The 1152950-nt window shown below is 30.4% G+C and overlaps 12 protein-coding genes and 1 long non-coding RNA gene across 24 annotated transcripts; 7 read left to right on the top strand and 6 right to left on the bottom strand.

The window, feature by feature from the left end:
• Positions 1-13706: 13706 nt before the first annotated feature.
• dgt1 (KAT8 regulatory NSL complex subunit dim gamma-tubulin 1) lies at positions 13707-60601 on the bottom strand. 3 transcript variants are annotated; one of them, XM_075356747.1, is made up of 10 exons: positions 60390-60601; positions 52060-52339; positions 48546-48736; positions 44603-44771; positions 39255-39433; positions 35710-35846; positions 25711-25755; positions 22671-22796; positions 18089-18229; positions 13707-14205 (listed from the first exon to the last, which is right to left on the bottom strand). In XM_075356747.1, exons 2-10 carry the CDS (start codon positions 52290-52292, stop codon positions 13789-13791), a joined length of 1638 nt encoding a protein of 545 aa, XP_075212862.1. In that variant the 5' UTR covers positions 52293-52339; positions 60390-60601; the 3' UTR covers positions 13707-13788. The 3 variants fall into 3 exon arrangements, with proteins under 3 accessions (XP_075212862.1, XP_075212864.1, XP_075212863.1); XM_075356749.1 differs by lacking the exon at positions 60390-60601 and adding an exon at positions 60237-60257; XM_075356748.1 differs by lacking the exon at positions 60390-60601 and adding an exon at positions 59855-59976.
• A 9899-nt stretch (positions 60602-70500) lies between these two features.
• LOC142319447 (esterase FE4-like) lies at positions 70501-109121 on the top strand. The gene is made up of 11 exons (XM_075356740.1): positions 70501-70758; positions 83706-83852; positions 85134-85277; positions 87217-87373; positions 89133-89318; positions 89914-90113; positions 93820-93988; positions 100082-100254; positions 102237-102396; positions 106131-106260; positions 108378-109121. The coding sequence occupies exons 1-11, from the start codon at positions 70663-70665 to the stop codon at positions 108547-108549; spliced, it is 1734 nt and encodes a 577-aa protein (XP_075212855.1). The 5' UTR covers positions 70501-70662; the 3' UTR covers positions 108550-109121.
• A 2544-nt stretch (positions 109122-111665) lies between these two features.
• LOC142319448 (protein IMPACT-like) lies at positions 111666-142269 on the top strand. Of its 4 annotated transcripts, none has more exons than XM_075356742.1 (5): positions 111666-111695; positions 115689-115912; positions 122324-122596; positions 138414-138573; positions 141941-142269. In XM_075356742.1, exons 1-5 carry the CDS (start codon positions 111681-111683, stop codon positions 142076-142078), a joined length of 810 nt encoding a protein of 269 aa, XP_075212857.1. In that variant the 5' UTR covers positions 111666-111680; the 3' UTR covers positions 142079-142269. The 4 variants fall into 4 exon arrangements, with proteins under 4 accessions (XP_075212857.1, XP_075212858.1, XP_075212856.1 ...); XM_075356743.1 differs by lacking the exon at positions 111666-111695 and adding an exon at positions 112451-113201 and having other exon boundaries at positions 141972-142269; XM_075356741.1 differs by lacking the exon at positions 111666-111695 and adding an exon at positions 112460-113201.
• LOC142319449 (NAD-dependent protein deacylase sirtuin-5B, mitochondrial-like) lies at positions 137726-158804 on the bottom strand. Its single transcript, XM_075356746.1, has 5 exons — positions 158474-158804; positions 154920-155065; positions 151133-151287; positions 144791-144911; positions 137726-138334 (listed from the first exon to the last, which is right to left on the bottom strand). The coding sequence occupies exons 1-4, from the start codon at positions 158653-158655 to the stop codon at positions 144900-144902; spliced, it is 495 nt and encodes a 164-aa protein (XP_075212861.1). The 5' UTR covers positions 158656-158804; the 3' UTR covers positions 137726-138334; positions 144791-144899.
• Positions 158805-199530: 40726 nt separating this feature from the next.
• Positions 199531-224024, bottom strand: LOC142320325 (NAD-dependent protein deacylase-like). The gene is made up of 7 exons (XM_075358031.1): positions 223956-224024; positions 220919-221170; positions 217607-217821; positions 213810-213949; positions 210482-210632; positions 207116-207181; positions 199531-199809 (listed from the first exon to the last, which is right to left on the bottom strand). Exons 1-7 carry the CDS (start codon positions 224007-224009, stop codon positions 199608-199610), a joined length of 1080 nt encoding a protein of 359 aa, XP_075214146.1. The 5' UTR covers positions 224010-224024; the 3' UTR covers positions 199531-199607.
• A 2743-nt stretch (positions 224025-226767) lies between these two features.
• On the top strand, positions 226768-261110 carry LOC142319445 (NAD-dependent protein deacylase-like). The gene is made up of 6 exons (XM_075356739.1): positions 226768-226950; positions 230010-230276; positions 238894-239108; positions 256286-256431; positions 258247-258397; positions 260259-261110. The coding sequence occupies exons 1-6, from the start codon at positions 226864-226866 to the stop codon at positions 260368-260370; spliced, it is 978 nt and encodes a 325-aa protein (XP_075212854.1). The 5' UTR covers positions 226768-226863; the 3' UTR covers positions 260371-261110.
• On the bottom strand, positions 260265-276811 carry LOC142319446 (uncharacterized). Its single transcript, XR_012755200.1, has 3 exons — positions 276713-276811; positions 273630-273872; positions 260265-260397 (listed from the first exon to the last, which is right to left on the bottom strand). It is a non-coding gene; the product is annotated as an uncharacterized LOC142319446 (long non-coding RNA).
• Positions 276786-339077, top strand: LOC142319444 (UNC93-like protein MFSD11). 3 transcript variants are annotated; one of them, XR_012755199.1, is made up of 10 exons: positions 276786-276931; positions 309237-309368; positions 313422-313591; positions 314329-314505; positions 315448-315719; positions 319071-319196; positions 320921-321095; positions 327992-328127; positions 335475-335750; positions 338708-339077. XR_012755199.1 is itself a non-coding variant. In XM_075356737.1 (9 exons), exons 2-9 carry the CDS (start codon positions 309264-309266, stop codon positions 335667-335669), a joined length of 1356 nt encoding a protein of 451 aa, XP_075212852.1. In that variant the 5' UTR covers positions 276786-276931; positions 309237-309263; the 3' UTR covers positions 335670-339077. The 3 variants fall into 3 exon arrangements, 2 of the variants coding, with proteins under 2 accessions (XP_075212852.1, XP_075212853.1); XM_075356737.1 differs by having other exon boundaries at positions 335475-339077; XM_075356738.1 differs by lacking the exon at positions 276786-276931 and adding an exon at positions 285132-285618 and having other exon boundaries at positions 335475-339077.
• Positions 339078-372493: 33416 nt separating this feature from the next.
• Positions 372494-873682, bottom strand: loaf (low-density lipoprotein receptor domain containing lost and found). The gene is made up of 8 exons (XM_075358030.1): positions 873491-873682; positions 458181-458404; positions 429440-429584; positions 407041-407163; positions 398119-398304; positions 389770-389922; positions 375831-375870; positions 372494-373377 (listed from the first exon to the last, which is right to left on the bottom strand). The coding sequence occupies exons 2-6, from the start codon at positions 458397-458399 to the stop codon at positions 389789-389791; spliced, it is 807 nt and encodes a 268-aa protein (XP_075214145.1). The 5' UTR covers positions 458400-458404; positions 873491-873682; the 3' UTR covers positions 372494-373377; positions 375831-375870; positions 389770-389788.
• Positions 845557-846060, top strand: LOC142320005 (uncharacterized). Its single transcript, XM_075357686.1, has one exon. It carries the CDS (start codon positions 845557-845559, stop codon positions 846058-846060), a length of 504 nt encoding a protein of 167 aa, XP_075213801.1.
• Positions 873683-1056055: 182373 nt separating the features above from the next.
• Positions 1056056-1078553, top strand: LOC142320323 (uncharacterized). Of its 2 annotated transcripts, XM_075358029.1 has the most exons (4): positions 1056056-1056217; positions 1065491-1065645; positions 1072586-1072859; positions 1077889-1078553. In XM_075358029.1, exons 2-4 carry the CDS (start codon positions 1065506-1065508, stop codon positions 1078075-1078077), a joined length of 603 nt encoding a protein of 200 aa, XP_075214144.1. In that variant the 5' UTR covers positions 1056056-1056217; positions 1065491-1065505; the 3' UTR covers positions 1078078-1078553. The 2 variants fall into 2 exon arrangements, with proteins under 2 accessions (XP_075214144.1, XP_075214143.1); XM_075358028.1 differs by lacking the exon at positions 1056056-1056217 and having other exon boundaries at positions 1065372-1065645.
• Positions 1078554-1091261: 12708 nt separating this feature from the next.
• Positions 1091262-1116209, bottom strand: WDR79 (Telomerase Cajal body protein 1 homolog). Of its 3 annotated transcripts, XR_012755198.1 has the most exons (9): positions 1115319-1116208; positions 1109261-1109470; positions 1107102-1107188; positions 1104648-1104784; positions 1103758-1103850; positions 1100554-1100796; positions 1094176-1094299; positions 1093187-1093269; positions 1092226-1092364 (listed from the first exon to the last, which is right to left on the bottom strand). XR_012755198.1 is itself a non-coding variant. In XM_075356732.1 (8 exons), the coding sequence occupies exons 1-8, from the start codon at positions 1115840-1115842 to the stop codon at positions 1092142-1092144; spliced, it is 1641 nt and encodes a 546-aa protein (XP_075212847.1). In that variant the 5' UTR covers positions 1115843-1116207; the 3' UTR covers positions 1091264-1092141. The 3 variants fall into 3 exon arrangements, 2 of the variants coding, with proteins under 2 accessions (XP_075212848.1, XP_075212847.1); XM_075356732.1 differs by lacking the exon at positions 1093187-1093269 and having other exon boundaries at positions 1091264-1092364; positions 1115319-1116207; XM_075356733.1 differs by lacking the exons at positions 1093187-1093269; positions 1109261-1109470 and having other exon boundaries at positions 1091262-1092364; positions 1115319-1116209.
• A 6-nt stretch (positions 1116210-1116215) lies between these two features.
• O-fut1 (O-fucosyltransferase 1) lies at positions 1116216-1139271 on the top strand. Of its 2 annotated transcripts, none has more exons than XM_075356734.1 (7): positions 1116216-1116481; positions 1117801-1117916; positions 1120230-1120353; positions 1128416-1128607; positions 1129069-1129241; positions 1131523-1131759; positions 1134893-1139271. In XM_075356734.1, exons 1-7 carry the CDS (start codon positions 1116343-1116345, stop codon positions 1135094-1135096), a joined length of 1185 nt encoding a protein of 394 aa, XP_075212849.1. In that variant the 5' UTR covers positions 1116216-1116342; the 3' UTR covers positions 1135097-1139271. The 2 variants fall into 2 exon arrangements, with proteins under 2 accessions (XP_075212849.1, XP_075212850.1); XM_075356735.1 differs by having other exon boundaries at positions 1134898-1135065.
• The last annotated feature ends 13679 nt before the right edge of the window (positions 1139272-1152950 follow it).

Genomic DNA, 1152950 nt, shown 5'->3' with positions numbered 1-1152950 from the left:
AACATACAAAATACAAACAGCAGAGTTGAAATAGGACCTTACTAATAGTCACTATCAGTGAGACTTCATATAAACAATATATGCTATACAATATATATAAATATACCATTCCAATAAAATGAAATGCGGTTACTACACAAGTTTTAGGTAGTCAATAGACTACCTAAAACAATTAAGTTGACTAACTTATTTAAGTTGGTCAACAAAGTAGTAAAAGTACATTTTTCTTTTTTTTTTTTAATTTACTTCCTATATCAAGAGATAAGTGGTACTATTTGGAATGTTTAAAATGATTTTGTGGATCAGAAGGAAAATATTATTATGAAATGCTGCATCATGAAGAAAAACTTGTGAATGTTTTTTTTAAATAAATTTTCTCATTAGTAGCAATTTTTTAAATATGCTAATTTAATTTTTTTCTAAAGACTTTCTTATTAATAATAAATATTGTTATTGATTTGCAATATATTAGTGTTCACTATTTTTAATTAAGTGGGAATAAAGTGGCTAAGCCCTTTATTTCACGGGATAAAATGTACATTCATTTTTTGTTGTTTTTCAGTGTTATTAATACCGTTTAAGGCTATTTTACTTTTATTACAATGAAGTGTTACTAAAATCTTCAAACGCTTTTGCCTGTAAAATGTCACTCAGAAGTTTTTGTTATTCTTTGGACAATATACAATAATTTTTAGCAACTATGAAGTGAATAGCGCTACAATTATAGGATAGGTAGCGAGTGATATTTTCTGTATAATGTTCATACTAATGAAAGTAGAAACATAGTTATGCAATGGTTAAGTGGAAAGATATTAAGCTTCTTTTCTTAAAGTTAGAGATATTATATCTACATTATTTTCTTTTGTCTCGTTTTGCAGGAAGAAAGATGGTAAAAACAAAAGTAAAATAATGAAAGATGAAAAATTTGGTCTTTCTTCAGTTTTTACAAATTTAAAATAAAGAGTTCTATCAATTAAAAACAAAACTTTCTAATTTAAAAAGAATCAAACTTTGTTTTAAAAACACCATCTAAGTAAGAAATGTAAGTCATTATAAACAGAAAATATGTGTACGATGAATTTTTAATTTCAGTATAGAGATAAAATGAGCAGATTATGGACCTACAATGTCAAGGAGAAAGACTATGTCAAGGAATGACTTTTGAATCACAATAAAAAGTGACAAGTATAGAAAAAGATGTTACCGTTACAGTTATCAACGATTACAATTGAGAAAGTTTGTTGCCACAGCAAAAAAAAACTTATTTAATGTCAATGGTCTTCAAGATTATAAAATTACAAAGCATAAATAATTCTTACAAATAAGTCATACAGATGAAAAACTTAATCTTCTTTACTCAACATGTTACTCTAAAGACATAAATTCTTATCATTGAGGTGTTGTTGTGAACAACACCTCAATTAATGTCTTAAATACAATTATAAAATATAACATCTATCTTTTTCTAGGGAAGTAGATCTCTGGGCCTGGTGGTTTTCAACAAGCTTAGTGCATAAGGTTCCAGCGGGGCTTTTAACAACCTGAGCTACATCATTTCATTTCAGAAGAGGATAATAGTGACTGTTCAGTAGTAGGGTTTGGTCTTTCATCTAAGTAGTAGGTTGCTGATCCATGTATGTTGTTATGAAGTTCTCCTCTGTGAATACTGACCTATTAAATGGCCAAATACCACTCCCTTTTAACCTGGAAATTATGTTCTTTCTAGTAAAGGTTAAATGAAAAGCTGTTGCTGCTATACCAGGTAAACCATGAATCACTATATTTTTTCCCTGGATTACACAATAACCAGTCATTTTGAGTTATTGTAAGGTGCATTTTAAAGGGACCAAGAATGCATGCTGTCCAGTGGCCGGAGGTGTGGTTGCAATGGGGAGGTATTGTTACAATAATGATACCTTTTTCCCTAGCAGATAAGATTGCAAATAACATGTATTTCATGGTTATGCATGATTAAAAGAACGGGCAGTTCCTTTTAACAATTTGTTTAACTAAATGTTCAAGAACTTTGATGAACAATTCACTGGTGATCTAGCCACTAGGTGGAAAATTCGCTAAATCTATGCTGCCTGGAACAGCATTACTTATAAGAGCATCATGCATTCTATTGCGAGGAAATACAAAAACTGGAGTACTGTATTTCCAGTTGCAATGATGATAGCACACATAGTAATTAAGCTTCCTTTTGCTCCAGACATAATTTGGCCTACTTGCTTCTTACCTTTATGAGCCACAACCTTCGGAACTTGTATTACAGTCATTACTCCAGTTTCATCTAGGTTAATTATTTTGTTCCAGATAAATTCCTACTTTTCATACATAAGTGAAAGGTTATACTGAAACTCTTAACATTTTCTTTGCTAAAATTTACAGTTCTTGCCAAACCTTTATTTCTGGCATTTCTTAGAAAAAGGCAAATGTGTCTCTTCATGTACCCCCTTCATCCATTCAATTCCCACTAACTCCTTTTCCCTCTACTTATTTGGACAAAGCCATAAGTACTCAAAAGCTAATTTGTGAATATGGAATTACATAAGTCCATATTTCATGACAAACACTTTACTAAGTATTCTTCAAGCATTCTTTCTTCCTTCTCTGTAAAAACTTGATTGGAGGCATACTTAGAAGCATAATGCTTGCTAGGTTCTAAAAATTCAGGTTGCAGATTTTGAAGATTTCCTTCTGGAGAAGACACAATTTTAGTTTTAATTTTTTTTAGATGATAAAAATGTGTTTTATGTGCTATGCGTAAATGGCAGGTGCTTGTCAAATTGGCACATTTTCTTTCAGCACCCATTTAATAGATTTTAACACATCTTACTCTTTTATTTCTGGATACGTTTTTTTTTCTTCATGAAAAGGCAGCAGAACCTGAAAACAAACACATAAGCCTAGTTATGCATAAAAGTAAAAGGCCACTTTTAACAAAATAAAAATGGTTAAGTTTATATTGTTTTAAAAACTGATTATGCATTCTCTTTCTTTTTCCTGTTTAGCCTCCGGTAACTACCGTTCAGATAATACTTCAGAGGATGAATGAGGATGATATGTATGAGTGTAAATGAAGTGTAGTCTTGTACATTCTCAGTTTGACCATTTCTGAGATGTATGGTTAATTGAAACCCAACCACCAAAGAACACTGGATATCCACGATCTAGTATTCAAGTCCACGTAAAAATAACTGGCTTTACTAGGACTTGAACGCTGGAACTTTCGACTTCCAAATCAGCTGATTTGGGAAGACGCGTTCACCACTAGACCAACCCGGTGGGTTCGATTATGCATTCTACTGTAGGTCTAACCTACCCTAAATAGCTTAATGTAAGGATACATACAGTACTGTTAGGTCATACAGAAATTTAGGCCTACAGCACATTCCCAATCCATTTAAAATTTAATATATATACTTTTATATTGTACTATTATTAAAATATTTTATGCAATAGGCCTAGGTTGGAGCACTCGGCTGGATGATGGCTTATGTCATGTTCTATTCAAATGCCTACATTAGGCTGTTTAAAAAATGTCCAGTTGGTTTTGAAACTACCCTTACAATTTCTCTTACGCTACTTGAAGGAGGAAAAATAATCCTGAATATGGAACCATATTTTCAGTTTTAGGGTGTTTACTTCAGCTTAACCAAGAGTTTGATTTATCTCAGACTTGATTTGTACTGTAATTTAGATTTGTTAACTACTTTTATCTGAGTAACTTATAATTACTTTTCAAATACATTTTTCAACAAAAATCCTAAATGCTTAGTTAAAACCTTACAAAAAAAAAATAATAAAGCTATGTTCAAAAGAGCTGCATAGTTTTTGTTCAATGTATTCCCAGTAATATATTTTCAATTAAGAGGTAATTACTAAGAAAATATAATGAATTTAAAAAAAACTCATCAGCAAAATAAAGCCAAAAGATTGTACTTACATGTAGTAATAGTTAATATTCAATGCTGCAAACAATTTTCTTATAAAAACCTTACAATTTCTGATGAAAAATCTTTCAAACATAGGTTAGAATCCAACACTTTAGAGCTGTGGAAATGGAGGAAAATAATTGCAGGTTATAGTCGATTAGTACCAACATTATAAAACTAAATTTCCCCCTCTGAGTAATGAAGCAGAAATTTTAAAACTGTCCAAATCCACCTCACTTCAAATAATGAAGCCCCCTCCACTATTGAAATCTGTAAATTGGTTACTTTTCAGTATATATTTTATTTACTTATTAAATTTTTTTTGTTGATAATTTTCAATTTAATTCTGCCTGTGGATCACTTGTCCCATCATTGCAGACCACAGGTTGAGAAATACTGGTATAAAGAAATAAACCATGCATTTTACTTCTTACTTTGTTATTTTTCCTATAAATTTATTTATCAGTAGCCAAAAATTTATTTTAGTTATAAATCATTTTTCAACTCAACTTCAGAATCTATACAAAAAAAAACAAATTTAATGATAACATTTTTTAAATTAAACCATAAATACATAATACAGTTATGCTGAAAGGCCTTATTATTATTATTATTATTATTACTATTAATACTATCCTTACATTTTTAATTTGTATTATTTGCTTTCATATGTTCATGGGATGTGGTTTTCAGACACAAGATACAATTCCATCTTCTTTTGGTTCTTCCTCTAAACTATACTGTTGATCTAGTGTCCAAAGATGAAAAAGACATATGCACTTGTGTTAAAATAAAGAAACAAATTTTTTAACAAACAAAATTTGTTTCTTTCAGCAGTCGTAACAAACGACTGCTGAAAGATTTTTCTTAAATTTATTATAAAAGATTTTTAAGTAAAAAAAAAAATATTTTTATGCCTAAAATAAAAAGAAGAATTATTCAATTATAATTGAACATGAACATCACTGTGTTTAACAATTTATAAAAAAAAACACATTTTTCATGTAATGTCTGTAAAGAATTTAATTTTCAACAAAGTAATGTTATACAAATAAGTTAATTATAAAAAATAAAAACTAACTTTACTTAATATGAAATAGGACATAAAAGCAACAGAATTAGTTATTTTATCAACATGGTCTCATATAAATACTTTAAAATGATGTACAGGTTATTCTTTGAAAAAAAAATTCTAAAGGTACAAAATATGAATTAATTTTAATAATATTCATCGTAAAACACTTCTTACTTTCATGGAAATAAGAAATCTGTATTCAGCCCATATTACTGTGATGAATAATATGAACAATAGCTTCAAAAAGATCTTTTAGAAATTATTTAATTTTTAAAAATTGCTTTCAAATAATAAAGATTTTCTTTCAAAGGCTTTTAAGAGCAAATGTTAATTCCTTCTTCAGTAGAGTATCTAAGAGCACTCTGTTTGTATTTAATATCAATAATATGCAGTTTTAATACTTTTTTCAACAGCAACTACAAATCATTTTGCCCTAAATCCCTCCTTTTAATATAAAAAAAACCCCAGTTATAAAGGTTAATGTCTCTACAAAGATTTATTATCTTTAAAGACATTAATTCGACTGTTAAAATGTTACACAGGAAAAATTAGATTATAGGTCAGATATAACTATGTCGGTCAATGTAATTATTCTATATTTAATAGTCGAAGGAAATTTATCATTATTAGTATCTGTAAAACATGGCTAACTTTAAAACATGTATGGACTTTACTTCCATATATTATTGCATTTACATTATTTATTTTATTTACATCGCGGAAAATTAAAATATCCAAATAATATTCACAACTACTCCACAAAATTAACAATTATTATTTTGTTTTTTAAGAATGAAATAAGTCATTACATGTTTAATCTACTTCTTATTATGTCAAGCTGTATACTGTAAATTAAAATTTAGTATATCAAACGTGTAATAGTAGAGCAAAGTAATTCTTTAATTTCTCCCAGTACTGTAACTAATAAATGATATATCTTTGCCTTTCCATTTAATAAAATGGATAAATATGTATTGTTTTGTTTACTACTGTATTTAAATATTTAGATGATTTTAGTTAAATTACATCAGTGAACAATACCTAAATATAACAACTAAAATAATAATTAATAATTTAAAAATCCACTTACCAACAATTTTTTTATGCATTTCAAGTGCTTTCGGAACAGAATTCTATCATCAGGAACTTAAAAATGTAAATAATATTCTTAATAAAACTAAAACTTTGTTGACATATGTAAAGTATATAAAATAAAAAGTGGTCGTCATGTGTTTAAAATTGTGTTGACTTAATGTCCTGTTATTACGAATGTCTCTATCGTTATGTTTAATAAAATTACAACTTCTATCAAATAATAACTAATGTATGAGGCTGTTATCTGATGAAAATTCATCATAACAAAGGAAAAAAAAAAGTTATTTGGTTTTACAAAACATTTACTTCAAGAAAATCACAACAGCTGTTTCAACCTTTATAACTGTTAATGTTTAAAAGGTGGGATATGGGGCAAAATGGTATGAAGGCTATCTTCCCTTTGCTATTGAAAAAATATTAAAATTACATATTGTAAGTTTTAAATATAAAAAAGATTGCTCGCTCTTACTCTGCTGATGAAAGAATTAATATTATCTCTAAAGTTTTATTTCATAACACCTGGTGAAGGTACTGTGTACTGAAACAGCTGTTGTGATTTTTTTAAATAAATGTTTTCTGAAAATTAAATAACATATTTTGTTTTTCTTTTGGTATTTTTATCTTAAATAGTTACACTTTTGGCAATGTATTTATTTTATATTACTGACCCTCGAAAATATTTTACAAATGTTAAACAAAATAATTATTTTCAAAAAGTACTAGTCCATGATAACACCGATTATAAGATCTATTATGTATAATATTTAAGTTCATTTCTAGTAACTATTTCCAAATTTATTAAAGTTTTAATTTATTTATCCAGCTATTCTCTCTGTGCTTCTTTTTATTTGTTTCAGATTCTGATAGTGAGGAAGCTAATAGTTTACCATTAGTTAGTCATCACATATCAATTTATTGATTTAGTTAAAATTAAAAACACAAGTTCTTCCTAGTATATATTTAAAATAAACAAAACAGACAACAAATTTTTTTTTAGTTAATTTTCAATAATATAAATTACAGTAAAACATATCACCTAATGCCTTCCCTCCTATAACTTCCATTATTTAAATTACTCCAGTAATTACACTTTTTTCTTATCACTAAGATAATAATTTTTTCTTATTTGTCTAACAAACAATTGTTTTTCTATGTTTTTTAATAAGTGTTTATCATGCAAGTAAACATAATAATATTTATAACCTAAAATACCAAATATACTGATGTGCCAAAAATTCCAAGGTAACTGCGAATAAATTCATTTTTTCATCAATGTAATCTAATACAAACTGCCACCTGTGATAATATTTTCTAAACCAAACAGGTTTAGTAAAGTGAACTAAAACAGAATTAATTTTATAGAATAATCAGGTTATTTTATTAAAAATAAACAGACCACCATTTTTTTAAAATTATTATAAAGCTACAATAAAAATAATTGTAAAATATACTTACTGTTCTAAATTTAGTCTGGCAAATGAAAGAATGCACCTGAACTTAAAACTGTAATAATTTCCTGATACTCCATCATAAAAATGTAATATACCTCAAACCAAAGCTCAATCCTTCTATACTAGATCAAAAAGAACTTAATGAAACATTTTTACATTCTCAAAGAAAATGTACGAAACACAATTTGTGGCCTTTTTTGTAAATGCTACCTTCCAGCCTCTAGAACTTTACAAACAATTTCTGAAGAAGTGTGGTTTACATATGTTAAAATATGGACCACTATCTTGATCTTCACGTAGTTTGTCCAATATTTTGACAATGGCAGGCCTTAAAAAAATTTGCTGTCCTATTCTATCATCTTTTCACAGTAATAGTTTTAGAACAGAAGTTAAAAATATACCCACAGATAAATTTGAGCTGGATGTTAAAAAGAAGAAAAGTTAATTAAAAACCAAATTCACTTCGAAACTATTAATCAATGACCTATTTCACTGTAAGAACACAACTTCCATTAGTTGAAGAAACAGTTGCTGCTCAATGATAAATACTGCTTGCAATATTACTACTGATACATAGTCTTTTGGAAAGGTACATTAACTCTTTTAATGTATACTAATCAGTATTACATCAAATAATTTTAATCTGTTTTTAATAAATAATTCACATTTTATAAATTATTTAATTTTTAGGTAAAGTGAAAATCTATTCATTTCCAACCAAAAGGTTTCTTTTATTTAGATCAACATTTCAAATAGTATTAATTGTTGCAAATTGATGTTTTATATAAATATTAAATTGTATAAATTGCATTTAATTAAGAAAAAGGATAATTATAATAACAAAAGCATATTATATATCATATAAGGAGCTGCTGTAATGTAAAGTGACAGCTGTTGCCATTGTCAGTGATCGACCAGTTTCTGTAACTCATGAGATGGATGAATTGATTCAAAATGATCATTGCATCACAACACACATACTGTCTTCCAGATAGGCATGTTGAAAGAATTACAAGGTTACATTATTGCACAACTGGGAACCTGTAAAATCTGTTTGCAGTGAGGTTCATGCAAAATCATAGAAAACAAACAAACAAACAATGAAAAAATGTTGTGAACAGTTTCTGAAACGTTACCAATACAAGGGAGATGACTTCCTTTTAAATATTGTGAAGGAAGATGAAACTTGGGTGCATCATTATGAATAGAAGAAAAATGGCACAGGATCAACTGACACTAAGGTTCACTATAACCAGAAAAAATTCAAACCACAACTCTGCAAAAAAATTCTCTTCAGTGTTCTAGGATTCTAACCATGTGAAAATGACTGAACTACTGAAAGTTGGGTTGACTGTAAATTCTGTGTGATACATGGAAACGTGTGTGTGTGTATTGTGTTCAACAATCTATGAAGGCAATAATTCTGCAATACAATAATATTCAGCCACACACATTGCATACAATTGCCAAGGCTCTTGTCAAGTTACTACAACCTACATACTCACCAGATTTGGCATCTTGTGATTTTTACTTATTTCTGTATTTAAAGTGGGATATTAAAGTTATTTATTTCCCCATTGATTATGATGAACTGTAGGATGCTGTAACCTTATGTAATGAAGAAATAACCAGCATTTTTTATTAACGAACAGAAAAATCTGGTTCACTGTAAATGGTGACTATGATGTGAAAAATAAAAACAAGTTTTTCTAGCAAATAAAATGTACTTTTATGCCATATTTGTTTCAATTATTTCTTTTCATCTGAGAGTTAAGGGCAATTTGAATTAAATTTCAGTTGCCCCTTGTATACAGTAAATTGCTTATATATAGAATCAAGGTATCAAGGTAATGGCTTCATATTTCAAAACTGAGAGATACTAGGCGGTAGAAACAAGTGTGGATCAACATAGTTACTCAAAATTACTACTTTATAGTGCATTTGAAACTTTTGCCCACCATCTTGGATCTGCCCTACTGAATCAAACATTTTATTTTAAGAAAAATAATGGTGAAAACCTTTTCTCAAGTTACAAGCAATCAAAGTTTTAAAAACAGAAAAATCACAGTAAAAATAAAATGGCCACTAGTAACTTTTTTATTTTGTATTACTTTTAGAATTACATCAAACAACAAACTTTACAATTAAGGTGGAATTAATGGCTCAAACATTAATAACAGCCTTCACAAAAAAAATAACACTAATAATAATCCCCCCCCCCCACCAAAATCTGACGCTTTGCTGTAGAAAGGGAGCCAGTGCATTTTAATGATTCTGATGAAAGCTTAATCTCCTGGCAGGGTGGCAATACTGGTAAGGTTGAGGTTGAAAAACCAGACTAAAGTCAGACAGCAATGCTAGTTTGTGTGTTTTAGACTCTTAACACACTGGAATTGATCGTGCTAATAGGTAGGTGAATGGCTCTACATTAGTGAGTTGCGAACAATGCCTCAGGGTACTAGGGCACACCCTGGTGTAATTGTATTTGGAACCCAGCTGCAGTTGAAAAGAAATCTTAAGAATTATAAAAGAAAATAAAGTTTTTGTTCAAGAAATCCAAGAATGATAAAGCGGACATCATCAGGCACTTCAAACTTCATTGTTACCAGTTCTGTTAACATTCTTGTTGAGTTTCATCCAGGTTTCTCTAAATCTTTTGACAAGTGTCATGTTTCGACTAGAAACAGTGATGGGACTAGACCCATCAGTGATTCGAAACAGTTTCTCAAATAACTAAATATGTGATTACAGCAAATGTTGATGTATAACAGGTCATGATTGAACAATTTTTCTAGATTTGTACACGCATCATTTACTCAACCTGCGTTGCATGTTATCATATCACAGCACAGCCTGAATTTTGTTGGTTATACTCCACTTCTCCACTGCTTGGTAAACAGCCATGGCTTGTTCTTCTCCTGAAGATGTTTGGATTTCAGGGCCTCTTAACAATTGCTTCTTGCCTTGAAAAGTTCTAAATTTTTTCCCTAAGGCATTGAAAACAAGAAGTGCGATTTATTATCAGGTGTTTAGTACCACACCCACTAATTTCCATTACTAAAAATATTTCAAAAATTTATGGTCGATGATGGTCAGTTGTCTGATTGAGCAAATATTTTCCACAGATTGGTTTTTTGTTGGTTGGAACATAACAGGGGACGGGAGCTAAACTTTACAAAGTTGAAAAATAAGGGCCACCCTAATATAATATATATTACACACATAAAAAGTTTGATAAAATAATATCCAAATTTTTAAATTTTCAGAGCTGTATAAGTCAAATTTTTTGTTGTGTTGGTACACTTATTCCTAATATATGTTCACATTGATACTTAGTTTGTTGTTGGCTGATGAAAAGGTTACATGTATTTTGGTATGGTCAGTGATTTTTAACTTGTGGAAAAATGGAATAAAGAAGTTGTATTAAATTTTGCTTTAAGAATGGAATAAAGTACAGCACCGCAATGTAAATGTTGAATGTGCTTTTAGTGATTCTTCTATAAATAAAACAAGCGTTACAAACATTTACAAGATGTTGAAGATGATAAGCAACCTGGACATAATGATGTTTAGTTCTTTATTTCGATACCTTGTTTTCTTCTTTCTTTTTTTTAGTTTGATTTATTGTCATTTTTTTATTTTTTGGCAGATGTGATTTTTAATTTTATAATTTTTTTATTAATTTTTAATTAATACTCTTTAGTGATTATCAAGAAAAATTCACGATTTGAAAAGTTATGGATACAATGTATTTAACATACTGAGCCAAATGAGGAAAATGTAAACATTTCAATTTATTTATTTAACTAGCATAGTACACCACTCTAAACTAACAGATTTCTCAAGTGATAAGTTCCTCAAGAGACTGTGTGGATCATACAGCAATTTTCTGGGATCCAAACAACTAATGGGTAAACTCTTCAATTATCTCACACGACTCAGTGCTACGTAGGCCTGGCTCTTGGCAAAGATGTGAGTGCACAGATCTATGACAGCTCTACCTAGGGTAGTCTCTTGTAGTATATGCTTGATCCTCAATTTGATACAGACAGCAATATCTATAAAACTTACAAAAGATATTTACAGGTGTGCCAGGCTCAAGCTGGTGTTGGTGCAGTGAAGGCCACTCGATTTTTCTAAGTATATAAGTTCTGGTTTGGTTCCATCATGATTTTGTATTGTATTAACAAATATGCAGTTTGATTTTAAAAATCAAAAGATTGGTTGTGAAGATATAACATTTCCGAATATCCATGATCTATTAGATAGAGTGTATCTGATGCATGAAAAAGTTAGACTTCAAACTACTAACAAATACTCCATTTGAATTTTGAAAATCGGATGATTGTTTGCAGAGATATTATAAGAGCACCCCATTGCACTTTCTAAAACAGCGCCCCAAGGGCACCCTGTTTGTTATAAGTTGATGTGATAATTGGTCTAGCCTTGCATAACGTGCTCGCATTACCTCACCACTCTAGCCTCACACACAATCCCCACAGGAAGCAAATTATTATTAAATAGATTTTTTAAATTTATCTAATATTATTTTAGATAAGGTAAATTTAATTCTATTATTCTTGTAATATTATTCATTTGACTGATTTGAATTATTCAGCTGAAACCCAGTGAAGAGGCTGACAGTTCATTAATTAAATTCATTAAAGTTTTTGCTTCAACAGGCAAATCTCCACTATTTCATATATATATATATATATATATATATTAATTTATATTTAATAGATCAACCCTAAGTACAGAATAACTGAAATGAAAAACAGAAGCACTTTCGTGAACTTGATTTGCATCATCAGCTGCATACATTTATTACAATAGACATCATAAACTTGCAATTTATGATAACATACCACTATTATAATTTTATGTTAAAAATACTTTAAACCAATTAAATTTTATTAAAAAACTTTAAATTAAATTTAAACTTTAAAATCTTATATAAATAATTTTTACAACTTTTATTTAAATATTGGAGAAGGAGGATAGAGTGCATTAGGTTTGCTGATGACATGGCAGTGTTGGCAGAGAGCGAGTACATGATTAATGAAATGTTGAGAAGAATAAAACAAATCTGCGACGAGTATGGGATGAAGATAAACACAAAGAAGACAAAAAGCATGATAATTAGCAAATCAACCAAAAGGGCAACAATTAGGATTGGGGGAAAAAAGTTGACATCCTTCAAGTACTTGGGGTGCATCATTAAGGAAGATATGAAGTGTGATCAGGAAGTTAAAGTACAAATTACTAGGGCAAAGGAAGCATTCAGCAAAATGAGGAGTGTGCTATGTAGCAAACTAGATCTGCGACTAAGGAAAAAACTTGTGAAATGTTTTGTGTGGAGTGTGTGGCCCTTTATGGGGCAGAGACATGGACTGTTAGGAAGGGAGAGGAGAGCTTATTGGAGGCCTTTGAAATATGGGTTTGGAGGAGGATGGAAAAGATCAGCTGGACGGAGAGAGTTCAGAATGAGGAGGTGCTTCGCAGAGTGGAAGAAGAGAGGGCAATTACTGAAATAATAAAAAGAAGAAAATGCAGTTGGATGGGACACTGTCTGAGATGTGATTGCCTGTTGGTGACAGCATTGGAAGGATTTACAATGGGGATGAAAGCAAGAGGTTGGAGACAAATAAAAACGGTAGACAACACAAAAAAGGAAAGAAGTTACTATAAAATGAAACGGATGGCACAGAATCAAGCAGAATGGAAGGCGGCCATGTGAAAACCTGCCTTTGGGCAGAACATTTATTATTATTATTATTATTCATTTAAATTAATTTTTTTTTTTTTAAATTATAAAGATTTATCAATTAAGTTAAAATTAAAATGTAAAAATATAATTAAAACAAAGATAAAAATTAAAACTTAGCAAAGCAAAATCATGTGCCAGCCATTCACTGAATTTACTCTACACACACATCTTTATATAGTCTATGACACTCCCGGTAACATATGGATTCCAAATTCCAATGCGGAGTCATAACATCTAAATCAGTTTTGCCACTGAGCTGCTACAGTGGAACAAATGTACATACATCCACCCTAAATACATTACACTCCTTTTTGGGCAGTCGTTTTATAAACACATTACAGGAAAATTAGCTTTTGATTCAGTGAGACAAAACAAACAACATGTTTAATTCTGTATTTTAAACAACTCTGTAAAAACACAAAGTGACTTATGAATAACATATTTTTTACTTATAAAAATTTATGTAACATCACTTTTTACTTCTTTATTTGATTGTGAATCTGTCCTGTTATAGTTATTACCACTATTATTGTCATTATTTATTTCAGTCATAAAAGACCGTTTACCTACTTGATGTAAAGACTGTTCATTTTCACTTTGTGACAATATTACTTCTTCAACCACATCAACATTAGCCATAATGTCATCCATCACAGAATCATTTGGAACTGTTTTTTCTGCATTACCAACTCCACAGGATGCTGCAGGGTTTGCCTCATTAGAACTGTCAGCTACACTTTGAACTTGACTGACATCCCCACCAGGCCCTACAGTTGAGGATGTTTCTACTACTGAAGTTGCTGGAGATCTGCTTTCTGTTTCTATTGTGTTTTCAGGCTTTGTGTCTCCTCCTCCTTCTTTTATTTTTTTTCCATTCTACAAAATAAAAAAATCAATTACAGTCTGTATGTAAAAATGGGTTGTGTATTATGGGTAACAGAAGAAATACATACACATATACAATCCTAATTGCCAGAAACACAGAAAAGTTAATTAACACTCAATAAATAAAAATGAAAGAAAAAGAAAATAGACAGTTTTGCATCTTAAAAGCACCATGATGATTTATTAATTAGTAAAAATCTTTAATGATATTAATTAAAACACAGTTGTGTTTTATACCAAACTAAAGGCACATTCTATTAATAATCTTCAAAAATGTAGTTTAACAATTTTAAAATTTTTTTGACATTTTCTTGGTGTATAATGAAAAAATAATTTTCTAGAAACGATATCTATTTAGTATAAAATATGACTGCAATACATAGATAGAAAATAATAAATGTTAATCACTTAGCATTTGAATGTATTTAATCCGCAGTCATTTTTTTATTAACAAATCATGCCAATTCATAGAGAAAAAGCTGATCAACAGTGTTAGTAAAAGTTAACTGTAAAATTAACTCAATAGGAAATTTATTTACATTATTTTTGATATTCATATTGTAGGAAGTTTTCATAATTTTTTGACTACTACGAACTGATCAATCAAACCCAATTTTTTTATGTTTGAAAACTCCTATGGGCTGACAGGTCAGCCCTCTATTTAACAGCTATCAAGGATAGCTGTCTCCCAGGACACAATTTGGCCTTTCCAAACAGAAGTTTAGCTTATCAAATTTAGTTATATATAAAAGGAAATATGCAACTTTATGTCAGCAGAGATGTAAGTAAAACCAAAACTTTCAGTACCTGTAAAACCAAAGACTGCAATAATTTCTAAGGTAAACCTATACATGCTAATCAGTTTTTTTTAAATTTTATTATCAATTATGTAAAAGTGTGCACAATTACAAAAAATACACAAAAATTTGAAATGTGAGAAACTGGGCAGTAACATTACATGATTACATTTAATGTTCTCCTAACAGAAACTTAATTAATAAAAATTACTTTACCATTCATACAAATAAGACTGATAGATAAAAAAAATAAATAAATTTAATGTTTCTTTAAGTGTGATACCATTTCTTGAATTGCTTTTTTGCGTACAATACAGATCTGTAAATATAATTTTTTTATCACCCTTAGTTCTAAATAAATTATGCTTAAAAAAAAAATTAAGGGAAAATATAGTTAAAACCTGTAAAATTTATAATTTTGCATGGCCATACCTGTGTTAGAATAATTTCGCTGATGCTTTTCTTTTATAAATAGCCTCGGACACATCCCAAATTACTGTCCAACAGTAATCGGCTAACATGTTAGTATTCCATTTCCTTTTATAGCATCTTTCCATCACCGAAATATCTTGGTGGAAACGTTCACAGTGTTCGTCACTTACATCTCCGAGGTAGTCTAGGAAAAAATCCAGATGCGAGTGGAGGAAATGTATTTTCAGACATATTACATTCCATAGCTCTGTATAAAGTAAGAAGTTGATTAACAATATCGTGGTAATTGTCGGATTTTTGTTTGCCAAGAAAAACGTCTTTAAATGAAACCCAAGCTGTACTTTCTCTATTATTTAACACTGAGTTAAATACATAATCTTTGACCAACTATCTTATTTGAGGACCAACAAATATTCCTTCTTTAATTTTTCCTTTACTTACATTCGGAAATTTCTGTCTGATGTACAAAAATCCGAGACTATCCTTCTTTATTGCTTCAACAAATTTTTTCATAAGTCCTAGCTTGATATGAATAGGGGATGGTAAAAATAATTTTTTGGGTTCAACTAAGGGCTCATGAATATTTTTCCCATTTGGAGTTAAGATGTTTTGTTTCTTCTACTCTTTGGTAACATAATGTTTATCCCTAGCTTGGCTGTCCCATTCACAAAGAAAACACATGTTCTTAGTATAGCCTAACTGCATGCCTAACAAAACTTTCAAATCACCACATATGTTACAGCTATGTTTTTTATAATTTATTTTTTCAACGTCTTTCATCACATCAAATGTCTGTTTCAAATTAATACCATAACTGATTGGTATTGAAGGATATTTTTTTACCATTGTGTAGTAGAACCACTTTTAAACTATACTTGGACAAATCTATGAAAAGGAACCAGTCCTCAGGTTTATAAACTTGTTCTAAGAAGTGCAACATAAGCTCATCAATATTTGTGTAATAAACAAAATTATTTTCATCAATAAAGTACTGTGAAAGTTCTTTTTGTCAGTTTCAAAAGCCTGAAAATTTTTGTATTTTTTTGAAGTAAATTCCAACCTTGCAGTCTTGATCCTAACAGTTCAGCTTGATTTTTTGTTAAATTTAAATCCCTAACCAGTCATTTAATTCACCTTGTGATATAAGATGTGGCTTATTGGAAGATAATTCAAAATCAAAATCATTGTTGTCTTCTTCAGTACTGCCTGATTCTTCATCGCTGCTTTTGAAACATGCATTTACAGGTCCCTCAGGAACTGGAATAATTTCACAATGAGGTACAGGCCTGATTCCAGATTGCAATGAAGGATACTTTACAGTATATTTATATTTTTTTGAAATTTTAGACACACTTGTTAAACAAAAGTAACATCAGTTACATGATCCTCTGGTTCTTGCTAAACCATAGGTACACCAAATGGCAAAGCCTTCTGCGTACCTTTTAGCCATCCTCTTAAATATACAAAACAATTAGTGAATACTATATGAGGAACCCACGTCTTATCCTGATCACTAATTTTACAGTGAAAGAACAAATGATATGCTTTTTTAATTAAAGGTGTAATGTTTTTCTATTATTCTATTCCCTATTCCCTATTCCCATCTACCATGAGCACTGCAATTTGCAAAGTAACTGGAATCATTGATATTAGTTAAATTTCATTTTTGTTTGCAACATTATTAAAAATAGTAATAAAAATGAAAAATGCAAATGGTACAATATATGTTTTATCTTTAAGCCACAAATAAAATATTATTATGGAAATAATTTTAGTATATTATTATTTTTAGTCCTGCATATTATTATTTTTAGTCCTAACAAAACAATTTCCTGTTTGATTCATCAGCAAACTTCACTGTTCTACACAGATCTATATATGTAGATCATTTGAGCATTTTGTATGTACATTCATAATTACCCTCTCACTCTTTTTCTTTTTAGCCTCCAGAACCATCATAAGGTATTACTTCAGAAGATAAATGAGAATGATATGTATGAATGTAAGTGAAATGTAGTCTTGTGCAGTCTCAGGTTGACCATTCCTGAGATGTGTGGTTAATTGAAACCCAACCACCAAAGAACAACAGTATCCACGACCTAGTATTCAAATCTGTTATACCGTGTTATTCATATATAAACTCATATTAACCAATAATTATCCTGCTTTCATACAACTTTCCATATAAGACTAAAGCAAAACAGAACCCATAAATTGAGACAAAATTATACACATTTAGAATTAATGAATGATTTTCTGTGAGAATGTGGTTTTATGATCCCAGTACATGTTGGAAAGTGTCAAAGTGGATTGTACATGTCTATTCCGTATGAGCGCCTATTGTTATGCCACAGTGTTAATTATTTTTCACTTGCAGCAAGCATGGACTTAACATAATTCACATAAAATTTTAAAACCTGATAAAATAATGTAAAGAGGAAAGTTATGAATAAATTATGTTGTATTAAAACATAGTTTTCTAATGAACTACTTATCAACTACTATGTTCATAAGATAATTTTTTTTTGCCACAGAAACACTTCCTTAAGTTCTTATACTCTCTACCTGCTGAATTGAGACTTAACTTTCACCACCAAAGAAGCTTCTACACAATTTTTTTTTGTTGAAAAGCAAAAATTAATTACCTCCATGTTTAAGTGAGGCAGAGTAGGCAGACAGACATGTAGTGGACAACTTGCATTTTCAAAAATATTTAAAACAGGTTCTTGGCAGAGGACATCAGCCTTTGCACAACCACATGATCTGAATAACTTCTGGTTACTATCCTAGTTAAACATAAATGTCCCAACAAATGTAATTCATAAACCAAAAAAATTATCTCTAATGCACTTATGGTTATTAGTTATATAGAAAAAATGAAATATTACTAAAATAGGAATATTTACATTATTACAATAATAATTACAGATAATAAATACACAAAATAAAATCCTTTAAATTACATTAAACACATTTCTACAGTTATGCATCAACTTAAAATTATCAATTTTGTTTTGGTAGCATTTGTTTTAATGTAATTTACATACCTATTTTCTTTTTAAAAATAATATCTCGAAATTTCTATATATATTTTCTATTATAATATATTTAAGTCAAAGTAACTACTTTGTATTGTAGTTACTTTGACTTAAAATTTTAACTTTTACAAAATAACGATCAATTGTTGTTATGTATTTTAATCATTAATTTCTAATCCCTCCTGAAGATGGCAGAATAGCCAAAAACACTAGATGGAAATGAATAATTGGTATGCAGTTTATATTATACATAATACACATATAGTGCAATCGGAAAGCTGCTGTGCATTGCAATTATGGAAGTGTAATGTTGAAACTTTCTTAATTATTGCTTTGTATTTTTATTTCATTATGTTATAGAAATGGATACTTCAATAACAGGAATAGTTTATAAAAGGTGTTGTAAATGACCTCCTCCAACAACAATACAACACTGCACACATTTCAATTTGCTTTCAAACACTTTAACTAGATGATGTACTGGAATGTCTTGTACACATGCTGTTATTAAAGTTTTTAGTTCATTAATTGTGCATGGTCTGTTGCAATAAACAGCCTGTTTTGCTGCCCCTCATAGAGAGTAATCTGGTTAATCAGATCAGGCAATCGTGCAGGCCTCAAACCCCTTGAAATGCTTCTTTCACCAGACATTTTGTAAAAAAAATTATTGACCTGTATAACTTATGTGCACTGTGGCACCATCTTGTTGGAAAAAACTATGATTAATTCTCACTTCTGTTAACTGACTACTGGAAGTTTTTTAACCTTTTCAGATCATTTAGTCTTGGAACTGGTTATGTATAGCGTCAGTTTTAAAATGCTGTTACAAAATCATTTTATATGGCATCTAAGTCAGTTATTTTGTTTTATATTCACAAAGGAATCAGTTTTATTACACAATTTGAACGACGTTTATACATCGTAATGTAAAATCTTTTATTTAGACTAGAAAGAATATGACCATTTTTTTCTCAGAAATGTGCTTGTGTGTGTGTGTGTGACTTGTGTATTATAATTGCTATGACGATTATGGATTTATTTATTATTTACAAAAATAGCTTATCTTAGTAGCAACATATCGATGTATTGAGACACATAATAAATTATGATATACGGCACACACAAAAAAAAGGAATTTGTGGTCATAAATGTCACTTTTACTTGAGGTCTATAAATTTTCTGACAAATGATATCGGTAAACATGCAACACATGATTCGTAATGAATAACAGTATGCAGTAAAAATTGTTTTTTGTCAATCTGAATAGCCTTTTGAGTGGTGGGGATTTTTATAAAACTTAGTTTTCTGAATCTACTTTCACTTATACTAAGAATACCTAAGGAATTTTGGTAATAGAATGTTTACACCATTGACAATAATTTAGCCTTTTGGCATGTACTGATGGTTTCAGTTCTTGAACACACATTATTTTATAGGGAAAAAGTTTCAGTTTTTTCTTACAGCTTTATGTGCAAATCCAATATTTTACTGCTGTGCTAACTTATGTGTTGACTTTAATGGATTTTCGGTCATAGCACCCGTAATATCAAGCAGCTTCTGTTTGTTTAGTTTAGGTGGTCTTCTACTTTGGTCAGTGTCATCTTCACGAAAGACGTGTTCAAACAGGAAAAATGCATTCCTGTACTGAAAGTACTATTATGTTTCTCACATCTATTGATTCTGATAAACATTAACTACTTGAAATGAAATGCATTCAATCACAACTCAACAACTGACGCCTTGGTTTATTACTGAGCATCACCCAATGAACTCACAGGGCAACCAACCGAATGCCAAAAGAACAGAATGCACCACATAATTCTAAAGCATATTGCATAATGGCTTTCTGAATGCACTGTATAAGCTGATATTTTCCATAAATTTAACACATAGCTGCAATATTCATTCTGTGATTTTTTTTCTACTGCTGTGTCATTAAATTACTCAACATTCTAATTTTGTACTTTATTTGAAGAAAATTTAAGTAAGACTTTTCAGCTCCTTTCTGAAACTGTTTTACTACTTACAGGCTTAACACAAAGTTTTAATGAAAGTATTAAAGAAGTTAGTTTTTTCCTAATTTTTAGAGATGGATCATTCCAGATAAACTCAATGATTATTGTTTTTATAAATTAAACAATATTATGTAGTACAAGTTGAGAGAATATATATATATATATATAATAGTTTTGCCTTAACGTTTAAGTGGATTAGTCTGTTTACACACAGAGGGGTGAAAAACTTTTGGCATGGTGTTACTCTGTGAATGGAACTGATTACAGCATCTCAATAATCATCTGGTAATGTTTAGAATATCTACGAACTGAACTGTTCTTTTAAACAGCTGCAAAACAATAACACAAAGCAGTTTTTATTGTTTATGTTGTATTCCCAAAAATTTTTTCTCTCCAAAAATCTCCCAAAAAACAGACAGTTTATAAATCAGATTAAACATATGGTCTAGGTATAATATTTATGTTTGCAAGTATTTGTTTACACTTTCTTTTACACATGTTGTGTTTATACAAACATTTTCATTTGCTCTTTTCATTTTATTTCTCAATTTTAAGTCATTTAGGAAAATGTATTATACTGTTAAAAATTATGTACTGTACACATCTGAATGTAGGTTAGTTAGACCACTGCATCTGGCATTATAACACAGAAAATCTAACAACATACACACTGTATTCAAATTTAAAAGATAAATGATAATAATGTACACTGATAGTTAGATGATCCTAAAAATAAATTATCAAAAATAAATTATCATGTCTAATTATTTATTTTAAATAATCTACTAAAAAACAAAAATCTATAATATAAACAAATGATAAAATTCAGACCTGGATTCATAAAAAATATAATTTTTTGTACAAACTAAACAACTACACAAAAAAAATCACACTAAAAGTTTATATTTTAGTTTTTCCTTAAATTATAGTTACCTAAAAAAAAAGTGTAAAAAACTAATTCCGTAGTATTATTTATTTTTTACATTTTAGAACAATTTTAAGAATTTGTATAAAAAAAAGAAATTATTTTGGCATTACCTCTGGTCAAGAAAAATGATGTTTGACAGTACAGAGGACTGGAGGTAGGAAAACTCCAGTACAATAATTATACTTACTTTCATTTGGTGAGTGTTTTTCTGTTTTCAAAGATTACACTACTACTGTGATTTTAGAAGTAATTATTTTACAATTCACAACAGATAGTCAGTGATCATGAACCACAAAAACTGCCACCTAACATTGTAGTTAAAAAAAACCCCTACACATACTAATGTTTTACAGTACAGAGGACTGGAGGTAGGAAAACTCCAGTACAATAATTATACTTACTTTCATTTGGTGAGTGTTTTTCTGTTTTCAAAGATTACACTACTACTGTGATTTTAGAAGTAATTATTTTACAATTCACAACAGATAGTCAGTGATCATGAACCACAAAAACTGCCACCTAACATTGTAGTTAAAAAAAACCCCTACACATACTAATGTTTTATAATAATTACATGGAGTAAGTATAATCATTAATTAAACAATAGTTAAAACAGTTCTGTTCAGTTTTTAGCAAATTTCTTGAGTCCTAAAATAAATACCACAAATTAATTATCATTAAAGATTAATCTCGCTGCTGCTCACAGTGAACTACTCCTCTCAAATTTATAGTTTCTGTGTAAGTAGTTGACTGCAGATATCCAGCGTGAGACTTGTATCTGTTATCACTTTACATCTTCTCTACTTTTCATCATCATTATTAATCACATGTTTTCACATTACATAGATTAAGTTTTAAAAATATACGTGATAAAAAAGTCTAATCAGCCTAATAAAAAACAACCACACAAAAATAAGAAAAACAGATAAAGATGAGACTAGATAAACAAACAAATTCACCCAATTTGTAATAATTGTATAAAAATGTGTGAACAGGTTTACATCTCTTTATCCTTCATAACTCCTGTTTTATCATCCTACAATAAATAAAAAATATTTAACTTGTAAAAATTATAATCCCCTAAATAAGTACAATGCAAAATACAGAAAATAAGTTTAATAAATTACAACATGAAATATGTTAAAAAAGGAAAAATAATTTGAAAAATCACAGTTCATTGATTTTATTTCATAGGTAAGCTAATATGAAGAATGAAAAGTAGTTTTTATTATACTAGTTAATATACCTCAAGAATATGTTTTCGGCAATATTTAGAAGATGGTAATGTTTTGAGACCACATTTTACACCACCTTCTGTGTATATGCACTTACACGTAGGAGCTGGTGTCATAGAAAAGCCTTCATTTTTCCCCTATAAAACAAAATTAAAGAGAATTAAGTGCTGAATTAACATACACAATAAACAAGAACAAAATACAATCAAACCACATATAATCTCTCAGTCAATACAATTTATCCATGTAACAACACAGTGAATGGCAGCAAAACTCCACTTTCTCACTAATTCTAGCATACTGGTATTATTATATTTATCAAGAACACAATTTCTTTAATTTTTGAACATAATTGAGGACCCATTTAATTAATAAAATATAAGTTAATTATGTATATTATGAGACTATTTAAGTGATTAAAATTAACATGAGTTATTTTTTTGTTAAAGTGCCTAGAGAAAAAAATTTTTAATTTTGTAGCCTTCTTGTTTCATCAACTGAATAAATAATTTTATTGTAAAAAATTATGGATATGTGATTTGTTAGGTTTAATGGTTGTTTTTATTTTTCTTATGAAAATATTAAATACCAATTTCAAGAGAACTGATACAGTTTTTTAATAAATCATTTTTGACCTCATTTATAAACAGAAAAATAAATTAACAAAATTGTTGTTTGTTAAAAAAATTGTGAATTACCAGCAGATACATAGAAAATAATACATTGTTGTGACTATATCATTAAAATGAGTAATGAAATGTACTTAAATACATCTCACAAGTTTTCTTGCAAACAATGATGAACTAAAAATCCAGATAGTCAAATAATAAACTGTATAAAAATGAAGAAAGCAGAAACATGGTGCAGAAGAGTGGACACTAGTTATATTGAATATAAAAATACCATTAAATTCATTCATACGAAGGTAAGTCAATTATTATCCATACTTTAGTTATATTTTTGTTTATGTTGGTAGTACTGTCATGTTGCATAGATGCTGTTAGGTTAGTTCCACTATTGCTGCTGCTTCTGCTAAAACTGATGCTTAAGTTTTTTGGGACTCACAAGGCTCAGTACTGAACATTATGAGGAGAGGGGCACGACAATAAACAGTGAGCATTACAGTGAGATGCTTACTGCCAAGCTGAAGCCTGCAATTTGAAGCAAACGCCAAGGACTGCTGTCGAAAGACGTTGTGTTGTTGCACAACAGTGCCCGTCCACATATTGCTGCCCACACTGCTGAAACGCTCCAGAAACTCAACTTTCAAGTACTGGCTCATTCTCCATATAGCCGTGATCTTGCCGCCCCTTCTGATTACCACTTGTTTGGTCCACTCAAATAGGCATTAAGGGGCTGTTGATTTACCTCGGATGAAACAGTGAAAAAAGCAGTACATTCCTGGCTTGCAGCTCAACCAAAAACCTTCTTTTATGAGGGCATCAGGAAATTTGTGCAACAATGGACAAAGTGTGTTGACATGCAAGGGGACTATCTTGAAAAATGATGTACATGTAAGTTTCCTATTTGTATTGCAATAAAATTTATAACTACATTGCGGATAATAACTGACTTACCCTCGTGTACAATTAAACACAATATTTGAAATAATCATCTGATGATGTGGATCATAAAATGATGTTATTTCATTTCAGCACAAAACACTTTCTAATAAATGATGGAAAGGAAGAGAACAAATAATCTCAATAGATGCCAAATACATCCAAACAGAAAAAAATAAGAAGATAAAAGAAACAATGCTCATTGGTTTTTTACATGTTTAAATCCTCTTTAAAGCAAATTATAATAGTAAAGCCAACTACAGAACATCAAGATGTTTGGAATAACACCAATCATCCATTTTTGACAACTAAAGAAAAACACTATCATAAATAGAATTATTTTTTGAATAATTGTAAAACTGAAACAAAATGGTTTCTGTATTGCTGGATCTCGTAAAAATTTAACTAAGTAAATTTTGAGACAAAAAAACCTGGTTAATAGAATATTTTACGTCATGTTCTGGAATAAAACATTCTAAAACCAGTATCTAGTAAATTACTCTAAGAAATATTTTGTGGCGGAATTGTAGAATAGAAGAGAATTTCATGTTATGAGATAATATCTATTGATTCTTTTGATTTTTTATGTTTATAAAATTATTCTGAACACCTTTACTTTTGTTTTAAATTCCTTTACTCAAGGAATTCATATAATTATACTGGTATTTAGAATTCAATATTGAAGTAGATATTACATTACAATAAATATTTAATATTATAACAGTAATCAAGGAAATGACTTCTGAATGGACAATAAATAATTATAAGTTTAATAATATAGTGAAACTAGTTTTTATTACAGGTTTGTATGCTGTCGCGAAGGTAGTTGTAGAGTTAGGACTGATGAAAACCATAAACATAAACTTCATAATCTGGTTAATAAAACCATGCATCCTGGATTGAACTGAACTCTGTAGCTATAGTGGTATACTGCCACATTGCTTCCAAGAACACAGAACTCAATCTCATACAATATATAATGTTGTATTAACAGATTTTTTAAAACATTTTAATGAAATGTATCAAATAAAGTAATTATGAAAGAAAAAAGTAACAATTAATAAATAATTTGAAAAAGGAAAAGAAAATAGGGAAAAAGGAAGCATAGTACAGGGCAAAAAACTAGATTTTACTGTTGCCACAAATAAGTTCTACATTAACAAAGTGCTACAAAAAAAAGGTTGTATAATGTTTTTGGTAAGTCCAGATTTATCCCCCAGCAATTTCTTACCACAGGAGGCAATGGGAGATCGATTCCATAGAAAGAATGAAGTAGAGGAGTTTGTGCTTAATTAGCTTGTGACACATCCTTAAAATGTTTTTATGAAGGGATCTACAAACTCCCCGCATGTTGGGGAAAAAATGAGTGTAGTTTCAGGAAGACTACATAGAAAAGTAATATATGTATTTTATTTTTATTCTGGGCTAATAAATTTTAATAACAAAAGTCCGATTTATATTTGTCAGACCTAGTAAAATAAGTACTTACATCCAGATTTCTTGACTTATTTCTGAATTTTTTCATCTTCTTAGCCTGTAATAATACAGTTCAAAAATTACATATTAATAAAATTAAAACCAAAAAATTAGTAAATTAATAAAATGGTTAATAAAAATTTTGTTAATCAAGACAACAAAAAAATTTTATAAATGAAAGTTAACCTGAGGTCATTGAACAAAGTAAATAACACTTTTATTCTTTTTTTTTTTTGCAGCTTATAAACTTATGTTCTTTCTCATGAAAACAAAGTATATGTATTGCTTATCAGACCACCATTGTGTATTTGTATGTGTGTGTGTGTGTGTGTGTATTTTACTTTTAGTAAATTAAAAATTAACAAAAGTATAAATATGTAAATGAAAAGCAAAAATATTAGTGAATTTTATTGTTAATTTTTTTGAACATAATTTTATTGGTGTAAAAATTGTTTGTTTTTTTATTAGTTTGTTATCAAGATGTATGTTTTGTTAATTTCTACCTAATAGTATCTGTTTTCAAGACAATTCAGATATTTTGTATAAAGAGTAACACCAGAAAAAATAAAATCTATAATACTTTGTTGCTGTAACAATTCAACTGGAAACAACACCAGTACTCTTTTTTTCATATTCCAATTTTTCCGTTCTGAGCAACCTTTAAATCCTCTGTTTTAAATCTTCTTTACTTTGACTATCCTTTGTAATTTATCAAAACATTTTCATGTATTATCTGCTGTTCATTTCTAATTAACAATTTTGGGGGGGGGGAAGCAAAAAACACGTTGGCGTTATCTTCACCCGGAATAAAATTTTAATGAAAAAAATATAAATAAATAACTAAAAAAACTAAAACCTTAAAACTAAAAAAATTAAACAAAAAATTACAACTAATATCACAGCTAAAATTTCTTTTTTTAAAAAAAAGACTTAAAACTAGTATTACAGCCATAAAACTAAAAACATAAAATCTAACAAAAACTAAAAAGAATTTAACAAAGTCCAAGACGGGTGTAAAGGGTTCCAAACTCGGATAACAAGAAGACTAAAATTTAAAATAAAAAACTAATCTAGGTTAAAAACTAAAATATTAAAAAGCTAAAACTTAACTAATAACAGATAAAATATCACTAAAAAAAAACTTAACTAATGTCACTAAAAAATAAATATAAATCACAACAAAAAACTTATAAATAAATAAAACAAAATAAATTTAATGAACTCCATGGGGAGTATAAAAGGATCCTTTTTGGATAACAGAAGAAAATATAAATTAAAAATCAAAAATCATATATAAACAGATATAAAAACAATTTAAATTTATGATGCAAAGCCGCATATCACATGCAATCCACAAGGATGTGGTGCACACATGTTGGTAGATTGTACGCATGTTGGTGCATTTACTTTTGACATTAGATATCCGTATGTAACTCTGGTATGGCCTAACTGCAATCAACAAAGGACTACCTCCTCTTGACAGAGTTTTTTGAAAGATGAGTCCCATGGCAACACAGTGTTTTTAATATATCAGAGTTTATTATTCACTGTGGCATCTAGTCACCTTGTCACTTAGTTCAAAGAGCATGTTTTACACAATTGCTAAAATTGCATGTAGTAACATGATTGGTGAAAGAAGGTTGATTACATGTCTTCAGCAGTGGAATCTATGCATTCATTGCCCACAATTCCTACATAGCTAGGGATCCAGTAGAAACTCACTTGCGTGTTACGATGGTTCAACTCAGATTGCGTTATAGATTTCAGTGACCAATGGATATCTAGAGTAAAAATCTTCCAAAGCTTGGAATGCGCTAAACTAGTCGCAACAAATAAGAATATGACAGTATTTTGTGTTAACAATATTCAAAGCTTTATTGATGGTGTACAGTTCTGCAGTAAATATACTTGTAGTATTAAACAGGCCAAACATATAGATTCTGTTATTAAGAATAAATGCACATCCAACAGTATCATTCTGCTTCAATCCATCTGTGTATACTATTGCATCTGAATTTATTTTGAAGAGAATGTGGTGAAAATTTTTCTGAAAGACATTAGGTGGTGTTGATTGTTTCTTATAAATGGTAAGATCAAAAATAAGATTTATAAGGTTAATTCTTCATGGAGGATAAGAACATGGATAACCTGGAAAAATAGGAGGTATGTCTATGTTTAAAAGCTGTAGTAACTGCCAAATATGTACACCCACAGGTGCAGTGAAATGTGAATGGTCTTCATATCTTTGTAAATTAGGATTTGCAAGAACTGTGGTAAATCCTGGGTGATTCGGTTTCCCTTTAAGACTAGCAAAGTAAGATGCTGAAAGTTAGTCACGTCTATCCCAAAGTGATAGTTCACTGCACTCAACAAGTATGCTAGTCCATGTCTTGTTACAGGGCTCTAAAAGCCCCTGTAATAAGACATAGAGAAGCGTGATATACAGCATCTAACATAATCAGCATGGTATTATGTGCTGAAGAGTAGGCGATACAACCGTAATCTAAATGGGAACAAACTAAGGAAGAATAAAATCACAACATACATGACCTATCGGCTCCCCAATTGGTGTTGCTAAGAGCTCGTAGCATATAGCAGTTTGGAATATTTTGTTTATAGTTCTTTGATGTGTTTGACCCAACTAAGGCTGAGGTTGATAGACATCAACCTAACGTCGGGAGAGATAGGAATTAGCTCACTTTTGAGAAAGATTAACAGAATGGAAGGGAACCAAACCCCGAGAAAAGACTACACATTTTGATTTCTCAGGTGAAAAGGTAAATCTGGTAACCTTGGACCAAGCTTCAAGGCGAGATATTTAGTCCTGTAGTACTCTGCTGTGGCTGTTGAATGGGACGTAATATATATGGCAAAATCATCAACATATAACGAACATGAAACAGGTGGTTGCACACATTCAGTAATACTGTTGATGACAATAGCAAACAAGGTGACACTTAATACACTTCCTTGAGATACTCCATTATCCAAGGTGACACTTCCTGATAAGGAATCTCCAACATGAACAAAGAAAATTTTGTCAATTAAGAAACTCCTGATAAATGCAAGCATACAGCCCTTGACTCCCCATTTTTTAAGGGTATTAAGAATACAATGTTGCCAGGTAGTGTCGTAAGCCTCTTGATATCAATGAAGATAGCAACAAGGCGCTGGCGGAATAAGAAAGCGTTTTGAATAGCTGCTTCCAGTGACATTAAGTAGTCAATGGAAGAACGTCCTTGGCAGAAACCGTATTGTTCTAGACATAGATGACCATGTCTCTCTTAAGTACCATGCGAGTCTGCGGTTCACCATTCTTTCCGTGACTTTACATAAAATGCTTGTCAAAGAGATAGGGTGGTAGCTTGATGGGTTTGCTTTGTCTTTACCAGGTTTAAGTACTAAAAACCCACCGGGTTGGTCTAGTGGTTAACGCGTCTTCCCAAATCAGCTGATCTGGAAGTCGAGTTCCAGCATTCAAGTCCAAGTAAAGCCAGTTATTTTTACACGGATTTGAATACTAGATTGTGATACCGGTGTTCTTTGGTGGTTGGGTTTCAATTAATCACACATCTCAGGAATGGTCAAACTTAGACTGTGCAAGACTTACACTTCATTTACACTCATAGATATCATCCTCATTCATCGTCTGAAGTATTATCTGAAAGGTAATTATCGAAGCCAAAATAGGAAAAAGAAAAGGTTTAAGTACTGGTACAACAATGGCTTCTGACCAGACTGAAGGGAAAAACTTGTGATAAATACACAATAGGTGTTGTAGAACTGAATTAGGAAGGTGTGAGATCATACAGAGACAAATTTTGTGAGGTCCAGGGAAGGTGCCATGTGAGTTTTTAAGTGTGTGTGACAACTTGTTGAATGGAAATGGAGTGTTTAATTCACCAACCGAATCACCAATGTTTAACAGTAGTACTTCCATCTGTAATTTGTACCTCTGAAATTCATTACTGTATGATTAGGTGAGAGACACCAAATGGAAAGAATCTGCCTAGTTACTTGCCATTGCAGAAGGTGATGTAAGGAGTTCTCCTTCATGAATAAGTCTGAGAATGGATTGTTTTGGTGATCCGCAAATTGTACGGTTCTTCCACACAGCAGACATGGGAGTAGTATGCGAGATAGTGTCCACCTATTTCCTCCATGACTTCCTGCTAGTATCCAAGAATACTCAACGACATACCGCTCTAGCCTTACGGTATAAATAATCTAAATGTTCATTTGTAGGCTTGCGGTTAAATTTGCGCAGTGCCTGTCATTGATTGCTAATAGCGTTTTGGCAATCATCATTTCACCAAGGAACAGAAAGACTTCTTAGGTTTCCCGATGTTTGTGGGATTTATCTATTAGCATTGTTAAGTATCAGAGATGTAAGAGAAGTACGTTCGTCAAGGGTGTCTGCACCACCATCATCATACTGTGATGGGAAGGCTTTATGATAACTGTTCCAATCTGTCTTTTCAACAATCCATCTCCATGGTCTTTTATTCACCTTGCAGTTGACACCAATGGTTATAATAATGGGCTTGTGGTCACACTGCCATGAAGGTCGTAACAAGCAGACAGGGAGATGAGGGAGTAAATTCTGTAAACATAAGGAGAGGTCAATGTTTGACAGTATACCAAACGATAAGGATATGAATGTGTATGACCCATCATTCAGCGGACAAAAGTCCAGTCTTGTCTCGCTCTGTCTACCGTATTTCCTCAAGAGAAGCAGAAAGATGAGCTCCAGCAAATATAATGGGCACTGAAATCTCCTACTATTAACGACAGCGATGGGATTTGTTTGGTGAGAGATACAAATTGCAGATATGCAATTTAAGGTTACATGCCTATTAGAGTGCAACCATTCATTCCCAACCCTAGGCAATGTATCCAATGTTAAAGGTATGGCCACACTACAACCTCTCGCTCAAACACTGCAATATGTGCTCGATGTGGCAAAGAAGGCCATGATGACTCTGAATGCCAGTTGGAAGAAAAATGTGTTAACTGTGGGGGATCACATTCAGCTTGCTCATGAGATTACCCAACATTTAAAGAAGTGAGGGCAATTCTAAAAATTTGTACTGATCAGATGCCGGTGGCTTTCTTTTCTGGCCATTCAAAAAGAGTATAAGATGTTACGCTTCTGGAACCCGGTAAAAATGTTGTTGAACATAAAGATAGATCAATGTGTGAAAATGTACCTGATGAAGATGACATAAATGTGTGTGATCCATCGTTCAGCAAGCGGATGTCTAAGTTCTGCCTCAGTTGATCAACTATATTACCTCAGGGAGAACATAATGATGAGACCCAAGAATGGTGATGCGTGTTGAAATTACCAGTTATTAGGCAGAATGTAGGAATTTGGGAAAACAGCTATGTGATCAGGTAGCCTCGCTTAAAACCATTTTAGAACTAACTAACAAATCATACAAGAAAGATAGCTCTAGTGGAAAGACTAACAGTTGTGTACTGAACCCCATGTCAGTCAGTAAAGCACTAAAACTCCTGCTGTACTAACAGTGCAGTAATTTACGAAGATCTTAATGAAGGGATCTATAAAAAAATCATCACCTGGTACAGCATTTCTGGCCTCCCAGGCCTCAAAATCCCCCACCATCACCAAGGTTTCATCATTGGTTGAGGCCAATGAAGTGCCTAATGAAGCAAAGCACTTTTTAAAAATCATTAATACAAAAAAGAAAAACTGCATCGTATTTGACAAATAATCTGTAAACAGTTAACATATGAAAAATATTTCCTATGGCTACGAATATTATTCAGTGGAATGTTTGTGGTCTACGTTCTCACCCTGAGGATATTGGAACACTAATAAAGAAAAAATTCCTTTAGTAATGTGTCTGAAGGAGACTCATCTTCGTCCCCAGGACAATGTATCTTTTAGCTGATATATTTGCAAAAGATATTACTATCAGTTTGACGGCAGGGAAAGAGATATTGTGGCCGTTTTCCTAAAAAAAATCATCACAGCCACCCGTGTCCTGCTAATGACAAACATCCCTGCAGTCTCAGTGAAAATATTAGCGCCATTCCATCTTCCCCACATTCTGATATCAGTAGGGATGATCTATCTAGTCTGTTTCCCAAATTCCTACACCCTGCCCAATGCCCAATGGCATAAGCGTTGAAACTGGCGTTTCAACGCTTATCACCATTCTTGGAGCTCAAGTATCTTCTCCCCAATGTAATATAGTTGATCGACTGAGGTAGAACTTAGACCTCTACTTGCTGAACGTTGGATCACACATGTTTATATCATCTTCATCAGGTACATTTCCATACACTGATCTATTCTTACATTCACCAATGTTGCTACCATGTCTTATCTGGTGCGTTTCCAAAAACTTCTTTAGAAGGATTCATAGACCAGCTGCATAATCTCAGTTAGTAATTGTGATCTGCCTCAGAGTCAGCCAGGTTGATGGGTAGTTCAGAAAGCAGACTGGATCGAGTATAAAGACTCCTTTGGTCGGTATGAGCAGCAGCGTGATCCACCAACTTACCAAGTTTATACACCAGATTCTCGATAGCGTGAATGACTTCATCTCCCTTTAACATCTGGAAAGCCAAGGCAGCCTGCTGTTCCTTGGTGGGATGAAGAGTGCAGGTGTGCACTAAGAGATCAGTGCAGGGCTTTATGAAATTTCAATCAAAGACCAGTGACTGAATTGCTCTGCGCCTTCTGCAACGCAAGAGCTGTTTGCTGTCGAGTTGTTTGGTGTGATAAAACGGAATTCTTGGTTGAATGATGTCAAATCCATTTCTTGAACACCATCAAGAGTTGTATGGAGAAAGGTTCCAATCATGTAAGGATTGGTACAGTCACCACAGCCAATTGGACTGCAAAGTGGTGATAACCTTGTTTCTGCACCAGTTGATATAACGACCACATTCAGAAGGTCGTTTAAGGCTTGCATCATCATACTGCCCTGAGTTTGGGAGATATAAATTGCAGGTAGAAAATAGCCCATTGATGATTGGAGACTCACAAAATGAATGAAACATACCCTTTTCTTATAATGAAATAAGGTATACCCTGAATAATTCTTATGACACTTTCCTTGGAAATGATAACATCAAGCTTAGTATGTTATCACATCTCCCAGACATACATATGTTTTGTGTATCTAAAACAAAATTTTCTCTGCCCAGGTGTTTCCAGATTCTTGGCCAGAGGCACTGGTTATCCCCATACTAAAACCTGGTAATGATAAATCATGCCAGACAAGTTATCATCGTATCTCCTTGACCAATACCCTGCGCAAGGTGATGGAACAAATGGTGAACCGTTGTCTAGTGTGATACTCCTTGAGAGAAACTCCCTGATTGCCCCAAAACAATGTGGTTTCTGCCAGAGTAGATTATCTAGTGATCAAGTAGTTGCCCTGGAAGCTGCTACTAAAAATGCCTTCCGCCTTGTTGCTGTATTTTTCAATTTACAAAGGCGTCCGACATGGCATGGAGGAGAGGAATCCTAAATACAGTTCATTGATAGGGTGTAGGGAGTTTTCTCAGTAGTCGGTACTTTCAAGTTCAAGTTGGAGCGACGGTATCTGAAACTTTCACACTGGAAAACAGAGTACCTCAAGGAAGTGTCCTAAGTGTTACTTTGTTTGATGTAGCCATAAATAATATAACAAACTGCATGCAAAAACCAATTATATATTCTTTATTTGTAAGTGATTCTCTATTTACATAGCATGTGAAATGTTAGCTACTGGTGACAGGCTGCTTCAAAACACAATAGCCCACTAAGAATCATGGTATAAATCTATTGGATTTACATTTTCTCCAGAAAAAAATGAAGTGCATTTGCTTTTACCAGTTGAGGGAACATGTTGACCCTCAACTGTATTTACATGGTGAACCAGTAGAGGCATACATGCGGTTAGGTTTCTAGGAATGTGGTTAGACCAATGACTAATGTAGGTACCACATTTGAAGAAGCTGAAGGTAAAATGTCTAAACATGTTAGACATGCTGAGGGTTCTATTTAATACCCATTGGAGAGCTGATCATATATGCAAATTGCGTTTCTACCAAGCTCTAGTTGGTTCCTGGTTAGACTATGGGTGTTTGGCTTATTCATTGATGCCAGCTACCGCACTAAAAAGGCTCAGTGCAGTCCATCAATCATTCATCCATCTTGCCACGGGTCCTTTTCGTTCTAGCCCCATGGTAAGTCTGCTGGTGGACAGTAGTGAGCCACCTCTTTGTAATAGACAGAAGCAAATGATATGCTCCTACATGGCTCGCATTAAAGTGCAACCAACTCATCCAACCTTTGATGTGGTATTCCTGAACCAGCATGCTAACCAATACCAGGAACAGCTTCTGTGTTTTACAGTTTTTCTTTCACTGCTCCACTAGGCATCAGAGCTCAACTCCTTTTCTCAGCTCTAAATATACAAATACCTCCAGTTCTTGCTGTTGCTCCATGTTATTTGCCCCCTAGGCAGTCTTCTCCCATTAATTACTACATTGATCTCTATCAATATAAGAGGGTTATTTTTTCCAGGTCTGATCGGTCACGAAATTAAAACCACAGTGAAAATAGAAAATTTTTTATTTGTAACAAGTACTTACAAAGTTATGCTATTTCTCTACATAGTCGCCACTCCGATTTAGACGTCTGTCGTAGCGTGGTACCAAATTTCCAATATCCTCGAAAACACAGGCGGCTCCGTTCTATGACTTCAGCCATATTTCTACGCTGGTCTGCAGCTCGATGTCTGTGCCAAAATGTTCAGTGTATCATTTCACAAATGACTAGACGTAATACAACTATGAGCTTCTGCTGGATCCCCAGCTGTACAGGAATTTCAGGCAATGAGCACGTAGATAGTGCAGCAAAAGAGGCTTGTTTTCGGCCTCCTTTACTAGTTGTGTGGCTTCTAATGATCTTGTCTGTTTCCTGAAGAAGTTCATGATGAGTGGCAAAGTGAGTGAGATGCTACCATGAACAATATACTTCACCCAATTAAGAACATTGTTTCTTCACCATGCACAATTAATTGTTGAGAGGAGGTTATTATCTGCCATTTGCAAATAGGGCACACTAGGCTCACTCATGGATATCTGATGACTCAAACAGATGCACCAGTTTGTGTTCACTGTGACTGTTAACTAACAATGCACCACATCCTTGTGGATTGTACCTGTTATGCGACATTACTTCACAAATTTAAACATGCAAACTATTCTTGGGAATGGAATGAAATTATCTTTTGTTTTATGATTCCTTACAGCCATCAGTTTGTATTCAAATATTTGAATTACTATGTTTCAACTACGCCATTTGCCATGGGGCACATGATAGGTAATTTTATTGTATTAATCAAATATATAGAGTGATAGCGCTTTGTTTTTATTCTGATCTTGGCATATGCTCCAGGTGTTTCCATTTTAAGATATATTTTTTTTTCAAAATGTTTTTGTTTTTAATTAATTTTAGATTGTGGATTTTTAACATTAACTTTTAAAACACATACATATCGTGTTCGGATGATGATAATGCTGAACTGTTTTTCGTCCAGAAAAAAAAAATTATAAATGGTAAATCACAATTTATCTTAATTTTTTAATTCATCTTTATTGTTTCACTGCAATAATTCATTATTTTAATCTTATTCTTGTTAATTTTCGAATAGTTTCCCTCTTTACAGGAGGAGGCAAGGATAATATGAATTAAAAACCAAAAAAATGTTAATTTTCCTTCTAAGGACTTACAAATCTTTCTTCCCATTCCTTTAATGTTTATTCTATAATCTATAGTTGACTCACTCTCAATAAATTTTGGCTTGCTTCTCATTATCTTCTACCTACTATTGAAGCAGTTAGAATATAATAAATTATAATAAAGCATTGATTTTAACATATTTTTATAATCAATTGTAAATATTATTAAAGCCATGATAAGAAAAACATAGAATAACACTAATATACAATAATCAAATTTTATCATAAAAAAATGTCAACATACCTGGTTGCGTTTTTCCTTCACTCTCATGTGAAGGACACCTTCCTCACCAGTTCGTTTATGAAACTGATTAAGTGCTTTTAGTTTTTCATATAACTTTAGTTCCTTTGGAGAAGTTTTGCTTTGTTCATAAATAGTTGCTGTGAAAACAAAGTGAATTTAATACTGCAGAATTGTGATATATTAATTTAAAATAAAATGACAAAGTAACATACAAAGGCTAAACACTTTTTTTCCAAATGGTTGATAAAAAATTAACAAATATAAGAAAGGATTTATTTAAGTTGGATAGTGTATGCTTGAATGTTGCCTAAGTCAACAAATATGCAACCATCCCCTGTTTGGATGATTTGGAGGTCTCTAAATTCATGAACTTGACTCATGATGACTCATCCTCAATTACAATCAGTCCAGGATATTCATTTCCTTTTTTATTATAGTGCTCAAGAAATGCCAATGGTGTGGTTTTTCTTTGAGTTTTGGCCAATTCAGTCAGTTATTTATACACCTTGAATAAATTATTTTGAAGCCCAGTCCTGTTTGTCACAAATCTATACAGAGTTACACTAAAAATTTATGGAAATTTTTTAAAAGTTCAGAAATTGATTATCCCCTACAGTTTCTTCAATTTTTTGGATATATTCAAAACTACCTGTCCTTCCAACAATGTTTTAAAGTGTTTTAACTTATCAAATTATTAGCATAAACATAACCGAATTTTGTGGATGAAATATGTAGGACTGTCTCCTTCCACTTAAATAAATTAAATCATGCCACTCATCATGTAATTTTCAGAAGTAAAAAAGACAGGTTGCTTTGTTCACATCAACCAATGCTTTAGCAGCACTGTACAAAATGGAAAGCACATGGCCATGATTATAGATTGCTGTAGTTTGTGGACAAGCGATGTGTTCTTATATTTGTACAGTTCTTTCGCTTTATTTTTAATAAGTAATTGGCAATTCATTTTGGAATAGTCCTAGTAACTTTAAAAACCAAAAATTATGAAATAAATAAATAAGACTTAATTGACAATTGTAAAGTAAAATGTTTTAATGCATGAAATATATTTTATACTTTATATTTAACTAAATTTAACAGAGTAAATAATAATAAACAGCATTTATTTTCAATTTAATATGATGTAATTAAAGTTTTGCCAAGTTCAGGCTTCTTACAATACTGTTCCTTATTATTTATACTCTCATAAATCTAGAAAAAATCATTGTTTTTAAGTCTGAATCAATACTTATCAACAAATTACATGCGAATTTTTATGTACAGCATATGCTTCAATTACATGATTTAGATTTTAGAATAAATATCAATGTGCACAAGGGCTTAGTTCTTAAAACTTAGTTTCTTTTTCGAGCTGTTATTTAATAGCAAATACGAGGGTAATCAATTATTATCTGCAATGTAGTTATAAATTTTATTGCAATACAAATAGGATTTTTCAACATAGTCCCCTTGCATTTCAACGCACTTGGTCCATCGTTGCACAAGCTTCTTGATGCCCTCATAAAAGAAGGTTTTCGGTTGAGCTGCGAACCAGGAATGCACTGCTTCTTTCACTGTTTCGTCCAAGGTAAATCGATGACCCCCAAAATGCCTCTTTGAGTGGACCAAATAAGTGGTAATCAGAAGGGGCAAGATCAGGACTATATGGAGGATGAGCCAGTACTTCAAAGTTGAGTTTCTGGAGCGTTTCAGCAGTATGTGGACAGGCATTGTTGTGCATCAACACAACACCTTTCAACAGCAGTCCTCGGCATTTGCTTCGAATTGCAGGCTTCAGCTTGGCAGTAAGCATCTTACTGTGTTTATTGTCATGCCCCTTTCCTCATAATGTTCCAGTACTGGGCCTTGTGAGTCACAAAAAACCATAAGCATCAGTTTTCCTGCGGACGGTTGGGTCTTGAACTTTTTTTGCAGGGCGAATTTGGATGTTTCCATTCCATACTCTGCCGTTTACTCTCCGGCTCGTAATGATGGATCCATGTGTTGTCACCAGTGATGATTCTGTCTAAGATGCCCCATTCATTTCAAATGTTTTTGGCAGATATCCAAGCGCGTTTGTTTATGCAACTGTGTGAGTTGTTTTGGGACCCACCTTATACAGACTTTATGAAACCCAAGTCTGTAGTGGATGATTTTGTAGGCAGAACTGTGACCAACTTGCAGACGATGTGCCACTTTATCAATAGTTAATCGTCTGTCTAAGAAAACCATGTCACATGTATGCTCAATGTTTCCCTCATTTGTGGTGGTAAACGGTGTCTGGCTCCTTCATCGTGTGTAACACTTGTGGGACCATTTTTGAATTTTTCAATCCATTTCTAGACACTCTGTTGCAGCAACACACTATTCCTGTACTGTACTATAAGTCTTCGATGAATTTCATCCCCTAACACATCTTCCAACCACAAAAAATGGATCACTGAACATTGCTCTTCTTTGGTGCAAACATAAAGCAGAGCAGCCATGGTTAACAGCAGGGCAGCAATAATGGAACTAACCTAGCAGCATCAAACCTGCACAAACATAAGAACGATTAAACCACGCATGCGTCATCTATGCAACACGACAGTACTACCAACATAAACGAAAATATAACTAAATTGCAGATAATAATTGACTTACCCTTGTAATTCATTTTTTGCTATTTCCTATTTCCAAAGAGTGGTTAAAAAAATTTTATTTAAAATTATTTTCTAGCAAATATCAGATCAATGAAATTTTTTTAATAATTAATTAATATCATCAACAAATCTGCTTTTAAATATAACTTTTTTTTGACAATGTTACAAGCAATCCTTACAAAAAAACAATTTTGCCACAGAATGAAAAATTATAATGTTATATAAAATAATCACTAGATCACAGGGTGTATCATATTGAAGAACCAATGTCAAACCAAACTGAACTGAACTGAACTGCTTCGTCTAGTTACCCTCACCAGTTGACCATCTCAAAGAGAATACTGTTAATAACAAAATGCAGCTCCAACCGTTCACTTAATATCTCTCCAATGTAATTAAACGTTTGATAAATTCACAATGGCTGACAACACACAAATGACATTATTGCAGGATGATGAGTGGGAGAAAGCAACAGAGAACTGAAAGAGACTATAAATGCATGAATTTAATGGCAGGCAGAGAGCTTAGCAGAATTACAAGAATTCCCTTTTCACGGAGAAATTTCCATAATTTGATTTTGTTCTCTTACATAATATGTTTGTTTTTAAAATTCAATTATTGTAGGATAACTGTTCAACTACAATAGTATGTCATCTAGGTTGTTGTATGACAATTTATAGTTAGAATAAGAGACCATTGGTGAAGCACTAATTTTTTTTTATAATAATGAAATACTATAAGTCCATTAATAATTACTGTCATAAAATAAATGTGCACAAGTATCACAGATTAGAAAAAAAAATAGCTTATCAATAAATAACAATTTATTACATATTTTTCATTAAAAAATTTTTAAAAACTCAAGATTTTTAAAGATTCCGTAATTACATTTTAGTTAATACTTACTCATATTATTTTTGCTGATTGCTTCTTTTTCTTTCAACAGGCTATGGTAATATTTTCGTTTTCTTTCCTTTAATACATGTTGCAGTCTTTTGAACTGATCAATGTATAAAGATTGAAGTCTGCACATTTTTTCTTTTACAATTAATGCAACTTCTTCAGCTGTATAGATACCAGCATGTCTGCAACAGCAAGAAATATTCTGTTCTAAAAAAAAATTACTCATGATACTACACTAATATATTTTCCCATGATAATATATTCATAAATTGCAAGTTAATCTGTAATATATATATAGTTTTTAACAACAATTTTATGTTGATGAACGGACTTTCCAAACGAATTATGTACTGCTAAGTGTTCTCTTATATTATACTAGCTCCCCATCACAGTTTCACCCGTGCTACATGGTTACTTGCATTTCCTGTAGCAGTAAAATCTTTTTATTTTAAGATTTTAGTCAAGTAACTGGAAGTCATACCAGCCAGTCATACATATAGCAACGGTGGCAGTGGCTGTGTAGGTTGAGTCAGCGCCATACATCTTTGCACCCCTTAAAAAAATTAGAATTAAAAAAAATCTGAAAATAATTTTTAAATATTAATTTGAAGAGAACTTTGCAAGCCCAAACTTAAATCACTTCTCGGCCTCTGACCCCATGCTGTAAAACTTTGTATATACTGCTACCAGCAATTTTGCTCCGACCTTGCTAGTAGTCTATATTAGGAGCTTTTAAGCTTTGACTTTTTCGAGTGGGGTTGCATGAGAACGGGCGGCCTTGCTCGGAATAACTAAGTTGAACGCTCACCTGTCTTGTGGCAGATGTTAGGTTTTATTCAAACTGCAGCTGTAGTGCCTAGCAATGCAGTTATTATATTGTTTTTAATAAGCTGTGATACAGCAATCCGGGGGAGTTTGTCTCAAAGACCTGGTTGGTTTAGCCATGGACTTGGTTACCAGTGACCCCTTCCTGCCAAGAAGGTCACCAGGCAGGTCTCTGCCAAGGCCACGGTCTTCTGTTAAAGAGTCATGGAGGTCTCCATGAGAGGGGAGGCCCTACCCTCTTGTGCACCAGCGGATTGCACGAAAAATCTGGCCAAAACCTCTGTGTCAAGCTGTACGGGAAAGACTACGGTTGGAACCATGCAGGGAGAGCAAGGCAGTGGAGGGTGAGACAAGGCTGAAAGACAGCTCCTTGCGTCAAGAATGGTAGAGTACAGTGGTGTGGTTGTCGGCTCTGTCCTGGACAACTCCATGGTGAAGCCTCATGAAGGGGTCTAGCTCGGGATCTGAGGATCTAGCTGGGATAGGGAGGATCAAGGGTATACAGTCCACATGGGCCAAAGTATCCTCAAAACAGGAGTCAAGGATTTCAGTTGATTTAGACAGCTGGTAGACTCGTACCTTTCTGAATGTTTCTTGATGGTTGCTGAACTGGCGTTGAAAAACCAAAATTGAGCCCTTGTTCAGTTGTTTCTTGACTGTCAGGCAACGTGGATCAGGTGGTGGAAGGAGTTAAGGACTTCAAACCAGAAACGGAGAGGGTCCTTGGTGAGATCCACACTTCTCTGAAACAAGTGAAGAAGGTAAAAAGCCTGTCTCCTTCACTGCGTTAACAGCCGCGCTGGGGCCTAGCCGGGTTAGTCCCCTGCCACCAGTCCAGGCACCAGCTATAAAGATTAAGTGAGCCACCGTCAAAGTGATCCCTCTGATGCTTGGTCCGGGGGCTTCGTCTGCGATGAACCCATTAGCTCCATCAGATGATGGAGCTAACCCTGAAGAAGGTTCTGGGCCTGCAGAAGGAAAGGTTCCAGATTTCCTGAGTCACAAAAACAAGGGACCATGGAATCGTTTTGGAGATTGTTAATGAGCAGCAGGCGAAGCAGCTGCTGGAGTCCTACATTCTTAGGAAGAACGGCCTGCAGGCACAGTTGCTAGCTGAGCGGAGGCCTCAAATATTGGTCTACGATTTGCCAAGGGTAACGAGGGTAGAGGAGCTCGAAATCCTCAGGGCTATGCACAGCAAAAATCCCAATATCCTGTGTTGAATATGACTGTCAAGGACTTCCTCAACAGGACCAGAGTGGCCTGGCAGTTGGGGTGAAAAGAGGCCCCAAAGAGTCACTGGATAATTGAGACCTTACCAAAGATCTAACAGGTCTTGGAGGCCGGTGGTCAGCTGTTCCTTGGATGGAACTCTTGTAGGGTTGTCGACTATACATAAGTACCCCGGTGCTTCAAATGTCATGGCTTTGGGCACACCTCTCTCTACTGTAGAGCACAGTCAGAGATGTATGGTCATTGCGCCCTTGCTGGGCACAAGGCAGTTAACTGGCCTAAGACCGTACCTGCAAAGTGCGCTCCCTGTGCCTTGGTGAAAGGCTTTGATGCTGGACACTGGGTCGGCGGCAAACAATGCAGATCATATGACATAGATCAGGCAAAGATCGTGAACAATATGATGTATGGCGATGCCTGAATTGGGGGAAGCTTTTGAGGATGATCGTCACCTTAGTGAATGAGACGATCCTCTGGTATGTAAACCATTGTAACAGCGCTTAGTCTACATCATTATGATGACTAGGCTGAAATAAAATTTGTTTCAAAATGTTTCTTAATTTTTTCATGGTTCTTCCATATCACTGATATGGTCAAGTGATCTATGCCACTTAGGCAATGTCCTTATTAGTTTCACCATTCTCTAACCACCAGATAATGTGCGCCTTTTCCTCTAGCATGAATTTTTTTTGTGAAGTCATAATTAAATCACTATTAAATGAACAACACAGGATACATCAAATAAAATACTTCACCCACACAATATGATACGTTCACAGCAAAAGATTAATAACAACTGAATGTGGCTCTGATTCAGTTTGCAATAATCTGGTAGTTCAGAAGAATAATCTGGTACAGGTTAAAGAAAAACAAAAACTATAGTACATATGTAGTAAAAAGGAAAAGGTGATTCATTTTAACCATCAAAATATTTCTGTAGCTACAATGTAGACATACCATGTTACTGATGAGTCACTTCCGACCATCATTATAGTGACAAAGTGTTGCACTCCAGTAGAAAAAATAAGTCACAATAACTGATATGTCACATTACAACCGATGTAATTATAAACAATATACATACTGTATTTATGTATTAACAGCATATAAAACCAACCAAGAGATAAGTTTTTTGTCACTACATCCGATATGTCATTACAAACAATACTAACTGGTATTAACAGCATACAAACCAACAAAGAGACAAGTTTTTTGTCACTATATCCAATGTCACAGTAAACGATACTTATTGTATATCTAAAAACCTTCTCAGTTATGCGAAGAAACATAGATGAAAATTTGTTTGCAAATGATTGAGTAGTTTCTATGTTTATCCCGAACTAACAAAAATCCTCTTCTTCTGACTATATATAACTATTCCTCTTATATAGGTGCATAAAAACCACAAAAAAGGGGAAATATATATCCCTTTATTGTCCAGCATTTCTGGATTAGCTGGCTTTGTGTCTAACCCTGCATTTTAATAATTTTCACAAAAGTTTACTTTACTAGATATCAGTATTTATTGTTTAACATCTTATTGTTAAAAAATATTTTCTTTTTGAAGTATTTTATTTTTGATATAAGTTCTTATAAACGGTATGTAATCATTTTTGCAAAATGGCAAATTTATTTTTAGGTGAACTTTCACAATTGCTATTATTTTTTTATTGTTGTTACAATGAATTAATTCATTTAACAAAAAAATCAATAATAATTTTTTCAACATTAACAATCTATTCAGATAGCTTAATTACGAGAAAAATTTACTACATAAAAGGTTACTTACTGGAACTGTGGAATTGATATTAAAGATACAGAAGTCAATTAGCACAAGGCCACTTTACCATTAAAATTAATCCATTCGCCAGAGAAATGACAGTAATATAACAAAGAATGCATTTTAAGATGTGTAAATATGTAACTGGAATCTGCCCATAGATAACCCTAGCTGTCAATGTAGTTACTGCCAAACAATATTATTGGCGCCATTTTCTTTCTTTGACAGCAGACAAAGATTTTCAACTCGCAACAATACACGCGTCATACAACAGCCTAGTTTTAATTAGTGTTGAACATGTCAAGTTTTGTACCTACAAACTACAATTTGCAGACAGCATTGATTTTATGTTACCATTTAAAGAAAACTACTGCAGAATCGCATCGAATGCTTGTTGAAGCTTACAGTAAGCATGTTCTTGGTAAATCACAGTGCTTTATGAGTGGTTTAAAAAATTCAAACGTGGCGAATTTGATATAAGAATTGAAGAACTTGGAAACCGCCAAAAAAGTTTGACGACAGCGAATTGCATTGCAAGCATTGTTAGATGAGGATGATGCTCAATTGCAACAGCAACTTGAAGAACAATTAAATGAAACATGTGAAGTCGTCTCCATATGTTTGAAGGCTATGGGAAAGATCCAGAAGATGGGAAAATAGGTTCCACATGAACAGAATGAAAGACAGCAAGAAAATCAAAAGTTGCAAAATGCTGCTCGCCAGGTACAAAAGAAAATAATTTCTACATCAAATTATGACAGATGATGAGAAGTGGATATATTTTGAGAATCCTAAACATAAAAGATCATGGGTAACTCCAGGCGAACCATGAACATCAATTTCAAGGCCAAATTGCTATGGAAAGAAGACAATGCTGTGTATTATGAGCTGCTAAAACCTGGAAAAACCATAAATACTAAACGCTAACGACAACAAATGATCAATTTGAATCAAGCATTGCGTGAAAAATGATCAGAATATCAAAAAAGACAACACAAAGTGATTTTGCTTCATGATAATGCACTATCACACACAGCAAAACCGGTCAAGGAAACGATTGAGGCGTTCAGTTGGAAAACACTTTTGCATGCGGCTTACTCACCAGACTTGGCTCAAACCAACTACTATTTATTCGCATCATTGGGACATGCCCTTGCTGAGCAGCACTTCACTTCTTATGAAAACGTAGTACAAAAATGGCTTGATGACTGGCTTGCCTAAAAAAAGCAACAGTTTTTTTGACATGGCATTCATAAATTGTCAGAGAAATAGGAAAAATGTACAGCTGGCGATGAAAAATATTTCAAATAAAATATTTTTTTATCATTTTCATACAATAAACATGTATTTTCTGTACAAAAATTCCGGTTTCATATTTACACACCTGGTAAATAAGTAATATGATAGAAATAATAATACAGTAATATATATTAAATAAATGGTTAGCACTAACAAATATTTAGAAATATTTATTACATAAATAAATAATAATTAATAAAATAGCAACACAAACTTTAAAGGATCTTCTTGCTGGCTATCCACACTCTCAGCATCAGATGAATCTCTGTCATTGTCTCTCCATACTGTTTCTAATGTAGCTGGTTCAACATCTGAATCTGATTCACTAACATAATCCAACACACGACTTCCACACAGATTAACTTTACTTGCATCCATTTCAACTAAGTAAATAAATAAGATTCAGATTAAAATACACAAAAGCATATCAACATTAACAATAACCGCATTTAGCAATTAAATATCGAATATTTTGTGACAATCATCAGAATCTCAAAAATGTCCCTTCATTAAACATAGACCAGTCAATTCAACTCACTACTCTTTAAACTATAATTAATATCTTCTTAAAAACCAATGATCTTTTTCTACTAAAAGCTTATGAAACTACTCATTATCATAAAATTGAGTAATAAAAATCAGAAGTAACTTTTGTTAATAATCCCTAAGTTTATACATAAAATCATTCTCAGATAATAAATAATAAACATGGAAATAAGCAATAGGATAGTTCAATCTAGGCCAAGACATTTTGTACCAGTTTTATAACACAAATTTAAGCTGATATATATAATATTATATATATATATATAATTATACATACATTTATAATCAAAAACCAACTTAAACAACCAAAGTACAAAATTACAAAGTAAATGAAATGACACTTACCTATTAGTTTTTTTATTCCAAAAGCACTTTTGTGGGATCCCACATCATCAGTTGTACGTAAGATATATTTACATTAAATAAAATTTTATTTTTTTTAAATTAAAATTATATATATATATATATATATATATATATATATGTATATATATATGAAGTCATAATTAAAAAATGTTTAATTAAAATTAAATTTAAAAATAAAATAAAATAAATAGAAAATTTATACTATGTAACCTGGCCAGCCAATGTTACATTACTGAGTCCTGAAGTCAATTTTCTATTTATTTTTAAATTTAATTTTAATTATGATGTTATATTTATATATACGTAGTTATTTTATTTAACTGACTTCATAAGTTTTTGTATAAATGATTGTAATTTTAATCTTTTAATTTTAATTTTTAAAAAAAATGTTTATGTCCGATATGTAATTTTATATAGAAGATAGAATTTTATGTAATTTTTATACAGATAAGATACATCTAATATCTTATCTGTATCTTATCAGTTGTACATATACAACTGATGATGCGGGATCCTGCAAAAGTGCTTTTGGAATAAAAAAAATAATAAGATAAGTGTCATTTTATTTACTTTGTAATTCTGTACTTGGGTTGTTAATGTTGGTTTTTGATTATAAAAATACAATATATATTGGTACAGAGGAATATGGGTCTTAAAGTATTGACTTGAGAAAAAACGAATAGTTGGTAAAGCAGTAAAAATAGAGAAAAAGTATATTTTCACTAAAAAAAATGATATCGTTCATTTTATTTCTTTGTGGATATTTATTCCATTTAAATAAAAAAAAACTCAGATAAAAAATACATTGGATCAAATATGTTTAATATACAGAATTAAAAAAAATGTTAATGGCTTCCTAATACAAAACTGAATGCCAGATGACAAAATCAGACACAGACATGTATATGGAATAATATTAATTCATTGAAAGTTTGAAAAATTCTTGAATTTAACTTCAAGTGATACTCATGATAACCACTCTTTTGAATTTGATTTGATAGTTTTCAATATTTAGATGTCTATACAGTAAATGATTTTCATGTAAATCAGTTTTTCACAGACAACTGCTGAGTAATTAACAACGAAAATTTCAAAATTCAAGAGATAAAATAAGGGCAAAATGCTTATAATATAGGGTAATTCATCATTTTGAATTATCCAATTACTCAATTTTGTAACTCTGTATTCCAAATTAAAAACATATGACAAATGTGAAGTGAATTACATCTGATAATACTCGCAGTAAAGTTTACAGATACAATTCATAAATGTTCAATGTGGTACCTACGCAGGTTATATATCTACTCAGTAGCTGAACTCACCCCAAATTCAAGGAAGCATATCTTTTTACAGAGTTCACTGCAGCTGTTATATGATTCTGCAGGTTGGCCAGATTTGTTGGTAGAGGTGGTATGTAAATTGCATCCTTCAAAAACCTAACAAGAAAAAGTCACATGGCATGAGATCAAATAATCTTGGAGGCCAAAACTGAAGAGCCAGATCTTCAATGCTGATGTGTCCTATCCATTGTTGAGGTACAGAATCATTGAGATAATTTCGAACATTATCTAGGTGCCAATGGGGCGGAACTCCGTCATTGAAAATTTAAGCCTTGTGAATCTTCATTTAGTTGAAAGAAATGTCAGTTTTCCAGCATGAACTGGTTATCCCAGTAACTGTGTTCCAGAAAAAAGAATGGTTCATAAACCTTTGTTTGCAATAGGTGCAAAATACATTAACCTCAGAGGAGTCTCTCATGTTGTAGACCCCCATATGCGAACATTAAGTCTATTCACTTTTCCACTAAGATGGAACATCACCTCATCACTAAAAATTAAACACAGAAGAAAAGTGTCATCTTCCATGCTTTTAAGGATTTGATCACAATAACATGCTATGGTTTGTGACTTCTGAGATAAGCCTGTAAAAATTGTAAGTGGTATGGCTTGAAAAGTAAACAACAGTTCAAAACATGCCAGACAGTTTGGTTGAGATATTCAAAGTTCTCTGTTCTCTCTATGGGTTAACATTCATGGGCTTTATATAAAACTTTCTTCAATTCACCTCATGTTCTTCTCTGCCACATTCAGTCAGCCTGTGCTCTCGATTTTACAGACACCCTGTTTGTTCAAACTGGTGAAACCAATGACTTATGCTCTTCCTTGTTAGAGGGTTAATGTTAAATTGGAGTTGAAACACACGCTTTACTTCAGCTACCGACTGAGATTTGCTGTATTCAAGAAAATAGATTACCTTGTGCACTGTAGCCATCTTACTCACAACTAACACATAATGGCGGCACAAGCACTCTAGCAGTCATTTATGTAATTACATGAGCTCTAGAAATATTATTTAAAACTTTCAGACCTACTCTCTCAAGTACTATACATACGATATAGATACAATGTATAGTTCAGGAAATCTAAATTGAATCTTATCACTCAGAACTGCCCTGTAATGTTTTACCTTTTTCTTTTTTCTGTTTAGCCCTTTGTAACCACCATAAGATATTACTTCAGAGATGAATGAGGATGATTTGTATAAATGTAAATGATGTCTAGTCTTGTGTAGTCTGATGTCAACCATTTCTGTATGGTTAATTGAAACCCAACTACCAAAGAGCAGTAGTATCCATGATCTAGTCTTCAAATCTGTATAAAAGTAACTTCCTTTACCAGAATTTGAACCTTAGAACTCTCGATTTCAACATCAGCTGATTTGTGATGACGAGTTCACCACTAGACCAACTTAATGTAATGTTTTACCTAACGTTTATATAATGCACTTGAAGCAGTTATTGCTGTAAAACATTTGAGATATTATGAAAACCAACCAACATTTTATTCAGTTATTCAGGAGCAGTGTACACAATTATGGATACTTTGGAACATTACTACTATTTTATGCAGTATTTGGTTAAATATTCTTGCCTTACATCTAAAAATACAATTTGGTTGATATAATTGTTTTTACTTATAAAATTATATTATTACGTAATAAGTATTTGCTATAAACACATTTGAAAAATTAATATAAATCTAAACAGAATTACTCCAGATAACAGTGTATGTTTACTAAGATTAATTACTGAAAGTTCAAAAAATTACTAGTACTCAGTTATTTATTAATGATTAGTCTAAATTATAAAAGAAAAAATGAGAATATATATGTGCTATTACATAATTGGTAAATAAATAATAGTATAATATTTATTATTGTTGTAAAAGTAAAATAATTAATTTTACCAAATGGGTTGATTCTATTCAGACGATTATCATGATCAGTTTCTACATCATTACAAACACCAGTCAGTAGATTGTTATGTGCATAATGAGACAATGATGAAAGTAAACTCTCAACAGTCTGTGGAGGACAGTGACGACCACCAGCCCTTTGTCGCATAACTTGTGCTTTTCTAGCATGTTCAGCACAAAATCTGAAACAAAAATAGCAATCTTAAATAGTCAGCTTCTATTTAAACGCTTCACAAAACAGAAAATACTTTCTTCTTTTATAAATTTTACTGTGCCTTCAAGACTAATTTTTTTTTTAAACGTTGAATTGTTTAAAGATTAATAATCTTTCTCAAAATAAGGGTTCTAATGGATTTTTAATTGAAAAAGTTGATTGTACCATGAAGAAACTGCATTCTATTATTGAAAACCAGAAAGCCATAAACTGAAGCCTGTCTGCATAGAAGTCATAGTCCAAGGTGTAAGCATATTAACATGGCTTTTCATAGTAGACTATGAAAAATGCATGGATGACTAATGAAATTTTCACAAAGAGCTGGTTCCAAGAGGAATTTGTTCAATCGATGAGAGAAAATCTGCGATCACTTAAATGTGGAGAGCTGTCCTTACTCTTGACCACTATCCAGCGCATCCACTTGCTGGTATGCTACAGCCACAAGATGGAAATATCAGAAAAATGTTCTTTCCAAAAACAATACAGCATTGATTCAGCCATTGGACAAGGGTATTATAAAGGCATAAATGCTTTTAAAAGCACATTACCCCCATGATCTGCTCAATTTTTAATGAATTGTGGTAAGAAGATGGAAACACACAAAATGTACATTAAATCCATCCATCTGAAAAAAGTTGCATATTTAGTAAGTCTTTTAAAGAGAAACATTAGTCCGGCTATGGATTTAGAACTGCAGGAAGAAGTGATAGTGAAGAAAGTGCCACCAGTGGAAATTGTGGAATTCACAACCAGTGACATCCAGTCCACATGTAGTGTTCTGCATTGTTAAATCAAAATTGATGATTTGAATGACAGAGTAGATATTGATAACACTGAGTCTTCAAAGTGCACATCTGATAAAGATATAATCGATATGTTCACAATAAAAACAAGGAAAAAAGAGATGATGGTGAAGATGATACTGGTGAAAATGACATGGAGACAGATGAAGATATTCCAGATGATTGTTAAGCGATAACTCACATTAACAAGGTGACTTCGTAGATGGAGGAGCAAAATGAATTGAACAGCATTCATCTCTTCCATCTTGCTACTATCAAACAATATATGGAGAAAAAATTTAGTGCACTGGTATGTCAAAAAAACATAATTTTTTTAATACAATGCAAAATTATATTAGTGTATATTGTGTAGAGTGTAATGGAAATTGAGATCTGTTGCAGGACTGAAGTAAATAGCATAACTGGTAAGTAATTTTTATAAGTACTATATTTTATATTACTGTTAATATTGTAATTTATTAGTGCATAAATTTTTCCCTTCTCCACCTCTGTGGGATTGAGTTTTGTCAGTTCTACACTCACATTTTGATATACCACAATAAGGATATAGAACAGAAGTAAAGCATGCCCCCCAAAACCAGATTACATCGAGCACATCTACTGTACTTCACATGTTGGAATTTACAAGCAAATTATACACTTTAATTTACAATCATCAAATTATAACAATATTTTTAAGTTTTTAATATTAATTTTAACTATTGTAAAATTAGATATTCATCAATGTAATTGAACATAATCAACTTAAAATAAATAATACATCTTTAATGAAAATAAAATAAATAGGCCAAAAAAATAAAAAGTCCATCCCAGCAGTGGATCTCCAATCCAATTAAAATATATTGGGAGATTGGGACACTTAATCCAAAATGAGAATATCATTTTAATGGTCAATAATTTTTTATTAATATGTCTAAATATACACAGGGAAATTATAAACATGGGAAATTTTGAAAGTTGTGTTGGTAGCCGTGGGCGATTGGTACCATTTGATAAGTGGCACCAGCCTCTCTAACCTAACCTGCCATTTAGTTGTCATTGAACCTTGGAGTGGTCCGCAACGTGCATTTGCTATCAAAGCGTTTTACAAAAACAATGACAGTGTGGAGGGAGCGCGTAGAGAATTTCGCCGTCATTTTAATATGGGACGGCATGACCGTGTTCCAGCAGCACATGCAATTAAAACATGGACATCTAATTTTGAGGAAACTAGTTCGGCAATGAAAAAGAAACCTCCAGGCCGTGAGCGAACCGTCCGTACACCACAGAATGTTCAAGCTTTACAAGATGCTGTCACACGAAGTCCACATCAGTCAATCCGTCGTCTCTCAGCATCTTTACAATTGCATAGTTTTGAAGAATGTTAGTGAAGGACTTGCAATACCATTCATACAAGTTAATGGTTAGTCCAGATACTGAAACCAAACGATGCAGCTGTGCGAGCACAATTCTGTAATGTAATGCTTCAGAAGATAAATGATAACGAAGAGTTTGTTCACGAACTGTGGATGTCAGACGAAGCGCATTTCCACCTCGGTGGATTTGTTAACAAGCAAAATTTCAGATACTGGGCACAAGAAAATCCTACGCAGCTACACCAGCGTCCGTTGCACAGCCAGAAAGTGACCGTGTGGTGTGCTATGTCATCTTACGGTGTTATAGGCCCTATTTTTTTGAGGATGACAACGGTCTTGCGATTACAGTGACGTCGGCTCATTACTTAGACATGCTTGAAACCTTTGTTGTGGAACAATCAGAGATTTCCACCAATTCTGAAAACAGCCTGGTTTCAACAAGACTAAGCAACGTCACATACTGCACGAATATCGATGGCAGCTGTACGCCGATTGTTTGGACAACGTATTATTTCACGAAATGGTGACATTAGATGGCCTCCAAGATCGCCTGATCTCTCAGCTTGCAATTACTTTTTGTGGGGTCACCTTAAAAGCAAAGTGTTCCACAGTAGACCTGCTACAATGGAAGAACTGAAGGCAAAGATCCGAGAAGCAATTGCGGAAATTCCAGTTGAGATGTTACGTCAAACCATGAACAATTTAACGAAGAGACTTCGTGAATGTTTACGTAGAAGAGGAGGTCACCTGGAAGATGTCATCTATAAAAAATAAACTAAAATGTATGTATCCTAAAATGGCAACATTTGTACAATTAGATGAAATAAAATTCATTTTCTAAAAAATATTTTCATTAACGTTATTTAATTTTTTTAATTTCCCGTTTCTTTGAATCACCCTTATATATATATATAATTTTATTTGTTATTTGCTACAACAAAAATGTTAATTCCTTTGAATGTAGAGACATGTAGTTGTAGAACATGTTTAGGCTTGCCAAAGGAACAATCTTACCTATCTCCTGTAATTGAATTCAGCTGAACTATAAACTATTTACACAAATCTCAATCACATCCAAGAATAAAGTAAATCTTATCCTAGGATCTATAATATACTTTGAAGTACAGACTTACCCTCCTTCTTTCCTATCACCTTTTGGAGCTGGCTGATTACATTTCTTTCCATTAATTGGATACACATAACCACAAGTTTTATAAGGAGCAGTTTTGTCTTCCAATATGTGTTTAATACAATATTCATAGTTCTCTAACGCAGGTAACGAACATGTTCGATGTAAAAATTTACAAGGATCTTGTTTACCCGTTTTCTTTTTTTGAGAAAATGTCAATTTTGTGCAACGATACATTTTCTTTCCAAAAATATCAACACACTTAGGTATTATGTTTTATACACCTAAAACAAAATAAACCATCAATATTTGTATGTGTCAGAATCTTAATGCCATACAAACAAAATCTTATACCAAGGTACAATTTTGACACTTCTTAACTAGTTCAACATATAAAAATACTCATATTTGGATATGAAACAAAAGACTGTTTCTGAAAAAAACTTGCATCAAAAAATTTTCAGATGGTCTTCCAACCTTCACCAAGCTTAAGGATAAAATAGTCAAAAATAAAAAAAAAATATTTTTGCAATAAGCTGGTGCTTCCTCAGGTGTGACAATACTACAGAGCAATTCTATCAACATAAATAAATCTGAATGCATTACTTTAATATTCTTAAGTACCATCATCTGAAAAAGAAGTATTAAAAATCAATGGAGGCAGGCATGAAGAACTGTAAGCTGAAGTGTACTCTCTTTTTCATTAATAATATCAAGTTTTATTGTTAATATAGTAAATTTTTCTTTAATATGGTAAATTAAAAAAAAAAAAAAACAAAAAAAACAGTTTTGTATTTAAAAATAAAATAAATAACGTTTATTGAGTTTAAGGTATCACTAGTACATATAATTCAAATTTACAAGCTCCAGTAAGCTCTGGCTTAAATTAAATTCATTATTAAAGACAGATTATAACAATATCTATAATCATACACATTTGAGGTTATTTAAACTGAAAATTATTATTTCCATTTAATCATTTTTCACTATATAAAGAATAAATTACAGCTATGATAGAGAAAAAATTTAAGTAATTTTAAATCTGTAATATTAAGTAACATTAAATTACCCTGCTGTCCAGATTAAAACTAAATATCTACATAAAATTGAGGTCATACTTCACAATGTTAAAGTAACATGGAAGTGGTAGAGTCAAATTTTATGAAATTTTACTATTTCTTCTAATTTTAATTTATTTGTACATTTGGATCACATCTGTCATATAAGTGTGAAAATCCTAATAGTTATTACTTTTTATTCTGCCCTCTAAGCAAACATTTTGAGTACATCCCCCAGTAGTAAATAGTGGGAGAAAACTTCATCAAATGGATAAAAGGGGAATAAAATGCATCCCACAGTTTAACAGATAATAATACATATTCTCCAAGACAAGGAGTAGCAAATTACTCATGTGCAGTTTCTCAAGGAGTAGCAAATTTCTCATGTGCAGTTTCTCAAGGAGTAGCAGGTTTTATTATCATGTGCAGAATGGCAATGGATCATATAGATTCCCCTTTCCTATGGGTTAAAAAAAAAACTGATGAAAGGTAGTTAACAAAGGGTGGAGAATTTAAAAGGAAAACTAATTTTAGATTACGATCATTGGAAGATTAACATTATTATAAAACCATAAGTGTAAATAAGACAATGCCATTTAATATAATCACAAAAGCAGGACTGAAAAGGAGACCTGTCCTACTTCACAGCACTTAAAAGTATGGTAGAAGGATGTACAGAGGGCTCACCATGAATTTTACAAAGATTTGAAAACTTACAAAAAGAATAACAATTACAACCATGCGTTACACGTAGTTATATACATACAACTACATTAACAGTCTCCATAGGTAGCTCCTTCTGAGGAGCTTCTGAACAAATAATATCATAAGTTTCCCATGGCATAAAGCCAAGAAATATGCAAACAAAAAAAAAACAAGGTACTGAGTAGTATATGAAATGCCCAAAAAATGAAGGAAAACTGGAAAAAATAAAGAAGTACATGAAAAGAGACAAAATAATTTTAAAAGGATTTGGTGAACTACGACAGGGGCGGGTAAAGTTTTAAATAATTCCTAAGAGGTTAAAATTCTTATTGTAATGAGTAATTCTATATTTCTAACTTTGGAAGAATACTCAATTTATTAACAGACAAGAATTCTTGGACAGAGACTAACGTCTTTTTACAATAGCAAGAAATCAGTAGCTCAGATTGAAATTTCAGTAGTGTGAAATTTTTTTTGCTTAAATGGTTAAATCTAAGTTATAGGATTCTCTTATTACTAAGCAAACACAAGATAGAGTCTTTACTAAAGACTTAAAAATGAATTTTGAATTAAAAGTCAATTCAGAAAGTTAAAGCATAAATGACTGAATTCTATATGATTATCTTTCCAAAACTGAAATGGAAAGTTAAAAGATTATGTAGAACATACATATAATGAAAGTAGACATTACAGTTAAATATAGAGAATATCAAAAACGAAACTGAACAAGTGTATTATAAAACTGTAATAAAATTAGCATACAATGTGCATTAAGGCACAAATGAAGACCACATGACATGCAAGAAAGAAAAGGTCAGCATAGAGCCATTTGTGTTCAGAACAAGCAGAAAAAATAATAAGTACTGGCTCCCTAATTCTGTGGATGCATTCACTACATTGAACAGAAAATAAAAATCAAGGGCAGATCCACCACAGAATTCTACAAAATACATTTCGACTTTCCTTCAATCCTCTTGGAGGATACAATCACAGAAAATAAACTTGAGTTTATTTTCTTGAAGTACTGGGGACATTAACACTTTCGTTCCCATGTGTATAATATTTACACATACAAACATTTCTGTCCAGCCCGTGTGTATATATTTTATGCACAGTATTTTTCTACTCCCTAAATGTCATTAACTTTATGCCTGGCCCTAAAGTGCCCAAGTGTCTCATTGCATTGGTGGTGGATGTAGTAGTATGTAAATACTTGAAAAACGATCTAATTTGCATACAGCATTTTTTATAGGGTGTGTGAAAATATGATACACACAGGCCTGGATAAAAATGACAGGTTGGGTGGTTAGTAACAATTCTAAAAAAATTATAAATTTACATTTAATTTTCACCTGTGCCCTAACAATAGTAATAATTTTATAACAAACAATTTACAAGAAATGACCTTTTAAGAAATTTCAGATTTCTTTTCTTCCAGTACAAGCAGCAATAGAGACATAGCAAAGGGGGCACTTACCCCTAGTTTGTGACTCGCAACTTGACGTTCTTCTGTAGAAATGTCATGACATTCAACAAGTAGATAATGAACAATTTTTTCTCGAAATGAAACAATGTCAAATGGCTTCAAACAATTCCTCTTGTAAAGAGAATGAGCATTCACTAGCATGGTATTTGTCAGTAGTTCAAATATTAGCTATTGGTACCATTTAATACCTTGTCTAACTGAAGTACAATATGACACCAACTGGTCTGACACATCAATGTAAGATTTACATGCATTATATTCTACTACAGGTGAGGGTTTCTTGACAGGGCCTCTTTTAGTAGATGCATCTATCATTTTTGGTACAGTTCTTGTTGTTAGGAACAACACATCTCGCTTGTCCTTCCACTTTGAAACAATGGCGTCGGCATAGCTTTCTTTTGACAAAATTTTCCCCCTTCCTAATTTAACATTAACACTTTTTGGATTCATTGATCTTTTTTTGCAAAGAGCGCCAGTAAGATGGGTTTGTTTTTAATTAAGTATATGAGCTATCTGTACACTTGAATAAAAGTTATATGTATAAAGTACATTCTCTGATCTAAAAGTGGTTCAATTAGGTCCATGACAGTGTTAGTTGATACGGTTTCAGTTTTAGGGATAGATTCCTTTCCTGCATACAATTTCATGTGCCATGTCGCTTACTGCAGACATATTGATGGAAAAAAATTCGGCCTTGGAAAGGATCATGGTTTCGTCAATACAGATCTCATCATCTCGATTAACAGAATTTTTGAATTTCCTGTTCAATATATCAATTAGTGACTTTATAAATGCGGTAACTCTCATACTGTGATTTATTTTTACAAACATGTAACATGCTAAGTATTGTTTCAAACCTGCTGCGAGACATAGTCTTAGACAATTAGTTTTTATACAAAGGATTTGAAGACCAATAGTTCTTAAGTTTCGGTTTTCTGTCAAGCCCCATCCACATAATAATTCCTATAAATGTCAACAACTCATCCTTAGTCACATCAACCCATGACTCTGCGCTGTATATGTTCTTTTTGTAATATTGCACGAATACTACACTGTTGAGAGCATATCTGTTTGTTTCCTCTACCAGCAAAGTAAGGATTTCATCATCCAAAAATATTGAAAATATAATAAAAGAATCATTAGTTTCAACCATTTCGATGACTGAATCATTTATACCCAGAGGTTGAATAGGAATAAAATCAAAAGAGTTTAAATTACCAACTTCATGCCACAATATTACATCATTATTTACTAGCTGTACCTCATCTCTTTTGATGCCTCATCTTGTTCAGTGTTTGTAGGAAAGTTATTGCATGATGAATTGGCCATTGATTGATCTTTATTTTGGTCACTAAACTTGTCTCCATTTAGGTTATGTTCATCTTCAATATCACTTCCAACATCTAACTCAGATAAATGAAATGATGGGTCATCACTGTCACATAGATTTCTGAAAACACTCAACTCACTTTCACTGCTACTAAAAATATAATTCAGTTCTTCATGTATTTGATCTGAATACATTATTATCAATACTAACAACACACTAAACAATAAGGTTAAGCTGAACATGATTCAACAGTCACCTAACCTGCTTCCGTAACAAGCAACAACAAAACAGAGTGATAGGTGCTCCCCTGTTGGACAATCTTTGAATCACGAATAACTTTTACAGCCAGGGACCAAGCCAACACATAGAGCCATTAGTTATAATGATATCTGTGAAGACAAAATATACACAGAAGAGGGAACATAACCAAATTGTGTGCATAAAATATATACACACGGGCTGAGTAAAAACTTTTGTGTGTGTATAAAATATATACACATGGTAGGGAACGTCAAAAACTGTTAAAAGCCCTTGGACCAATTGTAAAGTCATTTTGAAGCCTGGGAGAGAAAGTGTTAAACAAAAGCATAATATTGGACAAAACCTTAACTTGAGATAGGAAGCTACGATTCCATGGATAATTCTGTTCACAATCAAATTTCAAATTGAATATATACAAATTGCATAATGGTTTAGTGCACAAACTTTTTTGACCTTTAAAAGGCAAAGAACTATAAAAGATGGAAATTAAAAATGCAGTATTTCTCATGAGAAGAGTTCTTACTTCAATTAGTAAACAATAAAAATAGCATTTACTTATTACTATTTAATAGCAATTTTAATCATTATGTTACAATTTTGACAGATCATTATTGAATGAATTTCAATATATATATATATAATATAAACTTATTTGGCCACTACACAAAGTAAAGAATTGAAGCACATTCTTACCTTACTTTTTTCCACATTAAAGTGCTTTCGGGCATAAGCCCATCTTCAGTAGTTTTTCAAAATTTTCTTTTTACATTTACTCTACAGATTAACATATAGATGCATGGTGGAGGAAATTTTAATGTTATAACGATTTAAATTAAAAAAAAAAATTGTTTTTTTATTGACTGAACATATATTTGTTATAAAAAATTTGAATGTATCATATCTTATCTATAGTGTAAATGTAAAATTTAGAAAAAACATTACTGAAGATGGGCTATGCCAAAAGTGCTTTAGTGTGGAAAAAAGGTAAGGTAAGAATGTGCTTTAATTCTGTAGTTTGTGGAGTGGCTGAATAAGTTTGTATAATTAGCTAGATTTTACACACAGAGGAAATATGGATGACAAAATATTTAATTTAAATAAATTAATGCGCACGCGCATACACACACACAGGTATTATTACTCATTATCATACATAAAAGGTAGAAATCATATTTAAATGGTTATACAGTAAGCTCCAATTTATATTAACTAACATATTCCTCCTTAACTTTTTATCAAAATAATAAAATTTACGTATTAAAATGTTAATTAGGATGTACAGATACAAACCTAGTTTTATTATGATTTGCAAACCTGTGTAAAATATAATTATATTTTCTCTAAAATATGGTTTGGCTAACTCAAAACTCACATTTTTTTGGTTGGATATCCCTTGCCTAATTTCAATGATTATACAATTTTTTTTAATAATAATACACAAAAGAAAGTGACTATCTGTACATTCAGCTTTAAATAAATGTGTAGTGAAACCAATTTTATTATTAAATACACACAGAACACATTTCACTGAAATATAAATTTGATAGTTTTTTCAAAATCAAACTGCACTGTTGTCTAAGTATCTTAATAGTGTTAAGCTTTTCAACATTATTAAATATTTATTATGCCTACAAATATTCCAACACAAAGTATGATTTTTTGGGCTCAATCAAAATGTCAGGATGTGTTTTCAAAATATAAAAATGGACCAACATTTCTTTTTTATGGTTTCTCACCCACAAATATGAATCACAGAGACTGATTAGTAAATTAGAATCTTTAAAATGGGCTATTATTATGAATATACAATTTTTGCTAAAAATAATACACCAATTCATCAAAAATAATAATGTTCACCTCTATCAAACAACACAGCAAAACTGTTTTCATATAACTCATGTTTCAGCTTACAAACAAGCTATTGTTATATTTCCATTCCCTTTTTAATAGAATACCACAGTCTACTTAAAACGATCTTTACAACAATTATTTGTTTAAATTACAATAAAAATACATTTTTGATTTACTATAATTTCATGTACTTTATATTGAACATTATTGTATTATTGTATTGTAACATTAATCACTTTATTTCTTTATCTTATACTAGCTGTGTAATTTATGATGCTGATTAAGATTTTACTGCTATTTTTCTTAATACAATCAGGAAAATGTAAGGAAATACATACAAACTATTTTACCCATGGCATAGCAAATCTACCATCCATTTCCCAATGTGATTTATATAATGTATATAATTTCTCTGATCAGAATAAAATACTTATTTAGTTTAAATCTGCCTGCTCTAGAAAAAAAATACTACAAAACTTAAACTAATAATCTATTTTCAAACTGTTATACAGATATGAATAAAAGCATAAATTAGTCAATTTCTTCCAAACAAAAAAAAGTTTGAAAGCACCTTGAAAAATTAGTACCTATTTTTACACATTCCACATACATACTTGAATAATTTATTCTTGTTTGGTATGACTGTTTGAAATCAATAAAAATAATAATACCTAAACAATTTTTTTCAGTTTTAAATTAACCAAAAGTTTTTTTTTTCGTAAACTAAATATTGAATGATTAGAAGAGTATGTACAAAAGAGAACTCACTACTCCCAAAATATTAACAAATTAATATTGCAGAAACACGAGTGACCAACTGTTACCGATAACATATTTACATAGAACTACAACAAAAGCATTCGCTTATTAAACCAGTAAATTCAATAAGTTCAGATGCAATGTAATATGTAACTGATTAAAGTGATACCAATACAGTCATTTTTTCAACTTACAAGATTAAATTATTTAAATGATACTTTATTCAAAATAAATCATTAAGTAATAAATCTATACAACATCTACAGTACCTATTTAGTAATCTATTCACAATAATAAACACTGGGGAAAATATTACATTAAACAATACTATAACCTAAAAAATAATTACCTTCAATTCACAGTTTACAGTTAATTCACCTACAAAAATTATAATTACAGAACCTTCAATTCAGCATTCATAACTAAAAAAAATAACGCTTTAAAATGTGAAATATAATAAAAACTCTACTTTTCTGTGTGGCAAAATCACACGCAAAAATTTAACCAGTTTAAATATTTGAAAATGCTTTAAGAAAAATCCTACAAGTATTTAAGTTTTGGAGTTTCGACTATTAATTCTTATTAACTCACTACTGAAAACTAAAAGTTCTTTTATTTCGAAAAGATGTTTGGTTGTCATACGAAAACTGATGTTCGTTTACGTTTCAACTACAATCTAACTAAAGAACCTATGCAACTTCCATCCACACACAAAATAAATTATTAACTACCTAAATATGAGCATTGCTGATACTCGATTTGTTCCATTATCAGTGAATACCTTAATATCTATATCATGCAAATAAAAGGGTGAATACTACAATACAAAATATTTCAATAAAACTACATTACTATCATCTAATACAAATAGATATGAATATTACCTTCAAAATATTACGCAGTGCCTTCAAGATTCAACATTAACTACTACTGTATTAACAGTCCTAACAAAGCAGCAGTTAAGAACTGCACAATAGAGAACAGTAACTATTAATATTAGCAGAAATTATTGAAATTAATTAAACTATACTGCAAGCAACGGACTTACTCAACGCAATTGCAAGAAGGATAAGCATCCTAGGTATCAGCGACCTCTAGTGAGTAAAATCTTGATTAAAATAAATTTTTGAAATAATCGATTTTTCGCATTAATTTTTTTTTTGCACAATTAATATCTACTATCCCCAGAGTAATGAAGAGTTTTGTTACATGTCTATAATTCACATTAAGGAGAGAAGCGTTACTGCAGATTTATGATAAAATGACATTCTTGCTGTGTGTGGAAAAGTGATGTGCTGGTACTTTGATCTTGATTCATTTCGTACCATGGTGAATATAAGAAGTTTCACATATGACGCTTTAATTACATACGTTAAGTTTTAAAAATATTTTATCAGAATTTTAACTACAACTTTTAATTTATAATTATCTATAATTTATAGAAAATGGGCTGTTGAAGATGGAGTAAAAACTGAAGCATTACAGATAGGTGTAATTTACCTTGCTATTACTTTTTATTTGAACCGCATCTGGAGAAGTTAAATAATTATTTTAAAAATATTTAATTATTTGTTTTTATAAACAGATTGTACCACGAAGAAATAGAGAAACTTTGAGTATATGTTCTACTGATGAAAATAATGAAAAACATTCATATAAATATAGGGTCTGGAAACGATTTGTTTTCGAGTTGCAGCTAGCGAAAGATTTCGCCCGGATTTCAGCTCTTCTAATAAAAAGAAGCCCTACTGTAATTTTTGGGACCCAAATTAAGGAGTAACGTTGGTGGTTTCTTATGTAATTTGAACTGGGAAATAGGATAAAACAGGCTTCAGAACTGTAACTCCAGTAGGTTTTAAGATATTGAAGGTAAAACATAAATTCGTTGTTGAAAAACAAGTTTTTTTTTAGGTTTGTAATACAGTAGATTTGTTAAAAGATAATAAATGCAGAAGATTTAGTAACAAAATTTGTAGAAAATTTAATTCTTCAATTAGATATTAGTTTATCCGCGTGACGGGAGAGTCCTACAACTGGGTGTTAGCTTTTTTTACCTTTCAAGGTCGAATTTCAGAAAAATTTAGAAATTTGTTTTTAAATATTTTCATGGTAATTACACATACCAAAAGTCAAGTTGATATCTTCATTTATCACCGAGAAATTATAAAAAATAATAAATTTAATTTTTACGTCATTTTAACCTTTTAAATTTGGAATTTCAAAAAATCCTTTCTTGGTATACAGTTACATCGCAAGAAGAATATGTATATAAATTTTCATCAATTTATCTTCTGCAGTTTTTGCTGGGCGTTGATGAATCAATCAGTCAGGATAAGTTGCTTTATATTTACACATATATATGCCCAGTATTATATTGTATATGTATTTACACATATATAATATATGCCCAGTATGAGGTACTAGAACCCACTGGGTTGGTCTATTGGTGAACGCGTCTTAGTAAATCAACTGATTTTAAAGTCGAGAGTTCCAACGTTCAAATCCTAGTAAAGGCAGTTTATACGGATTTCAATACTAGATCGTGAATACCGGTGTTCTTAGTGTTTGGGTTTCAATTAACCACACTTCTCAGAATAGGTCGACCTGAGACTCTACAAGACTGCACTTGACTTACACTCATACATATCATTCTCATTCATCCTCAGAAGTAATACGTGACGGTGATTCCCGAAGGCTAAACAGGAAAAAAAACTATAAAGTACTAGAAATGAGAGCAACTTTTAAGTGATAATATTTAATCACTTGTCATTGAAGTAGTCAGTGAATGACATTACCTGAAATGAGACTTTGATATGCAGGATGCTTGAGGTGAGGGGGTCATCAAAACAAGATAACGTTTAGCCCGAGAGAGACCACGATGATACTCATCAAAGGTCGTTTGACAGTGAGTCGGCGTGTCCGTGTTTCAATGGCAGGCCAGCATATAAAGTATGTTCAGGTTCAAAAGTACCTCGGGTTGTTTCTTGATGAGAAACTGCTATTAAAATTACAAGAAGCACCTTCAATACGTCGCGGAGAGGGCCTGCATTACCTTCTTCGGTATTCGACGTGTGGTCAATCCTGATTGGAGTCTTAACTTTAAGACCATGAGCATTCTGTATAAAGGCTTGTGCGAGGCTATTATGCTATATGCGTGGATTGTTTGGGCCGATAGGCTAAAATATAAAAGTTATCGTGACATATTATTAAAGGTTCAGCGCCTAATATTGTTAACGGTAACGAGTGGTTACCGTACTATTTCATGGGAGGCAGTCTTGGTGAGTGAAGGCGTGAAACCGATAGGCTTGATTGTGTCTGAGAAGCAGCGTGGTATGTTGCTAAGAAGTCCGGTGAATTGACTTCTGATAAAGTTCGAGAAATTGAACATGGCAATGCCTTATGGCAGGCCAGATGGGATGAGATAGATGTTAGGTGTTATACACATGATCTCTCTCCATATGTTGTTGGTTTGTGGGTTGTCTTTTGCGTGTACCCTAATAATTATGTGATGCAGTTTCTTTCTGGCCGTGGTGCTTTTAGGGACAGTCTGCAGAAATTCTGGAGCTTTTAGGAACAGACTGCTAGTAGATTAGCCCTCAGTATGGACAGTTGGACAACAACTACCATGTTCTTTATGAGTGCTCGAAATACTAGTTAATATGTATGGAGACCATCTGTTGGCTTGATCTTATCGGGTCAGCATTGGATCTCCGTGTAAACTGGATGAGCCAGGCGAAATGGGCAATAGTGGAGAGTTCTGTAGTGTATTTAGCAAAGGAAAGGATTGCTGAGGGGATCTAGAGCTCTGCTTGGATTTCTCTTTTATTCTATTTTTGTTGATGTTTTGTTTATAAATTATGTTTTTGTTTTGTTTTGTTTCAATGTTACTGTGTTGTTATTGTTCTGTGTAATATTTTTATTTTGTGTTGTGTGTTGAATTCACTTTTACTTTTAAGTTCATTAAATAGTAGTACACCAATGGGAATGTCACTCGTAGCATTCACATCGGTAGAATCCTGGCCAAGGCGGACTGGAATATGTCAAAAGCCGAGGTTTCAAAGATGACCTTTGGTAAAGCCCATAAGGGCTCGGAATGTAGGAGCTGGCGGAGGGTGTCTTCCCCGATGGGATCAGGCTCTAGGATCTAAGATCTTATGGCCTCCCAGTGGCACATATTTTTCTTACTGTATTAATTCTATACAATAGGAATACAATAATATAATTATAAAGTAGGATATCAATTTCAGAGTTAGTATCTTTTAGATTAATTAAACTTAATCACACAGTTTCTTACTTAAAATTGGTTACAATTTACCCATTGCTATGAGATTCTTGCAAGATTCTTGTTGCTATGGGTTTGATTTTTAACAATGTAGCAATAGCAATTCTTGCTAGATGAAATATGTAACTACTTAGGTTTTACAAATAAATAAGTACTTGCATAACAACACAGTAAACTTTATTGGTTAATAAATATTTACAGAAAAGAATGTTATCAAAATAATTTTTTTTTAATAAAATTAAAAACAAATGCAAATAAAAAATGTAAAAGAAAATTAAAATGTGAGAAAAATGTTATTAACAAATATTAAAAACTAAATATAAGCATTGAAACCTGATATTTAGTTCCTAAAAATTATTAACTCCATTAAAAATTAACGTAACATCATGCTAAATCCATCAATTTCTAAGTTAGAATCAGATGAATATAAGTATATAGAAAAAACTTTTAAAGTGAGATGCTGAACAGAGTCTCCCTGTCCAACTGTACATAGACTCCAAATGATATCTCATGGCCTGATGTTGATATTATTTGAGGCCACAATTGAGATCTTATGTCCAATTATAAAGGGCTCAAAAAACTCTAGCCAACAAAAAAAAGAAGATTTTTTTCATGTATCTGGAATTGTAGAAGTGATTTTAACTAATTTTGGGATGCTGAATTCAGAACTGTTATCAGAATTTGCATATGTCACGTTTTTTAGATACATATGATATAGGCATAAGATTTATTTATAAATAAATTTGTAATTACTGTGAAATCAATATTTAAAAAAATTTTTTTTATATGTATTTATTTAAACTTTGGTTAAATCAGTTAAATTTTTATTTATTCAAACACAGATAAATTAAAATACATGAACACAATTTTAAAAACAGTTTCTAAAAGTCTAAATCATGGAAAGAACATTAAAATAACAGCTTTTAAAAGTTTAATTGGAATTGTCTTATCTTTAATGTTTAAAATATGTTGACAAACTTTTTTGTTTATACAATGTTGGATCAGTTCTAAAAAAAATCCAACAATAGTCACCCATCATTCTAGAGTCCCATCTGCCGTGGTACTGATGCTTCATGGTCAGAATATTCTGATGAAAACACTCTCCTTGCTCAAGTCCAAATTTTCAGGAAAGAAGTCTAGGTGGGAGTGCAGGAAATGAATTTTTAATGACATTTTACATCTAAACGTTTGTAGTTTTCTAGCAGCTTATTAACCAAAAAATGTAATTTTCATTTTTTCTGTGGACTAAAAAACCACCAACAACATCTTTAAAGGACTTCCATGCAGCTAGTTCACATTCGCTAAGTTTATTGTCAAAAGTTGAATCCTTAAGCAGTTTCTTGATTTGTGGACTAGTAAATATACCCTCCTTCAGCTTACCCTCACTCAGTTTAGGAAACCATATTTAAATGATTAAATCCTGGTCCATCTTTGTCTAGTACCTTTTCAAAGTTTTTCATGAATCCCGAGTTTTATGTGAAATTGCAGCAACATGATTTTATCATTCTCAATTAATGATATATGCCTTAAATTTTTTTCACTAGCCACAAAGTTCTGCCCCAATGGCCAGTTCTTTACTTGGTAATGATTTTTTTTTGTTACGACTACCCCAAAAACGAAGAACACAACATTTTATAAACCCACCTTGTAAACCAAGAAGTAAAGCAACAACTTTCAAATCACTGCAAACTTACAACATATGGTCTTTGTATCTTATTGCTTCTAATATTGATGCCAGAGTTTCATATGTTTCTTTTATGTTGATTGCATGAGCTAATAGATTGGATGGCTGTTTGTTACCATTATGCTTTAATGCTAACTTTAAAAGGGTCAATAAAAAGATGCCATTCTTCAGGAATGTGCTGAATTCCAAGCTCTTTCATCAGGCCATCGACATCAGTACAAACGCCCAATGAATTTTTCATAGTAAAATAAGTTGAAAAAGTTTTATTTTATGTTCTAAATGTAATAACTTATGTTTTTTTCTGCTTAAAGATTCCACTGTTGCAGTCTAAACCCCAGAAGTACAGTTTGCTACTTTGATAACTTTAAATTACTAACTAAATCATTAAATTCATGTTGTTGAATTAAATGAGGAGATTTCTCATCAGGTATAGGAAGAAATTCAACATCCTTTACATCATCTGCTTCATTTTCAGATTGTTCTTCTAACAATGTCAGATTAGATTATGGTACAGATACAGATAACTCCTCTCATGTGGTACCGGCTTAAGAGCTGAGGATACATCTGCATATTTTATGAACTTTCTATTTTTGGATGAAAATCTAAATATATTTATCATATAAAATGAGCAATCGGTGAAGTGGTTCTTAGGTTCATGCCAAACGATCAGTACAGCAAATGGCATGGCTAGTCGGTTTCCCTTCAACCATTCAATTAGAGTTATTGAGCATGATATAAACATAACATGATATGCCCAGATTTTATCTTGATCCCTGAGTGCACACTCAAAATAAAATTTATAAGCCGTTATTATCAATTCAGAAATAGTCTTTCTTTGAGATTTAGACGTAACTTTACCACAGACAAAACAAAAATTGGATGATTTGAACATTCATGAACTTTGCAGAAGCCATGTTGTAGGAAATAAAAACAAGAAAAATGACTTTTGTATTATTAAGAATTGATGAAAATATAGCAAAGCACTAATAACTCTGTGAAATACGACACACAGTATAGAAAAGTGAAGCTAGATTGTATAAGATTTTAATCTCTGCAGAAGGCAGCAACAAATGTCTGTATAATGTCATCATACAGACATGTATGTGCATGTTTATTTCTCATGATACAGTGTATATATTTATTTATTTTTTCTTTATTAAGCATGTATGCATATTGTTTAAAAGTAAAAATATAGAAACTATTCTTAATTATAACCAGTAGTTGATCAAAATGAGTTTATTATAAAAAAAATTTATAAATTTATAATTTATGTCTCCTTCTATGAATCATGAGACCTCTGCCGATGGTGAGGTGGTTGAGTGCTCAGTGATACAGAGTAGCTGGACCGAAGGTGCAACAATATCAGAGAGGTATCTGTTGAGAGCCAGACTAAAAAATGATTCCTGAAAGAGGGCAGCAGCACTTTCAGTAGTTATTAAGGGTATAGGTCAGGAGGACTTAAACAAACAACCATATCAGCATCACTCAATCTTCTGAGTACTGTGCAGTTGAAAGCAATGGAAAACTACAGGCGTTTTTCCCAAGAAAATGTAACTCTCTGCATTTTCATGTAACAAAGATGGAGGCATCTTCCTTGGTAAAATATTCTGGAGGTAAACTAGTCCCCTGTTCGGAACTCCGGGTGAGGACTACTAAGGAAGGGGTCCCCAGAAAATTAAAAAATAACATTCTACGAAGAGTGTGGAATGTTAGAAGTCTAAAATAGATTTGTAAGTTAGAAAATTTAAAGAGGGAAATGGATAGGTTAAATGTACATGTAGAAGGAATTAGCAAGGTTTAGTAGGAAGAGGAAAATAATTTCAGGTCAGGTGATTTTAGAATAATTAACTCTGCGTCAAATAAAGGGCAGGCAGGAGTAGGTTTTGAAATGAACAACAAGAAGATAGAGAAGAGAGTAGAGTATTTCAAAAAGCTTAGGGATAGAATCATTATAATAAGGATAAAATCAAAACCTTAGTCGATGATGATTGTTAACGTCTATAAGCCTACAAGTACCATGATGATGATGATGAGATACGGTGTGTATATAAAGAAATTGACAAAGTAATTAAACACATGAAAGGGAATGAAAATTTAATAATAGTGGAGACTGGAATGCAAGCACTGGAAAAGGCAAGAAAATAAGACACTGGAAATATTGTTGGTGAATATGGGCTAGGCAAAAGGAATGAAAGAAGGGAACAACTTATAGAGTTTTGAACAAAGTTTAATTTAGTAATTGCCAACACCCATTTTAAAAATCATAATAGAAGATTATAAACATGGAAAATCCCAGCTGATACTGTAAAGTATCAGATAGATTATATCATGGTTAAGCAAAGATTTAGAAATCAACTTGTCGACTGCAAAGCATATCCATGAGCAGATATTGATAGCAACCATAATAAAATATAGATTGGGGTTTAAAAACCTGAAGAAAAGGTGTTAGATGAATTGGTGGAATTTAGAGAAGCTTGAGGAAGAGGAGGTAAAGAAGATTTTTGAGGAGGATATCACAAGAGGTCTGAGTAAAAATGATAAGGTAGAAAATATAGAAGAAGAATGAGAGAATGTTAAAAAGGAAACGATTAAATCATCAGAAGTGAACTTAGGTGGAACAAAGAGAACTGGTCGAAGACCTTGGATATCAGAGGATATATTACAGCTGATGGATGAACGTAGAAAGAATAAGAATGCTAGTGATGAAGAAAGTAAAAGGAAGTACTGACAATTAAGAAATACTATAAACAAGAAGAGTAAACTAGCGAAAGAAAAGTGGATTAAAGAAAACTGTTCAGTAGTGGAAAGAGAAATTATCATTGGGAAAATAGACAGAGCATATAGGAAAGTTTATAGACAGAGCATAAGGAAAATTTTGTGGTAAATAAATTTAAATCTAATGTGTTAAACAAAGATGGTACACCAATTTATAATAAAAAAGGAAAGGTCAATAGGTGGTTGGAATATATTGAAGTGTTATATGGAGGAAATGAATTAGAAAATTGTTTGTAGAGGAAGAAGAGGATGAAAGGCGAAAAACAATACTGAAATCTGAATTTAAGAGAGCATTAAAAGATTTGAATGGCAGAAAGGCTCCTGGGATAGACAGTATACTAGCAGAATTACTGTGCAGTGCAGGTGAGGAAGCAATAGATGGATTATACAAACTGGTATGTAACATCTATGAAAAAGGGGAAGTTTCATCAGACTTCAAAAAGAGTATTATAGTCATGATACCAAAGAAAGCAAGAGCAGATAAATGTGAAGAATACATAACAATTAGCTTAACTACTCATGCATCAAAAATCTTAACTAGAATTCTGTACAGAAGAATTGAGATGAGAATGGAAGAAGTGCTAGGAGAAGGCCAATTTGGTTTCAGGAAAAGTATAGGGACAAGGGAAGCAATTTTAGCAGTCAGATTAATAGTAGAAGGAAGATTAAAGAAAAACAAACCAACATACTTGGCATTTATAGACTAGAAAAGGCATTCTATAATGTAGTCTGGAATAAAATGTTCAACATTTAAAAAAAAATTAGGGTCAAGTACAGAGATAGAAGAAGAATTGCTAAAATTTACAGGAACCAAACAGCAACATTAATAATTGAAGTACATAAGAAAGAGGCCGTAATAAAAAGCGAGTCTGACAAGGATGTTCCCTATCCCTGTTGCTTTTTAATCTTTACATAGAACTAGCAGTTAATGATGTTAAAGAACAATTTAGTTCTAGAGTAACAGTACAAGGTGAAAAGATAAAGATGCTATGATTTGTTAATGATATAGTAATTCTAGCTGAGAGTAAAAAAGATTTAGAAGAAACAATGAATGGCATGGATGAAGTCCTATGCAAGAACTACCACATGAAAATAAACAAGAACAAAACGAAAGTAACGAAATGTACTAGAAATAATGTAGATGGACCACTGAATATAAAAATAGGAAGAGAAAAGATTGCGAAGGTAGAAGAATTTTATTATTTGGGAAATCGAATTACTAAAGATGGACAAAGCATCAAAAATTAATTTAAATGTCAGAAAAACATTTTTGAAAGTATATGTTTGAATGATTGGAGTACCTGAGAAGAAAAGATTAAAGCTTTTAAAATGTGGTGCTATAGGAGAATATTAAAAAGAGATGGGTGGATAAAGTGACTAATGAAGAGGTATTGCAGCAGATTGATGAAGAAAGAAGCATTTGAAAAAATATAATTAAAAGAAGGTACAGACTTATAGGCCACATATTAAGGCAAACTGGAATAGTTGCTTTAATATTGGAGGGACAGGTAAAAGGGAAAAATTGTGCAGGCAGGCAACTCTGGGAATATATAAAACAAATTGTTAGGGATGTAGGATGTAGGGGGTTTACAAAAGTGAAACGACTGGCACGAGATAGAGAATCTTGGAGAGTTGCATCAAACCAGTCAAATGACTGAAGACAGAAAAAAAATGATTTACATATAACCTTTACAGAGTAACACAATTTCAATACCATATTTAAAATCAGAATCCAAATTACAGCGCGAAAAGTGGTATAACATTAGATACAAATTTTGTATTGACTAGTGAAATCAGTGTGGTAGTGAACTTATTATAAAGGTATGGGAAGCAATTGTAATAATTTGTAACTCTATTAATAATGTTAAATCCATAATATTAACTATTAAATAAGTTGTATTTTACTTATTTACTATTAAATAGTTTGTCTAACAATGTTTAATTTAGAAACATGAATTCTACTAGAAACAACTGTTAATATATTGTGTCTTAGAAATTGTAAGTTACTAGATTTTTCACTTTAATTTAAATGATTTTTTTGCTATATACTTACTTAGAGTAAATATATGCATATGACATATGCTTAGTTAAATATATTCTGTTTAATTTCAGCTATGTATGTATACTGCATACTGAAAATAAACACGTCAGGGACATTAGAAAAATTTCATGAGGAGTGGGGCATAAGTCTACATTGGAACTATTCTTTTCCAGCCATATTTCTCTTGCTTGTCTAGATAATATTGTTTAATAGTAGCAATAGTCAGTTATAACTGTTATTATCTCAGTTTACTGCTTCAGTTTTCATTTAGGTTTCCTGCGCTACATTATTTATTCACCATTTTTATATTATCATAGTTTTAATTTTGTGACAGTGGTGATATACTTTTGACTGATATTTAATTTTTTTTTTGCAATGGGTAAAAATACAACTAAATGTATAATTGGTTTACTCACAGTTATAGCTGTAGTCTCAATTGCCATTGTTTATTTAGTAATTCATCATCATAAGGTATTAAACAAATTTTTCCTATATTTATTTAGATATTTTATGCATTGCACTCCTGGAAGTTTCTCTGCTCAATAACAAAATTAAAATTTTTTTTTTTTTTTTCCCCAATTACTGTAACAACACTTTTTATAATTGGCTATTCTTTTTAAGTGATTGCCATATTAAAAAACAAGTTTTTTAGAAAAGATTTCTGAAAAAATACTTACTGCAGACAAAAAACAGAAGAAAGGGAATAATTTTAATTAATTTTTATTTATTTATTTTGCTGCTGGGATGCAATTTATTAAATTATTATTATTTTTGTAACTTTAGTTTTAATTAATAAATATGTAAAATGAAATCCTTCACTATTCTTGATATTAGAGCAAAGCAAAAGAACTCAGAGAATATGTCTTGTTGATGAGGTTTTATTTTAAGTTATTAATAACTGATTTATATCATTGAATGCTATTTTCGATAAAATAAAAAAGATAAGTTTATTCAGATTATGAAAATCTGAAAAAATAATATAAATGTTAGCACGGATTGGAATGCATTCCCTATATATTAAGTAAATCTTAAAGCAAATATCTTGTAAAAAAATATTTGAAACTGAATTTTATTAAGATAAAATATATGCCAAGTTTAATAGAAAATATTCTAAGCATATTTTGTAAGTTATTCTCAGTGTAGAATAAAATATTAATTTAAAAATTTGTGTAAACAAATATAATAAGTTTTAAGTTACTTTCCACAAATATAATACTGGAATTTCTCAAGAAAAATTACTTGTAAGGAATCACAAAATAAACAAGAACAACTTGTGGTTTTCTTTGTTAACTTAGGAGAAATTTAATGAAACAGAATTCGGTTTATAACTCATAAAAATTGGTTAAATAATAGTCAAGAAACAGGTATAAACAGATTTTCTGAAAAAAAAAAGAAAACCATTTTGTTCGTAAATTTGCATTACAAAATGATGTTTAGAACGATAAAAATTTGTAGTTGAATGCATGTTTAAACTTAACACAATATTAAATGGCTTTCTCTGAAAATACTGGAACTTTTTCTTTCATTGTAACTGCACTAAAGAATTCAATAAAATAATTTTTTTCTGCATTATATCACCATATAAGCTTTTGTGTGTGGAATATAGAAATGGAATTTTATAGCATGTGAAAAATATCATGCCTGACTGAGATAAAAAAAATAAAAAAGGAAAAAATAAATAAATAAAAATGTGCACAGTTTAATTGCTATCCAGACAAAATAATGGACACAATATGTTACATAAAATACACAATGAAATATAAAAAACACCTAATGATAGAAAATACATAACAATACTTAAAATGAATCACCAGTCATACAAAATCGCCAACATTTTCAGGAAACAAGGTTATTGTTTCACCTTCAAAACAAACAAAATGTACAAGATCATTATGTATTTTATTTAGCACCTCTTTTTTTCTGACATCATCTGAATAATGTACAGTTAAAGATTATCTTTTTATTAAAGTTATTTTTGCTAAATCCTGATCCTGTAGTTTCTGGTTAATGGTTTGAGAATTAGTTGAATAGTTTTTAAGGTATAGTAACAAACATACTTTATAAATAGAATGAAACTTTTCATTGATCATTTTTCTTGATTAATAACTGTAGTGGTCATAATCTCCCCCCCCCCCCAAAAAAAAGTAATGACATGTTAATAATATTATATATACTTTTTGGTGGATTTTTCCTCTGTACAATATAAGGCCTTTACAATATTTATTACATTAATATATAACATCTCATTTTCTTCTTTTTTAGTTTTAATTATCATATTTTTTTAATATTTTCATTGTAAATTTCTTTTCAAAGAAAAATTATAAAAATAATTTTTTACTAACATTCAAGTTCACATGTCTCATCCATGTTAAAAATAATTGTCTATCTTTTTATGAGCTTTATTTAAAATTTTATATTTCTTGTTGGACACTAAGAAATTGTTATTGAAAAATGATATCTATCTTATACTCATAAAATAATCTAAAATGTTTTCTTATTGTGTGTATAAATACAAAGACAATTAAGAGTTATTATACAGTGATATTGTGCTATTAAATATCTTATAATCAATTTTATGAATACTACTACTTTGTAATTATGAACAAAACACCTCGTTAAATGATGGCGAAAGCCTTAGAAAACTGATAAAATTGTTAATTCATTATAATATTCTTGATCATTTAATTATGTCACATGTATAATTTTATAGATAATGTTTTATTAGTATATGAATAACAGCTTTATCTTTGTTCTAAATTTAAAACAAAGATAACAGTAGTGATATGTATACTGTTTGCAGGTGTGATTGCATTATGTTATTTAATTTATTAAAATAATCTTTATGTCGGCATGAGATTTCATGATTTATTTCATTTGATGCAGTCAATTTGCATAACAATTTTTTTGCAACTGTTTATATATATATGAATCATTATCATATCACATAATCATACTTTGAAAGATTTATTTATTTATGTAAGTAAGCATGTTAACACTAGAGCCTTCTGAATGAATAAATGCTTTGTTGTTTTTAAAATGTAAATATTAAATATAATGAATTTAAAATAAAATTTACAGTAAGACATCTGCCATACTCTGATGTTAGTGCTAAGCATATTCCACATATAATTTAGCAATTTTTATTAATAATATAGATAAAATTTTATTCAAGTCATTTAATAAACTCTTTTTATTCAATATAAACTGATGAAAAATTGTACACAAACAAATTAGTTTTAAAATAAGGTTGATATACATTACTGAAAATAACAATTTGGTAAAATCTGTTAGAACAATGCAGCATATGAAATAACTCCAAAATCAACGGTAGAAACATAAGTACATGTATTAGTGGATAAGAAAGGTACATGTCAGTAGGCAGAATATTTTTTCCTGATCTATGTTTCAACCATACCATTAATCTACTGGATAGAATCATTAATAATTTCCGAAACACAATGGTCTTGAAATGTTTGGTTGTTCAAGCTACTTATAAGCTAAAAAAACTACCCAAGGATAATTTTTTCTCTTGTTCTTGGATTGTAGGTTTTCTGTGCGTGGAGATTCATCTTTTACTCTGGTGCAACTTTTGGACTAACCATTTCCAATCTTTTTTTTGTATGAATATCATAACAATTTTAAATGTTTCTCCAAATTTATTGCCATGAATTCAATTCAACATGTTTTTCTCCGCTATCATTCACTGAAACTATAAATTCAACAATACACTTAGTTTCTAAATGTTGAATATAATATTTTTAGTACAGTATTGTTTATTATTGAAATTGTGAATCCCTAAAAAATTGTTATATATTTTTTGGGAGATAATATGCTAATTATTATGTAAAGCTGTTATTTTATGTCTTTTTTTTGAGGTGGGAAACCCCATTTATGGGTGCCAAGGCGGTGTTGGATTGCTAACAGATTCTGCAAGCTGTTACAGAAAATGCATATGTATTCCTGTGCATTACCGACTAAACCTCCACCCCTGGTGACTCTACCTCTATGGAAACCGCTAATAAAGCATTACTTCAGGAGGGTGTAAGTACCCACACACACATTCGGTCTCCACAAGCAAACATCATCCATACCAGACCACAACATGCACACACTGCAAACCACAAATACCTAAAGGAGGAGAAAACATCTAGAAAAATAATACACCTGATAGGTACTAAGACGTACCACACACATTTATACATTCATACAATCAAGCCAACACAAGACAAGCGCACAGCAATCATGAAGACATGGCCACAACGCATAACTTATCCACCAAAGCATACTCAACAGTTAATTAAATTCCACAATCTCACCCAGAGTACACAAACAACACACACCCACCATCTAACACACACACAACTCAACTACTTACCCACATGACCGTCAGCCATAATCAGTAAAAACATGAGCCATGCTCTCAGGCACTGGAAGCAGAGTGTCCATGGCCTCACCGCACAAAAGTGACCCCCCTCATCCTTGAGAGGACCCCCAAGGCACTCAGCTGCAGACCTGTCCAATCTGTCATCCTATGATGCCTCATTCCCTTGCAGGCTGCACCAATGCTCGCCATCTCTTAAAAGTTTTTTCTGTATTTCTAGGTTCTTCTAAAACATTTCTATTATAATTTGCAATAATAGTCCACTGCTTCACACCCTGAAGCATTATCTGCTGAAAATTCTCAGGTCTGAACATGTCCATCTGACCTGGGGCATCCAGCATGCACCTCCGCGCATCCTGGAACCTCGTACAACAGAAGAAGACATGGTATGGAGTTTCCTTCACATTATTACAGGCCATACGACGGTCTGAATGGTAAAGAGTGAACCTAAAAAGACACGACCTGTAATCACCATGCCCGGCCAGGAATTGCGTAAGACTATAATTAATTCATTTGTGAGTTCTACCATACCAACTCCTTACATACCCGATCAGACGGTAAGACCACTGACCTTTCTCTCCTGCATCCCACCGTTCTTGCCACATATTCAACTCTTGTAAATTGGCCACAATCAATCTCTTCTTATCCGAGGAAGGAAGCATCATTAATTCTCTATGCTTCCTTCTGTGAGCAATTGGCATAATATCCGCCAACACCTGTGCAGCCTCTCTTAAGATTGTACAATAAGCTGCCGGAATTCAGATGCAGCATCTCCTATGGAACGCAGCAAGTACTCCCATATACCTTTTATACATCAGAACATCTGGCCAGATCTCTGCGTCATATAAGAGAAAAGAATACACCACACTTGATAATAACCTTCTCCTGAGTTCTCCAGGCTACCTGGTGTTTGGAAGTAAGATAGCAACTGCACACATTGTTCTCTCCGCTCACTCTCAACATTCCATAAAATGGTCTCCGTATCTCAATCGGGCATCAATCATGATGCCAAGGTATTTATGGCCATTCTGGAAAACCCTCCTTTCCACCAGTTCCAACGACAGTGTTTGACATCTTTTCTTAGAGGTGATAACTACTACCTTCGGCGAACAAATGCTGAGAGGCAGCTCCTTGCGAAGTCGAGGGTGGTGGAGTACAGCAATGCGGTGGTTGGCTCTGCCCTGGAGGACTCCGGAGCGAAGCCTTATTTAAAGGGGTCTAGCTCGGGATCCGAAGGGAAAAAGCGGATCGAGGGTATGCAGTCCAAAATATCCTCAAAAAAGGAATCAAGAATTTCAGTTGAGTTTAGACTGCTGGTCAACTTGTTGCTTTCTGAATGTTCCTTGATGGTTGCTGAACTGGCGTTGAAAAACGAAAACCTCCTTGGCGCAAACCGAGCCCTTGATTTAGTAATTTCTCGACTGTCGGACAAGGTGAATCAGGTAGTGGTAGTCAAGGACTTCAAACTGGAAACGGGGAGGGTCCTTGGCGAGATCAATACTTCTCTGAAACGGGTGGAGGAGAAGGTAAAACAGCCTCTCTCCTTCGTTGCAGTAACAGCCGCGCCAGAGCCTAAGCGGGTTAGTCCCCCGCCGCCAGTCCAGGTGTCGGCTATCAAAATTAAGTGAGCCACCGTCAAGGTGGTCCCTGTAATGCTTGGTCCGGGGCTTCATCTGCGATGACCCTGAAGAAGGTCCTGGACCCGCAGAAGGAGAGGTTCCAGATATCCCGGGTCACAAAAACAAGGGACCATGGAGTCGTCATGGAGGAAGAGCGGGCTAAAGGCTCAGTTGCTGGCCGAGCGGAGGCGTCAAATATTGGTCTACGATTTGCCAAGGGCAATTAGGGTAGAGGAGCCTGAAATCCTCAGGGCTATAGCAGCCAAAATCTTGTGTTGGATATGGCTGTCGGGGACTTCCTCAAGGGAACCAGGGTGGTCCGGCAGTTGGGGCGGAAAGAGGCCCCAGAGAGCCACTGGATAATTGAGACCTTGCCAAAGATCCGGCAGGTCTTGGTGGCCGGTGGTCGGCTGTTCCTTGGGTGGACCTCTTGCACGGTTGTTGATCATAGAGAAGTACTCCGGTGCTTCGAATGTCAAGGCTTTGGGCACACCTCTCACCGCTGTAGAGCACAGTCGGAGATGTGTCATTGTGCCCTTGATGGGCACAGGGCATTAACTGCCCTAATAAGACCGCGCCTGCAAAATGCGCTCCCTATGCCTTGGCATAGGGAGCGGCATCAAACTCGGTGTCCGGCTTTGATGCCGGACACCGGGTCGGGAGCAAACAGAGCAGGTCGCATAACATAGCCCGGGCGAAAATCATAAACAATACGGCGTATGGCGACGCTTGAATTACGGGAAGCTTTCGAGGACGGTCATCACCTATTTTAACGCTTGCGCCTGGGGCAGTTATACCTGCATCATTCCCGGACGGCCACCAATGAAGCCATGAGGATCCTTGAGGAGTACGACTTCGAGGTCCTCTTGGTCCAGGAGCCGTACACGATTGGTGATAGGGTGATAGGCTTTCACCCCGTGAAAGCCGATTTCGTGGGGGACGGTCGTTCTCTGCGATCGTGGTCGGCTCGATCTTGTTGGGTGTCTTCTGGATGTCCCCGTATTCTGACCAAACCGAGTCTGTTTTCACCGTTGTGCGAGTCTGAGGAGTACGCTCGATGTCGTACTGGAGTTGGTATACTTCCAGCTTGGATGTAGTATCGATCACTTGTTGGCGAAGTTGGGGCAAATTCTGGACGGTCCCCGGGCATCAAGTGCTGGTTGCTCTGAACGCTAAAGCCAAGTCTTCCGCCTTGGGTTCACCACTCGCTGATATCAGAGGCACTGGTCTCGCCCAGTTCGTTGAAGCCAGGAACCAATACTTGCTTAATGAGGCATAACAACCGCCTACTTTCGCTTCCGTACTGAGGGAAAGTTACATCGACGTTACCTTGGTGACGGGCGACTTGCTATGAAGTACAAGTAGTTGGACTGTCTGGCCCGAGGCCAGTGTGAGTGATCATAGACTTATAACCTATGAGCTCACTTACGGTGGCGGTCCAAGAGCTTCAGATTCGGGTCGCTATAACCTAAGGGGCCTGGATCAGCACAGGCTGCAGCACGAGTGTGCGGCTGCCTTACAGGGGTTGGAATGGCGAATGGAGCACAGGGAGGAGGTGGAATTGATGACTGAACAATTCGGTTGGTCAGAGATTTTCACAAGCAGAGATTGCGATGTGTAAAGTCTTTTTCAGTGCTATTTTTGAGCTGATGGTCGAGTGTGTAACTTCCCCAGTTTCACAATTTTGCTGTCTGAGAACTGTTACAACGGTTTTGTGCTCTTATTGTTTGACGATTCATGTACCTTTTCACGGGAATTCAGAGATATTGGCACAAGATTTGTTCGAGCACCCGCTTCATTGCAGCGAAAAGTGTGGCAACGTCTCCTGGTCGCAAGTTCCTGTTACGAGCAAAAGGGCCTTTACCCTTAGTCCTGCTCGTGCTCATTTAGAGTAGGGGCCGTAATTTGTAACTGTATGTTGATCTTTGATTTCACACATTAGATCCAGTAGCGGCGAATAGGTGCAGAGTGACAGGAGAATACAGAAGGTCTCCAGTTGCCCGTGGCTCGCTGCGGGTAGTTGTCACGCTTGTGCCCAATATCTTAATAGAAGGAATACAGCGAGCATTCTGTTCTATACTGTTAGGTCAGGACATCTCCGACCATGACAGATGTAGTGAGGTAGGTAAGAAGCCTAGCCGAAGGAGGGGGCCGGAGCTTTTTCCTTCGAACTCCTCGAACACTGGTTCTACAACGATAGTTCATTAGTAGATGTAGGTATGACCACCCGGGAGGGCATGAACCCACTTATTAAAGAGTGTTTGCAAGCCGGGGGCAAGTCTGGCAATTCTGCTCCATTGGACCGTGATATTTTGGCGGAACTGGGTGGCTTGTCTTCCTTCTTAGCTAACCCCAAATGTACTAGGACAGCTACCAAGAAGAGATTATTGTCTCGGCTATAATTCTTCCGAGCGGCTTTCACAGCTCTCGTCGAGGGTTTCGAGATTCTTGCCTCGAAGCCTAAAGAAATAACTGCAGCTCAGAAACAGGCCACGGCCCCGATGCAACCGCGTAGGTTTGCTGAGGTGCTTAGGTACAGACATGAAACCAGCCAGTCCTTTAAGAAACCTGAAGTTGTGTTTGTTAATAGGGCGGAGGGTTCGACTGTATCCAGCAGTCAGCTGAAAAAAGACCTCCAGGTTGCCCTTCGGGATGACCGGAAAAGCCTTAAAATCAGGAACATTAAAGAGACCGGCAAGGGATTAGTTGTGGTAGCGGATGACACAGAGACCATTCGGGCAATTAGAGATTCCACGGCGGTTAAGAGATTTAATGTGAAAATAAAACCGAAGAGAACGCGTAGACCCAGTATTATAGTCTATGATATTCACCGTAACCTGGCCGACGAAGATGTCTTGTCCCTCATTAGGGAGCAGAATACTGATTTGGATGAAGTCGCCTTCCGGCGGGTCTGCAGGTTGGTCCTTAACCGGGTAGGCGTGATACCCAGAAATATCACGGAGTCTTTGAGGTAAGTTCTGGTCTCTTTCAAAAATGTACGTCCGCAGGCAGATTATTTATTGATTTAGCAGACTATTTCTGTTTATTTATTATTTTATTGATTCCTGCCGACTAAAAGAGTACGTGGATGACCAAAGATGTTTTAAGTTCTGCAGATATGGTCACAGGACTAAATTTTGTAAGTTTGCCTTTGTGTGTGCCTATTGTGGCGAGGAGGGCCACAAACGTGACGATTGTTCGCATTGGTCCGAGGCTCCAACCTGTGCTAACTGTAAGGGGTTGCACAAGAATCATAAGCATCCAGTTGTTAGTAAGGAGTGTAGCTGTTACGTAAGGGCCGTTGCGCTGTACTTCAATTCCTTAGATGGTTAGGTTCGGTCAACTAAATGCCCAGGATGCTTATGTAGTCCAGGTTGAGTTAGGTGAGACTGTAGAGAGACGGAGCCTCGATGTCGTCCTTCTGCAGCGCCCATAGCCCCCCACACACGCTTCGCTCCTCAATTAGGGGTGATCTGCCAGGCTTTCACAGCTGGAAAAAGTTTTGTGTAGGGCATACCTATATGTCTGCTATTCTGTGCAGGAAGTCGCTTGATAGTGTCTTTATACGGCAGGTTTCTGACGCGCATCATGTTCTGGTCAGACTTGCATTCGCGGACAGAACCTTACAATTGTTAGTTCATATTTGTAATACAGGGATTCCACTGAGGAACACCTAGCGAGATGGGATAGGATCTTTCGTATTGTAGGCAATGGTTTAATCCTTATTGGTGCCGATGTTAATGCGAAATCGCTTTTCTGGCACAGTGGGATCACTGATCATGGCGGTGGCCTAATTGACAGTTTCAGTGTGCAGCACAATTTTGAGGTCTTTAACGTTGCAGACCAGTTGGCTACTTATGTCGGTACGATTAACGGACGACTTTTACAAGCCTTTTCAGGTATAAATATTGACATCACCATTGGTAGGGGCATCCCTGGCAGGGTCTTTGATTAGTCTGTGGTCGACAACTGTTCTAGCGATCATCGGTTGATACTATTCCAAATAGTGGATGAACTGCGCAATGGCCATGAGGGACACTTTCCTGTTCACCGGAGGCGCTTCCTGCACAGGAAGGTGAACTGGCCAAAATCCTTCTCTTTGTTGGAGTCCAAACTGGAGATTTCTTCTCTAGACCTTGACGGCCTGCCATTAGATGTCCTGGCAGAAAATTTCACTTCTACGATGGTGGCGGCGGCTGAAGCCGTCATTTCTAGAGGCACTGGCCGGGAACATATATCTGGTTGGTGATCTCGGAATCTGACAGCAATGAAGCAGTCTGTGAACCGACTCAGAAGGGCTGGGCAACGAGAGGGTGATCTCGATCGGCGTGCGGCCCTAACTGCAGATTACCGCAATGCGAGGGCTAGGTACTTTCATAGCATTAGGTCCTCCAAGCATAATTCTTGGTGCTCCTTCGTTTAGGAGCAAGGGTATAGACACCCTTGGGGCGTTGTGTTTAGAGCTCTTGGACATAAGCGTAGGAAAGATGTCCTCTTGTCAGCTTTGTCAACCCGCGAGGGTGTGGTAATTGATAAGGGTCGTATACTTAATATTTTTCTGAATGATTTGCTCCCAGATGACACTATGGTGGATGAGCTTTCATACCACCGGCGTGACAGGCGGGAAGTTGCTATTTTCGAGCCCGTCATACAATCTTCTGAGATCACTGAGAGGGAAGTCCGCCAGGTGATCTGTAGCATGGCACGGCACAAGGCCCCCGGATATGATAGTATCACAGTGAAGCTTCTCGTCCGAGCGCTTTCAGTGGTCCTTAGTCTTCTAACTAGAGTATATAATAGGTTGCTCTTCGCCGGCCACTTTCTGGCGTGTTGGAAGCGTGGAGACTTGGTGTTGTTCAAGGTGGCGACAAAGATCCTACTGTTAATTCTTCTTACTGTCCAATAACGCTCTTGCCCGTGATTGGTAAGGTTTTTGGGAAGGTCCTATATTTGCGTATTAATGTTAGATTGGCCACTGATCATCTGCTAATGGACAACCAGTATGGTTTCCGACCGGGCAAGAGCACAAAGGATGCCCGGAAGGTGATTAATATAGCTTCCTCTAGTCCATGTAAATCACTCACCAGAAAGCAGTTGGCTGCGCCGCTGAAGTATATTAATCCGTGCGACCGGGGGCGTTGATTCCCTCCGCCAGTGGCAGTCCTGACGTGACTTTGTAATATCACGCGAACGATATGATGATATGATTGGAACGGGTGGGTCCACCCGTTTCCATCATGGTGCGGGGTTTGTCCCCGGCTCCTTACCGGAATGAGGTTGCGTTCCCCTTGTTAGGTGACCTAAATTTGTCGACTTATTTGGGTGTAGGTCTGAATTTCTATGTTAGCATAATTTTGACTGGTATGAGTGTAGCACTGATTTAACTTTTAAACTCGTTCGTTTTCTGAGGCATTTACAGTCATGAATGATGTTGTTAAATCTGTACTAGGCGTGGGGTTCGCGCTTCTGCGGTTTCGGTCAGTTAGTTTGAGGGAATCATGTTAGCTTGGATGTGAAGATGTCCGTTTGAGGCCTACGTGAAGGCGAAATTTGATATGTATTTTACTGATGAAAATTTCTGCCGAGGCATTTACATCGGTGGCATCCCGACTGAGGCTTGGCTGATGACTGTGAGATGTAATCAGTTAGAGTGTCTAAAGATGACGTTTGGTAAAGCCCCTCAGGGCTTGGAATGGATGGGGTTGTGTGGCGACCGGTAACATCACAAGGTGATTTCAGTAGGGCTTTATTTCATCAGAGGAGAAAAAATCAGGATGAAGTGTTTCACTAATTGTAACTCATTAACAAAGCATCTTCGAATCTACAAATTTATATGAATTTTTTCATGAGAGAAATATGATTATGAAATTTAGCACAATCCTCCATAGACATTATATATATATTACTTTCCTGGCATCATAACTCTGGAGCTATGAGAAGGAAAATATGATTACTTAAAGAATGGGGATGGGTTCTTTGCATTTCTCAACATTTCATGACCTAGGAACCAAAAAAACCAAAAAAAAGTGGGGGTAATGTTCATATGTGCTGGTATGTTTGAAATTTTTGACTGGATAAACTGATTTTAATGAATTTTGGCACAGAGACTCGTGTATATGAGGAAGTTTGTTGGTAAAAGTTTACATATCTATGTAAGTGTATTTGTAGCTTAATAACTTTTTACTGAAAAAAACCGATTTTGAAGAAATTTAGCAGACTCGTGTATATGGGGGAAATTGTTAGTAAATGTTGAGGGTCAATATCTCCATGGGGGTTGGGTAGATAGTTTCTATGGGCTCAATTTTCTCAAAATTTTGCAAACATAATCCAACTTTAAACCATATATATATATATATATATATATATATATATACAAAACGAGAGAATGAAAAACAAATCTGTAGAAAATCATTTGATGAAATGGCATTAAACATAAAAATCACTCATGGGAACAGAAAACAAATAAAAATGTATAGTATATGACAATGACAAAGGTAATATAAATAAACAAAAAGTAGGAAGTAAATCTTATTGAAAACACATTGGTTTTATGACAGATTATAAATTAATTATTAATTAAATGTTTAAAGGAAAAAAATTAAAAACTATCAAAAATGATTAACTAAAGAAATACTGAATGTATATTTACTCATATAAAGAAGGGTAATCAGGAAAACCACCATGATCTATGGAAAAAAACAAATATACAAAGCATAATTTATTATATAATATTTTCTACAAAACTTATTCTAAAAAAAACAATAGAAATTTGAAAAACAGACATATTACTGGAAAATACAAAATGAATAGAAATCAAATGGAAAAAAAATCTGATGTACCTTTAAATATAATGGTAATAATAATGTTTACATTAAAAAAAAGCATTAAAAAAATATTTATTTAATTAAAACTAGAATTAGCAAATTCTCAAATAATGCAGAACATGATTAAAAAAAGACACCTTGACATATGTAATTAATGATTTATAAAATATATTACTTGGAAATATTGGAAAATTATTTAATTTATAAACTGTATAGAGCGGATTAACTTAAAAACTGATTAACTGAGTAGATCTTTGTTAATGAATTCTATAAGTTGGCAAAATTGATTTAATTAAACAATTGGGTAATAGCAGCAAAAATTTATTTTACTCATCACATAAGGAGAATTAATAATATTTGATGATGTGCCAGTTGTATTTATAATTATATATAATATACAGAATATGTATTTGTAATTGATTGTTGATTATCTTTTGTGAAATATGAAAGAACTTCCATAAGGAGTTCTTCCATAGGTTTTAGACATACAAAATTGAACTGCATTATGGTTTTTTCAAAGTATATTTGAAATAGTGCATACATATATTATACAAGATAAGTTTTTTTTTTTATTTATTATTGTTTTTATTTCAGCCTTGCAAAAATGGTGAGTGTGTTGTTAAAATTGATTTAGGATATCTGAAAGGTCGTGAAAGAGTCTCAGTTCTGAACAATAAAACCTATTATTCTTTTCAAGGTATACCATATGCAAAGCCACCACTTGGACCATTACGTTTTAAAGTAAGTATGTTATTTATTTTTTAATCAACTCATTTAAAGCACTTTTGTAAACTTGTAATGCCTTCTGAATTAAATATATTTCAGTTTTCTTATTTTTATTTATTGTCATGACCTTCATGATCATGATAGTTGCTGTCCAGTCATCATTTAACTAAACAACTATTAATCATATAAGTTTGATGAGAAAGTTACTATGAAAAAAAAATAGAGTTAAAAAATAAATATTTAAGCAATGAGACACAGGTTTTACTTATTTTTAATAGAAAAGGGATGGAAAAAAAGAATGAAGAATAATTTTAAATAAATTATTAATAAAATGAATTTTAACTAAATATTTAATCATATAACATAGATTTTTATTAAATTTATTTTTAAAAAATGCAAAAAAGAAAAAGAAAACTGATTACATAGTTTAGTACATGGTGGTTCCTGATTTTAATAACTTGCCTGCCACCTGTCAAAATAAAATAAATTTATGTGGAGAGGGAGGTGACCCACAAAATATTATATTCTTACATGTTTCACAATAATTCTTAAATCTAAATTGATATTCTTTTTTCTGATTTCTTACCAAGGTTGCAGTTAGGTTCTATTGTAATGAAATATGAATACATAAGAATACTGTAGAGCACATAATTAACTGTAAGTGGGATGATGTTTATACATCACCAGCATCACTGTATTTGGAGTAATGAACTCAGATTAAATCTGAAGTGTGGTTCAACAGAATGTCTACATATTTACTTTTCAGACATACTAATTTAGAAAATGCTCACACAGGTAAGTTGTGATAAATGTCATTAAATAATTACTGGCTGCATTAGACTTTTTGATATTCATAGAACTGGTATTGTTTACAAAATATATAAAAACATTTAATGTGACATTTATTCAGATATTTGTAGCCTACAAATTTTTTTCCATCATCCACCGAGGGGTTGCAACCATATCTTTGGAATTGCTATGTAATAGTATACAGCATACAAATTTTCTTTAAAAAAATAATTTTTATCTTATGATATTTTCTACATCTAAAAAAATCATGTTTTTATTGGATGATTCATGATTTTATTTTTGTTTGTGTATTTGCTTTTGCATGAGTTCAGTGGTGACTGATGAAAATATACCATTCCCAACCTGGAGTCAAACACTGAGTCTTCAATATTCTACTATTTGGTTGTTTTATCTAATAAGTTAGTGAAGTGAAAATTTAAATTTACTTTGAATATAAGAAATAAAAATTTTAAAAAAATAAGAAAGTTATTTATTCTTAAATTGCAGAATCCAGAGCCTGTTGAACATTGGCACAATCTAATTGATGCAACCAAAGAAAGTGAATTATGTTTGCAAATGTTTCCCAGTTTGCTTGGTAAATCTATAAAAGGATCTGAAGATTGTCTTTATCTCAATATTTACACAACTCAGGTATTAACAATGCAGAATTTGTTAACGTCTGATTAAATTTCATTTGCTTTTCGAGTTTTAATCATTTTTATACTAGTTAAGTCAAAATTAATATAATTCATAAGATTTAACTTATGGATCAGAATGACAAAATATATTTTAAGCTTTGATTAAACAGAGTTTAGAAAATTAATTGTTCTTGAATACATGGAAATAAACTCCTGTAAGATCTTTTCAATAATTTAGTTCCTATTGCATATTTAGAAAGAAGCTAATAGTGCTGTTTCTTTATTAGGAAAAGAGTTCTAGTTTTCAAGTTTCTAGTTTCATCCTAGTTCATTAATTTGATTCTTTCTTCCTGCATTCATATTGCTGTTAACAGCTATCTCAGTAGTTTAACTTTTTATTATAATACTATTTTGTTCTTTTCAATTTGTGCTTTATAATTTCATAAAATTTATTTGTGCTTTACTACTAGATAAATTTGAATATAATCCATCTGAAAAGTGTACATTTATTTTACCTGTACAGAAGATTTTCTCATGTGTAACTTGTAGAAATATTAAATAATATACACAAGGGGATTTTCAATCTTTTAGATTGACTGATTGATTTATAATTATAAATAAAATAGAAAAACTTGTTACAAGCTGTTTTCATTATAAATTTGAAGGGCTGTCATGGACACTTTAATTGAATTGAAAATACTAACAAGCTAGTATTTAACTAATTAATTAACTCTTTTACATATTTTGAGGTAAACTACCCAACCACGCATAAATAAATTATATAAAAATAATTTGTACTTTTTAATTATATTCAAAATTCCTTAAGCCAGAGAAAATATAAAAATTATTTAATTACTTCTTTTTACTCTACAAGCATTATCAAATTACAGATCATTACTTTTATTTTATGATGAAGGATGAAATAGTGAAAAAATACCTGGTTCTTGCTGAGAGTTAAACCCAGAACCAACTGAATTAGAAGCCAGTATACTGACCATTATACCAGCTAGCTGAGTTATTAAAAATACTAATTATTAGATCAAATTAAAATGAGTTTTTATCCTAAAAAGTGTAAGTGATTTTAAATTTGTAATATCAATCATCAAAAAAAAAAAAAAAATGTTACATATAAAAACATTGTAAGGAGCAAATTAAATTGTATCTTATCTTTTATTTATGCAATTCTAGAGATTTTCACCAGTCTATTTAAATCATTATGTAAAGCCCATGGAATTACTTTATTACCTTAAATAGTCACTTTTTATGTGAGCATTTCATATGAGATACGTATTAAACTTATCAACAGTCAAAATATATATTACATTCAAATGAAATCAAATTATTTACTTTTCAAGAAAATATTTTAAACAAAGTGGGATAAAAAAAACGATTTTATAGATTTTTCAGTGAATCAACTAACAAAAAATTCAAGCTCCAAATTAAAGTGAACTTATTTAAAATTTTAATGTGGATATGCTTTCTCTTAATGACAGATCTCTCTCTCTCTCTATTTCTCATCTGTCTTCCCTACAGCCAAGAGCACTGCAGTATCATGAGGGAGGGGCATTAGATTCAAGAAAAAATATAAATTTGGACTTCATAAAAAATTTCTGACAACTCAGCTACTTCATCCTCAGCTATTTAGTTAACCTAAAAATCAATTAGGTTAAATTAAAATAAAGTATAGTTTATATGCATTTATTTAATTACAAATGAATAACAAACAGTGCTCATAGCACCAGGAGACTGTTCGGCCACTTGAAAAATGATTAATCTTAAAATGCTATATACTATAGCAAATAGTAAACTTAAGATTTTTTTTCACATGCTGCACTATATAAATAAAATGACTTTTCCGAGAAAAATGAAGTATTTCTTTTAAAGATAAAAACTAAGTCTTTTAAAACAAAAATTTGTGTTATTTCTATTAATAATTTACTCTACCATTTTAGTTTCCAGATCATGATATAACACTACATCCTGTTATGGTTTACATCCATGGTGGTGGTTTTACTACTGGTGGCAGCAATGAAGATAAGTATGGTGCTGATTATTTAGTTGAGAAAGGAGTCGTCTTAATTACATTTAATTATAGAATTGGTGCTTTAGGTTAGTATAACTTCTGTATTAGGTTTAGCATTCAAATTGTAAACAGATAAATGAAATTTTTATTTTATTCCAGAAAACAATAATATTGTCTTTATTTCCAAACTGTATCTAAAAAGAGAGCTCTGTAAAACTCTAACTTAGTTAATAAGTGCTCTGCTTATGTGCATATAAAAGTCAAAGATGGTAAAAAAGAAGGACCCTTAGAGACCACCAGCAGTAGTTCCTATACACACTATTGCTCTTATTTTAAGTATTATCTAGTTAATAGGGTATTTTATTAACAAAGGACAAAATTATTCATTAGAGGAACCAAATATTAATTTTTTGAATAAACAATGTACCTGAGTTTTCTTTACCAGACATAATTAATTCTACTGCCTATTCTCAGAAACCAATTTACACTAATAGTGTAAACCAAACTGTTTCAGTGAATTAATGAATGCAATAATTTAAAGAGTGTAGACTTAAATTATACTAACAGTGTCTCCTGGTGCTATGAGCTGTTTGTTATAACCAGTTTACCAGTTAAAGTAATTTTAGCATTTATTTAAATTATTCAGTAATATAGTTATTTTTAAGTTCCAAAATTTTCTAGGAAGAAATCAAGAAGAAAATGTAGATGAATTTTCATTAAAATTTTGTAAACTTGATTATCATTTTCCATTCAGGTCAATTCAGATAAAAGTAGCAAGATCAATTTTGAAAAAGCATAACTGCCAAATATTCAAGATGCCAAACAAGAAGAGATCAAATGAAGCTTCTTGACTTGATAACTGACAAAAAGGTTACATGTTAACAATTTAGTGAACAAACTTAACATTGCACTATATGTTATAAAGGCACATAAATAATATCTATGAAGTAACTACAATAAGAACTAGTTATTTTGTGCTGTTTGAAAACTATGTCAAATACTGTCTTATGATCAGAAAAAGTAAATAAGCAGAACATTTTCAAAACTTCCAGATCTCTAAATTTCCTGTGGCTTCAAAAAATGGTTGAGAATAACTTTAGTGCATGGAAAGTTGCAGAGAACCATTCAAGAATTTGTGAGTTGTGTTTGTTATTGCTTTTTCACATTTATGAAAGAGTTTGATATGTAACAAGAAAGGAACTTCAAGAAGGCAGGACTTTCAAAGAGTGCTTCACTTCTGGCTCATCACTTTATTCCCTTTTCCAAAAAACCTTCTTATTCAGAAAGAAGACATTTTAGCTGATTATATAAACAGCCGTGAGAGAAAAGAAGGCATAGTTCAAAGTGGCATCACAGTAATGGTTGGCTGAAAGAGATATTACAAAACAGATGACTGAAAGGATTTATAATAAATTTTTATATAGTTGCCTTGTATTTGTGTAAGTGAATTAACGAATGTAATCATTTAAAGAGTGTAGACTTAATCTCTACAGTGAAGTATTGTCTTTCCTTTCATCCAGAAGGTCATAAATTTAAGTCCCATTCAGTTTGGCAATTTCCATACATTAAAGAATTTGCATACTGAATGTCCATTTGAGCTTAAGCAGTGAATTAATCAACTTAAAAATCCTTTAATTCTTATATGAAAACAAAAACTGCTTAAATATTTAAATGAGCTTCAAAATCTTAATTCAACAGCATTTCACATCAGATAAAAAAAATCGGTTTTTTAATAGCTTAGCTTCCTTACTAGAAATTTCTTTTAAGTCATACGATTTAACAAACTTTTTGCTTAGGGAAGATTGCTAATTTATACATCAGTAACACTTTTTTATTTTTTTACAGGTTTTTTATCTTTAGATAATGATGACATACCTGGAAATGCAGGGTTAAAAGACCAACTTGCAGCTCTGAAATGGATTAAACAGCATATAAGTCATTTTGGAGGTGATCCAAATAATGTGCTGGTTTTTGGTAACAGTGCTGGATCAGCATCTATTGTTTATCATATGATATCTCCACTATCAGATGGTAAGGCACTTTTTTAATATGTTATTAAGAAGGCATTTATTAGAAGAGATATCCCTTTTATTTAGAACAATATTTAATTTTATGTATTTACTGTGCTTCAAACATGATTTCAAACATTTGATAGATAATATGATATTAGTAATTTGTAATTATTTATTAAGTTTGCATTCATAATATATGATTTTTTTAAATTTATATGACAATGTGTAAACCCATAAGATTTTTTTAGATATATCTTTCTCCGTTTGTTTATTATCTCTTAATGAATAACAATTTATTTGATACTTCACATTCCATATCTAAAATATACATTTCACAATTTAAATTTACTACCTGCTGCTGGTAGCACATTAATTGTCACATTTAAATATACTGAAAAACAGTATTTTAATAATCAGATCTTGAAGAATGCTAACTTTTTTTGATACAAGTTTGTGCAATAATTATAAAATAATAAAATTAATTTTTCTAAATTTATTTTTCAATACATTTAAAGTTGATAAACTTTGTTTAAATATTATATTTTATTTATTTATTAAATGATAGACAACAGCAAATTACTTTTGTTTTGTTTTAATACCCAATTTATTTTTAGGTTTTTTTCACAAAGCAATTTTGCAAAGTGGTACTGCTCTTAATCCATGGGCCTTTCAACAAGATCCAGTACAACGGGCATTTAGGTTTGGTAAAATTCTTGGCATTAATACTACCGATCATAAGGAGTTAACTAATTACCTTATGAATACCCCGGCATCAGATATTGTTTCCTTACAAGAAAATATCATTACACCAGAGGTAAATCAATGTTTTTGGTTATGGATGCTTCAATTTTCTTATAATATTTCTTCATTTTCATAAACTAGAATGAAGTATCATAGTCATACTAGATTATCTATTTTCTTTATAGTTATTCAAGGATAATTTTTACAGTCCAATCCTTCTGTACCATTTATAAAATAAATTTATTTTATAATCTTTCTTATTACTATTTAAATAATATAAAAAATACAAAATTTCAAACAGGTAAAAAACATTTGAATAATAGAAATATATAATCTAGAAAATATAATTGATTTCAAATAATATAAGCAACTGGCGCGTGTGCGCACACATACACACACACTACCTATGTCTGTCTTGAATATTTTACCACCAGCTTACATGTAAAAAACAGAGCAGCTGAGAGGTATGTGAAGCAGAGAGCTCTGTAAAAATATTAAACATAGAGGAAAAGAAAAAATAAAACAAAATATGGAAAAACTAATTTTTCTAAACAGCAATGGATATGATTAAATTAAATAAAGTAAGATGTGCAATGAGATTGAGGTTATTGATGATAATGTTATAAAGTACTGATCAAAAAATAAAAAAAGGAAGAAACTGTGTAGGAATCACTCTAAACAAAGAAATATCAATAAAAGTAGAAAGGATGATTTTTTTTTTTTTTTGCAAATGGCAGGACTATTGCTGTTAAGATAGGAATGAATTCAAAGGGTTTGTTTTTCATTTAAATGTGCATGTCAACTAGTTAGTATAAAGATGGTGGTAACTGAAATAATGTATTAATAGATGGTGAAGATTATGAAAGAAGAAGGAGTAAATGTTGTTGTAAGGTACTAATCTGAGATTGGATGTTGCAGTGAAGGAAAGAAGGGATTACTAAACAATGGGAAAATATGAACTTGGCTCTCAGTTGAAAGGAAATACAAAAATTATTGAATTCATAAGGAAAATAAATTGCTCGTAAAAAATAAAGGTTTTAAAAGAAGACTTTAGCAATGAAGTTGCTAGGAATAGAAAACAGATTAAAATTGACTATATATTATGGAAGAAAGATTCAGAAATTTGATTAAAAAAAGACATACAATTGCCAGAAGTCAACATTTATAAAATCAACAACATTAAATCATATACTACTGTTAGTTAATCAGAAGCTAATAAAAGTATAATTGAAAAATGGAAGACAAAAGAAAATTAAAGTTCAGGAAGGATTAAAAAAGTAAGACCCTCTGAGAAAATTGAATAATGAAGTAGGAAGAACTGCAAAAAATCAATGAAAAATGATTTGATGAATGCTCAGACATAGAAGATTTAGAAAGAAAATTATGGTATAAGGTAATAAACAAAAGTAAAAAAAAATTATTGTGGTTAACCTGCAGAAAATGTAGACAATAAAGAAACTTCCAGCAGAAATGGCAAAATGCTATACAGAGAGCAAGAGATTTTGAAAGATGGAAGAAGTACGAGGAGGAAATATACCATTCTAATATAAAGCCAAGATTGGTCTTCCTGAAGGAGAACAGAATGAATGGAAGAGGATGATAAAATTGTACCATTCTAAAAAATCAGAAGTTATCAAGCAAAAAAGGATATAAGAATGGAAAACCTGTAGAAATAGATGAGCTGACAATAGAATAAAAATAAAATTGTCTTAAAGAAAAAAGTATACAAAAGATAGTAAAATTGTGAAATGAAGATGCAATGAGAAGAGTGAATAAGAATAGAAGCTTAAACAGAGCTATTCAGAATGGAAGAGCTAACTGGCTGGGACAAATCATGAGAAGAAAAAAGTTGATTAAAAGAGAATTAAAAGATTCAGAAGATGAAAAAGAGTAAACATTATAGACAATAACCATTATCAAACATTGTAGGTATTCTGTTATAGAATTTTCAATAGACTTCTTCCTTGAAATATACATGTGCGTGAGTGAAAACAGTATATTTATGCTGTGCTTATCAGCTGTATTATGGATGGGTGAGTCAACTGAGCTGTTTTCTTTAAATTTTGAGTGTGTTTATCTGTTTTGAGTGTTATCTTTAAGAAGTTGAGTGCTTCATTATTTTTATATTCTTCTGTGAATAAGAATGTAGAATAAATATGTTGTATTATGTAGATTATTCTATGAATAAGAATGTAGAATAAATATGTTGTATTATGTAGATTATTACACAATATTATAATATTATTGGATTACAATAGCATGCAAATTAATCTGAACACGGAATTTTTTTGTTTATTTCTAAGATGTGGCTATATTACTTGATCCCATTCATTCTTTAAGTTGTCTGTGTAATTTGTGATTATTGTTCTTTGGATATTTAGCAATTTTCATGTTATAAATAGTGTTCTGTGAAAGTTTATTTCATTGCTTATTACAAAATCATATTTTGTATTTTTTGTTCTGTATGTCTTGAATGTACAGTAATGGATATAACATTAGAAAGTGTTTGGAAATTGTTTCTCTTTCTGAGCATACCAGTATGACATAGCAACAAATAGCTTCTGAGTATGGTGTTGGACTGGGGATAGTAAATGCTATTTTAAAACAATTAAAGGAAACTGATTCATTTTCACCTTAAAGGGAAAAATTACTCCAATACAGGATTATTATTGGTGAGATTTACTTAAATCAAGAATTAGCAGCCTGTGGAACAGCTTTATACATGACTACTGTTAGATGCCAACTTCTTGCAGCTAGACGGAAAGCTCATTGTCAGCCAGCTAAAAACGTTAGGCATCGTCAGGCAGCTTTTAACACCAGCAATGTGTAAAAAAAGTTTTTTGAGGGCCAAAGCTCATGCTAAGTGGACTAAAGAAGACTGGAAAAGCGTTATAATTTCTGATGAGTCATATTTTTATTTTCAAGGGCAAATGGTTCCGCGCGTTGGAAAAGCATCAGATGAAAATGCATTACCAGCTCATATCCAATAACCACATCTCAGAAAAAATCTTTTTGGGGTTGTTTCATATTTGAAGGCTCATTATTTCCAGTATGAAGGTAGTATGTTGAAAAGCGATGGATATATAAGATTCTGAAGGAAAGGATTGTGACACAACTTCAAAACAAATTCCCACAAGGCAACAGAGTGTTCCAACAATATTTGGCACCATGCCATAAAACCAAAAAAGTGGAACAATTTTTTGAAGAATAAAACATTAATATATTCCTGTGGCCAGGCAATGGCCCATACCTAAACCTAATTGAAAGTCTTTGGGCAATAGTCAAAAAAGAAAGCTCTCAAAAATGTACCACAAAAACTGACTCCATTAAAATAATATCATTATGGTTTCATGATTAAGAAATCAAAAAAAATATTTAAACTTACTGAATCAATACCAAATCACATATATGAAATGATTAAGAGTAAAGGAAAACATGTTAATTACTGGATATTTACAAATTATACAGGTATAATCTTTTTTCTTAATAAAGTTACTTTTTATTAAATAAGACCTGTGTTCGGATTCATTTGCATGCTACAGTTATTTGTAATTTTCAAAAGATACTTACAGGAGTTCTTAGAAAGAAGTGGTGAATTTGTTATTTATTTGTTATTTTTATAAAATAAATAAAAATTATTATAAATTACATTTTTTATTTATTATTTTATAAAATAGAATTTTTATTTAGGTTTTTTCAAATATTACATGAAAAAAAAATTGTATCTAACATATTTGGTACCATTATATTTTCTGATTAATATTTCTATTTTTAATTAGGAAATGAAAAATTGCTTCAGTTTTCCATTTGTTCCAACAATAGAAACTCAACTATCAGAAAGTACTTTTCTTACGGATCATCCAAAAAAGTTGCTGGAAGAAAACAGATTCTTTCACATCCCAATCATCATTGGTGTAGTTAGCAATGAAGGATTGTTAGCAATTGCACGTAAGTTCATACTAATGATTCACTTACTATTAGTACCATAGAATAAACAAACAACAAACAGCTTGCTGTTAGCAGCAGAGTATCCAGGATGTATATAGAGAAAAGACTACTTCTATGGTGGCTAGCTGTGAATAAGGAGTGATCCAGATAAGACCTGTGCACAGAGCAGCATATTAGAGGTGTAATGGAATACTATCTAAGGGGGAGTACTTTGGTACACCAAAAAAATGTTACTAAACTGACAATGGTACTTGTGCTGTAGATGGAGTACTGGACACATGTAAATAACCTGACTTATTTTTCTTGCAGAAGAATACATGTCTTTGAGGTAGTCATACTACAGGTACTGAGAGTAGGTATTTGTGAAGAGGCTAGACAAAGGAATAGTTTCTGAAAGGAGGCAGCAGTCCTTTCAGCAATTATTAAGGTCCTGAACTACGAGTAATTGATGGCTAGTCCAGCAAACTTGAAGCTAATTTTTAAGTTTTATGTAGTGGTATTTTTAGAGTAATGCTTTTTCTTACTTCTTTCCTTGTTTCTAAGATGGTGTCCTCTTATGTAAAATATCCCATCAGTATCATAGTCCCTCATTTGGATCCCCAAGTGGGGATTGTTCAAGAAGTCATTAGAAAGTATCCCATGCCATTCTTTGAGTTAGATATTGTAATATTAGAAACCTAATTATGAACAGTAAGCTAGACAGTTTAAAATAAAAATGAATATATTAGAATTAGATATACTAGTAATTAAGGTAGAAAGGAAAACAAGCCTTTTGGTCCAGGAAGTTTATTAAACACAAAATCAAATTATGGAAATGCAGGAGTGCGGATAATCCTGAACAAGAAAATGAGACAAAAAGTTTTGTTATAAGAGGTACCACTATGAGAGAACTATTTAGTCAAGGTAGATTTCAAAACTTACGCTAACAACAATTGTGCAGATCTATATATACTAATCTCTTCAGCAGAAGATGAAGATGTATGAAGAAATAAGTGATCAACTCAATTATGTGAAAGAAGCTAAAAATAGGCTAGTTAACTGTTTTTGAGAAACAGGTTTATATTATGCCTCACGCCCTATTTTATTAAAATATAAACATTATAACGCATAAATGGTAGTTTACACGATGTATCTTGCATTTTTATAAACCAATTAAAATTTTCCCGCCAAAACGCTTCAAACTCTCATGACCCCTCGTACGACTTCATGCCGTACAAAACAATCACATGTTTAGCGGAGTCAAATTGTTTATTTAACTGTATACATGCTTATTTAACAAACTATAAAATTTCGCAAGAAAATGTATGTTCCGGGCACATTTTACATTTGACTGTACATATTTTGCTATCACGCTTTATTGCACTAGCTTACAGAATCATCTCCATATTAAATAGAGAACCTAAAATCAAATTTAGCCATTATTATATTTATTTAATTATGAGATACGTTTTTCTTCTGACAACTAACCTAAAAAACAATATGGTCAAAATCCGTTAGATGGTTACTTAATAGCCCGACGACCAAGAAGTAGTTGGTTAGTTAGTTCTTAGATAGCGCCACTGAAACACTATATTTAAATAAGAACAGAAATACATAAAATTATAAATATATCTAACCAAACTTAAACTACGCTTGCTAACCTTGACTAGCGAGCGTAGATTAAGTTTGGTTAGATTATATTTGTAATTTTATCTATTTATTTTTTTATTTCAATATAGCATTTCAGTGGCGCCATCTAAGAACTAACTAACCATTTATTAGTCCACGGGCTATTAAGTGTACATTAACGGATTTTGACCAACAATACTTATGTAGAATACCGCAATATGAGGTGATAATTCCGTTATATTACGAAAAACTAATATAATGTTTATAGTTGTGTACATACATAGAAGTTTTGATATTTTGGAATTCCGCTGAGCAAAAATCAGAATTTGAAGCGAAAAACACTCCCAGCATAACTACATCAGTTACTGCTGTTGGCTTTTGCAAACCCTGATAACATTCCAAAGACTTGTTGTAGACGTCCTACTATTACAGAAAATCGTATAACAAGTGAAAAAATGTGTTTTATAGGACAAATCAACAAGTCACATAGATCGCCGTAAACAAGAATCTGATGTTTTGCAAGACATGACGTCATGTGCTGTGATTGGTGTTTTATATCACGTGACCAACGGACTTAATTTTTACTTACCTGTTTCTTATTTATTCCTGAAAGAGGACAGCAGCTCTTTCAGTATTGTTAAGAGCATAGGTCAGGAGAACTTACATATCAACAACATCAACTTAAATATCACCTTTAATATCAACATCACTCAATCTTTAGAGTACTGCGCAGCAGGGTGCAATGGAAAAGTAAGCTTTTTTTTCCCAAGAAACTGTATCTCTGCATTTTCATGCAACAAAGATGGAGGCACCTTCCTTGGCAAAATATTACGGAGGTAAACTAATCCCCTGTTCGAATCTCCAGGTGGGGACTACCAAGGAAGGAGTCACTAGAAAATAAAAAAATAACATTCTATGAATTGGAGCATGGAATGTTAGAAATCTAAAAATGGTTTGTAGATTAGAAAAATGGAATTATTATTAGAAAGAGAGTCCATTTAATCTATCCATTTCCCACTTTAAAGAGGGAAATGGATAGGTTAAATGTAGATATAGTAAGAATTAGTGAGGTTTGGTGGGAAGAGGAAAATGACTTTCGGTCAGGTGATTTTAGAATAATTAACTCAAATAAAGGGCAGGCAGGAGTAGGTTTTGAAATGAACAACAAGAAGATAGAGAAGAGAGTAGAGTATTTCAAAAAGCTTAGGGATAGAATCATTATAATAAGGATAAAATCAAAACCTTAGTCGATGATGATTGTTAACGTCTATAAGCCTACAAGTACCATGATGATGATGATGAGATACGGTGTGTATATAAAGAAATTGACAAAGTAATTAAACACATGAAAGGGGATGAAAAATTGTGGGTGAGTATCAGCTGGGCAAAAGGAATGAAAGAGGGGAATGACTTATAAAGTTTTGTACAAAGTATAATTTAGTAATTGCCAACACCCAGTTTAAAAATCATAATAGAAGATTATACACATGGAAATAGCCAGGTGATCATGTACTGCAAGGTACATGTAATCAGATAGATTATATCATGGTTAAGCAAAGATTTAGAAATCAACTTGTCGACTGCAAAGCATATCCATGAGCAGATATTGACAGCAACCATAATTTAGTGATAATAAAATATAGATTGGGGTTTAAAAACCTGAAGAAAAGGTGTCAGATGAATTGGTGGAATTTAGAGAAGCTTGAGGAAGAGGAAGTAAAGAAAATTTTTGAGGAGGACATCACAAGAGGTCTGAGTAAAAATGATAAGGTAGAAAATATAGAAGAAGAATGGGAGAATGTTAAAAAGGAAACAATTAAATCATCAGAAGTGAACTTAGGTGGAACAAAGAGAACTGGTCGAAAACCTTGTATATCAGAAGATATATTGCAGCTGATGGATGAACGTAGAAAGTATAAGAATGCTAGTGATGAGGAAGGTAAAAGGAAATATGAACAATTAAGAAATACTATAAACAGGAAGTGCAGATTAGCGAGAAAAGAGTGGATTAAAGAAAAATGTTCAGAAGTGAAAAAGAAATGATCATTGGTAAAATAGATGGAGCATACAGGAAAGTTAAGGAGTATTTTGTGGTACCTAAATTAAAATTGAATAATGTGCTAAATAAAGATGTTAAACCAGTTTATAATACAAAAGAAAAGGTCGACAGGTGGGTAGAATATATTGAAGAGTTATATGGAGGAAATGAATTAGAAACTGGTGTTGTAGAGGAAGAAGTGGAAGTCGAAGATGATGAAAAGGGAGGTGCAATACTGAGATCTGAATTTAATAAGCATCAAAAGATTTGAATGGCAGAAAGGTTCCTGGGATAGACAGGACACTTGCAGATTTACTGTACAGTGCAGGTAAGGAAGCAATAGATAGATTATACAAACTGGTGTGTAATATTTACGAAAAAGAGGAATTAACGATTTTTCGTTCTGTACATCAATAGCTATAACTGCTTGCTTAAATGTATTTTGTAAGTAATACTTCTTAAATGTTTGAATTATGCCTTGATACCCTGGTTGAACAATAGAGGTTGTATTCAGAGGAAGAAATATTATTTTTAAACTTTCATTATCACAAGGCGGATGTCCTGATGCATTTTCAACTAACAGCAAAATCTTAAATGGTACATTATTTTCAAAGCAGTATTTTTTTACCTCTTGAAAAAAATGATGAAAAAACCAGTCCTCAAAAATTTCTTGAGTCATCCATGCTCTTCGGTTAGATTTCCAAATGACAAGTAATGATGTTTTAGGAACATTCTTTAGGGCTCTTGGAGTTTTACTGAGTTATATTAGAAGTTGTTTGATTTTGCAATCTCCAGAAGCATTTCCACAAAGTAAAAGTGTTAACCTATCTTTAGAGACCTTAAACCCCAGCAAAGATTTTTCTTGTTGGGATATGTGTGATTGATCTGGCATTTTTCCCAATATAGGCCTGTTTCATCCACATTAAACACTTTTTTATGGTAGATAATCCTCACTCTTTATTATTTCTGTTAGACTCTTGATCATTTTTTTAGCTCCCTCCATGTCTGCACTGGTAGCTTCACGCATTATTTTGATGTGTAGTTTAGAATGACCATTAAACTTTTCAAACCATCTGTGGCTTACAGTAAATGTATAGTTATCAGTACTACCACCACTTTTACACTTAAGATCCTGAAAAAGACATAAGGCTTTCTCCTGTATGTGCATAAGGCTTATTGAAATTTGTTGTTGCTGCATATCTTCTATACTGAAGACTGCATTGGAACTGAGTTTTTTACATGATTCATTATTCTAACTCTACCGATTATAATTGTTCTAGCTGTAGAATTACTCATTTTAAAATATCAAGCAATGCTTGCCATCTTATCACCTTTTTCAAATTGTTTTATAATTTCAACTTTGGTATCCATACTAATGCAAGCCTTTTTTTATCATTAATTCATGAATCACATCTACGCTTATTTGACATGAGTTGGGGTTTTATTTTTGTAATAAACACAATAGTAAAATACAGAACGCGATTACCAAGAAAGAAATTTATTTTCTAAAGAAGAAAGTGGAGTTTAGGCATGCACAAGTGCACAACCCCCACCACATGTGCCCCAATGTGGGCACGCATGGTAGTGTACCATGCCTCGCCTTGTGTAAACTAAACAACTAAAATTTAATTTTTTTTTTTCTTTTTAATCGTGTAAGTCCGAAACCATGTAAGTTGAGGACTGGCTGTATTGATTTATTGTGAGAAAAAGCTGTATGTTTGCCTTTCATTACCAGCATATAGATTCATGATTCATCAACATAGTAGTGCCAACATATTATTTTATCCATATATTTCCCATTGCATAATAAAAATATTTTCATTGTTGTAAAAATATTCTGATCTAGGAATCTAGAAACAAATAAATTAATTACCCGTAAGTGTGATTAAGTGTAGTATTAACTGTATGAGAAACTGTTTTGCTCTGTCATGTTAAATTTATGATTTCAAATAGTGTTCTTACGGGTACTGTTGGGTATAAGTATTATTTTTTATGGATGTGTTAGCCACTTGTTCAAAAATATCAAAGGATACCCATGAAGCACCCATGTCAAAGAGTGGTTTGGTTCTGTCTAAGTTATTTATTTTATAACAATTTAATCTGCATTTTGTCATGATGATCTATGAGTCAATTAATTTTCTATGCATGGGAAGGAAGGCTGAAAGTCTCTACATATATAAAAATTTCTGCAATTATTAAATAATAGCAGCCCCTTTTACTTGTAATATCTTTCTAATGACTGCAATTACAATGGCAATATTTAATAAGAATTTGAATATGGAATTATTAAAAATTTTAGCCATTTTGTGGTCAAAATAATGCAAAAGTATTTACTTTTTCAGTTGTTTATAATACTTGCAATTTATTTACCATTTGGTATTATTAATTTTAATTATTAAAAGTGGAAACAAATTAATGATTCTTGCTGTATTTATGGTTATTTTTAGGATCAGATTTTACTAATAATTTAAATGAACATTTTGAACGATTTGTACCTGATGATCTACAACTGTATCAAAACTCTTACCTCTTCCAAAATGTGACACAAAGTATTGAAGAATTTTACTTTCACAGCAAGAAAGACAAACTCACTTTACAGGACCTTGATAATTATATGGAGGTAGGTGAGAAAATGAACTGCAAATTTGTAATTTCAATTGCAATATTTGAAATATTGTCACCTGATCTAATAAAAATAAATTACTATTGTTAACAATAATTGTTGTCATTGCAACAGAGGTGCCAAGTAGGAAAAAAAATATTTTTAACACTACCCTAAACACTACCTATTTTATACACACTACCATCACTGATATTTTATCAAAAATATACTGTGTATATCAACAGAAGTATCTAGAAAAGAAAAAAAGTAATATCTTCATGCAAAATAGGAAAATTGTACAAATATACATCTGTAAATGCTTTGTATTCATTTTTCAACTTCTGAAACATTTTACCCAATTCTAAAATTTAAACTCTATGCACAAATATTTCAGCGCTGATTCTTTTTTTCTTAATATGGCTTTGAAAATATGTTTATACACATTCTAATGAAAATGAAATGAATGAAATTATACACTAAAAAAGAGACAAATTCCAGTTATAATTTAACAAAGATTTACCATGTATGAACTGACATCCTAGAGTGTATCAATATGAAAATATTTGTGTTATATTGTGAAAATTTTAGAAATCACAAAAATGTAATAAAAATGTTGGCCATGTATTTACATTTATGTTACATTTTAACATTGTTAAAATAAAATTTATGCATAATACTATGTGATTACTTACTATGTGATGTTATTGAAGTGTTTGAACTGATATGATCTACTTATAGATAGATAGAATGTAAACTTTCATATAACAAATTCTAAGATATGACAAATTCCATGAATAATTTTGGTCATCATAATTAAAGGGGTCATGCAGAAATTTGCTAAATTTAGTTCTTAAGTAAATGTGTTATTAAGCAAAATGTGTTGAAATGCATTTTGCTTTTGGATAAGCTTATCTTGCAGGTGAACTTGAATAAAGACCATGATAAGGTGTTTTTTTTTGTATAAGGTTATTTAAGCTTCTCAATTTTGAGAAATTTGAGAACTGCCATTCAATGTTTACTTTTTCACTTATCCTCATAAATAATATAGAGAAGAGAAGAAAGACAATAAAATATTATATATTCCTGAATATTAACCTATCATGAATAATAGAGAATTAAACTGTTTATTTATTCTCCAAGGAAAATCAGTTGCAGTTATCACCCTTGTATTTTTTTTTAATCCTAATGACTTTTTCAGCACATGAAAAATGTCAGGGCTGACTGAAATTGAAACCTAGAACCCATCAGATGAAAGGCAGAGATTGCAACTCTGCCCCATATGTTTGTAAACTGTGAAGAAAACTGTGCTGTGAAACTTTCATATAAAATTTAATCACTAAAATAAAATTTCAGAAATAAAATCTCATTTTCTACTGACAATCCAGTGAATGTGTACAGAATGTAGCTTTGGTGAAATAAAATTTACCTATTTTTTTGTGGCATCTTCAGCATCTTCTACTTTAAAGGTATTTTTTTAATTAAAACCTTTATTAATGTAACTAAGGAAAAAAATAGATTTTTGACAATAATATCATCAGCAGTTAAAATTTATAAAAAAAAATCAGATAATGTTATACTGATTTTTTTTACGATTGAAACAAAATTAAAAGAATTGAATAAATTTTAACTAATGGTGCTAGTGTTGAAAACATTGAATATTCTTTAAAATGTTTTAATTAAAAGTGCATTTTTGAAGCATAAGATTTCTATAAAATAAATCCAGTTAAAATTTAATTATATAAAAAATTTTTAATAATTTTAATCATAGCTATTTTAAGTAACGAAATACTTAATCTGGTAGTAAATCAAATGTAAAATTTAATTCAGATTATAGCATGAACAATCATTTCCCAAATTATTACACGATTCTTAATCATAAATACTCTACATATACGCTAATGCACATAATGCTACTTCATAAAAATTAAAACAATGATTTATTAAAAAAATCTGTCAGTGTTTCTTATAATTATTTTATGTTAATTTTTAATTATTTGCAGATATGTGGCGATTTAGAATTTGTTATTGGTATAGAAAAAACAATAGAGTATCTTGCAAACAGTTCTTCAGTATATGTTTATAAATTTACTCATGAAGGGGACTATGGTGAATTTAAACTCCTTTTGCAAAAGGAGTGGCCTGTTTTTCAGCTTCCTGCAGGTATATTTATAGAACCAAAATTATAGATGTAAAAATAAACTTTTTCTAGCTGATGAAGCAGTTATTACAAAATTATTTTGTAACTGACTCATGACAAATATGGCATTATATGAATGCTACCTGTTAGGTGTAAATTTGGATCAATTTATCAAAAAGAAACTCAAATTATTAGTTTCATATTATCTTCCCTATCAGTCATCATATCAAAATTATACATTCCATATTCATAGTTTTTTGTAGTGTGATTAATTATATTTATACTATATTATATTATATTTATGTAATATTTATACTATAATAAAGAATAAACAATGGTGTTATATCATTTAAACTTTGGAAAAATAATTCAACTGTAATCTAAACAATCTAGAATAAAATTCTAGTGATTGTGTTTCTCATTATACATATTATAGAAATTTATAATAAAATATAAAAGATTTTATAGAGAAGAGTAATTACTTTTTTGTTGATCTATTTTTAAATCTAAGATTAATATTAAAGATTATACAGTCTTTGAGTCATGAGAGTATGATATGTAAAATATATGAATGTGTTTCTGACAGTGAATCAAAAGACAAAGAATGATGACATTTAATTCAGGGTAAAAGTCAAAAAGAAATTTATTAATGTAAATTATATTTCTAAAGTGTCTTTTTTTAATCATTGTGTTACTGAAAGTAACAGAAGAAGAATATTCATGTAGAATGTTTTTTGATGGAACACATTTTAGACTTACTCATACAGATATAGACATTCTTGGATTTATGTCTAAACTTTAACTGGGCTGGGATTACTTCATGACAGGATCGAAATGAATTAATTTGAATATTGAATTAATTTGAGTGAGTGATTAATTTTTTTGTAGAAATTTCTTATAACAAAATTCAAAAAACAATTTTTGTAATCAGCAAAAGAATTTTTTTAATATGTATGCTAAAAAATAATTTTTGTTTGTTAATGGTAATATAATTATCAATAACGAACAAAATTAATTCATTCCTGACTGCTAAAAATTGAATAATTTCAAAAGGAGATTACTGTTTAAATGTAAGTAGAGCTGAAAGCTTTGGGGTTTAAATTTTTACGTAGATATTACTTTTTACAATTTTACTTGTGTGTATAGAGGTATAGTTTGTTTTTATACTTTCTCATAACTTTATTAATTTCAGATGTCTTGTTAAGTCATTATTTTTAAATCTGATTATTTTATAATATACAATTAAGATTCTGCATTTGTTATATTTATTTTAATAATAATAATAATAATAATAATAATATATTATTAATATTATTCTCCTCTTCAGTAATAAACACTTGTTTAACTGCATAATTAACTGAATATGATACTGTTTCCCACACTGTGACAACTGCGTACATCGTAACGAAGGAGAGGGTTGCTCAAGAACCCAATAGATAGTAGCACAATCCAGAACTCAAAATAGCTCAAGGTACACCATAGTCTTGGTACAGGTATAACATCATATACAGAATGTGTCTCAAAGTTCTCCCGGGATTTCCTTTACCCATTCTACCCGTGAATTTGATGGAAAAAGTTCATATAAACATATGTCAGAAACTGATTCAGTTACAAGTTCGCTCGGATTTCAACTTCTCCGGTAAAATGGAGATCGAACTAAAATTTTTAGGACATTAATTAAGGAACAGAATTAAGAATTTCTTACGGTTTTTGACCGGAACGAAAAAAATTGGTCCCAGAACCGTATCGCAGTAGTTCTGAGAAATTGGAGTAAAAACTGTTTTTTTTTATGTTCAATAAATTTGTTAAATGGGTAATAAACAGATAAAATTATAAATAAGATAAGTTGAATAAAACAAAGAAAGTTAGAAAGTTTTGAATTTTGTTTAAACCAAAGTTCATTATGCGTACGAGTTTATAATAAATGTTCAAAAATGAATCCGCCATTTTCAACACATTTCTTATCCCGTTTCTGTACGACTTTGTTGCCCTTTTTAGTTTTTCAGGGCTGCCCTTGTTGTTCAGCCGCATCCATTTAATTTTTCACGATACAGTATATTTGTTTTGTATAAAATATTTTTCAACCATTCCCAGGGGCAAAAATTTAGATGTGTTAGATCGATCGTGGTGGCCAGGAATGTGTACCAACACGACCAATTCATTTCTCAGGGAAATGACGATTTAAGTGAGTGAAAACGGCAAAAGAGAAATGGGGAAGCGCACCATCGTGCTGAAGAATACTTTGCGCTTCGGCTGTAGAGTAACATCTTTAAGCAGCTGCGGCAATTCTTAAAGTAAGTCAAGTAGACCTCAGCATTTAACCAGCCAGGTAATATAAACGTTCCAAATAACTGATTGTGAAGATAGCCACACCACACATTGACGCTAAATCGGTGTTAAAATTGCCTTCCATCGTTTCATTTACTTCTGTCCATGTGTGCTCATTGCGTAAGTTGTTGACGCCATCTCGAGAGAAATTTTCCTCATCAGAAAACAAAATACACTTGTAGATTTGTATTCCACCAGTTGCAGAACTTCAAGCGAAGTAGACCGTCTCCAAGGTGAAGATGTTGAACTGACTGTTTATGATTAAAATAAAACTTGTTTTGTTTAAGTGTCCTCTATACCATCGAATGCGAAACTCCGATCCTCTTGGAAAGACGTCGTGTACTGACACCCGGACTGCGCTGAGCTGTATTGATAATAATTTCATCAATAACAGCGTCGTGTTGAACAGATCGTTCGTGGATGGTACGAATACTACGTAGAGAACCTGTTTCCCAAAGGTTGCCAAAAGTCGCGCTAATTGCTTTAGAATCTGGAAAACTGCAATTTGGAAAACATATTTCACATTCTACTACAGCAGCTGTAGCATTACCATTACACTCACCAAAAATTATACCACATCAGTGTATTCCTCTGCTGTAAATAAATACAATATTACTTCAATAGCAAACCGAGGATTCAGTATTGAGCATTGTTGATCAGCTGTTATTACTTTATTGCCATCTTGGAAATAATAATTTATTGTGTTTCTGTCATTACTGAAAAATTATTACAGTTTTAAGTTTTATTTTACAATTGGTATTTAATTTCCAGTTTTTTTTTTTTGTTTTTTTTAACTGTAAATTTTGTTTTTACAAATTCTCACATCACCAAAAAAGAATGTGGTTTTTATGTACATAAATTATTAATTTATTTTTAGTTTATTTTTTTTTTGACAAATGTGGTAATGTACTGTTGCTAAATAAAATTTGTATCTTTGTAATCTTTTATTTGATTTGCCCTAAAAAGTTCAGTACAACCTCATTTCACTAAAGTACCTGAAATCCAAGTGAAATCTTTCATTAGCTATAACTCCCAAATGAAACATTTTAGGATATTATATATTTATTTTTATAGTTTAAAAGTAAAATGCTGAAGAATTTAAGACTCATACTTCTATGAAGTTCATTCGTTTGTCTAATTTCCCGCCGTTTATTCAAGAAATAACAAATCATGGTTGCCATCATTCTGAAAGTCAATGTTAATCCAGTGACAATAATACCAGTTCCCTTGGGCGAATATTAATGTTTCTTATTTTCATCTAAAAGGTTTCAGGTTTGAATCTTGGTAAGGGTTAGAATATTTCTCATACTACAAAATTCATCATTCATCTAAAAGAAAGATATGGTGGCAATTGTACAACAGACTATAGTTATTTCATGGATATGCTAAGTAAGAAAAAACTTTCATTGCTTACTTTATCAACTTTCAGGACCTGGTCATTCAGATGAGTTAGGATATTTGTTCAGCAGAACCAAATCTGCTAACTTCACTGAAGATACAGAAGAAAATAAAATGGTGGAGGAGATGACTGATATTTGGACTAGCTTTGCTACATTTGAGTAAGTGAAGATAGTAGGTCTTCTGCAATACATTATTACATTTCCTCAATAATGTTCAATAGAGAGTATCTACCTTTTATATAATAGTGTATTTTTTTTTTACATATAATTAAGCCAGTAATTTTATCACTTTTCTTTTATAACTGTATTTTCTGGGGTGGACAAAAACAAACAATATTTCTAAAAATTTGTTCAGACAAATCTTCAGCCTAGTACCAAGCCTGTTCCCAAACCTGTATAAGTAAGGGACCAGGAGATTCTTATTTATTATGTATTTCATTTTGTTTACCATTTTTGTGACAGCCAACAGATATTCAGTATTTTGTATACATGCTGCCATAATGAAATCTACAAAGGTTTTGCTACGATTTAGTTAGACACAAACTACTTATTTACAATATGACTATATGCTTTCCAAAGGTCAGATATTATGATTGTTCTAGGGTATGGCATATGCATTGCTGCAATAATGTAGTGCCGCAAATGACAATACAATATAAAAATGATTTTAAAGTGTACTTGCAGGTGCCTTCAAACCGCTGCAGAGGAAAGATCTGTCCTACATTAAATGTTTTTTTTGTCAGAAGAAAAAGATTTAACATTTTCAATGGTTAGCTCTTCCTCACCAATTTTAGCTTGTTCTTTATCAAAATATTGGTGCACAAAGAACACCAAAAATAATTTAAAATAATAATAAAATAAAATAAAATTTAAAATAATAATTTTTCTAATAGTTAATAAGAAAACAACTTTTAACTAATTTCTACAAAATTCTTCTGGTATATACTAATTAACCCATATATAAATGAATAGTTACTTTATTTAAAGGCAATTGATTACATTCAAGCCACATTTCTTTAATTGCAATTCATTTTAACATGATGCTTTATTGCACTGCCAATAAATCATCATGCTATAATCATTAGCAACATTAATACACTACTCCCATCTCTGAATCAGTTTATTTATTCCTGCTGCAAAGAAATTATTGTCTTGATATCGGAGGAATTTAGCACATTTTCTTTGATGTCATCATTGCCATTAAACTTATTACCATGTAGTACCTCCTTAACTGGACCAAACAAGTGGAAATCTGATGGGGACAAGTTAGGATTGTATGGGGGTTGAGGTAATACTTCTAATGTAATTTGGCAATGATTTCTCAAGTTATCTGAATTGTGTGAGGCCAAGCATTACTGTAAAATAGAATGAGGTTCAGGATGTGTTTTCAAGACTGCTGGTTTCACTTTGTTGATATGTATGTCACTGTTTATTGTTCACTGATCTTCTAGAAAATTAGGCCTTTTGCATCCCAAAAAATTGTCATCATTTTTCCTGTTGATGGTTGTGTACTACTAACTACTAGCTACAACCTAATAACAAAGCTAGCCAATTATAATAAGTATAACATTTTTCAAAACACATGTTGCAACTCTTTCAATCACTTTGCAACTATCTAAATGACTGGTACTGTTGTTTTTACCCTTGTGGCAGCTGATGGTATTGTTTTTAGTTTTTTTAGTTAGGGACGTATATTTAGAAAGTATACATACATAAAAAAGAACACATCTCGACACACTCAAATGTTTTAAAATATATTAACACAAAAATGATGTATACTAAATGAACAGAAACAATTCAAATGCACTTTTTAATCACGTAAAGGAACTTTTAGATCAATAATGTCCAATAAATACATGAAATCTTGCAAGTTTTAATTTTATTTTCATATTATTTCAAACATATTATTTTCATACATAGGCCTATTAATAATTGATGTCTAACTAAATAAAAAAATTGCCCTTCATCTATAACAGTTGCACCTATAATCTATAAGACCTAATGTTACCTATTACAGTAGTTGCAGTTATAGTACACGAGAGACCAATAATTGTGATAGAATGATAAAATCTCTAAAATTCATCATTAAGATTCAAAATTCAAATCCCGGTTTGGCTTGGCTTGATGCAAAATGCATTTCTTATCATCCCTATTCACTCATTTTAGTGGACAAATATTATTCATTTTATGCACTTGATTTATAATCCTGTGAAAGATATTTTGATTTATTTTTACATAACTGTAATCATTAATTTATTAATTATATTTATTTTCAGGACCCCTAACAAAAACAATGAAAAGCTATCATGGGATACTACAAAGTCGGATAGGACAAGTTTTCTAGAGATAGGTTCAACAGTAAAGCAAATAGAAGGCAATTTATTATCAAAACAAAAGCATGAGTTTTGGAATAATATCTACAATACTGTTTCAAATTCAGTGAATTAAAAGTAGAAATAATTGTAATTATATTTTTATACAAAACTGAAAATGTAAACTAATTATGAATATCTTATTCCATGGCAGACTGACTTTCCTCATGTTCAAATATTAAGTGGTAAATTATTTTATTTGTATCCTTCATTAAAAGAAAAAAAGTGATGCATCAAAGAACAAATTTTGAACTCAACAAACCCCTTCACCTCTAAACACTTTGATGGATGATACAAAAATATTATAAATAATAATATTGGAATAAGGAATTATTATCATATATCTATTACTTTTAAATATTATTGACTAAAAAGAAATATTGAATTCCATGTTTTTCAATAAAAAGTAAGTATGAATGGTGATTGGACATGCCAGCTAAAAAACTTGACAAACATCAGGAAAAGTTTTATTGCAAGTCTGTTATTGGTGTTAAGTGCAGGATATCATACTTGTTTTTATTATGTGATATAGGATAATACTGAGTGTGTGGTTATACTTTTATTTATTTTATAATACTTGATGGCAAACCAATTATATTTTTAATAATATATTAATATTTTACATATATATATATATACAAATTATTATATACTCTTGTCTCTGTTTTTCTCTCCTAAATTCACTTTGAATAATCAAATAAATATGTTTCGACAGGAGAAATTAAATGAACTGCATTATGTATGAATAATATATGAAAAACTCCAAATCATGCCTAGAATAAACCATGACATCATTGTGATTGACAGTGTATCACTCTCAATCATTTCATACCAAATATTCTAGTTGTCTTAAATTATAAAAATACAAATTTTGAATGATTTTTAGAATATATTTTTCATCTTACACTGTCACACAGTGCGATATTTCACATGAATATTTTCAACAATTTCTTTCTAATTCTTAAATCTGTATTTGAAACTACAGAGTGGCGCATGAAATGATTCAACATTTGTTTTGGCAATAATTGTTTAGGTTAATGTGTTTTATATTGGCAGAAGTGACAGCAGTTCATGAATATTAATTCCTTCTCTTTCTGAGTGCACTGTTTATGTTTCATTCCCAAGGTGGCTGACAAAGGAAGACTGACTATTGAGCAGCCCCTAGACTGTGTTGTTTTTACAAAGACTCTTTCATTTCTCTTTTCCAGCTTGGTGGTCAACCTCATTTAAAACAATTTTATGAAAAATTTAATAATGATGGTTCAGTATTTGTGAGTAAGCATGAACGACCTGTGGATGTTCGTTCTCCACAGAATGTTGAGGTTGTCAGAGCAGCATTGCTGAGGAACCTAGGAAAATTAACAAGAAAAGCAGCAGCCTGACTTGGGATTTGTAGGTAATCTGTGCAGCAAATTATAAAAACTGATTTGCATTTGTATCTGTAAAAAATAATTTTTGCCTAAATTAACAGTTGACAACAAACATCAAAGAATGGCATTTGCTGAACTAAGATGGGCTGTGTACTAAGATGTATTTGAACAATGTTTGGTCTTTAGAAAAGGCACATTTTCACCTAGACGAGGTTGTTAATAAACAGAATGTGTGTTTTTGGGCTTCTGAAAATTCACTTATGCTTTATGAAAAGGTGCAGCACACTTCAAGAATTACAGTACGAGCTGCTCTCTCAAGTCATGGGTAATAAAGGGTCATTCTTTTTTGGACAGTGAACATGCTGTGTATCTAAACATTTTCTGTAATAATTTTGTTCCTCAGCTTCTTGTAAAACGGTTTCGATTAGAAAACAAGTGGTTCATGCAGGATGGAGCCAGACCGCACACAGCTAGTGTTGTTTTAGACTCTCTGCATGAAACTTTTAACGCAAATGACATTTCAAACAGATTTCCTAATCATTTTGTACGTGGACAGAACTGCCCCTGAACATTCCTGATTTGAATCCGTGTGATTGTTTTCTTTGGGGATTTTTAAAGGTAAGATTTTTCCTGAACGCCCTTGTACAGTGATGGAATTGGGAGAGCTGTTCATTGAGGCGTGCAACAAGATAATCGAGGATATGTGTCGCCGAGTTATTAACAACATATGAGTTCATATTGAAGAAGCTAGACATTATGGTGGTCATATACAACATAGGATACAGAACATAATTTCCAAGTTTATAGTAAACATTGTATTTTAATTTTCTGTATTGCAATTCAAGTAAATATTTTTTTAACAAAACCAAATGTTAGATCATTTCATGCGCCACTCTGTAGTAGTTCTTTTTTTCATAAAAATTCTTCTAGCTTCTTATATTTGCATTACTTTAGCCCTTTCTGGCTTTTTCTGAGTAAAATTTCTAGACATTGTAATTTTATTCAGACAAATATTATTAATAAACAATTACAAAAAAATTAATTTAATTTAGTATAGTAGTAATTTAGCTACCTGAATAGAATTGTTACCAAAATATATAATAATATATTTTAATATAATAACATTTAAAAAAATAATTTTTTCTTACTTTCCCCAGTGATCGATACTATTGTGTGTATGTGTTAACAATTTGATTTATTTATTTTTTGTTTCTCCAGATGTAAAACAAATTTTTAGGGATGTAGGATGTAGGAGGTATATCGAAATGAAACGACTAGCACTAGATAGGGAATCTTGGAGAGCTACATCAAACCAGTCATATGACTGAAGACAAAAAAAAAGAAGTTTCTCCAGATAAATTTTTAAATTTATAAGCCATTTTCTCTTAGTCCTCGTTTAAGCATGTGAGATTGATGTATGTTTTGTTAAATGATTCTCATATTTATTTTGTGTTAGTGACTGAGCTGCTACATTTTTTTTTATGTGGTAAGTAAATTATAGTGATATATTCTTCAATGTCATCTACAGAGAATTGGATGTACTGGATAGTCTGTATATAATGTACGAGTATATAAATGCTGGTGAAGTAAATTTACTTGATTATTCTCTTAGTAGGTAGTTGAAAATTTAATTTGTGGTTTATTTTGTTTATGAATATTAATAATTGCTCACAATTCTTGTTATATTGGTGCAAAAAGATGGTGTAAAGTTATATATACCAGTTTACTACTAACCCAAGAAAGGAGTAACATCATATAGCACCAAAATGAAAAACAACTGTACAGTCACTGAAGGTGATCACAAACAGGACTGAGAAAATTATGATTTGACTTTAAAATGTTGTTAAAAAAGGTTAGTTTATTTGTTCATTAAAACATTGTTTATGTAATTTTCAAAAATTATTATGGATAAATAAATAAATATTAATGGAAAATATGCTTCTTTACAGAAAAAGAAACATATGTTGAACAATAAGATTTGTAAATTCATAAAAATACCATGCTAATCCTTTAAATAGAAAACATAAGTTTTTGTGATGCAGTTGGCAAACGAGCGCATCGATTTTTATAAAAATTCGTAGTAAGATATCTTGCTGTTAGACGGAACGTTGTTCCACTCGTATAACTGTTATTCATTTCAAAATGAGTTTTTTTTAGACAGATAATTAGACATCTTACCGCTGCGTTGAAATACTAACTCCTCATCTAAGTTAACATTTCTACGCAGGATTCGTATGAGGCACCTTTTCTATATTAATAAATTCTTACGCAATAAATAAATATAATTTCATATACAAGCTCTCCAAATAGTATTTTGTGAGATGCTTGTTTCATCCCAAGGCCGTTGATTAGGAGGATTGCATATAATCCGTAACTTTATTAATTATAAAAAAATGAGTAAAAAACTCATTTTAATTGTTATTTCAATGACCCAGAAAAAAACTCGTTTATGCATTTTACTACCCTCACATGGACAATTTGAATACAAGTTTAAATCAATCTGAATTGATTTAAACTTTTGTTTAAGAAAATAATGTAGTATTAAAAAAAATGAAAAGGCTAGTTACGTTTAACATTTGGTGACATCAACTTGTTTACCTAGTTACATTAAATGGCCCTATAAGTTTATTTATTCACTAAGTGACAGTAGTCGTACTCTAATAACGGTCACTGTGAGGGATGACAAATATATAGCTTTGAAGAATGTCATGCTTGATCGCACTCTAACCCCTAACCCCGTTGGCTATATAAAATTTACTTTGTATTAACTATTTCTATTTATTTGATGTAAAAGTGTAGCAACGGAGTTAGTGTGAAATTCCTGTAGGTTCATTGCACTGAATAATTTTGGGCTTTACTGATTTACGGTACTAGGAATCAGGCTAGTGTTAGGCTAATAAGTTACTTAACTGCATTCTTTTTTAGTATGATACGAGTTCTGTTCAAGTGGTTCCACACCGTTATTTTTTGAGGTTATGGATTTAATGTCGAGGTGAAATTCAGATCAAGTGACATTACATTGTGTGAAAAGTAGCATGTTCACTGTTTTCTTTTATATTTAAAGTAGTGCTTTATAACTAGTTACAAGTTATGATATTAATTTATACTTTTTTAGAAATACAAAATCTAATTTCGGTATTTTATTAAAAATCTTGACCAATTGTTGGTCCCAGTTTATTGTATTTTTTTTTTTGAAGCTGTAAATTCTGTCTTAACTAAGGCTTGGATTGATACTGTCAAGAAAATACTGATAATTTGTTACAGTCAATAGTGATTACAGCCAAGGTCACCAAAATTGTAGTTATATCAACGAATTGATGCCATTAAGTGTACAATGGAAGATGATATAACAAGGCAGGTGTGTTGTATACATAAGTTATTTATTTTTGTTTACTGTATTGTGCTCTAACGCTCTATTTCTTGAAACTGGATGACATAACATAACCTATAAAAACATAACCTAATACTTTGTTGTAATATTGGATCAAGTATTATTAAATGACGCATATCAACACAATTCTAATTTTAACAAACATACATAAAATTGAGCGGTAAAGATTTGTATATAAAAGTTGGACAAGCTCTGCTAGTCAGAATATTTTTTTGCCTATTATACTTTGTGAAAGAAGGCAGTAAATGCAAAATCACAACTATGTAAATTTTTATTTTGATTAAAAAAAAAAACAAAATTTTATTAATTTCACTGTTTTTACTCGACTTTAATGGTAGGATCATTATATCCTTTTAGTAGGCTATTACACTTCTTTTTTTTGTATTTAGTAAAAAGGATTTTTTACCTTATATGCTAGTTATAGCCAACATTTTTGGTTGATATTATGCCATGTTGTAATTATAAAGCCCATTTTTTTTTAATGAGAACAAGCCCCCCAAGTCATAATCTTATGTTTCACTCTCAAAACTAGCTTAACATCCTAGCTTAACTAACTACAAAATCTGATGAATCAGATTTTGTATATCAAAATACCTAGAAAGGCAGGCTATTGATACAGAAATCCTCTCTTGATAATGTGTTTTGTAGTCAGGAAATTGATGAAAAAGCGGGAAAAATGTATTATTAAAAGAAGATTTTTATTAATAATTAAAATTATTAATTTTAATTATTAAAATTTTTAATTTTTAAGTTGCTCTGTTGTAAACTCATAATTTTGCTTCCAGATTGATGTATAGCTAGAGATGTGAAATTGGATGCTGTTCAAACAGACCAAAAAGTCTGATTGGGTCCTGCTGATTGTATTCTTCTTAAACTTTTGCAGATTCTAGTATACCAATTATAGAGCTGCTTAAAAGTTGTGATTATAGTTCTAGTGAGATTAATGCCACAGGCAAACTTAGTTTACTTAACATTTATAATTTAGTTAATGAATTATATATCTTATTGCCTTCTACACTGCAGCTTGGTATCATGCATTTAGTGCATCTATATTTATTAAAGACTGATAAGTAACACATCTTATCACTCAAATAACCAGCCCAATGGACAAAGCTAACATTCCTCATTCTCAACCTGACTTTAATCCACAAGTTAACAGTAAAGATCAGTTAAAAAATAAACATTTCCAGATTGGTATTCCAGATAAGATTTCCATTCAGGATTAAGTCTGTACATTTAACGCAACCTAAAGTCTTTAAAATATAAATGCCATTCCAAGTCGACTAATTTTCATGGGTAAAATTGTTTCCCATTAAATCAAAATTTTTGGGTTAAAATAGATTCTTTATATTTATATTTTCTTTCTTATTCCAATTGTAAGTCTCTTTTAACTATCCTTCTTTCTTCATCAATTTTTTTAAGATTTTTAACATTCTCCTGTAGCACCACATTTCAAAAGCTTCTAATCTTTTCTTCTCAGATACTTCAATCGTCCAAGTTTCAATTCCATATAAAGCTACGCTCTAAACATATACTTTCAAAAATCTTTTTCTGACGTTTAAAATAATTTTTGATGCAAGTAAATTATATTTTTGACTGAAAGCTTGTTTCACCTGTGCTATTCAGTATTTTATATCGCTCCTGCTTTGTCCATCTTTAGTAATTCTATTTCCCAACTGCAGTGTTAATGTAGATTACAAAGAATGTAGTATAGTTATTTCCCCACATATATTTAATATTTTGTATTTTCTGTATTCTATAAATCCTCCTTACATTTTTATTTATATTGTGGCAATTCTTGAATAGGCTTACATTAACAATTCATTAATTGAATGGAATAATCATGATTCATGTAAGTTTCAAATTTGATTCATTTACTGATCCACCTACCCAGACTCAGAAATCATGGATGTTAGATGATCACATTGTTTTATGGGACTTCTAATTGTTGATTCTTCGCTTAAGCAATTTAAAATATATTTTTCAATGTTGACATGGTTACATTATCGCTCAGTTTATACCAGATTATAAAAAAACCCATTAAAATTAAGGCTATTTAAATGGATATTATAATTCATTCATTCAAACTGTGGTATTCATTAACTGAATCTATAAATGAGTGATTGAATAAAGATAATTTGTTCATTATACATGTAACATAATGCTGATGTTCTCTTGGGTATTCCCTTCAGCCTTGTATTCAGCTGACAGTGATTAAATCAGACATGATTGAGGCATATTAAATTTGTATTATACATTTCATTTGGCTAGTGAACCGCTTATAAGTTGTAATGCAGAATACCTTTGCAACGCTGCCTAAGCTTTGTATAGCAGGTGATTCAGCATTAGATAGAATAAACCAGGTTTCGTGCTGTATGTATATGATATAATTTATATAATTAATTGCTTTAGTGTGTGAATTGCTTATTTTAATAGCTGTGATATTACTTTTAGGTTGATGAAATTGAATCTCTCAGTTCCATATATGACAAAGATTGGAGGACAGAAGATGAAGCTTGTCGTTCATATGCCATGAACGTAACAAATTCAGTCACTCTTTATGTAACTCTCCCACCTAACTATCCATCACAAGCACCACCAACTTATCAGATATCAGCTCCTGAATTATCTCATGATGAAAAGAATCAGATATCAAGAGTGTTAGAAGAAACCTATTTGTATGTATTGTTAGTTGTCATATTACACTCGGCACATTATTTGTGGGAGATATGAAGGGGATTAAGATAATAAATAAATATTCCTAAAATATGAAATTTTCACTTAAATACTATGTGGCAGGTTTTATAAAGTGATGTAGATATGTGTATTTATGTTTGTACCTAAGTACATGTATTATTTAATGTTTGGTGCTGTTGCCATTTAGTATATATGTTCACAATACTATATATCTTAATACATATGATATAATATGAGTAATATATATCCTTAAAGTTTTGTAATTATTTGTTCATACACGCTTCATTTCAGTCCTGGTGCTAGCACACTTTTTTATAACTAAATTACTCAGGCTCTGTTAAGTTTTTATTTTAATGAACGGCAGACAGAAAAAGTTCAGTAGGAAAATTTTGTTATATGGTTACAGGTTGTTAATACTGTTTTTATTATAAAATAATAAACGTGTAATATTTTGTATAATTTTTGTTATTTATAACAAGTTTTCATTTACATAAATTATTAATTCACAAGTAACAAAAAGAACAATCAGCAGGCATTTCGGTTGGTTTGGGATCACAGACAGACATGCTGATTCTGTAAAGTTTCTTGTGGTTTTAAATTTACAACCTAGCCAATACTTTTTTTACCAAGAAATTTACCTAGAATAAATGCTTTTTTTTGTCTTCAGTCATGTGACTGGTTTGATGCAGCTCTCCAAATTCCTTATCTAGTGCTAGTCGTTTCATTTCAGTATACCCCCTACATCCTACATCCCTAAGAGTTTGTTTTACATATTCCAAACATTGCCTGCCTGCACAATTTTTTCTTTCTACCCGTGCCTCCAATATTTAAGCGATATTTAAGCTAGTTGTATGTCCAACATCCTTGTTGGACTCCCTTTCTTATTATGGCTTCTTTCTTATGTTCTTCAATTATTACTGTTGCTGTGTGGTTCCTTTAAATGTTAGCAATTGTTCTATCTCTGTATTTGAACCCTAATTTTTTTAAAATGCTGAACATTTTATTGCAGTCTACATTATCGAATGCCTTTTCTAGGTCTATAAATGCAAGTATGTTGGTTTGTTTTTCTTTAATCTTCCTTCACTATTAATATGAGCGCTAAAATTGCTTCCCTTGACCCTATACTTTTCCTGAAACCAAATTGATCTACTCCTAACACTCTCCTCTTAATTCTTCTGTACAGAATTCTAGTTAATATTTTTGATGCATAGCTAGTTAAGGCAATTGTTCTGTATTCTTCACATTTATCTGCTTCTGGTTTCTTTGGTATCATGACTATAACACTCTTTTTGAAGTTTGACGGAACTTACCCTTTTTCATAAATATTACACACCAGTTTATATAATCTATCAATCGTTTTCTCACCTGCACTGAAAAGGCACTTCCTTGCCTTTTCCAATGCTTGCATTTCAATCTCCAACTATTATTAAATTTTCATCTCCTTTTATGTGTTTAATTGCTTCGTTAATTTCTTTGTATACACACTCTACCTCGTCATCATCTTGGGCGCTTGTAGGCATAGACATTAACAATTGTTGTCGGTTTAGGTTTCGATTTTATTCTTATTACAATGATTCTATTGTTATGTATTTTGAAATACTCTATTCTCTTCCCTATCTTCTTGTTCATTATGAAACCTACTCCTACCTGCCCATTATTTGAAACTGAGTTAATTATTCTAAAATCACCTGACCAAAAGTCGTTTTCCTCTTCCTACTGAACCTCACTAATTTCTACTATATCAACATTTATCCTATCCATTTTCCTGTTTAAATTTTCTATCATATCAACCTTTTTTAGACTTCTAACATTACACGCTCCGACTCGTAGAATGTTATTTTTTAATTTTCTGGTGATCCCTTCCTTAGTAGTCCCCACCCAGAGATCCGAACGGTGGACTAGTTTACCTCCGGAAAATTTTACCAAGGAAGGCGCCTCCATCTTTGTTATATGAAAATGCAGAGAGCTACATATTCTTGGAAAAAAAGCATCTGTAGTTTTCCATTGTTTTCAGCTGCGCAGTACTTAGAGGATTGAGTGATGTTGATTGGCCATTTAAGTCATCCTGACCTACGCCCTTAACAACTACTGAAAGAGGTGTTGTCCTGTTTCAGGAATTATTCCTTAGTCTGGTTCTTAACAGATACCTCTTCGATATGGTTGCACCTTCGGTCCAGCTATTCTGTGTCACTGAGCACTCAAGCCCCCTCACCATTGGCAAGATCTCATGATTCATAGAGGGAGAATAAACCTTAAAAATAACCAAAAAAACTTAGGCTGGTGTTTGATCACATGTAGTGTAGATATTCTAACCTTGTGAAATTTTTTTGTTAAGTTACAGGGAGGGGGTCATTTATTTGCCAATAGATTGTTAATGTTTTATATGATTATTTTAATATGATTGTGTATGAGGCAGACAGAACTCTTGAATAGCACAATGGCAGATGAAAATAAATTAATTTTTTTTAAAGTGCACAGTGCAAAACCTCTTTATTCTTTTATTTATTATTTTTATTAATAAATTATTATTAGTTTTGGTAAATGTGTTTTGTTATTTTTAAATCTATATAAAAAATAAGTTAGCAATTTTGATGTTGAAATGAAAATATTGCCATTACATTGTGAACCTCCTCACTGAATTACTGCAGTTAAATGATTGTGAAAAACACTGTCAATGAAAGCGATAATGTAAATAAATGTTTGACTGTTTTATGTTCAAACATTTTTATCCTATTAACCTGTACTTATTATTATTTATTGCTCATATTTTGACTATATGAGAGCTAGTAACTGTGTTTTGATGCACTAGTACTAATTATTTAATGATTAAAGTATTAGTTCTCTTTCTTCTGATTGCTGAAAACATTTTACAGGATCAGGATGGCTGTCTAAATCTAGAACCAGCAAAATTGTCTGCTGATATTTTTTAGATGTGTTGGTTTGTTTAAAAAATCATTAGCATGCCATAAGTAAATCTTAAAAATAAAAAAGAAATTACAGGATTAGGATACTGCCTTGTAATCCTAAACCACCCAAAATGTCTGCTGATTGTCTTTGGGTGTTTACTTTGGGTCAATATTTATAAGTTAAAAAATAAACTAATATTTAAACTAACTATTTATTTAATAAATAAGTTTGCTATAAATAAGTGTAAAATCAAATAAAGTTTTACAAGATGAGGACGTCAATTTGTTAAAATATTATTAGCTTGGTGTAAGTCTAAGATCACAAAACATGTTGTAGGATGAGAATGTCTGTTTGTGTTCCCAAACCAAACAGAATGTTTGCCAATTAGTTCTTTGTTTTACTTGTATATCAATAATTTATGTGAAAAAAAGATTGTTGGTTGTAAATAAATGAGAAAATCGTAGAAACTTTTCAGTTTATAATCTTATAATAAACAAAAGCAACCTGTACAACAACATTTTTGTACTTACCTTTTTCCATTTGTCATTTACTAAAATAAAATAATAACATGCCCTCAGCCTAATGTAATTTAGTCAAGAAAAAATGCACTAACTCCAGGAGTATTAGGTTAATGTGATGTATGTTTATGAACAAGGAATTTTTATTTAGAAAGGATTAGCCTACTTATTTTGTTGCATGATATTTGAGCTATTAAAATTTCAAAATTATTTTTATATGTACAAGTATTTATTACCACAGCTTTGAACTACACTTATGTAACTCAGTAACTATCGCTATTATTATCATCTTGTGATTCCAGCCAATTTTAATGGTGATTGGGATGACCATACTTAGAATGTGGATGTTAGTTTTTATATTTCAACTCTGCTTATATGTTTAATATACCATTGTGTTGTTATATGTTTTTTTATCTACTTTATATTTCATTTTATTGAGTTATGAAGATGATATCATTTATTTTTTTAATTTATATTTTATTAAGACATCTAATTTTAGTTAAGTTGGTATAAGGTGTTTAGAGTTTAAGGTGTTTAAGTTGTATAAAGGTGTTTAGAGGAAGACAAAGATTGGAATTTATTTAACAAAAACTAAGGATAAATTCCTCAGTAATAGTTGTGAATTGTGTTTTTTAAGTTAAGCTTACCGTAGAATAGAAAAAAGTGGAAAGTTATAATCAGTCAAATGACTGCTAATTTAAGGAAAAAACCTATAAGTTTTTAATCTTCTGTATTTGAAATTTTTTAATTTGAATTGGTTAATGAACACAAAGTCGTATTCATAACTAGTTAATTATATAATGAATGCTCATAAAATAAATTTTCCTATTTTATTAATGCTGACCATTTTTGCTGTGGATAACTCTGTAATGGAATGTGGTTGAATGTTACAATCCTAGTTGTAAAATTCAGTTTTTGCAGATCTTGAATACAGTTAAAGAACTCTTTTTTGACTAAGTATTTTTTACATTAAAAATATTTTTTGTTTATTTATTTTCTATAGAATCTTTTTTTAAATTGGTACTTCTCAATTCATCCTTATGTTTGTTACTAATGGATAACCACTCTTTTATTCTGCCCAGGGACTATAGTTTGATTTTGCTCAGATCTAAGTTCCATTTAATTACAGTATGTGAACTGGATGGCTGAGTACATAAGCGAGTGATCTAATGCCAGTTCTAGTTATACTCATAATATAAAAATGAGTCAACTTTTTCAATTCATTCCTATAATCCCCTTTGGAATAAAGAATTTATTTAAAATAATCACGAGGCATGTTTTTTTAAAAGTAGAATCTATTTTGATATAAAAACAAAAGTGTGTCACAAAAAAAAACTTTATTATATCAAAATAAACTTAGATATATACAGTGCTTTTCCATACATCCATTGCAGCACCATTTCAAATTGTTCTACTAGCTTTATTATTCCTGCTTCAAAACATTTTCCCACCGCGGATTTAAACCAACTAATTACAATTTGTACATCATTTCCACATCACTTCAAATCTCTGCAATGCAAGCCATTATTGTAAATGAATAAAAAGATAATCAGTAGGTGTGAAATTATGATTATTTGGTGAGTGTTGGTGTATGTTATATAGTGTGAAGTCTGTTTAAACCTTGTACTCTTTTTGTTACAGTATATGGTTGAATATTATTGTTGATAAATGAAATCCTATTGGACAGCTTTCCATGTCTTAAGTCTTTTGTTCCTATAGTATGTGAAAGCGTTTTTAAGGGTTTCACAATATGTAAAGGCATTTTCAGTTCTTTCACAATCAAGGAATTCAGTAGGCAATATCTCTTAGTTGTTCCAAAGAAACAGTGGTCGTAAGCTTCATGTCTGGACATTCTTGCTTAAACTTTCTGGTTCTCTGAAATGATGAATGCCACTACTTCATCAATTGCTGCTTGTTTTAATATTAATGTAGAATATTCATGTCTCCTCTTCAGTCAGTGTAGTTCAGTTCAATTTCATAGCATTGTAAAAATGTAGCTGTAAGAAGGCATTTTTCCTTGTGTCTATCTGTAAACATGTTGGCACTCACCTGGCTATAAAGATTTCTGAAAATAAAATGTTTAGAAATTTACTTGCTTATTATGAAACTAAATTGTATGTTTTTCTAAATTTTATTGTTCACTTTTCCAACAAAACTTTATGATCATAGAACACAACTGCTACATTCTTCATAGTGAACGTTTGCCTTTCAAAACAAACCTAACTTTACTTTCACATGTAACATTTGGTTCATAAACATCATAATTTCTTTGTGCAGCAAATCTTTTTTTTTCACTGTTAAGAAACAAATTACTCCTCGAACATTACACTTAATGGGATTATTTATTTCAGGATTCATTTTATTTATGGTATACATTGCAACGTATGTGAATATGACTGGGCTATATTATTCTAACAGTTGATTACCAATACCGATAAATATATGCTACACAAGCACTACCTTATTTCAAAGTATAAATTAACAGCAAAGTTGGAACAGCTCTTACTAAAACACGACTGGCAAAAAAAAAAAAAAAACATTGTTCTTTAATATAGGAGAATTATTAATGCAGGATAATTAAAGAGCATGTGGGTGAAAATTTTTTTATACAGTATTCATGTGTAGTATAATGTGTTTTTAAATTTATTTAAACATATATAGCCTGTGACACTCCTGGTAATGTAAGGATTCCAACACAGGGTCATAAACCAGTTCAGCCGTTGAGCTGCTATGATGGAACAAACATATATACATACATACATATACCCTAAATACATTACACTCCTTTTTGGGCGGTTGTGTAAAAACACATATGAGGCATGTGTACTAAATTTATGTATATGTACTAAAATTTCTGAAATTGAAAGAAAAATTTATTTTCTTTAGTAAGTTCGTATCTGTAAATGTATACCTACTATGACCTGCTGACAACATGATTTTTTTTTTTTTTTTTTTTTAATTTTACAGAGAAAATATTGGGGAAACCGTAATATTTCAATGGATAGAAGCTGTGAAGACATATTTAAATAATAAATCAGATTTGTTAGAAAATCTAGTGTCGTTAACTAGTATGCAAGAAATTAATAATGATACATTGGAATATACATACAACATAGACAAAGGTAAAGATAAAAAAGAAAAAAAGAATCTACCAAAAATAACCCATGGTGAAATTGTAGTAGATAGGAAAAGCACATTTCAGGGTCACACTGCTTGTGTTTCTTCAGTTGAAGATGTAAAGTAAGTAATTAGGAGTTTTTTATTTATATTTTTGAGTAACAGTGTGTCATAAATATATTACAATTTAAATTTTGAAATTGAAGAGAATAATAAAAAATACTAACTTTTAGTCAAATTAGTTGGGATGATGGTAATTCAGGTAATAGAAAAAATTAGAAAACATGAATTTTGTTAAAGTAATGTATATATTTACATTCATTGCACCATATTTTGTACTTCTGTTTCTTATATTGACATTTATTAAAGTAATTGCTAAAATTAATTGCTGATATTTGAATGACTGAAAATCGCTTGTTTAGGTGTGTTAGGAGTAACTTTGTATTTCAAAGGAATTCACTGATATACAGTACTCTTTTTAATTATTGTAATTAAAAACTCTATTTAATTAAAAATATATTAATTACACTTCCCTGCTTAGGAGGCTAGTGTCCCTATTTTTAACATTTTAAAATAACATGCCTCAAGGATCATAATTGCTCTGACAACATTGATGATTAAAAAGGAGCATAAAATTTCATTTAGAATTAGTAATTAGTAACCTACAGGGCAGGTTGAATATAATTACCTTACTGGCTATTCTTACCTTACTGATTTATTCTTTAAAGAATAAATAATTAGGTAAGAATATCTTTCATTTATTTTACTTCCTAGATTGATTCATTGATTTGAATAATATCAATGAACCTCTTTTTGTAGATTCTTCCCTTGTATGGACAGTTCACTTATGCAGATGGTTCTGTGCAAATAAAAATTTGTTTTTATTTTTTTAATTTCTCCTAATTGACTATATAATTTTTTATATTGACATTCTCTTGGCCAGAAATGGACACCAAAGTTTAAAGGTCATCATAATAGACTACTTTTATAGAAAATTATAATCAAAAGGCAATAAAATGTAGACTATTTTACTGTAAATGATGCTTTTAAGATAAATATATTTACTTTTTTGTTATGAAAACATAAATATCAAATAATACCTTGCCTTGGCATTTCAAGATAATTTATTGTATTAATTTAAATAGAAAAATATTTAGAAAAGTACTTTTATATTTTGAGATTTAAGCCTGTTTTGAGATTAATCATGATTAAAAGTCATATCCTTTTATTACCTTTCTTAGCCTATCAGTCCTGATTATTCTTTGCTTCTTCCTATAAATATTTCTGTATTATGATTTGCAATTGCTTATTCTTGCAGCTGAAAAGTTTGGTCATTTGTAACAAGTAAGTTACTTTTAATTCTGTTCAGAAATATTTTATGAAGTCTTAAATCTCTTATTTAATCAAATTCTCGTGTTTAGCTCATTGACTGCTGTACTGGTTATGTATGTCCCTATGAGTATTTACAGTGAGGCTTCCTGTTCTCCCCTCAATTTCCCTTTTGTATCTTTTTAACTGTCCTCCTAATTTATTTCTTTTATTTCATATTGTGTAATTCTAAAGATTAAATTTTGATGTTATAAGGATAAAATTTGTACCGAACCTGGGTGACCAGTACCTCACCATTTGAATGTGTAATTTACAAATAATTGTATTAATCGACTTACAAATAGTGTTAGAAGAGTCAGAAGCTTACAACATGTGGGTGTCCTGTAATGCACCAAAATTACAGGGATTAAAAAAAATTCTGAGCCAGCATGTTAAGCCATGTACTTAAAGAGCTATGAAAAATTCTGAAATGAAAATTATGTTTTTCAGTCTGATAAACATCTGCAATGCAACTTTATTACTATTTATTTTAAGAAGATTAAAATGTCATTTTTGTTCAAGCTATTTTTGTTACACATTTGATATATAAGATATTACAACATATAGTATGAAGTGATTTTTGTAGATTATAAAATAGCCTGTTTGTCGTTTGGTAAAACTAATAATTATTTATTTATTATTATAGCACTGTGACATCAGTGAAAGTAAATATCCACCTTTAAAAATTACATTCAATATTGTTTTGTTGTAAATTGATGCGTGTTCTATGTTTTTGCTTTACAGTAATATCAGAAATGTCTGTTAATAGTTCACATGTTCAGCTTCATTAAAAAAAAAGTTTACTTTCTGTATATCTGTTTAAAGTAATTTACACAAAATAAAACTATTTGTATGCTTAAAGAAGTGTTTACTGCAACATAAAAAATGCTTGCAGTTGCATATTCATTGTCATGGCAAGATGGTTCAGCAGATTAACATCGAAACTGATGAAAGTTCTGTTCTAAAATTGAAGTATCAGGGATTTTGAATCACTGTGAAAGAAAATATCCTATATAAAATGGGTGACTAAAAATTTTATAATAGCAATTTGGGGAACCAAAATTTTCACCACAGGGAATTAGAATTTGCAGTGCACACTGATTAACTTATGAAAAATTATAGTGATGAAAATTGTCGATTGTTTCTAGTGAAGGTGAGCTATGATTTATTGCATACTGGTATATTTTTTTAATAACCTAGTTTTTCTTAACATTTGAAAGAATAGCATTGTAGTGTAATATCAGCAATCAGTAATGTGTGTATTATAGATCAAAGTAGTGAAGTAATTAAAGTAGATTAAAGGGTGTTTCATCATGAAAAAAGAAAAAATAATTCTGCAACAGCATCAGTGAAATATAACTTCAAAAAAAGAAAAATGAGGTTACCTTCTATAAAACGGTAATAACCACATTTTTCTCATTGTAATTTATCTTAAGGGAAGCAACATTTTGTTTATATTTAGATCTTAATAAACATGCTTTTAAAGTATTCTAATTTATTGGTGTTTAAGCCCCTTTTAAAGCAAACAGATGTATATTTTCTTTTATATATAACAAATTTTTTTTAAAGTTAATACTTACAAGACCCATATTCCTCTGTACGAATATATTGTATTTTTGTAATCAAAAACCAACTTGAACAATCCAGGTACAGAATTATAAAGTAAATGGGAAGACATTTATCTCATTTTTTATTCCAAAAGCACTTTTATGGGATCCCACATCATCAGTTGTATATAATATATTTGTATAAAATTACATAAGATATATTAAAATTAAAAGATAAAAGATTAAAATTACAATTATATATATAAAATAAAATATGAAGTCATTTAACTACATATATATATATATATAGTAGTTATATATGATATATATAAATTGACATCATAATTCAAATTTAAAGTTAAAATTAAATTTAAAACTTAAAAAAATAAAATAAATAGAACAAATTTATACTATGTAACCTGGCCAGCCAATGTCACATTACTGAGTGGATTTGAATGAAATTGTTTATATACGAGGTGCAACAATAAAGTAATGAGACTGATGTGAAAAAAAAATGTTGCGTACCGTTTTAGTCATGTTTAGTGTTTCTCCTTCAAAGTAGTTCCGCTCTGATTGCACACACTTATTCCAGCGCTTCTGCCATTGATGGTAATATTTCTGGAACTCATCTTCTGTAATATCCTCCAAGACCCTCATCACAGGTTTTTGGACATCTTGTGTTGTTTGAAAGTGGTGTCCCTTGACCGCCATTTTGACTCTTGGAAATAGAAAAAAGTCGCACGGTGCTATATCTGGTGAATAAGGTGGCTGTGGTAGTACTGAAATTTGTTTTGAAGTTAAAAATTGCTGTACTGATAGAGCAGTATGGGATGGCGCATTAATGTGATGCAGAATCCAATTATCAGCAATGTTGGTACGGACACGAAGAACTCGTTTATGAAGTCTTTCTAAAATTTCTTTGCAGAAGTATTGGTTAACTGTTTGTCCAGGAGGCACCCACTCTTTATGAACAATTCCCTTGGAATCGAAGAAGCACACAAGCATGCATTTCACTTTTGACTTTGAATTATAAGAGAGCTTTTTATACGAGAGCTTTTTTTGGTCTGGGTGATCCCTTTGAGCACCATTGTTAACTTTGGCGTTTTGTCTCTGGATCGTATTGAAAAAACCAACCTTCATCACCAGTGATAACACGGCTCAACAAATCTGGATTGATTTCCGTTTGCTCTAACAGATCAGCTGCCACAGTTTTCAGAGTTTCTTGCTGTTGTGTGAGATTTTTGGGGACCATTTTTGTACAAATCTTTCTCATACCAAGATCTTCAGTTAATATTAGACGGACCGTTTCTCGATTGATGTTGAGTTCTTCTGCAATCATTTTCACGGATAATCTTCGATCAGATCGTACAATTTCACGCACCCTGGTCAGGTTGACATCTGTCTGTGAGGTTGATGGTGTTCCACTGCGGTCTTCATCTTCAACATTCGTTCTGTCTTCACTAAAAATTTTATGCCACCGAAAAACTTGAGCTCTTGACATAACCTTCTCTCCAAAAGCCTTTTGAAGCTTACCATAAGTTGTTGCATTTTCACCCAATTTAACGCAAAAAGAAATGGCATACTGTTGCGCAATATTTTGCGGTTTCATTTCTGTGATGAGAGACACAAACACGTGTTCACTTATTACAGCACAACTCACGACTAAGCAGTTGCATCAATGTGCCGCTTGAACTAGAAGTAGCTTGTAGCTTATATACCAAGGTCAATGATGGTGTGCCTATGCAAGCTGCAGGGTTGCCACATCTTGCAAAGAAAAATCAGTCTCATTACTTTATTGTCGCACCTCGTATATGAACACAGTTGAAAGTTTGATAAAACATTAAGGAACTGAACATTACAGAATTCACAAAATTTAGCCTTTCACTTTATTCCTTTCTCCTTTTCCCATTTTCTCCACTCTCCTATTTCTCCATTTCACTATTTCTCCCTTTTTCTTTTTTCCATTTTTCTCTATTTCCCTATTTACCTTTTTTGTTTTTCTCCTTTTTTTATTATTTCCCTTTTTCCTATTTCCTTTTTTGATTTTTTCCATTTTTCTTATTTCCTCTTCTCGCTTTTTCCTGTGTGATAATAGGTCCAGTAGTTTTTTAGTCTATACCAGACACACATTCGAACATTGCCTTTTATACATATAGAAGAAGAAAATCTGTTTGTATGTTTATTTGTTTCATAAATATCTCGACACTAGTGCCACCTCATAAGTATAGTTTTTGTAAAAAATCTAAATGTAACCCTAAAAAATTGCTACTCAGCAGGAAGACACAAGGGATCCAATGTCCCCACACTTCTTCGCCACTGCCCACCCAAGCAAGTATGGACGGATGGCACTCCATGATAGGCCAATCTTCACCCCCCACATCCACACACATCATGCAGTCACAGCTACTCACAATCCCAAGCAAAGTCCCAAGCATCACAGGTTTTTGTCATCAGTATTCTTGAAGCAAGCTTGTAAACATCATCCCAGGCCCACCTACTGGACAACATCTAGTCCATTGTCCTCTCCGGAATATGCCAGACTAATCCAAGCTCCAGTCTCACACCATTCCATCTATAATGTTTATAGATGGTATGCTCGGGTGTATCTGGTAATTTGCAATACCTGTAGGCAGAGGTAGCACGCTTTCCAAATTGACACAGGTATCCTTCAAACTTCCCATGCTCTGTTAGTAGCTGGGAGAGGTAGAACCCCACCTCCCCGAAGTTATGCTTCACCCATGAATCAGTATTGTAATATGCAGAGTTCATTCCCCACTAGGTGAGGCATTCCAGGTATCTTGCCAGTTTCTCAACAGTATGTGCCTGGCTTCAGCTTTAGGCATGTCAGTATACCCGAAAAAGCATTTGGGTCCTCAACAAAACTGGAGGAACAGCCACAATGACTTCAACCACACTATGAGAGATCATGCGGTATTACACAACAGTACTAATAACTGCTCGCCATTGGATTGACGACAGCCTATTAACATTCTTTTTGTAATCAAATGCCTTAATCCAGGCAGGGACAGTGTAAAAAATAAGGGACAATACCACTTGCAAAATAAGACGCCTCTTAGACACCCTCGGTCCTTGGTGATTTCCCATAAGCTGACCCAACTTAACCACAAAGTCTCAGCACGTTCATCAATCTTTGCCATATGAGTATTGAAGCATCAGTTCTTATCAATTCACATGCCGAGATATTTAGCACACCCCGATGTGCAAACAGTGATCTCTCCAATTGCAACTCATATTTCATGAATTCTCCTTTCCACAAGGGCACCGTGGTCTTGTGAGGAGCCAACCTCAAGCCCCTTAAATGTAGCTATTCACTCACCTGATGGACCGCAGAATTTTCCAGGTCCTCAACTTTAGCCTCAGTGTAGCCAGTGACCAGGAGAGCCAGGTCGTCAGCATAGGCGACTGGCTCAACATCCCCCATCAAAATTGAGGCTTAATAACCCATCAAAGGCAAGGTTCCACAAGAGTGGGCCCAAGACCCGACCCCTGCAGAACCCCACCAAATATGTCAAAGGAGAATACTCTGTCTTCAGTCTGTGTTGACACCTTCCTCTCATGTAAGTAGGAATTAATGAGGCTCAGAAAATACCCACTTATACCATGAGCATGCAGCGAGTCGATAATCACCGGCCATGGAATGCTACCAAAGGCATTCCTGACATCTAGGAGAACCAATATTGGTGTTTTCTGTTGTTGCTGGGTGCCCCCAGTCTGATCTTCTGCTTATTCAAGTACATGCTGGGTAGCACCCACGGTCGATCTCCCCTTAACAAAGCCATAGTGATTAGGGAATAGGCCACCTGAATCCACAACTTCCTTCCAGAGTCTATCTACAATTAGCTGCTCTAAGAGCTTACCAACAGTATTCAATAATGATGTAGGACGATAGGCAGTCCGACTCCTTTCACCATACAAGAAAACTACAATTTTGTAACACATTGTTAAACACATCAAGGAGAACCCAAGGGTGCCTTGACACAAGTATCTTAATAGTAGACCCTGGAACTATATCTGGGCCTGGGCTTTTATCAGGATTAAGCTGTAAGGCCACTTTGCGTGACTCCTCAACAGTGAATCAATTCATATGAGCCGCTTGTATTTGATTCCAAGCCGACTCGGCCACTGGAAAGAGCTCCAAAATAACACAAGTAGCATCATCTCTGCTTAGGGGGACAGCAGTTTTTCCTAACCTGTTCATAACAATTTTATACACTTCCCCCCATGGGTTGACATTAAATCTGCAAGCAAATCAAGTCAGGCCTTAGCTTTGGCCTTTTTAATGGTAGCATTCAATATACCTCTTGCACGACGGTAGGCTAGAATCAGTTCATCAACAACCCGACCAGCTCTTCTATGCTGTATGCTGTAGTTGCTCCTGGCCACAAGAGCTGCAGCCCATTTGTTCGCAATGTCATTGGACCACCAATATACATGCCGCTTACCAGGGCCAACTGGCATTCCATCATGCAAGCCCTCTTCATTTGTGGCGTCTGACAAGCTCTCAGGAGTAATGGGATTATTTACTCCAAACCTGGCAACAACCCTGTCAACAATACCAACAGCCTGAACAGCAGACTGTTTCCATTGTTGGGGTCGTACAATATGTTCAGTCTGGAACCCAAAAGTGATTGCTCTATGATCACTCATGATTTCCTTACATAGAAGCTTTCAGTCTTGAATCCTAGAACCAATTCATTCAGATGTTGCTGTAAGATCAACAGATGACCTACGCCCCCTTCCAATGAAAGTAGGAAAGAGCCACTCATTGTGAACAACAAGGCTAACTGTAGAGAACATAGTCACCAGAATATATCCTCTAGAAGTAGAGATCATTCCCTCAAGCACAAGGGAATGTGAATTAAAATCTCCAGTTAAGATAACCAGGTTCCTGGCTCTTTGATTACAATCTTCTAAATCACGAACAAAGTCGTGATACCTATCAGCACTTAAGTTTGGAGAAATATAGCCTGAAATGAGCATACAATCAGCAAGGTCTACTGATGCATAGCCATCACCTCTAGAGACTTGGGAAGTGGTATACCAGTCCGAAACATTTAGAATGGCAGCTTTCCCAGATCGGTCAACAATCCATGAATGCATGGTTGCCCTTCTCTTATTGGGCTCAGCAACAGTGAGGACATTCACGCCATACTCAATCGTAACACGCCAGATAAGGTCATGAGCAATAGAACCCCTATTAACATCTACATGCGTAATTCTCATTGCGTAGTCTGTTTACAGTCCTTAGACCCAGCCTGATGTCCAACAATAGCTCAGGAAGCAAACTTTGCAGGCTCCTTACAATTTGCCCTTAGGTGACCTGGTCCACCACACCGGAAACAACACGTTGACTGATCTGGTCCCTGCAATATGTAGCCACGTAGCCGGTCTCCCAGCATCGGTAACAGTGATCATCAGGCTTCCGGATACTCACATGGCAATGGACCCAACCAATACGAAGTTGCTGATCAGTTAACTGTTTAGCCACTTGATAGCTAGTCATAGCTGCTATCCTTGTCATCAAAAGCTGACCTAACCGAGGACAACTTAAAATCTTCAGTTGCACCAACAACCTCTAGCAAAGAATCAATATTCTCTTTATCAATAGTATCTCCATATATGTCCTTAATATGGACTATCGATGACTCTCTCTAAATTTGATATCAGCCTGAAGTCCAACAGCACTAGAACACATAACATTACAGAAGTCTTCAGCTGCAGCTGCTCCCTTTACCCTATCATGAAGGTCTTCATTAGTCCCCTTCTGCATGGACGGGGTTTCACCAACATCACCAAAAGACACAAACTCCTTCACAGTCCTCAGAAGATTGGCATACGATCTTCTCTGCACCTTAACAATAACTTATCTGCTGTCAGATACAGCAGGAGTAGTTCGACCAACCCTCCTGCCCTCAGCAGGCACCGTGTTACCAGAAATCAGATACACTCTGGCAGTATCAACACATCCATGAAACAAATAGATCAACAGCTTCTGAATGTGTTCTCCAAGCATCACCTGGTAAAACAAACACTGGCGAAGACACCAGAAGCACTTTTTTAATAGAATCCAGTAAAATAGCCAAATTGATTCATCTCCGGAAAACAAGTCATAATGCACCCAACCTCGTAGGGGGAAGACACCCACCGTGTGACATTACCGGTTGCCACACCCCCCCATTCCAAGCCCTGAGGGGATTTAATTGAGGTCATCTATAGATCTTCTAACTGATTACATCTCACAGTCATCAGTCAGGCTTCGGTCGGGATGCCACCAATGTTAACCACCGCGAGACACCATGAGGGGATAACATCATGGTGTCTCGCGTGGCATTACAAGGTCACTACCAAGACCGCCATCGGCGGAGGAAAGCCACGCCCACGGTCGCACGGGTTAACATACCCTGGCGGTGCAGTCATCCCCAACAGCAGGAGCCCCAAATCGAATCGCAAACAATACCAATATAACCGTGGCATGATGCCAATGCACCTACCTCCAACCAATCCAATACCTAAGCTGGAACCCTAGCCACCCGGGGACCTACCACGATCGACTACCTCGATTAAACTCCCTCTGCAGACCTACACACGGCAAGGGCGTGAAGAAAACCAGCCACTATAGACCACTCCTCGTGGATCAGCCAGTTAATACAGACATCCAGAAAGGAATGTATTCTCTCAAGTTCCCTAACAGCTCGTGAACATTCGACCTCTTATCAGGGATAGACGTAGAGGACGTCCATTGTATCATCACTCCTGCAATTCGGGCATTGATTTGAATTCACCAAATGAAACCTAGCCAAACTCACCTGAAAGGCACCATGCCTGGAGAAAAACTGTGTAATATCGACTGGGGGCGACCCATCCAATCGCACCTAAATCAGACACGTAGGAAATATACCATGCTTCTAGTAACCTGTGAGGGTTTCATCCCATCTGACCTGCCAAGATGCAAGGCCCCGGTCTTCAATCTCCTGCTTTCGTTCTGATGTCAGTAGGTTATTTACCTTGGAAATGTAGCATTCTTTACGCTCATAAGCCAAGATATCTATTGGTTTGAGTCCAGCTATAACACAGACTGCCTCCTGCGAGACTGTTCTATAACCGCCTACAACAGCCAGCAAGAGGAGTCGCTGGGCCCCCAGCAAAATGTCCGTGCAATACCAAAAAGCCATCCGGTGACCCCAGATAGGCGCAGCAAATGGCTAATAGCTTTGCTGACACTCTTAAAAGGACACGCATGATACGGTAATCCAATCGTGATAAATGACTACAGATTCCATAAAAAACATCAGCCGCCTTTTTTGCTACATACTGTAGATGTTCCTTGAACTGAAAATTCTCATCAAGGATAACACACAGCTATTTTTCAACTGTAACATACTGAATAGGGAGACCAGCCATCTGAACCTGGATTCATCGGGAAGCAACCAATCGGTCCTTAAGAGCAACATCATTGTGGTTTTCTCTGGGCTGAAAATCATCTTATCTTCACAATCAGAGTGTCTCACAAGCATGAGCAGCTTGGAACTCTACCTCGTTACGCGAATCCCTTCAATCAGTAGCAGTGCATCGTCAGCATAAGCGACGACACGACAACCACATGGTGACCTTAAATGCAACACGGAATCAAATTCTATGATCCAGAGAAGGGGACTCAGAATTCTGCCTTGAGGGCATCCTTTAGTTAAGGTCTTATGAATCTACGAGCTGCCACCACACAGGGAAACAGTCTGATGACGAAATTACTTGAGAGCTCTTATTTTCACACTAAATTCATTTCATGTACACTTACACTTCTGCATCTGAAACAGGGCAGAGGGCCACCAAAGTTGTTAAATGCCCCGGATATGTTCAGAAAAATCCTGAATACATATTTACATGGACTAGAGGAAGCTATATCCATCACCTTTAGTATGGCATCCTCAGTGCTCTTGCCTGGTCGGAAACCATACTGGTTGTCCATTAACAAATGTCATAATGCACCGTAAAGCGTGCAGATTGGACAAAAGAATCATCCTCCCCTAACACCATCGAAACCTCCTTCCTTACTTCACCCGCTTTAGCTCCTGGCCACTGTGCCATAAAATCTGATTTGCTCTGAACACCAGCAATATCCTTAAAATGACTTAAGTCGCCTTCAGTCGGAAGAAAGATCAGTTGTTCAACCTTCTGCATAATATCAGCAGGCCATCTCATTTTTACAAGCTTACACAATTCTGCATCCGAAATCATTCAGCAAGAACATCGACAACGTTCTGTTTACCGTGCTCTCATGGTCATTCAGTCTGCATGGAAACCTTAGTAGAGGTATTTAGTTGCAAAAAAGACATTTCATAAAGAGAGGTCACCACAACCTCTAAATTCAGAGCTTTTCCAGTGCCCTAGTCACACTGATATTTCTTCTTGATATTGGTATTCTGTAGAATGAGCTGCTCCAAAATACACAATTCCTCCAATAAATGGTCCATATTGGATCCATCAGTACCACTCCCTTCACTACTATCGTAAATAAGGTCAGACTTTCTCTTAGGGGTTCCTGTGGTTTGAGATTCCTCAGTCTCAACAATCATCAATTCTCTGTATCAGAATTGTGTAACTCCGGTAAGTTGATAGGCATACGCTGTTGTCCAACTGTAGTACGGTGAGGCTTCCCTTGAGAAGGTTCTTTTTGGGCCATTCCAAACCAAAAAATACGATTTCAGTCTATCACAATATTTAATATATTTTATATTGTAATTAAAGCTATTAATCAACAAAGAAATTGGAATTTATAAAATTGCAATACTCAATACCATAGCTTAAGATATAAAGCTATTAATCTTATCGTAAAGATAACAGTGAAAATAAAATAAAATTTATTTTTAACACTAATAATAAGTAGTAGTCAATGCCACCTGCACAGAAACCCCAATATTTACTTCGGTGTTATTAATTAATGATAACAAGCAATGTCTATTGTTAATAAAAGAACAATAGCAAGATAAGTAATAAATAATTTCATACTCACAACAAGAGGCCTCCCAAAGGGAGCACAACAAGCGATTACAGACCTTATTATTTATGCAAATAAAAAAAAAATAGGAATAATCCATTCACCAAAACTCATAAAAAATATTGCAAATCAATTCTGATATCCAATCCACAGTATGCGTTTAACAATCCATATATTAAAAAAACCACTAAATTCAGTACAAAAACTAATAAAGCAAGAGCTCATAATAGCGACAACCAACCTCCAACTTGGCTCCCCAGTGCCACCTAGTGGGTTCAAATTAATTCAGAAACCTTCACAAGCGTGCGCACAGCAACTCACCAAAGTTTCATCGCAATCGGTTGAATAATATAGGAACACATATGGGACAAACAAACAAACATTCATTTTTATATATATTTAAGATTATATGTAACTGATGATGCAGGATTCTGCAAAAATGCTTTTGAGATAAGTGTCATCTTATTTACATTGTAATCCTGTACTTGGGTTGTTCAAGTTGGTTTTTGATTATAAAAATATAAAACATAACAAAATTTATCTTATTTTTATAAATAAGTACACTACAGTTAAATTCTAAATTTATTATTAATTTAAGTATTTTTATAACTGTTGGATTATAATAAATATTTATAACTCTTCTATAAAATAGACGTACTTAGTATTTTTATTTTTATTCAGTTTGTCTCTTATAGTGTAGAAAACACTATTTTTCTAATGTAATAACTAAATGTATCAGTAAATAAAGTAATTACTAAAGAGAAAAAATAATTAAAATTTTTCTTTTTCTTCCCTTTCGTACAGGCATTTTTCAGCATACAGTAAGTTAGTCAGTAATGTTAGATTTAATATTACTTTTACATTTTAATTACCATTAAAGTCACCATCTCATGTAGCCTAACCTGACACCTGACTACAACATAAAATGTAGAAGTAATATTAAATCACAAATTCCTGACTAACTTAATTATCTTGAAAAAATGCCTGTAAGAAAAGAAAGAAAAGCTTGTTTAACTATTCTTTGTTCATTTTCATAATTATTCTAGATCATTGGTTCTCAAACGTTTTTGCCCAACACACACATTGAGAATCAAAAATTTTCTAGCACCTCAAAATTTTTAAACTTCCATCTGTTAAAAATAATAATTTCAATTGCTGTTTTTAAGATGCATTCTTAAAAACAGCAATTGCATTTATTATTTTTAAAAACAAAAGTGGCCTTTTCTCTTTAAAATAGAATATTTTGGTTTAGAAAGATTGTAGACATACAAAAAAAAAGATATATTTTTAGCTATAAAGTCTTAAGCTTTAAACCATTTTAATGCAGTTTACTGAAAAACTTTTGTTTCCCCAATGTGCTCGATCAAACATGAAGAAAAACTTTCAAATTTTAAAAATTTTCTTACAATTGATTTTTTCTTTTTAATTTGACGATTTTTGAAATCTGAAATATACTGTCAAAAAGTAGAGTATTAAAGCTTTAATGCTTTTTTTATTTGTTTTTCTAAGTCTCTTGGTTGCAAAGTTAAAGTAGTTTGAATACAATCATTTTTTATCATAAAATATAGGTGTCTCTTTAATTTTTTTTACTAGTGTAGAGTAGATATTTAATTTTAGTTTGAAATATAAGAAAACATAATTTTTGCCATTTTTTTTATCAGCCATCACCTTATTAGACTGCCTGAATACCCCCAATTTTCTGTGGGCCTTCTACTGTCCCCAGAAGGCTTCCAGAGCTCATAAGGGGGTGTTATCGTCCATTTTGAGAACAGATGTTCTAGGTAGATGTGTGCAATTAGTTGAGTCGGGTTTTTCTTTTAATATAATTTCATTACTTTTTTAATTATTTCATTTAATGCTATTTTGTTTTTTTTATAACTTTCATTCGATATACTTACTAATCATCTAGATATGATACTGATATAGGTTTATTGTTTAGAAATTTTGTGCTACTTAAATAGAAATTTGAATGTTAGCAAATGATAATGTTCATGCGTTACACACATGTATGTGCTAGCCGGATGCATTCCTGCTTTTTTTTGCTAAGCACTTATATCTTGAGAACAATGAATTCTGAAAAATTACAGGAGCTTTCTTTTTTATCATTTTATTGAATACCATCATTAAAATTTGAAAATAACATAATTTTTAAATGTTGTCCCTCAATGTAGCACCAGAAATATCACACAGGTTCTAACCTGTCGTATAATTTTAATAGGTACAGATATCTCACATAAGTTTTGACCTTTCATGATTAACAGTGATGCAGTGTACCGCATACCAGCAACATACAGTGCGTAGGTGGGCACTAGCCGCAATGAATTCCTGCTTCTTTTTGTTATGCAGATTTTTTGCTTTTATCTAAAGAATGATGAATTTTTTTGAAAAAATGGGCAGGTGGGTGCCAGCCATGATGAATTCCTGCTTCTTTTTGCTGAGCATATTTTTTGCTTATATTTAGAGAACACTTGAATTTTTTGAAAAAATCACAAGGCAAAAAGTGCCTTTTTTATTATTTTATAGAATACCGTCATTATAATTTTAAAACTGTGGAATTTTTTAATTCTTTTTTCCAGTGTAGCGTCCCCTCCTTTTTGGTTTAGTCAATTTAAGATAGCCTATGATATTTCCAGACCGAAGACCTGTTAATTTCCAAAAGTTCATTGTAATTGGTTGGATCTGTGAAGTTAACAGAAGGAAACATACAAACAAACATACATAACAAATACATTACTACTCCTCCTGCATACATAATCCAGTAAAAAAAGTTTTTTTATTTAGAAATGATCTTTGTTTAAAAGTAAGATTTATTTTTATGTTGGGTGTTTCATTTTAATTGCCCCCAGGCGATTTTCTCATAAACTACACTCAATACAAAAAATGACCTAAACAAAAGTTACTCAGATTGAGGGAGGACACCTCATTTCAAATCTACATCTCAAAAGCATCAAGCCAGCAGCCCTTTTCCTGCTTCCTCATTCTTCATGCTTCACTTCCATACAAGTCACTTCTATGTAGCATTTGGCTAACCACTTCCTTAACTCTAGACCTTTACCACATAGTAATTTCTTCTTCTTCTTAATGAAGGATTCCTTTGCCATGACTTTCCTTCTTTTTATTTCCATTATGGTGCTCCAGTCCTCTGTCATTGTAGTCCCCAAATATCTGAGGACTATAATGATTCCTGTTTAATGATTAATGATGTAAAATTTTGTTATAGTTAATTTTTTAAATTATGATTAATACATTTTTTTAATTAAACATTCATTTTTATTTTTTAAATTTACTAGGGTAATATACATTATTAAAAATTAATCAGTCGGATTTTTACGGTTATTTCTTATTTCATATTACTAACATGCTCAAAATATTTGTTTACTTCTATTTTAAAATTTTTCATTAAGAATATAATTAGATTATCCGTGAGATTTGTTATTTTTTCTCATCAACCTGTACATGGTATACAAGTTTACTAAATCACCATATATTTTATGCAGTTGTAGCTTTATTTGTAATATAATTCATACGTTAGGTGCAAGTATGAAAAATTAAAAACAAATACGAAAAACATCTTTAAAGCAAGTTAAATAAAATCAAAATGTAAAAACAAAGAAAAATGTCAATCTAAATATTAACATCAAACTTTAACTTTCTGCAATTATTAAATGGATATAATTAAAAATTGCTTTTTTCATTCTTCTGGAAAAGTGATTGACATTATTTAACTGAAGCATGTTAGAAAATTTGTAGAATAAAAAATTCAGTATCCAGAAGTGCAGTACTATATTCACATGGTACATGTGGATAATTAATATTTCTGTTTTTCTCACTGCTGATTATGAGAGATAACTGTTATTTACCTGTGAATCATTTTCTTCATTACCAATAAATAATTTATAACTAATAATTTAGGGGACAAATTGTAGTGTTTACCTGAAAACAAATTTTGTACATTATTCATTGCTATAATTCTTAGTTATACTTAATACACTAATATAATGTTTATTTTTAGATGTGTTCTTTCTGAATTGTATGAAAACAAGAAGATAGCAAATGCAACTCATAACATGTATGCTTATAGAATACTGAAAGAAGGTGGAAAGTGCATGTTGCAAGATTTTGAGGATGATGGTGAATCTCAAGCTGGAAAAAGGCTGTTACAGCTTCTACAGGTAGACATGACCTGCAATTCTGCTTTTAATTAAATTTTATAATAAATTACTATCATAGATTTTTTGTGGGATCTGAGAGCATTTTTGTAATATCATTTGTACAATAAAAAAATGTACAATAATTCATTAAATATGAAAATATGAACAGTGCATGCTGAAGTTTAATATATTATTTATTTGAATCAAATTTAATTAATGATTTTTTTAATTTGGCTTCATTCAAGTTTAAATTTACCAAAAGTTTCTGTTATCCATTTTTAACTTTTTCTAAGATGGCTATTACATAAGATTGAGCTCGTAGTTGAATGACTGTTAAGTGTCTAAAGCTATCAGTTTTTAATGAAAAATTAAAAAAGAAATTTAATAATTATTGTGTTGACAAAACTCACATCATAATGCTTTCAGTTGCATTTGAAACCAGTCTACCTTCAGTGATTCACCTGCTTGTTTCTTAGTCATGAGTCAGCTAGTGTTATTAACGACTTTTTTTTTGAATTAGAAGGTTGTGTATTTAGAATGTAGTTAAAAAATTCATTATAACATTATAGTTAACACAATTCATTGAATTGTGTTTATTTATTTAATGTACTGTTGTGTTTTTTGTTTTGTTCAAATGACAAATGTTTGGTTTGGTTTTTTGTATGCAGTTTGTAAATGTTGACTAGGTAAATAATATTTAATTGTTTATTGTATCACTATTTCAAGCTGTGTCCCATTTGTTTAAAGTAGGACGTATAAGTTTTTTATTCCAGATCTTATGTGATGTTGTGTATGTAGTAATTTATTTTATTTTTTGTTTTGAAATAAGCATTTGTGTTTTCATTAAGTAAAGTAAGTGTTTACGCCGTTGCGTAAAGTTGCGTTTATTCTAATAAAGTCAAGGTTATGGTCGAGTCTTGTCGTTTACAGGCTTGGTAAATTTATTTTGCATTTTTCTAAGGCTTATCATACGTGTATTTTTAAAATAGGTTGTTTGGGTTTGTTTTCGATATCAATTTCTCTAGGCTCCAGTTTGACTTACTGTTGCATCATCATATTGGTGTCAGCTTATTTCTATCACGCATTATTTATTGCTGTTTAGTCTTAATTTATATATTATTCTTAAGTGTTTTTTATTCTCAACCAATTTCAATATTGTTATAGTTCCTAGAAGTCTATTTCTCTTTGTCTGCCCTGATGTCATTTCTTCAAGTTGTGCGTATTCAGAAATTTATTTTATCAGCCTTACGTAATTCTTTAGTGGTCTGCTTGCTTGTAAATTATTTTTATTATGTCTTCGTTCCCAAATTCCACACGTTTTCTCTAATCATTCTCATACTAACACTTAGACACTACTCTTGTTGTCAACACACACACACTCTTCTGTCCATTGCTTTGTTCGCTTCCCTTACTTCTCACCACGCCAGCTTTGTTCATTCCAGTTCAGTTTTTCATGTTGTTTGGATGTACAGGCTGGTCCCCGGGCGGGAACCAGCTTGCGGTTCTCTCTCGTATAATGTTTAAGTACTTTCATCACATTCATACTCTCATAAACGTTGTGGTATTTCTCCGTCTAAATATTGTCTAGTTCTACTCGTCAGTGTTTCGTGATTTCACCGATCTCTATGTTTTTGGTTTGCCTTGTTTCTTTGTTAAGTTAATCTTCAAATTCTGTATATTACATCTCTCCTAAAAGTGTTTCAATCGCTACAAACTGCCAATTCTATCGATGCCGAATCTTCTCCAGCTGTTGATTATATTTTTCATAGATGCAAATTCTCTCCAAACTCGTTACTACATATCTGAGGTGCTACGTAATTATTCAACTTCTAATCACAAATTGTTACCTCTGTTACAGACTACACCAAGGATAAACTGTATGTATATGTGCACTTTAATTTCACGAGTTCATTTTTTACCAATATTCGTGTATTATTAAGGGATGTTCAAATCCTTCATTATTATTTATCGTAAACAGTTACGTCATTAGTAAAATTTGTGAAACATTCAGTTAATCGTACATTATGCTTTTCAATTTCAAATTTGGTTTAAAAACCCTTTATTCACTTAAGTGCAGTCATGGCAGGTGGCTTAGATAAGGTTATATTATTATGTTATGTGCAACATATTTTATGTGCTTTCTTATTACCATTTGTTTTTATTGTACTCGACTTTATCATTCAATTTAAAGTAATTTGTTAATTGCAGAGATTAATTATTATCTATTCATGAACTGAATTCATATTACTTTTCTTAAATTAATCTAAAGAAAATAACTCCTGATGTGAAGTTATGTTTTTGGACTTTGTAATTTCATATTTTCAAGAAATCTTACTTACTAAAATGAGCTCTATTTATATGACTACTCATTTCATTTTGATTACATTGTAATTATCTTTTTGTACTGGAATATTATTGTGCTCTTTTTCTACAACTAACTAGAATTACATGTTTTAATTTTTTAATGCTAAGTATGATGATGTTCATAATTCAGAAAAGGCCAGTGCCAATGATAAGAATTACTGTAGTTTATTTTTCTAGGTTCATGACATTTGTTCATTACTAATTTTCATTATTACAGAATATGTCAGTAAAACAACTGTTTTCCACTTACACTGTTTTTATTGATGTTATGTTTATAAGTATCTAATTGTAAAAAAGGTGTCTTATATTCCTTTGTTTTTTCAGATTTTTTCAGTAAGTTACTAACAGTAAGTTAGCAGTTACAAGTAAAATACACTTTGAAATAGAGAATACTGAAAAAAACATTGTAGAGGTGTTTTATGAGTTTTAATAGAACCAAATTAAAGCACATAATGTTTTCAATTACTAAAGTTAGTTTTTTTAAATTTCAAATGTGAACTCAGCCCTCCTTTTCACTAATAGTTCTTTGCATTTTATTCTCTCAGGATACAGGTTTTAGGTGAAAATGATAAACCTCTTAAAGTCAATCCATAATAAATGTTATTGAAGATAATATATTAACATTATTTTATTTGGTAAAATTTTTTCATAGGAACTTTAACCTACCCTATTGGTATTTTACTAGAAATAATGATATCACATCTATCCAGATGAGTTTGCATATAACTGATAATGTGTAATATAAAATGTTGTCCTTAAATATGGGCCTGAGCCATTAAAAATTTATTTTAACAATAGTTACCAAATCAGTGATGGATAATTTATGGAAATTTTTGTTCATATTAAAACTGACCTTGGTAACATTAATAAATTAAAACTAAAAATAATTTTACAAACAGTAGATTTAGCAACATTATTGTTACACTGTAATATATCATGTCATGTAATAATTTATTTTAATATATAAAAATATGATTGTAAATAACGTTTTGTATAAAGTATTAGTGTTATTTTTTGATTTTAGATAATGGATGTGACTAATGCAGTTGTGGTAGTTTCTAGATGGTATGGTGGAATTCACCTTGGGCCAGATAGATTTAGGCATATAAACAATGCAGCAAGACAAGTACTTCTTTCCTCAGGAATTGCCAGACAGAAATGATTATGTCTTAAAGATTACTAAAGAAAATACCAGAATTTGTTACTGTAATATATGACCAAATATGTCTTCAATCTAGGAATTTTCTTGTGAAAACCTAAGAAACTAGTTTTTGTTGTTGTGAAGTTTTTTTTAATTAATCATACACATTTAACTGTAAATAAAGTACTTGTAAATAAATAATTTTCTGAGAATTGTTATTTATTTCTCTTTATTTAAGGGTATATTACAGGCATAATTTCATATGTACAAATCGTACTCTTATATTAAGAAACAAAATATATATTTAGATATTTTACAAAATATAATTTACATAAAAGGCTAAACTGTAAAAAAAATTATTGATTAGTCATAACTAATTATTATTTTAATTCTTTAATATTAAGATTAAAAGAGCAGATAATTTACCTAATTTACTAAGAATTTGACACCGTTGGTATTAATACAATGTTTAATAAAGTTCCACATACCAGCAATTTTAAAAGTATATATAGAGCCGTTACTCCATCATCAGAGATTTCCCAAAAGATGTTAATTCAAATTCAAATATATAATTGTATTTAAATTAAAATTGTTACATCATAATAGTCGGTCATCAAGAAATAAAATTAAATTGTACATCAATAATTGTACTGTAACATCATGTTTGTAAGATGTTTGCGACTATTATCTATGTTTGTGACCATTATAATTTGAATTTGAATTAACGTCTTTTAGGAAATACCTGATGATGGAGTAATGGTCCCGAAAGTACTCGTATATATACTTTTAAAATTGCTGGTAAGTAGAACTTTATTTTATACATATTATCTTTATCTTATTTTAATTTATCTCTTGCTGATATTATTAACATGTGTCACTGCTAACAGACACAAATTACCTTACTTTTTGTTAATTTGAAAACCTTACAAAATGAACAGTTTTGTTTTGGAGATAATTCAAACCCAAAGGAAATGTTGATTAGCATTAGAATTAATATACAAGTCTTTTGAGAACACTAGGCAGGTAGGTTTTGAAGAAATGTAATGTGACTGCAATGGTCATTGTAAAGTCACAATATAAAAATAACAATCTTCACTGACAATATAAGCAGGTATATCTGGGCAGAGTAGCACCACTCAAAAAATTAAAAGGATTAATAAGATACAATATTATCACAGATCATACATCATAAAAACAAGTGTGTACCATTAAAATTTATCAAAAAGAAATTAAAAAAAAATATATTTGCTTGGAGATAATATTGTATGAAATTAGTATTTTCTTGCCTACATACTTATTTTGCAACCTCTTTGAAGCAAGACAATAACAATCAGCATCATTGTGTGGAAAGCATGATAACTAGAAGAAAATTGAATTTGTACAAAAGTTTTGATGATTTTTTGAAGACATATGTTTGATAAATAGCTTTAATGATCCTGAATATTAACAAAATCATCCTTTCAGCCATCTGAACCATTTTCTGACAGACAGTGAAAATCAGCTGTGTATTGCTGGTTTTCGTGCTGACCCCTAAAAAACTTTTGTCTATATTAAGTTATAACTGATTTAATATTACTGAACAAAAGTTAGTTGTCAGAAGACACCCAACATCAGGGAACTGATAACTGTACATTTCTAAATGAAAATTGTTTTATGATGGTCTTAAGACATTTTTTCCAGACCAAACAATTTTTTGAACTGAGCTCTATTGGTTAACATCAGGATACAAGTCATTGAACTCAGATTTACCAAAGTTGAAAAGTACCAAAAGGTACATCCAAATGCGTGTACATTTCATTGAAAAGAACTCATACTTTTGTGTTGTAGAAAGTTAAAATTATATGCAGTCCTGAAGGAATGAGAAAATTTTTATAATCTTTCAAATTTCTTAGAGAATCTTATAAATTCATTTAAGAAAATGTGTTAGTGGAACAGAATTGAAGTTTTTTTATTTCATGTTTTAAGACTAAATATGCTTGGAGTACTTTTTTGAAAACCAAAATGAATTCAGATTTTGATAAATATTTAATAAAAATAAGGTAATTTCAAACAAAAATTTGAGGTTGTTAAAATAATGATGAAAACGTTAAAATTTGATGAGTGATGAAAGTTTTGGATTACATACATCCTATTTACCATGACTTTTTACAAGATTACTAAGATTAATGACACACACAATAAAAAACCCACAAGTGTAAACTAGAAGATCTATTAAAACAAATGATACCAGAAAATGAAAAGTTTGTCATCTTAAATAAACTTTATAAAAATGTAATGTTAAAGTTTGGTAGGTATATTTTTGTTAGTATTTCAGACTATTAAAATTAAAGATTGTGTTTGGCTGTGTTACAGTCAAATCTCTTTTTGTTTCAACTTTGACTTATAAAAACAACAAAAAAACACATGTTTGTAAGCAAAATTTTGGTTTAGTAAAATGCCAAGCAGTGTTTCTTGTAGCAGCTATAAGAACTATTGTTAAATGGCTAGAGCATAATGTATCTACATTTAATATCATTTGTAAGCTGTTTTTATTAACTTGCAGTTTGCTCTTTATGTTTATATAAAACTGTGATTTTCAGTTATGCATCATCTTTTCCATTACATATTTTCCAAAAATTGTTTTAAGGAGCTGGAGTGTATATTAAATTTTATGACAGCTTAAATTCAATCTATATATATATTTTTCATCATGTATTTAAGCTTTCTTTCTCAAATTTATTTAAACTGGCTTACCTTTTCTTTACAAATTAATCTTCTAACTTTTTATCAGTTGTGATAGTTTAGATAAGTTTTATTTACTTTTCTTGATATTGCTAGCGGTAGAGTCTGATTACATGGTCCTTTAAATACAAATCTGCACAAAACAAGTTTTTTTATTTATGCTACATGTTAATAACCACACATTGTTGCAATATTTAGCTTGTAATTATATATTTATATCTTGCAATTTTTAGGTAGTATTATTCTGTTGAAATCCAATAAGATATAGTTACTAGATTCAGATCTCTATTAGAATAATAAATCTAATTCTTGGAACATTATTAATTTTGCTATAACAAGAATAATATATTTTTATAGTGAAATAAAATTAAATTTGATAAAGAATGCTTTATAATTTTTTAATAAAAACTACAGAAGCATTAACAAAGTTAGATTACTAATAAAAAATATAATAGGAAATCAAGACTCCCTGCTTCGAAGTCTAGTGAATCTCCACCAAAAATTCAAACACAAGAAAATGACAAACGGGAGTTATTTACAGTAATGGTTAAGTTTTTTATGAAAGGTTGCAACTTTTCGTTCACTAAAAAAAAATATACAAGAACATGACAACCAGTATTACCACTTTGTTATGTATTTCTCTTTATGTAAAAGCTATCTTTACTCTTAAATATTCATTAATTGACACTACATATTTTTATTCTTGTCTCATCACACAAATGAAACTGCCATTTTTATTTTTCTCCAACAGCAAGCAAACATATGTTTCGTCTATATTTGTCAGATGGCGCAAGATATTGGGGTTCAGAAGATTCTAGGATATGTATTAAAGGTTATTATGAAAAAATTGTTTAATAATTTTTTTTAAATAAATATAATAGAAAATGAATATGATGTAATAATTATAATAAATAATATAATTAATTATTAACAAAAATAATAATTATAATAAAAGTAATTATATTTTTTAATATTATTATTATGAAGGGTAAACAGTAAAATTACAGTTGAATTATGATCAACTGGTCTATAACAAGGTAATTTCCAGTTAAATGGAAATAATACACATATGATATTTATTATTAGTAAATAATAAATATTAATAGTAATACTCATCATATATGAATTAATGTTTTTGCCAGGAAAATGGTGTTTTCAGCTTGAAGACCATGGTTTCGTTGTTGAAATCAGTAGACAATGACAATAATTACAGAGTGTAAGGTAATTTTTATGTATTGAATTAATTGCTTTATTAAATATTTAAAGAATATTAGCAAATGGAGCTACTGGAGAAGTCATATCTGTGTCTCGAAACATTCATGATAACAGGAGCATTACAATTAAGATATCAACAAATGATGAACATCCCATCAAAAGAACAAATTAAAAATTTTAAATTATATCCCAAAAGGCATTCACTATTAGAATAAAAAGTTTCCAGTTTGTTTTAGTTATGGTATTACAATTTATAAACCTCAAGGTCTGAGTTTCAAAAAGTTATTATTGATGTTGGTACTACTATACAGCATATTTGAAAAAAAAAATAGTGAATAACACAAACCCCAAGAAACACTCAAAATGTGAAGGTATCCCTTAAAATCAATTATCTGCCCCGAATCCCAAAAAATATTTATATACAAAGGAACTGAATACTCTTTCTGCTACTCTCAGACTTCTCTAAAACACAATTCTTTGCTTCAAGCACAGAGAAAAAGTATTTAATAAATTAAATTGTATAAAAAAATTACAAAGTTTATTCGCCACTGGGCTGTCTCAATACAAAATAATAAGTAGCAAAATAATGTTGTTCTTAACAATTCAGTAGCTTGGTTGTTTTTTTTTTTTTTTTACTAATTTTTCTAAACCAGTGTCTGTTTCTTTGTCTTGGAAGGTTTAATATGTTTGCATGAATCATGGTAATTATGGTCTTAAAATACATGGTTCTAAAATCTCCCACTCGCTTGACTCAAACTGACATGCCTACTCTTGTAATTTTTTCTTAAACATTATTGTTTCTTAGACATTATTATTTACACCCATGTGTGAGTCTTCTGTCTTTATGTGACAGTGAATCTAAAAAAAGATCAGAAAAGTTTCTATTATTATTATAAATTTCTTTAACCTCTTTTTTTCACCATTACTTACCTCCTTTATTTAAAAATTCTTTACTTGCAATTTTGTGTGATCTCTTACTATCATTTACAAAAAAAATAAATTTCTTATTTCAGAATTTTAATAAATTAATAATCTTCATTTATATGCAGTAAAAATATTTTACTTTCACAAAGAAAGAAATACAAATACAATGAAGCAATTGCTTAAAAAATTCATGGCAACCGTGATATTTTACGGATGTAAAAATTACACATGAATAGAATAGTCTGTATTTGGGTTCTTACACCCAAATAAGAAAAAATAATGTTTACTAACATTTAAGACAACAATAAAATACAGTCTTTGATAGATGAACACTGAAGAAACAGCCCCATGGTGAGTAAATTTTTTTCAAGTTTTTGCATGACTTAATTTATGAAATATTTTTTCTCTGTGTTTAAAGTAAAAAATTCTGTTTTAAAGAAGTTTGAAAGTAGGAAATATTATTATTCACTTTCTTTCTGTATTAAATTTTTTTGGATTAGGGGCAAACAATTTTTTTTTTTAGGGATACTTTCACTCTGTAGTGATCATTTTTTAATATTATTCTGTTTTTGTTGATATTCAGGACAAAAAAATTGTTTTTTAGGCCTCTTTTCAACTAACATTTTTTTCTGGTTTTTTTTTTATAATAATTGTTTTTTGGTGGTTGTGTTTATGCTTCACTATTAAACAAACAATAATAAATCTACCATAATAAAGCCAGTTGTAAAGCAAGACTTTCACAAAAGTCTAAGATTAATTAATGATTCAAAATTGTGAATTTGTTTTGGTCTCTTTAAGATCTCACTTACTATTGAATTATATTCAGAAGCAACCAGTTATATATCTTCCTTAAACTCTGGCTTGTATCAGAAACATATGAAAGAAAAATGCTTCATTGCTAAATCATAATTTTTAGTAGGTCCCAAACATGTTAAGGCAAATACAAGGTTGTAAAACTTATTAAGAAATAAATTTTCTTAATTCTATCCTGTTCTTATCAAGATTAATAGAACAAATTCTTTATAATACTTACAAACAGAAAATTATTGGTCCATTACGAGAATTGAAGATTATTTTTAAGAATGTTTAATTTTCAGGGAACATTAAGTAATTCTGTATTTATGTGTTTCTATATCTTTATTTTGTTTCATTCAGTAGCTGTAAGGAATTATGTAACAATTTATAATAATAATTATAAAAATATGTATTACAAATTTTTCTTTTGATTAGTTTCATCAACAAAGTAATTTTTAAATTATCTCTTTAAAAATTTGTGTTAAAAAATAGTGTATTCACTTAGTAGCATTAATTAAATGTACATTAAATAAATGTTTGAATTTAAATAATTACAACCTAGTTTGTAAATTTTAATTAAAAAAAAAACAAATTACTAAATTGTAACAGTTTTAAAAAACTCTAGTTGTGTTAAATTAATACTCAGAAGTAAATGTAAGTGTAAGATGGCTTTACCTTTGTAAGTAGGTGGTTGAAACATGTTTTTATTGACATCAATTTTGTAGTAGCTTGAAGTACATTGTCTCCAGTTACATATTATTATTTTTTTTATAACTTTTGTACATGCTTTTCTATGATATAAATGAACCTTCTTTCCAAGTATATAATGATGAAAAAAAATTAATTGGTGTTTTACAGAAATAAATTGAAAATGGAATCCAAATTACTCTTTTTTATATATGCAACAATTTTTCTTTATATGTTATTTTTCTAAATGTTGTGTGAACAAAGTATGTTTACTTTTCAGCATTATATGAAGCCGGCTTTAGAATTGTTATATTATCATGAATCTTACAATGTAAAGTAAGAAAGTTTATAATGGTAATCTTTAGTTATAAAAATTTGTTTATACTTAAGACTTAATTAAAAATGAGTAACATATCACATTTTATTCAGTTATGATTCTATAATATGATGTACTGAAAATAAGTCACTGACCTGAATTAAGTTTTTATCTTACTACCAGATTAGTCCTAATTATTCATTCAACTCAATATTTTTAAATATAAAATTTATAGCAAAATTCTTTTAGATACTTTTAATGCCTTTAGAATGTATCAGAATAAACTAATTAAGAAAAAAGAACCTTTCTGGCCCATTTCCTCATATTTAACTCAGGAGAAAGTGTGTGTGTCTAATTTCATTTAGTACCACTCTTTAGATCAGTACTGTAGTTTTTTTGCTAAATATTTGCCCTCTTACACTAAATGGTTTTTATCTTGTTTGCTGTTTTTCTAATGTATACTAATTTAAAAGTTCTTAAATATTTTTAGTTATTTATTTTTAGCTGTGATATTTTAAATTTACTATATTCACTTCTATCTTATGTAACTTATCCTTTGTTGCTGATGGAGTTGTTTTGAGTTGAATATGTCTTCTTTCTTCCTTTTAGACTACTTCTAATAATTTTTGAATTCCTTGTTTATTTGGAATCAACCTTTTCAGTTATACATTTTAGAATAAATTATTTCTATGAAATAATGAAACAAACTTTTTACTAAATAGAAAAAATTGTAGTTTTAAAAAATTTAACAATTTTTTTCAGTTAGAACTGATTTGTTATAAAACGTATCTTATTTACAAATATTTTCCAAAAATTTCACTAGGTTGTGCACATACAAAACTGACCAGGTACACCAGAAATATCAAAGTGTGCTTGAGGTATTATAAAAGGTCATTAAACAAAATAATCAAAGTAGCCGCTAGACACACTAAATTGCAACCATAATTGCTAAAATGTCTTAAATATATTTATAAAGTTATATAGAGTGATTCAAAAAGGACTTCACAACTTTAAAAGCATATGAGAATTTATTGAGATAACTTACAGATTTGGTTGAGGTCTCATTTCATAGAAAAGCACATCAAGTTTTTCACCCAACATTCACTTTGGTTCGATATGGCTTCTATTTGTAATGCGACATACATCCCACCTGAAGTTGATTTCATTCTAGACTGTAGCCAGCAAGTTGGGCGTTACCTCTGCAGCTATGGTGTTAATTTGAAGTCTTAGCCCATTAAGATCAGGCATGTTTCAACAAGATAAGCCTAATCTTGTTGATATGAAAGCCTTGAGATTAATTAGTAGCCTTTGTCACCAAGAAAAGCGATACATAAACTCGATCTTTAATGAAACTCCACAAGAAAAAATCTAGCGAAAGCTAATCTGGGGAACGAGAGAGGGGCCATGTAATTGGACCTTCACAACTAATCCACCAACCTGGGAATCGAGTATCAAGAAAATCTCGAACTTCTAGTTGGTAGTGAGGTGGTGTCTGTTGCAACATCTCACTGATAGTAATGACATCCATCTTGGTCATCATCATTATCTAACTGAGGAATTTGAAAATCTTGAAGCATATCCAGATAAACGATACCATTTATGGTTGCCTCCTAGAAGAAGTAGAAACCATAATTGGCCGTACAGTCTTTGTTTGCTTAGGGTACAAAAACCATTGACTTAGAGCTACCATGAATGTGTTGCAAAGTTTTATGAAGGTTTTTGCTATCCCATCTTCGGCAATTATGGGTGTTCACCTTGCTGCTAATGTGAAACACTGACTAATCACTAAAAATTAAATTGTATAAAAATGTTTTGTTGTCTGCAGTTCTAACCATCATTTCCACACAGAACTGCAGATGAGTAACTTTTTTATCATCTGTAATGTGTTGAACCATAATTAGTTTGTATGGTTTCAAGTGCAATTGTTTATGTAATATGCGTCAAACAGTCGTTTGTGGAATGCCAGTCTCATGTGATGCATGTCAAGTTGATTTCTTCGGACTATGTGCAAAGCTTTCTCTGAATTGTTCCACAGTAGCTTCAGGGATGTGTGCGCATCCTGGTGATTTTTTATGTTTAACAAAACAACCTGTCTCAATGAAGGTTTGGTGCTAAGAGTAAATTGTATGCCTAGTAGGAGACTCTCTACTGTACTCTCTATGAAAATTACATTGAACTGCAGTTGCTGACTGCAAGTTGTAAAACCAAAACACACAGTTAGCATGTTCCACACTAGTAAATGTATCTATTTTTTAGTAACACTGGTGACAATGCACAGTTTTAAGATTATACTTATTCTTAAAATTAGTAGCCTTTATATCTTAAACGGAAATGAATGAACAATGTACTCTTAATTAAAACTTATACTAATTAATTAAATTAATACAATACAGTGTAGTAAACAGTTTTAATATTACTTGCTTGAAATCTGCAGTGAATTTACTGAACTCAGTATTGAATTCAGCAACAGGTATTCCTCTCAGTGCAAGATGATATGGCCACAGTCCAACAGGCATAATACTGTATGATGTACCTATGACCATTACAAAATCAGTATCAGCCATTATTTTTCCTGAAAACAAGAAACATAGTATTATAAATTTATAATATTTTAAATAAATTTGTTTATAACAGATTATGATAATGTAAGTTCTCTAGCTTAGTTAACCCTTTTCTGACTGAGAGTGCTATGTGTCACTCTCACTTCAGCTGTTTACATACCAGTGCCATATGTGATTTTGTGTGTATTTCAAACTGTGGTTATTTGTTCTGCTAAATAAGTATAATTTTAAAATTATATTAATTCTATTTAGAGAAAAAACTTTTAATGTGTATAGATTTTACTACTATGCTATATGTACAGAATTTGTTGCTTACAAATTCACACAGGTCAATATGAACATGCACCAGTTGGCAGAAAAGGCACTTCTATATTTACTAAATACTGTCATATTTGAGTTTACTAAAGATACTTAATATTGAGACCTAATTTACTCTTTTTGTTTAACTTTTTCTTAATTTCAACTTCTAAACTTGTTAGACATTCCTTAAATTTTATGGCTATCATTGTTTTTAGCATATTTTCAAGAACAAATCATAACCATAATTTTCTTCTACCTGTGAGCAGTGTTAGTTCAACTAGTACCAGTAATATTTTCCTTAACTACTTGCTTTATCAATTTTGGTAATAATCTTTCAGATAAGCATTAAGATTTTGTGATACACTTAATGTTTATTTTTTAATCTAGTAGCATCTTCAATTTAATAGAATTTACTTCAGTAACATCTACCCTCAACGATAATGTAAACATAAAACTTATAATTATTTATTTAACCTTAAGGCCAAATATTCTCTTTAAGAAAAAATGTTAATCTTTAAATTTGAGTCACTTTACCTACATAATCTCAAATGTAGCACAAAAACTGATTTATCCAAACTAACTTCAGACAGTCTTAGAATTGACTGAAGAAAAAGGTTCATGGAATAATAAAAAATTTTGCAAAACCTTTGATGTGATGTATGACAAAGAACTAGTAATGTAAGAAAAATGGGAAGGCATTGTAACTGCTTATCAAATATATCTGTTCATCAGAAATGATAAAATACCACTGACTATCAGACCTGTTGCATTCGATTGGGGTAAAATCCAGATTTAATCATATAAAATGAATTCAAAATTCATGTCATAATGTTTTCAATTGGTTTTCCAACTAATTTCAGTGACTATAAACTTAAGGACAAGTTTTATTTATTGCATTAGGCTTAGTATGTTATTTAAATAATTATAATGTTATTTAAATAATGTGTAATTTTAAATAATTTTCATTGCTCACTGTCATGTACAAAAATATAGCAATAAAGAAAAAAAATTAAAATAGACTCTTAACTATCCAGCTCACCACTATCTGGCCTAGTTAAAAAAAATAATTCTTTGAAATAAAATGAGGAATAATTTATTTTGCCACGACATTACAAGCACGCATATGCTACAATCCTTCTACATGCATAACAGTAGAAGGATTGTTATGCAAAATTGTGTTTGCAAAACATAAGTTGAGATTTGCAAAGTGGTGGGGATTCTCCCCATCCTGCTGCTAGCTGTTCATTACATCAGTTGGGTATCAGATATCAACAAATGCGCTGTACTTTTACCACTGTGTTGGTAATGTTAGTAAATTGTTGTTTGGTCTGCCCAATATAGTGGAAGTGGAATGAAAGTAAGAAAAATAATGTTGAAAGATAAGAACATTAAGAAGTTGAGGAAGCTTTATTTCTGTGGCATGAACGCTTAAGAGGAGAAGGCTTGCCTATTACTGGACCAATATAGCAGAAACAACCGTTGCAATTTAAGCGACAAATGGATGGTTAGATCAGTGGTAAAAGCGATTCGATATTTGCTAGATTATCATAAGCGGGAGACTGTATCTGCTGATATAGAAGTTGTACCTCTGTTTAAAGACTATCTTTTTAAGCTTATTTAAAAGGAGGGAATTTCTGGGGAGCATTTGTACAACTGTAATGAGACCAGTTTTAAATTATAATATGCTACCTACAAAACATTTTTATCAAAAAAAGAATACATTGAACCAGGATATAAGAAAAGCTAGGAATGAATCACCATTTTGTCTTGCAGTAATACAACTGGCAACCACAAGCTTAGGTTAACATTAATAGAAAAATCAAAGAAAACTACAGCTTTAAAAAAACTGAAAAATCAGTAATCACTATCACTATATTACAAAAATCAAGAGAAAGCAGATGAATTCAGAAATGTTTAAAAGTTGGTTCCAAAATTAATTCTTACCAAATGTAGAAAAACATGTGAAAGATGAACAGTTTGCCAGGGAAAGTTGTGCTACTTCTTGACAATGCACCTTCACATCTAGCCACTGACAAACTCACAGATGAAGACATCAAAGCACTATTTTTATCACCCATTATGACGGTTGTTTGTCAGCTGATGGACCAGGGCATCCTTCAAATGCTCAGTTCATTGATATCACTGTTTGATAATAGTGAAAGCTATGTAACCAATCTCAAAAAATAAAAGACTGGCTAGATGTCATAAGGTGGTTGGCAGAACCATGGAAGAGATTCCAAACAAGGTCTTGGAAAATTATTTTGGACCATGAAGTTGGACATTTCAACTTTAAACCCCTATGTGAAACCAAACTGGAAGACGAAAATAATAGACTTGCTTTATTGTGAAAAATTACCAGGCTGTGATGTCAACGCAGAGAACATTAGAAAATGGATGGCAAATGTTGAAATAACTGAAACGATATTGTGAAAATGGTAACCTGGAGGGGAAGTAATAGAAAAAAAGGAGGAGGGGGAATCCTTAGATGAAGGAAAAATCGCATCCCACATTCCAAAGGGTTCAAGATGATTGAGGCAGTGTTAAGTACATTAATAAACTTGGGGAAGTGATGCCAATTGATATTATCATCTGCTTGGGTCAGTGGAGGGAAAGTTGCGTCGCAGAAGAGGGTTAAAATGTAGAAGCAATCATCAATCAAGGACTTTTTCAAAAATTAAAAACTGTCAGTTTTGACTCTTTCATTTTAAACTTATCTTTTCCCAATTGCGTAATCATTTATCAGTGAACAGTAAGTTTAAATATTTTTTTAAGAATTGGAATGGAATGGAATGCAAAGTTGGCGGGAGTTTATAGATTCTCCTTACGGATCGCAGAACCTGGACAGAGTCCCTTGCTGCTGGATGATTCTATCGGGCGTGTTTTTAAAGGTTTATTTTAAATGACGGGTCTAATTTTTCAAGTTTTGTCTTATTTAGTATTTTGTGTTTTATTTAAGAATTAAGTCTACATTTTACTTTAATGTTTTATTTATTTAAAAAATGAGTGCATTCATACTGTACGGTGTATATGATTTTATCTTGTTTTTGCAATTAAATTAGACATAAAATTTGCAGTAACAGTACATAACAAACCTTTATAAAGGACTGGCCTGTACAAAGAGACCAGAAAATATAATAAAATCAGGTTTTGGAATAAAAAGGGTGTTTTTAAATAAAAATTGTATGCAAGGTGAATAAAAATTGTATGGGTGGGGCAAGAAGTGTGTATTTGCAGAACTTCGGCCTGTCTGGATTTTTGTTTATCCAGCCTGTCCTGTCATATTAGGACGGATAGTTGGGAGTCTACTGTATATCAAATTTTGTTGATAAAATATGATACATACTAGCAATTTCATTTTCCTTTTTTCCAATATGTTCTCCATAAAATACTATATTGGGTCGTAGCAAACCATCACAACCTTTCACTTCACAATGAGGTAAATCATGTTCAGGAATTTGTGGATAATTTTGATATTTTTTCACACACAACCTTTAAACAAAAAAGAAAAGTAATCAAAACCATTCAAAACTGTCAAAACACTACAATTACTTTGGATAAAGATATACAAGGACAATTTGTTTATGTAGTAAAAGTTTTTCTGATAAGCATTGTGATCAAAACATTTGCAATTTCAATCACTATTTCATTAACAAATTACGTCTATTTTAACAGTCACCTTTTTTAAAAATGTTATATATTAAATGTATAATTTTTAAAAATGAAACAGTAACATGTTAAAAATCTGTATTTTTGATTCTGATGATGTTCTGTGTTTTAAAATTTTAAATATTTAAAAAAAAGTTTAGATTACTTTTTGTAAAACTTCTTGTTGAATAGAATATCAATATTCATTACTTTAATTTTTTTTCTTTTAGTTATTATTTAATTCTAAATATTTATTACTCATCACATAGAATTATGTTATTGACAATACTTTAAGAAATAAATAAATAGTTTACTGAATACTGTGGTTCTATGTTTTCAATCTGAAAAAAATTTGATTTCGTTGATTATTCTTTATTATAATAACTTTGTAATCATACAGAGTATCAAGGTCAATTTTTAACCAGTTACGATTGTTATTTAAATAACAAATTCCAACCTTTATAAATACCCAGTTTTCATGGTCAGTAGTATATGATGTTACATCAACTTTCTTGGCATTGACTGAACTGTTCCTCAGTCAATTTTAGAACTACTTTTGGTTTTAATTGTCATAAACAAAATTGTTTATGAACAAGATTGTTTTAAGGACAGGTGTACTTGATCATAAAGACACTAAAACTGTAGCCAGTTCACCACATAAATGAAGTAGCCTATTTGTTGATGTTGTTAGTTTTCTAGTTTCATATGAGAATGTCATGTTCTTATATTTCAGTGTAAAGTGAACCAGAATGATTTAGAAAAGTAGTTATTAGCAAAGTAGTTAATAAAGTAGTTATTAACATTTCAAAAATGTTAAACTAATTTCTGGACATCTTATAGAGCTTTGCTGATTTGGTGTCTGCAAGTGGGTGCATTTCTTGTTTCTGTAATGAATGTATCTAGCCTTTTATATCCCTGGATTGTTAGGCTAGGATGTATTATTAATTAAAATCCAACAACTCAATGGAGACAGAAAGGCAGTATGGAGAAGCCAATAGCATTAAAATATAACTGGTCTAGCCTGGCCTCTTTCTCTCTTCTATAATGGAAGGTTAATGTATTATTGCTGTCAAATAAATACTTTTTTGATATATAGTTATCCAAAGTTAATTCTGCCCCAATTTTAAAGCATTGTGAAACAGAGTAAATATATAATCCTATTGCATTACTACAACACTACTCACTGTTGAACTACAACAATCATTTACACACTGTTATTATTAAGTGATTTAATAAACACTAATGGAAATCATCTTTGACATGTGGACATTTTTTCATACCTAGTCCGTAGTCCAGATTTATCTCCTTATGATTTTTGTCATCTTTGGATTTAGCAAAGAAACTGCAGTGAAAAAATTAAAAAAAAAAACTAGTGAACAAATAAAAGTTCAGGTGTTGGACTGATTCCAATATCACTACAAAAAGTGCTTTATGACTTGGGTTTGGTGAAAAAATTGAATAATCCATTACTTCAGAAAGGGCTATGGTAAGAAATTATTTAAGTTTAATCCTTGATTTGTAAATAACTGTAATATCACTAGTGATGTCTTCAATCAAAGGATCTCATGAAATGAGTGTACATAAACTATTAAAAGAGTTAATTGGCTTTTTTTTTCATCGGCCATTTCCTTTTTATGATGACTTACTATTTTTAATTTCTCCTTTTTTTGTAGTTCTGGAAAGTTAGGTTTATGCAGCCAAAAGTTAAGTTGATTTTTAAAGTAGCTAAATTAGATTTGTATGACTAAGGCTAAAAAATGTTTTTATCTGACTTGTATAAGCAGAATAAATTTTAAACAAACATCTTAACTAACTTATTTCTCTCCACTAAGTATAATGGATTGTTTTGTATATTAAGGGATACATTAATTCGTTGAGTTTCACTATCTCTTTCTTATCACTGTAATATATGCAAACAATTTGAAGTTCAAGCAGCACTAATTAGAGTTGTTTTCTCTGAAAGTAACAGTGTTCATTGTACAATCCTGCAATGAACACAGCGAAGACGTTAGGGCAGAATATCATTTACATTTCAGTAAACTTTACATGTTCTTAAATGCAGCAATATATTTAGTTCATTGAAGAAGGCAATGGAAACCACTTTATTCCTCACTATCGTAGTAAGCCTGATGTGGGATGATCATTGTTCTTGAGAGTGGTTATGTCATTTTTGGGGTGACTTTGGTGTTAGGTTATCTACAGCTATTTCACATTATATATTCCACCACCATTAATAATCTAAATTATTGTTTTGTAATTAGTTGATAATATTTTTTTATGATCCCTCCTTTAAAGATTACCTTATCTTTGTCTTGAAGTAGTGCAACTTTAAATAATCTCTTTGATTAATGTATATTCTATTTTATATTTTTTGCATCACAATTTGATGCTTTATTTTTATCTTGCTATTAAGAAAAACTATATTATATACATATAGTAATATATATTATTACTATTATTAAAAATATATTTTACTTATTATAGGAAATTATTTATAAGTATTGTATTTTAGATTCTGAAAAAAATATTATTTATTTACTAAACTGATGATACCGTCAATTATTAGATGAAGATGTCACTCGGATATTTGTGGATTATATTTTTAATTTTGACAAGAATCACGAAGTTTAGTAACTAATCCTTTGTAGAATCAGTAAAAGTTTATTTTAATGCCACATTATTCTGTAAATTAATAGACTGTCAAGATAGAGCATTAAAATCAAAGCAATAAATCTTTGACAGAATGCTGATGAAACAATTAACTCTTAAAACACTGTTCACTATAATAAAATACAGGACCCTAGGTAAGACAGTAAATTATATTCCTTACAACCTGATAGTTCTGCAAAATCTGGAATCTTTCAGGTAGTAATATCTTGAAAACTGAAGAATATAAAGTCCTTACTTTACATAATGTCAGTGGCCGAAGCCATATTTAATAAACTAGTTCCTGTGGATCTCTGAAGTTAAACAAATTTTCTCTGTATGTTGTTAAAAATTATTTATGTAATCATTTATAAAAAAAATGAAGTAAGATTAAAAAATACAGGAAATTAAAGGAATTGTAAAAGTTATATTATACACTACAAAACAGAAAATCCTGTACAAAGTATTCTGTATAATAAAAATTCAGTTGTAAATCATAAATGGTTATCTTAATAGCATTAAATAGAAATTTAAGGATGAAACTATCTCTTAAAAAATTTACAACATAAATATTTTACTAAGATAAATGACATAAGATTTACTTACTCTCTTCCTTTAAGTGCTGAACAAATAGGACTATTTCTGTTCACTCTAATATTACCACATTTTATACACTCAGTACGTATCACTGAACCATGCATCTCTATTACTCTTTTAGATCCTGCAAGGTGATGTAGACCGTCAATGTTTGTGGTTATTATGGTTAAATTCCTTCCTACTTTTTTCATCCTTTCTTCCAGCTCTGCCAGTAAAATATGGCACTGTTTTTAACAAAAAATTTTCCTAACCGGTAAACCACCAGATATTTATTTATTTAATTTTATCAGTGAGATTCTGATTGCCCAATTTTCTGTGCATAAAAGATGAGAAATAAATTTTTGCTTAATCTAAAAAAAAGCCAAACCTGATTGGAATTTAAATCCAGAGATCTTCTGGAAGCAAGAAAAATTCCTTACCAAGAAAAAAGGAATTTCTTTAAGTGAAAAAATGTATTATTTTTCTGAAAAAAATATTGCAAAATTATGTAAACTCAGTGCAAAACTAATTTTATATTTATAAGGTCTTTTTGAAAAATTTGTAATAGATGCACACATAGATAAAATACATATAGTGTGTCAGGGTGTGAGTACTAAGTACAACTTACTTATTTATTAGCAATAAATTAAAAAAGATATGGTATGATTTCTTATTAATGGCAAATAAATTGATAAAAGGAAAATATAAGAAAATAATTAGCGTTTTATTATTGTGTTCATTAAATTAATTAATTTTATTAAGTTGGATTTGAAACATTTTAAAAATAGATTTTATAAATCACAAAGGATTTCTAGGCCTACAGATAGATGAAACTCAAAATCAGTCAGTCTATTTTTCTCATCTGGATAGAAAAAATTTAAGGTCAGTTTATTTTATTCTCTACAATCTAGCAAGTACATTTGACGTCTGTAATTGATGTATAGTATACTATGAATATTTTTACTTTATAACAAGCTATATGATCAAACTTTGGGATAATGCAGCAGGCATGGATAATATATTTAAATTATGAAAGAAAGTACTCAGAAAAGTATTTATTTATAAACTGTATGTATTTTTCAAGAAAGATATATAAATAGAAGAGGATGCTTTTAATTGTACTTATACTTTGCTTATACTTATAATTTGGATGCTCAAACTTATACTTTGAAAATCTGTATTTTTATATGGAAAAAAATTAAAATTGCCAATGGTAATCATGCATACTGTCTTAGCTTGCGACAATGTACACAATCTCCTGCTGCCTAATATTAGCTTTAAGAAATGTAAAAGAAAACTCACAAAATATGTAGGGTTTTAGAGGAAGGTGCTTTTTATAGTAGTAAGAAGACCCTGCAGAATGTGTTCTCAGCTGATATGAAATTAAAATTAATATCTATTTGCTTTATTCATCTACTTAGATTATCTGTATCTGCAGTGTGTACAGTTGTACTATGTATTGTATACAAATTGTGACTGCATAATTTTAAATGTATAGTTACATTTATTTTAATGAATTTGCAACTCAGTATCTTATCAGTATAATAATAAATTATTATCATTAATAAAAATCATATTTATTGCTTTTTGTTTTTTGTAATATATGAGTGCTTTTGTAATGATCCCTTCTTCATCAGATATTATTATAAAAACTTTTTAATCTTTTAAAAAAGTTATTTTGTCAATAATATCTGATGAAATAGTGATCACTAAGAAGTGATCATATATTACAAGAAACAAAAAGCAGTAGTGTGATTTTTATTACTGATGATAATCAAGTTTACATAACTTTTATATCCATATAAATAATTCTGTTAAATTAATGTATATATTTGGAAATAAAGAAATAATAAATTAATCATTCAATTTAGCAGTAAAAATAATTATTTTTGTCGTGATTACTTATTTGGGATTATCATTGTTATAAAATATAAAGTTACTTCATTTTTTTTTTGTTTTATATTTATTATAGCTGACGGAGGTAATACGAATCTATTTAATTTGAAAATAATTCTTAAAAATATTTATAAAATACTTAAAATATCTCACTGAATGTTTGTAGTTAATCTAGGCCTTGTCCTACAAGATTACATTGCTGTTATCAAATTAAAGATCTTTTGACTACAAAATTTTTTTCTGTGAAAATATTACAATTAAATATTTTAATTTTATTATAATAATATACGTTCTCAACATAAATTATATGCCCACTTCTCAAAGAAACACTACTGATACCGAGGCATTTGTCATAGCATTCTAATATTTTAAAATTAGCTCTATCATGCTCCTTTAACAACGTTTCATTAAACCACTTCTTGACAGCTACTTCCAAATTATTATTGTTTAAAAATTCTTTAACTTTTAGAAAAAATGTGGAAGTCACTTACTGCTAAGTCTGGGCTACGGTGAGTGACTATCACCTGCCAAATGTGATATTCAAATTTTCTTTGCAAATGATCTGTCAAAGCTGCTGAATGTTGATGCATGATACTGAGCAATAGTACAATGCCCTTTGTCAGTCATCCTGCTGGTGGTTTAGGATATCACCACTTAACTTCTGGAGCATTATTTTCAATCTAAGATTGTACAAGAGGTTATCTCTAAAATAAAGGCCGTTTCATTGTAAAGAAATTATTCTGAAAACTTTATAAATATTTTTTAATTCTCTTAAACTGCATACCTTATATTACTTCTGTATATAATCGCCACATGAATTAAGACATTTATCGTAGCTACCCCAGCTTCAATATACCCTCGTCGTATTTTGCCGCCAGTCTATTTAGCCACTGATTAACAGCATTTTTAAGTTCATAGTCAGCCGCGAATTGCTTACCACTCAAAAATTCTTTCAATTTCCCAAACAAAGAGTAATCAGAAGGAGCTAAGTACGGACTACGTGGTAGGTAATTGTAGATTTCCCATCAAAATGTTCCCAGTAAATCACGTGTTGGACCCGCAACATGTGATCATGCATTATCATGCAGCAGGACGACACCGTCGGTTAGCCGCCCACGTCGACGATTTTGATTGGTGCTCCGTAACTTACGTAAAGTTTCGCGTAGGCTTTTGCATTTATATTCGTTTCACGTGGCATGAAATCAATCAGCAGTATGCCAAACCGATCCCAAATGACTGTGGCCATCAGTTTGCGTCCAATTGAGTAGTATGAAAACCTCAGGTTCTGGATCACTAATTCATTAAAGAACGAATAGTGCTATATATGAGGTCTCTTTTCACGAAATCGACTCCCACTTTTCACTTAAATTCTCACCATGGAAGCGTCTATCTACTACAAAAATTACACCAAAACACGACTCTGTTTTTCTTCGATAAATCGATTTCAATAAATCGGTCCAGTATGTATGTAACTTATTAAAATACATAAAAGAAGAATGATCCAGTATATCAGTAAATTATTCATTGCATTAAAGAAGATTGTGGAAAATTTGAAAAAAAGGGCGTAACTCGAAAACGGTGCGTCCAAGCCCATTTTTAACGCGATTTTGAAAGGCTTAATGCACAGGGTAGGTTTCAACTTTTGAATCGACAGTCACTAGTTTCATCCGCCCAAGTCCAGCCGTTCTCGAGATACGCCCTTTTCACAACATTTTTTGAAATTAGCGCTGAAATAAAATGAAAATGTGTTTTTTACCACTCGGTTAACAGTTTTAATCACTTTTAAATTAATTTTAAAATCGGACATCATTACCTTCAGCGAAAGGGGGACGTTTTCTTCAGTAATAGATTTCAATAAACTGACGCAGAACCTGAGTAACTTATTCAAATACATTAAAGAGGATTGATCCAGTATACTAGGAAATTATTCCATACATTAAAGAAGATTCAGTTAAATTTTAAAAATAGGGCGTAGCTCGAAAACGGTGCGTCCTAGCCCAATTCTAACGCGATTTTGAAAGGCCTAACCGAAAGGGTACTTTCAACATCTGAGAACGATTACGACTGGTAGTTTCATCCACCCAAGTCCAGCCGTTCTCGAGATACGCCCTTTTCAGGACATTTTTTGAAATTGATGCTGAAATAAAATGAAAATGTGCACAGTTTTAATCACTTTTAAATTAATTTTAAAATTTGGACATCATTACTTTCAGCGAAAGCAAAAATACAAATAATTAAAATTTCTACTTATGAAGGTTGTTTTATTACTTTGCCGGTTAACGGAGAGTAAGCCACTACATTTTCATATATTAATAAACAATACGCAATTGTATTTGGTTTAAAACTCTCTTAAACTTCAATATTAACTTTCAAATCAATAACGCCCATTTTTATTGATTCATCCTGTCTTGAACAATCAATCACGTACAAGGGATATTTGTTTTTATAATCCGAAATCGTAAATGGCGAATCGTTCAATTTATAATACAATAGTTTAAAATCGACAAACATTTTGTACATCAACAACCGATCACTCTCTAAATCCTCGTATGGATGACAGTTTGAATTTATAAATACTTTAATATTTTTAACGTTGCACGAATCAAATTCCGACGCATTTTTAGTAGCTTTATTTAATCTATCGGTTTGAAAGCCTACAATAACGTATCTAGGTTTGTCCAATTGTGATGATATTTTTACATTCCAAACCATAGATTTAGTCTGTGGTACTGTTGGATTCTGATGAATTTCCCAACTTCTAAACGGTATGCGCAATTCGTCATTTTTTTCTCTCAATTTCACCAATTCCAACTGATACTGACTCGATACCTTTAATATGGTACAAGCCATGCAACATCTGTTATTTCTAGTCTAGATTTATGATCTGAAACTGGCCAGTATAGCGTTTACATCATCACTAGTACGTTTCAATAACAATTCTTGCCTGTGTTTATAATTATTTTCTTATAATCTTCGGTAAAACCCAACTACATTGAAAGCGGAATGTATAAAGTAAACGCCCCATCGTCGTCTATATTAATTTTATTTGTACCTGCAACCCACCCGGCTTGTTCCAACAATAGAATCGAATTGTTTATTATTGAAATTACATTTTTCATGATAGAGGTCATGCCTACGTTTTTCGTACTGGCCACCTCTTGACCATTTATTTTGTAAACAATCTCATGGAATAGAAAGACGCCCGCAAAATTAACCAATTCTGAAGTTGATTTTTTATTGTTTTCACCAACAAGTTTCCCACGAATACGTAGACAACTGTCGCCCGGAACAGTATACTCGTCCGGTTTATTTATTATTATAATCATGTCACTCGTTTTAGAGTTGTTTTCAAATGGGGTGTGTTTATGTATTTGTTTATATGTTAACGATTCGTCAGTAGACGCGACTTTATTAACATTTAAATTATATCATCTCTATATAAGAAAAAATTATTTTTCATTTCAACAACTTATTGGTGCTTTTTAATTTTCCACCGACAATTTCAAATCCTAGAGATTTCAATTTCTTAATGCTTTCGTCTGTTAGTTTATATGTTTTTTTAACATCGTCACAGTCACTTTTATATGGCATTTCTAATAAAAAGAAAAAAAATCAAATTGCAACAACTTATTTACATTCTCTCAATACCAACGACATGTTTACTCGTTCGCCGCGTAAATTTAATTAAACTGATCGTAAACTAAATTTAATTGAACTGATTAAACTGATCGTTTACATTGGTCAATTGTATTATCAAGTTGGTAATTTCCTTTTTATCTACTGGTACGAATGTAATATAAAATGGACATTCTTCAATCATTTCACCAGGATCGACACTCAGTGGGAAATAATACAAAATGCAATCTTGTTTCTCGTTTTTATATCCGCCTGAAATAATATTCAATTTTACACGTATTACATTTACAGGAGCGATATTTATTATTCGATCTGAATGATGTGTTTGATTTGGTTTGAGAATTCTCACCCCATAACTCAACAGACTGCCAATACTTGAATCTGCATCTGAAAAATCTATCCACACGGTGCTTTTACTTTCACATTGTAACGTATTGCTATTCGCCTTTAATGTGATTAATTTTTTATTTTCTTCATTTCATTTTGTATATATTCACCAACATCTTCAATTTCATAACTACCCGTCGGCATTGTTATGTAATTTTTCTTTGTAAATTCATAATTGTTATTTTCATCTTTTTTAACGTCCTTGTCGAACGCAAAACACAATTTATTATTTTTGTTTTCTTCAACATTTGGAATCGTGTTGGCAGTCATCAACCATTTTAAGCCAAATTCATACTGGCCTTTTGGAAGGTCTGTTGGAGGAAAAATGTTTTTTTAATCAACGAATCGTTTCGATCAATCAACAACAAACACGACATGTCTAAAATGAGAAAAATAAAAATTAAAATGTATAATTTATTCGGGTAAAAACTCTAAACACAATCGACCGCAAATTACATGATATCTGTTTAATTTTTTCAGTTGTAGTTATGTCGGAAGACTGACTGTCTTCTAATATAATAGGCGTATATTTTGTATATATTGTAGGTTGTTCTTCTTGAGATTGTTCAGAATATAGTGGTAATGTTGTCACTGTTGAAGAGGCCTCATCTACATCATCTTCTTCTTCTTCTGAATCTTGTTCCAATAAACTCTGTTCACATCTATCTTGGTGTCTTTCTAAATGAATCGACAATCTATCACCCAATTCACGCCCTACTCTGTCTACATCAATTTCTCCATCAGTTTTAGGTGTAGGTTGTCGGGGTCTATTTACTTTTTCTTTAATTTCATATATAGAATCTATTATTATTGGTTTGAAACGTTTAGCAACTAAAGCTTCTTCTTCGGCCAAACCCATCATAAAGGCTGCATGTTTACATTTAAAATTTTTATTAAGATTGTCAATTTCAATCATTTGTTTCTCCTTTTTCATTGCCCTATAAAAATAAAAAGAAACTTAAAAACAATATTTTATTAACGTTATACGTTCATGTTAAACGTTACGTTCAATAATGATGAAGTTATCGATATTGTTTCTATATCGACCTTTGTTTTTACCCTTTTCTTTGTCGATGGTTAGAAAATTACATTGGTTTAAATTCAAAACTTGATCGCACATTGATTTAAAATCATCAAAAGACATGTCGACGTTTACATGATCATCGTAAATGTGTTTTAAATTGAAATTGTCTTGTTTGAATAAAATTAAAAAATTGCATTTGTCACGTACGAGTTGTTTTAGTATTTTGGTATATGTTTGTGTTAGGTAAAAACTATCAATTTTATTATGACGACCCCGTGCAAAATAAGCACCGATATTATTTTGTTTCTCTTTTATTACACGATCAAAAAATCATTATTGAATGTGGTTCAATCGCCTCTGGTTGAGGGACTTGATCGTTTTTGGTATATTCATAATAACCCATTTAATTCATAATATTTTATTATTATTGAAATTTTCAATAATAGAATAAATTGAATCAATTAACCTTGTTAAATTATTTTCACCATTTATAATTACATATTCAGTTGTAAATGACGGACATGGTAAAATAATTTTATTATTACGAAGCTTCATTTTGGTAGTTAAATTAAGTTTTTTGAATCTGTATAAAATTAACAATTTAAAATATTTAAAATTAATATTATTACAATAATTTAAAATATTCAATATTTCTTTCTCTATATGTAAAATGAAGTTTTTTTAATTGTTGCTTATTATTCACAGAAATTAGTCGGCTGGAATTCCAGCCAACAAAATATCCTATATAAAGTAAATCCAAAGGGTACAAAATCCATTAAATATAGTAATTTCTGGTTAAATTTAAACTTTTTCAATTTATTGAAAATATTAAACATTTTTGTAATTTTATATAATATTTTAAAATCCATTAAATTTAGAATAATTGGTCTCGCAGATTTGTGGGACTAAAATAATTCATATCAAGTCGTTTCAAAGGGTACAAATCCATTATAAAATCCATTATATTTAGTAATTTCTGATTAAGTTTAAACTTTTAAATTTATTGAAAATATTAAACATTTTTGCAATTTTGTAAAAAGTTGTAAATATTTGAAAATAATATTTTATTAGTGATGAAAAAATTTTATCTTTATATATATATATACATATTTCTTGTGTGCGTGTGTATGAAAGTGAACTCCTCCTAAACGGCTGGACTGATTTTGATGAAATTTTGTGTGTGCGTTCACTGTTCAAGGGGATTCGAGAATGATTTAGATTCACAATTTGGTCCACTGGAAAATGCTTTTTTAATTAATTTTTTATTTATAAGTAGTTGTTGATTTTGGATTGCTTTACATTGGATCCGGCAGACTGCACTACCATCGCAGTATCGAATATTCAATAATATTCTATTTTAATTTTAGTTTGTCCCGACAGTTGGTGCTGCGATCAAATTGAGAAAAATATTTCGTAATTTTGTGTTATTATTGTGTTACAAAAAATCGCGAGAAAACAGTTTTTTAATAAATAAGAGGCTAATAAATCAGATGGAAATGTAAACAAGGAAAACCAATCAGATCAATGCAAGATGGCCGCTGTAACAAGTAGGCAGCACTGCGATCGCGTTTAGAATTGTGCGCCTATTGAGAAATATTATATTATTATTTATTGAAATAACGTTTTAAAGTTTAATTAAAAAATGTACATTGTGCAAATTTGTAAGGTGCAGTATTGAAGTGAGTATTTTACATGATTTTTCATGAATTTTAATGATGTATACACGTGCATTCAATAACAATCAACTTAACCTACAAATTTAATTTGTCAAGTTCTCATTTGATTCTATGCAACTTATGAAGTATTGAACGGCTCTTACAAACTTATTGAAGTTTGAAGTTTGTAAAATAAATGATAACATTTATAAAATAAAAATATAAGTTACTTATAATATAGTTAAAAGTATATTTAAAAAATTGAATTTATAATGTTTTAGCTGATTAATTTTATAAAAAGTTTTCTAAAATTATTTTTAATTTACAATTATATAAAATTTGGTAAAATAGATGTTAAAATAAAGAATGAGAAAAATTTCTACTAAAATTTTAACTACGTTGCTTTTTTACAGTGCTTTAATTTTTTTATTAATTGATTAATTAAGCTGTTAAATGGTTATGAAACATCAAAATTATTAAATAAAAAAAAAAATATGTAGGAGGTACTTTTTTAGAATGATGTAAGTGAAAATTAGTAGTAATGTGGATGAAAATTTAGTAATTACACTAATTATTAATTTTACGACGTTTCGATTTTTTTATTCAATTTTCATCGGACATCTGAATATTTAGTGAAAATAAATATTAACCATACTACACATAATTAATCAATAAACCCATTACAATAATACAACGATCACAAACTGATAATATCATACTAATAGTTATTTTAATGAAATTTAGAACACATTCCTGCTAATTTTAACTTAATTAAGTTACTTATATTTATGTGTGTGCATTTATTACAGAATAATGCCGCGTCAGGACAACGTCGGGTCCACTAGTTTTTATATAGAATCAAATGACGAGTTTAATAGATGTTTGTTACGAACAAATAAAAGACAATTTTTCATATGGTATATTTGGCGATTTTAAGCTAATTATCGACACAAATACGGGGTTTTTTTTAATGCGACAAAATTATGTAATGATTGAGGGGAAACGATTTGAAGATTGGTTTTGTAATGAAGAATCATTTGGTCCCGCAAATTCGCTCCCCCAAAATAATTTATATAAAGTCGTTTCAAAGGGTACAAATCCACTAGATTTACAAATTTCTGGTACTTATTTAAGGGAGGAATTAATTTTAAATTTAGCTTGTTGAATTTCTATAGATTTCTATGAAAAATGCTATAAAGTCATAAAAGAGTATTTTATTAAAGATTTCAAGCCGTATAAAGATGATATTGCTCAGTTGCATTTAAAATTGTAATATATAGAAAATGAAAATAAGAGACTTGAAGATGTAAATTTAAAACGCAAGTTGCAAATTGACGAATTGAATGGTAATGTAAAGAAAATTAAAACAATGGCCACTCCATATTTATCATCACTTTATCCACACGACGAAAGCGACAATTGTCTTGTAATTTTAGATAAAAATAAGGATGACGAAGCGTTTAAATATTATGTTGTTCGTGTTCAATAAAGAATTCTAGAAGAAACGTTGAATAAACTTGAAAAGATGTATTCCAGTTTTAAAATTGTCTATAAAAAAATTAAAGATCCAAATAGTATACGATTCTTTAACCTTGCTTTTAAAGAATTGAAATTTAAAAGAAAACGTAATCATTTTAATATAAATATGGAAATTGATGAATTTATAGAAAAAAAGGAATTGTTGTATGAAAAATCTTTCAATAGGTTGAATATTACAACACCAAAAGTACAAGATGAGTAAATTATTGTTTCATTTTTATTTTTTTAGAATATCTATTAAAAGTGATTTAGCAATTGAATTGCACAAGGCAGCTAGGCGTAATTATCCTACTAGAAAGACTGAATTAAAGGGTCTAGACGATCTAGTACAAGCAGATATAGTTGAAATGATTCCTTATTCTCGATCGAATAAAGGTTATAAATATTTATTGACCATCACCGATTGTTTTACTAAATTTGCATACGGTGTACCATTAAAGAACAAGACTGGTAAAGAGGTCGCGTTTGCTTTGGAACCGATATTCAAAAGACATAAAATGAAACATTTTCAAACAGATCAGGGAAAGGAATTTTACAATCCACATGTGAAGGCCTTGAAAAAATTCAACATAAATTCCATCCATTCAGATAAAAAGGCCGCCATTATTGAACGTTTCAATATAACGTTGAAAAGCAAAAATGTGGACTAAATTTACAGAATATGGCAACTATAAATGGTTAGATATACTACAAACCCTTGTAGATGAATATAATAATTCTATACATTCGGCTACATTATTTAAACCCAAAAATGTAAACAAGACGAACGAAGCGCAAGTTTTGGCAAATTTAAATAAAAAATATGATAGAAAAAAAGTTGTAAAAATTAAATTTAATGTAGGCGACAGTGTTCGTATAAGTAAACTTAAAAAATATTTGGAAAGGGCTATCTACCAGATTGGACGAATGAAATATTTTAAATTCACACTGTTCATACTGAATCCAATCCTGTTACCTATGAACTAATTGATTCCCGAAACGAAGTCATAAAAGGGCGTTTTTACTAACACGAACTACAAAAAACCAACATAAAGATGAATACCAAATTGAGAAAATTTTACGACGAAAAGGCGACAAAGCCTATGTAAAATGGTGGGTTTTGAAAAAACGTACAATTCTTGGATCGATTAGAGCGATGTAGTTTTGTAATGTTTTATTCAATTTATTTTTTAATTTGCATATATAGAATGGCGATTTTTTCACTCTTGGTGTTGCTCTTTTTATTGACATTATTACTGAATTACAAAGGCTGTGAATAGAAAAAAAAATAGAATAATTTCCTCGTATACTGGATCAATCCTCTTTAATGTATTTGAATAAGTTACTCAGGTTCTGCGTCAGTTTATTGAAATCGATTACTGAAGAAAACATCCCACCTTTGCTGAAAGTAATGATGTCCGATTTTAAATTAATTTAAAAGTGATTAAAACTGTTAACCGAGTGGTAAAATCACATTTTCATTTTATTTCAGCGCCAATTTCAAAAAATGTTGTGAAAAGGGCGTATCTCGAGAACGGCTGGACTTGGGCGGACTAGTGGCTGTGATTCAAAAGTTGGAACGTACCCTTTGCGTTAAGCCTTTCAAAATCGCGTTAAAAATGGGGTAGGACGCACCGTTTTCGAGTTACGCCCTTTTTTTTAAATTTTCCACAATCTTCTTTAATGCAATGAATAATTTACTGGTGTACTGGATCAATCTTCTTTAATGTATTTTAATAAGTTACATACATACTGGACCGATTTATTGAAATCGATTTATCGAAGAAAAACAGAGTCGTGTTTTGGTGTGATTTTTGTAGTAGATAGAGACGCTTGCATGGTGAGAATTTAACTGAAAAGTGGTAGTCGATTTTGTGAAAAGAGATCTCATATACACTATTCGTTCTTTAATGAATTAGTGATCCAGAACCTGAGGTTTTCATACTACTCAAATGGCTGTGGCTTGACCTTTTTTGGATCTGTTGATGATTGAGGATGACGCCATTCACTTGACTCCCGTTTTCTCTCGGGCGTGTAATACAAAATCCATATTTCATCGCTGGTAACAATTGAATCACCCTTTTCTGTGAAGCGCATCAAAAATTCTAAAGCAGATCAAATTCGTATTTTTTATGACGTTCGGTTAAGACGTGTGGCACCCAACGTGCACAAACCTTTCTGAAGCCTAAGTGGTCATGAACAATGCGACCAATAACAGCTCTTGAAACATCAGGAAAAGAAGGACCAGGTTGGAAATCGTTGAGCGGCGGTCTTTTCTAATTTCAATAAGTCCTCTGTGATTATTGAGGGCCTCGCTGAACGTTCTTCATCATGTATATTAATTCTGTTATTTCTAAACCTTTCACACCATTTTCGGACATTTCTTTCATTCATTACATTAGCACCGTACACAGCAACCAACTGCCTATGAATTTCAGTCGGCTTAACGTTTTGATGGTTTAAAAAACGTATGATTCTACGTATTTCACAGTCGGCGGCAACATCGATTTTCTTATTCATTTTATAACGTAATAACTGACAGGTAATCAAAGATACTACAACGCGACAACTTAAGAGACAACTATGCAATGTGTACATTACTAGCGTGGCAATGAACAACACAGGTTCACCAATCTTAAGAAGAGAAATTTCTGAGCGGTCTTTACTTTAGAGATTTCCCTCGTAGATCAACAGTTCTTTTTCATCTCACCACCAACACACTTATTCAAGTCATAAATAATGATTGATAGTTGTCTGGGATGTTCTTTACTGAGCATTTTACTTAGATGTGCAAATGTTAACTGGTATCATATTTTTTTAAAATTGTCGTTCCCCGACTTTCATTGTTGACTATAGTGTTAATTATCTCTTATCCTTTTTAAAATTGTCATATAAATGACAAAAGAGAGCTATCTATAGTAATAGCAAAAAATATAAAGAAACTGGTTTGACTTGGTCCCTCGGCTTTGTTAATCTTGACTAGAGAAATTACTGAAAAGTCATTATATTCAAAATAGTCTTTATATTTGTAACTTTGATATTCTGAAAGGTGGTTTAAAATCATTTATGAAGCACTATCATGGTACTCTACTTTTTGTGCTATGTTTAATTGTTTCAAAATAAGTTTGTAAAAAATTGAGTAAAACATTTTTTCCACTGCTTAATTCAATTCTTCTTTATTTGGAACCCTTAATTTATTGATTAAGTGTTAAATAAGATTATACTCATATCTAGGAAAAAAAATTATAAATAAGATATTTATTCTAATATTAATATTAGTTAAAATTTAAATGATCAATGTAATTTATCTTGCGACATGGTTATTATGACTTTTTGATAAAAAAAAAAAAGAATGGGCTTTTTTCATATTATTAAAAGATGATAACGAGTAATCTATAAAAGAATTCCACATTTGAAGTAATTTTTTGCCTGATTTCTCTGTTTTGATTATTTTACAATAAAATGAATTAATGTAAAACGAAAGACAATTCATTTGTTTACAAAAATAGTTCTTAGGAACACTATATTCGTATTATTAATATTTTGCAGTAAATAGTATTGTAACTGTAAATATAAATATAACAATAATGAGCAGTATCATTACTTTCACTAGGAAACGGTATAAATCAGTATTTAGGAATACGTATGTAATCTAGTAATCATACAACATCTAGTTAGCAGTTATCAGTCAGGAAAAAAAATCAACTCACAACTGATGGCTTAGCTTTCAATGCTTTTTCTCTTATATCTTGATAAAATTCCCAAACAATTGAAGGGAAGCGGAGAAATGTTTTTATGTTAGTTACATGCAGCATATTATATTCTCGCCAGTAATTAATATGTTTTGTGTAAATAGGCACTCCAACTTCTTCAGATATACCTCCTCCAGTAATAACTAGCACTTGTTTTGCCTTAGCCAGCTTTCTACGAAACAATCTGTAGTCACTACTTGGCAAAAGAGAGGGATCAAACCATTTAAAAATAGATGGCTGAAATGGTAATAATTAATAGAGTGGTATTAATTCATAAATAAATATATTTATACATTTTATATAATACTAAATGTATGTACAATTAATTATTAAATGACAAATTCAAAACTGAAAGAATGTTTTCTTCCATAGGAATGCGTTTTTTTTTTAACCTCAGAGACTATCGTTAGGTATTCCTTCAGAGGATGAGATGAATGATTTGTAGCATGTGTGAAAATGCCATGCCTGACCGGGATTCGAACCTGGAACCTCCAGATGATCATAGGATTGTTTGAATCTAACTATTATCACCTGCTTCATTGGTGTCACCAGTAGTGCAGATGTTAATATCATTTGAAAAAGTTGAATAAACCCCTTTTAAATATGAACTTTAATAATAAATTTCATTTATTTTGTCAAACTTTGTATGTTTGTTTTCATACTTTTTAAGTGCTGGGATCTTGGTTTTTTGTGCCATTTATAACATGTGCATGTAGAGATTATTTTTATGTGTGCTATTTTTTTTTGAGGTTGTCTGTAAAATTCTTTTTTTTATATGTTTCTTTTATCTGTTGGTAATGGGCATCTAATGTTCAATGATGACATTTATTCATCACTGGAATTTAATTTCTGTACTCCAGCATTGTTGCCAGTATAATCTTCTTTGAAAATTTTTGTGATTTTGTAGGAGTGTCAGTTGAGTGTGTTACTGTTAAATTTTGTTCTGCAGCTTGTTGTTAAGTGTAGTTGTGGAGCCATTAACCTATGCAAAATATTAGTTAATTTTTTAGTGTTGCTGGAAGATAAAACTATGTATGAAGTGATGTAATATGTGAGAAAGTTCCATGTTTGTGCTCTGTCGGATTGTTAATGTAGTAATAAGTGTAATAATTATTATTAATAACTATAATAAATGTTTTTGTTGCAGAGGTTTTTCAAAAATTTTAAGGGTTTGTTTATAACAGATATGGTGAAGTCAAGAAAACTGAAGGATATTGTTAGTGGATGTGAGGAATGATTTATGTGGATTTGACATTGATTTATGTTTCTTTTGTAGAAGTGTATGAAGTCATCAATATAGTGATGCCAAATCAGAATTTTATTTACCTGTTTATTTTGTAATATTTGAATATTTTTAAAGTACAAAAATATTTCAGCCAGAAGAATGGGTAGACCAGGCTGAATGCAATGTTTCTTTTATATGAAGTTATTTTTTTTGTTTAGTTAATTTATTTTAGGTTGGAACAGAATGGAAGGATAGCGGGAGTTTGTTTTCTCCCTACTAATTGCAGAACCTGGACAAATGCCCTTGCTGTCTTATCTATTTTATCTGACGGGCTATCATCTGTTTTGTGGCAGTTATAGGTTTTATTTTATTTATGGACGAATTTCATATTTGCGTTCCGGTCCCTTAGACTAATGACAAACAATTGACTGGGGCTGATATGGGGATACTAAGCGTGTATGTGCTTTGTACTTCTGGCAATATTCTCCTTCAGTCTGTCCTCTAAAGTCCTTTTGGTGCTAGAGCCTTTTCGCTAAACAGGAATTTTCCTTCTGTGGAGGCCCTAGTGTTTCTAGGAAGCTTTCAGATACACGTGTGTCTGGGAAGGGTTTGGTGGGATCGCGTGGACACCGTCATTATGCTGGTTCACCTGAAACAGACATAAAAAGGAGGCATGTTCGGTATTGCAAGAAAGATATAACAGACCTTATTCAGAACATATAACAAACCTCTCATGTTTCAACCTACCTACTTATTAAATTTTTATAAAATTTTAATTTTTGTTTTTTATTTTTATGAAGCACGGCAAAATCGCTTTTAATTCCCGCTCGCATGCACAAAAAACCCCTAATAATGTTGAAAAATATTAATTAGCATATTATGGACTTAGATTCAGATGTTTTCAATAAAATTTGAAAGTTAAAAATTTATTTCATTTATCATTTTGAATAATTAAGTGGTCTACTAGTAGTAAACACTGGTCAGGTAAGATATATTTCCGTTAGTAATAGTGACTATTAAATTAGGTTGGGATCAAAAAAATACCAAGTTAATGGATTTTATATTTGATTTGATTTGCATGGCATTTCCCCGCCACCACGCCATTCAGTCGCCCTAAAGCATAAGACCGAATGTCTGTGCAAACGGCTACTGAGCCTCGAATCAGTTTAGTGACCAGTGTCCTAACTAGCTCCTAGACCTAACCTAATTGCGTGAGCGAACTAAGCATGGTGCCACATATCACTTGCTTAGTGTCCCACCGCTCACTTGTCATATATTCTAAAGTGGGTAGGCGCACCCCGTCAACTACCAAAATATGTATGGCATTCAATAAATTAAAGCTTTCCCTAGCAGTGAGGTAGGAGTCTTTCCCTTAAATAAACTATTGATGTAAGTTAAACAAAGCAACGGCATTAAGGAACACATACACGGTCCGACAATGTGGCTCACGCCACATTGACTCGCCGCTTATGAGTGTCCAATTTTCCCCTTGATCTCTAAGTTTCAGGTTGGCCTGAGTTCAGGCCGCCCCAACAGCGGGGCAGTAGAACATCATATATTCGTTCGACTGGACCTCCCCGTAGACACACAGCTCATCAGCTGCCAGACGGAACCGAAACAAATATTGGTTCAAGTTCGCGTTGTTGGAGAGCACCTGGGCACCCGTTGCCTTAAAAACGAACTAGAGGCATACCATCCCCCCAAGTCCTGTATAAATCAATGCAAGGACTTTCCCTTAGACGTGGTGTGCCATTCTTGCTGCCATGCATCCATCGCGAGACTCTGAAGTCTCTTCCCCAGGCCGGAGATGGGCAACTGAAGGAAATTTAGTACCGATGCATTGTGATCACCTTTCCGCTCTGGTACAGGCCCGGCTCGAAACCGCATTCCAAATACCTCGGCCTTTCTGCCTCTTCGCAACTTCCACATGGCTGCCCGAACTTTTACCACTAAATCGAGTTACCACTAAATAAGAGTGGGAGAGCCTCTCCCAATACGGTGGTAGCCTCGTAGGAGGTTGTTTTAAAAACACCATTTCATACTATTAATGCTCTGCGCCGGGCATTCCTTAAATTCTGAATAAGTGCTCTATTTCTGTCCAACCTATACGCTCAAACGGACGCAGCATACTTTCAAAGACACTTCGTTACACCATGTACAAATAACGACCCGACAGCCCGTAATCCTTCCGAGCAATCCTCCTAAGCTTGTGCATCACAGAGATGACGTTATCACTACTTGCCTAATGTGACTGCTAAACAGCAACTTCTCATCAAACAAAACACCTAGGTACTTATGAACTCCAACTCGGCTAATCATACAGCCTTTATACTTAATGTGGGGGTTATGACTGTACGATAATTTGTCTGCACCCTTGAGAAGCATAAACTTTGTCTTGGGAACAGAAATCTTTCAATTTTGAATGTCCATCCAGCACTCTGCGGTCGACAAAGTCGCCTGTGCCCGATCTTCTAACTGCGGTTGTGAATTACCACGAATTAACAGGAGACAGTCATCGGTGAAAGCCTGGGCCGTGAGCTCTTCTGGGAATGTCAGTCTCCGAAATCCGTCATCGAATACCAGGTTCCACAGCAGGGGACCGAGAACGGAATCCTGCGGTCTTCCCCTGGACGGACGTTTCCACAGCAAGGTGTGCATCATTAAACAGAGCCGTACGGTTATACAAATAGTCACGTACTACGGCCTGCAGGGCTACGGGAACATTACGGCGTTCCAACTCATAGAGGACAGAACTCCCACACAAGGAAGGAAATGCTGACACTATGTCAATAAAAATTGCCAAAACATTGCCAAACATGGATTTGGTATTAAAAGTTTAAAGATATTTTATTTTATTTTGTTTATTTAACTGAAGAATTTCACTAACTTAATGTAGACATTGGAAAGGGTCTGGCCAGGTAGCAGCGTCTTATCTATTTCCTGTTGAGGACACCTCTGGAGCATAATACAACAAAACCATGTGTTCAATTATTATTAAGCACTGGTTAGAACATTAGATTTTATCAATATCTATGCTACTGTAGGATATTATAATGGGGTAGATTAAATTAATATTGGTTCATTTATTTATTTTAAATTTGATTTGAATAAAATACAACCCAACTAAATTTTAATTGTTTGCTAAGCACTAGTAAGGGTGTTATACTGGAGTAAATAAAATTGATTTAATTTTGGTAAACAAAAAAAAAAAACAAAAACAACCGTATGTCTATATATTTATGAACTGTAACAACTTTACGCTCAATATGAGACTTTACGCGCAGATCACTTTTTTATGACCTCGCAATAAAGGTCCGCAATGATTTGTGGGAGTTCCCTGTTGGTTCATCCGATGTAGAGGCTCTTGGCCTGGTTTATCAGACACAAACCCTCGTTCCGCCTTTTCACGGTGGTTCATCTAACACGGCCTTTTCCTTTTCCTCATACCTTGTGGTGTTGCATCCTCTCTGCAAATGTCCCTGAGGTGGCTGAGCTCGGATACGGCCGCTCTCCCGAACAGTCCGCGCGCCTGTGCTACGCTCACTTACGACACGGTTTTTACGTCGTAGCGAAGTGTGGCGTTTCTGACAAATCACGGCGCTTCGAAAATCGTCCGCAGCCCTACGTTTTGGACGGCCTCTAGCTTTTTCTGGAACGTAGAGCATAACAGAGCCCCCCCATGCCGGGTAGGCGTATGTCATAATTAGCAAGACATAGAGTCTGTATATGAGTATCTTGGTCGTCAGTGGATTGGGGCTGGCTCGATTAAGCACTGGGTATAGGGAATCCCTGGCGGCCTTTTCCCTCTGGGTAACATATTTTATATGTTCTCCTAAGGTAAGCCGTTTATCCAGGACTACTCACAGATATTTAACTTTTGTCTTAAAGGCTATTTTTCCCCCTGAGATTTCCAGTTGTCTGGCCGGAGCGCGACGCTTGTATGTGAATAACTCGGCCATGGAATTTTCCCCGTTGACCCTGATTCTCCACTTATCAAGCCACGGCTCCGCTAAATCCAGTTGCCGTTGGAGTCTCTCGACCACATAATCCATATTTCGGGATGTGTAGTAATATGCCGTATCATCGGCGTATAAAGCGGTGTTGACGCCTTTCGACAACTGCGTATCATTTATATATGCAGTGTACAGAATCGGCGAAAGGACTGCTCCCTGGGGAACCCCAGCGGTTATCGCCCTGGTAGTCGATAAGGATCCTCCAACGCGTACTGCGAACTGTCTTCCTAGTAGGTAAGACCTTATTAACTTGACATGGTGGCCAGGGACCGTCGTGTGAGCGAGTTTATATAGTAGGCCGTCATGCCAAACTTTATCGAAGGCTTTAGCCACATCCAAGAAAACGACCGCGGTCACCGCTTTCCTATTCAAGCTTCCGACAAGGCTACCCACCAGTCGAACTAGTTGGAGGGTTGTCAAGTGGCCTTCTCTGAACCCGAACTGCTCAGACTGAACCTCCGGCCCCAGACATCGCCGAAGTCGCTGGAGGAAAATTCTTTCGAACAACTTTGACAATATCGGTAGTAAGGAGATTGGCATGTATTTCGGGGGAGAATATAGACTTTTCCCCGGTTTGGCAGGCATACCACCTTCGCTATTTTCCAGCATTCTGGAAAATACCCTAAGTACAAAATGGACGTGAAAATGGTGGCCATGGTCGCTATGAGAGCGGGGGGAACGTTCCGGTATGTTCGGGCCTTGATCCCGTCCACCCTTAGGGGCGTATCGGGGCATGTGGCTTTGATAGCCGCGGTCACTTCTGCTTCAGTGACGCGGTCTATTTCGCGGGGAGCATCCTCTACCTGAGCGAAGTAGTTCGCGACGTATGAGTCCACCTCGGTTGCACGGTTGTTGTTCGGGCCGGCGGGGTTTGGCGTAAACTGTTCCTCCAGTGTATCCGCGAAGACCTCCGCCCAATCCGACGTGGAATAAGCCAAGAAACCTCGTCGTCCCAGCACCGGGTAGCGAGGCTTCTTTTTTTCACGTAGCCGTTTATTCAACTTGAACACCGAAGAGATGTCGTTCGATATCGAGACGAGATAATCTGCCCATGATTTTGTCAGCAACACTTTCGCCTTGTCCGTTTGTCTGCAAAATGCCCGCTTGTCTTCGGGGGTCAGAGTGAGGCGATATCTCCTCCTCAGCTGGCGCTTTTCCAAGATTGCCTCGGAGATGTCAGGTGGGAGATCGTTACGGAGGGGCCGTGCGACCTTATCGGCAGTGCTATAAGACAGAGCCTCGTTTATGGATGACGTGTCAATCGACCGTGTCGTCGATGTCCTCCAGTGTGGTCAGGAGTTCTGGATCTACCGGCCTAAAATCCTGTTGGAGAGCTTCATGGAACTTTGACCAGTTCACTGACCTTCGGGGAGTTGGTCTCGCCCGGCCCCTGCTATGCCCAACTTCAGCAGGTCCAGAGAATGGTCCGAGCTGAGTCCTCGATAGTTTCTATTGCGAACGGCATTTGTACCGCCTCAAAATCGCGATGTCGAGCACGTCAGGTCTTCACCGACCATTTGCACTCAACGTAGGTGGGCACTTCAGGACCTGTGACGACTAGCCGGCGGGCCCTCGCTACTTCGCATAACAACCTGCCATTAGCATTTATTACGTGGCTATTCCAAGACGTGTGCTTAGAATTGAGATTGCTCATGAGTATGAAGGGACCATCCCAATTTTCCAGCATGGTATCTAGGTCAGCGCCGGGTACAGCTGAGTTCTGCTTGTTATATGCCGATACCAGTATGTATACTGCGCTTAGATGTTGCACATATATGTAGGTCTGTTCCATGACATCGGTGTGGACTTCGACCGGCATATGCGTGATTCGTCGTAAAATAGCGGTTCCGCCACTGGCGGGGCTTCGGCGTGGCACTACCCTGTCGGTTCTGTAGGGGAAATAGTTCCGAAGGGTCAGTGATTTGTCCAGCTTGAGGTGCGTTTCTGCTAACAGTATCACATAAATTTGTAGGTCATCGGCCAGACGGCGTAGCTACGGAACGCGCATTCCATTGCAGCAGTCGCAAAGTTTGCCTAGCCATACCGGGTGAGTAAGGTCATGAGGCATTCAATTAAGGACTGGAGTAGGTCACTAATAGATTTCGCCTGTAACAGGTGGGGCAATACAGCCAAAATTTCGGGTAGGACGTCCTTTATTGATATCCTCGCCAGTCGTTCTCGGCGCTCTCCTTCGATTTTAGGTTATGATTCCGGTTGTGTATGATATTAATAACTGCAATAATGATAACACTACTGAAAAAGCACTGTTAATTAGACTGGAAGGTACTATGAAACTTTATTAAAAATATATGTTTGTTAGAATGTAATATTTTAATGTAAATTAATTTCTTAATTTATAATGAAATATGTTAAGAATGTTACTAATTTATTTATCTTGTCAGGTTTCTTTTTCTCATTACCTTTAAATTGTATCTTCAATATTACCTTAGCATCCTCATTTCTTCTTTTACTTAGACAACTCCTGCAAAACTCTTGGGATGCCTAGAATCAATTTTTCTATAGACATGTCTAAACCAAGTTAATTCTTTATTTCTTATCATTCTTCATTGATAAGATTACATTTTTTATATAATCATTTCTTTTCTATTTGGCTTGGCTTTTCTCATGCTTAGTCTGAGGATATCCATCTCTATAGATAAAAATTTAGGAATCATTTTTTGTATATGAAATCATTCATATACAAAATAATAAGTGTTTAGAATAACTGGTGAAATTTATCCTTTAAACTTCATTCTGGTATCAAGGACAGTAATAATCCCTCAGATACAATTCTCCGGTGCTATTCCTTGTCTTTAATAATTTGTTAGACTGATAATTTCTTAGGAATACATTTTGTCCATTTAAAAATCCTACTTCAGATTTACTCAGTATATTAAAGTCAGCGTTCTCCTCTCAATAAGAAATTTATAGTTAGAATATTGATATCTGTGATGTTCTAGGTTTTAAAAAGCGAACAGTTTTAAAAAAAATAACTACAATAGACTTTATTTTAAGGTAATGTTATAAAAGCTTCTATAAATAAACTGAGGTAGCATTTGCTCTACGTTAAACTGCTACTAAGAGTGCTGAGTATTGTGATGTTATTAAATGTGAGACTATGTTTAAATTAACTTAAATAAGTTCATAAACAACTTAATCAAACATTTTTACTACCATTCCTAGCTGGGTGTCTTCTGGGTACCTCAGTCTTCTAACGAGCAGTTCACCGTCGTGCGAGTCACGAGGGGTACGCTCTATGATGTACTGGTGTCAGGGGAATACTTACAGCTTGGATGGAGTATCGATGACTTTTTGGTGAAGTTTGGGTGGATTCTGGACGGTCTCCCGGGCATCAGAGTGCTGGTTGTTCTGGACGCTAACGCTAAGTCTTCCGCCTGGGGTTCACCACTCACTGACCCCAGAGGCGCGTGCGGAGATATATAAGCGAGTAAAGAGCGGTGAGGATAAGCGCTCGGTTCGTAAGGAACAGCAAGAGCTGACGCTACAAACGTGGCAGGCTCGCTGGGATGATGCGAACACCGGTCGAGTGACGTATGGTTTTTTCCCTAACGTTGCGGAAAGAATGAAGTTGAAGTGGCAGGATTGGGATCATTATACTTCCCAATTTCTGACCGGCCATGGAGACTTTAATAAGAAATTATTTGACCTCGGTCTCAAAGAGAGCCCACTCTGCATCGAATGCGGAGTCGATGAGTCTAGCGCCCATGTGCTATTTGACTGTGTGAAATATGGGGTGGTGAGAGAACACGCTCGTAGAAAATATTGCGGTATAGGAGTCAATTTTGGGCAGACCCGTGATATAGTGGGCAGTAAGGCAGCGTGTAGGATTTTCACCGAGTTAGTACGCGAAATAGGTATCCTACGCAGTTGAGGGGCGAACTTGGCCTGTCTTCTCTTCTCCCTAGTTTGTAAGTTAGGTTAAGGAATTAATGTTTTAAGCTTTTAGTTTTAGCACTACCGCTAAGGCTTGCAGGACGCAGGATGATCCGGAGTGGACAACAGGTCGGGTGTCCGTATTATAGAAAACTTCTGGCCCTGGACGCTGAGGTGGTAAAACATACCCACGCGGTACACACACCTACACTTACACGAACACGCATAAACAACACTAGTCGGGCTAGTTCGCTAGCCCGACGATACTCCGCGTGGCTAACACTACACTCTTCCCCAGGCCGGAATAACACACGAAAAAAAAAGAAGAAAAATTAGTTATATTGCATGTACAACTAAATATACTTCACCGGCCTGGTCACATTACACATATTCTGTAACCTATCTTTTCTATTTTCTTCCTTCTATCTGGGACCCCGAAGCTATACGAGCTCGCTCTTGAACGGGCTCGGCTAGTTAGGAGCCCCTGGGGAAGTTTTTCCAAATTTCTGGTCATGCTGAGAGGTACCTCAACGTGGTCTCCGCTGGGCAACGGCGTCTCTCTTCCTGGAGTAAAGTTAGGGCTCTGTCTTTAGTTTGTTGAGTATAGGCTGGCTACCTCTTTCCAAGCCAGCCACGTAAATGTAAATTCACTTAGTTTTTGGTGGCGAGTATATCTTGCATTTTGTTTCGAGGCGACGGCTAAACTTTGATGAAACATGACCGGCGAATTGGTAGTGGCGTTCGCTGGATGGGATGGCATACTTTCGGCCCAACGAGGGAGATGAATCTCGTACTCAGGTACCCGGGGGTCGGGAGTGCGTACCGGGTCGTACGACGTGACCCCAGAGGCGCTGGTTTCGCGTAGTTCGTTGAAGCCAGGAACCTCTACTTGCTTAATGAGGCAGAACAACCGCCGACTTTCTCTTCCAAACTGGGGGAAAGTTAGATCTACGTCACCTTGGTGACGGGCGATCTGCTTAGGTGGTGCAAGTAGTTGGACTGTCGGGCCCGAGCCCAGTGTGAGGAATCATAGGCTTATAACCTATGAGATCACTTACGGTGGCGGTCCAAGAGCTCCAGATTCGAGATGCTATAACCTAAGGGACCTGGATCAGAACAGGCTGCGGCGCGAGTGTGCGGCTGCCTTACAGGGGTTGGAATGGCGCATGGAGCGCAGGAAGAAGGTGGAATTGATGGTTGAACAATTCGGCCGGGCCATCAAGACTGGCTGCGATAGGGTCCTACGGCGGCCTCAGCCAATGGATGGGACCCTTAGCTAGTGGCCAGTCTGCTGATCGGAAAGTGCCTGGAACAGTCATGACCACTGCTTCTGGAAAGCCGTCTGTTAAATGCAGGCGGAAACCCGGGAAAAAGTGATGGTCCTCTGACCTTAGCGTGCTGCGCGCAAGAGTTAGATCCACTAGGAGGATACCAGCTTCGCCTCCTAACGGGGATTATCATTGATGACGTGCGCGCTGAGGGTCTGGGGATCTACTGGTGCGTCCGTAATGAGTATGTTCACGCGACCAAGGAAGCCAAATTCAAGTTTTGGCAAGACTCCATGCGCGAGTTGCAACGCAACCCCTGGCACCTCGCGAAGACATGTTACCGACCAAAGCTATTGCACGTGCTGTCCAATGTTCGATGCGGGTTTGGTGGTCGTGACCACACTTTAACATCTGTGGCAACTTACCAGGCGTTCCTGGATACTCTGTTTCCAGATGATCCGGAGGGTGAAGCAGAAGTCGGCGTTAGGACGAGTGAGACACCATTTCCTGGCGTACGGAGTGTGGAACCCGTAGATGCAGACCGAGTGGTTTCTCGAATGGTACTGAGAAAGGCACCGGGGATTGACCAACTTGACCCGGATATTTTATATCAGCTGCTGTCTGTCATAAGAGAGCCGCTTGGCAGACTGTCTCGGGGTGCCTAAGCTGGGGTTGCTTTCCAACTTGTTGGAAGGTGACTTTGGTGAGGGTGCTCTTAAAATCAGAAAAGGATGCGAGTGAGGTCAGCAGTTACCGACCCATCAGCCTCTTGCCGGTAATCGAAAAGTTGCCTGAGAGGCTGGTTGTGGAACGGCTCTGGGAAAGCTTGATATCAATTCTAAGACGAGGCCTCATGAAAGTTGTATGGTAGTATGGCTTCATGAAAGCCATACAGGTTAGCACCGAGGATTGTATTTTAAATGCTCTTGCCGAGGGGGAGGGCCCCGACTGTAAATAAGTTTTGGCAATCTTAATTGACATAGAGGCAGAATTTCCTTTCTTGTGTTGGAGTTCTGTTCTCTATGAGTTGGAACACCGTAATGTTCGCGTAGCCCTGCAGGTCGTAGTACGTGACATCCTTAAACAGAGCTGTGATCGCACAGCTCTGTTTAAGGATGCGCACCTAGTTGTGGAAAAGTCCGTTACCAGGGGAAGCTCGCAGGCTCCGTTCTCGGTCCCTTGCTGTGGAATCTGGTATTCGACGGATTTTTGGGACTGACATTCCCAGAAGGGCTCACGGCCCAGGTTTTCGCCGATGACTGTCTCCTGTTAGTTCGTGGTAATTCACGGGGTCAGAAATCGGGACACCCTAGAACTTAGGGGTCAAGGGGAAAATTTCCCACTCACAAATGGGGAGTCAATGTGTCGGACCATGTGGGAGTTCCTAGATATGGTTACTTTGTTCAACCGACATCAGCAGTTTACCTAAGGGAAAAGACTCCTACCGCATTGCTATGTGAAGCTAACCTAGAGATATATTTGGATGACCACCAGCCAATTAAGGCTCTAAGCGTTTTAATATGGTAGACAGGCATTGCTGGCATTCAGCAACTTAGGTGTGGCAGTGAATTGCTCTCTAGACGAAGTAAATTTTAATTTATGGATGTCATATATATTTTTAGTAGTTGACAGGGTGTGGGTGTGCCTACCCATTTTAGTAAATATATGAAAAGTGATTGGTTGGAACACATAAGCCGGTGGTGTATGTCACTGTGCTTGGTCCGCTTACGATGTTAGGTAAGTTCTAGGAGCTATTTAGGACGCTGGTTGCTAAACTGTTTCGAGGCTCAGTAGCTGTTTGTGGCACAGACATTCGGTCTTATGCTTTAGGGTGACCGAATGGGGTGGTGGCTGGAGAAATGCCAAGCAAAACATTCCTAGTAAACTCTATTTATTCTAGGTTAAAATGTTCAGTTAGGCTTTGAATGGACTTTTTTATTATGTGTTCAAAGATTATGATTTAAATATTATTTTAGTTTAGAATGTTATTGTTTATTTATTTTAATGTTTATTGTTTTATTGTTTATTTAGAATATTTCTATATTCTGAATTGTTCAAGTGTGTGAAATTTGCTTCCCTCATTTTTATATATAAGAACTACAAAGTTTAAAATTTGTTGATATTTGTGCCGGTGTGAAATAGTTTTGCAAAGGTTTATAAAAGTGGGTTCAGTTTTGTGCTTTTATGTGTTTTTTGCCTAGTTTTAGAAAAACTGCAACCCATCTATCCCATGTAGAACTATACTCTGAGCAGTCTAGTTTGTTTATACCAGGTAAATTTAATTGAATATTTGTGTGACAATTTTTATGATTATTTTTATTTTATTTATGGTTCTGAACACAATGTTGTAGTCTGCTTTTTATAAATTTTTGGTTAGTTTTTCAGTATGGTTATTATTGTAACTAAGTGTAATGAATGTCTTTAATGGTGTTTTTTTTTTTTTAAATGTTTGCAGGTGTCTTACTAAGAATGTTTTGCTTTATTTATTTGTTTCATCTACATAGTTTATTGAATGTAGTTCATATTAGTAGTCTTTCTGTGAAGGTGAAAAGTTTATGACATACGGGTTGGATGTGGGAGTTGCTTATGTAGTATGTGTCAATTGAGATAGATTTTCTGTAAAGCTTATGTTCATGTTTTGCTACATTGAGTTTCAAGAAGTTTATGTTCTTATATGTTTAACTTCAACAGTAAAGGATATGTTTTGGTAAATTTTCTTTATGAGTAAGAAGTTAACATAACTTGGTGTTTCCATCGTAGATAAGGATTTATGTCATCGTATAAGAATTCTTATTTTATTCATTGTTTGTAAAAATATTTCTGTTAATATAGCTGAATTAAACCCACTGATAGTCCATTAAATTGCATTTAAACTTTGTTGTTGAAAATGAAATAGTTTTGCTTTGCAATTATGTTAAACTCTCAGTTATTTCAGTGGTTAGTAACTAATCACTGAAATAACTGAGGGTAGTTGTGCTCTGTTTTATTTGATTATTCAAGACTATGTTTCAGAAATGGAAATGTTTACAGAGAGATTTTTCTTAAATAAAAACAAAAAAGGATGGAAATTTGACACTTCTGAGCAATTCAAAACAAACAACATGTACAAGCACACAAAAACAAAATTCTTAATGGACAAACACGATTTAAATTATGTACAATCTTCGAATACAACATCAGTAACAAAGATCTTTCAATGCTCAATAAAATGAGCAAAGCTCCTAGCAACAGTGTCTGAAGAAGTTTAACATAGAATGAAGACTAGTTTATCCAAAGTAAAGTTTTTCACAACTTTCTTCTTTGAGTCAGTTCAATTTAAAAATGTTTTTTAAACAAAATTAACACATTGTAAAATACAGTATTGGCCAAAATGATCTTTTGAATTTCTGGAAGTTCAAATTAATCTACTGTATTTTTATTAGTCCACTGTATTTTTAGAACCTATGTGATGCAAATTCAATAAAATCACATTAACAAACATACATTAGGCTAATAACTAAGTTGTAAACAGACACTGACAATAATTTTACTTACTGTAGATATTGTTTTTGATTTTTCATTGGCATTTAACTGAAAGGAATTATTAATAAACAATAGATAAAAAACAGTCATAATATAGAACATTACTTCCCACCAATATCAGTGATACTTATCAGTAGTCTATAATAATAAACATATACATTCATATAAACATACAAAATAATTAAAATAAAAAAGAAAAAACTTTTAAAATGAATGATGATAAAGATTATACAACATTCATAATTAACATTAATTGATAGTTTCAATATATTATCAGTTTACTACACCAAATTTTTTAAAATGGTTATTACATAGATGTCATAGTTGTTAACTTTATTTAATTTACTTTTTCAAAGATCAAAGAAACACTGGACTTTTTTCTATATCACCTTTGAAAGTAAAATAGTTTTATATTTTATATACATCACACATATACACAAATTTTATTGTATATTATTTATTTTTATTTATATACAGAACTTTATATACATCTTAATCATCATCTGGACAAGTAGAAGGTTAACTTTTTGTATGTGCTACAAAAGCATTTTTTAAATTCATTTTGCAACGAATTTAAACATCTTTGTCTTCATTTACAAAGATGTTTGAGGTTATTAATATGTTACTTCTCTATTGGGTGGAGGAAAATGATAAAAAAATCATTAGTAACACTAATAAACATAATTTTTGTTTCATAACATGTGATACATGATTTTAATCTGTTTTTTTGATGCTGAAAACGAATATGAACTCAGAATGTTGCTCACCCCCATTTATGAAAAAATTTTTAATTTTCATTAAAGGATTTTTTTCATTCTTCGATGTATAGTTAGCATTTTAAGCTCCTATATTGTATTTTGTTAATTCATATTTTATTGTTTAACTTTTTTAATATAATTTGTAAGCTATAAATAAACAATACTAGACAAAGAATTAAATCATATAATCACATATTATGACATATCTAATACTGAAGAGTGAATCTTCATGGACAAGATTAATCATGTCTGTGCAGGTCAAAAAATATAGCTGAAAACACAGCTGTGTTATTTGTATTAAGCACTGGATTTAGGAATGAATTAATTTTGTTCAGTCTTATTGCTATCTTAAGTTTGTTAACAGTGCAGTGTCATAATGCTTCGAAATTCTGTAAATGATGTGGATGCCTTTTCGTATGTTTGTGGTGAGTTTACTGTAAACTCAAATAGAAAAAACATTACACCTTTAATTAAAAAAGCATAACATTTGTACTTTCAGTGTAAAATGGGTGATCAGGATAAGGGCTCTTCATATAGTTTGCACTAATTGTTCTGTATATTTAAGAGGGTGGCTGAAAGGTACACGAAAGACTTTGCCATTTGGTGTACCTATGGTTTGGCGTGAACCAAAGGATCATGTAACTGATTGTTACTTTTGTTTAACAAGTGTGTCTGGACTGTCTAAAAAAATCTAAACATACTGTAAAATATCCTTCATTGCAATCTGCAATCAGGCATGTTACCTCACAGTGAAATTAATCCAGTTCCTGAGCCACCTGTAAATGAATGTTTTGAAAGCAGTGATGAAGAATCAGGCAGCACTGAAGAAGACAAAAATGATGTTGATTTTGAATTATCTTCAAATAAGCCACATCTTATATCAGAAGGTGAATTAAATGACTTGGTTAGGGATTTAAATTTATCAAAAAATCAAGCTGAACTGTTAGGATCTAGATTGCAAGGTTGGAATTTACTTCAAAAAAATACAAAAATGTTGGGCTTTTGAAGTCGAAAAAAAGAATTTTCTCAGTATTTTATTGGTGAAAATAATTTGGTTTATTACACAAATACTGATGAGCTTTTGTTGCACATAGGACAAATTCATAAACCTGAGGGCTAGTGCCTTTTCATCGATTCATCAAAGTATAGTTTAAAAGTGGTTCTACTACACAACAGTAACAAATATCTTTTGATACCAATCATTTATGGTATTAATTTGAAAGAGACATATGATGTGATGAAAGACATTCTTGAAAAAATAAATGATAAAAAACATAGCTGGAACATATGTGGTAATTTGAAAGTTATAACTATTTTGTTAGGCATGCAGTTAGGTTATACTAAGTACATGTGTTTTCTTTGCGTATGAGACAGCCAAGCTAGGGATAAACTTTATGTTGCCAGAGTGAAAGAAATGAAACAACTTAACTCCAAATGGGAAAAATATTATTCATGAGCCCTTAGTTGAAACCAAAAAAATATTTTTATCCCCTCTCCACATCAACCTAGGACTAATGAAATATTTTGTAAAAGCCATGAAGAAGGATAGACCCGGATTTTTGTACATCAGGCAGAAATTTCCAAATATAAGAGAAGGAGAAATTAAAGAAGGAATATTTGCTGGTTCTAAGATAAGAGAGTTGGTCAAAGATGATGTATTTAACTCGATGTTAAATAATGTAGAAAGTGCAGCTTGGGCTTCATTTAGAGACGTTTGCAAAAACTTTGTCGGCAAACAAAAATCCAACAATTACCACAATATTGTTAATCAACTTCTTATGTCAGACAGAGCTATGGGATGTAATATGTCTTTGAAAATACATTTCTTACTCTCACATCTGGATTTTTTCCCAGACAACCTTGGAACATAAGTAACGAACATGGTGAATGTTTCCACAAAGACATTTTGGTGATGGAAAGCCACTATAAAGGGAAATGTAATACTAACATGCTAGCTGATTACTGTTGGACATTAATTCGGGATGTGCCTGAGGTTATTTATAAAAGAAAATCATCAGTCAAATCATTTTAACACTGGTATGGCCATGTAAAATTTATAACTTTACATATTTTAACTAAATTTCCCTTAATTTTTTTTTGAAGCGTAATTTATTTAAAACTAAGGGTAATAGAAAAATTATATTTACAGATCTGTAGTATATGCAAGAAAGCAATTCAAGAAATGGTATCACACTTAGAGAAACATTAAACTTTTTTTTTTGTCTAACAGTGTAATCATTATAATCATCATTAGGTTGAATTGGAATAGCATCTCATGGAACCTTTTTATCATGCATCTCATAGAATTTCATTTGATGAAGAACAGAATCTTTTGAATCATGTCACAAATGATATCAAAGCAGTGTGAACACAAATTACAGAAGTAATATAAAAGAAAACAGGTCTTTAATAGTTAAACAAATTATATTTTTATTATGCTTAAATTGAATAGTATTTATTTTTTTATTAAATATTGTGGTGATAAAATATACGTAATTTATTGAAATGCATAATAGAAACAGGAATTTGTTAAATAATTAATCCTAACTAATATTGCAATTTCAAACTGATTTTCCATTAGTACTTCTACATTGCACACTGCCTCTACAGGTGATTATGTTAATACATAAATTGATTTGAAATAATTATAAAGAAAGGACTTTTAAATTCTTTCCTACATCAGTCGGACATTAATAATATTTTTAGTATATATAACAGTGATATTTTAATTTTTAATTTCATTATTTTTATTTATTAATATATTTTCAGTAATCAGCATGACAAAATGTGGTTAAACTTGAATACACAAATGAAAAAAAAAACTTTTATAAACCCTTATTAAACCCAGTGAGCTTCATGATGGTTTTTCTGAAATATATAGCTTATTCATGAGTAAAACAAAACAAAGGACATTGAAAAGATTTTAAGCAAATGACCATGTCTTTAGAAAGCAGTTCATTTTTAGATTTGTTTGAAAGAAAATATATAAATATATATTAATTTACTGAAATTAATTTTTTAAAGATTCATAGTATTCTTCTGTACTGTTTTATACTTTAATTCTATTAAAATAAACTACCTGATACAGAATAATCAGATAAAACATAACTTACCTTAATTTTTACTGGATCCCGTAAAAGTACTGTCATGGTATGAAGTGGTTTATTTTAATAGAATTTATAAATATTTATTTTTAATAAATACATATATATATATATATTTTTTTTTTCTAAAATCAATCCTTTCAAGAATCATAATATTATTCCTCTACACTGTACAAATTATATTAATCCAATCAACCTAAGTACAGAATTAATAAAATAGGATGAAAATAAAATTACATAATTTTTTATTTTTATTATTGATTTTAATTTAGACTTTTAATTTACAATTTGAAATTTTTGAATTTAAAAAAATATTGTTTTATTTCTGTTTTGATTTAACTGAAGATCTTTTAACAATTTTAAATCTCATATATAGTATAGTTTTTAATTTAAATATGTAATTTGCAACAAACGATTTGAAAAATTATATAGAGCAAAGCAACTGATGATGCAAGGTACTCGCGAACTCTTGCTTGGATTATGGAATAAGGTAGGTCTCATCCTATTTTATTTTATTAATTCTGTACTTGGGTTGATCGGATTAATATATATATATATATTTTTTGTAACATTATTTCTACTTTGTCTTTATAGATTTAAGAATTTCTATTTTCGTGGAAGAATTCCAATTTATTACATTAAAATTATTCTACTCTATTTGTCATGTGTTAATATTATATATTATGGATGATTGGATATAAAGAAAATAATTAAAATAGGAAAATTTATTTTCTCCATGATTTAGTTAATCAAATTAAAAGTGCCATAATAGTTTTTTCTTTAAAATGTTTCTGAATTTGTGAAAGTGTTCATTATTGATTGTAATGGTCAAAGATTGTGCACCTAAATTAAAAAAAAAACTGCTGACTTTTTTCATGTAGGGAAAATAAATATTTAGGATGTGCCCCCAAAAGTACATTAAGTTTGAACTAAGTCTATTCATTTAGCGTATGATATAATTTGTCTTGTATGTAAGTGTAATAAATATAAAATAAAAATATATTATTTGTTAGTGTTAATTTTTTGGGTATATATAGAATAATTGGGTTGTTGTTAATGTTAAAATTATTTGTCATTAGTCTCTTTGAAGTAGATGGGGGATTATAGATTGCATGTTTCTGTAGAGTTCTTTTATGAGTTCTATTTTTTGTTTAAAATTGTGACATTAACAGCAGTGTATTTTCTACTCCTGAGGTACTGTCTGCATTTTGGTGAACTGATATATGTGTGAGATGGTTTGTTATTTTTGTTGTTTGTTATGCCTACTTTTTGTTCTACTTGGCTTGCACTATGTAAATAAATAATTATATACTGCTAGGATGGCACCTCTGAAAAGGGTTCTTTCGTGTGTTTTGAGGAGATACTGGATTCTTCAGAATTCTTTAGTTGTGGTTTTAAAAGTAGTTTATGTGAAGTCAGTCAATGAAAATTATGAATAAGTGTAGCTCTCATCTTCGTGGTCTAAATAAGAGAGAAATAAAAGTGATGGTAAAAACAAAACTACATGTATATATTAAAGGTATATAGTATCATAAATCTTTCCTGCATACAATTTCATAAATATATGTGTATATACTCATATATCCTATCAAGTTACCAAACAACAAGAAATGCTTGATTGTATTATTCAAGAGGTTTGTAAATTGAAAAACTGACATACTTAATGTAGCCATGAGATAATGTTTCTAAATGTTCATTTATAATGGATAAAACAAGGCAAATATTAAATAAAATTAATAATAAATAAAAAGATATTTATTTTTTCTGATTGGTAGATAGTAATACATTAATATATAATACTACACGTTGATCACATGGTGTAGATATACTTCTAAAATCAAAAAAGGAACTGCCTGAACAATTATCTGGATGGATCAAGGGAAACTATAGTAAAACCTTGATCAGCATCAGAAAATACACAATTAATTATAGAATATAAAAAAGAAGTGGTTAAATTCTGTATTAATTAGTTATTTAAAATATAAACATGAAATAATTTTAAAGTAAATATATGAAGATATGCAGAATAAATTACTATTCAGAGGACATTGACAGGAATTGTTGGAACACATAGTTATGTAAATGTTGAATGGGATGGAAAAAAGTGTAGAGTAATTTTTTTTTTTAATTATTATTAATCATTTAAAAATCAATTCATGAATGGAGTAATATTATTTCTGTAAAAGCAAATCTTTTAATAACTTTATTATAAATAAACTGGCGGGAAGATCTTTTAAAAATGATTTGGTAATTTATTAAAAATGCATAAAAAGCATAATAAGTCCCTTCCTAATTTTCAGTTGAGCTTATGTTCAGTTACATGGAAGTTTGTTTGATAGAGGTGAGTATTGTTATTTCTCAAGAATAAGTAATTATTCTTTTTACCAAAGTTTGCACATTTATAAATATAAATGCAAATACAAATAAGTCATCGTTTTAATTTACTAAATATTAGTCTAATTCATTCATAATTATGGGCACAAACAATGATCTGACATCCCATTTTTATGTCCTGAAAACTATGACTCTTTGATGATGATTAATTTTAATTTAATGATTTACTTTTGCTTTAGCTATTGATGATTAAAGTTCCTAGAGTTACACTGATTAAAATTTGAGAATGGTAATGGATGAAATTCTTTCTTAAAAGGATCAAGTTCAGAAATATCCGAATGATCAATATGTACAGTATTTTTTAAGACAGTCATTACATTATTTTGAGTGGAGAAGAATTATTTAGTATGGATTAACAAGATTCTAACATAATTAACTTTCACTACGCAAAGATAAAGCAAAAGAAAGTATATACATATTTTGCATAAACTAGATTTTACTTTTTTGTAAAAGTAGAGAAAAGAGAATATTAGTAATAACACATTAATAAAATATAATAGTTCACACGAACAATTGTAAAAAGGCTGGAACAGTGGTAGGAAGTGTAGCTTATTTGTTCAGTGATGGTGGATAGAAATTGGATGTGCAGCATCCAGTCATTAGCATCACAGCAGTAGTTTGTCATGGGAGTAAACAACTTAACAGTTGAGATCATAACTCAGAGCGTAAAACATTGTGTTTACATACTTTTCTGAAAACATTGTATATGTTTTTTATAACCAATAACTGGATTTAGTACATAATCCACAGTTGTTATTTGTTAATAAATTTATTAAAAGTGTTAGTGTCATTAAAGAAAAATGATTTTTTCTAGCTAACTTCATTTGAATTGTTCGTAAATTTAATTTATTGTAGTGCAAACATAAGCCTGTAATATAGGCAAAAATCGATAAATTTGGGGTTACGAGGATTATCAAAAGTTAGATTTGAGCAGTTATTCTCAATATTTATAATTATATGAAGAAAGAAGCTGAAGAACAAGTATAAAACTTAAAACAAATTCAGACCTGTGTTTCTAAAGCAACCGATGTATCCGTTAAGCCCATTCAGCACATTTTAAAGCAACACGAAATTAGTGGAAGTGAATTCAGTAGTGTAAGGAAATGTTGTGGGAGGCTTTGGGTTAGGTATAAGAAATGCAAGAGGGACAAGATTGATGGATTTCTGTAAGGAGAACTCTTTAATAATTGGTAATCTATTCCAAGCCCACAACAGAAGCCAGTACACATGGACATCAAGAATAAATGGAAAGAGATACCCGATAGATTACTTTATGATAGAAAACAGGTATAGAATTGTTTAAAAAATTCAAAAGCATATCCAGGTACAGATATAGATTCAGACCATAATCTTGTGCTGGGAGAGTTACAGATGAGGATGAAGAGAGTGAACAAAGAAAAAAGAGTAGAGAGATTAAATAGGGAGGTATTGAAAGATGGAGACAAGAGGGAAAGGCTAAAGGAGAATTATTTGATAAATAGAGAGAGAAGGGAAGAGGACACAGATCCAAACACGAGATGGATTTATATGAAGGAGGATCTAATAAATGCCATCAAAGATGCTGGGGTAAAAAGCAGACTAGGAGGATAAAGAAAGAATGGGTTACAGAGGTGATGCTGGGAGAGAAGAAAGTAGAAGAATGTCAAAACAGTGGAGGATAAGACGATGTACAGGAAACTAAATAATGAATTAAGAAGAGAGAAGGAAAGGGCACGGCAAACATGGTTTATGGGGAGGTGTGAAGATATTCAGAAATTGGAGAGGGTAGGGAAGTTTGAAGAGATGTATAGAGTATTTATGGAACTAGTATTTAAAAAGGGAAAAAGTAAAACTAGAATGGAAATAGCAACAGAAGATGGGGGTTCTAGGTAGATGGAAATGATATGTGGAGGACTTTAGAAAGTAGATAAAAGACCAGAAATTCTAGGAATTGAAGATGAATCAGAAGTGTGAGAGAACAAAGGTTGTTACATTATGGAAGGAGAGGTAGAAAAAGCCTTACGGAAATGAAAAACAGGAAAGCATGTGGAGTTGATGAAGTACCGGCTGAGCTATGAAAAGGTTTAGGGGAAAGGAGAATTAGAGATATCACAAGCTTGTGTAATTTTATATATGAGATTGGTGATTGACCAGAAGATTTCGTGACTACTATTATGGTCCCAATCGAAAAGAAGAAGAATACATTGAAATGTGAGGATCCTGTATTACTATATTCCTTAGCCTGCAGCTAAGATACTACTAAGAGTGTTGAATGGGAGACTTTATGAAAGACTAGAGAGATCAATTGAGAAAGAGCAGTTTGAATTTAGAAGGGGAAGGGAACAAGGGATGCAATAGGAATAGGGATTCAATAATCTGTACTTGTCACAGAAGGTAAAAATAAAGATTGGGAATAAGTTATCGAAGGAAAGCAGCCTTTGGAGAGGGGTGCGGCAGGGATATTGCATGTCACCAACTCTGTTCAACTGTTACTTGGAAGTGATAATTGGAAAGGTCTAACTGGTAATAAGGGTGTAAATATTGGAAGAAGGAGGGTAGAGTACACTAGGTTCACTGATGACATGGCAGTGTTGGCAGAAAGTGAGTACATGATGAATGAAATGTTGAGAAGAATAAATCAAACCTGCGAGGAGTATGGGATGAAGATAAATACAAAGAAGACAAAAAGCAATATAATTAGCAAATCAACCAAAAGGGCTACTATTGGAACTGGGGGAAATAAAGTTGGGCAAGTGGCATCCTTCAAGTATCTGGGGTGCATCATTAACGAAGATATGAAGTGTGATCAGGAAGTTAAAGTACAGAAAGCATTCAGCAAAATGAGGAGAGTGTTATGTAGCAAACTAGATCTGCAACTAAGGAAAAAACTTGCGAAATGTTTTGTATGGCGGGTGGCCCTTTATGGGGCAGAGACATGGACTATTAGGAAGGGAGAGGAGAGATGATGGAAATGTGGGTTTGGAGGATGATGGAAAAGATCAGCTAGATAGAGAGAGTTCGGAATGAGGAGGTACTTCATAGAGGGGGAGAAGAGAGGGCGATTATCGAAATAATAAAAAGAAGAAATTACAGGTTGAGATATTGGCTAAGACGTGACTGTCTGTTGGTGACGGTATTGGAGGGATTTGCAACAGGGAGGACACCAAAAGGTCGGAGACGAACGAAACTGGTAGATAATATAAAAAGGGAAAGAAGTTACTATAAACTGAAACGGATGGCACAAAATCGAGCAGAATGGAGGGCGGCCATGTGAAAGCCTGCCTTTGGGCAGAACACTGATTATTTTTTGTTATTATTTCGCTGACAGAATGATTCTATTGACATCAAATGAGTTAAAATTTGTAGCGTAATACGTTTTGTTTAATTTATTTGATTTGGGTGTAGTGTGGTTAATTGATTCTTAGGAATTAAAAAAAAAAAAAAAATCATGAATTAATGTAACCAACCACGATCATATAGCTAAATGTAGAACTAAAACTAAGCACAGTTAAGACAAGATTAAAGACAAGCTTTGTTTTGCAGAAATAGATTTATGACTAACTATTGAAGTATAATATATTAGGGACATAAGGAACTTTGGCAAAGGCGAAATTATGATGGAGTCGAGTGTTCTTAATTACGATTGCAGATAAAGGGTTTGCTCTCTGTATTCCTGTCTGCAGACCGAAACTCTCCCTGTTACTGGACGGAGACAACTAAGTGTTCGCGCAGCTCATATGCCACCACTCGCCAAGCAAAACTGTATTGTGTACAATGTTTAGCCATGTAACACACTTGAATTTATTTCTAAACTTATTTTAGGACTGAGATTTATATAATACAAATTTTATGGTAAATAAACAATTTTATTACAAGAGTTTCATACATTTATTCAGTTTTTCTTTAAATAGAACTTTATAATACACTTTTCATTTTTTTTTTCAAGGTTTAACATTTTTTTTTTACACCAAAAAAATTAAAATGTTTATCATATTTTAAAATTAATTATATATAACTTAAATTTTAGTAGATAATAATGAAGTTTTTCATATGTAATTTAAAAAAAATGAAAGCATAAGAATTTTTATCAATGTAGAAACGTGGAATGATGGTTGGATACGGACTTAGAATAAAAGGATGTACAGATTAAACTGCATACATTTTATGGTATATGGTACATCAATTCTTTAAGTACATTAACAGCAAATAATCAACGACAAAATTTAATTACTAGTATTAGCCTGGTAACTGCAAGACACAGGTAGTGTCTTGCATAGGATTTTTATATAGTCCTATAGTACTTTTCTTATAGGATAGGTGAAAATTATCATAATTTAAATGCCAAACCATTGCCAGTTATTTAATTCTGACCATATGAATGGGGAAACTCTATCATGCAGCCCACATTCCACAATATCAACTGGCTGGTCAACTGTACCTGAATAAGGAACAAACCAAAGCTGGTTAACCAAACAAGTTCTAAAGTATAGCTGGTAAAACTAGATGAAACAGTGAGTAAAACATCTCTAAACTGAAGCTAACAAAGCATAAACAGTGAAGCAAGCAAGATGAATTCAGAAATAAAACTATAAAATACATTAGATGAAGTTACTAATAAAAAAAGACACAGTTAGAAAAAAAAGAAGTTCAAATAATTAGTCCAAGACTTGAAAGAAACTTAAAGAAGGTGGCAATCATAGTATGGCATACTGAAAAGAAAGATGAAAGTCCTGATTAAACAATCTGATGACTCTTAGCAGATTAATGTTACGATAATTTATCCACTTTTTATTAATAATTCCTCTGGTAACAACTTGTCATTGCCTAGTTATAGTTACCCTAACTTTTTTGTATTTTTTAAATAAATTAATTTATAGTTTGTGAAAAAATGCCAAGCCTGACTGAGATTTGAACTAGGCAATAACATCGTTTGTCAAAGACTACTCTTCGACTAATATTAGTCGTTATAGTGAATGTAAAATCTAAAGGCGAGTCCTCTCTGCAAGCTGCCTCTACTTACCTCTTCTACACCACTTATATAATCCTGCATGTGAAACACTTGCTACTGGTTGCTACAAAAGTAATGCGTACGTGCTATTTAAAAATAATTTTCGTAAATAAATACGCCACGTCAAATAAAGTCATAACATTATAGCCTATAATAAATAAAAAACTCATTTCGTATACTTTGGTATTACGTCATTGTTTCTGTTTACTTTCAGCAAAACCTTAGTTTAACATTCTTGAAGAAAAAAAACATACTTTCAAGAAATAAATTACTTCACATACATCTTGAACAAAATATTAGGCATAAATAATTTTATTTATAATATAAAATTACTAGAAGTTATTTCGTTAGTGTAATAGTACCGTCATAATTGGATACGGTGCAAACCAGTGCAAATTAATGGATGTACTTTTGGAATACACTACTTCGGCTGCTGGTGTGAGAAGTCGCTGAGTGATGTTAAGAACAGTGGAGGGGATGCTACAGCACTCTACTGACCCGCCTTCAGATATTGCATACACTATAATCGGGAACAGTAAATAATAATAAATAAGCCACATCCATACGCAACTCAATTACACCGGCGTTGCTTATCATTGTGCAATTGGTTAGAAATAAATCATTCCCTTCCACATTATTAATATTCTAGATCACAGTTTCTTTTTATCCGAATTAATAAAAAGTCGTATCTTCTTATTTAGTGCAACGTATCTTATACTGTAGGACGTGTTTAATTATAATCTCTGTTCTTTATATTTGCTGGACAGTGAATAATCTTCTGTAATTATTTAAAAAAACTGAATTCATTCTTATTTTATAATTATCTTTCAGTATGGTTTATTAGATTCGGTACATAATTAAAATAATTTTTGTTTGTAATTATAAGTTAGTTGGTCTGCCCGATTATCGTTGTTTCGAGTTGCTGTCGATCCTATTTTTTTTTTGTTTTTTTTAAGAGAAACGATCCCGTATTTGTAATTTTTTGAGAACAATTCTCCAACGGCAATATGTAAAGTATGTAAAAAAAGATTTGCAACACTTCAACTCTAAGAGAACACGTAGTAGTTACGAAACTGGGAGATTGTACCATCATATATCCAAGCTGATTTTGAAATCACTGAATATTTCGATGTTATAAATCACTGAGTATTAAGTTTTTCTGAAGAGCCAAGCTCTTCAGAAAAACGTTCAAAGATTGTAAATAGTGAGGATAATCAGTCCATGGCATCCACGTCAACTTCCGTATCTCTTCCGTTATGTATGTCATTTCCCATAAATTCTAAAATATTTAACCCAGTCGTTTCTGCAATATAAATATTTAAGATATTTAAGATCTGTAAAGAAAGTTAATAAAATTGATAATTTAGTGCAGAAATAATTTTCTAAACTTTACAGCCCTGCTGTTGTAGAAGATTACAGCCCTGCGTTTAAAAGACAGTTACAAGAACTAGAGCGGTGCTACACCTTGCCGAGCAGGAAAAAATTAATGATTTCTATTAAGCCGAACATTTATAAAAATGCAAAATCGATCAACAACAACAACGAACGTTTGGACATCAAGAAATATAATTTCTTTTCTGACAGTAACTAGTAATTTTTTTTAAACTAGAATGGGGTGAGTTAATGTCCTTTGGGGTGAGTTTTATGTTCTAAACAACTCCTTGAAAATCTTACAGACTATTATTTGGTCGAAAAATTAAAAGAGGTTTTCCATGAATGGAAGATTAATAATAAAATTACGGCAGCGATTTCGGAAAAATAAAATGTGTAAAATAAAAATTTGAGATCTCTCTAACATTCCATGTGTAGCTCGTATGCTTAATCATGTGATTTCATGATGTGATGTGTTACCAGATTTAATTAAAACGTGAAAAAATATTGTATCTCAACAAATTTTCTAAAATAATTGATTAACACTATTTATTTAGAAGTAATGTTTAAAATAATATAATCCATCTGTTTACTCATTTATTTTCTTTAACTTTTTAAATCAATCGCTGCAGAGGGCAAATAAATTCATTAAACTTTATGAAAAAAAAAAAATGGTTCTAACTTATCCTGCTATTTTGCATCTCTTAAAAAAGTAATTTTATAGGAAGAGCAATTTTAGAATTTTCTTTTTCTGTTTCCATTAATAAGGACCTGAAGGTACACTAGAAAGGACATTCTTAAAATCTGAATTAGAAGATGAAGATGATTTTTCCGAGGAATATGAATAAGAATCACTCTCTTTGCTTTTGATACTGGCACTGCTATTGCTGTAAGATACACTAAAGCTGCTAATTTCTTCAGTTTTAAAACTATCATATTCCCATGACTCTCTTTCATTAGAACTGAAAATAAAATTATTTAATTTAAAAAAAAATTACATAAATTTTCATTAACTTAAGTACAAGTGGAAGCAAAAAGTATTTAAATAAAAACTTTTTTCTATAACAACAAATCGCATTTATTATTAGTAATTTGTAAAATTATAATTTTATAATTACAAATTATAATAATTTGTAAAATTATTAATAAACTATAAAAGAGTTAAACTAAGTATTAAATTAACAAAAATATAATAAAAAAAAAACATATAAAAAATAATAATAAAATATAATATAAACTAATAAAAATAATGAAGAACGTAAACAGAGCAAAAAATGAAGATTCATTGGCATGATTTTTAAAAATTATAGAGATCATATCAGGAATGGGGGATGCTTCTGCATGGATAATGTAAGGAACTGTTGCATGGAAAAATCAAGGAAAGTCATTAGATGCTTTTAACTGGGATCTCAAAGTAAAAAATTAATGAATAAAAAGAGACGTGGTTACCATCTGTATTAATACATAAATAATTATGAGTTATAATAATAATAAAAAAACTGTGATGATGATAAATAAAATGGCTATGTAACAAAATAATCTGAAGGCATCTGAAAATTATTTCGGTTATATATTTTAACTTTGCATTAAAATGAGAATGGAGAAATTCAAATTTATTTACTTAAACTAAGAATGATAGTATTTGTAATGAGTGGTGTGCCCCACCCCATGCGTAAAGAGTGAGTGGTGTGCCGCGGCACCACACCCTTTAGGCCATTCATCACGCATTTGAAAAAATTGGCAAAAACATCAAATTTTTAATTTGAAGCTATGATTTTCACATAATCTTACATATCACCATCAAAGCTCTATTCTGAGATACCGTCCTAATTTTTTTTTTGCATTTTAGTGCGTTTAATTTAATAGCGGTGTTTTACAATTTTTTTACGTATTTTTTATTTTCTACTTTTTAGTCTTTATAAGTTTATACTTTACAGCTGCGCCAGCGCACAGGTTTGAGCGTATTTAGCGAAAGATCGGATCGGTACGTTTTACGGTGGGCGAGTGGAATCAAAACAGGGCTAAATGATTTAATTTCCGAATAACCAAGATCCGGTCGATCAAGAGTGTAATCGATGCGTTAAACAGTTAGCGTTCGACCTTCTGATACATACACGATGGAATCGTGAAATTCGGACGAGCGGTTGCCGAGATATTACTTTCTTTCATTTTCCTGTTTAGCCTCCGATAATTACCGTTCAGATATTACTTCAAAGGATGAATGAGAATGATATGTATGAGTATAAATGAAGTGTAGTCTTGTACAGTCACGGTTCGACCATTCCTGAGATGTGTGGCTAATTGAAACCCAACCACCAAAGAACACCTGTATCCAGGATCTAGTATTCAAATCCGTATAAAATTAACGTTGGAACTCTCGACTTCCAAATCAGCTGATTTGGGAAGACGCGTTCACCACTAGACCAACCCGGTGGGTTTGCCGAGATGTTACTACGGTGACACAGCATCGCACCCCTTCCCAATTTCCGAACGGCGCCCCTGGAAAACTTGAAAATATCATCCGTCGGGTACCAGTGGGAGCGCTTGAGGTTATCATTAAGGGGGGGAGGGTCGAAAAAAATTTTCAGAGCGTTAGGACTGACTGTTTTCGAAATATTTGCGATTTTCGTTCAAAAATTCGGATCCGGTTAAAAAGTAATAAATTTTCCCACAACTTCGCATATATATCGATATATAATTATATACAAGTATACACCTGATCGCCACGAGACGTGTACTAATGAATTTTGATTTTCCGCTAGTGACCAGTATATTTCGGTGCTAAGCTAAGAGGGATGCACACAGAGACACACATATAAAATGCCTTGAGAAAATATGATTGGGAATGTGATAATTTATAATTTACAAAATATTGATCTTCTGTATGAATTCCTATTTACTAGTAAAGAGAGCCAATTTTTACATTTAAAAAATATTCTGACTTTTAGAAGTTTTAAATACTTTAAATTGTAGGTGGAAATATGCGTAAGGTTAATAAATATTTAGTGATGATGAAAACTTGTGTATTCTATTAAGATGCTTCAATCTTTAGTTCCCAATCAAGGTTTGCTATGCTAAGGCCACTGACAGGATAAGGGTTCTGAAAATCTGATTATCCTGCAACCAGAAAGTCAATGGCAAATCTGCTTCACAGGAGAACTCTGAACAGCAGTAGAACCAATGAAAGAATAAGAATTCTTTTAATATTTTAGTATGTACAGTTATAGGTTATTGAATTTAAATAGATGGCTTATTTAAATAAAAATATACATACAGCTTCTAAGGAAAATGCTGAAGTAATTCTTTATTCATATTATACTAAAAGAACTTATATTTAGTATCCGAGTTCAGCCCTTAACCTTTTTGGTTTTTTTTTGCCTCTCTTAGGCCCAAATTAAAAAACTTTCAAAAAAAAATTTGATTCATAATATTCTTAACACACTATTTAAAGTTAAACATCACATAATGATTTTCTATTGTTTTGGGTGTTAACTCTTTTGACCTTTTTTTTTACTTCTAACTCCCTAAAAATTATTAAAAAAAGAATCACATTCACGTTTGAGTAAAAATTCTTTTCAATTTGCAACTACAAATGTGTAGTTCAATAATAATAATAATTCAGTGATATGACGTTATCACCATCAGATCACAGGAACAGGGCATTCTGATTCTGCAAACTGAAATCAATGAGCTATTTAGTATTACCAGCTATTGCATTTAATTGGTGATATATTAAAAATGTTTAATTTTAATTATGGTTTCCGAGTATATAATTTTATTCACTCCATGATACATGAAATTATGGATCAAGATCATCTTTAACCTTTGACCCCAATCATCCATGTGACCGTCTTTAGTATGTCCATGGCCATTTGGACTGTGCAGTGAACTGTTGACCCGATAATTTTTTTTTTTACAGATCATGTTTAGATTGAATATCTGAATGCAGACATATATATATATAGATCCTTTATTAATATCTATTTATAATTTTTGAAATTTGGAGTTCACATGAACAGCAGTCACGTATAATGAGAATTTTCACCAAACTATAGTTTCAATTTATAATCAGATTGCATGTTATTGATACAATGGAAACAATCATTACCATCTCTATATTGTTATATTGCAATCAATGGGTACCAAATTGCCTAATGAGTCTTTTTCATTTTTCCGCTGTCTGTTGGGCTATGTGTGTGTCCCCTTAAAACAGATTGTTAACATCTCTTCAATCTGGAATCGAAACTCATAATCACACTGCCTTTGAATTTCAATCTAGTATTCATATTGGTATAAGCTTTGATCATAAAACCTGAATCCAGTGCGCCAAGTTCTCATGCCTGTAATTCCAAAGACTTACTTGCTGGGATTCTGATTTTATTGTCTGAATATTGTGAATACGCAATATTGTGCAGCTTAAAAGCTTCGTCTAATCTATTTATCCTCTTAATGAGGTGATTCAATCACTTACTCAACCTGATACTGGATCCACAATGTTGATATATGGTATAGGATAATGAAATCTACTGATTTATTGACTAAAGAACTGTCAATTCTATGAACTTGATTCTTCTCTCCATGGTTCTATTAAGATATTTGTTTTGTTATTTTTATTATTGCTCTTATTCAATATTTATATCCTTCAAAAATTTTATTTCTGTATTTTCTTTCTCTTGAACATTTTTTTAAGCATTTCTCAAATGAATTTCTTAATATTTATATCATAATAATCATGAACCATATTTTCTAAACTATCTAAATTCATGAAATGATTGTCTAAATAGAATTAATGTTTGCCAAACATACATTTTGAAAACTAACAACATTTCCGTATATATTACACAATTTAATACTATTCAATATATTTTCTAAATGTTCCATTACATGTTTATAGTTTGTAATAATCAAATAGATTTTTTGCAAATGAAGTAATGTTTAATTATATTCCATCTATCAGTTTAATGAGATTTACACTTGCATTATCAGATGTAGTTATTATATGTCATTCTTTCAGATCTTACAATAAGATAGAAAGATAATATGAATAGATAATACTGATAATCTATATATAATATACATAAGATTTGGTGGGCGTAGAAGGCACATGACTATGGGGTTTTATATATATTTGGCAGGAGTGAGAAATGCTAATGTGGAAAAAACAGTTTTGTAATTGATTATCCTTTCCATTGAATAAAACCACCATCTCTTGTAATGATATTAATGAAACATATATTTCTATGCTTTCATAATGGCTTTCAAACATTCTTGATATTTTTATAAATCTATGCCCTGATGCTGACTGACAGTTTCTATATCTGAATCCATATGTATATTAATTTGGTGATGGGGATTTGGATTTCATACACCTATTATTTTTTTGTAATTTCTTCAAACAGTTGGATATGTATCAACATTTTTTTTGTAATCTCTTATCAGTCTCAGCTAATTACATTCCACTTATATATCCCAAATGAATTCGATTAAATGATTTTCTCAATCTGTCCGTTTAATATTAACTTTTCATCCTTCATCATTACATCTAATATTCTAACAGAAGACCTCTGAATTTAAGCTATAATCTTGTAAGTAACAATTATAAAAAAATCATCAAGATCAAAGTTCCAGAATTAAAATATATTTTACTTGTTTGTTATAGAGAATATAAACTACAATGCAAGATTGGATTGGTGAAACCATTCAGATTAGAGATAAAAAAAACAATGCTATATATTATGTAAATATTTTATAAAATATTAATATGAGTTATATAATTTAATAATACTGGTGTGTATCAATGTTTCATACTAATATTTTCTACTGCCCAAGAACAGTGGCTGACTACAACCTAGTACAGTATTTGTTTATATCTATTCCAAATAAAATGGAATAGACAGCAGTTCAAAAATATTTTATAGATCACAAACAGGGTATGAAAGTGTAGCAGCCTTTAAAATCCCTTATGACAGATGATTTAATTACGCTTACATCAGGATTTTTGTTCATGTGCTTTTTTAACCATCTGCAATTTCATGGGCTTTGAGGTAGAGCAGAAAAATGACTTCAAATTCTGTGTTAAACTTGCAAAATCTGCAATGGAAACCTTTAAAATGATCCAGCAGACCTGTGACAATGGTGCAACATGGTTAGTGGCTCTTGTGGTTTAAGAACAACATCATTGGAAGCTAAAGAGAGGTCAGGTGACCCTTCAAGAACAACTGCTGTAAACATGAACAAAATTAAGAAACTTGAGCGTGAAAATTATCAGATCATCGTAAAGAAAATCTCTTAGAAGTACAATGCATCATTTAGAACAATATGGACTCTTCACTTATTTTAAACCTGCAACCCATCATTTCTAACTTAATGGCAAGGATCTGTACCCAAGGAGAAGGAGCAATGTGTCAAAATCTGGTAGGATCTTTATCAGCAAGCTTGAGATTATCCAGTCATTATGTCAAGTATCACCAGCCTTGATAAAAAGTTAAAAATTTGGGTTATTGCCCACACTCTCTAAGACTGTATAAAGCGAGACAGCTGAGCAATGCAATTAAGAGAATAATTATTGTTTTCTTTTACATCTGCTGAATTGTGCATTGTGAATGTATCCTGGAGGGTCAGACTGTTAATTTTGAATGCTACTGTAATATTCTGAGTTGTCTGGGGAAGGTCATTTGTCACAAACGACATGAAATCTAACATAGAAGCAATTTGCTTTTTCATCATGACAATACTTCTATCAGAAGGCTTGAGCATATTGACTCCTTCTAGTTTAGTTGTTCTACATCCTTCTGATTCTTTGGATTTCATTTGCACCTTCTTTTAGATGAAGACCTACTTTGACACTGCACAGTGAGTTGTGGAAGTTACTTGACATGGTTAAGGAATATGACTTCCTTAAAAGCATAATATTTTCTGTAACTATTTTTCCATTAATAAACATTGAGACAAAGATACCTCCACATCCAATTACTATAAAGAAATGTATTTTTTAAGAGAAATTTTTAACAAACAAAAGATTAATCAGAACTAAAGCAGATAATTAAGTAAAGTATACATTTATAATTAACAACAGTTACATTTACTGAAGAGGCTGCTGTGTTTTAGTAAAGGCTGTTTAATACAATAAGGTATTAGAATAATGATTTGTTTAAAATGGTAACATAAATTAATTATTTTTTTTATTACAGCTCTTCTTATTATAATTTTAAGCTATTTTTGTTCTGACTAAAATACTACAATGAGTCATATGATCATATTAATGCTAAATCGGTATTATACTTAATGATGTATCTATAATACTACCTCTCATTCATGAAATTACCATTTATGCATGTCTAGAGCAACTAATAACATAAAATTCATTTGTTAGCCATTATGAACTAATAATCTACCTCAATCTACCAATACATACAAGATGTGTGTGTGTGTGTGAGATAAATCATTATTTTATCTATTTTTTATTAACCAAATATTCTATAAACTAAATTAAAGCCTATTATGTTTATTAAAATCTATTTTAAATAGTAAAACATGTTGCTTTCATTTTCAATAAAACATGAAAAATATAATTTTTCATCTTTTAGGTGGTTCTAAATTTTGAGCTCTCTAACTTCGTCAAAACAATTCTATTAAGTAACTAGTTAATATACAGATTACTATTTTAATACTTATAACATCAAGGTCACTCTTTAGGAATTATTTCAACAACAGTGGGTGAATAAAAAAACATACATATTCATCTCAGACATATACCTTTACTCTAGTAATCATATCAAAATCATTTTTTAACAGTAATATACATTTTTATAAAGTAAATTAAAAATTGTCACAGTTTATAGATTTGAATGGACAGATGAAAGGAAGAAAATGAATGAAATTATTGAAACAAGAAATTCTTTTAAAAATTTCACTAACTATCCACTTACTACTATTAAAGAGGCACAGGCTTACTATGAAAAAATAAAAAAAATAAAAAACTGGTTTCCCACTAGGTATCTGTTTAATTTATGTAGTTTTCAAGATATTAAATATATTTTAATATGCACATATTTATCTGCTTTAATTTTTAATATTTTTTAAAATTTTTGTTGAAAAACTTCTATTAAAAAATATATTTCTAAAATTCCAAAAATAATATTTCAGAATAATTAAAAATAATTGAATTCACTAAAAATGGAATTCTAGAATAAGATTATATACTTTGTAAATGCTCAAATGATAAAAGCAACTTTTTTAAAAATAGAAAAAATAGAAAAATGTTTTTACTTTTTTTGCCAGTTCCTATTTAAAGCATCAGGTACAGTCACACTTGCGTTTCCACCAAAGAAGTATCTAAAATAGAATAAAATATAAAATTAAAAAAAAAAATTAATTTTATCAATTGTAGATCACTTATTCATTGCTGCATGAACTTTACCACTATGAATAACATAAATTTCATATTTACAAGTACTTTTTACATGTGGTGAACATGGTTAACAAATAAGTCATAGCTGCTCACAGACACAAGTAGTATTTAAATTTAAGATAATTTTCTTCTTCAAAATGTTATAACTACTTTAAAATAATTATGCAGGTTTACCATTTAAAATGTTAAAAATTAAGGGAATAATTTGGTCATCTAGTAAGTTAGCTTGTTGTTTAATACTTACGTTTTTAATGGTAAAAATAAGTATTAAAGAAAAATTAGCTTCTCTGCTAAATCACAGAAGGCCTCCAGGTGCAGTAGGCTTTTGTGTGACAGGGAAATATATGTAGTATTAGATATTGTGTCAGTTCCACACAGCTTAATTTTCTTTTAGGTTTTGCATGTTTCTTAATAAGCTTAAACTTTGTAAATAGAAAGTATTTAAATCTTAGTATCTGTTTACAGATATTCTTATTTACTTAGTTTTAATTTACATAACAACATTATACTTTTTATTACATTAATATATCATTTGAATGATAAAGCAAGATCAATCTTCACAGCGTTTAAATGCTCTCATATGTGCAGAAATATTAACTTGTTCAGAATTGCCAATGTGCGCAGTTGTTGCTTGTTCATTTAGTGGTATCTGAAGGATTGCAAATGTATTCTGGAAAGCTTCTCTATTGAAAGTAGCAATTCTGAATAAAGAATTAATGATATCTTTATTTTTAGTTCTGCTACGGTATGTGAGGAATTAAATAAATACTTTATTGAGTAGATGTTTCCTGAGGAATTCTAATGAAAAACAGCTGAAGCCTGTTTTGACACTTAGTCATACAGAGTGATTCAAAGAAACGGGAAATTTTGAAAGTTGTGTTGGTAGCCGTGGGCGATTGGTACCACTTGATAAGTGGCGCCAGCCTCTCTAACCTAACCTGCCATTTAGTTGTCATGGATCCTTGGAGTGGTGTGCAACGTGCATTTGCAATCAAAGCGTTTTACAAAAACAATGACAGTGTGGAGGGAGCACGTAGAGAATGTCGCCGTCATTTTAATCTGGGACGGCACGACCGTGTTCCATCAGCACATGCAATTAAAACATGGAAATGTAATTTTGAGGAAACTGGTTTGGCAATGAAAAAGAAACCTCCAGGCCGTGAGCGAACCGTCCGTACACCACAGAATGTTCAAGCTTTACAAGATGCTGTCACACGAAGTCTACATCGGTCAATCGGTCGTCTCTCAGCATCTTTACAATTGCATAGTTCAAGTGTTCGAAGAATCTTAGTGAAGGACTTGCAATACCATCCATACAAATTGCAGATCGTGCAGGAACTGAAACCGAACGATGCAGTTGTGCGAGCACAATTCTATAATGTAATGCTTCAGGTGATAAATGATAACGACGAGTTTGTTCACGAACTGTGGATGTCAGACGAAGCGCATTTCCACCTCAGTGGATTTGTTAACAAGCAAAATTTCAGATACTGGGCACAAGAAAATCCTACGCAGCTACACCAGCGTCCTTTGCACAGCAAGAAAGTGACCGTGTGGTGTGCTATGTCATCTTACGGTGTTATAGGCCCTTATTTTTTTTAGGAGACAACGGTCAACGGACTTGCGATTACAGTGACGTCGGCTCGTTACGTAGCCATGCTTGAAACCTTTGTTGTGGAACAACAAAAGAGATTTCCACCAATTCTAAACACAGCCTGGTTTCAACAAGACGGAGCAACATCACATACTGCACGAATATCGATGGCAGCTGAACGCCGATTGTTTGGACAACGTGTCATTTCACAAAATGGTGACATTAGATGGCCTCCCAGATCGCCTGATCTCTCAGCTTGCGATTACTTTTTGTGGGGTCACCTTAAAAGGAAAGTGTTCCACAGTAGACCTGCTACAACGGAAGAACTGGACAAAGATCCGAGAAGCAATTGGGGAAATTCCAGTTGAGATGTTACATCAAACCATGAACAATTTAACGAAGAGACTTCGTGACTGTTTACGTAGAAGAGGAGGTCACCTGCAAGATGTCATCTTTAAAAAATAAACTAAAATGTATGTATCCTAAAATGGCAACATTTGTACAATTACATGAAATAAAATTCATTTTCTAAAAAAATATTTTCATTAACGTTATTTAATTTTTTTAATTTCCCGTTTCTTTGAGTCACTCTGTATAATGAAGGGTTAAGAGATGAAATTATGGGTACAAGTGATATTTTTACTAACAATTAAAATCTCCTGGTTAAGTTGATTTATCTTCAATCATGATCAAATACTAAAAATATTCTTTGTAACTACTAATTTATTTTAAATTATTTAATTAGTTATTTTATTTGATAAGATAAAAATTAATATTACTGCGCTGATTCATATGAAGGGGTCTTTCATCAATGTCAATAATGTAAGCCCGACTCTAATTTCTACTGTATGCAGTAGACAAGATGTTTTTCAAACAAAGATGTTTGAAAAAGTAATTTTAAGTGTATTGTTAAATACACGTAAAATTAATTTTTAATATTGATATTTCAATGCTTTTAATATTATTTTTGTTACTTCAGTAAGAGTTTAAAATCTCATTCAAACATTTCTGATTAGAGTAACTGATCAATCAAAATGATGGCTTCATCCTTTAGCATTTTAAATCTCTCATGTGCTTTTCATCATTTCAAACGTAACAATTTTATTGTAAAACTGAAAAATATTACTATTACAATTTCTGCTCTCAGCTGTTCAAAAAATGTATTTACAAGAAAAGCAATACTTTTTAAGTTCTTTTAACTTGTTGTTGTCATTTGTTTGATTCCATTCCTAGAAGTATAAATCTCTGTTGCAGCACTGTTCTCATTTAAAATGGTGCAATCTGCAATTAATTCTGAAATCCAATTGAACAATTTTAACTTTCTCACATACATTTAAATCTCTTACAACACAGGGACATTTTTTTACTTAGACACTTTGCTGATCACAAGAAAAACCTTTCCAGTCCTCCTGCTATCTTTTTCAGAAATATATACATCAATTATTATGTGATAAATTCATGTTAATATCCGTTTTAAATTCCATTCTTTCATTTTCATTATACTTTCAATATATTTTTCCTTAAATAAACTGTCAGAGAAAATATATTAGATTACTAATATATACATATATATATATATATATATATATATATATATATATATATATATATATAGAATATATAAGATTACCTGTATGATTTGGCATAAAATCCTTTTTTAATATTAAACTCTGCCACTGGAACACCTTTTTTTACTAGACGTGCTCCATACAATGAAACTGGAAACACTAATGTTGATGTTCCAATAATCATAGCTGAGTCACAACGATCAAGAATGGATACTGAAATTAATCAATCATTAAATCTATTTATTACATTATGGAAGTTATTCATTATATAATTATTATTCATTTACTTACTGGATAACATATACTCACAGTAACACTTAAATAATAAAGAAGTTGTAAGTAACAAACTACAAGTTGCAAGATACATCCAAAGTAAGGATAAAAAAATTAAGTTTGTATAAATAAATTAAAAAATTTAATGAATACTAAGATATTTGTTTCAAAATACTGGTTATGGTCCTGGTATTTTTCACATGCTACAAAATTAATCTGTATCATAGATTATATTATATGTACTTTATCTTTGTAGCTTCAACTATTTTTGAAAAATAATTTTTACATTTTTTATCAATATAAAGTATTTTATAGGTTAATTACAAAAGTTAACAAATTTCAGTATTGTGTTTAAATTATTATATAATAAAAGGAATAAAGGAAGAAAAAAATGAAGGATTAGCTTACTTTCAGACATTATAGAGAAAAGAAGGTGTAAAGAAGGAAGATGCTCAGGACCAGCAAAATTGGAGAAATACATTTGAAACTTATTAAAAAACAGATTTACCAGTGAAGAAAGATTTCAAAATTTTAAGATAAATCTAAATTAATATTTTACATCCAAATACATCATTATTCATTCTGTCTTCCATGGCAGAGTAATAACATCTCTGGCAGGTTCTGGGCTCAAAAACCCATTAGGCTCGGCTTTTTTTCAAATGGTGTAAAAGGTTAATTTCTTATTGCCAAAAAAATAATGAATAGAATAACTGGGCATAGGCTGTAGTTACAGGAGACAGGGTAGATAAATTATTCATCATAATTTATCAAATTGACTACATTTCTTAATGTTATTGGCTAAAGCTAATTTCCTTCCCGAGAAGTCAGATCAAAATAACCCAAAATGATATATCCTAATGCTAATTTCATAAACTGGTTCAGCCTAATTTGTTTTAAATCAGACTACGTGAAATTAATATATCCTGCTTCTTGTTGGAAGAATTATTCACCAAGGTAAATTTTCATAAAGTATCTAGGTATAAACTGATGTAAACAGTTTAAACTGTTTTTTTGCACTCAGATGTTGCTAACATCTAGTGCCTAGTGGGCATGTAACCTAATGCCTTAGTCTAAGGCATATTGGTGTGTTGTTTGTTTCAAATTATCTCTAATGTTTGTTGACATGAGTCTTGCTGTTGCATTAAAATCAAGAGCTAATAAATTACAGCTCAGACAAACTACTTGAATAATAGTTTGTCATTTGAATGATAATTTTTAACTAGTGAAGCCCTTTGCATCATGTAATCTGATAATTGATAGGAGTTTGTAAACATATAATGTCAGAACTTGCTACTTCATGGCCTGTTCTGAAACAGTCTATGACAAACCAGGCATACATAGCCAGCACTCTGTAGGAAGAGGTAACAAAGATTTTGAAAACATGTTCAGCTCCTGAATAATGAATGTTCAGAAAAGGTCTTCACTATATTCATTTTATGAACTACAGAGCTTTTCATGAAGACAACAAAATAAAATCTCAAGACATTATTTGAGATCAAATCAAGTAAAAGATGAAGAAGACCTTTGTAGAATCATTCTGATCATCAATGAGGATAAGAACAAAGAATCAGAAAATATTTTATTTACTAACAATGTCCTCTCTTCAATAAACGAAGACAAAGAAAACATAAGTTTATTCAATAAACACTAGGATATATCACTTTGGCCTAGTCCAGTCTGGTTTGACTAGCAACATATGAGTATGTAATGGGAGAGATTACAGAAAATGCTTTAAGTGTATTTATTCACTTGAGTGTATTCTAAAATAAGAAATTTATAAGATAATTCTGTGAATTTCCAAACAAATTTTGTTTTTTGTAATCAAATGAGTGAATGGTTAATAGAAATTTCAGAATTTTGGAGAATTGAAAAGTGTTCAAATTCTTCAGTCATGCAATTTTTTATTTATTTATATCAATTTTAGATTTAAAGCTGAAATAGAAAACAAATTAAATTTTTAAAAGATAGAAGTAAATTAAATGATTTATCAAATATAAATCATTTTATTTTAAAAGACTGCAAATTCATAAAGAAACATCAGCATACTGCTTATTTCAGACAAGACATAAAATTTGGATTTTAGGAAATAATTAATTTGTGAACGTACAGAGTGGTCACAAAATCCCTTTCCATATAAAAAAAAAAATAAATATGAATTGTTTGTCATTTGTTTATTTATATTTTTATAAATAAAATATACTTAAAATTACATCTGTATATGTGCTTCTTTATTTGTTTGCACATAGTTTTATCAGTTGCCAAGTGCATTTAGTCATTATCTACATGTTAAAGGATAAAATTAAAAAAACAGTAACTGATAGCAATTTTCTAAACTAAAGTTGACAAGTCTAGACTAAAGTTGATTCAGATAATTAATGGAATCAGATGGTAAAATTAAGAGGATGAATATTATTTACATTAATTATTGATGATATAAGTAAAACAGTTGATCAGGAAACAAAAACAAAAAATAAAAAACCGATGTTGAGAAACAAAAAGACAACATTGATCTCAAAAAAGATCATGGTCCCCTTACTCAATTAACTAAAACTCTTAAAATAACAAAGTTTTACATCTAGACTGTATCGGGTAACACCTAGAAAATGTAAAACGTGTGAAGTAATTTTAAGATAAAAATGATCAAAGGCACATTAAATAAATCAGATCCCACTCACCAGAATTAAATAAATCTGGATGTAGTCAAGAATGGATTACTGCATATTTATAGCATTTCGTAGTTAATGACAATAGCAGTCAATACACAACAAAAAACTTCTGAAAAGGTTTCTTTAAGCACAGTTCACTTTTGATTAATGCTGTATTATGTAGGATACATTATTTAAAATTGTTTATTCAAACAAATAACCATTCCTTTTTTAAATATTTGCTATTATGAATATATGTATAATTTTTTAATCAGTTTTCAGAATCGGAATATTTAAATAAGTTATTCTGTTATAAATAATATACCTGAAAGTTTAGACAAAATAAACATGTAATCATTACAAAATTAGAGTTATAAAGAAGTACTCCAGAACACTAAAGGATTAATAACTCTAAAATACCTATCACTTATCTTACTAAATAATTATTGTCTAATATTGACAGAAAACTTACATGCTTCATCTGACAGTTTCTCATCTAAATTTTCAAAAAAGAAAATAACATCGGGCCGCAATAACCCACCACATTTTTTACAGTGCGGTAATTTCTTTACAGGTATATCGGACTTCGTGAATTTCTTACTGATTAATTTCCTGGAATTTTAAAATAAATTTTTGTAGTTAATGTTGAGAGAATACTAAGAAATTAACTGCTGTGGATGAATTGTGTAACTTCATTAATTACAAGAATGAATTGCTTCCACAAAAAAAAAAAACAACTTAAAACAATACAAATCCAAAACTGATTACATTTTATTATTCACTGTTTATTATACAGCCAAATAAATATATCTACTGCAGTTAAAATTTTATCCTTGTCTTACAGCATTTTAATTTTAAGGATTCTACACTTTAAATTGTAGGGGAAAACAAATTATAAGGGATGCAACTCACTCTCACCTCCACAACTCTACTCCAATGAGTACGTATTAGTGGATTATTCAAATTAATCAAAATATATTCATGAATGTAGTAAAGAAGTATTCCAAAATTTTTACTTTTTTATTTTCTCTTATAATTATAATTATAATTAATAGATGATAATAATAAATTAATAAACCATGCTCATGGTTTTATAGAATATAGTAAACTATATAAATAATTTTTTTATTCAGCAAGTGTTTATTGTTTCTGTTAATTTACTGTATGGTAATAATTGTTAGCTACTCCTCTTTCTACCCAAAGCTGGACAGACCTACTTTAACACTAGGCAACCCTACCACATATTTTCTCTAATTTCTTCCAGCAGCACACTTTCTTAGAAAGTCAAGTCCTATCTCTAATCCTTTCTTATACCTTTTTATACTTACACTTACTCTCATGAAAAAGAGAGGGAAATTACTAACTTACTAATTCTTTAATAGGCATGGCACAGCACTCATTTTTGAAAATTCAAGCTGAAAGTAAAATGTCTCCTTGTCTGAATTGGTGAGAGAGGAATGCTTTGAGAAAAGGTGCAAAAATGTTGAAACGTACAGTAACAAGAGTAAAGAAAAAGGTTAATAGGAAAAGAAAGAGAAAGAGTACAGAAAAGTTGAAAATAGGTGTCTGGAGTTTATAACTTAATCTGGTAAACTAGAAATGCAAAAAGGAGGAAAATTAAAAAAAAAAAAAAAACATTCTGAGAATATATGAAGATATATAGGGATGAAAAAGCAATTTGAACAATAGAATTTTTTATTTTTATCAATTCTGGGGCAGCAAGGAATGGAAATGAATTATGAAGGATTAACTTTAGGAGAACAACTGAAGAACGTACTGAATATGCTACACGCAGATGCTAGATCAATTGTGGTAATACTAACAGGAAAATAGGAAGATTGTTAAAAACGCAAGTATGTAGAGTGTGTTTGAAAAATAACTTCACACTTTTAAAAAATTAATTATTGGTTGAAGGATTGTATTTTGGTGCTGCAACTAATGTTTTCTGATGCAGGTAATTCTGCCAATGGTTCATTGGGTCCTGCATTAGTTGCTTTTGAATGATTGAGACTGGTGTCTTTCTATGTGTGCTTAGAATGGTGTTAACTTTAGAACAGTGAATATTTTTCACTGAGCATACTATTAGATACAGCACAGATATTTGTTTGTGGAGTAACCTGAAGGGCAAGGTTTAGCAGAACAATCCGCAAACTCTAGACACACTGCAACAGAATATACACATTGCCATCACTAACATCCAACAGGATGATTTACAGAAAGTTACACTGAACGTGATTCATCAGGCCAAACTGTGGCTGGATCATGGTGGTCAAAATTTCCTGTAGTACCTGTGTGTGTGTGTGTCTGTAGGAACCCACACAAGAGATTTTTTCTTTCATTTATTTATATACTATTGCCTTACAGTTCATGAGTTCTTTGCTTCCTTTGGGTTTGGTTTATCTTTTCCTATTAGATATCAAAATATCCAAAAGAATTAAAGAGAGGATAACAACAGAAATGTAGAGAAATTTAAATACGAAGAAAAAAATAAACAATGTAGGAACAGAAGAGAAAAAAATGTACAGAAACTTGATAATGAATTAACAAGGTATATATATATATATATATATATATATATATATACCAAGAGACAAATGGATAAGAAAGAGAAAAATGTAAGGAAATCAAAAACATGACAAAGAGAGAAGATTTAATGTGATGTAAAGAAAACAATAAAGTTAACTTTTAAATATCATAGTATTGGAAGTATATGATGATAAAAAAGAAACGTGACACTGTAACAAATAAATCTCAAGAGTTTCTGTAAAGATGGGTGACGTATACAGTGGCTGTATGAATCAGTTCAAAGGCTAGAAAATACATAGCTGTACAATCTTCTAGCTGCAATTGTCAAAACAAGAAATAAAGGATGATAAGGCATGTGGAATAATTGGCTTATCTTCTAAGTTATTCAAATTTTTAGGCAAATCATAAAAATGAATGCAAAACTGGAAAAACATTATGGAAAATTAGATAAATTCTGCCAATACTAATCTAAATAATGTTAACTAAACAAACTCAAATAAAATATTAATAATAATTAAACTTTTCAGCAGTATTTCAAACTGAATGATTTTTGATTGTAAGACTTGTAATGAAATCACTAAATATAATGTTAGTATCATTACTATAGTACTCCTTGTTCTAAATTTACTCCTTGAGTTCTAAATTTCAAAGTTACTAACGTGATTAGAGAATGTACCATTTCACATTGTTTACTACTCATTACACAATATATTTATGTGGCCTTTATAGTTTTATTGTCTAACATATATCGTTTTACAAATAAAAATTCAGAGTTAACATTAGCTGACATCCAGGGATCAGTAATTAACTAAATAAACTAAGAAACTATACAGCTTTCTTCATTTATTTGTCAAATGATGGAAAATAAGTAATAATAGACTACTTTCCACGTTGCGTGGATTTTGACATTAAACTATAGTAGAGATTTAGAAAAGTCAAGATGTTTTGGAAAGGATTCACCAGGTCATTTCAAAATCATTGATCAAAACTTTTAGATATCATTCTGTGTTGCATTTTCCCTATCTCCTGAAAAGTTTTCAGATTGAGTCGTCTTGAACCTAACCTCCGGATGAAGTTGTTTGACTTATGTCACAGTTTATTCTTAACATAGTTCATATCTCTTAAATCCAGCTCTTTATTTCAACCTTCATCAGGATTTTCCTACTTTAGATTCCACAGGTTTGATAAATCCTTGCTGGACACAGATAACTAGCAGACCTGTCTGAGGACTGGGTTCTTGTCTAGTGACAATGAAATGTCTAATTAACTGTGATGGTTGTAGGATAAAGTCAGGATTCTAATTCTTCAAAAGACTATGTGTAGTAATGCATTATAATTGTGCTTAATAAATCTTGAGTACATTCAAACTACAAATACAGCATAAAATTTTGAATCACTATCAATATTTTGACAGATTCAGAAAATATTTCATGTCAGAAATTCTGCCAATAAAGCATTCTTGTTAATAAATCTGTCAATATACAATGTAGGATTGGAGTTAATAAAAAATTACATTCACAAAAAAAAAGGTTGCTGTATCTGCATCTGCATCTGAACTAATACTTAAATGGAAAGAACAAACCTGCATAGAAAAAATAAAATATTAATTAAAATTATTTTATGTAGTTTCATAAAGTATTTAGAATATTAAACTTAACCTAAATAAATTAGAATTGGTGCTTTATAAAAAAAATAAAAAAATATAGTTTAATAAAAAAAAAATATATATATATATATACAGACTCTCTATCTTTCAAGGCTTCACATATTGGGCTATCATAATTTTTTTCAATTTTTCCACAACGAGTACATCTAGTTCTGTACAATGATCCATGCATTTCCATAACATTTTTTGAACCTGCTTTTTGATGTAAACCATCTAAATTTTGAGTTATCACAGTAACATTACGGCCTTCTTCATGGAACCATTTTTCACATTCGGCAATAGCAATGTGTGCCTATAACAATTTAAAATAAATTATAAAAATATAATGTCAAAAAGCAACAAAAAAAAATATATTTTAAACATTAAAATCAAATATTAACGCTACTGCTCAGATTACAACTCAGATCTACCAACATCACTATCTTTTCAAACAAACCTGATAACTGCTTTATATACTACTACCTCTTCACCAGAAGTTGAAGAGATAAAGAAGTACATGAATGAATAGATGATCAGAACAAGTACTCAACAGGATATAAAAACTTAATGGGAAATTGGAATGCTACAGAGTAGGATGGAAAGGGAAGGAAGTGGAGTTGAATTTGGTCAGTGGGAAAGAGGATTAAGAATAATTATCTGATTATTACTGACTAACTGTTGAGAGTAGATCCTAAATATTTGGGACAACTAAATAAAAGTAACTATTCAATTTATAGACCAGAAATTCAGGAAAATAGTTAATTTAATAATGAATGCAAAAGTTAAAACTATCTTCTTTCATTTAACTGTGATGACAGATTGGATTTATATTAACATAAGAATCTTGAATTCTTAGAATACCAGTATGAGGCAGGAGCATATCAGTAGATTTAAAATGAATTACCTAGCAATAGCTTGTAGCCATGAAAAGCACAGACAACCAAATGAAAAATTAATATAGAAGTTTTCTTAATGTCAACATATTTTAACTTGGAAAATAGAAGGAGGAAATAGCCCTAAATGAAAATATTTAAGTTTAAAAATATTTTAAACATTAAACTAATCACTGTTTTGTAAAGAACCAAGATAATAACCTACAGTTTTGCATTTTCATTTTCATCAAACAAAAAAATGAAGTACTGTTTAAATCTAAAATATTTGAGCTCCTTCCCAAAGGGACAGTAAAGATGAACTTACTCTTACTCAAAAGTTAATGGTTTTTTTATACCAAAAATCATTCATAAATTACCATTTTCCTACATTTACCATTTTAAAATTGTTAACCATTCTGAGAATTTTCAGACTTATTGTACAAACAAAGGGAAAGATTATTAAATATTATTAAAAAGTACAAATCCATCTTACCAGCAATTAAATGAAAAAATGATTGTTTAAAGTTTTATATTTTATAGCAAATGTTCTTGTTTTTTTTTGTGATTACTACAATGCTTTTCTTATAAATGATTACTCAATTAAAAAATTATCGCATTTGCTTAATCATTTGTAAGACATACTTTTAAAAAACATGAAGGATCATAGAAAATTCATGGTGAACAGAGCCAAACAGCAAGTAATCTCAATATGAACATACATATTAGTAAGTACACATACAGGTGTCATAAGTTTTCATACATAGGAAAAATAAACACTTTTTTATAAAACCATTTTTATTTATTTTTCTTATTACAAGCATAGCTCCAACTGTGTTTGTAATCAGGAACTGTGTAGGTTCTTCAGGAGTGGATGACATGGATTTAAATTTCTTTTCAGAACAGTGGTAGTTATGTATAGCATATTATACCAGGAGATAAAGTTACCAACATGCATTATTTTAACACATTTATTATTCAAGAGCTATCAGTCCCATTGTATTTCTGTTTGCAGTCATGTACACCATTCTCGAGGGAACCTTTTTAAAATTATTCTCAAAGGGTTGGGCCCACCCTCTCCACTACACTTAACCCCAACTCAAAAATCTTAAATGGCAATGGTAACATTTAATTACATTAATTGACAACCTGAAAAAATAATGAATGTCGGTGAAAAAAATAAAAATCCACTCACCCCTTCGCTCTGTAGGTGCGAAAAATCATTTGGGACAAAACTTTTTCTAAATTTCAGTACAAGAAAAATAACTATAAAATTATGTGATATTACTTCTTAAACCATTTGAAATAATCATAATCTGTGGATTAAAACTGTGAAAATTATTTTTTAAATTACCAACACAGAATTTTACCCTTAATGTTTTCTAAATTTTCAAGAGTTGAAAAATTATTTTTTTTAAACGAGATGATGTAGTTTGTTACCTCATTGGAAGGCCCTTTGAATGACAAGTAATTTGGTACAAATAAAATAAAAATTGATTCACTGGTATTGAAGTTATTTTTAAAAATGTGGTTTCAATAGGTTATGTTGGGATACAGTGTTACTGACCCAAAGCATTAGGTCTGAAATCAACCGTCTTTGTTAAAAATATGGGTTTTAGGTTCTCCAGCACTGAAAAAAACATTATATATATACATACATATATGTATATACACACATGTGTATGTGTATATACATGTGTACATGCACACATGTGTATGTGTGTATGTTAATTACATATTTTATACTTTAAAGAAAGTTCTTTGTCCACAAATTTGTAATAGTTTTTATTACTATTGCATATGAATACATTTAAAATATAAAATGTTTCAATTTAATTAGCATTATTTTTTTATAGCTATCAACAGATTGTAAATAATTAAGTATGTAAGAAATCACCAGTAAAAAACACCACCATACAAATTAAATTATAAGTATACTAGAAAGGAATTAAATAAATTGAGAATTTATTTTAACATAGCAGCTGGAAAATATGTTCTACTAAAAAGTTTACAAAATTCATCATAGAATTATGTATAAGTATATTCTTATTTAGTGTCTACAATAAATTTAATATATTAAATTACTTTAAAATACCTTTAAATGTCTTGTAACTGTAACAGTGTGGTGATGCAACCATACTAATTAATCTTATCTCAATATCAATTTCTATGCCTATTTAATTATAACTTTCTGCAATTAAAACTTTCTACCACCTATACTAAGACTATCAAAATAATTTTTTCACTTATAGTGTGGAATTTAATCACATTTATCTTTTATTTAATAATTTTTAGATTTTGGTGGTTAAATTACGAATACTTTTCCAATTATCATTAAATTTTCTAAGTTTTATAAATTTTATTTAATAATATAATAGATTTATATTTTCCAAAAAAAAAAGAAATTGACATCAGGTCTGAAGTTACATTATTTTAATTAAAAATGAAAGTCAGAAGATAATAAGGAAGCTCTAAAGAGCTTAATAATATAATTAAAAACAGTCAAAATAATCTCTATAAAAAGCAAAATAATATTTTTACCGAAGATGGCGTTTTATTTAACGTAAGCTCTCTTTGATAATGATAATACTCCCAAACAGTAGCTGGATCCTCTTTAAAATTATTGGCAGTGAGTAAGGTTCGCATACTTTTTCGTCTCCAAACATTATTTTCATCTCGAACTGTCGGTATACCAGCACTAGCTGATATGCCAGCTCCCGTTATTATAACCAAATGCTGTGTTCTCATTAATATTTTTCGGAAATCATTTAAGGTGTATGATGTTAATAGACCCTGAAATATTAAAGCATTTATTTTTATATAAAAATGTTAAATTTTACTCGTAGTGTAAATTTTTATTTTAAAATACTTCTATTATTTAATAATTTAGCAAGTCCCAACAAAATTTCTTCTATTTGTATTAGTCTAATCTATAAAAAATAATATTAATATTAGAAATTTTATAATATTGAATGATGTAACATTAATAATTAATTAATGCACAATTTTTTATAATGTAATGTTCATACATTAAATAACAGATAAGAATGTAATGAAATTTTCTGTAAAGTAAAAAAAAACTCTCTGCCAGCAGAACACTTTTTAAACTAATATGTATATAGTAAATCTAGTTATTAGTTAAAAATAAACCAGAGGTCATTTTTGTTAAAGAAGTGGCTGGAAAAAAGGGAAGAGATTTACATAATGCATAAATCAATATCCTTAAAATGATGTTCTTAGAAAAACAATATCAGTAATGCATTGAAGGTCTCTAGGAAGTATAGCTATTAGAGTGAGGGAAAGGAATAAATATACTTTGAGTTTGACTCAAAATGTTCAAAGTCCATAAGGACAGATTAAAAAATATTTTACAATATCCTTAAAATCCTTCAAAGAATATACAGAATTGTATTAAAATAGTAAACATATTTCTAATAAATATCATTTAATAGATGTGGTTTAATTTTTTTAACTTTATGGTTTTCATTAACTGGGTGGAAAGAAAAAGAAATAAATTAATCCAGTATTAGAAATTATTTATTGGCATATTATTATTCCAGGAAGTTGGTTACAAGTGGCAGTATAAAATAAACCTCTATGTTTAATAAAATGGTATGGTATTTTTGTATGCAAAAAAAATTTCCATTTCATATAACCATTACACAAGCTTTAAGCTAATATGGTGAACTATTCATTCAAAAAAAAGAGAACAATATTAATTTTGTGAATAAATTTATATTTGTAATGGTCATTGAATTACCTGAAAATCAGTTAAAAAAGGGAGAAGAATAATATGGTACTATAAGCAATAACCCTTATATAACTGTAATTCTCCAAGTAGAAAGTGAGATAGATTTGCTAAACCCTTTATACATTTTTTAAGATAGGCTGATAGATAGGTTAAAAGTGAAAAATATAATAGACGTTAAGGGATGAAAAAGTATTGTCACTAAAATACTGTAGTAGGCAAGTAATTTAATTTTAGTATCATAAATATAGATTTGTACAATTTTTTTATTGTTGCAAGGTGTAATTGCATAGGCTTAAAATGAGAAAAATCAGTGAAATACTCTAGTCTGCCTCTCATGTACAAAATTTCAATAGATTTCTCAGTGTGAGAATCTGCAAGTATTCATATGTGTTGAAGAAGAAAGTGAGTCATGCAGAAACCTACTGAATTGTGTAAATTAAAAAGAGCAACACATGTTGCTCTAAAATTTGCCCAGTTTTCAAAATGAAGGCTGCAATCAAGGAAGTTAAGATGTTGTAAAAGGTTAGCTACTTTCAAGCTGAAAATGCTCATATATCTTGTCCCAACATTATGTGTGCATAGGTAACCATATCTCCTTTTCCTCCAAGCACTGATACAGGTCATGATTTCCCTGTAAGAAATGTACGGTGAAGTGTGTTTTTGCGATATCTTTCGAAAGTCATGGGTAGAGAGGAGCAAGCAACCATTAATGACATATATAGGGGTCATAAGCTTTCAAAAAAAAAAACTGGTGAAATTGGGGGGGAGGGGTGAAACTGGGGGAATTTTGCTAGTTATTTTAAATGTATAGATTATTTATTTTTATTTTTTCCTCTACTGAAGCCACTGCTACTGAATTACAAGCCCTAGACATTTGTTTTATTTTTCTATTGGTTAATCCGGCCCTGATTGTGAGTGATTGTTTCATGTGCATGGAAGTATACGTGTATATACACACACACTCCTTTTTTTCTTTAATTTCAAAGGATACATGGTAGCCTCATATGCTTTTGTAATAGTCTCAGGACTAAATTACTAATTACTCACTAAATTACTAATTCAATGTAGATTTAGCAATTGATGTAAAATCATTTTTCAAATCCACGAATCATCATCAGTTATTAGAAAATGTCAGGCAGTTCATTATCTTCTTTATTAGTTGGAAGAAATTTACTGTATAAATATAGATATAGGAGTATATTTTTTTATTATTTATATCTATAGTAAAAAAACACCAACGCAGAAGAGTAAAAAAACATTTGTTACTCACACTCCAATGTGAAATTATTCATTGTTGAAATCAAGTCAATATAATTATTATGTTGTTTTGCAAAATTAATCCATACTTTATTTGTAGAACTCAATATTATGTATACTAAACTGGTAACAACTAATAAATGAATGTGTACTAATAGAAACAAGGAAATCATATATTTTTTATGCTTTCCATGTTAATCAAATAAACACAGAAAATTTTTTATTTGGTTTGGGAGGAAAACCAAATAAAAAATTTTCTGAATCATTCCAGAGGCTTGACATTTGCAGTAACATAATAAAAAAAAAACTGCTTATTACTCTAATGTAATGAGTGTTATGAATATTGAGGGCGGAATTTCAAGACGAGAAAACATCCATTTATCTAAAGATTCATTCAATCACTTTATGTTTTAGGGTACAGGCACACAAGCCTTTTGTATTTATTGACAAATTCTAAAAATATTTTTTTCCAGAAAATATTTCTTATTTTATACATTATACAGTACACATAATATATACAAATTGTGCTGCAAAATATATTTAAATAAATAATATAAAAAACATAATTACCAATGATGCAGAAATAAAAAAATAGCACCAATAAATAATGAATATAACATTCATTTTACATGGCAACCGTCTTATTTATATTATCAAGAAATATTAGCTTATCTCACAGGTGAATTTTATTATCAGATAATTATTGTTGTCAACACAAATCAAACAAAATCAAAAGATAACATCTTAAATGGTTTCAATTTAAATAACTTAAAAAATATCCGAAGTAGTGAATTTTGTTAGAAATCCTTTTTTATGAAATAAAATAAAAAATTTAATTTATAATAATTTCACACTAATTGTTTTGCAGATGTACAAAGATATGTTGAAATGATCTTGTTCAAAACTGCTGCCAAATTTTTTTTTGAACATACCTTCTATATGCTTTGTTATTTGGATGCTTGCAAACAATAGAAAGTTAATTTATTTTACAAAAATAAATTGATAAAATCTTTGATTCCATAATAAATAATATAATCTCATTCCATTTAAACAAAAACCAACGCAGAAGAATAAAAAAACATCCGTCACTCACACTCCAAAGTGAAATTAAATATTTATGATGAAAGTGAGAAATAAAAATTTAATAAATACTGAAATTTAATGCAGTTGCAAGTATTAAAGCAAGGCTTACAGTACAACAATTAAAAAAAATTAATTAATTAAATACCCATAGAAAGTAATCCAAGCAGATCTATAGGCTGTCACTAAGAAATGATAAAATCAATCTTACAAAAAAGTTGGAATTCAGACATAATCTAGTTTAAATTATTTAATGGAAGAAAGATTTCTGAAACAGTAACTAAAATAAATTTGTAAATAGAAAACATTTAGTCTTTGCAAAAAATTTATAATTTTTTTTGTTGAGTTTTTAACTTCCACATACAAAATTTAGGTAAACAATAACCAAAGTATTTAAATAACATTTTGTACAGAATGTAGTTTTACATTCTATTTAAAATCATTACATATAGTTTCTCATTTTATAATATAGTTTTTTATTTTTTTATTGATTTCTGTAATTGTGGTTTGCTGTTGATCATTTATAATTAATAATAAATTTATTTATACAATAATAATATATAATCCTTAGAGAAATTAGAAAACTATATTATAAGTGTCTGTACATTAATGATGAATACTGTGGTCTTATCTGATTTAAGAAATGTAATTTTTATTGTTTTTAGCGATAAAAATGTTGTTTAGATTTGTTCTATTTAGCTATGTGTTTCTTGCACATCTTGGTAATTTTTTAAAGATCTCTGAGATGTTATTAATTTAAAAAATTGAAAAAATATCCATCATATTTAATAGTTTGTATTTAAATAAAAAATACTTAATACCTGCACAGTTATAAAACGGAGTACACATAATTCTCAGAATAATTTTACCTCTATAAAATATATAAAAATCTTAACTTTAAATGTAAATTCAGAAAAATGTCAGTAAATGTTAATATATGTAAATGTTAGTAGAATAAAATTCTTATAAAATATTTACTGAAATGTACTTCTATAAAATATTTTTTATATAACTAAATTTTGTAAAATTGTACTGTTAAAATAAAATAGGTAGCCAAGTCAGAACAGTTACAAAATTGTCACAACTTTTGTCACAGGAAAGCAAAATAATAAACATCAAACTTGAGTTCACTCATTGATTTAGTGAATTTTTTTTATATATCTCATTATGTGATGTTTTTAACGTGAAAAAGCAGGTAATTAAAAACTCCAAAGATCAATTTTTACATGTTACATCATTATACCTACAGTTATTCAAGAATAATTTTTTTTAGTTTAGCTCCATTTAGTAGATGTAATTTCAGGTACAAAAATTATTTTGTATAAATATGTTAATCCAATTTGAAGTCCACTGACTTGATCAGTTAAGTTCATTTACTCACTAAATAGAGCAAATTAAAATTAGAACAGGGTATGCATTTTTAAGTTATACTGGCTATGAGATACACAATTAAAAACAATTTAAACAAATATAACAATCAAATGCAGTTTGAAAGCAGCCATTAAACTGGTCTAAGTTTCAATTTGTATAATTTTTTTTGAAATTTTATAAAATATTGTTCTTATGTATGAGTTTCTCAACCATTTATTGCTAATAAAATGGAATAACTTGCTTTTATTGTTTTAAATCTTTTTATTAAGGTCCTCAACATATCTAACAAAATATTTCTGATTTCATAAGATTCCAATGATACTTATTTTCTACTTTTGAATTTTTTTCACAATGAAAAATTACAATCATTTTAAAACATTAATACAGTAAGATATAATAATTATTTTTAAATACTGTGTTTTATGATAAGTACAACCAACAGGGAAATTACATTAGACTGTAAAAAGCCATGCATGAATTAAACTATTTTAAATTATATCTTCCATGTACATAAACCTTTGAACTAAAATACTGGAAGATTATTATATTTTCTATTTATTTGCTATTGTAAAACTTTTATAATACATGGCAGCCTTTACCAACCCATTCATTTTACAAAAAAAAAAAAAAAAAACAATGTAAGTGTAGAATGTAAATTACATACTAGTTATAAAAATTCAGCTGCAATTTGCATCACATGAGACTGTTGATAAAAGTATGCACAATCCAGTTTATTAATTCTTTTTTTAAAGTAATGAATTCAAATGTTTAAGTAAAAGGAACTGATTATGAAATTAAACATCAATAAAAAGATATATACTAACAGATAACTCATTTATTATTATCAATATAAAATTTATAAGTATAAAAATAATTAATATATGATCATATAATAGTAATACTCTTTCTATATTATGTGATAACAGTCATCTGATAACTGATAACAATCTACTATTATAGTGTAATAAGTGAAGAGAAATAAACCAAAAAAACTATATTATGAAAGAAGAAACTTTTCCTTAAAAAAATGTATTTCCGTTTTAATAATTGGCCATTTTGGTTTTTAATGGTGTGCAAGAATATAAACAAGCCAACAAATGGGAAACTTAGTGATGTATGTATTATTAATATAAAAACTATAATTAATTTAGTAAAAATTACTAAAGGAGTCCTTAGATAGATGTATATTTTGTTTACTTGAATACAATTTATATAGTTTCCAAAAAAGTGTCCCTAGGTTAACCTGAACTTGTTTGAGTAAATGAAACTCATATGACTACAAATTTCACCAGTAAGAGCATAACTTACTCTGTCATAGGACAGAGTAAGAAATTTATAGTTTATAGATGTATGACTGAATTGAATATTACAAAAAAGCACATTCTTCTTCATATCATATTAATTACTAACATTTGCACTAAAGAAAAGTGTTAGTAGTAAAAAGAGTGATTAAAAAAGAATAAAGATATGTCAAAAATAAAACTTTTTACCTTTTAAAAATAATAACTGATTTTTAAAATCAATCATAACCAGCTAAGATTTTAATAAGTATAGCTGATTCAGTACAAACAAAAATAATGAAATAATTGTTCTATGTTTATTCCAAATAGTTATCTGCAACATAAAACAGTAAAACCCCTTGGGAAAAAAGTAACGGGAGGGGGATGTCCATAAAGGAATTGTATACTAAATTGGTAAAATATAGAAACAGATTTACTTAAATGCGGCTTTAGCTACTGGAATTCTCACCATCATTCACATTCATTTATTTTTAAAGTTCTACTTCTAGATGTTCAAGGTTTTGTAATATATGTTTTCGGGAAATGCAGTCTGCTGATTTCACCAAGACCCAAAAATATCATTATAGTAAATCTGAAATTTTAATTTCACCTGTTTTGAGGTACATTAATGTTTGAAGATAATAAACACAATGAATATTTAATATGTTCCATAATTTTTTGAGATTTTATACATAACAGTCAGCAGTGAAAATTGTTCAAAATCATAAACATTTTAAAAACAATACAAAACAAATTTACAGTTTTATATGAACATATTAAACAAATTTTCCAAATTTCATCATCATAAAGATCAACCAAGTTAAAGTTGTAGCACCCTAAAAATACACAGAAAACAAAAAATAATGGACACACTCATTCACAACACCGTAAATCACTCAACCTTAGACTATCTTCTTTTAGAAATATAGAGATCTCATAGAAGAATTCATCTTAATACTTTTAGCATGCAAGTGAATGCAGCAACGCACTCATTGACTCACTCTTACATAGAATAATTAACTAATGGTAGTAAAATCCTTTTCAGGACTCTTTGTAAATAAGTTTTCATTACCAGTTTTCTTATTGTTTAATTTTATTTTTATAATAAAAATTAACAATGAAAGGATGCAACAAATGAGCCTTAATTTCCCTGAAAACTTCTAAAACTGATAAATTACAAATAATTACCGGCCTCTATGGTGTGAGTGGTAGCAGTCTTTCATTTGAAGGTCCTGGGTCACATGCTACAAAAATTGTCACTTCATCACATCCTCTGAAGCAATACCTGGATGCCAAAAAGAAAAAAGAAAAAATAATCTAAATAAATCACATCAGTATGAAGTCAGTGTTAACAACACTGTACATAGTTATTAATAAATTTACAAGATTTTTTATAAATTTATAAATACTTAATTATTATTAGAATACAGTTTGTTGGACAAAGACAAACATTACAATATCCTAATACAAAAGAATATTATACAAATCTTCTTTGATGTAGAAAACAATACAAAATCCATTTTTGATAACCATAACTACAACTGAAAGAACAAAACTTTCTCTCACCAAACACCAGCACACTCAAACAGATGAAACTAGCATTTTATATAATGACAATCATAGAATATATAAATTAAAATGACATGTTTGAATATAAAACACTCACTTTTATTAAATACAATTAATTGTATTAACTCAAAATTCATAATTAATTAATATCTCAAACAAATATCACCTCAAACAAATCTGGTTCAACATCTTATGTGACATCACTTATTTGCATCCTTAGATTAAAGTCTACTTAATAACATACTAATATAAGGAATTAAAAACCTACTAGATGAATCACTAAAAAACATGAAAAAAAACCATAAAAAACCACCAAAACATGAAATCAAAATCATAACCTCTACACAAACCATAACAAAAAAAAAAATACTTACAATAAATAGTACAACCAATTTGGCCTTACAAGTTCCCCATTTCTAATTTCTTTTCTTATTATTTCAAGTGTGTATACAAAAGAATGGTAAACATTCTGAACACTTAAATATCTTCTAATATTCAAAACAGCTTTTAATTTAATTTTTGTAATCTACTTACATAGAACATTTTGTATTTTTATAACTACTTATATCACTCACTTTAAGAAATAAAGAATAAACTCTTAGCTTCAAGAATTGGAGTTGGCTTACATAATTCAATAATTAAAATATCATTGGACTCTTCTAAGAAAAATTATGACCTATTATTACTCTGATTGTCAGTTTCAAAAATGATTGGTCAGGTGTGAGACAATAGATTGTATTCTAGAGATTGATGAATTTACAAGTAGCATCAAAGAAAGAATTAGGATCTAAAATGCTACAACCAAACCTACAGACAATAAATACAGATTATCATTTAATGAACCCATAGATTACCAAAGTAAAACATGCTGGATTTGTATCCATACAATAAAACTATCTTTATTGAATTTATTTATGTAACTTACATGAAACCGTATTAACACAGTCTGTTGGCATTTATTTATGTCTATCACCAATTTAGTCACTACTATGTAATTTAAAAATCAAAATGATTATTTATTTAGTAACAATAGGCTGATACTCAATAAGTTACTACTACTACTACTACTGATAATAATAATAGAAAATAAATTTTGTAGCATGTGAAAAAAGCGATGTCTGATAGAGACTCTTAAGCCAAAACCTCCAGATGAAAGGCAGAGACACTATTACTCTGCTGTTGGAGATAGGCAATGGTGATGATTATAATTTAAAATTAAATTCTAAGAAAATCAACAGAAAATTTGCAAGAAATCATTATTTAAATTAAAGTAATATTTATGAGAAAGAAGTTATTAATAGGTGGTGAATTTTTTTATTTTTAGCACATCAATTACCTCATTGAAGGTGACAAAGGTGATATGCATTATTTTCGCTCATTACTTAAAGATGCAAAGCATGTGTTAATAATAACAGGAGCAGGACTGTCTCAACCATCAGGAATACCAACTTTACATGATTCAGGTACGATGTGGAGAAAACAAAAAGTAGAAGACATCTGCAGAATGGAGGCATTTCAGAATAATACCTCTAATGTATGGGAATATTTTCATTACTTCAGGGAACTTTGTCGTGATAAAAAACCAAACAAGGTAGAGAGCATTATTATTTATTGACATAAATATTGTGTGTGTGTGTGTGATTGTTTCTGTATACCTTTACAAAGAAAGTTTTAAGTTGTAACTTTAAAATTTTTTTGTGTGGTAAAATGTGTTTTATGGAGAAGGATTTTAATAAAGTTTGACAAAAATATCTTTAGTGTTGGAAGATGTAGATTTACTTCAAAAGAAGAGTGGGATTTCTTAAACTCAAAAGTGATTGAATTTTAAGAAAACTTTACATTGTACTTTTTTAAAGCTTATCATAAAACAATGTCATCAGAAAATCAATTTGTAATAATACCAAACATTTTTGTATAAAAATGTTCATAAATGTACTGTGTATCTTAAAGTCTAAATGCATACAGTTTTTTTTTACAGAATATTAAATGCTTAGCTAAATCCAACTAAATCATTCTTTCATTAAACAAAGAACTGAATAAAACTATACAATGTTCCTTTAAAATAATTAAAATGACCAATGTAAAAAATAATTTTTTATATATTTTTTGGTTAATTTTTCTGAAATTAGTCATGATAGATTTTTTACAGCAGAATGTCCTTCCTCATAAGAATCTTCTAAGTCAGAATGTGGTGTAATGCTTTGCAACATGCAAAAATGCAACAGCTGATCAGGATTTGAACCCGAACTCTTCCAAGTGAAAGAGGAAGCTCTGCTACAGAGATTGGAAACTAATTAAAATACATTTTTTTTTTTTGTCTTCAGTCATTTGACTGGTTTGAAGCAGCTCTCCAAGATTCCCTATCTAGTGCTAGTCGTTTCATTTCAGTATACCCTCTACATCCTACATCCCTAACAATTTGTTTTACATATTCCAAACGTGGCCTGCCTACACAATTTTTTCCTTCTACCTGTCCTTCCAATATTAAAGCGACTATTCCAGGATGCCTTAGTATGTGGCCTATAAGTCTGTCTTTTCTTTTAACTATATTTTTCCAAATGCTTCTTTCTTCATCTATTTGCCACAATACCTCTTCATTTGTCACTTTATCCACCCATCTGATTTTTAACATTCTCCTATAGCACCACATTTCAAAAGCTTCTAATCTTTTCTTTTCAGATACTCTGATTGTCCAAGTTTCACTTCCATATAAGCGACACTCCAAACATACACTTTCAAAAATCTTTTCCTGACATTTAAATTAATTTTTGATGTAAACAAATTATATTTCTTACTGAAAGCTCATTTAGCTTGTGCTATTCGGCATTTTATATCGCTCCTGATTCGTCCATCTTCAGTAATTCTACTTCCCAAATAACAAAATTCTTCTACTTCCATAATCTTTTCTCCTCCTATTTTCACATTCAGTGGTCCATCTTTGTTATTTCTACTACATTTCATTACTTTTGTTTTGTTCTTGTTTATTTTCATGCGATGGTTCTTGCGTAGGACTTCATCTATGCCGTTCATTGTTTCTTCTAAAACCTTTTTACTCTTGGCTAGAATTACTATATCATCAGCTTGTACTGTTACTCCGAATCTAAATTGTTCTTTAACATCATTAACTGCTAGTTCCATGTAAAGATTAAAAAGTAACGGAGGTAGGGAACATCCTTGTCGGACTCCCTTTCTTATTACGGCTTCTTTCTTATGTTCTTCAATTGTTACTGTTGCTGTTTGGATCCTGTACATGTTAGCAATTGTTCTTCTATCTCTGTATTTGAACCCTAATTTTTTTAAAATGCTGAACATTTTATTCCAGTCTACATTATCGAATGCCTTTTCTAGGTCTATAAACGCCAAGTATGTTGGTTTGCTTTTCTTAATCTTCCTTCTACTATTAATCTGAGGCCTAAAATTGCTTCTCTTGTCCCTATACTTTTCCTGAAACCAAATTGGTTTTCTCCTAACACTTCTTCCACTCTCCTCTAAATTCTTCTGTATAGAATTCTAGTTAAGATTTTTGATGCATGACTAGTTAAACTAACTGTTCTGTATTCTTCACATTTATCTGCCCCTGCTTTCTTTGGTATCATGACTATAACACTTTTTCTGAAGTCTGACGGAAATTCCCCTTTTTCATAAATATTACACACCAGTTTGTATAATCTATCAATCGCTTCCTCACCTGCACTGCGCAGTAATTCTACAGGTATTCCGTCTATTCCAGGAGCCTTTCTGCCATTTAAATCTTTTAATCCTCTCTTAAATTCAGATCTCAGTATTGTTTCTCCCATTTCATCCTCCTCAACTTCCTCTTCTTCTTCTATAACACCATTTTCTAATTCATTTCCTCCGTATAACTCTTCAATATATTCCACCCATCTATCGACTTTACCTTTCGTATTATGTATTGGTGTACCATCTTTGTTTAACACATTATTAGATTTTAATTTATGTACGCCAAAATTTACCTTAACTTTCCTGTATGCTCCATCTATTTTACCAATGTTCATTTCTCTTTCCACTTCTGAACACTTTTCTTTAATCCACTCTTCTTTCGCCAGTTTGCACTTCCTATTTATAGCATTTCTTAATTGCCGATAGTTCCTTTTACTTTCTTCATCACTAGCATTCTTATATTTTCTACGTTCATCCATCAGCTGCAATATATCGTCTGAAACCCAAGGTTTTCTACCAGTTCTCTTTATTCCGCCTAAGTTTGCTTCTGCTGATTTAAGAATTTCCTTTTTAACATCCTCCCATTCTTCTTCTACATTTTCTACCTTATCTTTTTTACTCAGACCTCTTGCGATGTCCTCCTCAAAAATCTTCCTTTACCTCCTCTTCCTCAAGCTTCTTTAAATTCCACCGATTCATCTGACACCTTTTCTTCAGGTTTTTAAACCCCAATCTACATTTCATTATCACCAAATTATGATCGCTATCAATGTCTGCTCCAGGGTAAGTTTTGCAGTCAACGAGTTGATTTCTAAATCTTTGCTTAACCATGATATAATCTACCTGATACCTTGCAGTATCGCCTGGCTTTTTCCAAGTGTATATTTTTCTATTATGATTTTTAAATTGGGTGTTGGCAATTACTAAATTATATTTAGTGTAAAACTCTATAAGTCGGTCCCCTCTTTCATTCCTTTTGCCCAGCCCGTATTCACCCACTATATTTCCTTCCTTGTCTTTTCCAATGCTTGCATTCCAATCTCCAACTATTATTAAATTTTCATCTTCTTTTACGTGTTTAATTGCTTCATCAATCTCTTCGTATACACACTCTACCTCATCATCATCATGGGCGCTTGTAGGCATATAGACGTTAACAATCGTTGTCGGTTTAGGTTATGATTTTATCCTTATTACAATGATTCTATCGCTATGCGTTTTGAAATACTCTACTCTCTTCCCTATCTGCTTGTTCAGTATGAAACCTAAAATACATTACAAAATTAAATATAATAAGTCGATAACTAAGCCTTTTCATAATTGAATTCTATCACTGGTTTAATTACATCTACATTACAGTCCACAGATTCAAAAGTTATTCAGAACAATTACCACTAATAGACAATTCAATTTTTAAATAAAAACATGAGTACAAGCTAAGAGTGCAAGGGAATGAATACAGCTGCTACATCTAAAATTTTCTTCAACATCTGCAGAAGCTTAAAATGTTACGCAATTTGATGGCATCAGATAAGGAAACTCTGATATTTTGTTATCTAACTTCAATAAAAATAAAAATAAATAAGATTCTAGGTATCGGTCAACTACTTTCCTTTTGATGAGAAATAGAATTTCAACCCCTTCTTGGGGGGTGCCCAGGGTTGTAACTCATATATCTTAAATGGTAACACCCTTTGTGTGATACACCATTTTAAAGGTCTCTTTAAAATTAAAAATGGTATAAACAAAATGTTGGTGCAAAATGTGTACACAAAATGGCAGCGGGATTAATTTGAATTTTGAAAAAATTACATTTATTATTTAAGGAACTGTTTTTTTTTTTTTTTTTTTGTCTTCAGTCATTTGACTGGTTTGATGCAGCTCTCCAAGATTCCCTATCTAGTGCTAGTCGTTTCATTTCAGTATACCCTCTACATCCTACATCCCCAACAATTTGTTTTACATACTCCAAACGTGGCCTGCCTACACAATTTTTCCCTTCTACCTGTCCTTCCAATATTAAAGCGACTATTCCAGGATGCCTTAGTATGTGGCCTATAAGTCTGTTTCTTCTTTTAACTATATTTTTCCAAATGCTACTTTCTTCATCTATTTGCCGCAATACCTCTTCATTTGTCACTTTATCCACCCATCTGATTTTTAACATTCTCCTATAGCACCACATTTCAAAAGCTTCTAATCTTTTCTTCTCAGATACTCCGATTGTCCAAGTTTCACTTCCATATAAAGCGACACTCCAAACATACACTTTCAAAAATCTTTTCCTGACATTTAAATTCATTTTTGATGTAAACAAATTATATTTCTTACTGAAGGCTCGTTTAGCTTGTGCTATTCGGCATTTTATATCGCTCCTGCTTCGTCCATCTTTAGTAATTTTACTTCCCAAATAACAAAATTCTTCTACCTCCATAATCTTTTCTCCTCCTATTTTCACATTCAGTGGTCCATCTTTGTTATTTCTATTACATTTCATTACTTTTGTTTTGTTCTTGTTTATTTTCATGCAATAGTTTTTGCGTAGGACTTCATCTATGCCGTTCATTGTTTCTTCTAAATCCTTTTTACTCTCGGCTAGAATTACTATATCATCAGCAAATCGTAGCATCTTTATCTTTTCACCTTGTACTGTTACTCCGAATCTAAATTGTTCTTTAACATCATTAACTGCTAGTTCCATGTAAAGATTAAAAAGTAACGGCGATAGGGAACATCCTTGTCGGACTCCCTTTCTTATTAGGGCTTCTTTCTTATGTTCTTCAATTGTTATTGTTGCTGTTTGGTTCCTGTACATGTTAGCGATTGTTCTTCTATCTCTGAATTTGAACCCTAATTTTTTTAAAATGCTGAACATTTTATTCCAGTCTACGTTATCGAAAGCCTTTTCTAGGTCTATAAACGCCAAGTATGTTGGTTTGTTTTTCTTTAATCTTCCTTCTACTATTAATCTGAGGCCTAAAATTGCTTCCCTTGTCCCTATACTTTTCCTGAAACCAAATTGGTCTTCTCCTAACACTTCTTCCACTCTCCTCTCAATTCTTCTGTATAAAATTCTAGTTAAGATTTTTGATGCATGACTAGTTAAACTAATTGTTCTGTATTCTTCACATTTATCTGCCCCTGCTTTCTTTGGTATCATAACTATAACACTTTTTTTGAAGTCTGATGGAAATTCCCCATTTTCATAAATATTACACACCAGTTTGTATAATCTATCAATCGCTTCCTCACCTGCACTGCGCAGTAATTCTACAGGTATTCCGTCTATTCCAGGAGCCTTTCTGCCATTTAAATCTTTTAATGCTCTCTTAAATTCAGATCTCAGTATTGTTTCTCCCATTTCATCCTCCTCAACTTCCTCTTCTTCCTCTATAACACCATTTTCTAATTCATTTCCTCCGTATAACTCTTCAATATATTCCACCCATCTATCGACTTTACCTTTCGTATTATATATTGGTGTACCATCTTTGTTTAACACATTATTACATTTTAATTTATGTACCCCAAAATTTTCCTTAACTTTCCTGTATGCTCCGTCTATTTTACCAATGTTCATTTCTCTTTCCACTTCTGAACACTTTTCTTTAATCCACTCTTCTTTCGCCAGTTTGCACTTCCTATTTATAGCATTTCTTAATTGCCGATAGTTCCTTTTACTTTCTTCATCATTAGCATTCTTATATTTTCTACGTTCATCCATCAGCTGCAATATATCGTCTGAAACCCAAGGTTTTCTACCAGTTCTCTTTATTCCGCCTAAGTTTGCTTCTGCTGATTTAAGAATTTCCTTTTTAACATTCTCCCATTCTTCTTCTACATTTTCTACCTTATCTTTTTTACTCAGACCTCTTGCGATGTCCTCCTCAAAAATCTTCTTTACCTCCTCTTCCTCAAGCTTCTCTAAATTCCACCGATTCATCTGACACCTTTTCTTCAGGTTTTTAAACCCCAATCTACATTTCATTATCACCAAATTATGGTCGCTATCAATGTCTGCTCCAGGGTAAGTTTTGCAGTCAACGAGTTGATAAGAAGGAAGGAAGGAACTGTTATTGTAAATAAATAAATTTTTAATAATTTGATTAAATGTATATTATTGAATAAATTTATTTAAAAAAAGAACTACTTCTTAAGCACAATATTTGTTTATTTACTTACATTTAATTTTAATAGACGTTCAAAATGCCTTCTTTCTGTTATTTGACAATGTGCCAGTTGGTTGTAAAAGGATTCAGTGATTCCATAGTGATATTTTATGCTAATTCTCAAATTCTATTTTGTAAATGATCAATATCTTAGGGTTTATTATGACAGACAATACTTTTTAAGTAGCCATATAGAAAGTAATCCAAGGTAACAAGTCGAGTGATCTTGCTGGCCATTTTATTTGACCCGCTTCAGCCAATTCATCTTTTAGGAAAAAATGCATTTTAAATTTTATGTACCTGAGATTGAAATGAGGAGAGGCAACATCTTGCTGAAAACAAATGTTTTGGAAAATGGGACCAACAAGGTTTTTAATGTTTTGAATGATTTGGTTGAGAAGCAAAGCCTCATATTTTTAAACTTCCATCAGTAAATATAGGCTCTATTATTCCTCTACCAACAATAGCTGCCCACACATGTACTTTGATTGGATACTGTGTATGTGCCTCACAACACCAGTGTGGATTAATATCATTCCAGCATCAATAATTATGACGATTTACATTGTCATTATAAAAAATGTAGCCTCATCATTAAATCTGTTACATAACAAATTATGATCTGCACCAATATTGTTCATCATAATTTTACAAAACTCAAGTCTTTGATCATAGTCATCTTCTTTAAGTTCTTGCTCAGGATGAATTTTGAATGATTTGAAATTTTCACTTTTTAATATTCGAATCACTGAACTTTTTAGCTAATGTTATGTTCTTGTGCTGTTGTTCAGGCTGAGGAATGAGGATTCTCAATAAATTCTTGCATAATCTCTAAAAATTCGTTATTATTTGTTGTAGATTTAGGCTTCTCTGGTTTTCCCCTAATGCTCCCTGTTTCTTCAAATCGTTTGATGATTTTTGTCTGTACCTTTTGAAATAGGGTTACAATTATTAAATGTTGCATTGAAAAATTCACAAACTTCAATTGACAACCTAACTCTTATCACTAAACAAAATTGATTTACAAATGTGGTAAAGGTAGACAAAATCAATTAGCCAACCGATCACAATAAATTCTCATAAAAGTAGTAATGAAACACTCTAAATTGAATATTACACAACAATGAAGCAAGCTTCATTTTTGCAACACTGATAAGAGACCATCAATGATCAGCTGATCAGCATGATTAGATGACAATATTTTTATTTATTTACTCATTAAATTTGAAAAAATGATGCTAAAAGAACATTGTACCAGAGCTTTATTGTTATGAATAAAAAAAATCAATTCATATTCCAGCAGGGGGCTATCAAACAGTTTATACTTTTATAGTTTAGTTGGGTATTTTTGTACATTAAACAACTCTGAGAGTGGAAAATGGATTTCCCAAAACTGCAAAATCATTGGTCAGTAATGATTGTTGTAATCCTGGAAGAAGTTAGTCTAATCTCTCAAAAAATTGTGGATGAAATGAGTGAACACTAACTGGAGAGATTCTAGAGATACTTTATTGAGTTTATCTTCTTTTTTTTTTTGTCTTCAGTCATTTGACTGGTTTGATGCAGCTCTCCAAGATTCCCTATCTAGTGCTAGTCGTTTCATTTCAGTATACCCTCTACATCCTACATCCCCAACAATTTGTTTTACATACTCCAAACCTGGCCTGCCTACACAATTTTTCCCTTCTACCTGTCTGTCCAATAGTTTATCTTTAAGGATTAAAAATTATCAGCTTTTTAAATAACAAACTGAACCAAATTTATTAACTAAAGTGTTTATAAAACTCACTTCATATTGATTTCAGTTGATTTAGTGGCTATCTTCAATGACAGGATGTGGATTAGCTTGGTAACATTTTTGAGTCACACTGAGACACTTGGAATATGGTTAAAATTCCGTTAGATTTGAACTGTGTTTGATCATTTAGTGTATCATTGTAAGTTTTAAAGAATGTTTTTACAATCCATAATGTTTGAATAAATTTAGACGCAACTTTTTTTTGCATAATATAAACTATCAAATGAATAGTCACAAATTAAACATCTTGTGAACAAAAAACAAAAAAAAATCCCAGTAAATCATCTAGATTTAATTTTTTAATTAATTTTTTCATGTATATTAACTGTATTTCTATTGTAATTTTTTTGATAGTCAGTTGCATTCAACAGAAGAAACTAATATATTATTACTTAAATGAGGTGTGTTTGTAACCAAGTAAACATTACTTTAAAAAAAATCTGCTCAGCAACTACCTTACAAGAACAACTCATGACACTACTCATGAGGACAACTGATGTTACTTACATAAGAAGAAAAAATAGGTAAAAAATTACATATTATTTATTTGTTTGTTACAGGCACATTTTGCAATAGCTAAATTTCAGAAAAGAATGATACAATTAAAACGAAATGTTACATTGGTTACAATAAATATTGATGGACTGCATCAAAAAGCAGGAAGCCCATCTGTAGTTGAATTTCATGGGAATACATTTGAAACTCTGTGTATGACATGCAACAATTTAGAACTGAATATGGATAAACCAATCTGCCCAGCTCTAGAAGGAAGAGAGTAAGTATAAATTGAAATTAATGTTTAATATAAATAATTAAAAGAACAGTTTTCTTTGTTAATTTTGATGTTCCTGTTTCAAGTTTCTGTGTTGTTTAGCATAACAGAACAAAAAAATTATTATTGAAAGACTTGCCAGATTTATACTTATTACTCAAGAAAAGAATGTAAATACACAAATATCTATATAGTATTAAGTACCAGGCTAAAAAAAAAATAACATACTCATAAAGCAAGTTGATATTAGCACCTGGTAATCAATCTGATGAGTGTTAAAAATACCAAATATTAAATGCATAATATAGGATATATTTATCAGAATTGTCAATGTTACTTGCTTTAAAAAACAGTGACCTCTACCTTGTAAGTGCTGTCCCCCTACAGGGAGTCTTAAAGACCTTGGGGGTTGGTATCCCCATAGCCCTAGCCTATGCAGTTTTTCTTCCCACTACACACTGAGCAGCTGAACCTTTTAAACCATACACATACACCACACCACAAACACTACAAAAATTACAACAGATATACCCTTACACAACAACATCTTAAACATTTTGTTCTTATGCTTAGACTTGGTGGTGTTGGACCTTACAAAATTCAACTGTAACCCAAGGTGGAAACTATTGTGCCGATGGGTGAATAGCTCTACATAGTTAATCTCAACGATGTCCTTCGGGCTAATCTAGTTGTATTTAGCTCTAGTCTCTATATGGTGAGCTCTGCAGAGGTAGTCTTGTACTTCCCTGGTACTCATAGGACCAAAATTACAAGTCCTCAGAAAACCCTTATGATAGTGGGTGGTGCATTTGAAAAAACCATCAATACCAGTCTTATGAAAAGACCTCGCTCAGCTTTGTCTGACAAGGATAACAGTACCAAAGAAAATAATAATTTAAATGGTAATAAGTCCCGCCTACAATATACAAGCATTATATTTGTACTGCTTGCACTTCTTCGGAGAAATCAGTAAGGTTTCATCTTTCCTCAGGTCTCTCCTTCATAAGGTGTCACCTTTCCTGATAAATAAGGTAGCAACAGGTTCAAGTGATTTCCCTAAGAACATCAGAAAATTGAGTGACTGATTAATACTGATAGAGTCTGTTAGTAACGTCATAGTCGATCGCTCTTACGTCTGATCCATATGAGTGGTTTAACTATAAGTGTGGTATGCCACAAAAACCTTGTTGCACCCATCTGTATTCGCTGCGACTGTCAACTAAAGGTGCGCCACATCCTTGTGGACCGTGTCTTACGTGGCATTGCGTCGGAAGCTTAAACGAATGGCTGACATACGAAATATCTTAGTCAACAATGTCTAATGTCTTACGATTACGTAAGGGCGTGTATCTCGATTCAAATATTTGATTAAAATTGTAATATGATTTTGCTTTTTGACGTTCTTCAATTTTATTGTTTTATGTTAGATTTTTAATTACGCTTTAATTTTGGTTTTATTTAGCACTTAGCACAGGCGTTACATCGTTTCAATTTTTAAGGTCAATTTTAATCGTTAATTTTTCTTTGTGTCCGGACTCTGATAACACCTCGTCATGCACGCAGGAAAAAATGGAAGTACTGTCAATGCCACTCTAATAGAAAACCTACAATACTGGCAGGTTACAATTTTTAAGAAGATTCTTTTGATAAATATTATAATTGAGATTCCATTGTAGTCTGACGTCCCTGGCACTGTACATGTGCTTTGCAATAATTCTTGTACTTTGTGTAAGGTATAATGGGAAAAAGACCCCAACCACCTCTCATCATTCTGGAGGACGGTGGAAACAACACACAATATTTACAGAAAGCACCTTTTCAGTCGCCTTGAATAAGCTAGCTATGGAGAATATGCATCCAGCCATTGGTGATTGAATTTTCACTGGAGGTGTTTGACATCTGCCGCAAAATTGTAGTTCTTCGAAGGTACCCAGACATTTTCAAAGAAACATTTTTTCTTATCAACCGGCGTAATGCTCTCCAGACCGATGAATTTTCCAATATCATCTTCATGACAACCGTCGTTTTAAATTTTACTTTCATGTGTTGCATATCGGTTTGAATCGTAGAAGGCCCCCACAGTCGCAGTGTTTGAAACAGAGAGTAGTACTTTCTTGTCCTCATCCTCATCGCTGCTGCAGGTATTTTTTTTGTTTTAAATTCACTGCAAAAATAAAAAAAAATAATTTGACCAAACGTTGATGTGGACGTGGCATCTCGCTGCATTGGTTTGACAAGGAAGGTTCTAACTGACATGTTTGTCAAAATTGAGTTTTATACGGTATTTTGACTATACCATTCTGTATTCAATTAGCTTATAGTGAAGCTAATGCAAACAAATGTTGCGCTTGTGTGAGTGAGTTCGTCATGATTCTGCTGAGTCACGTCCCGTGTATCAGACCGATTCACAATGCGGCAGTGATATCAGATTTGTCAATGGTGGTCTCTGGATTTTTTAATCTAAATATGCAGGAGACTATTATAACAAGATGAAATCTTGAGAATTTTTTTGAGAAACGGTTTAGCGATGTGTTGTTACCTCTTCTGAATATAATTCAATTATTTTCTTAGACAACGCCCCTTTATCATTCATGTAAAAAGGAAAAAAATTCCAGTCGTGCCTTGGAAAAAGAATATCAAAATGTGGTAGTTCAAAAGTGATTTTTGAAAAGGATGAACATAAAGCCCAATTATTGAACGGGTTTCGCGCATTAAAGGTAATTTTGATGTGTATAAAATTGATGAGTTAGCAAGATCCAGAGATAAAACGAGCTTCGATTACCTCCCTATCTTTGTAAATTCAACCCAATTGAGTTAATTTGGGAACAAATTAAAAGATTCGTAGCGTCAGAAAATAGTACTTTTCAAACATCTAATGTTAAAGATTTATACTTAAATGCCATCGATAAAACAGGCTAGCAGGTATGGAAAAACTGCTTAAAACATGTAACGGATACTGTTGAGCCAAATTATCGGTTCAGCAAATTATTGGTTTATAGAAAATAAAATTGAGCTTCTTGTTAAATCTCTTAAAACTGACAACACTACGGATTTCTCCCAATCAGATGACGAAAACTGAATTGAATTTATTATTTTTTTATTATCACAGAAATTTAATCTAAAATGTTAGTGGACAATTAACAAATGCATAACTTAAAAAAAAAAGTAGGAAACTACGTAACAATCAACAATTTTAAATAATAAAATACTCATGGGTAATCAAATATTTCGAACAAAGTAAGAAATATTATTGATCATTTAACATGTCTGAATTTATTTAAATTTAAAATATATGTACAACTTTTATAAAATATAATAGCGTGTAGTTTATTTTATATGCATCAGGATTTACAGGAGATGCTTGTGAATCGGCTGCCTATACATTCTTACGCAGTCTGTTTAACTGAACTCTATAAAACTAACTGAATTAGGTATAGTTGAGCTTAATTCAAAAATATGCCTCTTATCATTATAACATTAAAAATTTACCGAAGAATCATCAATCCAAAAATTTATCAGACATACAGACTTTTTTGAGCTCGGGACCTTAAACCCGATATTTTTATATCATAATCATAAATTTGTCACAACGCAGTTAAATCTTCTCCTTTCTTTACTGATGAATTCAAGATGAACTGGAAACGAGCCGATTTTACTGATTAAAAATCGAGCAATCGGCAAAAGCAATATTGGTAATTAGGCCACGTTATGAATTATTTTTAATTGCTCATCAAAAATATTGATTATTTAAAAGAACCTGAAACAAAAATTATAAACCTAAATACGAGGCTCTTTTATGTAAGATCCAAAAGAATCCCTACTTATTCTTATTCTGTTTCCTGTTTAGCCTCCGGTAATTACCTTTCAGATAATACTTCAGAGGATGAATGAGGATGATGTGTATGAGTGTAAATGAAGTGTAGTCTTGTGCAGTCTCAGTTCGACCATTCCTGAGATGTGTGATTAATTGAAACCCAACCACCAAAGAACACCGGTATCCACGATCTAGTATTCAAATACGTGTAAAAATAACTGATTTCTCTAGGACTTGAACGCTGGAACTCTCGACTTCCAAAAAAAAAAAGAATCCCTACTCGCATAACACTTGCAAGCATAGAAAGATAATGAAGAATAACAAATCTTAAGTTACATGCTTTTAAAGCAAGAGTTGCGCTTATGTAAATTTATGGTACACATATTGCAAGTTAAATAAAAGCATGTAATAAACGTCACAGTAGGCTACTTATTAAAAAATTTTCTAATGCCCATTCATTATAATAAAGAGGATGGCAGTTGGCCAGTACGAAATAACAAACTTTACAGATGTAAAATATTGCAACTGCACTTCACACTACACACTCGTGTAAAAATACTGACTCTCACTAAAAATGCATACGATCTTATATTCTTGGTAAATACCTTCTGAAATATTCCCATCGTGTCGTGAAATGATGCATTTTCTAGACTATTCTAGAAAACTCTTATTGCCGCAAGTAATATGGTGCCTATGTGTAAAAATAGTTGTTAAACGTTCTAAAAGATGGTACGAGTGTTTCTATTTTGTAATTCGTTTCTTTAAAAATGTTGTTTAATTTAAAATTTTTTTAAATCTATTTAAATTTTTAAAAAAATCTCATTTTGAAGGGGCCAGCTATCCCCTTCTGGATACGTCCTTGTTAGAGATAATGTAGGTGAATGTCCTTGATTTTTATGAAGAAGTGTATGTGAATGGTTTTTTTAGAAGTATGCTGTTTGTTATTTATTTAATCCAAACATTAGTTCACAATTATTCTAAGTCAAACACGATTACTTTTAAGTTTATGTTTTACTGTATTTATAAAGTAAGTTAACAATAACATTTTCTCATAAACAAATTTTTGGGATTTTTTTCTTCTTTGGTTTTACCAAATAGTGTATCATTTTCAATTAACAATAGTTAAGTTTTGTGTACACCAAGGTACACTATTGGAATCACAATCTTGTTGAATATAACTGTATTTAATTTAAACTGTAATTTATAACAAAGTCAAGTACACATGTGTCTACATAATCTATAAATCTATACAGTAGTCCACTAAATCATTGTAAAATGAATCCACATTATTCTTATCAGACTACAGTATTTATCCTAAAATAATTAATCAAATTTTTATAATTAATAAGTTTAGTACTGAGTCTTTTTCTGTATACTATCAATTTTGTAAGAAATTATAACATTGTTGCTTCACTAACTGTACTAAGATTGCAGTTTTGTACAGAAACAGTCAAAGGCTATGTTCACTCATATAATACAATAATATGTGAAGCAAATTTTAAGAAAGTATCACTTACAATTATGTGAATTAATTTTTGTAGGATCAGTTTGATTATGTATGACAAAATTACAAGACTAACCACAATTTTTTGGAGTAACAATCATAAGGTTTTAATTTAACAACATTAAACCATCTTTTTTAGTTACAGGTGCCACTTACAATGAGGGTTTTTTTATTATTTGAGATCAAAAAAGGTTTAGTATAAATACAAATTAAAAATTCATAAAAAAAGTGTAACATATATATATATATATATATATATAAAACAGTGTCAATGATAAATAAAATAAAATTTAAAGTATAAGTAATTGATATTAATAAAACTTGTATTAAATACACTAGATGCCACTGTATTACATATGTGTATGTAATATCTGAAGGCGGGTCAGTAGTGCGCTGTGGCATCCCCTCCACTGCTTTTAACATCACTCAGCGACTTCTTACACCAGCAAAATAGTGTATTCAAAAAGTCACATCCATTAATTTACAATGATTTGTACCGTAGGCTATAATGTTTGATTTTATTTAACGTGGCGCAATTATTTACGAAAATTACTTCTAAATAGTACATACGAATCAATAACTAATATTCTATTGAGCTGTGTAGGCCTGCAAAACTACAAAATAAAAAACATTAAATTGTATAAAAAATACATAAATAATTAAAGTATCAAAGAAACGTGACTAAAAGTATTATAATTATAATCATTATTAAATTTATAAGTAAAAAAACTATGAATACTACAGTAATATTAAGTTCGTACTATATAATAAACGTAAAATTAATTTTATTAATTAAAACGTTAATTCGTACTATAATTTATAAACGTAAAACATAAAATGATTTCATGCAAAATAATTTGTATAGTAGCTGAAATAAATAAATAAATTAATACAGTAGAATAAATAAATAATAGCAAAAATAAATGAATACGGTAGAATAAATAATAATAAATACAAGCAATATCATTTGGAGGTCTTAAGTTTGTAGCAACCGTTCCGTATCCCGGGTAATAGGAGTTAGAGGAGTATGGGTTATAGTGTAGAGGGGGTAAGTGGAGGCAGCTTGCAGGAGGACCCGCCTTTAGATTTTACATACACTAGAGAATCGCTTTTGTGATTAACAAGAACGAGTCAATAAAGCGTCTGATTCATTTGAGCGTCGAAGTTCATTTTCCTGTACGTTAACAAACATAACCTAATTTACGTAAACAGGTCGTAAAACATAATGTACGAAGTTTAATGATTATTATGTATGAGGTACGTATCTAGTTAGGTAACATGATGCATTAAAACAAATTAGTCTAATATTGAAAAAAAGAATTTGTTTTTGTTTTAGTCAATTCTATTAAATACAATACTGTATTATAAAAATATTCAGTAGAAATACAAAAAAAAAATGGAAGAAGTGTTAGGAGAAGACCAATTTGGTTTCAGGAAAAGTATAGGGACAAGGGAAGCAATTTTAGGCCTCAGATTAATAGTAGAAGAAAGATTAAAGAAAAACAAACCAACATACTTGGCGTTTATAGACCTAGAAAAGGCACTCGATAACGTAGACTGGAATAAAATGTTCACCATTTTAAAAAAAATTAGGGTTCAAATACAGAGATAGAAGAACAATTGCTAGCATGTACCGGAACCAAATAGCAACAGTAAGAATTGAAGAACATAAGAAAGAAGCCGTAATAAGAAAGGGAATCCGACAAGGATGTTCCCTATCTCCGTTACTTTTTAATCTTTACATGGAACTAGCAGTTAATGATGTTAAAGAACAATTTAGATTCGGAGTAACAGTACAAGGTGAAAAGATAAAGATGCTACGATTTGCTGATGATATAGTAATTCTAGCCGAGAGTAAAAAGGATTTAGAAGAAACAATGAATGGCATAGATGAAGTCCTACGCAAGAACTATCGCATGAAAATAAATAAGAACAAAACAAAAGTAATGAAATGTAGTAGAAATAACAAAGATGGACCACTGAATATGAAAATAGGAGGAGAAAAGATTATGGAAGTAGAAGAATTTTGTTATTTGGGAAGTAGAATTACTGAAGATGGACGAATCAGGAGCGATATAAAATGCCGAATAGCACAAGCTAAATGAGCCTTCAGTAAGAAATATAATTTGTTTACATCAAAAATTAATTTAAATGTCAGGAAAAGATTTTTGAAAATGTATGTTTGGAGTGTCGCTTATATGGAAGTGAAACTTGGACAATCGGAGTATCTGAGAAGAAAAGATTAGAAGCTTTTGAAATGTGGTGCTATAGGAGAATGTTAAAAATCAGATGGGTGGATAAAGTGACAAATGAAGAGGTATTGCGGCAAATAGATGAAGAAAGAAGCATTTGGAAAAATATAGTTAAAAGGAGAGACAGACTTATAGGCCACATACTAAGGCATCCTGGAATAGTCGCTTTAATATTGGAAGGACAGGTAGAAGGAAAAAATTGTGTAGGCAGGCCACGTTTGGAATATGTAAAACAAATTGTTAGGGATGTAGGATGTAGAGGGTATACTGAAATGAAACGACTAGCACTAGATAGGGAATCTTGGAGAGCTGCATCAAACCAGTCAAATGAGTAAAGACAAAAAAAAAAAAAATGGAGAATATTGTAAAATATAAATTTATAACAACGTTTTATGCAGGGAGTTAAGAAAAAACACATTTGTAGCTTCCGTACAGACTACACAAATTTCAGTTCTATAATTCCATGTAACTGCTTATTTTTTTTTTTTGTAGTGATCCAAGGCATCATTTTCCACTTGATAAAAATCAAGGAACTGTTCTGGTCGTCTGGGTAATTAAAGTACTTGCGGCCGAACATCCTCTGCTTCTTCAGTCTCATTCTATTCCAGTTCTTCATTGATAATTTCTGATACAATTTCATCATCAGTAACAGGAGTATAAACAGGAATCTCCTCGTCAATACAGATTCACTGATTAATTTCGTCATTCACATCTTCGATTGAACTTATCGGCACAACATCATTGGATCCAATAAAACCAACTGTTTTGAATGGTTTCAATCTTTAATTTGTTCCAAGCTTTGCATGACCTATGAGTAGTATATAGATGTGTAATCTTTTTCGCTATCATTCGCAGCCATCTCAAGTCCGGCTGTATCTATCACTTGAGTTAATATCCTCCTCAAACTTTTTTCTACTAAAACTTTCAGAGTTTTTTCAATTTTCTGATCTAAGGGCTCTATTAAAGCCATTGTATTCGGTGGTATAAAAAATAATTGTATGCTTTTAAAATTATACCTCGCTCATGTATAAGCTGTACCAAAATCAAAGTTATTATTTTTTTTGCTGATTGATCAATTTTGAATTTTATTTAATCAAAAACGGAGAAAACAAATCGGACGTCATCCACGCACTTTTGTTTGAATTTTAGTTTACAGACAAGGAAACATCAAAATTTTTAGATTTTTCTAACTAGGAGTTCTTTTTTATCACTTCCACACATTTTGCAAACGAGAAGAACTGTTATGGCGTCTTTTTGATTTTTATCACCTGAGTTGCTAATTTTTTAAACGTAATGGAAAATCAGGAAGTGCTCTGAATACAACCCTAGTTCATCGCAATTGCAGATATCATCAGGTTTGAAATTTTTTAAGTCTCGGGAATGCAGTTCTTACTTTAGTCATCTGCAGCAGGTTGATCAGCATCCAATTTTTCACCGAATGATTTCTTGTAAACAATCATCTGTTTGTAAGCATCTGTATCATTGGTTTGTAAGCATGTCCATCAAATTTTTCTGCAAATTGTTTTTTTTTTACCATTAAGATTCCACGACTGTTGGCATATTTAATGTTCTTGCTACAGTAAACTACTTCAATAAAGCGTGTTCAATATTTTCATTCTTACCATCACATTTCCTCTTTCTGTAAACACTCTCCTTTAGGGCGACTGCAACTTCCAATTATTTGCAGCTTTTAATACGAGAAAGTGAGGTCTGAGTAAGTTCTAGTCGTTCAGCTTCTCACTGACTACATTTAGATAGTTTATTATATTTTTTTTAAAACTTCTAGTTTTTCACATAAATTTAAATCCTTACGTTTATGTGACATGGCTTCAAAATTCACAAAAATTTCAGTACAGTACACAAAAATTAGCAGACAAAATTACAAATGGAAAAAATGATAACATAACAGTAAACATTAACAACAGTTGAAACACACAAAGAAAGAAAACTAAAATGTATAAACAAACATACTAATCGACTTATGTATACAATATACAGTGTAGAAAGATGAAACGCACTGACAGACGAATGGCCTAAAGTGTATTGCGCTGCACTTGCGCATTTTTAGTCTGCCGCTTACAGACGGAAGTCTGTACGGTACAGACGAGGACCGTGCTACGACACAACCTATTTCCTTGTAGTAATGGGAAGAATCGTGAACGAATCGTTCCTTCAATTAGATTCTTTATACTGAACGAAAGAATCGAGAATCGGTTTGCAGGAGAAACCGATTCTTTTTACGATTCTTAACAATGAAATTGATAGGCGACGGGAAACCAAATCTTTCTCAATTACGATTCGATTCGATTCATAGCAATCTTTCTAATGCATAGCTTGCAGTGGGGGATCCTCCTAGCTTGCGTTTGTTTTATTTATTTATTGTTTTCTACACGTGACGCATAACTTATTACATAACCATCACTAATGTTTATTGAACATTCGGCAAATTTATTACTTCCGATTAGAAAATATTTTTTTTTAATGAGTCAACCTTTAACAATTAAATTTTATCTGTATGCCCCATAAAACATTTTTTGTTTATCAACTACAGCGAACCAAATATTTTTTTTTTCAACTCATTAAAAGTATTTATATCTTTTTTTCTTGTTAACCTTTGGTAGCACCGTCAGGAATTAGTTCAGAAGGTGAATAAGGGTGATATGTATGAGTGTAAATGAAGTGTAGTCATGTACAGTCTCAGGTCGACCAGTTCTGAAATGTGTGGTTAATTGAAACCCAACCACCAAAGATCACCTGTATCCACAATCTAGTATTCAAATCCGTATAAAAGTATCTGCCTTTACTAGGACTTGAATCTAGAATCCTCGACTTCGAAATCAGCTGGTTTGCATAAACGCGTTCACCACTAGACCAACTCGGGGTTAAAGTATTTATTTAAACTATAAAATTTATCTTAAACTAATTTCTCTAAAGCTATAAATGACAAAAAGAATAATTAAAAATAATATAGCTTGTACCGTGTACTTTATTTTTAAGCGAGCCATTGATTCCGTCTTTGTTTTTTTTTATCACATAGATGTTATTTTATATTTACTTTGATGTTTTTACTAATACGTGCACAGTTACTTACACGGACACACACAAAGATTTCGTTTTTAAAAATTTTTGGTTCTATTATCACAAAAAGATAATGAAAAATAATAAAAATTAAGCAAAATAAATAATTAGTTAATACCTTTCAAATCAACTTGATAGTATTTTATACATTTACATATAGAAATATAATTTTTTCGAAATTCTTTGATTTAAGTCTATTTCTCCTTTCTGTTATTAACTGTCCCGCTTTTGAACAAATTCGTTCACAGGGAACAGAGGTTGCAGGAATGCAAAGTCTAGTTTATATTATTTCTAAAATTTCTGCTACTGTTGGGTTTGAATTAGTTAAAATTGGCGTTACTTTTTTATCAAAATCTTCCCATGCAGTTGAAATGGAGAGTTCAATAATTTCTTGTTCGGTTTTAAACCTATCGGCTTGTTCGATCTGAATACTTCGAACTTTCTGTGAAAGTTTTGTGCAAGCATTTTGGTAAGATGCTTCATCTTTAGAGCCTTGTTTTTTAAAGCGAGGATCTAATAGCACGCTTTCAAGCAAAATATTATTATTTTCAACATCCTCTTAATTCTATGTTGCAGTTGGTCTAACATCTTGTTACATACTTTAACGATTTCAGAAGTTTGAGTAGAAGATTTAATCTTAAGTACATGTCTTGTTATCGCTCGTACCAATAAACAGATTTTTGAAATAGCGACAGTTTTTTGAGAATTTATTTCAACAGTTACCTCTTCAAACATTTTCAATAATTTGCACATTTCAGCTATAACTGTCCACTCATCAAATGAAATATTATTTAGAATAGGATTCACCAAAGCGATAGTCAAAGCGATAGAAATTAGTGGTTCTTTTGTTTCTAATAATCTATTAAACATGTGCAGGAGTGAGTTCCATCCGGTAGGCACTTCCTGTTTTAATTTTAATTCCTTAAAATTCATTTGTTGCTGCATGTTTTGCAGTTTGGAGGCAGCATGAAAACTTCGTTTAAAAAATTCGACAATTGCCTTCGATTTTACCACAATTGTTTTTACTTCAGACACTGCTGCTTGGACAATTAAATTGATTGTATGTGCTAAGCAAGGAATATGGCGTAGCTGACAATTGCGAATAGCAGCTTTTAAATTTGCTGCATTGTCACTAACAATCGCTCCTATTTTGTCAGTAATAGCCCATTCATTGAATTTACCTTGTAATTCAATGGCAATCTTTTCAGCCGTATGTTGGCTACAGATTTCTATACAAGTAACTGGATTTTTAAATTACAATCATAGTCAATGAAATGGATAGTTATGGCCATATAATTATTATTTAAAACGATGTCCAACTGTCAGTGATTATTCCGCATGCTTCTATATTTTATAATGACTTACGAATCTCACAAGAAATTCTATCATATAATTGTGGAATTAAACTAGTTGTAATTGTTTTCCGACAAGGAAGCAAATACCAGGGTTTAACATGTGAACAAACTTCTTGAATTCTTCATCCTCAACGAGTGAAATAGGTTGATATTCTTTAGTTATTAACCTAATTAATTGAATATCTAACGCTCGGCTTTTACTTTGAGGGACAGGTTTTGTAACAAAGGAAATAAGGGACAACTGTTGTGTTTATTTTTTAAGACAAAGATGTTATTGGATGCACAGCAGAAGGATTAGGGGATTCAACAAAGTTTGTTATTTTAAGAGCTAATTGCTGCGATTAATTTGGTTCAGTCGCAGTAGGATTTAAGTTATAATGTATTTCTGAAACATAATCAGAAGAACAAGGATTTTTTTGTCTTGAAATATCAACTGCTGGGTGTTTAACTTTAATATGTCGAAACAGATCGTCCCACAGCATAGGATACTGAACTACGGCAAAGATTACACAAAGCTTTTCCAGAGCTTGCTTCGGAAAAGTAAGTCCAGATACGACTTCTTTTTCTGCAGCTCATGTTTATAAATTTAAAAACAGAATATTCTTTTTTAAAAGTGCTTATAAAATACCTACATACATAAAAACTAATGATTTAAAAAATAATACCAATAAACATTTAGAAAAAAAATCGTCTTCTGATTATGTAAAGTAAAAAAAAATCTTACGAAATTGTGTAGGCCCAAATAAAAAATATATAAACAAACTACAAAACAATAGAACACGCATAGATTATGTACCATGAAAACAGAATCGCTGTTGTCTTTTATCCGTCTACTAAGAATAATTGTAAAATATATCTTGAGCATGACACTATGCGTAAAAGAACGACAGTAATTAATATTGTGCAACATAGCTTCCCGTCCGAATGAAATAAAAATAAAAAAGAATACTAATGTCATGTAGAATGTGTGGGTAATAGTTTAAATTTTCCCTTCTCAGTTTAGCGATGAGGTTTGTCGACATATGCTTGTTTTCGTAAAGGAATCGAATAAGATGAAATAAGGAGAATCGTTGGTTAGGTGAAGGGAATACAGCATGCGTATTAGATTGACCCACCGGGTTGGTCTAGTGGTGAACGCGTCTTCCCAAATCAGCTGATTTGGAAGTCGAGAGTTCCAGCGTTCAAGTCCTAGTAAAGCCTGCTATTTTTACACGGAGTTGAATACTAGATCGTGGATACCGGTGTTCTTTGGTGGTTGGGTTTCAATTAACCACACATCTCAGGTATGGTCGAACTGAAAATGTACAAGACTACTTCATTCACACTCATACATATCATCCTCATTCATCCTCTGAAATATTATCTAAACGGTAGTTACCGGAGGCTAAACAGGAAAAAGAAAGAAGCATGCGTATTAGAAGTGATAGGCTACTAAAAATCGTATTCAACCGAAAAAAAATCAGATGTTTACTAAAGGAGTCGAATAAGAGAAGAATCGAAGACATTTGTAGGTATGCTAGTTGAACAGGAGTATGAAGAGAGACGAACCGCTAAACATGGGTGAAGAAGAGAAAAAGACCATGCGGATTAGAGTTTACAGCTCAGGTAGTGGTGGGAAGGAAAAGAATCACTGAATCGGACGAACGATTCTTTTTTACGATGCTTTTCTGATAATCGAATTGAAAGAATCGATTCTTGTAAAATAATCGTTTATTCCACCACTATTTCCTTGGAGTAATCAACGTAAACATTAAATACGGGTACTGAAGTAAAATGAAAGCATAAACAACATTAATGCAGTGCAATAAACATAAATAATCCATATTGTATTATAACAAATAAACTTATTTAAACATTTTAAATAATAAAATATTAATTCAACAAAACGATTCCTGATTCTGCTATACGAAGAAATTAAAAAAATTTCTAAATTCTGGTTTGGGTTTTAAAAAATTAATTAAAAATTCAGATGATTCAATTACCAGTGATTATAATAAGCAGCATCTACTACGTACATATAATTATGAATTAGCAATTTAGTATCCTAGCAGTATATAATAATTACCGTCAATCTCATATATCTATAAAAAATATTTTTTTTTTGGTTTATTCCATATACGTTCTTATACAATTCATCCGATTGCGATGAAAATTTGGTGAGTTGTGTGCACGCCTGTGAAGGTTGCTGAATTAGTTTGGACCCGCTAGGTCACGCGAAGGTCAATATATTTCAAAAAATTGTATTTATGGTCCGATTAAGCTCATATTCAAAATAAATATTAGTTATATGAAAAAAAATAAAAATTTTTTACAAAAAATGGACAGCTAGATGGCGCTGGGATCGAGATAGTTCGGAAAATTGTATTTATGGTCCTATTTGGGTAATATTCAGATTACATATTAGTTACATGAAAAGAAAATTTTTGCAAAAAATGGACCCGCTAGGTGGCGCGGGGGTCGAGATATTTCAAAAAAATTGTATTTATGATCCGATTTGGATCATATTCAGAATATGTATTAGTAGGTGAAAAGAAATATTTTTGTGAAATAGGGAAGAATGGAAAAAGGAAAGATGAGAACGGGTGAAGATTGGAAGCCGTAAAGAGGAAAAAAAGGAAAGGTTAAATTTTGTGTTGTTCTGTAATGTTCAGTTTTTTAATATTTTATCAAACGTTCATTTGTGTTCGTTTAATCTATCTATCTATCTATCTATATATATATATATATATATATATATATATATATATATAAATGATTGTTTGTTTGTCCTCCGTATGCATTCCTATACCATTCATTGATTCTGATGAAACTTTGGTGAGTTGTGCGCTCGCCCACGAAGGTTTCTGAATTAGTTTGTATCCGCTAGTTGGCGCTGGGGTCGAGATATTTCGAAAAATGTTTCTTATGGTCTGATTGGGCTCATATTCAGAATATGTGTTACTTACATTGAGAGAAATACCTCTGAAAAATGGACCCACTAAATGGTGCTGGGGTTGAGATATTTGGAAAATTGCATTTACGGTCTGATTTGACTTTATTCAGATTATATATTAGTTACGTGAAAGAAATATTTTTATGAAAAATGGGAAAAGGAAAGAAGAGAAAATTGAAAATAAGGAAGAAGGAAAAATGGAATAAAGGGAAGAAGGGTAAAAGGTAAGATGCGAAAAAAGGAAGATGGGAAAAAGGAAAGAATTAATTTTGTTCAGTTTTTTATGTTTTATCAAACATTCATTTGTGTTGATTTAATCTATATATATACTCAAATCTAGCAATGGCAAAGCATTGCCGGGTTAGCTAGTAATAAATAAAATAACAAAAATATCACTTACTGTTACTGCTTTTTCTTTTTTTAACCACTCACAACAGTGCTTTTGTAGTGCACATCACTTCATTAGATATAATAAAAATTTAAAAAAGAAGTTTAAGAAGGGGTAACATCTTTCTTTTTTGAATATTTAATGCATTAGATGAAATGAAAACACTTATGTGAATTTTTAAAAAGAATAAGCAGCAAATGATATTTTTAATTTATTTATTATTGATAATAATTGTTATATATTGCTAGAATGCTAAACAACTAATTCATAAATATATGCATATATTTAATCAAAGTTTTGTTAATATCAATAGCCAATCCTTTAAATTTTGTTTTAGATATAACAATTGACACAATGCTGCGAACCTTTTCTGGTTTAATATATAAACTAATTCCCAAGAAACATAAATAAATATAGTAACCACATATCCTATGCCTTACGTGAGCTATATTAAAGTATAAAATGTTGAAGAAAACTACTTCATTATTTTTTAACCATACATAAGTAGTAACTGAAATACTGAACCTAGCAGTACTTCTCTATAATAATCTCTTAAAATTAGTAATAACCTATTAAGAATAGAAGCCAAAAATATGTTTTTTTTTTTTTTATCTTCAACTATCAATTCCATTATTATTCATTAAGTTGTAAAAGCATAGAAATTATAAAAAAAAACTATTCTAAACCTAATAATACTTACTTTATTCATTAAGATCATTTTTTTTTTTTTTAATTTTTCATTTCATTACAAGTTACTTGCACTGTACAAGTTTCTTCTGACAAAGGTGCTTACACCTTACAGTCTTTGTTCTAAACATTTCAAAGCTCAAGCCATATGAAATTGACATAAAACCCTCACACTTAAGAAGTTTCTGTTTTTAACTGTTGGCTAAAAAAAAAGGAAAAACCGACTAGATGAAGAATAATATTTTCTCTTTCAGTTGCCTTACTAAAGTGATGATTTCGTAATAAATAAAAATGTCTAACAAATTTATACCTAGTAATAGTTTTTATGAAATATTTAAATATCATATTCATCAATTTAAAATATAGTAGTAATTAAGGTAACACATCTTATCTCATGTTTTTTTTTATTGTATAAATCCATAGGTAATATAGTTTTATAAATTGAATAACTCAACTCAGAAACAGAAAATGACATTGATCTAAAATTTCATTGATAATAAGTTTATAGAATAAGCTAGATTATGTAAAAATTTGAAAGCAATTGGCCAAGTGAGTTTTTAATAAGTGATCAGAGTTAATGTAGGCAATCTAAAGCTAAGAAAAAACAGTACCTTTTTTCATTCTCACCAAAATAAAATATCTTAAAGAATAAAAGATTTAACATCATCAAAATTGACATAAAATAACCTAAAATATGATTTAATTTGTTTTGAAATCTAATGGGTGGTTTTATTTTTATAAAGTCTCAAACTCATGTGCCCATACTTTTTATGCTGATAATAATTTTCAATTGTTTTCATCTGGATTACAATCAAAGCCTAAATATGCTAAATATTAAATTTCTGTTGACCAGCCCTTTAACAAAAATAATAAATAACAACTAGTCAAAATCTTCAGTTACTCTTGAAGGCCTGCTGCTTCTTTTAAGGAATTGTGCCTTCCCATAGATACCCAACAGTAATGGTAGCACAATACCTGCTTCTCACATCGATGATATTCAGAGAATTTGTTGCAAGTTCAATAACTATTCTTAAGGAGACAACATATTACAGTATGTAAATAATTTACTAATAAGGTATAATAACTTAATATGAACATGGTCCTAAAATTAACATTTCTGTTGCAAAAAACTGTCATGTATTTATAAATTTGTATTGTGTTATCTTACAGAAAATTTTTTGGAAAGAAAAATATACCACCACCAATACCTGGAAATGATCTGCCACGCTGTAAATTTAGAAATTGTAGAGGATTATTGCGGCCTAATGTTATTTGGTTTGGAGAAGACATTCATAAAGACGCTTTGGATAAAGCAAGTCGGTCCCCATTTCTTGGTATTTTAAATTTATATGATTTATTTAAGGGTAGACACCAATAATTTTGACTGAAATTTCCAGATAATTACAATTTTTAATCTTTATATAACGTGTTCAAAAATAAATTAGTATTATGACAAACTTTTACCAGCAAAATAAGACTCATTAAGTTACAAACTATTTATCTAAAAAATAAACCTGAATAAATGTTTGAAATCTTCAACATATTTTTTTCTTCTAAGGGAAATATATATTTACTGCAAAACCTATTTCCTAATCCTAATGAAATTTAAACCATTATGTTCTTTTTTGCACTGGAGAGTAAATAAATTCATATCCTAAATTCAACACTAAAATTTTGCAATAATATGATGATTAGTTCGGCTTTTGTTCAAATTTCCAATTTTTCTTGAACTTTGCTATGAGTAGGGTGACACATTTAGGTAGTTTGTGTTTCTGTAACTCCAGAACAACTAATGATATTAATGAAATCTATACCAAGCCATTCACTTAATACGACTTGATCATTCTTTACTATGAGTTTACATCAATTAAAAAAATTGAAATCAGGAACTGATCACCATCTCAAATCCTAAAAACCAAAATTGTTTGAAACTAACAAAGCAGGATTTTGAACAGAAATGCTAGAAACATGGATTTTAAAATTATGTAAATTGTGTATATGAAAAGTTATTAAAAAGTACAGGATTTCAGAAAACAATGAGGAAATAAATTTTGGCATAATTTTTTTCTTTTCAGAATTTTAAATAGTTCCAATTATTAAGTTTACTAACTAGTAAAGCAAACAGGATGTAGTAAAACTATAACCAGAATTCTTTAACTTTGGTTACGTGTGAAAATTAGTTTATTAAAAACATGGTTTCAGTCATCAAACTGTTAAATTTCCCGCAAGCAACACCAGAGAGATCCAAGGGATTGCAAACCATTCAACTTTAAGGAAAAGTAGTTTGCTTCCCTTTTCAGAAACCAGAAAATCATTTAATAAAGCAATATGCACAGTATGAAAATTAATTTAACAAACAAAACATTAATACTGTTGGTAAAAAAGCACAAAATGATGCTCAGATAAATTTTCAGTTAAATAAATCAGCACTAAGATTAAAACAAATAATTAATGAGCATCAGTGAATGTGTTAAAAGTAAAAAAAAAAAAAAAATGAAATTATATACAAAAATAATAATCATTAAATAAATAAACCAAATTTATTTGACTAATGATTTTTAAACTTACATGAAAATGTTTGCAGTTGTTTTTTTGCTGACTTCAATGACTGGACCAGTCACTGAATGTTTAATTTAAAATAACAATATTGCTAAAAATTTGATTTTATTTCATATTAAAAACAAATAGTTTTGCACTGCCAACCAACATGGGAAAAAACATTTCAAATAAAAAATACTATTAAGCCCACAGAATGCAGTTACTCTGTTTAAGTATTAAAGTACATACACATATTAATTATTTTTTTTTTAAGACAGCTACGACAGTTTAAGTACATTTGTAAGAAATTATGAGAAATGTAGGTAAGTGTAATCTGATCTCATAAAATCAAGATCCTATACATCATAAACAGTTTAAATAAAAGATAAAAAAAAGAAATTAACAAATAAATAAAAATTTTTATAAAATAAGAAACTTCCAAAGAAAAAACTGCTTCCTTCTTAATAAATTAAGATCGGACTAATGAATGTATCTGTTGATGCCCACTCTTTTGTAAATAAAAAAAATAAGTTAAGAGATTGTTTTTCAACTGATCATTATTTATTAAAAAATAAACACTTATGGGATTTCAGATGATGTAGTGGAGAAGTGTGATTTATGTTTAGTCATTGGGACATCATCAAAAATTTATCCAACTGCGGCATATGGGCCAAAACTTCAATCAAACGGGATTCCAGTCGCTGAATTTAACAGGAAAAAAACACAGTTTACTTTTAACTTCAGGTAAGAAATTTATTTTAACTATCAATTCACTTTCCATGCAGAACACAAAAGTAAAATATGGATTTTTTTTCTCTAGATTTATTTTTAAATCTAATATAATTCCACTTTTGTGTAGTTCAGATAAAAAAAAATCAGAAAGTATTATTTTTTCCTTCCGGTGGCTTACACTAAAATATGTTTTTTATGTATAATGCAAATTTTTCAAAAATTCATTTTATACTTACATTTCTTCAACTAACTGGTGACAGTGTCTATAATCCATAGTTTCCTGCAGAAAATGGTAAATGCGGCTTTTGCTTTACACTACCTATTCCAGTAAGTAAGAAATACTGGAACATAGTTATAAACATGAGGCAAATAAACTATCTGTCCCACAGATACTAGTTTGAGATTCTTTTCTAAGTAAGGTTGATTTTGCAGTCAGCCCCTGTGGTGAATAGTGAAGCTATACCTTCAGAATATTACAAAGTGCAGAATATTACTCGCATTTCAGAAAGGAAATGCTAGGCATGCTGTTGTATAACAATATGTTAGGCTCAGTGAAGAATAAAGTAGGAAATCATTTCACTCTTCATTTTATTTATCAGGCCTGACAAGATTGCTCATTATTTTTGAAAATGAAATGCACCATCTTTGAGAGTGAATGGTAATTGATGTCGTGGTTACAGTTCATTCTTCACAATCATTACAGTTACTGAAAATAATATACATACACAATGAAAAAAAATTACTACCTACAACTTTATAATTCTTTTTTTTAGGAAGACATCAGGATGTCGAGCTTTACCCAAAAGATAGTCAAGCTATTAAGCTCGTTGAGCAGCCACTGAACTGGAAACATAGATTGAAACTGGAAAGCAAACTTCAAGCTGACATCAAAACTTTTCTTTCAAATTCTAAAAATTTCGGTTTTTGAATAAGATGAAAGAGGTTTTTCATTCGTGAAAGTAAAATAAAGACTATGATTCTTCCAATGACAAAAAAAGAATTTGAAAGATTTTATTTATTTATTTTATCAGAGTTAATTTATGTTAATCAGAATTTACTGAACATGAACAGAATTTAAAATCAACATCAATAAATGTTTGATGTGATAAATAAAGTACAAGTAATTTATTATATAAACTGCACTACACTTTTTCCATTTTTTTTTACTTGAAATAAATACAAAAGTATGCCAGAATATCTACCAAATGATTTATTGCTAGATTTAATGAATTCTTCTTCAGCTTCTAGTTAACAGAATAAATTAAAAATAAAAGCTACAACAAACTTTTAGCATAAGATGTTGTGACCACCCCATGTACCTAATGTTAAAGCTGAGCACAATTTAAAGGTATCTGAAAGAAATTTATAATGAGATTATCAGAGGAACTTAATTGAAAAAATAAAAATAGTTTATCAAACTGGTGAATTTAATAAAAAGATGAGCCTCAGCATACATGTGATAAAAAAATACATATGATACAAGCCAAAAATCAATGGAACTTTTCAATTTTACAATTTTTTTCTATCTTGTGTTATGCAGTAAAGGTTTTATTATAATACAGTATTAAAGAAGAAAAAAAGATTCTTTACTGTTGAAAAAATGGCAAGATTTTTTATTGCTTTTGCATTATCTTTAAAACAGTGGCCAATTAAAATATTTACTACAGATAAAACATTAAAGAACTTATATACTTCTACAACAGTGACTGTTTCAATTGGTTATTATTATTTTTCACTTAGCACTACCATTAAAAAAAGATACCACAGTTTTTTATGGATGATAAAAACACTATGACAAAGAATAATTAACTTTAAATTATACTATAGTTAAATTTTATTTTAATAAAATCAATTTATTATTTTTATTTTTTAGGTTTCATTTTAATGGTTCTTGTGTTGACACTGTAACAGAAGCTCTGGCGCCATTTGAAGATGAAGAAGATTATTCGTCATCATCATCAGAATCCTCAATACATTATCCATGACCTCCACCAACTCGCATTACTCTACAACTGGCAAAAATTATAAATTTAAAACTATGCTTAAAAATTGGGTGAATATCAACATTCATAATATATATTACCTTAGAAATTCTATTTCTAAGGTAATATGTAGATAGGCTTTCAGTAACGAAGTACATTAAATTGAATAGGTGTTTCACTAATGGTTTTAATATATCAGTAAATACCATGTTGAAGATTACCAGTTACAAGTGTAAACCAATTTAATGAGATTAGACCAGATTACATATTTCACAACATATGTAAGTCTCATCACTAAATGTAAAGGATCCATTTAAGTTTTACCACTCCCAATATGGATCACTTCTAAACAATCCAACACTGATTCATTCAGGAAAATCAGAATAACTTCCAACTGATCAGAATACAGCATCTTCTTAACTATCAGAAAAATGAATATTTTGTTCAATAGGAAAATAGAATGATCACAGGAATCAAATTAACTAACAAATTTGAATGCAACAAATTTTGATCAATCAAAATCTGTAACTCCTCTGACCAATTGCATATCTCTTCTGACCAATTCCAAATGTGAACACAGTTAATACCATATACTATTCAATCACAAACCCTTCTATTTTATCAGTCAGAAGTACTGAAACTACTTTGAGAATTGTACAATACGATAATATCAACTACAATATGAAACTATTATGATTTATTGTATTAGTTTCCAAAAATAAATCTTTACTTACACTCATCATTTTCAGGCTAATTTTGGTTACCTTTTTCAAAGTCAAGATGTTAGTGTTATTTTTCATAATTTAGAATTATCAAATAATTAAAAAGACATTTTTGAAAATATTTGTGAGAAGGTAGCGATTTAATATAATGAAACATGGACAATAAGAAAAACAGAAACCAAAAAAACAATAGCTTGAAATGTGTTTTCACATTAGGATTTTGAAAATTAGATAGTTTGATCAAATTCAGAATCAGGAGGTCTTAAGATAAACAGCAGAGTAGAGAAGTTTGTGGCAAAATCTTGTAAAGAAATGAACTAAGTTGGTGGGTTGCATACCCACCAACTTAGTTCATTGGTAACAACTAGGTCTAGCTACTTTGGTAATGGAGGGATGTGTAAAAGGTAAAAACTGTAAAGGAAGGTAATTGGAATATATAAAACAAGTAGATGTGAAAATAAATACATTTAGTTAAACAAAAATTAATGCAGAAGAGAAAGGATGAAGGTCCTTGTGTAACTGATGACAAAAAAATTTAATAAATAGGAAAAATAGTTAATTATTTATTAACTCAGTAACTAGTAAAGGTAAAAAAATGCTTTTCACCACAGTATGACAACACTAATGAAACGTTTTTCCTTAATTAAGTAATATTTAAGTAACTTTGGGGAAAATAAATGATATCCTTACTTTTCACGTTGTTTTGTAGCACCTGGCTTCTGTTAAAGAATTCCATTTTTACATTTGCAGTTCAAAGAATTTAATCACTGTTTAAATTGAAACTATTCATTTTTTAACCTACAAACAACCCATTTTTAGTTTCCACAGCTATGGGGCTCTAAAACCACTGCAGCAATAAAACTGAAGAGGGTAAAATATACAATGATAAGTCAAAATTTTAGGTACCAAGGTTTTCTTATAATAATTGTAAAATGGATAAAGTTGTTAAAATGTCCTTTTCAAATAGATCCATCAAAAAATTTTTTAAATATGTAAATTTATCAATAAGAGAATCAATCTGTAAGCATTTGTTATCTTTGCTATCATGATTTTTTCATCTTAGAGTTCACTTTAGCAGCTACTGCTTTTCTGTCCATGACACAGCTCAACTATCCCATACATGGAATAATTACTAATCCCATACATGGGAGATCATTAGCTGCGAATTTTGAACTAAAGAAGTCCCCTTCTTAATTTGGAAGAATGGCGGAGTATAATCTCCGTTTTGAAAAATACAATGGGTATCCAAGTACTTCTTTGCATAATATGTTTCAAAACAGCAATATATAATTATTATGCAACCAGTAAACAAACATTATTTCATATTTGTTGGATACTTATTGAAAGTGAGAATGTTACTACAGAATATAAACCTTTAAGTGTTCCTAGGAAAACGCTTGTACTGAGTTATTGGAACTATTGATTGTCCACATTTTTAATGTAAATACGACATCGTAATTCTGATCTGAACATTTAAGGTTTTTTTTTGTCTTCAGTCATTTGACTGGTTTGATGCAGTTCTCCAAGATTCCCTATCTAGTGCTAGTCGTTTCATTTCAGTATACCTTCTACATCCTACATCCCTAACAATTTGTTTTACATATTCCAAACGTGGCCTGCCTACACAATTTTTTCCTTCTACCTGTCCTTCCAATATTAAACAGACTATTCCAGGATGCCTTAGTATGTGGCCTATAAGTCTGTCTCTTCTTTTAACTATATTTTTCCAAATGCTTCTTTCTTCATCTATTTGCCGCAATACCTCTTCATTTGTCACTTTATCCACCCATCTGATTTTTAACATTCTCCTATAGCACCACATTTCAAAAGCTTCTAATCTTTTCTTCTCAGATACTCCAATTGTCCAAGTTTCACTTCCATATAAGCGACACTCCAAATATATACTTTCAAAAATTTTTTCCTGACATTTAAATTAATTTTTGATGTAAACAAATTATATTTCTTACTGAAGGCTCGTTTCGCTTGTGCTATTCGGCATTTTATATCGCTCCTGCTTCGTCCATCTTCAGTAATTCTACTTCCCAAATAACAAAATTCTTCTACCTCCATAATCTTTTCTCCTCCTATTTTCACATTCAGTGGTCCATCTTTGTTATTTCTACTACATTTCATTACTTTTGTTTTGTTCTTGTTTATTTTCATGCGATAGTTCTTGCGTAGGACTTCATCTATGCCATTCATTGTTTCTTCTAAATCCTTTTTACTCTCGGCTAGAATTACTATATCATCTGCAAATCGTAGCATCTTTATCTTTTCACCTTGTACTGTTACTCCGAATCTAAATTGTTCTTTAACATCATTACCTGCTAGTTCCATGTAAAGATTAAAAAGTAACAGAGATAGGGAACATCCTTGTCGGACTCCCGTTCTTATGTTCTTCAATTATTACTGTTGCTGTTTGGTTCCTGTACATGTTAGCAATTGTTCTTCTATCTCTGTATTTGAACCCTAATTTTTTTAAAATGCTGAACATTTTATTCCAGTCTACGTTATCGAATGCCTTTTCTAGGTCTATAAATCCCAAGTATGTTGGTTTGTTTTTCTTTAATCTTCCTTCTACTATTAATCTGAGGCCTAAAATTGCTTTCCTTGTCCCTATACTTTTCCTGAAACCAAATTGGTCTTCTCCTAACACTTCTTCCACTCTCCTCTCAATTCTTCTGTATAGAATTCTAGTTAAGATTTTTGATGCATGACTAGTTAAACTAATTGTTCTGTATTCTTCACATATATTTGCCCTTGCTTTCTTTGGTATCATGACTATAACACTCTTTTTGAAGTCTGACGGAACGTCCCCTTTTTCATAAATATTACACACCAGTTTGTATATTCTATTAATTGCTTCCTCACATTTAAGGTAAAAATAATTATTTCACCATATAGTAATTATGTAATATCACTGCTGCTGAATTTGAAGCTTAAAAAAATTGCTTCATAGTTATTTTAAAAATTTGAGAGCTACACCTTGTGTTTTCATGAAGAAAATTAGACTACTCCAAAACAGGAAAATATCATATTTGTAATCTGTAAGTAATTTAATCTGTAAGAGTTTCAAGGTTAATAACTTACTTCTTAACAGAAAAATATTGAGAGGATATTTCTTTATTTTGAAGTCAGTTTGTTACTAACATATATAATTCTATTTCATTATTGAAGTTTACCTTAAAAAACTTTAGGAAATTCAAAGAAGTGTACCAGTTTTGACTAGTTTCTAAAGTTATATAACTTTACAACCTTATAAAATGCAGAAAAAGATCTAAAGATAAGCCTTTTTAAGCACCTGACAACTCATCCTTTTTCATTAAAAAGATGAAATGATATGCAAAATTTAGGTTTTTTGGTCAAGCAGTTTTACAGTTATCAGCCACTATAACAAGAACTATTTCAATCAGGCTATTTTGAAAAAAAAAATTATTTTCAAAATTAATTTTTCCACTAATAACTGAATAAGGCAAAAATATCAATTAAAGGTAACCATTACTAAGATGGAGTTAAACTTGTGTTTAAAAAAAAAAGCTTAAATAATTTAAAAATAATTTTTTTTAGTATGCTAAAAAAACACATAAAATACCCATGCAGAGAGAAGAAAATAATGTAATAATCATAAGAGAATAAACTGTGGTTACTATTCTCATTAAGCAATCCAATAGACGATCAATCATTTTCTTGCAAAAGTTGCTGTACATTGCTCATGCTGGAGTGAAAAATTTTCTCAATTTTTTATTTCCAAACATCACTTAATCAGTAGGTTTTACATTTGTTTAAACATCTTATTACAATGAAAGTTTAAGTTCTCATTTTAATTTAAAAAAGTTATCTTTCCTAATTGAAATCGATATTTCCTAAAAAAAGACTGATGGAAAAGTATAAATTCAGTGAGTAAAATAAGAAAAGATTATTAGGAAATTAATCTGTCAGTAATGCATGTTTTACAATTTTTTAGGGCTTTTCACAGGGTTACAGGGTTACAGGGCTTTTGGTCATGTTAGTTAAAAGTAATCAAACTGCAGTATTTTTCTTTACTTTTTTTTTCAGTTTATAAAAAAAAATAAAATGGCATAAGTTAATACATCTTTTAGTCCACATCCCACTACTGTGAAATGAAGTCGTACTGAAATTTTTAAGATGTTAATTAAGGGTCAGAAATAGTAATTTCTTATGGTTTTTGATCAGAAAAATTAAAAGATATATATCCTTGAGCCATATTTGCAGTAGTCAGAAAACCCTGTTTTTTTATGGTTGATGTACAATAACTATGTTACCCGTAAATGAATAATAAATACATAAAAATTTTACACCAAACTTGTAGAGAATTTAATTCTGAACAAAATGGTGTAAGGTATGTTGAATAAAACAAAGTCATTAATAAAAAAAAAATATTATCTAAGTAATCTTTATTTTACAATTGTGTAATTTCCAGGGTTTTCTTTTACATTTTTTAACATTAATTTTTAAGAGTAAATTTTGTTTTAGAAATTTTTCACATCATCAAAAAAAATTTGTTTTTTCTTTACATCAAATAAGTACTTTTCTGACAAATTTAGTAATATATTGTACTGTTTCTTGATAAACTTCAAATTTTTCTAACTTATTGCTTTACTCAATTTACCATTTTGTTCAGAATTAAATTCTCTGCAAGTTAGGTTTAAAAGTTTTATGTGTTTTTTATCCATTTAACAAAGTTTATTGTATATCAAACATAAAAAAAACGGGTTTTTATCCCAATTTATTGGTTTTAACACCAGATTTTTGAAAGACTACAGCAAATGGTTGTGAGACCTATATTATTAATTTTTTCTAGTCAAAAACCATAAGAAATCACTAATCCTGCCCTTTAATTAACATCCTAAATATTTCAGTACTTCATTTCACTGGGTTTGCTGAAATCCGAGCAAAATCTTTCACTAGCTGTTACTCACAAACGAAGCATTGTAGGACATATGTTTATATGAACTTTTTTCATTATTTTCAGAAGTAGAAGGAGAACTTTATGATACACTCTGTATGTAAGATAATTATATTTATTAAAAAAAATAACATTATAAGAATATGTTATAGAACTTATAAGTAATCATCAAATTTTAGAAAGCTCTTATGAGATGCAGGATAGGGATGATTGCTCGATCAGAGAGGAATGTAAACTCATACATAGACTACATCCACGCATGTGAATAGTGTCTGCTACCATTTAGTAATGATATTTTTATATCCAATTTTCTTTCACATTTTTATTTGTTTTATTCTATTTGATTATTTTTCTTTTGCATTTTATTCATTATTTTTAGGTTTTAACTCTTTCATTTCTTTATTTCAACAAGAAGTTAAAGTTGAAGCCAATTAATGAAATTGACTTCAGTACATAACACAATGCTTCATTCTTCTATGATTCTGGAACTTTTTATCTAAAGATTTTGATTACATTTTATATATAAATATTTCTTTCATGATCTCTAAGGTTTGACATTTTACAATATATGCTTTAACTAATAATTTATTTTATGCATATTTTTATATCAATTAGATATTTTTATTCCGACAATACAAGAAGATGATTAATAGGTTTCTATCAATTGCATTGTATTCATGGTTATTTTACTTCTATTAACAAAGTAACTTGTGAATGCAATATCAAAAATAGAAGTAGCAACAACTGTCACTATTCTGTCACTTATTCTAAAGTATTTTTTCATTTTTTTTTAATGTGTTTGTGTGCTGCGACTTTTCAATAAGTATAATTTGAAAATTAAAACTGCAACTTGACACCCTTATAGTTTAAAATAAAAGCTGGTGTTTGGTTCATTTAGGGGCAAGAGTCTTAACATTTTTCATTGAAAATTTCATTCTTTCATTATCCTTTTAAATAAATGTGCATGTTCTCAACTAATAACTAAAAACGGGAAAACAAATAGGACATTAAAATATTATACATCTAATTTTTATGAGATGAATTAATTGGATTATAAAAATGAAAATTAAGAAGAATTAACAAAAACAAATTTTGATATTATACAAATCTGCACAGCCCACTATACAAATTCATACTAGAGAACTAAAATAAAAACACCACTAGCAATTCAAAGAAAGTTATTGTGAATAAAATTCAACAGCTGTTAATCTGACGCAGGATTAAACAACTAACTAGTCAAGTTAATACTACAGATTAATCTAAGCATTCATGTTCTACCTGCTTCTTCACTCTGATCACTGGAATAATTTACAAGAAAATCTTAACTGTAAAAAAAAGTTTAATATGATATTATTTCATTAGAACAAGCTAAAAGGAAACCTGTTTATCACTTTATAAAACATGGTTAACATTTCATTTTCTTTTATGTGCATAATTTTTATGCTAATTCAGTAGGTATGTTCAGTAGGAATAGAAAATGAGTGAAATATTGATGGCCAAACTAAATGTTAGCACATCAGTGCTATAGCCAATTAATTTTTTTTTTTTTTTAATTCTAATCTTGTGTTTCATTTTTTAATAACATTTAGTTTTCAACAAAAAATTATACAAAGTTTAATTATTTTCATATAAATGACTACAATTTGGGTTATAAGTTTTTTTGTATAAGATATACTTAACACTTGGGGCTAAACTCTAATAGATATAGATACATACTTCTAACAGCTTAATTTTGCTTGGAAGGTAAATGAACAGAGTTCATTTACCTTCCAACCAACCAACCTACCTTGAATAACCACGGTGAATGAACCAGAGTTCATTCACCGTGGTTATTCACAATGGACAGATTGAAACAATACGTATGATACAATACCACTAATAAACAGATATTATTAATTTAATTTCTTTTGACATCCAACACAAACATATCCATAATCCTCTGTAAATATCAAGTACCTTATAATATTCTTCGAAGATTGATGAAATTGTTCATGCATTATTGAGCAGGTTTCTACATCCATCATTACAGAAAGCATTTTAATATCAATTCATACAATTTATTTTATTAATGATCATAAAATCTGTAAATCACAATAAGAACAGGGGTTCTAAAGGCAGAGGCTTAAGTAAATTTAAAACTGTTTTCACAAATTATACTGAACCTACTTTGGATATTTAGGTATTTCCATATCCTAATTGCTGCCAAACATCTTTTAATCTGAAATGTTGTCAGTTGGCAAAAGTATTCCAAGTAAGACAGCAAACTGTAACTCTGTATGAACGAATGGGTCCACAAAACATGGAACATTTCAGGAAAATATATTTGGAAATTAAATGATGAAAAGTAATAAACAAAATGCTGCTGTCCAAAATCACATTTAATAAAACAATTTACATGGGTCACATCTTAGTTAAACAATGTAGGATGCAGTATAATAGCAAGTTATCGGCATTTATTAACAATGGCCCATATTTATAGTGATAAATCTATTAATGAAAAAAAAGTGGCAACTATGTATTAAAATTTTCCTTAAAAAATTTTGCATTCATTTTATACAGTAGCATGAATTCATTTATTAAGATTATGATACTAATACATTAACAGAATCAGGACAGTAATATAATCATTCCATTTTACATAAATAAATGCTTTAAAAACAATTATTAAAAAACTGTTACTGTTTCAAAACATAATTATTTATTCATGTAAATAAAATAATAATATAACTAGCAATTGTAGTCATTTAATGCTACAGTTAACGCGATCACAGTATGGTTTGAAAACTTAAAATAAAAGACAACAGATATATTGAAAAACTTCTCATCACCTCCTCACTCCAACTATTAACAGAATAAATCATCTAAAATAATAATTATTAGAAAAAATAAAATAATAAGTATATATACTGATGCACAATTTGAAAATAACATAAAAATAATTTTCTTTTTTTCATATTGGCATGCTGTTTTCATAAATAAATAAACAATGATAGTATTGAATAAAGTAATAATATTTTATTGAACCAAATGCTTATATCTGGAGGTCCCTTTCATGCAGAGGTCCTGGGTTTGAATCCTGGTCAGGCATGGCAATTTCACACATGTTACAAATCATTCATCTCATCCTCTTAAGCAATCTGGAGGTTAAAAAAAGCTTATATTTAGAATTGTCAGCTTGGGTATTGTAAAAAGAAATACAAATAATATTTTAGATAATACAAAAGACTAATAGAAAAATGGAATTAAATTTTAAATTGTATTGTTTATCTAAAGCATCATATGTAAATAAATATATGCCTTACCCCTCTAATAATAATGTTTTCTTGCTAATTTCAATCCAAATGAAGGATTTCTTCAGCTATTGCAAATACCAAAACAATATTATTTGGCATTCTAAATTGCAATTTGTAATAGAGAAAAATTCATACTGGAACAGCAATAAAAGCTTAATATTCATTGAAAACTAATCTAAACAATGCTTTCTTCACTAAGGCAAATAGATTGTTATATATAAACATGCCAGACTCACCAACCACTAAGTGATATTAAGCCTTACAAATGACATCTATATTCATTCTATTTACTTCAAGGACAACCTGTAATGTAAACATCATTACTATCAGAGAGAGCAATTCTGATTGGTATCTCTTGTGATACATAAATATCACAGCCATAAGAATGAGTGGGATAAATAATGTACTCAAAAACTGTGATAACACTGAATTTTAAAGCATGAAACTGAAATATTTATTTATATTCAGCTTGCAATTATACTGCATCCCACATTGCTTAACTAGCATGTGACCCATAAAAATTGATTTACTAACTGTGACTTTGGACGGCAGCATTTTGTTTATTAATTTTCATCTTTTAATTTCCAGGTATTTTTCCTTGAGATGTTCCACACTTTGTAGACCCATTAGTTCGTACAGAGTTACAGTTTGCTGTCTTACTTGGGATACTTTTGCCAGCTTACAATATTTTGGATTAAAAAATGGTTAGGCAGCAATCAGGGTATGGAAATGGGAAATTCCTAAGTAGGTTCAGTGAAAACAGTTTTAAATTTACTTACGGCCACTGCCTTCAGAACCTCTGTTCTTATTGTGATTTACAGCTTTTATGATTATTAAGAAAATATGTTGTATGAATTGATATTAAAATCCTTTCTTTAGCGATGGATGTAGAAACCTGATAAACGTGATATCTAATGTTTTCAATGACAGATGTATATTTTACCTTCAGATAAAGTGTACCTCACTATTATCAAATAACAAACCTACTTCACAGTTTGAACATGAATTAAACTAGTTTTCTTTTATAATTGTAACAAATTAAACAACAAACCATTTATCTAGATCATTATTTGAATAAGGATTATTAATTTACCCTTTAATATCCCAAAACTACAGTTCCTTTATCAGCATATCTTAGCTCAACTTTTAAACATTATGTAGTAAGTACATAGACGATAAATATCTTAATAATTAATAAATTATTAAAAATTAATGACAGTTCAATGAAGTAAGCCTGTGCTAGATTATCCAGTTTTGATTCTACTTTTATTAACAGTTTTAAAAGAACTACGTACTAAAATATTGCAGTATTCTTATATTCCAGATTAATTTTTTTGAGATTGTTTTGGCATTTTTATCAAACTGCTTCTGATAATTAGTTATGCATTATTTGTAAAATATATTATCTAAGAAACAATACAGCCTAAAACAACATAGAAAAATACCAAAAACATTACTGTATACAGAAGAAATATAATAACCTTACTACCTACTACTGCAAAACAGAAGCACAGAGACTTAAGGATTTTTAATCTTGATATATTGTGCACTTCTAAAAACCAGTTAATCCTACATTTCTGATGAATGTTAAACTTAAGTTATCAAATTAATGTTAGCTCCTTGAAAAGTATATGCTCCAAGGACATGTATACAGAAATACATTCATTCCAGGGTTTCACATTGTTAACTTGTGTCACGAAACCATGAAGCAGACACAAATATTAATTCAATATGTATGAGTAATATCTCAGTATTTTAGGCTGAATCAATGTCACTCCCACGTGCAATCATTATTTTATGCATGTAATGATATACAAGCTATCATTTCTCTGGCACCATGACCTGCCGATGAGAAGCAATTAAACATTTTGTTGAGTTTCTTATTGATGTTTATTAACTGTAACATCATCTGAAATTCTTCACATCATTATTAAGTTCAGTGAAAGAAATATTTCAGACTATATTATCATGTTACTCTGTATTGTATGATACTTAGTATGGTATTATAGTTCATTTTTATAACATTTTTATTTAACGTTATTTTCATTAATTTTAATTTACCCTATGTTTTTTGCCAATTGGGTTTTAACAATGAGTGATTCCGTTGTGAAACATATACCAGATAAACCCTAAGAAGCTCCTAACAAAGAAAATCAGCAACATATATAACCTTGAAACAAGATAATCCTGAAACTGCAATCAAGGGTCATTATTCAGAAAGCAAGTAGTACAACAGGAGTTAGCAAAAGAAAAATCTTTAATGTAATAAACACAAAATTTATGGTCAACATGTTAGCCCTAAAAAGACTCAAAAGTGGGTGAAAATGATTGAAAAGTTGGACGATTTTACTAAAACTGCTATCAGAAAAAGTTCTTTCATTTTATTTCAGAAATTAGCTTCCTAACTTGAACAAAATATTAAATGCTGTGAAAACTGATTCTGAACTGTCAAATTTTCCTAGAAGTATATAACATCGTGTTTTAAAAATCAATGAATTTTTATCTCATGTTCAGAAAAAATAATTCATTATTGATTGAACCTGAAAATATTATTTCATGGCATAGGGAATATTTAAGAGAAATTAAGTGATTTTATGAAGAAGGTAAGACAATCTATTATATAGATGAAACCTGGATTAATGCGGGTCATGTAAGGGAAAAGGTATGAGTGGATATAGAAATAAACAGCGGAAAAGATGCTTTTATGAAAGGTTTGTAACTGGAGTGAAAATCGTGGCTGGAAAACATAAACAATTAATAGAAATGCACGTAGGAAGTGGAAATGGGATTTGAACAGTGGTATATAAGAATTTGAAATCCAGATTTTCACAAGAGTATCATGATAAAATGAATGACGACAATTTAAGCAGTGGTTTAAAAAACATTATTAAAATGATTGCTGAGGGATCTGTCATAGTGATGGATAATGTTCCGTACCATTGCCTGAAATCAAAAAAAATTGTGTATACCAAAGACATGTTAATAGTAGAACTTTTAAAAATTATAAAATCAGTTAAAACAAAATATATCCATTATTAATAAAATGAAATACATTCATTATCAATAAGATTCTACATTAGCAAAATCAAAAAATTGTGTCATGTTCACCTTCCTCCAAACATTGCAATTTTAACCCCATAGAATTGATGTGGGCACAAGTCAAAGGCTACATTGGGAATAATAACACAACATTTAAGTTTAGAGTAGAAGCAAATGCTCCGAAAAATTTTATTCAACATGTACTTAAAGAAGAAAAAAGGATGGGAAGTTAGTGTGAAAATCTTACTGAAGATATTGTGGTAAATTTGGGAATCAATGACAATAGTTTAAACATCCTATTGGATATTGAAAAAGTACACTGAGGTAAGAAACATTTTTTCTGTTTTACTTAATGAAATTTTAATATGCTTTAGATTTTAATGTATACTTTCTTAAAATTCTTATTTTTAAGGTAAATAAATAATTTTATCTCAATTTTCTAATTTTTGTGTTGTATTATTTTAATTCCACTTTTATATTACAAGTAAGAAGGGTGTTTTTCTCAGATAGAGTGTACTAAATTAAATTAAAATCATCGTACTGTTATGTTTTGGATTGCTGCATGGTTTCGTGATACAAGGTATAGAATGAATGCTTTATGTTATTTTCATGAAATGGATAAAAAAACCAAATACAGCAAACAGCATCTCTCTGGAGTAAACTCATTATAGAAAGATGTGTTGACAAAATGAAACAAACTAAAAACTATTAAAAAAACAACTTAATGTGATGAGGCAGGAAAATAATAAAAAATGTAGATAACTGAAAAAGGAAGCATTCACAAAATTTTTAGAAAAGAGAATTAATACTGCTACTGTATTTATTACAGTAGAAAATATAAGACAGATCAACAGAAGTATAAGGTTGAAACAAATTACGTAAAAAAAAGATTTACTTAAGATAACTTTCATTTTTAATTACATTTGATATGATTTTTAACAGTTCTACTGCATAACTTTTGTTTTAAGAAAACTGGATCCACTTAAATTTGTAAGCAATAATGGAATAAATTATAATTGCAAGTATGAACTATCCATCATTTTTTAAATAGTAACAAAAAGGTTACATGAATCTTAAAGATTTATTTACAATGGTACTACAAGTAAGATTCAGTAATTGACTCAGCTTATAATTTTACTCATAACACTAAATAAAAAGATTTGTATCTCTTAAAAATAAAACAATATTTAAATTAACATGAAAATATAAATATTATAATTATACCTAAGATATCAACTTAAGAAATAAAATTAAATATGCAAATTTATTATCAACAACTACCTCTACACAATAATCTTGCTCAAGGAACTTAGTGCAATTATGTCATTATAGAGACAATTTTCACAATTTACTAGAATCATTTGGAATGTTCTTGTCCTGACATAGAGATAGCACAAATATCACCAAATGACTATGACATTTGTCAAGTATGATTCTTTACACGGAATGCTGTGAAGTTTCCGATGCATGCATTTAGTTCCTTGTTTGTGGTGATTGAGTAAATCAAACAAGTTTTGACATTTTCTGAAAAATGGATGAAATTGAAATTCAAGCTCTTATAAAATACTTTGTTTTAAAAGGTTTTAATCCCAACCAACATATAATAAGAGTTAGATTCTACTTTAAGGTTCTTCCCCTTTGTTTTCAATGGTAAACAAGTGGACTTCTGCATTCAAATGTGGCTGTTTATCCTCTCAAGATGATCAACAATCAGGACCCCAAAAAATCACCACAGTCCCAATGCAACCACCAAAAAATCCAGAATGCCATATTAAATGATCACCGACTAAAGTATGTGAGCTTGCTGACATCGCAAACAACTCAATAGATTGTATCCACATTTTACATGATGTTTGAGTACAAAAATGTTTTCTGCTCAACAGGTTCAGCGTTTGTTAACAGTCTTCCAAAGATGCATTTAACTGAACAATTCTTGAGGGTATTTAATTTTAATTAAACAAGACTCCACTGTTTCTTTGATGTTTTATTACAAACGATCAAACATAGATTGCTATTACATGCCAGAAACTAAACAGTACATGGGAGCAGGTAATTGTGTACCACAGAAAGCAGAAACATTTCCATCAGCAGGGAAAATTATTGCTAGTTCTTTAGGATTTTCATGGTGTTGTGCTCATAGACTACCCAGAAAAAGGCAGTACCATTTCAGGGGCTATTGTGCTTCACTATTGTTCCAATTAAAGGGTGTTATTCAGGCTAACTATACAGAACTGGCCAAAAAGAAGTGCTTTTTCATTAAAATAATGGGCCTGCACACATATTTCAGGTTGCAAAACTTCATGATCTTTGACGTGCCTCCACATGTCCCATATTCAACGAATTTGACTCTTAGTGATTACTTTCTCTTCCCAAACCTGAAGAAATGGCTTGCTGGACAAACAATAATTTCAAATGATGAGGTCAAAGCTGAGATAACTGCTTATTTTGAACAGCTGGACAAATCGAATTTTACTGACAGTATTAAAAATTGAAAGTTTTTGCCTAAATGTATCAAATATCAAAGTGACCATTTTAAAAAATAACCAAAAGATTTCTGAGAAATCTTCTGTTTTTTTTTTTTGTCAGAGCAAGAACTTTATGAATGGCCCTTTTATGATACAAATTACAATTTTTGACCTGTACATACTGAATTTCTTTGAACCTGCACTTAATCCTTACATTTAACACTGAATTTAAATTTATATTCACTATTAAGTAAAGTAACTTTAAGTAAGTAACTTTTAAGTAAAGTAAGTTCACTTTAAGTTCATAAGAAACAAGATTTAAAACAAACCAAATTCTTTTCATGAATTTGTTTACAGTCTACTTTCTATGAACTGCTGCCAACTTTGTATAAATTCAATTAACCTCATGGATGGTTCATTTCATCTAACTTTATGGATGGGTAACCTTCCAAATTCTTTAAATATATTAATAAATACTAAAATTCATAATAATAGACAGCTAAACTTATGAATTACAAGTGAAAAATCAATATTCATACTTTTTATTTAATTTCAAAGCAATTGTGAAATTTTAATAAAACCAATTAGAAAATACATCTTTCTGATTAGTAACAAGGAATACAATTAACTCTTTGCATTAAATACATCTTACACAGAAAAAAATTTACAATCTTGAAGAATGAGAAATTAAAGAAAGATATGGATTATCATTGGGTTACAAGGAAAACCTGATAACTAGATAAGATGATAAAATTAAAAATCTCAATTACATCTTTACTTCTTTATGACTCAAACATAAACTTGCATTCACTTTCTTCCAGTACACTCGATTTCAGATCTGAAAGAAGCTACCCTTAATTGAAAAGAACAAAATCCCTTTCCATGATAAAACATATAGGCTGGTAGCACTATATGTCATCAGGTGTTTGTAAAGGTTAATCAGCTACTTTCATTTACTAAACAAAGTGCAAGGTTTGTTACAAAGTCGATGTTACATATGTGTTCAGGGAAATTATGATTTGTGAGGTGTTAAGCTGCAAGGGCATTTACAAGTGATTAAACAATTGAAGAAAGACTTTTGCTAGTATATGGTGCAAGAGAATACGTACACAAACAAAAAAACACGATAACATAACAGACAGATTCATTCAGCATTTTGGTAAGAAAGCTCAATAAATTACATTCTTAAAGTAGGTAAACAAATACCTTTTCTACATCTTATATGATTTTATAAATCTGTGAATTATGCAATTATGATATTAACTTTAATTTTAACTATAAAATTTCATAGAAAAGTAACTATTCATATCTATTTAAAGAGATATGTCTGTAATCAATACAGAACATATATTTATTAAAAAAGGGGTGTTTATTGAGTTTTTCAAGAATGAATATTTTCAAACGGTCAAAAAATTCTACTTCTAATAAATGAACTACGCATATCAAATTACGCCTTTTAAAAAAGCTCAAAATGAGCTGCAGCACAGCTTTGTAGCATTAATGGCTGCAGAGCTATGTATATTTCTGTCATCAATAGTTATATGAAATTTTCAAAAATTGATAAAAAATGCTAACTCAAAAAATCGAAATGTGGCATATTTAGCACACATAATGAAACTTTAAACTATAACAACAGAACAAAAAAATACAGTCATACTGCTACATCTAATTTATGTTGCAGAAGTCCTATTAGAATTAATTGAAAGAATGGTAGTTAAATTACATATATATATCTGAATAATTGATAAATAAAATAAATTATAAAATCAGAGTAATCTGAGTATTAGAAGTTATTTCTAACTTCTTACTAATTTTTTTTAGAGTAGAAGTTATTTCTAACTTTCGTGGTTAATAAGTTATTTCTAACTTCTACTATGAGAAGATTCAGTTTAAAATTACACAGAAAACACGATGTTGTGACGTCGTTTTTTAAATTATGCGTACACATGACAAAAATAACGCATAATGACAGTACAAATTGATACACCTCTACCTTCCATTAACTACCACACTTCAATGCCATCTACAATCCTTATATGTGTCAAGCTCCATTCGTTAATAAACTAACCTACAAATTCAGTGACAGGTGTTAATAGGACGTGCACGTTGCTGTTTTACGTAAGTATTAACAAGATGCAATGTTTTCATTTAAAATTTAATTCGTTTACTCATTTCACAACGTTTAAACATAATGTAAATTAAATACATTGATAAACTAACGTACTGCCCATGACGAGTTTTATTAAATTATTTTCTTATTTGATGATAATACATATAACACATGATTAAGTGTCAGTGAATGCTTCTAAAAGTTCTAGTGCTCAAAAGCGCGGATTTTGAATAGATTTAGTCGAAAAATCTTTAAAAACAAATAACAAGTACCTTCAATAATCAAATTAAAGATACCTTGTATTATTTTGTTGTCTTAAATCAGTATTTTCTTATAAGTCCGTATCTTTTTTTAAGTTCATTTAATTAATTTAAAATCTGAGTTAATTTTATAATGAACATCCTCTGCAATCTTTTGGTTGATGAACAACTTTGATGTGCAATGTTGGCTATACTGATGTCAATTTAATTAATTTGAGTTTATACGGCCAGTATAGATATTTAATGTTTTTCATATTATTTTTTTATGTTGTTTCTTCAGTTTTTTATGATTAATTCATTACATATTTATAGATTAATAAATTATTAAGTAATAAGATATAGATCTAGAAATACAAACTCCACCAGTTACAAAATCGAAAAATACATTTTTAAAAAAATAATGGTTATTTAAAAAGTATCCTCATAAATTAAATAAAACAAAACACTAATCCTTAAAATACAACTACCTAACAATAGAGGAAAAACATTTATTTAATTAAAAACTACTTTAATTTTTTTATAATTGTTTCTACCAATACAGAAAATAATGTTGTATAGTAATTTCTACATAAACTTCTCTACATATCATGACTTTTCTTCAAATAATTTTGTTCTTTGGACTTTGACAAATGAACTTGTTCAGTTACTTGAGTTGTAACTAGAAATATTTAATTTTCTTTTAAACCTGTCTGTTGGGAATTAACATTGCTTTTTAAATAACTAATGATGGAACCATTGAATTAAGATGTATAAAAGATGCCTACATCCCATATATTTTTATTGTTACCATATATCTAATGACTTTTCTTATAGCCTTTAAAACTCGTTCTAAATTTTTTTTAGATAGTAATCAGTAAAACAGTTTGAGTAATGTATCAGAAAGGTTATCAATCTCTGATAATATGCCCTTAACAGTTTAAATAAAATTAAAAAAATAAATAAAATTTTAAAAATAACTGTAGACTAATATGTATATGTAATATGTATAAGTCTTGGAACAAAAATATATATGCTTTCTTTTTTTTTTTAATATAATCTAAATGGTCATTCCAGTTCAGTTTATGATCACTCATTACACCTTTGAATTTTTCTAGTGATGAGTGATACAGATTTTTCCTGAATTCATTGCATTACCTTTGTTATGTAACTAACTGATGTAATTTTTGTACATTTTTCTTTTTTATCTCTTTGTGATTCTGTTTCTAGTAGATTATTTTTATTCAGACAATATTCCATCTGTTGAACAATATTTAAATATTTTTGATTGAGATAGAAACAAAGTTATTGGTCTTATTTTTCTGGTCTCATTTTATCATTATGTTTATGTAAAAGTTTAACTTTGGCTATCTTTAATTGTTCAGGGATTAGTTATCCTTAAAATGAGGCATTAATTAAATGTACTAATGAACCAACTGTTCCTTATTATACTTTAAGGCTACATATGATATTTTAACATAAGATTTATTATCTTTTGAGAACTTATAATTGAATCTATTTCTTATTCATGATTGGTTCTAATGCCATATTAGAATAATCTGGGAAACTGTGTGTATAGAATTTGAATCTTTGTTAAATATCATTCTGTTATTCTACATAACATCCAAGGCTGCTGTTTGAAAATATTTTTTTTGTATGGGTTACTAATTTTCCTTCTACCTATTGATAAATTCTCATTATAAATCCACAACTTTTGAAGTTGTTTTTCTGAAATTAATAGCCCAAATAGAAATTTATAATCTGAAATGGAAATTTACAATAAATGAGAAATTATCATTATTACTTTCTACTGACAAGTTAAAATTCTTGTAACTTTTAAATACTTTGAGAGTTTTACCTTTTTAGGTCTTTATGCTACCTTTACACTTTTTTATATCTTTGCTTATTGTGAGTTGTTCTGTTTCTTTCTACCAAATATATGTTTCCCTAAATTGATTTTTAAAAAGGTTTCTATTTTTGTGTTACTTTTTCCAAAGGACAAGTTACATTTATTATACATCTTAATGAGTTAATAAATTTATTATATTTCCAGTTAGGTTCATTTTCTTTGATCAATCAGACCAGTCTTTCTTTTCTAACATTATTTTTAATTCTGTTCGATTGCAACTTTCATAATTCTGTTTATTACCAATTGTCTGTTCACTGTGATTTATTGTGACATTTATAACTTCATACCTGTGATTTGATTACTTATATTTTTGATTATGAAAATTTTCTTGTTGAATCTTAAATTACAAAAAGTTTATGAGTAGTAAAATGAATATGAATTTTAAATTATTAAGTTGACTACAATTTTTAAATATTAGAATTCTACTTGAATTTTATTTCACAGTAAAACATATTGATAAGGGAGAATGCTCTGTGAGAGTATTAAATGTGCAAGAAAAAAGCAGTAAGAAAAAAAATTAATTTTGTTAACGACTATAATTGTATTTCCCAGTTGTAATTGTTATCAACATATGACTGAAATAATATGCGGTATCATAAAATCATAAAACAATGTTGTCAACCTTATTTCCAATGTACTCATAATGATAAGATATTTCATAATTCAGATAATATGATGAATTACAGTTATATTGTTGCTTAATTGGTGTATGTACTTATAATGCACAATTTTACAGCATTTATGAAAAGATACGTAAAGCAAAGTATGAAATTACATATACACATACTTGTTTTTTTTTTAAGTAATGATTATAAAAATAGTGGTAATATAGGATTAACATTTATATAAAAGGCAGTTATGCTGAGAACCTTGTATGCCTTACAGTAAGTAAATTGGTATTATTGTGCTGCTGTATATTGTATGAATAAACTCTACTGAATTTTTTAAATAGACTACATCATCCGGTTTGTTTTGTGCTTTATTTGTTAATAATAACTAAATGTAAATATTGCTTTCTTAATAAATACTAAACAAATTGATTTTGTTGGTATTCTACAAGTAATATTCCATAGAGTATTGTATGTTATGATTAACAGTTGACTGAAAATGGTAATAACATTTTTAAATATAGCTGATCATTATGTAAGCACCATACTACAGTTTTTATTTAAATCTATTTTAAAAATTCATTTAGAAAATTGAATTAACTGTTACAAAGATGTAAAATTAGTGTCAAGAGATGCTATGTGTATATAAATGAGGTACGATTAATGGTGTAGTTGTGGTGAAAGTAATATTAATCCTGCTTCTGTGTAATTTTATCTACAATCCCCTCTAAATTTTTTTATCTAAAGTTCCCCTATACGAGGCTTGGCTCATAAATTTTGCACACTAGCGTCCTACACGGAGACAAAAGGTACTATCGGGTTGGGAGTGGCAGCACATGATACCTAAAATTCCCCTCTACAAACCTGCGGTAATGCGTTGAAATCCGTTTACCGGTTTGTTTTCAGTAGCAAGTAAATTGGAGTCGAGTACTGCCAATTTCTCAACATGGTTAAAACAGCGCGCAGTGATCGAACAGCATAAAACGAACGTGAATACGAATATTTTTCACGGCGATTTACGGCAGTGAAAGTGTTGATAGGAGTACTGTGAATAGGTGAACATTGAAATTTCGCGAATGTAAAGCTGATAAAGCGACAATTGAGGACGCACCTTGCAGCGGACGACCATTTTCTGTGACTGATGAGAAACATCAAAAGAAGGTGTACGATTTGCTTCGAAGTGATCGGCGAATCATCAAGCAACGCATCGCTATTCAGTTAGGCATATCTAAAGAACGAATAGGCCATATTATCAAGTAATTGGGTTACCGTAATATCTGTGCGCTATGGGTACCGCGTAAACTCTCTGATGGCTTTCCACAAACTGAAGTTTGGCCAATCCGCCATATTTGCCGCATTTGGCTTCGTGTGACTTCCACTTCTCTCGTATGAAGAGGGATCGCAAACGTAATCATTTCATCACCGACGATTAGGTGAAGGAACCTGTGCCCACTTGGATCCGGGAAACACCACCAGAATGTTTCAGTTACGGAATGAAAAAACTTGTCAGAAGTTGGGAAAAGTGTATTAGTGTAAACGGGGATTATATTAAAAATAAATACTGCATTTTGTACCTAAGGACTACACTTTTATTCATTTTTTATTTCATCTTATATCTCTTTTCATTCCCATGCTATGCATATATGTGCAGAATTTTTCAGCAGAGTCTCGTAGATACATTTGTAAATCTAGTATAACTATGAACCATAATTTGAATGTTGTACATGCGTACAATATCATAGAATTCTTTTTATAATTAAATTAGAATGCTTTTTAACAACTATATTTTAGTGAGCCTAAATAAAAATTTTACAAAATGTTCAGTAAAACCATCCGATTCTGTACTTGGATAATAGATGTACCCTTAGTAATAGAATATTATCTTTCCTTTTACCCAATTGAATACCAGTAAACACAAGCTTTCTGATGTAAATTTACTTAAATAATTGACACACTTTACTTTGGTATTATATTTAACATCATTGGGTTTGTTTATTTATAAGATGCATTTTATGATACCACTGAAATAGATAGATGAAGCGAACTCATTTTTTGAAATTTATCTGTACATTTCTTAGTTTTTAGCCACCTCATTAAAACAGTCAATTTAGATGTTGAATTTTCAGGTTATTTCTGCTTTTACTTATTCGTAAAATAAAATTAGAAAACTCAATTTTTATAGAATAACAAAACAAACGTTTTAACTAGTGAACATAATTACAAAATGTATTTTTTAAAACAGTTAAAATTTTATTTGAATTTATAATATTTGAAACATCAACTGGAAGTAAAATCTGTGGCCTTTGTAATCTTATCAATACAGATTAAAAAACAATTAGTGCGTGGTTGATATTTAATCAAAGTCCACCTTCCTCAAATAGTAACAAAGTTCTCTGAACTGCAAATTATATGGAAATTTAGCAGGAAGGTTAAGTTATCATTTTACGTAAAACAAAAGTCAAGTATTTATTTGAAGACAAATCTTTACTTAATAAATGTGATTCTAAAGTAATACGTATTAGATGTTCACTCATCAAAATCTAACTTGCTATTAAAAATAATTTGAAGGCTCTTAAACTAAATACTTACTCAACGTTATTACCATAAATTGTATTATTTTTAAATAATAGAATAAAGTTTGAAATAATCTACATAAAGTAGGATATTAACAAACTTTATAGTACTAATGTGTTGTGGGATATTATATTATGCATATTTATTTAAATTCAAAGCCACAAACTTCAACAATTTGTATCCTATGATATAAATATGAATAAATCCACTTAATGATATTAGTGTAATATAAAAAAAAACAGAAAAGATAATTAATAAATGGTTTATAGACTCAAATTATTTTCAGAAATTCATATAAATAGTATCATACCTAATAAAGTGATAAAAATCATTACTTTCTTTCTACATCATGGCTAAAAAGTCCTTTCCGTATAAAGAAATAAACATGAATTGTTTGTCATTACGAGCTTATCCATTGTCTGCTCAGTCGACCTTCTTTCACCAATCGTTTTACTACATGTGATTTTATCAATTGTATAAAACACACTCTTCGAGCAAAGTGGCACGGTGATTAATAAACTCTGATAAATTAAAAACACTGTGTTGCCATGGGACTCGTCTTGTGGAAAACTCCATCTAGAAGAAATACTTTGTAGATTGCGGTTAGGCCATACCAGAGTCACATATGAGTATATATATTTTTCATATTCCAAATTTAAATTGATATTTTTAGGATTGCAAGAGTAAAATGTAAAATTTTTATTTAATTCCATTTTTTATTTAAATTTTTATAGTAATTTTCAGGCCTAAATAATGATTTGAGACATATTAATGAAAAATGTTGTTTGAATAATCTGTATTTGACATAGAAGTGGTGGTTAACCTGATCCGAGATTGGCTTCTGTTAATTCCTAATTATCAAACCCTATGAATTCTACACATGTGGAATAATTATATAAAGGTTAATGATAGGATCCTGAAGTGTGCAGCCTGGTTAGCATTTTCAGGGTGTCAATTCCCAAGAGGACTTTTGAAAATGGACAGAAACAGTTTACATTATGGAGACTGACACTATTAAGCTACTATCCTCCCCATAAGGTGTTGATTCTGTGCTATACCAAATACCAAAAACCTCTTATCTAAAACACAAATGTGCATTAATTACCTTCACATTATATAGCTGAAATTATTAACAAATAACAGCCAACTAAGAAAGCATAGTAGCAAGACTACTTGTCCAGGCACTGTGATGCTTAAGGGTGTACTACCTGGCATACTTGCGATCCATCCATTTCACATGATTGTTTCTTTATTTTATATTTATGATGTATCTTGTTTTCTTGTTTACAATTAATGCTGTAAAGTTGACTTTTGAATGCAATTATTATTTGAAATAAACGCTATTATTTAGTGTGCACGTGGTTGGTTTTTTTTTAATTACATGCACTAAATAATGGTTATGTTTAATGATAATTGTACTACTTCTTTATAATGGTTATATGTAAAATGTACATAGATCTGAATTATATGTCAATTAAATATTGATAATAACTGAGAATTCAACTTTTATATCAGTTATTAAAAAGTAATATAATTTGAAGTCTTCATTAGATTAAAATTTATTACGATCATTTAGAAACAATTTTGTTTTTCCTTTACCTATTGATAGCTCCTAGTGAAACCCTGTTTGGGATCTTACAGCTCTTAAGATTTTATGGTATCAGAGAAAGAAAGTAAGTAAAATTCACTAAAAAGTCACCTTTTTTAATGGCATGAAACTTAGATTTGTATCTATAATAAACAGTACTATGTTATACTTATTGTGAAAAAAAATTAACTTTTGTAGCCGTGGAGGTGATTAATTCTAAAATTATGTATAACCAGAGTTATAACCAGAGTTAAGAAATATGAATAAGTATTATTGTCACTGGTATTTGTTTATAATTGGTATTTTAAGTGCATACTTTGTACTATTAAGAAATAAATTTCACCATAACTTATGTTTCAATAAATTAATAAATGATGGCATAATTGGTCTTAATAGCCTGCAATACCCAACAATATTTTCCATCTCCAAGATAATAATGAAATGTTTACATTTATCTTCAGTAATATAATAATGAAATGTTTACATTTATCTTCAGTAATTTATTAAATGTAGTATTCAGTAAAATATGTTTTGGACAGAATAAAACAATTTTATGCAGACTGGAAGAAACAAGTGTCATTTTGCACTTGAAAAGTTGTTCTTTGTGGCATTGTAAATTAAAATTGTGCAAAAGGTTATGTTTGTATAGAAATAACTGTGGAAGGAGCGCATAATAAAAGTTAAGGAGTATGGCCAAAATGATTGGAATTTTTGAAAATGTATTATATGGGAAATTAAAAGAGTTCTACAGATAAAATTTACGTTAAAAAAATGAAATACATGTTAACCAGCCAAACTTTATGATTAAAAAAATTGCTGATTGCACACATGGGATTTCAGTGGGGAGGTACATTACACCTACTTGCAGAGTAAGTTCAGAGTTTACTGAGTGAAGAGATACATTACATACTCTTTACTATGCTGTATACTTTTTATGATGTATTTTTAAGTTTCTAATGTTTGTTTAAAAGTATATGATAATTTTAAGAAATTGAAACTATTATTGGTTTTGTTGTGCATATTTTATTTATCTCTTTAAAGCCATCTGAAACATTATTCTTTATATATGATTAGGTGAGAATCAAACTTAACAATAAATATAATTTTTAGAAACAGATAAGGTAATGTCCATTTTTTAGCAAAGAAGGTGGAAAGACCAGATTTTTTTGTTAAACACTGGTGTTTGTAAGATATTGTTACTTATAATTTTTTATCACATTAATAAATAAATAATTTTTTTATTTCAGCAGTACTTCATTACAACTTTACATTTGCTCAAAATCAGCTGGAATGGAAATTGATGCACTCTTAAATAAATAAATTTAATAGTTATATAAATAAACTGCTACCACTCAAATAACAAATACTTTTTCTAGCATCTCATGAATCTACTGTTACACTTACGGTGCAGAAATCAGTTCTTGAGCAAGCTTCGCTAAAAAAATTTTGCATCCACAAAAACTGGGCATCAGAAAATGAGTTGATTAGACAGATAATTCGTTCGTTTATGTAACAAATCTAGAATTATTTAAAGATTCCTGACACATTAATTTTTTACGTTCAACAGACATTTATTATCACTTCCAGATGATATCATTGTAGAATGTCTGTATTCAAGTCTTCTTCAAAGGACAATTTTGCTTTTTGCATTCGGTTTATTCTGAAATATGTCCTATTTAAAAAAAATTAAATCAAGAATAGAACAAAAATAATGAAATGTAGTAGAAATAAAGTAGATAGATCACTGGATATAATAATAGGATGAGAAAAGACTATAGAGGTAAAACACTTTGGTGGATTTTTTGCTTAATTAATTAATTTTATTATTTGGGAAGTACAATTACTAAAGATGGATGAAACAGGGGTGATATAAAATGGTGAATAATACAAGCTTTCAGTCAGAAATATAATTTGCTTACATCAAAAATTAATTTAAACAACAGGAAAACATTTTTGAAAGTATATGTTTGGAGCATAGCTTTGTATGGAAGTGAAACTTCCAGATCAGAGTACCTGAGAAGAAAAGATTAGAAACTTTTGAAATGTGGTGCTACAGGAGAATGTTAAAAATCAAGTGGGTAGATAAAGTGAAAAATGAAGAGGTATTGTGGTAAATTGATGAAAGAAGCATTATGTGGCATTTGATAGAAAGAAGTATTTGGAAAAATATAGCTAAAAGAAGAGACAGAGTTAAAGGCCATATCTTAATGCATCCTGGAATAGTCACTTTGATATTGGAGGGACAGGTATATGGGAAAAATTATGCAGGTAAGTAATGTTTGGAATATGTAAAACAAATTGTTAGGGATGTACAGAAATGAAACGACTGGCACTAGGTAGGGAATCTTGGAGAGCTGGATCAAACCAGTCAAATGACTGAAGACAAAAAAAAAATTGAAAGATCATATCTTTCAGATTCATCAGTTTTTAAGAAAAACAGTTTATATAACACATCAAATACTCATAGAGGAAAAATTACTTGACTACTTTAATATTCAGAAGACACAAATCTGTTATAAAAAAACATGTATGAAATGCATAACAATTAACAGATACATTGTAGGTCAGAAATATTCCAAGAGCAAAAATCTCAATCTTTCTGTATTACTGAGAAACAAGTATTTCTACCATATATTTGGTAGATATAATGTGCATGGCAGCAGGTTAATAGGTTTTCCTTTTTGAGGAAAACTAACTATTCTACTTGGTGTAAACTCTAAAGTAATGTTTATTGGTTGTTTGAAATTATATATCTCAATATATTAAAAAGTAATAAAATACATAGGTTGTTCATGTGGGGAAAAATTATAATTTTTTAGTGTTTTGTTTCAATACATTTATAATTCCAGTTTAATATTATATGATACATACTTTTATTTTAAAACTAGCATTATTTATCTTTTTGTCAAAAACACTCTGTGTTTTAAGAGAAGAACTGGCTTGCTCTTTTTTTTAAATGCTTACGTTGTATACCTGTACAACTAATTTATTATTAAGTTGGTAATATTTTTAGTTGAAGTTCAAGTCAGCATTCAGGGTTACAACTACAACTTTTATCTTTTTCTTAAATATAGTAAGGTTTTTCACATGCACCGAAAATTCTTAGAGCAGTACTTCCAAACTAACATGTTTGAAAACACAATACTCTGGAGAATTATAGCACAAGAAAAACTACAGAAATTTTTTTTTGAATTGTCATTTTTATTTAACTGATCTTATTTAAAAATGAAATAATAACATTAAGCTTGTTAAAAATCAAATTGTAAGTATTTCTATTTTTGTGGTCTAACTGCCAGGCCAATTTTATTTCATAGCAAACTAATTCCCTATCAGTCTTCAAGGAACAGTTTTCAGATTTTAATAAAATCTCTTTACTATTCTGTGCCAATCATACACTCACACACACTTGTACCTGCTTTCTCATATGCGTGATAAATGCAAAATTTTGAAATATTTAAGGTGCCATAAGGACTTGGTTTATCTCTTCACTTGTCTTATTGCTTTCTCTGTACATTATTTTTATTTTTAATTAAAGTAAACTCTGAGCTGTTTTTGACACGAACTAACACCCAAAGCTAAAAACTTGAAATTTTGCAGAAAATCTCCTTTTTAGTAGATGTAATATAAATTTTAGCAGCTACAAAATAATTATTTTTGTAATTGTATTTGCACACTTTGCAAATCTTTCTGCTCATGCTGTTGGTACATTTTTGATGTTTGTTGGATATTGTAGCATATTTCTCTGTCATACTCAGTGGTAACTTATGACACAAGTGCACTTAACTTATCTGTAGAATTCTGATAAACTAGTACTTGATGAACAACATTCCTGTTAACAACTTAGTGATAAAAGATGACATCTGTGGTAATGGTCAACACATCATCATTAACATAGAAAATGGAGTTTTCTGCTGGCCTCCATGGCGTGAGAGACACTAGCTTCGCTTTTCATCCAGAGGTCTCGGGTTTTGATTCCCAGTCAGGCATGATATTTTCATATGCTACAAAAAATTGTCATTTTATTTTGTCCTGTGAAGCAATGTCTAACAATGGTTTCAGAAGCTAAAAAAAATGTTTTCTGTTAGAAGCTAAAAAAAAAGCACCCTGGTGCTTCAATAACGTCTCAGAGGATGTCATTGAAAATTGATTTCAAAGCAGATGAAGTTACTTTAGTAAAGATTCTTGGTTTCATATGGCACCATAGAATTGACACATTTAAATTTTCAGTCATTAAATAGAACTTGACTCTCAAAACAATTAAACATATAATTTTGTTTGCCGTAAGAGGACATTTTTTATCCTCTTAGACTTTGAATTAAATTAAAATCCCAAATCAACTTGAAGAGCTTCCAAAACTATTCAGCGTGGAATAATTTTCAAGAATCTTCAGATATATTATAAATTCATATTCCACAAGAAATTTTATCTAAACACTAAAGTATTTCAAAATACTCTTGAATTTTCCATTGATTCAGAATCTATTTATGTTTCATGCATGTACTTTAGGTCCATTGACACTAATAATACCAGAAGAGCTTAACAAATTCAAATCACATGTTTACACCCTCATCAATATCTTGGATGTTATAATATCTGGTTATTATCCAATAACCTATTATATTAATTTATATGTAACTCAAGCATGAATTAGAGCTCCCTCATCACAGTGGTTATGTTTGTTACAAAATGAAACTGTAAGATTCAAAATATTACAAATTCTAATCCATGAAAGTATAATTACAGTAAAAAGAATCCCACAAATTATCTGTCCAGCGATTACAATTTTCAGAAAATGTAGAAGTTGATTTTTAGTGGAAGGGACAATCATTCTTGCGTCAGATGTAATTTCAAAAGCAACTATTAACTATGCAGGTGGTGAAGAAGTAACATAATAATATTAAAGTGTTTTGCAACATCACACAACTGGCTGACAAGTAAAGTGTCTTTCCCAGTTTAAGAACACACTGTCTTACTGGATTGTTGTTTAAGTCATACATAATTCTCGGGCAAGAAAGTCTCATTTTTCTCATTATCTGAAATTCAGTTATAGAATGGCAATCATGATAAAGCAAAAGGAATCATGTCCTGTTGAATTCATTGTTATGAAGTAGAATTAATTGATTTTTTCAATAGTCAGATTTGAATTCAGATCAAATACATCCTACAGTGCTACCACTACTATATCACATTATAAACATAAATACAAAAAAAAGAAGATTATAGCTGTCATGGTTAACAGATTTATCGATAAACACATGCATAATAAAAAATTACACATAAAATTTCAATTGTCAGTTTCAAGAAAATTTACCAGTCGACAATCTTTATCTTTTGTTTTTGTCTTTTATTTTAAAAGGTGATAGATAACCTTCAACAAATAGAGAGAACTGCCTAAACCACTCTAATCATCAACACTGCTAATTGGACTACTATCTTTGTTAGAATAACAAAGAGAAGAAAAACTGTACTTATGAAATAATATATCACATTATGTATCTGTTTTATTAGGAAGATATCACATTTGGGGTTACTTGAAATGTGTTAAAATTATATGAAGATCTAATGATAAGTTTTCTTATATCTTGCTCAAATTTTGTTGGAGTTCACCAGCAGCTTTAGGATTTTGTTGACCTCCAAGGAGTGAAGAATTTAAGATGAAGCACTTACTGCTTTGTCTTAAAAAGAAGTATACATCCCATTTTCAGCTTTCAAGAGCTCTACGATGTGGGAATCTTCTGTTAAGGATTGTGAAAATAACACTTTATTATAGATATTAAGGAAAATATAAGTTTTCAAAGTTAAGAAAGCGTTAACACATAAGTCAATGAGCAGGGTGGGTATGGATCGGTATACACCGTTACGAAGGATCGTCCACACTTGACACATGCAAGTATGTATGTGTGCATGCGTGCGTATGCTCAACAGCGCGCTGAGTGCTCACAGATACATAACGTCTGACCGTTTCTCTTTTGTTATATTTATTGTTTGTTTATATTGCTAAAATATTTAATTTTTTTTAGTTTTACAATTTTTTTTATTTATTTTAATTAACAGAAAGAGATAGTAAATTACGGTAGGTAAGGGCTTTTTAATCAAGCGGCTCAATTTCATCCATATCATCGGATCTCGTATCATCTGTATTATTCTTGTTCGATGACTCTGATTCTTTGGCGCTCTCATCACTGCTTTCAGTGCCACTGTCACTGTTACCATCGTTAACGCAACTTCCTTTCAGTTTGCATGTTGGAAACTTGATCTGTTTCATAAGAATTTTTTTCTATTGTTAGTGCGTGTTCGCAACATAGTTTCCAATATTCCGTTGGCAGTTCAGAAAATTTTTTCTCAGCAATTTCTATATTATTTGTTTTTCCGACTAGAGATATTTTCGCCCACTAGCTGACTTTTTATTTTCGCCCACTACCTGACTTTTTATTTTCGCCCAAATCGACTCAATCGGGTTAATTTCAGGATTACCATCCTGAAATTACGTTCAGCACTCATATTACGTTCTGACTGTGATCCTGCAATATTTTATCGAAGTAGTACTCTTCATATTGGGCATTATTAATTTGCACTAATTCGTACTGTTCTGTTTTTAACACATCAGCTGAACACGGAATATTTCGGTCTCGAAGCCACTCTTAACAGTTCATATGTTTTGTTGTTTGAATTTGGCACCTTGTGTAACTTTACATTGTTGTAACGAGCATTGTCAATAACCAAAATCGATCGACGTGGAAGATTTCGTAATTATCGGCATTTATGTTCCGGTATTCTCTTTCTTTTTTGACCCGATGTAAAAATTAAAAGAACATTCTGAATCTCTTCAGCTACATTGCCAGAGTGAACCAATATCAGCTTAGATCATTTGGATAAAGATGTTTTATAGCCTTTATTTGAGCCATCGATCCAATCATACCTTTTCCAGTGTATCGAGTAAAGTCATCAGAAAAAATTATTAGTTTTCTTTTCTGTCTGTAAATGCTCATTTTCTTTGGATAATTTACTCGTTTAATACGTATATCTTGTGTTTCTACTAAAACTTTCCTGTTATTTTCAGTTTTCTTCCATCTAAAACCCATACTCTTCAGAATTTTCCTTAGAGCTTCGTGACTGTAATTCATCTGCAGGTCTGGGTGTTCGGCTTTTAAAACGAATAATAACTTTTTCAATGTCAGCAGGGCTTTATGTTTTATATGATATTTCGCAACGCGCATTTTTGGAAGTTGTCGATGTTAACTTTCATTTTCATTCTATTACGAGTTTTTTCTGGCGTACTAAAGTTCTGACTTTCTCCCAGTTTATTTGATTCCGTTATCACTTTACGCACAGTATGAACAGACACTCCACAAAGGTCTGCTACGGGAGCTTGAATTTTACATGTACCATCGCAGGATTTTTTGGACTAGTTTGCTATAGACATTCATTATTATACATTTGCTTTGGCTTTTTAGAGGTATTCCTCTTCCTAATCTACGATTGCGTCTTGAATGAGGCATTGGGAAGATTAAATATTTAAAAATTCCGTTAATGAAACAAAATTAGTTTTGAAAAACTAGTAGTGAAAAATACTGATTAAAAACGCCAGTAACAATGTACGGGTCAACTACACAAATGCAAGAAGTCAATTAAATTCCTGCTTCCACTCAGTCCTTGAACACATCGCACTAGCCCCTCTACCGTACTAGCATTGTCCACACCACTTCACATGCCACTACCAATCGAGTTTCTGAGCCTCCATGTGTTTACGCATTATACAAGGTGTGGATGATTATCTTGACTTTGAAGATACATGTGAAGAAGACGAAAATTCATCAAAAGTGTTAAAAGGATTTAGTAATTACTGTGGTCCTTTACCATTATCAGTTGTACCATTCCATTATCAGATGCACTGATTGATCTTGTTACGTAACTCCTTCTCATTGAAACATTCCAACAATAAATCCAGAACCAGTTTTTATTCAACTCCCAGTAAATGTGTTAAAACTATTGACAAAAATTTAAATTCTTCTACTGTATTTCTGGTTATAGTGATGCAGAAGTTACTTGAAGAGTCGACAAGAGTGAATAAAATGAATGACAGTTGCCTAACACTGGTGATGTACATATTGTTAAGAAGGGTAATTTTCTTCCACTTCAATGAAAAGTAGCTCTTTTTTTAAAATGCATTATTGGTGTTATAAGAGGATTCATGTAATAATCAATGAAACTACAAGTTCTGTAATCGAATGATTATCGTAAAATTGTGCTTACTACCAATTGTTGCTAATTATCATTTTTTATTGATTATATAAGAAATTATGCTAGGTTTAAAATTTGTGTTACATGAATATCAGAGTAATCGTAGTCAGTATTAAATTTATTTTCTCCTAGTGCGACGGCCACGACGACCAGGTTCATCCTCGAGGCATTCTATAGTAAAGAAGAACATTACGGTCGAAGAGTACGCTCACGCTCAAAATGTGTGGAAAACGTTTGATTGTAAGACGTTAGGTGATTACCACGATATTTATCTTCTATAGCGATGTATTATTGTTAGCAGACTTCTTTGAGAATTTTCGTAGAACGTCTATGCAATACTACAGTTTGAATCCCTATCACTTTTACTCTATCCCCACTTCACTTGGAATGCCATGTTAAAATTTACCCGTCAAAAACATGAACTGTTGACCGACATAGATGTGAATCTGTTTGTTGAAAAATACACGCAGGTGGTGTGGCGATGATTTCAAGCAGTTACGTCAAGTCGAACAACCTGATCATACTGGTATTGCGATCAATATTATGATCACAATACTTTATACGGAACAGCCATGGTGGAGCCCTTACCCTATGCCAATTTAGGTGGATGAGTGTAGAAGAGAGTGACAATCTCCATATTAACACTATAGACGATCGTGGTGAAAAGAGCTATATCATGAAAGTGGATCTTGAGTATCCAAAAGAATTACACGGTCGTTATAAGGACTATTCGCTTGCACCTGAACGCTCAACACCAACTGATGACATGTTATCTCCTTATTTGAAAAAAATAAGTGAAGAGATGTCTTTTCAAAAACTTAATCGCCTTGGCTGAAACCGTGCATCAAATTCAATATTTAAAAATGTACACAAGCGCGAAACAGTTTTGAAAAGGACTTTTATAAGTTTTGATGAATAACGCGGTGTACAGTAAGTCCTTAGAAAACGTACGAAACAGAATAGACTTCCAACTGGTTACTGAAGAACTTAAACTAAATATGGTGATTGCAAAACCGAAAGTTAAGGCTTGTTATGTTTATAATACGGAGATTGTCGGGCTAAGTTTGAAGAAAACGGAGATATTCATTAATCGCCCGATTTAAATTGGTTTCACCGTATTGGATAGTAAAATGATTATGTACGAATTCCATTATGATTACTGGTGGAAAAGTACGGGCATACCATAAAGATTCTAATGACCGATACGGTTAATCTGATGTATCTTATCGGGACTGATAATGTTTCCGACGATATTCTTCATGATATTGATCGATTTGATAATTTAGATTACCCTCGCGAACGTAGATGTTTTAGCAATACCAATAAAAAACGACTTAGAAAATTTAAAGACGAAATGAATGAAAAAGTTATTCGTGAATTTGTTGGTCTTCGGGCCAAGATGTATAGCATTCTTGATTTTAACAAAAATGAGAAGAATGTAGCAAATTGTATTTTTGGAGTATCCATTGCTAAAGATAGGCACAGTTTTTACAAAAAAAGACTTAATGATATCGTTATATTCACAAATGCGTATGGTATCAGCAGCAGTTTGCACAATATCTTTCATTAATCAGTTTAAAAAGTCGCTTTCACCATACGACGATAAACGTTACATTATAGAAAAAAAGTTACACTATTTGATATGGTCATTATAGCCTAAACAGAAAATGTAAACTACCACCCAATAAAAACACTCCCCAAAAGAGACTGAGAACAGTAGACGAAGTCTTCATGGTCCACAGTCATAGTTATTGTTTATAGATATTTAAACATTTTTTATCATGCAGTTACATATATTGGCTTTGTTTCAGTGTTGTGGAAAAAATCACATATGTAATAATATAAAATTAAACATGCTTTTAAAGTATTCGTTGTGAAAAAATCATATATGTAATATATAGAATTAAATAAAGAATTTTAAAAATTAAAAAATTTTTTTTCTTAATTTCTCTCACCTCCCAATGACTCTTTCCACCTCTACACCTCTCCTCCATCCCTTCTAATCACACCAATCCCTCCCCCCAACTGTCCTTACTCCTTCCGCACCCATAACCCTCTTCCTACTTGCCACCAACTTGCCTTTATCACCTTACTACCCCACCTTAAGACAACAGATAACCACAGCAAATTTATATAACTGTAATTTAAAAATTTCTAAAATAATATTTCTTTTTTAAAAGTAGTAGCCTAATTTAAAAAAAATTACATTTAAAAATAGTAAACTTAATTTATAGAACATTCTATATGACGATTTAAAAAAAAATAGAAGTATTATTAAAAAAAAATTAATTTTTTACTTACATCTGTGATTAGTCGTACTCCTCCTCATCACTACCATTATTCCACCAGAATTTGATTCATCGCTGATAAAAGCCCCTTTGAGTTTATCATTCATGATACAGCTCGTTCCTCTCTGGTAATTTAAGCTAAGACGCGGTGCTGGTATTGTATGGTGGATGAGAAACACCCATCATACTCATTAATCGAATACTCCTCCGAGTGTGAACAAATCGGACCGTACGAAATAGTTTGTGGAGTGCCCGACTTAATGACATCTACATAGTGTTCAGACCCCGTAACCTTCGTGTGGTCAGATCCAGTACTCTTTCTGTCGTTACAAAGAGTATGGGTTCATCTGTAACCGCGTACGTCCTATCAAATATATGTTGGAGTAACCCAATCACCTCACGAGATTGGTACTCTCGCACCGCGTTTTTAAAAATTGCAACCCACGTTAGGGCTACCAAACTAAAAGGTGTAACCCTAAGAGCATGAGAAGGAATAGATTCACTGTCAGTATCTGACATTATAAGACTAACCGGTTAACTGGTCAATATTTGAGTGACAAGTGAATAAAGTTATTTGCATAGCAGTATAAAAAGGAGGGAGATGCAATCGACATCCTGTCGCCTATCAGTTTTATCGCTTTTTTTAACAATGTATTTGCTGCATTATAATTTTAAAAAATATACATATTGCAACTTAATTAATATTTCTACATATTGAAAGGTTAAATAAATTCTTTACACAGAGATCTGTTTACTGCATTAACATACATATTACAAAATAAATAATATTTGTTAATAAAAAATACCCTTCAACAAGCATTTATTTTTTATAACTTTTATAATTTAACTCTTACTAAGATGTAAATTACATATAATATTATGCTTGTAGTAATAATTACAATTTTATTTTCATTCTTAGTATTTATTTAACATTAATAATATTTGTTATAATCTTTTTTCTGTAATCTAATTAAATTCTTAACAAAAAGTTTTATTTACTGCATAATAATGTAAAAAACGTTAAATAATATTCGTTAATATAATTTTATTGATTTTACAAATATAAAAAAAACCTTCAACACATGTTTTATCACTTTTACAATTAAACTGTTTATTAACACAAAGACGTAAATTTCATAATTATACTTGTAGATAAAATTTTAATTCCATTCTTAGTGTTTATGTTTTATTTCTTTTTGTAAAAATATGCAATTATTTTTTATTTCTTTTAGAAATATGAAAATAACTTTTAATTTCTTTTTGAGATGCATTTATGTATAACCATATTTTTATTTCTATTAGAAATATGAAAATCACTATTATATTTTTTTGACATGCATTTTTATGCTTTATAAAATCTATTTTTTCCGCTATTTTATAAAAGTGGGTTATAAATACGAAGAAAAATTTTTAAAAACTCAAATATACTTACAACGTAGTTTATAAAATTAAATGCCTTACTTACATATTTTACAAAGGGACATTATTTTTTCCATATTCCATACGAAAAAATTTTTTTTTTTGTAATTATTTGTCACAGGTTCAAAACTTATCGAATCACTTACAAAAAAATATAAGTATTCGCTGGTTTTTTAACTATTGTACCCCATTTATTATGAAGGAATACAGTTAGTTTAACAGTGAATGTAAAGACGTCAGTAAGTAAAGAGCTTCATTGTCAGGCCCGTCGAAACTACCCTACTAGACGGGTAACTAAAAAACTGAAATATTTATTTCAAGGTGATTTAGTCGAGATGATTTTCATACGATAGATCGAACAAAGGTTACCGGTATATGTTAACCATGATAAATTGTTTTTCTAAGATGTCATTCGGTGTAGCGGTAAAAAACAAAACTGGTACAGATATCGCCAAAGCCTTCGAACTTATATCGGATAAAAAACAAAATGCGACTTTTTCAAACCGATTCGGATAAAAAATTAAAAATCTATCAATTAAAAAGTTATAAAATTCTATTGTAGAACGCTTTAACCGAACACTGAAAACAATGGTGCAGAGAAAGTTTACCGAACAGGGTACTTACAAGTGGTTAGATTTGCTACCAAAATTATCGCTAAATACATTAATAGTTGTCACCGCACTATAAAAATGAAACGAAAGACGTAAATAAGAAAAACGAAGCTATTGTTTTAAGACGACTGAATACGGTACTTTATCGAAAGCCTACTTTACCGATATTCAAAGTTGGTGACCGAGTACGTATAAGCAAATTTAAAAACACCTTCGCCAAAGGATATTTACCGAATTGATTCATTTACTGTACATAAAGTGCACGACAATACTCGTCCCCTGTACTTATACTGAGGGATATTAACGGTCGTGTTGAGTGGTATATTTTACAATGAAAAGTTAGCTAAATTATTCTTCGTTAACAATAACGTGTATTTAGTGGAGAAAATCTTACGTAAAAATGGTGATTAAAGTGGTAACGGGTTTTAAAGTGCTAAATGTTCAATGAAAAGCACAACAGTTGGATAAATAAGTCGGATTTGGTATGTTGAACTCTTCAGTTATAAACATGAATTTGGGACATCAACAAGTCGGCAATATTACGCTTCAAAGCTTCGATGAATATACTGGTGGCGCCAGTGGTGGAAAAAACGACACGGACCTCTGTTACCAAACACAGTTTTATTATTTGTGGACCGTCTAATTGTGGGAATACAAATGTTCATTGAAAAAAACTTGTTATTTTTTGCCTGACGGCTTGCGATTTAAAAATTTTTATGTTTTTTTTCAAATAGCTATACCATCCGAAATATAAATTTTTAGAACGAGTCATGATTGGTATACCAGATCGGTTATTTTTCCTAGTCTGAAGACGACCATGTAATTGTTTCCAACCAGACTGAACCGAATTCAATAATGATTTTCGATGATGAAGCGTGTGAAGAGCAACATAATATTCGCAAGTATTTTTCTATGGGATGTCACAATAACATAGATAGTTTCTATCTCACACAAACTTATTCTAATGTTGATAAGCACCTTTACGAGACAACGACAACCTTCTTATTTAATTCAAGCAAGACGATCTCAATTTTCGTCGTATATATCACGATCATGTAACACTAATATGAAATTCGAACAGTTTAAAAGATTTTGTGGAGAGGCGTGGGAAAGAAAACATGGATTTATAAGTGTGGATAAGGAAGGTGATATAAACAACGGTCGATATTGAATAGGCTTTGATATTTCTGTAAAAGAGATCAGTTGAGTTACAGCAGTTATGACAAGGATACAAACCTACGAGGACGGTATCCCGTACGCGAACGCGATACACTTGCTGCTCATGATTACCAGTGAAGGGAAGATTTTCAACAAGCATATATGGTTAAAGTTTTTAGAGGAATGCGATAAATACGAATTGCTGATCGAGTTGTTGGTTTACGATAAAAACATGTTGAACACTAGTCAGACACGGATGGAATTTTATCTCAAGATTTCGACCGTCCCCGCAGATATATAAAAACCCATTATTGGAGCTAAGAGACTGTCACGCGTCTATGAATTATTGTAATGTTTACATGCACATGTTAGACTATGGTATTCGACTTCAAGAAGCAAGATAGAGAATTACCCTTCGATATTGTAAACAATAAGGCTCAGGCTTTATTTTCAAGTGATTTTCTAAAGACATCGCTACCAACGATACAGTTACACCCCAATATATTCGGATTGAGATATAAAAATAAACGCTGTGGTGGTGATGGTCTCATTGAAATCCAAAACGTACTACTGTACAAAGATGGTGTGAATATGCAGATGCAAAGCCTGATGAATTTTGGCTATTCAACAGCTATTTAATACATTTATATTCACAAGGTGATCGATATCCGATTAGAAGATTCTCCCAAAAATACATTGCGAAGACTCCTAAACGTGATTACTCGGTAGTTGCGGATATTCCTATGCGGGTTGGTAATGTAAAAAGATCTGCTGTTTAAAATTGCCAGTACAGAACTTTCGATTCCGTCTATTGATAAAGCAAATATTACCGCGAGTTGTGTAACACAAAACGCCGAGGTTGACCTGCACGGATGAATATTTCTCAAATCGATGTTGTTCATTTTTTACAAAGAAATAAGAAACTTGCAGTTTTTTAGATCGGTCGAAATAAGGTGATGACATGAGCCGTTTGTAATCAGTCTTTATTATGATGTCACACCAACCCCCTCGAGCGAGTGGTTATGGAAATCGATAAAATACGAGATTCGATTAAAAGAAAACATCGTGGTATTACCCAAGAAATAATAGAGACTAATGAAGTGCTACAAAAACACTTTAAACCAATTGTCGAACCTTTACGTGAGCTTAAGGAAACATTTAACAAAAAAAATGAAAGAAAAGAAGTAAAGAAAGAGGAGGAGGAGGGCGAGAGCGGAGTATCTACATCGACAGTTATGAGGAGACATTTTAAAACATCGATTCGTTAAACCTATAGAATCATCACCTGGTGATTTTGCACCATCTTTGTGATCTTATTTGGATCTAACTGTAACGGATTGAAATAGACTAATTGATAACGTATGTATGGTAAAGAACGTAAATGATCAATGGATGATTGGAAATAGGATTGTGGTGTTCGAAGGAGATAACATTAAAATCGGTATTAAAACGTATAGAGGAACAAACGGTTTATACCAATTGCTTTTTTGAAGGCACCCAAAGACTATACATCCAGAGACAAGTGTAATTATAAGAAAATATTACATTAAACTGAAGCGCATAAAAGGCAAACGACCGGTTGTTTTCTAAGCGGTCTAACAAATACAATAATTTTATCAAAGAAATGTTTCCACAACCAAGACAATTAGGTAATCAGGAGGCGGAGGAAGAAGAACAAGAAAGCCCTATAACAGGTTAGACCAGATTACGTGAACTAGAACAATCCGAACGAACTTTGTGATAGACTGCGTCTATTGGTAGCTTCAAGGCGTGCAGGTCATACTGGTTATAATAGCTAAATAGTTTCCATTATAGAAGAATTGCAAAAGACGGGTACATAAAAAAGGGTAGAGCTAACATTTTATCTTAATCAGCCTAAAGATGAGTATCGATAAGTGTGGACGGTTTCGCGGTGGAGCGTACGCTGGTAATAGACCATTGTCTACACAGGTTGTTAAAACGTTTGATCAAAACCAGTGTTAAAAATTTCGATATCAAAAAACGTAGATTGTGTAATGTGGGAAGTCCAATAGAGTATGATGATGCTACCACTTTCGGCTTTATGAATAAGATTTACGAAAAGCAAAGTGATTTGACTAATGGATACATAGCGACGGGTTTACCATCAGACAAACACAGACTGTTGTTTTCAAATAAGCGTTTATGTGATGTCGGTGCACCTGTTGACAGGACCGATGCTGTTAACCTCAATTGTTTACACAAAACATTGTTTGGTAAAAATAATATTATTAAACTGAAAGGAAGCGTTTTTATGAATTCTGAGAGGCAACAAGAGCAGAGGATCTCGTCACATAGTTGTATGTTGATCTTAGGAAGCGTCTTATTAAAAAAAATATCGATCAAAAGTTACCTATATCAAATCAGACTACAAAGGACTACGTTGTGGAATATCCATAATTCAAAAACTTATAATACAATATTTTGACAATTCCAATCTTCAATGACTTGATCGACTCGCCTTTATGCAAGTTTTAGACAATAAACATTTTGATGATATTGGGGATAGGTGACAGGAATTTCTACAAGATTAGTATTAGTACAATGCTAAGGTGCCGAGAAAAAAATTGTCTAATATAGGTGAGAAAATTAATTACAAAAGGACCAACCAAACGCAGATGTAAATACCATTGAAAATTAAGAAAGTCACAATAAACAGGCACACTCATAAAATAATAACGATAAGGAGGATCTGATTAAGAATCAGGTACACCAACCAATCATAGACTCAAATAAACATTCAGTACGTAATCCGATCACGGATCGAAAAAAAAGTAGTTCTTCACATTCATCATTCGCCAAATACGGATCCAAGGTAGGTTGGTGAACGATCGTGAAAGAAAACTTTCGTCTCTCCAACATGGGAACGGTGGGGAGGTCAAAACGTATGGTCAGTAATCAGATCCGTAAGGGTCGGGTGAGGAAGTCTAAACGAATCGTCAGTCTTACGCGAGGTAGCGGACTGTTAACATCTCTAACTGCAAGAGCTGCAAAGGTAGTTGGAAGGGTGATAAACAAAGGCGTCGATGTATTAATGCTAGAATTATATATACCAGGGTATCAGTACTGCGGACCGGAACGCAATTTAAAAAATGCTTAAAGAGAGGCGATCCGGGTATAAAGAAGTTGAACGCCGCTTGTAAAGAACACGACATCGCGTACGGCAAAATACAACGATAAAGAGAACAGAGCAGCAGCAGATCGTAAATTAGCCGATCGCGTTTGGGAAACAGTGAAAGCTAAAGATTTTAGTATTACAGAAAAGGCTGCTGTATTAGCCGTTACAAACGCGATGAAACTGAAAGCGAAAGTAGTGTAGAAATGCCGGTTCTGGGACAGGGTCACAAAAGTCACTGAGGTCACAAAGGTCACTGACGTCACCATTTTTTTTTGATCACGTGATAACCGCGTGATAGTCACGTGATATTTTTTGGATCACGTGATAACTGCGTGATAGTCACGTGATTTTTTTTGAAAACGTGATAACCGCGTGATAGTCACGTGATCCAAAAAAATATCACGTGACTATCACGTGATCAGAAAAATATCACGTGACTATCACGCGGTTATCACGTGATCCAAAAAAATTGGTGACGTCAGTGACCTTTGTGACCTTGTCCCAGAACCGACATTTCTACACTACTAGCGAAGTTCGGTGGTGGATGTGGTGGAAGAATACGAAGAACAAGAAGATGTATAAAAAAGATTAATATATAACATCTTGCAGAGATTATGAAAAGAAGAGCAAGCATTGCAGGGAGGGCATTATACCCTACCTTTTTACAGGATCGGGGATAGGTGACAGGAATAAAAAATACCGTCGTCTTCGTTAACGTAATCTCCGATAAATACTAGTGCGATCGCTATCGAATGTCGAATTAATGTTGTACGCGAAAAAACTAAAAATAATAGATTTTTGAGGAGTCTTCATGTTGGATGCATTTCTCGAAAAACCAAAAACTAAAGAGTCAGCGATAGTTAATCTTAATCGTAGTACCGGACATGGAACACATTGGGTATGTTATCGAAAACGAGGGCGATTGGTAGACTATTTCAACAGTTCCGATAACTTGCGTCCACCTAATGAATTGATGCGTTATTTTCCATCCGACTCGATTATAAATTAAAATTATGAAAACAGACAGAGTATAAACATGATTATCTGTGGTCGTTTAGGTCTTCAATTTCTCAGTCGTGGATGTCCGCATACCAATAACGATTATAACGCTCTGCATAAGTGGAAATACATCGTTATTACGCACTACATTCTTCCCAGTTTTAGAGCTAACTGATGGTGAGTGGGAATTGGCGTTGATAAACCTAACCACATACAACTCGTTAGGAATGTGTGAGGGGATCAACAACTCGTTCACCGTTTTACAGGTTAAACAAAAAAAGATCAAGCAAACACTATCGACGGGTCGTATGAGGTGGACGATATTGCCAAAACATTAAGCGATGAATTAAAAGGCAAACACGACATAACCTTATTTATGCAACCTAATAATAACACGCTGAAATGTAAAATTAAATGCACCGCCATCATTGACCTAACGTCGGAGGATAGCTTGGCACCGCTGTTGGGATTTGAAAACGCGAGTCTAGCAGCGAATATATGGCATGTGTCATCTAAACCGGTAGCCATTAACAACGTGATCGCCGTATGTGTGGAATACAATTTTATACGAGGCTCCTGTACGAAGATATCAGAAGGTTAGGCGTTACATGAATTTTCGCTAAACGTACTGCCAGGTTTCAAAATAATAGAATCGACAAAGAATATAATATACTTACCGGTTAATACACGGAATATAAATGAGATCATTGTAAGGTTTACCGATCAGAACGGAAAACTGATCAAATTCTGCGGAGACAATAACCGTGAGATTACATTTAAGATGAAGATTAGGAAATGGGACTAATATACAATAGCAGTAGCGGGTCGGTACACTAACCGATCAGACGACGTTTGAAAATCAGAGGGTTAACATCGCAAAAAGTGTTGTTCCTTTGCAAACTCTGTTTTAAGGTGTCGAATCGTAATGGCAACAGCAAATACGTTAGACATTGCTGAAAGTGTTTCATATGATAACACAGTCACTCAGTTTGAGTATCACACCTATTTACAGTATGCATCGTCGACTTATAACAAAGCGATGAAATCCGGATGTTGATTCACCAACAGGACGTGAACACGTTACCGCATAAACGTTTTTTGATGGTCGAAGGTACATTGACTACTATGAATGGAGATAAAAAGACGGTGGAATCATTATTTACCAACAACACGGTTCCGTTTCTGTTTGAAGAGATACGATATGAAATAAACGGAACGGAATTTTATCGTGTACAAAAGTTGGAAATTACAACTACAATAAAGAATATTCCGTCGTTGCGTAAAAGCGAGGAGAATATTTTGAAAAACTTCGGTTGGAAGTTTAACGTGTCGGATAAATTTACTTTAGATGAAAAAACGGAATGATTTTTCTTCCATATGCCTCTGCGTATGCTTATGGGATTCGCCGAAGACTATCAACACATAATATTTAACGTGAAACAAGAATTGGTCTTGCTTAGATCTTCCAGCGACGTAAACGCGCATGTATATTCGAAAGAGATGCCGGATTCCAAGTTGAAAGTGATTAAAGTGGCGTGGAAAATTCCATATGTTCACGTCACTGATACAATGCAATTGCAATTCTTAAGGTAGTAGAACGAGGTAGACCGTTGGCGATCACTTATCGTGCATGGCAGATTCACGAGTATCGGGCTCTACCGCAAACAAACATACACTCGCAGAAGGTAGAAACGTGTCCTCAAACGGAGAAACCAAGTTATGTGATATTCGATTTACAGACCGATAGAATAGATAAAGCCACAAAGACTTCGACTAATTTCGAATTGTGTGAGTTGGTAAATAAATGTACGACTGTATTTGAATTCACAATACTATCCGTACGATAAGCTCCAGGGTGATATAAATAAGAGATATGAATTGTTTGACAGCTTTCGTTCCGGAAATTACAATAAGTCAGAGGATGAATGTCCTGCTTACAGTTTAACAGATTTACAAAATCATATGCCGTTGATCGTTATCGATTGTTCTGAGCAGAACGAATCGCTTAAATCGGGAACCGTCGATGTACGTATCGGTTTTGAAACTAAAAACAATGTACCGGCCAATACGGCTGTCTACTGTCTCATTATTCACGTACACACCGCTTACGGAAATAGTGAGAAAGATTATGTAATGTGGGAAAAGTTTACAATTATTGATTAAAAAGAAGAAGAAAAATTAAATAAAAGTACACGTACACCATCATGGTAGTGGTGGTGTAGGTGGTCGTGTAAGTGGTGGTTGGTAATTTTGGGCGTGTTTAAAACAGGCTTTTTGATCGGATTACTTGTGTCTGTTTTATTTGGCATTTATTCAGAACCCTCACAATGTCGGACGATAAAAACAGTAAGGTGTAGAATTGTTTTTTCATCAGAAAATGTTCCGCTAATATGGTGCAATTCATCGGCGGCTGAAGCAATTTTTTCATCAAATACCACCGTTAATATAACACCTATGGTAAAAAACTTGTCGTTATCAAACACATTAACAACAACAATAACAACCACTATTAACGGGAGGTCAACTTTAAAAGACAGCGTATTCAGTAGCACAATATCATTACCAATCAGTAACAATATTACAACCACCAATGTAAATAGCACTTTGTCATCATTACCTTCAACAGTAGCTACGTCCTTGAAAACATCTACCGTAAGAAGTACACCATATACGATTATAAATGTTTCTTTACCAAAAGAAACTGTGGATGATTATCTTGACTTTGAAAATCCAGGTGAAGAAGAAGAAAATTCTCAAAAGGATTTAGTAATTACTTTTCTTTTAATTCCATTATCAGGTGTACTCATTGATCTTGTTATGTAAATTCTTCTCATTGATACATTCTAACAATAAATCCAGAACCAGTTTTTGCTCAACTCTAAGTAAATGTGTTAAAACTATTGACAAAAGGTTAAATTCTTCTACTACATTTCTGGTTATAATGGTCCAGAGATTACCTGAACAGTCTGCAACAGTGAAAAAAAGTGAATGACAGTCGCCTAACTGTGGTAATGTACATATTAAGAAGGTGATGTATATATTGTTCTACTTCAATGAGAAGAAGCTCTTTTGTTAAAATGCTTTAATGGTGTGATGAGAGGATTCATGAAATAAACAAAGAGAATTATTTTTCCGATCTATAAAATTTAAAGAAATAATTTATTTTGTGCTACCATTTATTTATTGCAAATAAATTTGTAAGATAATTCTATTGTATATAAATGTGCATTTCTTACAATCATTTAAATAAATTCAAGGTTTTTATTTCTTATTAAATTAAATAAAATTAAAAAAAACAGTATTAACTATAAATTTTTCTTCTGTTACAATGATACATGTTATATATCACGTTTATATTAGATGTTGCGGAGGGGCGGGTGTGTTACAAGACTTATAGCTGGGTGTAGGTGTATGTAGGTAGGTAGGTGTGTGTGTTAGTGTACAGACTGATGTGACGTTAAGATTCACAGCTTATGTAGAACATTTTTCACTCATTACATCAGGGAGCCACTGCAGCCGACCATCACTTAATATCAGGTCTGAATCTGAATCTTGCACCGAAAAGCCGCTATGATCATCTTCACATGAATTTAAATCGTTTTCGTAGCCCTTTTCGAAATGGGTACAAGTTGCTATATTCAGAGCCTTTAGAAGTGCTCGCTTGAGCTTCTGCTTCTAAAACTTCAAGTCCTTCAATACCTTTTCCAGCCGGAACATTTAATTTTCTTTTTTTTCTGTTTTTCATGGGTTCTGCTTCATTCTTTCTTTCAGGTAGGTTTCAAACGATTGCAAATAGTTGTTAGAATCAAGATTTTCAGAATCTTTGTTTTTATGATCATCAGGAATCCTGTTCAGTACTTGCTGCCGATCCAAAGGCACAATCCCTGCTTCTCTGAAGCCATTCTTCATGTTGCTTTCTTCTGCTAAGTTATCAATATACTTTTTTAAGAATTGGGGGAATCTGTCTTTAGGCACAGTGCCACGATCTTTCGTCGCTTTTCAGTCGTTAAGTGTCTCAAGGCACTTAAAGGGTATAAAAAAAGCCACATCTAAAGGTTGAGTACTGTTCAGGTGGAGCAGCACAAACTTGATGTTGTTACACATAAATATGTCAATAATATGTGGCTTGAAAGGTTGTCTCCTATCAAAAAAAAAAAAAAACTATCAGACTCAACACCTTATTAGCATCTTTGCCAGACTTATTGAAGTATGGCAATGCTATCTTCTCAAACCAGTCCTCGAAAATTTCAAGGTGAACCACCCACTCTTTACCTATTATAGGCAGCATCCTTAGATCACTTTCAGTCCAAGAATCGTAAAGATTTCCTACCTTGTATGTAATGAAAGAAGGAAATAGAGTTCCATTGGCACTTGCTGAAAACATAACAGACGTCTTGACTTTGAAAAATCGATTATACGTTCAGGATTATGTGTGCCTCTTTTTACTGTAACTTTTTTCGGCCGGGATCATCAGTAATATTGGTCTCATTATAGTTTACTATCATAGATAGGTCTACGTCCTTAACCGTCAATGTGATTTCATCAAAGTAGCTGTCTATAGTTTCCTCATTGAGAGCCGCTCTACTCCTTCTGGCACAATCTATTAGAAAGAATCCTACTATGCTTCTTTATAAATGATTCAATAAAATCTACACAAGGAATATTTAAATCTTTGTTTAGTTTATCCACATCGATCAAAATACACCTTGACGATTAACCTAATATCCAAAACCGTTAGTGGAAATTCCCAATCTCCAGCCAAACTCATGCATTCCACTAATCTTTTTTGCTTTTCAATATCTAAAACAAAAGGCCTTCCTACCTTTTTTCCCTTTTACTGCTGCAGTAAGAGCACACCTTGAAATCCCAATTTTTCGGCAGGCTTCCGTAACGATAAGCCTGTTTTCTTTCACTTGATCTGTATAATCTTTATACGTTTGTGCTCTAATACACCTTTCGTACTACGACACATTTTCCAGATGAAAAAGAGAAAAAAACTTGTTATATGTTTTAAATTACATTTAATATGATGTCCGTGTGGAGTAACTCAAGTCACTAATGTTTGGTGGCCTAAACAATGAATTGAACAATGTAGAGAAAAAATAAAATGGAAGTATAATCTATGAAGTAAAACAACCGTAAAAGCACTGTTTAAGGTTATGTTTGAGAATGTTTATATTGAATTCAAATTAATAATACAATTTTTGTGATTAAAGTTATTAAATACATAAATATATGATGATATCCCAATTATAAATACAGGTTTATTAACTTACCTTTAAAGCACACACGGTATTAAAATATGTAGTCCTAAACTTCACCAAAATATGGGTCTGATGGCATGAAAAGTAACATTGAAACGCAAACAATTTTGCCAAACTCATTGTTCAAAATTTACCCAGCAAAATGGCTTGAATACTTACCCCAACGATTTAAGTAACCCCGGCTGATGGTATACTGTACCTTGAGTTACGATAAGAATTATAAAAATATTGATTTTTTGTAGCTATGCGTTATAATTTAAAAAAATTGAAATTACTGAATTTTTCGTAAAATTTTACTTTTTATAAATAGTATTCAAAAAGTATTATTCCCAAAGACTACCTTTTATAACCTTTTTTTTTTAACCTACGGGACCACCGTTAGATATTGCTTCAGAGGATGAGATGAAGGATTTGCAGCGTGTGTGAAAATGTCATGCCTGACCGGGATTCGAACCCGGGATCTTCGGATGAAAGGCCGAGACGCTGCCACTCACGCCATGGAGGCCAGAGCCTTTTATAATATTTGTTTTAAAATTGCATACAAATTAGCTATGGACTTGCATTGATGTAAAGGAAAATTCGCCTAAGAATCTGTTAACTAATAAACCGTTACAATACGCTAACTCAAGCGTGGCCAACAGTTTTTGCCTCCGGACCGAATTGGATTGAAAACTTTTTTCACAGGCCGAACGAAATATTAAAATTGAAAAATTTTAAATACAAAAACGATTCATTTAATTAAATAAAATTTTATTATGGAATTTGTTATACTTTTATTTAGATTCATTAAAGAAAAAGTTTGTTCATAAATATAAGTTGAGCTGAAGATTACTAAATATTTCTTGTCAAGTTTTTTTTTTATTTTCCGTATTTTCCATAATGCAATTCCTTATAAAAAAGCTAATATTGAAAAAATTTTTGCGGCCGGTTTCGGCCCACGGACCGTGTGTTGGCCATGCCTGTCCTAACCCCAACCTGTAATTTCGTTGGTTTGAATGACGTTAAGTATATTTTTCATGTACGTGAAAATACTAGCCAAAAATTCAAAGTTATAGCATATTATTTTTCTCTAAATAGTATAATTATATTACCCTAAAAAATCAGAGTTGTTTAGAGACTTCGGATAAATTATTATAATATAAAAATATTCTTCGGAGAGTTGGACGTGAAGAATTTCTTCGCAGCTTCAAAACTTTTTTGTGTTTCACGTGACTTTTCTCCAAAAAAAAAATACCTCGATACAGTTCTGAGAACCATTTTTAAATAATTTTCAGGCTAAATAACATATAACTACACTAATTTTTTTACCATAATTAGTACTCAAAAATATTTTAATACTGCATTATATTATCCACGGTGCAAAACGGGGGGAAAATTTTTCGGCGGTAACTTGAAAGTAGGCATTTCCGCTTTGTATTTATATGGTCTTTTCTTTTATTTTTAGCTTTTGAAGTAATGTCCATTCCTGTGAAGAGAGAGTTCACTTTGTAGTGGTTGTAAAACAATTGAAAACACAAATATCTATGTTGTTATGCATTAAGTATAATAAAAATTTAATGTTAAAATTTTCATTTGAGATTATTGTTACAGAAATTGTGATTTTTAATGTAAGAACTAATTTCAGTGGTTAATCTTGTGACGCTAATTTTTGTTCTGAAAATATTTTAATGTGTTCAGTTTAATCAAAGATTTTACAAAAATTATTTAGGAACCAGTTAATTTTCTTCCCGAGTTTTGTGTTGGTTACTTATTTATGTGCATTCTATATTAACTATGAAAAGATAAGGCAAAATTGATCCAAATTAATAAAATGTTTTACATTATTCATGATAAATGAGCTAATAAACTTGATAATAAACTTCATGTGAACTGTGTTATAAACTTTAAGTCTGATTACAGATTATTCAAAAATATGAATTTTACCTTACATTCTAAAAATATACATATTATGAATCTAATTTACTTTTAAAGTGTGTTTTAATGTAGTTTTTAGTTTCAGTTCCAAATCCAAAATCCAAAATGATAAGTTAAGAAATATATACAAAACTAATTGATTAGTAACTGATTTGATACGCTAATGGTTACTGTTTAATATACACCTTTAAACATATAATTTTTGTACTTGTATTCTCTCAAGTGAGACTGCATGTATGATAACATTCTATTGTATGTGTATAATACATGAGATAATGTATGTGTAATAAACATGTATATATAATAAAAATATACGGTAATTTATGTTAAAAAAATAACTATGAAAGTGTGTATTTTTTATTTTACAGTGCTATTTTGAATCAAATGAAGTAAAAATGATGTGTTTGCGATACTTTAATTATCAATTACAGAATGTTGTATTTCTTGGAATATGTTTCATGGTATTATTTTCTGCAGATTTTACAGTCACTAATATGCAGGTAATTTTTTCTTATTTCAATAAGATCTACTGAAATACCTAATATAAATATTTTTTAATTATTAAAATTTTTTTTTCAAAAATATCACAGTGATTGATCAACCATATCAAATTACTTACTGTAATATATTATCCTGATTTTTTATTTGTAGTGTGTGTAATATCTGAAAGCGAGTTCTTCAAGTAAGCTACGGCTGTTCAGTCTCATGTATTCATCTCCTCTTTATTTATTGTAATCAAATATACTAACTGTATCATCTTCTTCTTTATATAAAATTATATGAACTTATTTACTATTTAACTGGCCTAGTTGTCAGCTGACAATTATTTATAATATTTAAAATGTATTATTATAAGATATTCTAAGATATATATCCAACACGATCATTACATGAACAGTAATATTGTAATAATCATTTCAAACAAAAACATATATTCAGCATTCATACATATTAAAGGATATAATTTAAATATGACTAAATATTGTTTTATGTATTCAAAATGAACCATCAACATTAGTTAGAATTAATTTTCCCAGATGGTTATTGATTCAGCATTTTTTTCTGGTCCTCCAACTGCAGATTTGAAGGTTTATTTGTGTTATTCTTCAAATTACAAATAATATAAACTGCAAGTTATATTCTTCAAACCTTCAATATTTAAAACATGATTAATACAAAAATAAAATTATTTAAATCACAAATATTATACAATTGGACATGGGTTGCAACAACCCATGTGAATTTACTTTAATACTTTAATACTTTCATGATGTGAATCTTCACATCATGAAAGTAATATATTTCATTTCAAAGTAATATATACATTTTTTATTTAATTATTATTGTTTTGATTTATTGAATTTATATTGTTATTGATGTATATTATTAAGGTTTTTGTGTATTATGGATAAGCAATAACTGTCATGACACGAGTGTTTTGTGTCGCTATAACAATGTTTATAAAGATAATAATGCTAGTGGCTGTAATTATAATGATATAAAGGATTTTTAAATATATCCATAAAAAAAAAAGAATTATTAGTATTAGGTTATATGACAAGTTTGATAGTCAACAGGAAGTTAATAAGGGTAGAGAATTCAGTGTGGTAAATTTAACATCGTCTACACCTTCATTTAATGTATTGGAAGAAAATCTTGATGACCTGATGAATAATTTTTGTAAAACTGCTGTTCTATTTACTGAAGAAAAAATTACTTCTAGTGTTGTACTTCAAAAATCTGTTAAATTTGAAACTCAACCTCTAGTTTAAATAATAATTACTGTATGTAAAAATTATACTTCTAGTAAAAGTGACGTTAATAAACATAGAAAAACATCAATTGTTAAAGAATCCTGTTACTTCTAATCTGTCATCTCAACCACATGTTGTTTCTAAAAATTTACAGTCATTAGGTAAACAAAAATAAATATCTTTAGAATGATCTAAAATACAATAAAAACAAACTTAATTGAATCAGAAAAAATACAAAAAATTATAATAGTAATATGCTTAATAATTACATTAAATGTGGTATAGCAAGAGTAATCTTAATATGCTTATTAACTACATCTCTGATTAATTCTAATTATAATCTGTGTAATTGCAATAATACCAATTATTGCATGCGAATACCCATTAATGAAAGTTTATATAATTTTTATTGTTAATTATGAAGACTGAGACCTTTTAAATTTAAGCTTAGATACTGCAAGTGTCTCCAAATTTGACATCATCAACAGATTATTCATAATAAGTAGAATATATGGTGAAGGTATATATTTCAGTTGTAACCGGAAACTGTTAAATTGGTCAGCTTCTTGTACAGATGAAACATTTCATAAAGGCAATAGTCCAGTGTTCTTTCTAGATAAAAATATTATTAATACATTATTTAACATACATGATAAATTAAAAATATTGAAATTCATATAAAATAAAAAATTACACAAATAATAAAGATTTGAACATTGGTTAAACTCTAAAAATAAAATAACTGATGAATATAATTTAAATAATTTAGAATTTAATGAAAAGAATAGTTTCCATAATTTTCAGGTGCTTGTACAGGTATCAGAAGTTAATTTAATTTTGGATTCATTCAATCGAGAATGATTGATGAATAAAAATGTAAAAAACAAATCGTTGAACATTTTATAGTAATCACAGTAACAATGCCAACTGAATCATTTAATAACAATTAAAAATAACTGTGAAACTTTGGTTAATGTTAATCATCATTCATGATGATGATGACAACCTGATGTACGAGGATAGAAATGCTGAACAAATCAATGAAACAATTGATCAATCAATTAGTAAATCATTCGATAAGGGTCACATCAATTAATTTGCAATGATTTGCACCATATTTAATTATGACGTCACTATTATAGTAACAAAGTATGTTCTGATAATTTTTTATTACAATTAAAACTATTTATGCCTAATATTTTGTTCAAGATGTATATGGAACAATCTATTTATTTATTTCTTAAAAGTATATATTTTTTCAAGTATGTTTCACTAAGATTTTGCTGTAAATAAACAGTAACAGTGGTGTAATACAAAGTATATGAAATGAGTTGTTAATTTATTATAGGCTATAATGTTATGACTTTCTTTGACCTGGAGTAGTTATTTACGAAAATTATTTTTTAATAGCACATAAGCATTATTTTGTTGCAACCAGTAGCAAGTGTTCTGTGCGCCAGGTTATAGGAACTGGGTAGAAGAGGCAAGTAGACGTAGCTTGGAGGGAGGACCCACCTTAGATTTTACATATATTATAGATTTATATTTTATGTATTAAGATAAAATAAACGTTAATATATATTTTTTAAATTTAAAAATTATAATTACTGATTAAATGTAATATCATCATATCTAATACATTATAAAAAATTATTACATATTTTGCACTGATTATTTACCTTTTTTTTCTTCTGTAAATATGTGTGTAACCTTGTTTATGGTGTCACATAGTTTATGGTTTGTTAGATTTAAATCCTGTACTTACAATACTGTTTTGTTAGTTTAGTACAAAAATTTCTTTGGTGTGCAGTACAGACATTGCTGCCATCCAACTAAGAAAATGTATATCCTACCCATCACAAAAGGGTTCAGTGGGGTACTGAAGCAAACTTATGGAGTTCCTATCCAGAGAAATAAATGATCTAGGATAAAGTAACGGAAGAGAGAGTAGGGAGGAGATTAATAGCTTATGTAGGTAATGTTCAATAGATCACATCATACTGTTGTATCCACCCCACTTGTTTAAAATAATTTTTTAATTAAATAATTATAAATATTTAAAAAAATTTAAATAATAAACTGTGAATTTAGAAGAGTTATAATAAAACTAAATGTAACAAATATGAATATAGTGATGGTTTTATGAATATTCATTTTGTTTATGTATATTCATTTTAATTACGATCTGTAAATCTATATTTCTGAATAATTTTGAAAGATTATAAATAAGGCTGTGCCAGATTGAAGAAACATACATCATATTTGTGAAGAGATTGTCAGAAGGCATGTACTTATAATATGAAATGTTTTAAAGTTTTTGTCTTTTAAACTTTAAAGGAGATTATCAGAAATAAAAGCCTTACTAATTAGTATCGTGTAAAACTACACTTATTCAAACTTGACTAACTGGAACAAAATGAATGTGTGATTTATTTAAATTAAGTTGAATTGAAAATTTTACTTTTTTTTGTAATGTATGAAAAAAGTAAGTAATGATAAGGAAATGTGTGTCCATTAGTCATTTCAACTTATCACATTCTATTTGTATTTGTAGATGTCTTGCTTCCTTGTAATTCCTATGTTACCTTTCTAAACAAAATGTTTTCAGATTATTTGAAATCTTGTGTTGAATAAATCTGATTTTTATTGTTTCAAATAACAGAAGTTATTATTAAAAAAAAAAGTGTAAGTACATTATATATTTGTATTAATTAGTGGTTAATGAATAATCAGTTAGCAATAATAACATGTAAGCAAATTAGTTGTAATATTATTTTTCTATCAATTCTTTCTTTTCAGAAAACATTGTTGTCGAGCATTTCTGATGAAAAACCAGAATTTACAGTTGAAGGATACACAAGTCTTGGTTTAACTTATACAACATTTGCATTAAGTCTATGGTTTGGGCCATCATTGGTTGCGATTCTCGGACCTCGTTTTGGCATGTCTTTAGCAGCATTTTGTTATACGTATGTTTTGTGTGATTTTGAATTTATGAAAATTTAGATATAAGTAAAGTGGTTTGAAGCTAATATATTTTAGTGGAAATAGTCTTGAGATATGGTACATTTATAAAGTTCAGAATTTTTAAATAATAAATATTTAATAAGTTTAACATTACTAAAGTTTTGACTCATAATATTTCTAATATTTCTTTTTGTGAGATTTGTAGGAAGTATGTTACTGATCACTTTCTTCCGACATAGCTGGTACCATTTATTTCCAGTTACTTCAGCTATGTTGTTAAATAACTGAGAGAATAATATGTAATTTATAGTAGTAGCTTAAACATTAAAATACTCATTTTTTTCAGTAATTAAAATTTTGCGTCAAGATTTCTTTGCAAACTTAATGCAATTTTTTTGTTACTGGTATTGAAATTAGTAATGTTGTTAGTAGCACTCATCTTGAAATGTCTAAGAAACCATTTACTTTATTGTCAAATTTCATCTCTTTTCGGGTTGTTCATTATTAAATATTGCTTATATCAAATTTAGTCAAAAATTAGTGAATTTGTAAATTTCACATTATTCAGATATTGTGTTCATGGCTTTTACATGTTGAGTTTAAAATTTTTGTTTTGTGATAAAAAACTGGAAATGGCAGCATGAATGTTATTTTTCATAACTGAATTATATAGGAAAATACTGAATGGCTGTAGCTAATACAAATTCTTCTAATAGCAAATTTTGTCAATTTATTTCAGACTGTATATTTTGGCATTCACTCTTGAAGAAGCATGGGCAATATATACTGTTGTTTTTATTGGTGGTTTTGCTGGTGGAATACTTTGGACTGCTGAAGGAAATTATATTGTTTGCAATTCTAGTTCTGAAACAATATCTCAAAATGTCAGCATCTTTTGGGCTTTCCTTCAGTCATCGTAAGTATATGCATAAACATTTTGATGTTTGATCTATGTTGACAGTCATATTAACATCGCTAACTGCTGAACTGAAAACGTAGTATATCCATTTTTAAGTTTTAGTGTTTTAATTGGTGTGATTAGCTCCCTTTGAAGGGTCACAGTTAACCCTTTACTAATACTAATTTGCCTACAACTAAATTCCTAAAAAGAAGAGGAGGGCTTTATCAAAATTTTCAGAAAGCATTTGTCCAAAGTTTAAACGAAAACCATAGTAGTTTTCAGCAAGTTTTCATAAAAATTTTTTATGAGGTCCATATAAAGAAGGGACAAAGAAGAAGGATCATGACTTCATTGATGTAATAGACCAACGTTCATCATTTATTCTTACAACAAGCCTATAGATGGTTTGTAGCTGGATTGTAGCAGTATCCCTCATGCAGTCTTTTAAAGATGTAATTTTAACTCTTAAAAGGAGTAAGGTAATGTGGGCATCTATGTAGCGTACTTGCATATATATTTATGTATTTTTAGTGCTGTATTTCCAGAACTGCTGCTTTGGTTTTTGGCTGCTTTGGTGAAATAGAACCATACTTTATTTTAATAAGTCTTGTTAAAAATGTGGTTCTTTAATTTTGCTAATTTGGATTATTGATTCAAATTCACTAATAAATTTAAATATCTGGCAAGTTTTCATCAATTTGTTCAGACATAATCTTGAAAATAATAATAAACATTAAATTAAACAATTATAGATTCAGTAGAAATATCTGTCTATTGGTACCATTTGCTGTATGAGATATGTTGCACCTGGAAATTACATAACTTATTCTGACCCAGACATACTAGAAAAGGTGAGATATAAAATCTTTCTCTATTTATAAAGTAACATTTACTCATATTCTAGTGTATTGTGTTATCTAGTGTATTGTATTATTTATTCTGATCTTGATGTTTCAGGTCATTAATTGGAAACTTATATACATATTATAAATTTGAAGGTAAAACGCGAATTGATGGACCAACAAGAAGAAATGTTTTATATGTATTGGGTGGATTAGCTGGAGTTTCTGTTATTATGTTCTTGTTCTTACGACCAATCAGAAAATTACAGCTTAATTCTGAGTCAGCCATTCAGGCAAAAGATGGCCCTATACAAGCATTCAAAAAAACTTGGTCAATGTTTCTATCAAAGAACATGTTAATACTCAGTATAACGTTTATTTATACAGGTATTCACATATAGAATTATTTATTAGTAGTAATTCATTTTTTAATTTACTCTTACAACAAACAAATTCATGAATTAAAATTATAGTATCCCATGAAGAATCTTATGTCTCTGATTGGCCAAAGGAATTTTATTTACTAACACATTTTCTTCAGGTTTCATACAAAAAGAAAAATATAAATCACAAAAAAAATATTATCTTTTTTAGTTACTTGCAAATGAAACATCCCAGCCCTATAGGGGAAGATATCCGCCTTGTATTGCTTCTGGTCGCCACCCCCCCCCCCTCGCATTCCTTTCCCTGATGGGCTTTAATGGAAATACAAATGAAACAGCAGTCTTTTAAAGTAAAACTCCATTTTTCAATAGATGAGAAATTTTATTTTTTAGTGAAACAATATCAGTTATAAAAAAAATTAGCTGAAATTTTCCAACAATTAAAGAAGTATAGGATAAGGATGACTACTAAACTGAAAACTGAAGTCCATTTGTACCTACACATTATTAGTAGTAATGCCTTCATAAATGACATGTATACATGCCTAAAAAAGCTATTTGGTTTCCCTGGTGTTCACATAAGCACCAACTCTTTCTTCTCTCTCCACGTTTTCACTGGAGGACTTTGAATACCTAAATAATAATTACTGGAAGATCAATAACCCCAAAACAGTTTATTGTCTCTAAAAGATTCTTTAATACTATAACCCAAGCAAAAATTCAGCACTTTATGTTTTTTTTCAATTGAATAGGTCATGTTTTGTGAAGATGATTTTATGCACATTAACATAATTATGTTAATGTGAAAATTTTAATTTGCACATATGTTAATAACATGTTATATATTAATTTATAAGAAAAATAATTATTTTTTTGCATTTCTTATAAATGTGGAAAGCTATTCAACTAATCCTGGTGGCTATGTTCTGAATCATTTGTCATCTTCATAAAAAAAGAACATTTTATGCTACTTAATATATTTGAAAACAAGAATTTTATTTTGAAGAGTATCCATGTTGTTTATGACAAAAAAATGCATACTTTTTTGTGTACATCCAAAATTTCAGCCAAAGTGGTAAAAATGTTACTTAAGCCAGTTAAAGGTACATTTTTTCATGTGAAATCCTACATAATAAATCATAAATATTTTGATTCTGAAATATCAAAATCAATTTATTTTATCTGAAATATCTGTGGGAGCAACATTGTGAATTACAAGATGATGCAAATGGGGAAGGTCGTGGCAAAACCCATTGTTAAAAAAAAAGAAATACAATTTTGAATTATTTTTGTTTTACTAATGCGCGTGCGGGTGTGTGTGTATTCATTAAAAAAAAATTTTTTTGACACCAGTCACTGTAGGACCACATAGAATAGTTAACTTCTGGATGGTTTTTTAGCTGTCCAGTACTCCATTCTTTCACTGTGTTGCTTCCTCCTTTCTTCTGACCACTTTAGTTAGCATATGCTTTCGTCACCTTCAGGTCCCTTTGTATTCTAAGATTTTTTCCTAATTACCCTTCTGTCTTTTAAATCCATCATGTTTATATTTGCTATAGGGTCTCTTTAACTTGCTTGAACCATTTAACGTTCGTCTTATTACCATGACACTTGTCAAAAATTCTCTTCGTAAGCCAGTTTGAATCCATTCTTGTCAGATGTCTATAGACTTCCAATCTTTTCTTACATATTTCAGTAAAGTTTCAGTCTCATTTCCAGTAAAATTCCTCATTCTTCCTTAATTTCCAACCATTGTTAGTTTTTCTGGGCCCTAGGATTTTCCTTATATCTGTCTTTTAGCAAGATCCAGTTATCTACTTACCCTTGCTTTAGAGCTATGCATTCTGCCATATATAAAACTCCTGGTTAGATTATCCTTGTGTAGGCCTGAATTTGCCCATCCTTGAAATCCATTTCTTATTGAAACATCCTTTATTAGGCCATATTTAAGAATCTTATTGATCCTGTCGATGTTTGCTTCCTTGACCATTCCATTTGGTTGGACAACTTCACCCAAGTAATTTGCTTGTCTTTTTAATTCTTTTAAACTCTGTGTGTAACAATTTTGGTACATCTTTAATATTTGTCATTTAGTCTGTTTTTTCTATGAAAATCTGCCATTTTGACCATTCCATGCAGAATATTTATTTGTTGTTCTGCCATTTCTAGATCTTCTGCCAAGAGACAAGAGATCATCTGCAAAGGCTAGACAATCAATGTTTAGATTCTCCCTTGCATATACCAGTTTGACCTGTTTTCAGGCCTTTATCTTTGCAAGCTTTCCTCCATTCTCATATGACCTTTTCCAAGACTAGAAGATAGTCTGTCCTCCTGCCTGACTCCTGTCTTGACTCCAAAAACATGAGATATTTCCCCTTTAAATTTAATCTTGGACTTTGTGTCTGTGAGAGTCTGCTTGATGAGGTTTTATTAGTTTTGGGTCTGTCCCAAATTCTTTAAGAATGTTAAGCAATGTTTTTCAGTCAACTGAATCATAAGCCTTTTTAAAATCTACAATGGAGATCACTATTCTATTGTTCACCAAATTGATGAACGAAGTTGATCAGGATGTTTCCTGATGACTGTTTTCAGGCTAATCTGTTCTACACTAGATCTCCCTTTCCTGAATCCACCTTGATACTCTCCAATTTGTGGATCAATTTTTTCTTCTAATTTGTCAAGATAACCTAGAAAAAGTTTTGTATGCAACTGGCAGAAGAGATATTCCTCGATATAATTGTTGACCTGAAGTGGATGAATTGGAGCTGTTTTTCACTCCTTTGTGAGTTCTTCTTCCCAAATCTAAGTACTGTATGCATTGAGAAGATTTGTATTCTCACTGGCATATTCTCACATTTTCACTATTATAAAGTCTTCATTGCATTCTTTGTTATTTTTGAGGCACTGTATTATGTTTTTAATCTCTTCCAGAGTTGTTGGTACTAACTGGGAAGTGATAACTGGTTCTACTGCTGGGAATCTTTTCTCTGATTTTTCATGATTGAGTAGTTCCCCAAAATATACCATCAGAATTTCACAATTCTCCTTGTTAGTTGCCAACTCTTTCTTTTAAAGCGGAGACTTGGAGAAGTGTTATTTGGTTAACATCTGCTTAAATATTCTATAGTTGTTTCTACTATAGGTACAAAATAAGAATTATTTTGCTTGTATTAAATTCTTTTATTACATTAGAAAATCTAATGTTTGTGAGATACTCAAGAAATATAGATAATTTATTTGAGCTTAGTCTAGTTTCACTGACATAGATTTCCATTATACTCTGACATATCCAAAACTAATTTTAAAAAATATAAATATTGGTAGAAAAAAAATTAAATAAATTTTTTTCTTTCAGGATTACAACATGCATTTATATATGCAGTTTATAGTCCAACTTTAGGATTTACAGGACATTTTGGAAGCAAATCTAAACAATTAGTTGCATTGTCTGGTATGTTTATTTCTGTGGGTGAAATAACTGGTAAGCAAATGAATTGATTTTTTTAATTATAGTTTAGATCTGTGTAGTGGTTTAGCATTGTTATTTAATTTAACGAAAAACCAAAGATAAAAATAAGGAAGTGTTTTTTTAATGTATTCAATGAGATTATTTTGTGCCATAAAATATAAAGCAGTATCAATGCTGAAACTGTTGCTGTTGAATATCATCTTGGAGCATAGTATGGACTATATATATCTATATATATATATATATATATATATATATATACAGCAACATAGTGTGTATATATATACTAGTGCAGAAGCACTTAACATGAGATAGAAAACAAAAATGTTGTTCCAATTAATTATAGTGATTTGTTTTAAGGGTAATATTGATAAATTGGATTCTCTACTACACTATGGTCCCACTATTTAGTGACATCAGAAGGATAAAATTCTGAAATATATAATGGTGATAATTAAGAATCAAATAACAATTATCACAGTCTCCTAAAAAATGTTTCGTACAATGTTAATTAATGCTGGGAATAATTTCTGGAGTTACATATTATTGGGGAGATAATGTTATTGGGTGTTGAAGATTCGACATCCTTCATTAAATATCACTTATTTACAAAATAGTGGATTGTATACTTAATTTTTTAAATAAATACTCCATCTCTTCTTCCTTGGGTAACAAGAATTGAGTCAGCTACCAGTTTGTTAAATTTGCTATGCCATTCCTTTTAGAAGTCAGCAGTACAGATCTTCTTTATTGCAATCAGGGGGGTAGGTGATTCAGCCAGCGGGACTTTTTATTTCTTATCAAGGGATATATTAAAACTGCAACTTGTGTGCTAAGGCATCTCAGGTAACCTATTATTCCAGTTAAAAAAGTGATTTATTTAATTTTCTACTGATATAATTAATCTTAATTATTAGTATTTAAAAATATATTTACATGAATATATGAAAACAATTTTTTTAAAAACAGTTCATTGTGACTGCTTTTCCTTTAACCATTTGTTATGATAATATGGAAGTCTTCCATTTATTATTGGAAATGGAATGTATTGCTTGACATGTTATCTCCCTAATAATCACCTCAATTTTTTGAAGAAGTAGAAGACTGAAACAATCATGATGAAGCAATCTTTATGTCAATATAGCCATTTTTCAATTTGGGATGTTTTTGAGTCTTAATCCTATTTTCATTCATGAGTCACAGATATTAAATTCATGGCCTGATGTAAGAACCAATATTCCTCTCAGAAATTTCATCTCTGAGGGTGATTGTCTTGATTATATAATTATTATTATTCTCTGTGGTATCTTCATATTCAGCTTCTGAAACATTTAAATTACAAATCTAGAAGAATTTACAATCTTCCAATAGCATAATAATTTTTTTTGTGATTCTTCATGGTTCTATTACAATTTCCTTTTTTTTTAATTCAAGATATTTTTTTATCTTTCAAACCACTCATCACTATTGGCAAAAAGGATAATGCTTTCCTTAAAAGCATTAAAATGCCTATTCAAATTATTTTATTTTAAAAAATCTGATTTATGATACCTGGCATTTCCATTGCCAGTAGGAATGTCAGACTTGTCGTTACTTGAAATATTAAATAAATTTATTCTTTTTATGCTGTAACAATGATACAATGGAGATAGTAATTCATACTTATTAACTAAAGAAACTGAAAATTTTTATACTCTAGTGAAATCTTTAATCTTATTAGTTTACTTTTTTTTCAGGAGGTGGATTACAAATAATATTTAATGGATTTCTGAGTAAAATTAAGCATAAGAGGAGTGGAGTAATCGTTTTTGGATTATTGATTGAAGTTATTTCTTATTCATTAATATATATTAATTTGCCAAACAATGCAGTATTTAAAGAAACTACAGATATTTCATTTATAGAACCTAGGTAAATGTAAACCTTTTGACTTATGTACTGTTTGACTATTGTAATGTAGAATAATACTATAAAGCAAAGTAAGTGTAGGTTTACCTTATTTTTTAGGTCCAACCCAGGACATATTTTTCAAATTACTTAAAAGTCTTAAAAGTCTCAATTTACTGAAACATTAATCTTTACTTATTCAGTTGTATTTTTCACTAGACATGACTTTTTCAGAAATGGTTTGTTTGTTTTAATTAAATCATAAAATTCACAAAAAGAAAGTTCTGAATTAATTTTAACATTAAGCAGATTTTTAACAGCAGATATTGAAAGTCTACCCCTTTCTGAAGACCAAATTTTCCCTGTAATTGAAAAAACTCTCTCAACTGGAGCAGATGTTTCAGGCAAAGATATCGCACACTCAACCACTTTAGAAATATTGCAACATGAAATATTAGTCTTTTGAAACATGTTAAAAATTGCATTCCACTTCTCTTCAACAGCATCTGGTACTTTTCAGAACTTGAACCACAACCTACCCTTTGGTTTTAAATTACCTGGTTCAACAATGTACATTCATCAAGTAGGTCATCAATATTTATGGAATCTTATATAATTTCAATAACAATTTGTGCACGCTCTTCTAAATCAGACCAGGCAATCTGTTCATAAATTTATCTACTGACACTTACTATCTTTATCAAAACTGGTTCTCCACAATTCTAAGTATTAGAAACTAGAATTATAAAAATTGTTTATGCTTGAGAAGAATTTTTGTTCTTGAACATCATTATTTTATTTTAGAGTGCATAGCAATTCTTTGGCAGAAGATGGTATAAATTTGTGAGTTTTTCTTTTCTGAAGTTGACAAATTGATTCAAAATATGTCTGAAAAGCTTCTGCTGCTATAATAGAATTAGCGTACAATTTCAGATCTACATTATTAAATAACTGTGTCATACCATATAAAAACTTCAAAAATAGTTCACTTTCTGGATTTTTCAAAAAATCAAATAATAATTTTGGGCACTTGTCACAAGATAAGAAGTATGATTTTAGGCCATCAAAATGGAAAAAATTCTTTCTATTGTTGGTAACAAACTAAGGAACAACCTTGTGCTTCTATGAGATAATATTTTTTGAAATCTGTTTTCACAAATTCACATAACTTTAAGTTTTGTTACTCTTACTGTATATATGTTAAAATATTTATAAATTTTTATAATAGTAACTTCTATGGCTAGGGATAGAAAATCACATGCTATTTGTACTGAATTTTGTACAATGTGAGCTGAACAACCAATTCCTATCATAGGTACATCTAAAACACTCTGAAGTTTTTTGAACACATTTTCATTCCCTTTTCTCTTCACATCATCAAAATTACTGTTAACAGCAGTATAACAAACCAACTTTTCTTCAAATATGTATTTTTCACACACTGCAAAAGATACTGAGTCAAAATTTGAGCAGTTTCACTTGACACTTCATCGAAATTTAAAAGTTTAACTTAAATTCCCTCCTCCAGACAGAAATATCTTACAACAATCGGAACAAGTTTTACTTCACTTCTGTTGGAGCATCGTTACTGATACATAATTAATGCTTTTCGAAGAACGCAACACATTATTATCAAATATAAATGGCAAAAAAACGTTTACAATAATTGCCTCGGTTTCGGTTCTAGCAGATGAAAATTTTGGGTCATTTAACATTTTAACCAGTTTAGATGTGCAGTCTGATGTTTTGAAACTGAGTTTGTGTCTAGCAGTGTGATATGAAAATGTAGCCCCTTTAACAGTACACTCTAGATCACTGTTTTGTTATTCCCATCTTTGGCTTTAAAAATATATCTAATGTTTGTTGAAGCAGTAGCATTAATAGCACTTCTATATTTACCTGCCTTCATGTGGTTAATGTCACCTTTCCTTTCATTTATGTGCAACAGAAAATTCTCCAGTATGTACTGTGCAATAAACATGTCCATTGTTACTGTCATTACACAATTTCAAAAATTTGTATTCCTCTGACTGGTTAACATTAAACACACATTTTTTTCCCATTGTTAAACGATGAGACAAAAAACGAATGGAAATAAAATTATCAAAAATGTGTATATGAGTTACTTCTTCACACACGAAAACAACATAAACATATCATCACTGTTGTGTTGCCAATTGACTAAGGTAAAAGTTGTGCCAAGAACAGTAGCCACGCCTTCGTCAAAATTGACGTCAGCGCTTGCTCCAAGGTCGGTCGAGAAATGCACGGCCGTGAGAGAATGTTTAAAAATGCGATGTGAAATATATAGATCTAAAATTAATAAAAATCCTCTCCAGTCATAAAAATCTCTAACCCTGGAAATTTTTGCATCCCTGGACATTACTCCAAACAGCACTAAAAAACCAGGACTATCCGGGCTAATCCCAGACGTATAGTAAGCCTATGTAAGTGGTCATTGTATTGGTAATCCAATTGAAAATATTTTTCATTTTTTCAATGTTTTGATGTCTCTTTAATCTAGTAAACAAGGGGAATACTAGAAAATGAATCTGTGTGTGAGTATTTATAGCTGTTTAGTGGCGTCTATTTTACATATTGTCTCTAGAACTTCTAAATGTATGATCATGGAATTTGAATTGTGGCCTGCGTATCAGTGTGTGATACTATTAATTTTTTTTTTTAAATGTGACAAGACATTAACATTGTAAGAGGACCTTTAGTCCTCTTACAATGTGGCTTCTTCCAATTAAGAAGAATGAGAGAAAATAATAATGAAAAGAAGAATCTAGAAGGAACTAAAAGGGATTTTTTTCTCTGAGTAACAGGTCTCTTTATCCAATTTGTTATTTGTGTTCAGACAATGGCACCTTGAAAGAACTGTTCAACCAGAAGTATTGCCAGACCTGAATAAGAACTTATAGAAAAACCTAAAGAAGTCTCTTGTTGTTAATACAACATTAGTTTCTGGTGGTCATTATAATGTTTTTAATGAATTTGACTGTGTTTTGGTATTTATTAATCTAACTGTCATTAAATAAAAATTGTCTTTTTATTTGAATTAAAATTTCTTGTGTTATACGTTTATTGTTATTATTATTTATTCTATTTTATACAGTTGTATTTTTAAGAAATTTTTACATCTGTTTGTCTCTCAATATTCTTGTCAAACTGTGAACATGAGACAATATTAAATAAGACTATCAGAATTAGGCTGACTAGTTTCTGTTCTTGTCATATATGTTATATAAATAAATATATGTGCAATCTCTGCACAAATGTATGAATATAACATTTAAAAATTATATATTTTTATGTGTAAAATATAAAAAATTCTTAAATTTTATTTTTTATTTTTATTACATTCACATAAATATACATATTAAAATTACTTACCTATTAACTATTAATAGTAATCGTGTGCCAACTATCTCAAATAGAAAGCGATTATTCAAAATATTTTTATAATACTAACACAGTTGTACTCTCAATCCTGTAAATGCTCACAGTACGCTGCCACCTACATGTATCGTACCCATAAGTACAATTATTTGCTTGCAGACAATTGTATTTAATATTTATAGATTTTATAATAATAAGAAAAAAGGAGAATTTTAGAAGACTATATTCACTTAATAATGTTGAAAATAACTTAACATTTACTAAAATTGAAATAATGTGTAAGATGTTAATGCATAACAATGTGATCTGTAAAAGTAAATTTTTAACTTATTTAAGAACAAAGGTGACAACTTTTCTTAAAGCTAGTTCTTGAAAAAAAACAGTTACTAATTATCAACACATGATTATTGGTTTACACAAAATCCATACTTAAAAGAATCAAACTATTGGAGTAAATTAAATTCATTCATTATTTATTCAAATATTTTGATTTATCTTCATATTTATATGTATATGTAAAAAAAAAAAATAATAATGAACAAAAAGACAATTAATGGATTTCCAAGTAAAATTAAAGGTGTCTGGTATCTTGTAAAAAATTGGCAGAGAAATCTAATTATGAACATTAAATTACTTTCAGGAACGAAATATTTTAACAAAGTGTGTACATGTCCTCTACTATTATTCTAAAATGTTAGAATTATTCTAACATTACAAACATTATTGTAACATTACATTAATGTTACAATTATTCTAAATATGTTAAATTTATCATAACTTTACTAAATTACTTAATTCTAATCTCATAAATAATTTTCTCTTCAAGAATAAACCTCGAAGTGATTAGATACCTTTGATAGATAGTGCATTTTAAAATCCTATGTAGGCTGAGTTTAATAGTTTTTAAAACTTATAAATCATTCAGGAATATTGCCTAAACTAGAGAGACATTTTAATTTTTGCACTTATAAATTAATAATTATTTCTACTTACCTGGTATCTTAGCTCTAGAGCTATGCTGCAAGAAGGAAAGTATGGTAATAAATCAAAAAATGGGATATGATTTTTTTCATTTCTCTACATTTCATGACTCAGGGATCCCCAAAAAAAAAAATTGTACATACGTACAAGTACGTGTTTGGTGTGATTGAATTTTAATAATTTTTGAATTGCTAAACCAATTTTGATGTAATTTTGTACACAAACTCGTGTATGTCGGGTAATTTAATTTTTTAGTAAAATTTTGGGGTCAATATCTCCAGGGAATGGAGTAGATAGTTTTTGGGGTTAGTTTTCTTAAACTTTTGACAACATAACCCCACTTTAAACTAAGCTCAGTTCATGTGTGCATGCTTACTTTACAGTTTAAAAAAATGCTCTAAAATTACCTCCTTTCCCAAAAACTAAAAAACTATCTTTTATTTATTTCATATTTTTTAACTGAATATCTTATATATCTTCCTAGCCATATAGTAATGTAAGTGACCCCAAAAAAAAACTACTTTGGGGAAAATGTTGAAGGTAAGGGAGCCGATCAAAGTTTAAAACATCAATTTTTGTGAATTTTTTAAGACTCTTTTTGGTGTATTATATATTGTAATTTATTGTTTGTTTATTTATTATAATCGTGAAAAATCTCGGTTTTCAGATTTCAACGTAAATATCCATTTTGATTAATTCAGGCGTGACGTATGTATCTCGCATAACTCAAAAATGACTTGCTGTAGAATGCTGAAATTTTGGATTTTACACTGTTGTAACATATTATTGTGCACCTTCCCTTTTGATTGCAATTGATTAGACCAAAAGTGTCCAAAAAAGCCCAAATTCCAAAAATTTGGATTTGGACTTTTTCTTAATTGCAGCAATAAGCCCTCATAGAGAGCTTTTTAAGTAGTACTTATTTTCAGTGCTTCTGGAGTAATAGCCCAATAAAAATTTAATTGATAAAGTATTTGAATTTTACGAAGGGGAAGGCACATCGATGAGAATTCGACTTCATTTCCTTTTTTTTAACATTTTTTTATTTAAATATATTGATTTATTAATAATTGTTAACCTCTGATTGTAAAAAAGATCTTACAATAAATAATAATTCAATAATAACAACAACAAAAAATGTAATAAAAAATACATGTAATTTAATAGGTGTACAAAGAAGTTATGTAGTGTCCACATCAGCTTTTTACATATCATTTTTCCACTGTATAAGAGTAAATATTCAATGCCAAGAATATTACAACTTCGTTATCAGCTTTTTTTCTTTCAGATTAATAGTTGTAACATTTTAATACTTCCATATTTGTATTAACAAATGCTATCAGAATGAATGAACCTGTCTTAATAATTTTTTTGCTGCTTCTATTACATTAAAACATATTTTTAGGTATTATGAAAGTTATTTAGTCTTAATTAATTAATTTTTTTATAGAAAATTAAATTTTATCTAGTTGATCAGTGAGTGATTATAATACATTTGGTTTACATCTCAAACAGTAAAAATAAATAACTAAATGAAAAAGTATTAAGTTTTAAAAATATTTAAGTTCTGACAATTCTTTAACATTTAATTAATGTATGTTGAAAACTGAAAATTCTTCCTACAAAGAATATGCCTGTATTAAAGTAGTTGTATTAAAGTAATATGCCCTAAGAGTAAGAGTTATCCTTCTACTTACTTTTAAGGCATATTACATTTACTAGCATTCATTTAGATGTCTGATGTTTATACGCATACATAACTAATATGAGGATCTGTTTCTGAGTAGATATAGTGAATTGTTTTGACCATTTGAACATTTGTTTTTGACTATATTTGATAGCAAAAAATAGATAAAATGGTTATGATAAAGCAAAACAGTTTAAAAAATATATCTGAAAAAGTTAAAACATTTAATTTTCAATGTATACTGTGCAATGTTAAAAACATTGTAGTGTTAAAAAACAAGTATAATACTTTAAATTTTGTTTCTCATTGTTAAAGTAATTATTTTATGTAAAATACAATTAATTAGTGGCTCACAATTAGTCCAAGAACAATTGAATACATAAATATTTTTCATAACTAATTAAATTGATAAAGTATAAAGTCTGTGATTAAGATTTAGTCTGTGATTATATAAAATCAACAGAAGATTTCTTTCTGTTTCATCTGCCAGAATGAACAGCGGTCTACTTAAAATAGTAATCAAATAATAAATAAAAATTTTCACTTACTGGTTCATATTTGGAAGTTATTAAATATTTTCCTAGTTGTCTTGGAATACACATTTAAAAGAAATAAACAAATGCAAACTACAGAACTAAAGCAGATAATTTAGTTCAGCATTATAAACCTTAGAGATTACATAGTTTAATGGAGCCATTTCTATTATTCTATAAAAAGATATATGTTACATTTGTAAGATTATAAAATGTGGTAAAAATATGTTTTTTTTGTATTTATTTCAAATTACTTATATCTAAAGTGTGAATAGAATTAAATTTTTTTAAATTATCTTTGATAAATTTTTTTTCAGTGAATTTATTGCAATATCATGCAGTTTCTTATTAGGGGTGGGAGACAGTTGTTTGAATACCCAGAACTACTCTATTATTGCTGTAATTTATCCTGATGAGAGCGCACAGTCATCAGCCTTGTATAAGTTTATGAAGGTAAGAATGAATTTTGTTATACATAAAAAAATCAATTAATTATTAGGAAAAATAACATTTCCTGGCTTTGGAGTCAAAACTGAGTTGGGTTCAGATGCATTGATTTAAAATCAGTCTATTGTTTACAATGCTTGCACAAATTAACTTTGAATTTATAATTTTTATTTACCACTGACACCATTGTATACCAAAATGAAACTTTTTGAAACATTAAACATGAAAAAACATTTCCTTCTGATTGTTACACTGAGAAGGCTAACTAACTTTTTCAATGTTCTACCAATTCCAATAGTGTATTGTGTTAGTATTTTACAGTACATCCGAGAAGCCTTTCTCTGCAATTAACATGTTGCTACTGTTTTTAAATTCATGAAGTATCTGATTCCATGCAGTATTCAGGTCACATGTGACATTTTCACAAGCTACAAAACTGCCATTTCATCTCCTTTGAATTAATAATAATGATGGTCCTAGAGGCTAAAAACATAAAATAAAAAACATTCCTAGGAAATAATTTCTTTACGGTTGTATTCCTGCTCCCAAGGACACACAGGACACTCACTTGATTTCTTGTTTCATTTGTTAAGCCAATGGGTGATGTGAGCAGATACATTTGTATTGTTGAGGAGTAGTTGGTGTTATGTGTTTGCGTACATGATGGATAGAGCAAACAATGCCAAAAAAATGAATAAATTTTGCTTAAGCTTTATCAAGGACCACCTCATAAAGCAACAAGCTTCAATCAGGAGAAAAGGCATTTAATACAGTTCGCTTACTGGACAAAAGAAATTGTGAATGCAAATACATATCACTTACCAATTCAGCTGAGCATTTTCTAATTAAACTACTGCTAGGCATATTCGTAAATAAAGGGCAAACTTAATATACTATGGTTAACAATGCATGATTAGGCTTACCATATGTCTGGGGTTAGCCTGGACAATCCTGGTTTTTTAGTGCTGTACAGGATTGCAAAAATGTCTGCGCTTTGAGAATTTTATGACTGGTGAGGATTTTTATTAATTTTAGATTTATGTATTTGACGTCGACTTTTTAAACATTCTCTCATGGCCGTACATCTATCGGCCAACCTTGGAGCAAGTGCTGACGTCAGTTTTGATGAAGTTGTGGCTTCCAGTCTTACCACAATGTTTTACTTAGTCACTTAACAACACAACAGGGGCAATGTTTTATGTTGTTTTCGTGTGTGAAGTAACTCATCTACACATTTTTGATCATTTTAGCTCTATTTTTTTGTCTCATCGTATAGCATTGGGCAAAAAAAATGTGTTGTTTAATGTTAACCAGTCACAGGAATACAAATTTTTGAAATTGTGTAATGACAGTATCAAAGCACATGTTTATTGCACTGTATGTACTGGAGAATATTCTGTTGCACATAAAGGAAAGGGTGATATTGAAGACCATGTGAAAACAGCTAAACATAGGAGTGCTATTAATGCTATTGCTACAGCAAACAGAAGACATTTATTTAAAGCCAAAGATGGGAATAACAATAACAGTGATCTGGAGTGTGCTGTTAAAGATGCTACATTTTCATACCACACTGCCAGACACGAACTCAGTTTCAAAACATCAGACTGCACATCTAAACTAAAAAGTTAAAACGTTATACGACCCAAAATTTTCAGCGGCTAGAACCAAAACGAGGCAATTATTGTTAAAGTTATTTCGCCATTTTTATTTGATAATAATGTGTTGCGTTCTTTGAAAAGCATTAATTATGCTCAAATTTTGACTCAGTAGCTTTTGCAGTGTGTGAAAAATACATACTTGAAGAAAAGTTGGTTTGTTATATTGCTGATAACAGTAATTTTGGTGGTGTGAAGAGAAAGGGGAATGAAAATATGTTCAGAAACGTTCAGAGTAATTTAGATATACCTGTTTTAGGAATTGGTTCTTCAGCTCACATTGTACACAATTCAGTACAAACAGCATGTGATTCTGGACATAGAAGTTACTGTTATAAAAATTTATAAATATTTTTACATATATACAGTAAGAGTAACAAAACTTAAAGTTATGTGAATTTGTGGAAACAGATTTCAAAAAATATTATCTCATAGTAGCTCAAGGTTGTTCCTTAGTTTGTTACCTACAATAGAAAGAATTTTTTCCATTTTGATGGCCATTTCTGAAAACAATGTCATGTCTACTGAAAAATACATCTAAATAAATAAAGTCTAATGTTTCAGTAAACTATTGAGACTTTTAAGTAATTTCAAAAATAAGGTCTGGATTGGACCCAAAATAATATGGTAAGCATATTAACGAATATTTGAAAATGAAATCATTTTGATTAACATATGTAATGATTTATAGATGAAGACACAGAGCAGTGTGATGCAGCCTGCTTTGCTTTATTAGGATAATTTCAAATGCAGTGCCCATATAATAGTGTTTACTGATGAATGTGCAATTTATCACAGTTCTCAAGTCAGGAGTGTGATTTTCTGGGCTAGGAAACCCTCATTTTGAATGCAAGTTGGAAAGCACCCATCACACGTCATGATATAGGTGGAAGGACATCGCAATGCTTGTTTGTGAATGGTGGGTTCTTTTTTATAAATATTGGAAAGATGGTTAATATTTCAACTTTAAGAGAAGCCATTCAGTAAGAAGGCTTTCAGTAAGATAAGGACCAGCTCATTTTGGTGTTTGAGTACACAATTTCTTAAATAAACTATTTCTAGATCACTGGATCCACCATGGTTCACAAACACATCAGTCTCATCTCAATGACTGCCATGAAATTCCAACCTTACCTGACAACTGACCCAACCTTACAACTCTTTGTTGGGAATAATTAATGCTTATTTATTACAATTTCTGTATGAAACAAATGAAGAATTGTACAACAGTGTGGAGGAAATCATTTGAACCATAATTCCTGAGATGCTTCACAGCTTGGCAAGAAGGACCGACAGAGCTACATAGCTTTGTGCATTCACCATTATGGTTCTCTATAGATCCACTGGATAAATAATTTATTAATAAAAATGTGTAAAATGTTTACAAATATGTGCTAAGTACACAATTTATATTTGTCTAGGGGTACAGGAAGTTGTTGTACATATTGTAGAAGGAATTATTAGATCTGGCTTTATCAGATTGGCAGTTTAGCCATTAGACTTATAGTATAGTTACTAAACACGAAAAAAGAGTCCCGGATCTGTCTTCAAGTAACCTGTTTCACCAGATCTCCTCAAGGATAGACTGGTTCTATAAGCCAATATTTTAATTATGAACCAACACCCACTGAATCCAAAATAGTGAAGAAAGTGATCAGGATCAGTGAAGAAAGGTAAGGTGAAAAGGTGGATGGTGAGAAAAAATACAATGCTTACAAACAAGTTCCCAAAAGGACAAGGACCCCCAAAAGATAGTTCATGATCCTTTTTAGGCAATAAACCCACATTCGCCTTCTATACTTCAGGAGATTGTAACTTTGTTACCCACGGTGAGATCAGCACATTACTAATGAGCAGTTAGCTATTTAATTATAAAACTATTTTTCTTAAAGTAGGATATTTAGAGAATTTTCAGATATATCTAATAAATTTTTAATTTTATAGTACAATTATGTTAAATGTTTTAGAAGAAATAGTCAATTTCACAGTTGAGTTAACACAAGTTGAGTTAACAGTACTGTGCAGTCTTCCCTCCCAACCCCTGTATTATGTAATGCTGATCCTTTAGGGGAATACACCCTCCTACCTTCCACTCTGTATCTAGTCCTAAAGGGTTTTATCAGAGGTCATCTTTTAAACTTAGGCATATGACATCTCTGTCACCCCAGCCCAGGATGCCACTAATGCGAATGCCACAAGCAACATTCCCATTGGTGTAACTATTATTAAAAATAACAAGCATATCTCTAAACATCTCTAATCTCAAGTATCTCCTTTGATGAAAACTACAGCCGTCAAAGGAACTGAATTAATTACTTACCTACCTGAAAGGTAAAGTGAGTTCACATCCGACACAAATGCAGAAAAACACAAAAAAAGAAAATAATAACAAAACAACCAAAAACAATATAACACAAAACAAAAACAACACTAACAAGAAATCTAACAAAACAAAGTACGCAGGAACAAAACCAAGCAGTACCCTAGATTCCTTCCACAATCCGTTCCCTAGCCAAATAGTGCAGAAATTCTGCAGCGGTCCTTCCAGTTTTGACTGATATCAAGCGCTGCTTCGATGGTGTTCAGTCAACAAATTACTGCATTGTGCTCCAGATCATATTTAGAACACTTATACAACACATGGAATGCATTGTCCTTCACCCCACACTGTGGGCACAGACCCGAATCCACCAGGCCGAACCCAGCCAGTCTACCCCTGAAGACCCCATGACTGGTAAGAAACTAAGTTGCATACTTGTTAGGGGAAACCCATGAGGCGCCCCGCAAGTTTCTAGTGTCTGAAAAGAGATTGTGCATGTATCACAGGAGAAATTTCATCATTACATTTTGATAAGGATAAGATTCTTCTACCACATAGTGACTTAACATTTATTATTTACCATTCTTAAAAATACCAACAATCTTTAAATTTTCAACATGAATCTTCTAAAATAATGAAAATGTATGAGTAAAACAAGCATTTGAGTGCAGCCTGAAATAGTCATCTTATAAATGAGCCATAGTATTTTCTTAGTTAAATAAATTCAGTATTTAAATTAACTCAGATTTTACCCATATAAAATTTAAGTGACTATGTAGAAATATAACTTACAAATATAGCATAAATATAAAGAAATATAGCATAAGTCCTACCAATAACTATAAATAGTTACCGAACCTGCAGTACTGGTGGTCGCCGGCGGTCATACCCATTGCTATTTTGACAAGGAAGCGCCAGGTGATCTACAGGAGGCGACGGGCAGGCGAAGACCGGTAGACCATTGCCAACGAGGAACGCACTCGCACGTTCCTCGCATGGCAAGAGACCTGGGACCACGAGACCAGAGGACGATGGACCGCAAGGCTTATCTCTCTGGTCACACCGTGGACAGAGTGGCGGCATGGAGAGGTGGAGTACTACAAGACCCAATTTTCAACTGGTTACGGGTACTTCTGCGCTTACTTCCATGTCATAGGGAAAGCGCCGTCTCCCGACTGCCTCTATTGCTCTGGTGTACGGGACGACGCTGACCACACCTTTTTCAAATGTGTTCGGTGGGTGGCAGATCGAGGGACACTGGAGGCGGATCTCGGAGCACTGAGTCCTCACAATATGGTTGCGATGATGTTTCGTAATCTGAGCAGCTGGGAAAGTCTAGCCCGATTCGTCGGCAACATTTCCAGGACGAAAAAGGTTGACCTGGATAGTCCTGAAAATTAGGTAACACCTAATCAGGGTAGTATAGGAGGACTCAACTGGAAATAATGTGTTAAACGGTTCCGGATCGAATCCTGGTAGAAAGGGGGGTTGGTTTTAGTTGGTAGTCTGCTGATAGTGATTGGATAATTGGATAATACCATCAACAGGAGCCCGACACTCCGTGTGTAAATGCATTTCCACCTCCGTCCACAAAAAAAAAAAATTATTTTTATTATTATTAATGATGCAGTGTTGCAGTTCACTTACTTTCAAACAAAGATGACAGATGACAAACAAAAATCAGGGAGTTGACAGCCTACTATTCCTATAATGAATAAAGGAAATGACATAAGAGATGGGTGGGCGTTTTTTTTTTTATTAAAACGCGTACGATTGGCGTAAAAAGAAATGAAATCAATAAATAAAATAAGTTTAACTTTTAGTACTTCTTAATTTTTAACCTGCTATCTAGTGTTAAAAAAATATCAGTTATTCTTATTAGACACTAAATATTTAATTTAATAATAATGTTTTCTTAATTTTTTGTTCTTAATCATCTAACTATTGGACATAGTACGAGAGGTGGATCAAAATGTAAGTTGCACCCTTGCCGTGTTCTTGAACTGAAAGGGATATATTAATGTCTTGTGGTGGCAGCACTGTTTGCGTTATTGTCTTCACGTTCCGCCAGCAGGAATATGTACGACATTCAGTACGTCTGTAATATTGTTGTCAATACAGCGTATTCTCTTGGGGTTTCATCCAGCATCTAAGTGCGTACAGTAGTCTGATTTTTGTGGGCAAAAAATTACAATTGTTGTGAAATTCATTGCCAAATTGATGAAGTATATGGTGAGAATGCAATGTCACGCCTGATGATCACAAAATGGTGTCAAACAGAAGAACAAATGTGAGTGATGAACTGCTTTCAACTGCAAACACGACGGGCAACGCAGAACGCATGAATGAAATGATCTTGAGTAACCGTCTCATTAAAAATAGAGATATTGCAAGTGAACTTAACATCAGTTATGGTAGTCTGTTTGCTATTATTCACAATCAGCTTGATTACCGTAAGATGTGTGCACGATGGGTTTCACATCTGTTGACCGATAACCACAAACATCAACGTTTTACATCTGCTCTTTCTTTTTTTAACGTTATTCCAGGACTGGTCCACAGTTTTTGAAACAAATCATCACAGGAGATGAGAGCTGGGTGCTTCATTACACTCCTGAGACTAAACGGGGATCACATGAATGGAGTCACAAAGATCTTCCGCAGCCAAAATAGTGAACACATCCCCACATGTTCAAAAGATTATGCTGACAGTCTTTTTCGAACCTGAAGGAGTTGTTTACAGTGGATTTATGTCCCGAGGAGCAACAGTCAATGCTGAATCTTACTGTGAGACTTTAAAAAAATTACATTAAGTCATTGATGATCGAAAACCCAGAAGATTGAGCGATGGGGTAGTTTTTCTTCATGACAATGCTACTCCTCATTCAGCCTCATATGACAAAGTAGTTACTGCAAAAATTCAAGTGGTAAGTGTGGTCTCATCCGCCTTACAGCACTGACCTAGCACCCTGCAACTACCACCTGTTTGGTCCTCACAAGCGAGACCTCGAAGGGGAGCGTTTCGCTAATGATGATGAATTTAAGGAAGCGGTACTTAAATGGTTGAAGGAAATTGGAAAAAATCGTTATGAGAGTGGAATTTAAAAACTTGTCACAAAGTATGAAAAGTGTTTAGAAAAACTTGGTGATTATTTTGAAAAGTAGATAAAAATATGTAGTTTCTGTTCAATAAAAAAAAAAAAATTGTCTTATAAATATGTGTTTGTTTCATAGAGGGGTTGTAACTTACTTTCTGATCGTCCCTCGTAATATATCCATTAATAGAATGAATTAATTTGTGAGGAATTATAAATTAAATTTTTTAAGTATTATTTCTGTTGTTAACAATACTTCAATTTATTCCTATGATTTTAGAGTTTTTTTGTTGCTGTTGGATTATATTCTTCAAGTCATATAGGTTTACGTACACAGATGTCAATACTTACACCTTTGGCTTTTGTCGCAATTGCAGCTTTTATTATAGTTGATAGGAAAGTTGTTTCAAGGCCAATTTCTGAAACAAATATGACAGCGCTTGAAGGAAGAGATTTTGTGAAAATATATGATTAATTATTATTAATAAGTATTGTGAAAAATAAGTGCTTGAAGATTTATTTGATGATCCTGTTGAAAAGTAATTTATCTCTTTAAGTGAGTATCAAAAAAGGTGCTGGTCTGTATTAGTATTACAATTCATTAGAGAACAATGTTTATTACTTGTAGAAGGATCAAAATCAGGGAATTAGTTTTTAGGAGTATAATAGTTTAGTTTTTAAAATATCACTTAATTTATTTTTTTTGGGTTGCTTAATTTGAATTCTTATGTACTGACTTATGTAATCAACAACAGAATAAAGTTGAGAGAGATATAACTTTTAAGGTGGAACATTAACTTAACATAACACGAGTTAATGAAGAACATTAACTTAAATCATTTTTAAACTCATTTAGAATAGCAATGTATGATTAATTTAGGAGCTCAACAAGTTATTAATTAGGAAAATAAATGGAGGGAGGATAAGAAGTAGTGTTAACAAAAGGAAGAACATTAACTTAAATCATTTTTAAACTCATTTAGAATAACAATGTATGATTAATTTAGGAGCTCAACAAGTTATTAATTAGGAAAGTAAATGGTAGGAGGATAAGAAGTAGTGTTAACAAATGAAAGTTAATTAACAGAGAACCATCACTGTACCACGTAATAAGTCTTATTTATTATTCATAATTGAAACCAGTAGTAATGTATGAGAACTTCTAAGAATATAGGTAAACATAAAAAAATGAGCACAAGCAAAATGTTTGGTGTCTTTTATATTACTAAACATTTACAATTAACATGATAATATAAATCAAACTACCTATCTTACTATTTATCTTATTTATATAAATCAAAGTTCTGTTAAGGTCATTGTAATCATTACTGCTTTTTGAAAAAAGTCTTGATGTTTTCAACTTCTAAACACATCTATTAAACTATAAAAGATTAAAAAGTGTTGTACTTTGCTTAACAAGAAAACGTCATTATCATTTTTTTTAGTGAAATATGTTGTTTAGTTATGAAGGTCAAATTTTGTAATACTAAAGTTTCTATTTTACTACAAGAATCTTCCACCACTTGTAATGGTAATGAAGGGAATTAAAATTTGTTCAATGTCTGATAAAATATTATATTAATATCTGATGAATGTATAAAAAAAATTATTTATTCTTTTCCAACATTGTGTTGTCTGAATATTGACTAAAATTCTTTATATCAGAATCCTTTGAAATTTTTCAAAATGGTTTGAAGACTTCCAGTTGCTTGTTGGCACATGTAGCCTCATTGGGTACATAATGTCTAATATTTTTAATTCCTTAAAATGGTTGTGGTTTGAAATTTTTTGCAGAAAGAAGTTTGAAAATGATTAAAAATTGGATAACTCATTTTCAAATTTATGGAACTTTTCTTTCAAGGGTTTTCAGAGTTAATTTCCAGATCCTCTTCAGTGGAGTATAAACTATTATTATTGTTAATTACATCTGTCTGGAAAGGTTTAGGAAATTGTTGAGTATGCAATTGAATAATATATTGAACCTGTTTTGTAATTGTTTAATTAGTTGTTTTTGTGAAGTTTTCTGTGTTAGTAAATATCATGTTGATAAGATGTGTTAAGATCTTAATTTTAATGTGATATAAATAAAATTTCCAAGTTTTATTCATGTTAGCTGCAATATTTTTTTTTAATCCATGTAATTTTAATTCGTTAAAAGTTTCCATTTTTCAGTGTTTGGTTTTTTTTGGTGTGTTGTAGGACAACCATATCTTGTAAGTTTTCACCTCTTCTGATGCTATCTGTCAGTCATTGACAGAACTATTTATGTTACTTAGCATTACTTAGAGTGTTATGAGCTACTCTTAGCAGTGTTATGCCTACTTAGGCTCAATCTGCACCAATCTTCATGTCTTTGGTTTTGGACCATAGTGATAGTAAATTTTACCTTTTCATTAAATTATCTAGGAGAATAGATGCCTCACTGTAAATAGTTGAATAGGATATACATAACTGGCACCGCAGTCAATTTGCAAATGTCTTGTGTGTGTCTGCACATGCATATGTGAATTCTATGAGGTAATTTACAAGTTTTGATTCTGCTGTGGTCTATAATACTTATATATGTTCCTTGTATTTGTGTGATGTATGTAGGCATGATGCACAACAAAATCATATTATGATTAGAAATAAATTACATATACAAAGATATTAAAAGCAAAATTCAAATTTTAATAATTACTCATAAAAACCAACCTCTTCCCACATAGTAGGTTGGTATGAAATTTTTGAACTCAGACTTTGATTAAAACAACATATTAAACAGACACAGTGTACATCCAATATATTTTACAATTTCTTACTCAAAGAGTGGTTTCCGGATCTTTTTAAGATGGGCACCCTTAACAGCTATACTATAGTATATATACTGCACTGAAGAAGTAGCAAATAATTAGTTCTGAAAGACACACAGAAAAGAAATTGCATTAAGATGTTATATTTTATATTAATCAGTAATTCTAAATTATCATAATATTTTTGTTATTTTCTTTTGTGTTGTTCAATGAACAGGAAGTATTAAGCTTTCATTCCTGACTTATTGACTGCTACTAAAATGATAATCTTGTCATGAGTTAGTTTTTCTGACAGACATTTTTCTATATGTATTTTCATAATTTTATTGTAGCTAAGTTGGAAAAATATTCTTTCATTTTAAAAGAACCTTATCTTTAATACTTTCACAAAATTTGGTATTGAATAGCTAAAATTAATTAAACTTAACATCCTTCATAAGAGATTGTTTGTTTGTTATAATACTTTTGCTTAATAGTTTGTTTTCAAGTAGTTCTGGAATACTTGGAACCATTAATATTTTTTTTAATTTCTGACCAAGTAGAATGAAGTATTGCTAAATCTTTGACAAACGTTTCAATTGATTTACTATTTTTTCACATAAAAAGTTATGCAAGTTTGCTTCAGCTGATAAAAAATAGGTTCGTACATACAGTAGGTTAAAAAATTAATAAAACATGTGCTGAATAAAATACTAAACCAACAAATTTTATTTCCAAACAGAATTAAGATTCCAAAATAAACCATAAATGAAAATATAGTCTGTACAAATGTCTGGGAGTTCATTATCACTGAACAGCAAATTCACCCTAGAGAACAGATGTAGATTGAGAACAGAATAAGGATGTTGTTTGATACAGTTATTTAACTCTGTTTTAGATCTTTGTTATTCACTCTGAACCAAATAAAAACTTGGAAAATCATATGTAAGCTTGTAATCGCAGTTGTAGTAATTAATAAAATACTCCTTATATATTTATTGAGGGTATCATTATAACTCGTATGATTTTATGATATAATTTTTATATGTAACATTATGAAGATTAAACAACATGATTGCTGCAGTAGTCAGTGTTCACTGATTATTCCACTATATTATTACTTAACCTTTTATTGTAACCTTTTCCTTAATAATAATTATCCTTTATTCAGCAATATATTTTTTACTTTTCAAAGTACGTATTTATATTGTTTGTCTTTGATTTTGTCACTTGATCACAATAGTAATCAATTAATAATTAAAAATTGATGATGTTTAATAATTGGTGATAAGATATTTTCTGCAAAACAAGGCCACGTGTAATTTTCTATTATTCATTTGGTTGGTTACAAGAACTATTGAAGCAGATCGTCTGACCTTTTGTTTTTTAATTTTTTCTAATCATATGATCTTTATTTCAGCATTGGAAATACTCACATATGCATACATTAACTAAAAATAAATAAACCTAGGATGAGAAGCACTTATTAAAGTAACAGGGAATAGCAGTGCATGATTCTATGAATAAACACACATACACACACATACATACATACACACACACACACACACACACACAAATGAACATATGTCATTGAATGGGTGATAAAAAGATTGAAAACAATGCATCCTTTGCTAAAAGTAGTCTTTGTATATGTTATTAGATAAAGTATATGTATCAAGTAACTTACTATGTTGCTTGATAAAAGTTTCAAACTCTATTTTCAGTTTCTTCAGATATTCTTATGTAAATTTGCTAAGACTTGGAGAATGGATCATAAAAAAATTGTTAAATCATTATAACATAGTATTGCTATAAAAAATTTTCACTGCATTTGAAAATTTTCATTTCAAGCCCCAAAATACTTCATTGTAATATTTTACAGTATCAGTAATATGAACTGGAATTAATGTGAAACATTTCTGTGGAAGGAGAGTGAACAATATTAGTTCACCTATTAAGAGAATTAAATAAGGATTAAATGAGGGAAGGATAGAATAAATTTTATTCATGAAAGCCAAATATTTTCTTTGTGAATGTGATTCACAAATGTAATTTGAGAATGAACTCAGTTCATTCTAGGAGAAAAATTCATTATAAAAAACTACGTCTTAAAATTTTCTTAAAAAATTGTCTTTGATTTTCCTAAAATTTCATTTAATCTCAGTTTTGTAGGTATGGGAATATACATTTTTCTCATACTCTTCTCATTTACACATAATCCATGGTATCATGGTGTAAGGTTTGTTTTCCCCACCTAACAAATACTGGTGTTGATTTTTGCACAAGTTCACAGTTGTGGGATGCATGAAATGAAAAGATGTAATAAAAAAAGGTAGTTAATGAAAATTCAGTAGATCATGTATAACTACTGAATTTTGGTTAGGTTTTAGGTATGCCAAAGAAAAAAAAATTAGGATCTAGTCATTGATTCCTTTCTTGTGATTTTTCCTTTAAATGTTTCAGTTTTTATCAGAAATGTAAAATGAATTGTCATATTTATATAACCTGTTATGTATTATACATAAAGTATTTGTTACCTGTGTTATTATTAAAGGAAAATAAACCAAAAAAAATTATAGCTAGATGGATCTGAATCTCATTCAGGACACCGTTCATAATAACTAAAAAAGAGTAACATCTTTTGATAGGTATAAATCAGATCAGAATTTTAAAATTATATATTTTATTGTGACAAAAAATTATATTTTTTAAAATGTTATGAACGAAATACATTCTGTAAGTAGTTGTACTGCAATTAAAAGTTTTATATATATGAGATATATACCACCAAAACACAGTAAATAAGGTAAGTTAGACTTAACATATTAATTTCTAATCAATTAACATATTAATTTCTGATCAGATTTCGCTGGATCCTTCATCTTCAATTGGTATTGAATTCTATAACTACAGTAAAATATATCATTTTATAATTTGTCAATTTGTTGAAATCGTTTTGTGTTTCAAAAAGTTTGAAATATATAAGAATGTATATGCAAATTCTGCTGTCCAGTTCTGGGATTAATATTCCATGGTGTAATATTTATATCAAATATTGCATATATTCAGATATTAGATTATTTCAGTATTGGGCAGCAGAATTTGCAATATGTTCAGTAACAGATTTAAAAATTTTTAAAACAGAGAATGATTTTGACAAATAAACAAATTATAAAATGAATATATTTTAATGTAGTTATAAAATTCAATACCAACTGAAGATGCGGATTTTGCAAAAATCGATTATTGATGATTTATTTGAATTTTCAAAAAAAAAAATAAATAAATAAAAAAAAAATATATATATATATATAATTTAAATTTATTCTTATAAATAAATTAAAAATATATTTTACAACAAAATAATATGAGAATTTTTAAATTATCTACACAAAATTACTTCTTTTGTGAGGCTGTGATTTATTGGTATGTTTAGTTAAGTGATATGTGTTTTCCTAGTCAAAATTTTGGAAACTGTATGATTATAACAGGTATTTTGAATTTGAATAATATCATTATAAGTGATGTAATCGTTGTCAAAAGATGAGTTATTTTAGAAATAATAAAACGAAAAAATGTGGTAATGAAATAATAAAACTTAACAAAAGTTTCAAACTACTGATACAAATTACATCAGTTTTCTAATGTGACTATTCTTTTCTAATGTTTGTCAGCCAAATAAATAAAAATAAGATCATTTGTTTTTAAATAACAAAAATAAATAAGAATGCTTAACTTTTTTGAGATTAATCTACTCATAACAGGCTGCAAAACCTGAGTTGCTCTAGAAACTAACTTATATATTATTAGTTGGTTTTATCTAGTCTCAGACTAACCATTACTGAATAAAATATTTTTCATTATATTACGTGCACCATTAAATGTTCAAAATATAAGAGCCAGATTTGGTTGCTTAATAAATTTTTTTTTGTTACACTTTTTCCATTGTGAATGAGAAAAAAGGACACAAAAAAGTAAAAATAGACTATTAATACCTAATTAAAATAAAGTATTTTGCATCAGAATGTTTGATTCTATCCTGCTGAGAATAATGCCATATTGTAAAAATATCTTAGGGTATGGTATTTTAGGAATTGTTTAGTTATTTATTATTATTCTTTTTCTATTTGTGCATAAGAATTACTGTTATTTATTACTATTACTTATATTTAAAAAAAAAAAAACAACATAATTAATTATTTGCTTTTTATAATTATGTTCTCATTAAGTATTAGGTGGTTGATATTCTTATTAATTGAAATCAATATGTTTCTTGTCATTAAAAAGATTATCCTAGCAATACCATATTTAAGACCTCCCACATTCTATTACATTTTTTAATAATTTTAATTGTAATATTACTTAAATTACATTAAATAATCCATATTTTGTAACTTGTTACTATTTGAAGAATTTATAAATAAAAGAATATTTAATTTTTGCTTTATAACTAGTACTTTATTATACAAATTTAATTGTAAGTTTTTTAAAGTAATGCCATATCTGTTCTTATTTACTATTTTTCAGAATTATCATAAAACTTTTAAAAAATGTTAAATAATTCTCACGCATATCATACTTACATATACTGTACTTATAATGTGATCTCATGCCATAACTCATTAAAAAGCATTATTAAAATATTTATCACTGCTTTCATAAAGGATTTATTGGAGAGTTAAATTACTAATGTTTTTGTAATATACTGTATCTTTGAAAAAAGAATTTAAATTCTGTCTTTGGAGTTATATGTAATTGAATTCATGACATGTTTTATTGTGTTCCTTAATGAGATAAAAGTATAAAAAGGTATATTAATTAGTTATAAACTTTAAATGTATTATACAAAATATCTGTGTGATAATTTTTTTAATGTTTTTGTTAAATTTTGCTGCTGGAAATAAACATCTATTTTTGATAATGTGCATGTTATTTTTACGTTTGGATTTTGATTTTTTCCTTTTTTTAAATTCTCTATTATAAGATCTTAGACTACCTCTTTTTCATCCAGATTATAAATACTTTTTTTATTAAAATGGTACCTGTCATTAAAGCAGTAGGCCTTTGTTGGTAGGTCCTACCATCAAATGTACAAGGTGTGTGTGAAAAGTAATGAGACTGACTTTTTACTTACCAAAGTTTTTATTTTTTTCAAACAATATTATCCCCTTCAAAGTAGTTCCCTTGGGCAGCTATACATTGCCGGAGTTGTTGTTCCCACTCCTGGTAGCAGCGCTGGAAGGCTTCAACTGGTAGGGCTTTTAACTGGTCGGTCACAGTCTTCTGAATGTTCTCCAGAGTTCCAAAATGACATCCTTTTAAGATATGTTTCAATTTCAGGAAAAGGAAAAAGTCACAAGGACTCAAATCAGGTGAATAGGGGGGGGGGGAACTGTAGAAATAGGTTTTGAGGTCAAAAATTCCCTGATGGAAATGGCCATGTGACACGGGGCATTGCCATGATGAAGCATTATCTGCAAAGTCTGGTCTCACGCGAATCACTGTTTTCCTGATCCTTTCAAGGACACCTTTGTAAAACACTTGGTGGACAGTATGTCCTGGAGGAACAAATTCTTTATGCACGATACCCCTACTATCAAAAAAGCAAACCAGCATGGTTTTGAACTTTGATTTGCTCATTCAACATTTTTTCAGTTGAGGAGATGACAGAGTGTGCCACTCTGCTTTGTCGCTTTGATTCAGGATTGTACTCAAATATCCAAGATTCATCACCTGTGATCACATGATTGAAGAATTCTTGGTCATTGTCAATCCTCTCAAGAAGATCAACGAACACATTTCTTCTATTGTCCTTCTGTTCCGTTGTGATTTTTCGGCACCAATTTCACACAAACCTTTCGCATGTCCAAATTGTCTGTCAAAATTTGATGTACGGTGAAAGTGTTTAAATTTAACTGTTCACTCATCATCCTTACTGTTAAACGACGGTCTGATCTCACAAGAACCCATACACGCTCAACGTTTTCATCAGATTTTGAAGTTGAAGGTCTCCCTGAGCGAGGTTGATTTTCAACGTGTTCTTGACCTTCCAAAAATGATTTGTGCCAGCGGAAAACTTGTGCTCTTGATAAGCAATGTTCCCCATAGGCCTGTTTCAACTTTTCAAAGGTCACCCTCGCGGATTCCCCAAGTTTAACACAAGACTTGATTGCACAACGTTGCTCTAAATTCCGATGCTCCATTTTCGTAACACACAACAAAAACACAACTTCACTGATGGCGCTGTCAGAAATAATGTGTTAGCTGAATTGAGTTGAAACTCATACTGAGCATGTGGAAGGGATGAACAAACTGGTCTAGCACAGATCGGTAGACACAATGTTGCCAGATCGCTCGCAGTGTTACCAATATCATTTCTTTTCTCATATCTTGTATGTCCAAGAGAAACTCACTGTGTATGTGGCAAGTGTATGAAAGCTATTCATGCCAATGATGAACCACTTTGTGTTGAATATAATTTTTTACTATTATTTTACATAAGTTGATTATACATTTTACTTTAAGTTGGTTATTTGATCTCGCTTATTCACAGATTCATCAATTACACATTGTTAATTTTTTTTTCTTTGTGAATTAAGTTTTCACTCAGAAAATAATATTTTTTACATAGATTCTATTTTATTTACACAGTAAAAGGAATAAGTCCATTACATTTGATCCCACTAAAGAAACAATATTGTCTACCTAACAATTTTGTAAAAAATTATTTCTCCAAAAAACATTTATTTCATTAAAGATAGCATTGCTAAAATAATGGAAGCTTCAGTCTCCATTTCAGTAATTTGTTTTTCAAAGAAGGGTATTCAAGCCAAGTGCTTTGTAAATTCAGTGTTATTTGATTTTAAGTTTCAGATCTTACTGAGAAAATCTGTTTATCACAAAACCATAATGGTTTTGTGATAAACAGATAATGTAATTGTATTGTAGATTAATTTTGACAATATTTCATGTTAAATGTTAACATAATGTAGTTAAATATTTATTGTAAATAGCTGGTTTCAGTTTTATAAAACTATGCTGTTGCTGTAGTTAGGCGAGTACTCCAAGCCAAAAATCAATGTGCATATCTTGTTATTGGCTTTTCTTTAGTTCACTTACATTATAACTTTTAAAGAAACTAAATTGTTTTTTTATACAAGCATTATTTTATCTTTAATTAACTAAGCATTTGGCACCGTTGGTATTAAGTACAATTGTGTAAATTAAATTTCCACTTACCAACAATTTAAGGAGTGTAAATCCTAGTACAGTTGGAGCTGTTACTCCATCTTCATCTTCATAACAGTTGCAAAAATCTTACAAACTTGATATTACTGTCTTATTGAGTACGAATTAATTTTATTCTTGATGACCGACTATTATGAACATAACATTTTAATTTAAAAACGATTATTGATTTGAACTTAAATTAACATCTTAGAAAATCCCTGAAGATGGAATAACAGCTAAAAAGTACTAGGATTTAGACTTTTTAAATTGTTGGTAAGTGGAAATTTAATTTATACAATTATTTTATCTATTTATATACCAATTCTGACTCTGTAAAAATGGTATCAATGTGTTCACCAATGAAATAAAAATTTATTCATTTCCATTATTAGAAATTTATTATAATAATAATGATAATAAAATTTAATAATCATTAATCAAAACTTTTTATGCTAGTATTATTGTAATAATTGTCTCATAATATATTTTTTCAAGTAGTAAGATGGATTCAGAACCCAAGTCATCTCAGACGTCTGAAAATGATCTCTGTGAACTTGTTCACAGAGGATGAAATAATGAATGAGTAGTTAATTTTAACAAATTTGGATTTTCAATAAACAAAGGAAAAAGAAAAAGAGTTCATTACTAACTAAGGAAAGAGAGAGTAATGGGACAGTCCTTCAGTTCACAATGTGTGTCAAATCAAATCAAAAGAAAGGTTCTGCAACATTATTTCTGAAGAACAAAGAAGAAATATCTTTAAAAGTTTATTTTAAAGCTTGAACTGAGATCAGGGAAAAGTCTTTGTATCACCCACCACTTTTGAAAAATTTTTAAATTTTAATTAAAGAATTTTTTTCATTTTTCAATGTATAGTAGCATTTTAAGCTCCTGTATTGTATTTTGTTAGCTCATTTTTTATTGTTTAACTTTGTTAACATAATTTGTAAGCTGTAAATAAACAATACTAGACATATAATTAAATCATATCATAGTCACATATCATGAAAACACAGCGTGTTGTTTGTATTAAGTACTGGATTTAGGAATGAATTAATTTTGTTCAGTCTTATTGCTGTCTTAAGTTTGTTAACAGTGAAATGTCATAATGCCTCAAAATTGTGCAAATAATGTGGATGCCTTTTGTTATGTGGTGAGTTTACCGTAAAATCAAATAGTAAAACATTACACCTTTAATTAAAAAAGCATATCATTTGTACTTCAGTGTAAAATTGGTGATCAGGATAAGACATGGGCTGCTCATATAGTATGCACTAATTGTTCTGTATATATAAGATGATGGCTGAAAGGTACACGGAAGGCTTTGCCATTTGGTGTACCTATGGTTTGGCGTGAACCAAAGGATCATGTAACCAATTATTACTTTTGTTTAACAAGTGTGTCTGGATTTTCTAAATAATCCAAACATAGTGTAAAATATCCTTCATTGCAATCAGGCCTGTAACTCATAGTGAAATTATTCCATTTCCTGAGCCACCAGTGAATGTATGTTTCAAAACATACATTGGAAAGCCTTATTCTTCATCACTGTATTTTTAAAAAAATACAAAATTTTGGGCTTTTGAAGCCAACAGAAAGAACTTTTTCAGTACTTTATTAATGTAAATAATTTGGTGTACTGCACAAATATTGATGATCTTATGTTGCACAGGACAAGTTTATAAATCTGAGGACTGGCGCCTTATCATAGATTCGTCCAAGTATAGTTTAAAAGTGGTTCTACTACACAACGATAACAAATATTCTTCGACACCAATCACTCACTTATGGTATTAATTTGAAAGAGACATACGATGTGATGAAAGACGTTCTTAAAAAATAAATTATAATAAATATAGCTGGAAGATATGCCGTGATTTGAAAGTTGTAGCAGCTATTTTGATAGGCATGCAGTTAGGTTATATTAAGTACATGTGTTTTCTTTGTGAATGGGACAGCCGAGGGATAAACGTTATGTTACTAAACAGTGGAAGAAATGAGACAACAACTCCAAATGGGAAAAATCACCCATATCAAGCTAGGACTATTGAAAAATCTCGTAAAAGCAATGAAGAAGGATAGTCCCAGATTTTTGTACATCAGGTAGACATTTCTGAATGTAAGTGAAGGAAAAATTAAAGAAGGAATATTTATTTGTTGGACCACAAATAAGAGAGTTGGTCAAAGATTATGTATTTAACTTAATGTTAAATAATGTGGAAAGTGCAGGTTGGGCTTCGTTTAAAAACGTTTGCAAAGATTTTCTCGGCAAACAAAAACCCGACAATACCACGATATTGTTAATTTTCTTCTTACAGAGCTATGTGATGTAATATGTCTTTGAAAATACATTTCTTCCACTCACATCTGGAGTTTTTCCTGGACAATCTCAGAGACAAACATGTTGAACGTTTCCACCAAGACATTACGGTGATTGAAAGCCGCTATAAGGGAAATTGAATACTAACATGCTAGCCGATTACTGATGGACATTAATTCGGGATTTGCCTGAGGTTATTTATGAAAGAAAAGCGTCAGCGAAATCATTCTAACTCAGGTATGGCCATGCAAAATTATTAATTTTACAGATTTTAACTGTATTTTTCATTAATTTTTTTTTGAAGCGTAATTTATTTAAAATTAAGGGTGATGGAAAACTTTTATTTACAGTTCTGTAATGTGCGACAAAAAGCAATTCAAAAAATGATATCACACTTAGAGAAATATTAATTTTTTTTTGTCTATCAGTGTTATTGAAATATTTCGTGATATCTCGAATTACTAACTGCAACATTCGAATGATGTTCTCGCTTGGAATACACTACTAATACAGGCGAATATTACTATAGTTAATAATGATTAGTCAATTTTACTACTGCTTTTAATTCGTCACTCGCTCGGATTTGGAAAATGAAAAGGCCGAATACTAACTACTAATAGGAATATAAATGATGAGAGAATCTCAACTACTACTTTTCATTTTCGCTTGAGTGAATATTTTAACACAGAATTATAATTTCAGCCACGAGACATACTTATTTTCTGATGTCATTTCTCGCTACTTCGTTTACTATCTATCACCACTACTACTATTAATTTAAAAAAAAATTAAATTCGTACTCACCGTAAACTCTGTTACCAATTCCAGGTCTTAGTAATTAACAGATCGCCACACTATTTTCAATCCAATTTCACTTTTATTAATTACACAAAAGATATCACTTAAATAAAATGCCAGTTATATATTCATTTTTTGTTTTTTATAATTAAAAAGAGAAAAATCTGATGGAGCACTGCTAAATTCTTAACCACAAAAATAATTATTAATTAAGGTTCTTTCAGAAAATATGATAATATCACGATGATCAAATAAAATAAAAATTAAACAAAATAATGTTATTCATCACTTTCAAATGTCATTTATAATTTTCTTTTCTTTTAAATTAGTTTACGATTTATTTAATTTTAATTAATTTTATACACAAAAACATACATTAAATTACGGTTTTAAATTTTGTTCATAAATTAAAAAGTTATTAAACCTAATATCTGGAAAAATCAAGTAATAAAATGTAAATCAGTTTAAAATAGCAATTAAAAAAAAATATGTTTCCCAGGTTTTTTGGAGTTAGTCTATTCCTACGCAAATTGATTAGCTATTCAGCCTTAGAAAACACTCTTTCTGAGGGAACTGATGTTGCAGGTATGCAGAAGTATTTTTAATTTATCTCATATAATTCAGGTAATGAATTTTTATGCAATTCCTAAAATTCCAAAGGATTTTTCAGTTTGTTTAGATGTGGCATTTTCGAATATTGTCGTATTTGCAATATTCCAGTTTTTCCAAGGATCATCGTTGATTGCACTTTACATAATTTTTCTTAAAATAAACTCCAAAGACCGTTGTTAGGATTTATTGCGTCTGAGTTTCTAAGATTTTCATTTAACGGCAGAGTATCAACGTCCATTCGTCTTGAACTAATTAAATTTGTAACCTCATCAGTTATCCATTTTTGGGCATTTTTTTGTATTTTCTTCTATGCCAAATGCGGTTTTTTAAATCTTGGATCAACAAGAGTAGCTTTGGCTACTAATTTATTACCTTTCAAATGGCGAAGCCTTCTGCCAGTAACTTCAAGTAAATTTTCTTTAAAATTAATTCCAACATTTGTTTTTGAAATTAAAAAAAATAATGTATATTGCGATCTTCTTACTAAGGGAACAAACAATTAATGCCATTGTCGGATATTTTCTTCTGACAACTCGACAGTCATTTGCTGAATAGGCTTTAAAACACTAATACAGTCGGTGACGATTATTTATTCTAAGGCATTCAAATATTGAGGAGCATTTGGAATTTCAGATATAGTAACGGACAATGGATCTTTTACTTCCAATAACCTTTCCAGCATTACTAAAAAAGAATCCCACCTGGTAGAGACATCTTGTTTAGGTTTTAATACAGGTTTTCCTATGGTCATTTGCTTATCCCTTAATTTGCTAGTTGTCGTAACACTATGTTTAAAATGTGAAACAAGACACCTGATTTTTCAATAAATCTGATAACTCTGTTCTTTTTAATAGCATATTGTGCAGATAAATTAAGGGTGTGAGTCACACATTGATGGCAATGCAAATTTAAATGTTCATTAATCGCACTTTTTATATTATTACAACCATTTCTTTTTTTTCTGTTTAGCTTCCGGAACCACCGTAAGGTATTACTTCAAAAGGATGATATATATGAACGCAAAAGAAGTGTAGTCTTGTACATTCTTAGGTGGACCATTCCTGAGATGTGTGATTAATTGAAACCCAACCACCAAAGAACACCGGTGTCCACGATCTAATATTCAAATCCGTATAACAGTAACTGCCTTTACTAGGGTTTGAACCTTATATTGCATCCATTGTCTACAACTATTGTCACAATTTTGTCGGTGATATTCCGTTCTTCGAAAATTGTTTTTAAAATGGAGCCGATTGCCATTCCTACATGGGGAACTAATATTACGCAATTTGCGAGTACAATTGAATGCAGTTTGTTACAGTGCATAAAATGCTAGTCACTGTAATAAACAATTTATTGCCATCGGTCGACCAAATATTGGTATTACTGAAATATGTTTTATTATATTTAACATTTTTTAAATTTTTTACGATATTTCAGAGTAAATTTGTGGTAGCATTGTAAATGACAAATTTTCCTTACTAGGTAATGTATACAGTGGTTGCAATTTTATTGTATATTCTAAAAAAAACAGGATTTTCAACCAGTGGTAAAGGTTGGAAATCAATAGCTGTCTTTTAGGCGGAGCTATATTTACTTTATTAAATGAAATTTAATTAAAGATAGGGACCATCCTTGTCGGACTTCCCTTTTTTATTACGGCTTTTTCTTATGTTCTTCGATTATTACTGTTGCAGTTTGGTCCCTGTAAATGTTAGCAATTGTTCTTATCTCTACACTTGAACCTTAATTTTTTTCAAAAGCTGAACATTTTATTCCAGTCTACATTATCAAATGCCTTTTCTAAGTCTATAAATGCCAAGTATGTTGGTTTTTTCTTTAATCTTCTTTCTATTATTAATGTGAGTGCTAAAATTGTTTCTCTTGTCCCTATATTTTTCCTGAAACCAAATTGACTTCTAACACTTCTTCCACTCTCCTCTCAATTCTTCTGTACAGAATTCTAGTTAAGATTTTTGATGCATGAGTAGATAAGCTAACTTTTTAAATTCTTCACATTTATCTCCTCCTGCTTTCTTTGTTATCATGACAATAACACTCTTTTTGAAGTCTGACGGAACTTCCCCTTTTTCATAAATATTACACACTAGTTTGTTTAATCTATCTACCGCTTTCTCACCTGCATTGCGCAGTAATTCTGCAGGTATCCCGTCTACCCCAGGAGCCTTACTGCCATTCAAATCTTTTAATGCTCTATTAAATTCAGATCTCAGTATTCTATCTCCCTTTTCATCCTCTTCTTCCTCTACAACACCTGTTTTTAATTCATTTCCTCCGTATAACTCTTCAATATATTCCACCCGCCTATTTTTTTTTTTTTTTTGTAAAAAAAAGTCCTTTTCTTTTATTTTATTATATTTTCTTTTATTTATTATAAATCGGTGTACCATATTTATTTAACACATTATTAGATTTTAGCTTATGTATCACAAAATTCTCCTTAACGTTCCTCTATGCTCCGTCTACCAATGATCATTTCTCTTTCCACTTCTGGACACTTTACATTATGTAGTGTTTACATTACAATTACATTATGTTGTGACATTAAAAAATAAAAATATTATCGCACATTAAAAAAATAATAATTTAATATTGATGAATATACACTGCGGTAATGTACTGCACAGTACAGTATTTTTTATTAAAGATAAAGAAGAGAAAGTTCTCCATTGTATTTGCTTTTCAATGACGGTCAGGATATGATTCACCGACATAAATAAACAAATTGTCAACATTGTACTTGTAGTTTCAGATTACGGCAATTCAGTATGTATTGTAAAGTAATTCAGCTGAGCAGAAGTATCCGATCGTGTAACGGTTATTACTGTGTGCATGTTGTAATTAAGTAGGAAGTGTTTTTATTCAATACAGTACTGTTGATTTTTCCGAATGTGATCGTTAATCTGTTTTACTGTACGAACAGAATGGTAGGCCTAATTTGTATTTTTGCGTGGATTTTGTTTTTAAACTTTAATAAAATTTATTTGTTAATTTAAATTATCTTTTATAGTGTAAGGGGATTGAGTTTCTGTAAAAATGTCTTCAACCGGTAGCAATGAAAGAAGAAGGGTAAAAAACGTTATGCCGTTGTATAAAAAAGTTTAAATCCTGGATAGGCTTAAAGAAGGTGAATCGGTAGGTTCTGTTACTCGAAGGTATACAGTAAATGAATCGATCATTCGGTACATTAAGAAATCTGAACAATAAATTAGGATCTCAGCGGCTAATTCATCATCTCAAAGTGTTAAAATAGTTAGGGATTCTGCTAATGAGAAGATGGAAACTGCACAGGTATTTGGATCGAAGTCAGAATCAAAAACGGGTTCCAATAAGTGGAGCTATATTTGAAAAAGCTAAGAGCCTGTACGAGCATTTTCATCAAGGGCCGAGAAAAATGATGATGTTACCCCATTCCAAGCTTCAGAAGGCAGATTTAATAAAGTCAGGCAATCTTTAAATAACGTAAAAATTGTAGGGGAAGCTGCATCAGTAGACAAACTAGTGCAGAAACTTACCCAGGATAATAAATACCAGACAGAGCACATTTTTAACGCGGATGAGACAAACTTGTTTTGGAAACGAAAGCCCGATAGGATCTTAAAAACTGAACGATCAGCACCGGGTTTCAAGCTAGCAAAAGACAGAGTAACAATTTTGCTTTGTGCATATGCAGCTGATGATAGTTTAATTAAACCGCTAATGATTTATAGGTCCCAAAACCCGAACGCCTTGAAAAATAAAAATAAGACGCTGTAGCCAGTTTTTTGGCGGTCCAATAAAAAAGCGTGGATTATAGCTTCACTTTTCACGGTCTAGTTCAATATCTGTTTTGTACCCGAAGTTGAAAGATATCTAAAATAACAAAACAACCTTGATTTTAAGTTTCTTTTAATCTTAGCCAATGCTCCCGGTCATCCATATGAAATCCAAACAGCTCATCCCAAAAAACGTAATTTTTCTGCTGCCAAACACTACCGCTTTATTGCAACCGATGGATCAGGTAATTATTCAATTGTTTAAATTATATTGCATCAGAATAAAATTTAAAATTATTTTAGACGCGATGGATTCCGATTCTGAGTTGAATGTTACAGCATGTTGGAAGATATTTAATATTACTGACGGTATTACGTTCATCAAGTCTTCATTAGATGAACTGAAACAGTCAACTCTGGTGTTGTCCTGTAGTGAGTGAGTTTTTAAATTAAACAATTCTGTAAGCGCTTACGAGTAAATTAAGAAATGTACTGTATTTTATTTAAAAAATTTGTGAAGTGTACCTATGTACTGTACTAAACTGGAGAGTTTATACTTAATGTTGCCGTCTGTATTTCATCAATAACATCGCCCTAAGTAAGTACGCATGATTTTTTTTTCATTTTACATAGAACCTAACAATTCTTACTTAAATGAGAATTAGTTCCGTTCTATATTCGCAGTTTTCTATATTTGCGGCATTTTTACGGTCTCTAACCTCCGCGAATAAAGAGATTTTACTGTACCTGTTCTGCTGAAATATAATTTACACACAATACAGCAATGATACAAATTTTTCAGAGTCTCCAACCAGAGCAGTCCATATTGCAGTTAGCATGAAGAGCCTCAATCTGTTAAATTGGTTTTTATATATTAGCTTTCCATAATGTCTTTATATCAATTCTAAAAATAATAGCAACTGCTATGTATTCATGATTTCATTTAATATCACTAAGTATTTAATAAATTGATCTAAGTAATTACATTTATAAAGATTTTATTCTTTTATGTTAATTCCTCAAGGACAGCTTGATGGTCATTAAAATTAATTAATTATAGATATAATTTATATATCAGATTGTATAATTTATAACATAGATTAATATAATAGAAATAAGTAATTGAAACAGAATTCAACGAGCAATGACAATGACAAAGTTAAATTAATTAATTGAAAAATTAATTTTGATTCAAACTATTAAAAAACTTCAAACATTTAAATCAGCATACCAGGCATCATAACATCGCATAATCGCAAATAATGAAAATAAAAATACGTGCACGACCACACAATGTTGCTACTCTTCTAGCATCTTTATTATCATTACTTTAACTCAACTGCATTCCTATTATGAGAAACCCATCTTTCCGATCTTAAAGCCAAGAGAACTGCCCTTAGGAATTATTCAAAATTTTCCAATTTCTCACTTTATTAAGTGATTTACAAAAATAAAAAACCATGAAAGATGATTAGAGACTTTAGTACATTCTTAAACTACGAGATATTCTGTTTGAAACCTGATTCTAAAACTCATAAGTTAAGCCATCTTCATTTTTATTTCAATCCCTCTACTTTCTTAAAATAATGATATCCTGTACAGTAATCACATCTAACAATAGCCATTCATTTCCATAATCTTGTCTACGATAGTGACTGAAAGAAATCTTATTATTGGCCTGCGCCAAAACATTTTCCTTAACTGACTCAAAAACATGAGAGAATTTTTTTAAATGTTTAGATATCATCTGAAAGTTTTTCAAAAGATACTGTCTTGCAGAAAGAATACAGAAAAAATTAAGCTGTTTAAAGTAAAATAATAAATTATTTTTTAAACAATGTATGTCCTGTTTTGTACATATTTAGATATTAAACTGATGATATTAATGATGATAGTGGTATTAAACTGATGATTTATTAAATGAAAAACATTCATGGTAATATTAATGCATTTACATTGCATTTTTGTCTTATCTTTTGTAAGGCTTATCAATGAACAAGCCCTTTTAACAAAGTTTGTTATCGTACTGGTTGTTACAACTGCATTTTTACTTCCTTGTACGAAGTTAAGAACGTATTGTAATCGCGAAAAATTTCGGGTTTCAGATTTCAACGGAAATATCCATTTTTACCATCTCTGAATTCATTTTGACTACGGCGTGACAACTGTACGTACGTATGTATCTCGCATAACTCAAAAATGATTATCCGTAGAATGTTGAAATTTTTGTTTTAGGACTGTTGTAACATCTAGTTGTGCACCTCTCCTTTTGATTGCAATCGACTTTACCAAAAATGTCCAAAAAAGCCCAAAATTCAAGATTTTAGATTTTGGATTTTTTCTTAACTACAGTAATAAGCCCTCATTGAGAGCATTTCAACGATATATCATGTGGTACTTATTTTCATTAGTTTCAGAGTTCTAGCCAAATAAAACTTTAAGTAATGAAATATTTGGATCTTACAAGGGGAAGACACATCGATTCGAATCTGACTTCATATACCTATTTTTAACTTTTTTTTTAAATTTAAATTTATTAATAATTATTAACCTCTTATTGAAAAATAATATGAAAAAAGTCAGAAGTAATTAGTGAAATAAAATTTTATATACTTTAAATTTTAATTCTAAAATTTTTACAGATGTTAATAATTATTAATAAATAAATACATTTAAATTAAAAATAAGTTTAAAAAAATGTATTTATATGAAGTCTGATTTCGACCAATGTGTGCACGGTTACAGATAGATCCCTGACACAATCTCACTTACACCACATAACTACTTGAGTAACGTGAAAGAAAGTTAATATATATACTAAAATAAAATGCTGATATTGACATCACAAAATAATATGATGTCCACTTCAATGCAATTGTGTAACTGTCAACTTTATTAAAGAATTGGAGGGTCGTATCTCACTTTCAAATGAAATAAGTTTAAATGAAGTATAGCAAAAACTGTGTATATGTAATTTAATAGGCATACAAGGAAGTCATGTGGTGTCTACATCGGATTTTTTTTATAGACACTCTCACAGCAAATAAATCTACAAATATCATACTGGTTTTCCTACATTCAAATATATACATATACAGTCTTAATCACTATTCTCACCAGAAAATTTATTTTACACTCTGAGCCTTCTGATAAGTTAGACATAGTTTTAAGCATGTACATATTTTTATACTTTAAATAATGTTATTCTAAATAGTATTTTTTTATAAACGATGAAATAACTGCATTTGCTATATTTTAATCTTCAATGGTTAGAGATGAAAATTAATTAAAACTGTAAAATTTTCAAAAACATAAACCTATCCAAATTTTATAAATCAATGTTTTTAATAACTTCAAAACATTTTAAATTGCCCTGAATCCGTTTTGACTAGTTTCGGCGTGACGTCTACACGTATGTATCTCGCATAACTCAAAAACGATTAGCCGTATCATGTTAAAATTCTAGATTTAGGACTGTTGTAACATCTAGTTGTGCAACTCCCTTCCAAAAAAATTTGGATTTTGGACTTTTGTTAACCACAGTAATCCCTTATTAAGAACTTTTCAACGATACATCAAAAGTAGTATCTATTTTTACTGGTTCCAGAGTTATAGCTAAATAAAAGTTTAGCTAATGAAATATTTTCATCTTGCAAGGGATGGCACATCGGTTCAAATCCGACTTCATCTTCTTTTTTTAATTTTAATATATTGATTTATTAACCTCTGATTGTAAAAAAGATTTACAATAAATAATAATTCAATAATAACAATTTTAAAAAAAATATGAAAAAAATTAGAAGTTGTTAATGAAATAAATTTTTATGTAATTCTCATTTAAAAAAAAAAAAGTGTATATGTAGTTCAACAGGCGTACAATGAAGTCATGTAATGTCCATATCAGATTTTTTTTTTTTTGTTAACTAATTTCAAAAAATCAAGATGTCTGCATAGAAATACAATATTTTTAGCGTATAAAAACTATCAAACCGAATCGGGATTCAAATCCAAATCCTTTCGGTAGATATTCAGCGTAATTTTACATTATTGTTTATATTCAAAATACTACTTTGTTTACTCTTGTGGTCTGTTTACTACTAGTCGACAAGGCGAAGTTCATATTCATGAAGGACCGCAGCACTGTTTTGTTTAGCTATAGACACAGATGGAGGTATAACACAACCAACAGCAGCCTGGGCTTAGTCCTACTGAACAAAGTGACATGCTTGTCATTCCGTTCTAAACAAGAAATATTGTCCGTTTAAAATAGATTACTGTATTTTTGGAACCTGTAGTTTCTTTCTGACTAGGATAATAACAAATTAAAGATATGTAATTCAGCATTAAATTTAAAGCTGAAAGTAATAATTTGAATATATAGGCCTACGGAATCACAACAAGTTGGATGTAACTGCGGATTTTAAATAAAATAATATTTTTATATTAATTTACTAAATAATTAAACGATCAATATTACCTTAATACAATCCTTAACCACTTTCGTCTGCAGTTTCCGTAGAAATATCTTCTGTGATAGGCCAAACCCTCGATTTCTGAGCTTGACTCAGTTCCACTTCCACTGGAATTAATTTCCATTGCGTCTTCACTACCTGATTCCTAATCACCATCCATCCCTATATTTATAATAATGCATTCAGTACCATCTTCCATAAACGCATTTGTTTTCCAGTAAGAATCCATTATCTCCTGAACTTTCGACACTGATAATTTCCAGTTTCCTACAGTAATTGATAAATTCGCATTTAATATAACGGCTCTCAATTCTGTTAATGACATGTGAGACATATTGCGGTTCCAAATTCTTTTTACTAGATTTAAAATAAATTCAATTGGGTTAAAATTTGGGTGGTCAGGTGGCAACAATCTATGCACTGTAATTCCTTTGTTATTTAACATTTCGTCTAATTCATATTATGGTTCCGAGCGGTGTAGTTTGATGATTTCCAAAAGTTCTTCTTATGTTACATCTGGATTGTAGTTAATTTTATTCTTTTAGGGCCATTCTTGAATATCTTATTTTCAATGAATTGGATGACGGGGGTTTATTTTTTTGTTTATTGTGGTAAGGTGCGTTATCTATGACTAAAATACAATTTGTCGGTAGTGCTAGTATAACTTAATTTTCAATAAACTTCCAAAAGTTTCACTGTTTATCTCTTTATGATAATCTTCTGATTAGCTCTTGGAATCGTACATTAAAAAAGCACCATCTATGAATCCCGCGTCCCCACCCGCACGAGCCACAATTTAACAAAAATTATGGGTCGCTGCTATTAACAAAAATTATGTAACGCTTAATTTAATTACGTCTATAAATTATGTAAGCTTATAACTACACGCCTATTTTAAACTTTTAACCCATAACTATATCGCTCACGCGTCTCTGTTCATCATAATATCATTACTTACGTTAAAACAATCGATGTAAGAAATTTATACTTTATTTACTTGTATATACTTTTTTTAGTACGCTATATTTCCATCATATTTGTGTTTTAAAGGACAGTGAATAAGAAAACAATTGCTCTTATTACAAAATAAGTGGGCAAAAGATAAAATTCACTATTTATACAAAAATAACTGTAATTAAGCAGAAAAAATACTGATGTTTTATTTTTAAACATTGAAATTAAAATGACATCAAATTATTTATTAATATGAGATTAATATAAATAAATAAAGCCTAATAAATAATATAATGTTATGTAACACTATCATGATAGCGTCTGCGTCCATAAACACAGATAATAGTTTAAAACAGCAATCTAATCTCACAGCTGAAGTCGCAATTATTTTACCAGTACCAGTGGATCGTGATTGTACACAACAGTAGTTTGTAATCTTTCCGAATACGCACCTAGCCTTGTCGACTAACAATGTGCTTTTTTCTGGATATGTTCAGAATTAAATACTTCACAAAACGTTTTAGGAAGACTTGTTTGTTCGTAACGATATTTCAGGCACATTTCTTTATTACCACAAATGCAGGCAAATTAAATCAATGTCTGGAAAAAATCACTTGATTTGTATTTTATTGTTACTAATTCATTTATCAGACAGAAATATTTAACTCTTAGTGTCAGTGTCTGAGGTGGTGGAATTTGCTTTTTGATGATTTAGTCTTTGTTCAGCCTGCTAGTTCAATAACGCCAGACCCACCGGGTTGGTCTAGTGGTGAACGCGTCTTCCCAAATCAGCTGATTTGGAAGCCGAGAGTTCCAGCGTTCAAGTAAAGCCAGTTATTTTTACATGGATTTGAATGCTAGATGGTGGATACCGGTGTTCTTTGGTGGTTGGGTTTCAATTAACCACACATCTCAGGATTGCTCGAACTGAGAATGTACAAGACTACACTCATACATATCATCCTCATTCATCCTCTCTAAACGGTAGTTACCGGAGGCTAAACAGGAAAAAGAAAAGTTCAGTAACGCCTAGTGTTTTCTGTTGAGTGAAAACTATCAGTCTGCATAATGACATTCCCCCCTATCCCTAATATTTTTTTTCTCTTGTGGGTTGAACATGCTGAAGACGGCAGAAAAATTCATGAGATTAATGCATTTTTAAATTATACTATAAACATTTTGTGGTGTAAGTAATTATGGTATGAATTGTTTTAAAATTTAATGTGGTTAGGTTAAGTATTATTTTTTTCTACTATGATTTGTAATATTTATTACCTGATAATAATCATTTATTATTTAATAATGGTAATAAGTATTATGCTATTAAGTGTTATTACCTATTCTGAAGTAAAATCTTATTTAATTATTAACAGATATAAGCTTACTGGTTTTTTTATTATTACTTGTTTAATTTAATTATTTCTTTACTTGAAAATAAAAAAAACATATTTTCTATTTATGTGTATTTAAATTAATATTTCATGGAATAGGTGTTTAAGAGACCTAGCAAACAATATATATGTAATGCACAATTTGGGTTATTAGTAATGTTACTATTAAACATATTGTGACTGTAGATATAAACAGATAGCTAAATAAGAGACCAGTACTTAATAAAATATTATGTATAAAACATTGTACAGAACTGTCCATTTTTATGATATAAACTATATTTAAAATTAAAATTTTATTGTTAATTTTATCTTTCAAGTTTTCAGTTACTGTTGCATCAGTTTTCGGTAGTATTAAGACAGCTGTTTTTTTCACACTGGTGTCAGTTGATGTTATTGCTGATGTTTTGAATTAGAAACATTTCAGACTATATTTGAAAAGGGTATTAGATTTGAATTTTGTCTTACAAACATAATTAGGTTTATTATTGTGTATATGAATATTAAATAACAGTCAAGATTGAGTTATTTTTCCATGTATGTGTAGAATTTACAGGTTGTCTTAACATTGATCTTAATATTTATTACATCTGTGCTTAAAGCTGTTTTCTGTTTGTCCAGTCTTATTTTCTTTCTTTTCCCTGTTTAACCTCCGGGAATTACGATTCATGTATACTTATATGTATGAGTGTAAATGAAGTGTAGTCTTGCACAGTCTCAGTTCGACCATTCCTGAGATGTGTGGTTAATTGAAACCCAACCACCAAGGAACACCGGTATCCACAATCTAGTACTCAAATCCATATAAAAGTAAAGGTCTTTACTAGGACTTGAATGTTGTAACCCTCGACTTCCAAATTGGCTGATTTGGAAAGACGTGTTCACTAGACCAACCTGGTGGGTTTATTTCTCCAGTCCAGGACGTGCAATTCTTACAGTTTGGTTTATATATTTAACATTTTATGTTTTTTTTCTGACTTTTCAGCACCAAATGGTTTTTTGTTTTTGGAGGCATTATTGTAACCAGCCTTTTGTTAACTTGTAACAAAGTCAGCAAGATATTTATTGCCTTTAATAATAAGTTTTATTGTATTGTATTATTTATAGTGAACTTTGTTTTTATTCACTTTATTAAGAGAAATAGAGAGAGAGAGAGAGAGAGAGAGAGAGAGTGAAAAGCAGGAGTCATTTGTTACACATCTATTTGTATTTGCTGGTATTTTATATTGTCTTTGCAATCTTTAAGGAAGGACATGTTGAATAGCTTATGGAGTACGGTTCTAAAACCTGAAAGTTAATACAAAAATGGTGGGTGATTTAATGAAAATATCTTGATGTATATGTCATTGTTTGTTTTCTGTGGTTTTTTTTGATATTGAGGTTCTTATAAATGAAATGCAAAAAGATAATAAAGCCTGAACCAGGATGTCTATATATAAAAATCCATTTTATATCATACAGACCTGACTTATAGCACTGGATTGTTTTCATGATATCAAATTGTAAAGATTGAGTTATGTACTCCTAAGGAATACTCATTCTGAAGGATAATATGATAGTAACTGGTCTAATATTCTCTTGCATGGTTGTATTAAATCAATAATATAAGGCATTACAGTAGTTCTTATTCTTACAACATGCTGTTTCTATAACATCTGCAACATCTTGGGGAATATCAACCTGAAATTAAAATAGACATATTTAAAGTACAAAAAACCAGTGGACCAAGCCACTCTTTGTAATTTATTGCTATTAGCCACTGAAGATAATCAGAACTGGTTGTATGTTAAAATTGTACGGACACTGCATGTACTTACATAAGATCGAAAACAGAATGCTGTTAGCATATGTATATGATGTAATGGGGAATGACTCTATTGTGGCAATACCATAATAAAGTTCTAATGAAATAAGGTAAAAGCATTTTTGAAGTAATCACATTTAGAAATATTTTATTTTATTTTTGTGCTATCATTTTATTTAATACTGCCTTCAGTTAAACAAATTGCGTTATTTACATTAATTTCATTTTTTTAAATTAAATTATGTTTTGATATGTGGCATTTTCATGCGCTTCAATTATAATAGGAGAAAATTTATTTGAAGCAGTAACATAGATTCATTTAACATAATATAATTTATTTAATTTTTTTATTATAATTTATAACATACAGTATAATTTATAAAGGTCTACACACATATTTCAACAATGAAGATGGGATGGAGGATATGATAAATGAAACAATGCTAGACTCTTTTCGGGAATCAAACCACCTAAGTCCACCTAATTAAGAAGCCAGTATGCTACTTGCTGTACTACATAACATAAAAAGAATATTAATAAAAGAGTCACAGTATTTCAAATGCAATTTTACTTATAAAAAATGCAAAATCTCAAATAAATGTCATGGAAAGTGATAACTTAAATTTATTTTTTTGAATTCAGTATACTCCACTGTGTATGCTACTTGCGGTCCAGCAGACATAAAAATGATATCCTATTTCTGTATGTGTCCATGCCAACATGTTAAGTGAAATATTTGTTATCAATTTGATTTCCTTCCCCAGAAATTTCCACTTTGAATATTCTCAATGTAATGGATATTCTTCACACACCATAAAAAATTAAGCAAATATAATACCTGGATTTTATGTAATTTATTAGAGGATGTGATTACTGTGATAGCACAGTGCTTTTATCAAAAATAAATTGCAGCAACTGAATAAACCATTGTAGAACTATGAATATTAATAGATTTTCCACAAAAATAAGCTTTGTAACAAAATTGTACATAGATTACAGCAAAAAATTAACTTTTACAGAATTATACTATTGTTTTGAAAAAATTCATATTGTTCTTCAGTCTTCCAAATTTGGCAAGTACAGTGATTAACTGTATCTTTAGAATCTAAGTTCAGTTAATTTCTAAAATTTAAATGGTTCGAAACCACTTCATTACCTGAAGCATCTATAAATTCTGAGAATTTGTTTCTCATTATAACTTCTCTCATCAGCTTTGATTTTGTGAAACATCTGAATTTTGAATATGAGCTATTGAAACCTTTTATAAATTACAATGAAAACACAAATTTTTAGAAACTATATCATAATAATGACTTTTTGGACCACAACAATGTGCTTTAGTTCTTTCCATGATTTCTTCTGATAGCTGGTAATTTTACATTAAAACACTTCCTTTTCTTTAAATAGTTTTATCCTCAGGAAAGTTGTTTTAAAGTCACTGAAAGAAAATTGCCAATGAATAAAAAATCTCAATGGTCAATGTTAACCAATTTATTCTAAATAAACCAACTTGGACACATTTTTTTCTGTAATATTGTCAGGACCCAGCCCATGCTTGATTTCTGCTTAAGGTAAGGTAGGATTTTTATGTATGATTCAGCTTCAAAATTTTTTTTTTAATTTACTGGATGTGCCTGAATAAACAGGATGCTTGTATCACACTTACTAATCAGTTAAATATGCATTTCTGAAACATGTATTATATATAATTTATCAGATAAATTCATGACATCTTCCAAAATACTTTCCAGTACAAAAACACTAGATTAATTAATATTTTCTTATTTATAAAATGTATTAATAATTTTATACTATTTTTGAGGATGATTGAATTATAAGTATGAAAACCAATTTCTTCAGCCTAAGTAGTCTTGGTTGTGATATTAGCTAGTAGCTGATCAGCCCAATCAGAACAAGTACTTTTTTTTTATTCTAGAAAATTTAAGATCTATAAAATGGAAAAGCTCTTTTCAATTACATCTGACCACCTTGTTCTAGATTTACAGTGCAGTACTAAATTAAAATTCTTGACTGTGTATTATAAATAAATAAAAAAATATAATTTTTTATTAATATTTTGTTATCAAAGGGTACGGTGTTGAATATATTTGCCTCATAATTTAAATGCTTTTACTTTTCAATCAGTTACTTTAAAGACTAAATTATTAGGTCAATTATTTGTATTGAACTTTGGGCTGAGAACCCTGACGTTAGATGGGTAGGTATAGTGAATTTCATTTTCTGATAATTAATAAGTATAAAGTAAACAGTATTACTCCAGTTATTATTTATCCAGTAAACTGTCATTTTAATAGATCACTGTTTCCTTTTATACAAGTAGTTTTTCTTTTGCTATTTAAACTAAAATTTATTTTTAACTGTGTTAAATTCAATATTTTACTACACATATCTGGAGACACAGTTCTTAACACTATAATAACAAACATTATTACTTAAACAGAATCTTCAAAATCAATATACTACTACTACTGCTAATGTGATGCTAGAGTATATCAGCTTTTCAAAATTAAAATTTTTGAACTGAATGTCTAAGAATTTCTTTGTGATATACAAAAAGAAAAATCATACTGGATATTTTTAAAGACTATTTTAAAATGAATCTATTTAGTTATTATTATTTTTTTTAACTAATTGATAACTGTATTAAAATGCCAGGCCTAACTGAAATTCAGATTCATAGTTCTCTAGATTAAAGACAAACATTACCACTTTTACATAGAAGACCTAAGAAAAAAGTTGATATAGAAAAGTTGAAAATTATAATTTAAAAGTAGTAATTTTTTATTTACAAAAACTCAATTATTTAAAATAAAGGAATTTTCATTATTATTGCAAAGAACTAATTCAATATGAAAAATATTTCTCAAAATTCAGGATAATTTTGAAATATTTAAGAAAAATTAGATGAGAACTCAGCTATATTCATGACCCAGTAGAATGATAAGATAAAGCTATTGCAATTATTATGAGCTACAAAGCTATTATTAGTTTAACTTTCTTTTCTTTTAATCCTAGAAGTATAGGCAACATTTTATATCACCAACTAAATGAAACATTTAGTTGACTAGCCTAGTATGAAGCTTAAGATGAAGTCTGCTGCATCTCATTTTATAGCATTAAACGATAGTGAATTTAAACTGCATTGAATCCAGCAATTTGTACTCAATTTTTACAGTTCTTTATTTCATACAAAACCAATTGAAGTTATTAAAAACAGCAATGTATCCTTAGAAAATTAACAGAAACAAGTTTGTTAGGAGAGAGTCTGTCTGCTTTTCTTTTTGTTTGAATTTTGAAGAATCAATAGAGGAACTAAAAGAAAAATTTGAAAGCACTGTAATAATCCTAGGAAAAGATTAAAATATTAAGAATCACTAATGATAATTTTATTTTGACTAAAACTAAAATGAATGGTACAAATTTATTGCCAGGGGTTAAATTCAATTTGAAACTGAACATGGATAAAACAGACAAGTTGAAATGTGAAAGAAATGAGGATGAGGAATTAAATATTACATTGAAAAAATGTACCCAAATTAAAAATTCTTTTTTATTTAGGTAGTAATATTACAAATGATAGATGAAGTAATCCATTCACAAGGCAGAAAAGCTTTTATATAGAAAAGAAGTTTGTTGGTAGTAAATATAGATTTAGAAGTTAGCAGTTGCTAAAAATATTTGTTTAGAATGAATTAACAGTGAAAGCATGGCCATAAGGGAAACCAGAAATCAAAGAATAGAGGTTTTCGGAATCACATTAAAGAATAATTTTCTGAAAATTTGATGGGGTAATGTAATCAAAATGAAGAGGTTTTAAGATAAAGTGGGGGAAATAATTTTTGGAAGAATCTTGAAAAAAGGACAAAATAGGTAGACCTACAGTAAGAAATCCAGGTTTAGTGAAGTTTTTTTTAGAAAGAAGTGTAGAAGATACAGATTGTAAAGAAGACAAAAAGTAGAATATATGGAATAAAATGACATTAACATAAAATTTTACATGGCATAGAATCTTAAATTTACAAATGCATAAAATTTGACAAAAATAACTTATTAAATGAAGAAAACAAAATACTAATTGAATACATTATTCAGTTACATCGTTCATTTTTTTTTTGACAATTCTTATCTACAACAAAGTTGTAGTCATCTACAGTTACAATCTACTAGTAACTTCATGAAAGAAAGAGCTGCTAATTAGTTTCAAAAGGTGGTTTGGAAGAAAAAGTTTCAGAATTTTGAGAGCGAATAGTTTATGTTTAATTTTTATTTTTAAATCAGGGTAATTTAGGATTTATAGTAAGGAGTTTACATAAATTATGTCACTATGCTCTATTTTATTTTAATTTTTCAATTTTATATGAATTACCTGATAATAATGATAAAAAAAATTAACAATTATACTACAGTATACAGTAGTAGAAGTTTTTTTTTTTAATTATATAATACACACTGTAATTAAGTTAGTATAAATTGAATAAACAAGTATATTAATTTATATTATACTGTAATTATTATGCATAATATAGTGTATTACTTATTATGTGTAAGTACAATTAATATCACATTAAGCTGGTAAGAAGAATTTTAATAATATGTATTAATCATTCTATATTTAACAAAAAGTACTGCAATATTTTCATTTATAAAGAAATTGAACAGTATACTTGACTGTTTAAACTTTAAATTACAAAATTCAATAATTTAATGCAGTATTTACATAAAAAAAATTGTTACATTTTTGATTTTAAGTTTTATATGTGCAAATCACCATTGGGTATCATGCAGCTTTCTATTATTTAAAATAACATTACAATAAAAATCAAAAAACAAATGATTTTCATTGCAACTAAAATCTATTATCAAATTATATGTAAATAGTATTAACAAACAAAAGGACTGATAAAATGTAGAAGCTATGGTTGGAGCTCAGGAACCTCAACCAGGGAGTTAAAATTTAGTTATAGAGTTGTCTCTGCACTGGAGAATTACTGGTTATTATCTCATAACTTATGTCAAAAATAATGAGGATTAATATCTTCTTTGTTGATTTTGTGCCTGGAATGGCATATAAAGTATAAAATAGTCATATAATTTGTATTTCAGTAATATTTTATTCCTGAGGTTATCTATTAAAACAAAAATTGGAGACTTGCTTCTAATATGACAATATCACTTCCAACTCTCTTGTCATGTCATTAAAGTGAGACAGAACACCGCAGTCCTATTAAAAGCACAATTGTATTATATTTACTATTTATATTCTCCTTACAAATAATAGTTTTTTTTCTTACAAATCATTCACAGACTTAGCAACTGTGAAATGCATAAAAAATAATTTTTAAAAATACTTCCAAAAAATAGTAAGCCTGATTTTTGGAAGCAAGTTTCCTCTTCTCTTGAAATACACAAGAAATTTAAAATAAAATCAAAATAAAACAAACAAATCTCATTTTAATGAACTTCATTAATTATTAAATGATAAGACATTAAATAATGTCACAGTTCAGAGGGAGCAGTTATTAAAAGTGGGCAGCTGCAGGCTCATATGGAACAGTCATAAAATCACATTAAAATAACATTTCCTCAGAACAAAGTTTGCATTAAGCTGAGAGGAGTAATTTGATGCTAATACTTTATTTAATAAGTTAATTATAAACACAAAATTTAATAAGTTTAATATATATCATGCACAAAAAAAATTTATTATGTGCACACAATAAATAATTAAAATTAATGGCCACAAAAACAAATCAATTTAAACATATATTAAAAAAAACTTAAGTAAACTTAATGTTTACTTTAATTCTTATATCAAACATACATTTAAATAAAACATTTTGAGAAAAATTTAGAGATTTTAAAATATTGTACAAAATTGTTGCTTGTATAAACATTTTTTTATCAAAGTTAAAAAAGGTCATAATTACTATATATACTTTGAGTACTGTTTTCATATTAACTTATTTAAAAAGGCAAATATAAAAATAATTAAAAAAGAAAAATGAGTTACTGTTACAAAACTAACCCTGAATCAGATAAAAAACTCAGTGAAATATTAATGGTAATATATTAAAAAAATTTTAATAGCTTTAATTAACTTTTTTATTATTTTTTTAAAATAAAAAAATTACTAATAAATAGAACATTCACTTTGATTAGTTAAAGCTCTACAGTCAATTGCCAAGTGAATTGAACTTTACTTAAAACTTTACTTTGTCTATTTCTATATCTACATTTCTTTTGAATTCTATACAAGTTTGTTATTTTATTTCAAACACTTTTCATAAAGGAATCTGTAAGTGATTGAAGTTGAATTATAATAAAAAAAACTTTTCAAATACTGACAAGCAAATATCAATTTAGACAAAATTTGCTGAACTTTGAGTAACATTTCTTTGGTTAGGAAGAATCAATTTCTTTTTTCCTTTTTTGTATACTCATAGAACGAGTACTTTATAAAGTTTTTATCATTTTATTCAACTGAATAAACTCTTGAATAACTCTGAATAACTCTTGAAGGTTACTCTAACCATCTGAAGTTATTTCAACAGCATTATGTCACTAACAGCTTGAATAACTTTGAAGATGATACAAATATTGCTCAGACCTATTTGGTTTAACACAAAAATTTTAAATATGAAAATGTCTCTTTCTCTCTCTCTCTCTCTCTGTGTGTGTAGTTAATGCAGACATTTATTTCATTCTACTATTAAGTCAAATGCTTGGTTAACATACCTGGGTTGGCAATAACCTTAAGCTCTTAACCTTAACCTTAAAAACCTTAGCTCCTTTTTTTTATTTACTTACAAGTTTATTAATTTAATAATTGATTATATTTTTCCTTTACTACAATATTAATCTTTTGGTTCATTACAGCAGCATGCTCAATTTTTTTTAAATGAATTCATCATATAAGGTTTGAAGCTTGAATGTAAAGATATGTGAGATTTGGTGAAAAAAGAGGCTCAACCTGAACAGGATTCAAATCTGGGTGAGACCTGAATGAAGGGCTGATATGGTTTATCTTTTGAAATACATGTATATAACTGTTTGAGTTAGTCTAAAGTATTTGCATTTATTTAAGAAAAAGACTTTCAGCATAATAAACTCACCTTTAAAAATGTGTTAAGATTTCTGAATTTGAATCAGAACTAGAGTTGATATATCCATGAAATATGGATAAAAAGCCATAAATGGTGTGAGAAAGAGATACACATGCATACAATCTCCAGAACTAGTTTTTTTATAAGGCCCAAGAATTTGTTGAAGATGCTACTGTGACCTTGAAAAGAGCCAATTTTTTTAAAATAAATGAAACCTTAAGTTTGTTATTTACAAAAGAGACCACTTAAACAGAAGGTAAGAGTACAAATTATCTTAATGAGCCACTTCACTGGAGTATCAAATTTTTATTGATCAAGACTTTCTTTTTCAATATAAAAATATCAAAACTAAAATTGTCCTAATGTAGCTTACAATACATGCTTCAGGCAAATAAATTGTCTTTTCAATTTTTAAACTATGTACATGACAGCTGTATTTTTATGTTGAGTTTACATTCTATCCAAAATCACTTAAATCCAGTTATTGAATGGTAGGTTGTCTTGTCTGCCCTTAAGTTAATCGTTCCCAAGAGAGAGGCATTATTAAGAACCCCAAAAACCAAAATACACCAGCAAAAGTTTTGATCTGATTTAAATTCAATTAAAACTACAACTACAGTTTTAATTAGATTTGAATCGTTATTTTTCAGAATCAAAAAATAACTGACGAGCAATGTTGCTGGACACTGCTCTACCAGTTCTTTTAGTTTTAAATGCAATTTTATTCCAAGTAATTTTTATGAAAATAAGAACAGATTTAATCAACATAGTTAGTTGCTTTTAGGAACATAAAAGCAACTATGCATTACAAGGGACTAAAAATCAGTTAATTATGTTTGATCATACATACCTGTAAATGTTTTTCAAGAATAAAAGCTATATTACAAATCTTACACCTGGTTTGAACTCAAAATTTTACATGAGTGTATTTCTGATATGAACTGAAGGACAGAGTCCTCCCAGCAAATACAGAGCATCATACCTTGAATTTTAGCTAAAAGTCCCTTCTAAATTTTCACACACTATAGATATATAATCTTAATATTGATATATACCAGCAGTTCCCAAACTAAGTATCATGACAACCTGGGGTTTTGTTATTTAATACCAAGATGTTCATGGATTTAATAAATTTATTATGAGTTTTATGACCATATTTTACCTTCAAAAAGCACGCACATTGTAATTTAGAATACTTTTTAAAATGTCAACAAAAATTAACACTCAACCTTAATAATGTTTAATTCAGCTTAAGTATAATTATTTACATTATCAAACTTGTGCAATAAGGAAAATGCAGTTGATAAAAAATTTGTTATATGTAATTAATAAAAACAACTAAATTTTAATTTTATTTATTATTTTTATATCCTCAGATTGTATGTATTTATTCTTGTGTAATATAGCAGAATGAAAAGAAACTTTTAAAATTATTAAATAAATTTAGAATGATATATACATTTGTACAGAAATGGCAGTGGTTTATAAAAAAAATGATCAAATTGGCACTTTTGATGGAGTCAAATCAATGTAAAAATAAAAATGTGGTGTAGTAGTAGTGTAGAAATCAACTGAACTATAAAAATGATTATTACAAAAAATATTTACACTCATTCTAAAGAGCTTTGCTTTGGTTCAAAATATTTTTTACACACCCACGTAAATCATACTATATTAATATTTGAGGGATATTTCTAAAGTAAAGACCACTGGGAAATTTCTCTCCTTAAGGTTAGCGAACCGTGTTGTTCATGGCCATGCTAGCAATGTACACACTGGTATTGTTGTCTGTAAGCTGTTGTGTTGTAGTATCTTTGATTACATATGAGTTATTATATTATAAAATGAATAGGAAAAACGATGTTGCCGCCGGCTGTGAAATATATGGAGTTATACATTTTTTAAACCATCAGAACCTTAAGCCGGCTGAATTTCATAGGCAGTTGGTTGCTGTATACGGTGATAAAGATTTAGAAATAAAGAATTAATGTTCATGATGAAGTAACTTTGAGGAGGCCCTTTATAATCACCGAGAACTTGTTGAAATGCGTCTTTGATGAAATCAGAAAAGGTTATCGCTCAACAATTTCTGACCTGGCCCTTCTTTTTCCTGATGTTTCAAGATCTGTTATGGGTCGCATTGTTCATGACCATTCAGGCTTCAGAAAGATGTGTGTACGTTGGGTGCTGTACGTTTTAATGGAACATCACAAAAAAATCTAAATGTGATCTGCTTTGGAATTTTTGACGTGCTACATAGAAAAAGGTGATGGGTTCCTTAACACAATTGTTACTGGTGATGAAACATGAATATTTGTATTATAAAGTTCAAGCCACAGTCTTTTGGGATCAGTTTGGTACACTGCTAGCACGTGGAATGACTGTAAATGCAGATGCCTACTGCGAAACTCTACGTAAGTTACGGCATGCCATTCAAAATCAACGATGTGGGCAGTTGACTGATTGCATGCACGGTAATGCACATCCACATGTTGCAGGTCTGACACATGATTTACTGGGAACATTTGGATGGGAACTTTACGATCACTCATCATATAGTCCGGACTTAGCTTTTTCCGATTACCATTTGTTTGGGAAATTGAAAGAATTTTTTAGTGATAAGCAATTCGCGGGTGACGATGAATTTAAAAACGCTATTAATCAGTGGCTAAATGGACTGGCGACAGAAGAATACAACGAGGGTATGTTGAAGCTGGTGTAGCCTTACGATATATGTCTTAATTCATGTGGCAATGATATAGATTAGTAGTATAACGCATGTAGTTCAAGAGAAAAAAAATATTTATAAAGTTTTCAGAATAAATTTTTTTACAATGAAACAGTTTTTACTTAAGGTAACCACCCATAATTAGTATAACTTACTTTCATCATTACTTATATCAGTAGCCTTTACAAAGTTGATGCCATGAAATCTTGAGTGAGTTATGAAAAAAAAAAATTGTTTGGGAAATACTTGTATACATCATTATTGACAAAAATGTAAAATCTGTAAAATATACATACTTAAAAATAATATTAAAAACAATAAAGAGATTTCTATTACTATAGTTTTAAATCTCATTTCATTATGAAATGAACTGAAGAAGCCTTATTCCATATGGCTCTTTATAAGATAAGATGTAAAGTTTTCCCAATCCTTGGGTTCTGGCATTAAAGCTGATTAGAAGTTTTTCATGATAGTTTGTAGAAATATGTTTACAATCACATTATTATTTAATAAAGTTACAAAATTACTAGAACATATGTTAACTCCTACTACAGTATAACATTTTATGACACCAATTCTTAGAATACAGTATTATATTTGATATAATATTGTATCACATTTAATTACTACATCCGATATAATTTTATAGTAATACATTCTGATAAATTTATTGATATGTTTTTTTAAATAATTCAATTATGTATTCATTGATTTATATCAACTATTATGCTAATTTGCATCACTGTTCTGATATATAATGTATTTCTTTTAATTACTCATTATTACATAAAAAATGTTTGAATGTAACATTTTTCTTTAAAATATGTGAATTGTATACAAAAATTTAAATTAAATTAAAAAATTATGAATTAAATCTTTATCCATAGAAATGTTATAAAATTTTTAAAAAAATATTTCTTAATAAAATGCTATCGACTAATATTTCTTACGATTATATTTTCAATGCATACGTAAAATATTACAGTTACAATGCTAAAATTGTGCATAAACTTCTGATCTTATTTTACAGAATTAATGTTACCATAAAATTATTTCTGAATTTCTACTCATATAGACAAGATCTGCAACATTTAAAAAAATGTTTCAAGGGTTAAACAATCATTACAGAAGTTGGTTGAAGATTAATAATACAGTTTTAATAGATCTTTTATGCTATAACTACAACACTACCTAAAAGTAAATATTTTTACAAAATTATATATATATATATATATATTTATAGATTCTTTCATGAAGCAATGTACAATGGTATTTTTATGTAAATACATTTTTTAACCATTATAAAACACTGACTCAAAAAATGTTGACAAATATTTATTTTTTCTTTCAGATTAAAATATTTGCCACTATTAAAGATATGTTGGGGATTTAACTGATACAGGAAGCTATCAAATGGAATGATATGTAAATGGTAAGATAAAGGACCATACAGCAAATAGGGTGAGACAAAATAATGATAGGGAACGGAGGTATATGGCAGTTCATAGCTTTAAACCATTTGTTGAACAGCTGATGACAACTGACCTGAAAGGATCACATATTATAAGAAGTGTTACTACTAGCTAAGGTACAGTCAGACATCATTCACTTCATAACATGATAAAACTTTCATTTATACTATACAGAAAAATGCAATGAAAAATCAAAAACATTTTCCAGCAGAGTTCAATAGAAAACTCTTGCAGAACTATTGTCACGTGTAGAGACTCAGTAATTGACTGTGGCCAGCTAAAAGTACGGTATGATATCTATAACAGATCTCTAACACTGTGAAGCAAAGTCAAGGTGCAGCGTGCTAACTAAACTGCAGCTAAAAAATAACACCTCAGTTTCTCACAATGATACCTAACCCTAAATACAATATGTATTATTTTTTTGCATTATGAACAAGAACAATCACACGTATACAATATTTTTTCCTTAAATCTCAATCAACAATATTTATTATTAAATATTTAATAATGCAATAGAACATAAAAGTAGAAATTTGAGTCTTTTTTAATATTTTACAACTATTTTTACATATATTTGCCTATGAGTCACCGAACAGGCACTTGCCACTGTTGGTGGTTGGGGGAAATTGGAGGAGGGGGCAACCATCCGAGCGTTGCCATGCCGCCGGGCAGGGTACTGCGACCGAGCGGACTTCACCCTGCAAGGCACTGGTCCAGGCCGACCTCTGTAAAAATAAAAAGATATAATATGTTATAAAGTAACTGTAAAACCTATAGCTGATTAATTATAAAAAAATAATATAAAACCTATAGCTGATTAATTACAAAGAAATTAATATAACTGTTTAATGCAACACTGAAATATAAAAGATTTACACAAGCAGACAGGTAAAATGATTACCCTAAGAAATTAACAAACTTAGTATTTGAACTTAAGCTACCTTATAAAAAACAGAAAGATTTAAGAGACTAATAATCCTTATTTAAAAATATGGCGTGTCCTTAAAAAGTAACAATAATTAAAAACATCACTGATTCACTAAATTAAACATTTTTCCTGCAGAATAGTAATGATTAATAAGGTGCACAATATTCTCCCAGTAATAGATTGTTAAGTGAGATGGAAATAGAATCATCTTAAATAACCTTTCTGGTGACAGAAAATTCACTGACTGTAATCTATTTGGTATTGACTTTGTTTTTCAAGTCAGTCATCTTAATTAATTTTTTAATTTTTGTGATATTTCTACAAAGGTTTATGGACAGTCTGCCTCTGACATTATTATAAGCTTATTTAAAATTAATATAAAATATAGTTTAAAAAGCATACAAAAAATTTTGTTTGCATGTGAGAAAGTATAAAAGATTTTTTTGACTGCCTTTCAATTTTGAAAACTATTTTCTGTTATTTGTTTGTGTAGTTTTTTATAAATAAAAGTATGATTTTATAGCAAAAAATAAATTTACACAATAATGAGCATAAGCAGAATAGCAACTCATGAGATAATAAGGTAGGATAGATAGTTTTCTTTGTTTAGGCATGTACACCAGTTATGTCTATAAAATGAATGAGTCCCTTATACTGGCAGAGCTCACTTACTAAATGAAATCTTTGGTCACAGGACCTTTAAAAGAATAAGCAGCAAGTGATTAGAAATAGCTGAAATTACTATTATTTTATACCCATGTAGAAGACAATGTTATATGACAATTACATGTATAAGCATCAATAATCATAGTTACAACTGCACAAAATTATTTTCAATTTTTTATAAATCTGAATGTTTGTGTATATACATGTATTTCTGTATTGATGTTCACTTAAAAACAAGAACTGCTGGACAGGTATGAATGATTCTTTATCTATGTTTTTATTGAAATTTGAGGATAAGGTATGAATTTATCCAAATAGCTGCATTATTTTGTGAGTAATAAAAAAAGAGTATGTCATTTTTGATGAAGTCACTGATTAGAACAGGGTTTTAAAGAAATAATTATGTGGTTTACAAAAGTCAAATTTAGAAAGAAGAATGAATTTTATTTTAGTATTTCAGTTATCAAGATTAGGTGAACTGATCTTGAGTTATCAATTATTTAATAAAAAACATATTGCATGCCACAATTTTTGAAAGTAGACAACTGATCCAAATTTTCATAAGAAGTGCTATTTACATAATTAAAAGTTGTCAATGTTGTTAACTACAAAGATGTATTTACTTTTTATGTTCTATTTATGACTATTCAATTACTTAATTTATGAAATTATATAAATTTGTGTCCGATTTATTGTTTGTGTGGAATTATGTTGACAACATAAGCTGAAGAATGAAATAAGTACAATAATTCATTTGATAAAATTGCAGCAGTATCTGCTTTTCCTACACTTGAAAACTTTACTCATGGGTTGCCAAAAAAAGTAGGACAAAAAATTAAACCCACACTAGTTTAGATAAACTTTTTTTAATTTACTTTTTTTAATTTGTGTGCTTAAGAAGTAATTTACTGAAAATTTCAACTCATGAAAATTAAAGATAACAAAATTTTATACTACTTTACTTTAACAGATACAATTTTTTAAATTTCAAATGGAATTACTTCCCCTAACTTGCACAGGATAGGTTTTTAAGATATACATGCTATACACAATTTTTTTCTAAAAAAAAGATTCAAGGAGCAAGAACTGAAGCAAATAAAACTTAAAATAATTTTCTTAAAAAATATTGGAATTTTGACTGCAAGATCATTATTTCTGAGTAATGAAGTAGAGATTTGATACCCAAAGGAACACAGTTACTTCAGTTATTCATCATTCATGATTATGTGTGCTTAAGAATTTTGATGTAGTGGCTACAGGGTAAAAGTTGTCCCCATTAATAAAAAGCAAACTAGAGAAACATTTACTCTTATTATTTAAGCACATAGAGCAAAGCGCAGTAAACAATGTTAATGTATAATGTTAAAGCAATATTGTAGATAAATTAACAGTATTTTAATATGAAAATTTCATTTCTGGATAACTGAGCAAACAATACTGTCTTATTAAAGAAGGTAACAAGGAATGACAGTCATTCCAGAGAGGTAGCAAAGGAAATATCTGACCTATATCCAATATAAAATATAAACTATCACATTTTATATGGAATATTAATTTCAGTTCAGTTGAATAAATAATACTTACCTACACAAACCATTCATCCTTTTGGCTGGAGGAGATATCACTGAAATCAAATGAAAATCGTGTTTCATAAATTACAACAAAAAAAGACACAACTTAAAAATTTACTGAACGTAAAAAATTGTATTATTTAATTATTTAATTTGGGATTATGAACTTGGCATCAGATTAAAAGTTATTACACTATAGGTAGCTGAGACTGCTTTTAATTTGCTGTAATTTTAAATATTTTGAAACTTAAAGGATAATTGGGTAGTACTATTTTTTAAATGTTTTGAAATTAGCTGTAATATTTTATGTTTACTTATTTTCTTAAAATATGGATACTTATAAATTTTAACAAAAAAGTTAATTCCTAAAGTGAAATTAAGAAATCAGCTTTTTTATAAAATTAAGAAAAGAAATGCAAAGAATCAATGTGAAGTAACTACTAGTGAACTTTATCAAATGCTGTATAGAATGGGAGAATATATGTTATTCATGTATCTCAAGTTTTTCAACTAATATAATTTTAAAATTTGAATGAAAATATTTTTACCATCAAAATAATTGTAGCTATAAATCACTGCACTACAGGAATCCAACACTAAATAACAGACGACAAGCAAATAAAACATATCTCCAAATCATCTAAGCATCTGTGTAATTTTTGTTTAAAATTCTTTCACTGGTATTACTTGTATGAACCAGTAAAAATTACTTTAAAAATATATAAAATAAAAAATATGCAGGTTAAACTAAGAACATTTATGTTTTTGAAGTTAGTTTAGGAAAATAACAATAATTTAATTTGTATAAATAACAAAACATATTGACCTTTGTTTTTCTTTTCCTTTATTACATTGTTTTTTCTATTCAGAAGTACTGAAAGGAAGTTTAATCTTACTGTTAAATTCAGACTTGTTAGGAACTGAACCAAGGATGATATTGGGTTTTAGAGTCCACAAGATTAGTGATCTGAGCAATCAAGAGACAACTTATATACTTGTAAACCTAAGACTGAAATTATGTCATAAGTATTATAGATAAAAATAAATTAAAAAACGTAAGATAATTAATACAAGATAAAATATCTGAAATGAAATCCTCATTATTGTTTACTCAAATAGTGAGAATTCAATAGGGTTAATATTTATTATCTTGATAATTTATGTTTACACTATAATTCCTGAATGATTCGAATGTTATAAAGTAGATTAAATTAAGTACAAAATACAATTTTTTAAATAAAAAAATTACATAACTGCAAAGAAGAAACATGAAACAATGTAAGAGAAAGGTTAACATTACTGAAATTACTGAAACAAAACACTATTAACTGTAAGTAATGCATTGTTTAGCCGATAAAATAAGAGAAAAGAAGATAAATTAGTAAACTGATAATTCTAGAAATAAGAATGTAAATTATATTATAAAATTATATAGTTAGTTCAAGAAGGTAGTTCTAAAACTAAACTGCAGAAGCAGCAAGTTTCATCTATAAATAAACTTAGTAGCTAAAACTAAAATTCAGTAGTGCTTCATTTGAATGAAAGTCAGTGAATTTACGTGTTTCAAAAAATATGAGTATATTGCTTTTTCTAAATTTTAAACAGTATTGACTGCAGTGATCATGAACACCTATGCAAACATTTAAAATTAATGAAATTTGTAAACAACCCTACTGTTAAATTAATGGAATTTATTTTTCTAAAGACCTTTCGTAATGAAAAAACAAAACAAAAACAATTCCACACAGCAATATATATATATATATATATATCTACCTGTCTTAAAAATTTAAGTCTAATTTTTTCCATCATCAAAACGCTTTTGGGCCTAAGCCCATCCTCAGTGATATCTTTTATAAATTCTTAAACTGTTTACAATTTACTCAATAACTGTTATATGCCTACAAGCGCCCATGATGATGATGAGGATGATGATGAGGTAGAGTGTGTATACGAAGAGATTGATGAAGCAATTAAACACGTAAAAGGAGATGAAAATTTAATAATAGTTGGAGATTGGAATGCAAGCATTGGAAAAGGCAAGGAAGGAAATATAGTGGGTGAATACGGGCTGGGCAGAAGGAATGAAAGAGGGGACCGACTTATAGAGTTTTGCACGAAGTATAATTTAGTAATTGCCAACACCCAATTTAAAAATCATAATAGAAGAATATACACTTGGAAAAAGCCAGGCGATACTGCAAGGTATCAGATAGATTATATCATGGTTAAGCAAAGATTTAGAAATCAACTCGTTGACTGCAAAACTTACCCTGGAGCAGACATTGATAGCGACCATAATTTGGTGATAATGAAATGTAGATTGGGGTTTAAAAACCTGAAGAAAAGTTGTCAGATGAATCGGTGGAATTTAGAGAAGCTTGAGGAAGAGGAGGTAAAGAAGATTTTTGAGGAGGACATCTCAAGAGGTCTGAGTAAAAAAGATAAGGTAGAAAATGTAGAAGAAGAATGGGAGAATGTTAAAAAGGAAATTCTTAAATCAGCAGAAGCAAACTTAGGCGGAATAAAGAGAACTGGTAGAAAACCTTGGGTTTCAGACGATATATTGCAGCTGATGGATGAACGTAGAAAATATAAGAATGCTAATGATGAAGAAAGTAAAAGGAACTATCGGCAATTAAGAAATGCTATAAATAGGAAGTGCAAACTGGCGAAAGAAGAGTGGATTAAAGAAAAGTGTTCAGAAGTGGAAAGAGAAATGAACATTGGTAAAATAGACGGAGCATACAGGAAAGTTAAGGAAAATTTTGGGGTACATAAATTAAAATCTAATAATGTGTTAAACAAAGATGGTACACCAATATATAATACGAAAGGTAAAGTCGATAGATGGGTGGAATATATTGAAGAGTTATACGGAGGAAATGAATTAGAAAATGGTTTTATAGAGGAAGAAGAGGAAGTTGAGGAGGATGAAATGGGAGAAACAATACTGAGATCTGAATTTAAGAGAGCATTAAAAGATTTAAATGGCAGAAAGGCTCCTGGAATAGACGGAATACCTGTAGAATTACTGCGCAGTGCAGGTGAGGAAGCGATTGATAGATTATACAAACTGGTGTGTAATATTTATGAAAAAGGGGAATTAACGTCAGACTTCAAAAAAAGTGTTATAGTTATGATACCAAAGAAAGCAGGGGCAGATAAATGTGAAGAATATAGAACAATTAGCTTAACTAGTCATGCATCAAAAATCTTAACTAGAATTTTATACAGAAGAATTGAGAGGAGAGTGGAAGAAGTGTTAGGAGAAGACCAATTTGGTTTCAGGAAAAGTATAGGGACAAGGGAAGCAATTTTAGGCCTCAGATTAATAGTAGAAGGAAGATTAAAGAAAAACAAACCAACATACTTGGCGTTTATAGACCTAGAAAAGGCTTTCGATAACGTAGATTGGAATAAAATGTTCACCATTTTAAAAAAATTAGGGTTCAAATACAGAGATAGAAGAACAATTGCTAACATGTATAGGAACCAAACAGCAACAATAACAATTGAAGAACATAAGAAAGAAGCCCTAATAAGAAAGGGAGTCCGACAAGGATGTTCCCTATCTCCGTTACTTTTTAATCTTTACATGGAACTAGCAGTTAATGATGTTAAAGAACAATTTAGATTCGGAGTAACAGTACAAGGTGAAAAGATAGAGATGCTACGATTTGCTGATGATATAGTAATTCTAGCCGAGAGTAAAAAGGATTTAGAAGAAACAATGAACGGCATAGATGAAGTCCTATGCAAGAACTATCGCATGAAAATAAACAAGAACAAAACAAAAGTAATGAAATGTAGTAGAAATAACAAAGATGGACCACTGAATGTGAAAATAGGAGGAGAAAAGATTATGGAGGTAGAAGAATTTTGTTATTTGGGAAGTAGAATTACTAAAGATGGACGAAGCAGGAGCGATATAAAATGCCGAATAGCACAAGCTAAACGAGCCTTCAGTAAGAAATATAATTTGTTTACATCAAAAATTAATTTAAATCTCAGGAAAAGATTTTTTGAAAGTGTATGTTTGGAGTGTCGCTTTATATGGAAGTGAAACTTGGACAATCGGAGTATCTGAGAAGAAAAGATTAGAAGCTTTTGAAATGTGGTGCTATAGGAGAATGTTAAAAATCAGATGGGTGGATAAAGTGACAAATGAAGAGGTATTGCGGCAAATAGATGAAGAAAGAAGCATTTGGAAAAATATAGGTAAAAGAAGAGACTTTTAGGCCACATACTAAGGCATCCTGGAATAGTCGCTTTAATATTGGAAGGACAGGTAGAAGGGAAAAATTGTGTAGGCAGGCCACGTTTGGAGTATGTAAAACAAATTGTTGGGGATGTAGGATGTAGAGGGTATACTGAAATGAAACGACTAGCACTAGATAGGGAATCTTGGAGAGCTGCATCAAACCAGTCAAATGACTGAAGACAAAAAAAAAAAAAAAAAAAAACAATAACTGTATTAGCTTTTTACATTTTGTAAAAATTCTTTGTTTAAAATAAAATATATTTAAAAATTGTAAATACATTTAGAACAAATATTTGTTCCGTTAAGAATCAAAAAGAATGAAAATTCTTTACAACTATTAATTTATCATATCTTATCTTTGTATATCAATTTAAATAATTTTAATAAGAATATCCCCATCAAATTTTGTTTGCAGATTTACAATGCTGAATTCATGTTTATATGTTCTGAATTCATGTTTACAATTTTTCTAAAATTTTTAATTTTTTATTAATATTTTCATCTTCAATATTTAGTCTTTCAACTATTTCCAAATTATCTTCTAAACTAGTTATATTATGATTATAATTTATCAAACGGTCAGCAACATTTGAGAAATCATCTTTCTTCTTTTAAATGATCTAAAATGTTCATTAAATCTATCTTTAAATGATCTATTCGTTTTACCAATATATATCTTTTCGCAATTGTTACATTTAATTTTATAAATACTGGAAGAATCATATTTATTTTATACTTTTTCATTATTATAAAATTTTAAATGGTTTATTATATGATTATCAGGTTTATAAGCAGGTTTATATTTTTTTATCATTATACGCTTCAATTAAGTTTTCTACAATTTTATTTGTGTAAGAGTATTTTACATAAACATTTTCACCATTTTTATTGTCATTTAAGGTTAATAATAATGTATTATTGAAAAATTCTGAATTATATTTTTTATATATCAATCAATGAGGTGATATCCATTTTTTACAGTTATATTTTTTATACTATTTATTTCATTATACAATTCCTGTTTATAGTTTACGTATTTTATTTCTCTGTTTATCATGTTCTTAAAAATATTAACCTTTTGCGACCAAGGATAATTGAATTCCTATTTATAATAATTTCATTTGAGATAGGTTTTATATATATTCCAGTTATTATTTGATAATAATCTATTTTTCTGTTTTATTTCCATTTCACATGTAAATTTTAAAGTTTTACAATACGAATTTAATTTATTTAAAATTACTTCATGTTCATTATTTATAACTGGTTCATATGTAACTAAAATATCATCAACATATCTGACCCACAATAAAATTTTATGTACGTGACTTATGCCATATACTATTCTACTTTCAAATTCCTGCAGATAAATTTCTGAGATTATAGTAGTAAGCATAAGGTATATATGGATATAACCTGCTATGATATTTTAATTTATTAATATAATTAAATATTTCCTTATATTTAACTACAGGATCTTTTGTAATTCTTAAAAATTTATTGGTTGGGTCATTAATCTTTTTAAAACCATTTTAATTTATATATTTATTTACTAATTCATTGTACTATCAACTGAAATAATAAGTTTTTGTTTTATCGCTATACAATTATTTTCTTTTAATTTGTATTTTTAGTTTGCAAATTTTATTTTTATAATTTTATTTTATCTTTTTCCACATTAGTAAAATTAATTTTATCTATATCATATTCTGAATCTATTATCACGATTTTTATAATTTTATTTTTGTTATTATTTAGTAAGTTTAATTTAAATGAGTTTGCAATTATTAATTTTTCTTCATCTTGAAAAACTTTTGTTAGATTCATTAAATTATCATTTATATTACATTTATTTGACTTTTTCTGTATATTATCAATATTTGTACAAACTACACTATCTTTATTTATTCATTGATTGTTATTGATATATGATTTATTTTATAAATTTTATCTGTTCTATACATTGTTTTACACCTACCATTTTTCACTTAGATATTAATAGATAGATAGATATTAATAGATAGATATTAATGTTATGATTTTTATAAAATCATATATATATATATATATATATATATATATGTAATTGAACATAATATTACCTAAAATTTTTGATAAATTTAAATATATATTGTATAATTCAATGTTTATGCAAATTCTCTTGTAATATGCATATTTTATTTTGTGCTTACTTCTAAAACCTTCTGCATATGCCTTAGTTTTTATATATGATTTTATTGTATTGAAAACCCTTAATGTTTATTTTTGCTTTTTATTGTTATTTGTTATTTTATTGTTATTTTTATATGTTTATTGTTTGTTTTTGTTTTTCTTCTACTTAGGTAGAAGATTTAATTCCAGAGATTTTTTATTGAATTAATAACTCAAATATTTATTGTGTAATAACTCAATTTTTTGTGTAAGTTGTAAAGCCTAAAGGACAACTTTGCCTGGTTGGCATTTATTATTAATTTATTTAGGTTAAACTTTTTATAGTCCATTTTTTCTTTTTTCTTTCTTCCTCTGTATGTAAATATCTATATATACAATATATAATATAATATTCTTTCAGCCTCCGCAAAACACAGAATTAGAGACACTCTTATCTTTAATCTTTTACTTCATCAAAGCACTTTCAGGCCGAAGGCCATCCTCAGTGATATCCTTTATAAATTCCTAAACTGTTTACAATTTACACAATAACTCTATTAACTTTTCACATAAGATAACACACATGATAAATTAATAGTTATTGTAATACTTTTTCATTCTTGACTAAACAAATATTTGTTCTAAATTTATTTTAAATGTTTTTTTAGATTTTTAAATTTATTTTATTTTAAACCAATAATTTTTACTAATAGAGTTATTGTGTAAATTGTAAATAGTTTAAGAATTTATAAAAGATATCAATTCTGTTCTTTGCATAGGCCGAAAAAATTTAATATTGTATGTATGTATGTATATATATACACACACACATGAGATCTATAAGTAAAGTAATGAGACTGGTTCAGAAAAATTTTTTATTTACAATCCAATTATACATGGACTCTACACCTTCAAAATAGTTCCCTTGGGAAGCCACACAATGCTTCAAATGGTTTTCCCACTTTTCATAGCAGTATTGGAACTCAGAAACTGGAATATTCTTCAGATAGTTGATTACATTTTTTAAAATGTTTTCTGTTGTTTCAAAATGATGTCCTGATGTCCTTTGAGGTGTTTATTTAAAGTCAGGAACACGAAAACGTTGCAGGGACTCAAGTCAGGTGAATAAGGTGGTTGAGGAACTACAGGAATGTTTTTCTTTGCCAAAAATTCATTAATTGAGAGGCAGTGTGACAAGGTGCATTGTCATGAATAGAGACCAGATTATATGCAACATAAAAGGCTTGAAATAATATGCATGCAAATGCATAAAGAATGTTTAAAATATGCCTGAAAAGTGTCAAAATATGCAACTTAAAATATTAAAAATATAGTAATTTTTAATTTTTTTATTTCAAAATCAGCATACAATTAGTAAGTAGTTAAATAACATATCAATAAATTTGGTAATTAACAGTTATTTAACATTTTGTTGCTTTTGTAAACGTAAACAATCAGGTACTGTTCTCCAAATGTTCGGTAGTAAGATTGTGCCTTCGATCACTCAAAATATTTTTATAAGTGGAAAAGGTCGTTCCACATCTACTTAGGTAACTGAGCAGTATTTGAATTTGGGTGCTACGTTAGAACTTATTGTTTCTGGCAAAAGTTCACCCGTTCCATTAATAAAACTATCAATTTGACAGAAAGGTTCAAAGCCTGGGTTATTGTTCAAAATGTTTTCAAATTTAAGTTTACATGGGAATACCTCTCCTCTGGCAATGCGAATTCATTTGGCAGATTTTACTCATTAACTGAATTGATTCAGTCAATGCCAGACCTTGAGTTTCAAGTTTTTTAATACTCACAGGTATGTGGAAAAAATGAGCGCTAATCACAGCTATGTTTTTTTTATATTTGAATCGTTAAATGCTTCCTTGAACTGACAAACTGCCATATCCTTTGCGTTATCAAAGTCGATGACTATACCTTTGATGGCCTCAAAATGTTCATTGTAAAACAGTACAGCTTAAATCCACATTTACCTTCGAGTTTCCACTGGTTCGGGAGGTAAAGGCACATTTGGCAGTTTTTCTTTATAGGCCTTATTGCGAGCAGGTGCCTTAAGAAACACTTTCTATGTTGATGAAATCAGTTTACTTACATTCCCAAACGTGGATCGTATTTCTTCAGCGAATCGACATACTCTGTGAGCAAAGCACGTCACATGAATCATATTGGGATAAAATACCTCGAGGGCTTAGGCTGCCTTGTTCATATAGGGAGAAGCATCTGAGAGAAATATAAACACTCTTTCATCTGCAGAAGATTTAGAAAATATTTTTTTAATATGCTCATTCACAAATCTGGCGATCGTAGAATGATTTGTTCTTTTCAAGGTCTTTGTAGACTACCAGATAGGAAGAAGAAGGCTTTAGTTTTAATGCACCGACAATTAAATTCGCAATGTAATGGCCACAACTGTCGGTAGTTTCATCAGTTGAAATCCAAATAATACTATCCTTGAGTTCAATGTGTATTTCTTCCAGAATATGTAGGTAAATTGTCGGTATGCAATTTTTACCCACTTTTGATTCATAAGGTATATTTTGATTCGAGCAATATTTTCGCAGAAAATCTTTGAAGGTAGGCCGGTACTATTGACCAAAATGTCAAGTCCACAAACAACTTCTATGATAGTTGGTGGTTTATCTGCAAAAACCACAAATATATATCTCATGAAAAGACCTCGATTGGCTTTGTCCAATGATTATAACTGTCCCGAGGTAAATAATTTGAATGGTAACAAAACATCTTTAAAATACCTTAATGTCAGATTTGTACTTTTACGCAATAAGCAGGAAAGTAGCATCCTTCATACGGTTTCACCTTAAGGTAGTGACAGGTTCAAGCGATTCCCTCAAGAACATCAGAAAACAGAGACGGATCAATTCTTATATAGACTTTTAGTGATGAGCAATTTTGATCGCTCTTACATCTCACCAATATGGACAATATAAGTGCGGTATGTCATGGAACCTTGAATATTAGCCAGGGAGTAATTTTTGTCAGGATCTTCTTGAGATGGATGTTAAAGAAATTGCTGAAAAGAGCTTCGTCCCCAAGGTGTTACAGGGGTGAGGAGAATAATGAAACGTCAGGGTGGAATGGAAGAACCTACTCCATCTCTTATTTTAATCTTCAACCTTCCCACACCACTGGAGAAAATTAAAGTAGGATACCTATTGGTTCTGAGTATGACCATTCATCCCTCCTAACCCACGATGGTATACCCATTGTCAAAGGTATGGCCATATCAAAACTGCTTGTCTAAACACCGCAATCTGTGTTAGATGTGCAAAAGAAGGCCACAAGGTTACTATCAGGAGGAAGAAAAATGTACAAACTGTGGGGGAACACATTCAGCTAGCTCTTGAGACTGCCCAACTTTCAAAGAAGAAAACGCAATCCTAAAAATCTGTAGTGAGCAAAAACTTTCTTTCCCAGCTGCCCGAAGAGAATATAAAAAGATGCTTAGCTCTGAAAAACTGGTTAAACCGGTTGTCACTTTTGCTGCCACGACGTCAAGTAAAGCTCTTATAAATGCAGACAACAAACAGTGCGGATCCTGCAGTAAGCTGAAGAAGCTTGTTCAAGTGTTATTTGATCAGATCGCTTCACTTATGGCCACTATTTCAGAACTGACAAAAATGAACAAGAAGTCATTAGTCGCAGTTAGTGAATCCAATCGTGGGATCTCTCTAAAGGTTCCTGTCCGCAAAGTTTTACCCGTGCAGGCATGAATAATCACAGCTGACGGTCTGACGGTAAGCCATCTGCTAAGCTCCCTGTTAAGGAGCCATCACAACCACCCCCTCTGGAAAGTTGTCTATGACATCCACCTGACTCAGGGCATTGGAGTTCCTTACCTTCAAAACTACGAAGAAGAAAAACTGGATCACATACAACTAATTTTTATATATGCTCCTCTTGAGGAAATATGGTAAACAGAGTGAGACAAGACCTTTGTCTACTAAATGATGGGTCATACTAATACATGTCCCTATCTGGTACATTGTCCAACACTGACCTGTCCGTATATTTGCTGACTTTATTTCTTTGTCTAAATTGGTTTGTTTGCGAAGACTAAGGCAGTGATCACAGGCCAATTATTACTGCTTTTAATGTCAAGCACGAGGTGAAGAAAAGGCCACGGAGATGGATTGTTGAAAAGTCTGATTGGAATGGTTACCATAAAGCCTTCCTGTCACAGTACAACAGTAGCACAGGCGTCCTTGATCAGCTTTCCTCTTTTGTGTCCATGATGCTTGAGACTGCTAATAGATATATCCCATAAACATCAGGAAACATGATGTACTGCCCTATCTCCTTGACAAGCAGCCTATGCAAGGTAATGGAGGATGGTGAACCGGAGAGGTGGCCTTTTATCTCCAGAACAGTATGGTTTTCAACAAGGACGATCCTCCATTGATGATTTAGTGTCATTGGAAACAGCTATTCAAAATACTTTCTTAATACACCAGCACCTCGTCATTATCTTCTTTGATATCAGGAAGGCGAGACTGGCAACATGGTATTCTAAACACCCTCAAAGAATGGAGAGTAAAGGGCAATATGCTTTCTTTTACTACAGGTTTCCTGAATGGCCAAACTTTCCGTGTTCGTATTGGAGATTCTCCCTTGGGTAGCGTCAACTTGGAGAATGGGTACCTCAAGGAAGTGTATTAAGTGTTACTTTATTTTCTATAATCATTAACGGTATAACTAGATGTGTGCAGACACCTGTTTCATGTCCTTTATTTGCTGATGATTTTGCTGTAAACACTGCATCCCATTTAACAACCACGGCGAAGAGACTACTACAGAGAATGCTGTATCTCACCTTGAAGCTTGGTTCAAAGTTACTGGCTTCACATTTTCACCTGAGAATACAAAATATGTAGTCTTTTCTTGCCTGCAGGACCCCTTTATTTCACAAGTTTTTCTCAGTGGAGAGTTAACTGCTATCTCTCCTGTTGTCAGGTTTTTAGGCTTATTTTTTGATAGCCACCCTACATGGGTCAAACACACCAAAGAATTAAAAACGAGGTGTTTCAAACTTTTGGATATGCTACAAGTCCTTAGCATTGCCAACTGGGGTGCCAATAGGTTGCAAATGTTGCGTTTTTACCATTCCTTAGTTCACATTTGGATTACTGAAGAGTAGGTGACACAACACCTACTCTTCAGCGCGTAATACCATGCTTAAAATTCTAGATGTTGAACATCATGCTTTCCTTCAGCTTGCTACAGGTGCCTTTATATCAAGTTCTGTCATAAGCATCTTTGTTGACTGCGGTGAGCCGTCACTTTGGGGTAGATGGAACCATGTATTATCATCTTAATTTACCTATCTTAAGGGACAGCCAAATCACTCAGCTTTTGATTCAGTTCTTGGAAATACTTATTTTCAAAGATATGAAGACTGTCCACATTAAACTGCATCTGCAGGTATTCATACCAGACCTTTACTGCACCTTATGAATGTTGACAAACCTTCTATTTTTCATATTTATCCATGTTCATATCCTCTGTGAACAATCAACCTTATAAATTTTATGTTTGACCTCTCAAAATACAATAAAGAATCAACACCACCTATTTTCTTTTAGCAAATGTTACACCATATTTTCTCCAAGACAAACCTGGACACAGCAGTATACACAGATGGATCGAAACAGAACAATACCATTGGATGTAAATTTATTGTTACTAACCACACCTATATGTTTGGTCTACCTGGTATTACGAATGTCTTTACTACTGTACGATAAGGCTTTGAATATCATTAACCCTAAGTACCAACATTTGTAGCGACTCGTGAAGTGCTCTCCAAGCCTTAGAAAATTTTTATTCCAGGCTTCCTATCATCACCAAAATCTACAATGCAATTGCCAAGTTGGACCATTGCAACACGCAAGTGAGTTTCTGCTGGATCCCTAGTCACGTGGGGATTCTGTGTAATGAACATGCAGATTCTGCTGCTAAAGACTCATGTAGTCAACCATCCTTCTGCCGACTGTGGATAGGACATATGAGAGCTACTCACAAGTATCTGATATACCAGTAAACACACCAGTATGTATGCGATGCAACTACTGCTTGACTGTGCATCACATTCTTGTGTTATGCATAAGTTATGTGACCTTGTGTCATAAATTTAAATTGCCCAAGAATTTTCATCAAGTCAAATTTTGGACCAGATGGTTTTTTGTTTTTTCGTAGTGTTAATATTTTAAATGCTTTTTAATAGTCTTTTAGTTTTTTTTTATAGTAGTATGTTTTGTATCTCAACATTTCAGTTTAAATTTTTTTGTTTTGTCTCAGTTTTTAATATTTTAGTTTGTTTTTAAATTTCTAATTTAAGTTTTTATTTTGTTTTAATTTTTGTTATTCTACTAGGTTTTGTATTTTTATTTCATGTTTTATTTTCCGGGTGTTTAATTTTATTTGTGATTGAAAATTTTATTTTATTTAATTTCTAATTGTCAATTTTAAAAATTTATTTTTTTAAAACACATACATTGTGTTTGGATGATGATAATGCCAAAGCATTTCTCACCCAGAAAAAAGACAAATAGTCTTTCAAGAATTTTTCGGTAAACATATTGATTTCCAGTCTGTCCTGTAGACAAAAACTCCTTATGGACATTGCCAATACTGTAGAAGAAATAAATTGCATGGATTTGATTTGCTCATTTTTGTTTTTTTTGGACGTGGTGTGCTACTCCTTGCTCTAGCATTTTGTTTGTGGTTCATACTCAAATATCCAAGATTCATCACCAGTAATAAAACTTTTTTTTAGAAAGTCAGGATCAGTTTCAAATTGTCTTAGAAGATTGCGGCACACTTCTGCCCTGTTGTTTTTCTATTCAACAGTGAGGTTTTTTGGGACCAATTTTGCACAAACTTTTTTCATGTCCAATTCGTTTGTCAAAATTTGATGGACGTGGTATGATTCAAATTCAATTGTTCTGCAATCATTCTGACAGTTAATTGCCAGTCATACCATATCAACTCTCTGATTCGCTCAACATTGTCAGCACTTTTTGACGTTAACAATCTTCCAGATCATCTGGATCGTCTGCATCTGATTCCCGGCCATCTGAAAATGCTTTAAACCAACTAAAAACTTGGGCTCACGACAGAGCGTCATCTCCATAGGCCCATTTAAATTTTGAAAAAGTTTCAATAGCGTTCTTACAGAGTTTAACACAAAACTTGATTGTACATTTGCTCATAATTAGAAGCACTCAATTTTGTAACGCACAACAAAAACTCATTTCATGAAAAGTTTGTTTACATCTCACATGGCAACAATAGACTAAAAATATTAATACCTAATATAAATCAGCTGTTTATATAACCATATATTTACTAATAACTTTAAAGTGTTACCACTTTGGCTGCCAAAAAACTAGGCTCATTACTGTAGTTACAGACCTGTATATATAAATGGTCACACTTTAATTTATAGACAAAAAAGTATTAATTTTCATACAACTGAGAAAAAAATGAGTTAAGTAAAATCTTTTACCTGTCTGATCCCGAGCTCCTCACTTTGCCTGGCAGTAGAGGCGGGCCCGGGCCGCGCTGTACCCGAGCATTAGGCCCGCAGGGTGACGCCAGTTTCCCGGGAGCTTGCTTACTATCGTAGTTGCCCCAGTCCCGTTACCCTGCATCTGTTGCACTGAAACAATTTAAAACAGCATTAATTATCTTAATCATTATAGTAATTTTTGAATTTATAAAACTTCCTCAGAAGGATGAACTCTAAAGTTTCTAAAGATATAACATCAAGTATCTCTCAACAGGAAACTGGGTTTAAATTTTAATGATATATAAATAATGATTTTAATGATATCATACTTTAATGATATTTTTTTTATTGAATAAAATTAAGTGGGAGACTAAGCAGAAAGTTCTAAGATCATGAATCAAATCTTAGAATAGATTTAGATGTAGCTAGAAACATTCATGATGTTTAGAGGCTTGTTAATGGATTAATCAAGTTGGATTTCAGCTAATTGGAAGATCTTGTAATTGATTAGTGTTGTAGAAAAAAAATTTTTATTCTATATGACAGGTATATTGTCATATACTGAATCAAAAATAAATATATAAATTACTGGGGAAAAATAACTGGGAAAAGTGCTAACATATTTTCTGCATACACGTATACCTTTATTTTTATTTTTAAGTAATCCCTTTAATTTTGTTAAAAAATAATCCATGTCATAAAAAATATCTCTGGAAGGTAGAAGAGTTGATGATTCCTCAAGTAATCTTCAATTGATTGTCTATGAGATTGTTGTCTTGAGAGTGTGCTGTCATTGTAAAGTTCCAGTTCAGCAAGGTCGTTTCTTGCACAGGCATGTGGAGTGCAGAAAATTTGTTAACTTTCTTTCAGCCAGGCTTCGAGTATTGGATCTGGAGAACCTGGCAGGTGGTTCGTCGGCAGCTTTTACTGACACTGCTGAGTGTTCAATTCCTTGTAGTTTGGGTCGACAGAGATTTGCACTATGCCAGAATAGGGCATTGTCAGTCTTAAAGAGAGCTGTCTGTCGTTTACGGAGGACATCTATGTGTGAGGGTGATCTGGAATGGTGGGTGGTCCTTACAACTGAATACAAAGAATGGCGATCTCATTATTATCATAAAGTTTGGACTATGAAGAGAGACTCCTGGCATTCCTTTGTTCATGAGCAGGAGAACAAGGATCCATGGGGTCTGGTATGTAGGATCTTGGGCCACAAATGATGAAAGGACATTTTTCTGTTCATTCCTTCAACCAGGTTTGGTGTAGTTTCAGATAAGTCTGAAATTCTACACAAAATAATTTGACGATTTACTGCCCGATGACAGTGAAGCTGGAGAGATGCCACATACCATCTGTGGGTGTGGCACCATCTGTGAAGGCACTCAGTTTCACAGGAGTGCAGTGTCCTTGAAGATTATTAAGGATGAGATGCATCAAGATATCTGCAGTTTAGATAGGGGCAAAGCCCCAGGCTTTAATGGAATAACGGTGAAGCTTCTTGGTTGCTCAATTGGGGTAACTGTGAGAATTGTCACATAAATTTTTAATAAATTTTTGTTTGGTGGATACTTCCCTGTGTGTTGAAACAAGAGGATTGTTAAATTGCTGTTTAAGGTGGTGACAAGGATCCCTTTGTTACTTCATCGTATACGCCCTTGATGCTGCTTCTAGTTATTGGTAAGGTCTTTGAAAATGTCCTGCATCTGCCTATACATGACAGGCTAATCTCACAAGACTTAGTGGTGGAGAACCAACACAGGTTTTGTCCTGGAAAGGGTACTGAGGATGCCATACTCTGTGTGATGAGTGTGGTAACTACCAGTGAGGCGATATATATCCAGGGAATTTTCCTGGACATTGGTGGGGTATTTAATAATTTATGATGGCAATCTGCCATTTAACAACTCCAGAAGAGAGAATGTATTGAAAGTGAATTACAGGTTGTGCAAAGTTAGGATGTGCTGCTCCATGAGGTTGGCAAGTCGCTGTACAAGGTATGTCCCCAGGGCAACATGTTAGGTCCTTTGTTGTGGGTGGTGGAGTTTCATTCGCTGCTGTGGCTGAGGTTGCCCAATGGGTGTTGAATCGTGGCTTATGCTGAAGTTGGACTCCTGCTGGTTGAGGAATGTCTGCGGAGGGAGGTAGAACTCTGAGCCACTCAAGCTTGCAGGATGCTTGAGCTATGGCATCATCAACATAAGATGACATTCAACCCAGAGAAGACCGCAATGATGCTTCTTAAAGGCCATTTGGCAGTAAGCTGGCAAGTTCGAGTTTCGATGTCAGGCCAACGTATCAATTACGTTCAAGTTCAAAAGTACCTTGGGGTGTTTCTTGATGAGAAAATGCAATTGCCTTCTTTGGCATTTGATGTGTGGTCAATCAGCCTGCTTGAATCTGGAATGTGTCCTCTGTGTAGACAACTGGTTGGTGCTTACCATGTCTTTTATAAATGCTCAAAGTATGAATTGATGCACACAGAGACCATCATTCGGCTTGATTTTCTTGGGTTGGCATTGGATCGCCGTGTAAACTGGAGTAGCCAGGCCGAATGGGCAGTTATGGAGAACTTCATTAACTATTTAGCAAAAGAAAGGATTGCTGATGGGATATAGAGCCCTGCTTGGATTTTACTTTTACTTTTATTATTGTTCTGTTTTCAGTTATGTTGTGTTTTGATTTTGTTTTGTTTTGTTTTAGTATTGTTGCGGTGTTCATGTTTTTGTTTTGCGTTGTTTGTTGAACTCATTTATACCTATACGGGTGGGTAGTTCACTTCCTTCATTGTCATTATGGTTTAATCCATTCAGTCTTGTTTAAGACTTGGTTGATTTGTTTTGTTCAAGTTCTCCGTAGGTAGTAGTACACCGATGGGAATGTCGCTTATGGCATTTGCATCGATAGCATCCTGGCTGAGACAGACTGAAATATGTCATATGCCGAAGTTTTGAAGATGACCTCTGGTAAAGCCCATAAGGGCTAGGTACAGCAGGGGTGGTGGAAAGTGTCTTTCCCTATGGGATCAGAATAACAAATATCTAATTATTATGTTTATTTTTATTTGCCTTCACCAGTAAATTGTTGCAAAGAGAGTTTGTTATTTCTAACCCTTCATGTAGTCTGGGTTGGCCATTCATTTTTCTGGTTCAGGATAACCACAGTATAAGGGTTACTGTAGTTAAATCTCAATAATGTATTTTTATTACAGTTTACATTAGTTCTTTTATCTATGCTGCTGATCCTTAGCATTAACAAAAGACACCATTAAAATTTCATGATTCTACTTTATAGAATACAGATCTGTTACTTTTTCAAATAGTTTGTTTTTCAATTTCACTAATAAGAGTTCATTTCCTTGGTTATTCTGCCTTCTATAAAAAGTAACTTGGATAAACTCTAGGCTGTAAAAAGAAGAGAAGACAAGGACGCAGTGAATAATTTTTTAAACTACTAACATAAAATTTTCAAGTCCTTAATAATTATTATACTACATAATTATGTACTTAATACTTTATTTTTAGTAATTAACTAAAAACAGGCATTAAAGTAATTCAAATATATATTATTAATATGTGTGTTTCATCTCTCCATCAATATACTGAGCAAGCACAGCTTAAAATCATTTGAACAGCATGATTGAAATTGCAGACAACTCACTTTCAAAACTTATGGAAATTTTTCTTTCTGAAAAATTTGTGTAGTTAATTATGTAATTTTCTATTTAATAGTTACTATTCACAGTAGTAATAGCTAATGGTAATAGGACTACTAATAGGTACTAGTAACAGATTAATGACACTTTTTTGTTTTGCAAATATTAATACATCATTTTAATGTATAGTCATAAAATAATATAATAATAAATTATAATAATTTAATATAATAATATTGTGGTCAATGACTTTTGTACTTTTGTAAAATTATGTGGGCCCTGTTTTTTATTAAGTGATTTGTCAAAGTTGACTCATAGTACTTATGTGTGTTCTTTGTATTATTGGATTAGTGTGCATCTGCTTCATCCATCTAATGTTTAGAATATACTTACTAATCATGTCATTCAGTAAAATGACATCGGCGAGAGTTTGTTCGACGGCAGAAACACTGAAGACTTATTTACTCTGGCCAACTCACAAATCAACATTTCAAAATTTTTAAAATTGTTTAAAATCTAAAAAAAATAATTTAGATGAAATACAGCAACATATCACAGAAATAGATGTTCTTAATGAATATAGATTTTCTTTTTTTTGATAAGTATGTGATAATCTTTTTATTTTCACGTATTCTAATTTGAAAATGTGAAATTTTTGTTCTAACCCTGAGTTTTTTTCCTAACTCATTTAATCACATTGCTAGACAGCAGTACTTGATAGTACTAGGTAGCATATACTTGAAATAAAAAAAAACTTAAAAGAGATTATACTAGTTTTATTAAAAAGGAATAAATAAAACAGAAATAAATTGGTAACATTTTTATTCTACAATTAGAACTATTTGGTGGCACTGGGGTTGTGATATTATGAAAAATTGTATTTATTATTGAAAAAAAATTATATTTATTTTTCATAAAAATAAAATAATCTTATTATTAACAGATGAATAGTTATTGACTAGACTTGATATATTGTCCAATCAACCAATCGCATGATTTCAGATTTAGCATATTCTTGCTGTTCTACTTCAGTGGAATCTTTTTCTTTTACTTAGATTAAATTTTTTTCAGTGCATTTGGTAAAATCTGTTCAACATGATATTGTCATATTTGAGAAAATTTGATGAATTTTTTATTATATGATTTGTGTTATTAAGTATATATACAAGTGTATAAAAATATTGTTATGTCCAGTTATTTCTTGATGATTTCATATTTGTTTTGTATTAAAAAAGTTCTATAATTTAGTTACAATATTAGTAGAGAAATAAGATATTTAATATTTATGAATATCTAATATTCAGTACATAGGAATAAAATATTAAATAAATTTAACGTGTATATTGTGTCAGAGAAAATGAAGTAGGAAAAATACATAAGAATTATTATCTCGCCTTTCATACATATCTGTACTTTTCTGATTCAGACAACGTCTTTTTGAAGAACTATAAATAAATAAATTGTGAATTTTGATTTTCGATTTTTGATGTTTTTAACTGACGGAAAACTCTCACTGAAATCTTAACAATTAACATGGGAGTTAACCTAAACCTTAACATGTGAGTTTGGATAAATTCTGCATTTGAAAACTTGGAATGCACCTTTAACCTCAGATACTAAGAACATTCACAGGCTATACACACAAAAAATAACCCAACTTTTACAAATAACCTCTTAGAATCAAGAAGTATAAACAAAAAATAATTAAATTAGTTACAATATGCAACATTTTACAAATAGGACAAAAAGCCAATATTTTGACAGCCTAAACAATATGAGATTATTCAAAAATATGACTACATGCTAAAGATTCATAACTTCTTTCGGGTGGGTGTCTATTAACAACATTTCTACTGTATAATTAATGACTTTTTGTATAAATTCAAATTAACTTCAAAAGGTTTTGTTGAAAAATATTTTCCATATTATTTTAGGAGTTAAAATTATTTATACTTATTAAAGTAATTAATAATATAAAAACTATTATTAAAATAATTATAATTAAAATAAAAACTTTGATCTTTTATAAAATAAATTATGTTATTTTATTAATTACATTCCTCAGAAAAAAACCATTATTATTGATACCAGTTACATAAAATAATGCTTAGATTTGCAAAAATAAAATTCTTGATGAAAAAAATTATTTGATTATATTTATTCCTGACAAATTAAATCCATTAAAAAGAGAACACAGAAACAAACTACAAATCAAAATTAATGTCAGCTAAACTTAATTATTATTTATTATTATTCATAAGATGTATTTCAAAACAATTTTTTTTACTAAAAAAACTATTCAGTACAATTTACTATAAATTTCTTACATCATCTATAAAGTGCACTTTGAGTTTAGTAATTGTTTATATCACAACTTTACATATTAATAAAAAGACAGTATTGATTAATGAAAGTTCTTTGTTATAGATGTTACAATGGCTTTTGTGGTAAATACAAGTAGGTCTTTTGTTCTCATGAGAGTTTATAGCTTTTGTGAGAATTAGTTTCACAAGTAAAGATTGTGTTTAAGTTTCCATTAGAATAATATGGAAGCAGATAATGAATGAATATAAATCTAATAAAAAAAGAACACCATGAGTAATATCATGAATTCAACTTTTTTATTTCTACAACCCAAAATAAAACAATATTTTAAATTATAAAATAATACATACACTTAAATGAATCCATTAAAACTTTCTTATACATGTGAATGAATAAGTTTATGGTTGGTAATATTGATGATAAATTACCTGCATGGAACTAATTGAGCACTGTATAATGACATAATTAGATAACAGTGAAAATGAATGATGATGAGAGATAAATAAAAATAAAGCAGAAATGAAGATAAAATATTCATTTTTTTCTTACATGAGCACTTTTCTCTTATGGTCATTACTACTTTATCAGATGATATAAAATACATGTAATCTATTAAAATATCAATCATTTATACAGAGGCCAATGAAGCAGCCATTTCAACTCAAAGCATGTCACAGCGAAACAACCCATGTTGAAGTCAGTATGAATAGTCATAAGTTATATTGAATAAAATAGCTTTATTATAATTTTAAAATTGTTCATGCTTCAATTATTTACTTACTTGCAATATTTTATCAAATCTTATTGTTTTGAATTAAGAATTCAAGTGATTATATAGTGTGTGTGTGTGTGTGTGTGTGTGTGTGTGTGTGTGTGTGTGTGTGTGTGTGTGTGTGTGTGTGTGTGTGTGTGTGTGTGTGTGTGTGTGTGTGTGTGCATGTGTGTGTATGCACACACACACATGTGTGTGTATGAATGTACTGATTGCAATGATTATAATATATATATATATATATATATATATATATATATATAATCAATACATATATTTTAAAAAGCAATATGAAATGATATTCAAAAGGTTCCTGACCCATACCAGCAACTGAATCCATGATGACATGTGATTGTAAAAAAGGAAACTGGTCTTAAAATGGTTTGAACTATCCAGTGACGTAATTAAGGTATTGTAAAAAACCTAAGGTATTGTAATAACTCCTATACCAACATTTATTTAGGAAAGGCAGCTTTTTCTTAGAATCAAACATTACTTAGTGTTGTTTGGTAAATTAGCTGAAAAAGCGTATATTACAAATTGTATTTTCATCATATTTTAATTGAAATTTATTAGACAACTAAGTTCATGATTGCTGTGTGTAATTATGATAGAGATATACTACTAATCTGAGAAACTTATTCTTTTTAATTGCAGAAATAAAAAAATATATAGCATGTTAAAATATTTAATATATAGATGTAACATAAATTTAGAATTGTGTTGAAAAAAATTCAGGAAATCATAATAACTGCTGAAGAAAGATTAGAAAAGTTTGTTTTCTTGGTTCATTGTAGTGCTTCTAAAATGGATTATTCATACAAGTTCTAAAAAATGGACACAGTACCTTTCACTAATGAAATATAATATTTACTCTTATGTGGACAACACAGCCACAAGTGCAGATTATTAACTCATTGTCAATGTTCAAAATGATATGAACATTTAAAAAAAAATAATAGGACATATATTAAAAATATAGTATATTAAAATAATAATAAAATACAATTAATAATTATATAATATTATAATTATAATTGTATTAATAATTATAATATTATTGTGTTATATAATAAATAAAATTATAATATATTAAAATATAATATATGACATATTTAAAAAATAAAAATCCTCATTATTTAAAAAAAAGTTTTAGAATGATTTAACATATCCTTTAGAAAAAAGTACTAATTGAAATTTCTGTTATAAAAATATCATAATATTTTTGACCTTAGAATAAGACATACAGAGGGGTTAAGACAAACAGAGTTAATTAATTATTAATTTTGTAACAGAAAAAAAGAGTAGAAATAAAAACTATAATGGATGATGTAGGATAAAATAATTAAGAAGGTAACAGAGCATCTGTATCAGCAAGTATATAGATGTTAGTTTTAGAAAAAGAGTGGTAGAGGCATACAAGCAAATCAGATAACTGTTGACCACCAAATCCAATCAACAGTTACATATGTAGACAAAATAAACATAAATTAAAATAAAAAATATGAAAAAACAAAAAAAAAAAACAAAATAGATTAGGTATACTTTTAATGAAACCAAAAATAAATATACATCTTTTATACAGAAAAAATCTTACTTGAAAGGTTGGTGTTGTAGTTGGAAGGGGGCTGATGGTGTGGTGTTGGTGGAACTGGTGCTGCCTGCCGCCGGCACACACAGATTGACATCCCCAACACACAAGAACAAAGTAAAAGAAGTCCACTGACTACCACAACAACAAACAGCGTCATACTCATTCCTAGCACTGTAGTCATCTCAGTGTCTGAAATAAAGAAAAAAAAAGATTCCAAAATTATTTTATAAGATTCCCTTACATTTTCATAGCAATGGTTAGCATTTATCAGTATAATTTGTTTTTTTGTAAATATTTGCCCACATCATTTTGGTAGAATAAGATAAAAGTAAAACTAATGCATGGAATGGAAGGAAAAACAAGTTTTCTGATTCAAAACATAGTAATTTGGTTTCTTCCACTTCTAAAGAATACTTCTATTAAAAAAATCATGAAAATTAATTACAGCCAGTCCATAGAATGATTATTATTTTGAATCAAAAATGTTTTAAATTCTCTTACAGTATATTCTATCTTAAAAGACTATAAAATTAAACTCCAAGAACTGCATTGTAAATTTATTTTTCTCTGCAGACTTATGTTATCATTATATTGTTTTTTTATTAAGTAAAAAGTTATAAAATGGCAGGTAATCATATACCTGCTAGATTCAATATTTAATATTATTCACTAATTTAGAAACTAATACAAACTGTAATAGTTTATCAAACAAACTGTAATTAGTTTTTGATTTAATATCATGTAATCTTTCATTGCTACTGTTACTTATTTGTGATATTTAAATGTATAGGCAACAGCAGCATGTATACAATTTATGAGAAAGATGGATGATATTTGTAAATGATTGATTGATTTTACTATTGATAAAGTAAGAAATAAAAATTATATAAATATATCAGTTTTTTAACAACAAACAGAACAAACTTTATTAATATAAGATTTTCAAAATTCATGTCATACTGTAACTTCATGTCCCTTTTGCAGCATTTCTAGTGACTGGTGATACTGTTCTCAGCCTGGCATCAGTAATCTTTTAAGTAAAGAAAGCATTATTTAGAACAATGGTAATTAACCTTTTTATACCTAACACCCACTTTTGTGTTTATGTTGTAATAAAATTTTCTAACTGCCCACCGGTTCCACAGTAATGGTAATTTATAAAGTAGGGAAGTAACTTTATAAAGCAGAGTTACAGCAAGTTAAAGCATGTAATAATAATTACCAAATACTTTATGTTGGACATTTGCTAAGTTTGGCAGAATAAATCTTTATAAAATAACTTACTGCAGTTAAATCTATCTTTTTATTTATACTTTGCAAACATAGAAGCATGAAGTCTAATGAAATTACATTTAATTAATTAAATTATTAATGAAATCCCTGAGGCTGATGCTGCGAAACTAAGTGCTGGATATATGGCTCAATTTTTGTAAGGAACAAACGAAGGTCTCCTCTTTTGGAAATATTCAGGCGGTTTCTTTCTTTGGTCATAATATAATTAACAGCACTAAAGCCTGATTCCACAAGATATGAGGTAGAAAAGGTATCGATAAACTGAATATCATTTTCCACATATTTGGATGTAAGACAGGAATTATTTTTATATTGCCATATGTTTTCATATCCACCACTATCGACTTTATGTTTACTTTTTCATCATATCTAATTTCTAACAATTCTTCTTGGCAGGTTGTATCAGCCTCTTCAATATTTTCGGTAAAAGGAGTTTTCATACAGTCATACACCTTCAATTTCAAAATATCTTCAAATCATTTTTTCATGTCCAATTTAAGTTCATTGAGGTGGCTACTGAATCTGTAAATATCCTCTAAAGTTACATCATCTTTTATAGATGATAATTTAGGAAACTGATGAAATTCTGTCTTCAATAGATTACAACAAAGTAGTTCCAAGTTTGTCAATAAATAATGAAACAATATCTTAGCAACTTATAAGAGTTTTATTAGTTCCTTGAAGCTGCAAATTGGCATCATTAAATCTCTTGAAAATATCTGCCAAATAAAAGGCATCATTCTTTACTGTTGACACAAATTGGTCTCATTATTAGTTTCAAAAAATTGTGTGACACTAATGCTACAAAACGAGCCAAAGATGTACCATTTGGTCAAAATGTACCATTTGACAGCCATCAGACTTCTGTGTGCAAAAGTAACCTAATAAAATCTTCATTATTGTCCTGGCAAAGCTGCAGAAACATTCTATATCATTTTTTGCATTGGATTTGATCTTGTTTACGGTCTGAATTATGGAAACTTGTATTTAGATGTTTTCCTTCAAAATGTTGTCTGTGCACCACATAATGAATACATAAAACATTTGGTACTTCTTCCTTCAAATAAGCAACAAATCCACAATAGTGACCTACCATTGATTGTGCTCCATCAGCAGCAGCACATGCAACAATATTATTCAAAGGAATATTATTTTTTGTAAAGTATAATTTTGCAGTATTAAATATAGATAATCCTCTTGTATCTACAACGAGATTTACTGTGAATAGCATTTCTTCTCATAATGTATTTTCTTCATCAAAATAACATACATATGCGATGGCATATGTATGCCATCACATATGTTTATTGATAAATAAAGCATTATTATCTGCAATGGTAGACTCATCCAATTGCATGGAAAATGAAGAGTTTTGGAGAATACATAAGTTTTTTCAACATTAACTACCATTTCTTCAATTCGTCACTTTCCTGTGTTATTGCTTAGGGGCAACGTTTTAAAAATTTCAGGAACATCCTGATGCATTACTTTTGAGATAAATTCTTTTATAGAAGGTATTATTACAGTTTTTCCAATATTATAGCTTTTACCACTTTTTACAATTAATTGTGAAATGTGATAAGTGGCAATTAACCCATCTTCATTCACTGCATGTTGTTTCTTAAATGATGCAACAATTGTTGAACCATTTTGAAATTTTGTATATATTTCCTGAAAATATTCAATGGGCTTGACCTTATCATTGGATGCTTTGTAGGAAGATATTCTCGCAATCGACTTGGCTTCATTGCCTCATTGGATAATGTTTTATGACACAATAAACACATTGGATGTTGTTTATTTATAACAAATTTTATGAAATCCACCTTCAGATACTCTGGCAAATAGCCACGAACATATTTATTTTTTTGAGATATGGGCTCACAATATTTTGTTTGAAGCTGTAGGTACGTGCTCACTCTCACAAATCTAACTGTGTACTGACAAGATGCACAAGCTATTCTGGGATGAGAATTTTCTTTGCGGTTGCATTATAGCGCCATTTAGTTCATCTAGGTAACATGAACTAAACTTATGCGCAGGCGATACAAATAGTATATTTTGGGAAATTTTAATTGTCACAGGGAATTTTATGAAAACATAATGAAAATATTTTTAAATAATGCTAAGAAAGTTTTTTAAAAAGTTAATTAAATTTAAAAAAAGGAAAGTGCTACAATGTCGGACAAAACCCTTGCCGCCCACCATGAAACCTGGAATGCCCACCAGTGGATGTACAGATCAGATTGACTACCACTGATTTTTCAATATAATTTTAAAGGGTGTGAATTTGGATTGGCTGTTTATTTTTGTGTTCCACTGTTGCGCTTTTTTTTTGTATTTGTGTATCTTATAATGTTCAAGTAAGGTAAGATATAGTCCATTTTTATATAAGTGCTGGATATCAAGAGAGTTAATTTTGATGCCTTTGTGACTTGCATCTACATGCTGATTTGCAAACATTGATTATATCATTATGGAGAACTTTTAAGAGTCATTTTAACTGCTTGAAGTTGTGTCTCGTTTTCTGATGTCAGTGCAGTTGATAAAATCTATTTTTTACATTCCAAACCCACCGGGTTGGTCTAGTGGTGAACGCATCTTCCCAAATCAGCTGATTTGGAGCTGATTTGGAAGTCAAAAGTTCAAGCATTCAAGTCCTAGTAAAGTCAGTTATTTTTACTCGGATTTGAATACTAGATCGTGGATATCAGTGTTCTTTGGTGGTTGGGTTTCAATTAACCACACATCTTAGGAATGATCGAACTGAGGCAGTACACGATTACACTTCATTTATACTCATACATACCATTCTCATTCATCTTCTGAAATATTATCTGTACGGTAATTATCAGAGGCTACACAGGAAACAGAAAGAAAAGTTTTTACATTCCAGGTGTAAAGTATTTGTTTGGTGATTGTATTTTTGTATAATTGTTTTAGTTTTTAATTTGAAAGAAACACTGTATCAGCTATTTTTAAATATTTATTTAATATCTTTTTTATTATAATATATACCAGAAATACACTATTGGAAGTGTAAGATTATCAATATTTTTTAATGTAAAAAAAAAAAGCTGATGAATAAGATTCAGTTATAGATCTGCAGTAGACTATATATAAAGTATTTGAAATATTTTCTGTGAGCATATATATTTAACCTAAATATTATACTTTATTTTTTGAGAAATGCACTGTTTATTTAAATATGAAAATTAGAAATGATAATAAAAGTGAGGTATGTAAATTATAATCATATGACAATGGCAACATGAAAAAGTTGTACTATTTATGTATTTTACTAAATCATCAAAAGCAAGTAAAATAAAATTGTTTACGTATTTAGTAACATCTTAATGATAAAAAGCCTATAAGAAAGAAACAGAATTAGGAAACATAATGCAATAAAATCTAAAAGTAACCTTTAATCCATCTCATGCATAAAATTCCAGATCAAATTTTGCAAAGACTAAAAATATTATTAAGATCCAAGTCTCAAAATTTTAAGAGAATAGTCCAAGTTACATAAACGTCCTTTCTGAGGAGTTGGAATGAAGAATGAGTAAGTAAGAAGTGAAGGGAATTTATTTCCCATATCGATGACTAAATGTATACATATAAAGAAATTTGAAAAGTATATATAATAGAAATAGGTAATTATCTATTTGTAGATAATAATAATTATAATTATTTATAGATAAATATGATTATTAACCTATATATATATATATATATATATATATAAAAATGAATGTTTGTCCTGTATGTGTTCCTATATCATTCATCCGATTTTGTTGAACTGTTGGTGAGTTATGCGCACGCCCATAAAGGTGTCTGAATTAGTTTGGACCCACTAATGGTGCTGAGGTCGAGATATTTTGAAAAATTGCATTAATGTACCGATTTGGCTCATATTCAGAATATAAATTAATTACACGAAAAGAAAAATCTAACCTCGCTAGGTGGTGCCAGTGTCAAGATATTTACGAAACAAACAGACTCTTCTTCTATAAATATAAAAGGCAATATACATATGTGTGTTCACTATAGACTAAAAAACTACTGGATCGATTTATGCGCGGGTTTTTGGAAAATGGTCCGCCCTGTCTGGAGAAGGTTTAAAGCTATTGAAATCCTAGATCTGAGAAGTAGAAAGAAAGTTAGGGGTATTTTGAACCAACTGCTATGTTTGGAATTAGATACTGTGTTTGAATTAAATCCGATAGGTAGTGCTGTTGTTTTACCAATTGGATTTATTTACATTCTGACTTTTATAAAGTGAAGGGTTAAATTTTGTGAAGTTCCGTAATGCTCAATCTTGTAATATTTGATCAAACTTTCAATTGTGAATTGTGTTCATTTAATCTATATATGTACACTCAAATATTAATAAAGCACTAATAATAATGAAGCACTGCCAGGTCTGCTAGTTAATTATATAATTATAGTTATAAATATTTATAATTATTGGTATTGTAATTGACATGAAAAATACATTAGTAATTATTAACATAAAAAAACTAAACAGAAAGTAAATAAGAGACTTCTCAGGAAATACATGTGTTTGCTGGAAATACATATGTAAACTTTCTGCTGATACCATCACCTTTAACAAGAATTAGACTATTCAAAACATAAATAAAAAACCTAAAATATTTTTTGTAGAAAAACTGTTAAATTAAAATATGTCCTTCAGATTGGTCAGTTGACAATAACAGTGAGAAGTAATAATTTAAATATTGTATAACCGATAGTTTTTTATTAGCATTTTAATATCATAACAAAACTAAGTGTAAAAATACTTAATTTCTAATACTTAAAGATAATAACTAAATAAAAAATTTCAGAGGTTAATTTTAAAAGCAAATTTAACTAATGTGGTATTTAAACAAGTATCTGCAACAAATATGTGCAATCTGACAAAGCAAAGTGTTTATCCAGAAAATTGGATAGTATTAGTTCAGTTTATATTCTATTGAAAATTGATAGTCTATAATGAATAGAATGGTCACTTTTACTTCATGTATTCAATAAATGATTTAAAATATCCGATTTTATATCTGATTTAAAATATAATTATATCTTAATTTAATTTTTATTATTTATAACTACAATAAAATTATTGCAATAAATAAAATCTTTATTTATCATATAAAATTTGATTTAATGTTACTTTTTTTTCTGAAATGATAATTATAATAAGTTGTAATATTCTATTTTTCAAAATAATAACACTACATGTTATATGTAACAGAACAAGTTTTAAATAATAATTAGTAGTCTATATTAAATTAATATGCATTTTTTCTGAAAATAACAACATGATTATAAAGTGGTCTATTTATAATGAATAAAATGCTATACTGCCAAATTTATAAAAAAAAACTTATTTCAACTACCAGTTTACTACTTCATTTTGCTGACTACTTTGTAATATAGAGACAAAAAATCTTTCAGAAACAGATTAAATGAGATTTATTTGCTTTCAAAAACTTAATACTCAGACTTTTACAAACTTAATACTTAGAGTAAACATCTAATCACAATAATATTATTAAAACATAAAGAATTGTTGACAAGTTTCTTAAGCGAACAATAAAAATAATGAATCAGATTAAACTTACACAGAAAATTTTATAAATACGAGTATACACTTTTTTTGTTAAATTTATCAACCACCAAATAAATCATTAACAATTTGCTTAGTTGGCAATAATTTATTAAAATGATTTCAATAATTGTGGGTGGCTTTCTACTCATCTGACTGTGTTGAGAAAAATTTTTAATTTTTATAATTTATAGCTACAAAAAATATATTAAACTTTAATAAATATTTTTTAATCATTTGATTGTTTCTGAAATATTCAATAAAGTCAAATGAATAATTATCACTTCAGAAAAAATTATACAGATCATTTCTGTTAGCTTGTAATTAAATGATTAATATTCTGTTTTCAATTAATCTTTCAGTAACATTATAGTTCAACTATACATTTCTATAAAACTATTTATTTAGCTATAAATTCTTACACAAAAGCAAAAGTAAATCAAACAATATTCTGTACACCAAATGCATTTTTACTATTTTTATTATCGTGAACAAAGTGAAGGTGTCTCTTATAGCCCAGAATATGAACTAAAGTTTGGTGGATTTGGCATGGTGGTATGTAACATTTCATTCAAATTAATACTTGAAGAAGCCTGAGACAAGTAAACTTATTTAGAAAGAAATGGAGATAACAATAGTATAACAAAAAACAATTCAACATTGTAATTATAGCTGATTTAAATTAAATTTTTCAGTATCATTAAAGTTTCAGCTATACATTTCTATAAAACTATTAATTCAGCTATGATTTCTTTTGTACAGAAAAAATTAAATCAAACAATGTTCTGTACATCAAATACACTTTTACTAAGATTTGATTGTTTTATAAAATCTTAGTAGGAAATGAACTTATGCAAAAGTAAATTTACTCATTTAATCAGTGTAACTGATAATGGAGTGTATTTAATTTCTAATACTTAAATTCCTGCAGAAAGCAAACAAACCACTGGACTTTGTAAAATAAACGTGACTAGTTTATCAAAGTTGGGATGAGTTTTACTAGAGAAATGCAAATTTCAAACGTTTTTGTTTGCAATTGAAGAACACATGTCATTATTATTTGTACTATGTTGTAATTTAATGTAATATATTGCTGCTATTTTAAGATCTAAAAGTTTTGTGATTTTAATATGCCGAATTAGTGATGTTTTTTATGTATCACAGGTTAGGTTACTTCTTTGGTGCATTTACTATTTATTTATTCAATGACTTACAAACGTAGATTAAATTTCTAAGTTCTTTATATTAATGGCTGGTTGCACATTCTGCAAAATTAAATAATTAATAGCATTACAGTTCTGAATAATTCACAGCATTAGGCGTGGCTAGGAGGTACAGAGCAGCAAGGACTAGCTTTCCATTACTAACGGCAATTGTTGCTCTAAAACTTTTTTTCTATACATACAATATATATAAAAAAAATCATCTGTCACTTGTAGTGATATGAATTTGTTAAACGATTAAAATAAAATGAAAATGTTAGGTTAATGTCAAGTTTTTTTTTGACTAGTTTACAAAGTAACTGAGTAGAAGAATATTATTATTATGGTAACTGATCAAGATAAAACTTCAGATACAATGTAATACACCAAATATATATGAAGAAAATATACATATAACAATAATATATTATACTGAAGTTTATCTAAATTGAATAATAACATATAATAATAATTAAAGGATCACAGATATAAAATAAAAATTAGAAAATATTGAACTACGAATTATAGAATTATAATAATTCATGATAATTGTTAGTGGCGAAAACTATTGTTTTATACAAAAAAAAATTAGTAATAATAAAACTTAAAAGACAGAAAGGAGTATAAAATAGGATAATTGAAACTTGATACTTTTATTTACTGTGTACTGTGAGGAAATGATTGAACAACTAGCACAATGTTTTTGCAAAAACTCCAGATAATTTAAACTCTAATAATTTAAAAGAAACTGACATACATAATTATTATGTATGTTATTTATATCATACCAAATTTTCTATTTTAATGATAGTATATACTCACTGGAACATTTTGGACTAATGGCTTCATCGGAGCCATCTGCACAGTGATTAATACCATCACATACTAAATCAGTTGAAATGCAGAACTCCCGAAGAGTGCAGGTGAAGTCCATGCAAGTGTGCTCTGTGAATCATATACCAGACAAATATAATGAAAATTTCAATAAAATGAATACCAAAAGAGTCTAAAATATTTATTATAAGATTATAGAAAATCAGTTAGGTCTATTCATTTTATTACAGAAACTTAAATTTTTAATATGAGTAACAATCTATTTTATGTTAAGTTAAATATACTTTGTAAAGAATATAAATCAGAGTCTCGTCGAACATAAATGAAAATTTATGAATTATTCTAAAAAATCTTTGTAAATTTTCAACCAATAGTTATTTTTTTTAACACATGAGAGGTTTGTGTTTAGTTTGAGGAGATAAAATAGTACTCTAAGATTTAGAACTGAGATCATAACAAGAAACTAATTTTTTTCAGCAGCTTAGATAAAGCCAACTCAGCTGTCAGAAGTGTTTTAGTTAATGAAGTAGTGTAACATTTAATTTTTGACAGCTTCAATTATACTAATACCACATGTAATAATAGTGAAGAAGATTATTTACAGTTCCTCTAATTATCTATTTTATTATTTAAAGAAAACATTACTGTTTAATCTTAGTCCATGACATTATTTCTAAAGTAACCAACCACAGTTCAATAATTTAAAAATATTTATTAAACTTGAGGAATGTTATGACTTAAAATTTAACATAAAAATACATAAATGATTAATATTTAGCAAGTCTAAGGTAAAAGGAATCTTTTTTTTGTGAAGTTTCTCATTTTAACTACAATGAATGTTTAAGCTATGAAGTAATAAATTATTCGAACATTTTAAATTAATAAACAAAAGGTAAATTGTATGAATGCATTATTTATTATTCACTAATCCATGTGATTTAGCTGCTAGCGATAATAAAGTAAAAATTAAATTAAATATTTAATAAAGTTGACCAGAAAGAATATATAATATTTTTATAAATAAATGTAAATGATTCTGTTAAAAGCATATGTTATCACATCAAAGTGTTCAGTTGAAATTTAGAAGTAGAAACCTTGTAGACTTCATCATTATATCTCTTTTAACAGTAATTTTAAAAGACAATTTATGTAGTATAGTAAACAGTATTAGAGGTTCATGGTTCATAGAGAGTCACTAATTATATGTACACAGTCTGTTTCTGACAGGGCCTCTTGAGCGAGTAGAAGCTGAAGCAGTGAGATACTTCTTCACTCTCAAAAGCACACAACCACAATCTTCGTTCATCATAAACCAAACAAGGAAAACACTTGTATTAAATCATTTACTGAATAAAATCTTTATAAAAACACACATATACTGCATATATATTTATAAATTAATTATACAGAATTATATAAACAAAATTAATATGAACAGACTTGACAGTTTTATAAGTTTTTATTTCATAAAAAGAAATAACTGTGATTAAGAAAAATTAACATGAAAAGTCTTTGTAAAGGAGTCTTTGAAAATGAAAGAACTTATACTTGCTTTTATGTTGATCTGTTAAGACTTTGCATGAAAAGCATAGTGAAATTTATTTAAGAATTATTGTATCAATACATTTGTTTGTTATAAACTTACAAAATAATTAATAAATTAAGCAACATAATTTGAATGTTTCATTCACTTGCTGTAATTAGATATATGAAAAGGTTTCTACATTTGGTGAAGTTTAGGTTTAAAAGAAAGAATGAAGTTTAATTACATACTAAAAAAAGAACTTTTTAATCATCTTTACAGAAACATAAGGCTTGTTTCTTATTTCAAGTGCAATAATAAAATATGTATAAAATGCAGCATGACTCAGCATATCTGAACTAGACAGGACCAGAAGGGAGCTGATGAATGAAAATCTGAATAAGTCTATAAAGTCTATTGAGATAAGTGAGAAGTATAAAATAAAGAATCCATTTTAAAATGTTTTTAATTTAAGCATTAATCATAAACTAAAACTTTACTTATAGCAGGATCAATTTAAAAAAAAAAGAATTTGAAAATAGGCATCACTAGATCACTCAAATTTCATTAAATGGGCAAGTTCAATACCCACCTAGTGGATATAACTGCTTATACTTGTTTTTAATTTCATTTATATAACTGATGGGTCTAAAATTCACAGTTTTTAATATACTGATGAAAAAAATGAAAACAAATTTTTCAATTTGAAAATTAATAAATTAAATTCAGATATCTATACTATTATACAAAGAGGAAGAGGTTTTTTTCTTTGATTAGGATAAATAAAAAACTACTCAATCAATCGTAACCAAATTTTTACCCATACTTCTTGCCATAACAGAGGTTTTTAGATATTTCATCTTGAAAAATCTCTAAAAAAGTGCACACATATATATGTATAGTGGAGATTTGCCGGTTGAAGCACAAATTTTATTAAATCGAATTAATGAATGGTGAACTGTCAGTCTCTATCACTGTGTAAGCTGGGTTTGAGCTGAATGATTCGAATCAATTGAATGAATAATTTTACAAAAATAATAGAATTAAACTTATGTTAAATAAAATATTAATAAATTTAAAAAGTTTCTGTTTAACAATAATGAGCTTCCTGTGGAGACATGTGAGGCTAGATTGGTGAGGTATGTGAGCAACTCGTGGGAGGCTAGACCAATCATTACCATCAGTTGATAACAAACAGGGAGCCCCTGGGGTGCTGTTTTGGGAGGTGTGATGGAGTGCTATTATAATACCTCTGCAAACAATCATCCAATTATAAAAATTCAAACAGAGTCTTTCTTACTAGATTGTAGATTAATCCTTTTACTTCATTATTATATTTCTGCCACCATGGAAAAGAAATCAGTTATGAATTTTTCATCATCAAAGGTGAGTGTACTTCAATTACCATAGTTACTATTATTCTATCTTTTGTAATTTAGTTCCTTTTTCAGATTTCTATAGACCTGAATACTATAATTATTATTTATCAGTATTATTCTCACAACCATGAGGATAATGTACAGAGGTATCCAGGGGGTGGAGCCCTCTGGGTATATGGGAGTGGCGACCGAAGCAAGCTCTGCAGTTCTTACTTGAAAATGTCAAACAAAACAAACCTATGACAAAAAACTTCAACATAAGCATCCTAAAGACAAATGCTTACGATTCTTGTAATAATAGACATTTCACAAAAATATGTTTCAGAAAAAAATAACTGTGAAGTATTACTACAAGATTTGACATCCCAAAACAAAATAATGCACAGTCAATTACATTTTTCCATTTATAGAGTTCTAGAGAAAATCATTCTTCAATGTACAATATACTACACATTATGTATGTATATTAAAACTAGACATTATGAATAAAATATAAAGAATCTTTTTTGTTGAGAAATGGAGCAATATTTTTAGGGAATAATTTTTAAAAATATAAAGAAAATACATAATAAAATAAACTTCACTGTTAAATATGAATAGATGTATTAATGGTTTTTACTCTCATATCACAGACTGTAAGAAAAACAATAATACAAATACATAACTTTCAGAAAAACAACTAAAACAAACATAAATCCACCCAGTCTATATAATCTGATTTACAGGTTACTAAACACACCTGTATTAACTGAAGGTATATGGAAGAACTCAACAGTAAAAATTACTTCATAAGAATAGATTTTCACATAATCACAGACTCATTCCCTTACAAAGTAAAGAAAAACAAAACAAAAAATACTTTACCCTAACATAATACGAGTAAATAAAACAAAAAAAAAATCTAAAACAAAACCATCAGTTTCATGACATAGCACAATTATTAAAAGATCATGAGCTTGAGTGGTACACAAACTAAAATGGCTGTAACTGTTCAAAGGTCTATGTTGGACAAAAACAGGTTATGACTAGGAAACAACTAGATCACAATCCAGTCTCAAACAAGCTACTGAAATTAATCATTTGAATAGCTATTTCATGAAAATTGGCATTGCCAATTTGGAATTACAGGTAGAAACCAAATAAATATACCATCCAAAACCATTTCCTTCTTCTGGATATATAATTTTAGCTGGAACAAAAAAATTTTTATGAACATGGTCTGAAGTTAGTTGTTATTGTAATAAAGAGTTTGGTTTATTTTATCTCTGGTCATATGCTAAAATAATTATAAAATAATGTAAAATATATCAGTTATTTTCACTGATGATTAATAATATATATATATATATATATATATAAAATAATAATTTATTAATAACTATCGTAGCAGTAGAATTATTATAAACTATTAATTAAGTAAAGAAAAATGTTCTCTAAAGTTTTAATACTTGATTAATTTTATCTTGTGTTCAACTGATTAAGCAGTGCACACTGCGAAAACATTTGTGAAGTTTAAAAAGAAAAAAAAACAGTAAGTTTTTCTTTAATACATATATATATACATACAGATATTTTTCTGAATATTTTATAACTGATGAAGAACCTTAGGTTTCAAAAGTGTTTTTAGTAATGCTGTAAGAATATTTTAATTATTTTACTTTTTTGTTAGAAATTTGGTACCATACTTAAGGCCATATATTTAAAATTTGTTGTGTAACCAATACTTTTGTTGGCTCTCACCTGAATGAAAATTGATTTTCTCTACTAACTTTATCACCACCAACTTTACTCCTTAATTTGGGTTCCAAAAAAATTACAGTAGGGCTTTTTTTTATTAGAAGAGCTGAAATCCAAGCGAAATCTTTCACTAGCCTTAATTTAAAAACAAAACGTTTCCAAACCTATCTTTTTACGTACTTTTTTTCATTATTTTCACCAGTCGAACATGTCCTGAAAGTTTCTCCATGGGACACCCTTATATATTTCAAATCAGTTGTTTTCAAAATAGCTGATTTTTGAATTCGAAGGTTCTGAGGTTCAAATCCTAATAAATGTTAGTTGCTTTTATATGGATATGAATACCAAGGCGATGGATACTGGTGTACTTTGGTGGTTGGGGTTCAATTAACCACACATCTCAGGAATAGTTGGCCTGAGTCTGTAAAAGACTACACCTCATTTACATGTCATATATATCATCGTTACCTCATTGGGCTAGGGGAAGGGGTTACTTACTGTTCATGAACAGATTGCAACTTACACAGGAAAATAAAAAAATATATTTCTGAAATTTGCTTTTCAGGCACTTTTATTTACAACATACTTCATTTGATGAGATTCAAAAATTTTTGATTTTTTGGCTTAAAGCAATTCCTTCTGCAATTTTTTCTTTCCAAAATCTCATAAAACCCAGATTTATTACAGTATTAGTATGAATCATTTTTTTGATACCTTAGTTATGAAAAGTGTTGCTGCATTTCTAGAATTACAGCAGCACAAACATAATAATGAAACATATTACCTTCCTACTGGAGCAGTAAAAAAAGTGACATACTCTAGCTATTAAGCATTCAGATCATTGTTACAAGAACTGGGTTCAGAACTGATCAATTTCAAGTAGGACAAGACCAACTTTTAACTGTTACTATGATTGCAGTTTCTTATAGGGAGGTTTAACCCTTAAAAAACAAAAATTGAAATAAAATTAAAGGAAAATTTGAATTATAAATTAACAAAATTTCATAATTATTAGAAAATGTCTATCCTGAATAAATATTCAACTCCAACACTTTTTTTTATTAGTGAAATCGTTAAACGTGATGTACTCCAATAGTTGGTATAAAGATTAGCATATCAGCTTACAGAATGCAAGGAAGGCCCAGCTAAATTATTACTTGCCTGGTATTTTTTTCACCTACCATTTCATTCAGCTCATCCTTCTTTAAGTTTGTAATAGTATGTTTTATGATGTAATAACAACACGCGCACATGCACATAAACTTTAAGACTTTCAATAGACAATGCTTCAATGTGCTGCATTTTAATATTTAATTTTAAAAAAAATGTAATTATATATATTATGTTCTGTTGATGACTAGACACTGATATCACTAAGTAAACTGTTTTAAATGACTATATGTTTTTCATTCCAAAATTTTCCTGATAAGTAAGACGGATTTCAACTTCATTTGTTTCACTGATTAGCAGAAGTATTTGTTAACAATCCCTTTTCTTGGAAGTCATTTGCAATCTATGTCTCCATCTTTCTTTTAACTTTCTACAATCTTGATAAAACTTTGGTTTCCTCCGCTCTATCTACATGTTCATATCTTTTCCCATTTTCATATTTTATTTCCTGTACCTTTAAGATAACAGTCAGCAACAGTAAATATTTTTCTTATCATTGAAAATCTTGATTTTTTTTAAATTTTTGACATAGACATCATCATCGATCTCAAAATCTACCAACATTTGGTTTTATCTGTTACATCTTTTTTTTCCAATTACTCTACCTGATGCAAGTATTTAAAAAACATCTTTTCAACAGAATTATTATTATTTATTTCTTTAGTGGAATCATTTTTATTTCAACATCCTTATAATGCAAATTTTTCCTCTATTAATTTACAGTCTATTTTCTATTATCTTTTGCTAACTCTTCAATCTTTGCATTTCATAATTTACCTTATGCCAAATCTTTTCCATTAAAATCTTGTTTTTAAAAACAATCTTATTTTTTCTGTTTTGACCACCACTAAATTTTATCTTAGATAAATGTAAAAGAGTTTTGAATTCATATTATTGAATGTTGTAAGCACTTTAATTCAGTTTGGTTTAATATAAACTGTAATAAATCATAATTGTAAAGTAATTTTATTATAAATTTGACAATTGAACACACACTTCTGTGAAAAAATTACAAGTACTGATATACAGTTTTCAAATATTCTGATGATAACTTTTAAATATAATACTGATACAATGTGATTAAATACTATATACAACAAAATATGATATTTTATTCATTAAACCAATATTAAATTCTAATTCTGATTACAAATAAATAGTGCGTACGATGAAAATAAAAGCTTGCTTGCAAGGAGGCGAACAGTTGCGCACAGTGACTGTGCTTTTCTTGTAACATTAGAATCACTCGGAAACTGAGTCATCTGCAATACAGTGTGTTTAACTATTTTCAATAATAGAAAAAATTCTTTCCTCAATTAAAATTTATTTTCATTTAATTTCAGACAATAATTTCTTTAAAAATATTTACTGTACTTATAAATATTTCTTATTTCATATAATACAAAAAAGAATAGTTTATAATTGTATTAATGTATTATTATTACACTTCCTCCAACAAGTGAGTGAGTCATAAAATGAATGACCACTTTATAAGAACAAAGGTTATCAAAATATTTTTTTTCTTTATTTGCTTCTGGGACTACTGTCAGATACTGCTTCAGAGGATGAGATGAAATGGTGATTTTGTAGCATGTGAAAATGCGATGTTGTACTGGGGTTCAAACCTGGGACCTCTGGATGAAAGGCCGAGATGTTACCACTTGCACCACAGAGGCTGGCTGAGTTATATTTACATGCACTTGTTGTAATGGGTATTAGTATTTTGATGATGTTTATAATAATGAACATCATCATTAAATTATTTATCATATGGCACATGGACATGATTTCACAATGTACATTAAGATAGACAGGAAAGCTACCCTCAAAATAAAGTTGTAGTTGTCTGTTTGCTGCCCTGTTGCAAAGATGGAAACAAACTGTTTCCGTCTTTGTAGTATTTCATCATCATTAAATAATGGCCTACACCCTACAAATTATAACAATTTATTAATAGCTCAGTCATTTTATATGTATCTGTAGAGGAGCTAAGTAATTTTTGTATTGAATTCTTGACTAATATTCAGTACTAATGTTTACTTTTAATTTTCAATAAACTGATTTAGTTCAGTTCTTGGCGTGTCCTGGAACGAATGGCATAGTTGTTTTCTTCTGTAATGTATGCCATGTTAGTTAATGGTTTGTGTACATTAATCAGTTTGTATGTTTTTTGCGTTTTTTGTAAGTGAATTATTTTTTGCAATGGGAGAATTTGAATCCATAGTTAAGAATAAAAAGCTCCTTAGCCAAGCTTGTAAAATGGTTACGATTTATGAAGAAAGAAACTATAAAGTTAAGAAAATTAAAAGATATTAAAAATTTAATATGCATTCAAAAATGTGAAGAAAGAACTGCTACAGCTTGTAACCCACTGAGGAGTTGGTATAGTGGTGAACTCGTCATCGCAAATCGGCTGATTTCAAAGTCAAGAGTTGTAAGGTTCAAATCCCAGTGAATGTGATTACTTTTATATAGATTTGAATATTAGGTCGTGAATACCGATGTTCTTTGGTGGTTGGTTTTTTGTTCACAACAGTTCCTGGTATTAATACAACAGTATGTTCGTAGTAATAACAGGAACTGGACATATAATTCCAATTTCAAGAAAGTTTTAATAATAATAATAGTACAATTAACAATGAAAACAATCGTACAAAAAAATAATTTGAAAATTCTAAATAGAAAAAAATGAAATATTATATAAAAAAAAATTGTACAATAATAATTATGCATCTACTTTAGCATAATTACAATATACTTTCAAGTACTAATTAAGATATATTTATTTTACAAATACATCTAAATTAAAATTCTTGTTTTTGCAATCTTTACTTTTATTGAATTATTAATACAAATTAGGTAATAATGAATTATAATTAATAAAACATGAAAATGATAGTAAATTAAACATGTATAAGTAAAGTACAATGATTATTATTGTTGTCCTTTAGATGTTAAGATTTACCTGTTAATGTTTTCAGGTTCAGTAGTAATGCAGTATCGACTTTCTCCAATACAAGCTTTTGTTTTCATTGTATGTTCTATACATACTTATATAAATGTTTTTTTCTAAATATAAACAATAATTTAATTTTTTTAATTAATCATGACAGTCTTTTTTTCAGACAAAATTTTAATGATAACTGGTAAATAATTAAATGATTTAAAAAATAATAATGTAAATGATTAAATGTAAAAACAATTAAATGATTGCATGTACTATATCTGGATTTATTAATTTTTCTCTTTTATGGAATATCAGTCATACACTCACCAAACCATAATAAAAAAAAATCCTTTTGAACAGATCGCGTTCAAATGAAAATAATGAGACCACTAACAAAACACTGAAAATGAATCAGTCAGTATTATGAACCACAACCAGGCACTATTTAATTTTATCTGGGTGATTATACATGAATTAATTACACTGAGGCAAGTAATATTGCTTAGCTTTCAGTTTTTAGAGTATAAGTATAATAAATTGTAATTAAAAAAATTATATAATTATTTTGTTAATTAAATAATTATAATTACTTTTACAATAATTTTAATTAACAATGTTCATTATAATGAGAGATGAAGACCAACTTTAGTACCATTTAGTTTATAAGTTATTTCATAAAAATATGATTCATGATTATTTTAAAGCATATTTTTTTAATTTATTTTCGTGCAAATATGTTTTTTAAAGGTTATTTGGAAACTTTAAACTGCTCATAAAAAAAATTGTTCAGTTTAAGAAGGTTACTTCTGAAACTATTTATCACACAATATTTTTCAAATAAATATTGATCTTTAGAACTGAACACTGATATTTTGAATATCAGCAGTTTCAGCCTTCTAAGGCATAAATTTTAAGTTTCAGCAATTAAAAAAAATTATTATTTTTGTGCTAGAGACTAGCAAATTTTTTTTTATTGCACATTTTTCGAATGTAGTAAGGAAGCAAAGAAAATTAAGTTAAGCATATAATTTTTAACTTTCTTCAACAATGAAGTTGTGATTTGGTAAAAAGTGAAAAATATTACTTTTTTTTTGTAAAATGTTTTCCTGGTTTTGCTAGCCTTATTTTATACTTCAATTGTCTGTTTATTTATTTTTTTTAAATTAAAATGCTAAAATCTTATCTTCATGCATTTATTCCAATTATACTTCATTATTTTCATTAATAAGTTCAGAGTTTTTATAACTATTTTTTTAGAGTTATTAAAATGCAATAATTACCGAAAATCTTGATATTACTTATTAAAATTAGAATATATAAATTCCTGTCATGCTACCATTTCATAAAAATAAAGCTAAAAATAATTAATTCTGAAAAAAATACATTTTTCTTAACGAGTTTTGAACCATTGAAACAAAATATAAATAATAACACTTCTATAATTATTCCTTAAATCCAAGAAGAAGTAGACATTTGTAAAGGACAATTTACAACTATTTTCAAACATATCAAGCTATTAAATAATCTTAATGGGAAGTTCAGATAAGTGATTTTTACTTCATTCTGATACTTCTAAATGAAACACTGTATTGATACAGGGCAGAAGGGCAGAGATTTTCCTAAAGGAATCCTATGTTTTATGCGTTTTTTTAGTGTTTGTAGGAAAATGTGTTTCTTTATGTTTGGAAAAATTGATGCAGCATAATTTTGAGCTTACTGATAAAAAATTACTGATTACTTATGTGCTGCTCCATTACTGGTAAAAGACTCTCCTCCAGACTACCAATGCAGCAGCCTTGGTTCTTGTGCCATGGCACAAGAACCCTTGGGCCATGGGCCATGTGCTCTAAAAGTTCTTTTAATGTGCTTCTAAAAGTGACTCCCACAATTCAAATATATATAAAACTTAAAAACTACTAACAATGTCAATTAAAAGAGCCACATAATATGTGAATTCTGAAGATGAATTCTTAACCAATCTCACCCAAATTTATTAATTTAATCAGAAAGGAAGATGTGATCTGCCTCTTAGATATAATTTCTTATAATACCCTTTATATTAGATTCTCCATTTCTTTAAATACCCTGATCAAATTACAATCAAAGGAGATTTCACTCCGTACATGAGCACTCATGTAATTAGTAATCAGATGGCTACTCATATGCAAAGTTTAGCAATGTTTAATGATGGGTGTGAGTAGAATAATGTCAATTAACTGGAGTGATTCTTAATTTCCTCATTTAAGTGGGGTTTTTGCCTTAATTTGTGACCCTTCTATGGGTAGATTATCCCTTTCTTATTACTTAACCTTTTCTCTCTTATACTTATTTCCTTTGTTCGTGGTGTGTTTTGTTTTTCATTGGACACCCTCTGGTTATGTGTGAAGGACAAGGAGACCGTAAATGATTTAAACTTGGTACTGTATGGTTTGGTAGGAATGGCTCTGCCTAGGGACCAGTCGAGGAATTCTATTTCCCACCTGATGATTGCACAAAAAATCCAAAATGGGGTTGAGTTGCTCATTGAATAAAGCCTGGCCTTCCCTCACACTAAATACATTTATATTTATTGTTAAATATAAAAAAAAAAAACTTTTAAAATATGTATATATTTATAATTTTAAAAATGGGTTTATCTTTATCAATAGAGCAGTTAAAAAGTTGTGTAAATTATTTCTGATAAAGAATGGTACTTACTATTTTGCTTGTAAATGCTTGTAAAATATTTAAATGTAAGCATACATAAGCCCTAGATGAAAAATTTCTGAAATTTTTGTTAAAAATAAAACAAAATTTATGTATTACATTAAATATTTATTAAATTAATTTTGGAAGAAGTGAGAATGATCTTATTCATAATTGTGTTTTAAATACCACCAATGCTGAACTGAATAAAACTAAAAGGAATAATTAATCATTTTAAGTTGAAAAGGTAATTTGCCAGTATGAAGAATATATTATTATAATATACTAGTTAAATATGAAATTTTAAATTTAACCTTTAAGTCAGATTTTTTATTTTTATTTGTATCAGTTCAAATGTTTTTTAATTGAATTACATTGTAGTTTTAGTTTTAATTTTCTCATAATTATGTCAGCTTATGTAGAGTGTGTTTTAATATAAATAGCTCCTTGATCTTTCTCGAGTTATTTTTCTGTCGTTGGGTTTTAATTAATAAAATTTTGATTTGATTATTCAGAAATGCAACTAGATTAATATTAACAAGTAGGAGCTTACAATGCCCTGCTAAAATGTACCCATGGCCCTAAATAATTAAAGTTGTACAAAATTTTCAAGTTTTTGCAATATTGTATGAATCAATTAGTCAATTAATTGTATTATGAATCAGTTAAAAGTAATCAGAAATAGAGTACATCTCATCTAAAATATTTCATTACTTAATGAAGTACTTGGAATGATTTGAACTAGTTCAGAATCAGTCAGTCTATTTACTACATTATAAATTGATACTGTAGTGAATGAAAAATTACGCATCCATTTATTAATCATTATTGAAGAAAGAAAAACAGATTATTTGGGATGAAATTTAAAGTAGGCTATTGAACAACATCATGCATAGCTTCCTACATAAATGTGTTGCTTTTGCTTTACTCTGCCCTGGTCTTTATGGCTGACACATGTAAGCACATGAAATGCAAAAGACACAGAATTTCTTTCCCTCAGTATAATGATGATCACTGTACTGATAGACCACATGGAAAACAAAATGAAGGTAGCACTTGCAGTCATGAATATCTTCTTCAGTTTGGTGAGTTTGGTATGCCAGTGTGAAATTATATGTTCGCTAAGAGAATAAGAGTATGAGAAAGTACTTCACGCTTCACTATCTGTAGTAAGCAGGCACAAGATATTTTTTATGCTTGGGAGTGACTTCTCCAGTGGCTGATCAACCACAACCACTAGATGTCCAACGTATATGTATAAATACATGTTATGTAATTCTTATATAAAGTGAAATTAACAAAATAAACATGGAGGAGCATGTTGTAGGCACTCTGCATTACAAAACGCTCTAATGAAGCAATATAAAATATTTTTGGTTAATAAATTTTTTACATTTTTGTACAAATTTCATCTGTAATGCTATGTAATGAATAAAAAAGTCTTGTTGAACAAGGATTTTAAACTTTACTACATCTACTTTCTCTCTTCTTCCTCAGTAAGAAAGATTATTAAGGGTCACACGTATTTATGTTTGCACAAAGATACAGACCCAATACATTTTTTCAGAAAATGTAATAACATAACTAATTTGCTTATTTTTTATAGTTATTTTTATGTAAAAACGTTTTTTTTATTACAACACAATATTGTTGAGTATGTCAAAATAATTCACTGGATTAACTAATCTGAAATTGGGTTAACAACAGGAGGTAGGAATAAATTTTTATTGAAAAGTTTTAAAGATTTTTATTTTTTAATGTGAAACCACTTCATTCCTCACTTCCCTTATTTTGCCTGACATGAGATGGTTCTCTAAAAGTCTGCCAGTCTCAGGAATGTCTTTTGTCTCTATCAGATTAACCAAAACATTTTGTTATTTAACTTAAATACAGCTACTACTACTGGAAAGAAAAAAGTAAAATTTTAATGTAAATTGTTAACCATAAAAGTAATTTGATGAGAAGTTATATAACCTCATTCCATATTCCGATTTCATGTCAAACTTGCATACTCCATGACTATGAATCTCCAATTACCTTTTATGTCACAAATTTTTGCTTGTAAAGTATGAGTAAAGGAAGTTTACTAAGGTTCATGATCATGTCTAAGGTTCATTAATTCTCTGTTTTGTTGTTGTAATAAACTGATCATGTCTTTAATAAATAGTTAATTAATACAAAATGTACAATGAAAATTATTTTGTTTTAAATTTATTTGTTAATAACACATACTTACATCCATTTTAAATGAATTTAATTCTTAATTTCTGAATATTATTTGTGATTTATCTCATGAAAAAATAATATTACGTATATTTAATACACTCAATATTTTTTGGTTTTATTATTTGAATTATTATATTATCACATTCATATCTTATAAGCATTAAAAAATTAAAATATAATTAACTAAAATTATGTTTACTGAATTTTTCTATTCTAAATCACTGCAGCAACAAACAATTAATGATTAGTTAGCAACATCAGTCCATTTTATTTTATTTACAATTAAGATTTTTTTAAATATCACAAGACTGATTATATTCAACTGTGTATCTTATTGCTACTGTATTGGATATCAAATAACTTTGTAGATAAACTAACGAATAAAAGAGAAAATATTCAGAAAAAATAATTATTTTAGATTTTTCTAAATATTAAACAACAGATAAACTAGAATATCATCTTTTTTTTAAATAAAAGCAAATAAATTTAATAAGTAACACTGATGTAACCAGTAGAGCATTAGTAACAGTGCCCAATAAATAAAAGAACACTTTTAGATTCCTAGATCATATTTAGTCTTCAATTTTAATTATGGATTCTATATTTATTCAGATACAATCTCTGAAGAATTTTCTACTCCTGTTTCATATCAGATGGAAAAGTTATAAATAAATTTCAAATTCAAGATGACCTAAGGATCATGTCTTAAAATTAGAGAGTTCTAATCAATTATTCTATTTGATGGTTCATTTGTTAATACTGATATTAGAAATTATTAAAATTGTGGATACTTTGCTATTTAATTGTTACCTTAGTAGATGCCAAGGAACAGTTACTTCTTAACTGGAAATTTAATAGGCTGAAAACTCTGCTTATGGCATTGTGTAAAAGCTCTATTTTCCAACTAGGAGTATCACAAAAAGCCAAATTGTGGCTGAAGTGTCAGTCAGTTGAAGCCAGGTCTCCTACTCTTAAAATCTTAAACACTATTTTATGGAGTGCTTTTAAATTGTTTTTATTGTATGTAAATATACTTTACTGCAGCATACAATATGAAACTGTCCCCAATTCTTTTAACTTTTTTTAATCTACAGGAACTGATTCATTAAATGTGGCTTTCACCATTGGGATTACTTAAAGCTTTTCCATTTCCAGGAATACCAGGTGTATGGACTCTGAAATATACGTATGTTATTTCAACACCTTTCTTTTTCTGTTTAGCCTCCAGAACCAACATAAGGTATTACTTCAGAGAATGAATGAGGATGATATGTATGAATGTAAATAAAGTGTAGTCTTGTAAAGTCTCAGGTTGCTATTTATTTCAACATCTGAACATCACATGACCACTAAGGTAAGAAATGACCGAGGGTCTTAATAAAACCCCATTTGGGGGGTTATCCTGAAACTTCCTCCTCTGTACCCTACCCTAAAATAAGCATCATTAAGATTTAACAGAAAGAGTTAAATAAACCATTAATGTGAAGTAGAATGATGTGAATCATACAAATTCACATTAAGTGGAATGATGTTAGAAGGTATGTTTAATTTTTTTTAGATATTTAAATTTTAAACTACTATATCAGTTGCTATAGTTTTGGCACCTACAAGAAGACCTGTCTTTTTCCATCTTATTTTAGTTTCTAAAATAATGTCTTGAAGTTGGCTGAATAGCATAATCTGGTAAAAAGCAGGATTAAGCAAACTAAAATGAAATTCTCTGGGATATAACCCTAGTTGTACAATGCTGGACTCTACTGACCATCAAAATATTTATATCATAGAATATAGCTTCTTATGAACATGATTACTCTGAAGATAAACTCGGGTGATTGGATTCCAGGATATCTGACCATTTGAAGCTAGATGGTGTGTCCGAATACCATCAGAACTTTCCAAAATTTAAAAACAAAAATAGTACTTTTTTGGAATTTAAAATATTAACTCTTTAATCCAGTTGGGAAACTGAGGAAACTAACAATTATACTGAACAAACTTAGAACTGCAATATTAGCTTTGCAAGAAACGAGATTTACAGATGAAGACATAAAATATCGTTTCTTCAGTTATGAAGACAGATGAGTATAAAAGCTTCAATCGTAAAATAGGAAAGCAAGTTATGAAGAATATTTCACACTTAGGAATGACTTTTATGTAGCATAAATAATTTTTGAATGCTGAGACAGATTTCAAAAGCCAAGGTTATCTTTCCTAATTATAAAATCTCTTAGTAAAATGTTCACTCTAATTGTCATGCCCAATCAATGAAGATAACAGGTTAAATCCAGTAAAAGTAGAAGAATTTAGGGATATGTTAGAAGATGAGATTCTCAAAATCCCCAAGAGTAATTTCAGAATTCTGATAGGGATTTCAATGCACAACTGGGGTATGAAAAGAAATTATTGGCCATTGTAGAGAGATATCCAGCATACAGAAAAACAAACAAGATTGGAGAAAGGCTGGTGAAGCTATAGTAACAATTTGAATTGAAGATAATGTCCACAAATTTGAAAGACATGGGTATCTCCAAATCCAATGTTGAGTGAATTTCAACTAGACTTGTGGCAATATCTAGAAGACATCATAAAGAAATCAAAAATATCTAAGTTAAAAAAGATATAAATGTGAGATCAAATCATTCTCAGATCAAAATGAACTTCATACCAAGCAAGAGAGAATAGAGGACTAAAACCAAAATCCTGAAAATAATATAGAACTTCTAAAAAAGAAACAACAAGAGCTTGAGTTAAAATTAAAGTCATGGAATTGGGAAGAAACAACAAAAAAAATTTGATAGAAATGACACAAAAACTGGCCTCTCCTCAACAAAACAGAGAAATAAGCTAATATGCTTACACATTTGTAAAACTAGAGTTCCAAGAGAATGTACCATAAAAACTAGATATTAGCTCCTTTTCTAAGCAAAAAAATATTAGAAACCATCAGATCACTCAAAAATAATAAAGCTTCAGAAGGAGTGGTTGCAGAATTACGAAGTTAGTGGATGAGGACTTTATTCAGAAGACCAGATGGTTGCTTCAGAAAATTTTGGAAGAGGAGGATATTTTGGAAGAATGGAAGGTAGCCCTAATACACCCACTACACAAGGAAAGCTTAAAGACAGATGTCAACAACTATAGAGGTATTTCATTGTTGCCAGTGACATAAAAAACTGTCGAAAATGGTGTTTGTTAGTTAGAATCCCATGAAATCATAAAGCAGGAGAGTATCAATGAGGCTTTTGAAAGGGATTATCAAAACCAGAACAAACACAAAGTTTGAAATTGATTCTAAAATATTACATATCTAACAACAAATCTACCTTATATCTTATTTCTCTAGCTTACGATTCCATGTACAAAGAGATTCTTTTCCAAAATTTGAGAGAATAAGGGGTTGACCAGAAAACTTCCATCCTCATTAAATTCATTCTCATACACAATCTCTAAAGTTAAATTTATGGGAGAAATAAGTGAAACTTTCCTAGTCACAACTGGGTTAAGGCAAGATGATGGACTATCACCAATCCTATTCAACTTGGTTTTGGAGAAAATAATGAAAACCTTTTGGCAAATACAGGTCAAATATCAGATCCAAAACCATAAATGTCAAAATAAGATGTCTAGCTTTTTCTGACAACCTGGACATTCACACAAAAAACAATAGTGCCTAAATATGTAAAGATAAATGTCACCAACCACCTTAAGTACCTAGAAGAGATTATAAGCAGGACTATTAGTAGAGTATTATTGAGTAGATAAACATCAATTGAAAATAGAATAATAAAGCTGGAGAACTTAGATTTATCACAAAAAACATCTACAGTAAGAAGAATCTCTCCAAGTAATTAAGACATACAACTATAGTAAGACCAGTAATCTTATATAGCACTAAAACATTATAGCTAAACAACCTTGAAAAACTGCTCAAGACTGAAAGAAGCTTTCTAAGGAAAATCGATGGTAACAGAGGAAGGATACAGATTGAAATCTAACATGCAGAACTACTAAAATCAAGAAGATCTAGATACAATGATAAGGAAAAGAAGGTTAAATTTCTTGGGGTGTGTGATCAGGATGGACCCAAACAGATTAAATAAACAAAATTTTGACAAACTGTAAAACTTGAAAAACAAATTGAATCAACTGAAAAATGGAAAAGGACCTCCCAAGGATAAGCTTGAAAGAAGAGTATGGTTAATTAATAAATAATTTTTTTTTTTCATAAATAATTTATTTTTGAGTAATTTAGAATAAGTAATGAAGTAAATAACAGTGTTTCACTGTTATTTAAGTTGGAATATGTGCAAATAAATAACACAGATACTCTTACATTATATCTTATTTTAGCTAAACATATTTGAATTGTTTTTATTCGAATAAAAGTACTTCTTTTCTTAATATTAATGTGAATTTCCTCTAACTCAACAGCAATTAATATTACGTAATATTTGTTGTCTTTGTCAATCTTTAAAAAATTATTTTATATATCCTTAGTTCACTGAATTAATTATTCATTATAATTATTTACCTTTACTAATTTTTTAGAAAGCTTTTAGCATCAGTTAAAAGTGAAATGGTAGAAATTTCTCATTATAATATTACCCTTAATAGCCAACATACTTTAACTACAGAATAAACAAGGAACAGTTACAAAACACTGAAACATTAATGTACTTAAGTGCAGCAACATACAATGAAGTGATTTTGTATGAACATTGAATACTCATCACAGAGGTTAAATAATAAATGAGAATCAATATGCTGTTCAGAAATAATATGTACTAAGTAAGAGCCAAAAAATAAACAAATCTTTATAACATTTTGTTCTTTTTGAGAATTATCTCTGAATTATGTATGAGGGACAGTGCTTTAAAATTTGTTTCAATAATTTTTCATTTTGTTGAACGTAATCTAAATTATTATCAAAGGCAGTGTATAAAAATGATTTATAAACTTGGTGGGATGTTTTAAATTCCAGAAGTAAAATATTGGTAGGTTGTATAATAAGATTATAATAATTAATTACAATCTATAATGCATAATATGTATATAATGTAGTAATGTATAAATTTTGATTTAAAAAGGGTTCTTAGAATTCTCAAATTACTGTTTCCACCTGGATTTACTAGTTTAACTAAATTGACAAAAGAGAATCCAAAATAACTGAATTTATTTACATGGGTTTGTTTTTTATCACCAACTTTCTTCATATAATATATAGAGCTAATCTTGCAGATAATACATGTCCCTGTATATTGTGATCATTAAGAATATTGTTTATTCATTATTAGAAAATTAACAAATATTTGATCAAAAAAATATTACAATCATTACTTCAGTAATCTGATACAGTATGGTTAAAAGCGACCAAAAACAATTAAGTTAGACAATTTTATTAACAAAACATTTCTTGCAAGACAAACCAAAAGGATTTATATTTTACAAAATCTTTTTACTTGCACCGTTGTACATTATTGCCATTTTTTGTTATGGCACTAGCACTGGCTCTTTTACATATTTCTGATTTAAGTTATTGATAGGGATTTTATATATGCAGGATGTGCTTAAAAAGTATATTAAATTTAAAGGCTGGGTCCATTCATTTAGTATATTGATGTTAAGTATTTTTGTGCATTTAATAGTGTTCAAATGGATTAAGATGCGATCGTTTTATCTACATATATAAAATGCATATACAGATTGTTGTTTATAAAAATTTATATTAAAAGGTCATATCTTAATGCACCTGGACATTATTAAATATGCAAATCTAACTTCATACTTATCTAAAAAAACTGAAATCTGATGTTAAAGTAGGAACACAAGAAGCCCTATGTTAATAACATGTTATTATTATTATTTCATATTATTATTTTATAATATTAAAATTATTTTTTGTGGAATATTAGTGCATTGTATGTATAATTATTTTATATGTATAACAATTTATTCACATCTAATAAATTTAGAAAAAATTAACAACACTTACAAAAAAAAATTCTGGAGACCTAATGTTAATTTTAATTGCTCATGATGGATTTCCAACAATCATTTTTATAACTCTGTCCTAGAATTTTTATACCTTTACCGTTATTTATTTTGTGGTAATATACTTTTCTTTGTTTTAAACTATTATAATTTTTTTTCATATTTTCATACATTATTAAGAATAAAGAAAAGTTCTGTACAATACTTATATTCTTTATAATTTTTTTTATGCTATAAAGAAAAATTCTGTACAAAAAATTAATTAATTCAAAGTTTGTATTCTTAATGACAGTGCTATCAGAAAAACTTTACATCATATCTTTTTTTCACTTTATTCAGAGCCTCTGCCTAAAATCCGTATTCATTTCTGTATTACTTCTGATATGTTAATTCTAGGAATAAGCTTATTATTCTATCAGTCTCTTTGGGTAATTTTGAAATATTCTTTATAAGTGGGTATAACACAAAACAAAGCTTTCTGCAGTTTCAATGTTCTGGTCTCAAGAGGTTACAGATATATGGCCATGAATATATGACTCAGTTAATTGTTGTGTACATATGCAAATAATAATTAAACTTAATTTTTATGAATTCACCTCTCTTCAAATACGTTTTTTAGCCACAACTAACAATTTAAACAACATAAAAAATCTAAAATGTTTTCCCCTTTAAACTGGTTAGTTTCAACCTATATTACTCTCATATATTATGGATTATTTTTTAGTTGGAACTTTTCAGTGTTAAATGCAACCTTAAATATACTGTAATATTGATTGCATAATTTATTCTTCAAGGTGTCAGTCACTACTGAGGGAAAAAGATATTACTTGAAATACGTTACTTTTCTGATGGTTTATAACTACAACTCTTTCAGTACGTTAGATGCTACGTGCAATACATTACATTATACCCGGTTTTCAGACTCCTTCAGATACTACTTGCATTTCATTACTTTATTGGTAGTTTATATTGGCTGCCTTCTAGGTGTAAAATGGAACTTACTGTATATTAGTTAATTACTGATTTTATTCTGACTCCTTTAAGAGATCAGATGCAACTAGTAATATTTTAAAATGTTAACTTTTTTCCATCGATTTCCACAGTGATTTACATTACTGCACTACAAACATTGAGGAGATATGTGTCTTGTTGATTTTTACATGTTTACTTAAAAAGTTGACCAAAATGAGACATCATTTCTTTAAATGGTGTTTTCAGTGTTTATCAGAACAGAATTGCTCACTGAATGACTACTAAAATAATTCAATGAATCATGGAAAAAATTAACCTATAAAGGACAAGACCAATTTCTTGAAACAAAATTACATGTAGTTTAGTTTTCATTTAGAACACTGTGACATAATGCTTGTTTTCATATATACAGTCTGTTTGTTCTGTAATTATATAAGGAAATGGTAGAATCAAATGGCTACACATTAGAACCCGGCCTTTGATGTTGAAAATATTTTAAATGTATGTAATATTTTATTTTTATTAATATATAGTTCATATACTTTATTTAATTATTTTAATGAAGTATTGAAAACACTTAAATAAATGTTGTAAAATAATAAAAATTCTAGGAATTTTAAAGGTAATAAATAGCCTACTACTTAAGTACTATTATACAAAAAAAAGGATATGGAAATAAATTAACAAAGTGCCTAATTAGTTAACACAATAAAAAATTCTGTCATAATTATGAAAATTCCCATATTCATGAAACAAAACTTATTGTAAGAAAAAAGATAACTACATCTCTCCAACTTTTCATGGCAAGTACTTTGTATTTGTCTGGAGTGTTCAAATCTTTGTCATCATGGGCAAATTATACTTGCTACAAAATAATCTCACCATTAATATATATATATATATATATATATATATATATATATATATATATATATATATTTTTACAGGAAGATGTATTTTATTTAACTTAAAAATATACAATGATAATGCAACATGCATTTTTTAAAACAAATGAATTGTAACTGTTAATGTTAATTGTAAACAACAATTACCTTGAATAATGTGAATTCATCGTTTTGTTTTTTTTCTTATAATAAACAGTTATAAGAATCCCATCTTGTTAGTTTTAGTTTACTCGTCATGAGTAAATTATTGCTAACTATTAAATAACATTAACTGCATTAAAAAACAGTCTAAATTATTAAAAACATTAATAATAAATTTTTGAGAATTAACTTTATAATAATGATCATAAACTAAAATAATGGTTTTGAAAGAAACTTTTTAAAACAAAGCTTTTCTTCATCAAGAGTTATGAAAAGGATCCTTTTCATGTAAACTATAGAAATAAAAATCATCTGCATCATTACTTTGTAACAAGTGGTAATCTGATGAAGGCATTAGCCTCTACAGAATACAAGTATGTTATTACCCATCCAAAGGAAAATTGCACCCTAAATTAATTTATTTAATTTTGCTATTTATGGGAACTATTTATAAATATGGCTTTGGGAATAGACATGTAACTTTTTACTCTATATCCTTGTATTCTTTTTTTTTAATAATTATTAGACCTCTTCATACTAACCACAAACCTCTAGTTTGCAACTGCTCAGGGTTGCTAATTTTTAACATACAATTAAAAGATTTCTTGTAAATTTTGTATTTAGATATAATTTACGCATCTAATTTCTATGTATTATTACCAAATATATTAACAAAATAAGTAAGTTAAGTTAGCATGTTTTTCATACTTACTAGGATCTCTGACGGCGGTAATGACAAGGTTAAAACCATTGGATTCAGTACCCCAACCATCTGTAACATATTTGAGAGTGACGAAGTTGGTCCTAGTAAAAATGGCTCCAACAGCCTGTTTTGTATTACGACAACTCAAGTCTGCCTGAAAAGCAAATAAAATTATTTTACTTTTTTTTCAAGTCAGATTTATATCTGAAGTTAAATGTATTACTTATTAGCTAATTATATTAATTATGTATATGAAGTACCACAGATTTATAGGGCAATATTATGTAAAGAATTTTTTGTATTACTAATAAATATTTACTGAATTTTACAATCCATTGTCTGTTTTAACTGAAAAGTTTGCTTTTTTATACTTCAACTAGCAAGTTCGTAATAATGAGATTTGTCAAGTCAATAATCTGCAATGACAATTTCAGTTTAGTTTGTATCTGCGTTTAGTTGAATATAGTTATAATTTGGTGAAGTTTTACATATTTATTTGAAATAATTTAACATATATTTATGTAAAGAGAAAAAAATTTCTGACTGATGATAACAAAAGCACAATCAGTTTGGTGACAGATCATTTAGATAAATGGTGGTTGACAAACAAAAGAAAATATATTATTCTAAGTACTATTAAAATAAACTGCTGAACAATATTATAATCAAAAACTTTTGTGTATATGTACATCAAGCAGTCAAAAACAAGTTAAAGCCATCAAGCAGTTAAACAAGTTAAAGATATAACAAGAAGAGTGTTTGTAAAAGAAATCAGCAAGGATCTTATCATCCCAAACATTCAAGAGAGACAAAAGATGCCAAACTTGACAATGACTCTCAAGTGAAACATCCATGATGTTGTTAATAACTTCTCAAGCTGATAATGATCATCAAGAAATTGGAACAAGAAAAATATGTGGATTTTGATCTGCTAAGAAGCAAAGAATGACACGTTTCCATTGGAAAAACTGTAAAAAACATATTTGCAAGGAGCACCGAGAATATGTACAGAGTGCACAAAAAAGTTGTAAATGGACAAAAATATAAACATGTTTAAAATAATGTACTTAAATCAGTTAAAATGTATATTACAGTTTTTTCAGTTTTTGGATATCTTTTCTATTTTTTTGCATGAGTAGTCTGAGATAGAAATACATAGTACAATGCATAGTAATACATAGTAATAATGGTAATACATAGTCTCTCAGACTATGTATTACCATTTACGTGTGTAAAACCAGTATTACCATTCTAGGGTTAAGCTGATCACTTTAAGCAATATAAACACACTTTTTTTGGGTACACAGAACATGTTAATTTTACAAATTTAAATCCCTTTACTTGAAAACTATACATAATAAAAAAAAACTGCATTGAAAATAAAATTAATTGTAAAAAAAAAAATTATCATAATTGGCTTAGGGAAATAATAAATTTAATCAAAATTATAAAAAAATTGTATTTATATCCAAAATTTAATAAAATTTTTGCTACCAAAAAAAGAATAGTTTCATTATCTACCATCAGGTTTATTAGCAGCAGAATAGTTAATTTTCTTTTTCACTGACTGAGGTGGTAAATATACATCTCATAGTTTTAATATTTTAAATATAATATTTTATATAATATAATATAATATTTTACTATAATATTTTATAAAACAATTTTGTGAAGAAGTACTGTAGATATTTCTGCATTATGGGTATTTATATTTCTGCATTTCTGCAAATGTGGGTAATCAACAAAACCAGTAAACAAGAAAAAGTTACTAACACACACTGTTTCTTTATAACCATTTATTGAATGTTATGTAAGAAAATCTGATTGATTATAATTAAACATCATAGTGATAAACAGAATTTTGGAGATAAAAATATGAGAAGAATAGCTGATGGAAACTGTAAGAATAATGCATTACATAATATTGATAGTTTAAAAAAAATGAATATAACTGTGCAATACAAATAAAAGCATCATTAAAAATTAATGAGAAAAAGATTATTTGTAGAAAATTTCTTTTGTGAAAGAAAAGAATTAAAAAGAATATGAATGAAAAGAAGTAATCTTATTTTTCTTGAAGTTAAAAGTGGATTAAAATATTGAAAACATTCAAAAGGGAAATGTTTGTTAAGCACTACATCTCATTAAAAAACCTTTAGAATCCTTTTTCCAACCTACTATTATTTCTTTTACAAAGGGAAATGTTTAAACTGTGATTATTTCAACTTAAATAAATTATTCAATTACACTTCTTTTGTTGATTTTATAATATTATATTTAAATTTATTTATATTGTTAAACTTAACTAATTTATGACTGAAAATAATGCAATGTGTTGGTACAAATTTTATATTTAATCCATAAAACATGACTGTTCAGTATTACAGTTAGGACTTTTATAAACAATTGTAAACAATTCACTGAGCTTTCTGGGCTAATTATGACTTCACAGAATCTCATTTGTATGCGTTTGTTCTCATGACGAGAACTTTTGATTGGCTGAGTGGTACAGTAACAGAACTCTTAATAGGATAAAGAACTTTGACAAAAAGTAAGTTTGTAGTAAAGAAAGTTATTGTTGACAATTTTCTTTATCAGTTTCAATTTTTTTATATGTGTCGTATCCTGTTCATTTTAAAGTTAAAATGACTAGAGAAGATGAAATACAGAATATTCTAAACAATTATGGATAAAAGAGTTTTTATCATGAAACTGATTATTCATAAATTATAATGATTTCTGCCAATTCAATTTACATTTTTACTTTCTCAAGTATCTCAGTTGATTCTTGTACTCTCAGGTCTTGCCCATTTTCTCTTTATCCATTGTTAATTCATTCTCTTCTAACTGTTAAGGTTTCTTCTCTTGATCCCCTTACCAAGTTTCCACTTGGTCTTTTATCAAGTTGCCTTCAGTACTTCTTTAAGGCTGATAAAATACTCCTAATTATATGGCTTGTCAAACTCAATATTCTTGGTTTCACAGTGCTACAAGTTATGGGTGTTTTACCCCAATTTTCTTAGTTCTCTATTCCTGCTTCTTATTTCTGAATTTTCTCCTTTGATTTGAACAATTACATGTCTTCCTTAAAAGTTGTTTCTTAATAAACTTACATCATTTCAAATATCTGTTCTGTAAACAGAATTTTTATTTTTATAATAGAACTCAATTTTCATTATGTATATTAGGGAAGGAAGCAACAAATAATCATTTTAAAAATCTGTTTTTTAGTTTATGTGGGAATAATTTTAATGATGTTACCTTTCCATTTATTGTCTACATTAATGTACCTATTCTTGGATTTTCTGATTGTTAGCATACATGTTATTCGTCAGCACAATATTTTAATTTGTCTTTCACTTTCATAATTAGAATAATTATCAATATCATAATGTTCTCTCTTATTACAAGCAATCAGTCCTATTTTAGTCAAATCTAAATCATGATCAACATTGGAGGTTTTTCTAGTAAATAAAATCATACAAGGTATAATCTTTATTTTTAGTTAGTTTGACTAGTATTTCAATTCATTTTCTATCTTCTAAGAAAGTTTCTGGCTTGAGATCATTGAAAATACTTACTAGTACCATACCATCATCTCAAAAATGAGAAAATATTTAAATCTTTACTCATTATAATGTCTTTCCTTTAACTTCTTTATTAACTCTTTGAGTGTAACATTAAAAAGAGCAGATAGAGTACATACATAATTTAGTCACATACTCTTAACAAACTCAATTTTTCTTCAGTCACTTATACATAGTGTTTCCTTTTCTATTGATTATTATTACTTTATTTATCTAATTCTTATTAATGAAAATGGAATTGAATTAAGGGGTTAGGGTACTTCCTACCTTTCCCATGTTATTTTAGATAAAATGCATGTTCCTTTTTCTCAAAAACTACTGGAGATTTCAACCTGGAATTTTTTTGTGTTGTATAATATTACTTAATCTCTATTTTAATGAAGGGGTTTTAAAAATTTTTTTTTTCATAAATGTTATAAATTTCTTTTGACAGTGACTATTTTTTCCCACATTTTTAGCCGCATAATTATTTTTCATTTTTGTAATTATGCATAAACCTTTAAATCCCTGTGTTAAATTGAAAATAATATTTGCAGGAAACTCTCCAAAAAATTTCAAACCTGTAGCTTTTACAGTTTTTGATAAAAAGGGACATACGTAGTAAACAAATTAATTTTTGGAAAACAGATTGTAAAGTACAGACAGAATAATAGTAAACTCTTTTTTCAGTACAATTACCACAAAAAAAAAGTTTAGAAGCTAAGTCAATGTGTTTGTTCACAGAAACTGAAATGTTACTTGCACAAGTTTGACATACAGCACATTTTAGAAGCATATTATTAAATAATTATATATCTACAGTAAATACTTAGAATATGAACTGAATTCCCCATATACATTTAAGTTACATGTTATTTTTCTATTAGAAGTACTACCAGTAATGACTGTTCGTATTTGTAGGTTAGGTAATTTTACAACATCTATGTCACGGTTTGGTCCATAATTTTATTCTTACAGATATTATTACATTTCTTAAATATTTTCTGCAACCTAGGCATTATTAATGCTTAAAACTGCCCAGTAGCAGTTACTGTGTTGGATTATAAATAATATTTTTAAGAGTATGAAAAATGACATCCACAGGAACTCAAGCCCAGAACTTCAGAATGAAAGGCAGAGATGCTACTACTCTGCCATTGAGATAAGCACATATCTTTATTTTATTAATAACTATTTAATTACATGTAAAGAACTTTCCATCAGTCTATTTAAAATAAAATATTTTCTTTTATAAAGCTCATATAACTCTGTTGAAAATCTTGATTTAATATCTCTATTATCTTTACATATTTGATACTATTAATTTATATACTAGTACAGATCTATGCATAATATATAGAGTTTAGCAACCTATATGTATATAAATTAAATAATATAACTTTTATAGTTTTGGGCAACCTGACATAAGTCACAAACTACTCCCAAGAACAACCTATACCAGTCTTGCTAATGAAAATGAGAAATAAAGTGATTTCCTGTTTGTTGTCTTCTTCACCAAACTAAATATACAGTTGCATATCAGTAGGCCAACCCAACAGAAATGCTAGTGATAATCTGTCCCTGTAATTGACACTTTCACTCTGTTTATCACAGGGACTGGCTGTATAGTGATCATCATTACTCTCAAGAGATAAATTCTTGACTAGTACCTTTATACTTCAGATGGGTGTTTTACATGTGTAGAAGCCATAAGGAAGACAGGTAGTATAAAATAACAAATTAGAGTACCATTTTCTGTAGTGAAGCAATAGGTTTTATATGCAATGTTCCAACTACACGAAAAAAATATATATCTATTTCTTGCTGCGATTAATAGTGTATTTTGTAATGCTAGTCTGATGTAGGTTCTTTCACAATTTTCCTTATTCCATCATATGCTTATTCTGTTCATATTTTCACCTGCGGAAAAATTTACCTAGCAAGGTGTTATTTTCTAAATACAACCTTAGTTTATATCATAATTTAAAACTTCATTTAAGAGAATAGTAAGGATTCCTTCACATTCTTCCTCCATCAGATTTTTTTATCAGATGCTATGAGTCAAGTCCTAAACAGTGTGTAACTAAATGTGAATGAAATCGGTTAGAATGGTAAGAATGTTAATATTCATAAGTAGACATTACAATCTGCATTAAAAGTGTTTAAAATGAGTTAATGTTTAAAATAGATGTAAATGGGCAACATAAAGTTATTAACATGACGCTATTTTTATATGTTATAGTGATAGGATTATAAGCCACAGTTCACAGCTACAAGGTTCTATGTTGTATTTATGAAATAGATATGAGCCTAGAGAGAGTAGATCTTTTGTTGGCATAACTGCTGCCCTGGAAATCAGTGCTTCCTTGTTATATTTCAGAAAGAAGAAAACAAGGTTAAGGAAAGAATGAGAGGAAATAGGGAGAGGGTAGACTCTTCCAGAAGCAAGAGATACAAAACAGAAGCATGACCCTAAGAAAAATATAATGAATGATAAGAGTTCCTCTTGGGACTCATGATCTTCCCCCACCAATTTTATAACAACATAATTAGGAACTAATCTACTATAGGCCTGTTGGGTCTCCTAAATGAAAAAGGGGTAGCATAGGATTATTATTCACAAATTAACCAGTTGCAAAAGCTGCAAGAATATGCTTTCTTTCTAGCAACAGTATTTTATTACTTTTTATTTTATACTTTTTTAATTTTATTTATAAAATTAAATAATACAAATGGTAAGTGATTTTAAGAAGTTAAAAATATATCATTATATCAATACATCTTTGTTTAAAATACATTTTTTATGCATGCATTGTATGTCACCAAACATTTCATTACTGATAAGAAAGAAATTATCTGTGGTAGAATCTGGAAATCTGATAAAGATGAGTTTGAGTACAAAGACATCCAAGTATAGTTAATATGGTAATTGAGGAATTTTAACTATCAATCAAATAAACAAGAACATTTACTGTTTTTTTTTGTATAATAATTCTGCTGCTATGATACTTATTCATATATAAAAGATTCCTTGTCGGGAATTTTGGGTGAGGGTTATCTTTGGGCTAATGAATGAGATACTTGACTTGTACCCAAATTAAGTCATACTTGATGACTTAACTCGGAGATAATAGGGTACATCTTGTATCCGATCTTGTACCAGTTAAGCTTGCTGATTATTAAGTTATATTATTAAACAAATGCATTTAAGAGGAGGAATGAGTTTACATCACTGATAAAGGTCATTACAATTTACTTATAAGAGATTACAATGTAAAACCTATGGCAGTATAATTACTGTACCTCAGAGCCCAATAAAATTGAAGACTATGTAGGCAAAGAATGACAGACTCACTCAGTATCTATAATTCCTTCAAAAGAAAAGACCTTTTTGAATTTTATTAATTTTTTTATGATATCGTCTTTTAATTATTCCATTCTTCTTCCTAACTAGTTTTAAATTTTAAATCGATGTATAAAAATTTTCTTTAGAGAAAATAATAAATGGCAAAGTATTTAGAAAATAATTTGATATTTTATCTACATTTTACATATTTTTTATTTTATTTTAAAATTAGAAATGATTTATGTAGCATTATTTTTGTACGGTTTTTATCTAAAAAAAGGTGGACTATCAGTAATTTCAATTAGTAAATTTCTTATTACACATTTTAAACACTTTTCTGTGCATATAAGAGAGTAAAATTTTGTTAAATTCTCTTTCTCCTTCATGATTACATAATTAATAGACAGGTCCTAATTATTTTGATTTGATATGGATTTTATTGTAGTTAATGTTTACCATTAATTTGTAAAACTGCACAATATTGTAGAAATAGAAATAGCTTTTTTTATTTTATTTATATTTTTAAAATCAGTTATGAGCAAAGTAACATGTCACATGAATTGTAAATTATAGATCAACAAAACAAGACAAAAGCAATGAACTACAAATAAATAAATAATATTAAAAAAAAGATTATAAATATACTATTATGGTTTATTTTTAGATAAATGATTAAAACTATTTTTCAATCTTATTTCTTAATTTTATGTACATTTAAAAGTTACAAATCTTTAATTGTATGTCATACTCTTTTTCATTAAATACATTTTTTTACTACTTAATAAAACGATGTTACAGATAACATTTATCCATTCTAAAGGTTCATCATCTTTACCTGTAAAATATTGGTCTAAATTACTATTTTCAATATATCAAAAAACTCTTCCATCTTAATTTAAGGATTAATTTTAATTATTAAAATAAGATAAAACTGAAATTTTAATTACATTTTTAGCATTAAAGCAGTTTGCTTAATGTATAGTTAAAAAAGAAAAAGAAATGTAGCCAACAGAGACTTCATGGTCAGTATTTTTACTGGAAGTATGGAAGTGAAGACAAAATAAAATAAAATCAAGTATGCTTGTGGTGAGCTGTGCAATATGAAAAGTTCACCACAATAACATGGGATGCTAGCCAATATCCTGTTCGTATGGAACGGAAATAAGAGATAAAAATAAAGCCATATGAAAATTTTAGAAATTGATTGTTTGAGGAAAGCTTGTATTTATGTAGATAAGTTATATTTTCCTTTGAATTTCACCTCCATATGGCATAATAAAAATAAATAAATCAATATAATAACTGTAAGAATATAATGAATGATAAATTAAGTGCATGAGAGGGCAAGAATCAAATTAAAAAAATATATAACATACTGTTTAATATTAATACATTAATAATAATATTTTTTAATAAAAATAAAAAAAAGATAAAAAGGACATCAAGGTTGATTTTTTGAAAAATTAAAAAAAAATTCATGTCTAGTTAAACTAACAATCTTAAATTTATTAAAATTTATATAAGACAATGACATATATAATATTATTTGTTGGATTAAATTTCAGTTAAGTATTCTTGTACATATAAGATTCACAACATGTTCCTATACAAGTTGACAAGTTCAAATAGATAGTTTCAAACTTGTGGTTTAAAGTTCATGAACTGTATTTTAAGCAGAAGCAAACCTAATGGGCTTTTAGACGACTAGAATTCTACCTATGTCATCTGAAAATCCAGCCTGAAGTGTAACAGTACAAGTAAGTTCACAGATGAATGTACACATACACTCCCCCTCCTCCCCCAAGAGACACATACACACACTTATGTGTACATGTTTATATGTGATTATTGTAAATACAACAAGCACACAGGAAAATAATCAAAACAGAATAATTGAACTGTACTCATTACAGATCAAAATTTCAAAGAATTAAACAAATTTTAAATTAAAAATCTTATATACCTCACTTTCAAATTAATGGAAAGACATTTATTTTTCTTTCAAAGGAAATTTCAGAGTTAATTAGCAGCATGTCTTTAGTGATGATAACAATAATGCTGTTAATTACACCCATCTCAAACCAATTAGAAAGCACCCTTTAATAAATCAGAACTACTGAAAAAGATGATACTAATTAGCTCCAAAAGTTTTTTGGAAGAAAAGTTATAAATCTGCTAATATTAAGAATCTATAAATGATTTCTTTATGTTCCTCATTTTAAGATCAGTAGGAGAAATGTACGACCTCCAGGAAAATAAATTTAAACAGATTATAGAAAATGAAAGAAAATGATTTCTTAAAATTTCAATACCAATAAATTTTTTTACTACACATCTCTTTCAGGTATGAATCTACTTTGATGATAAAATATGTAGTTGAATAATTCAGAACATAAAATTAATTTTAATTTAAAAATTCAAAATTTTAGAAACAATATTTTTTAATTTTAGAAGAAAACAGACTTTTCTCAATTTATATTCAGACAATTAAAATAATCAATTTTTAAAATAAAAAAAAAATTGGATTTAGTTTCATAAACAGTTTTTAAAATCACATCATTATGCCATTTAATGCTCTTATTTTCATCTTTAGTGACGATATCAACTGATGTTATAGTTGGCATGTTTTTTGTTTGAGTTAGCTTTGACATGTATTTAGAATTTTGGTTGGATTTGAACTGTGTAATAATAATAATAAACACCACCTACCATGTATATCTACAGGGCCTTCCTCTATCCACCACCTTGAGGATGCGCCCAGTAGGGGGACAGTTTCCTCAGCTACGATATAAGTCTGTCCAAAACATCCTGGATCAGCGCAGATCCCTTTTTAAGTCTAATAGGGTTCCTGCGGATGTGGTGGCGTTAATCCGAGTTGATGTTTCTAGGGAGTTAGGGTTGTTGTCCAGCCCATCTTGAGATGAAGGTGCTGTAGAAGAAGCGATAAGAGCCGACAATTCCCTCTCCGATCAATTTACAGAGAACGAGATGCTGTATGGTGGTATGGATCCGTCAGCCAGACAGCGTATACCAAGGCTGAGAGTTAATTGCAGAACGAGAAACATAGTGGGCCTTATTAATGAGATTCTTGAAGAAAAAGTAAGATTAGTACCCTCCATAACTGAGCTCCATGAGTTAGTGTACATCGGTGCAATCACGGCAGTCAAAGCGAATGGCCAGTGAATCGTCGCTCCTGCAATGCGTAAGAGTCCCCAGCGTCCACCTTGGGAGGAGAGACTGTGTAGGAAAGTCGATAAGCTGAGGAAAGAGATTGGTCGTTTGTCCAGTTTCTTAACATCTGCTAACCCGAGTGGAAGGTGGAAGGATCCGATCAGCGGCGGAGTCGATAATCCGAACGTATGAGAAGCCAGAAAACACCACCGGCCATGAAATCCTGGATTTGTTAAAGCAACGATTGATGGTACTGTCATGTCGGCTACGGCGGTATCGGCAGAGTAACATGCGCCATCTTGCGAGATACAAGTCTAATGCTGACCTTTTTCAGCCAGGGAATGACCTATCTGATCCCGAAATCTTCTACTGTGACGGCAGACCCGTCCGAGTACAGACCTATTACCTGTCTCCCTACAATATATAAGCTTTTTACTTCTGTTCTCACTGCCAAAATCAATAAGCATCTTGAGAGGCATCAGATCTTATCTGAGGAGCAGAAAGGATGTCGTCAGGTTAGTAGGGGCTGCAAAGAGCAGCTAGTGATTGATAGCGTTATCTCTGTAATGGCAAAGAAGAGTCGAGGCAGCCTATATACTGGTTATATAGACTACAGGAAGGCCTTTGACTCGGTTCCGCACTCCTCGTTGATAGAGGTCTTACGTCTCTACAAAGTCGATCCCGTTGTCGTTGAGTGCCTAAGAGTCATTATGGGTAAGTGGTGCACAAATCTTTTGTTGACTATTCCAGATAAGAACCCCGTTTAGGTCGGAGTAACACAGATCAACAGAGGCATTTTTCAGGGCAATTCCTTGAGCGCTCCATGGTTTTGCTTAGCATTGAACCCTCTGTCTTCCATCTTACAGAAGTCCAAGAAGGGTTTTTCTCTTGGGCAGTACAGTTTTAGCCACCTCATGTATATGGATGATATTAAGCTGATTTCTGACACTGAAAAAGGGGTCCGGCAACTTGTAAAATTAGTCAAGAGGTTCAGTGTCGACATATGCATGAGTCATAGTCTTGACAAGTATAGGGTCAGTGCCATGAAGAGAGGAAAATGGTCGCAGATGGATGCTCCTGCACTCATGAATGCAATGCAGCGTGGTGAGACATATAAGTACCTTAGTTTCCTGCAGGATATTGGAATTAGCCATAGTCAAGCAAAAGAGGCCCTAACATCTGGCTTCAAGAGTAGAGTAAGAGCCGTCATGAGTTCCCAGTTGAGTGGTTCTAATAAGGTAAAGGCCATTAACATATTTGCCGTTCCGTTGATTTCCTATAGCTTTGGCGTGATAAATTGGACGTGGACAAACCTTGAAGAGCTTAATAGAATGATGCGTGTATCGTTCACACGACACCGCTCCCATCACCCGCTCAGCTCTGTCGAGCGGTTTCACCTGTCCAGGAATAGAGGAAGAAGAGGCGTTGTGGATTTGCGGGAGGTTCATGCAAAACAGCTGCTGAATCTCCAGAAATACTTCCTAGAGAAGAGCCAATCCAGCTTGCTCCACGGGATTATAGTAAAAAGTACCAGTAGTCTAACCCCACTACGCCTCAGAGAAGGAGACCTTCTCTGAGATCAGTGTAATGGGTAGGTGGCGTTCGAGGGAGTTGCATGGGAGGTACTATGCGGCGCTTATGGATGAAGCGGTTGATCGAGATGCGTCTGTGGCCTGGCTGGAGTATGCCGAGTTGTTTGCTGAGATGGAGGGCCTAGTATTTGCTATACAGGATGGGGTCGTCAGCACACTAAGCTATAGAAAGCATGTCGTTAAGGATCCTGCTGTAACCATTGACCTGTGTCGTCTTTGTGGATCGACCAACGAGTCCATTGAACATGTTGTTAGCGGGTGTCAGTTTTTAGCTCCAAGGGAATATACAGTCCGACATAACAACGTGGCGAAGATACTTCATCAGAGACTCGCTTTGGACCTAGGTCTCCTTGCCGTTTCAGTCTCGTATTTTAAGTATGCTCCTCAGCCTGTATTAGAGGACGATCAGTATAAACTGTACTACGATCGTACTGTTCTGACAGACAGGACAGTGGAGCATAATAGGCCAGACATCGTTCTGACCAAGAAGCAGGAGACGATCACCTTCCTGATTGATGTCACAATTCCATTGTCCACCAACATAGTTGAAGAAGTTCACAGAAAAACTAGTGAAGTATAGGGATCTTGCAGATCAAGTCAGGGAGATTTGGGACCAGGAGAGCATAATGGTAGTCCCGGTGATTTTGGGCGCGATAGGAGAGATTCCACATTCTTTGCATGATTCATTAAGATCCGTTGGAGCACCAGCAAATCTGTTCTGACCAATGCAGAAGGCTATGTTGCTGGATACATGCCGCTTGGTCCGTCGGTACATCACAAGCTTGAGCGGTAAGATAACGCCTGTTATTGAAGGGGACGATCAGGTGGAGCTGCACGCGGGGGACAATGGCCGTTAACATCTGGCAGTTCATAAATTTTCATGTCTGGTATTTTGTCTTTCATTCATTTATCTCGCCCATAGTATTCAATAGTTCATGTTACCATATACAATGCATGGCAGAACAATAGTTATAGCTCCTGCGCCTTGCCTTTGGGCCAGCCAGGATGCTTTTTACTGGGCTTGTCCAAGAGGATAATAATAATAATAATATAAAAAGTAAAAGTACTCGTATACAAAGTACAAAAATAATAATATTAATATTTCAAGTAATGTTCTAATGTTCACATACAACACTTTTGTTAAGTGTCTGCATATTTCATAATGCTCAAGTGTTGTTAGATGTAATCCTGTTTTTATATATATAAAATATAAAGGTAGCTGTTGTTAATGCTGATAAATTTTTGATTTGAAACTATGCAATAATTTTCAAATGATGACTATATGTTGTTACGCAGAACTTTTCATTGTCTTTATTTGAACCTGCATCTCATTCATTTATCCAGTATACAATACTGTGAACTAACAGCAGATCAGGCTGTATATTCAACAGGCATTGTGTTTATTTTTTGATTTTTTAATAAAAATAAAACAAATTATGATATACAAACATAACTACCAAATGAACAATATTCCTGTAATATATAAATTGAACTGCTCTGTCAGTGGACAGTATTTTAAATTGCATGATGGGGCATAGCTTTAAGAAAGAAGAAGTGAACATTTAAAAGTTTTACATAAAGAATTAGTCAACAATTTCCTTCTATATAGTCTACAATAAAAATAAAAGGGAATATGTCATCATAACCTTATGAAATACATAAACACAAAAGAGCTTAAAGATGAAATACTAAACAATCAAACAATTCGAATTGCAATTCTTTTCACCACAATAAAAATATAAGTTGTCTAATTTAAAAAAACTTCATCAATAACATGAGATGATCACAAGCATGAGAAAGTCATTAAAAATGGACTCAGAGCGACTGAAAACATTACAACATAAATTATGAAAATGTTATATTCATTAAATTATGTTCAGTTTGTTGTTGAAAGGTTTATAGTTTTAAATAATTTACATTGCCAACTGTTATTGGTGAAAAAAATAAAAATAAAAATAAAAATAAAAATAAAAATGTTATTTTACATTAAACTACATACAATGGGACATGAATCTTTTTAAAAGTTATGAATTTTAAATATTAATTTAAAGAACTCTTTTTAATATTTTTTATTTTTTTATTTCTTAAATGATTCAGTTTATATTAAATTTAAGTGAACAATTTTAGCTTGTTTAAAAAATGAATTGCATTAGAGCACATTAAATCTATTAGAAAGCAAAGATTCCTACTTCAAAAAAATATTATTCTTGAATTAACTATATGAAGAATTGTATTAGCGTTTTTGATTCTATTTATGAGAATTTACAACTAAAAAGTTTAAATTAAAAATTTTTAATTTATATTAATATTTTTATTTATATTATAATAGTTTGAATTTTACATTTTATTAGAACCATGTAAATAAATCATTATTAATTATATATATATATATATATATATATATAACAAAACATCACATTTTTACTTTACTACAACATTCTCTGTTAATGTAGGATATTTATATTTAGCCAAATGGATTCATAATGCAAAACATCCCATTACATTATACACACTATTCTTCTGAAGTTGGTTGATGTTCCTCTAAATAGGGAAACAGTTTTTGGAAGCATTTAAACTTGATAAAGAAAATCTTTTTTGATGGTGCATCTATTCAAGCTGGTCAATGAAAAATCATTGATTTGGAAATTTTAGTACCTATTACAGTAAAAGTTGTTCAATCTTGAAAGATATTAGAAGTAGAAGGACTGTATGAATGAGAGTTTCAAGCAGTTCACTTGGGTGGGTTGTTTTACTTATGCTACAATTTGCCAATTTTTCTTTCATCTTTTCCCTTTCCCTTATTTTTCATCAATTTAATTTCTGTACAAGTAGATGAGATCTTGAGTTTCTGTAGATCCTGCTAAGAAAACGGGAACTTGTAGAGCAGTATTTCTTGATGTTATATAAGGAAAGGCTATCCAAGGAGTACTGTTTTCTTTCCATTATAGCACAATAAGTCCAATAGTTTAATGTTTTCTTATTGGGAAAACCAGGACCTATTCCTATATTTATTAAATTTACAAGTGTTTCATATTAAACTAAATTTAAACAGGATATTAAAAGATGTTTTAAATTATTATCTCTAAGATTATTTTAGATTTCATTATTTTCATTGAGATCACTTCTAATTAGAAAACACTAATTTTATGTTTGCTAAATAAAAAACTTAAGTAAAAAGAAAAAATTACTCTATTTGAATGCAGTTCATATGGCTGCCCGACTCCATTTGTAATAATTGTTTTAAATTTCAAGTAATTCATTTCAATTTAAATTGATTAATACTATTTTATTCTGAAAAAGAAATTTATTGTTACAGAGTTTGAGTAAACTTAACTTTACTCTAAATCTATCAATATTTTATATGTATAATTTGTTTTTGCAGTTTTCTAATAATATTTTAAGAAAAACTTTCTTATTTTTAAATTGTTTCTTTTTTCTACTACACATATAAACAACCTTCTGATATATATAATCCTTATCAAAATAAAGTGATTAAATGCATATATATATATATATATAATTTTCTACAGAGCAGCCTTGGGTTTTGTATAATAACTTATACATGCTTACCAAACATTGGGTCGATAATTATTGTAGAATGGCTTTCTAAAGATACGACAAAAATTTTAAAAGTAGTTCTTTACTTTCATTAATCACATGATGCATGATTTCAGTTAAATTATTAAAATTGGGTTGATAAAATTGACTTTATTTCAAAGTATCTTAAACACACTTTGAATACTATGGTTTAAATTTTTATTACCAGTAGAGGAGATCAAATATTCTTTCAATAGCCATTTCATATCACACAATTTTGGAAGCAGAATATCTTGTTTTATTCATGTTTTATTCTTGTTTTATGTATATTGTTTTTCAGTTTTATGATATATTTATAATTTTGATGAAAATACATCTTTTTTGACTCATGGTAAAGACTTTATAGAAATAGTATATACTGAAAAACTATTGAACATGAAGTGATGTAGGACACTTGAAAAAAAAATTGTTTAAAAAATATTGTAAAAGATGTTCAAAATTACGTACGGTTTTTTTAATTACTTATATCAAATCATTATTCTTACAGGCCGAAAGAAAATAAATTGATAAGATTTTGTACCATTCTAGACTAATAACAATCTTAACAGTTATTAACTTCAAAAAATATTTTGAGCTTATTTTTTAAAATAAGGTGGAATTTCTATTCTTTAAATAATTAGGATTTACAAAAGATAAGACTTGGTATTTATAGAAAAGCATTAGTATTGCCTATAAAAACAGCCATGAATCTTTCAAGCTTGGAGTGATGTTATTTACTTCATGCTTAATAACATCTATTACCAAATAAACATATAACTGTAGTAAATTAATATTATAATTCTGAAATTAAATAAATTGTATTATTGTAACATTTAATAACAAATGAAGACAAAATGATTAATTATTAAAGATTTTGAATTCTTAAAAAAAGTGTTAAAAAAATTAATTGAACAATTTATTCTAAATTTAAATTATGATGAATATTAGTACATTTTAATATGTTATTGTTGATTACACTTCCTAACATTTTATTTAAATATTAATTAATTTACTTTATATCGATAAAGCAAGATATATCTTTTACACAAATTAAAAGATATGTATTTTATATCAATATTTGATACATGATTTATATTACAAATAAGATAAATAGGTATAATGCTACAGACCTTCATTAAACGGTACCTAACCAGAAAAAAAATAAATAAATGACTATAAAAACTAAAACTAAAATTAACAAGATTTTTGTTTTTTAATAATCATTTTATTTTTAAATAATACAAATAAATGTAACCATATTAATTGACAAAGTAATAAAATCGGATTGTATACACAAATGATTGTCTTCTGGGTTTGCACAATTGTGCAAACATAAAAAAAATAAATGATAAATGAAACTAAATTTAAAATTAAATAAATTATATATAAATTGAATGAATAATTTTGTAAATCAACACATTTTTAACAAAGCAGAAGCCGATTTAATAACATTAAAAATTATGATTTCATAAAATTGTTTATAAATATTAACAATTTTAAATAAATATTTAAAATTGCATAAATTACTTAACATAGTTAAAGGTAACTAATGAGTAATAAATCAATAGAATAGTATTTTGTAGATAATTAACAATTAATAATATAAACACACATCTCGTTGTATCGTATTTTTCCTAGAAGTTAACCATAATGTTGATAAAAAATCTTATCTTAAGCTTACGAATTGCTGGCGCGCACTAGAACAAAAAATTACGTTTTAGCGCAGTACCGGGTTGATTAAGTCTCTACCGAGTCTTTAACGAAATTTAAATTTGGGTCTCCATTTATTTAACAATGACAACTTCAAAAAAAAATTGACTGGTAGTCGGCAAATTCCCTTTTCGGCATTAGAAAAAACAAAATGATGGCCTTCTCATATTTTTATTTGATAAAAAAAAAAATTGTTTTTACAATTTTTAAAATTTTACTATATTAACCTCCAAGAGGATCGTGGCCCCTCCTTGGATCCGCCAGTGGCACTTATCCAATTTTATTACTTTGTCATTTATTACGATTACATTTATTCGTATTATTTAAAAATAAAATAATTATTAAAAATCAACAAATAATACTGCTAATTGTATACATCTACGCAGAATAATTATGAAAAACGAACAAAAGCCGTTAAATAAATTTTTCTTTATTTTCTTTCAGGCATTTTTTCAGGATACATCTTGACCACCGTAGGAGAAGAACCCGACTTATGAAGATAACGATCTCCACTCCTCCCCCTCAGTTCATACTTTACTGGGTTTTACCGGAGGTCCTCTTCAATGATTACATATTACAGTCATTAGCTAGGCCAAAGTCAGGATGTAACTGATGTAAATGCCCTGTAGACATTTCCATTAGTGATTATTAACTTAGCCTTGCCTTCGCTGTGGCTTCTTAGGACATCTACACTCTTTTGTCCTACATCGTTGCCTTCACAAGTATTTAACCGAGTTAACGAAAGCGCGAAGCTCGTGCCTATTTTCAAAATACTCTAAGAAACTCTAAATTCATAGACTGTAATGATATAACAAAATTAACGAGTCTAAATAAATGCGCTAATCTCATACAACACAAATATGTTGTTCGCAACTACGGCAATTTAGACCTACTATTGCTATTTAACTCAGAATTTAAAAATAAATGTCATCTAAATCAAATAAATTTACAGGATGGAGCACGAAATGATCCAACATTTATTTTGTCAATAATTGTTTAGATTAATAATTATTAATGTGTTTTAATTGGCAGTAGTGACAGCAGTTCAAGAATATTATTTTTTTATTTTTCCGAGTGCGCTGTTTATGTATCGTTCCAAGATAGCTGACAAAGGAAAAATGACTGCTGTACAACGCATAAAGACTGTGTTGTTTTTAAATGAAACGAAAAGTGTGGTGCTTACACAAAGACGGTTTCGTTCCCCTTTTCCAACTCGGTGGTAGCACTCATTTAAAACAATACGTAGACTTTACGAAAAATTTAATAGTGATGTTCGTTCTCCACAGAATGTTGAAGCCATCAAAGCAACGTTTCTGAGGTGCACGGGCGTAGTTTTGAGGCGGTCTGTGCAGCGAATTTTAAAACCTGATTTGCATTTGTATCCGTAAAAAATAACAGCTTAGCCTAGATTAACGGTTGACAACAAACATCAAAGAGTGACATTGCCTGAACCAGCTGGATACCAGGACGTACTGTTGAACAAAGTTTGGTTTTCAGATGAAGCACATTTAATAAAATGTGAATTTTTGTGCTTCCAAAAATCCATACGTGCTTCATGAAAAGGTGCATCACGCTCCAAGAATGACGATACGGGCCGCTATCTCAAGTCATGGAATAATAGGGCCATTCTTTTTTTTACAGTGAGTAATAAACGTTATCTAAATATGCTGTGTAATAATTTTGTTCCTCAGCTTCTTGCAAAAGGGTTTCGATTAGAAAACGAGTGGGTCATGCAGGGTGGAGCCAGACCGCACACAGCTAATGTTATTTTAGACTTACTGCATGAAAATTTTAACGCAAATGTCATTTCAAACCGATATCCTAATCGTTTTGAGCGTGAACAGAACTGGATCCCGGACAGTCCTCATTTGAATCCGTGTGATTATTCTCTTTGGGAATTTTTAAAGGAAAAGATTTTCATTAAACATCCTCGTACAGTGATGGAACTACGAGAGCTGATCTTTGAGGCTTGCAATGAGATATGTGTATACGAGGATATGTGTCGTCGAGTTATTAACAGTACATGAGTTCGCATTGAAGAAGGTGCTAGACGTGATTGTGGTCATATTGAACACGTGATGAATTGATATTGAACTGAACATAATTTCCAACTATATAGTAAACACGTTGTATTTTACTTTTCTGTATTTAGATTCAAATAAATATTTTTTCAAACAAAACCAAATGTTGGATGATTTCGTGCGCCACTCTTTAATTCAATTCGAATTTAACTTAAACTTTATAATTCAACTTTAAGTTTAATTTTAATCAGGAACTCCGTTTCACAATGCTCATCCATTCAGAGGAGATTCCCACAGAATTATTAAGTTTCTAAATCTCTGGTCTGGTAAGCTTTCGGGGTTGTGGTCAAAACTTGCACCCTCACACATCGCAGCTCCAGTTCAGAGTTCCCTACAATGTCAATATATCTCTGATCTGTCCGCTTTCGGGATCGTGCTCAATGCCTGCGCCGTCTCACATCACAGCTCCATCATACAGTTTTTCAAAATAACAAAATCAAATCTATCTAACTCGGGCTTGATGCTAAATCCACCTACCTTCGGCCAATAAACTCCAAGAGGGTTTTCCAGTTAACCCACAAATCCAGAAAGGAAATAACTCTCTCAAGCTCTCTAACAACTCTGGTACGTTCAGCTGCGTACTTCAGGCAATATACAGAATATTATCCACAGTATCATCGACCCTACAGTCCGGACTATGGTCCGAGTCTGCCAAACCAAACCTACCCAATTTCTCCCTGAAAAAATTATGTCCAAGAAGAAATTGAGTACTAGTACTCCTAACTGCCAAGTTTGTAATCTCATCTATGCGCCCTGAGGTAAGGTGACCTGATTTTTAGAAACGTAGTGCAAGTTCCGTTCTGTGGAAAGAATATTAATAGGTTATAAAAGATATTCTTGACCTCGCCACTATAAAGTGGCGAGGTCAAAGGGAAAATTGGACACTCAAGCGGCGAGTCAATATGGCGTGAGCCGCATTGTCGGACCGTGTGGGTGTTCTTGATGCCATTGCTTTGTTCAACCGGCATCAATAGTTTATTTAAGGGAAAGAGTCCTACCTTGCTGCTGTGGAAAGCTACCCGAGAGTTATGGCTGGCCACCAGCCAATTAAAGCTCCAAGCGCTATAATGTTGGTGGACAGGTACTTGCTAGCATTCAGCGACCTAGGCGTGGCAGCGAATTGCTGTCTTGACGAGATAAATTTAATTTATTGAATGACATATATATTTTAGTAGTTGGCGGGGTGGGCCTATCCATTTTAGAATATATGACAAGTGAGCGGTAGGACATGAAGCAAATGGTGCGTGACATCATGCTTAGTTCGCTCACGCAGTTAAGTTAGCTCTACCAGCTAGTTAGGACATTGGTCACTAAACTGATTCAAGGCTCAGTAGCCGTTTGTGGCACAGACATTCGGTATTATGCTTTAGAGGGGACCGAATGGGATGGTGGCGGTAAAAATGTCATGCAGATCAATCTCATACAGCCTAAACAGGCACCCGACTACAAATAAAATGTAGAAATAGCATTAAATTTTACATGCAGACTAATTCACTGTAAGAGTTTTTAACGATTTTTTGATTCTATCCTAGATAGATATTTACAAATAGTAGTCAGATTTTTGTTTTTAATAATTATTTTATTTACCGCTTCTTTGTTGTTTCCATAACTTTACCATTCAATTTACTAGCCATCTAGATATGATATTGGTATAAATTTTTGTTTTTTTTTTAGAAAAGTTGCGTTATTTAAATAGAAGTAGATCTAATTTAAATGCACAAGAAATAAAGAGAATAAGAACAGAAATAAAATACAAATCATTAATCGTATAATGATAACAGGTGGAAATATCGTGCACAGTTTCTGACCTACCATAGTCCATCATTAACATCGAAACAATGCAACGCATACCACCAACATACATCGCGTAGGCGGGCGCTATCCGCGATGCATTCTTTCTTTGTTTCGCTGAACATATTTTTTGGTTACATTTCGAGAACGATGAATTTTTCAAAAAATCACAAGAGGCAAAACGTTTTGATTTTTTATCCTTTTATGGAGCACATGATTAAAATTTGGAATAACTTAATTTTTTAACTTTGTCCTTCAGTGTAGCACCATCCCCTCCAAGATAAGACAATTTAAGATAACCTATGTTACTTCCAGATCAATGATCTGTTAATACCCAAAAGTTGGTTGTAATTGTTTGGATCTGTGAAACTACAGAAAGGAACGAACAAACAAACTTACCGCTACGTACGTAGCCGGGGGTAATAATACATAATATTATGTACGAGGAATATTTTTAAAGTAAGTACCGTTTTGAAATAAAAAAAAAAGCACACTATTTTTAACAATTTTATTTTTGTGTGAAAGCCTGTACTTTAATCTACTTTTCTACATAATTGCCACTAATATTAAGGCACATGACGTATCGTGCAACCAGCTTTTGAACACGTCGTCATAGAAGTCTGCCGCCTGACTTAATAACCACTGCAACACAATCGCTTTGACACCATCATCGTCGATAATTTAAGCGTTTGTCACAATTTCACAGACAGCACTTCTTGAAACTTGAGGAAACTTCAGATAACGAAGAAATCGTAAAGCGTTTGTTCTCTCTCACGTTTTCGTCAACTTTCTGTACCAAATCTTCAATAATGACAGAAGCTCGTCCATTCCCGTTCATGAACACTCTGGCGGCCAACTTTAAAAGCTCTAACCCATTTTCGAATTATTCCATCATTCATAATGTTTTCTCCACACACTTCACTGATCTGACGATGAATTTCAGCCGCTTTCACGCCTTTAGCACAGAAAACGAATCACACCACGTAGTCGCCGGATTCTCGATCAGCTGAGGCATTTTAAATACTAACAAACAAATGTAAACTCAGCCGAATATTTCTGTTATGGAGTCTGTGGCTTGCCAACAGATGCGAGTTCACAGTGCGCATGTGTGGAATGCCGACCGTAGTGTAGCAGCGGCGGACTTTCAAAACGGTACTTATTTTAAAAACATACCTCGTATTTCTACAGGTAAAATTAAAAAAAAAAAAATAATTTATTATTATTTATTTTAATTTTTTCTATACTGAAGCTGGGCCTCTCCGAATTATGGTTCCTAGACGTTTGTCTTATTTGTCATTGGTTAATTTAACTTCTTATTAGTGAAAAATAAAGAAACTCAACATTTTAAGAAGAAAACTTTATTTTATAATAAAGTTAACGTTTTTAATTAAAACGTTTGCCTGAAATTGTTGTGAATATTTAATACCTGGAGAAGAAAAATATTTCTTCTGAATTTTTATATTTTAAAATAATGTGAATGACATCTGTAAAAGAATTTCATATAATAAAATTATTGAAGACATATGAGGAGATAAATCTATATTTGTTTTTTTAAAGATTATATATCATAAGCACAATCAATTTTTTATAAGCGAAGGGAAAAAATTAGAAATGGTGATAGAACATTATTTAAAGTTAAAAGCTGTACAAAAGTAACCTTTTTACTTATAAATTCCATTTGGATGATGGTGTCATTCATCAAGGACATACAAAAAACTTTTCAATACTTGAAAAAATAAAATGGTAATACTTTTATTCAAAGAGTAATTCTTTGAAGGTAGGTTGCATGAAGGCGAAAAGTTTTTTTAAATATCTTTCTTTTTCTCGTTCCTTAGAATTCGATGATTTTATTACATTAATGGAATTTATTCTAAGAACGTAGCGAATGTTTTGTCAAAAAAAGAAAAAACCTCTTGCCGTTTCATAAAGCAATCTACAAAACAAACATTTATTATTTTTTGAGATGTTTACGAAGTTTTTTTACTTATTTGATTTTCATTCATTAAAAATATACGATTCATATAAATTTGTTTATTATATTCTTATAAAGCGTCTTCTGAGGTAAGATTAATTTTACTTCATTATAAAAGGTCTTCCGACGAAAACATAAATAAAACCTTTCTAAATAAATTTAATTCACAAAAAAGTTATGAGAACCCACTTAACCATCGTTATTATTCTGTAAATTATTTGTTGTATATTTATCTCCTTTTTTAACATTTGTTTCGTTGATTTAATTATAAAATATCCATATTTATAAATTTCCAATAACGGGAAAACAAAAAATTGAAATCGCTTGACAGTGCTCCTGATTCACGGACTATTGAAAGAGGTGTGAATAAAAAAAAAATAATAATAAAAAATACAGAAGAAAAAGAGAAATGTAAACTTAGAGGGTTAATAAAACTTCACTACCTTTAACCGTTACAAATAATTATTTAAAGTTTCCTTAATGTTTATTAGTAACCGAAATCTTTTAACTAGCTCTAGTTTATAATATTAGGCTCGCTTGTAATAAATATACCAAGTTTTAGCGTTCAAATATTCTTTCACTTTACACGCACTTAATACGCTTTTTATAAAGTATTTTCCTGTTAATACCATCAGAATGGAACTTGTCGGCAATAAAATGCAAAATGTTTATTTAAATTAATTAATTCCAGGTTGCTTTTCATGAACCAGTTGTGCAATCGCATTTTCTTTATTATAAATTTTGAAAATCTTTAATTCCTTAAACAATTGTTTGTTTAATTATAGAAGACAATTTATTCTGTATTTTATTAAAATCTTATCCGATTTCATATCATCTGCAGAATATCGTATAAAGATATATAAAATTTCACACTCAAGAAACTCCAAATTTCATCGATTCATTTAGCATTCATTACTACTAGTGACGCACAGTGAAATTGTAATTTTTTCCTGTAAAAAAATAAAAATAAACTTACCTTTTTTTGTGGAAATAAAGAAAGGAGAATTTTTAAAAAGATTCCATTCCTTATTTCAAATCACGGGTGCATTGGTGCCGGATTTGCCGCAACGCCGTTCAGTTACTGCTTTTCAGAAATAAAAAATTGTCTTTTCCCATAATATTTGTTTTAACAGAAAGCCAATAAAAAAGATAACCTAAATTATAAAAATTAGACCGCAGGAAAATGGTCCTTGCTTTTGAATATCCGTAGGTAAACGGCGAAAAATAAGTCGCTAATAATCTGGTTCACGAAAGAATGTTAAAAATTTCATATGAAAAAGATAAATTTTGCTTCTTATCAATGTAAACTTCAAATCGAATGTGAATTTTCATAACATTGTCATGTAGTTAAATGATAAATTAGCTGCCTTTAGCTGGGGACCGTATTCTTCAGGTCTACTATAATGCAAAATTAACGTTCCGGCATTGAAACATTTAGAAGTGTACCATTACCAAGACTACAACTAAATAAACGAAAAGCTAACACGTTGAAAATCACCAAATTACACCAAAAAACTTTTTTTGTTGTGTTTTAATAACCTATAAGGACTTCTTTTATTTACGGAGGTTTAATACTCTAACTTAGGTCGTTCTACCAGATTTCGATTATAAAGATGAATCTAAATATTATATTCTTAAATTTATTTCTATTAAGTACATAATATTGTTATAAAACTAAATAATTTACAAACGAAAATTATTCCAACATATAAAACATTAGCTCTTCACAGCAGCTAACATGCATTTTTTTCAGGTTCATCACAGTATACTGTTGTAAAACGCAATTACGACCCTTCTCTCTTTTTTTTCATTTGATAGTAAAAATTTGAAAATCCCAACAAAAAAATATTAAATTGCTAGTACTCATAAGAAAGAATTGAGAGACAAAATAGGAGAATTGCTTATTAATGACCAATTTGAGTTCTATTTTAGGATTACAGAGTTAGTTGAAAGATAAAGACACATATACAGCTTTTCTAGATCTATAAAAAGCTTTTGACAAGTGAATTGGACTGGGCTGTTTGTGATTCTGAAAGTGTTGAGGGTGAAATACATTGACAGAAAGGGTAATATAGGGGTTTGATAGTTTCTATGCTGGTGAAACGGCAGTGATAAGGTGTGAAGAACAACAAGAAGAGGTCAGCACTGGACATCGGCAGGGCTGCAAATTATCACCCCGTTTGTTTTTGTTTTAAACATAAAGAAAGGACTGATTGAGATAAGAGAGAAGTTGGGGGAACCGGTAGGAGTATGGATGCATGGAGAATGAGTAGATATGATGAGATTTGCTGATGATTTAGAAATGTTAGCAGAGAATGAGCAGGATCTAATGTTAACGATGAAAGTGATGGAATTCGTGCTGAGTACAGAGTATAATATGTGCAATGATAAAATTAATACTAAGATACTTGTGGGAAGTCGGAATCAAACGAAAGCACAATTCGTTCCGGGAGAAAAGTGTTTAGAAACTGTGGACTGCTCTACAAATTTGAGCCGTAGGATAAAGTAAGACGTTCGAAAAAAATAAATAGTGAGCCTTATCGATCAGGTAAGAATGGATTTAATAAAAATGGTAATTTATTTATATCAAACATAATGATGACCTCAAGAAGAGGCTATTAAAAATCTTTTGTATGGAGTGTTTTTATACGGAAGCGATACAAGGACTCTTGGAGTGGAAGAGGAAAGGAGAATTAAAGCTTTTGAGATTAGTGATACTGCAAAATGAAGAAAACCTGATGGATGGACAAAGTGACTAAGAGATAATAAGGATGGTTGACATTGATTGAAAAATTCAGACATGACGTCCCAGATATCGATTAAAACGATATTAGAAGGTGTAATGGAAAGAAAGAATGGTAGAGGAAGATCGAGGTTCACGTTTATCGACCAGGTTATGGAAGAGATGGGATGTGGCACCTACAGAAAGTAAAAGGTTTACTAAATATTGGCAAGTCTCAAATCAATTGCAAAGTTATTCTAGGATTGTCAACAAAATAAAATTCTTAGGTTGTTTATTTTTTTATTTGTCTTTCTGGATAAGAAAAAAAGTTTTTTCACTAACCTGAAACCACAAAATATAACAAAATTTAGCAAAAAGTTAATCTTTTTGCAAAGGTACTTTGTCGTAACGTATCGTAAAACGTGATTAAAAATACTTCAAATGACAATAATTTGGGGAATTTGAACAAAAGATTGATTTTTACATTAAAAAATTTGCAGTGTTGATTAATATTAAAAATGATTAATATAAATCATCTGCGATTAATATGATTAATATTAAACAATATTTCCACTCAGCATCTAATTAAATATATATACTTAAAGAAAGATTTGTTTGATACGGCCGGTAAAAACAAGAAAAAACTGACAACAGACGTAGGACTTTCTCGGAATGCGGCTTTGCCGCATGACTACTGCGCAACTGTGGGCTGCTACTGATGTACGGCTTATACAAACATACACTCACAACTTTAAAATATTTATCATATTATTTACATATAAAATTTTTTCGTTTACTTAATCCATTGATTCTAACTAAAGTGTGCGGGCATACTGTAATTAATTCGCGCGGGTGTGGCGGTACTAGCGGCGATAGTTGGCTCTAACTAAACTAACGTAATTTCACAACTTACATAGAACAAATTTCGCTTGTCCAATCGGAAAACTGGTGTAGCCGTGAGGCATAACGCACTAGGTACCGAGCGATCGAGTTCGAGATTCAGACAAACCTATTTACTTTTTTGCATTTTAAATATTATACATTTATTTAATTCTATCGCTCAGCTGTGACGCCAAGACATAGCAGACGACTACAACAGCATTTTTAGGGTAGGGGTGGGATTAAGTAAACAATTTTTTTTTTGCAAATGTTGTTATTTTTTAATTGTTAACAAACGTACCTAAGAAAAATATGTTCTTAATTAGGCGAAATCTCGAGATACTGAGAGTGACCTTACTCTACATTCTCACTCGTTTGACCTCTTAAGTTGATAATTTAATGGCATCAATGCCCCATATATAGAAGTAATCTGACCAAATTTTGTCAAAATCGGTCCAGTAATTGTGGAGATATAAGATGATTTGGAGGCCAACACCGAACACACACACGTACATATGAGCATTAACATCCGGAAAATTTCAATCCGGTTTTTGTGTTCATTAGGTCAAAATGTCAAGTTCCGGTGAAAACTGCATATCTCAAATTGGTCAAAAATTTAATTGATTACAATACTTTCCCTTCTAGAGCTATTTCTCTTTTATAGCGCTTTCTAGACGGTAAAAATAAAAGTAAGGAAAGATTAATCTATTTTTAATGGTTGCGTATTTACTGCCCTCTAATCCTTTAAAAAGATTTTAAAAGTGTTCATAACCTTCCAACCACCCATTTTTAGAAAAAAAATTGAAGTCGAAAGGCAGAAAAGTTAAATATACTTTTAAAAATCAAAATTTTAGTCTATTTCAATGGAATGGAAATTTTCAATTCAATTCGTATATATTTTTTTATTTAAAAAAAAATTATGAAATGTGTTCAAACTTAGAAAAATTGATTGATTGATTTTCATGAACTGAACTGTTTTTATTTTGTAGAATAAATTTCTCAGGTAGTCCAGATCAAAGAGTTTTCCAGATAATTTAAAAGAAAATGTGTTATTAAATAAAAAACTAAATTGTTTACATAGTTAATTAGGAAATATTATTATTATATTTCTGTAAGCAAAAATTTATTATTTTTTTATTTTAACTATTTATTTATTTTTTATATATTATATTTTTGTAATTTTTTTATTATTATTTATTATACGGGTATTTTTGTTATTATTATCTTTTGTTGTATAATTATGTATACTTTTAATTAAAGTATATTCGCGCGAAAATTTAAGAACGTTACTTCACAAACTTAGGGTAAAAATAATATCTATTCCCTAACTGAAGAGACCCTAATTTTTTATTAAAAAATCTCTTTGAACTGATTGTCTACATTCCTTTCCTTATTTTTATCAAAATGTAGATATTTGCAAGAAATGGCAAGAAGGCCGTTTCTTGCAGATTGATTTCATACGAGAATCGTTTCTTTGTAGATCTATCCTGTTTTGTATAAGAAACACTATAAAATTTATAAAATAAAATAACTTTTTAAAAGAAATATAACTGGCTAAATAAAAAAACCTCCTAAAAAGTAAAAATAATAAAAAATTATTAAAATTCTTTAAATTTCGGCTTTTCAACGCCAAATTAAGGATAATATGTTATCACTAGTTGTTTTTAAGTCGGGTCTGACTTCAAAAAATCAAAATTTAAAGGATAATTGAAAAACTATTATATTTTTTAGTTTTTTAAGTGTTTTATTATTTATTTATTTTTTAAGGATTTAGAGATATTTATGAATTCATTTTTTTCAGTTGTTTTTTTTTTTATTTCCAACAGCATTTCTGATGACATTATTTTCTGATTGCTTAAATAGAGATATTTTTTTAATTTATGAAATTGTAACTCTTTAATGAAATTGCAGTTTTCCGATAATCGGAAAATCGAATTGACAAAATATACACAAACAGTGAGAGAACAACGAGAAAAAATTATTTATTTATGCAAAAAAATATGAATATTTTTGAATTTCATTGCGCGTACCAAGTAGACGTAATAGTGAATTAGATTTAAACGGAGTAAAAAAAAAAGGAATTGCTTTTAGCTTCCTTCAAATTTTTAGGAAAGATTTATATGGTAGATAAAACATTGCAGTGGCTAAGAAAGTTGATCGGTAAGTAATATTAGATGACATCCATCGTTTTTATCGTTATTGTATAACGAATTATTGCCCAAACTCATCGGAAAAGATAGCAACGATTTGTATGTTGTAAATAAACGATTTTGAGTTATCAACTACATAGTTAAAACTCTTGAATTACTTTAAAATTACAATCCAAAAAGTTGTTTATATTTACCTTGTGACCGCCGACAGCATGAGCACCATCGAAAATGTAAAGATGATCATTACAGTCTAGTTGTAATGCATCAAATCTTAACATAAATCGTTGAAGGATTGAATGCGTCTGGAAGGTAATAACGCAGTTTAAATTGCGCTCGTTTTGTGACTTTAGCACTGCCCCATCTACTTTACGATAAAGGTGCTGAAGGAAATCATTTCTGCATACATTTTGCATATCATCTGAAACATAACAAATGTAATACATAAAATAAAATATAAATCAGTGAAAATCTGATTATTCATAATTATTTTTTAGTTGTAAACTAAAAATAAAAATGTAATAAATACTCAATTTTTTCTTGCTTGTTTTTAATTATTATACAAGGAAAGTTTTGCAAAACGACGGAACAGATTACTACTAGTTTCAAGTTAGTTCGTGTTTAGTTAGGTCCCAACCTCCACTTTAGGCGCTTTAGTTGAGTATTGATCGGTGTTTAGAGGAAATGATTCCTTGCTTGGAGAGGATTGTCCTCATCGTACAACAATATTTATGTGGTACTGAGAATTTGAAAGAGGAAATTTTGTCCTTGAGGACGCTCCAAGGTCAGGTCGACCGTATTCGTCTGTTACTGAGGGGAAACATTGTTGCAGTACAAAAAAATGCTTGAGATTGGCAGGTTTGTGATCTACTATCAAATAGAGGTGTCCTTGGAAATTAATGGAAACATGACAGTTTTTCTTTGAAGACTGATTTCGAAGGATGGAGAAGTGTATAATGTGCGGTGGAAATTATTTATAAAAAATGAAGTTGTAATGCAAAACTTTCCTATTGCTCTTTGTATACGTTTAAAAATGTAAGAAATAAAGAAAAAGTTGTAAATGGTGCTAATACTTTTTTTGAACTACATAAAAATTTTAATTTCATATTAGTAAATTATGTCGTAATATAATCTCCAAATATTTAATTTTATCCAAAAATGCGGAAATAGAAAGTGCATATAAATTTATTCCAGTCACGATTAAACAGGAAGTTCAAGGAAAGTAAATCATAGGTAAAAAAAATAAAAATATAAAAAAATAAGGGTTCACTTTTAAATATCAGTATCAGTAAAAACTTAGGTTTAACTGTGTATTGAACCTTCTAAAATAAATTCATTCTATATATTCTTTCATTCCATATTTTTGCACTAATATTCAAAGTAATTTAAAAAATAATAATAAAAAAAAAAATATATATATTTTTTTTCTTTCTTTATGGTACTCATTTGTCGCCTTATATTATTTATTCCAATTTTAATTATGGCAGCAATGTAAAATATCAGAAGTTGGAGTTTTGCTTGTATCGGAGTTAGTTTCTGAGAGTAATAATTTTTGTTACATATTTCTCTCTTGTGATTGGAAGAGGAAACATTTATTATCAAATTTTTTTTATCGAACTGATTATAAATTTATTATCAAAAATTTATAAACAAAATTTTGCTGTTGATTATAAACTCAATCTCGGGTGGCTTGGCGTACTGATATGAAAAAAATATGTTCAGTTGATCGAAGAAAGAGAGGGAAAGAAAGTATTTAAGTTGTTAATTTCCGTGTAAGCCTGTTTATGGGATCGTGTATTCTTGAAATACGTTATACAGTTTTCGGGCATGATCTAAGCTCTTGTCAAGTCACCTTTAACTTTACTACTACTGGAGTTTATACTACTGGAGTTTTCTTATACATAAAATCATTTCTGTTTTTTAACAAGATTAATATAACAAAATTAATGATTTGCATTAGATATCCAACTATTCCTTCGTTGTTTTTAAACCACGGTTCTTTGATTATCTATTCAGCTCTCTTAAATATTTATAACTTAATTTAAGATTTATCGTACAAAGAAATTTATGATGAAATCGTTTTTAAAAAAAATTTAAGTAGTTATTGTGTAACGTCCGCCAATGAAATTTGAAAGAAACCTGAAATTTAATCCTCATTATTTCTTTTTTTCATCTAACTCGAATTTCCTGATTCCAAGGTGAGAAATTCATATTTGTGTGTAGTAGGAAATTACAATTTTTAATTCGGTATTCTTTCAATAATTATTTTACTCTTAAAAAATATTTATAAAAATTATCGAGGGCGATTGCTTTAAAGAAACCTTATGAAAAGTAAAACAATTTTAAAATTATTCTATAATTAACACTTTTAAAACTACCAGTGATATATAGAAAATGCTAAAACGGGTAAGTGGAAAATAAATAAATCTAATTTTTACTTTCTTGAACGAAGTAAGGAAGTACTGTGATCGCGAAAAAAGTTTCGGTTTTCAGATTTCAACAAAAATGCCTATTTTGACCATCCCTGAATTCATTTTGATTAGTTTCGGCGTGACGTCTGTACGCACATATGTATTTCGCATAACTCAAAAGCAATTAGCCATAGGATGTTTAAATTTTGGATTGTTGTTACATCTGGTTGCGCACATCCCTTTTATATTGCAATCGACTGAACTAAAAGTGTCCAAAAAATCCCAAAATCCCAAAAACAAGCCCTCATTGAGAGCTTTACAACGATATATCATAAGTGGTAATTAGTTTCATTGGTTCATTTAAAATTTTAATTAATGAAATATTTGTATCTTACTAGGGGAAGGCACATCGGTTCGAATCAGACTTCATCTCCTTTTTTTTAAGATTTTTTTTTTAAATTTAAATATACTGATTTATTAATAAATATTAATCTCTGATTGTAAAAAAAGTTTTACTATAAATTCAATAATAACAAAAAAAAATATCAGAAGTTATTAATGGAATAAAATTTTATGTACTTTTCATTTTTGTTTAATATGTGTATATGTCATTTAATAGACGTACAAGAAAGTCATGTGGTGTTCACATCATATTTTTAATTTTTATTAATTTTCTATGGTAAATGTGCAATTTAAGTTTAGTAATTTGAAAAAAGTTTAAAAGGTAAAAAAATGTCATATAAAAGTGGGATATAGTAGCATTGAAAAGAAACTTGTATTTGTCCTAATTCCCGTCGTTACATATTGAATATATTTATTTATTCAGTTGTTTTTCAGAAAGTTATATGATTAAAATAAAATTACCGTTGTTTCTGCTTTAATGAGATTTTTTGCACTTAGTAATGATATTTAAAGATTAAACTTCTTAACTTTAAAAAAAATAGATTAACACGACAGGTTTTCTTTTATTCCTTACAATAGATCTTAAAACACTTTAGAACCACAAGTACTTAAATTAAAAAACAGTTATTTTTATAAAAAATAAAAAATGATCGAAGAAAAAAATTACGATGCAATAACGTATTATTATAAAAAATATAATTCTGAAACATATTTTATATTAAGAAAGCTTAGTTATTTTAAGGTAATACTTTTATAAAATATCTGAATTTTAATAGGAAAGTCTCTCAATTTATGTCATTTATATACCGAATCTTTCAGTCAAATCAAAGATTAATTATTAAAAAATCTCCATTTATATATATTATTTTCTGAAAAAAATAAAAAACTCGTAAAATTTGAATGCGATCATAATTCATGCAAAGTAAGTTTAAATTCAAGCATTTAAAGTAAATAACACAGACGAACGCATTCTTTAATGTTATTTTTTAGTCAGTACGGATTTAAGAAAAAAGAATTACATTACATTATTTATGCGACTTTTTATCACCACATAATTTTAAATTATCTTGTGTCAAATTTCCTTACATATTCCGTTATAAGTTTATTAGTTTTAAATTTATAAACTTAAAGGATAAGCCTTTTGCTGGTGTATAAAATCTGGACGAACATTACACAAATATTTGGATGCTCAGAGAAAATTAATCTTCAAAATATTCAAGTATTTAGTCAAAAGCTGCCTGTTTAATAACTGGCGTTCCACAATATGCCAGTAATGAGGCTCTCACTTCACTATTTCCCTCTTTAAAATACGTGGAACATAAAACAAATACATACAAGTTCAATAACAAACGAGCGCGCGCTAACGGGCACTGAGACGAAATGTAGTTATTATACACGATTACATAGTTTTCTACTTGTTTCATGCAAAATATTTCTGATTATAGGTACTGTGTAATATAAGGTATTATGTATATTATTAATAGTAATATTATAGTGTTATTGTACGATGGGTCTTCATAATCTTGTATGAAGAACGAAATTCATTTTTATATTACTGCAGCAATTATCAAGAAAATTATGTATAAAAAATGAAAACACAGTCAAATCAGACTGAAAACTTAAAAAAATAAGGATAAAAATTAATACGTACAAATAGAATGGAGATTATGTTTTATTTAAATTTTTAATTTGATGAAACATGAGAAAAACTGTGCTAGTAACTACGATTTAAGCCATTTACTTTTTTTTGCAACAGTAAGATAGTAAGTAAGTCTATGGTTTGTTTACGGAATTATGGCAAGAAAGGTTTTTCAACGTATGAAAAGATCTCAAGCTTAAAAAATTGGGTGGGGCTGTGTCGGGGCGCTCGGCCGTTGGTTTAACGTTATAGACCTTGGATGAAGTTCCTCCAAGCTACAGACCGACCAACTTATATGTAGAGTTAAATGGGAGAGCCGCCATCTTATTTTTTTTTGAACAAAACTGAAAGTTTCCAATGGAAAATTTTAGTTCCTTCATTTGGTCAACTCTACAAATAAATTGGTCGGTCTGTATGTCAGCGAGTCACTTTTAGTGTATTAGATTGAAATAAAAACCAGGCATTGCCTGCGTACTAAATTTATTTTTAACATAAGACACTAAATGTACATGATATATATATTTCAACTAATATTTGACTACAATTCTGTTCAACAGTGGTATGTGATTTGAGAAGTAAGAGACATAAGGCATAATAAGTAGCGGTAGGGTACTCGCGCCGTCTCTATCGTTCACTGAGCGCACCGTGCCAGCTTTGCGACGCTCCGGAAACAAGTCTCACTCGCACCGGACATTGGGGTACCTGTGCGTGGCCCATAACCTCCCCTTTCCAACTATATGCGTAATTTATATTTCCGGCTAGCTTTTGCAAGGGCTGACATATTGAATTTTTATACTTTTTTACATGTTTACTTTAACTTTTTACATATAAATATTGTCTAAAATACTCTTTATTAATTAAACCGATCTATCTCGGCAAACTCTAAACACAAACAACCAAATCACCGCGCTATTACGTCTAAGAGTCGTGAGCTACACTAAATGGAAATGAGAGAGAGCGCCAGTTTTTGCCGATCTGCATTTAGTCCCTTCCCCGCCAACGTGCTCATCAATAACGCAAACTCAAAGTCGCATCGGTGAGCTGACCATGTAAACTATAAAATGACAGCTTATTTACGTCTTTGAGACTAATAGTTAGGATTATTAAGGCAGGACGGTATAAACCTTTTCGTTACGCTACAAATTTCTGTTCTGGTATCCTTACGTTTCGGTGTGATTATAAAGACATTTCACGTCAAAAAATTCGAAACAGGAACCTTTGTACTAAAAATTTAAACACAACCAATCCATTATCAGGTCAAAAATAAAGTTAGAATAATAATTTTCTGTACTTTTTGTTGAGGCAAACATTAATTTTGATATTCCTCCCATTAAAAATGTTATTCTAGTGTAAAATTTCAATTATACGATAAATTACTCTTATAATAATTAATAAAGATGATTACTCAAATATATAAGATTTGGCAAAGTTACATATCTTCTTGGAACTTATTTATTCTGTTAAGGGAAAATTAATATTTTAAATATTTATTCAGTATACGTGCTGAGTTGATTGTCTATCACCAACAACCATCATGCACGTTACTATTCACTTGTTCTCTTCATGAACAAAATATTTTTTTTTTCAATCTTTCTAAAATCTATATTTCTAGTCCGTTTTTGATCCTTTTAACTCATCTATACTCACATCTTTGACTGATTGATAATGTAAAACACTGCGCACGTAAAATTAAAGCTGATGTTGATTCTATTCTACTACACAAGCTATGTTTTTTCAATTAAGTTCTTTGTATGCTTTATGATCTACTGCTCACCTGCCCATTCCTTATTTATAATTGGTTATTACAAAACAATAATTGACATTTGTGACCGAAAAAAGTTGAAGCAGAAAGACGGCTAATCGATATCTGTAAATAAGGAGATTGTCATCATAATTATTCTAATTTAAAATAAAAGTTCACTTTTCCTTTCAAAACACACAGCTCCGTTACCATTACGCTTACACTTGAATATATAGTGTACAAGTTTTTCTTCTTTTAATAAAAGAATGTGTAAGCTTTGTTTGATATGCATTAGTGGCGAGGAGTAAAGAAATGTTATAGCCCTTACGAACGACGCTTGACGCTACGTTGTATCTGCACATGACGTAATGAGTATTGACTAGATAGCCAATTCTTGCGTCAGAATTAAAGTTCACGTGCGATTAAGCTGTTGCTAACTTGGTAACATCTTCCTTTGTGATAAGTCTTCTCCTTCTCTGTTAAGGAAGCCATGAGAGAGGCTTCCTCATCAATTATTTTAATTTTTCTTCTTTTGTTTTATTACTTTCATATCTGTTCCATAAATTTTCATAGCTTTTTCTAAATATTTTAACATTTTTTTATATAACAGAAATATGGTCTGCAAAAATCATTTCGGGCAGAAATATTGGACAATTCAATATTCTTGGGATACTTATTTGTACGCACTTTGTTGAAGTATTATTGTTAACCATATTCCAAATGTACATTTTAAAAATATTATGTGATTGGCATCATTCTTCTTTTCCGTTACACCAGTCAACGCAAAATTTGTATCTAACAAACATGTTACACACAGTTTCTCACTGTAACTTGGTGGATTTCAAATATGCTATTGAAATTGTGTTACTACATAAAGGTTTTACGTAAATGTAAATTTGTAAACGTTTTTATAAAAACTCATTTTGATAAACTGTTGGTTCAAAAAGAATAATTTCGTATTTTTACTTTTAAAAAATATGCATACGTGCTTAATAAAGAAAAACTAAATATATATTCATAAAATGAATCATGAGAAGTAGACATGTCTGATGAAATCATAGAGACATCTATTGTTACCTATTACAGAACTTAAAATCTTATTCAATCTAGTTTCACTTGTCTTACTATGTGTTGTGTTTCAGAGAGTTATTAGTGTTTTCTTATATTTTCATCAATTCTTTATAACAAAAAAGTGATTTTTCTAGTTTTTATTTGCTACAATTTGGCTTCTGCAAAAGTTGTTGGATGCTCAAATCATCCAGACAATTTTTGTTATGTCTGTGATAAATTTACGACTAAATCTTACAGAAAGACTATTTCTAATTAGTAAAAACAAATAATAAATTTTATTTCGATTGTGCACTCGGAGATCAAGATAAAATCAGGGCGCCTCATGTTATCTGCATATCGTGCTCAGTAACTCTAACGGAATGGTTGAAGGGGAAACGATGAACCACGCCGCTTGCTGTACCGATGGTTTGGCGTAAACCTAAGGACTTCTTCACAGACTGCTACTTTTGTATGACAAATAAATTTGGAATATATTTATCATAATAAATATATTTGTTATACTACATATATTTGGAATATTTTTCTATTTCATTCAAAAATAGAAAGTTCATAAAATATGCAGATGCATCCTCAGATCAAAAGCCGGTACGACACAGAGACCTGTACCTATACTACCATCTAATCCCACATTGCTAAAAGAACAACCTGAAAATGAAGCAGATAATGTAGAGGATTTTGAAGAATTTTTTCTGTGTTTGATTAGAAATCTCCTCAATTAATTCAACAACATGAAGTTAATGATCTAGTTTGCGATTTAAAGTTGTCAAAGCAGCAAGCTGAACTTCTGTGGTCTAGACTTCAGCTGCGAAACTTTTAGCGGAAAAAATAAAAGTTACTACATTTAGAACACGAAATAAAACTCCCTCAACTTATTTTGCTATGAAAAATTCACTGTGTGTTTCTACTGATGTCGATGGCCTTATGAAATAGCTTGGAATTCAGCATATTTCTGAAGAATAGAGTCTTTTATTGATTCTTTTGAAGTTAGCATGAAAGCAGTTTTATTGAATCATGGTAACAAACGGCAATGAATTCCATTAGCTTATGCAGTCGACATGAAACATGTGACACCATGGCTTCAATATTAGAAGCAATAAAATGTGAAGAGCATACGTGGCAATTTTGCAGTGATCTGAAAGTTGTCGCGTTACTTCTTGTTTTACAAGGTTGGTTTACAAAATATTGTTGTTTTCTTTGTCTGTGGTATAGTCGTGATACAAAAAGGCATTACCAAGTAAAGAACTGGCCATTGCGACAGATTTCACCGACGATTCACCACAAAGTTTTTGTGGCTGGTGAAAAATGTAAAGCAATATGATTAACAGAGAGGGGTAATATAATACTGTCGCCGCTTCATATAAAACTCGAACTCATGAAAAAGTTTGTAAAACACTAGACAAAGATGGACCAGGATTTAATCATTTAAAAATAAATTTCCTAAATTGAGTGATGCCCTAAACATACCCGATCAAGTCGGGTATGTTCATCGGTCTGCATATCAAGAAACTGCTCAAGGACTCAACGTTTGGCGGTAAACATAGTGAATGTGAATTAGCTACATGGAAGTCCTTCAAAGACGTTGTTCGTGATTTTTTAGGCAACAGAAAAGATGAAAACTATGTTTTTTTTTTTTGTTAAGTTGTTAGAAAACTACAATCATTTAGAATGTAGGATGTCATTAAAATTCATTTCCTATATTCCCACCTTGACTTTTTTACCGAAAATTTGGGCTCTATCAGCGATGAACAAGGAGAACATTTCCATCAGGATACTCTGACCATGGAGCATCGGTGCCAAGGAAGATAGGAATGATGGGCGACTATTTTTTGTTTTTGTCAACATTAATTTGAAAAAATTAAAGGTAAGGCAATTCCAATGTTTTAAACTTTGAAAATCTGTTATTTTACCGACATTTACAACGATTTAAACTTTTAGAAACTGTTATTTTAAAATTATATTATTGTATTTCAATCTATCAGTGTTTGAATGAATAAAAATTTAGTTGATTTAAACATCTTTTAAATAAAACACGTAAATAATATTTTTTTTTTAATATTACTTTCACAGTGATTATGCATTTATTGGTAAATAAATCGTATGTATATAAAAACCGTGACTTATTACAAACATTTTGATAAAACGTTTTAAATTCAGCACCCGAAAATTAGTTAAAATCGGCCATGTATTCCAGGTAAGCGAAAAAAGTTTTTTTTTTTTTTTGTTGACTAGTGTTATTAAACCACTCTTGTCAAATTCTTCATCATTTTGTTACACCCATTCATTTTTATACAGTTTCTTTTACAATTACCTGTCCTTCTAGTGTATTTTTTTTTTTTGCTTTTAATATGTTGATTAACTCATTAAATTGCACCGTCCTTTCAAATTCTTTTTCAAAACCTATATGATTTGAGCTTAATAATGACTTTCTATTCTTTTTGAACAATGTTGCTCATTCAATTAACAGATTGATCAAATAGCATTTCCAGTATTCAGTCTATTTTAAAGCCGAACCTGTCTTCTTTTAAATTCGTTTGCATTTTAATAGTTATTTATAAGTTCATTATCCATGAATTTATTCTTAAATGCATCGTGTTTTATCAAACCCACAATTAAATGTTCTATGAACACTATTTTGCTTGTATTTCTCTACATAGTGTTAATATGTTTAAAATTGTCTAGACTAATTCTGTTGTTTTTTAATGTATAATATGGAGTTATTAGTTCTACATTTTTAACCACTCATCAGAAGTAAGTCCTCAAAAAAAAAAATGCTTTATCCGTTGAAAACAATCAAGAGTAATCTAATTTTACTTTAATCAACACCGTAAAAAGATAAATATATTTAACACTGTGTAGAGTTAAAATAATTTTCTATTTACATTTAAATTGCTTAAGAAATTAAGATTAAGAACTTCACTATAAAAGTAACAAAATAAATCTTAACAGTAGTCTATTATTTTAAGATAATGCAGAAAAACAAAGAATTAAATTTCCGTCCCGGACAATCAGTAAAAGAGTGACCGATAAGAAAGGAGATAATAAAGACGATATAAATAACTCAGGAAAACCATAAACCAATTCACTTAGGCATGTCTGCAGTAAGAAGAGGATGTAGGGGGTTGGCTGAAAGCCACTCGGGTAATTATTCCGGCGGGGCTTTTGGTAAGTACAAAGGCCCCGGTAAACTACTGACAATACAATAGGACCACTCTTAGTCTTCATTTCCTTTCATCAGACATTGCCACCGCCTCACTTTGGTTTCCTGCTCCAATTTTCTTAGGAAATTATAGCCTTATTCTCTGACTCAACTTTACCCACAGTTAAATCATTCAGTAAATTATTTTAATGTCCTATTTTAAATTATGACTTGAAACTTTTGAATATTTATATATATATGTATAAATATTTGAACTTTATTAACAATAAATCTTAAAAAAGAGGCAAAAACATCGTTCAGACATAATATATAATGACTTTTAGCTCCAAAATGCATAACACTACTACACTGAGTACTAGATGAAACTTTTTAACTAGTTAAAATTCGTCTTAATATAATCTTTATAATAGAATTTTTTTTAATATTCCTTTCTACATTCTAATAAAAACTTTATTAAATAATTATAACTTATTTTGGTGATAAAACAGTATATTTTAAAACTACAAGAATTAAAAGCGCTAGTCCTTTAATTTAATAATACAAAAATAAATAGTATATGTTAATAATATTTACATTGAAGGATATTAATGAAAAAACAAAACGGTTTCGGTTAAATTGATTAAGAAAGGATTACCCGAATAAACCTGGGTAATGTTGCAAAGAATAAAAAAATATTAACTGTGTAATAACAAAAAAAACTTTCAGGATGTAGGTTACAATTTTTTTTTGCCTTCAGTCATTTGACTGGTTTGATGTAGCTCTCCAAGATTCCCTACCTAGTGCCATTCGTTTCATTTCGGTATACCGCCTAAATCCTATATCCATAACAATTTGTTTTACATATTCCAAACGTTGCCTGCCTGCACAATTTTTCTTTTCTCTCGGTCACTCCAATATTAAAGCGACTATTCCAGGATGATTTAATATGTGATCTATAAGTCTGTCTCTTCTTTTAACTATATTTTTCCAAATGCTTCTTTCTTCATCAATTTGCCACAATACCTCTTCATTTGTCACTTTATCCACCAATCTTATTTTTAACATTCTCCTATAGCACCACATTTCAAAAGCTTCTAATCTTTTCTTCTCAGTTACTCCGATCGTCCAAGTTTTACTTCCGTATAAAGCTACGCTCCAAACACATACTGTCAAAAATGTTTTGCTGACGTTTAAATTAATTTTTGATGTAAACATATTATATTTCTGATTGAAGGCTCGTTTTTCCTGTGCAATTTGGAATTTTATATCGCTCCTGCTTCGTCTATCTTTAGTAATTCTATAAAAATTAAAAAGTACCGGGGATAGGGAACATCCATCGGACTCCCTTTTTTATTTCGGATTCTTTCTTATGTTCTTCGATTATTATTGTTGCAGTTTGGTTCCTGTACATGTTAGCAATTGTTCTTCTATCTCTGTATTTGAACCCTAATTTTTTTAAAATGCTGAACATTTTATTCCAGTCTACGTTATCAAATACCTTTTCTAAGTCTATAAATGCTTGTATTTGGTTTGTTTTTCTTTAATCTTCCTTCTACTATCAATCTGAGCGCTAAAATGCTTCCCATACCCCTATACTTCCTGAAACCAAATTGGTCTTTTAACACTTCTTGCACTTTCCTCTCAATTCTTCTGTATAGAATTTTAGTTAAGATTTTTTATGCATGACTAGGTAAGCTAATCATTCTGTATTCTACACATTTATTTGCTCCTGCTTTCTTTGTTATCACGACTGTAATACTCTTTTTAAAGGCTGACGGAACTTCCCCTTTTTCGTAAATATTACACACCAGTTTGTATCATTTATCTATCGCATCCTCACCTGCATTGCGCAGTAATTCTGCAGGTATTCCGTCTATTTCAGGAGCCTTTCTGCCATTCAAATCTTTTAATGCTCTCTTAAATTATGATCTCAGTATGCTTCTTCCTCTTTCATCCTCTTCGACTTCCTCTTCTTCTTCTTCTATAACACTATTTTCTAATTCATTTCCTCCATATATAACTCTTCAATATATTCCATCCACCTACCGAAATTTCCTTTCGTATTATAAATCGGTGTACCATCTTTGTTTAACACATTATTAGATTTTAATTTAGGTACCACAAAATTTTCCTTAACTTTCCTGTATGCTCTGTCTTTTTTACCAATGATCATTTCTCTTTCCACTTCTGAATACTTTTCTTTAATCTGCTCTTCTTTCCCTAGTTTGCACTTCCTGTTTATGGTATTTCTTAATTGTCGATAGTTACTTTTACTTTTATCATCACTAGCATTCTTATATCTTCTACGTTCATCCATCAGCTGCAATATATCTTCTGATATACAAGGTTTTCTACCAATTCTCTTTGTTCCGCCTAAGTTCGCTTCTGCTGATTTAAGAATTTCCTTTGTAACATTTTCCCATTCTTCTTCTACATTTTCTACCTTACCTTTATTAGTCAGACCTCTCGTGATGTCCTCAAAAATCTTCTTTACCTCCTTTTCCTCAAGCTTCTCTGAATTCCACCGATTCATCTGACACCTTTTTTTCAGGTTTTTAAACCCCAATGTACATTTCATTATCACTAAATTATGGTCGCTATCAATGTCTGCTCCAGGGTAAGCTTTGCAGTCGACGAGTTGGTTTTTAAATCTTTACTTAACCGTGATGTAATCTATCTGATACCTTGCAGTATCACCTGGCTCTTTCCATGTGTATATTCTTCTATAATGATTTTTAAACAGGGTATTGGCAATTACTAAATTATACTTTGTGCAAAACTCTATAAGTCGGTCCCTTCTTTCATTCTTTTGCCCACGATATTTCTTCCGCTGCCTTTTTCAATGCTTGCATTCCAATCTCCAACTATTATTAAATTTTCACCCCTTTTATGTGTTTAATTGCTTCGTCAATTTCTTTGTATACACACTCTACCTCATCATCATAACGGGCACTTGTAAGCATATAGACGTTAACAATCGTTGTCGGCTTAGGTTTTGATTTTATCTGTATTACAATGATTCTGTCGCTAAGCATTTTGAAATACTCTACTCTCTTCCCTATCTTATTGTTCATTCCCAAACCTACTCTTACCTGCCCTTTATTTAAAGCTATTTTAATTATCCTAAAATCAGCTGAACAAACGTCGTTTTCGTCTTCTCACCGAACCCTGCTAATTCCTACTACATCTACGTTAAATTAGTCTATTCATTTCCCTCTTTAAATTTTCTTACTTGCCAACCTTTTTAGACTTCTAACATTCCACGCTCCGACTCTATTATGTTATTTTTTAATTTTCTGATGACCTCTTCCTTAGTAGTCCTCACCCGGTGATCCGAACGGGGGATTACTAAATATTTCCTCCGGAATATTTTACCAAGGAAGGCACCTCCATCTTTGTTACATGAAAATGCAGAGATTTACATTTTCTTGGAAAAAAAGCAGCTGTAGTTTTCCATTGCTTTCAGCTGTGCAGTACTCCGAAGACTGAGTGATGTTGATATGGCCGTTTAAGACCTCCTGACCTTTGCCCTTAACTACTGAAAGAGCTGCTGCCCTCTTTCATGAATCATTACTTAGTCTGGCTCTCAACAGATACCTCTCCGATATGGTTACAACTTCAGTCCAGCTACTCTGTATCACTGAACACAGAAGCTCCCTCACCATCGGCAAGGTCTCATTATTCATAGAGGGTTACATTAAATCATTAAAACTCTAAAATCATTGAATGCCGCAGAGGAAAGGATAATATTTAACAGAGATCACTCTCTTTTTGCGGTTAAACTATGCATACTCTCAAAAGATACAGAAAAAATGAAAAGAAAAAGAAAACAAGAAATTTAATAAAAAAAAAGATAGGTATTTTCCATAATAATATTGGAAAACGATATTTTCACATCTGAAGAACATGAAATTGCCATCGTTGCCCTCCTTATCTTGCGTCGGGTAATAATGATTAAGTAAAAGTAGAAATATGTAAAAACTAAGAATATAAGGATAGAATATAAAGTAACTTTTTTGTAAGAAATATTTAGGCAACATTTTATAAGTGTTCTCTTGTTGAAGTTCCTGACAAATGTGTACGCATCAGGTTTGCACCCCAAGAGCTGTATGATTTTACTAACATAACATGTTTGGTTAAGAGATCAATCAAATACCTTTTTGGTTGGTTGGTTAATGATTAATTGCTGACATTGAAACATTCAATTAATTTCAATTAACATTCAACCTTTAAGTTAATTATTTACATGATTAGTTACTTAGGATAAAAATATTACGTAACGGCAACATAAGTTCAGGAAGCAATCAAAGTTTGTCTGTGTGTACCTCCATTGCACGCGGTAATACGTACAATTTGATTAATAACAAATTGATTGAAGAGTGAAAGTAAAAATAAATTTACAATTGAGCAGATTGTGGGAGTTATCTCATTCTAGTGACGCATGGTTGAACAACTGTGTTTACCCTACTTATGCAGAAATAGAAATAGTATAATATAAAACAAAATCATCAAAAATACAACTTAAACTAGAAAAAAGACTGAATTTAAAAAAACATTTTTAGATGTTACTTTGACATTACTTAATATTATTTCCTAAATAAAGTGTTACCAAGGGAGGAATAATTTTCTATCTTTACCCGAGGGTTACGTTGTAATGTTTATTCACCACGTAAAATTGAATTTATATAATTTTTTTTAACCTTTTACTGTTTCAGCTTAACGAATTGAAAAATTTGTCGTGTTTTGTAAAATAGAGTTATCTGGGTAAAAATACTTTTAATTTTTTATCGTAGAGGTGTAAGGTAAACCTTTATTGGTGTTAACCCTCCATCACATGCATCCTTCTTTGGATCATCATATAGGCATAGCAAGGTATACTACCTCACCGTATAGAATTATGTTTTTATGAGGTAATGGAGACAATAAGCACAGTCCATTACAATAATATTCTTTTTTTGTTCGATAACAATTATAATTACAATCGGTATTCCTGCGGAACTATAAGTAAGTCTCCTGGCATGTGATAAGGAGGTCCTTAAGGAACCCCCAAAATAAGTAATACACAATAAATGGTTGCAAGTAAACTTAAAGTCTTATATGAAATTCCAAGCTCGGTCATAAATCACAAAATACAGGGTTATCATTAAAGAATGGTGCGGTTTCAGTAATTCATAGGAAGATTGTAGGGAAATTTCTAGATGTTATATTGGTATCCCTGAAAGCCTCCGACACAAAAGTTTGTTTATCAGCAGTTGTAACCACGACGTCAGTTCTTGTATTGTTGTTGCGGTGAGTTTAGTGAGTTACTATGTTCTCGGATAAAGACAAAGCAAAGTGTGTTTTACTGATGGCTGAATTAAAATCCGTAATTTTAGTTCAATGTGCGTTTTGACGTGAATTCGAAGAGATCCACCACACAAAAATAACATAACACGTTGGTTCAAACAATTCAAAGAAACTGGATCAGTTAAGAAACAGAAATCAACCGGCAGACCAAGTGTACCAGACGAAACGGTTGAACTAATTAGACAATCGGCAATTAGAAGTCCTGGAAAGTCCATCCCCCGTCGAAGCGTCGAATTAGGTATTCCAAAATCAACAGTTCACAAAGTTTTACATAAAAAACTGAAATTACACGCTTATAAAATCCAGATACTGCAGGAATTGAAACCCGATGATGGTGTAAAACGTTCAATTTTTCTGTTGAAATGTTGGACAGAATAAGTGAAAACGAATCATTTTTAGATGATATAATTTTTACAGACGAAGCTACATTCCATGTGAATGGATGTGTTAACAGACACAATTCACGAATATGGGGCTCTGAAATCCTACACGCAATTATTGAGAAATAACGCGATTCGCCTAAAGTTAATGTTTGGTGTGGTGTGATGAAAACTCGTGTAATAGGGCCTTTCTTCTTTCCTGAAAAAACAATTAATGGAGTTGTGTATCTTGACATGTTAACCAATTATTGCTTTCCTCAGCTGGATGAACTCGAAAACATTCATCAACTTCATTTCCAACAAGATGGTGCTCCCCCGCACTTCAATGCATTGGTCACGGACCCTTTGAACGAAAAATTTGGTTATCCATGGATAGGCCGGCAAGGACCCATATTTTGGCCTCCAGACCTGACACCTTGCGATTTTTTCTTGCGGGGTACATCAAAAGCATTGTTAATACACAGAATAAAAAGAAAAAGATTAAAACTAGAATAAAAGGAAAGAGCAAAAACAAAAATTAGAAATTAAATACGATACTACTAAACTTGTCAGACTCCAAACTGTTACGCAGACCCTAAGTCGAGTACAAGGTATTTCAGGTATAAGTTGGGTACAAGGTCGTGTGCAGGTATTTAACACTGCGCTGTCGAGCAATCTCACGAACTGAACCTCATCACTCGCGTAAACCATGGTGCTTCGGCAATCACCCTCGCATTACAATAATATGTGTGCAAAAATTATGATAATTTTTATGATTTTTGGTATGTCATAATTACATTAATAATAAAAAATCTATCCTTTTTCTAAAAAAAAATAACGCTTAGTGAATTCCAAAACTCCCCATTAGATTCCAAAAAATAAAGTAAAATTACATAACTTCATTCGTTTTTTCAATACCTGAATGATTTTTTTTTTTAAATTGCTCTTCTTGAAAATAAAAAGTAAATTATAGAAAAATATTTGAAACTATAAATCTGCCTCATAATCTTCCATTATTTAAAATTAAAATAGTATAAATTTACTTTGCCTTCGCTTACAACTTTCTTACTAAACTATACTGTCAGTCAAGGAAAAAAAGTGGTAGAACAAAACAATTATACTAATTAAAAATTAATAAATATTATATGAATTAAATATCTATTCACAGACTTCATCATTTTTATCATCTGAACATTTTTTACCCTTCACTCGATATCTTCAATGGATTCTTTTAACCAATCAAATAAACTTTCCATATTTCACAGTCGTAGTTGTGTTTATTGTTCTCTTTCACATATAAAGCCAACGACCACAAAATATTTATATAATCACGTGCAATTGGGTACTCAGCAAGTCAGAAGCAGTCTCTCTTAATTAATACAATATAGCAAAGCAAATCATAAAGTAAACAGATTAAAACTGAATTTAACTGTAAACTACTGTATTTATATAAAAAATACAAGAAGTTTTAGATCGGCACATCTTTAAAAAAATATAGAAAGATACTAGTACATGCTTTCAAAAACTGTTGAAAGATAGATGTAACTTGATAAGAAAATAAGGGTTAAAAATTTATTTATTTTTTGTGCAAATATCCAAAAATATTGACATTTGAGATTTGTACTACTATAAATTGTGTACTGGAAAAAATTATCTAATCATTCAATCGAATATTTTGTAATTTTTCTAAGTTTTTAGTCGTTTTACAAACCATCAATTTTTTTAAATGATTATTTTATTCATGAAAAGAAAATTAGTAATAAAATTATATTACGAGTTTTATCTTCATTATTATCATAAAGTTAAATTTTAAGTTCTATATAAATGTGAAGAAAGTTTGACAACATCGTTTAGATAATATACTGAGTATAAATAATGTTTCTTCTTAAGAAAGCTTTCTTGCATAAATAAATGAAATAAAACGTTATTTTAATTACACGTAATTTATTTAAATGTTAAACAACATATTAAATACTTTTCAAAACGAAATATATTATTTCTTTATTTAACTCATAATATGCAAGTATACTGACGCACCTGTGCTGATGTAATTCAGCGAAAGATTCTTATTTAATTTTACATTTTAAGCAGATATTATTCTAATATCCTGTATAACAATATTATTATTATTCTCTTTCTTGAATAAGAAGTAACACTCGAGAGGTCTGATGTAAAAGTTTTTAAAAATATTACAAGTTATTTACGATCCAATCTCAAATTATATGGATATTATTCCTCAAAAAGATTTTCAGAATAATTTTCATGTAATTTGAGAGTAAGTCGTTTATAACTTCCTTTTTTAAATTAAAAAAACAACATTGTTTCGTCATTCTAATAAATTTGCTACGGTAAATACGAATGTTATAGTATTTAATGATTGTTATATACATGTTATGAGTCAAATACTTTCCTGTATTCAAAATAATTAAGGGAAAGCACATTGAGAAATTAATTACTTTTATCACATGAAGAAAAACATTAATAGCGCTGGGGTTTACTGGATGTATAATTTTTAGGTCTAGCTGGAAATCGAACCCGGCACTTCGGTGCAACATTAAAGCGTTCTACCACTTGATCCACATCGAAGCAGTTGAGTTTTTTATAGAACTGTATTATTACTCTATTAACAGTGTTAACCGTATTAAATTAGAAGATAATTTACATTATCCAATATTTTTTAGATCCTAAATAAAGGGATGAAATTTAGAAAGATAATGTACAGTAAGGAAAAATGGTATATTTTTTTGATAGGTTAAGTAATTAAAATAATAATTATAGGATACTTGATTAAGATCGCAAGATTTTTAATTGACATTAAAAAATTCATATTTACATATTTATATAAAAAGAAAGTCATATTTACATGCTTATATTGTTATTGACATTTTCTATTTTTATTCATTAATCGTATTATTATTATTGTAAATTTAATAATTTCCTCATTTGCGTTACCGTTAGTGGTAGTATTACTATATACAATTATGTCATCTATTGCAACCGCCTTTTAATAACAATCAATAGTAATAATAATTATAATTAGATAATGATTCAAAACTTGATAGAAGTGATAAGTGATTTTCGGTAAGTGAAATTATCAAAAATCATGCGACATAAAAATTCAGTTGTGCAAAAAGAAAAAAAAAAGAATTGGTAGATCTCTAGGGTAAGATATAGTCATAAATCATAAACGAGAAACTGTTACACACTAAATTCTCAAAAAACACTAGTACGTTACTTTAGTTCTTACAAGAATCACAGAATAAAGATTGATTGCCTCACACTATAACAATTCTCTCCTTCTATCATAACAAAACGCGCAAACGCGCAAGAGCTATAACATTTTCTATTGTTATGTTCTTTTTCCTTTTTTATAGCCACAATTTTTCCTCTCAAATATTTTTAGTTTTTTTTATTTTATTTTCTGAAAGATATTTAATTTTTTTTTTATCTTTTATAGCTTTACAATGAAATTACTATATCATATAAAATGGTTATATGTACATATATTACCTGCTTAAATAAAATAATTTTATTAATTTCGGTTAAATAATTTTTAGGGTCAATATATACGAAAAAGTGTTTTCTATCCATTTTCAAACACTTTTCTTAAAACATTACTTAACATATATTTTGGTTCTTAGCATCATGAATCGGTAAAAATTATTCGGTTTGCGTACAATGACCAAAGCGCTTTCTAAAAAAAATATTTGATTGATTTTCTTGATGTAGAAAAAATTGGAGAGATTAAGTTTTATCTAGCAATAAAATTAGGTTGTTTCGTGTCATTTGGGATATATAAGTATGAATTAGTTGTTCAGATTTTTCAGTCATGTCTATGTCAATAATTTTATATAGTGTAGATTATAATAACTGAAATATTATTTTTAAAAAACACAATTAAAAAAATATATTGGTTTATATAAGAAAATTAATAACGTTAAAATTAAAAAGAAATAATACAATGTATTTAAAAAAGGATCAATCTTTATAATTTTCATTAAAAACATTTTGTTTTTCTTATCTTATCACTTCTATTATTGTTGTGTATGTCCGTCCTGAAATATTTTATTTACGTATGTCACACAGCATGAGTTACTGATTTATTCATGCGTGTTGTATAATCATATTAGGATTATATTTTTAAAAGGTTAGAAATATCATCAATTATTCAGACCTATCATTTGCCATTTGGTTTACCTACCATTTGAATTTTGTGGCATGAGGAAAAATCCAGTTGAATCATATATCGATCAGCTTGACCCCCGCTGGAAGTTCAATATTTTGAAAAGATCCACAAACATCACCAGAAAAATGTTTTGGACTTTACCCTGGTATTTAATAAATATTTAAAAATTGGTATCATATGTTTCTTTATCACATTAATTTTTCTTTAATTAAATTTTATCTCCTGATTCGTTATAAATTGTAATCTTAACGATTGATTTTTATCTATTGTAATATTAGAGATATAATTTCTGTTTAAAAATTTCCATATAACCGTATAAAAGCCAAAAATTAACGAATAATCCATCTTTGGGGAACTAATCCGTTAAAAAGCATTTCGGGATTCGAAATTCTAATAAAAGAATTAATTTCTAAGATGTACTTAATTATTATGTAGTTTTTAATATTTGTTACAGATACTAAATCCTTATCTTTTGTCATATAACATTCGATAAAAAAAAAAAACAACGAAACATGTCAGACTTAATTTAACATAACTACTTAATTATATAATTACAAAGAAATTAGTGTGACTGAAAATGTTTCGGATTAAATAAGAAAGATAGTTCAGTAAAGTATGCTCACCGTTAAATTCTTAAAAAATTCATAGTCTACATAACAATTTATCATGTATTGATTAATCTGAGAAAATACTTCTAAAAGTTAAAAAAAGATAAATCAATGTTTAGAGATACCTAATCTTTTGAAAAATACTTACCGCACCCAAGAGGTTGTTATCATTGGTTATGCCATAAAAACTTCAGCAAAAATCTGAAGAAATATATTACGTAACTCACACTGTTTTTATGTTTTAAAGAATATGAAATAAATAACTATAACTTTAAAAGAAAGGGATTTTTAAGTATCTTGCCTATAATAATCTGAATCACTCAATTAATCAGTCAAATCAAGATCATTAATTTTAAATAAGAAGAGAAATATTAGTGTTTTAAATATATAACACTTTTAGGGCATTTCATCAGTTATAACAAAAATATAAGGAAATAAAGAAAACTCTCAATGAACTTTTGTAGCAATAAGTAATAAGTAAAACATTAATGTGTTAAAGAAAGAATATAAACACCTGGTATATATATACACGAGGCTCGGCTGACAAATTTTGCACATATATGCGTAGCATCGGAATGAAATAAAAAACGAATAAAAGTACAATACCTTAGCTAAAAAATGCTGTATTTATTTTTCAATATTTCACATTCGCGAAATTTCAACGCCCACCTATTCACAGTATTCCTGTCAACAGTTTCACTTCCGTAAACCGCTTTTAAACGATGAAAAATATTCGTACGATTCACATTTTCTGCTGTTAAAAATTCAATCATTGCGCGCTGTTTTAACCGTGTTGACATATTGGCCGTACTCGACTCCATTTTAACGGCTACTGAAAACAAACCGGTAAACGGATTTCAACGCATTATCGCAGGTTTGTAGAGGGGGATTTTAACTATTATGTGCTGCCACGCCCAACTCAATAGTACCTTTTATCCCCGTGTAGCACGCTAATGTATAAAATTTATCAGCCGAGTCTGGTGTATATATATATATATATATATATAAAACCCACCTCGACCACCGAAGTTCTGCTGTTTGTTATCTAATTAATCCCATGATACGCAAAACCTTTTTACAAACTTAGCGCATTGTGTTCTATATTTTATTATGCCTTGCATTCTTGTGGAAATTTTTATGAATAATGATTAATAATTAGATAAATGCATTTTTGATATTTACATACCGTTATACTACATTAAAATACTCGTGTACACGGTTTTTTGTTTGAAACAAATGCATTTCAATATAGATTTAAATGTCAGAAATACTTTAGGAAATAAGATATTGTTTTCTGTTTATTAATTTCAGTATACAAATGAAGGTTTCGTTTGTTACTTTTTTCATGAAACAAAAGAGAAAAAATCATAAATGGAGATATACCTCGCAAGACAAAATAATAAAAGTCTGAGCAAAGCATAACACAACTGGAAGTATAGTGTATAAAATACAACTAACAATGCACACAAAGTACGTAAAAAAGTACACGTAAATCAATAAGAAATGAAACAGAGGAAAAAAAGGATAAATGGTCAACGCAATAATTAAATTGTCAATAAAACAAACAAAAGTACAACAGTCTCAAGATCATGCAACATTTTCAGAAGTCTCACGTCCTCACTGTTATCCAATTGATTAACAACCAGATGGTTTCATGCGTGTTAAACTTAAGTATATATTTTGAACTTAACCGATGAACTTTCTCACGAATAGATGGCATCCATAGGTATTCGTGAATCTCCTTGTTTCTTCGCAAACCATTGCGTTTTTATGATCCCCAGCAGATTTGTCCTTAAACCTTTGGATGGTGTCGATATTGCTACTACTTACCGTATCCCTAACTTGTTTCTCGTTGGCTCATATTGGCTTTAATCTTTCAAAATGCCTTTATACAAAAACATTTGTTATTTAACGACAACACGGAACTCCTTCCTAGTAACCAGTTCAACCGTCTAAACTTGATTCTCTTTCACATGATTTTTCAATATTAGATAGCAGTCCAAATGAAGTCCTAGATACCGTAACATTGTTCGAATGAGACATGTGATCTCCATCCAGGCAGACTTACCATTCATTGCAAAGTCCCATGATTCGATTTTGCGTATTAATATGTACCTTATATTAAGCTAGCCATTCACTGAGAAGGTTAGTAAAACTACGATTAAAATTTTTCCAATGCAATCGTTGGGTCAATGAATGACAACCACCATAATCGCCGTGTCTTCACTGAAGGGCACAAGAGTAATGATATAATCACTACTAAGAAGATCAGAAGTATATACTGAATACAAAATCGGGCCAAAGACTAAATCCTACGAAACCCCCGATTTTATATCAAAAAAGCCTGATAATTCTAGGCCATATTTAACCTTTGAGAACTATCTATCAAAGTAGTTTGCTAATACCAAATAATATGGTTGGTTTGTCTGAAATTTCTCTCAGCGCCACCCCATTCGGTCACCCTAAAGCATAAGACCGAATGTCCGTGCCACAAACGACTACTATTCCTCAAAACGGTTTAGCGACCAATATCGTAATTAGCTCCTAGAGCTTACCTAACTGCGTGAGCGGAATAAGCGTGGTGCCCTACACCACTCGCGTGCGTGTCCCTCCGCTCACTTGTCATATATACTAAAATGGGTAGGTGGACCCCGTCTACATACTAAAATACATAACTTGTCAATAAATTAAAATTTATTTCGTCAAGGACAGCAATTTGCTGCCAAGCCTAGACTGCTGAATACCAGAAACTACCTGTCCACCATATTACAGTGCTTGGAGCACTATTTGATCGATGGCCAGCTATTTCTCGAGAGTAGCTTCTAAAACAAGCGGTAGGAGTCTTATATCCATTAAACTACTGATGCCGGTTGAACAAAGCAATAGCATCAAGGAACTCCCACACGATCCGACAATGTGGCTCAAGCCACATTGACTCGCCGCTTATGAGTGACCAAATTTTCCCTTGAACTCTAAGTTCCAGGATGGCCTGAGTTCTGCCCCCCCCCCCCCCCACCATCCACCAAGAACTGTGCTGGCGAACATCATGTGTTCGTTAGACTGGACGTCACCGCAAACGCACAGCTCATCAGCTGCCAGGTAAAACCGAAATAAATATTGGTTCAAATTTGCATGATTGGAGAGCACGGGTTCGTTTTTTTTATTAAAACCGAACTAAAGGCGTACCATCCTCCCAAGTCCTATATAAATCCATATAAGGACCTGCCCTTAGTTGTGACGTGCCATTCTTGCTGCTGTGCTTCCATCGCAAGGCTGTAAAACCTCCTCCGCAGGCGGGAGATGGGCAACTGTTCGAAATTTAGAACCGGTGCATTGTGATCACCGTTCCGCTCCGGTACAGGCTCGGCTTGAAACCGCACCCAAACACCTTGGCCTCCCGGCCTCGTCGCAATTTCCACATGGTCACCCGAACTTTCACCACTAAATAGATTGGGAGAGCCTTTCCCAATACGGTGGTAGCCTCGTAGGAGGTTGTTTTAAACTTTAAACACACAAATGCATAAGATTAAGGGTCTGCGCCGGGCAATCCTTAATTTTGAATAAGTGCTCGATTTCGTTCCAACCTATGCACCCAAACGGACGCAATATAAGAGGCCATACTTTTGAAGACACCTCGGTACACCATGTACAAATGACGGCCCGACAGCCCGTAATCTTTCAGAGTAATCCTCCTAACCTTGTGCATCACAGAGACGGCGTCCGCCACTACTTGCCTAATGTGGTTGCTAAACAGCAACTTCTCATTAAACAAAACACCTAGGTACATATGAACTCTTATTACACATCATTTACACTTAATACGGGGTTACGACTATACGATAATTTGTCTGCACCCTTGAGAAGCATACACTTCGTCTTGGGCATAAAAATCTTTAAATTTTGCATGTTCATCCAGTCCTCTGTGGTTAACAAAGCCGCTTGCGCTGATCTTCTAACTGTGGTCGTGAATTAGCACAAACTAACAGGAGACAATCATCGGCGAAATCCTGGGCCGTTACCCCTAATGGGAATGTTAATCCCAGAAATCCATCGAATACCAGGTTCCACAGCAGAGGACCGAAAACAGAACCCGGCGGGCTTCCCCTGGTGACGGATTTTTCCACAGCTAGGTGCACATCTTTAAACAGAGCCGTATGGTTAGACAAATAGTCACGTACTACGGCCTGCAGGGCTACAAGAACATTGCGGCAATCCAACTCAGAGAGAACAGAACTCCAACACAAGGAAGGAAATGCTGCTTCTACGTCTTCAAAAATTGCCAAAACATATTTATAGTCGACGCTTTACACCTCGGCAAGAGTAGTTAAGATGCAATCCTCAGTGCCAACCTCTTTCATGAAGCCGATTTGGCCTCGATTTAGAAATTCGTTCATATGATGTTTTCCCAGAGCCGTTCCACAACCAGCCTTTCAAGCAACTTGCCGATTACCGACAAGAGGCTGTTGGGTCGATAACTGCCAACCTCACTCGGATCCTTTCCTGATTTTAAGAGCACCCTTACTAAAGCCACCTTCCGAGTCGGAATGCAACCCCAGCTAAGGCACCCCGAGAACTGTCATAAGAACATCTTATGACAGGCAGCAGATGATAGAATATATCTGGGTCAAGCTGATCAATCCCCTGTGCCTTTCTCAGTGCCATTCAAGAAACCACTCGGTTTATATCTACGGAATACTCAGACCGTACGCCAGGGAATGGTGTCTCACCCGCCTTGACGTCGATTTCTGCCTTCACCCTCCGGAGCATCCGGAAACAGAGTATCCAGGAACGCCTGATAAGTTGCAATGTTAACATGTGGTCCCGACCATCAAACCCGCATCAAACATTGGACAGCATGATCAATGGCCTTGGCCGGTAACGTGACTTAGCGAGCTGCCAGTGGCAGCGTTGCCACTCGCGCATAGAGTCTTGCCAAAATTTGAATTTGGCTTCCTTGACAGCATGACCGTACTCATTACGTGCGCGCCGATAGATCCGCAGACCCTCAGCGCGCTTGTCATCAACGATGGTCTCCGTTAGGGGGCGACGCTGGTATCTTCTCCTAGCGGACCTAACTCTTGCGCAGCACGCTCAGGGCAGAGGACCACTGCATTTTTCCCGGTTTCCGCCTGCGTCTAACAGACGGCTCCCCGGACGCCGAGGTCATGACGACTCCAGGCACTTTCAGGTCAGCGGACTGGCTACTACCCAAAAGTTCGTTCATTGGCCTAGGCCGCCGTAGGACCCTATCGCTGCCAGTCTTGATGGCTTTCCCGAATTGTTCAACCATCAAGTAATATGGTTGAGGCAAGCTTGAACATCATCTTAAGCTTGAACAACAAATCAGGCAATCACATCTTATGGAAAGTCTGTTCGATATAAAAAAAAACCGCCGAGTAATATTCCTTCCTTTTCACACAACCGCTAATGTCATCAGCAATTCTAGGAGTTTTTTAAAGGCTAGATGGCCCACTCTGAAAACCAAACTGGTGGTCAGGAATAACAACCCCTTCTACTAAAATAGGCCTAATTCGTCCGAGGAAGAATCTCCCAAATATCTTAGAGATTCGGCAAAAGGATGATAGGTAACCAATAACCAATATATATCTGCAGATTTTTTTGGAAACAACATTATTTGTGACATCTTTCATTCCGATGGGCAGTGCATCGTCCAAAGACGCCACTGAGGAGGCATTTTATGGGTTCGATGGCCCTAAGTGGCAATAAAAGCAGCATCTTATGAATTATTAAGTCAAATCCAGGAGTCTTGTTTATGTCTGCTAATTTCCCGATCGCTTGCGACACGTCTACATATGTAAAAGGATAGATACAGAGGAATCAGGCTATTCATGAAGTCACAAATCTCTCCCTCATCTACTCCCTCCCATCTCATTCGAATGAAAGATCTTGATTAGTATTCAGTAAACCGTTCTGCCTTCTGACCATCACTACGAACCCATCCAGTCTGTGTCGTAATAGATGGAAATGAGAGTGGAGACAGAAAAGTCTACTCACGACTTTCCACAACGAATAGTCATCTCTACTCGAAGATTTTCCGTGTAGTGTTTGTACGTGTCGTACTCGATAGTCTTTATCAGCTTTTTTAACTGACGAGCACACCTGTTAATTTCTGTTTTATCCTCAGGCCTCATTGTAATTGCAATCTTCTTCGAAATCTTCTTTTATTAACAATCAGATTCATTCTCTTGGATAGTCAGTTCTTTCCTAATCCCCATGCTTCTCCTCAGGAGTCAACAGCCAAGCCGCCTCCTTCATACTCAAGGTCAGTTACCTGGTTGCATCACAGATGTCATTTGGGCGTTTCAAAGGAACTACTCCAGGCAGTCCGCCTTCCACCAATCTTCGGTAGGATTCACAGTTTGTGTAGTTATTACACCAACTGGGATTTGCAACCATCGTTCTAACGGTCAGTACAATTGGCGAATAATCGGATGAGGAATAATAGTTATTCTCAGCAATAGGGTAAAAAAGAGAAACCTCAAGACATAAAAATCTAATAAAACAGGCACTTTCGTTCCATCCGTAAGCCGGTATGTAGGCTGCAGACAAGAATTACATTGAACCACAGGTTGTCAATATTATCCTTCAAGTCCCTCCCTTGAATCGATAGGAGCCGAGATCCCCAAAGTACATGCTTTGAGTTTCAGACAATAAAACGGGGTCCTACACAATAAAACGGGGTCCCAGAGAGGCGAAGAATTCCAAAAACAAGTCATTTGTGATCGCATGACGGAGAGGACAATAAAATGCGATATTACGATAGGTCCAAGCCAGTCCGATAAGTTAAGCCAGTCATTTTCTCAGTTACAAATGAAGAAATCAATTTGATATTTGGTGAGTGCAATCTTCATGTAAATATCTAAAAATAAATTTTTAGACTTTTTGAAATTCCGATTTTTAAGGGTTAAAATGGATTTTTAATTTTTTTCAAACCCGAATATTTTATGAATTTCTCCGTATCAAATGAATATATTAACTTGATCTTTGGATGTATAATCTTCATGTCAATATCTAAAAAGTAATTTCTCGATTTCTCGAAATTCAACCTTGAAAGAAGTGAAGAAAGGCAAAAACATTTTGAACGATTGTAAATTTTCCCCATTTCCGACTATAATAAACGAGATATTCAGTAGATTTGGGCTTAAAAACTCTCGTCAGATAAATATGAAGTAACCATTTACGGACGTTTTTTTTATTTCGAATTTTTAAGGAATGGGACAATGCCCGATGTATGGCGCGGTGGCTCAATGATCACTGCCATTGTATGTGCGATGCGACTGGCTGCAGCTGCCTCTTGTTACTTAACAAAAAACATAAAGTACAAAAAAAAATTGACCGCCACGAGAAGCGCAAGCAACCATATAGCGGGGGAGAAACCGAGACGAGCACGCTAGTTTTCTGTAAAAAAAAAAGTAACTGCATCGTTTGATTAGTATCATTAAAATAATTTGTCTTATCAGTTACTATGATTGCCAATTGGCTAAAATCTGTTATTTCGTTCTACAATGATAAGTCCAATACTATTTCCATAACTTTTTAATGGTTGATTGGGTTTTATTACTCTCCGTATTTTCAGATAGATAATACCGACAGCAATACCATTTTAACACATAAAATTGTGTTCCGTAGATTTAAAAAAATAGGCTGGTTCAATATTGTGGTGATGATTTCTGGTAGGTGAAATATTTGCTTTAATTAAAACTTAAAGAAGAAAAATCCTATGAATTACCTTATTTTTATTGTATTTAAACGGTTTTTACAATGAAGAGGTGTTTTCATTTAAATTTTTTTAACATTTTAAATAACTGAACAAAAAATACCGGATTTATATCTTTATTCGATTGTTGGTTGACTTTAATCTGTTACGTCACGTTAAGATAATAGAATAGATACTAAGTTACTTAAAAAGTAAATCTTTAATTAAGTTTTATATTTATATTAGCCGATTAATTTTTATTTTATTTATGTTCTCTTTTTAATTTACTTTTATGTTATTTCTTTTTGTTTTTATTCATTAACAGGTAAAATGAGATACGAACATCTTTTCAGACAACTGATAAGCTGCAATATTCTATATCGCAAGATGTATATTTTAAGTAAAATAAAAAGAAATAGTTTTAATGATTCTTTATTTCTTATGGTATTTCATATGTTTCAGCATAAAGAAAGTGTTTTAATCTTATCCCGTAATATTTTATTAAATAATACAAGTAAAGCCGTACGTACAACCTTAGCTCAATTTCCGACTGGTTGAAATTTATTTTTCTAGTTAACTCATCCATTATTCATTCTCAATAGTTTAAAACTAAATAAGTTCATACTTTTGACTGGTTTTATGAAATTTTATTTCCGTATTACTTTTATATTTTGTGTATTTTAGTAAGAAACCATATTATTTTTTACAGTAGATCAACAGTTTTTGAATTACGTTTCACTTAAAAATAATTACTACAATCTTAAGTTTACCTGGGACTGATTGGCTAAAACTTCCGATTTTATTAATCTCTCATTTCGTTATTTAATTTGTATACAAGTACTGTGGTTAGGGAGACGTTTAGTTTTTTAATTCTGACAAATTTTGACGTTCATTGGATGAACGATATTTATTTTTATTTTCCTGGTATCATAACTCTAGGAGCTATGCTGCTAGAAGGGAAGTACGTTAATCAGTAAAAAAAATGGGTATGGTTTTCTTCTGCATTTCTCGACGTTTCATTGTATTGGGATCCCAAAAGACAAATAAAACGGGGAGGTAATGTTCATACCTACATAGGTATATACGTATGTATGTGCGTTGGCGTGTTTGAAGCTTAGTAAATCTTGAGTGGAAAAACGATTTTGATGAAAATCAAAATCATGCAAAGACTCATGTTTATAGGGCAATTTATTAGTAAAACGTTTGGGTTAATATCTCCAGGAGGTAGGGAGGTTCTTGGGGTAATTATTTCCAAAATTTGGCAAATAAAACCCTACTTTATATTAAGCTCAGTACATGGTACATGCTTATCTTACCATTTAAAATAAAAAAACTTATCTTAAAATTCCCCCTGAAAATCGAAAAAAGCAATTTTGTTTTTTATTTATTGCATATTTTTCAACCTAGTTTTTTTAATGACTTCCGAGGCATAGTTGTAGGGCAAGCAAAAAAATTAAATAAATAAATAAAAATATATTTTGAGGACAATATTGGGGGATGGGGCAGCCGATCACAGTTTAAAGTTATCGATTTAAAAATTTTTCAAAACTTCTTTGGTTTATTTAAACTTTTAATACTATTAAAATTTAAATAATAAACTTTTAATAATAATATTACAATACAATTTCATTATAATTCACCGCCATCCCAACAACATTTTATTTAAAATGTATATATTTAAGGTTTTCTGGCCTCCGTAGCGCGATTGGAAGCGTCTCGGCCTTTCATTCGGAGGACCCGGGTTCGAATCCCGATAGGCATGGAATTTTTCATAGGCTACAAAATTCCAATTCCATATCCCACGCACAAGCTTCAAGCTTATGTGGCGATATCAAGCAAAAATAAAAAAATGTACATTTTGTTGTATATTTTATAGTGGATTTTTTTTAGTTTATTGCATTTAAGACAATAAACATAGAAAAATTAAAATATTTTCTTGGAAAGTGATTTTGGAGGTAGGGAGCGGAGAAAATAAATAATACCGTTTTTCTGCATTTTTAAAACTTTTATTGGTTTATTTAAACATACAATGATGGTGATTTTACAATAAAAACGTCATCATAAATTACCCCCACCCCAAAAAAGGAATCTTAGGCAACTCTTTTCCTGTATAACTATTTTTTCATTATATAAGATTAACCAATCCCAGAGTAGTATTCCAACTCTCTTGTTACATTTTTTTTAATACCAGCAAAATTGCCATTATTTCCTTACGTTATCATTTAAAAATTGTTAATATTCTCCTTACAAATTTAAGAAAAAATGAAGTAGGTCTTAAACATTTAAAATTAAAGAGCCTAGTGTGGTTTTCATTTCTTTATCTCTCTTTCTCTTTATTTGTGTGATCATATGCGAAAATAAAATAAGTTTTTAAAAGAATAATTTATTCATAAAATTCAAAACAATTCGAATTGTAAATTTACATATATTTAATTATAAATTTAAGATATTAAAACGGAAATATTTAATAAGCTGAATTTTCAGAAATAGATATCACAATAATTGCCATGAATAATAATAAATAATTAAATTTACAGTTTGCTGAAGTATAATATTTGTAACTACCGATAGTAAGTACAGTTTGAAGCATATAGTCTAACTGCAAAACGACAGAACAGCTATCAAGAAGTAAAAGAAGTGATTGTGATAATGTTTTTAATTAAAAGCGTTGTGCTTATTTTAATGAAACCAATTTAATTTTGACAACTTTTAACTTCGTTATTACTTGGTCTTCAGTATCGCTTAATATTCTCATTACTCTTTCTAAATTATAAAATCCGAGAAGAGAAGATTCGAGATATCCTTTGAATTTGAATATCGTTGATGCTTGTGTATGTATGCGAGAGCTATACACCAGCATCCTGTGTGTATTTGTGCATGTGCGCGCATATATAACTGAAATAATTAATGTCGTTAACTGTTAGAAATGACCGCCCCACAAATTTGCGGCGTTTTCACGACAGCAACGTTTTACTTTAATTGAAAAATGTTACGGAGGTATTATAGAACTTTTAAATTATAAGAGTAAAAGGGTTTTTAAAAATTCGTTGTACGAGTAAGTTTAAACATTTTTACAGATTAATAAAAGATAAATTCTGACAGAAAGTACAATTTATAAAACACGATTTTGATATGTATATACGAGATCATAAAAAGCTTTTGATCGTTGCCGTTTGTTTGTCCTTTATAAATTATTTTAATAGTTGCGAAAGGCTGCACTTATCAATTAATAACATTGCGTAACTATATTTTCCTTTCATTCCTTATTTAAAGTAAATAAGTTCCTGGTTATTTCACTAAATTAACTAATAAATCAAAGTCGTTTCATTTTAAAAAGAGTACGTTTCATTTTAAAAGAGAGTCGTTTTTTTAAAAAGAGTACGTATCCGAAAAATGAAGGTGATTCTGCATTACCGGCGTTAAACAAATTAATAAAAATTATATAACTATTACAATTTAAAACTTAATGTTTACTTTAAAGATTAATATATCTTGTTTCATTTCATAGATAGTTTGTTGAGCCATTTTAACTAGGGTAAAATATATATTTTTAACGAAAAATAAATCAATAGAAGCGAGTAGAAAATGCTTCATTTAACGGAACAGAGAATGTGAAAGACGAAGATAGAAAATGAGAAGGTCGATAGCTATGGCAAGGACTGTGTTGACATGAGGTATCCAGGGAGATAGTAATATTATATAAGTCTACATCAAATACCGTACCTAGCAGCTTCGCAACACTCATCCGACTGATGTAGCGTGGCATAACACTTTAAAAACTCGTAAATCCAGTAGCGGAGGAGATCAGAGTAAGAAATAGATAACAAATATCAAAAAATATTTTGTCAAAAATGACAGAAATGTAATAAAAAAGCTGTAGAAAAAAGTAACTTTGTTAAAATAATATTGAAAATATCGATATTTCAAATAAAAAAGAAATATACATGTAAATCTACTTTAGTAATATTGTTATTGTCTTTCAACGCGAAGAGTGAAGCTTAAATATGAAAATTCAAGAATCTTAAATTTAAAAATCAAGAAAAAATAATGAACATTTACTATTAATGGTCAAGAGTAGCATCATTCCACTTTAGCATCTTCCTAAATAAAATAAGTTTGATATATGAAAATCCAACTCTAAAATTGTGATGAAATCTATTTTAATCTTCTTTATTTCGATTTATTTTAAACTGATATCAAAGAAATAAATTACCAACAACTAACTAATTCGTTTGGGATGAATTTCAAAGGTCGAAAGTTCAAGAATTGCAAAAGTGAGTACAAAATATTCAATTAAATGTAACAAATATTATAAATATTTAACAATTTATAAAAAACACAGATTTGTTTTACAAAACATTTAAAAGTTTTTTTATTAAGTATTTCAAAATCTGGTTTTTTAATTATCTTAAAAAATTTATTCCGTTAATTTTTTCGATTTATTTGAAATATGGATAGTAGACATGCTTACAAAACTACGCCACCCATATGATGTAAGTAGAGAAGTAAATGACGAAAACCTGTGACTTGAAAAAATAATAAAAAGGAACGAAGATAAACTACGTAAAAAGAATATTACCGAACAAGAGATAAGGTTTCTTTCTGAAATGTAAGAATATGTTATTATCTGCAACAATATTTTTACCTTTATGTTTCCTTCCGATACTTAGAAATTTCACGTGGAAATACTTTTGAATCTCAATATATCAGTTTTATATGATTATATATTAAGTTAAAAATAATCTAACTCGAAGCAATGATGATGATAAAAGTAAAAAAAAATGTTCTCAAATTGTCTACGCAGTTAATATAATTTTTAGTTTATAAAATCTCCTTAAGTTACTTAAAAGAGATTTACTACGGAATCACCAGGGAAACCGCTACAAAGAAAAAACGAACTGTTCAAATCTCTTCATTCGGCAAAGAGTAAGCTTTGAATATTTGTAAAGATACATACAAATTGAACTGAGAGCCTAGAGTTTTAAATTCGTAAATGTTAATATTGAAAAAAGGTTTTATTTTATAGCATTAAAGAATTTCCATTTGAAGTAGAGGTAATTTTAAAAGTTTCAATTTCTAAAATTACATGATTTAAACTTAACGGATATTTTTAAAACTATCATTATAGTTTTCAGTTATACTAACGCTGCTGTTTTGCAAGGTAGTTCAGCTGAAGTTATTGGTGGCGACTGAAGTTATTTCCAACAAGCTTGTATGCCACACAACTTGTGTTATCTGCAGTCGTGGTTTCCGTGGTACCGAGTCGGTACTTTCACACTGCATATTCTCTTTACCTCTGCTTTTACTCGACTGTCTAACCGAGTTAGTCTAAGAGATATTCGTAGTAGCCCATTTTATATTCTATTAAACCGTATAAGATTTACATAACGGTTCTAAGGATTTTTTCTGCTATCTCTACTGTTCTCAAATCCCTCCTTTTAAGTTTAAGGGTTATTCAGTAAATACTGTCATTACTTTGTATTATTTCAGCTCTGTATCTATTATATACATATGCCACACGTATTCGATTAAAAGTTAAATTTAAAAAAAATAAAAAAAACATTGTATTTAAGCTCTGCATAAGTTATATCACAGCCTAAATACTACAAATAATAAATTCATTTTACTATACATCTTCAACATATTTATCATTATAAAATAACTCCCACAGAATTCATTGTAGTTTTACTAGGGAATGTATAGGATTAAAATTATTATAAATTTAATTTTCGATGATTTTTATTTATGTAAGACTTGCCTGTCACTTAAAGGAAAAACATTGTTTAAAAATATCTTTCTCTCATTTTACTTTCGTAAAGTGTAATAAATAATTAGCTGATGAATAGTGAATCATTCTAATAAAAGGAAAAAAACTGTCGAAATAACGGAAAAGGGATTACTCAGTCAGATTTTTGAAAATTAATTTAAACAATTTTCACAAATTATTTTATCATATATTTTTTCCTTTTTCTGAAATTTTCTTTGAAATTTATCTTGAGAGAAAATGTTTTAAATAACTATCATTAAACTTGAAAGTTATCCCTTAAAAGTGAAAAATACTTTGTTTTAATTTTTTTTAATAATTATAACAAGTATGAAAATTTATCGATTTAATTTTTATATGTAAAGTTTTCCTATTTTTGTAACATCATTATCTCGAATTTTAAAAGTTTTAATAAGAATTTAAAAAAATCTGATGTGGATACCAAATTACTTCCTTGTACGCCTATTAAATTACATATAAACATTTATTTAAAATGAAAAGTACATAAAATTTTATTCATTAATAACATCTGATATTTTTTCATATTTTCTTTTTTTTATTGTTGTTATTGAATTATTATTTATCGTAAAACTTTTTTACAATCAGAAGTTAATAATTATTAATAAATCAATATTTATCAATTTAAAAAAAGCTAAAAAAAAAGGAGATGAAGTCTGATTTGAACCGATGTGTCTTCCCCCTTTTAAGATCCAAATATTTCATTAATTAAAATTTTATTTGTCTATAACTCTGGAACCAGTTACAATAAGTACCACTTATAATATATCGTTGAAAATCTTTCAGTGAGGGCTTATTACTGCAGTTAAAAGTCCAAAATCCAAATTTTTTTTATTTTGGGCTTTTTTGGACACTTTTGGTCCAGTCGATTGCAATCAAGAGTGAAGGTACACAACTAGACGTTACAACAGTTCTAAAGCCAAAATTTTAACATTCTACAGTTTATCCTTTTTGAGTTATTTACGTACTTAAAGACGTCACGCCAAAACTGGTAAAAAAAAAAAATGAATATTTCCGTTGAAGTTTGAAAACCGAAATTTTTCGCGATCACAATACTTCCTTTACTTCGAATAAGAAAGTAATATATTTATAATTACTAACGCGTTTACTGACACATCTATCATAATCAGTAGACTAATAAAAAAACAAAAACAAATATTAGTTGGCAAGAATATTTAAATTAGAAAAAAAAAACAGTAATTGCTTTAGAAGTCCTTCTATATTGCATAGCAGAATTGCTTTATATTATTATTAGCATTTTTTATTTGCGTTTAAGTAAACAATAAATATGCATCAATTTATTCATCTGTTCCTTTTCTCAGCTAGGAAAAAATAGAATATATATGTATATATATATATATATATATATATATATATATATATATATATATAGTCGTATATATAAAAATAAATACCAGTAGACGTAGTACTGCTTTAAAATTAATTTTTTTTTCGCAAGATAACCAATGAAATATATACTGTGTGTATACATAATACCAAAAAATGTAAGTACAACGTTTTGTTTACAAATTTAAACCTTTTCAAGCGCTTCATATTAAACTTCGTAAGTTAAAGAACTTTCAAAAACCACCATTTATTTGAACCGCTCAAAAATGATTATAAACAGGTTCCCATAAGTATAAAACAACTACGTCATGTGTCTTTATTCTATTTTCACTTTTAGACTGAATTTTTAACCATATTGACCTTTATTCTACACGTCTTGTTTTGTTTATCTCCACCTAACATTGTCAATTTAACCCATAAACTATATAAAATTTTATATATATACACGAGCGCAAATTATATAAAAATATAAAACGCACGCGCACGTATTATATTTTTATTCGACGTAAATGAGGTAATGTCGAGAACTTAGATCCTGAAAATATATAGTAAAACGTAAGTTTTTAAGATGAATTTTTTCAAGTTTCTTAAAAAATTGTGTGAAGCAGACCAAATAGTTAGACATTTTTAGTCTGGATTATGATGATCGTATGTTACAGAAATGAAGTTGACTACATTTTTAATATATATTTAGAATATAAAAATATAGATTTCAAAGCGACCGACACTTTACTTCAAATTGAAATAAAATATCTAAAAATTGAGTGTTATTATAAGTAAAAGTATACTTAGAACTAACTCTCCTTAGAAATACAGAAACTATGAAATTAATTTGGCGTATAATATTAATTACACCATCGTTAGCTTTTGTTTAGGCAGTGCATTTTTGATTATCGAAGAATTGTTTTGGCTGATAACTTTTATTGAATACATTAAATGAACGTAAATTTTACATAATATGCGAACGTCTCTGTACCGAGAGATAAACTATATTAAAAGGACGTAAAATGTTATCAGAAGAGTCATTCTTGTAACATTAAAATATACTTATGAGAGCTATTAAATATGTATCAAAAACATATTAATATATATCACATTTATAAATTAGCCCGTATACACATATGTGTTGACATTTAGCAAATTTGATTAGGAAAAAATATTTTTCTTAAGTATTCTTTCAAATATGAAATATACTGAAAATTAAAAAAATATTTATTTTTTTTATTTAAGAGTAATATGAGAAAATAACCTGAATAAAGTAGAAATAATTCAATTAAATCGGAACTAATTATAAACTTACGTTTTTGATTAGGTAATCAGAAAATAAGACTATTTAAAAGTTTATTTATATATTTTGAGAATTTAAAATTTGCATCAAATATTATCCCTAAGTCTTCTATCACGACAACATTCCTAAATAAAAACACATGTAAATTATAATTAAATTCAATCGTAATGCTTGAAGGTTTAAAACGTAGATGTCATACATTTTGTAAGCATTTAAATTCAAAAAATTGGCTAGACAAACTATGAGGCCTCTTTATATCATCCGGTGCGAATCAAAATTGGCAAATCACAATTTTTCTTACCATCGATTTTCTCATAATGAAATAATCATTAAATAAATAAAATAGTTGTAAGGGATGATTACGATCAAGTTTTTGAGCTGGCAGTAATAAATAATAACATTATATTTATTGACAATAAACAAAAATTGCACAATATAGATATATTTTGAATTTAAAATATACATTTTAAGACTTTTATCACTTCTACAAATTGCTCTTAGGTCTGTTGAAAAAATTTCTTTAATGTTACTTCTTCAGGTAGACCTTGCCAGTTTTAACAAAACAAATCTTATTTAAACATAAACCTTAACTTAATTTTTTTTAAACACTAACAGAATGGTAGAGACCTTTTTTTTCATTTTGTATTTTTTATCTCTTTTTTGTATCTTGTGTAGGGCCTGGACTTTAATATATATTTTTAATTTAATATGTTTTTGAGTTTATACTGGTAAAAAAACAACAAATAAGAACAAAGATTTTTTATCTGAAAGTGTTAATTATGTCTGAGAATATTTCTATTCTACATTATATTTATTAACTGTATTTTTACAAAAATATTCATTTTCCAACATAATTTGTTGGAATTTTGACTTTAAAATCATTGAAAATATTATTTAACTGTTTTTCATAAAAACAATTTGGGTTACTGTGGATTACTTTAATTTTTTAATATTAAATTCAAATTATCTCTTAATATTAATTTTCATGTTATTAATACGTACATAAATTAAAAATGATTTTTTCAAGAACTTTTATTTGATATCCCCATTTTATGAATAAAAGTAAACTTGCATATTAGAATTCGGATTTAGTAATGTCGAATCGTTAAAATCTAGGATTACTTACGTGATGATGTGTACCGTTTGATATGTAACTTAAAATGAACTGAGTATACGTTTTGAAATAAAAAAATAAAAAAAGTGCATTACACATTAGCCTTTTGATATCTTTAGTAAATCCTAAACAGTACAAGATCCAAATACAAACTTAATAGAGATCCAAATAAACTTAATAGTTATTTTTTAGGGAATTATAATTAGGAATTAAATAAAAAACGATGATTATGTATGAACCATTTTTTACTTCATTAGTTGTTAACAATTTTGTCTTTTTTCTTAGAATTAAGGTATATAATACGTTAAAGAAAAATATAATGTAAGATAATATTTTCCTCTTCCATTCACTTCTAATGCGTGACAACTTTTCCAGCACTAGTGTTATGAATAAAGCTAAAATACTAAGGGGATGGGGCGTATATGTATTATAGTGAGAATTTAATGGGAAAACAGCCGCAAAGTTACTAACTTGGGACAACCTCAAACGCTCCTAACAATTTGTGGAATGTTCTGTTGTTATATATATATATATATATGTGTGTGTGTGTGTGTGTGTGTGTGTGTGTTACACAGGTTATACAGAGTTTGTTATCTGACATATAACACGTAGAATTTAATATTTATAAGTGTCAGATGTGGTTTCATGATTTATTAAAAATGTAAGAAATATTGTTAAATTTCCAGTAAGCGGGGATTGTGTTCTCGCGCATACGTACTCAATCATTATGAAATTAAATCGATAAGAAAGAATTAGGCCGACTTATTTTATTTTTACTTCGGTGTTATTTTTATATATTTATAAGGACATGTCTTTTTATACTGTTTTAGATTTTCTATTTTTTAATGGTAATTGATGTATATTAAACACTATTATTGAAAAATTTCCGGTAAATAATAACAGCAATGATGAAGAATGATTTTAGAAGAATTTTATTAGTGTCTGAAAAAGAAAGACCACAATATCAAATTCATTTTATTTTACTTAACAAAATAACGCAATAAATCTGAAAAAGTAAAATCAATTGCAGCAAATTACAATATATTTCTTTTGTAATAGTTGATATTGAGAGAAAATCAATTTAATATATGCGTTAAAAATATCAGGATAATTAATAGACGAATAAAATTTAAAAAGAAACATTATAACTCTTAGATTAATCTTAAACTGACGGATTAATACAAGACTGTTACCAAAATGGAATTTATAAAACAAATATTTTTATAAAATAAATATATTTTTAAGGAAAACTGGACTGAAATTTTGAGAAAGTAAAGCTTTCTTTATAATTTCTTCATCAATCAGGTGGCTGGGATTAAAGGAGACCAAGAAAGACAAAGTCGTTTGCGGTAGGGAGTGCAGTCTATACATTCTACTTTTCACCTTTACGTAAAGTACAGAAAAATTAATGAAAGAATTTGAGACGTCGTAGTAAAATCCAAGGAGAAAAAATTAAGTTGTTAATCTAATTAATTGAAATGGGATATTGTTGTTGAGATGTAGCCAAAAGTGAATTATTATTATTTCTGTCCTATACTGTGACAGAAACTGAACAATAAATAAAAGTAAAACAAAGGTGAAGAAGATGGGTTTGTTGATCTGCGGCCCAACAGGCTAATATTATGTGAATTGCGGTTCAGGTTAACTTCTGGTTGAGAGTACATTATATCCTGCGTGAACTACGGCTGAAGAGGATAAATTGAAATTACCAATCTAAAATCAAACGGCGGAATGATGTTTTGTATCGCTGTGCCATTCATCAACCGTAAACAATTGAACAAATACCTTGGGAAACTCTTAAAAATACCGTGAACGTAGATCAATATTCAATTACGTAATATATATATATAGATCTTAGTACTAAAACCATTAAGACTGTTTTCCAGTATCGTTAACAACCAAAAACGTTTCTCAGATTTGTTCTATTTCTAAAGCTCAAAATCTTAAGAATTGTGCTCAATTCTTTGATCACTTTGATAAAGCAGTAGAGCTGGTCTTATGAATATTTAATTTTATAAATGCACCGCTTGCGTTTATCGATGTCGATATACTATCTTCATATACTTCAGTGTAAAGCACATTCGATAACTTAGAAGTTACATCTTTTGCTGCTTTTTCCTTCACGTTATCACCTATCTTCTGCCTAATTTTTCTCTTAGCTAGTGATTGTGAATCAATATTTCTCTGTAAATTACATCATGTTCAATTTTAAGGATTACCGTTTCAGATCTTGATCAACAGCACCCCATCACTACCACAATCGCCTTACCCCATTTACCCCAATCACCTAAAATTTCGCTCATTATAAAATTACTGAGCTATCAGTCCACTTACGAGTACATAACTGTGAATTGTGGGTAACAAAATAATTTGTCATGCTTATAGAATTCCGATAACATAACTGCAAAATGATAAAAACAGTAACAGTTCACTAGTCCGTCTAATTAAGAGCTTCAAAATTCGCGTTCTTTACATCACATTATTAAAACAAACAAGCCGGTGATTTAAGTAGTAAGACACATGAAAACGATACACCCGTTGTCAAAAATTTCGCTTTTTAAATAATAAAATTATAAAAAAGTATTGATTAAACAGGAATATTTTTGATGGTAAATATAGACAGCAGAAAAGAAAGAAATGGGTTTCTTTTGTTGATAAGGAGCTTCTCAAATACGGTAACATAAAATTTTCCATTTTTTAATGAAAACTGACGAAAATTAGGTGGATCGGTTATGTTAAAAATGAAGAGGTTTACGGAAAAGTTAAAAAAAAGGAAACCTTAAAAATTAATTGCTAAAAGAAAGAATTTATGACATTTTACAGCATCCTACACAAAAATACAGAACATAAAACTGTAGATAAAATTAAATATATGCTACCGTGGCTTATGATAAAGAGTTTTATGATAAAGTTTTCAAATTAATATTATATTTAATTGTACTGAAATGCTTATTTAGAGTTTTAGGATGTTAAATTATTTGCTTATTTATTTAGTATTTTACAGCTTTAAATTTTTAAATAGAAATTTTATTTAAATAGAATAAATCAGAACTAAATATTCCTAAACATTATATTCAATCATATCATATATTATCAATCATATATTACATTTTACAAAGAATCATATAAATCTATTTCTTACTTGCTGATTGTGTAAATTTTTTTTACTTACAAAAAACATTACGAAAGTGATGTGACTAGTTTTACACAATTGGGGCAAATGAGCAGTTTACATGCAGAGTATGTTACAGCCACGCAGATGATGCTTTGTCGTTTTAGAATAGAAGCTACAGCCCTACAAACGTATAGTTTATAAGAGGGTGGCTTTACAGAGTGGTAGAATAGATAGCAGTCGGGTGGTAGGATGGAGTAAATACATTTCTGTAGCATCGGGTGTCATTATAATGACACTGACTGCAGATAAATCATCCATGCTACTTTATGCTTCTACCACATTTCTTCTTACAATTGCAAAACTGATTATCATAGAGTATAATTTTGTTATTAATAATTTTTTTAAATTATATATCATTATTTTAATTTTAACACAAATTATAATTTATCATTCTATTTAATTATTAAATTAATCGGTAACAAAAAACTGAAAAGGATAAAACCTAATTCAACATTTTCTTTCAAAAATGAAAACAAAGGACTTACGTAAAAAAGGAGAAATAAGTATGAAGGACATTCTTGAAAACGAGATAAATAATTATAGGAATAAATAAAATGTAAAACAGTTCTAATAAAATTTTGAATTTATTAATAATTTGTTTAAATTTTCTGGGGTTTATTTTCACTAACAACTCGAAAAAGTTTCGTTCAAACAATTTGAGAGGTTTTTGCAATCAAATGCGTAAAAATTCCTCGCGACTTCTAATTTTCTTTATATTTGAATGAAAATTCAAAAAGAGACGAGAGATTTCTATTATTGTCACAGTTATTTTTTTTTTTGTATTAAAGTTTCAAGAAAAAATGTAATTTTTTAAACTGTGGTAAACTATATTAAATTTTATAACACTTAAAAATATAGCATTTGTTTTAGTAAAGAGAAAAATAAGTTTATTTTTAATTAGACGACGAAATACCAGTTACCCGTTTCTGGACAATCTGTTTCCCCAAGATCCAAGCATAAAATTTGTACTTACTTTCATCACCAAAGAAGTCTATGAGATATTTAAAACTATTTAGCAGCTTTTATTTTAAATTTTTCTTGATTTCTCTGTATTCTTTGTTGTTTAAAAAAGAGGAGACTAGTTTACAACTTCACGGTTCGTAAATTCTAATCTGTTAAAAAAAAAGGTTACAAGACATGATATGGCTCCATAAGGAACTTCTCCGCATCACGCACTTCCGCAAGCGCGCACACACATACAAATTTAGAGTTGTCTACAGAAAGCACAGCTATTAAAATTTACCCAACCTTTACTAATACTAAAGGATTCCTACTTCACAAAAGCTTTTCTAAAAAATTTCTCCCAGATCACTGATTACTAAATCCCTGATAATAAATTTAAAATCTTGATTTATATCCAATTTCAATGAGCGAGTGCTTAAAATAAAATTCGTAAATATAAAAAAAAAAAAAAAATAAATGGATATTAATGAAATAAAAACGGGTTCAATTAAAAATAAAAGTGAATAGATAACCTGAGCTGACAATTGCTCTGTTGAATTTTCTGTTATAACTGAGAATTCCAACTAAAAAATGCAAGTGGTGGTTTCAGTGATAGAAAATTCCGCTTGCAAACGGAAATAATTTAAAAATATTTTATATTGCAAAAAAAAAAATCACAAAAGAATTGATGAAAACGCAAGTGAATCAACTGAAGTTACATCAATTAAATTTCTTATTTTGGCAAGTTTTTAAACTTTCTATATTTCATCAATTTGTTTTTTTAGTTAAACGATAAAAAAAGATCATTCAACTTTATATATGCAAGAACAGTAGCACTTAAATTTTATTATTAAATATTATTTTTATCGAAGCTTGACATTACATCAAATAACAAAAAGAACTGATGGAGCCGGGTAACGAACTCCATGAGAGCAAATAGTTGTAGAGGAGTGATTGTGAAAACTGTTTCAAGAAAAAGTAGACGAAATGTACTCATGACACTCTATGATCGCTCAGGTAATCTTTTGTTAAATACAAGACATTTACAGTATCCTCAATAAAATTAAGATTAAATTTATAATGTGCCCAAATTTAGTCTCATTCGAGAATATTAAAGCAAGTATTATCTTTTTCCTTTATCGTTTTGAAACATGAAAAATACCGTATATAAAAATTGCAATGAACTTTTTCCCCGTAGGGTTTGGTAATCGATGACTTTAGTAATCGAATTAAAATTAAAATAAAAGAATATTATAGCAAACCCTCTGTTTGGTTAATGGAGAGTAATATTCTTGGGATTTCCACAAATGAATAGGGTAGTACATTTCAGTATTAAATTGTACATGTATTATAAACATGTTTATGTTATTAATATTACATATAACAAAGTCAATACTGATTTTCTTAAATGGATGATTTTGGATGATTCTTAATTATTTTTAATATAAATATTTTTACCTTTATAATAATTTTAAAACAATTTGTTTTCACATCGTAATTTTTTAACGTCTGAATAATCAAATGAAATATATTGATTGATTTCTAATTATTATTTGTTTACATCCCAGCTCAAAATAAATTTTTAAAAAGATTCCTACATTTGGCTAACTCAATATTATGCCATAGAATGATACCATATTAGGTTACGATAACAAGCACTAAATATATAATTAATTTATTTGGAAATATATTTACTAGTTATTTTTAATTTAATTATTAATGATATCTAAGAATAGAAACACACTTTCATAACAAACGAACCTAGTTCTCGTTAAGTGAGGCATTTAATATGAACAACATGAATTTTCGTACACTATTGTTATTCTGTTGTGTAGGCAAGAAACATTAAAGTAATTTTGTAAGCGTACTTCTTTGCGTATAATTGTGTTTTAGTTGCACAAATATCATAGAAACTAACATTCAACTGTGTAGATCATTCGAAAAATTATTCTCAAACATGTAACTAATTAATTTGAAAATCGTGAAGAAGAAACTGTATGAAGTTACTTTGACGTAAAATTAAAAACGAGAAGTGTTGAGCCTCTCATGTCTGTTGAGCTTTCTGAGTGTAACTTTACTCACCATTTGCATAAACTGTCATATGATATTTGAGCTCTCATGATATTAAACGAGTTGAAATACCACTATAAAGAATGTTAACCTCGTATCACAAATATTTTAAAAAAAGTAAGAAATTAATAAAATATTTTATTATTTCTTCAGCCATTTTGGGTATTACTCACAATTCAGAGCTAAAAGTTCTAATAAAACATGAAATTAAGGTAATAAAGAAATCAAAGACTTCACGTAATGAAGAAAAGGAGAACTTGACTTCTAAAGGATGTTTATTTCCTTTTTTCTTCTTTATTCTTTCTGTTAAGCATAAAGACATTTAGGGGAATTGAATGAAACTTAGGGAGTAGTATCGAGATCTCATTCTGAAAAAAACGAAAAATTATAAAAAGAATAGGAAATTATTTAAAAACTTAAGTCTTGTGGCTTTTTATTTTAAAAATTTGTTGTTTATATTGACTTACGGATTTTTTCCCTCAGTCTTGCAGACCTCTTTAACGAACAACGAAACAGTTCCACCAAGATACAACGATGTAAACTCATTACCAGCAAAAACGGAACCTAGATATTCTTACTTATTACTATTAGACACGTAAAAGAAACATCATTAGATTAAGTGTAGTAGAAAATCAAAGAAAAATAAATTTAAATTAAGGTACTCGTAACAACTATGCCAATTTTTAGAAAATTAAAGCTTGAATACTTTTTGAATGCATGTTTCTAAAATATCTTACTGAATAAAAATTTGGTGAGCAAATTTGGAATCGATATAACACATCAATTTAATATTAAAAAGAAATTATATTTTGTTAACTGGCATAATATGGCTTTCTTTTTATGAGTTGGTTATCTTTATTTTTCTTATAAGTGATGACATTTGGCTTTATCAGGAGACACAATACACACAAAGACTATCGGCCTACTTTAAAATGGTTCTACAATTTCAAAATTGAACTGGAGCAGTTTACATCAAAATTAAAATAAAGAGAAATAAATTATAATACGTTATATCTTAAAGTATTTATTACTGTAGGTGAAGAGTGCGCGTGCGCGCGCGTTTGTGCATTATAAATAAAAGAGCGACAGTAAGCATTAATGTGTGATAGAGTAATTAATGATAATGTGAATAAATAGCTGATATTACTCTTGATCGGTCAGATACATAAAATAAAAATAAAATTAAATATTCCTCTCCTTAACCTATTTCTGAGAATGTTTACAATACATATACCACTAGCAAACATATCCAAGATAATATTAAAACAACCATAACACGTACATAGAAAAGAGGTTTGGGACAAGATGGAAGTTTAAAAAGGAAAAGAAATAGAAGTGAAAAAAGGAAAAAAGTGAAAGGAAAAGGAAAGTCCAATACTGCAGTAGCAGAGTACGTTTCAAATACACAATACTCACACGCACGCGCGTGCGCGCGAATATTACACACAGAGACATGTACCAAATGTTATGAGTTTTTAAAATGAGCATGTGTATACGTAGAAGTCTGTGCGTGAGATTCTATATTGTCATGAATGATATTAGTCAATCTTCTTTCTTTTAATTAGTAAATTTTTCGCTTTTTATTTTACATTATTTTCAATTTTATACGGTGATTACCCCTGTCATATATTGCAATAGATCGATTTCCCGTATTGAGTGGAAATAATTTCATATATAATGCATTATTCGCTAAAAGAGGTGCATTAAATTTTTACTTTACACAATCTGTACCAGTTTTTCCATAGCTTGGCAAACGTATTAAAGCGTTTGAGGTACATATATTACTAGCTAAATTTGCATCTAAAAGATTAATGATACTTTTTGTTATACAGCCAATAACTTTGGTGAACAAAGGGAATTTCGATAGTAGGGCTTTTAGCAAGACTTGCTGGTTTACATAGAAATATACTTAGTGGATAAGGCGACGGGAAACCACTTCACTTTTTACTAACCTAGTATCCCTTGAACAGGATGTCTGTGATTTTTTAGAATCGGTAAGCTAATTCCGAAAATGACAGGAATTGAGTGTACTACCTTTTTGGTTACGCTACTAATACTTTTTGGTTACAATGAAAAAAAAATTAATGAAAATTACCAAGGATTGGTGGCCGTTGACCCCTTCCAGCTGAGTAGGTCAATCGGCAGGTCTCCGCAAAGGAGGTCTGGAGGTTTCCACAGGGAAGGTGCTGTGCTCTCGTGGAGCGGATTGCAGAAAAATCCGGCCGAAACCTCTGTCACGAGTTGTGCGGGGAAGGCTGCTACCGGAAATGCACAAGGATGGACGACCCCAACCCGAGGGGTGCCTCCCCACGCAGTCAAGGGAAGTGGAGGATGGCGGTGTAGTTATCGGCCTTAGCCGGGAGGTCTTGGGAGGTAAGCCTGCTGAGAAGCAGGTGAACTCTGGGTCCGAAGGTTTAGGCAGATCGAGGAGATACGGTCGGAGTGGACCAAAATTTCTTCAAAAAAGGAGTTGAGAGTGTCCTTGGAGATTCAGCAGCTTATAGACTCCTATTTGAATAAATGTGCGTTGTTGGTGTCGGATCTGGCATTAAAATGTGAGGGACTCCAAGGTTGCAACCTTGCCTTCGTCTCAGTCGTTTCACGACTGTCCGGCAAGGTGAACCAGACTATGGAGTGAGTCAGGAGCTTCAAGCTAGTGACGGGTGAGGCTCTGGGTTAACTCCTCAGGTCTATTAAACGGGTGGAGCAGAACATTAAAAAACCTGTCTCCTTCGCCGCTGTAACTGCTGCGCCTGTGCCTAAGCGGATTAGTCCACCGTTGCCAGTTCAGCCGCCGGCGGCTAAAATTAAGCGAGCTTCCGTTAAGATGGTTCCGCTAAAACCTGATGCAGTGGCTTTGTCTTAGCGACGGAGCTAACCCTGAAGAAGGTCCTGGACCCGTGGAGGGAAAACATCCAAGTCTCCCGGAAAAGATCCAAGCCGGGAGACTAAAACAAGGGACCACGGTGACATCTTGGAAGTCATAAGTGAGCGGCAGGCGAAGCAGCTACTGGAGGCCGACGTTCTGACAAGGAACGGGCTGAAGACTCAGTTGCTGGCTAAGCGGAGGCCGCAGATATTTGTATATGATATGCCAAGGGTGATAAGTGTGGAGGAACTCGAAATCCTCAGGGCCGTGCACGGGCAAAATCCTGTATTGGATATATCCGTCGAAGATTTCCTTCGGGAAACCAAGGTGGTCAGGCAGCTTGGGAAGGAAGGACCCCCAAACACTGGGTGTTGGAAACCTAGGCAGATCCGGCAAGTCTGGTGGCCGGTGGAAGTCTGTTTTTCGGGTGGATCTGATGTAGGGTCGTCGACCATAAAGAGGTCGTCCGATGCTGCAAGTGTCAGGGCTTTGGTCACACCTTTCTCTGCTGCTGAGCGCAGTCGGAGATGTGTAGTTACTGTGCTCTTCCGAGGTATAGAGCAGCCAATTGCCCTCCCAAGTGCACCGCCTGTACCTTGGTGAAAGGCAGCGTTGCTGGATACCGGGTCGGGGGTAGGCAGTCCAGGGCTTATGATATTGCACGGGCGAAAGCTGTAAAAACACAGCTTATGGCGATGCCTGAATTGCGGGAAGCCTTTGAGGACAGACTCCACCATGTTGAACGCTTGCGTCTGGAGCAGTTGAATCTGCATCATGTCCGGGCAGCCACCAGTAAAGCCAAGAGGCTCCTTGAGGAGTACAACCTCGAGGTCCTCATGGTTCAGGAGCCGTACGTGGTAGGGGGCAGGGTGGTCGACTTCCACGGAATGGATGTTATTCATTCTCGTCGAGGACGGCCACTCTCCGCGGTTGTTATTTGTTCAGATTCATTGGGTGTCTTTTGGATGCCTCAATGGTCGGATGAGCAATTCACCGTTGCGCGAGTCAGAAGAGGCACGCTCGATGTCGTACTATTGTCAGGATACTTCCAGCTTGCATAGAGTATCAATGACTTGCTGGCGAAGTTGGGCAGGATTCTGAACGATTTCCCGGGCATCAGAGTGCAGGTTGCTCTGGATGCTAATGCCAAGTCTCCCGCATAGGGTTCACTACTCACTGACTCCAGAGGCGCTGGTCTCGAATGGCTTGTGGAAGTCAGGAACCTCTACTTGATTAATGATGCAGAACAACCACCAAATTTCTCTTCCTAACTGGGAGAAAGTTATATTGACGTCACTTTGGTGTCGGGTGACTTGCTGCAAAGTATAAGTAGTTGGACTGTCTAGCCCGAAGCCAATGTGAGGGATCATAGGCTTATAACCTATGAGATCGTTTACGGAGGCGGTCTAAGAGCTCCAAATTCGGGTCTGTATTACCTAAGGAGCCTGGATCAGCACAGGCTGCGGCGCAAGTGCGCAGCTGCCTTGCAGGGGTTGGAATAGCGCATTGAGCACAGAAAGTAGATGGAATTGATGGCGAACAATTTGACCGGACCATCAATACTGGCTGCGATTGGATCCTACGGCAGCCTCGGTCAATGGATGGACCCTTAGGTAGTGGCCAGTCCGCTGATCGGAGAGTGCCTAGATGTGTCAGGACCGCTGCTGGACCCGGGAAGAAGTGGTGTTCCTCTGACCTAAGCATGCTGCCCGCAACAGTTAGGTCCGCTAGGAGAAGATACCAGCGTCGTCCCTTAATGGGGATTATCGTTGATGACGTGCGCTCTGAGGGTCTGCGGATATACCGGCGCGCTAGTAATGAGTATGTTCATGCCATCAAGGAAGCCAGACTCAAGTTATGGTAAGATTCCATACGTGAGTTGCAGCGTAGCCCCTGGCAGCTCGCACCATCATGTTACCGGCCAAATCCATTGCACGTGCTGTCCAGTGTTCGATGCAGGTTTGGTAGTCGTAACCACACTTTAACATCTGTGGTGACTTACAAGGAGTTTCTGGATACTCTTTTTCCAAATGCTCCGGAGGGTGAAGCAGAGGTCAACGTTAGAGCGGGGACTACGCCTTTCCCTGGCGTACGAGCTGTGGATCCTAAAGATATAGACCGAGTGGTTTCTCGAATGGCATTGAAAAAGGAACCTGGGATTGACCAACTTGATCCGGATATATTCTACTTTCTGCTACCTCTCATAAGAAAGCCGCTTGGCAGACTGTTCACGGGATGCCTTAGCTGGGGCTGCTTTCCGACTTGTTGGAAATTAGCTTTAGTGAGGGTGCTCTTATAACCAGTAAGGATCATAGTGAGGTCGGCAGTTATCGACCGATCAGCTTTTTGCCGGTAATCGGCAAGTTGCTTGAAAGGCTGGTTCTAGAACGGCTCTGGGAAAACATCGATATGAACGAATATCTAATTCGAGGCCAATACGGCTTCATGAAAGGTGTTGGCACCAAAGATTGCATCTTAACTGCTCTTGCCGAGGTGGAAAGCGCCGACTGTAAATATGTTTTGGCAATTTTTATAGACATAGACATCCTTCCTTGTTTTGGAGTTCTGTCCTTTATTAGTTGGAACGCCACAATTTTCCCGTAGCCCTGCAGGTCGTAGTACGTGACTATTTGTCTAACCGTACGGCTCTGTTTAAAGATGCCTAGCTGTGTAAAAATCAGTCACCACGGAAAGCTCGCAGAGTTCCGTTCTCGGTCCCTTGCTGTGGAACTTGGTATTCGACGGATTTTTGGGATTTACATTCCCAGAAGTGGTCACGGCCCAGGCTTTCGCCGATGACTGACTCCTGTTAGTTTGTGGTAATTCACGACCACAGCTAGAAGACCGAGTGCAAACGGCTTTGTAAACCGCAGTGGCCTGGATGGACATGCAAAATTTAAAGATTTCTGTGCCCAAGACGTAGTGTATACTTCTCAAGGATGCAGATAAATTATCGTACAATCGTAACAGCCCCCATATTAAGTGTAAAGGCTGTCTAATCAAGCCGAATTACAGTTCATAAGTACTTAGGTGTTTTGTTTGATGAGAAGTTGCTGTTTAGCAATCATATTAAGCAAGTAGCGGCGGACGCCGTCTCTGTAATGCACAACCTTAGGAGGTTAACTCGGAAGGATTACGGGCTGTCGGGCCGTCATTTGTACATGGTGTACCGAGGTGTCTTCAAAAGTATGACCTCTTATACTGCATCCGTTTGGGCGCATAGGTTGGAAAGCATTATTCAAAATGTAAGGAGTGCCCTGTGCAGAGCCTTAATCGTATGCACTTGTATATTTAAAACAATCTCCTACGAGGCTACCACCATATTGGGAAAGGCTTTCCCAATCGATTTAGTGGTGAAAGTTCGGGCAGCCATGTTGAGACTGTGAAGAAGCCGGGAAGCCGAGGTATTTGGGATGCGGTTTAGGGCTGGGCCAGTACCGGAGCGTAACGGTGATCACTATGCACCGGATCTAAATTTCGTTCTGTGTCCCATCTTCCGCTTGCGGAAGAAGCTGCAAAGCCTCACGATGGAGACATGGCAGCTAGAATGGGACACCACGATAAAGGAAGGATCCCTGTACAAGTTTGTACGGGATCTGGAGGGATAGTATGCCTCGAGTTCGTTTTTAAGGGCAACGGGTACCCAGATGCTCACCAACCATGTTAATTTGAGCCAATATCTGCATCGCTTCTGCCTGGCAGCTGATGAGCTGTGCGTCTGCGGGGAGGTCCCGTATGAACACTGATATTTCACTGCCTTGCTGGGAGGCTAGAGACCGGGCCACTCTGGAACTTAGAGGTCAAGGGGAAACGGCGAATCAATGTGACGAAAGCCGCATTGTCGTACCATGTGGGAGTTTCTTAATGCGGTTGGTTTGTTCAAGCGACATCAGTAGTTTACTTAAGGAAAAGATTCCTACCACACTGCTGCGGGAAGCTAACCTAGAGATGTGGCTGACCACTAGCCAATGAAGGCTCCAAGCTCTTTAATATGATGGCCAGGTACTTGCTGGCATTCAGCGACGTAGGCGTGGCAGCAAATTGCTGTCTAGATGAAGTAAATTTTAATTTATGGATATCATACATAATTTTAGTAGTTGATGGGTAGGTGCGCCTACCCATTTTAGTAAATATATGACGTGTGAGCGTTTGGGACACGAAAATTGGTGGTGTATGGCACCGCGCTTAGTCCACACACGCTGTTAGGTAAGCTATAGGAGCTATTTAGGATACTGATTGCTAAACTGTTTCGAGGCTCAGTAGCCGTTTGTGGCACAAACATTGGTCTTACCGAATGGCTACCGAGCGACCAAGTGGCTTCTGGGTGATTGAGTGGTTGGTTGATTGGGGAGGGGCGGATGGGGAGAAATGCCCAGCAAACAATATATCAATGAAAGTTGATTTCAATTAATAAATTTTTATTGTTTCATCGTTATTATGATTGCAGATCTACGTATTTCAAATTTACTTGTATCTTTTTTTTTAATTTTATCAGTGTATAACAATATATTCCAATAAACCAAAGTTATTCAGTTAATATTTGTTTTCGGTTTTTTTACTTTTTAAATTACGTTTTTTTAAGAGCTAATCTTTTACTTTCAAGATACCTCTTACATTCAATATCCTTAATTATCGGTTTCATATATCCAAATATTCACATTACTTTATTGTTATCCAGCCATTAATACGTTATATTTGGCCCATCAGGTTTATCCTTATACAAAATTCCTGCTAATTCCTTCTTTCTTCTCCAGTTTGTCATGAAACCTTTTCATTTTGAATTCTCCTAACAATCAGCTCAACCTATTTTTATCCTCTCTTGTGAAACCACATTTTTAGTCTTTCCTTATTTTCCACAGCCATTAGCTGCAATACTCATAAAAATATTTTTAAGTTTCTCTTTTTATCTCTAAATATATGTGTGATAATGTAGTTTTTTCTGCAAGAAGCTTCTCTATCTTCTGCAAGTCTGTCTTTGACAGAATCACTTTAAGTATACTTTGTAATTTTACTGTTAGCATAAAAAAGTCCTGTAAGGCTAGTCACAGCGTTTTTTTTCTGTTTTAATGTTTAATTTTATTATCCATCATTTTGTATTTTTTTACTGTGTTTTATTCTGGTTTAGCTTCAAACTGAGCTTCTTCCGTAGTAATTATAATTAATCCATATTTTTCATTACTTCTCATTCCTAGTTTCAATCAAAATAGAAATATAATCAGCGATTCTTAATAACTTATCTTTATCCTTAAAGACTATTTCATCGATCTCAAATTTTCCTTTTAGTTCTTTTATAGCTTCTTCAATATACATACAAAAAACAGGTTGTAAAATCCTTATAGCGTCTAAGAACTAAACCGTGAATCTAAACAAAAAAATAAACAAATAGTTTTATACTTTCCTGTCATTTTAAATTAATATTAATCAGTAGTTAAAACTAAATTATTTTTCACCAAGCTACATTATCTTGAATTTTCATAATTTTTAGTATAATTCATTGTATGAACTACTAAATGGTTAGTACCATTTGAGATGTATTCCGGATATAACTGACATATTTTCCGAAACATCAAATAAATCACTCATTCAAATTAAGAATTGATAAAAAAATTGATAAATGTTAAAAATTATAAAACACGACTGCCAAAAAAACCATCGCTGACAAACATTGCTTTTTTTTTAGAAAAATTGAATTTGCTTTTTTTAGGATAATTGAAGAGGGCGGGAGTGACAATTTTGTTTACAGTATAAGTATTTTTCAGACTTTTTAAATTTATTTAAACAAATAAATATATATATATATATATATATATATATATATATATATATTATTATTATTATTATTATTATTATTATTATTATATATAATAATATTTTATATATTTATATATTTTGGTTTTATATATATAAATAACAGACACTGCCACGGACGGAAATAAATTAATAAAATTTACTACCGTAATTCATTTATTTAATATCATAGCAGATCTTAAAACACAATTATTTTATAAAAATAAATCGATACTGAAAATAACTATCGCTTATCGATTTATAATGGTGTGCATGATTTTTTGAGCCCTTTTAGTTACAAATAAACAAACATATAACACATTTATATAGCCTATGACATTCCAGGTAACGTAAGGATTCCAACGCGGGGTCATAGTTCTAAATTGGTTCAGCCGTTGAACTGCTACGGTGGAACAAACATACATACATACATTCATCCTAACTACATTTCACCCCTTTTCGGGCAGTCGTGCAAAAACAATGTGTTAGTAGAGAAAAAAACTAAAATATCAAACGTTAAAGAATTTCTCATAATTGAATGACATCAATGCGAGAAAGGAAAAGCTAAAATGAATTCCTATAGCTGATTTGCGATTCACAGGAATGCACTTATTAAAAAATTATTGAAAAATTTCATAGGTTAAAAATATTAGGTTAAAAAGAAAAGATTTCTAGGTGAAGTGCCTTAGCCTTTTATGATCCAAATATTTCATTACTTAAAATTTTATTTGGGTATAAATCTAGAACCAATGAAAATAAGTAATACTTATGATATATCGTTGAAAAGCTTACAATAAGGGTTTATTACTGCAGTTAAGAAAAAATCCAAAATCAATTTTTTTTTGTAATTGGATTTTTTTAGGCACTTTAGATCGTTGATTGCAATCAAAAGGGAAGGTGCACAACTAGATGTTACAGCAGTCCTACATCCAAAAGTTCAACATTCTACGGCTAATCATTTTTTATTTATGCCGATACTAGTGACTGACGTCACGCCGAAACTAGTAAAAATGGATTCAGGGATGGTCAAAATGGATATTTCTGTTGAAATCTGAGAACAGAAATTTTTCGCGATTACAATACTTCCTTTACTTCGTAGAAGGAAGTAAAAAAGGATAAATAAAGCTTTCTGAGCAGGCTGGAAAACGTTTATAAAATGAATTAGTTAAATATAGTTTTTAATAAGAGAATTTTTGGAAAATATAATTAGTAAATAGATCTTTAAGGTTTCTTTCAGTTTATTTTCTCACTTTTTAAGGTAAAACTCTCTTTTGATAGTTATTAGATAATAATTTATTACGTGAAATAAGCATTTTTTGTTCTTAGTAGTTTATTTATAAAAAACAAAACAAACTTCTTTCTTTTTATAGCTGTTTGAAGATAATAAAAGGGTTACATTGGATAGTGACCTCTAGGCTCCCTTTTTGTTTCTTTCTACTGTTTGCCCTCCTATAATAACTACATCAGCACTCGAAATATTTTAATCCTATTCACACCACAGCAATATTTTGATATGTAAACATACTTTTCCTTTTTTATAGAAATTTTTGCATCACGAGTAACATTGATTTTTAAAACTTACTATTGAAACGAGATAACATTTTTAAAATTATTATTTATTTATAAAATATTAAATACAAGAATTAGGTTTAATTTGACAAATGGAAATATAAATCTAACTGCAGATCTAAAATCTAACTGCAGAACAAAATGTTCTGCAGTTAAATTTTAGAGTATTTCTAACATATAAATCTCTAATTTTATATTAGGTTTTCTTAAAATGTTACTAATCCCGCTTATTTTACAAATTTTTTTTAGAGCTATTATCGGAAACGTCTGAATAACTCCGAATAATTTAGAAAAAAAAAAATATCCAAATAATTTAAAAAATTTAATTGTTATATCTTTTAGTAATTTTGTAATGAAAAACTTTTTATAATAATTATTTTATACACACATATTCATAATGGATATGTGTGATAGTCTCATTTATTTCCAATATTTGGAATTCCAACAAATGAATTCTATTGAAATTTCACAGATAATTTTACCATGCAGAGAAGCCTTGCTATGAAAAAAATTAAATATGACTTTTCTAGTAATATGATATTTTGATTAAATTTTTGAATGAAATCGGTTGAAAATATATATACACACATATATATATATATATATATATATATATATATATAGTTTTTTGAACATTAAACTGGTATATAAGCTAATAATTTTAGAATGAGATAATGAAAATTTATAATATGTATAATGCATATACATAATAATTCAATATCACAATAATGATTTACCCTAATGCAATAATGTATTTTATGTCAGCAAACACAAAAAAATTAATGTTACCATTTCTTACAATAAAACATTAAAGTAATTTTCGAAATAGTAAGTGGATGTAATTTTTCATTGCCATTATGCGTAAATACTATCCTCTTTTTAGGTAGTCGTCAGGACGTGCATCTTAACAACAAAAAAAAATTGTGTTAAATCCATGTCATCTAGCCCAGTTTAACTTGTAAAAAATTGGCATTACAAAAGTTAAGAAGAATTTATCTCATTTTTTTTTTAAAACTTGTATTTACACATATCTTTGTAAAGTACTATTTTTTTATTAATATTCACTTTCAAGACGGGAATGTACGATCTAAGAATTTATTTTTTGATCTATGACTTTTTTAGTTTGTAATATTTTTAAAATAAAAAAGGGAGAATTTTTTTTATTGTTTTAATCCTGCAAAGCCTGTTGGATTGCGCTGAGAATGAGAGGTATGAGACTTTTAATGTGTAAAAATTTCCAAATCACAATAGCATTCGAATAAGGAACCTTTCGGGTGATCAGATGAAAGGCAGAGTTTCCTGAATAAACACATAGATGAGAAATCAGTAAAAGTAATAGAAGATTAAGAAAAAGAAAAAGTAACAAGATAAATTTTTTAAAAAACCCCTTTAAGAATTTAAAGCAGTTTTAATAAGGTAATGTTTTATAAAATAATGGTAAATATACCTATAGTTTTACGGAGTGAGTATTTAATAATCTCTTCATAGCCGTGACCCACAAAAAACATCTGGGAGTATAAATTTTCCAAGTTATATTAATTTTTCATCAAAAAGGAATGAAAGGTACTTAACAACCATACCCTAAGATAACTCGTAGAGATAAATGTCATCGTACATTTCTCGGCCGACTTGGTAAGCTGTTATACCGATATAAAAAAACCAGCTAGTTCCCTCCAAAATCAGCATTCTACGGGAACAAAAATAAACTGTCTGATTACTTGTTCGGATCTTTTACCCAAAAGATCCAGCCTCTAGCCGGCAACCAAAGAGACGGCCGAACAGAGAAACGGTCTCAAAGCTGAATCGGAAGTTGCGGAACAGATTGCCCGCAAAGGGCACGGAGCTAACGATTTGCAGGTTCGCGCGCGAGTAGAAGGCTGTCGAAGCCTCTAACGGCAGTCGATAAAATTCCGCGAATATATGGTCGCAAAATGCTTTTAGTCGTTTTAAATTACCACTGAAAATTAAGAATTTTTTATGAAATCATTAGCTCTGTAACTGTAGATGGAGTCAAACGGTCAACGTCCAGGTGAGCTGGTCTAAAAATATCCGTCCTGTCTGAACATTTTGATGAAAACTTGTCACAGAATTATCGTTCTATCAGTGCAGAATCCTAACAAAAAATTTCATAACAATCAGAATAAGCGATTGACTGAAATTATGTCATAAACTGCCAAAAGAATGAACTAAAATAGGATCTCATTATGCTTAGTAAAATATAATAAGTATTTTGTAAATTAATTTCTTTAATGCAAAATTTATCTTACCTTTATGTAATCGAATAACTACAAAGGTAAGGTTGAATACTCGGTTAAATTTAAAAACGTCAATATGAATTGTAGCAAAGATAATTAAAGTTACCGAAGCACAGGGGAAAACTATAAGGAAATTAATGGGGTAATATGCGTTTACAGAAAGAAATTAAAACTCTTACGGACATTGTTATCAACGTTTCAATAAACTTATCAGGGTTAAACTCGTATAACACTAATTAAAAATTAATCATTATTCTTTAAAACACACTTCACACTATCCACCTATTACCTATGTAGGATATATGTATTTCAGAGAAACGATTATCAAGGGATCATGTCACATGATACACAGAGAGCTGTGGCTTAATTCAAATGCATGTCATCCCCTAGGAAGACTTGCCAGGCCTGATCTGATATGTCAACTAACGCCTAATGAATCCCACATCGCCTTACCTCATCTTCCTACGTCATGCAACAACGCATACGCGAGCATAGACATGTTCTCTTGTTCTCACAATCTCCGTTGTGTTTTGTTAATAACGGTTCCCTTCGTTACGTTCATTGTATTATTGTGTCTTTTATGCAAGCAGAACTCATATATACGTGTATATATTGTTCTAGTAGTTGTTTTGTGCAATACACAAAAGCAATTTTTAAAAATTACACAACCTTAAAATATACGTATAAAAAGCTTCTAAGCTATTTTCAAGATAAGAAATATACTTTCTACTTGCATTCTTCGAAAACTATACTTTTAAATTTCATCGTGTTTTAATTAGAAAATAAAAGGAGGACAAAAAGATGTGCCATTGTTGGTAATTTGCATTGTAAAAGCCAAGCAGAAGTTAATTCTTTAATATATAAAACTCGGGTATGTGTATATCGTACAAGATTTCTGTTTTAAAACGCTAGAATTTTATTTAATTTTTTACCCAAATTAATAATATTCTAAATCTTCAATCATGAATATCAACTGACTATGACAGATTTCGTTAAAAAATGGCATAGAAAATTCATTTTTCAATATTTTTTTCTAACTAATTTTACGTAAAATATGTTTTCTAACATTTACCCAGTTAAATATTGTATAGCTTAAGTTTTAGATATCTTTTGCCAGATTAATATCTTGAGGATTAAACTGAAGTGAGTCTTAAGTTTCAATTTCACATATTTATGGTTATTTTCGGGTAATTACCTGCAACAAGAACTCTGGGTATTTTTACACCTTTAAAAACACTCTCTAGTTTTAAAAATAAATGACCAAAATAATTTAAATTTCATAAAATTCCATCTTCAGAAAAAATTCTACATTTTAATAGTAGTTTAAAAAGATTTTTACGAAAAATTTGGTCATAAAAGATTTTCATATTTTCCTGTCGTCAGAAATCTTTCCGACTGTATCTAAAATAATAATAAAGTTAAAAGACAGTAAGTTGTTGCTTATTGGATTTTGTGTGCAGACCGATTGGGTATGAAATACCTTTCTACATGAAATTCGTTAGGGGTTTAAATTCTAGTCAGAGGTGGGTTGATCAATTACATTGGCCAATAAGCTTATTATTAAAGGCCCGTTTAGAACAGGCTAATTGTTGCTTGTTATCATTTGATTACCCCTATACAATCTATTGATTTAAACAAAATTATTAAATTATGTAGTACGTAATTTTATTTCAGCAATCGGTTATTTAATAATACGTATTATTATATTAAATAAACAGAAGGAAATATTTAAAAACATTTTAAAATTAATTACGTTGGGTTGGTACTGCTGGGGGTGATGGGGTGGTAGATAATAATTAATAGCTATTATCAGGGTGGTCTATAGGGGTTGCATAGCTTGTGTACGTTAGAGGTTTACTGGTGATTGTATTGCAGACGTATTACCTAGTTGATCCAATCGTTTCCCTGCCGCAACAGCACCACGTTCAACATAGTCTACTAATAAATTCGCCAGCTTATGAAAATTAGTAATTTAATTACAAGGGTTTGTAAATAAATCACGTGGAATTTTTTACAATATTAATTTAACCCCTATCCGCAATGAAACAAAATGGTCTTTCTTTTTCATGATTAGATATCTAATAGGCTATGTGTTACAATATTATTTTTCAAATTAATTTAAAAAAAAGGAAAAAAAATATTACGGTAGAAAAGAAATAAAATACATCTGTTAAATTCTAAATGACGCGGAGGTCAAAATGAAATAGAAATGTAACTGACTGATATTAACTGTCGTAAAAAAAAACTTTTTTATTTTTATATAGATATATTATTATTATTTATTATTTTAATAAATAAAGTTAAAAAATAATATCAATAATTCAAGTTAAATTATATTTTATCCTGAAACTAAAATTTAACTTTAAATAAAAGAATAAAATAAAATTGAAACGTCAATTTACGTCACTACCTGAACGAATTGGTTTTTAAATGAATGAATGTTGAATTCATTTGAATTTTGTTTAAATATATTGAATGTTTTGTTACTAAACTTTAAGAAATAAACATTGAAATAAAACCTTTTCATTACAACCAAATTACATTTATTTCTACTCTATTCCTTACTTTCTGTTATATTATCGATTTGTAAACAAAATGAGAAAAAAAGAAACTTATTGACATTTTAACTCGCTTACTGACTATATATAAAATATTCTTCGTTTTAGCCAATACCCTTAATAAAAGCTCATGAAACAGTACCGTTCCGTCCAAAACACAAAATAACAAAAGCATCAGTACATAAACACTTATAAATAAACGGGTAAAGTTTATATATTATAAACTTAACCTTAAACTATTTATAAATCGTTTATATCGCTAAAACGATTTATATATTTTAAGTTTAAAAAATTATGAAGGTTAATACTTAACCTCATATTTGGATTTTTTTAAAATAACACTTCTTATTTATTTAAAGTGTAGAGGAAAATCTGTATTTAAAATATCTAATGTATGAAATTAACTGATCTAATTAAATTAATTAACTGAAATATTTTGATGTTTCAATAAAATAGCCTTTTCTTTCTTTTTCTTGTTTAGCCTCAGGTATCACCTTTCTGAAAAGAAAATTGGTGGAAACCACAGAACTTGATGCACACTTCTTTCCAACAATTCGTCAAATTGGTATCGTTTTCTTTTACTTTTATTCACTTTAATTAGTTCAAAAAATTGCGGTTTAGGCATTTGAGACGAAAATGGAATATGATGTTTCGGTAGCAAATACGTCTTGATTCTCACTTGATGACACTGGAAGTTTTTCAGAAAGGATATTATAATAAGGAGTATTGTCAATAACTACTACAGATTCAGGAGGAAGGTTAGGAACTAATTTTTCTTCAGCTCGTTTCAAATAATTTTGCAGTTCTCTCTTTACATTTCAGCATAGCAATTAAATGATTTTCATCTTTTAATTTTCCTACACCTAAAATTCTTTCTTCATGATATCATACACGTTGTTGACAATTTTTTGCGCCTGTCTTCGAAGTTTTTTCTTTTCACAATAGACTTAAATTCAGCCATAACTATTCACACGTGAATGAACTACTTTAAAACGTTTGAACCGTAAACCACGATAAAAGCTTTTTAGAAAATGTAGTATCGTACATTAATTAATTATGCAACAAAATACAAAACACACGCCAAAAGAACCATACTAAGAGACGGAACCACAGAACTGAACGTTATATACATGGAAAAGCAAAAGAGAAACAAAAATAAAATAAAAATATTTGTTTTGTATTTGAAATAAGATGACACTTTCTTAATAATATAAACACATAATGATCAGCGCCAAGGCGGCTTCGGTTATAGCTGCAGTACCGCCCATAGACTTACAAGCGCAAATGAGAGCTGGAATAGTGAATGAGGGGACAGAAAGGAGGCAATTGACGGTCTCTACATGGCTTGGCGTGACAGATGGCGAGATTCGGACAAAGGAAGGTGGACCTATGGGCTCATACGAGACGTCAGGAACTGGGTGGAGCGAAAGCATGGTAATACAGGCTACGAATTCACCCAGTTCCTGTCTGGACATGGATGTTTTCGAGACTACCTGTACAGGATGGGCAGATGCCATACAAGTCGCTGTCACGATTGCAGCGGACTGGATACAGCAGAGCATGTAGTATTTTTTTGCCCTAGACGGCGCAACTTCCGCGTAGTGCTTTGGGTCAGGGTGTGGAGGGGGCCAACAATATAATCGAGGTAATGCTCAGCAATGGCAACAAGTGGGAGTGTGTCTCGACTCCCATGATCACATCAATCGCATCTCCAGTGTGATCGCATCAATGATACGAGAGAAGGCCAATGAAGAGAGGCGACGGCAGGCTGAGTTGATGCGAATCTATGGAGGCTTGGAGTTCGATGACGGGTGATCAAGGGAGGCCAGCTTCTGGGGGTGGGCGGCGGGGGCTCCTCGGAGTCGTCGCTCGTCGCTCGTCGATCGTCCCTGGGGACGCCTTCCGGTCACACGGATTCGGATAGTGGAGTGCCTGGGTGATTATGCAGGGGCTGTACATATCATATGGCTTAGATATGGCCCCTGCATGGTAGAATGGGAGGTTTTTTAGCGGGTGAGACCCTCGCACTGCCGTCAGTGCAAGCCTGACGGCGGCTGGCAGAGCTTTTTCCTCCGCTACGGAAAGAAAAAAAAAAAATAATGTAAACACACAAAAATACATTGCTTCGTAAAAAACAGTTGCATCATGTTTATGCTTCTAAGAGAAGACTAAGCATAGTGTTTTAAAAACCAATAGTGTAGCAGTGACGTGTGGTCACTGCTACACTGCTATCATCCAAGCTCGCCGTTACTTGCCAGCTACTGTAATTAGCTAAATGTTTCTTGCTACTTATTTATAATTTAATAAAATAAACTATTTTTAAAATTTGGTGATGCTGTCAAATATCTCAAATTTAAATTTAAGATCTCGTAAGCTATTAGGTTTTCTCAAGTTCATTAAATCTACCCCAAAAATCTTCTTTCCTCAAATAAATAAACGATGTATAAAGTGATATGAAAGGTAGTCATTAGGAGAATACTTGCACGGATAAAAGATTTTAGAATAGGAGAAGGATTGCTTTTATATCTTAATGGAATCAGAGAAAAGCCTACTAATTGTGTCATGAGAAGTGTAGTATTGTATTGATTTAAAATCTGTAAAATTCAAAAGAGTGTATGAAGAAAAGTTAGGATGAAGGATGAAGGACCTGATGAAATTGACAAAGAAGAGAATAGAAAGCTGGTCGGTTCAAATATCAGTAAATTTTGTCTATAATGGAGTACGTAGAAGGAAAATCAGAAAGAAAAGACGAGGAAGAAGAAGTTTAGAGTATTAATAGAGTCTAAGTAAGAATATATTGAATAAAATAATGAATGAAGATATAATCGTTAGAAAAAATGAAAGATGTTCAGTTTCTATCACATGACAGATTTATCGCGGTTAGACCATCTAGTTAATTATAAAGTAAATAGAAAGAAATATTTTTCTGAAATTTTTACTCGGAAACATTTTTAATGATTCATTTCGAAATAATTCGAAGTAATACTTTGTAAATTAATAAAACAAATAACTTTCATAATTATTATGAAAAAAATAATGAAAAGATTCTGTTAGTAGAGCTCCGATTTTATAAGAAAAGTTTTACGTGTGAATTCCCATCGAGAAGTTAAAGTAATCTATTCTATTCTAAAGTAATCTATTCTACACTTACTGTTCCTACATTTCTGCACAGCAGAAGTAAAAGATCATGTTTATTTTCTTGGATATATCCCAGCTGCTCGATGTGAATTGAAACTGCTTACATTTTAACAGTAAGAGTAATTAAGATATCACTATTAAGAAAGATTTATAAGATGTAACAATTATTTTGATGGACTTGAAAAATTATTTTAATTTAAATAAAATAAAATAAAAAATTATATACATATTTCTTTATTACTTTTTTTAAGTAATAACTTATTAACTTTGACTATATTAGGATTTAGAACTTCTTGCAGTGAAATGTACTGCGTTATTACTTCTTAATAAACACCTATTAATTAGTAAGTAATTAATTTTGTTATAACGTATATTTTTATCTAATAAGTTATTATTTGATATTAAATTTTAAAACTGTTTCAATCAGTCGTCTTGAACGATTTCTCAGAAGAAAGTTAAGTAACATCTGCAGAAATGGAGATTAAGTTTAATGGAGACACACCAAACCTATCAAACTTTGTTTCGTCAAAATGACAGTCAAGAAAGTAACAAACGTGTCGTCTCTCGTAGCCTTCCGCCTTTCATGCTAACAATACCAAACAGATTACAATATTCGGTTGCTGTTCACAAGAAACAGTGGCTTATACATAAACAAAATATAATTATTCAAACAGGGACTTATTTGTACTTCGCTAAGCATTACGGGCTTAAAATAAATAACTTATTTTTTAAAACAATAAAAACTGATATATCAAAAACAATAAAAAACTGATAACATCAGTTTCATCAAGAAAATTTATAAAAAATTGCAACATTTTTTAGCTTTTGTTTTTATTCATTCATAAAGAGTGTCTTACAAATATTTCTATAATAAAAAGATGATGTGAAGAAATCGTTCTCCATACAACTATTATTACAATGCTTTTCTTGTTAAGATCGTTGATTCATATGATGCAATATCACCTCCGATGTTTCTAAATAGTTCTTTAAAATGAGGTGATAATTATTTACCTAAAATTATTAACCGATTTCTGTAAAAATTATAATTTTCATTCTATCTTAATTGATATATTAATGTGACATTACAGAAATGTCCAGATATTTTATCCAGCTTTCTTGATTTTCGGCAAGCGGGAACTGGGTCCCTTGTTAGTGTAATGAATGTAGACTAAATCTGCGACTCTCGAGGCCAGGATGTGTTATTAATTAAAACCCTGCGAAAGAATACTTATCAAGGATTCTGACGAGAAGTCGATAGTTTTAAAATATAATCGATACGGCCTGGGCTTTAGAACTGTCAGTCAACTTTGGCACAAAAAGGATAACGCTAACCATCTGTGCCACTTCTCGATTTTGTCGCTGGCCACCGTCCTGTTTTGCGTAGTGGTCAGTGGATATATCTGTATATATGCATCACACGGATAATTTATCCAGCTACCAAACAGCCCCAAATCAAGAAAGCTTCACTGTATGTCTGAAACGTCTAAATTATACCAGTGCAATTGTACAACCAATCAATTGTAAAGGTATAATTAAATTTCAATTTATAATCGGTAAATAGATTAAAGTAAACATTATTTCATTTTAAAAGATTACTTCAGTTTTATCGAGGTTGTAACTTTTCATTAAATCGTACGATTAGGAACAAACTAAAATAATCTAGAAAATAAACGAATTGCTTTGTATTAAATTTATTTGAATTAATATTTATATTTGATAAATATGATATTTATTAAACGCAACCATGAATTTTATACACTATATTTAGATTCTAATTTTTAGTGTTTTAAAAAGTAACAAATACATTTTATTTGTACTTTCATCTTATCATACAAAAAAAAAAATACCTAAAGTTATTTTTAATTTGTTAATAATAATATTTAATAAAGAATACAGTTTTTATTCTGTAATACATGCATCATTAATCAGCAAAACAGTGTTACCATGGAAATGACTTAAAAAGCAAGGTGAACAAACATTCATTTTCCGACACCAAAATACAAAAAAAAAAAGAGAGAAGAATGGAAACTAACATAAAGATATTCACACAAATACATTACGCTAACGATTTTTTTTATCGACAGTATTTGAAAAATAGTTCAACAAAGTACATCGCTATAGCAACATCACCGCTGTTCAATATTCTTAAAATTCTATTTACCTTTTTATTTAGGAGACGATTTTGTAAATTTGAATACGCAAATGTATATTTTTCTCTCAGAAAAAAAAAGTAAACCAATAAAAAGTTAACGATGAGAGAATGAAAGTTATTTCCTACCTATTCTTTGTTTTATATTTTACAAAACTCTTATCCTGTCAAATATTTATCTAAAATATATCTCTTGGTATGGTATTTTATTTAATTAACTTGTTAAAGGCCACTGTAAAATTATATTTTATTGATAGCCGAAAGAAGTCATTTTTCCTGTCTTCATCTGTTTTCAATTATCTACTTTCGGCTTTTGTTTATTTAATTTATATAGAGATAATTCTCGTTTGTGGCAGCCATTTGCAATTTATAAAATATTCTATTTTATTAACACTAATAATATAAACGTAATAATCCATGCTTATTTTTTCTACAGTATTCATGTGTTTTATGAGAATATTTTCAAATTTTTTTTTCTCTTTTCAGTTTACGTCAGGTTTAACATTTTAACGAAGAAATCAATTTCCATTTTAAAAATGTTAACTTGGGAAAAAATTTATATTCAGTCGTTAAGTAAGGCAGTTTTTTGTAGAGTAGTAACTCCGAAACTTGGTTGTTTTATTTTTTTATTTAGATTTAACAAATATATATATATATATATATATATATATATATATATATAATATAATGATCCATGACTTATGTAACAAACTTTCAGTATATGTTCTAGTTGTGAAAATAAAGAAGAAAGTTCATATATCCCTTTGGTAAAGTTAAGCAATACTGTAAATTCTTGGGACTCAAATTAAGCAGTAAATTTAGTAGTTTCATATGAAATCTGATGTACGAAATTTAAAAATATAGGTCCTAGAACTGTATTTTTAGTAGTTTTCGAGAAATCTGGGGTAAAAGACAAAAGATTGGGATTGAAAAACATACTTTTTTATGTCTGGCGTAACATAAATTTGTTAAATGAATAGGTTTTTAATAAATAAGTTATAAGCATAAAGGTTTTCAATTAACTTGCAGAGAATTAGATTCTGAGTAAAATGGTATGAATAAAGTCTACAGAAACTAAATACGAAATAAAGAACTTCAAAGTCTATTAAAATCAAACATATCAAAATGTAACAATTTTAACTAGGTATTAAATGTAACAAAATTTCAATTACAAAACAAGAGAATTAAATATTTTAGAAGAATAACCAATACAAACACAAAATATAAAACCAACTTACAAACCATTAGATTAACGGGTGAAAATATCCTCCACCAGAGTGTATCTCATTCTGCATGACGAACAATGTTTTTGGTGGCTTTTCATATTTCAGCAGGATTGTTTTCTGATAGTTGTAGCGCACTGAGAATTCTAATAACAAACTCCTCTCTTGTATTACACTTCTTCATATATTAATGATTTCAAATGGCTTCACAGGTAGTAGTCCACATCCATATATTTAAAAAAGTCAAATTGTGTCTTTGTCTAACTGCTAGAGAAAAGTGTGGAGGTTCCCCTCCATTTTTATATATATATTTTTTTTTTCTTTTATTGTTATTATTTATCGTAATTTTTTTTACAATCAGAGGTTAATAATTTTTAATAAATAAATATATTTAAATTTTAAAAAAGCTAAAAAAAGGAGATGAAGTCTGATTAGAAACGATGTGCCTTCCCCTAGTAAGATCCAAATATTTTTGATTAATTAAAATTTTATTTGGTTACAACTCTGGAACCAATAAAAATAATCGTTGAATATCGATTATAATCGTTAATAATAGTCGATGATATATCGTTGAAAAGCTTTCAATGAAGATTTATTACTGCAGTTAAGAAAAAGTCCAAAATCAAATTTTTTTTGGATTTTGGGCTTCTTTGGACACTTTAGGTTCAGTCAATTGCAATCAAAAGGGGAGTTGCACATCTAGATGTTACAGCAGTACTAAATCCAAAATTTCAACATCCTACGGCTAATCGATTTTGAGTTACGCGAAATACATACATACATACTTACAAACATACGTAAGTACAGACGTCACGCCGAAAGTATTCAAAATGGATTCAGGGATGCTCAAATGGATATTTCCGTTGAAATCTGACCAAAATTTTTCGCGATCACTATACTTCGTACAAGGAAGTACAGCTGGACCGGGAGCTATGGGTGACAGGGCCATGTAATAATTACGCATAGAGAAAATTATATACATTTCGATAACCATGACAATTCCGTAGAAATCAAATCAGAGCAAATATAGACACGAGAGACCTATTGGATTGAGATTTACTCTATCGTTTATACAGCTAAAATTGTCCTAATTTAAAAAATATAATATTATGTGCTCTAAATGTAGTCAATAGACAAATCGTGAAATTAAAAAAAAAAATTCATGCGGTTTAAAAAATTTGCAAACAAATTCTATAAGTAAATCTTCTCTGCAAGCTGCTAAGTTTAGGCCTTACACTGTACGGAATTATCATTGCACATTTTCATGATAATTAGCTCTAACAGTGGCCTTAGCTACAAATATGCTAGCAGGAAACAAGATAAATTTTCCCGTTAATTTATGTTTTTAACACATGATAAAATCTGATTAAACCATAACTAAAACCCGGGAAATGTTATACTATATACTCCTATATCTACATCAAGATTTTTAAATAATGTTTCTTTAACATTATGAATTGTTGAAAAACATTTTCTATGAGAAATAAAATAGTACTTTTAAATAACGGCTTAAAAAAATTTTAAGTGTAAAAAGTTTAAAAAATCAGTAAAATTATAAAATACTATTTTTGTAATACTTCGACAAATTATTTAAAGTCGGCACCAAACTGCCAACAAATTTTACGTTACTGATTGAGTGTTATCTTATCAATCTGACGATTAACTTAAAAATATATATATTTCAAGAAAAATTAAGCAAATATAATTTTTTACATTTTATAATGTAATTTTATTTTTTTAATATTTCTGCATTTATACCTTTTTGAATTATTAACATTTATTACTACTTAATTAAAATTAAATTATTTGTTTTATCTATTTTAATTTGTTTTAAGACCTAGCGTATCCGAACCTCTTGTATACGATTTCTCTAATAACTGAAAAGACCAAAAATCAAGAACATAACTCATGTTTCTATATATCTTCTTTTCCATTTCTGCTCTATTAGAACGGAATACTCAATTATATATGTAGATTTTTTCCACATCATATTTATATAGATATGGTGGAGTTTTTAATGATATACGCTTGGTAACGCATGTGATATAAATCAAGTGAGCACTTTATTGCATAGGGTATTGAATTGTGTCGATATACGAGTTTACAGTATAAACCGGAAAACCGAGCGGAAGTTTTAATGATTGGTACGTATCCGTAATGAACTGTACTGTATTGTTGCTGAAGGTTTATTCGGTTTAAAAGTATTGTAATTAATATAAATTGCTTTTCAGTTTTACGTATTACTGCTGCCTTCATTACTAGGTAAGCTGATGCTTTTCATTTTCATATGTTTAATCGGCTCTGATTTAAAAACAAAGAAAAAGGTTCGTAATTATTACCGAAAAAAGCTGAAAATCATTACCAGTGTTGAAAAAGATGAATTACTGTTTACTGCTGCAACCGATTTTGATATTGAGGTATCGTCTGTTAATGACTGGATCAAGGAAAAATAAAAAGTTTTAATATTGTTTGCAAAATTCCCGTGAGTGGTTATTTGTATATAAAATTATGAAAAATTGCAATCTTAAAACTTTAATAAGCCGTATAATTCTTGTTTTCTCATCAACGAGAATGGAATATCTTTTGGCAGGACTTACTGTACAGGGTAAGATAAAATATTTTAGTTTGTAAATAGCGTAACAAATATGAAGTATCCTGTGTAGTTAGTGGTTAGACAAAGCGGTTGAAAATCTCAGTTGTTATCATAGTCCGACGTAAAATAGTTTAGTTTTAACTAAAAAACTATAAAAGTAAGAGTTGATTTTAAAAACAAGTTTATAAAAATGTTATATAAAAGGGTATGCGAGGAATCAAATATTAAATGCCAAAGATAAAAGACTTTATTTCAAAATATTAGCTGCGTTGGACTTCATTATCAAATTAGAGAAATAAGGGCTTGATTATAAAAGAATAAATTGTCTGATGCATCTGGTTTTCCGTTTCTGTTTACAAGATAATCGAAAAATACCAAATAATTAAAAATATCAATCCGAAATACATCTTTAGAGAATTTATAAATCATTTTTAAATAGCATCTGAATGGTTCGATAAAATTTCATGAGCAGTTTATTCGAAGCTAATATTTTAATATTTAGTTCATTTTAAAATTAAAAAGTGCCTTATTCTCATACCCTGAATTTTGCTGTCCATCCATATTCTTCCTGCTATGAGAAGTTTTTTTATGCGAAAGACCAACTTAGGGCTACGCAATTTGACGCGTCTTTTCAGCTTCTTTTCTCTTCTTCCATGCATTTCTCATTTTTATTTCCTTGTATGAAGTAAAGAAAATATTGTGATCCTGAAAAATTTCGGTTTTCAGATTTCAACGGAAATATCCATTTTGAACATCCCTGAATGCATTTTTACTAGTTTCGGCGTGACGTCCGTATGTATCTCGCAAAAATAAAAAACGATTAGCCGTAGGATGTTGAAATTTTGGATTTAGTATTGTTGTAACATCTAGTTGTGCACCTCGCCTTTTGATTGCAATTGACTAAACCTAAAGTATCCAAAGAAGCCCAAATAAAAAAAAAATTTGGATTTTGAACTTTTTCTTAACTGCAGTAATAAGCCCTCATTGAAAGCTTTTCAATGTGCAACTTATTTTCATTGGTTCCAGAGTTATAACCAAATAAAATTTTAATTAATCAAAAATATTTGGATCTTACTAGGGGAAGGCATATCGGTTCAAATCAGACTTCATCTCCATTTTTTTAGCTTTTATTTAATTAATATATATTGATTTATTAATAATTATTAGCCTCTGATTGTAAAAGAAAACCTTTTACAATAAATAGTAATTAAAAAAAAAATATCAGAAATTATTAATGAAATAAAGTTTTATGTACTTTTTATTTAAAAAAAAAAAAAATTGTATATGTAATTTAATGGCGTACAAGAAATTCATGTGATGTCCAGATTAGAATTTTTTATATATCTTTCTACGTTAGTAACCTTGTACTGGAGTACTTACCAGTCACCAGGTTACAAGCTTAAACTGACGATAAAATTTATCGACGGTTCCTAAAATTGTGTAGTAGTATTATCCTAATCTGTAGAAAGAATTTAAGACAAAAAATTGAAGTAGAAGAATACATTTTGAATTTGATTGTACGGCATTGTCATGCATCATGCTCTATATCTGTAATAGATTAACAAAAACAATCATCCAGGAAAATATCTTGTTTTTAAATCTTAGAATTTTAGAATTAATGTACGTGGCTCATTTTATAATTTTTTTCTTCTAGGAACAGAAATTAATTCACACTATTTTTAAACAACTACTCTTTATTTTCAATACAAATATGTTGAAAATAAAGATTAGCACTATTTAAAAAAAATTAACAAAACTCATATTAATCTCCTAGAATGAGAAAAAAGCTATCGTTTATTTTTAGGAAATTTAAATAAAAATGTCAAATTCTTTTAAAATCTCAAGTTTTAGGTGAAGATAGCCTACTTCTTTACTGTAATAATTAAAAGAAGCCTATTTTACGATAAGAAACCTTAAAAAAGACTAAAGACCGATAAAGATAAACAAGACAAAGTCAAATAAAGACAGATAAATAGTTAATTGTGTAAGTTAATGAGGGTCTTGAGTTTGTGAGTTTTCGTATATTTGTGTGTTTGTTACGAAGTTACGGCCAAATTCGTTTTACACTCTTTTGAAAATTTTGTGGTAAGGTTCCTGATATTAAGCAGATTGATATATTATGTGAAACGATTATTAATAGCATTTTTTGTCAAAATGGTTTCTTCTATTTTTCTTGGATGGGGTAAAGATGAGATTTGATGGAGGAGAATTTTCTATTTCCAAGCTATCAACAAACAATCTCCCCGTCATTCCTAATTTGACTTACCCTTGACGACACCCGTAATTTCTAGTTTGTCTCTTAGCGGCTATTCGTTAGTAAATTCCATCATTACGTTTTACTCCACCCATAAGCCTTACGGACGGTCTGTGAGATTGTTCTCCTACTTATGTACAGCATCGTGTCTCCTACTCTGTATATAGGTTTATAATACAGAATGAGCCAAAAAATACATTTTTTAAATGTAACTGGCTGTTTACATAGCCACTTAGATGAAACCATACGTCATTTGTGTAGAAAACATAATCCAATACCTGAACACTGCTGGAATAAAACGCAAAAATCATTGACAGTAATGTAGTCTTTTTCCCCTATCAGGTTCTCGAAGCTCATGGAATAATGTGAATGGGAACGGACGGAGTTTCACCTTTTTTGTGGCTCTGCGAACATTCCTATAAGACATTCCGGCTTGTTGACACAGTTTTTGTATCGACTTTCTTGGTGAACGTCGCAATTTCCAAGGACGCTTCACTTAAAACCGTAGGTCAGCCGGACTGTTTAATTTCATTCACACTAACGATTTCTCTAAAATGACCGACTATGAATAAAATCGTTGATTATTTAGGCACTTGCGATACAGGAAAAGCTACCTTAAAGTTTTCCTGATTTTTAAGAATGACTGCGATTTAAATTAACTTTCAACAACGAACGCATTTTGAGCCTGGGAGAAATGCATGTTTATCTGCTCACAGCTTACTTGCACTAACATCAAAAAGGAAGAAAACTGTTTGGCTATCGTGCACCACTCTTCTACTACAAGGTCACCTGTTACCAGCACAGAAATTCTCACCAGCGACAAACTAAATTTCCCTTTGCAATCAATATGCTTTGGAATTTAGGGTTGCGTATCTTTTGGTTCACTCTGAAAATATTTCTCATATGTAGATTTATAATAAATTAATTTCATTTAGTTTATTTCAAAAACTTTATTTACAAAACGAAATAATAATAATAATAATAATAAATGAAAAACATAAAAAAACCTAGGGATAGATTGGAAGTATTTCCTAGACAATCATTTAGTGACATCTGGTGTCGCTAGAGCGCTTGCGATATTGTAAAAAATAAGATTTTTGTTGCCTGGCTAAATCATCCGAAATAAATTAAGACTGACATCTCCTTTTTGTACTTTATTTAATTTTCATTTTATTTATTAAATTTTCTTATAGAGCAATTAGTTAATTTCTGTAAAAAATGACCGAAGTTTGTTGTTCACAGAATTAATATTTAATTCGATTTGTTTTCGGTCTCAAATTATAATTAATTAACATAATAATGGTAGAAGAAGGACAAAATTAATTCCCTTTCATCACTGAGAAATGATCTATTATTGATTTTACATTTCTATAATTAGGATATTCATTTTTCTTTTCAAGACTGGTCTTGTGTGTATATTGTAAGTAGCATGTCTTCGGTGCAGTTAAAAAGAATTTTCTGGATTTAGTCAGGACAAAAGCAAGAGAACATAATACGAAAGAAGTATATATAATATAGGATAATAATAAACCATTAAAAACGTTTTAGAGCTTTTTCTTTATAGTAGATATATAAGTTACTTCTATTATTTTTGTACTACCGTATTAAAGTAACATAACATGTTTAGTTCCTAGTTTAAAAACTAAAGAAGATTTGAACGATCTCTTTGAAAGTGGTTTAAAGTATTATTATATGTAAGTATTCTTCATTTTAAATTTAGATCTAAGCAGCAACTTTCATTCACTATAATTTCTTTTTGTTAACTATAGTAATCAGTATTTTCATTATTTTATAAATCTATATATATAAAAATGTTAAGTTCGTTTGTGTACGGCTTCAAAAACTCAAAATGTTCTGCACCATCGAGTTCAAATTTTAGCACGATATATAACCCGCATCAAAGATTGTTTTCATCTATTTTTAATAAATCTATTTATCTATTTTTAATTTGGAAATGTAAACAAAGGAAAACCAATCAGATCAATGCAAGATGGCCGCTGTCAAACACAACGACCAAATTTCTTTGAATTATATATTTAACAGCTAAAACATCTGTATTTTATTTAAAAAAAACACGATAAAAAAATTTTAGCACGATGTATAACCCGCATCAAAGATTGTTTTCATCTATTTTTAATAAATCTATCTATCTATTTTTAATTTGTACAGTTTTTTAATAAATAAGAGGCTAATAAATCAGATGGAAATGTAAAAAAAGGAAAACCAATGAGATCAATGCAAGATGGCCGCTGTCAAACACAACGACCAATCACAAAGAGCCCGTATGGCCGTTGCCAATGTAAACAAAATCACAACTGATTAAGTAACAAATTTCTTTGAATTATATTTAACAGCTAAAACATCTGTAAATTATTAAAAAAAAAAAAAAACACCAAAACAAAAAGAAAACCACCAAGGATGACTTACAGTAAATATATTAAAACGCCAAACTTTCTTATAGCCCCGATAGACTTAAGACTATGCAAACAAAAATAGTCGAAATAACCCAATACACAGAAAATAATATCCCTACATAATGACCAAAAAATCCTTTGTTAGGTTATTTTTTTACACATATATGACCAAACAATCGTTTTTTGGTCATTTAGCGTTCTTTGCTATGTAAAAGCAAAGAACAAAATTCACAAATAGTAACACTGAAACTAAGTATTCGTTTTTTTTGTTTTTTCTAACCTCCGAAACCACCGTTATGCATTGCTTCAGATGACGATATGAATGATTTATAGCATATGAAAATGCCATGCCTGACCGGGATTCCAACTCGGAACCACCGGATTAAAGTCCGAGACGTTACCACTCGCGCCACGGAGGCCGGCAAACATATTCGTTAGGAGCCGAATAAAAACACGACTTACCAATATGGCGTTGTGTGTCAAACCAATTTTATACGGACTATAATTACTTTTAATACGCGAAACCCTTTGCAATGATTGAACATTAACTTAAACCTCTTCAAAAATTATTCCTTTTGAACTAAGCCACATTTTGATATCATTGTTTTTCTATAACACGGCTGGAATTCTTTTCGTTTAATGATAAGAAGCGTTGTCGAAGACAATAACCGAATTCTCTTCCAAAGGACATAATACACCGCTAAACTATTTCTAAATAATTCAAATTCGTGTAATTTTTTTATGAATCGCGTTTTTATCAAAATCTCACCTTTTTCTCAATTGACCTGCGGGGTTTTGTTTTCTTTGGAGACCGTAATTCATTAGTAGATTCATACTCGAGAATCACGTTGTACACTGAAGCAGCACAACTTCTACTTACGTTAGCAGTTTATTAACATCTGAAATCAACGCCGTTTGATTATTCTGTAATTTGTAAGCATTACTCTGCTTTTGTAAGCATTTAAAATGATGTGTTTTTTCGCACGACTTAAGGGCTTTTTTTGCAGCCCACAAATCTTTATATATAAAAAAGTTCGTTTGTGTACGCTTCAAAAACTCAAAATGTTCTGCACCGATTGAGCTCAGATTTTAGCACGATATATAACCCGCATCAAAGATTGTTTGTATCTATTTTTCGCATCAGTCACATACCCGCAACCGCGAGAAAACAGTTTTTTTAACGGTCAGCTGTGTACCAGTGACCGCGCCATATGCCGGAAGCAAGGGGAACACTCGCCATACTAGCTAACGACAACCGCAGTCACATGTGAAACAATACCTGTTCCCAATTACATTGTTTATTAACAAAAAAAAAAAAAACGTATCCACTTGCATCTTATTCAGATTATTATACAATCTGCATTAAATATTCACTTTAATCGAGGTACTTTTGTGTGATCGTGTCGTGATTGAGCTGCGCCTTTCACCAAGCTCTGTATTTATTAGAAAACGACCAACAGTGGGATATATGTATTAATGACGCGTGCAACACTGCACATCCAAACCAAATTCGCGCATTATTCGCAATTATATTGACCGCTTGCTTCCCTTCATCTCCCACAGAGTTATGGGAAAGATATCGATGGCATATGGCTGAGGATATTTTGCATGGAGTACGCCTAGAAAATACCAATATGACCATGGAATTTACAGAAGGCATTTACAACGAAGCATTGATAAATATTGAAGACAAGTGCTTAGCTATTGCAAATAAAGTTCTTAGTCAATTGGGAATGCCAGCACCCACCCGAGCTGCGATTGCTTCATTTAATGTGGATTTACGCCGTGAACAGAGTTACAACATTGGTGATCTTCAGTCATATGTCCAATCAAACATTCCCAAATTAACGCGTGAACAGAAAGGCATTTATGATCACATAATGCAAATGATAAATGCCGGAGTTGGGGGACCTTCTTCTTGGATGCACCAGGAGGAACTGGGAAAATATTCCTCATTAGATTGATTCTAGCAACGGTTCGATCAAAAAATGACAATTATCCTGTTGTGGAATATTAATCGGCCAAAACTCTGCAACGGCACGCAACTTGCAGTTAAGAAATTGATGAATAACGTAGTGGAAGCAACGATTTTAACGGGGCCTTTCAAAGGTAAACATGTCCTCATTCCTCGAATACCCATAATCCAAACCAATACACCATTTTAATTTAAAAGATTGCAATTCCCAATTTGATTGGCGTTTGCAATCACAATCAATAAAGCTCAAGGTCAATCTTTAGAATTGTGCGGTTTAGATTTAGATGCGGATTGCTTCTCACATGGGCAACTGTATGTTGCGTGTTCCCGAGTCGGCAAACCAGATTGCCTTTATATCTACGCAGACAGTGGGAAAAAAAAAAAAATTGTATATCCACATGTATTGCAAAATTAAACTTCTATGAAACGTATGGTTTGTTTTGTTTCTCATTTCTCATCCATGCAACCATAATGTACCACAGCGAAGCGTGGCGGGTAGAGCTAGTTATATTTATGATTTCTGGTATCTTTATTTGAAATTAAAATTTAATTTTAATTTCATTTATATATTTTTACTTATTTTTAAAAACACTTACTTATTAAATTTGTTTAATTTCTGAATTTAATTATATCTTGATTAACTAATGCAATAATTATTAAAGAATAAATTTAAAGAATGAGGAAATAATTGAAAACTAAACTTCAAAAATCAATTAAAACTAAAGATATTAAAAAAAAAGAACAAAAATGCCGAAAAAAAAGACTTAAAATTCTTAAATATAATATTTTTCTTCAGTTCTTTATTTTTCAACTTTCTGAAATCGGGTACGAAAAACGAAACAAAAATAACTACAATTCTTTAACGGTTAATTTTTCTTTAACCGATAAATAATTAATGAATTTTAAAAGACATCGAAAAACTACTACAAAGTATGATTTAAGACTTTCTGAAGTGGAAGAAATGTATATTAATCTTTTAACTTTAAGTACATATAATCAAAAAATAAAGAAAAACGTTTTCCAATCTTAAAATATCCATAAGATAGCTCAAAGCGGACATTTTTTTAATCGAAAACTAGGAGAGTCATCAAATACTTTTTTTGTACATTATTTATATTTTCAATAATTGCATGATAGGCGATTATATATAAAATTCTTACTGAACATTTCAGACAACAAGTTTTATTTGGTAGAAAATCGTGTAGAAATAGATCCGATAAATTTTGAGTACCTACTATTATTGTCATAATATATAAATATTAATATCGATTTATATTATTCTTGTTTTTTCTGCTAAACTCAAGGTCTTGAATTTGATTCATAACAAAGGTGGATTTTTAGGGCGTACAAAACTACTTTTCAGGACTCTATTATCAGTAAAAGTCATAGGCTACAAGTTAAAAAGAATTCTAAATTCATTGAGAAAAAAGTCTCATAACAAAGTTGTACTACTTTCCTAGTAGTGGTTATTTATTCTTATATAGTGGGAAAAAATAGATATATTCGTACTTACAAAAAGTTACCTAAGATTTTTTTTGGGTGGTGAGGAATAATTTACGATAAAGTTTTATTGTAAAATCATCATCATCCTGTTTAAATAAATAAAAAAAAATGTAAAAATTAAAAAAAGTGGCATTTTTTTATTTATTATTTTTGCACCCCAAACTCCAGAATCACCTTCCAAGAAGATTTTTTGATTTTTCTACTTTCATAATGTTAGATGGAAGTAACTAAAAAAAACAAAAAAATTCCACTAAAATATTTACAACCAATCAAAAATTAACTAACATTTATTTTTGAAAGTGAGGGGAATTATGATTAAATTTTAGTGTAATATTGATAAATGTTTATTATTTAAACTTTTAATATAATTAAAAGTTAATCAAAAAGTATTTAAAATTAAAAAAATCGATATTTTTAAACTTCGATTGACCCCCTAACACCAATATTTCCCCCAAAATATTTTTATTGAGCCGCTTGCACTACTATTATGCCTTGGAAGATATTTAAAAAAAAAGGTTAAAAATATTCAATAACTAAGGATAATTTTCGATTTTGATGAAGGGGAGAATTTTGGGATAAATATGTAAAAAAATGGTTAGATAAGCATGAATGTATGTACTGAGCTTAATATAAAGTGGGGTTATGTTTACAAAATTTTGAGAATATTGACCCTCAATAAACCTACCTACCCTCTTGAAATATTGACCCCGAAATTTCCATATAAAAAAATGCCCAAGTCAGTACAAAATTTCATCAAAATTGGTTTATCCAGTAAAAAATTATTATGTTTCAAGCTCGCCACCACACGTACATACATACGTACGAACATTACACCTCTTTTTTGTTTTTGTGGGTTCCTGGGTCATGAAAAATCAAGAAATAGAAAAATACCCATACCCATTTTGACTGATTGCCATCTTTTCTTTACAGAATAGCTCTAGAGCTATGATGCTAGGAAAGTAAAATTGTATAAATGATTTAATCTTCTTTTTTAAAAGTAAATTTTTAACCACAATAATATTCTCAAAAGTTGTTAGTGCAACAAAATTTAATAACTTTTTCGAATTTTACGTTAAAAAGTTTCACAGAATATTAATTTAAATGTAAAATTTACATATACAGGAAGAATTCAATTAGTATTTTGCACTTTACGGAAAGATATATTCCAGCAGAAATATTTTTAAATGAACGTTTTATAGCTATTTTTTCTTCTTTTCAGCTAAAGAAAATTTTTACTATACATGAAATAGTTTTCCAGTATGTAATCCAGCATAATGAATACATAAAATAGAGCAACAATGTTACTACGATTCATTATAGTCATTTAAGTAACAGAAAAGAATTTACTAGCACAAAATTTAAAAAGTAATGTATTACTTGGGGAAAGGAATTTTTTTTAAACCGGCTTATAAGTCATTCATTAAAAAGTGAATTACAAAGGATTCTAAAATAAATAAATAATTTTTTTATATTTTGTAGCTAAGTAAGTAAATTTATTTATTAAGGTAGTAAAATATGAGATAAGTTTCATAATCTGCATTTCAGAAGGATTACCGTATTTTGTTTAATATAAACGTCATTTAAAAATTAAAATATCACAAAATAACAACAACAAAAAAATTATAATTTATTACTAAACGAATGACTTCGTCCTTCGGCCAAAGTATAAAATCTGTTATCTGCAACATACAGACTTTTCCAATTCAATTTTCTGTGCACAACCAGAGCCAACCCTCACCAGAAAGGGTTGCGTATCTAGAGTTGCGTGTCGGCGTGAACATATGTGTGAGAGTTTGTTTGTATGAGAATAGATGTGTAAGTCAGTATTTCAAATACGGCATTAAGTTGCGCTTCTTTTCCTACTCCATCAGTGTCTCTATTGACTTTTTTCTTTCCTTGTTTTCTTCATTCATTCTTTTTAAACGACTCCTCATCTCCATGTTTGGTTCATAGTCACGTCTGATTGAACTCCATTGGATTAAAGTAGTAACTAGTATAAAGTTTTTTTGTCCTTACATGTTTTCCTTTTTTTAGTTATTAATATATTTGTTTCTATTTTCTTTTCATTTATAGATGAAGTAACTGAGTACTTTGCAAATAGTGATTATTTATTTCTCTAATGTAAAAATTATATTAAAAAAATTTTGATGATTTTTAAGTATATTAAAAAAATTTTGAAACAAAAATTCTATTTTATTAGTGTGGGAAGAGGATTTGTAAAATAAAAAATCTGATGTGGACACCACATAACGTCCTTGTACGCCTATTAAATTACATTTACACATTTTTTTTTTTTTAAATGAAAAGTATATAATATTTTATTTCATACAAAACTTCTGATATTTTTTCTATTTCTTTTTTTTTGCTATTATTATTGAATTATTATTAACCGTAATTTTTTTTACAATGAGACGTTAATAATTATTAATGAATCAATATATTTAAATTTAAAAATAAAAAGTTAAAAAAAGGAGATAAAGTCTGATTTCAATCGATTGCCTTCCCCTAAGATCCAAATATTTCATTAATTAAAATTTTATTTGGCAATAACTATGGAACCAATGAAAATAAGTTCCACTTATGATATATCGTTGAAAAACACTCAATGAGAGTTTATTACTGCAGTTAAGAAAAAATTCCGAAATCCAAATAACTCTATTAGATCAGTGTTATTCGTATCTTCGTGAGTTGCTGATTAACAAAAATAAATATATCGACGTCACACTTCTGGTGTGTTGTATAAATAAAATTTAATAATGATTAAACTATTCCGTTTAGTGAAATACTGTACACTGGTTACAGATATTAATTTCGACCGTACGGTGTAAAATATTCAGCTTTTATTATTATATTATTTAGTGAATAATCAAAAATGAAGAAGAAACAAACAGGAAAAAGAAAGATAAAATGAAGAAATATAGTTCAAAAACACCACAAGTAGATGAATATGAAGTGGAAGGAAATGTTAAGAACAAGGAAAGAATAAAAAAATTAAGAAAGGATGATGAAAATAAAGAAAGAGAAAATTTGAAAACTAGTGAACGTGTACACAAATTAAGATCAGAAGAATTATATGAAACCAAAGAGCGATTAAATGATTTGAAAAAAAAAAACAAATAAACGAAATGATGATCAACTCCAACAGGGAAATTAATATCCGACAATATAAGTGGAGTAATGAACTAAAAGATAAGAATTTTTGTCATTTATTAAAGGTCGGGCATGTATACCTCAGTGTATATGTTGTTTTTGTGAGGGTCTATTTTTCAGTCAAATTTAATGTAGATAACATTAAACAGAAATTCCAGAATAATTAGATACAATTAAACTAGAAAATCTAAAAATACGATTCTAAATTATAATATTCAATGAATATTAAGTAATTAGTTGTTTCACCAAATCTATACTACATATGTACATTGGTAATGATGCCTATTAAATTACTTATACACATTTATAAAAGTACATAAAATTTTATTTCACTAATAACTTCTGATTTTTTCTTTTTTTTATTATTATTGAATAATTATTAATTATAATTTTTTTTTTACAATCGCGAGTTAATAATTATTAATAAATCAATATATTTAAATATAAAAAAAACATTAAAAAAAAGGAGATGAAAACTGATTCGAACCGATATGCCTTCCCTTGTAAGATCCAAATATTTCATTGATTAAACTTTTATTTTGGCTATAAATCTGGAATCAATGAAAATAAGTACCACTTATGATATATCGTTGAAACGGCCTCAATGATGGCTTATTACCGTAGTTATAAAAAGTCCAAAATCCAAATTTTTGGGGATTTTGGGCTTTTTTGAAAACTTCTGGCTCAGTCGATTGCAATCAAAATTAGAGGTGCACATTTAGATGTTATAACAGTCCTAAATACAAAATTTCAATATCTTACGTCTAATCCTTTTTTGAGTTGTGCGAGATACATACATATACTTACGTACAGACACACGTCGAAACTACTCAAAATGGATTCAGGAATTGTCAAAATGGATATTTCCGTTGAAATCTGAAAACCGAAATTTTTCGCAATCACAATACTTCCTTTACTTCAATTTAAAAAATAAAATGTCATTTTGTTCAAAATAAAAGGTTTAATATTTTAGAAAATAAATTTTTATAAACGAATATTTACAGAAATATAGGGAATTGAAAAAAAAGCATGGCTGCAATTTTGTAATTTGCGAAGATATTTAATTCCTGATTTTTTCTGATTTTAAAACTTTATTAGCAAGACGCTTACCAAATATTAATGTGTTTTGTCTATCTGAACTTGAAATATAAATTTTTATATAAAAATACCAAAACGGTGGCCAGGGGGAGAACAAAAGAGAAATCGCCATTTTTCCTAAGAATATTTTTTGTTTAGTTTTACAAGTAAATCCGAAAAAGTATAGCCAGTCCACCATTTTTGAAATACTCTGTACAAAATACCACGACAGGATTATTGCCACGAATTGTTACTTCTGATTACAGAAAATATTCAAAGATAACCCGAAGATAAATTTATAATATAAGCTAGTAGATCATTCTTTAATGTTTAAAAGGATTGGAAGTCGGAAAAATTATTTTTGAGAACTGTATTACGTAGGATATCGTACAATCTCTAAATTAAAGCTATTCACTGAGTTTTTCTATAATTTCTTTTAACTTTATAGTATATTTTTCATTAGTTGTTTTTATTCTTATGAGTATTCAGTTATGAAAATCAAGTCAAAAAAATATATTTTAATGAAAAGACATGACTTATTTAAAAAAAAAATCAATTCAACATTCATATCAATATTTCTGCAAATATGTAGTTATTAACTTTTTTTTTGTATTTAATTTTAAATGTATAATTCAGTATGATTATTGTGCATTACATACCAAGATAACAGGCTGATGTCTAATTACAGTTATCGTAGATTTTTGTAATCGTAGAATGTAATGTATAATTCTGAATGTGATCTGTTTTTTAAGGTGCCCAGAAACATAGGATCATTTTATAACAAAATAATTCTTTTAATGTATTCATTGAAGCGTGCTTAAAAATCTAATCATATATCTCTACTGGACAAATGTAGAGTACTAAAGATATTTCCGTGAAAAAAGCCAGATTATCATTTTATTTCTCACAAAACCATTGTATTTTTCTCATGAACAGGTGCGTTAAAAATTTACCTATTAATCTCTAATGGTAGAGAACGAAAGATTTTTTTAGAAATTTTAGAGGAAAAGGCAAATTACTTTTTAATTTCTAATAACAAGGCTGTTTCTTCTCATGAAAAATTAAATCATTGCTTAACTAATTCTACCCTTATAAGTCATTAGTTTTCATAAATTTCTCTGATTATAATTTCTGATTTTTATTATGTTCAGCGTTAATGTAGAAAATATGAATTTATATTATTGATTGACAAAAGGCTTTATTAATATTATATAGAAGTGAAGATACTCCTATCAATAAACTGTCTAAAGGTAAAAGTTACAATAATGAATAAGTATAAAATCATTTTTAATTAATACATATTATATATTTGAAAAAAAACGTAAAATTTAAATATGTTTTTAAAGGAAATTAAAATTTTTAATTATCTAAATGATTCCTTAAAATCTAAAAATTGCTAAAATAATTTAAGATAAATAAAATTTTGTTATTACGCATCGAAAACTTTTTTTTTACGGCCAAAATTTAAGGAACAGATGGAATTATGCATGAATTTTTTCAATACTGGTTCTGGAGGTGTGCTCAACGATACAATCAGGATACCAGTAAGTGAGTGTTGAGTGAGAGAGTGAGAGAGAGAGTGAGAGAGAGTGTGTGTGTTTGTGTATGTGTTGATACGAGTATTTTCATGATTATAAAACTATATAGAACGTGATAGTGTACCTAAACTTTTAATTTGTCTGTTTGCATACAGGTATGAACATGTGGGATATCAGTGTAAAGGAATAGAGGCGTGTGGTAAGGAACGAGGTATAGGTTCATGACTGGGCATAATCACCTTATCATATTTATACGAATAACATAATATTTGCTCTTTTATGTGCTGAATTAATGAAATATAGGGAATCGGTAAACTTTACGATAACAAAAATATGTGCATGCTACTCTTGAACATTTCTGTAGAATAATGTAATACAACCTTTAATAGTAAGTAAATAATAATGCAATTTATACTTAGAATGACTATTAAGTTTTTAATTAAATGAAAACAAATGATTATTATTACCGACATCCGTAGAGAAGTGGTAACGTGTCCGCCTTTTATCTGAAAGGTTCTGGGTTTGAATCCTATCAGATTTTCATAAGCTTCAAAATTTATTCTAATTTTTATTTAAAAATAAAAAGGTATGACTGTAATTGAAGAAATCAGCTAATAGTTGTTATGAATAAACATAAATAATAATTATTATTTAAAGTAGATATTTTCCATTTTTATAGCAGCCATTTTTGCGTTTTATTACGGTCCCTGGAGTCTAATAGTGACTCAGTAAATATTTTCAATATGAAATATATACAAGTAATTTGTTTTTAAATTCTATTTTTAATTGATTTGAAAAAATGGACTTTTCAACTGGATTCGTTTAATTGTTTTTTTGACCTATAATTGTTTATAATATAATTGTTTTGACCTACTCTTCATCAAATGAATCTGTTTCGGTGATTTTTGTTTTTTATTTTGTAATATCAGTGGAACTGTGGCGTTTCCAATGCAGAATTTTCCTGATAAGTTAATGGAAGAAAAGTATACACATTTTATGTAAGCAATTTGAGATATTATTTTTTTATCCTCATTGTTACTTAGTATTAGAAAGTTTTTTCTAATATTTAGCCTGACGTCATTGAAAATACTTCAATATTTTGATAAAACTTATTTATAAAATACAATATATATTCTGTAAGAGAGCGGAAATACAGAGAAAATACATTCCGAGAGACATAACTTTTTAATATAAACAATTTGAATTTAATTCATTTTAGTAAATCGCAGGTTTCTTACCGTTATGGAATTCATTCCATACGATCAACGTTTATAAGCGCAAATTATTATTTTGAGTTAATGTTGTTCATTATACCAGCTTTATTAATCATCATCATTATTTTCAGAGCAAAGCAAAAGTGTTGCTCCTGAAACTGAATTTCACCTCCATGTTAACGGAATTCACATGCTGGTTAACATTTAATTTTGGCTCATTGAAGGGGGCAACTAATTTAATCCACACTTCTTCCATTAGACTTGTCGGAAAATCTTGTTAATCTTGAATATGGTAAGAATGGCTGTCAATTTTGGGAGAATTTATGACTTTAGTAAAATTATTTACAAACGTTCCAATTATGGCACTTATGCTCTACGAGCAAACTTCTGGAAAAATATATTATTTTTACTTTTTGTGATTATTTTTTAGGGTTTCTTCTATTCATTAATTTTTTTAAAAGTTTTTTTGTATTAGGCTATAACTTTAGTTTTTTCGTTAGTTGATCTACTTGAATCACGTAAACATTTTTATCTGATTATTCTTTACGTATAAATATGTTGTTTAGAAAAAAAAAATTATTTTTTACAACAATTTGTTATTTAAACAACAGTTTAGTATTATGGTTTGCATGCTTCTTCACTACCTTAAAGCTAACAACGTAAGAATAGAAACTGAAAGCTGGTATTATTAATAAATAACGTTAAATAGTTTTACTTAATAAAAATCTAATTAGAAATATTTAAAATAAGTGTAATAAATGTGAAGTAAAAATTAATTGAGTTGAGCTTTACTTCTTTTAATTAATTAGAAAAAAAAAAATTTTTTCTCAGATACGAAAATATAATTCCGTGTTGCTAATACATTAAAATTATAAAACGAATATAAACTGAAATTTTAGAATAAAACTTTACGATAAAAAATTTGATTTTAATAAGAAAAAATTTGCAAATAAAATTTTTATTTTCATAAATTAAATTTAGTAATTATTTACTAGATCAAATATAAGTAAAAATATAATGACGACGCAAAAAAAACAAAGTTTCAATTAAAAACCAAAAAAAAACTTTTTAATATTAAATAAATTTATGAGATTACCGAAAATAGAGAACATAAGATGTGATTTTTTTTTTTAAGATGAGGTTAGAAGAATTCTAGGTTAAACGGGTGGATCTTATTCCCAAGCTATTTTCATTATTTCAGTTTACAAAACTTTTCTATTGAACATCGTGTATATCATGGAGCTTGTTTTACAACGGATAAAAGTGTAAGCTCGAGTTCTACGATTCATATCTGCAATTGTTATTTTTATTTTTAAATTAATGAAGACAGCAAAATAAATAATAAGAATTCTGCCAGTATGAGAATAAATTATTTTATATTTCTCTTTAATTCACGTATCTGTAAGAAAAAAACTATTAAATTATTTTACTCAATAAATTTGGAATGAAACTAAAACATGTAACATAATCGGTACACTGATCATTAGTGAGTAACCGTGTGTACATAGCATCATCATTAATCTGTACACCGTTTCATATTCTATACAATTCCTTCAACATATATACACTTAAAAAATCTTGAAAGAGTTGGTGAAATATTGAAATTTGTATGATGTTTTCATGACTAACAGGTGAGAGGTTTAGAATAAAATAAGTACAAGACCTAGTCTTTGGTAGTAGATATAGAAGCAATAGATTTTCTGACAACAGCTGAAAAATTTAAGTTGTATAAACATTCTTGGGAATGATATTTATTTCTGATGGAAGACGAGATACTGAAGTTGTTAAACGAAGCTGAATATAATAATGAAACTTACAATAAATTTTATTCGTCAAATTCTATCGAATAATGATTAGTGTAAACTAATTATTGGATTTTTAAATCACTGATAAAGCTGTCTGATTATTATGATACAGATTTTCGGTTGTAAATAAATAAATATTGTAAAATTTAATTATGATGAAAATAATTTACTGAATATGGTGTTTTATGGGTAAAAAGTAAAGTAAAACGGGTAAAAAAGTATGGAAAGCAGGCTGCTTTTGTGGTACGAATATCTGAAGATAATGAAGAACGACTTCTAAAAAACGTTTGAATGGGTACTAAAAAAAAAAAAAAAAAAAATAGGGAGCAGAAGTAAAAGCTATTAGATGAAGAGTTTTGATCCTGGCATACAGAAATGACAGATTGCCTCAAATTTTTCTGATTTTAATTTTGAAAAACTATCGCTCGGGTCGTAGGGATTATGAAGTATCCATTGAAGTATTGTTCTTAATTAATCATGTAAATAAACTAGAAAATCTTATTCTTTTTAAGTTTTTGGCATCGGTTAGTAAGGTCTATCAATCCATTATCATAGTGAATGAAGGAAGTCAATTTTTTCTTTTACTTATAATTATAAACACACTCACTCACCCAATACACACACACACACACAAACACACGCACACACACTTTCCAAAAGGAAAAGGACCTTATTCGTATTTAATAAAAAGTAACAAAATGAATCCATTACAAATATATAAATAATTAAACCTTTTTATAAAATTACAAACTCGTTACTGAGAAATAATTTGTAAACTTCATCAATTGAAGCAAAAGCAACAAAAGAAATATTACAAATTAGAAAATAAATTTTTTTCATCTTAACTAGTTCTCCCACACTATAAAAGATAGTTAAAGATTGTCACTTGTAGCCTAATTATTCATAATTGATAACTGATACATGTTTCTTCAATAAAATTAAAAAATAATAATAATCTTATTATTATTATTATTATTATTATATTAATAATTATAATATTATAATATAATAAATATAATATTATTATTAATAATTATTAATTAAATAAAACACTTTTTTTTTCTCGGAGATTCACATCCGGAATTTCAGTATGAGGGGCCATTGAGGCATACCTCATTCAATGCTGTGGTGCATTTAACACAATACGTACAATCCTAGTCTCTAGAATTATCAATTTTTGGGCTTTGCGAATTATGATTTTAGTATCCAGGCCAACCTTTTCTATGTATTTCTTTAAATGTTTGTTAATTAATCCGTTTGCTCAATGGAAATAACGTTCATTGAGTTTAGTCTGTAAATTTCTTTGAAATATAATGCTAGAGCCTTGTATTTGGTTATTTTATCTGTTTCAGCCTTATTAATATTGAGATCTGATGGGTGAGTGACATCAATGAAAAGAGCAGTTCTTTCTCTAATGTTGTGTAGCACTATGTCTAGCCTATTTGCAGCAACAAATTTGTCAGTACTTATGGAGAGATCATAATAAAGTCTATAATGCTCATTTTCTAATGTAGGTTTGGTCTTATATTCATAATAATGACAATACTCCCTGTTATCTACAAGTCCTAATTTTAATCCCAATGCCTGATGAACAATGTTTACTGTAAGATTGTGGTGATGCAGATAGCCAAGTTGGAACATCCAGTTATCAAATGATCAATTGTTTCTGATGATTGATTGCATACTCTGCATTCATCACTGATGTCCTGATTTTCTGTGAAATTTTGTAATTATTATCGCAATGGCCTGGTTCTCGATGGTATGGATAAACCCTTCAGTTTCTCCAAATAGAGACCCATCCTTTAGCCAACGCGTAGATGCTTCCTTATCTGCATTTTCGAGAGAATGCCGATAAGGCATTCTCAAAAATCTACCGTGGAGTGCCTTAGATTTCCATGCTTGGATCCTATCACTGGTTGTAATAATATTGGGGTAGAAATTGTCATCATTCAGTTTTAGAGGGGAGTAGCCCTTGTCAGGTGTAACTATTGCTTTGTGCAATTACGATGTTTCAAAGCTGGAGAGAAAATATCTCTTCATTGATGCAATCTGTTTCAAAGCGACTTCAGGTCGAGGAGACCTCTACCACCTTCTTTACAAGAAATATACAAACGTTCTTCTGCGGATTTAGGGTGATGTATCCTGTATTTTTTTAATGTTGTGCATACTAAGATGTTCAGGTTTTTAAGATGTGTCTGAGACCAATGAACGAACAACTTCAAATGAGTATGTGAGAACTGGCACACACCAAGAGTTAATCGCTTTGATTTTGTTTTTTGCGTTGAGTTCTGCCTCCAGGATTTTGCGGAGTCTTTATTGGTTCCTTAGATTTTGGTTTCAGGTATGTAACTGTTTAGGAAATAAAATTGGGTGCTTCAGAAGAATTGCGGAGCAAATAATTCAAAATCGTCACTAAAGGGGAATGGAGAGCTACCAAGTACTTCCACCAAAAATTCGGAATACCAAGTCCTGCTGTTTTCCAGTTTGTACTTTTTTACAGCTTGTTTGATATCATCGGAGGAAATTACGGGTGTGTCCATGACCGATGTACATCTCCTTGTCTCATTCTGTATCCATTCTGTCTGAGAATTATGGCTTAGAGTACCGGTCCACAGTCGGCTCCAATATTTAGCGGTAGTATCCATGATTAGTACACCACCATGTAATGTGCTTCATTGAGACTGTTATAAAACTGTCTCTGGTTGAGGCCGAATTTCCTGTTTTCAGATTTTCTCTTGTTCGATGTGTTATATCGTCGTAGTCTTTTCCCCAGAGCTGCAATCTTTTGCTTGAGAGTGTTAATATGCAGATCCATTTTTATTTTAAATTCTGGGTCATCTTGACTGATTTTTTGTAATTTGAGAATGTATTTGACTCTATCCCTTAAATGCTGTTTACATTGGTCGCATTTTTCCTTCCACACTGACTACTTTGCAATATCACTTCTGAATCTCTTTATTTTATTCTCAATTATTCTCTTCTACTCTGGTACCTGTAATACGCTTATCGGACCTGAAGCCAACCTTGGTTCAGGATTGATATTCTGGACACTCAGTACAGTTTTTGCAGCACAATACGCGTAAGGATTCCCAAGTGCATATGGTTCTTGTGCTGAGAATTTCGTTAACTGAATCCAAGAGTTGAAACGTTCTCTTATTTGGGTATAATTTTGGAAGAGGATTTCTGTGATTTGGATTCGTTTCGGCATACAAAAAGACATTCCTCTCCAATTCTTTCTTGATTTTCGAGGTCTCCTCATCTGTGTTAGGCTCTTTTTATACACTGCACTCTGCTCCTTAAACTAAATAATGCTGGTTGGTGCTACATTTAGAAATGCAGGGTCAGTAGCGGTAATTGAGCTACTGAAATACTTAATAAATATTTCATTTTTAATTATGTTTTGTTCATTAACTGTGATAACAGGCTTCCTAAGAATATAACTTACATCGGTCACATATGTTTTGTTCAGTAAATTTGCCCAAATCTGGTGGAAGATTTTTGAGTTCATGGTACATCTTCACACGATAGTTAATTTGGTCTTTCCCACACTGTGTTACTACGTGATATGCCCTGAATGCATCACAGTTATCCTTATGATTCCATTTTAAACGGGCTCGTGCAGAAGTTTTATTAGGGTCTCTGACATTCAATGATCGAGGCAGACTAACAGGAGATAATGCTTCTTCTGCGCTTTGTTGTTCCAAGCTTTGCGATCTAGTAGCACATTCGGGTTCTCCCGTAGGAGTTGCTTGTCGTTCCCAAACCCCAACAATGGTGGTTTGCATGTTGTCCCACTCAGTATCAGCTCCAGTTTCGCCCCGACGATCCTCAGGAAGGATCGTCAGAATAATTTGAGGCCGTTTCCTCAAATTACACTTCTTCTATTATTATTTTTTTTTTAAGTTTAACGGCATCGACTACTGTGGCCATTAGACTCTCCACATTAAAAGAAAAAAAAGGCAAAAAAAAGTAAACTTAAATCGTGGCATTTCGCATGAAACTAATCACTGACACTTAAGGCCTTATTTACACGACCAAATAAAGAAAAAAGATTACGAAAAAGCTTGATTCTTGAACATACTGATTGATGTTAGTTAGTTTATCTCCTAGGCTTTCCTTTCGGCTATCCTTTTTTGAGTTTTTTCTCCATCCTCCTTACAGCTTCTACTTCAGATGACAATTTGTCTGAAGCCTCGGACATGGCATCTTCCTTCCTTTCAGATGCCAACGATGTTCTGCGGCTGACATCTGGTGATGATAATTTAGACGGAGCGGTCAGCATGGATGTTACTGATTCCAAACTCGACTTAATCTCTAGTGATATACTTGGTCCGGCTGAAGCACTCGTACTGTCCTTTGATGTCCTCTGGGCTTTTGGAGGTTCCGTAGTTGCTTGCTCAATAACTTCTAGGTCTGGTAATTTCTCCATTGTTACTTGCACCTCGATCGGACTATTTTCACGCTTTTTCTGCGCCCTTGCCGTGGTCCCATGATCGCGGGTTTTGTTGTTTCTTTCCGTGGTGGCGCTCCATCCCAACGTCCATTTGCGTATGAATTTTCACAGGAGTAATTATTTCCTTTCGCCGACTAGATTCAATCTTTGTTTCGATGATTCTTACTATCACAGTCGCAAGGCTTAGTGAAAGCGTGGAAAGCAGCTGCTCCTCGTTAACTTTGGTTGGCGGAGGAGCAGCACCTGCTTTAGCATACATCGTTGCTGGTCGAGGAGTTCTAATACTAACGATTTTCCTCGCTTCAGAGTAACGCATTTTCTGCAGCGTCTTGACTTCCTGAATTGCCGTCTCCAATTTTTATAAAGGGTAGTTTCTTGAACGACTAATATGATTTCCTTTGCAGTTAATGCAAGCAGGAGGATATTTGGTTTTCAGATTTCAACGGAAATATTAATTTTGACCATCCCTGAATCCATTTTGACTAGTTTCCGCGTGACGTCTGTACGTACATATGTATCCCGCGTAACTCAAAAACGACTAGCCGTAAGATGTTGAAATTTTGGATTTAGGACTGTTGTAACACCTATTTGTGCACCTCCCCTTTTGATTGAAATCGACTATACTAAAAGTGCCCTAAAAAGCCCAAAATAAAAAAAAACAAGACTTTAGACTTTTCTTAACTGCAGTAATGAGCCCTCATTGAGAGTTTTCCAACAATATGTCATAAGTGGTACTTATTTTCATTGGTTCCAGAGTTACAGTCAAATAAAATTTTAACTAATGAAATATTTGGATCTTACAAGAGGAAGGCATATCTGTTCGAATCCGACTTCATCTCCTTTTTTTAACTTTTTTTTTTAATTTAAATATATTGATTTATTAATATTAATTATTAACCTCTGATTGTAAAAAATAATTACAATAATAATAATTCAATAAAAAAATAAAGATATGAAAAAATATCAGAAGTTACTAATAAAATAAAATTTTATGTACTTCTGATTTAAAAAAAAAATAAATAGTTTATGTAATTTAATAGGCGTACAAAGAAGCTATGTGGTGTCTACATCAGATTTTTTTATCTAATGAAAAATATTCTTGATTGATTTCTAGATTGAAATATTCTAGATTAAATTCAACACTATTCTGTGGTACTTTGTCGAAAAGTATCGTAAAATGTATTTAAAAATTCCGTAAGTGCTAAAATAAATTGTGAAAACATTATAAATCGATTTTAATTTAAATAAATCATTTTTAAATTAATTGTGGACGTAAGTAAGTATTTATGCTTAAATGAGGAAACCTTTATTTTATATTAATTATTCCGTTATTTTTATTTCTTAAAAAATAGATAAAAATTGTTACAGATTTATCTTTATAAGAAAATATGAAAAAAGTGTAAGGATAAACCCCGCAGTTATAACGGTAAACTAATACATCCAGAGTAATAGATTTTAACAATAGCTTTGATACTTGGAATAGGTTATTTTAACTTCAATTTCTTTTTTTCAAAATAATGGTAACGTTATGTAATCACCATCGATTAATAATTTTTATTATCTATAATTTACAGAAATAGAATAGATAATTATAAAGAAGAAAATAAAATAAGTAATGGCTTGTGTGTAAAGAACGGATTAGGAAAACCAAGTGTCAAAACCACTTGAAATCAATGGCCAAACACTTCCTACCACGCCTCACCACTTAATTGAGGAATGAATCGTCGGAACAGAACAGCCTTTAAACTAATGGATCAGCCGGCCACTGCAATGGGATTACAGACTATTTTTATAGCCCACTTACATTTACACTTCATAAATAAAATGGTCGTTTAGTGCTAATGGTGTCCACGAACGACCAGAGATTCCTTTAATCTGTTGTTACCAAATAATTTACTACAAAATTAAACTCATTTATTCAAATATAAAAACAAGGAAAAATAGTTTAACGTACATGTTACATAAAATACAATTCTACGAATATAAATCTATATGTGATCAAATTTTATTATAGCCTTAAACGGATAAATTAAATTAATAGCAGCTGAGAAAAAGTATTTACATTTAATTTAACCTTATGTGAGTTACGGTAGTGTAGAAAAATTATTTATAATTCGTTCTAGTATTCTAAAAAGCAAAAAATACCCTCAGAAACCCTCAAATATTTTTTACAATTAAAATAAATATGAAGAAAATAAATAAAATGTAATATTATTCGTTTCTTTTCTTTTTTTTAAATATGTATATAGCTTTGAAATTACACACACACACACACACCCATATATATACTTTTTTCTTTTCTTGACTACTTAATATAGTATTCAACATACTTCCTATAAATTACAAGATTAAATAAATCAATATAATGATATTTTATTTTATATAACAAACTTGAAATTAATAATATTGCTAATATTCAAAGAAAATATTGCTGGTTTATAAATTTACAGCAGGATATTTATTTAGTAATACTTATGGTGTCATAAATAAGTCGAAATATTACAATTAACTTTTCTTTCAAACAAAACTAATAGGTTAAAAGACAGTTTAATTTATTAAATTTTATATGATTTAATTTCCATTCGTATCAATGTGCTGTAAGAATAGACTGATAATCAAATTTATGTGGTGCACCTCTTATAATTTCAAAAACTGATTGAATTAGTTTCGTGAATCTCACTTGTTAATATTATAATTTAAGTAGGGATACTTTGAAGAAAGCAAATAGAGGATATCCTGGATTTCTTTGATCTAACCTTTTGCTGTTTTAATGTTCACACACGCGCGCGCGAACGCATACATTAATAAACACAAAATTATTGTTTAATGACACATTTTTATTGTTAATGAAAAAATGTTTATTTTAACTGACCCAGTAGCAATATACTAGTAGTAGCGTTATTGCATGCAATACTCAAGACGAGGTACTAAAAAAAAAACATTCTGTATTTCAGTTTAAAAGTATCAATTTATATGAATTGAAAATATGTTACTTTATCTGGATATCACAAAAAATTTATCATTAAATTTCTCCCATTATAACAATTGGTGAAACCAAGCAAAAATGCACAATTTCTGCTTTCTAGCTATTTGAGAATTAATAATTGGAGTAAAGAAAAATTAGTAATATTTGATCTGTTGGCTTATTCACAATTTTAGGTGTTAAATGTAACAATTAGTTACAACGGCAACAATAAAAATCATTTATTAAGTAATATCTAGGAGTTGAACACCTTTAAATAATAGAATAAAACCATAGTGAATAAATGCATGCATGCATTATAATCATTTTTAATGTTTATAGGATGTGTAATTATTTTTTATTTTGCTCTGAATGAATTTTAACTCTTGACGTTCACCATTAATAATTTAGTAGAATAAAACTTTAAAACATTCGTTGCTAATTAGAAAATTTTACATTAACTTTATTCGACCGTTCTGTTTATTTATATGTTTTGAGGGGAGAGGGTTAATATTTTTTAAAACGATTTTTTAGTAGATACCTAGTAAATAAAATTTTGCAAAATATTTCAATCCTTACAACCAAGGGTTCGAAAATTATTTTTATGTACGAGTAAATAAAGAAATTAAACGAATCACTGCGGTAGTTTAATTTTATTAGAAATTCGTAAACTATTTGACACTGAAAAATTAAAATGTATTTTCTAACATAAAGAATATTTTTTTTAAATAAAATTTAGTAAACTTCAAGTGGCTTTTTATTGTCAACCGACTGCAAAAAAAAATTAATTCAATCTGTGTTTTTTTTTTACATTCAGCATATGAATTTGTTTACTTTTTCACCAGTTTTTTTACTTTTCACCAAGTGAAAGGATTTCGACCATTTCTTTAATTTTTATATGTAGATTGCCTTAGGAATAAATTTTTTCCATATAACTTTAATGAAAAATTAAAAAAAAAAAAATTATATTACGCATCTAGATAATAATTTTAAAAAATCATTCTAGACGATACTTCATACAGAATTTTAGTAGCATAATGATATAGTACAGACTGAGATCATTCATTCTGACAAAGTAATTTTCAGCAAAATTTATAAATTTTTTTAAAGTTTCGTTTTGTACGTACTTTAGTGTATTGTTTGTGTCTTCTTTAAGTACTTTAAGTAACTTTAATCAATACTTTTAAGTATTGTTTGTATCATCATTATTATGGTATACACAAAATAGCACTTTAAAATACCGCTCTACTTATTTGTATTTGTATTGTGTTAAGATACCATAGCGAAGGGATTTTAGGTGACCTTACGTGACATACCAGCCAACCTTGAAACTGGTACAGTTATTCTCAAGGAAACAAGTATCCCATAAGAGGCTTACTAAGAATAGCGAGGGATGAAGTGGTTTCCAGTTGTTTTCTTTATTAAGCCAGTATTTTGCTCAATAAAGAAAATAAGTACTTGGCGTCGCATATTGCACAACAAGCTTAAAAAAGTGCAAGGGATGTCAATGATACCTTTACTTTCTTCATCAAAGAAGCCGGCTGTGTAGTGAAAAACGTTACTCTCAAAGAAAACAACTATGCCTGGTGCATCTTGTATATATTTGATTTATAAGCACCTATTTGTAACAAGTCTTCATGCCTTAACATCGTAAAAGATAAAAGATTTTGAAAAAGAAAATAAGACTACCGTTATAATCAGCAGGCTAGAAACAATAAGAGCGATTGGCTTACATTTCCCGAAGAGGGAGAGCTAAATAATGTTATAGTTAAAAAAACTAGTTGTGTGTAAAATTTGGATATAAATTTTTCTTAATTTAATGTACAAAAATAACGTTTATTATTATTTTTTTCAATATGAATTTTCTCATAATTACATATTTTTTATCATAGCTACAGCTATTTTTTTTTTTTAATTTGATATAATTTGTATTTATAAATCAAAAGATGATGACAACTTGTTAGAGGAAATATGACAAACTTAACATTATTAATATTCCTTTAAAAGTGGCTTGATTTCAATAATTAAAATGTTAATAAGATATTAATAAACGGCATTTTAATGAACTAAATTAATCTACAGTAACATTTATCAAATATTTAGAAACAAAGAGTAACATTCTTATGTTTTTAATTAATAATAAATATTTATTTTTATGCTTTATACTATTCTAAAACAATACACCTCTAAAACGAAACAACAAATCAACGAATGTTAATAAATTTATTCAAAAAACATCTTCTGTAATTACGAGTTTAGTTATCTTAGTTGACAGATTTTTTGAAAGAAATTGAAATGTAAAAACAATTTTTAAAAAATGTATCAATAAAAAAATTATAAAGGTTTATATTTCTTACTTTATAGATTTTTAATTTAATCTTTTTTTACAAATAAAAATTGGAGTATTTATTTCTGTTTCCGAAACACTTAACTAAATAGTACAAATATTTCTTTCATCTATTTAATAAGGCTTTCTAATAAAATTAAGTAAATCTGAAGGAGTTACATAATCGTGTGCGGAATATTTAAAAAAGTGATTCAGATGCGGTATTAAATTTTTAAAAGGAGGGTGAATAAAGAATTTACTACTACTACTATACTTCTACACTTAGCAAACAGTCTCTATTCTTTTAAATGTTGTAATAAAATGTTATAAGCTATTTAATTTTAATGTATTATATGCTTTCAGTTATATTTAATTAAAGGTCACTTACATGATGTTCTCATGTTATTGTATAGTTAATAAATTCAATACAAAGACAATAATGTAGTTACTACGAACTTCAAATATGAATAAATAAGGAAAACAATTTAATAAAACATAATGCATAACATTATCGTAACTGAGTACTCTGTATGATAATTCTAACTTTACACTCCAACTGGGTTTCGAATTATTGATTCAAAATTTATTCATTACTTAACCTGTTTGTTGTATTTATTTTACAGAAAACTCTTCAAGTTTTCTTCCAGATTTTATACTTTCTTATATTTAAATATCTTTGATTTAGTTGAAAAATCCTTTGCATTGAAATACACGAGAAAATATACAAAAATACGAGAATAATACAGAAAAATACACGAGAATATTTTCTCAAAAGAAGTTTCTTATTTTGTAAATTACATTTTTTATACGGATTATAGACAAAAAACCGCATTCTTCCTTGATTAAATCAAAAAAAAATATTGAAATAATTTTTATATATTTTACTTGAAATTTTGTATAAAAAACAATAAGCTTAAAATAAACCATACAGCTAGTAGCAAGCTAAACAGCTGCATCGACTGACCCTAGATTAAAATGAGAATTTAAAATGAGTCACCACAACGAAGGTCCTAATTACTTTACCAGTTAGTTGATGTGATTAAATACTTATATAAGCGATTTATAGATTGCTATGAATTTACTAATGAATAATGTGGTTTTAAAGTCATGTATCATTTTTTTTGTTGCAGAGATTATAGCTAGCGTGATGATTTATCTTACTTGTGTGAATTGGAACCGAATATATGAATAATATCTCATAAAAGATTTGAAAAAATATATATATATATATTATGAAACGCATAACAAAAAAAAATTGTTGATGTTTTCGTGTTATTTATTGACATTTAATGAAGTAAAAATCTAATTAAAATCTTCATAGATAGAAGTTATGCTATTAAAAGAAAAAGTGCATTTATCCAAGATAATTTCAAACTGGTTATTTTCATGAAAATTGGTTATATAATTATCGAAAAACAACTGAAAAAATTTTAATTATTTCGATTCAAATAAAACTTTCAAAATTTAATTCTGTGAGCATAGTTGTATTTCTACAATTAATCTTCCCCAATTTTAATCCAAATACTGCTGATAAATTGTCTTAATTTTAATTAAATTATCTTATTTTTTATCCAGGGTACTCAAACTCTCTATTGTCATTTTGAGAAGACATTACGAATTATTGTAGTAAAAATGACCTTAAAATTAAAAGTTATGTTCATAAAAATTAAGTACAAAGAAATCGCATAAATGATTATTGAAACTATACAACAAACGCTCAAGAAACCATTTCCAAACACGTTTATTAAATAATTTTGCAGATATATTGAATTTACATTATTTCTTCACAATAAAAATAACTATAATGTGGTAATTTTACATTAGATTAATAACTGTAAGAAACATATAGTAAATACTCCATTTTTAACAGTGTTTAGCAAGTAAATTTTTAATTTAATACTATCAGAATGTTATTGAAATACAAAAATTCAGTAAAGGAATCACAAGAAACTCTACGGTGGATTAAGTTGCCTTTATCACGCCAGATGGTGTTGAGACTGCTGCTATAAGCTTTGATTTCCTGTTTCTGATTTGTGATTCCATTTCATCCTTTAGGATGAATTTTCTTAGCCAAATTCTTACCCAAATATCCTAAGGGAAGAAGAGAGCTAATGATGTTGCTATCCATGAAATTCGTACCGTGTGGACGGACATTTATCCTTGCTTAGCTTTCCAAAAGCATCCTTCCTGACACCCTAACGGCAGTACGCACTTCCGATTAATTTCCGCTATAAAATGTGATATATGTACCACTTTCACGGACATAGTTTATCAGAAATGTATCCAACCCTCTCTTTCATCTCCCAGTTATTCTGTCAACATGATAAATTTCTATAAGGAAATGTTAAAAGTAAGATAAACAGAACTAAGTTAGAATAAAGTTAACATTTTTGTGTTAAAAAAATAAATAATCTTAAACTAATTTAAGTACTCAACTGTAATATCAAGTGGATGGTGGAAATTACTTTATTTAAAAATGAATCACATCCATTTAGCGGTAGACATATCCACAAATAAGGATTTTCATTAAAAATGTTATTATTATTATTATTATTATTATTATTATTATTATTATTATTATTATTATTATTACTACTACTTTATTATAAATTTAACTTCAAGCTATTTAACTGTATACATTTTAAAAAAGAAAGTATCTTCCTGCAGTATTTTTTTTTAATAAAGTCTCAATAAAATATAAAAAAATAAATATTTTCATGATAGCTTATGCAAATCTGCTTAAGGTATTACTTACTCTATTTTAGATTTATTAAATATATCATTCATATGTATTGCCATTTTATTATAATTAATATTAACAAAGACAATGAGGAATCTTTAATTTGGGTTTCAAAAATAAATGTAAATTTCTAGTCGTTGTTTGTGGATGATCCTGAACGTCACTTGGCTACACACTCAATAAGATATTCCTTACATATTACTGCTGCATAGCACATTTACAATTATTAAAATTATTTTAGGTATAATGTTTTAGGTAAAATATAATTATTTCTTAATTTTTTTTTTTACAATCCGATTATAAAAAGAGTTAAAACAGATTACATAATGAAAACACATCCGATCATAAAACCTTCAAGAAGGGTGTTAAATAAATGTGATTTATTTGAAGATTCCGAAAATAAATGTAATATAAAACTTCAAAAACAATACCACATGTAATAAAACTAAATTTTAAATAATTTGATTAGTCATAAACGGGAAAATTCAAGTAACTTTAACATTCATCTTTGAAAATATTTTATTGATACATTTCAAAATTAGTACTGGAACAAAATAAAAAATACGAAAAGTTACAAATGAAATTAATAAATAATTTGAGTATTTATTCTATTATATATACACTATATATTTATGTTTTTTACTACAAATAACGTGTAACATTTTCCGTTTGCATCACTTGAACGACACACTCAGGAATACTAATTTAAAAAGCATTTTAAAATATTTTCTTTTATTTCAAAAATTATTGTTGCCATTTCTTGATTAGAGAATTCCGTTATCAAAATCGTTTATTTTTTCCTTATTTCCTGTATTTTACATTAACTTTTTTTTAATTGACTTCAAAAAAGGAAGAGGTTTCAACTCGATCTGTACGTACTTTTATATATACATATATTGATGCCAGACTTTTCACCAAATGGAACGATTTTTATTAATCATTTTATATAGGAAGCTCCTTTAGTGGTCTCATTTTAAGTTTTTTCCAGATAACATCTGTGGAAATTTTATAGACAAAAACCTGTGTTGTGAATACAAAGAATTCGAAATATTTTTATTCTCTTCAACTTTGTCATTGTTTAGTGTCGGATTATCGTTGTGTGTTGATGTATTGTTTAAGCAAAAATTCCCAGAAAATCAGTTTGAAAAGTTTAGATAAATACTATTCCTTCATTATTCCGTAGAACATTAGGTTCGAGTGAAATTTCTTTACATCGTCTCTTTGTTTATTATTTTATTTTTACCAAAATTCGGATTGCTAGTGTATGAAGAATCTCTTATAAATTATTTTTCAAACGGGCTGCGTTTAAGCCTACTTACAATTTGAATAAAATTAAAATAAAAAAATCATAATAAAATAAACCTTAAAACGTTCTAAAAACCACAAAATATCGGAAAAATAATAATACTTTTCAATCCTTAAAATTTTTTTTTGAAGTTGGTGCCATATTAAGGGTTAGTACATTAAGGAAAATGTGATTTTTATTTTATCGTTAGAGAAGGTTTTAAGTCACTTTTATTATTTTCCATTTTCCCAAAAAGTTAACATAAATTCGATGTCAATAAAGAATTTTTCTGTAATCGGTGTTTTGATCATTTTTATAAACGCAAATTTTTGATTGTTAATATAAACTGTAAGCTTCTTTTATTTTAATTAACTATAAACGCATAAGTTTAAAGTACTTGACTTATTTTACTAAAATATTAATAATTTAAACATTTATTACGTAAAATAATTATATATATATATCCTGTAAACTCTCTTAGTTTCAAGCGGAAAATCATGTGACATGTAAAACATCCAGCATAGTTTGCGTTGTCATTGTAAGCCGGTTGGTTTGTCGGATTGTTAAGACGAAATGAGCATGCAGATGACAGATGCATTCAGTCAAATCTAAACCGCAAATGGGGAAATTAACCAATCACCCGGCAGTTTCCCGTAACAATTACTAGCTCCACTACCTGACTTTACCGTCACTTCACTTCTACATCAGCAAAAATTTCTATACGTCATCGTGTTGCAATTACGGCCACATTTATAGTAAAAATTTATCAAAAAATATATTAATATTTGGATAGCTTTAGTAGTTTAAATACGTTAATTTAAAATTCTCTAGTTGATATGATTTTGTTCATTTAAATGAATCATTAATTGTATTGTGTGTGTGTGTGTGTGTGTGTGTGTGTGTGTGTGTGTGTGTGTGTTTATACCTATAAAAACACATTCTGACTGATTCATAATCAACGCCTAGCAGAAAATACTGAAGATAAATTGATGAAAATTTGTTTACAAGTTCATTTTACGGTGTAGGTGCACACAAAAAAAGAATTTTTGGATGTTTTGAAATTCCGAGTTAAAAGGGTTAAATGGTGTAACATTAAATTTTACTATTTTTTTCAAAATTCTCTTAAACAAATGAAGATATAAACTTGATGTTTAGTTGTGTAATCTTCAAGTGAATATGTAAAAACAAGGTTTTTCGAAACCTAGATTTTTTACCTCCGTTACCTCTGTTAATTAATTATGAACAGGCTCAATGTTTATATCCACTCTTTAAGTTTACTGAGATTTTGATAAGGTTTTTTGCAGCAGTTTTTTTTTTTTAATAAAAAATCAACAATTTATCAATATAAAGTCCTTTAATTAGTTCAAATTGGTAGGTAATATTTTAAAGCATTTTAGTCTACAAATAACGATCTTATAATTTTGTGAAAATTACCTGTATCTAATAAAACTATCTGGAAGATATAGCAACGTTGATAACATTACCTCTGATTTTAAAATTAATGATGCTCATTTTTTTATTTTCAGCAATAGCGCTAAATGCTGCTATAATTATAACAGTTTAAGTATGTATACATATCGAACAAAAAAAATCTAAAAAAATGGCCTAAGTTTTTTTGCCTTAAGGAGGTATTAAAAAGAAGGTTTATTTAAATAAATTGTATATAATCTGCAAAAAATCTTTATATTCTAATATTCCCAAGTCCAAAAAAATATTTTTTCTCAAACGGACGTTTGTTTGTATGGGCGTATGATAGGCCTTTACTACCGATTTTCTTCAAACTTGGTAGGCAGGTACTAGACCTGTATACTGACCTTCAAATGGAAAGAATGTGTTAAATTTTTGCAAAAATTGAAAAAAGGAGTGGGGTGTTTTGAGCGAAATAAAATTTCAAATCTTTACTTGGGCACTTTAACAAAAAAAGTTCTCTTACAATAATTGAAATTCCTTTTAAGAACACAAATTACCAAAAATCTTTATTTAATATTCACCCGCTCCCTAAAAAATGACATTATATATATATATATATATATATATATATTCATTTTTTTGCTACATCTTGCTTCAGAAAAGGAGTTAATGGGATTTTTTTTCACCTATATTTTTTATATACAATAGGCATTCAAACCACTAAAAACATTTTTGCCTATCCCGCTTCAATGGTATCTGGTAACAACAAATATTTTTTTTTTTAAATAAAAAATAAATAAATATTTATTTTAAACTCATCCCACAAATTATATTTATCCATTGCATTTAAATAAAAAATGTTTAATCTTTTGACACCCCTTTTTCTTTGATATTTCTGAAAAAAAAAAATTCAAAAAATGTTCACCTCCTTCCTAGAAAATTACAAAATTCTTTATTTAGAATTATGGTTGTATCTTTGTATCTTTAAACAATTCTTTAAAGATTCTTAAAAAATATCTAATTTCTAAAACATTCTTAAAAGTTCTTTTTTTAAATTTATTATCACCACTTGGGATTATTTTGTTAAAAATTAATTTCACCAGAATGTTTTTGGAGTATGGAAGCCTGCAAAATAAAAAAAAAAAACAAATATTTTTGAGTAATTTCAAATTTAAAAAAAAATTTTTAAAATCGAAAAACCGTGTTTAAAATTTCGATTTTAATCTATTTAAAATTTTATTATTCATGTTTTTTTAATATGTTGATGAAGGAATAACTGAAGCTGGCTAACTGAACACTTTGAACTATTTTATCATAAAGATACAAATACAGCTTAAAGTGATTGACTTTAAAAAATGAATTGCATAACTTTTCCCGCTACGCCAGTCAAGTTATGCAGTTTATTGCTAGAATTTTTAACAGTAATATCACAAAGTCTTCTTCGTATCACACTCCCAACAGAATGTGTTTGAACTGGAACTCCTCATCCATCTCTCTCATTAAATTTTTATCGAAATTATTGCTGAACATACAGTACAGGTAAAAACAAAAAACAACTCACAATAAACGCATGATGTTGAGTAATTCACTCCGCCGTTTCATTTGTTCAATTCAAAACGTATACAAACAAAATGGTTAGAAAGCCTAACATGATTTCTCTATATTTTTTTTAAGCTCACTCTGTAGGGTTTGATTTTACATATATAAATATTTTACAAAGACTTTTTAAAACGATGTCGTGTCAATCGTAGAACATGAGTAAATTTTACTGTTGAATTATTTTTTATTTATTTATTTGAATTTTAGAGTTGTTAAACTTTGGTAATTAATACGTAATAATTAATCAGATTGTAATAAAAATTTTAATAATTTTTGGTTAAATATTTATACAATTTTTTGAGTGGCTTATTCAAATAAAATACAATTATGCCAAATTTTGTAAATTTCATATTATTATTTTTTTAAATAAATCGGTCACAAATAATTTAATTGGTAATTTTAAAATGACGGGAGATGAATACATAAATATATTTTTACATGTCTAATCATAAAGTTCGTAATTTTTTTAAAGAGTTTATATATAATAAATAAAAGGAAAGCCCTCAATCTATAAATAATATTTATCTTCTGCTCATTCTTTTAGAGAATAAATATTTGCAATAACATTGTTCAAACCTAATGGATATTTACCCAGTAACTGATGTTCATTTTACAATTTAAGTGATACTGACCGCAGATTCAGAGTCAGAGTATCGTTTAGAAGATTGCTGTTAAAGTGAAGAGAAGGAATTACGGAGGGTTGCTTGAGAGAATCCGATACAAGTTTATTGTTTTAGACGTTTTAGACGCTCTGAATGTTGCGGTAACCGTTCTCGAATTTCTACTACTATACTTGTAAATGCTTCTCTGTATTTTCCTTGAGAATACTTGAAAGTACTCTTACAGTTTAAATTGGTAATATCCATTATGATTTCTAGGGATGTTATTCAGTTTTAGTATAGGACAGGCAGTCGTCGGATTAATTAATTTAAAATAATATTTGGTGTAAATAAGCTTTTTGGTGGGGATTAAAAATGAAAATGGTTATGCTATGTGAATATTAGTAAATAACACTACTTTCCTATTGCGTCGTTAAAAAAAAAATGTTTTGTGTATTTTTCCAAGAGAGAGAGAGAGATAATTTTTATTCCCTTTTTCTTTTAAAACGTTTATAAGTTCTTTTTCCAGTTATTAGCTTGATCTAATTTTGAATAAAATTATAGGTACATTATTTGTTAACCGGATATGTTTGATTTTTTGTATCATTATAACTACGAGTATTATGAGGTTTTACTAACTTTTTATGAAATATGTTTCGAACGATTTCCTTTTATTTTGCAAATAGTAATTTGGAAAAAAAATAGGTAAAAGTAATAAAAGTAAGCCATGATATGACTGAATATTCTATAAATTAGCATTTAGATAATTCCAAATTTTCCCAGTGATTAATTCCTTTATCACTAATAAAATTAAAGTTTATTATTATTGTTCTTACCTATTTATCAATTTATTCAGTTTTTATTACAACGAATTACTGTATTATAATATGAAATGTTGTAAGATGATATCTTTTATTTAAGCACTTACAACTGAGTAGCAGGTACACCTTTCCAAACCTCTTAAGTCGTTAATTGAAAGAGTGAAAACTTAGAGTAATTATAAAATTCAAACGTGTAGGGATGTCTTTTTTATTATTATTACTATTATTTTATATCAAAATATTTAATCCCTTGTAAGATATAGTACCTTTCAGTATCTTTCCATCCTTAATCAGTTTTTTCCCAAATATTTGGTTGAATCAATCACCCTAATCTTTCAACAATCTATCAAACTTCATGGTTGCAGGTTACACTGTACTAAGACATTATAGAAAGTTAAACAGATACCCTCAAACATATATATAGAATTCTGTGATGATTTCAGTATTTTTTTTTAATAGAGATAAAAAAACTTTGAGAACCACAAATCTCTATACAGGTAAATTTTTTGATCGGTAGAAATACTCTTTTATATGCGATAATATAACACTCTGAAAAATATTAAGCATTAAGATTTTGGTCATAATCGGCAGAAATTAAGGTGTTAATTAATTAACAGTAAATATAAATACGTAAAAACATGAGAAAAACAATAATTGATAATCTGAAAAACCGACCCTTAAGAACCTCAGCAAATAAACCTTCATGTATTTCTAAAATGTGATAAAAATTAAGCCAACAAAATAATAAAACTCAACTCTGACAAATTGAAAGAAAAAGTTAACTTACAGTTCAACCTTTCACCTGAACTGAAATATTTTACGTTAGTTTATTACTCAAATTGACTGTAAAACATTGTAATAATAATTAAAAATTGAAATAACAAAATACATTGGTTTTCGTATATTCTCAGATCGTTATTTAGGCTGTTTCAGTTTGGTCTGTGCACTCCAATATTTAAATATTTTGATTTGTACACTGACTTAATCTTTTCTAAATCAGCCTTTAATTGTTGCAGAAGTATTGAATAAGAATTAAACAAGTATTTAAAGCGTTAAAGAAAAATAATTAATTATGCATTATTAACAGGTAATATTTAATTATTGTAATTATTAATATTACATTATTAATAATTACATTTTATACTCGTACGTGGTAGATAAATACCTTAAATAATCTAGTTTTAAGTATAACATATATAGTATAATACTAGCCCACGAGGACCAGTAAGGAAAGTTCTAAAGCATTTATGTAAGAAGGCCGGCATCGTTCTATTTTACGCAAAAACATGTGCGGAACGTAAGGGAACGAAATACCTGGTGAAACCAAGAAATCTTAAGTTAAACGAGAGAATCCCCTGTATGACAACATATTTTGTACTACACAGGTTTTAAAAACATTTCAGTAATCCAAAATAAACAGAATACGAAGATGACAAGTTTGGCATGTAAACAACACAGTTTAAGAATACTATTTTATGACTAAAACTAATATAGTTTTTAATATGTTTTAAGATTCTGTTGTTACAGAAATTTAATAAATAGAATAATTTACCAGATAGGTTGGAATTATTTTTCGGAATCTTTTTACTCAGATTTTTACATTTTAATCTTAAATATTTATTACACGCTAAATTATTAATTAGAATGCAGTGTAATATTCATTTCTTTTAATATAGTTTTTTTCTCAATTAATGTAAATGGTTCTGTGAATATTAATTAACTAACTGTCGATGTTTTAAAGAACGTTCTACCGTCATTAATTTGTGTTTCAGTTTTTTTTTTTTTTAAATTGTCACCAATTTGTGTTTTTTATTTATTGTAAATCTATTCTCTTATATATAATTCTTTCGAAATTCTTCAATTATATTACTTTCTGTCTTTTTATTAATTTATTGATTTTATATGTAGGTTTTTATTCGCATTTCTATACCATGAAACGCTAGCCTCAAAAAATCGATTCATTTTTTTTTTAATTCTTAAATACATAATCCTATATAATCCCAGCCGGCCTCCGTGGAGCGAGTGGTAGCGACTCCGCCTTTCATCCGGAGGGCCTGGGTTCAATCCCAGTCAAGCATGGCATTTTAACACGCTACCAATCATTCATCTCATCCTCTGAAGCAATACCTAACGGTGATCCCGGAGGCAAAAAAAATTATATATACATATATATATATAGTCCTGTTCTTTGAGAAAAGAATCTTTACAGATTGAATCTGTTATTCTACATTTAATATCTTCAAATTTAATTCCTAGATTGTAAATTTAATAGTAAAATTTTAAACTACTAAGGTATTTAAAATTAAGAGAAAATAAATAAAAATATTCTGCATACATCCACCAAATTTTTTACAAAATATAATTTATTTAAATCTTCCTAAATGAAAATTATCACTTTATAATCACTTATAAACAAAAGTTTTCCTTCAAACTGTTTTATTAAGTTACTTTGACTTGTATGAAAATACTAGTATGAAAAAATTTAGAAACTGTAAATAAAAATTATAATTATAAATGTGGGAAATAAGTATGGTTGGAGAAGAAAGATATTGTTGGATAAATTTATCTCTCAAGCACCGTCCGTAAATATGACTAAAAAATTAAAAAATTAAAAATATTTTAAAATTTTCGTACATAATCTTTGTTAAAAATTGAAAATTTTATTAAAAGTTCTATTTGAAGCCCTTATATGCTCTTATTTTGCTCTTATATCCTTTTTTTTGAGTCATCTATAATTTCACTGATAAGATGCTATTCTCTATTCCTTTCTTTACTGGGCTAATCTTTTAGTTGTAACATTTAAAGTACATTCTATACATTCACTTATCTATTTTAAAAATTTAATATTTATCTTTCTATATTGCTTTTATCCTATAAACATCACACTTTTTCTAAACTTTTCAGATCTAGAAATTCCACGTACGATTTATTCTTAATTCTAACTTAATATGAGGGCCATCCCTTCTTTAGTAAGGGAGTAATCCCTTCAATCCATGATATTTCTTAAATCCAACTACATTTTACTTTCTGTTCATTTTGTCATTCCAATGTTCTCATTTTTCATTTTCCTTTTAGAACCAAATTAACTAATCCCCTGATACCTTTATATAAATATGTCAAACCGAACTTATCCTCTCCTTTACAAAATATTCCCTGGTTCAATTTTTTGCTGATAAAAAGACCAAATCCATTTGCAACTAGTGGTTTAAATTGCAAACATATAAGCGGTTTAGGAGAAATACCCAAATAAGTGGACAAACATGCACTTCTTTAATTTTGCTTATGTTCTGTTTTTTATTCATCTGCACCGTTATAGAATACATTAACGCTTTGAAACTTATTATTTTTAATACAGAAATATAAGAATTAAAAATATAATAATAATACTAATAACAGGTGACGTATTTGTCAATAATAGGATTAACAAATGTATTTACACGTACGTTATAGATACTATGTAGTAATATGTAATAGCAGATGGTAGAGGGTTACATTAGTAATATGAAATGATAATGAGCTAACGTGATTATTATCAAATAATGTGCTATGTTTGTAAATCGGGTGGTGGTCCCACAGCGATGCCTCTATTTCCACTCTCCTCTCACCAATCGTAGCTAACGATGCTTTAGGCTACTGTAATGTAACCTTCTACGCATGTCAAAGGTCACAGGTTAAATATAATACACAATACTTTACGCCTACACTTTTCGCATTAATATTACACAATTGGCAACAAAATTTGCAACAAATACGAAGCCTGCAGGGAAGTAATTAAACGGAAAAACAAAAGTATATGTTTTTTTGGAATTTATAATAAACGATTTATTTTAAAAATTGAACTTAATTTGTTCACATTCATTAAATTAAACGTTGCATAGAATGAACAGATTTTTATTAAAAAGTTTAGTTTTAAATTTTATCGTTTTCAAGTTGATTAGTCTGAAATTAAATTTTTTTATGTACCATAAAAAATACTGGCCTATAAAAAAAAATTGTTTCTAACTTCCAAAATTATTTAAACCCGTAAATAAAATGATATTAAACATTTTTAATATATAAAAATAAAAAATTATATTTTTATCATAAGTAAAATAATAAGATTACAGAAAGAGTGTTCCAATAAATAAGTATCGACTTATATTAAAATGTTTTTATTTCATAACTCATTAATTAGTTAATGCCGCAACTTCTGGATTATTCGAAATGAATATAATAAAAACCAATAAAACTTAAAACTACTAAGTCTTAAATCATTTGTGAAACAATTTTTTAAAATGGTTTCAATGCTTATCAAGTAATATTATAACAGTATTAACAAATAAATTATTTTTTCTATCGAGTAGCGTAGGTAAAACTAAGCTACCCGCACTAACGTACATTTTTATTTAGCAATAAATTAATGTGATAACAAAATAAACTGTACTAAATAAATTTTATTTTCACGTAGATTGCAACGCTATATGTGTGTGTGTGTGTGTGTTTGTGTTCGCGCGCGCGCGTGTTTGTATTTATTTACTCTATATAACCTCTTTTAGACAAAAAAAAATTTCGAACTTTGTAATTCTGTAACCCATATCTTTTCCCCAACATAACCACTTTCAATTCTAGTTCAACTATCGAAAAACCTGATATATAAAGAAACGTAACAGTCTTTATCTGAAACGGATAGAATGAAAAAGTATGATTATGAAATATATCTTAAAATTTCTTTAAATTTTTTTAGGTATTTCTTTAAATTCCTTATTAACTATTTGAAAGCACTTGCTTGAAAAAAATACTATAATTATTTAGATTTTTAGTACATGAAAATCTAATACGAATTTTTTATTTCCATGATTTTTATCTTAATAAATTTATTTTGAAAACCAAGCCCTGTTTTACTAAACAGAATTAAGTAAAATACTTAGAAATTAGCTTTAGATATAAAAAAACCGAGTTACACAATAAACATAGTAAAAAAAAAGCAGAACAATAATATAGATAATATAGCTGTTCAAATTTGTTTTTAAAAATAAAATTAAAGGCTGAAGAAAACAATTATGACATTTTTTTACAAATTAAGTTATGAAGTTTATTTTCTAACAATAATATAAATCGGAAAGTTAGTACATTAGAAAAAAGTGTGTTTTATTTAGATTCAGCTGTTTGAACATTTTATTTATTTATAATATTTTTTTTTTTTGTATATTACCGGTAACTAATACATTTTTTAAGACTGATTTACCTCTTAAAAAAAGGTTTTAGGACTTTTTTTTTAGACTGATTTATTTTTTTGTCTTTTTATGATTTTTAATTTTTTTTTTTTTTTAATTTTATGAGTTTTTCTTTTATACTTTCTTGTATGAAAAAATAAAGTAAGTATTGTGATCGCGAACAATTTCGGTTTTCAGATTTCAACGCAAAATATCAGTTTTAAGCATCCCTGAATTCATTTTGACTAGTTTCGGCGTGACGTCTGTACGTACGTATGTATCTCGCATACTCAAAATCGATTAGCCGTAGGATGTTGAAATTTTGGATTTAGTACTATTGTAACATCTAATTATGCACCTCCTCTTTTTATTGCAATCGACCATACTAAAAGTTTATTGCAATCGACTTTGGGTTCTAAAAAGCCCAAAATCCAAAAAAAAATTGAATTTTGGACTTTTTCTTAACTGCAGCAATAAGCCTTCATTGAGAGCTTTTCAACGTTATATCATAAGTGATACTTCTTTTCACTGGTTCCAAAATTATAGCCAAATGATATTTTAATTAATTAAATATTTGGATCTTATAAGAGGAAGGCATATCTGTTCGAATCCGACTTCATCTCGTTTTTTTAACTTTTTAAAAAAAATATAAATGTATTGATTTATTAATAATCACCGATCGTAGCTCACGATGCTTTAGGCTACTGTAATGTAGCCTAAAGCATTAACCTCTGATTGTAAAAAACAAATTACAGTAAATAATATTCAATAATAACAATAAATGAATAGAGATATGAAAAAATAACAGAAGTTATTAATGAAATAAAAATTTATCTATTTTTAATTTAAAAAAAAAAATTGTTTATGTAATTTAATAGGCGTACAAAGAAGCCATGTGGTGTCTACATCAGATTTTTTTAGACTGATTTAAATTAACAATACAAAATTTGTCTATTACTCTATGCTTTCCTAATAATGTAATAGAAGGTTACATTCATTAGGAACATATTTAAGATCGTTTATTTTTCTTAAAGTGTAAAAACTTTTAACGTAGTACTTACAACACTAATCACGTAAATTTATTCCTAGATTTCATTTTTCTTGTAAAAATTATTAATATCATTTTAATCTTTAAACATGTTCATCAGTTTACGGCAAATTCATTTTAAATAACATGTACAAAAGTATAAATGCAAAACATAATTTCAATTATAGCCATAGTAAACGCTGTATAAGATTGCGACATCAAATATGACGAAAATTTTTTAGACAAAAATTACAGAATTAAATAAAAAGAAATATCGCGGAAAATTAAAATCGAACAAACATTGAACGTCCGTAACGTAACAGTATTAAAAACTATAAAAACCAACTTTGAAATGAAATGTAACACATAGCTGAAAGATTAAATATGTATATATTTACAGTACATTTTTTACAGTTTGCTTAAAAATATATATTAAAAAATTAATAAATATTCATTTTGCATTTTTAACAATTAATTCTATTTTTATAACATTTTTATCATCATTGAATTTTAAACACATAATTTAATTCTTTAAATTTAAAAAAAAAATCTAGATTGGATATGGAATAAATTAACGAAGCATATAATCCTCGTAAAAAAATAATTTAAAACTGAATCAGTTAATACTGATTACGTAAATCAGGTAATTAAATAAAAATTTCATCTGCTTTTGACATAAAAAACCCTTTAAAACTACTGACAATTTGATAAATATAATGTTAATAGATAATTCATTTCAAAAAAATCGTATAGTTAATTTTAATTTAACTTGTTGGTTTTGTTAACAGACTCGAAAGTTCAAAGATACTAGTGGCGATTTAATGATATATTTACTTTTCTTAGACTGAAAATGTTCAGAAAAAATTTGTGTTTTATCACAATTATTATTATTAATAATGCGCATCAGAGCCATAAATAATGCGCATAAATTCCAATGCAGCCATGTATTTTAAGGATTATGCAACCCAAACCAGAATGCAGACTTCAATGCGGTGAATGTAATACGCGTATTGTAATGTATTCCAACTATCTCTTCTTATAAATTAATTGTTAAATATTTACCTATTTGTAAGATTATATTTTAAAAAATTATGAATTCTAGAATATTTTAACAATCTAAATAAAATAGTTAGCTGAAGGAGTCTTTAATTAAGAATTTCTAAAAACAATTAACATTATTGGACATACTTTTCTCTTATCAGTTACTCTTATTTTATCAATGCCGGTCATAATAAAAAATTTAAATGTGTCAAGATATTTTCGCCATTTTTTATAGACACTCTTTTAACATAGTTGAACATTATTCGTTACACTTCTGGTGAGCGTACTGTCGGTTGTTTATTATTTTTTTATATTTGGTATAACCGCAGTAATTTTTTTTTTCACTAAATAAAGAATTTAATTTTACAGGAACAATTTAAACAGGGTATTTTTGTTCAAATCATTCACTAAAAAGTATAAAAATGATGTGCGAGTTTATTGGTCCAATATAAAAATATTCCATTCTATTGAATACGCCGTGTCTCGCGGTAAACATAAGGTAGAATATGAAGTTATGTTGATTTATAGTTGTATAATGTCAGATGCTATTACGATGAATAAAAGAAACTAGTTGAATAACGATTTTTACTCTTCTCTTTGTACGTTTACTTTTACACCACGAATAACCATTTAGGGAGCACACACGTTAGTATGTATAATGATATAAGAAGGCTAAAATTTATCACAAAACCTAATACCGAAGCTATGTTTTCTTTTTTCTTTTAGAAATTTATATATCTTTAATTAAAAATAAAATCTGACTGTGGAATATGTCAAAATAATCCATTGGCTTTAAAAAATTTGAAAATTAAAAGTGTTATAGAGTAAAAAAAAAAAATATCCATAATTTTTTTTATGTATCTTTTGATTATAATGTTTTTAATATAAATCTATCCAGTGCTTTAAGGTCTTTAACATTTCAACATTTAACATTTCATCCAAATATCACGAGCTTAATTTTACACAGCACTATGAACGGCAATACTGAAGCAAATATTTGACGCATAGATGTACATTTGTATTTAATATTTGCAATATCAAGTTACTTTTCTTTCTTCATTTTTGAATTACAGAACTTCCTCACTTTCTTTCACATGAGTTCTAAAAAGAGCTTTGTAACAATTTATTGCGGGCAAGTAAAAAGAAGAAAACGAAAGAACAAAGTCAAAAGTACGGGATGGGGACTAGTACGGTGGCCACTGCTTTTCCAACATTTTGATTAAAATCGGTAGCGAGTGGAAAGGCTTCTTTATGGTCCGGAACAATAGGTTTTACAGGAGGATGAAAAACTACCCACCGCCAACCGTTAGCTTTAGCTGCATCCATCTTTATCTTTTACCTCAGTCTCCATGATCACGAACATGTTATGCTAGATTCTACTGTGCCACGCACAAAATACATTTTGTGATTGTTTACACGCTCTAGTAGGCAGCCTAGAGAATATCAATGCACTCAGCCATCATGGATTTATGTTTCTCTAAAATTTAAGTAGCTCATTATCGTGATATCTTCAACGGCAATTAAAATTAAAAAAAAAAAAAAATTCAATAACTGTACAGTAATTATATGTTTTCCTCTATCTCTCTGTCTACGTATATATACTTGATTTTTACCATTGGTTTTATTTCTTCTTCATTAAGTGAGTTATTTTTTCTACCCAATAATTATTTTTCATTTTATTTGTTAAAAAGAAATGAGAAAAAAAATAAAGGGCTACTATGATTAAGGAAATGGCTTCCTTAAATTGGTTACATCTTTATAAAAGCTGAAAATAAATATCAGTTAACTTTTTCTGCAATTTCATGGAGAAAAATTTAATCCCTCTTCCATTTGTAAATTTTAAAAACATTATTAACCTTTAGACATTACTTAATTTCTTATTCATTTATTAATTTCTTAACTAATGAAAAATTCATGTGAAATAATCATGTTGAAGAAATAAATAACTATGAAAAAATGCAATTACCTCCGCTCCCCAGATCTATCAATTTGATATTATGCTTATTCCGTTTACATTTCTTTTTATTCCGCTATATGTATTTTTATATTTAAGTTTTGAAAAGATTTACAACATTTCGTACATTTAGATACGTAGATGACATGATTGATAAAATATGATTTCAAAACTAAAAGACACTATGACGGAATATGAAATGAAAATAAATGTTGAGAAAAATTAGTTATGAGGATTTGAAACAATAAGCCAGTAACTATCTACGCCTAAAAAAGAAAGAATTGAACAAATAGCACAGAACAGATATATAGGTATCATTTTAATAGAAGATTACAAACTGAGAATGGAATAAACCTAAGCATAAAAATGGCTAAGAAAGCATTTAACAAAAAGAAAGTTATACTCGAGTAGTAAAATAGAGTTGAATTTAAAGAAGCGTTTTTTAAGTCTTATGTTTGGTATGTACTTTGGTTTGAACGTGAAACATGGATACTAAGAAAAATAGAAAAAAAAGGCTGAAGGCTTTTGAGACATTTGTACGATGGAGGTTAGAGAAGATTAAATGAGCACAAAGTGAAAGATGAAGTAAAAAGAAGTATAAAAGCTTAGTCAGTACAATTTAAAATAGAAACGCTAACTAGTCGGAATCTATCGTGAGAGAAGACGGATTAAGACAGTGCTAGAAGGTGCAAAAAGAGTAAAGAAAACAAAAAAAATTACAGACAATTTAAAAGAAAAGGTACTATAAAAATCTTAAACCTTTAGTTGGTTATAGAAAAAGAAGAAGAAAAGAGACGGATAAGGTGCGATCCGACTTGGGGCAGACAATCGTATGATGTGACGTATAAATTTTTATTTTTATTCTATTAATAATGGAATTTAAAATTATCCAAGAAATCTTCTCAACTATTTCCCAAGTAGATTTTTTCTCCATCATTTTGCCCGATTTTTTTTTTAGTTGAATTATTTTTGGGGTAGAAAAATCTAAAAAATAATCTTAACTATTACTATTATAACATTTAAAAGTTTTTCGGTGAAGTTTTAAACAAAATCAAAGAATTTCAAAATAGTAATCACAGTTAAGTGAGAAACATTTCTACCTCCTTTTCCGATATTCAAAAAGATTTAATAACACCAACTCTAACTTCATCAAAAACCAAATTTCAGAATTATACGTTTAACTGTTCCAAAGATAAGCTCGTAAATATATCCATCCATCCATATGCATAGCAATGCATTTTTATTCTTAGTGCACCTCTTAACGTCGAGAAATGCAAATGACGGGGTACCCAAAAGTACTTTCATAAAAGTACTTTCTCTAAAACTAATATTTTATATTAGACAAAAAAGCTGAAAACAATGTTATAATACTTTCCTGACATTGGTTATTTATTCTTATATAGTGGAAAACTAATGATACATGAAAAAAATTACGTAAGATTTCTTTTTGGGGTCGGGGTAATTTATGATAAAATTTTATTGTAAAATTATCATTATGTGTTTAAATAAACAAAAAAAAAGTTTAAAATTTTTCAAAAAAATCGGAATTTTTTTCTGTCCCCCCCACTTCCAAAATCACCTTCCAAATTTTTTTTAAACATTTTTATACGTTTAATTTGTTAAATGGAAGAAATTAAAAACATCCCACTACAAAATGTACAACCAAAAAAAAGTTATGTAGATATTATTTTTCGTCAGTGGGAGGTGAATTAATAATGAAATTTTATTGCAATATTATAATTAAAAAATCATTTTTTTTTTGTCTTCAGTCATTTGACTGGTTTGATGTAGCTCTCTAATATTCCCTATCTAGTGCTAGTCGTTTCATTTCGGTATACCCCCTACATCCTACATCCCTAACAATTTGTTTTACATATATTCCAAACGTTGCCTGCCTACACAATTTTTTCCTTCTACCTGTCCCTCCAATATTAAAGCGACTATTCTAGGATATGTCTATAAGTCTGTCTCTTCTTTTAGCTATATTTTTCCAAATGCTTCTTTCTTCATCTATTTGCTGCAATACCTCTTCATTTGTCACTTTACCCACCCATCTGATTTTTAACATTCTCCTATAGCACCACATTTCAAAAGCTTCTAATCTTTTCTTCTCAGATTCTCCGATCGTCCAAGTTTCACTTCCATAAAAAATCATTTAATAATATTACAATTTTAAATAGATCAAAAACGTTTTACAAAATCAATATTTTTTAAACTTTGATCAATTCTCACACCCGTAAGTAAAAAAAAAAAATAAAATGTTAAATTAGGTTAAATTACATGGAATACGTAAAATTAATTTTTTCCCGATTTTTCGGGAATAGGAGAATTTTGGAGCAAATATTTTTTTTAAGAATAGTAAGCTAAACATGCAGACACGTACTGAGCTTAATAAAAAGTGGGGTTATATTTGCAAAATTTTAAGAGAATTGACCTCTAAGAAACTATCAACCACCACCCGCTGGAAATATTGGCCCCAAAATTTTACCAAAACCCTCAAATACACGATATTCTGTACAAAATTTCATATATCCAGTTTCTTTTAACCAGTCAAAAGTTATAAGCTTAAAAAACGCCAACACACGTACATACATACTTACGAGTACGTAAAAATATTACTCCTCACTGTTTTTTGGAATCTCTCGATCACGAAACGTTAAGAAATGAAAAAATCTCATACACCATTTTTTGACTGATTATCGTACTTTTCTTCTTGGGGCGTAGCTCTAGAGCTTTGATGTCAGGAATGTAAAAGTACTGGAAAACAGTAGCAGTAATTCTTTACTAATACTTATTTTAATATTTAAAGATATTATGGCCAAATTTAAATTGCATTTTTTATATTATGGATGTTCCATATATGTGATGTTTATAAAAATATGATTAGTTAATTGTTTATTGTCTAAAAAATCATAAATCATGTTTTCATGATAAATGATTTTGGAAGTTAAATAGGAATCTTAGAATTACAACTCTCAGTTAGAGTACTCAGCAATCTACAAAACTGAGAGGAAATATAAATATTTGAAGGACATAAGCCCTTAATTATTATCAAACTTAGAATAGAATTTGTATTTATTTTCACAAACTAATATTTATTAATTTGGCATTTATTCGAGAAGAGGAAGCAGCTTTTTGTGATTAATTTTTGTTTAAAATACATAACCACTTTAGTGAAATTTACGAGAGGTGGTAATATTATCTGTTAGAATTTAAACAATATGACTACATAATTTAAAAATACATTTTTTAATTTTCATTCGGAGCTTAGTGTAATCAGAAAATAATACTGTTATTTGAAACTCCTATGATGCAGGAAATTAATTCAATGAACCTAACAAACATAAATTTTAGTTATTTTTTTAAAATAATTTTCTTTAAATTTATTCAGTCTCAGTTCATGCATATGATAAAATTTCAAATCTTCTGTACTGTGCGATTTCCCAGAAAATTGAAATATAGAGATAGAAAATATTGAAAGTAAAGGAATTGTATTTAAGCCATGAAATAAACCCCTTTGATGAGTTTAATATTACCAACTGTTAACTTAAGTGTTTTAAATGTGCCAAAATAGATTAAAGATACATATTAAAATATGTATCTATGATAAAATATGTATACAAATATGCAGTATAATGTGTATAATGTATACAATATGATACAAAATATGTATCTATGTATAAATTTATCTTCTTGCTATAATCTTTTTTTAATATAATTTTAATGCACTGAAAAATTATTATCTGTATTAAATAAGTTTAAGATACTTAATACGATACGTCATGATTTTATCACTAATTGCCATAAAAAGAGGATTTTGTTATAGATCAAATATTATTCAATCTAGAAATCCAGAATAAATCTTCAATAACGGAACTTAAAAGATCAGCTGGACGGGTGGTTTGAGTATTATCTAGGACAACAGTTGTGATGCCAGCTGAAACAAGAAGTTTAAAATGAAGAAAGTTTTCTTGTATGCCTATCTTCAAGAATAAGGCGATACACGAACCTACCATACGAGTAGGTCAATAAATTAGTAATTTAATTGCTTATAAACAAAGTATTATAAGATAAAACAACAATGGTTTTGTTTTATCTTATAATACGTTGTATTATAATGTAATTATTATAATTTCTATGGAGAGATTTTCATCTATGTAAAAATGTACATGTGCATTAAGATTTTTTGTTTTCCGAAGCTTAAAAAAAACCTTATATTTTTAAGTCATTAAGACAAATTATTATTGTAATAAATATAATTATTGATTATTACTTTTATTTTGGGGGAGGGGTTATAGACATCAACTATCTGGCCATTAGCCCATTTACTAAACAAAAATGAAAAAAATAGACTTAAATCCTTTCATACTTTACATTAACCGAAGACTATTAAATCATTCTTGCTTACAAAAAAAACTTCAAACTGAAAATCTTAATTCTTGAACATACCTCATTAGTTTACCCTTTCCTTTTGGCCAACCTTTTTACATCTTTTTCCTTCTCCTTACCTCTTATAACAATGTAACTGAAACCGCAGACATGGTATCTTCTTCCTTTTCAGATACCAGTGATGTTCAACGGCTGCAATCAGGTGATACCGACTTGGAGTGGTTAGCATGGTTGTTATTGAATCCAAACTTGATGCACTCTTCAATGGTATATTTGGGGCGGCAGAAGTACTCGCCCTTTCCGCAGGTGTCCTCTAAGTTTTTGGGGGTTACATGGCTGCGTGTTGTACAGTCTCTGTATCCGGTGCTTTCTCGATTGTTACTTGAACCTGCATCGCACTAATCTCAGACTTTTTCTACCCCCTTGCCACATGCTCTTTTGCCTGATGACAGGTCGAAGGAGGGATATTTTTGACTTTGTCAGATGTCTCCACCTGAGAACCATGTTTCGCATGGTTCTAAGAATTTACAAAAAGAATTCTTGCGTACTGCCGCGCAAAAGACCAACTTTTCATTATTCTACTTGGTACAATATATTTCTTTTATAATATTTTGCGCAAGAAATATACAAAACATAGATAATTAAAAGAAAATTAAAAGAGGTATCCTTTTTTTAATATTAAAATTATTTTCTGTTTATAAAAAAAATTAAATTATTATAACCGTAATCTGATGAAATAATTTTAAATAACGGGTAGATACTACACACAAGCATCAAGATTAAAGTTGCTTCCCACTGTGACTTACTGCAAAAGCGCCTTTGAAAAATACAACACAAAGTCAACAAAACCCCAAATTTAAGTTATATTTTCTGTTTTCGATCTTACATTAAGCGTAACTCAGGAACGACTCAATCAATCTTTACCAAATTTTCTGATGCGAAACTTCATATCTAAATTTCAATGAAATTGATGTATTAGTTTCGAAGATTTTCGAGCCACCAAATTTTATACATAGCCTATATATATATATATAAAAGGAAATTAAATTTTAAGTGAATGTATTTTCGTACTCCTCATTATCACAAAACGTAAAGAAAATTAATTTCACCACCCCCTGCACCAATTCCAGCGTGCGATATAAAGTAATACCATACTTTTCTTCGAAAAAGTCAGTAAAAAACAAGAAGGCTAATGGCCATAGTTGCCAATGCCTTATAAAAAATAAAATAGTAATAAATAAAATAACATTATTTTTATTATTATTACTAAAGAGATCTGAAAATCAAGGAAAATAATTTACTCAACGTCAGTCAATCGTTTCATACGTTTAGAAGCTTCAAAAGATTGACAATGAAATGTGACACGATCTGATTTCCCCCTTCTTTCTTCAATATTTTTGATGTATTTTTTCGATTCGCACGACTTGAGTTCTGATTTCTTTCAGTAAACAGCGGATTACGATGACGCAACAATAGGATAAAAATGATACGATAAATTTTCATAGCAGTATTACGTGACCTATTCAATGTTCCACAAAACATTTACAACATAGATCTACTAATTATTTTGTTTTTAAATATAGTTTTTATTTGGTTTTCATTATGAATCTCATATTAAAACAATTATTGTTTTGTTTATCTCACAATAATAGAACAAATTATGTACCATGTGAAATTATCGTTGTAATTAATGTTAATTAAATAACTTTTAATACTAAAGCAATATAAATAAAAATTGCGATAGACGGATACATCTTATTGTTCACAATATTAGAACATATACATCTACAATGAAGTTGTAAATTATTTTCTCAAATGGAAATTTTCTTACATTAATAAATGAAAGTACAAACCGGTCCTCCCGTACTTTTCATCTGGCCAGTTGGACTCGCTGTGTTTGCATTTATATAAATAAACGAGAGGCTATGTACAAAAAAACAACGACGAAGTATACAGACTTTACAAATGAAAAAACTAAATTACAAAAGACAGAGTAGTAATAACTGTAGTAATTAAAATATACAGATTTTGAGGAGGAAACTTTACAACTTCATCTCCAAGGGGGCTAGGTCCTCAATCTATAGCTTAAAACCTTCCTTGGGGTACACTTCTGTATCCTGAAAATTTGAAAGCAAACGGTTGATTGGTTTTCGCGTGATACTGTTGCAAACGGACAGATTGTTGCAAACTTCCGCATTTATATATATATTGTATATATTAATTTCATTAAATCGTTCCTAAGAACCTTGAATACTCAAATACCTCTGTTTTCCATTAGATCTAACAAAAAAAAAATTTATAAAGAAAGAAAAATTGATATACACTAAAAAAAAAAAAAAAGATTTTTTTTAGTTTAATAATTTTTAATATAGTTACGACACAAATAAAAACCACAAATACACAGATATGTAAGAACGTTTCTGTTTTATGATTATGTATACTCGTATTTCGTAAATGTAAGTAGCAGATGCAAAAATCTCTTTCCATACATTTCAGGTTACACTATGAACCTTATTGGATGTAGTTTGCAGTTAAGCTAGAATGAGAACATTTTCCTTAAAGACATAATACATCTCTACTTTTCGACTTATTAAGTTCTTTTATAAAGAACTTAATAATCTATAATCTTTAAAGGTGTATTTTATTGTTAGCATAGGAAAATTTCACTTGCAAATCTACTTCAAAAAAAAAGGAAAATCTTCATTTAATTAAAAATTATTTTGTTATTTGGTAACCATTTGAATTAACGAACTGGATATTTGGATCATTAAGCATACCAGTAAATAAAATTTCAATAAAAAAACAATTGTTTGTACAGAGTGAAAATTAATAAATTAAATTGGAATCACAGTTTTTAAAAAAATAAATATAATCGTAAATGAAAAGAGCTAATATCTAATTTTGGGTATGTTTAAAATTGTAGGAATTTCCATTTAATTTTTTTAAGCACCAGAGCAGACCAAAGTTTACATTGAAATTTCAAACTCATGATATTTTCAAATAAGACATTAAATTTTGCCAGTATTACAACTTACAAGCTAATCATACACATTAAAAATAAATTCATGTTAAATTACACTATTTTTAGTCTATTGCATATACGTCACAAAAGGCGTACTACATACATTTAAAATACGTAGCGTAGATAAATATTATTAAATTCAACAATAATAAAATTAAACAAGGATAAAAAATAAGATTTTATGGTATTTTCTTTTTCTATTTAGCCTCCAGAACCACCCTAAGGTATTACTTCAGAGGATGAATGAGGATGATATGTATGAATGTAAACAAAGTGTAGTCTTGTACAGTTTCAGGTTGACACACATCCCTGAGATGTGTGGTTAACTGAAACCCAATCACCAAAGAACACCCATATCCATGATCTAGTATTCAGATCGGTATAAAAATAACTGCCTAAAATTTTATGGTCTATGAAAGCTCAAAATCAGGAAGAAAATAATGGCAGGAGCATTTAATAAACTCATTTATATCATAGAAGGCTTTGGATAATAAATACTCACGTATAATTTTTTTTTTAAAGAGAGCAATTTTAAATTTTTAGATCTCCAGGTAATTTATTAAAACGTTTGAATCGTATTAAATTCATAAACCGGTTAGTTATGTTTAATTCCTATAAAAAAAAAAACAGTTCTCCTTTTGTTAACGTTTATAATACTATTTAAAAGAAAAATTTTGAACATGACAGGATTTCCTCATACCAAAAATAAGTTTTTACATTATCTGAAAACTTCAAACAATTTTATCATATAATATTTCAAATGTAACTAAATTAAAATATAATTTGATGATCGTAATTTAACCATTAATAACGGGAAAGTTTCTAAAGTAACAAATTTTTCTAGTTTGAAAGCTATTCTAATTATACCTACCAAAGATTTTCGTACATTTTGAAACGATTCCTTTCATTTCTTGTAATATTTATTTATTTTACGTTAGATTTCCTTACCCTATAAATTTTACGTATTTTTTTTATGTAGGATATTTTTCGTGTTTTCACTATTAAACCCGTATCTGTCTGCACTAAAATGAATTTAAATGAAAAATATTGATTTTTAATTAAATTATACCCAACTAATAAAGAATAGTAAAGTGTTTGACAATATTGAAACTAGGTAACTAATAAAAAAAAATGGTAGGCATCATTTTTACTGAACTACAATATTTGAATAGTTTGAAACTCATCAATTGGTTGTCAAATAGAAGTGCATGTGAAAGAATTAAATAAATAAATATGTATATTTTATAAACCGATAACAATTTAAATTAATAATTAGAAATAGAATTAAAGAAATTAAAAAGAAAATAACAATAAATCGTAGTTAAAAACAAAGTTTCATAAAAAATTAAAACAAATATTTTTATATTCTTTAGTAGTAATATATTGCAATATTTAGAAGTCAGTACTAAAACAAAAACTAGCAACAACTTACCCACTTTTAATGTAAATGTGAATTAAAAAAAAAGGAAATTTAAAAGAACATAAAGAGCCGTAATTTTTAATCTTTATTCGCTTGTTTTTTATGCAGTTTTATAATTAATTTCTAAATTTTATTTAATTTCCCCATTTCTTAATTTTATTTATTAAAAAAAAATACAATATATCTACAAAAAATGAACCCAGTTAGAAAAAAAAATAGTTGACGTGAAACGAACCGGTAAGAAGAAACCTGCATCTTGAAAAAAGCAAGAATAGGAATGTAAAGATATAACGATTGCTAGCGAGCTTAAGTTAAGGAACAATCTCTCTCTTGAATGCGGGTACACGTATTGCTTTTATCTAAAATTTTCCAACTAATTTTCTTAGTATTTTGAAAATCATAATTACTTAATTCTTATATTATTAGCTATAACAGTACATTAATAAGTTATTTCGATATATAAATTATGCTAAAATTAATTACGTAGAACATGTAATATTTCGTTAAAAATTTCTACTGATGTTATCAGAAAGAAAATCACAAGTCGTGCATCAGAGGAATTTTCTGATTACAAATTGAAAAATACCAAGTCACTCAAAAACTGAAACGGAAAACATGATGTAGGATTATTTTTTTAAGTTTCACATTCAGATTACATCCGATAACAATTACTTTTGTGATACAATAAAACCAATTCCAAACTGTTGTAAAATAACATCATTAAAATCATGAATTCTAATAGCAAAATTCTTATTAAATTAATTGCATACTGTTCTAGAACAACTGATCGTTATTATTTAATATAAAGAAATACAGGAAAATCTTAATACAAAGATTTAAAACATTTTATGTAGCTACTTTCATTTCTAAATTAAACAAATTTTTGAATATCATTTGTCCTCAATAATTATTCAGAGTGAATTCTAATAGAATACTTAATTACACATTGAGTGATATATGGACATACGAGCTTCAATTTTGTTAAAACCATATTATTTAATTATCTTAATTTTATTTTCATAGGTAGCTTGTAAAATCCTACTGATTACCATCTCGTGACAAGCAATGCCTACTAAACTGCCATAAAAAATAAATAGTTCTAAAAAATATATTAATATAACATTCCTTTTCTGTTTTTTTGTTTAGCCTTCGGAACCACCGTTTAGCCTTCGGACGGTTAATTGAAACCCAACGATTAAAGAACACCGGTATCCGCAATCTAGAATTTAAATCTGTATTAAAGTTAATGCCTTTACAAGGAATTGAACCGTAGAACTCTCAACTTCTAAATCACCTGATTTGCGATGACAAGTTCATCACTAGACCAACCCGGTGGGATAATATAAAATTCCTGCCCAAACGTTAAAATTTTAATAGAATTGTTAAACTATCAAGCATTTACATTTAATATTAATAATAAGTTATAACATAAGTTATAACATAAAAGTAATTATATCTAAAACTTACGATTGAATTTAATATTATAATTGTTTTTGCGTTATAATACTGCAGTTGACTTAAACTCCCGTCAAAATAAGTTAGTTCTTTCACAAGTTGTCGGTTAAAAGGGTGTAATTTATTACTTTTATTAATATTTCTTTTTAAATGAAAAATTACTGTCATATTTGAAAGCACTTTTATCGAACAGAACCTTTATCCATTAGTTTAGACTTCGATACGTCTAAATCTTTGATCCTTCCTCATTGATGGGTAGATTTTGTTCGGATACGTTCAACTACATTTCAGGTTTTTTAAATGTTTGGAATTTGTACGTAGTTAAATTAGTTATTTATACTAATAGCGAAATATATCATTAAATATTTCATAATTCTTGTGAAAACCATACTCGATTGTCAAACCCATACGTCATTAACAAAGTTATTCGTTCAATTTCGCTTAATCTGATTTTATTATATGAAAAACAATGATTAATTACAATTTTAGCAATAAATAAAATGATTTGACTGCTCTAAATAACAAAGAACTGATTAATTTTTATGAAATTCTTCAATACGTAAATTAATTTACTAAATTTTCCGTTTTTTCTCATCTCACGTAGGCTTTGTTCACGACAAAAAGTTGCATTAAGCAGAGTATTTAATAAAAAGTAACAGCATAATAATAAAAATACGTAAAAAAATATAACATAATTGAAACTTAATAAATGGATACACGTTTAAAAACCGATTAATTATTTAAATTTGTAATGATGCTTAAAATAAATATAATGACATGTAAAGGAACACGATAATAACGTTTTATGATAATGCTGCAAAATAATTTGTAATTGTGTTTATTATTACTTAAACACTGAATAACCTTTTTATTAATTGAATAATGTTTTTATTAATTTCTGATTTGTTTTATAACAGTAGCTTTTAGAGTTATATTATTGAATACAATGTAAAAGTGAAAAACACAACATATCCCTACAACGGTTTTTCCTTTGTTCTATTTCGTGTGTATTTTTGCATTTTTGATTGCTGATATAGTAAAAAAAAAAAAACATGAGACGTAACCTAAAACAAGTTTAATTACGTTTTTTCTTGCCAAAATGATTTCAAAGATTGTCAAATTTTATAACTTCCGAGGCGGAATGCTTGCCTTTCAATCACTTTGTTCAAAGAAATTGTTACTGTCTGCTATTTCGGGAGGCAGAAGGATAAATTACAAATGTTATAATTTAAAATCTACAAATCTATATTATTTTGAAATGTCAGATTATTATTTTGTCAACTATGATGTTTCCGTATTACTTCCGTATTATGTTTGCAATAAATTATTGAGACTATATTTTTAAAATATTTATTAATTTAATTTCTATGCTTTGCTTATGATTTTTTTTAATAATTTTAAGCAACTCCTTTTGTATGGGTGAAATCTTGAAAGCAAAATATTAAAAAAAATAAATTAAGTGAATTTTAGTAAAAAAAATTAAATCATAAAACAGCACCTTGCTATAAGTTAAAAAAAAAAGTAAAAACAAAAACAAAAAGTACGTAAGTAGCGAGAATATTATTAATTTTACAAATCAAAGTGTACGTTTATATATTTGTATGGCAATTTGGTTTCAAATTTTTCATTCAATTCTGTAAAAATATTATAAAAATAATAATAAAAGAGGTTACAAAATCTCTTTAATCATTTCCGGTTTAAAGAATCCTGCAATAACAAAAAAAAAATTTCTTCTCTTTCTTTCTTTCTAAATAATATTTCATTTTTTCGTTCAATAAATGTGCTGATATAATTTAATAAATATCAAATCCAATTTGGGCTTTATTTTTACCCAGTAGCTCAGTTTTTACATTTTTTTTTTAGTATTCTATATATTTTAGATAGTTCATATTTAATTTAAAGAAATATTACGGTATTCTCACGTAAATATTAAAGTAATCGGTCGATCGGCTCTCCCGTGATACTGCTACAAACAAACAGACAAACTTATGCTTTGTATACTTTCTTACTTTCAAACTTACGTGTACGTTCATTTACGTATATATAAGATATTTATATATGAGATCATACATGAGATCATTGTTGACCTGTATGTCAAAATAGATATTTTATTATATTACTTCGTCTGTTTAAATAGTAAACCTTTCATAAGAAGTAAAGAAACATGTAAGAAGAGAAGTTGTGGAATGAGAACATAGGCTCAAATAAACAACTTATAGCCATTAGCTAAAGTTCTCAGTAGTGTGAGACTACGGATATATTTTTTCTTCAAGTTTTGGACTAATTTCTTTAAAGTTTTTCATGAAAATACTTTGGATATCAATAAAGGTGGGCGGTACCACTTATCTTTAAATATTATCAGATCAGTTCAGTATAACCAAGTCGTTTTGAGTAATACTAACCAATGGCAATGACTTATGACCAATTACAGATGAATTTGATCAGCGGACTTGGTCCTCAGCCTTACATTATAGAATCTAGATATAGTATTAATAACTTTGTTTTAATCCTAAATTACATTTAGAGTAAATTTTTCTATAACGAACAATTAGCAAATTTATCTGAAGTTAGAAATTAGATAATACTCATATCAGGAGTTCAGTTTATTTATTGTATTTAAGTACATTATTTGCTAGCTATTATTATCTGTATCTGTGAAAGCACATAGGAATTCAATGCACGTGAAATGTTTGAACTATATACTAGACACCAGTCTATACAGAACACGCAGTGCTGCACGCTGTACATACGGTGTTCTGCGTATACAGATATTTGTAGACACAGATAACGATGCATTACATCAATTATCTCATTGTTAACATTGTTCAAAACTATCTGACATCCCGACAAAGCAAATATTTCACTTAGCACACCCTTTTGGTCTCCATTTTACCTATGAGCTTTTAGTGGTTTTCTTCTAAGAACAATTCTGCAGAGTAAAGTGTATGTTTAATTAATAGCTGTTAATGATTTCTTTGGTGTTCTTTTATGTATTCGTAAGACGCTAGGTTTGCCATTTTACGAGTATCAAGCAGTGTAATCTGATATAGCTGAAGAGCTTGAAATTGAAATGGAAGATGTTTGTAAATTACATCATTAGTTTTTATTGAGCTAATACATGACAATTATTTATATCTTTTTCATCATGACAATTGATCTTAATAGATTCATAGACAACAATTGTTAAGTAAAAAAAAAAAAAACTATTGTTGAATAATAAAAAATACTTAATTTTGATAAAATTTTCACATAAAATTATTAGAATTGTAGAGTTTACTCAACAATTCTAAGTATTTTTTATAACTGATACCTTGTTTTTCCAACTCTGGAAAGTTTATTATAAGCCTTCTCTCAATCTCTTTTTGTTGTTCTTCATTGTCTTTAACGATAAATTAAAAAGTATGTTTTTATTGATAAACTTTGCAAAGAAAGTCATTCTTATAATACTTTAGCTAATTATAAGAATTGCTAAGCATCATATCATATAAAAATTATTGACAGTTTTCAATAATAAGATATGTGGTTTTACGAAATCTTTGATACCATTATTCTACAAAGATTATTTGTTGTTTCTTTCTAATTAAAGGTTTTTAGATTCTGTTGTTAAGCTCGTTCAATGAGTTCCTTAATATTTTTTTAAATCTGTTAAAATCAATTGATTCTATTCAACAAAATAAAAGAAAAAGATTCCCTCAAAAACTACCATAAAAATGTAAAACATGAAAGAAAAGGTATTTTTATGGCATTAGTCGAACAATCTAATTCAGGCATGCCAAATTCTAGGTAGAACGTCACGACTTTAATATGACTAAATTAGCAAATAAATTTCTTTTATTAGATGTCAAAAAAATAACTTATTTCTTGATAAATTCATATGATATACGAGAAGTCTTCAGATATCTTGGGTAGCTTTGTTTAATGAGTGTACCTTTAACTTTCGATATTATCGTACAGGAATTTGTTTTAATTCGGACCCAACAACAAAATTTGGTCAAAGTTGCTGAAATACAATTTTTCCATCTTTCCTTCGAACATTTTCAAGAAAGATTGCGTTCGTAATGTTGTTTAAGGAAACATTTATCCTTCGCAAATTAATTTTAAAAAATATATAAATTTTTTAAGCATTTAGAAAATAATCTTCATCTGAGAAACACCAACCAAAGAACGCGATAAAAATTTGTTCTGCGTCATTTTTCATCTGATTAATATTGAATATTTAAAAAAAATGACTTTCTAGAATAGTTACGTGAAATATAAAATCCCTATAACATCCCCAAATTTCCTCAGTAACTATTATTTTTTTATATTTCCACACAATTTCCTAGCATATTCTTATTGTAGATTTTCAGAGTAAGAATTCCTAAAATATTCATTCATTCCTTCATTAAAGTAAGATACATTTATAATCTTATTATTTTTTAAATTATACTGCACATACCTACGTACATTATGCCAATTCCTATACAATTATTATACAAAACACGTATTAAAATAAATGCAGAATAAACCGATATTTTAGCTTTAAAATTCAGCAAGTGAAAACCATCTTATCTATGAAATAAAAGTATATCGACTTTATTTTTTTATTATAAATGGAGTGGATAAACAAAAGTGTGTATTATAAATTTACCAAAACTGTGTTTGTAGATGGCAGAGAAAGGAGTTAGCGCCACTCTTTAAAACTACATAACAGTTCTCAAGAATAAATCCATGCTAACTTATTAAAAGAAAAAGAAAGTAAAATGATTTTCAGTTAACTTTCCTCATTGAGATTAATATAGTATTACATATCATTACGCCATGCTCAATGAAGTGAAGGTGATATTCAGTCATATTTTTGGACCTAATTTCTCTTCACTTTACGTACTGACCGTACGGTGAACACGATTACTTTCAGAGAAAGTAAAGCTGGTTCCGTTGTTTCATAGATGTATCCATTACAACCATTAGAAAAAAAAAACAGGAATAAATAATGTAAGTTAATATTCATTTAAGTGTGAAACTACCATTTTAACACAGTCTCCATTTAGTAGGAGGATAATTTATATTTTAAAAACTAAAAATAAAAATATTGTTAATAAAATAAAAACAGCATTATTTATATTAATTTATGGATGTATGAAAATAATTACGTAGACTATGTAAATTAATCTTAATTCCCATAAATAACAGAACAGGATAGGATTTTTTTTAAATAAAGAGAAAGAAATATATTATGAGGATAAAAAGGATGAATAAAGGTAACAGGGAAGAAAGTTAAAACGGGAAACTATAATCCCATAGCGTGTGATTGTCATTTCGTTTTGTAATAGAATGTTGCTCTCATAAAAAAATAAAAAGAATATAAATACCTTGCCAATTAGACTTCACTGGGAGCTTATCTAATCTTCCTTAACCCTCATGGTTTGTGTTTTTCTGCTTTTACCCTTATAGAACCAGTAGAATTTTTTAAATGTATTTATTTTGTTTTATACCCGTAAATTCGCATTTATACTATTACATAAGCTGTAATCAACAGGGTTCGTTAATGTACACTTTACTCAACATCGGAAATGAATCTAATAAGATTTAAAGATACGTTTCTGAGATTTTATGAGTATTGATTCGTATTGCTTGAAATGCGTACACATTACGCGAAACAGCCGTTCAGATTTAAAATTCCACTACCGGCAGTTTTTTTATAACAATAAAGTAGAACAAACACAGTTACTAAATAATTCAAGCGTTATTGATTTTTGACCCTCTTAAAAAGAAGGAAGTTCTTATTTTGACTATTACTCTTTACCGCATAAAGTAATATGGATTATTCCTTTTTTATTTTGAAGGACAAGTTCCTTAGGCGGTATGGTTGTAAATTTTTTCAATGTAACTTAATATTTTTAAATTTAAAATTGTATCTACTTAAGTGGTTTGAAAATACTTAAAATCTTTAATAATTATCACATACTATTACGTTTAGTGTAATAAAAGTTAATCCTTTATTTTTGGACCCGTGACGTTATAAAGGTCAAGTGTCTAAGTCACCTTACGAACCAATAGGATTGCAGTATTTTCGCCATGTGACACCAGCTCCGCCTCTCTGCCATCTTGTTCCAGCCATTGCCATCTTGTCCTCAACCCTCCGCCCAACAAACTTCTATCAATCTTCACTTTACAATCACTAAAAACAACCCGAAATTTCAAAAGGTTATATCTCGGTAACGGTTGACTGGAGCGCGACCGGGCAAAGTTGTGATCAGGATGATTTAATCTATCTTTTAGGGAGAGAGGTACGAGGTTATCGGATTGAGGTACGCTTGCAATTGTGCATGCATGCATGAGTCTAAAATTATATGTTTAACATAATGTTTTCTTTACGGAATAAACATAGGAGTTCGAAAATATTTAAAGTCGGTGACAAAGTGAGAATAAATAATTATAAAACGGTGTTTTCCAAACTGGACTAATGAAGTTAACTTTTTTTTTAATGAAGTTTACTTAATACGCCTTGAAGCCAACAATACCCGTTAGATATGTATTAAAATACATTTGTATTAAAAGGTGAGGTTAAAAATAAACTTTTATGACGAAGCATTAAATAAAACAAAGTACGGTAACGTAATTTTGATAGAAAAAGTTTTTAAACGAAAGGAACAAAATGCTTGTGTGATAAGAATTACGATTTGTGTGTTGTTAAAAAAGACTTATTATAAGCAGAAGCGAATCTAAGAACGTGTCAATTTTGAAAATGAAGTTCAAGGAACAGCAAGAAATGGTTTCAGTATGCAATCCTGATAACTTAATCGCAAACGATATTGAGGATAAATGAAACAAGAGACGTATCAAATTGCTTCCCATTATTATTAGATGTTTAGTTGTAGGTCCTTTAAACTGGGGTAAGATAAAGCCGGTTTTTATTTTTTATTTGCCCTTAACGGTTTTCATTTTAGCAATATATATTTTCTAAATCGCTTTATCAACCGAAATATAAATTTTTACAATAAGTGTTATCCGACATTGAAGGTATAAATTATTACCCTTTGGGAAACAATCAAGAGGCTGTTCCTCCCGATGAAACGGAACCAAATTCAGTAATAATTTTTGATCATGATCTTTATGAAAAACAAAACGATATTGCGAATTATTTCGCTGTGGGATGTCATAATAATATCGATATTTTCTACTTAGTCAGACGTGAAGCAAAATCTCAAAACAGCTAGCAAGAGATAAAGCAACTGTTTTTATGGTATTCAGACAGGATGAGCGTAATTACAGGCATGTTTACCACGATCACATAGCCCCAAACATAACGTTTGACGAATTTAAACATTTATGCGATTGCGTGTAAAACTACAACAAAAATGACTTCTAAGTTATTGATATAGAAAGGCAAAGGGCCGCTACCACTTTAATTTCGACGTCTACGTTATAGACTACAATACTGTACGCTGGCCTGCAATCTTCACGCTACCCTACACTCTTTCTAAAAAGCCTGCGCGCTAGCGAATTTGCTAGCCTGTACACTTCCATTAACGTGTCCGCAAACGGGTCCGCTTGCGTTTCCACACGCTTGCGGGTCCGCTTACATTTTCATACGCTAGCGAGTCCGATAGCAGGTCCGCTACCGCCCGACCGATGAAATAATTGAACGGGGTAAGCCTAAAGGTTAAGTGGAATCTATAATTCCGATAGACGCAAATTCTCAATAATTTTACGATTTTCATAATAATAAACTGATAAGTATTGGCGACGTCACGGTAAACAAAGAGCAAGTATTTAATTATCTTTCTCGTTTAAATTGTCAGTTGGTGGTTTACATTGTCATTTGACGGGGGGAAAAGCGTTTCACGATTACAGTGAACGAGAAATAATTTTGCGAGTGTATTAAGTAATGGGCTGAAAATAAATGTCGCACCAATAAAAGAAACAAATTAATCATATTATTGCCATGGCCGGTTCTGAACTCGATGAACATAGGTGTATAAAATGGCATGAGTGTAACGAGAAGGTAACAATTCAAAGAGAGGAAGAGGTCTGTTAAGTGTTCTCACAAACAACGTTACGAGTAATTTAGCTAAAAAAAGCAGCAGAAGCAGTAATGAATGAAGATGCTGATTTCGATTTATTGGAGATAAAACTTCTCATAAACTTCTCATCAGCAGTGTGGACCAGGAACCAAACCTCAGGAGAGGATAAAAAGAGGTGTTCATTGAGAAATAATTCTACCGCGTGAAAGGAGCGTAAAATTGCATAGTCTTAGTATTCACGTTTCGAATAACAGGGCTGAAGTGGACAGAATATTAACCGAAAGAGCTTGGGAAAGAGTAAAGTCGTCCGAAACTAGTATCGGTGAAAAAACTGCGGCTTGGACGGTAATTAATACCATGTAAGCAAAGAACAAATTCAGTGGAAGAATCCGTAAACGCAGTACACATAAACGTACTTTACACCCTACTCTACATGTACCGGCTGTAGAATCAAGAACGTCAATGACGCCGACAGAGGTCGGCGAAGAAGATGTCACTGTTAAAAATCTTTCTTGCAGACCTCTATCGGTTGTCGATTTGCGGGAATTTGTGCTAAAGTCGGATATCGGTGATTTCAGAGGTGGGTTTATGAGAGACACGTTATCGGAAAAAATAAAACTCGGTAGAGTCGGTTATTGTTAACTTGGGCAGGGAAATGAACTCTGGAACGCACTGGGTGTGTTATCGTAAAATTTGGAATAAAATGGATTTCTTGAGGTATAGGAAACTTGAGACCGCGTTGGAGCTAATCGAATATTTAAAAAAATCCAACGATACACTTTTAATATTTTTATTTACTTATTTTTTAACCTCCGGGAACACCGTTAGGTACTACTTCAGAGGATGAGATGAATGATTTGTAGCGTATATGAAAATGCCATGCCTGACCGGGATTCGAACCCGGGACCTCCAGATGAAAGGCCGAGATGCTACCACTCGCGCCAAGGAGGGCGGCACCTTTAAATATCTTGTACTATTTCAAACGCAAACAGAAATTAGATTCATTTAACTGTGGACATTTGTGCTTACAGCTTCTCTCGGAAAAATAACGTTTATTTGGGAAAGACAGTCCTTTAGTATCCACTTTTTTCCTGCCATCAAACACAAAAAAGGCGAATGGAAAATTGGTCTGATGGATTTTAATACCTATAATAATATACTTAATATCAACAAAAAAAATCGACATCATAATAAAACAATATATTGATGACGACCAGAACATCGAATTACTCGAACGTATATACGAAATCGAAAACACATATGACGTTGAAAGATGAAATGACAAATCGAATGTGCGTTGAAAATTATGTGGAAAATACTGGGACGAAGATAAAAAGTAAAAATAAAAAGCAGAAATCGGCGCAAATGAGATAACAAAAATGTGGCTAGAACCGTTTTTATTAAATACCTTACACGATAAGAAACTATGAGATGTATCCTGTACTGTTATTTAAAGGTCGATTTTGCTCGACCGAACACAATCACATTGATATTACGCTTCTTCGATTTACTCATTCAGATCCCGTATAAATGGTATACTTCTGCCAAACCGGTTTCCATTACCATTGTAAACTCCATACGCGAAACCTGTAACGTAATTAGAGGTTGGTATACGAACGGACAAGAACACGTGTTGCAGGAGTCTTTACAATCGTTGAACAAGGATATGAAATTATAGAAATACCACATAACTTAATCTATCTTTCTGTCAATACAAGAGGGCTCACATCACGATAAAAGTTTCGGATCAGAACTGAAATATAGTCAATTAAAGGGGAAGTAATTACTGTTCGTCATCATCTGAAAAAAACGAAGATAAAGTTTAAGAATGGGATTAGTTTTTTATAACAAGAAAGTGGAGGTGAAGGACGACATATAAAACGGGAGTAGCAGCGACCTCGAGAAGCAGTCTACTAGTAACTGTAAGGCGAATAAAATCTGAAAACCGACCTTTTAAATAGACCTTCAATTGGGATTTACAGTTTAAAAATGAGTTATGTATTTAAAGTGGATACAAATACGTAGAAACACCATATTGGATAATTCAATCACCAGTTACGAATACCACACTCATACGCTTAATAATTTTTCGCTTATATCGGTAGCTCGGTAAGGAGGCTTAACTGCTAATCAAAAATTTACGGTTCAAGTCTGAAAACTTTATAATGTATCGTGTTGTAAATATTCGTTTGGTTCCCCAAATTTGTTGAGCTTAGTATTGAAGATGAAATAGAAAGTCTATTTTAAATTAATAAATAAAATATCTTAAACGTGAACACAAATATGGAAAAGAAGGAAAAGAGAATAATTAAAAAAATATTATGTCCGGTAAAGAATACAATAATATTTAAACTTTAAAGCAACAATAAATATAAAAATATAGAAAAATATTTATTTTTGAATGAAAAAACGAAGATTAATGTTCTTTGTTCACGTTGTCAGAATGAGTAAAAAGAGGTTAACTAAGCAAATTTTTAATTTCTTCTTAATAGTTACTTCTATCAAAAAAAAAGGATAAACTGGATCAAAGAAATGAAAAAAAAAATAGGATAAGAATATAACAGAAAATGATTAAAAACAGAAATCTTTAAAACAAAAATTATGGTGTCAAAGGGTTTGGAAGAACAAAAGACCGAGAAAGAAAATCCGAAAACAAAGTGGTTGGAAGAACGCAAAGAAAAACATGCGATAAAGTGAAAAGGTACTGGTAAGAGAGAAAATAGTAAACAAGAAAGAAGTGAAGGAGGTTGAAGTGTGATCCTAAAGTGGCTAAAATCGACAAGAATACAACAAAGATTATCTTAAAGCGCTAAGGCTTTAACTTCAAACAAATATTTTGCGTAAATTTTAATTTCACACTCATTAAACAGAACCTAGTTTCTACCATTTTAAAAATCAACTATTATATTGTTTTACAAATAGCACTTAATGTGATATTCTTTCAAGCATTAAAGGTTTTTTTTTTAATATTCTAATAACTTTTTATACAATATCGTTTTAAATTCATTATGAATATTTAAGAATAATTACAAAAGTATAATCTAATTAAATACAACTTAAGTCAGTTTTACTCATATTTAACTGACTAAAGTTGTATTTAATTAGATTATACTTTTATAATTATTCTTAAATATTCATAATAAATTTAAAACGAAATTTTATAAAAAGTTATTAGAATATTAAAAAAAAACCTTTAACACTTGAAAGAATATCACATTAAGTGCAATTTGTAAAAAAAAATACAACAGTTGATTTTTAAAATGGTAGAAACTAAATTACTGATTGCACTTAGTAAATACGATTCGTTCAAGGAGGTTTAGTAAACCTGTCAAGATATATTACGTTTCTCTTTTCTTTTTTTTGGAGGTCGTAAACTCAAAAGGAAGTAACTATAATCCTTGGGTCCAAACAGCAGCTGACAATCCAGCCTTTTTTCCCAACAGCAGTATAATCCTACAGATGAAGAAGGGAAAAGGGTTTGGCACTTATAACTACACAACGATACTCGTACTTTACTCCTTGCTTGTAATCTGAACAAGAGACGATCCTGTATGAATAATCTCATCGTAAAATAAACACTTTAATTTCTCACTCTAAAACTTCTTAATTACATTAAATATATGCCACAAATAATATATATATATATATATATATATATATATATATATATATATATATATAAAATTAAAATCTTTACGTTAAAAAATTAAAATAGCAATTTTTCATAGAGAAAAGAGCTCAGTTAAAAATTTAATCAAAATACTGAAGGTATTTGATAATTAAAGTTCTTTTTCTTGGAATATTTTAATCACTAAATAAATTGATTAACGATGATACCGAACTGAAAAAATTTACAGCAAGATAATTAAACAAAAGTTACAATTAACAGTATAATATTATTTGATCTCAAATTTAATTACTTACGTAGAGCTAAATATTAATATTTATAATAACTTAAGAAAGTTAGAGTGTGCGTACTTTTACCACAAATTTCAAGAGCTACTGTTCTCGCTAGCTGATAGGGCTTACTTTAGAATTAATGTAGGTTACGCGTAACATTACTTTAAGGTTAGCTGCTTGGGGGATAAATATTGGGAAAAAGTTTCAAATAAATTTTCTTAAACCAGGTCAGTTTCTTTACTTAAAACGGATTATCTTAGGATTATAACTTTTTGTAATATATATTTAACCCCCACCTATTTATCATTGGAATGGATTACGTATGTTTTAGACTATACTTCTTAATGCTTATTCCTTGCACACTTAATGTTCTTTTTTTTATAAATCTGTAACTAACTCCTTCCTTTTTTTTATAAAAGCAAACTTAATCATAGATTTATTTGATTTTCTATTTGCTGTTTTTATACTTATTCCTAAAGACATAGATCTAGCTGTTATTTTGTCCAAGAGTGAAAAAAAAATTAAGATATTATATTAACATTCCAAACACATTTTAGGATTCGGGTATTATCAAAATCACAGTGGATAAAATTTCGGATATCGGGTGAAAACGTTTATTGATCTTTCTAATCCTTTCCTCACTTTTCAATAATTTCACATCTTGGATTTCCCATTCTGAGATTTACAAGCAGTCTGGTATTTTACTCAAATCTAGATGACTTGAACCGCCTCAAGTTGTTTTCAACTGAAAAACTCGGTCATAAATAAAAAGAAACTTTCTAAGAAAAAAATGTGTAATTCTGAGACTAAACGCTTCCATAAATATATGACAAAAAGATGATAATTTATTGAATACTTCCTCTGACAGAAACCATATGATTAAACATGATTTGTATTAAACGTGAATTATATAAAAAAATTATTTTCTATAGTTTTACTAAATCGGATAACTGACTTTTAGCCCGTAAAAGAACAGGGTCATAATTTTTATTCATCATTTACACTTTATCAGGTTGCGAGGCTGGATAGCCGTGAAAATTCTTATGGGTGAGAAAATTGTCGAATATAATTCATCAGGCGAACTGCTTATAGATTAGGCACAAGTTAGTTCACAATAATAGTGTAATATATAAAGTTATTCAGAAGTTAAGGGAAATAATTTGGTAACTGATTCCAGAGCTTGAAATAAGGAATTATTTTTAAAAAATATGTTCGAAAACGCTTCTTATCTTGTTATGGCTAGTAAAATATTTTGCCCAGATTTCAATTTTACCGGTGAAATGAAGTCATACTGAAATTTTTAAAGCGTTACTATAACTTAGTAGTCACTAGAATTTAATTCCAAGAGAATTTACTTCTGAGAAAGTTGATTTAATAAAGTATATGAAAAAAAGAACAACTTTAATTATTAAAAACAAAACTTAACAAAAAAATTTAGTGAATTTGAAAAAAAATTAAAAACAGCTTTTTTTAGTAAAATAAATTTAGATCTTTTAAAATTGAAATTTTTAATTTACTTAAAAAAGTACTCACTATGGTTTATATTGTGCTCATTTACAATAAATGTTGGAAAATTCCACCATTGACATCGATGCACATTTCAACACATTTTCTTACACTTTCTGTCGCCAACCTAATGATATCTTTGCGTTCCTTGATGATGGGGGGGGGGGCAGCAGTGTTGAGAATGCGAGAAATCAGTTCATCACATGTGATTACTTTTCGCTTGTATACCTCGCATTTCATCCATCCACATAAACAGTATAATGAACTTTTATGCTTGTATAAACGTTTTCCCTTATTTGAAGCTCCAAAATCAGTTCCCACATTATTTTCCTTGCCTCTACAACATTCTGTATTTATTATGTTTTTTTTAAAGATACTAATTGCGAAAAGAAAAATTTTATATATATACGAGTATATATATATATATATATATATATATATATATATATATATTCTTGAAATACAATGCTCTGTTTAAAATTGTATCACTTTTCCGATTCAGTTTTTCTGTTTTTATTAAAGTTGAATTTCTCAAATTTGTGTCTAATATATAAATAAACGTTATTTACATCAATTTTCTCAAAATTAAATTCTTTACATAGTTAACAACAAATTTTCATTTGTTTAATGGTAAATTAACAAAGCTATTTCATTCCAAACCTAAAAGAGTATATTTTCTGACAAAACCTGGTAAGGTTTTCAGAAAAACTATATTTTCTGAAAATATAGTTTTTCTTTAAACCTAAGTAAGGTAGACGTCTGGGATCACTTGTATTCAATTTCTTAGATCAAACACCATAAGAAAACAGCAAATTTACCTCTCAATTTGTAACATAGAATTTTAGTACGGTTCAATTACACAGAGGAAGCAGAAATCAGTGTTACATGTTTCGTGAGCCGAAACTCGCGAACGAACCGTTTTCTAACCTATATTTATACGAACGTTTCTCTTATTTCTGGCTACAGAATCATCTCCCGAGAGATTTCCGTGAAATTTGGAATCACTCTTGGTATATATATATGTATATACCAAGGAAAATGTATATACATTGGAATCACTCTTGGTATATATATGTATATAAGCAGTATATAGGTTCGCAGAGAGCATCCACTTAATTTTCCTCAAAACTGAAATTCTACTTTATCTCCTGATAATTTGCAATGGCTACTTTAATTTCTCTTAAAATAATTTTAATCAGCCGCGGCCCATTAAAATCTTATATTGCAAATTTAATTTTCATATTGATACTTAAACCGTCTATAATATTCTGTGTTAATGGTATCAGATTGTGTAATAAAACCTCCACCGTCTATATACGCTAGAGGTTTAAGCTACCGATAAGTCGATTAATTTCTGTTATAACAGATTTCCAGATGAACCCTCTTAAACCAGATTTCGCATAAATCCTCTTAAATTGTAAAAGTTTTTTTTTTTTAGAACAACAAAATCTCTACCTACTTTGTTTAAAGTTGTCCATTTTTAGTGTTGGAAAACAATTTAAGCGGTAAAAAGATTAGATGGTAAAACTTTTATCGTTTAGTTAAATAAAAGGTTTTGGCTATTATAAATAATGGTGCTTATAAAAATAAAAACTTTAAAAGAAAAAAATATTACAATCTCGTTACCCCTTTATCTAAAAAATATAGAGGAAAAATTTATAGAGATAAATATTCCTTCCAAAGAGATTAGAAAAGCGATTCTTGCAGAGATTAATTTTTGTAGAGAAAATTTTATATACAAGAATTAATGGAAAAATGGGAAGAATTGGAAAATATGAGAAATTTAAAAGTCGTTATAAAACATTTAAAACTACTAGAGGAGAAGAAAGACATGGAAAAATAAAACAATAAGCCAAGGAAAGACGAAGAGAGAAAATTGTTATAAAAACATGTGTAAAAGAACTGCTGGCTATGCAGAAAAAGAAAATTAATAAAAATGCATTATGCAAAAAAATTTTTATTGGGGAATGTTGATGAATTAATTACGGATATAGGTCGCTTAGATTTTACAGAAAATTTTGAGAAAACAATAAAACTTTATTTAAACCTTTAACGGAAAAATGTTGCGATAATATTATGGTTATTAAGATTTTGGGCAATTCTTTTAAAGTGATGTAAAAGGGGAAAGATGAATTTTTAGCAGACGCAGAGGAATGTGACTCTTGTAATATCCATCTTAGAGCTATTTTTAAAATGTTTCCTATTGATCGATCTGGAGTAAAGGCCAAACTTCCTTGGGAAGTAAAAACAGCAAAATCCATTTTAAAAATAGAATCTCTTGTGCCTAAAAAGGACTTAGTAAAATTTTCTAAAGATTTTTTAAATGGGTTTTTTGCTCTACCTTTTAACATAGAATTAGCAGAGCGAAAACAGAAGATATTTTAGAAAAATTGCCTAGAATTTTAGAGAAATATAAGTAGATAGATATTACTTAAATGATTTCGAAATAACCCAGGATTTTCGTGGAACTTTTAATAAATGGGAAATGAAAAAAATATTTAATAGCTAATTTTATTTTTACAAAAGACAAGTGTGTTTATGGTAAAACTTATATGGTCGATAATGACAAATCTGTTGATATAAATTGTTTAACTTGGCTTCCTGGGAATAATACTGAGTTAAAATCTGCAACAAAATTATTTGCCAGTTACCATTTCTTGGTGTTAACAAAATATTGGCCACCATATTTTTAATTTTGTCAAATGTCCAGACGAGGGATATGGGAAACTTTTAAAAACAAAGAGGCGAAAGAGAATGGCATAAGAAAACTGAAAGTTACAATCTATAATTACTCTAGAATAGAAGAAGAGGGAATTTTATTAGAGAAAAAGATAGACAAATGAGTTATTTAATAGTTATAAAAGAGGACGTGGTATTTTTAAAAAATGCTCCATTAATCCTGTTAAAATTGCGACTGTATTACTAGTACTTGGTGCGTTATATTTGAAGATTTACCAATTTACAGAATTTGGCTAAACGAAGATACTAACAAAAATTACAGGATATAAAATGACATTACCAAAAACAGGGGAAAGAAGTAAAAATTAATTAGATTTGTCTTAAATACATTTAGTTTTAACGAAGTTCCTGTAAATTATATAGAATTTTTGAAAATAATAATTTATTGGAAATTTTACACAATACTTATATAAAAACAGGAAAAACATTTTCTCTGTGGCCACTTGATTAACACTTAGAGTAAAAAATACGATAAACACGGAAAATTTTGGCTTAAAGGATACAAAAAATTGTAAAAACCGTATTTTAACACAAAATATTTAAATAAAAATTCAGTTTTAGGTTTTATCGATTACGAGGAAATTACTCCGTTAGTTACTTCAAATGTCTTTTGTTTTAAATTTAAAGGACTTTTAGAAGAAAATTTACAAGTTAAAATTAAAAAAGAAGAATTTAAAAGGTTAAATCCAACTACTGTAGAAAAAGCTAAAAAAGCCTAGGAGTATAGAAACATAATAGTTGCCCAAATAGAAGAAGTAAGAGATCATTTCCAAGGAAAATGGCTAGAACTTCCATTAAATTCTACATTTGGAATTTATGGTTTTAGTATAAACGATGTGGGAAAATTTCCTACTGTGACCTTCTTCTAAAAGAAGGAGAAATAGAAAAGAAAATTTTCTATGTAAAATGACCTTTAAAAAATCTTTTAATAGAATTTAGTAAAGAAAAGGTCAAACTAGAAAAAGAGGGATATTTTCGTCCCATATAAAACAATATTAAATAAAAATACATTTGTGGTTTATTATTGGCCAAACTCCGCGCCGTTTTTAGAAATATAAACTTCTGGTAACACCTGTTTTAACGGAGTTTATTTTTTCAATAATGAAATTTAAAATAATTTTAAAATATTTAAAGAATCTTGTAGAAGCAATAGATATAAAAGAGTTGTTAAAATTGTCTCGGAAAAGGTAATAGAACCTGGACAACTTTTAATCACTGTAAAGGAGAGAATTTATGTTGAAATAGATACACTGAAAGAAGGCAAAGAACTAGAAGTTATTCGTATTTGTAAGAAAATTATTAGAAATAGTGAGAAATATATATATTTAGAGAAAAAACAGCCAAAATATTTACGTTTCTCATTGTTGGTTCAAAAGAGAAATACAATAGGCTGAAATAGAAATAAAACTTTAATTTAAAATGGCCAACTTTAAAACTACACCGATAAACAAGAAAGAGAAATTAGTTTTTATCGTGCAGTAGTTTTACCAGAGTCTTTAACAGTAATTTTAACAGCAATTTTGTTATTAAAATGAGATTTATAAAAAAGAAAAGTCTAATAATCTGTGCAATTGCAATTTTCCAGTAAGTTCTCTGATGGTTTTGGTTTATGTCACTCTAACTATTCACAAGTTCTGTTGAAGATCGTAGAATTCATTACCTGAATTAGTAGCCAATTTACATTTCTTGGTTTCTACCCAATTAAAACTGTATCTGGAAATTAAAATATATTTTTTCTGTTTCAATTCCACTTTTGTTGTAACTACTGCTTTGATTTTAATTAAATCCTTAATATAATTATTTCCTTTTTTGGAGTGCAAAGAAGATTTTGGATTATATTTAAATTTCGGCAATTCAGGTTCTTTTCTATTTAAAAAGTAATCTATATCGTTTTGTGTAATTTTCCATTTCGGAATTTTTTTTTCTCCTATATTTTATTTTTATCTTATATTATTTTTCTTTAACTAAACATAGGTTTTTAATGAACTTAATTTTTGTGATTAATCGAATTTATTAGTCGGGTAACCAAGAAAAGTAAAAATAAAATGGACTAAAATTTATAAAATTATGAAGAGAAAATAGTTTAGTATTATTAGGCTTACTTAGTAATCTTGTGCTATAATGTATTATTTGGATTTTTTTAGTGGTTATCTATTCGTATTTTCGTATTTATTTATGATATATTTTTCTAAGAATTATGAACAGAAAGACATTTCCTGTCTGTTTACATCATACGGAAGATTATAAATAAGCGGTGGATCAGAATTCTTTCATTCTCTCGATCCAAATCGACACTGGCAGATGTATTGCACAAAGTTTTTGTTTCTATTTGAACTTCCAAAACAGTTTTGGAAAATAAGTGGTGTCGAAAAATACGGGTCAATAAAAGGTCTTGTATATGAATTTTGAAATTCCGATTTATGAATTGCAAGCCGATTCTTTCGAAATTTATGTACGGGTGACTAATTAAATTTTAAAAGAACAGTCGTTTCCTACAAAGTGACGTTTGTTTTGATGTACCATATATTTCTTTAAATATGTACGCAAAAGAAACTTTATCTTTTCCCAAGAGTTCTATTTTTTAGAACGTAATTTTTGTCAGGAATTTCATTTTTACATAATTATTTTCTTGTTTTGTTGCGCAAAAGATAAAAAGAAATATTATTGTCTTTTTAATTATCTAATGATTGCTTATTATCTCGATAAAAAATACTGGGATTAGTGTTTTATTATAATGGCTTATTACTTTTTATTAAGAGGAAATTTATCAAATGGAATGCATATAATTATTACAGATAACATGAAACGAGCTATTTTTATTGTCTTGCTTTTTTTCTATGTAAAACAGCAATCAACTTCTCTTTTTATTGATAAGTGATAGTTTCTACTTATACGATTAAAGTTGGTTTCGTTATTTGAGATAATTTTTTTTACATAATGTTAAATTCGTTTGAGAATTTTAAATATATGTTTATTGAATATAAATGATTTGTTTTAATGTAATTTGCTATAACAAAATAATTTGAATTCAATAAAAATAATACATATATATATATATATATATATATATATATATATATATATATATATATATATATAAAATTTAATCATTTATTTTTATTAAATAATTAATAAGGTATTCAGCGTTATATTTATTTCTTTAAGTTACATAATATTGTGTTTTAAATCTTTTCATGTTTACTATGTTTCTATCACGTTGGCTTATAATGTTAGTTTTGTTTGTTTACCCAATAGATGGTTAGTTGGTGATATGACTTATAGTAGTATCTCTTTTAAAATTGTTACATTATACACTTTTGTAAAAAAAATAACGATTTTTAAACTCTAAATTGAAAAATATAAATGGCTATTTTTGCTTATATGGCTGATTCCTTTCTTCAGAATTGCCTGGATCTTTAATTTGCATCAAAGCGACCCTAAAGTGAACATTTTCATATAAATGTTATTGAAATTTACAAGGGTTTATGTTTTTTTTTTTTTTTTTTTTTCAGTAAAGAATATCTTTAACTTTCCTAAGTTGAAAATCTATATTCTTGAACTATACCTCCAAATTACAATAAATCAAATTTAATGAACATTTAGTGGGATTTATTTTTCTATTTCTTAATACGATTTTGAATACATAGCGTATATGTTGCAAATATTTTACTTCTAAAAGTAATACTTCTGATAGTAATATATTTTAGTCTCAAGGTATTTTAACCAGATAACGAATATTTAAGTAAAAGCAAGGATGAACCGTAGAAACCACTGCAGCAATTAGAATTTTATAGGTACGTAACACGTGCTGATATTAGGAGTATGTGGCATGAGCCCGACTCTGAGGTGATTCTGTTGTAGTATATCAGGGGAGCTTAAGTGTTCAAACACTGAAGTGAGTCTACGAGGGTTGCGAGAGGAAGTATCGTGTTGAGGTTGAATAGTGAAGGAGGCAGGGGTAGAGCTCCTAAGCTCCTAATTACTAAATAAAGCAAGTTATGAAACGGAGTAATACTTGAATATAACAGCTACACTACAATTTGATCGCCTTTTGAAATTTAAAATTTAAATATATTGTTAAATATATAATTATAAAATAAATTCTTTTATCAAGACTCAGTTTGTTTATTACTTAATAAAGTATGATTACAGTACGAATATGAAAGAGCAGTACAAATAATTTAATGAAGTTCTTTAACGCGCTACACCTGCAACACTTGCAATAAAAATGTAAGATAATAATAGTTAATTTATACATAACACGTAGCAGTCTGTTAAAAAGCTTATAAGTACGCGTTCAAGTGTTTCATTATAAAACCGTTGAAATATCGTTAAAATTTACTGAACGGTTTGCCTTATGAAATAAATAAACATTCACGTTTAAAGAACACTTAACCCAATTTATCATGAGAGTTTAAATGTTTTGAAATTTTATTTTTAAGTTACACGTTCGTAACTTTATATCTTAATTAATTTTTTTTTACAACTGTTGTATCGTAATATATAACGTAATACAATAATCTGAAAAAATCGATTAAAATTTTCCCATTAGGATTTTGTTGAAGCTATTATAAAAGACCATCGTATCTATCAAGTCTATCCTACAGAAATCGAACTAAATCACAAAACGTCACAACTTACAAACTAAATTTCAAGTATTATTAATAATTTCAAGTATCATTTAATGTATTATTAGTAACTTACTCATAAAAACAGAAATGTTTAATTGCGATTAAATATTATTACGATTTTATTCAATAAAATAGTTATTTACAATTTTCAAGCCGAAAATTGCATAAATTTGTTAAAAATAAAGGATTTTTTTTTTTTCATAAAAGAAAAGACATCAAAAAAATTCAAATCCTAAAAAATAAAAAGGTGACAATGCTTTAAGACTTTCCCGATACGCGGCTTCTTTCTGATGCACGGCGTACACACACAACTTAATTTAAAATATTTATCATTTTACATCATTATATTTTTTGTTTATTTAATTCAATGATTCTAATTAAAGCGTGCGCGCATACCTATTTCATTCGCTCTGGTGTGGCTGTACTAGCGGGCACTTTAAATACGTTTTTACACTTTAAATATTATTCGTTTATTTAATTCTACCACTCACCTGTGACGTTACAACATATCAGACGACCACAGCAAACCTACCGAGTTGGTCCAGTGATAAACTCGTCATCGCAAATGCGCTGATTTCGAAGTCGAGAGTTCTAAGGTTCAAATCCTAATGAAGGAGTTACTCTTGTATGGATTTGAATATTAAATCGTGGATACCGGTGTTCTTTGATTGTTGGGCTTCAATTAACCAAACATCTCAGGAATGTGTCGACCTGAGACTATACAACACTGGACTTCATTTGCAATCATACATATCACCGTCTGAAGTAATATCTTAAGGTGGTTCCGAAGGCTAAACAGAAAAAAGAGGGAGAGAGTGAGAGAGAAACGACTGCAGCAGCTGTACGTCAGTGCTACACTAGCGCTCCTTATGGTGAGAGGAAGTACTAATGACACACTATACCCACTTAGCCACTATTTTATTTAGAGCATATTTTGGGGGTGGTGATGCAATTTTGATAAAAAAAACAACTTTTTTTGGAAATATTATTTTTTAATTGTAAACAAATGTGCCTAAAAAATACAAGACCTTAATTAGGCAAAATATCGAGATACTGAGGGTGACCTTGTTCTACAGCCTCACCCCCTTGACCTTTAAGTTGAAAATTTATGACATCAATGCCCCATATATAGAAGTAATCTGAACAAGTTTGGTCAAATTCGGTTCTGGAGATATAAGGTGATTTAGTGTGCGACAAAAAAAAATAATATTAACGCTAAACATAAGCATGAAATTACATCATTTTAACTGGTTTTACTTTAAAACACACAAAGAAAGTTGTTGTGGCAGTTCATTACAGTCATTACAGAGGAATCAATATGATCTTAGTCATAATTCCTAAAAATAACATACCTATTCTTTAAATTACAAGCACTCCATGACAAGCTAATAAAAGAAAGTGACTAATAATGTGGTTTTACGTTAGATTTTTTACTGAGCTGAATATAATTTTTGCATTATTTATCGTCCTTGCGTGCCGATATTTAGTAAGCCAAAACGACAGAAAAGAAAGTGATATTCAGCTATACAAACAAATTCTATGTATTATTCACAACAGGGATTATTAGTATACTAATTGTCAGTTTTCTTCTTTCAAAAGCAAGAAATTCTTCTTTGTATCGTGAAACAATTATATATAAACAGTACCTGTATTCAGTACAGAAACGTTATATTTGTTATTCTTATAAATACTGCATAAATGCTATGCTCAAAATAACTGTAATTTTATACAAATGCCAACATTATTAATTTGTCATTGATTTACGTAAACGTGTTGTTAATATCCGATCAGATTTCAATAGCTTAGGTCTACAATACTAATAAAAAAGGTAATCATTTATTAATGTTATAATATTATTTATTAGAATTCACAATTTTAGATATTATTAAGTTACTAACTTTCATAGTCATAAAAACTGGAAAAACAAAACTATAAACTGATGAAAGCTACGATAGTAAAAATAAGAACACATTTTACACATGCGGGGTGAAAATATGTTTCTATTAAATTCCACCTATTTATGTGTGTGTGTGTGTGTGTGTGTGTGTGTGTGTGTGTGTGTGTGCGTGTGTGTGTGTGTGTGTGTGTGTGTGTGTATGCGTGTGTGCGCGCGCGCATGTGTTTTCATGAGAATGCGCGCAACATATTCAATTGAAATAAAAGAGAAGTTATTATTTACGAACTGATGAAAGTCAATAACCTCGAACGTAAAATAAAGACATTTTTATTATTAGTGACTACCAATAAAAAAGATTTTCTAACTCGAATTAGGTAGATGTATTCAATAATTTTACAAATATATTTACTTGTACCTTCAAACTCCCATAACAATATTAATGAATAAAGAAATTAAAAAATAAAAAATAAAGTTTTATGAATTTATTACTTATTCATTAATAATATAATTAATAAAATAAGTTAAATTTAAATATTTGTTATTTAAAAAATTAGGTAGTCAGTTGTTTTTAAATCATACATTTAAAATAAATTAGTAAAACATTAACAAATATTTGCAGTAATTGCTAATTGCAACATTTGAAATATTTTTCAATAATTAATTGAATTAATATATAAAAAATTTAATATTTCATTTTATATATATGTATATATACTTGCGTATACTTATGTAACCTATGTGATATTAATAGACAACTTAAAAAAAAAGTTATTTTCGTTCTAGACGGAAAGTAATGCTGTGGGGGGAAGTTTGCTAGCTTTTGTTGGATTTAAACTTATCCCAATATCTATAATTCCTTTTCGACGAATTTATCATTTACGGTGTGTGTGTGTGTGTGTGTGTGTGTGTGTGTGTTATTATAACTTACTTATTTTTATAAATTTTGGTACAACATAATTTGTAGTAACAATTATTAAACAATTAAACTGTACCTAACGAATATGATGGAATATAATCAACTTCCAACACAGCAAAAATTAAAAATATTACGTCTTCATATGTCAGCATTAAGTAATATTCCCCTTAAAAGCGAATGTAATTACATATTGCTGATACTAAAAAAATTTGGTTTAACTTTTTTCTTCCAATATATTTTTTTAGGAAATATACTAAAGTAATTTATTCTGTAAAAGATATTTACAGGGATAAAACGATATTTAGGAAATGATAAATGATAGTCTCAACCGAATGTTCTTTTAGTCCGCTCTCCCTTTTTCATATAATGGAAAAATATTATTGTTTCTTGTGTCAAAAAGAAATATTTATAATAAGGAAGGCGTAAGGTGGATTTACTTTTAATTTAATAAACAAAGGTTTAAAAACAGCTTAAAATACTGTAATTTATGAATTTATAATAAAAAATTCATATATGACTTTTTTTAGAAAATAAGTGTTTTAGTATTGAACTGATTAGTTTAATATACCCAAATGGTGAATCTAACGTTACATTGTACAGAAGAGTAAATCTTTATGAAGGAATCCTTCAATCTTTATGAATTCTGGGTTCGACTCTCTAACGCAAAAGATGTTATTTATACCGCCGTTTTCGGCTATATTATACAAAAGAAACTTGTTGAAAGGGATTCTTCGAACGACACACTTCCCTTTGGAATGGAAAGCCTCTCAGATGACGATGATCCTAAGCCAAGTAAACCCTCACAGGAAGTTTCTTCTTATACGTCGATTAGACTCCTGCCGATTTTATCTAAGATTTTTATCTAAGAAGAGAGGCATTTTTTCGAAGGCTAAGACCTATTTTAGAGTGCGAGCATGTAATACCCAACCATCAGTTAGATTTTAGAAGAGGACTCTCAACTATAGAGCAAACCCATAAAATATATAATGTTATTATAAGGTGTCTCAAGAGAAAGAGGTAGGTGCTTGCTACTGAGGCTTTTTTAGAGGTACAACAGGCTTTCGACAAGGTCTGATTACAAGGCCTGCTCTTCAAATTGAAATCTTGCCTTTCTCAACTTTATTATTTGATTCACCGTAATTACTAACATGGTTGCTTTTGGCAGATTAGATATAACCAAGATCTATCTAACGTCTTTGAAAATGCTTCGGGAGTGCCGCAGAGTTCGATACTGGAACCGGTTTTATTTCCAGTGTATACTGCTGATCTTCCTTAACCAGGATCTGCTGCAGTTCCATCGTATGAAGATGATACGGCGATCTTAGCAGTTGACGATGACCGGATGGTAGCTCGGAGAAGCTTCAATCGGCGTTGGATGCAGTCCATACGTGGCAGCACAAATGGAAGATTAATGCCAATTCGACGAACTCTACCCACGTTACCTTTACGACTAGCATTGAAGACTGTCTTCCAATCTACTTGAATAACGTTGAAATTCCTCTTAATGCTAGTATGAGATACCTTGGCTTATGACTAGATCAATGTGTGATGTGGACAGGTCATATAAAGAAGAAACAGCTTAACCAGAGATTCAAGCGTATGTGTTGGCTAATGGGTAGGGGTTCTGAGTTTTCTCTGTTTAACACGGTTCTTATATATAAAACCTTCTTAAAACCGATGTAGAAGTATGAGCTCTGGAGGATGACTAGTAATAGCAATACTAAAGGAAACCCACCGAGTTGGTGTAGTGGTGAACGCGTCTTCCCAAATCAGCTAATTTGGAAGTCGAGAGTTCCAGTTTTCAAGTCCTAGCAAAGCCAGTTATTTTTACATGGATTTGAATACTAGATCGTGGATACCGGTGTATTTTGGTGGTTGGGTTTCAATTAACCACACATCTCAGGAATGGTCGAACTGAGAATGTACAAGACTACACTTCATATACTCTCATACATATCATCATCATCATTCATCCTCTGAAGTATTACCTGAACGGTAGTTACCGGAGGCTAAACAGGAAAAAGAAAGAAAGCAATACTAAAGGAAGCCAAAGATAACAAAACAAGATACTGAGGAAAGTAACCCAACCGTCTTGGTTCATCTAGAATTCTGAAATACATGAGAACTTGAGACATAACATATTCCGTGTGTTCAGGATGAAGTTGACGGTTTTAGTCGTAAATAAATGGTTAGGCTAAATAGTCATGTAAATCCCCTTGTTTTGAACCTGCTACACAACGCAACGGTGATGACATTAGACGATGGAAAAGGGTTGACGTGCTGCGCCTTAGTGATAGTCATTAAGATACTCTGTTTTAATTTTATTTTTCCGATATTATTTCTTGTTATTTTTTTATTGTCTAATGCTGTTTTCATACGTTCATTTATGTACCTCAATTTCTCTTCTATTTGATAAAAAATATCGCATGTGAATTGATTATGTTGGAGCACATGTGATCACATATAGAACCTAGTGATGATTGTACTTTTGACATACTGAGTGTTTATTGGATCTTAGTTTTTACCATAAGTATGTTTATTAACACGGACGTTTGTGCTATTTTAATTTTTTCCTTTTTGTTTTCGTGGGGCGTGGATCATTATTGGAAGGCCCTCTCTCATGTATTATTTTAACTTATTATTTACTTATGGTTTCATCAGGAGGAACTGATTTAAAATTGTTGTTCTATAGCAAAAAAAAAAAATACTGGATACATTTGTCTTATGCAGTTCAGTTTATCAAATCCAATAAATAAATAAATGGCAATAGTACATGTATGAAAAGTACACCCAGTATTGCATACATTTTGGAAACTGCAGGAAGTAATTTATGAAACATGGCTTCTATTGAAATTTATCACTACTTCTCTCATTTACATTCCACGATGCTAATCCTTGAGGCATTCCAGGAATTAAAGCTATTTGGTTTATGGGATACAACATTTATATTTTAATTTTATCAATTTAAAATTTAAATTAATAAAATTAAAATTAACCACTTTTAAATCACAACTATTTCTTCAAAAATGTCGATGTTTGGAAAAACGTCTTTCGAATAACGCCCAAATATTAAATGTGAATAGACTATAGATACATATTAGAATACATTTTTGGAATTTTCCTTGGCGTATTTCACAACAGTATAAAATCGTGTTATCTTAAAAAATTTGTCAACAGACAGGTATATCTTCAATTTTTCTTAAAGTTTTTGAAAAAAATTTCAGTAATACCATAACATTTTTACAGAAAATTTATTTGGAAACAAAATAAGATCACCTGTGAAGATTTAGCGTTATTAGCGATAGTTTTAGCGGTATATCCCGACTAGGTTATTAAATGAAGAATACTTTTATGTTCAGTGATTTTATTTTTAGTTACAGATAATACTAGTCATTCTTATTTCTAATCAAATCAAACCAGAAAAACCTTACATATGGTAATGAACATAACTAATAAAATAAAGTAAATAATGATTAATAATAATGTTACTTCGAATTGATGGAAAATCAGATTCCTCCATAGGATAATATTGGAGATTAAAATCATTTTTTTTAATTTTATTATTGAAAAAAAAACACTTAGAAGATCTTATGGCAGACATATAACATTTTATTAAATAGAAAATATATTACACAATCTCTTTTCAAAACCAATTTGTAATCATTATTTCTCCTTCACATTACTAAACAAATTATGTTCTTTCTATTTAAAAAAATTCTGAATAAAAAAAAAATTACTATAAATAAACTCATGTTAAGAAATGTTAATAATAAAGATAAAACTGCATAATATAGATTTTATTATACGTATTACCCTGTAGTATAATATAAACTAAACCCTATATTATAAATAGAAATAAATTTAAAAAATTAAATTGGTAATCAGAGAAAATTCCAAAAAGCTGATTAAAAAAAAATCATAAAATTACTGAAAAATTTATAATTTCATCCAATTCGAATAACCTATTAGCTTTTTTTCGTAAAGTAAAAATTTTTTTGTGACCAATTCATAGAGGATATTGAATAGCTTAGGATACGCATATCCTTATATAGTACTTCTTACCTGATGTGTAAATGATATCATATTTACAGTCAATTACAGGAAATAAACAATGTTATCGTTAAAACTGTAATAGAAATACGAACACAGTAAATTATATTACGCTGTAATGATAAGTGAACTTTAACGTATAAAATATAATGAAATAAATTCATGAAGTAATATTAAAAATATTGATTATCAATAACATTCATACTTGGTGTTTTTTTAACTTATATAAATATTCCATCTACGTTATTGCACATTTATAACTCATAATTTATTCTTAATATATTATACACAGTATGTTAAACGATTAGGTTTTTGTTGTGTCTGTATTTAGAAAGAGATAATACACAGCACTAAATATTTAAAAACCCTTTTTATTCAGTATACTGGGTAGGTACCCAAGAAAAGTTTTCTTTTTATAAATGTGTGATATTAGGTCAGATATTTGAAAAATATTTAATCTAAAAACGAAGATATGGATTGAAGAGAGAAGAAAGTGACGCGTGCACAAAGAAAAGTAGCAGTAGATATAATCTGTTTGTAATACGAAGAAGGGAATCTACGATTTCGTTTAGGGTGGTTTTTCAATATTGGGAGGCGATCAGCGCCATCTTGTGAGCATCAACAGAATGTCGCGTCTCTTGATACCAAAAGCCTAAAGAATAAATGCGCTGTGCACATTATCAGACACATTAAACTTTTTCTAAAAGGAACAAGCTTACTACTTCTACTGCTAACCGTTTAGGGTGGTTTTTCAATATTGGGAGGCGATCAGCGCCATCTTGTGAGCATCAACAGAATGTCGCGTCTCTTGATACCAAAAGCCTAAAGAATAAATGCGCTGTGCACATTATCAGACACATTAAACTTTTTCTAAAAGGAACAAGCTTACTACTTCTACTGCTAACCAATAAACGCCTGAATACTTCGGATTTATCTTCGATCATTCTTTACTTTAGCGTTAGCCTTTAATTTTTCTTTCCCTTTTAAAGAATATCATTCAGAAAGCCGGGCAAATCTATCTCTTGATAAATAAATAATCATGTACGCAGAATTAAAAAAAAAAATTAAATCTGCTATGATCTGTAATTAAGCTATAATTAATTAATTATAATTTAAATTTACATCAAAATATTTTGTTGATATTACTTTATTTATTTAGCTATAATTATTTTTCACTGAAGAATTTTGAAAATCTATCCATAGTAAAAGTAAAGAGAAAAAAAATCCTCACAGAAGTAATCAAATTCATATCTCTCTACAGTTACTATTTAACTACAAAATCCGTTATATTATAGAATGACTGAAATTACATGTTAAAATAATGTATTATGAAGTCGTTATTGTATGTTTTGACTAGTTATTTCAAGGAATAATTGAGAAAGTTTTGCTAAATATATAATCTTCAGTTCTTAAAACTTAATAACTAAACTTGATCGAAGTAAGTTAACGTGTAAAGTCAACTTTAATTCTGCTGTTGATATTTCATCTGTTTGTACATGACAACTTGAACAAATATAAACTAATTCTAATGGAATTTACCATAAGCACAATTTGATAACAAGATACTATAGATCTGAATTTTGATAAGAAGCAAGGATTATTGTATAAAACACGCTCGTAGGTTTTTCAATTAAAATTTTTGTTTGAAGTACAAAGACTGCAATTTTTTATTCAAGGGCACATAATTCATCGAAAACACTTTTAAAAGTTGAAAAATTGTTTACGAATTTGTAGTGTTTTGATACATATTTTTTCGAAGCAAAAAAAAGATTAGCTTTAAGAGAATAAAAGGAATTATTTATGTTATGTTGTAAGTACTTAACGATTTCCCTTAACTGTACCGTGAAACCGATTAAAAACAATTCTTTTCTTCAATTATTATTTAGCACACTTATTTACCCCAAACAGCTGACCCCAAGAAATATTTTATATTTTTCAAGTAGAAAGTGGGTAATTTGTTCATCTGTAATATCTGAATGAAACAAAAAAATTTCCATCCGGTTTTCTCGAAATTGTTTTGTTATTTCCTACGTAATAATTTCAATTATTTAAATAACCGAAAATTACGTACTGCTTTTAAATTAGTTTTTATACGTTACAAGATGTGAGCCTTTCAGGTGAACATGGTAGCCAGTTACAACTCTAACTTTAATAATCGCTAGTAAACATTCTTTCGTGTACGATCACCAAATCACGTGACCAAACTTTTAATCTCAGGAATTTTAAAACATTCCATTTTTTCTTGATTTTAATATTCTATTTTATTTTTGGCCTTTAATTTTCCTGTTTTTTCTGGCTTTTAAGTCTATTATTCTAGAGCATGTGAGTTGTTAGATCACGAGTTATAAGGGTATTATTCTATATATTTAATTTTTATTATTTTTAGACCCTTTCCCATTGTAAAATCGATTGTTTGGGTTAAATTAATACCTCCGTTAAGGGTCTCAAGTATGAATCAGCCTCCGGCTGTGCCCATCGACGAGAATAGGTCGGCAACCAGTAGTTCCGGTGCAACGTCGTCTAGAAAACGTAGATCCTTGCCATTTTCTAGTAGAGATCCAAGAAAACAGTCTCGACGCGGACTTATCAGGGACGAAATTGTATTTGATGTATCTGATGACACCGAAACCGGAACTTATAACATAGACCTGCATGGAAAAGTTATCATGGCAAACTATGCCGAGTTTATGTGGACGTAAAATATCTCAGTCCCATGTATCAACTGGTGATTTACCCCTATCGAATCGTTTTCAAGATTTCCTGATGGAGCAAACCAACGTGGAAACCGATCGGAAGGGCGCAATTAAGCCACAACCTATAATCCTGTATGAAATCAATGATATTATGAGATTATTCGATTTAATAAAAAAAGTAGTCGATAGATGCCACAACAATATTAGAATATTCGGTATTAATGTTGCAGGTGATCTATCGCTGTAATTAGTTAGTTAGTACTTAGATAGTGCCACTGAAACGCTATATTGAAATAGGAAAATAAATAAACAAGATTATAAATATAATCTAATCAAATTTCACCTACGCTCGCCTCGCTCGCTAACCTTGATTAACGAGCGAAGTGAACGTACGTTAAGTTTTCTTAGATTATATTTATTTTTTTTATTTCAATCTAGCGTTTCAGTGGCGCCATCTAAGAAGTAACTAACTAATTACAGCGATAGATCACCTACTGCATTAATATCGAACATTCAGCTCTAAACAACTACTCGTAGTTTCAAAAAATGTGACAGCCTGCAAAAAGATAATTGACTTGGTGAGGGAACACCAAATGATCGGCCACACCTTCACCAGGAAGGGTGAAAGAGTCTTTTGTATATTACTGAAGAACCAACATTTCTCTATTTCAATTGAGCTCATCAGAGAAGAATTTGAAAGTCACGGTCATGGAGTGCGTAGCATTGTCACCGCAAGGCACCAAATTACAAAAGAACTATTATCAACTTTGTGAATCTTGAGCCGAGAAATAAACACAAGGAGGTATGTGGGTTACAATATATCGCCAATTGTGAGGTGCCCAGTATGGGCGCCTCAATGACAACCTGGAGACAGTATATGCGCTATCGCATAAGTACCGTAACAGTATGACCATATCAAAAATTATTATGTGGTCTTATTGATGTGGGAAACGCGGTGAAGGAAATAGGACTGCTAATTGCACAAAGATAGGAGGGACATTCCAGCTATTTGCGCAGTACTCCAATCTAACCATCCGGCACAAAACCGGGAATGTACGGTTTAAAAAGAGATCATGGAGAGAAAAAGAGGCAAAGGATTACAGCGACTAGAAGGGTAACTACTTCTACTGGAAATCAACATAGGCTAGATACCTACTTCAATTTGCATAATGAAACTTTCCCATCATTAGAGAGTACAAGTGCAGATCCAGGATTGTCTTGGGCCGCTTACAGTGTCTGCAGTATACTGTCTATCTCAGCACTTGAGATGGTTGTCTCTTTCTCTGATTTCTTTTCAATTCATAGTTCACGTTTTATTGTGGGCGGCGAATAGAATGCTAAGCATCCTTTCTGGGGATATCGACTAATTTCACCTAGAAGCAGGGCACTAAAGGAATACGTTATTAGCATGCATCTGAATGTGATCTCCGGAATGCAGTCTACTTACTGGCCTTCAGAACCTATTAAGATCCCTGAAAAATTCTGTTGGGAAATTCAGTTGGAAGTTTTCACATTCTCAGGAATTACATGAATATTAACTGGATTTGATAACAAATTAGAATAGACATCTGACCACTCAGCTATTCTGCTCCTGTCAGCATGTTAATAAATAAAAAGGTTGTGTCACCAGTACTCTACAAGAAGAGGACAAACTGGAATTCGTACCGTAGCTGATTGAGGATGAGTTGGTAGTATCTGTTCGGTCCTCCTACGATATCCTCATCTAATCTTGGTTAAACTCCTCCTATGACATCGATAATGTGACTCAGTACTTGACCTCAATTCTACAGGAGGCTGCTTGACGATCGACACCGGAGGGTTTAAACGTTGAGGTAGAACCAATACAGGCCACCCGAGGGAAGTGTTAGATCCTATTACTACGAAATGTAAACTCAGAAGACGGCGGCAACGATACAGGAGAGCTGAGGGTAAAACGTCTCTAAATAGGACCCGCTCTTAAGTTGTAACGACTACTGCAAAGCTATAAGAATGGAACATTTCAGTGTTATTTTGATAGCCTATCGCCTTTACGTAGACAATTACTCCTTATGGAGGGCTATGAGGAGCTTCTGTCAACCTCCATCCACACTTCCTTCTTTGAAAACGTCTAATGGGTCTTGCGATAAAAGTGATAAGGAAATTTTCCCCTTACTTGAGTGATGTCTTTCAACCGCTTGAAATACAAAGTCCTCGGGAGGAAGAAATCGTTTCTTTCTTAGATATACCGATCCGTATTGGTTTTTCTATTAAACCTTTCTCTACATCTGAAATTATTCACGTGATCAAGAAATGAAAAAAGCTAACAGGACAGCGCTGGATTTGATTTAATCACACACATAATGCTCTTTATGATACCTTCCGAAACCATCATGTATAAAACACATCTACTTAATAGAATTATTCGGATAACATACTTCCCAACGGAGTGGAAAGCTCCGCAAATATTCACAGTCCGGTAACCAGGTAAATCAGTACACGACATGGCTTCATACAGGCCAGTAAGCCTGTTACCTATTCTACCGAAGGTGTTCGAAAGGTTGTTCCTTCGGAGGATGTGGCCTGTTTTGAAGTATGGCCATATAATTCCCGAAAATCAGTTTGGTTTCCATTGTAGCTATTCTACTATCGAGAAAACACACATGCTCATAATCGTAATCAGCAGAAACCTTGAATAGAAAAGACATTGTTCGGCAGCCTTCTTAGACATTCAACAGACCTTTGACATGGTCTGGTACCCTGACCTTTTGTACATATTGAAGATAATTCCTCAACCTTATTATCTTATTGTACGCGGCTACCTAAAAGGACATTTTCTCAGGTTAAATATAGCCAGGAGTTGCTCTCGTTCTTCAAAATCAAGTCGGAGGTTTCTCAGGACTCTGCCTTGGGACCCCTATTATACTTCATTTTTACTGTAGACCTTCAGATTACAGACGAGGTTACTGTCGCTTTCTTTGCGGATGACAAAGCTGTTTTTGCCGTTGATGCCAGCCCAATCATGGCATCGAATAGCTTACAATTTGAGCTGAATTCAATTAACAGGTCGTTGAGTACATAAAGAATACGCGTTAGCCAAGCAAGATCGAACCATGTGACATTCACGATAAGAGAGGGACTGCCCACGGGTCCACCTTGATGGCTTTGTAATTCCGCAAACTGAGAGTATGAGGTACCTTCGTCTATATTTCGATTGTCGACTGAAAATGGTCGACGACATGGAAATTTCGTATAACAAAGATGTGAAGGTAACCTGAGATAATGTTCAAGGAAATGGTTGTTGGGCAGGCGTTCTCAATCTTTATGTATTAAGCTGCTGGTGTATTCACCAATTCTTAAAGCGATCTTGACCTGTAGAATCCCACATTGGGATACTGCGAGCTATTCCAGTGCCAAAATATTACAGTGGTTTAAAAATAAGCTAGAGAGGTGTGTAACAGAGGCACCTTGGTTTGCAAAAAAAAAACAAAACTGTGAAATACCCAAATATTTAGGTTTATTATGTGTCCGGGAGGAAATACAACGTTTCAGTTCAAAGTAAGAACTGCAACTTAACAACCACGTAGATCACTTAGCTTTGAACTTCCTAGATATCGGTGATGACGTTAGAAAACTAAAACGCCTACAGGTTCTGGACCTTAGTGACTCCATAATGTCATAAGTGTAACTTCAGCTATAAGTGCATTGCATTATTTCTTTGATTCTTATTTTTAAATTTACTGTATATTCTTTTCTTCTTCTTCTCACTGTTCTTATCGATTTGCTTGCTATTTATTTATTTTATGTTTCTTCCTCTTGTTCTACTTTAGGTGCTAAATCTTCATAATTACTTAGTATATGCTCTGCTTTACAAAAGTTCTTTGTAATACTAGTGTTTAATTTTTGAGGAATTTTGCTGGGAACTTCTTATAATGTGATTGCGAGTGTCATTTAATTCACTCAAGGTGTATATAAATGTAACCGACAGTAAATAAGTTTGAAAATGTAAAAAGTAATTGCCTTTTAGCTATCCTGTGATCCACATTTATCTGCCAAAATATGTATCAAGGCCGGTCAGAAATATTCAATTAATTATAAAACAATACTTAACAATAACTGAATTATTAACGAATAAGGGGCAAGAAAATATTATTTTTAATTATAATTTACCTACTATTTAGTCAGTACGTTTAAATATAATTTTTACTCTCCCAAACATTTAGAAGAAAAACATGGGTATATTGACATGCCTATCGATCAAAAGTTAACCATTCTGCAATTTGCATTTCTCTACACATCTAAGTCCCTAAGAATGTAAATAGAAATCCTTATAAATTTCAATTTATATAATGAGTATATGTAGGTTGATCACTTTGAAACTTATATCTCCGGAACTATTTAAGGTAGATCTCAGAAAATTTGTAGGATTTTTCTTTTACAGAGAACAATTTAAATATTAACTTTTGGGCTCGGTTGTTCAAGGGTCTTCAAAGATGATTGATTGTTGAATCGATTGACATTCTGCAAAGATGTTAAAACAAATAACTTCTATCTAAAAATGAAGCTTTTTTTAACATAGATTTAATGTATTACAATTTAAAAATTATCAAAAATATTGACGAAAGGATGTAAAAATAATTTTTCTTATTTATTTATTATTAAATCTTTTAAAATAATTGAACGTGAAGAATTAATAAAGCTGAAGAAGCAGTTTTTCTACTAGGGTAATAATATAAGAGATTTCTATTTATTTGATTTTAAGGAGAAATTGAAAATACTTTAAGAAGAAAAAAAAAATAATAAATTTCTATCCCTTATCCTAATATCGGTTTAAAATTTCAAAATGTTTGTTGCTAACTGTTTAAATTATTTTTTTTTTTTGTATGAGCTCAATACTTAGACTACTGCTGAATTTGATAAATATATCTGAGAAAATTTATTGAATATTTTACGCGACTTTTATTAAATAATTTACAAAAATCAAAAACAATATTTAATAAAAATTAAACTAATCAAGTGTACAATAGATATTAATTAATTGTTGTACAACTAAATAATCATCATAATTTACGAAATAGTATATATATATATATATATATATATATATATATATATATATGAATTAAGTACAAATAATGAATATAATATTGCATATATACCACCAACACTACCTTCAGTTAATCGATACTTAGTCATTTAAATGAACTAAGCTAATTCCTTTATTTGAGAAGGCGTTGAACATAGTCAGAAAGGAAAGAGAGAGAGAGTGTAAGGGAGAACGAGTTGCGTGTTACAATGGAGTAACATGTATGAGGAGGAGCGATTGAAAGAGAGAATTTCATTCAAATAGGGGGAAGGAGAGAATTAGTGAGGGATCTTGTTTGTAAATCCACAGAGGATGATCACAAACGGACGACAACAAATGAAGAACTTTATCGTAATCCCTTATCAAATTAACCAACTATCTCTTCTGCTTTTGTAACTTAAACATACTATTTAAGTCTCAGTAGACATTACCAACCAAGAGAATTCAATTTTCTGTATATTTAAAATATCTTACATTAATTTATTTTATGTATTAAATTCTAAAAAGAAACACATTAATAGGGTACAAGTAGAATTTAATCACAAATAGGAATTAATTTATTTTTATAAGAACACGACTGAGTAAAAATGTAATGTAGACAGGATGTTTAAAAGATTATTAAGTGACAAAGTAAAACTTATCATTGAGTCAGTGTCATTTTTGTATTTATTGTAAACAGAATATTGTACAGAGATAAGTAATATATGAAAGAATTCATTTTTACGTCCTTGTACGAAGTAAATGAAGTATTGTGATCGCGAACAATTTCGGTTTCCAGATTTCAACGAAACTATCCATTTTGACCATCCCTGAATCCATTTTCACCAGTTTCGCGTGATGTCTGTACGTAAGTATGTATAACTCAAAAACGATTAGCTGTAGGATGTTGAAATTTTGGATTTAGGACTGCTGTAACATCTAGTTGTCCACCTTCCCTTTTGATTGCAATCGACTAAACCAAATGTGTCCAACAAAGTCAAAAAAAAAAAAAAATGGATTTCATTGAGAGCTTTTCAACGATATATCACAAGCGGGGCTTATTATCGTTGGTTCAAGAAGTCAAATAAAATTTTAATTAATGAAATATCTGGATGTCAGGGGAAGGCACATCGGTTTGAATCAGACTTCATCTCTTTTTTCTTAAGAACTATTTTTTTTTAAATTTAAATATATTGATTTACTAATAATTAACCTCTCATTGCAAAAAAAAAGTTTTATGATAAATAATAATTTATAACAAAAAAAAAATAATAAAAAAAATATCAAAAACTTAAAATTTTATGTACTTATCATTTTAAAAATGTGTAAATAAAATTTAATAGGCGTACAAGGAAGTCGTGTTCTCTTCATCAGATTTTTATCTTCACTAATACAATAAGTTATTATATTATCATTTTTAACGTGATATATTAGGAAATTAATGCATCTCATAAATTGAATATTATAGATATATTTTTACTGAATTAAGTAATTCAAAAAATAATTATTTTTTGTATATGTCTCGTGCGCGTGCGCATGTGTGTGAATGTGGGATAGTGATGATTATGAACTTTGTTGGTTGTAAAACAAAATATTATACTTTTAAGTTATCTGCCAGTCCATCATTTACATATTCAGCGAGTTTTATTAAAATTATTTCAGATGTTGAAACGTGAACTCTGGACAAACAGATTTAAATTAAGATAATGGGTTGGCTTATTTGCTTTTGTTTTAATACGAAACGTAAATATAAATCATGAGAAAAATTCTCTGAGCTATGCTAAGACAAACATTTTGTTTTATTTATAATATACAGAGTGCAATATAAATTCACTTAACTAATTAATGTAAAATACATGTACACACCAGTACATATGAGATATTTAAAGCTACGTAACGAAGACAAAAGTTTTCATTAAATTTCCACTTAATTTATTAAAAAAGACGTAAATTAAATAAAAGTAAGGAAGCCATTTTAATTAGATTCCTATAACAATTACATAGACAATGTGTAACCCCCGATAACAAACCAGTAATTGGAGTAATATTATATCATTAATGATCATTAGTTTAAAAAACAAAAGCACAGGAGCTATAATTCATTTAACGATAATAACAATTTGCTGTAAATCATAATTATTATTTAGCGATATAATAGAAATAAGGTCATTTTTATTCTAATCCTCTTATAATATATTTTTTTTAAATTTATTAATAACTAATAACGATATCATAAATGAATAAATTAACAATAACATCGTCAATATTTATTTTATCTTTATTTTGTTGAATAAAATTTCTCAATCAGACTCGACCTTACATTACTACAATAAGAATAGACACTTGCGCACGCGCGCGCACAAGCATATTTGTGAACTTATTGCAATAATTACAATGGTCAACATAAAATTTGGAACTGAGAAGGAACTAGATGTTCTATTTGGTATTTTATTTGCTGAATTTGAATATGTATTCTGAAACAACCAATCAAGTAACGTTAAGTTACAACCCCTTAAATTAATTTGTTTCATTATTCGTGGAACAAACAATACAAATAAGTTAGTACATCTATATGGTTGCTTATCCACATCTGATTTATACTGTGATGAATGCTGTAGACCTATATTTGATATATAACAGCCGAATGATGTCATTTCATGTCAAACCAGACATGTCAGTGAGTCAAGTAATGAGTAATTCAACATGATGAAATTTTGTTCAGTATGGGCTCAGCTCTTTATATACCGGGCGTCGTATAGCTGTGCACATTGCGTGCGAGAGAGATTGATAGGACGGGTGGAACAGTTAGACAGTCATTCCTTTACGAAAACATTTTGTATTCCTCCGTATACTTACATAATATGCAGTACATTGTCAGGATAGTTAATAGCGCGGGGCCAGCCGTCAGCCTACGTGCACAGCAATACGCCGCTCACAATATGACTTGCTCTATATTTTAGTTGTAGTGGCTTTATCATACACATATTATAAAGATTTTTCATAAGTGATGCCATAAATTTAGTGAAAGATTTTTATGACAGAACAACTTTTGATATTTTTTTATTGAACATCAAGATTTAAGTTGATGTGTTTCATGCTGTGTTTTATTTCACTCCATAGTGGAAAAATTTTATGAAGTATTTTAAGTAATTAAGTATTTATAAATTAAAACTTGATAATTTTTATAATTAAGTTAGTATGTCTGTAATATATCAGTATACTTTCATTCACTAAAATATTTTGAATTTTACAATGAATAAAAATCAGGCTCGTAAAGATTTTCCAAATATTTTTTGTTAGGATTGCTGAGAATTCACCACGAAAAGTAAACGAAATCCAGTATCGAATCTGCTAACCCACCGGGTTGGTCTAGTGGTTAACGCGTCTTCCCAAATCAGCTGATTTGGAAGTCGAAAGTTACAGCGTTCAAGTCCTAGTAAAGCCAGATATTTTTACATGGATTTGAATACTAGATCGTGGATACCGGTGTTCTTTGGTGGTTGGGTTTCAATTAACCACACATCTCAGGAATGGTCGAACTGAGAATGTATAAGACTAACACTTCATTTACACTCATACATATCATCCTCATTCATCCTCTGAAGAATTATCTAAACGGTAGTTACCGGAGGCTAAACAGGAAAAAGAAGAAGAAGTATCGAATCTGCTGAAAACTGCTTATAAACATTATTTTGACTGTCTCTTGAGAGACCAAGATAAATTCTGAGCTCCACATGTAGCATGCATCAAATGCTACATTAAACTAACCCAGTGGTTAAAAGGAAAAAAACAGCATTTGCCTTTTGGCATACCTATGATTTGACGAGAGCCCTACTAACCATTATGATGACTGCTATTTCTGCTTAAAAAATGTTATTGGTTTCAATTCAAACAATAAAAGGAGTACTGCATACCCAAATGTTCGTTCAGCGATGAGACCAGTACTTCATGGTTTTGATTTACCGGTTCCGGTGGCTCCAACTTCATGGAAAGAAATTTCTGATCCCCCTACAAAGCTCAACCGATGAATCTTCAACTTCAATAGATATTAATTACATTTCACAAGAATCAAATACTGAACCTCACCTCATCACACAAGCAGAAGAGCGACCTAATTTGTGACTAGTATTTGTCGAAACAACATGCAGACTCCTAGGTTCACGTCTTAAAGAATGGAATTTATTAAAGGATACTAGAATTTCAGTATATTGCATTTGAAACAAAAATTTACTGAAATACCTTAGAATAGTTGGTTTAATTTGTTCCTGCCATGATGTTAGGAAACTGACGTCTGAACTGAACATAGAATATGTTATTATTCATGATTGGCGTTTATGTCTAGACTCATCAAAATGAAACTTAAAGGCACTATTGTTGCGTAACTCGAATAAGTTTTCTTCTATACCGGTAGCACATGCTGTAGGAGTGAAAGAAACATATGAAAGTATGTCAAAAATTTTAAAAGCTATTAAGTATGATGAACACTCATGGCGAATCATTGCTGACCTGAAAGTGATAGGGCTTCTTCTCGTTCTCTGGAGTGGCTTTACAAAATATATGTGTTTCCTGTGTTTGTGGGATAGTCGGGCTGCAGATAAACTCTTTGCAGTTAAAACTTCCAAAAATAATTCGGTTTACCCCAGGAAAGGAAAATGTTGTCAATATTCCCTTTGTCGAAACAGATCGTATTATTTTACCATCTCTACACATAAAACTAGGTCTAAAGAAGAATTTTGTAAAACAATTAGATAAAGATGGAGATGACTTCAAATGTTTAGCTGAGGTTTTTTCACAATTAAGTGAAGCCAAATTAAAATAGGGAATATTCATTGGGCCAAAAATAAGAACATTAATTCGTGAAAATATATTTGACAGCAAACTGAATCCTAAACAACTAGCAGCATGGAAGTCACTCAATGATGTCGTTACTAGTTTTCGTGGAAACAGAAAAGCTGAAAAATATGACCAGCTCATAAATGAACTCTTAGTGAACTACAAAAATTTAGGCAACATAATGTCATTGAAAATTCATTTTTTCAGTCTCAATTGGACCTTCTACCTTTAAACTTGGGTGACATCAGCGACGAACAAGGAAAAAGGTTCCAGCAAGATATATTGCAGATGGAACAACATTATCAAGGCAGATGGGATGAATTATGATGAGTGACTATTACTGGATGATAAAAAGAAAAGATTTCACTGGGTACAAAAGGAGAATAAGAAAAAAGAAATTAAGATAAACGTAAATGTTTGCAAAATAAAGGTACGAATTTTTATTGTAATTATTATCTTTTTTTATATTCTATTATTTAAGAAGCTTTTCAATATTTTAAAGGGTCATAACTAAAAATCTGAGGGTGATGAATAGAAAGTGATTCCGCTTTAAGATTCAGCATAAAAAATACATTCTAATTCACTTACTTTTACCTTAGTTTCAAATTATTATTTCTTATCTGACCTGTGTTATCAACTTTTTAATCACAGAAAATGAGTCAGATATTCATCAATTTTTATTTCTATTCACTTTTCTATCAAGTAATTCATTTATTCTCAAATATTATTTCAACTGGACAAAACAGCATTCTTTTTGAATTAAACAAAAATTGCAATCGTATTAACAATAATACAGCTGTAATCAATATCTAAGAAAGAAATTTGCCGATCTCCAAGGAGTGGTAGCGTCCAGGCCTTTCATCTGGAGGTCTCGGATTCGAATCCCAATCTAGCATGGCATTTTTCATAGCTTCAAAATTCCATTTCCATATTCCTACTTACAAGTTTCAGAGCTTCTGCGGTGAATTAATGAATTAATTCATCCAGCAAAAAATAAAGTTATAACTTATGAATGGGTAGATTTTATGTTTCAAAAATTGACAAATCGCAGCTTAGTGTCTAAGAAGGTTTACGGATATTTGAAGTTGACATTATTCTTTATCCATTATGTTATTCAAGTATTGTAGTTATCCAGTACTGTACTGACAATGTCATTTTCCAAGCATGAACGTGTCCTTGCTGTAGATACTTATTTAAAATATAGATCGTTCAAAGGAGTGAAAGACAAATTTTACATAGTAATTCAGTTCCCCTGTAATCAACAGTATAATTTGATATATCAATTTCGTGAGACTGGTCATGCATAGAATCAAAAAGCTTAGGCCAACTATCATTGCGAATAGAAAACCCTTTAATCTCGATTTAAAGGTTATGTGAAATTTCAAACATTAGTGAATTTACAATATTTGAAAACTGCTGCAAACATCATGAAATTAGGAATCTCCACCAATATTAGGGAAAACCACTTTCAAAATCTACTGTAAAACAAATCGAAATTATTTATAGTTTGAATTTTGTTTGTTACTTTAGTTATATGTTTTGAAAACGTAGATCGAATACAGATTACCTAAACTTTAATTATGTTTTTATTGAAACATTGCTTGAAGATTAAATTAGTAAAATTATAATTGTTTGGAATTTTCGAACGAAAGTTTTGCTGTTCTGCTAACCTACATAAAATTATGAGGATTGAAAGATCTGATACTAAACAACAGAAAATTTATCAATTGTAAAAAATTATTTTTATAATTCAAAATGCACATTTGTTTTATCATGAATTATACGCATATTTGATTAGTACGATTTTATACGTAAAAGGAAAACAAGAGATCTCTAATAATATCTTTCGACGTATTTGAATTAAACACTACCGCTGAACTGATACGTCTAAAACATCGTATTTAATCGTTGGTGTATTTACACGAGAGTTTGTAAAATGAAACATTGCTATAAAATTACATACTAGACAGGATATAATTTGAAATAATTTTGAATTAGTCAAATTATATTTGAAATAATTTATTAGTTTTTTAAACAAAATTTTTCAGTATATCTCTTTGGTGTATAAATAAAAGTGAAGCGCCGTTAAGTATAAGCATTTCTATACAAATTGAAAAATTGATATAAATAGTATCACCAATGTTGTTATCCTTCTCTACAATTTTAATGCATAAAAATTTCATCAAGTATTTTAATTTATTCTGTTAGACTTGCTTACATTATACCAACGAGAAAAAGCTATCTCAGCTATGCTGCTGAAGCTTTACAATATTTGTAGAGAGCTTAAAAATTAACTCTCCTTCCTTAAGTTTAAATTCATTTTGATTTAGTAAAAGCTTGCAAAAAATTAAAATAATAAATAAATCTTTTATTTATTTATTTATTTACCCCTTTTTTATTTATTTACTCTTATTTATTTATTTAGTTATTCATTTATGATTTGATTTTTAAATCAAGTAAAATTTTATAAGAAAGAAATTATCATATTTCAACTATCGGCCAAGGTAAATTTTGTTCCACCACTTCAAAATGAGGGATCAAAATCATTTATAATTATAATATTTGGTCTTTTTCAATAAATAAAGATTATTACTACTTATTAAAGAATAACATTTTCCAACTATCCATACCGTTGGGTTGAACTTCAATTACGATAACGACGTATTTAAGGAAAAATGTCATAAAATTCTTTAATTCTAATTTTTAGTGGTTGAATATGTTCATTTTTTTATTATTCCGATGCTATTGTGCTTGATTACTTAAAATTTTTAAGAGAACACCTTTCTCAGAATACAGAAATATTAAATCAATGTCCGTTTATTTTTTCACTACACAAACTTTCATGAATATCAATCAAATTTTTTTTCGAGATATATAATTAGTTCCTACACACACACACATATATATATATATATATATATATATATATATATATATGAACGTTAGAATATAAAACTGTTTAATCGGGAATTTCGTATCTCTTGGCTTCAACATCATGTGGAATCTGCCCTGGGTCACGCCCATTGCACCATATCGGTCTCAATTTTTAATGTTTTCCCAGCTAAACTAATCGCAGTTTCACTGCAAGTTAATTTAAATGATTAAATGTTTAACTAAACTGGGTTAAACAAAATTGTGACTAAAAGGAAAGTAACGATGAGATAAATATCACTGCATAGTACATCTGTTTCATTGCAATATACCGCATGTGAAGAGGTTTTACTATAAAATATATAAATTACAAAAATTAAATAAAGAAAACGAGTTTAAATTACCAAATCTTTCATATAGAAAATAGAATTATTTATTGATCTTAGAACACTATGGACACAAAAAACATTCTTAATATTAGATTCCAATTGTAGCGCTCAGAAGTAGCAGAACGTTGAGAAAATAAAAGAAAAAACTAAATAAAGTTTATATGCAGAATTATTAACAATATATTGGTGAATGAAGTTTAAAACAATGGTTTTAGGCGAATCGAATATAAAAAGAAGAAAGTCTTAAGATTTTAAGTTGTTAGTGGATCCTACGGCAACATTTGTTTAATCTTTTAATGGAAATATAAAATTATAAAATGTTTTAGAAAACTAAGATTAAAATAAAGGAGAAAGATTATCGGCTATAACATTTAGATTACAAATTTTCCATGAAAAAAGCTTTAAATTTTTTATAATTTAAGTTTTTTCACACTTTCATGTTATATTTACATTTCATAAAAAAAGTGTATCAATTATTAACAGAAAATGAATTAGCTATATTTTTGTTTATTTGTACGGACATTACGTCAGAATGATGACCGAACTGAATTTAACTATTGTTTTAATATGAATTATCTTAAATCTGACAAATATATATGATACTCCTGAAACTTTTCTCAAAAATTTTCACCCTACTCCCCTGGCCCGGACAATTAAGTAAAACTCAGAACAGGGAAGTGTCCTTTACTCAAGGAAGCCTCCCCACCCCGCTGCCAATAAATCCGGCACGGCAGGTCGGCTCCCACGGTCAAACCTTTTGATCTTTATTTTGCCTGCCTCTAATCCCCGGAAGGGGATAACCAGGCCCGACTATGTCGTTCTCAGCCTCCCCCCCCCCCCCCCGAGACCGGATCTCGGTATTAACAACTGCCTGCCTCTAACCGCCGCACGAGTGACCGGGTCTCGAACTACGGCCGAGTCTCTGTCTTAGTTTTACCCCTGACCTACGCTAGCCCCGAAATATATATTATAAGAATATATATTCTTATAATGTTATAAGAATATATATTAGTTACGCGAAAAGAAAGATTTTGCAAAAATTATACCCAGCGCCGGTGTCGCCGATGTCGGGATATTTACGAAATAAGCAAACAATTACACAAGTAGACTTTCTTCTTCTGTATATATAAAAGTCAATGTTCGTATGTGTATCCGTTATTGACTAAAATAATACTGGACCGATTTACGCGCAAATTTTGCAAAATGATTCGCATTATCCGATGACGGTTTAAAGCTATTGACGCTCATAAATCCTCGATCTAGCCAGTAGAAAGAGGGGTATTTTGAACCGACTATTGTGTTTAGTGAGTAGTTTGAATTAAATCCGATAGGTTGTGCAGTTTTGACAATTGGATTTATTTACATTCTGACTTTTATAAAGTGAAAGGTAAAATTTTGTGAAGTTCCGTAATGTTTTTATCAAATTTCCAATTGTGCTCATTTAATCTATATATATATACTCAAATCTAGCAATAGCGAAGCACTGCCAGTTCTACTAGTCAAGCAAATAAATATATTAAATTTTAAATAACTATCAAATATTTACAGTGCTTTTTTAACAATTTCCATTTGAAAGAAGTTTTTGCAAATTATTCACATGAAGTATGGTTAAAATCTTATAAGAAAAGTTATGGTTAAAAGTTAAAAAATTTATAATAAACAAGATTTACAAAAAAAATATTAAAAACTGAATTTTTATTGAGATATTATGTAAGTGGTAGCCAAAGGAAATTTCTTACTGAATGGAGACAGTACACTGTTTCTCATAGAAAGATATATACATTTACAATGTTGACAGATTATGCTTTTCTACATTATCTGTCACAGTTTTTTTTTTATGGCTGTGATCGGAACTTAGGTACCAGGATTATTAGTCGAATATGCTTTGTCTAAGAGTAAGAATGTTTATTACACAATAAAATTAGAGTTACTTATAGGCGTTACTTATAGGGTTAGATGTCATCAGTGTATGGTGACTTTGGCATATTAATATGCAGCAGAATATTCGACTCAATGAATTATGTAAGAACATTCTTCACTGTATATTTCTCCTAGTAAGCCTGTATAAACTACTTTTATTCGGAACGGTAATAATACTATTTTAGTTAATGAAGTTGTGACCTTTGTCAACTCATTTATATCTCATAAATTTTTTATCCTAACATACAACGTAAACCCGAAATAATGATGAAAATCGTTATTTCGCAAGTAAATAATAAGTTTTGATAAATATTTTCATTCTACTATATTAAGTTACCGAATTTACCATAGTAGAATATTTAACAATGTGTCGTGATTTTTATTAAGACTTCACTTTATAAATTTGGCGTAAATAAATTATTAAAATTATAGGGTAGAATACACTCCTTTACAAATATACTAATAATAGGAAGTAAATTAGGGATGTAATTTAACAAAAATGTAAAAGTTAATATACTTCTATACTAACTATAATAAATATAATTCCACTGTATTATAACTATTATTAATGAAATATAATGCCACTGCAAATTATAAATTGAGCAAGCGACGAAACCATTAGAAATTCTAACAGCGTAGTTCATGCCTTGAAAATTCAGTATTAAAGGAATCTTGTAGACATATATAAAACAAAAGAATAAAAACTTTATACTCTTCCTCTAAGAAAGAAAGGACTTTCTCTGTAATTGGATTACATCGAATTATTATTACCATTATTACTTCAATCAAAACGACTGCACTTCCGCGATAAAAAAATCGATTCCTTATGAATCTTACTTTCCATTATTTTTTCACATAAAAATATAACTATTACAAACTTTACTAAATTTATAAAATTAAATTTATTTATATTTTTGTTCGTTTAATTTAACTTAAATAAATTTTAGGTCACTTTTGCTAATTTTTAAACACGTATAAGGCATAAACCATAGTTCAAATAAGTTTAAATACTGCAGGCTTTCTATGTTTAGGGAACAGAGAAATAATTTTCCACTGTCTTTTTCACACAGCCGAATATAATATTCCATTTCAGTAATTCAGTCCCACTAGATTTCTGGTGATATTCGTTTTACGAGTGATACTTCCATAATGTTCACCATACGGGTCATTATTCAATAAATAAATATATTTTTATTTTCAGAGATACTTTCAACGATAGAAATTTTGATTGTTTTTTTAAATGCATCAGGTATTTACAGTTGTCACAGTTATAATCAAGGTGGAATAGATAGTGTAAAACGATAAATTAATAGAAATTTTCCAGCTATAAAACAATACGGTTCAACTCACTAGGGGACTATACTATAAAAGTATAGTATTTCTCTAATGTGCCACAGCCAAACGATTGTGACATGACAGAAAACAAAACCACCCCTAAAAATGACATAGTCATTCACAGTAATACTAAGCATCTCATATCACGGTTATTAAGAAAACTGATCTGCAAAGTATTTTCTGAAACCTTGTTTACCGAGCTGAATATACTATTCTTATCAACAAGCTAACCCGCTAACCCCACCGATATGAATGCAATAGTCCCTAAAAGCGCCATGTTCATTCTATTCAATTCAGGAACCGATTGTAAATGAATGTCATCACTCTCGGAAAAAGAACACTCTTGTAGATAGTGCCACTTGTACTTTAGGTATGTTTCATGGATCATTTCATAGTCATAAGAAAATGACAGCGTAAAGTAACAAATAATTAACTGATATATCCTTCTGAGAAACAAAACTTTTTTAAGATATATTTTTTATACAAATAAACTGAAGCATAATCCGGGCCTAGTCATGGATTTATAAGGAATCATTTAAAATGTAAAAGAAAACTGTGATGAATGAATACTCAGATTTAAAATCTGTTTTGGATTATTTGACCAGTTGGGAGAATAACTTTTGTGGGTGGAGTCTATTTTACGAGTGCTTAAAATCTGTTCGTAACACTTCAAAAAATTAGAAACATGATTTTATTTTGAAGAATTTAATACGATTTATTTCCGAAGGAGTCTTTTTTAAAAATGTTGTCTGCTAATAAAAACTAGAATAAATGAGATTGCACAAGTTTTGCTTTCTATATAATAAAAAAGTGAAGAAATTGTAAAGCTATTATTATTATTATTATTGTTATTATTATTATTTTTATTGTTATTACTCATTTTTATCTCCTATTTTTGTCCCATGGAAGTTGAATTTTTTAAAACGTTATGATAGTGAGTATCCATACCTAAGTAAAAATATTGTTTCTAGACAACGTGTTCAGAATATACTGTGATGTATAATAATGTAAGTTATATTTTGCCTTTATATTAATATATTTGTAGATTTAAAATATAATTTTTTTTAAAGTATTTTCAAGCCTTAGGAAATTTTAATCAAAACTTTTGAAAGTAATGAAAAAAATTCTTACTAAGCAAAAGTTGAAAAAGAAAATTTCAATATTATGTTTCATTTTTGATTATTTTCCAGTCAATACTATTTCACTAATAGGATTTAAAAAACTTAAGGTATTTTTTTTAAATAACAAAATATTTTCTTTGTTAAAAGTACATTACAGTTTTTTTAAAAATAAAACCCAGACTTTCTTTAAATTTCTACTTAGTTTTATAAAGAATTAAACTATTCCAAAATAAGTTGAACTTATTGCTGTGTATATTTTAACAAAAGATGTTATAAAAATGATATAATTTAAAGAAATCTTACCTCAAAATAAATCTTATATTCGTAAAACTTCAGAAAAAATGTTACAATAAACATATAAATCAGACATGAAAAAAAAGGTGGAAAAAATTCAGTGAACAATGTAATAAGAAAGTAAAATTAGGAAATTGCTTTAATGCAGTATATTACACAATTACCACTAAAACTACAATGTCAGAAGACATTCTCTTATTTTAGAGCGTGTTCAAAGTTCATAAAATTCCTTAATTAGGATAAATATTCCTTTATTTAGTATTTCGTTAATATTTATTTCGCTTTATTTTATTATTATTATTTTTTAATACATAAGTATTGTTTTAATGTTGATTGTCAGTTGAACTACCTAATTTTCTTTTGCTTAATCTATAATAAATTTGAATTAGTTACGATAAAATTAAAATTTTTAGTTCGCATCTCATTTATCTTTTCTTTTCAAAAACTGGATTACCGCAAAATATATTAAGCAGATACGAATATTATTTAAACTAATAATGCTCGTTTATAGTGTTTCATGTTTATTATTTATATCACACGTCCGCGTGCGTGTCAGTGTGCGCGCGAATACACACACACACACACACACACACACACATATATATATATATATATTTATTTATTTATGTATATATATATTTCATGTATTTATAGAACCTTTTTTTATTCTGATGTTCCTTGACATTGAAAAAAGGTTATTTTATTACGCGGTGTAAAAATTAATTGATTCAGTACTGATCAATTTTTCCCGATTCTTTATTGAATTCTCTGATCACGTTTGGAGTATTATTAATAGAATTGGATAACCACAATCAACAAATATTTTTTCAGTTTAGTTATTTCTGTTTACATTAAAACCTCTTGAAGTAATAAATAAGATTACAAAAAAAGAAAAAAAAGTGTAAACAAATGAACTTTTTTGTGTTTTAGAAAAGAAAACTTTTGTACCTGTAAAGGTGATAAATAAAATTTAAACCCTTAATAATAATAATAATAAAATTAAAAATGATATAAAGGAATAAGAAGAGGCAAAGAAGACGAAGAAAAAATATGAAAAGTGTTCTGTGGCGAGGTCTACTAGAAATGTGTTTGGAATGTTTTTGGAACAAATTCAATTTAATTACTGATTAAATAACAAGGAAAATTGAAAAAATCAGGAATTTTTCATTACAAATTAAATATTTGCTTTGTGTTTAACTCTGAAACTCTTTTAAAATTTAAAGGGTATAATAATTCATTTTCTACAAAAAAAAGATAATGTGGTTAAAATATTTATAAATTCACTTTTAAAATAACATTTTTGTAACTTGTCATAGCTTATAACTTAAGCTTGAATATTTAAAATATTAAAAATTTACCCAAATAATGTAAAACAAATTTTTTTGTATTAAAAGTTCTCCAGCCCAAATCAAGATTATCCAAGAACAGTGATGGCTTACATTAGCCTACATCTATCTAACTGATTCTATTTATCAATATATTTGAGTTTTATAATTAATAGTATGTCTGGATCTAAACAGTTACAAACCGGTTTATATTATAAAGTGTCTCAGAAAGAAACAGAACTAATTTTCTGTTTATTAGAACAGGACAGGTACTAATAAAATGAAAGTAAAGAAAGAAGTGATATAAATATGGGTCTGGAAATGCTTCGATTTCGGTCAAAGTTTGCGAAAATTGTTTTGTGTTTTGCAATAATTTTCTAAAAAGATTACTAGATATATTTCTGTAACCTGTTTTGTTCAATTTTATAAGTCGGAACCACATGAATCCATCAAATTTACTCCTTAATTTAAATTTCAATATGGGTTCATTTTACACTTGGAGGAGAAATCAGGGTAAAATCTTTCTCATGCTATATACGAAAACAAACAGTTTTCTTGAAACTTTATATTGTTTATGATTTTTTTTTTCCATTTATAGAATACGTTAAAAAAATTGTTCCCATTTCTTCGTGAGACAACAGTATAAAAAGTGTTGCGAATATTTTTTTTGTTTATGTGTGCTAAAAAAATTATGTTTTTAAAATGCCAATGTTGAAATAATGCTACTCTTATGAAAATGCCAAGCTTCGTATGCATTCTCATAAGATAAGAATTCCTTTCAATAGAACTTATATATGGATCCCTTACAACTAATAGGGATCTCTCAATCCAATCATTTTTTTTAGGTCTTAGTGGAAGTTTTAATTAATTTGTTTTAAATATGTTACTTACATATGTCATGTTATTCAAATGTTATATGAATGAATTTTTGAAAGTGTTGGAATTGAAGTAGCTTCATTGTGAGCAAAATATTTCGCGTAGAAGAACATATGAAGAAAAAAATCATATAAGTAAAAGATTGCTTATATAAGTTAAAAGGTAAGTACTCAGTTTCACTTCGCTTCTCCAAGAGAAGGTTAATCTATATCTAGTATTAGGTAATAAATTAATTTATTCAAATTATATTCCGGAAAAATCCAAATATAAAGTGTGCTTTCTCGAATCGGGACCGGTAAGTAGTTGCGTCTCTGTAGCTTGTTACATGTGCAAATCACCAGGCTACGATCTACTATTAATCAGAACCCAGTCGCTTAGCGGACAATACTGAGAAGCTGTTAGGAATCAGATGTAGTGGTTTGACGGGACCCCTATCAATCTCGCTTACAAAATGGCAAGTGTTAACAATAATTCATTTCAATGCTTCGGCGACATTGCATATACGGGGTTTTGAAGGAAACAAATAGTTGATAGTTAACGATAAGGCTATCAGAGTTACACACACACACACACACACACACACACACAGAGAGAGAGAGAATCACGAAGTTCTCACGGGACTTTCATAACCTATTCTACTCGTGAAAATAATGGAAAAAGGTCATACAAATATATCTCCTTAAATGATTCGTTTGCGAGTTACGGCTAGTGAAAACTTTCGCTCGGATTTCAGCTATCCCAGTGAAAGCAGATCGTACTGAAATTTTTGGGACGTTAATTAAGAGAAAAAATTAATGATTTATTAAGATTTTTCGAATAAAAATATGAATCGAATAAAATATGTCCCAGAACCGCATCTGCTGCAGTTTTGAGAAATCTGCGGTGAAACCAATAAATTGGGGTAAAAACCCCTGTTTTTTTTTATGCTGACGTACAATAACTTAGTTAAATGAGTAATAACAAATAAAACTTAAAAAAAAAAACTAATATAAAATTTAAATGAGAACAAAATTGTGTAAGGTAAGTTGAATGAAACAGAAGACGTTAGAAAAATTCGAATTCTATTTAGAAATAGTATATTACTACATTTGCTAGAAATATACTTATTTAATGTAAATTCTTTTTTGATTATGTGAAAAGATTTACTGTTAAAAATTTTAAAATACTGAAAATTACACAACTGTAAAATAAAAATTACCTACATATATTTTTTTTTTATTAATCTTTAAATCATCCTGTTTGGTATATTAAGTATATCGGGTACTACGGACCGTGCTGTCGTTAGCAAAGACTTTCTGTGAATTTTAGTTTGAACGTGATCGGTTGCTATCGAAGTACTACAGTACTTATTTACAACATAAGAATACACTTATATTGTATTCAATTTGGTGTGTGCAATGGTAATGCTACAGCATTCATTGATGAAATTAATATCGATGCAGTACAGCGCAGTCCAGGCGTCAGTATATCATGTCTTTCTAAGTGGATCGGAATTTTACATTCGTTGCTTTGGAGGACCCTTAAACAAAACAAGTTTTGTCCTTATCATAAACAGCCAGTTCATTATCTAATCCCAGGAGGTGATCGGCTTCGCTCAGAGTTCTGCAATTAGTAAATATAAATCGACAACTCTGCAGTGGGTTTTGTTTGCCGACGAGGTAAATTTCACTCGAGATGGCCTCAAAAACTTACGCAAAGAACATTCATGGGCAGAAATAAATCATCATTAAACGGTAGAAGGCAATTTTCAACACCAATTTAGCGTCAATCTACCATTCGGAATTCTTCACAATTAGCTGTTTGGACCGTTCATATTACTTGGCTACTTAATGCTGAGGTCTACTATCTACAAGATTAATTGCCGCAGCTGCTTGAAGATGTTCCTCTAGCGCTGAGACGCAAAATATATTTCCAGCATGATGGTATACCTCCCCACTTCTCTTGTTTCGTCTTCAATCACTCAAATCATCATTTCCCTAAGAAATAAACAAATCATGGTTGTCCAAATTCCTGGCCACCAAGATCGCCTGATCTAAGACCTTTAGAGTTTCGCGTCTGGCGATGGATGAAATAATAATATATACAAAACAAAAGTACATTCGCGTGGGGAATTAATTGTCCGCATTATGGATGCGACTGAGCAACTTAAGGACAGCCCTGAAGAACTAAAAGCAGTACAGCGTAATGAATGAATAAAAGCAAAGCGTGCAATGATAATTATTGTAGTTTAGTAATATACATATATATATAAGCTTATAGTTGCTTATAGAATTAAACTGTAATTGTGCTGTTTATCTTTATATTAGGAAAAACAAACCGATAAATACCGATTCAAAAGCTTTAAATAATTAATTCTGTATTTATCTCATTACAAGTATTACTGATGGATAAGTGACAAAATACCAGTGTAATATAATGGTCAATGACATCATTATAAAATGACAATTTAATTAAAGAGTCAAACGACTCTACATTAAATATGAAATTAGGAGTAAATTGTCCTATCCTCCGATGGCGGTAATTTTCATGACTTTAACACTAAGTGCTTAATAATCAGCTAATTTATAGCTTAACGCGAGAAGAACTTTAGAAAGTGCTACATAATATAAAAGAAAGTTTTATGATAATAGTTCCGATCAAAATAAAGCGATATTGCCTGACTGGTTAGGTAATACTCTGATGTAACTGATGTCTTGTGTAATTTAACAAGAACGCTAAAATTTAAACAGCTTAAATGACTTTTTCACTGAAACAAAACTTTTTATTCCCTAGAGCTTCTTTTAATAATCCAAACACATGGAGTCAGAGGAAGCGAGTTCCGGATTATAGGGGGAAAGTTGCAGAATTGTCTAATTGACGGAATGCCATAGTACGAGCGGCCATGTGAGTACAAGAATTATCCTGTAAAAATTTCAGGGAATGTTAACTTTTTCCGCTTGCTTCGGACGGCTGTTTTTACTAAACTCTCAGTAAATTTGAATGATATTCGGCATTTATAGGGCGTTGCTGTGTTAGCAAATCGATGTATAGATCACCCCACATATCCCAAAAGAAGCCATAATTTTTCCTGCTGAAAGGAATTTTGCTTTTTTCGGTTGGGGGATGGAGGTTGTCGCTATTACATTGATGCTGTTTTGGTTTATGGTATAAAATAGTGTACATCCAAGTTCCAAAAATAGAAACAATAGACTAAAAATTCATCACCCTTTTTTTAATATTGTGCTACCAAGTGTAAGCCCCTACAGGCGAGACTGCTTTTGTTTGTCCAGTAGATTTTTGGGATCCAATATGCGCATATAATCCGTAATTAAGTTGATTTCTGATACAACTATCCACACCCCTGATAATAATGATGAGTGTAGAAGCATCATTCCGCACTGTAATTTGACGATCATTTTGAATAAGTGTGCTATAATCCTGTCAGCCATTTCTTCTGTTGCCGATGTTTACGTATGGCGAGAGTGCGGTCATTTTCTACAAGTTTTCGATTAAATAATAATTTAATCCATTTATAGATGCTTACATTCGTCAATGAATCCTCACCAAAATTTATTTTAAACTTTTCACAAATTTCTGACGGTTTCATATTTTCTTTTGTAAGGAATTTTATAATGATAGACTGTTCCAAGCTTGGATGCATTTCTTTTTTACTTATACTTGTCAACCAATCGCATACTTCAGGTGAGTGTTGGATGATAACTGGAATAGGTTAGTGCTTGTTTCCACCCGTCAGACAGTGCATCAACTTCGAATTTTATTTTACTTTATTTGGCACCAGATTCAATTATAATTTAAATCTGAACACCCCTCATACAAAAAAAGGAACAGTTATTTGTAATTCATTAGTATTAGTAAAATTAAATTTAAATAAAATCAAATAACCTAAATGAAATAACCTAAAAGAATAATGTTTATTTTTACTTCACGTAAATTTTGTAAAAATGGTAGGAAAGCTGATCAAGGAGTAAAAAACGTTTATTAAATTTTGATGATGTTCGTTGCAAAATCTTATTTCTCCTTGTAATCAAATTTATTAATAAATATTTATATTATTTCATAATCCGATTAACATAAAAAAATAATCTGGAATAAATTACACGTTAATTGTGGGAAATTCTTTAAAGAAATTTATAGTTCAAAGTAGTTAGTTAAAAAGTTTTCATAAATAAGATACGAAAAAACTATTTAGGTATATTTTGCGAGCGACTGTGAATAGAATTTTCATACCAATTATAAAAATATTCTATTATATTTTTTTGTTAGTTTGATTAAAAAATGGCAATATTTCTTTGATAGTTAAGCCTAGTAGCCAAGATAGCAAAGAAAACCTTTAGAAATCATGTGGTTTTACTGTTCATATATTTCTTAAAATAAATATAAACATAACATTCTTTTTCCATAAATTTATAATATAATTTCGCAATGGAATCTGGAGTTTTTCTTTTGTATTTTTCGAAATTTTTATTTGCTTAAAAACCGCTCAATGACCAAATCACAAGATTTTATGCTATAAATATTCAAAAATTAGTTTTCATGATAATAATAACAATAATAGTTATACTGTTATGAAAGCTTTTCTTAAACTTTTTCTTTTTCTAAGAAATTTATCTAATCATAATTTAAAAAAATATAAAAATAATTAAAAAAAGGTTAAAAATGGGATAAATACAATGTTCTTCGTCTAATGTTACATTTATAATAACTGTATCATAACAATAATAATTTTTTTTTATTTAAAGTAAAATGTAAAGCAAACTTTTACTGTAAAATATCTTTCTCATTATTAACATTGTCACTAAAGTTTATTTTACATGATATACAAATATTAATTTAGAAGTAAGAATTAGGAACTATCCCTACAGGAGAAACTGTTTACTTTTCCTCAAACAAGAGCACTCTGAAGTGTTAACTATCAAACAACAATCTATTATTTTCTAGTATATTACAATGGCTACAGATTAAGCCTACACAATTACTTTTATTTTAACCAGAACTTTTTAATTTAAAAATAAAAAAACAAAGACATACTTACCTGATAAATCTGTGTATGATAATAAAGAGGCGAAATTTATTTATATTCACTTACCTGAAAAAGAAAGACAAATATGTGATATAAAATATTTACGTACAATAAAATAATATTTATTTTACATGGATAACTATAACTATTGAATAAAGCTTTTATTTTTTAATTTTGCAATCTTCGTTTCGTAATATATTAACATTAAGTAATAGTGCATTATATAAAAATCAGCTCTACTCATAACTATTTGCATTATTGTAATAAATTAATATTTGCTTAAAAATGAAAAAAAAAACAAAAAAAGTTTTTTAAAGATAAATACAAGCTTAAGTATGATCTAAAAAAATATCCACTATAACGAATATATTTCTAGATAAAATTAGTTTTTTTTTTCAGATAACAAATTCACTATCCGATACAGAGATGACACTAAATCCAATATAGGTTCCAGGTTGAATATCTTAAAATACAATTTATATACGATGACATTTGAAACGAATTTTACATTCTTTTCATATATTTATATCTTATAAAAATATGAATGCAACACATGTTATATATTGAAAGGGCATGCCTATTTTTATGTAATATACCATCTTGTATTATTAAAATTCAACTGTATTATTAACTGCGACTTAGTTTTAATGTAAATATTAATTTATTACTATTATTATTATTATTGCACATGTTTAAATTAATTTAAATATTTATTTTTCAAGGTGAAATTTAGTTTATTCAACCACATTCTGTAAATTATAAAAAAAAATAACTTCATCTAACTTTAATGATCTACTTGACACAGAAAATATAAGAACAAATACTACTTATATCAAAAAATAATTCAAATTAATTTTGTATATGACAAAATAAGATTTGTTTATGCAAAAATTTTAATCTTCAATATTAGACTTATTTACATGATATAGCATACTTATTTTATTTAATACTAATTTTTGTAATCGATTTTAAATTTAAATTGATATGAGACATACTCTCTTGAGAAAATAGTGCGAGATAATTATGACAAAATAAATAAATTATATATCCTTCAGTATTTTTTGGATTAAAAACGTAGTAGAAAGGGAAAGATCTATTAGGGATGTTATTCCCTTTTTTCACCCTCAATATAAAATCATTTATCATCCTAAGTAACTCAATTTAATTTGAAAAAAAAAATGTATTATAAAACCTTAAGTTGTTTTAAAAATTATGTACAGACAAGATAACAGTATTGAAATGGATATAAAAACAAAAATCTAAATTTATGATTTTCATCATAAATATAAATGGTGAATTATTTATTTTGCAGTAATATTTAGGAAAGTAGCTAATTTCAAACTTATTCTACATTACACAATTATTGGCCTCTTCTTGGAGGCCGCTAATAGTTAAAGCCAGACAGGGTTTTAACACCCTTGTGTCAAAATATAAACCTATATTCTTTGCAGAGCGGCTTTCGACTTACAGTTTGGGGATCAACACTATTGGCTTTTATAATTCCCGAGATCTGGGTCCTTTTATTGCATTCGCGTGGTGTTTTGTGAACAATTAGTACTACCATAATAGTGATAGTTATATTATTTATAGAAATAAATAATTAACTAATAATTGTTGTATTATTTGTCATACTGTGTATGAGGACGATGCAAGTATGTAAAATAGAAAATTCATTTGGTCAACCAAAGACGAGGGAGCAAAATTTATCTTACGCTTTCATACTAGTCAAAAGCGTATCAGTATAAAGTTTAGTTACAAATTATCTAGTTAAAATTGACAACTTAACATTTAAAATTTAATTAGAGCACCCTCTTATTTTCCTGTCTAAACAGTGGTTATCACCTAATTTTCTAAAAACAAATTAAGGATAAAAATCTGTAATAGAATTCTGACGAAAACAATAAATAAAAAGTACGGCATATTTTATTTGGTCTTTAAGTGTCTGGATGGAGATGATTTGGGAGACTTTCTAAGATTTATAATGATGCACAGTAAAATTAACATCGCTTTGTTCAATAATTATAGATAAAGATCATCTAAATATGAAAAATATATCGTGGTAATTTATTTAATAAATTAGGTAGTTTATAAAGGTTTTTTCAAAATTCGAGTTTATAAATTATAATTTTGGGGATATTATTTTATAGAATAAAATTATTCTATAAAATCTATAAGATCTAAAAGATGACGTCTTTTGGATTTATAAAATCGTAATGTTTATACAAAAATCGTATATACTTTATTCAGATACTCCCATAAGCCAATAAAATTCTATGGATGGACAATGATTTTCTTTAAGAAAACTTAAGTTATTCTATAGTGATTAAATATTGTAATGTTTCTACAACCAGTTTTCCAGCTACTGCCGGGTCTGGATGGGTGTGTGTTAGTGTGTTAGGTAAATGCAATACAAAGAACGCCGGCATATACAAAGTAAACACACTTAAATTCAAATAAAATCAACTGCCTTTACAAAGTATATAGTATAAAATTATGGGAAATAATATTTAAACTTTGTACTTAGAAGTGATGGAGTAAAATAAGTGGTAATGTAGCCGGTTTTTTTTAATTAAAAAGTTTTTCATTTTACCTTAGTAATTTTTTTATTAATTAATTAATATGTTAAGTACAGTATGAATATTTTAACTTCTTTTTTGTATGTGAATACCGAGTAAAAGATTTTTAGAATTTGAATGAAAGTGCGTACGATAGATGTGAATAACAAGTTAGTAGAGAAGAGTGAAATAGTGTAAAATAAATAAAACAAACTAAAAAAAAAGAATATAATTAAATGTAATTAAAATTCATTCAATTTTGTAAAATAACTTTTTAAAGTTTTGAAATGTTAAAGGTTAACGTTTTTATTAAATATGTTACAAATGTCTCATTACATATTTTACTTTTGTCGATAAATTAGAATATTTTCATTTAAAATAATTTTTTGTGTTTCTTTATTGTCATAGGGATTTTAAATTTAAATTACTAAAAAATTAAATCGTTATTAATAACTAATGTTATTTTATTTATAGAATATATTCAAAGATCTAAAAGAATAATAATAACACTGTTTACATTAATAAAATATTACTGGTATATTGTAGAATATTAACAACAATTCGCAAAATCTATTTATTAGTATTAACTTCTGTGATTAAGAATAACATTAAACTACCTTATCTATACATTATTATTTTTTATTTAAATATTGTTCTCTTCTATGTTTTAAATAAAAATTTAATTTGTTCAGTATTTTTTTGTTTTGTTATTCAATCGAAAGACTCCATAGAATATTTTAGTAAGATTTATTTTCTTCTTCTTATTTTATAAAACGTATCTCTAAACTTAATTATTCCTTACTTGATGGAAGTAATTTCAGAGTACTTTTTTTGAGCTCGTGTTTTATATTCTTATTTTTTTTTCTCAAGATTATGTATCGAACTGAAACATATTTTTTGAATTATATGAAAGCTATTACATAATAATTATACTCATTAATGAATCTGTTTATTTACTTTATTATACGTACATTACTAGGCTTTATGTTGCAATCATCGATCAAGAAAATGTTTAACTATTTTAAATCTGTTTGCATCAAATCTTTTATTTGTAGTAGGAAAATATTTACAATTTCTCCTGATGAAACTATAAGTAAATAATATGTTGAAATATCATATGAGACAGGGACATCCAACGAATACCCCTAATGAAAAATATCGTTAAATGATTTCTAAAACAGTAAACTTAATACTCATTATGTCATAAGCACCTATCATCACTAGTTTATATAACTTTTCCAATCTATGTACCACATGTGTAGAACACATTTAATTTGCACGCGATGTTTTTATCACGTAGAAGATCTACGAGAACATAAGAACAGGCGGATAACAGAATGAATGAAAAATTAAACAAACTCATAAATAAAAGGCTGACAAAATAAGGAGATATAGGTAAATGTAAAGAAAGAATACGACAAACAGAAATAGCATTAAAACAACAGTAAATATGTAGCAACAATGTGAACAAAAAAATATTAACAAGAACAGGTAAATAAACAAGGTAAAAAAATAACGGAAAAACCCTCTATTGTGGTTGAAAATATATGTAGTATCTTTAACGACAATCACTAAGCTTCAGCACTTGAAGCCTTTTCAATCTCCTGTCATCACCGTTATCTAGCAGGTTCAAAGCAAGGGGTGCATGTAACATGTCTATTTAGCTTAACCATGTATTTAGAACTGAAACGGTCAATCTCATCCGGAATATACGGGATCCCCTAGTATTCATGTATTTCAGAATTCCTGATGAACCAAGGCGGTCACTTTCCTTAGTATCTTGTGCTGTGACGTTTGGCTCACTTTAATATTGCTATTACTAGTTGTCCTCCAGAACTGAATCCCTTACATCCAAATCGGCTTTAAGAAGGTCTTATGCAGAAGGATCTTGTTAAAGAAAAAAGCTGAGAACCTCTAATCATTAGCCAATATATACGCTTGAATTTCTGGTCAATCTGTTTCTTCTCCTCCACTGCATGACTTCTCCACATCATTAATCGATGTAGATGTAAGTCGAGGTATCTCACACTATATATAAGAGAAATTTCAACGTTATCCAAGTAGACTGGAGGGTAGTCTGCTTTCCTAGTCGTAAAGTTAACGTGGACGTACTGAATCCAATCAACGCCGACTGAAGATCCCCGAGGCTAAAAATAAGGTTGAGGAAGGAAAAATTTCAATTTGAAGAGCACGCCTGTAACTGAATCTTGCCGAAAGCCTGTACGTCTAAAAACGCCGCAGATAGTAAGTATTTCTTTCTCTGGAGACATCCGATAATAACATTAAATATTTTTTGAGTTTGCTCTACATTTGAGAGGCCAAGTCTAAAACCAAATTGTTGGTCGGGTATTATTACATTCTCGCACTCTAACATAGGCCGTATCCTTTGAAGAAAATGCCTCTCGAAGATCTTAGATAAAATCTGCAGGAGGCTAATCGGCCTATAAAAAAAACTTCCTCTGAGGGTTTACCTGTCTTTAGAATCAGTTACCCGAGGCATTTTACATTCCAGAGGGATGTATGTCGTTCGAAAATTTTCATTAATTAAGTTTCTTGTATATAATATAGCCGAAAACGGTAGCGTAAATAGCATCTTATGCCTTATAGAGTCGAACCCAGGATTCTTTCTCAATTTCTCTATCTCCTCGAGTTCACTAGATACCTCTTCTAAAGAGAATGGTCTTATGGACAGATTAAGATAGATAGGCTATTCAAAAATTTAAAGGATTTTCCCTCATCTGCTCCTTATTCGTAATGTGGTCGGAACACCATGCCAAGGTGTCTAGAAAACAGTTCGGCCTTCTCGACATCGCCACAAGCCTATCCTTCGGGAGTTCTTAAAGGAGGAAAAGAAAGGGGTGGCAGTCCGACTAGATATGGGGCACCAAGCAGCCTTCTACATTGCTGAGGTTAAGTATCTCGTCGATATAATCTGCATACTTCAGTAGAGAATCAAATGGCAACTTCGTCTTCATCCAGTCTCAGTAAGACCTTCAATCGTTAATCGTTTTTTTTGTTGTACAAGGTAAATTTTAATCCGTAAAATGGAATTCTGAGATAAAGACAACGTCCAGTTTCTCCGAGTAAAGTAATGTCTCCTGCTTATCTCGTCTACGCAAAATACCATTCATATTCTATGCAGCGATTTTTAAGTAGTTCCTCTTTGACACATCTCAGAAATGTCTGTCCCACCGGATTCCCGATTTTTTTCACCAAGAATTCGATGTAGCCTGCCAGGTTTTCAAGTTTGTCAAGAAGTCGAATTATCACGGATGTTACCCCTTACTGCTTCAGAAAACGATCTGGGATGAATGTTAGAGTGAGCATTGAATTGATTATGATCGAACTGTTATTCAGATTCTTAGATGTAATTTTAATTGTATCAAAATGAGGTATTATTAATATTCGCGGGTACATATATCCGTATCTTTATATCTTATTACAAATTAATAATGGTATTAGAACGAAATTTAACATGAAGTCAATTTTTAAGTATACTGTATATCTATTTTTCAATATATCTGAAGAATTCGAAGAAAACATCAGTACATGCATGCCACATGTTTTCTCTACTTATGTTCTATAACAAAATATTTATTTTCAGCACGTTTGTTGTTGCTGCACAAAACGTTTATCATTAAAGTTTTAATTTTTGTAAAAATTAGTTAGAAAATGTTCTTATGTTACATGTATTAATCACATGTATTACCTCAATCGCTTCATTATTTGTCCAGTGGTCTCTAAAGAACCACAAAACTAATTCTACTGAAAGTTGTAGGATACAATTTTCTCTCCTGATTAAAATTTAAGCTATGAATTAACAGAAAAAATATTAATAGTGGGAACCCGCTTTTAAGACATACATATCCGGTTTTTTTTCATTTTATTATTAAGGATGTATTATATCAAAAAATATTTTATAAAAAATATTACATGTAATGAATAAAATTTAAACATTTTGAGTAATTTTAGTGAAAAAATTTATTAAATTTTGAAGGAGTGGTCTTATGCCTTTTCGGCGGAAACTTTTATTTGATTCATTGCCTAAAAATTCATTCAGTACATTTCAAAGTTCAAGAATTAAAGTAAATTAAGTAAATGAAATTTTTGACAATAGTTTACAAGTTCACTGATAATTTTCTTTCGAAAATGTGTGTCCCATTCAAAATTAATTTTGACTGAGATTTCCCGAAGAATTGATATTTAAAGGAAACTGGCTAATTCTGATAGTTTATAAGTTCTTAATTAATGGAATAACATTAGATTTTTTCTTAAAAGATTTTTTTTTTTTAAATAAAATAACATTTGAGCGTAGTGTAGTCGTTATTAAGTTTACTAAATATTTAAAAATACTTTCTCTAAGGTTCTTTTTCTAATAAAAAAAAACAAAAAAAAAAAACACTAACCTGCTAACTAAAGTAAGTTCATATCTATAAATTTACTTTTTATATCTTTATAAAGTAACTGTGTATGTTTATGCAGTTTAGTAACCCAAATTAGGGTAAACCAAGAAAAGTAAAAAATAATGATTTTCAGAAAACTGGGAATGGATGAGACGTGGGTTTTCAAGGGTAGAAAAATAGCGTCAACAAATATAAATATTTGGTTATAATTTTAACATCAAAAATGAGTGTAGAGTTACGTTTAAGAGAAAAACTGGAAATGCTAAATTAGGACTAAAGTTAAGATGGTATAGTGCGTTACAAAATAAAAATATAAATTTAGCGTTTAAGGCTTACTGCAGGATTGTTGTCTGTTATGCTGCCTAGGTCTGGGTTGTTTAGCGACACGTTAGTGTAGAGAAATTGCAGCGCTTTTGTAAAGGTTATTTGGCCTCCTTGTTCAAATAACACGGGTCAACCAACAAGATTTTTGTCTCATAAGTACCAATAGGTGTACTTAATGCAGTTTTTTATCCTGTATTCAAATATGTATTCGGAATTTCTCCATCTCACAAGGTTTTTTTTGTTATTTTAATTTTTTAAGTATTTTAAAAAGTTTTTTCGTCCATTTGTCCATTTTCAAGTAAAAGCACCTAGAGCACTGTAAATATGATGGAACCAAATGAGCTAACTCAAAGGGTAGCGTTGCTACTACTGTGCAGGTTCAGACGTATATAGACATGTACAAACGTGATCTAGTGTAGCACATCCAGCATCAGAACGATGTCAGTTGTGAACCGGTAAATACGTTACTGTGAGTGCTTTGTGTATTACATAATTACAACTTTATTTCTTTTAATTAGTCTTTAGTTACAAAATTCCTATAGTTTGTTTAAATAATCCTCACAATTTTTGTTATATGTGTGGTGAAGTGACGCTCAAGTCACAAAGGCGAAACCTTACTCCATCAGTAAAAAAGTGTTATGGACTTTATTCTGGGTGTAATGTCGGGGACCAAACAAGGGCTTGGGCCCCACATATCTGTTGTTTATCGTGTTCTAGGCTTCTCACCGCATGGGAAAATGGCACATGCCACCTGCCATTTACTATCCCTATGATTTGGAGAAAACCCTCTTTGACTGTTATTTCTGTTTAACAAACATTAAAGGAATTACATCAAAACCAAAACATACAGTGGTGTACCTTAACTTGCAATTTGTAATGAGACCAGTTCCACACTGCGAAGAATTGTCCATACCAAAGCCTCCAGAACATGTAACATTAGATGAAAGGAGCTCAGAGTCTGATGGAAGTAAGGAAGAAACAGAAACAGACTCTGGTGATACAACTTTTGAACAAAGCTGTTCATCTGAGCCTCATTTACTGACTCAAGAAAATCTTAAAGATTTCACACGAGATTTAAAGTTATCAAAAAAAAAGTCCGAAATGCTTGCTTCCCAGCTAAAAGGATGGAATCTTCTTCAAAAGAATACAAAGACATGTACTCATCGTAGTCGTCATTATTTCACCTTTTTAGTTTCAATATTGATGTCGGATGTTTCACATTACTTTCTACCTGAGTTCCGATTGTTTTATGTTATGATGGATGAACTTGAATCTGTTCAAGATATTATCTTTGAATAATTAAAAGCAGGCCTATATGTAATTGGTAAATTGTAAATGAAAAGTACAACTAAATGTAATTTCTAAATTTCAGTACAGAGCTAAATTATGTTATAGTAATGTATTATGTTAAATGTGAATTATTTGTTTAAAAATTTGCCTTTATAATACATACATCATGCTACTCTTTAAAATTTATTCTAATTTGTTTGTCTAATTTTGTTTTTTCTTTTTTTTTAAATTTTCTTCTGTTACAGTAATTTACTTGCTCTTTTTTGTATTAAAGGGAATTGTTTCTTCCTACGTAGATAATTATGGCATGATTGTATTAGCAGTAGCAATGTTATCTTGTATTATGATTATTAGTTATTATTATTTCTATTTAATAATATTTTACTTCTGCTTATTATTCCACAAAGGTTACTAGTAAGTAATATTCTTGCTTTCAGTGATAGTATTTCCTTAATACTCCAACTTTTCAACGGCGATTTTTAAATTAAGCTGTAGAATGTATGCTAATATATGTGTTTGTGTGTGTGTGTGCGCGCGTGTAAAAAGATGTATTAAATGTGAAATTTGGCATACATTTAATTATTTAACTAGATATTGAAAAAAAACTTTATTATTATTATTCCAAATTAAGTTTTAAAAATTAAACTTATATCCTTATAAAAATATCCCAAATAGTACAAACAATTTAAACAAAGATAGCTTACATATTTTTATTAATCTAAAACTTACGTGTCAAAACTCATAAAGTATCAACAGGAAATTTTTCATATGATCCAACACAAAGCCGACAAAAATATTTAAATTTATTGCCTTACCTTTATTCAACAGTGAATATATATGGAAAAATTTCTGATGGCATTTCACGAGCATTGCGAATTCAATCCATTTGTATTACATGCAAAAACATTCATTATTAGTTAATAAATATATTTTGCTACATTTTATAACGGGTGATAAAAAAAGAGAAAAAAAGATAAAACAAAATAAAATTACTAAAAATGCTAAAATTATTACTGATTTAATTATTAATCATTAAAATCTGATAATTCATGTTCTGCGACCGTTCCCGAAATTAATATTAATAGTTTTATATTACGAAATATCAATATTAATAGTCTTTTATAACTTCCGAAATTAAAAATTAATCTTTAATTATATATTTACAGTGATGTTGCGTGTAATTTTCAATGTTTGTATTGGATGTTATCAATATTATTTGTAGTTAGTAGTATACAATAATTACAATGTTACTAAATGAATAAATTCAGATAAGAAAATAATGACAAAAAGTATAAATCACTTCAGAAATTCTAGTTGTATCATTCCGCAGAAAATAAAAAGAAATTGATCTGGCACTTGCTTAGAAGGACCAGGGGAAACGACAGAAGAGTTTCGATAAGTACAGCATTATACGATATAAAACGAAAAAAAATTATTAAAATACAAACTTCTTATTTTATATTTCAAATGAAACTATCTCTTTTTACAGATTGTTCGATTTGCTTCATCGAAAAAGAACAGTTTCTTTTTTTTATTCGATTCGAAACGTTTTTTTGCTATTTCATCTTAACAGGATATTGTTCTCACTCTTTGAAGAGAAAAAATGAATAACGTTTCTAATATTTTTTCACCGGTCAGAATTGCAGTGATGTAATTTAACTTTATGTATCAACTCGTTTTATTTCAGTAAGGGGCTGAACGAAAGCTATTCCTGATTTTAAAAAGAAAAATCTAATTATAATAATAATAATAATAATACTGATTATTTTTTCAGATTTTTCAACTATTACTAAAAAAAAAGCTGACAAAAAAGTTGTAGGGCTTTCTCGTCACGCGGCTATTTATAAATAAAATTAAATTAATATATAAATTACATAATGAATTTTCATTATGTAATTTATATAAATACAAAACAATAATACTGGCATGAGGTTAAAACCACAAACTTCAAATCTGGTATTATTAAAAAAAAAGGCTTGTATTTCAACAACTTTAAAAATTAAAATCGTTTTCACCGCCCTCAAAAATATATAAATTGATACCTCACACGACCATGTTTGTTACTTTTTTGGGTGAACCCCAAAGTGGGAATCGAATTTCAATTTTATAAATTTTTTTTTTATAGCGGTCTGATTACAATAAAAAAAGGAAAATAAGAAAAAAATTAAAAAATGCATGAATTTTGGTTGGGTCGGACCGCTTGGTTGGGATTTGGAGCTCCAAATTTAGTAATGATTAATTTAAATGTGTAGTTAGACGACAACAGAAGAAACCACAACGAAAAACGACCATAATAGCGATCACACAAAACTTAAAAGTTTAGAGCATCTTTTGGGATGGAGGTGCGTATTTGAAATTTTTTTTTTCAAATATTGTAATTTTTTAATCGTTAAAACCTGAGAAAAAAATGATCTTAATTAGGCGAAATTTTGAGATACTGAGGGTGAGCTTGCTCTACAGCCTCACCTCTTGATCTTTTAAGTTGACAATTTTTATGGCATCAATGTCTCATACATAGAACTAATCTGACCAAATTTGGTCAAAATCGATCAGTAGTTCTGGACATATAAGGTGAGTTATAGGCGAACACACACACGAACATAAACATCCGGTTTTTTGGGCTATTTAGCTGTGAAAACGCGAAGATTCGGTGAAAGCCGCATACACCAAAATTGGATGGATAACAATGCCTTCCCTTCTAAAGCTATAGCGCGCTATCTAGATGGGAAAATAAAAGATAAGTATAATCAATTAAATGGAAGCAAAAAGTTTTTATTGACATTTTAGCTGTACGTCATATCCAACTAAGTAACGCAAGGTGCAGAAACTTTAAAAAATATATATTTATGTAAGAGCCTACTACAGCTCTTCGGTATTTTTATTTCTGAGTGGTAAAAAGATGTTTTTTTTGTAGTTTAATAATGTTTAAGTGATATATAATAATGTGTTCTCAATGAGTTCTCATTGTCATACGCTTAGTGTAATGTAGTAGTTACGGAACGGAACGCAAAAGTGGCGGGAGTTTCACAGATTTCTCCCTTCGAATCGCAGAGCCTGGACAGTGTCCCTTGCTGCTGTATGATTCTGTTAAAAGGGCGTGTTTAAAGTGTTTATTTTAATGTCGAGTCATAAAAAAGTTTAAAATTTTGTTTTAATTTTATGAACGGTTTTGTGAATAGCGTTCCATATCCGTTTGGACCAGCGTTCTCAAACCCACTTCTGGGTCCGACCGCGGGAGACTAGGCTTTTAAAACCTGTGCTCCCGACGTAATTCCCCTTGTAGTAGTTAAGGCTTTTGTGGATATTACCAAAAACACGTGGTGAGACGCATTTATAAGTACTCATACTTCAATATTAGGCTAGTAAATATATATTAAACCGTGTGACATATTTATAGGACGTGTTATTTTAGTCTTATATATTTTATGGTAAGTTAAACTCTAGTATTTTTAAGAAGAATAATTTGTGTGTGACACTAGGGGCACTAGTTGTTACTAGAATAGTACATAAAGTGCTTTTTGAAGTATACGTGAACGGTGTAGGACTTACGAAATTTTTTTTCTTTAGTCCTGCTGAATATTATATGGCGAAACCTTTGTTACCTTATCTTCGAACTTAAGCAAGGCATAGAGCAACATTCCGAAGTCGGTTAATCTATTTATGTTCATGGACCCCGGAAAAATGGCGGAGGAGGGTGTTCCGCAGAAGTAAAAACACCATGCGGTCTCCTAGACCCTCCCCTACTGCCAGAATGTTGGATGTCTTCCAAGATGATGAAGGCGGTGGAGCAATGGCGGATAGGCTGAGGAAGAAGAGGAAGGAGACAGTAACAAGACTAAAAATGTTGGATGCCCGGAACTGGTTACGTTAATGAACGAGGTGGCTGGGCTGGTGGAGTTCTGCAAGGCCACCCCACCACGAAAAAGATCATCACAGAGGCGGCAAAGCGCATAGCCCTACAGGTGAAGGATGTTTCAGAGGTCACTGAGGCCCTCAACACACATGTAAAGAAATCGGATAATTATACTCAGACGATCAGGATCGGTCTGGTGGCTATACAGAAGGTGCTAAACACAGAAGAGGTGGCAGCACTAAAGGAGGTGGTAGATAAATGCTGCCCGATCCAGGTCTATGGGTGGGTTACGGAGAAGGCTGGTTTGCCCAAGGAGGACGATGCCCAGGCAGTAGTGTATGTCCATGACGTGCTGGGCGGTAAGGGGAGCCCATTCGCGAGGCATTGTGTCAAACTGAGCCGGACGTCAAGAAAAGGCTGAATGAGGGTGCACTCCTCGCGGGTACGGTCTTTAGAGAAATGTTGGTGGTAACGGTCTTGGGTGATGAAAAGACCTTGGAGGATGTAGGTGAAAAGCATGTGATAACCGTAGAGGGAGATAGGGTAGACTCAGTGGATCACATCCTGAAGGCCCTGGATAGGATTACAAAGAATGGAATACAAGACTTGGCGGTAGCCACTACGAGGGGGAAGCTGGGAGACCTCGTCAAGAAATCATTAGAGTTTTGGACAAGGCGCCAGGGTCTAAAGGTAATGCTGTTTCTCTCTAAAGGGAACGGTGGACCCAAAGCAAGGGACAACCAAAGACGGCGACAGTGATAGTAAGACGCCAGGGAGCCACTTATGCAGACCTCCTCCGACAGGTCAAGGTGTCGGTGGGAGAGGAGATGGCACAGGACATCCTCTCCATCAGGAAGGGCCAAGGAGACGATGTACAGATCCGTCTCAGAAAAGGGGCGAGAACAGCTGACAGTTTGAAAGAAAAGGTCATAACCTAAACGCCGGGAGTGTCGGTGATGGAAAAGGGGCCATCATCAAAGATGGTTGTGGTACATGTACGAGACCTGGATTCGGAGGCCACCAAGGAAGACGTCCAGGTGGCCGTAGTGAAAGTATTGGCAGGGGTGTCGACTGCCCTGGTGATGTTGATTCGGTCGGTGTACGGCAATGCCCAAAATGCAACTGTGGTGTTGCCGGCCAGGGAGACAGCTAACCTGACCTAGTCAATGAGACTTCTATTCAGCTGGCAGTCTTGCTGAATAGACCACTGGCGGCCGGATACGTTATGCTTCCGCTGCTGGGATCGTGGGCATTCTGCATTGCAGTGTAATGGGCCGGATCGCAGTAGGAACTGCTTTAACTGCTGTGGCTAGGCACAAGCGGGCAGAGTGCAAGGAGTAGGCCAAATGCGTGGCATGTGGAGAGACAGGACACTGAATTGGTGGTCAAGACCGTAAGCCAGGAAATGAACTGCTTGTAAATAACGGAGTTACTTACGGAATGGGTGGAGTCCGACCTCTCACGAATTGGTGTGGGCAGCGTCGTTGGTCGGCGGTATTGATCTGCTCCTGATTTCCGAGCCAAACATGAGATTGGTGGCTGCAGATCCATGGATCGTTGATAGAAATAGAGACGCAGCCATCAGAGATGTATCGGGCAAGTACGCGATATACGACATTGAAAGGGGTGACGGCTTCATGGCTGTGGAGGTATGAGAGAGAGTACTTCGTGATCTGCGGATATGTCTCTCCAAACTGTGCACACGAAAGTTTTGAAGAGTTCCTCGGAGGTCTGAAGCAGATAATTCGACGGAGTAGGAAACCAGTCTTTCTCGCCGGAGACTTTTACACAGAATGCGATGAATTTCGGGGGGGCTTGAGATCTTCAAGAAGAGGTTATGAACTGGCAGAGCTGCTGGGATCGGTCGGGTAAACGGTTTTGAATATCCCCGAGGCCGCCACCTTTATAGGAAGAGGGAAGGGGTCTGTGGTGGACATAATTACAATATCTGATCGAACTGTTTCACGTGCATCAGAATGGACTCTGAAGATGAGCTGGATAGAGACCACAAGGCAGTGGTTTTCACTGTTTGGGTGATCAACTGGTGACACAGCGTCCAAAAAAAACGATGGTACCCGACCGAGGCACAGGTGCGCAGCTGGACCACGGATTTCATTGCTGACGAGTTGGGATATAGGCAAGTTAGAAGCCCAGCTGAGTTGATGGAGGTGGTAACTGTGGCCTGCCGAAGGCAAATGCCCCACGGCGGACCTGATACGCTGATACGGAGGAGGGACAGGTAGGATTTAGACTGTACGGGGGTGTGCCACAGGTTCCGTGCTTGGCTCACAATTGTGGAACATTGTATATGACGGCCGCCTGGGATTGGAGTTCCCAGGGGACACCCAGGCGGTTGCCCAGGCTGACGATCTGGCGCTCCTCGTAGCCGGACAGACAGATGAAGAGATTGAAGGTACAGCAAATGAGGCGGTCGACATGGTAAGCGGCTGGATGGAGGAGCGAGGACTGAGTCTGGCCTCCCAGAAAACAACTATTATGGTGATGGTTGGCCGCAGACGAATCAGATAGTTGGAAATATCGATCAAGGATACAAGAGTTCGCACTTCGAGGAATGTTATGTACCTCGGAGTGTGGTTGGGTAAGTCAGGCCTCTTTACTCATCATCTTACGGAGGCGGCTGGCTAAGCAGGAAGGACCCTTGATGCTCTTACAAGACTAATGAGTAACAAGCAGGAACCCCGGGCCGGAGAAGGCTCATCCCCTCGGTGGCCACCTCGGTTCTGCTATATGTGGTGCTGGTGTGGGCGGGAGCACTGGGGAGAACAAGAAATAAGAGGCTCCTCTCCTCACTGCAGAGGAGGGAAGTGATCAAGGTGGCCTCTGCGTATCGTACGATTTCGGGCGATGCGGTAGAGGTCATCACCAGGGTCCCCCGATTCGTCTGAGGGCAACACAGCTAGCGAGAAGGTACTAGGGGATGACGAAGGCTGAGACGTGGGGAATTCTACTGGAGGAGTGGCAGACCAGGTGGGATGCCACAACTAAGGGCCTGTAGACGAAGAGACTAATCCCAGGGATTGGGCCGTGAATTCGGAGAGAGCATGGGGAGGTCAGTTACTACCCCACCTATCTCACCCAGTTCCTCTCTGGCCACGGGAACTTCATGGCTTACCTACATCGGTTCGGAAGAAGAGTCTCTCTCTCCGGCGTGTGCATATTGTACGCAAGTAGACACACCATAGCACACGATTTTAACTGTGCTCGGTGGAACGGGGGTAGTTTAATGGCGCCCGGAACGTCACTAGGCGGGTGTCTTCCCCTATGGTGTTGGGATGTGCTCGGTGAGATCACGTCAGGGTACAGATAAGACTGGCGTGGCTCACCCCAGATAACATCATGGGGTACATGCTCCTAGGCTGGAGGGAATGAAACGCCGTGGAGAAAATGGTCGGCAGAATTCTGGGTACGAAGGAAGAGGAGGGCAGACCCGGAGAGGCGGCTCTACGAGGCTAGGAACAGGACTTGATGAGGAATGCTTGCTTAAGGAAGTAACGGCCATGCGATGCTTGACGACGTCGCGATCAAGGGGATTTTTATTATTTATTTATTTTATTATTACAGGATTTTATTTGTTTTACAGGAGAAGTAGGGTGAGGTGCACTCATGTATGTGACGGAATGTTATAATTAAAAAAAGGGGTTGAAGCGTGGTGACGTGCAGGTTCAGGGAGGTAGACTTTTTGCCTAGGGTGTTCGGGTCTACCCACATTCAAGAGTGGAGGGGTTGGGACTTCCCGATGATGGCATAAAGAACCCTCAAGGTATGAGTGGGTCGCGAAGTGAAGAATGTGAGAATGATCGGATGAGTCACGATTACCTTCCGGTACGACAGTGAGGAATGAAGTAGTTTTTTGTTTCCTTCTTAATATTGTTGCGCATCAATATGTGAACTGCGTTGGATAATGATGGTGTATATCCGTTGCGTTGGATAATAATGGAACACATTACATTGATCTTTATTTATCACAAAGATTGACTGGTGAATTCATTATTGTTTATGACAATGCCTCTTATACTAATGCCAGACTAATGCCTTTTATATTTCAGATGATTTAGAAGCATTATTACCATATGAAAGATTGAAACGAATAGTTTAAAATAATAAATTAATGTACCCGCTCATGTAATCTGTATAACTGCATCAAATTTAGTGGTGGTGGGGGAATTATTAACTAGTAATTTGAAAAAAAATACGTAATTTACTCCTATTACAATTACAATAACTGTCCAATAATATTCTGAGTATGGAGCGAGATTTTTTTAACCTCCGGACATTGCTTCAGAGGATAAGATGAAATGGCAATTTTGTAGCGTGTGAAAAATGTCATACCTGACCGGGATTAAAACCCGAGACCTCTGGATGAAGGCCGACACGCTACCTCTCGCGCCACGGAGACCAGCATAGATCGAGATTTACCACCTTCAATATTTTTCTGTTGAAAATGGCTTCCAATAATACAGTATAGATAACTTATTTGCAATTGGTAATTAATAATTGAAATTATTTTATTATTACTGAAATCCCGTTTTATTTATCTACTTAATTTAACGCACCATTGCCTTTCAACCAATTTTTGTTGCAAATAAGTTTTTCTCTTAATTTATTTATAAAAAAATAAGTATTATATTATGCATCTCCATGATTCTCTTAAATTTTTTAATGGAGAAAATTACATTTTTATTTCATTATCAAAGAAAAGTGACATCAGTATTTCATAGGTATAATAGAGAATATAACTAATAAAAACAGATTAAGGGATTCTGCGCCTAGATCGCCTGTAGTTAATAACTGTTTAAGAAAAAGGACAACTGAAATAATAATAAAAATAAATTAATTAATGTGTAGATTGTTATTAATGCAATTAAATTTTCAATGTGTAAAAACATAGAGTGCGTTTAAAAATACGGACTTTATTTCTTGGACAATATTTATCAGAACAAATTCTCTTACCTCTATTATACGTATTAAAGAAATAGACCTATCTGTTAAAAAAACTAGTAATAATAATAAACAGAAATATATTAATACATTCAGGCAATTTAAGTTTTAGAAATTCATGTTGCCTAACCGCGCTTATATCTATTCCTAAATTGAGACTGGAGTGTTTTGGATTTTTTCCCCAGCACATCTCTAGTTGAACGTGTTTTAGATTTATGAGAGTGCTTTGCTTTGAAAAAGGGACCACAACAAACAGTAAATTGGACTGTTATAAATTATATTGTACATTACCTCAGCTTTTCCCAAATTTTACATTATCCTGACAGTTTAGCATAGCTGGGAGGACACAGATGTCCATGTACAGAATTCTTTATTTGAACATTATTTAGTATTAAAAAAAAATTGTAAAAGTATATTGTTTTAATGAGTTATACAAAACTCTACTTTGATACCCTGCTTGTTTTTGGTTATAATTCATAGCAAGATAAAAAGGAATAAATACGTACAATAATTAAACTTATTTAAAAAAATAAATAAAAAGAATTAAAATAATTTTATCTTGTAAAATTGTGACTTTTTTTTTTACAAGGATTTTTAATCTTTGTAGTCAAAAGTGTGTCTACCTGCTAAGACTACTGACGAATTCCATAAATCTCTCCGTAAATATATAAACATACACAAAGAAATGTACTATGTACAAACCAAATTTTTCCATCTCAAAAGTAATAAAATAAACCTTTTTAAAAAGAAAAACACCTCAATAAATGGACTAAAATTAACTTTTTTAAGTCTTTTTTTATTAACAATACGCCTTTTTGAAGTTGACAGAAAATTGAAAACAAACTACTAGAATCATTAGTTGTTAATATAAAGAACATAATGGTTAATATTTGTAAATATACATTAACCGATAATTAAAACTTGGATAAGAATTGAAAAATTCATTACATTTTGGAGCACCTTTTCCCATTAATTTTTAAAATTGAACTTTGCAGTTTTTTTATACGGATATTGATTTACGTTTTGCTACAGATTTTGATAAATTTTTGAAAATAGAATGAGAAAGGAAATTAAAAATATTTTCAAATCATCTATTTAGACCTAGAAAACTTTTACTTAAAAATATTAAATTAAATTTATGTGGAAAAAATTATCAAGGACCATTACACGAACGGGAATTCATAAGGATTCCATGAATTATCTCCTCTTTTTTTTAGAAGTCACTTCAAAATAATATAATAATAATTTATATAATACATTTTTTTATTTAACAAAGATTTTTCAACGATAAAAAGAATGAATAGAAAGAATAAACAATAATGTACTAAATGGTTTTGAACTGGAATAGAAAATAGAAACGCTCAAATGTGTTTCCAAAAAGTATTTTCTTAAAGATTTTTGTATATATTATACAATACAATATTACAATACAATACAATTCAATACAATACAATACAATACAAAACAATACAATACAATACAATACAATACAATATTATATTAGAATAGTTTCATATAACAATCGAGTTTTTTGAGCCTAAAAAAAAATCTAAATATATTTAATCAATGGAGGGAAATGTGCTAATTAATTTATATGTAGGATATATAACCTGGATATTAATATACATCCAGGCTATAGCGATCGATATACGCTGCTATGGCAGCTATAGCTATATCGAGAAAGTACACAGATCGATAAAAAAAATTGCTTTTTTTAAGTTTTGCGCCTTAAGGATATATTAAAGAAAAATAACGAACAAAAATGGATTTACAGTGATTGTAAATAATCTAAGAAATAAGTTTTTTATTCCAATACTCCCAAGTCTAAAAAATCATTTTTGTCAGACGGACGTTTGTGAGTATGTACGCATGTATGTTGGCCTGTATTTGGTTTTATAACTCTGGATCTCGTTAACCGATTATCATCAAACTTGGTGGACAGGTACTACTGTCAGGTGAAAATAATGTATTAAATGTTTGCAAAAATTGGAAAAACGGGTGGTGGTGTTTTGGTCAAAATAAGATTTAAAATTTTTAATGGGGTACTTTAGCAAAAAATATTATATATAAACGTTCTTATCATGATTATAAATTTATACTATAAATTGTTATTAAGATTTATATTATAAATTTATCAGGTTCAAAAATTACCAAAAGGTTTTATTTAATATTCACCCCCTTCCCAAAAAATGAATATTTTTTTTTAAAACTCTTTCTTACTTTAGAAGAGGAGTTAATGGACGATTTTTGTATCAATATTTTGTACATCAATAATCCTTCAAACCGCAAAATTGTTTGGCCCATCTCATACCAATGGTCAGTGCTAAAAAAATATATTTTTTTTTAATCTTTAAAAAATTATTTTAAATCTAAATCCAACTCACAATTTGCCCATTGGATTTAAAAACGTAAAAATCTTAACTTTTTGATGGCCCTTACTCTTTAGTATTTTTTGAAAAATGAATTAGCCCAAAACTTTCAATCCTTCCTGAAAAATTATAAATTTGTTTATTTGGAGTTACGGCTGTATCTTGGTATTTTTAAATAATTTTAAAAATTTGTTTTTTTATTTATTATTACCACTTCAATTTTACCTGAATGTTTCTTGAGTACGGAAGCCATCACAATGAAAAAAAAAACAACAACAATTCGCAATTTCAGATCTTTAACGCTGAAAATATTTTTTGTTAATAAAGTTATTAAACAGCTTAATATTCTCTCTTAATGGGGAAGCTCCATAATTTAAAAAAAAATATAAAAATAAAAAAACCTTTTTTTAATTTTTTTTTATTTTAATTTATTTAGAATCAATTTTATTGAATAATCGAATCATTAAAAAAATCCCTGATGTATGGGTCAAATGTATGTACGTTTTAATAAACTAATAATAAAATTTTGCTTATTGCTTTATTTTTTTAATAAATAATGATTTTGAAAATTAAAGATTTAAATGTAATCAAAAAAGTAATTTTATATTTAATTGCTTTTTTTTAATCAATAACATTTGATTTTAAAATCAGAAATAATTTTTTTTTTTTTTTTTTAACTAACTGCTTCGTGTGTGTCGAATGCACATGACAGGAAATGAATATTATTAATATTGTATTCGAGGTGGGCTAACTTTTGATGGTTTCCTGACACGTTACTCTAAGCCAAAAACTCTTATTTGATCGGAAACCTTATGGTGACCGATTTTAAAAATAAATTGCTCAAAAAAAAATCAATGACATTAGAATTCATTACAGTGCATCTTTTTTAATATGTCGATGAAAAAAGAAATTATATTATAGATCTTAAAATGATTTATCTGGTGTAGCCAGAGAGTTTTTTCAAAGATGAATTGCATAACTTAAGCAATTCATTGCCGGCTTCTTTTTATATAGATGCAAGAGGAAAGTATTATCGGCCAGTTTATAAAGATAAACGTATTTAGAAGAAATATGAAGACGATTTTAAATACCAAATAAAATTAGTTAAAGTTGGGGATAAAATAAAAATTCTTGAATAATTTTTTCTTAACGAATTATTTTATTTTTTAGATTTAATTTTCTAAGCATTTGGTACTACTGGTATTAATACAACTGTATAGATAAAGTTCCACTTACCAACAATTTTCAAATATATATCCGAATACTTTCGGAGTTGCTACTCCATCATCAGGGATTTCTTATAAGATGATAATTCAAAATTCATATGTCATATGTATAATTATATTTAAATTAAAAATTTACATTCATAATAGTAGGTCGTCAAGAAATAAAAAAATAATTTATACGTCAAATAAGACTGTAATGTCATAACCGTAAGAGGTTTACGACTACATTTTTTATTTCTTGACGACCGACTATTACGAACGTAAAAATTTTAATTTAAATATAATTGTACATATGACATATGAATATTGAATTAACATTTTATAGATATGTCTAATAATGGAGTAGCAACTACGAAAGTACTTGGATATATATTTGAAAACTGTTGGTAACTGGAACTTTATTTATTCCATTTTATTTTATTTACTTTTGTTTATAAAATTGTTGATATAACTTTTTCTTGACTATAATAAGTTTTCATGACGTCATTGTGACAAGTAAATTACTTGATTTTTCGTCTGATTTTTTGTGAACATACGAAATATAATTGAACACTGGTTTTATTCACTTTTAAAAAGTCTTTCAGAACGATTTATCTTAATACTAAGAGAAAGCAACTTTTTCTGCCGAGAAAGTTTATAGATTCAAATTGAAAAGTTTAAGCAAAGCAAAAGGAATAATTAGCCCTTTGAACATGAGTTATTCCAAAAAATTCATTTTAAATTTTATTCAACGAACTACAATAGTGATCAATGAACTACAATAGAAAAAAATAAATACGTTGATGGAATAATATGAAATGATAAAAATAATAAATAGAAAGATGCTAAATGTTTATAAATTTAATATTTTTGCGTCCAAATGAAAAGGAAAGGATTAAATGAAGCAGATAACAATATTTTACTAAACCGAGATTTCTTCTTCCTTAGATTCGTAGGTTACGAGTCTTAACTTGACTGGGAATATTTTAGAAAATTAAATTAAAATCTTATAAGAAACAGAATTTTAATTTTCGGAAATTTCTCATTAAATTTTGTGAAAAAAAATTAATTCTTTTATACTATGGATATTAGAGTACTGTGATACCAGAAATAAGTTATTTAATGTGTTTAAAGAATGTTGTGAATAGTTTTTTCTTTAAAAAAAATAAATTATGTTAAATAAATGTATGCACTCAAGGGAATTCTTATTATTTAAAATTTCTAAATTAAAAAATAAAAGCTTAGAGAAAAAATGTGAAGGTATTATTTTAATATAAAGATGTAACTCTTTTGCTGTTGGGTATATAAAAACATCAAAACCTTTCTTTGTAACGCGGTTAATTTTTAATTTTCATTAAAATTAAAAGAAGATAAACCGTTTCATAGTAAAAAAATATAATTTTATTTCTATGTTATGAACTTTGTTTGAAAATCATTGTATGGTTTATCTAATTATTCCCTACTTTTATGTTTTTCTTTTAAAAATCAAAAAGTTATATCTGTCATAGAAGTAAGTTTATTCATTCATCTTGTTTCTTAATTTTAATCCTAATTTTTCAATTCAATTCCAATTTTCTTCGAATAGGTTGGTTAACATACATAATTTAAAAAAATAAATTTTTCGTAACTTTTAGAATAATATTGTTATTTTTATTTTTTCAGTTTAAAACTGAAAACCTTTACAAACTAGCTCATTAATCTATATTTATAACGCTTTATAATGGTAATTTCAAAAATTATATTGAGGTAAATAAAGAAAAATACAATTAATATTTAAATTTTATAATTATTACATTTCAAATAAAATCGCAGTTTTTAAAGTTACAACATTAATCTTTTTTTATTAATGTTGTAGAAGAAAATAAATAAAGAATATTTACGGGTATGAACGTAAGAAAAGATTACTGGATATTATTTTTATTTTTACTTTTAATCCGTTTTCACTATATTACTTCATTAAACCATTGTTTTGTGATTTCAGTTCACTTTATTTTTAGTTTTGTGATTCCCAATAACTTGAAAATTATAGGTATAGTCCAAATCTTTCATATAAAAGTCCTAAACATCCCATTGATACGAATAATATACATAAAAAATATGCATAATATACATAAATGATTTTCTATTTCAACTCGAGATATTTTTGTTAGTAAAGTCTTCTAAACGTTCATAAACCATATTCTTAATATATGATTTCTTAACCTTATGAAATGTTAGAATATGACGTTGTGTAACTTTCAGTAAGGATGTAACTCTTTGATAATGTGATCTAATGAGGATCTGTGCATCAGATTTTGGCAAAAAGTATCTTATTGTAGATAAAATTTGCATTAAACTTTATGTTAACACTAATTAAAATTAATCAGATTTCTTTTTATAAATTAACAAGGAAATATTTTTATTAGAAGCTGGAAAACCTTTTATAGTACCATGTGACTTGAACACTATGTTAGTGGGCTCACTCTTGCGGGCCTACTCACAAAAAACCCCTCCCGTATTATCACAGCACCTTATGCCGAATTCTCTCTGGCATGCTTACTTATGCTGCAGGAACTGATCCCAAATGAACAACGGGTGTTATCTTCCTCCTCGCAATAATCATACTGCGCGACGGTCTCAGGTACGGCTTGAATCACCCGTCACTGGATGGCATCTTGACAAAACAGACAGCTGCCTTTCGTCGACTGACCCAATTTTTCCTGCCACCTTCGGACAAACAATGCCTCCACATCCGCCTGTACATCTTCTTTAGAACGAGGAGATGCAGGGCGCAAAATCTGAGCACTACACCAGCGGCATCGCACGAGATGGTCCTGCACCCGCAGCATACCCAAACGGAGACAACCGTGTGCACCTGGCTAAGAATTGCATGACCTCTCTCTCTCTTCAGCGCGACGGACCAAACAGGTGCTCCACACAAAACCTACGAGAGCAATGGGAAAGACCATCCGCTTTGATTTGCGGGGACCCCCGAAGTTCGTCATTATTCGGCCGATGGCGGAAGCAGTTTCCTCGGCTTTGACAGACACTTCTACTATGTGTCTCTAGAACGTGGCGTTCTTATTTATTCACACCCAAAGGAACTTTATCGGAGGATTAGGACTGCCGTAGTAACGACCTTATACAAAATCGGGGTCAGCTTACGCCTACCCGAGAATACGACCACTTGGTTCTACTCTAGCCGAAGCCGAAGTCCGATCTCCTTCAGGCTCTAGACAATAACACCTATTGTTCGTTTCCAGTGTCCTTCAACACCCGCTTCGAAATGGCCGTCAAAACGAGTTCCAATTCGTGGGCAAACCCGGTCAGAGCTGCCCCAATGTGAAGCGCGATGGACGGGATTTCGTTATACGTGATATACTACGGTGTTGGATCCAACAGTGCGCCTTGTTGAACACCTCAACTCATCCTGATTCGCATCCGCAACTCTCCAAGGAGAAACTACCCAAAGCCGACCGTTAAGAGAGGTAACACTGGATTATCCTCCTTGCACGTATGAACTAACCCTTCAACTCTTCATTGCTCGGAATATCGTACTCCACGGTACACTTTTGTATGCATTTTCAGATCAAACAATATCACAGCTAATATCAAACGGGTGTGCCCAATTTAGCCTCCCGGATGTTATTAGTCATAAGTCTAGATATGGCATTTACAGTTGACCTGCCCTTAAGGAAACCAAACTGGAGGTCGCTAAGACTGTCTGTTGCCTCCAACTATTGGTTAAGCCTGTTAACCAACATCCTTTCAAAAAAACTCAAATAACTGTCCAAACAAGTTTTTGGAATGCTGCCCTCCTCCTCTCCTTTCTGAGAAGTACAAGCTGGTTAAACTTTCATGACTCTGAAATCCATTTCCCGGTGATGACTTGATACATGGTTGAAACCATCAACCATGTATCACAGAGCGAGTTTTACAACAAGCTCGACCACTTCCCAGGGCGCGCCGTCCAAGCTGGGGGCTCTTACCACATTTGATATTGCAAATGGTCACAAAGAGCATTTCTTTTATGACGAATGGGATATCAACGGTAGCCGTTTCCATTATTTGACCCGAAAGGAGGTAAAAAATAATGGGTTTGACCTTCTTAACACAAAAACGGATGGACTGACAAGATACAGAATTATACTGTGACTTGACAACAGGTTGTCTTTCAGGACTTCCCACTAATGTTCAAAATATGGTCAGCTGGGACTTAAGAATGTTAAATTAATATAGGGGGCAAACTCCCATTTTAAAAAGTAGAGATATCGACTTGATTCAGGAAGGTAATTCCAGCCACGGCCGTTGCCTCATTGAGAGCGCGGCTGAGTTAGTCACTCACTGTTCCGCCCCACAACAGGCTTAAGCATTGAAATTGCCACCTACAAGACGAGCTTAATTAGATTTAGAAGCTACATTCATTGCATTTAATAAGTTTCAATACAGCTTTAGTCATACTGCCGAAAATTAACTTATACAATATGTTAAAACAACAGGCAGGTGCGATAAAATTGATCAGATTATTTAAAAAAATAATATTTCTAAAATATGTAATTTAAACGGAACTTTTTAAAGATTAAATTAATCAAAAATTACATTTCATTTTAAAACATTTATTATTTTTTTTTTTTTGCTTTAAAGAAACCATGAATAATTTACTTAACAAATTTACATTAAAAATATCTGATGTGAGCACCACATAACTTCCTTGTACACCTACTAAATTACGTATACATATTTAAAAAAAATGAAAACTACGTAAAATTTTATTTCATTAATAACTTCTGATAATTTTTTAATATATTTTTTATTATTATTGAATGATTATTTGCCGTAAATTTATTTTTTACAATCAGAGGTTAATAACAAGCTAACCGATCTCCCATTCTAAGATCCAAATATTTCATTAATTAAAATATCATTTGGCTGTAACTTTGGAACCAATGAAAATAAGTAGCACTTATGATTTATCGTTGAAAAGCTCTCAATGAGGACTTATTACTGCAGTTAAGATAAAGTCAAAAATTAAAATTTTTTTTTGGATTTTGTGGTTTTTTGGACACTTTTGGTTCAGTCGATTGCAGTCAAAAATGGAGTTGTAACTAGATGTTACAACAATCCTAAATTCAAAATTTTAACATCGTACGGATAATCGTTTTTGAGTTATGCGAGGTACATACATACGTATAGACATCACGCCGAAACTAGTCAAAATGGATTCAGGGATGTTCAAAAAGGATGTTTCCGATGAAATCGGAAAACCTAAATTTTTCGGGACCGCAATACTTCCTTTACTTCGTACAAGGAAGTAAAAGGATTTTATAAAAATGGGCCACAAATTAAAGCATGAAATTATTTTCATTATTTTTCTTTCAAACATAGTCAAATAATTTACAATCTAATATTTAAATCGTTTTATTCTTGAGAAATCGTAACAAAAAAATGTTATTTATCATTATTTTCTATACATAGTCACCATATCAATTAGAACAGGTAAAAATTAATTTTTAAAGAATTATTTAAATAAATCGTCATAGCAGCTTTAATTAAATGCTCAAAAATATATTTAACCTACAGGTTCACGTTGTTTCGAATAAAATAACTACTAGGGAATTTTTTGGTTGCAGTAAAGATCATATTGGTTGCATAATAAACACTATAAGCCGGGGGACTGCTGGACGTGCTGGAAGTGAGGAGGGGGTTGTGGCCAAGGGCAACTCCGCAAAAGAACTGGTGACAAAATAGCTTGTAAGAAATGAAGTTCAACTAACGGCCGAAAAAAATCAAACAATTCTCTTCTCCCGTAGAAGACGATTGTCGCCAATCTGGGTACGTGCGGGTAACCTGCGTGTCCGCACGTCTCAGGAGGTCAAATAGCTGGGTGTTTGGCTGAACAGTCGGCGTAGTTTCCAGTGCCATATCAGGAAAGCGACGGAACGCAACGCGACGGTAGGACGGTCGTAGACTTAAGCTGTGTAATGATGTACATAGGTGGTCCATGTGCAGTCGAGAGGAGGGTGCTAGCTAGTGTGGCGTAGACCACATTGTGATACGGAGTAACAGCTTGGAAGAGGCCATTAAAGTTCAAGAAAGCCCTCCAGATAATGGGGAAAGCTGCAGCAGTAGATGGCACTGAGGATCGCCTATAAGACAGTTTCCGCGGAGGCTGCATGAGTGGTGGCCGGCATCTCCCCAATTGAACTGATGGCAATTAGATTGTGTGAGCGCTGGAGAGACCATCTTAGCGGCGATCTAGATGAACGGCTGATACTTAGACGGCAAGAATTTGGGACAGCGCAACAACAAGGAGGTGATACAACATGTTGACTCCTGGTTTAATAGAATGTGGGAGGTGCCGAATTATAACATCCTCTGGTAGCTCAGTTGGTAGAACGGTGGACTATAGGTGCCGAATTTTGAAATTGCCCATTTTTCATAGTCATGGATTGTTCAGTTCCTAACTATACGTGAGAGGATGGCGCTCGTCCGACGCGTTCATTTATTGCGGGCAGTATAATACAATGGAGTACACAATTTTCAGCTGTAGCTGATGAGTCTCGCAAAAAGAGAGGTGTACAAAAGCATTGGGAAAGATACAGAGATAACCGCCAATAACATTGTCACCACGTTGATCCATATTTTGTAAAATTTGTCGTCTGTAACGAAAATGGTGACCTCGATCATTAAAATGAAGTTAGAATAGGAGGTACCGGCGTAGGACAGCCTAAGATGTAAGCACCAGCTTGCGGGGGCAGCTGTCTTATGATGATGGCCGGTAGAACTCCTGCGGCAGGTACCTCGATAACACACAGCAACGGGATTCTTTAATACAATCATGATGCTGAGTAATATCAAATGTGGTGGGTTCGGTATCGTGATGGTGAGGGCAAGGGTTTTATTCGGTGAGAGCCCGACCCTACTGACTGTCCTGACAGGCGGTGGCTGGTAGAGCTTTCCCTCCACCGGTGAAAAAGAAAAATAATACTATAAATAGATATTAAACACGATAAATTATTATACGCAGTATAGGGTTAGTAAACTTATCATTAAGCTATTGAAAAAAAAATGTTATGTCATGTATTAAAACATGTTCTGTCAACAGAAGGGGTACAATAATGTATAATTTTACACACATATTTAAGTTCTTGTGTTACAGCTCTGAAACATAATGTTAAACCTTTAAAGCATGTCGATGCACTACTCAAGAATGGTTTCTCTTAAGTCTAATGATGTTCTTTATTCAGTCAGTTTCTTCGTGAACGCGGTAAAGATGTCATTATAGGGCTGAAGATTACTTGCATTTTGTAGAGTGCATGGGATACAGTTTGTTTGGTACGGCGAAAAATACAACGAGAAATCTCTTTCACTTCTCACTTTTGATAGAAGTCTAGCGGAAGATGTCATATGTTTGTGAAAATGACCGAGTTGGTTTTGGAAGAGACATTTCATTTCACTGGGATATATTTCAGATATGACAGGCAATATCAGTAAAAAGTAAATTTAATAATATATTTTTATCATTACCGTCATGAATAATATGAGGAAGCTATAATTTTACAGATTTAAAATCGATTACGTAGAAAATAGAAGGAACAAAACATTTTTTGACATAAAAATATTTTTTGATATGTAAGTTTGGAAATTAAAATCCAACGCCTAACATATTGTACTTATTTTTTTTAAATTTATACACTAGGTTATATTTTATTCCACGTGTTACATGTTACACTTTCAAACATAATTTTCTATGTTAAATGAACTGGCTAAAATTTTTAACTGAAAAACGGATTTATAGTTGTAACGAAACCGAAAATAGTACAGCAAGTGATTAGTTATTAAAGAGAAACAGTTATAAGAAAACGTTTTTAACCCTCCATGATTTATTACTCCAAACGCCAAACCATGATGATAAAAGTTTGCCATTATATAAACATCTTGTACGAAAAAATAATATTGAGACAAGTGATACTGGTAGCTAGAAGACATAAAACAAAGGAAATTTTCTTAACAAAGGATAGAATGAAATGATAAATTTTTGATGGCTTATAATTAAGGCAGTAAACTATACCTGTATATAATGCGCAAAAAAAACTTTTTTTTTAAACAAAAATACTAGTTCTGGGATTTTTGTGCATAGAATATCGATAAAAATAGAATTTGAAAGTAAACTTTTCTTTAAATTTTCCTTTTGTTTCAATATAAAATTATGTGGAAAATCAAATTAACTGTTCCTGAACGCAAAATGTCATTATTCATTTATTCCTATTAGAGTTAGTACACCGTTCGAACAAACTTCTCTGTTCTTTTGTCTCATTAATATAATTAATTAATGGCATCGAAGGAAATTATTGCCGTAGATGGTTAGAAAGGTGAGCGAGAGAGAAAGTGAATGCTTGTTTATCCTGGGATAAAGTCGTTAGAAGCAACCAGATATCTGTTTTAGTTATAATTAGGCGAGTCGAAGGAAATTTCTCCGTCTTATCTCATGTACCAAACACCACCCTTTTACAGCAACATTCTCACACCGTCGATGTTAATGTTGTAGCTCCGGTTACTAGCATATAACCTCTTCCCACAAAGCTAAACCGGGCCAGATGTTCCGGTAAACTTTGTACCTTCTTAACTTTTTAACTTTTAATTAAAGGAATCTGTACGTTATCAGACAATTGGCTGTTTAAACTGGGAATTAAAAAGTTATCTGTCGATACATCTACTAGAGTAAAGGGAATTTTATTTGAGAACACTTTTCTCGTCATCATCGTAGTTGTAGGAATTCAAATAAAAGAAACTTTATAATTGCTTTTAAAGTATACCTCCGTTAAGATTCACAATAACTCTATTCACTTCAGTGCGAATTATTGAAATGTTTTTTTTTTTTTTTTACTTTTTCTTTTTTGTTTGTATCTTTCAAATAGTTCTTTTAAACTTTTTATTACTATAAGATAAAACTCAAAATTAGAAGTATTCCAATTTACGTAAAGTGTAAGAAACTCACAAAAATATTTACATTTCGTTTGTTACGCTCAATTTATTTTTCTTTCAGTGAAATGAAAAAAGCAAAAAATATATCGTTTTTATGTTCTGCAACTTTAAAAAAATTTTTCAGTAAAAGATTTTAATATTTTATAATATTAAACACGATTTAGAAAATTTAAATCTAAAATATTTTTCGTAATTATGATTGTATCATTTTATTCCTCATTCGAAATTTTATTCATATTAGTTATGAATATACCTAGAATATTTAAAAAAATATATTAGTAACGATTATATTTTAATAGAAGAATGCTTATCATATATATTTATATATGATACACAGACAAATATATATATATATTTGTGTGTGTGTGTGTGTGTGTGTGTGTGTGTGTGTGTGTTCTCCTCCGCTGAAATAAAGCCCTACTGAAAATTTGGGAAGATAAATTAAGCGAAAATTTATTGGTTCGTTATGGATTTTGACCTAAAAAAATTTTAAAAATATTTCCCAAAACTGTATCGACCATTATTTTTTTACGAAACAGGGTGTAATAAAAAAAAAAACAAAAAAATTGAATTGAAATACACAGTTGTTTAGATTTAGCGTAAAGTAATTTTATTTTCTATTAAATTATTTTATTCTTTTTATTTATTCTTTGTTAAATTACCAATAAATAAATAAAACTTACTGGTTAAATTGATAGAAAATTTATTTCTAAGAAAATTGATGTAAATAAAGTCAATAAAAAATAAGTAATACTGCAAGAAAATAATGTATTCTTTAATGCAAAATAATACGTACCAATATGGAAAATACTGGATTTCAATTATTGACTAAAATAAGAAGACTTCTATTATTGGATAAAATTGTAAAAACCAATCAAACTTCTCAAGTCCGCCAGGCTGGTCTAGTGCGATTTCCTCGTCATCGCAAATCAATTGATTTCGAAGTCGAGGGTTGTAAAGGTTCTAATCGTAGTAAAGGCAGTTACTTTTATACGGATTTGAATACTAGATCGTGAATACCGGTGTCTTTTGGTGGTTGGGTTTCAATTAACCACACATCACAGGAACGGTTGATCTGAGACTTTACATTTTTTTTTTTTGGTTTGTTTTACCTCCGGGTTCGCACTCAAGCAATTCATTCCGCAGAGGATGAGATGAATGTTTTGTAGCGTGTGTGAAAAATGCCATGCCTGACCATTCAAACCCAGGACCTCCGGGTGAAAGGTCGAGACGCTACCACTCGCGCCACGGAGACTTTACATATAATCCTCATTTGTCCTCGGAAGTAATACCTTACGGTGGTTCTGGAGGCAAAACAGAAAAAGAAGGATAAAAAACCAAACTTTTAAAACCAAATAAAATACCATAATTTATTCTTACATTATATAACTATAACATTCTATAACTACATAATTATATAGTTAATTATATATATAATTATAACTATATAATTACTATAACATTCGAAGAAAACATGTTCCGCTGCTTCCCGTTTGTCGCAATATAGGCAAATTAGACTACACGCCCTATTCCTTCAAAACAAATATGGCCGGAATAAACCGCGGCCGGTCAGGAACTGCATGAACTAGAAATAGAGTTCACAAAATCCTCAACCAATCCACGGTCTGATCTCGCCTATAAGCCGACGAGTCTACTCCCTTTCCTGGAAGTCCTCCACCTGTTTTATCATTCTATAAGCTCTCGAATAGCGTCTTCACTACTTATCACCTTGGAAACATTTATTCTTGCTCCCGCCATTTGTTGTACTGGGGGGACCCCAGAAGTGCCTCGGTGGACACCGAGGAGTATGATGACGCTATCTTCAAGGCAATTTTCCGTTAGCCCTTTTAAATGCCGCCGATTTTATCAATGCTGATAAAAGCATTGCCGCCGATTTTTGCCATACTGTTATACCAAATAGTAATACCGAGTTTATTACATTTGAGTATAGTCGTCTGATTGATTTTATTCTACCTGCTTTGTCTTTGGCTAAATATACCAGCATCTTACGAACTAACACTCGCAGCCTACCACCAGGCACAACAGACGTCGAAGACCGAATTTCCCCTGTTATTTTTCTAATAGCCTTCAGTCTAGTCAAAGTCGCGTTCTCTTCACCCTTGGATGTCTCGTAATATATCGTGTACACACTTGTCTGACTTTGGGAATCTTCCCTCCCTATGACAGTCGCTTCGTTCTTAACTATATCACCTGGTATTACGCCCACGACACTTCGCGCCAGATGGTCATGCGGGTCCATCTGACGAGAGGTCTCAAAAATAGACCGTATCTCCCTCCTTAGGAGTTTTGTTAACTTCAGTGATTTTCGATATTATTTCTTCAGGCCATCACCTTCCTAATAACACATTTAATTCCTCATCTGACCACTCATTCGTCAACTGATCTTGTAGCAGTTAGAAAATGTTTTATTCAGATAGTGAATAACAGGACCCAAAAAATGGGCTGATGCGCCATCGTGTTAAAAATACATATCAGTTCTTGCACTAAGTAGAACATCCTCTGAACGTATTGACAGCTCATTTATTGCTAAGTTCAGATAGTAATTACCTTTACGTCTACCGTTGAAAATGTGAGGTCCGATAAGAACTTTACCTATTATTCCGCAGCAGATATTTAATGAAAAACAGTGCTGGAATTTAGATTCAGTGGTTTCACGAGGATTGTCATGGTTCTAAAAATATTTGTTTCGTGTACTGCTTATTCCATCTCCCGTAAACGTTGCTTCATCTGTGAATAATCTCAGCGATGGAAGCCGTTGTTTTGTTATAACCTTGATAATAATTCAACCGCAGATTGTAATCGCCTGTTTCAAGATATTGAACTGGTTGAGAATGATATGGATAGAGACCTTCATCGTGTAATGTCCGCCATACACTCTTGCGTGGAAACCCCAAAAGTGCAGATAATCTACGAGTACTAGTAGCTGGACTTCGCCCTCCCAAACGTAAAATCTGCTCATTCACATTTATTCAGATGTTACATTAAATTTTCCGCTTTTCCTTTGCTGCCGGTGAGTATCTGAAAATAATTGCCGGTTAGGAATTTTCGAATGGGAAATATCCGACGATATCTTCAACGGCTCACGTAGCATTGCCGTTACAACAACTATAGATGAAATGAATGTCAGCATATTCCTGATTTGTAACCTGATATAGCATTTCTCTTTTGCTATAAAATAAATCACTTGCTAATTATCAATAGCTTTTAAAATCAGTGAAAATGAATTACTTAAATACTCAAATCACAAATTAAATGAAATTTAATACACTTCACAAATTACACTTCACAAATTAAATGAAATGTAATACTGAAAATTAACTTCTCGATAACAAATACAATAAACTGAAAGAAGATTTTGAAGCTAAACCCCAAATTTTTTTTATATTTTGTTGTAGAGCTTTGCACTCCATTAGATTAAACATAAGACTACTAATATTGTACAGCATAATACTACAAGCAGACAAATATGTATTTGCGTAATTTTTCTATTATTGTTTCACATGAAAGCCAACTTAATTGCAGTTGTGGGATGTTGTTAGTTTGTAGGTAATTTACATTAATTTTTTGTCAGAATTTAATTCTCTATCAATTTCATTAATAAGTCTTATTTGTTTTTCAACCAATTAACATAGTTATTTTACGCCAAAGCTAAAAAACTGTTTTTCAACTAAATGTTTTTGTTTATTACGTATTATTTCGTAGAAAATAATGGTGGCACAGTTCTGGAATCCATCTAAAAAAACTTCAGGTTAAAAACGATAAGAAACCACTAATTTTCCCCCTTAATTAATCTTCCTAGAATTTCAGTTGAGCTTCATTTCAGCAGAGAGGCAGAATTCAGGGCGAAATCTTTCACTAGTTGTTACTCGCTAATGAAGCATTTTCGGACCCATGTTTATATGTCTTCATTATTTTAATGGTAGAAATGCACCTATAAAGTTTAGCAAAATCCTCCCGGGACACTGTATATGTAGAACAATAATGTGATATCTTTATGAAGAGTTTTGAAAGAGATCATTAAAAAATATAAGAAGGTAATGGTAGTTCTTGGCATTACTTTATATAAGAAAATCTTGGGAACGTAAATAAAAGAATTTAAAATTTGTCAGATTAAAGTAAAAGAACTGCGTTTTCTTGAAATAATTTAGTATTATGGATTTATTATTGTAGATTATAGATATAAATAATGCCCAAAAATAAAAATAAATTATGTTTTTTGGGAAAATTGATCGATAAAGAGAAAATTGGGAAGACGTTACTTGTAGATAGATCATGAACGATTCCATAATTAGAATTGAGTGATCAAAAGGAGATATGTATAGGTTAGCCATGTAAGAGATGGGTTATGGATTAAAGCTAACACTTTCACAGAAAGAGGAGATAGCAAAAAATAATTTCATAAACCGCTTACTTAATAATTATCCCTTCGTTCAGTAGTATTTCGACCTAGGGTTAGGACACCCTCGTTCAGAAGGGGGTGGGACGCTCAGGTGTCCCACTCTCGATGATTGGACGGGAGACTCCCTTTGGAACTTCAGGTCACGGGGGGGGGGGAGGGGCTGAAGTAAAACCGTATAATAATAATTATTTACTTATATTAAGGTTATATTACTAAAAATATTTTTTTTTTTTAATGTTAAAAAATTATTTATCTACAAAAAAATACAATTTTGGACGATTAAAAACATGAGAAATGGTAAACATAAGAAAATAATGAAGGGAAACAATAGGAAGACACTTCTACCAATATGTATTATTGTTTTGCTTGAAGTTTTTTATCAACTTTCCTTTAAAGTTTAAAGGTAAATACTTTAAAGGATTGTGAGCGTCAAAGAAGATCATGTTTACCAAGTATACGAAGTAAGATAACCTTACTTAGAGGAAATCCTTTTTTACGAATGGAAATTTTACTCGTATTATTAAAAAGGCTGACCACATCAGAATATCTTTTATAAATCTAGAAAGCACTTTTATAAAAAGATTATATTTCAGGTTACTGTATCATTATAAAAAAATTGATACCAAAATTTTCTTTTTTTTTTTTTTTTTAATTATCATAGAATAATCTTAATTTAATGTAATATATATACCATTCCAATATTAGTGTATATCTTGTTGTGTAATGTGGAAGATGATTTATTTTATGACATTATGGAAACTATCAACTATTTTTATCTACAGTAGAAACATCGCCTAATTTTTTTGCATATTACAACATAATATACCAAAAGGCTTTAAATATATGCCACTTTTAGTAAATGATGTAGTACTCTGAAACAGGGTTAGGAACGGAATTTTAGTTAAGTAACTTACTTTTACAGATTTATACAACACTGAGTTTAAATATTTATAAATTTGGTAAAAATTTAATTCTGTGAACGTAAATTCTTTAAATCTTTGATTTGATATTAAAAAAAATTTTAGTTATTAAAAAAATATAGTCAATAATAACCATTCTATTAAATATTAGACTTATGCAGTAGAGACATTTTAAAAAGCCTCATTTTTTTGCAAGAAAATAGATTATTTACCCAGAAATACTGCGTATTTGTAAAACGGGTTTTAGATTGCCGTATTAGACCATTATAATATACCTTTAACTAATAATAATAGGAATAAAGGTTAAACACGCCCTGAAAGGATTATAGTACCTTTACATCAAGTGATTTTACTTATACAGGTGTTTAGTTCTTTCTGAGACTGTACAAGACTACACTTCATTTACATTCATACATATCGTTCTCATTCATCCTCTGAAGTAATACCTTACGATGGTTTCGGAGGCTAAACAGAAAAGAAAGAAAGAAGAATGTTTTAGTTCGTGGATAAATCGTGTGATAGGTCTAGTGGTGAACTCGTCATCGTAAATCAACTTATTTCGAAGTCGACAGTTCTAAGGTATACTTGAACAATGCCAGGAGATGGTAGGAGATACCAGATGGACTATATTCTGGTTAAGGATAAGTGTTAAAGGCAAATAAAGTCTAGTCATTCGTACCCAGGATATGACATAGATAATGATCATTTCCTTGTAATAGCAAGGTGTGATATTAGATTTCGCATAAATGGTGCGTAGGAAAACTCAAGGAAGAGGAAATAGTTAAGAAGCTGAAAATAATGACAGATGAGTTTATCAGCAGGGAAGAAAGATGGGAAGGAACGAAAGAAACCATAACAGTAACGGCTAAGGAAACAAGTTAGAACCAAGGGGTAAGCAAATAAGGAAACAGTTTGCTAAAATTTATGTCTGGAGTGTTCTAATTAATGGGCGTGAAACGCGGACGGCTGGGAAAGCAGAAAGAAGAAGACTGGCTGCAATGGAAATGTAGATTTGGAGGAGAATAACAAGAACAAGGTGGGTGGATAGGAAAATAAATGATCAATGTTAGCAGAAGTGAGTGAGAGGAGGTCCTTGCTAAATGTTATACGAAGAAGAAGAAGAGCGAAATTGATAGAACATGTAATACGGCATGACCAGTTTTTGATGAATATACTTAAGGGCAAGGTTTTGAGTAGAAAACCTAGAGGTAGATCGAGAGATCAACCATCATCAATAATATTAAAGAAGAGATGGTTCTTGGTTCATATAATGACTTAAAGTGAGAAGCTGTGATCAGAGTGACGTGGCTAAATCGACAAGGCGCAGCCTTTAGTGAATGATGATGATGAATTCTAAGGTTCAAATCCTTGTAAAGACAGTTACTGTTATACGGATTTGAATACTAGATTGTGATACCAACGTTTTTTGGTGGTTGGGTTTCAATTAACCAGACATCTAAGGAATGTTGGCTTGAGACTCTACTTCTGAAGTAATGCCTCTGAAGTAATACACTGCGGGAGTTCTGGAGGCTAAATAGGAAAATAAAAAAGATGTTTAGTTAATTAAGCCTCATTAGATGACCATAATCCTTTGTAATCAGCATAAAATCAGGTTATAATACTCGTACATAATTCGGTTGTAAAAGTCCAACACTAACCAATGATGATGACAAATAAGTGAAAAATATTAAATAGTTTGTATTTTATTAACTGTATAATTATTTATTTTTATTATTATCGACTTTAATTAAATCTACATATCTACAAGAAAAGTGTAAACAATTTAAGTTTATTACGAAAAAAGAGGATCGATAATATTATAAAAAGTAAACCAAACCAGTTTTCATCTGATTTTTCATATGATTTCCGGAAGCGGAAATAACTTTTTAAACCAGACATACATTCATGAGAGCTTTAAAAGTATTAAATAGTATGTGTTTAAAATAAAAAAAAAAAACAAATCTTATTGAAATTTACCCGCTAACAGTCAAACGGCAAACATTGTAATTCCTTCTTCCTGACGATTCAATTATTTTTTTATCTTGTAACTCTTTAATTTGTATTTTATTTTTATTTTTTTGATTAAATTACATCAGTGACAGCTTAGATTTTTTTTAAAAATAATTTATCATAATAATACAATTTAACATTTTAAATTACGACTCGTCAGAGTTAACCATAAATAAAACAACTAAAATTTATCAATTCTTTAAAATTATTTAAAGAATGTTACAAACAACTATATGTAACATTTTCATAAATATTTCTAATAAAAGATATACCGGTATATATTTTTTTACTTCTCTGAATTCACTGCATAATACGGTTGTAGAAATACATAGATATCAACAAAAAATCTGACGTGGACAACACACGACTTCCTTGTACGCTTATTAAATTATATTTATTCGAATCGATTTGCCTTCCACTAAGATCCAAATATTTCATTAATTAAATTTCATTTGGCTGTAACTCTGGAACAATGATAATAAGTAACACTTATGATACATTGTTAAAAAGCTCTTAATGAGGGCTTATTACTACAGTTGAAAAGTCCAAAATTCAAATTTTTTCGGATTTTGGGTTTTTTTGGAAACTTTTGATCCAGTTGATTGCAATCATAAGGGGAGGTGCAATTTTAGATGTTACAACAGTCTTAAATCCAAAATTTCAACATTCTACAGCTAAACGTTTTTGAGTTACGCAAGATAGTACGTGCATATATTCATGCATACGTACGTACAGACGTCACGCCGACATAGTCATAATGGATTCAGGGATGGTAAAAATGGATATTTCCGTTGACATCTGGAAACTAACATTTTTCGCGATCACAATAACTCCTTTACTTCGTACAAGAAAATAAAAACACTGTTTTTAGCCTCACAGCATATTCGGAAAAAAAGTAATAAACATTGTAAGCCTGTAATTTAAAAAATTATTTTTTAATATCTATATGTGTTTCTTTAACTTTTTGTAACAGAAAACAGAATTTCTTTATTTAAATTTCATATGAAATTTCTCGTACTTACATTTCAGCTGATGTACAGTAGTTAAAACTACTGTTATAATTTTAAAAAATGTTAATGTGTCAAAATTATATCAATATACATACCTTATTAAACCGATTTTATCACTTTTTTATCTTTCGTAATAAAATAACTAAGTTTTTAATTACAAAAATCTTGGTAATTTAAAATATAAACTGAATTTTTCTTAGATTATGAAAATATGAATAAGCCGCCGTTGTATGAATAATTAAAATTCACACAATAAAATCTGAGTGATATATTATTTCAAACTAATGTATTCCTTAGGGTTTTATTATCTAAATTCTCTTCTTTATTATACTAAAGGAAGAATTTTGACGGACCAGTAACTTAATAACAGTTAAGTATAAAATTGATATTCAACTATTTATTACATTTTGAAACATTAACGTGCATTAAAAGATTTCTTTTATTCACTGAATATGAAAATATGACAATAACGCTTCATAGAACGACACGAATTAATAAATTATTAAATTTCATCTAAAGCATTAAATCACAGATTAGTGTACTAATAATATATCGAATTAATTACAATTATATATACGTGTATATTTTAAATATTTTAAAGCTTTTTCTATTATCTAATCATGTAATTTTTGCTAGCTTGTATAGTGGTAGATAATCTTCAGAACTATTTACTAACTAAAAGTCTAGTATTGTAGTGAATTTAGGGACTTCATTAGTAAGGACGGATTCTGTTCACAGGTTTCTTTATTACCTCTGTCTTCTGTGACCGAACGCGCTGAACTCTTTTTGCGTGATAGCTATAGAATACGACGATAATGATCAATATAGGAGATTTTCTAATTAAAAAATTATGTTAACATCTTAATTGCTTTATTGTACCAAAATCGACCTTTTATTAACTTATTTTTTAATCATAAAAAATAGATTATTATTAAAATAACCAAATAATTATATATTAAAAAATATTATTCGATTTCCACTAACAATAAGTATCAACACTTTCCCAAATCTGAGAAAAATCAATATACATACTAATTAGGAATAGTCTGCTTTATTTGAATCCTGAATCTATTTGGACTTCCCATCTCTTTTTTAAAAGCCCCCTTTGTCAGGCACGGATTTAGGTGAAAAGTAAAGAATATGAAAACTTTTTGTTGTTATTAAATTACTTTTTTTTTTATAGAAATCAACTTTATAATAATTATTTTATTATAGACAAAAGTTCACTAACTGAACAAATCGCTGTAAGAAGTACCATTTACTTTTAACTACCACAACTCTATGAAAAAATACAGGAAAGGAACTGGAAAACTAAAGAAGGAATTGAATATGGTACGTCTTTCTTTGATATTGCATAAATGCACGCTTTAAATTCTATGTAATTAGCAAAGCTGCACAACATACGGTCATAGGAGTACTTCAAGCCTAGAAGTCATTTGTTGTATCTTAGTTATCATACAACCTTTTCATAAAAAAGTGTCATCTTAGAGAGTCATATGATACAATAAGGACAGTTGAATGAATAATTTTAAGGTTAGGAAAGAGAAAAGAGAGAAGCTTCTTTACAGTTTTCTGAAGCGTAAATAAGAGAACAGAAAATATAGTATCTCAGGTAATATAGTTACATTATTTTGATTGTACTTTAAATCTAATTCTAATGCTTCATGGGTTACCCTCTGTTGTAAATATAATTATATTAATGAAAAAAAGGTATAAGTATATGAAAAATGTTGGACTTAAATTACTAAAGTTTTAAAAAAATTAAATGTAAATGATCCTCTTTATTTTGTTTACTGAATTAACATCGAATAGAAACAATAGAAGAAACTAATTTCTAATTTTAGAGGTGGTGGTCACCTACGTCATATTTTTGACATGCTAAAAACCTAAACTTCAGCGTGGGCTATAAACAATCATACTACAAATTCATAAAAAACGGATTAACCATTCACGAATAATACCTTAACAGACAAAGACAGAAATTTATCCTAATTATTTTTTATTTTAAATAAAATATAAACATATAACAAACTAAACGGGAATATTCAATCAGTTTTGTTTTGTAGGTGTTATAATTAGTCAAGCATGACATTTTTTCATGTAGATTTTTTATGTTGATTGATTTATTTAAATAACTGAAAAACTATTTTAAAAAATGGCATTTTATATCTCAGTTTATTCGATAATTGAAATATTGTACGTCTATGCGTGATATTAATGAAGTAATTAAGAAATTTTAAGTAATTAAAGTTTAATATTAAAATTATATTAAACAAAATAATCAAAAAATTTTGGAATTCGTTTATTGAAGGGTTCACATTTGTTGTATGTGTACAAAAATATTATGAAAATATGCTTCCCTGTAGAGAAGCATATTTGAAAAAATTGAAAACACGAATACTTAATATTTCTCCACTAAACTAATTCCAAGAATTTCAACAATGAATTTCTGGAATTTCCAACAGTATGTAACCAATAAAGCTATTTATAGTTGAAAAAATAAATGAAAATAACGTCATGCAGGCAACGCTGAACCATCCTTCCCATTGAAATTATTGTCTGGTAACTGGATAACTGCTCTTTAAAAAAAAAATTAATTTAAGAGTATTTAATAAAACACTGTCACTTTCAAAATATGACTTTTTATGTGACATCAGATAAGTGACAACAATAATTTCAAACACATCTGACCACAATACGTGCGCGCGCACACACTAATATGAGTTCTGAACTTACTCTAACGCCTAAATATAATAATAATAATTGTATAATATTATTACTTTTTACTTTAAAGAATAAAGTATTAGTATTAAAATATGATATTACTATGTAAATGTAAAAAAATGTAAAGATAATTCAAATAAAAAAACCCTTGTAATTACTTATACAGCTACATTTAACTGTGACTAGAAGTTCAAGATAATTACGCTGTGCAAAATTGCCACGAATGGTCTATTCTAAGAAATAGCCTCCTTTGGCTAGTAAAAAGGATAGATCATGAAAACTGTCCTCCGAAGAGTAAGAAATAAGCTCTTCAGTGGCATTATATATATTTTGTCTTTGTTGAATACTCCAAAAAATAAGAAGAAAAAACATTTTCTTAAATAGTTTAGTTCCTTAATAACTTACTTAAAAGAACTTTTCTTTCTTTTTCCTGTTTAGCCTCCGGGAATTATCGTTCAGGTACTACTTCAGAGGATGAAGAGTGTGTAAATGAAGTGTAGTCTTTACAGTCTCAGTTCGACCATTCCTGATATATGTGGTTAATTGAAACCCAACCACCAAAGAACATCGATATCCACGATCTAGTATTCAAATCCGTGTAAAAATAACTGGCTTTACTAGGACTTGAACGCTGGAACTCTCGACTTCCAAATCAGCTGATTTGGGAAGACGCGTTCACCACTAGACAACTTAAAAGAACTAAAATAACTTAAAAGAACGTGGGTGTTGATCAGCTGTATTTAATGTATATATATATTTAATATGAATGTATTTAATAATGAATGTATATATTAAAGTTACGTTAATTTGATATGATTATTACAGATAGTGATATATTATCTTTTAATATGATTGGTTGTGGGTGTGACTGTATATGAACGTGGGATGTGTATTTTCACTATATCAACGTATTTATAATAAATTATTATCATCTATTTTGTTGTCGTTAAACATATAACTTTTATACCATGATGTGCTAACAGCGTTATTCTAATATACATGTTAAAAAGAAATATGTCATATGTCATCATAATCAACGCCCAGCAAAAACTACTGAAGATTAATGAAAATTTGTATACATGTTTTTCTTATGAAGTAAGTGCATACTAAGAAAGAATTTTTTGAAATTCCGAATTTATTGGGTTAGAATGAATTAATTTTTTTTTTTTGAAACCGGGCTATTTTTTAATTTATCGGTATAAAATAAGATATAAACTTGATTTTTGGTCGGTCTAATTTTCAAGTGCATATGTAAAAACCAACCTTTCGAATTTCGACCTTGAAAGGGTAAAGAAAGATAAAAAGATTTTGAACTACGATTGCAAATTTCCCCCATTTCCGACTACACTAAACAAGATATTTCATAGATCTGCGCTTGCAGATACTCTTCAGATAAATATCTAAAAACCACTTTCGTGTTATTTTGAATTTCGATTTTTTAAGGGTTGCGACGGTGTTCGGCGCAAAGACTCTGTCAACACAGCCACTGCCAATGTAAACTTTATGTGCGACGCGACTGGCTGGGCCTGTCTCGTTATGTGACTAAAAAACAAAGTAAAAAATGGCAGCAACGGGAAATTCAAGTAGCCATATAGAGCGAGCAAAGCTGCAACGAGATTATACTGTATCTCTCTCTCTCTCTCTCTCAATATATATATATATATATATATATATATATGTATGTATATGTATAAGTTAGCAAAAACAATTCTTTTGTTATTGTATTTGTTGATATTTCCCTCTGTACAAATATCTCAAAGACAAAAGTATAAAAATCATTTATCACTAACAATACAGAATTTAATAATCCTTCTTACCACCTAATGGTTATAATTTTTTTATAGCGCTTTCGAGGTTTTCCCTCATCATTAGTTAGGCTTTTCTTTTTTTTCTCAAATTACACATTAAATTCAAACATTAAAATTACAACATAAAAAAAATATGTAGTCAAAATATTAAAAATATTATGTTAAAAAACTAACAGATTTTTATTATGTAGCTAGCCACACAATATAGTACTGTACTTAATATATTATATTTTTAGTATTTTGAGTATATATTTTTATATTTTGTAATTTTATTGTTCGAATTTAATGTGTGCCATTTGAGAAGAAAAAATAAAAGTTTAACTGATGATGAGGAAAACCTCGAAAGCGCTGTTAAAAAATAATAAGCATTAGGTTGGCAAGAAACATTATTAAATTCTGTACACTTGGTGGTAAACGGTCTTTATACTTTTGTCTTTGATATATATATATATATATATATATATATATATATATATAGTAATTTTCATCATTAAATTATACCGTAATAAATCAGCACAAAGGTCTTATATGATAAATTTTCCGTAAAATTGATCACTTCGAATGAGAGAAAAAACTGACATTATCGGATATGTAGGGAAAAATATTAAAACTGTGCACTGTTAAAAATTTTTTTGTCGGCTAATTGTATTGACTGACAAAAACGTAGATACATATAAACATAAAATAATAAAATAATAACTGTTTTATTTATTCATTTGTTTTATGAAAATATTCCTTCTTATTGTAGAATTAATTTTATAAGATGTAATCTAGCCTTTGGCAGTTTACAGTAAAATAAAGCACTATACAATGAGTTCTACAATAAAATGAGTTTTTCTAAAGGATATTTTCTTTACAATTGCTCTACACTTTTCATTGTAAAATTTTTTCATCTTTATTTTACTTATTTTCGTTTGTAAAAAGTTGATATTTAACCGTACCATCAATAACTTTAGCCGATTATTTCAATTTCATTATGTGTATTTGATTTTGAGTTCATGTATTTCATACATATTTATCATCCAAGTATAAATGAATAAATTTATTTAGGAAAGTTTTAATCCAGTTCGGATGTTTAAAGGAATAATTCCTCCACTGTTATATGAACTACTTGACAAACTGATGTAATTTATGCGTAGTAATTCTTTTTTTATATTAAAAATAATTTTATTTTATCAATTAATTATTCATATTTTATATTATGTGTTATTTGGGCATCATACTAACAGTTTAAGTAATGTATATAATGAATTGTATCAGATAAGAAAGGAGGACATTCATTTACACGATAAATATCTTTAAACTGCATATTTCAGTATTTTCTATTGATTTTTTTGAGGATGCACCATACAAAAGCACCAGGCAGAATTGTTTTATTTACTTTAGTCAGTGCCTGTTGGGAAAAATAAAAAAATGTCTCTTGTACGGCTGAATATCATCTTCATTTTGGTAAGGTATCTATGTAAATCTATAAGATAAAATGCAGCTCGGTGAATACATTTAATTCTGCACGTTTCCTATTAAGCGTGGTCAGGGATGCTTGTTGTTCTTGAGAATGGTTTTTTAAAAAAATATATGTTTCTAATATAAAATCCCCTTTACTAGTTTTAAAGAATATTAATTTTGACGTACAGAAATAATGAATTAATTACTGAAATTCTAAGCGTAATATTAAAATAGTTATATTTTGGTTTTCTAAACTACCAGAGATATTATTAGAAAATGTACTTGTCACTAATTTCTTGTTATATTGTATTAACGGAACGCAGTCGAATCAGCTTAATAAAGATTTATTGTATTTAAGGATGTGAATATTGAAGAGTTCACGATCTATACCACAGTGTTTTGTAAGCAAGAGTGGGTTTGGTGTTTGTGTGTGGGTGTGTTTTGTGCGTATGTGCGTGTAGATGAAGGTGAAGAGGCGGTCGATAGAATCATTAGGAGAGCTCTTCTTTGCTATCCTACCCTTCTTTTCATTCTGTAGCCATTTACCACTTCCTCATACCTTTTGGGACCCACAGAAGTACTATAGTTTAATGTCTCCTCGGTAGTTCATCTATTTAGAATTTTCGTTATTAATCAATATAAAACAGTATTACATTATTTTTAAGTGTATTAGTAAATAGAAATGACGTTTCGGTAAACCATCTTATTGTTGTAGATCAAAGAACAAATAATAAATTTTCATATTAATATTATTAATTAATCAATATGAAAACGTTCTAAAAATAAATAATATACTTAATTTATTAAAAATGTAATATATTATAAATAAATAGAATTAAGTATTAGCATTTTTGTAAGAATTTTTCAAATATTTTTTTGAACCTTTTTAGCGTAAAAAATGTACGAATACCGTTTGGTAAAGCATGCTTAAAATCTTCAAGTCAGTGTTACACTAGCGATCCTTGTGGTGAGAGCGGGTACTAATGACACGCTATACCCACTAGTTTATTTACAGCATTTGTGGGGTGGGGTTGCGATTTTGCAAAAGATTATTTTAGATATACTCGTATTATTATTTTTTAATTATTAACAAATGTGCCTAAAAAAAATAATTAGGCGAAATCTGGAGATACTGAGGGTGACCTTGCTCTACAGCCTCACCTGCTTGACCATTTAAGTTGAAAATTTCAATGCCCCATATATAGAAGTAATCTGACCAAGTTTGGTCAAAATCGAGTTGTTGTGGAGATATAAGGTGATTTAGAGGCCAACAATGAAAAGTAAAACATACACACACACACACACACACACACACACACACACACACACACACACACACACACACACACACACACACACACACACACACACACACACACACACACACACACACACACACACACACACACACACACACATACATACATACATACATACATACATACATACATACATACATACATACATACATACATACATACAAAGATCCGGAAAATTTGAATCCAGTTTTTTCGTTCCTTATGTGTCAAAACGTAAAGATCTGGTGAAAACCGCATGTGCCCAAATTTGACCGATTACCACACTTTCCCTTCTATTGCTACAGCTCTACTATAGCGCTAGGCGGGAAAGTAAATAAGCATTCTTAATTGTATATACCTTCATTTTGATCTAAGTTAAAGTTTGAAGAAATGCAACGTAAAAGATTATAAGTAAAATTTAATAAATCTCAATAAAAGAGAGAAAAGTTGAAAAACCATTTTTCAGACGGTGATTGAATACTAAAATAATAAGAAATTATTCTATCACAATCTTCAATAAAAGAATGATACATTTTTCTAACCAGTTTCTTCTTTAAAATAAGGTCCAAGAGGTCAACAAATTATTATTTTTTTCTTTAATATTTATTTTTCTAATACAATAATCATAATTACGTATCATTTAGAATTTCTTTTTCCCATTTATATTTTAAAATTTATGCAAAGAATAGAGTAATTTCTATACTAACGTTAAGTTAAAGCTTTCTAATTTTTAAAGATTTTCTGAAGAATCTGTTTGAGATTATGTTAGCTCTTTGTCTTTTCGCCTGTTAATTTTTTCTCCAAATCCTGCAGTCGACCGAGAGTTCAAAGTGCAGTTGACTACATGAACTGACTATGAAAGAAGCAGACATCCTTCAGACCAGTCTAGTATTCTAAAGAGAATTTCCATATCCACTATTATTCACTATTGGAAAATAAACCCTGATTGGGAATTAGAGACATTTAAACTTAACGTGATCAAAAATTGAAAGAATAAGAGGAACGAAAATATTTAATATTGTATTCCTTTGCTTTCAGTCTGTAAGTATTGTTAGTTCTTTGATAATTTTATTTATGGACATAAATTACACAAAAATATCATCGTTTAGAATATCGAGAACTGAGTACAATGCCGTTTTAACTGTTAATGGATTCAAGCTACTCTGTAATATGATGGGTAATATCTCAACAGGAACTCAAGTGGGTAACGTAGTGTTTTCTGACACCCGTCATCTTGTTGCTAGAGTCAAATTTCATCACATCGGCCCACTACTTTTTCTGAGTTGTCTGTTTCTCCTGCTGTTCACGGTTTTACGTTAAAAATATTCTTCCTTAGTTACAACGTATATCTCCTCACGTTTTCTACGTTTGGATAAAATCATTCATTAAAATATTGAAATCTTTCACCATTCTACACAGACCGTCAGGAATGCTGATTTTAACCTCGTCTACTAAAGGTTGACATCTGAAGGATTTTGCATTTTTTTTTAAAGCAGTTCAAGTAATTTTTTGGTTTTCTCATTATTGCACTGATACACCATGGAAATTTTTACAACTCCTAAACCTTACCTTTCTATATCGCGGTTGTTGAATGCATGGAGCAAACTTAGAAGGATTTTGAGAGAAGTTTTGATGTATGAATAAATGAGCGAGTAATATTTTTTTTTTTACTTTTAAAAATATTTATATGAAGATTTTGTGACTTTACAATTACTGTTGTACACAGTTCATATAATGAAATTAACACTACACTAAATTAAATTTATAAATTGAAACTGAATAGTGATGTAAAAGAAAAAAATGTTTTCAAGAATTCAACCTCTTTGTGGTTTTTTCAACCTTTCAAATAGCAGTGTAAAATAATTAAAGTTATCCAGTATTTGCGAAACACTTCTAGACATTTCCAGTATAGAAAATTTCACCATTAAAAATTAAAGATTTCCCTTTTCTTATTTCTTTTATTGTAACTAAATTATCCTGAAGAATAATTTTTTAAGCATTAACTCCAACGTGGGGTTTTTTGAAGTCCCTTTTATAATTTTTGAAATCCTGAATTATTTTTTTAATTTCACTGTATTTATTTTACGTAAACTTTTCAAAATATTGAATTTTGATAATTAAGTTTGTGATTTAATCATGTGTTTTAAATGTTAATTTTTATTCAAAAGACTTATTTGCTATTGTTTGCGTGTATTCATTTTACGTTTTTTATTTTTATGTACTGTGGTTCCTTTGATATATAAAAATATTTTATTTATGCTTATGGCATATGAAGGGATGTTAAGGATAGTTGAGAGTGCGTTTAAAAAAGTGCTGCCTCTTTGTGGATACCGTAATAGAATTAAAAATTTACTCGCTACAGAAATGTTTTTGCCTTCACTAGACATTGAGGGCTACACTACGCTACATTGAAACTTTTGCCATCAAATTTTACTCCTATAAAAAAAAATGCTGCAGCAATATTTTGCGATGCAAGTGACATGCTGATGTCACTACAAGTATTTATGAGTGGACTTAATATTAATTAAACTTAAGTTTTCGTTACTTATCCACAACCTTTGTGTAATACATTAGATAGACGTGTTATTTAGATTATAAGTAATACACTATTCCTTTTCTACACTAAAAAACTATTCTATTACAAACAAACAAATGTCTGCCGTATTTCATTGGTGTAAATATAAAAATGTAATTTAATAATAATTTACAAACAATTATACCATATTTGTCTTAATGCAAAATTGTCCATCTAATTTGTTTTTTTTTTTTTAATATTTCCTCAAGATGGCATTTATTGGATTAGGTAGTTTTTTCCATTATTTAATGCGCATTCAATAATTTATTTGAAAAGAAGCTTACGGATTTTTATATCTCAGTTTTCAACGTTTTACGGCACGTAGGAATCCAATCAAGGGAAATTACTTCGGAAACATTTTCAATGCAACGCCTGCTCTAGAACACACGCACTAAAAGACAAGAATCAGTTTCCCCAAAGCACTTTATTTAATGTTATTAAAAGAAAATTAATATACAATTTTCGAACTTAAACGTTGTAATATAAATATAAAATTAATGTAGAAATAATTTGTAAATAATCAATTTTAGAATTTTATATAACACTTCAGACAGTAATATTAGTTTAACTTAAGTGGTTTTTAATTTTAAAATGTGACCGAATAGTTTAGGAAAGTGATTTTAGTTGACCAATTAAAATTCCATGAAATTTTTACCTAGTAAACCATAATAACAGAATTGTTAAAATTAAAAAAAAAAATATTGTATTTCTGTAAGAAGTGCACAATATAGTAAACATTATGAAGATACTGGTAAAGAATTTTGTAAATTTAAAACTTATTTATTTATTATTCTTATTCCGTTTTAGTATGTTTATACGTCATTATTTTTTCCTTAATAGGTTTCATTACTAAATATAATTTTTGTAATATTTGATATTTTGTACAATTTAATTTTTACTGTTTTGCTGTATAATGATATTGTGTAATTATTATGAATTATTTATTGCTTATTAAAAATAACTGTTTTTTAATTACTATTAAAGAGATAAATTAACAATTAATATAATCCACCTTACCTGTACGTTGATACTTTCTCTAGATCTTTCGGCTTACTTGGAAGCCATCATCAGGAGTTAAAATTAATTTTAATGTCAAAATTAAAATTTTTAATTTTAAAAAGTTAAAATTAAAAATTGTTAATTTTAAAGTCAAGGTTTAAAAATCATAGTTAAAATTTAAAAACAGTCATGACTGTCCCGGTACTACTACTAGTATACTGAAGAAATATACAAAACTCTGATGAATTATGTACATCGGGTGGACTATGTATATTCCTCCAGTATACTAGTAGTACCAGGAAAGTCATGGCTGTTTTTAAATTTTAACTATGACTTTAATGCATTAATTTTAACTCCTGATGGCTTCCAAGTAAGCCGAAAAATCTAGAGAACGTATCAACGTGCTGGTAATGTGGATTATATTAAATGATAATTTATTTATTTATCATATCAGCGGTAGCATGTTTGAGAAATTAATTATTAAAGAGATATTAATAAAATCAATCGTTAATCGTAAACCAATTTATAAATGAACCACAACGCAGAAACCACTTATTTAAATTAACAACACACTAGTTTTTGTAGATTACACTTATTTTTATTCAATTTCGATTTTTTCTTATTGTTTTGGGTCTTTGTTTTACTATTTATCAAGATAGTAAAATTAACTACAATTCTTAGCGTTTGTTGGAATTTTTTAACCTACATGATACATTGATATGAAATATTTAGTTTATTACCGTTTTCTTTGTTTATTAGGGCCATAAACTGAATTATATATTGTTATTGATTTAACTTACAGTAGATGTTTAATAAATTATTTTGAATAGGCAAATTATTTAGTTGATAATGAAAATTAATTTTTTAATTAAATGATTTACTATTCTATTTTACTCAGATGTCACTTAACAGTATTCATGTTATCAGAAAAGTTTAGATTCACAACACTAACCTACTTAATATTGTAAAAGAAGTTTTCAGTATGATTATCAACGTAATATTTTATTTTACTTGAAAAGTTATTTCATTTAAAAAGGTATTCCATTTAATCGCAGGAAATCGTGAAAAAAAATGTAAATAATATTCTAAAAAAAAAAAATTATTAATTTAGATTTTCTACTTATATTCTCTTTTTGTTTGAGAATAGATAATTTGTTTTAATTACTCGTAAATACCTTTTTTGCTTTCTTTGAATTTCTGTACGAGAACTTTTAATTTTAGTGATTTTTGATGACTGATCAACCAGCTGACCAACTCTATTTCTTCTTCGGTTTTAAACCGATTTAAAAGAATAAAAAATATTGGCGATTAATGGATTTCATTGAAAGCCAAGATATAAATTATCAAAAACTGTGACTTTTTTAATAAAGCTTTTTATGTTTTAATCTCTCATAAACATTTTGCATATTTCCTACGTGCCAGAACATTAAAGGAAATACTTATTTATTTCAACAAAAGGGAGACTGGTCGAACATGAACAATAATAAACCTCCAGTTTGTTGACAACGTCAGCAAAAGGTTTTTGACCACTCTAGTATAAGTGCATGCTTTAGATATTTTAAACAAAAACTGTTTTACAATAAGGATTCATAAAAAGGCTGTTTTATAATTTAAAATTAGTATCTTTCTATTGAGAATATGTGTAATGGCGTTGAAGGAGAACTTCCTGTAGATATTATTTTTATTGATTACGGTAAGGAATTTCATAAAGTTATTCATGAATTACTGCTTAAGAAATATAATTGGCTAGTCATATCTTATCTAATTTTCCAAATCAATTTCGTAGGATGGACATCAGCACGTCTCGCGGTTAATTAATTTATTTGTAACAGTTTCTTATATACTATAAGTCAATATTTTGGCCTACATTTTCTGATTTCTGTAGTTGATAAGTTATATTAAGACTTCAAATACATATCATGAAATTGCATTAATTTCAGTAATAGAATTTACTCAAAAAAAATTTCTTTCATATTTTTTCTTATTTTATGAACTTATACAAATACCCCAGCATATTTATATGGAATCTTTACAATTTAAAAAATAATAATTTCTTGGAAGATATTCAGAAAACTCTTTTGAAATTTTTACATTCTCTCTGAGGTACACTTTTTTATTTTACTTCTAGTTATTGTATACATATTTTCACGATCATAGCAAATTGTTCTTTTATATTGTTTAATGCATCAAACGAGTTGAATCGTTTTAAACTCATTTTATGAAAATTCGTACCAGTCCAACTATAATTCCAGAGACACGAAATAACTAATATATCGCACCGAAAACTCAATACCTTTTCTAAGTTATCAGGTAAACAGATCAATATCAGCATATTTTGGTAAAAGTTAATTTTAAGTTAAATATGAACAAAATTTATTTTGATCAGTGATAGGTGAGTAAAATAACTTTTAGTGTTTTTTTGGCGTCTTATTGCTGAATAAATAACTTTTTCTACCAAAAAAAATTATTAATTTTTATTAATCATAATGTACCTGATAGAATTATTTATTCCTTAAATCTACATGTTTATGGGAGAAGATACGTCAACAAAAACAGATATATTTCTTAAAACTGTTCGTATAATACAAAAAAATAAACCAACTGTACATGAAATACAAATAAAAAGACTAATGAAATAAGCGAAACGTTTTATTCTGCGAACATAAGTGAATTAATTTCTTTGAATGTAAGCTAGCAAATTCCTGACTAGGTAAATCCTCAATGTAAATTTACTCAGCAATAAATCTGGAAACAGTTGAAGCCACATTCACACAAGCCGTATTTTAAAGTAAACTGCTTTCCGAAGAAATTTATTACATATTCTCAGAGTATTTGTTGTAGCAAATGGCCTTTAACCGTTGTTGGAAGTAATCGACTCAATTGATTGTGTAGCTATGTTGATAGTGTAATTTGTAATTTAAAAATAATCAACCTACCACTATATCGAAAACTCTTCAATAACAATCTAATGAAAGAGGTATTTCATACAAACTAACATCGATAACCTAACTAATAAAAAGTATAATAATAAAAAAGGCAGACAAAACAAAGAATCGAGAAATCAAGGAAGGAAAAAATTTTTCGTTATACAATATGCAATAGTATGATTACATCAATAACCATTCATAAGAAATATATATAAGGATATCTTTTTATGACTTGTTCTTTGTATGTTCTTTGAATTTAAACCAGAACAAGTGCTGCTTTGAATATAGAGTGTATTTTTTAAGAATTCCCCCATATTATTTTCATTACTGCATTTTTCAACAGTAAATCTATTAAAACCATCCATTTCGGCACGTTGGAAGGCGGAGTTAGATTTCACCGGTGTTAAGTAGGGGATAAAAAAGATTTCCACCTTAGTTAAGAAAAACTCAAGTTTACTAATACGACAATGGTTGTATGTGAAAAAAGGTTCACATATTTAGCATACTACAAATTCCACCTTCTTACAATTTCAGCAACATTTTGGTCATCCCTTGCCGTAAGGGTTGGTCCTATAAAAAATTATTTCACACAAAAGTTTTAGATAAAGTTTAGAGAACTAACGACCACTTTAAACCGATTCGATACTGTGCTTATTAAGGGAAGTAAATTTTTTTTGTCTTCGAAACCTCATTTTTTCCACCCCCTGGACCAATGGTTGGTGACATCAAAAAACTTTGTTTAGATAAGTTTTAGGCTTTTATGCAAATAATAGCAGGAAATTTAAACCAATTCGATATTTTACTTAATAAAAAGTTATAGCGATATTCTGGTTTTTCGAAAAAGCTCCCTATTTCCACCCAAATGGTCCGATTTTGCCCATTAAAGAACTCAATTGAGATTTTGGGTCTATTGAGATATTTTATCTATCAATTTGAAAGTATCTGGGGCAAAATTACGGCGGTTATCGTGTCCACAAATGAAATATATATATATATGTAAATGTATATATAAACTTTTGAACTGACGGTGGTTTTGGGGTCTTGGGGATGTGAAACGCGAAATATAAAATATCTGGAGAGATATTTTGAAATTTTTCGGAAGCTGATACATGGTACCCATTACAGTATGTAGCTTTCTTATGAAATCTAACTAAAAACTAAAAGACTAATCGTAATTTTTTTATTACCTGTAAAAACTATTATCGTAAGCCACAAAAAGAAAAGAGTATTATTTTTTAACGCGTATTATAGTTGTAAATAATAATATCTATCTTATAAGCAATAAGCAATGTTATAAGCAAAAAAGAGTTACTTTGAAAGAATATAAAACAGTCCTGCTTTTTACATTAAATTTATTTATTTAAAGTCACGAAAACAGTTATCAGATTTCTCTGAACAATTTCCACACTATTTCTTCTTTATAAAAATAAAATTAATTATTTAATTTAATCTTAACCATGACATCATATAACAGCTGCCGATGCATGTAAAAATCCATATCTATCGATTATCCATATCTATTCATATCTAAATCCATATCTATTGAGTCTATTCAACTCAAGAGATTTTATGCAGTATACGATCATCCTTAATATTCTTAAGTAATGTTATATTAAATTTACGATCATACTGAAGAAAATTAAAAAAAAAAATTGTTTAATGCAATTTAAAGAAAACAATTTTTTTCTGATAATCCCTATCCAGCAACAAAATAATCAAGAAAATTAAATGGTTCTTAACCCAAATATGAGCTAAAAGATATGAAACAAGATACTAGAATTTTAATGATGTAAAAAACTAGTAAACGCGATTTTTTTCGAAAAAAGAATAAATCGTACTTCAGACATTTAACCGAACATTCTAATCTTAAACAAGACGTAGATAGGAAAAATAAAACACTTTCTCTAGTCGAAATAAGTGTAGGTTTCTCTCAGGCCACGGTGACATATCTTTTGTACTTAAAAACTCAAATCCAGGCGTTCAACTCTTTTAGAACGAATACCTATAAATTCCACTGCGTAGATATTTCTGAATAAAAAACGTTTCACGAAAAGTTTGTTTACGTCTCACGTGGCAACAATAGATTAAAAATATTAATACCTAATATAAATCAGCTGTTCATATCCCCATATGTTTACTAGTAACTTTACTGTGTTGCCACTTTGGCTGCTAAAAAAAAAAACTAGTCTCATTACTTTATTTACAGACCTCCTGTGTATATATATATATATATATATACGCCTACGTAAACAATTTTGTTGCTCGAAAATCTGCAAAACTTCTAAATCAGTTTCATTGAAATTTAGATATGCTGTAGTGGTGTACTTGAAGTTGTGTGTGTGAAAATTTGATGCAGATTGGTTGAGTAGTTCTTGAGTTACACCTAACTCAATTAAGATCGATTTTCAAATAAGATCGAAAAAAACTTGAAGTTATGCTGACTGTGCTGTATTTTTCATACCCTTCTATTTAAATCAAATGGCTATTTCCATACATAATGTTTAGTTTTCTGAAACTTTTAAATAGATTTTTTATTAGTCACTTTTAATAAATATTTTCAAAAGTAATTTTTTTATTGATTTTAGGTCCATGATGATTATTTTAATTATTATAAAGATGATTATTAATTATTATGAACTGGTTTTTAATAACTAAACCAACATTATGTTGCCAGATGTTGATAGGTTTTGTTTTTTTTAGCGAATTTTTTTTTTTTAAAAACACTAATAAATTTTTTTTTAAAGTAAAAATTGTTCCGTAATTTAAAAAAAAAAATTAAACTATATTATACTTCTTTAATGAAAATGAAAGTTAATAACTTGGAAAAAGAAATAGCATTTCGATAACAACAAAGACGATTCAAGTTTTACGTTACTGTTCATTTCCAAGGAAACTCAAATCACCGCACCGGTAAACCAGTCACGCACGATAAAGAAAAAAAAATGAGACTTTCCAAAAGTTCTGTATAACCATTGAAAATATTACACAACTACATAAAAAATAACTCTTCTTTAACACTTTATTATATTGTTCTTTCAATGACATACTTTGTAGTAAAGGTTCATTTTGTTTTATACAAATCCTACATTTAAATAAAAATCACTAGTAATTATATATATATATATATATATTTTTTTTTTTTTTAAATAAGTAGATATTTTATAATAAAGAAGAAAGCTAATTCTTACTTCAATATTTTTTTCTTTTTAATTATTTAATATTTTTTTATTAGCTATGATAAATTTTAAATGAGAATTTATTTACATATTCTTTATTAATAAACGTTTTCTCTGCATATTTATTGTCGTTGTAACCTCTTATTATTTCAATAAGTGTGTAAGATCACAATGAATTAATAAAGTCAGCCAGCAGATTTATTTAGTTTTTCTATTTTATATATATATGTTTTTCAATGTATTGTCTGCCCTTCTATGTAAATATAATTAAATGCCAAATTTTATGGTAAGTTGTTAAAACGTGTTTGTACGTACACTGTTTAAACCTACACTTTTGTTTGTGTAATTTTGTTAGTTACTTAACAAAATTATCGACCACTATGATTCTGATATTTTTATTTTTCGTTTTAAAAAAGGACTTTCTTTCTTTTTCCTGTTTAGCCTCCGGTAACTACCGTTTAGATAATTCTTCAGAGGATGAATGAGGATGATATGTGTGAGTGTAAATGAAGTGTTAGTCTTGTACATTCTCAGTTCGACCATTCCTGAGATGAATGAGGTTAATTGAAACCCAACCACCAAAGAACACCGGTATCCACGACCTAGTATTCAAATCCATGTAAAAATATCTGGCTTTACTAGGACTTGAACGCTGTAACTCTAGACTTCCAAATCAGCTGAAAAAAAGGACTAAAATGCTGTTGGTCAACCTTCGCATAACCTGTAATACAACACCTTTCACGTTTACATCCATTGAACATCAGATTATTATTCATCCGAATTGCGCCTAATTATATTTTCAAATAAAAAAATCTTTTTTTACATTAAAAAAATGCTAGTTTCATAAAAAGAAATATTAAAAGAATTTAACCCATTTAATGAACATACACAATTTACAAAGGAAGTTGAAAATAACAATAGTAAAAGTGTTTTGGATTTAACAATAACTCATTTCTAAAAGAAAATATCAACAAAATGGTATCCGATGGTAACCAATATCTTCAAACAGATATCTAAATTTCCTGTCAACACAACCAATATCACACAAAAAAACAGTAGTCAATCTCACAGACTAATATAATTTACAAACTCCAAAGATAGACCAGAATATATATTAAAAAAAAAATCAAAAGATCTATTAATAAATAATAATTATCTGGAAAATATCATAAAAAAAATATTTAATAATACAATTCTTAAACACTATAATAATATATCAACCATCCATCCTAATAAAAATAATAAGAGTGAGAAATATGTTGCATTATCACATTTCACAGATCTGTCAGAAAAAATTAAAAAAATTGCTAAAAAAGGATTTGAAAAATTAACTAAAATAAAAAAAAAAAATTTAGAATTTATAAATATTTTCATAGATAATATGTATTTTAAATTTAAAAATAAATTATATGAGCAATGCCATGGTTCAGCGATAGGGTCACCAATCTCAGCCTAATTTACAAACCTAAGTATCGAATATTTAGAAAATAAGAATTACAGAAATTAAATGAAAATAAAACCGATGAATTATTCCAAGATGATATCGTCTAAATCATCTCTGCCGTAATTTTATAAATTTTTTCCAATAATGATAACAATGTCTGCCTTGATATTATAACCCACTGACTGAAAAAAAACCTAAATCTGTGTGGACTAAAAGAAAGTGAACAAAAACTATTAGTGGACCAAAATACCAGTGGACGTTAAATAAAATGGACAAACAAATCCGTGGACATTGGCTTTTTGTGGACCTCAGCGTAAGTGGACCCTACACGCTTACCGAAAGGACCAAAGTCCCCTAATTTAAAAAATATTTCTTTTTCTTTATCACTCGTTTGACTCATATGACTACTTTGTTACTACAATTTTATTCTTGAGATTTTTTAAATTTACTTTTCTTTATTCAGATTACATAGTGAAGTAGAGTAACTGATTAATGTGAACACAAAAATAACATGAGAAAAAATATTAAGAAACATTAAGCCTAATGGGCAATCCTTTTAATTGAATTAAGTTACTTTACTAACTATTTTTATTAATTAATTAATTTTAATTATTTAAGTAAACTAATGTTGGATTGCACGCATATGCGCAAGTATCTATAAGTGGATTGTAATTATTTGTAATTAAGTCAGCGGACAATGATTTTTAACATTTTAATGAGAGTGTTAAAAATCATTCTAACAGATTACATAGCCGTCTTCTGTTTAGTTGTCTAACCGGAAATCGTGCTATGATTGTAAGATCATAATTGTTTGAATATTGATGGGTTGTGAAATTCAGAAAAAAATTTGAATGGAGTTTTCTCCATTCAAAATTCTTCTACTTTAGGAATGATCTGCACAGATATTTTTGAATTCATTTTGACATAGTCATTACATCGTATGGTACACGATCCTTATCAATTGAGACTGGAATATTTGAATTTTATTGAAATGACAGAACCATAAATGCGCATGTAATAGTCATTTGATAGATAGATTATTTAATAGATTTGTATAGTTATATCAACGATCTAACAATACTCCCAGTTACACGGATCGTATTTCAGGTAAATACATGGTATTAAAAAAATACATTGGATGTATTTTATCTTAACATGATGAATCTCTTCGTTATTTAAAAAAATATTAATTTTTGTTGATAAAAAGGTTATGTACAGGTTTCCTTGAGTTTACTGACCTTGTACTTTACTGTCCTTATACTTTAAAACCATATCCTGAGAAGGTATGGTTAATAAAATAATGTGTTTATTAAAATTTACATTTTCTGATGACAAAATGATACTAGAGATATACCACATCAGATATATCACGGTATTAGATACTAATAACATATTAATACGATACTATTATACTATTATTATAATTAGGATACTAATGACATATTGGGAGTCTAAGGAATATCTGATGCATATAAGTATGTGTGTAGAGGTATGATTGCCGATAGAATAAAGCCTTTTGGCACTAGAATTCTGCGTAGATTCTTTAAACTTTAAAGAGACTACGTTGTACTCTAAAGAACCTACCTTCCAAAATCGATGGAATACTATTATAAAATTATCATAAAAACAGGATTCTAACTTAACCCCATATTGGACATCACCACAGACCTTAACGATGGAAGAACACAAAATATTTATTCAGAAAAATATTTAGCACACACACGCGCGCGCGTTCGCGCGCGTGTGTGTGTTATATTAATATTATTTGAACATTTCGATTTTTCTGGAAAATAAATTAATTAAAAAATTGAACAAATACTTTTAAAGAAAAAAATTAATTTTCTCTAAAAAAATACATAATAAATTCTATGTAGCTTTTTATTCATATCAGAGAATACTGTTAGTTTTCTTTTTTATTTTATCTGTTCAATTTCTGTCAAACTGAACGAAACATACGAGCAGCAGCTTAGTACAATACAAGTACCTTACTGCCAGTAATAGTCCGTATTTCATACATAGAGTGTTGTAAAAGACCACTTCAAATGTTAATATTTTTCTCCTCTTATCTTTTATTTACATTGAGCAAAATGTTCTTCAAAGAAATGAATTATAGAATACATAAATACAAAAAACAGAATTTTTATTAATTTCTTTACATTGTATTAATTTATTATTCAAAATTATAATGGTAACTTATACTAGAGAAACTAAGAAAAATCGTACAAATTAAATGACATGAAGTCTTTTCCTTTTTTTATTGTTACAGTGTTTTTAATTTAGCTCCTAATCTATTTTTATATTTTTCTTTCAATTTTCAATTTATTAAGAAATCAAAAGTGAATTTAATTGCAAATGTATAGATCGGTTTAGAATTAATTACCTCTTGTAACATAGGTTAACTAACTAAATAACTTTCCCTATTTTACATTTAAAATCACATTAGAAGAAAAAAGGGCTTAACTTTTCTGCAGTTTTATTCTCTATTCAGTGATAAGCCAGGAAATAACCATTTCATAGTAAAATAATTACCTTCTTGGTCGACTAGCGATTTGTTTCTGCTGTTCGATATTTTATAACCAGTAGAAAAATTCCAAAGAACGATTTTAGAATATGCCGATGGAAAGAATGATTTTTGACAGATAAAATTCATTAAATTATTGTAAAAAACTTTTTTAATTTAAAATAGAAACTTTTTAGAAGAATACACATGAGGAAAAGAAATTTTGGTATCAAGAACATCTAGAAGGAACGTAACTGATTTGAAAATAAGGTATGCCAAAGCTTTCTGACAAATGTACGTATCTGAATCGAGAACGACCAGAAAGAAGGAATAGTGTTCTTGTTTAATATTTAAATTTGGTTATAGAGAAGAACTATAAAAGTGAAACGAACAAATAATGAGGAAATATGTAGAAGAGGAGAAAAAGAACAGAATTTTTCTACTTTTGTTTTTTATAAGAAGATATCTTGGTTAGGAGCTTATTCTACGTATAAGAAAACGGATTGGATTGCTCACAGAAATTAAGAAGAGAATATAAGAAAATTAAGCAAGATATCGTTAAAGAAAACATAAAAGTAGTTCAGTTGCAATCTGTCGTAAGGGAGAAAAAGAAAAAAAGGAAATCTCCACTACTCAAAATTTCAAATAAGGAACCTACGTTCATAGTTTCCCCACAGTTTTATTAAAGGAACTTCTAAGCACTTTTAACTATAAGAGAAATGTCATGGATATCTCCGATTTACTTCTAATATGCTCGTAACATTACTGATTGCATCAAAGAAATAAAGATGCACAAAGTATATCCCTTGACGGTTTCTTAGGATCAAAATCTTACTTCAGTAAAACAGGGTAGGTGGAACCACATCAGAGTAAAGGTTCAATTGCCCCTATTTCTTGACTTACCGTTAAATACTTCTATTAACGTAACTGTGTGTATGTTGAAATCAAAAAGCGGTTTTGTCTATTTGACTTTTTGACTATTTGTCTTATTCCTACGTCATGTTGACACTGGGATTAGTAAAATATAACAGTTATTCTAAAATTTTTTCAAGTATAGTCTTTAACACATTTTAAAACTATAATCCGAATGAAAACGTGCATGGTCCATCCAGAAATTTCGTAGTATATTTTTAGAAACACAATTCAAGCTATTAACTGAAATACAATGAACTAGTAAGTCAGTATTTAGGTGTTCTTAGAATGTATCTTTCCAATTATTTTCTCTGTTAATTAATTGAGAAATTTGTACAGCGATTTTTTTGTTGAAGTCGCCTTTATTATTATTATTATTATTATTTTATTTTTACTTCAGATATAACATATCGCTACTAAAGAAACGGCCACTCCTGTGAAAACCCCGTTTGAAACAACCCTGCAGCTTAGTAAAAGTACGAATAGGAAAACGGAGAAACGATCAAGATATTACTGCTACTAGTGAGGTTACGGTAATAAGGAATGCGAATATATGAACGAGTATTATCGTTTTATTGCGAATTTTTCTAATAATTATTTTCCATTTTTTGTGAGAAAATATTCTGAACATCAGAATGACGTAAGACTACATCATTATACTGTAACAATCAAATACTAAGCAATGATGGCAAAAAAAAACTTCTGGATGTCTATATTATGTAATTTTTATTTATGTTTTTATTTAAAAGATCCAATACTTAAATTTTCTGGAAAAAACTTGCGCACGCACGTGGTGCTTATATATACGGTTGATCGGAAAACCTCTTCCTTTTTAAATTTGGTTGTAAGATCTAATTAAGTCTATATGAAAATTAGTTCTACAGTTAAGAGGATGAGACATTTCTGAGCGAGAGAAGTATACTATGAGGATTGCTTAGAAAATAAACACATCGATTGAATTAGCCATGTATTCGTACACGTGATTTGAATAGTTTCTGGAATAGCAAGTCATAAGAAGAAGATAAGATTATTTTCCATAGCAAATAACTACGAGAATGGAAAGTTTGTAATTCACCTCGTCGAGGAATCAACATAACGTAGATGCACTAAAAACTATTTATTATACATGAAATTTTGTTTGTTAAACAAATTAAAAGTGATAAAACTCCCAATATCTAATATTGCTTAAATGTTGATCTTAAGCGTTCGTGAAATTTTTTTGTACTTAAACTGAATATAGAACAGATGTTCGTTGATCAGTTTTACAGAATATGATAAAAAATTATTATAAATCTCCTAAAATTTATTATCAAGATTTTTTATGGAGTTGCATAACTGGGCACAGTAATCATATGAAAACAGTAGTAGAATCATATTTGGAAAGTGAACCTTTTTACAATAATTTTTTTTATTTAAAATTATTGTTTAGATAATGTTAAAATGTAAAAATTAAGTGAAACTATGATTTGACATAGACTATTTGCCACTTTGATTCTACAAGATCTCTTCTCTTTAAAAAAAAAAAATGTAAACGAATGGAGCAATTAATTTTTAACTTGTTCACAACCACTGTGTCAGGTCAACTTGAAACCACACTTACTATTTCTATTTAAATTTTTGAAAAAAATTAAGGATAGCTCGAAAAACAGGAATAGAAAATTAAAAAATAAAATTTTTATTTTCAAAATTATTAATTCTTTTTAAATTTATCTCAATCATATATTTTAAAGATGTTGGTCAGTTTAAAAATAGATTAAATAGTAGGAGTTGGTAATATTCTCTGGTGTATGTTGTCAGTTGCATAGCTATAAACATTAAATAATTTTATTACTAACTGTAACCTTTTTTCATATTAAATAACGTTAACAGTTATTTTTTATACAGCATAGCATATAATTCAGGATATTTATGGTTAGTAGAAAACTGAAAGCTGAGAGATTATAAAATAGTATGGTATTCGTTTAAAAGTCGAATATGAATATCGGAAATGACTGAAAAGAAGATTCTGATTACCGGAAAGAAATCTTCATGTCTGTAGTTGAGAAATATCTTTATTATAAGATAAACCAGGAGATTAGAAGATTGAGTTTCTAAGAATGGCCCAATTATTTTTTTCTAATGAAAAATAACTTTTCTTTAATCAGGTTTAATAAAAAATTCTAACCTATCAGATTCAATAATTACCTAGTTATACAATGTTTGTTTTTCTTTTTTTTTGTAAAAAATAAGAAAGATAAAAAAAAAATATGAAAAAAGATAAAAGTAAAGATAAAATTTAAAAGTGGATGTAAGTTTTTTATTATTAATAACAATTTAAAAATACTAAACTACGATCTAATTAATAATACTACGATTGAATTAATAAACTACGATTGAATTAATAATAGTATTTAGAATTTCCAAAAATTAAATAACATACATTTAACGATTAATTTGAGTACATATAGGCCATGCAATATGGGAAAATTACCCGCATTCTAAAAGCATGGTAAAAGTCGACAAACACTTGAACAGCAAACGTGTAGCTATATTTATAAATCGTTTACAGGATATCGGTATTGTTCAGTGCAAAGTACACAAGTAAAATAAATAAAAAAATCAATTTTCAATTTTCAATAGATGAAGTGTAATCTGGGTTTTAAACACAAACTCAAACATACAACACATACAGATATGTAATGTTTAAATGGAAATGAAAAATGTGTATATATATTTACGAAGGGACCACATCTCATACTTGCAGGAGGATTTGCTGGTAAAGTTGTTGAAAAATTTCTTTCACGAAAGAATTTAAAAGAAATTTAATTTTCTAAAGAAATAAAACGGGTTATTGATTTAAAAACTTGATAAGTTCAAAGTTGAAAATTCTATTGCTGGAATTAATCGGAAAATTTAAACTCAGCTATTACCATAACATATTTGTATATTTAAGGTAGCATATAGCATACTTATCTGAATATTAAATGCAATCTTCAGAAACCTCACTACTAAAAATGAAGAAGAAATAAAATTCTAATGTATAAAATTGAGATGGAAATTAAATTAATTATTTTGTAACGTTCTGAATATTATTAATTATTATTGAAGGTTAGGAGACATTGTATTGTTTATATGATAAAGTGGATGTTTGGTTTATCTTTTTAAGTATTTTAATAAACTGGAAAATAAAATTATATTCAAAAAACCGTATACAAATAATATTACATAAAATTTAGATTTCATTTTAATTTTTCAATTATCAACTTCAGTAACACTACGGAAGAAATTATATTTTAAAAAAAGTAAAAACATAAGGAAAAAAATTAATTGATAACTAAACAGTACTTATGTTTAGCCAATTACTTTTAGCCGGGATATTAGAATACGAATAAAAAATAAAAGTAAAGCATTATAAATATTGTTTTAGTTCTAGGAGATCACAATAAAAATAATTATAAATCTACTTTAAAAACATCTGCATCTCCAATTCAGACTAACATTACAACTTAGTGCAAGTCTATTTTATAGTTGTAAAGATAAAAACCTACCTACCCAAGATAGTAACAAGCCTGAATCGTATAATGACAAAGAAATATCCCCGCTCATGAACAAAATTTTAATAGAGGGGACAACATTTGTTTACAACTGAAAACATTCACTGATGATTTTTAACAAATTTAAAATATAATATGGTATCTGATATAACTTCCTTGTTGTAAATGTCCTTGTTGAAATGTTTCAGCATTGTAGTTTCTGCTTCATTACTGATAAAATTAGTTTACCAGCAATCTAATTCCTGATTATTACGCATATTTTATAAAACTATAGTTTTTAATAAACTAATAAATATGACCAGTTTCCAGGCAATACAGACCCTTTTTCTGATCTATATTTATGATAGATCGAAAGCACTATTAACCAAGTAAAAGTGTCTCTTTTAGTTTCCTCCATATATTCTAAATTGAAATTATTGTCTTTATAAATAAATTTATAGATGCTTTCTCTTTCGATAGGTTTTTTTTCATTTTAGTGTTTCCGAGGACAAAGACTGATTCCCTATATGTACTAACAATAATATTATAGAAGTGCTCTACAAAAAAAATAGTTTTACTTTTTTCTAAACGGAGAGAAATATGTAATTTCTTCTTGTTTTTTAACACAATTAATTATTTGCAATCTGTTCTCTCGGAACAATGAATAGATAGATGTATTGAATTCCTATAATTAACTTGAAGAAGAGAAAGCTCTACAGCAATTAACCCCATTACATTCGGTTTTATTGTGGTTAGCATCATGTAACAGATGATACCCGGTAACAGAACATACCGCATACTGTAACAGACCCGATGGATGATAATGAAATTAATTTTTTATATCGTGAGAAAAAATTACACGCCTGACTGGAACTCGAACCAGAATCTCCAGATGAAAAGTAGGGAGCTATTCCTTCGCAAAAGATATTGTCATGAATTTTTAATACTTTTTTCCCCGTACTTCAACTCTACCACTTTGGAATAATACAACGAGCGTTTTAAAGAAATATTTCTCAATCGCCTGAAACTAACAAAGAATATTGTAAAATTCTATTTCCTAGTTAAAATTTGAACATTTGGTTATATATAACTAATCGTCCCTACACCAAGCTTTTTAGATAATGAGTTTCGTGATTTATTTTAAATATTTAAAAAAATCTCTTATTTAATTTAAAATTTACAAGAAAAAAATAAAAATATCCTTTTTTAAATACTTATGGTGTAATAATTATTCATACTATATCTACTTAGTTTAACCCTACTGAGATTATTTATTTTAAAGGAAAGGTTGACATCTAATTCAATTTATCTTTTATTTTCGTGATAATATGTCGGATCATTTTCCAATTTAAAACCAGTTGATTTATGAAATAGCATGTAGACCATTTTACCAACTGAACAGCCATTTAGCCTACTCAATAAGCATTTCCCATTTTCTCATTCCGATGTAATAATATATTCCTTAAGCTCAAATCTTTTATTCTTTCGTGCAACATAAAACGAGAAGTCGTCTTCATCTAGCGATCTATATTTATCCAAGAAATATATATTTGTCCTCGTTACCTTAAAGAAGTATTCTCTTTTCTCATTTTCCCTTTTTCAGAACAAATTTATCCCTCACTTAGTTTATCCATTTCAATTTTTGTTTTTCTACACTAAAATCTGTTTATCTTCATTAACACCTTTCTTTTCATCCACATCAAGAGGCTACTGTAATATTTCCTTTTCTAGTAGATTAGAATACATAACACAAGAGTGACATTTTATGAACATTTATGTTATATTTGCTCGACGCGCGGAGTGCAGACCGGCAGATAAGAAAAGGATCATAAGAAACATCTTAATTAACAGAGGTAAATTTATTTTCAGCTGAAAATCACCTTAGTCACAATTCCCCTTATAAAAATTTAAAACAGATAAAATAAACGATTTCTTTTGCTGCTATTATAAATCATATGATTTTTTTTTACAAGATATAAATTATCTATTGTTCATATTACAATTTTAATTTAAAGTAAAACTAATTTTCACATAAAATTAAAAAAAAACGTATTTAATCTTAGTAACCATTCAAACAGAAGTTTTATCAACGAAAATTTAATTCTAAAGTAAGATTCTCGTACAAACTGTTAGATAAAAAAATTATCCTGTTAAAGAATTTTTTGTACATTTTTAGTAATTTTATATCAATACTAATTCAGATCATTAAAAATTATTAAAATATTTTACAAACTGACAACGTAAAAACACCTAACATTTAATAACTAAAAACTTAACCCATCGGTTGGGTTCCTGATAAGTATATTCTTTTAATCAATATAATGTGTATATATATTTTTCTCTAATACTGTAATAATTCTAATACATGTATCTAATATATTAGTTGATTATAGTTTTAATCAACCAAGGGCGAATTATCACCAGTTTCAAAAATGAGGTAATCATTCTCTTGATACAAAAGCGTCACATGCCAGGATGCACTTAGATGAAAATGAAGTGAGGTGGTTTTAATGAACCGAATTTCCCATTAAATGTCAATATTTCAAGTCCATAATGAAGGTTGATATTTAGCCGTACAAGTGACATCTTTATTTATTTACCGAGAGATTGACTAAAACTTTCATCGTCAGAGAAAAGTTTTATTGTTGCCGCCTCAGTTTCTTTGCACAAGGCCGATTAAAATAGAAGCTGGGACAAACAGTGTAATGCAACAAATAAATGTAGCCCTTTATCCAAGAAAAATATTTAGTTAATTTGGGCATAACAAAACTCTAGAGCCCATGATGACCACTCAATCCATTCCCCCACCATCACTATTAGAGATCTCCTATGATATTTGATTTTGGCTCTTTCCTTTACAACACATACGAGTATTTTACACTTGCTTATGTTTCTCTCTTTTCCTTATCTCAGTACATCACCTGCCCGTCTCGTATTCTATGTTTTTCAACATATATTATTTTATGGTTCAATATGAATCACCCAATTCCTTGCTCTTCCTTATCCTCTATTCATGTTGTAGATTGCTTCTTGGCCTCTGGCTCCGTGCTTAAAAAAACTTGTGTTTACTGCTATCGGTAGCGATATATTGCTTCAACAAGTACAGCGTACCTACATTCCCGTCGTCGGGGCTGACAACGATCAGTGGATGTCAGTCAACCTGTGTTGCTGTAGGGTTTAGGAAACTGCTGCGTAGTGTGTTGCAGAAGTGCCACTGTAGGCTAAATAAGGACGTTTCCTTTGTTTGAATCGTGTCCCCATTTTTATAGGTTCGTGAGGCCAGTAAATAATTCTGATTCTCTGGCAGGTACGGGAAGCGATTTCGCTCCGACCACGCCGGTGGTCTATATTAGGAGCTTTTAAGCTTTGACTTAAGGGTTGCATGAGAACAGGTGGCCTTGCTCGGAATAACTAAGAAGAACGCTCACCTGTCTTGTGGTAGGTGTTAGGTTTCATTCAAACTGCAGCTGCAGTGCCTGGCAGTGTAGTTGTATTGTTTTTAATAAGCTGCAATGGAGCAATCCACGGGAGACTGCCTCGAGGACTTGGTTGGTTTACCGAAGGGTTTGGTTATCGGTGACCACTTCCTGCCGAGAAGGTCACTAGGCAGGTCTCCGCCGAGGCCACAGTCCTCTGTTAAGGAGGTCATGGAGGTCTCCACGAGGGGGGAGACCTACCCTCTTGTGCACCGTCGGATTGCATGAAATATCCGACCAAAGCTTCTGCGTCGAGCTGTGCGGGAAGGACTTCGGTCGGAACCGTGCAGGCAGAGCAAGGTAGTAGAGGACGAGACAAGGCTGAGAGGCAGTTCTTTGCGAAGTCGAGGATGGTGGTGTACAGCGGTGCGGTGGTCGGCTCTGTCCCGGAGGACTCCAGAGCGAAGCATCAATTGAAGGGGTCTAGCTCGGGATCCGAAGGGATAAGGCGGATCGAGAATATGCGGTCCGCATAGGCATCTGGTCTCTTTTCATGAGGAGCAGAGGTTTGCGTGAAAAGACTTTTTCAGTGCTTTTTTTGAAATTGTGATCGAGTGTGTACCTTCCCCAGTTTCACAATCTTACTGTCTGAGAACTGCTACAACGGTTTTTCGCACTTATTCTTAATACGATACACGCCCTTTTCACGGGGATTCAGAGGATTTGGCGCACGATTTGTTCGAGCACCCGCCTCATCGCGGCGAAAAGAGTGGCAACGACTCCTGGTCGCAAGTCCGTATTACGACCTTTAAGGGGCCTTTACCCTTAGCCCTGCTTGCGTTCTTTTAGAGCAGGAGCCGCAATCTGTAACTGTGTGTTGATCTTTGATTTCACACATATGATCCAGTAACGGCGAAGAGGTGCAAAGAGTGACAGGAGAATGCAGAAGGTCTCCTGCTGCCCGTGGCTCGCTGCAGGTAGTCGTCACGCTTGTGGGCTTGTGCCCAATATCTGTAATAAAAGGAATACAGCGAGCATTTTGTTCGTATACTGTTAGGTCAGGATATTTCCGATTATAACAGATGTTAGTGAGGTATGTAAGAAGCCTAGCTGGAGGAAGAGGCTGGAGCTTTTTTCTTCGACCTCCTTGAACAGTGGTTCTGACAACGATAGTTTAGAAGTAGATATAAGGATGACCACACGGAAGGGTATGAACCCACTTATTGAAGAGTTTTTGCAAGCCGGGGGCAGATCTGGCTACTCTGCTTCGTTGGCCCATGATGTTTTGGCGGAACTGGGTGGCTTGTGTTTCTATTTAGCAAACCCCAAATGTACTAGTGCAGCTACCAAGAGGAGATTATTGCCTCAGCCTGAATTCTTCCGAGCGGCTTTCATAGCTCTCGTCGAGGATTTCGAAAATCATACCTCAACGCCTGAAGAAATAACCGTAGCACAGAAACCGGTCCCGGCCCCAACGCAACCTCATAGGTATGCTGAGGTGGTCAGGGGTAAACATGAAACCATCCAGTCCTCTAAGAAACCTGAACTTACGTTTTTTAATAGGACGGAGGGCTCGACTGTCTCCAGCAGTCAGCTGAAGAAAGACCTCCAGCCCGAAGGGCTGGACCTCTTGCCCTTCGGGGTAACTGGAAAAGTCTTAAAATCTTAAAATATCGGGCGGGAAGTTGCGGTTTCCGATATCGACTTACAGTCTTCTGAGATCACTGAAGCGGAGGTGCGTCAGGTGATCTGTAGTATGACACTGCACAAGGCCCCCGAATATGATCCGATCATGGGCTCTTGCCCGTGATTGGCAAGGTTTATGTAAAGGTTTTATATTTTCGTATTAATTGGCCACTGATTTGGTAATGGACAACCAGTTTGGTTTCTGACCAAGCAAGAGCACTGAGGATGCCATACTAAAGGTGATGGAAGTAGCTTCCTCTAGTCTATGTAAATATATATTAGGGATTTTTTCTGGACATATCCGGGTCATTTAACAATTTATGGTGTCCCTCTTCCCTGTTTCAGATGCAGAAGCGTAAGTGTACATGAGATAAACTAGAAGTACTCTAAAGTTATTTCAGCCGTCGGGCCGTTTCCTTGCGTGATGGTGGCTCGGAGGACCTTAACTAAAGGATAAAAAGGATACTTAGTTAAGACCTTAACTAAAGGATGCCCTCAGAGTGGTGTTCTGAGTCTCCTTCTTTGGATCGTATAATTCGATTCGATGTTGCGTTTAAGGTTACTACGTGGTTGTCGTGTCGTCGCTTATGCTGACGACGCGCTGCTACTGATTGAAGGGGATTCGCATAACGAGGTAGAGTTCTGAGCTGCTCGTGCTTGTGAGACACTCAGACTGTGGAGTCTCCAACATAAAATGATTATCAGCCCAGAGAAAACCACAATGATATTATTTAAGGGCCGATTGGGTGCATCCGGATGAATCCGGGTTCGGATGGCTGGTCTCCCCATTCGGTACAGTACGACTCAAAATACCTGGGTGTTATCCTTGGTGAAAATATGAAATTCAAAGAACATCTAAAATGTAGCAAAAAAGACCACTGAAGGTTTTTATGGAATCCGTAGAATCATTCATCCCTAATGGGGGTTGAATTACCGTAACATGCGTAACATTTACAAAGGTGTCAGCGAAGCTATTATAATGTATGGTACGCCTGTCTGGGCTAACCTCATGAATTTTAGGTATTGCACGGACATTTTGCTGCGGGTCCAGCGACTCCTCTTACTGGCTGTTATAGGCGGTTATAGAACAGTCTCACGGGAGTCAGTCTGTTTTACAGCCGGAGTCAAACCAACAGATATCTTGACTAATGAGCGTAAGGAACGCTACATTTCCAAGGTAAATAACCTATTGATGTCAGAACGAAAGCAGGAGATTGAAGACCGAGGCACTGAGTCTTGGAAGGTCAGGTGGGACAAATCCCCCACAGGTCGCTATTACCACGCATGGTCCGCCTGGGCCAAAATATCCTAAAAAAGGAGTCAAGGCTTTCGGTCGAGTTTAGACAGCTGGTCGACTCGTACCTTTCTGAATGTTCCTTGATGGTTCCTGAACTGTCATTGAAAAACAAAAACCGCCACGGCGCAAACAGAGCCCTTGATTCAGTTGCTTCTCGAGTGTCATGTTACCGGCCAAAGCTATTGAACGTGCGATCCAGTGTTCGATGCAGGTTTTTGGTCGTGACCACATTTTAACATCTGTGGCGACTTACCAGGCGTTTCTATTTACTCTTTTTTCTGAGGCTCCGGAGGGTGTAGCAGAAGTCGGCGTCAGAGCGGGTGAGACACCATTCCCTGGCCTTCGGGCTGGGGATCCCGTATATATAGACAGACTGGTTTTTCGAATGGTACTGAGAAAGGGACCGGGGATTGACTAAATTGACCCGGATATTTTGTATCATCTGCTGCCTGTCATAAGAGAGCCGCTTGGCAGGCTGTTCTCGGGTGCCTTAGCTGTGGCTGCTTTCCGGCTCGCTGAAATGTGGCTTTGGTTAGGGTGCTCTGAAAATCAGAATAGGATCATCTTGAGGACAGTAGTTATCGACCCATCAACCTCTTGCCGGTTATCGGTAAGTTGCTGGAAAGCCTGGTTATGAAATGGCTCTGGGAAAGCATCGATATGAACTGTTTTCTAAATCAAGGCCAGTATGGTTTCATGAAAGGGGTTGGTATCGAGGATGGCATCTTAAATGCTCTTGCCGAGTTGGAAAGCGCCGAATGGAAATATGTTTTGAAATTTTTGTTGACAGAGACAGTATTTCCTTCCTTATGTTGGAGTTCTGACCTCTATGAACTGGAACGCCGCAATGGTCCCGTAGCCCTACAGGCCGTAGTACGTGAGTACTTGTCTAACCGCACGGCTGTGTTTAAAGAATCGTACCTAGTTGTGGAAAAATCTCTCACCAGGGAAAGCTGCACGGTTCCTTCTCGGTCCCTTGCTGTGGAACTTGGTCTTTGACGAATTTCTGGGACTGACATTCCTAGAAGGGGTCACGGCCCAGGATTTCGCCGGTGGCTGTCTCCTATTAGTTCGTGGTAACTCGTGACGGCAGCTAGAAGATCGAGCGCTGCGCGGCTTTGTCAACCGTAGAGGGCTGGATGGACATGGAAAATTTAAAGAGTTCTGTGCCCAAGACGAAGTACATGCTTCTCAAGGGTGCAGACAAATTATCGTACTGACGGAACCCCCGAATTAATTACAAAGGCTGTGTAATCAGCCGAGTGAGAGTTCATAAGTAACTAGGTGTTTTGTTTGATGAGAAGTTGCTGTTTAGCAATCACATTAAGCAAGTAGCGGCGGACGCCGTCTCAGTGCACATTCTTAGGATGGTTGTTGGAAAAGACTGTGGGTTGTCAGGCCGTCAAATGTAAATGGTGTGCTGAGATGTCTTTGAAAGCATGACCATTTACGCGGCGCCCGTTTGGGCGCATAGGTTGGATATGAATAGAGCACTTGTTAAAGATTTAAAGAGTGCCCAGCGCAGAGCCTTAATTTTGTGCACTGGTGTTTTTAAAACAACCTCGTACGAGGCTACCATCGTACTGAAGTAGGCTCTCCCAATCTATTTAGTGTAGAAAGTACGGGCAGCCACGTAGAAGTTGGTAAGAGGCAGATAGGCCGAGGTAGTTGGGATGCGGTTTCGGGCCGGGCCTGTACCGAAGCGGAACGGTGATCTCAATGCACCTTTAGGGCGACCGAATGGGGTGATGGCTGGAGAAATACCAAACAAACCAAAATTAGTGTATTTTTCCCTTAGCTGTCCGCAAAATCTACGCATTAGTATGTATTCAAAAATTAATCTTCGAAAAAAATTGGTTAGTAGTCTACCCAATTTCAATCAGATGTACAACATGCTCAGGAGTGTGGCGTGCAGACTGGCAAATAATAAATTAATAAATAATAAAGGATCATAATAAATTTCTATTTGGTCTTCACTCTAATTGGTCAGTACCCAACAAGTTTATTCTTACGTCTCGTAATATTTCTATTCTACACATTTTCGTTTTATAGAGAATTCTTCTGTTTCAGAAGATTATTAAGAACGTGACCGCATATATTCCTTCTATTTGCTTCTGTAAATATAAATTTTCCTTTTTTCCATAACGTTTCTTATTCCCTTCCATTTAGCCTGTTTGTATCTTCTATATTTTATTATATCTTCATCGAGAAACAGTGCATTAGATACTGAATGTAGAAGAGGGTGTGATGTAACGGATCAAACATAAATGGGCGAATAAAAAATATGTTGAGGTTGGAAAACTGGAAAAGTAGATGATAACTAATACATAGAGGGAAGGATGCATTTATGAAAAAATATTTCATTACTTTACATAATAACAAATACTCAGAATAATAGTTATTGTTTGACTGGTTGAAGGGAAAAAATATGCATAAAGAAGAAGCATAAGAAGACAACATGCATGGCAATTATAACAATAAATATGGCAGAGATGGAATGCGTTAAAGAGAATAACTAATGATGACAGGGGTAGGAATGATTTCGTCAAGAAACAAACTGCAGATGTCAAGACATGAAAACATTTCACGGTGAAAAGAATTGTAATGGTTCAGATATGTGATAAAAAGGAACGCTGAACTGGAAATGAAGAGAAAAGATGAAGGGTAAACCAAAACGGAAATAAGGAATTTTATAAAATATAACTTTAAAGAATTGGAGAAGTCTGTTTAGGAAAACCAACCCGTAAGCATCTTAGGAAATATACAGAAGCCGCAATGAAATTTAATTAGGATTTACAAACTTATTGCAGTGATAACTAATAACTCCACAGTGGTGGAGTTTTAAGTAACGTCACTAACTAAAAACTTGAAATTTATTTGACAATGATGAACTATCAAACTATAACTAACGTAAAATTCAATTATACTCGTACGTAACATTTTGTCAGTTAAGAAAATTTTAACTTTGTTTAAAGAGAACATAAAGAAATAATTTTAAAAAAGGAATTCTTACAGAGCCGAAGAACATATAAACATCGCGAAAAATAATTTACAAATGTTGATAGCATTAAAAATTTATTAAAATATTCATGTAGGAAAGTGATTTTTTTTACAAAAAAAAAAGGCTTCAAGAAAATATTATTCATCACGATTATTTGTTTTACCCATCTTCTTTTTGTTATATTTTACGTAATAAAAAAAGGAGTCATGTAATTCCTATTAAAAAATAAAAATATTATTAAAAAATAAACATAAAACAATTCACGATGATCAGTTAACAGAGAAATATCATAAAAAAAGAAATACAAGAAAGTAATAACGAGTTTTCATCGAAAATTTACTTTAACAGATTGTATGCACGAATATAAAATCATCGAATAAGGTGGTCCGACTGCCACGAACAGATTGCTTAATCTGGAAAATAGAACATCAAATGACCAAATGACACGAACACTAGAGATAAAACTTGGTCTGTTTATTACTTCTTTTCAAGTAAATAGCATTCTTAAATAGGATCCTTCCTTCCTCTGTTATCAGAGAATCAATCTTTCCTTCCGTTAATTAAATTTATTTTTTTAAATTTTAGATTCAAATATTAAAGAAGTAAAACAATAAGAATAGTTGTGAAATAATGATGATGTAATTATTGAGTTTTACTTCCTTGAAAAATAATGCAACCCTGATAACAAATGATATATTTTTAAGTCATTATTATGTGATCTTTTAAGTTATATTTATATTCAATGTAGACAAATCCATTATAACTTAATTTTTTTTATCCATGATGAGGAGAACTATTAACCTTTACTTAACTAACTTCAAAGAAAGGAAGGTTCTAAATTGATTTAATTCGAACACATCTTACGTTTTTACGTATATTCATACTTCACGCACCTACTAAATGCACTTTTTTGATGATTTTTTTCTTACTCGATTCAGAATTACTAAGGGACTCCCAGTTCAGATATAAAAACGCTATATGATCACATGGCGATTTAAAAACATTTTTATTTGTATTTCATTGTCATCATTATTCAGTACTTGATTGTTACTTCAACATGTTCCAGGAGAATCCTGCTAATCTTTACAGTTGTATTCTTCTGATTAATGAAAAATGTTCATATTTAAAGAGGAGTTAAATAAATATTTCACGTTGATTTTTGTTCCTACGATTAAATGAGGCTATACTGAAAACCTGGAAAGACAAATTATGACGTAAAATTGGTGGTTATCTTGCAAATTTTAATAACGTGAAATATTTAATTACATGTATTTTAGATATATATATTTTTTTTGGCTAAATGTGTTTTTTTAACTGCCAATAAACAAATAAATCCTGAAAAAAATTCGTAGGAAGTTTAAGAGAAAATTTATGTTAAGTTTAGTGAATGCAGATAAACGTTTAAGAAATTCGATTATTTTTTAAAAAGAAACACCAAATTATGCTAGAAAATTTTGTAATATTATACCAAACAAAAAATATTTTTGATATTGTAAAATAATAATTGTCAACTCCATATGAATTCTTAAAAATAATGAAAAGTTACTGGAGGAATATTTTGTGTAACCTGAAGTTATTCTACTATTCAAATTATTTTTATGCTGAACATAAAGAAAATTAGTTACAAAAAATGAAGTAAAATAAATTGTTCGTGTTTCCGTATTCCAGATATTCTAAGCTCACTTTCTCGCTAAAATCTTTTCTCATTTCTTTCTTATTTTTATAAAAACGTAGGTTTCTTTCCTACTGTGACTTTAATTTTTTATGTGGGCATATCCATAATTGTAATACAAACTAAATAATTTTAAATAGAATGTCCTTAAAAAATATAACTTTATAATTCCAGTATAATGTAAAGAGTGAAATATATTTTTTTATTTAGTACAGCATGTAAAGAATCTTTTAATGTATCATGAAGAAATGATAGTTTCTTTAAAACCTATCTTTAAAAAAAAATAAAATTCTCTTTCTGATAACTTTTATTTAATAATTAAATAGTATCTATGCAACGACCATATAATAATAGCCACCAATGCACGAGCGCAAAAATAAGTTACGACACTCGCCAAGGCTCGTTCGTAAACTTTGCAAGAGTGCATTAATGGTCATTATAGAGAGTTGTATACCGTATTACTTCTTAATATTGGGATTATTCATTTAAATCACTGATGTAATACATTGTTCTTAAATAATTTTAAACAATTTTTCTAAAAATACATTTCTGTGGCAAAAGGTTATTAGTCGTAACATTTGCTTTTTCTTTAATATCAATCGGTGTTAAAGTCATTTCTTTCTCAGAATCCGACATAATTAACAAACGGATAAACAGTGTAACTTAGTTACCTGTAGGTGTACTTTCAAATTAACTTCTGCTTGCTAACTACTAAATCGGATTAAAATCAAAGTAAAAAAAAAAATAAAACAGCTGATACATTAACAATACCCGCTTCTGACTGGTCAGTGGTCGAAAAGAGTATGCTTTTGATTTGTTGAATACCTGTATCGCAATGAAAATCTATTCTATAATGACCTTGATTATGATACAGGTTTCAGCCGTCTAATTCAAACATTATAATACATCCTTAGAAAAAAAAATTCATTGTAACGGTAACATTATTTACGTTACCAAGTAAGGTATGGAATTTATTTCTTAGGTTATATTAAGCTTTTCCCTATCTGCACACAAATTTTAATAGTACAAATTTATAAATTTTAGCTAATCTAGAAATCTAAAAATACCTTTTTTTGTTGCTTTATTTACAATCAGTTTCTGAACAATGAAACTACAAGTAAACTGTTCAGAAAAACAATGACGTGAAAGGGATACCTTCGAAGACAATAAAGGTTATACCTTTGTACCTTCGAATGTAAAGGTTTAAACAAAGTACAGTACAATAAAAAGTATAACGAATAAAAATATAACCAAGCGTAACAAAATATAAACAATTCGACAACTAACTGTTAAAAACAGAAAAAAAGTTAATCGGTAACATGACTTGAAATAGGTATAGAGAACAATAGAATTAAATGGATAACAAAATAGAACAGTATAAAAAAGTATACACTATAAAAATAAATTAAAAAAAAGATTGTAAGGAATCGAGTGTAAAAAAAATTGTCACAAGTCATATTTGAGAAAAAAAGAAAACGTGTAACAACACTGATTACATGTAAGAAAAAATGTCGAAACCAGGAAACGTAAACTATTTATAAACAACCTATATTACTAAATTAGAATAATTCATAAATAGTATCAGCAAAATTCAACCCGCAACAGCCTCCAGATCCAATAAATGGAGCCACCTGTGTTGTCTCACATTTTCCACTATTTTCCAAAAGGTTAAGAGCCAGTTGATTTTCGTACATGTTAAGCTTAAGTATATACTTTGAAGTTAGCCGGTTAATTTCTTCACGGATAGATAGAATCCCTATACTACTGTGGGTTAACGTTAATCACCATAATCGTCGTGTTATTATCAAAGGACGAAAGACTGATATTTTCCGGGTTAGAAAGATCAGCAGGATACACTGAATACAAAATTTTTCCCAAGATTGAACTCTTCGGACCCCGGATTTCATATGAAATAAGTCTGATAACAGTTGGCCTTGTTTAACTGTGAGAATGGTTCATCATCGCGTAATACCAAATAACATGGTTGTGGCAGCTCATTTTATGCTTGTAAAGCAGACTAGGCAACCATCTCTTATCGAAATCTTGTTAGATATCAAAAATGCCACCGAGCAGTATTCTTTCCTTACCAAACAACCGTTGATGACATCAACAACTCCATGAATTTGTTCAATGTTGGAGTATCCACTCCCGAAACCAAATTGGTGGTCAGGAAGAACAACCCCTTCTACTAAAATAGGTATAATTCGTCCAAGAGCCTCCTCAAAGATCATATAAAGGTTAGGTAAAGGGCTGATAGATCTCTATAAGAAGATGCATCTTCTACAGGATTGCCGGGTTTTGGGATCATCGTTATTTGTAATACCTTCCATTCCGATTGGAAATGTGTCGTCCGAAGGATGCCTCTGAAGAGTTCTGTTATGTATTCGATAGCAATATATGGTAACAAAAAAAAGCATCGTTTTAGTTATTAGGTCAAACTCAGAAGCCTTGTTTAAGGCTCCGACTTTCCCGAACGCTTGCGACACTTCTGCACATCTGAAACGACTTATAGGTAGAAATAGAGGGAATCGAGCTATCTAAGAAGTAATAAATCTCTGCATCGTCTGTTTCCTCCATCTCATTCTGAATGATCTTGATTAGGTGTTCAGCAAACAGTTTTGCCTTCTGATCGTCACCACAAACCCATCCAGTCTGCGTCCTTAAAGGTGAAAATGAGAGCAGAAGCTGAAGAAGTCTCCTAGTGACCATCCACAACGAATGGCGTCTCTACTCGAAGGGAAAAGACTTTCCACGTAGTCTTTAAATGTCTCGTTTTCATAGTCTTTATCAGTTTTTTGACTTACGAGCACACCTATTCAAAGCTGATCTATCTTTAGGCCTACTGTATAACTGCAATTTTCTCTGGTATCTTCTTTTACTGGCAATAAGATTCGTTACCTCTATTTGGATTGATATGAATGGCATTTCTCCTGCCACCACCCCATTCGGTAAAACCACCCTAAAGCATAATACCGAAGGTTTGTGTCACAAACGGCTACTGAGAGCACCTGGTTTGGAGAGCACCGTTGCCTTTAAAAACGAAGGAGAGGCATACCATCACCCCAAGTCCTGTATAAATCTATACAAGGTTTTTCCTTTAGTCGTGTAGTGCATTCTTGCTGCATGCATCCATCACGAGGCTGTAAAGACTCCTCCTCAGATGAAAGATGGGCAACTTAACAAAATTTAGAACCGGTGCACTGTGATCTCCGTTCCGCGCAGGTACAGGCCCAGCTCGAAACCGAATCCCAAATACCTCGGCCTCCACACCTGTTTGCAACTTCCACATGGCCGCTCGAACATTCACCACTAAATTGATTGGGAGAGCCTTTCCCAATACGTTGGTGGGAGGTTGTTTTAAATACAACCTCCCACCAAAACAATGCATACTATTAATGCTCTGCGCTTGGCACAACTTAAATTCTGAATAAGTGCTATATTTCTGTCCAACCTTTGTTCCCAAACGGAATCACCATAAAAGGCCATACTTTCGAAGACACCTCGGTACACCATGTACAAATAACGGCCAGACCGCCCGTAATCCTTCCAAGCATACCTCCTAAACTTGTGCACTACAGAGACGGTGTCCGCCACTACTTGCCTAATGTGGTTGCTAAACAACAATTTCTCATTAAACAAAACAACTACGTACTTATGAACTTTAACTCGGCTGTTCACACAGCCTTTATACTTAATGTGGGATTACAACTGTCCAATAATTTGTCTTCATCCTTGAGAAGCTTAAACTTCGTCTTAGACACAGAAATCTTTAAATTTTGCATGTCGATCCAGCCCTCCGTAGTCTAGAAACCCGCCTGCGCCCGATTCTGTAGCTGCGGTCGTGAATTACCACGCACTAACAGGAGACAGTCATCGGCGAAAGCATAGGCTGTGACCCCTTCTGGGAATGTCAGTCCCAGAAATCCTTCAGGTTCCACAGTAGGGGATCGAAAACGGAATCCTGCGGGTTTATCTTGGTGAAGGACGTTTCCACAGTCAGGTGCGCATCTCCAAACAGAGCCGTACGGTTTGACAAATAGTCACGCCCTACTGCCTGCAGGGATACGGGTACATTGCGACTTTCCAACTCATAGAGGACAGAACTCCAACAAAAGGAAGGAAATGCTTCTTCTGTGTCTATAAAAATTGGTTATTTATTAGATATCTATATAATTTATTTTTTTACTTTTCAGTGCATTTTTATATTTGTTAATATATTATATATTTTTTTGTTTAAAATTCTCAATTTGATTCAATTCTTAATTTTTACTTTTTAAAGGGTTTTTCTAATTTGTTTACTTTTTTTATTAATGTTAATATTAATATTAGTCAAATAAAAGCTTTTTTAAAAAATAATTTTTTATATGTAATCAAATATGTTTTTGTAATTTTTTTTGTTTTTTTTTTTTGTATTTTTTTTTTTATTTTTTACTTTTTAGTCTTAATGAACAATAAACTTTTTACATCCAAAGAAAATATTTTTAATAATATTTATATTTGTATATTATTGTTTGTTCAAGTTTGTTTGTTTATTAATAGTGAAAAGCCAAAGTATTTATTTTTACACATCGAAGTTACATACTTGTACCAAATTTCAGTCATTTTCATACGATAGTTCATGAGAAATGAAAATTTTCAACTAAATTCATGAATTTATCGTAGGGGCACTGCGAGGGAGCGTGGGGGTGGGTCATGCCAAATTCCGACACCGTAGTGCTCTATTGACATCGAAGTTACATACGTGTACCAAATTTCATTGATTTTCATACGATAGATCAAAAGAAATAGCCGTTGCAAGATTTGATTATTCCTAAAGCGAGTTAAATAAAAGCTTTGTTTATTAAGACTAAAAAAAAAGTAAAATATTTATTTTTACACATCGAAGTTACATACGTGTATCAAATTTTATTGATTTTCATACGATAGTAGATGAGAAATAAAAATTTTCAACAACATGCATGAATTTAGCGTAGGGGTATTGCGTGTTGGGGTGGGGGTGGGTTATATCAAAATACCGACACTGTAACATTGTACTGTCATCGAAGTTACGTATGTGAATCAAATTTCATTGATTTTCACAAGATAGTTCATGAGAAATAAAAATTTTCAGCAGCATTCATGAATTTACCTTAGGGGTAATGCGTGGGGTGGACGGGGGTGGTTCATATTCAAATTCTAACACCGTAGCATTGTATTGTCATCGAAATTACATAAGCGTACCAAATTTAATTGATTTTCATACGATAGATCAAAAGATATAGCAGCTGCAAGATTTGATTATAACTAAAGCAAGTTAAATAAAAGCTTGTAAGTTCATCACCCTCATTTTAAAAGTTAAATTCAGACGTTTGTGATGCTAGTAGTATCTACTGAAAATAATTTGAGATATCCTAGATCCAGCTTAAAAAACAATGTGTGCATATATGTACGTAAATGAAAGTCGAAGTTTTTAGTAATAAATGTAATTTTATTTTATCGTTTAAAATACAAAAAGCACTTAAATTAAGATAAAAGGTGAAATTATGTAAATAAAATAATAAAGCTGAACATAAAAATTAATCTGATGTGGACACTACATGGACTTCCTTGTACGCCTAGTAAATTAAATTTTTTTATTACTTTTTTTTTTAATGAAAAGTACATACAATTTTATTTCATTATTAACTTCTGATATTTTTTAATTTTTTTTTTATTGTTAATATTGAATTATTATTTATCATAAATTTCATTTTACAATCGAGTGTTAATAATTATTAATAAATCAATATTTAAATTTTTAAAAAAAGAAAAGGAGATGAAGTCTGATTCGAACCGATGTGCTTTCCCCATATAAGATCCAAATATTTCATTAATTAATTAATGAGTCAATTTGGCTATAACTCTGGAACCAATGAAAATAAGTACGACTTATCAGCAATTAAGAAAAAGTCTAAAATCCAGTTTTTTTTTTTGGATTTTTGGTTTTTTTAGCAGTTTTGGTTCAGTCGATTGCAATCAAAAATGGAGTTGCAATTAAATGGGGGAGGGGGTTGGAAAACTAGATGTTACAACAGTAAAAAAAATCAAAATTTCAACATCCTACAGCTAATCGTTTTTGAGTTATGCGAGATACGTACGTACATACGTCACGCCGAAAGTAGTCAAAATGGATTCAGCGATGGTCAAAATGGATATTTCTGTTGAAATCTGAAAACCGAAATTTTTCGCGATCACAGTTCTTCCTTTAGTTCGTACAAGGAAATAATAAAATAAAAATCACTTAGTAAGCTTAAGTGCAACAGAACATTCCGGCTCAATGAAGAAAACAACCGATAAGTACTTCATTCCTTATTTTTCCCGGCATGAGATCTGGTTCTTCGGAATTGCTATGGTTTCTTTCGTGAGGGATGAGTGCAGTATAGGATAAGTTCTTATTATAGTTCGGTAATTACACCTAACATGGATAGGTAGATAAATATAAATTACAAAATGGTAGAACTTTTACATAGATGAGTTCTAATTTTTTAAATGCTTAAATATTGAATGAAATAAAACTACTGTGAATAATTCGACAAAAAGCCTCTGTTGATTTTCCAGCCAACAATGAACGATTCAGTGAGTCTACACTGGGCTGTAAATAAATTACACATAATACTAAAAGAATTATGGAAAAAGTTATTACAATTTTATATTTATTATTTATTTTATACTTTTTACGTTTATTAATTTTATATTTTATTTATCCTAATCAAATTATTTATCTTACTCTATCTTCATTTATTATCTTTATTTATCTAATATACTCTATTTTTATGAAGATCCAGCCATATTTATTATTTTTAACCTTCTCCACGTCTTATATGATGGGTATGTGGTTAGAGGAAATCATCTTGTTTAAACGTTATAATTATACTCAATCATTTTAAATTCCTAAACCAACTTTTTAAATAATTACAGTAGATTTTATTGTTATAATTTATATTTAATTGCAAATAGCCGTGTTAGTATCTTACTTTTACCTTAGCGGTTGATGTTCAATTAATAGGACTGTTTCATAAATGGATGTCTAAGAGTAGCTAGAAATACTGCCGAAGTATATTTTTGAGCTTGAAACAAACTTTCCAAAGTAAGGTTACAATAGAACTGCAAAAAGACGTGGTGAGCTTTATTTTATTGAACATTTTAAGTTTTTTAAATTGTATTTAATCTAATTTTCATTTTTAAATTGGACTAAAAAGAGATTCTATATTTTACAATTACTTTTATGTTACCAAACACACAAGCAGAAATGTTCATGTAGTATTTTGCAGGTTTTTTTTAAATTTTATTCTTTAATTTTTTCTAGTGATTTTCATCCAATCCGATAGTACTGTTATGCATGCGGTTATGTTATAATAGTACCAAACAAGAAATAAAACATAAAAATAAATTTTCTTAATGTATGCCCTTTTGGTAGTCAATTACATTTAAATTTTTAGATATATTCAACAGGAGCAGTGAGTGCGTATATATATATATATATATATATATATATATATATATATATGTGTGTGTGTGTGTGTGTGTGTGTGTGTGTGTGTGTTTGTGTGTGTGTGTGTGTGTGTGTTTGTGTGTGTGTGTGCGTGTGTGCATATGAATTCTACAAAGAGCGGGTAGAACGAATCGTTGAGGAGGAAATGGACGGATATGCGGAGAACGCCCACAATGTTGAGTTACGTACAGTACTAAGAATGCATATTTACAAACCCACACACATATACAAGTGAGGTACTAGTTCATACTAAAAACGAAACAAAGGTAGAAACGTGAGATGTAAGTACTCGCTTGTGGAATAGACTTCTGTAAAGCTCGACATATTTTCATACTTCTGAAGCACATTATCATTTTAATGTTAATATGTTTCAAATAAAGATTTTTAAAATAAGCTACATTCGCGGGTTATATAAATTAACTACCATCTTTTCTTCGCATATTTAAAATTTTCATTAGGCGTAAGATATCTTACGCCTAATATAATATAACATTAATATAAAATATCTTACGTAGCCTATATAAAATAATACTAAATTTTAATAAAGCTGGCGAAAATTCTGTTGAACTTTTATGGTATTTACATTTCATTTAAAAAGTTGAGCATTCCTAATGTGATAAAGTTGAAACTTTTCCCGCCCGTAGAATTTTACTTATTTTTCTTCTTTACTTATATTTTTTATGTACTTATTTATTTTCTTACTAACGGTATATTAATTAAAGATTTAAAAAAAGTACGCCGATCGTGGCGGAGTGGTAGCGTCTCGGCCTTTCATCCGGATATCGCGGGTTCGAATCCCGGTCAGGCATGTCATTTTTCACACGCTACAAAATGAATTTATCTTCTAGTAACTGTAAGAGAGTGAAAGCCTGTTGCTATTATTTAAATAAAGAAATATTATAGTACACAAGTTTTATAATGATTTATAAAGTTTTATCAAGGTCCATCATACAGTATCTTAAACTTAGTTAATAATACCTTAAATGATAGAATCTTCGGAAATCTGCACAATTTTTTTTTTTTAAACATACATTCTTGCCTCTATGATTTAATATGTAACCGATATCGACTACAAATTTCCGTTAATCAGAAAATAAATAAATATTAATATTAAAAAAATTAACAAAGTTTAATCATTTACACAATATTAAAAAAATTGTTTCCTCTTAATAAATGCTTAGTAGTAGTATATCTTAAAATGATAAATAACTCATGATGGTGGGTAAAGCAGTAAACAGTTAATAAAATTCTTAGTATTAAAAGTAGAGGTTAACCATTTAACTCTCCGAGAACGATCCAAAACTTTTCAAACTCTGAGAATGTCATTTTGAAGAAAGGTTTTATCAAAAGTTTTAAGGTAATTAATTGGAACAAGAAACTTTATTGAACTCCTGTTCAGAAAGATAAAAATTTTAAAAATCAAATTTTTGGGATTGTAGGATTAATGAAAATGTTTCAAAATTGTATTATTTTCAATGGCGTTTCAGAAAACATATTTTTTTAAATAAAATATAGAGAAATAAAATTTCTAGAAGTACAATTCACTCCAAAATACTACAGCTTATTTACTGCTAATACTGCTACTTATTTACGAATTATCGCATGATTAATCGATTTATTTAAAAAAAATATATATATAGGATGAATCTGGTGTTTCAGATGGGCTCGTTTATAACACAAGCTCATACAATTTTATTATTTAATATTTAACCGCTCCTAAACACAAATGTAAATAGAGAATAGAGTCTAAGGCAAATATACATGTATATATATATATATATATATATATATATATATGTGTGTGTGTGTGTGTGTGTGTGTGTGTGTGTGCGTGTGTGTGTGTTTGTGTGTTTGTTTGTTTGTTATTGAATGTAAAATTTTATAATTGTGACTAATTTTTTTTACACAGAGAGCACTTCAAAATGTATAGAAGTACTTTCTTTTGTTTACATATTATAACCTAACAATAGGTAAATAAAAAATTATTAAACTTAACACGACCATGAAATTTTATTCTACTAATATTAACTCTATTATACAAAATACAACTTTTAATCCAAATATGGATATTAAAATAACAAAATCTGGCTACGATAAACCTCCACCTTGCAGTTGATATTAACTAAACTATTTTAGCATAGTTGTCACGGAAAGAATAAATAAGTTTTTGATTGCGGAAAAAATCTTTCTACGTCTTCGATTGCGGGATTTTCTAATTCGCAAATCACACTGTAGGGCCTAAACGAATATTAAATAATTTCAATGATTTCTAAAGAGTACATCAAATATACATTCTTTAAGTGAAAAAAGATTTACAATAAATTACGTGAGTTGATTACACTCTTGGAGGATTCATATGAAAATACAACATTTAAAAATATTATTTTTTTCTTGCACAATACGAAAGATGTATATTCATACTTTAAAAGATAAGTATCTTTTTTAATGTTTTACCGTATTGCAAGAAATAAAACACATTTTATTCGATACACAAAAAAGTCTAGTAAATCTATTGATTATAAATCAACTGAAAGCATAAGCCTTAATAAAAGCATATCTACGAATAGTATTTCGTGGATGTGGGAATAATGTAAAACCCAGACAAAATATTACTAAATAAAGAGATCCATATTTTTATAACACTGATTGACAAAAAAAAATTAATGTTTCTCTAAGTATGATACCATTTCTTGAATTGCTTTTCTCGCACATTACAGATCTGTAAATACAATTTTTCTATCACCCTTAGTTTTAAATAAATTATGATTTTAACAAAAAGGGAAAATATAGTTAAAATCTGTTAAATTTATAATTTTGCATGGCCATACCTGTATTAGAATGATTAGCTGATGCTTTTCTTTTATGAATAGCTCAGGCTCATTCCGAATTAATGCCCAACAGTAATCGGCTAGCATGTTAGTATTCCATTTCCCTTTATAGCAGCTTTCCGTCACCGAAATCTTGATGGAAACGTTCACCGTGCTCATCACTTACGTCTCCAAGGTTGTCCGGGAAAAACTGTAGATGTGAGTGGAGGAAATGTATTTTCAAAGACATATTACATCCTATAGCTTTGTATGAAGTATGAAGTTGTTACCGTTGTGTTGTAGAACCACTTTTAAATTATAGTTGGACGAATCTATGAAAAGGCGCCCGTCCTCAGGTTTACGAACTTGTCCTAAATGTAAAATAAGTTCACCAATATTTGTGCAATAAACCAAATTATTTTCATCAATAAAGTACTGAGAAAGTTCTTTTTGTCGGTTTTGAAATCCCTTTGAAAAAAAGTAGTAAATGAAAGTTCAATTTAACAACTTAAAGACTGTTAATAAATAATTCAGTAAGGTAGCTAAATGGACGGTTCAGTTTGCAGAAATGAATAGCTTATAATACAGCGATGGTTTTTTTTTGTCTCTCCAATGATTTAATATTAAATTTTTTGTTCAGAATAATGTTGTTAGAAAATATTCAGTGTACACTGTAGCATGAATTATTTGAGTTGATTCGTGTTTATAACTCGTATTTCTTGCCAATAGATGAGATTTATAGAGCGATAAATGACATCATTTCTTTAAATAAGAATATTACTTCATTTATATCTATTCATTTAAAATGAATTAACACATAAACTAACAAAAATGGATAACAGTAAATAAATTATTTTTTCATATATTTAAAAAAATACTAATCTCTGTTATTATTTGTGTTGTACTAGAAAAGGTGTTTTAGTAAATATTTTATCGGTATTTTGTAGGAAGCAGTCATTTATTTCAGATCTGTGTTTTATTCATTTTTTTTTTGTCCTTTTCCTTTAAATGAAAAGTACATGAAATTGTGATTAATAACTTCTGATATTTTTTCCTATTTCTTTTTATTATTATTGAATTATTACGTATCGTAAAAAATTTTTTACAATCAAAGGATAATAATTATTAATAAATCAATATATAAAAATTAAGAAAAAGTAGATGAAGTATGTTTCGAACTGATGTGTCTTTCCCTTCTAAGATCAAAATATTTCATTAATTAAAATTTCATTTGGCTATAACTTTGGAACCTATGAAAATAAGTACCACTTATGATTTTTTTTATCTTTAGTCATTTGACTGGTTTGATGCAGCTCTCCAAGATTCTCTGTCTAGTGCCAGTCGTTTCATTTCCATATACCCCCTACATCCTACATCCCTAAAAATTTGGTTTACATATTCCAAATGTTGCCTGCTGCACAATTTTTCCCTTCTATCTGCCCCTCCAATCTTAAAGTGACTATTCCAGGATGCCTTAATATGTGGCTTAAGTCTGTCCCTTCTGTTAACCATATTTTTCAAAATACTTCTTTCTTCATCAATTTGCCGCAACACCTTTTCATTTATCACTTTATCCACCCACTTGATTTTTAACATTTTCCTATAACACCACATTTCGAAAGCCTCCAAGTTTTTCTTCTCAGGTACTCTGATCGTCCAAGTTTCACTTCTACATAAAGCTACGCTCCAAACGCATACTTTCAAAAATCTTTTCCTGACCTTTAAATTAATTTTTGATGTAAACAAATTATATTTCTGACTGAGGGCTTGTTTCGCCTGTGCTATTCGGCATTTTATATCACTCCTGCTTCGTCCATCTTTAGTAATTCTACTTCCCTAATAACAAAATTCTTCTACCTCCATATTCTTTTCTCTTATTTTTACATTCAGTAGTCCATCTTCGTTATTTCTACTACATTTTATTACTTTCGTTTTGTTCTTGTTTATTTTCACACGGTAGTTTTTGCGTAGGACTTCATCCATGCCGTTCATTGTTCCTTCTAAATCTGTTTTTATCTCAGCTAGATTTTATTCAATAAAGATACAAAAAATAATTTTTATTTTGATAAAAACAATTGTTTACTCATACTTTACAAATTTTTGAATATGAATGTTTTATATATTTCATGACTTTTAATAATAATTGAATTAAGTGTTCATACGATAATTACATTATTTAATATTTAGTAAAGATTTAAAATGTTCTGAAACTTATTTATCTATATTACTGATTTATCGACGTGTACAATTACGCTGATGGAACTCGGATCAGCAGAAATAAAAACATTCACGAACGGTTTAAAAAAATAAAATTATCATTAATAAAGAATTTTTGGGTAAAAATGAAATAGCTAATTAATTTTGTTAAAATTAATGAAAAAGCACAAAAATAAATAAAAAGTAAAGAAATTAGTATGTAATATATAAATACATAAAGAAAATTAAAAAAAAAATAAATAAAAATTGAAAAAAAAAACAGTCTTTACGAAATGCTAAAACCGTTTTCCTTATATTTATGAAATAAAAAAAGGACAGAGTTACAGCTCAAACTAGTCAAATTTTCCACGCAGCAGGTCAGGACATCTTATTTGACATTTATTTAATATAAAGGACAGGTTTATCTTAAAAAAAAAAAAATTATAATAGAAATCTTAAATCGGCCATATAAAACTTATTAATATATTATAAATAAATTATTATATTTAATGTTCATATATTAATTTTATTCTTACTTCTTTATATGATATTTCATAAGTCATCAGATAACTAGTGCTTCTTCCTTGATTCGGGAATCCCTTATTCATAAAATATGAACCTGTAAGTAGTTGCATATCTCAAAAATATTTTTTTATAAAATTTGAAAACGCTTTTAAAATGCTAATCCCCAGAGATGTCATTTTTCACTTTCATTGATAAAAAAATAATTTTACAAATTGTGGTAATTACTAAATTGTTTTAAGCTAATCTAATTGTTTTAATACTTCCTTAAGAAATAAGAATTAATAAGCAATCTATTTTTATAAATGGACTGGAATAGGTCCTGAAGATTGGTCCAGTGAAGAATTGGAATTATATTTTAAGCTCAAGTTTTACTTGTAACCGCACCTATAAATACAGGTAAAACTGTTATATTCATTCTTAAATCTCTTTATTCAGAATAAGATTATTCAAAAAATTAAAAAGAAGAGTTTGTTACAGTTAGAATTATTTACTGTATGTACCAGGTTATTAATCCCTAACAAATAAAGTGTATATACGTACATTACTGCACCGCTATTAACAATATTGACATACTTTTATGAATACTACGATTGTGAAATTATAAAATTGAAATAGATGTAATTATGGTTTAGAACACTATAATAATTTATTTTCTGCTATCAGAACCCATTGTAATAAAAAATATATTATGAAGGATAGGATATCTGAAATAAGGTTGTTCTCTTTCTAAGAAAAAAAATTAATTATCACTGAAAAATAATATAAATGCATATGTTAAAAAATTACTTAATGTTTAAATTAAATATACTTACTTAAAATAATTTTAAGTAAGTATATAGTATACTTTCTTAAAATTAAATAGCAGTTGTAATATCAGTAAAGAGTAATCAGTAATTCCAGGAACTGTTAACATTAGGTACCAGATACAATTAATCTAGCTATAGCAATAAATCTTTCTTCAAAATGTTAGAACATCTAAAATTCTAGACAGGATGTATAATTACAAAACAAGTCAAAATTGAAATATGTTTTGCTAACATGCCGATTTAATACACTACACGCGCACGTGCACACACACACACACACACACGTAGATGACATAAAATATTGCAGAATACATCAGCATATGATAAGAATAATTAAGCCCTTATCAGTGGGTACAGTTGTATCTAGTGAATGTAACAAAACAATAGTTTTTAAATGAATTAGAATTAATTAATAAATTAATTCAGAGATAGGAAGTAATATGATGAATTACCTTCATTAAATCAGTGCTTACAGCTTTATCACTTTCTAATAGTAGTGAAAAATATGGAAATTAATTTTTTTTCCACTGTAATCTCAATTAATATATAATTAGTAGTATAATATGTGTAAATTTGAATTTAAATTACAATTTACCGATTCATCTACCATGATTTGTTTAATAAATTACTTTTATTATATTGATTATATAAATTTAAATGTATTCAAGAATAATTTTATGATATATGTTTTGTTTTTTATCAATAGCGTATGAAAAAGTTAATTACTATTCATATTAAAAATAAGATTCACGGCTCAAAATTCTCCTTGATGCTTGGAGAAGATAATATGGAGCTTACAGTATATTGTGTACTCCTTTGATTTAATGCAAATAGTTCAGTGAACGTAACAAATTTAATAAAGTTTTAATATTGTACGCCGTGCTAGATATACATAGTTTTATCAATATAGGCTGCTGGCCTACAGTTGGATCTACAAATCAAGTAAATTTTAATCTATATTAGATTAATAGGCATAACAGTAAGTACTCTATATTGTTGAAGCTGGTTTTAAGAAAGTGTATTCACGCATTTTTTGCGGAAGACTTAACGATTTAAAAAAGAAGTTCAAGAACTAACATAAAATAATTTGTTATTATTATTAAAACAGACTTCAAAATACCACGTTGCAAAAGTAAATTAAATATTATAAAGCAAAAATAGTTATAATTTACTGAAAATTGAATATTCCGGTTTACTAAATTACAAGAAAAAGTTTTGAATCAGGTTTCATTTGTTACAATTTAAGTTGAAAATTGGCACATAATTGAAACAAGTTGTAAGTTTGATTTTATATTTAATTTGATATCGGTGTATTTTATTTTAAGTTCATGAAGAAAAAGTTAACTGCTTAAATTCTAGATTTACACGATAACTGTGTACTTTGTACGAGTAAAACAGTAATGCTTCGATGACCGGTTGGCCTAAAGTCTAATCTTTTTTATAAAATCGAACGAACTCACCAAATCTAATTTTTTTGTTGTTGCAGTTTTTAATTTATAATCGGTTCCGATTTTACGGAATCGTAAGTAAATTTGAATACAACAAAAAGACATGCAGAGAGAAGTTTCCATTGAAATCACTCAAAAAAACTGTACATGTATGCCTATGTACACATATCTTATTCAGTATGCATAAATAAGTACATACTATGATGAGTCCAAAGAACATTCATCAAGTTTACAACATAAAATGCAAAGAAAATATCAAAAATATCTTATCAGTCACATAAAAAATCAAAAATCATTAAATCAAGAAACAAATAAAAAAGAAATAAATAAAAAAACCAACAAAAGTAGGTGACAAAAATGAACTAACAGATCTAATATATAGAGTTGCATTAGGCCTAACGTCAGGTCACTATTATCCAGAAGGTTAATCATGAGCCAGTTCTTATGTTTGTACAGTTTCATTTTGTATTTTGTACCGAATCATCTCATCTCCTCTACAATGGTCGGTTGGCAATCCCAGATAACCATGTATTTCAGTGTTTTTCGCAAACCACAATACTTCTGTTATAATTCTCAATTGTTTATTCTGAAATCACAGCACAACTTCAACGTAACTCTCGCTTATCATGGCCCTAAATTTACTTTAGATGAAAAAACGGAACGATTTTGCTTCTATGTGCCTCTGCGTATGATGGGATTCGCCGAGACAATAAACACATAATATTGAACGTGAAGCAAGAATTGATCTTGCTTAGATCTTCCAGTGACGTAAACGCGCTTGTATCTTCGAAAGAGGCGCCCGATTCCAAGTTGAAGGTGATTAAGGTGGCGTAGAAAATTCCATATGTTCACGACACAGATACATTGCAATTGCAATTGTTAAAGGTAGTAGAACGAGTTAGACCGTTGGCGATCGCTTTTCGTACATGACACACACACACACACACACACACACACACACACACACACACACACACACACACACACACACACACACACACACGTATCCGGCTCTACTGCAAACAAACTTACACTCTTGGACGGTAAAAACGTGTCCACAAATGAAGAAACCGAGATATTAACTGAAATTCTTAACAAAATTATATACATTTTTAAGATATGCTTGATTCATTGTATTATTATGAAAATGACAAAAAAATTACACATAGAAATTAATACACATCAATATATATATATATATATATATATATATATATATATATATATGGTATATGTATATATATATATATATATATATATGGTATATGTATATATATATATATATATGGTATATGTATATATATATATGGTATATATATGGTACGGTATACGGTATATATATATATATATATATATACAATATATTACACAAATCTACATCACAAAAATTACATTACAGAAAAACACTTCAAAACGCACGAAAGCGTAATATAAACTTTATAATGTCGTGTCGTAGAAAATTAAAGATTTGTGAAATTCCTCCAAATCATAATTTTGTGCATGGATGTTTAATTTGTACACTATTACACATGTATAAAATAGGATTCATGAGGACTGCAAATACTATTTTCAATCCTGATGAAAGTTCTTCTAAGAAAACAGAAATTGATCTTCTGATTTATTTTGTAAAGTATGTTTTTTTTTTTACAAGCTGTACTTATAGTTAAATTATGGATATTGATGTTTATTTTGACCTGATTTTACCTCGCAGCCAAGCAAGGTGAAATCAGGTAAAAAAATCAATTAACAAATTACCCTAAACCTGACCTCATGCGATCGGGTAAGGTTAATATATTATTTTTTCTGAAATAAGCTGAGTTGCTGTTGGGCAACAGAAGTAGTGGCAGGAGCTTTTAGTGCCAGGTCAGTGGAAACTGTTGCGGTTATTAACGAGAGGTGCGGTGACGGAAGATTTCTATGTCAGGTCAGTGGAGTAGGGTTCTGCGGTCACTAACGAGACCTGAAAATGACAACCAGATAAAGACTAAATTTACAAAACTGAGTTTTTTGTCAGTCATGATTCTTTACATTGCACTCTGTATAATGGTATGAGAAACATGCAAATGCATTTACTTTTTCTGTCACCAGATGAATCAACATGCTGGAATACCGGCTTACACATTTTTTCGTAATTGAGGATGAAAACCAGATATCATCCGAATGTATCTGGTTTTCACCCTTCAAATTGTACCCTGTATTCTGTCAGTTAACCTATAAATTCTTGTGTATGAAAAAAGTGAGTTCCATTATACAAAAATGCAGTACTATGTAAAGTTACACAGTGTATATAAAGTGAGTTTTATTATATAAAATATGTTATTTCTATTTTTTCAATATGTCTAATAAGTTATTTAGTGATGATCCAGACTGTGATCCGGATTTTCATGTCAGAGGTAATGAAAATAATTGTAGGAGTAGTGAGGAGAGTGTGATTAACAAATCAAAGAAACGGAAAGGAAATTATAAAAACTGAAAACAGAATGCTAGTTAATATAATCTTAATAGTGGACAAACTTATTTTCCCAAAAAGAGTAAACTTATGCCTGAACGTAAATCTGTAGACTGTAAATGTTTAAATAAACAAATAAGTTTACATCATTAATAGAAAAGAAGATATTAAAGAATTTCAATGATTTTACTGAGAAAAATTTATAAGATTCTTATTTATCTGGCTATATAAAACTATTTGAGATACATAGACGACACCCTGATCTAGTTATGAAGAGACAAGGTATTATTATTGATTAAAAAAATTATGTAATTCCGGAAAATCGAAATAATCATTTTAAATACTTTATTAATCTAGTTGATAAAGAATTTAATTTATGCAAGGCTGCATTTTGTGATATACTCTAAATCAAAAAAGCCAGAGTAGAAAGATTAGTTGCATATAAAAGAATTGGAAGCACTTCTCCAACAAACAATAGAGGGAAATCTTTTGAGTTCACGAGGAAATAAAAAGCTAGAAGAAGTAGTAGATCATATCAAAACTTATGTACAATCTTTTCCAGTTCGTAAATCTCATTACTTTAGAAAAGCCGGTCGGAATCGATTTCTGTTACCGAAATTATCTGTTACAAAAAACGGCACTACTTGTATTTAGAAAAGTATGAACCAGGAAACATTGAAAATAATAATAAAGGTATAAAACGCAAACCACAATCTCTCTCTCTCTCTCTCTCTCTACATGCATTAAAAAGAAGTGTTCACAACTAACTTTAATATTTCCTTTGGAAAACTACGATCTGACGCTTGTACTATTTGTGACAAACTGAAAATTAAAATGGATTGTGCAAATGACAGAATTAAAACAGAATCTTGAAAATTATAAAAGTATGTATTTAGCTAAAGCCTCAAAAGGAGATATGCCAGTTGATGTATTATGCTTTGATCAACAGAATTTGCCACTTCCCTTTCTTCCAGTAGCCAACATTTTTTTACAGTCTACAGATTTGGGTCTACAATAAATTTTTTTATTCTGCAAAAACAAAAATATCGATAATGTACATGTATGAAAAAACTGTTGCAAAGAAAGAAGGCAATGATACAATCTCATTTCTGCATCGTTATACTCTGAAAACTTAGTTGATCCCAGTGTAAAATCATTTACTCGTATTTACAGACAATAGTTCGGGGAAAAAATAAACACTCATCAGTTGTACAATATCTGTTTTTTCTCGCCGCAATAAAAAGTTTATTCCACCCATTTACAAACAGTGGTATACTAAACTTCAATCTCTACCAGCTATAAAATGATGAAACGTCTAAAGATAATAAATTCTAATGGGTAAATGGAGTTTAATAATAAGTTGATTAATTTCTCTTTTTAAATCTAGGGTATATATTTTTTTTTTTGTTAATTTTAGACTAATTATATTTTTTCATGTGTTTATCAAAATAATCAATGAAATCGCATTAAAAAAATTGTTTTATCTGGTTTTGATTATCAACATTTCCCGCCTTTACCCCAGGGTGATACGATACCTTAGGGTGTCGTGCAGCAAGGCTATCGATAAGTTTAAGCTCCAAAATCTCCTTGATGTCGATAACCACCAGTAGTGTATTTTAGACGCCTTCACCTCTATCTGGCACTCCAATCTTGGAGTTCTTATAGGCCCTCCGTAGGTCAAGTCGTTTTAATGAAACCCGCTATCTGCTCGAGCAGGACTCCACTGTTTAGCCGGTCCTGAATGGGACGTCCAGTGAGAGCAACCGCCTGTGACGTAGCTTCCGATGTCTTTTTAAACCAATGCTCGACGGCAATGGCTTTAACCACCTTTATCAGGTCTTTGACCCTGTTGCTCAATTCTCTACCTCAATATCTTTAATGGTCCTCTTTATGTTTCTATCAATGTTTTTCTTGAGCTCTCTAGCTAGGTGCTCAAGATTCCTCAGAGTTTCATCTAGCCACCCATGGACCGGCAACATCCCGCTCAAGGGCTACCTCCAGAATAGGGACTACCTCCGGAATACGGGCAGCCTGCACAGGAGCCACCTCCATCTCCTGCCGGATCACCGTTGTAGGTTCCAGAGCGGTCTCAAGCATTTCAACCGGCATTTACTCTCCATAATAGTAGTTCGATTTTTTAAATATAGCTTGTTTATTTTAACTAAAAATCAAAGCTCTATTATCAGCTCTGATAAGAAAGAAAATTGATATTAAAAATTGATTTCAGTATCAGAAGTTTATCCTCAAACTAGAATATAATAGTCCACGCTATCAAAACGATAATAAACATTAATAATTACACTGATGTATAAAAAATATTTTGTTAATGTTTTTCTAAGTGTGATACCATTTCCTGAATTGCTTTTATGCGTACATTACAGATCTGTAAATACAACTTTTCTATCACCCTTAGTTTTAAATAAATTACGCTTCAAAAAAACTTAAGGGATTATTTAGTTAAAATCGGTAAAATCTATAATTTTGATTTCTTTAATTTTCTTCTTTAATTTTGATTTTTAGAATGATGTCGCTGATTGTTTTTTTTAATATGAATAGCCTCATGCACATTCCGAATTAATGTCCAACAATAATCGGCTAGCATGTTCGTAATAAATTTCCCTTTATAACGGCTTTCCATCACCGAAATGTCTTGGTGGCAACGTTCACCGTGTTCGTCACATACGTCTCTGAGGTTGTCCGAGAAAAATCCAGATGTGAGTAGAGGAAATGTATTTTCAAAGACATATTACATCCCATAGTTCTGTATGAAGTAAAATATTGATTAACAACGTCGTGGTAATTGTCGGATTTTTGTTTGTCAAAAAAACCTTTGTAAACATCTTTAAATGAAGAACAAGCTGCGCTTTCTACATTATTTAACATTGAGTTAAATACATCATCTTTGATCAACTCTCTAATTTGAGGACCAAAAATATTCCTTCTTTAATATATCCCTCACTTACATTCGAAAATTTCTGCCTGATGTACAAAAATCTGGGACTATCTTTCTTCATTGATTTCATAAAAGTTTTCATTAGTTATAGCTATATTTTATTTTACATTAGTTATATGGAGAGGGGTAAAAATATTTGTTTGGGTTCAACTAAGGGCCCATGAATAGTATTTTTCTCATTTGAAGTTAAGTTGTCTTGTTTCTTCTACTCTTTGATAATATAATGTTTATCCCTTGCTCAGCTGTCCCATTCGCAAAGAAAACACATGTACTTAGTATAGCCTAATTGCATGCCTAACAAAATAACTTTCAAATTACCACATATGTTCCAGATATGTTTTCTTTATTATTTAGTTTTTCAAAAACGTCTTTCGTCACATCGTATGTCTCTTACAAATTAATATCATAAGCGATTGGTATCGAAGGATATTTGTTATCGTTGTGTAGTAGAACCACTTTTAAACTAAACTTGGACGAATCTCTGAAAAGGCGCCAATCCTCAGGTTTATGAACTTGTCCTAACTGTAATATAAGTTCATCAATATTTGTGAAATAAATCAAATTATTTCATCAATAAAGTACTGAAACAGTTTTTTTTTGTCGGCTTTGAAATCCCAAAACTTTTGTATTTTTTTTAAAGTTCCAACCTTGCAGTATTGATCGTAACACAGTTCAGCTTGATTTTTTGAAAAATTAACTTTTACATTAAACATTTTGATAAACATTTACACAACTTCGTAGCATTATGACACTGCACTGTTAACAAACTTAAGATAGCAATAAGACTGAACAAAATTAATTCATTCCTAAATCCAGTGCTTAATACAAACAATATAGCTGTGTTTTCAGCAACATGTTTTTTGACTTGCTTTTTAGACATGATTAATATTGTCCATGAAGGCTCACTCTTCAGTATTTGATATGATATCATATAACGTGTGACTATGATATGATTTAATTCTTTATTTAGTATTGTTTATTTATAGCTTGCAAATTATGTTAAAAAAGTTAAACAATAAAAAATGAGCTAACAAGATACAATATAGAAGCTTAAAATGCTAACTATACGTTAAAAAATGAAATAAATCCTTTAATTAAATTTTTTTCAAAAATGGTGACCATAGAAAGATTCTGAGTTCTTATTTGTTTTCAGCATCAAAAACCGATGAAAATCATCTATTGCATGTTAGGAAACAAAAATTACGTTTATCAGTGTAATGTACATTGTATTTGATGTAATTCTTTTAGGTAGATTTCATAAGAAAACTACCTATTGTAATGGGTACCAATTTCGATATATCTTCGCGTTTCACATCCCCCAGACCCCAAAACCACCGTCAGTTCAAAAGTATGCTTATATATATATTTCACTTTCTTGTGAACACGATAACCGCCGTAATTTTGCGCCAATCACTTGATACATAAAATACAACGACTCAAAATTTCGGTCGAGTTCGTTAATGGGTAAAATCGGACTATTGGGGTGGAAAAAGGCTTTTTCAAAAAAAAAATACAGCTGTAAATTTCTTATTAGTAAAATATCAAATTAGTATAAGTTCCTATTATCCTTTGGACAAGGCCTAAAATTTATTTAAGTAAAGTTTTTTGATATCACCAACCATTGGCCCAGAGGATGGAAAAAATTAGGTTTCGAAGACAAAAAAAATCATACCTCCCTTAATAGGCACAATATCGAATCGGTTTAAATTACATAAAACTCTTATCCGCAACAATTTTTGATATGATCAACCCTTACGGCAAGGGATGACCAAAATTTTGCTGGAATTGTAAGAAGATGTGGCTTGTCGTATGCTAAACACGTGAAACTTTTTACAGATACAACCATTGTCGTATTGAGTAAATTTGAAGTTTTTCTTAACTTTCAAGGTGGAAATCTTTTTATCTTCTACTTAGGACTGGTAAAATCTACCACCCTCTTCCGACGTGCCGAAAGGAATTTTTTTTATTACTAAAATTGTGATAAAAAAGAATCTATTTGATTACATTTTGTATTTCATACAACTATGTCTAGGTTTGTTAAATTATTTAAAACAAACCTTTATTTTAACATAAAGTATTTTTAATGTTTAATAATTTACTTTTATTTTTATATTTATCAACTTATTTTGATTTCCGTGAAGGCAATGGAAAATAATTACTTCTTATTTACTAAATCTACGTTAAACAGTTATTGAAGTACATTGTAAAACAAGATTATGTTCCAAAAACCGTTAACAAACAATTATACTTAAAATCTAAACCTAGATGGCCATTTCGGTAGTTAACAAAGCATTGTAGGTAGACACTAGAAAAGAATTCGAAAAAAATAGCTAAAAAGTAATAATTTATAAAAACTATTAAAAAACATTATTTTAATAACAAAACGCTATAAAATAAATAGTTTTAACAAAAATTTTATGATAAGAATAAAAAATAAAAATATAAATAAATGTCTGTTATCAATCCCAGTAAAAATGGAAATTTAGTTTAAAAATATCTAAACCTCCAATCCGATTGCTTGCAACGTCTCGTTTATGGATCTGATTAATAAACTTATCTCAAGAAAGATAAAGGCGGCATGAACGTTAAACCAATCACTGACATACCCTTTTTTCCCTGCTTATCCACCAGGAATTACGATTCAGGTACTACTTCAGAAGATGAATGAGGATGATATGTATGAGTGTAATCTTGTACAGTTTCAGTTCGACCATTCCTGACATGTGTGGCCAACCACCAAAAAATACCGGTATCCACGATCAAATCCGTATAAAAGTAACTGCCCTACTAGGACTTGACCGCTGGAACTCTCGACTTCCAAATCAGCTCATTTGTGAAGACGCATTTACCACTAGGCCAACCGGATGGAACCACAGAAATACCTACCATGAACAAACTGTTAACCGCTCCTTATTGTTTACCTGTTAATATTTTAATGACGATATTTACATCTATTCGTTAAATTGTTACCACTCAAAAAAATTTTGTTTACTCGTAACCACAGCAAAATAATAATAGTAATATTGAATATGACAATTTATAAAATTGGATGGCTGAAAAAAATACTGTGCCTGGCAATTCGCATAGTATTCCTAATGTATATAATCAATGTTTCAATTAAACTAAAAACGTATTTCGAAATGAAGACTTAATTGGTTTAAATCAAGCTATAGAATTATTATATCTTTTCATTATACCGCCGTACCTTAATGAAACATTCATGCCGTAGTATTATCAATTTTTAATAATAATAACTGCTTTTACAATTTTCTAAAAGCTAATTTTGAAAATACCAAACAAAACAAGATTCATTTCCTGTTCTATTATTATAAATATATACTGTGAATGATATTCTACCAGTATTATTATGAATATTACCTCTGATTAAATTTAATCAGAATTCCTTCATTCGTAAAAAAGAATTTTGTAACTTACTTAACATTTTACATTCAGGGGGTTGTTTTTTTGTCGAATATTCGTGTTAGAGAACATGGCTTTTTAATTTAAAACTTGAATTCTGACAGCTGTTCATATAATTAAATTCAACATTTCTGAATCAATCAACAAATACAAACCATAAAAGAAAAAAATATGTGAGCTGATTTTTACACATTGATACTTAAAAAGCAATGATTTATTCAAGCCAGGTGAAATTTAAAATAACTAACATAATTTTGATCAAGGACAAAATCATTATTTTAAGTTTGATTTTTATTAAATGAATAGCGTTGAATCTGTTACTGATAATGGACAATTTTAATGTTGTAGGAAAAAATCAAGTAAGTGATAGATCATTTATTTTTTCTTTCATTAAATAAGAAATTTAAATGCCATATATTTGTCAAAGAATAAAATTATATTTCAAAAAAAAATAACTGTCATCCTACTAAACCAGTGATGTATTTTTTTTGGACATGTTATAATTTTCATTAATAATTACTGGGATAAAAACAAAAGAATATATTAAAAAAAATAATTACCGTAAAATTTTGTTTAAAAATGCATAATTTGAAATAAACGTTGCCAACAAAGTAACGTCGATAGTTTCAAAAGTCAATTAGGTTACGTAATATTTTATAAAATATGTAGATTTGCAGGGATCATGTCTTATATTGTACTCAAGACAGATGGTGAGACCTTTAAACATTTTATTCTGTATGCTTCGATCAATCTCCCATACTTCTTTTTTTCTGTTTAGGTTCCGGAACCACCGTAAGGTTTTATTTCAGAGAATGAATGAGGAGGATATTATGAATGATTGTAAATGAAGTCTAGTCTTGTCTAGTCTCTCAGGTGACCATTCCTGAGATGTGTGGTTAATTGAAACCACCAAATAACACCGGTATCCACGACCTAGTATTCAAATCCGTATAAAAGTAACTGTCTTTACTAGGATTTGAACCTTAAAACTCTCGACTTTGAAATCAGCTAATTTCTGATTACGAGCTCACCTATATTCCAACCCGGTGGGTTCCATTCTCCCATTCTAAGTGATGACAAAATACATCGAACCACTTCCTACAAAAAGGGTTACATTAATGTTTTGTACTATATGCTGTAATGTTTGTAAAGCACAAAAATCGGAGGAGACACTCGATCACATTCATTGCAAATAATGTTCATTATACAATCCGTCCTTTTGTTAAACAGAATAATGTTATCACTTGTATTTTACCGTTCTGGAACGCAGTATTATGTAGTGTTCACTTCATTAAAGGAATAAGGATAATGTAATAAGAAATCACTTCCATCCTCACTGTAAGAAAGTCTACGCCGTCTGTGGAAAAGACTGATGCAATAAGTAAAAAGTGAAAAATAAAACGATACTTAAAAAGTAATGATTTATTCAAGCCAGGTGAAATTTAAAATAACTAACATATTTTTGATCAAGGACAAAATCATTATTTTAATTTTGATTTTTATTAAATGAATAGCGTTGAATCTGTTACTGATAATGGACAATTTTAATGTTGTAGGAAAAAATCAAGTAAGTGATAGATCATTTATTTTTTCAAGTATTATAAATTATTCAAGTATTATAAATTTAATCTGAGTACTTACTGCGACCAGAATAATTAACATTGGTAAGAATTTCATTAGAAATATATTTAAACAAAAATGTTATCACAAACATTTGAGTTAATATATTTCTTCTTTACTTTAAATGATTATACAGTTATTATTTTTCATTAATAAAGACAATCTATAAAGTATAAGGACGACAATGGAATTGGTCGTGAGTGTATTGGCTTCGTAACTTATTAATTTCTTTAACTGACAATACAATCTCACCACCAGGTAGCTCACAATCGCATCAAATCGTTCCGTACGCTTTGCTACATATCTTATATTTTACTTTTTGTAGATACGTAATTACCGTCAAAATTATTATTCTGTATCGATTTACCATATTTTCTTATAAAAAAACAAGACCTACCTTATCAAAAAAATAAAACAAAACAATAACGATAGTTTTTGAAAATGAAAACTAAGTTTCATTTGAAATACGTTAAAAAGATTACATTTTGTTGTTTATTGAATTAAAGCATAACCAACAGTTATAGTAACTCAAGGTTACGCTAAGCGGGTTTATTTTAATTAAACGCCTTTTTTTCTTTAGTAATTTAAAACTTTTGCATGATTATTTTGTTTCTTATACTTATTAAACCGAAGTATTCATTGCATTTTTTTTTTAATTTGTCAAAAGTATTACTTATAACGTTGATGTGATAAATAAATTAATTTACAGCTTTCTATGATAAGAAGAGCATTATAAACCATAATAATCCGATATTGTCATTCTGTAATTTATTCTGGGTAAAATAAAAAAAGTTATTTGTTATTCTTTGTATTGTTTATCATTAATTATAATTTATTTTATAACAAGATCTGGTATAAATATTTTTTAAATAAATTTCCATAAAATTAATATAAATGGACAGTAACGTAACTGTAGCTATAACAAGGAAAGAGCTTAAAGTGTTAAATTTTATGCATGAGGATGATTTAAATGAAAATAAATTAATTCCCTTGTCAAAAACCTGCCGCACTCATTTCGTTATCAGCAGGAAATCTGATATATGTTTGCTGAATTTAATTGAATAAAGAGAAATATTGTATAAAAAATATTACTCTGTATTATTCTTCCATGTTTTCATGTTTAAATATCTCATTTTACCTAAAATGTAAATTTTTAAGCTCAAAACCACAACAGGATTAAGCTATCTTTTTAACATTCTAGGTAAATCACTGTAATGTATTTTCAATTTGGCATCATATTCCATGCTTTTCATTTGGAAAGACCAAAATAATATTTAATTATGAATAAATTCCGTATCCCCACACACTCGAACATGTACACACCCACTAACACATGGGCGTTCTGTTTAAAGATTAGTATGTATTCAAAGATTTAAACATTTCGAAATATTATATTTTGAATATAGTTACACTATATCACCTTTCATTACAATGAAATATATATAATTAATTCAACATTCTTTTTAGCTCTTTTATGTTATAGAGAGCATATTATCTGAGAAATTGAGTTTGAGAAAGTGCGATTTCTCAAATAATATCCTCAGATAAGTACATATAATTTCTCTCTTTCTCCTATATCTATGTGTTATAATTATTATGTATTTAATTATAATTATTTATACTACTTTTCAAAATTCTCTACAAAAATGAGGAAATTCAGATTCAAATGCATGTTTTCTTTGTATTTTTCAGACGCTTACTCAATGAAAAATTGAATAAATTTTAATGAAAGTAAATATTTCTTCTTGGGATTAGTTTAAAAGTTCGTTTTAGAGAATTCTGCTATTTAATTAATTTTAGTTCAATTTAGCGGATGGAATGCACATAAAAATGGTAGAACTAGTTGGATAAACTTTTTATTACTGAAAATTTAAATAAAGGTGACATAAAGAAATTTCTTTCGAACCATCCCATCAGTCATCGAACTCTAAAGCTAGATTTATAAAAAGCCGCCAAAAATGTAATTATTTATCTATTTATTTTATTTTCATCTGGTAATTAACAGGCTACGTTCAATTATATAAACCTAAACCTCCTGTTTGGTCACACCTTGTTAGATGTAGGCTGGCCACTTATAACTAAAAATTTTCACAGTTATGTCGATCATGACAGACATATAAACCTTGCCGAAAAAGACTCTATATCACTTATTTCTGATCCGGAGTTAAAAAGTTTAATCGATTCGAAAATGAGAATTATTTCATTTTACTGATAAAGCCCAAGCAGATCTTTCGACTTAGTAAAACTTGTACAAACTGGGCATCCTGAATTGATAGCTATTGGAGTTTTTAATGAATCTTTCGCTGTTTACCTCGTAGATCAGAAGTTTTAATGTTTGATCAGCGGCACTTCTTCTAGCCACTAAAAAATATCTGATATGCTTTATGTACGCTCTGATAAACAACATGAGTCTAACGATTTCATACATTCACTGTTTATATTAGGGACAGTAGAATGAGAATATTTTATTCCTGAGTTGGCCAGGAAGAGTCTTTAAATTATACTCTGATGGTTTTTAAATTATTATTGGAGATTCAATGGGTAGAAATGGTATATATGGTGTATCAGAGAATTTTCCGACGTTTGGTAAGAACGCCACAGCTTTTCAATTCTAAATATATTCTGTTTTATAGTGTATTATCGCGTATAGTACAATGGGCTGCAGAGGCAAGAAAATTTTCATTTACTTCAATAACAAGATAGAACTTGAAATAGAATTTGAAACACTGAGATCATATCAGTTTAACTAGCCATGGGAGTTCTAGCAGACCTTCTTATTTACTTTCTCTGCCCACAATAATGTGGAATTGCTTTGAGTTTCATAATATCAAATTATAAAAAACACTGGAGTGTTCACGAGGTAGCAGATAAGGAATTATCTTCTCCATTTATAACCTCTAATCCTTTCTGTAGTTTAACAACCACTGCTGAAATTGAATGTTCAACCGGGTCGATAATGAGCCGATCAATAATTTCCACAAATATCCTGGAAAGTCTGGAACTTTATCAACCAGTGCTGGTAGTGGTTGCTTAAGGGAAGAACCTATTTTTTATAGGTTCCAGAGTGTTCAGAGTGTTCCAGAGTGATCAGACATTGATCACTCTGGAGGTGTTTGTGGTTTAAGGATTTACTACTGAGTATATTGCTCTCTAAGAGAAGTATATCTATCAGCAGCAAAAGGAATTTTGCCAATTCTGAAACAGTAGTCAAGTGAAGAAAGATGAAGACATTGATAAGGTAGTTTACAATTCTCTTGTTGATTTATATCTTAAACATATTTTAAGTTTCCTAAACAGAACTGTAACAGTTCTTAAATTTTACCTAAGTATAATATTACAGTCAATAAGAAACATATATTGGCCAAAAATAGGCGATTTAAAATATTTTTCATTGAAGTTTAATTCCAATGTCTTGATTTCAAAGCAACAAAATTCTGCTTATGTTCTATTAAAAATAAACTTAGCACATTTAAAAAAATACGGATAAATGGTTTATATTTTTCATATATATAACTTAACAAGGTATAGAGTAGCAATTGAAAACAAAGAGTCAATATATTTGTGTACCTGTATAATTTTACACTAATTAGAATACCTGTAAAATAGGTTTCTTTTTTCTTATGTACGAACAAACGGTTGTGAATTAAGTTTTAAGGAAAGAAAATGAATAAATAAATACCAATACCTTAATTCCGAAACGATTAAAATTAAAAAAGCAGATTAAGTTCGCCGTTCTTTTTATTGTAATAATTAACTGTAAATTCGTAACATTTTAATTAATTACTGCTTGTTACAAATACTACCTTTAGAAATAATAAATAAATAAATAAGAGAACAAAATGTAAGTAGAATACAATTTGAATGAGTTTCAGATAGAACGAACCGTACAAAAGAACGGGATCAGAATGAACGAGTAAAGAAGCGGGAGGAAAAGTAGGAAAAAAGGAGAAAAAAGGTGAGCAATCGGACCCCTGGGCATTGACCAGGGAAAGGTAGTCAAAGTTAAACTGGCTGTAAATGAAATACCAATTTGTAGGATTGCCCAGGGTTAACAAAAATGTAGAGAGGGAAATAGTTCATCAATACATGAATGATCTATGTAACTGTGTAGCTACATAGAGCAGTTAGAATTTCGGTCAAAATACAATGTATTCGTTCAGAATGAAATTGTAAATTGACTACTTTAATCAAGTAACATAAGCATACCTTCCGATTTCAGATAAAACAAAAAAAATTTACCTGAGCCATTTAAACCATTTTATTATTACCAATAATAAACTACCGCACAAATATTCAACTTCAGTTTTAGAAATTAAAAATCGGTTTTATTGATTACATATTTAAAACGATGATTTGATTTTATAAATATACTCAGAGCGTAATTAAAAATAACTGAAATGGAATTTCATCATCTGATAACTTCATATTTACTTTGCTGATGAATATTTTTCTACCACTATAAAATAAAAATTTTACGTTCTCCGAACAATTTTTTATGGCAAATAACATTATATTACGTCATATATTTTTCATAAACTCGATGAATATTTTATCTTTACGAATAAATATTTAATCTTATCTATAAAATCCTGCAATATATTTTTTTCATTTTGTTATAGAAGTGGAAAAACGTTCTAATCATAAATTGACAAAAGTTGATTTAGTGAATGCTTTGTCACTTTGAAAATATTTCTGAATCCACTTAAATAAATTTCAAGATTTAATAATTCACGGTTTTGACGAAATATTTAACTCTATTCAGATACCCTGTAATAAGGTTAATTCGAATTTTTTATACCGAATCGTGATCTAGCAAAATTGCTATATTATTAAATGTGGCAAAGTGTAATCTTTATAATGCCAATAAAAGTAAATAACTGATGAAGATAATTAATTTACTAAATATATAAATAAAACAAAATATTATACATATTTTCTGGATGTAATAATTTTTCTTTTAATGCACATCTTATTGTATAGTTAAAAATAATAATAATATTTATATATATATACACATATATATTATACATTACATTATATATATATATATATATATATATATATACATACATATGTTGTAAATAATGTATAAAATTAGGAGAAGTTAGAAACAAAAAAAAAAATTTTTTTAATGTGCCTTTCCAATTCTTCGCTTTCCTAAAGATTAATAGGAAAAAACATGTTAAGAAATGTATTCTGTATCTACAGTATTAAATAAGTATGCTAAGTATCGTATCTTAACAGCAAAATAAAACAAAAATTTCAGATAATCAAGACAATTTAATATATAAATAAAAAATCGATTATATTTACAGATATATTTAATTTATAAAGTATTATTTAAGAACTAATTTTTTTATATAGACTGCTTTATGTTTTTCTTCATATTTAGTATTTTAGCAGAGAATTCTGCTTCATTAGAACATATTTAATAAAATTTAATTAAAGATACAGGTAAATATATTAGAACTATGAAGAGGTATGTTTAAGATTTCAATATGAAATATTTTTGGGAATAGGGAAGAGTCATTCATTCTTATAGACTGAATTGTTCTACGATAGCAGCTGAGTTAATTTCACTAACCGAGTGAGATAGTAAACATAACTCTCTATAATATAAATATTTTAAATTATATTTTAATTAAATCTCATTAAAAAAAAAACCGTTTTAATATACCAAAGATCTCTGAGAAAATACGAAACATGAAGAAAAATAATGCGATAATTGCACAAATTAATTTTATAAGTAATTATATTCTGCTGTTAGCATGCAATCTGTTAAACTGTTTGTTAAATATGAAGTGTTAGTTTTAATAAAATAGGTAAGGGACTATATTATAATGATATAGGTAAACCTGGTACTTGTACTCCTGTTACTACGTATATTTTGCATTGTATTCAGTGATTCATTGGCTTTCACGCAAACCCTATTATTTACAAAACTATTAATGAGATAAAAATAGGAGGGCTATTTATTTAGTTACATCCGGTTTTAATTGATTACTTCTCATTCATCATTAATCCACATATTATTGTAATGAATCTCTTCAGAATTAACTCAAAACTGATAATCTGATCTAATTTACTACCACTAATAATACTAATCAATTCTTAGAAAAAAAATGGTGTTTTTAATTAGTAAGTGAATAAATCAAGCTCATAGATAATCATACATGTTTATCCTACAGAAACGTAGTTTTTTCTGTTTTTATTTTAATCATTCAATAATTTTTGTTTGTAATCTTTTATTTGTTTATGCAAAAATGAGAACCAGATGAAAGGTAAAAATTATTATACAGAATTACATTTTCAGAGACATAAATTTTAGAGAGCGAACAAATTTTGTTCAGAATGATAGCGTATCCAAAGGTTATAATGTTGTATGGATGACCACATATTACCACCAAATCAGAGCTACCGTATTTCTAAAGTTATTTATGTTGTAGGCATCAAAGGGATTTATTCATGAGGGATTAGACTTTACGCTCTCGTATATGGTGGATGAACTCTGTCTAAACCACTCTCTTTATTTTCACAGGTCACCTCTGAGATACATCCGGATGTCCTGTATGTACATGTGGGAAATACTCATGCTGATACTATCAACCTAACAAAAGTTTTGTTAGTCATTAACTTTTTATTTACTAAACCACATTAATTCTTAATAGAACTTTATATAAACACCAAGGAATTTTAAACTGGTTATATTATATTTTATAATGATATAATAATCTTATTTTCTTGGAACATGTCTTTTCATTTTTTAAATTTTAATTATAAAAAAACAATCTTTTACAGAATTAAAAATATATTACACTAAGAGAACCTTATATCACATCTGTTTTTTTTTTTTTTTTTTTTTTTTACTTTCTTGGCGTCATAAAAATGGTATGTTTTTTTTTTGTATTTCTCCACCTCTTCCCAGACATTGTTGTTTTACGGGGCGCCCCTTGGATCCACCCTAACAAGTATGTGACGTAATTTCTTTCTGGTCATGGCACCTTCCGAGACAGACAACAGCGATTTGGCCTGATTGATTCAGGTGTGGGTCCAAATTGTGTACAACTAGATAACGCATACCATGTAATTTACAAACCCGCGAAATACGAACTTTTGCGCACGGAGACTATTTATCGGCTCGACATTATCGGGTCGACATTAGATCTTCGTGAGAATTGGAAAATCCAGGCCGAATGGGTAATCGTTGAAAACTTCATCGGGTGTCTGGCAAGAGAATGGATTGCCGAGGGAATTTAGGGTTCCGCCTGGTCTTTCCTGTGTCTTGGTTTTGTTGTTCTGGTGTTAAGAGGTTTGATGTTTTTTAGTATTATGTTTATTTAGTTTTATTTTTAAGTTCATTTTTATGTTTTTTTTTTTTGTATTATGTCATGGTTGCGTGTTGAAATCAACTTCTAAACTATCGGGTAGGTAGTTGCGTTTTTAATTTCAGATCCTTCATGTCACTCAGTCTTGTTGAAGACTCGACATAGATATGTTTTGTTTTAACGAATTCCATTACCCAGTAGTACACCGATGGGAATATCACATCTGGTATTCGCATCGGTGGCATCCTGACTGACTCAAGAACAAGGCTGAGAGATGCCTTTTTCCGGGGTTTTGAAGATCACCTCCGGTAAAACCTATAAGGGCTAGGTACGGAGGGATTGGCGTAGTGACCGAAACTGCCACATGAAGGGCGTCTTCCCCTACAGGGTCAGGATTTCATGACTCAGGGACGAAAAAAGAAAAAAGTGGTAGGTAATGTTCGTACGTACGTCACGTGTTGGCGTGTTTAAGTTTAATAACTTGTTAAGCTATATAATTGGTACCATAGCTGGACTGAGGATGAGTTAGTAGTTTCCGTTCGGTTAAGATCCTACTGTGATATAGATAATACGACGCAATACTTGACCTCAATCCTACAGGAGGCTACCTTCGATCGATTTAACACGAGGTTAAACGTGAGAATCGAACGAATAGAGGCCACCCGATTACAGCCAGTTACTTGTATACGGATTTGAATACTAGATCGTGGATACCGCTGTTCTTTGGTGGTTGGGTTTCAATTAACCACACATCTCAAGAATGGTCTACCTGGAACTGTACAAGACTACACTTCATTTACATTCATACACATCAACCTAATTCATCCTCTGAAGTAATACCTTACGGTGGTTCCGGAGGCTAAACAGAAAAAAGAGAGAAAGGTCACCCGAGGGAGTTTTTAGAGCTTGTTACTACGAAATTTACTCAAGAGAAGGTGGAAACGATACAGGAGAGCCGAAGGTAGAAGATCTCTAAACAGGACCCGCTCATAAGTTGAAACGACTATTGCGAAGGTATATCAAAAACACTATCGCTTTTAAGGTTAAAAGCCTATCGCTTTTATGTAGAGGTTACTCCTTACTGGAGGGCTACGAGGAGCTTCCATCAACCTCCATCCTCACTTCCTTCTTTGAAAATATCTGATAGGTCTTGGGCTAAGAGTGATAAAGGGAAGGCTTTCAACCGCTTGAAATACAAAGTCCCTACGGGTTTTCCTATTAAGCCTTTCTCTGCAGCTGAAGTTATTTATGTAATCAAGATGGCAAACAGCTTACAAAAGAGTCCCTACCTTTGATTTAATCACAAACAAAATGCTCTTTATGCTACCTTTAAAATCATCGTGTATATGAACACCTATTTAATGACATTCTCCGGATAACATACTGGCACCCTGACCTTTTGTACAAATTGAAGATGAGCCTTCCTCAATCATATTATCTTATTGTACGCGGTTACCTAGAAGGACGTTTTTCTCAGGTGAAATATAATCAGGAGTTGTTCACATTCTTCGAAATCAAGTTGGGAGTTCCTCAGGACTCTGTTTTGGGGCCCTATTTTTACTGCAGATCTTCCGAAAACAAACGAGGTTACTGTTACTTCCTTTGCGGATGACTCAGCTGTTCTCGCTCTTAATTCCAGCCCGACTGTAGCATCAAATAGCTTACACAGTTTGAGTTGGATTTAATCAATATATGGCTGAGTACATGTAGGATACGTTAACCAAGCAAAACTGAACCAAGTAACAATCACGATGACGACAGGTGACTGCCCTTGGGTCAGCCTTGATGAGGTTGTAATTCCTTAAACTGAGTGTGTAAGGTACCTCGACCGTCGACTAACTTGGAAAACTATATAAGAGAGAATAGAAGGCAACTTGAAACAAAGTTCGAGAAATGTTCTAGTTGTTGAGCACATATACTTGTGCTTTTAAAATAAGCTGCTGGTATACTCAACAATTCCAAATTCTATCTGGGTCAATGGATCAAAATATGGGGCTTCGTTAGCAGAACCTTTTTCGACATTTTACAGCGGTTTCAGAGCAGATAAATAGGTAGGTGTATAACAGAGGCATCTTGGTTTACTTTTTTATTTTTTAGCGAAAAACGTGGTTTTACAAGAAACAATAAGATCGAGGATTATTTAATTACGGTCCGTGCGGAAAAAGATAAAACGTTTCAGTTCAAAATACGAACGAAATCTTACCTATCACACAAATCACTAGGCAGTAATCCTACTAAACAATGTGAATAACACATATGAATGAAACAATGTGAAAGTTGAACCGAATGCACGTTCTAGACCTAAGTGACTCCATAGTGTCTTAATATGTTTATAGATACCGGCCTCTGGTGCGAGTGGTAGCGTCTCGGCCTTTCATCCGGAGGTCCCGGATTCGAATCCCGGTCAGGCATGGCATTTTCACACGCTACAAATCATTCATCTCATCCTCTGAAACAATACCTAATGGTATTTCCGGAGGTTAAACAGAAAAAAAATGTTTATAGGTAACTCAGAGGTGAGTATTGTGCATTATCTATTCGACTTTTAATTTCAAGCTGTTACATACGAGTATACGTTTCTTTTTCTCGTTTTTCATAATTTTTTTACTTTTCATATCTTATTTTGTTCCTTTTGTTCTAGTAGTGTTAAGTGTCATTTGCAATTAGTAATTGTATGTGCTTGGCATTAAACCTTTTATTATACTAGTGTGTAGTAGTTTTTGAGGAGTTTCTCTGAGGACTCCTTACCATGTGATTCAATTTACTAAAGGTTTATATAAATGTAACCAATTATAAATACTCACTGGGCTGGTCTATTGGTAAAATCGTCGTCGCATATTACTTGTTTAACAGGTGATTTTCGAAGTTGAAGGTTCTGAGGTTCAAATCCTAATAAAAGTAAGTTACTTTTATACGGATTTGACTACTAGATACTAGACAGGGAATACCCGGTGTACTTTGGTGATTGGGGTTCAATTAACCACACATATCAGGAATGGTAGTCTGAGTCTGTAGAAGACTACCCCTCATTTACATATCATTCATATCATCCTCACTTCATTGTGTCATGGGGGAGGGGTTGCTTATTGTTCACTAGTTGAATAAATTGCAATGTACACATTAGAAATATATATTGATTTATGTTTAATAAATATTTTTGGTAAAAATATCAATTTTTTTATTTTATTTCGTATAAAATTACCTTATAATTATTAAAAGATTTTAAATATGAAATCATTTCATGAAGTTAAACTAGAAAATTATCTCAGTGGGTAAAATTTATAAATCAGTTTAAAAGTAAATTTTTAACACGGTTTGAAAGCCCAGGGAATTCTGGACAATCCCTGGGCTATGCTTATGGTTCGTGGTTAATCCAGCCCATCGGGGTAGAGAAACAAGATAAAAAAAATAAAAAATAAAAAAAATAATAAATAAATAAAAACACGGTTTGGCGAGTTAAAGAAAAATGTTGAATTGTCTCCTGCCACACGTCTTTCCCTCCACGCTCAATATCGACGTAATTTATTCTGATTTACCTTTTACACTTGCACAAATGTTCTTCAACTCCTAGACTATTAAATAAAACAGCAGTTATTGCTTACATTTTCTCTCATTAGACAGGCAATAGAAACAAGATATTCGTATATAAAATTTATTTTAATTTTTAGTGGAAACTATCATTGATGCTAATATTATCCTTTTTACAGTAGATGCCGTGAAAACATCGATCCGCTAAGCTTTTAACATTGACGACTAAGCGAGTAATAACAGTAATTTACACACTAATGTTTTCTACAGAGTTTCTTCAAACAGCCATTATAAAACCATTGTTATAGATTAAATAATAACGTAGCCATGTTGTTAAATTATCTGTACTGATAACATTCATTTTCTTTGCTTATAATTATATGTTACGTTCTCCAGTTCTACACAATGATTAATTTGAAAAGAATATTTTAAAATCATTTCCGGATAAATGTAAAACAATTTTACCTCAATGCTTCCAGTAAAAATTAAGTTTATTTATTTCTCTCTTCTCTAAAGCACTGATATAAATAAATACGTAATAAAAACTGCTGTAATCGTTTGCAGCGTTTAAATTAAATTCTATTTATCTGTTTATTATTTGATGTCATGATCTGAAGGCAGATATCCTAAAGAAATGTAAGGGTTATTTTCATGTTATTACTTCGAACCTCTGCAGGAAACATAATTATAAAACGCTTTACTACGTACTGTTAAAAAGTAATTTTGAAAAGATTACTGGTGATTAGAATATCGTGTTTTCTTTTTACAAATAATTAATAAATAAAAAAATAATATCGCAAACTGGAGATAATTATAATAAACTGGATATTATGAAACTGCAAATTAGAAATAATCGTCTCGAACTGATCATTTTATAACGGTAATTATGAAATGGATCTTTTAACGTATATTAATAAAACATTTTATGGAATCGTTTTATGGATGATACTAAATACACAATTGCATTACAAAATTACATACATTAAATATGGACGTAAAACTTGATTTTTTCTTCCATTTTTTTGCTAAATGTTAACGACACTTTTGTTAGTATTTAAATGAGTTTTAATAAAATAATTTAAAACACTACAGACTTTAGTCTGTAATTTTATATATAAATATATGCACACTAGTTATTAGATTGTAATAGCTAAAACTTGAATGTTTTCTTCCTTAGCCAGAAATTGAGTACTCCAATTGCGTAAAAATAAAATCATTATTACGTTTCTCTTAATTTTGGAATGGAATTTCATTGAAGATAGCTACTAAATTAAATAATTTTATGTACTCTAAAAACTGAAAAATACTAATTATTATATTTACTACAAATACATTACAGTAGAATCACTATTTGTATATTTTACACTATAGTAGAAGGAAGATTAAAGAAAAACAAACCAACATACTTGGCGTTTATAGACCTAGAAAAGGCATTCGATAACGTAGACTGGAATAAAATGTTCAGCATTTTAAAAAATATAGGGTTCAAATACAGAGATAGAAGAACAGTTGCTAACATGTACAGGAACCAAACAGCAACAGTAATAATTGAAGAACATAAGAAAGAAGCCGTAATAAGAAAGGGAGTCCGACAAGGATGTTCCCTATCTCTGTTACTTTTTAATCTTTACATGGAACTAGCAGGTAATGATGTTAAAGAACAATTTAGATTCGGAGTAACAGTACAAGGTGAAAAGATAAAGATGCTACGATTTGCTGATGATATAGTAATTCTAGCCGAGAATAAAAAGGATTTAGAAGAAACAATGTACGGCATAGATGAAGTCCTACGCAAGAACTATCACATGAAAATAAACAAGAACAAAACAAAAGTAATGAAATGTAGTAGAAATAACAAAGATGGACCACTGAAAGTGAAAATAGGAGGAGAAAAGATTACGGAGGTAGAAGAATTTTGTTATTTGGGAAGTAGAATTACTAAAGATGGACGAAGCAGGAGCGATATAAAATGCCGAATAGCACAAGCTAAACGAGCCTTCAGTAGGAAATATAAGTTGTTTACATCAAAAATTAATTTAAATGTCAGGAAAAGATTTTTGAAAGTGTATGTTTGGAGTGTCGCTTTATATGGAAGTGAAACTTGGACGATCGGAGTATCTGAGAAGAAAAGGTTAGAAGCTTTTGAAATGTGGTGCTATAGGAGAATGTTAAAAATCAGATGGGTGGATAAAGTGACAAATGAGGAGGTATTGCGGCAAATTGATGAAGAAAGAAGCATTTGGAAAAATATAGTTAAAAGAAGAGACAGACTTATAGGCCACATACTAAGGCATCCTGGAATAGTCGCTTTAATTTTGGAAGGACAGGTAGAAGGGAAAAATTGTGTAGGCAGGCCACGTTTGGAATATGTAAAACAAATTGTTAGGGATGTAGGATGTAGAGGGTATACTGAAATGAAACGACTAGCACTAGATAGGGAATCTTGGAGAGCTGCATCAAACCAGTCAAATGATTGAAGACAAAAAAAAAAAAACACTATAAAAAGTTAAATTAAATTTTATAAAAAACAAAAAAGAGATTTAACAAGAAATTAATTGCTTTAATGTACGAAAATCACTGTTGATTTGGTTAAACTTTATTTACAGGCATATGTACATTATAATTTAAACGTACAATCATTACACGTTTTTTACGCTTCATCATTATTAACTTGCACGAAAGCTTACTTCGTAGGTATTACGTGATTAATAGTTTTTTCCATATACACCATATTTTTCCCCGCCAATTATTTACTTTTATTAACTTAGCTTTTATTTTTCTAAGTCGTTAAGAATATATCGTATTGCTATAAAATATAACATTATGTAGTTTTACACTCCTTATATTACAATAAATGCATGTTAAATTTAGATACGTTAAGATATTAAATACAGTAACTACTACTATATGAAAACAGCTTAGAAAATGTTTTTTCCGGTTAAGCCAACTGTTAATAAAAACTAACATTTCTTACCTTTCTATGATAATTCATCCGAGAAAATGGCAATATTTAAAAAAAAATTTTTTAAATAATTTTTGTCTACAATAGCTCATCCAATAATTGGTTTAAACTCCTTTTGTTCACTTACCTGCAAAAAATAAATAAATAAAAATCAATGACAAAATTTAATTTTGTATTTATTATATTCTTTAATTTACTAAATCAATCAGTGTTGAATAGACAATCTTAGTTCTATGAACGTTGAAGTTTACCCAGCACCGCTGTTATTATAAAACAAAAAGGATTGTAATTAATTAAACTAGTAAATAAAATAGGTAATACTAAAAAAATTGTTTTTAATAATGATAGTGCTAAATTATACTCTTCACTACATTTTTCCTCCAGCATCAGACACCTAACTTATTTATACTGGAAATTGTGTTCGTGTTTGTGACTATTATGTTTTGGTTGAGACTGTGTCTGATCTACAACTTCCTTAAATTTGATCTCTCTCTAAAAAAATATAGACTGTTTTACTGAATGAAAGAATTAGTTTGACTTCCGAAAATATTTATTTTATTCAACAAGCTACGATTAGATTACACCGATAAAAATTTATTTAACTTTATTAACTGTTAAAATTTATCTTTATATCCGGTAAATGACTTCGATACGTTTATTATCTGTATCTTATCTAGGGTGGTTTTTTTACAAACTCTTTAAACTACTCTTAATAAAATATAATACCAGAAAAAGTAACTTACGTGAATAAATTCAAAAGAAAGAAAATATACTTAAAAATTAAGAATTATATATAAAACAATTAAAATCGGTATATATTATTATTATTATTATTATTATTTTTTTTTTATTATTTTGAGGTTTTTTAGGGGAATCGACTACTTTGGTCATTAGCCCCGTCCCACTTCAAAAAAAAATAAAAAAATAAAAGGTTCACGATTTCATATTCTAATACAACGTTCGAATCCAAGGTTTACCGCCTAGGCTTTCCTTTCGGCCATCCTTTCTTGCACCGTTTTTTCCATTCTTCGAACGGCCTCAACTTCTGATGATAGTGTGTCTGAGACCTCGGACATGGCATCTTCTTCTCTTTCTGATGCCAATGACGTTCGCCGGCTTACATCGGGTGATGAAAGCTTCGTTGGTGCAGTTAGGATCGTTGCTATTGAATCTAAACTAGCAAGCAATGCACTTTTGGCGGTTGATGAGCTGGATTCGATCTCTAAGGGAGTGCTTGGTCCAGCTGAAATAGACGCTCTCACTGAAGCTGTTCTTTGAGCTTTTGGAGGCTCTAATGGTACAGTTTTTATATCGTCTGTGTGTGGTGTTTTCTCAATAATGACTTGCACCTCCATTTCGGTAGACTCAGATTTTTCCTGTACTCTTGTCACAATTTCCTTAGCCTTGTAACTTTTTTTTTTTTTTCCCTACTCTCCCCGACCGGATATCCATTTAAGTATACTCAGTCGGGGAGAGTGTCCTTTTACTCTAAGGGAGTGTCCCCCGCCCACCGGTTGTACACCCGGCACGGCAGGTTAGCTCCCCCGGTCTCGGATCTTTAATTTTATTTTATTCGCCTACCTCTAATCCCCCGCCTCGGAGACGGGGTATGGCTACGCCACCTCCCATCCCCTCAGCAGGGAACCGGGTCTCGGTCATTATGTCTTTGCCTCTAATCAGCGGTACCGCCCCCACTAAGCGCCGAGGCACCCGCAGGAGCGGCACCGCCAACCGGGACTCAGTCTTTTATTTGTCCCACACTCCCCAGGAATTCCCCCCCCCTTCTCAGGAACCCGCACACCACGGCGTACGGGCCCTCCACGGAGGGACTGTCCTCCCTACCCTAATTTCACAAACCCCTTCTTCTGTCCTCTTCTTCCTTGGTGCGTAAGATTTCCCCGGCAAACCTACAGAACCAATCCCAGTTATCGTCACTATAGACCATCCAATTTAAGAGGTTTTCAGGTGTAAGTCCGTTGTCCGAAATTTCTCTTCTATTTGGAGCCCATCTTGGGCATACAAACACAGTGTGTTCCGCATCATCAGTCTCTGGGCAGTACACACATTGTGGGGTAGGTCTTTTTCCAATTCTAAACAGATAATGGCCGAACGAGCCATGCCCCGTCAACAGTTGTGTCGTATAAAAATCTACATTACCTATTCTATTACTAGTTCACATATTTATGTTGGGGATTAGTCGCCTGGTCCAATCCCCAACTCTAGAGTGTGTCCATGTATCCTGCCACTCTTGATCAATTAGCCGTTCAACCTCATCTTTGGACATACCCCTATATCTAAATGTTCTTTGTTTAATTTGTAAATCAATGGGTAGAACCTTCGTTAGTATACACAACGCGTCGTATGACACTGTTCTGTATCCCGCGGCTACACGCAGTAAAGCAAGCCTGTGCACTCTTTTTAATTTTGTTTTGTTTCTCTGAATATTCATTGTATCTCCCCATATCGGGGCCGCATATAAAATTGCTGACGTGGTAGCCGCAGTTATCAGTCTCCTTATTACCATTTTCGGTGTACCATGGTTCTGGAAAAGAGTCCTCAATGCCTTAATCAAAGGAGTGACCTTCTTACAAATCATCTCTACGTGTTTGCTAAATCTTAGGCTTTTATCCAAAAGAACCCCTAAATACTTTGCTTCTTTGACCTCCTTAATTCTCTCTCCTCTAATGTTTATATTGAGGTTTCTAATAGGTCTTCTACCTGAAAACACCAAACAACAGGATTTGTTAGGGGATATCTGTAGCATGCTTCCTACCAGCCATTCATCAATTATTCGTAACGCCTGATTTGCTTTATACTCTAGATTATTAACTTCTCTGTCTTCTACTAGGATAGCAATGTCATCAGCATATCCAACAACAAAAACCCCCTCGGGATAATCTAATCTAAAAATTTTGTCATAAAAAATATTCCACAGTATAGGCCCAAGGACTGATCCTTGTGGATCTCCTCCAAATATCTCAAATGTGGATTTTCCTTCTAACGTTTTAACCTCAATGAATCTATGGTAAAGGTATTGATTAATCTGGTTGACTAGATAATCACTTATATTCATGGCTTGTAATGCTGCGATAATGGCTCTCCAAGGAACAGATCCAAAAGCATTTTTTATATCCAACATTATAATAAGTGGGATTTTCCTAGTTCTCCACGTGCCGTTTCTACTATTTAATGCCCAGGTCTTAATTTTGTCGATCGCGTTTATCGTAGACCGGCCTTTTCTAAAACCATATTGCTCCGCATGTAAACAACCTTTTTCCTCGATTTCTTCTCTGAGTCGGGTTTCTAGTAATCTTTCGACTACCTTACCCATGTTATTTATTAGTGTGATTGGTCTGTATCCTACTTGTTGTTGATTTGGTCCTATTTTAGGAATGAAAACAGTTCTGGCTTCTTTCCAACTATTGGGGAAGTTACGGTTTTGTAAGCCATAACTTGCAACATCCACTAATTCCCAGGGTATGATCCTGGCAAGGTCTTTAATGATGGCGGCAGGTATGCCATCCGGTCCTGGACTTTTTTTATTTTTTAATTTCATGATGGCTTCCAAAACCTCCTTTTGAGTGAACCTGCCAGCCTGACACTCAATTACCTCTCTATTGAGATCTTCTATTCTGGGAAATAGCAATTTAACCTGTCGTGCCGACATTTCAGCACTCAATGTCGGCACGTATCTTCCCAGGCGTTTGGTCACTATCCTAAATGCCTTTCCCCAGGGGTCTTCGTTAAGCTCTTCACACAACTCCAGCCATTTCTTTTTTTTAGCTTGTTTGATATGGAAGTTAAGTATTTTCCTAGCTTGTCTGTATTGCTCTATCGCAAGACGACCTTCTTCTTCCGTTCTATTTCTAGCGCGTAATCTCTGAGCTGCTCTTTTGTATCGTTGCATGATTCTTCTCTGCTCTTCTATCTCTGCAGACCACCAATAAACCAGGTGATATTTATTGTTACTCGGCGGTATTTTAGCTATCTCCTCTTTAATTATATCCTGGAACGCCTCAGGAGTTATTTGTGGACAATTTTTGATTCTGTTTGCTGCGTTGTTGGTAACGCGGTGAATCTGTTGTTCTGTCATTCTACTGAAGATGTTTAACTGTCTTCTTCCTGGTGGGTACTCTCTAAGGGTGACTAAACTGGCCCTATGGTCACTAGCAGTTTCTTCGTTAAGGACCTCAAAGTCGATTGAGTCAGTACGGATCCTACTGTGGATTATAACCAAATCAATTATCGAATTATGTCCTCTTGCGCTATAAGTGGCGGTCCCGTCGTTAACACAATTCGCGCCATTAGCCTCAAGCAGTTCCTCTAGTATTCTTCCTCTAATATTCGTGTAGGCCGCACCAGCTAGCGCTGTCTTACAATTGAAATCGCCTAGGACAAGCGTTCTCTTACAGGAGCGCGTCATGACTTGCTAAGTCAAAAAGTCTATTTTTAAAGGCTTCCGTAGTACAATTAGGACTAATGTAAATTCCTATTATTATTATATTGCTTAACTCTACGGCTACCATACCATCACCCCTATGATACAGGTTGTAGTCCACATTGCCAGCAATCCTTCTGATGGCCACATCCCCATTCCTGTCAGTCACCCAATGTCCCCTGTCCGCCAAGTACACATTTGGTTCCGTGGCCACCAAGAAGTCGGCATCGTACCTTGTTGCAATCTCCTCAGACAGATCACAAGACAAGCGACTTCTATTATTATTAATTAGTATTACTTTAGTCATGACCTTTGTTACAGCACGGGTTCCCGGTCCTATGTGTAGTGGCTCCACAGTCCAGGCATATGGTCGCCTCCTTGCAATCTTTAATTACATGGCCGGGTTTACCACAGTTGAAGCAGAGGTTTGAACGGTCCTGGCCTCTGCACTCTCTTCTGCTGTGACCGACATCCCAACATCGATGACATTTCTCTATATCCGTCCGGATGTAGGCCCTGCAACTCACCCACCCTACTCTCAGCCTTGCTGCAATTAATTTCGTTGCATTCCTTTGACTTGTGACCACCGTGGCATTTTTTGTGTTTCCAAATGCCTCCCTTAGTGATGTGACCTGAAAGTTTTCTCCTTGTCCTAGTACCTTCTCTACCGCTTCCCTGATCTCTCGCTCAGTAGTGTCGCCTAGCATGTCTTTTACATGAACAACTGTTCTACGGTCTCCTCTTGTTCTTATATCCAGCTGGAGATCCTCTGCTCTGTTCTTCAGCAGGGAGGAAAACTCCCCCGCCTTCTGCGCCCCACTAATTCGGACCTCTAGTTGTTGATCCCTTCCCTGTTTAATTGACAGTATTTCGCCGGCCTCCTCAACCTTAACCTTTTCTTTCATGGTTTTCAACAGATCGGCATAAGATTTACCGGGGGCCCTTACTACGACCGTTTTACTTTCAACGACCGGGGGGGTTCCCCTTCTTGTTGATACCGACCTCGACCTTGCCCTCCCTTGTTCGCTCAGGCTGGGGAGTAACATCCTCGGCAAGGTCTTACCCTTCCTCATCATGTATATTACTATTTTCCTCACTATGATGCCCGCTGGACCACTGGGAACCACAAAGACAGCTGACTCCAGCTTACCTACAGCTCTTCGTAAGGCCTTTATAATATGAGAGGCCATTATCTTATCTCCTTCTCTAGAATCATAGATTACCGTGTACCTAGTTCCGGTATTTGTGATCTTTCCATCTTCGAGGATGGTGGAGTCTTGTAAGATCATTGCCCCAGGTGCCGTCCCAGCATACCGGCTGGATGGCTTTAATCCATTCAAATCGATGAAAAGACAGCTGTCATCTCCTGGTCTTAGATCTTTCTCCTGGGTCAGCCTGTTCATTACCCAGGTTGACCATCGTGTGGGTAATCTGTCTATCAGTTGTTCATCTGCTCTACATCTAGAATATCTGACATCTCGTTCCTGCCATGACTTTCGGTTTGCGTACTTTGGTCGACTGTGTCTGGAGTCTCATCATTTATTCGTTGTAAATCTTTATTTCCGTCAATTCCCAATTCCAAAAATCAGATATAAAACCGTTGATCCGAAAAAAAAACAGTATAAGACAGAGCGCACAACAATACGTCCGACCGCAACACAAGCTTCCACTCGACTCTTAGCCTTGTAACTAGACGGAGTGATCTTTTTCTCTTTTCCAGATAAATCAAGATTTTTATTTATTACGTCAAGTGGTGGTGTTATGATCGCAGGTTTTGCTGGTTTTTTATGCTGCGCTGGTACCTTTCTTATATCAACGATGTCAGTCCGGGAATGAGCCTTCTCATGTTTAGTTGGTTCTGTCCGATGAGTCGACTCAATCTTTGAATCAATAGATTCTTTCTATCATTGTCGCAAGACTTGGTGCCATCGTGTCAAGCAACTGCTCCACGTTAATTTTAGATGTGGAAGGGGCAGCAGCTGCTTCTGCATACGTGGTTGATGGTCGTGGTGTTCGTCGACTAACAATTTTCTTCGCTTCAGGATAACTAACTTTTTGAAGCGTTTTAACTTCCTGAATGCCCGTTTCCAATTTATATACTGGGCAGTTCCTAGATCGGCAGTTGTGGTGCCCTTTACAATTATAATAATTGTAGTAATTATAATAAGTAGTAAAGTAATTATAATAATTACATAATTTTCATCAAGTTATGTCTACTGACTCTTAGTGATGTGATCTCAATCGATATACATAATTTCGAAACGATTTTATTTATTGAGATCGAATGGTAACATCTATTGATATATAAATATGTTTTATAAAATCCTTCCTGTATTGAAAAATTTAATAAAAATGCTGAAAACTGCAGTAACTTGACAACAAATTGATCTACTGGGACGGGCAATGACATAAAACACTCGAAGAATCAAGCACACCTAACGAGGTTTTACACAAAATTTTTGCCGCGGAGCGGCCAAGCGACGCAGCCACCTTGTCATTCAATAAAATATAACCATAAAACATTAACAATGTAAGATTTATATTGTTTATTTAATAAAATAAATAATACAAATTATTTTTAAATTGTATGTTTGTTCCATCGAATTTCAGTATATTCTTTATTTATTTCAACACAAAACTTAGGGTTCAAAAATAAAATCGCAAAATTTTTTCATCAAATAATGTATTTTATTTTACTAGAAAATAAAATCTAGGAATATAATGAGGTCATATTATAGTATCAAAAGATAAGAGAGAAGAAAAGACTCGCATTAAAATTTTATACAGTAAAAATATTTTGATAGTCTTCATGCGTTAACTCCCATATATTTGTTTATTCATCATATTTCTCTTCAAAAAGCACACTGATCACTGATCGAGACTGTCAATTAATTCAGAACAGGTCCCCATCCCTATCCACTGATATAATTCAAATCAGGACCAGTATTTCTCTTTAATCCAACTGAAATTGCTACCTCCCATAATCCTCTGTATATTTTCAAAACATAATATTTTACCATATACACGTGTTATTCGTATGTTTTTTTTATTCATAAACTTCTATTTCAAATTATCCTTTTACAAACTTAATTAACGAATGTAATTAAACAAGTCTTTGAGTGACCCATAACGTCTACTTTAATAGGTTTAAACAGTAATTTTCATAAATAATAATTTTGAGATAAATTAGAATTAGTTTAATTTAAATTGAAAAACTCTTTAGTTGATTGTAAGTTAAGTGAAACGTTATTACACCTGATTGAGTTAAAATGTTATATATATATTTGTTTTTAATTTACTCCCCTGGGCCGAATCTACAATTAAGTATAACTCAGCCCAAGGGAATGTCCATAAAACTAACGGGTCTTTCCCCCTACCGGCATTATGTCCAACATGACAGGTCTGCCCGCCAGTTGAATCTTATCTCCTTGCCTGCCTCAAGCCGCCGGAGTGGGGGTAACCAGGCCCGCAGAAAAATGTACGTATTACACTTAAAAAACCAAGCGATTAGCCCAGACAGGTGCAGCACATAGCATAATAGCCTCACTGACACTTATGTAAAGGATACGCATGGTACGGTAATTCAACCCCCAATCAGGATGAATGACTCCACGGATTCCATTAAAATCATCAGCGGTCTTTATTGCTACATATTGTATATGTTGAACCGAAATTTCTCATCAAGGGTTAAACAAAATACTTTTGAGCTGAAACGAACCGAATGGGGAGACCAGCCATCCGAACCCGGATTCGTCGGGAAGCACCCAATCGGCCCTTAAGCAACATCACTTTGGTTTTCTCTGGGCTGAAAATCATCTTATGTTGGAAACTTCACATCCGGAGTGTCTCTCAAGCATGAGCAGCTCGGAACTCTACTTCGAACACGAATACCCTTCAATAAGTAGCAGCGCGTCGTCAACAAAAGCGATGACAGGACAACCACATGGCAACCTCAAACGCAACATGAAATCGAATTCTATAATCCAAAGAAGGGGACTCAGAACACTGGCCTGAGAGCATCCTTCAGTTAAGGTCTTAACTAAATATCCTTTTTATCCTTTGGTTAAGGTCCTCCGAGCCGCCATTACGCAGGGAAACGGTCCGATGGCTGAAAAAACTCGAGAGCACTTCTGAGTGCACAACTGAGAGCACTTCTAATTCATTTCGTGTTCATTTACGCTTCTGCATCTGAAACAGGGAAGAGGACCACCATAAGTTATTAAATACCCCGGATGTGTCCAGAAAAATTCCCAATACATATTTGCATGAACTAGAGGAAGTTATATCCATCACCTGTAGTACGGCATCCTCGGTACTCGTGCCCGGAAACCGTACTGGTTGTTTATTAGCAAATGATCAGTGACCAATCTTACATTAATACGCAAATATAGGACCTTCTCAATCACAAGCAAGAGTGGACGGTCGGTAAGAACTAACAGTAGGATCTTTGCCACCACCTTCAAACAACAATACCAAGTCTCCATGCTTCCAACAAGCTGAAAAGTGGCCGACGAAGAGCAACCTATTGTATACTTAGAGGACCAAGAACCACTGAAAGTGCTCGAAGGAGGAGCTCCATTGTAATACAATCATATCCGGGGGCCTTGTGCAGTGCCATACTGCAGATCACCTGACGCACTTCCGTCTCAGTGATCTCAAAAGATTGTAAGCCGGTCTCGAAAACCGCAACTTCCCGCCTGACACGCCGGTGGTATGAAACCTCACCTACTATAGTGTCATCCGGGAGCAAATCATTCACCAAAATATTAAGGACACGGTCCTTATCAATTACCACAAAACTGATAAGAGGTCGACAAAACTGACAAGAGGACATCTTTCCTGCGCTTATGCCCAAGGGCTCTGTACACAACGCCCCAACGGTCTCTATTCCCTTGCTCCTGAACAATGGAACGTCAGGAATTAATGCTATGAAAGTATCTAGCTCTCCTTCTGCCGTAACCCGCAGTTAGGGCCGCACGCCGATCGGGATCACCCTCTCGTTGAGCAGCCCTTCTGAGTCAATTCACAGACTGCTTCATTCAGACAACCAACCAGATATACGTTCTCGGCTAGTGCCTCTAGGAGTGGAGGAATCTAAGAATGGCGGCTGAAGCCGTCATTCCTAGATTCCTCCATTCCTACCAACACCGCAGAAGTGAAAATTTCTGCCAGGACATCAAATGGCAGGCTGTCAAGGTCTTGAGGTAAAATCTCCAGTCTGGACTCCAACAAAGAGGAGAATTTCAGCCAGTCTGCCTTCCTATGCAGGAAGCGCCCCCGGTAAACAGGAAAGTGTCCTTCATGGCCATCGCACAGCTCATCCATTATTTCAAAAAGTATCAATCGATGATCACTTGAATAGTTGTCGACCACAAACCAGTCAAGTATCCTGCCAGGGATGTCTCTATCAATGGTGATGTCAGTATTTGTACCTGAAAAGGCCCTTCGTTCGTCAACCATACCGACGTAAATGGCCAGCTGGTCTGCAACAGACCTCAAAATTATGCTGCGCGATGAAACTACCAATTAAGTCAACGAATGATCAGTGATCCCACTGTGCCAGAAAAGCGACTTCGCATTAACATCGGCAGCAATAAGGACTAGACCATTACCTATAATAGGAAGGATCCTATCCCATCTCGCTAAATGTTCTTCAGTGGGAACCCTGTATTGAAAATACGAACTAACAACTGTAAGGTTCTGTCCGTGAATAAAGCCATCAGACAGGAAAAAGGTTTCCGGCGATTTCTGTTGGCAGAAGTGTCAGCAACACATCACTGATGCTGTAAACACCAAAATAAACAATAACTTCCCACTACCTTGACAAAAAGTTATTGAGACCCGAATCTAATTGATTTCTATCGAAAACGCATAAAAAACAAGCGAGGTGAAGAAAATCAAGTGTAAGAGAAGGTGTAGATGGAGGTACAAAGGGAAAATATGCCCATAGACTATGGTAAAGAAATAAGCAACCTCTGCCTTATGGTCTCCTTCAAGCAGTATTAATTTACTAATCAATGGTTTTGCATAGACCAGAAATTTTTAATAACGACAAAATTAATTTTGCGTAGACCAGAAATGTTTTTAATAACCACAAAATTTCACTTCTTATCTCAATTTGGAAATGGATCGCTAAGTTACTAAAATTATTTTCAGGCTTTAAATTTCCATGATTTACTTTAGGTATAGAAATATTTTTTTTACCAATCGGGCAGTATTGCTTAAAAATACGCAACTTTCTAATGATTTTATAATATTATTAATACAAGTAATATTAAGTATTAAATTATTTTTTCATTTAACCCCTGGTTTAATATACTGCTAATGATATTTTCTTTCTTAAAAACAGTAAATTAAAGCAAAAAAAAAATGAATTAAAAGACTACTTTATTTGTGTAGTAGGGATTAGTTTCAAAATTATTAGCACGGGTAATGTACATTACATTATTAGTACGGGTAATGCACATAACTGTTTGAACAGTTGATTAATCAGTGTTTACATTTAATTCAATTGATGTTTAATTTTTTTATTATTTTTTTTTAATTTTTCCGTTAAGTCTATCCAATATACAACAAATTTAATTTCGAATGAGAGTTAAAATATTTTAAGACATGATTTGCTGGAGCAGAATTGCATTCAGTTGATTATTAATTTACGTATCAAAGTTCATAATCTGTACTACATTACTTGATTATCATGGCTTATTTAACTGCTTTCAGTCCTGTTAAAATCATGTAGCCTGATTTTTACTGTATAACCATAATATTTACGAAATGTGTAAATAGAATTCTGGAATGTATTTAATAATATTTTCACTCATTCGTAGCCACGAAAATGTTTGCCACATGTACGTTATAACAATGAAATATATTCAGTTTTGACGGTTTTGAGTAGTGTAAGTTTTGACGCTTCGAGTAATTTCAAACAAACAACACTGCCTGCGTCTTGTTCGTTGCTGCTATGCAAATTTTCGATCATAAGCTAATTAAACAATTATCTTTTTTCTGTTCTCTTTTACATTTTTTAAGTTATGAATGACAAAACTAAAACAAGATTTAGGTAAATACAGGAAGGAAGTGGGGGATGCTTGCTCTAAGTTGCAATAAAAATATTAGAAGAAAGTGATTCTACACAGAACACTGACATTATTTATGAATGTTTGCCGAAAAAATATTTTATAAAATTAAGAGTGAAATAGATAATCTCTTTCTGAAATTCAAAACTTTTCTGAAGTCAAAAACTATTTAAGTAATGATGTCAAACGTTTAAATGGCCTCAGATGGAATAAAAGATGAAATGATACGAAGACACTTAAACAAAAAATTACTACATACACTCCGCTTAATAATAAATACTTTCACACATGCTTACAAGCTTTTGTGTTATAATACTATAACAGATATTATATGTATATTTATGTGATAACATACAAATTTTTTTTAAGGAACAGTAAACAATTTAAATGTATGTTTTAAAAGTTGTTACTGATTATACTTAAACTAGAAGAAATAGCTGAAAAATGATGATATATGCAAAATGTGGTTATTACAAATATTCTATATTAAAAGATTTAACAATAAGTTATTTAAAAATCAACTAAAAGGAATATTTATGATATATTCTGTAAATATATCGTACATATGTAATTTTTTTTTAAATAAATTTTAATTTGCTTTACTAAAAAAATATATAATGCATTTAAAATGTTTTTACAAAATAAAAGTATCTCACAAACGCACCAATTAATATAATCCTCTTTTAGTTTAAGTTACATTTTGTCATTCAACGTTTGTTTGAAGTTAAGGAATTTCTGAAATTAGTTAATCCGAGAAAATAGTATCAGTCATAATTGTATTATTATTATTGTATATACGAACACATAAATAACGAGAAACTACTCACTTTTTGTTTATACGTCTATTAACGGATACTCTTTATTTTGTGAGAACAGCTATGCTAATATCAAAAGTAACTCCTGCTTACATGACATCAATAACAACCTTTTTGGTTACAGAACTTAGTGATTTAATTTATAATGTCCAAACCATAGACGTATCCAAAATTTCGCGTTTTAGTCATAATTAACTATGGAAAGACATTCAGTCAAAAATAATATCATGCAGTAATTTATATATATGACTGGTTATCTAACAGAGTCTTAGATTATTTACTTTAAACTGAAGAAGAATTCTAGTAAATAGGAACCGCTGTATTAATCAAATAAAATCATACTTTCTTATAAATCTATTTTGATATTTATTTTATAGAATCATATTAGTAATACATAATTAAAATATTATTTATGAAAACAATCCTTAAGATAGTAACTGGTTTTATTGTGGTAACCTAAATTAAAAAACTTGTTTGTATTAGCATTATTACTAAAATTTAGTAAATCAGCTTAATACTGAAATATCAGTATTTTATAATGTTTATCAAATATCTAATAGATATTAAATAGCGATTAATTAATTTGAAGACGACATGCTTTTCACATTTTTTGGGCCCTACAATTGAGCTAAAACATACCTTCTTCGTTTTAAAATCACTCATAATATTTATTTACTCATTTTTAAAGAAATCTTCAAAATTAACGAATGCAGTCAGTCAAGATCACACAAAATACAATTATCATTCAGCGTCACTCAGTTCGAGTTGAAACCACTGTAGTTATGTCCGAAGAAAATTATTTAAAAGAATTAGAAAGTTTTACTTAAACAACCGAACATTATTCATTGGATCTAACTAACGTAAAATAAAGATAGATTCGAATTGAAATTTTGCGTATTCGTTACATAGATAATATGTGGGTAGTGTTCTCATTAATAATAACAGTAGTGTTTCTGTTGTTCGTAGAATGAAATATCTGGTTGTCTTAGATGATAAATTCTTGGAGAGGATCAACTTAATTTCCTCTGCACAAAATCAGACCATATTGATTAAAATTTAAGATTCTAATCTTGCCAAATCATCATTTGTAATTCATTGTTAAATTTCTACCCAAATTTGTGTTTGAGATAAAAATACATTTTTTTAATTTGATATTAATGTCTTTTGATATTCTGGGTAAATTTACACGAGTTTCAGGGCAACACATGTGCTGTCTAATCATTGTTTGGCTCCTACAAAGGAATCATGTTGACTGATACTTAGTAAATTAAAAGTACTCCATTCCCGTTCCTGATATTATCTATGTAAAGTATAATGATGCATTGATCTGAATAATTTATTTTTCTGCAAATAGGAAGAAAAACCATGTTTAGAGACTAAAATTTGTTCACCGATAAACAGTTACAATTAATTAAATAAAAAAAGAAAATTCCATTGATTAGATAAAATACAAAATGATTAGCTAAAGAAATGCTTCTGTATATAAATCCAGCTGGCTGCCTTTCATTGATGTAACGGTATGTATCTATAATTTTTTTCCTAATATCAGTATTGTTTTTTTATGAAGTTTTAGTGCATTAAAATTCGAACATCACAGAATAAATAATAATAATATAATTTTATTTCTATTTAGCCAAATCATTAAATAAAGAACAAATTGCATAAGAACATTTTTTAGAGATATCTACAAGTCATAATAAGTTTTACATAAAGTAATTTAGTATAATTTTTATAAAAATAAAAAAAATAAAAGTTTAATGTCTATAAATAAAAAGTTATTAAAAAATATTCTTCTTGCTCTTTTAATAAAAATAAATAAAATTCAACCAGTTTTGTCGAATTCAGAGTTTATACCGTTTGACCTTAAAATGCATGTATTAAAATGCAATGGAATTTTTAATTATATCCATGATATGATGCAGAATTGTTCATAATATTAAACCACTGATGTATACGAACTGTGTGAAATGAAAAAGAATATTTAAGTATTTGAATTAAAGCAAACGTAAGAGGAAATTAGGGTAAATGTACGCGTAGTCAGTACAACTACAAATCCACATAAATTTCATTTGCAACAAGAAGGGCTAGCGTATCTTAAAGCTATTAATTTTATTTGTGTTATTATAAAATACATGTGGATATATAATATATATATCAGAAAGGGATACATATTATATATATACACAGAGGAAGAGAGAAAGAGAGAGATTTCAGATATTATAAATGGCTTATTAAGCAGCATATTTTTTTAACTCAATTAATCTTCACATTTATATACTCTAAACCCAAAGAAAGATTACTAATTTCATTATTTTCTTTTACATACATACACACACACACACACGCGCGCGCGCGCGCGCGCGCGCGCGAGTGTACGTATATATTATATATAACGGTATTTTTACTTTCCAGTTTATATAAAACTTTATTTTACTTTCATTTCTCTAGAGTTTCTATCCTGCAGTGAGGAAAGTGTGGTAATCGGTTAAAAAATGGTGTGTGGGTTTATTGTATTTCTCGACGTTTCATGAACAGGAACCCTCCTCCACAAAAAAGGGAGTTGATGTTCATACGTAAAGTACATAAGTGTGTACGTATGCGTGCTTGAAGCTTAATAACTTTTGAATGGGTAAACTAATTTTAATGAAATTTTGTACAGAGACTTGAATAATTTGTTGAAAAATTATAAATTTGGATAATTTGTTGATAACGTTTTGGAGTCAATATCTCCAGGAAGTGAGAGAGCTTTTTGGAGGTCAATTTTCTCAAAATTTTGTAAATATAACTCCACTTATATTAAGTTATACATGGGTGCATAATTTATCTTACAATTTTTAAAAAAATTTGCCTCAAAATTCTCTCTTACAATCTATCTATGTATTTACTGCATATTTTTAACCTTTTTTAAATAAAGTTTTCCTTGGCATAGTACCAGTGGTGCAAGCGACCCAAAAAAATACTTTGGGAGTCAATACTGGAGTTGGAGGGGAGCCGATCAAAGTTTGAAAAATAATTTTTCAAACATTTTGGTTTATTTAAACTTTTAATATTATTCAAAGGTTAGATAATAAACTTTTAATAATAAAACTACAATAAAATCTCATCATAATACACCTGTTGGTCACAAAGAAAATCTTAGGTATCTTTTTATTGGTTAAACATTTTTTTTTTTAGTTTTTTTCATTTAATATAGTAAACGTAGAAAAATCAAAAAAAATCTGGGAAGGAAATTTTGGAGATGAGGGAGCAGAAAAATATAAAAAAATAAAATAAATAATAAAATAATTTTTTTTGAATTTTTAAAAGCTTTTTTGGTTTATTTAAACATACAGCGATAATTTTACAATATATCTTCATCATAAATTACCCCCACCACAAAAAACGGAATATTAGGTAATTCTTTTAATTTATCATTATTTTTTTTTTTATATACGAATAAGAAACCAGTGCCAGGAAAGTATTACAACTTTGTTGCAAGCCTTTTGTTTAATAAGAATTTTATCAATTTCTACAGGAGAAAAAACAAAAAGTTACTAGATGAGAACCAAAGTACGTTTTTACTACATGTTAATGAAACATATTTTCTGTATTAATTATTTTTTTAAGAAATTAATCTAATTTTTAAAATTTTAATCTAATTAAAAATAAGTCACGTTAAAAGAGTAAGAATACCTCATTGCTGAAGTAGAAGTTTAATTTTAAGCTGTTGTAAGTTTCGGTAAAATTGTTATCATCATTTTTACCCAAATATCTATTGTAATTAAATATGTACGTACAAGTAATATGGTAGTGTAGTTGTATGTTTATTTATGTCCCTTTAATTTCAGAATAGCTGCATTAATCTTCATGAAATTGGAAACAAAAGATTTATCTTAATAACGCGTTATTTTTTTATATTATTTTGTAACTTAAAAAATTAGTTATGAGATTTATAAAATGACAAAAGGGAGCCTCATTTATCAAAAATATTCTTTAAAACATAAAACAATATTAGTTAAAATAAATCTGAAGAACAGTTATAAAAGAAAGAGATCCCAGGTTTCAAATTAAATTAACAAATATGGTTTAAATTTTGATTTTATAAATCAGAGAAATGTTTAATTTTTATGAATAAAGTTTATAAACTCTTCGTTTAGTTGAGTTACTGAGGTGCTTACTAATTTGAAAAAACTTATTTTGGCACCACATGACTTCCTTGTACGCCTATTAAATTAGATACACATTTAAAAAAAATGAAAAGTATATAAAATTTTATTTCATTAATAACTTCTGATATTTTTTCATAATTATTTTTTTTATTTTATTATTGAATTATTATTTATCGTAAAATATTTTTTACAATCAGAGGTTAATAATTATTAATAAATCAATATATTTACATTAAAAAGAAAAGGACATGAATTCTGATTCGAACCAATGTGCCTTCCCCTCCTAGGATCCACCAAACATTTCATTAACTAAAATTTTATTTGGCTATACCTCTGGAAGCAATGAAAACACGTACCATACCATTGAAAAGCTGTCAATGAGGGCTTATTACTGCAGAGAAAAAATGTTTGGATTTTGGGATTTTTTTGGAACACTATTGGTTCAGTCGATTGCAATCAAAAATGGAGGTGCACAACTAGATGTTACAACAGTCCTAAATCCAAAATTTCAACATCCTACGGCTAATCGTTTTTGAGTTATGCGAGATACGTACGTACAAACTTCACACCGAGACTTGTCAAAATAGATTCAGGGATGGTCAAAATGGATATTTCCGTTCTGAAAACCGAAATTTTTTGCAATCACAATACTTCCTTTATTTTGTACAAGGAAGTAAAAGTATGAATTTAAAACTTTATAGTACTTACGACATAAATCATCCCCAAAGGGTTGATATTACTAACCATATAAATGCACTTTAGAATCTAAATGCTTTCCTAGTCTGTTAAACATTACTAAAGTGATGATTAGTCTTAGAAACCTGGAAAGAAATCGTTCAAGCAGCAAACTGATTCAGACACACCAATTATTCTTCTACTAGTTACATAAAAAATCTTCGAAAAATTGTTGCTCTTTATCTAATTCTCTACAATCAATCGGATTTAATTCCGTGATTCAACTCCAAAAGAAATACATGGAATAGGATTGCTATAATTAACCGACAAATATTACTACGAGTATACTGTGCAAATTATTTGGAATAATCTATTTTTTTTTCTCTAAATTGTTATGTAATTGGCAGTTACGTCTGAAACTGGCTTGAGATGGTGTGACTGTTCGACCTTGACAATAAGAAAGCAGTTTGATGGTTTTAAAGTGGAATTAGTCACCTTAGCTTCAGTTGTGAGCCTTGCGTGCAAAAATTATTGCTCTTAAAGATCACACTTCTACAATTGGTGTAGGAAAATCAAATGTTTTCAAGAATTCTGACAACATTCAAAATATCTGGATCATCGTGTCCAAAACGAAGAGGAAAATGTAGGCGCAAACGGAAATCTATTCCAAGAACTGATAAAATTCTAACAAGAAATAGTAAAATTAATCTAAGGAAAACAAGCTCAGACTTAAAGATTTGTTGCTAACTGATTTTGGTGTTAGTAATTTAACTTACGCTGTAGGCTTCTGGAAGCTGGCCGGAATGCAAGAAGACCAACGAAAAACAATTTTTAACTCCTAAAATTAGGAAAAGACGTTTAGCATGGGGAAGTTTAGGTAAGATGGAAAGTACGAAAAATGAGTGATACCACGATGATGAAGTCAAGAATAACTAATGTAGTGTAGTCAATGACAAAACGTCTTCAAGAGGTCATTTCAGCTAAAGGAGAACATACTTTATACATGTATTTATCAGTGTATTTAAAGGCATAGAAAAATAAAAGCATATTTTACTGAAAAAAGAGTTTTTATTTACTTTTCCCAATTAATTTAAACAGAAGAGAGAGTTTAGGTTTGTTCGTGAGGTTTATCAGACTTATAACAAAGTTTAGTAACGTAGATAAAAAAAGTTAAACTTGAAAATAAATTTCCAAAACTTTAATTAAATCTTTGTTTTCTCAAGGTTGCTTTTTTAACTTCTTTTTTTATAAACTTTACACCACAATCTTCCAAAACCCAAATGAGCTAGCCTAAAACGGAAACCTAAAACCAAAATGAGAATTTTGCAAATAGCAATTTTTGTATAGCAGTACTAATAACAAATATATCAACGACTCACACTTAAGAAACAATTACATCTTAACAATGTTGAAGGTAGTTCCAAAAATGGAAAATAAAAATCAGTAAAGATATAGCGCTATCAGTATACATCTAACCGCTTTAATGGAGGGAAAAGTCTACAACTTTAGTTAGTAATTAATCATTTTTCTTCTTGGTAATTAAGATTAACATTTTAAATAATATAAAAGCCGGTCTGAGAGTATGGAATACAACTTTGGGAACGGCTAATTCATCCTTGAAATTTTTCAACCGTTTTAAATGCCTGATAATCTATCAATCCAGTTTAGGTTAATCCAGATTATTCAGTTTCCAAACTATTTTTGAAAATCGGAGTTTTGAAAAATACGCCCGTCTGAATTGGTAGATTACTTCATAGCTAATTCCATTGATCGAAATACTCTGCATTGGAGCACAATTACACAATGATTTAAAATCTTTAGATAAAAAAGAAGTTATACAAAAACGTCAAAAACAACAACAAGATTTAATGAAATATCAATATCCGCTGCAACCAACTTCCTAGGGAACATTCAAAAAGTATGATAGTGGCTGATTTATCATAAAGAGCAAATTAAAATGAGCAGGCCTCCGTGGCGCGAGTGGTAGCGTCTCGGCCTTTCACCCGGAGGTCCCGGGTTCGAATCCCGGTCAGGCATGGCATTTTTCACACACGCTACAAATCATTCATCTCATCCTCTGTACAGTAATGCTTAACTGCGGCCCCGAGGGTTAAAAAAAAAAAAAAAAAAAAAATTAACCCCTGAACATCTTCCCCCTGACTTTGCCTTTAACATGATCGGATTTAAGTGTACAATTAAATATTTATAGTACACGATAAACTTGCCTTTAATAAAAATCATTCATCACATTTCTTCAATGTTTTTATAATTAAACTACATTATTGCAAATTCTTTTCTTTTACAGAAAAATCATGTTCTTTATTTATGTAACAAACATAATTTATGTAATTTTTCTACACAACTGTAAACATAATTTATTAAAAATCGGCTAAGCCGATTTTTAATAAATTTCAATATCCAGTTATACATGTGTCTTTAGTCCTGTTTTTTCTCATTAAACATACTACTTTCTATTCAATTTAATCGATGATAAGAAAAGAAGAAGAAAAATTAACTAATTAAGATGTAATAAAAGAATACAGTATAAATAAATTCTTCTTAATTAACTGCACATAAGAACTAGTTTATTTATAGGATAATTAATGTATTCCCAAATTTTTAATCAAAGAATTAAAGTAGGCAAAACACTTGTTGAATTTCCACACATGTTAAAATTCAGTTAATCAAATTAATTATTGTACTACGTCGACTTCAGGAGAGTAAAAATTAAATCAAAACAATGTTAACTTTTTATTTCAGTTCTTTTTAGTTAGGATATTCATTTAAAAGGTAAAAAAAAAAAATTATGATTATTTTGTACGTACTAACACATACACTAAAAATTACTTTTTTTAAATTATCTTATTTTTTCGTTATTACACTTATATTGTCAACTAAGAAATTGTTTTGAAAATAAATGTCTTCATTACCTTGAAAAATACACACACACACGCCTAAATATAACCCTATATTTATAACACACTCACCCGCCCACTCACACCCAGAAACACACTTTTTTTACCCATTACACAAAAATCACCATCTGGCAAACAAATTTATTCTCTAAAAGTTACAGTTTACTAGTTTTTGACTCTTTGTAAAATTAATAAAACTAGTTTTATTAATAATTAGTTTTATTTTAATATAGTTTTATGTATAAAACTATATTAAAATAATAATATTATTGACACCTATGGTAAACATTACAGTATTATAGGAACAGCATTAACAACATGTATAGTGTCTTTTTTCCAATTAAGCGACTCCTACAATTAGATAAAAACAAACTGTATTTTTGCATTATTGTCTATTACAAATATTTTGAAACGGTAACAGATAAATCTTAAAATCAGATAAATAATAACGTAATAATAATCTACTAATATAAATTTAAAAGTACCAAGTACTGTATATATATATATATATATATATATATATATATATATATATATATATATATATAATGTAAATTAAAATCTTTAAAAAATCTAAAAGCTGTATATTCTTCTTCCAATATTTTTGCAGATATAAATTAAAACAGAAAAGATTTTGAGTTAAACAATAATAAAGAAATCTTAGAAATAAATAAGATTTGCGAGTCGGAAATATTCCAATATTAAGAAATCTGGTAATACAGACAACTAACTCTGTGCAGACACGTCCCACACTTTACTATGTTTTGTACTTTGAATACCATTTACAGTTAGATTTCAGCAAGACGCAGAAACTATACGATTCAACTCATCAATTCAACTCTAAATAACATTCAAATTTTAATTCAAAACAGGCTAACTGCCGATATTCCTTCTTTTTAATACTGGTTAAAAATAGACACTCGATAAAAAATATAAGTATAAATATAAAAAACTCACATCATATAAAATAAACATTAAATCTGTATAATATAGTAAGATAATTTAAGAATTTTAAAATTCTTTACGACCATCAACAACTCTGAACAAAGCCAAAAATTAATATCGTACAATTCAACTAACGCATCTAAATTTTTTGTGTAAAATTGTAACAAAAATACTTCATTGTTAGTTAAACTTGGTAAATTGACTATGTGATAGTTTTAATTTATTTAGTGATGTAAATAAAGTTTTACTCATTGACAAAAAACTTTTATAGATTTTAATTTTTTATCTGTGTTTCATACGAAAAATTTTCATTTTTTCTGATTTATTTTTGTTTCAATAGTTTCAATGATTTTAGTTTTATTGTTTTATATATATTATTCCAATTCTCTGCGTTAAAGGTTGATATTACGTGCAGATACAAATTTTATATTCAAATTCTTCACAACTTTACATTTCGTATGATATTGAAGAATAAATAAAAATAGAATTATTTTTAGGGAATTACATTCCCTAACATTATATTTAACATTATTATTGAAGTCAATAAGTAATGAATTAAATTTTTACTTTATAAATATGAGTAGAAATAAAAAGCAAACAAAACTTTTTTATTTATTTTTTATCGATTTAGTTTTTAATTTAATTTTTAAATTCAGTGAAGTATAAATACTGTTTTCAATTACCATGAAAATAGAAAAACTTTTACACTGATTGATTACTCAGTGTAACAATGTACTACATTAAATAAATAATATTATATGTACCTACATTCCCGTAGTTTTTAATTACAATATAGCCCAAGTGCACCAAAGTACTTTGTAGTTTTTTATTCAGAATAAGAATAATCACTTCTCGTTGTTAATAACTATAACGATACCAAAATTGATTTCACTGTCACAATAAAAGCCAACTCCCTAAAAGCGCGGTAACGTAATTAAATTAGAAAAGTATTCATAAACCGTTTACAAAAAATGAAAAATAAAAACCTACAGAAATGAATATATAAAAACAAAACAAACAATAAAAAAATAATAAATAAATAAAATTGACGATCAATACGTATGGAGGGAGTACTACAAAAAATTCTGTCGTGTATTATTTATAAAAATCAATCCATAATATTTAAAATGTTACACGATACTAGTTTAGACAGTTTAAATAAAATCTTTTACTTTCGACTTGGATTGGCCAATGTGTAGTCGTGTTTTTAGAATACATAGATTTTATTTTTTTTAAATTCCCTGGTAGTTATTTTATTTGAAACAACGTGAACCTGCAGGTTAAATATATTTTTGAGCTATTAATTCTCGAAAGCTACTATGATTACGATTTATTTAAATAATTATTTAATAATTAAATGTAGCTGTTTTAATTGATATGGTGGCTTTGTATAGAAAAGAATGATAAATAAATTTTGTTGAGTTAAAACGAATTAAATATGAGAATGTAAATTATTTAGATATGTTTGAAAGAAAAAAAATGAAAATCATTTCATGATTTAATTTGTAGCTCAAGTTTATATAAAAATTGTTTACTTCCTTGTGCGAAGTAACGGAAGTATTTTAATCATCCCTGAATTCATTTTGACTAGTTTCGGCGTGACGTCTGTACTTACGAATGTATCTCGCGTAACTAAAAAACGATTAGACGTACGATGTTGAAATTTTGGATTTAGGACTGTTGTAACATGTGGTTGTGCACATCCCCCTCCCTTTTCATTGCAATTAATTAGACCAAAAGTGTCCAAAAAAGCTCAAAATTCCAAACATTTGGTTATTGGACGTTTTCTTAACTGCAGTGGTAAGTCCTCACTGAAAGCTTTTCAACTATATATCGTAACTGGTACTTATTTTAATTAGTTCCAGAGTTATAGCAAAATAAAATTTTAATTAATAAAGATTTGGATCTTAAAGGGAAGACACATCGGTTTGAATCGGAGTTCATCCACTTTTTTTAATTTTTTTTTTAATTTAAATGTATTTGTTTATTAATAATTATTAACCTCTGATTGTAAAATGTTTTACGGTAAATAATAATTCAATAATAACAATAAAAATAAAAAAAATATGAAAAAATATCAAAAGTTATAAATGAAATAAAATTTTATGTACTTTTCATTTAAAAAAAAAAAGTGTGTATATGTAATTTAATAGGCATACAAGGAAGTCTGGTGAATCCACATCAGAAGTAAGTTTCTTCCAGATAACTAAATCAAAAATTATATTAAACCAGAAATTATTAGTTCTATACAGATTTTTTAATATATTTCTTACCGTCACTGAATTTTTAAAGGGTAAATATATAAAACCTAATCATTAAATGTACTTTCACGTAAATCTTTGAAAATTTGCATATGTCCCCTAAATATCAAAATTAAATTTAATAAAATTTATTGTATTTATGAACCTACTATTTAAAGTGATGGTAAAAAGTAATACGCATTTCCGAACGGAATTCAATTTAATGAAAATATCTGGTTTAAAATTTTTATTTTACATAAAAAATTAATGAGCGTATCTCTTTGCTAGTTCATTTAAAAAAGCGTTTAATGTAATACTCTGCAATTAATTAAAACCTAGTACAGTAATATTATTTTTTTAATATTATAGAAAATATTAACTTACAAAAAAATATAGAAAATTTACAGGATATTATACAAAAAAAAATAAGATAACCAAAATTGTTTATCATACGAATTTATCATGCACCTTACGGAAGTATCTTCTAAATTACTTTTTTTTGAAAGAGAAGTTTACGTCTTATTTAGAAGACTTTTTTAAATTATACGTAAGAGGATTTTTGTTTTAAATTAAAAAGTTGATTAAATTGTTTTATACTTATGTCATGAAATTTCATTACATTTTTAATAAAATATATATTTAATCCAAAAAAAGAGATTAAATAAATTATTTTAGCGAAGAAAAGGTTTTAGATACGGTAGAAAATATTATTTAGAGACTAAGCAAAAACCACTTTTCTCAGACGGTATTAATGAATGAACGTGTATTTAAGTGTTATTCAATGAAGGTAACATATAGTGTTTGTGGTACGATATACTTAAATGTGAATAAATATGATTAATATAGTAATGTACGTTATAATAATATATTCTGGCACTGATGTTTACTAGGGTTAAGTGTAAATTATTGAACGTAAGAGTGACTATTTTAATACATAGTACATAGGTGAGTCACTGAGTGAGTGACCGGTTGAGTGTGGTCAATAGTAAGTGTGGTCAAATAGTAAGTGAGTAGTAAAATTCAGAGGAGGCCGGCGTCGAGTAGGATCGATACCAGCGTCGCGTGACGTCACCACGCAGCCCGGGAAACTGGCTGATGTAGGGCACACTACGTACGCATCAGCCACAACTAGGTCAGGATACCTCAATGGCTGACTGATTTGAATGTTACAATAACAGAAAACCTGAAAGGCTATGTCTTATCTATTTCAGTGGTATCAAGTACTTTTCTCTAAACATAAAGTTAAAAAAGAAAAAATTGATTCCACAAAAATCACTAAACTTTCTACTTTTAATAAAATGTATAATAATGAAGAGTATTTTATTTTAATAATGGAATAAATAATAAAAGAGTTAATAATAATGCAAGAATAATAATGGAGTTAATAATAAAAGAGTATTTTATTTCAATATCGCATGGTACATTGAAATTTTCTACAGCGGGATGTTTTAATAAAAACGTCAAAGAAAAAGGAATTGTAAATAGATGCTCAGCAAAAAGAAAAGAATTTGCATCCCTGGACAACATCTAACCTGTGGCAGTAAATATTTACAAGAGAGAAATAAGTTTTACAAAACATGTCATGTTCACTAAGTAACGAGAGGAAACCGAATGATATTTACATTCATCACATTAGAAAAGTACAACTTTAAACACAAAATAAACACGTAGCGATTATATACGACTCATTTGTAAACATTTCCTCTTCCTCTACAACTCAAATATTAATTTACAAGCTTCCTATATCCAACTGGATGTACGAGTTACAAACCGTTCATCTGTGTCCATACCTCTTACATGAAGATCCTTTAATGTTTGAGTCAACATTATGAGTACCTATTACTAAATCGGCTCCGAACATTACCTTATTTTACCCGGTCACTCTAAAACCACTCCAAGTCTTTTGCTTCCACAAATATTTATCCTATTTTCCTTTATTCAGTAATTTTCTCTATAATTTATCATCGGCAAGATACAATTAATTCACTAATCAGTGCAATGAGCATATCTACTATTTTCTTATTTCTTATAGTCAATTTACTATTTTCCTATTTTTTTATAATCTCTATTCATTAATCTCCTTTATCCATCTACTTATTCTATATAAAAACATTTTAATAGCATTTATAATGCTTATCCTTACAAGGTTACCTCAGAATTTGTAGATGGCAGTTAATTTTATCAATTTTTTCAATAATGTGATATGAATGTTGTTTGATTTTTAAGGATAAAATATTATCGGTAGGTGGAATAAATAAACAGAAAAATTATCCTGTCTGGCATTTAAAAAAATATATTAACCGGTTTTTGGCTCAATCAGTAATAAAATATGACGGTAATTATTTTTCCTAAAATTTGCAAAAGCCCAAATTTTTAATTTCTTCTTTCAGCCTTATAAATGTTACTTTAGAAACTAAATACTCTCGGTAATTACAGGTTATTTGAATATCTTATAGGTACAGAAACCAATGCAAGTAGAAGAAAACTATTTATGCAATTCGCAGAATCGAAATTTGACTCATTTTCTTCGTCCAATTTCCATCAATTTGCAACAATGACATTACCTATTTCATAAGTAAGTTGAACAATACTACTGACAAGCAGTCGCCTTCCTTTAATTCTATTCAAATACAAAAGCTTGTCCTTCCAGCTTCTAGTAATTACTTTGTGTATTGTATTTCTTAGTGAAACTTCGACCAAGTTTCTAGTATCTTAGTGAGTCTTTTAACTCATATTTATAATTTATAGTATGAGATATTTCTTTTCAAATGTTAATACCAAATTAGGAAGTAAACACTTAATGTTATTATTTTTAAATAGCCGATTTATATCAATTTACTCAAAATTAAATTCTCTGCAGGTTTTACAATCAATGAGTATTTTGCAATTTTTGCAATTTAAAATATTTTATTCGTACGAAACTTTAATACCAGTATATTTTCTTGTTTTAATTGTTGAGTTCTGCAAAATATTTATACAAAATATGCATTTTATGAATAAATCTATTATTTGTCGAGTAAATTTTTATTTCTCGTAGTCAAACACACCAAATTTCCCTAATTTTTTAAAATCATTTGTATTTAGAAAGATAAATTTGGCAAAATGTTTTCATATTTATATCGGAATAACAAAGCATCTCCAAATTTACATTTAGTAAACGTAATGAAGTAAACGTTTTTCTTAAAAAGTTTATTCTTTACTTTCAATATTCTAATGTAAATCTCGTCATGAGACATCCTGAAATTGTATATTTTGATAATCCACTTAATATTTCAGATAATTTTGGTTTTGTGACTTCGAGAAAAGCTTTCGCTACTTAAATGTTTTCCAAGTTACATATAACTTTTGCAAGTAATCTGGAACTTATTATTTGATACATTTTCAAGAAATTCAGCTATTATATAATATAAGCATTAGTACAAAAGCAAAAAAGATCGTTAGAATGTTACAAAGGTCTTCCGTCAAACTTAGCTACTACTGGCTTCCTAGTAAAGAAAAAGAGAAAAATTTTTAAACATTCCTTAATACAACTACGTTTTTACAGATTAACTCTGTTAATAATAAAAATAAAAACACAGTAACGGCTATAAGAATTAAGAAAATTAATTTAATCACTTATTATTCATTCAACAATTTTTATGAATGATTATTTCTAAATAACGTATATGAATACAAAGTAAGAGCTGTTATGCGATTAAAACAACACAAACATAAAAAAAATTTCTTATTAAAAGAAATTCTATTATTTTCAGGTACTTTATATATATACATTTTTTTTTTTAACTTATTTAATAATGGCGTAAATAGCTTATTGAATGCTATGATTTTTCGATAAAAATGTTACTATTACGTTTATGAAATAAGGTCAATAGAAATTTAAATAAAGATAGTCTTTCGTAAACTTAAGAATAATTGCTATTTTTGCCGACTGTAAAGGTTACAGAAGTAAGTTTTCACATTTAAATCCCAGTTAGAAAGTGTAAGATAAGATAACAAGTCCACTAGACATACATTTCTATTCTAAAATTAGTACTTGGCAGTGAAACTACCTCTGAATAAAATTTATTTACCTGATAAGTGTTATCGAAAATACGTTTTAATTTTTCAAATTTTTGTAATTAATCGATTGATAGTAAACCCTAAGTGATTAAAAAATCCATTTTTTTACAGTTTCTTCAAAGCAATCTGTTCAGAAAAAACAATAAAAACTTGAAGTATATTAGTTCTTGCATACGATATTTATATTTTGAAATTATAACTTTGAAGATCTGATATGCGTATTTAAATTTTCTTGAATTAAAAGTAGAACAATATTAATTAAGTCCAAGTGCATGATTTTTTTTCGTTATTATTCCTATAAATAAATAATATTTGTAGTTTACCATACTTCCTTATCGGTTTTAATGAAAAATCCATGTGGGAATTTTATTTTCAAACTGTTAATGTTTATCTTCCAAGGTTTTAGCATGTAAGAAATTTGGTATTCGCAGAAATTATTTTTTTGTTTTGTTTTATAAAAGCTTAATCGTATTAAGTACTCGGTTAAATGGAATTTTCTAGTAGTAGCTCACAAAAAAAGAGAATTAATAAAATGTCCGACAAAAATTATTTTATTCGAGCTTTTCTGATAAACCAACCACTGATTTTCTTCCCTTCTGCTTCCCTTCTTCTAGTAAAGTAGCCCAAAATGCACTTATACCTAGTAGACCGCGACATCATATCACATTATACGTAGCTTAGCAAGATATTAGAAAAAATTATAGCTGAAACTTTTAAAACTGACAATGAATGGTGATATTCGTACTTCGAACTAATTCAAAATACATTAGTAAAACTGTAAATGATGTACGTAAAGGCCTTGGAGAAAATAAAAATTGTGATTAACAGGTTTATTTTCTTGAGTAACATTGAGGAAGGTTATTGTTTTTGAAGGAAGGCTTGAGATAGAGAGCCTTCCTCAATGTTAATCAAGTGTTTGATAAACTATGCTATCATCTTATCAAAATTAGACACTAGTTCTCTCATCAGTATTTCTTCACAATCAAATATTACGTTCAACAAACCTGACTGTAAGATTAAAACTGAGCAAACATATTTAAAATTGATTCACAGTGGAGTGCTACAGAAAAGTATTTTACCTCTATTTCTATTTTTATATAAAATCTTCAAAAACAAATAACCCAACAGTAACTTTTGCTGATAATACATACACTCAAGCAATACACGAAGATTCCTAAAGTGCATTACACACCTAAAACATTTATGCAGCATGAAATGTTGGCAGGAGAGGAATGAATACAATGAAATGAACTACATATCATCTTTACACATAAAAAAGAACACACTGTTATGAATTCATAAATAATATGCAAATTTTACAATCTGTTCAGTACCTTGGTATACATTTAGATCGACTGTTTACTCAGAAGACACAAATATGGAATACACATAGTAGATTGAAACATAAGTATAAGAAATGAAAAAAAAACATAAGTATAAAAATAAAAATGTAAAAAGCAGAATCATATTACTCCTCAATAACGAATTACTAATATATAAACTATTCTTTAAGCCATTTAAATGTACAGAAAAAAAAGTGATATATGAACAGCATACACGTCATACAGTGCATACCAGAATTGAGACACATAAAAGATTCCAGTTAAAAATATTCTGAAATTTCACAAAGTCATCCGGATACAAACCCGTACACAGAAATATGAATATAATCACAATATATGAAGAAAAACTTCAGCATCATCCCGACTATAACCACGAATATTCAAAAACTTAAAACGTTTTCGACAACAGTAAAACATTAAGAAAGCTAGAGATATTTTAACAATTATACATCTGAAGTAATTCATAAATAGATAAATATTAGAAAATTCCAGATAAATACGCAATAAAGACATTCTTTATTCTTACGTCTCTATTCTTAAGTCTTTATTCTGTATACTCAATAAAACATTCTTTACTTACTATTCAAGGAATAGATATTAAAATTATGAATGAGTTTCGCTGTTATAAAAAATAAAATAGAAAAGACTGAAGTTAAACTCTAATAAATTTATGAAGCCACACATAGGTGGATTAAAGCTTAAGTGTGACCGTCTATAGATTGCGACATATATACCTGAACTCGGCCATAAAGCTTGCTTTAAAGTAGCTTATTTTGTCTCCATTAAATTAATTATTTTAATGAAATAAAAGAGATTAAAACATAAAACGATCGTAATAGTTTCATTTTCGCTACGACATAATACACCATAAAATTTTATGATAAAGATTACATATAGCAGTGGAATAAAAAAACAATACGGTTTAATTTGTTCCCAGTGAAACCAATTTATAATGTATTTTGCCTATTGAATATGTTCGCAGAAGTTCGATCAGATGGGAAAGGGAAATGAGCTACTTTATAGACAAGAACTGAGGAAGTAGTGTAGGCCGGGGACACCGCTAACCCACGATAACTGAGCCATTATTACAGATTAGTATCTTCTCATCTCCCGACTCCTTTTAGCTTCATCCCATCATTTTCTCTTCTTTTCAAATAGCATTTCTTTCTCTTTCCAATCTCTAATATGGACGCCGTACACTGTTTAGAGTCAGATGAGGGCAGTCGAGATGAAAATGTATTCGCAGTTGAATAGAATCGTTCTCATCACTACTAGAGACACGTTTACCGTGCGAGAATTTTTCCCTCTAAAACTGTTTCAATTTACATTTCATATTCAGTTCTTTATTTCATCTTTAACCCAAAATTTTATATTCAATATTCTGTTTTAAAACTGTTGTTTTTTTTTATTAATTTTAAGATTCCAATAAAGTAATATAATATACTTTTTATTTTCTACTTTTTAATTCACTGTAAGAACCGGAAATATTGTCATCTTTTAATCAAAATGTTATGATAAAGATATAAAACTAAATTACAAGGATTAAATACAGTTTTTTTTTTAATGTATTTCATAAATATCCTATCGGAATCCAAATCTTTATCAAATCTTTTGTTCATTTGGTAGTTATAGCAGAATGTAGCTTATAATTAAACAATAAGAAATCTTAAAATCCACAGATTAAAAAATAAATAAAAATAAATTTTGGATTTTTTAAAAATTTCCTTAAGTCGCAATGGATGCTGACAAAAAAAAGATGATGAATTTTTTTTATTTTTGAGTATGCGTATACATAAATTTTTTTATTTAATTTCTTAGTTTTTGCGACTTTCTTAGGCCCCAGTAATGATAAAAAACTTCCTTTTTAAAGATTAATAAACAGATGTTGTTTTTGTTAACATCAGATATTTGATGTATACTTCGATGAATTTGTGTAATTCCTGAAAACATATTTAAAATAGCCATTAAATTTAATAAATAACGAAAAAATTATTTTTAATAAATTCACTTAAAAAATAAGATTTCTATTTATCTTTATATTTACAAATCAATAAAATCTTCTATAAAAGAGGCCTTCTGTAGTGTATGGTCTGACACTTCCACTTTTAGAAATACATCTTATAACTTTCTTCTCAAGACCTCTTTTCTCTAATCCTCTTTTCAAAGTGCGACTTTTCTTTCTGCCTTTGAAAGTTGTAACTTATGTTAAATTGCATACAGTTTATTTCTTTCATTCTTATTTAAATCTCAATTCTTCCAGTAGAATAATTTTATTTTTACTCATTATTGAATGATTAAATAACATATAATCAATAAAAAATAAACGTTTTTGCACAAATGATCGATTTCTGGCTTTTGAAATGCTGTAATTGAGTGATTCGTTAGGATCAATTTTTTGTTTCTTCAGGAACCTTTTCAATAAGATCTTTTATCAGAAGATTTGTCATTTTATGGCTAATAATATTATGAGTGTAAGGTTGAAAACTAAAGTTAATATATCTGTTTAATTTTTTTTTCCTGTCAAACTGAATTACATTTAAATCACATGACAAACAAAATAAAAAGATTTTATGAACATTTTTACTTACACTTCAGTTAATGTCAAGCAATTGTTGATTTTTAAAACAACAATTATTGTAGATCAATAATTGTGTTAATCATTATGTTTATTTGTAGGTGGTAGATTAACATATATTGTAAAGAGGTAGCAGGAACAAAACCATTGAATTAAGGAATATTTACAATTCCTAAAGAGCTGCGTCACTAGCGATTTATAGTGAATGAAATATTTAACAACTATTATATGCCTACTAACGCTAACATTTCCGAAAACAAGGCTGGATTATTCTCCAAACCTTTATCTTTGGAGTCTTATGTCTATCCACTGCATTTTTTATTTGTTCGAAGTCTACGTAAAAAACAGCTGTCATGTGTAACGCAGAATACTGCCGAATAAATGGAGAAATAGACATTTATGTTTCCTACATTAGTATAATTTATGCTGAAAATACATAGTGACTAGTTAAAATTGAAATTATCACACTAATTTTCTGATATTTCCTGTCATTTAACTAAATTCGGTATGTCGTTAAATATTTCATTACTATATTAAAAATATTCTCAGAGTGAATGTATAAAACAAGAGTAAATACAAAGAAATATACTTAAAATCCTCAGAGTAAATGAGAATAACTATTACTATTATAAAATTTTGTAAAAAAAAGAATTTGATAACATTCAAATATGACCTAAAATAAATGCAGGTGTCCTATAATTTTTTTGTACAATTAAGCTAAATTAAGAAAAAAAAATTGTTTTTTGGGGAAAAAGAATTCATTCGTATTTTCAGGAGAAAGACCTCAATTAAGGTATCCTGAATCCTGTTGAAATAAAACTGGTCTATTAAAATTTAATAGTTCATTTTATTTTCAAAAACTTAGAAAACATTGTAAGTTTTTTCTTTTAATTAACAAATTTTATCGGAAATTCTTTTTTCTTGGAACAGGATTACTACCCTTTAAAATAATTCTCTATGATTCACCATCCCAAGCAGCAGAATAGTAAAGTATTTAAAAGAAATTTACTTTTTACTTCCTTGTCCGAAGTAAAGGAAGAAAAATTTCGTTTTTCAAATTTCAACGGAAATATCCATTTTGATCACCCCCGAACCCATTTTGACTAGTTTCGGCGTGACATCTGTACATACGTACGTATGTATCCAGCATAACTAAAAAAAAATTAGCAATAGGATGTTGAAATTTTGGATTTAGGACTGTTTTAAAATCTAGCTTCCACCTCCCCTTTTGATTGCAATTGACTAGACCAAAAGTATCCAAAATATTTTGGACTTTTTCTTAACTGCAGTAACAAGACCTCATTGAGAGCTTTCCATCTATATATAATAAGTGGTAGTTATTTTCACTGGTTCCAGAGTTACAGCAAATCAAATTTTAATTAATGAAATATTTGGATCTTATAATAATTATTAACTTCCGATTGTAAAACATTATTACAACAAATAATAATTCAAAATAACAGTAAAAGAAAAATGAAAAAAATATCATAAGTTATTAATGAAATAAAATTTTATGGACTTTTCATCTAAAAAAAAATGAGTACATGTAATTTAATAGCAAACAAGGAAGTGTTGTGGTGTCTAACATCAGATTTTTTTAAATATTTGAATGTATTTTTTTCTTCTTGATGAAATTTTACTGTAAATATTTACATGTAGACGAAGAATCAAGGCCAGAATTTTTGAAATTTTTTTTTCATACAAAATGGGCGACATATGACCCATTTAAAAAGTACATGCATCCCTATGCAGTTGAAACAGCATATACTGTTCTCATGCACGAGTATATGAACTGCGAGCATATAGAAAGTTAAAAGACGTAAAAATAGGCACTCAAAGACTCACTGAAACTTAAGGGACGACCTAGGAACTAATCCTTACAGTGTGATGCGCGATTATACTATCACTGCACTGCAGTTGTCTTTTGTAGCTACGGTTTGCGTTTTCTGCTATGTCTGAAAATTCAACCTTCTTTAGTCTAGTTTTTCTTATATGCCCACCTCCATGGGGATTCAAAAACTGACATTTACAAAAAAATTCATTAAATTCGTAACTTTTAAGATTAATTCATTAAAAAAAGAAAATTCCAGTCGCACTCATGCTACGAACAAGATTTTACATGATAGTGATCGATTACATCCTGATCTTGATTCATTTTTAAAATAAAAATTAATTTTTTTATGTATAAAAATTGTAAAAATTTTAATTTAATATATTTAAACTCATTTTTGGGGTCACGTTTCCCAATTCTTTTTTGTGAAATTAATCTTTTTTCCAACCAAATCCTAATACCCAAGACGTGTAAGTATTAAAAATGAACTGTTATTTTTACTAATTTTAAAAGTACAATACTTTGAAATATGGTATAAATCCTTTTCCATAATTAGTTATAAAGAAAAAATATGAGCATATATTTTTTCATTACATCAAACCATATTAATTTTCGTAAAATGTGCTGTTACTTAAAAAAGAGACACTATCTTTTGTAGTTAAGACAATGTTTTATGGTCGGAGTCAAGACGATGAATACTAGACATTTTCAGCCAAGCAGCCCTTAGGCTTTCTTGTAGAAATTTTTGAGGGGGTGTTTAACTGGCATTTTGCAAACGGTCTGAAGGACGGGGGTAATTAGCTCACGATAGCGTCCTGCATACTGAGCAGCCATATCCCCTCCTCCTAATCTCTCCTTACAATCCTTGCGCCAAACTTCCAATTTTTTCTTTAACTCACCATTACTATTTTCCATTCCATCATCGAACGTGTCCTACTTATAAATAAATAAAAAATTAGGCTAAATGAAATTACAGCTCTTCCATTTGAATATAATCAGCTCATTAATTAAGTAATGATTAAGAAAGCACGTACACACAAGAAAATAAATTAAATTTCAGTAATTAAGCATAAATTCACACAAAATGCTATTTTAACATTTAATTTTAGTGGTTGTTTTGCTTGCTAATGAAATTAAATTGTAACTTTAGGGAAGTTGTCGGAACGAATACGCATACAGATTAGCTACCAACCTCTGTCGGTGTATATTGACCTTCCTTTTACACAACGAGCTTGTTAAACTGCGCTTAAAATTATGTTATAACTAATAGTGTATGTCTGCTAATTACAGCACATTTTTTTAAATGTATTTATAATATGTTACAAAATAGTATTTTTTTATACCCTCAAATATTTTTTTAAATAATTTATTTCTTATTTTCCGCTTCAAGCGTTATTTTTTAAATTAGTAAATCATTAAATACAATTAACTGAAACTTGTTGTCGTTGTTTTATGGATTATTTTGGTTTACATTTTTTTTAATTTATGAAGGACCTATTTATCAAAAAATTTATATTATTATTTTCCCATCAACAGTATATTTTTTAATATATATTTTATTATAAATATTATATATTATAATTTCGGGTAATTCATCATCTTGTTTTAATTGTACGAGTATGCACTTGATTATTTAGTGGTATTTATTATTATTAACAGTCGTTAAGCTTACTCACACTTTGTTGTATTTATAAAAAGTCTCTCTCTCTCTCTCTCCCTCCCCCCTCTCAATCTCTCTCACTCTCTCTCTCTCTTTCTCTCTCTCTCTCTGTGTGTGTGTGTGTTTGTGTGTGTTTTGCAAAAGTTACTAATAATTACATTCCTAATGTAGTAATTAATTATTAGTGAGGTGTACTTTTAAATTAATTAACCATTTTTTTTTTAATTTAATGGAAATTAAGTACGGTATTATTTAACCGCACTTAAAAATTATAAAAGATATTTCTTCAATGCATTTTACTTCGTTTTATTTCTTATGAGATTTTTTGAAAGATTATATCACAAAAATAAAAAAAAGTTTCCTAAAATCGAGTTTTTTAAGTAGTTTTATCATCGAGCACATAAATATATGGAAATGATGTATCAGCTGATAATATTGCTATTAAAAAAATAATAAAAGTTGGGTGCAAGATAGGACTCAAACTTTCTGAAAATAGTATTTTTTTAATTGTACAAAGATGCTTCTTTTTTTACAGCCTCTTCACAGTCAGTTTTGAAACAACTAGTTGCATTTTCAGGTTTTAATTAATGCTACTTACAGAAATAAAATTTTAAAAAATACGCAATTGAAAATATAATGTGGTTAAATATTAATAAAATAATTTAAATATTGATTTAGTTTATCTAATCTATTTTTTTCTTGTACGGTTCTATCTAGGTTCCATTTTCGTACAATGCATATCTTGTATATCGTACATACCAAATTGTCCGTCAAAAATTATTGTTTCTTTCACCTATGAAACTGTCATTTTCCATTTTATATTTTGGATGGATTACTTTTATCTTTCATAAACTAAAAACATATCAGTTCTGTAGCCATAGTTTTAAGAAAATAGCATATAAAAATTAATATCGATAAGATATTAAATAACTTTAGCATTACGGAAACAATTCTACTCAACTGTATCTAATTGTTGAATCCCTCAAATTAAACATACAAGACACTTCAGTATTTATAAAGATTATCTTGAACAAGAAAGTGGACACAAACCGAAAAATATTAATTATCAAATTAATTTAAATAACCAAAAAAAAATAACCTAATTTAAATAATCAATTAAAAAAGCTATTAAAATTTCTCAAATTGCCATTAAATTAAAAATTAGTTACCGAATGCTTATCGTCCTATTTCGTTATAGGGTTAGATTTTTGGTTCTGTTTAGCAGTTTCTTATAGTATGTTTTCAAAGTATTCAGTAAAAACTCAAGACTGCATCTAAAAACTCAAGATTCATGTGTTTTCTTCAAACTCTTGATAAACGTAAACATTCTGCCATTTTTTTTCTTATTTTTTAATAATGAACCAGCTATGAACTTAAAATATTAAGCAATAAAAAAAAAAAAAAAACCAATTTAATAACGTATGATTTCAATTTTCTTTAAAATGTGGATTTAACATTACTTTTTTATATATGTTCCAACTAGACAGTATGTTTAACAATTATTTAAAAATGTGTATTTTTTTAAAGTATGAAATTATGATTTAATGTATTAAATAATTCATTGTAAATTTAAAGGTAACTAAAGGAAGTGTAAATTATCAATAGTTTATTTATCCGGCAATTACTTAGTGTATGCTATTACCACAATGAACGTATTACAGCGCGGCTGTTATGGCTGTACATTAATTTCGGTCCTCCACGCTAGATATTTAAAAAATTGGATAGACCGGATAATAAGTTTCAATATTGTGATAAATATAAACACACTGCAGCTTAGCAAATTCAGTCTTCATTGGTGATCTTCAATAATAATAATAATAATAATAATTACCTTATGATTGAACAAAAATATTATTTTGGAGTTTTCTTCACTACATTGAATCTGGGTTCGTAATTTAAATTAACACCATTATCTATATAATATTATTTATGTAATTTAGATTTACTTTGTTTTTGCCATATTAGTCATTGTAATCATTATGGATAAAGAACAATTAAGACAAAGAAAATCAGTTAAAGCCACCATTACAAGAATTGGAAAATTCGCAAACAAATTTGACGCGTCACAAGGTGACAGCCAGATCTTGAAAGTCAAATTACGAAATCTGATCGAGTTGCACTATAAATAAGATTCCATTCAGTTACAGTTAGAAATGAATGTTGATGATGATAGTATGGCTTTAGATCAAGAAAAGTGAAAGAAAATTTAACACGGAATGTATGTTGCAACATTTATTTGTCAACATAAAGTAACCAAGAACATTCTGTAGACATTCTGTCACCATTGTTTAGAAGTGGTATTCTTGAATGGCCTCACTCTTTTAATACATTTAATGTCTTAATCCATACTCGAAAAGATTTAGCAAATATTCAAAAATTACATTATTTACATTCGTCGCTAAGATGAAGCCTTAGCCATTGTTAAAAATCTTCCAATAACAAATGAAAATTATAAAATCGCATTACATTTATTGATAAAACGATTTGATAATAAATTCATGATTGCATATATTAATGCAGATCGAATTTTTTAAATAAATTGTTTGAAAAGAGAATCATTAGATCTTCTATCTAAATTTATTGACATTTCTTAATATGTCAACTCACTTGAAGTAATGAAAGTTCCAGTTAACATATTCTAGTTCATTGTAATTCATTTCCTAACCTCAAAGCTAGATTATAATACTGCCAGACTTATTAAATAAGAGCTGTCCAAATTTTCAAGAGTTTCTAGAATTTCTTGAGACCAGACAACAGAGCCTGGAAAATCTTAATTTAAGTACTACAATCTCACAATTCAGTATTGTAAATGTTAAAGGACAACATTACAACAATGCATTTCATTCTAATCAAACATCCCACTTCAAATGTTAACAAGAATCGTAAACAAAATGTTTAAAATCAGAAAATGTTAGTCATTAAATCATAAAAAATCATAAAATAATGTTAGTTATTATTCTACATTTTTGCTGCCAGTGTCTAATAATTTATTTATTTAAAATAAAAAAAATATTTCACATGTTACAAATTAAGAATATTGTTAAAATAATTTTGTTGTATTGTAATTTATTTATTGTATTTTTATTAATGCGCTTTAAATTGTGAGTTATATTATGGTCATAACGTTAATAACGTAATATTCTGTGTATTTATATCTTACTCATATACTCTTCTAACACTCTACTCTAAAGATTTATTATTATACTACATTTACATGTACACGTCTACACACAAACACATAATACATAAAACACACAGACATTGTATGTTATGGACCATACCGTGGTTATTTGGACCATTGGACACATCTTCTCCTGTATCATGAACAACATATTTGAAGATATCCTAGTCTCTATAATAGGTACAAGTTACTTAGATGCGATAAGTCACTAAATGCACAATAAGTGATCATTATTTCACTTTCTATCAAATGGCACACATGGTTATTCAGACCAGGTACAAACTTGTACCTGGTAAAACTAACCTACAACTTTGTACATTAGTACAAAGTTATTAATATTCTGAGCATTGCGATTATTCTTATATTCTTATTGTATTACTATTCTTATACATTCTTATGATCACCACTATTATATATTATATTGACAAAAAAAAAGTAAATTTCATTATAATAATGTACTTTGTTTATCTGTATTACTGAAATATTTATATGATTAGTACAACATTTATGTACCTTATATTATATTCTCATGTTATTAAAAGAAAAAAAGAACTTCTTTTTTGAAGGGTAGTATGTTCAGATTCATGTGTTTATTCAAACTCTTGATAAGAAAATGACAGGATGTTTTCATTTCTGTTCTATTTCGTATGTTTTAATAATGAAACAGTTGTGAGCTTAAGTATTATTAGGCAATTTAATAACTTCACTTTCCTAAACATTACTTTTTTGTATCTGTTTTAGCTAGATTATTGTGATTTAATGTATTAATTTCAATGTAAATTTAAAGGTAAATAAAAGTGTAAATTATCTGTAGTTTATTTATCCGACAATTAGTGTATTCTATTACAACCAACATATTACACGATGGCTGGAATGGCTGTATATATAATCTCTAAAGTATCTTGCACAAATATTGAAAGTTCCTTTCATAAAGGATATATTCTTAAGAAATTACCATCAGTTGCAACTTATATGGGTTCAATAATAATTCTTAAAATACCATATAATTCCACTGCACATTATTTGAAATAGGTAGGAATAAAAAAAGGAAGAATTCAAAAGAAGAAGTCAAATTCAAATAAATATGCATTTTTAACTTCTGTTGGCTAGATTTCATACAAGTTGCCTTGCAGCCTCATTTCATACGCAATGCTGATGTTATTTTTTCTTCTATTCTCTTTCCTTATTCTGGAATTTTATATTACATTTCTAAACAGCTGCGTTTTCACTCAGTAATATGCCAAACATATATTGTAGATAATTTTTTTTTCATAATTATCTATATTTTATTGCCTTACATTTACTTTTTTCTTATCATGATTTTCCATATCTTATTTTTCTTTTCCATCAATTATTTTTATGATTGGTCATTCAAGTGACTTCACAAGCATTGTTCTTCTCAAAATAAATAAATCATTTGTTGTTATTTTTTGAATATTACATTTTTTAGTTGCTGGGCTACTTTGAGGATTAAATTTCTTTTTTTTTTGGAGAAAAAACTATTAGAGAAATTGCACTTTCTTCTTGGAAATGAATGTAGTTTTTTTTATTGGAATACAAGTTTTGCTGTAGCTTATCTTTAAAATTTAGTAGTACGAGGTCAGTATCATCCCAATAAAGAGGAAGGAATGTAAAGTAAGTTTATCTTTGAAAAGTGACTTTCCTCTTCAGCAAACAATCTGCTGATGACTTGTAACTATAGCTATACAGTTTTGGGTACACAGCGCTATTTTCTCAGTTACACCCTTCTTAGTCTAACTCGCTTTCAACTTCATTTTACCCGTTGAAACTTTACGTTTAGTAACGTGATCAATTCCATTAAAACTAAGACACATTTTCAAAATATTCATAGATTGAAACAAAATTTCTTCTAAAGTTTGGGAGGAACACACACACACACACACACACACACATACATACATACATACACACACACACACGCACATATAAATAAATATACTTAAAAGCATATTTACACAGTTTCTATTACTTAAATAGACTAAAAAGAGAAAGGAGCACTCAATTCGTCTAAAAAAAAGTAATATTTTTTACCAAATTTATCAACTTTGATGTTAATATTTTATTTATTCTGTTTTATACAGAGATTTTCTTTGTGATTCTACTTTTTTTGTCGTTGAACTACAGACGATTTTTATTTTTAACCTTTTGTCAAAATGTTATAAAACTAAATTACAAATTATAGTCTCTGATACAAATCATAGTCCTTGTACCATGACTGGATTGATTAAAACAGTGCTAGAAAGATATGTTGAAGGTGTAAAAAAGGGAAAGAGCGGAAAAATAGTAAGATTATCAAGATACAAAACTACTGATCTGACTCCGATTCCTGATTTAAAACCACTGATCTAAATTCATGAGTTAATTCCTAGTTTTGTCACTTGATTCAACTTTTACAGATAATGTCTACAAGATTTTTTTTTTTAACTCTCAGCAGTAGTTACTGCTTGAGTCTAACCCTTGTTCCACATACTTGCTTGATAATTTCTCATGTACTATTTTATATTACTTGGTAGTAACTGTAACTTGTATTAACTGTTATTTGGTACTAACTGTTTTAAGTTGAGGTAAACGTTATTAGTAGAATGAAAAGAATTAAGAGCCATAGTTTTCACTTTATGCTCAATTAGTCTTTTATCTGAATTTCTTTTTTTCTATTTTTATCAAGATGAGATTTTGTAGGTTGCCAATATTTTAAATTGAAAAAAAACTTTTATTTTATTTCTTATTTAGTATATTTTATTTGTTATTAACATGAATTTAAAAAAGTAAACTTCTATCACTTACATTTACATGGACTTGTTTGAAAGTAATGACTATTGTAAGTTTGTGTTATATGTTTATGAAACTTTTAAAGAAAATTAGCTGTTTAAAAAATTGTTTAGGGATATCAGTGTAGATGTAGCGTATTCTACCTAAAATTAACATGAAAATTGTTAGTATGGAAATAAAAATTACTCTCGAAATGAGTTTCAAAAATTTATGCTTTCTGTTGGGATTGCCTGGAACGAGAACAAGTTTCATATTTCAGCGGGCGTTTTACAGTGTACCATAAGAATTATTTATCAATATCAATAATAATATTACTACTATTATTACTACATTTTTTATTTGTTCATTTACTTATTTTTTTCTTTTTCTGTCTATTGATGAAAATTGTTAAACATTTGACATGGCCATCTAGATTTAGATATTAAATAAATCTTGTGAACAGTTTTTGCTTTCAAATTTACTTCAGTAAAGATTTACTATTGGTCTTTATTTAAACTGAATATAAAAAGAAAGTAAACCAAAACAAAAGGTTTATTTATAATATACTATATTTTAAGGATTGAGATTAATCTTCATCTTCGTAACCATACGTTTGTCTTCATAATAATTTATTAAAAAATTAAAAAAAAAAAAGTTAAGTTCTCTATCTTCTCAAAAGAAGGAAGTCAGCTGCTTGTGATTCAACTTTGACATTAGAAAGCCGTGTCTACTGTCCATTGTTCTCTACTCCATTCAAACCTTCTTCTACTTCTTCAACTTTTGTGAACATGTAGTAAGTTTTTTTATTCAAAGTTTTATAAACAGAAGAGTTTTGAAATAATGGAAGTTGGATACTTAAAACTACCATTATATTCTTGAATTTGTCACTTTTTTATTTATTTATTTTTTTTTTTAAATTGTAAGTTTTTGAAAGCATCAATATGTTTTAAATGTAAAAGCAAAACTGGGTGACTGGAAATTTATTACATACTAATAATATATGTTATGGATTATGTTGATAAATACTCCTATAATAATCAAGATTAAAAATGAGAATATTCTGGGATAAAATAAAATAAAAGTAATTCGTAGTAGTTACATTTTTTTATCTGGATATCATTATCATTTTCAGATGCCTTTTTTTTGGAACTGTAAACTACCGTAATTGTTCAGCACCTTAAGCACTTTTGTAATTGTGCTGTAAGTAATTTAAATTATTACTTTAATGGAAAAAATCAATGCATTAACACATACATCTGAATTTATAAAACAGATTTAAGACAGTTATTTGAAAAACTAGAAAGTTATTTCTGTTTGCTTTGGAGTTCAATTTTTTTACAACTTTATGTAATTTATCACAGCAAATTTTAGCAAATATTAACATATCTATTCATTCCATTATATATATAACTACTACGGTGTATCTGATAAGTTCTTGTTTTTTGGGGGGAGGAGTTCCTTTTATCCACGTTACAACCGTATACACGTTATGACAAGGTTATACGATATTAATTGTTTTAATATAAATAAATTTTGATATATCTAACTAAACGTTTGGATGAGCAAACGCTTTTGTGCATTTATAAAACATTTATATAAGACAGAGACAGCTATTCCCAAATTTATTTATTTAGCGTATGGCACCAAAACACAACACCAATTACAGTCAAAATTACAAACAAAGACTTAACAAATTAATATATGCTACTGATTTCGGAGTTGCCATCAGGAAATCATCAGGATTCCCGTCATACACTGTCCTACGGCAAACATCCGTGATGTGTCTAACAGTTTGATTTTCACCACACTCACAAAGGGACGTCGGTGTTTTACCTCATTTATACAGAAAACAGGTGCACCTACCATGCTGAGTTCGTATTCTGTTTAGCGTTGACTATGTCTTATGTGGCAAGTCAAAACCCGGTGGCCTTTGAGCAATACATGGGATTTGGTTATTCTGCTTTGTGGCTCATTTTTGACGCCAGGTGTCAGATTAAATCCGTCCTCTGTGACAGCAATTGCTGTTTTGATAGGTGGCTTTCTAGATGGAAGGCGACCACGATCGGCATCCTCAATGTCCTCATTTATTGGTAGGTTTCGATTGTCCATAATCTTCTTGTACTCTCTTACAAGAGCGTTCATACGGCGCAGGTTTGGGGTTGGGGTATGTGGCTCAATACCGGGAGCCATTCCACGGGAGTAGACCTGATAACACCGGCAATCATTCTCATAGTATTATTAAGTTGAGCATCAATTCTATGAACATAAGGGCTGTAATGTCACACTGGCGCACAATATTCAGCAGCCGAGAAGACCAGGTTCAGAGACGATGTGCGCAAAGTGGAAGCCAATGCTCCCCATGTTGTTCCACAGAGATTATGTATAATGTTGTTTCCCGCTTTCAATTTCTCTGCAGTTTTCAATAGGTGCTCCTTAAATGAAAGCATTCCATCAAGTGTCGCGCCCAGGTATTTTGGTGTCTTATTGTGAAAGAGCCATGTATTCTCGAATAGAATTTTAAGCTCCCTATTAGCGAACTTGTTACTCAGATTGAAGCATGACACCTCCGTTTTTCTAGAAGTATTATACTCAGACATGCTTAATTGTAAAAATGGAAAGTGAAATAATTATTTTCCGTTCACTGCACTTTCATGCTTCAATTAACCTTTTTTTGTTTATCCCTACCTCCCAGGGCTGGACCTGAATTTACGCATACCCTGAGAGGTGCCATCGTCTCTATCCCCTGAGAAGCAGCAGCACCAAGCCGGTTATGCCGTTCCCAGCCGGCCCAACCCGGTAGCCGGGACTCAGTTCTTTGATGTCTGGCCCTAACGGGAGGTCCCCCAGGGAAACATCCCCGCCGGGACTCGATCTTTTCAGCTTTAATTAACCTTCCTTTTTCCTCTTTAGCCTCCGGAAATCACCGTCAGGTATTACTTCAGAGGATGAATGAGGATAATATACATATCATCCTCATTCATGAATGAGGAACTCTCATTTATCCTCTGAGTAAGTGAAGTGTAGTATTGTACAATCTCAGGTCGACCATTTCTGATATGTGTGGTTAATTGAAACCCAAACACCAAATAATATACACGTAGTAACAAATAATAATACACGAAGTAATAACACCTATTGAGTACTGATCTGCGTGCTTGGTTAATTTTGATTGATTTTTTGGTTGTTTTTACTGGTTGTGTATTACGGAACTGTTGGCGGACTGGACACGTATGTGAAATTTTAGAATTTTGGTTGACGAATTCATTAGTTATTGTGATTTTTAAAAAGTGTTTTAATCTTCCATAAGGAACAGTGTATCAGAGGACAACATAACCTGGTAATTTAGTAAAATTTTTCCTAAGTTTTGATAAGTCTTGTTGAGGCAAGTCACTGACGTCAGTTTCTGGAAAATATTTCTCTACTCACCACACAGAATCCACAAAAAAATTAGAAGTGTTAGAAATAACCTCCCTAGGGAAGGGGTACTGTTAGAGACAGGCATATAAAAAAGCCAGTCCCGGCCTACTGGGTGAACGACCCCCGCGGGGAATGGCATAGTCGCGTCCCGCAGGGTCTCGGTAGGTTAGTAGTAAAGGCAACCTCTGAGGGTGTGCAATGCATTAGCACATCCATTAGGTATGGGAGAAAAAAAAAGTGTTAGAGAGGAATGATAAAGGGGAATTTCCACTTTGTTATAACTTCTGAACCCTTTGCCCGAATCCTTCCGTACCCGAATCCTTCAATATCTTGAAGAATCCCGACTCCAGACCCACCCACCATTCCCCTTCACGGCACCCCCAAATCCGACCTCGAATTTGAATGGATACATTTTCGGGGACGCGTAAAGACCGAGTCCCAATCTGAGATCCCCTGTTTGGAGAACATCTGATTTGAGGCAGGTAAGAGGACCTAGTTCCGGCTGACCATGCCGGGGACGGCATGGTCGTTCGGAAGGTTAGAGGCAATGACACCCCTAGGACCGAGTGTGCTTTCGCGGCGGGTCCGGACCTAGGGAGATGGGGGAAAAACACCAAAGAACACCGGTATCCACGATTCAACCGTATAAAAGTAACTGCCTTTACTAGGTATTGAACGCTGAAACTCGCAACTTCGAGATCGGCTGATTTGCGAAGACGCGTTCACCACTAGACCAACCCGATATTAACCAAAGGTATATCAAGCTCACGAAATTTCAGGTGATATTTAGTCGCACAAGTAAGTATACCTTGACACCATTCATTAGAAGGACTGACTATTCAGTAAATGCTGTATTAATATTCCCCGATATAAAAAAACCCCAATGATGTCATTTATACCTCAAAGTTATTTAGAGCAATGTGAAAATCATAAATCGAGTACACATTATTTTCGAGAAACAATACACTGTGCACAATGTTCCTACTCATAAGAGGAAAGTTTTCGAATATTCGTCAAAAATATTTGTTACCAAGTTAGGATGAAGATGACAAACTTCCACTTATGTCTCCATTTTTTTCTTAAAAAAGTTCTTCACCTCTATTCTTTTTCAGTTCTTCCTTTATACCATGTTTCCTATTATGTTTGATCGATTTATTTTGCTGCTCTTCTATTCTGTACTGCTTACAATTATCCAAACCATCTTAGTACTCCGTTCAATTTTTTCTGTAGCTTTTATAAATCCTCGATCTTTTATAATTGTAACATTTCTTCCTCGATCCTTTCAATACTTTCCTATCATGTCTTTTAAAAACTGTATTTAAAAATCACTTAGTTTTCTTTTTTTCTTTTTTATAGATATCCATCGTTCTGTATATGTTAGAATAGGAATACAATAACTCATAAATATAATCGTTTAAACAGTCAAAACTAATGATTACCAAAAATTTACGTAGAAAATATTTCTATTTTGAAGTAGAAATTAGCTTTATTCATTAAAGCTATTCCTGAATTTATATTCCTCATATTCCTATTCCTTATTTATTCCTGAAAGAAGAATATAGTTGTGGTAGTAACAAGAATTATTTGTTGAGTTACCTTAATTATAAAGGTATTTTCCGAGTACATAGATGAAGATCAATGATGAGACTGAAGATAAATAAGCCAGAGAATAATTGGCAAATGTTACCTAATTAAAATGCAGGAATCTTTATGAGAAAGTATGACTCAGTTTTATTTATTCAAGTAATAAAAAAAAATCGTTTTGAGATTTACGACATCTGTAAAATTGAGTGATCATAAATAAAATACTTCTACAAATTTCAAGTTAGAGTATAAAAAACAACCTTGTGAATAGAAATAAGTCTACCTGTTTTAAATTCATAAGAAAATGTCAGAATGAATTATTTATAAAATAATCTTTTCTCATTTTATTTTTACGAGATCCATCCGTTGACAGGTATTTCACTGTATTTTTTGTTAATGAAAATAAAAGTTTATAAAAAATCCAAAAATGATATACCTGTAAATTATGAATAAAGGTTTTATTTTCTATTGTACTTTTTTATATATTCATTCATAGTGCTCTGCCATAAGTGTTTATATTTGCGTGCGCGCGCGTGTGAAAGCAAATACTTATTCTAATGCAGAAGTTAAGATATGTTATTGAATACAAACAAACAAACTTTCAGTTATTGTATTGTATCTTACTTAACATTTAAAATAAGGAATGAAGGGAATAAAATAAAACTATACAACAGAAGTACCAAATTAAAGAAAAAAAGTGCAGTTTTTGCGTTTAGTTAATGTGTTCTACGGACAGTATTACAGAAGATTATCTCGATAAAATGTAATTGCTACTACGTAAGAGTCAATTTTTTAATAAATAAAAAGAAGAAAAGGTACAAGTTAGTTTAGTAATAAACGAATAAAATTGAATCTTCTGGCTATAAATTTTTTTTTTTAATCGGAAAATATTTTTTTTTCTTCACTTATTAATTTCCACATTAATAGCTAACTCTCTTCCTGATTTCTATTACAATAAAAAAAATTATACACATACATATAAACCGGCAAAGAGAAATAAAAAATAAATATGATAAAAAAAAAGAAGAGAGAGAGAGAGAAAAAAAGAGGTTGTATGCGATTACTAAATTTTTACTGGTAGAATGACGAGCCAAAGAAAACAATTTAAAAATTTCCTGAAAATACCTTCTTCACATCATATAGAATTTAAATCACGTAATTAAAATTTCTGCTAGTATTATAATAATTGATGTAAATTTTATTTTCTGCCCTTCCTATAATTGTTGCTCAACATGTATAGTTGACGCGTTTCGGAGTACCTCCATTCTCAAAACTTATTTTAGCATTGAGTCTTCCTGAGTTGGGATCGTCGAATAAATATTGATGATAAGCTCCTCCCACTCCCCACCTATACTGTAATAGCTTCTTCTGCTTTGTACCTCCTACTCAAACGATTATACAGTTTTCTGAAACTAATTCTTCTGATTCTTTATTTTAACAATTTTAGATTTTTAAACATTATATCGGTCTGAGTTTTTATTTGTTCATTTATTATTTTTTGTCCTTTTAATTTCAGGGTGAATATTTTCAAGTTTTCTAAAATATATAAAAGTTTTTTTTTCTAAATAATGTAATATTTTCATTAAAATATATTAACATTCAAATATTACATAACCATCATCAAATCTTATAAGTTAAACCGATTAATAAAGAAATATTAAAAATGGATCCAAAAATACCGTGAAAAAATAGGTTTTTACTTTTTTATTATTATACAAAAGAAAATATAAAATTTCTATTGGAAACAAAACTAGGTTTAGAAATGAGAACAAAGGAATATACATGTGTTACATAACTCCATTAAACGGAAAATTATTAGTACATACTTGATTAGTACAACTTGACTTTATGGTAGGAAAGGAAAAACAAGGTGGATATAGCTTAAGCTTATGCTGCAAGAAAAAAAGAGTAGTTTTAATTATAGTAATTACATATATATAATTGAATTCTTGTTTAATCTTGCCAACCGTATTCTACAACTCTTCATTTCGACTTGACTAAAGAACCCTGCAAGAATTTTTCGTTTCATATTGCGCGCGATTCTAACCAAAATTAAAAAAAGAATCTCTTCCAATTTTTGAAATAGAATTTTAAAAATACTTTATTTGATGTTAATATTTAGAATTAAAATTTTACATTATTAATCATTTAAAAAAAAATCTAATTGATCATTCTTTCACCAAAACTACATTTTGTGGAGGTTTCATGAATAAGCATAAGCATTTGTTGGATACTTATCTAGAATTATGGAAGTATTTTTTATCATACTTTGAAAACAGTAGATATAAAACGATCACGATATACGAATACCACAAGGCAGAACAATGTATCCTTCTTTTTCTTTTTAGGCTCCGGAACAATCGTAAGGTATTACATCAGAGGATGAATGAGGATGATATGTATGGATGTAAATAGTCTCAGGTATACCGTTCCTGAGATATGCGGTTAACTGAAACCCAACTATCAAAGAACATCGGTATCCACGACCTAGTATTCAAATCCGTATACCGTATTCAGCCCGTATCTAGTATTGAACTGCCTTTACTAGGATTTGACCCTTAGAACTGAAGGACAACGTGTACTGAAAATTGTTTGGCTGCTTCTGAGTTGTACCAGTCTCTTCGAAATAATAAGAATTTTGTTTTACAGTTGATAAAAAATATTGGCTGTAGAAAGATTAAAAAAAGCAAATATTTTCTACATCCATCGAGCACATCATAGCTAGCTACTATGGTACTAGACAGGGTAATTATTAAGTTAAAGCCATGCTGGGAAAATAGACTAAAATTCTGACAACAATTTAACAGCCTTCAAAAATGTTAACAGTTTATTTATTTTGACTAAAAGATTACCACTGATTCCAGTAAAAAGTTTGTATTGTCACCAAAGTAATGAATAACATGCACAATTAAAGAAAATATAACGAATCAATATATGCGTTTTTTTTTTAATAGAGGGAAGACATTTTATAACGGTTATCATGAAATCCATCCGTTAAACCGATGTATACCGAGCGTAAACGCCAAAAGGAAACTCTTCGTGGTGATTATTGCGCGGAGTCGATTACTACAGAAATACGATATTTTTAATACATCGCACCTAATTTAGTTAATAGTTAATCACTCAGTCTGTCACATTAATTTCAAGTAGCATTTCAAAAAGCACTTATAGTCGGATCGGTCACATACGCCGTAAAGGTTGGCTGAGTGCAAGCTACTTTGGCGGCTACATCAGGTTGATCGTTACATGATATTTCTATGAGGAATATCATGTAAATATAATAGAAACCTAACAGTAAATTCTACATATGCTGTAATACCGAGAGTCCGAGTCATCACGGACTATCCGGCCATCAAGAAACTTGAGGTTAAAGTTGATCCCAGAAGGAAGCGTAGGCCCCGGATCATTATCTATGATATTGACCACAGTTTGTCCGATGAGGAGGTACTGACTTTCTTACGATAGCAGGATACTGATTTGAATAAGGTTGCTTTTGAGAAGGAATTTACGGTGGTTTTCAAGACCGGTAAACGTGATGCCCAACGGTATCACGGAGTTTTTGAAGAAGGTGCTGGTCTCTTCCAGAAATTCTTGGCTAAGAAAAGGATTTATGTCGATTTTACATCTTGCTACGTCAAGGAATAGCTTGACATGCAACGATGTTTTAAGTGCTGCAGATTCGGTCATAGGGCCAAATTCTGCAAATATGCGTCGGTCTGCACGCATTGTGGTGAGAAAAGCCATAAGCGTGACTATTCCCAGAAGAGAGAGACTGTAAAGAGTTGCGCAAGAAACATAGGCATATTTTCCACGGATGGAAAAGGTTATCGTTGGACTAAACAGTATAGTCGCAAATCTGTACAGGAAGTTCTTAGATAGTGTTTTCGTACGGCAGGTCTCTGACACGCATCATATCGTTGTCAAACTTGCCGTGAATGGTTTGGACCTAGTAGTTGTTAGTTCGTACTTCCAGTACAGGGGATCCCTCTGAACAGCATTTGGAAAAATGGGATAGGATGCTTAGGTTGGTACAAGGTTGTCCGATTTTGATAGGTGTTGATGCGAATCGCCTCTTTGGTACAGTGGGATCACGGATGAAGGCGGTGAATTAGTCGAAGGTTTCATCGCGCAGCACAGTTTAGAGGTTTTCAATATAGCGGGCGAATTGGCTACCTACGCCGGCACAGTTAATGTGTCTTCCCCTACGGGGGTTGGGATATAGTACCGAGAATTGAGAGATTCAAACGAGTGTAGTTGAATACATAGAATATGTAGTACAGCTAACCGTAATTGAAGTATTCTTAACGTATAAAAGGAACCAAGAATATGGTAATCTATCCTAGGTATAACTCAGCTTTATACTTAAATTTATATGACAAATATTTTAGCAATAAGTATTGTAGCTTGGTGAACCAGACGGAATGTCTAATAAATCATCTTTCATGATAAATCATAAAAGTACACCAGACTGAAACATCTTGTTAGACTAGGATCCTAATTTCACTGTACAGCAATGTACATTCAGGATTAAAATCCGGTGAAAAATATTTGTTTATGTGAAGTAAACAAAATTACCTGTATTTGTTCACGTGAAGATGAAAATGTGGCGTCGGAAGCTGGTATAGATCTAAGTTATATTATTAAGCAGCATATATCCCCGATAATTGGTGATACGATTAGATAATATATGTTGCATTTTAAAACTCGTAGGAGGTAAGCATGGAAACGTTCGCATAAACGTGGTCATCATGTCCATTCCACGTTTAAACAAGAATATATTGAGTGAATATTGAGTTTGCATTGGTAATCCGTTGCTATTTCTGCCACAAGTTTATATGAATCATTGAATTTTTTAACTGTTTACTTAAACGTAAGATTGACGCACACAGGCCTAAAACCAAGTCTTAGATCAAATTTTTCAGGTAAACATCTTTTGGCAGTTTGTAAATTTTTTCTTGGACACAATACGTTTCTTGACGCAACAACAGTACGTTAAGATAATTTTGTGAATTTATCACCCAATGAATTAGCTTTTTTTAAAAGGATGTCTTAAATACTATGGAAGAATTGCGACGGAAATACAAAACTGAATTTTTTAAACCCGTACAAAAATTTAATTCCGTTTAAACATTTAGTTTTTAATAAAATTATTCATTTGATAATGAAAAATTAGATTCAAACCAACAAATATTATTCCCTTGATTATAATTCTATACAAATAAAACATGAGATATGTTGCATTTTATGTAATCAATCTAAAATTATAAACGAGTTCAATATAAATAGAGTAAATTGCAACACGTAAAGTAACCAAATCTTTTCTTAGTCGAAAAAAAAATTACAATAAAAAAGAAATATTATGTTAAAAGATAGTACATATAAGGGATGGAAGTCTGTTACGAGGTGTGATAAGAGAAGGGTTTGGTTGTGTTGGATCGATTTGTGATCTATCAGAGTGCCGAATAAATGTCTTCAGCCATTTGTACAGAGCTCTCTCACTCACACTATCTTTCTCTCTCTTTCTTTCAACTTTCTTCATCCTAGTTTAATTCCCCCTTTTCAGGCACGACTTCTGTCTTCTCTTTTAGAGAAAAAAAGGAACACAACATTATGAATTTATCAGTAACAATTCTAATTCCGCACAACTTCTTCACAGTTAATTTATTATGAATAACTTCAACTTTACAAATAACATTGTAATGTACAATTTAATAAAATTGTAAAGCACAATGTAATTGTGCTTCTCATATCTAGCACTTAAGTTAGATGGAACACAGAAATATATCATATTTGAAAGTTACACAAATACTTCAAGAATTATACCAGTACACAATAATGGTTAATACATAATAGAAGGATTTTACTTGATACATAGGTTTTTATTCGGTAAAACCTGCAAAAGTACTAATATTTTCTTTTGACCAAAAAAAAGGATACGAAAATAAAGCGTGTACTCTAATGAAAAGAGGTGCACTATAAATACATTTATACTGCACACATTTATGTATTTATTTCAATAAATACATTTATTTATGGAAATAATTTATTTATTCTTTTACCGGGTCATTATTATAGCAATGTTGCATGTAAAATATTTGAGGTAAAAGTGGAACGAGTTAGAGTTACTTTCTTTGAGTGTAATGCTGTTTACTAATAAGCCCTAGTGATGAACAGTGGGAAGGCTGAACATCACCTTCATTTCAGAAATTTTGGTAAGCTGATATGAAAGATTATATTCTATTTGCTGTAAAAAAAAAGAAAGGAAAATTACCACTCTTCGCTTTCCTAAGTAAAGTAATAACTAAAAATCTTTAATTATATTAAGGATCCGACAGATCAAGCGCTAAGCTTATATCAATACAATTTCCAGCTAATACTGATGTTGTAGTTCACTCATTCAGATCATAATATAAAAGAATTTCCGTGGATGTCAAGACATCAAAATAGAAAGTAAAACGAAAATCCCGATACATTCATTCAAAAATTAAGGTCCTTTCCCTGTACAAGCCTAGAATCTGTTTATTCTATTAAGACAACTGCGTATATAAATTGTTTAAGTGAACTTAATCTAAGAAGGCAAGAATTTGAAGTCTATATCTACATCCTAAATCTGTAGAAGATAACTTGTTTGTAGTAGTTGGCCCTACTCAGCCCTCTTGAGCCGGTTCAGTTAGGAATTCTTAAAGGATAACACTTTCCATTGCTGGACATGAAACACTACGGATACATTTGTAGTAGGCTGGAGGGGTTTACCCCAAGATATGATCCCCTCAAGTTTGTTGTCAATTCCTAAAGAGTGCAAAAAAATATAATATTATGACGTAGCATGTTTTTTGAATGTATAAATATCTATCAAAATAAATTACAATGAAATTGTAAACCGTACGGTAAGAGTCTCGCAGATATAATTTCTTAACCCACCGGGTTTGTCTAGTGGTGAACGCGTCTTCCCAAATCAGCTGATTTGGAAGTCAAGAGTTCCAGCGTTCAAGTCCTAGTAAAGACAATTACTTTTATACGGATTTGAATACTAGATTCTGGATGCCGGTGTTCTTTGGTGGTTAGGTTTGAATTAACCACACATCTCAGGAATGGTCGAACTGAGACTGTACAAGACTACACTTCATTTACACTCCTACATATCATCCTCTGAAGTAATACCTGAAATAATGCCGGTTAATTTCTGAAGCTTAAACAGGAAAAAGAAAGAAAGAAATCACTTCTTCCGCTCAAAAAACAAAAATTTCTGTAATATAAATAAAACTGTTTTTAACAAAATGATAGTGATATCAAAAAAGGTAAGATAGCAGTTAGCATACATCCTGAAATAAATTGGTTTTTCTCAAGACATTAGATAGTCATCTAAAGACAGGCTTAGTCATTCTTAAAGAAAATCCACAGCCATCCTTAGAAACTGAACTACTGTACAAAACCGTTCAGCCAGATTTGCCCTAAATTTTTAGTGAAAAAGTTGTATAAACTATGAAATACAAAACCTGTCGGCGTCACTTATAAAATAAAATAATTTTTTTTAACTTCAAAAAAAAAAAAAGTAATCGTTATTTCTGTTAATGTTAATGTATTGTATTTCGTTATTAATGTTAATGTTATTTCTGTTAATGTTTTTATTTTATGTACAGGGAAGTAAATGAATTAGTTCTAAAATAAAATAACTAGTTAACTAAAAATAAAATTCATTAAATACGACATTCGTTACAAATTATGTTTATTTCTCGGGTTACATAGATTAAGCTACGTACAGTACTAACTGAAGATTACTTCGTTAGGGAGTACACAGGATATATTATACATGCAAATAAATACTCACACTGAAAGCAAACTATGTAATCAAATATTAGACACACAAGATATGGTTTTACGACTCACTCTATCTATCCCTATTTCACTCATCCCGTGGGCGCGTGCAAACACACAAAATGCTATAATAAACATACGTGGAAAATAAATGTCCTATATTGCATTATGCACGACTATGACACTGGAACGTAAAGCTCAAAAGTACATTTAATTGTTTAAATTGTTTTTGCTCGGAAAGTAAACAGTTTAAAATAATAAAATATAGTACGGTGCATACTTTTAAACAATTTTCATCGTATTTAATGAAAAATCGTAGATATAACGTAACAGTATTGTTAACTTATGAAAAAATAATCATAGATATTAATTAGTACTAATTAATAGATATTAAAATCATAGATTTTAATATTAAAACTGAAATCCAATTATAAATTTTTTTATGATAATCTCAAATCTCTTCTATTGTACAAGAAGAAAAAAATCAAAATGTTACAATTTAGCAGAAAATAGAGATAAACTAGAAGAAATGTTTTATGGCGTGGATTTAGAAAATTAATTATTATTTTGGAAATAAATAATATTAAAACAAAGATAATTAAATGTGACGAAAAGGAAGGTAAAGTAATAAATATTAAGAAAGATAAAAGAACACAATATAACAGAAATTAGAGAATTTCTTCAGTTATAGATGGTGAAATTACATAGGATGGATGATGAAGATATAAAATAACTTAAAAATGAAGTCTACCAATATCATATATATATTTAAGAATTAGAATGAAAACATTTATATGGACTAAAGCGCGGAAGCTTAAATCAGTTCATAAATTCAGGAAATGGTTCTGTTAGAAATGGTTCTAGTAATGGTTTATTTCCAGTTAGGTCTGGAATCTTGGACTGGGTCTGGAATCGTTTGGGTCTAGAAAAAAGAAAGAATTATATATTTTCAAATTTCAAAAAAGTCTTTTATACAAAAATCTTTTATGCATATACCGTTGTGCTACACGCGTTTCATATGATTAAATTAAATTATAATTAATTTACTTTAATTTACAGATTCTCTTCAATTGGTTTTTGCGAAGAAGCGATGAGAGTGAAGCTAATATCACGTAAGAAATGTATTGTATTAGCACTGCACAACGTAAAGTTAGATTATTTTATCGGAAACGGTGCATTTTTGCTGCATATCTGTTCCCTGCGAAAATCCTTCTTTTCTTTTTTTTTTTTTTTTAATAAAAATTCATAATTTTTTCTTTAGTAAATTGATAAAAAAGAAATGTAAAAACTAATACGTAAAGGAAGTCACTGCTGTCCAAAATAAAATAGTTACAACTATTACGTCATAAACGTATTTCTAAAACAACTATTTCATACATTATTTCTTTAACTTAGTGTTGATGGTGGAATAATATTAATATTAATTTCAAACTTTCTAGCGCAAAACAGAATTTTATTTCACCGCATTTTAAAATATCCATTTTAAAAGAGCCTGAGGAATATTGGAAAGAGTGTAATTTTAAAATTGTCAATATTAATTTTTTGTACAACTAGGTAAATGTATTTTATGTACATTATCATCCATCAAAAAATCTGTTATTACTTATTATGCAATGAAGATTTCATAAAATAAAAAAAACCTTAAGTTTTTATTTAAGGGTGAGAACTGGTTTTTCTTTCGTCCAAAGTGGAAATGGGCGAAGTCAAACGTCTAGATCTTAAAATCCTTTGGTACCGCTCACTACACGGTGCTGCAAGATTGTACGTTTAACCCCCAACAAAAATAAAATTATAAAAACCGTCTTCAACGTTAAGAACCCACCGCCAATCAAAAATGTTTCCTTTGTTGAGTACTGGCCCATCTGTTTGACCAATCGGGTAGACACCACCGCGCTTCCGGTTATGGTCACCACACGACGGTTGACCAGTATAGGGTATCCTGTAAAGGTGAATGATATCAATCGGATCGGGCGGCAGAACCTACAGATCAACATAAACGTGTTCGGTTAAGAGCCGGTAAAGTACCATATTCGTTTATATCCGTTTCGTGTTAGCGAGAATCGAGATTGCATGCATATAATTCACCAAGCATAAAACGCATATAAAGCTAGCGAGACCAGATTTGTTACTGTCATCAATACAAATGGATACCACGGATTTCGCGAATACTGAGTTGATTCACAAATGCCCAACCTGCATGTCATTACTGTCCTTACTGTTTACATAGATTCAGTTTGTCCGATGCTCTTGTTGAAAAAAAAACTCTGACAATCATACGATCGAATGTAAGCTGCATGGACTACAATGGATGAAGATGTCCAAATCTAACAACGAAAGAGAGATGTGTTATGTGATTCCGCGATTACTCTTCTGCTCTTCGTGCATCGTATACTGTTTATACAGATTTCGAGACTTTTATAGTCGGAATTGAGACAACTACATCTAGTCATCATTCCAGTTTCACGAACAAAGTGGCCAATCGCCTTCCATCGATGATGATACATCCACCAACGACGATGATGATAAATGTTCATCAATGATTATATAACAGTAATCGTGGACGAAAAGAGGAAGTTACGTGTTAGCCGTGAATTATTCCGAGGAACGAGTGCTGATGAAAAAGTGGTGAAAAAATGTTGGCCCGACGATTTGCTCGCTCATGATAACCGGTTGCATAAATAATGACAACGGAAAACCGTTCAAGATAACACCGGATGACGCATTTGCCTTTAACCAGGCAACTCAATGATTTTTGTGTCATCAACGGCTGTTGGACGATCGGGTGCACTATCATTCGCATACAACCTGTATGTAGCATAAACTGTAAGGGGACAGAGCACATCCCGGTATTTTTTCATAACCTTCGTGGTTATGGTGCCCATCACATCTTTCAGGTTCTAGGGGAATACAGGGATGACAATGTACTATTTCCCTACTACTGATAAATTTTGCCTTTTAATTTTTAGTAGAGATTTAAATTTTTTAAATAATTTAATTTAACAAGGCTAAACAGCCTAAAGGCTAAAGTTATGCGAATCACATAACTTTAACAAGGCTAAACTTCGCATTAAAAAAAATCAACATAATTTTTTTGAAGAGATAAGTAGACTATGATATTATAAAAAGAATTTATAAAAAAATAAATAATGAATTTATATGAAAATCTATTTATACTTTATTATCCAGTAGATATACTTAAAAGGAACAAAGATTAAAGCGCTTAGTGATCTGTTAATAATTAACAGGAAATAGTGTTTTGTAGAAAATATAACAAACATAACTTCGTATAACTATATATAAATTATTAATTAAATTATAATTTACATCTTTATATTAATTATATTAACCTACATGTCTAATATATTTTATAAATATAAAATAAATATTTGTGAAGTTATACTTATTACACAATACACTTTCCTATTTGATTATTAACAGAGTTCAATAACAAAAAAAATAAGAAAAAATATATATATAACAGTGCCTAATTATATATATATATATATAATGTATCCGTGGCGGAGTAGAATATTATTAAAATTGTGAGCAATCAGGATTTTTTTACATCTGTGTTCAACTTCTATATACAGAAGTTCAAATACAATTAAGGGTATAGTTTATGTAATGTTATTATTTTAAATAAAAGTCCACAGTTTTAAATAAGTTTTTAAAACCAAAAGTATATGTATTAAGTTGGAAAAAAATCTACTCTACTATAAAAACAAGAAGATACTGTCATTTCTAAAAAAAAAAAAAAAAAAAAAAAAAAAAAAATGGTTTTTATTTCTTGGAAGAAAACCATTTTTCTAGTTAAATTAAGATACATTATTTTCTTCTGAAATAAAAAGGTTTTTTCGAACGTGAAAGTTAAAACTCTTATTTTCTCTTCAGTAAAATGAAGTGACAGAAACGCAAAATTTCGAATTGTTACTTTACATATATTCTCAGTTCTGTTGTCTTTTTCAATTTATTTATGAAATACCATCTAAAGCAAATATATTGCACGACACATTTTTATTAATAAAACTTTTAATTTTTTTTGTTTCTTTACACATGATATCCAAATTAATTATACATAAGAAACAATAAGTTGAAATTCTTTATAACGAGAACATTTACATCCTATTGGTCTTTAAGACCGAATCCTTTGCTGAAAAAATTCCATAATGTAACTTTAAAATAAACTGCTCATAACGATTACAGATAAAAAGGGAAATATAATTTTGTATTCAACAAATAAAAGTATGTTTATAAAAAAATGAAAAAAATGTTAAGCTTCAAGTTATTTTTCATTAGGTGTGATAAAAAGTTATTTGTATAACTTTACTTAGAGGGGTTAAAGGTGGATACAGCCCAACAATATTAATAAGGAAAGATAAAGAGGAAATAAATAGTAAATTTTAATACAGCATAAGTTATGTAAACAGTCATTACTAATACGTGTCTGTTCCAAAGCCGCCACCAAAAATTGGTGTTGATTCAAGCATATCTGCGGTTTCATATCATAACGTTTTTGACATTATAAAGTTTTATTTTAATGACCGATAAAAGTACTTTTAAATTAATTGCACCTTTAAAATACGAAATCAGTGAGTCGTGTGTTACTTCTGTCGGTGTGTCGAAGCTTCCTTTACGCAAGTCGTAGAAATTTTAATGGAAAACCATTGAATATATTGACAGATACTGAAGATTTTGTTGAATCGTATGTTAAATTTCCATTTATTTGCTATGGATTCAATAAAGATTTGTTAAGTGCTAATTTTGAATCTAATGGCATCAATTTTCAGCGCCTGCGTAATTTAGTAAAACGTCTTCTATTGTTTCAACGGAATTTTGTCCCTGTTCTTGTTTTAATTTAAACAAATAACAACATCTTTTATTACATACTTTTTGTTTTTGTTTTTTTTTTAATTAACTACTGCATCTATTAAATTCCATAATCGTAAAGGTTGTACATGGTCAGACGTGAGACAAACATCACCTCCGAAAACACCATTGAAATTTTCAAGAGTAATAAGTAATAAATTGGCCCCTTTACGTTATGCCAATTGTACTTTAAACATTAAATGAATCATTTCATTTATTTTTTTTAAAACTATGTATAAGACAGAATAAATAATCTAAAATATGAAATAGATATAAGTTAAAAAAAAAAAAAATTTGTGTCGAACTATTATGTACTGATTCAGTACAACACTGATAATGATTGTTTAAAAAAACATTAGGTATCTTAGCTCAATCGATCACAGGGTTCGAAAAGGATTAATTGCCGCGTCTTCAATCTTATAACACGCCTACCACCTACGACACGGCAATACGAGACTGAATAACACATCCTTGCTACAACTGTTAAATTTTAGATAAAGAAATAATATTACTATATTCCTGTATTCTACTGAATTGACGGGTACAAAAGATCATATTTTGTCAGGAAAGGTACTTGTTTTATACATTTAGAAAATAAATAATATTACTCTTTTATTTTTTAATAAAAATATAAAACTATCGTAAACAAAATCTTGTTGAGAATTTTTCAAAAATTACTAACTAATAAAGATAATATAAATAAAAATATATTCGTTATCTTAAATTTTTCTACTGAGAACATTAGTTAAATGTTACTAGGGCTAACTTGTTCAAGTAACGATTGTTCATTCATTATATTAATGAAGAGTAGCGTACCTATAGCACTTGCCGCACTTCCAAACGTTAATTTACAGGTGAGATATTAAATTTTTAAATTACTGCAACATCCGTCGTTGTCGGTGGCTGTAAGATTCGGATACATTTTTTTTTTTTTTTTTTTTGTTTGCCTTGGGTGCAAAATATGATCAGCAAAGAAGTCTCACTTACAAAAATTCAATTTAGTCTTTAGACCGAATTCGCTTTTGCGATGATGTCTACAGTGCTCATTATAATAGATTATAATCAATATGGCCGATATTGTCATATCGGGCCGTGAGTTGTTCATCTGTTTAGACAGAATTTCGGTGAAGGATTCGAAACTGAAAAACCATGGTACTCGCATGTTGTCTGTGTCTCAGATTAAAGGGTAAGAAACCACTCGATAAAATGGATGGTTTAACTTCGAGAAAGCCAAATTTGTATAACCTATCTCTAAAGGCACCATGTCCAGAAAGAAATGTATTAATTCCTATAGGAGGAAATCCAACTAACAACTTGCATACTTCTCACATCAGGAAAATAAGATGCTTCCAAGGCCATCGGACGATTCAGACCACCTGACTTCCCATAAATAGAAATCTTGGTCATCTAGTTATTTTATTCGCCGAGAGGTAAGATTGGTTTGGCATTTCTCCCGCCACCACCCAATTCGGTCGCCGCCCTAAAGCATAAGAACGAATGACTGTGCCACAAACGGCTACTGAGCCTCGAAACAGTTTAGCGACCAGTGTCCTAAATAGCTCCTAGAGCTTACCTAATAGCGTGAGCGGACTTAACACGGTGCCATACACCATCGGCTTACGTGTCCCAATCGTTCCCTTGTCATATATTTACTAAAATTGGTAGGCGCACCCCGTTAACTACTAAAAATATATATGACATCCTTAAATTAAAATTTACTTTGTCTAGACCGCAATTCGCTGCCACGCCTAGATCGTTGAATGCCAGCAAGTAACTGTCCATCGTAGTAAAGCGCTTAGAGCCCTAATTGGCTGGTGGTCAGCAATATATTTCAAGGTAAGATTCTCACAGCAGTGCGTTAGGAATCTATCCCCTAAGTAAGCTACTGATGTCAGTTGAACATAGCAACCGCATGAAGGAACTTCCACACGGTCCGACAATGCGGTTAATAAGAAACGTAAGTAAGTAACAAACAAATCTTAGTTCTCACTGGTGAGGGTAGCCCTCCTGGGGAGAAGCATCACGGCAACCAAAAGCGGAGATCGTGTTCCTTCGCTGAACCAAGAGGATCCTCGGTAGGAATGTCTAATGGGTGTACAATGCTCAAGGATAGTGGTTAGACATTGCCGGGTCACATAAGGTCAACCGAGGCAACTTCTTCTAGGCGGTTACCAGATATTATAAAAATGTCGAAACAAGATTTAAACAAGATTTTTTATATATATATATATATACGTGTGTGTGTTTTTAATGTTTACTTATAAAAATTTTTTATAATGTAAATTTTATAAACTTTTCAGTGTAAGGCTTTTTACGAAAATTTATATATTTAAATTTCCGTAAAAAGCCCTATTGCAAAAGCGAAATGTTGCAGTAATAATTTAATTTTAATAACTACGGTATTATGTAATAAATTGGTTTTTCATTTCCGTAGTAATATAAATGAATCAAAAATATATTAATGTAAATAATTTTATCATACAAATATGTTTATACATTTGTTTGATAATAAAAGAAAAACCAAAGGTATCTTTCATATAAAAAAGTGATTTTCCGGAAAAGAAATGTTCCTGCCACTTGCGACATATTGTAAATTCCGTATTCCCTTGCAGAGATGCCAACCTAATTATATTTACACTTTAGATATTAATATTTTAATTATATGAATACTTCAAATATTGGTTGTACTGTATCCGCAGCTGTTGTTGTCATCTACTAAGTTTAAACGTCATAGCTTAACGGTAGAATTAAATAACTACTATTTAAAGCGTAAAAAATAACCGTTCTGGGTAGCTCTCGAACTCGATCCCCCGGTACGTGTGCGGACGTTGCGTAAGGCTTGCGGGCACACCGTCACTCGTGCCAGTTGCGCAAATTCGTTCTACAAAACTTATTAAAAAAATTGTTAAATGAAATAATAATAAACTTAAATATAAATTCTTCTAATAATAACATTAAGTATATAATTAAGAAATAATTATAAATGGAATTTAAAATATATAAACTAAACTGAAATAATTAATATATTAAATAAGATATTGTATGAATGTGTGTATATATATATACACACACACATGTATGTGTGTGTGCACGCGCGTACATACACACGCGCGCGCGCGTGTGTCACCTGCATCAGTAATGGAGCATGGTTGCCACTAATTAGTATTTGAATCTAAGAAGTTAATATTAGAAGCTGATATGTTTAAATAATATTTACATGTTTACATAAATTAATGTTTTATATATTAACATTGTTCTGATTGTTTGCAGGATTGCAACACATCCGTTTTCATTTGCTTCATTAAGCAGCGTATGCCCACAAATGCATTATTTGTGCCTTTCTACTGTAGCGAACACAGTTTTATGTGCATATACACAAAACTCTTTTTCGATGAGGTTGTAAAAGAGTTAAAATCAATTTGATATTGTTGATCTTAAACAACAATATCAAGGTAAGTATTAACGTTTTTTCTGTTAATACTAATAATACAGGTAGAAAGCCTACAAACATTGAAGTTAGATTCACCTAAAAGCACAAATAAAATGACTAGTACATATTTAAAAAGGGTCATTTCAATGAGGACGATCCTGGTCAAGTTGCTAAGTGTCCAAGTGGCACCAGGAGGTGGTGGGATTTGTTCGATGAGACCTGTGCTCTTGGAGTCCACCGGTTAAATTTTGTTTAAAAAAATGAAATAGTAGTTAACATCTACCATAATTAAATTTTTTGTTATTTATTTCAATCACATTTTACATAAAAATAATTTTGTTTTTAAAAACAACTAATACCTTCTATAATTTTATCACTAATTTTTTTTCATTACTGATCATTTTTGCTAGTAAGGTGGATTTATACTTTTTAGTAATATTTAATAACAAATTCATCTCCTAGACATCGAAAATATCATCTCCTAGAGTTTTCCATGTCATAAACAACAATATAACCCTCCTCAGGTGGGTTTTGGAAGATTTCAATGATATCTATGTGTTGCCGGTTCTTCAGCGGTATAAGTTATCCGTACTAAACCACTTGAAAGGGGAGGAAACACGCTTCAACGCAATATTAAATGGTGGGTAATTTAATATATTTTATTTTTCAGTAGATTTAATGTTTGTAGGTAAAACACTTTCCTTTCCAGCAATAAAATATACTAACACAAAAACTAATTTTATTTTTTATTCTGCAGGTCATCAATGTAGAGATGAAAAAACTGACCTAACTTTATGTGTGTATATTCATTAAATTTTCTGTATAGGAATATCAGTATGTAATTTTTGAAGAGCTTCGATAGAAGCCTCTCTACATGTGATTTTTATGTGTTCATATTAACTTATTACGGTTTCTGTAATAGTGTAATCGAATGTAAATTTTAATTTGAGACAAAAAAAAGTATTTTTTTATTTATATAAAAAACTACTTAATAATTATAAATAATTTTATTTATATAAATACTTTTTTTATTTGTATAAAAATATACACATATCGATATTGTTTATGGATGATGGTTGTTTAATAACTGAAATAACAATTTAGGTTCAGATTTTAACTATGATTTTTTGTTAAAAGGATTTTGGTATTTTGTAAAACGAGATTAAATTTTGATTTACAATAATTATAAACAATAATCTTGTATTTTGAATAATTTTTATTCTAGATTACACATCAGTTGTAACAAATCATCGTCTATACAAGATTATATGTGAAATTAAAACTTTTCTACTTTAGTACCTAAAGTAAATATTATAACGAAATTTTAAATATTATATTGAATTTTTTTTTTAATTGACCTTAAAAATTAAAACTGAATTGTTCTTGACCAAATTATGTTTGGTATTTTTTTTTTTCTATTTTAGTTTTGTATCTTCTTTATACAGTCGATAATGTAAGTAGAATTCAACACTATTTTAATTAGCGAGTTCTTTACAGTTTCATTGATGCTGTTATAAGTTTATTTTGCAAAGATAAGTAAGAATTTACAAAAAAAAATAATTTAACGTGTAAAGTTTATTTTGACTGCTTATAAATTAATTTCTTATGTATTGGTACAAAAATAAATTAATTTGTAAAGATTTATCTTAATAATCCCAAAAAGACAGTAATTGCAAATCAAGATGATTTGATAACTCATCTGAATATTTTTTCCATATCATATGACTCCTTTTATAGAATTAAACAGTTTTTACTGATTACAGGTTTTTACGTCATACATCTTTGATCTATTCCAGACCCAACAATCATAATAAAAGAATATTTCACTAAAAAAGAGGCGAAATTATTCAGTTTTTATTTTCTCATTTATAAAAATCATCTTGTTTTTTTATACTAGATAAATTTATGAAACAGTAAGAGCGCCTTCTATAAAACAACCTTTAAAAAAATAAATATATCCTGTCTTGTTCCTTTTAAAAAAGAATAAGCTAATAAAATTCTTTAAATTTAATTATTAAAATTATTTGATTTCCGTGTTAAAATGCGGTTAAAGGTATCATGTTTTAATACGTATTAAAATTTTTTATTAATTTTTATCTGTTACAAATCTATGGTTATGGGTACAATGCAAGCGTCAACATTTTTGTAATGCAATCATCACCATAAACAAATTTAGTAGCTGTAATTGAGCATAAGCCTACTTAGTCAATAATAAGGACGTGTAAAATAAATTACGCGAAAAAATAAAAAACATTTTATTATTTATATTACTGATAAGTAATAGATTCTTAATAATAAGTTTATTTCAAACTCAAAATTTTAATCAGACAATAGTAAACCTTATGTTTTTATGGAGATTTTTTACCAAAATACGCCAGTAGCGTGATGAGTTTGAGCGATATTTTTGTCTCTGCATTTTTAACTATAGAATAGCTCTACTTGTTTTTATTGTATCAAGATTTCGTCTTAATTGAACTAATGAAAAGAATTACGATTTGAAAAGAATGATCGGTAAAGACCAAATATTTTATTCAAAAACCCAAATCAGAAAATTATGAAAACTAAACAACAAATATATTATCATTTGATAAATACATTATATATGAAAAGTAAATTAAAAAAAAAAAAAAACATCTACAACAATGATGGTAAAAATATTAATAAAAATTAATTTAATTTGAATGTACAAATGAAACAGATATGAAAATCAATATAAAGAGATAATTTAAAATAAAAAACCGATTAAAAATCTTCTTTTGAAAACTAAATTAAGTTTTTTAACGAATAATTAAAATTATATTAAAAAGAAAAAAGACCGCATATTAAAAATAAATAAATATGATTTGACTATCGATGTTATAACATTTATAAAGCGTTGAATTTTCATGAACAAAATATCAAACTTGTCTAAATATTTTGAGTGATACTGTGTAAATATCAGTTTAAAAAAAAAATATTATCTAGTATTCGTGAAGTTTCTCTAACCATTTCATGTTTGTATAATTCCGCCATGAAAAATTTCTAGGTTATCTTTTTCCTCTTTTTTTTTATTAAAATACTAACTCGCTTCCGAAAAATATATCGACGTAATTCAATCAAAATTGTTTGCAATTTGAATATTTTCCGTAATCGTGTCCTTTTTCAATTTTTAACATCCTGATATATACGATTATACATATCAGTATATATATATATATTTTAACAAATAATCTGCAATAGTCAGTGGTTGGTGTTGTTAAAAAAAACAATATTTACTCTTTAAAATAAAGACAATTAATTACAAAGATTTATTCAAAAATCAGTCCATAAATTGTTATAGTATATACATAATGTATACAAATAGTAGAGAAGCACAAGATATGCATTTGTCACACAAGGGTTAGTTCATTTCCATATACATTAAATTCCACTATTCGGTGGAAGGAGACAAGGAATAACATGCAGACTGTAATAAAAGAGCAAATCGGTGCAAACGTATTCGGAAACTTAACAGTTTATTCATGAGAAACTTTTAACTGTTTATATCAGTCGAAAATCTCTGTGGTATGACTGAATTGTACAATATCTACAAAAAACATCGGCGGTTCTTGGGGAATTTTGCAATAACACCGACCACGTTTGTATGAATATTCATTCATTTTATACCGCGCTACCCTTCAGAATAACTTAAATTTTAAATTCCAATTATTATTTCCTTTTTTTGGTGTTTTATTGATAAAACTTTTCATAATTATTTTAATACCGCTAATATATTTTATATAATTTTATTGATTTAATCATTCTGATTTTTTTAATAATCTTAAAAATGTATTAAAAAAATCTCAATTCAATTAAATGATTCATTACATTTTTGGAAATTTTGTTTGAAAAATGCATACTTCATTTACTTTATATACTCATAACACATTATTTATACAATTATTTACAAAATATAGTAACTTTAATAAGGTTCAACTTTTTTTTTTATGAATTTTACGAAAACGTTTTCCCACGTTTCAATAATTCTCTTTAGGAGAACAGCTTTCATAAAAACGACTACACGATAGTGCATTTTCCGAAGAAAATGTAAGGTAAATTTCCTGAAACCTTACAATTATCAGAATATAATTTTTCACAAAATAAAAACCAAGCAATTTTATACGACATTAAGAAAAAATGAATGAAACAAAAAGCTACATAAGCACCCTATTCATGAAAGATAAATAACTATCATAATATTCCCTGTTTTCGAACTTTTATTTTAATAAGACAAAGCTATTTTTATAAACTTCACAAAATAAAAAACAATTGATTGCCAGTTTGTTATCTATAAAATTTTCATTCAATATTTTCTTTAAAAATATATTTCCCGTCACCTTTTTGAGTGATTTAAATATTCGGGGCTGTATATGACCATGCCAATTACTACCAAAATCTTTACTCAGCCGTACAAGATACTTGCTTATTCTGTTCACCAAAGGTACCGGCTACGTCATGAATATCATTACTTTTCTAAGAAAGCAAGGATATGATTGGTATCTTTTTACCTCAGGTGCGTTACATGCATCACAGACATAAGAAAAACTGGGACAGATAACTTAACGAATTAATTTATCCATTTCTATTTTGAAATATTGAATTATGCACTTTGATTCAACACAAGCAGAGATTCTAGGCATATACCATATTAAAACAAGCAGATTATATTATAGTAGAAGGTATAATTTTAATTTTTCTTGTGTAGTAGGTCTGAAATAGGAATAATTACTTGAAAAAGTATTTTTTTATGAAGTCTTTTTTATGAAATTTCATTTAATTTTTCGAATAAAATGGATTTAATTTTAATGGCCCAAATCACTTTTAATTAAATAAGGAGAAAACCTGTTCATTAGCCTAAAGGAATAATGAATAAGAAGAAAACCTGGATAATCTATTATTATAAATTTAATGTTTTACTTATTTAAACAAAACGCCTTTAGTTGAATAAAGATTTAGTTAAAGCACATTCAACTAGCAACTAAGGACTGAATTACATTTTTTAAGAACTGAATTATTTTAGCGTACGTAAATGTCAAGCCTATCGGGTAGAATCAGAGTTTATCGTTTTCCTATTATACTTCCCACCATCTAAACAAATTTACTCATATAGTAGGCTTTCATAACTAAAATGTTCAATATTTGATTGAAATCCAATTATTTGCATGAAAAATCAGACAATAATTAATAATAAATATATTTGTGAATTTCGAAACTGAAAGTTTTCAGACAATTTTAAAGAACCAATAAAGTGTACGGATTATTATTATTTATTTTTTTTTATTAAAAAGTGACATTTCTATTACAGTAAAAAATCAGTTGAGTGATTACAAATATTAATTTAATTTTTGAATAACAAAAGTATATTTCATGCAGAAAAAATAGAATATAAGTAAAATTATTATGCTGCATTACCTAGTTTTTACCTCTCGATATGAATGCAAATATCAATTAAACAATACATGGTGTGCCAATTCAAAAATTTTACCATAGATTATGTGAGCATAAATTTTTTTGAGAAAAATTCTATATAATCTTTAGCTTATTTCCAATATTTTTGCACAAGTGACTGAATTTATAGACAGCTAAGATCAGCAGCATAAAAATACCCAAATTCGTTCATAATATTTGCAATTCATTACATTACGTCTCACTTTGTCATTTTTAAATTTTTTTATTCCAGTTGTTTCAGGAAATTCATTATATTTAGTTCATGGTCACCAGCTAAAATGGAAATTTGTAACGTATGAAAAATGAATGTTACTCTTAACTGGGATTCAAAACGGGGACCTCCGGATAAAAGACTTCAGTCGCTACCACTCCATCACGGAGATTGGCAAATGAATTTTTTTAATTTATGTCTCATTTCCTTGAATTCAATTAGTACATCTTGCCTTTCCCAACGCTTTTATAATTACAAATACTCTGTTTCTTTTTCTTGATGACAAAAAAGTTGTTTTAGTAACGTGTTAAAAAATTCCAATCCCGACTGCTACTCAAATTCAGGATTTTCTGGATAAAAGGCACAGATGCTACATCTCCACCACGGAGATCGGTGCGGTGGTATTGATGTCAATATCCATTGTTCATCGAATATCAACCATGCTTCCCTTCATCAAGAGGATCCTCACTTTTTTACTTTTGCTTGCTCGTTCTGATTTACTTTTACAGTCGTAATTAACTTAATGATTATTTTAAGATGTTTAATTCAATTTTTAATTCGTACTGGTTGATAAGAAAGAAAAAACGATTGTCGATTGACTTCACTCATCAAACAATAAATAAATTTATAATACTAACTCACAATGAATTCTCGGACAGAAAAGAAATTGAATTTATAAAAAACCAAAGTTAAAATAATAATTTTTCATATGGTGGTTAATATACTTTCAAGATAGTTTTGTTATTTGCTGCTTAATTTAAAGTAAATCGAAAATTTTACATGTCCTAATTTATTAATTATATCATCATGAATATTTTCAACAAAAATCATTTTAATATTTTCAAATAAGAATTATGTTTTTTTTTATGTAATGGAAGTGAATGTTACAAGAAATGTCTAACAAAATACAAACAGAAAATAATGTATGTGTATTCAGTATTCATCCGGCGTTCTTCTTTAAGTATTCATGTAACAGAATACGTTGGAGAATTCACTTACTGTTGGAAGAAGGGAATCAAATCTTACACCATCTAGTAGCACTATTCCTCTCAATAGTACACGACAAATACATCACCATCAATAGCAGTCGGTGAAATATAACAAAATGCTGTTAAACATTCTATAGTAAAATAAATTTATTTCTACTTCACTGTAAATAGACAAACTTAAATCGGATTTTTATTTACTTAAAATTACTTTTAAGTGTTACCATTACCATTTCTCAGCCATTTCATTCTTTTGCTCAATTCTTGTGCTCTAACAATTTTATTTATTTATTTTTATTTTTTTATTTTATTTCATTCAAAAATAAATTTATACATTTAATGGTAAATATTACCTTAGAATATACCGAATATTGATTTAAATTTCATTTGTAGAATAAACTGTTACCATTATGCATGAACAGGGAAAATTTGTTTGAAAGAATACTGATTTAACTAAATACAAAACATTTTTAATTTTCATGAATAAAATCGTATACCCTCAACTTATTCCTATTACTTACACCGGTTGATTACATGTTAATTTGTGAGATAAAACTTTTTTTTTTCTTTTTTTTTAATTTTTGAATCTCAGTACAAAAATAAAAATGTAGTAAACATTTCAAATTAAAATATTAATGAGGCTATTATGCCTCGTTATTTGCTAACTACGGTTATGTTATTATTAACATAAAAAGTTTATATTATGTAAATAACTACAAAAGTAGTAAAATCTTTTACGCATAATACGGAAAGTAATTGCTTTTTAATTAAAAAACAAAGTGTGTTATTGTTCTTAAAATATATCATCAGTATAAAAATATTTTTAATAAGTAAAAAAAAAATGGATTTATTGTATCTGTGTTATATTAAGTAATTTTAAAAAAGAAATTCTTTTAAAGATTATCTTAAAAATAGTCTTTTAAAGACGTAAAACATGTAGTATAAAAATAGTTTGATCTATAGTACATTAAAAAAATTTTAAAAATATATTGTTTATTAATGAATGCTTTAGATTTCAATTATACTTTTAATTAAATAATACTTAATTAAAATAAATAATTTATTTAAATATTTATATTTATTTTAATACATAATAATTTTATTAAAATATTTAATTTAAATAATACTTTTAATTAAAATTCATTATCAAATTTTTCATTGCAATAGAATTTTTAACAGGGAATATATTTTAAATGGTATAAACTTGTAAAGAATAATAAATTAATTTTTTATTATGATTCGTAACAAAAGTTTATTCAAAAATACAATATTTAGAAATAAATCTTATAATGCTGTTCATTTTCTTTTGAAAATTATTTAATTACCTTCGTTTATATTAATTTATTAAAAGGAGCACGTGTAAATGTTTTTACACGTATTTATTGTTACTGTAAAGTCATGTGATGACCTTTGCGATGAGGAGGGAAGTCTGCTCACGATTATGCCTAGATGGAGTTCACATCCCTCATTCGAACAACGTACAATACCAGGGACTTCATTTGGACCGCTGCCATACATGGAAGATTCACGTGAGAGAAAATTTCAAGCTTAGACGGTTGAAATGGTTACTAGGAAGGAGTCCGTGTTATTACGTAATAAACTGTTGTTGTATTCGTGTAAAGCGTTTTAAAGCCAAGATCGGCCTACGGGGTACAAATTTGGGGTACGGCAAGCAATAGAAATATCATCATCCAAAGGTTCCAGAACAAAGTGCTAAGGAACATATCGAAGGCGCCGTGGTTTCCGAATAACAAGGAAATCCACGATTACCTAGGGAAATTCTTCACATTCATGAAGAATTTCACCGACTAACTTTAAAGTATACACTTAATCTTAACACGTGCCAAAATTATCTGACTGTTAATCTTTTGGATAATAAAGGAGATTTGAGTCGGATGAAGTCAGATCCACGAATTGGATCTAGAGGCTGTGATGCGTTGAATGTAATAATTTTCTTACTGAAAATTTGCTCCTATTATTTATGAATTATTTTATTTTAATAATATACATTATTTTATTTCGTTTCTTATAAATTATGAGTTTTTTAAGTGTACTGAAATATTTTGTTTCGTTGTTTTGACTTAGTTTTTTATATATGACCAGTTACGTTACCTTTGTTGTTTATCTTTGTTGTTCTTCATTAGTTATTTGGCGAATTGTGTGTACTTTGTTATGTTCAGTTATATTTTTATTCGTTGTACTTTTTACTGTATATTATCTTAGAAGCTATCACTAGATGCCTTCCCTTTCACTTCATTATTCTGTACCATTCACTTTTAGTTTCATTATTCAGGAAAATTAATATAAATTAAACTATTAACAAAAAAAAAAATTAACGTCAGTGTTTTTTTTGTGTTTCTTTTCTTTAGTAAAGACTAGCAACAGAGGCCTGCCTTAGGCACGCCCTCCAAAGCTAAGCCCTCCGGGCGGGCGCCGTCTCGGAATGGGATTATTAGGTCTCCAAAACTGATTACCTCTTGCGTAAAAATGATGAAAATTTAACTCTAGAAATTGACACTAACGAATCGGGATTTTTCTCTTGTAATCGGTACATTCCAGTGCCTAATTTTTGGTTATAGTTCATTATTTGATGAAGAAAAACAAATATAATTTGTTTATATATATATATAAATATACATATATTACAGTTGCAACGTTTGCTGACGATACTGCAGTTCTTGCTGTCTACGAAAATCCAACTACTGCATCTCATTATATTCAAAATTATATCACTGTCCTGGAATCCTGGCTTACAAGTTGGAAAATAAAAATAAACGAAACCAAGTCGAAGCCGTCACGTTCATCCTTCGGAAGGATCACTGTCCAACTCTTTCCTCTTCAATATTCCAATTCCAAGTTCTCAGATTGTAAATATTTAGATTTTCAACTTGACCAACGACTTACATGGGCAAAAAATCAAATCTAAGCGGGTACAGATGGATCTCAAGTTTAAAAACGTACTGGCTAATGTGACATAGATCTCGGCTTTCAGTAGAAAATGAATTATTAATTTATAAATCCATTATGAAGCCTATTTGGACTTACGGGCTTGAATTTTGGGGTAAAGCAAGCAATTTCAATACTGACATTCTTGAACGCTACCAGACAAAAACACTGCGAAAGATACTAAACATACCCTGGTACATAAGCAATAAGCTCATTTATAGTGATTGCAAACTGTTCGACAGGAAATGTCTCTGGCCAGCCTACGGCATCAAAATCGTTTGGATCGGCACCCAAATTATATGGCAGTCAATTTATTGGATAACAAAAATCAGTGATTTTTTAATTGCTGAGAAACATTATACTTGATTGGATTTATCGATTTAATTAGGTGACGTTGATAGTCCAGCCTTAAATAGTGCTCTTCTATTTCATTTCTTTTATTTCGTTATTATTATTAAATCACAAACCACTGGGTCTGCGGCTACTTAATGTTGGTTTAAATTGATCTTATTTACTTATTGTTCAATTCTCTTACTGAACAGATTTGTAAAGTTGCTATGACGTTACAATTTAAAAAAAAATATATATATATGTATATTACATATGTATCAACATATCAATCGATATACAATAATATAAAAAGTATACACCTGATCACCACGAGACATGTACTAACGAATCGGGATTTTCCGCTAATGACCGGTACATTTCGATGCTAAGCTAAGGAGGACGGACACACACAGATCCACATACAAATGTCCTTTAGTAGGATGGATGTGTTGAAATGATAGACAGATTTGTATATTATTATGTGTTTTAATATTTTAATCTGATTGATTTAATCGTAGTTTTTTTTTTGTTTTTAAATAATATAAACTACGAAATCCTTGTTGTTTTGTTGTTTTTTAATTACAAAAAAAAGATGTTACAGTTTCACCTCATTAAATTTAAATTTAACTAATCGATTTTAAATAAATTGTTATATTTGTTCTTTTAATAACTATTGTGAAATTATTAGTTACTTAATAATGAACAAATCGCAGTATCAGAGGGGTTAAAAACTGTAACGATTAAAAATTATGTTTCAAATGATATCAAATTTTTAATTTACATATAAAGAATTTGTTTAAAAGTGAATTTATTATTTCGTTTGCAGCGGAATTAATATTTGTGAGAAGATATATAATTATGTAAAAATACTATGTAATTTTACTTTACTTTTGTTAACAGTGTAATAAAAATTATAATTTAGCTTTTTTTAATTTTAAGTGTAGTACAGATTTCTGAAAATAAATAACACAATTATATAACAGATTTAAATAAAAAATTACTTTAAGTTATTTGTTTTATTATTGTAACGTAGGGTTTTTAGCTATGTTTATCTCAAGGCATGAAGTAAAAAGGAAAAAACAACATTTCCATAAAGAAATTGGATAAAACATCCAACCACTAATTAAAAGATACCTTATAAGCCTTTAGATACTTTTACGGTCTTAAGAGATCGTAAAAGTTGAAAATATTCAATATTATCAAATCGAAAACGAAAGAGGAAATGGTTTATAAAGTATATAATCTTAAAAGATTCAATTCTGATCGATCTCATCCGTATAATGTAAAAGCAAATAACAACGCAGTGATTTGTCCGACCTCTCTACGTACATTTTTTTTATGGTCGTATTGAATAAAATTCTAAAGTCATTCATTCGTTGATATCTCATAAAGGGTGGAGCAATCGATATAGTCAGACGCAAACGAAGTGTACATTTTTACAATTAAATACTGAAGAAATATATTAAAATAAATAAAAAGATATTTTACTGTTAATGAAGAATTACGTGTAAATATATAATTAATAAGAAAACAACCCAATATTTTAAAACAATATAAAATTCACACATAGTCAAAAAAATTTGAAAAAATAAACAACCCATCCTATTAATAAGCTAGTTTCAGGATGTGAAAACGAATAGGTTATCCAATAACGTAGCAGTACTTTTTATTAGTGCACTGAAATTTATTTTGTAAATTTTAGATTTGTAGATTTGTTCTCAGTTCTGCAAAATAATTGCTATAATAGCTAAAATTATCATAAGAACTCACCCGATCAACGGAATGTTAGATTTCTTTTTTCTTTAAAAAGAAAATTACATGAAATTTTTTTGTGAATAGTAACCGAGAAAATGGTGGTTTCAAGTTGTTTTTTATTGACCAAGTTGATGTCTTTAGCAGTGCTTTGCTGATACAGCTGTAGCAAGCAGGTCGTTTCGATTTTAATGTTTATAGTCTAAGTTTTAGAAGCGTTTTCAAGTTTGTAATCTTAAATGTACTAGACGGAATAGGTGTCTCTAGATTGTTATCACTTAATCAAAAAGTATCCAGTCTAACTCTGTTCTTCATACATAACTCCAAAATTCATACAAAAATAAAATATTAAATGCCTATTGCAATTAATAATTATAAGAAAATAACAATTTTTAAAACTTGAAAAAAATTAAATTATAAAGATACAATAGTGTGTTAAGGACGTAGTACTGGCTTTGTTGTTAATTTTTTAATAACATTTTTCAAAACAACGAATTAAAAATGATAAATTTTAATTTACTGAATTAAAGGTAAGTGAGAACAAATTTTCAATATAATTTAACTTAGAAATTTTATGTATAATATAAAAATTTTATTATAAAGGACAAAGATATTTCCTGAAAGCACTTAATTATATTTAGACATGAAAAAATGAATAAATCTTTATTTTAATTTGAAATAACAAAATTTATCTCACAGACTGTAATAAACAGTATTAAATAGATATGAAGGAAAAATAAAAAAATAGAACTAAAAGTAAGAATCTACCTTTTATCTTATGATAATTAATCACAGCGTACCTTACCCCTAACCTGTCATCGCAACTAAACGTTCTATTTTACTGTATAGCTAATAATTATCAGAGATATAATTATAATTATATCTTTCTTATTATAATTATATAATTATCTCTTATAATTATAAGAAATAATAACCTAAACACAATATTGCGTTAACTTGTTATTTTCCAAATATTATTTATAAAAATCAAATTCAAATATCTTAATTTCTATACAAACAATCAATTTTTTTCACAGAAGATTTGTATAAGGAAAAACATACTATTAAAATGTTAGGAGTTGTTTATACACTATATTCTAGTATTTATAAATCCTGTGTAATTTTCTACTGGTGCTAACACCTTGTAAAGTTATATTCTAAATCTATTAGGGAAAGAGAAAAATTCTGGGTAGAAGTTACGTTTCAAAATTCGTTAAATTTAAAAAACTCTTTTTATACATACTTTAAAAACAAATCCTGTGTATTTTTCTTTATATTCTTTGTTTACACGTATGAAATCTTTGAAAAAATATCAATAAAATGGATTGAAGAATGGTAGAATGCGACAAATAGATAAATAAAATCTAATTATACATTACTTCCAAACTGTATGCAGAAAAATGGTCCAAACAGCGGATATCCAAAAAGCATAATTCAAATCTGTGAATCTGATGTTTTAAATTAGTTAATGAATCATTTTGAATTGTAGTTCCCTTGATAACTTTTTCATGTTTATGGTAAACAAAAAAAATTCCTTATTTAAACATGCTGTTCACTGTTTTTAGCACACATTTGTTTTTATCTATTCTGATCTAAACCATCAGTATTTACAAAAGTATACCGATATTAGTAAACTCGGTTTCTATTAAAAGCCTGGAGTTCTAGGTCAATATCAATTCTTTCTGAATGATTAAATTTTTAAGAGACAAAATTTTTAATTCTTTAGAATTAAATTTAAAAAAAAAATGTTATTTCATAACTGTTAGTCAAATTTATAAATGTAAATTGATAATAAATAAGATAAAATATTATATCTTAAGATATGAGGAACTTTTTAAATTAATTTTTTGTTTCTGAAACAAAAATTGTTCATTTTAGTTTTTACTGTTTGTCATATTTTTTTTTTTTTCATTTTGTTTGGGATTTGTCTTTAAAGAAAAGAAAGAAAGATTATTCTTTATAAATCCGCAGATAGAATAAAGTAAGAAAGAAGTCAGATTATATTGTTATTTTTGTTTCATCTGTACCTAATTCATTTAAAAGAAAAATCTTCAAACCTGAATAAAATGAAGGAATTTTTTCAATGAAATGCATTATAGAAAATAGACGGATTTAGACGTAAACACCTCGCACACATTTGTAAATAAAACTTCTACAATCTTATTATGCAAACATAAATGTATACATTCAACGTTCAAAGTTTCTTTTGATTTAAAAAAAAAGGCAGAAAGTTTGTTATTTATTTTTCAACCCATTTTATTTATTATAACAACATTTTTTTAAATAAAATGTCACGTTGTTTGTTAAATTATATGATGTCATTGAAATAAAAGGTTACACAGAAAATTAAACTATTCATGTCTATTCATTAGTCTCAAATACAAATTCAATTGATTTTCATTTCCTGTTTTAACCGTTTAGAACGGCTATTTCCTACCCACAAAGAGTATAAAGTACATGAGGTATAACAGTCAGAATTATTTTTTCTGAAAGTAATGGTTATATATTCAATCGCTAGTTAACAGAAAATATAGGATGGACTTAATGTCAACTGAATTTCTTCGAACTTGGCACGGTGTTATCAGTCGGATATCAATTTTAGTGAGGAAGCGACTAGAAATGACTTCAATTTTTACTTTCCAAAATAAAAACTAAATGAATGAATACTTTCCTATCTTTGTATGTTTTCTGTTCTTTAAAATTACCGATTTCAATAACATATATCAAATGGCTTAATAACATTTTACTTTACAAAGCAAATAAATGTATATTTTTAAGAACAATTAAGCATGTAGGTAAGCTAAATTAAGATATATTTTAATTGTAAAAATTATTATTAAAATTAAAGATGTTCTATACGTTCAGCTTAAGAAATCAATAAATTCATAATTTTTATTAATAATAAGAATTTTAATATTCAATTTTTTTAAGGTTGTAATTTATATAAAAATCTGATTTTTATATAAATCTATTATGTATTTATATAATACAAATCTATTTCAATATGAAATTTTTCATGATTTTATTAAAGCATTTTACAAGACAATTAACAAATATGACTTTTTTTTTCGCAGCGATATCGACAATAGCGCCTAAGTTAGAGAACTCGTTAAGATTTATTAAACCAAGCAGGGAATCGAACCTAGGATCGAGATATGAATATTGTTTTATAGATTATTATTATAAGTTCAATTGTTTAATTTTATGTTTTAAAGGAAATTTAGTTAAATTTGTTTAGATATCACAAAAAAATTTTTAACGAGCTAGTAATAAAATTAAAATCTTATCGTCGTTCATATTGACTTCGTAACCTGTGATTTTCCATGAATCCGTCTCATGAAATGTTTTATATTTTAATGGAGTAATATTTTTCATTAAATCGTTTCATACGACCGTTAAATTATAGAACAAGAGCTAAACTTCCCGGTATCCCTCCGGGCACCAGGTCCGTTTATTACTCGGAACAGCAATAAATAGTAGTTACTCGAAAGGGTCCCGAAAGACGGTGGAAGGAATCCCTATTTGGAATTTCAAAAATAGTTTACACGAAACATGTTCAAAAGTTCAAGTCTAAGAGACTCAAGTATAAGTATAAGTAGAACTTAAAGTTCTAATTTTAATCTGTATTTGCTTCATTTTCATCTTTAAAATTGTTTCCCTAAAAAGTACCCTGACTATTTAAATTAAAATAAGATTTTTTCTAAAAAGGAGAGGATTTCTTTGTACCTATTCCTTTTTTTTGTAAACTACATCCTGAGAGAGTAAATTTAAAAAAAATTATTTTTCGTCAATATACAGTGACCCAAAGGTCAAATATTGAAGAAATAGCAAATTTTACTAAAATTTTAATCAAGAAAATTAATTCTCTAGTTAGAAACATTCATTCTTTAAGTTTTGTTAAAGATAATTTTATCATTTATACATACTTCATATATGTATTTCGTACATATGAATCATATTATTTAGAATAAGTTAAAATAAAGTTTTATTTTTAAGTCACTAAATTGAAGATCCTTTCTGTTTTAGATTTATGTTCCCATACATATACATATCGCTAAAATAAAATAAAAATTAAATTCATCTTAGCATGTATTTTAAAACAAACTTACCGTACATGAATTGTACAAAAAGTTATTATCATTCCCTACCTACGAAACATTTAATAAAAATATGAATAAATATAGCTGATTTTTCGAACACAGCTTACCCGATTTTTAGGTAGATTTCGTAAGAAACCTACCTATTGTAAAAGGTGCCATGATTTAGCTTCCGGAAAATTTCGCGTTTCACATCCGCCAGACCCCAAAACCACCGTTTTGGGGAACACCGTTTTTTTTTTTTTTTCATTTTCTGTGGACACGATAACTGCCGTAATTTTGCGACATCACTTTCAAATTAATACAAAAAGAATAACAACCCAGAATCTCGGTCGAGTTTGTTAATGGGCAAAATCGGACCATGGGAGTGGTACTCGGGGGGCTTTTTCGAAAAAAACAAAATATCGCTATAACTTTCTTACGAAGTAAAATATCGAATTCGTTTAAAGCTCCTACTATTCTTTGAATACGGGCCTAAACTTATCTGAGTAAAGGTTTTTGATGTCACCAACCATTGGCTCAGGGGTGGATAAAATGTGGTATCGAAGACAAAAAAAAATCATACCTCCCTTAATAGGAACAATATCAAATCGTTTTAAAGTAGTTGTTAGTCCTCTAAACGTTACCTAACACTTTTGTCAGAAACAATTTTTGATATGACCAACCCTTACGGCGAGGGATGACCAAAATGTTGCTGGAATTGTAAGAAGATAGCGATTGTCGTATGCTAAACATGTAAAACTTTTTTCACATGCAACCATTGTCATATTGAATAAATTTGAAGTTTTTGTTAACTTTAAGGTGGAAATCTTTTTTTTCCCCTACTTAGCACTGGTGAAATCTACCTCCGTCTTCCGGCGTGTCGAAAGTAATTTTTTTTTTAAGCAAGTAACAAGAATAAAAAATTCAGCAGTTTATATAAATTTTACAGTCATATTTACTGTAGTTGATTTTGTCGGTGGCTAAGAATATTACTGCAAGAAAAAGAATGGCATGTTTTTTGTTTAATATTTACTGAACATCTGATGAATTAATTTACATCTAAACTTTCAATAAAAATTGATTTTCAAATGATATTGGTAAATATTTATTAAAATTTTAAGTGTTCCTTAACCTAACTGTTTTAAAAATAAATTTATTATTTTATTTTATTCATCGCATTGCCACGCATTCATAGTTTCTCATGTATATTTTTAGAAAATGCAAATAACTTGATTTTTTTTTTTACTTTTTTTTTTAGTAATTTTAGTACAATACAAAATTAATATTCCTAGCATAAAAACCAGGGAAAGTAAGAAATTTACAGTACTTCTCACCGCAACTACTTAAAACTTCTGGAAGTTTAGTTCCCGTATCTGGATACGGGATTAAACTACGAGTATAAAACCAATTTAAAAGGAAATAGTGTTCATTCACAATACATATCATAAAAAATAATATTTAACACAAAAAGAAAAAAATGAATTACGACATTAAGTTACGAATGATACTATAGACAAAAACTTGTGCTCAGAGTCGGATAATGCTTACAAAGTCTTAAAATTTCGTTTTCATTTTGCATTGCATCGCCTTATAACAATCTGTTGTCCTCCAAGTAATCTAAGAAGATTATAAAGCGTTTTCTCTCTATTCAAACTTCATAATCGGATTATGATGCCGTGCCGGTTGGCCGGGTCTAGTCTCTTGGCTCTCCATCTTACGTTCCTTCTGATTCTCACCTAACTTTAACTTTTGTGTCGTAATAACTTGCATCTGTAAGAATAGATCAGAAGTGTGCACAGAAATATACTACATTGTATACTTGTACTTTGCTGTACATATCGTCTAACTTTATTCATTTTGACAGCGGCAATTTCAGCTTACTTCCTCTTCTCTTTATCAATAATTTATGTAAATATTGAATTAGAAAATCCTAATCACCTTCAAAACGTAAGTAATACAGCAGACTACCTTTATGTACCATTTACATACAATCTCTTCAAGTTTTCACGTATATGATGTATGCAAATGAAGCTGATTTTATGTTATAATGAACTTCGTTTTAAAACCAATGTAATTGCTAATTAATCAAAAACAAAACCAATAAGTAAAAACTTTTATTTATTATAAAGGATCTTTTTCCAGGATAATATTTTTTTTAATCTTTAACTGTAACTGAATGCTTTCAGAAGATTTAACACGAGACATCAGTCAATTATGTAAATGGAGTAACTATCCCCAAGAATAATAAGTATACAAGGGCTGTATAGTGAACATTATTACTGAGAGAGAAAGCGATCTAACATGCAAATTATATTTCACATTAAACATGCATCAGAGGCAGAAGAAATAAATGGGCAGGTGTCTAAAACAATAAACTAATATACTCCCACATATATTTTACTCACATATATTCAACTTTTTTAATGTACTTATATGTATTCATAAGTATACGAATGAAATATAGAGAATTTACGATAATCAGTATTCAGGTTTTGCTAAAAGGTACCTTACAAGAAAGTGTATCTATTTACGGGTATTTCTTAAAATAAAACATGCTATTATTAATTTAATTCACTCTGTAGCTAATGTAGCCTAATATTATGGTGATTAATTTAGTAAAAAAATTGTCCACCATCCGAAAGTGATATTTTTGATTAGCTGGAACACGTAAAACACATGGCAACGATTAATAATGATATAAAATTGTGCTACTTTTAAATGTTACAGATATTATAAAGATAAGAAATATCTTTGATAAATTATGGGTAAAACGTAGAAAATTCGTAATACATTTTGACACTTACAGAATCATGAAAAATTCCAATGGCTAAAAATTTAGTAGCGCGAATAATTTCGCATATTTAAAAATAACTATATTCTCTATCCACTTATTCTATATTTTTTAATTCAGATTACGTTATTAAATATACAAAATTTTAAGGACAGAATAAAACTGGTTGTCTGACAAAATTGAAATAAACATTGGTTTTAGTTAATCGTTAACAAGGAAGATTACTTCAAAATTATACACATAAAATGATTTTTAATATGAATGTGTTTTAGTTTAGAAGTATTCATTGCAGATGATACTTTACCTGATTACAGAGTAGTTACATAATACCGGAAATAACTATATTCAGATTCGAAGTATGTATAACAAATAGACATATGTAAGTATAACGAACCATAAATCAAATTTTTACTATAAAATAAATACCGGCATTATTACCTGCCCATCTATCAGCTAAAAGAAAAAACAATAATTAATTAATTAGGAAAATTCCTTTTGATTCAACATTATCCAAGGGCTACTTACGGATTTAAATACGATAAGACAACCGACAAATAATTCGTCCTTACTCTACAGGCGACTCTATGTATACTTATACAGAAAAGTCTGAAATTGTAGGGATGAAGCAAAATAGTATATCAAAGCGTAAGTAAAAGTAAAAGAAAATACTTCATTAAATAACATCTGATTAGATTTAAATATTAATCATTTATTTGTTATGTCATTATTTTCACTCTATTGAATGGCAACAGTGTGACATACATTGATCCCCTCATAAAGGGCTACATTGGTCTACATTCTCTGTCTGTCTACCTATGTCTATGACAGATGTAACGCAGATGAGGTATAAACGGTATTACTGAGAGTTTCTCTGAGAATAGTGATTTTCATTATACTGTCAGTCTGTGCAGAATGAGGTATCCCTTGTAAAGCTAAATATCACGATTGTTTCAGACAGCTTGCATGCTGTCATGTGATAGTAAATTAAATTCATTAAATAACCAGGTCATTCTCTCTAGTAAATCTGACATGAAATGTTTGTTGTTCTCGGTAGGAAAATGGCTAGGCCATTTTTAAGTAATTCTTTTCCCTCAGTTTACCTAAACCATTATAGTTATGGAACCTCACTTATATATATATATATATACGTACATAAAGTGTTTTAGAAAATTTTGTCTCCGTTCATTAAACATATTTCAATTCTGTAGTTTGAGGATTATTTTAAGTGTTGGAACATTTCCTATAAAGTTTTACTGTATTCAATTGTAAATCATTGTTTAAGTCTTGAGCATTTCTTGTTGTCCGGTACAAAATAGACTTCAAATGGCTCTACAAGAAGATCTAAAGTTGTAAAGTCCACTATCTTCTGTGACCACCACATAGACCTCGTCAACGAATTCATGTATTAGGGAATTTTGGTTTTAAAAGTCTTGCACAATCAAAGAAAATTTGGTAGTACTCTTTCATGTTGAATCAGATGTGGATTCTTTCTTGTAATGTACCTCCGTCAAAAAAACTCATAACTTATTAAACAGCAAACGTTTCAAATGAGACACTGCAATCAAAGAAGTAACCGATAAAATTGAACTTTCAGTATTCCAGCCAGAATCTTAATCTTAGTATCATTTTTTACGTGATCAGCTTCCTTCATTGTGTTTTTTTGTCTATTAAACAATAACCGACGTAATATTTAAATTATTTCATGCAATACGAGAAAGAAGTTTCGTAGAGAGTTTTATGTTTATTTTTATAAATCATCAGGGTCTTTTATTATAGATATACTAATTGTAAATTTATTTTGTCTGATCAAATTAATTTGTTTTTATAATGTTAAATTATATGTAAAAATGCAATTTTAAATACAAAAAATGCAATTAAATTTATTTAGGACTATTAAATTAATAAATTATCTGATAAATGTATAATTTTCAATTTATTTTAATTTCTATTTTTAATAAATACATTGTTTTTTTATGAACAAGTAATAAACATTCTTCTGTAATTTTTTTGTTGAAAATATTTACACGGTAGATTAAAAATATGCATATACTCCAAAGAAAATAAGTCATTTTATTATCATTACTTCAATAGGATTCGTTGTGGAGTTCGAGATCAATAAAGTTACTTTAAATGTATTATAAAAATATTAGAAGTAGTACAAAAAAAAATATTTCAGCGAACGAGTGGGCAACCAAGCAGTATACTAGAGCAATTTATCATCGGTGTAATTAGGAAAGGCAGGTCGCGCATCTTTGAGGTCTGCTTTCTCTGACGGAAATAATTAAAATGCAAAGAGGACAAACTTCAAGAATACTGGGGAAGGTATGAAGGAGCGACTATGAAAAATGTGCCGACAGAATACAGAAATACTCCCCGCACGTAAATGTACGGGGATATGTTGAAACAAAGGCGTCTCCATTTCACCCATGTTACGATGTCAAAGAATACATAATAAGAAAATATATATATCACTTGCTTCATTCTGTTTATTTTTTATATCCCGGAAGAACAAATGATAACTTCAAAAAAAAAAAAGAATAATATGAAATATTTAATTATTATTTCACTTTTATTTTTAAGTTCACATGTCAAACATCTTGTCAAACTTTATTACACAAATGATGTAAATTATTCATTATTTTGCAATTTTATTTCTATGTTATATATAGCATATATAGTCCGTAATGTCCGACATAATATAAATTTAAGAAAGAATTTTATATTACGTCGAATCGATGGTGTTGAGTGTACACCAATTCTATCGTTATTTCAGACATAAATATACTACAGTAAGCACGTTCATAATCTCTTTATAAAGAGTGTCCCAAAATCACTTCACCAAGAAAGGATAAATTTATTATGTATTAAATTCTGCATGTGTATGATTATTTTCGTTTATCAGTGCGGTATCAAGCTTTAAAAACAAGAACTAATCAGATGTTCTTAAAGTTCTGTTGCACCTTATGAGCAGCAAACATGAATCGCCAACTAGACAAGCTACCTACGTAAATTATTTACCGAGAAAGGCGTAAACCCACAACAGCGGCATCTGACAAAAACATAATAACTGTTGCTCGATCAATAGTTATTCAAATCCCTAGATGTTCTGTTCAAAAAAATTCCACATGAATCTGATAATTTATTTGATAGTCTACATTGTATTTTAAAATCATTGAATTTGAAATCATAAATATATCTTATAAAGTTTAATAGAAGATGATGCGAGATATGTGTGAAATTTTCCTGATGATTTCTAATATGTGTAAGGCAGAACCAGGTTTTCAAAACCGTATTCGTTGGACAGACGAAACTTCCTTCAAAATGAATAGCGTTTTTAATCGCGTAACAGTGTCTACAGGACAAACTCAAATCCTCATATTGTAATTCAACATAAGTTAAATGTTTCTATTATAAATGAGTGAGCAAGTATTTGGAGTGGCGGCATCGTGAACCCATATATTTTGAACAATATTTTAATTAGAGACTCATTGAAATATTGCAAGATGTAGAAATGTCAACATCCAAAATAAAATTATACACAAAAAGATTTTTAAAAAATCGCAAATTTAACCGAAAAAACCTGAATAGTTTGAATATTTTTCCTTCTTTTTGGGGTGTACTGTGTTGTTTTTAATTTTCTGTAATCTGAGTTACAAAAAATAGTTTAAGAATATAAATTTAATTTGGCAAAAGATGGTGCTTCTTCAAACTATAATTTACAAATACCGGAATTCCTCGACAGCTTTCCTGAATCATTTGGATGGCGGGGTACAACACATGGGCCCCCAAGCTCAAGTGATTTCATAAGTCAAGATCCGGTTTTCACCGGATCTTGACGTTTTGACATCTAAGGAACCCAGAAGACCGGAATTTTTTCCTATGTGTGTGTGTTCGGTGTTGGCCTCTAACTCACCTTATATCTCCAGAACAACTGGACCGATTTTGACCAAACTTGGTCAGATTACTTCTATGTATGAGTCACTGATGCCATTAAATTTTCAACTTAAAATTTAAGTTGAAAATTAACTGAAGAGCTAGGTCACCTGCAGTAACTCGATATTTTGCCTAATTAAGGTCACATTTGTCTTAGGCACATTTGTTAAAAATTAAAAAAAAAACAATATCTGCAAAAAAAATTTTACTTTGTAAAATTGCACCCCCTCCAAATAATACTGTTGTTGTCGCCTACTATGTTATGACGTCACAGGTGAGCGGTAAAATTAAACAAATACATAATAAAGTAACGCAGTCTGGCTGGGTCTCCAACTCGATCGTCTTGTTGACTCGTTACTTGGTGCATTAAGGCTCAAGGCTGCTACACTAATCTGCCTACCGTACAAGCGAAATTCTTTCTATGTAAGATGTGAAATTATATTATTTTTAGTTAGTGCCGACCATCGCCGCTAGTACCGCCACACCCACGCGAATTAAATACAGTATGCGCGGGAGTTTTTAAATCATTGAATTAAATAAGCTAAACAATATTATATTTAAATAAAATGATAAATATTTTAAATTAAGTTTTGCGTATAAGTCGTGCATCAAAAACCACCCACAGTTCTACCAACTGTGTTGTCAACTTTTTTAATTATACATTTCGCATTTTTTTGACAATTTAAACAACAAAAGTTTTTGTTATGCAATTCTGAACAGAGAAAAATAACATTGTTAAAAGGGAGTTGAAATGATTGGTAGACATTTTCAGTATCTTGTATAGGTTTTAAAATACCAATAATTGTATGTATGTTATAAAAACAAAATAATGTAATTCTATTTATATACCAATATTGATTTTTTGTTTTGTTTTTCATTTGTCAGTAAAGCGACTTTTGGGATACTTTGTATATAAACGTATATTTAAATAAAAACGCACGTATACTTTGAGATTGTACTACTAAAAAATTTCTCTAAGCCCAATTACTATTCACCTATTTGGGAATATTTAGTCTTACGTGAACATTCCTGCAATCGTACCATTGACTGTACTCTAACGGCTAAAGTACTCCGCTTAACAGTATTCCAATTAACTTAAAAAAATTAAAAGAATCAAAATGTTTATATTTGTTTAATATGTTGTTTTCCTTCAAAAAAGAGATAAATTAATTTATGCTTTACATTACTGAAACGTACTTCACTTGAGCAAGATGCATATTAATCCTTTGATAAACAACTGGCACTAGCAGTAGTCATCTTTTCTGAGAGTAGCAATGTTCCTTACATAGTCAGTCATATAAACAGAATGAAGGCGTTACTTGCAGGGCTAAATTCCATCTCAGATACTTGGCATAACTATACCCAACAATATATTCTGTTCAATAAAGAAGGAAACGGGAAACCACTTCATTATTCAATTTTCTATTAAGATTGGCACGGGATGCATTTTATTTTTAGAAATACCTACACAATTTTTAAAAGTAGTTAGTTTACCGTGTCAGATCGTGTACGATTACAATTATTACGATAAAGTAACTTATCTAACAAAAAGATCCAGTCCCCCGTCTGATAGTCTCCGCAGCTCTCCTCGACATGGACCGTTCACTCCATCTACAGTTACGAAACTTACGATTTCATGCAAATCTTAAATTTTTCCTGTGTTATTTTAAATGGGCTAAAAGCTTTTAACGACCGTATGTTCCCACAATCTTTTAAAGGACCGCAGCCGCCGCACGGCACCCGTGATCGACTACACCGGCGCACGCATAATCGTCAGTCCCATGCCGCACGCGGGCCGTCTCTCCGTAACTTCCAATCCCGTTGCAAGCACTTCGCCTTGCTCGGCAGTCTCGACGAGCTGCGTTCGACAGTCAGGCGGGGAGCCGTAAATTTATTTTCGCTCCCGTCAATTGTTGATTTTGACGGGAGACTCTCCCACCTATTGTAGTGGAACTAATTATCGTGTCCTTGTATGTAAACAACAACACTGTCCGTGTGCGTACAAAGAGAATCATAAGTTTATCTCCGTTCGTCAACTATTATTATAACATTATAAATTACTATATATAGTCGATTAGTATATATACATAGTAGTATAGTAATTGATATTACATTATCAATTACTAAATATCAATTACTATTATCACGAAACAACTACGTTTAATCGTAGACAGTTCTATTAAGCAGTTACGACTGATCTTCTTAAATCAACCGCAAACAAAAAAAAAGTAGAGAAAAAAGTACCTTTCAACGAAGATTTTAAAACTAGAACGTACAATTAATATCCTACAATCAAACTTCGGTAAGCGACGTCATCAGGAAATTGGAAGACAAACAGACTAACATACCGTTCGACTTGCAAGATCAACTAGACACAGACTCAGCCGTTGACCAGAACAGAAACTAAATCGCTTTCTGAATCCTCCGGGGTAAAAAAAGTAGAATTCGTCAGTGGCAATCAACCTCTATCAGACTACCAAACTCGCTTTCGGGGCGCCAAATTACACCCGTTAAACAACAGATACTTACAACGTGTACGCAGAAGACTACGAAGTAATCTCCTACAAGATCTACGGGAGGAGCAGTAGCCAAACGATAGAAAATATAGCCGAACGAGCAGTCATCCCCCATCGTCTACAAAAACACTGGTGTGTACAGTTCACTTCTTAATGTACATGCCCCAAAAAAATGATAAACAAACTGCGCACGAGAAGTGTCATTTTACTGCCCGAATGAAGAGTCTGGGACGCGAATTCGAGTCGGCTGCTATTCAAAATGTTCAAGCGTGTGGGCTCCTTGCAACGCATACCTTGTTATGGGTTGCAAACATTGGATTACATACCATACCTTGGTATGTTATTCTTGAAAAACTTACTGGACACCATTACCGAACGTTACTCGTCAGAGATGTCGAACCAATTACAAGCGATGATGACTGTAATTGACTTCTTAAGCGAATTCGAGAGAGGTTAGTCAGAATTAAAAAATACCGGCCCTCTACGATACTTCCTGTTCGTCAGAAACACCATCTCGATTCCCCCCCGAGGGGAGAAGATCCCACCTCGTAGCGTGTCCGGTCGCTACACCACCCCCTCCGTTCCTAGCCATTAGTGGCTTTAACGGAGGCGTCAGAAACACCAGTGCAGTAACGCAAACTGGAATCACCTCCATATCCTCCACAGTTGTACCTGGCATAGGAACACGTGCCGATGCTCATGGTGTTCAGCCTACGAATGAATTCGCCATCATAAACACACTGCTAAACTTAACGAGCTCGGCAATTGGTTCAATACCCTCAAATATTTTTATACAGAGGAAAGGACAATCTTACTGCTGGTGGTCGCAGGAAGTAGCTGGGAATCACCTATAAAAAATTAGAGGTATACCCGCTGGACAAGATCCGGAAGGTGCCCAATTGGGAATGGTGGCGACATGCCATTATCCTACGGAAGGTCTTTCTACAGAAACAGTCGGTGATGATGTTCCTAACATCAAATCTGGTCAAGTCGGCCGCAGAAAATATAAAGGGAAAGGCACCCTATCTCAGATAAGAATGTCTAAAATTTTAGATATAATTATTAGTGTCCTTATGTCTCGACCCACACACATTATTAACACCACATATTGGATTAATTATATTCATACCGAACAGTTGGACGAGTCCAATAAATTAGTTCAGTGTGCAGTGCGCAAAATTAAATATATCTATAACAATCTGGAGATACTGGACTTCATTTATTCGGAAAATAACGCATACGACTATGATGCATTCAGCATGATGCATTTAGACGCTTTTGTTTACATGCTGAGCGGTTTACTTTCAATTCGATTTCGATATGGGACGTATACGATTCTTATACAATCTATATGATATATGTAAAATAAATTACGGTAAAAGTAACACAGGATACGTATACGCTCCTCCTAATTCGGGCAAAAATTAATCTATTGATGCGTTGGGATCTTTTCCCTTAAATCCCGGATATATTATGTCCAAATAGAGACGAACGATTTCCGTTCATTGGGGGAGTCAACCGTCAGCTAAGTTTATGGAACAAGGCACGGCTCAATCCTTATTTTAACGAAGACGTCAAACAAATGATGGCCGGTGACGTCTCAGAAGTCGAAATTAAAAATCAACCGCCCAAGTGTTTTAACTAAAACACCGTTAGTGGTGTTGAGCAATAGGGAAGAGTATTTCCGTATGATACGGCCTTTAAAATAGGTTATTTGAAATACAAGCGGAGACGTGTGCCTTTTTTAAAGAAAGGAAACCCTGAGAGCCCAAACCCGGCATCGGTTGGCTTATTACTATGTTGTGGCAAACGGATACCTTTACTAAAAGACGGGGTAAAATATGTTTTAATTATTTAATAAAAAAGAAAAGTCGGATATTTATCGAGTAATGTTTAATAAATACATTTTTCATATATTGATTTGTAAAATATATATTGTATATTAATATAATATATATATCAATATATATTTGTCAAATAAAAGTAGTTTTATTATTATTTATTACTATATTTGTATATTATTTTCAGTCTTATTTTTAATTTAAAATATAGAATGAATATGTATTATCAATATGTATTATGTAGAATCAAACGACAATAAATAAGAAAAATAAGTTATCAGAACAGTACCTATTATTTATATAAAAGTTTCCACTTACCAGTTATCAAAACAAATAAAATTTTACATAACGAAAAGAATTTTTTCAATCTGTTAAAAATTAATCTGTTTTTTTGTTAATAAGAGTCGACATGTTTAAAATTGTATTTGCTTTTTGTTGACATTATTTACATCAATCTTCTTATAATTAAATTCTCTACAATTTTTGTTTAAAACATGTATGATTTACCGCCAATTTAACAACGTTATTGTACGTCAAATGTAAAAAAAATGTTTTTTGTCCCTATTTTTGGGGTTTTACATGGGATATCTTAGAAACTAAGACAGATACAGTTCTAGGACCTATTTTTTCGATTTCCCAGCTCAAAAACCATAAGAAACAATTGAATTTTCCCCTTAATTGACCTTCCCAGAATTTCAGAAAGCCTTAATTTACCCGGAGGAACTGAAACACGGGCGAAATCTTTCGCTCTGTGTAACTCGCTAACGAAGCGTTTTCGGACCTACGTTTATATGTACTTTTTTCTTATTTTTAGCCTCTAGAATGAGTTGTCAAAGTATCACCCTATCCTCCTGAATAACCCTGTATATATACAGGTATGTGTGTGTGTTGAATTTAAATAATTTTTGAAGTATTAATTAACATTCATGATCTAAAAATATTTTTAATATTAAAAATAAATTTAAAAAAACTAATGGTAAAAATTTATCTTTATTTTGTTTATATATGCTATTTTTTATTGTTAATTTATATCTAAACTCCAAAAATAATAAGATTGTTTAGGTTTCGGCGAGAGATTGCCGTCAATTGAAAACATCAAAAATCGAAAATCAAAATTCAACAATTTAAATATTTATAGTTCTTCAAACAGACATTGTCCGAATCAAAAAAGTACAGATGTATGAAAGGCAAGATAATAATTGTTATATAGTTTTGCTACTTCATTTTCTCAAACGCAAAAATATACACCGTTAAATATTTTCTTCCTGCTCTACTAATATTAAAACTAAATGACAGAAATATTTAAATATAAAACAAATACGAAATCATCCAGAAATAATTGGAGATAAACAATTTTGTATAGTTGTATATACACTTAACACAAATCATATAATAAAAAATTCCTCAAATTTTCTCAAATATGTTGACTGAAAATGCAAAAACTCTTGCCGACCCGATTTCATATCTTTAAGAACGAATTTCAACGAAATTTCAATATTTTACCATTAACATTATTATTTACTGTTCTATGTAAATACATTACAATCTCAACAATAAGTTACTCTTTGTCCGCTACGGCTAGAAGATAACGATAATAAATTTAAAAAATCGATAAATAAAACCCCCCAATGTAAAACTAGTAATGGAAAAGATATAAAACAAATAATATAACCGCCTGATATAGTAAGATAATGGAAAGTCTGATGTGAAAGTAGTAACTTAGTAAAGAAAATACTTATCACATATATTATACGTCAAAATCGCTTGATCTGATCAACAAAAGTTCACTAACTACAGACGGAAGCTGTAAAAAGTCATTCAGCGTGAAATTAGAGCAATTTTAAAGCTTCTAAGCTTTTATATTTAAAAAAAAAATACATTACTATATAAATTTGTTGACTCGACTAGTTCCGTCGTTAGTCAGAATCCAATGACGCTCGACGCTTACAGGTTGTGTGACGTTACTGGTTGACAGTGGAAGGGGTGAGAGAGAGGGTTTGGGCTGAATGTGATTCTCAATATAGGTGGCAGCAGCACTCGCTATACTGTTTTGTTTTTATATTAGATCACCGACTCATCCTACGCTCCTAACCGCATCGTTTGTTTTTCCTCTCATTTTTGATCACCAATTCTCCCACATACTTACAAATGGGAATAAATTGGGCACAGTTCATTTATTCTCAGTAAACAAAAAACTAAACTGGTAATTTTAAAATTATTTTGTAATAAGACATTAAATTATAATGAATAAAAAAAATTATTGTTTAAAATCTACTGATACTGTTATTAAAGTGAAACTTTGTATTAAAAAAAACCCGGCTATCTTGAATAATGCCAAAAAATTCGAAGTTAAAAGTCCATACCTTTCAATCAAATATTTAAAAATTTTTTTTTTTACATTTTTAAAGTTGTATTTTTTATTAATGAAGGCGACTGAAAACCAATGTACTCTTCATTTTCTCTAATAAACCTCATATTCTTGAAATTGGCTTTGTAGTTTTTTTTTTGTTTTTGAAGTTACTTGTGATTCACATCAGGTAACCATCATGATTGTAGTAGCATTTTTTATTTATATTTTTTTATTGGAATATATATTTTTTTTAAATTTTATTATTTAAATAATAACAATATATATCCGGAGGTCCTGGGTTCGAATCCCGGTCAGCCATGGCATTTTTCATACGCCACATTTGCATATCCCACACACAAGCTTGAAGCTTGTGACGATATCGTCAAGCAAAAAAAAAAAAATTTAATGTTTACTCAATATATAATTAATTTTTTGCTAAATTTTACTTTTAAATTTATACAAACCTATTTTATTTTTCATTTATATAGACTTAAAAAGTATAATAATATTATATGTATCTTGGTTCAATGCAAACTTTATAAAACAAAGCCAGTATAAACCAATAAGCCAATATTAAGTATTATTTCCATTGTAATTAATTATACAATAAATTAAGTTGGATAAAAATCGGAAGTAAAGAAAGGAAAAATTAGGCTAGACAGAAAGAAAAAATTAAGGAAGATTAATGTATATATGGTCCGGTTGTACAGATGTTTGTAAAAGAACTCCTCGGTTTGAAGTATTATTTAAACTGCATTATATTTAAAGTTACTTATATGAGTATATATTTTAAAAGGGTAAATTCTGAAGTTTTCTTTTTTGTTTAATACACTTCAATACGTGCACCATTCTTTGTCCTGCACACGTCTAGACGGTAATCCAGCTCTCTCACGTATTCGCCAGAATGTCAGGTATAATGTATCCTACTGATCTTAGTTGGTTGATACCAGGATTATCTCCGAATAAACAATGTTTTTCACATACCCCCACAAAAACAAATCTAGTGGGGGTCATGTCTGGCCTCTTTGGTGGGCATACGATCTGTCCTCCTCCTCCATTCCACCTTGAAACTGAATGTTTAATGCAGCACGGACACGGATCCCCATTAACTGAGCTTTCTACATAAATGAACGGGCTCACAATAGTCATTCATCAGCCCGCATCAAACATTAACATTGGAAGAGTCACACTAATGATCGATAATTTCATGCGGTGGTTCTGATCTCCAAATCCTGTAACTGTGTCGATTTACTAACCTATTATTGTGGAATGTCGCCTCATCTGAACGCATGACATTTTTAAAATAGTTTTAATTTTCATCATATTGTTAAGCATTAAAGCTGCAAAGCCAATCTTTTCACTTTGTTATTGGGTTTGATTTCAAGTGAAGTTGAATCTTATATGCACGTAGTCTAATCCTCTTACACGCCATTTTGCACAATGTAGATTCATTTATTCCTAACTCTAAACTGCGCCTTCCTTATGCCTTTTTCGGGCTACACCTACAAGACCCTCAGAGCCGTTCCACATTCTGTTCAGATACGGACGATCTGTCCCGTGACATCCCCTTTAAGACACTGCCTGTTCCCTTGAACTGATTAAACCACTGGAGTATTGTTTTATTAGTAGGCGCTGTACCGCTATATTCAGGTCGATAATTACAACTCTGTTTCGATAAACTAAATCACACACTGAGACTGAGGCTGCCGACCGGACACGCAGTGAAATTCATAATTGAGCCTACCGCGACGAATATTTCCGATGAAAAACTTAATAATATAACAAATGTAAATATGAAAATCGGACGCTTGTAACTGATTCTGTTATTTCATTACGATTTTTTGGAACCAAGGAGATTTTTTATAAACAGTTTTGTAGCCTACACACATGCTTTTATGAAAAATTTAAAACATTTTTCTAACGATTTAAAACATTTATAATAAAACTGAATACATGTTACTTTTGAAAGAAGTCGTATTAGGTTTTCAAGGGAATCTCTGATTGCATGTTAGCTTACTTAGCTTCTCTTCAGAAATATTCTGGACGTCGTGACCAACAGACACAGCGTAAAATCTTGGACGAGTAGAAGAATTCGTGTCTGTATCACCACTCGTTTTCCTACTTATGATGGGAAGGTTGCATTCTCCAAATTAAGGAGGTTGCCAGCCTATACTACTTTCCAGTAGGAGTAATTATTCTCCTAGTCGATGTAATCCTTTGCGTAAATTTAAACAAGTTTAATAAAATTACAGCGACTGAAAATATATTTCTATGTTAACGATGAAATATTTACTCGTATTCTTAATTAAATTAGTTGGAATATGTTGTTGTCAACTTCATGTGGGAAATTCAGTCTATTTAAATAGCCTGTCAGAAACATGTAGCTTCAGAACTACTTTGAGTATATATATTTATTTGATGTGCACTCTAGCTCAAATCATTTCTAACATTTAACTCTTATAATATGATGTACTCCTGATGATCAGATCATCGTAACATTAAAATAAATGTAACAACAGATGTTACTTTTCTGCCTTGTAAAATCAGTAAAATCAACAAGAAAAATAAATTTCTCGAAAAAATTGTCAACTGAAATAAGAATTTAGGAATCTTCTAACTATGAAAAATGAAATTTGATTTTAAAAATGAAATCAGAACTTTTTTTAGAAAGAGAATTAATAGAGAGCACTATATTTTCAGCTGCTATTCAATATAACACACAGTTTGTATATTCAGAGTAACAGATATTCTAAGAATGGAATATCTAATCTAAGTGAAATTAATTCACTTAGTTGTTTACCAGCGATTTCAATTCTGATTATTATGTAATAATGCGAGTACATTAAATAGATTACATCGGAAATGGATAAAGGTAAGCTACTCAAAAAAAAAAAAATGAGCTGTCCGCCATTTACTTGTATGAATCAAGGAAAATTCATGTTGTAACACCTTGATCACAGCAGCGTCATGAAATACATAACTAATTTATAAAATATGAACAGAATAAATTTTTAAGTAAATATGTATAGTTATTAAATTGTAAAATAAATATATATAAATATAAAATTTAAAAAACCTTCAATGAAATTTAGGAACACATATCACGTATACGGAGTGTTTTTTGATCACATAAACGGAGTTTTTTTTTGTTTTTTTTAAAATCGTTTAAGTATTGTTTAAAAATTATCGAATTCGTATTATTTTTTTTTTGTATGAAATAGAATCTTTTAATTTATTTTAATTAGATTAGTGGTAAAAAATGTTAATAGTAATTTTTTAATTTGATAACGGAAGCATAATTAATCACTTTTTCATAGCCGAAGTATTGTGATGAGTTTTAATACGAAAACGGTTCTGTTGTTTGGTTTGATAAAGGTAAAATTACTTAAATATAAACATACGGTAATCATATTTACAAATGTAATTAAAAATAGACATTTTTTTTTCTCTTGAAGACTCGTTCATCAGACTCTTTGAATGTCCTTGAAAAAATTACATTATATTTCAGATGGCAAGATACATAGCCAAAAATACGTAATACAAAAATACATAAGTTAAACACTATTTTTGACATCATTGTTAATGATGACAAGTTAGCATTATACAGAGAGCGGCAGAAATAACTCCCAAATTTGCCACCGTCGTAGCTTAGCGCTAGTAGTAGTAGGCGGGTCCGGACTGGTTCCATAGTGCAGGTCTGCTGTTGCAATTTTCAGTCGCTAACATGGCGTGGAGTGGTGAACGTCGTGTGTTCGTCATCGAAACTTATTTTAAAATGGTGATTCTGTAATTTGTACGCAGCGATTATTTCGTACACACTTCGGGATAAGTCGACACGGTGCAATCCCTGACAGGAAAACCATTCTAACATGGGTTAGAAATTTTAGAGTTACGAGTTCGGCTATGAAAAAACCACCGCCAGGTAGACATCGCAGCGTTCGAACTCCACAGAACGTTCAACTACTCCAGCAAGCAGTTACACGATCTCCAAGGCGTCCAGCCCGTAGGCACGCTGCCAGCTTGGGAATATCTGATCGAACAGTGAGAAGAATTTTACACCAAGACCTGCACTTCCACCCGTATAAAATAATGGTTGTGCAGGAACTTAGTGAACGTGATTGGGCCAGTCGTATTGCATCTTGTCACGCTATCCTTGAAAATGTTCCAAACAATGCAGTCGTACTCTCATCTGACGAAGCAAATTTTCATTTATCAGGTTATGTCAATAAGCAAAATTTTCGTTATCGGGCAGAAAATAATCCTAGACAACTGCATGAGCGACCTCTCCATAGCCAACATGTTACAGTTTGGTGTTCTGTAGCAGACTTTGGAATCATAGGCCCGTATTTTTTGAGGAGGAAGGGCGAACAGTTACAGTTACGTCTCAACGTTATGTACACATGCTAAACAACTTCCTGAAGCCGAAACTGAATGAAATTAGAAATCGTGTTGTATGGTATCAACAGGATGGTGCAACCGCTCACACAGCAAGACAATCTATGGAAGTCCTAAGACAAATGTTTCCAGGGCGTTTAATCTCACTGCGAGGTAACATGCCGTGGCCAGCTCGTTTACCCGATCTTGCTGCTTGTGGTCTTTCTACGGGGCTACTTAAAGAGTAAAGTGTACAAAAACAAACCGAGGACAACCGACGAACTCAAAGCTGCTATCCGACACGAAATCGCGAAAATTCCACAAGAGATGACGACGAGAGTAATGCACAATTTCCGAGTGAGGCTTCAGTCGTGTATAGACAATGACGGTCGCCATTTAAATGATATTATTTTTAAGTAACTGAAACTTTAATCATTTAGATATACAATAAATGGCAATGATAATTCTTATTATGGTATAATAAAAGTTTGACTAAAATCTATTACGTATTTTTTTATTAGCCCTTCAAACTGGGGAGTTATTTCTGCCGCTACCTGTATTATGATGTTTCAAAGAAAAATCTTAGGATTAAATTTGTGCAAACATCATCAATTTGACTTCTTACAAAAATTTGTCATGTAACAAAATATCAACTATGAAAATAATAAACACAACCTAAAATAAGAGCCATTTATTTCATGACGCATACTATAACTGCTTCTTTCATTCTGTATTCTGATTTTTATAACTTACGGTAAGATTTTTTATATTAATGTTAACTCAACGGTACTTAGCGTGTTCCATTGAATATGAGAGCATTATTTAAAATAGTAACTTTTTATTTTAAACAGATAAAGGGATTATTAAAATTAATTAAGAAATCATTGTAAAACAATAACTGTAATGTATTCTATATTTAAAGAATACTTCTAATTACTGTATACGATTATGTAACATACTATAAACTAACAGAAAAAGGTGGTAATATTTCAACAAAGGAAAAATAGAAGTAAACTGAAAATACAAAGTAATGTAGTAATGGAAAACGGCGAAAAAAGAAGAAAACCAAAGTTATTGAAGTTTGGGTCGCGTATACTTTTCCTACATAACTAAAAAGAAAAGTGATAAAAAATCGCTGAGCGTGAAATAAAGTAATTTCAAGATAATCTTACTTAAAACAAGTAAATTATTCTACAAGCGTATGAATTAAACAGATAGATATTTTTCAGTTTCATTATATTTCAAAATACGAGATTTAATATTATAAAACTCGATTATGAATCATTTTAACTTCCATACAAAAGTTATTACTAAAACCTCGTTAATAAAAGATTAAATATTAGGGGGTAAATGCGGTTATATATTTGACTCTTAATAAAACTCAGATGATTTAAGAAACTGAATTAGTTTCTTTTGTTTAATCTGTAGTTTCCCCGCCCCCCGGAGCTGGACACATAATTAAGCATAAATTCAGCACCGGAGGGTGCCTTCACATTCTCTACCTCCCCGCCCAGACAATCGGGGCTGTCTTTTTGCATGCCATGCCTAAAATGAGAAGTTACCAAAAGGGAACTTCCCACCGGGTCTTATATTCCCCCCCAATAGATCTCAAAGGAGTCCCCACCCGATCATTGAAGATAGAAGACCGAAGCCTCCCACCTTTCCCGGGTGCAGCTGTCCCTCAAAGACACCATGACGTTACTGTGAAGCAGATGGATTTGTCTTGCCCCCTTGACCTCCGGGCGCATGACCGTTCAACTTACAGGATGTGTACGTCAAGGCTCCTGCTTACAATTTTAACGTATACGTAATTGGTTTGCTTGGCATTTCTCCCGCCACCACCCCATTCGGTAGCCCTAAAGCATAAGACCGAATGTCTGTGCCACACACGGCTACTGAGCCTCGAAACAGTTTAGCGACCAGTGTCCTAACTAGCTCCTAGAGCTTACCGAGCAGCGTGAGCGGACTAAGCGCGGTGCCATACACCACCGGCTTACGTGTCCCAACCGCTCACTTGTAATATATTTACTAAAATGGGTATGGGTAGGCGCACTGCGTTAACTACTAAAAATATATATGACATCCATATATTATAATTTACTTCGTTTAGACAGCAATTCGCTGCCACGCCTAGGTCGCTGAACGCCAGAAAGTACCTGTCCACCATATTAAGCGCTTGGAGCCTTAATTGGCTGGTGGTCGTACGACAAATCGGTGTAGTTTTCCCAACAAATAAAAATTATCACCATAATTTTAAACACGCTCAGTTTACCCATTACGTACGTATCGTACTTAAATTGAAATAGATTGTATTGTTATAACTACAACTACCGGTTTTATTTACAACGTTTGAATTATTAACTTTACATATCCATTGCATTTCGTAAAAAAAAGAAAATAAGTGGAAACTAATAAATTTATTTGTAATAAAAATAAAATAAAGCTTTACCATAAAGTTGAACGCATATAATGTAATAATTGTTAGATAGATAATTATTTTTCATTAGATATAGACTAATATAAATGCCAAAAAAAAAAAATTATATTCAAACAACACTCTGCATTCTAACATATGTCGGCTATTTTATCATCAGACGCTTTTAATAAAAAAAAAAATTGATTTATTTTCTCCATACATGTATCTTCTAATATCCATTTCATGAAAATATATCATGACTAAAGGATTATACAATACTTAAAAATGAAAAAAATAAATCCAGACGAACAGGTTATGCAGTTATTAAAAAAACTGTATTTAGTACGTTGTATCTTAGCACCCACAGCACATGTTCATCTCTGTTACTTTAATTAATTAATTCGTTCTCACTTTCTTGTGAACTTCGAATCTCTTCCACGTAGCCAAATTGAACAAAAAAATTGCCGTAAGGGTGTATATAACTAAAAACAACAATTTAGAAGCTATTGTTTTCGGTCACATTTGTACAAAGTTGTTTGGATTTGGAAAACATTTTGGAAAAGGTTTTGTGAGATTGTTTCACTTTAAGTGAAACTCACGTTTTGAGTTACTTCTCAAGAGTGACCTTTCGTGGATTTTGGCCTACAATCTTCAGAGTGAAAATAAAAGTTGCTATCTTGCTATCAACTCGCAATGGTGATCGGTGGAATCTCGTACTAGTAAATCATAAGCTGCTGGATTTTTAGAATTTTAGATTTCAGTGTCAGACTGTTTTTGTATCATACGTAAAACAACTGGATGAAATCATAGTATTTATATGACTACCCCTCCTTTTAAAGTAACTTAATACATCTTATATTAAATATAATTTTTATCTTAAATATTTTATTTGAGTGTAGTTGCGTGGCCTTTAAAATATTAATTAAATAATTTTTCCCAAATCATTAATCATTTGCTTATATTATAGCACTTCTACAGAAGTAAAAGCAGCCCGTGTCACATTTTATTTAATTAATTATACGACAGTCAATAATTTAGAAAAGAAGAAAAGACACGCGTGCATTAACAATCTTTCTTGACATCGCATGCAAAAATATTGAAATACTTTGTTATAAAGGTTATAAAAGAAAGTGGGACAGAGGAATTTTGGTTTAAAGCTCACGATTTAGCAAAATATTTAGGTAATAAAAATCCAAGCCAAACTATATGCAACATAGCTGAATAATGGAAGAATAACTGGTAAATATTGAAGAATATCAATTCAACTGATTGTCATCAAATACGATCTAACTGGCATTAAAATAAGATTTTCATATCTGAACTGAGTTTATAGACTGGTTATAGGGTTAATTACATGTGCTGACCCCCATAAGGGAAGACACCCGCCTTGTTACAATCCTGATTGCCATACCACTCCCTCCGTCTCTAGCCCTGATGGAACTTTCCCGAAGGCCGTCTTATGCAGCCTTTAAACCTGAAAACACAGTCATTAAGTCTAGCCATGTATCAGGATGTAACCAATGTAAATGCCTCGATAGACGTTTCCATTAGTGTATCTGCACAAATTACTATCGCCTTCGTATGACTTCTTCCAACCTCGACGACTTACTACAGCTTACAACCCTGAACTACCTCATTAACCGATTCACGGAAGCACAGCAGGAGCGCCTTCCTCTAATACCGTAGGTCTCACACAAATTATTTCAATGTGTAACTTCAGTTGGACTATGTACTCAGATCATTACTTGATTTAAAGATACTATTCTCATATGAACAAAACACGTGATGATCTCAAACAACATTTTTGTCCTACAATCCATTTTACACAAATTCCCTTGATTTATCCAACAAACCAATAAAAAAGTTCATAAATTTGATAAAATTTAATTAAAAACATATCTTATCCCTCTTTGCTCTGTTCCTCTTTCGGGAGCAAGGTCAGTGCATACACCCTCCCACACAGAAGCTACATTACAGAGTTCTCAACATATCCATTCTCATCCAAACTGCGAATATCTCAGACCCATACATTGAAGATATACTGCATATATATTCAATATATGAATCATGATCCCAGGTCAGCCCTCAGCTAATTGTGACTCGATGCCAAAACGCCTTTCTTGGCAAAGAAATCACCAAGTTGGGTCCCTAGCAATCCAGGTTTCTATTCTATCTACACTTTCATAACAGTATCAGACTGTTATGAACCTTTCTCAACCTTCCTTCATAGGCTAACAACTTCAGAAAGCCAGCAGCTAGATTGCACTCCCTTTTGATTTTCCAATTAACTTGCAGTTAAAACCAGAATTGACCCTCGATGGTTCTCTAACTTCTTTGGTATATTCAGCTTCGTACATGTGATAGGCAAATAAGATGTGGTACACATCATCAATGGCCCTACACTCCAGACATAAGCCTGAATTAGTGATATCAAATTTAGTTAACCATCTCTAAAGGCACCATGTCCAGAAAGAAACTGTGTAATATGCCAATTGGGAGAAATCAACCTAACAAATTGCATACTTTTAACATCAGGAAATAGCATGCATTAACAGCCATCGGATGATTCAGTCCACCTGACTTGCCATAAATAGAAACCTTGGTGATCTATTTATTTTGTGGGCTCAGAAGTAAGTTGGCCTACCTTCTTTGGATCATAATGTAACTGGCACTCAGTCACAAGGATATAAATGGGTTTAATACCAGAAATAACATAGATCGCCTCTTGAGAGATAGTCATACAAACATCTATCACAGATAACATAGGAGACACTTGGGCTTCCAACAAAATATCCCTATAACATTTGCACCTCATTCGATGAGCTCACACAAGTGCAACAATCGACATTATTAGCTTTGCATACAAACTTATATAGTAGAGGCTTGGTCCTAAAATTAAACCTCCAATTGGGGTGAACTGCTCTCAAACACTGAAGAAAGCATTACAAGCCTTTTTGGCAGCATATTGAAAGTGCTAATTACATGAACTACCATCTTTACAAAAAACCGTATGTATTCAATTGTTACAAATCAAAGAGACAATTGAAGTAGAAAGTTTATAGTCTCTAATCTAGCAGTGACTTAATTTTGGTATCAAAGTTGTAGCCCACCAGAATCCTAAACAAGCGAGACAAGTTGCAAAATGAGCAAGACAGGACTCCGAAAATTTCAAAAATAAAACATAGAAAAGGTGAGACAAGACTCTGTAGTGTTGTTGCACCAGTTGGCCAGTGTAGTGCAGGATGTGAGAGTTAAACCTTAAAAAATAATCTACTGCATTCACTAATTATGTATTAATTGAATATTGATAGATGTGATGGAGTGGTACTCACTCATTGTCAATATCATTCACTTACAATGTTGACAATGCCATAATACCTTATGTATGAAGAGGCTACAAGAAAAAATTCAAATACCAGAGATTACACACAGGAACCATTTGTTATATGTCAAATGATGTGAACATTTTGAACTGTCTGAAAGAATGTTTGTAAGAAACTGGTGTCAACTACATAGCCAGAATTAAACAATAAAAGTGATAGATGATTTTGTGAGCAGTAAGGCTAGTCAGGTTTGAGGGGAAAATATTTTACTACTGCAACTAAAATGTGTGACAGTAATTTTTTAAATATGGGGCAAATAAAACACTGAAGGTCCAAAACATAAGATTCATTTATAACCAAACACTAAAGCATTTATAACCAAATTTTAGAATTTGACAACATCTGTTAGATATACCAAAAACTGTGGAGGATGTTAATAACTACATGGATATTCTACTAAAGTAATTTTTCTATAATCAAGATTCTGCTTTAATATTGATACTGTTCCTAATCTTTTGAATCAGATACAGCACACATTCTGTGATAGTATATTGACTTATGATTGAAGATTTTCATACCATGCATATAACTCCTCAGGTAAAAAGCTTTCTAACCTATATCAGGATATTTTTCTTCTTTTGAGCAGTTATTGGAAGTGATATATGATATCAGTAGGTCAAAGTTATTACTATACCTCATGTTTTTTTATAGCAGTTGAAATTATTTATTTAATTACCAATCATATTTAATTGTAATCATACAAGTACAATATAATATTAAGATTCTTTTTGAAAAGGAAAATATTTCACTATCATTCTTGCCATCTACATCAATATTCTTATTTTTAATTATTTTTTCAGATATAGTGAATACCATAATTCATTTAGGGGGTTTTACTTGTTGGAAACGTAACGATATACTTCTACATATACCAAGAAGAAGGGAAAAGAGGTATGAAGAGGTAGCAGGAAAAAATGCCAGAAAATTATACAGGAACTGTTTGTTCATTATATATCAAATGGTGTGAACATTTTTAACTATCTGCAAGAATGCTTAAAAGATGCTGGTGTCAGCTATATAGGAAAAATTATAGCAAAAAATGGGTAAATGATTTTGTAGAGAGTGAGGCTAGCTCCTTAATGTACTTCACCTGACAAAATTACAAATTAAATGTTTTAATTCTGTACAAAATTCCTTTTAACTTTGCATTTTGATTAAGCCTACACTACCATTGGTGAATTTTACACTACACTACGGTATCACTGGTTATTTTATGATTTTGCCCTAAAACCAGGCACTTTTTGTCTAAACTGTGTTTTACCAGAATACCAATGATATTAATTTTTATCATGTTTACTAACATGATTTATATTATTATTTGATTTATTGTATAAACATTATATATGTATTTAATCATTAAAGAGCAATCAAAAATTTATTATTAATTAATTTGAAAGAATAATTAATTGAAGAGCTGAGAATAAAAATCAGGTAAAAACCAAAATTGATATTTACAGGAGTGAAAGACTAATCCAGTACCAGGCAAAACCACAGTTGATAATGAAAATCAGATAAAAACCAAGTTTTTGCTGAATTTATTTCATTGATTATTTTAATAAATTAATACATGAAAAAAAATAATTAGCCTAAAATTAACAAAAATAATATACATCCCAGATACAAAAAAAAGAAATTAATCAAGTTATTATTAAACTTCATTTACCATTAGTACTTATTATCTTCAGATGTTTCACCATTTTAACAGCTGGTAGAGATTGAAATTCAGCACACCACTCTATGTAAATGGGTTAAATAAACTTTTTGTTGCGGAAAGAAAAGACAGATATTGTACAACTGATGAGTTTCTATTTTGCCTCAAACAATTGTCCGTAAATATAAGCACTGAAATTTTTTACACTGAAATCAACTTAGTTTTCAGTATAATGAAGCAGAAATGAGATTGTCTCATTGGCTTTTTTCTTTGCAACAGTTTTTTTCATACATGTATATTTTTGATTTTTTTTCTGCAGAATAAAAATGTTGATTATAGACCCAAATCTGTTGCCTGTGAAAAATGCTGGCTACTGGTATAATGGGAAGTGGCAAATTCTGTTGATCAAAGCATAATACATCAAATGACAGATCTCCTTTTGCTAGCTTGCTTTGGCTTAGTATAAAACTTTTATCAGTACAAAACTGTAAATGCTTTAGCTAAATTCATAGATTTATAATTTTCAGTTTCTGTTGTAATTCTGTGTCATTTGCAAAATCCATTTTAATTTTCAATTTGTCACAAATAGTACAAGCATCAGATTGTGGTTTTCCAAAGGAAATATTTAAGATAGTTCTGAAATCTTCTTTGTAATACATGTACGTAATTTTTGGTCTGCATTGTGTACCTTTATTAATATTTTCAATGTTTTCTGGTTTATATTTATCCAAACACAAGGAGTGGAGGAGTTTTTTTTGTAACAGATAATTTCAGTGACAGAAATCAATTCTGACAGGCTTTTCTAAAGCAATGAGATTTATGAGCTGGAAAAGATTATACATGAGTTTTGATCTGATCTACTATTTCTTCTGTTTTTTTATTTCCTCTTGAACTCTGAGAGTTCTCTCTATTGTCTGTTGGAGGAGTGTTTCCTATTCTTTTATGTGCAGCTAATCTTTCTACTCACAAAATGCAGCCTTGCATAAATTAAATTCATTACCAGCTAGGTTAATAAAGTATTTAAAATGATTATTTCCTTTTTCCAGAATTACAATATTTTTTTAATCACCAATAATAGCTTATCTCTTCATAACTAGATCAGGGCATCATCTATGTATTTCAAATAGTTTTATAAGACCAGATATATAAAAATCTTGTAAATTTTTCTCAATCAAATTCATTGAAATTCTTTAATATTAGTGATGTAAACTTGTTTATTTAAACATTTACAGTCTACACATTTACATTCAGGCATAAGTTTACTTTTTTTGGTAAAATAAGTTTGTCCACTATTAAGATTATATTAACTAGCATTCTGTTTTCAGTTTTTATAATTTCCTTTCCGTTTCTTTGTTTTGTTAATCACACTCTCTTCACTAGTGTTACAACTATTTTCATTACCACTAAAAATCCGGATCTGGATCATCACTAAATAATTTATTAGACATATTGCAAATATAGAAAAAACTTATTTTATATAACAAAACTCACTTTATATCCACTGTGTAACTTTACATAGCACTGTATTATTGTATAATGGAACTCAGTATCTTCATACACAATAATTTTTAGGTTAACTGACAGAATACAGCATTTAACAATTTGAAGGGTGAAAACTAGATTCATCTGGATGATGTCTGGTTTTCATCCCCATTTATTAAAAAAGTGAGTAAGCCAGTGTTCCAGAATGTTGAGTGTATCTAGTGACAGAATAAGTAACTGCATTTTCATGTTTATCATACCATTATACAGAGTACAAGGTAAAGAATCATGACTGACAAAAAACTCATTTTTGTAAATTCAGTCTTTATCTGGTAGTCATTCTCAGCTCTTCAATTTGCTTCTCTTGATAGTGGCCATAGAACCCCATTAAACATAGAAATAAACCCCTGACATAGAAATCTTTTGCCACCATCCCTCTAGTTAGTGACCGCATAACCCCTTCCACTGACCTGGCACTCAAAGCCCCTACCCTACCACCACTTCTGTCGTGCAACAGCAATTCTTCTTATTACAAAAAAAAAAAGAATAAATTAATCTAAATCCGATCTGACACGTTTACAAAATAAATCAGAAAATGAAATTCTGTGTTCAGGTATAGAAGAACTTTCATCAGGATTGCAAATAGTATTTGCAGTTCTGTAGAATCTGTTTCATCCATGTGCAACTGTTTACAAATTAAACACCCATGTAGAAAATTATGGTTTGGAGGAAATTCACAAATTTCAAATTTTCTAGGACAGGACATTATAAAATTTTGTTACGCTTTTGTGTGTTTTGAAGTGTTTTTATGTAATGTAATTTTTTTGTGTAGATTTATTGATGTATATGGGTAATATATTATGTATTTTTTTTTTTTTCATTTCCATACTAGTACAATGAATGAAACATACCTTAACAATAAACATAATTTTGTTAAGAATTTCATACAAATATTTTTATAATACCCGTGTTTGATAATAAAAAAATAAAAAGTCTTCTTCATAAAAAGTGACTTTTTGTTCAAAAGAAATATATTTTCATAGAAATTTTTTTTGTAAAAAAAATTCCTTATTAAAATATTTCAGGCAAAATGTATAGTTTCTAATAGAGAAATTACAACAAATTATTTTTAAATCTGTTATTGCAAAAGGTTAAATTTTGAATTGAGTGAAGGCCTTGAAATTTGTTTCTCTAATATAAACTTGATGTTAGTTGACATTTCTGACAATTTTTTGACATAATCACCGCTGCCATTTTGTGACGTCACAACCAGCTTTCAGAAACAACCAGCCTTCTGTACTGTACTTGATCTAATTAATTAATTAGAATGACTTGCTAAATGGAAGATTAAGGTTAAAGAAGATGAAGGCTAAGTCTATGCACATTACATTTGCAGTGAGAAGGGATAACTGTCCGCAAGTCCAATTTAATGGCGATTTCATGCTTACAGTGTGCAATATCTAGGGCTGCATCTGGATCATTGTCTGACACTAAGGATTCATATTAGGGAGAAATGATGCAGCTTAAAATTAAGTTCAGGGGATATATTGGTTGCTAGGCAGGGGATCACAACAATCATTATCTAATAAACAATTGCTGTACTCAGCAGTTCTGAAACCGACTTGGACCTGCAAAATCCAACTATGGGGCATGGTAAGTGAAAGTTACATTGAAGTTCTGCTGTGATTCCAGAAAAAACAATTGAGAATTATAACAGAAGCATCGTGGTTTGCGAAAAACACTGAAATACATGGTTATCTGGGATTGCCAACCAACCATTCGAAAGGAGATACAATGATTCGGTTCAAAATACAAAATGAAACTGAACAACATATGAACTGGCTCATGATTAACCTTCTAGATAATAGTGACCCGACATTAGGCCTAAAGCGACTGCATATATTAGATCAGTAAGTTCTCTGAGATTTCAGGTGAACCAGCAACCTAGTAAGTTATGCATCATCAAAATTCTTCATTTCATTTTTGCCACATACTTTTGTTGATTCTTTTTGTTTACTTCACTGTTCTTGGTTTAACTATTTTTGATTTTTTATGTGACTGATAAGATTACTTTGTTTTCTTTGTTTTTTATGTTCTGATCTTGATGAATGTTCTTTGGACTCATAATATGTACTTATTTATGTATACTGTATAAGATTTGCATACATAGGCTTACATGTACAGTTTTTTTTTAGTGATTTTAATGGAAACCCCTCTCTACCATGTCTTTTTATTTTATTCAACTTTACTTATGATTCCATAAAATTGGAACCGGTTATAAATTAAAAACTTAAGCAAAAAAAATTCAGATTTTGTAAGTTCGTTCGAATTTATAAACATCATTAGATTTAAGGCCAACCGTCAATGAAGCAATACTGTTTAACTCCTACAAACAAAGTACACCATTATCGTGTAAATCTAAATTTTAAGCATTTAACTTTTTCTTCATGAACTTAAAATAAAAAATACACCGATATCGAATTAAATACAAATCAAACTTACAACTTTTTTCAATTATGTGCAAATTTCAACTTAAATTGTAACAAATGAAACACTATTCAAAATTGTTTCTTGTAATTTAGTAAACCGAACATTCAATTTTCAGTTAATGTTTAATGTTTAATTTTCAATAATGTTTAATTTACTTTTGTAACGTGGTATTTTGAAGTCGGTTTTAATAATAATAATAATAACAGATTATTTTATGTAAAATTTCTTCATCTTTTTTAAACCATTAAGTTAATTCCGCAAAAACTGCATGAGTATATACTTTCTTAAAAACCTGCTTCAACAACAGAGTACTTACTGTTATGCCTGTTAATCTGGTATAGATTAAAATTTAGTTGATTTGTAGATCCAGTTGTAGGCCAGCAGCTACTCTATTGATAAAACTATGTATATCAGGCACGGCGTACTATACTAAAACTATATTTAACTTTGTTATGTTCACTGAACCTTTGCATTAAATCAAAGACATATACAATATTCTGTAAGCTCCATATTATCTTCTCCAAGCATCAAGGAGAATTTTGAGCGATGAATCTTATTTTTAACATGAATAATAGTTAACATTTTCAGATGCTATTGATAAAAAATAATACATATATCATAAAATTATTCTTGAACACATTTATAACTTATATAATCAATATAATTAAAGAAATTTATTAAACAAATCATGGTAGATGAATCGGTAAAATTTAAATTTAAATTCAAATTTACACATATTATGCTACTAATTAAATATTAATTGAGATTACAATGGAAAAAAAATAATTTCCATATTTTTCACAGCTATTAGAAAGTGATAAAGCTGTAAGCACTGATTTAATGAAGGTAATTCAATGATAATTTAATATCCCTGAGTTACTGGAGTACAAGAGGAACAGCAAAAAGTATAATACTAGATGATTGAGAAGGGAAAAATTGTAAATTACTTGCTAACTCAAAAAAATGAAAGAGGATTAGGCTTCTAAAATTTTACAATGTGAATAAACAAGTAATTGTGAACATTCTATTTAATAATAATAACAGAAGAAGGAACATGTGGGTATATGAAGCTATCAGATAGGTTATGTAATGATAAGGCAAAGATTTTGAAACCAAATTATGAACTGCAAATCATATTCAGGAATAGGCATTGATTCTGACCATAGCTTTTGATGATGCTGAACACAAAAGCTGGAATACAGACAGGCTTAAATAGGGTTGAAAATATAACGAGATATAGATTTATTTTCTACAATGAAAGAGAATTAAAAACAGATGGATGAATTTAAAAAAGGATATAATTAATGCATTAAGAAATGAAATTTCTTGCTAGATAGATTACAAACTAAGTGTAATAGAAGATCTATTAGATAATAAGCAACAAAGTCACTTAAATGGCAGTAAGTAGATAATCTGTGCAAAAATCAGGTAGCAACCATAAATCAAATTATGATGAACACAGAAAATTATTAAAAATATACGAAGTGCAATTAATAGGAAGAATAAATAATTAAAGGAAGAAGAGATGAAGGTTGAAAAAAATAAAGGTGAGTTCTGATTCAGAAAGGAGTGTGACAAGGATTTAGTCTATCCTACTAGTTTTACAATTAGAAATAATACTGGAATTGGTGGAAAAATTTTATAACAAACTGTACAAGAAGAAGAAGAAGTTAAAATGTTAAGTTTTGCTGGTAACGTTATTTTTTGGCAGAAACTATAGTTGTTTAAGAAGATATATTATTTATAATTAATATTAAAGTAATTTATATTGACGATAGAAAAGGTAAAGAAGGTTGTTAATAAGGGCCAGTTATTAAGATAGGAGATCACAATACACCAGCAGTATATCTAAATTACTGTTATTTAGGTAGAAAATTTACAAAGAATGATTGAAGTAATGCAGATAACAGTAATATAAATAATACAATATGTAACACAAAATTCCACAACAAGGTAAGTTTTATTGCAAAAAATAAATTGCTAGTATCTATTACAAATCTAAGAATTAGAAAGAAACTGTAAAAAAAATAGTGTGGAATATGGTAATCCCATGTAGGTAACAGGAAAAAATAAAAGAAACTCATTTGAAATGTTGTGCTGTAGAAAGATTTTGAAAATTAGGTGAGGTGGGTTGATAAAATTCAAATTGAATAGATAGATAAAGCTTACGATAACAAGACAAAAGAGATATATGTAGCAGAATCTCATAAGATGTACTAGGATGGTGAGTTCAACTCACCAATTCAATTAATTTGGTAGGCTGAGAGGGTTAAAATATAGAAGGTAAAAATTATAGAGCTAAAGAAAAATTAAAATATGTAAAGTAGATAATTAATTGAGGATGAAGACTATAGTAAACATTGAGATTAAAAGAAAAAAAATCATATTACAGAATAATATTAAACTAGTCAACAGATTGATGACTCCAAAGAAAGAATTTTAATTATTTGTTTATTTAATGGCCAAATGGTTATTATGATGACTATGAAAAATTTATGAACTCTCACTGGTAATTAAAACAAGGACCATAGGAGAAGAATTCAGAATGCTTATTATCATTCCAGCTTCAAGAAATATTGTAATAAAACATTTATTTTGAATATAAATCTTTCTATATTACAAAATCTTAGAAGACTGATGTTTATAGAAAACATGATAGCATACATTTTTTTTTGATAAATAATTTGTAGAAACCATGTAGTCTACAAATAAATAAAAAGGAAAAGATAAAAGATGAGCAGACTAGAAATGGTAGTAATGAGAATACATGAACTAATATGATACATTGGCTATATCACCTCAAATGGTAGATTATGAAATTAATATTTCTAATTTTGTTATAACTGTACATAAGAAATCATCTGCATAGTGTATTCAATTCAGTGTAAGTGACATTCTTTTTGAAAAAAATATTGTCATAGAATGATTTAACAATACAATATGCATTGGTAAGTGAAACAGTACATTTTATGTAATTAACTCATTCTATCAAGGGATATATTTCATTTTTAAACATGAACTGAACAAATGTCAATAGCCATTAATCCCATGTGATGTGTAGTGAATTTGCTAAGTCACCAAGTTTTAATTGAGCAAATACAGTTTAGTAATAGCAAAAATTACTTAGTTTATTCTATTGAAACCTGTTTACTGTAAAGAAAAAAGATTACCCAATAATAAATTGAAAACTATTAATATGATTCTATTTTATAAAATATCAGTATAATTTTTTTTAATATTATATGTAAATTTTACTATATACATTTTCTGAAGCTTTTTATTAACTCCACTAATAATGTTTCCAAATTAAAGAAAATTTTTGATGAAAAGACTTATACCAATTTATTAAATTATTAAAACAGTTTAAAATCTTACTAGGACATATTTTTATTAAAACTTGACATTTTACCAAACAAAAGCTGGAATAAACAAATCCACCATAAAACCATGAGTTTTTCTGTAACGTATCATGGAAACATTTACAGTATGACTTGAGCAAACAGTGTTTTGATTTTCATAATAATTTACAAAATACTTTACCACCAATGGACTATCGGCTATATTCAGTCAGTATATACTATTTATCAGTGGGTGCCTCTAATATAGTCCTTTGACCGACAAATTACAAATCAATGAATCTCTATGGTTATTTTAGTTTTAGTTGCAAAAAGGGTAACTGCATTTTAACTGAATTTATAATCTTATACAATTAAAATTAACTTATTTAATTAGAATTATCAATTATTTTATGCTTTTATAATGATTTAAAAATATAATGTACAATAAAAATTTATTCAATAAAATTAAATTCTTTCACATCTTTAATATTAGAAATAATATCCTTGTAGATAATGGAATTGCTGAATTTTTCACATGATCTTCGACATCTTTGAAATTCCTAAAACTGCTGATATGTATGAACAGGTGTTTGTTAAAAGTGCATACCAAAAGGTAGAACAGAGCTAAAAAGACCTCTCACAGGAGAAGAAAAGTTCCATTACTTGCTTCTTAATTTTAAAAATTAAAAAACAATATAAGGGAGAACTTACTTAAATATTTTGTATATATATATATATATATATAGCAATATATAGGACAATATATAGCAAAATATATATATATATATATATGTGTGTGTGTGTGTGTGTGTGTGTGTGCGTGTGTGTGTGTGTGTGTGTGTGTATGTGTGTGTGAATATATGGTTTTTAGATATTTAACTTAAGAGTATTGGCAAGCCCACTTCTAGTGAATATCTCTTTTTTTGTAGTCGTAAATTGGAAAAATTTGCAATCATTGTTCAATGTGCTTTTAACCTCCTTTGAAGGTCGAATTTCGAAATATCATCTAGAAATTACTGTTTAGATATTCACATGAAGATGACATACACCAAATAACAAGCTGATAACTACATTTGTTACAGAGAAATTAAAAAAAAATAGACACGTGTAAAAAAATTGTTAAATCATTTTAACTTCAAATTTTTAAAAAAATCTAGAATTAGTTTATAAATATTCACATAAAGATTACACATACCGAAATTTAAGTTAATATTTTTATTTGTTACAGAGCAGTTAAAAAAAATTGTAAATTTATTTTACTTCATTTTACCCTTTAAACTCGGAAGAACATATATACAAATTTTCATCAAAATAAACTTCAGCAGTTTATGCTGGACTTTATTATGAAATCATTCACGACATGTTTTATAAATATATTAAAAATATTTTTAATTTATTTTAAATACCAATTATGAACGACAATTTTATTGTAGAAATTTAATTAACAGTCATATTCTATCTAATATGAAGCTAACGGCTCCACCAGTTTACATAAATCTTAAAAAATGTAAATTAAATAAATAATATTTTTGTAAAATTGAAAAATTATCAAGTAGTGAATAGATTTGACTAATTTCACTCTGTTAGTCCCGACAAGCTTTAAAAATGGCTGTCAGTATGACCCGTTTTATATTTCGAAACGTCATACAAACAGTAATATTCTAGACATAAATCTTTTTGTAGTCCTACGTATTAAAATTGAATTCTTTCAATCTGTAGCAAAGACAAAATAAAAAAAATATATATATAACACAATTCTCCTTGGCTGCGTACAAGACGGTAAAAAAACGGGTAAGCTTTCTACTTACATTTATGTGATATGGTTAATTCGTATACAACATGCAATTAGAGGAAGATTAATTATATATATATTCATAAAAATGAATGAAAAAACGTAAATGACATTACCATCCACCGGGCACGGATATGGTTAACGTTTAATAAAATACTTCTACTCAAACAAATCACATTTTTATGATCAAACACCAAAAACTATGAATTTTACAAAGCAAAGAATCCAACAAGGTTCAGAAGTTTCTCTGAAACTTCTGAACGTCAAGAATTCTGTTTCTCAAATTTATTGGATATAATTTCTAATATTTGGTGAATGTTATCTTAATTTCAAAAGTTGAAAAAGAAAACAAAGGTATTTTATTAATATCACTGATAAACATAATTTTTGTTTCCAAACATGTGATACATGATTTTATCTTGGTTTTTTGATGCTGAAAACCAATATGAACTCAGAAGTTTTCTACCAACCACCATTTTTAAAAAATTTTTAAATTTTAATTAACGGATTTTTTTTCATTTTTCAATGTATAGTTCCAACTTATTTGTTAGCTCATTTTTTATTGCTTAACTTAGTTAGCATAATTTGTAAACTATAAATAAACAAAACTAGACAAAGAATTAAATCATATCATAGTCATATTATGACAGCATATCTAATACTGAAGAGTGGCCTTCATGAACAAGATTTATCATGTCTGTGCAGATCAAAACTTGATAGCTGAAAACACAGCTTTGTTGTTTGTATTAAGCACTGGATTTAGGAATGAATTAATTTTGTTCAGTCTTATTGCTGTCTTACGTTATTAACAGTGCAGTATCATAATGCCTCGAAATTGTGTAAATGATATGGATGCCTTTTGTTATGTATGTGGTGAGTTTACCATAAAATCAAATGGAAAAAACATTACAATGATTAAAAACCATACCATTTGTACTTTCAGTGCAAAATTTGTGAACAGAATATGATATATATATATTTAAGAGGATGGCTGAAAGATACAAGGAAGACTTTGCCATTTAGTGTACCTATGGTTTGGCGTGAACCAAAGGATCATGTAACCGAGTGTTACTTTTGTTTAACAAGTTTGTCTAGAATTTCTAAAACATCTAAACATACTGTAAAATATCCTTCATTGCAATCTGTAGTCAGGCCTGTACCTCACAGTGAAATTATTCCAGTTCCTGAGCCACCTGCTAATGCTGGTAATGTTTCGAAAACAGCGATGAAGAATCAGGAATTACTGAAGAAGAACACAATGATTTTGATTTATCTTCCATAAGCCACATCTTTTATCACAAAGTTAATTAAATGATTTGGTTAGGGATTTAAATTTATCAAAAAATCAAGCTGAACTGTTAGGATCACGACTGCAAAAGTTTGGACTTTACTTAAAAAAAAAAAATAAAAATTTCGGCCTTTCGAAGCCGACAAAAGAACATTCTCAGTACTTCATTGATGAAAATAATTTTGTTTATTGCACAAATATTGATGAGCTTACGTTGCACTTAGGACAGTTAATAAACCTGAGGATTGGCGCCTTTTCATAGATTCGTCCAAATATAGTTTAAAAGTGGTTCTACTACACAACTGTAACAATTATTCTTTGACACAAATCGTTTATGGTATTAATTTGAAAGAGACATACGATGTGATGAAAGACGTTCTTGAAAAAATAAATGATAAAAAACATAACTGAAACATGAAAAAATAGTTTTGCCCCCTCAGAAAAATTTTGTAAAAGCAATGAACAAGAACTGTCTCAGATTTTTGTACATCAGGCAGAAATTTCCGAATGTAAGTGAGGGAAAAATTAAAGAAGGAATATTTGTTGGTCCTCATATAAGAGAGTTGGTCAAAGATGACGTTGATCAGTTAAAGACGTTGCAAACATTTTCTCGGCAAACAAAATTCCGACAATTACCACGATACTGTTAATCAACTTCTTACTTCATACGGAGCTACGGGATATAATATGTCTTTGAAAATGCATTTCCTCCACTCACATCTGGATTTTTTCCCGGGCAACCTCGGAGACGTAACTGACAAACACGATGAATGTTTCCACCAAGACATTTTGATGATGGAAAGCCGCTATAAAGGGAAATTACTAACAAGGGATTACTAACATGCTAGCCGATTACTGTTGGACATTAATCCGGGATGGGCCTGAAGCTATTTATAAAATAAAAGCATCAGCGAAATCATCAAGTCCAAGCAAAATTATAAATTTTACAGAATTTAACTATATTTCTGTTAATTTTTTTTTTTGAAGCGTAATTTATTTTAAACTAAGGGTGAAGAAAAATTGTATTTACAGATATGTAATGTACGCAAAAAAGCAATTCAAGAAATAGTATCACAGTTAGAGAAACATTATAAATGTTATTTTTGCCTATCCGTGTATTTAATAGTAATATCACCGATTACAAGATATTTTAACTCAAAAAAGGAATCGATAACTTTTTAAACATAATATAAAAATAAGATTTTTGTTGTAAATATTCCTTGACTTATAATTTTCATTTCAATTTAAGAAGAAATTCCTGTTACATGAATCAAGACAAGATGAAAACTTTTTTGAATCAGTGAGTTCTGTTGAAAGTACGGAACTAAGCGAACCAAAAAAGTTAGTTACAAGCAGTCAGATCCATTTTATGTAGTATAAAAATACATACACTCCTACTACATGAAAGTAGATGCTATTTTTGCATTTTAATCTCGCCCACAGTAAAATCCGTTTGATAAACTAATCGCAAGAACAGTACATTTTACAACAGTAAGATGCTTTTTTAATTTGATAATATTGATAACAGGTTTACTAATATTAATTAATATTTCATTAGGCAACATATGCATGCATACATTATAAGGTGTCCCATATAAAACGCAACAAATCAATCACTCATCCATGAAATTTCAAAAGTCAAGCTTACTTCCCTACTCGTTACTGAAATGGACTCGTCCAACATCTGAACATCGCGGCGACGCAGTAGAACACTACCAATAGTAACAACAATGCAATCATAACGTTCAGTGTCTTGCTAGAGACAAGATGGTGTTTTCGCTAGATGAACGTGTTTTCTATGTTCAGTCGTACTTCAGTACGAAATCAGAGGTTGCAGTGCAAGATTTGTTTCGCCATAAGTACCCAGATAAATCAGCTCCTAACAAAACATCAGTATTAAGGTTAGTTGCAAAATTTAGAAAGACCGGTTCTGTTAATAATAACAAGGAACACAAAAGATCTGCGTCAGTGGTGAATACAGATACAGTCTCTGAAATTAAAGACCGATTACTCGCCTCGCCAAATAAATCGATCAGACGTTTGTCTGCTGAAATTAATTTGTCTAAATCAACTGTTCATCGGGCGACCAAACAATTACAATTACGACTTTATTGCATTCAAACGGTTCATCAACTTCTTGAGCCCGACAAAGAAAACGGCTACAATATTGTCAATGGTTCCGTCGATTTCTGCGTGAGGGAATTAATGTTATGGATTCGTTATTTTTCACAGATGAAGCACGGTTTCATTTGGATGGCTACGTAAACAGCCAAAACAGTAGAATTTGGAGTGCTGAAAATCCCCACGTTTATCACGAAAAACAATTACACCCGCAGAAGTTGGGCGTGTGGTGCGCGATATCGCGGAAGAAAATAATCGGTCCTATTTTTTTCGAGTACACCATTAATGTAGAACGATATCAGGATATTGTATTTCAGTTCATTGCACTCTTGGAAGAGGAAGACAGAAGCTGGCTACAACATGATGACGGTGCGACATCGCACTACGCAGGTTCAACTTTTGATTTCGTCGAGGAATTCTTTGGTAATCGTGTTATCGGTCGAGGCTTGTGGCCACCAAGATCTCTAGATTTGACTGCGGCGGATTTTTTTCTATGGAGTTACCTCAAAGAAAAAGCCTACAGCAACGAACCACGAACACTTAAACAATTGAAAGTCAATATTGAACAAGCTGTATTAAATATCCAGCCACAAACTTTGAAAAAAGTTGCAAGAAACGCTGTAAAAAGAATTGAAGCTTGTATTCAAGAAGATGGCGGCCACTTCCAAGATTTACTCTAAATGTAAGGTAATGGATGGTAATAATAAAAATTACATTTACATTTACACATGCCTTTTTATTATTTCAATACCTACCAATATAAGGTTGGGTTGCGTTTTATATTGGACACACTGTATTACTATTATTGTTATAGTATACAGTCATATTATCTTTAGTGTATAAATAATAATGTCTGTTGTATCTATTTTGGTTCTTATATTTGCTAAAAAGCTTACACAGCTGAACAAAATGTAAAAGCTACTTTTACTGTTATTAATTGAAACTTAAGGTTGCGTAGCCGAAAATTTATAGTTTATTTAATCATAGTAATTTTAGTAATATTTAATAGCGATTTATAACTTTATTAATGTTAATTAAAAACTTTATTAACTTAATTTATAATCTTTATTATGTGATAATAGAGAAGCAAATTACACAGCTAAATTTTGTGTCGTTGATTAAATCACGTTCTATAAGAGATAGCTACATGATTCCGGAAAATAACATTTAAAAAGAATAATAAATTTTATTCTTGTAATCATTTATAAAAATTTGGCAAATTGTTCATGAGCTGTATGGGATTTAATAGAAATGTTATTGTACCATGAATTTTATAAATATGTAAGTGATTTATCTTTGGATAGCAAATACATTAAGTAAATAGGAAAATAATTGCTAAGATGCATTTTAATATTCCATATTTTATATTATCTATAACCCGTATTTATTTTTGTGTTCCGTACAAAACAAAAGCAAAAATCTGTAAGAGAAACAACCTTTGTTTCAATTGATTTATTAAAATTTATGTCTATTATCTACATTTATTTGTTCTTTAGTACTTGCTCGGAACTGCGACGTAACATATTAAACGAAACTTAAAAAATTAAATTATTTCAACTATACGTAGCATGCTTGAAATCTCGGTAATGAATAATTCTTATTCTCTATATTTAGAGTGAATAACATATATATATTATGTAATAACTGGACATATTTTACTTAAAAATATTATTTTTATCAATTTCTTGGGATAACCAAACAACTACACAAACTTATAAATTAGATATAATAGATATAACTGAAACGTAGTTAATTTAAATTTTAAGTTTGTGTAGTTGATTGGTCAACCCAAGAGATTAATAAGGATAATATTTTTAAATAAAAAATATGTCTTATTATATTTAATTCTATCCAATCAAGGGGAAAATAAACTTAAATAGATTACATTTAAGTTAATATTTATATATACACATATATAATGCAAATAAATATAGGATAAAAAATTAAACCTGCTGCCCTTTTTGTAAAATCTTTTTTTAATTTACGGCTCAGAATGAGCTTTAAGAAAAATTTTCAAGCGATGAAAATGAAAGATTAAAGCAAATAGAATTTTAATTAACTTGCACAATATCTTTTGTAAAATTTCTAACGGTAGCTCCTTCTTCCATCTTGTTTGAAAAATATTTTATGGTTTATACTCTGTGAATGAATTTCAGTAAAATATTTTAGAAGGACAAGAATTAAAGTAAATAAAATTTGAAACAATTTACTTACAATTTTTTTTAATCGGGAATTTTAGCTTAATATTCACTCTAAGCTTAACGTTCACTTCCGGGTCCTCTCGTTTGATGCCCAAATGAATAGCGGTTAATTTAGCTTGCACTATTATATAATAAGAAAAACCAAAGTAGTTAAATGATTTGATTTATTTATTCTCCTGTTCGTTGAACGGGTTAAAATTTCAACGGATCTACATTATACGTCGTTTATATGTTGATGAAAGTAAAACTTTTGTTAACCTTCGAATTAAAACGAAATATGACTGATGGTTCTTGCAGAAGTATAATACGAAACATAAAGTATAAATTAAAAAATTAATAAAAATAAAGCAAAAGACACAAATAGAAATATTTATATCAAAAACAGGCTTACTGCCAGGGAAGGCGGCTTTTAGAGATATATAATATAATCTAAAAATAAACTAAGATAAATCAAAATTTTTATGAGAACAGTTTTAAAAAGTATCATTGTAAAAACTTTAAAAAGAAGAGTTGAGTATAAAATATTTCTTAGGTTGAACAAGTTGTAAAATATAAAGAAATCAGAAGTGTTAGTAAAAATATTTTCATATAAAAATTACCACAGCATGATTTATATAATATAATGACAAGTTTTCATTTTAGATAAGCCATATTAAAGATAAAAGTTATCCGGATACAGTAGATCACTTTGGCTCAACTGATCGTCACTACTCGTTTAGATATTGACCCGTCTCGTTGGGTTGGTTACAAAAGGCCGTAACACATCTTATAGCCCTAGCGCTTCCTTATCCATTTTTCAACGTCGAACTTCTTTGGATCAGTTCTCCATCTATCATACCCGTACTAAGATCGGATCTCTTCCTCTCTCACACAGCTATCGTTTACTCCTCCTATCAACGTCTTCCTCTTAATCTCATCCTCTTTTAATCGACAGTAATAAAATATCGATAGTCTTTATCTCACTTCTTTAAAGAAAAAAGTAATAACTAGAAGAAAAATGTAATTACGATTTCTTAGTTCGTACAATCGCGTTTGTACATACTATTCCAGTACAAACACTAAAGTGAATTATTTATCTATTAATAAATTTTTGATTAGCACGCTAAATGTTCTTTGCTTAACAATATTTTCTAATCAATTATAAATCGTAAAAATCTTCTGCCACCAACCTTCTCGTTAGTGACCGCAAAACCCCATTCCACTGACCTAACATAGAAATCTCCTGCCACCACCCAAAAAGAGAAAATTGACAAAAATAGTATGATCTTACCAAAAACAGTCCAAACAGAAGGCAATAGGCGGATAGTATAACTATATTATTTTAAGAAAACAGTTTTCTTTCTGCTTTCTATTGTTCCACAAGTGAGCTTTTTGTGTGTTTTTTTATATTTTATCATTATATTTTTTTTTAAATTCCGTTATATGATGAAGATTACTTAACGTTCGAAATGCGCATTTAGTTTTTTATTTTTAAATTCTTACGATCCTCGTTGAATATTCTTATGTATTTTATTTCAATAATGATTTAATACAACACATTCTACTTAGTGGTGTTACATAGTCCAATGTAAACTAAATTTGATATCTAAATGTCCTCTGCTTTAAAAAATAGTATTTAAATAAAAATTTACACAGACAGGGAAAATTCATTCTACATATATTACAGAGAGTACGGATAAAATGGATCGTTGAAGGAGTACTTACAACTGGACTGGGAGAAGGTTTCTGAGGTAGGTGTAATAAATTGTACATAAAAGATCAAAGCTTTTTCGCCATAAATCTCGGGCCATTTTTACGCAAAATGTTGAAAGCAATTTGTATAAAGTAAAAAGGGATGTTGATATCATTCCTGTATCTCTTCTTCAATTACTGGAAATGGTAGTTAAAGCGCGCTTTAAAAAACATAGTAAGATTTTAAGTTTTCATTGCTAATATACATACATCTTAAATTTAATTTGGGGACCATGTAGAATTTGTCATATTATTTTTAATTCTTTTATAACGTCAGTTAACTGTACTGAGACGAGCCAAAATCTTAATCCAAAATTTAAAAATTATTGTAATTTTATAAAAAAAAAAATACAGAAAAATTATTATTTAATAAAATAAGATTCTCTTATTGCATTTTTATGAATTATTTTTAAAATATTACGAATAATTAAAGCTTTTATTTTAATATTATCCAATTTAGAATAAAATTTCATTCCGTTCGGAATAAAACATTGTACTTTAGAAATTGCGAAACTGCACATATTTACACCTTGATTATATATTATAATCTTTTTTCAAATCGATAATTTTTAGTGCTTTTAACGAAATACATTTATCTTATAGACCAGTAACTTATAATATCTGTTTTAATTTTACACATAAGTATAACATGTAAAACAACTCATACAACGAATATTAGTCAGAATTCCTTTCACTGAAGGTAAAGTTGTTCATTATACCATTAGTACCTATGATAAATAGAATAATAGTGTTGTTTGTATGGCAAGAATATTCATTTTGAAAGACTTAGCAAGCTAATATATATCTGTACATTAGGATAAGTGAAGAAGGCAACAGAAAATTCCTTCACTTTTTGCTCACTCTAATATATCTTATATGTAACACTTTTTTTTTTTTTTTTGTCATGCCTGTGCTGTTTTTGGGACTGAATGGTGTCTTATATCAGATACTTGCAACCTTTCAGTTGTGATGCCTAGGTATATATGGATTAATGATATGCAATTTGTAACTGGAATACAACTACCCCAGTTACTTCATTATTTATGAAGTAACTGGAATTTATTGAACAAAAAGGAAAAAATCTGTTTAAACAGTAAAAAAATAACAAAACATAGAGAATGATTACAAATGGAAGAATATGAAAAAAATCTAATAAAACTATATTTTGTGTAACGTTCAGTTTAAATAGTATTACAACAGATTTATATACAATAGCTGTCTCAGATTTCACTTGAAGTCTTTTTCTCATTGCAATATGATATTCCCATTTTTTAAAGTTACCGTTTCGTGTTGAGCAAGGGTCACTCACCATCAGTGCAACATAACGAATAAAAATGCTTGAAATAAAATGATAATTAATAGTTGTAAATGCAGTAAAATTTTATATTACTGCGTTTAACAAAAAACATAAATAATTCATTGGTACCTTATTTCATTCGAGGATAAAAATTCAGCTACTAAATGTGACTCAAATAAGCATTTAATAAACATAAAGAAGACTAAATCAAAATTATTCAACAAAGCAGCTAAAAGGAACCATGTGATTAATCAAATCTGCTCGAGAATATTGAGTTTTTTCTTTGTAAGAGTTCCTACATTAGAGCTTAAGAATTCTCCAATTAAACGTTTAATGATACAGTTTAGTTTGAAACGACCCAATCTCATTTCTGTAAAGATTATGAAAACTGCCTGCAATAAATAAACAAAAAGAATAGCCAAAAGGAAAAGAACCAAATATTCAACTTTCCTTAAAACTATAATTGTTTTTTAGAATTTACAATATAGAACATAGGAAAGAAAAGAGAAATACAAAAAAAGAGACAATACAAAAAAATAACAAAATGTTCAAGGAATATACGAATTCTTATCAAAATTTATTTAGTATCAGATTTATTGGAAGAAAGCAATTTAAAGGAATAATAATGCATAATCCTAATTTAACTCGTAAAATAAAACATTTTTTTTACACAAGTAGGATAAGTAGCGCATGTAGATTTTTTCTGTATTGATCAGAGCAGCCGCTGTCACCCGAGAAAGAAAACCGTTCAAGGGAAAATAAAAGCTTACAACTTTAAGTACTACAATTAAAATTGTCATTTTGTTAACGAATTCAAAATCATGCAATAATATACTTAATTTCTATTTATATGTAGATTAATTTTTTTTTTAAATTCGACTGAAACAGACAATTTTCCGTTTTTTTCTCGTCAACAATAACTATAAATTGGAAGCAGATTCTTACTCAGATTACAATTCAAGAGCCTTTTCGAAAAAATGACAAGTCTCTTAAATAATTGTACGGTTATTTCTCTCATTAACCGCATGTGAGATAACATTTGATATATTTTCTTATATGAAATGGTTAGTTGTTTCAAAAAACAAAATAAGTTCATCCAGTCAAAAATTTAAACACAGATCACCAATAGAAGAAACGTAAAAAAATTACGTATATAAAATTTACAGAATTTTTTATTATTATCATTATTATTATTCCTTTAAATTTTATAAATCTTGATCTGGAAAATCTGGATCGTTAATAAACCATTTGAAACTATTGGAAAATAATTGTAATTCTTTCTTTTAGATAAAACAGTTTTAATTTTTTAGTGTCTTATAAATTGTTAACTAAAAATTGATTGGTAGCATAATTTGGGATTTATTAGAAAAAACCCAAACTTCAGTATTCCCATAAATAAATAAATTAATCCTTATGTGCATAAAAATCTGGAAATAAAAGAAAATGTTCTGCATTCCCATAGTTTTAATACAAAAATTATGATTTTAATTTTAACAAAAATATCATATGACTAAGAAAGATAATTGAATACACAGTCAGGAATGTAGACCCCGTACTTTGATGGTTTGCGAAAATTTTAATTTTTATAAAATGTTTTTACTTCCTTGTACGAAGTAAAGGAAGTATTGTGATCGCGAAAAATTTAGATTTTCAGATTTCAAAGGAAATGTCCATTTTGACCACCCCTGAATCCATTTTAATTAGCTTCGTCGTGACATCTGTACGTACGTATGTATCTCACGTAACTCAAAAACAATTAATTGTAGGATAGTGAAATTTTGGATTTAGGTCTGCTGTTGTAACATCAAGATGTGGATCTTCCTTTTTGATCGCAATCGACTGAACCAAACGTGTTCAAAAAAAGCCTAAAATCCAAACAAATTTGTATTTTGAATTTTTTCTTAACTGCAGTAATAAGCCCTCATTGAGAGCTTTTCAACTATATATCATAAATGGTACTTATTTTCATTGCTTCCAGAGTTATAGCAAAATGAAATTTTAATTAATATTTGTATCTTAGAACAGAAAGGCACATCGGTTTCAATTAGACTTCATCTCCTTTCTTTTTACTTTTTTTAAATTTAAATCTATTGATTTATTAATAATTATTAACCTCTGATTGAAAAAAATTACGATAAATAATTCAATAAGAGCAATAAAAAAAATATGAAAAAGTATCTTAAGTTAGTTAACGACAGCAAAGTGAATTTTAATGAATATGTTTATAAACTACGTATCAGATACTAAAAATAAAAGAATCCAATTCAGTTTACCTTATTATGACATATCCTAAAATTTACTGCATTAATACAAAAACTGAAACACACATATTAGCCACAAACAAACACAAAATTTACTACATCATTAGTCTAGTTCTTAACGCACGTTAAACAGTAACAACAACCAAACATAACATACTGAATAGCCGAACGTAGCTCGTCTAGATGTAGTTACGTGCCTGTCCATACAGGTCCGCGTAAACAACAACCGCTGCGCTAGCTAGAAGTATATTTAACTCAAACTGCGCACATCTTTAAAAGCATGACTAACCATTTAATATTTGAATGTTTTGACTGTTAAATGCTGATGCAAGAAAGATTATAATTATTAAAGTTGTGCATACTTTCTAGCTAATATAAAATTAATTATATAATACACATTAAACAAAATATGTTAAACATATTAAATAATGAAACAAACAAAAAGGAAATCTGGCGTTGTTAAAAAATGATTCTTCGAATTAATCTTTATGTATATATGCAAATCATATTACAGCTTTTTTACAAAAAGTTTACTAATATTACATTTCCCAACTTTTTTGTGTTAATCTACCCAATTTAATTTCAATTTTAAAATTTATATTAAAACACTGATTTATTTTCTTTTCTTTTTCAATTATTTATGAATATTTCTTATTTATTAAATATAATAAAGATCAATTAATTTTTAGAAATAATACGATTTATCTGTTTTTCTAATTCTATAACTCCCTTATTAAAACTTTAATTTTTATAAATTTTTATCTAAATAATATCTTGGTGAATAGCTATATTAAAGGGGGAAATATGAAGACCGTGTCAAAAATAGGATATCAGGTTTTTTGCAAATCTTTACGCTTTAGAGTCCAACAACAGTAGTACGTCTAAAATAAATATATATATAAATATATATATATATATATATATATATACGTATGTAAGTGTGGTCGCACTGCTTTTGGCCTTACATCTCAAGATTGACCGAACCGATTTTGTACAAATTTGACTCAAATATTTCTATATGAAGCATTGATCATATTATATTTTTTCAAAATTCGTTGAAGTGGTGGGTGGGGGAATTACGCGAGAAAATTTTCGATTTTCTTCAGAGGAATTTTAGAGAAAACTTCATTAAAGAAAGTTTTTTACCCGCAATGCATACATAAATAATCAAATTTTTTTACAAAAAACCAACCCCCCACTTTTTAAAATTTAAACATGTTTTTTGTTCTTTTGTTCTATCCTCCTTTCGTTTAAATATTTTTCAAACATTTCTTGAAAGTTTGTACTTCATACTCGTATATAGAGACAACAAAAATGTCTGCATTTTTTTAATTTTTTTGTTTTTAATCTCCGGAATTAAAATCCAGAAAATCTTTTGGAAAGTTTATTTTTCATTATTTTAGCTTCTATTTAAGGAGCTGTTAGATTTAGAGAAAACTTTACAAAAGCAAATCTGTTAAACTTAATCTAGAATGAACTTTTTTTAATTTTTTTAAAACTTATTCCCCACCTCTAAAAAATTAATTTTGCCTCTTAACTCTTTTAAAGAAGCTTTGGCACCTGCATTATATTTAGACCCAAAATGAGAAGTACTTTTCCCGTTACCTTCAAAAAATTATACTTTATTTTTTCAATATTTTTAGACAATTCTCTTTTAAATTATTTTTTTCTTCACTTCATTATAAATAAGTTTATCTTAAATTTTCTCAACAGAAGAAGGAAGCCCCTAATATATTTTTTTCGAGATTTGGGAGTATTGATGCTTAAATTTTATTTTGGTAATCCATGAGTTGACTGGCGCATAGCTGAGAAAGTCATGCAATACTTTGCCAGCGTATTTTTATTTTTTGTCTTTGGTGATTTGACTGTTTAATGCAGCTTTCCAAAATTTCATATCTAGTGCCAGTCGTTCTATTTCGGTATACTCACTACAGCCTACACACCGGACAATTTGTTTTCATATTCCAAACATTGCCTGTCTACACAATTTTTCCCATCTGCCTGTCCCTCCAACACCAATCTGCCGCAATACCTCTCATTTATCACTTTATCCAACCATCTTATTTTAACATTCTCCTATAGCTCCACATTTCAAAAGCCTTTAATATTTCCTTCTCAGGTACTCCGAACGTCCTAGTTTCACTTCCATATAAAGCTATGTTCGAAATATATACTTTCAAAAATGTTTTTCTGTTGTTTAGATTAATCTTTGATGTAAGCAAATTATATTTCTGACTGAAATCTCGTTTCGCTTTTGCTATTCGGCATTTTACATCGCTCCTGCTTCGTCCATCTTTAGTAATTCTACTTCCCAAATACCAAACTTTTTCTACCTCCATAATCTTTTCTTCATCTATTTTTATATTCAGTGGTCCATCTACTTTATTTCTACTACATTTCATTACGTTCGTTTTGTTCTTGTTTATTTTCATGATGTAGTTCTTGGTAGGACTTCATCAATGCCATTCATTCTTTCTTCTAAATAGTTTTTACTTTCAGCTTTGAATACTATATCATTTTTATTTAAAATTCAAATAAGCCAATCATATAAAGAAAAACTAAGGAGAAATATTTCCTAAAGAAAACTCTTTTATGGTGGGTCAGCTAAGCCTCCTTAGAATTTAGAAGTAATGTATACTTATCGCTAAGTTTTCAATTAATTTTTTTGTTTGGTTTCAGATAAAATTTTTTTAACGTGTAAATATTGTACTAATTAAAATAATTATTTAAAAATATATATATATATGATTATATATCAGAATTTTTATAGATAATAATTCATTTGTACATTTTACATTTGTACATTAATTTTACATTTTTGAAATCTGAAAAATATTACACACATATCATAAAGATGATTATAATAAATTCATTGTGATCTTGAAAATATGAATTTCTATTAGAATGTATAAAAACAAAAATGTAAAATATTTTTGGACTTCCTTGTACGAAGAAAAGGAAGTAATAAGTTTATGTTGGTAATAACTATGTATATTATATCTGATTATTTATTAATTGAAAATTATAATTTAGAATCGTATTATTTTTGGATTTTCTTAGCAAAATCTTGTAAACTTTTATATTTTTTTTTTTTTTGTAATCATTTTATTATTTTAATTCAAATAATTTTTTTTTAAATATTTGTATTTACTTAAAAAAAAAATGTTTTCATAATACTTACATAGTGTTTCAAAATACTTACTAACTTTCAAATTTATATTTAATAAAAATATCAGTAACTTTCAAATGACATAGTTTCTTTTGTTATGGGGAAGTGATTCAAGTCGTAGAAGAGGTATAGTACATAACTCGACTTGTAACACACTTTACGTACCGTGAAAATACGTAACTTTTTTACTTGTTCGTAATCTGGTTCATAAAAATATTACGTAATATAGTTCATACAAATATTACGTAATATATTATTCTAGATCAGTATTACGTGAGTTGCTGATTAACAAAAGCTTCAGATTTCTGGTCTGTCGTATAAATAAACATTAATAATAATTAAACTATTCCATTCAGTGAACTTCTGTATACTGGTTAAATAAAGTTTAACCAGTACAAATTTAAATGAAGTGCAGCAAAAAAGGTATATATGTAATTTAATAGGCGTACAAGGAAGTCATGTTGTGTCCACATCAGATTTTTTATTTTATGTTTTTAATCACCGCAGGGAACCGAAGAGGAATTTGGCACTTCCCTCCTTGTACCGGCCGATGATTGATGCGCTAGCATCATCCTTTGCTGTATGCTACAGCAAAGGATAGTTGGTGTACTGGAAGAGCAGGGCGGGCTCTCCGCGAATAAGTATGGATTTCGCCGAGATCAGTCCGCCCTCGATGCTGAGGCTGCTGTCTGCTACTTGGCGGGAAGAGCCTTGAGGAGAGGTCACATTCAGGTCTTATTTGAATAGATTCGAGCTCAATCAATCTGAAAATTTTCCGGAGTGCGAGGTGGAAGAGACCCCAACATGTTATCTTTTCGTGTCCGCGATTCGCCATAGGGCGTAGAGAGATGCTCGGCAACCTGAGACGTGAGTACATGTTTCGCCCTGAAGATACCCTACGAGTCCTATTAAAAGTTGAGGCACAGTGGAAAGATTCGTCACGACGGTCATGAGGAAGCTCCAATTATATGAGTAGTCCCGCAGAGAATTGCGCCGTAGGTCGTGGGGTCGGTCAGGTCCTCGGCTGAGTGCCTAAGGGACCCCCCGTACGTGTGGGGGTTGCCTGGTGTGATGAGGCCGGGGACACCGCTCGTGCGTCTGATGGTGGCTACTGGTAAGTGGTGTGACTATTTAAGACTTCTGTCTTTACGGCTGTGTAGGTGTGTAACGCGTTGGTGTTGTGGATGTTAGTAGCTTGTCCTGTTTTCTGCAGGTTCTTGTGTGTTGTTGTTGTCGGTGTATGTATTTGACTTGCTGTATGTGTTGCTTCCAGTATTGTTGTTTGTGTGTAGTGTGACATTGTTGGTTTGTTATAACCGTGTGTGTGGGCGCCCTTCTTCTGATGAAATATTTTTATAAGCAGTCCTAGGAAGGGGCAGCGAGGGGTGGAGGTTTAGTTGGTAGTACACAGATATATGTACGCCCTTTTTTATAAATGGCGGAACCTGTTAGCGAGCCCGACACTGCTTAGGCACCCGTAAATGGGGTCCCTCCACCTCTTAAAAAAAAGAAGTAACCGGAGGGAGTTGCAGCCAGTCGAGTTGCAAATACAGTAACAGTGGCTGTGATGGTTGAGCAGCCGTGCCATACACCGTCGCACCCCTTCAAAAATTGAAATTAAAAAATCCGAAAATGGTTGGTTTACAACCATTGTTCAAAATGTTTTATATTTCTTTATCCCTTTTGAAATCCCTAGTTTAAGATTAATATTGCTTTTAGAATTTTTTGGAACTCGGCTACTTTTTGAATTTTTAGGTAACAAATAAAGATATCAACTTGATTTTTCGTGTGTATAATATTCATGTAAATATCTAAAAACTAATTCTTAGATATTCCGAAATTCAAACTTAAAAAGGGTGAAAATAGGTAAAAAAACTTGAACAATAATTGAAATGTTTCCCATTTCCGACTTTACTAAACGAGATGTTCACTAGACTGGGGCCTAAAAATATTCTTCAGGTAAATATTTGAAATCCATTTTTGAGGTTTTTAATTTAACTTTTTTAAGGATTGCGAAGGTGCGGCGCGGCAATCTAACCAATTCTACCATTGCCATTGCCATTGTTACTGTGTGTGCTACGCAACTGGTTTCACCTGCCTTCGGGTACTTGGCTAAAAACCAAAGTAAAAAAAAAAAAGAAAAAAAATAACTTTTCGTAAACGAAGCACGATCACCTTCTAGTGTTTATCGGGTAATGCTATGAACCAGGAAAACATATTTTTACCCATACAAAGTACGGATAACCACTTATAACTAATATTTTTAAGATGGGGGCCGACTGTTTTGAAACCTGCATTCATGGATTACTTAAGTTTTGATCCTGTACTGACCAAACTGCTGTTTTGAAGAAATTACAATACACTGATATTTTTGTAAATTGGACAGGCTGTAATTTTTATTTATCATTATTATTTTTACAATCATGACTTTAATGAACACAGCTGGGTTCCTATGGCTAGATGAAAAGGGCGACCAAAACGAGTCATGACCGGCTAAATATCTCCTGATTGCGATGGAAAACGCAAGTAACCATATATTGCAGGCAAAACCGCGACAGAAATGCTGGTATATAGTGAAATATCAAATCAAAGTGATTTTTTACTGAAAAATTAACAACATAAATAAATTTTATTGTTACTCCATTTCATCTTGAAATTTCAAAAGTCCTTTCTTAGAACGCAATTACGTTGTAAGAAGAACATGTATACAAATTTTCATCAATTTATCTCAGTATTTTTTGTTGGGGTCGATTATGAATCACTCACACATGTTTTTTTACATATATAGTCGTAGACATAGTATAAATCTACAATATATGCAAATTTATGTTATGAAAATAAATAATTCTTTTGAAAATAAAAATATTGCCTACTTCAACTCCTCCCTTAAATTAATACAGAATTTTTTTATTATTGTTTTCTAAGATAAAATTTGAATGGAAAAAAGTTAATTCCTTCTATAAATAAAAAAATTACGTTTAAATATATAAGATGATAAAATACAACCCGTATATTAATAAAGGAAAACATGATATATTGGAATATTGTTGTCAATTTACATGTAATGACTGTATAATGAAAGTAGGTGACTGACTAATTGATGAGCAAAATCGTTGTACAAAACGAAAACAGTTTTACCACATAACATTTCATTAATCATTTTGGCTCGCGTGGATAACAATTCATTTTATCTTTTCTGATTTTCCCTTTAAGCCTTCATTATTATTTAATAAGTATAATATACTGCTTTTAGATTTTCGTCATCCTACTAACTATTTAAAATTTTACATGAGAAGTAAAGAAAATATTTACTTCTCTCGTATGCAAAATTACACAAAACTATTATTAAAATAAAAACCTCCTGTTCCTCATAGGTAAAGATATAACGTACCTACTATTAAATAATTATTTTTCAATGAACGAACAGTTCCTTATTGAAATCGTATGTATGTATGGAAAAATATTTTTTCTCGGATTTTGATTTTGATTTCTGATTCGAATTAAGCATCTTTAGAGGATTAAAAAATACACAAATGGCTGCGAACGGAATCAGGTTCACTTCAAAATGGCCGCCAAAATTGATATTTTGTAATAGTCATTACGCATTAACGGTTTAAGCTATAAAGTTGGTTTAAACGCACTAATGTAGGTTTAATAAAATACGTAAAATATATAAATATACATTTTGTAAATCAATTATAAGACCCCAAAATTGCAGAAAAACTAAGTTTTTAATAATTTAAAAACTATATATGCCATAAAACCACCAAACACGAGATAAACAGATTATATTAACTTAGCGTAAGCAGAAATTAAGATAATAACAAAGTTATTATCTCAACTTCTCTCAATATTTGAGAGAAGAGTAATGTAATAACATTACATTTCTCGAAAGAGTAGTCGTTCGAGAAAGCCTTATTAGGCCATTCATTGATACTTGAAAACTTCTAATTGAAATCTCATTTTACGTTACGGATTACGAATTTATGCATAATCTATTCCTGACTATTATCAAATAAAAATTATTAGGGTATTACACATTCCTAATGTGTACGTTGCAATCTGTTCAACTAATGAACAATAAGCAACTACCCCGCATGGTCCAATGAGATGAGGATGGTATGTATAACATGACGGAGATGTATATTTAGATGAGATGTATAAACTTAGAACTACCGTTCCTGAGTTGTGGGTTAATTGATCCCTAACCAGCAAAGTGCACCGTATCTACTGACTAGTATTCAAATCCATATAAAAGCAACTAACTTTTACTAGGATTCGAACCTTAGAACCTTCGACTGGAAAATAACTGTTACACGAGTTATTTTGCGACGACGAGTTTACCACTAGACCAGTCCGGTGGACTAATCCACTTTTAACCAAAGAAAAATAAACGAAATATATCCTTTTTTTACTTCACTGAACGAAATAAAGGAAGTATATATATAATATATTATATATATAATACATTACTATTGCTATATATATATATATATATATATATATATATGGGTGTGTGTGTGTGTGTGTGTGTGTGTGTGTATGTGTGTATGTGTGTATATATTCCCTCCAACCAGTTTTCCAGCTGCTGCCGCGCCTGAAAATGTGAGTGTGAGCGCGCGCGTGTGTGTGTGCATAGGCAAATACAATTAGGGCTACCATCTTGTGCCAAGCCTGATGTAGCTGTTATGTATGTGTAAATGTACTGGTAAACATGTAGTTTTGAATAGGGTCAGGTCGACCACTCCTGAGACGCGTGGTTAATTGAATTTCAACCACCAAAAACACTATCTACAGTTTAATATGAAAATCCATAAAAAAGCAACTGTCTTTACAAGAACTTGGACTTTAGAACTCAAAAATCAACCAATTTTGCGACGATGAGTTTAACCATTAGACACTAGACTAACCCGATGAGTTATAAATAAATTGAGAATTGAATATTCCCATTGCCTTCTTCATTAAGTCAAATACATTGTGACACATCAGTCAGTATACCAAGCCAGGTAAAATGCAGATTATACTCAGTCATACAAATGATTTGTTAGGTATTTATTCTGTTTATCATTGACTGTAAAATTATTATCACATCAACATCATGAATCTCAGAAAGAGTAAATATGACTAATGTTATTTGAACGTCAAATGCTTTATTTGCTTCGCAATCTTAACAATGACTGTGAAAATAAAAAAAATAATAAAAATATAAATTTATATTAAAAAATTGCATTTGTTCTTAGCAATTAATAAAACGCCGCAACAAAAAAAAAAGATAAAGAATGATGGAATTAACACGATTAATGCAAAAGATTAATTTATCTGTAGGTAACTGTATTGCAGACATGGAAAACCTTTCATAATGTCACTTACTACATTTAACTTGCGATTACAAACTTTAGCCCCTTTACCAACTTTATATAAAGGCCTTATATACAGTTAGTAGCCAACTCAAATGCTTACTCTCAGTTAAAGTTTCAAAAGTTCTTCCTTTTTGTTTACCTTGTAACAAGAAGGCTCTACAAGCGGATATTCTGTCAACTCTAAAGATTTTCTTTTATATTAACATTTCCTTTTAAAAAAGTTTTAAATTAACTTATGACAGTTTTAAAATAAAATACAAGAGAAAAACAACGCAAAAAATTTCAGTTTTTTTTTTTATTCATATGTATTTTTATACGATCTCGGGGTGTTTTTCTCATTCAGTTTAACTAGTTGATGAAATTAGTGAACAAAAAACACTTCTTGGAATAAATGGAACTGTGCCCAAAAATGATTGTTAAACACCAGTTAAACCTTTTTTTTTTTTTTTTTTTACACCAGTTAAACCTTCTTTCTTTACTGTTTAGCCTCCGGTAACTACCGTTTAGATAATTCTTCAGAGGATGATATGTATGAGTGTAAATGAAGTGTAGTCTTGTACATTCTCAGTTCGACCATTCCTGAGATGTGTGGTTAATTGAAACCCAACCACCAAAGAACACCGGCGGTATCCACGATCTAGTATTCAAATCCGTGTAAAAATAACTGGCTTTACTAGGACTTGAACGCTGGAACTCTCGACTTCCAAATCAGCTGATTTGGGAAGACGCGTTCACCACTAGACCAACCCGGTGGGTCACACCAGTTAAACCTAAAACTCCCTTTCGGCACGCCGGAAGGCGGAAATGGATTTCACCGAAATGGATTACTTCAAATTTACTCAATACAACAATGGTTGCAGGTAAAAAAAAAGTTCCACATGTTAAGCATACGACAAGCTCCATCTTCTTACAATTCCAGTAATATTTTGGTCATCCCTTACCGTAAGTTTTAGGCAATGTTTAGAGGACTAACGACCACTTTAAACCGATTTGATACTGTGTACCTATTAAGGGAGGAATGATATTTATTGTCTTCGAAACTCCATTTTTTCCACCCCCTGGGCCAATGTTGATGATATCAAAAAACTTTACTTAGGTAAGTTTTAGGCCCTTATCCAAAGAATAGCAGGAACTTTCAACGATTCATATTTTACTTATTTTGGGTCGCTATATATCATGTATCAATTTGAAAGTTATTGGCGCATAATTACGGCAGCTATCGTGTCCACATGAAAGTGATATATATATATATATATATATATATAAATAAACGTTTGAACTGACGGTGTTTTTGAGGTCTCGGGGATGTGAAACACGAAGATATGTCGAAATTTTCCGAAGTCGAATCATGGTACCCATTACAATAAGTAGCTTTTTTATGAAATCTACCTAAAAGAAATTTATGCGATAAGCTATAGATATATTAGTTTGTTTAAAACCTGTAAGATAAAAGCATAGATATATTAGTTTGTTTAAAACCTGTAAGATAAAAGCTAATTAACAGTACTTTTTTCATTAGACAATTATAGCGATGCTGTATGGTTTTTATAGATGATAGCATTTTTAATATTTAATAATATTTAAACCTGTAATAAATCGTTTTAGTATGTAATCCAATAAAATATATTCGATCTGCGTTATTTATGGTTTCTTAGTGTGCTTTTATCATATGATTTTTATGTTATAAGTGTAAAATATGCTTTTGATATATATAATATATAAAATAAATCCGGATATTTAGATTTTGTTTCTTTAAGATGATTTGCAAAATGTTACTCTTGTTACTGTATGTAATACCTGTATGTGTCATACTTGTGTGTAAATAAGCGTCCATTTCTGTCATATTTAGTAGAATTATTTCAGTTGAATTTGTAGACTCGTAGGTTATTATGTTAGCTTACGTTTTTTTAACAAATAAATAAATATATTTTATGATCGGTACATATTAATACATATAAGGTATATATTAATTCACGTTAGGAATAGATAAGTACGCTACTCCACGAATAAACGAATTTAATGCTGTAGTGCTTATCTAAATGAAATAATTACGATAAAAAAATAAAATCAGTTAAAAGTGGTAAAAGATTAGATTAATTGTTAAAAATAATAAATACATAAAATAAAAAATACTAAATAAATCAAATAATTAGAAAATAAGTATATAATAATGTATTTATTAATTTTATTTTTTTGATTAATTCAAAAGTCTCCAGATATTCCACGCTTCTCTCTGGATTCAAGGCATGTAGGAAGTCATGTCTCTTGTTTGTGGCGTGTGAGTGAGGTCTAGTCTTGTATAAACCCAGGCCGACTATACCTGAGACGTGTGGTTAATTGAAACCCAACCACCAAAGATCACCGATATCCTCAATCTAGTATTCAAATCCGAATAAAAGCAACTAACTTTATTAAGATTTGATTTATTAAGAATCTGAAAATTCTCGACTTCTAAATCAGCTAATTTACGACGTGGAGCTTTACCACTAGATAAACTTGGTGGATCAGTATTATATATTAAAGCATAACAAGAGTATAATAATTGGCAATTATGAAATTGTTTTGAAAGTACAAATTACGCAACCTTTTTTCTTGATATGCTGAATGAATTTTCTTGATATGGTCTCTTGAATGAATGCTGATGTGAGGTAGAGAGTTTTATATATGCATATATATCATCGCACAAAGACAACCATAACATGCAAATTTCACACGTAGCACGTAAAAACTACGATTTAAACACACTAAATAACATGTAATTTACGAGTATGTACCCACAAAATTTGACAATAGCACCTTAAACGGACATATTTTATTATCTTTTTAAGACGGCTCCATTAACAATATGCATTCCAAAAAAAAAATTGATTGCTAATTAGCTCCAAAAGGCCTTATAGAAGAAGAAATTTAATTTTTTCATAGTAAATCCTTTAATATTTAACAATTTTAATATTAATCACGTTTCTCCATGTCATTCAATAAAAAAAACATTATTAAAATTCTGCAAAGCGTTTTTGACTTATACCTTCAAAAATATAATATATTCCTAAGATATTTTAGTATTTACTTAATAGGTTTTAATGATAGACCGAACCGTATTTATAAATTTTTTTTTTTACTTTGGCCATAAAATTTTCAATAAATACTATTATTATTTTTAGTGGCAGTAACCACTTCTATTTTTTACTACAGGGTGTTAACTTTGAATCCTAAACCCCTCAATATCTCTCATAGTTATAAAAAACAAACGACAGGTGGCTGTTTCTTTTTACAAACTCCATAAGCTGTTAAAAAAGTTTAATAGGACTTACTGAAAAAACCTTTTCAAAAATTCTTTACAATACTTCTTACTTATTTTTCGATGCTTATAAACAACTGTAATCGTTTGGGAAAGAATAATGCAAATTATTATACACTTAATGCAATTAATCCTAAAATAAAGGAATTTTTTCTCATCAAAGTTTGTAATAAATCCTAAGAAAAAGTTTTATAATACACCTTGCATATTAACATTACATAAATTATAAACCTAGCCCACCGGATTGATCTAGTGGTGAACTCGACATCGCAAATCAGCTGATTTTGAAGTCAAGAGTTCTGAGGTTCAAATCCTAGCAAAGGCAGTTACTTTTATACGCATTTGAATACTAGATTATAGATACCGGTGTTCTTAGGTGGTTGGGTTTCAATTAACCACACATCTCAGGAATGGTTGACCTGAGACTACACAAGATTATTCGCCGCTCGATCAGGATATTGAGAGAATAACAATAGAAAATGTTTATATAATTGCAATTTATTGGTTTAAAAACATAATTAAAACAAGACAAATTAATAGTAATGACAATGGTGATAATAATAAACGACAATAATAAAACGATTAATGAAAAATAATAAATAAACGATAATTAATAATAGTAATCACAACCACAATAATAATTAGAATAATGACAATAATGGCAACAGTAATCAATAATAATATTGCATGTCAATAACAAACAAATAATTATAAATAAAAATAAACAGAGATTACATACAAAACCGAATTTAGAGTAATCGTCCAGATTTATTCACAGGTAGATAAATTATGAGAATCAGAATTCAGTCCCATTGACAAAAGATATAGCATGACCCGCTAGTCCTCACACTTTTAACCACTACTCTTGTATTAAAACCACAGTACAACAGATAAGACAAGTATAACAGCAAATACCTTTACTGTTCACAAATAAAACTACCCCAACAGTTTATGACTGAAATTTAGTACATTATCTCTTTCACTTGTAATCTTAAAGTAACTCACCGATGGTAGTAAACCAGTAAACAATGCGGACTGTCCAGCAGAACACAGAAGATTAGCGAAGACCTCAAGAAGTGAGGTGAAGGATACCCGACTGGAAATCAAAGGGAGGACAGACAGACATCCCTCTGCAGAACTGGCGTTCATTTGCGTGCATGGGTGGGCGACAGTGATGATGCACGGGGACTCTAAACACGCTGAACTCGATGGTACCTTCTGGGGCTGACTAATTCTTAAATGCGGTTTCCGGCTCCGGGAGGGGAAGGTGGCTGGTGAGGTGGAGGTTTAGTCGGTAGGGCGCAGGCTACATACGCCGTAACATCTGCGAAACCTGTTAGCGAGCCCGACACTTTGTCCGTAAATGGAATTAGACTACACCCCTAACTAAGGAAAAAAATAAATAAAAAAAAGCGAGATAAACTAAGTTTTTCAGATAAGCTTTTTTTTTTTTTGTCAGGCTCTAAAATTTATAAACGGTGAATAAATTTTAAAAATAAAATGTTTTAGGTTAATACTTATCTAAATTATAAAAAAGTTAATTATTATTAATTAAGAAGTAAAAGACAATTAAGAGTAAAACTTTAGATATTGTCAAAATTCATTGTCCTTGTTTAATATCTCGCAGTAGTATTTATGAAAGAAAAATAATAAAACACACCTTTCATCAAAATTTAAGTATTTCATACAAAAGAAAAAAAAATGTATCAGACTATTCTGTATGATGGGAGCATTCATAGCAGTTCAGTTATCTACTGAACATTTAATATATTACTACAAGCCAAGTCAAGGTATGAAATCTGTGCACAAGAAGGTGCCCAACCGTAGCAGTGTTCTCGGGAAAACCGGGAGAATCGTTTAGGGAATTTATAGCTGTCTCCGAGCAATATCTCTTTCACTTTACTGCTTTCTCTAGAGACTTCACATAGAAGCAAAAGCTTGAAAATGGTTAAGTCACTTGTAATTTATTTTTTTTAATTTCTATTATTATTTTTTTATACAATATATTTTCAAGAGAGGAAACAAATTGACTTTTTTTTATTAGATTAAATAAAATGTTTTCAGTTCTACATTATATTTTGTTTTATTAATAGACTGTACTATATATCTATTTAAAAACTTCTAAACGTGAGATTAAATTAAGTGAAAAAGAACATAAAGCATATCGTAAATCAAAAAGAAAAAAAATATAAAAGACTAAGCTACATACAAAGATCATCCATGAATCACGAAAATGAACTGATTTTTCTTCGTTCATTTATTCTCTTATGTTATTCAAGTTATTATGAATGCCTTAAAGAAAATAAATTTAATATTGTCAATTATTTTATCAGCAAATGGTATTATTATATAACTAACAGTTAGAATTTTGAAGAAAAGTCCCAGAATTTCATTATCATTACAGGATGTTTTTATTTTTTTAAATCTCATTTTCTACTTACGAATTGATTATAAACCCTTCTTTCATTAGAATTATAATGAAAATATATATTTTCTCTTCATTGCTTTCTAATTTTATGTAATATTCAAATCTGAGCCATTTATTGATAATAAAAAAAAAAAACTACTACATATAAATAATGATAATAATTTAAATACAGATATTATTTTATTTATTTCGAAAAGTCAATTACGATCAATCTCATGTTACCAATATTAAACGGCTGCTCTGATTATCAAGTTACTCCGATTCATTGTTAACCGTGAAAATTTAATTCATAAACAACAAAATCGTAAAAAGAAAAACGCTGTATGATTGTTCTTAATTTTTTTTTTTTAATTAGAAAAGCTGATTGCTCATTTGTATTGAAATTAGAATAATTAAAAATAAATATATAAATTAACATTTAAAAAAATATTACCAATCAGTAAAAATTAAAAATAAATTTTAAAAAAAAACGAACATGTATTTCTATCGATGTAGTATTTTTAAAGAATTATAAAACACAGCTTTATATAAGGTTCATAAGTATTGATTTTTATTCTCTTGCATTTTTAAAAATATATCCCGTGTATTAATGACTTTTTCATTTACAATTTTTTTCTGTTATGAAAGAGCGAGTATCAACTGTGGTTATTGACCCAGTGGAAATTATTAGCGTATGAAAAGATGCCATGCCTGACAGGAATTCGAATCCGGGGCATCGAACCGGGGACCTCCACACGTAATACCTACTAAGCAATGGAGGTCGGCTTATTTACAATTAATTTAATGATTCTTCTGAATTTACTGATAATGATAATTTCCAATTCAATGACTGAAATATGTGTTAGTTTCTTAATTTTTATTACTTCCTTGTACAGGCGTGGCCAACAGTTTTTGCCTCCGGGCCGAACTGCAAAGAAAACGTCTTTTACGGGCCGAACGAAATATTGAAATTAAAAATTGTTAAATACAAAAACCATTCACTTAAGTAACAAAAAATGTATTGTGAAATTTATTGTACTTTTAATTAGATTCATTAAAGAAAAAGTTTATTCACGAATATAAGTTGAACTGAAGATTACTAAATATTTCTTGGCAAGTTTTTTTTTAAATTTTCGTATTTTCCATTATTCGATTGCTTGTAAAAAAAGCTAATACTGAAAAATTGTTCGCGGGCCGTATGTTGGCCATGCCTATCCTTGTACGAAGTAAAGGAAGTATTGTAATTGCAAAATATTTCGGTTTTCAGATTTCAACTGCAATATCCATTTTGACAACCCCTGAATCCATTTAGCTTAGTTTCGGCGTGCCGTCTCTATGTACTTACGTATGTATGTATGTACGTACGTACATATGCATCTCGCATAACCCAAAAACGATTAACCGTAGGAAGTTGAAATTTTGGATTTAGGAATGTTGTAACATCTAGTTGTGCACCTCCCTTTTTGATTACAATCGACTAACGAAAGTGTCCAAAAAAGCGCCCAAAATCCAAAGAAATTGGATTTCTTACTGCAGTAATAAGCTCTAATTGAGAGCTTTTCAACGATATATCATAAACATACAGGAAAGTTCAAGAAAGTTTTGTGGATCATAAATTAAAATCTAATAATGTGTTAAACAAAGATGGTACACCGATTTATAATACGAAAGGAAATGTCGATAGGTGGGTGGAATAAAATGAAGAGTTAAACGGAGGAAATGAATTAGAAAATGGTGTTATAGAGGAAGCAGAGGAAGTCGAAGAGGATGAAAAAGGAGAAACAATACTGAGATCTGAATTTAAGAGAGCATTAAAAGATTTGAATGGCAGAAAGGCTCCTGAAATAGACGGAATACCTGCAGAATTACTGCGCAATGCAGGTGAGGAAGCGGTAGAGAGATTATACAAACTGGTGTGTAATGTTTACGAAAAAGGAGAAATTCTGTCAGACTTCAAAAAGAGTGTGATAGTCATGATACCAAAAAAAGCAGGAGCAGATAAATGTAAATACAGAACAGTTAGCTTAACTAGTCATGCATTAAAAATCTTAACTAAAATTCTGTACAGAAGGATTGAGAGACGAGTGGAAGAAGTGTTAGGAGAAGACCAATTTGTTTTCAGGAAAAGTGTAGGGACAAGGGAAGCAATTTTAGTCCTCAAGATTAATAGTAGAGGGAAGATTAAAGAAAAGCAAACCAACATACTTGGAATTTATATATCTATAAAAGGCATTCGATAACGTAAACTGGAATAAAATGTTCAGCTTTTTAAAAATATTAGGGTTCAAGTACAGAGATAAAAGAACAATTGATAATATTTAGAGGAACCAACCAGAAACAGTAATAATTGAAGAACATAAAAAAGAAGCCGTTATAAAAAAGGGAGTTCGACAAGGATATTCAATATTTTCCGGTACTTTTTAATCTTTATAGAACTAGCAGTTAATGATATTAAATAACAATTTAGATCCGGAATAACAGTACAAGGTGAAAAGTTAAAGATGCTACGATTTGCTGATGATATAGTAATTCTAGCTGAGAGTAAAAAAGATTTAGAAAAAACAATGAACGGCATGGATGAAGTCCTACGCAAGAACTACTGCATGAAAATAAACAAGAACAAAACGAAAGTAATGAAATGTAGTAGAAATAATGTAGATGAACCACTGAATATAAAAATAGGAAATGAAAAGATTACGGAAGTAAAAGAATTTTGTTATTTGGGAAGTAGAATTACTAAAGATGGACGAAGCAAGAGCGATATAAATTGCCGAATAGCACAGGCAAAATGAGCCTTCAGTAAGAAATATAATTTGTTTACATCAAAAATTAATTTAAAGATCAGGAAGAGATTTTTGAAAGTATGCGTTTGGAGCGTAGCTTTATATGGAAGTGAAACTTGGACGATCGGAGTACCTGAGAAGAAAAACTTGGAGGCTTTTGAAATGTGGTGTTATAGGAAAATGTTAAAAATCAAGTGGGTGGATAAAGTGATAAATGAAAAGGTGTTGCGGCAAATTGATGAAGAAAGAAGTATTTTGAAAAATATGGTTAACAGAAGGGACAGACTTAAGCCACATATTAAGGCATCCTGGAATAGTCACTTTAAGATTGGAGGGGCAGATAGAAGGGAAAAATTGTGCAGCAGGCAACATTTGGAATATGTAAACCAAATTTTTAGGGATGTAGGATGTAGGTGGTATATGGAAATGAAACGACTGGCACTAGACAGAGAATCTTGGAGAGCTGCATCAAACCAGTCAAATGACTAAAGATAAAAAAAATCATAAGTGGTACTTATTTTCATAGGTTCCAGAGTTATAGCCAAATGAAATTTTAATTAATGAAATATTTTTATCTTAGAAGGGAAAGACACATCAGTTCGAAACATACTTCATCTACTTTTTCTTAATTTTTATATATTGATTTATTAATAATTATTATCCTTTGATTGTAAAAAATTTTTTACGACACGTAATAATTCAATAATAATAAAAAGAAATAGGAAAAAATATCAGAAGTTATTAAAGAATCACAATTTTATGTACTTTTCATTTAAAAAAAAAAAAATGTGTATATGTAATTTAACAGGCGTTATAGGAAGTTATGTGGTGCCCATATCAGATTTTTTATTATTCTAGGACGTTTATTTCTGCGTAATTTTATTCAATAATGTTTTATTACAGTTCATTCTTCGGAATTCTAGAACTTTTCTTACCCTTAATAAAAATGTAATCATCGTTGCTTCCACAATGGTAATTAAAAAAAGAAAGAATGTTTTAATCAAGCACTATTTTTTTAAACTAAGATACAGCTACAGCACAGATTTATTGATCGGGTACATAATCATAAATAAAAGTGCTTATAAGTCTTATACATATAGCATGATTCAGTAAAATTGGCCAATTTAAAGAGGCTGTAAATAATTAACCATGGTTTTAAAAAAATATTATTGGTACCAAATGAAATTATAGTAAGGAGCTTTTCTTTTTAATTAATTGAAAATTATGGAGTTCAGATGACCTCCATCTCGTTGCGAGCATTTGATAAGTCCTGTATCGAAACTATTAATCACCCTTTGAATGTCCAATACAATTTGAAGAAATTTCTTCCAAATAATTTTTTTAAGTACCAATTGATCGTGATTGAGATTTCCGAAAGCATTTATCTTTAAGTACTCCTACAGAAAGAAATTCAATGCATTCAAATCGATAATATGGTTGACCAGAAGATATTCTCGTTCCGAAAGATAACATGATCGGAAAACTGCGACTATGTGAATTTTTATCGATATCCTGGTAGCTTCCATTCAGTCGAGAATATATGTTTTTGATAACTGGTTGACAAGCAAGTTCGGGAAGCTTAGCAAGATGTTTGGATACCGCTCAGAAGTCAGACTTACTGTTTTTTCGTTTCTTGTCTGAAAAACAAAGTTTTGAATACCCAAAAAGATTAAATCATAACACTTACGTTAGGTTAAAAAAGTAAAATATTAATGCAGAGTTTGAATCTGAAAGAAATTGTGATTTTTTTCTTGCTTTAAGATAAGTTTTAGAGTGAATGAAGTATGTTGAATTATTTTCTGTTGAATTAACAAAAAATGTATGCATAAACAGAATATATAAATTACGTTAATAATAAATTGAATAGAACGAATACAGTCGGGTCTGATAGTGTCTATGGAATTAGGGATCGGTCAAGAAAGGATATTTTTGTACGCAAATAATAGTTAGAATATAAACTCTGTATGCATTTTGTTCAGCCTGGCACACTGATATTCAATAGTATGTTCGGCTTAGTGAAAATTAATTTACAATGGGAAACCACTTCACTTCTCGCCATCCCTCGTATATATTGGATGTAATATTTTTAATCTGGACCTAAATTTGATAATTATGTCAAGATAATAATTAAGTTTAATAATTTATTATCAAACCTCACCGTAGTCCCGATGAGGGAACCCCTCACCAGGACTACGGTCTTACATTCCCTCCCCCAGAGGCGCTGCGAAGGAGTCCCCGTCCAATCACTGATGGTGGACGCCAGAGCCTTCCACCCCTTCCGGACGAAGCTGTCCCCCCGCAGACACCCATCAGCACTGAGAAGGCGCGGCATCTTCATGTCGTAAATGAAGCCTTGCATTCCCTACCTCCGGGTGTATGTCTATCCAACCGACAGGAAGAACACCGAGCCTCTCGCTGATAGTGCTTCTATAGTGACCGGCCTCACCACAGGTGAAACAGTGGCCACTACGATCTGGCCCTGCGGCCTGGCTTTCAGCAGCGACCATAAAGTTTGTCAAATGAACGTCTCATAACCATACAAGCCATTCTCCGAAACGGGTACGTCCATCAGCCAATAATTTATCTGCAAGAATGAGCGGCACAGCAACAGTGACTCGGTTTCTCTGCGTCTTTCCATCAGTCGCTTATTGATTGGATGGATATTCCGCAATATCCATTTCCGCCGCACTATCGGTCCCGCTGCTATCCGAGGGGACCTCATTCACCAAAACCGAAAAGTACCAAAATCCCCTCCAACCTGTGGGGAAGCGCCCCCGGATCAATCTGGCTCGGTCATAGTCCAACAACAAGAAAAAATCTAAAATGAAACAAAACTAATCAACGAATTTAAACAAAGTGAATAAATTAAAACAGCTGTGTAATCAAGCAAACAGTCCTTGGTTACCGTAAGCAAACATCAGAAAATAAAATGTAAAACAAACAAAAACGAAACAAAACGACTAACAGTATAACATAAAACAACAAAATTAACACAAAAAAGGAAAAAACAACTAAATTATAACACTAAACCGGAAGGAAAGCTGCATAAATACGGAGCGGAAAAAAAACACGTCCGAACGCATGGAGAGCTTACATAATCTCCCAAATAAGTACCCCTTAAAAGGTTAAATAATAAATGCTTAAATAAATAAATGCTTCTGATTACATTTCCGAGCTACGAAAATAAATAAATAACACTAACATTTAAAATTTCTGTTATCTGCGTAGGTAGTCTTAGAAGGAGGATATTACTATTGTTTTTTTTGTTTTTTTTTTTCAAACAATGTACAATATAATTACGTAATATGAAAAGAAATTTTTTCTTAATAACATAGGTTATATTTTTATACACCTTTGTAATTTTTGTTATTGTTTTAGTTTTGATAAATGGTGGCAGTGAAATTAGTAATTGAACTGGGACATGATAGACGTACACATTGAATATTGACGTTATTTCATTAATTTTCAATTTTGTTTTATAAAATAAAAACAAAAATTAATTGAAAAAACCTTCCATACAAGTGAAATAATGTTGTAATAAGAATGAAATTTTTGGATAATACATTTTTTTTGTAAGAGATTGTAAGAATAAAATAATAAATATTAAGTTTTTTTTTAAATTAATTTTTTAATGATGTATATAATACTGCGAATAACTAGTAACATACTTAAGGAAGTTAGTTAGTTATTAGTTATTTAGCGTAGATTGATGATTTAAGGGAATGAGAAAATGAAAAATGCGTTTTATAATTGTTATATGGCTGTTTCGAATGCAAATATTTTAAACATATATTTTATTTACTTTTAATAAATCACCACTAAAACGAAAAATAATTTCCATGTTGATCTTCGAAGTGTTTCCAAAATAAAATAATTAACATTACAAAGACGTATCGGAGAATTTATAAAAATAAGGAAATTTTCTTAATTTCCAGTTATTGACAATTATACACAACACTTATTGATAACTTTAATGGGCGATTTAGTGAAAAGGGCAATTTTGGAATCTTTATTGAACAACTAATACAGAATTGGTGAAACGGCGACCACCACTAGAAACTACCTGATCTAATATACAGCGATAATACAGATACGTAATAGTGAAGCCTACGCTATAAAAGCGTATTATAAAATTCTGGATCATCAAATTTGAAGAAACGCCTAAGAAACACAACGGGCGGGAAAGAATAATGAGCATGCTTATTTCATATTGAGAAAACGAAAGAAGCAAAAAGTCCTTGCAGATCAGCTCATCTCCACTCTTTAACACTCAGACTTTCACTCACTGCAGGGGATTTTACGCCAAAATATACATACTACCCTTATAAAATCCAAGTTGATTATGCTATGAAGGAAGATGATCATGCAAGGCTGTTGTTTATGATGTTATATTGTCAAAAAGTACTGCGCTTGATAACTGAAATCGAAGGGCTCTTTAACAAGTTTCAGATGAGGGATGAGTCTTAATTTCACCTTTCTGGCTTCGTAAACACAAAATTTCCGTATAGTCCAAGTACAGCTCAAACACACAATGTTTGAAAAACCTCTCCACAGTGTTAAGATGATAATGTGATCTATTTTGTTAAGTAATCTAACTTTACGTTACAACTGACTTAATATTATTTAATACGACTCTTTATTGTATAACATAATTTATCTCGTATTATTTTTTTTTATTTTTTACCTATAAGAAAATGATTAATTCACAATAGTGAATTCAAAATTAAAAATTAAATTTTTTGTTTGTGTGCTACAACGTTTAACTTTGATAATATACGAAAAACTGTAAGGTCAATTTTACATATCTTCAGGAAGGTTTGTATAAGATATCAGAATACCAGTTTCAATTTATCCAACCGTCTGAAATCCGGATTTTGTCAAACTTTTTACAATTTCTCTTTTCTATCTTTATACAATTAAAAAATCAATAGTTTTGTATTATTTCTAATTTTATTATTACTGTCTCTTTTCTGCTAGTTGAAGTTTTAGCTGGCTTTTACCTGCAAATTTTCAATGTTTACCGCTTAACTTTTCGTTAAGTACACATCCAGCAATAAGAAAGTTCATCCCATAATTGTTTTTGTATACCCGATATATTTAAAGTACGTATATTATTTTGTAATATAGACGGCTCCTTTTTCAATAAGGTTAAATATTTTTTCATTACAAAAGAATCAAAAATGAGTATTTATTACGTATTCATCTGACGGCATTGCTAAATTATTAAAATAAAGTCATTAAAAAAAGTGTAAATACAATCCAAAAAAATTACAATGAAATTTTAAACCGTACGGTAAGAGTCTCGTAGATATAGTTTCTTCCGCTCAAAAAACAAAATTTCTGTAATATAAATAAAACAGTTTTTAACAAAAAGATACTGATATCAAAAAAGGTAAGGCACTACATTTCTATTATGAAAATCTGTTATTAATTTAGAATTTTCTTTAAAAAAAGTACATGTTAAATATATGTAATAGACAATACATACGAGCATACAATAATAGATAATAAACAATTGTAATTATCTATTATTATATAATAATAGGGTTCCATATAATAACCAAAAAAAGAAAAATTTGTTACAAAACTCTTACCGGCCCGATTTCATTCTTCAAACAACGAAATCATAAGAATTTCTGTAAATGAGGTATGTATTACATATAAATGAAATCGGGCCGGTAAGAATTTTGTAACAATTTTTTTCTTCTTTTTGCTTATTATATGGAACGCTTAAAAACTGTTTTATATATTGTCTATTAAATAACATTACAAAAATTAATAAAATGACATATTCGAATCCCGCGGTTCATCAAATGAAAGAACAAACGTTGTCTAACAAAATTTGATGTATTTTTTGAAAGTATTCTTTATTATTAACCTAAGAGAACTGAAATTTTATGTTTGACGCTTATTTTTTCCCCCATTTTCATTTCACTGTTAGGTTAGGTCATGTTTAGATCTGTAAACGTCGTGTTTAGAACTTTGTCGCCTCTTACGGACGAAGTTCTAACGAATTCCGTGATTAATAAAATTAACTTATAAAAAAACATGTACCTAGTTATTATTTAATAACTTTATAAAAATTTAATTTCATAACAAACCTTAAAATGTTTACACCTACTTCATGTGCCCGGGATATAAATTAGCAATAAATTGTATCACACTGTAATAAAAAAAGATTAAATTAATAAAGAACAAAGCAGTGTTTTAAAAGTTGATTAATTACCGGGATGACAGTTTTAATTTTCAAGTTATTGTGAAAAAAACATCAAGTAGTAATAATAATAATAGTTAAAATACAGTATTATAATTAATATATTGTATTGAGTGGTATGAAACGCAATTAATAAATAAACATTAAAAACTCGTTTTACTAAAATAAAAAAAAAAATGGAAAAAAGATTATAAAACATAGTTTTAAAGATTTAACTAACATTATTTATAAAATGTAATAAAGTGCAATTTATGAAAATAAAGAGAGAAAAAAGTAGTAATTCTTTGTAAAAGTAAGTTTCTTCTTCACTTGACAGCTTGACTCATTAATAAATAACAACAATTTTACCGTTATGATAATTGTAAAAGAAAAGGAAAGAAAATATCTTTTAAAAAAAACTTATATTCGTTGAAAAAAAAAAGACTGAGAAAAATTATATTTTAAAACATTCAGTTTGCTTTAATTCTCTAATTTTAAAGCAAGATGTAATGACAAATACAAAAACTTTTAACGAAATGAAATCAGAACTTTCATCAAAGTTTCTTCGTTTATCTTTTGAAAAGGCAAAACCGTACTTACTTTAGCATACAGAATGCTTTGTATTAAAACATTCCAGTTTGAAATCTCCTTTCACTAAAATTAAAATTATAATTAAAAACACAATTCATTCTTTCCATATAAAACTATTTAATTGTTCTGGTAAAAGATTATTGTAGATTTTATTTTTTTATTATTATTATGAGTACTATTAAAATTACTATGATAATTGTAATTATCACTGTTATTATTGAAATAATAATAATAAAAACAAACATTAAGGAGATTATTAACGTAATAAACCTCTTAATATATTTATGTTTTGTTCCTTATATGACTGTTAAATCAAAGACTAGAAGTTTCTGTTTTTAACTAAGCAAATATTTTATGAAATAAACATCACATTTAGAAATTTTAAAATTACAACGTAACAATCATTTACTATAATTACTCGGAGCTCGTAGGTACGGAAGTGAAACGTTTATTTTTTTAGTAAAATAATAAATGGGCGACGTTTTAGAGTAGTCGAGAAAAATGTACGTAAATAAATTTTTTATTAACTTTTTCCACTGTAAGGAAATGAATCTGACTTGATTAAAAAAATACATTTAGTCAATTTATGACCGAAATAGAATAGAGAAATTTGTAAAATATTTTTATTAGTTTTATTTACCTAAATTATTTTGTATTAGTCAAATTAAGCCCAAAATATCCTTAATTTAGAACCTACCTCAAAAAGCTTAATTTCAAAGAATAAGCTGAATACTGTTAATTTTTAATTTTAAGCTTGTTTATTCGAAGCCAGTTTTAAAAATATTGTTTGAATTTATTTTATTTAAAAATATTTTAGTCTCATTTCTATTTAAAATACGAATAAATCTATAAAATACCACCCTAAAAATAAAGAGTTATCAAAACTTGTAAAAGGCAATAAATGCTGCTTTAAAAAAATAATAAATGAATACAAAGAAAAGAAGTTAAGTAAATACTACTGAGCGAGAGCTCCAGCTGTTCGGAATATAGGAATATGCATTATTCTTTAACCTCAAGTTACAAATTAATTTTCTTGAAGTTTTGTATAAATACAAAGTTATATTACACACACACACACACATACACACGCGCGCGCGCACACATACATTTATATATATATATATATATATATATATAAGAAAACATGATTCTGGCAAAATTATTTCCATTTATTTAATTTCCATAAAAACATTACTAATAAACAAATAAAAAACATGTAAAACGGTGTTTATAACAAAAATGTTTACTAAAACCTGTACTGCCGTTTAAGACAATCTATTTGAAGGCTACAAGTTAAAAAATTGTATAGCAGTCAAAATTCTCGAATTAGGCTGATCACCACCTATTGACGTAATCTTCATCCCGTTTTATACACTTTTATACACCAAATTTTATACACATTTCCTGAGTTTATGAAATTCAGACTTCTTTAACTTCTCTCATAGCTCTTTTATAAATATTTAAAATAAAGATTTCTTCAAATCATTTAAGTTTCCGTGTAATATTTAATTTAAAAGTTAAATTAATTTCTCCTGGAAATACTTACTACAGGCCAGGCAAAAGTATTCTTCTACAAAATAAATACAAGAATTTTTAAAATCGGTGTATTTGGTTAATCAAGTTTTAAATATGTATACAGCTATTTAAAATTATCAACTAATTATGCCTTATGTTAATAAAATATACATTTAAACTTAAGTTTTGTTTATGCTTTTACTTTAATTACATTACAATTATAATGTGATACATTGTATTAATGTAATTATTACGTAATGTAATTATACTTAATTTATATATTGTAATAATTGGGAAATTATAAGAAGGCTTTAATAAGAAGAAAACTTAAAGTTTTCTCTCTTTTAGTATCAAATCTTAATTTACATAGTTTCAGTATATAAAAAATAATTAGGATTACAGTAGGGTCAATGATTAAAAACAAAATTTACCGAAAATGGTAGGTAGAAATAAGAATGATGAAATAATAAAATATTTTATTTAAAATGAAGAGGAAAGGCAAATTGGATTTGAAGGTGTTAAATAATTTTTACTACAAGTATATTTAAGAAAGAAGTGTGATTAAAATACATTTTATAAATGACTTAAATTACGGTTAAAGTAGATTATCAAAATAAAATCTAACACCTAAAAATGCAATTATTAAAAATATTACAACTGTAACCAGTATCATTACATAATTAAAATAATTTTAATACATTAACTTATTACACCGAAAAAATAATGTATATTCGGTTATTAGTAAGAAGTCAAGTTACGTTATCGTAAATAGGTTACAAAGACATTTTGTATAATACGACAAAAAAAAATACTTTAAGATAATTTTCAACTGAAAAGGGTAGTAGAACCTACACTGTTATATTATTTAAAGTATAGATGGTGCGTGGCAGAACATTTCAGAAAAAAGGTTTTGTCTCGTTGGAAGCCACTTTACGATAGAGAGAGTGTTTCAACGCATAAAAACCAACAAAATAGATTCACTACTATTTTTTAGAGAAAAAATAAAGTTTTTTTTAGAATATCAACATTATGTCAGTCCTATTATAGTTTCAAAAATTATTAATTTTATCTTAAAAGTATATCTTTGGATATAAGAGAGCTTAATAATAATAAATAAGTAGTGATAAATGTTAATGATTTTCTGTGTATTACCTAAATTTTAATTATTTTGGTGTAATATAACATTTCTTATCATCTAACGGCAAACCTACAAACTTTGTTCCAGTAAACACTGCTAATATAAAATAAGAGGCCGTACTTCAAATCTGGAACAAACTAACCACAACTCTAACCATAAAAATTTAAAAGATTATATAAAAAGGGCAGTTAGGGCTATGACCCTAATTACTACTAAAATATTAAGAGAATATCTCCAAGTAAATCTACAAAACATTTTCTCAAATCTATTTCATGTAATTCTAATAAACAAAAACTTTTATTTTTGTAGAAATTCGTAATTATCAAAATAATTAAAATAATTAACCGACAAACTTTCTCTGGTTGGACTTCTCATAAAGTACTTCCCCCACTTCCTGTTAGCTCTAAACGTTATTAAAAACTAATTTAAAAGAATCTATTTCCTATTTTAAAATGATTCACAAAATTTTACCGAATCATCAATTTCGTTACGAGTCAACCCTTGTAATCAGACCTCGATTCAATCCTCACCAATAAACTATTTTGCAGCTTATCTACAAAAACATTAAAGAAAGGGGAATATATGGTTGACATTTTCTTTTATGTCGCTTAAAAATGTTGTGGAATATGGACAAGTTTCCTTCAAAAATCTGTTGTTCTCTACTCAAAGATTATTTTCTAATAACGATCTCTCTTCTACGAACAATAATTTATATAAACAAAAGTTCTATGAAATCCTGTTTTTTGGCTGATGTACACCAAAAATCAATCTTAGCAGCAGCTCCCTGCAAAACGGTTACCATTGATAATCTGTTCTTATCGTGCACAATTACTACATTTTTATGGTGAAATAAAAGTAACTCCGTGTACCAAAACCACAACTCTATTCTCAAGCTTTTCTATTTGCCCATCTTTTAGCTGAAAATCAAGCTTAAAAGTTAATACGCTTAAACCACAGCAAAACTTACACAACGAAGAAAAATTTTTGATTTTATATAATAAACCGCATCGTGATTTTGAGAGCATCTAGGTTTCACTAAGTCTATAATGAATGATTATCGTGAAACAATTAAATTACAATTTAACAGGCTTAAGCAAAATAATAAGAATCATCCCTTTACTTTGAGACTTATAACCTTTGAGACTTAAAATTTTGATCACTATAATTGATCACTAATAATGCGATTAGTTACCCCGACGTCACTCATTTACGACAATCTAATAATAGGAATGGCCCAAATTTATTTAAAATTTTGCTAATTATTTAAAACAAATAATCCATTACTCCTGCTTATTTTGTCGCATTCCACCACACTTTAAAAAATACCTAAACCAAAAAGTGAGTTGAAATTTTCCAAGATTAAAAATAAAAATCCATTCCTTTTATGGTGTATTTTTAGTTCCATCTGTGTCTTTCGATTGCAAGTAATGATAAATTGAATTTTCTGAAACGTACTTCAATAAATTAACATAAAATATGATTGAAATTTAATAGAGCTATTTAAATAAAAACTTAAGTATAGTGTATGCGAATATTATTAAATAGCATAGCAATACTATACATCTTACGGTTTTTGTTGACAAACTTAAACTACTCTCATTTTTACTCCCACAATAACTCTCTTTATTCTCTGGTTGCCAGGGTGAGTTAAGTGATAAAATTGTAATACACCGAGTTTGAATTATATCAACTGTTACAGTTTGTAATAATAAAGAGCAACCAACACTAAAAAAACAAAAAATACAACTAACGATTATCTTCATTATTTTAATTGCCATTTTCAAGATTGCGTTATTGAATATTATAACAATAAATTTGGAAATAATGAAGGCCAATGCTTTTCTCTAAGCTTTAATACTATAGCTAAAACTATACAGAGACTAAACTGTTTAAAAAATAGAGAAGCCAAAAATTAATTAATTATAGATAATGTGTAAACTAAAAAAGAATTTACAGCTTGCAAACCTCGGTATGAACTATAACTCTGGATATTCCATTCAAAACCTGAATGTTCTCTCTTTTTACCAAAATAAGAAAATTATAGCCTACAAATGATTATTGAAGATGTCTGAAATTAGTAAAACTATCTTTCGATAAGCAAGTAAATCACAGAATTTTTTAAAAAATTAAGTTAATTTTAATCTTTTGCTAGTTAACCTTTTTCAAGATATCAATGGATTCGTTTTAGGTAGATTTCATAAGAAAGCTACCTACTGTAATGGATACAATGATTCGACTTTCAAAAACTTTCGACATATCTTCCCGTTTCACATCCCCCAGACCCCAAAACCACCGCCAGCCCAAAATATACATTTACATATGTATAGATAATATTATTTATATATATACATATTATATTATTTTTTGTGAACACGATAACTGCCGTAATTTTGCGCCAATCGTTTTCAAATTGTTCCCTAAAAAAAACTCGACCGAAAATCTCGGTCGAGTTCGTTAATAGCTAAATCGGACCATGGGGGTGGAAATTGGGTGGCTTTTTGAAAAAACAAAATATCGCTATAACCTTTTTATTAAGTAAAATATCTAATTTGTTTAAAGTTCCTACAATTTTTGGGATAAGAACCTAAAACCTATTTCAGTAAAGGTTTTTGATATCACGAACCACTGGCCCAGGGGATAGAAAACTGGTGTTTTGAAGGCAAAAGAAATCATACCTTCCTTAATACGCACACTATCGAAACGGTTTACAGTGGTTGTTAGTCCTCTAAACATTACCTAAAACCTTTGTCTGAAATAACTTTTGATATGACCAACCCTTACGGCAAGGGATGACCAAAATGTTGCTCTAATTTTAAGAAGATCGGCTTTTCGTATGCTAAATATGTGAACGTTTTTCACATGCAACCCTTGCCGTATAGAGTAAATTTGAAGTTTTTCTTAATTTTAAGGTGGAAATCTTTTTTAAAGAAATTTAACGAATAAGTTTATAGTTTTTTTTCTTGTATAAATGATATATAGCTATCATAGATTTACTCTGAAATAGTAAATTATTTGAAGAAAAAAATTACAGAATTTTTCACCAAACTAAATATAAAAAGAAAGAGAAACAAAAGAAAAACGTTCATGTCAAAAAGTTTTAGTGTTATTGATTAAACTAAGATGTCTTAGAATATTTAACGACACCTATAGCAGTTTTTAGATCATCAGTGAAATGAATTTTCACAAGAAGAAAATAACGATTACATGACTGATGCTGTTTCAGACAGAAACTGCCAATTTGTAAAATAAGGTGAATGAACAGTAAATGTCTTTTCTTGTCCTTTAAACAAAGTGTGTTTGACAGTTCACTAATTATCTCTGCCACCGTTCAAGTATAATGTAAATTACCCCAGCCGGGATTTCAAAAGTTTCTGGTTATTTACAAATATTTTGTTGACATAAAAGACTCAGTTAAATTAACTAAAAGAAAATATTAACATATTAATATTCAATAATGCTTATTTATTCGGAGCACCGAACACGAAAAATAATTTCCTAATTTTCTGAATTCTATAAAGTTTATTTTAACCGAAACTGCGTGTATTAGTTCAAAGTTTAAAAAAAATCTTACTTCGTAGCAAAACATTATTACTATTTTGTGGGTAGACTAGCATATTGAGAGGACTGCTAATTATTTAACACATTAAATCCAAGTAACTTAATTTATTAATTAATTTAGTTTATAAAAATTAATTAAAAATTTATCAAATACGTCATTTTTTCTTTTGTCACTATCGAACACTATAAAAAATTCTCTGCTTCTTCAGAACGGTGTTTTTTAAGAGAAATTATTTTTTAAAAACATTGAAATTTGTTTAAAATGTAGTAGTAGCCTTAATATTTATTTAGTAGCCTTAAAAAACAGATAAGGAAATTATGCAAAATATTTACTGTTCCTCTCGTACAACTTACCTGACAACAAAATTTCTCACATTAAAATAAATGTAAACAAGATAGTGTTTTGTTTTCATTTTCAAAGAAAATCAAATTTACTTTGACTTACGTAAACCGTCTGTTATAGATTTGAATTCATCAAATCCAGTGCCTATAAGGCCAGCTCAACTAGTGAATTGAGAGAAGTTGTCACTTGGATGAGTAAAATATAACCTTCATTTTGAGTTTATTTGATACAGTAATATAATCAGCTCATTAAAAAAAAAGCCAAAGGAAATCCATAAAATCAGGCATGGAGAGTTTATTTTCGAGAATTACCATGTACTTTCATAATGACTTGTATCTTACGCTCCTACTATCATTGTTAGTTTTGGTGATTACAGTGGTTAAATATTTTTTATCTTCTCATTTTTCATTTCAAATTTTTTTTTTATCTTCCTGAACGTGAATAAAATTACGTTGCAAATTAATGATAAAATGTTGCCAATAAACCAGGAAGCGGTTAACCTTTAATAAACCACTTCCTGAGGATTACTGGAGTTAAACGACGTTGAATCGTAGTTAACGTGCACGTTGTTTATATTTTACTGTAAATATTTCAATACAAGCTAATTAAAATTTTAAAAAATAATCGTACTTTTTTACAATAAAATTTGAAAAAGGTTTTTAATTTGTTGTCCTTTTATTTCATGAAGAAGTATGAGTAATGGATTATAGTATACTTAGTCAGTAATAAATTGATCTATCTTGTTGAAATGGAAAATCGTTCTTTTCTTCAGTGAAATAACAAACAATGTAACACTGGAAAAGAATACGGACTAAATTTTCAATAATACACAGGATAGATATTTCATCAACTTTTAGCTTTATATTTTAATCTCCGAAGTAACCAACCAACATCATTCCATTTAAAAAAAAATTATAACATGAGAATATCTTAATATTATACTAACGGTAATAAGATGGAAAAAATCGTATTTCGTACTGAATTTGCAACAGATGTTAGTATCGGTCAAAAAATTACCACATGTTCAAGGATCTTTGTACTTTTCCTGATGTTAAAAAATATCTGCATTATTAAAGGTTATGTGAGCGATTGTTGAAATGAGTTTGATCTATATATGTTTTAATACATTACATATATAGTCTGTATTCTGTTTTCTATTTCAGTAAGAGTCTATTTGTAAAATTTGTAACGAAACTTGTACATTAGAATGATTGAATCTTAAATATATATTTTTTAAATCAAATAAAAAGATAGGTAAAGATGGCAAAGTATTCTATAACTTAAAAGAGCTGAATTTTATGTAAACTTTACTTTTGTTATTTGAATTATTTTGAAATAATTTTGTTATTTTGAATGTCATTTTAAATTATGTATTCTCCTACCTACAAAATCGATTTTATTATTCTTTTTATCGTTAAATAAAAGGATTTGAACATTTTTATTAATTTTTCTTTTTAATAAGAGTTATATGTATTACAATATAAAGTGTTTTTTCAACTCTCGCAAGAGTGATATTAGCGAATATTAAACTAATTAATCAAATTGCTATTGGGGTTCTGTTGAGCTCTAGACCAATACAGTTGTGTTTTCCGCACTTCCGCTGTTTTACCGTGATTTTTTACTACTATTTAGTTGTTTCTTTTCGTTTTGAGTTCGTTGTTTTGTTTTCTGTTGTTGTATGTTTCTGTTGTTTGTTTATTTGTTACAAAGTTTTATTTTCTGTAAAATAAATATTTTATATTTATTTTTCGGTTTTGGGCTTAAGATAATTAAGGCCTCTTTACCTAGTTACACAGCTGTTATAGACTATTTACATTCTAGTTGAACGAATTCCTAAGTTGAAGTTCACTTTTAATTTATTACTTTTGATTTATTTAAATTAATTTTTCTTTCATTTAATTTCTTTTGGATTAATTAATTTTGATTCAATATTGTTATTACTCTTATGGCTAACCCTCATCAGTGAGAGGGAATGCCTCCACAAGACGAAGAGGCATAACTCCCCTGTGATGGGGTGACAATCATCTAGGAAGGAGTCTTTTAGGGTTCAGGTGAGAAAAGTCCTATCGAATCGTAGTGGCAGTGATAGCTTGGCGGAAGCAGTGATGGAAGAACTTCAGCCCGCGGGTCGGTTGTTGATGAAGTCCAAAGGGAAGAAGACGGGTGAGAAGATGACTCGGAGACAGCAGAGTACTGTTGGTCTAATTGCGTCGACGAGCAGGGATGTCGAGGAGGACTTTCCGGCTCTTCCGGTCCCGTCGGACGACGTCATGGATGGAAGGAAGCGTCCTTTAAAACCTTCGGGAAGCGAAGGCTCCGTGGTTCCACACCAGCAGGTAAGGGGAATAAAAAGTCAAAAAAAGGTTCACCCTGAGTTCCTTGTACTTGCCGGAGAAAGTTTCTCATCTAGAGAAGTCTGCATCTCTTATGGACGTCTTATGTTTAGAAGAAGAGATGCCAGAATAAGAGAAGTGTACAGGTCGCATGGAAAAGAGTCTTCAATCACGGAAGTAAGTTTTTGTTCATATCATGACTTTTGCTGCATAAAGTTAGAAAGTTGAGCTCACTGGTCCGACTGTATACGACCACTAAAGTTGAAATCAAAGAGTGCTCCGAACGTATGAACAATCATGATAGTATGTTGAAGTTTTTAAAAATGTTTTGGATAAAAACTTGTGGAGTCTAAGGAGAGATTATGTACTCGGCAGCACAGTGGATGAGGCTGCACACACATATATTATCATCACTGTTATGGCATGGCAGACTCAGGATGAGGGTCTACAACGGGTTGCAACTTGGTCATCGATTGACGAGCTCCGGCGAGCGATTGATTGCGGAATTGCTTAGGTAGATATTGAGCGGCTAGTTCTTAGAGCCTGGTCTCAAGAGATCTTTCTATCTTCAACTTTAGTGGAGGACACCGCTGGGTTGCCAGAGGATGTTGGGTCTGCTCGAATTATAGACATGGCGTTGGGAATCAAACACCCGCAACACGCATCGGTGTTCCGTAAGGCTCCATCAATTCGGGATCTGGCCCGAGCGGGAAAACTGAAGGCGGACCAGATCCTTGTGGAGCAGTCCACAGCACGTGATCTATCCGAAGGGGATAATGGATGTAAAATCTATGTGGGCCAGATTGACAATGCTTTAATTGTTGATTCGGCAGTTGGGGACTGCAAGGTAGCCTCGGTCATTTGCAGATCCGTAACGCAAGTGATGCAAGATGGACAGGATCGACTAGTCTCTTTCTATGGGTCTTCGGATCGGCTTGGGCAGATTCTACGGCGTTCCATGGAGTATATGTGTAGGCGAATGAAGAAGTATTATCTGTGACTTTCACGAGTACCATCGACATCGTCGTTAAAGAGCAAGAATCCGCCCCTGGGTTCGCTGACAACAACGATGGTGGTTAGGGCAGATGGTAGAACCTATGCTGACCTCCTTCGATCCGTCAAGGGGGCAGTGCCGCCGGTTGAGGTCGGGGTCCTCTCCGCACGAAAGAGGATTAGGGGTGGACCTACATCTCCGGGTTTGAGCTGATAATGGTGCGGCTGAACAACTGAGCAAGGACATCACTGAAAATATAAAGGGTGCCATTTCGGCTCTAACAGGAAGAGGCAGCCGGAGGGTCTCACTACGAAGGACGAGTTTCTAAAGTAACTTCGTCAGGTTACAGGGGAGTCGGTCTCACTAGATATACTATCCATTCGGCCGGAATTTGGGGCGAGGCAGGTGGTTACTTTGGCAATGCCGCCCATCTTGGCAGAAGGCTTCTGTCCAATCGGCGAATTCGAATTGGGTGTGGCTGGCCTGCCGTGTAATGAGGCGTACCTTTGATGACTTACGTTTTCGGTGCTGGAAGACAGGTTACAGGGTCAAATCGCAGTGGTCACTGCTTTACCTGTGGCGAACCTGGCCACTTACGAAAAGACTGTATGCAAATGCGCTGTCTCACTTGCAAATTGCATTGACATGCGTCGCCTGGAGGTCATGGGTGTAAGGCGACTTCGTCCACGTCATGAATCCGCTGCAGTTTGCACAACGAAGCTGCGGGGTCTGTACGGCACATCCCCATCCGGGAGAGGTGGGAGGCTCCGGCGTCCCACCACCAATGATCAGATGGGAACCCTTGCAGACGCCACTGGGGGGGGGGGATGGAAGACGCCATCAAGGGGGTAGTCCCCCCTTCGGGGGTTCTCCATTAGGAGGCTAGGAGGCTAGACCGGAGTCCCGGCGGGAGAATCCCTTGGGATTACCCGCTAGAGGCATGGCATGTAACACAAAACCGAATCCCGGCTACCTGGATGGTGTCTAGCGCCCTAACGAGGTAGTTTGAGGCGAAGGCACCCTTCGGAGCTGAATTTATGCGTAATTGTGGATCCTTCTCCGGGGGGGATGCGTAATTGTAATAAAGTTTGTGATGTAAGGTTTTTTTATTGTACTATAGTTTATTTTAAGATTAGATGTACGTGAATTGTTATAAAATGTTATTGGTTTAACAAATTAACTTAATACATTAATTATCATCTAATAATTTACACAGGAAAGATAATTTGTTAATAGATCAATAAATAATGATAAGATTAAAAAATTAAAATGATTTTCAATGTTAAATATAAGTGAGTAGTTAAATGTTAAAATATTCGCAATTATCTTGAAAGTCCAGAATCAGTTAATAAATACAATTATATGTCCTCAGGTTAAAAAATCTTTTACTATTGTTATTCTATATATATCTCACATAGGTATTCACCTATACATACGAGTAATAAGATGTACAGTAGAATTATATGTTAGCAAACTAAGTTAGGGATAGTGAGGATGTAAAGGCGTATGTATCATACGTATACACAAGAAAATGGATTGTGTTGTTAAATATTAGCGTATACTCACAAATCATGCTCAATTTCAAATATTCATATCTGGACTTACCTAAAACAAAAACAAGAAAAAGTATACATTAGAGTCAAATTTCTTAATTAAAGGAAAAACAATAACAACAAATAAATTAGTAAGACAGTAATAAAAATTATTATATCAACTCTTAATAATACTTTACAATGGATCACTAATTCAGTAACCAATGAGAAACAACATTTTTCAGATATCCAGTTAAAAATCTACAGTAAAATTGATCAAGATGACACCTTATAAGCATCGTAAAAGTCCCTATGCCAAATAACAATGCTGTTAAAAAAAATATATGTATTGTAAAAGCTATGTTGATTGTAAATGTTGAGAAGAGTAAAAAGGAATTAAATAAATGTAAGATCTACTGATAAAAATATGACTTTTTTAATGAATTGAATACTCTTTCTTATTAACCTGTGTATAAGAAATATTTTTAACGTATAATGAATGTACAAAAGACACTGTCAAAAAATTTAGTCAGAAAAAGTTTCAGTCATCATTCGTCAAAATTTTATTGAAATTCTATCAAATATTTTCAAATTCGCTTATAAAATATAAAATAATAGTATCTGTAATTTGCAGATACCATTAAATTATTTTTTTTTTTTTTTTTTATTGTTCAGTTGGTAAATATAAAAGGGTAACGTTTTTACACAAATGTGAAAGCTATACTAATACCGATGTTTTAAATAAGACAATAAATTCACTTCAATGATATTTTATTATATTTTTGGCAAACAAAGCCATAAAAAAGTTTACATTGCAGTGAAATGTTTTCGGAATAATTATCACTTGATTTTCTTGCGTGAACAATTTATTTTGAATTTTTTACTATTGAATTTACGCGTGAAAATTGGAATTAACAATGTCGGGTATTTTTTTTCCCAATGATGGTTGTACGGTATTAATCTTGTGTTTGAGACATCATCTACTGATTATTTGAAATGAATGATTAATCACAATAGCGTTTTTCAAAACTTGCAAATTTTTAAACTAACACCTACATTTCTATTAGTTGCTCATTAAAAATATATTGTAATGAACATTATACGAGAAAACACTTTCTAATAATTTAATAAAACTATACTCCGGGTGAACAACTTAAAGCTGAGCCCAGGCGACTCGAACTGGAGTAATTTGAGTGACAATTATAACTGCTACAGTCGCTGCTATTGCTACTGCTACTGTTAGTTCCACTATTGGTTATGTTACTGCTCTCGTCTATTTGTTCTCAATTATAAACTGTTCATACTTCAGTGCAGTATAGTTTCATTTTCAGCAACTGTGTTTTTCTAAAATGTCTTATTCAATGGAAGAAGATGTTTTACTATAGTGGTAAAATATATACTGATATTACTATAGTGAAATATTATGTGCACTCTGAATCCTTTAAAAAAACGCATTAATTATTCTCGGAAAAATTTTCGAATGTTGAAAGCCTAACAGAGACTAGCAAACACAATTTGATTAAAAACTGGCATAAACGAAGTCGGTTGTAAAACCAAAACAAAATAGGCGTGCTTCCATTAGGATTCCACAGGCCATAGCAGATATTCAAAGAATTTCTGACAGGTTCGAAAAACTTTATACGTAAGTTATCGCAACAAAGCGATGTAAAATAAACATATTATCGTAAGATTCTTCATGATTTAATTTTGAAACCACATCGTGTAATAATTTAAGAGAAAGACAAACTTAAACGTCTTAATTATTGAGACTTGCTGCTCAAAAACACTGACCATGGGCAGATAAACCCGATGTTGTATTTCATATCAGACGAGTCACGGTTTCCTTTATCTTGGCGTATTAATTCGTACAATATCAGGTATTGGATGAAATTATGTCTTCGCCAGATTTTGAGAGTTCACTTGATAATAAGAAAATCGGTGTATCGTGTGCTATTTCTGGTAATAGTATAGTCTGGCGAATATGTTTTGACCGGGTTATAAATTCAAAAGTTGACCGTACAACTTTCGAATAATTCTACTCTCACTTAACAGATCGGGAAAAGAGTTCGGCTTTTCCTCCAATAAGATGAAGCAACGTGTTACATATTGAAAGATTTACCAGCACGCGTTCATGCGGCTTTTATAGAACGAACTTTCAATAGAGGGCGGTGGTCTCCGAGTTCCCCAGGTTTGTGTGGTGTGATTTTTTCCTTTAGGGCTTTTGAAGGATAGAGTTGAAATTAAAATATTCATAAATGTCAACCTAATGCAACCTAATGTTTCAAATGGTGATAATCGATCAGATAGGTTTAAAGTCATTACTACCCTCGAAAAATAACCGGTATTATAATTCTAGGGAAATTTTTTCGCACTTAAGCGTAGCAATTAAATAATTTATATAATAATGGAAACAATGGAATAAAAACCATCGTCGTGATGAATGAAACGTTTATAAAATGCAACTTTAACTTTTTTAAATAAAAGTTTTAACATAGAGCGTGACAAGATTGTTAATAGATTATTATCTACATTAAGGTAGACCAAGAGAGTTTTTATTTCTATTTTTAGTTTCTACTCACAAACTTTTTTAAAAGTGTTTATTCTTTAATTGTAATTATTTTAATACTAACTGCTTCCAAAATACTTTGTTAAGAAAAAACTCGTCAACATAAGTAAATTTAACAAGGATTATTTCTTTATAACTGTTGGTTTAATAACACTTAATACAATCCCGTAAGAAATATCGTGAGTGTTAAGATTCTATTTAAGTTTTTATTTCTTTACATTAAAATTTAGTGCTGACATGGTCATAAAAAAGTACTAAGAGTTCTTTACTTTAGTGGTATTTTAGGATAAACTTATTTAATTTATTTGTAATTAGAGAGTCAAGTATTTTTTTTTATATAAATTTTATAAATTGGTGTTAAGAAACATAGGGCTATTTAATCTTGTAATGTAAAACAAACTTATTTTGTACACATGCCATACACTTTTTTATTGTATATGTATGTAATGTTAATACCATAATGTCCTCCTTCCCTTTTGAGTGGAAAAGGTATATAAAATGTATTATTTTGTGTAAAAAGGGGTTCCTTAATCTCTTCTGTTTTTGTTTTTTTTTTTTTTTTGTGAAGAAAAACTTTCTCAAGTTTTTATCGCCGAACAAAACCATTAATATCAACTGCCAAATCTCTACGTCAATAATATTAATATAAAGAAAAAATTAGGAGAAAATTATTAAATTTATCACCATTAAAATCATAATAATACTTCGAGAAAATGTTTAAAGTGTTGTTTTCCACATAAAAATCCAAATTTAATAATTACCAGCATCAGCGTCATGTGATTGGATAACGAAATTAAATAAAATTCAAAAGCGTACCACTTATAACTAAAGACAAAAAAAATTAAATTGTATGAAGCAGTATAATACGCAAAAAAACTGGTGATAGGTTAATCTAGTTTTTATTTTTTATCGTCATCCAGGAAATAACACAGATATTACATGGAATCAAAGTTTCCAACGTTTACAATATAATCTCATCGTGAATACAACTCATAAGAATGTGGTGAAAAATTAAGTATATTTTCAAGAATAATTTAAAAATAATTATATAAATTAAGATGCACATTGTTTTTTATATGATTCTCCCGAATTGCATCAAATTATTTTATACCATAGAAGTTCTTATAAATGACTAATTAGGATTTAGAACTACAGAATGAACACTCATATGATTTGCATTGGGAATTATCGTCTTTCAAAAGCAAGTAAAGAAGTAGAACACTCACTTATGGATCATGAATTATTAGGATTTATGAAGTTATTTAAAGTAGAATTCGGGCCGGCAAGAGTTTTTGAATTTTCAGTCAACATATTTGAGACAATTTGACGAATTTATTATACGATTTGTATTATTAAGTATATATACAAGTATAAAAAAAAATGTTTATGTCCAATTATTCCTCGATGATTTCATATTTGTTTTGTACTAAAAAGTTCTAAGTAATTTACTTAAAATATTAATAGAGGAATAGAATATTTAACGGTGTACAATGTTGTGTTTGAGAAAATGAAGTATGAAAAATATATAACAATTATTATCTCGCCTTTCATACACAGCTGTACTTTTTTGATTCGGACAATGTCTTTTTGAAGAACTATAAATAAAAAAATAAATTTTTGTATTTTGATTTTCGATTTCTGATGTTTTCATTTGACGGCAAATTTTCGCCGAAACCTTAACAATTTGATAGTTTTGAGAGTTTGGATATCATCTGTTTTTGTATTATGTTCATTCGTTAAACTAAAACAGTTTTCATTTTTGTATTTATAAAAATTCTCGTATCCGTCGTGTGTTTGCTAATAACTTTTCGTCGACTGTGTTCATGTATCTAATAAAAAATCAAATTTGTTCTAAAACTAAAACATAAACGTTTTTGGAATTTCCTGGCCAACATTTTTTTGCAATTAATAAATCATTAGCTTCAACCCAATTTTTATAATGCTACTGTAATGTCCTTCTTTAATTGACTCCCCGTGATGAAATATTGCACTTATAACTTTATACTTTTTCCGAAATAGTTGTCAAGCATCATTTGACACTTTTTTTATTCCTTTAGTTTCAGTTATTTTGCGTAAACATACTACGTCGTTTTCGAATAATTTTATGTGAATGATCAACAGTTTTCCTAAAGAATGAATTTCCAATCTATGTATGAAATCTGTGTTTCCACATTCAGAACATCTGCCTTCTACATGAATTTTTTCAATAAAATTTCGAATTAAATTTTGGTGACTTAAGCTGTTATTTTTCTTTAAACTATCCGTTTTAATATCTATATGTAAAACTAAATTATTTTCTTTGTACTCTAAAGCATACTTACATTAATCATTTGCACAAATAATCGTGTATTGGATAGTGTGTTCATAATGTTCTTGAAAGATTCAACTTTGGCAATTAAATATGTGAAAAATTCAACAGCATCTTGTTGCATTTACCATTGCGTTTACCATATAAGATGGTAAACGTTGAATATTGAAATTCTCCTGCACAAATTTTCTTATTTCTATCATGCCTACGCTTGCTCTATTTATATAATATTTAAGTGACGTATGTAATATATGATTTTTAGATAATTTCAGGATCTCATTCTTTAATGATATATAAAGCAAACATTTGAATTAGTATGAATTAGTAATTGAATTAGTATGACACGAAACTGACTTTCCATTAGAAAATCCGTGCAATTCTCTATCTTTTGCGTGGTCAAAAGATAGAGAATCACTTACAATCACTTGCATTATTCGATTCTTGGCACTCATTGATATGTTTAGGCATAACCCAAATATTATCCTTAAATTTTTATTTAATTCATTTTTCCCTCTTCAAGAACTAAAATATCAGGCCTACATTTACTTTTTAATCTTTGGTATTCATGTATTGCTTCAGATATTTATTAGAAAACTAATAAAGACACTTTATTAAATCAAATTTTAACACTAATAGTTTCTAAATGATGCACCCCTTTTCCAACTTGCCACATATTTATGAAAAATCACATTTCTGGCTTTACAGCACTAGGATAAAAAATATGGGTCCAACTGTTTATGTAACTGCATAACAGTGACGAAATACGACTCAATAAGTAAACATATTACCATACATCCTCGAGACTTCCTAGTTACCATGAAGTTACTTACCTCATATACTCTTTTCTTTTTCCTGTTTAGTCTCCGGTAATTACCATTCAGATAATAATTCAGAGGATGAATGAAGATATGTATGAGTGTCAATGAAGTGTAGTCTTGTACAGTTTCAGTTCGACCATTCCTGAGATGTGTGGTTAATTGAAACCCAACCACCAAAGAACATCGGTATCCACGATCTAGTATTCAAATACGTGTAAAAATAACTTGGGATTTGAACTCTGGAACTCTCAATTTCCAAATCAGCTGATTTGGGAAGACACGTTCACCACTAGACCAACCCGGTGGGTTACCTATCTCGTATACTCAATTTCATTTATATTCACGCTTAAGACGTGCTGTATAAATCGTACGTGACCAGCGATCGTCATTTAAAGTGGTATAATCTTCTCCTCTTCTCCTATTTGCAAAGGTTTTTTTTATTTTGAAAAGTACAATGTAATGTAAAATTACAATGATTTTTAACGGTTTTTTTACATCACATTTTATTTTTTTTTGTTTATTTGAAATTAAATTTCAACTTTTTATTAAAACTTACTGATGTTTTTTAAACTTCAATTTGTGCCTACACTTACGACAATAAAATGTTAAAATATTAAAAATACATAAAGAAGTATCAAAACAGATGTTTAAAACGGGAATAAACATAATGATTATTTTTATATCAATCCAGATTAATTTTCAGAAATGAAATATTTTATGAAAAAAAGTTAATTAAATTTCACTACTGGCTAAAAATTAATGAAAATGCAATCGGTTATACGGGTGAGCGTATACGTATACATAAAGAAATGTTAACTTTGAATCAATCAGAAGCAGCAGCAACTTTTATCCTCATCATCCACTACCATCCATTCACCATCCACCACCCACCACCAATACCATCATCCACTACTAAACTTATTTCAACGAACGACATATATATGAGAAAAGTGGATGTGGTAAGAACTGAACAAGTGCAAGGTATGAATAGAGGCTGATGAATGCAATCAATTTTGATTAGGGGAAGCGAAAAGTGAGTCGGGGTAACAGCGGGTGAGAGTAGTGGCAGTAGCAGCGTGGCAGGAGGGTGATGTGGAAGTCAATCAGTTTAGGGTTAGGTGGTGAAGGGAAGGAAATGATCGAGATATCGAGATACGCCATCATCGACTGTCATGTAATCTATGTCAGTCATTGACACGTGCATTAAAAAAAAATTTTACTATCGTACAGTAAAAGAACAAAAACTATTTAATATTATTGATAGTTTCACAAGCGCGCGCTTGCAAACACGCACATATATTCTCTCTTTCTTTCTCGCTTTCTCTATACCCTCGATTTCGCTGGGTTAATATTGAATATCATTAACTAAAATGATGATGACGTCAGTAATTACAGTAAATGGTATTTATTCATTAAGTATTAAATTATTAAAGTAAGTGTTACTTTATTTTAACTTTATATATGTATACGGAACCACTTATTAAAAAATAAAATTATAAGTAACATATATATGTGCCAATGCGTATATATTTACAGAATTTCAAGGATTTTTTTTTAAAGAAGTTCCTCTTATGATCCTGTTGTAATTCCATATCCGTGAAAGAATTTTTAAATGAAAATATTACATGCCATATGGATTTTTGAAGATATTTTTATTTACTTTTCGTTGATCACTAACGACTTATCTCACTAACGGACTGTTACGAAGTAAATTATGTATAGCCTGAAATCATTGTGATATTCAAAGTTATCTTTAGGAAAGCATTAAGAAAATTATTATAAAAGTGAAGGTAAAAATCATGCTCATCAGCAATACTTAGCGTCGACCTTTCTATCAACTCCTTTTTTTATTTTAAATCAATGTGGTGGTTTTTCGCCTTCTACATTTCGTGCGAATGACTTTTTTATGCGGCCGTCCTTTTATTGTCTGTATATAACCTTTTCAATAAAACAAAATTATCTAAGTCTACAAAAAAAAAGTATTAAGAGTAAAAAGAGTCAAGAGTAAATTAAAGAATTTCAAGTTGTCAGTTATTTACTTAAAAAAATTTCTTTCAAACTAAATTGTTGTAACATAATTTAAAAGTAATAATGATCAAAATTTTAAAAAATTATGGTAAACATAATAGAAATAAAGTTTTATTTCGCGCTCATGAATTCACGAAATGAGCGAAAAAAATTTGTTTTGCCGTTTTTAAATTAACCCGTTTAATAGTAAGAAAAACAACTAATTAAAAAGTTTAACATAGAAAAAAATTACGTTTTATTAGTATACGAGTAAGTGTATAATTTATTACGTATTTTATTAAGTACCTGAGGGTATACATTATACCTACCTTGATAAAATAGAAAAAAGATACAGAGTACAATTAAAGTTTATGAAAGATTGTGCCTCTAGGGTAGGAAGAAAAACGTTTTTCCTAAAATTTCCTATCAATCCTACAAACCTTCGGTGAAATTAACGATTAAATCATACCTATATCAAATCCATATTCTATCGATATCAAATATATCATTTATTTTTTCGAATAAATCATGATTTCAATGATTATTCGATTTTTAGGGAAAACATCGACCATCTGACTTCATTACATGACACTGATACATAAAATTACCTCGAACCAATATGTATCTATAGAACTTAGTTTTAAGAAAGACTAATTAAAACTTAACCATTCCTTAATCATTCCAAAAATTCAAATCCAAATTCTTTCACAGAACCACTATAATATTTTTCTCACTCGCTTATCTTTATGAAAAATTACCTTACTTTCCATCCAAATTTTGTTCCTTAAACAACTGTGAGATTCCATGCCAACATCCTAAATCCAACAATATACAATATTTTAAAGTACAGAGTGAAATCATCTGTTAAACTTTACCTTTTAAAACATTGCTGATTACAAGAGAACATAACTAGTTTTCCATAAAAAACCCGCAAAAAAAAAACGCCATTAGACATCGGTTCATAGTGGAATCCTAAAATAAAATAGGTATTGCATAACACATTTGCTGCATTTAATGCTTAGAAAATAATAACAAATTATAGATACTAGAAGTATGATATATAAAAACTGCCTGACTTATTTAGTATGAATTTAAGAAATGCTCTGATATTATAAGTTTATATAAAATTAACATACAGGAGTTTGTCAGCAATTAGTGAATGCAATGTTTAAATTTTTGAATAAGTTTAAAGCTTGTATAAAACTAATTTAAAACGTGTTTTAAAACTAGAAGAAGCTATATAAATATATAGCAATGAAGTGAATAAATTTTTTATTAAAAAGAGGAAAACTCAGTAAAAATGTTAAAGTTTTGCATTATCAGAATATCCCTCTTTCTTGATTCTTCCCCCGTATTCTTACATTCTTAACCCTCGTTCATAATTGCCGTTATGTTTTCAAACCCCTGAAAATAAGAATGCAGATAAGTTATCACTCTAAGGCGTTACAGAGCAGAAACCCTACCTAAACGTAACTCTGTTCTATCATCCTGTATACTGCCTATTCATTCCATCACCTTTATAGCTTAATATATAAATTGAATGTCAGAGAAGAATAGAAAATATTGCTTCTCCATAAACATTTTAATACTACATAGTTAGGTCGCACCCTAAGTTACAACACACCCTCCGTTCTATCATGATTCCCTTGCAACCCTCAGTTCAAAACACTTTTGTAAAGGAAGGTCTTGACAAGACGCGTATTAAATAGATTTATCTTCTGCTTACTGTACATAGACCACGATTATTAAACGCTTACAAACTATTTTATCATACTATTTAGAAAATCGTTAGCAACCTTGGAATAATTTATTTATTTTTTTATAGCCAACAATGTTTTGAATTTGTATGATGATAATAATATTCATCCATACATATTCTTGTTAAATATATATCATTTTTTCTCGGTCGTTTTAAGTAATTTCACATTTATTTCGCATAACGAATTAAACAATCATTTTTTGAACTACTTCCATCAGTTTAATTAAAATGTTAGTTGTAAGAAAGGAGGGTAAATACACGCTAAGTTTTTTTTTTGTCTTCAGTCATTTGACTGGTTTGATGCAGCTCTCCAAGATTCCCTATCTAGTGCTAGTCGTTTCATTTCAGTATACCCTCTACATCCTACATCCCTAACAATTTGTTTTACATATTCCAAATGTTGCCTGCCTACACAATTTTTTCCTTCTATCTGTCCTTCCATAATTAAAGCGACTATTCCAGGATGCCTTAGTATGTGGCCTATAAGTCTGTCTCTTCTTTTAACTATATTTTTCCAAATGCTTCTTTTTTTCATCGATTTGCCGCAATACCTCTTCATTTGTCACTTTATACACCCATCTGATTTTTAACATTTTCCTATAACACCACATTTCAAAAGCCTCCAAGTTTTTCTTGTCAGGTACTCCGATTGTCCAAGTTTCACTTCCATATAAAGCTACGCTCCAAACGCATACTTTCAAAAACATTTTCCTGGCATTTAAATTAATTTTTGATGTAAACAAATTATATTTCTGACTGAAGGCTCGTTTCGCTTGTGTTATTCGGCATTTTATATCGCTCCTGCTTCGTCCATCTTTAGTAATTCTACTTCCAAAATAACAAAATTCTTCTATCTCCATAATCTTTTCTCCTCCTATTTTCACATTCATTGGTCCATCTTTGTTATTTCTAATACATTTCATTACTTTTGTTTTGTACTAGTTTATTTTCATGCGATAGTTCTTGCGTAGGACTTCATCTATGCCATTCATTGTTTCTTCTAAATCCTTTTTAATGTCGGCTAGAATTACTATATCATCAGAAAATCGTAGAATCTTTATATTTTCACCTTGTGCTGTTACTCCGAATCTAAATTGTTCTTTAACATCATTAACTGCTAGTTCCATGTAAAGATTAAAAAGTAACGGGGATAAGGAACATCCTTGTCGGACTCCCTTTCTTATTACGGCTTCTTTCTTATGTTCTTCAATTGTTACTGTTGCTGTTTGGTTCCTGTACATGTTAGCAATTGTTCTTCTATCTCTGTATTTGAACCCTAATTTTTTTAAAATGCTGAACATTTTATTCCAGTCTACGTTATCGAATGCCTTTTCTAGGTCTATAAACGCCAAGTATGTTGGTTTGTTTTTCTTTAATCTTCCTTCTACTATTAATCTGAGGCCTAAAATTGCTTTCCTTGTCCCTATACTTTTCCTGAAACCAAATGGTCTTCTCCTAACACTTTTCTCCTCTCAATTCTTCTGTACAGCATTCTAATTAAGATTTTTGATGCATGACTAGTTAAACTAATTGTTCTGTATTCTTTCACATTTCTCTTTTTAAATTTTCCAACCTACCATCCTTTTTTAAACTTCTAACATTCCACGCTCCGACTCGTAGAATGTTATTTTTTAATCTTCTGGTGACCCCTTTCTTAGTAGTCCCTACCCGGAGATCTGAACGGGGGACTAGTGTACCTCCGGAATATTTTACCGAGGAAGGCACCTCCATCATTGCTATATGAAAATGCAGAGAGCCACATTTTCTTTGAAAAAAAGCAGCTGCAGTTTTCCATTGCTTTCAGCTGCGCAGTACTCAGAGGACTGAGTGATGATATGGCCGTTTAAGTCGTCCTGACTCACCCCCCTAACAACTACTGAAAGAGCTGCTGCCCTCTTTCAGGAATCAGTCTGGCTTTCAACAGATACCTCTCCGATATGGTTGCACCTTCGGTCCAGCTACTCTGTATCACTGAGTACTCAAGCCCCCTCACCAACGGCAGTTGGAGTTCAGTGAACATTACATTAACAAGCAATCATTAGTTACTTTAAAACAAAATAATTTTACATATAAATGAGAAACTTTATCTTTTTTTGTCCTTATCCCTTACTCCCCTGAGCCGGGCATACAATCAAGTAAAGCTCATCCCAGGAGAGCGTCCTTCAACTCCTTCAACTTGAATGGTGGGGTCTCCCACCTACCGGCAGAACAACCGGCATGGCAGTTTAGCCATGCCGGATACTCAATATTATGGGTTTTCAATACTCAATGTCGCGGGTTTTGAACCACAACCACTTTGAACTGCGGGCGCCTTTGACTCCCAGTTCCCTCAGCTTCGCTTGCTCTTGCGCCTCGTCCGTCTTTAGCCGCTACGTCCTTTTCTTTTCGATTAGGCTTCGGTTCCATGTTTTTAATCACCTTTTAGCTTCTATACGATTCCAGTGGGGTTGAAAAAGAGTTCAGCCACCACTAACGTGTACTACTCTTAAGTCCGAGCAAATTGATTGCCCATTTGACTATATTCGGGGGGGTCCTTTTTGAAACCCCCTAATTTCTCATTAGTACTTCCAAATTCAAAATCCCAACCAGATACGGAATCAGCTCTCAAACTCGCTTCCAACAACACCCCACTTGCCCCTTGTGTATACGTCCTAAAAAGAGGTCGAAAAATTAAAAAAAAAAATTGGTGGGAGTCTCCAAAATTTCGGGGATACCCAGATCGATGAAGATTCGGGGGGAAAGAGTTGTAAAGGAATGGGATAGGGAGATATCTGGGAAACACAAATTCCCCTTACAAAAACTCGACGCCGTACTTAGAAAATATTTGTTCTAGAGTGAAAATATAAAAAATTTTACAAGTGCTTGTTTACGTTAATTGACAATCCACCTTTGAAATTTTCTTCATGTATTTGGAGGTTAAATCCGACCTATTCACTATAGTTTAATATAGGAAAAACACAAAATTCTAAATAGCTCAGTAGTCCGTTATCCAATTATCACAAAATTTGATAGACGTGTCCAGTAAACTTCTACCAACAGTTCCGTATCACCAAATGATATAAAATAAACTAAAAACTCTTAAAAGGTCGCAGAGCGAAAAGCAACACGTGTTATCACTAGTAGACATCAAACGTACAAGTGGGGGAGTGTCGGACTCGTACAGGTTCGGCTAGATGTTGTTATCAGAACCTATGTATGCCTATACCCTACCAACTAAAAATTCCTATTTCACTGTATCTCCCCACCCGAGGCCGGATCAGCAGTCTCAAGCATAGCACAACCTCGGGGGGTGACTTTTGAGCTCAGGGGATAAAGAGTCCCCGTGCCTCATCACTAACACCCATCGCTCCGGTGCAGACGAGTGATAGTTCCACAGAGGGCTGTCCTTCACCCCTTCGCTCTCTGGTTAGTTTCGTCTTGTGTCGCAGGAGATGCTGGCCTTCCCATCCACCAGTAGTGTATGTTACAGGTCAGTTCTCTGGTTGCCTCTAGCTCCTAGAGTGAAGTGGCCAAGTCCAACTATGTCGGCCAGTTCCAACTATTTCACATTTTCTCTACAAGAAAAAACAGTGCAGATAAACATGGATTTTACATCATTATTTTTTACTGTGTTACAACAGTTATAGAATACATAGGCATTATCATGATTTATCATACAAGATACAATTGATCTACAAACATTTATCTGCATACAATAGAAAATATATAGACATCATATTTCATGGTTCAGTTATTCTATTTACACATATAGGCGTAAAGTGTCAACATGGTTAACTGAATGGTTAACGGAATGCTGTTCTGGAGTAACTTCCCATTTATTAGTCTGTTGACATTGGCGCTATTTGTTGTGGTTATCACTCGTCTCTTGCCATTCTCTCCTCTCTGTTTTTGATTGTGAACACAGATGATGCGTATCTCGCCACAGTGCTAAAGTTATCTCTGCTGCGTAACATCACCTGTATTATCGTGTCAGTTGTTATAGGTCTGGTGACGTTGACGCATCTGCGCATTTCAGCTTCCCAGTGCCTACATTCGAACATGACGTGCTTCGGGGTATCGGTCTCTCCTCAGTATCAACATAGTTCGTCATCTGCACTTCTCCTACCATGGAGGTACGTTTGGAACACGCCATGACCCATCAGTAGTTGGGTCAACCAATAGTTCAGGTCCCCGAACTTGCGGTTGACCCATGGTTCGACCTTTCTTATTAATTGGTGGGTCCATCTTCCAGTCGGCGATTGGTCCCTCCGTTCCTGCCACTCCTGGCGTCTACGCGCCACTATCCAGTTTGCCCCTACCTTCACTCTCTTCCTCATGCGAGCAATCAGGATGAGGGGGAAATGCCTGCTAACATTAGGGCTGCGTCGGTGGAAACCGACGCCTAAGCAGAAACCGACGCTGATATGTAGCTCTATCCTCCGTTGCACCCCTTCCATTCTGCGGCAGTGGTTTCCGAATTCCAGGGAATTTCTCCAAACTTATCCATACATAAGTATAGAATTTATAACATACACATACAACCTCTTTTTACAGGTTTTAGAGCCAGTGACGTTTTCCAGCAACCTGCTGAGTGCTCGTACCGTCTCTCCAGTTTTCTCCGTGGTCTTAACGTGAACTGCAAAGGACCTCCTCTGGTCCAGCCAAATGCCGGAGCGGTCGTCTACCTGCTAGACAAACAAACGTTGTTTGATCCCCGGAGAGAGCCAGCAACTTGTTTGATAGCCACTCTTGAACTCTCCTGATGGCTTCTGTCGCTAATGTCGCTACTTTGTCAACTGTTTTCGCCGTTACCACCAGGGCAAGATCATCTGCAAATGCAACTGGAGTAACACCCTCAGGGAGTTGAAGACGGATTACTTCGTCATACACGATATTTCACAGTGTGGGGCCCAGAACAGACCCCTGTGGGACCTCACACGTGACTGGAATGCGGATCAGTTGGTCATTTGTTTCATATAGTAGGTACCGTTCTCAGGTACTTTTGTATTATCCGTCTTGTTCCGTTGTCGATCATTCCGTTTCTGAGGGCATTGTCAGCGCAACGAGTTGAAGGCGTTCTTGACATCTAATAATACGATCACCAGTATTCTCCTCGTGCAACAAGTGCCGGTTGCTACCTCAGACGTCAGGTTGAAAACGTGTTTCACCGCAACCGGAGCCAACCTGCGTTTCCGAAAACCCTGTTGTTTATCGGAGAAACCGCCACTTTTTTATGTTTTGTTTCAGTCTAGCGTCAAGAATCTTCTCCAATAGCTTGCAGAGTGTGTTTGTCAAACATATCGGGCGGTAGGTGGCACTCAATGCACCGGACTTAGGAAGCAGCACCAGACGCGACTCCTTTCACTCCTGAGGTATATGATCCTCCAGCCGAACTGCACCAGCAGTTCGGTTGGTCCTTTTTCCACCAGTATCCGTACCACCTCCGCCGGTATGTCGTCCAGGCCAGGGCTTGTCCGCGCTTTAAGCCTCTTTCCGGTTGTTTTCAATTTCTCCATGGTAAAAAAAGGTGGGGGGTTATGGAGGGTCCTTGGTGGGGGTTCTGACCTGAAAACCCTGAGGGTTTATGGCTGGAATATATGACCCTGGAACAGAGATACAGAGAAACAGCTGCTTCCCTGTATCTCTGTGTTCTATGTTCAGAATTCTTTGAACATTTTTAAAAGTATTTTCTGTCTGTTCAAACTCCCCGCTGAATTCTCCAGAGAGGATAAAATGTAGATTTAAAAATTAAACTAGGTGTGCTACCAACTTAATTCTGAGAATGAGGATTACAAACGCGTCTGGGGTCAAGAGGGCGGTCACCCCTTGGTTAGACGATTCGGACAAGTACAACGAGCCTGCAAAAAATTTTGGTCTTCAGATTTAATATTTTTTTTTAATTTTTTACATGTACAAAGTAAAGGAAATATTGTGATCGCAAAACATTAAGGTTTTCATATTTTAACGAAAATATCCATTCTGACCATCCCTGAATCCATTTTGATTTATTTTCGGCGTGACATCTGTATGTATGTATGTGCGTATGTATCTCAAGTAACTCAAAAACGATTAGCAGTAGGATGTTGAAATTTTTGATTTAGCACTGTTGTAAAATCTAGTTATGCACTAAAATTTTAATTAAATAATTGGATCTTAAAGGGAAGGCATATCGGTTTGAATCCGACTTCACCTTCGTTTGGTTTTTAACTTTTTTTTAATTATATTGATTTAATAATTATTAACCCGTTATTGTAAAAAAAAATTACAATAAATAATAATTCACTGATAATAAGAAAAATAAAAAAAATTATTAGTGAAATAAAATAAAAAGAATAGGTTTTTGAAACATCAGCTTAATTAATTTTAATTAAAAATTATAATTTTTAATAATAATAATAATAATTTAATAATAATAATCGTATTATTTTTGGATTTTCTTAGCAAATTCTTATAAAAATTGTATATTAATTTTTTTTTAAATCATTTTATTTAATTATTTGACAGAAAAATGTATTCCATTTTTGAACGGTATTCAATTTAAAGAGATGGCTGAAATTTTGTTTTCACTTATGCGTAATATTCACAAGATTTCTGGTGTGTATTTCAGATTTCTGGTGTGTCGTATAAATAAAAGTTGAGTAATTTTAACCGTGCAAAATACCGGAAATGTACTTTCTTAAAAGAAGTGTAAAAATATAAGTGGAAGTAATGTCTATAACTGAAAGAATGCGTATTATTATGTTATGAACTAAAAAGTTAGAACTTTAAATTATATGTTATTTCAATTTTCAAACTCTGATAGAAAATGAGGCTGGAAATTTGAATGTCTTACTTATCTTCGGGGCTATTTGCAAATTGCGTTATACGCTAAAGGCGATGGGGGTGTGCCAAAGTATCACACACGGCGAAGTCAACACCATGGACGTCAGTAAGCGTATAACGTGATGATTGCAAAAACGTTTCCAGGACATATTATTATTTAAGCACGCAGTCATTTTAAATGAATTTTTTGATCGTAGAAAACAATGGCAAAAAATCTATATAGAAGTACAAGGCAATATATTTTTTTCGGATAAAATATCCAAGATATAAATAGAAGATATTCATAATATTTTTGTTTCATTCAAGAGCATAATCCCTATATCACACGAAATAATTATAATATGAAATTTTATAATCCTAAGGTTTTTCTGTGTGTTGCTGTAATGTTTAAATACCTAAAATTAGATTTCGAATGTTTCCGAGAAGAGTATCCACATAATGAAGTAGTTTTAGGAAAGAATCTGGAAAAATATTATGGTTTAATACCAGTAGGCAGGAAATATAAAAATTGCTCAGATATTTGTTAGGCCTTTTAGTTGGCCCTTTTGTTATAGGCCCTTTTGTTGAGAGCAATCAAGATACTGAAAAAGAGATTATGCACTACCACAGATTGTTAAATAATTCTTTTTTTAATCATTAATTCCTTATAATTACATCATTTCTGTCAAACAGTATATCGTTCAATACACCTGGTTACTTCATCATTTAAATCTTACACAGGCACAACTAATGAAATATGGATGTTTTGTAAAATTAGTGGCAGCATTTTTTTCCGAAACATAGACCGTCGGTCGTTCATACCCACAGACAGTTATACGGAAACGTGATAAATTAAATCAACACGTGATACGTTTACGGGAAGTGATTTATGCAGTACTGAAAATAAGTTGTGAATACATATTAAACTTTTAGAAAATACCTTTAGAGTGACTAAAGTTGATATAAAAACTTCTCTTTAGTTTAAGAGTACAAATTGTTATATTATAAAACCTTTAAGGATACAGTTTTGTTAATTCTAGTAAGAAGTGTTCTCCACGAATGTAATTAAATTTATTATAAATCTTAGTTAAGAAAATACAGCAAAATACATTTTTGTTCCGGAACTCAAAATTTACAGGGTGTAGAGAGTACTGATAATAAGACAGACATACACTAAGTAGTCAAATAGATGAGGATATTAATCGAAAAGTAAATTTTAAAACACCTATTTAACTAATTAATTCGAAATTATATATTTCTAACGAGCTTTGTACATTTACGATGCCTTTACATTATCACTCATATAAAGCACATAACTACTTGTTTTATTCTGTATAATCCAGCTCCTACAAAATTAAATAATCTAGTATAAATAAATTAACAGTTTAACAGAATAAACTTAGTTTAAGCTAATTTAACCAAAATTTAGTTTAACCTAATTTAATTTAAATTAATAAACTAGTATCTTAACCTGGCAATTCAAACTTGAATATACAGCCTATGTCCTAGCACGATCCAAGTGCATGAGAACCAATCAAATAAATATATTACAATCTCGATCGAATTCGGTATTCGTATCACAAGACCACATATCACAGTAAAATCGACATTTATTGAATAAATAGCAAAATAGCACTTATCCATAGTTTACACATATATATATAATATTTTATTATTTAAAGTTATTTTGCTTTTTTAGTAAGGCTTATCACACCGAACCAAAGTAAATTGATAGTAAAATCCCAGAATTTTTGTTTTATTTTTATAAAATCTTTTTGTAAAACAGAATTTTTTTACATACAAAAATCTAATTAATTCAATTGTTTTCTTTTTTAAATACTACAATTAAAATGTGTCTAGGAATTATTAGGTTATACAAATTTTAATTTTTAATTTAAATTGACGTTGATGTTCTCTGTTGATGGTGGAGCCTGTTTTAACTGCTAAAGATCTTGACTACTAAGCATTAATATTTATTAATCATTAAGACATAACCCTCCCATTAATATTAGTATTAGAGTCACTCTAGCAGATTCAGTTAAATTTTAGATGTTAAAACATAGTCTAAATTTTCATTTAAGACATTAGATTATAACGTTCGGAAGAAAATTGAAAGAAAAATCTAGACGGTAAATATTGTTCCGTCCAAGTCCAAATGAAGAATTTTAAAATAAATCTCGTTTTAATCATAACAATATTACAATTTTTTCTGTCACACGCTTTTAATTGGGGAAGTAAGTCAAAGATTATTCAAACATCTACTGATAATATTAAGGTTTTACAACTAAAATTAAAGAACAAACAAATAAAATAAAATAAAAACCACAACGAAAAATAAAATGTAACTTTTTGTTTCTTAAGGTTTCAACTCTTGAAATATTTCAAATATTTTTGAAGTAATTCACATTTAAATAGTTATTATAAAAACTTATATAATTCCTGTAATTTACTATAACTATTAAATTTATTGTAATTTATAATTATATTTTTATAAAAATCAAGCAAGATATTTCTTTAATAATCTTTTAATATAAATAACATTTTCCCTACAAACATTTCTTGTACAGGTTTTATATACATACTTTACAAGTCAGTACAGTCAAGGGATCATCTTTTCGCTTCCTGTATAAAACCTCAGACTGACATTCTCCTTCGCACCAGTGTTATGCAAAACCATTGAGGTTAACGAATAGTTCCTTACACTTTTTACCTGTAAATTACCTGATTTTTTGTGAGAGAATACTTTGAATAATAAAGTAAATCATCTTATATATCATTACCCAAGAATAGTCCATCACTAAGTATCGATAACGTCAAAGAAAAATCTTTTTAAATGGTCTATGTTATCATGTAATTTTTTTGTTTAGAAAATTTACTACTTACATGTGTAATAGAATAATAACGGGATCACCAGAATATTTTTCTCAAGAGAAAAAATAAATCACAAAAAACGATGTAAATGATCGTGAGTTAATCTTGAATATATGTACATATATGATTAATCGAGAGCATTTTTTCGGTGCCGATAAAAACGGTTTGAAAAAATAAATACATTTTTTCCTACGTTATTCAACATGTGTGAAGAATATTTTATAAAGTTATTTTTCTATACAACTGATAGCAAAAAGCCATAAATTTACAGACAAAAGTCTACATTTTACAAAAAGAGAATAAATTAAAATCATGAGAACAATAAAGAATAACTAAAAAAAGTTTAATCTATTTCAAAAGGTCGAAAAAGAATTTCATTATCTACAACTGACCTCAGCACAGAACTACAGACCACAATATTTGGAACATAATTCAAATTAAATGAACAACTAGATACATGTTTATAATTCCCATTCTGAACCCCTCCTACTGAAATACTTTTGTATTTCTTTCACACAGTTCTACACACTTTAATATTAAATCGTAACTTTATGAACGAACACTAACTCAACCATTTCAATATCTAAAACATAGCAGTTTATATCGGTATGTTTTTGTAAAATAAAAACTGCGTATTAAAATGTTAATACAAGCTGTGAAATAATGCATTTCACTAATGGAAAAATAACACAAAATATAATTCCAAAAATACGGATAAAATGTTTAATCTTGTTATGAATATTAACATAATCTTAACTGTACGCACAATACTCTGGTAACACCTAATATAATTCATTAAGCAAAGTTTCTTTATCTACTCGTAACAATTTATGATATTCTATACAAAACTACAGACATACTACTCAAATTTCATATCTATCAGGTAAGAATTTTTGAATAGAAATTTTGAATCACTTCAGTAAAATTTGTATCATAAATAATGTCACATTATTTTAAGAAAAATTGTAATAAAATATTTATATATATATATATAGATATATATATATATACACGGTTATATATATATATATGCATATATCCGTGATACTTATAAAAAAATTGTGTCTTATTAAATTACAGTAAGAATTTTCTTGGATAAAAATTTGAAGTAAGAGAATCAAATATTCTCCTATTATTCTTCTTGTCGACAACTATATGCCTTCAGGAAGAAGAATGATATGATAAAATGACATGTAAATAACTGAACTGTATAGAATATAGAAATAACAACAGCTGCATTACATTAAGAGGCACTGAATATGATGTGAAAAGTATAGGAAGTAACAAGTTTACTGAGTTGTACATAATGGCTTAGTCTTGTGTAAATTGAAATCATCAAAATAATACACAATTTATAGCGAAATTTAACGTTTTGCCAAATAATTATTCTGTAACAAAAAAGAGAATTAATCTTTTTATTCAATATTTATTATTAAATTAACGTGAAGTACATTTTGTGAAATCATTATATATCTAGAATTACAGTATTTATATTTTTACGTTAATGTAAATATACTTAGTCGTTTTCTTAATATAAAATTTTTATAAAAACAATTTGAATTTTTTAAAGAGAATAAAGTTCAGTTAATAGTTGAATCCATTATCTATGAGGTAAACAACTGTTCAAGTAATAATAATTATTGTTTTATACAAAATGTTAATTTTCTCAATTTATTTTTATGAGATACTGTTCATTCTATATACTCGTATTTATTTTTTAACTCCATCTCCATTTTTTGTTGTGTAATTCTCAAAAAAAAATTATAAAATAAACAATTAGATTACTAAAAATTATTTATATTTTTAATTATTTGAGTAAGATAATTATTTAAGTGAAATATTTGTTTTACAAAGAATTAAAAAAGGAAAATAATGGATAAAAAATAGAATATTAAAATCAGATAGGTATAAGCAAGGAGATTTTTCATGGGAGAGAATCCTTTATAGACATATGTACTGAGATATCTATGTTACATTTCATCAAGAATATACGCCAATCTCTTCCGTAGAAGATAAATAAAGGATTTCATTATTCACTCAAGTATGGAATTATTTCTAGTATTATTTTTCCTTAAACTAGGACCGAGTTGAAAATAATCAACGGTAGGAATTAATTGCTAGGAAAAAAATTCGTTTTATACATAAATAAAACAAATTAAATGACATAAAACAGTATAATACGATATTTTTTCATTACGGTAATAAAACATAATACATCACATATGGAAGAATTGTGTTAATTATTTATTAGTTTTTTTTATTTAAATAAAAAATTTCTAATAAATACTCACTGCATTAACAGCAGACGCAGATGCTTGCGTGCATCACGAATCAGGTATATTGTATTAAAAATTTGGAAGTTCCCAGAATAACGTGAGGTTAAAAAAATGATCAAGTAGAGAATACGTCAAAAGTTTCTGGTATAGCACGGCGAGCTATCATTTGGAAAAAACTGATAGTATGATATATTGATCTAAGAACTAAAAAATAATGCATTAAAAGAATTTTTGTGAAATATAACGCTTTATGGCAACGCATAAGAGATAATAGGTAAACCGGCAAGAAAAGAAGTAAAGGCTTTTAAAATGAGGTACTACAAAGAGATTGTCGAAAATTTAGTACGCTTGATTGGATAAAATTTGAGGTGAGGTCTTAAACAGAATAAAATAATTTGTTGCAGAATTTAGTAGAGACAAAATAAAATGGTGACCAAACATAACATTCAGGTTTAAATATTTTTGTAATTATATCTTTAACGTATCTTCAGCAAAGAGATATATCGAAAAAAGAAACTGCAGTAGAAGATAAAGATTAGGATACATAAAGCAGAAAGCTAAATGTGAAGGATGTAGTAGATATGTCAAGGTTAAAAAGTTCGCACAGAATAGAATGAAGATCGAGTGGTAAGTGATTCGAAGTACGGTATTTTAAGTGATTTATGCATCCAAAACTTACTTCTACGTAATAATAAAATTTAGAATTGAAAAGTATTTAGAATTTGAAAGAAATTCTAAATACTTTTAGAATTTAAATATTTCTTTAAAATATTTTTATATATTACAGCACTTAGTGTCAGTGACTCTACAATCTTTAGGAATAATAAAAAGTTCATACATACTTTTGAAATGTGCGTCGCAGGAAATTTAAAAAAAAAGAGTATATCAATTTGGCACAGGAAAAGATTAGAATATAAAAACTAAAAGAATAACCATATATTAACATTTTTGAAGCAAACTGAAAATAAGTTGAGACAAAAATATCTGTACTTAGTGTGGAGAAACAGGATAATGCATTAAATAAGTCAGGTAGCTGATAAAAGAAACAATCCAAAATTGTATTATCTTGTCAAAATATTATTGAACTAATTATAAAAGTGTTCATTTGGTTTCTGGATTGTTTAGTTCAATGTGACGTATTTACGTTTAAAAAATTCTTTAATAAGATTTAGTTACTCGACTAAACTTTCTTGTTTTATGTTAACGAGGAATATGAAATAAATGGAATAATAATAGATGAAAAAAAATTACTTGCCGGTAACTGAAAATAAAACAAATGATTCAGAAGTAAGTTTACAAACCACCACATCAATTGAATATTATGATATCAGAACGTTATGCCAATGTATGGTGTTCGATTCGTAGAAGAGTATCGTCGAAAATTTATTCTCTATTCGTCATTACAATTATCAAATTTTTTATGAAAGAAATTAAAAACAAAAAAAAAAAACAGGCAAAACAGAAGTTTATTAAACAGATAAAAATTGTGTAAATAAGCTTTTTTTCTCTACTGAAATATTAGGTAAATTGAAAAGTTTTTGGACAGAAGTTACTCTGCAGTTCTTACAACTTACAAAAAAATTAGACCAATGATTTTTCCTTTCTATACCATATTCCAAATTGCAGTTCTCACATTTTATTTTTCTACGTAAATTATACCTATTTTTTTTTCTTTCAGTAAATTTTAACAATTTTAAAATATTATTTTTAGGTTTAAAAGCAAATCTGTATTTATTTTTATCTTTCATATATAATATTCTTAATTTATCAGTTTTACAACTCATGTATTTGTGGGAGACAAATATCCCTCTTTTATCTTAAACAATTAAACGACATTAAAATATTAAAAACATTACGAGCATATAAGAATAAAAAAAATGTTCAACATAGTTTAATATTCGAATAAAATAGAAAAAAAACCTAATAAATCACTGTCATAGGAAGCAGTACAGAGAAAACAGAAATATACCAAAACACTAGAGTAACTTATAGTTTATAAAACTATACATACACAAATATAAGGTTAATAAAACTAAAATGTTTAAACATTATTTGATTTTTATGATCTATTTAATCTAAAACAAATGTAATATAGGATTTAATAAGATTTCAACCGAATTGTTTAAATATATCATTACCCTCTATAAAAAAGGATGGTGCGTGAGTTTGTTGGTTTGTTTGTTGTATGTGCGCACATTTTTATTTTAGCTGCTATTGACGCTAAAAGAGCAGACCACGTGGTGTACCGGGCAGCTGCACGCAGCGCACCAACTATTCATTCTTCGAACGATTTATACTTCTTTATACGAACGATTTATCTAAAATTATATTTGTGTTTTGAGAACAAAGTTAAAAAATCACAACTCAAGAAACAGCTAAAATTGTTCAGGCTTTTGAAGCTTTTCGTTGTAAAAGTTTTTATTGTTGTTGTTAGTACTAAATTCATGAACGTTATTTAGTTAAAATTGGCAAAAAAAGTTTACAAAATCATGTGTAATGAAACATAAACCATGTAAATATTTGCAGCGGACCGTAGGTCCTCCTTTAAAAGTATTATTTTTAAAAATTAGGCTAACCTTGTTGCGAGTAATAACAAAGACTATATCGGATGAGTATCATCATTTTCTCTTATGGTTTGGATAAAAAAATAACTACAAGTATTTTGCACACGTTTATATTAACAAAAAATATTAAGGTGGCGTGCTAATAGAAAATCTAATGTTTTCAGTTTTGCTTGAAGAAGAATTTAAAACAACGGCTGACCAAAATTTGCTGATAGAATAGTTCACAGATCGACGTGATTAATCTCAAACGGAAAAGCCACAGATAAAGTAGTCCATTTAAATTAAATACTAATTTTAAAGAATAATATTTAAAATGCATCGGGAGATAATTTCATTTTAGCATATGGATTTCCATTAAAATGTAAATCATATTCAAATAAAAACAAATTTAGGAAAGTTGTTCATTCTTATGACTTGTGTCATTAATTTTGGTTCATTTATTTTTTCAAATTTTTACATGTTTTCTTTTTTATTATTCTCGCAATAATAACACGAAAATTATTATTGAAGCTACTTCCCATTTTTTTCTGATTTGCTGACTCCATCTTTTTTCACTGCTCATTAAACGCAGAAAAAAGCATTGCTTTAGCAGAATTTAAATGGAACTTCGTTTATAAATCCACTAAAAAAAAAAAAAATTGCTTCATTTAGGGATTGCTTATGCAACTGAATTTGTTATTTTTTAAAATATTATGACAATTTGTTTTCCGGCTCTTAAAATCTGACTATAATCTTAATAAGAGTTACTTTTATTTTTATAATCTTATCGAAAGTTCTTTCCAAGAAGTTCAAACGAGCAAGTATCCTAAAACGTAGATCGTACTGGTATGAGTAAACTTGTTAATGAATCGTTGTAATTTCATAGGTAGAACTGCAATATTATATAATCTGTAATTCCGGTGGTCATAACACGGTTAAGACTTATTAGCTTGTAATAAACTTTGTTAGACTAGGCTTAGGTTCGATTAAAGAATTAACATGATCCGTTTTATAACTAAAAAAATCAACTGTAGTACTTCGAAAATTAAACGGACGTAATTTTATTCTTTCATATAACAAAATTACCGAATTTTCGAAGAAAGGTACGGTATTACTTTTGATCGCACGGTGGATTAGGGTAGGGTGAAATTGAATCTTTTTTTAACCTCAATTTGAGGTTATGTGTAGTGGGATATTTTTTCATACACGCTTATGCAGTGAATTGAAATTTTATGCTTTTGTGTAGGGTCTGCTGGTTAATCAAACGTATGTAGTATGTTGTACTCTAAAAATTAGTGAGTTTTTGCCTGCGAACTAGTGCTTCCTGCTGTATCGGTCTTATTGTTCAGAACTGCGCACGTTTATTTTATTGTTTTATTTTTTATTATTATAAGAGTACATTTTTTAATATCTTACTTTTTTCTGCTCATATTTTCATTAAATATTTCCTAAAGTAATAAATTTCATAAATTTTCTCTTGGACATTAATAAAGACTAAGTCATTACATTACTGGTAATTATAAAGTAATTGGTAAAAGCAAATTTAATTTCATTTAGTTTCGACACATTAAAAATAAATGCTTGTATTATTAACATAAAACAAACAAAAAAATAAAATACGTCTGACCAGAAAGTAATTGCTAATAGCAAATTATACTTTTTTTTCAATCTATTCTATTTCATAAATATTCCATTTTTTGATTACTTTTAAAGATTTATTTTCTTTTATTTACGTTAACTAACTAACTAACTAACTGCTTTTCAGGAAATGAAACTGATTGTTTAATCGAAATATTCACCTAATTCTGTACTAATACTACTTTCTGTGAACTGTGTTCACAAAAATTTAATAATTTTACATAAATATATTAAATTAAAAGTAAAATATGTTATTCCGACAAGTAGTTTTGAATGGAATACTGAAAGTAGTCATTTAGTTACAAGAAACTAAAAGAGAAGGGTGAAAAATGTCATTGTTTATAACTACATTTAACAAGGATGCGGTTCTTGCATGCACGATTCTGTAGCGCTGGAGAGAACCTATTAATTTACATTATTGGTCCCACGTTGCTTATAGCGTTTTCCCTCTTTTTTTCTATTCTGTAGAATAAATATTACTTTTATATTACTGGTATTTTTCCTCGCTCATTTAAATGATGAACTTAGCGGTTATGAATTTTTTCTTTTCATTTTTTTCTTTCTTTTTTTTATAAACTATTTCCTAATAAATATAGTTATTTGAAAAAACAAGAAAAGATACTAACAAAATGTAATTTTTTTTTTTTTCATTTTTAAGGAAATAAATCCTGATATATATATATATATCAGGATTTCTATTAAAAAATATCATTATAAAAACGTGATAGAAAAAAAGAAAACAGGATACTTCTTCAGTTTATTATTAAATACAATTCTTTTTTAATTTTTAGGTTTTAAAGTCAGCACCAAATTAAAAACACCTACCAACATTTTACTAACTTTAAATGGTCAATATAAAATAAATTGGAATTTAAGAAAAACTGAAAATATTATATTTTTCAATTTTTAATGGGTACTGAAATTCAATTTTTTATATTGATCTTTTTTTTGTTTTCTTATTCAAAATATGATGGGACTTAGAATAGTGCATTGTTTAAATGAACGCAGCTGTCAATAAGAAATTCCCAAAGCGAGATATTTCAATAAAACCAACAAAAAAATTCATAAAAGTGATTACTACTAAGAATGCTATGTATAGAAAATCAGCTTTATAGAACAAAAGAATATTAATCGCTCTTTTAGAAGTATCCTAACTTCTCCTACCAATTTTTTTGAATTTCTGGGTGAAAATAATTTGAATATTAGAATTATTTTAGGCAGTATATGATTATGGTGATAATCGGGAAATCATATCATATCAATACAATTACATTGATAATCGGGTAATGATATCAATGATACTAGATATTTACATCCACACATATATTAAAAGGGAACATCATATAACATATTTATTATCGAATAAAAATGAATAAAAACACCGAATATTTACTGATGGAATGTGTAGTCGCCGTACAGTATGGATCTAGACTCATACTGTACATAGGGGATCATGAATTTTAAGAAAAACTGAACATTTAACAGGTTTATTTTAATTTCAGAGTACCTATTATAAATGAGAAAGAAAAAAGTATATATATACATATATACACTTATTTGAAACCCTATTTTCAAACATTTTAAATCTAATACACAAGTTTCTTTGCTAAATTGCAAGGAATGCTGTTTTTTTTTTATTTTGCGAAAACTGTAAATTATACTATTTACTGTATGTACATGTACTATGTACTATATTGTATGTATGTAAACGTGGTTGTAAACGGATTGTACGACAAAATTCATATAGTAACTATATGAATGTGTGTTTATAAAATTTGGTCTGAATTTTAACAAATAATAATAATAAACCCGTGTTACTGAAGCTTATTATACACACATGTAAAGTAAAATTCGTTCTGTTCCATAATTTCTTTGTGTAATATTCCTTTCATTTTGTTAATATTCTAGCAAAATTATGAATAAACACAAAATAGTATAAATATTTTAAACAAGATATGCATGAAAGTAACTTATAATTAAAAATAAAGTTAATAAAATAAATTTTATGAGAAAATTTGACAAATTTTCCATAAAATCGATTTTGTAAAAACCGGTCATTGTTTGATTATTTATTCTAGTATTAACAAATTTTTATAGTTTATCGATTTTTGGAGGAAACGTATTTACCAAATTATACATACAAAACAGGATTTAATATTTATACACAATATAACATAGAAATAAATAATAAAGGAAGAAAATATGATAAATGAGAAGGGAAAACAGGGATAGTCGATGAAGTTATGAAAGAGAGCATCATGCGCTGACAAACATTTAACTCATCATCTAAGTTACAGATACCCGCCTACAGTTCTACTCACCCGGTAGCTCTCAGTGAATTCTGTCCTAACCACCCTGTTCCTCCAAACATCCAGCGCAGGATATAATTAAGATTTCACAAGCCGCTTCCCCCGAATGAAAACCAATTAAAAATGTAATTAGTATTTTTGTAATCCCTATTAAATTTTTCTAACAAAATATACAGGAGAAAATAAATTAACTGTTACATAAGCAAAGAAATTAACGAGCATTCTCAATAATTATCCTATTGCTTTTGTTTCCAATTTTTTTTCTTTTTTATCAGTTGATTTTAATATTTTTTCTTTCCTGGCATTATAGTTCTAGAGCTATGCTGCAAGATATTTTTTGAAATTATCCACGTTTCATGACCCTGGATCCCCAGAAAACAAAAGAAAATAGGAGTAATATTCGTACGTACGTATGTTCGCGCGTTGGCACGTGTTTGGTTGTACATTGGTTGTATATTTTCTAGTGGAATGTCTTTTAGGTCCTTTCATTTAACATACTAAACACAAAAAATTGAAACTTTTTAGAGGGTGTTTTGGAAATGGTGAGCAAAATACAATTAAAAAATACCAACTTTTTGAATTTTTATAAAGTTTTTTTTGCTTTTTAACATATAATGAAAATTTTACGATAAAATTTCATCACCTCTCACCCCAAAAGAGAAATCTTAAGTAGCTTTTTTTCATGTATAATTATTATTTTTTCTTTATATAAGAATAAATAACCAACGCCAGGAAAGTATTACAACTTGTGTCAGATAATTTCAAATATATTTATAGTAAAATAATAAATTAAAAATAATATAAATAATAAAATTTATTGTTTTTACATATTTTTAAACTGTTATTTTATATTAAATAAAATAATTATTATTTTATTCAGGTCGATATGATAGAAAAAAAATCACGCCATAAATGGACAGACTGTAATATACCGATATAAAAATGATACTGCTTGGAATAATCAAATCAAGAGAAACATTGAAAAACCTTGATCAGAGCAGCATTAAAAAAAGACATTAACAATAAATTAAAAATTAAAATCCAAATTGATATTTGTAATATAGTATGTCCAGAATGGTCAAAAATGAAAATGTTAGTCACACTTGTTCGAACATTTCAATAAATGAAATCAGTGACCAGTCATTGAATTTCCACAAAAATGACTGACAACAAAATTGTGATATAATGTCGTGAAATAATAAAACGACGTATGAAATAAACTTGGTTCGGTGTATAGTTAAAAGTTAATAATTTTACTTTTTTTTTTTTTGTCTTCAATCTTTTGACTGGCTTGACGCAGCTCTCCAAGATTCCCTATCCAGTGCTAGTCGTTTCATTTCAGTATACCCTCTACATCCTACATCCCTAACAATTTGGTTTACATATTCCAAATGTTGCCTGCTGCACAATTTTTCCCTTCTATCTGCCCCTCCAATCTTAAAGTGACTATTCCAGGATGCCTTAATATGTGGCTTAAGTCTGTCCCTTCTGTTAACCATATTTTTCAAAATACTTCTTTCTTCATCAATTTGCCGCAACACTTCTTCATTTGTTACTTAATCCACCCTTGTAATTTTTAACATTCTCCTATAGCACCACATTTCAAAAGCTTCTAATCTTTTCTTCTCAGGTACTCTGATCGTCCAAGTTTCACTTCCATATAAAGATACGCTCTAAACATATACTTCCAAAAATATTTTTCTGACCTTTAAATTAATTTTTGATGTAAACAAATTATATTTCTTACTGAAGGCTCATTTTGCCTGTGCTATTCGGCAATTTATATCGCTCTTGCTTCGTCCATCTTTAGTAATTCTACTTCCCAAATAACAAAATTCTTTTACTTCCGTAATCTTTTCATTTCCTATTTTTATATTCAGTGGTTCATCTATATTATTTCTACTACATTTCTTTACTTTCGTTTTGATCTTGTTTATTTTCATGCGGTAGTTCTTGCGTAGGACTGCATCCATGACGTTCATTGTTTCTTCTAAATCTTTTTTACTTTCAGCTAGAATTACTATATCATCAGCAAATCGTAGCATCTTTAATTTTTCACCTTGTTCTGTTATTCTGGATCTAATTTGTTTTTCTGCTTCAATGTAAAGATTAAAAAGTACCGGAAAGTACTGAACATGCTTGTCGGACTCCCTTTTTTATAACGGCTTCTTTTTTATGTTCTTCAATGATTACTCTTGCTGTTTGATTCCGATAAATGTTAGCAATTGTTCTTTTATCTCTATACTTGAGCCCTAATTTTTTTAAAAAGCTGAATATTTTATTCCAGTTTACGTTATCGAATGCCTTTTTAAATTTTTTGCTTTTTCTACAAATGCCAAGTATGTTATTCTTTAATCTTTCTTCTACTATTAATCTGAGCCCTAAAAATGCTTCCCTTAAGCCTATACTTTTCCTGAAACATGACTAGATAGATAGATGAATGACTAGTTAAGCTAAATGTTCTGTATTCTTCATATTTATCTGTTCCTGCTTTCTTTGTATCAAGACTATAACACTCTTTTTGAAGTCTGACGGAATTTCTCCTTTTTCGTAAATATTAAATTCCAGTTTGTATAATCTATCTATCGCTTCCTCACCTGCACTACGCAGTAATTCTACAGGTATTCCGACTATTCCAGGAGCCTTTCTGCCACTCAAATCTTTTAATGATCTCTTAATTTCAGATCTCAGTATTGTTTCTCCCTTTTCATCCTCTTTGACTTCCTCTTCTTCCTCTATCACACCATTTTCTAATTCATTTCCTTCGTATAACTCATCAATATATCCCACCCACCTATCGACTTTGCCTTTCTTATTATAAATCGGTGTACCATCTTTATTTAACACATTATTAAATTTTAATTTATATACCCCAAAATTTTCCTTAACTATCCTGTAAACTCCATCTATTTTACCAATGGTCATTTCTCTTTCCACTTCTGAACACTCTTCTTTAATCCGCTCTTCTTTCGCTAGTTTTCACTTCCTGTTTATAGTATTTCTTAATGGTCGATAGTTTCTTTTACTTTTTGCATCACTAGCATTCTTATACTTTCTACGTTCATCCATCAGCTGCAATATATCATCTGAATTTCAAGGTTTTCTACCAGTTCTCTTTGTTCTGCCTCAGTTTGCTTCTGCTAATTTAAGAACTTTCTTTTTAACATTTTCCCACTCTTTTTCTACATTTTCTACCTTATCTTTTTTACTCAGACCCCTTGCGATGTCCTCCTCAAAAATCTTCTTTACCTCCTCTTCCTCAAGCTTCTCTAAATTCCACCGATTCACCTGACACCTTTTCTTCAGGTTTTTAAACCCCAATCTACATTTCATTATCACCAAATTATGGTCGCTATCAATGTCTGCACCAGGGTAAGTTTTGCAGTCAACGAGTTGATTTCTAAATCATTGCTTAACCATGATATAATCTACCTGATACCTTGCAGTATCACCTGGCTTTTTCCATGTGTATATTCTTCTATTATGATTTTTAAACTGGGTGTTGGCAATTACTAAATTATACTTCGTGCAAAACTTTATAAGTCGGTCACCTCTTTCATTCCTTTTGCCCAGCCCGTATTCACCCACTATATTTCCTTCCTTGCCTTTTCCAATGCTTGCATTCCAATCTCCAACTATTATTAAATTTTCATCTCCTTTTACGTGTTTAATTGCTTCGTCAATTTCTTCGTATACACACTCAAACTCATCATATCATGAGCACTTGTAGACATATAGACGTTAACAATCGTTGTCGGTTTAGGTTTTGATTTTATCCTATTACAATGATTCTATCGCTATGCATTTTGGTATACTCTATTCTATTCCCTATCTTCTTGTTCATTACGAAACTTACTCTTGCCTGAGCATTATTTAAAGCTGAGTTAATTATTCTAAAATCAACTGACCAAAAGTCGTTTTCCTCTTCCCACCGAACCTCGCCAATTACTACTACATCTACATTTATCCTATCCATTTCCCTTTTTAAATTTTCTAACCTACCAACCTTTTTTAAACTTCTAACATTCCACGCTCCGACTCGAAGAATGTTATTTTTTAATTCTCTGGTGACCCCTTCCTTAGTAGTCCCCACCCGGAGATCCGAACGGCTGACTAGTTTACCGACAGAATAATTTACCAAGGAAGGCGCCTCTATCTTTGTTATATGAAAATGCAAAGAACTAAATTTTCTTGAAAAAAAGCAGTTGTATTTTTCCATTGCTTTCATCTGATTTTACATATAATATACGAAAATAATAAATGTACGAAACAATAGTAAAAAAAAATAAAAATAATAAGTAAACAAAAAACGGTATAAAAGAACATTTGATAATATGTTAATTGAGATAAATTAACTATCTATATATAATAAAGGAGATACAGAAAATTTAGGGTTTTTTTTTTTTAATTAAAAACTCATAAACAGATTAGTTTGAACTAAACTGTGAAGATCTTTTAAATAGGTCGGTAATTTATTAAAATCATAACAGAAACATGATTAGAGCGTTTTCATGATAAGAAGTTTTGTGCTGCATTACTCGAAGTACGAGCAGTTATGATATCCAATTTGATAGACTTGGATATTGTTATTTTTTTTATCCTTTTAGCAAAAGTAGCTGATTCATGAATGCAAATTTAAAAGTCTACAATTTTAATTTACATAATATCATATCGATTCATGGTCCAAATTTCAGATTACATTGACTCTATGTAATCTATCTGATTACATAAAGTCAATGTATACATCTATGAAACATATAATATTCTGAATTGTAGCATGTCAAGATTTTACTAGAAGATTACGTTTTTTCTGTAACAGGAAAACAACGAAGAACAATTTTTAAAATGGCAAATATGAACAGAGCGATAAATCTGCATGAAATATTTTAACTTCATTAAGCTCCTTCTTTTTCCTCGCTTCCTTTCTCCTTCTACTGAACCTTCCAATATGGCTATTAAGATTCAGTTTCCTCTTAAGCGTGTCCTAACCAGTTTCCTTTTCTTTTGTATACTTCTCGCTCTTTCTTCTTTAGTCCTGTTCATTATTTCCTCATCTTTCACTTTATCTCTCCAACTTTTTTTCCATCCTTCTCTATACCCACATCTCCATAGCCTCAACCCAGATGCTCTCATTTTTCCTCATCGTCCATGTTTCATTCCAATTCGATATGATACTCCATATATAGCATTTAACTAACCTCTTCCTTAACTCCAAACTTTTAGTACATACTAATTCCTTCTTCTGACTGAAGTCTTCCTTTGCCATCATCACTACTCTTCCTTTTATTTCCAGTCTCTCGCTGCATACCTTAGTCTCTTCCAGTCCGCTGTCACCATAGTACCCGAATATCTGTAATCATTTTACCTTTTTCCCTTACTTCTAAATCCTCTTTGTTATCTACTTCCATTACTTTAGTTTTTTGTATAGTTATTTTCATTCCATACTCTTTTATTCCTTCCTCCAGAACTATTAATAAATATAATCGTTGAAGCGCGTGTGTGCTATCAGTTAGACCTCCGAAACATTTAACAGAAGAAACCATAAAAATATAATACATTACACATCACAGAGTAATGAAAGGAATTATCACTAGGATCTTTAATGCAGTGGTTTTTCGTTGCTTCTGTAATGACGCTCTGATAAAGTTCCTCCAATTTTGGGGGCGGTTTCCCACCCCAAGGGCAATAGAATGTCCGGTACCCACCACCGTTCATCTGAGGATATTTTTGGCACTTGTAATTAGGGGGGAACTCTTTATACGTAATAATAATTCGATTTCTTCATTCATTAGCCACTTGTATGTACTTGCAGTTAGTTATGAATGTACACAATCGTTACCCCTCTCTACCACAAGGAGGTGAATATCAGGATTTTCCCTTCACCGAATCTCTGAGCTAAAGAGCATTTCGTAAATAATCTAGTATTTTTAGAGAGAATTAAAATGTATATCATACACAAATTAATCAGAATCCTCTTACTCCGTAATGGAAAGTTGATATTTAACTCTTAAAATTGCTCTTTAGAGACATATTAACCACAAATACGTCCAAATGTCTTGATATTGCACTTAATAACTTCTACGGATATAATATGTAATAAATTATTAGAAAAAGTAAAAACTTTTTAAAATAATCTATATATATTTCAGCTAAATTTTAGCTTTAATCTAAGAATAAATAAAATATATTTAAAAAAATACTTCACCATATAGTAAACTGAACAAGTTTTTTTAAACGAATTAAATATTCTATCCCCTCAGCAAATCCACTTGTACTATACAGAACCTCGAGGAATAATGATAAAACTACCGAATAAACCCCTTAATCTTGTTATAATTTATGGATACTTAAAAAATTTCAATCCTTCTAAATGTATTTTATTGTTTTTTTTACTTCTTTTACGAATTTATTGTTTTTATTATGGAAAGAAAGTATCAACTGAAAAATTTTCAGTATTGACTTTTGAAGTGATTTTTGCTTTTGTTTTATAGAAACACTAAAACAATTTTTTCCCATCTTATTCTGCAAAAATATTGTGTATGTGCTAGCGCACAATTTTGACGTTAATAGGCACGTTATGCAAGCTATTAACAGCAAATAATAACGGCATTTGGCATTTGCAATGCCTATATTTTTGCCTTCTTGTAATACAATTGATTCAAATTTCAACTCAATTAATTAAAATACACTGTATAAAATAAAAAAGGAAATTTTAACTTCTGTTAACTATTTCTAACTGTTATTTATTGCAAATGTCATTTACTTTTCTTGATACACTCAAATTTAAATAATTCACTTAATTTTAAATGATATACTCTTTTACTGAACGTAGATAATATTTTTTAAGAACCTCATTAACTTACCAATTTAGAACACAACAAAATAAACTACAAGTTTCTTTATTTTAGTGTTTTTTTTATCTTTAATTTAATAGAAAAAGTCATGTAATGGTTGCAATAAATATTTTACTGTTAACTGTAAATAATAGTAATATTGTTGAAGTCCATAATTTACAGAACGTAATTACTTGAAAATTTCCCACCTCCTCTAATAAGAACACACGAAAGATACAATAATTTATTAAAAATAATAACAAAAGCGTCTTAAAAAACAGTCTAAGTCTAAAATATAGAAAGTAACATTATTTTTAATATTTGTTAAAATCTCGAAATTCCGAATCTGTCACCAAGTTGAAAACACTTCTGACACCTAAATAACTTAAATATAATTTAATTTAATGCTATCTTTAAAACGTTTAGATTTAAAGAAAGATTGTAAAAAGTATTTCTTTTTTCGATTTTATTTTTATTAATATATTTTTTAAATTTTATTTAAAATTTCTCTCTACGTTATCGTTTTGAATTTTATTTGTAATATAGGGAGGCCTACAAACAAACGCTGTCCGTAAAAAAAAAAGTTTGACAAGAAACGCTAGAGGCGAGAAACATGCTTCTTGACAAAAAACAAAAAGAATTTCAGAGAAATAGTAAAGAAACAGAATGTAAAATAATTTTTATTAAAAACAAAAGTATCAAGTATGAGAAGTTCTGAAGTGCAATAATATATGCGTATTGTTATACGTAAGTTAAGTTCATACGTATACACTTAATAAAAACATTTATATTCATATAGCTCCTGTAGCAGCTTCACCCGCGCTATATGGTTACTTCCGTTTCCCGTAGCTGTCAATATTTATGTTAATTAGTCAACTAACTGGAGGCAGTTGCAGCCAGTCATACATAGTGTAACGGTGGCAGTGGCTGTGTTGGTTAAACCACAGCGCCGTATACCTTCGCACTCCTTAAATAAATCGGAATTTAAAAAAAAAAACGAAAACAGTTTTTAAATATTTATCTGAAGAGTATTTGCAAGCCCAAACCTAGTGAATATCTCGTTTACTGTAACCGAGATAGGGAAAATTTGCAAACATTGTACAAAATTTTATTTACCTTTCTTCATCCCCTTTCAAGGTCAAATTTCAAAAATCTAGAATTTGGTTTATTGAAATGAAGATTATGTTCACCAGAAATCAGGTTGATTTCTTCATTTGTTGCCGAGAAATTAAAAAAATAACAGGGTTTCAAAAAAAATACAAAAATCAGTTTTGATTTTCCCTTGAAACTCGAAATGAAACTCAAAAATCCAGAAATTGGTTTTTGGGTTCCATAATCAATCAATTTAAACCAAGTTTCTACAGTGATAGACACTCACAGTTGACAATTCATTAAATTTTGTGCTTCAACCGGCAAATCTTCATTACTACACATTTTATATATATATATATATATATATATTTTAGAGATTTTTCGAGATGAAATCTATCTAACAACCTTCTAAGTTATGCCAGGAACATGGATAAAAAATTTGTAACGATTGATCGAGTAGTTTTTTCTTTATCTCGAAAAAATAAAAACCCTCTTCCTCTTTATATAATAGTAAAGATAAAAATATAATATCAAAAAATAATTCAGATCAATTTTGAAATGATTGTTACAACTAATTTTTTTTTTACATTTAGCGCATATTAATGCAATACATGCAGCGGAGCCATGTATAGCCGATAGCCGATAATAATGTAGCCCACTTGGATATATATATCATTTTATATAACAATCCATTTCCTAATACTTTACATTACACTATTAATCACAACAATAAAAAATAGGTCTATATTAAATTCTTCCAAATAAGTCTTACAATTTTTATCAACAATATTATCAGGAAGAACCACGATACACGACTACGAGTGGAACTTTTTCTACGGAATAGAAAAAAATTATCGATCGGTGTATTTGGTAAAAAGTCCGGATAACTTACCAAAAAAAATTTTTCCAAAAAGTTAACAATCAGGATTTTAATTTACTTCTTGTAAATAATCAGAGAAAACAAAGTAGATTTTTAAAATTTACGTAACTATAACTATTCAAATAAAAAAATTATTTAATTAGATTTAATTTAAAATTTAACCGTTGTCAATTAACTAATCTTTTTTTTATAAAATAAAATTAATTCAAAATAATGTTTCTACAATAAAGAAAATATTTTATTAGATAATATTTTTTTTCCAAAATTTAATTTTTGTTTTAATAACTACTGCATATTAAGTTTTAGCATCCTTCAGCCTGCCGGGCTGGTCTAGTGGCTAAACTCGTCGTAAAATCAGTTGTTTAACAGCTGATTTTCTAAGCCGAAGGCCCTGAGCTTCAAATGGTAAACACTGATTGCTTTTATTCGGATATGAATGCTTGACAGTGAATACCGGTGTACTTTGGTGGTTGGGGTTCAATTAACCATACGTCTGAGGAATGGTCGGCCTGAATCTGTACAAGACTACACCTCATTTAAATGTCATACATTTCATCCTCATCTCAATGAGCATGGGAGGTAGCTTATTGTCCACTAGTTAAACAGATTATAACATACAGACTAGGAATAATAATAAATTCTTAGTAGAAAAACTTTAAATTTTTTAAATAGAAGAATAACTTATTTTTAAGCAATAAATATTACAAATTTTATAATATAAAATATAAATTAAAATACATACATATTTAACTTTTTTTTTAAATAGAAGGTTAAGTTTTTTTAATGGAAGAAAATATATTTTTCAACATTTAAAAACAGAAACCTGCTTCTTCAAATAATATAACTTTTAATAAGTAAAAGTTACATTATTGGTTTTGGTTACAAAATAAAGAAAATTCGTATGAAAAAAGGAAAATCATAAATTTAATATTTATTCAAAACAAAAACACTTTCCTTAAAAAAAAAATCAAGAAGAATTATGAATACTGTTTATCATTCCGTTGTGAATAGTGCTAGTAGAGGTGATGATAGGGTGGTATAGTAGTAACCCTCAGTATCTGGCTATTTCATGGAACCCGCATTAATCATTTCAAAAACGGATATCCGTTCAGAAGAGAAGCAGCAGCATCGGTTACTACCATCTAACTGCTAGCTACTAGTCAGCATGCCAGAGCCGCTGCCAGCGTGCTTGCTCGCCTGACTATTTGAAACCACCGCTATACGTATAGCCAAAATACAATCGATACTGCACATCCTACGATGCCGCGTTCCATATAACGCTGTTTAACATAGTATGTTATACTTAGCTTTATTAATAACACAAAATCGCCACGACCAATAAATCGTACGATATGACACCACAAGTGGGAATATATTGTATAATTATACTGATTAATCTACGTTAACATCGTTCATTAATATTATTCAATTTTAATTAAGTAATTACATATGTAGACTGCATAAACTGCATATAAATACATTATTCAGCAATCTTTGCTTATATGACGAAATGAGTATAAATACAACTAAATTTTTTCATTCGTAAAAATATTTTACTCTCTGAAAAAAAAATTATAAAATTCAATAAATTGGGTTATTACTGATAATATAAGATAAAACTGGATGACGTTTCCATTTTTGAAGAGTTTTTGAGGAAAATTAATTGCATCAAAAGAAGCGATTTTATCCACAAGCTTATTTTTATTTAAAATTTGTACTCTTAATTTAATCTGCTTAGTAAAGAATGTGCCAAAAAAACTGTGCTCCATTGTTTACAACTTATTTAATTTTGTTACATTCATAGATAATGACAGGAACGGGAATAATATTTATTAAAATGAATCTTTTTTTTACCAAAGATGCTCATTTCGACCACCATTTGCCTCCAACATGCCCTTAAAACGTTTGAAAATACATCCTGAAGCACCAAAAAGAGTGACTGCAGTTATAAATGTTATGTTATACCAAGTAATCATTCATTTTTTTCAGAACGCAGTAAACTCAGAAATTTATAGTAAAGAAATCATTTATCCTTTCATCGGCTTACTAATTGATTAAGAAATTGCTGAAGCTTCCAACAAGATGAGGCAACGGCGCACACCGCCAGTTTCGTTAAATTTCCTGCTTGTTGTGTTTTGCTGTTGATCGCATAGCTTGCAGTTTAAAAAATTATCAAAAAAATTAGCACAACAAGCGAAAATTTCAAGTAGTAATACCCATAGAGGTCTGACTATAAAATTAAAACTACATTCGTAATGTAACATTTTTTCAGATGAAAAATTGTTTTATTTACTGAGCCATGTCAACAGTCAGGGTTTATCCAAGGATACTTTAGCCACCTAAGCGATAGTCATTGTTGTGACTTAGCTCATAGTAACTGTAACATTATTTTGTAAATGCGCGCGCGCGCACACACACACAAGGAGATATTTTTTTAACAAACTTCACAAGGATATTTCAATTCTCTGTGTGCAATTTTTTTTTTTTTAATTCATGATTGACTCGTGTCTATTGAATCAATTTAAATTATTATTTTATTTTTTTTTAGATTTTAAAGGATTATCTAGTATTTTCACAGCAAGAATTTTAACGGATACCATAAGTGAAAAATTTTTTAGGATAAATATTATACAATCTAAATAAACTATTTGAACTTATTTTTTTATCATCATAATTTGGTACAGTTTAATGGACTATATCCTGTAATATTATTTGAAGTATTTTTCATAGAAAAACTTCGAAAATCTTTATGTTAAAAAGTTAATAATAATGACACAAATACAAGACACACAGCCTTAGACCAAGCTCGATAGTAGTTACGTTATTTATCTCCATTCCATTCATTATTTTTAAATGTATACTTTTTAGCTTTTACGTGCTTTGTAAAACAGTTTTTTGGGTTTTTTTTTTTACTATATTTAATGTTTTTTTGTAGACTTATATATATTTTTATTTAAAAAAAAAAAATTATAATAAGCTTTATAAAAATCGACTTCGAATCGTATTAAAAACTTAAACAATTTTTCTTTTTATTGCAAATTTTGTAATCTTTTTATTTTCTATTATTTCTAAAAATTTCCCATCACGAAAAAAAAGATGACCCATTGGAATGTTTTGATGACTAAATATAAAAAAAAAATATATAAAAAATTATTCTACGAATATTCTGATACGTGCTACCTTTGTCATAATCATATCTATTATAATATAAATTCATGATTTTTGAACAGAACGATTTAAAATCCGAATCTAGAATCATGAATTTTGGCTAGTGACGAGTAAGAAGAAAAATGAATGTATTATATATTTGTAGTAATTATAATAAAACTAAGGAAATATTGATATAGAGGTTTTTTTTTTTTTTTGTCTTCAGTCATTTGACTGGTTTGATGCAGCTCTCCAAGATTCCCTATCTAGTGCTAGTCGTTTCATTTCAGTATACTCTCTACATCCTACATCCCTAACAATTTGTTTTACATATTCCAAACGTGGCCTGCCTACACAATTTTTCCCTTCTACCTGTCCTTCCAAAATTAAAGCGACTATTCCAGGATGCCTTAGTATGTGGCCTATAAGTCTGTCTCTTCTTTTAACTATATTTTTCCAAATGCTTCTTTCTTCATCTATTTGCCGCAATACCTCCTCATTTGTCACTTCATCCACCCATCTGATTTTTAACATTCTCCTATAGCACCACATTTCAAAAGCTTCTAACCTTTTCTTCTCAGATACTCCGATTGTCCAAGTTTCACTTCCATATAAAGCGACACTCCAAACATACACTTTCAAAAATCTTCTCCTGACATTTAAATTAATTTTTGATGTAAACAACTTATATTTCTTACTGAAGGCTCGTTTAGCTTGTGCTATTCGGCATTTTATATCGCTCCTGCTTCGTCCATCTTTAGTAATTCTACTTCCCAAATAACAAAATTCTTCTACCTCCATAATCTTTTCTCCTCCTACTTTCACATTCAGTGGTCCATCTTTGTTATTTCTAAAATAACAAATTAGATGTACTAAATCTAAAATCAGGTTGGATTTAATAAGTATTTTACCTCCAAAAAATTTTATCTAACCGATAAATGATACTATAGGAATATAAAATTTATTTTTATACATATCTATCTTCAACCACTGAACTTTAAATATTTCTTTCTTATTCTTATCATTTCAAACTACATTTTTTAATTGTGTTATAGATGAAATATCAGAGTAAGAAGAGTTGCCAATCCTTACAACAAGATTGCAATGGAATGAATTATTACTAAATAATTATTTTTACGTAGTTATTTCTAATTAAATTTTGTAATTTGGGAAATTTTTTATACCTTATGACGAGTTAAACTGGTAAAAGTTTTATATCGTTCTATTTTAATAATCCAATTAAAAACTTTTGTTTTCTTTTATTACTTTTTTTTTAATAAGAAATTTCAACTATTATCAATGGGTAGAAAATATTCATTAAAAAGCTTTTTGAAAATTCCGCAAAGTTCATCAATGTCTCTTCCAAAATTTGTTTAAATATTTTAATTCAATTAAAAATAGTTTATCTTGTAACTAATATCAAAATTAGTTCTGTTATATTGTTCATTAAATTTCACGCTTTCACTAATACAAACACTCGCGCGCGCGCACACACACATATACTAGTTCTAAATGTATGAAAATTTTCACGTTAAAAATTACTAACAGTATATTTTATAAAATTATATCTCGAAAATAACTTATTTTTCATAAGAAAAGTGTTAATATGACATTCTATTTTACCAGCACTAATAAAATGCTGGCAAAGTTTTGCATAATAATATTAATAGTTAATAATTAATATTAATAATAATAATAATAATATTAATAGTTTCTGATATTAGTAATAAAAAGTAAAAGTTAGAATCAAGAAACAAAAAATGTAATAGGTCTATATATTTTTTAGAAGTGGGGAATATATTTTAAGAAAGACTTTTCTAAAAATTCATATATAAGTTAAACTTAACAAAATTTGCCTAAGTAAAAAGTTTTCTCCAAATCTAACACTCCCTTCAATAATTGCTAAAAGAAGAAAAACATTTTTTTTTTTAAATTTTCGTATTTTTGGTCCGGGGTCTATAATATAAACTATATTCTTTCAAAAAATGTTTAAAAGATATTTAAACCGAAGGTGACGGAGAGAACTAAAAATATATATTTCGTTTTTAAGAGATGGGGTTGATTTTTGGATTGTTTATATATAAAATATAACAAATTTGATTTGTTATCAAGTTTTCTCTAAAATGTTTCTGAAACTTGCTTTTTTATGTTTTCTCTAAAATTTCTAAGAAGAAAATCAGAATTTTTTTGCGATATCCCCTTACCCCTTACGAATTTAAAAAAAAATAATAATATGATCAATGTCCCACATATAGAAATATTTGAGCCAAATTTGAAGAAAAACGGTTTGGAAAATCCTGAAATATAAGCCCAAAAGCAGTGCGATACACATTATCTTAATCGGTAGTAATAATCAATGAATAAGTAATAATCTAGTATTATCTTAATGGGTAGTAATCGGGTAATGAAATCCATGCATACACACATTCATAGGTATTATTGCTGTAGATGAATTATTTGATCCCTAAAACGTAAATATTTGCAAAACAATACCATTTTTGACATGATTACCATACTTTTCGCTTTAATATAGCTATTAATATGGATATATTTGCCAGGAAGTAATGCAATTTTATATTAATTGAGTGATAATATTTCTTGATAAAATAAATAGTTTAATAATGGAATTTTTTTTTAACCTAGTTTTTATATTTTTGTAATCAGACAACTTCAACTAAACTAACTCGATTTCTCAAGATGAAAGTAAACTGAAAATATATGTATATATACTTCTTTTCCTTAAAAATGAATACAAGTACGTTAAATAGAAAAATATTAAACGACTAAATGAATTAAGAAGGAAGAAAAGTTACTACGGTAAACAGATTTACTTCATAGTGAGATATGTAAAGAGATGAACCGCAAATTATATTAAATTCTAAGTTAGTGCTGAGTAATGAAGTTTTGCAATATTGGAAAGCTGCTCTCAAACCTAATCCTGCTGGTTTTGTCGTGGTACTTCACAGTTAAAAGCATAAACTTCATAAAGCAGAATGGCGTATAAATTCTAAAAACATAAACATTCTACTTAATTCCTTTACAGGATTTATAATTAATTTTATAAAATGTTTCATGGCGTTCTATATATAATAATAATAATATAATGATAAAGAAATTGTAGGTAATATTTCTATGCAGTGTATTGAAAAGCTACGTTAGTAACGTACACTTCTCAAAAACAGTATTTATAAGAATGATAATTTAAAAGTAATTAAATGAATAAAAAAGAGTATTCAGAAGAAAACAGAAGAAAGTTATTATGCTAAATTACATACACGAAATAGGCAGAAATTTTTACGAGAAGTAAATTTTATTTTCTCATTAAAACGATCAAATATGTACATTCATTCTAATATTTTAAATAAAGCTGGCAAAAAAGCATAAATGTGATGTACCGTGAATAATTGTTAATTCAACTTCGAAGACATAGTTGTATATTTATTACGATTATTAAATAATAATAATAATAACAACCAAGCAGCCTTAAATGACAGTAAAATTAATACTATACTGGAATTTCTTATTTAAAATAAAGTTTTACTTATGCCTCAAACAAGATAAAGATTATAAACCTTGTTTTTACCAACAACGAAGTTTATCGTTGAAGGAAATGTATAACCAAACCACCAAAAATGTTTACAATCTTTTACATTTATAATCTTTTTACCACCCTTTGAGAAGTTTATACAGATTTCCCTATTTTTTTTTAATAAACTATAATTTTTTCCTAGATAAAGTTATTTATTTTTATTACCTTTTTCTATTACACATTACTAAATTCATAAAATTAATATTTAATCGATTTGTTTTTTTTTAAAGAGAGGTTTAAAATTAAACCCGGTTATATTCTTTTTTTAATCTGTACAAACATTTTAAATCTACTCTTTTTTGTACTACGTTGCCGTAATTCGGTAAAAATATTTTTCCGTATAACGGTAGTGGATTCTTTAAAAGAAAAATTTTATGGTGACGTAGACGATTTGAAAATATTATATATTTATTCTGGTCTAATCATTATCTAGTATTTATTTGACATCAAATAATGATGTATAACCTAAAGCCATTCTGATATTCAAATAACTTCACTCGGAACTTGAAGAAGTAAAAATCATACATATTCTTATACATCAGTCTCATCTCACCCCCAGTAACAATTGCTTCTCTGCATGTTTGTTGTTTTATTTTTAACAAGATATTTTTTGAATCCTCCTTTTACATATTTTACTCTGAGGTCAAATTAAAAATCTTAAAATTTCAAATTGTTGAACTTCACCCAAAATTAAAGATTAATAAGTTATTGATTCATAACTTCAAAAAACTAAAATTTAAGTAACTGAATAGTTTTTTCTTATTTCCTACTGCTTTCTTTTACATGGGGTTTTCTTCAATTTATTTTTAAAAAATACTTATAACTAAGGAAAATTTTATTTATAAAATAAATAAAAATTTCTTTTTTTTAAGTTTTTCAAATCGGTTTTTTCATTTCTTTTTAATTTAATATATTTTGCCACTAATTTTTTTTCAAAACTAGTGAAATTAGTTATTTTTCATGAGCTTCTTAAATCTCAGATCATTATTGTGCAACTAACTTACGAAATAGAATTAGAATTTAAGTACACTCGTACTAATATTGAATTACACTTAAAAAAAAAAAAACAAATTATCCAATTTATGTTAGGAATCAGGTCACAGAAATTATCATTTAAGGGCATACGAAAAAAATGCCGATTAAAAAAATATTAAAACAAATATCATCTCTTTTAAACAATGTTATTTCTAGGTTTTCCTAAAAGTAAGAGTATTTGGTTTTCTATGAACCGCGTAGCGATTTCATACATATAATAATGAAAAACTAAATACTTACGTCACGAAATTAAAAACCAAATAACCTTCCATTCCTTGTAATAAATATGTAACTGCAACGAAACTTAACAAAAGTAATATTTTGGAATTTATTTTGAAGTTAATACAAATCATTTTTCAGCCGTAATGGATGATTCGTTGCTAAGGTAGCAACCGAGTTGGAAGTTTTAAAATTCAAACGAAGAGATAAGTAGGGAGAATTTAACGATATGAAGGGCATTCTATACTGTTCATTTATTCATGGTGTTCGCTGCAATCTTTTACATCATTCATTCAGCTTTCTGGTTATATTCGGTAATCTCAGCTCAATTATTCAACTATGTTAAAAACAGAATAATTTAAGTTACGTTTAATTTTTATTAACAAAAAAAAAATGGCAAAATCGTAAAAAAAGAATTAAGATAATTTTCCTTAAACCTCTTTAAAGAAATATTAAATTATGAAAATTAGAAAGTTTAAAGGCCAGGTCACGCGAAGCTACTTTCGCAGCTTTATTAAGAACAGTAACTGTTACGTTACGCTATTAAAAAGGTTTGTTGCAACTTTATGATTATCTTGGTCAAAGCGAAACAAATAACTTCAGTGATGATTAGATCTTTATAAAAAGGGCAGTAAAATTAAAATCTTAAGTATACATTAAAAATTCGTAAAAGTTTGGAGTGTTGACGTGAGTAGACGTGTCGTTCTGCGCTCTTCGGATTTTTCTTTTATTTACGGGTTTTTGTTAGATATACAAGGTACGTAGAAAGTACTAATGAGAAGTTAGGGGGGGTTTCAAAAAGGACCCCCCCCGAACATAGTCAAATGGGTAATCAAATTGCTCGGACTTAAGAGTAGTACATGTTAGTGGTGATTGAAGTCTTTTTCAACCCCACTGGAATCGAATAGAAGCTAAAAGTTGATTAAAAACATGGAACCGAAGCCTAAACGTAAAGAAAAGGACGTAGCAGCTAAAGACGGACGATGCGGAACAGCGAGCGAAACTTTGGGAAGTGGGAGTCAAAGCGCTCGCAGTTCAGAGTGGTTTGTGATTCAAAATACACGACATCGAGTACTGAAAGTGTAGGTGATTCATGACGTTTGACTGAAGAGGTAGACGTTGTGAAGAGGGTGGAGAAGGAGCAGAAACGCTCGAGGTAGGTATCATCTGAGGAGGAGGAACTCCCCCCGGAGGCACTAGAGACATTGACCTCAAAATTGGGCGAATGTATTATTGCACTGCAACAGATTCTGGGCAGAGATATGGAAAGATATATTATAGAACATCTTAAGGGTTTGTGTGAACTGTATAAAAAAGTCGGGCAATTATGCGAGATGTCGTCCCCGATAACTGGAATTAGCCAAGCCAGTCAGAATAATGAGTTGAGAGTTGATGCCCTTGCTGGGGATTTAACAGATGTGGAATTGTTAGATCAACAGTCGTTGAGATGGCCATCAGCATTACTTAACAAGGTTAGAAAGGTGAAGAATATTGCTGAAGATACTAGTGACACGTGCTTATTTGTGGATCTTGCCCGGGCTGGGAGAAATGAGGAAGATAATTCCCGCAATGCTCCATTGAAACCCGAAGATGTCGTGTGTGAAGTGTCGTCACTTATGGGTGAAGATGTCGAGCTAATTCAGAGAAGCAAATACAGCATTTATTATAACTCATCTGGAGGGGACCGAGGGGTGTCGGAAGTAATTCTGAAGTCTACTAGGCGAGTGTTAGTAAAGTCTCCAGTTTCCTGGAGACTCTGAGAAGGCTGCTCAATTTACAGCTACATTCCACGATAAGCTGCGGATTTACTAGTGGACCTCCGATCACGAGGCGGCAGACGCGCTGTGCATATGTGGTGTATATAAGAGATATAGAAGATGATGCCACAGAACAGGAGGTTAGAGAGGCCGTGAGAATGTTATTGGCAAGACAAAAGAGTTCCGCGTTACGTCGTTTCGCCGGTCGTACGGGGACACGCGCAACGCGACGATCGTGACGACATATCGTTCGGCCAGTAAGCTGGTGAGCAAACGCATCAAGACAGTATGGATCCATTGTCGCACTTACATACGCAAAGAAAGTGATCGATGTTTCCGATGCTGGAGCAGCGGTCATAGGAGTGCGGACTGTCATGGACCGATCTTCGTTAAAATTGTGGTAGCAGGGGTCACAAGATTCGAGAGTGTAGGGAAGGAATGAAATGTCTAGATTGTAGTAGTATTGATCATCGCACCGGAGGCTTGACGTCAGCGCTTTACGGAAGCATGATTAGGATTGTTTTATCGAATGCAAATAGGAGTACATTCTCTCACGAGCTAGTGGGGGAACTGGCTAGCGGTCTGAGAGCTGATTTCTTGGTCACGACGGAGCCTAATCGATTTACAGCCCCAAAGAAAGAGCTTGCTCAGATATGGCAGCAGATGTTGTCATACGCAGTATTATTGGTAAATGGGGCTTTCAATTGTTTCATAGAGCTTGAGGTATCATAGCTATTGAATTGACAGACGCTGTTTTGATAGGGGCTTATGTCAGCTCAAATTTGCGATAATCAAGACTTCGAAAACTATATATGGAGTCTACATGACGTCATCACAAGATCCCCGAAAAAGGTCATCCTGATGGGTGAACTTAATTGTAAGGCCGTCGGCGCAAGCAGTTCTTATACGAATAAAAGAGGCGAAATCCTGACAGAATTGATGATGTCATCAAACTATCATTTAAACTGTTTAAATGAACAGACCCCTACAATTAAAGCGAGAGGGCATCAGTCAGTGCTAGACTTGGCCATCTTAGGGTGGAGGCTGGGACCACTCCAGGTGCAGCTGGAGAGTCCTGCAGGACGAGACTGTCAGTGAACATCTTGCCACAATGTTAGAGATCGAAGAGCCCCTGACTAGAACAGCTGGAGTGCAAAGGTCACCGAGATTGAGTCAGAAAAAAGTTACAACAGTTGTAAACAATATCGCAAGACAGTTGTTAGATGGTCGAAGGCTAGCCAGAGAATTTAATACATTTTATTTTGACATCAGATGAAAATCCACCGTGGGGGGCTAAACTCCCATGCCGGACGTACTGCCTGTAGGTGGGGAGGCCCTCTTAGAGTAGAAGGACGCTCTCTTGGGCTGAGCTTTACTTGATTGTATGTCCGGCCCAGGGGAGTAAGGGATAATAGAAAAAAAAATAGGAACATCGTTTTTTTAAACGCCAAATCCCCCCACATTTAACAGAAATTATCATGATTATTTCCATACTTTCTTGGCATATTAATACACTAATAAACAGACTTGTCACAGCAGCTGTAAATTACAAAGAAAAATGAAACCACAGTACTTGTATGAACAGCGAACTTTTAAACAATGGTGCATTATTTTTATGACTCAGAAGACTGCTCTGTGCAGTCATGTCACAACCTACAATAAATAAATCATCATGCTTATACAGTACAGCTACTGCCTTCATAATGTTATGCTTTTATCCCCCACCTTTATGAAGATAATTAAATATTATTTTATGTACGTAAGTTATTCCTAAAATAATACGTAGAATTGTGGAACAGCAATTTTCAAAAATTTCATCACATAAAAACTATGGGCGATTGAAAAATTCTGTTTGCATTATTTAATTCAGTATAAAACGTACATTAAAAAAAGTATAATCTAGTAAACCGTGTTTGCTAGTTTTATGCAAACAAACGATTTTGGAATTTTTTTAAACAATTTTACTATTTATTTCAATCTTAAATTAACACTTCGCTTCTTTTCTTTCATTTACTTATTTTAGCCTACATCAATAAAAAATCATTATTTGAGAAATGAAACTAATTCTAAGAAATAAGTTTTAAAAATAAGGTAAAGTTGGAAGCAAAATTACTTTATAATAAAATATGAAGATTATGAATCCATGTTTAGAACGCTATAACTTTTAAAATTAATTATTAAGACTATATATATGCATATAAAACAGCCTATAAAGAAATTAAATTCCTTTTTTAAACCGATTTAAAAAATGAATAGTGAAACAATAGATGAGCAAATCACAAAATTGTATTGTTGTATGATTAATTATACCAGTAGAACCTATATAACCCCTTCATTTGTAGGATCATTAGTCTTGGAAGTACAATGTGCGTCGTGCTAGAGAGCTGATGTTTTCTTTTCTAACAGAATTTGCACAGACAGAACTTCATTTGGCCCCTAATTACGACTCAACATACATTTATATCCCACATTTACTGCGTACTTTTGTTGTGAAATAATTCTAATTAATCACAACGAAACACTGTGAAATTTTCAAAACAATATATATTCTAAATACGTTTATGATCAACAATTCTATTATCTACCTTCCATACAATTATTATTGTGTTTTATTCGTTATTCTTTAATTTTTAATATTTTCAAGTTCTTTTAAATATAAAATATGAATAATTATTCATACTATAGAAACAATAATGTTAGGTCTTTAGATTTTTATTGTGCACTGAATGGAGACAACAACATTTATTGCATGCATCACTCAGTTTATACTTACATCTTGCAATTTGTATTGTAGTATTTATGCACTAACAATAAACAGACTATATTACATTTATTACCGCAACTTTCTACACCTATGATCATCTTTTTTCTATAAATTGATCTTTATATCAACTTTTGGTGTTTCTAAGAGCATATCTACCATCATATAAGACATTTTTTTATGAACTTATTATCCTTATATCGTCTAAAGCGAAGCTGAGATATTTTTTATATCTCAATTTCTTTGTGTATGTACGCGTTTAAACTATTATTTTATTTTTTTATTATAAACCATCGACAACTGTGGTCATTAGCTCCTTTCTACATCAAAAAAAAAAGAAAATATTTCTTTCATTCACGAAACAAACCACTGGCGACGTAGTCAGAGGATTAGTCTTTTCGAAAAAGATCATCTAAAAAAAACTTGTAAGATATTAAAACCCTAAATAAACACAAAATTATTAGGGTGTAAAGGGCCCTTGCCACTTAAAAACTAACACATTAAAATATTGTTCATTTCACTTCAAAACACGTTAAGAACACTACACCACACATAACTTTTCTATTGAAATGTTTTTTATTAATTATCAAAAACTAAGTTAAGAATTTAAATCGATAATTTTATCAAAAACATAAAAAAGCTCATCTTCTTTTTAAAATCTATCGCTGAGGTTTACTCTTAGGCCATCCTTCCTTCTTTCTTTTTTCTATTTTCTGGAAGGTCTTGATGTGAGACTCCATGGTGTCTGAGGCCTAAGAGGTGGATTCCTCTGATCCTTTGCAGTAAATCACGCAGGATCTCCCGCTGCTGACATCGGATGCGGTTAAATGGTGCGGTAAGAAAAACATCACAGTCGAGACTGGATGCACTGACCGCTAGAATATATGGCGCGGCCGAAGTGCTATCATTTAAAGGCCTCCGTGCCTTCGGAGGCTCCTTCGTTGGACGTTCAAAGTTCTCTTTCTCTAATATTTTTATTTCCGGTTTCGCTGTTACTTGAATGGGCATTTTCTCTACTGTGACTCAGGTTAGAGTCACAGTAGAGGTAGCTCTGTTAGCTAAGTTAGTCACAGTTAGCTCTGATTAAGTTTCGGACTTCTTTTCTTTTCAAACCTCATTATCGCTAATTTTGCGTCTGGTTTATGGCTCATTATTAGGTTGTACAGAACTCTTAGGTTTGGATGCATCTCCTTTTTTCTATTTTCTGCGTTATTATTATTTTATATCATTTTTATAACGTTTCCTAAACTTTTTTTTTAATTTTCTATGTTTGTATATTCATATTACTTTTTTGTTGAATATTATTTATCTACGAGGTTAAGTCAATTATTATTCGCAATTTAGTTATATTTTTGTTTATGTTAGTAGTACTATCGTGTTGCGTAGATGACGCATGCGTGGTTTAATTGTTGTTATGTCTCTGCAGGTTTGATGCAGCTAAGTTAGTTCTATTATCGCTACTCTGGCGTTAACCATATCTGCTCCGCTTTCTGTTTGCACCAAAGAAGAGGAACGTTCAGTGATCCATTTTTTGTGATCGGAAGATGTATCAGGGGCCGAAATTCATCGAAGACTTTCAGTACAGTACGGGAATAGTGTGTTGCCGCAACGGAGTGTCTACAAATGGATTGAAAAATTTAAATATGGTCGCACAAGTGTTACGCACGATGAAGGAGCCGAACGACCGTTTACCGCCACAAATGAGGAAAACATTGAGCGTGCATCTGACATGGTTTTCTTAGACAGACGAATAACTATTGATGAAATGGCACATCGTCTGCAAATTAGTTACGGTTCTGCCTATGAAATCATCCACAACAGACTTGGCTTTCATAAAGTCTGTGCAAGATGGGTCCCAAAACAACTCATACAGTTGCATAAACAAACGCTCTTGAACATCTGCCAAAAATATTTGGATCGCTATGGTAACGAACGGGACATCTTCACTGGTGAAGATGTCCCGACAGAATCATCACTGGTGACGAAATATGGATCCATCATTACGAGCCGGAGAGTAAACGGCAGAGTATGGAATGGAAACATGCAAATTCGCCCTACAAAAAAAGTTCCAAGATCCAACCGTCCGCAGGAAAACTGATGCTTACGGTTTTTTGGGACTCACAAGGCCCAGTACTGGAACATTATGATGAAAGGGGCACGACAAGAAACAGTGGGCGTTACAGTGAGATGCTTACTGCCAAGCTGAAGCCTGCAATTCGAAGCAAACGCCGAGGACTGCTGTCGAAAGGGGTGTTGTGTTGTTGCACGACAATGCCCGTCCACATACTGCTGCCTACACTGCTGAAACGCTCCAGAAACTCAACTTTGAAGTACTGGCTCATCCTTCGTATAGTCCTGATCTTGCCCCTTCTGACTACCACTTGTTTGGTCCAATCATAATGTCATTAAGGGGCCGTCGATTTACCTCGGACGAAACAGTGAAAGAAGCGGTTCATTCCTGGCGCGCAGCTTAACCGAAAACCTTCTTTTATGAGGGCATCAGGAAGCTTCTGCAACGATGGACCAAGTGCGTTGAAGTCCAAGGGGACTATGTTGAAAATAATGTACATGTAAGTTTCCTATTTGTATTGCAATAAAATTTATAACTACATTGCGAATAATAATTAACTTACCCTCGTACTAAAATTTGATATTAAATATTATCAATTTTCTAACTACTGATTATGATTTTTTTAAATTGAAAATATACATTCAAATTAAAATTATTTTTTCTAAACAATTTTTGAGTTTCTCTTTGTTGTTTTATTTCAAAAACGTTTAGCATAGTTAATTTATTATATTGAACCTCATTAATTTTTATTTTTTTGAGGACCACCTAGCATATCACGGTTTTTTGGTGTAATAAAGTGCAATTATTTACTTAGACGATGAATTCCACCTTTATGTTATTTGTAATAAAAAATTTTTAACTGTTCAAGTGACTTTTTATCATTTATTACAATTTAAATCCACCGGGCTGTCTAACGGTTAGATTTTATCGCAGATTAAAAATCAGTTGTTTTACAGCTAATTTTTGGAGTCGAAGGTTTCGAGATTCAAATCCTAGAAAACGTTAGTTGCTTTTATACGAAAGTGAACAGTGGGCAGGGGATACCGGTGTAATTTATGGTTGGTGTTCAATTAACCACATGTATCAAGAATGGTGGGCCTGAGTCTGGACAAGACTACACTTCTTTTACATGTCATACATGTATTATTATTATTCTCACCTCATTTGGCCTTAGAGGGGTTTCTTATTGTTCATTAGTTGAATAATTGCAACATACACATTAGGAAAAGTTTTAATTATTATTCATGGCTTTATTTTATATTAAATAATAACGCAACTGAATACGTACAGGAAGATAATGAAAATTCATTGAAATGCTAAGTAAATTCAGTAATGGTCAGAATATTAATAATATCTATGACAAGAAGAATTTTAATTAAAAATTTTAGCGAAAATTAATTAATTCCATCGTAATTAAAAACTTCTTACATAGCATTTTTTGTAACAAAATGAATTTATTTTGATCTGATACTACATTTAATAATACTGAATATAAAATTTAATGAACTAACCTAAACGTTTTTCACAAAAACTGTAAAACATTAAATCTGAAACCTATTTAATTCTGTTTACTTTATTTCAACTTCAATGTTCTATACTGAAAAAAATCTAAAACAGTAATTGAAGAACACAATTTGAGATACTTCCGTTGAAGCTCACAGCTATAAAAACGAAGTGCAGTTACAGCTAGCTAGCTAGCTCTTGAGAGTATTAAAGACGTTATATTCAGTCGTGAGGTGGAAATCCTGAAAACACTCCTAAGGGAACAGCAAATAATCCTTGCCTATTTCAGTTTCAGACTTTAGTTGACTAAAACGAGTTATGTATATAACTCTTTTAAAATATTCACACTGCATGGTAAATACATGCGTTTTTTTAATGTAGCAAATTAAAGTGTAAATTAAATGTACGATAAAAATACTTTAAGGTTTAAGGATTTCTCTAAACATTAAATTATATAGTTTTAAATAAAATATATCTAATTTGTCTTATTTTAATTCCTCTTTAGACTAAAAGTAATTTGTAAAGTGTTGATAAAAAAGATTTTTTTTAAAGTTATAATTAAATACGATTTTAATCATTTTCATTACACTAATGAAATAAACGAATAAAAAATAGTACAATGGATTAAAAACAAAGTTGGCTTTGATTGTTACCGTGGATATGATTTCGTTTTCGATTGACCTAAAAAATAAAAAAATAAAATAATATTCTGCAAATTCTAGTCTAGTTGAGTTATCATAGAACGTGCTATTTAGAAAAATTATTGAAGACTAGAAACCTATAACACGAAATATCGATGCTATAACACGAAATTTCATTTGAAGTGGTGCTGCGCTACAGGTTATTTACCGTATACCGACACTTATTTAATATAATTTAGCATATTTATTCTTATTTACGGTTATAAAAAAAAAACATATATGTACATAATAACACAATTACTTAAAGCAGTTGTTACACTTAGTAAAACGTAGTTTCCAGATCACCTCCCATGAATGTAAATCAATTTTGAAAATAGTACAAATATTACTAATATTAAGAAACAGCGAATGCTGAGTAAGCTAGAGAAAGTAAGAAAGGAGGTGGTTTTGTTTTCTTCTATATTACGCTAAATATTCACATCAAATGCTCAGCCTACCAAAATTCAAATGATATTCGTCGCTAGCAGTGTGGCAGTTTCATTCTGCTCACTCTAGAGCATCGGTGACCAACCTTTTTCAATAAGGTGACACTTTTTGAGGGTTGAATCTTAAGAGCGCCACTTTCATGATCAAGTTCTCTCCACCCCTATTTTTCGTTTATCTTTAAGCTTATGACTTCACTTACGTCTTGCGTGATACTTAAGAGACTTTATTTTTAATATTACTCTCAACTATCACATCAGGCAACAACAAAAATGAAAAAAGTATACTAAACACTTTTCCGTTCAAAATAACTTTTATTCAGACTGTTACGGATACACAGGTAACAAACATCATCTTAGATATTTTTTTTATTTAATTGGGTACTGTATAAATGTATGATGCTAATGTAATATTAATAAAAAAATATATAGATATGTTGATTTAACGATAATGAGTCAAAATATTTAATTTTACAATGAATTATTCACAGTTGAAGATTGCTACTACCTGTAATACTGCACCTGTGTGCTACTGTAACACGAAATATAATTATAAACAAAAAATAATAATTCAATCATACTCAATTATTACAGATGTAATTACAGTAAAATTATAATGGGAATTTATTCAGAAATAATAAGGTACTACAAAAACTAATATTTTTACGACCCTATTTTTAAGGGGCAGACTGTTTCTATCTCTAATGAGGTTTTTGAATCAGTAAGGTCTTTACAATTTCATTTATATCTCGGTTAATTTTTTAATAAGCCAACAATAATAAGTTTTTTAAACGAGTTTCCGTTAGTTTTGATGGAAATTTATTTTATATCATATTCAAAATTGTGAATAACCGTTCACAAACATATGTGGAGCCAAACTTACAACAAAACTTCAGATCAGACTCTTACAATATGAGAAATCAGTAGTTGAAATTTCAAAAACTCAAGATAATTTTCAATACCTGGGATTGGAATTATTTCCTTAAATTTATTTTTTTTTAATTTATAGTGGTAAAGATCAATTATTTCTGTTTGAATTTTGGAAGGCTAGTGACGCAAATCGCTTCCCTACGCAGTATGTATGCAGTGATACTTAATAATGTCTCTTTTCAAATAATTTTCGAATAGTGATAAACAACTTTTATTTTTACCGACCATAGCTGGGGCTCCATCCGTGCATATGCTACCTAATTTATCTCATTGTGTTTAATGACTGATTTTAATTCATTAAAGATGTCTTCGCTTCTCGTTGTTATTGATTGTCGCAAGTGTAAAATTTCTTCAATATCAAAATTTTCATTGACACAACTTACAAAAGTACTTAATTGAGCAGTGTCAGTATTATCAGTTCTCTCAGCAACAGCTAAAGAAAATCATTTACATGATTTACAATTTTACATTTCACAATTTTCTATTAATCTTCACAGCAAGGTCATCTACGTGACACCGTATTTTGCACAAGGGCCATTTGTTGCACCATTTTTTTTAATCTTCGCGTCGCGTCGGAAGAGTAATTAGCAAAGATTTGCAGACTAGTTTTGATAATTTCTTCCCCATCAGAGTAAGATTGCTTTCTTTGCGCTAGAAGTAACAAAATTTCATAAGAAGCTTTGATCATTGACTTTAATTCTTCATTTCTTTTTTTGTTCAAAAACCATTTGTTGACATATTAAGGATTTCATCCTTTTTTTTCTTAACGAATTCATTCCTCAAAGATGAACCGAGAAGATAAGCTTCATTAAAATTTCCATGTTTTTATTTGAAATATCGCTCCAAGTTAAATTTTTTGGGCACTGATGCACTAGTACCACAAATAAAACAAACTGGTTTCAATGTATTTTCGTTTTGGAGTAGATCGATTACTTAAAGACGTAGTACGAGAAAAAGTTAAACAACACGCAGGAAAATAGTATTAATTACTGTTTCGGTTATGTTTTCAAATTATGGCAGATTTTACTTTTTTGTCCAAAGTTGACATTCCAAAAACGTTTTTATTTCTATATCCTCTGCGTGCCACTTACCGTGATCCTGCGTGCCATGTGGCACGTCTCCGCGAATTGGCCACAGATGTTCTAGGGACGGTTAGAGAAAATACAAGTATTACTCTGAAAAAACAAGTTTGGTCAGTTCTTCTCAATGTCAGGTCATTTAAATTTCCTACAGCAACACGAAAGACTGGGACAATACCATACGAGTATATATATATATATTTTATTTTTTACTAAAGACACACAAATGATTTTTGTTATAGTCTTACCATACATTTGTAATAGGAAATTTTTTTTTGCATCAGCAATGTATCAGCATCATAAGGGAATGAAAATTATCTGCATTACATTTTATTATGTTAATATTCGTAATCGTAATGGTTGAAGGCGACGTGACATGGCTCATTGTCGCTGCCGAAAATTATATGACTATTCTTAAGAATTACAAGCCTCCAATACGCGGCTTATTAAAGAAAGTGAGAAGTGAGGTGATTTCCCGATACCTTCTTCACTAAGTCAAATATACGGTTTTCATGCCAGTTTCCCGAACTCAATGAAAAGTAGGTGATACTTAGCGTTGCAATTTCTACTTTCACTCTCTATTGTAAAGTAACAAATTATACATTCATTTCTGTGTGAATACTTTGTCAACACTGCTTCAGCTCACCAGAGAGTTGCTTTAAATGAATACATTAAAAAGATAATGTATTTATTTTGTTTAAATTTTATATATCTTGGTTACGTAGCAGGGAAATAACAGCACATACGAATGAAATAATAAAAAAAAAATACTGACTGAATTTGACTAAAAACCGTTTTCTAAGGCAATTGTATTTGACATTTTATTCATACTTGAATTTGTAATATAATAAACAGATTAATGCGTAGCAGATTCCTAAAGAGTCTGCCCTAAAAATCGGGATAGAATTGATTTTAAACTACATAATTTTTTTTATTATTACGAACAATTAGGCTACAAAGAAAACATTTATTTTTATTTAAAATAATCTTCCGTAAAGTATTATGATATATTAAAAATAGAGTAAATCAGCGTTTATCAACCTTTCAGTGTGTGCGACCCAATTTTCAATCATAATTTTCATCGCGCCCCCTCTCATACAATAATAATGTATTTTGACGCTAAAGCTACACTACGACCTTAATTAAAAAACCTTAAAAATTGCCAAGAATAAATAAATTTATTGATATTTGGCAACACCAACCGCTGCATTGACAAAATCAGAATCGATGCCTCTCTATTGCTCTCCAACTTACGTCCATCATATCAGATATTCTCGCGGCTTCGCGAGAAGTTCCGATTTGTCTCGAACATTCTGAAAATCTACCCGACCGTCTGCACACGATTGCCTATGTTCGATTTTTTGATAGTATTTTGTGAACGAGGCAAACATAGAAAAGGAAAAATTGCGTCAGAATATGCACCGACGGTGCTCATTCAATGTCTGGAAAATTCCTAAGTATACATGCACTTGTAAAACAAAACTTTTCACAGTGTGTCTAGACACATTGCATGATCCACAGAGAAGCTCTGACCTCCAAAGAAATGAGTTCTGATCTGAATATTGTGCTAACGAAGGTTGTAACCGTAGTAAATAATATAAAAATGAGACCCCTTATTAAAATCAAGAATCTTTTCTGCGCTTTGTGAAGACATGGGTGGAGTACATTCAAGTTACTATTTTATTGCAAAATGATTATCACGTGGGAAATTTTTTCCATGTATTAATAAATTAAGAAATGAAATAGCCGATCGGAAAACCGACCGGAAGCCGATAAGTTTCGAGATGGTTTATTAGTGGTGGGATTGAAATACTTGTCTCAATATTCGAGAAATTAAATACCTTGAATCTTCAACTCCGATGAGCAAATACACATATGCTGGATACGAGTAATAAAGTTAATGTTTTTTGTAGATTACTGGAATTGTGGAGAAGAAATTTAAAGCAAAATCCTAGAAATGTTTGCAAGTTACGAGTGGGTTAGGGATCCATTTCAAAATATTCCCGAAGGGCTATCAACTGCCGAAGAATAAATATTAATAGACTTTACAGCAAGTGGCGAAATCAAAAGGCAATTTAGTAATAAATCACTATTTGAATTTTGGACAGGGATGTATGATGAGTTGTCTACACTGAAAATAAGAATATTTAGTATACTACTACCATTTTTAATTTCCTGCATTAGCAAAACCGGATTTTCTCCTGTGGCTGCTTTAAAGACAAAATATAAATCTCTGCTAAGTATAGAAAAATAATTCGAGTGCATTTCTAATAATAAACCTTCCTTCGAAAAACTTCGCTCTGCAAGATAGGCCTAAGGGAGTTACCATAATTATTAAACTTGTTTTTAATTTAGTATTGATAAGTTAATTATTAAAATACATCGTGTAGTACTGTTACAGTCTTATTTATAAGTGTACTATCAGTGTAAATGTGTATTATATTATTTAATATGTCAGAATGTATTTTGATTTTCTTTCCTTTAAGTAAATTAATACATATTTTTAATAAAATTTTCTTTTCGATATGCTCACTTTCCCCCCTATTTATTTTATCACGCCCCCGTAGGAGTGCGCGCCTCACAGGTTGAGAAACACTAGAGTAAATTAAAAACTTTAGGAATTAAGATAACTTTCGTGTTATTAAGTTTTTGTCTCATAACTAAGATATTTAAGGTGGGATTAAAAAACAACTTATTTTAGCTAAATTTATTACAATTATTCAGTATTTCTTTATAAACTATAAATATAGAATATAATTAGGCTAACTTCTCTTGTTTCTTCAACGTTTCTGCTGAATCGAGCAAGAACTGCTGAATCAATTAGGCAGCTGTAAGTCCAGATTCTGGTACCTTCTAAGTTCCTTGTGTTGGCATGAAGCCATAAGCTGAGTTTAAGACTGTTGTACTGCTTGTAATTAATTGTTAGTCAATACATTGTACAATTCTGTAAAAGAATAACTGCATCCAAGTTGTATATATATTATCAAGTAATGTATAGACTTTTTTTTATTATAAAACACATTTGTATTTTCAGAAAAAAAAACTATAGGCCTTTATGGTGAGAGTTCAGATACATTGTTAATTATTAAACAAGATTTTGAAATAAAAAACCTATTTTTTTTTTATTTTTTAAATTCACTGAAGGCTAAACGGGATGCGTTTGATTCAGTGTTTAGAAATACTGTAAATTATATGAAGATGTAAAATTATATGGCATATGAAGATTTCGAGATTATTTTAGAGATTTGTATTAAAAATATTATTCTCACTGCCGTGGAACGGTCGAAATTATACAATGTATTCGAAAGCGGATAAGAATTGCATTGTAATTGTGGCATAAAATTATTAAATCTCTTTGAATTTCGATAGCGTCGTGTCTTGGCTGCAATAATAGTGGAAAAGTAACTGTGATGATACGAGTTGTTTATATCGGCCGACAACTTAAGATGTGTTTATGTGATAGTGTGAATAGTATTGTACAGTAGAAAGCGTTAAAGAGTTGGAAATCCTGTTAAGTTGTACGGTAAAAGATTTTAGGTACGTATAAGTGCAGTGAAATAGGTAATAGGATGTGTTTTTACAGCATCTTTCGTTATCTAAGTTTAAATTTAGGAGATAAAAATTAATTTTAGTAGGTATGAAATTAACCTAATTTTTAAGTCGAGATGCAATTTATGGTATTTGAATCCTAGGGCGGATAAAGAGGGAACTGGTATTTACCTGTGCAATTTTAATTAAATCGAGAATACATTACAGTTTATCAGAAGATTCCCGGTACTGGGTGGGATATGAATGGCAACTTTGGAGCAAAACGTATAAATAGAGAAACAAATCGTAGACATACTTAAACATAAAGACTGGAAAGATATGATACGGCATGTAAGGAGTGCATGGAAATATCGAATGACATTACTAAACGAGTTTAATTAAGTGATATAGTCGTCGGGTACTTTCGCAATTGTGTATGAGTTTTAAAAGTATTATTTTAGGATACGGTTATCATGTTAACAACCTCTGATTGATGTCTGCTAGATTGCCATTCAGTGGTATTTTCGTAGTATTTTTATTTCGTTACCAAATTTATTTTCTTTGTCTAATTGACTTTTAATTTTATATTTATAGTCAAATGTAGATCATAAAATGACTCCTTTGGACATTTACCCTCCAAAAATGGAAAGTTGTAGCGTATGGAAAATTCCATGCCTACCGGGATTCAAACCCAGGACTTCCGGATTAAAGACCAAGAAAAAACTTAGCAGACAACCTACCGATAATCCACGAACATAGCCGTGACCTCCTAATAAAAAGACCGACTGGCACAAACAAAATTTTGTTTGTGGATTTTATTAATAAAATACAATTTTATTATTACATTCATTATTTTTAAGAGAAAAGTTATTTTATAAAACATATTTATATTTAAAATATTTGGACCGAACGACTTATGATATAACTTTAAAAGTGTATATAAGTAAGATTGTATGAGAGGAAAAAAGCAAAATTCAAAAGCTTTAAAGTTAAGAAAAAAAAAAAACAAATGAAAAGTAATAATAAATTAATCAGTGATAGAAGATAGCAAAATTCAATGAAAAGTAAAAAAAAAGACCTTATCAACTAACAATGAGAATTGGGAAAGTCGCCAAAAAGGATACACGTCGATACCTATTCGGCAATAGCTAGTATTGAAAGAAATCGATGAAGAATCCAGCCGAAGTAAATTAAAAATGGAAGACATACTAATAAAAGAACTGATTAAATTTCAGTTACGTAAATGATCGAGGATAAAATAAACCTCGATAAGACAGAGTAAAGAAGACTATTGTAGTTACAGATTATGGATTATGTAGAATAACCGCTAAAATAGAACGTATTTAGTTTTATAAGTATAAAAACTGTACATGAAAACGGATTTATAATTGTTAAATTGTAAATCGATGCTGCTAATGTTGGCAGATGGTGATATCATACATACATTCGAGATATTACTTGTCCGCGTAGAACCAAAAATCGTTACCAATTTATTAGCAATAATTAAGGGTTTTGCAAACAATTGGATAAAAAACGAAAAAAAAAACAATCAAAGAGCGGTTTGGTATGAAGAAGGAAGTGAATTTCTTAATACAGTTTTGTCATTTCATACCAGATCATAAATTGATAAATTCGAAACAAAGTTTCAAGATTTAAATAGAGATTTGTTTAGAATTTAATTATGCAATGATTAATTAAAAAAAAATAAAAGTCTAGGATTAAACTTTCCACTAGTAGCCTACATATAGCACTATTATTTATATCCAAGAAGTACATATAATTTTACTTAATACTAATATATTTATAAATATAATACATAAATATTATGGCACATACATAAGGCAGTATTATACATTATATATGGCATCGTATTATACATTACGGCAGTATTTATAATTTTAAATCTCCAATTTGCCACTTACTATTATTACATTTAAATCCGTGAAATTGATTGAGAAAAGCTTGCTTAGATTCCGGTAATCAATATACAAATGAAATTTTAAAAAAGGAGAATTTAAATACATTACCTTTCAACTTAATAGACCACTCGTAATTATCTTTCAGTAACAATAAATACATGTAAATGAATACAACCATGATTTTTATGTTCTATTTTTAAACGAAGGGGATTGGAAATCATCTTTTTTTTACAAAGTACATAAAATAGACATTTTTCTTGGACTTACATCTTCTAAAAACATTCATGAGCTGTCACACACATCACTCTTCTAGGTGATAAAGTGAAGTCGTTCTCTTTACAACCCAATTTTGAATTATGATCTGTGATGGTTTACGGGCATACAGTTGTGGGCTACTTTGTAAAATTATACTGTCGAATTGAGTACCCCTTATGTATTCTTTGATTTTGTGTGCTAGGGCGAGCAAAACAAACAACGGCCTTCGCAAAATAACTAAAACCTTAAAAATTTTATGTAGTACATATCATCCTATTACTCATAATATTCTTGAAAAAAGAAAAACAGCACAAAGGAATGTCAAGCAGCGCAAAGAGTTGTTTCTAAATAAAGTACAAAATGACTAAATTATAGAACCTTTGTCATATAATTTATTCATTTCAGAGAAAAAGTAGCTCTAAAACATTTTACTGGTAATTGATAAATGCAAAAGATTCGTTCGCCTCTCCCATAGGATGCATAGATAATTACTCTATTTTGGTTGTAAGTTGTTCACAGATAACGAAATAACTTCGTAATAAACTTTATTTTTCTTCGTAATAATACGTTATTCTTCATCAACAGACTTTATAATACAGATTGCTCTTACATAAAGAAACAAATGAACTTCACGTTATAAGTATTTGCATTACTCAATTTATTACTGTTTGTCAGGGGATGACATTCGAAGTTTATCCAAATTGTACAGGTACACTGAGCTGAATAAAATAACAGCTGAATACAGTAACTTATTAAAACAGCCTATGAAAGGAGAATAACAGGGATATATAGACATTATAAGATAAGGTCTACGGAAAAGTGGTAATGCAGAACAAGAGGAAGAAGAAATCTTTTGAAATATGGTAGGATTAATTCTTTTTCTTACAAGAATTCACTAATAAAAACAAACCAAATGCTAAAACCATGCTAAGTATTAAATTAGTTAGCGTTGTTTTTTTTAAAAACATTCTACGTTTTTCCTAAGAATCAATTATTGTTTAATATTAATATTTAAATTACTTGTTTATAAAAAATGATTTAAAAAGAAGAGAATTAATAACGGATCGTCAAAATTGGAACCACAATAAATAGTATTATTACGCCGATTCAGTCTTTCTAGGAATTATTTTTCATTTAAGAGACGTTAATCATACAAGTATTTAAATACACATCAAGCAATGCACACTCACTCGTATCTAGAAAAATATTTTATACAACGCAGAAAATAAATGATCCGCTTGATCTTATCAGTAACAAAACATTTTTTTGACACGCATATACGCAATATACTTAGCGCAGGACACAAATCGACATAACACACATGAGCCCGCACAAGCACGCTCTAACAAAAGATTATTCAACTTGTATCTTAGAATTTGCATGCAATATATTTATTTTCCCGTAAATAGAAGCGTTAATATAAATGCAAATAATACTTTATAGTAGACCGGAACGTAATAACCTATTTGGTAATTTATCCTTAAAAAAGAAATGTATTGCCATTGTTTTAATTCCGTTAATTGCAATAATGAAAAACAGATTACTACTATATAAATTTGATGGTCCTAAAAACTATACTCTTTTCCTATAATTTTTAGAAATAATCTTATATTAAAAATTGTAGACAATTTAAAGATTTGTATAACTTATATTTTATTCTAATTTTTAAGTTTTTAATAATGAAAATAAAAATTTTTATTTTCTCTAAATAAAAACTAATTGCAGATTACTCTGGTTGAACAAAGCTAAAAATGTAATGTTTAACGGAAATCGTTTTTAAGGTTGTAATTTTTTGAGAAAAATTTTGGAAATTATTTCAAATTTTCTTAACTGGACAGCCATTACTCCAATTTGCTGGATATCAGTGGGTTCCAGGAAATGATTACGCTCAGGAATGTTTCCAGCTGTAGCCTTTGTATCTTTGTGAAATATTTTTATTTTGTCCATGTACGGATCATTCGATTCACATCGTCCTATTTAAGTTAGTATGTACGTGTAACTTACATTAATTATTACAATGAATATGTAATAATAATAATGATGATATATAATTAGTGTTTGCTGCATATCAAAGAAAACTGTATAATTTTAAAAATAAATTTTTTAAAAAGGGAACTTCATTGTAGGTTCACATAACTTATCTATATTACACACACGCGCACGCGCACACAATTTAATTTTTTTTTTCTATAAGTAAGAGTTATTTACTAAGATTTATTTACTTATAATTTGACGATCTGTGAATAATATAATTATTCCACGGTAATGGTAAATTTAATATTTCCATAAAAAATGAAATGAAAAAAATTAATGAAGAGAGTTTGAGAAAAAAAATTAAAATTCTATAAAAACTATTATTTCATGAAGAGTTTAATGTTCTGAAAAGATGGAGAATTTTTTATAAAAAATATTTGTATTAAAATATTAAATAATTCTTGACTTGTAGTATTAATTGGTTATAATAAATAAATTAAAGAATAATAGGAAAAGTAACTAAAAAATTGAATCTCGTCCCTTGTAACTTTAAAGAAAAAATAAATGGATTGTAATTAAAAAAAAGCTTCAAGCCGCAAAAAATGGATTATCATGCATGAATCAGAATAACAGTGGATGCAAAAATAATTAAGTTTTTTAAGAGCACAATAGACAAATAGAATTTTCTAAATCTATTATTATTTATTTAGAAGTATTGTTGTTAAAACAAATATAAGATCAATTAAAAAGTTAAAATGACCGATTCATCAACGCCCAGCAAAAACGATCGAAGATAGACTGATAAAAATTTGTATACATGTTCTTCTTGAGATATTAATTGAACACTAAGAAAGATTTTTTGAAATTCAAATGAAATTTACCTTTTTTTTAATTTCTCGGTAAAAAATGAAGACATCAACTTAATTTTTGGTGTAATTTTCATATAAATATCTAAAAACCAGTTTCTAGATTTTTCGAAATTCAACCTTCAAAGGGATGAAGTAAACAAAATTGAACAATGCTTGCAAATTTTCGCTATTTCCGAGTACACTAAAGACATTCACTAGACTGAGCTTGCTTCCCTTTCTTCATCCCCTTTCAAGATTGAATTTCAAAAATCTAGAAATTGGTTTATTTATATGAAGATTACACGCACTAAATATCAAGTTTATTTCTTTATATATTACCAAGAAATTAAAAAGGTATCAGGGTTTCAAAAAAATAAAAAATCCATTTTAAGCATTAAAATCGGAATTTCAAAACTCTAGAAATTTGTATTTAAAATATTCATAATCATTCAGTTCAAACCCAGCTCACACAGTCACAGACACTCACAATTCATTAAAGTTTGTGCTTCAACCGGAAAATCTCCATATCTACGTATATTTATTTCGATAGTTGAAATATATCTAAAAATCTTTCCGTTATGCCAAGAAACATGGGTAAAAATTTGGTTACGATTGATCTGGTAGTTTTTTGTTTATCCCGAACAAACAAAAACCTTCTTCTCTTTATATAATAATATAGATATAGATGTGAATTACTTTATTTAATGTAGATTTAATTCTATTATTCATTCGATTGATTCGAATCATTCAGTTCAAACCCTGTTCTCAGTTCATTAAAGTTTGTGCTTCAACAGGCAATTCTCCCCTACTATATATATATTTTTTTCGAAACTTTTAGTGATTAAATATATCTAAAAACATTCTCAGTTATGCCAAGAAACATGTGTGATTGAACATACGATTGATCGGGTGATTTTTTTGTTTATTCCGAACAAACAAAAACCCTGTTCCTCATTATACAGAGTGTTTCTAAAATGGTGGACTGACTAAATTTTTCGGATTCTACTTGTAAAACTAAACAAAAAATATCCTTAGGAAAAATTACAATTTCTCAGAAAGTTGATGTAATTTTGTGTCATAATTATTAGGTCTATTATTGTGAGAAAATTATTATTTAATTTGATACAAATTTACAATACTTTTCTTATTGTTTTATTAACAATAAATAAAAACAATATTTAATTGAACGTAACGTGGAGGACATAAAACAAATACAGAATTACAACATTAATTTTCTGTCATAACTCAACTATTTGTTAACCGATTTAAAAAAATTAAAATGTCATTTTGTTCAAAATAAAAGGCTTAATATTATATTAAATAACATAAATTTTGATAAAACAAACATTTATGGAGATATAACGAATTGAAACATAAACATAGCCGCCATTTTTGCAAAGTTATTTAAACCCTGATATTTTACTAATTTTAAAATTTTATTACAGAGACGCTTATCAAATAATGTAATTCGTCTATCCAAACTTGAGATATCAATTTTTTCATAAAAATAACAAAATGGCGGACAAAGGGAGAACGAAGGAGAAATTGCCATTTTTCGTAAGGATATTTTATGTTTAGTTTCACAAATAGAATCTGAAAAAGTATAGCCAGCCCACCATTTTAGAAATACTCTGTTTAATAGTATAGATAATAACAATAAAAAAATTTAATTTTAAAATTACGCTTATTAAATTAAATATAACTTTTCAATATAACTTAATAACTAGCGAATTTTTACCTAAAATACTGTTACGAAAAAACAAAGGCGAGAAATATACTTTTTTGAAATAAAGCTAAATTATGCTCTCTAAAATGAGTGTTCGGTACTTTTTCGTTTTATGACATCCAGTACTTTTTCGTCCAAACAAACTCAAAAATAATTATTATGTTGAAATAAAAAATTTTTAGGAGAGAAAAAAGGTAACATATGTTTTTCAATTGTTGAAAAATTTTTTTTTTTCACAACCAGTAGTGTTTTGATTATTTAAATAATAAATTCAGTAAGTCGAGTTTAGCGAACAAAGTGAGCGTAGATTAAGTTTCGTTAATTTATATCTACAATTATAAATGTTCAAAACTACACATTTACCGGTACAGTTACATTACACTGATAAATGGTTAATGACTAATTGCTGTTGCAGCTATAAATAATAAAATGTATTAAAAAATAAATAAATAAAATAATAAAAAATATATTAAAAAAAAAAATTTAATAGCTCTTATATTAAATGCACTAAAATGTAGAAAATAAAAAATATGTAAAAAAATTGTTAAAATACCACTCAAGTTAAAAGCACTAAAAGGTAAAAAATTATTTTATGGCGGTATCTAAGAATGGATTTGATAACAAACTTTAATGGTGATATGTAAGATTATGTGAGTCATAACTTCAAATTAAAAATTTGGTGTTTTTGCTAATTTTATCATATGCGTGATAAAGTATGGCAAAAACATCAAATTTTTAATTTGCATCTACGACTTTCTCATAATCTTACATATAATCATCAAAGTTTTTGTCAAATCCATTCTGAGATACTGTCCTAAAATTATTTTTTACCTTTCAGTGCGTTTAATTAAAAACTTTTTTTTACATATTTTTTTATTTTCTATTTTTAAGGGCATTTAATATAAGAGTGGTTTTTAAAAAGTTTTTTTATATATATTCTATTTTTTACTTTTTAGTCTTCATAAGTTTATACTTTACTGCGCTAGTGCAATCAAAGCATAGGGCTAAAGTATTTAATTTCCCGATAACCAAGATCCGGTTTATCAAGAGTATACCAATACATTAAACAGTTACTACTCGATCTGCTGATATATACGCCGTTCGAATCATGAAAATCGGAGGTAGATTTCACCGGTGCTAAGTAGGGATAAAAAATATTTCCACTTCAAAATTAAGAAAACTTTAAAATTTACTCAGTACGACAATGGTTGCAAGTGAAAAAATTTCACATGTTAGCATACGACAAGCCCATCTTCTTACAATTCCAACAAAATCTTGGCCATCCTTGCCGTAAGGGTTGGTCATATCAAAAATTGTTACAGACAAAGGTTTTAGGTAATGTTTAGAGGAATAACGATCACTTTAAACCGATTCGATTCTGTGCCTATTAGATAGGTATGGTTTTTTGTCTTCAAAACCCAATTTTTTCCACCCCCTGGGCCAATGGTTGGTGATATCAAAAACCTTTACTGAAATACGTTTTAGACCCTAATCCAAAAAAATAGTAAGAACTTTAAACGAATTCGATATTTTACATAAAGAAAGTTATAGTGATATTTTGTTTTTTTCGAAAAAGCCCCCTCATTTCCACCTCCATGGTCCGATTTTGCCCATTAACGAACTCAACCGAGATTTTGTTGTTATATTTTATGTATCAATTTGAAAGTGATTGGTGCAAAATTATGGCAGTTATCGTGTCCACAAGAAAGTGAAATATATATAAATGTATATATAAACTTTTGAACTGACGGTGGTTCAAAACATTAAACTGTCCAAAAATATAATGAAATAAACTATTTGGAGGGGGGTTTTATCCATTTACAACCACTTAAAACTGGATAATTCATTTCGTTTGAAAAATATATATTTTTCTGAAAAATAAAAACAATTTATTTTTAATTATTAAAGATCTTTTACTGATTTTGAAAAAAGTAAATTTAAAACCATGACCTTGTTTATATTAGAGTAAACATTGGACCTTTAATTATTAAATATCACGTCATTATTTTCAAGTCATTTAAATATAAAATGATGCGTAGATATTAAAGTATAACTGCTCCATCCTATTCGTATTACATTACAATATAATGTTAAATTGTTGTTCATATTAAAATTTATTATAAGAGTATAATTTACACGTGTATTATTCGTACTTTTTTAACTTTGTTTTTATATGAGGCATTTTTAATATTATTACGTTCTATTAAGTGAAATATTTTATCTCTTTAATTTTTAAATAGCAAATGTAACCATATTTTTTATTACTTTAGACTGGAACACTCGTTTATTGTAATTTGTTGACAATAGAATATAAACAACAACAAATATATATATATATATATGTGTAACCTTTTACTTTAGGGTTATTATCTTTTTTCTTTTAACCCTCCGAAGCTACCGTAAGGTATTACTACAGAAGATGAACGAGGAAGAAATGGATAAATGTAAATGTAAGTGTAGTCTTGTACTGTCTCAGGTCGACCATTCCTGAAATGTGTGGTTAATTGAATCCCAACCACCAAAGAACACTGGCATCCACTATCTAGTATTCAAATCCGTAAAAAAGTTATTCTTGCATTTGTCAGCATTTGAACCTTAGAACTCTCGACTTCAAAATCAGCGGATTTGCGATGACGAGTTAGCCAGTAGACCAACCCGATGGCTTTACCAATTAAGCCTGCTACTCTTCAAGATCTGCGTAATCGAATTATTACAGCAGTGAATTCAATAACCAGGGACCAGTTACCAGGGACGAATTAAAATAATTAACTGTTATTAATAAATCTCGATTTTTACATCCTTGTACAAAGTAAAGGAAGTATTGTAATCGCGAAAAATTTCGGTTTTCAGATTTCAACAGAAATTTCCATTTGACCATCTCGGAATCCATTTGAACTATTTTCGGCGTGATGTCTGTACGTACGTATGTGCGTATGTATCTTGCATAATTCAAAACGATTATTCGTAGAATGTTAAAATTAGGTTTTAGGAATGTTGTATACTAATTAAGCACCTCTCCTTTTGATTGCAATCGACTTGATCAAAAGTGTCCAAAAAAGCCCAAAATCCAAAACATTAGGAGTTAACTGCAGTAGTAAGCTCTCATTGAGAGCTTTTCAACGATATACCATAAGTGGTACGTATTTTTATTGATTCCATAATTGTAGCTAAATAAAATTTTAATTAATGAAGTTAAGTATTTGGCTCTTACAAGGGGAAGGTGTATCGGTTTGAATCCGACTTCATTTCCTTTTCTTTTTTTTAAATGAAGAATACAAGAAATTTTATTTTGCTAATAAATTCTGATTTTTTTTCATATATATTTTTTTTTTATTGTTATTATTGAATTATTATTCATTGTATACTTTTTTACAATCAGAGGTTAATAATTATTAATAAATCAATATAATTAAATAAAAAAAAGTTCAGTTAAACTGAAAAAACATATCTCAGCTGTACTAAGGAGTAGATAAAAAAATGTTCACCTTAAAGTTAAGAAAAACTTCAAAATTTCTCAATACGACAATGGCTGCAAGTGAAAAAAAATTTCACACGTTTAGCATACGACAAGCCCCCATCTTACAATTCTAGCAACATTTTGATCACCCGTTGCCGTAAAGGTTGGTTATATCAAAAATTGATTCAGACAAAAGTTTTAGGTAATCTTTAGAGGTGTAACGACCACTTTAAAACGATTCGATTCTGTGCCTATTAAGGTAGGTATGGTTTTTTGTCTTCAAAACCAATTTTTTTCCACCTTGTGGACCAATGGTTGGTTATATCAAAAAACTTTACTTAAATAAGTTTTAGATTCTTAACCAAAGAGTAAGAAATTTAATTGAATTCGATATTTTACTTAAGAAAATTATAGTGATATTTTGTTTCCTGTTTTTTTTTCTTTTTTTTGGTTTAGGTCATCCCTTGCTGTAAGGGTTTTCATATCAAAATTTTTTTGTCTTAAAAACTCCATTTTTTCCATCCCCTGGGCCAGTGTTTGGTGAAATCAAAAACCTTTACGTACATAAGTGTTAGGCCCTTGTCCAAAGAATCATAAGAATTTTAAACGAATTCTATATTTTATTTAATAAAAAAGTTTTAGCAATATTATTTTTTTCAAAAAAGCCACCCCATTTTCACCCCCATTATCCGATTTTGACCGTTAACAAACTCGACCGAGATTTTGCGTCCAGTTTTTTTTTAGGGAACAATTTGAAAGTGATTGGCGCAAAATTACGGCAGTTAACGTGTACACAAGATATAATATATATATATTTATATATAATATAAACTTTTGAGCTGACCGTGGTTTTGGGGTCTGGGGGATGTGAAATGCGAAGATATGTCGAAATTTTCCGGAAGTTGAATCATAGTGTATAATAAGCTACAATAGGTAGCTTTCTTATGAAATCTACCTAAAAATGAAAAAAAAAATATATATATATATATATATATATATATAATAAAAAAATGTAATAATTACTAACCTGTAGAGAATATACAAATATACCAATTTATAAAATATACATAATCTAAAGGCATGAAATTATATATAATTAAAATTAGTACTTTTTTTTTTAAATCTGCTTTTAGAAGATTTATTACGAGACAGTATTTTTTATAGTATTTTTATCATAATTATGTAATGGTAAATATGATAACTTTGAATATGTTAGTAGAAAAATCTAGCTCTCATTATAATTTGCAGACGGTTAATTTTTATTTCGTAAACTGTGCACAGATAATCACTTCAAAAAGTTTGCCTCTTGGATAACATCTAGAGAGCTCAGGCTCTCTATGAGGTAATGGTCGGTGCGCGATTCAACTGCCTGAATCAAGGCGATGCTGCAACTTTTAGGAAGAGGTGAGTCCTCCTAAATTGATGTAATATTCTTGAGACCTAGGGACCAAGTATAAACCATGACTGAGAAGTTCTATAGGTTGAAATGTTGTCAGATCACAACGCGATTCTTTGCGCTATCCTCTCAAGAGGGGGCAGCAGAAAGTACATTGACCTCCTGTAGTTAGCCAGGAGATTTTGGCTTCCTTCCTTGGTTTTTCGGGCCATGAAGATATCATAGCTGATATCTTCATGGAGACTTAACCGAGCTGTCAGACAGACCATCAATAAAAACGGACCTATTTGTGGACTGCCAAGGTAGGCCACCGCTAAGAACGGGCCTATTTGTGGACCGCCGAGGTCGGTAGACTAAGAGCAATCTTGCATGAAAGCCAGCTGAAGACAATAGGAGGGATGATATCGAATTTCGTACCGAACTCAAAAGCTCTAGACAGAATCTGAAGTATGAGATCTCTAGGAAACGGCAGAAGTGGAAGGAACTCTGCGATGCTTTCGACGAGGATATATGAGGAGACGGTTACAAAATTTTTAACAAAAAACTTGGTAGGATCATCCTGTTCTCGACAGGACTACTCTATTGAGTTGCGTGGTGTCTTACTTTCCTAGATGCGGCGAGGCGAACCGCGAGGTGTGGACAGTAGAAATATCAAGCGCGGTAAGCTTGCATGGAGTACCCTGGGTGGCGGTTGAGCGAAACTGGCTCCGTGTTGCGTGGTTGATGATGCATTAACTACGCCATCACCTGGAAATGGTTCTAAGACTCCTGAATTATAGTAAATACATTTATCCTATTAACATGAATTGGAGCACGGCCAGTTGAAGAATCATACATCTTCAGTTGCGGGGAAGAGGACACTGCAGAACACATGGTGCATACAGGAGGGAATTCGGCGTGCTCACCCCAGAGAACAGCATTGCGACTATCCTGTAGATCGTACGGTTGTAGCACGCTGTTTCCATAATGTTGGTTAAGTGTTATCCGAACTAAGTTGGCGGAAGATGTGCAGCGGTGAATAATTACATAAAAACCGTAGGATCTCGATAAGTTCGAGACGTGGGACCAGCAGTGAAGGAAAAAATGGAGACCAAAGGAATAGGGTGCTGTGATAATACCGAAAGGTCTTATCACAGCACCCTGCGGAACCACCGTAAGGTACTTCTTCAGAGGATGATATATATATGAATGTAAATGATATGTATGTATGTATGTAAATGTATAAATACTGTTCTCGTTTGCTGTGTTGTAACATCACAGGTGAGCGATAGAATTAAACAGATGAATAATATTTAGAGTGTAAAAAAGTATTTAAAGTGGCCGCTAGTACCGCCACAACGGCGCGAATGCAATACGGTATGCAAGCGCGTTTTTATTAGAATCATTGAATTAAATAAAAAATTATTATGTTGATATAAAATGATAAATATTTTAAATTAACGTGTGTGTGTCGGTTGTGTGTGTTAGCCGTGCAAAAGAAAAATTTCGCGTGATGGGAAAGTCCTACAACTGTGTTGTCAGCTGTTTTTTAAATATTTAAAATAAATATTTTTTGAGATGTTGCCTAAATACTGCTTGATACGCGACGCGTCTGCGGCTGTAGTCTCTCATAGATACTACAACCGCGGTAGTTTGTAATGTATACCGGTGTGTGCAAATCGAAGTCCATTGTTTCGATTTTTTATATTAATTTAAAAGATAGTTTCCAGCACATTTGACATATTGAAGAAGATGGTTGCAGTGCGTTTTGGAGTGATCTCTGGAAATATGCGCACTCTGTAATATTATATGTTCGTCTGACATCTTCGAGTTGACAATAATAAGCGTTGTCCCTGTAATACTTCCTTAATGTTGGATTTCTATTCAAGGATACTGAGAAATAGTGGAAGCGGAATTTTATATCACTTTCTGATTTCTATTCCAGTTGAGATAGCTCATTTTTTACTTTTTCTCTACCCGATTACAATAGCTTAAACCACGGATGAAGTTACTGTGGGCTCTTTTTTCTGATAACTTAAATGTATCAAATGTAATCCGACTTACATATCGACTTAAAAATGAAAATATAAAAAGATACTTTTTCTCCTTTATAAAAAAGAGCGAAATTATTGTTTGATAACCACATGGTCTTAAATCCATAACTGAATAAATAAAAATTGAAAAGATTTTTCTAAACAGAAATTTAAAAAAAAAATTATTTTTGACTTTAAAAATAATTTCTTTACATCACAGGATGTATTCAACAATTCGATGTTTATTTAATAATTCATTATTATGATGTTTAAATATTTTTGGTAATATAATCTAAGTTTTCCGCAGTTCAGCATAAAAATAATTCTATTTTTAACAAAAATTGTATTTTTTATTTTTTTTATTTATCGACATTTTTACGAACTTGGTCGTGTTTTGTACTTATAATTAGGAGATTATATGAATGAAAACTCATTCCTTTTCTTTGCAAAAAACGAACCCACGATTAAATAACTTAAAATTCATAGTACTTCCCAATTCACTACCTCAGGCCAGCCTTACATAAGTAAAATTTTTAAATTAACGTTCTGTACTTGAGTAGAGACTACCTTCAATTTTTACTAAAATTAAAGAAAACTTTCTTTTATATATATTTCTATTGTTTATATTATTTACAGAAAGCAGAATACTAATGAATTGATCAAATTTATTTAAGTATCGTAAATTAAATAATTAATTGTACTTTTAATTTCGATAATTTTAGTCTTTTATTGAATAAAATTAACTTCATAACTGTAATTACTGTTTTCTGAAATAAGGAAAAAAATTCGAGATAAGGAACGAAATAGAAAGTTCTATCGGGAAAAATTCTGTAGAAAAATAAATTTAGAAGAAATAACATGGAAAAAAAGAATAAAGTTTGAAACAAGGAAAATAGAGAAAAAATACACTGAAAGATGTACGCTTGAATTGTCTTACAGGAACGTACAGTTTATGATTGTTCTTGTCAAAGAAATCATTTGGAAAGCGGCAGACACAGGACAGAAGCAGTAAGGGGAAGTCTGAAAAGTGGTGCACAGCGCGCAGCGTATCCCAGTGAGACAGTTTACCGAATGGACCATCTTTCAAAACCTCTTCCCTTGCCCTCACCGACCTTCAACCATTATGCTTTGGAGTCGGGGGAAAGAGGAAAGGGTATTGTACCATTACATCATTTATACTATAATTCACCTGCGAAACACTCCGGTGGGGAAAATATTACACCTATAAATAAACTTACATCAGCTTTCTGTTAAATTTTTTTAAAGGTATAAGCTATTCTGCTTTTAATAGGTACTAAAACAGGTAAACACGGTTAATTCTGCAGTGATTATGTGATATTTGAAAATAAAAAAATTACTTTCTTTTTAATTGCATTAAATTACTTTTCGTGTATGAAAATAATTTTTTATCAGTACAATATTTAGTAAAAGAGTATGAGAAATTTCATAGCGTTTAAATAAATTAAAAGTTTATTTTTTACTTCAAATTAATTTTCATTTATTCCATCATCTTCTATGTAATACTTTAATTACAGCCTGTTGCGTCCATCGGTTAAGATTTTTTTAACATTAATGAAAACGCTCTTTTTTTGTTTAATTTTATTTAATTATTAAAATAGCTGTTCACAGAAATGTCCTACCACGTCCCATTTCCTCGTTAGTACCTGTTAAACTGTTTTGAATTACCTGGAATTATTTACACTTGGCTTTACTGGATATTCCCTCCGCATTCTACGAGCCTTTAAAGATTTTGTTATGGTTGTTTAAAGTTTATTTGGAATCTGCCTTACGTACATTCACGTGTGTTTTTGTGATTTTGTTACGGCAATTTAATGTAACTTGCCGTAAATAAGAAAATGTTATTTTGTTGACTATTGTTATAAATCTGTAGGAGCGACTGCAAGGATCGTCTTCCACCTCATCAAGCAACTCTCGCCAGTACCTTCGTTTGCTCTCGTTAAAGGCATTCTTGAGACGTCATCAGTCTACTTTGTTTTTGATTCCACATGTAAGCCTGGAGTCAGTAGGGTTACTGCGCTGCGACTATCTGAAAAGTCTGTTGCCCTTATCTGTGATGACAATCAGTTCGTCATTCCATCAGTAAACTGGTGAGGCACAAATATGCGATACCTGGATAGTAGTAAATTGGCAGACCTTTTGTCAGTAGTAAACTGACAAAAAGAAATGTAAAAACTTGTGTCTGTCTAAAATAAAATAATCAAGCCAATCAGTGACAGCTCATTGTAGCTACCTTTCACATTTTCAAAAAAAAACAAGGGAATGTCTGAGTAAGAATTTTTTAACGGTAACTATAAGGAAAATTTAAGATGTCTCTGTCACACCACTGACATTAACGCTCATCACTACAGTCAATTATATGATATTCTAATACGAATATATATTAGTGTACTTTAAAATCGGCGCACAGGAGTAGCTTAAACTTGTTATTGGGTAGGTTATTAACATGTATAAGCATGATACAAATTCGAAGTGCGTGCATTATTCAATAAAATTACATAAGCAAAGTCAATACAGTAAAGTTAAACTCTATAAACTTTATCGATATCATTACCCATTTTATTAGGGACTTTTTATCTTTATTTATTTTATTTGTTTTAGTTTAACAGTAAGTTACAACAACAAGTAAAAGGTACAAGTTAACAGTACGTTACAGCTAGTAGTATTTAGTTATAAACGTATTTTAAACGCAACTGTTTCATAAATTCTTATATTAATTCCCTATATCTTAAAAATATTTCTATACCTTTTAGTGGTAGTGGTGGAATAATGTTAAACTTAAACTTTCTAATATAAAACCGAATTACTTAACCACAAGTTAAAAAAAAACTATTTAAAAGAGCCTGAGTAATGTTATTAGATAATTTAATACGTTTTAAATTTACAATAATAATTTTTTGTACAAATAGGTAAATTTATTTGTTGTACATTATTATCAACCATCATATAATCTGATATTATTTTGTCTGCAATAAGCTTTCATAAAATAAACAACCTTTCGGTAGTAACAGTATAATTACTGAAAGTTATTATTCGGATTGAGATATAGAAACAGTGCAATAAAAATTATTCTTACGTGAATGATCAATAATAGCACATGTCTTCTTCGCTTATCAACAATGACGAAAGTCTTATTATAAGCACAACTCCAATAAACAGTCCCACATTAATCAGCAAGGTTTTAAATTCTTCCGCCTCCTCATCATTGTTATTTGAAGGTTGTGACGGTGGTGGCGGTGAAGATTGTGAAGGACGATTTGTTTGTTCAGGTGGACGGGCATCACCTTCAGAAAGTCGTTTTGGTTTATTGTTTGACATCTTAAAATGTTTTATACTGCTTTCGTGCCGTTTTGTGATATGTAATTGTTGTAATGTATATTTGTATGATGTATGTATGTATTGTTTGAATATATACGGTAACTTCTACATTAATTCTACTACAGAAATTTAAATTAATATTTTTAATCGCAAGTTAGCATTATGATATACTTACAATTTACTTTTAATTTTTAATCTCCATAGTAATACAAATGAATTAAAAATATCATAACAATGTTTGCAATTTTCTTAGGCCTGTCATGCAGTTTTTTATACATCTGAGTGACAGTAAAAGAATGAAAAATCGTTTTCATAAAAAAGTGGTTTTCGTACTACTCATACTCCAAAACGGAAATTCATTTTCATCCGCCCCCACTCCCACCATGCGACCGAAAGTAATGCCGTACTTTTTCATCTCAAAAGCAAGATTGATTCAAACAATGGTATTTTAACTTACCATGAACAATTGGAATGATGATTAGGAATTACATCTTTTACAAAAAAAGATGAAAAGACTATAGTTTATGAAAAGACTATAGTCTTTTCATAAACAGTTTTTCAAAAAACTTTGACATAATGAAAAGCTACCATTGTAATTATAAATCTGGTTAAAAATAAGCCAAACAAGTTTAAAAACAATTCAGATCGATAAAGCTAAACTTTTAATGGTGCTAATCTCTTATCTAACTGCTTCTAGTAGTACTATTTCTTATCTAAAAGAAAACGAGGTCTGTTTGTGTCTTCGAACACAAAATTACCCCAGGAGTAAGGAAAATTTCTCGGGAAAACTGATCAGGGATAGTCTAACGTTCGATATGGGTGACATATCTGAAAGCAAAAAGAATGATGAGGTTATTAATTCTCAGACTATTACAGAAGACCTGAGGATAAAACAACTTTGAAGAGGGCTGCTTGAAGATTAATGTGGCTACTGAGGTCTATCAAAAACGACATATTTAGTAACTTCCTTGCGAATCTCTCCCCTTTGCAAAAGGTGGATTACTCACTATATACTTTAATATACCACCACCAATGGTTAGGTCGTGGAATCGAAGCGACCGTATAAACGCTGACGTATTCACAAGGAACCTTGAGAACGTCTTTCAGCCTTTTGAGGTACGAAATTGGCTCATTAATTAGTAGAACTAGGCGCGAGGTTCGCGCTTCCGCGTGTAGGCTCTTAGCTTAGTTCTTGAGAGCTACGAAGTAGCGTTAGGTGTCCGAGTCTTCTTCAGAAGGTAATTTTACTGTGGCGGAATTACTGACGTAGATGTCCCTTGGGGCATCTACATCTGTGGCATCTCTCCCGAGGCCGGACTGAACACTGTGGAATGTGATCAGTACAAGGGTAAGAAGATGACCTCCGTTAAAGCCACTACTGCCAAGGAACGGAGGGGGTGGTGCAGTGACCGGACACGCTACGATGGCGGAATCTTCTCCCCTCGGGGGGGAATCGAGATGACCCTATCGTAGCTTCTGCTGAACTACAAACTGCACTGGATCTAATTAACGAACGCTAGCTAGATGGAAGATGAAAGTTTATCCGGCTAAGACTACGCATGTTATGTTATGCGATGAGGAGGGTAACTTCCTCCGAGTCCACCTTAATGGCGTTTTCATCCCGCATGCTAACAGCGTGCGATGTCTAGGACTGCATCTGGATAGCCAGCTGACATTGAGGAGTCATTCAGGGAGAAAAGGACGCAACTTAGCATTAAGTTCAACGAGATGTACTTGTTGCTAAGCAGGGAGTCGCAACTATCATTATGTAGCAAGTAATCGCTTTACTCAGCGGTCCAGATACTGATTTCGAATTGCAGAATATAACAGACAGGTACGACAAGCGAGAATAACATAGAAGTCGTACAGCAATCCAGAACAAACTACTGAGAAGTACAACAGAAACTCCTAGGTTTGCGAAAAACATTGAAATAAAGATTATCTGAGATCGCCAACCGTTAAAGAAGAGACATAATTCAATACAAGATACAAAATGATACTGAAAAAATACGTGAACTGGCTCGCGGTTAACCTCCTGGATATCGGCGAAAACGTTAAGCGCCTAAAACGAATGCGTATATTATATATGTAAGAACTTGGAAATTTGAGAAGCATCAGCTACTCTAGGGCTTTGTGCATCGATAAAATTCTTCATTTCGTTTCGCCACTTACTTTTTTTGGTACTTTTTTTTACTATTTCTTTGCTTGATTAGTTATTGTCATTCTTGGTGTTTTCTTTACTTTTTATGTACTGAAATTAGGTCTTTGACAAATGTTCTTTGAACTGATCTTTCCGTGTATTTGTTTTATATTTATATATATATATAAATAATATATACAAATTATATTTATGTATGTATTCATTATAAACATATGTGTACATACATATACCGTTCTTTGAGGGATTTCAATGAAAAGCCCCCTCTGCATGTCTTTATTGTATTCAAATTTACTTACGATTGCGGTCAAACTGGAACTGACTGTAAATTAAAAAGTGCGAGAAAAAGTTATTTTAACGGCTTTTTTCACACATTTAAAATATTTAATTAATTAAAATTATTATGCGTGGTAAAATTATTTTTTTTTAACAAGCGTTTTAATTTTATAATAAATATCTTACTTGGATTATAACAACAAATTTAAAAATTCTTACGTAGTTGTACGCAAGAAGACCCTATACACAAGCATCAACTTAAGGCTCACTCACCATTGCGGGTCAAGCATAACCGCGTATGAAAAATATACCGACACAAATTCAACATAATCTCAAATTGAGATTCTGTTGTCTGTTGTTGAGACTAACTGAAGAACGACTTAACAAATCTTCATCAAATTCTCACATCCACAACTTCAGATAGCCTATTAAAGCATATTTATATTTCAATTAAATTTATTTAGTACTTTTGGAGATTATGATCCATCAAATTTTTCACGTGAAGTTATTTTTGAGACTTTTGTACTACAAAGGTCAGCAAACACGAGTAGTCTGCAAAAATTTCCGCAGTATGACAAATTTTTTTATGCAGTATGAGATCTCTACAACGTAGCAATTTTATTTAATTATTTTTTTATTTTTTTTTATAATAATAAAAATTAATATTTTTTTTAAAAAATTAATTACAGAATTTTATTATAGGCTTGCAATTAACTAAGATATTTTATTCATACTTACATAGTAGTGCGCACGCTCGCGCGCACACTCACTCAATAGCTTATTTAATATATTATTTATTGCACTTATATAGTTTAAATTACATTCAATCATTATTTCTTAATTACTTACCTAATCTTATTATTAGAAGAATTTATATTTAATTTTATTTAACAATTTTTTTACATGAAAAATCCGCTCTGCCCGACCCGAGTGACGGTGGGGCCACGATACCTAGGCACCGATCGCACACTTACCGGGCATCCGAGTTCAAGACCTGCCTAAAAGCCGATTATTTTTTACGCTTTAAATAATTTTTTTTTTAATTGTACTGTCAACCTATGACGTCAGAACTTAGCAGACGACACAACTCCTGAGGATCCAGTACAACCAACCTTTGAAGTATTCAAATAATTTAAAAAATATATCTTAAGTGTAAATATAATTAAGTTGGCATCACTGCAAGGGAATACGGAATTTATAAGATGGCGCAGTGGCCGGGTGAAAGGGATGGTTATGACGTCACAAGATGGCAGCGGTAATTACGTCAAAAAATGGCAGTAGCGACACCACAAGTTTTTATTACAGAAACAAATTTCAAGGACTTCACTGAATTCAAAATTAACCTTTTGCAAAAAGAAATTTAAAAAAAATTCCTTATTCCTTCTCTGTTAGAAACTATAAATTTTACCTTCAATATTTTAAGATAAGAAAATTATTTTTATCTAGAAACTTTTCTATGGAAAATATTTCTTTTGAACGGAAAGTCATTTTTTTATGAAAAAGACTTTTTATTCTTTATTATCAACAAATGTTTATGGAAAACCCAAATGTTATTCTTATCCAAATCCTGTTTTGGATAAATCCTGTTCCTAATTGAGTTTCATCCCAAATCTCCTTTTAGGAAAGGCAGACGTATTCATATTATATGTATTGAATAATATTGTTATTTGAATAAGTTGTTTGATTATTTAGAAAGATTAAATAATATTTTTGTGAATGTATTAAATGTTGAATGTGAACATGTTAAATTTTTTAACAGTAATGAATCGCAAAACGTTAACAACGAATACAGAAATGTAAGTAACCATGTAAAATGTATAAATCATGCAAAAATGTTAATTTTTAAAGTATAAACAAAATTATATTATTAATCAAATAAATAATCAATCAGTATTCAGTTAATATAGATGTAATAAATGAATTAAATCGAACTGTTAAATTAACTGAAAATAACTGTTTACGAATTAAATAAAGTAATGAAATGTTAATTATGAATAAGAATTTTAATGAGTTTGATAAATTAGAAATGTTAAGAAATTTCTTCAACTAAACGAATAGATTGTATAGCATTGTTTTAAGTTTAGTACAACATATTGTAAAATAGGTACATTACATCCAAGTGTTATACCTACAAGGAATTTTTTTAATGAAATAATGAAAAAGTTTCAAAATATTATAAGAATCAATTACCAATAAAACCAAAATTTAGTAATATAAGAGAGTTTGAAAATATTTTGAAAGTTAATTGTAAAATTGTTAATAACGATATGATATAGTTTTTGGAAATGCCAATTTTTGAAGAAACAAACTAAAATTTATATAAATTGATATCAATTCAGACTAAAAAGGATTTGAAATATGTTGCTATAATACCAAAAATCTAATGTGGACAATACATGACTTCATTGTACGCCTATTAAATTACATTTACACATTTTTTTTTTGAATGAAAAGTACATACAATTCTATTTCAATAAAAACTTCTAATATTTTTAATTTTTTTAAGTTGTTATTATTGAATTATTATTCATCGTAAATTTTTTTTTACAATGAGAAGTTAATAATTATTAATAAATCAATATATTTAAATTAAAAGAAAAGTTAAAAAAAAAAGAGGTGAAGTCTGATTCGAACCGAGGTGCCTTCCCAAAATCCAAATATTTCATTAATTAAAATTTTATTTGGCTATAACTCTGGAACCAATGAAAATAAGTACAACTTATTATATATAATTGAAAGTCTCTCAACGAGGGCTATTACTGCAGTTAAGATGAAGTTTAAAATCAGTTTTTCGGGGGTTTTGGACTTTTTTGGACACGTTTGGTTCAGTCGATTGCAATCAAAAAAGGAAGATGCACAACTAGATGTTACAACAGTCCTAAATCCAAAATTTTATATCCTACGGCTAATCGTTTTTGAGTTATGAGAGATACGTTCGTACGTACATACATACATGTGTACGTACAGAGGTCACGAAGAAACTTGTCAAAATGGATTCAAGGATGGTCAACCAGGGATGGAAACCGAAATCTTTCGCGATTACAATACTTCCTTTACTTCGTGCAAGGAAGAAAAAATAAAATATATGTTAGTCTGAAAAATCAAAAGTAATAGGTTAAACAATAAATATGTATGTTCAAACGAATTATTAACTTATAAAAATCTGAATTGTGAAAAAGATATTATGTAACAAACAGTGACGTAAATAATTTTAAATATATTACATTAGAAATTAATGAAAATATTGTTGAATGGATACAAGAGTTATAGTACTATTTGGCAATACTGCCTTATAAAGAAAAATTTGTTATTGAAAATAGTAAAGAAACTGTAACCAAAACATTACATGTATGTATTAAATAAATGTAAGTGATAGTAAAATTTTATATAATGATAGCCCACTACAGCATATGCGGAAAAGTTACTGGCATCCGAAATTTTTAGATTAATGAATTAAATTTTAACAAGGCACAGCATACAGGGTTATCATTTAATTTGAATACTTTAGATTTGGAAAAGACCAACTTAAATATAGTTTGTCAGTATAATTTTATAACAGGTGAATTGTTCATTTGGATCATAATATTGTATTTCATTTTATTAATTGTTATTATCGTTGTATTGTATTTTAAGATATGTAGAAGACCTCTGGATGTTAACTGACATCCCCTGGATGTGTTATTTGAGGATGGAGGAGTAATAATGCAGTATATAGCTGAGACAACTTGGATAATTGCCACGAGCGACATATCAATCAATTCCAGGAAATCATTACGCACAAGAATGTATTGCAGCTGCAGCTTTTTGTCTTTTTTAAAATAATATTATTTAGTACTACTTAAGATACGTACAAAAGTTTTTTTGTACTCGTTTGTTGAACAACACTGGTCAACATGATTTTTGTCTCACGAGTACCAATACGTGTATTTAATGCAATTTTTTATCTTGTTTTCAAATATGTATTCGGAATTTCTCTATCACCCATAGTTGTTTTGTTATTTCAATTTTTTTAAATATTTTAAAACGTTTTTTCGTCCATTTGTCCATTGTCAAGTAAAAGCTCCTAGAGCATTGCAAATGTGATGGAACCAAATGAACTAACTCAAAAGGTAGCGTTGGAACTGTTGTACAGGTTCAGATGTGTATAGACATGTACAAATGTGATTTAGCGCAGCACACATCTATCAAAACGATGCCAGTTGTGAGATAGTAGTGAACCAGTAAACACGTCATTGTGAGTGCTTTGTGTGTCTGAATTATTGTAAACCACATATTTACAACTTTATTACTTTTAAATAGTCTTTAGTTACAAATGCCTACATTTTTTTAAATCTTGTTATATATGTGGTGAAGTGACGCTCAAGTGGCAAAGACGAAACCTTACTGCATTAGTAAAAACGTCGTATGAACTTTATTTTGGGTGTAAAGTCGGGGACCAAACAAGAACCTGGGCCCCACAAATCTGTTGTTTATCGTGTTATAAGCTTCTCACTGCATGAAAAAATGGCACACGCCAAATGCCATTTGCTATCTCTATAATTTGGAGGGAATCCAAAGATCACTCTTCTGACTGTTATTTCTGCTTAACAAACATTAAAGTGATTACGTCAAAATCAAAACATACAGTGGTGTGCCCTAACTTGCAATCTGCAATGAGACCAGTTCCAACTGCGAAGAGCCTTTTCAAGGCCATGGTTACAGTTTTCTGTAAAATAAAAAACCGACAAAAAATGAATCAAACGGATAGCTGAAAGCAGGATAATAATCCTTTTTTTCTTGTGTAGCCTCCGGGAATCACCATCAGGTATTATTTCAGAGGATGAATTAAGATGATATGCATGAGTGTAAGTGAAGTGTAGTCTTTTACAGTCTTAGGTAGGCCATTTCCGATATGTGTGATTAATTAAAACCCAACCACCAAAGAACACCAGTATCCACGATCTATTATTCAAATCCGTATAAAAGTAACTGTCTTTACTAGGATTTGAACAATGGAACTCTCGACTTCGAAATCAGCTGATTTGCGAAGACACGTTCACCACTAGATCAACCTGGTGGGTCAGGATAATAATCTAATTTTACACTTTATCACATTCAAGAATATGGTACACGGTTTTTAAGTACATTGTGCTTAAAACCCGTTTCGGTTTTAAACCGAAAAAATAATAAAATGTCAATACAAATAATATTTTTTAGTATTATTAGATAATAACTTAATAAAATATCCGCTTACAACCACTGTAGTCCAATGGTGCTTAATTTAAATTTCTATGCACACAGAAACAAATACATAATCAGTTTTTACTAATTTACCTTCTCTTTCGCCCTTCCAGCATGTTTTTGGCAATCGGAGCCTGGCAGAATTGGCAATCAAAGAGCCCTTGCTTTCCGCCATTTTCTACCGCCATCACTACCGAAAAAACAACTAAACCACTTTCATATTACTTCTATTGATTAAACTAGAAAAGGGAACGAACAAGGGACGTTTCATGCACACGCGGAAAAAAAACTGCCTTTCACTAGCACGCCAAGGTCGACACTGCGGGAGCGACAGTGCTCTCTCTCTCTCTCTCCCTCGCAGCCTCACATGCAGCTTACTATGTGCGCATGCGCACAACAGCCAAACACCACACCGCTGGAAAGCGAAAGATTTTTGTATCTTTTTCATAAACTGTGGGTGGCTGCTGACATTAAGCTTAAGGATTATATATTGTACAAGTATAAAGAAAGAATTACAGGGAAAGAACTCATTATATTAAATGTTATCGATAATATCAAGTGGAAATAGGAGGTGCTGCAGTTTCACAGTACCTATACACGAGCCGCAATTGTGTAGTTCGCATTTCTCATTGAACAAACCTGAACAACCAAAAATATTTACAATGCAATAATTTAGCAAAACAATATTGCAAATTATTTCTTTATTGGAGTCATAATAATATCGACGTATTGCATTTATGTCATACGTACAGCATAATCACAAAACTGCTACTAAGAAACAATGAAAACTTTCTTTTGATATTCCGGCAAGATGAGCGAAACTTAAGATATCTTTTTCACGATCACGTTGCCCCTGACATGCCGTTTGATGAATTTAAACATTATTCGATTGTGCGTGGAAGCACGACAAAAATGTCTTTTCTCAGTCAATGATAAAGAAAGCGCAAAGACAAATGGTCGCTACCGTTTTAACTTCAACGTCTAGGTTACAAAATTTGTTAGGAAGTAAAAGAACACACACGCTAGCCTGCACGCATTTTCATTTTTTTCACGCTTTTGGAAAAGCCTCGCGTTGCATACTCGCTATTCTCTAGGCTTCCATTAACGGTTGCGTTAACAGGTCCGCTAATGGAAGCGCTAGAGGTTCGCTTCCATCCTTTGATTTTATCAGATATAACAATATTTTAAAGATAATCTAATCTACTTCATTGCCTTTCCTTATGTCCATGACGGAGGACCACGAACCTAATCACATGATGAAGAATCATCGAGGAGATTGCGGAGATTATTTCCCTTTACAAGGGACGCAGCTTTAGACAGATATACAATATAATATCTATACTTTATAACACTCCAACATCAGTCGACCGATGATGATTTCATGGACAAAAATTATAATAAAATAAACATAAATATTATTCCCCGCGCGAGCGCACACACACACACACACACACACACACACACACACACACACACACACACACACACACACACAGTAAATTGAATGCATCTTATCACAATCAGAACATTATTAAACACGCAAAAATACGGAACGACGTATTAAATGGATAAAAATATTAACCGAGACCTTAGTTTTCGACTGTGGTCTATAAACGTATTTTCTTAACTCCAGTAAAAATTTTGAGCTGGCTTCATATGGAGAAATAGCAACTGAAGATGAGCACAGAAACAATGGATAGCGTAATGAAGTGTACCCAACATTCATAAATTCGGTGAACTTATGGAAAACGGTTTTAGGAAAACGGTGTATTAAATATGGCTTTGAGCGTTGACGTTTTACCTTAATTCATGCCATTATTTTCCAGTTAGTTTCTCCCTGAGACGTTCCAAATAATGCTAAACTATGAGATTGTAAAAAGATTTTGATTACAATATTATCAGGGAGTAACTTTGCAGTGACTACAAATCCTACTACAATCCACACCTAGGATCAGTTTCACAATCGGTGAAGCTGATCCTAGGTGCAATTATTGCTGGTTAAAAACTACGTTTTTTTTTATTTTTTAGTTCTGGTTTATTTATAAAATCATCTTTTTTTGTTTTACAAAAAGAAACTTACTTCAAAATAATCCGAAATTAATAAGTAATTTACACTTTAGTGGTATAAATAATTAGGCACTGAAACCTATTTTATAAAATGAGATAAAAAGAAAATTGTTTGTAAAAGATGGCTGTGTTAGTGAGTGAAAAAAATTAAATCTAGCTGCTTTATCTATGCATTTTATTAATAAATAAAAAACTATTGTATAATATTAAAAAAGGAATTTGTATTATTTTGCATAAATTTATTGAAGCAAAGACAAAATTGTAATAAACTATTCATACAGAAAGCTTTCCCTCAATCGAGGTGTAGATTTTGCGTTTGTTAAAGATTTTCCGCTTAAATAATATTTAAGCAGAAAATCTTTTCATATTATGGAAGAAGCCTTTGAAGATTTATCATAATTTTCACAGAAACAGTTTTTTTTTGCTTTTCGAAGGCTTTTGTTGCTATATATGAAATTAATGCTGCTTGGTCTTGCATGTCGTCTAATAGTCTAAATATATGTAAAACGATTTTTTAACTGAAATTTAAGATCTTACAAAATAAAACCAAATTATTGATCTTGTGAAATAAATTTAAACCATTACTTTATCATAATAATATCTTTATTATTCTTGTTTATAGTTATTCGAACAAAAAAATAACTATAATAAATTAATAATATATTTAATTTATACTTGATAATTTATTTAGTTTACGGGTTCTATGAAGTAAGGAAGTAATTTACATTGAGAAAAGTCAATTGATCTACATTATGGTAAATACTGATGAGACTATTTTTGGTGTTACAAATACAAAAAAAAAGAAGAAATAGACAGATAATCGATCTTTTCTAAAGAACAACTTTTGTACTCTAATGGTAAATAACAGTAGAGCTTCCATTTACATTCCCTTCACCAATCTCCTATTAAATATCGACTGATTATATGCTTAAGTAATACAACTTTATGACAGGAAATAGACTTTTTTTATTATAAGGAAATAATCGTTAACCTTAATTTAAAACATAATTTTATGTAATCTTTTTAATATTTATTTAACCTATGTTTTTTATTACACTTTTAAATTAAAAACGGAAATTCAATAACATAATTAAGTGTATAATTATTTCAAATATTTATAGGTAATTAAATTTGAGTTAAAATTATCAGTTAATAAGATAAAAGCGAAAGTAAAAAGGAAGGAATAACAATAAACAATAAGTTTATATACCCGCTACATTTCAAAAACAATGTTTTCGTTCTTTGGACGTAAAATGAAAACACCACTGTTCTTTCATGAGAATATTTTTATAAACTAATATTTTTGTTTTACTGTTATTTAATTAGTTTTAACCAACGAACTGTACATTTATTCTCATTAAAATCTGTATAAAAATCAAATGGAGATGAGTTATAAATTTACATTATTTTATCGTAAGTTATTTTATTCAATGAAAAGAATTATTTTACCTACTTTGCCTTTGTTACGAGCAATGAAAGATTTGGGTTATGTACGTAAAAGAAACATAGGAACTAGTAGTTTGTTGCCGATTGGGACTGGAAAACAGATTCCTGATACTCTCTGGGGAATGAAGTACCAGTGTTCAGGGAATAGAATAGTGCAAAGGAAAATCAAGTGTTCTATAGTATACCTTAAACTATTTATCATGAGGTTAGTTTTTAAAATCTCTAGTACATTTTTCGATAAAATATTCTTTATTTAAAACCTGGTTGTAGTTTATTTTTTATATTTTTATGATTTTTGCTGAATATAATTTAATTAATTTAAACAGATTTTTAAGATTAAATAAGTATTCATAAAGATCTTCCTAATTGAAAATTTTATTTAATAGCCCTAGTGTGTAAAAAATTTGGCATTCTCAGATAAATTTTGATGTAAATAATAAAAATTGTGTGCATGCGTGCGCGCCCGTGGTTCTATAGGAAAATTTAATCTTTTTTTTTACAGTTAGTTTACTGAATTCAAATCTATTTCAGGCGAGCAGAAATCTGATATAATATTTTGAGTAAAACTTCATTAACTAGTGTTAACGAGTAGCTAGATATATATTCTTCTACCGCCCCTTCCATACTTGGAAAACAAAGCTAAATGACCCGCACCGAATTACATCACATCGGTTGAGTGGTGCAACGAGAAGGATAACAAATAGGGGAGAGGTTTACCATTTAACAATTATTCTAAAAAGTGCGTCATATCGTAGCATTTCCGGTGAATTAAATTCCAGTTTAAGTTAATGGTATTTAAATTTAAAATTATATTAAAACAATATTAATTTTTTTTTTTAAATTTAACGTTTTCATTCCGTTGAAATGCATTTGTTGCTCGTATCTAATAAGTATTACTTACAACGCAAAAGTTATATTTTTGATGTTTTAATGAAAACGATTTTAATTTAACTTTTAGATTAAAAGTAAACATTTCTAAATAAATTACATTAATTACATTGTGGAGTTTATCATTATATAGTCTTGTTTGTTCATAGTTTTGATATTTACGGTGTGACGGAGCTTTACCTTCTTGTTTATTAAATTCCATATGCTTACAAATTGTAAATACGTGTACTTGTAAAAAGATAGTTCATACCAAACACTTCATAGAAAGAAGACTGAAAGAATGAACGAATGGTTAATTTTTTTTTCTTTTGACGATGTTAGGGTTTAGTGGTTCTTTCTTACAAAGCAAGCAACATTTGTATATTAGAAAGCCTTTCTTTGGCAAATAAAATACATAAAATTACTAAACATAAATCATGAAAAATTAAATTAGTAAATGTAACGTGGCTGTTAAGTAAAACTACGTTGTTTGATATAAAAACGATAATTGGTTCTAGTATCTGTCTAAAATTACTAATAATAATAAAACTTCTTGTATTATTGAGTACACTATTCCTAATTCTCGTCGACTAAAAAATTAATGATTTGTTATAATTTGCAGTTCTACGTCTTAGTGTTTGAAATAATTCTGACTCATATCGAGTTTCTTTTTGCAGGTAGTTGATCCATTTTAATAATTGATCCATATAAATAATATATTCCTTTGGTTACTTAAATTTTAAACCGTTTCACAAGTAATTTGTAATTTTTTTCATTTACCTTTAACAAGATATTGAATAAGACTGAAATTAATTTATAAGTTCTGTACTTAATACTTTTAAAGCATATTATTTACCAGTATTAAATTTTGTATAAGGACATAAGAATTATTACTTCCTTTTACGAGTAAAGGAAGTATTATGATCGCGAAAAATATCGGTTTTCAGATTTCAATGGAAACATCCGTTTTGACCATCCCTGAATCCATTTTGACTAGTTTCCGCGTGACGTCTGTCTGTACGTATGTAAGTATTTATCTCGCATAACTCAAAAATAATTAACCGTAGAATGTTGAAATTTTGGATTTAGGACTACTGTAACGTCTAATTGTGCGCCTACCTTTTTGATTGCAACCGACTGAACCAAAAGTATCCAAAAAATTGGATTTTTTACTTTTTCTGAACATCCGTTTTGACCATCCCTGAATCCATTTTGACTAGTTTCCGCGTGACGTCTGTCTGTACGTACGTATGTAAGTATTTATCTCGCATAACTCAAAAATAATTAACCGTAGAATGTTGAAATTTTGGATTTAGGACTACTGTAACGTCTAGTTGTGCGCCTACCTTTTTGATTGCAATCGACTGAACCAAAAATGTACACAAAAATTCAAAATCCAAAACAATTTTGATTTTGGACTTTTTCTTAACTGCAATAATAAGCCCTCATTGAAATCTTTTCAATGATATATCATAAGTGATACTTGTTTTCATTCGTTCCAGAGTTATAGCCAAATAAAATTTTAATTAATGAAATATTTGGATCTTACAAGGGTCATATCGGTTCGAATCGGTCTTCATCTCCTTTTTTTAACTTTTTTTTATAATGTATCTCTTTTAATTTTTTTTAATTTAAATATATTGATTTATTAATAATTATTATAACCCGTGATTGTAAAAAAAATTTACGATAAATAATTACTCTATAACAAAATATATATATATATATATATATGAAAAAAATCTGAAGTTTTTAGAGAAATATAATTTTATATACTTTAAAAAATGTATATACGTAATTTAATAGGCATTATTACGTATGTCTATATGTAATAAATTTGGTGAAATATCTGATTATTTAATATTAATTGAAAATTATAATTTAGAATCGTATTATTTTTGGATTTTCTAGTTTAATTTTATTTAATTATTCAAGTTAATTTTCTCTCTCTTTCTATTCATCACCCTCTCTTAATCTTTTTATTCTTTCTTTGGTTTCTTCCTCTTTATATTTATCATCTTCTCTTAATTTTTTTATTCTTCCTTTGTTCTTAACACTTTCTTCCCCTTTATGTTCTTCTTGTCTTGTATTATCTTCTTGTCGTTTTTTGAGATATATTTCTTCATGTTATCTTTCTTTTTTCTGTATGATTGTTTCTTTTTCATTTTTGATTATTAATCAAATAATCCAATAATAAAAATTGAATATTTTAAACCGTTAGGTCAAAATTAACATTTGTAACCAGTATACAGAAGTTCACTAAACACCAGAAATCTAAAACTTTTGTTAATCAGCAACTCATGAAGATACGAATAATACTGATCTAGTAATACGAGTAATAGGGACTTTTATTCTTTCTTAATATTTCATGTATGATTGATTAATTAATAATTGTATAAATATTTGATGTTAATAAAAACTAATATTTCAGCAACTGTGTAACTGTCCACTTTATTAAAGAATTGGAGGATCGTATCACATTTTCAAATGAAATAAGTTTAAATGTAGTGCAGCAAAAAATGTGCGTATATAGTTTAATAGGCGTACAAGGAAGTTATGAGGTATCCACATCAGATTTTTAATTTACATTTGTTAAAATAAATTTATATTTACATCGGTGAACTGAAGACATCACATTAATCTTCGTTAATCAAAATCTGCTTACTCAATCAGCTTGATTTGCTGAATTTTGAATGCACTTATATGTATAAACAGGAATACTTTTACCCTCAATAAAAGTAAATATACATTGTGGTCTCTTATGATGTAAATTACAAACATGTGCTTCAACGTGCATGAAAGCCTTTAATCCATCGTTAAGGCAATGAATGAATATCTCAATCCACTTTCGTGAAAGTATAAAAAAATAATATTCAAATGCTTATTCTGAATTAAATTGTAATATTTTCCTACTAATGTTACGATTCACTTATCTATGGACATAGAATGTACATAGCAGTACAAGTTGTCTTATCCTTAAAAGTAATTATCCATTGTACCTGTAGCTACAGCTTTATTAGGATTTATAAAATGTAAAGTACCACGTTCATATACTAATTTATTAAAACAGACTATTTTTTATGTCTCTTCCTTTTTTTATTGCTGTGTTTAATATTTTCAGAAATATTGCATTTATTACGGGTATTATATTTAATAAAAGTAATATAGAAGAATATCTTCGAAGAATTTGTGCATTATATTTTAAGGTGAAAATTAGCAGATTACTACAACCATTTTCCGTTAAGAATTCTATGAACTACTTTGTATAGTTAGTTACCTTCCAAAGAGTTTTCTATTTAGATAAATTTTAGTCTCCTAAGAGTTACATTTTCCTCATATTATATGAAATATTTCGTGGAAGATATATAATTTAGTTCAATTTGTTTTAATCAAATTACTTCAAACAGCACAAGTAGTTAGCAGTTACTTTAGTTAGTATCATTAAAATATATTGTTGTTTATTCTTACAATGAATATAGTATCTGGGATATTTATTATTTTTTTCTATCTTTCATCATTTACGTTCTGTATGCTTAAATAAGAATAACATAGGTTGATGCATCTCTATTCATTTTAACTTTGAAAATCTTTGGTAATAATGAAGAAGCCTTTTTACTTTAGTTTTCAGAAAAACATTGTGCTTTTTCACCCTTGTTATATTCCTGGAGAAAATATGAGATCACAAAGAAGAGTTGTTTTATTATAATCACTATGAACATGACCGATGGTGTGGGGATTACAAATCAAAATATTCAATATTTAACTACATTTTGTTGATGATGAATGGTTTGATATGGGGAAAGTTATTTTTTTAAAACCAAGCGTTGAGCCATATCATAAACTCGTTTTGCCTTTCAACACTATGAGTGCTACAAAACATAATTTCCTTTATCCTCAATTTTATTACCATTATTACAATATACATAAAATCTAAAGACGGGTCCTTCCTTCAAGCTTTCTCTATATCTCCTCTACACCACTCCTATAACCTAGCATGCGTAACACGTGCTATTAGTTGCAACAAAAGTAATGCTTACGTGCTATTAAAAATATTTTTCGTAAATAACTACAAAAAATCATAACATTATAACCTATAATTAATAAAAACCCTAATAAATCGCTGAGTGATGTAAAGAACAGTAGAGGGAATGCCATAACTTACTAAGGACCCGTCTTCAGACATTACATACACTATAATCGATACTACAATCTTTCTATTTGTACCTTTTAGCCTAAGTAAGAGGTTAATGACAAGAAAAATACTGCATAGAACTGATTACGTTTTATAAACTACCTACAGCACATTCTTATTTTATAAATCCCTGAAGCTCAATTTTATCCAATTCTGCAAATCACGCTGTCCCTTCATCAATTGATTACTGTAAAAGGCTAACAGTTACATCTTGGCGAAATCTTCCTAGATTTTTCCAAGGTGCCATAGGTTTGTTTGATTAGATGGGACTGAGAATGGATATGTTTTTTCACAGATTTTTTTTTAGTAACATTTTAAAAATGAAACATTTGGATTAACTTATTTGGTACTGAGACATTAAAATGAAATTTGAAATAAAATGTAACATGAAATTATCAATCGTAGTTGTTGGCGGAAGATTTATCCAGTCTCAAATACACTCTTATCGTATTATCTAGGTGAACGGAAATCACTGAATGACTGTCGAGGCTATACTTTTATTACAAACCCGTAACTATTTGTTTTTATTTTGTTGTTTTTTTTTTACAAATAAGATATTTGAGGGGGAAACGATAAAATAAGTTTGCCGATAATCAATGAAAGAATAAGTATTTAATAACGAACTGAGAAAGAAATGATAATTTATAAAAGTAAGATAGTGGTCTCATATAAGCATTAAGCTTAAAGATGGATTAAAACGTGACATATGATGAATTTAACTCGTAGCCACTGTTCTGAGAGAAACGAAATGGCTTGAGACGCCAGGTTCAGACTGCGTTAGAGTGATGGAGAGTGCTGCTGTGACAATAGTGGATTGGTGAAACTTCCCCACCACTACACCTAACCTAAACCTGGTTTAAAAAATATGACACCCGCCAATTTTAAAGGAAATATTTTATGAAAAATCTATACGTATTCGTCATCCCACTAATAGCAAAAAACTTTATGAAATTTAACAAAAACTAAATGAACGCGTTTGGTCGTTACTACGACACAAATAAACGTACAACGAAGTATCAAAATAAAACAGGATAATTATAATATGATCTCGCTTCACTTATTATTTAAACGTTTTTCAAAAATGAATCTTAATGTTAATATAAAAATACTTTATGATTATTTTTAGTTTTTAGCCAGCTCAAGTAGTTTAATATTATTGGATTTCTTTTATTTATCGTGTACCTTTCATAAGATTATTCCTAATTTTTTATTAGATATTTATAATCATCACTTGCTATTATTTAAGGATGATTTAATAGAAGCATTATACTTGTAATTAAACTAATCTTATTATTAAAAAGATAAAATTCTACTTTGGTAATTTACATGAAATTATATTAATTAAGCTTCTCAGCCGACTTATTACGAGCAACTGATATATTTGCATACTTATCTATGTATTCTCTAGACCCGTTCGTGGAAATTAATTAATGGTACGATAATTTTACAGCATTTGTACGAATACCATTACTGAATAATATAAGTGTTAAAACCATTTTTACTCTTTACATTAGGTTATTTCGTGTGTAGTTTAACTTTACGGTAGATACTCGAATAAAGCGATGAGTTAGAGATCGGGGTAAATAATTCATTACATCGTGCACTTTTATTTTTAACTTCTTTTTGTTTCGTATGTATTTATGTTAAAATTATAGTTCAGTATTTTAGAATATTTTACATTAAGAAAAAAAAGTTAAGTGTATAAATTAGGCTATTTTAATGAATTGCTAATCTAGTAAGGTGCACCTTAAATGGAATGAATATACTTCATAAATTTAATGATAAATAAAAAAGGTCAAATACGATTTATTTGGATGAATAATAATCGTTGAGATAAAGAAAACTAGATCGTATATTTTAAGCCCACCGAGCTGGTCTAGTGGTTAACTCGACAATGCAAATCAGCTGATTTCGAACTGGAAAGTTCTAAGGTTCAAATTCTAGAAAAGGCTTTTATATGGATTTGAATACTAGATCTTGAATACCGGTGTTCTTTGGTAGTTGGGTTTCAATTAACTACACTTCTCAGGAGTGGTCAACCTGAGACTGTACAGGACTACACTTCATTCGCATTCATACATACCATCCTCATTCATCCTCTGGAGTAATACCTTATGGTAGTTTTCAGAGGCTAAAAGATAAGAAAGAAAAAATTGTATATTCTAAATAAAGAAACGGATTTAGAAATGATAAGTGATAAATAATATAATTAATGACTAATACGTGGTTTGTTGTGCAACTTTCAGTAAAATGTATCAGTATGAAAAATCACTAAAAATACATAACTGTTTATCATAATGATGATATGATTATTTTTATGTAATTTTATTATTTTATCTTCTTTAGAAAAAAAAAATCCGTAAAATCTCATGTAGAATGTTTATTTTTTTATGTTATTCCAGTAAGAAATGTGTAAAATCTGTAGAAAAAGTTATTTCTAGTTTAAATTTTCTTATTAAAATAATAAGTGATTAAATAGTTGACTTCGAGAAATAATTTAAATTTTAAATAAAAGATAGTATTTGAAGCAGATTAAACTGCCAATTAAATAAAAACGAACATAGTTTTTAAAAGAGGAACATTAAAAAATAAATCTACCCCCTACTTGTGGAAATTGAAGTCTGCTTTCTGATGTTAATTTAAACAATTTAAAGGTAAACGTATAGAAATAATAAAAATAAACCTTTCATAAGGAAGATTTTAAGGAATGGGTTCATTTTTTATTGTATTTTTAAAATATAAACTGTTGAATATCTTTAACTGGTTTTACAGTCGTCTAATTGACTCCATCAATCACAAAATTCTTTAAGTAGTAATTGAATGCAGTTAATATGTATGTGACATAAGATATGTCAACCATCAAAATTGGCACAATTTAAGATATATTTCAAGATAACAAATATTCTATGTCAGGATTTCTAAGGAAAATGAGGAATGAAATGGTTTTCCAATTCTGTAAGGTAATTATAATTTTGTAATCTGTGTTATCTTTTATTTATCTGTGACTTGTAATACTGAATGTTAAATATTTCCATGAAGTAGGAACTTTTGGCAGTCTCCTACGTTCGTATAAATTCTTAAGATGTTGAAAACGCCGAGACTGAAAAAAAAACGGAAAACTAATAAAGATTTTAAGAATAAATAATTTATTAATTCAAACTGCCAAAACGTATAAAACTGAATTCAAGCATTGAATTCAAATTTAATTAAAAAATTCAGTCACTTAAAATTGTTCTGAAATTATTTGTTTTAATATACATTTCTTGCCTCTGGAATCGATTTTTCAGTTTATTAACTAGATACAATTTTTTTTAATAGGCACCATTTTTTAAATAATAAAAGTTCTTTTCACCACGATTTTATTCCCAACAAGGAAATAGCTTGAATTTTAATAATAGCTTGAATTTTAATAACTTTCGTTGACTATGAGCTTGTAAAAGGTAATTCTGCCATTAATTCTTTAAAAATAAATAGAATCCCGATTATAAAAGCCCATCTTTATCAAAACCTACTGTATCCAAAAGATCGAAAATATAATTAAACATCTCTAGGACTGAAGAAAACGATTTTAAATAATATAATTCACAGGAGGAGGACGGACAAATTATAATAAATGCGATATTTTGAGAATGAAGTCACTGTCGCTTCTTTTGCTGATTACACTGCTATTCTGGCTGTAGATGACAACCCAGACGTATTCAAAAAATAACATTCTATTATACTTTACTGCAGATTAATGTCATGGACCTATAAATGTATTTTTACTGTTTTTTTTTTTTTGTTTTTTTTTGGAAAAACCATTGCTTATTGATCTATTTTTTCACGCTTATAATTAAGTGAATCCGGTTTTATAAAAAATGTTGGTAATTCAGAATCGATCCGTCTCTTGTATGTTATAACTTGAAATCTATCGTATGTACTTTTAAATGTGCTATATTTGTTAACGAGGTAATAAGAGTATCTATTTGCTGAAATTCTGGATTAATAATTAAAAAAAGTTCAAACTGTTAAATGAAGAGAAAATAATGAAACGGCTGGAAAAATAAAAATAAATGTTTATCATAATAAATATTATATGATCTTTTTTTAACAGTGTATAAAATGAAGCTTGAAGTTTTAAAAACTGAAATGATTTTTCACTCAATATATACAGAAAGATATACACGTGTCTGGATGCACTGAAGTAGTGTTGTATAACTGGTTGTTTAAAGGATGAAATATGATTCATACGAAAGTCACGAATAAAATGCTGAAATTATTACAACGCAGACATTTTATAAAATAAAATAAACTTAACAAATTTATTACTTTGTACTTCGCAGTGACCTGGATGGGCGTTTCTTCAGGTAAAATATAATCAAAAGCGATCTGAGTTCTTCAATACTACGTCGGAGGTTCCACAAGGCTCAGTTTTGGTCCGTCTTACGCTGTACCTTCACTGCCGACCTTCCGATTGAAAATGGAGTCACTGTCGCTTTTGCTGATGACACGGCTGCTTTGGCTGGTGATGACCACCCAACTATGGCTCAACTAATCTACAATCCGAATTAAATCTAATCATGAAGTGTGGCTTCAATCGCAATGAGGAGGGGAAACTGCCCACAGGTCCACGTCGATGGCACTTTAATCCCGCATACGGAAAGTGTAAGGTACGTGGGTTTTAACCTCGATCGTCGTTTGACGTGGAGGGTTCATGTAAAGAAGAAGAGAAAACAAGTTAACATGAAGTTCAAGGATATGGACTTGATGCTGGGCAGAAAGTCTGAGTTATCTTTGTCTAAGAAGCTACTTTTACACTCAGCAATTTTGAAACCAATACGGATGTATAACATCCAGGTATGAGGCACAGCAAGCAAGACAAATGTTGAAATCATTCAGCAGTTTCAGAAAAACTTAGCGAGGTGTATAGCTAAGGCGCCGTGATTTACTAACAATGAAATCCATAAATAAGTCTGCGTTACGTCAACGAAGAAATACAACTTTTCAGTTTGAAATATGAACTTCGGCTAAATGATCACGTTAATCACTTTGCCGTAAACGTTTTAGACAACGGTGAGGATGTTAGAAGACTTAAGCGACCACACGTCTGGACCTTAGTAACTCTATAGTGTTACAGAGTTACTTCATTCCCTATCACTCCGTTTCTGTTATCACTTCAGTTTTTTATTTATTTATTTATTTTTTTCTTTTCTGCTTCGTCAATCTATTATTTTTATAATTTTTGTTACTGTTTTATTCTTGTTATTGTAATTGTTTTTATTCTTCTTGTTTTCTACATATAGCACAATATTTCAAAACTATCTTCTGTACCTTCTAATTCTACCCTTTTAAGTTCTATATGATGGTATTCGTATGTAATTTTTGAAAAATCTCATTGGGGATCCTGTGTTTCCTTATCCTGAATCAGAATCCTTATCCTTAGTTATTTATCATAGCTATTGTAGTACAAGCCTAAAAACTTGTTTTTCGACATCAAAATTTGTGTTTTACTTCGGATATCTTAAAAACTACTAGAATTAAAGTTCTTGGACCTGTTTTAGACTACTTCCCAGCTCAAATCACATAAGAAAACACCAAATGTACTCCTTAATTTGGGTCTCAAAAATTACAGTAGGGCTTCTTTTTATTAGAAGAGCTGAATCCGGGCGAAATCTTTCGCTAGCCGTAACTAAAAAACAATGGAAAAAAAAGCGTTTCGAGACCTATAGTTATCTGAACTTTTTCCATTATTTTCACCAATAAAACATGTCCTGTAAGTTTTTCAGTTTCTTCATGGGACACTCTGTATAATGCATATTAGGTCTCAAGGGTTTAAGACAAGATATCTCGATTTTTGATGATTTTATTAACAGTGCTACATATCTTGTGCATAAACTCACATTACCTGCCCTACAGAAGACCATATAACATCTTCTAACGTGACGCACACATATTGAATATCAGGATTCTCACTGTCCCTATCTACCCGCCGGACGGCGAAACCTTTTTTTTTTACCACTTTCATTTTGTCAATTTGACCGATTTTTGTGTCTACAACATTTTTGCATCATGGTTCCACCGCAAAAAGCAACTATGTTGATTAAAAGAGTTATTTCAATCGGATTAATAGGAAAAATGTTATGAGCAAACATAAAACAAATATACGGGTTAAATTCATAACCTCCTTCTTTGAAGTCAATTAAAAAAATCCTTTAATTAAAATATTTAAGATAAAATTTGAGTAATTTTGTTAAATCTCATCTTAGGCATTCCGTTGGACAATTTTTTTTAAAATAATTCACTAAAAAAAAAAATTGGTTTCTATCGATTTTTTTTTATTTATTTATTAGCAAGTAAATTTTGTATTAAATTATTTTTATAAAACTGATCAAAAATATCTATTTTTTTATTAAAAATTATAATCGTTTTTTTAATTATTATCAAAAAAATTTATAAAAATATTTGCATGAAAAGCTTAACAAAATTACATACTTCGTTTTAAAAATTAACCAAATATTTACCATATAAAATATGGTTAACCAAATAGTTATCAAAAAAAATCATTATAAAAACGGTTTGTGTGGTAAGACAGATTTTATTTTGTGATCAATAAAAAATAAACGGGTACTTATGATGAAAATATTTCAAGAATATAAATGTTTTAAACAGACAATTAAATGGACGCTCTGAAAATTTTGAATGTCTGTAGATTTACTTTCTATCGTTTTTCAGTTTGGACGTGCTGAAATCATCATTACCTGTACTTTATGAATTCTCCTTGTCTTTTGTACGTTCCTGAAACAATTCATTATGTCGAACTGTTAAAAAAAAAAAAAAAAATACCTTTTGAATGTTTTACTGAATCTTAATCTTGCGTGTATAAAAAAACATTGATCTGGATAAGAAACCCGCCCCATTTTTTATGTATTGCTAGCAATTTTTTTTTTATTTTTCCTCGCAGTAGGTTTAATTTATTAAATTGCATATTTTTTTGTCTTTTAATTAATGGTCCTAGCAATAAAAATTCTGTTTCATTAAGATCTGGTCTTCCTCCACTTTTTAGGTTCCAATCCAAGCTAATTTCTTTTTCAAATATTAATTTATCTTAATAGTTTTCATTGGTATTCAATCCATTGGAAATATTACAAATTATTACATTAAAAGTATTACAGGTTGATATGCTAGTGGATTTACAGGCGTGTAACTTGTTTGTTTTTCATCATTTTGTTAACAAACAACATTTTTATTTTTATTTTTAATATAATTATATTTTAATAAATTAAAACCACATAAACCAAAAATGTTATTGGAAATGTTATTTTCCCACACCAACCAAAAATGTTTTGTTAAAGGAAACCTTCATTAATATAGAGACCGCTTTTTAAAATCTTTTTTATCTGTTTAATATTTTTTATTAATTTAATCATTTTTAAACAGATTAGGTTTTTTTGTTAAGCCGTTCATGAAATGTATTTTTTGATAACATTTTTTTTTTTTTAAATTGGTTTGCTTAAAAAAATATTTCATAGACAAAATGTTTCCTGAAAAAATCCACAAAACCTTCACTTTTTCATTCAAATATATTTTCAAAAAATATGTAACTTCTTAAATAATATTGATCAGTTCCTTAATTTTAGAACAAATTAAGCATTTTGTTAAGCTTTTCATGCAAATGCGTTTAAGATTTTTTTAAATAATAAATCTCAAAAAAACAAGTTTCAATAAAAAAAACTTTCTTCGTTAAAAAAACATATTTGCATAGGAACATTTCTTTTAAAGAAAATCCATTTATTAAGCAATTAGGATAAAATTTATAGTTTTTATTAGGAAAACGTTTTATATATTTTCAGACAAGTAGTTTTATATAATTGTACTGTTAAAAAATTATTAAAAAAGGTTTCTATATAAACAATATTTTTTCGTTCAACAAAATCTGCCTTTCCACAGAAACAATTTTTTATAATGATTTTTTTTAATATATATTTGGTTAACCATATTTTATATCGTAAATATTTGGGTAATTTTTGAAACGTATTTTTGTATGTAATTCTGTTAAGCTTTTCATGCAAATATTTTTTTTATTTTTTTGATAATAAAAATAATTAAAAAATCGATTAAATTTATAATTTTTAACAAAAAAAATAAATATTTTTGATCAGTTTCATAAAAATAATTTAATGAAAATTTTACTTGCTAATAAATTAAAAAAGAAAATCAATAGTAACCAAATATTTTTTATTAAAAAAATTTATTTGGTAAATTATTTTTTTTTTAAATTGTCATACATTCATTCGATGAGATTAAAAAAAAATTACTCAAATTTTATCTTAAATATTTTAATTAAAAGATTTCTTTTTAGCCGATTCAAAGAAGGAGGTTATGAATTTGACCAGTATATTTTTTTATGTTTGCCCACAACATTTTTCCTATTAATCCGATTGAAATAAATCTTGTAACGATCCGTGATACAAAAATCTTTTAGACACAAGAAATCGGTGAAATTGACAAAATGAAAATAGCCCAAATGAAAAATTTCCAGTAAATTGTGATTAATCCGAGACCAAGAAATATAAAATTGCTGATATACTGTTTTATAAGACGAGTAGGTAAGTAAACTCATTATTTCAACCGATCGAATACAAATTTTATAGCTGGAGAATTTCTGATGTATCGCAAGTTAGTCTGCCCCATCACGTAGCAAGCGAATGTTATTCAGGCGTGAATGTATGCGTGCGTGCGTGAATAGATGTTCACAGGTGTCAGTCAGACGGTGTACGTATCGCCTACAAATAATCCATCGACAAAATAATACATCTTAGTTTCATTTTTAATATGATATATTTATTTCTGTTATAAATCTGAAATATATACTGATCAACAATTTATTTCATATTATATTTTTATATGATCGTATTCATCATGAATAATCGTAAAATGGATACATTTTCAAGTGATGTTTTGTGTTAGCAAATGATAATTTTCTTCAAGTGAATCCATAATTAGGTAAATGGATCGATATAATTTATTATATACATTATAATCGATGTGGATTATCTCGAACGTTATATAATTCCGTCTTCTTTATTTTTAATGACTTATAATATTCTAATTGAAAAATCATGAAGAATGTTTTATTTATTTCATCACTCCAAACGATTTATCGACTAAAATTTATTTTAGTATTTGGTAAACACGATGAGTATTAACTGTAAAGCACTTACGAAGAAGAATAGAATTTTATTTAGTAATATCCTAACTGAGCATATGTGCTGGAAAAAAGTGAAAATTTGACCAAGCAAGATATAACTTGCAAATAGTAACCAAAATTAAATTACAGCTAAAAGTACCAGCAGAAAACGAGAGAGATTATCTCGAATGTAGTTTTTGCCTTGCAACACTGTGAATATGTAATTTAATAGGCATAGAAGGAAGTCATGTGGTGTTCACATCAGATTTTTTTAATTTGTACAAAAGTTTGATTTAAACTTAAAACTGTTGTGACGGTCTGAATTATTCCTTTACTACTATATTTAATGAACTTTGAGTAGGATTTAAGAAATAAATTTGTCCAAGTAATTCGATTATTGGGTAAGCAGTAAGAAACAAAAACTATTTTACTTATTTACTTATATTAATTTTTTCTCAATTTCCGTAGGTAGGCGAAGATATAATTTTTTTTAATGAATTCAAACTAATATAAAACCAAAATTTTCGTACTTTACTGAAAAAATATATTTTTTAACCGGGAGTTTATCCGTTTAATTTTTTCGAGAAAAATGGTTTTTTCAGAATAGTTTCTGAAATATTTTTCGATGTAAATTTTCAGCGAAGTTTGTAATTGGTTAATGAGTATCAGCACAATGTAAGAAGTCAGTAGTAGTGAGTATTATTAGTATAACGAGAATGATATTTTGTCTTGTAGACTAAGTCGTGTTCAATAACAAATTATTATCTATGTATTGTATGTATGTAATTAAAGTAATTTAATCTATAAATAAAGTAAAAATTTAAAGTAAAATTAATTTTTAAATCACTGTAATTAAAGGTAAGGTTAGGAAATTACTAAGAATACACATTTTTTATGTTATTGCTATGTTTCATATAAAATTTCATACAAAACTAGAACGTCGTGAATTCAGAATGTGACCATTATCTCAGATGCCTATTAAATTACATATACTTTTTTTTTTTTTTTTTTTTTTTTTTTTTTTTTTTTTTTTTAATGAAAAGTACATAAAATTTTAATTTATTAGTAACTTCTGATATTTTTTAATTTTTCTTTTTTTTATTGTTATTGAATATTTTTTTTTTACAATCGGAGATTAATAATTATTAATAAATCATAAATCAATACATTTAAATTTTTAAAAATGTTAAGAAAAAGAGATGAAGTCTGATTTGAACCGATGTACCATCCCTTTATAAGATCTAAACATTTTATTAATTAAAATTTTATTTGGCTATAACTCTGGAACCAATGCAAATAGGTACCACTTATTATATATAGTTGAAAGGCTCTCAATGAGGGCTTATCACTGCAGTTAAGAAAAAGTCCAAAATCAAAATTGTTTTGGATTTTGAACTTTTGTGTACATTTTTGGTTCAGTCGATTGCAATCAAAAAGGGAGGTGCATAACTCTAGATGTTACAACAGTCCTAAATCCAATATTTCAACATCCTACAGCTAATCGTTTTTGAGGTATGCGAGATTTGTACGTACATACACACATATATACGTACAGACGTCACGAAGAAACTAGTAAAAATGGATTGAGGATTGATCAAAATGAAAATTTCCGTTGAAATCTGAAAACCAAAATTTTTCGCGATCACAGTACTCTCTTTACTTCATATAAGGAAGTAAAGATGGACATTAATATTCGTATATAAGGATATTTATTTTAGGAATTTATAAGTAATGAACTACCGAATGCGAAAATTCAGATAATTATATAGTAATTACAATTAAATAAATAATGTAAACGGTAATGAGTATAATACTAACAATAATAGTATACATCTATATATCTATATATATATATATATATTCCTAACGTGTATTTTGCAATCTGTTCAACTAATGAATAATAAGCATCCCCCATTACCCAATGGAATGAGGATGATATGTATCGTGTAAATAATATGTAGCTTGTACAGACTCAGGCCATTACCATTACTGAATTTTGTAGTTAATTGAACCCCAACCACCAATGTTTACCGGTATTCACTGTCGAGTAGTCAAATCCGTATAAAAGCAAGTAAAGTTTACTAGAATTTAAATCTCAGATCTTCGACTTCGAAAACCAGCTATTAAACAAGTGATTTTGCGAGATCGAGTTTACCACTAGATGATGGGCTAATAATAGTAATAATGAACATTTTGTTTGAATAATCTATGCTAATTTAATATTTTATGCTATTAATGAAATTTTTTTAAACAAAATCACTATAAAATTAAATTAACTCGCATAAAATAATCAGTTCAAGAAATCTACTTACCATTAACATTTTAAAAAATAAACTGTTATAATGAATTCCAACATTATCAAAAATTTAAATTATAATGGTATAACAATAGAAAGAATTGTATATTTTAATTAAGATAAACTTGTTATTTATAAAAGAAAAAAAAATAATCGTTTTATTAGTTTCCTCATTTAATGAAGAATAAATGATTAAATGATACATTTCATACTAAAAACTACTACAATAGCAAAATATACAGTGGGTAAAAAACACTAATACATGTGTAAAGGTGAACATTTAAACAAAATGTTAATTTTTTTCTGTTTGTTTCGTATATTCATCATCTATTATATTTATAATTGATGTTGCTAACTTAACCAAAAAAAAAACAATAATTTACTTATCACACTGCCCATACTCATCCGATCTCCCTATATTGGTCTTCATCAATCATCGAAAACAGGGAACATTTTCCCCAAACAATCGGTCGGTTATTTTCCCTTCCCCTTAACGTTGTAAGCTCTACCTTTAAAAGTATCCCTAACTTTTAGGATCAACTGTTCCAGTCGACTGCGATCGACGGTTTGATCCAGAAAGGATCAGGTAGCATCATGAAACACAGCTGAAAGATCTTCAATTAAAAAAAATTACCTCAGAATTAAGGAAGTTCTCTTAAAACTACATCCGTCTTAATGTGCAACGGACAGACCTGTTTAATTAGTACACTTTAAATTATTTTTAATGTAAAATTAATTTAAAGCATATTATAAAGCTATCATTTATATATAAAAGTATTCTATCATTAATTACTATAAATCAAATTAAAATAGTTATCCCCCTATTTCGATAGCTTGTGTGGGGGGGGGTTTAACTTCAGATGATTTTAAGAAAAAAAACAACTTAAATATTTAAATCATAATAATTTTTTGTGAAGTCATTTGACTGGTTTTGTATTATTTTATTATTTCTTTCAGCATTATATTATTTTTTACGTAATTAACAAAGTAGAAATTTACAGTAACTGCAAAAAAATTGGATTGAATTATCGTTAAAGAAGAGATAAGAGGATGGATTAACGAAAATCTGTGTAAACTGTTAATCAAAAAATTAAAAGAAGATTTTAAAAAAAGATAAAATTGTATTAGTAGTATTATAATATTAATGTAATAATAATAAATTGGAATTAATGTGTACAATGCACGCATGTATACTGAATGTAATGTATTCTATTAGATTATTAATATACTTTTATAGCAGGCAGAGCTCAAAAATCCCTGAAAACAACAAGGTATTTAAAAGTTAACTTTACATCAACGAAAAGAATTTTACCGAATTGATTTTAATATTTACAAAAATCAAAATGATTTAACGAGTAATAAGAATGGAATATGAATAAAACTATCCGCAAATCGATTAAATAAATCAACCAGTTTAAGAAAAATGGAAAACGGAAATCGGTAATAAAATACTATTTTATATATAAAACATGTTTTTAGAAATTAATTTCTGTTATAAAACACAAGAAACAGATATTTTCTGCTTCAGTGGGCGAGAAGTATAACTACAAAAAAAATATATGATTACAGATATTTTAGTGGCGGAAGTCAAATTAAAACGTAATTAGTTTGGTTATAGTGATGTACAGCTTCTATTTAATCTTTTGACCGGTCCATATTTGCGGATAATATGTTAATGATGTGTAAATGTAATGCGCTTGAAAAAGATTAAAACCTTTAATGAAACGTTATTCTAAATTCAAGATAATTAGAAACTAATAAATCGCGAAATTCATACATATATGTGTATCTAATATTATTTATATATTTTCCACTAAAATAGTATATATACTGTATAAAATGATACATTCATCACACGATTGTTCTTTCGCTGTTAACAACAGCATCATGGACTACAGAATGGCAAAATTGTCTACATTATGCAAAATTATTGTATAATTTAATATATTTATTATTGTATAAAAAAATATATAATTCTTAAACTTATCTGGCCAGAAAATTGTTACATTGATCCACAATTATACTGACCACAATCAACCGAACTTGAGATCGGTAGTCTACAGTTTTCATCATATTATTTATTTGATTTTAATTATAGCGATTATCCTTGCGACTTTCATTTTACGAAAATCTTCGTCGTAAAAACATAATTATTTCCATAACCGAGCATATGCCTCTAGTTTGAATAAATAAATGGAATAAAAGATGTGAGTAGAATGAATGAATGAAGTTTAGTTATTTCATAACAATATTAATAATAATGGAAATGGAATAATAATTGTAATTCCACATAGAGCTAATTAATTTCACCTAATGTTAGACGGGTAAAAAATTACATTATAATTTACGTCCGTAAACCTACACACACTCATTACATATATGATATTAATATATTCACCCGTAACTATAAAAATAGAGAAAAAAAAATAATGACAAAATGGAATTAATAAAACTATTTTTTTTTTCATACTGTTATTAATCAATTTCTATCGGTGAAAATAATAATAAATATTAAAAATATACAACATTGTTTATTCGAACGTTGGACGTAGTAAATAAATAAATTTTTTATTTATCATTATATACGGGCTACATTTATTTGTTTATTTGTAGTACTGTTTCAAAACAGTGATTTTTTATTTTATGTAATGTATTATTCTCAAAGAAACTAATACAAAAGAATATTAAAATCATTATCCCAGTTAAAAATATCCTTACCTATTTTATTATTACTATTACCAAGATTCAACATTTTTTCTACATAATCCTAAATCAGATTTTTCTTTCAAAACTTTCAATGTCAGATTTTAGATATCAATGTCTTCCAAATTTCTTGAAAATCTTTTCAATTTTTTTTGGTGTAGATATTAAGCCTTTTCTATTAAGAAATAACTAAATACTATTAATTATTTTGAGTTAAATAAAAAAAAAGAAATTCAAATATTAATAAAAGTAATACGATTCGCAAAATTTAAAATTGAATGACAAACTTTTTGAGACAATAACTTTTTAACAGTTCTAGTTTTATCGGTGTTTAAAAATTTTATTCACACATACAAGGAATGTATTTTTAATTAATCTTTTATTAAATTAAATCTAATCGACTTGTTTGTTTTCTCCAAACAGTTTTTCCAGCTACAGCCTGGTCTGGGTGTTTGTGTATACATTAGCAACTACAGTTACTGCTATCGGCTTGCCAAGCCTGACGTAGTTGCAGACGTAGTGCGATATAAATGTAAATGTAAGTTTAAAGTGTAAGTCTAAATGTAAATGTAAGTGATAAACATGTAATCTTGCTTCAACAGACTCAGGTCGACCACTCTTGAAACTTGTGGTTAATTAAAATCTAACCACCAAAAAACACCGGTATCCGCATTCTAGCATTCAAATCCTTACAAAAGAAAATGGCTTTACATGGACTCGAACCTTAGAACTCTCGACTTCGAAAATCAGCTGATTTTACGACGAGTTTAACCAGTAGAGCAGCACGGCGGGTTATTAAATTTAATCCAAACTATAGAGCAAAAAAATTTTGTGAAGTAAAAAAAATATTTCTACGTAGTATGTCTCTGGGATGATAAGGAAGAACTTAACATAGTTTAATAAAAATATACATTTATTACATAATAAAGAAAGCAAGGTTTTATACTTAAAGGATAGAATATATTATAATGATAAATACTTAGTTCACCAACTTTTTTATACAATTTTAAACACTTGTTTTATATAAAACAATAATAAAGGTCTGAGAATATGTTATAAGAAAAGGAGCACTATAATTAACTTTACACCTGTGGATCTGACGGTCTTGTACCGAATTATATAGTCAAGGAACAAAAAACAAGTAGTTAATGCCTAGAAATGCTAACAACATGTGACGCCGTTAAACAGCCGTTATCTAGAACGTCAGACGAGGTGTGTAAATTTGTTTTTAGCATTATTCTCTGAAGAAAACAGAAATGTAAAAAACGTTCTCATTTAATAAACTGAATGTCCTTTACAGATGTCACTATTTATGACATATTTATGTATTTATGAAACATCCTTCTGCAGTATACTGTACTTGTTTGTTTTCCTATTTTTTTCTTATGTTTCCAGTAAGAAATTTATTTTCAACGATAAAAGAGACACTTTATGAAAAAAAGAGACGAATTGCTTGCACATACTGTTTATAATTTTAAATAAAAGTATGCAATTGTAACAAATGAAATATATGCTGTATTTCTTTATAATAATGAAGTTAATCTTTTACGGTATCAAAATTTATCGTAAAGAAATAATAATACTTAACGTTATTATTGTAAAATGGCTTATATTAAACTTAATTAAATGATAATGTGTATACACGTTTTTACAGTTTTTCAAGAGTAATTTCTAATTTTGAAACACGTAAAAAATATAACAGAAAAAATAAAAATTGTCATATGTACATTAATAGTTACGAATTATAAGCAAAATTCAAAAAAGTTACAGCATTTTTTTCACTTACGTTTGTTTTAAGAAAACATTTCAATTCTTCTCCTGTGAATAAAAATTTTAAAATTTCATAACCAGCTCGTACAGGTTAAAAGATTCCACTGACTTAAAAATGTTTTATTGATTTTTTATATAGAAAGAACACTTCACAATCGATTTATCTATAATACCCAACAAATCTGATAAATTTAATTTTTATAAAAAACCACCAGTAAGCTTCATAACTACAAGCACTTAATTAATTAAATTGACTCGAAATTTTTACTTTTTAACATTTTCATACTTTTTATTCATACTTATATACAGATTGTATCACAAAGTTCTCGACTTTATACCCTATTCTACTCATGAAAATAGTGGTAAAAGTTTAAAAACATATTTCCTAAATTACATCGTTTGTTTTACAGCAAGTGAAATATTTCATTCACATTTCAGTTACCACGGTGAAATGAGGTGGTACTGAAATTTTTAGAACGTTAACTAAGGACCAGAATTAAAGATTTCCTATTGTTTTTGACCTGAAATATCGAATAAAATAGGTGTCAGAACTGTATTTATAGTAGTTTTAGAGAAATATGGGATAGAAACCGATAATAAATTCGAAAAACCCCCTTTTTTATGTTTGACGTACAATAACTTTGTTAAATAGGTAACAAACACAAAAAGTTTTTAAACAAAACTTGTAGATAATATAATTCTGAACAAAATAGTATAAGATAAGTTCAATAAAACGTAGAAAAGTGAGCAAAAGTTTAATTTTATTTAGAAACACTACACTAGATCAAAGGGCATTATAAGTACCAGTTTATAGTAAATGTTCAAAAATGAGCCCGCAATTTCAACATATCTCTTTGTATGCATCCGTACTGCTTTTGTTGCTCTTTTTAATTCTTCAGTGCTGTTCTTAATTTTCTCAGCCACATCATGATGCGAACTATTAATTTCTCACGAGAATGTATTTTTGTTTTGAATACATTATTTTTCATCCATCCCCAGACGCAAAAATCTAAAGGTGTTAGATCAGGCAATTTTGTTGGCCAGGAATGTATACATACACAACATTTCTCAGAAAAATGATTTATGTGAGTGAAAACGGCACAAGAGAACTGGGCAAGCGCGTCATTGTGCTGGAAGTAGTTAACGTCTCAGCACTAGAGAAACAGCTTCAAGCAGCTGCGGCAATTCTTCTTGAAAAACGTGCTGGTATACCTCAGCAATTAAGCAACAGGTAATATGAACGCTCTAAACAACAGATTGTGAAGAAGACCGCACCATACATTGTCGCTAAATCGGTGTTGAAAATTGCCTTCCACCGTTTCGTAAGGATTTACTTCTGCCATGTATGCTCATTGCGTAAGTCGTTGACGCCATCTAGGGTGAAATTTTCCTCGTTGGTAAACAAACCCCATTGTTGAGTAGTCAATTTGTATTCCACCAGTTGCAGAACTCCAAACTAAGCGGACCACCTCCTGGGTATAGATATTGTTGGTGTTTATAATAAGGACAAAACCCGTGTTATTTAAGTGTTCTCAAAAACTATTGAACGCGAAACTCCGATCTATATAGAAAGATGTGTACTGACGCCTGAACTGCGCTAAACTGCATAACAATTTAATCAATAATAGCGTCGTGTTGGAATGATCGTTCGTAGCTGATGCGAATACTAGGTAGTGAATCTGTTTCCCGAAGATTGTGAAAAGTCGCGCTAATTGTTTTGGGATCTGGAATCATACGATTCGGAAAACGTATTTCATATTATACTGTAGCATAACCATTACACACACCCATAACGAATACCATTTCAGCGTATTCCTGTGTTATCGTAAGTACGGCATTACTTCAATGGCAAACCGATGTTCAAACTAAAATTCACAGAAAACCTTCGCTAACGACAGCACAGTTCACAGTAGATATACCATATATTAAATGTACCTTACAGAATGATTTAGACAAAAATATAGTATTGCGTATTGTTGATCAGCTATTGTTATTTTATTGCCAATTTTAAAATAATTTTTTTTTCAAATAATTTATTGTATTTCTGTCATTAACAAAGAATTATTTTCTAAGTAATTTTTATTTATTTATTTTTATTTTACAACTGTTGTGAAATTTCCAGTTTTTTTTTTATTTTTTAACAGTAAACTTTGCTTTTAAAAATGTTTCACTTCATCAAAAAAGAATTTGGTTTTTTTTACATTAAATAAGTACTTTTCCGACAAATGTAGTAATGTACTCTTTATGGATAAAATTCGAATTTTTCTAACTTTTCTATGTTTTTTACAACTTACCTTAAACTTTTTTCTTGAGAACTAAATTGTCTGAAAATTTTGTTTTAAAAGTTTTATGTTTTATCACCCGTTTAACAGTTATTGTACATCAAACCTAAAAACAAGGTTTTTCCCCCAATATATTGGTTTTCACCCCAGATTTCTCATAAACACATATATTGTTCTGGGACATATTTTATTCAATTTTCAGGTCAAAAACCATAAATTTAGTAAAAGATTTTTATGACAGAACAACTTTTGATATTATTTTATTGAAAATCAAGATTTGTTAAGTTGTGTGTGTGCGCGTGTGTGTATGTATGTATGTATGTATGTATGTATGTATGTGCGCGCGCGCGCGCGCGTGTGTGTGTGTGTGTGTGTGTGTGTGTGTGTGTGTGTGTGTGTGTGTGTGTGTGTGTGTGTGTGTGTGTGTGTGTGTGTGTGTGTGTGTGTGTGTGTGTGTGTTTCGTGCCGTATTTTATTGCCGTGTTTTGTTGCGCTCCATGGTGAAAAACTTTTATGAAATATTTTAAATAATTAAGAATTTATAAATGAAAATTAATTATTTTTATAATTAAGTATTTCCATAATATTTCAATTTACTTTCATTCATACATTGAAACATTTTGATATTTACAATGAATAAAAATCGAAATTGTAAAAATTCTCCTTTTATTTTTTTTTTTACGTTTTCCGAGAATTCACCACGAAAGTTAATATTAAAAACCGTATCGAATCTACTGAAAACTGGTTACAAACATATTTTGACTGTCCATGCATCAAGTGCTACGTTAAACTACCCCAGTGGTTAAAAGGAAAAAAAGAGCATTTGCCTTTTGGCGTAACTATGATTTGGCAAGAGCCTACTAACCATTATGATGTTTACTATTTTTACTTAATAAATGTTACTGGTTTCAATGCAAACAATAATAACAGTATTTTATACCTAAATGTTAGTTCAGCTATTATAAACAGACCCGTTCTTCATGGTGTTGATGTACCGATTCCGACTGGTCCAACTCCTTGGAAATAAATTTCTGATTACCCAGAAGGCTCAACTGATGAATCCTCAACTTTAATAGATATTAATTACATTCCAGAAGAATCAAATACTGAAACTCACCTCATCACACAAGCAGAACTGATCGCCTAATAAGTGATTGTATTTGACGAAAAAACATGTAGAACTTACAGCAACACGTCTTAAAGAATGGAATTTATTAAATAAGGATACTGAAATTTCAGTTTATAGAAGTCGAAATGAAAATTTACTGAAATACTTTAGGAGAGATGGTTTAATTTTTTCCAGCCATGATGTTAAAGGGCTAATGATTGAACTGGTCATTGAACATGTTATTCATTATTTGCATTTATTTATAAACTCATTAAAAAGAAGCTTAAAGGCAGTGTTGTTGCATAACTCGAATAAGTTTTTTTCTATACCGGTAGCACATGCTGTAGGAGTGAAAGAAACATATGAAAGTAAATCAAAAATTTTAAAAGCTATTAAGTATGATGAACACTTATGGAGAATCATGGCTGACCTAAAAGTGATAGGGTTTCTTCTCGGTCTCCAGAATGGCTTTCAGGATATATGTGTTTCTTGTGTTTGTGGGATAGTCGGGCTACAGATAAACACTACACAGTTAAAGACTGGCAAAAAGAAATCAGTTTAACCCAGGAAAAGAAAATGTTTTCAATGTTCCCCTTGTCGAAGCAGATCAATATTACCACCTCTAAAGCAGATATTTTACCATCTCTACATATAAAACCAGGCCTGATGAAGAATTTTGTAAAAGCATCAGATAAAAATGGAGACAACTTTAAACCAAGTTGTCTCCAAATTAAAAGAAGGAATATTCATTGGGCCACAAATAAGAAAATTAATTTGTGAAAATATATTTGACAGCAAACTGAATCCTAATCCTAAAGAACTAGCAGCAAAATTTAAGTCATTCAATGACGTCATTACTGGTTTACTTAGAAACAAAATAGCTGAAAAATATTATTAGCTTATAAACTCTTAGTGAATTACAAAAATTTAGGTTGCAGAATGTCATTAAAAATTAATTTTTTATGTTTTCATTTGGACCTTTTCCCTTTAAACTTGGGTGATATCAGCAGGAAGAAGAAGAAGTTCCACCAAGATATATTGCAGATGAAACAATGTTATCAAGGCAGATAGGATGAATCTATGATGAGTGACTATTACTGGATGATAAAAAGAGAAGACTTCAGTGAACACAAAAGGAAAATACGAAAAAAGAAATTAAGATAAACATAAATAATAATAATTGTAATTATTATTATTTTTGTATTCTATTATTTTTGAATTTTCACTAATTTAGAGTCGTAAGTAAATCTCTGAGGGTGATGAAGAAAAACGGATTTCGTTTTTAAGATTCAGCATAAAAAATACATTCTATTCCACCTACTTTTATCACAGTTCCAAATTAAATATATATATATATTTTTTTTGACCTGAGTAATTATAATATTTTTCAACGGTAATTAAGTGGTTCTTGTATAATTCTTCGTTTCATATGAACATTTTTCTTTTATCGTTATTCAACTATTATTTTAGTCATAAACTGACTTGTAAATGCTAGACATATCGATTAAAAAAAATGAAATATTAATTTAGGCCAGCGATTCGCAACCACTGTACCATGGTACATTAGTGTGCCGTCAAACCTTTAAAGGTGTGCCGCGAAAAATGTAGCTGGCGATAAAGTCATACAGTTTGATTGGCCGGCGCTTCAAAGCGGCGACGGTAGACTTTATTATCGGTGAAACTCGTTGCATACTGAAAGAGGCCACAAACTGTCGATGTGCACACTAGTAGTTCGTCATTTTAACAATTCATTCTTTTACATGTTATATTAATCTTTATTTACGGTCACTTAAACTTCTATAGTTATATAGTTACAACTGGTTACACAATGTTATAAGGCTTTCTCTTCTAATAAAGACTAGATGAAATCGTAAAATATAGTAGAGTACGCTCTAAATTCTTTAGAGTGTAAAGCACAGCTACTTAGTACGTAGAACAGAACTACTTACTTTTATATATAGAATTTTTTTATTACAAACTTAGTTTTAACGAGTTTTATCCCAAACTTGTGTTTAAATCTTCTATAACTAAATTTATACAAAAAAAAAATTAAAAAATGCCGTCAAGTAAAACGAAATTTATTTGTATTATATTATTGATTTATTTTTTACATACAATAATAAAAGGTTTTAACAAATGTTTCTTTTAAACTTTTTACGCAAAGATTTTCGTGCTGTAGATCGACAAGGATCCAGAGAAGTAACCTCTACAACGATCCAAATCATCTTCAGAGAAGTTTAGGATTAACCGGTCATTTTTAAAATAAAATCAAAGCTTCCATGAATAATTAATAAAGATTACTCAAAACTCATGCTAGCAATGCAAAATATGGTTCAGCTCTAACCACATATACTCACATACAAGGTAAGGATGATGTAGAATAGTAGTAAAAACAGTTAAATGGTAAACGATCACGACCATCCAATCCAAACTACAGACCATATTTATGATGTAATATAAATTATACTATTAAACAAGGTGGTCATGGATTAAAATTCTTGACGTTAGTATTCTTAGTTACAATTTTCGTGTTTTACTCGTAAACATTTAATTATATTTGTAAAATATTATAGTCTAGTAACTTTAATAGTTGACGTAAACAAAATAAAGCTTCCACTAAACAAGTGCTGTTTCGAGCTGAAGCCATACTGATAAAGAAGGATAAATTGCTTCACCTGGTGTTGAATAAGTCCTTCTTACAGTAGCTGTTCATTGTGTGTGATAAATATTAAAGGTAAATTCATACGGAAACAGACTATATCTGACATACATGAAACTTTCTTTAATTTTATGAATACTTTAAATTTTATGAAATCAGTTGTAAATCCATTCTGTACGCTTTTAGTTAAGTTTACATTTTCAAAAAAAACATAATGAATTTCTAACAAGAAAAAAAAGCCTATAAAACTATGCCAAAAACAACAAACTATAAAAACTATAAAAAAATAAAAAATAAAAATTAGTTTTTGTTTTTAGCCGCGATTAAAAAAATACTGTTTGAATTTTCTCTTCATAATCACGGGATAAATTTGTATAAAGAGTGAACATTATAAGGCATACCAAATTTTTATAAGATTTTCATAGCTAATATTATTTTTTCATAATAGTACTAGATTACTAAAGTAATACATGTAACTACATTTATCTAAATTATATGGACATTTATAAAATATTTCCGAACTTCTACGCTAAGAAATTCAAGCTTTAAGAACACACATTTATAAAAGATATATAATAATCCCATAAATGATATAACTTAGGTCGTTATTTTACCTACATTTGTCACTTTATATATTCATTAGTCACTTTATATTGTTATCAGATCATTTAAAATCATTTAAGCTATAATTATTTCAAGTTCCTATCCAACAAACAAAAAATGTTAAATCTCCTCCATATATTTTAGGAGAACATATGGATATATAAGTTTATGCGACATAGTTTTCATTAAAATTAAAAATATAATTAAATAAATAATTTTAAATATTTTTCAGAAAATTTAATTAACTTTATATTTGAAATTTTTAAAATTTTACCTATCGTTCATTTCTTCTGGAATATTATTTCTAAAATAATTAAATTTAATTGAAATTTTTGTTCTCTTGCTTCGGCGTCATTAAGTACGATTAAATACACGTTATTAAATACGATTAATTCTAGTCAAACTTCGAGTCCGGTTGAAAAGAAATAATTAAAAATTTCACTAGATTATCACAATTAAATTTTACACTGTAATGTTCACACTGATTTCGTGGATGAAAATACACACATTGCTACAGTTTTCTAATAGTACCTTCGTTATTCGTATTAGATAATTAATTAGTTAATTTGTATTAGTTTCATAAAAAAAAATAAATTCAAGTAATATGTTTGCTTAATTTATATTAAACACTGTTATAAAAAACTCATTCAGTTTACCATGCATGTAATTAACGATGAATTGGTTACCGAGTGATACACAATTTACTCCCATATTCATTTGAAATGTATGTAGTATTTATTTGTTCTTTAAATATTACACTCAGAAAATGTATCACTTAAAATTTTCATTATGTAAATACGTTTATTTTATAAAAATAAAACTATCAGTAATGTTTGTTAGTTAAGTATGTTTCAAATTTAATAAGCAATATTATTGTTTTACTTACTTTTAAATTTCATTTATCTGTATAATTTCAAAGATGAGTTTTTATCATATACTCATTATTTCATCTCTTTCTGCACTGAATGTATTTTAGTATGTCCAATTCTATGTTTTAAAACAATAATTAATTTCTTTTTTCTAATATGTACGTTGCAATCTGTTCAACTAGTGAACGATCCCCGATCCCCTTGGCCCAATGAGATGAGGATGATATGTATGACATGAAAATGAAGTTTAGTCCTGTACAGACTGAGGTCGACATTCCTTAGACATGTGGTTAATTGAACCCCAGCCACCAAAGAACACCGGTATCCACTGTCTAATACTCAAATCCGTAAAAAATCAACTAACCTTCTCAGAATCTCAGAAACTTTGATTTCGAAAATAAGCTGTTAAACAAGCTTATTTTAGTCCCAAGTCAGCTAACTGACTTGGGACGACTTTACCACCCGGCTACTCTATAATTATTTATAATTCTAAAAATATAATTTATTATATAAATAGAATTTTTTTCTGAGCAAACGAAAACAGCTGATTGAAAACATTAGATATAGTAGAAAGAAGAAAATATTTTATAAAATTATTTCACATAATCTATAAATAACCCACCCGGTTGGTCTAGGGGTAAACTCTTCGTAGTAAATCAGCTGATTTCGAACTCTAAGTTCTTAGGTTCAAATCCTAATAAAAGGTAATTACTTTTATTCGGATTTGAATACTAGATCGTGGATACCGGTGATCTTTAGTGGTTAGGTTTCAATTAACCACACGTCTCTGGAGTAGTCGACCTGAGTTTTTCAAGACTACAAATTTTCCGGTACAGTTACATTACACTGATAAATGGCTAATGACTTTAATCGTTGATGCGACTATAAAAAAATTATTAAAAAAAAAATTCTATAAATAGACCGAAAACTACACGTACACAAGACATTTATCTAAATATCCAGAAGTTTCTGCTACATTTTACAAATGTATTACTCAGATTAAAATAATGTTAGAAGTTAATGTAAATATGAGTTCTAGTTAATTTGTTATGAATCCTAGTTATTTTGTTATGAGTCTCAGTTAATTTGTTATCAGTCTTAGTTACATGCGTATTTTTCTGAAATACGTTAGTAAACTGAGACAACACTGAAATTACTGGAGACAAATTATCCGGCAAAATTGTAGTTGATAATTTTTTTTTTACTTTAAATGAATTTTACATGGGTCCCAGAACAATATCTTCAATCATTTTCGAGAAAATTATAATAAAGATATAAATAAAATTTTAAATCTAAAAAACTTTTAATTTGGTGCTTAATTACTTTATTAAATTGCTAACGAAAATACCAAATTAACAAAATCATTTGAAATTTAATCCTGAAAAAATATTGAAAAAATAAACAAATATAGTCTCTTAAAAAAATTATTTTAAAAAATTGGAACTAGACATTACTTTCGTAATAGTATTTTTAATAATTTGCAATATATTGTTAAATAATGATTAAAAACTTATCTCAATTTCTAACCTAACCTGATAACACCGTCAAAGAGAAAAATTATTAATAATACTAGACTTTCCAAGGATACGATAATAATATAATTAAATATAGACTTATTTATAACAGATGAAACTTTTATCCTTTATATCTTAACTTTTAATCTGCTTGTTTAATTAAACATAGTTATTCATTTACCTTACGAGGAACTTTCATCAATAAAAATTTACATTGACAAAATATTACATATAGTAAATAAATTATATTACACAATATTCCTCTTGTTTTTATTATAAAATTTAAGATGGTAAATTAAAGTGAAACGTGTAGGAAAAAATAAGTACAGGTTAGGTTAGATCAACGTAATACTAATGAAGGATCAAATATTACTTACAATTTTTATTAGTTTCCGACAAAACCCCATCGGTTATGAATACAAGCAGCAGAAGTAGTAGTAGAAAAGGGACTTTTAAAGAAAATGGGGGTCCAGGACCCCTCGATTTTAGAGACATGATACTCAAGTCAGTTGGCTTTCATACCATTGCACTACACTTAATTTTCAGTTTATCATCAAACAAACCGGTATCGCGGTGTAAAATAGCGTGGTGTACAATGCTCAACCATCAGACGAAACGATATCGTATAACAACACAACTAGTCAATAAGGCTCAACTCGGCCGGCAATGACTAGAGGAGCGTGTCATATCGATCCTTAAAGCCGTGAGCGGCATCTAGTGGCCATTCTCCTAGTTATGAACACGCGTGCGCCATTTTACTAACTTTCTCCATCAGCAGCAGATCTCCTACATAAAACTCAGTATTTAGAAGTAAAACCAAAAATACCTTCTTATTAACGATTAAAAATAACTGCGTTTTAAACAAATTGTACTTTTTGAATGGAAAATTTTTGTAATAAAACGCTATTGATTTTTTATAAACCCATTACGAAATAAATATATTGAAAGAGTTGTAGTAACAGTTTTTAACACCCGAGTACATCATTTTGTATGCCATAAAAAAAACAAACATTACGCCAAACCTTCAATTGTTTATACCAGTCATTCAACCCGTTCGCTGAACCACTCACATTAAGAGTTGTACTATTCAGCTTTTACTACTCGCTACTCATTTCATTAACAAATATTTAATTCCCAATATAATTCTATTCAATTTGGAATAATATAAATTATAATTATCGACTAATTTATTTAAGTCTAAACAAGAGACTCATTACTTTATAATTAATCATTATCATACAAAAAATGTTAATTATAATTTGAACAACAATTATTGAATCTATGAATTATTGATCTATGAATATTTTTTTCCAATTTCATTTAATTAAAATAAAAATTATGATAATTTTCTCGCACAGAAATTCAGTTATATAAAGCTTAATGATATTAAATTAAAATTTACTCTTCCAAAATTAATAATGGAATATACTTAACAGTTAATTATTGACATTAGAAATTTACAATTATTTATCTGTTATTCATTTATAAAGCAACAACGGCTAAAGCCCAATAACAGTTACTGCTGGTTGATAATGAGTTTGTTTTAATTACTTTTTAATCTATAAATATTTAAATCTTTAATCTAATTGATAAATAGATAAACAATAAAATACAGAAAGTTATATTTAGTAAATGAATATCAACGTAATTTAGATTTTCCAGTTTTTAAATGTCTGGTGTAATGAAAAAATACTTGTTATCGGCCAAAAGTGATCTAAATACCCCTAATTTTGTAAGCTTCCATGTTTTGAGTTCTCTGATGAAAAATAATAAAATTTTAGTTACAAAATCTGAATATAGAGTATGCATATGTGTGCATATATATATATATATATATATATATATATGTGTGTGTGTGTGTGTGTGTGTGTGTGTGTGTATGTGTGTTTGATGGTAATATTATTTATAACCCAATAATACATAATTATATATATTTATTTATTCTTGAACTAAAACAGGCTGATACGCCTAATTAAAGTTAATTTACTCTTATTTCTGGGTGAACGATGAATTTTTCAGTTTGTAAAAGATTTCAACCTTGATCTGGATCCAAACTCAGAATATTCTGGATGAAATGTAGATACGCTACCACCACGCCACAAATCCAGTTAATTTATAAATATTAAATTCGATTTGGCTGCTTTTGGTGTTATAAGGATCGATTATATTACTTTTTTCAATCGATATATTGACGACGTGCTGTATTTTGAAAGAGATTGGACTTAATGAAACAGTTGCACAAAGAAAACTGATTGCGTGCTGCACATCCTATAATTTTTCCTGTAAAAATAATTTCGAAACTCTTTCGAAATTCTTTAAAATTCCTTCGGGGCATATAAAACAATTTCAATAAAACTCTGATTTCGTGTGAAGAAAATAAATTTTTTAAATATAAAACCGACTTCAATAAAAAGAAATAAATGAAAACAAACTTTTTCAGTTAATTATTAGTTGCAGATTTTTTAATTCAGTGCCTAGTTAAAAACAAACGGCTACTGTCAGACGAAAATGTATTATTTGTTTTATTTATTAGTGCATCTTTAAAATAAACTTTATCTATTATTTTTTTATTTTTATTTAATTAATAGTTATGCGTACAGAAAACGACATCCGTATGAGAAAAAAATTTCTAAGATATCCAAAAGACGAGAAACTGGTTAATAGTTCTAGTTAATAGAAATAAGAAAAAAAAACGGAAAAAAACAATTAAAGAGAATATACCAAATTTGAGCTAAGTGTGAGATTATGTATTATTCCCGCAACTTCATACTCAAAAACCTTTATCCCATTAGTTTTTAAATTTTGATCCTCTATGTTGACTGTGCAATGTTTCGCTTTTAAAAATTGTTGTAGCTTCCACTTCAGTTAATTGTAAGAAACTTATAATAGCATCACTAGAACTTTATCTGACGAATAAATAATAATCATAAATAATAATCAAAATCACTGTTTGTTAAAAAGGGCATGCTTAAAAATACATTCAAAAAATACAATTCTGCAATTAATTGAAAACCTCTTTCTTATTCAGAATTCGATTTAAAAATGGAATAGAAGACACAAAATACAAATGAATTTCATGATATTTTACTCGTTACTGTTTGTAATTTAAATTACTGTGGTTTGTATACATATATTTATTTATTTATCAATAGCAATTCTAAATGGATATTATTTCTGTAAATTACTGTAATAGAATGTAATCACAAGTACTTATTTTTTTCTGTCAATCACAACAACAAAAATAAGTATTTTCTAATTATCTTTACACATTTGCAACTGCAGCAATTTCTTATGATAAAATATCATTGTTATAAATTTTAGATCAAATTTATTTACGTTTAATAGCAAATACTCTTAGTTGGCTTAAAGCCAAACTGATGTGTGATTGGCGAGAATCCAGAAAGGATATAAATACAAGTTTCCAACTAAAAAGATAATCTTCAAGAAACTTAAATCAATATTTAAAAATTAATTGTCGCAATGATTATTTATATATATATAATTATATTATATATTATATATTATTTATAATATATATATATATATATATATATATATATATATATATATATATATATATATATAAAATTATCTGTTTTGAGTACTTTTGTACTCAAAACAGATAAATTGGAATTTTATAAATGTTTTATTTTATTATTTATAATAAGTATGTAAGAATTTTGCCAAATTAAATTGGTCGTTGCCCATATAATTTGATTATATAATTATGATTGATATCATGGGAATAATACGGTCTGGTACCCTATACAAGAGTTTGGTGTAACCCGATTTTAAAAATATTTCATTAAATTATTTACTTATTAACAATTAAAACATTACTCCACGATATACTCTATTTTTCCAAAGCACATTTGTTTATTACAATTTGCAATCGTTACATAAATAAATTAGCCGACAAAATATTTTTGAGTTTTTACTGGTATAAAGTTTAAAATCTAACGCCTCATCAACGCAGATGATTGGTAAAAATTAATTTTATCCTTGTAATAAAATAACCTTACTTATTTTCTTATCTAAAGAAAATAATTTTAAAAAAATAATAAAAACTGATTTATTAAACCGGTAGGATTATAAAACTTCATCACAAATTCAATCCATTGTTGTCTAGTACTTAATCTTAAAGTGTAATACTTAATCTTAAATCATAGTTGTACATTAACATTTCAAATAATCATATTTTGGAATATTTACGTGACCAATTATTATTTTTTATTTATCCACTAAATCCGAGATAATCTTTTAAGATTATTTCCATCTTGAAAATATTCATCTGGGAAAAAATAAAGCCATTTGTTATTTGATTTGTTGATGCAGTAAAAAGTTACAAAAATGTATATAACTTTTTTTGTATGGGATAAATTTCCTTCTAGCTATTAAACTATTGCATACCGATGAGATAAAGCTTTTTTTAAAGGAAAAAAAGGTTTTTTTAAAAGAAAACCATTCGTAATGTTTAAATACAAAAGTTAGAAAATATCATAAAAGGAATATTTTAGGGGTAAGTAATTTTTAAAAATTTGTTAAAATATTTTTTCAACCTATTATTTACAGTGAACTATTTCAACTTTATTTTTCTGTAATTTAAAAAAATATCAGCTGTTATTGTGAGAGTAAGTTGATAAGCTATGCTTGTGTTATTTTTTTTTTAATTTGTGATTTATTATACTGTACAATGCAAAGAAAAATTTAAATGGCGAATCGACTCTTTAAGAACACAGGACTTATTGAAATCATGCAAAAATACAATCGCAGGATCGGTCGGCATTCCGAATATATTTCTCAAAAACTTATCGTTCGCAGGACTTCAATATCTACTTGATATATTCAAATGTATATGTTCGAACAATATGTTTCCCTTGAAATAGGGAGAAAAGATTGTTACATCAGTATTATAATCAGGAAATAATCCCTCGCTTAAAGAAAGTTAGAAACCGATAGCTTTAAATTTCTGTAGATGGAGACGAAGGAAAAAATAGTTAACAAAAGATTCTAGTGATACTTAGAATCTGATAGTATACTGTTAACACATCAGCATGGATTCAGACAGTGGCACTCTACAAATTGTTTAGTAACGATTAAATTCACCATTAGCAACGATCTTAAAAGTAATCAGCACATGGTTTTTATCGCTCTAGACCTTGAGAAGGTTTATGACATGTTGACCGTAGATCGTATAATAAAACTGCTAGCAAAATACAAGGTAAATGAAAGTATGGTAATTTTTTTGTAAATTTTTAAACTCTAGAAAAATCCGAGTAAGTGTTAATGGCTCGGAATTGTTGAAAATCGAAAATGGTGTTCCGCAGGGAGGTATCATAATTAATGTAATGATGCTTATGATACCTCCATGCAAGAATAAATGTGGTCTGTTCCCGCTTCTACCGCTTCTAAGTATAGAAGCTGTTCTCGCTTCTATAAATGTGTGGTCTGTTCCCGCTTCTACACTGATCGCCTCAAGTCCTCCATGAGAATGATTTCCGCCGACTCTGCGGAGACAGCGCTTCACTTTCATGAGGTATTCATCATACTAGTTATCGGCACAGTTCGGTGACACATAGAAGAGTACCAGTGCACACCCACTCATCCTGACCGATAGGTAACCTTCTCCCCTCTCTACGCCCAGACGGGCGTACCTACTGGTGAGGTCATAGATGGCAACATCAGTTCTTCTACCTGTAACCCATCCTCTCCCCGACACTGTTTTTTTGTTGTGTTCGATTGCGGCGATGATATCATACTTCTGCTGTAAAGCGGTTGCCCATACCAAGTCGTGCGCAAGTCTACATCTATTGAAGTTGATCTGTAATCTCCTCATTATCGGTCAGTTCTGCTACAAGTATGGCTACCCATCCGATGACCCACCTTGCCGCATGCTGCGCATCTGGCCCATTCTTTGCAGGCTGCCCTGAAGTGCCTCTCTGGACCTTTCAGGGCCCCCTGCATTCCACAGCCTTGTTCCCAGGATCCCAGTACCTGTGGCATCTGTCTACTTCCTATCGCAACTCCACTCTTCAGGAGTCCCATCCTATTAATACTCTTCTGTGCTGGTGCAATCTCATTGCCTATTTCTGTGAAAGCACGATGGTAGCATTCTGCGTGTTTCCGCATGCCAACCGAGAAAGAGGGTGAAAGCCTCCAGGGCGCTAAACGGGCACTTGATACAGTTGTGGTAGGTAGATGAGGTGGTGGAGGGAGTCAGGAGTTTTCACACGATGACGGGTAAAGTTCTTGGCGAGCTTCAGAAAAGTATTAAGCGGGTGGCGGGAAGGTTAAAAGGCCTGTCTCCTTTTCCGCAGTAACTGCCGCTCCTGGGTCAAAGCGGTCTAGTCCACCGCTGCCAGCCCAGTTAGTGGCTGCCAAAATTATGAGGGCCACTGTCAAGGTGTCCCGATTGCACCTAGTCCGGGGGCTTCGTCAGCCATGATTGAGCTAGAAAAAAGTCCTGGATCCGAGAAGTTCCAATTTTCCCGAGTCATGAAAACAAGGGACAATGGCGTCGTGTTGGAGGAGGTAAGTGAGAAGCAGGCAAAGCGGCTGCTGGAGGCCGACGTTCTGGAAAACAACAGGCTGAAGGCTTAGTTGCTGGCCGAGCGGTGGCCATAAATATTGTTATATGATTTGCCAAGGAAAATGAAAGTAGAGAAGCCCGAAATCCTCAAGGCAATACACAGCCAACATCCAGCGTTAGATATGGCTGCCGAGGACTTCCTCAAGGAAACCAGGGTGGTCCGGCAGTTGGGGTGGAAAGAGGCCTCAAAGCGCCACTGGGTAATTGAGACCTTGCCTAAGATCCGGCGGGTCTTTGTGGCCAGTGGTTGGCTGTTCCTTGAGTGGACCTCATGCAGGATCGTTGACAAACAGATCCTGCATGATCCTGCATTTTAAGTACCCCGGTGCTTCAAATGTCAACGCTTTGGTCACACCTCTTGCTGTAGAACACAATCGGAGGCGTATGGTCATTGCGCGCTCGCAGAGAACAGGGCAGTTAATTGCCTTAGTAAGACCACGCCTGCAAAGTGCGCTCCTTGTGCCTTGGTGAAAGGCTTTGATGCCAGACACCAGGTCGGAGACAAATAATGCAGGTCGCACGAAAAAGTCCAGGCGAAGATCATGAATAATTCGGCGTATGGTGACGCCTAAATCGGGGGAAGCTTTCAAGGACGGTCGTCACCATATTGAACGCTTGCGTCTAGTTACGGAAATGGTGCAGTTAAACGTGCACCATTCCCGGGCGGCCACTAATGAAGCCATGAGGATCCTTGAGGAGTACGACCTCGAGGTCCTCTTGGTCCAGGAGCCGTACAAGGTCGGGGATAAGGTGGTCGACTTCCACGGGGTTGATGTTATTCATTCTCGTGGGGGACGGCCGCTCTCTGCGATCGTGATCGGCTCGGTCTCGTTGGGTGTCTTCTGGATGCCTTTTCTGACAAGCAGTTCACCATCGTGCGAGTCACAAGGGATCACAAGGAGGGTCGATGTTGTATTAAAGAGATTAAGATTAAGAAAAAATCCAAACGTCAGAGAATTATACACCGGAACCGTTCGTTACACGTCAAATAATGTGAACATTTTGAATTGTCTCAATAAATGTTTATAAGATAATGGTGTCAACTATATAGCCAGAATTATAGCATAAAATTGATAAATGATTTTGTAGACAGTGAGGCTAGCTTCTTAATGTATTCTATCTGACAAGATTACAAATTAAATAGTTTAATTCTGTACAAAAATACTTTTTTAATTTTGCAATATGACTGGCAACATGATTTTAAGTCTGCAATATTACTGGTGAAATGGTTATTTTTTTTTCCATAACCAAAAAAGGCATTTTCTTCATTATTGTGTTTTACCAGAATACCAACAGTATTAACTAATTTTTACCGTATATTTATATTATTTGATTTATTATCTAAACATTATATTAATTATTTATACATTAAAGTTAATTATTAATTATTATTGTCAATTTTAAAAAATAATTTGCCCCCTGGCTAGTGACCGTAGAAGCCCGCTCCACTTATCTAGCATTTAAATCCTCTGCCCTCACCCCTATCGATAGTAACCGCAAAACTCCTTTCCACTAATCTGGCAGTGAAATCACTTGACAGCATTTCTTTCTCCTGTCGTGCATCAACAATTCTGCTTGTTGCAATTCTGCAACAATTCAACAAATAAAATAAAAACTAATCCGACATCGTCTGATTTCCTGACCTGATTCGCCCCGCAGACATACGAGGTAATTAAACAAAACTTCCTTTGAGTAGACATAGATTCTGCCCCTCTCATTGGTGACTGTAGAACCCGTCACCATTGAACTGGTATTGAATTTTTTTTTTTAAGAGGTGGAGGAACCTCATTTACGGGCGCATAAGCAGTGCCAGGTTCGTTAACAGGTTCCGCCAGTTATAACCAAGGGCGTATGTATACCTTTTCTTTTTTTTTTTGATACTCTATTCCCCTGGGCCGGTCCAACTGGTTGGTATTACGCCTCCCAGGGCCTGCTATACTCTAACGAGCCTTCCCGCCTACCGGCTGTATATCCGGCATGGCAGGTCGGCTCGCAGGTAAGATCTTTTGAGTACTTATTTTTGCCCTCTTTTTGTGTGGAATCTTGGACTGGTGTGGAATCTTCGACTGGATCTGGAATCTTGGACTGGTATGGAATCTTTGACTGGGTCTGAAATCTTGAACTGGTGTGGATTGGACTGGATCAGGAGGAATGTTGGACTGGGTCTGTAAAAAAGAAAAAAATTATACATTTCATAAAACAACTATTTCATAAATTCTTATATTAATTCCTACGTTTTAAAAATATTTCTTTAATTAGTGTTGGTGGTGGAATATTATCAATCTTAATATATCAAACTTTCTAGTGCAACCCTCACCAGTGAGAATATAACTAATTATAAGTTATCGTTACTCAAATTAAGTTGTACAAATAGAGCAATAAAAAACGTTTCTTACTTTTTCTGATTCCGAAGCTTAATTATCGTCGTTACAAATCGATGATATAATTTTGATTGCAATAACCGTACCTATATACAACCCAACGTTTGTGAGGTTGTTTGTTTGTTGTTACATCTGCATTTTCTTCTTTTGAAGATGCAGGTGTTCCTCACATTTTGGACATATTTTTTTGTGTGGCAAATTTCACAAAAGTGATATTGCAATTGCAATTGTTTTACAATTGCTTGTTTAACAATTTTATTTGACATTTAAAAAAAATATATTGTGTTGGTATTTGGAAATTTTTGCTTCTATTCTTTTTATAAATTTTGTAAAACTGTTCTTTTGAATATTATATACGATGTGTGTTTAATATTTAACAAGGAAGTGAGAAAATTTAATATTATTCAAAAAAATTGAACTATATATCACAAAACGAAAATTTTGTACTACAAATTTAATTTTAATTAATAAAGTATTATGTAATAATTTGATTTTTCATTTCCATAGTAACACAAATGAATAAAAAATATCTTAACAATGTAAATAATTTTGTCATGCAAATATGTTTATACATCTGTTTGATAATAAAAGTATTTTTCATATAAAAAAGTGATTTTCCTGTATACTCTTCACTCTTCCCCCACCACCACAAATTGCCTTCTACCCATCACACTCTAATCTAACCTAACTTTGCTCCGTCATATTGGAATTTACCTTTTTTGCCTGTGGGAAAATTCTTTTCCCCTCTTCCTGTTGGACCGGGAGATTATTATCCTTAGCTGTGTGACGTCACTAGCTGAGGTAGATAATAAAGCGAGGTAAATAATATTTAAAGCGAAAAAAGTAACTTTGCTAGGTTTCGAATTAGTTACTGGTTGTAACGGGACGCCGTTGATTGACGCCTTAAACCAATCGGCTACAGCGTCACCCTAAGATACCGTGTGAAACTTTTTCTACATAAGTCGCGCGCAAGAGTACCTAACGCCATTTTGTAACGTCACAACCCGCTCTCAATTTATATATTTTTTAATTTTTCATAAATGTATGTGTGTGTGTGTGTGTGTGTGTGTATATTATATATATATATATAAATAAGTGTAAAGCCTACCACATGCGCAACAGCTGGTCGGTTACAACCAAGTTAAATTAAAAACAATTATTTAGAAATATTATATGTAAAATAAAAATGCCTAACTCGGCATCAGATATTTATTAAGAAACTAGTTAAGAAATAAGTTTCAATGGTTAAACGAGACTTTTATCTTTCTATAAGATATTTTCCTTGTATTTTTTATCCATTAAAAATTCCTTTGTCTGTGAAAAATATTTGCAATGGTGATTTTAATCACTGACAATACTTCAATAGCTAAATATTGAACGTAAAATATCGCATTCTCTAATATGCTGAACAGGTCCAGGATGATGCAAATGAATTAATTGTATAACCGTCAGTATAACGAAATATGCAGAATATACAAATGTGAAGGGAATTTTCTGTATTAATAGTTGGACTTAATAGTGACAAAGGTAAATGCTGTCTGTGACAGTTTCTTTGCCTTTCTGAGGTTACTGATTCCGTAATCGCTTATGAATATTTTTTTTATAAATACTTATTTATCTGTTAACTAACAATCAACTTTGAAATCGCCGAAGATATTCCTCAATAGACTGAGTAACGTTATAATCAATAATGAGACGAACATTTGCGTGCAATTCATTTGTGAAATGATACACAAAAACTATTATTTTATTGCATCTATCCTATTACAGTGAGTCGTTTTGAAAAACAAGTAACTATTTAACTAGCAGCAAAATCGGGAGTGCACATTTATTAGACTGTTTCTTATTACATTTAGTTTTAATACTGAAAGTTAATTTATCAATAAAAACCAACACAGTACAGTAATACGAACTTATCAATCACTATAATAATAATTAAAAAAATACCTCATTGTCAAATACTACAGAACATATACTAGTGCTTCGAATGTCAAGATAACGCATCATTAAATCACTTTTTTCAGACATATATATGTATTTATTTTTACTTCCTTGTACGAAGAAAAGGAAGTAGAAATATTGTGGTGGGGAAAAATTTCTGTTTTCAGATTTCAATAGAAATATAAATTTTGACCATCCCTGAATCCATTTTCACTCGTTTCGGCGTAACGTTTGTACGTACGTATGTGCGTATGTATCTCGCATAACTCAAAAACGATTAGCCGTAGGATGTTAAAATTTTAGATTTAGGACTGTTGTAACATCTAGTTGTGCACCTCCCTTCCAAAAAAATTTGGATTTTGGACTTTTGTTAACTACAGTAATAGCCCCTTATTGAGAACTTTTCAACGTTACGTCATAAGTAGTATCTATTTTCATTGGTTCCAGAGTTATGGCCAAATTAAATTTTAGCTAATGAAATATTTTCATCTTGCAAGAGGATGGCACATCGGTTCAAATCCGACTTAATCTTCTTTTTTTAATTTTAATATATTGATTATTAATAATTATTAACCTCTAATTGTAAAAAAGATTTACAATAAATAATAATTCAATAATAACAATAAAAATAAAAATATGAAAAAAAATCAGAAGTTATTAGTGAAATAAATTTTTTATGTACTTCACATCTTAAAAAAAAATGTGTATATGTAATTCAACAGGCGTGCAAGGAAGTCATGTGGTGTCCATATCAGATTTTTTTCTTGTTAACTAATTTCAAAAGATCAAGATGTCTGCATAGAAATACAATATTTTTAGCGTATAAAAAATTAGAACCGAATCGGGATTCAAATCCAAATCCTTCCGGTAGATATTCAGCGTAATTTTACATTATTGTTTATATTCAAAATACACTACTTTATTTACTCTTGTGGTCTGTTTACTACAAGTCGACAAGGCGAAGGTCATATTCGTGGAGGACCGCAGCACTGTTCTGTTTAGTTATAGACAGAGATGGAGATATAACACAACAGCAGTCTGGGCTTAGTCCTACTGAACAAAGTGACATGTTTGTCATTCCGTTCTAAACAAGAAATATTGCCCGTTTAAAATAGATTACTGTATTTTTGGAACCTGTAGTTTCTTTCTGACTAGATAAATAACCAATTAAAGATATTTAATTCAGCATTAAATTCAAAGCTGGAGGTAATACGTAATTTGGACATATAGGCCTACGGAATCGCAACAAGTTGAATGTAACTGCGGATATTAAATAAAATAATATTTTTATATTAATTTATTAAATAATTAAACGATCAGTATTATCTTAATACAATCCTTAACCATTTTCGTCTCCAGTTTCCGTAGAACTATCTCCTGTGATAGGCCAAACCCTCGATTTCTGAGCTTGACTCAGTTCCACTTCCACTGGAATTAATTTCCATTGCGTCTTCACTATCTGATGCCTCATCACCGTCCATCCTTATATTTATAATTATGCATTCAGTAGCATCTTCCATTAACGCATTTGTGCCACAATTTAACAAAAATTATGGGTCGCTGCTATTAACAAAAATTATGTAATGCTTAATTTAATTACGTCTATAAATTATGTAAGCTTATAACTACACGCCTATTTTAAACTTTTAACCCATAACTCTATCGCTCACGCGTCTCTGTTCATCATAATATGGAATGGAATGGAATGCAAAGTTGGCGGGAGTTTGCAAATTCGCCCTACAGATCGCAGAACCTGGACACTGTCCCTTGCTGCTGGATAATTCTATCGGGCGTGTTTTTAAAGGTTTATTTTATAATTAAAATTTTCAATTTTTGTCTTATTTTACATTTTGATTTTAAGGACGGATTTAATTGCATTCCAATCCGTTGTTAAATCAGCGTTATCGAACCCATTTCATGGGCCGACCGCGGAAGGCTAGGCTTTTGAAACCTGTCCTCCTGACGTATGTCCCCTTCAGACCGTCCACTGAAGTCCTTTCGGTGCTAACGCTTCATAGGCTAGCAGGAATACGCCACAACGGGGCACTAACTGTATGGAGGGAGCAATGCGCCCCCTTCTCCGGAGGGGTCGCAGTTGCTGATTTAATTTAATTTAATTGTAAGTTATAAAGGAAAGGTTAAGTAGAAGCACTTCTGTGTTGGCTGCCTTTCAGGATGCATCTCAGCTGGGCTCTTTTCCGGACTCCTGTCCGTGATGTTGGGTCGCGTAGACGGTCTTCTTTCTTCTTCATCTTCTTCCTCTTCTCCTTCCGATGACCTCTTCTTTCTTCTTTGGTCTGCACTTTCCGAGAATTGGCAGTAACCGAAGTTACATACCATTAACCTTGGTATTCCCGTGACCCCGAAGGGTCATCATAATATCATTACTTACATTAAAACAATTGATGTAAGAAATTTATACTTTATTTACTTGTATATACTTTTTTTAGTACGCTATATTTCCATCATATTTGTGTTTTAAAGTACAATGACTAAGAAAACAATTGCTCTTATTACAAATTTTTTTTTGTAAACCCACTTTTGCAAGTGGGCAAAAGATAAAATTCATTATTTACACAAAAATAACCGTAATTAAGCAGAAGAAAAACTGATGTTTTATTATTAAACATTGAAATTAAAATGACATCAAATTATTTATTAATATGAGATTAATATAAATAAAGTCTAATCAATAATATAATGTTATGTAACACTATCGTGATAACGTCTGCGTCCATAAACACAGACAATAGTTTAATTTTTAGTAAAAGTTGAGGGTCAATATCTTAAGTGAGTGGGGGTAGACATTTTTTGTGGTATACTTCCACAAAATTTTTCAAACATAAACCCACTTTATATTAAGCTCAGTAAATGCGTCCATACTTATCTTAATACATATATTTTTTTTTTTAAATTTGCCCCAAAATTCTCCCTTCCTCCAAAACCAAAATGTTACCTTTTTATTTACTGCATATTTTTTAACTGAGTTTTTTTATGTCTTCCTAGGCATAGTAGTAGTGCAAATGACCAAAATATATACCTCGCAGGTGATATTGGTTGTGGGAGAACCGATTAAAGTTTAAAAAATATGATCTTTTGGGTATTTTTAAAAACTTTTAGTTTATTTTCATGTATCATTATTTGTTCACTATATTAGATAAGATAAGGAAAGTATAACAATTTTATTTAAGCTTTTTTTTCAGATTTTTAAATCAATTTTAACAGGATATTTTTTTTAATTATTCACTGCACAACTTCAAGACCAATTTTTTTTTAAATTCTTTATAAAATATTATATTTAAATCATAAAATTAATCTTACAAATTGCATTTGCGAAAATGCAGAACCGTATTTTTTAAGGCTGAAAAAGAGATTACTTTTTAAACCAGCCCTAACTCAAGAACAAAGCATTTTCGAACAGATATTTATATGAAAACTTTCATTGCTTTAATCAGAGTAATAAGCTTGTGTGTAAAACTTAGGAAAAGCATCTTATAATAATCTGGATATAGATATATTTGATACATACCTATGTTTATAGATACGTATGAATGTAGTAACAGACCGCATTATTAAATTATTTTATTAAAACTTCTCAGTTTCATTTCCCAGCAAGAATCCAACATTATTTATATACAATTTCATTCGTTTCATCCTTCTCGTGTAAATATCTATATAGTAAGTCCGACGTAATACTAAAATAAAAAATTCGCAAATTCATTTTCAAAAACTAAAATACCAATAGTTGTAAAATTAAATTAAAGTAATAATCGTATAATAAAAACAAAAGAAGGTTCCTCCCACAAAAATAATTTACGTTAACTACCTTCAAGCGGAAATCAATAATCTCCAATTCCAAAACAATGAATACCATTTAAAATCTAGTCTTGACAGAGTGAAAAATACTGAAAATTTAGCAAGGAAAACCATAAAATATTTTTTCCAACTTGAATTGAAATTTTCTAATAATAAATTAATAATATTAATTATAATAAAATTGAATTAGTATACTGATATTAAAATGGAATAATTCACATTTAAATTTGTTATCTTAAGATAATAAATTTTGTTTTACACATGTTTAAATTATTCATTGTATTGTACAGGAACAAATAATACATAAACCTATCAGAAATTAATTAAACATGAGATTTTTATCTAAATAAGTAAAACCAAACATTTCTATGGTGTCTGCAATTCATTTTAGTAATGGTTATATAATGAAGGTCTGATGCAAGAAAGCAATATGATGTGAGGGTTGGTTTACAGATGATGTATTAATATCAAGAGTCCTTACAGTGTATAAAGCATCAAAATTTTCGTTCAAAAGCTGATAGCGGGATTTAACAGTTTTGAATTAGTTTTTATGAAATTTATAAGATGATCAATCATTTATTTTAATGAATATTACATCCACAGTATAATATTAATATAGAATAAATGTTATTACACAGATAACAATACTTACGACAAGAGGATTGATAGACTTCGTATATATGTTTGTACTCTTTTGTGTTATTAATTAAAAATAATTAAAGTTAGTCAGAGACTGGTCAAAGACAAGATCAATAACGATTAAACAATACCCATATAATGTTGTGATAGTAGGGTTCCGTTTAGAGAATTCAGATGTGAATATTCATGAGGTTGGGGATCAGAACTCTCTGTTCGAAGAAAGGATCAAACAAACCCTGACACGCCAGACTAAATCTAAAACAGAGAAGAGTTCTTCACAGCTTTTATAACATAATGTAGTCATCATTCACGTTTAAAATAAAATTGGGCATATCCAGTTTCAGTTTTTTATTACCAAATGAGTATGAATTTATAAATATGATAATAGTTTTGTTTAAAAAAAGTAATAGTAATAGGATTAATATTAATTTTGAACTTTGTTCAAAATTAAAACAAAGTGAGAATTAATGGAGAATTTTCAGTAAAAAGGAATCCTTGTATTATATCAAAGATGGCATTAAAAAATTGTGTGCCATAAAATTGTTTTAAAGGTTATACTTAAAATATTAAGATTTCCTGAGTATAAGTTACATGGTATCGTATATTATTTAAAGCAAAGATACCAATAATAACTGTACTGTGAACAATAAAATAATATAATAACACAAAATATAAAAAAATGAGATGTATTCACTACAATGTGCTTACTTGAATATTTATTTTAGTTATAATTTAATTCACTTGGTCTTTTGGCAAAACATTTCCTATAATAAAAACACACATTTACTTTCTTTTCTCACAAATATAAGCTATTTAATTTTTAAAGAAAATGATTCTATTCATTCACGCTGTTAAAAATATCACTCTGTAAAATAAAACATGATTTCTACAACAAAAGCACATCATTAACAATAACTCAGAATTGAGTTCAACAACTTCATCCTTGTTAACTTGCACTATATTGTTGTTATCTATTAATAAAGAATCGTTAAATCATGTTCTGAAAGAAAATGTCTCGAACATGTTCTGCAAGAACATATGAAACGACATGTTCTAAGATGAAACATCTATTGCAACCGATATATGATGAGAACTTTTAAAAAAATGTTGTTAATTTCTTCTAGTTCTTTAATTTGTATTTTTGAAAACAATCCAGTGCAGAATAATTCATGAATTCATATAAATATCAAAAGTTTTCAAGCTCTTTACATGTGTTCCTAGAGGTAACCAACTAAAACATTAACACGGATATATTTTCTTCAAAGTAAGTAGTACACTTTTAATTAAGTGTACTACATAGGTGAGTTACACTGATCAACATAAAATTTGGAACTGAAAAGGGAGTAGGTGTTCTACATAGTACTTTATATGCTGAATTTGAATATATATTCAACCCATTACATAACATTCTTAAGGTATAACACTCTAAATTTATTTGTTCCATCATTCATGGAACAAACAATACACATAAGTTAGTACATTTGTATGTTTGCTTATTCACATCTTATTTATATAGTGATGCATGCTGTAGACCTATATTTTATACATAACAGTCGAATGATGCCATTTCTTGACAAGCCAGACATGTATAGACATGTGAGTGAGTCAAGTAATGAATAATTTAGTATGATGATATTTTCATCAGTATTAGTTCAGCTCTTGGTATGACTTGCTGTGTTCTTTAGTTGTGGTAGTGTTTTTATCATACAAATATTCTAAAAATTGTTTCATAAGTGATATCATAAATTTTGTGAAAGATTTTTATGACAGAACAACATTTGGTATATTTTATTGAACATCAGGTTTTGTTAAGGTTTGTGTGTGTGTGTTTTGCACTGTGTTTATTGCACTCCATGGTGAAATAATTTTGTGAAATATTTTAAGTAATTAGGTATTTATCGATTAAAAGTTAATTATTTGTATAATTAAATAAGTATTTCTGTAATTTTTCAATTTACTTACATTCATTAAAACATTTTGAATTTTTTAATAAATAAAAATTGAGCTTGTAAAAATATTCTAAATATTATTCGTTGTGTTTGCAGAGAATTCACTATTAAAATTTTTAAAAAAACCAATATCGAATCTGCTGAAAACTGCTTACAAACATTATTTTGACTGTCCCTTGGAAGACCAAGACAAATCCTGCTCTCCACATGAAGCATGCATCAAGTGCTACATTAAACTAATCCAGTAGTTAAAAGGAGAAAAAACTCATTCACCTTTTGGCATAACTATGATTTGGCGAGAGCCTAGTAACCGTCATGATGACTGCTATCTTTGCTTAACAAATGTTACTGGTCTCAATTCAAACAATAGAAGCACTATAGCATACCTAAATGTTCTTTCAGCTATAAGACCTGTACTTCATGGTGTTGATTTACCGATTCTAACTGCTCCAACTTCTAAAGAATGGAATTTGTTAAACAAGAATACTAAAATTTCAGTTTATAGAAATCAAAACAAACATTTACTGAAATACTTTAGAAAAGATGGTTTAATTTGTTCCTGCCATGATGTTAAGGGGCTAATGATTGAACTGGACATTGAATATGTTATTCATGATTTGCATTTATTTATAAACTCATTAAAAAGAAGCTTAAAGGCAGTGTTGTTGCATAACTTGAGTAATTTTCCTTCTATACCAGTAGCACATGCTATAGGAAGAAAGAAACATATGAAAGTAAGTCAAACATTTTAAAAGCTATTAAGTTGATGAGTACTCATGGTGAATCATTGCTGACCTGAAAGTGATAGGGTTTCTTTTCGGTCTCCAGAATGGCTTTCAGGATATATGTGTTTCTTGTGTTTGTGGGATAGTCGGGCTACAGATAAACACTACACAGTTAAAGACTGGCAAAAAGAAATCAGTTTAACCCAGGAAAAGAAAATGTTTTCAATGTTACCCTTGTCGAAGCACATCAATATTACCACCTCTAAAGCAGATATTTTACCATCTCTACATACAAAACCAGGCCTGATGAAGAATTTTGTAAAAGCATCAGATAAAAATGGAGACAACTTTAAACCAAGTTGTCTCCAAATTAAAAGAAGGAATATTCATTGGGCCACAAATAAGAAAATTAATTTGTGAAAATATATTTGACAGCAAACTGAATCCTAATCCTAAAGAACTAGCAGCAAAATTTAAGTCATTCAATGACATCATTACTGGTTTACTTAGAAACAAAATAGCTGAAAAATATTATTAGCTTATAAACTCTTAGTGAATTACAAAAATTTAGGCTGCAGAATGTCATTAAAAATTAATTTTTTATGTTCTCATTTGGACCTTTTCCCTTTAAACTTGGGTGATATCAGCAGGAAGAAGAAGAAGTTCCACCAAGATATATTGCAGATGAAACAATGTTATCAAGGCAGATTGGATGAATCTATGATGAGTGACTGTTACTGGATGATAAAAAGAGAAGACTTCAATGAACACTAAAATAAAATAAGAAAAATAAAATTAAGATAAAGATTTAAGATGTCTGCAAAATAAAGGTAGGAATTTTAATTTTAATTATTATTATATTAATTTTGTATTCTATTATTTAAGAAGTTTCTCAATATTTTAAAGCATCATAACTAATAATCTTAGGGTGGATGAAGAAAAACTGATTTCATTTTAACATTCAGCATAAAAAATACATTCTAATTCACCTACTTTTATCTCAGTTTCAATTTTTTTTTGACCTGTGTTATTGTTTATCTTAAGTAATTTATTTTGAGGTAAATAAACTTATTTGATAAATGAGAGAACAGTACTGGAAAAAACATTTCTCAGATATGAAATATCTTGATAGAAAAACAGATGTTCAGATACAATATAAGGTACTACATATCTACTCTGAATTACAGTGAAAAAATGGGTTCTATATAACAAGAAAATATTTGGGAGCATACATGCATGAATTCATTTATAAAGTTATACAAAGCCAGAGAAAACTTATCTTTAACGAACATCTTTTATATTAACTGGCACTTTCAGATAAATCTTTTGTACTAATTATGCAAATTATTTACTCTGAATTACAGTGAAAAAATGGGTTCTATATAACAAGAAAATATTTGGGAGCATACATGCATGAATTCATTTATCGAGTTACACAAAGCCAGAGAAAACTTATCTTTAACGAACATCTTTTATATTAACTGGCACTTTCAGATAAATCTTTTGTACTAATTATGCAAATTATTTACAATTGTATATCAATTGTTAAATGATATATCATTTTATCAAATACTTTGTATTATCTGTTTTAATGTTAAACACTTTCTATTCTATTATTATAAATTAACGTGATTAATCCGTTCTCATTTTTTACATTTCTTACTTATCAATTGTTTCTTAAAGCAAAAGGTTATGATACATTGTGATCACAGTCAGCCATATAATCATAATAATGATAATCTTACAATACTAAGACAATGCGGGGAAAAGAACCAGTTTTCCCAGTATAACTGAAATTATCTGGAAACCATAGTAAAAATATTGGCTGGAATATTCAGTTGTTATCCCCACCGATCAACACTGACATTAAAAGCAATGATTGGTTAATGTATCAGTACGTGTGAGTGTCATTGCATTCACAAGCAACTGGTATTGTCTGTCACAGATCTTCTTTCATGTTATTTTTTTTCAAATTTTGATTTTAGTAATTTGTTACAATAAGAATACTCTGGTACAAAATTTTGTCCCTAGAGCAAGTAGAAGTGGTTTCTACATGTATTTTTCCCCTTGCATTCAAAAACAACAGAACTTTTCTATCACCCATAGTTTTCAAGTTACACCCTGTTCAGTGTTATATATGTTATGGAAATTATGCAATTATGTTATGGTATTATGCATTTATAATATATAAATGAATAAAAAAATTGTATTGATCAAGCATTTAAAAATGATTATTTTATTACAAGGAAAATCTGCAATGGCATAGAAATATAATTAGTCATAACTGCTGGATTATGCAATTCTAAAACAAGTCAGAAAATAGCTTTCCTACAGATTTCGTCATCATTGTTTAACAAAGTGATGTCACAAACAACATCTGTTTTGATTAAAATGTCTGAATTACTGTTCAAGCCATTGCCAGTCTGTGTTCAGTGTTCACTCTATTGACAGTATTCATCTTTCGTGTGTATATGCTGATATAATAGCTCAGTGTAAACGTTTCTCCATTACGACGTATTCTAAATTTACATTTCATCTTTTGAATTCAAGATGTATAGTGAATATACTTTGTAGTGTTTGTATATTGTGTGATTTTGCAAAATGCCTAGAAATTGTGTAACCCCACTCCAGACTACTTTTGCTTCATTTGTAGTAAGGTAACATTTAAATTTCAGAAACGTAGTTTTACTCCTCTCATCAAAAACTTTTGTGAGCTTTAGTTTAGCTGCAAAGTTGATAACCAAGTCAAATTTTGGGCCCCTCACATTTGTTGTGCTACTTGTGTCAGACTCCTTGGTCAAAGGGTTCTCAGCACATGAACTTTGCTGTTCCAATGACTTGGTGGGAACCAAAAGATCATGCCACCGATTGTTACTTTTGTCTGACTAATATTGTGGGCATTAGTTCAAAATCAAAGCACACTATTTCACACCCTAATTTACCATCTGACGTGAGGCTTGTGGTTCACAGTGAAGAACTGTCTTTACCTAAACCACCAGAAAATATCATACTTAGCAATGAATAACAACAAAATGATTTGGCAAAGGACAATGATCATGTGAGGGTTGATCCAAACTATGAAGCTTCGAATTCGTCTGGTAAACCACATTTACTAACACAAGGGGACTTTGTACGAGATCTGAATTTATCAAGAAAACAGAACTTTTAGGCTTATGATTAAAAGTTTGGAATTTCCTCAACCATGAAACCGAAGTATCTGTTTTTAGAAACAGGCATAATGACTTTAAGATGTTTTTTTGTATTTGAAGATGGACTTGTTTTTGTAATAATGTTTTGTCTGTATTGAAACCATTTGGTCATGAGTACAAATCAGAGAAGTTGCATTTGCTTATTGATTCGTCTAAAGCCAGTCTGTATGAAAGCCATGCTTCTGCACATTGGGAATGATTTTCCATTAGTACGACTCGCTTATGCCACAGATCTGAAAGAAACTTATGTGAACATGAAGCTTCTGCTACATAAAATAAAGTATGAAGAATTTCAATGGAATATCTGTGATGACTTGAAAGTAATTGCTCTGTTGCTAGGTCTTCAACTTGGTTTGACTAACAGAGATAAAAAAAAAACATTGCATACACAGAAAGAACAACCAAACCGAACAGTATTAACTCCAGGAAAGAATAATGTTGTAAATGAACTAAATGAACTACAAAATCCAAACAAAAGTTTATTTACCTCCACTTCATATAAAGTTGGGACTAATGAAAAACTTTGTGAAAGCAAATGGATCAAAGTGGGCTTGGATTCGCTTACTTAAAAAATAAGTTTCCAAAGATCGGTGAAGCAAACCACAAAGAAGGAATCTTTGTAGGACCTCAAATTACAGATTTACTTAAAGATGAAAACTTTGATAGTATGTTAAATGAGGTGGCGAAAGCTGCACGAAAGTTTTTTAAAAGAATTTGCCAGAAGTTCTTAGGAAACCATAAATTCAAAAATTATGAAGAAACAGAGGATAATCCCTTAAAATCTTATAAAATCATGGGATGCAACCTGAGACACTGAAGACTCACTTCTTGGACTGTCACTTGGATTTCTTTCCACAAAATCTAGGAGCAGTCAGCGATGAAAATGGTGGACGGTTATATCAGGATATGAAAAAGCAGTACCAGGGCAAGAGGGATCCAAGCATGCTATCTGACTATTGTTGGACCCTAAAGAGAGATGTTCATGATGCAAAATATTGTAGAAAATCAAAAATTACTACTTTTTAGGTAAGATTATATTATACTAAGATGAATTTTAAATTGTTAATGTTGTAAAATTAAAATAGTTTTCTCTAAAAGTTCTTACATAATGGACAAATTCTGAAACCATATTTAAATTCAGTGCAAAAATATGCTATTAGATGCACCCATTTTCACTTCTGGAATGAAAAAAATCAAATTTTGTATACCAGTGATATCTAGAACAGCTTTAAAACCCATCAAAATGGTATTAGGCAATCTTTTGTCAATCTTAATTATCAAAATAGTCTTCTATAATCTTTATATAAGACATACGAGTAATTTAATCTCTTATTTCATAGTTATGAAAATTTGTATGATAAACGTTTGGGAATAACTCAAGCTCAAGCTGTTATTATTATTTGATGGCTGTTAATATATTTAAAAATATACATTATTCTACTGTTCTGGAGTAATTCTACATAAGAATTTCAGATGCAATATTTATTTCAAAAAGAATGATTTTCTCAAACTCACAAAATTAAAGAACTATGAATGTAAATACAGTAAATAATTTAATTAGACATATATGAATCACAAAATATAATCCAGTTTTTGAAATAGTATATTAAAACTTAATTTTGAAAAATCATACTAATACTAGTATACAAATTTCATAACGCCATATTTCTTTATACATTATATTACATTACGAAGATCATAGAAGTATTTAATTAGTGTAAAGAAATAATTTATCATCTATATATTCTAATTAATTATTTTAATTTTATCCATCAGCAGATAGCAGATTTACTTTAAATAAAGAATTCACGTTTAGTTCAAACAGATTATTAATGATTACTAAATAATAAATTATCAAAATACATCATTTTTACTTTTTTGTATGAAGTAAAGGAAGCATTGTGATCGCGAAAAATGTCAGTTTCCAGATTTCAACGGAAATATCCATTTTGACCATCCCTGAATCCATTTTTACTAGTTTCGGCGTGACGTCTGTACGTACATATGTATGTAAGTACGTATGTATGTATTTATGTACCTCGCATAACTCAAAAATGATTAGCCGTAGGATGTTGAAATTTTGGATATAAGACTGTTGTAACATCTATTTGTGCACTTCCATTTTTAAATGCAATCGACTGAACCGAAAGTGTCCAACAAATCCCAAAATTAAAGAAAAATCTAGATTTTGGACTTTTTCTTAACTGCAGTAATAAGCCCTTATCGAGAGCTTTTTAACGATATATCATAAGTGGTACTTATTTTAATTGGTTTCAGAGTTATAGCCAAATAAATATTTAATTAATGAAATATTTGGATCTTAGGGGAAGGCACATCGGTTCGAATCATACTTCATCTACTTTTATTTTTACCTTTTATTTTTTAATTTAAATATATTGATTTACTAATAAACCAAACCACGACAGGTATCAACCTGTCACTAAAAAAAGTTTTACGATGAATAATAATTCAAAAAAATTAAAAATATGGAAGGTTTTTAATGGAATAAAATTTTATGTACTTTTTATTTTTTTTAAATGTGTAAATGTAATTCAATACGCGTACAAAGAATTCACGTGTTGTCCACATCAGATTTCAACACTTTTCAAGTTAATAGACAAATAATTTTACATATTTATTAAATAAAAAACTATTTGTTGTTAGTCAAATAAAATAAAAAAAATCATTAAAATATTTGTCGTAATTTTTGCAAAAAGAAGTTGTACAAACTTAAACAAACCAGTAACTTTCTTGTTTTACGAAACTAACCCCTTTTAAGCCGTATAATCCTTTAGTAACTCTAGTGGCGGTCGGCTTAATTGAATCAAGGGTTATTTATCCTACTACATAGGAAGATTTTACTATCGCAATGTAACATTTCATTGCTAAACTCTATATGAAATATTAATTACTATGAGTATTATTCTTAACAAAAACATTAACTTTTTTTACAGAAAATGTGATTATTTTTAAAAAACTTATTGGTTTATTAAATTTAATTTTTTAAAAATGCAACGATATACGAGTATAAATCATAAGGGTTTTCTAAATCTTACGCAAGTACTCAGAAATTATTCTGCAGTAACTGTCAAATTATTATGTAAGCCTTACAATATTATGTAAGCTTTAAAAATATCATTCCGTATATGTTCAGCAACATTTTATTAATTTTGAAACGAATTTTGATGTATGAAGGTAGATGAATGATTTTCTCTTTTATGAGAAACAAGTAAAAGAATAAAGAAAAAACAAACAGAGACATTTTCTTAGTATAATTTTTCTTATTCCATATAGACTAAGTTTTACAAAACAAGGACGTGCAATCTAATAAGACTACAGTTTACTTTCGTGGATAACTTGTGGATCAAATACGTTATTTGAATGAAGTCATTCAGAAAGGCGAAATTCTAGTTACAAAGCTAAAATATATTTAAATTTTGAATAAAAAGATTATGAAAAATTAACAGTCGCATTAAGTTGGTTATAGAAAGTAATATCTACAGCTTGTAAATTATCTTACATAAACTAAATCTTCCGTACCCAGAATACGTACAACTTAAAAGTATTTTCAGACAGCTTCAAAAAATAATTTCTGCAGTCTACTCGTTCGATTTTTTTATGGGTTTTCAGGCCTTATTCGTTAGCAAAATAACCGATTTCAATAGTTTTCTTTTTATTCTGTAGAGGAAACTTCTCTGGAGTTCACGTTGTCAGTGTTTATAATCAGAAATGGCTTATAAAATAGAGAGATATTCAAAGATATAGAGATATTAACTAAGGTGTGTTTCATAGACTATAAAAAATGCTTTGAATAGGGTCACGCGTAATAAGGTTATTGGAAAGAGTGCAAATAGAGATGGAGATCTTTTTTATTTAGGAAATCTGCATTGAAACCAGAAAGTAAACTTTCGTATGTGTATATTTTTACGTATAAAACAAAGTGTCCTGACTGACTGACAGATTCATCAACGGTTACGGATTCGGTTACTTGAATAAAAATAATTGAAAAAAAATTGAGAAACGAAGTATGGTCACTTCCTAGAGGTGTTTGTTACGTAACGATAAGAATCGGGCAAAATACATTTTTATCCGTACTTTGTACGGGTAAAACCAGTTATAGCTAATATTTTTAAGATGGAGACCGACTGTTTTGAAACCTACATTCTTAGATCAATCAAAGTTTGTACTAACCAAAATTATTGCTATGAAGATACAATACACTGATAATGTTTGTAAGTTGAACATGTTTAATTTTTATTATTATTATTCTCACAAGCATGAGTTTAATGAACATAGAGGTGTCCAGAAGGCAGAGGCCCTGGCTAGACGGGAAGGGTGTTGATTGAAGCGAGCCTTGACCGGCTAAACATCCCCTGAACGCGACAGGAAACGCATGTAACCATATAGCGCGGGCGAAGCCACGATGGGTCTGCTAGTATTTATTTATTTATGAAATACCTGCATCTAATGTTTCTCTACTAAATTTTCATTACAAAAGTATACTTAAATCTATTCTATTGAAATCGAATAAATAGTCACATAAAATAAATAGCATTCCACTTATTACATCGAAAAATAGTATGTTCAGGTGTGTTTAACATACTACAGTACCTACAGTCAGAGGAATCCCTCTTACCAAAGCGATGGAGGTAGGCTTCAAAATCCCCATGTCCAGTCAAAAGCTGGAAAAGGTAGAAGCCCACCTCCCCAAAGCCTCACTGCACTCAGTCATGAACTCGTGGTATTATTCTCGTCGTCCACACACTCGTTGTGGAGGCATTCCACTCGTCTAGCCATTCATCCAGTAAGACACGTTTAGCTTCAGTCTTAGGCATGCCGTTGTATACGCGAGTTAATATCTGAGCCCTCAGTTTCACTGATGGAATACCTGTAATCACTTCAATATCACTTCTAGATACAGTCCTATAGGAGGCTGCTACACGCCTTTGGATCGCCGATATCTTATCCACATTCTTGTTCTTCTTCTTCTGGAAAGCTTCAACCCAGGCTGGGGCCACATAAAATATAATAGATGAGGTCACGGCCAGAATGAACCTCCATCTAGATGCACGTGGTCCACGGTGGTTACTCATTAGCCGACTTAATTTAGCAGTAGTCACCTTAGCAATTTCAGTAACCTTCTTGATGTGCTTGTTGTACAGGCGGCTCTACTCCAACCACACCCCGAGATATTTTACAGATCTCGACGTGGGTATGTTGGTGACTCCAATTCTAACCGACATGTCTCTGACTTGCCTTCTCCCGGCGAGTGCTGTCGTAGATGTTTTGGCCGGAGCTAGGTTCAGGCCTCTTGCCTTTAACCATTTGTCTATTTATCTAACCGTTAAATTTGCAGCCCCTTCAACTTCTGGCTCGTTTTGTCGGCGACCAGGAGAGCCAGGTCGTCGGCATAGGCCACCAATTCAACGTCACCGTTGAAGCCTAACTGCAACACCCCATCAAAGGCAAGATTCCACAGGAGTGGCCCAGAACCGATCCCTGTGGAACCCCGCCATACATGGCAAACAACATCTCTCCATCTTCTGTATTGGTTTTTAACCCTCTACCATAGAGGTAACTATTAATTAGGCAACGCAAGTATTCACTGATGTTTCTCTCCTGTAGGGGTTCGTTTATCACACGCCAAGGCACACTCCCAAATGCATTCCGGACGTATAAGAGGAGTGCTAATGGGATCCTCGTCCGACGCCAGGTCCCAGCAGACGATATCTTTCCCATCCAATGACACGCCTCAGGACACCAATAGTGGACCTCCCTCGAACAAAGCCGTATTGAGGAAGAGCCCACCCTTCTCCTCGATTTCTATCCACGGTCTATCAACAATGAGGCGTTCAAATAACTTGTCAACACTATTGACGAGGTAAATGGGACGATACGAAGGTCTTACTTGTATTGCGTCTTTCTTCTTCGGAATCAAAACCATTCTTGTCTCTTTCCAAAACAAACAACAGGAAAACAACAAACTTGTTTTGGAAAACAGGCTTCGAAGGTTTAATTAAAAGCGTCTAAGACGATCTACGTACGGGTGTCGTATTACAAGTGCCTTGACAATCGTACCGGGTATTAGATAAGGTCCGGGACTCTTGTCAGAGTGCAGTCTCCAGGCAGCACCACGTGAGAGAGGGGCAGTAGGTTTACCAAACCTTTTCATAAACAGTCTATACGCCCCCCTTCCCACAGGTCCACCTCCAACTTAGCAACGAGGTCTTCCCATGGTTTTTCTTTCGCCGTTTTTCTTTCAGTACTACCTGAGTAGTACTCAGGTCATTTTCCATACTCCTATAACACCCAGCAAAAGGAATCGTTGGGCCCGAAGAAAGATGTCCGCATAACACCTACAAGCCAAGCGGTGAGCCCAGACAGGTGCAGCATATAGCATAATAGCTTCACTGACACCTTTGTAAAGGATACGCATGGTACGGTAATTCAACCCCCAATCGGGATGAACGATTTTACGATTCCATAAAAAGCATCAGCGCTCTTTTTTGCTACATATTGTAGATGTTCCTTGAAGCGAAAATTCTCATCAAGGATAACACCCAGGTACTTTTGAGCCGTCACGTACCGAATGGGAAGACCAGCCATCCAAACCCTGATTCGTCGGGAAGCAGCCAGTCGGCCATTAACCAACATCATTGTGATTTTCTCTGGGCTAAAAATCATATCATGTTGGAGACTCTACAGTCGAAGTGTATCACAAACATTAGCAGCTCGGAACTCTACTTCGTTACGCGAATCCCCTTCAATCAGCAGCAGCGCGTCGTCTGCATAAATGATGACACGACAACCACATGGCAACCTCAAACACAACATGGAATCGAATTCTATAATCTAAAGAAGGAACTCAGAACACTGCCCTGAGGGCAACCTTTAGTTAGGGTCTTATGAACCTCCGTGCTGCTATCACGCAGGGAAACAGCCCGATGGGTTAAATAACTTGAGAGCACTTCTAATTCATATCGTGTACATTTAGACTTTCGCATCTGAAACAGGGCAGAAGGCCACCTTAAATTATTAAATGCCCCGGATATGTCCAGAAATGTTCCTAATACATATTTTCATGAACTACAGGAAGCTATATCTATCACCTTTAGTATGGCATCCTCAGTGCTCTTGCCCAGTCGGAAAACATACTGGTTGTCCATTAGTAAATGATTAGTGACCTAGCATTAATACGTGGTCTAACATAGTTATCTAACGTTAATACGTAAATCACCTTCTCAAAGATTTTATTTATATGTTGATTAGAGATTTTATTTTAATAAACCTACTTACTCTATTAATTTATTATAGTTTAATTTTTTATTAACTTTTTTTAAAAACAGCCTTGTTTGTTTTTACATACTAATTAACAAATATTCCAACAGGCAGGAGGATAAAATACAAATTTAAATCAGCTAACTATTGAAGAAAAAAAATATCTTCTTATATTAAAACCAATAAATATTAAATATTTGTTAAACGTTGGTAGAAACACCAAAAGTAGTGTCAGATTCTGTTGGGCAGTGATGATAAATGAAAAAACTGAAATAAAATTCCACTAAAAAAATGTACAACAAATAAAAGGTTACCTAAGATTTCTTTTTAAAGAGTAGACGGGGAATTAATATGAAATTTTATTACAATGTTACTATTAAAAGTTTATTTTACACTATTAATAACAAACCAATAAAATTTTGAAAAATTAAAAATCTATATTTTCAAACTTTAATTGGCACCCCCTTCACCAATATTTCTCCCAAAGTATTCTTTATTTTGGTCACTTAATCTACTATTATAGTTACGAAAACATTTAAAAAGATTTGGTTAAAAAATATGCAGTAAATTTAAAAAAATTGCTTTTTCGATTTTTGGGGAAGGGAGAATTTTGGGAAAAATTTTTTTTTTTAATTATAAGATAAGCATGCATGCATGTTCTGAGCTAAAGTGGAGATAAAAAGTGATATAAACTGAGATAAAGTGGAGATTATGTTTACAACTTTTTAAAAATTTCCTCCAAAAATCTCCCAACTCCCAGGAGATAATTATCCCAAAATTTTACCAACAAATTACTCCGTATACACGAGTTTCTGTATAAACGTTTTTCACAATCGGTAATCCAGTAAAAATTTATTAAACTTTAAACACGCCAACACACGTACACAGGTACGAACATTAACCCCTGTTTTTGGTTTTAGGTTTCCTGGAACATGAAACGTCAAGAGATAGAAAAAGTAAATATTACCATTCTGATACAATTTGAATAAACAGGACTTTCATATATTAAAACTAATACATGAAAATCGTTTTTCATCCTACTGGAAAAACGAAAATAAGAGAAAATATTTCTTGTGCGTGTGCATTTTGGGTCCCAAAATTAATGACATTAATATAGTTAATGAGATCGCAATTCATACTATGTGCGGTTATTGTTAATGAGGTTACACGTCACGTGGCATGAGTTTGTTGCTTAGCAACCAGAAGACCATCAAGTGCAGCGGCAGTGACGGTGGCGGCTACTGAAACATCCCCTTTTGTTCTGGCCCTTAATTAATTGCAAGGTTCAGTTCAGGTGGTAAAGGAGGCAGTAGAATATAACTCTCTTCTTCTTTACAGTTCTGTTCAGTTACGTGATAATTTCCAACTGTTTCCTCATTCACTTCCTCTATTCTATTGTCTTTTTCAGCGATTGCAGACCAACATCTGAGTAAGGAACGACAAATTCATTGACTAAGGTACTTCTGCTGAAGGTTTTCCTTTCCAATAAATTATAAAATTATTTGAACGAATACAAGAATATTGTTTTATAATTACAGGCCATGTAAAAAAGACTTTATTAATCAATAGATAACGTTAGGCCTAATTATTTCATTAATTAAAGGAATAAATTAAAGCGATTGTAAACTAAATACATTAAAATTACTTACAATAGCCTCCATTAAAAGTACAATAACTTATTTAGAAATGTAATTATATAATACTAGTATTTCAATTTAACTGTTATTTGTAAAATCGTTGTAATTTGTAAATTAAGTATCATATAAGTACTGCATATCGGTGTATATTAGTATGTGTGTAGTTGATACATTTTATCAAGTACGCTAACTCTACTAACTAAATTCTTTAGCTTTTATAAAATTGAATAAATTTAGTCCAAAGTTAGAAGATATGCATTTCAATTTTAAACTTGTTCTATCAATGTATTTTTTTATTGTAATTAAGGCCTATGTACAGACTTTTTAATACATTTCTACAGGATACCAGTACTGGTAAATAAATAGAATACTATTTATAAATTCGATATAATATAAATAAAAACAAGCCGTAATAACTTTTTTTGTGCGTCAAAATTTTAGACTGCTTACTAAAATTTTTCATAAAAGTATTACGATCACGTTGAATCCTTTTATTTAAGCTGAAGTACAAATTAAAATATACTTGCATATTAAAATCTAAAATAAACATAACTACAAATGTAGCTCTTTAAAGAAATAGAAAATTAAGGAATATATTTACATTAAGCAAATATTTTTTTTTTTTTTTTACTTTTTTAAAAAACAACATTTTTTCTGCACTAAAAATAATTTAAAACCCTTCAAGCTAATTTAATTTGATAATTCATAATATAATATTTATTTTTAAATAATAACTATTCATTTTAGGCTATGATAAATAGTTTTAAAAATTTTAAAGTTGCAATTGTCTCATGTTATCTTTTTCTGAGTATACTTGCACTCATGTAAAAAAACACAATTCTAGTTAAAAAATTTCATTAAATTAAAAATTCGGTTTTGCTCTTACTATTTTACGAGTATATTGCTCTAAATATCTTCGTTTTTCATATGTATATAATTTTCTTAAATAAAAAGCTGAAGCAAATTAAACGAGAACACTGATTATGATTGTTGTCTATTCGCACTTATTTAAATACAGATTTAAATGACAGCAGTGAGATTAATTATTTAAATTTACTTCTATTTACAGTTAGGCTGTTTTAACGTAAAACATCGGATTAAAGTCCTAATCGTCTTTATTGAAAAATCTATTTTCAAAACTTACTTACCCCTGATGTATTTTACAAACAAATAAAAGGAAATTTATTGTAAAAAAGGAACAGGTATATAAAATTTGAAACAGTTTTTTGCAGAAAACCTTTTTCCTTTAATTTTGAAAGGAGACACCTGAGCGAAATAATTGTGATGATTTAAATACTAATTTGGATAATAGGATCAAATATCGATTAAAATACTGCAGCATATGAAATTTTAATAACTTAAATCCTATTTTTTAAGTCTGGATTTCTATCACGAATTTCCCCAATTGGCAAACAGAATATACTCTTTTTCGTTTATGTTCTACAAGATAATTATACATTTTTTAAAAATATTATTTAAGTTAAAAATCGTATCAATTTGGTTGGAATATGAAATCTTAAATCGATTCAGAACTGATTGTAATTTTAACTAAATAATATGTATATACGATCAACGCAGAATTACACTCATTCAGTAAATCTATTATATATTACTTAACTACTTATTACTTAATCTATTCTATATATATATATATATATATATATATATATATCTTAACTACTTACAAGTTTTCATAAAAACAAACTAAAAGAGAAATAATACGGGAATAAAAACTAGGTTTAGTCTTATAGCCCCTTGACGTTAGAAAGTGTTTGATAATTACATAATCAACATTACATAATACAAAATATTTTAAATATCTGAACATTTTTTTCTTACAAGTAATACCCACAGAAACAAGTGATAAACGAATTTATTTTATTGAGTTACATTATTAAGACGATTACAGTATGCAATGAAGGTACTAGCTTCCTGTTTTGTTTTTTTTTTTCCTTTTTTGAGTGAGGTAACACGTAAAAACATGGAAAATTATACTACTTTCTGAAACGTGTAACTGGTTTATAAAAAACAGCAAGGCATAATTTTTCGAATCGTACATAATAGAATGCTCTTATTTTATAAAATAGTTTTTAATTTAGTTACAAAGACAATAGCTGATTTGAGGGAACGATAATGAATTTTTCTTCGAAAAATAATAATAATTAGATTTAAATCTCAACAATTAACTGTTAGTTCGTAGAAAAATTAAGCAATAATGTACAGTCGAAATATATTTCTGTGTGTACACTCAATATAGTGATTTTAATTTAATTAAAATTTGTGTTAAGAAAAGGAGAAAAGCCCTAAGAGCTTATTTAGACGAGAAACGTATATTACTAATATTCTGAACATAATAAAATTACGTAAAAGCGATTAATTTCTTAAATTACAGTTTTATAAATAATTTTAAGCATTTAATTTTATCATAATTCAAGTTCAATCAATTTTCAGTTTAAATAACAAGTAATAACATTAAAGTTCTTTTCTTTAATTTGTTTTAAAGTGTCATGTTATAGGCTTAATCTAATTTAGAAAATTTGAAACGTGATTCTAGTACAAAAATAGTTAACTTATTTGTGAGGTTTCAGTTAATACTACAATCTCCTATATATATATATATATATATATATATATATATATATAAAATGAATTCAGATAGAATAGGACTATATAGATAGCTCAACAATATAACACTTTAGTCTGAATTCGTACACCCAAGTTAGATGTATTCTTTTTTTTATTTCCCTTAGGTTCTTTAATTGATTTCTGTACAAGAAATTCATTGTAAAACTAAACGCCTTATTGCTTACTTGCATGAATCCGAAAAGTAATCTTTGTAATTTCTCTCAACAGTAAAAAAAAGCATGCTTGTTCCATAATCATAACAGCTGTAGGCGACCTGACAGAAACACCAATCGCTCACAATAATGACATAGCTATTCCTACAAATGACAAGTATCCTGTGTCAAGCTTATTCGGGAAAGTGAAGTGGTATCCCTTTCCCTTCTTCACTAAACCGATTATATTGTGCACACAGTATGGTATAGTCTACCAAAATGCAGGTTATACAAATGACACCTTTATTCTGTTCCTTACAGTAACTTTTTATGAATAAAATCATTACTCTCACAGAAAGCAGCTCTACTTCAGATTCCTGAATTAATAAAAATCATTGGAACAGATATTGTAAACCGGTAAACTAGTCTTACTCATTCTGCGGAAAACAATGAATTATATGCATTTTCTCTACACTCAGTAGGAAAAATAGCAGCTGTAAAAATTTCCGATGTTAATATGCCAATATTTGTCTTTTGTCTGTATCGATAAATGTGAACTTGATTTTAATGGAGTAGTGACCTTTTTCCATTGATATCCCTTTTTATCTACTACCCCAAACAATTCAATATTCAGATTGTGTATTATTATTATTATTATTATTATTATTATTATTATTATTATTATTATTATTATTATTATTATTATTATTATTATTATTGTTATTATTATTATTATTATTATTATTATTATTATTATTATTATTATTATTATTATTATTATTATTATTATTATTATTATTATTATTATTATTATTATTATTATTATTATTATTATTATTATTATTATTATTATTATTATTATTATTATTATTATTATTATAACAAAAAAACAGGTAAGTACTTACTACTTTTTCCGACACTGGCAAACGCTAACATCTATTCACTTTAATTTTCTTTTCGAAATTTCCGGAAACAAATGAGTAACGTTTATCCTTGGCAATCGTATTTATATTAGTGAAGAATCAAACAAGTTCATGCAAGATTGCTAGCACACACACCACAAGTCGTATTTCGTCCCTTTGCACGTCTGAACAAGCGTTGCGGACGGCGGCGGCGGCGCTTTGCAAGTCTCGACACGTTCGTTGTACTGAATATGGAATATGCAAGTTTTTACAAGTAACAGTCGTTGAGCTTCTCAAAACATTATCTGCCTAGATTGATACGCAAAGTCAAGCCAACATTTCAGTTCTTCACTATCGAAACCAGATGAATTTTCGTGGACCCCCGCTTACGAATTGTGAACCCCCATTTTTTTGTCACGCCAACGTAGACCCCCGTCGAGTCTCCCGTGGACCCCTGGGGGGTCCACCTGGACCACTTTGGGAATCAATGGTCTAAATTTTAAGAATAATTGGAGAAATATTATTTTAATCTTACAGTGTATTTTTTAATTCAGTTTTATATTTTAAAAAGAGTCTTTATTTTATGTTTTAGAAAAAATTAAATAAACTGCTACCAAGCTTAACTAAGGCTCTACTGAGTACGAGAATATTTTTTTTAATCTTAAATTGCTCCACTAATTTTCTTGAAGTTTTACGCGAGAAACCTTGAGTAACAGAATGATACAGACTATGTATCATTATTCATCACGCTACAGCAACTTAATCGATTCGAAAAAGATGTCGGCAAAACAATTAGGGTCTTATTTCGAAATCGGACATAATTCTTATTTCTAATTTTCTGGATTACTAATATCGTTCTGTAAATTATTTATGAATTAATTAATAATACATTAAAATGCTAATGTTTATCTTATCTGTCGATGTAGTAATTTTTCAACGTGCCTTATCATAATTATATCGCTGGCTATGTTCTTGTCAGTGCAGTCAATTATTTCAATCATGTATTGCGTGTGTTAGTTGCACTTGTTTCTGTTCATTATTTTCAGCCTACATGAATTTGATTGACTTAAACTGTAAGATGCCAGATAAACAACATTCTCTTCGCTGTTTACAAGCCAAAGGGATTTTACATAATATAATGCTTTGGGTATGGGGTCATGACATATCTCTTTTATTAAGCGATGGTCTTGTGCAAAGGCGAGATGTCGCAATTCTGCTCGTTTAAACAGCGGTATGTGACTGCAATCCAGAAAACTGAAATCAGAAGTTGTTTTTTATTTCCTGTGCGCATATAGTAGGGAATATACCAGTTTTAAGTTATGCAACAAAGAGTTTATTTAGTACGGGTAGTGCGCTGAAACTGATTGGAAAAATTTTGTAAGGGAAATATGTGTGGACTTGTTACTCCATAACCCAGTAATAAGCAGGAAAGTCTGAACATGGAAATAAAATTTCTATTTTCAAGGCGAAAATAGGGACTGTTTAGCTTCAGCAGTGCGTGTTTGTGGGAATTCGCAGCGTAACTAAAGAATTTTTTGTATACGCGATCTCCGAACGAACGAAAAACAAGTTGCTAAGTTTCACAAAGAAGTCTATTAGACCTGGGACGAACGTAATTTCTGATTGTCGACGGAATTACTATCATAAACCTAATCTAAAAGATTACAATTTTACTCATCAAATTGTTAATCACTCGTTAAAATTTTAGATCTAATTACCGCCGGACATACAAACACAGTGGAGATTTATGGGCAGCAGCAAAAAGACGGAATCACAAGGTGTCTGGTACATCAAAATCTATGCTGCAATTTTATTTATACGAATTCATGTGGCACCTTCCTAACATCGACAGGGACCCGTTGAATAAAATGTTGAAAGTTATTGCCTTGTTTTGGCGTCTACTACAATAAATACAATTCGGATTTATTTTTTTTACCATTACAATAACAATTTTAAATTTCGTACGCTTTCAAAATAAGACCCAAAAATTGACCCTTTTTTAATATTTCCATTAAACATTAATATTTTTGAATGAAGGGTGTAGGAGGACCATGGAGCACCCAAACATGTTAAATATTATTTAAATCTTTAGTAGTTCCAAAAATATAAATCTTTAAAAAGAATGAGAACATTAAAATAGTATTTAAAAATTTTCATATTATGAAGGCAGGAAATAATCAATTTCATTTTCAACTAACTGAAAGTTCGGGTTGACTACAATGAGATTTAATTGGTCTCAAAACTTATAAAGGTCGAAAACAAAATTTAAGAGCAAAATATTATTTTCTTTATTATTAATGGTACTTAAAAATGCAAGAAAAGCGGGTGCCGATTTGGTAGCTTAAATTTTCACTAAAACTTTTTTCTGGCTTCTAAGAAACATAACACTTCGGGAAAAAGGGGGTTTGGATAATTCAAGCTTTCAATTTTTAAATAAAAGCTTGATTAAAGCTCTTAACGGAAAACGTTGATTAAAAACATTTTTAAAAAGAATGGTTACATTGGTTCCATCTTGGGACACCATTATGTATATATTTATTTTTTTAAATTATAGATCTGAGACAAAAAGACAAAATGGCAGGGAGAAAAAGCGTAACATTTATTTTCTCCTAGACGGATTTTTTTAAAATAGAATATCTCAAGTTTTGTTAATTTTAAGAAAATCTTGAGGTTAAAGACCCGTAGTGTGCAAGAGAGCCTGAAACTCTTGAAACCATATGTATTTTAATTTTTTCCCTCTGGTAGAATACATTTAAAAAAAACAAAAACCATATGTTATTAATGGAGAGGGCTAGAAGATATGAGTCCTTTGAGGGACGGGGGGTATTATGGAACTTCAAGATATTTTCTGTCCTAGTGATGGTACTCTCTTGGTCCGGAAGAATCGCACTCAAATTTTTGTCGATATGTAAACGGCTTTCTCACAGTTAGACTTTAAAGAATCGCACTCAAATTTTTGTCGATATGTAAACGGCTTTCTCACAGTTAGACTTTATTCTTTACCTTACCATATGTAGCTAATTCTGTTACCATAAGTAAAAAAAGGGGCGTCATAAGAAGCAAACGGAGTAGGGTGGCGTAATTACTAACCTATGGATTTGGGAAAGGAGTATGTAAACATTTTTTATATCAGTTATTGGATCACTCCTGAAACTCAAACTTTATTTATTTATTATAACAGTATAGATTAATAATAATAATAATAATAACAACAATAATAATGGCGTTAGTATTAATAAATAACATAAATGTATTACCTTAACAAAGCTGATCGTATGGCTGAACACGTTTTATATTAATAAAATTTATTTATTTGAAATTTAACGCACACCTTACTAGCAAGTATTAACCTGTCCGTCTCGAGGTACGTAATGGGAGCAATCGTGATTATTCGAGAGTAATCGGTATTTTTCGGCGCCTAATAATTAGTCACATCATTTCCCTAGTGTTACGCGTCGTGCTTTATGAGCATACGTCGACTGAAAACAGTCAAATCCAGTAAAAATGTTCGTTTCAGCGCTCCAGTGTTTCAAATACAGAATATTATTTAAATAGTGTACTACGAAGTTTAATAACTTTTAACTATCCGGTGCCGGTTATAGTCTTGTATAACTAATTAGTATCCATCAAATAATTTTTTATTAAAAATGTTACAAAAACAAAAAAATTTGTTGATTTTATATCCATTAATACTAAGTGTCAATCTTTCTCTTTTACTTTTATTCTTTACTTCAAAAATAAAATTCACATTATGTATTTTTGTATATGTATGCATTAGCCATTCAATAATTCAAAGAGCTGAATTATTTCAGCAGTTTAGTTAAACCTGAAAGAAAAAATTATCAAATGGTTAAACACCACATTAGGAAACAATGGCCCAACTCGAACGATTAAACTTTTTATTCATTCTTGTACAATTGTTTAAAAATTGATTAATATTAAATTGAATTAGATTGACCTACTCAAAAAATGTTTTTAGAGCATTCATCCCAAAAAAATAATTTCTTTTTAAATTTATTCTCTTTAAAATTAAAATGTATTTTTTTGCGACTAGAACATGTATTTTTTATTATTATTATTATTATTATTATACAGACCATACAATTATTTTACAGCCAATATAAAAACGTACATCATTAGTAGAGTAAGTAAAATTCTCTTTCATTGATTAGGTTATTTTAGCAATTTTTAGACTTAACTTTGGGTTTTAGATTTAACTTTTAACTTTTTAGATTTAAGTATTGGAAATTTGAATTTAAATATTTTTAAAATTTACATTTTGTGTAACAAGATTGAAAACATTAATTATTATTTACCTTATGAAATAAAATTTATACCACATTTATATCCTTTCGTTCCCTCTACAAAAATAACAGATTTATACTCTAAAAAGTAAATATTATTGCATGAATTTTTTTTTTAATTCCTAGTATAATATTCAAATCGCTGCAATCTTAGAACTACTTATTTTTAAAATCTCTACCTTTTCTTATTATTTTCCTTAAAAAATGTAGAAAGTATCCACTGAATGTTTTTTTTCTATGTTCTTTATCAGTTAAAAAATAAAATATCAAAATTTACCAAAAATTTTAATTTATATTGAAATTATACCCTTTTGATTATTTTAACTTTTAACTGATGAAGTTTAAAAATCTTTGTGGGTTGACCTACATATTAACATTTAATAAAATTTACTATTATTATAGAAATTTGCAAACATATCAGCAAATCCAGTGAGTGATATAATCAGCAAAAAATCAGTAGCATAAATAGATAATAAATGTTTTTTCTAAATTTTTAAGTTTCTTATATAATTTATTCTTTAAAAACTCTTTTTTTCAATTCTCATTCTTTATTATCAAATATGACTCCTTGTTTGAGTTAAAATTATGCAGTATTACTATACATAAAATATAACTGTAATTCTACTTCTGGAACCAAAATTAAGCTTGATGTCAAAGAATATAGATTTTATTTTTTTTTAAACAAAGAATTCCATCTTAAAAATAAGAATTAGTTGAGAAATCAAAATTATAAAATCCAATAATAAAACAGATATTAATTTGTTTTGTTATTATCCAAAACTTTTTCATAAAATGTTTCTGGAATAGACAATATTTATAACACACACCCATACACGTACATACATACACAATGAATACATTTAAAAACTGTGTTATCAACAAATAATTACAGAATAGATCAAAGTTTAAAAAACTAATTATTTTTTAACGGAAATAATTCTTTTTAAATATGTCACAGTTTGTTAAAAACATTAATTCAATCCTCTTATCACATTAGCAACATGATACATTAACAGAATGTGGAAGTTATTGTTTGTTGTTTAAGTGATAAGCTATTAAATGTTACTTATTAATATTTTTCAACTCGCTCAGTATCATATTGAATTACAGAATCTAACAGAAACGATGTTACAATTTGACAGTAGAACCAGTGCTGAATTTGGTTGGCTATTAAAAGATCTTCCAGAACATGGGGATTTTGGAATTGCTACAAGAAGCTATCTTGATATTACACAAACATTCATCAAAAAGAATTCCTCTCTCAAGTAAGTAAAATATAAAATGATATTTTATCTATATAAAATTTATAAATATGAAATAATTAAGGTATCAGACACAATGGTAAACTAACATGCCCATCCTATTCAGGCTCAAAAAATAGAGTATAATGTATGTATATTATATGTAAGTTATAATAACTAAAATCAGAAAAGTTAATAAATTACTAAAATAATTAAAATGTATATTTTTGATGTCAATGAAATTCAACTGTTTATCATTATGCACTTTTACAGACACCTGTAAAATGACAAATACAATGATCTTTGATTCAATGATTTTTGCCTGACAATGATCTTACTATCATTCTGAATGCCGCTGATTCAAGCTAGCAGACTTAAACACTGTAATTTAGTAGGATGATGACAACTTGAATTTCATTTTCAAGGTTTCTTTTTTCATTTTAGAAAAGGTACATGTACAGCTCACAATAAAAATATTCTCTTGGTATATCAAGTGTTATTCAACCCTAGATTATTCAGTGCAATATATTTATAATTTAGTTAGTTAAGACTGAAGTAATCATTACAGAAACATTCCTCTTCTTTTCCTTCTTTATAAATCTAAGACACAGAGCCTGATAATCCACCCCATTTTTTTTGCAATTTCAATTTCACTTAATGGAATATAATATGATTTAATATTTTTAGCTTGATTCCACCCAAGCTTCAATAAAAGCTTATCTAAAGATCCAATTTTATATAAAATAAGAAGATTTATAACTTTTTCATTTTGTTATAATTACAATAATACATCATTATACAATATACATAAATAGAAGAATCAACAATGGTGGGTTTTGCTTAAATTCCCTGGCAAATTGCTCAAGATATATATATATATATATACTCCTTCCACTTATAAACTTTTTTTTTATTTTAAGATATTACTGTCTTTATTAAAAAAAAACCTATAAACAATTGCTCTTAAGATTCTACTAATGTGTTTTATATGGGCTACATAATGTATATTAGAAACCAGTAAAATACCTAGATACTTTATATACTTTCCTATGGCATTAAATTTTAATATTTTCTTTCCTAATGTAAAGTTTTTTATGAATTTTTAAATACTGTTGTTTTTTATTGTTGTTTTAAAAAATATCATTACTAAAATAATATTTTAACTGTCAAATTGAGACCATCTAATATGCAAGTTAAAACTTTATTAAGTTTAATATAACTGAATACATAAAGATTGAATCAACAGTTTAGATTTAAATTTGTAGTACATCAGATCATTAACATTTAAATATTGTACTATACGGGTAATGAAACTGATCTTCGTTTATTTCAGTTGTTTGAACCAAACAACTGATGATTATAGCAAGTAAAATCATCCCAGATATTGTCTGAACATTCTAAACTCCTTCCTGTCAGCCAGTATTCTTCATTAAACTATAGAATATTTTAAGTCATTCTTCTTATGTGCTCAAGCCATCATATCTCTTCATCTTATTCTTATTCTTTGATGACTGTGTATTCAGCTCAAGGTGCACATCTATGTCTTTCATTTCATTCAGTAACTTACCAGACTGGACTAGTGATAAAACTCATCGTTGTAAATATGCTGATTTCGAAGTTGAGAGTTCCCGGGTTCGGATCCTAATAAATATAATCTCCTTTAATCAAATTTGAATACCAGTCAGTATTCATAGGTGGTTGGATTTCAATTAACCACACATCTCAGGTATGATTAGTCTGAGTTTGTACAAGATTACCCCTTATTCACGTGTCACGATTAGGGATGCAGCTGCTTACAGACCCTGAATCTAAAAAGCTGGATGATGTCTGTAGACTTTCAAATATTCATACAAGAATAATAATAATTTCATTCAGTTTGGTATGTTTAGCTACTGATCTTAGAAACTTCATCTGAACTCTGTAATCTTTGTTCATGAGCTCTAATCAAGTTTCACTTTCATGCAGACAACTTCTATACTCATTACCATTTATATTGGCACTTTTCGCCAACGCCTGTTGATAGCATCTACTTGCCTTGTCACCCCCCACTATGACCTAACTCTCCTACTCCATATGACTGTGTAAAAGTTACTGCAAAAACAATGCAGTGCTTTCACTGTGCAGTATACATATATGCTATGAACTGTACAGAAATTACACAGTAAGAAAAACATTGCTTACTGTTTTATTCAGCCAATGTGTGAGAGAGCAATGTGCGTATAAACTGAAATCCTATGGTAGAGACTGTATGCTGCGCACACAACCCACTGATATTAATGGTGATGATATCAGCTCATAGAATTTGCTACATAACTTATATAACAGTATCTCTTTAAGTATTTTATTTCTAAATGTTCATTTAATAATACTACTTATCTTTATAAAACATTTAATTTTATTAAAAACATCTATTTCACCAAGATATAATATATTATACTCCAAAAAAATTAGAAGATGATAAACATTCATCTTACTATCAAACACAGGATCTTATCAGAAAAAGACCACAGAACCAATTTGATCTCAGTTGTAACTACTAAATAATATTTCCTAGCCACCATTTGAAATTCATAGAAAATTCTTTTGCAGTATGTTCTCATTACCAGAATTGAAAACTTGTTCATAAACATATAGCAGCACGTAGATGCTTTTAGAAGATCAGAAGCATTATAACAAGGAATGTATTTAATTTACTCATGCAAAACTATATTGATATACAAATAAAACCATATCAGATAAAGGCTACATCCTTGCCTCAACCTGTATTTCATAAACATTGTTTAATTTTTATTCCCTGTTGCATAAATCTTAAAACATATATATTCACATTCATGAAATCTTGTGAGCAGAAAAGGTACTTTTTTATCATATTTATTTGTTTTATGCACTAAAAATATAATCATGTCAAAATATTTGATAAGGTTATACAAAAATAGAAATCAAATTCACATAATTTCTTCTGTTATTGGTTCTAACCCATTATCAGGAGTCTCAAAATTAAAAAAAATTAACTTTGAAAGAGGTTTTTCAAGTTCTGTCTTGTTTATTTTGCTTTCAAATTGTTTGCAGAAATACATCTTAAAAAAAATAATTACATAAAAAACCAGTATTACCTTGATGAAATCTGAGATTTTGCTCTTATGACTTCGCTAAAATTGATTCTGAGGAAGTAAACAACAAAAATCTGTTTGTTACAAACATGAACCCAACTCTCATTTAAATACAAAAAGTAGATTAGGCTGTTTTTTTGCAAAATGCTAAAATGTTTTGCAAAATGGCTGTGTTTTGCAAAAAATCGATCTATTTTGTTACAAGGCTTAAGTCCCCTCTCTGTACTTAAAAAAGTTTTGTTAAAATCTTTTTTCTTTTTTTTTGTAATGTAAAGATATAAATTAGAGCAACAGGTTAATTTACTTCAATTTTATAGAAAAATCTTCATGTTTCTTTATAATTATGAAAAATTTATTCTCATCAGTATTAAAATAAAAAATTAATTTTTTTTTAAGGAACTACTGGCAAAAAGAAAGAACATGTGTAATGGATTTTGGGTAAAGGTAGAAATCTCTATGCCTTATAACCATGGATTGCAGAACTTGATGGTTCTGGAAAAATACAATATTTATTCTGACAAGGGTTTATTTGGCTAAACAATAAGAAAGGTTATCAACACAAAAAACAAAGCTATATAACTGACCTACAAAAAAAGCACATAAAATTATGAATCAAATCCAAAATGAATCGGCCATGGAGTACAGAAAAAGATTATTTATCAGCATTATTCAAAGGAAAAATATAAAAACAAAAAGATGTACAGACAACCATAGAAATGAAAAGCAACAAATAAATAATTTTAAAAATATATATACTTGATTTATACAAGAAAAATAGTAAATACGGTTTACCACGAGGAAGCAGCGTTAGAAATGCATTTTAAAATAAATAAAAATTGTCAACTAACATAAATCCCAATACATTTGTTTTACAGTGAAACCTGCTGAGAGGATTTTCTAAATTTATATTACAAATGTAAATATTTTCAATATACTACATTTTTGTAGATGTCTCTTATAAGAGAAATTTTGGTATATTTTAATTTCTTTAGTATAATTAGTCTCAAACAATTCAGAAAATTGGATTCCAAAACTCTCCATTATTATCTAATCATAATACATTATTTTTTCCTAAAACTCAATAAATAATTTTTTTTTAATATTTTCTCCAATCTGTACCAAATAAACTTCGTTCGATTGTCAATAATTGATTAATTTTTGAGTAAATAAACAAATCATATATCTTTAATAAATCAACTTTTACTGAAAAGAAAACAGAAAGAATTAAACTATGGTAATTAATTCCATACTAAATAAATTAATAGTTACTGATATTTAAAACAATTTAATTTTTTTTTTTTGTTTTTTTTAGCCGCTATACAAAACAATTATTGACTGTTTACACAAGTGATACATAATCTCTAAGGATAACAGTATAATGTTAATACAACTGTTCTTAAAACTAAAATGAGTAAAAAATTTTATTAATAAATTCTTTTCTTAAATTAACTTTTTTTTAAATTATACCTTTTGTATGCCACCACAGATAGTAACTATTAGTTACTGTAAACAATAGACCTTGCTCAATTTCTACTTAATTCTTCTTTCTTTCCTGTTTAGCCTCCGGTAACTACCGTTTAGATAATTCTTCAGAGGATGAATGAGGATGATATGTATGAGTGTAAATGAAGTGTAGTCTTGTACATTCTCAGTTCGACCATTCCTGAGATGTGTGGTTAATTGAAACCCAACCACAAAAGAACACCGGTATCCACGATCTAGTATTCAAATCCATGTAAAAATAACTGGCTTTACTAGGACTTGAACGCTGTAACTCTCGACTTCCAAATCAGCTGATTTGGGAAGACGCGTTAACCACTAGACCAACCCGGTGGGTTTGCTCAATTTCTACTGAACGTAACAAACTGAACTCTACAACAACATTAAATTAAGTAAGAATTAAAATAAAACTACAAAACAGAATTTTCAGTCACTATTGGTAATAGAAGATTTACTAGGTGCCAAAAATAAAGTTACTTTAATAAAGATACTGAAAGCAGGATCCAGGGAAAATTAGACGTACTGTGAGATGTCTAAAAGAGTTACTGTCATTATATCCCTACTTATTTCTTTTGTTATTTTTAATAATTTTGTTAATTTTTTTTTTTAATTTTATTAAATGCAGAAAATAGAAGCAATACGCAGTAAGGTTATAACTTACAAGGTAGTAAGCACAAATAGCATTTGCAAGGAAGTGATTCAGTGAGTAGTGACCAACATTGGTGTCTTTCTAACAGCTGTACTGTCCAATCTTTAAACTAAAATTTCCTGAAATATTGTCACCTATATTGTCTTTGCTGACCTCCAAAGCAGAGTTAGTATAGTTTTTATCTTTCATCCAGAAAATGAAAGATTGATGTTTTCGAGTACCGTACAGGCATGCTATTTTAAACACTACAAAATTAGTCTGTCATAAAGCTTATGCTTGTTGAAAATAAATATACAAATGCATATTTAATTCTGCCAAATAATAAAAATTTATATGAAGAACTTTCCTCCAAGATTTCTGATTAACTAAAAAAACAATTGATCATAACTGTGCCTCACAGATAAATAGACAAAATTCCAAAAAAATAGAGTTAACAGGACCTTGCATCATATAGTTCTCAAAGGATGTAAATCAGGAATTAAGGCAATAAATTGATTCTCATCATCTAACTCACCTGTTCAAATAAGTTTGGTTTAATTACTATCTGACTTCATAAAAAAAAATCCAGATCCACCATTGTGTTGACAAAACATTTACGCCTTTATTTCAAATGGTATCTTCTACCAGGATTACCAAATAATTATTTTAAAATTCTACCTACTAATTTCCTATAAACCAGTTTTTGAAAATAAATTATCCACTTGATTGGCCTCCAAATATATTGGATTGGATTCCAAATATTGGAATCAATTGATTTTTAAATTCTTAATGTCAGATTACAACAAAAACCATAAAAATTTGCTCATAATTATCATCCTCCAAAAAGCAGTATGGTATGTTTACATTTATGCAAAAATTTGCGTGAAAAAGTTTTTGATAGTCGTAATTAAAAAACAAGACATTTTTGGAACTATATCTGATTTTTTTTAATTTTGATGCATTTTACTGCATACTACTGCAATTGATGCATTACTAGAACGTATTAGTGCAGTCCCATTTTCTTCAGAAACAGCCTACATACTATTACAAATTCTGGTGGTGAGATTGTAGAGGGCTCCGTCCAACCATTTAAAGGAAAAAAAATATCAAAGTTTGTATGTTAGTTGTAGAGTCTTCAAAATATTATACAGATTTTTGGTTTTAATCAAACTCCACGAGAATTCTAAAGTGCTGCAGATGCTTGTTCAAATTTTTGTTACAAAACCATGTGACATATACAATCAAAACAAAATAATTACCCATTATATGGCTATTACAAAGGGGGCTTTAATTCCTCGCCTAAATTAGCCCATCTTAAATTGGAAATGTCAATTCTATAAAAACATGCTTTCATAAAAATAAAAAAAAATACAAATATTTGCAATTAGTCTTTGGTTCTTCATAAAATGAAGTAAATAATTAATTTGAACAAAAAAAATCATGCAATGCAATTGTTATAATGTAACAAAAAATGCTGCAGCTATATTTCAAATTATGATTGCTACTAATTCTGAAATAATTTATAGTTACATGAATCATGAAGTATAACTTTTATATGAAATATAGAAGTTTATGTATGTGACATAATTATTAGTTGTAGTTACATAATCTACATTGTTGATTGCATAGCCCAGGAAAAGAAATACATACGTTCATTACGAAGATAAAGATAAAAAAACTTAAAATCAGTATAAGTAATAATATGAATATTTTTTGTCAATTTCAGAAATACATCAAAATTATTTCAATTTCAATGTTCAAAAACACCAAGTCCTAAGAGAAGCCATCAATACGCATCAAAAAATAAAATAATATTAGCAAATACCTGGCCAAGCCCTCGACTAAGTCATACCATTGAGCTAGATGATCCAGACGAACTGCAGTTACCAAGGTATCAGTTTTTCAGAGCTGCAACTTTACTTGACCACAGAATAGAAGATATATCTTTTCAAGTAGTTGGCATGCAAAACCACACAAAAACATTAAAGCAAGCATATGAGGTCAGAATCTATTTTATGCATAAACGTTCTGTACAAATGCAGTATAATATTAATAGAAGCATTAAGTGATGTTTTTTTCTTATTTTAGATATTAATTAATTAATCCATAATATTATTTGAAAACCAAATAAATTTAGCCTTGTTTATCACTAAACATATGTAGTTAATCAACTTTTAATCTTTGTTAACAAAATTAATTAATAAAGTTATTGATGTAAAAAGTATAGTTAAACACTGAAACCTTAAATTTATGTAATAATCACTTTCCAAGTGGACAGAAGAATAGAATCAAAAGATCCTTTTAGAATTATTATGCAGCTCCTTTTTACATTAAATTTGTTATAATTGAATAAGGAAATTTTAATTATACCAGTCCAGATGTATTAAATAATTTAAACCAGATTATTAATCTGTACTGAGCAAGGAACCACTAGCAGTAAACAGATTATTATTAATACAACATAGCATTATCCAGCTTCTTCCACATAGATGGTAACTTCCATGCACTCCTTGACAGTTGAATTCATGTAAAACATTTTTTATCTTTTAGTTCATACATAAAAACTGTCAGCATAAAAATTCTTATTAATAACAGAAAAAATAGCTTAATTTAAAAATATATCAGCATAGTTAAATAAAATAAGCTTAGTTTAAATAAACTAAGTTTGAACTGAATGAAATTAATTTCAAACAGCACTAAAAGATTTATTATGTTTAAAGTGTTCTCAATAATTTATCACTATAAAACATATTTTACGTATGATTAAAAAAGTAATAATTTATTTACAAAAGTATTAAGTCGCACATAATTCATCTCATGACATCCAAACTATGATTAAAGTTTTTCATATTATTTTTAGATGACAATTCTCATAGATACATATTCTTTGATAGATGTCTCATAGACAGCACTCAGATAATGAGAATGAATGAACTTTGAAAAATTGTCAATTAATTTAACAACCATGGACTAAATTAATCGAATACTTAATGAAAATAACTGATTAAGTGTTTTACTTTGTTTCCAAGATCATTATGAGAAAACACTTAGGCTCTGCTAGTGACAAAAAAATACTTTTCTTTCTTAAAAATTCAAATCTAAACTACAGTCGTATCAATGAGTGGTTCAAAGAAAGTTGGGGAAATTTTTTTTTAAAAACACAACATTTATAAGCATTGCAACCATAAAAAAGAGAAAAATTAAAATGTAGTTTGGGGGAGAGTTGCTTTAGGTACTATTTGGAAAGTTATAAAAAATATAACAAAATTAAAATTAAATCATAGTAGTAGTTTTTAAATCAAAACACTGGTTCTGCAACTCTGAAAGAATTTTTGAAAGAAAAGAAATAAGCATTCCTTGGTTAGCTTTATACATTGTGGAGAGACTTCTAGCCTCTATATTTTTTGTCTTTATCGAACAAAATTCAAATTTTCATACCATTTGATAGTAAGATAGATTATCAAGTAAATAAAAGTAAAAATTCACATGTAAAAATAAAAATTTATTTTTTTGTAAGTCTTGAGTGTAAACAGAAGCAGTGAGAACAGATATTAAATATAAGTGTAAAAAATTAAATTTTGCATATTATCAGATTTTCACAAAGTATAATGTGCTAAGCTGATTATCAATCATTTATTTATAAATTTGATTGAAACGCATTCAGTTTAAGCAGAATAAATTTGTGAAAATCTTACAAAATAATTAGCAAATTATATAATTCTTGATCTATAAGGTTTATAAGCATTAAAAAAAATGATCTATTTCTACTGAGTAACACAAAATATATTTACTCCAATATAAGACATTATTAATATGTTTTTGGAGATTAGAATATTGATCATTTACATTAGTTACTTCATTATAATCCTAAGAATTTTGAAAAATACATAAATAAATTCAATAAATAATTTTGTTTTGAGATTCTAAGCTGTTCACATGAATGTTATCTTTATGAAATATCACAAAACAAAAAGATTTAATACAAAATATTGGTTTTCACATATATATTGCTTCCTATTCAAATAAAAACATATTTTACTCAATTGTAGAAAGACTTATGTGAGTATCTAAATGGAATCTAGTAACACAAACTTATGTACATTATTAATGACAATACAAGAAAATTGAATCATTCATATTACATATACAGAGTGTTCCATGAAGAAACTGAGAAACTTTCAAGGCATCTTCTACTGGTGAAAATAATGAAAAAATTCATATAAACATAGGTCTGGAAACGCTTTGTTTTTGAGTTATGGCTAACGAAAGATTTCGCCCAGATTTCAGCTCTTCTAATAAAAAGAAGCGTTTCTGTAATTTTTAGATCCAAATTAACAATTAAAGTTGGTGGTTTCTTATGTAATTTGAGCTGAGAAATAGGATAAAACAGGTTCCAGAACTGTAACTGCAGTAGTTTTTAAGATGCCTGACATAATATACAAAATTCGGTGTCAAAAAGCAAATTTTTTTATTTATTTGTGCTACTATAGCTTTGTTAGATTACTAATAAATGTGTAAAATTTAATAACAAAACTTGTAGAGGATTTAATTCTGAGAAAATTAATCTAAATACAGCCAATAAAAAGTAAATAAAAACTTTTAAAAATTGTTTTTTTATTGAAGCAAACCAAAGAAAAATAGACAGAAAATCGTATTGTTCTTTCTGTACCTAATAAACATTATTTTTAAAAACAAAAATGCTAATTACTGAAGATAATTTTAAAAGAAATACCAAATTTCTACTGTAAAACAATATTTTAGCTGTGTATATTCAATAATTTTCTTAGGTAAAATGAAATAAATATGTAAAAAAATAAACTAAAACTATAAAATAGTTTATGAAATAAACTTATTTAAGAAATATCTTTAAAAAATTTATTGTATAGATTGCCAATACTAACAACTGGTCAACGATGAAAATTGTGTACTTCGTTAGAATCTGTTGTCATAAATTGTCATACAGATAAAAGACAATTCAAATACAGACAAAATTCCCTTCTTTACAAGTGCCTGTGGATATTGTAAAAAAGGGAATTTCGAACAATTACTGTAACTGAGGTTTGTAATTCTGATACATATATCATTTCATGCATTTTATTTTTTTATTTTGCTGATTTTTTTTGTTTTCCTAATATTTATTAGGTACAAAAAGAATACAATTTTCTGTCAATTTTTCTTGGTTTTGCTCCATTAAGAAACAGACTTTAAAAGTCTTTATTTACTTTTTATTGGCTATATTTACATTAATTTTCTCAGAATATTCTTTACAAGTTTTGCTACTAAATCTTTCTCATTTATAAGTCGTTTAACAAAGCTATTGTATTACAAACCTAAAAAAAAACTTGTTTATCGACATCAAATTTGTGTTTTACATCGTCTATCTTAAAAACTACTGAAGTTCTGGAACCTGTTTTATCCTGTTTCCCACCTCAAATTACATAAGAAACCACCAACTTTAGTTCTTAATTTAGATCTAAAAATTACAGAAGCGCTTCTTTTTATTAGAAAAGCTGAAATTCGGGTGAAATCTTTCGCTAGTCGTAACTAGAAAACAAAGCATTTCCAGACCTATGTTTTTTATGAACTTTTTTCAGTATTTTCACCATTAGAACATCTGAAAATTTCTCTGTTTCTTCATGGGCATCCTGTATGTGTGTATATATATATATGTAAGATATTTGCAAGTTATTTTTGAATTCTCTTATTATCATTCACCTTTTTTATTTCTTGTTGCATACGCAACTTAATCTTTTTGAAGGTTAATATTTATCATCACAGTAATAAAAAATTTAAATAAGCATATAAGTTAAGTGAATAAAAATCGGTAAATTAATTGATTATTCTGTTGAAATTCCAAATGATAAGTGGTAATATTAAATCCTTATAAGCTTGTTTAACACTTTTATTTCCACTGATGATGAAGAATGATATTCCATAAATATTTGGTGTATACATAAAACAGCATGAAACTAAACAATTGCAACAAAACAGAAAAGTAACTATTTATTTTCTACTTATAAATTGCACTTACATTAGACCCTAATGCCTAACCATGCTGAATAAACTTTCAAATGAAATGAAATGACACTGTTAAAGTATTTTTTAATATTCCAGGTAAATAGCACACAAGATATTTATACCTGATAAAAATCATTACCTAATCTCATAAAAATAAACAGCTGTTATAAAATTAGATTCTAGATTTACTTCAATCAAAGCATGCACATGCACACACCAGAAGTTTTCAAGGCACGTACAGCCTCTCAAAATAAAAGATTGTTAGAGTATTAAATGTAGTAATAGTTACTACAAATAAAAATTCCTAATGTGTACCCATTAGTGATGATCTAGCTGATTGATTTTTGTTCTAGCATGATATTTTTGCAAAATATAAAATTTCAGGGATGGGCAAAGTTGTCCCTTTAGGAATCCTGGACCTGTTCTCAAAGACATTTTTAATTTGCTAAGGAAAAGTATCAAATATTTTATCAGTTATTGAAAAATCACAATCATAAATGTACTGTTCCTATACTAGTTATAAGTATCCCCAGCCTCTCAGAAACTTGTAGGTAGAATGAGCACAAGCACCACTGCTTTGGGGCCTTGATAATCATCTGAATTGAGTTTGTTTTCTCATGGGTGGTTTTTCTGAAGTTAAAACCACATCTTTTACTTAGGTATACTTTTCCTTCCCCTTCATTTTTTCTGGGTTTTATTGGTATAGCATGGACTATGCTACATTTAAGATGGAAGTTATATTGATATATATACTAGTCCTACAATGCACTCTTGAGTGATTTCCAGATCACTCCTAAAACATTAATACTTGTATATCTAAATCAAAGGCAGTTTGATAACGCTATCTAAAATGCATGCATTAAATAAATGCATTATTACCACAAAACTTTACCTTCAAAGAAGAAATGTATAAAATATACTTCTACTATTTATAAGTTAATTTAACTGCTGTAATGTGGATTAAATATTAATAATCTTATTTAGTTATTTATCTTTACATTTTTCACACAGGAACTGGATGATGTAGCAAACCAGTTACTAGAAGAAGTACGATGTTTGATAACAGAAATACAGAATGTCAGATTTTTGGAGGATTTACTTTGCTTGTTAGATGGCAAGACAGATAACATCTCATTACAAAAGTGGCCTTTCATAATGGCACATTCATCACCCTTCGATGAACTAAATTTAATTGTGTAACAGTATCTTTTTTTTTCTTTTTTCTAAAATGTTAACAGTTATTTCAGATAAGTAATGTTTACTCTAATAGAAAATGCTATGTATAACTATTGTGGCAACTGATTTTCAGTTTACACTATGTAAAAAACTAGTTAATGGACTGAATGTGGCAATGTACAAACATATTGCTTAGCAAAATTTAGAATGTTAATCATGAAAAAAAAATTAACAGTTTAGTCTAATTAGTAATTCACTTTCTCAGCAGAAGGAAAATCAATTCAACTTGTTTCAATTCTTCAATGAACAGAGGATCAATATAAAGAAAGACATATACTAAAAATTATTTTGTGTTCATATGTTTTGTATATATTCTGTTTTTAATTATATTGTTATTAACTAACGCACTTTAATATTTAATTATATTTTATATTTAATTTTTATTATATAATTATTAATTTGATCTCATTATTAAACCAACAGAAATATAGAAATTTACCAAGAAATTTTGAATTGATTCTCTTGCTTTAAAGAAAAATTTTTTTCCTATCCTTATGTAAATGTTACAGATACTATGTACTAATTGTTATTATTACATAACAATTCCAATTTATTTCTCACAACAATTAAGATACTACAATTTACAATGAAATAAAATGAGTACCTGACAATTTTAGGCAACCTAACATGCTCAACAAGATTTGCATTTATCCACAACAAGAAGCTTATGTAGTGAATTAATCAACATAAAACAAATATCTGATTCCAGACTACATTCAGAAACTAAGGAGAGATGTGGATTCCTGTTGCTACCTTACTGAATGAATATTATTATGAATCAGCTTGCCTAGATCTCTAAAATGGAGTAATATTCACCTATGCAAGATTCCTTCTTCTGTTCAACACAAAGACAGACTACAAAATAAATAAATTACTTTCAGAAAAAGCAATTCTAGCTAGTTTTACTTTTACCTCAGATGCTCTATATGAATCACACTGCTATAAAGAATGAGAGAGTGCACAGAACAACAAATCAATTTATCACTTTCTATAGGAACAATGTATTTCCATATATCACATTCAATAACAACTTTAAGTAGTGTATTCACACTACTTAAAATTGTTTTATTTAATATTGTATTACACAGCATACAATACACAATTGCAGATCACTGTGCAACTATTATGCATCATGTCATTATTATAATACAAATTATGTATATCTTTGAAAATATAGGTTTAATTAACATCTATAAGGGAAAACATAAAATTCACAAACCACACTTCTAGTTTAGAAATCACATTCATTTGATTAGATTATTGAACTTGACATGCATTTTTAAATAGTTATCTATGGATTCCCTTCTCAAGTCTTGTATATATAAATTTCCTTAACATCCAATTTTATTTTATCTGAACTGTCTAAAGGAATAATACTTTGGATAATAGAAATAAATGAAAATGATACAATGCAAATGACTTAAGCTGTGTTTAACAAAGCTTTCTCTTACAGACTGTAAAATAACTCTGAAATAATCAAAAGAGATTTATTATTTTTTAGGTAAAATTACAAACTAAAAGAAAATGTTATGACAAAGCCTTCAATGAAATTTCTGCGAAAAATTCTGTTACCAATATGTATCAAAAAATGATATAAATAAAAAAAAAATGAAGAAGTGAATTAAAATAATATAAACAAAACAAAAATACTACAAGAATGACCCTACCAGAGTACTATTTTTTAGAACTATCAGTTGAACCCAAGACCTTTGAAGTAGCAGGTATGCATGCTACATTTGGGATGATGTGAATTTCTTATGCCACTTTTGCAGTCATATGTAATAAATTTTATTCTATCTGTTTTTAAAAATATAAAAATTAATTTTATTTTATGAGCTAAATACATTATTTTACTTTTACGTGCTAAATAATAAAGTTACTTTTCTTTAGTTATAAATAATTATTTCATAACTATTTTTATTAGTATTTTTCAAAAAATGATTTTTATTTTCTTTAAATACAATTCACAATTTTTGGTTATTAAATATTAATACACTACGTTAATTACATTATATTTTACTATTAACATATAATAAAATGTGGTAGCAAGTAAATGATTAAATGATTTGGGCCTTTGAGGGGCCCAATAACTCAAAAAACCCTTCACATTTCAAGCAGTCACTTAATGGTGATGAAAATTTCTCGACTAGTTTCACATGGTAAAATGTACACGTTTTATTGATTTGCAGAGAAAAGTTATCAAATGATCAATTGGCTGCAACTAATTTTTCAAATAGGTTCATAAAAATCATAGCTGATGAAAACATGGCGGCTGATCAGATTTGTGCTGTAGACAAATGAGCCTGAATTATAGAATACTTCTGTGATAGACTTTTTCTCAAAAAGTAGAACTAAATTCACCTGGTCATAAATTGTTTAAAGTCAAAATTATTATTCCTATTTCTTCAAATACTTTGGAACTCACAGATTACCACTTTTTGACCTACAAAAATCTGTAAAGCCTAGGATTTTTTAAAATACTCCATCACCTCTACCCGTTAATTATTATGTTCATAAATCTGCTTGGATGGATTCCTTTTTATTTTAAGACTGATTTGATAATGAATTCATTCTGAAAGAGAAAATATTGCTCAAATCAAAATATCTTTCATAAAAGTACATTCCTTTATTAGATAATGCTCCACGTCACCAATTAAAGAGTTCCTTAATTCCTTATACATGATGAAATTAAAACCATATTCCTGCCGTCAATACAACCAATGGATTAAGGTGTTATGCGTCATTGAAAAAAACTATACAAAAAAGTTACAGACAACAAATTTAAAATACTGATACAGTAGTATTGATATAACACAAGCTTTAAACAAAAAATTAACATCAAGAACATTATTTGCATAATAGTAGCCATGTAGAATGCAATTTTTGGCACTGCACTGCAAAAACTTGGCCAGCAGTTGTCACAGATAATATTACACCAAGCTCTGAGAAAGATGAACTCTTACCATTAGTGAGATAAGCTGCTGAGAAAAGATAATTGAATGGTTAAATGAAAATGTGGAAAAAGAAATCGATGATGAAATTATTGCAGCATAAAATAATAGATTTTTTCTCATAGATAAGAGTTTTTTAAATTGTTCAAATGTACATATGCAGTAATGTTTGTGTTTAATTGTACAGAATTAGTTTGTGTTAAAATTGCAATATACAGTACATAATTTACTCAAAAATCTTTTTTGTAATTTTTAATCAATCAGCATGACCAAAAATATTGTACCTTATTTTCTTTCAGATTTTCATAATTAAAGTAAATCATTCATATACTGTACTGTAATTTTATTTTTTCTAGAGTGCAATCCTAAACTCATTTCGATATGTGCGGGGTTCATAATTTTTATTACTTTCTTTATTTACACAGCTTGCACAGTAATTACCATTTATGTTATTTTGTAGTACGTGCTTAATTTATTGATATAAGTGGGTTTATACTATAATTATAACCAATTCTTTGTTTTCAACAGTCATAAATGACCTATCATTCTATTAACTGACTTTTCTGTTATTCAACTGCAACTTGGTCTGTTAAGAGGGAGGCCGCTGTAAATAAATGATACCAATAAACAAAATTATATAAAACTTTTATGTACATAAAAAGTAAAAATAGCACTTGAACTATCAGTTAAATTATTTTTTCATTTAATTAAATATCATTTGTTTAATTTTCATATTCAAAACCAAGACCATTATTGAGCATAGGCCTCTCTCCCAGAATTCCATTCTTCTCTGTACAATGCCAACCTATACAAATTTAATAATAAACACTTCACAGTAAAAAAAAAATAATGTAAAATAAAACATGATCTTGACTTGAACACACTGTTCAACCAATTATGGTAATTTTTCAAAAACGTTTTCTTAATCTTTCCCAAAGTAATAAAAAAACTATTTATTAAAATCTATTCCCCTTGTTAAAAAATGCAGTTTTTATTACTGTAACAATGGCTTGATTTTATATTAAATTTAATTATGCTTTTATAACAAAAATATTATAAATAATAAAAAATCTGATGAGGACACTACATGACTACCTATTAAATTACATATACACATTTTTTTTAATGAAAAGTACATAAAATTTTATTTCATTAATAACTTGTAATATTCTTTCATACTTTTTAATCCAAGCCTTAGAAAATTTTTATTCCAGGCATCCTATCAACGAAATCTACAATGTAATCACCGAGTTGAACCATCGCAAAACACAAGTGAGTTTCTGATGGATTCCTTGACCACTTGGGAATTCCAGGTAATGAACGTGCAGATTTCGCTGCTAAAGACGCATGTAGTTCCATCCTTCACTACCCGTGTTATTACAGCTGACTTTATTAACTGTGTAAAACTCATTCTTCGCACAAAGTGGCAAGATGACTGGACGGCTACAGTAGATAACAAACTATGGCACATTAAAGGTTCTGTGTTGCCATGGGACTCCTCATACAGGAAAATTCGTAGTGAGGAAGTGGTTCTCTGCCGATAGCGGATAAGACATAAGAGAGCTACTCGGGGGTATCTGATGTCAGCTGTAAACGCACCAGTATGCATGCGATGTTAACTACCGCTTGACTGTGAGCCACATTATTGTGGAATGCATAGGTTGTGCAGCCTTGCGTCGTAAATTTAAATTACCCAGGAATTTTCATCAAATCCTGATCAATAACAAAGAAGTTTTGGACCAGGTGTTTTTGTTTCTCCAGAGTGCTGATGTTTTAGTCACTCTTTAATAGTGTTTTTGGAGGTTTTTATAGTAGTAGTATGTTTTTTTTACATTTTAGTTAGTTTTTGGTTTTGTCTTTGTTTTTAATATTTTAGTTTGTTTTTATTTTAACTTTAAGTTTTTTTTTTTTTTTTTTTTTTTGTCTTCAGTCATTTGACTGGTTTGATGCAGCTCTCCAAGATTCCCTATCTAGTGCTAGTCGTTTCATTTCAGTATACCCTCTACATCCTACATCCCTAACAATTTGTTTTACATATTCCAAACGTGGCCTGCCTACACAATTTTTCCCTTCTACCTATCCTTCCAAAATTAAAGCGACTATTCCAGGATGCCTTAGTATGTGGCCTATAAGTCTGTCTCTTCTTTTAACTATATTTTTCCAAATGCTTCTTTCTTCATCTATTTGCCGCAATACCTCCTCATTTGTCACTTTATCCACCCATCTGATTTTTAACATTCTCCTATAGCACCACATTTCAAAAGCTTCTAACCTTTTCTTCTCAGATACTCCGATTGTCCAAGTTTCACTTCCATATAAAGCGACACTCCAAACATACACTTTCAAAAATCTTTTCCTGGCATTTAAATTAATTTTTGAAGTAAACAACTTATATTTCTTACTGAAGGCTCGTTTAGCTTGTGCTATTCGGCATTTTATATCGCTCCTGCTTCGTCCATCTTTAGTAATTCTACTTCCCAAATAACAAAATTCTTCTACCTCCATAATCTTTTCTCCTCCTATTTTCACATTCAGTGGTCCATCTTTGTTATTTCTACTACATTTCATTACTTTTGTTTTGTTCTTGTTTATTTTCATGCGATAGTTCTTGCGTAGGACTTCATCTATGCCGTTCATTGTTTCTTCTAAATCCTTTTTATTCTCGGCTAGAATTACTATATCATCAGCAAATCGTAGCATCTTTATCTTTTCACCTTGTACTGTTACTCCGAATCTAAATTGTTCTTTAACATCATTAACTGCTAGTTCCATGTAAAGATTAAAAAGTAACGGAGATAGAGAACATCCTTGTCGGACTCCCTTTCTTATTATGGCTTCTTTCTTATGTTCTTCAATTGCTACTGTTGCTGTTTGGTTCCTGTACATGTTAGCAATTGTTCTTCTATCTCTGTATTTGAACCCTAATTTTAAGTTTTTATTTTGTTTTAAGTTTTGTTATTCTATTAGGTTTTGTTTTTATATTTCATGTTTTGTGTTCCAGGCGTTATATTTTATATTTAATTGTGAATTTTTAAAATTTAATTTTGTAAAAACACATACATCGTGTTCGGGCAATGATAACGCTGAAGTTTTTCGCCCAGAAAAAGCCAAACAAAAAAAATATATTTTTTATTATTTGTTATTGAATTATTTATTATAAAAAATATATTTTTTATAAAACAAAAAAAATCTGTTACTGAATTAATTAATTAATTATTGTTATAGAATTATTATTTATTATAAAAAATATATTTTTTATTATTGTTATTGAATTATTAATCATAATTTTTTTTTACAATCTGAAATTAATAATTATTAATAGATCAATATATTTAAATTAAAAAAGGTTAAAAAAGAGAGAGATGAAATCTGATTCAAACTGATGTGCCTTCCCCTTGTAAGATCTAAATATTTCATTAATGAAAATTTTATATGGCTATAACTCTGGAACCAATGAAAATGAGTATCACATGATATATTGTTAAAAAGTTTTTTCAATGAGGGCTTATTACAGCAGTTAAGAAAAAGTCCAAAATCCAATTTTTTTGGATTTTGGGCTTTTTCAGCCACTTGCAATCAATCGGTCAATTGCAATCAAAAGGGAGGTGCACAACTAGATGTCACAAGAGTCCTAAATCCAAAATTTCAACATCCTATGGCTAATAGTTTTTGAGTTATGCGTCGCAAAACTAATTAAAATGGATTCAGGGATGGTCAAATTGGATATTTCCATTGAAATCTGAAAACCAAAATTTTTGGCAATCACAATACTCTCCCTTTAGTTCATACAAGGAAATAAAAACTATATTATGTTGCTATGAAAGTTATATAACAGTAAAATTTATAATTAATACATCATGCTATCACAAGAAGAGTATAACCAAGTAATGATAAATGAAATTCCAAAATAAAATTCATTCTTTTGTGCAAATTTTAATTAGATAACCATGCAGTTCTCTTAAAGCGCATGATCTAGTAAGTGACTAAAAATATTGTTACACAAAAAATTATGCTGTAAAATGCAGCCCATTCTCAATTCTTAGTTTAAGTCTTATTCCTCATTCATTATTAAAATTATCTAGATATATTTAATTCTGCAAAGTTAAAAGGCTAATTTCATCTGACCTACTGATTCTTGACTTTCAAACAAACAACATTAAGAACATATAGAAATGATTTAAAACAAATCTGTAAGCAGAACAAAAATGTTTAGTAATTAATTCCTCATTAAACAATACATCTGAATAATAATAAATATTTAAACAATAACATCAATAAAGCAATTCTCATCAAGTACAGACTATATTTAATACCAATCTTGAAAAAACTAATCAATGACGGATCTTTTTTTATGAAAGAACAATTTTTTGGTCCACCTGACAGTAGAAATGTTAATAATAATTTTAAATGACCTAACAAAATGTCATCATGAAAAGCAATAAACAAAAGAAAGATTAATCTTTGTATTTTATAAAAGAGATTTTAATTCAACTAATGAAAACTGTTCTGTTTCAACTAATGAAAACTGATGATAGGTCAATTAAAACTGATTGAAATCACTTAAATAATACGACTTACTTAAATTAAAATAATGACTTTTATATGCTGTAATCTTAATTAATCAATTAACTGATTTTAATTAATTATTTTTATTGACATCAAGTAAAACAAAGAATTAGAAAAATCATCAGAACCAACAATTGAGTTCAACTCATTATGAGTTCTACATTAAACTAATAATGCATATTCTAAATTTAATCAACTTTTTAAACAAGGTACTGAATTTATTTTTGTATTATTTAAAATTTACATTTTTTTATTAATAAATAATGTAAATAACATTCACGTTTTAAATGTGTTAAGTTTATGAAAAGCTTTTCTAAATGACAGAAGAAAGCATTACTTTAGAAACAGTGATGGTAAACTTTGGACATGTTAGGGTTGAGTTGAAAAGTTTTCTCTTTTTCTCCCATTAGGTGGCTTTAGGTTTGCATAACTCTGGTAATATTAATTAAATCTGTTAATGCTTGTGTGCTTCTGAAAGTTCACATTGGAGTATTTTTACATAAGTTATGATTATAAGAGTTTACCTAATAACTATTATTAGGCAAACTCAAAATAACTTAAAAGTTAGTGTGCCTTAAAAATGAGTGAAAGTAACGAAGAAATTTGACAAACTTTGACATTTTATTACAAAGGGAAGAATGTGATTCAAGCTTCTAAAAAAATCTGTATGTTTATGTATATGATGCACTAACAGCATATTGGCACAAAGCTAGTTTAAGAAATTTCAATGTGAACATTTCGATGTCAAAAATGCACCAAGCTTTGATTGGCCAGACTGAAAAAATCAATGAAATCAAGAAAAACTGAGTAATACTAACACATTTGGCAGTAGCAATATCAGTAATGAACTAAACATCATTTTAAACCATGTGAAAAACCCTGGATTCAAAAAAACTCTTTGGTGTCACATGATTTAACAATGAAATGTTTAATGGACTGAACGTCAAAAGGAATGAAATCAAATCATGTTTGAACTGCTCATTACAGGTGATGAAAAATAAATCTTGTAGGAAATAACACTAATAAATGGCATGGCATTTTTTCATATTTCCATTGAGCTAATGACCATGGTAGTTGATGCCCAAAAAAAACACTTATAAAACACAAATTTTGGCACATGAAAGTTTTACTGTGTTCTTAATGTAACATTTCATGTTTAATTCAAAAATGTAATAAAAATTTTTCTCTCACCCACAGTTTTTGTGTGATAATATTTCTGAGATATTGCTTTTTTAGAATTCTACATGTATTTTCTAAGGATAATTTATGTACGTAGAAGAACATTTTACATGATTTCTAATAGAGGGTATGGTACAAACGTAACATAATGAAGACTTGCTGTATATGCATGATGATTCTTGATTCAGAACCTACAATAAGGGTCTGATATGTCAGGACAAAGTAGTTTTCTGAGTCATATAATTAACACATCAGTATTATTTAAATGTTCGTTGTGTATGCATGCACTGTTTACTCTTTCATTTCATTCTGTTTTGTGATCTACAGTTACTATTTAAGTGTGATGATGCATTGGTTAATAAATATGTCAAGGAAGTGTGTAAATGATCCAGTTAACATCTGTTACATTTGTGGAGAATTATTGTTTAAAGAACAAAGATGAAGTTCAACCAATAGTTAAAGAATGATATTTTGACTATAAAGTTGGGATCAAGATAAAAACTGGGCCCCTCACAACTGCTATTCAGCCTTTATGAAGTGTAGGGGTAATTGCCACTAGACAGAACAATGTTGTACATTTGTTACCAGTTAACTCGGAAATGATTCTTCTACTCCACTCCAAATAAAATTAGGGCATTTCATAAACTTTGTTAAGGAGTGCAACTTTGTTTTTCAAATGTAAGGAGTGTAAAATGTTCCTAAAAATTAATTTCTTGGGTTCACAACTCTATTTCTTTCCAGACAACCTTAGCGCAGTCAGTGACGAGCATGGGAACCACTTCCACCAGCAAATCTGTCACTAAAAATAGGTACCAGTTATAGTGGCATACAAGAATACTCGCAGATTATTGTTGAATGCTAAAAAGGGAAGTTCAGATGATAAACACAAAAAGTAAACAATAACTTCCATATAGGTAAGTTGAATAGTGCCTTGCATGTGTGAAAATTCTTTCATTTTTTCTAAGTTTACATATATAAACCAAATATGTAAGCTTTGATTGACTACCTTCTGCCATTTTTGAGGTAAAATCAGAATCCCATCACTGTAGAACTTGAAAAATCACTGTAGATCTTAAAAATCACTAAAAAATGGATTTTTACAAGCCTCTTTTGCTAAGACAGTTCTGTATAGACTGAATTGAATGGTTGTCTGTCTGGTGGGTGTCATGACTATAAGGTGGGTGTATCAAACTTCCCAGCCAAGATCTCTCAATATTCGACAGGTCACTAAAGATGTGGGATGTGTATTAGTGATCGAAGACACCTTTTCTATTGATCAATTTTGATCACTTTATCTTGATTGCTTGGCATAATTTTTGTAGTTATTGATAGAAGAGGTTAGAATCAGTTGTTTGTCCAGCCAGCAGCAGCTCATAGTGAACAATTTCTTTCAATTCCCATCACACACAAACATATACATAATTTTTTGTTGGTATCATGACTTTTTCACTATTTGTAGAATTTTATCTTCCTTTGATTATAACTTTTATTTCCTTGTACAAAGTAAAGTAAGTATTGTGACAGCGAAAAATTTTGGTATTCAGATTTCAATGGAAATATCCATTTTGACCATACCTGAATCCATTTTGACTAATTTCAGCGTGACGTCTGTACATATGTATCTCACATAACTCAAAAACGATTAGCCGTCGGATATTGAAATTTTGGAATAAGATTGTTATAACATCTAACTGTTCACCTCTCCTTTTGATTGCCAAAATCAAATCAAATCTTTGTTTTGAAAATCCAAAAAATTTGGATTTTGGACTTTTTCTTAATGGCAGTAATTAGCCCTCATTGAGAGCTTTTCAACATATATCATAAGTAGTATTTTGATTGGTTCCAGAGATATAGCCAAATAAAATTTCAGTTAATGAAATATTTGGATCTTAGAAGGGGATTTATTCTATTAGATGTGAAAAAAAAGAGAAATCCTTCTCTTCTTCATCGTGCTGATAATCAGGTTGATTTTTTGTGTACAGTTTTGTTAATGGGAATTCGCCAGACCCCATTCTTCTAAAAATTTTTGTTTACAGGTTCTGATGATCCTGCATTCTGTTTTAATTAACTGGTCAGTTTTACCTTCATTTTTAATTTAAAAAATAGTTTCATAGATGTACAGTGCCTCTGGGTTTTGTAGTGGTGCACAAGTGGGTCAGTTCAAATCCAACTTCATCTCCTTTTTTTTTAACATTTTTTTTTTAATTTAAATAAATTGATTTATTAATAATTATTAGCCTTTGGCTGTAAAAAATTGTTTACAATAAATAGTAAATTTAATAACAAAAAAAAAGAAAAAATATCAGAAGTTATTAATGAAATAAAATTTTATGTACTTTTCATTTTAAAAAATGTGTATATGTAATTTAATATGCATAAAAGATAGTTATGAGGTGTCCACATCAGATTTCTTCCATACATTAAACTGAAGAACAGAATTAAACTTTTTTTTACAAAAGAAACAAAATTTGTGATTCAAGTAGAAATTTTCACACTGAATTCAAATATGAAAACAAATTTTCTCCTCAGCTATCAGTTTTTGTGATACATACAAAAATGGCAAAAGGAAGTCAATCAAATTCAGTACGTATTTGATTTAATAATCATCATATGAAATATAAAAAAATACTTTTTATTTTTGTATTAAAGTACAAAGAAACTTTTCTCCTTAACCCTATATATAAAAATAAAGCATGGCTGTTTCCAATTGCCCTATGTTTAATTCTCAGTAATATCAGAGCACTTTTTTCATATTACATCAACCTATTACAAATAACTAATATCTTCAGCACATTTATATTTAATGGTTAAATCAGTAAATAAATTTAATTATTTAAACCAGTACACTTAGAATAAAAAAATTAACTGGGTTCAAAAGATAGTGGTAACAATTTACAAAAAGAGTAATAAAAAAATAGACTGTAAAATAGCTTCACACTGTCAAGCTAATGTAAAGTTGAACTAAGAAAGATGTAAAGTAGTATGGATAACAGTACTGATGAATGTTAATAAACTAAACAGAGGAATTTGTACCTAAAAAGTAAATTAAAAAAAAGTTAATCTATTAATAAAAAAATCATTATATTTTATCTAAAATTATTTCTTATTACATTAGATTCAATGTAATCAAGAGCTATTTGCTTTCAAAAGGTTAACAGCAATTAAAAACAAGACATTTATAGTAAATAAATATATATATATATACATTTATAGTAATTAAATATATATATATCTAATAATATCCTAACCACTATAATTTACCCTATTAGAAAAAATAATTATAATCATAAGGTTCATTATCAGATGAACTGGTGATGCTCAATGTTGAAGACTGAAGAACATAAGAGTGAATTTACTTGAAGAAAGAAGAACCCTAGCATGAAGCAGGTTCTCAATGGATTTTACTTCTCATAGTCTGGTTTCAAAGAGTTGAAAATTATGAGATAAGTGTACATATTATAGAGATTTAACTAATATGTGAAGCTGTAAGATGAGGGAGATTTGGCTATTTAATTAAATTCATAATACAGTAAATTTTTATATTAAATAAAAAATTTAACAATGTCTTTAAAAAACTGTAACTAAAATTTATTAATTCACCCTTCATGTCTCCTAACAATTCACCTATACTTTAAATCATTTTTACATCAAATTCACTTGTGTAAACACACTATCCATCTGATGAAGTACTTTTTAATAACTATTGCAAGGACAGGATGGCCGAGCCTCTCCAATCTTCAATCTACCATCCAAACTAAAGCCTACATCTTCCAAGATTACATTATATGACTACCCTGTATTTATACATAAAACAGCCATAATTTTGTCATACAGTAATCCAATCACTGCGTAGAAGAGTGGATGACAGCTTGTGTCCATGCTGCAGGGACCTGGATGATGCAGAGCATATGGTATTCCACTACCATAGATGGAGGGACATGCGGAGGAACTACGCTCAGTTCAACCTCTTGATAACTGAGAACATCATTTCAAGGATGTTAGGAGATGAGCAGACATGGAACATTATATTCCGTCTTGTGGGAAAAATTATCTATTGCAAGGTGTTGGAGGCGTAGGTTGGTGGTACGTGAAGCCGGTGGGTGGCAGTCCACACTTGCAGGTTGTCATTCAGTGATGAGACATGTGGGAGTCCTTAAGGTCTGCGCTTACTCGACCCTTCTGGCCCATTACTGTGTCCTGTGATGACAGCAGGATGTCTTGGGTAATGCCTTCATGGCGGGTAATGGGTTATGTTGTTTTTAGGGAGAGCTGTTTTAGCGAGTCCCGCTTAGCAAGTTTTTGGCGGGAAATCTCACACACCCAATAGTATGGGCTGCTGCAATAAAATTAAAATTTAAAAAAATTATACAATCATTAATCACCACAAAATAAATTCCATATAAATTTTATTGATAATATCAAAATAAATGAAACAGCATCTTAAACCTAATTATAAATGAAATGAAAAATAACTTGGTTATAAAAAGAGCAAATTTTAATAAATTCTTATATCGCTATTATTTTTTAATTTAAATGAAATTAAATATAATTCAACAAAAAAATTTGCTCTTCAATAAATAATGAATAATTATAATAAATTACACAATTTCTTCTGACTTGATTAAATTTTGAAAATAATAACAATACATTAATAAATAAAGAATTCATATTTATTTCTTTGTACCATAAAATTCACATTTATCTCTTTGTATCATAAGAATGGGTAATACTATTTTATTTATTTATAAATAGTGTTTTAAAAGTGTTAGAAAGTTGCAAAACATTTATATTCTTGGTGTGTTTATTGCTGTGATCACAAATAATTGAGCTAAGAACCATATTGGTAAAGTTTGTAATTTGTGACATGAGAACATACAATCAGCAAAATTAATGTTAAGTAAACCAGTACATGAGATTTTACAGTCTGTATGTAAACCACCACACCAGTTCTGGCAAGTATATGTCAGTCACAATAGATTTTTTAACATACATAATGAACATGTATATATATTAAAATAATATTTAAACAGAAAATACAACAAAAAAAAAAAATAGTATGGGATACATGAATATTGTGTACCAATAAACAAGTTATACATAAAGATACAAGTTTTGTTTTTCTACTACAAAAATAAAAATTAATGGTCTCCTCCAAAAAAAATGTTTCATATATAAAAAAAAATACAAAGCAAAATGTAATCATATCGTGAAAAATAAATAAATAATTGGGTAAGAAAATTACAAAATCATATGTAAGATGTAAGTGAACAAACAAAAATGTACATTAAAGATAAATTTTTGAAAACAATCTTACTTTTTAATACATAATTAATCAATTCGCAGGTCCAACCCACCAAAGTTTAACACAATTCTCTACTTTGTTATTTAGGGAACTAAAATCAAATATCTCTCCTGATTTAATACTATCTTCAGAAATAATATCATTTTCACTACTGTCAATATTTACAGCATCTTCATCATCACAATCGCCCGTTAGATCAGGAAAATGGCGCTGGCCAGAAGATGTTGCTAAAAGATTATAACACTGATTTATGCTGAAAACAAAATATCAACCTTCAATTTTAAAAATATAAATCAGCAAGTTTTAATTAAATAAAATTTCACTTTTAACATTTACTCAAAAAGCACCTTTAAAATACCTTAATTTAAAATTACACACAGTAAAGAAGTAATTTTTTTTTATAATTCTTCTACGGTAAAGACAGGTTCTTTAGCCAAGGAAAAACCAAGTTCAATTAATTTAATCTCATATGCAGCAAAGTTTACTTTTTTAATTTTTACTGTAGAGAAAAATCTGCAATAAAATACTGTTTAACAGAATAAATCAGGTTAAGGGTCAGCAGAAATCTATGCGATCACAAATTTAAGTTTTCACAGATTGACTGGTTGCAACAAAATTCTGATATTGGCCAGTATTTCATATTAAACTTTAATATGTGTAATTACTTCTTTTTTTTGTACTTACCTCCTTTTTTGTTCCATATATGCTGTAACTTAGGAAGAAACTTGGACAAATTAATACTACACCATTCAACCATACTGATATGTATAGTTTGTATGCTTATAAGTGAATGTGACTGATTAAGAATTACTCATTCTTATCAACAATGTCACAGGAAATAATAATATCTATGCTGAAAGCTTTTCATTTTAAGATTTATTTTATTCTTGAAAGTATAACATTTTCGTTTCATGTAAGATGCAAAAAACAAAACTTTTTTTCTCTGGATTACTAAATAGTTTTTCATTATTATTTTTATTTTTGTTATTTTACAATCTATTTCAGAAAACATAAATCAATTAATTATAACTATTTAATTTAAATAAATAAAAAGTAACAAATACAAACTCATCACCAGCAAAACACAAATTAAAAAATTCCTTTGTGGTCAAGTAACTTATCAACAGCAAAGGTCAGCATCAAAGGTATTCTTCATACCTGACCAACAAAAAAATACTTTTAAAATAATATTAATAAAGATTTATTATTGTTTCAACAAGTTAACTTTCAAAAGATCAGTTGAATGAATTTAATCTATAACTTCAATCAAGAAAGTTGATAACTGAAAAAATTTATTTTAAAACTATTTATATATAACAAAATATATATCTTTTTTTCTACAAGTTGTAGATATTTTATTACTTAACATCAATTTCAGGGTAACTGAAACTATTCATCAAAAATGTAAAGTAGCCAACTCATTTCTTTAATTTACTTATGAAAAATTACCATTATTCATAATTATTTTTTCAAAAAAAAAAAAAAAAAAATCACTTAAAGCTAAATATAAAAGCTACTAATTTTTTTATAAGCTGCCATTTTCCAAAACTTCACAGCTGAACGCCTCTGATAATTTTGGTATAATTTTAATAAATTTATTTTTCTGCAATATAGACTTCCACTCATATTTTTAATCATATGAAATTGATTTTTGTAGAATTATTAAGAAACATTTTTTTTAAGTAATTCAAAAGATTACTACATTAAATGATGTAATTTAAATAGAAACCCAGGTTTTTCATATTTTTAACACCTAAAGGTAATTTTCGTAAATTGTTGAAAAAATATGTTTTTGCTTACAGCATTCCAAACTATGGGCTGACTTTTTAAATACACTCATTGTAAGTTTAAGATTTTACATAGTTCATAGATCAGTCTAACAGAACTTCCAGGCTCTGAGTAAGATGATAACTACATCCTTACAAATTAATGAAATCAATATACCTTAAATGTCTCAGAAATAGCATCTTAAAGACCAAAGGATATAAAGTCAAAATGAGTGAGTAAGGAAGAGTTAAATCAGAATTCCAATAATTACAATAAAACTGAAATTGTCATACTAACCTTACACCATTGCTACAATCTTTATGAGCACGAAAGGAAAAGTCAGGTAATGCTGGTCCATTATCTCCATTCTCAATTTTGTTATTTTCTAAATCCCAAACACTGATATTTCCATCTGTGTTTCCTGAAAATATAACACTTAATTATTTATACATACAATTAAAAAAAACATCACTGCTACCAACACCACAACCATTCAATATTTGCAGTATTCCCTATTCATTATTTGAATGAAAAATCACCAATACTGAAAGGGGCGATACATAACATTTTTCAACTGTATTGGTGCCAACTTTCAATTGCATTAACACTATAACAGATAACTAATCTGTTATAATGTCCAAGTGATTGTTTTTACTCTGTGGATAAGTTATAATATTAAAGTTTGTAATAAATATTGTAGTGGACAAGTCTTCCAGAAGAGAAAAAGGTAATTCAAAAATCCTTGGATTTTATTACAGGATTAACCTGACGTTCAAGCCTCCATATGGTGCGCCTGGGTAGGAAAGGGACGTATGACCTCTATGAACTAAAGTGGAAGAACTCTGAGTGTTACTACTATTACTCAGTTTAATGTGGAAACTCGCTTTCCTAAACCAACTTCAACCTTTAGGCATGATGGAAAAGTCAACCAATCCGATAACTATCCCAGAGAGTAATCTTAAAGGAGAATCCCTCAAGGTATTCGATGCAACTAGGTCTTCGGATTCTGGGGAGCCTAGACCCTCATGCTCAGAAGTATCAGAGCTTCTTGGAAAACCTTCAAATGCATTTACTAGACTAAAAACTAAGACAAAACACTTCTTGACAACGTTTAATGCCAACACACTTACACAGCCTGGCAAACTAAAACAACTGACTGGCAAGCTAAATACAAAAAGTATAAAAATAACCGCACTACAAGAAACTTGATGTAGGAACGAACTTCATATGGACTCACGAAATTACAGGATTTACAAAGGAAAACCAGCCATCACAAACAGCTACAGTGGAGTACCATTTTGGGAACAGCTTTTGTAGTAAGAAAAAACATCACAGGAAGCATAATTAATTTTTCGGATGTATCAGAAAGAATTTTTTCAACAATATCCTTCAGGTCAGAAAATAAAGGATATACCCTTGTAAATGCACACACCCCAATGATTAAGGATAATAGAGCTAACCCAGATAAAGTAGAAGCATTCTGGAAACAATCAGAAGACATTACAGCTAAAATTCCACAACATCACATCAAACATCAAAAAGAAATTTAGGAACATAGTGGGAGACTATCCAGCCCACAGAAGAACAAACAAAAATGAGGAAAGACTTATCGCCTTCTGCGAAATCTTCAATCTTAAACTGTTGACAACGCATTTTAAAAATATGTTCAAGAAGAAGACATGGGCCACACCTAAAACAAAAATAGGAAAATTTCAAATAACCATGTCGCTATAACCAGGAAAAATCAAAAAGAAATAATGAAACTTAGATTCAGATCACTACTTAACAATAAATAATTAAAGTAAAATTTCAACCCAATACCCCAAATCCAAACCACTTATAAACCCAGAATGAAAACAAAAGCCCTCAGCCGTAAAAAATAAGAGTATCTAAAAAGAATAAACAAAAAATTAGGAACAGACTGAAACGAGTCCCAAGACAATTTACAAAAAGCAACGGAAGAAATCGCAGAACCTAAAAGAAAGCCCAAGCACAGATGATGGAACAATAAATGTGATGAAGCACTAAATAAAAGGATAGAAGCATGGAAACAAGAGAACTCCCATAAAATAGAAGAAAATTGTACTGTCTTAAGACACAATGAAAAGACATGGCAAGAACCATCAGAAAAATCAAGAGGCAGCATAACTTGTTAGATTGGAAAAGATGGAAAAAAATTTCAAGTAGTACAATACTAAGGACTTCTACAAGACCTTAAAAGAAGAACTCCAAGGATATCAACCAGCAGGACTATGTTTCAAAAAGTACAAAGGTAAACTAGCCTTAAATAATACAGTAAATTGCAATATTCTAGCTAAATAAATTCAAAATTTATTAAACTGCAACCCCTAAAGAACTATTAAATTTCAGTACCAATAATAAACCCACCCCAGAGTCAGATCCCCCACAGAACAGGAGATAGAACAGATCATTAAGGCACTGAAAAACAAAAAGCACCTGAAGAAGATGGAATGGCAGAAATGTTGAAATGAGGAGAAGGGAAAATAGTAAAGAAGGTGCAATAAATCTGCTAAGAAATCTGGAAAATTGAAAAGATCCTGGAAGAATGGAAAAGCACCCTCATACACCCACTGCACTAGAAAAGGAGACAAAACAGACAGCAATAATTATAGAGGAATCTACCTCCTACCAGTACACAAAATTTTATCAAAGGCCCTCCAATATAGAATCAACGAACAAATGGATCATCTATTCTGTGAATACCAGGGAGGATTCAGGAAGGGCTGATCATGTGCCGAACACATTTTCAACCTCGAGCATTACAAGGCTTAGAGCAATAACCAGTAAAAATACAGTAATAACAATAGTTTAAGTATAAGGTATAGTATTATATTCATGTAAGGTGAAGGTTCTTAAGCTTCTTAAGAAAGTGCATGACTCCATACATAGAATAACATTTAAAATTTTAGAAGAATTTGGCATAAACAAGAAGAACCACAAAATTACAGAACAAACTTTAATATGTACAACCTCCAAAGTTAAATTCATTGGTGAAATTTCAGAAGCCTTGAGCATCAAGACAGGAGTTGCGGCAAGGGGATGGACTATCAACAATGCTTTTTAACACTGTACTGGAAAAAAATCATCAGAGAATGGTGAAAACAACTAGAAATTAAAAGAATATTGAAGAAATATGACTGGGACCAAAAAAACCAACCTAATAGTAGTCTGCCTAGCATTTGTGGATGACATAGCACTTCTGACATAGAAGATGCGGATGATTGAGACACTACAAGAAACGACACAAACAACTGGACTACAAATCTCATTTGAAAAAACTGAATATATAGAATGGAAACACAAGAATTAAAAATATCTAGAAACAAGGTACGACAAGATCAATAGGGTCAACAGCTTCAAATATCTTGGAAAATGGAATCAACCAAATAGACTGGTTAAAATAGCAATACAAACATGGATTAAGAAAATGGAAAAAGCCTACAGAATAACGAAGAACCAGTACAACAAAAAAAGTATATCCATACAAGCAAAGGTAAGAAGACATTACAACACTGTAGTCAGATCAGAAGAATTATACACCGCAAAATGTTTATCCATGAACAGAAAAGCGGATATCAAGGTGACTGAAAGGTGGGAACGATGAATACTACAGAAAATTTTAAGACCATGAGAAAACAAAGAAGGAGAGTGGTGACTACGAAGCAACAAGGAACTCTACAAGAAAACGGAAACTTTCACCACGACGGCAAGAAAACAAAGAGCTAAATTTTACGGACACCTAAAGAGGATAGAGCACAAACAAGCTGAGAAAATTGATTTGATTGATGAAACTCAAACACAACAAACTAGGTTAAGGAAATCAAAAGTGAACTGGTGGAAATAGGCATCCTGGAAGAAGAGATAGCTGACAAGGATGTTTTCAGGAATAAGACAGAAAATTGGTAGCAATTTAAAGAACAAAAATAGGTGCTGGAACAGATTTAAAGTGGACTGACGAACAGCATCTTGCTTTTTGGAAGTACAATTTTCAATGATTATTTTTTTTTTTTGTACTTTACTTTGTTTTTTGATTTTATTTTTTGTTAGAAGAAGGCTAGTAGTGAACGAATGAAAAAAATCTGGGAACAAGAAAGATGAAACTCATCAAGCCAAGATGGCCCAAAGAAGACCTTAACACTTAAAAAAAAAATATTATAGTTTATAGTTTTTTTTATTGAGAATATTGTTGAAATCTGAGAGAAATCATGAAACTAATTCTGATTCTCTGGAAAATGCACATATTTATATATAATAATCAGAATGTTTATATGTTTTTACCAAAGTTCACTTAAAACTTGAGAACTACAGTGCTGATCTGAATGATTCTTTTCCTACTGCAATGATTGAGCCCTCAGGAAAGGTTGAGGCATTAATTTATCCAGATAACTTAAACAATATAAGACAAGCAAGACTTAAACCAAGAGATCACATCATACTCCATTTGAGTTGTTAATAAAATAAGGTCTGTAAGAGAAAGGCTATATTGTTACCACCAATAAAATTTTGAAAATAGATGGAATTTTATATTGGTACTCCATTCATCAAAATCAAGTAAACTGTTCCTGAAGCATCAAAAATTTAATAGACAATTACATTATTTTAAAACTTAACATAAATTCATTATAAATTAAAATCAAACTAAACTAATCTTTAACAAAGATTAGTAAGTAACAAAATTAACCTTTAACAAAGGTTAATTTTAACATTGTTCAAGTATTATGAAACAAACGTTTTTGGCTTTCTTTGAGAAAAATTAAGAGAAAGTTTTGTTTTTAGCTAAAAACCAGGTCATGTGTAGATTCTAAAACGGCGGTATGGCAGCTACTACTGTACAAATGGCAGGGCTTTTGAGATGCCTCACGAAAAGGCAATTGAATTCGACGGTTGATCCCCATCTGGCCCCCGTGGATTCAGAGGAAGCATGGGGAGGTTTTCCATTTGCTAACTCAGTTTCTTTCAGAGCACGGGGAATATGGGACCTATCTCTTCAAGTTCAAGTGTCGAAACTCTCCATTTTGTGTATATTGTGGACAGCTGGACACAATATGTCGTGTCGCAGAGCACACGACATATAGATGTGAAAGGTGGATGAGTTGTCGCTGGCTACAAGGGCTGGATTAGCTGACACCAGAGAACACAGTTGGCCATATGCTCTGGGGGACAACAATAGTGGGAAGAGGTGTCCAGGTTGATCACAGGCATCCTAAAGACCAGGCTGGAAGAAATGATGGAATGGGGTCCTGACTGAAAGGACTAGTGGATAATATTGGTGGTGAGGCTCACAGGTTCAAGGTGATGCAATCAGGACTATCGCAGCTATTGTTGTTGTTACTCCCATTTCTCGATGTTTAATGTTTTATTTTGATAGGTTAGTTTAAGATGTTATATCTACTATGTATGTTATTTTTAAGATGTGTCAAGTGACCATGAACGTCTATGGTTATGACTGTTGTTTTGTTCAGTTAATTAAGACCATTGTGGAAACTTGGTGCTGGGCAAGGCACCACGAACATTTCATTCTTTTTACTGTGTCTTATTAAAAATTTTGCTGTAATCTGTGTCTTTTTTATTTTTCATGATGTGTTTCTTTTTTATATATTTAAGCAATGTATTTTCTAATGTTTCCTTTTTTCTACCTGAATCTAATAGAACCCAACGGTGTTGGTGTTCACCTTGCGTATACTTATTGATATCGCACCCCCCTTGTTGAGGCCAGTCTTTCTGTGAGCAATGGGTTACCCAAGAGTCCTCTTTTGTGCTCGCATTTAAGTAATGTTAATTCTTTTGATTTTCTTGTACATGATGTAAATAATGATTTTGTATATGTGTATTTTATATTGTTTCATATGTTAGGTTAGGAAATGTCTATTGAAGTGTTTTTCACAAGCCATCTTTTATTTACCTCAATAAAGTATGGCTTTTCTGCTATATCAATTGTTTATAAAGGACTTATTGGCCTTTCAGCCAGTTTTTTCAAGTAGTATGCCAATACCATAAGTTGTTAAGATTTTTTGACATGTGAGCACTATTGCTCAGTGAAGTCTTTGTCACTTATGTCTAGTTTACATTTAGTTGTAGGGTTTTCTTATTCTTTGCCAATTTTTATATTTTCTGTTACTGCCTTGCAGGATTTTAGGTCCATCATGACTGGTTAGAATTCCAGAAAGTGACACCTAGAAATACCAAGAGTACGCCAAGGGATTATTGCCTGGGAAATAAATGTATGTGTAAAAAAAAAGAAAAAAGACTGGAGAAAAAAATGAGGTCGTCAGAGATCGAATCGTGGACACGTGTAGGGACAAGGGAGGCAGCCTCAATGCTAAGGACGTTTCTAGTCCATCCACATGCAAAAATGGTTGGATTGGGGCACTCCAATTAAGTACTCAAGGTATGTGAGGCAGGCAGGCAATTCGGGGGAGGTATGCATGGGATGCATACCCAGACCCTGATTAGGGTATAGGGATGGGAAGGAAAGCCTTTCAGAGGAGGGGCATCTATGTCACAGGATGGGTTAATCTACAGCCACATCACTCAGGGCCGACCAAGACAGCGTCTACTAGGCAATTACCGGTTACCCCTGAGTGGTTAAAAATGGTCTTGAAGAAAAAAGGTCATATATTGATACTCTAGCAATTGCAATTATTTTTCAAATACCTGAGACAAGAGTTTTTCCATCAGGAGTAAGATCAAAATAAATTCGCTGATTGGTAGTGACAGTACGACAAAGTGAAAATAATACTTTTCCAGGATAACGTAAGTCCCAACATACTATCTCTGGATCCATCCTAGAACCAGTATACAAACGAGATCCATCAGGGGAAAATAACATATGAGTTAAACCCCCACTATGTCCACTAAAAATACAAATCGCACACTTATCCCTTTCACAATACAAGCCTGAAACAGAAAATTACATAATTGTTTAGAATGTTGTTTTAAATCAAGTAAAAATTTTAATTTCTTTTTTCTTTTAACACATTCAAAACAACTGAAACAAAACTTTTAACCTGGAACAAATCTTTAAAAAATTATTATAAACATATCTAATTTGTTTATATACTCTTGTAAATGAATCCTTTATTTCTAAATGTCAAATGCTTAATGTTATGCAATGCTTAACACTACATGCAAATTGTTTTTATCAATTTAAAAATGAATTCTGATTTTTTTTTTTTTTTGTCTTCAGTCATTTGACTGGTTTGATGCAGCTCTCCAAGATTCCCTATCTAGTGCTAGTCGTTTCATTTCAGTATACCCTCTACATCCTACATCCCTAACAATTTGTTTTACATATTCCAAACGTGGCCTGCCTACACAATTTTTCCCTTCTACCTGTCCTTCCAAAATTAAAGCGACTATTCCAGGATGCCTTAGTATGTGGCCTATAAGTCTGTCTCTTCTTTTAACTATATTTTTCCAAATGCTTCTTTCTTCTCCTATTTGCCGCAATACCTCCTCATTTGTCACTTTATCCACCCATCTGATTTTTAACATTCTCCTATAGGACCACATTTCAAAAGCTTCTAACCTTTTCTTCTCAGATACTCCGATTGTCCAAGTTTCACTTCCATATAAAGCGACACTCCAAACATACACTTTCAAAAATCTTTTCCTGATATTTAAATTAATTTTTGATGTAAACAACTTATATTTCTTACTGAAGGCACGTTTAGCTTGTGCTATTCGGCATTTTATATCGCTCCTGCTTCGTCCATCTTTAGTAATTCTACTTCCCAATAACAAAATTCTTCTACCTCCATAATCTTTTCTCCTCCTATTTTCACATTCAGTGGTCCATCTTTGTTATTTCTACTACATTTCATTACTTTTGTTTTGTTCTTGTTTATTTTCATGCAATAGTTCTTGCGCAGGACTTCATCTATGCCGTTCATTGTTTCTTCTAAATCCTTTTTATTCTCGGCTAGAATTACTATATCATCAGCAAATCGTAGCATCTTTATCTTTTCACCTTGTACTGTTACTCCGAATCTAAATTGTTCTTTAACATCATTAACTGCTAGTTCCATATAAAGATTAAAAAGTAACGGAGATAGGGAACATCCTTGTCGGACTCCCTTTCTTATTATGGCTTCTTTCTTATGTTCTTCAATTGCTACTGTTGCTGTTTGGTTCCTGTACATGTTAGCAATTGTTCTTCTATCTCTGTATTTGAACCCTAATTTTTTTAAAATGCTAAACATTTTATTCCAGTCTACGTTATCGAATGCCTTTTCTAGATCTATAAACGCCAAGTATGTTGGTTTGTTTTTCTTTAATCTTCCTTCTACTATTAATCTGAGGTCTAAAATTGCTTCCCTTGTCCCTATACTTTTCCTGAAACCAAATTGGTCTCCTCCTAACACTTCCTCCATTCTCCTCTCAATTCTTCTGTATAGAATTCTAGTTAAGATTTTTGATGCATGACTAGTTAAACTAATTGTTCTGTATTCTTCTGATAAAATTGTTCTGAATTCTGATAAAATTACAAATAAACTTTCAATAAACCAGCCACATCCAAGAAACTGAAATTCAATAAAAAAAACACAGCTGCTTTACAAGAGTATTTAAGTAATAAAAAATTTTCCAGTTCTTCTTATTTCAAAATTCTTCATATTAATAAATGTTCCCAATTTGTTTGCATTTTTCATTTGCAAAATGTAAATGAGAAATACTTGATATGAAGCAAAATATTTCATGCATCAATACCTAGCAATAAATAAATCCTTTTTATTCATCTACAACAAGCTAGTACCTAAGCAGTCCACTTAAAATGAATGACCTAAGTAGTAGCTAAGTGGTATAGTTTATATTGAGGTCAAATACTCTTGAATTGAGCAAATTACCTGAAACTCGATGAAAGAAATTACAACAAAAATAATACATTCCAAATAAAGTAATAACACTTTTTACCAGAGTTTGAATCTGCAGCTTACAGAATCAAAAGAGCTGTCACAATAGCTATCTGATAATGACATTACAACTATAATTTCAGTAAGAAATAACCACAAAAAAGAAAAAGATAATTATTAACCAATAATAGAAGAATGGATACTAGTAAATTTTAAAATATGTTCATCCATCTTTTTCAGTCCATAACCCCTCTTCACATTTGTTCACCCTGCTGGTGTTAAAATACAAAATTGCAATGAATGAGAATTTAAGAATTGAGAAATTTACTTAATAATTTTTAATACTGCAAAATTACAAATACAATAAATAAGACAGCAAAGGTTCTTTATATAATATAATGTTGTCCCTATACATCTAATACAATGAGTCTTTGCTATACAGATTTAGGTATTTTGGGCTTTCTACAGATGTTTTCAAATTATGAAGTAAATTATGTTCCAATTTTCACAGTTTTCTTTTTTAACTTATTTGTAAAATTCCAAAAGTTTAAATACCAATTCTTCTATAAGTTTCCTGCAACATCTATCCTTATTTTATAGTGAAAACCAACTGAATTCGTTCAATTCACTATTACACTCTATATTACCATAACTGTGACTTACTATTACCTTGCTTTTGAATAAGTTTTCATTTAATAGAATTCCATAAAACCTATCTTTTTAACTGTAAATATCTTTTTAACTGTACAATTATTTCAGAAGTACATTATTTCAAGACAAGATGTTACACTATAATTAAATTTAAACCAAGAAAAAAACAACCAGAATATACCAACATTTAAAATTAAAATAATAAATAACAATTCCACCTCAATTAGTCAGAGGTTTTAAACTGCTAGAATAACCAGTGACCTATCTTTTCTCCTCATTTAACAATCAAAATGATACTGCAATATCTTAAATTCAAAATGAATATTTCTAATACAGTTTATGGAAAAATAAAACTCACCAACTGTCTTTTGATAAGTACCAACAGCAAAAAGTTCTGTTAAATAAGGATTAACTGCAATTGTCGAAACCAATCCCAACTGATCTCCTAGAGCTAAAAAAAAATTGTTTAATTGAAACTGTTTAAAAATTAAAGAGAATACAATTTTATAACACAAAAAATTATTTACACATATTTATAGATAATTTATTTAAAAAGCAAATTAAATTATGCAATAAATTATATTAAGGCAAACATAAAAATATAGCAGAAAATATATTTTTTTCAATTAAATAAAAAAGGAGATTATTGTTATTTGAATATTAAAGAGATAATACTAATCTCATTTCTATAAAAAAGGTTATTTACTTTAATTGCTGAAAAGAAAATAACGAGCACAGAATGGTAAGTAATAACTGCTAAGCTGGATTTGTAGACAAATCTGCACAGTCAACAAACTGAAAATGGATGTAAAGATTCAAAATTCTTTGGACTGTAGAATAATAACCCAAACATGGCAAGCAATAACATTTTAAAATAGAGTTTACAAAAATAGAATTTAGTTCATTCCCAGCAGTATTTCAAAGGTTCCATTCCAAAATTAAGACAGAAAACAATGGGGCAAAAAAGGTTTAAAAAAAAATTTATTTTAACAGAAGCTAAAAGATTTTTAAAATTTGTCTACTCTGACCATATCATTTCTAAGAGTACTGTAAATTGTGCATCCTAGTTTAAAACTGCATTCCAAAATCTCATTGCATATGCATTCAAAAATCTGACAAACTTACATGACAGATATCTAATGATACTAAGGTGTCAACAGATGACTAATTTAATATATATATTAACAATTTTCAAACTGATATAGATTTCCCCTATTAAAAATTAAAGCCATTTAATTACATATGTACCTTTTATGTTAAAAGTCACTGGTTTAATGCCTGAATATTGTACATTAAAAACATCCACATTGTTCTTAAAACCACAGAATAGTTTCACTCCATCTGGACTAAAATTCAGGGAAAGAGCACTTACTACTTCTTCTGCACTGAAATAAAATAAATATGAAATTCACATACAATAATTAAAAGCCAATAGCAAAGTTATTATATTATCTAACAATTAATTTTCATTTATTAATTGAATAACTTTAAAATAAAAGTTTTGGAATCACCTGCAGCGGTGCTGTCAGTCCCAGGTTCTATATCTGAATGATGCAATTTTGAAGTCATCTCATACAATCAAAGGATTTAAAAAAAGTAATTCAGAAGCTCACTATGCTGTGTAACTGTTGCTCATTTTCACTGCAAAGGAAGATAAATCTAATGCCATCACTTCATCACAATGCACTACATACTCCTGGCTAATATAGCTTACTTTCCCATCCCTATGACCAAGACTTGATTTGGAGTTCAACACCCAGATTTAGACAGTAGCATCAAAATACTACTAATACTACTTATAGCAATGCATCATTTTAGCTTAAAATGAGTAGAATCATACAGAAAATAGCATAGCATAAAATTACTCAGTTTAAAATAATTGAAGAATAAATTTTAAAGAGCAAATTCAATGAAAACATAATTTATTATCATGTTCTAAAATTCATCACTTTGGAAAGAATAATGCAAATTAAATTTAGAGGAATTCTGAAAATGATTCACAATTCATCAATGTTGTAATTTTTAATCTTACAGATACAAGGAAAAATAATTCAAATGAAATAACTCTTTACAATAAAATTTGGCTGTAAGATAAATTAAAAATTAAACAATTCCAGTAAATAAAGTGTCTGAAATATATACAGATATTCATCATTTTCCACTGAAACGGCTAGTATAAATGACTGATTAGATAAAATGGCTCAGATTTAAAACATAAAATTTTTAAAAATTATAGAAAAAAATATTTGAACGAATTACAAACAAGAACATAAACAACTGGGAAGATGAAAATAAATAAAAACATTTGTTTTCTCAAATTATTCATTGAGATGAAATTGAGACATATTACCAAAATGATAGAACTATAAACTAAAACTAAACTGTACAACTATTAGCTTAAATGGTACAAACAATAAAATAATGTAGAATTTTTTTGACTATATTCCAATAAATAAGTAATTTATCAGTGGAAAAAACTCTTTGAGAAATTTTAACTGAGATCTAAAATAATTATGTTTAAAATATTCTGTAAATAAATTATATTAAGTTAAAACACAGTATTTAAAAATGAATTTTTACTACTTTTTCATTTTTTCATAATCAAATTTTCTACAGATATCTATTACCATAATTAATTTTCTACGATAATTTAAAAAAAAAAAAAAATGACAGTCCTATATCAATAATAATGACAATCCTTTATCTCACAGCACTTTCACAGCTGAAAAAAAAAACAAATATTCAAAAAGTTATTTATAAGTGAACAGCTATTTTGTGAGCAAATTTATACATTCTTAACATAAGGAAATTCTCACTACTACTTGGTGTTGTCATGGAATTCTAGATATCAAAGGGTAGATGTAAATTAACAATTAAAGTGTGTGGGGATAGCTAAAATTTTGATTTTAGGAAATACATCAGATATAATCAAAAATTTTTACTGGGGTGTTTCAATAACATTATAAGGGGTGTTGTAGAATAAGCAGGCAAAAGTACAATACCAAGAGGTATCAAAATGTAAATAGATATCTATCCAAAATGAACCGATATTATCAAATCTAAAAAATGTTTACTACAAGGATTAATACAAGAATTAATTTTATACTTCAGAACATAAAATATAATTCTATCATAAAATAGTTAAAATGAACCAGCATTGAATTTAAACACATCAAGATCTTCCACCTAAACCTGAAATTCCACAACATGAACAGGGAAAAGAATCTGAAATAGAAAAATGAAGTAAGAATAAACAATGGACAAACGTTTCAGTCAAAGCCAGTTTTCAATACAATGGTTCTTAAACTGTATATCACAAAGGTAAAAATAATATTGGATGAAAATTGCCATGTAGTCATTTAACTAGATAGTGTCTGGTACCTTTGTCTGAACCTTGGAAATTGCCCATAAAATAATTAAATACTACACTAATAAAATTTTGGAAGAAAATTTATCTTTACAATAAATTACTGAAGTCAAATTTACAATATCACTAAATTTTATGTTGATGATTGACTTGTGCAAAATAAATCCACAAGCAATAAGAGTTAGAGATTTCTAGCTATATAATTACCTCAAGAATTTTTTTTTCAGTATACAATAATTGCAACTGATCAAAAGTTATTACCTTTGCTCAGTTTGCTGAGTTTACTTCCTTTATGTTTGCTTTTTGATTATTATGAAAAAGAAAAATATACTCACTAATTGTGAATCTTATAGCTTGCCCTTAGTTCTCCAGTATATGCATCCCACAGGTGTACAGGCTCTTTTGCAGATGAACTTGCAAAACTGCAATAAAGAATTTAAAAAATAAACAATTAATAATCTATTTATAATCTTTGGACAATACATGAATCATAATATGTATCATTACATCAGAACCAAAAATAAACAGATAAATACAACAGATACATGAACAATAAGATACAAAACCAACATCCAAATAATGTAAGTAATATTATTATTTACATAAGATAGTGAGGTAAAACTGAAATAACATAAAAACTGTTACTCTAATATTGGCAACTAAAAAAATGTCTCATATCAAAATACTAATAATGAATTTGACCTAATAATTTCTCTTCAAAAGAAAACGAAAATTTTAAAGGAAAAGAAATACAAATTTAGCCCATTCCAATTATTACATTCCCCTCACTTATCATAGGATGCTTAAAAATTCATTAATGCTATTAAAAAGTTTTTTACCAATTTAACTTTGAGATTTTCTGAACAAATGCAAACCCCACAATAAATTAATTGAATACAACAAATCTGTGAATTATGTAGAGCAAATTATCTTTGTTTATAATCCCATAATCACAAAAAAAATCTTGAACAATTGCTTGCATTGCTTTATCATTAATAGTAGTAGTAATAGTTGGTAAAGAAAACTTCATTCCTTACTTTCCCTAATAGATTGACATGAAATGCTAATTATTTTTTTAAATGTTCATCATTATTGTGAATAACAACTGTCATATGTTAGGTAGCCTACAATTGCTTGGCTATGACACCAAATTAATTATACATCATACATTCAGTTTGCATCAGTCTGCAATTAAAAAAATAAAAAATAAAATATAATAAAGCTCAATATTTAAACAGAAGTCAGTTAGGTACTTACGTATTAACGCCACCGCAGCTACAGCTTTATTTAAAAACAAAGTAGTCAATCGGATTTCGGTGGAAAATGATCCGATATAGAGTTTAACATAGATTCAAAACAGTCTCTTTATTAATTTTAATAAATGGTTAATATTTATTTATTTTATAAATATATAAACAAACTTAACCTACGCTCGCTTCGCTCACTAACCTTGACTAATTAACCGGAGTGTTTTGATTATTTAAATAATAAATAATTGCAATAATTACTGAATTTATTAAATAAATACTCAAAAAATTATTCAAAAATTAGTCAAGGTTAGTAAGCGAAGCGAGCATAGGTTAAGTTTGGTTAAATTATATTTATAAAATAAATAAATAAACATAAATAACCATTTATTAAAATTAATAAAGAGACTGTTCATTTTCCACCGAAGTCCGATTGACTACTTTGTTTTTAAATAAAGCTGTAGCTGCGGTGGCATTAATACGTAAGTACTGTCAGTTATTGCAAGAAGTGACACCCTTTATAAGATTAATTGCAGCAAATGTCTTATTTACAACTTTCACAACTGTATAATTGAAAAAAAATTATTGTTTACAAATTCCTAACCGAACTTATTTTTATGTTTATTAAATTTAAAAATAATTAATTTTTTTTTTTTAATATAATTTTTGTAAATTAGTTACTAAACAAATTTTATTCCAGGTAATTCAATTTTAATAGAAACATAAATAAATTTTATAAAGAAGTGACAGAAAGAAACAATATTTGATAACAATGAAAATACACATATGAAATAAAGGTGCAAACATATGATCTTAAGTATAAGTGGGGGGTGGCACACGCATGCAGACTGTTCGGAAGAATGGCCATGTCCGAACATGGCCATAAATATAAAAAAATCTTTTAAGTGGTGTAGAGTGTGGCAATGATTAAAGGATATTAATGAACATGTGCAAACTGATAATTGTTGAAATGAATGATATGTGCAAATGGGACTATTTACCTGATAAACTTCATCAAATAAGCAACAATTCTCAAACAAAGAATATAATCAGCCATTCAAAACTAGTGAGATAATTAAGAATTAAAATGTAAGGATTTGTCAAAAAAAAGTAAGTGGTATGTAAATGATGATTAATAATAAAGATCAAACAAAATTTAAATCAGAAGACTAGCTACTTTTAATATCAAAATAAACATTACTTAAATTTTACATTTTTATTGAGTAAGAAAACCATTAACAATTTACCAGCAACTTGCAGGGTCCCATGAATTCATTAATGGATACCAACAATAATCATATATACAACCACCCTCTCCAATTTGAAGTGTCTTTTTTAATTCAGGAAGTACTTCACTGTTACACCACTGTTTCTGTGTATATAACTTCGGAGGTAAATCAAAAATTCTTAACTTCTTATCTTCACAGTTAGTAAGAAGACATGTACCATCTGGTGCCCTTCAAAAACATAAAATAGGTTTACATAAACTAAATGAACAGAACATGATAATTAGTTGTATGCAACTAAAACCCAACAAAATGATGAGCATAATTTAAATATAAAGTATGACCCAAAATCGATTATAGTATAGGGATTTCTGCCTTGTTGAACAGTTTTTTTCAATAAAGTATACAACATAAATCACAACCTTTTTTTTTTTTAATTCAAATGACAATTATTTGAAAATTTGAGGCTACAACTACATAAAACAACTATCTGTTATTATGTTAATATCCAGCTGCAGTAACACTAAAACAGCATCTGTCATTTAGTAACACTTATATCAAATAATACTGAAAACAAAATCTGTGAACAGTCTGTACAAAGCTCAGTTGAGTTAACTATACTACACAAGGAAGATGTGCTACTTGCAACAGCAGCAAAGTTTGTAACTTTAAACAACTACTCACTATCAACTTGTAACTATTGAGAACTTCCAATTCCACACCTCCCCACAGTTTAAAAGGAAAATTGGCCCAAGTTTATTGTTCAATTGTAAATGAGGTAACTAATTAGTTGCAAAAGACTAGACCATGCATATTCTTACCTTTTTATTTTTTCATTTAATTTGGTTAAATTATTTTCAAGTCATAGTAAACATATACAAGGGCAGATTGATTCACATTTTCTCACATTTGATTGATAAAAACTTTCCATACAACTGCAATAGCAAGCAATAAAAGATTTTTTTAACATTCTTTTCTTAAGTCCTACGAACAGCAATAACAAAATACTTTTGAGGAAATCAAAATTGTCATTAAAAAATATTCTACCAAGATGTAGCTGGTAATATTAGGTTAAAAATTAATTAATATTACAGAAAAAAACTTTTCAAAACCAGAACATACTTTCAAATCATGAGAGTAGTTTATTTGAATTTTACCACACTGGTTACATATAACAAACAGCCAATGGCTACCCCTATGACAAATACCAAAAAACTTATAACCATAGCAAGTATGCTTTTAACAGAATAATAATTAACACAAATAATTAAGTTTAAGAAATGGGGAACAAAGATGTAAGACAAAAAAAAATTGGATTGCAAAGGTTAAAATTTTACCTTTTTACAAAGGTAAAATTGGCAAATGAAATGAATCCAAAATGAAATGAAAACTTCACAAATACCATCATTATGTCTATAACTTATGGAAATATAAATACTAATCAGATTACTACTTTAATTTTTTTCTAAAAAGCTGTCCAAAGTAATAACAATCTGATATACTGTGTAACTCCCTCTATGAATCATGAGACCTTGCCGATGGTGAGGGAGCTTGAGTATTCAGTGAAACAGAGTAGCTGAACCGAAGGTGCAACCATATCGCAGAGATATCTGTTATGAGACAGACTAAGGAATAATTCCTGAAAGAGGGCAGCAGCTCTTCAGTAGTTGTTAAGAGCATGGGTCAGGAGGATTTAAATGGCCATATCAATATCACTCAATCTTCTGAGCACTGCATAGCTGAAAGTAACGGAAAACTATGGCTGTTTTTTTTTTAAAGAAAATGCACCTCTCTGCATTTTTATGTAACAAAGATGGAGGCGCCTTCCTTGGTAAAATATTCCAGAGGTAAACTAGTCCCCCGTTCGGACCTCCAGATGGGGACTACTAAGCAAGGGGTCACCAGAAAATTAAAGAATAACATTCATGAGTCGGAGTGTGAAATGTTAGTAGTCTAAAAAATGTTGGTAGGTTATAAAACTTAAAGAGGGAAATGGATAGGTTAAATGTAGATATAGTTGGAATTGACGAGGTTTTTTGGGAAGAGGAAAACGACTTTTGGTCAGTTGATTTTAGAATAATTAACTCAGCTTCAAATAATCGGCAGGCAGGAGTAGGTTTCATAATGAACATGAAGATAGGGAAGAGAGTAGTGTATTTCAAATTGCATAGCAATAGAATCATTGTAATAAGGATAAAATCAAAACCTAAACCGACAACCATTGTTAACGTCTATATGCCTACAAGCACCCATGATGATGAGGTAGAGTGTGGATACGAAGAAATTGACAAAGCAATTAAACACATAAAAGAAGATGTAAATTTAATAATAGTTGGAGATTGGAATCCAAGCACTGGAAAAGGCAAGGAAGGAAATATAGTGGGTGAATACGGGCTAAGCAAAAGGAATGAAAGAGGGGACCGACTTACAGAGTTTTGCACAAATTTAGTAATTGCCAACACCCAGTTTCAAAATCATAATAGAAGAATATACACATGGAAAAATCCAGGTGATACTGCAAGGTATCAGATAGATTATATCGTGGTTAAGCAAAGATTTAGAAATCAACTTGACAACTGCAAAACTTGTACTAGTAACTAGTAATTCTTGCTGAGAGTAAAAAAGATTTAGAAGGGACAGTGAATGGCATGGATGAGTCCTATGCCAGAACTACTGCATGAAAATAAACAAGAACAAAAACAAAAGTAATGAAATGTAGTAGAAATAATATAGATGAACTGCTAAATATAAAAATAGGAAGAGAAAAGATTTCAGAGGTCGAAGAATTTTGTTATTTGGGAAGTAGAATTACTAAATATGGATGAAGCAGGAGCGATATAAAATGCCGAATAGCACAGGTGAAACGAGTTTTCAGTGAAAAATATAATTTGCTTACATCAAAAATTAATTTAAACGTCAGGAAAATATTTTTAAAATTATATCTTTGGAGTGTAGCTTTATATGGAAGTGAAACATGGATGATCAGAGTGCCCGAGAAGAAAAGATCAGGAGCTTGTGAAATGTGGTGCTGTAGGAGAATGTCAAAAATCAGATGGGTGGATAAAGTGACAAATGAAGAGGTGATGTTGCAAATTGATGAAGAGAGAAGCATTTGGAGATATATTTAAAAGAAGAGACTTATAGGTCACATATTAAGGTATCCTGGAATAGTCACTTTGATATTGGAGGGACAGGTAGATGGGAAAAATTGTGCAAGCAGGCAATGTCTGGAATATGTAAAACAAATTGTTAGGGATGTAGGATGTAGAGGGTGTACCAAAATGAAACGACTGGCACTAGATACAGAATTTTTTAAAGCTGCATCAAACCAGTCAAATGACTGAAAACAAAAAAAAATACTGTCTAAGTAACCAATCAAAGAAACATCGTAAAATTATACTTTTTAAAACAACTGCTTTTTCTTAAGTGAATTGTTAAATCTCCAGTATAAATATTCCCAGTTAACATTAAATCAACGATACTTTTCAACAAGTTTTGATCTTAGAATAGAGTAAATGAAATTTTAAAGTACATAAAAGTAATCAAAAATAAAAAAAATATAACTTCTATTTTCTTTAAAATTACAGAATTATGAGTTAAATTTTTTTTTGAGCTGATGAATTAATTCATCACAGAAGCTTGTACATGGGAATGTGAAAATGGATATTTAGAGAGTATGAAAAATGTCATGTCTGACCAGGATTCAAACCTGGGACATCTAGGTGAAAGGCTGAGATGCTACCACTCTGCCATAAAATCATTATTGTAACACAAAAACAAAACATTTTATAGTTCTAATTCTAAGTATCAGAAAACTGCAACCCCTACTTTTTTTATTTATGAACCCAACACACTGAAATAAGTAAGCAAATATAAATCTTAGCTTCCCTAAAAGTTTCTACAATGAGATTTTACAGCTGACGTTACAAAAAATTGTACTGCTCACAATCCAATTTTATGGTAATCCATAAAATCAGTACGTACTATTGTGTCAAAATTAAATGGAATTTATATTTTCATTGCCATGTACCAGTATTCAAACATTTTTTTATCAATTAACTTGGACCTCAATTATTGTTTAACATTACGAGAACTTTTATCAATATCTTTACTTTATGGCTAAACAAAATATTTTACTGTTTGCAAGTACAATATATGTTTCTTAAAAGAAAAAACTATACTTTTCACTTTTACAATTTTTCAGCCATATTGTAACTGCTATATCTTGCTTACTTCCTTAACTGTATCTTGCTACAAACGAAAAAATTTCTGAATTATTATGACCTTCCCCATCTAAGATAAAAGGCGTCAAAAATCGTACATTTTAAAAACTCCTGCACTTTTAATCTTTTATAAAATTTAAATGAAAAGAACATCAGTCTTCAAAATTCATAAATAAACCTTCCGTAACTATAGTAAGAAGGGGTAGAGATATTTTAACTTATGTTCCAACACTCCACAGTACAATACTTGTGAAAAAATTGAAAATTTTGCATTTTACATGCTCTGATTCAGAGCTGATTTTCAGACATAAGTAAACAAGATCGGAAAATTATGTATGTAATATATATAGTAATTTTTGTGTAGAATACAACAATTTTTGTTTCAAGTTTCTCAGTCAGTTTCTGAGATAATGGAAAAACCACAAATGCCAAAAAAAAGAAAAATTGGTGAATGGGCATTACAAAATGAACATACAAAAATCAAAAATGATCATGTAACCATTTAATTTTAGATTATATGATTTGATATGAAATACCCCTTTCATATCCTCACAAACTCCTTTCAAGGGAGTAGTAAGTAAAACTAAAAACAGGGGAATCATATGTTTAAAATTAAAAAACTTACAGGGCTGTTAAACAACAATACATACTAGACAAGGCTAAACACTAACCTGAATAAAAAGTAATCTTTTGTGGTTTAATCATCCACATCCTCCCTTCTTCACTACACTAGTACCATGTTTAAGTTAACACCTAGCTCATCTGTGGCACCAGACTGGTTTCTAATAATAATCTGTGTAACAGTCATTACTTTATTGAAGCTCAGTGGGGTAAAGACTGCCTACAGAACTGTCAGAAGGTGTCTTTCCTATCCAAAGATTGAAGTCAAGTTGCCAAAAAGGTAAAGGTCTTTACCAGCAAGAAGTTAGAAATATATTTAAACATTTCCTAGCAATTTGTGAGATTAATTAAAGTATGGTTATAAATTCAGTTACTTATCTTAGAACTATTATGACAAATGTTTTTCTCAAGTTAATAGACTTATTATTCCTAATGTATACATTGCAATCTACTCAATTAGTGAACAATTACCCTCTATTCTCCCATGACCCAATGTAATGAGGATGATATGTATGACATGTAAATAAAATGTAATCTTATACATACTCAGGCCAACATTCCTGGGACGTGTGTTTAACTGAATCCCAACCACCAAAGTACACAGGTATTCATGGTCTAGTATTCATATCTGTAAAAAAGCAACTAACTTTTACTAGGATTTTAACTTCAGAACCTCCCAACTTCAAAATTAGTCATTAAACAGGTGATTTGCAACGAGTTTACCACTAGACCAGCTCGTTGGGCTAAATTAATAAACTTGCAAGGGAAAATTTAACTTTTTCCAAAGAAAAACTCAAGTAAGAGAATCATTTTATAATATTGTATTTTATGGGTGCTATTCTACTGAGAATTTTAATTTTAATCAAATTTAAATCGAAATTGTTTAAGTTTTTTGAAATGAAAAGAAAAAATATATGCTGGATTTGCAAATAAATCAGTTAAACAAGTTCATCATCAGTTAATCAGTCAAACAAATTGATTAATCCAAATAAAAAAAGTAGCCAATATTTAGGATTCCCCAATAAACAACGTCATCCATCCATACAGTGCATAGCATGTAGGTATCCAATTTAATCAGACATTGAATAAACAGGATTCTAAGAAATAGCATTTCTATACATTTATCAATCAACAAGCAGTAAATATTGATAAAAGCTTTCATAGATTTCTTTAAAGAAAAAAATTACTAGATAACAATTTGCTTAACTGAAACACATTAATGATTAAATAATTACCATTTACAACCTTTCAGAAAATTTTCTTTCCCCGATTTATATATGAAATCTCTGTAAATATTTGATATTTGATTAACATTTTGCTTATCAAATATATATCTAAGACCTGCGGTTGCACAATTTTCTTTCTTATCTGTAACAATTTTTGACACTTGCTGACTTGCATCATCTGTTCTGAAACTGTTCTGTTCTGAAAGAAAACTTGAATTCGCATTTACATCTAATGTACAATCTACATCTTCAGCAATCTTACACATTGCTGGTAAATCCTCATCGCCACATGAAGAACTACTTGGGTAATTTTTAATATTTACATTAGTTATATTCCTTGCTTCATTTTCTGAAGCTAACGTATTAAAACCATTTTCAGAAACATTTTTAGAACAGTCAGCGACAGAATTACCAACTGGTAAATCTTCCGGATTAATTACGTTTTTATTTTCGGTACTTATGTCATTAATCTTCACATTGGAATCAAATTCAATGTTGTCAGCAGATATTTCAGAATTCAAAGAAACATCCATAATACTATTTTCGGCTACTATTAAACTTACACTTCCAAGTACCAAATTACAAAAAAAAATCCAACGTCATTATAATCTAGAAAATAAAAACTCAATATTCAGAATCAAAAAAATATTTTAATTTTATCATTATCGCCAAAATTTAACTGGCATTTTGGTTTATTACTGTTCACATAGTAGGCCTATATCTATGAAAAACAACACATTACAATCAAAGAATTTCTAAATTGCACGAATCCCTAGCATATTTCAATTTAATAAAAAAAATCATACGACAGTTATTTTAGTCACCGTGTTTCGATTAATATTTGGATCCGGCAAAACAATAAACCGTTAACATAACCAAACTTTTGCGGACAAGTTAGATCGCACTGGAGCAGCTGAAGCATACCAACTTAAGAAAAATAAATTGTTTGTAAAAGGGAAATTATTAACTTTCAGTAGTAGAAATCGTCTGCTCGTGAAGCGCTTTGTTTACTTGCGGCGGGAAGTGTACAGTGATGGTGTGTTATAGGTTAAGGTTTCATTGTCTCAATAATGTGGATATATTATTTTTTTTAATTCTGTTTTATATCGTATTCCCTGCATTTAGTAATGAAGTTCATGGTCAAGGATTCATTGCATACTGCCCATGTATGGGTAAGTAAATAATTATTTTTGCTAAATATTCAGTTTCTTTAATAATGACATCATTGGTTATGAATTGTTCATTTGATTTAGATTCTTTCTTTGACATTTTTTAAAGTAATTTTTTTGAAGACTCGGTTCTGTAATATTTTATAAAAAACTATTATTACAAACTAAATGTTATAAACATATTTTAAAAGTTCATTATTTTTTATGTTAAAAAAGTTGATTTTTCATAACGAAATTTGTTTTGGTCATTCATATTATTTATGCCTTTAATATACACTAATTAGAATTTTGAGTAAAGAATAATCCCCATAGTTATCCATTATTTTGAGTAAATTATATTCATATGTAAATATATTGTATTCAAATGTAATTGAGTTTTTGGTACTGGCTTGAAGGTGGATGAAAATTACATACTAAATTGTAATTTATACTGTAGTGAAGCCGCTTAATATTAAAAAACGTTTTGCAGAAAATTAGATAATTTTTCCAACTCAATAATAGGTAAAAACAGTTATGGTGTACATATGGCAATTTTTTTCATGAGTAAAATATTGTCATTATTGACTAAACTACTTTTCTTTACTCTAATTTTGCCTGCTTTATGCAAATAGAACAGTTTTTTTAAACAGTCAAACACATATATTATTAATTTATGCTTGGATAAATTTAAAAATCTGCTTTTTAAAGATAATTGTTTATTGTTTACTAATTTATTATTTGGCTTAATGACTCCTTTGAATTGCAGGATGGTTTAAAAACAAGTATTCTATGAATTTCAGGTTTATGTAAAACTTTCAGGCGAAACTTCACCTGTTATTCAAATCCTTCATTATTTATTTAAAGTCCAGTATTCAAAAAAACTAATTGTAATATTGTTTTGATCATTAAATGCCAACTTTACCTTACAACAAAATAGATTCATTGTATACCAAAAAAAAGTTACCTCTTTACTCTGCATTGAACTCTTTCTGACTTCTTTAGTAGTTAAAATAAGAATGGTAGTGATCGATAAAAAAAGACTGTTTTTATGTAACAGTGAATAAAATTATTCAATTGTCAGCAACAATTTTTTTTTTTTAAATCTAAAACAAGTAGTTTTCATTATTATAAGATTGGTACTTGTTATAAACCAAGTTTAATAAAAATCAAAAGTGACTTAAAATGATTAGAAATCAAAAATTATCCGATGCAACAACTATTTGTCAGATTAATATTAGTGAATCGCATCAGAACTAATCATAAATGTGAGTTAATTAGTAAATATTAGTAATTCTAAGTCAGCTTTATTTTAAAACAAGAAAAGAAAAGAAAATTGTTTACAGGAAGGTTTGGAAATCAAGCTGATCATTTCCTTGGAGCCTTAGCATTTTCTAAAGGAATAAACAGAACATTAATTCTTCCACCATGGGTTGAGTATCGCTACGGTCAACCAAAATCTGTAAGTATTTTTTATGGAATGTAGTTAATGATAACTTTAATAATATGCTAATATTTCAAAAGTTAACAGAAAAATAACTTTTTTCAGGATGATTCAAACATTCATCATAGTTTTTAAAAACCTTTTTTTTTAAATTTGAGTGTATTAGGCATAACACATTGGTTTATAACCAGTAAACCAAATTTACTATTTGGTATACTCATTGTAAACCAATGAATGACTAAAAGGATAGACTTTATCATTAAATTTTACTCTTTTTTAAAATTTACAACTTCTTAACTGTTTGTATTTTAATTGTTTTTATGATATTAAAATATATTGTAAATGTTTTATTTTGAGTTTGTAGATTTATTGAAATTTAACAAATGATATATTTTATGTGGCCATTACCAGTTCTATCAACAAAAATATATACATTATGAAATGATAAATCTGTTATCACCATCATCACCACCACTATCATCGTCATCATCAGTTTATTTATTTAAGAGTTGATATTAGTAAAAAACATGTAAAGGTTATTTATTTTTTTAATTGTTGTTGAATACTGATACTAGAAAAAAATTCTGTTTACACACATTTGGTCTATGGACTAATGTTCATTATAGCAAACGTTTATTTGTATGTGGAAAGGGAATTTTTCTGGTGAAAAAAAAATAACTTAGGGGCTCATTTGACTTTGCTTATCACATAATTATAACTGATTATTCAAAAAAGCAAACACATGTATAGATTTAACTGCAAAGAAGTAGGCTTTGCAAAAAGCATACTTTTCAAAATGTTTTCAGAAATATCACATAAAAAATTGGAAATAGCATTAATTTATTTGTTTAAAACCATAATAATGGAAACTACATTTATTATTTTATTTAAACACATATTTTGAATGCTTTTTGGTGCTGAGTTAAGTAAGCAAACCTTTTATTTTTCTGCCAACTTTAATATTTTTTTTTTATTATTATTATTATTATTTAAATATGTATAGTTTTAAAAATGTAATTTTTTATAAAATAAAATATTTTTCTCCTGCTTATTTTTATGTTTGGCAGTTATGGGTTAATTTTTTTGTTAATAAATTTTGAACAAAAATATTAATACATTATTAGTTTTATTTACATTCACTATTTTTTTCTAGAATCTTTCTTTTATCATTAATTTGCTGTAATAGTGTACTACTTCATAAGGTGAAAATATACATTTTAATTGATTAAAAAATATTTTGAAATATAGTAAGAATGTAATTTTTATCTTTTAATAATAATATTGTCTTTTCTTGTATTAGTTATATTTCTAATTAGTCACTGAAGAAAGGATCACATTCTTTTTCATGAAATATAAAAAAAATATATCTTTTTTCTTTTGATCCTAAAATATTTTAAAACATGTATATTTTTACCTAATTAAGGCGTGAATACTAATCATGCTTGTGAAAAGGGGAAAAAATACTCAACAAAAAGCAGTATGGATAATATGTAGTAATAATCTATCTGTATTAATTTATTTTGTTAATTTTTGATATTTTTTATATTGTATAGTACAGGAGAAAAATTGGTATGTGTAATCATTTAATGTGTTATAGTTTATTAATTTGCAAAATTTAAAAAACAAAGAGGAGAAGAGTAAACAAAAATAAAAGTTTAATCGAATATGAAAAGAAAAATTTTAAACTGACATTTTTCATTTCAGGTGGTACCTGACTGAACATTTATTTAGTACATCTTATCAACTTCTGATAAGAAATAATTTTTGAGATCCAAGATGTTGATGTTGATTTACAAAATTTACAAGATGTTGATTTCTTATAATCTTTCATTTGATGACTGTGTGAAAGTGAAATGTACATATTTGTTTATATTTTTTTTAGTTGAACAGTTTTCTTGGTGTATATGTTTTGTATTTTCTTGAGTACGTGTGAGGTATATTCTCGTATTCAAATTTGTTTGGGAAATTTTGAACCAGATTTAAACTACATTTTTCAGAAGTTATTACTTGTGTTTCTAATATATAACAGTAGACTGATTTAAAAAAAAAATAGTGGTTTTAAATAAATAATATTAATGGTTCCATTACATGTAATATTATTCATAATGTTTTTAGTGGACTTGGTGATAGAAAAACCAGCTTACATGACAAAACATTTCATTCCTAAATTAATTTATCAAAGTAAAAACAAAAAAAGGACTGTTATTTATATGAAAGTTATTTGATATGTTCATATTTTTGTTCTTTTTTATTCATTTATTTTATTTTATTTTATGTTGATAAAATAAATTAGTTTGATTTTACAAAATGAAAAGATTTTTTTTTTTTTAGATACAAGTTCCTTTTGATTCCTACTTTCAAGTGGGACCACTCAAAAAGTTCCATAATATTATTACAATGGAAGAATTTATGAAAGATCTTGCTCCAACTGTTTGGCCACCAGAGAAAAGAATATGTAAGTTAAGTTTTAAATTTCAGATTATCTTTTTTTAAACTATGTCCAAACTTTCTTAAAAAAAAGATTTTAGACCAGGATTTATAATGTGTTATATATGTATATTATATTGTACAAAAAACTATACTCCATAGTTGAAATAATTTTCCTTGGCTATTCCCATTGAATATTTTTGTAATAGTGAAAAATTTCTGTTTTAAGATTTCAATGGAAATATCCATTTTGACTATCCCTGAATCTATTTTGACTAGTTTTGGCGTGATGTCTGTATTTACATATCTCACATAACTCAAAAACGATTAGCTGTAGAATGTTGAAATTTAGGGTTTAGGACTGTTGTAACATCTAGTTGTGCACCTTCTCTTTTGATTGCAATTGACTGGACCAAAGATGTCCAAAAAAATCCAAAAAATTTGGATTTTGGACTTTTTGTTTACTATAGTGATAATCCTTCATTGAGCTTTTCAACGATATATCATAAATAGTACTTATTTTCATTACATCCAGAGCTGTAACCCATTTAATTCATGAAATATTTTGATCTTATAAGAGAGGAAGGCACATCAGCGAGAATCAGACTTCATTCCTTCTTTTTTTTTTTAACTGTTGTTTTTTAATTTAAATATATTGATTTATTAGTAATTGTTAACCTGTGATTGTATACAAATTTTTTCAATAAATAATATTCAATAATAATAACAAAAAGAATATGAAAAAAGAAATAAAAAATATATGTATAATAGGCATACAAGGAAGTCATGTGGTGTCCACATCAGATTTTTTAAATGGCTTTAGTTAATAAATTAATTATATTATTAATATGCATGAACAATTTAACCTTATTTTACTTCTTTTTTTTTAATCACGTACTGATATTTTCAGAAGCTTAGTTAATTTAAATATTCATTAAGTGTTATGTACTTATCTTGTAATTTTTTTCTTTAGTTATATATGTATGATATATTATAATTTTATTTAGTTATATTCATGATTTTACTGATATGGTATTTATTATAACAATGTGATCTAATTATTATGAAATTAACAAACTGCTAGAAATTGAAATTTATTTTAAATAATCGTTCTCTTGTAGAATGTACAGTCCAAAAAATATTTCTTGGTACTACAAAATGAAACTGACAATTTACATAATAAGGAAGTAATCCATTATATAAAAGTAGCATTAGATTCTGCTAATTTAAGTTTCATTGTCATGTTCATGCTTATAAATATTTTTCAAGTTATTTTTTGGGAATTTATACCAAACTAGATCAGTGTAGTATTCTAGTAAATCATTATTTGGTAACTTATTAGTATTGTTAGATTTATTTTTAGTCCTTTTCCTTATAGGATTACAGTTTTTATTTTTATTTCTTCATTAAAGAGCATGTGTATTTGCTGATGTGTAAGTTAATGTTAATAAAAGAAAAAAAGTCTTTACCATTGTTATGCTTCTATAATTTTTTTACTTTTTATTTACAGTTATTTAAAAGCAGCAGATTTTATCCAGTTACAGGATTTCAGAAAAGGATAACATTTTCTATTTTGGTAACTTATTTGATGGAAGTAGAAAGTTTTTTTTTTCAAAAATACTCAGAAAATAAGTTTTATTACTTGCGTTAATGTTTCTAAATGAGCATCACGTATAACTTAGCAGACATCAAAACAACATTTGGTTTCCATGTATTTATTTAGCGTATGGCAATTACAGTCAAAATTACAAAAAAACATTTAACAAACTAATATATGCTACTGATTCTGGAGTTGCCATCAGGAAATCTTCAGGATTCCCTTCATAAGCTGTCCTAGGGCAAACTTCTGTGATGTGTCTAACAGTTTGATTTTCACCACACTCACAAAGGGGCGTCGGTGTTTTACCCCATTATACAGGAAATAGGCACACCTACCATGCTGAGACCATATTCTGTTTAGCGTTGACCATGTCTTACGTGGTAAGTCAAAACCCGGCGGCCTTTGAGTAATACATGGGATTTGGTTATTCTGCTATGTGGCCCATTCTTGACGCCAGGCATCAGTTAGGTTAAATCATCCTCTGTGGCAGCAATTGCTGTTTTGATAGGTGGCTTTCTAGATCAAAGGCGACCACGATCGGCATCCTCAATTTCCTCATGTATTGGTAGGTTTTGATTGTCCATAATCTTCTTGTACTCTCTTACAAGAGCATTCATACGGTACAGGTTTGGGGGTGGTATGTTGCTCAATACCAGGAGCCATTCCACAGGAGTAGACCTGATAACCCCAGCAATCATTCTCATAGTGTTATTAAGTTGAGCACCAATTCTATGAACATAAGGGCTGTTAAGCCACTCTGGCGCACAATATTCAGCAGCCGAGAAGACCAGGTTCAGAGCCGATGTGCGCTAAGTAGAAACCGATGCTCCCCACTGTTCCACAGAGCTTATGTTTAATTTTGTTCCTCGCTCTCAATTTCCCTGCAGTTTTCAGTAGGTGCTCCTTAAATGAAAGCGTTCTATCAAGTGTCACGCGTAGGTATTTTGGTGTCTTATTGTGAAACAGCCATGTATTCTCGAATAGAATTTTAAGCTCCCTATTAGCAAACTTGTTACTCAGATGGAAGCATGACACCTCTGTTTTACTAGCATTCGGTTGGAGGCGCCATCTCTAGTACCTTCCCAGTTTCTCCAGGTCAGCTATCAGGACCTCCTCCAACTGTGATCTACATTTTATTGTTAGCACCCAGTCATCGGCGTAGCCATGTTTTTTTAGATATTGCCTCTGGCATCTCCGCAACATAGAGGCTGAAAAGGAGAGGCGCAAGTACTGAGCCTTGTGGCAGGCCGGTCTTGAGCTTCCTTGGTGAGCTTATATCGGATTCCATGATAACTTGGAACATTCTGTTATTCAACATGTTATTAAGGAGGCGAGCTGTTAGTTTGCATGAGATTACACGGAGGACCTTACAAATCATGCCTTCTTTCTAGACAGTGTCATAAGTGGCTGATAAATCAACGAATGCAGCAGAGGTTTTAAGATTTCTTTGGAACCCCCGCTTCAATGTACGTTGTGAGTGAGAGAACCTGGTCGGTGCAACTTCATTTTAGCCTAAAGCCTGCTTGTGCAATTGGTATAACATCATATATCCTCTGACAGATTCTGTTGTAGATAAGCCTTTCTAGTAATCTATATGTCACTGATAGCAATGCTATAGGCCTGTAGCTCTTAGGTAAGTTTGCTGATTTCCCTAGTTTTAAAATGGCTACTACCTTTGATTGCTTGAACTCTGTAGGCACGCTACCAGTCTGCATTATGTCAGTGAAAAATCTGGCCAGCCAAAGTTTTGTGTATTTTCTGCAGTTTAATAAAAATTCCAGATTGATACCATCGAACCCTGATTTTTACCCTAGAGCAACATCTTTGAGCGCCGACTTAATCTCTTCAAGTGTAAAAGGGTAAGCGTACTCAGTCTCTCCTGCCTTCTTCCTCAAGTTTTTAGCTCATGTTTTATCTCAATTGTGTGTGCCCTGTCTCTTTGTGCTCTGGATGTTGCCACTATGTTGGATGCCACAGTGTTTGGGGAGACACCTGCTTTTGGTCTCTGAATAGGAGATCCGTTTAATTTTCTTAGCAGAGTCCATGCATGACAACTCGAAGTCTGAAAGTTCAGGCTTCCCACCATTTCTGCTGTCTTGCAGCATCAAGGCTATGGAGAAGCTCATCTGCCACCTCTTGATTGCCCGTCTTGAGGAAGCTTCAGTAGAGAACTTCTTTATTTTTGGACCACCCTGGGAAACCTTTAGGTTTGCACTTCTTAGCGATACTTGTTACTGCTCCAATAAATCTGCAATAGTTTTTGCTCATTTGTGGTATCCAGCCTAGGCATTTATTCAGATCCCTAGAAAAATTTTCCCAATTAGTCTTTTTCAAGTTCCATCTAGGGCGTGGCACAGAGGTCACGAGAGAAATTTGGCTACCTGCCTCTGTAATAATGACGGTGCTGGATGTGGGGAAAGTCGGAGAGAACTTTTCAGTTGATTTAAAAGTAAATCGGTCTTTAGCATCAAAGACAAGACTAAGATTCTCATCCCCAGCCCATCTCACCAGAGCCTCACCGTTTGCATCACAATCTTTATATTTCCATTGCTCATGGTGGCTATTAAAATCGCCCAAGTAGACCACAGGATGAGGTTGTATTTGGATTACTGACGTTGGCCATGATACAGCTGGTGGTTTATAGACATTGGACACTGTTATACTTCTGATTTTAACTACAACATTATGAATTTCATTGTCCGTGGAGGTGTCCAGGTATTTTGCCTCTTTTCTGCAATTGTTCCTCAGTGTTACAATGTGTTTCCTGGATTGCAACCAGGTCAATATTGTCGTTCTTCAGTAGATTCAATAAACACTGGCCCTTAGATCTAACTTATGCTTTCCATATTTATGTGGCAAATTCGGACTGAAGGTCCAAGATTTCTTGTTGGCAAGTCCTGAAAAGGACTGTTATATCTAACAACACGGCCTGCAGTTCGTAACACGTAACAGTTTAGGCTTGTGTCTGCGTGGTCACAGACACAAGCCTACAGTGTTGGTTTCCATGTATGATCCAGTGGATCATATGTGCTATGTAAGAGCTTTAGCTGTCCTTTACAGTTGCCCTGTCCTGGGCAACTGTCTCTTTACACAAATAAAGTAGATGAATATTTAGACATGCATTGAAAAATTCAATTCTAGAATACTAAATACTTTTGCCATATTTCCATCTCTGAATTTAATTAAAAGCAATATACATTTTAAAAATAACACAGGTCATAAAAAAAATAATTTGGAACTGAGATAAGTTTGTGAATTAGAATGTATTTTTTATGCGGAATCTTAAAATTAAATCAGTTTTTCTTCATCACCCTCAGATTTTTAATTGTGACCCTTTAAAATATTGAGACCCTTCTTATATAATAGAATACAGAAATAATAATAATTACAATTAAAATCCCTATCTTTATTTCGCAGACATTTACATTTTTTCTTAATTTCTTTTTTCTTATTTTCCTTTGTGTGTTCTGTGAAGCTTCTCTTTTTATATCCAGCAATAGTTATTCATCATAGATTGATCCCATCTGCCTTGATAACATTGTTCCATCTGCAATACCTTTCTTGGTGGATCCTTTCCACCAATCTTGGTGGAACTTTTCTCCTTGTTCATCACTGATGTCACTGGGGGAAAAGTCCAAATGAGATTGTAAAAAATGAATTTTCATTGACATTCTGCAGCCTAAATTTGTGTAGTTTACAGAGTTCATTTATAAGCTGATCATGGTTTTCACCTTTTTTGTTTCCAAGAAAACCAGTAACGACATCATTGAATGACTTCCATGCTGCTAGTTCTTTAGGATTCAGTTTACTGTCAAATATATTTTCACAAATTAATTTTCTTATTTGTGCTCCAATGAATATTCCCTCTTTTAATTTGGCTTTACTTAATTGCGAAAAAACCTTAGCTAAATATTTAAAGCCGTCTCCATCTTTATCTAATGCTTTTACAAAATTCTTCATCAGGCCTAGTTTTAAGTGTAGAGAGGGTAAAATAATTCGATCTGCTTTGACAAGAGGAATATTGACAACATTTTCATTTCCTGGGGTAAACTGATTTCTTTTTGGTCAGTCTTTAACTGCATAGTGTTTATCTGAAGCCTAACTATCCCACAAACACAAGTAACATATATTTTGTAAAGCCATTCTGGAGACCGAAAAGAAGCCCTATCACTTTCAGGTCAGCAATGATTCACCATGAGTGTTCATCATACTTAATAGTTAAACTGTTTGACATACTTTCATATGCTTCTTTCACTCCTATTACTTGTGCTACTGGTATAGAAGAAAACTTATTGAAGTTATGCAACAACACTGTCCTTAGCTTCTTTTTATGAATGTATAAATAAATGCCAATCATGAACAATTACATATTCAATGTCCAGTTCAGACGTTAGCCCCCTAACATCATGACAGGAACATATTAAACCATCTCTTCTGAAGTATTTCAGTTAATTTTTGTTTCAATTTCTATATATTGAAATTTTAGTATTCTTGTTTAATAAATTCCATTCTTTAAGACATGAACGTTAGGAGTTTTGCATATTGTTTTGACAAATACAAGTCATGAATTAGTTTGCTCAGTTCTGCTTGTGTTATGAGATGAAGTTCTTTATTTGATTCTTTTGGAATGTAATTGATATCTATTAAGGTTGAGTATTCATCAGTTGAGCATTCTGGGAAATCTGAAATTTCTTTCCAAGAAGTTGGGAGGAATTGGAATCGGTAAATCAACAGCATTAAGTACTGGTCTCATAACTGAACAAACATTTGGGTATGCAATACTGCTTTTATGCCATTAACATTTCTTAAGCAAAAATAGCAGTCATCATAATGGTTAGTAGGCTCTCGCCAAATCATAGGTATGCCTAAAGGCAAATGCTCTTTTTTCCTTTTAATCATTGGATTAGTTTAATGTAGCACTTGATGCCTGTTTCATATGGAGCCAGAATTTATCTTTGTCTCCCAAGGGACAGTCAAAATAATGTTTGTAAGCAGTTTTCAGCAGATTCAGTACTGGTTTTCGTTGACTTTTCTTGATGAGTTCTCTGCAAATGTAACAAAAAATATTTGGGGAATTTTTACAAGCCCAGTTTTTATTCATTGTAAAATTCAAAATGTTTTAATGAATGAAAGTAAACTGAAATATTACGGGAATATTTAATTATAAAAATAATTAAGTTTTAATTTATAAATGTTTAATCACTTAAATGCTTCATAAAATTGTTTTACCATGTAGTGCAATAAAACACATCATGAAACACACACACACGCAACTTAACAAATTTTGATGTTCAATAAAATAATACCAAAAGTTGTTCTATCGTAAAAATCTTTCACTAAACTTATGGCATCATTTATGAAACAATCTTTGTAATGTGTGTATGATAAAACCATTACCACAACTAAATAACACAACAAGTCATACAAGGAGCTGAACTCATACTGAAGAAAATTTTTTCATGTTGGATTACTCATTACTTGACTCACCTGACATGAAATGACATCATTCGACAGTTATGTATTGTGGTGCAAGTGGTAGCATCTCAACCTTTCATCCAGAGTGCAGGGCTCAAATCCTGGTCAGGCATGGCATTTTTCATACGCTACATTTCCATATTCCACGCACAGGCTCCAAGCTAATGTGGCAATATCATCAAGCAAAAAAAATTTATATATATATATATAAGTCTGCAGCATGTATCACAATATATATCAGATGTTAATAACTAAATATACAGACTTACTAACTTATTTGTATTGTTTGTTCCATGAATGATGGATCAAATAAATTTAAGAGGCTGTAACTTAAGAATGTTACGTGATGGGTTATTCCAGAATACATATTCAGATTCAGCATATAAAATACTATATTGAACCCCTACTCCCTTTTCAGTTCCCAACTTTATGGTTGACCTGTGTGATTAATATATACCTGTATATGGTTAAAATTGTAAAGAAAATGTTAATATTATAATTACATTGAGAATTTTACATCAAGAAACATATGTAACAGAGTTGTTAATTTTCATAGTGTCAGTGATGTAAGTGCTAACCCCATCAACAGATTAGTTATTTCATTGCTACATCATCAAAAGTGCACATAAAAAGTCAGTTGGATTTGAATGGATATATAAGACTTAAATTTAACTGTTAATGAAAAATTGTTTCACAACACATAAAATTCTCAGTTAATACTGAAATTGCCTAAAAATAGTCTCCATATTTATTAATAGCATTTATTTTTGGCTAATCATGATAACAGTTGACTTTACTATAAAAAAAAGAATTCATAAGAGCTAAGTTTTTTACCCCAAATTATGGGGCAAAGAATCATCAAGAGTTGAGGTTTCATTTATTCAATGAATTTTGTTAACATTTTATGTTTTATACAAAATTGATTTTGAATTATCCAAAGTATAAGATTTTTATTATCTGTTAATATATTTAAATTTTATTTTGATAGTGAAGTATGATTTCATGTGTATTCTAGCATTCTGTTATACTGCAAGAGGTAGTAATAATCAATGTAATGCTAAAGAAGGAAATCCATTCGGACCATTTTGGGATACATTCAATATTGATTTTGTTGGCTCAGAATTTTACGGGCCTTTACATTATGATGTTCATCATTCAGACATGAATGCAAAATGGAATGAAAAGTATCCTTCTGATAAATGGCCAGGTAAGTTATTTATTTCATTATATAATAATAACAGAAAATGTAGATGATTCTCTTTTATTTGAATAGTAGACTGCTTTTACTGAGAGCCTTTATAAGAAACCAGCACAAAAGCATTGAAGCTCATTTGGCAGTTAAGCATTTATTTACAATATATCACTACATATTTACATTAAGTGATTATGTACAAGCATGAAATACAACTAACTGGTTTATAATAAAACAGATTACAACACACAAATTTTTTTATACAGATTATTGCAATAATTTATACAAGTTTATATTTGTAACATTAATATATTTTATTATTTATATAAAGCACTAGTTCTAAAGGCTACAAAATAATGTACTAGTTGTAATAATTTGTTAGGCCGGTATTATAATTAAGTTGGCATTTTTGACAACTGGATTATAATGTAATTTAATATTCTTGTAATTGTTTTCTATATTCTTTATTATTGCAGTGTTAGCATTTGCTGGAGCTCCAGGAAGCTTTCCAGTTCAGTCAGAAAATAGGGACTTACAGCGCTACTTGGTATGGAATGAAAGTATCAGCAACAAAGTTGAACAATATGTTAAAGGAACATTGCCAAGAGGAGGTTATGTTGGCATCCACTTAAGAAATGGAATTGATTGGGTATGAAGCGAAGTTTATGTTTCCATTATAATATCAAATAAAGGAGAATTAGTTTTAGGTGATAGATATGGAACACACAAATAGCAATGAATTGACCTCATTGTTGTCTCTAACTGCACCTTTATGTGAAGCATTCTTTCATAGATCCAGAATCCCTGATTGTTAAAATCCATAAATTACTATTTTGTAAGACATTGATTTATTATATAATAAAACACTTGCCAAGAGGTTATTAAAAGATATTAGGAGGCTTCAAAAAAGTGCTGCGCTATTACTTTTTGAACCAATTTTTTACTTTTAAGATCCTACTCATGGATTTGTTTTGTTAAGTTAAAAAAAAATGTTGAATAGGTTTTTAAAAGTAATAAATAATGAATGGTTTAAGCTTAATTACCTGGTAGTGAGGCTAGACCATAATAGATCTTTAACAGAATTTGTAACAACCCAAGTTTACTTGATTGTTGGTAATTTTTACCAGAATGTTTCCGTGTTTGTTTGTATCTATATTTGCTTAAAACTCAGTAATTACTGGGCCAATGTGAATAATTAATTTACAACTGTTTTTGTTGAATTTTGAGGATGATTTTAGGTATAAATTTACATAAATTCTTATTGTTTGAGCAGTTACATTTAAAGTAAGGGCATATCTTGGTATCTGAAATTGTATAAAAATGTTATTATTCACTGTTTTTATAAAACATAATTTGTTGCTTTAAAAAGAACATTAATATAAAATAAAAATAACTTTTTTTATCTATATTGAAGATATATTTTAGTGAGTCAAGACTTTTCAATAATTATTTGGGAAAAAAATCTTTAGTTTATTTTGAGAAAGATTTAAGTATTTTTTCTCAAGAAAATTCAAAGTGGATAAAGTGTTACATTTTATAACCTCTCTTTTACATTGTGATATTTTTAATCACTGTCTTACATGTAATCTGTTAAAGATCATTAGTAAAATTTAGAAGGTAGCGTGAGTTTAATTTTGATTTGCTACTTATTAAATCTGGGCAGTTTATACTGTAAATATCAGAAATTTGATAGGGAATTCTATTTCTTACTCTTTCATTGAATGGCAGATGACATAATGTTTCATTGAAGGTACTATCTGCATACTAAATATATATAATAGTATACTATGTACACAGTTTTTCTCTAAGAATGAATTTAAAGCAAGTTTTTTTTAATTTTTCTTTTTTCATTTTGATCTAGGAAATTCCCCATTGACATTATTGTAATGATTTTCTGTCTGAGGATAAGTTATAGAAAAATCTAAAATGGTCAAAATTTAAACTCATTAAATTTAGATAGAATTTAACAAACATCTCAAATGTTTATAGAGATTTATAACAAGAATATTTTCATCGTGCACACTTTTTTTTTTATCTACTCACTAGGGATTTATTTTAGCATAATATCTCAGAGGGACAAGAATTAAAGTAAATAACATTTTTAAGTATTTCCATATAATTTTTTTAGGGGGGAATTTTGACTAAGAGTTGCCTTACATTTAATAGATGAGAAACAATAATATCCAGACCAACATGTAATTTAGCTTGTAAAGGAATAAATTAATGAGAAACAACATTGACTGCATATGAAAGTATTGATTTATTTTACGTTAATAACGTGAATGAACATAATGAATATTGTTATTGTTTAACTGCTTGAAAGATTAAGTGAAAAATAACTTTTATAATTAAACTTACCTTTTATCTTATTTTTTGTATAGAAGAATCAATACAGTACATAATGCATCTGAAGGAAAAAAATAGTATTTACAACTGTGATTCCTTAATGTTTATTTGAAATTATAGTAGTACATTATGCTTTAATTTTTTGTGTAATTTTTGTCTACATATGTTTGGTTCAAGTGAATTTCACATAAACAAGGTTATAGTCTAAAGCAGTTGAAAGAGATAAAAAGGACCTGTGTATTAATAATAATAATCTCATGTATTCAGGAACACCTTAGTTCTTTGTGGTCTTTGTCTCTTCCTGAAATGTGTTTGCAGTTTAACTGATATCTGTTTCAACACTTAGGAATATCTTTGTATTCCGTGCATTGGACTATATCCACAATGAGAATTGCAATTCCAGTATTTAGTTGTCCATAAATATCATGTCAGTGTTATGTAACGTATGTAAAATCAATAATTGGTTTCTGAACTCATATTTTTGTTAAAGAAGCTGTCTATTTTATATTGTAATTAATCTTTTATATATATATATATTTACAAGAAATAAAATTTTTAATTAATATAAATTAGTTTTTGTTCAGGTACGAGCTTGTGAACATATAGAACATAGTCCTAATTTGTTTGCTGCACCACAGTGCCTTGGCTATCGTAATGAATATGGCCCTGCTACCCGTGAAATGTGCCTTCCAAATAGAGATCTTATTATTAAGCAAATGAAAAGAGTAATACGTGGATTAAAAGATATCAAATCAATATTTGTTGCATCTGATAATAATCATATGATCGGTGATTTAAAATCTGCTTTTGAAAGAATGGAGGTAACTGCAGTTTAAAAATCATGTTTTATTTTCATTAATCAAACAAAAAGTTTCCTGATTCCATACCTGCTTAAATTAGGTCTCTTATACTTTACATAGAATATATGTTAACAAATATATTATAGTTAAGTAAAAATAAGTGTTGGTTTGAAATAATTATACACAGTGTGCCAAATAAGTAATGAGACTAAATTTTTTTCCAGGAACACTTTAAAGAAACGCACCAAATGGTAACCATTTCACCCACTAGATTTTGCTGAACATGATCATGTTGATGACTCAGCCAGTGCATGCACAGCAGCCATGAACATAATGTTGTGCAAGTAGTGGCAGTCAAACGTAGCATCATGGATCAAAGAACTGTGATAAAATTTTACTGTAAATTAGGAAAAACAAAATCAGAAGTTTACAAAGGTGTTTTAAGTTCGACCCAGAGACAAAACATCAGAGTATGGAATGGCATGAAACATCGTCCCCAAGACAGAAGAAACTCAGGTTGCAGAAATCACACATCAAGGCAATGGTGATTGTTTTACCAATGCTTCTGGAGCAATCCATCGTGAATTTCTCCCTGAAGGCACAGCAGTGACCAGACAGTACTACTTAGGAGTCGTGCAACGTCTCTTTGCTCGCATGAGTCGTGTCAGAACGTATCTGTTCCAAAGCAAGAGTTGGGGTTTTCTGCATGACATTGCAACAGCTCACTACACACTACCCATGAAACAGTTTTAGCATCACAACTGATCTGTGTGCTTGAACACCCATCCTATTCGCTTGATTTGGCACCTGCAGACTTTTTTCTATTTCTGGAAATTAAATGTGCTATATAAGGAGAATGTTTCAGTGACATTGATTGAGAACATCCAACGTGCTGTGACCGACAGACTGAAGGAGAGGATTTCCAGCGTTCTTTCAACAACTTGTGTGATTGATGTAAACGTTGTGTGGAGGTGCAAGGAGATTATTTTGAATCCATGTAACTGCAAAATTAAAATAAAGTTCCTAAGTTTCGATGTAATGCTAGTTGTCTCGTTACTTATTTGGCTCACTGAGTATATTTCATTGTAACATATCATGTTAAATATTATAGTTCTGTAATGCTTGTATTTGCTATAATTCAAAACAATGTAGTACAGCAAATATATTGTGGGAAACCTCACTTTTATATTTATCTTGTTGGGTACTTCCAACTGTCTCAGTGCAAAGTTATTCTGATTAAATACTTTTATGAAATAGATAATATTGTTCTTTATCATGATTGTACAGCGCATTTGGAATGTAGCTTTGCAGTATGCTTTAGAAATATGTGGTGCATTTCTTTCTTTCAACATTAGGTTGGTTGCCCTATGGGTTCATTGGGTATTGCTCAGGAATAAACCACGACATCAGTTGTTGAATTGTGATTGAATGTGCTTCATGTTGTTTCACTTATCGGAATCAATAGTTGCTAGAAACATAATGGTTCTTACAATAGAGGAATATATTTTTCTCTGAACACATCATTCGTGAAAGTGACATGTATACTGGTTTAATGAAGCACAATTTTTCTAGAAACTTTTCAAATAATACTATTCTTCACTGCGATACAGTTTGAACTCTTATCAAAATATTTCAGGCAACAGGCTCTGTTGAAGTTACTGATCAAAGTGGAAGACTACCTAAACTAAACGAACAGAAGTTGTGTGATATTTTGGAGGATATGACCAAAAGTCCAGCAAAGACAATGTGTAAGTTAGCATAGCAGCAAGATATCAGACTTTCTACTGCACATAAAGCTGTAAAAAAAGAACTGAAACTTTTCCCTTACAAAGTAATGTGTTTAAGAACTGAAACCTACAAGTCGTGCTGAAAGATTAAATTGTCATTGGTTTAAATGTTTTATTGACCAAAATTCCTTAAGTATCCTCAACGTTAGGTTTTTTACAGATGAAACTTGATTTCACCTGGGAGAGTATATTAATTCACAAAATACACGACTGTGGTTGACAACTAACCCCCATGAATTATACGAACAATTTTTACACGAAGCATAATTGGAGTTTGGGTTGGTGTGAGTAGAACGAACATTGTGGGTCCAATTTGTTTTGAAAATACAGTTAATAATGATCGTTATTGTGCTGTTTTAACATACTTCATTAGCCAGTTAACAAAAGTGGAAATTAATGGTTGGTTCCAACAAGATGGCACCACAGCACAACAGCTAATCAGTCAGTGCCTTTTTTACAAAATGTCTGCTGAATAAATCATTTAGAGGGATTTGTGGACTGCACGATCACATTTGACTACCCCTGATTACTTTCTGTGGGGGGCAGTGGAACAAGCAGTGCATTGCAACAAACTACACACAATTGATGAACTAAACTGCAATAATGGCATATGTAAGATACATTCCAGTACAGCAAGTTAAAGTGTTTGAAAACAAATTAAAATATGTACAGTTTTGTATTGATGTTGGAGAAGTCATTTTCAGCACCTTATACACTATTTCATTTATTGTAATATCCGTTTCTATAAAATAATGAAATAGAAATTTAAAGTAATAAGAAAGTTTTATCATTACACTACCATAATTACAGTTCACAGCAACTTTTCAAATGCATTGTATTATCCTATTCGATAAATCTAGAAACAGTAGTATTAAAAATATATGATTGGGTAATAAAAGACCAGTTTTGTGCGAGAAGTGTAATTCATCTAAATCCAGGCTAACTTGACATGAATATTTCATGTTGTAAAAACTTGAATATCTCATTCACAATACAATTACAGTAGGATTTTGTGGATAATACCACCATGGATTTTTCAGCTGACTTGATGGAGTTTATTTACCATTGATTTTTATTGTCATTTTAGAGTTATTTTTTTTTAGGTGAAATGGTAAGTTTGTTTATATATAGCATAAAAAATAACTTCAATATAATATTTTATTTTATTTTTTATAGTAAATTTATTACCATCTAAAATAAAATTAAAAAAAGTATATACAGATAAATAAACAACTTTTAATTTCCATAAAGAAGTTAAGTAATAAATAGAGATTAATGACTGCGGCAATTATTGCCACTATTAAATAATTGTATAAAGCTTTTTTTTCTTGTTTATTTCCCCTAGTATTTTATTTTGTTTTTTTCAGATTAGTGTTCATCGAAATATTGAAAATAGTCCGCATCTAGACTTAGCAATTTTAGGAAGAGCAAATTATTTTATTGGTAATTGCATTTCTTCCTTTTCTGCCTTTGTTAAACGAGCACGAGATGTAAAAGGACTTCCTTCTGCATTTTGGGCATTTCCTCCTTCACGCTTCTCATCTATATCTTCTCGTCATGATGAACTGTAGTCAGAACAGTGTAATTATATAATTATATTATTTAACTTTAGTAATCTTTGTATTTGTAATAATGTTGGCAATAATTTTATTTTCAAACATTGTTTCATCTGATCAATTATCATTTATCTAATCATTTTATTGAACTTCAAACATTGAGATTTTTTAAATAGAATAGCAAAATCTGGATGTCTGAAAGGTCATGAATGTCAAAATTTAGACAGCAAATCAAAACTAACAAAATAGCCAATGTTAGTCCAAAATTTTAATTCTTTCTTTAAAATAAATTATATTAGGCTGAACTGGGAAATCTATTTTATATATATATATATATATATATTATGTATTATTTTGCTGAATAAGTTAATTGTGTCAAGTAATATTGATTAAAAAAAGCTATTCTTTAGATAGTAATATTAAAGTATAATTTGCTATTTATGAAAATTAAAAATAAAATAATTTTTTCTGCTATTGTTTTCCTTCTCACTGATCTTACATCACATTCTCATTAATATATATATTTTTCTTTTTTTCTTGTACACTTTTTTGAATGTGATACTGTACTGGATTTTTTATGGTTTATTTGCAAAGAGATTTCTTTACCATAGTAATGGTAAATTGTTGTTAATTATGGTACATACTTTTCATAACCCTTGAAGTTGTACTAATCCAAAGCTGTTTAAAATTCACTGAGTCCACCTTTCATAATGAATAAGTAAGAAATGACTTATGCTTCCCAGTACAAACATTAATTAACGATACTCATTACAGTAATATTTTTTCTGTTTTAAATAGCTAAGAAAGTTGAGTTTTGTGTTCTACATTTTATCATAAGTGCATTTAATTATAATTGTTTGGATTATAATATTATTTGCTTTGTATTACTGGATAAAGGGACTGTTGTACTTAATAGTTATTGAAAAAATGTTCATAGGAAATTATTTCCTTAGTAATGTTAGGTTTTTTTCACAGAATTTTTATGTAGGTATTTTTATAATTAAACACTTCATCTTGATTCTGGTGTTTGATTTCTGCAGATGCTTTTCAATATTGGTGTATAAAATTTGGAATGATTTTCAGAATATTATAAGAATAATTTTGTAACAAAAAATGTTTTTATCATGAATTAATTGTACATTAAAATCAATATTTCTAGGAGTTAGCCAATATTTAATATAAGGTTTCTTCACAAATTTATAGCTTGCTATTATAAGAAAAAATTGTTGCCTTTTACTGACTTAATTTAGAGAATATATTTCTAGAGACATTCATTATTGCATGATTTTCAGGTGTAATGAAGTAATCTGTAAATAATATTAAAAATAATCTAAATTACTATTATTCCATTTTAATTATCCATAGAACTGGAACTTTGAATTAATAGTTTATTTTGAAATATTAACATTTGAGTTCCTGTGTATTGAAAAGTAAGTTTTCTTTTACGTTTAAGTTTACTTCTGCACAGGAAATATGGTGTGTATAGGTAGGTGTGTTGATATTTTATGGAAATTTTTTCTTTTATTTTTTTCAATTTTTTCAAAGTGCTGCTTTATATTATATAAAATTATAAATGAACATGTTATTTCATTTATAATTTTAAATGAAAAACACTTCTGTGAAAACAATGGGAGCTATGAGTTATGATGGGAGCTCTGAGCTAGTAATTCAGCCAGTAAATAATATTCTTAGTACATAAAACTGTATATACCATGTACTGCACAATAGACTCTGTTAAATGTAAGAAATGTTTATTGTATGTAAATACTATTTTACTTGGCACAAATGTAGTATCTTGTAAGTGTAAGTTTTATACCATCATTAGTACTAGTTGTTAAAAAAATCCTACTTCAGTTTAAAATAATTGTAACATATTAACTGATACCTTTTTTCTGTAGTTGCTGATTTATTTATCAATCATTTATTTATTTTTATTTTTTTCTATAACATGAAGTTTGATCTTGAACTTTTTAAGTTAAAAGGTATGACACTCATACCTGTAGATATTAATTTACTCGTAGGGAATTAACTGAAACACGTGTGGAGAATTATTATATTACAGTTTTTTTCTACACTTGTATAAAGCCTCAACTGTATAACACAACCCACTTGGTACAAAAGTGGAGAATCTATTTTTGATGTACATAAATATAAAAAATTGACAGTTTATTTCTTGTATTTTATATGTTTTATGTTAGTGAATTATACATTTTAATACTTTTTTTGGTTTTTTGATACATAACAACTAGAGTCAAAGAATAGAATTTTCAAGAATTTTTAAATATTAACATTTCAATAATTTTATTTTATTTTATACATTTTTTTGGTTTCTTTTGACTGGTTTCAGCATATCTCTTAGTTATGTTGATATTTTAAGTAACATTATTCTTCTGCCTTTTAATACATTTGTTCTATTTCTAATGGTAATTTATTTTTTATTGTTGTCTTCAGTATGTGTTTTAAACTAAATAAAAACTTCACATTTTTATTATTGAATAATATTCTTGTCAGAGATACTATTTCTTTTTTTTAAAATTGAAATTAATCTTACTTGTTAAATGTGATTTCAAATAAAAATTTATTTATTACACTTTATAAGTAAATGGTCAGAATTTTAATTTCAAATTGTATTTTTGTAGCAAATTTACATAATTGTCATGTAATAATTAGATTCTCCATCTCTTTTTAAATAAAAATAAACATTTACAGTGTAAATCAACAATGCAGCATATAATCTGTTCACAGATTTAATATAATAACATCCCATTAAATATTTAAAAAATAATTAAGCAATTATAAATTGAAGTATACTACTAGTGCCTGTGGATGTGTGTGTGTGTGTGTGTGTGTGTGTGTACTTCTTGTACTATGTTATCTGGACTAAAACACAAATTATTTCTTGTTAAAAAAACAAATTATTGGAAATTAATGTATTCTGATTTTTTTCTGGAATAGGCTTCCCAAAAAAAAAGAAAAAAGCAAATTTCCTTTTACTTAAAACTGTAGCTTTATTTAGACCTATAACAGGGTGAATAGAGAGGCTGAAAATTGTTGCTGATTCTGTCTTTCAGTTTCATGTAAGAATACAAATGTTTTAGTGGATTGTTATATTGATATTAATGTAAATTATTATCAATAATTTGTATTAACTGTAAATGTTTACAGTAAAACATTTGGATTGTTGCTGTTGTAGTGTACATTTCTTATTTTGCAATATTTTGAGCATCCTCTTAAATAAGATATAAATATTTTGTAATCTATTATAAATCACAGATCACATTGACAAGTTTGATTACCTTCAAAACCCAATATATAGATTTTATTTTCATTGCCGCCTTTACATGCTCAAATAAAAGTTATATTGTTTGACTATATATATAAGTATACCCATGATGTTAACAACAAATTAATATTACAATCACAAAGAGTATAGCACTTAACTGTCACCTCTGTGTACTAATTTTTAATTAAGATTCTATTTATCATTCTTTTTTAATTTATCAGTTTATTGAAAGTGATAATGTACTAAAATTATATTCTTTTAAACTTTTTTCATTCATTATGTGGGCCCTGCACCCGTGGAGTATATTCTGTCTACCTCTACCTGTTGATTATAAAGGTATTATTTAACACTGTACCTGTAGCTTCAACATTTTTATCCCACATTTTTTACAGAGTGACTGATGGAACCATATCATAATACCAGATTTAAAGTGATAATGAAATTCTCATTGTGCAGCTACATCACCACTTTTATAAAATGCTCTACCATAAATTCACAAAGCAATTCTAACCAATACTTCATTATAACAAAACTGCATTGACTAAGATAAAATTACTTCTTACAGTTCTGTTGAGTCAATTTTTTTCTTAATATTGAACTATTCAAAATCATCCTTACCATGCAACCTGTATTTGATTTAATTCATTAATTATATTTATTTTTCATTGTTTTCTTTTTGTAATATTTTGTATTATTTGTACTTGTAAATTTTTAATCCTGTATATGTATTTTTGTGTGATTTTTTTTAATTCGTTAATAGAATTTTTTATTAATTCTAAAATGATCTCTTTGTTTTTGTGATTTATGTTTGATTGCATTTTATTAATGTATGAATAAAATACTCAAAACTTCACAAATTTTTTTATAATTAAATTCTTAAGTTTTTTTACATGTTATTCTTTTTTAAAACCAGAATCATTTTCTTATATTAATAGAATAAAGGAATTTATCTAGAATTAAATTATGAATTAGTTGATGGTATTTTCTTATGCATATTCAGAAGTATCTAATTTTATATACAACACAAACACAACATACACCAAACTTATTCATTATATATTTAAGGAATTTCCTAATCCTTTTATAAAGAATCTATCCACAACAGTGGTTCTGAAACTGAACACCTGAAACAAAATAGTAAAAATCTATTTCACATTAAAAAACATTACATATTTAAATAAAGACACACAGCCTTACGAAAAAAGACATTGGATACTATCGTCATAATGTCGGAATCTTAGCCTCTAACTTATATTTCCAATACAATGCCTCATAACAGACAACTCACAAGGATGTTGTGTATAGTTGGCAGTCACAGCAAACATAAATGGGTGCATTGGTCTGATTCATTAGATGTCCATGAGTAAGTTTAGTGTGCCCTACTAATCACAAAAACAAATAATAGCCTCTTGATGGTTAATCCTGCATGAAGAGTCCCACAATGTTTTTAACTGTACAAAGTTTATTGTTGATGGTAGCATTCCATTCACTTATCATGAACCACCTCTAAAGAAAAGTCAAGATTCTCTGAAACAACATGATTTGTAAAAGGAGGTTGCAAAAAACGTTTGCCACACAATCAGCATGCTCATTGTCTAAAATTCCAATATGCCTCGGGATCCAGCAGAACCTCACATTTGTGTTACGTTGAGTCATTTCAGAAACAATGCACTCTATCTAAAAAAACAGGATGTCTGGTATACAAGTCACTGATCACCTGCAAGACACTCATGGAATCCAAACAGACAGGTATATGTTGGGCTAAGTATATTTAAAGCCTTATTAATAGCAAACAGCTCTGTGAAGAAAACACTGCCAATGCTGAGAAGGCTAGATATACTGTATGCTCTATTGCAAACCACAAAAGCACAACCAACATTATTAAAGTGTTTAGACCATCTCTATACAGTAGCATCAGGAGATATGTTATTTACAATATAACATTTTTCCTGTAAGATAACTGAATTCGTGTAATTTTTATAATACCAACAAAGACTATAGCAATAATTTACAAAAGAAGGCCACCAAGGGGGTAATAACATTGATTACCAGGAGGAACTGATCTTGGCTGTTACTGATATCAATAAGATGCTGGTTGGCATACACCATGTCAAATGTTGTAGTTGTTTGCGCTTTAATGTAAGCAATATAGGTACAGATCATTTGGTTTCATTTAGTCCAAAGAGATGGTTCACCACTGTGCACTAGTAGACTTACCAAAGCTTGAACAAAACGCGCCTGTAGTAAAACACATAAATGAATGATGAACTGCATCCAAAGATGTTCGTCCGCACAGTGGCCCGTGCCGTAGTCCAAGCAAGAACAGACCAGAGCTCGGTAGAATCACAATATTCATAATTGATCATCTCCGTAACCACTATTAGATAGAACTCTTAGCATGTCCAGCATTTTTAGATACTTTACCTTCAGCTCCTTGTGTTACCCACATTAGTCGTTGGTCAAACTACAATCCTAAAATCTAACTCATGTGCATGGTTCACCATGTAAAAACAGTTGGTCTACATGTTCCCTCAGCCCAGAAAAGCAAATGCATTTCGTTTTCTCAGGGGAAAACATGAATCCAGTTCATTTTTTTAAACCATACTTCTAAACAGGTTGTTGTGTTTTGGAGCAGCCTCTCGGCAATAGCTAAAGTTCTTCTACGTGCAACACAATTTGAAAAATCATCTAAAAATATCAGGAACATAACGGTTTTTCACACGCAGATTGTTATAGTATTTATGGCTTGCCATAGGACACATCTCTGTGGTATTCCATTTTCTAGTGTAAAATTTTTGGATACCATCAAGCCAAATCAAATTATTAAGACTACTAAGAAAATCTGATAAATGCAAAAAAATTACCTTGTATACCTCATTCATGTAGTATATTTAGGATGCCTCCCTGCCAAGTCGTGTCGTATGCCTTTCACATATCGAAAAATATAGTAATGAGGTGTTGGCAAAGTAGGAAGGCGTTTTGAATGACAGCTTACAAGGCAGTACATGATTCATATGCGATCTACCTGGTGAAAATCGCATTGCTCAGGGGCAGTTAAGGCATTTCTCTGAGGTATCACACAAGCAACAGTTTACCATTCATTCTATCACCTTACACAGGATTCTGGTTAAGGAGATAGGACGATAAATTGATTTCACTTTATCAGGTTCAACGCTTCTGATCAAGAAACTGAAAAGCCTGGTCGAGAATATTTTGTTGTAGATGGACAAAACATGTCTTAATGCAGTAACCAGGTGAGATAATAAACTGAGCCCGATAACATTTCTGGGGGAAGTGTCACGGAAATTATTCAAGGCATATCTTAGCTCGTCAAAAGAAAACGGAATGTTGAATTCATTTCGCGAAACTCAAATAACAAACTTAGGAATTCCTAAGATGGCGGCTGAATTTCAAACTTCCCGGTCCAAAATGGCGTAGGTCACGAGACCGAAATCCTACAACGGGATTGGCTATAAATTCCTTATAAACATGTGCTACTGTGACGGGTATTGACTATATGGTTCAGAATACGTATCCGTGTTCCTCAATTTCTCCCTTGATGATATCTACTGTGATCAAGAGGTGTAATTTCCTCGGAACAACGCGAAAAACCCTCTCGTCTTGGAACGAGCGGTAATGGATTCATAATTAACCTCTACTACATGCTATAGGTTACCCGAAAATTCGATTAAAAACTGGCAAAAATAGAAAGTAAATAAATATACGTGGAATATTCAACAATTAAAGAGACAAATAGATGTAAAAAAAAAACTGTATTTTTACAAAATGAGACTTTTTTACTTCTCAACATAATCCCCGCCAATATTAATACATTGTCCCAACTATGAGCTAATTTTTTTATACCTGATGCAAAGAAGTCTTTGTCTTGTTTGAGCCACTTTTCCACAAATTCTTTGACCTCCCCATTGTTGCTGAACCTTTTTCCACATAATGCCTCCTTGTGTAACAAACAAATGAAAATCTGAGGGAACCAAATCTGGACTGTAGGTAGGATGTGGTTTCTTGGGTCAGCTGAACAGTGTGAAAGCGAGCATTGTTGTATAATATCATCCCTTTTCTTTGAGATCCGCGACGTTTTTCTCTCGTTGCTGGCTTTACTATTTTCTGCAGCATGTCGGAGTAGTAGGCAATGTTTATTATACACTGATTTTCCAAACAATCACAAAAGACGACCAACATGACTTTTTACCCTGATGCTTGCGTTCTGAATTTCTTTCGGACAGGTGAGTTGTTGTGCTTCCATTTAATGCTTTGTTTTGTACTCTTGGTTCAAAATGGTGAACCCATTTTTCAACACACATTAAAATCTTGTACATAGGAAAGGATCACCTTCGCTTTCATAGCGTTCTTTCAGGTCTGTACACACTTCTATATAGAGTTTTGTTTTTTTTGTTGCTGCGTTAACTCTTTCGGGACCCACCTTGCGCACTTGTTTTGCTGTACTTGAGCTTGTTATTGATAACCTTATGAACTATGCCAACACTTACTGCAATTGTTTTTGCTACATATTCAACTGTAATACGTAGGTCTTTATGAATAATACGGGTTTCAAGCGAAGGTGTTAACACTTCAATCGGCCGGCTAGGACGTTGCTCGTCAAGTCACTGAGGTACGACCGTTTTTTAACTGTTCTACCCACTTAAAAAATTTCCGCGGTAATACAACTTTCACAATACTGTAAAATCATTCGGAAAAGATTTTAGTCAGTTTTTTACCGACAAAATGTTTTGTTATAAACAAAACAATTTTTATCTGCCAGCTGTTTTCAGCTCATTCCAGTGATGCCAACCTAAAGTCATGAAAGTACAAAATTCCTCCTACAAACTGTTTAATTTCTACATCAATTTGTCTCATTAATTATTGAATGTCCCTCGTACAAAAAGTTATTTTGTAATACTCTTGAATAGTTATATAATAATCCATATGCTTGATTTAAAACTTAAATATCATAAAAAAATCACAAAATCAAAAACAAAGATAAAAACAACCTCTCACTATTAGAAACAACCGTTTTTTTTTTTTGTTTTTTTTTTTTTAAATTATGTGTGCAAATAAATCAAGAAAACCTAGGAAAAAACATATGATTTTTCAAGTAGCATTTTCATAAACAAAATTTTTGGTAAACTTTTCTGAAATGTCTTAAATAAAATTATTAATAAGTATTTAAATAAATAAATTAATAAGTGTATGAATACCATTTTTAATAACTCTTAAAATTATTGCATTTTGGTAAATTTTAAAAAAATTATATTTTTTTTTTAAAATGTCAGAACTTAAAATTACTGAGTCTGTTGATGTAGAATATTATTATAACAAAGAAAACAGATATTTTCAAGAAATGAAGAAGGATGATTCTGAGTATAGTAAAGTGACAGTTGCTGTATTTTTGAAATATCTATTCACAGCTTATCTTAATAACAAACTGACTAAGCCTGCAGAGTCATACCATAATGATAATAATATTGATTGGACTAACATTACTAGAAGTGAATTGTTCTCAGAGTTGCTAGATGTTGATGAAGAAAGCTTGTACAGCGTAATAAAAGAAACTGATGATTATAAACTTGATTTTAACAAAGAATACCAAGTCTATAGTGATTGCAACTATTTATTTTCCATTCCATCTGAAACAAGTTTAATGATATCTTCAACACTATCTGAAAAGTCAATTTCTACACAAAACATGGAATTTGCAGTTAAAGTAGAACAGAAATCTGAAGAAATCCTCAATCAAATAAAAGACTCTGACTGTTCTCAAATTAAAAAGAAGGCTGGTGGCAGAGAATCCAAACAACTTAAATCAATAAATAAATCAATATTTACAAAACTGTCTGAAACAAAACTGGGGAATGTTGCAGAGTCAGGTATGATTAGAAAAGCAATAAAAGAATGTAAAGATCCTATCTCTTTACCAGAAGTTGTAAAACAAGATCAAGATTTATTAATGAATACTACTACAAAAAATATTAGTAAATCAGATGAAATAAAGTCACTGAATGAGTATAAAGTTGGGACAGGTAAATGTGATCCAGTGTTTAATAAAGAAATTATGCCATCTAATGTAGAGAATCAAATCAAGATATGCGTCTATGATAAAACAAATAATGTAACAAAAGATTTTCATTGTTCCCAGAAACAACTCGTATCAAAAATGGGTTACTTTGCAGGTGCAGCAGCAGCAGCAGCTAAAAAACTGGAAAATGTAGACATAAATGTTCATTGTGATATTAATATTTTTGAATTGATTATGCAGTGGGTTAAATATGATATTCCACTGAATAAGCTTGTAAATTCTGCTTCTACCAAACCTAATAATACAAATTTAAATGCAACTAATGTTGTCCCAATTTTAGTGTCGGTGACTTTTTTACAGATAGAACCCCTTATTGAGACATGTCTCCATTATTGTAAAAATAACATGAATGAAGTGCTAAAATCATCAGTAAATTTTTCACAACTTAATGATAACATTCTGACACGATTATCAGAAATGTATAGTAATGTTGACATAGAAGTGCTAAGAGACAGAAGAAATAAAATTCAACCGATATTATACAGTAAACTGATCATGTCACTTTCTCAACCAGAACCGGAACCGTGGAGAGGACATTTCTCTTCTTTAGCTCGTATTTTTAAATGTCTTCATTGTAAGAAACTAGTACTTCAGAAAATTAGTATGACAATACCATGTCTTCAAACATGCAATAAAATGGATCTTAGAGGAAATGTAATTAATTTTCATGAAAGAGATCCAAACTGGAACTTAACAAAATATATTAGCAATCTAAGAAAAATATTAAAAAGCTGGCGAAGAGTGTACTGGCGTTTGTGGGCTGAATGTCATTTTCTATACTGTACAACATGCCAGTCACATTATTCTGTTTACAATTACAACAAATGTTTTTATCATTCAAAAGCACCACAATTCTTGATGGAAGGTAATCTGTTATCACCGAATCCCACAAGTCATTACACATGTTGTGGTGAAAAGGCATTTAGATATGAATGCCTCCTGAATCCAGAAAAAGGCTGCAAAACTAAGAATCACACACCACTACTGAAAAACAGTAGAGCCTCAACAGACATAATGAAACTTTTTAAACGTTACCAAACTTTAATCTTTTCTGGTAGTAAATTCATAGTTAATTCCTCTAGTAACAGTAATTTAAAAAAGAAATCATTCCATAAACATAAAATTAAGGAAGTACATACTAAAAATGCAAAGATGTCTAATATGGTAAGCCTTGAAGAAAGCCTTGATAAAAAAATAAAACTGGTGGTTCCATTTTATAAAAAAGCAGGACTTTTTGATAGAAAACTTGAAAAGATAACACAGGAAGGAAGAATACAGGCCACCCCAGTTTGGATATCTGAAAAAAATAAAATTTTTAATGATGTCTGGACACACTCTTCTGTTCATCTTTTTAAATCGCTGGATAAAAAACCAAAAAGCACACTGGTCGGTCTCATGTTGCAAGCAGAGAATTTAATTGAAATGAATGATGAACATTATTCAATATCTGGAATGAGTTCATCACAATCTTCATTTGACAGTCTTGTAGAAGTTACAGATGAATGTCATACAGATGAAACAGGTAATGACTATTCTACTGAGGAAAATTATTCAGAAAAAAAGAATGTGAAGAACTACAACGAACAAGAACAATGTTTCACAAAACCTTACACACACATTACAACTAGTTTAAGAAAACAAAAAACAAAAATAAAATTTTCAACAAGAATCAACCAAGATATTCAAAGAGAGTATGAAGACCACATTTTAATACTTGTCAATTCATTACTTAGCAAAAAGATATGTTGTGAAAAAGCTTTAACTATGTTTACAAATAAAATTAGATGTAAAGAAAACTTGAAAAGTAGTACAATGCCAGTGATTAAAACTAGTAATAAAAATATTTCAATATGTGAATCTACATTATCCCTTGATAAAGTATCAAATAATTCACTATCACCAAATAATAGTTCAACAAATAACAATAATGTCAGAGTTCATTATTTTCAAAATACATCCATTTGGAATTCATACAGTCCTTTAGCAGGTGATTTTATAAGAATAGAATCTGCATGGAATGATAAAAATAATATTGCTATGAATATAAACACATGTTCTAACTGCTTTTTTTCAAATTTTATTAACAACCGAACTCGAACATGTACTCCATTAAAAATTTGCACACAATGTCATGATCCATGCATGGAGTGGAACAGCACACATCCAAAAAGAAAACAAGTACATTACAGTTTGGGAAATGAGAAGAGATTATGGATGTTTGATGGACAGAGTCAAGAACTTGGAGCTGCATACAAGCCAGTACCAGCAAGAATAGAGTATAAATTTTATAAGAAAGAACTAAAATTAGACGATGAAAATATGATGGGGTTAGAACGATACTGGAACGCATTTCTTGGATTATTTTATGAAAGTGAATTTCTTCCTAATGATGAGGAACATCGTAAAACTTTTATGAGATCAAATTGCATGATAATTAATGAATAGTTTAGAAATTTTAATTTTGTAGTAGTTCATATTAATAATTTGTGTAATGAAAATAAGAATAACTGTTTATGCTACATTTGGGTACACACAATGATAACTGCGTAGATATGTTGTAGTTGAATCGTGTAGTTGTATAACATTAATTACCATTCCTAATTTTTTTATATTTTAGATTGTGTAGCTGTATTAGATAAACATTTTGATTCTTTGTTAGATTTATGTCAAAATGTTAATTAAATTTAGTTTATCGGTATTTGAGAGAAGGGCTTAACATGTGTATAATATGTGAATATACATACGTACACATATTTACAAACTGTCTCATAAATAAATAGAAAGAGTATAAGATATGTTATATAGTTGAAAATAAAGAAGACTGGGTAAAGTTCATTTCAAGATGAGTCTGGAATGCTTTGTTTTCTGATTTCATGCTGTTTTATGGTCAAAGGATAAAACGAAGCTTTGCTGAATCTTGCAACTTAAATTAAGAATTAAATTTTATGAATTTCATTTTTATGCTAAAAATATTAAACCAAAATTTAATATTTAGAATAGTTTTTGTAAAAACAAATTAAGAAATCTTTTATTTTGTAATTTGGTAATAATAACAGCTGGTCGGTCCCCGAGGCACAAGTGGTAGGCCCATCTAGGGCCTTTTATCTTGAGGTCCTAGGTTTGAATCCAGTTAGGCATGATATTTTTACATGCACAAAGTTGTCACTTCACCTCTTCAGTAAATACTGAACTATAGGTTCATATGCAAGAGGTGAAGTGGTACCATTAGGTACCACCTAATGGTGGTACCAGAGGCTAAAAAAATTTTTAACTGAAGAAAATGACAGCGATTGAGTATTTTACTTTTTAAATTGTTTTTTCTGTTTTAATGAAGAATATGCTAATATAATTTTTTTTGTAAATATTTTAATGGAAATTTGTTAGAATACTGAAAGAGGGCAGCAGCTCTTTCAGTAGTTGTTAGGGGGGTGAGTCAGGACGACTTAAACGGCCGTATCAACATCACTCAGTCCTCTGAGTACTGCGCAGCTGAAAGCAATGGAAAACTACAGCTGCTTTTTTTCCAAGAAAATGTGGCTCTCTGCATTTTCACATAGCAATAATGGAGGCACCTTCCTTGGTAAAATATTCCAGAGGTAAAATAGTCCCCCGTTTGGATCTCCGGGTGGGGACTACTAAGGAAGGGGTCACCAGAAAATTAAAAAATAACATTCTACGAGTCGGAGCGTGGAATGTTAGAAGCTTAAAAAAGGTTGGTAGGCTAGAAAATTTAAAAAGGGAAATGGGTAGGACAAATGTGGATATAGTAGGAATTAGTGAGGTTTGGTGGGAAGAGGAAGGCGACTTTTGGTCAGGTGATTTTAGAGTAATTAACTCAGCGTCAAATAATGGGCAGGCAGGAGTAGGTTTCGTGATGAACAAGAAGATAGGGAGGAGAGTGGAGTATTTCAAAACGCATAGCGATAGAATCATTGTAATAAGGATAAAATCAAAACCTAAACCGACAACGATTGTTAACGTCTATATGCCTACAAGCGCCCATGATGATGATGAGGTAGAGTGTGTATACGAAGAGATTGATGAAGCAATTAAACACGTAAAAGGAGATGAAAACTAATAATAGTTTGAGATTGGAATGCAAGCATTGGAGAAGGCAAGGAAGGAAATATAGTGGGTGAATACGGGCTGGGCAAAAGGAATGAAAGAGGGGACCGACTTTTAGTTTTGCACGAAGTATAATTTAGTAATTGCCAACACCCAATTTAAAAATCATAATAGAAGAATATACACTTGGAAAAAGCCAGGCGATACTGCAAGGTATCAGATAGATTATATCATGGTTAAGCAAAGATTTAGAAATCAACTCGTTGACTGCAAAACTTACCCTGGAGCAGACATTGATAGCGACCATAATTTGGTGATAATGAAATGTAGATTGGGGTTTAAAAACCTGAAGAAAAGGTGTCAGATGAATCGGTGGAATTTAGAGAAGCTTGAGGAAGAGGAGGTAAAGAAGATTTTTGAGGAGGACATCGCAAGAGGTCTGAGTAAAAAATATAAGGTAGAAAATGTAGAAGAAGAATGGGAGAATGTTAAAAAGGAAATTCTTAAATCAGCAGAAGCAAACTTAGGCGGAATAAAGACAACTGGTAGAAAACCTTGGGTTTCAGACGATATATTGCAGCTGATGGATGAACGTGAAAATATAAGAATGCTAGTGATGAAGAAAGTAAAAGGAACTATCGGCAATTAAGAAATGCTATAAACAGGAAGTGCAAACTGGTGAAAGAAGAGTGGATTAAAGAAAAGTGTTCAGAAGTGGAAAGAGAAATGAACATTGGTAAAATAGACGGAGCATACAGGAAAGTTAAGGAAAGTTTAAACAAAGATGGTACACCAATATATAATACGAAAGGTAAAGTCGATAGATGGGTGGAATATATTGAAGAGTTACGGAGGAAATGAATTAGAAAATGGTGTTATAGAGGAAGAAGAGGAAGTTGAGGAGGATGAAATGGGAGAAACAATACTGAGATCTGAATTTAAGAGAGCATTAAAAGATTTAAATGGCAGAAAGGCTCCTGGAACAGACGGAATACCTGTAGAATTTCTGTGCAGTGCAGGTGAGGAAGCGATTGATAGATTATACAAACTGGTGTGTAATATTTATGAAAATGGGGAATTTCCATCAGACTTCACAAAAAGTGTTATAGTTATGATACCAAAGAAAGCAGGGGCAGATAAATGTGAAGAATACAGAACAATTAGTTTAACTAGTCATGCATCAAAAATCTTAACTAGAATTTTATACAGAAGAATTGAGAGGAGAGTGGAAGAAGTGTTAGGAGAAGACCAATTTGGTTTCAGGAAAAGTATAGGGACAAGGGAAGCAATTTTAGGCCTCAGATTAATAGTAGAAGGAAGATTAAAGAAAAACAAACCAACATACTTGGCGTTTATAGACCTAGAAAAGGCATTCGATAACGTAGACTGGAATAAAATGTTCAGCATTTTAAAAAAATTAGGGTTCAAATACAGAGATAGAAAATCAATTGCTAACATGTACTGGAACCAAACAGCAACAGTAACAATTGAAGAACATAAGAAAGAAGCCGTAATAAGAAAGGGAGTCCGACAAGGGTGTTCCCCTTGAAAGAGAGAGCTGCATCAAACCAGTCAAATGACTGAAGACAAAAAAAAAATGTTAGAATAGGTGGATATCGTGAATATAAAGCAAGATTCTTTAATAGAAGTACACTAAATCCGAAAATCATTGCTTGTTTTGCAGTCATATGTATAAAAGAACCAACACAGTTGGTTCTTATGATTTATGGACAGTTCTTTTCCATTGTAGTATTTGTTTAATGTCAAGAACAAAACAAGGCGTTGAAATATAGAATATAATTTGTTGAGTTCAATGTAGCCCAGAGCTCAGTAGATAAATTTGAAATAGCATCTTGTCTGCACAACAATATAGCAAATAATTTGTAAAGGAAATCTCTACCAATACTGCAGGATATTAAATTTTACTTACATGAGACTTAATAATTTTTATCACTGGTGTCAAGACAACACTGACCCTCGTAGTATAATCTCTGCTTTATTTATTAAGACTATTTTTTTCAAGTGTAGGCTATTTTTTCAAGAGATAGTTAATAATCTGTAAATAATCATCACTGGAGTTTCAGTATCAACATGGCACAGTAGAACTAATTTCCAACATGTTGGAAATCACCTCTTTTAGAAGGCCTTACCTTTGCTAAAAAAACAAATATTTTTCAACATAAAATATTGTTTTTTCTGGAACAAAAAGGCTCCTCATTTTTGTCAGTCAGGAAGGACTAATGCAGGTTCATATGTAATCATTAGTGTACGATAAATTAAGAAATAAATTCAAGGAATTTTGAAACGAGAGAAATGTTGTATAATTTGTGAAGTAGGGCATTTTATATCTTGTAATAGTGTATTACATTTTTACTTAGGCCTATTATTCTTGTTTTGGTTTAAATTTATTTTATATTATTTTTCTGCTATGTATCTATCCATCTACTTTGTTTTTTAAAATATTTATTAAAATCTTGTTCAATAGACATTACTTACATTAAAATTTCTTTGTGACAATTTTATTTTCAGTTGTACAACATGTCAGTATTTTCATTTCATTATGAGACAGTTATGTTTCACCCTTGGCCTTGTTTTACCCTTAATATAGTAATATAAGCACAATATCTTTTGCAAGGTTAAGTAAATTGAAGACAAAGCGGTTTTGGATACAAGTGTATGTGAACTTTTTCTTTATTTTCACTTTTAGAACATGTCTAAAGTTGTTTCTGAAAATGTTGTTTTATTATTATTTTAACTTTCCTGGCTGTGTAGTTTATGTAATACTACACTGTATACATTTTAGAGAAAATAAGGTAACAATCTTTTCATATTGAAAAATTGCAATATGATATGTGTATGTTTAAACGTTTGCCTGTTTTTTGCCCTTTTTTAAGACTGGATTGATAAATTTGAATGAAATCTTGCACCATGTTTCTGTATATGGGACATTGATGTTTACAGTGGGCTTGAACCACTTTTTAATTCGACTGACATAAGACCCATGATTTTTTCGTTGGATATGATAGTTAAGAAGTAATTTCCAAAAAATTAAAATCGCCTCTTGGTAATTTAAAAAAAGTGGTTTTAAAGTTTTGTAGCGTGAATTAATGCATCTTTTGTAACAGCTTATATTGTGGTGTATAATTATACATTTTAATAAAACTGGTTTACTATGTTAACCTCTTAATTATTTGAAAATACATTAATTTTTCAATATAATTAATACAAATAGTAATTGTTTAAAACGTAACAGAGTTCAATTTTTAATGTTAATTGTTCCACAAATAAAATTGCCTGTTGAAAATTTTTTTGTTTCGCAATCGTGAATGCTTACTCAATATAAGCTACTGGTAAGGAGAGAACACTGTTCGAGAATACATTTATTTTACATTTGTACAGTAATTTAAAATAATTAATTCCACAAAGTGTAATATTTACAATTTCTCCTGATTTTTCAAACAAGAAGACTATTTATTCGGATACAGTTCAGTAACTTATTTTTATAATCAGAATGAAATTCTCTAATTTTTCCCTTATTCCAAGTCTACTTGAAATCTGAATGCACTGATTCGCTAGCTGTTTGCTGTATAGGGCCAGTCCCATATCTGGAGCAAAAGTCAGGAACATGGAAAAAACAAAAGCGTGAACCTTTAGTGTTAAATTAATTTTTAATTTCAAATAAGTTTCGCAAAATTATTGATATTATTCATATTTTTTTTTGTCTTCAGTCATTTGACTGGTTTGATGCAGCTCTCCAAGATTCCCTATCTAGGGCCAATCGTTTCATTTCGGTAAACCACCTACATCCCTAAAAATTTGTTTTACATATTCGAAACGTTGCCTACCTGCACAATTTTTCCCATCTACCTGTTCCTCCAATATCAAAGCGACTATTCCAGGATGCTATAATATGTGGCCTATAAGTCTGTCTCTTCTTTTAACTATACTTTTCCAAATGCTTCTTTCTTCATCTATTTGCCGCAACACCTATTCATTTGTCACTTTATCCACCCATCTGATTTTTAACATTCTCCTATACCACCACATTTCAAAAGCTTCTAATCTTTTCTTCTCAGGTACTCTGATCGTCCAAGTTTCACTTCCATATAAAGTTACAATATACATATACTTTTAAAAATATTTTCCTGATGTTTAAATTAACTTTTGATGTAAATAAATTATATTTCTGACTGAAGGCTCGTTTCTTAAATCAACAGACGCAAACTTAGGCAGAACAATAGAACTGGTAGAAAACCTTGAATTTCAGACGATATATTGCAGCTGAACATATAAATATAAGAATGCTAGTGATGAAGAAAGTAAAAGAAACTATCGACAATGAAGAAATACTATAAACAGGAAGTGCAAACTAGCAAAAGAAGAGTAGATTAAAGAAAAGTGACGTTGTTTCGCTCCTGCTTCGTCCA

The sequence above is a fragment of the Lycorma delicatula genome, chromosome 2, assembly GCF_047948215.1.
Source record: "Lycorma delicatula isolate Av1 chromosome 2, ASM4794821v1, whole genome shotgun sequence".
NCBI lineage: Eukaryota > Metazoa > Arthropoda > Insecta > Hemiptera > Fulgoridae > Lycorma > Lycorma delicatula.
This window is presented reverse-complemented; position numbering and strand designations above follow the sequence as displayed.

Bases quoted from the DNA above. Each gene is read 5' to 3' on its own strand.
- LOC142319444 (XM_075356737.1), top strand. From the start codon at position 309,264: ATGATGTGTTTGCGATACTTTAATTATCAATTACAGAATGTTGTATTT. The intron at 319,197-320,920 runs GTAAGCAAATGA...CTTTTTTTTCAG, and splicing joins TTCTGTGGGTGAAATAACTG to GAGGTGGATTACAAATAATA. The intron at 328,128-335,474 runs GTAAGAATGAAT...CTATGATTTTAG, and splicing joins CCTTGTATAAGTTTATGAAG to AGTTTTTTTGTTGCTGTTGG.
- loaf (XM_075358030.1), bottom strand. From the start codon at position 458,399: ATGCAAAATGTATGCAGAAATGATTTCCTTCAGCACCTTTATCGTAAA. The intron at 429,585-458,180 runs GTAAATATAAAC...TTTGCTTTTCAG, and splicing joins ATGCTGTCGGCGGTCACAAG to GCAGACTTGAGTTGTCGTAA. The intron at 389,923-398,118 runs GTAAGATTTTTT...AAATTGTTTCAG, and splicing joins CTACAACACCAACCTTTCAA to TGCAACAGATGCAGGGTAAC.
- LOC142319445 (XM_075356739.1), top strand. From the start codon at position 226,864: ATGTATTTCCGTTTTAATAATTGGCCATTTTGGTTTTTAATGGTGTGC. The intron at 226,951-230,009 runs GTATGTATTATT...TTTTATTTTTAG, and splicing joins CAAATGGGAAACTTAGTGAT to CACATCAATTACCTCATTGA. The intron at 258,398-260,258 runs GTAAGAAATTTA...TTTATTTTTTAG, and splicing joins CAGTTTACTTTTAACTTCAG to GTTTCATTTTAATGGTTCTT.
- LOC142320325 (XM_075358031.1), bottom strand. From the start codon at position 224,009: ATGAATGTTATATTCATTATTTATTGGTGCTATTTTTTTATTTCTGCA. The intron at 217,822-220,918 runs GTAAAAATATTA...AAATTGTTATAG, and splicing joins TAAATAAAACGCCATCTTCG to GCACACATTGCTATTGCCGA. The intron at 210,633-213,809 runs GTAAGTTTTCTG...GATTAATTTCAG, and splicing joins GAAACTGTCAGATGAAGCAT to TATCCATTCTTGATCGTTGT.
- LOC142319448 (XM_075356741.1), top strand. From the start codon at position 113,178: ATGGAAGATGATATAACAAGGCAG. The intron at 113,202-115,688 runs GTGTGTTGTATA...TATTACTTTTAG, and splicing joins AAGATGATATAACAAGGCAG to GTTGATGAAATTGAATCTCT. The intron at 115,913-122,323 runs GTATGTATTGTT...TTAATTTTACAG, and splicing joins GTGTTAGAAGAAACCTATTT to AGAAAATATTGGGGAAACCG.
- WDR79 (XM_075356732.1), bottom strand. From the start codon at position 1,115,842: ATGGATGTTTCTTTGAATTCTGAAATATCTGCTGACAACATTGAATTT. The intron at 1,104,785-1,107,101 runs GTGAGTATATTT...ATTTTATTTCAG, and splicing joins AGCTATAAGATTCACAATTA to TGCAGAAGAAGTAGTAAGTG. The intron at 1,094,300-1,100,553 runs GTATTTGAAAAA...TTATATTTTCAG, and splicing joins TGGAAAAACTCTTGTCTCAG to GAAACACAGATGGAAATATC.
- dgt1 (XM_075356747.1), bottom strand. From the start codon at position 52,292: ATGTATCGTTGCACAAAATTGACATTTTCTCAAAAAAAGAAAACGGGT. The intron at 48,737-52,059 runs GTAAGTCTGTAC...TTTTTGTTTCAG, and splicing joins GGTGATAGGAAAGAAGGAGG to ATTTTGTGCTGAACATGCTA. The intron at 18,230-22,670 runs GTATATTAACTA...ATGTTTAACTAG, and splicing joins GCCGAAAACATATTCTTGAG to GATAGTAACCAGAAGTTATT.
- LOC142319449 (XM_075356746.1), bottom strand. From the start codon at position 158,655: ATGAAAAAAGTAGGAAGGAATTTAACCATAATAACCACAAACATTGAC. The intron at 155,066-158,473 runs GTAAGTAAATCT...TTTTGTTTAAAG, and splicing joins TCAGCACTTAAAGGAAGAGA to GTTGTGTGTGAAAAAATATC. The intron at 151,288-154,919 runs GTATGTATCATA...TCTTGTTTTCAG, and splicing joins AAAGGAAAATGAAATTGCTA to GAAAAATAATGGCTGATACT.
- LOC142319447 (XM_075356740.1), top strand. From the start codon at position 70,663: ATGGGTAAAAATACAACTAAATGTATAATTGGTTTACTCACAGTTATA. The intron at 83,853-85,133 runs GTAAGTATGTTA...CTTAAATTGCAG, and splicing joins TTGGACCATTACGTTTTAAA to AATCCAGAGCCTGTTGAACA. The intron at 89,319-89,913 runs GTAAGGCACTTT...ATTTATTTTTAG, and splicing joins GATATCTCCACTATCAGATG to GTTTTTTTCACAAAGCAATT.
- LOC142320323 (XM_075358028.1), top strand. From the start codon at position 1,065,440: ATGTTACTTATTAATATTTTTCAACTCGCTCAGTATCATATTGAATTA. The intron at 1,065,646-1,072,585 runs GTAAGTAAAATA...TGTCAATTTCAG, and splicing joins AAAAAGAATTCCTCTCTCAA to AAATACATCAAAATTATTTC. The intron at 1,072,860-1,077,888 runs GTCAGAATCTAT...TTTTTCACACAG, and splicing joins CATTAAAGCAAGCATATGAG to GAACTGGATGATGTAGCAAA.
- LOC142320005 (XM_075357686.1), top strand. From the start codon at position 845,557: ATGAAAAAACCACCGCCAGGTAGACATCGCAGCGTTCGAACTCCACAG.
- O-fut1 (XM_075356734.1), top strand. From the start codon at position 1,116,343: ATGGTGTGTTATAGGTTAAGGTTTCATTGTCTCAATAATGTGGATATA. The intron at 1,116,482-1,117,800 runs GTAAGTAAATAA...AATTGTTTACAG, and splicing joins TGCATACTGCCCATGTATGG to GAAGGTTTGGAAATCAAGCT. The intron at 1,128,608-1,129,068 runs GTAAGTTATTTA...TTATTATTGCAG, and splicing joins TCCTTCTGATAAATGGCCAG to TGTTAGCATTTGCTGGAGCT.